The sequence below is a fragment of the Somniosus microcephalus genome, chromosome 17, assembly GCF_052327205.1.
Source record: "Somniosus microcephalus isolate GS21.2 chromosome 17, FLI_Smic_1.0, whole genome shotgun sequence".
Lineage (NCBI taxonomy): Eukaryota > Metazoa > Chordata > Chondrichthyes > Squaliformes > Somniosidae > Somniosus > Somniosus microcephalus.
The window spans coordinates 20,326,319-21,479,751 of NC_141003.1; the positions used below are offsets into that span (position 1 = coordinate 20,326,319).

At 46.5% G+C, this 1,153,433-nt stretch overlaps 2 protein-coding genes across 2 annotated transcripts in view; both read right to left on the minus strand.

Annotated features, from left to right (window-relative positions):
- The window catches only part of LOC147105560 (solute carrier organic anion transporter family member 1C1-like), an 85,024-nt gene extending 82,186 nt beyond the window's left edge, over positions 1–2,838 (minus strand). Inside the window, exons 1-2 of the mRNA XM_086010921.1 lie at positions 2,702–2,838; positions 1,278–1,451 (exon numbers count right to left, since the gene is read on the minus strand). Coding sequence (XP_085867047.1) covers positions 1,278–1,364 — 87 coding nt within the window. The 5' untranslated portion in view covers positions 1,365–1,451; positions 2,702–2,838. The remainder of the gene's footprint in view (positions 1–1,277; positions 1,452–2,701) is intronic.
- A 55,129-nt stretch (positions 2,839–57,967) lies between these two features.
- Positions 57,968–606,260, minus strand: pde3a (phosphodiesterase 3A, cGMP-inhibited). Its single transcript, XM_086010030.1, has 16 exons — positions 604,908–606,260; positions 352,124–352,174; positions 187,392–187,646; positions 183,162–183,319; positions 166,897–167,033; positions 166,493–166,712; positions 134,731–134,816; positions 131,176–131,366; positions 127,824–127,961; positions 123,716–123,827; positions 112,691–112,804; positions 92,219–92,418; positions 86,980–87,183; positions 80,200–80,361; positions 78,485–78,734; positions 57,968–64,435 (listed from the first exon to the last, which is right to left on the minus strand). The coding sequence occupies exons 1-16, from the start codon at positions 605,730–605,732 to the stop codon at positions 64,146–64,148; spliced, it is 3,393 nt and encodes a 1,130-aa protein (XP_085866156.1). The 5' UTR covers positions 605,733–606,260; the 3' UTR covers positions 57,968–64,145.
- Positions 606,261–1,153,433: the final 547,173 nt, after the last annotated feature.

Sequence of the window (1,153,433 nt, forward strand, 5' to 3'; positions counted from 1 at the left end):
ATGAATTGACAGTATTTATCCTATGCAAACTCTACCACAGGCACCAACAACATCTAAAGTGTAACTGCTGGGAGAGGCCCTCTGTGCATGGGTGTAAGCAGGTATTCCCAGAGCGCTCTCACTCAGGTGTACAGAGCAGTAGCTGGAATATAAATGCACCAAGGGAGAGATATCATAGGATCTCCATATCTAGCTTATCAAATGGGCAAACTGTTCCGGAATCTGTTTTTATATAATGAAGATCCTGAAATATATAACTCGAGACTTTAAATTAATTTGCATATTTCCTTCTTCTACAAATATATCTGTAACGGTGCTTAGTGTAACTAAAAGATTCTGCTTAAACAAACATTTAAATATATTTACTGCAGTTGTAATCCCAAATTGATGCCACCTCGGGGATTGGTTTCATGGCAGTGTTAATTCAGACAGATGCCAGTGTAACTCGGTAACCAATCCGATGGTGAACCGCTTTACTGCACCCACCATAAACTTGGTTCCACTTGCCACCATCTCCACAACTATTGAATTCCCCTTGCCATCAGGTGTGCTCATAATTAGGTCAAGCTGAAGTTAGCAATGGTGACAGCATGTAAGCAATATGCATTCCCAAATCCAAAACACAGGTTTTAGCGTACAACGGTTTGAGATTGTTCAATATAACGAACGGTATTTTGCCAATCTGTCTGCACGGATTTGGCACCCTGAGCTTGAATTAAGATACCAGAAGGGTATACGTAACCAAGTTTGAATTTGGTTCATCGCAGGCACGGTGGACTGAGTGACCTCTTTCTGTGCTCTATGATTCCGCGATTGCCCCCTGGCTGGTACTCTTAAGAGTTGGAAGGAATCCAAGGTTTGTGTTGCCACATTCAAATTGGGTCACCCTTGATGTCAGATTTATTCTGGTATGAAAAGACTCGCAATGCAAACAGATTTTGCAAGAGCTGAACTTTAACACTAAACAAACTAGAAGGGGGATGAGGTAACTTAACCAGCAACACACATACCCCTAGTTCAAATATCAACCATTGGTTAAAAAAACATTTTTTTTTAAATATATATAATATATTTGCAGTATTATATAAAAACGAGTCTGACTCGGTATCCAATCCAATCACCACCATCATTCCTGTTCTACTTGCCATATCTCCACTCAGTGCCACCTACCCTTTTACTGTTGAATGTATAAGGGTCTGTATCTTGTGTTGGGACTAAAGGGCCCATGTGCCAGCCGAGGTTCATACAGCTTTACAGTGCGTTCAATGTTCCCATACCTTTAGATTATTAAATCGGGAGTGTTTCTCTTTTGCGGGCGGGAACTCAATCCTCGAATCAACCTTTTCCTTGAGTGAATTTTCCATTTTGAAGCTTCAAGCGGCGGACAGCAGGCAAGTTACGTGAAAAGTGCAAAAGGGATCAGCGCTCGATAAAGAAACTCCAAGTGATTTCTATGAATGTAAAACACAGCAAATATTTCGGTTTAGCAACTAAAGTAAACACATTGTTACAACACAGCGAGACATTAAATCTAGCGTGGAATAAGTGAGAACTGGTCTTACTTGTAATCCTGGTCAAAGGGAGAGACTGGGCAGTTCCTTTTGAGGACAACAGTGAACCCAACCCACTGCCATTAATGATCAACGTATTGAAATCCCTCTTGCCTTTAACTCCTGAAACCCAAATGCTGATATTAACTCTTCCCACTATTAGCTGCGAACTCAGCTTTGCTCTGGTTCCATTTGAGGAGCATTCCCAAGATTGTCCATTACTGGATTCTCAAGACCTCGGGGGCGAATGGTCCTCTGATATCTCGCTGGTTAAGGCCAGGACCCGACCAGGTGGATTAAACCCCAATAAATGTCGGGAAAGCAAAGACTTCTCATTCTCGGGTAGTAATTAAAAGCCGACACGTGAGAAAGCTTTATAAAATATGTGATTCCTTACACAAATATGCCTTTCAGTCCAACTTATTAGGACTGAATTAAAACAGAATGTTACAGTGCAAGCATTCAGCGGGATTATTTCTGTTTGTTGTGCTAAACTGCGACATGTTTAATGATTTTAAGTTCCAGTACATTTGTTAAAGTTCTGCCTCAGAACGGTGTAATAATATTGCAACTAATTGAATCAGAGAACACAAATGAGATCTTTTTTCCCTTTAAATGTTAATACATAAGCGACTAGGGCACAGGCAAGAGAGAATGTAAAAAATGAAATGATTAACTGATATGGTTGGGTGCAAGATTTCTGCATTTTTTCCCCTCCTTTGCATTTCACCCCCCGCCCGGTGTCCCTATCCGATTCCAACTCCTACCTTCAGTACGTTGAAATCTCGCACACAGGCGGCCTAACAAGCTGTCCGCACTTTAACATTTAGAATCACTTTCCAAGAAACGAGTGTGGCTAACCGCTAAATTACAAAATGTGAAATTACATATTGGGAAAAGATGCAAGGCATAATTTTTTTTTGGGGGGGGGGGGGGGGAATTGTATTTACATAAAATTGCAACTTAATTTGAACTTTGAATGAGTGACACTAACTCCACGCTGCTTTAAGTGCATTTGGGAGGTTCTGAGCGCCTGAAAGGTGAAACATAAATACATGTTCCTCTTAATTTAATATCAGTCAAACATTGTGTTAGCCAGTAAATCTTCCCGTACGTCATTTGAAGATTTAAAAAAAAAATACAATTCGTACTTGCCGTTCTACTTCTTGCAAATTCCTTGTCCAGCATCCCACTCCCCAGCTGACTGCTGCAATTGTTAACGATCCAATCGAAGGTGCAACGGTAATGTGTCTTGCGAGCGGTCACTTCAACTATTCCGCTTCCGCTGGTGAGCACGTTTTCCTTTAAATGCCTGTTCTGGCATCATCTTCAAGAGCTGAACGTGGAAAATCTGGGAACTGAACAGTGGGACATACAAGTGCATTTACCCTCTTAAGCCAGTAAAGCTGAATATGTTGGCTTGCAATTAGATGCTAGTTGACATTTTTCAAGTTACCTTTCTGACTGGGAGGAATCAGTCACTCTGATCACTGCAAGTGAACGGACTTCTTGAAGGTAAATGGCAGCAAAATACATTTAAAGGGCACTTTTCCTATAAAAAAATGTCTGAGAACTTTTTTTTTAATTCTCGGATGCAGGAGACACGGGCAGGGTCGGCACTGATTGCCCATCCCTAGTTGCCATTGAGAAGGTGGTGATAGAACGTCTTGAACTGCTGTAGTCCATGTGGTGAAGCTACACCCGCAGTGTTGTTATGTATTGAGTTTCAGAAGTTTGACCCAGTGACAATGAAGAAATGGCCGATATGTCTATATCAGGATGTTGTATAACTTGGAAGGGAACTTGGGAGGTGATGGTGTTTCCCATGCACTTTCTGCCCTTGTCCTTCTGGGTGGTAGAGCTCACGTGTTTGGGAGGTGCTGTGGAAGAAGCCTTGACGCCTTGCTACAGTGCATCCTGTAGATGGTACACACTGCAGCCGCAGTGCACCGATGGTGGAGGGTGTAAATGTTTATGGCTAGTGGATGAGGTGCCGGTCAAGTGGACTGCTTTCCTGGATGGCGTTGAGCGTCTGGAGTGCTTTAGCAGCTACACCCATCCAGGCAAGTGGAGAGTATTCCATCACACTCCTGACTAGTACTTTGTAGGTGGTGGAGAGGCTTTGGGGAGTGAGGAAGTGAGTCACTCACCGCAGAATACCTAGAAGCAGAGAAATGAATGGCAAACAAGAAAGATGGAATTGGGCGTCAGGAGTGACCAAAGGCATAGGCTGCTCTCCAAATATTGATTCTGTTGTCCAGCACAATGGGTCTGATTCCACAGACAAGCCCATATATCCTATAAACTGAAACATAAGCTTATGCATGGCATAAACTCAGTGGTGGAGTACCTCACGTGAACAATACACCCACTTACCATCAGTATGCACACAGTAGAGGTGAAATCGGTTTTGGGCGGTAGTGCAAAACGAGCGCTCACGAATCGGCAGGCCGTCTTGCACCCCACTCGAATTTCTATTCCCAAATCGGGCGGAGTGTAGAATGTTCTGCTGACTCGCCTGATTTGTGTTACCGCCCAAAGACAAATTTCACCCCCAATTGAGGGGGTGAAATTAGCCTTTGGAGGGAGACAAAATGAGGGCTAGTGAATCGGCCACTCACTTTACACTCCCCCCAATCTTCTGTTCCATGCTGATTTGCTATCGCTTGTTTTGCAGCGTTGCCCAAGACCAATTTTGCCCCCTCAGTGTCTGCATTAAGACTTTCTAGGTCATAGGCAGCATAGCCAGATGTTAAATTAAGTTCCCTTAATACACCTCTCAAGATATACCTTAGCCCTGTCATAAAAAGCAACACCCCCTTACTGCACCAAAGCTATTTTCTTTCCTCTTTCTCACACAGCCCATCCTGAAACCTTCTCTCAATTTGTATCTCACTTTGTAGGCAATGACTGGGAATTTGCTCAGAGTTGTGCTTGCTCCATCAACAACAACTTGTATTTATTTAGTGCCTTTAATGTAGTAAAACGTCCCAAAGCGCTTCACAGGAGTGTTATCAAACACAATCTGGCACCGAGCCACACATATTAGGGCAGATCACCAAAAGCTTGGTCAAAGAGGGAGGTTTTCAGGAGCGTCTTAAAGGAGGAAAAAAAGGTAGAGAGGCGGAGAGGTTTAGGGAGGGAATTCCGGAGCTTAGGGCTGAGGCAACAGAAGGCACGGCCACCAATGGATTGAATCAGGGATGCTCAAGAGGCCAGGATTTGAGGAGCGCAGATATCTCAAAGGCTTGTAGGGCTGGAGGAGATTACATAGCTAGAGAGGGACGAGGCCATGGAGGGATTTGAAAAAAGGATGAGAATTTTAAAATTGAGGCGTTGCTTAACCAGGAGCCAATGTAGGTCAGCAAGCACAGGGGTGATGAGTGAACGGGACTTGGTTCAATTTAGGACACGGGCAGCAGAGTTTTGGATGACCTCAAGTTTATGGAGGGTAGAATGTGGGAGGCCGGCCAGGGCTGCATTGGAATAGTCAAGCCTAGAGATAACAAAGACCTGGATGAGGGTTTCAGCAGCAGATGAGCTGAAGCAGGGGCGGAGTTGGCCGATGTTCCAGAGGTGGAAATAGGTGGTCTTATTAATGGCATGGATATGTGGTCAGCATAAATTTGCGCTCACCAAAATAGAGTTTCTGCCGCACTTCCAGCGAAGCTACAGCGGCGGAGCGGGAGCAGCTCCAAGGAAATTCCTGGCCAATGCTTGGCCGTATACCTGTTCCCTGGGAAATGCCAGATCTGCCCAACTGGGCTGCCACACAGGTCCTCGAGGTGAAGAGACATTGGGCTAAAAATTCGGGGGTATTACGTCACCCGTTACCGATCAAACTTTCCGAAGAAACGGTGGCCACCGCTCTTTCGTCAGCTGGTGGCAGGTCCCGCATTGTCCGCTATTTTCCGAGGGCAGGCAGCGCTGCCGGTAAAAACGATGGCTATGGAAATTTAAATTAGGGAGAGGGTGGCGTCAATCAGCGTGCAATGCCCAGTTAAAGTCACCTCAGTGAACTTGGATCTTAGCGCTGAGTTCAGCACTGGGTCCTAAGCTTGCCATGAAAACCCAGTGTTCAGCAGACTGACAGAGGCACTGTCAGCACCTCTTAAATGGACATGCACACCTTTCAGGTAATTTTTGCATTTAAGCTTTTGGACTTGATTTTTTTTTAAATGTTATTGATATAGTGGCTTGCTGCAATACATGATAAAAGTTTTTTTAAGTGTGCAGGGAGGGCTGCTGGATGCTTGCAAGGCAATCGATGATCACAGGGGTCACAGTCTAAGGATAGGGGTAAGCCATTTAGGACAGAGATGAGGAGGAATTTCTTCACCCAGAGAGTGGTGAACCTGTGGAATTCTCTACCACAGAAGGCAGTAGAGGCCAAGTCTTTAAATATATTCAAGAAGGAGTTAGATATATTTCTTGAGGCTAAAGTGATCAAGGGATATGGAGAGAAGGCAGGGACCGGGGTACTGAATTTGGATGATCAGCCATGATCTCATTGAATGGCGGAGCAGGCTCGAGGGGCCGAATGGCCTACTCCTGGCTCCTATCTTCTATGTTTCTATGTTTCTATGATAAAGGAAGGCCTCTGAGAAGACAGAAAATGCTGCAAATACTCAGCAGGTCAGGCAACATCCGTCGAGAGAGAAACAGAGTTCACATCTCAGGCCGAGCTGCTGCCTGATCTGCAGAGTATTTCCAGAATTTTATGCTTTTATTTCAGATTTACAGTATCCGCTCACAGAGGGAAGAGGAGGATGCAGAAGAGGAAGAAACAGAAGGGGAAGAAGCCAAAGAGGAGGAAGCAGAAGGAAGGATGCAACCCAGACTGTCCCTTTTTGGCTGGGATATCCGGAATGGAATCATCCGCCTGTGGTCCCAGTGACCACAACCCAATTCCCCTTTCAACATTTGTCCCACACCTTACCTTCCCTCTGTTACTGACCATCACAGTGTCCTCTTGGCCACAATGCTGAAATATAAGCCACCACAAAGCAAACTTTCCAATCCAACTATATACATCTATCCATCCAGTATGACATCAAGAAATCAACTCATCAGTCTTATGCATTCCCTTAGTGATTGTCTTGTGTGTGCCTTTGCCTATCCTGGTGATGTCACTCAGTGCTACCCCAGTGGCTGCAGCATAGCTGGTGGAAGGCTGCTGACTTTCAGTGGGGGACACTGCAAATGGCCTTGCTGGTCGACCTTGAGGAGCTGGTGGCTGGGAGTGTGAAATCGAGTGATTGTGTTTCTTCTTCTTCTTCTTCTTCACTCTTCTTGGTTATCCACTGGCTGGGTAGGCTGCATTTCTTGGGTGTGGGAAATGAGGAAGGCACAAGGGTGGAATTGTGGTGATGGGAGGGCGGGAAAGCAAGAGGTGCATGGCAGAAGGGAGATAATGTATGAGGATACCAGCATCTTGTATCCTTTCAGCCTTGTTGCTGGCCAAGGGCTCAGCCATGCCCCTGCCAAGAATGGCCTGCACTGTCCCCTCCAAGGGGGTGAGGTGAAGCTAGGAATGGGAGATGTGCCTCGTGATTGGTACAGATTGTTGGTAGATGAGTGATTGGGGGTGGGAGAGTTGTGCATTGTGCATTGAGCTGTGTGTGAGGCTAGTGATGCAGTTGGTAGGAGATGGCTTTTGAAGATGCATTCACTGGTCTTGACCACTAGACTGAAGTCATGAAGCTCCTTTGGGCACTGGAGCCAGGTGGTGGGGCGACACTGCTGGCAGTGACGGCCTCGGTGATCTGGTCCCACATCGTTCTTTCTGGAGGACCTCCTGGCCCCTGTGGGTAGAGGACCTCTCTTGCAGTGTAAACCCCCTGCACAAAGCTGGAGTGCTGCGTGCGAGACCCTGGGTGCCCCTTCCCTGGCTAGCTGAGCCATTTGTGTTAATGCTGAAGCACTTTTCCCATTTTTTGAGGTGCGGAAGGGAATTCAGCTTTAAGAGCTGAAGACTCCCATTTGGGAATGTGTTTTCAAATGTTAACTTTTTTTAAAGGCAGTAGAGCTGCATTTTTTTTACTTCATTTTTATTTTGATCAGTTCAGAAGGCATTGCCCTTTTAAGCAAACGACAATGCAGTGCCTATTTAATATCCCACAATGCCTAGCAAAATCATAGCCTCGCTTCCAGAGGCTGTTGGAAGATGCAACGCCGCTTCTGGACACCACATTCGGGACTGATGCCGGGACTAATGCCACCAGGAGGGTATTACACTGTGAGTTTAGCGCTGGGCTACAAATCAGTAGCCCCCAGTGTGAATTTTTCAGTCCTACCAGCGCCACCATTTTCGGCGGCCGTTAACCCGCGGCCGCAGTGGCACCGGCAACTTTCGTGGCACAAATGAATTTTTAGGCCGTTGCATTGCTGTACTGCATCTGCCAGCGCCTATAATGGCTTATATTTTAACATCATTATCAGGGAGGAGAGGTTACCAGAGGTGTAACAATACACGGAAAACAAACAAAAATAAAATACTGCAGCTGCTGGAAATCTGAAATAAAAACAGAAAGTGCTGGATAGCAGGGCTACGGAGAAAGGGCGGGGGAGTGGGACTAGCTGAAGTGCTTTTGCAGAGAGCCAGCACGGGCTCGACGGGCTGCATGGCCTCCTTCTGTGCTGTAAGCATTCTATTCTATAAATACTCAGCCGGTCAGACAGCATCTGTGGAGAGTGAAACAGAATTAATGGCCACGATTTTCCTTACCTGGACGGATCTGGTGCGGGCGATGTCGATGGCAGCTCCCGACTCTGCTGCTGGCGCCATCCCACTTGGTGAAATAACTTCCATTGACAGGGCTTGTTAAGCCCGCCCAGCGTGTTTCCTGGCCCAATTAGAGGAAGCGGGCCTGGTGACATCATTTGATGACGCGTCATCAGCCGGTTTCCTTAAAGGGACCATGGCCAACTTTCTTTTGACATTTGTGCTGTCAGTGTTCTACAGCATTGAGGTGCTGCAAACACTGACAAGCACTGCACAGAGGTACAGGGCTGCACCCAGGCTCTCCCATGACTCCCTCCATATGCTTATGGAGGGAGTCACAGCACGCAGGGAGGTTCTCTTCCCTTACAATGGGCGGACAAAACCTCCCCAGGAGACCAACACAGCCTGGTTGCACATTGCACAGGAGGACACAAGCAGGGATGTCGTCAGGAGGACCAGGCTGCAGTGGCACAAACCTTTCAATGATCTCAGTAGATCACGAAACGTTAGTACAAAGCCACACTCACCTTCATCCTGCTGTACGTCTCATCACATCCCCATCACTCTGCCTTCCCTACCCTACTCCTGCACATCCTTACTCACACCGACTTACATTGCACCTCCACCTATCCCTCTCTCTCTATCTACATTATCACATCCACATCTCACTAGCCACCCCTCACACTCACCCTCACCCGAGTCCAATCATACCAACTAACAACACACATGGGTAGGCACTTGGGTGTTTTATCCAATGTTCATGTAAAGTTTCTGTTAATGCGCTGTCAAACATTGAAACCTTTATTTTCAACACTTTGCGTTCTTGGACAGATTTGTGCTCACCTTTGGAAGTGGCTTAGTAAGTTGCAGTGAATGGTGAGACATCACGTCCCCCCCGCCCCCCCCCCCCCCACAATCCACAATGGTGGGGAGTGTGAAAGGAATGGCTTGAACATTGTAGGGATGCTTTATGTTGTTGGTGTGGGGTGGTGCCAACCTGGCGCATCATGTGGCAGCCAGAGTGTACAGCATCAAGTGAAGGAAACCTGGCCATGGCGAGGCCATCCCTGGCCTCCCGGGCAGCAATGTGCTCGGGTGCTGATGCCCTGTGTCCTGTGCAGCATTAGGTGATTGCGGAGAATTTTGGTGCTGCTGGTGTGCCTGGTGTTGCTGGTGTCGGGGCCAATCGTGGTTGGATTCTGAGGACCAAGGTGAGATAGTATAAAGGGCACCCATGTTGATGGAATAGATGGCAGGTGAAGTACAGATGACAGAAGCATTCTGTCAATGGTGAGAGAGTTCTTCCAAAGAGGTGATACTGGATGGAGAGTGGAAAGTGGAAAGCCTGCAGAATCTGTGCTGTAAATGGACTGAGAAACAGCTTGTGGCTGAGGAAAGTGAAGATCTGTCAGGTGGGAACTTTTACTGTACATTTGAAGCTGTCAAGTAATCAGCTGGAGCAATGACCACGGAACTCCCACCTCCATGGTCCCTGAACAGCGTGGTTCCTGTGGCCATGAAGTTAAAGTGAAAAGGTAAATTAAGAAAAGCCTGTTAATGATCTGTCAACAAGGTAATAAGGAGCTTTATTGGGTCGCCTGCCGCTGCCTGTCAGGTCTGCTCAGCGCTGACAGACCCGACATTGGGAAAGGCACATGGCAGCGGGTTGACAGTGAGGACCCGACCCACTGTCAAAAAGAAACACTTTCCCACCCGACCCGCCACCGATCCCACCCGCTGACCCCCCGGAAAATTCCCCCCAACGTTTCAGGTTAATAACCTTTCATCAGAACTGGAAAATGTTAGAAATGAACAGCTTTTAAGCAAGCACAGAGCCAGGGGAAAATGGGGTAGGGAGGAACATAAGAATTAGGAGCAGCAGTAGGCCATACGACCCCTCGAGCCTGCTGCGCCATTCAATAAGATCATGGCTGATCTTCAACCTCAAGTTTAAGATAGAGCAAAGGAGGGCAAAGGGCATGATCAAGAGGGGCAAAATAGCTTACGAAAACAAGCTGGCGGAAAATATAAAAACTAACTCCAAAAGCTTTTATAAATATATCAAAAGGAAAAGACTGGTGAAAACCAAAGTTGGTCCATTGCAGTCAGATACGGGGGAATATATAATGGGAAATAAGGAAATGGCAGATCAACTAAATGCATACTTTGGGTCAGTCTTTACGAAGGAAGACACAAAAAACCTCCCTGGGATATCGGGAAAAATAGGGACATTGGCAAAGGAGGAACTGACGCAAATCAATATCTCTAAGGATATGGTGTTAAGGAAGCTAAAGGGATTGAAGGTGGACAAATCCCCAGGGCCTGATAACATGCATCCTAGGGTACTGAAGGAGGTGGCCCTAGAGATAGCGGATGCACTAAGGATGATTTTTCAGAATTCATTAGACTCGGGAACAGTGCCGATGGATTGGAGGGTAGCTAACGTTACCCCACTATTCAAAAAGGGGGGTAGGGAAAAAGCAGGTAATTACAGACCTGTAAGCCTTACATCAGTTGTGGGCAAAATGCTGGAGTCCATCATTAAGGATGAAATAGCGGAGCACTTAGCAAATGGGGACAGGATAGGACAGAGTCAACATGGATTTACAAAGGGTAAATCGTGCTTGACTAATCTATTGGAATTTTTTGAGGGAGTAACTGGTAGAATAGATGGGGGAGAGCCAGTAGATGTGGTGTACCTGGACTTCCAAAAGGCCTTCGATAAGGTCCCACATAAAAGATTAGCATGGAAAATTGAGGCTCATGGGATAAAGGGGAAAGTTTTGGCGTGGATAGGGAACTGGCTGTCAGATAGAAAACAGAGAGTTGGAATAAACGGCTCATTTTCTGAATGGCAGGCAGTAACAAGTGGGGTACCACAGGGATCTGTCCTGGGCCCCCAGCTGTTCACAATTTACATTAATGACCTGGATCAGGGAGTCGGATGCAGCATTTCCAAATTTGCAGACGACACTAAACTAGGAGGGGGGGTGGGCTCAGAGGAAGAGACCAGGAAGCTCCAGAGCGATTTGGACAGACTGGGCGATTGGGCGGATAAATGGCAGATGCACTATAATGTGGACAAGTGCGAAGTTATCCACCTTGGGTGCAGGAACGGGAGGGCAAATTATTATTTAAATGGCAATAGATTGGGAGAGGGGGAAGTACAGAGAGACCTGGGTGTTCTTGTACACCAGTCACTGAAGGCGAGCATGCAGGTGCAACAGGCGGTCAAGAAGGCAAACGGTATGCTGGCCTTCATAGCAAAAGGGTTAGAATACAGGAACAGGGATACCTTGCTGCAGCTGTACAGGGCACTGGTGAGACCACACCTCGAGTACTGTGTACAGTTTTGGTCGCCTCATCTGAGGAAGGATGTTCTTGCCATGGAGGGGGTGCAGCGGCGATTCACCAGGCTGATACCAGGAATGGCGGGAATGACCTATGAGGAGAGACTATGTAGTTTAGGGATGTACACACTGGAGTTTAGAAGATTGAGAGGGGACCTCATAGAAGTGTATAAAATTCTGACAGGTCTAGACAGACTGGATGCAGAAGGAATGTTTCCCTTGGCGGGTGAGAACAGAACTAGAGGACATAATTTAAGGATAAGGGCTAAACCATTTAGGACAGAGATGAGGGGGAATTTCTTCACTCAGAGAGTGGTGAACCTGTGGAACTCATTGCCACAGAGGGCAGTGTACGCCAGCTCATTAAATATATTTAAGAGGGAATTAGATATATTTCTACGGGCAAAAGGGGTTAAGGGTTACGGAGAGAAGGCGGGGACGGGATACTGAATTAAAGGATCAGCCATGATCTCATCGAATGGCGGAGCAGGCACGAAGGGCCGAATGGCCTACTCCTGCTCCTATCTTCTATGTATCTATGTAACTCCACTTTCACGCCCGATCTCCATATCCCTTGATTCCCTGAGAGTCCAAAAATCTACCGCTCTCAGCCTTGAATATATTCAATGACTGAGCATCCACAGCCCTTTGGGGTAGAGAATTCCAAAGATTCACAACCCTCTGAGTGAAGAAATTTCTCCTCATCTCAGTCTTAAATGGGCGACCCCTTATCCGGAGACTATGCCCCCTAGTTCTAGACTCTCTAGCCAGAGGAAACAACCTCTCAGCATCTACCCTGTCACTCCCCCTCAGAGGGGAGGAAAGAACAATGGGAGAGGTCTATGACAGGGTGGAGGGCAGGAGTAATTAAATGACAAAAGGGATGATGGTGCAAGGCAAAAGGGGGTGATAATGGGACAAGTAAATAAACAAAAGATGGCAGAATAGCAGAGAGGGAGGGAAGCATAGAAAATCTAGAGGAGAAGGCGTCCATGGCCCAAGGATCTGGTGGAGAAAGGTAGGTAGAGCCCAGAGGTATGGACCACCCCGCTGGCCGTGTATTGATAGGGGATCCCCACCCCAAGCAACAGCCCACACCTCCTACACTCCCAATGGCTCCGGTGCAGCCAACCTCCATTACCAGCCCCTGCTGTCCGAGAAAATGGGAGCGGTGGTTAAGATCTAAAGTTGTTAAAATTGATGTTAAGGCAAGAAGTGCTTAATAGAAAGATGAGGTACTATTCCTTGAGCTTGCATTGAGTAACATTGAAACAGTGTAGAAGGCCGAGGACAGAGAGGTCAGAGTGGGAGTGGGATGGAGAACTAAAGTGGTAAGCGACGGGAAGCTGAGGGTCATGGCTGATCTTCAACCTGGATGGAAGTGTTCAGCAATGCAAATCACAGAAAACAAAGCTATCTGAAACAGCCCAGAAACACTGACATGTTAGAATTAGTACAATGCATTTAGATTCTTTACGTATTTAAATTAAAAGATTATTTAAAATCATAAACAATGATTACTAAAGGGAATACGCAGACTTGCCTCTCATTCTTCTATTGGACTTGCAACACTATTAGTTCCAAGTAAGTACCAAGTCTGGCATCTTAGAGTCATTTGTAAGGCTCATTCTTAACACCAGGAATTATGAAATCCACATGTACAGATAATTTTACTTATAGTTGCTATTGGATATAGGTTTGGCAGGCACAATTAAAATGATTCATATGACCATTGCATATTTTGAGGATATTTTGTTTTAAATACCGATGTGCGAACTTGTGGACAAACAGCAGACGATGTTGTGCAAACAACATTTTAGCTAATCATTAAAACAGAGCCACCGTTGAACCATAAAAGGGAAAATGATTTTATTCAAGACTGAAAACCGATTAAAGCTCCTAAATTGCAAACAAATTAGGGAAATGAGTAACAAACTTGGAATAATAATCATGGGGGATTTCAACTACCCCAAAATTAATTGGCCAGAAGAGGTAGGGCAAGGGGATAAGGGAATGGAGTTCCTACCATGTCCTTTCTAACCCAATATGTAAGATGTCCAACAAGGGAGGATTCACTACTGGATCTGGTAATGGGGAATGAACCAGAGCAGATAAGAGAAATAAAAGTAGGGTAACATCTAGGCAATAGTGACCATAATATAATATGGTTTAGGATAATAATTGAGAAGGACATAAGCATGACAAAGACCAGGATAATAGATTGAAAAAAAGCTGATTTTGAGCAACTGAGAATAGAACTTGGGAAAATAAAATGTACAACAATATTGGCAAATAATGATGTAGAATAGCAATGAGAAACATTTAAAATTGTGTTCAACGGAGCCTGGGAAAAACATATTTTGCTAAAAAACAAGAACAAGCTCAACACTAATGAGACACCATGGATGAATAAAGACATAAGGGAAACATTAAGGAAAGAGGCGTACACTAAGTATATGGACAACAGAGGAGAGCATGACAGGGGAGAATATGAAGAGACTAGGAGAGAAGTCAAAAAAACAATTAGGAAGGCAAAGAGGAACTATGAAATTGAATTATCAAGGAACATAGAACAAAATAGTAAAATATTCTACAGGCACATAACTAAAAAAAGGAAGGTCGGGATAGGAATAAGGCCATTAATGGATGGTCAGGATAAAATCACAGGCAGCGATAGCAAGATGGCAGAAATATTAAATAATTATTTTGCTTTAGTATTTACCAGGGAGACAGATCAAGTGGACATGACATCAGAAGATGAGATTAGAAATGATATAACTGTTGTATCCGTGTGTTAATGGAGACACGGAATGCAGGAGTTGGTTTACAGGTGTTTACTGAACAAAGTCTGGAGGTGAACTAAAAGATACAAGACACTATACAGGCTTATATAGCCTGAGTGGCCACTACCGGCATTACAGTACACAGGGGCTCTTAAAGGTACATACACCACAATAACTGCATTTAAAATAGAAAGAGGAGAAATATTAAATAAACTAATCAAACTCAAAGAGGATAAAACCACTGGTCCAGATGGATTGCATCTGCGCACTCTAAAAGAATCAGAGGCACTATTACACATACGTAATAATTCATTAGAAAAAGGTATAGTGCCAGATGACTGGCAGATAGCTAACATTATACCTACATTTAAGAAGATAGATAGAACATGTCCAGTGAACTTTAAACTTATCAGCTTAACATTGATAATAGGAAAAATAATGGAATCCCTACTAAAGGAGAAAATAGAAAAACATCTAGAAACCAAAAATATAATAATGAATAGTCAACATGGATTTCAAAAGGGAAAGTCTTGCTTGACCAACCTCATTGAATTCTTCGAAGAGGTAACAGAGAGAATAGGCAAGGTTAATGTAGTAGATGTAATATATCTAGATTTCCAAAAGGCCTTTGATAAGGTACCACATAATAGACTAATGAATAAGGTCAGAGCTGAAATACAGAAAGCAGAGAGTAGGAGTAAAGGGTAGTTATTCAGAGTAGCAAAAGGGGTCGCACAAGGATCAGTGCTGGGACCACTGCTGTTCACAATTTATATTAACGATTTAGACTTTGGAATCAAATCAAAATTTCCAAATTTGCAGATGACACCAAATTGGGGAGGATAATCAACACTGAGGAGGACTGCAACAAATTACAAGAAGACATTAATAAACTTGCAAAATGGGCATATAATTGGCAAATTAATTTCAACATAGATAAGTGTAAGGTATTACATTTTGGTAAGAAAAATAAGGAGATCACTTAGAAAATATGAATCTAAATGGGGTAGAGGAGCAAAGGGATCTGAGAGTACAAATACACAAATCACTAAAAGTAGTGATGCAGGTTAATAAGGCCATAGAAATAGCAAACCAAACACTAGAGTTTATTTCTAGAGGGACGGAATTGAAAAATAGATAAATTATGCTAAACATGTATCGAACCTTGGTTAGACCACACTTGGAGTATGGTGTGCAGTTCTGGTCACCATATTATAAAAAGATATAGAGGCACTGGAGAGGGTGCAAAAAAGATTTACAAGGATGATACCAGAACTGCGGGGTTATACCTATCAGGGAAAGATGAACAGGCTGGGTCTATTTTCTCTTGAAAAAAGAAGGCTGAGGGGTGACCTAATAGAGGTGTTTAAAATTATGAAGGGTTATGATATAGTGGATACAGAGAGTGTGTTTCCACTTGTGGGGAAGAGCAAAACTAGAGCCCATCAATACAAGAAAGTCACCAAGAAATCAAATGGGGAATTCAGAAGAAACTTCTTTACCCAGAGAGTGGTGAGAATGTGGAACTCGCTGCCACAGGGAGTAGAAGAGGCGAATAGTATAGATGCATTTAAGGGGCAGCTAGATAAGCTTATGAGGAAGAAGGGAATGGATGGTTATGTTGATAGAGTTGGATGAGAAAGGATGGGAGGAGGCAAAAATGCCGGCATGGACTGGTTAGGTCGAATGGCCTGTTTCTGTGCCATACATTCTATGTAATTCTATGTAAAATTGTAAACAAGGGCCTAGGCTTTCTGGCCTCATCCCATTGGTTTCCCAGTGGGATCTGGGGTAGACTAGGCCACAAAAGTGGTCGGGAATGCACACTACCACGTTATCGCCTCTCCACCACCCTTTTGTGGAGCACTGGCAACAGTGGCATAAAATGTGCCCGTCCGTATGGGGGCAGATGCCTTAAAATCATATTGAGATGGCCTCTGCCACGTTTCCCTTCATTTGCCCTAATGGAGCGCTGAGGTAGGGGCTGCCTGTTAGATGCAAGGGCTATTCATTAGGCCCACGATTCCATTCAACAGTCAATGGAAGGGGCAGAAAATCTGTTCGAGGGCACTGGCCTGTGCAAGCACTCAGGATTTTAACCCCAAAAATGCCATTGTGCAGGTGGTGATACATTCTGACGCTAGGGTAGGCCTTCCCCAATGTCCCTGCTCCTCCCCTGTCACCATCCCTTGCTCCTCATCACCTGCTCACTGTGGATGACCAGTTGCTCCCTCATCGAGCTCGCTGGCTGCAAGCCGTCCCAATACTTGCAAAACCTGGTGAGAGGGATATGAGGTGCTGTCCAGTCATGGGTCACAGGTTGCGCTGGCAGGCTCGTGCTCCAGATCCAAAAGGAGCCAGTGTTAGAATGCTGGCTTCCTGACATACCTTACAACAGAGCTTACATGGCAAGATTTTATTTTAACCCCGTATGTAATTACTTGCCTTTAAGTGACCTCATCCCTTTAATGTTGAGCAGCAATACCCCTCCCCCATCCTCCCGGTAATCACATTCCCTGTGTAAGGCACCTTTCGAGCAGGACGATCATTGAAATAAAATTAATGAACTGGGCTTACGAACATACGAACAATGAGGAAAAGGCAAAGATCCTCTGGTCCATGAAGCCTGACCCACACAACTGCGATGCCTTGTGCATTACAATATATACACTCCCCACCCCACCCGGAAACCATGTAATCTCCTGGGGGAAAGGGGAAAAAATTGGGCTCGTACATTATAATAGACAAAAGAAGCACTTAGTCATGTGCCAAAAAATCAGCCAGACAGCTTTAGTTACTATGTACTGCATTCTGTCATCTTTCATTGCTCCATGCCTCTCACATTTGTGCCACTTCTAACTTGGGCTGGTGTTCAGCATGTGATTCAGTTCCCCCTCACTCTCTTCCTGGGCCTGCCTTGCTGCAACTTTTCATTGGCAAGCATGCGTGTGCCTTTTTTATCAGCAATATTGTGCAATGTATGACCTACAACAATCATACTTCCAGTTTGCTCGATCTCATACTTTAAGCCAGCGCTAGAAGACGTCAACATATGTGCATCAGAGACTTGAGCGTGTAATCTATCCTGACACTCCAGTGCAGTACTGAGGGAGTGCTGCACTGTCGGAGGTGCCATCTTTCGGATGAGATGTTAAACTGAGGCCTCGTCTGCCCTCAGGTGGAAGTAAAATATCCCACGGCACTATTTCGAAGAAGAGTAGGGAAGTTCTCCCCAGTGCCCTGCCCAATATTTATCATTCGATCAAATCACTAAAACAGATTATCTGGCTATTATCACATTGCTGTTTGTGGGAGCTTTCTGTGCACATGTTGGCTGCCACATTTCTTATTCTTTTAGGCAGTCCCTCGGAACCAAGGATGACTTGCTTCCACATTAAAAATGAGTTCTCAGGTGACTGATGAGTCCGATGCGGGACCTACAGTCTCTGTCACAGGTGGGGCAGGGTGGTTGAAGGGGCGGGTGGGTGGGGTGCTTGGGTTGATGTGCGGTCCTTCTGCTGCTTGCACTTGGCTTCCGCTTGCTCCTGGCGAAGAGACTCGAGGTGTTTGGCGCCTTCCCGGATGCTTCTCCTCCACTTTGTGCGGTCTTGGGCCAGGGATTTCCAGGTGTCGGTGGGGATGTTGCGCTTTTTCAAGGAGGCTTTGAGGGTGTCCTTGAAGCGTTTCCTCTGCCCAACTGGGGCTCTCTTGCCGTGTCAGAGCTCCGAGTAGAGCGCTTGTTTTGGGAGTCTCCTATCGGGCATGCGGACGATGTGGCCCGTCCATCAGAGCTGATCGAGCATGGTCAAAGTTTCGATGCTGAGGATGTTGGCCTGAGCAAGAACACTGACGTTGGTGTGCCTATCCTGCCAATGGATTTGCAGGGTCTTGTGGAGGCAGCATTGGTGGTACCTCTCCAGTGCTTTGAGGTGCCTGCTGTACATGGTCCATGTCTCTGAGGCATACAGCAGGGCGGGTATCACTGCTGCTCTGTAGACCATGAGCTTAGTGCCGGGTCTGAGGTCCTGGTCTTCAAACACTCTCTTCCTCAGGCGACCGAAGGCTGCACTGGCACACTGAAGGCGGTGTTGGACTTCGTCATTGACGTTTGCCTTTGTTGACAGTAGGCTCCCGAGGTATGGAAAGTGGTCCACGTTGTCCAAGGCCTTGTCGGGGGGCAGTACTGTGTGGTGGGGTCAGGTTGGTAGAGGATCTTTGTCTTAGTGTAAGGCCTATGCTCTTATACGCTTCGGTGAAGGTGTTGACGATGGTTTGGAGGTCGACAGCAAACGTCGTCTGCATACTGTAATTCGACGACAGAGGATGGGACGCCCTTGGATCTGGACTGGAGGCAATGGAGGTTGAACAGTTTCCTGTTCGTTCTGTAAATTAGCTCCACTCCAGCGGGGAGCTTACTGAGGTTGAGATGCAGCATTGCAGCAAAGAAGATTGAGAAGAGCGTTGGTGCGATGACACAGCCTTGCTTGACCCCGGTCCGTAAGTGAATTGGATCCATCAGGATCACAGCTTGCATGTCGCCGTGAAGCAGGCGGAGGATGGTGAGAAACTTTTGAGGGCAGCCGAATTTGAGGGGGACACTCCATAACCCCTCACGGTTGACAGTGTCGAAGGCCTTTGTGAGATCAAAGAAGGCCATGTACAGCGGTTGGTGTTGTTCCCTGCATTTCTCTTGTAATTGACGCGTGGTGAAGATCATGTCCATTGTGCCTCTCAGTGGGCGGAATCCGCATTGCGACTCTGGGAGGAGCTCTTCGGCCACTGGGAGAAGGCAATTGAGGAGGATTCTTGCAATGACTTTCCCTGTGGTAGACAGCAGGGAAACTCCTCTGTAATTATCGCAATCAGACTTGCCAACTTTCTTGAAGATGGTCAAAATTATGGCATCTCTGAGATCCCCTGGCATGCTCTCCTTCTTCCAGATAAGAGAAATGAGTTCATCAATTTGCACCAGTAGTGCTTCTCCGCCATGCTTTAGCGCCTCGCCAGGGATTCCATCTGCTCCTGAGGCCTTGTTGTTCTTCAGTTGTCGGATGGCCTTTTCAACCTCATGCTGGGCTGGGGTTGTGCTGAGGTGGTGGCGGGTAGCATGCTGCGGGATAGAGTTGAGGACACTCGCGCCAAAGACAGGGTCTCGGTTAAGGAGATCTTCGAAGTGCTCCTTCCAGCGGGCACTGACTGCCTCTCTGTCCTTGACCCGCAGTCGGGTAGGACCTTGGGTGCTTGGGCCATCGATGGTCTTGACTGCGCTAAAGAATCCACGCACGTCGTGGTTGACGGCTAGCTGCTTGATCTCCTGCGCTTTTTCCACCCACCATCTGTTCTATAGGTCCGAAGTTTTTTGTTGGACCTCGGCCTTCAGGCGTCTGTAGAGCTGCTTTCTTGCTCTCGAGTTGTGTTGCTGTTTCCAGATCAGGAATGCCTTGCACTTGCAGCTTATTAGCTCCTGGATCTCCTGGTCATTCTCGTCGAACCAGTCTTGGTGTTTCCTGGTCGAATGACCGAGCGTCTCTTCACAGGTGCTGATTATGGAGGCCTTGAGTGCAATTTTGCCAGGCCCGAGGAAGCGGGATTGGAGGTGTGTGAGGTGGTAAAATTGGAAAAAATGGTGGGCGTGCCCGATCCCGCCTCCGAGCAATTTTCCCACATGCGTATTTTCTGGTCCCGTTTCCATCCCGCCTCCAAGAGAAGGCGGGATAGGCCCTTAAGACCCTTAACAACCACTTAATTGCCTCTATAATCCCATTTTGAGAGGCCTTTCTGATTTTAGCACTTTTCCCACGTGCTGCGCGTCTCCTCTGGAATACGCCAGTGAATCCTGGCAGCATCACAAGTGGATGGCTTACTAACTGCTGCAGCTCCACCATTAAAAAGGAGTTTTCACCAATGATCATTTGCAGGTTGCAGAACTTTGTTGTCTCGGGTCTGGGGGATCTTTTAGCGGCCTACTCATTGTTGTGGAAGTTTGGAGCCTGACACCCATCTCCAGTGTGACCTCCTGGGAAACCCCCCTCCCCACCTTGACTGAGCGCTTCCTCATCTGAGGTATATAGCAGAAGAATGGGAACTATTTATTTCATTTCCTCCTGGACATCAGATTCAGATGAAGACCAGCCGCGGCAGCAGCAGAACCATGAACAACAGCCACACCAACAGCAGCAGCAACAACAGGAGCGCCAAGCTGCTGCTCACCCACCTGAAGCTGCACAGGTCAGAAGGCGCCAGCGCATGGAAGCACGTCGGCGCTGGAGATACCCCCAAAACAGCGTCTACAGACAGAGGATCAGCTACCTCAACATGACTGAGCAGCAGTGCCAAAGGAGGCTCTGACTTTCGCAAGAGGTAGTGGGTGATATCTGCGCAATGCTGCAACAAGACCTGGAGCCCAGAGAGGCAGGTGGACACCCCTTACCAGTGGCCGTCAAAGTCACCACTGCACTCAACTTTGTTGCTTCAGGTTCATTCCAGGGATCAGCAGCAGACATCAGTGGCATCTCCCAAGCGCCCGCATACACTTGCATCATGCAGGTAACCGATGCCCTCTTTGCCATCGTGCACAATTACATCAATTTCTCCAAGGATCAAGCCAGTGTCACTGCGCGAGCGGTTGGGTTTGACAATCTGGCAGGCTTTCCAAGGGTGCGGGGCGTCGTTGACTGCACACATGTGGCCCTTAAGGCACCCCATCACAATCCAGGTATTTTTGTCAACCGCAAGGGCTTCCACTCCCTCAACGTACAGCTGGTGTGTGACCACAAGAAGGAAATTTTGCATGTTTGTGCCAAGTACCCCGGCAGTTGCCATTATTCCTTCATACTGCACCAGTCTAGTGTGCCTCCGCTCTTCAGTCCGCCAGACTGATTTTCGGATGGCTACTTGGAGACAAGGGCTATCCCCTGAATACGTGGCTAATGACACTGACATGAATCAGTCATTCATGAAAGAAAGACTTATGAAATAATACTGAGCGGCCTATGGGTGGCGCTGTCCAGGGAGAGTATAAATACTTGGGCATGGGCCCAAACTAGTGAAGGACACAACTAGACCTCCATGTTGTAAAACAGTTGATTAAAGCTTTGTTTAATGCTTAGACCAAGTGCCTAGTAGTTTTCTTACGCCAGACACCATTGAGGAGCCCATCCAACGAAGCTGAGGAGAGCTACAACTCCAGCCACATTTCCACCAGATCCATAATCGAGCAAACCATCGGCTTGCTGAAGATGCACTTCAGATGCCTTGATAGATCAGGTGGAGCCCTGCAGTACTCAGCAGCCAGGGTCTCCAGAATCGTCGTGGTTTGCTGTGCACTTCACAACATGGCACAGCATCGTGGCTTGCAGATGCTTGAGGAACAAGTGGCTCATCACATAGCCTCCTCAGATGAGGAGGAGGAGGAGGAGGAGAGCGAAAACGAACAGCTTGCAGAAGCGCATCAACCAGCGGCAGCAGCATGCGAGCACATTGCTGCCCGGGATGCAAGGGACGCATTTATCTTGTCCAGATTTGCTTAGCCTAGCCAATCAAGCACTTTTGCCTCGCAGTTTCTTACCAGAGCATCGACAATGGCCAAGAACCAACGGAATCCTATCACTCTGACCACCATACTGACAATTGCAAGTCACCCTAATCCCTCAATGTGGATGTCCCATTTGCGAAATGACACACGCCACAACTGCAACAGTTTGCCGGCAGAATTTTTTATCACAACAAGCAACTGATGGCATTTCAAAAATAAACACAACATTACACCCAAGTGACTACCCTTGTGACTACTTGTGCATTATCTTCCTCTTACGCGTGCTCCTACGTGGTGCTTCCCCTGTGGCTTCAGCAGATGTGGAGGCCCCTTGCTCACTTTCTTGCTGCTCCTGCCTCGACACCTTTGGCGGGCGTCCTCTGGGGTTGCGAGCCTGTGAGGGCTCAGCAACAGTCTGCTGTTCCTGTGGCTGTGCAGGGGTTGAGATGCCAATCTCAGTTGGGTGGGGACTCTGGTGGGGCTCTGGGTGGGGACTCTGGTGGGGCTCTGACTGAGGGCTCTGCAGTGGCATGGTCGTGTGAGCGCTTGGAGGGGAGCCCCCACTTCCTTGTTGTCTGTCACCAACATCCCTTTCATGGGTCAGCCCCACTTCAGAGTTAGCAAGTGGCTGGACAGCACCTTTCTGCACTTCAGGGTGACCATGAGGACCCGTTTCTGCACTGGGAGTCCCACTCCAGAGGACTTCCATGAAGGTCTGGTTTCTCTACTCAATAGCTGACCATCGCTCCTCAAGAAATGGCAGTCTATTCTGAACAATGACCATGTTTTCACGACCCTGGTGACTAAGCTCCTCCATGGCCATAGCCATCCTCTCCTCTACGGTAGCCATCCTTTCCACGGAGGTTGCCATACTTTCCGTGGTGAGGCATTCATGCGCCAATGCCTCCACAAAGGCTATGCTCATGTTAGCGATGGACTCCGCCATTCGCTCCACACTCGCAGCGACCCTGGAGACAAAACCTGCCAGAGACTCCTGCACCTGTTCTTGGAGTTACAGCACCGCTCTCCTTCTGGATGGACCCAGAGGCACAGGGTCGACATGCAGCTGAGCTGAGCTGGCAGAGTCCTGCGCCCTCCGATGAGGACTCTCCACTGCTGTCCCTGTCTCCACCATCTGCTGATGCTCACTTGTGAGCTGTGATACACCAGGTGACAACACTACACTATCTCGCGAAGTTCCCACCGATATGTGAGTGTCTGCGCTGGTGCAGGGTGCGCTTAATTCTGCTGACGCTATGCCTTCAAAGGTTGCAGCTTCCTCTGAGGAGTCTTGAAGCTCAGGCTGTTCCTCCTGGACAGTGGGGATGGGGGCTGTCGATGGTCCTGTGGGGGAGTAAAGGAAAGAGTTGGAGATGTGAGGTAAAGTTTGCATGCACATTGAATTGTGCAGATGATCATAAGTCAATCTGTTAGAGCATCAGAATCATTATCATTTACTCATGCAATGTCAATGAGAGAGATGCCAAACTATTCTCTCACCAGCTTGCTGTGATGCACCCGTCTGTCCGTCCCCGACTTGCGAATCTTCCTTGACACCGGCAATTTCCAGGGCCGCCTCCTCCGAGGTGGTGAGGTGGGCTACTGAAGGTGGCCCTCCTCCTGTCCTCGCTCTTTCCCTCTTATTGTGGGCTCTCTTTTCCTGCAATGAGGGACACAAGTGGAGTTTGAGTGAGAATGAAGGAGTGAGTGTAGAGAATCCATAGCATAGATGCTTAGAAGGACACAAAGATGGAGTGAGGTGGCAGGACCAAGAGTCTTCCCTGTGTGTTGTAAGTTGTTTTCATAGCATCACAGCAATAGGGAGTGTGAGGGCTGCATAGTCGAATAGTTAAGTGAATGTGAACATACAGAGAGAGGGAATGGGTAAGGGTGCAGGGATGTCAGTGTCAAGTGGGATGTGGAGGAAGAGTTTGGAAAAGCTGAGTGCTGGTGAGGTGAGGCAATGGGGATCAGATTGAGGGTGATGGGAAAGTCATACTCACTTTTCCAGTGCGCAGAAGGTCATGAAACCTCTTCCTGCACTGAAGCCAGGTTCTGCGGCACATAGACATTGAGTTGACCTCCTCGGCCACTTGCATCCACACAGCTTTAGTCTGCTGGGGAGGTTTTTTCCTCCCTGAGGAAGGGAAGAGCACCTCCTTATTTGCTCTTGCTCCCACCACCAGAGCTTGCAGGGTGGCGTCATCGAACCGCGGAGCACACTTTGGCCTACTACTGGACATAGTTGCTGAATGAAGCGATCACAACAATGGGCATAAAGTTTCCAGTCTCCAGAAGAAGCAAGGCTGCTTGCAGGTCTTAAATCCAACAGCATTGATGGCGTCATCGGAGGCGACTTTCTGTATGAAAAGACTCATTGGGCGAGGGGTTCCCACACGCTGGAAATCAAGTGCCCAATTAGGGGAAAATCGCACTTTTTTCCCACTTCACATTGGAGTCGGGTTCCTGTCATGAAAACCACCTGACACGCCCCCAGCCCGCCTCAATGGCAAAATCCAGTCCTCTGTGTCTCTGCATGACTGGGAGTCATCAGGTTGTGAGGCGTAGTCTGAATAGGGCTTTCTTAGCAGGATCTTTGAGTGCTCCAGCGTTGATTTTCCTGCGGCATTGTTTCTGTTGCCGCCGCTGTTTTGGGGCTACATTGATGGAGATGACCGAGCGGATTAGGCGGTGGTCTGTCCAGCAGTCATCAGCTCCTGTCATGGTGCGGGTGATGCAGACGTCCTTGTGATCCCTCGCTCGGACGATGATGTAGTCCAGCAGATGCCAGTGCTTGGAGTGAGGGTGCTGTCATGAAGCCTTGTACTTGTCTCTCTGACGGAACAAGGGGTTGGTTATGACAAGGCCATGTTCTAAGCATTTTGACAGGAGGTGGGTACCATTGGAGTTGGCTTTCCCTACCCCCTCTCTGCCGATCACACTTTACATTACAACAGTGACTACACTTTAATAGTACTTCATTGGCCGTAAAGCGACTTGCGACACCCTGAGTTCATGAAATGTGCTATATAACTCCTTCTTTCACCAGAGGCCCTTTCCTGTGGGGTCCACAGTCATGTTTAAAGTGGGTAACCATTGTTTTTTAGGAGACAATCTGATGTTCTGCATTTTCCCACCAAACAGCTGTGGAACACTTGATTTCCTCAAGATATTGACACTGGAATACAAATATTAACTTGATTACAATATTTTGTGATCACATATCATAGGAACATTGTGGAAACAGTAACCCCTTCTGTCGATAAAACGGAGATGCTGCCTGTAAGTTAATAACTGTAAGTTGGGAAGAAACTAAAGAGTAGGGTCAACCTGATCCAGAGACTCGCCGGATCCACATGGGGAGCAGAGGCTCAAACCCTCCGTACGCCAGCACTCGCCCTGGTGTACTCTACAGCGGAGTACTGCCCTCCGGCATGGCTATCAAGTCCACATGTCAAATCCGTTGATGTTCAGCTGAACTCTACAATGAGAATTATCACTGGTACGCTTTTTCGACATCAACACCTTGGCTGCCCGTGCTTGCAAACATCGCACCACCACACCTACACCGTGAATATGCAGTCTCCAGGGAATACAACCGCTACACCAGCAAAGACATGCCGATCCAGGCCGACTTGAACAACCGACCACCAACCCGTCTCAAATCTAGAAGGCCATTCTGGACTGTCGCCGAAGCCCTTCAGCGATCTCCCCTCAACCTTGATGACCGCTGGCAAAATGCTTGGAAGAACTGCGACATACGGAATGGATTCCTAATAGAGGACCCCACAGTACAACCTGAAGGATCAAACCTTCCTCGCAAACAGTGGACAACCATCAACCCCCTCAGAACCGGTCATGGTAGACGCTGCCACCTTCTCCATAGATGGAAGATTACCGCATCCCCATCATGCGACTGTGGAGCTCCTAATCAGACCCTGGAGCATATTATTACGCACTGCCATCAGAGGAAATTTGCAGGCAACCTACAAGATATCCACACTGTTACACTGGAAGCTTTGGCCTGAATATCCGACTTAGATATTGATATTTGATTTGCTTTGCTACTACCATACGAAAGAAGAAGTTAATAACAGACATGAGTGCAGTCAATGGCGCCTTGTACTTGGGCATTCCAAATTACTGATCGAATTAGGTCTGCTTTTATAGCCGATGCTGTGGTGTTTGATGTTTAAAAAAAATCATTCTGTGGATGTCGCTAGCAAAGCTGGCATTTATTGCTCATTCAAATTGCCCTTGAGAAGGTGAGAATGGTGGTGATGAGCCTTCTTCTTGAACCATTATAGTCCATGTGAAGGTACTCCCACAGTGCTGTTAGGGAGGGAGTTCCAGGATTTTGACCCAGCGACGATGAAGGAATGGCGATATATTTCTAAGTCGGGATTTGGAGGGGAACTTGGGAGGTGATGGTGTTCCCATGTGCCTGCTGCCCTTGTCCTTCTAGGTGCTGGAAGTTGCGGGTCTGGGAGGTGCTGTCGAAGAATCCTTGGTGAGTTGCTGCCGTGCATCTTATGGCTGGTACACACTGCAGCCATGGTGTGGCGGTGGTGGAAGGAATGGATGTTTAATGTGGAGGATGGCCTGCTGATCAAGTGGACTACTTTGTCTCGGATGGTGTTGAGATTTTTGACTGTTGTTGCAATTGCACTCATCCAGGCAATTGGAAAGTATTCCATCACACTCCTGACTTGTCACTTGTAGGTGTGTAGGTGGAATTGTAAGAGGGCATCTTCTACCTCAATGTTGCTACAGTGAACTCCGGACTAGCTGATCTGAATAACGGCTGCTGTGGGTGCCTGTAGTTACCCAGTGGCGTAGAAGTCAAATACAATGGTAAATTTCACTGTGAGTACCATCTAGATATTGCTGCATGTCCGCATTCAAAGTGCTACCACAGGCCTGAGATTGTGTCCCCCTTCAAGGTTCAGCCTCTTCACACACTGTGCTTTGCCGAGGTCCAGGTAGAATAACAAGTCATAGAAACATAGAAGATAGGAGCAGGAGTAGACCATTCGGCCCCTCGAGCCTGCTCCGCCATTCAATGAGATCATGGCTGATCATCCAAATTCAGTACCCTGTCCCTGCTTTCTCCCCATATCCCTTGATTCCTTTAACCTTAAGAAATATATCTAACTCCTTCTTGAATATATTTAATGAATTGGCCTCCACTGCCTTCTGTGGTAGAGAATTCCACAGGTTCACCACTCTCTGGGTGAAGAAATTCCTCCTCATCTCTGTCCTAAATGGCTTACCCCTTATCCTTAGACTGTGACCCCTGGTTCTGGACTCCCCGGCCATCGGGAACATCCTTCCTGCATCTAGTCTGTCTAGTCCTGTTAGAATTTTATAAGTTTCAATGAGATCCCCTCTCATTCTTCTAAACTCCAGCGAGTATAAGCCCAATCGACCCAATCTCTCCTCATACATCATTCCTGCCATCCCAGGTATCAGTCTGGTGAATCTTTGCTGCACTCCCTCCATGGCAAGAACATCCTTCCTCAGATAAGGTGACTAAAACTGCACACAATACTCAAGGTGTGGTCTCACCAAGGCCCTGTACAACTGCAGCAAGACATCCTTGTTCCTGTACTTGAACCCTCTCGCTACGAAGGCCAACATACCATTGGCCTTCTTAACCATCTGCTGCACCTGCATGCTTACCTTCAGCGACTGGTGCACAAGGACACCCAGGTCTCGTTGCACTTCCCCTTCTCACAATCTATTGCCATTCAGATAATAATCTGCCTTCCTGTTTTTGCCACCAAAGTAGATAACCTCGCATTTATCCACATTATACTGCATCTGCCATGCATCTGTCCAATCACCCAACCTGTCCAAATCAGTGTTGCGTTGGGGAGTCCTGAAGCCCACCGCACTATAACCTTGAATCTCCCAGGTCAGGGGTCTCCTGCTGTTCCTCCTACAGAGTATCCAACAAAAAGCGACAATGCTACAGCCATGCTGCTGTGTTCATAGGAACATAAGACACAGGAGCAGGAGTAGGTCATTTGGCCCCTCGAGCCTGCTCCGCCATTCAATAAGATCATGGCTGATCTGATCTTGGCCTCAACTCCACTCCCCTACCCGCTCCCCATAACCCTTGGCTCCCTTACCATTCAAAAATCTGTCTATCTCCACCTTAAATATATTCAATGACCCAGCCTCCACAGCTCTCTGGGGAAGAGAATTCCACAGATTCACCACCCTCGGAGAAGAAATTCCTCCTCATTTCTGATTTAAATGGGCGACCCCTTATTCTGAAATTTTGCCCCCTAGTTCTGGATTCCCTCACGAGGGGAAACATCCTCCCTGCATTTATCCTGTCAAGTCCATTCAGAATCTTATATGTTTCAATGAGATCCCCTCTCATTCTTCTAAACTCCAATGAGTATAGGCCCAACCTACTCAACCTTTCAAATAAGACAATCCTTTCATCTCGGGATCATCAGCCTAGTTCACTGAAAGACTCCTCTTTGCTCCATTCTGCGAGCTGTTGGCTGCTCCGCTCACTCCTCAACTGTTGCCTATATGCTCATACGTTGCTTCAGTTGGCTTTATGCCAACTTCAACTGCATAAAATTAACACAATATGCAAATTCATACATCAATTACTACTTAACAAGCAAAAAGGAAAACACAAGGTCAGTGCACTAATACATGTTAGGCCAGTTTATTTCCGGAAGCACTTCTTAAAAAGTGGGGCAAAAGTTACTGCCCACCCTATTAATGTTGATAACAACAGTGCAAAGCCAACAAACCATGGATGGATCTGGATGGAGAGCCAGTAGTCCATCCTGATCAGTCAGTTGCTTGTCAGGCCGCATATTTCCTCTCATCTCTCTACAATTACAATATAATTCAAGAAAACTTTGTCCAACTACCAGTATATTATTAAAAAAATAAAGACTTGCATTTCTATAGCACCTTTCACGACCACCGGACATCTCAAAGCGCTTTACAGCCAATGAAGTACTTTTTAAGTGGAGTCACTGTTGAAACGTGGCAGCCAATTTGCGCTCAGCAAACTCCCACAAACAGCAATGTAATAATGACCAAATAATCTGTTTTTGTTATGTTGTTGAGGGATAAATATTGGCCAGGACACCGAGGATAACTCCCCTGCTCTTATCCGGAATAGTGCCATGGGATCTTTTACGTCCATTTGAGAGAGCAGATGGGGCCACGGTTTAACATCTCATGACACCGCTGACAGTGCAGCAGTCCCTCAGCACTGCCCTGGAGTGTCAGCCTAGCTTTATGTGCTCAAATCCTTGGAGTGGGATTTGAACCCACAACCTTCTGACTCAGAGGCAAGGGTGCTACCCACTGAGCCACAGCTGACATTAAGGTTACATATCCACACCAATTAAATATGCTTCTGAGATTTCCTTTGATGAAAACATTCTTTGACTTTAAGGCAGACACTTGCTGTAGTAAAGCCTATTTTTTAATGCAATTCAGAGTAAACACATTTATAACAATCTACATTCTTTTTTAAACTGCAGGATATTAATTATGATATGATCACAGTTTAAATTACTAGCCTAAAACAAAACTGGATTGTTTCAAAGTTGTATTCTCTGAATTATCAAATATCAATCCATGTTATACACCATGTTAGACACCTGTAGTTAGGGTTTCTGAGACTACTTTGAGGGATTATACTTGTATTTCAAGCATTAAGTATTGAGCCTTTTAGCCACCCATCATGTTGTGAAAATCTCCTGCACCTTACAAAATAAGGCCCCATATTTGCCCGTATTCTCGAATCTGTTTTTTACGTTCCACCAGCCCCGCTGATTGGGGATGATGTGGCATGCTGTGCTCTAACCCAATCCCCCTTTGTTCGCAGTAGTCATAGAGTCATAGAGTCATAGAGTTTTACAGCACAGAAAGAGGCCCTTCGGCCCATCGTGTCCGCGCCGCCCATCCACCCCTGTCCTGTCTAATCCCATTTTCCAGCATTTGGTCCATAGCCTTGTATGCAATGGCATTTCAAGTGCTCATCCAAATGCTTCTTGAATGTTGTGAGGGTTCCTGCCTCTACCACCCTTTCAGGCAGTGAGTTCCAGATTCCAACCACCCTCTGGGTGAAAAAGTTCCTCCTCAAATCCCCTCTAAATCTCCTGCCCCTTACCCTGAATCTATGCCCCCTTGTTATTGACCCCCCTACTAAGGGGAAAAGTTCCTCTTTATCTACCCTATCTATGCCCCTCATCATTTTGTACACCTCAATCAGGTCCCCCCTCAGCCTTCTTTGCTCCAAGGAAAACAACCCCAGCCTGTTTAGTCTTTCTTCATAGCTGAGGCGCTCCATCCCAGGTAACATCCTGGTGAATCTTCTCTGCACCCTCTCCAAAGCAATCACATCCTTCCTATAGTGAGGCGACCAGAACTGCACACAGTACTCCAGCTGTGGCCTCACCAGCGTTTTGTACAGCTCCATCATAACCTCCCTGCTCTTATATTCTATGCCTCGGCTAATGAAGGCAAGTATCCCATATGCCTTTTTAACCACCTTATCTACCTGTTCCGCTGCCTTCAGAGATCTATGTACATGTACACCAAGGTCCCTCTGACCCTCTGTACTTCCTAGGGTTTATCCCTGCTACCCTTCTTGTATAATGGTACTACATTAGCTGTTCTCCAGTCCTCTGGTACATCCCCTGTGGCCAGAGAGGTTCTGAAAATTTGTGTCAGAGCCCCTGCAATCTCCTCCTTTGCCTCCCACAGCAGCCTGGGATACATCTCGTCCGGGCCTGGGGATTTATCCACTTTTTGGCCTGCTAAAACCGCTAGCACCTCCTCCCTCTCGATGCTAATATGTTCAAGTATGTCACAGTCCCCTTGCCCGATTTCTATGTCTGCATCGTCTCTCTCCATAGTGAACACAGATGCAAAAAATTCATTTAAAACCCCGCCTACATCATCTGGCTCTACACACAGACTGCCACTTTGGTCCCTAATGGGCCCTACCCTTTCCCTGGTTATCCTCTTGCCCTTAATATACTTATAAAACATCTTAGGATTTTCCTTTATTTTGCTCGCCAGTGTTATTTCATGGCCCCTCCTCGCCCTCCTAATTTCTTTTTTAAGTATGCCCCTGCACTTTTTATACTCCTCTAGGGCTTCTTCCGTCTTTAGTCTTTTGTAACTGCCAAAAGCCCCCCTTTTATTTCTAATGCATTTTTGTATATCCCTTGTCATCCAAGGTTCCCTTTGCTTGTTGGTCCCACCCTTGACCTTTACAGGAACATGTTGGCGTTGTACTCTCTCTATTTCCCTTCTGAAAGTCTCCCACTGTCTTGATGTGGATTTTCCTATAAGTAGCTGCTCCCAGTCCACTTTGGCCAGATCCTGCCTTATCATATTAAAATCGGCCTTCCCCCAATTTAGAACCCTTATTTCCGGGCCGTCTTTGTCTTTTTCCATGACCACCTTCAATCTCACTGAATTATAGTCTTTGAAGACCTTATAGATAAAGGCTCCGCCTTGATCGGAGTGTAAGATTTTGGGTGCACCAGCTACAATAATTATGTCAGTAATAGCATTGGCGAGTGCGTTTTCTGAAACAGTTTTTGTGGGGACCAGCCAGCAGAAGGAAGTGCATCCATCTACACAAACGAGAACATGTCTGTATCCCAAAGACGGGGGAAGTGGTCCAATAAAGTCAATAAAGAATTTTCCCATTGGCTCATCAGCTTTCACAGGAGCCAATGGTGGTGGTTTAATTAGTGATGACTTATTGGTTAAATAGCATGGCTCACAATTTGCCACGTATGTTTTACAGGCCTTAAGCATGCCTGGCCACCAATATAGGTGGTTAATTTGCAGAATGTTGTTCTGGCACCACAGTGTGCTTTATCTATGCCCTCATGAGCTTATTTTACAAGCTGTTCTCGTTTGTGTTTCGGGGGTACCTCTCGGTACCCTTGGGCAACTTAACTAGCACAATACCCATAGGGGTTTCCGAGTAAAAGTACTTTGGTGGATATCCGGGTGGATTCTCTTTTGTTGGGTCTAATAGCTGAATCAGTTCCTCATCCTGATTAGCTGCCCATTCTGCCCTAGTGATTACACTAATATTGGCAGGCCCCTCTCGAGGGGGTGTCATGCAGACTGAATGTTTCGCTTGTTTGTCTGTAAGACTGTTTCCTTTTGAGTGTACTGTCCCAGTGGTATGCCTGTTTCCATGAATCACCTGACAATTCTGTTTCTTCATCTGTATGGGTAGAATTGAGAAATACTAAGGGGCAGAAAACATTAGTGGGAGTGGTATATAGACCTCCAAACAGTAAGGTGAAGGTTGGGGATGGCATTAAAAGGGAAATTAAAGAAGCGTGCAATAAGGGCACAGCAGTCATCATGGGTGACTTTAATCTACATATAGATTGGGCTAACCAAATTAGTAACAATACTGTGGAGGAGGAATTCCTGGAGTGTTTACGGGATGGTTTCCTGGACCAATATGTCGAGGAACCAACCAGAGATCAGGCCATCTTAGACTGGGTATTATGTAATGAGAAAGGATTAATTAGCAATCTTGTTGTACGAGGCCCCTTGGGTCGGAGTGATCATAATATGATCGAATTCTTCATTAAGATGGAGAATGAAATAGTTGACTCAGAGACTAGAGTCCTAAATTTAAATAAAGGAAACTACGATGGTCTGAGGAGCGAGTTGGGTAGGATTGATTGGGGAATGTCGCTCAAAGGGTTGATGGTGGATAGGCGATGGCAAACATTCAAAGACCGAATGGGTGAACTACAGAATTTGTTCATCCCAGTTTGGTATATAAAAATAAAACAAAAAAGGTGACTCAACCGTGGCTAACAAGGGAAATTAGGGATAGCATAAGATCCAAGGAGAGGACATATAAATTGGCCAGAAAAAGCAATAATCCTGAGGATTGGGAGCAGTTTAGGATTCAACAAAGGAGGACAAAGGGATTAATTAAGAAGGGGAAAATAGAATATGAGAGTAAGCTTGCAGGGAACATAAAAACTGACTGTAAAAGCTTTTATAGATATGTGAAGAGAAAAAGATTGGTGAAGTCAAGCGTAGGTCCCTTGCAGTCAGAATCAGGGGAATTTATAATGGGGAACAAAGAAATGGCAGACCAACTAAATACATATTTTGGTTCTGTCTTCACAAAGGAGGACACAAATAACCTCCTAGAGATGCCGGGGAACAGAGGTTCTGATGAAAGGGTGGAACTGAAAGAAATCAGTATTTGTAGGGAAATGGTGTTAGGAAAATTGATGGGACTGAAGGCCAATAAATCCCCAGGGCCTGATAATCTACATCCTAGGGTACTTAAGGAAGTGGCCCTAGAAATAGTAGATGCATTGCTGGTCATCTTCTAGAACTCGATAGACACTGGAACAGTACCCATGGATTGGAGGGTAGCTAATGTTGCCCCACTATTCAAAAAAGGTGGTAGAGAAAAAGCGGGGAATTTTAGACAGGTAAGCCTGACATCGGTAGTGGGGAAAATGCTAGAGTCCATTATAAAAGATGTAATAGCAGAGCACTTGGAAAGCAGTGACGGGATCGGACAAAGTCAACTTGGATTTACAAAAGGTAAATCGTGCTTGACTAACCTACTGGAATTTTTTGAGGATGTAACTGGTAAAATAGATAAGGGAGAACCAGTGGATGTGGTATATTTGGACTTTCAGAAGGCTTTCGATAAGGTCCCGCATAAGAGATTAACATGCAAAATTAAGGCACATGGGATTGGGGGCAAGGTATTGACTTGGATAGAGAACTGGTTGGCAGATAGAAAGCAAAGAGTTGGAATAAACGGGTCATTTTCCGAGTGGCAGGCAGTGACTAGTGGGGTACCGCAAGGATCGGTCCTAGGACCCCAGCTGTTCACAATATATATTAATGATCTGGACGAGGGAATTGGATGTAATATCTCCAAATTTGCAGATGACACAAAGCTGGGTGGGAGGGTATGCTGTGAGGAAGATGTTGTGAAACTCCAGTACGATTTGGACAGGTTGGTTGATTGGGCAGAAACATGGCAAATGCACTATAATGTGGATAAATGTGAGGTTATCCACTTTGGTGGCAAAAGCAGGAAGGCAGACTATTATTTGAATGGCAATAGGTTAGGAGAAAGGGAAGTGCAAAGAGACCTGGGTGTTCTTGTGCACCAGTCGCTGAAGGTAAGCATGCAGGTGCAGCAGGCGGTTAAGAAAGCAAATGGTATGTTGGCCTTCGTAGCAAGAGGGTTCGAGTACAGGAACAAGGATGTCTTGCTGCAGTTGTACAGGGCCTTGGTGAGACCGCACCTTGAGTATTGTGTGCAGTTTTGGTCGCCTTATCTGAGGAAGGATGTTCTTGCCATGGAGGGAGTGCAGCGAAGATTCACCAGGCTGATACCTGGGATGGCAGGAATGATGTATGAGGAGAGTTTGTGTCGATTGGGCTTATGCTCACTGGAGTTTAGAAGATTGAGATGGGATCTCATCAAAACCTATAAAATTCTGTCAGGCCTGGACAGACTAGATGCAGGAAGGATGTTTCCGATGGTTGGGGAGTCCAGAACCAGGGGTCATAGTCTAAGGATAAGGGGTAAGCCATTTGGGACTGAAATGAGGAGGAATTTCTTCACCCAGAGACTGGTGAACCTGTGGAATTCTCTGCCACAGAGGGCGGTGGAGGCCAGTTCATTAAATATATTCAAGAAGGAGTTGGATATATTTCTTAAGGCTAAAGGGATCAAGGGATATTGGGAGAAGGCAGGAACAGGGTACTGAATTTGGATGATCAGCCATGATCTCATTGAATGGCGGAGCAGGCTTGAGGGGCCGAATGGCCTACTCCTGCTCCTATCTTCTATGTTTTTATGTTTCATTCTCGAACGGAGAATGTCTTCCCACAATGACTTATGTTTTATGGGTTTACCCTTATGATTGGTAAAGTTTGTTTGTTCCCAGAAAACTAGATCTTGGTTATATCCTCTTTTACAGTAGTCACTATCTGTACAGATTAGTGTGGGTTTAATAGGGTCTGCCTTTTCTAAAGCAGACCGTAATGCTGCGGCTTCAGCATATTGTGCTGTCTTATGGCCAAGGGGTATGGACAGTAATTCTTCTGGATAAAAAGAATAGGAATCCCAAAGTCCCTACTACTATCCCCATCCCAGCTGAGGATTGTTGGGATGTTCCTTTTTTAATCATCATTGACGATCCATCAAAAATTATTACTTGGTCTTGTGGAGGAACTGGGATAGGATTATTTCCCCTAATAAAGCAATCATTTGAATTTCATAATAAAAAGACTTGGCCAATTCCGACAGGGTTTGTCATTTCGTCAGGACCTAACCTTAGTTAGGGTTTAATATGAATTTTATAAGAAATTTCTAGACCTCAATGGTATATTGAGGGAGTTCTGATTTAAGTTGTACAAGGCCTGATCAGGGACTTCTCATCTCTAGAGACTTAAATCTGGGTCTTAGTACCACTGTCAGTAAAACGCTCCTTCTATACTTAACAATCTACAAGATTGTTATTATAGATATAAATATAAGTATAGGGTTCTGTATCAACTTGTTAACACACACGTTGGGCGCCAACTGAAAGGATAATTACTAGTCCTAGCCCCTTTAGGGCTACCCCGGATCAGACATATTCCTCAGACGTTCACTTTCAACTAAAGTTTGAGGTAGCCGAATCTTAAAGACGCTTAATTGGGTCTAAAGGTCCAGACTATCTCTCCCTAAAGGAAAGGAACAACCTGAAAATGTTATCGTCCTCCAGATAGCACTTTTAATAAGTTTAGCTAGACTGTAACGTTCCGGATATTATGAGGGTCCGGAAAACTCCCCCAGAATTCTACAACTCCTCACCAAAGAGTGTACAGAGATTGAGTTCGCGAGTTTGATACAGAAGTATTATGTGAGACAATTCTAAAAATATAGATTTATTAAAGAACCGACATGTATTTTATAGTTGGTGAGTCAATCGCAACATTAACAGTTCCAAAAAGAGAAAGCTTTTCAATCTTAATGGCCCAGAAATTTGGGTCGGGGGCTTCCCGCGGGTGTAAGCCCCCGACCTGCACTTAATTACCTTGCGCGCCGGCCGTTGAGCTGTGGGCCCGCGTGGAATTGCGCAGTTAGTTCGATGCATCCCCTGGGATCACGTGGGCCATGGAGAGCCAATCGGAGCAAGGAATGCTCCTTTCATAAGTTTGACAGGAAGAGCTGTCAAAACTTAGAAATACTATGGGCCCCAAAACATCACTAAATCTTCAAATAAATTTTAAAAAAACATCACATTTTTTAAATAAACTATAAATTACATGAAATAACTATTTTAAACAATAATTTAAATTTTTGAAAATAATAATTTTATTTTCTAATAGGGCTAAAAATAAACTTACCTTTCTTTAATTTAAAAATAATAAACCTGTGGAAAAAATGTTTTAATTTTAATTAATTCACCACTTACCTTGTAAAAAGCAGGCCTGTGTAACTTCTGGAGATTACCTTCCCGGAAAATCCTGTAAAAAAAAAAGTAAGTTCAATGCGCATGTGCAGCCTCTCCCGCGCACGCGTTCGAACTCTGAACCCCTTCTTTCAGGGGAACGGAAGTGCCGGTTTTCCACGCATGCGCAGTGCATGCAGGAAACCGGCACTTCCATTGGGCTTATGGGTGAGTACCCCATGCGTACTCACCCGTGGAGACCCGAAGTTCTGGGCATTATCAGAGATCCTTATTCTCAAACCTTAACTTCGCTACAGTTTTACAGTTCTTAGTTTTATTCAGGATATCCACCAAAATCAAATATAGTACCTTGATCCCCGAGATACAAAGAGTTGTAGACTTAGAGCCACCTCTGAAGCCTGAGAATCGTTTTGCCCCTTTACAGCGAGTCTATAATCCCATTTAAAAGTTCAATATTTATACTCTTTTTCAGTGGTATTTCCTTTGAAGTTTTCTGCTGATGTAAGCTAATTATCTCTAGTCATTTTTCTGCTGACCCCTGCTATTCTTACAGTCACCTCAGCTGGTAGTATTATAGACTTCTGTCTCTACCCCAGGTGTCCCAAGCTTACCATAAAAATGGTGTGACAGCAGGTGTTTCAATTTGATGTCATTGTTACTAAGGCCTTCTGTTTGTGCTCTTGCAATTAGAACACCTTAACTAGGGTGATCTATACAATTCTTAGTCACCTCAGCCGGTTGTAACACAGAATCGTGTCTCTCCCCCATAGGTGTTCTAAGTTTAACACAAAAACGGTGTGACAGCAGGTGTTTCTTTTACTTGATGTCATTTTTACGAAGGCATATATTTCTTAATTTTATGTGCCTCTTTATGAAGTGTAACTTAGAACACCTTAACCAGGATACACCATTGTCTTCTTTCCAAAGATCCACCGTCAGGAGCCTCCAACCTTCTGTTTCAATAAGGTTATTGATTCAGTGTCAACAACTTATCTTATCTCTATTACCTGAATTACTGTAACAGCTTTTTCAGTTAAGTTTCTCGATTTCCAGACCCAGTTTGTCATGTTTTAATCAGGCCAGAATGCTTTCATAGAATGGTGTCTTTTTCTGAATAGGTTATATGGCTTATTCCTTCACACATAAAGCGTTGCTTAAAAAGTAAAAGTAGAAAAATGTCGAGCACAGACCTAGTAGGGTGAGTAGTCAACTTGCTGGCATCGTGGATCAGCTGCCCATTATATAATGAAAACCGGTCAGTTTCTATGACGGGCCCCCAATCTGCAACGTCAATTTTACGCCAGGCCACATGTTGAAAATCTACCCCATTGCCTGTGAGTTGTTAAGTAATTGGATGTGTTACTGATGATATCAGTGCTGTGTGCTGAGTGTCATCGTTGCTATGCTCTGCTCCAGTCCTACTTGCCCATGGAAGAATTATGACAATAAGAAAACATTTATGAAGGTAGTTCAAAGAAACCTCATACAAGAAAATGTTAAAGCATTGCTAAAATGGTGACAGCTGAGCTTCAAACTCCATGTTCAGACCATCACCATGACAGCCTTCTTTCTTCTCCAGAATACTGACTTCCCCCAACCCTGCCCCATTTCTACATTAACCCTGCCAATGCTGAAACTCTCATCCATGCCTTGGTCACCTCAAGGTCTGACTTCTAAAATGTCCTCATCACCAGCCTTTCCAGCGCCATCCTACATGAACTTCAACTCATCTAGAAGTCTAACCAACATCCTATCCTGTTCACCATTGCTCTGGCCCTCACCAATCTCCACTGGCTCCATGGGCCCCAGCATACTAATGTCCTTATCCTTCCCTTCGAATCCATTTATGATCTTACTCCATTCTACTTCTTCAATCTTCTCCAAACCTAAAAGCCATCAAGCACCATCTAACTGTGGTCTAATGTTTGTTGCCCCTCCTTCCACTGCACCTTTAGTGGCAGAGCCTTCAGCCACCATGTCCCTCCTCTCTGGGTCTTTCTCCCTAAACTTTTCCACCTCGATACTTCTCTCTCTTCCTTCAGAGCCCCCCTCAAAATGTACCTTTTCACCCAGGCATTCAGAAATCTCCCCACTTCCTGCTTAGTGTTCATTGTTTCCGCTGTCAACCCTCTGTGCCAGACTTGGTGTTCATTTTTGAAACCTGGCAGTGTCCCGGGACTGAGGGGTGGGATTCTTCCTGTTCAGATCCAGATAATCCTGTCAGCCGATGCTCTACAGGGTAGCGTGGTCCTGGCTGGCTAACCCATGGTATATGTACCGATGCTAGTAAGCTGTATGATATAACTGGTAAAACTCTATACCCACTTGGGGATCCATTTCCAACATCAGGCAAACGGAAATCCAATTTGACAAAAAGAAAACACTGCAGATGCTGGAAATCTGAAATAAAAACAGAAAATGCTGGAGAAACTCAGCAGGTCAGGCAGCATCTGTGAAGAGAGAAACAGAGTTAACGTTTCAGGTCGATGACCTTTCGTCAGAACTGGAAAAAAGCAGGAAATGGAACAGATTTTTAAGCAAGTGTAGTGGCTGGGAAATGGGGGAGGGGATGAAAGAACAAAGGGGATAGGATGGAAGGCAGGAGAAGTAAAGAGGCATTAAGAGATATTCAAGGCAAGAGGAGCTGGTAATGGGACAGGTTAAGAAACAAAGGATGGCTCTAGATGAAGTGTAAATTGACAGCTGCCATGTGGGAGAGAAGAACAGAACAAAAGTGTGGATAAAAAATATATATATATTTTATATATATGATAGAAATCCAATTTGCGTGGATTGTTCCACAGCTTGGTGTACAAATTCTTAACCATGGCGTTGGATTTCCACGTGTCAAACCCACCTCACCAAAAAGAAACTGTAAAATGCCTTGGGATGTTTTGTGCCGTGAAAGGCACGATATCAATCACAGCAATAAACAACAGATTGCACTCGTATCGTGCCTTTAATGTAGAAGACATCTTAAAGGTAGAGATGAAAAACAAAATGCTGAGCCATGGGGAGAGGGTTAGGAGAGGCGGCCAAAAGCTTGGTTGGGAAGATGGGTTTCAAGAAACCAGTGGCACATGGCAGCAAGTGGTTGTTCAGAGACAACGGAGATTAAAGGGAAACTGTAGTTGCGAGAGATTCCATGATTTAAGTCTGAGGAGACGCAGCTAAAGTTAAGGTGGTGGGGTGGGGGGTTGGTGGTCAAAAGAAAATAAGAGATTGAAGCAACATTTTTTTCAGTAACTGAGTGTTAGAAATGTGGAACTGATTACCAGCTGGGATTAGTGGAACAGAAAATCAAAGTAAGTTATAAAAAGGAAGAAGATGAACCTCTGCTAGTAAACAGGACTCAGGGCTGCTCGTTGTAGAATTACAGTTAGGAAGCTGATCGGAGGTTTGGAGGATGAATGGTCTTCTACTGCCCAAGACATTACTATGTTACTAGGCCCTGATTTTAACTCCAAACAGGTTTTGGGTGGGTGAGTAGATGCGACCCGCTGCTCCAGAAATGACGTCTGGGGCCTCATTTAAATCCCGTTTGACTGCAACAGGCGGGACGCGGCGGCAAAAGGCGCAGTGCGGAGGCTGCCCACCGACACCAGGTAGGTGGCGGGATTGGCTTCATGGGGCTGTCTTGTGTGGGGGGTGGGGGTCTCGCATTCTGGGCCCAGCACCTCTTCCCGCTGTCTCACCTGGCGGGGAACTCACTGAGCCTTCTCCGCTCAGGCCCCCAGTTAAAATTGCAGTCGGGTCCCGATGGTGTCGACACGCTTATTTAAAGAAGGACCCCCTCCGGTTTTAGGTGGGTGTCCTTGCCGCATGCTTGGTACAGCAGGTTAAAATTCAGAATGATGGGTTCCTGGCGGGTAAGTAACCTGGGCGATATTAACTGTCCACACACCCAGTTTCCACCGTGTCTTAAAAGTGGAGAGAGAAGTGGGGATTTGGTGGGGGGGATTCCAGTTTTTGAATTACATAACATAGAAAGTAGTATCAAGAGAGGTTTCTGCATGAGTGAACATTCCAGTTGAAAATGTACAGCACACGGAACATATTACATGATATGTGAAGTGCATTAGCGTGCTCATTTATAAACATTCCAAACAACTTTCTAAATCACATGAAGCTTAATTTCACTTTCTTCTTTTCCCTGCTTTTAATTTGGTGCATTTAGAAAGGAAGTGTTTGTCAAACATCAGAAACAAATGCACCTGTGACCCTGAAATCAAAGAGTCTGGTAACTGCATCAGCGTGAATGGAATAATGTTTGCGGTGCTTGCAAATTCTATAGAGCCATAATGAAACTTGCAGATAATCCCTTAGTAATGATTTGGCAAAAGTGCACGAAAGCTTTCAAACTCACTTTATATAATGCCTCCTTCTAATGATCTAACAAGCAGAGCTTGTGAAAGGCACAAGGCAGAAGCTGAGATAACATTGCATAATTTGGGGATTTTGATCATGGAGGCAGTAAATACAAAAGGTCTCGTATTTTATAGATAAGTCCAGCTGTGCTCTGCTCAACCCCATCATCCATTATTTTTCATTAATTACAAATCAAACCTTTTATGTTTTCGTAACATTAATTTTCCCCAGTAACTTGCTTTTCCAAGGTAAAGTATAGCATGCAGTATAAAAAAATGGTGAAATAGCGACCAACTTAAAACTCAGACAACTTGCCTAAAAATTGTGGTTATATTACAATTTTGAAGGAGTTGTAACTCCCCTGAAGTTAAAGTCAGACTCGAATGTAAGGTCTAGAAATTTGTTAAGAGGCAGAACTGCATTCTTGGGCATTCTGCCCATACTTTAATGACTGTCGAAAAGCATCCAATACCAGAGCAGTTCAACATACCCACTAAGGGGCTTGACTGTATTTCAGGCAACCAATAGATTTTGACTATGGCAGTTCCTGGTTGACTTATTGTAAATTGTACAGACACAAAGCAAGTTGGAAAGTGAGTAGAAGATGGCATGTTATATTCACAAATATCATGAAGTGCCCAAAAATAACAAAGATAGTTCCAGAAAGAAAGTTAAACCGTGCACCGCCAGGAAAGAGGCTTGGGTGTATTAGTTGACCAAATGTCTTGCTGCCATTGTGTTAATGAACTGTAGGTTTCATTTACTTAAAAGATCAAAGCAATTTGACCCTTGATTGAATTAGCAGCAGTGCTCTTGGAATAGAAAACAAGTGTTTTGTTCTATTGTGTAGATTTATGTTGCACTGCCATAAGATGTGTTCAAGTCTTCCAGGATTATTGGACTTTGTACTTGTGAACATTTAATTTTCCAGTGTGTAATCTATATGACAGTTCGTAGAGTGCACCTTAGAAAAATGGACTTCAAAACAATGAAGTGTTGAGTTTGACAGCAAAGAGGCTAAATGTTGGAGGCTGAAACAGTTCTTCTGAATTCGGATACTTGATCAAATGAAAGGCTCTCTTTCTCACCTTATTGCATGAAACAATATTTAGCATTAACGATACAGAAAGTTTTAAAAGAAGAACCCAACTGAGCTCGTCACGTTAGGGAACAGAACTTTATTCTTTTTTATTTGTTTTTGGGACGCTGCCCATTATCACCTTGCTGTTTGTGGGAGCTTGCCGTGTGTAAATTGGCTGCCGCGTTTACTACATTAGAACAGTCACGACACTTCAAAAGTGCTTTATTGTCTGTGAGTTGCTTTGTTGGTGAGAAAGTTTCACTTGTTTCCCATCTTACTCAGTTGGTAGCATCCTCACCTCTTTTTCAGAAGGTTGTGAGTTCAATCGCCACTACGGACGTGAGCACTCTAATCTAAAGCTCTTTCTTCAGTGCAGCACTGAGAGAGTGCAGCATTGTCTGAGATGCTGTGTTTCAGATGTGATGTTAAACCAAGGCCTTGAATGCCTGTTCCAGTGGACATTAAAGACCCCATAACATCATTTATGTCCTAAGTAAACCTTCTTCCCTCAGCCAACACCATCAAAGCAGATTCACTTTTTTTGTTCATTTGCTTTGAGGAACCTTGCTGTGTGCAAATTGCCTGTTATGCTTGTCTACATAATAACAGTGATTGCATTTCAAAGGTAATTCAATGGGTTTAAAGCACTGAGGTTGTGATAAGATGCTCCATAAATGCAAGATAATGTGCATGACTTTATCCTAAGGCCAATGCATCAGGAAACAGAAGAGAAATAGTGCAAGGGTACATCCTTCTCTAACCCTGGAAGTACCGTTGATAGGAGAAAAACTGCAACCACTGACCCTAATTCTATTGACTGTATCCATGCCCAACTCCTTTGTAAAACTGAGGAGAGGCTGAGGCATGCTAATACTTTCCAAGATTTTCAATATGTCCTCACAGTCCACTATGTCAAATACTGACTTCAGGTCCTTGTAAGCACAGTACAACAGCTGAGAGAACTCATGGTATAGCTCTGCTAGAAAACAGAGAGGCAAAATGGCATCTCTGGTTGAACACCTGTCAGTAATGCTAAGTTGCTGTGGTCTCATGGGTAGAGCCAGTAGCCAATGCCAGAGGACAATGGTGAGAAACTTTCTAGGGACTGCTGGAAGAGAGCTTCAGCAACAATTGCCACATCTGCTCAGTGAGCCCTTCCCTTTGTAGACAGACAGAATGATCCATTCCTTCCATTCCTTGCGGACAGTTCCAGACTGGCACACTTGCAAAAAGAATGAATGCAGAACTTAGCGAGCTGGACTAATAGCATATTCCAACATTTCCAGTGCAAAGGAGTTGGGCCAGCAGCTTTGGAATTTTGGAATTGTTCGAGCACAATCTTGATGTGAGATGTGGCAGACCAGTATGACGAGGCACCCCAGGGCAGTGGCAGGATGATTTAGCACTGTCCTGACCTGCTCCTGCCACCATTTGCATGTTTTCCTCTTCCGATGAGTAGAAGCATCCATCGATCTTCCTGACTGGAACATAGGAACGGGAGGAGGCCATTCAGCCCCTCAAGCCTCTTTCGCCATTCAATTAGATCATGGCTGATCTGTACTTCAAATCCATTCACCCACCTTTGTTCCCGATCTCTTGATACCCTTACCTAACAAAAATCTAGTGATCTCAGTCTTGAAAGCTCCAATTGTCCCCCAGCACCTTTTGAGGGGGGGAGAGGGGAGGGGAGGGGGAGAGAGTTCCAGATTTCTACTGTAATGGCATCTTGTGGTCCTTTCATGGGCAAAGACTCTCACGGTGAATGGTGGACAACAGTGTGCTTACTGCAGGTTAGGGATCTATAAATAAACCTTGTGTTCTTTTTTGGGCCTGTGAAGGTTTCAGTAGGATCTGCTTCATAAAATGTTTTCAGACACTAAACTTCAAACTTTCCAATTAATAAAAGAACCTGTCTTTGTGTAACATAGAATCATAGAAAGTTACAGCACGGAAGGAGGCCATTTCGGCCCATCGTGTCCGGGCCGGCCAACAAAGAGCTATCCAGCCTAATCCCACTTCCCAGCTCTTGGCCCATAGCCCTGCAGGTTCGAGCATCCCAAGTGCACATCCAAATACTTTTTAAATGTGGTTAGGGTTCCTGCCTCTACCACCCTTTCAGGCAGTGAGTTCCAGACCCCCACAACCCTCTGGGTGAAGAAACTTCCCCTCAAATTCCCTCTAAACCTTCCACCAGTTACTTTAAATCAGTGCCCCCTGGTTTTTGACCCCTCTGCTAAGGGAAATAGGTCCTTTCTATCCACCTTATCTATGCCCCTCATAATTTTATACACCTCAATAAGGTCTCCCCTCAGCCTCCTCTGTTCCAAGGAAAACAGACCCAGCCTATCCAGTCTTTCCTCATAGCTAAGATTCTTTATTCCTGGCAACATCCTTGTAAATCTCCTCTGTACCCTCTCTAGTGCAATCACATCTTTCCTGTAATGTGGTGACCAGAACTGCACGCAGTACTCTAGCTGAGGCCTAACTAGTGTTTTATACAGTTGAAGCATAGCCCCCCTGATGTAAGGAAACTACTAGGCACTTGGTCTAAGCGTTAAACAAAGCTTTAATCAACTGTTTTACAACATGGAGGTCTAGTTGTGTCCTTCACTAGTTCCTGTTAAGAATGTCCTGCGCAAGCTGGGCCCGTGCCCGAGTATTTATACTCTCCCTGGACAGCGCCACCCATAGGCCACTCAGTATTATTTCATAAGTCTTTCTTTCATAAATGACTGATTCATGTCACCCCCTGCTCTTGTATTCTATGCCACAGCTAATAAAGGCACCGTATCACATCTTACAGAAATGTCCCAATGTGCTTTGCAGAATAGACTTTAATGTTCTGGACCCAACACATTTACAACTGTTCAGATTCTTTTCTAAAAATGCGCTTCCATTTCTAGACTCCCATTGCATTTAATGAATGTGTTAATAAATGCCAGTAGGATGTTGCTGACCTCTGGAACTGCATACTTTAATTAGGGCTAAACACTAGCCAGGGTAATCAGGCATGGTATTTTGGGTTACTGCAGTCAGAGCATAATTGACTAGGAGAAAAGAACACAAGTGATTCTAATCGGACTAGACTGTAGATTGCACTGAATTCTCCACTACACTCGTGCAGTATTAGTGCCTCACTCATAATTTCAAAATCCCATCACACATGCTGCAACTACATAGAACTGTTTTTTTTAATAGCTTACCCACTTTTTTAACCAAAGAAACACAATTAGAGTGATAAAATCAGAAAACGAGACCCATTTGTAGCAAATGCATGGATTTACTTGAAACCAGATGATAGTTTCCAATCAAGATAGCAAAAGGGTTCAAAGTTTAAAGTGATTGATTTCTATGACTGAGTGGACAATCCTTAAGATCTTTACAAATGAGTTTCTATAACAGACTGATTGGATTATGTGAATTGCCTTTGTGGCACCAATCTCATATATTCAAATCGTTTAAATGGTTGTCTTTTACGTTGGAATCATAATATCCTTAAGCTTTGTCTGGAAACCTGTTGACAAGCTTACTAAAGAAATCTCACATGTTAATGAGTCATTATTTGCTGTTCCAACAGTGGAATCAATGGGGTTTCCCTGGATAAACAGATTGAAAATGACAACGTTTATTTTCGGTTCAGAAGTTCATTTTTGAGTTGAGATTTGGTCAGATGGAGAGAACATGAGACTTGTGTTAGATATTGCACGATTCAAATCCAATTGACACCAAGAGCAAAAGGGACGAACACAGGCAGAATTTGTCAATCCAAAGACTTCTTTTGAAGAGCGTAATTAGCCCATTCCAAACTTTACTTGTCATATTGCCCTGTTGTTTTGCATCAATACTAATTGCCTAATGCTTTTGCAATTCATGTTTCCATTTGTTTGCAAGTTATCATTTTACGTGCTTTGAACGCTCTGGCCTGCATTTAATATTTCTGAAGAGAATTGGGATGATTGTATGGGATTACGAGTAATCCAGTTTACTTCAAATAGGGTGACTGATAACCCTGTGGGTCACAGAAATCTGCAACAGTAGATTACAGAGAAGACACAGCTTCCAAATTGTAGAGGATAAAGCCTGCCTCTGGGAGCTGTTCTGGAAGTACTTAGAAATAGCTGAAATAATAACACTACTAATTTTTACAATAAACAGTATCAGGTTTCCTGAAGAATAATCTCGGATGAGGAAATTCACATCCTTTATCAACCTTAAATTTCCTCATTTGCACAGACACCAGATGGTGACAAGATAATAATTGACTTGACTTCACAGATGAATGCATCTTGAAAATTAAATTACAAGCAAAATGATTGCACTGAGAGCCCTGTCACTACCGCTCTTCAAACATTTGAACAATGCAGAATAATTACTAGGGGGCCTACATAGCAAGTTCTGGTTAAGGCCAACTTTGGACAAAATTATTTCCATCATAAGCTAATATCTAGATATTATTCAATCAGTCTTTTTTGACTTCATATTGCTGTTTAATTGAAGATACATGTAGACTGGTGGTTTGTACCACAGTCACCACCTTCTCCCTGCAAATCATTTGGGGTGAATACACCAAGAAGTCTTTAAGGTGATGTTGCATGACTGTTCTCAATGCGACGAATAGTCCTTTCTTTTTCCTTTGGCAAGGGAGGATACCTGATCATAGCATCACTTTGGGATTTGTTTATGAGTGCAGTCCTTTCCCCTACCCTCTTGCTATGCTGCTTACCTTGTTCATAGGGTGAACTAGGAGCTAATATTCACTCGATTCCTATCTGGAAGGTCACTGGTTTAAATCGTGGGGCTGCCTGCCAATGATGAGATGGCTTTCATCAGTTCTGACAGATATCACTAGGTGGAGTGCCTGCATCAGGAGATGATGATTGCACTGAAGGGGAGGAAAATATGAACATTCATTGATGGAGCTTCATGTCACAACGATGTCCCTGTAATGCTCACAGAGTTTTTCTAACCTAAACAATGCAAAGAAAAAAATATGAATGCTGGGTTTAGATAAAGCAATACAGACAAGGATCTAGCAGGAATTTAACACTGCAGTAGCACCTATTGATATAATTACCTCTATATAATTAAATATTTTACATTTAGTCTGTGTCCATAGTGTATGAGAGAATTGTCTGCCACACTTCTAGGTGTCCCATATATAAAGTATCCATCACAGCAGCTTGACGGAGTCAAATGTCATATTTGTACAAAGGTGACAGATGACTTTTAACCAAATATTGCTGATTGCCTGAAACAGGAAGGTTCCCGGGTACAGTATTGTAATGGTTGTGGTGCTAGAGGTTGCGAGTTCAAATCCAATATTGAATTCAATAAATCTGGTCCCTTGTGGGCTGGCACTACCAAAACTAACCGCAAAAGCTGCTGGATTGTTGTAAAAACCCAACTGGTTCACTAATGTTCTTCAGGGAAGGGAACCTGCCACTCCTAGCCAGTGCAGCCTACTCATGACTCCAGCCTACTCTATATGGTTGACTCCTAAAGCCCTCTGAAATGGCTAGTCAGTAGTAACAATAACTGCTCAGAAGAAATATGGCCTCGCATCAGCATAACCCACAGCTGCTGGACCGGATAGCATCCCTGGACGAGTACTCAAGGAATGTACTGATCAGCTGGTTGATGTCTTCACCGCCATCTTCAATCTGTCATTGGCCCAGGCAGTAGTCCCTACATGCTTCAAGACCGCTACCATTATTCCTGTGCCAAAGCAAACGGCTGTGACGTGCCTGAACGACTATCGACCTGTCGCACTCACACCCATCATAATGAAATGTTTTGAGAGACTGGTCCTGGCTCACATCAAAGCCAGCGTTCCCGCCTCGCTTGACCAACACCAGTTTGCCTATCGTGCAAACAGATCAACGGAGGATGCAATCACAACTGCTCTACACTCTGCACTGAATCACTTAGATGGTAAAGAGACCTACATCAGAATGCTGTTCATAGACTACAGCTCAGCATTCAACACTATCGTCCCCAACAAGCTGGCCACCAAACTCCACACTCTTGGCCTGAACACTTCCCTCTGCAACTGGACCCTGGACTTCCTAACAAACAGACCCCAGTCTGTCAAATTAGGTAACCACACCTCCACCACCCCCCCCCCCCGGACCCTGAACACGGGGGCCCCACAAGGATGTGTGCTGAGCCCCCTCCTCTACTCCCTCTTCATCCACGACTGTGTGGCTGTTCATGGTTCCAACACCATCATCAAGTTTGCGGATGATACCACGGTAGTAGGCCAGATCACCAACAACGATGAGTCAGCCTACAGGGAGGAGGTCCAGCATCTCATGAAGTGGTGCGCCGATAACAACCTGGCCCTTAACATCAAGAAAACCAAAGAAATCATTGTGGACTTCAGGAAGTCTAAAGGCGGAAGTCACACCCCCATCCACATCCATGGGGCTGTGGTGGAAAGGGTGGACAGCTTTAAGTTCCTCGGAGTCCACATCATGGAAGACCTCTCCTGGTCCCTCAATACCTCCTCTCTGGTGAAGAAGACCCAGCAGCACCTATATTTCCTAAGGAGGCTGAAGGGATGTAACCTGTCACCGCTGATCCTCTCTAACTTTTACCGCTGCACAATAGAGAGCATCCTGACAAACTGTATCACAGTATGGTATGGCAGCTGTAGCTACTATGACCGGAAAGCCCTGCAGCGGGTAGTCAAAACTGCCCAACGCATTACCGGCACCCGGCTACCGACCATAGAGCACATATACCAGAAACACTGTTTACGGAGGTCACGGACCATCATCAAAGACCCTACCCACCCCAGCCACAGTCTGCTCGCCCTCCTGCCATCTGGGAGATGCTACAGATGCATTCGCACCCGTACGACCAGATTTAGGAACAGCTTCTTTCCCAGGGCTGTCATCCTACTGAACTCCACAAATAAACTCTAAAGCCTGCACATCTGCCAATGCACTTTATTATGGTTATGTTTATGTTAATGTATTACAAGCAAAATGAATGTTGAATGTTTAAATGTCTTAATCTAAATGTAAACTCTCAGGAGCCGCAAGCCTACATTTCGTTGTACTGCACTTGTGCACTAACAATGACAATAAAGTTGATTATGATATGATTGAGAACAATTTTTTTTAAGTCAGAATTAGTGACCTCTAACTTCTTGCATGGTTCAATTTTCCAACTAATAATTCTGTCAAAGCCATACGTGACTTCAAAAAAATTAAGTTGTTCTTGTGGTGCAGCCGATGCCATATTTGTTGCTCATTTCTGGTTGTCGTGAGAAGGTGGTGGTGGAACTTCTCCTTGAACTGCTGGAGTCCTCGTGGTGACAGCGCTCCCACAATGGAGTTTATAGCTTAACTGGCCTTGCCCAATTTTATCATGACGTTCACCATTACATTTGTGATTTTTCTCTCGAAAGGCTCATTTGGTCAGCTATGGCTATAACAACATGATTTTTCTGAGCTTATTTTGTGCACATAAAATGAATGCGTGTACATGACGTAAAATAATGCAGATCACAAGTTTAAATTAAATGCACTTACTTAAGTGACCTTCTCGACGTCAGTGAATTTCTTCTGAACCTGCAGAACTGTCCTCCTAGTTTGTAGCATTTTTGTGATGCGTCACCTCCTGCCACATTTGTAGTCAGTGGGCCTTGATGGTTATTTACCTCGCTAACCCAAATATAAACTGCTGGTAAGCCATCACTTCATATACAGGTATTTGCAGCCATGGCACTAAAGCCCCAAGCAAAGGAGTGAAACTTTCTATTAAATGTCTCAGAAACAAGTGTCAACCTTAGCTCAGTGGTTGCCTCCGAGTCAGAAGGTTTCGGTGGCAGTGGGGGTAAGGGACACAAGGAGGTGAGAAATATTGCAGAGGTGGAAATAAGCTGCCGTGGTGATGGATGACAAATGGGATTTAAAGCTCAGTTTAGGACTCAGTGGAACAGTGAGGTAGTACATCCATTTGGATCAGTCTGAGTGAGCAGTTAGGGAGGGTGATGGAGTGAGGGGCAAGGATATGCAGTTTAAGATGGGAGTCAGACAGCATTGATTCTGTTTTCCTATAGTTTGACTGGGAAAAGTTGTGATTGATCCACAACTAGATATTAGATAGGCAGTCTGAGAGAACAGAGATGGTCATGGAATCAAAGATAGTGCAGGAGAGGTAAAGTTGGGTAGGGTCAGCATCCATATGGATAATGACCCTACAATTCCTTGGGGATTCTAGGTTATCCTAAGATTTCCGCTGGTCTCTTGCCAGTTATGGTGGGAGATCGGTAGACTTCTGGTGGAATTTCAGGGCCAGTCTCTCAGAGGAGCAGCATGTAAATGAAGAAACAGAAAAAAAAACAACAACTTGCATTTATATAGCACCTTTAACATAGTAAAATGTCCCAAGGTGCTTCACAGGAGCGTTATCAAACAAAATTTTACACCGAACCACATAAGGAGATAGTGGACAGGTGACCAAAAGCTTGGTTACAGAGGCAGGTTTTAAAGAGCGTCTTAAAGGAGGAGAATGAGTTACAGGGGTTTAGGGAGAGAATTCCAGAGCTTAGGACCAAGGCAGCTGAAGGCATGGCCGTCAATGGTGGGGCGATTAAAATCGGGGATGCGCAAGAGGCCAGAATTGCATGAGTACAGAGATCTCGGAGGGTTGTAGGGCTGGAAGAGGTTACAGAGATATGAGGGGTGAGGCCATGGAGGGATTTAAAAACAAGGATGAGAATTGATCAAGAATGGAGCCTTGGGATACTCCATTAATAACCATAGGGGCAGAGATAGAAACCTTTACTGGAGTTGTAAGAAATCACACAACACCAGGTTATAGTCCAACAGCTTTATTTGAAATCACAAGCTTTCGGAGCGCTGCTCCTTCGTCAGGTGAAGTGGAGAGATGCATAAAAACACAGCTTATATAGTCAGAGAATAATGTCAGATGTTTACAGGTAATCTTTCTAACTGCCATTTATCACACCTCGGCAGAGAAAATCACAGCAATCAAAGGTGCAGATGGTGTCCAAACAGGTCAGTCAGGAAAACATTACATCAAAGAGCAATGAGGTGGGGTCACAAGGGGTCAAATGTTGCAGATGCTGGGGTCTGTATGAAAAACAAAAAAAAGACAAAAAACATTTTTTTTGCTGGAAATCACAGCAGGTCCGGCCACATCTGTGTGGAGAGAACAAGCCAACGATGACTCGAGTCTGGATGACCCTACGTCAGGTGCAGTTACATGTAGCCAAGTTCCGCACCCATGAGGATGGCCTGAACCGGGATCTTGGGTTCATGTCATGCTACATGTAACCGCACTTGACGTAGGGTCATCCAGACTCGAGTCGTCGTTGGCTTGTTCTCTCCACACAGATGCGGCCGGACCTGCTGTGATTTCCAGCAAAAAAAATGTTTTTTGTCTTTTTTTTGTTTTTCATACAGACCCCAGCATCTGCAACATTTGACCCCTTGTGACCCCACCTCGTTGCTCTTTGATGTAATGTTTTCCTGACTGACCTGTTTGGACACCATTTACACCTTTGATTGCTGTGATTATCTCTCTGCTGAGGTGTGATAAATGGCAGTTAGAAAGATTACCTGTAAACATCTGACATTATTCTCTGACTATATAAGCTGTGTTTTTATGCATCTCTCCACTTCACCTGATGAAGGAGCAGCGCTCTGAAAGCTTGTGATTTCAAATAAAGCTGTTGGACTATAACCTGGTGTTGTGTGATTTCTTACATTTGTCCACCCCAGTCCAACACCGGCATCTCCACACCACCTTTACTGGAGTTGTGCAGACTATTCTTTGATAGGTAGGACTGAGGGAAGTGCCCTGGAGATAGACCATGGATGAGAGGCAGTGGAATGTCCCAAAGCACTCATCAAATGTCCATAGAAAGAGCAAGAAGAACAGAAGAGGATATAATTGATGACTTTGACTAAGGTCATCTTGGTGCTATAGGCAAGGTAGAAGCTGGATTGAAAGGATTTGAAAAGGGAGTTTTAGGAGAGATGAGCACAGAGCTGAGTGGTGACAAGGGCCGGGATTTTCCCGTTTCCCATCCGCACGATGCAGGGGGACCCGGTCGATGGTGGGAGTTTTAACTCCACAGCGTGTGTGATGTAATGAGTGGGTTCCCTGCCCGGAAGTTAGCCTGATCGACAGACTGGCTTCCAGTCGGGCGGGGAACGCAGGCTGGACACCGCAGCAACAGGTAAGTGCTGGGTCTAGGTGAGGTGCAGGGTGGGGTTCCAAGCCCGGGGAGTCCAAGCCTGGGGGGGAGACGGAGACGGAGACAAGCCCTTTCACCTAAGTGGGCAGGTTTTAGATTTTTCTAACAGTCACTTCCCCCCCGCCTCCAACCCACATCGTTTTTTCCTGTGTTGAAGGACCCTTGGAGAGGTTACGAGCATTAGGGACAGGATGCCAGTTGGAGAAAGGGGAGGGATCACGGGTAGATTTTTTGAGGAGGAGGGTGATGATAGCATTTTTGAAGGAAGGGAATATGGTGCTTGTGCCAAGTTTGCCATTTAAAATGTTGGTGATTTAGGTCAAGAAGGGGTAGTTGGGTGGTCAAGCGTCGGGTGGGAAGAGGATGGACGGAGGCAAGTATCTGGAATCACTTGACTATGGAAAGTTGAATTGCAGGTCATTTTTACTCAAATAGATTCAGCATATCAACGAGCTCTTTAACTAGATACAGGTCTGGTTTCTACTGATATTACACAATTATGGTGTTTGTGCCTTGTTGAGTACTTACCGGAGAGCAGTGTCAAATCAATGAATGCACACTGTGTTGAAATCTGTGTCTGTAGCAAAGTCCATCTGAATAACACATGCTTACATGGGTAATAATGCAGTGTAAACACAACTGGTCCAAATGCCATTGAAAGGGTAAGTTTTGATATTAAAGCAAAAAATAACGTTGGCTGTACCACAGTCCATTCTTGTTGCGCCTATGTCCAAATTATTTATATAAATGGGGAAAAAAAAGAGGTTCTAGTGCAAATCTCTAGGACACACTACTAGCCATCTGCAACCAGTCCAAGAAATATCCATTTGCACCTAATTGCCTCTGTTCCCTAGCCATCACTCTATCCATGCACTGCATTCCCTTTAATACCACGCGCCTTCGTTTTCCCAAGAAGTCTCTTATGTTACACCCTACCAAATGCCTTCTGAAAATCCACAAGTACCTCATCCACTACATTCCCTTTATCTACACACTCTGTAATTTCCCCAATTTCCATTAAATTAGTCAGGTACGAAATTTTCCTTACAATTCTGTGCCGTCTATCGCATGCCTTTCTTAGTGTTCACTAATTTCATTCTCTAGTATGGTGCCTGAGATTTTACCCACAACATAGCTAAGAATAAACTCCCTATAATTTCCTGGCTTAGTCTTTTGTCCTGTTTTTGGTAAGGGATGTAACAATTTCTCTCCTCTAGTCTGCGACCCTAATTCCCATTTCCAAAAAAAACGTTCTGGGATACATAACCATCTGGGCCTGGTGACTTTTCTATTTTTAGTCCTGTTAATTTTTGTTCACAGTGTTCTCTTGAATAACTCCAGTAGTAGCTCTTCCACAACCTCCAAGACCTTCCACAGTCCCACTTTCACCTGCCTCTGTAAGAGCTGAGGCAAAGTACTTAAGCACCTTTACCATAATCTGAATAAAAGATGTGTCCTTTCATCTTTAATATGGTCCCATGTTTTCTTTGCCTGTCCTTTATATTTATGTGCTATAAAGGCCCTTAGTAGTTCCATTTATATTGACTGCCAGTCTACTTCCTTAATGTGACATCAAGAAACGTGATATCAAGAAACGGCTGAACGCACTGATACAGCAAAGGCCATGGGCCCCAACAACATCCTGGCTGTAGTGCTGAAGAATTGTGCTCCTGAACTAGCCGCGCCTATAGCCAAGCTGTTCCAGTACAGCTACAACACTGGCATCTGCCTGACAACGTGGAAAATTGTCCAGTTATGTCCTGTCCACAAAAAAAAGCAGGGCAAATCCAATCCAGCCAATTACCGCCCCATCAGCCTACTCTCAATCATCAGCAAAGTGATGGGAGGTGTCATCGACAGTGTTATTCAGTGGCACTTACTCACCAATAACCTGCTCATCAATGCTCAGTTTGGATTCCGCCAGGACCACTCAGTTCCAGAACTCCTTAGAGCCTTGGTCCAAACATGGACAAAAGAATTGAATTCTAGAGGTGAGGTGAGAGTGAATGCCCTTGGCACCTGGGCAGCTTTTGACCAAGTGTGGCCCTAGTAAAATTGAATTCAATGTGAATCAAGGGGAAATCTCACCACTGGCTGGAGTCATACCTAGCACAAAGGAAAATGGTTGTGGTTGTTGGAGGTCAATCACCTCAGCCCCAGGACATTGCTGCAGAAGGGCAGTGTCCTAGGCCCAATCTTCAGCTGCTTCATTAATGACCTTCCCTCCATCATAAGGTCAGAAGTGGGAATGTTCGCTGATGATTGCACAGTGTTCAGTTCCATTTGCAATTCCTCAGATTATGTAGCAGTCCGTGCCCGCATGTAGCAAGACTTGGACAACATTCAAGCTTGGGCCAGGCAATGACCATCTCCAGCAAGAGAGAGTCTAGCCACCCCCCACCTTGACATTCAGTGGGATTAGCATTGCTGAATCCCCAACCATCAACATCCTGGAGGTTACCATTGACCAGAAACTTAACTGGACCAGCCTAAATATTGTGGCTACAAGAGCAGGTCAGAGACTGGATATTCAGTGGTGAGTGACTCACCTCCTGACTCCCCAAAGCCTTTCCACCATCTACAAGGCACAAGTAAGGAGTGTGATGGAATACTCTCCACTTGCCTGGATGAGTGCAGCTCCAACAACACTCAAGAAACTCGACACCATCCAGGACAAAGCATCCCGCTTGATCAGCACCCCATCCATCAACTCAAACGTTCACTCCCTCCACCACCGGCGCACCGTGGCTGCAGTGTGTACCATCTACAAGATGCACTGCAGCAACTCGCCAAGGCTTCTTCAACAGCACCTCCCAAACCCGCGACCCCTACCACCTAGAAGGACAAGGGCAGCAGGCGGATGGGAACACCACCACCTCCAAGTTCCCCTCCAAGTCACACACCATCCTGACTTAGAAGTATATCGGCTGTTCCTTCATCGTCGCTGAGTCAAAGTCCTGGGACTCCCTACCTAACAGCACTGTGGGAGTACCATCACCACACGGACTGCAGCAGTTCAAGAAGGCGGCTCACCACCACCTTCTCAAGGACAACTAGGGATGGGCAATAAATGCTGACCTTGCCAGTGACGCCCACGTCCCAGGAATGAATACAAAAAAGAATTCCTCTTAACATCCCTAATCTTTTTGCTTCCCTTCTACCTACTTTCATATTTCCCAGTTTTTTTTCTTTTTATATATCTATAGAAAAGTACCTCACAAGGAAGCCATTTGGCCCATCATGTCTGTGCCGGGTTATTGCTAGAGCAATCCAAAAATGAAGCACCGGGCCCTGCTCTCTCACCATAGCCCTGTAACGTGGGGTTACGGGGATAGGGTGGGATATGTGTCGGTGCAGGCTCGATGGGCCGAAATGGCCTCTATCTGCATTGTGGGGTTTCTGTGATTTCTGTATATTCCTCTTCTGCAATTTGCAGGATTTTGAGGATGTCCCAGGAGACTGGAAGGGTTCAGGGAGGAAGGAGGACTCCTATTTCAGACCTGGAGTTCAGACTTAAGTGAGTTGAGGTGAAGGTGAATTGCAAAATTTGGTTTGGAAGAGCACTGTCCTCAGAAGGCAGGCTTCACGGGAAGAGGCGGAGGAGCAGGTTAATGCAACGTCTGTGATCAGGCGGTCACCACTGAAGATGGTCAAAAATGGCAATTCGAAGGAACTGCTTCAAATGACAACGTTGGCTCCATCAGTGAGGCCCTGCTGCGAATTCAAGAAATGTGTAGAAAAACTGAAGGGTAAGGGAATTCTAGGTGCAAGAATTTGCCTGCAGGCAGGTGACGGAGCTACCCAGCGCCCTGTTAGATGACTGTTGAACGCGAGGTGGTGCTGCATGAGCTGTTCGCCAAGAGTGTTGCCCTCCGTGCCACTCCAATATACTATGGCCACAGGTCAGCAGTGCAGCATGCCTGAAAGGAGGTGCAGTCAAGATTTCAGGCCGCAGCTGCCCAACTGCTAGCCCTCTACGCAAGGTTGCCCACAGGTAAATTCCCATGCCATTCTTAAGTTCATGGCCAAGGCCTGGAGAAAGATGGTGGTACCTTGGTGGGTGTGGACAAACAGGCAACGCTTGAAGGCACGGAGCGCCTATTGGGCAACCTGACCAGCTTGGGATTCCTCTGCAGCCCCACCCCTTCCTCAGAACACACCAGTTCAGTGGATCCCCACTGGCAAACCCACTGGTGCCAGTAAGGAAGCTGGGGGCAAAAAAAATCATTAATGACAACTGGCACAAAGATTTGTCAAAAACCTAAAAGATATCGGAAATAAAATATACACCAACATTTTTTTTTACAAGACGCCAGAAAAGGCCCCAAAAAAACTGTAACTAGATTTGTGAGCCCTCTCAAGGTCCTCTTGCCTGAAGATCCAATTCAAAGTCTCGCCTTTACACCACATTTCTTGGGCATGCTGGGGACTTGTCTTCCTGTCGCCCCCTGGGTTGGGAAACCGTGCAGCCTTTTGCCTGCATTAAATGAAGTGCCAGCCTCCTTCAGACAGGAGCTACAATCACCCAGGCAAGTGGAGCAGGGTCACGATTCAGCATCAATCCGGCCGGCCCAATCTCCGGCCAATCTCCCAGTTGCTGCTGCCCCATTCGCACCTACAATGGGACGGTAACCATACATTGCCCCTCTCCCTGTAGGTTCCTTTGTGAATTTTTGTTTTGAAACAGTGCTTGCACTTTGCCTCATAGTTCACTGCGAGGCACAAGTTGTACTAGTCATTAGGGACTACCTGTCTGTACTGAATGTCGATCTTAAATTCAGGACTGGATATCAAAATATCCACTAAATACAGCCAAGAAAATTCTACAATTGTTTCACAAGCTTTGTGGCTTAATAAAATAGTGGAGAAAGTTTTTGTTTTTCCTCACCAGTTTTCTTGCTTTCTTTCTTGAAGGTGTTGACTCCCTTGCTCAGGTATGGTTCTATAAGACTTGTCAGCTCTGTGCTATTAGCCCAAATCATCATTATTCACAGAGATGGTTTGACACAGTGTGGCTGGCTATTCAACTGCAGGGGCATCACAGCAAACCCAATGTTCCCCTTACTCAATGTTCACACGCACACAAATTACAGCCGTGGCGACCAGGAACAAAAATCCCAGACTATTTCTTCCAACCCAAAGGCGTCGCCCCGCCCCGGCGGAGATCAGCTACCTCACCACACAGCAGGGGTCGAATCTGGGACCTTCTCTGGCGTGTGCGGCTCAGCTACTCACGAAGGTACGCCATTTCCAACAGTACCTCAGGAGGGGCAGAACCGTAACCGATAAAAGTAGCCTTGGTTGTCAGCTTGGTTCATTCTGTGCTGGGTCGGCTAATAGTGGGACTTGAACCCATAAGGAGTGCTCTATTGTTGGAGGTGCCGTCTTGCAGACCAGACTTAAAACGGAGACTTCACCTGCTTGCTCATTTGCGCTTGCAAGATCCCATGGCTCTCCTCCGGGAAGATCAGAGAACTTTCCCAGCGTCCTGGTCAATCTTTATCACTCAACCAACACCACCAAAAACAGTTAGCTGGTCATTCATTCATTTCTTGTTCCCGGGACCTTGCTGTGCATTTGCTTATATAACAGAGACTGCACCTCAAAAATAATCCATAGCACCTTGAGACATCCTGGGGCACACTTTATAAATGGAAATCTGCTCTTTCTTTATTCGAGTACATGCTCTGAAGTGCCCTTGAAGGGGCAATCCTATGGGGATTCTGCTGTGCGAGTCACCAATACAAGGTGCTTAATTGGAACATATGGACAGCACCAAATGAAGATGAACCAGAAAATACTGAAAAGCAACTTCTAAAGCAAATGGATACATGTGTAGACAAATAAGTGACTCACGATACCACAGAATTAAATTCATGTTGTACAACTGTCTTCACATTACAACATCCACATTTTTTCAGTTGGTGACAGATGTTACTAATATATTGAATATATATATATATGTACTGTATTATACATTATACCAAGAGGCACTTTCCAGTAATTCTGGTCATAAGAGCTACAGTATAGTGTCTAACTTACAAAACAGTAAAAATAAATAACACCTATCTGAAAGAATTATTCTGTACATAATCTATTGTACAAAACAGGACATTTAATAGCGCGAATGGAATCCTTCACTTAAACACCGGTGAATGAAACATTAGATATTGCTACGTGTGTTAAGTGCAAGATACTGGTGATAAGATATGTTGAGTCAGTGAATTCTGACAGCCATAAAAAAAATGAAAGGCCTTGTTCTTGAGCTGCTCTGCAGGTAGAATGGGCGGTAACGTGGAGAAGGTTGGTTGCTGTATTAACGGAAAGAACATAAACACTGGTGGTAAATGCAAGATGGCATAGTGTGCCTAAAGAAATTAAACATCTATGTGGACCCTGTCAAGGCGAATAACATGTTGGTGTTACGCTGAGGTGACGTTTTATTACAAGCACCAACAAAGCCTCACTCTTTGTATGTCACACCCACAATGTAGAATCAAACACTGCCGAGCAAGAACTCTCCGTCACTGCATCAGCTTGTTGTGAAAGGGTCAATACTGTGGAGGCACTTAAAAACACTGCCAACTGCGTGTTGCTATTAAACTTTTGTCAATGCATTATTTTTTAATGAAATGAAACTTAAGCCTGCTTGAAGTCACCTGTCACCCTCCCACAAATCTTTAACTGAATTTACGCAACGGGCAAAGGAAAGCGACACAATAGTCTCTCGTGCTGTAACATTCTGCAACTCTTGGAAAGGTTCCTTTTTAAAAAAATATAAATCACAGCACTCAACTAATTAAAAGGACAAATGCATACTGATGAAGCTTCTGATCAAATTATAACATCAAACATACCAGAAGTCGCCAAGGCACCAAACATTACATGTATAAAAATTGCTTCATTTGTCAGGCGGTGTTTGATGTGCGATTTAATTTATACTTCGAATAACGACACACCATTCTCATGCTCTTAATAATTAACAAAACCGATGTTTAAACACGATGGACTGTTCAGTCTTAATCTTACCATCATGAAAACTATAATATACACAAGAACAAAATAGAATTTACATATTTATGGTATGCTGTAAAATAAAATAAAAATCACAATATCACAGACACGTGAAATAAACATAATTAACAAATGAAGGCTGGAATGTGCTGCTAACTATTTTAATGCCTATAATAAATGTGTATCTACAGCTAATTATATCTGCACCTATATTTGTCCTACTTGAATCCTCTTACATACAGTTTATATAAACGTAGAAAGCCTCAGTGAATATAAATACTGTGCATTGTAGCTTGCAGTGAATTTTTACATGTAGCTCAATCATTTTTAAAAAAAAGAACTGGAATGTATGGAACCCTGCTGCCCTTATAACTACATCAGATGCCATGGTTAAAATACTCTCCTGTTGTTTCCAGTGTCTCTTCACATCCTGGTAGGTAATCAGATACCCACAGAAGGTGAACATTAGTAACTCTTAAAGTGCCGGTCACAGTATCTGTGGTTAGCTGACTGCAAGGAGTTCCTGCCGCCTTGTCAATATTAAAACCATGCCAGCCAATCGTTAGCTTCAGGCTTACAAATACTCTGACCTTTAGTTAAAAGTTAGGTGCACTTCAACCAACTTGTCTTGCGCTGTTTTTTGGCTTAATAAAATGCGACGCCTTGACGTTAGTCGACTATGCGTAAAAATCCCGATTTGCTGACGTCTTTTACGGAAATTTGGAAAGGATTTCACATCCAAATCATCACTTGAGAGCGCATTGTAAGAAATACTGTCCATTGTGAAACTCAATACTGTACTGGAACTGAGTCAGCAGCAGCCCGATTCATCTGCTTGCTGCAATATCCTATTGATCGCCATTTGAACCCATTCTTCTTCAGTCCTGATTTATTTGCTTGTTAAGGTTTGGAATAAACTTACCGACCCTTTTACGCAAGCAGTCTACAGTTGGCCAGCAGTTACCCCGCAACAGAAATAAGCCCGAGTTAAATCTACTGGGGGGAAAGATCAATACCATGAAGCCTTTTTAAACAGAACAAGCCTAGAAGTTGCACCAGTGGACAAACTCAATGAACTAAAATTGGCAGTATTCATTTGTATTAGGAAAATAGGTCATCGCATCTGTTCTCATCTCTGAAAAATAAAGGTATCAGTTTTTTTAGGTATATATAATACACTCTGATTTCTAAAGAATCTCTTCCTTGCTATACCCTGAGTAAAGTGGATATTATTATTTGTCTTCTTGTTTTAATCTGGAGCATCTTGAGTTCAAGTACACCTGACGACTTTTGCTTCACTTTCTCAACTCTCGCACACCAGCCTGTTTAAAGAAATAGTATTTTTTTGTGATTGCCCAGGCTATAATTAAACTTGGACAATATTACAATATTACAACACAGGAAGAAGCCTTTCAGCCCATACTGCATCTGTATAATATCGTTAACTTGTGATCATTACCCACTGAGGATTGCGAAAGCACGTTTGTTCCCTAATAAGCACTTAAAGTTGGAATACTGAAAAATTGTTCTGCGGTTTCACCGTTCCTCCAATTTTGCTAGTGTGTTTGTTGTGAACTTTTGCACCTCATAAACCATATTGGTACAAGATCAAACCAGGGCCGGAAACGGGCCTGCTGTGCTAAAATCTAGATAACTGAACACCTTGGGGTGTGTTCTATCATTACAGTATGAATAGAGAAAGGGCATTTATTTGCTTGTTAAGGGTCGCCCTTTTAGAACTGAGATGAGGAGGAATTTCTTCTTTCAGAGGGTCGTAAATCTGTGGAATTCTCTGCCCCGGAGAGCTGTGGAGGTTGGGTCATTAAATGTGTTTAAGGTGGAGATAGACAGATTTTTGCAAGATAAGGGAGTGAAGGGTTATGGGGAGCCGGCAGGGAAGTGGCTTTGAGCCCAAGATCAGCCATGATCTTATTGAATGGCGGAGCAGGCTCGAGGGGCCAAGTGGCCTATTCCTGCTCCTATTTCTTATGGGGTTATTGGGCATGATGGGCCGAATGGCCTCCTTCTGTGCTGGATCACCCTACGATTATCTTTAAAATATTGTGGAGTTTATGTCCTGGTTATGATCTTCTTGAGAGACAGAACCAAACTTGAAATTTGTACAATTTTTACTGAAACGTTTTTGCCATTCAGTATTTTTTTTTGAATGTTTATCCTTAATCTGGTTCCCAAGCCTATATGATTTTGAAAAAGAGCGCGCTTTCGGAAGCTGCAAGGATATTCATTACTGAAAGGGTTAATGGCTGAGCGCAATATTCGAACAATCTGGTAACTTTATTGTTTCCAAAATGTTAAGCATTAGCCAAACACTCTCTAATCTGGCCTCGTACACGCATTTACAGATATCCAGCCTTCTGGGAGAATTCATGTTGTTTATTTAAAAATGTTGTTTGGACAAACAAAATATCAAAAGGTGAGAGTGGATTGCTGCAGTAGGACTGTAACCTTTTTCTGATGAAATGATTTGTAAACAGTAATATTCAAATTATATTTTAACCATTCTTTCTGTAGTCGCACTAAGGTTAGGGAGAAGTCTCACAAAAAGTGGAACAAACAAACCATTGAACCGGTGCTGTTGGTGTCGGTCTAAATATTGCAGCTTTGTTTCTTTACATAGCAAAAGTTAAAAAAGTGAAAATTCATTGAGCATTTTGCAGGTAAAACTGCAGCAACTTAAAGTCCCATATTAAAACTGTTCACAGTGAAGAGAGTTTAAGGAGCTGGTTTAAGATATGTAGCGAGGAGCCACGGGAGGGGTAGAGATTTAGCCAGGATTCTATCTTTGTCCTGTCCTGTCCTGTCGGGAGAATACTGGAGTTGAGTCACTGCAGCTGCCGTCTTAGATACTTGCAACCACCGTGCAATGTTGTGCCGATAACTTTCTAAGCCGCGTGGATTTACTTCCCTTCCATCATCCTGGCCAACAGCTGGACCACCACGCAAGTCAATTTCATTTTAAACACATCCCCCCCTCTCAGAAAATAGAATGTAATAGGCGCGACTGTCCTGTGCCTTCACGTCACGTGTGTCCATAATGGCGTTAGCATTTGAATCACCTGGAAGCGGTGTTGTAAATTGATTCATTTGTTTCAATTATGCAGCTTAAGTCAACAATGCAAAATCAAAATGTGCCATAGTCTAAAGTGATGCCTTACAACATGGGGATAGAATCAATGCTAATTGTATGTATAAAATCGTGCCTCTACCCTTCCAAGCAAACACTAGGTCAGAATAGAACATCTATGGCTCAGGAACATAGGAACAGGAGGAGGCCATTCAGCCCCTGGAGCCTGTACTGCCATTCAATTAGATCATGGCTGATCTGTATCTTAACTCCATCTACCTGCCTTGCTTCTGTAACCCTTAATACCCTTGCCTAACCTAACCAAAATCTATCAATCTCAGTTTTTACATTTTCAATTGCCCGCCAGCCTCAACCGCTTTTGGCAGGAGAGAGTTCCAGGTTTTCACTATGCTTTGTGGCTTAAAACACAAGTCTTAAGAGTTGCCTAACCTTGATGTGGTGGCTTTAGAAATCAGAAATTTATTAATGTGATAGAATCCTCAAAAGGCATTGTTCACCAATTTAAGATGAACCCACAAAGTATTGAGTGAGATTAGTTTTGAATCCCAGCCTGCGTATTTTATTAAAAGGGATACACAGAGATTAGATTCTTTTTAGATCCATTAAAACTCAACTGTTTTTGACCCCCCCCCCCCGCACAAAAAGTGAAGGGTATGAAATGATAATCAAGAATGAAAAAAGGGAGCTTTTAGGTCAGTCCAATTAGTCTTTAGGCAACTGGCACACGGTGCAGAGTGAGACCAAGTCATAGCGATATAAAATGATGATGTCTGGTAGACTGTCAACACCTCAGTCATGTATGGATTCATATTGTAAAAGGAAATATACTATAATTCACAAAGTGAACCTTACAGCCAATAACTGTCGCAGAGTGTCTAAAATGCACAGATAATGGGACCTCATAAAATCTGGGGATGTACTCTGTACAGTAATTCTATTGCAAATCAACTCAGTACCATCAGCAGTAAACAGTATCTTGCTGCAAATATAATCCAAATAATGATCACCTTTTAAAATTAAGTACGTACCTCAACTTGCATGTATTAAATCATGCCGGTATAATATAAGAATCTAAGTCATGGCAGTACAATAAGAATTTTTTTTTTTTTTTTTTTTTTTAAAGTGTGAAGTTTTCATAACCATCTTTACAAAATCACAAAAATTGGTTTGAGAGTTTGCTATTTACAAAAGCCAATAGAAAATGTTCTTTGTATCTACAATAAACTGTTGTCTTTTGCAAATAATTATCATTGAATGTAAATAAACAATAAAAATATTCAAAATGGATATAAATCCTGGACTAGGAGTTTGGCTTGTAGCATGTCGTTTTTATAAAGTGAATTGGCCCTTCACGTGTCTGCCAGTCTTTTCCTAAAACATTTGTTCATGTTCGTTTTCGCAATGTACAAGTACTACAGCTACGCTTAGAGAGATTGCTTATACAAAGCTGGTGAGCCACAAGGTTATATACACAAAAAATATTGGCAGGCCATATCAGAACTCTGATAAAGCTTTCACCTTTCACTCAAAAGTAGAGCAAAAGCTACAGACTTAGTACCGCAGCACTTTCTGTAATGTATATGCTTTCGAAGTATGTCCTCCTTCATTTGACGCCCACTGTGTTCGCACAGCAAGTGAGCGTGTTTCTTTTTACATACGTGTGTATCAAGCAATATTGAACAAGACATGTCAATGAAGAAGTGCACCATAATCCTACTGGTAACCATTGAGTGTTTAAAGTCTAAATCAGCCAGTGGTGCATTGCAGGAGCTTCCTTGATCAGAAGGTTCGATTAGTCCTGTTCTTCTGCCTCATGGCAATATTACACCATCACAGCTGTAGGCACATTGTCCTATACATCTACAGTATTGTGTCAAAGTATTGTGCTGGGAACAAAAAAAAAAAGTTGGTGCTCAATTCAGTCATTTTTATCATCTGCTAACGTCTTATTGGTTGTGTTTGGGTTTGAACTGATTTGCATTGACTTTTCTTCTGATTCTTCATTATTCTTCTCCTCCTTGTCCTCCTCTTCCTCAGTAATTGCCTGGATTGTCTCTGAGCTTTGATGCAGGGAGGACTGATCTTGCTTCTCGAGCTCTGCTTTCCTTCGTTCCTCTTCGATGACCTTTTTCCACATTTCGTGGTTTTCCATCAGATGCTGTGTAATCTGGCAGAGGACCTTTCTTCGTTTCCTGCAGCATTCTCTTTCTGTTCGTTGGGCAAGAAATGAAACATAAAATAAAATGCTTTTGTATCTCACAACACTGAATTGTATTTGATGATATCGCATGAGCAACAACTCGAGGGCTCCGTACAGGAGCCAATTGCTTTGAATTACTTGCAAACTAGTCATACCTCAGTGACATTTCACTAGGTTTCCTGTCAGTGACACCCATACAATAGAGCAATCTACAACCAATCCCTTTGTCAAGCACAGTCCCCACCACTTACACTGTCTGTGCTCATCACGGGCAGCCACCTATATCGGGCAAATGGCGCTGACCATTCGCCATTACCATGGGCAGCAATTAAAAAGGCGCCGCTTATAATGTATTAAGTGCGCTATTTCATCCAGTCCAATCGGTACTTACCAATTTCAGGCCAAGTCGGGTCTTCAAGCAGCTTCAATCAGCTGTTTGCACCTGGTTAAAGTGCGGTTACTTTAGTGATGAGATTCTGGGTGCAACTGCTAACAATCCGAAGAGCAGTTGCTAAGTGAGATTCCTTTTTAATTTAAAACAAATGTTGGTTTCTTTACCTTTTGGTTTTACTGTGCACCGCATATAGCGGGCAAATCACGTTAACACCAACCCGTCCGCGATAAGCAGTGGGGACTGTAACTCAAATGATTATGTACATTAACTAATTATTTATGAATTGCAGTCATCTAGTGGAATAAAAAGGTCAAAATTATACAATTGGGTAATTATACAATTGTAAACCTGCTATGAATGTAACATCTTAATGGAAAATTACAAATGGCTCCCATTTGTAAGGGGATTCAACACACTTTTCAAAACTGTAGAACAATATTGAGCTTTCAAGGACTTCATTACAAGATTTTTTTTTTTAAGGAACAGTTTATTACAATAGATAGTGCTGTATCCACGACTTTGGAATAATTTTGTTCAGTAACAATGCGCATGATCAACTATTTCTACTGCTGGGTCAGAGAGGGACATTTACCTAAGCTTTATCAAAAATATATTTTCTCCTCTTTTACTTGGGCCTTGTACTAGTCTGCAGCAGCTATAGTGTGCATCTGACCTGCACTGGCCCTCTGCCAATGTGGCCTGAGGAAGGGCCTACAAGAGCAGCCTGGGGTGACCAACCTCCAATTTTCTCTCTCACCCTGCAGAGAAGTGCCCGGCCTTCCCCGAAGAATTAGACGAAGTTTCGAGCTCCTGGTTGGGAAATAAGAGGCGCAAGCACATGCTCTACCACTCCAATGCACAATCTGCTATGGTCCATGGCTATCATGCATTTAAAGTTAGTAATAACAAGGGTTAAAAAAAAAGTTGTATTAATATCAATGAAGACCTTACTGTTGACAATAATAATGGACAAGCACTTGAATTATTCAGATATATTCCTTTGCTCACTATTTTAAAGGTGTAACCCACTTTACTTTAACGTAACCCAATAAGCTATGTCCACTAATAATGTTAACAGTAATTTTAGCCCAATGTATTGTGCACAGTACAAGTTTTACAATACACAGAACTGACAGCCCATCACATTCCCTTATTAGCATACACTGGGAACATTCAGCACAAGGTTGGGAGCCCCGACTACTTTTAATTTGTAAGGTTATTTCATGTGGTTACTTATTAAGACACCTTGTAGTGAGTGCAGGACTGGTGAAAGTGGTTCCTGGTAGAGTGACTGGTTCAGATGATGCCCAGCCAGGCACTTATAACAAGCTGCCTTAAATTTACTGATTTATGTTTCTTGGCAGCACATTCAAAACCTCTATTTGAGCAGCAACTAAATCATAGAAATTACAGCGGAGGGGGAGGCCATTTGGCCCATTGTGCCATGCTGCTGCTACCTCTTCAACTGGCGCTGTCTACTCCCATCCCATTTCCATGCCCTTTCCCTGTACCCTTTTACAATCTTCCTTTACAAATACTTATTATTTGATTCCCTTTTTAAATTACCTCCTACCCTCTGTCTCAATAGCCACTCAATTATTCCATGTTTCAGATTCCCTCTGTGTGATTTTTCTTTCTATCTTCCCCCCTTCAGTCTTCAAGTTGTAATCCTCAGTCTGTGCCCCTTTGTTACCGTGGAAACAATCTTTTCACGATTTGTCCACTCGAAACCTTTCAAAATTTTGAATTTCTCTATTAAATAATTCCCTTCATTTTTCTCTGTTTCAGTGATGAAAGCTCCAGCTTTTCAACCTTCTCTTCATAACTATAACCTCTCATTCCTGGTGTCAGTCCAGTAAATCTCCACTGTACCATTTCTATGACTCAAATATCCTTCCTGCAATGGGGTGCCTAGAACTTCACACACAAGTCCATTTATGGCCTAATACAATTCAACTTCACTTCTTTGCTTTTATATTCAATGCCGTCACATATAAAGTCCAGAATCGCAGTTGCCTTTTTAAAAAATGACTTTTTCTACCTGCACTCAAGATCTATGTATCTACACCCTTGGGTTTCTGTCGTTCGTCTTTGTTAAGGACCTCACCATTTAGGAACACAGGAACAGGAGTAGGCCATTGAGCCCCTCGAGCCTGTTCCGCCATTCAATGAGATCATGGCTAATCTGTGATAGGAACAGACTTCCTAGAATATACTTCCTTTCACTGTTCTTTTCCATGTACTGAACTACATCTACCAACTATGTACACACTCCATTAATCTATCTGTGTCTTCTGCATTCCTCCTCAGTTCCATGTGCCCCCTAATTTGGTATCCTCAGCAATCTTGAATATCATTTTTCCTGTGCCTATGTCCAAATCATTTATATAATGTGCAAAGGTCTTGGCCCAAATCCCTGGGGCACACCATTACTCACCATCCTGCCAATACAAAAAAACAACTATTTGCCCCATTCTCTGCTTTTTGTCCCATGGACATCATTCTATCCCTGCAGCTACACTTCTTTTAATGTACGTGCCCTATTCAATCTTTGTCACAAGTCTCCTATGTGACACCTTATCTAATGCCTTCTGAAAATCCATAGGAACAACCACTGCATTCTCTTTATCTTTACACTCTTGACTTGCTCGCCAAATTTGATTAGTTAGTCAAGCACTTTCTTCTCTTTATAAATCCATGCCATCTGTCCCATGTCTTCCTAACTTCACCTCTATAATGGACTCTGGAGGTTTTCCTACAACCGAGATAAGACTAACTGGCCTATAATTTCCTGGCTTTTCCTTTCCCCTTTTTCCGAACGGCAATGTAACATTGGTCAGCCTCCAGTCCTTTGGCACAATTCCTGCTTCCAAAGATTTTTTGGAAGACTATGGTTAATGCCTGCACAGCCTCCTTCAGTATTCTGGGGTGTCTACCATCTGGGCCTGATGGCATTGCCATTTTTAGTCCCTTCAACATTTTAGTAGTATCTGTTTATCTCCAATATTGGCTGTTCCGTATTCTCATCGGGTGTTGCTAGTCACTATCGTCACCTCTATTATGGACTCTGGAAGTTTGCCAGCAACCGAGATAAGACCACCTGTTCCATAACTTCCTGGCTCTTCCCTGTTCCCCATTTCCAAATGTTCTAGTCCCTGAAGAGTGTTTAGCAGTGGCAAAAAAATAAAGTTCAAGCCGACCACGAATCCATTGTGCTTTTTTATTAAAACTCCATCTATTTCACCAAGATGTGGTCCTGTGGATTTCTGTACGAATTCACTTTTAGCTTGTATAGTTAACTCGCATGTCGGTCTTCTTGCTGAAATAGCGTTTATCTTTCCATCTGTCTTGCCTGTACATCCTATACAGAATGGCATACGGGTGCAAAATGTCAGCATGAAACAGGATGCAGTACTTAGTCTGAAATACCAAATGACGCCATTCATTAATGGAAGAGTTCATTTTCTGACAGTTAGTGAGAGTTCAAGAGGTAATTAATTAAAATTCCAGTGGGAATAGATCACAAGCTAGCACAGATTGTTAAGTCAGTCCATAAAGTAGATTTAGGACCATAATGATCTAGGTGCCAATCATGGAATCTAACACTGAAAGACTAATTTAGAGATTGCATTAGATTTATGTTTCATGGCAGTAACATTGCAATAAACAAGTCTGCTGATTGTAACTACTCTACATTCGCCTGACAGCGATATGGACTGCTGACTGTAGTTCGATCCTTAAGATATATTCTTATTTCTGTGCAACGTCAGTTTATAATCTTTATCAACAGATGTTTAATAAATCCTGTTGGATGAACAGATGAAGTGCGATAAGGAATTTATGACCTTGTGCTAGCATCAGTATGAGAGGAACACAATCTCTCTCCCCATTGCCATATGCAGGTGTTTCAGAGCAGCAGGGTCACACAATCCCCTGTGTGGAGTTGAATGGCACATGGTGAAGGCTGGGACAGAGACTGTGATGTTGGAGGGTCCCAGTGAAGTTCATCATTTTATTTTATAGTGTTTTGCAGTGATTTAAGAAGACACTAATTGCACAGACTCTGCACAATCTATGCAAGCCCATGAAAAACACATGATTGATGGTAAAGTGGTTCGAAAATATTACCTTTACACGGGATAGTGGAATGAATTGTTCGCAGTGGAAGAAATAGTACCCGTGGCTGTAATCAATTTAGAAATTACTTCATCTTGGCTTTTATTTTTCCAGAATGGCAGTGATTTTTCACCTGGCAGAGTTGAGCAGAAGCTCTCGTGACACGAAAGAAAGCTCTGAGTTGGTCTCTGTACTGCTAAAAATCCCAATTCCAGTTTTTAAAAGGCTTGAGATGCTGTACATCCAGTTTCTGCACAGTGAGTTCTCAATTTCAACAGGTCATAAGCAGGGGCCAAAGGGTTTGCCACAAGGATGGAGGGGAACAAGAAGTTAACATTGGCTGTTTTCGTGTACCACCTGGACAAAATACAGAGCAGCACTGACAGAAACCTGGGAGCACAGCATTTGCTCTCTCTCTCGGGCAAGGGAAGACCATAAGTGAAAATGACCATTCATCATTGAATTGGTGGAAGTTGTTATAATACAATGTGGGGAGCAGAAGACTAATACAGGAAACTTTGGTTTATCCGGAGGTTAACTGTCCGGAATGCTCGATCCACCGGCAAAAATCAGGAGCCGTTTCGTTAGTTTTTTTTCTCTTTTCGTTGCTTTTTTTTCCACCAGTCAGGCTCTGCAAGGTCTCGCTGAAGCTGTTGCTAAGCTACAGAGATGCTTGCAAGGTACGGCCGACTGTTTAGAAGCTGGGTTTGTTGCCAGATACGAGCTCAAAAGCTCCGTATGTTTCAACATTAGCGCTGGTTTGTCCGGCAGTTTTGATGGGACGGCAACAGCTCGGTCCCGTCGGTGCCGGATATCACAAAGTTTCCTGTAGTTTGTTGTACGCATCAGGGGAACCCTAACAACTCATTGATGAGTTTAAAACCTGTGAGTCAGGAGATCTCCCCATGCACTGCTAATTGACTGGGAGATATCAGGGATGAGCGTTCACAGTTAGGAAGAGAAATGTGAGAAGTCGGGGCTTTTTTCACTAGAGTGCAGAGATTAAGGGGTGACCCAATAGATGTGAAGTAACACATACCAGGAAGATTTTTCTGGATCTGCACCTGGGTGTACTAAATCATCATGCATGAAAATTGGGCAGGATGGAGCTCAAGCCTATAAAGGAACCCACCTGATTTTTGTCCTTGGAAAATCCTCAGGAAATTAAACAATATATAGTTTCCCACATTACAACAGTGATTACACTCCAAAATTACTTCAGTGGCTGTAAAGCGCTTTGGGACGTCCTGAGGTCGTGAAAGGCAAGTTCTTTTATATGAAGTAAAACATTTTGGGAGTTAAGAACAGGAATAAAAAATACACCTGAAATGGTAAGATTGTAAATGGCATACAGTAGCAGAGGGAGCTTGGTGTGCAGGTATATGGGTTATTAAAGATGGCAGCGCAAATGACTACGCCCATTAAAAAAAGGTACACAGAATCCTTGGTTTTGTATCTAGAGACAGTGGGGGTGAAATCGCATCAGTTGCTCGTTATACGCCCTGCTCGATAGTCAGTGCTGCTGACTTAAATAGAACTGAATATCGGGTCTCTGGTACAATGGGCTTCAAATGAGACTCCACCTGCTGTGTGTCTCCGCCCAATTCCAATTTCACCCTCATAGAATACAAAAGCAAGGAGGTAATGTTGAACTTGTTAAAAACCTTCATAACATTGCGGTTGGAATATTGTGTACAGTTTTGGGCACCCCATTATAGAAAGGATATAAAGGCATAGATTCACTAGAATTTTACCAAGGTTTAGGAGGCTACAGTTATGGAGAAAGACCGAGACGTTAGGGGGTATCTTTCACCACATATAGGGTACAGCCTTGGTGTCGTCTTCAAGACTAGGAAGGGTTATGATAAGATAAATAGTGACAGAGTGTATTCATTAGCCACTGGGTTTACATAGAAACATAGAAGATAGGAGCAGGAGTAGGCCATTCGGCCCCTCGAGCCTGCTCTGCCATTCAATGAGATCATGGCTGATCATCCAAACTCAGTACCCTGTCCCTGCTTTCTCCCCATATCCCTTGATCCCTTTAGCTTTAAGAAATATATCTAACCCCTTCTTGAATATATTTAATGAATTGGCTTCAGCTGCCTTCTGTGGTAAAGAATTCCACATTTCAACACTCTGTGGGTGAAGAAATTCCTCCTCATCCCTGTCCTAAATGGCTTACCCCTTATCCTTAGACTGTGGGATTTATCGGCCTTCAATCCTGTCAATTTCCCTAACACCATTTCCCTACAAATACTGATTTCATTCAGTTCCTCCCTCTTATTAGACCCTATGTTCCCTGACATCTCTGGGAGATTATTTGTGTCCTCCTTTGTGAAGACAGAACCAAAGTATGTATTTAGTTGGTCTGCCATTTCTTTGTTCCCCATTATAAATTCCCCTGATTCTGACTGCAAGGGACCTACGCTTGACTTCACCATTGTAACAAGGAGGACACATTTAAGATAATCACAAAAAGAATTAAAGGGAAAGTTAGGAAAATGTTTTTTTTTAACGAAGTGTGCTTTAAATACCTTCTCTACCTTGAGTGTGACATTCCAATCAGACCTGTCAATAATCAATTTCATTCACTCACACTTCCATTCACACTTAACAACTTCCATTTATATAGCACCTTTAACATAGTAAAACGTGCCAAGGTGCTTCACAGGAACATTATCAAAGAAAATTTGACACCAAGCCACATAAGGAAACATCAGGACAGGTGACCAAAAGCTTGTTAAAGAAGCAGAGAGAGGTAGAGAGGTGGTGAGGTTTATGGAGGGAATTCCAGAGCTTATGGCCTAGGCAGCTGAAGGCGCGGCCGCCAATGGTGGAGCGATGAAAACTGAGGATGCCCCAAGAGGCCAGAATTGGAGCAGCGCAGAGATCTTGGAGGGGCGCAGAGCTGGAGGAGGTTACAGAGATAAAGAGGGGCGAGGCCATGGAAGGATTTGAAAATGAGGATGAGAATTTTAAAATCGTGGCTTTGCTGGACTGGAAGCCAATGTAAGTCAGCGAGTACAGGGGTGATGGAGTTGGTTGGAACCTGGTTCGTGTTTTGTTCTGAATACTTGGCATACAATATTTTAGCAGATGTATCAGTGATAATGGATAGGAAGGGGCTTGTCCTGCACACCCTCATAAAATAATTGTTTTTTGAAAGTAATAGGCGCAGCTGCAGTGTGTATACTTGCGGTGACTTTAAAGCTGTAGGCCTGGGAGTTGAAGACAGTTATCATGGTGCCATTGCCTAGTACTAGCCATAGATACGTAGATAGATAGGAGCAGGAGTAGGCCATTTGGCCCCTCGAGCCTGCTCTGCCATTCAATGAGATCATGGCTGATCATCCAAATTCAGTACCCTGTCCCTGCTTTCTCCCCATATCCCTTGATCCCTTTAGCCTTAAGAAATATATCCAACTCCTTCTTGAATATATTTAATGAATTGGCCTCCACTGCCTTCTGTGGTAGAGAATTCCACAGGTTCACCACTCTCTGGGTGAAGAAATTCCTCCTCATCTCAGTCCTAAATGGCTTACCCCTTATCCTTAGACTGTGACCCCTGGTTCTGGACTCCCCGACCATTGGGAACATCCTTCCTGTATCCAGTCTGTCTGTTCCTGTTAGAATTTTATAAGTTTCAATGAGATCCCCTCTCATTCTTCTAAACTCCAGTGAGTATAAGCCCAATCGACCCAATCTCTCCTCATAGGTCATTCCTGCCATCCCAGGTATCAGCCTGGTGAATCTTCGCTGCACTCCCTCCATGGCAAGAACATCCTTCCACAGATAAGGCGACCAAAACTGCACACAATACTCAAAGTGTGGTCTCACCAAGGCCCTGTACAACTGCAGCAGGACATCCTTGTTCCTGTACTCGAACCCTCTTGCTACGAAGGCCAACATACCATTTGCCTTCTTAACCGCCTGCTGCACCTGCATGCTTACCTTCAGCAACTGGTGCACAAGGACACCCAGGTCTCGTTGCACTTCCCCTTCTCCCAATCTACTGCCATTCAGATAATAATCTGCCTTCCTGTTTTTGACACTAAAGTGGATAACCTCGCATTTATCCATGTTATATTGCATCTGCCATGCTTCTGCCCAATCACCCAACCTGTCCTAATCGTACTGGAGTTTCTCGGCATCCTCCTCACAGCACACAAGCCTACCCAGCTTTGTGTCATCTGCAAACTTGGAGATATTACATCTAGTACTCTCGTCTAGATCATGAATATATATTGTGAATAGCTGGGGTCCTAGGACTGATCCCTGCGGTACCCCACTAGTCACTGCCTGCCACTCGGAAAAAGACCCATTTATTCCAACTCTTTGCTTTCTGTCTGCCAACCAGTTCTCTATCCAAGTCAATGCCTTGCCCCCAATCCCATGTGCCTTAACTTTACACGCTAATCTCTTGTGCGGGACCTTATCGAAAGCCTTCTCAAAGTCCAAATACACCACATCCATTGGTTCTCCCTTATCTATTTTACCAGTTATATCCTCAAAAAATTCCAGTAGATTAGTCAAGCATGATTCACCTTTTGTAAATCCATGTTGACTTTGTCCGATCCTGTCACTGTTTTCCAAGTGCTCTGCTATTACATCTTTTATAATTGACTCTAGCATTTTCCCCACTACCGATGTCAGGCTTACCGGTCTATAATTCCCCGTTTTCTCTCTACCACCTTTTTTGAATAGTGGGGTAACATTAGCTACCCTCCAATCCATGGGTACTGTTCCAGAGTCTATCGAATTTTGGAAGATGACCAGCAATGTATCTACTATTTCTAGGGCCACTTCTTTAAGTACCCTAGGATGTAGATTATCAGGCCCTGGGGATTTATCGGCCTTCAATCCTGTTAATTTCCCCAACACTATTTCCCTAAAAAAATACTGATTTCTTTCAGTTCCTCCCTCTCATCAGACCCTATGTTCCCCGACATCTCTGGGAGGTTATTTGTGTCCTCCTTTGTGAAGACAAAACCAAAATATGTATTTAATTGGTCTGCCATTTCTTTGTTCCCATTATAAATTCCCCTGATTCTGACTGCAAGGGACCTACGCTTGACTTCACCAATCTTTTTCTCTTCACATATCTATAAAAACTTTTACAGTCAGTTTTTATGTTCCCTGGAAGCTTACTCTCATACTCTATTTTCCCCTTCATAATTAATCCCTTTGTCCTCCTTTGTTGAATCCTAAACAGCTCCCAATCCTCAGGTTTACTGCTTTTTCTGGCCAATTTATATGTCCTCTCCTTGGAGCTTATGCTATCCCTAATTTCCCTTGTTAGCCATGGTTGAGTCACCTTTTTTGTTTTATTTTTATGCCAAACTGGGATGAACAAATTCTGTAGTTCATCCATGCGATCTTTGAATGTTTGCCATTGCCTATCCACCATCAACCCTTTGAGTGACATTCCCCAGTCAATCCTACCCAACTCGCGCCTCAGACCATCGTAGTTTCCTTTATTTAAATTCAGGACCCTAGTCTCTGAGTCAACTACTTCACTCTCCATCTTAATGAAGAATTCGATCATATTATGATCGCTCCGACCCAAGGGGCCTCGTACAACAAGATTGCTAATTAATCCTTTCTCATTACATAATACCCAGTCTAAGATGGCCTGATCTCTAATTGGTTCCTCGACATATTGGTCCAGGAAACCATCCCGTAAACACTCCAGGAATTCCTCCTCTACAGTATTGTTACTAATTTGGTTAGCCCAATCTATGTGTAGATTAAAATCACCCATGATAACTGCTGTGCCCTTATTGCACGCTTCTCTAATTTCCCTTTTAATGCCATCCCCAACCTCCGCATTACTGTTTGGAGGTCTATATACCACTCCCACTAATGTTTTCTGCCCCTTGGTATTTCTCAGTTCTACCCATACAGATTCCACATCATCAGAGCTAATATCCTTCCTTACAATTGTGTTAATCCCCTCTTTAACCAGCAATGCTACCCCACCTCCTTTTCCTTTTTGTCTATCTTTCCCGAATATTGAACACCCCTGGATGTTGAGTTCCCAGCCTTGGTCACCCTGGAGCCATGTTTCCGTAATCCCAATCATATCATATTCGTTTACCTCTATTTGCGTAGCTAATTCATCCACCTTATTACGAATGCTCTTCGCATTAAGACACAAAGCCTTCAGGCTTGTTTTTTTAACGCTCTTAGACCTATTAGAATTATTGTTTACTGTGGCCATGTTTGATTTGAACCCTTGATTACTCTGACTGCCACCTTTGTTTTTCTCCTTCCTGTCTTTTGCTTCTATCCTTGTTTCCCTTTCCTCTGTCTCCCTGCTCAGGTTCCCAACCCCCTGCCATTTTAGTTTAAACCCTCCCCCAGAGCACTAGCAAACACTCCCCCTAGGACATCAGTCCCGGTCCTGCCCAGGTGCAAACTGTCCGGTTTGTACTGGTCCCACCTCCCCCAGAACTGGTTCCAATGTCCCAGGAATTTGAATCCCTCCCCCTGGCACCATTCCTCTAGCCACATATTCATCTGAAATATCCTTCTATTTCTACTCTGACTAGCACGTGGCACTGGTAGCAATCCTGAGATTACTACCTTTGAAGACCTATTTTTAAATTTACCTCCTAACTCCCTATATTCAGCTTTTAGGACCTCATCCCATTTTTTAACTATATCGTTGGTACCTATATGCACCACTACAACTGGCTGTTCATCCTTCCCTTCCAAAATGTTCTGCAGCCGCTCCGACACATCCTTGACCCTTGCCATAATGCCATATTGACAACGATCTTGTACACTAAATTGTAAATTTCACACCAAGATGAGCTCTAATCAAATATTTCTCACTAAGCGTGTTGCGCAGTTGACTCTTCTGGTAGGCTGGAGGCAGCAGGAGGAAATCCATTGAGAGGCTTTGATCTTCGCGAGTTCCCGGCTACTTGAAGAAATGAATACAAGTGACAAAGGGCTCGGTGATGTAAATTGATTGGACATTCATCTCATTTATGGGATCTAAGGGTAGGTAAAATGGCTTCCGCATCTCCCCTACATAACAATAGTCACTGCACGTCAAAGTAATTCATTCTACATAAGAGTTTTGTAGCATAGAAACAGACCATTCGGCCCAATAGGTCAATGCCAGTGTGTATGCTCCGCATGAACCTCCTCCCACCTTAGTCCATTTCACCCTATCAACATATCTATTTGTTTCCCCCTAATGTGCTTTTCTACCTTCCCCTTAAATGCATCTATGCTATTCACCTGAACTACTCCATGTGGTAGCGAGTTCCAGATTCTCGCCACTCTCTGAGTAAGTAAAGCGCGTTGAGATGATAAGGTGCTGTGCAAATGCAAGTCTTTTTCTTTATTTTTACCCAGCAAAGTACAAGTTCTGTGCCGCTGCATATGCCAGCTCTAGCTCTTGATTTGAATGCAATACTGTATGAATGAAGCCGAGTGCTAGAAGACATACGATCACCTGCTGTGGGTTGGAAGAGTTGTCAACTTTCATCACAAAAGTGCTAAAAGCCCAGTTAAGGTTCAGGGTGATGAGGTGTGCAACATTATAAAGAAACAACTTAACGATGTGGGAACAAAAAAACCCCACAGAAAATGCAGATGTATGATTGCAGTCAGCCAGAGGTGCTCAGTGTCCAGCAGCACCACACTAAACCACCAGACCCTTCTGATCGTCCTTCAGCAGGTAATGTGAGGAATTATCAAATAAGGTACACTAACCAGAGATAAGATTCTGCCACTAATGTATATAATGCTGAACTAACTTACCACATCATCACGGTAAAGAGGAACAATTTGCTTTACGAATGAGTTCACTGAAGACTACAGGACCTTGGTTGGCATTGCTCTCAAATGGAGGCAAAGAGATCAATGTCCATAACCCCGCGACCTCTACCACCAAAAGGACAAGGGCAGCAGGCGCATGGGAACACCACCACCTCCAAATTCCCCTCCAAGTCACACACCATCCTGACTTGGAAGTATATTGCCGTTCCTTCATCGTCGCTGGATCAAAATCCTGGAGTTCCCCCCTTAACAGCACTGTGGGAGTACCTTCACCACATGGACTGCAGCGGTTCAAGAAGGCAGCTCACCACCACCTTCTCAAGGGCAATTAGGGATGAGCAATAAATGCTGGTCTTGCCAGCGACGTCCACATCTCATGAACGAATAATTAAAAAAAACAACAGCTAGAAGTCTGATATGATCTTGCTGTTTCTGCAGTATTGCAAACATGTTAAATGTACACATTATTTCATGTATTTACACATAAAGGGGGAATGATTTGGGGCGCTAAATTCGCCGGGGCGCTAAAATTAGTGCCCCAAAAAAGTTAGCGCCCCCTCCGCTGGAAATTCAGTAGTAGCGCCCCAAGCAGGAGGTGGGGTGTTACTGGAAAGCGCTTCACCTCCTGCTTGGGGTGCTACTACTGAATTTCACAGCGCTACGTGCTGCCGTGACACGTAGCACCGCGTCATTGCAGGCTTTCTCCCCTGATTAAAGGAGGGGCCTAGTGCTGCGCGCACTGGGTCCCTGCCAGACCACTGGGGAGTGGGGTGCTGTGAAAACAGCCCGGCCTTGCGATCGCGGCCGGCACCCCGCATAAAAAAGTGAAAGGGGGGCAGGTGCTGGCAGTCGGCCAAAGTAAAAATGGCCGCCCGACACCTGCCCTTTAAGCAGCGCCGTCGTCGCTGCAAAAATGCCCCCTGATTGTGTCGTACATATCGTCCGCCGATAGGTCAGGGGGCGCAAGGGAAGTTTGCGGCCTGGGCGCAAGCGGGGCGCTGTGCACGGTGATAACATCATCGCCAGCAGCGCAGGACGCTACCGGCTACCGCCGCCGCTAACCTCCCGCTGAATTTCAGGGGGCGCGAACAAGAGGCGCAAACCAACCCAATTTTTCCCCCAAAGTATTGGGATTTACCTCATATGGTGACATAATGAGCAAAAAAATTCCTTTCAGACGGTGTGCTGTTTAATGCCCAGATTGGCTCTGTTGCTGAACCGTTTTCATCAGTAGGGAAACATGAGTCACGTGAGAAATATGGCACCACAGGACTCTTCATTCTCTGACCTGCCTTAATTCTATCTCTGTTCATTCTTGGAGCTTTTAGTGCTGACTTCATAGCACTGACCCTGGAAGGAAATCAAATCTGCAGATCCACAGCTTGCACCTGTGTTGGACAGCCTTGGCCAAAATGCGATCATTCAGGATCACTGAAACGGTTAGTCACCAGGTGTGCCCCTGGCTACGTGGCACCCATTAGACAGGCTGCATTAAGGCTTGAAGGTATTAGTCGATAAATATTGTGACAACAGCACAGATCAGCTGGAGACTGTCGCAAAACATCCACACATATATTAAGAGTTTATAATCACATGAATTAAGCACTCCTCACTTCTCTCTCCATTTGAAGATTTGACCATTAATTACCACATGATTATCAATAGGCAATGTATTGCCTCTAATATAGCCAGCCATTTGAAACAACTTGAATTTCTTTTGAAGTTTCTTTGAATAAAAAACAAAACTCACTTGTCGTTGTTTCCAATGTTTCTGTACCTTCCTCTTCTGTTGTTTCTGCCTCCTCCTCCTCTTCCTCCTCCTCGTCCTCTTCGTCATTATCCTCCACCCATCTACCTGGTATTAACCCTGCTGAGTCATAGGAGTTACACAGTGGCCCCACAATGTGTGTGATGAAGGATTCCTGAAGCTTGGCCAGCTGAGGGGCTGAGCGGTCCATAAATGGACTGATGGGAAGCCCGAGACTCGACTCCTCATCACCCTGCACATCAAAGTAAAATTGGTTAGGGACGCTATAGTGATTTTACCCCCAGTTCTTCCCATTTTCTCTCTCTTCCTCCCTTAGGAGACATCAGCACAATTTCTGGATATGGCTGCAGTGTGTACCAACTACAGGATGCACTGCAGCAACTCGCCAAAGCGTCTTTGACAGCACTTTGCAACCTCCACCACCTAGTAGGACAAGGGCTGCAGCTTCATGGGAACATCATCACCTCCAAGTTCCCCACCAAGTGGCACACCATCCCAACTTGGACATATATCGCCGATCCTTCATTGGTGCGGAGTCAAAATCCTGGAACTCCCTACTTAACAGCACTGTGAGAGTACCTTCACCACACGGACTGCAGCAGTTCAAGAAGGCGGCTCACCACCACCTTCTCAAGGGCAACTGGGGATGGGCAATAAATTCTATGTGAAACAATATAGGGTCGGTTTTCCTCTTGGATGCTCTGCCCGGTGCCGGACTGGCATACTTGAGGGTTTCTGTGTATGCAGAGTGAGCCGTGCAGTCAATATTCCCAGTCTGGGGCATGATCAAGGCCTGAGCACCTTCTCAGCTCCTGGTAGAACCTAACACTGGGAAACAGCTGGACTTTGGGCTGCTGCTGGGATCCAGCAGCCAGAAACACTGAAACCCTAAGATCCACCTGCAAAAAGATGACCGAAGGAAATAATCTTAATTTCTGGCAGACTCCCACCTTCGCTATCCTGGGCAAGGCCCACTGCCAGGTTTTTTTGGAGAACCCCTCTGTTTGGGTGCCCCACAAGTGAACGAGGAGCAGAATGAGGCAGGAGATTCGGGAACGCCCCCTTCTCACTTCATCTGCATATCAATGCCGTGCCTGTGCCTACTGTAGGCGCAAGGCCAGTACAAGGGCTGCAGCTTCATGGGAACATCATCACCTCCAAGTTCCCCACCAAGTGACACACCAAGTGAGGCCAGTATAGGAAACCCCTGGGCAATGTAGTGGGGCAGAGACTTGCCTCTTTACATTTTCTATCTTACGACTGACCAGTATTGTGTATAAAAAAAGGCCTACCTCAGAAACTTTATGCATGATTTTATTATGGAAAGTTGGAGTACATAGGAATGTCTTTCAAATGTGTGTATATCAAGTGAACCGCTAACATCTTTTTAGGGCATGATTCCCCGATCAAGCGCCCCCAGCAGGAGTGGTGCTCACCGGGAGCACTGGTGGTAATTGATGGTCAGCAGGCCAAGCTTGTCCAGCCATTTAAATTAACGGGTAGCAAATCAGATGCTGCGGGCCTGTGATATCTCAGCCAGTGAGTGCTAGGCCTGCCCACGAGAACATGCCCTACAATGTGTTTGTACTCTACTGATCTTCAAAGTAAAAGACCCTATGCCTTCTTTCTGACTGATGGCAGCCACAAAAATAGATAGAACAAAAATACAATTTATTCATTTGCGGCACATCACTAACCTGCTCATAAAACTCATTAACGATGCCTTCAGTCCATTTTAAATGTAGCTCCTTGCATTTGGCTGGCCCATTGATGTCAGCGAGCTTAATGCACATTTGACAAACCAGCAAGCGATCGTTTTCATTTGCCCAGTCAATGCCTGGTCCGACCTCCTCGTTCACCTGTTTACAGTATATGAGGGCAATCCAATTACAAATCGAATCAGCAACAGGTTGACGCAGCATTTAAAATTGAGGCGATCAGTTGTGCCTTAGCATTCGCGTTAAAAAGCATTGGAAATAGTTAAGAGAGCTTTCCCTATAAGAATGGGCTCTGTTATTAAGCCGTACTTAGAAAATGACTTGTGAAAAATAAAGCAGTACATTCTGTCAGCCAGGGTGTATCACTACAGGTCTGTGTAAGTCACTCTGAAAAGCTTTGATAAGCAATAACGTGCCAACTTATATTGCACATTAACAATATGTATTGTACATTAACATGTACTGTAATAACATCTTGTACAGTGCACACAGAGAACAGACAGACTCCTTTTGTCTTCTGTGTCACAGACACACACTTTCTGGCAACTGATAGCAATATTAACTTAAATTAAGTGCCATATATATAAATCTCTATTAAAGCTGATTTGAATATAAAATAGTATATGATTTTCATTAATACATTGCACAATGGAATTCCTCTAAATTATTTCCCACTTCATTTCTATTAAAATGGAAATCCTGATCCAGCCATATTTGCATGCATAATCCCCATTAAAGTCACTGGTGCACTGATTCTGTTCAGTAACTAACAAATGAGACTTTACCTATGTGGTAAACCACTGTTATCGTTCACAACCGTTCACTATTGTTACACTGTTGTTATCACTGTTTACACTGTTATCACTACACAAGATTACCTCTTGCCACGCACGCTGTTATACCTGGGCTGACCTCAGCTGACTCCGCCCATGGCTCCGCCTGCTTGCCCAGGTATAAAGGTGATTGCTTGGCCAGTATTCTTCCTTGCTGGAACCGATCACCCACGAGGGTGGGCTTTGTTATTTAGCCAATAAAAACCTATAGTTACTATCTTAACTCGTCGCTTTTCATGGAATGAATTGATAGGTATATCAATTTTATTGGCTAAATTTTGAAATGGATGGACAGCCCCAGCCAAATGACCAGCCAGACGGCCAGCTACAACAGCCACAGCCAAACAGCCAGCTACAACAGCCTCAGCAACCGACCTGGCTGCGAGCCCTCCGACCGCCGTACCTGGATCTAAAACCACAGGCAGCGAATTCAGCCCTCGACTTCGATCACTGGCTGAGCGGTTTTGAATCCTACCTGGTAGCCTCCGGCGTGCCTTCGGAATCTAAACTACGAGTTCTGACCGCCCAGGTGAGCCCTAAAGTATTTGCACTCATCCGGGACCTTGCTACATACGAGGAGGCCCTCGACCTGCTAAAAGAGCAATACCGGAGCCCAGTAAATACAATGTATGCCAGACACCTCCTAAGATCCCGCTCGCAACAGCCAGGAGAGTCTGTAGATGAATTTTTACGGGCGCTACAAACACTCGGCAGGGACTGTGACTTTAAAGCTGTAACGGCTGCACATGCTGAAGGAAATATCCGCGATGCCTTCGTGAAAGGCCTTCAGTCCGACTGCTCACGGCAAAGACTGCTAGAATCAAAGGACCTCGACTTGAAAACAGCTGCAGCCCTCGCTCGCTCCCTGGAAGTGGCCCATCGGGACCTCGAGGCGTACTCCAGGTACAGTGCTGCGCGACCCTGGGACTCGGGCCCGACCCCGGCCGCAATACCCCTCGCACCGCCGCCCCTGGGGCCTACTACGGCGTCGGTGTCCCGGAATCGATCGGGACTGCCACCCCCGGGACCTGCTGCGGCAGCGGAGCCCCGCGATCGGGCCGCCAGCTTTTTTTTCTGTGGCCAGGCGAGACATCAAAGGGTGCGCTGCCCTGCAAGGAACGCGACCTGCTCCGGCTGCAAAAAGAAAGGCCACTTCGCAAACGCCTGCAGGGGGAAAGCCACAGACGCCAGCAGTGCCTCATGTGAGTTGTGGGGGCGGCCATCTTTGATCAAGGCCACAGACGCCAGCAGTGCCTCATGTGAGTTGTGGGGGCGGCCATCTTCTCCGCCATTTTGTCCAACTTCGTGGGGATCCGCGTCATGGGCGCCGCCATTTTGTTCGCCGCACTCGGCCGCCATTTTGTCTCCAGACCCAACCACCGCCTCACCTGCAGACTACAGCAGCTCACTCAACCATACACTGGCCTCCGTCACGCTTGACCAAGCCCTCCCGCATCATCTGTCCAAGTCCATGATGGACATCGGAGTAAACGGCCACGCCACGACCTGCCTGTTCGACAGCGGAAGCACGGAGAGTTTTATTCACCCAGACACGGTGAGCTACTACTCCCTCACTGTCCGGCCAACGCGCCATCGGATCTCGATGGCGTCAAAGTCACATTCAACTGACGTCAGCGGCTACTGTGTGGTGACCCTGTCGGTTAGGGGCACGGAATATAAAAACTTTAAACTTCTCGTCCTGCCCCAGCTCTGCGCTGCCGTCCTACTAGGGCTGGATTTCCAATGCCACCTCCAAAGTGTCACTCTGGCATACGGTGGACCCCTCCCCCCACTCACAGTCTACAACCAGCAGGTTTTAAACCGCCCGCCGCATACCACCTGCGGCCTCTCCACTCTCAAAGTCCCGCCCCCCTCCTTGTTCGCTAACCTCACCCGCGACTGTAAACCCGTCGCTACCAAGAGCAGGTGGTACAGCGCCGGGGACAGAGCTTTTATTAGCTCTGAGGTGCAGCGACTCCTGAAAGAGGGCGTCATCGAGGGGAGCACCAGCCCCTGGCGTGCCCAGGTCGTAGTCGTTAAGACCGGCAATAAACATCGCCTGGTCATCGACTACAGTCAAACCATAAACCGGTACACCCAGCTGGACGCATACCCCCTTCCCCGCATATCTGATATGGTAAACCAGATTGCACATTACCGGGTATTCTCCACCATCGACCTTAAGTCGGCCTATCACCAACTCCCTATCCGCCCTGAGGACCGCCAGTATACCGCCTTCGAGGCGAATGGCCACCTCTACCACTTCCTTAGGGTTCCCTTCGGCGTCACCAACGGGGTTTCGGTCTTCCAAAGGGAGATGGACCGGATGGTTGACCAGAACGCGCTGCAGGCCACGTTTCCTTATCTAGATAACGTCACCATCTGCGGCCACGACCAGCAGGACCATGATGTTAATCTGGAGAAATTCCTCCGTACGGCCCAACGGCTGAATCTCACTTACAATAAGGAGAAATGTATATTTAACACCTCGCGCCTTGCCATTCTCGGCTGCGTAGTAGAGAACGGAGTCATCGGCCCCGACCCCGAAAGAATGCGCCCCCTCATGGAGCTCCCCCTTCCCCACTGTCAAAAGGCACTGAAGAGAACCCTGGGGCTCTTCGCTTACTATGCCCAATGGGTGCCCAATTATGCGGACAAAGCCAGACCCCTCATGAAGTCAACCTCCTTCCCCCTGACACCAGAAGCATGCGCAGCCTTCTCCCTCATAAAAGGAGACATTGCGAAGGCCACAATGCACGCAGTGGATGAGTCCATCCCTTTCCAAGTGGAGAGCGATGCATCCGACTTCGCCCTAGCTGCAACCCTAAACCAGGCGGGGAGACCTGTAGCCTTCTTCTCAAGGACCCTCCAGGGCCCTGAGATCCGACACTCTTCTGTCGAGAAGGAGGCCCAGGCAATTGTGGAAGCGGTATGACGCTGGAGGCATTACCTGGCAGGCAAACGATTTACCCTCCTCACCGACCAGCGTTCGGTTGCGTTTATGCTTAATAACAAGCTGAGGGGCAAAATCAAGAACGACAAGATCTTGAGGTGAAGAATCGAGCTCTCCACCTACGAGTACGATATCTTGTACCGGCCTGGTAAACTCAACGAGCCCCCTGATGCTCTATCACGAGGTACATGCACCAATGCGCAAGTTGATAGACTGCGGACCCTCCACAACGACCTCTGCCACCCCGGGGTCACTAGACTTTACCACTTCATTAAGGCCCGCAACCTGCCCTACTCCATCGAGGAGGTCAGGACCATGACCAGGAACTGCCAAGTCTGTGCCGAATGCAAACCGCATTTCTATAGGCCGGACAGAGCAAGCCTGATCAAGGCCACCCGCCCCTTCGAGTGCTTGAGCATCGATTTTAAGGGGCCCCTCCCGTCCTCTGACCGTAATGTGTACTTCCTCAACATTATTGACGAGTACTCCCATTTCCCCTTTGCCATCCCCTGCCCAGACATGACCAGCACCACGGTCATCAAATGCCTGAACGACCTCTTCGCCTTGTTCGGGTTCCCGAACTATATACATAGCGATCGGGGCTCATCCTTCATGAGCGAGGAACTTCGCCAGTTCCTGCTGGCGAGAGGTATTGCGGCGAGCAGGACCACCAGCTACAACCCCCGGGGGAACGGCCAGGTGGAAAGAGAGAACGCGACAGTTTGGAAGGCCGTCCTCTTAGCCCTAAAGTCTAAGGGCCTCCCAACCTCTCGCTAGCAGGAAGTCCTCCCGGCAGCGCTCCATTCCATCCGGTCACTGCTTTGTACTGCCATTAACGCCACCCCTCATGAGCAAATGTTCATTTTCCCCAGGAAGTCGACTACGGGAACCTCGCTACCAACATGGCTGACTTCTCCGGGGCCCGTCCTGCTGTGGAAGCACGTAAGGACCCATAAAACGGACCCCCTGGTCGAGAGGGTGAACCTCCTGCACGCCAACCCCCAGTACGCCTACGTGGCATACCAAGACGGGCGGGAGGACACAGTCTCCTTGCGAGACCTCGCACCCTCGGGCACCCCGGAGATACCACCGTTACCCCCCACCACTCCCCCAAATCCAGCTCCTGTAGGCGGCATGCCAGAACCCCAGGAGCCTCCGTCGGCCATGCAGACACCAGCATTAACATCGGATACTGCACCACCGCCGCCGCTGCTGCGCCGATCAGAAAGGCTTACGAGGCCTCCTGATAGACTGACATACACGAACTAGTAGTACACTTCACCCCGCCGGACTCAATTTTAAACAAGGGGTGAATGTGGTAAACCACTGTTATCGTTCACAACCGTTCACTATTGTTACACTGTTGTTATCACTGTTTACACTGTTATCACTACACAAGATTACCTCTTGCCACGCACGCTGTTATACCTGGGCTGACCTCAGCTGACTCCGCCCATGGCTCCGCCTGCTTGCCCAGGTATAAAGGTGATTGCTTGGCCAGTATTCTTCCTTGCTGGAACCGATCACCCACGAGGGTGGGCTTTGTTATTTAGCCAATAAAAACCTATAGTTACTATCTTAACTCGTCGCTTTTCATGGAATGAATTGATAGGTATATCAACCTACACCAACTATCTCTTGACTAAAGGGTCTAAACCCAACTCAACCGCGGAGTTAACAGGAAATCATCAGCTGTTACATCTCTAATCTCATCTAACACTAGGGTTATGCTGCAGATCACCAGGCCAACAACAAAAGGGAGACAGTTTGCCCTATGAAGAGATTGGAAGGGTAGGTGAAAACAGGAAAGTTACTGTAAAAGGCAACTTCAATCAACCAAGTGTAAATTGGGAAAACCAAGTGGTTTGGAGTCCGAGCTGGTAAATGTAACGCATGACCGTACATTAGGGAAGCTACAAGGAGCAGTGCTCATTTTGACCCGATAGTTATGAATAATCCAAAAATGTCCAGGAAGTGGAAGCTGTGGCATCCTTGAATCAACACAGAATCATAAAGTTCAACATGATCTGGGATTCAGAAATGCCCAAGACCAGCAGCCATGTGTGTAACTTTAAAAAGATCTACATTGAAAGAAGGGGAAAACTTAAGAAAACTGCCTGAGGGAGGTTGTTCAACAACACTTGAGTCTCCAGAGGACAGGTGGAACACCTTTTAAAGACATCAGCTCAGGCTATACATGGCTGTTCCAGCATGCTTCTGCTGAAACTTAAGCAGAAGAATTCTGTACGTTTGCACCCTCCAAAACATTCACTAAGGGAGGCATAAGCGACATGCCAAAACAGAGATGACCCAAAATAAAATAATGTCGATGAGCTGGGACTCCTAGGTGGGCTAAAAGGACTCAAAAGAAACAAATCCCCAAGGACAGAGCGTGCTGAGAGACACTCAGGAGTGAACACTGTATCATTAGGTATCATTTGAGTGGATGGGACTAATGTGGCATTTGTATTCAAAAAGGCTGATAACAATGACACAGGCAACTACAGACCAATCAGTCTTGCTTCAATTCCATGTAAAACAATGCAAACAATTATCAGGATTAAACTTAAAAGATTATCTTTACAATAATGAGTTAGTAAGTAGCAGTCGACAAGAAGGACCAAATCCTGCCTGACCAAAGTTCTTGACTTCTCTGAGGAAGTCAAGAACTTAAGTGGACTGTGACTAACCCAATGATATGTTGTACCTAGATTTCGAAAAGATATTTGACATGAATGGATGGAGTCGTGGAGCCAAAAAACACTCAAATTATTTAAGATACAATTAGATGCTATAATGGGGGACTTTAGATTCTTTTTGGATGAACTAAGAAAGGCCTTCCTCATCCGTAATTATCTTGTGATCACTGATTTATCACTAACAAGGCACTCAACAAAAGTGATTCTCATTGTAGGATGTCAGTATCATTCTATCGAAAACTATGACTTAATGAACTAAGATTAACCAGATTACCTTAGCATTGAACTCAGCGAGAAAATCAAAGTGTTTCTTAAGATCTGTGGCAAGTATGGCCTCAATCACAAGAAATCGGAATCGCTTGAATTCGACATGGTCCAAATTGACCAAAAAGTTGTACTCCTGCTGTGACATGAAAAGGTTCCATGCTGATGCTGCATGGTGATTCTCCAACACTGACCGGTCATTGTACAGAACAGCCTGCAATGAAGCACAACTGAAGTTAGGCACTGAGCAGGTGTGTGTATATTGTGGGTTCGGGTTAAGCTTAGCTCCATGCCAGGACTTTAGCCCATCATCTAAGCTGGCACGTAAAATTAAACAGTACTAGAATGAACAAATGCAACAAAAACATGCAAAAAAAAAAAGCAGCATATCTTTGAGCTCTTCTTATAATTTTAGGTTTTTCTATTTGCAACATTTGTACGTTTGATAAATCTCACTTGAGAAAAGGTACCAGGTTTGGTCCCAGGTCAGGGTTGAGTTAACTGATTTCTAATACCAAAAGAAAGGCTTGCATTTATATAGTGCCTTTCACGATCTCAGGACGTTCCAAAATGCTTTACAACCAATGAAGTACTTTTGAAATGTAATTATTGTTGTAATGTATTAATCGCAGCAGTCAATTTGCACACAGCAAGGTCCCAAAAACAGCAATACAATAAATGACCAGATCATCTGTTTTAGGTGTTGGTTGAGGGATAAATGTTGGTCAGGACCCTGGGAGAACTCTCCTACTCTTCTTCAAATAGTGCCGTGGGATCTTTCAAGTCAACCATAGAGGGCAAACGGGGCCTTGTTTTAACTTCTGATCTGAAAGACAGCACCTCCAACAGTGCAGCACTCTCTCAGTACTGCACTGAAGTGTCAGCCTTGCTCAAGTCTCTGGAGCGAGAGTTGAATCTACAACTTTCTGATAGAGGCGAGCGTGCTACCATTGAGCCACAGCTGTGTAGATATTACATTTAATCTCCAAAACTCAGGGAGGGTTCCTACTCCTGATTCAAATCCAGTGACCCTTCTAGAAAGTGCGCTAACAGGATCAGGCTGACCCATGATGCTCTCCTGATGGAACAGCCTGCTGACACTTGCCGTCAAGGCTCATATCAGCCCTGAACAGGGAATTTTTCCAATTGTTTTTCACCTTTTTTTCCTGAAGGTGCAGGTCCTTTACACATAGACATTTGGCTATATGAGTCTCCACTCGTGCCAGCAGCCCTCTGGTATCTTATCCAAGTTGTCATTCTTCATAAGTCATCTTCGACCAAGCTTTTGGTTACCTGTCCTAATATCTTCTTATTTGGCTTGGTATCAAATTTTGTTTGATAACATTCCTGTGAAGCACCTTGGGACATTTTGTACTACGTTAAGGGCATTTTATAAGTGCAAGTTGTGTTCGAAGGGAAAGAAAGAATATGCATTTATATGGTGTGTTTCACATCCTTAGAATGGCCCAAAGTGTTTCACAGCCAATTACTTACTTTTGAACTGTAGCTAATGTTGCTACATGAAGCAAACACAACAGCAAATTTTCACATAGCAAGCTCCCATTAAATTAAGTTAATTTGATAACATCGGTTGAGGGATAAATGTTGGCCAGGACAGCAGTAGAAATCTGTCCTCTTTTTCTGAAGCGTGTCATGGGATCTTTTACATCCTCCTGAACAGGCAGACGGATCCTCAGTTTAACGTCACATCCTAGAAATGACAACTCTGACAGTGCAGCACTCCTTCAGTACTGCACTGAAGAGTCAACCTAGATGATGTGCTCTCAAGTTCTGGAATGGGGCCTGAACCCTTCTGACTCAGAAGCAAGAGTTCCACCCACTGAACTATGCACTTATGAGGCTTTTGCACAGATCTTGCCCAATTTGGATAAATACCAATAACCTAATGAAAGACAGTAACTGAAGAGATACCATACTGGAGGCATCATTATACTGTACCCTTGTTAGCGGTTGGTATCTTTACACGCTTTCCTCAGAGAGGAGCGTGAAGTAGTGTAAGGATTCGCAGGCTGATTAACAGTCTGATAGGCCGTGACCTGCTCTTCCATGGCCATAACCATTATTATACCAGCCAATAGGGTGGGTAGTCCTGTATGGCGGGAGGGTTTTGTGGGCTTTCACAACCCATATGATGAGGAGAGGCCACCCACACACACTGGACACAAGTATCCCTCTGGATGGCAACCCAGAATTCAAAGGCGGCGCGCCGGTCTCCACTCGCCGCGACTGTCTGGAGCAGGGTTCAAACCTTGCACCTTCGAACTCAGAGGCAGGAATGGTACCACTAAATACCACTGCTCCTATTAGCTGGTGAAGTTGCAGCATATCATCAGGTGTCTTGTGCAGTTTTCGAATAGTATTTCACTCCACATTGAGACCACCTTCTCAAGACTCTCCTGCACTGCAGAACTGTGAAATGTTTCTCAAGTAGTTGTAGCAGACAGGACTGAATAGTGTGGATGTAAGTGCTGGTACTGTTCAAATAATGTTATTAAGCACTGATTCCCAGATGTGAAGCAAGGCTGTCATGGGGAGCCTTTGCTTGACACTGTACCTTCCCAGCTCTGCTCAGCTCTCTGAGTGTTGTTTCATGCCAGAAAATCGTGTTTGTGATTGGTCAGGAACTGAAGATTTATACAATGGGCCTTTCCGTCAGTATGTTTATTATGGATCCATAGCAAGAGGCTGTAGCCTCTACGTTAGAGAGGGAAGAAGACAGCGGAATCTGATAATATCGGCAAGTTCAAGAAAGAGCTGGATAAGTGCCTGGGCAAAAGTGTGATCGAGGAGTATAAAGGGTATCATGGAATATGTTATTTCCTAGACATTGAGACAAGCTAGATGGATCGCCATGGGTCTTTCCAGTCCTGAACATTCCCAAGTTCTGACAAATAATCATATTCCATTCTTCACTTTGTGTTTCATACTGTTTCCTATTGAAATATGTGGAATTTTCACACAGAAATGGGAACAATGCAATAGCCAAACCTCAGCTTGTACTTTAAACACATAATGAATTTCTTAATCCTTTGAGTCCAAATATAATTAAAGTTGCAAAATCCCATATGCTCATTTTGGCAGATTAAAGCGTTGAATTAAATTGTTTACTTATCAGGCACTCTGCTGGTAACAGGATCGGTTTGGGAGAGCGCCGAGATGTTCACACAAAGGAAGTGTTTACAAGTTGAGCTGAAATCCACTTAGCAGCACTAGTTTATCATCAGTTATAGAAACAGAGTCTCTAATAATATGGAGTCAACAGTTTGTAGACACTGTCTGTCTGAGGAGGTCAATCTTTGCTCAAAATCTTCCAATGCACTCTGCCAAACTGAATATGTGGGGCACGGCAGAAGTGGCTCTAAATGCACAACTATTTAAAAGAAAAACTTGCATTTATATAGCACCTTTCATAACCTCAGGACGTCCCAAAGCACTTTACAGCCAATGAAGTACTTTTTGAAGTGTAGTCACTGTTGTAATGTAGGAAATGCAGCAGCCAAATTGTGCACAGCAAGCTCCCACAAACAGCAATTAAATAAATGACCAGATAATCGGTTTAGTGTTGTTGATTGAGCAATAAATATTGGCCAGGACACCGGGGAGAACTCCCCTGCTTTTCTTCAAAATAGTGCCATGGGATCTTTTACGTCCACCTGAGAGGGCAGACGGGGCCTCGGTTTAACGTCTCATCCAAAAGACGGCAGCCCCGACAGTGCAGCACTCCCTCAGTACTGCACTGGAGTGTCAGCCTGGATTATGTGCTCAAGTCTCTGGAGTGGGACTTGAACCCACGACCTTCTGACTCCAGGGCAAGTGTTCTGGACCGATGGACTATTTTATGTGTGCAGATAGCATCCTCTGGTGGTGGTTATTGTGTTAGCAGTGTGTTTGTATGAAGCAGAGGTCATTTGACCTTTGTTCCTTTCTTCCTGTGTGAGGTCATTTGACCTTTGTTCCTTTCTTCCTGTGTGAGGTCATTTGACCTTTGTTCCTTTCTTCCTGTGTGAGGTCATTTGACCTTTGTTCCTTTCTTCCTGTGAGAGGTCATTTGACCTTCGTACCTTTCTTCCTGTGAGAGGTCATTTGACCTTCGTACCTTTCTTCCTGTGTAACACAGGAAGTAGAATTCCAGGAAGAACCTGGCAGTAATGGAGGATTCCATAAGGGTTTCACAATCCAATGTAATCTGATTTCATATGTTAGGCCAAGCGCAATATCTGTGAGTATCTTTGTTTCTTAGCATAATAGCAACGTTGTCAGAGTAGTATTTTGATAACACTATGTTTATAAAAGGTTAATATTTGATAGTTATAGAAGTTAGTCCAAATGTTAGTTAGTTATACAATTAATCTATTCTACTGTTGTAAATATGTTATATCTTATGTAATATCGAATGTATAGTACTCAGTTTATGTACAAAACATACTTTATCTTTGTTTACAGTTTCACAAAATTGTTCAAGTAAAGGCTTCAAACAGCAAACGGCTTCACGAAGAATTATTTTGAATAAGTGTTTAACTTGCTGGATAACTAGATAGGAGCACGTCTAGCGCGGCCAGTACAGCAAGCGTGCTACCCACTGAGGCACGGCTGACACTTTAGACAAGGAATGACAAGACACACACGCATTAGGGGGGGGGGGGGGCTTCCAACCTGATAATTGTTCTGGCATGGGCAAAGCCAAATCCTAAAACAATGGAGATGACTACTTTGGTCTGGGGAAGGAAGGAGAAAAATAATGAAATAACTTTTTTTTTCTTAAATGTTGCTTCATATATTTCAGACTGTATTATCTTCAGTTGCATCTCCTTAATAATTGAGAATAAAAGTTCTGTATAAGTGATATTGCCGATGAGTGCCAAATTAGGGACAGGACATTGATTGAGAGTGAAACCCTCCCAGCCGACACACAGAGAAGACTTTCGTCCAGTGAGTCTGGACAAGATTTGAACCCAGGTCCCGGAGGTGCCCGTTTCCCTTACCTGTGATTTAAAAGGAGAAAAATCTTCATTGCATTCTCTGGAATATCCGTGTGCTTTGCATACTTGTGACAATGACCCCTCTGCCTTTAGCTCCTGCATTCTCATTCCGCGAAGAGCCAGCATTTTACCTACTGCACCACCAAAACACAGGTGCAAACTCTACGAGCTTTCAGATGCGAAGCTGTCCTGGCACAAAGGACCACCTCCTCAGGGGCACAATGGAAACATCAGTTGCATATTACATACCTGTGGTGCACTGGTAGCCACCAGAAAAGCATTGGTCCTTCCTGGGTGATCATAATCATGCATGGCCGCTGCGACATAGAGGGCCATCAGCTCCAAGGCAGGAACATTGGCAATAACACAGCCATATCTGTCCTCGGTCACACTGTAGGTTTTTGATATGGCGTAACCCATGTGTCCATGAGTGATTCCACTGTCTGAATCTAAACAAACATTTGACGAAGAATTTGAATGTTAGATTGCAAAAGTAGAACGTCCCATACTTTTCTGACCAACTCTAAGCTCTGGAATTCCCTCCCTAAACCTCTCAGCCTCTCTCTCCTCCTTAAAACCTGCCTCTCTGACCAAGCTTTAGGTCACCTGTCCTCATTTCTCTCTATGTGGCTCGGTGCCAAATTTTGTCTGATTACGTCCCTGTGAAGCACCTTGGGATGTTTTTACTGTGTTAAAGGCGCTATATAAATGCAACTTGTTGTTGCTGCCTCTTCCTTACTGCCCATGCAAAACCCTTTCCATTTCTGCTGTAATTTTCTAATGGCAACAGTCTGTGAATGATTACAGATCCTGGAAAATCTTTTGAAGGGATTCAAAAGGTAATGTAGTCACTGTCCAGTCAAATAAATTCTATGCACAAAAAACATCTGAACATTAATGTAAACTGCATGATCTTATGCAGAGTGTTACTTCATAAACATATCACTCATCTCAGAGCCACTGCAATATCAGGCCATAATCATCAAGCTGTAGATGGGATATAAGAGGCAGCAAGGAGGGAGATTTTCTCTCTACCCCTTTGGAAAAGTACTTTCCTCTTCTCCACATTAAGATGCACAAACTGAAGAGCATCAAAAAGATTAGATTTCAAATTGGGAGGGCCAAAGGAAAAGTAATTTCCTTTATCTCTTGGACCTTGCTTTGAATCCAGGCCCAGACTGGTGGAAGAAAAGACAAGTCTCCTCTAAATTGTTGGCTGTAAGGATCCTGTGCGAAATGACTTCAGTTTCTTTTCTTTTTAATAGGAAAGCAGGGTGAAGGATGCGACCAAGGTTGAATAGGGTAAAAGGGATGAGGTAAATCAACAATTAGCGATTATGAGACAGAAAACTTTGGGTTTTTAACGTCTGAAAATTGTATGGGGGGGTCGGGGGGTGGGGGCTGAAACTTAAGAAGCTAAAAAATTTCACAGTTTTGAGGCCCTAGGAAAGAATGTTAAAGGAGGAGACTGTGTGGTTGGTGAGTCTTGATTTCAATGGGACAATAAGGGGGTAGCAGAGCATGCCAGAAAGAAGCACTGCAACTCAGAAGCTACAAAGGAAGAAAGTTCAGAGGATCATTGATCACAATGGTATTGGTAAAATAGAACAAGTGAATAAAGGCTGTGATGGACAGAAATCAGAGACTAGGGGTGCAGGAGAAGAAGAATGCCTATCTAATTAGCCTTTCCTTGTATCCTGCCCAAAAGTGTGACTACAGTGCCAAAGGAGTTTCCCCAGACCGGGGAGCAGTGTTCAAACCTTAGTTATGGGCTTTAGAGAGGTGAATTGTTGTGGAAAAGACATGTTTCATACAAAATAGGAAAACAAGCTTCTTGGGGCTCATTTTAGCATTTGAGAAGATCTGGGATTTCCATTTTGAGGATGGTGGGGGGGGGCGGGGGGGGGGATATTTGGGTGTGCTTGCTCCAGTAATTGTTAGCAAGAATATTGACTGAGAGTAGAAGATGGGGAAACTTATTTTATACTTGTGCTGGCAATTTCTACTCAATTAGTGACTGGTGATAAATATAACCCAGTGAGGCCAAGAAAGTTGAAAGATGAAGAAGGCCTAAGGGTGGAGCCATCAAAGGTAAGAGGTGGGAGCTGTTGGTTAGACTTGTGAGGGACATGTAGAAACTGGGGGGAATTTTAACATGGGGTGGGTGTGCATGAGGGGTTAAATGGGCAAATAATCGAAGCGTGTCAGGAAGCCAGCTCCAACCCGCCAACTTCCAGGTATTGCTGAGGCGGGTCAAGGGGCAGGCAGCTAACCAGGAGGCGGGTTGGCATTTTAAATATGTTAATGAGGCTGGAAGCCTTTGATTTAACCTGCTTTGCATGTTTAACTGTGGCTGGCCGGGTTTCCTGGGCCTCAGGATTCACAACACCTGCAGTGAGGTGAGGACAGCCTCGGGGAGCACTCCTTATGGGCCAGGAGCAGGAGTGCTTCTTCCCACACCCCCCAAGCTCCCCCCACCATCAGACCCTTCCCCCCAGGATTATAACCCACCCACCGGGGTCGGGGATTGAAACCCATCGTCCTCAAATCGGGTCAGGGATCAGACACCCCCTTGGAATTGGAACCGCCTTGGGATCACCCACTCCCTGGGGTTGGGGATCAAACCTACCTGGTCCTGCAGCCTCTGCCGGAGTGCTCGCCGCTTGACTGGAAGCCAAACCTGTCAATCAGGCTGACTTCCGGGCAGGGAATCTGTCATTGGCAGAAGGTGAAACCCAGACCTCCGGGTTTCCCACACGTTACCGGGCCCCCCTCCCAGCGCGTTGGGAAGTAAAAATTCCCCCCACTGCATCTTTGAAGAATGAAATAACCTCATTGCCATACTGAAGGGCATGGAGATCAAGTTAGAATGACTCAGCCTTCGCATTGAGAGTATGTGGTTCAAAGGATCATGATGAATGTAGAGTGGAATCTTCAGCAAAAGAATGGATAGGCTTTGATGGTAAGTAGAGGATATAATTGATATGAAGAGTGAGAGACTGGACACAGCCCTGTGGAACCCTTCAGTTAATGGAGAGCCACAGCATCAATTATCAACTGCAGCACAGGCTGAGACATTCAAGAAAAGTCTATATAGTCATGAACAGAGCTTATGATGGTAGCTTCTCTGGAACTGTCAAAGGCTTTGCATATGTCCAAGGCAACGATATAAGAGTCACCTTAGCATTCAAGAGCAGAGTTACAATTGTGTGTAGTAAGATCAGCAGTAGAGTGACCGTTCTAAAAAGGTTCTGACAAAAGGTGATCGACCTGAAACGTTAACTGTTTCTCTCTCCAAGGATGCTGCCTGACCTGCTGAGTATTTCCAGCATTTTTTGTTTTTATTCTACAAACCAATACTGATGATCATGGATTAGACCAGAAATTTTGAGGGGAGATAGATAAATTAAGAGTTCCTGTATCTTTAGAAAGGTCCAATCTAACGGCAATGAGGATTTGTAGGGATAGGGTAAACCTGATCAAATTCCTAAGGAGATGGAAAAGTGGACTGAGAGTTAGGGAGATTGAAAATACATCATAGATCAGGGATCAACTCAGATGCACGCAGCTTGAGAGGGTTACCAACAGAACCAAAAACTTATCAAAGCCCAGAGGCTGGAGGACCTGACAGACCTGGTGGGGATAAAACTTGCTTTTGGTCATAATGGTCAAATAGAGTGAAGACATGGAAGGAAACTCTTCACAGGATCTTCAGCATTAGAATTAAAAATGAAGAGTGAGCTAAAAAGGTCAGCTCCCTTTGCAATAGAGCTAGGAGCTGTACCTTCAGGATAGAAGGTGGGTAAAAAACAGAGGATTTACAGAAATGACAAGAGATAGCTTTGGCAATGTAGTGTATGTACCTTGAAGAAGGAACTATATTCTGCAGCCCCTGTATACTGCAGTACCAGTAGTGACCACCCCTGTATACAAGCCTGTGCAGTAACTTTGTATAGTAGTTCCAGTTTTGTCTCCATTCAGTAAACACCTGTTATAACCAACTTCTGCAGTCCGTGTCTCAATTACACACGGACGTTACACTGGCGACGAACAGATCCGAACTTACCTACAGTTCTGCACCACCTCACGGGGATCCATCACTGAAGCAAAGTTGTTAGAGGTCGAGGACAGAAGGAAGAAATCCAAAAAGAAAAAAAAAACAAACAGAAGAAACGGGCGTCGACCGTGGGCAACCGCCCTCTGATTCATCGAATTCGAAGATTTGCAGGAGAGGCTGTCGAGAGCTGGGCTTGGTTATCCAGTCTATGGTGTTCCAGCTAATTGGGCTGGTGGCAGGTAGTACACTGATCCGTCCTGGGCTGTGGCGGGCTGGAGCTCGATCGGGTGGCTTTTCAACGGGGCCGAGCAGCGTTGTCGGGAAGAGGAGAGAGAGAGGGAGGGTGGAGCACACAGGGCGCGGCCAGTGCTACGAAGCCGGGCAGCATACAGACCCGAGAAGAGGGAGGAAAGTGTCCTATAGGGTCTGCTCTGACAACGGGAAGAGTAATTAAAATAAAAGAAATTAGAAGCGCAGAAAGCCGCGAGGAGCTGCAGTTTGCCACGGGGACTGCGGAGAGCGGCGTTGGCAGCAGCGCGGGGGGGAAATGCGCGAAGAGCATAGGGCATCGCCATCAAGGCATAAAAACGCCAGCAACAGCGCTAGCAGCAGCGGAAAAGACAGAAAGCGCGGGAGGCGCCATCTTAATCCAGCGGGGAAGAAGGCAAAGCGTGGGAGGCGCCATCTTAGATCTCCAAGATGCCGAAGACTTGCAATATCACTGCCTTCGATAATGCAATAGAAGACTGGACCACGTATGTGGAAAGAGTCGAAGTATATTGCAAGGCAAATGAAGTAGCCGATGAGAAAAAGGCATCGGTACTACTAAACTTAATGGGCGCAAGAACGTACGGCCTATTGCGGAACCTGATCACTCCAGTCAAACCGATGGCGAAGAGTTTTAACGAAATTGTTGATATCCTACAGGAACACCTAAATCCTACACCGCTGCTGATAGCAGAAAGATTTAAATTCCACAAGAGAAATCAGCATAAAGATGAGAGCAATGCTGATTACCTTACGGAACTACGCAAGCTATCAAAGCACTGCCAGTTCGGAGCAGGACTGGCAGATACCCTATGGGACAAATTTGTCTGTGGACTCCTGAGTGAAGGAACCCAGAAGAGGTTACTCTGAGAAAGAGCTGACGCTAGATAAGGCTTTCAGCATGGCAGTATCGTACGAAGCAGCAGCAAGGGGAGCTGCGGAAATACAGCAAAAGCCACAGGGATACGGCACCCATGAAATGACACGGGGATTTGAAAAATGTATCGCTGCGGCAGAACAACCCATGACCAGAAGGACTGCTGGCCCAAGGACAAAACATGCAGGCAATACGGAAAGATGGGACACATTGCACGAGTTTGCAAGTCCGGGAAGAAGACTAACGACAACAAAAAGGCTACTAAGGAAAAGTACAGAAAGTACAAAAGATGATGGACAGTAGTTCCGAAGACCAGAAGAGCGATAGTGAATCCGGGGACAAGAGACTAAGCTGTCTCAAACTACACAACGTAATCACAAAAGAGGATCACCGAACCATTTGGGTCACCCTCACGATAGCAGGGTCCCAAGTCAAAGTGGAATTGGATGCAGGATCAGCCCTGACCGTCATGAATCGACGAGACTACGAGCGGCTATTCTCACACATACCCTTGAAAGACACATCCATTGTCTTGAAGACATATACGGGGCAGAAAGTATACCCCAGAGGGAAAATAAGGGTGCCTGTCGAATACAACGGCAAGGAAATACAGAAATTGTATATGTACATACTGCAAGATGGTGGACCACCGTTATTGGGACGTGAATGGATCAGAAAGATAAGTTTAGACTGGCACTCCATTCAGGCACTGACGGTGGCTGGTGAAAAGGATGACGACGTTACACTTGGACGATTGTCAAAAATCTTGGCTAACGCTAAAGAGGTATTTCAACAAGAACTGGGAACTCTTAAAGGCGTAACCGCCTCGATAAAAATAGAAGAGAATGCAAATCCCAAGTTTTTCAAAGCAAGATCGGTACCGTATGCAATTCGCCCAGCCGTCGAGGCAGAGCTGGAGAATCTGGAGAATGCAGGCGTGTTAACTAAGGTAGACTGGAGCGAGTGGGCGACACCCATCGTTCCTGTCATGAAGAAAACGTTAAACAATAAGTCTGAGGAGCCAAGGAAGGTTCGCATCTGTGGGGACTTCAAGGTGACGGTGAACCCAGTCCTTCACACAGTACAGTATCCTCTTCCGAGGATAGAAGATATTTTCGCCTCACTATCTGGAGGGAAACGTTTTACAAAAATTGACCTAGCGCAAGCATATTTGCAGATGGAGGTTGAAGAATCCTCTAGGAAATATCTCACGATAAACACTCACAAAGGTCTTTACCAGTATAATCGACTGGTATTCGGAGTTGCATCAGCTCCGGCTATATGGCAAAGAGCGATGGAACAAGTCCTGCAAGGGATTCCAGGGACTCAGTGTTACTTGGACGACATTCTAGTGACGGGTGAAAATGACAGTGAACAACCTTGCCAACCTAGAGCAGGTGCTCACTAGACTAAGAGAACATGGGCTACAAGCCAATCGCCCCAAGTGCGAGTTTTTTAAGAAACAAATATCGTATTGTGGCCACGTGATTGATGAAGAGGTGTTACATAAGTCCCCTGACAAAATCGAAGCGGTAGTTAAGGCTCCAGCGCCTGAAAATATGTCGCAACTGAGGTCATTCCTCGGATTGGTGAATTACTACCATAAGTTTTTGCCGAATTTGTCCACAATTCTGCACCCACTGAACGCCCTGCTACAAACTGGAGTAGCATGGAAATGGAGCGATGAATGTAAGCGGGCCTTTCAGAAGTGTAAAGGCCTGATCACTTCAAGAGAAGTATTGGCTCACTACAACCCATCACTACCGATAAGACTGGCGTGTGATGCGTCTCCCTACGGCGTTGGAGCGGTACTGTCACATAAATCCCTTGATGGTTCAGAGAGGCCGATAGCTTTTGCGTCACGCTTGTTAACTGCAGCCGAGCGTAACTACGCCCAGATTGACAGAGAGGCCCTCAGCCTGGTGCGGGGGGTGAAGAAGTTCAATCACTACCTGCACGGACAGAAATTTACTCTACTAACTGATCATCAACCTCTTGTCTCCATTTTCAACCCTAAGAAGGGCGTCCCGATAATGACAGCACAACGGCTACAGAGGTGGTCCCTTTTCCTAGGGGCACACCAATATGACATCGAGTACAAAGGAACTAAACAGCATGGGAATGCTGATGGATTGTCGCGCCTACCGTTGCCGACGGTGGAAGAAGCACCTGCAGTGGATCCTGTGGAGATATTCCACTCGACCATAGTCGAATGTGTACCTGTGATGAATGCAAACATAGAAAAGGAAACACGAAATGACCCGACACTCTCCAGGGTCTATGATTTAACGGTGAAGGGATGGCCAGCACATGGCGAACCACTGTTGCCAGCATTCTCGCCGAGAAGAGAACAGCTGTCAGTGTGCAGAGGAACCTTGATGTGTGGATCCAGAGTAGTAATTCCACCCAAATTGAAGGATAGAGTGCTCAATGAGCTTCATGAGGGTCATCTGGGAGGGGTAAAAATGAAGAACTTAGCCAGAGCATTTGTGTGGTGGCCGGGAATCGATAGAGAAATCGAAGAGATGACCAAGAGCTGTACAGGATGCCAGAAGGTCCAAAACGCCCCACCACAAGCCCCTCTACATCCATGGGAGTGGCCCTCATCTCCATGGCAAAGGGTACACATTGATTTTGCTGGTCCATTTATGGACTCGATGTTTTTAATTGCGGTGGATGTACATTCAAAGTGGCCAGAGGTAATAAAAATGTCCTCAACCACCACAGAAAAAAACTATCACAGTCTTACGAACCATATTCGCCAGAAATGTGCTGCCTGAACAGATTTGCTCCGACAATGGACCACAGTTTGTGTCTGAAGAGTTCCGGAGGTTCTTAAAGATCAATGGTGTTAAGCATTACACATCCGTCCCATATCATCCAGCCACCAATGGATTGGCTGAGAGGTTCGTTCAAACATTCAAGAAGGCTATCAAGGCAATGTGTAATGAAGACATACCCCTACAACACAAGGTGGATAACTTCTTGTTTGCCTACCGGAATGCGACACATGCGGTTACCAACCAAACTCCAGCCATGATGTTCTTCAATCGAAGACTAAGATGCCGCTTGGATTTGGTTAAGCCAAACATCAGAAGAGATGTGGTGAACAGGCAGTTTCAGAATATGAATGAAAGGCCAACCAGGAGTTTTAAGATAGGTCAACCAGTTTTGGCCCGGGACTACCGCACAGAGAAATGGCAGCCAGGAACGATCTGTACACGGCAAGGACCTCTAATGTATACCGTGGACGTTGGAGAGAGCATTGTAAGATGCCATGCTGACCAGATTCTAGAGTCACTGGAAAACGTCAAATCTACACCACGATCCTATACACCTGGTGATGAAACCGAAGTACCAATTGCATCTACCTCAGAATCGGTGATATTGGAAGCAGACGAACCAAACGACGACGTTGATCCCGAATCAACTTTGCCAGAAGAACCTGATACCCCAAAGAGGCGTTATCCGGACAGAATCAGGAAGCCTCCACAAAAACTGAATTTATAATTGATTAACTTCAGCTAATGTATATAGCAACTGTAATTGTAAATATGTTATTTAATTATTAATCGAATGTTATGTACTGTTTAGCTAAAAGGGGAGGAATTGTAGTGTATGTACCTTGAAGAAGGAACTATATTCTGCAGCCCCTGTATACTGCAGTACCAGTAGTGACCACCCCTGTATACAAGCCTGTGCAGTAACTTTGTATAGTAGTTCCAGTTTTGTCTCCATTCAGTAAACACCTGTTATAACCAACTTCTGCAGTCCGTGTCTCAATTACACACGGACGTTACAGGCAAGGGACCAGAAAACGTAACTGTCAAAGAGGCAGGAAGACAGCAGTTGATGCTTCTTTTCAATAACATTGTGTTAAGTAGCTTTAGTAGTGGATTTGCAAACATATGAGTGGAGATAAAGTTGGCTTGGAATACTTCAGACTGATCAATGTGGCAGATGTGATGGGCAGTATTTTTATGAGCCAGAAGGACAAGCATGATTGAACATTAATGCCGGAACGTTCCATGACAGCTAGATTAAGATCAGCTACTTCACTGGCACAGAGAGAAAGGGTCAGAAGAGTTAAACAGTTGGACCAGCAAAAGGTAGCAAATATTCATAAAGATCACCCTGTAGTGTCAAATGAGTTTAGAGTCTGATTTGGTGTATGGTATTCTGCAAAAGGTAGACATGAGACAGTGGTCAGAAGAAGAGACAGATACAGAGTAAGGGCTGGATTTTGTCAATGGAGGCAGGACTCCCACTTTTTGGGTTGTAGTCTAGTCTCCATCGATTTGTGGCCAACCCACATGATTTTCCCTTGATTGACCTTGTTGAGCCCGCCCAGCGGGCTCAGCAGGCCAATTAAGGGACACCCGGTTACAGGTGACGTCAGGGATTGACATTTCATCTGTCAAGAGCTTTTGACAGATGAAATATCAGCGTTTGACAGCTCTGTGAAGCTATCAAACACTGACAATCTGACTTCTAACTTGAGTCCTTTTCCACAGACTCAGTTAGAAATCTCTCCAGAACAGAAAGCAGAATGCTGCAACTTTTGACAGCTCGCGGCGATTCTGCTTTCTGTGCCAGTGAGATTCGAGCCCCCCGATTCTGCATTTTCCCCCCCACTCCCGCCTCCAAACCCGCCTCCACGGGGCTTGGAAATTCGAGCCCTAAGAATTTGAGCTAAAGCTAAGGAAACGATCTAGGTAATTAGCTGAATTATTGGAATGATAAGGGTAGGCTGATTGATAAGTTGTACAAGGTTATTTAGAAGAGTGAAGAAACATAGAAACATAGAAGATAGGTGCAGGAGTAGGCCATTCGGCCCCTCGAGCCTGCTCCGCCATTCAATGCGATCATGGCTGATCATCCAAATTCAGTACATGGTCCCTGCTTTCTCCCCATACCGCTTGATCCCTTTAGCCTTAAGAAATATATCCAAATCCTTCTTGAATATATTTAATGTATTGGCCTCTACTGCCTTCTGTGGTAGAGAATTCCACAGGTTCACCACTCTCTGGGTGAAGAAATTCCTCCTCATTTCTGTCCTAAATGGCCTACCCCTTATCCTTAGACGGTGACCCCTGGTTCTGGACTCCCCGACCATCGGGAACATCCTTCCTGCATCTAGTCTGTCCAGTCCTGTCAGAATTTTATAAGTTTCAATGAGATCCCCTCTCATTCTTCTAAACTCCAGTGAGTACAAGCCCAGTCGACCCAATCTCTCCTCATACGTCATTCCTGCCATCCCAGGTATCAGCCTGGTGAATCTTTGCTGAACTCCTTCCATGGCAAGAACATCCTTCCTCAGATAAGGCGACCAAAACTGCACACAATACTCACGATGTGGTCTCACCAAGGCCCTGTACAACTGCAGCAAGACTTCCTTGTTCCTGTACTCAAACCTTCTCGCTACAAAGGCCAACATGCCACTTGCCTTCTTAACCGCCTGCTGCACCTGCATGCTTACCTACAGCGACTGGTGCACAAGGACACCCAGGTCTCGTTGCACTTCCCCTTCTCCCAATCTATTGCCATTCAGATAATAATCTGCCTTCCTGTTTTTGCCACCAAAGTGGATAACCTCGCATTTATCCACGTTATATTGCATCTGCCATGCTTTTGCCCAATCACCCAACCTGTCCAAATCATCCTGGAGTTTCTCGGCATCCTCCTCACAGCACACACGCCCACCCAGCTTTGTGTCGTCTGCAAATTTGGAGATATTACATCTAGTTCCCTTGTCTAGATCATTAATATATATTGTGAATAGCTGGGGCCCAAGGACCGATCCCTGCGGTACCCCACTAGTCACTGCTTGCCACTCGGAAAAAGACCCGTTTATTCCAACTCTTTGCTTTCTGTCTGCCAACCAGTTCTCTATCCAAGTCAATACCTTGCCCCCAATCCCATGTGCCTTAACTTTACACGCTAATCTCTTATGCGGGACCTTATCAAAAGCCTTCTGAAAGTCCAAATACACCACATCCACTGGTTCTCCCTTATCTATTTTACCAGTTACATCCTCAAAAAATTCTAGTAGATTAGTCAAGCACGATTTACCTTTTGTAAATCCATGTTGACTTTGTCCAATCCTGTCACTGTTTTCCAAGTGCTCTATTACATCTTTTATAATGGACTCTAGCATTTTCTCCACTACCGATGTCAGGCTTACCGGTCTGTAATTCCTTGTTTTCTCTCTACCACCTTTTTTGAATAGTGGGGTAACATTAGCTACCCTCCAATCCATGGGTACTGTTTCAGATTCCATCGAATGCTGGAAGATGATCAGCAAAGCATCAACTATTTCTAGGGCCACTTCCTTAATTACCCTAGGATGTAGATTATCAGGCCCTGGGGATTTATTGGCCTTCAATCCCATCAATTTCCCTACACCATTTCCCTACAAATACTGATTTCTTTCAGTTCCTCCCTTTCATCAGACCCTATGTTCCCCGACATCTCTGGGAGGTTATTTGTGTCCTCCTTTGTGAAGACAGAACCAAAATATGTATTTAATTGGTCTGCCATTTCTTTGTTCCCCATTATAAATTCCCCTGATTCTGACTGCAAGGGACCTATGCTTGACTTCACCAATCTTTATCTCTTCACATATCTATAAAAGCTTTTACAGTCAGTTTGTTCCCCGCAAGCTTACTCTCATATTCTATTTTCCCTTTCTTAATTAATCCCTTTGTTGAATCCTAAACTGATCCCAATCCTCAGGTTTACTGCTTTTTCTGGCCAATTTATATGTCCTCTCCTTGGATCTTATGCTATCCCTAATTTCCCTTGTTAGCCATGGTTGAGTCAACTTTTTCGTTTTATTTTTATGCCAAGCTGGGATGAACAAATTCTGTAGTTCATCCATGCGGTCTTTGAATGTTTGCCATTGCCTATCCACCGTCAACCCTTTGAGTGACATTCCCCAATCAATCCTACCCAACTCGCGCCTCAGACCATCGTAGTTTCCTTTACTTAAATTTAGGACCCTAGTCTCTGAGTCGACGACTTCATTCTCCAGCTTAATGAAGAATTCGATCATATTATGATCGCTCCGACCCAAGGGGCCTCGTACAACAAGATTGCTAATTAATCCTTTCTCGTTACATAATACCCAGTCTAAGATGGCCTGATCTCTGGTTGGTTCCTCGACATATTGTTCCAGGAAACCATCCCTTAAACACGCCAGGAATTCCTCCTCTACAGTATTGTTACTAATTTGGTTAGCCCAATCTATATGTAGATTAAAGTCACCCATGATGACTGCTGTGCCCTTATTGCACGCTTCTCTAATTTCCCTTTTAATGCCATCCCCAACCTCCGCATTACTGTTTGGAGGTCTATATACCACTCCCACTAACGTTTTCTGCCCCTTGGTATTTCTCAGTTCTACCCATACAGATGCCACATCATCAGAGCTAATATCCTTCGTTACAATTGTGTTAATCCCTTCTTGAACCAGCAATGCTACCCCACCTCCCTTTCCTTTTTGCCTATCTTACCTGAATATTAAATACCCCTGGATGTTGAGTTCCCAGCCTTGGCCACCCTGGAGCCATGTTTCCGTAATCCCAATCATATCATATTCGTTTACCTCTATTTGCGCAGCTAATTCATCCACCTTATTACGAATGCTCCTCGCATTACGACACAAAGCCTTCAGGCTTGTTTTTTTAATGCTCTTACACCTATTAGAATTATTATTCACTGTGGCTATGTTTGATTTAAACCGTTGATTTCTCTGACTGCCACTTTTGTTTTTCTCCTTTCTATCTTTTGCTTTTATCCTTGTTTCCCTTTCCTCTGTCCCCTTGCTCAGGTTCCCAACCCCCTGCCATTTTAGTTTAAACCCTCCCCCAGAGCACTAGCAAACACTCCCCCTAGGACATCAGTCCCGGCTCTGCCCAGGTGCAAACCGTCTGGTTTGAACTGGTCCCACCTCCCCCAGAACCGGTTCCAATGTCCCAGGAATTTGAATCCCTCCCCCTTGCACCATTCCTCTAGCTACATATTCAGCTGAAATATCCTTCTATTTCTACTCTGACTAGCACGTGGCACTGGTAGAAATCCCGAGATTACTACCTTTGAGGTCCTATTTTTTAATTTACCTCCTAACTCCCTATATTCCGCTTTTAGGACCTCATCCCGCTTTTTACCTATATCGTTGGTACCTATATGTACCACGACAACTGGCTGTTCACCCTCCCCTTCCAAGATGTTCTGCAGCCGCTCTGAGACATCCTTGACCCTTGCACCAGGGAGGCAACACCCCATCCTGGAGTCTCGTTTGCGGCCGCAGAAACGCCTATCTATTCCCCTTACAATAAAATCCCCTATTACTATAGCTCTCCCCCTCTTTTTCCTCCCGTCCTGTGCAGCAGAGCCACCCCTGGTGCCAGGAAGTTGGCTGTTGCTGCCTTCCTCTGATAAGCCATCCCCCCCAACTGTACTCAAAGTGGTGTATCTGTTTGAGAGGGGGATGTCCACAGGGGACCCCTGCACTACCTGCCTGTGCCTAGTACTCTGTCTGTTGGTCACCCATTCCCTTTCTGCCTGTCCAACCTTTGCCTGCGGTGTGACCAACTGATCAAATGTGCTATTCACGACCTCCTCAGCCTCATGAATGGTCCAGTATGAATCCAATCGCAGCTCCAGCGCCGCAATGCGGTCTGCCAGGAGCTGCAGCTGGACACATTTCCTGCACACATAGTTGTCAGGGACACAGGAAGTGTCCCTGAGTTCCCACATAGTGCAGGAGGAGCATACAATGGGGCCGGGCTGTCCTGCCATGACTTACCCTTTAATTAATTGCAATTAAATTAAATCAAATCAAGAACTCATAATTAGTGCTTGGCTGCTCAGTGGGAGAGAAACACGGCCATTGTTCAAAGTGAACATTGCTAAATTCCCCATTCCTGGTAACTTTAGAGGGGAAGTTAGCGTATATAGATTTAATTTTCCTGATAACATGTTCCAGAGAGTCTCAAGGTTAGGAGAGTGATAGAGACAGCAGATGAGTTCAGTGAGGTGAAGAGATCTTTTTAGCCACGGGTGATCAAAGTCGGTAAACTACTTTGAGAGGGTAGGACAAGGGGACATAGGTTCAAACGAGCCAAAGGCAAACTTATAGGCAGGATTGATATCAGAAGGTTCTTCTTTACACAGAGTGATATCAACATATGGAATGGACTTGCTGAGGCAAAAACTCTGGAATCATTCAAGGAACAATTAGATGCTGCATCGTGGAAACCTTGGTGAATCAAGGCGGGCCAAAGGGCCAATCTCATTTATAATCTTGTGATTGAAAGTAACTAAGGAGAGCAGCAAATACATCAGACTGAACAGAAGTAATGAATCTTTTTTGCATTTGGAAGTTGGGAAAGAAAAACACAAGAGAGAATTTGGAAATGTAATCAGCATGAGCACTGGTGGAGTTTGAGGGAGCTTTATGTGTCTCAACCAGGTGTGTCCAAGTTTCTCATCTTCATGGGCTGCCTCGGTGCACACCATCCAGCCTTGGAGGGCCATGTATACAGTTTACATTCATGTTTCCACTTATCTGGACAAATCCTAAGCTGTGGGTACTAACAGATCCTACAGTTCTGATCAGGATTCACCCACCAGAGAAACAGCAGATTTCAGCCGTGCAACCCTCAGGCTCTATTGAAACGTGGCAAGCCAGCATGCAAGAAAGATAAGCATATATGGAACTGAGTTGCCTGGACCTTGTGGGCCAGATTTCCAGCGTTCCCCATGAGCTGTAGTATGAACACCCCTGCTCTGAACTGCTATCCCTGACTTGGGAGTGCTTGATACCCTGTACTGACACGTGGTTTAAATAAGAAATGCTTCCCATTTCTAGTGCTCACAACCCCAGCCTTCGTGGTGATGGAAATTCACCGAAAACACGAAAAATACATTGTTGTTTCACTATTGAAGCAAATAATGAACAAACAATAAGGGAAATATTAAAACCAACACAAAATACCGTGAATGCTGGAAATCTGAAATAAAAACAGAAAATCGACCTGAAACGTTAACTCTGTTTCTCTCTCCACAGATGCTGCCTGACCTGCTGAGTGTTTCCAGCACTTTCTGTTTTTATTAGGGAAATGTTAAATCCCTTCGCACTGCTTAAAAATGACTTCATGGAAGAATTTTTGCGCAGGCAACATCACACATCAAACCGAACATCCTTTTATAAAACAGAATTCCACATTCCAACCACCCTCGGCGTAAAGAATTCTTTCCTAACCTTCACTTTAATGTTTTGTCTTATGCCTGTGCCCTCTCATTACCAACAGAAACAATCCATTGTAGGAACGTGGGTTCCTAACTAAAAGACTGAGTTCTACTCAGGCGATCAAACAAAATGAACTTTAATGAAATGAACAGGCTTTAACAATAAACTGCAGGATAACATCGAATGTAGGTCTGCTCTCTCTGGAGGCTCCACGAGGACTGCCCCTGCAGTCGTGTGTCTGACATCATGATGTCATGATGTTTTCCCGCCAGTGGGGGGTCACGTGGCGAATGGCATGACGTCATCACGTTTTAACCGCGCTGTTAAAGCAACCACACTCTGTACAGTTAAACAGCATAAATAAAGGTACAGACTCAGACTGTAGCTAACATGTTGTTAAAGGATTATGTACAAACGATCTGAGTCCTTTGGTGGCTCCGCCACATGCGCCCCCCCAGAATTGTCTTTAACAGCAAAAGTAGACGCCGAGGAGGTCTGACTTCGGTAACCTGGCGGAGGAAGCTGATGGACGGTGGTCGAGCTGGCAGGCGGTTGTGGTTGAGCTGGCGCGGCGAGCGTGGCTGAGTTGCCGGGCGGCTGTGGTTGGTCTGGCACGGCAGCTGCGGGCAGTCGGCCCCGTTTTGGCGGTTGAGCGACGACGACTGGGCGGTCCAGGTCCAGGTGAGCTGGCTTCAATCGGTCCACCGAAATGTGATCCGGTTTTCCTCCGATGTTGACCGAAAAGGATTTGTCTCCTGATTCGATGACGCGGAAAGGACCGGTGTAAGGGGGCTTAAGCGAATCCCGGTGAGCGTCATGGCGGATGAATACATACTCAGCATTCTTCAGCTCCGCTGGCACGTGGGAGTTCTGTAAGCCGTGATTTGATGTAGGCACCGGAGCGAAGCATCTGGCTGCTTCCTGGTGGCTGACGAGTTGCTGAGAGGCGGACCATGGCTCTGTGGGAGAAGGGAGGAAATCCCCTGGTACTCGGAGAGGCTGGCCATAAACGAGTTCGGCTGAGGACGATTGCAGGTCTTCTTTGGGCGCCGTACAAAAACCCAAAAGGACGCATGGAAGTCTGTCCACCCATCCTGCACCTTGAAGACTGGACCGAAGGGCGGCTTTAAGCGACCTGTGGAATGGCTCGCAAAGGCCGTTCGCCTGTGGATGATAGGCGGTGGTGCGATGAAGTTTGGTGCCGAGCCCCTGAGCTACAGCATTCCATAGCTCCGAGGAAAATTGTGGCCCACGGTCGGAAGAGATGTCGGCCGGTACCCCGAAACGGGCAACCCAACAGGAGATGAAAGCTCTAACGACGTCTCCCGAAGTGGTGGAAACCAAAGGAACTGCCTCTGGCCACCTAGTGGTGCGGTCCACCATGGTGAGGAGATGCGTATAACCCTGAGAAAGCGGAAGCGGCCCCACAAGGTCCACATGCATGTGGTCGAAACGATGCTCCGGAACAGCGAATGTAGCCACTGGAGCTTTAACATGACGCTGGACCTTGGCCTTCTGGCAGACTACGCAGGTGTTGGCCCAGTCACGGACATCGAGGTGCATACCCTTCCAGACGAACTTCACCGACATAAGCCATTGTGAAGCCTTCATACCAGGGTGCGACAACCCGTGTATGGCATCAAACACCTTCCAGCGCCATGCGATTGGCACGATAGGTCGGGGAACGCCCATGGAGACGTCGCAAAGGAGCGTGGCGCCTGTGGCCTGGAAACTGATGTCGGTCGCTTGGAAACTAGAGGGGACGGTTCTGTATGATTGGACCTCTGGGTCCGAGGCCTGGTCCGCAGCCATGAGGGCGTAGTCGATCCCCAGGTGAACCGCATGGACCGTCGCATGGGAGAGGCAATCCGCCACCAGGTTGTCCTTACCAGACACATGTTGAATGTCCGTGGTAAATTCAGAAATAAACGTCAGGTGACATTGTTGACGAGCGGACCACAGTTCGGCGGTTTTGGCCATGGCGAACGTTAGAGGCTTGTGGTCGACAAAAGCCGTGAAGGGACGTCCTTCCAATAAGAACCGGAAATGGTGAATGGCTAGGAAAAGGGCCAGTAACTCCCGATCGAAGGTGCTGTATTTTTTTTCATTTTTCTGTAGTTGACGGCTGAAAAACGCCAGCGGTTGCCAAGTGCCGTTGACCCACTGCTCTTGCATTGCGCCGATGGCGTAGTCTGACGCGTCTGTGGTAAGGGCGATGGTGGCACCTGGAAGTGGGTGCGCCAGCATGGTTGCGTTGGCCAAAGCGCTCTTGGTGTTGACGAACGCCTGGTCCATCTCAGCCATCCAGCTGATTGGATCCTTACCGGACTTGCCCTTGAGGGCCCCGTACAAGGGTTGCATAAGCTGAGCCGCCTTCGGGACGAATCGGTGATAGAATTTGACCATCCCCAGGAACTCTTGGCCTTGATGGTTGGCGGGCGCGGGAGAGAGGTAACAGCTTCCACCTTCGTCAGTAAGGGGACGGTGCCGTCTGATGTTATGCGGTGTCCCAAGAAATTGATCTGCTGCAGGCCAAACTGGCACTTGGCCGGGTTGATGATTAAACCGTGCTGGCTGAGGCGTGTAAAGAGGGTACGCAAATGGGAGATGTGCTCTGCCTTGCTAGCACTGGCGATGAGAATGTCGTCAAGGTAGACGAAGATGAAGCTTAGGTCTCGGAGCACGGAGTCCATTAAGCGCTGGAAAGCCTGTGCCGCATTCTTCAAGCCAAACGGCATCCGCAGGAACTCAAAGAGGCCGAAAGGGGTGATGACTGTGGTTTTTGGGACATCTTGCGGGTGCACGGGAACCTGGTGATACCCACGAACGAGGTCGACTTTAGAAAAGATAGAATTTCTCGCCAAATGGGCCGAGAAATCCTGAATGTGCGGGATCGGGTACCGATCAGGAGTAGTGGCGTCGTTCAGGCGTCGGTAGTCACCGCATGGCTGCCAGCCGCCGCCCGGTTTCGGAACAATGTGGAGAGGCGAAGACCAGGGACTATTGGATCGGCGAATAATCCCAAGCCGCTCCATCGTGTCGAACTCTGCTTTCGCAGCCGCGAGCTTGCCGGGTTCGAGCCTTCCAGCCCGTGCATAAACCGGGGAGCCAGTAGTGGTGATATGATGTTCAACACCATGCTTCGTGGCCGAGGAGGAGAAAGTGGGCCTTGTCAGCTCCGGAAACTCTCCGAGGAGCCGAGTGAAGTCATCCGGAGGAGGGAAAGCGCAGGCGATAGAGCGCGCCATGGTGGTACCGTGGTAGCACGGAATCGAGTGGAAGGTGGCCGCGTCGATCAACCGGCGGTGCCGGATGTCGACGAGGAGGCCGTTGGCACACAGGAAATCTGCCCCTAGGATCGCCTGCGAGACTGTGGCCGTGACGAATTCCCAACAGAAGCGCTGACCGCCGAAACAGACTTGGACCCGCCGCTTTCGGAAAGTTCGAATTGCTGCGCCATTAGCCGCCACGAGGGAAAAACCATGGTTCCCAGCTTGCCTATCGAGATTCGACGCAGGTAGAATGCTACACTGCGCCCCGGTGTCACAAAGGAAATGTCGACCCGATAGAGAATCGGTGATATAAAGAAGTTTCTCCGTAGATCTGATGGCCATCGCAACCACGGAGTGCCCGTTAGACCCGGTCCTCCTTCGCCAGGAACGCTGCAGGAGCTTTGTTTTTTTGGGGGGCAAAAAACTGCAGGGGGAGAGGCAGCGTCGTGCTTTCGCGCCAAAACGGGCGTGGTAGGAGCACCAGCCCACTGCAGGAGGAGCTGGAACCGCGTCTGTGGGGGATGGGCGCCTCGTGGCCACGCAGCACTGCTGGGTTACAGTGAAAATCTTATCTGCTTCGGCAGCAAGCTCGGCGCAGTCTGTAATCTCGGATCCGGCTAGGGCAGCCTGTACCTGCTCCGGCAGTTGGCAGAGGAAAAGCTCCCGAAAGAGGAAATATTCCGGTTCGGCACCCAAGAGCGTGAGCATTTGGCTCATGAGCTCGGATGGTTTGGAGTCCCTGAGGCCAGGCATCATGATGAGCCGGCGAGCGCGCTCTGACTGCGAGAGCCCGAAGACCTGTAGCAACCGCGCATTAATCGTATCATACTTGCTGTCAGTAGGAGGACTACCGAGGAGGCTGACGATCCGTGAGGCAGTTGCGTTGTTGAGGGCGGAGACCACGTAGAAATAACGGGTCTGATCCGCGACGATGTTCCTGATGGCGAACTGGGTTTCAGCCTGGATAAACCAGGCGTCTGGTTGTTGCTCCCAGAACTGTGGCAGTTTCAGAGTCACGGCGTTCGTGTCCATGCTGAAGATCTTCCGCGAAAACCGTTCACGAAAGTCGGGGTCACCAATGTAGGAACGTGGGTTCCTAACTAAAAGACTGAGTTCTACTCAGGCGATCAAACAAAATGAACTTTAATGAAATGAACAGGCTTAACAATAAACTGCAGGATAACATCGAATGTAGGTCTGCTCTCTCTGGAGGCTCCACGAGGACTGCCCCTGCAGTCCTGTGTCTGACGTCATGACATCATCACGTTTTCCCGCCAGTGGGGGGTCACGTGATGAATGGCATGACGTCATCACGTTTTAACCGCGCTGTTAAAGCAACCACACTCTGTACAGTTAAACAGCATAAATAAAGGTACAAACTCAGACTGTAGCTAACATGTTGTTAAAGGAATTATGTACAAACGATCTGAGTCCTTTGGTGGCTCCGCCACACCATCACTATTTATCTTACCAGAACCCTTCATAATCTTGAAGACCTCCATCAGGTCAGCCATTAACTTTCTCCACTCTGGTAAAGAGCTTCTCTAGCCTTTCTTAACTGGAACCCCTTGTCCCTGGTGCTAGTCATTCAGTCACCATCTTGTTCTCTGAGGTACCATTTTAGCCTATTTCAACGTTTTTTTTTTACTGACCGTGTTCAGCGATTAAAAAAGGAAACAAATCCACAAACTTGGTTACACTGCAGCATGGAGAGGAATTCTACACGGAAGGGTTTCATTTCAACTGTGGCATTTTAGCGCAGTGGCTAACGCGCTTACGCTAAAACCTCGTCTGCATTATTTTAACATGTTCATTGATCTATTTCAAATAAAAATAGTGCACGGAGAAAATGAAGCCCTTAAATATTAAAAGGCTACCACCCTTAACCGATTGCTTGAATACCGGTAGAAATCTAATTTTTCTAAGTCGCTCGACAGCTGCTGGTTTTTCTTTCAGTCAAAAGAAAAGAGCTTTCACTTCTGAAAAGTTGTACCTGAATCACTCATTGAGCCGTGGTCGCTCATTGTAGTCTGTAGCCCTGGGACTGGCTGCGTGGTGAGGTACCAAACTGCGTGCAACACATCCGTGGCATGTATGCGATTGTGATCTGTTGATTAAAAACAAGACACGTCCTTTTACTACTTTCTGCAGGTTTCCAGCCTCTCTGCAATTAAAGCATCCCTCTGCTGATCAATGTCATGCTGTAGGCTGAAAAATGTGTTCCAATCAGAGAATGCTGAAATACACAACAACTTACATTTATATAATGGTCCAGATTTTGCTGCAGCGGGGCATCTAACAGCATCTGCCGTTAGTTGGGCTTTAACATTTTGTGTGTGGCAAGTTGCTGAAAGTGCGAGCTGATAACGGCGCAGCGAGGGAAATGGGGCATCTGGGACCTGAGTGAGCAGGGAAAGCAACTGTGTATCTCCTTAACCAATCAGATTGAAGGATTGTGAAATTAACAGTGCAAGGACTGAGAAGGAAGTGTAAGTTAGAGAGGGTGAATTCAATGTCAAATCAGGTACAGGAAGAGAGATAGAGAGACTGAAAGAACGATTGGATTGAGAGAGAAAAAAAAGAGACAGAAAGGGAAAAATGTAATAAATTAAAAATTTTACATTTTTAAAATCTCCAACAACAATTTAAACCTGAAGGAATAAGACTCCACACTTGTAACATTTAATTTACAGTGCTAGAGAGGTTGTTTGGCAGTAATTTCAGGAAACTTTTGTTTAACTGGCACCTAAATATCCGGAATTCTCTAATAACCAGCACAATTCTCACTCCGAAAACTACAGTATACAGTCGTTTCTAAGTTTTGTTTTACTGTTAAGTAATTAAAGAGTTATGGATTATCCTCAACTGGCAGTACTGTACTTAATCAAGCATCTTCCACCATCCATTTAACACAACATTCTGTAGGTGAGTACCCAATTATACTGCACATTTCTTGATTTTTTTTATTTTTGTTTGTTAAAAATAGCCTCGGTAGATAACCCTCTCCGTTATCCAGAATTTTTTAATCAACCGGCACCATCCCGGTCCCGTCGGTGCCGGATACCAAAGAGTTTCCTGTAACACTTATCACATTGTTAAAAGGGTACTTAGACTGGAATGGACACGAGTTAACTTTCTGTGGCGAGTTTAGTTCGTATCTACCGTGCAAATACAGCAACTTCACGTCAATGGGGAGGCAGACAGCAAATGGCAGTTTTTGTGAAGCTAATGGTGGAACAGTGCATCTTGGCAGCAACGTTTGGATATGTGAGTTTATCAACGCATCTGCTCCTCGCCTGAAGTTGCTGTACCATTTACGCATAAATAACAGCGAACAACATTAGCCTCACTGTTATTTTGACAGGAAAATCTGGGCCAGTGTCTTTCACGTAGAATGTGTCAGCTGTGGCTCAGTGGGTAGCACTCTCGCCTCTGAGTCAGAAGCTTGTGGGTTCAAGTCCCACTCCGCAGGCACGAGCAAAAATTTAGGCTGACGCTGCAGTGCTGCACTGTCGGAGGTGCCGTTCTGATGAGACATTAAACCGAGGTCCCTTCTGCCCTCTCAGGCGGACGTAAAGGATCCCACGGCACGATTTCGCAGAAGAGCAAGGGAGATCCTCCCGGCGTCCTGGCCAATATTTATCCCTCAACCAACATCACTAAAACCGATTATCTGGTCATTATCTCGTTGCTGTTTGTGGGAGCTTGCTGTGCACAGATTGGCTGCCGCGTTTCCTACATTTCAACAGTGACTCCACTTCAAAAAGTACTTCATTGACTGTAAAGTATTTTGGAATGTCCCGAGGTCGTGAAAGGCGCTCCGTAAATGCAAGTCTTTTTAGAAAAATGTCCGAAGGTGCTTCACAGGAGACGTAAAAAAAAACAAATGGAGGCTGAGACAAAGATGGAGGGGTGAAAAAAGCTTGGTTAAAGAGGTGTGCTTTAAGAACATAAGAAATAGGAGCAGGAGTAGGCTATCCGGCCCTTCGAGCCTGCTCCGCCATTCAAGGAGATCATGGCTGATCTTCTGCCTCAACTCCATTCACCGGCCTTGTCGCCATGCCCCTTGATGCCCTTACTAGTCAGAAATCTATCGACTTCTGTTTTGAATTTAAGGAGGGTTTTAAAGGAGGAAAGGCAGGTGTTGAGATTTAGGCAGGGAATTCCAGACGGGGGCGGGGGGGGGGGCCCCCCCTGAGGTGGGCCAGTTAGCATCCGAAAAAAAGACTGACATTTCTGCAACCTTCAATCAGAGCGCTAACCTGCCTCGTCAGATGCTGACTGTCCTGCTGTGCGTTTCCAGTGGTGTTTTTTTGTTGCTTTTTTTTCTAACATTTCCAGCATTTTTGCTTTGTTTTTTCTCTCTCTCGCTTGGACTGGAAATCCGGGGATCAGCATTCCAGTGACACAAAAAAGGGCGATAAGCAAGTTCTCTGACCAACTCAGTGAAATCGCAGAAGTGCAGAACATTCCTAATCGCTTAATGTGAGAAATGCGATTTTGTTGGTGGGAACAAAAAGAATTATAATCACAACGCACCAGCAATAACAATCCTTTAATGTTTCTGAAACAGCTAACAAGCTACTTGACCCCGATGTATTTCATAAAGTCTGAGAGTGAAGTTGCGGAATGTGCAATTGCAGCGACATACAGCCTAACAGCAGAGCTCCAGTATAGCCTGCCAGCTTTCTCTCCCTCGCTCTTAACTCTCCAGGTACAGCAAATACGTACGACAGATAACTCTCCCATTGGCTATTAGTGCAGTAACACTGCCACTCTTAGTTCCCCCTAGTGGTGCCACCTGGTACTATTGCCTAAAGTAAGATCCAATGGTATTCTACATTCACTAGTCCAAGGATGTGTCATTCGCAACGTACAGATTTTAATGGCACCGAGAACTGCTAGCATGTACGATATTAGAAGTGAAGGTAACAGGGCTATGCAAATTACAGTGTGCATGGCGCGATGGGAAAGTGCAGTGTTGAAGGAAGGCATGTCTGTGGCCTTAATCCCCAACGTTTAAAGGCAAAGGTCCCACACTATAAAAAGGGCACATGTTGCAACTGGTGGTGACCTCCCCCCCCACGCCCCATACCCGAAGATACTGATGAATATTTGCTCGGGAGGAAGGCTGTAGAAGGCATAGGCCCTGTAGAGACTGAGGAGGACAACAGAATTAATACTAAATAGTAATGAGACAGTCTATGATTTGCGCAATGTATTACATCAATGTGTCTATGTACGATTGTGCACAAGCACATGATCAAGGTATTTGCTGTAGTGTCCGTGTGTAGATAAAGACACTGAAGACAGGAGTTGGTTCATAGGTATTTACTAAGCAAGTCTGGGGGGGGGTTTCTAAAGGATATACACAATATACAGGCTTATATAGCCCAAGTGGCAATTACCGGCATTACGCACACCTGGGGCTCTTAAAGGCACATACACCACAATTCCTCCCCTTCTAGCTAACTAGTACATCATATTTTAAGTAATTATTAATTACATGTTATATGCAAAATAATATACATTGCTGTATTAATTAATTATAAGTTAGTCTCTCAGGAGGCTTCCTGACTCAGTCCGGATAACGCCTCGGGGGTGTAGTAGTTTCTGGTGGTGTAGTAGGTTCTTCTGGCAAGGCTGATTCGGCTTGAAGGCCAGTGTCGGGTTCATCGGGCTCCAGTATCACCGGATCGGAGGTAGATATGGGTATCTCTACTTCATCGTGAGATGTATAGAGTGGTGGTGTAGGTTGTCCCTTTTCGGATGACTTGATGATTTGGTCAGCATGGCGCCTTATTATGCTGTCTCCGATGTCCACGGTATACATCAGTGGTCCTAGTCATGTGCAGATAGTTCCAGGCTGCCATTTCTCGGTACGGTAGTCCCGGGCCAAAACCGGTTGGCCTATCTGGAAGGCCCTAGTTGGCCTTTCATTCATGCCCTGAAACTGCCAGTTCTCCACGTCCCTTCGGATGTTGGGCTTGACCAAATCCAGCCGGCATCTTAGGTTTCTATTGTAGAACATCATGGCGGGAGTTTGGTTAGTAACCATATGCGTTGCATTCCTATATGCAAATAAGAAGTTATCCACCTTGTGCTGAAGTTTTATGTCTTCATTACCCATGGCCTTGATGGCCTTCTTGAAGGTCTGGACAAACCTTTCAGCCAATCCATTGGTGGCGGGATGGTATGGGGCGGACGTGTAGTGCTTTACCCCATTGTTCTTTAAGAACTTTCTGAATTCTTCGGACACAAATTGCAGTCCATTATCAGAACATATCTGCTCCGGCAGCCCATTCCTGGCAAATATGGTCCTTAATACTGTGATGGTTTTTTCCGTGGTGGTGGAGGACATCTTTATTACCTCCGGCCACTTGGAGTGTGCATCAACTGCGATTAAGAACATTGAGTCCAAAAATGGACCAGCAAAGTCGATGTGCACCCTTTGCCAGGGAGATGAGGGCCACTCCCATGGATGTAGAGGGGCCTGTGGCGGAGCATTTTGGACCTTCTGGCATCCTAGGCAGCTCTTGGTCATGTCTTCGATGTCTCCATCGATACCTGGCCACCATACAAACGCCCTAGCTAGGTTCTTCATTTTCACTCCACCCAGATGCCCCTCGTGAAGCTCCTTTAGAACTTTATCCTGGAGTTTGGGTGGAATCACCACTCTGGATCCACACATCAAGGTTCCTCGGCACACTGACAGCTGTTCTCTTCTTTGCGAGAATGCTGGCAACAGTGGTTCGCCATGTGCTGGCCATCCCTTCACTGTTAAATCGTAGACCCGTGAGAGAGTAGGGTCATTTCTTGTCTCCCTTTCAATGGCAGAATTTGTAACCGGTAGACATTCCACTATGGTCGAGTGGAATATCTCTACTGGGTCTACTGTAGGTGCCTCTTCTATCGTTGGCAACGGTAGGCGTGATAAACCGTCAGCATTCCCATGCTGTTTTGACCCTTTGTATTCAATGTTGTATTGGTGTGCCCCTAGAAAAAGGGACCACCTCTGCAGTCTTTGTGCCGTCATAATGGGGACACCTTTTTTAGGGTTGAATATGGAGATGAGGGGTTGATGGTCAGTCAGCAAGGTAAATTTTTGTCCGTGTAGGTAATGGTTGAATTTCTTCACTCCCCATACCAGGCTGAGTGCTTCCCTGTCTATCTGGGCATAGTTACGCTCAGCTGAGTTCAATGAGCGTGACGCAAAAGCTATCGGCCGTTCCGAGCCATCAGGGAATCTATGGGACAATACCGCTCCTATGCCGTAAGGGGATGCATCGCACGCCAGTCTGATTGGTAGTGATGGGTTGTAATGAGCCAAAATTTTCTCGGATGTGATTAAGTCTTTACATTTATGGAAGGCACGTTTACAGTCTTCGTTCCATTTCCAAATCACTCCTGTCTGTAGAAGATCATTAAGAGGGTGTAGAATAGTTGATAAGTTCGGTAAAAATTTATGATAGTAATTTATTAATCCCAGGAATGACCTTAATTGTGAAACATTTTCAGGTGCTGGGGCTTTTATAACTGCTTCAATTTTTTCAGGTGACTTATGCAACCCTTCCTTATTAATTATGTGGCCACAATATGATATCTGATTTTGGAAAAATTCGCACTTGGGGCGATTTGCTCATAGGCCCCGTTCTTTCAGCCTAGTGAGCACCTGCTCCAAATTGGCAAGGTGCTCGTTGTCATTTTCTCCTGTTATAAGGATGTCGTCTAGGTAGCATTGAGTCCCCGGAATCCCTTGCAGGACTTGCTCCATAGCTCTTTGCCAGATAGCTGGAGCTGATGCTATTCCAAAAACCAGTCGATTGTACTGGTACAGGCCTTTGTGTGTGTTTATTGTGAGATACTTTTTAGAGGTCTCCTCAACCTCCATCTGTAGATATGCCTGTGCCAAGTCAATTTTTGTGAAACGTTTCCCTCCGGATAGTGAGGCGAAAATATCTTCTATCCTCGGAAGAGGATACTGTACCGTGTGAAGGACCGGGTTTACAGTCACCTTAAAGTCTCCACAGATGCGAATTTTTTTCTGTTCCTCAGAGTTATTTTTCAATGTTTTTTTCATGACTGGAACGATGGGTGTTGCCCATTCGCTCCAATCTATTTTGGATAATACGCCTGCCTTTTCCAAATTCTTCAGCTCTGCCTCGACTGCCGGACGTATTGCGTATGGCACCGGTCTTGCCTTAAAATTTTTTGGAATTGCTGTATCTTCCACTTTTATTGAGGCGGTGATGCCTTTCAAGGTTCCTAGTTTCTCTTGAAACACTTCTTTGGCGTTGGCCAAGATGTCTTTTAATCGTTCAGGTATGATGTCATCATTGTTTTTTTCCTTACTGGTCACCGTCAGTGCCTGAATGGAGTGCCAGTCTAAACGTATCTTCCTTATCCATTCACGTCCCAACAACGGTGGACCACCATCTTGTAGAATGTATAAATACAACTTTTGTATTTCTTTGCCGTTGTATACCACAGGCACCCTTATTTTTCCTTTGGGGTAGACTTTCTGCCCCGTATATGTTTTTAAGATAATGGATGTGTCTTTTAGAGGTATATGCGAAAATAGCCTCTCGTAATCTCGTCGATTTATTACGGTTAGAGCTGATCCTGTATCTAGCTCCATTTTAACTGGGGACCCTGCTATTGTGAGGGTAACCCAAATGGTTTGGTAATCCTCTTTGGCAAGTACATTATGTAATTTGAGACAGCTTAGTCTCTTGTTTCCGGAGTCGCTATCGCTATTCTGGTCTTCGGAGCTATTGTCCGTCATCATTTGTACCTTCCTGTACTTTTCTTTATTGATTTTTTGTTTTCTGTCAGTGGATTTATTTTGTCCAGATTGTCATACCCGTGCAATGTGTCCAATCTTACCACATTGCCTGCATGCTTTGCCCTTGAACCAGCAGTCCCTCTGGTTATGGGTGGATCTGCCGCAGCGATAACATCTTCCGAACTCCTGTGTCATTTTATGGGTGCCGAAGTCCTGTGTCTGCTTTTGCTGCTGCTTCGTATGATACAGCCATACTGAAAGCTTTGTCCAATGTTAAATCTTTTTCAGAAAGCAGTCTTTTTTGTGTTCCTTCACTTAAGAGACCGCAAACAAATTTGTCTCGAAGATAATCCGATACTCCTGCTCCGAATTGGCAGTACTTTGATAGCTTTCTTAATTCGGTTAGGTAATCAGCGTTACTTTCATTCTTGTGTTGATTTTTCTTGAAGAACTTGAATCGTTCCACTATCAGCAGCGGTGTTGGGTTTAAATGCTCCTGCAGGGTATCAACAATTTCTTTAAAAGTCTTGTCCTTTGGTTTGGCTGGAGTGATTAAATTTCGTAACAGCCCGTATGTCTTCGCGCCCATTAAGTTCAGAAGTACTGAAGCTTTTTTTTCATCTGTTATTCCATTTGCAGTGCAATAAACCTCTACTCTTTCCACGTATGTAGTCCAATCTTCTATTTCGCCATCAAAAGCCTCAATATTACCAGATTTAGGCATTTCAGAAAAGATATGGCGCTTCCCGCGCTTTTTTTTTCTCTGTAGCAACGATATGGCGCTTCCCGCGCTTTCCCGCCGCTGCTACCGATAACAACGCTGTTTTACTGTGGTTTCAGTTTATTCACTGTTGGAGACTCGTTCCCGACGGAGGTCTAAACGCTGACCTGCTTGCCGCGCCGGCCGTCTCTCGAGTGCACCCTCCCAGTCCGTTATTGCTTGCCTCCGATTTCGCTGCCTGTCTCAGCTGTAGAGCCCGCCGCTGGAGCTCCAGCCTGACGCCCAGGAAGGATTAGCGCAGTACCTGTCACCAGCTTGGCCAGCTGGTGAAACCACAGTTTCTCTTACTTCCTTGAGTCTTCTGGACGCTGGAGGAATCGATGTCCTTGAGGTGCTGCCGAATTGCAGGTAAGTTCGTTTCCACTTCGTCGCCACTGTAGTGTCCGTGTGTAGATAAAGACACTGAAGACAGGAGTTGGTTCATAGGTATTTACTAAGCAAGTCTGGGGGGGGGGTTTCTGAAGGATATACACAATACACAGGCTTATATAGCCCAAGTGGCAATTACCGGCATTACGCACACCTGGGGCTCTTAAAGGCACATACACCATAATTGCTCTTAAAGGCACATACACCACATTTGCAACAACAAAAGTACCCAAATAAACAAGAGTGCTCTTGTGCTTATAATGTATCTGCTGTGCTCATAGAACAAGGAGAATCCAGTGAACCACTGGCAACATCTAGAGACCATCAAACAACCAAGGCCTGATTCTGGGAGTAACCAAAAATGCTGAACCCCCCCAAAAAAACCCAAAATCGGGACAAACCACATCTGAACCAAAGGAACAGGTAGACATCACCACAAAGAACAGCACCTGAGAGTGAAGCAATCCCTCAGTGCCACACTGGATTGCCAGCCTAGGTTATGCGGTCATGTTCTGGAGTGGAGTTTGAACCCACAACTAACTGTCTGACTGAGAGACAACACCAGTGGCACCTGGAGTGGAGGATTCACTCACAAAGGCCATAAGCACCGTAGTAACTCTCCTCTCAGCTGTGTGTCAGATGGTCGTGTCTTCAAGCTCTGTTGCAAGTATTTGAGCACAAAATCTAGTACTGAGGAAGTACTCCATTGTCGGAGGTGCCGTTTATCAGATGAGACGTTAATATCAAGGTCTCGACTGTGTGTTCAGGTGAATTCAAAAAATTCCCATGGCTCTATTCAAAGAGCTGGGGAATCCTGGCCAATATTTATACCTCGACCAACACCATGAAACAAAGAGTAACTGGTCATTTACCTCATTGTTGTTTGTATAACTATGCTATGTGAAAACTGGCTGCCTCATCTGTCCACAGAACAACAGCGACTACACTTCAAGAGAATCCAGTGGCCATGAAGTGCTCTGGGACATCCTGAGGAGGTGAAAGACAGTAAGAAAGTTCTTTCTTTTCTTTCATAAATATTCCAACTGCTACAGTGGTCTTAAACTCCAAGTTATGGCAGCTTTTTTGACCATTATACAGGAAACTCTCGATTTACCGGCACCTAAATAACCGGAAACCTCTGTTAACCGGCAAAATTCAGGAGTAGGTTCAGGTAAGTTTAACTTCATATTAGTGGCCGTTCCTGGATCTGTGGCTGTGTAACCGGGGTTCCTGCACTTGTTGCTAAGCAACAGGGACGCTTGGTCTGTGGCTGGGGTTCCTGCACCTGTTGCTAAGCAACAGGGAAGCCTGGATTTGTTGCTGTGTACGGAGCTCTCGTAACTTTTACTATACCTCTCTGTAATCCGGACTTTTTGATAAACCGGCACCATGCCGGTCCTGTCGGTGCCAGATAAAAAAGAGTTTCCTGTAGTCAACCATAAATGAGGATTCTGAAACCTGAGCGATGTTCAGTGTTTTATGCTATTAAGAATGATGGAGATAACGTCTTAGATAGAATAGGGACCTTAAAATAGATTGGGCTGCCGGCCCAGATAATATACACCCATAATGATTTGGGACAGGTGCTATGCAACCCCTTACCCGTATTTTTAATAGCTCGCTGTTTCCTTAAACTAAAAGGATGCTAATGTAGTGCCAATTTTTTTAAATGGTGGTGATGAGCCTGAACCAAGTAACTATAGGCTCATTAGCTTGACTTCAGTAATAAGTAAGATGTTAGAAGGAATCATTGGGGATGCTCTATATGGCCAATTAGACAGAGAAGTCGTATCAGTGACACCCAACATGGCTTTTGGAAAAGTAGGTTGAGTCTTACAAATTTGACTGAATTTCTTGAAGAATAAAAGAAAGGACTTGCATTTATATAGCGCTTTTCATGACGTCAGGACATCCCAAAGTGCTTTACAGCCAATGAAGGACTTTTTGAAGTGTAGTCACTATTGTAATGTAGGAAACGCGGTAGCCAATTTGCACACAGCAAGATCCCACTGACAGCAATGAAATAATGACCAGATAATCTGTTTTCCAGATGTTGGCTGGGGATAAATATTGGCCAGGACACTGGGGTGAACTCCCCTGCTCTTCATGGGATCTGTTACGTCCACCTGAGAGGGCAGAGGGGGCCTCGGTTTAACGTCTCATCCAAAAGATGGCATCTCCGGCAATGCAGCATTCCCTCAGTACAGGAAACTTTCTGATATCCGGCACTGATGGGACTGAGCTGGTGCCGTACCATCAAAACTGCCGTACAAACCAGCGCTAATGTTAAAACATACGGAGCTTTTGAGCTCCATGTGAATCAACAAACCCTGTTGCTTAGCAACAGCTTCAAAACAGTCGGCTGCAGCTTAAAAGCGTCTCTGTAGCTAAGCAACAGCTTCAGCTAGACCTTGCAGAGCCTGACTGGAAAAAAAAAAGCAACGAGAAGTAAAAAAAACTTATAGGAAACGGCTCCTGAATTTTGCCGGTAGAGAGAGCTTTCCGGACATTTAACCTCCAGTTAAACGAAAGTTTCCTGTACTACACTTGAGTGTCAGCCTGGATTATTTTGCTCAAGCCTCTGGAGTGGGACTTGAACCCACAATCTTCTGGCAATGTACATTGATGTGCATCCCTCTAGCATGGTTCCTGGGCTAAGCATGGAGAGTGGCCAATGTGCCAGTCTGCTGTAGGCAGCAAGCCATATATGGGAAACACCTCTGTTGCAATAACCCAGAGACAAAACAAAAGGCGATGATGGTAAAATGGTCGACAGTGATGCTGCATTAAAGTGTAAAGGGCAGAGTGACTGGACCTGCATTCCCAGCAGGGATTTGTAGTCGAAGGGAACAGAGGAGGCCAGATATTGGGCTACCACACTGCAGTGCCAATTCTCCAACCTGTGTTTCCCTCGAGCACAGCTCAGTGCTTGAAGCATGGGATCGGGTGCTCACCTTTACATCTCCCATCTGCAGTATATACGCCTCCAGATAGCAATAATCACATTAACACTGCGTGACGGCTAAGAGAATACTTGGGGGGATGTTTTCCCATACAAGAAAGTAAAATACAAGAATACTCACAGGGGATATCTCTGTATCCATTTTCTATGGCATGAAAGTAATTCATGAACTCCTTTAATGGGATGTTAAATATTTCAAAAAGTCCGGTGTCTTCAAATAGTCTGAAGGCCACCTATACCAAGAGAGACAGATTCAGCAGTTAGTGCACGGAAGGTTTCAATAGTCAGTGGAGAGAAACCAGCCTGATACAGACCACTAAAGCACAGAAACGTCCAGATTTTCCAACTGGCCTTAACTTAATGCCAGCAGTATCCCAAGTAACACCAATCAGAAAACTCAGACTCAATACTTTCCTTCCCCCTTGCGAATCTTTTATTAAAGTACCAGATGTGGGAGTTCTGGGACACAGGGACGGATACAATCCATTGACCCCGAATAAAAATGCAATTGTGTTTCATTAGTCTAAAATAATATGTTTCCAATATGGCAGTAAATAGTTTCAAGAATTTTAAGGAGCATTCATGAAATTAACATAATAGACCGTGGGGAATTCAATTCTAATGGGTTGTTAAAAACTTCCACCCTTTAGTACATTGCACTGGGAACGGGTGCAAAACAGTTCAAGCTCAACATGGGATTATGACGTACTGTGCAATCTATTTCCAAGCTTTTCTTACACTTATCAAAGACACATACCTCACAGGCCATAAATTGCACTGTGCTATAAAGCTAAGTTATTTTAAAGATGCTTCTTTTGTCTTTACAATAATTGCCGTTTAAAGCTATCATTATACTTGCCTTCCGATACGGGTCTGAGCTCCTCAGGTTGACATGCTAGATGTGGTGGTGTGAGCAGAGTTACACTGAGTCAGTCCCTTTTTATCTCTGAATATAACAGCTTAAAGCTGCTACAGCAACAAATATACATGCATGTATCCCCCGAACGCATAACGTCGTGAACAGTGCACAAATTGTTAAGTGTGTGTACATATATTTGTGTATGTATGTGTGTGTGCATATGTGCGTTAATGTGTTTGTGTGCGTGTTTTGTGTGCGTGTGTGTGTGGGCGTGTGTGTGTGTGTGTGTAGGTGTGTGTTTTGTGTGTGTGTGTGTGTGTGTGTGTGTGTGTGTGTGTGTGTGTGTGTGTGTGTTTTTTGTGTGTGTGTGTTTTATATGTGTGTATGTGTGTTGTGTGTGTGTGTTTTATGTGTGTGTGTGTGTGTTTTATATGTGTAAGTGTGTGCATGGCCCTTGAACCTAGACAAGTTACATTTCCACACTCGTGCAGGGTACGCCTTCTGTTGATCTAAGGAGTTGGAGTTGTGCTCATATTTACGTTCAACAATGACACTAATGAGCGTTAGTGTAATGCACTTGATTGTGGGATGCTGTTAACTTCTGCTACTCCGGAGTTGGCCGACAGCTGGTGCGCTGCCAGACAACTACCTTTGGTCGGTCTCGGTTGAAATTCCGCATCCAGGAGCATTATGGGATGGGCTGCTCTGTATTGTATCACACATGCGACTAATGGCATGAATGGAACATGCAAACATTGGGGGTAATTTTGACTTTTGTCTATAGCGTAGAACGGGCAACATCAGATTGGCCGCCCGTTTGACATCTCCCCCGATTTTCGTCATCGAATGACGTCAATGGAAATCGGGAGTGGTGAATATCGGAGACTGATCTGATATCGCCCATTTTACACTCTCAGCAAAAGTTAGATTGAGAGCCCAATGCGTTGTTTAGAGGACATGTTTAGTAGGACAATTAATGAATTCATATTTCTCAATGTGAAAAATGGAGCAATCATATCACTCCAGCAGCACACGTGTGTAGACTGCAAAACCACCTACTGTACTTCATTACAAATTGACATTATACAAGCGATTCCCCCACGTTTCACTGGATATTTACCTTATTAATAAGTGGAACAATAAGTGAAAACACCATTTTAAAGCATGTTACTGTTAATAAAAATGGCAAGCCAAATGACATATGCACTCAATATCAAACTCGTAGCAGTCCCCTCCTAACTTGCTTCCACTTTTCCCTTCCGATGAGACCTGTTCTTAGTGCTGCCCTCCGCAAATAAAATGGATGCAATTTATTTGTAATAGATTGAGAAAAATAGCCGTTCTTAGTAAGATTGGAAATCTAACTAACTCCAGCACAAAAAGACTGCCTAAAACCATGCCACGAGCAAAAGCGAAAGCCTTTTGCATCTGTACAAGGTCAGCAAGGAGGTGACATTTTATTTTCTGCTCCAATTACTACCAGTCAACAGCTCGCAGATCACAAGTGCAAATTAATATCCAAATAACCTTGGGATATTACGCAATGTTTGCATATTAACAACAAAGTCCTCAAACCTAAATTATTGTACGACAAAAGGTGCACGATAGTAAAGGCACTAAAGAAATTCAGAACTTCCTGAATAAATAAAATGCTGCCATTAACCTCCCATTGAAAAAAAAAAGCTCTGATTGCAAGTAGGGCAACACAACCCCAGAGCAATACGTGTCGGCTTCTCTTTGTTCTGCATCACAAGTTTCGATCAGTGGAAAAAAATCTGAACCAAGGAAATGTAAAAACCTTTTCCGTTTCCCCTTCTTGCAGAGGAGACACTGATTTCAGAAAGTCAGGAATGTAGACCGAAGGAAGAACTGTGATTTACATGAGTCTAATTTTCTGCGCTCCATTAACGCGAACTGCTGCTTTGTATCAATTGTAATCTGATTTTCTTTTTTATTCAGTCTCGGGATGTGGGCGTCTCTGGGCATTTATTGCCCATCGCTTAGTTGTCCTTGAGAAGGCGGTGGTGATCAAAACTCAACACAGTTTGGAGAATGAATCTGGGACTTTCCTGTTCTGTAAGCTTCAGCATTTTCATATAATTCCTCCCAGCATTTTCAATCCCCCTCACCCCACCGCCCCTCCACACACCACCCATCAGGAGAACAAGCAATGGAACTGTTTGAAGAGAAAGATTAGCAGAAACCAATCAACCATTAGGTTGTGCAGGAAAGTAGCACAGTCTTTGATTTGCACTCCCTTACTATTAAGTGGCACCTCAAGCTCTCACTGCCGCGGTCAAGGTTGTGGGTAGCAGCAGGTAAGAATCTGCGTGCTATCACCCGTAGTGCAGAATCTTAGTACAAAAACACACGACTGTACCACATTACAGATCAGCCATGATCTGATTAAATGGCAGAACAGACTCGAGGGGCTGAATGGCTTCCTCCTGATCCTATGTTCTTTTTTTACTATCAAAACTGAGATTGATAGTTTTCGGTTAGGTAAGGGTATCGAGGGACGTGGATCAACAGTGGGTAAATGAAGTTGAGGTACTGGTCAGCCAAGATCTAATTGAATGGTGGAACAGGCTCGTGGGGCTGAATGGCTACATTCTCGGGCTGTCGGATTCCACGATCCTACGAATACGCAGTGTCACTCAGCGTGGACCACTAATATTGGTAAATAAATCCTATGATGGATGTGGTGATTTTTGACAGACACTAGCTCTGTGCAGTGGGCTAAGGTTGGAGACTGAGGCCTAGATCAGCCGAAGAATGGGGGTGGGGATCAAGCAGCCTGAGGCTGGTGAGTGGGGTTCAGGAGTAGGAGTAGCCCAAAGCGAGGTCTGGCCTAGAGGCTGCAGACCAGCACCAGACTAATCAGTGTGACAGATGTCAGAGAACACTGAGATTCACCGTCATGTAGTCCAAACCATGACTTCAACATAGGCTCCACTTTATAATCCAGATTCCACAAAATAGGCCTTCAATGATAGATGGACATATAAATATCATGTTATGAACATACAAAATTGATGGGCAGGAAAAGACCAACTGGTCCATCAAGCCTGTTCCACATATCAAGATGGTTGGAGCACCATAACTAGACAATTCCCATTCTTCCCATCCCACTCCACCCCTGTCCCTGTCCGCCTGTAGCCATGCAATCTCTTGGGAAAGGCAAAGTAACAGGAAAAAAACCTATTTAATATGTGTTAGTTAAAAGATTTATTTTCTAAAGAGAACCAAATGTACACAGGATTCACTCTGCTAAATAAAACCTGCCAACTTTGAGCGTCCATAAAAACAGAAACATTTTGTGTGTCTATACAACACAGAGCACCAATGCTCGAAAGAAGCACATCCTCACCTGGCTGAGGATCCGGCCACATTTTGAGCCCGTCTTCTCCACTAGATCGAATATGGGAAAGTTCCAGTTGTTCAACTGTGTAAATAACGGCTCCAGACCTTCCATTAGAAGAGGTTCCGGGGCAAGAATTGATTTATCCTGGAAAATAAAAAGAACGATTTACCCAGAATTATGAGGAAACTTTTCTATATCTGTACTAAAAATCTTGCGGGGGGGGGGGGGCAACTTTAACCTCACACGCCCATCGGGAAACTGACGGGATCGGGTGTAACGCTGGTTTTACACCCAGCCCAATTTTACTCTTCATTAAAGTCAACAGAGCATAATATTGGGCAGGGTGTCAAACCAGCGTTCCACCTGAGCCCGTGGATTTTCTGCCTGGCAAGTTAGGTCAAAATTACCCCCCTTATGTTTACATGCACTTCCATTATAAATTATGTCCTTATTTTTATATTTCCACTCCAAATTCCTATGTCCATATTTATAATGGAAACTGCCTGTGTAAACTTGCCATGCTATAATTACACCTTCCCACCAGCGGCAGTGCTGTTGTGCATCTACAGGAAACTTTCGATTTACCGGCACCTAAATAACCGGAAATCTCAGTTAACCGGCAAAATTCAGGAGTAGGTTCAGGTAACTTTTATTACTTGCCTTCCTCCATCTGTTGCTGTGCAAGGGTTTGGCTGCAGCTGTTGCTAAGCTACAGAGATGCTTGCAACTTGTGGCCATTGTTCTGAACCTGTTGCTAAGCAACAGGGTTTGTTGCTTTATACGGAGCTCTTAGCTCCGTATCTTTTACTATAGCGTTCGGTTATCCGGAATTTTTGATGAACCGGCACCACGTCGGTCCCGTCCATGCCGGATAAAAAAGTTTCCTGTACTTTGATTCTCCCAGCTCTGCTGCCTGAACTGCACAGAAACGCCTATGCTCCAACCAACTCTACTTCTCTACTCCACAAATTCTGGCACATTTTGCTATTTAGCTATAAATATTTATTCAACATCAATGGCCCAGATTTTGCAGTCAGCAGCGAACGAACATCGCTAGCCATTCATTACACTTACACTTGCCCAGAATTTCTGTGGCCTTTTGCACTGCGACTTGCGGTTATTAGAGAGTCAAAACAGCGCGGCGCCATATTCCAGGGGACCTGGGGCCTGTGTGAACCAGGCAAGTAACGGTGTGTCTCCTTAACCAATCAGATTGAAGAATCCTTATTGAGACTCGCAGAGTCTGACCCAGGAAATGCAAGTTAGAATAGTTAATTCAATGTAAAATCAAGTACAGAAAGCAAAATAAAGAGATGAAAAGAACAATGGGATTAAGAGAGAGATAAAAGAGATAGAAAGAAAAAACTTTTTTTAAAATCTCCAACAATAATTAAAATCTGAAGGAATGAGACATCACACTTGTAGAAGTAAATTTTCAGTGCCAGAGATGTTGCTTAGCAGTAATTAAGACTTACCACATTGTTAAAAATGTACTTATACTTGAAAGGACAAGCCCTAACTTTTTCTGGCGTGTTTAAAAGAAAAACAGAAAGACTTGCATTTATATAGCACCTTTCACGACCGCCGGATGTCTCAAAGCGCTTTACAGCCAATGAAGTACTTTTGAAGTGGAGTCCTGTTGTAATGTGGGAAGCATTTAGCGGGTATCTAATGGGTAAGCACCACAACTTCACACCCTTCATGTGTTTGAATGCCGAGTCTCTCGGCAAGATACTGTTAGCGCGCAGCTTCTGGAGGAGCAGGGCAACTCGGACAGCAACTTCTTGGTTTCCGCATTTAACTGCGTGTGTGCAGATGACAGAAGTTGCTGTCCGATTTGCTCCATAATAACGGTGAGCGCTATTAGCCTTACCGTTATTGTTACCGCAATATCTGGGCCAATGCACTGCATAAAGAAAAGGACAGAATTCATGAGTTAAAAATAGCAACTGAATTACACCTACACGCCAATCCTGCCCTCTAACCCCATGCATGAGAAGATTGGTCTTGACGCCTCGTGTGCAATGTCACGGGCAATCGATTAGTAATTTTCTATACATACACTGGGTATGGTAGTGTTGTGGTAACGTTACTGGACTAGTAATCTAGAGAACGTGAGTTCAAATCCCACCGTGGCATTTTGAGAATTACAATTCAGTTCAAAAAAAATTGGAACTAAAAAGCTGGTGTCAGTAAAAGTGACCGTGAAGCTGTCGGATAGTCTTAAAAACCCAACAGCTTCACTAATGTCCTTTAGGGAAGGGAACCTGCCGTCCTTACCCGCTCTGGCCTATGTGTGACTCCAGTCCCAGCATGGTTGGCTCTTAGCTGTCCTCTGAAGTGGTCTAGCAAACCACTCAGTGGTATCAGGGCAACTAAGGATGGACAATAAGTGCCAGCCTTGCCAGTGAAGCCCACATCCCGAGAATGAATTTAAAAATCTGTTGCATCCTTCCATTGAAAAATCTTCTACACATTAAATGTGTCCACACATCTACCCTGTAACATTTTTGTACGCCTTTTTTCTGTAATCCTTATAATGGGATTTTCCTATTAAATGTGACATTCAGTAAACTGGACTAATTTAACAGAACGCCTTTGAGTCTACATGCAGTTCCAGGCTTTGGCCACTGGAGAGCGCAGTGGACCAGTTTATCCTCCTTACTCTCGGCCCTGGCTCTCCACCATGTTGGCTTTGTTAAGGAAGTAATTAAAAAAATGTCTTCAAGGTTAAAAAATCTATAGATATGCATTTTACTTTATTCTTCCTTCCCAATCAGGACAGCAGTTGCAGACTGTGAAAAAAATCTTTTCATCCCATGCGTGTTTTTCCCCAGGGTGGGTCAAAGAGGGAAATCTAACCCTCTGCTGCAGGGAAACCCGTCGTTAGATTGGCGGCTGCTTGTAAACCTGAAGCTCCTTCTCTTGGGGATGGGCGAGTTTACGATAGGTCGGTAGAAACTGCTGGCAAATGTTGCGCTGTCTTAATTTTTAATACTTCTATCTAAGATTGTTCATCTAATGCTGTTTTTTTAAAAAGGATATTTGAGCCAACCAGGTGCAAGTGAGACACAAATTTGCATGTGTAACCATTTGAAGTGTGATGGCCAATCCTTTGCTACTTTTTAAATGGTGAATCCCTTTACGCTTCCTGCCCCATCCTACTAGCAAATGAGTTTAAATTTATTAAGTGCGCCATAACAGGTAAGCGGTTCAGTGCACAAAGCCTTTGCATAAGAACATAAGAAATAGGAGCTGGAGTCGGCCATTTGGCCCTTCGAGCCTGCTCCGCCATTCAATGAGATCATGGTTGATCTTCTACCTCATCACACAAAGCAAACTTCTTCCAATGAAGTACCTCAGCTGGTATCAAATGGTGCAGCATAATGCCTTCAGGCCTGCAGTTTCTGCAGCCAGAACCTGTGAGGGTTTGCGTCAACCCTTTTGAGCAAGATTCCTGCTCATCATCATTGTGTGTGATGTCACTGCTGTCGCTGTTATTTGTTTCGTGGGTGCTGTCATAGTCAGAGGTTGCTTGTGCAGGGTCATCTGCAAGAAACAAAAATTCATCAGACCTTATGTGTCTCTCTGCTGTATCTGGTCCTTTACACAAGAATTCTGGGATGAGTTACCATAAATTATGCTACAAACTAGACCTTTTACACCCCTCCTGTAACACCTTTGGTCTTTGTAGCCTTCAGGACACCCCATAAACTATAGCACACTCCTGGTTGAGTGATTCCTCCCAGGTAATTCTTTGGGGTTAACGGGTGAGTGACGGGTGGGGAGGGTGACGGGTGGGGAGGGTGACGGGCGGGGTGGGTGACGGGCGGGGAGGGTGACGGGCGGGGTGGGTGACGGGCGGGGTGGGTGACGGGCGGGGTGGGTGACGGGCAGAGAGGGGGGGCGGGGTGGGTGACGGGCGGGGTGGGTGACGGGCGGGGAGGGTGACGGGCGGGGAGGGTGACGGGCGGGGAGGGTGACGGGCGGGGAGGGGGGGCGGGGTGGGTGACGGGCGGGGGTGGGTGACGGGCGGGGAGGGCGACGGGCGGGGAGGGCGACGGGCGGACGATCCATTACTGCCTGTTTTGCGCTTCCACCAAAGTTGAATTTTACTCATTTAAATCCAAATTTCTTGTCTCCTTTTTCATTGTGTTAGATATTCCAAGAAACCTTCGCAGAAATCTGGGACAGATCATGTCAAGAGTAATACTGGCACAGATCTGGGTGGGGGTCAGCGGAGGGAGGTGGGGTGGTGCAGGTAATATGAAGAGTAGAAATAAGGTTAGTAATTGGTTGGAAGGCAGAGAGCAGGAATAAAGGGAATGTACTCTGATCGGCGAGATATGACAAGTGGTGTTGCCTAGCGATCTGTACTGGGGCCTCAGCTTCTAGATATCAATGACTTGGATGAAGAAATACAGAATTATATATCCAAGTCTGCAGATGGCAATAAGTTAGGAAGCACAGTAAGTTGTGTGAATAGGAGCAGGAAGTTACAAAGGGACATAGGCAGATTAAGTGATTGGGCAAAACTACGGCAGACGGAGTTCCATGTGGGGAAGTGTGAGGTCATCCACTTTGGATCCATGAAAGACAAATCGGAATAATTTCTTAATGGTGAGAGACCAGGAGCAGTGGAGGGGCAAAGGGAATTCGGTGTCCATGTACACAACTCACTAAAAGCGAGTGCACAGGTACAGACAGGCTAATGGAACGATGGCCTTTATCGCAAGGGGGCTGGAATACAAAGGGGGAGGAAGTGATGCTTCAGTTGTACAGAGCCTTGGTCAGACCCCGTCTGGAGTCACTGCATTCAGCGCAGATTCATCAGAATGATACCAGGGCTTAAAGGGTTAAATTCTGAGGACAGGCTGCATAAACTTGGCTCGTATTCCCTTGTGTTATGGCGAATGAGGGGTGATCTAATTGAGGTGTTTAAAATGATAAAAGGGTTCGATAGTGTAAATATGGAGAAACTATTTCCTCTGGTGGAGGAATCCAGAACAAGGGGGCACAATCTTAGAGCTGAGCCATTTAGGAGTGAAATCAGAAAGAATATTTTTCACACAAGGGGTAGTGGAAATCTGGAACTCAAAGGCTGTGCATGCTGGGGGCCAATTGAAACTTCCATGACTGAGATCAACAGAGCTTTGTTGGGTAATAAGGGATATGGAGCCAAGGTGGGTAAATGGGGTTGAGGTACAGATCAGCCATGATTTAATTGACTGGCGGAACAGGCTCGAGGCGCTGAATGGCCTACTCCTGTTCCTATGTTCCTACATAACTCTGGCCCAGATCTGGGGGCGGGGGGGGCAGGTCATATTAAGGGTAACACTGGCACCATTGTGGGGACAGGTTATAAGAACATAAGAAATAGGAGCTGGAGTCGGCCGTTCAGCCCTTCGAGCCTGCTCCGCCATTCAATAAGATCATGGCTGATCTTCTACCTCATCTCCACTTTCCTGCACTATCCCCATATCCCTTGATTCCCTTAGGATTCTAAAATCTATCGACCTCTCTCTTGAATATACTCAATGGCTGAGCATCCACAGCTATCTGGGGTAGAGAATTCCAAAGATTCACAACCCTCTGAGGGAAAAATTCGGTAGCTTTGCGCCTCCCATTAGCACCCTAAGAGGGCACCATGAAATTCAGCGGGAGGTTAGCGGCGGCCCTAACCGTTAGCGCCTCGTGGCGCTGCGCCATCGGTGATGACATGATCGCCATGCGCAGCGCCCCACTCGCGCCCTGGCCGCGATCTTCGGGAGAGCCCCCTGACTTACCGCTGGTTGCTTTGTCCGACAAGGTCGGGGGGCCTACCTGCGGCCGGGGCGGCGCTATTTAAAGGCGAGGTGCCAGGCGGCCATTTTTGTTGCTGGCCGCCTGCCAGCACCTGCCTCCGTTTCCGTTCCCAGCCTCCTTACCTCCCCCTCCCCCCGCCCCCCCCCGCGGAGTGCAGGCTGCGCTCCATGAGCCCGGCACTTCTCTTGAGTGGCGGGCTCTTTTGCTGGCACTCCAATCCCCGATGGACCAGCTGGGCCCCGGGTTGCGCTGCGCAAGGCCCCTCCCCTTTAAGAAGGGGAGGAAGGCCTGCAATACCACGGCACAACGTGCGTAGCACCATGATATTCCCTCGCAGCGCCCCAAGAGGGAGGCGGGGTGCTTCCAGTAGCGTCCCGCTTCCCTCTTGGGGCGCTACCACTCAATTTTGGTCACAGGGGTGCTAATTTTTCTGGGGCGCTAAAAGTAGCGCCCCGGCAAAGTTAACACCCCGAAGAGGGCGCAACTCAATTTTTTGCCCTCTGAATGAAGAAATTTCTCCTCCTCTCAGTCCTAAATGGCCGACCCTTTATTCTGAGACTGTGACTTCTACTTCTAGACTCCCCAGCCAGGGGAAACATTTTCTCTGCATCTACCCTGTCAAGCCCCTTCAGAATTTTGTACGTTTCAATGAGATCACCTCTCATTCTTCTGAACTCTAGGGAATATAGGCCTCGTCTACTCAATCTCTCCTCACAGGAGAGTAAAATGAAGGGGACAGGTTATATGAAGCGTAACGCTAGCACCGATTGTCTCTTAGCCCTCTATGCTATGGACTGGTATATGGAGTGGGCAGATCCAAAAATGAGAGAAAAATCGCGTTGGTATCATGGGTTCAAGTTGAAGGGTGCAAGCGTTCAATGCCACCTGCCCATGCCCACCACCCAACCTCCCCCACTGTAAACCCTGTAACTGAGTACATTCCACATGATCAACGGTGAAATCATTAAGGCAAACCACAGGAACATCGCACTCCTTGGCGCCCTGCCTAGATATTTCACAGGTCAAACAATAGCTACTCCTCTCCATTAAATCAACACTAAATCTTAGTTCAGGACTGTGCGGCGGGCGCTGGAGATAAATAGCTTACCCGTCCTGTTCAGTGGATGCGCTGGTGCATCAACTCTGTCCCCTGTGCTGTCCGAATGCGTCAGTTTGTTGAATGACCATCCACAGCTGGAACATTAAATAAAAAGGAGTTTTAAATAAGAGTAAGCAGTCCTTAAATAATGCACTGGCCTTGTTTTTTTCCCGTTCATCTACTTCTAAGTTCACAAGCATCCAACCGAGCAAGGTAGCAGCCCTATGATAATATCAGTCAGAGACTGTCGTTCTCTACATTTCAACCAAAGTACTTGGCTGCAAGACTTCACCCAACAAGATATCAAACTATATTTCACCATTACCCGGAAAGCAATCAATGTTTGTCTAATTCTATGAAGCGTTATCAGTTTATGGTTTTCAGTAGAAATAAGGAAAGAATAATCACTCAAAAATGGAAGGATATTGCTAGACGGCTATATTATTGTGCCCTGTAAATCACAGTCTGACGTAATGAAGAATGTTATTGGGACTTAAATATACATTATTTCATTTATTTTACATTATCTTCAAGGTTAGATCATTCCATTCCAAGAGGATGAACAGTTGACCTGGTCGAAGGCTTCTACCAATGTCACTATCAATAGGAGGTAGGTGGGAGTGGTCTAGAGCGATTCCCTCCCTGCGATTAAGGGCCTCGCACAGGACTGATGTTCTCCCATTTTGTACAGCTGAGATAGCACGCCATTGGAAGGGGAATCACAGGCACGAACCCACAGCTTAGTGTATTGTGTGACAGTGGTAAATCCCTCAACACGCTGAATTTAAAATCCTTCCATGCCTTGCCGGTACCTCTGCAATCTCCTCCTGCCTGATGTCCCCTCCTGTGCCCTCTAACTCTGAGCTCCTGAGCATCGCCCTCCCCTCTCCCCCACCACCACTGCTCCACCACTAAATTCAGAGCCATCAGCCATCTTGGTCTTGGCCATTTCTCCCTCAGTTACTCCCTCCGCCCCGTGAAAGGCCATCGCTCTGACAGTGCTCTCCCAACTTCCAGATCAAGGCATGATATATCCATTCCTTTCTTCATCTGGGAAGCACGTTGAGATGTATTTTTATGTGTAACGGCACTATATAAATCCAACTGTCACTGCTTCCACTTCGTTCCGTTCTACTGAATATGCTAAAGAAAGGAAATAGCTAGAGAAGCCAAAATAATCATCTCAAACTGCTCAGTAACCATCAGGAAAGATTGAACAAGCTGGGGCTCTTTTCTCTAGAAAAGAGAAGATCGAGAGGTCACCTGACGGCGGTCTTTATAATTATGAATGGGTTCAATAGGGTAGACGTAGAGAAGATGTTTCCAGCTGTGGGGGAGACCAAAACTAGGGGCCATAAATATAAGATAGTCACCAATAAATCCAGTAGGGAATTCAGGAGAAACTTCTTTACCCAGAGAATGGTGAGAATGTGGAACTCGCTCCCACAGGAAGTGGTTGAGACGAATAGATGCATTTAAGGGGAAGCTGGATAAGCACATGAGGGGGAAGGGAACAGAAGGTTATGCTGAAAGGGAGGAGGCTCGTGTGGAGCATAAACACGGGCATGGGCCAGTCGGGCCGATTCTGTGCTGCACATTCGATGTAATTCTCTGTAATAACAAGTTTTTCAGCCCTGCATCTAGGCTTGAGCTAATGAAACTGTTTCAGTGATTAAAACATTGACCCTGGCATTAACTTTTAGACAATATATAAACAAGGCTCAGTCTGGGCATCGCCTTTCTCACTGAAACCACTGTTCCACTCTGTAGTCTTCTGAACATAACTTTAAGTGTTCTAATATATCTTGGCTGAGATCTAGTTTTTGGGGAATGTAACAAGCTTTAAAAACCAATCCCAGTTGTCTGTGTTAGCCACAGGATCTGCCTACACTAGAACCTATTTGACTCGCCATTTGTTCAAAACAACTTTTCCCATCTAGTGCAAAAAGTACCCTCAACTCGTACCTTTTAACACGTCATCTATGGTCCCAACAGGTCATTGATAGAAGAGCTCATTCATGGGTTTTATAAACACGCTCAATTCAAATCCCAGCAAACATGCTGAATGAAAACAAGGTTCCAGCAGTGTCTGCAAAACCGCACAAGTTTGCGATTTCATCCCTCGACTAAACTGGAACCCTTTCCTTTCTATAATGTGTACTCGGATGCTAAAACACAAATGCAGTTTGAACACCACAAAAGGTTCGGAGTCCGAAGGAGTTGCACATTTTCTCCGCACTTCCAGCGAATATCAGTGAAGATGGTGGGAAAACGAAAGCAAGCTTTGATGGCGGCAGAAATGGGTCAGGATCATCGGCGAGCTTAAGTCACATTGATACGCTATCAATTCCTCATAAAAGACAGAGAGTTAATTAATAGGCTTTTATTAGCAAAGAACAGAGCATGCCTCTCGTGGTTGCCTGGTATCCAAAAGGGGAGGGGGCTGCAGAGCAGTCACCTTTATACCCGGGCATGTGGGTGGAGCCAGGGGCGGAGTCAGCTGAGGCATGCATAGGCACAACAGTGTGCAACAACAACAACAACAACAAACAGTGGTTTACCACATTCACCCCTTGTTTAAAATTGAGTCCGGCGGGGTGAAGTGTACTAAAAGTTCGTGTAAACTAAAAGTTCGTGTAGTTAAGTCTATCAGGTGGCCTTGTATGCCGTCCTGATCGTCGTAGCAGCGGCAGTGATGGTGCAGCATCCAACGCCGAACCTGGCGTCTCGTTGATGAGAGGTTGCGTAGTCAATGGCGGGTCCTGGGGCTGCGGCATGCCGTCTACAGGGGTCGGGGTGTGGGTAGTGGTGGGTGGCGATGGTGGTGTCTCAGGGGCACCCGAAGGTGCGAGGTCTCGTGTGGAGACAGTGTCCTCCCGCCCGTCCGGGTACGCTACGTAAGCATACTGGGGGTAGGCGTGGGTAGTGGTGGGTGGCGAAGGAAGTGTTTCGGGAGCACCCGAAGGTGCGAGGTCTCGTATGGAGACTGTGTCCTCCCGCCCGTCCGGGTACACCACGTAAGCATACTGAGGGTTGGTGTGGAGGAGGCTCACCCTCTCGACCAGGGGGTCCGTCTTATGGGACCTCACGTGCTTCCGCAGTAGGACGGGTCCTGGAGAAGTCAGCCATGTCGGTAACGAGATCCCCGATGTGGACTTCCTGGGGAAGGGGAACATTCTCTCATGAGGGGTGGCATTGGTGGCTGTACAAAGCAGTGACCGAATGGAATGGAGCGCCGCAGGGAGGACCTCCTGCCAGCGAGAGGTCGGAAGGCCCTTAGATTTCAGGTTTAAAAGGACTGCCTTCCAGACCGTCGCATTCTCTCTTTCCACCTGGCCATTCCCCCGGGGGTTGTAGCTGGTGGTCCTGCTTGTAGCAATACCTCTCGCGAGCAGGTACTGACGAAGTTCGTCGCTCATAAAGGATGAGCCCCTGTCGCTATGAATATAGCTAGGGAAACCGAACAAGGCGAAGAGGTCATTCAGACATTTAATGACCGTGGTACTGGTCATGTCTGAGCAAGGGATGGCAAACGGGAAACGGGAGTACTCGTCTATATTGAGGAAGTACACATTGCGGTCAGAGGAGGGGAGGGGCCCTTTAAAATCGCCGCTCAGCCGCTCGAAGGGGCGTGTGGCTTTGATCAGGCTCGCTCTGTCTGGCCTATAAAAATGCGGTTTGCACTCGGCACAGATTTGGCAGTTCCTGGTCAAGGTCCTGACCTCCTCGATGGAGTAGGGCAGGTTACGGGATTTGATTAAATGGAAGAACCTGGTGACCCCCGGGTGGCAGAGGTCATTGTGGAGGGTCTTCAGTCTATCAACCTGCGCGTTGGCGCATGTACCACGTGATAGGGCATCTGGGGGCTCATCGAGTTTCCCGGGCCGGTACAAGATATCGTAATTGTAGGTGGAGAGTTCGATTCTCCACCTCAAGATCTTGTCATTCTTGATTTTGCCCCTCTGCTTATTATTAAACATAAAAGCTACTGAACGCTGGTCAGTGAGCAGGGTAAATCGTTTTCCGGCCAGGTAATGCCTCCAATGTCGCACAGCTTCCACAATGGCCTGAGCCTGCTTTTCGACAGAGGAGTGTTGAATCTCGGGGCCCTGGAGGGTCCTTGAGAAAAAGGCCACGGGTCTCCCCGCCTGGTTAAGGGTTGCAGCTAGGGCAAAGTCGGATGCGTCGCTCTCCACTTGGAAAGGGATGGACTCATCCACTGCGTGCATTGTGGCCTTCGCAATATCTCTTTTTATGAGAGTGAAGGCTGCACATGCCTCTGCTGTCAGGGGGAAGGAGGCGGACTTGATGAGGGGTCTGGCTTTGTCCGCATAGTTGGGCACCCACTGAGCATAGTAAGAGGAAAAACCCTAGGCATCTCTTCAGTGCTTTTTGGCAGTGGGGGAGGGGGAGCTCCATAAGGGGGCGCATTCTGTCGGGGTCGGGGCCGATGACTCCGTTCTCCACTACGCAGCCAAGAATGGCAAGGCGCGTGGTACGAAACATACATTAGTCCTTGTTGTATGTTAGGTTCAGCCGCTGGGCCGTACGGAGGAATTTCTCTAGGTTAACATCATGGTCCTGCTGGTTGTGGCCACAGGTGGTGACGTTGTCTAGATAGGGGAAAGTGGCCTGGAGCGCGTTCTGGTCAACCATCCGGTCCATCTCCCGTTGGAAGACTGAAACCCCGTTGGTGACGCCGAAGGGAACTCGGAGGAAGTGGTAGAGACGACCGTCAGCTTCAAAAGCTGTGTACTGGCGGTCCTCAGCCCTGATGGGGAGCTGGTGGTATGCCGACTTCAGATCAATCGTCGAGAACACCCAGTATTGTGCTATCTGATTGACCATGTCAGATATGCGGGGGAGTGGGTATGCATCCAACTGGGTGTAGCGATTGATCGTCTGGCTGTAGTCAATAACTAGGCGCTGTTTTCCGCCAGTCTTCACCACCACCACTTGTGCTCGCCATGGGCTGGTGCTACTTTCAATAATCCCTTCCTTCAGGAGTCTCGCTACCTCGGATTTAATGAAACTCCTATCCCCGGCACTGTAACGCCTGCTTTTAGTAGCGATGGGCTTACAGTCGCGGGTGAGGTTAGCGAACAAGGAGGGGGGGGAGACTTTAAGGGTAGAGAGGCTGCAGATGGTGCGCGGCGGGCGATTTAAAAGCTGCTGGCTGCAGACTGTGAGTGGGGGGAGGGGTCCGCCGTACGCCAATGTGACACTTTTAAGGTGGCACTGAAAATCCAACCCCAGTAGAACGGCAGCGCAGAGATGGGGCAGGACCAGAAGTTTAAAATTTTTGTATTCTGTGCCCCGTACCGAAAAGGTCACCACACAGTAGCCACCGACGTCCGCTGACTGGGCTTTGGAAGCCATAGAGATCCGATGGCGCGTCGGCAGGACCTGGAGAGAGTAACTGCGCACCGTGTCGGGGTGGATAAAACTCTCCGTGCTCCCGCTGTCAAAAAGGCAGGTAGTGGCGCGGCCGTTTACCGTAATGTCCATCATGGACCTGGACAGTTGGTGAGGGAGAGATTGGTCCAGCGTCACGGAGGCCAGCGTATGGTCAAGCGAGTCGATGTGGTCGTCAGATGAGGCGGTGGTTGAGTCCAGGTCCCCCGTGATTGAAGTTGGAGGCGTGCAAGATGGCGGACAAAATGGCGGCGCCCATGATCCCGATCCCCACGCGGCTGGGGGAGCCCAAGATGCCGGACAAGATGGCTGCCCCCACGGTTCGCACGCGGCGCTGCTGGCGTTAGCGGTTTTGCCTTTGCAGGCGCTGACAGTGTCCTTTCTTCCCGCAGCCAGAGCAGGTGGCGTTTTTCGCCGGGCAGCGTGCTCTGGGGTGTTTTGCCTGGCCACAAAAATGACATTTCTGTGCCTTGGACATCGCTGCAGCAGTTGGAGGTGGCGGTCCCATGACCCAAGGTTGCGGCGTCCACGGTGCGGAGCGGTTAGGGGAGAAAGCGTCCATATTCCTATGGGCCGCGTCGAGCGAGAGGGACACTGCCTTTTTCAGCTCTATTTCTCCCTTCTCCAACAGTCTCTGCCGGGAGTAGTCGGACCTTAGACCCGCAACGAAAGCATCTCGGATCAGTCCCTCCATGTGTACTGCGGCTGATACTTCTTTGCAATCGCAGCCTCGGCCGAGTATCCGCAGTGCCCGTAGGAAAGCCTCCACCGATTCCCCGGGCTGCTGTCTGCGGGATCTTAAGAGGTGCCTGGCATAGACCGTATTTACCGGGCGTGCGTATTGCCCTTTAAGCAGATCGATAGCCGCCGCGTAGGTCGTTGCGTCCTGGATTAGAGTGTAAACTTGGTGGCTCACATTTGAGGCCAGGATTTTCAGCTTGTTTTCGTCTAGGGTCACAGTTGAGGCTTCCAGGTAAGCCTCGAAGCAACGCAGCCATTGTGCGAATTTGGTAGCCGAACCCGCTTCTTGGGGGTCTAGGTCCAGGCATGTTGGTCTGAGGGCTCGCAGCAGCGCCTGCTGCTCAGCGTTTGGTGCCGTCGGTTGATGCAGCTCCTGCTGTTCAACATTTGGACCCAACATTTTGTTTTGCTAATAAAATTGATACGCTATCAATTCCTCATAAAAGACAGAGAGTTAATTAATAGGCTTTTATTAGCAAAGAACAGAGTATGCCTCTCGTGGTTGCCTGGTATCCAAAAGGAGGGGGGGGCTGCAGAGCAGTCACCTTTATACCCGGGCATGTGGGTGGAGCCAGGGGCGGAGTCAGCTGAGGCATGCATAGGCACAACAGTGTGCAACAACAACAACAATAACAAACAGTGGTTTACCACACACATTTATCACGGGAAACCAACGAGGGATTCTTTGGTCTTCCGCCCTTTTCCATTGATGAAACATCAGTGGAAAGTTTCAGCCCTCCTGGCCCGGTGGAAGTGGGACGGTAGCGCCCCGAAAATGGCAGGCAATGAACTGCCGCCACAATGCCACGGTTGCGGCAATGTTGTCCCGGGCCTACCACTGGGCGGCTTGAGCAACCCCCCCAACCTGCTCCGAGGCAGATGATGGGTCCATTTAAAAATGCTAATCAGGGTCCTATGATTCACTCAGGAACCCGGTTGCCATTTTTTTGGACTGAATTGGATGGAGTGCGCGCCACGGGGCGGGCGGGAGAGAAAGGTATCTGGATAATCTTCGAGTCTTCAAGCAGCCCCGGAATCCCCGCAGAGCCTCTGGCCTGCAGGGACCGTGGCACTTCGCCCTTTCGTCAGTTTTCTTCAGGCACCCCTGCACTGGAGTGTCTAACAGAACTAGGAAGAGCAAAGCGAGCCGGGAATCTGGGGAACACTTCATGCTCCATGTTCGCTGGGTCTGCACCTACCACAGGCCTAAGCCTAGTGACTTACTTTGGGGCAGCCCTTGGAGATCCCAGGGAAAGCGCATTTGGAGGCAGAGACCTGATGTAATGGGGGGTATCGGTCCCTTTTTTCTCATTGCCGACTTCTCGGGCACAGCACAGAGGAAAATCCACCCTATTGTATCTCCATGCAGCAGGAATGAAAATCAGTTACCAATGTGCTCGAATGCCATCTCCGTTTTCCTCCCTTCATGGCAATTACCTCATAATTTAGAGCAGGTGCACCATGGGAAAAACCAATTGCAGTGACATCATCAGAACACGTCTGCAATGCATCATGTTTAAAATTAGACTCTGTATATCTCCCTTTAATTACTTGCCTAGTGCATTTTAACCATATCGCACACAAGAGCTACTGGTAGATTTTTTTTACAATTGAGTTATCAGATTGGCCCATTGATGGGAAATAAATTGTACCACACCAGTCTTCGACGTACATCCTCTATTTATTTTCACCCAAGCAACTAGTTATAAACCAAGTATTTAACAATGCCCGCCAGTTTATATATATTAACAGCAAATCTCCTATGGCACTGTCTATGGGTAAGTGAAAGGACAGACTGTTTTAGAAAGGCAGGAACAGTGGCTCTTGTGTATGGTATAAATTAAAGTAGGCAAGTAATTAAAGGGAGATTTCACGACTAAAACTGTAGGTGCACGAAAGGAAGCCATTCAGCCCATCGAGTCTGTGCTGAATACTTGATAGACCAATCCAAAACTAACCCCACTACCCTACTGCTTTACATAAAACGACAGGGTGAGAAACATAGAAGATAGGAGCAGGAGTAGGCCATTCGGCCCCTCGAGCCTGCTCCGCCATTCAATGAGATCATGGCTGATCATCCAAATTCAGTACCCTTTCTCCCCATATCCTTTGATCCCTTTAGCCTCAAGAAATATATCCAACTCCTTCTTGAATATATTTAATGAATTGGCCTCAACTGCCTTCTGTGGCAGAGAATTCCACAGGTTCACCACTCTCTGGGTGAAGAAATTCTTCCTCATCTCAGTCCTAAATGGCTTACCCCTTATCCTTAGACTGTGACCCCTGGTTCTGGACTCCCCCGCCATCGGGAACATCCTTCCTGCATCTAGTCTGTCTATTCCTGTTAGAATTTTATAAGTTTCAATGAGATCCCCTCTCATTCTTCTAAACTCCAGTGAGTATAAGCCCAATCGACCCAATCTCTCCTCATACGTCATTCCTGGCATCCCAGGTATCAGTCTGGTGAATCTTCGCTGCACTCTCTCCATGTCAAGAACATCCTTCCTCAGATAAGGCGACCAAAACTGCACACAGTACTCAAGGTGCGGTCTCACCAAGGCCCTGTACAACTGCAGCAAGACATCCTTGCTCCTGTACTCGAATCCTCTCGCTATGAAGGCCAACATACCATTTGCCTTCTTAACCGCCTGCTGCACCTGCATGCTTACCTTCAGCCACTGGTGCACAAGGACACCCAGGTCTCGTTGCACTTCCCCTTTTCCCAATCTATTGCCGTTCAGATAATAATCGGTCTTCCTGTTTTTGGCACTGAAGTGGATAATCTCGCATTTATCCACATTATACTGCATTTGCCATGCATCTGCCCAATCACCCAACCTGTCCAAATCATACTGGAGTTTCTCTGCATCCTCCTCACAACACACACGCCCACCCAGTTTTGTGTCATCTGCAAACTTGGAGATATTACATCTAGTTCCCTTGTCTAGATCATTTATATATATTGTGAATAGCTGGGGTCCTAGCACCGATCCCTGCGGTATCCCACTAGTCACTGCCTGCCACTCGGAAAAAGACCCGTTTATTCCAACTCTTTGCTTCCTGTCTGCCAACCAGTTCTCTATCCGAGACAGTACCTTACCCCCAATCCCATGTGTTTTAACTTTGCATGCTAATCTCTTATGCGGGACCTTATCGAAAGCCTTCTGAAAGTCCAAATACACCACATCCACTGGTTCTCCCTTATCTATTCTACCAGTTACATCCTCAAAAAATTCCAGTAGATTAGTCAAGCATGATTTACCTTTTGTAAATCCATGTTGACTTTGTCCGATCCTGTCAGTGTTTTCCAAGTGCTCTGCTATTACATATTTTATAATGGACTCTAGCATTTTCCCCACTACCGATGTCAGGCTCACCAGTCTATAATTCCCCGTTTTCTCTCTACCACCCTTTTTAAATAGTGGGGTTACATTAGCTATTCTCCAATCCATGTTCCAGAGTCTATAGAATTTTGGAAGATGACCAGCAATGCATCTACTATTTCTAGGGCCACTTCCTTAAGTACCCTAGGATGTAGATTATCAGGCCCTGGGGATTTATCGGCCTTCAATCCCATCAATTTCCCTAACACCATTTCCCTACAAATACTGATGTCATTCAATTCCTCCCTCTCATTAGACCCTATGTTCCCTGACATCTCTGGGAGGTTATTTGTGTCCTACTTTGTGAAGACAGAACCAAAGTATGTATTTAATTGGTCAGCCATTTCTTTGTTCCCCATTATAAATTCCCCTGATGCTGACTGCAAGGGACTTACGCTTGACTTCACCAATCTTTTTCTCTTCACATATCTATAGAAGCTTTTACAGTCAGTTTTTATGTTCCCTGAAAGCTTACTCTCATAATCTATTGAGTGCATATGTAAAGCTTAGAAAAATATTATAGATAGCTTAATGTTACTAAAATACTAAATCTAATTGGTAAATGTAATTGGCCGCCAGGTATGACAAAAGTGTTTTCGCTACACTCCACTGATTGAGGTTTGCTATCAATATCACAGACCAAAGATGACAGTCCACTGCCATTAAGGACCCTGACATCAATATTCACATACGACAAAAGACACTAAGGCCCTGAAATTTTGATGGGGTACCAGGATGGATGTCCGGTGGATGGCCTGTCGCAGGGGCTGAAATTTGGGGTAGAGCCTGGATTGGCTGGGTCCTTGCTCTACTTAAAATGTGCATACAAATTTTTGTTGGGGGAAGTGGGGATATTGTTAAGATGATCGAACGGGCAAAATAATGGCAAATGGAGCAGTAAACGTGTGATGGTACATTTCGCAAAAAAAAAGTATTAATTATAGTTTGAATGGGGGAAGATTGGGCGGTGTGGAAGAGCAGAGGGATTTGCACATTCAGGTTCACACGACATTAAAATCAGCACCTCAGGTGGGTAAGGCCATAAGACCCTCAGGTTGGGGCTGAATGGCCTGTTACCATGTTGTAATTTCTGTGTAATTCTGCGAATGTTACCTGTCACTTGGCAGCCCAAGCCTGGATGTTGTCCAGGTCCTGCTGTAGGCTAGCACGGGCTACTTCCTTACTGGAGATGCGAATGGAGCTGGACACTGCGCAACCATCAGGGAGCTGGCCCACACTTGACCTCATGAGGGAGGGGAAGGTCATTGATGAAGCAGCTGAAGATGAATGCTGCCCTGAATAACTCCAGCACCGATGTCCTGGGTCAGTGCTGACTGGCCTTAAACAACCTCGACCATCTTCCTGTGTGTCAGGAATGACTCCAGCTACTGCAAGAGTTTCTCATTGGCCCAAATTTACCTCAGTTTTGTTCGGGTTTCCATGTGCCTTACTCGCGTCGGAATGCTGACTTCATGAAATTGCTTCGCATTTTATAACCCTCGTTTAAATAAATATCCGCTTGAATTATTTACACAATAGCTGTCAGGACATGTTAGGTTGATCTCAAACAGCTTCGCCTTGATTTTTAATGCAGGTCACTGCTGAGGCAGCCACTTCCTGCACAATCAGCGTCTCCTTTGGCAATCCAAATGTATTTGGGGGTTTTGTTTCTGGATCCCTCTGCAAGTTACAGCTTTCCGTTTTGAATAATAAATGAGCAGGGAAAGATTCTTTTAAACAGTGAGCTAAAGCATTTAAAATGTCAACTTTAAATCGGTGATAGTAAAAACAGGAAAAAAAAACATCGGCCCAGAAATTCGGGTCCCAACGGGTGAGTACGCACGGGGTACTCACGCGTGGACCCGATGGAAGTGCCGGTTTCTTGCATGCACTACGCATGCGCGGGAAACCGGCACTTCCGATCCTCTGAACGAAGGGGTTCAGAGGTCGAACGCGTGCGCTTTGAACTTACGTTTTTCTTTACAGGTTTTTCCGTGAGGGTAAGTCTTTGGATTTTAGAAATGTAAAAACCAGGCGCAAGGACTGCATTTTAAAAGGTAAGTGGTCAATTAATTAAAATTAAAACATTTTTTCCACAGGTTTATTATTTTTAAATACTTTAAAGCAAGGTAAGTTTATTTTTAGCCCCGTTTCTTAATTACATTATTTTTTTCAAAAATTTAAATTATTGTTTAAAAGTGTTATTTAATGTAATTTATAGTTTATTTAAAAAGTGTGATTTAAAAAAACAATTATTTGAAGGTTAACTACTGTTTTGGGCCCTCAGCATTCATACGTTTTGACAGGTCTTTCTGTCAATCTTATGAATGGGCTTTTCCCTCCTCCGATTGGCTGCCCCTGGCTCACGTGATCCCAGGGGACGCATTGCACTAACTACGCCCCTGGGACACGCCAGCACAGCGCGCCGGCCTCTGGGCCAGGCCCCGGAGAGGAATTCTACGCAGGCCCAGAGCTCAACTGCCAGCGCGCTAGGTAAGTGTAGGTCAGGGGCTTGCACCCGCGGGAAGCCACCGACCCAAATTTCTGGGCCATCATCTTCTTGTAACAGTATTTTCTGTTGTGTGCTTCTTTGGGATATTGCTTTTTTGAACTAAAAAAATTCAAAGTTTAAATACAAATTAAATAGCATCTAGTACTGTCACAAATTGCAACCTACCCATGGCCTCACCACTCCCTATCTCTTGCTCTGCAAGGGCCGGGCATGGAGGTCATCCTCTCAGCTTACGCCGAAGACGCGCTCCTCATGGTCACTGATCCCGTCGACTTGCGGAAGATGCGAGAATTTCAGCAAATTTACTCTGACGCATCCTCTGCCAGGATCAACTGGGAGAAATGTTCGGGACTCCTGGTGGGCCAGTGGTGGGTGGACTCCCTGCCGGAGGAGTTCAGGCCCTTCGCCTGGAGCACCACGCTCCTCCTCTACCTGGGAATCTACCTCAGCCCCGCCGAGGATGCCTAGCCGGCGAACTGGCAAGAGCTGGAGGCCAAAGTCACCGCTCGCCTAGGACGCTGGACAGGACTGCTCCGAGTGTTGTCCTACAGGGGTCGAGCGCTGGTCATAAACCAGCTGGTGGCCGCCATGTTGTGGTACCGGTTGGTCACTTTGATCCCTCCCCCTGCGTTTGTCGCCAAGATACAGAAGAAGCTCATCGACTTCTTCTGGGACAAAAGGAAGCACTGGGTCTCTGCCGCGGTTCTGAGTCTCCCGCTTAGGGAGGGTGGTCAGGCGCTGGTGTGCCTACACACCCGGGCGGTGACTTTCCGTCTTCAGACGCTGCAGAGATACCTGTACGTCAAGAATCCTCCTCGATGGTGTGCGCTGGCGACGTATTTCTTCCGCCAGCTGCACGGCCTCAATTACGACACGCAGCTCCCGTTTGTGAAATTGGGTGGTATACGTGCCTACCTGTGGGAGCTGCCCGTCTTCTACCAGGAACTGCTATGGGTCTAGAACAGCATCGCCTCCAGGCGCAGTTCTCCCCCGTCAGGAGTGGCGGCTCGCCTTCGGGAGCCGCTGCTCAGGAATCCGCACCTCCACGACCGCTGGCTCGGGTGGCTGACGGGGCGCAGGGCTGTGCGTGGCAGGGTGACTAGAATCAGGGACCTACTCGATGGCGTAGGAGCGGGCTGGATGGCGCCAGAAGAGCTGGCGCAGCGCCTGTCATTGGCCAACGTCTGGCGCGCGGCCAAAGCCATCGAGTTGCTGAAAGCGGCACTGAGCCCTGAATCCACTAGATGTATCGAGGTGGCTCAAGCATGTGGGGCGATCCCATCCGAATTGACCCCCGTTCGGACGGAATTCCTCATCGGCGCGCGGCCCCGAAACCCCTCTCGGGAACCGGCGCCTCACAACTTGAGCCGTCTCAGGAAACCCCTCCGTGCCCTTTAGTTCTGCACGGAGGGGTTTCCTGTACGGACTGCTCCTGCACACTCTCCACTTTGTCATCTTCGCCTGCCAACCGGACACGTGCCATCTTGCCGTCCGGCGGAGGCGGAGGTCCCCAATGGAGGGCTCTCTGCGTGGGAGTCCTCTCCTTTTCTATTGGGGACTTGGCCTGGAGGATGTTGCATGGAGCAGTCCCGTGCAATAAAATGTTAAGTAGTTTCATGGATTCCCAGGCCGCCTGCCTTTTCTGCAGCCTAGAGGAGCCCGTGTTCCATGTTTATATAGAATGTGTGAGGTTGCAGCCCCTGTTCCATTATTTAAAGGGGCTGCTCCTTGATTTTTGGTTGCACTTCAGTCCCACGCTCCTGATCTTCAGTCACCCGGTGCGGAGGGGAGCGGGCAGGTCGGAGGACCTCCTCGTAGGACTGCTCCTGGGCCTGGCCAAAGTGGGCATTAACAGATCCAGGCAGCGGGCGGTCGAGGGGGTCGTCCGGCCCGATTGCCTGCCTCTCTTCCGCGGCTATGTTCGTGCCCGGGTGGCCCTGGAGATGGAGCACGCGGTGTCCGCTGGCACACTTGAGGCCTTCCGAGACCGGTGGGCGCCGTGGGGACTGGAGTGCATCATCACCCCGGCCAACAAAATCCTAATTTAGTTTGTGAAGTTTTAGTTAAAGTTTTATTAAGTTACAGTTCATTTGATTCAACAAAAGAGGACCACTCCCTATCTCTGTAACATCCTCCGGTCCTATAACCCTCCGAGTTATCTGCGCTCCTCCAATCCTGGCCTCTTGCACATCCCAAATTTTCATCACTCCACCATTGGCAGCCGCTCCACCAGTTGCCTCGGCCCTAAGCTCTGGAGTTCCCTCCCTAAACCTCTCTACCTCTCTCTCTTCCTTTAAGACATTCCTTAAAACATAACTCTTTGACCAAAATAACAACAGAAAATGCTGGAAAAACTCAGCAGGTCAGGCAACATCCGTGGAGAGAAATTTGAGTTGACGTTTCGGGTTGGACCCTTCTTCAAAACTGGAAAGAAAAGAAACTAGATCGGAGGCAGGGCTGCGATCGGACAAAAGAATAAAAGAAACAAAAGAAGTAAAAGAGATTAGAAGCTAGATGAGATGGTAATAGGCTGGGATTAGGTGTAAAGTGTACTGGCAGGGCAAAAGATAGCTGCCAGGTGTGAGAGAGAAACAAAAGGAAAGGGGGGGGGGGAACTTTGACCAAGCTTTTGATCACCTGTCCTACTATCTCCTTATGTGGCTTGATGTCAAATCTTGTTTGATAATCGCTCCTGTGAAGCACCCTTGGATGTTTTGCTCCGTTAAAGGAGCAAAATAAATGCAAGTTGTTGCTGTGGATTCACATACTGTATTTAAAAGGAATCATATTTAACACATCACCTACCCCATTCCCTTCCCCTAATAAAATATCTGTCAACACTTCTGTAAACATTTATTGAAGAGGAATGTTGTGCTCATGAATAAATCAGTAATATGAGCGGCACGATCTGGTTTTGACCGTAAACACCGAATGAAATTGGTACTGGACATACTCTCAGTTATTTTAGCTACTAATATCTTGCTAGTTTACTGTCATTAATATCACCAGTCCAAATATTTATCTTATATACACTTACCAAGGGGCTTTCCTTGGTTCATGTTATTTTAGCTGACAAGCTTGGAGCCTGATGTGACACATTTATAACAGCTGCATACAACACAGTTTTCTGTATAATGCCACAGTCTATGCAGCTATATGGGGGGGTTTTATAATGTGGAGACGGGTTGGGAGTGGGGGTGCTCTGAAGCAGTCAGGAAACCCGAGAGAACGAGTTTAACGGCAGGGCCTGAATTGCATGGGAGACCTCTTTTTCCCACCTGCAGCCAGCCAGATTGAGAGGCTGGCTGGCTCCGGGCGGGTAGGCCTGTGGCACTAGGCCGCAGAGAGGAGGGAGGGATCGCGTGGGGCCGGGAGTGGGGGCGGCTGCAGGAGCATGGGGAGGGAACAATCGGCAGCCGGGAGTAGCACGGGGGCAGGGGGAGGTCGAGAATGATCAGCGGCCTGGATCAGCTTGGTGGGGTGGGGGGGAACGATCAGGGGGGGCCAGGAGGAGCAGGGGGAGGGCCGGAGGAATGGTGGGGGGGGCGGGGGAGGTTGTTAGCAAAGATCGTGGGCTGGAGAAGTGGGGGGAGGTGCCTGGAGGAGCAGGGGGAGGGCCGGAGGAATGGTGGGGGAGGGGGAGGTTGTCAGTAAAGATCGTGGGCTGGAGAAGCGGGGGGAGGTGCCTGGAGGAGCGGGGGGGGGGCGTTGGGCGGTGGAGCAGGGGGTAGGGTGAGCAACGATCGGTGGCCGGAGCATTCGGGGGCCAGAGGGGACACTCGGAGCATTATCGGGGGGCTAGGAGGAACTGGGGGAGGGGGAGGCAGACGACATCGGAGGGCCAGAGGAGCATGCGGTGGGGAGGCCTCGTGAGGGGGTCTCCCATTGCGGGGTGTGGGTGAGGCACCGACGCTGGATCCAGGAGGTAAATGTAAAGGCAGTTACCCCCTGGATGCCCCAGTCCTCGCCTTCCATTAGCTGGCGGGTTTCACGAGGCCTGCAAAACCCAACCAGCTGAAGTTAATTTCAAAATGGAGGTTAAATCAGAGGCTTCCAGCCTCATTATAATATTTAAATAGACAACCCACCTCCTGACAGCGGGTTGGCTGCCCGCATCACCCCCCCACCCCCGCCGTCCCGCCTCTGTTAAAACCGGAAGTGGCCGGGTTGGAGGCAGGTTCTGGCCAGGATTCAGATTTTTAACACTTTCCATTCCACATGACCCCAACCCAACCATTTTTTAGATTAAAATTCCCCCCATAGTGTTTTGTATAATGTATGCCACTGCATGTGTTATGATAGCAACTAAACACAGCCAGCCAATAGGTGACCAGGTGTATATCCCAGTGGTGCAGCGTGTTGGAGAGGTAGAATGTGTGGAGGTCATGATCTCAACCAGTTCATGAAGAGGTGGGAGATGGGTGAAGGGTGGGACTAACGATAAGAATAGTTTGCTGCACAAAAGTGATTGGAAACCTCATGAACATAGATGCAGTCTCGGGGGGGGAGAGGTTTTTTTGGCATGGGTTATATCCCCTTCTTCCAATCGTGGAATTAGCTCTGATGTCCCTCTCCTCTCCCTCCAACTCCTTACACTTAGTTGATCTTCTGCTGTTCAAAACCAAGAGCTGAGCCCAAGAAGATGACGGTGAGGTCTTGCTGATGTCTATGCTCGACTTGCAGCGAACAGGACCCCAGAGCTCCGTATCATACAGGACGTGGGCTACTGGGAGGGACCCTTGCCGGACGTCATGCCTATTGGGACAGAGGTGGACAACGGTGGGCCGTTACCCCCGATTATGGTATGTGAGGCTCCCCCATCAGCAGTGCACATTGATAAAGTCAACCCTAATGTGTCAACCTTTCTTCTCCAAGTGAAGGACTACAGGAGCAATCACTGCACTAGATATGTCAACATAAGCAAGGCAGCATATCATTCCAGTATGTTAATTAGAAGGAAACACATTTAATGCCTTATCTGGATTCTTCCAGATAGATTAAGCAGATTATTTTACAATATCTGCGAAGCACTCATGTTTATTAGGTAGGAAAGTCAAAATTAAATTGTGTCAATGATACTTAATCTGCCAAAGAACTAGCGTGTAAACATAGGGACTTGATGAGCAATCTCTGTCTTGGAAGCTAAAGTCTCAGACATAATCAAAGTTTTTATTTGGTAGTAACTTTTCAGTGTCATTGATTTTCCACATACAATGTTCAGAAATAGCCCTTGTTTTCCAACAGGAATTGAAAGGCTGTGTGTGGCTTTCTTGCACGAGTAACAAGCAATGCGATCTTCACATAACAGCCTCTGTGGATGGTATAAACCCTTCACAATAACTTCACTGAAACCGGTATGGTGAAAACTGCTGCCATACCGGTTAATGTTTTGTTACCATAACTGGTCAAATCCCTTCCCTGCCTGCAAAAAGGTAACGTGACTTTAATTAGTCCTTTGGTACTGAATGTGGAGCTCTTTTGAGGCAGGGCTTGCAGGTTGGTTTTCAGCGGCGCTGCTGACCCTCTTATTCTTGTTGCCCCTGGCACCCATTTTCCCAGCAGGAGGCATCCCACACTTCATTTTTTTTTAATTCATTGATGGGATGTGGGCGTCGCTGGCTAGGCCTGCATTTAGTGCCCATCCCTAATTGCCCTTGAGAAGATGGTGGTGAGCTGCCTTCTTGAACTGCTGCAGTCCGTGTGGTGTAGGTACACCCACAATGCTGTTAGGAAGGGAGCTCCAGGATTTTGGCCCAGCGACAGTGAAGGAACGGCGATACAGGTCCAAGTCAGGATGGTGTGTGGCTCGGAGGGGAACTTGTAGGTGGTGATGTTCCCATGCGTCTGCTGCCCTTGTCCTTCTAAGTGGTAGAGGTCGCGGTTTTGGAAGGTGCTGTTGAAGGAGCTTTGGCGAGTTGCTGCAGTGCATCTTGTAGATGGTACACACTGCAGCCACGGTGCGCCGGTGGTGGAGGGAGTGAATGTTGAAGGTGGTGGATGGAGTGCCAATCAAGCGGGCTGCTTTATCCTGAATGGTGTCGAGCTTCTTGAGTGTTGTTGGAGCTGCACTCATCCAGGCAAGTGGAGAGTATTCCATCACACTCCTGACTTGTGCCTTGTAGATGGTGGAAAGGCTTTTGGGAGTCAGGAGGTGAGACACTCGCCGCAGAATTCCCAGCCTGTGGCCTGCTCTTGTAGCCACAGTATTTATATGGCTGGTACAGTTCAGTTTCTGATCAATGGTAACCCCCAGGATGTTGATAATGGGGGATTCAGCGATGGTAATGCCATTGAATGTCAAATGTAGGAAGTCACACAACACCAGGTTATAGTCCAACAGCTTTATTTGAAATCACAAGCTTTCGGAGCGCTGCTCCTTCGTCAGGTGAAGTGGAGAAATGCATAAAGACACAGCTTATATAGTCAGAGAATAATGTCAGATATTTACAGGTAATCTTTCCAACTGCCATTTATCACACCTCGGCAGAGAGATAATCACAGCAATCAAAGGTGTGAATGCTGTCCAAACAGGTCAGTCAAATAAAGCTGCTGGACTATAACCTGGTGTTGTGTGACTTCCTACATTTGTCCACCCCAGTCCAACTCCGGCATCTCCACACCATTGAATGTCAAGGGGAGATGGTTAGAGTCTCACTTGTTGGAGATGGTCATTGCCTGGCACTTGTGTGGTGCGAATGTTACTTGTCACTTGTCAGCCCATGTGGCGGGAAAAGTCAGTCTTGCTGCTGCCCCATAATCTACCGATGGAAGACATCCTCATCGCACGTGGGGTAGTGACCGACTTTCCCCAAGGGGAAAAAAAGATAGAAATCAGAAGGCAAACCATTTTCTGTTGCTCTCATGCAACTCTTAATTGGTCTGTTAGCAAAGGTCTGGTCGCCATCTTGGTTGGGGCAGAGGGGAAGGAACTTAAACACAATAGGAAGTAAACAATGTACAAAATGGGAGGGAGTGCCCCCATTGCTGCCCTGGGTGAGGCACTCCAAATGTACAATATGGAGAAGTCCTGCCAGTGCCAGTCACCCTGTGAAGACTATTGCTTGTGACAGCAAACTGGTGACAATCAAATGAGTGAAAAACTGAAAAAGATAAAGAGGCAGCTAATGCTGGTGCACGAACTCAACATCAACTTCTAGGTGTTGGTAGCTATGGGGTGGGGGTGGGTAGAATTTGGGAGAGATACAGTTGATCTAGGATTTTAAAATTTTCATCCTTGTTTTCAAAATCCCTCCATGGCCTCACCCCTCCCTATCTCTCTAATCTCCTCCAGCCCTACAACCCTCCGAGATATCTGCGCTCCTCCAATTCTGGTCTCTTGACCATCCCCGATTTTAATCGCTCCACCATTGGCAGCCGTGCCTTCAACTGCCAAGCCCCTAAGCTCTGGAATTCCTTCCCTAAACCTCGCTATCTCTCTCTCCTCCTTTAAGACACTTCTTAAAACCTACCTCTTTGAAAAACTTTTGGTCACCCGCCCTAATATCTCCTTATGTGGCTCGGTGTCAAATTTTGTTTGATAACGCTCCTGTGAAGCGTTTTGGGACGGTTTACTACGTTAAAGGTACTATATAAATTCAAGTTGTTGTTGTAGTAGGAGTTGTTTTATACAATCCAGGGAGGTTTCCAACTTCTCCGATTCATCCATTTGTTCTCACTATCAAAAACCTTTCATTTTATTTTGGCCGGAAAAATGAGTGCACACAATTGTGTTGTCTGTACCTTTGCTTTCAATTTGTATTACATTTGTTTTACATTTTGGACAACTCGGAATGAAGTCGGGAAAGGAAAACACAGACTACTTTCCCGAAGAGAAAAGCCCTTGTAACCTCCAGCCTTTCTGATGTGAAGAAACTTAAGATACTAAAAGCCTGTGGCTGTTCACCAACACTTGGTGTCAAGACTAGGGAGCAATTCGCAATCTCATCATCATCAGTATCTGCGGCGAGTGCAACTATTTAAAAATTTAATTCCGAAGGCCAGACTTGTTCGTACCCCTCAGGAATACATGTGCATCTTTTCATGGTTCTGAATCCTATTACCTGCAAAATTCTTTTTTTTTTAAAAATCATTATTGAACTGATGATCCATTTCTGCTAAGAAGCAGGGATCTCCTCCAGCTTCTCCTAACCTCCTTCTATTTGTTTACAGCTAAAATTCATTGGCCTCAGATCCCGACCATGTCACCAGCTGAGAATGAGCAGTACACCCCATCAGTCGGCAATGAATAGTGGTGCTGGCTTGATATACACATTCCCTTTGTAACACATTGTCAATCGCCCAAGTGTCTAAATCTACCCCAAGGCTTCCTATGTTTCTATACTTTGAATTCAAACTGGAAAAGATAACTTTAACCAAAAAGTGAATGGTGTTCAGCAATGTTCCCTGGAAGCTGCGCTCTGTTCTGTGTGGCCTGTTTCTTTTAATGCGCGGTCCCTATAAATTTCTGCGCATGCGCGGTATTTACAATATAAAAGCCGGTGAGCGGCCTGCGCGGGAACTTTCAGATTACTGCACGGCCGTGCGTGCACCTTAACGGGACCATTGGTGTTCAGGTTGCATTGTAATAAAGGCACAGCGACTCCTTGACGCAGGCCATGCGAGTGACAATATAGGCTAGCCAGCACTGGGTTTAATCATCTTTACCAGTGTGAAATCACAAATCTCTTCCTGTTGACTTGAGACTTGAGTCTTGAGTGATATCCCTTATTCGTTCAAATTGACCAAGAGCCCAAAGCACTATTTCCAGGGCAGGGAGTTCTCCCAGGCTCCTGACCAACAGTCCTTGCTCAACCAATACCATCAAAAACAAATTAGCCGGTCATTCATCTCACTTGTTAGTTGGGGCCTTGGCTTAACGTCTCATCTAAAGGATGGGACCTCTAATGTTGCAGTACTCCCTCACTGGCGTGTCAACTTAGATTATGTGTCCAAGTCTTGGAGTCGTTGCAAAAGATTCTATGGTGCTATTCAAAGAAGAACAAGGAGTTCTCCCATTATTTTGGCCAACATTCCTCCCTCAACAAACACCACCAAGAAAACCCCATATTAATTGGTCATTCATCGCATTTGCTGCATTTGCCTACCAAACAGTGACTGTATTTCAAAAGTAATTTATTGGTTGCAAGGGTATAAAAAGGCACTATATAAATGCATGTTCATTCTCAGACTGGCAATCAGTAACTAGTGGTGTTCCGCAGGGGTCAGTGCTGGGTCCCCAACTCTTTACAATCTATATTAACGATTTGGAGGAGGGGACCGAGTGTAACATATCAAAGTTTGCAGATGATGCTAAGATGGGAGGGAAAGTAGTGAGTGAGGAGGACATAAAAAACCTGCAAGGGGACATAGACAGGCTAAGTAAGTGGGCAGAGATTTGGCAGATGGAATACAATACTGGAAAGTGTGAGGTTATGCACTTTGGCAGGAAAAATCGTAGAGCAAGTTATTATCTTAATGGCAAGAAACTGGAAAGTACTGAAGTACAAAGGGATCTGGGGGTCCTGGTGCACGAAACTCAAAAGGTTAGTATGCAGGTGCAGCAAGTGATTAAGAAGGCCAATGGAATGTTGGCTTTCATTGCTAGGGGGATAGAATATAAAAATAGGGAGGTATTACTTCAGTTGTACAAGGTATTGGTGAGACCGCACCTGGAATACTGCGTACAGTTTTGGTGTCCATACTTAAGAAAGGACATACTTGCTCTCGAGTCAGCACAAAGAAGGTTCACTCGGTTAATCCCGGGGATGAGGGGATGGACATATGAGGAGAGGTTGAGTAGATTGGGACTCTACTCATTGGAGTTCAGAAGAATGAGAGGCGATCTTATTGAAACATATAAGATTGTGAAGGGGTTGGATCGGGTGGATGCGGGGAGGATGTTCCCGATGATGGGTGAAACTAGAACTAGGGGGCATAGTCTTAGAATAAGGGGCTGCTCTTTCAAAACTGAGATGAGGAGGAACTACTTCACTCAGAGGGTGGTAGGTCCATGGAATATGCTGCCCCAAAAAGCTGTAGAAGCTACATCATTACATAAATTTAAAGCAGAAATAGACAGTTTCCTAGAAGTAAAGGGAATTAAGGGTTATGGGGAGCGGGCAGGAATTTGGACATGAGTCTAGGTTCGGATCGGTCATGGCCCTGTGGGTAGCGGAGCGGGCCCAGGGGCCGTGTAGCCTGATCCTGCTCCTATTTCATGTGTCTAATTCTGTTAGATTCAGGAGATGGTTCTGTGATAGTGGATTGGCGGTTAGGATCAGATCAGCCATGATCTTATTGAATGGCGGAGCAGGCTCGAGGGGCCGATTGGCCTACTCCTGCTCCTATTTCTTATGTTCTTATGTTCTTAACGCCACGCAATGGTTAACGGATAGTTGATATTGTTGCACAGTGATTATACAGCCCTCATTCAAATACAACAAATATGCAATGTAATCTGTGTTCTATAAAAGTAAATTGCCGAGGTGCTGCACTGGTTATTAGAGATTTCACCTTTGTTCTCTTTTGTTTGCTGAGCTAATGAATCGTTGGCTATTTGTTTGCAATGCTTGAGAACCTTTCCAAACAGAGAGGCATCATTTACATTAGATAGATGTTATGTTTTATCATCTGCAGTTCTTGGAAGAGATGCAAAGGCAGAAGCTTTCTTCTCTAAACAATCCGATCACCCTTTAGCATGTCAGAAACCACCAACGATGAGCATTAAACCGACCGTGCTCCTAAAGCAGGTTCAGATCAAGTTAACACAAAGCAGATGTTTCCTTAAATAAACGACATCACAAAGGATCGTTGGATCCACTGCCGGGGCCTCCAATCATCTCTAGAGAAGCACCTGGAACCCCCTAAAAACAGGCAGGACCGGGTCATCCAGCCAGGAGAAAGGGAAGAGACGGCACCTGCGATACTGAGCTAGTGGGCACGTACGGACTGATCAGGGTAGAAGTTTGTCTTGGGTTGTAGTGTTAAAGGGGCGTGTTGCAACGGCCACCCTTTATACAGCCGTCAATGGAACTGAATATCTTAAGGGGTCTACAACAGGGGGCCGATGCAATCTCGCCCGTTTTACTGCTCAAGTTAAATTTGTGCCCCGTAATCTCCAATAATGTAGCTGATTTGTTGTCCTGTCTGAGAGGACCTCAACTAGCTGAGGGGGGGTGGGGGGGGGGAATCCGGGAATCTTTTTCATAAACAGACAGCAATCCCTACACTTGTGCCAGAACCAGCAACCATCGCACTGAAAATATAATAGAATGACGCAGTCAGAGGCTAAAAGGAACCAGATTGTCACCAACTGAAATTATGGAACTAATGTCCAGATTTATTAATTAAATAAATGCAGTGACAAACTTGAGAATAACCGTAATATGTCTATACTGGAAGTGAAAAGTGAGAAAACAAGCCCACAATGTCTGTGCCGCAGAACTGAAGACCCCTTTTACATCTCTGATTTGCTTTCACTGTGCCAAATTTAAAGTTCCTTTTCTACTGTATTGTCCACTAGAATATGGGCTGAGACTGCCCAATATGTTTTACATAGACTCAGTCTAGGCTGGTGCCAAGCCTGCGGCCTGCACATAAAGTGAGAATTGTGCAACTCTCTTTCCCCTATTTTTGTGATCAAGCGTTACAGATAACCAAGTAGCAATAAATTATAAGAATTCTTTGGGCTAGATTTTCAGTATAGACAGTTTTGGGGCGCTAACCTTAGCGCCCGCCCGAAGTTAGCGCCCGCCCCAAAGTAGCGCCCCGTTGCCGGAAATTCAGTGGCTTCGCCCTAAGAGAGTGGTGGAGCGCTAAAAGAGGCGTTCCACTCCTACCTTTAGGCGCTAAGCCGGCGGTCCAGAGGGATAGCGCCCAGGCGGGGCGCAGCGCGGGTGCGGTCATTTTTGCACTGACAGCAGACCCCGTGGTGCCGACCAGCTGTTAAAGGGGGAAGGGACGAATTGGTCTGCTGCCACGCCCTGCACACTGCAGCCTTGCAAAGAGGCCTCAACACTGCTGCTCAGCCCCAGGGAGTCATGGCAACGCCAGAGAAGGCCCGTCAGCGTGCCCTGCGCTTCTCAGAGGGTGATCTGGACATAATGGTCACAGCTCTGGAGGTGAGGCGCAAGATCTTGTTTCCAGAGAGTGGGAGGAATCCAACCCACCATGACTACACCAAAGCCTGGAAGCAGATCGCCCAGAGGGTGACGTTCACCGGCGAGGCCCCCAGGACCCACAAACAATGTCGTAAAAAATACAACGATCTGACCAGGATTGTGAAGGTGAGTAGCCTTTCCAGTCTCCTCCTCATTCTTGCATGTACACCTGACATGATGGGCAAAGGGAGCTGAAAGTCCTATTGGCCAGCCCTCAGCCAGCAGCATTGGGACAGTCATGAGCATCAAATGGCCAATCGGCACTCTACACTTTGGCCAAGCTATTCCACCATGGGAGGCAGTGCACAGTACATCAGGGCTTCACTCTGTCCAAGCTATTCCACCATGGGAGGCAGTGCACACTACATCAGGGCTTCACTCTGTCCAAGCTATTCCACCATGGGAGGCAGTGCACACTACATCAGGGCTTCACTCTGTCCAAGCTATTCCACCATGGGAGGCAGTGCACACTACATCAGGGCTTCACTCTGTCCAAGCTATTCCACCATGGGAGGCAGTGCACACTACATCAGGGCTTCACTGCGCACTTACAGCCCGTCCTTTCTCTTGCAGGCTAAAGTAGCGTTTAATCGCCAGGCCCGTGCCAGGGGTGGCCGCGCCAAGCTGCAGAAGCTCACTCGGCTGGAGGAGCGCGTGTGTGTGCTCATGGGAGCCCGTGTGATTGTCCCCACAGCGTGCGGTGTATCCGACCCTCCACTGGCCGGCAATGGTAAGGACCTCGCCTTTTGGCCCTCTCGCGTCGCACTGGCCCATCCGAGCTACCTCCTTTGCCACTGTCCCACCAATGCGCTGAATCCCACCAGTCCTAACTCCCTCGCTGACGCCGTCTCCTCACTCTGAAGCTACTCTTGTGCATTCCTGCTTTCAGCTGGTGACGACCAGGACCCTGAAGCTGCCAGTGACAGCACCTCCGACCAGGAGGAGGAGGAGGAGCAAGCCGGACCTTCGGGGGAACAGTCACGTCCCGCAGGAGAGGAGGAAATGCTTGACACCTCCTCACTGGACGAGTGCCTGGAGGAACTGTCGCAGGGCAATGCAGCTTCTGCGACCAGTGGCGTCCAGCCACCCAGCAGCCGTGCGCGTGGCCCGCGGCCTTCCACCCAAAGGGGGGAAGGATCAGAGGGGAGTGCTGCTGCTCGGCACACTCGCCGTCACCAACGCGGCAAGGGTCCCCTAGTTCGGCCCCCTCCTCCCCAGCGGGAGAGTCGCGACTCCAGTCCGGACACCTTCACTTCGGAGGAGGTGCGGAAGCTGGATAAGATGGCCGACGACTCGGACCGGCGACACACGGAGCTCATGAGCGTGGTGGGGTGCATGCCTGAGGCCATCGAGTCGCTGGCGACCAGTGTGCGCGAGTTCGGGGCAGCAACTGCCGCGAGTGGCCGCATGCTGACTGATGCCGTCAAGACCCTGGCGGATGTGATGCGCGCGCACACCAGGACCACAGGGGCACTCACTGCTGCCACACGCGCTGTCTCAGGCAGGCATCGCCAGGGCAGCCGCCGCGCTGGACCATCCCAGCAAGCCGCCCCTCGGCTGATTGCTGCGGATCCTGCAGTGCGGGCCCGGCCGAGTGCCACCGCGCCACAGCACCAGCCAGCGCATCCCAGACGCCAGCTGGCCCACATTGCGCCATCCGTCGCCGCCATTCCCCCTCTGGGGCGTCAAGGGCAAGCGGCTGCAGCTGATGGTGGCCAGGCTCAGGTGCGCCACTCAGCAGACGGCCCCTCGAGGCCCAAACGCCGCGTAGGCCGCCCCCCAGCGGCATCTGGCGGAAGGGCATCTGAGCCTCAGGCGCCTTCCCCCAGCCTCGCAGCAGCCACTGGGCAGAGCTTGCGAAGGAGCAGCAGGCCGGGCAGGGGAGGCAAAAGGCTGGCCAAGGTCTCGCCCTCGCGGGCCACTCAGTAGAGGGTGTGGGCAGCTTTCCTTTAATATGGCGGTGGCCATCTTTATTTTGCCCATGGTTGTGCTTTTGGAGGGCTTATTTTTTGCGTTAGGCCGACGTTGAGGCCCGGTTTGAAGAAAGGTGGAGTGACTCCTCCCCAGTTTGTGGGAGTGAGTCGTTTGTTGGGCTTTTTGTGGGGCCCGTTTATTGTTTTTGGGGATTCATGTGGGAAGGGCTTTTCATTTTTGTGCAATAAAAAATTATCTTTATTCATGCAGTCTCCATGGTTGTTCTTCTTAGTGTTTGTTGGCTTCGCCGGCTGAGGGCTTGCGGAGCGGCTGCATTCATCTTCCCTCATGGCCCCTGGCCATTCCCTGACAGGGGGCTTAGAAGTACCGTGTAATAAGGTGGCGTCGTGCGGCCCTTGGCCCTGGTCGCTCCCTCCTGGGAACATACTCCTGCTCCTCCTCCTCCTCCTCCTGCTCCTCCTCCTGAGGTGCTGGTCCAACGTCAGGTGGCAGTGCCTGAGTCCTGCGGATAGCCAGGTTGTGTAGCATGCAGCAAACCACCACAAATTGGGAGACCCGGTCCGGCGAATACTGGAGAGCTCCTCCGGAGCGATCAAGGCAGCGGAACCGCTGCTTGAGGACCCCAATAGTTAGCTCGATGATGTTGCGGGTGGTTTGATGGCTCTCGTTGTAGGCCTCTTCAGCAGCGGTCCTGGGCGCGCGGAGCGGGGTCATGAGCCAGGTGCACAAAGGATAGCCTTTGTCCCCGATGAGCCATCCTCTTGGGGGAGGCTGTGCCTGGAACATGTCATGCACAGTACTCTGCCGCAGGATAAAGGCATCGTGGCTGCTGCCTGGGAAGCTGGCATTGACTGCCATGATGCGCTGCTTGTGGTCACATACCAGCTGCACATTCAGAGAATGGTAGCCCTTCCTGTTGCGATACTGCTCGCCATGCTCCAGAGGGGCCCGCAAAGCCACATGCGTACAGTCAATGGCGCCCTGCACCAAGGGGAATTCCCCGAGTCTGGCAAATCCCAATGCGCGCTGATGCTGGCTCTCGAGGGCCATGGGGAAGGAGATGAATTGGCTTCTCCTTCTGAACAGTGCTTCGGTCACGTGGCGGATGCAGCGATGCGCGCCATACTGGGAGATGTTTGCTATGTCCCCAGCAGCGTATTGGAAGGAGCCGGTGGCATAGAAGTTCAATGCCACCGTCACCTTCACTTCCACCGACAGAGACGTCCTGCACCTGAGCTTTGGCCGCAGATCTCGGCGAAGCAGGTGGCAGATCTCTGCAATCACCTCCTTTCGGAATCGGAGCCTTCTAACACATCGCGCGGCACTCATGTTTAGGTAGGAGCGCTGCTGGCGGTATAGCCTGACTGGGTAAGGCCTACGTGGCCGACGCCTGTAGCCCCCTCTGCCTCTAGCCAGGGCTGCCCCTCTCACAATGCGTCTGCGAGCCCTACGGACATGGCGCTGCAGCTGCGCGTTGGCACCCCATGCAGCCCCCATCAAATCCTGGCAAACAGTCTAATTTCCAAATGGCCACTTGCAGCGCTATGGCCTGAGTCCAAAAATACCTGGCTCTTGCTGCTTCAAACCAGTTAGCTATCCTCCTTGTTGTGTCTCCAGAAATGCGTTGCACAAGACTGTTTTCTGAAAAAAGGCTGGCCTTTATACTGGAGAGGACGTTCCCTTTAATTAGCGCCTCCCGGGGCCCGCGCTGGTTGTGTTGCGTTCCTTTTTCCAAACGCTCCGGCCGCCCGCCGCACAATGGGGCGGTCCGACTGAAGTTTGCAATCGGGGCGGCCAAAGGGCGTTGCACGAGGATGTGACGTCATTTTCTGCGCGCGCATCCGGGCGGGCGCTAAACTTTGCGCCGGCGCTAACGGGCAACTTAATTTGGGGCGGGGCGCAAACTGCGCTGCGCCCGGGCGCTACACGCATAGCGCCCGGAAATCACTTCTCTTAAGGCGCTAACTGCTGGCGCAAGCGACTGAAAATCTAGCCCTTTGTCTTTTTTAAAGATACATTATCCTTTTTTAACTTAATAATTAATTAAAACTAATTTAAAAATAAGACAGCAGGACAGGGTGAAATCATTTGCCCAAATTGAAATCACTTAAAGTATCAACTGAACTTTACAGAAATAATCCGGTTCAAAATATGTATGATTAATGTTTTTAAATTATGGCTTAAAGAGACACCCCATCTTGACATTTTATTTACCACTCATAGGAGCACAGAAACAGGCCATTCGGCCCAACCAGTCCATGCCGCCGTTTATGCTCCACTCGAGCCTCCTCCCATCTTTGCTCATCTAAATCTATCAGCATATAACCCTCTATTCCCTTCTCCCGCATATGCTTTTCTAGCCTCCCCTTAAATGTACAGGAAACTTTGTGCTATCCAGCACCGACGGGACCGAGCTGTTGCCGTCCCATCAAAACTGCCGGACAAACCAGCGCTAATGTTGAAACATACGGAGATTTTGAGCTCCGTATCTGGCAACAAACCCTGTTGCAGCCTCTAAACAGTCGGCCGTACCTTGCAAGCGTCTCTGTAGCTTAGCAACAGCTTCAGCGAGACCTTGCAGAGCCTGACTGGTGAAAAAAAAGCAACGAAAAGAAAAAAAACCTAACGAAACGGCTCCTGATTTTTGCCGGTGGCTCGAACATTCCAGACAGTTAACCTCTGGATAAACCAAAGTTTCCTGTATCTATACTATTCGCTTCAACCACTCCCTGTGGTAGTGAGTTCCACACTCTCACCACCCTTTGGGTAAAGAAGTTTCTTCTGAGTTCCCTATTGGATTTCTTGGTGACTATATTATATTGATGGCCTCTCGTTAATGCTCTTCCCCACAAGTGGAAACATTCTCTCTGTATTCACTCTGTCAAAATTTTTCATAATTTTAAAGACCTCTATTAGGTCACCCCTCAGCCTTCTTTTTTCAAGAGAAAAGAGACGCAGCCTGTTAATCCTTTCCTGATATGGATACCCTCGCATTTTGGTATCATCCTTGTAAATCTTCTCTGCACCCTCTCCAGTGCCTCTATATCCTTTTTATAATATGGCGACCAGAACTGCACACAGTATTCAAAGTGTGGTCTAACCAAGGTTCGATACAGGTTTAGCATAACTTTTCTACTTTTCAATTACATCCCTCTAGAAATAAACCCTAGTGCTTGGTTTGCTTTTTTCATGGCCTTGCCAACCTGTGTTGCTACTTTTAGTGATTTGTGTATTTGTACTCCTAGATCCCCTTGTTCCTCTACCCCACCGAGACTCGCACCCTCCAAGTGATAAGTGACCTCCCTATTCTTCCTACCAAAATGTAATATCTCACATTTATCTGTGTTGAACTTCATTTGCCAATTATATGCCCATTCTGCAAGTTTACTAATGTCCTCCTGTAATTTGTTGCAGTCCACCTCAGTATTGACTATCCCCCCCAATTTGGTGTCATCCGCAAATTTAGAAATTGTGTTTTTGATTCCAAAGTCTAAATCGTTAATGTGAATTGTGAACAGCAGTGGTTCCAGCACTGATCCTTGTGGAACATCACTACCCACCTTCTGCCACTGTGAATAGTTACCCTTTACTCCTACTCTCTGCTTTCTGTCCTGAAGCCAGCCAACTATCCATTCTGCTACTTGTCCCCTGACTCCGCATTCTCTGACCTTGTTCATCAGTCTATTATGGGGTACCTTATCGAAGGCCTTTTGAAAATCCAGATAAATTACATCTACTGCATTACCATTGTCTACTCTCTCTGTTACCTCTTCAAAAATTCAATGAGGTTGGTCAAGCAAGACTTTCCCTTTTGAAATCCATGCTGACTGTTCATTATTATATTTTTGGTTTCTAGATGTTCTTCTATTTTCTCCTTTAGTAGGGATTCCATTATTTTTCCTACCACTGATGTTAAGCTGACTGGTCTATAATTCCCTGGACATGTTCTATCCCCCTTCTTAAATATTGGTATTATGTTAGCTATCCGCCAGTCCTCTGGCACTACACCTTTTTCTAACGAATTATTAAATATGCGTAGTAATGCCTCTGCTGTCTCTTCCTTTTAAAATGCGTGGATGCAATCCATCCGGACCAGGTTTTTTTTCCTCTTTGAGTCTGATTAATTAATTTAATATACCCCCTTTTTTAAAAATTTTAAATGCGCTTATCTCATTACTAATCTCATCATCCAATGTCATGTCCACCTGTTCTATCTCCCTGGTAAATACTGAAGCAAAATAATTATTTAAGATTTCTGCTATCTCTCTATCGTTACCTGTGATATTAGTCTGACTATCCCTTAATGGCCCTATTCCCATCCCAACCTTCCTTTTTTTATTGATGTGCCTATAAAATATTTTACTATTTTGTTTTATGCGCCTTGATAATTTAATTTCATAGTTCCACTTTGCCTCCCTAATTGTTTTTTTGACTTCTCTCCTAATCTTTTCATATTCTCCCTTAGCATACACTCCCCTGCTGTCTATGTACTTAATGTATGCCTCATTCCTTACCCTTAATTGTTCCCTTATGGCTTTATTCATCCATGGAATCTCATTAGTGTTTAGTTTGTTCTTTCCTTTTAGCGGAATATATTTTTCCTGCACTCTGTTGAACACCGTTTTAAATGTTTCCCATTTGGATCACTCCACCAATATCTGGCTGCTGACAATATTATTGGTTGAAAAAACAAGTGCCAAAGTGAATGGTTTCCTCTCTGCGAGCTGCCATTGATTACTGCGGAAGGATTGTTAGCTCCTTACTGCCATCAGATTGTGATGCCGCATTACTCATTTCTGCCACATCTTGAGAGCCTCGGAGTAATTCTCGTTTTAAATTCATCCCCTTTTCATGAGGCATGCAGCCGGTAGCACAGAGAAAACTCCGCCTCTGTTTAATCACAACTCGCTGTTCTAAACCCAACTAGAAATGTTAGGAATCATAGGGGGTCATTTTAACCAAACTGGCTGGGCCAGAAACCCATGGGATTGGATGGAACGGCGGTTTTACACCCTGCTCAATATTATTTTCACCGGCTTCAATGGAGAGTAAAATCTGTTGGGGTGTGAAACCAGCATTGCACCCGATTCAGTCAGTTTCCCGACGGGCAGGATGGTTTAAATTACCCCCACGGATTCCTAATTTATTTCAGACAGCTGTGGCAAGTGACATCACCATCTTGTGACAGAAGATAGCCAACGTTCTCTTGAAAGCAGTTAATCGCACCCTCTCAGTCAGAGGAAAACCTCCACCTTCAAACCGGCTCGTCAGTCAAAATGAAAATATAACGATGAACTGGAAATGGATATTGGAGGAGTGCAATATACTCAGTGCAAACCGTTTGGGGCTTCAAGTTTAAGATCAACAAACTGCACACTGGGGTAATTTTGATTTGACCAGTATTATAAAACGGGTGATACAAAATCGGCAGCCCCTTTTACATCTCTCCCCAGTTTTATTTCCATTGGTCAATGGATAGCTGCCAATTTGCTGTCGCCTGTTCCACACTGTCGACAGAATCTACCCCCACGCCGTCTCTAAAAGCAAACTCCCCCTCTCAAAAGATGACAGCAAATTTAAAAATGCAATACAGAAGAGAGCAAAGAAAATGCAAAGCATCACCTTACCTGCTACAAACAACGCAGGTGCCCCTGTACTGCCCTGCCACGTCTGGTGCACTCTGAGTGTAGGTTAAGGGCTTATGCGGGTTGCGGCATGGCTTGGGCCATATATCTGCAGTGTCTGGGAATTCAACAGCAGAGGTTTTGCTGGTGGGACTACTGGCTGGAGTCCCCTGGATGGGTGAATGGCATGGGGAGGTGAGAGGTGTGATATTTGAAGAGGTACCTAACAAAAGAGCATCCTGGTCAGATAATTCCGTACCGAGAACCACAGCACTAAGCAACACAATCAGAAGCAAATACAAATTACACCAACTTTCAATATAACAGACAGCTAAAAAACATGGCAATTAAGGTCTCGAGCTTAATTTTAAAAATATGCATGTTAAGAAAATGAAACAGTTGCTTGCCTTGCCGTAATAGTCTTTTGGCATTCACGTGGTTAGTTGTGGCAACAGCATAGGAGGCTGAGAACGATCTACTTTTGGCAATAGTCAGCAAGACTGAGGGGGAGCAGCTGTTGTTCCAAGATTCTGTATTAAAAGAACTGAAAAAAACCAGGGGTATAAACAACTGTTATCAAACACCACATGAGTTAAGAGTTCAACCCACTCCAGAGGTTTCAGAATGAAGTCATGTTACATTATGTAACGGCACCCCTGTTTAGAGATGACAGCACTATGACCGATGACACCAAACTTGGGGGTGTGGCAAACAGTGGGGATGATACCAATTGGCTGCAACAGGACATAGAAAGGCTAGCAGAATGGGCAGACAAGTGGCAGATGGAATTTAATACAGAGATGTGTGAGGTGATGCATTTTGGCAGAAGGAACAGGGAGCGGCAATATACACTTAATGGCCAGTTTTAAAGAGTGTGCAGGGACAGAGGGACCTGGGAGTTAATGTGCATAGGTCCCTGAAGGTGGCAGGACATATTGAGAGAGTGGTTAACAAAGCATATGGGATCTTGGGCTTCATAAATAGAGGTATTGAGTACAAAAGTAGAGAGGCTATGCTGAACCTTTATAAAGCGCTGGTTAGGCCACAACTGGAGTATTGTATCCAGTTCTGGTCACCATACTTTAGGAAGGATGTGAAGGCCCTTGAGAGGGTGCAGAGGAGATTTACCAGAATGGTTCCGGGGATGGGGGATCTTAGCTACAAGGACAGGTTGGAGAAGCTGGATTTGTTTTCATTAGAGCAAAGGAGGTTGAGGGGTGATTTGATGGCGGTGCACAAGATTTAGATGGGGAGAGGCTGTTCCCACTAGTTGATGGTACAAGGACTAGGGGATACAGATTTAATGTTTTGGGCAAGAGATACGGGGGGGGAATGTGAGGAAAAACTTTTTTACGTAGTGAGTGGTGATGACCTGGAATTCGCTGCCGACGGAAGTGGTGGAAGCGGAGACACTCAGGGCTAAAAATTCAGTTGGGCGCCGTTTAGGGCGCCAAGCTCGCCTGGGTGCCGGAATTACCGCTGCGAGCGGAGCCACTTGCGCCATCCGAAAATTCAGTTTCTGCGCCCCAAATGGAAGCGGGCCGCTAATCGAGGCTTCCCGCGCCTCGCTTGGGGTGCTGAAACTGAATATCGGCGCGCTAAGGGCCGCAGCGCCACACGCTGCGGCACGGCACGCTGCGGTACTCCCACTGTTAAGGGGGAGGTGCCTGCAACAGCGCGATCCCCGCTCGCGAGTGCCGGCAAATGAGCCCGGCACCAAGGAGAAGTGCCGGGCTCTCGGGAAACAGCCGGCAATGCCGCGGGGGGGGGGGTGTAGGAGGCCGGGGACGGAGGTGCTGGCAGGCGGCCGCCGAAAAAGCGGCCGGCCGCACCTCCACCTTAACTAGCGCCACTACCGCCACAGGTAGGCCCCTGTGTACCGGTCGCTATTTGCGGCCGGCGCTGAAGAGGCGGGCGCGACCAAATATGGTCATCGGGGCGGGAGTGGGGCGCTGCGCACACCGATGACGTCATCGGTGGCGGCGCAGCGCTACAGGCTAACGCCGCCATTAGCGCCCCGCTAAATATCGCGGGAGGTGTGGCCAGTGGCGCAAAAGCCACTGAGTGCCATCTTTGGGCGCAAACTGGTGGCGCAGGCCACTGAATTTCTAGGCCTCAATGTTTTCAAGGGGAGACTGGATAGGCAGTTGAGGGAAATAAACTTGCAGGGCTACGGGGATAGAGTGGGGGAATGGGACCGACTAGATTGCTCCACAGAGAGCTGGCATGGACTTGATGGGCCGAATGGCCTCCTTCTGTGCCATTATGACTCTATGACTTTGACTTTATGACCATTACATACAACCATATATGCCGAGTCAAAACATCAATTAATTTGAGTGCGAATTTACTACTTCAGAACTAACAGTTTACATATGTGTTATTGTACTGCAATACAGTGTTAGGGCATGGCAAAAAATATACACAACGCAGGCTGATATGTTGTGTGACTTGACAACATGCCATTCTATGCCGGTGTAAAATTTAAATTGGAGACCTCAAATCTCCCGCTTCTTAGCTATAACCTCTGAGTGAAGCAAAGTTGCGATGGGCTCGATTCTTATTGAAGAACTGGTTCGTAACTTGCGAAGCGAGCACTTGCATAATACACGGCCTTCCTTTAACGATGACATTGAGATCGATAATCATTAACAAATCAACATCTCTCACATCTGCATTTATTCTTCGTGCAATTCCTGGGTAACAGCACAGTTATCACCGTCTTTCAGTCATGATGGCCATGCACACAGGAGTGAAAGAGGTAAGCTGTTACACAGAATAGTTTATAAGGGGGAGAGGCACTGATCAGGAAGTTAAGCTGTTGGGTGTGGGAGGGAGGGGGACTGAAATCACAGGTGAAGAGGTAGGTTTTAAAGGAGGAAGGTATCAAGACCAAGTGATTTTGCAGAGTAGGAGTGTGGTGTGTGAAAGATCGTCCTCTGATGGTGCAGAGGGAGTGAGAGACGAGTAGTAAACCAGAGGCGGAGGTGGGGAGGGTGTGTGCAGGAACTTGCAGCAAGATTGGATGAACTGGCTTGTTCTCAACTCACAGGAGTATGTGGTTATACTCAGAACAGCCTGTACTGTAGCAGACTGTGCACTCGCTCCCATTCATCGAGGAACAGGCCCGTTTCTCTCTGGATGTGCCCAGATAGCTTGTTGTTTCAGATCGGCAGTCACATCTCTGAACAACCATGCTCCGAGCTCCATTTTCCTCATTTCTGTCACCGACTATAATCGCCTGCTACTGTTTCATGAAAGACAAGCATTCCTGAGCCAAAGACCACTACACACGGCATGGCTGCACACTAAGGCTCTTGGAAAAAAAGAGTTGTCAGCTCAGATTAGACAGAAAATTTATCTGGTTTGCAGTAATGGATTTTTTTTCGGCCTCCGTCCCTTCTCATTTTTATAGATAAGGTCCCCGTGATATATTATCCCCACTTCAATAAAAAGCTTTGTCATCACAGTTCATATGAAGAATTAAGATCGTAACTATGCACGGTTTAACATACAAACTGCACCTGATGAACATTGAAAAGTGGTAGGAGTTTCCACTGTATGGGAGTGATTGTCCACAAAGTTGGATGGTATGCCACGCAAACCTCTCCCCGCCAGCCTTGCCTCTCACCCCCACAGTGGGAAATGTTACCTGCTCGCCGCAGGTAAATGATGGTGGGGAAGATCGAGCCCAGGAACCAGTCCGACTTCCCCCTGCCAACCCCGGGGAACTACCAGCTGACCCTGGTGCCGAGGCGGAAGGGGTTGCCAAACCCCCTTTTGGAAGGAGAAGGCCCGGTTGTGCCGATATTCAGGGGTGTTCCTCCCCCTTTGCTGCCTCCTCTTCCAGCGCTGCGGCACTGCCATATCTTCCTATCCCCCCCCACCGGCAGCGGTGGTCTCACTCGTATTGCGGGGAGCACACCCTCCAAGCTTAAACAGCCCCAATCCAGGAAAATGGATTGGGGCATCAGCAGAAGTCCCTCCAGTAGCAAACCCATCCTGGTGGAAAATCCCGGCCTACAGGTCATAAGCACATACTCTGGTCGCGCTTTCGCCAGCTGTGGCGAGTCCAGTGCGGCCGGAGTAGGTGACGGCGTCAAACTCCACGTCCGTCTTCATCCCGCCTCCTCCAAGTGATTTTGCCCTGATTGGGCTTGTTAAGCCCACCCTGCGAGGTTCCCAGCCAATTAAAAGGAAGCAGGTCTGATGACATCATCTGATGACACGTCATCAGCCGGTTTCCTTAAAGGGGCCATGTCCACATTCATCTTGACAGTTGTGCTGTCAGTGTTCTACAGCATTGAGGTGCTGCAAACACTGACAATCACTACACAAAGGTGCACGGCTGCACCCAGGCTCTTCCATGACTCCCTCCATAAGCTTATGGAGGGGGTCACAGCACGCAGGGAGATTCTCTTCCCTTCCAATGGGCGGTAGAGACCTCCCCAGGAGACCAACGTAGCCTGGTTGCACATTGCACAGGAGGACATAAGCAGGGATGTTGTCAGGAGGACCAGGCTGCAGTGATGCAAACCTTTCAATGATCTCAGTAGATCACGAAACGTTACTGCAAAGCCACACTCAGCCTCATCCTGCTGTGCCTCTTATCACATCCCCATCACTCTGCCTTCCCTATCCTAGTCCACATCATTACTCACACCAACTTACCTTACACCTCCACTCATCCCCCTCTCTCTATCTACATTATCACTTCCCCATCTCACTAGCCACCCCTCACACTCACCCTCATCCTAGTCCAATCATACCAACTAACAACACATAAGGGTAGGCACTTGGGTGTTTTAGCCAATGTTTGTGTAAACTTTCTGTCAATGTCAAGCACTGAAGTCACCACTTTGCCTTCTTGGACAGATTTGTGTGCACCTTTGAAAGTGTCTTAGTGAGTTCCAGTGAATGGTGAGACATAATGTTCCCCCCTCCTCCCCCGAATGATGATGAGTGTGAAAGGAATGGCTTGGACATTGTCGGGATGCTTTATGGTGTTGGTGTGGGGTGGTGCCAACCTGGCGCATCACGTGACAGCCAGAGTGTACAGTGTCAAGTGAAGTAAATCTGGACACGGTGAGGCACAACGACCCTCCGAGATCCCTGCGCTCCTCCAATTCTGGCTTCTAGCGCATCCCCAATTTTCATTGCTTCACCACTGGCGGCCATGCCTTCGGCTGCCTGGGCCCCCAAGCTCTGGAATTCCTTCCCTACACCTCCCCACCTCCTCCTTTAAGACACTCCTTAAAACCTACCTCTTTACCCAAGCTTTTGGTCACCTGTCTTAATATCTCCTTATGTGGCTCAGTGTCAATTTATGTCTGATTACGCTGCAGCAAATCGCCTTGTGATGTTTTTACTACATTAAAGGCTCTATACAAATGCACGTTGTTGTTTATATGAGAGTGTATATTCCATTTTTTTTGAATAAAGTGAGCATTTTAAAACATTGAGTCGTGACCGGACAGTAATTTTCTGTTATTTACAACACATTGTCAACAAGCTTCATTTACTAGGGGTTAACAGCTATGATTTTCTTATTTGATCTACCTCACTAAAAATGCTAAGAGAAGACAGGACTAGCAATTTCACTGGTAACCAGGGAGGGGAAATTCGGTTGATTTGCGCCTCCCGTTAACGCCCTGGGCGCGGCGCCGCCAACACCTCCCACGAAATTCAATAACCGTTAGTGCCCCGCGGTGCTGTGCTGCCGGCTGCTATCTTCGGTAGTGGCCCCTGACTTACCGCCGACAGGGTCAAGGGGGCCTCCCTGTGGCCGGAGCGGCGCAAATTAAAGGGGAGGTGCTGGGCGGCCATTTTTGTTGCTGCCCGCCTGCCGGCACCTGCCCCCGTTGCTGTCCCCGGCCTCCTGTGCAGCCTCCCCGCGGGGTGCCGGCTGCGCTCCGTGAGCCCGGCATTCCTCTTGAGTGCCGGGCTCTTTTGCCGGCACTCCGATCGCTGGTGGCCCAGCTGGGCCCCGCATTGCGCTGCAATAAGGGAAGGCTTGCAGTACTGTGGCACGACGTGCCGCAGAGCGTGGCGCTGTGGCACGTAGCCCTGTGATATTCACTCGCAGCGCCTCAAGAGGGAGGCGGGGCTGTTCCAGTAGCGCCCCGCCTCTCTCTTGGGCCGCTACCAGTGAATTTCGGGCGCGGGGGTGCTAATTTTTTCGGTGCGCTAAAAGTAGCGCCCCGGCGAAGTAAGCGCCCCAAAGGGGGCGCGATTCACTTTTTCCCTCCTGGTCTTTGATTTTTATTTAATTATTTGAATTCTTCAATATTAATGCTTCTGAAAGGTAAGTAACCATTGTGGCCTTCTCTTACTGCACTTGCTTTTATATACATTACACCATTGGTATTTGACTGAATGTTTTGTGTTTCATATCTAATAATTATAAGTAAAATTATTAGTCATAATGGCCTGTCTGACTGAGCTTGGTCGCCACTATTCCTAAGTGAGTGTGAAAGTAGAGCACAAAACTGCATTTAAATGAGGAAGCTGATCGCTGCATGCAATGAATAAGTGTTAACTCCTTGGGGTCATCCATAGACAAATTATAGTTAAAAAAAAAACCATAGGCTCTGGATCATAGGAATAGATATGGCCAGAAGAAGGTTCTATAAAAATACTAATCCCACTGCCCTGCTCCCTCAGCAACAACTTGCATTTATATAGCACCTATAACAGAGAAACAAATCCCAAGGTGCTTCACAATCAGACAAAACTTGACACCAAGCCAAAGAAGAAGATATTAGAAAGGGTGATTAAAAGCTTGGTCAAAGAGGGGGGACCTTAAAGGAGGAGTGGGAGGTGGAGAGCTTCAGGGACCCCATTGTCAGATGCAGGGCTACGGGGAGTCAGCAGGGAAGGAGGATTAGTTTTGGATTGCTTGCCGTAAGAATTGGCACAGACCTCCTTCTGTGCTGTAGGCACTGCTATAGTTCTAAAAAGGCACAGTAACTATGGACCCAGCTGCAAATTTACTGTATTCAGATACATATTCAATAATAGCCAGAGTGTAAAAGAACGGCACTCAGTCAGACAGGCCATCATGACTAATATCTTTACTTATAATTATTAACAACAACAACTTGTATTTATATAGCACCTTTAATGTAGTAAAACATCCCAAGGCGCTGCACAGGAGTATTACAAGACAAAAAAAAATTTGACACCGATCCACATAAGGAGAAATTAGGGCAGGTGACCAAAAGCTTGGTCAAAGAGGTAGGTTTTAAGGAGCGCCTTAAAGGAGGAAAGAGAAGTAGAGAGGCGGAGAGGTTTAGGCAGGGAATTCCAGAGCTTAGGGCCGAGGCAACAGAAGGCATGGCCACCAAAGGTTGAACAATTATAATCAGGGATGCTCAAGAGGGCAGAATTAGAGGAGCGCAGATATCTCGGGGGTGGGGGCGGTTGTGGGGCTGAAGGAGATTACAGAGATAGGGAGGGGCGAGGCCATGGAGGGATTTGAAAACTAGGTGAGAATTTTGAAATCGAGGCACGGCTTAACCGGGAGCCAATGTAGGTCAGCCAGCACAGGGGTGATGGGCGAACGGGATTAAATAGAATTATGAAACACAAAAGTCAAATACCAATAGCGCAATAAAATATAAACAATTACAGTAAGAGAAGTCCACAATGGGTTAATTACACATCGTATCGAAAATGACGAGCTTTGACTTAAATTTAGACAATCTCTCTACATAAGACAGGTTTAGGATTGAAACATTTTCTTGGGTTGGCATGAAGTAGAAACTGGTCCAAGTGTACATCAATCCAGCTCCATTCAACAAAATTATTTATTACAACGAAAGCTTCAAGATGGTCTATTTATCCACTAAAATCAGATTTCAGATAGTCTCTTCCAGGAAAAGTGCTACAGTAATACAGATATGGAAAACCAGGCTGTTTAAATCAGTCTAATGGGGCAGCTGGTTCAGACTCAATGGGTAGAAACAGCAGCGGTTTGCTTTATTCTAATTAATCCAATAATTTTAAATAAAATGTCAGTGTTATGGGACTTTAGTTCTCTCATATGTTACAAAAAAACTGTGATGCAAAGGCCTAAATTAATTTATCTGAAAACACAAGGGCGATTTACGTAGTCGCTGAAATTTGTTGTTTTATATGAGGTCCCAACCTTTGTTGAATTTTAAGGATCACCACAGTCATTTCCCTATTTCTTTCGCATTCCAGTTTAGTTCCTGGCTAAAGCTTTGATACAAAATGCATCAACCACGCATAAGGGTGATTCACGCCACCCTCTACACAGCTTATGTATGTGCCTGGCCAGAATATTCGATATACAGGTTGAGCGTCCCAAATCCGGAGTTCCGGAATCCGGAATGCGGGACGATTGGTGGCAGGGGTCCGGAATCCGTAAAATGTTCCGGAATCCGCACACCCTGAGGGAGGCTTACCAAAAACCGGAAATAGCGCAACCTGGGCCCAGGCATTTCCAGACTCGGCACGTGTTTCTGATGTCCGAAGTCCGGAAATATCGCAACCTGGGTGATGTAAGAAAACTACTAGGCACTTGGTCTAAGCGTTAAACAAAGCTTTAATCAACTGTTTTACAACATGGAGGTCCAGTTGTGTCCTTCACTCGTTCCTGTTAAGAATGTCCTGCGCAAGCTGGGCCCGTGCCCGAGTATTTATACTCTCCCTGGACACCGCCACCTGCAGGCCGCTCAGTATTATTTCATAAGTTTTTCTTTCATGAATGACTGATTCATGTCACTGGGCTCGGGCGTTTCCGGACTTCGGACATCAGAAACACGTTCCGAAGTCCGGAAAAATCTGAAAACTGGCTCAGCCTCGGTCCAGAGGTTGCCGGATTCGGGACGCTCAACCTGTATGGAATTGAATGGATCAAAGGATCTGGAGATATGATATTGTAAAGCCAGGTATCCTGTTCCTGGGACTAGGGACAGGGTCACTGGCAAGGCTTGGAAGCTAAGCAGAGCCAGGCCTAGTTAGTACCTGGAGGGGTGACCATCAGGGAACACCAGATGCAGAAGGTCACGGAAGGAGCCCCGAGGAGGGGCGGTTGGTGAGAAGGTCACGGAAGGAGGGGCGGCTGGTGAGCAGGCCCGGGCGTTGGGCTGAGGAATGGTGGAAATGGAATGGCGGCGCGCACAGATGCAGCGGCTTTGCTTCTCCCAGGACGGTGCTATTTACGTTTAATGTTAATGTTATTTGTACTGGACTTATGGGAGCTTGCAAGATCACATTTCGTTGTTCATGTACTTGTGCAATGACAATAAAGTTGAATTATTATTATTTACACCAAATTAATTTGCAAGAAGAATTTTTAATTTCTCACATTTTCTCTAATCTTTGATACCACTCATATTAGTGCAACAAATAAAAAAAGAACTTGCATTCATATAGCACCTTTCATGACCTCAGGACATCCCAAAGTGCTTTGCAGCCAATTAAGTCATTTTGAAGAGTAGTCACTGTTGTAATATAGGGAAACACAGCAGCCAATTTACACACAGCAAGGTCCCAGAAACAGCAATGTGATAATGAACAGATCATCTGTTTTTAGTTATGTTGGCTGAGGGATAAATATTGGCCTGGACACCGGGAAGCTCCCCTGCTCTTCTTTTATATCCATCCAAGGGGGGTAAACAGGGCCTCGGTTTAACGTCTCATCAGAAAGACGGCACCTCCGACAGTGCAGTGTTCACCTCAGTACTACACGGAGTGTCAGTCTGGTTTTCTGCTCAAGTCTCTTGGAGTGGGACTTGAACCCACAACCTTCTGACCAGGAGGCAAGACTGCTACTGCTGAGCCAGAGCTGAGGCTACATGAACACCTCCAGTAAGCCGGAGCAGTTTCAAAATGATCACTGATTACTATCTACCAGATTCTCTGCCTTTCTTTAACAAGTGTACCTTTGACAAAGCACTGACATCTGAAGATATCATTAATTATATGGATTATAGTTTTTTTATTGAAAAAAGCAGCTAAAAGATAATGATCTAATGATAAAAGATAGAGAGATTTGCCTGACACTCTTTGTGTGTTAATTCTTTACTGCTTGAAGTTGAATAAACCGAGAGCACAAGCATGGAAATTACTAGCAGTTTATCTATGGAGATAAGCACAGTTAAATTTTAAATGTTCAAATCCCACCACGACAAATTGCGAAACTGAATTCAATAAATCTGTTAATTTTGGGGCCAATTCCAGAAATTGACTGAATTGTAAAAACCCAACTGGTTCACTAATATCCTTTAGGTACGATAACCTGCCACCCTCCCTGGTCTATGCGGTTGATTCTTAATGCCCTCGGGACAACGAGGGATGGGCAATAAATACTGCCTTGTCAATGTTGCCGTATCCCAAGGAACAATAATGCAAAAAAGTATTCAATTCTACATCAAACAAGAAGTAAGGAAATTCCAGTTAACCAATTTCAGCTTATTATTCATTATACTTGCATGTGTCTTGGGCATCAATATGTAGAGTGCCTCTGTGATTAGCGTTCATTAATGACTCAGTGTCAGCAAGACACATCATCCATTTTACTGCCCTCAACAGACTATGCTCAATAACAACTTGCATTTATATAGCGCCTTTTAACGTAGTAAAATGCCCGAAGGCTCTTCACAGGAGCGTTATCGGACAGAATTTCGCACCGAGCCACAGAAGGCGATATTAGGACAGGTGACCAAAAGCTTGGTCAAAGAGGTAGGTTTTAAGGAGCGTCTTAAAGGAAGAGAGGTAGAGGTGTGAAGAGGTTTAGGGAGGGAATTCCAGAGCTTAAGGCCTAGCAGCTGAAAGCACGGCCGTCAACGGTGGGGTGAAGGAAATCGGGGATGCACAAGAGGCCCGAATTTAAAGAATGCAGAGACCTCAGAGGGTTGTAGGGCTGAAGGAGGTTACAGATTACTCATTCTAAATAGTCCTCAAAACATCATTTCCCCATCACCGCTATTCTCAGACCTGTAAAATTTGTTATGCAATTCATACTTATTGATTAAAATATACTTCCAAACTCAAATTATTACTTAATGAAAATGTGTCAATCTTTGAGCTATCAATTACATTTTTTCTTCCCAAATGATTGGTTTTGGCAAACCTTTTTGCAGTTGTTTAGAAACACAGTGACAATTATGGCTTGCTCTTTCCCACAGACTTTCTATGGGCTTTTGCACGACAAGTTACTGCCAGCCAACCATCCAAAACGTGCAGCGTCCTGTGTTCATGCTCCGCACGAGCCTCCTCCCACCCATCTTCATCTAACCCCATCAACATATCCTTCTATTCCTTTCTCTCTCGTGTGTTTATCTAGCTTCCCCTTAAATGCATCTTTGCTACTCACCTGAACTATTCCTTGTAGTAGTCAGTTCCGCATTCTCACCACTCTCTGGGTAATGAAGTTTCTCCTGAATTCCCTATTGGATTTATTAATGACTGTCTTCTGGTTATGGCCCCTAGTTCGGGTCTCCCCCCACAAGTGGAAACATCTTCTCTATGTCTACCCTATCAAACCCTTTCAAAATCTTAAAGACCTCTATCAGGTTACCCTTCAGTCTTCTCTTTTCTAGAACCCCAGACTGTTTAATCTTTCCTGAAAGGTCTAACCTCTCAGTTCTGGTATCATTCTAGTAAAACTTTTTAGCACCTTCTCCAGTGCCTCTATATCCTTTTTACAAAATGGAGACCAGACTGTTCACAGTACTCCAAGTATGGTCTAACTAAGGTTCTATACAAGTTTAACATAACTTCTCTGATTTTCAGTTCTATCCCTCCAGGAGTAAACTCAGTGCTTTGTTTGCTTTTTTATGGGCTTATTAACCTGCATCGCTACTTTTAGTGATTTGTGTATCCGTACCTCCCGATCCCCCTGTTCCTCTAACCCATTTAGACACTTATTTTCCAAGGAGTATGTGACCTCCTTATTCTTCCTACCAAAATGTACCACCTCACACTTCTCTATACTGAAGTTCATTTGCCAATTACACACCAATTCTGCATGTTAATTAATGTCTTCCTGTGTTTTGCTGCAGTTCTCCTCGGTATTAACTACACCCTCCAATTTGGTATCATCTGGAAATGTTGAAATGATACTTCTGATTTCCAAGTACAAATGGTAAATGATAGTGGTCCCTGCATTGATCCTTGTAGAACACACTTCCCACCTTTTGCCAGTCTGTGTAATTACCTTTAACCTCTACTCTCTGTTTTCTGTTTTGTAGCCAGCTTTCTATCCATTCTGCTATTTGTCCCGACTCCACATGTTCTAACCTTAGTCATGAGTCTACTATGCGGTACCTTATCGAAGGCCTTTTGGAAATCCAAATATATTACATCTACTGCATTGCCCTGATCTACCCTTTCTGTTACTTCTTCAAAGACTTAAATAAGGTTGTTTAAGCGTGACCTTCCCTTTTGGAAGCCATGATGACTACCCTTTATTATATTTTAAGTTTATAGATATTTTTTCTATTACATCTTTGAGTGAGGATTCCCTTTTTCAATATAGGAATCACATTAGCTGTCCACCAGTCCTCTGCCACTATTTCCTATCCTAATGAATTTTTATCGATATGTAATAATGCCCCTGCTATCTCTTCCCTAACTTCTTTTAATATGCACAGAGGCAAACCATCCAGACCAGGTGTTTTATCTGCTGTAAGTTTCATTAGTTTATCAACTATCTCCCCCCCTTTCTATCTTAAATCTCTTTTTATATCTATATTGATCTCTTCGTCTAATGTCATATCCACCATGTTAGTCTCCCCAATCAATACTGAGGCAAAGGGCTGGATTTTGCCAGCCCTGGGGAGACGGGTTTGAAGGCGGGACTGCTGGGAAAATGGCAGAATTTGGGGGCGGGTGCCCATCCTGCCCGCAACCTGCCTCCATGCCATCTTGCCAGGAGGTGGGTAGCCGTCCCGCGCCGGGTCCCATCTCTTTGGAGGTGGGAAGGGATTACAGCCACTTAACTGCCTGTTAACAGGTAGTTAACAGGCAGATAAGAGGATTATCCCCATTTTGCCCACACAAGTGTGGGCTTCCCGAAGGCTCTGAAACCCGTCAGGGTCACTGAGGCGAGTAGTGGGTCTGCGGGGGTCGGAGGTGAGTGATGGGTGCAAGTGTGGAGAGGTAAGTATGTGAGGTGAGTGGAAAGTGTTAAAAAAACAGTACTTACCTTTGTTTCTTCCTGCAGGCTTCAATCGGTGGGTATGCGGAGAGTCTCGCACCTCCGCGGTAGAGATGACAGATGGCCGTTGCATTCTCCAATGCAACAACCATCTAATTTCTGCAAAAGAAAAAGGTTTGATGAGGTCTTGAACTCAAGAACTCATCAAACTACAGAAAATGTCAATGTTTGACAGCTTCACAGAGCTGTCAAACGATGACAATTCATATGTCAAAAATCTTTGACAGTTGAAACATCATATGTTGACTGTCTTTTCCTTAATTGGCCTGCTAAGCCCACCTGAGCGGGCTTAACAAGGTTAATCAAGGGACAATAACGTGGGTTGGTCAGAAGTTGATGGAGGCGGGGCTGAAACCTGACAAGTGGGGGTCCCGCCTCCAAAAGCTCCCCATTGGCAAAAACCAGCCCATAGTCATTATTTATTATTTCTGCCATTTCTCTGTCATTACCTGTGAGGTTATTGTGTGTATCCCTTAGTGGCCCTATCCCTATCCTGATTTTTCTTGTTACTATTTACTATTTCTTTCTATATTCCTTGATCATTTAATTTTGTAGTTTCTCTTTGCCTTCCTAATTGTTTTTTTTTTACTTCTTTTCTAACCTTTTCGTATTCCCTTTTGTCATCCTCTTTGTTGTCTATGTACTTAGTGTGTGCCTTCTTCTTTAGTTTCAATGTTGCCATTATTTCTTCACTCATCCACGGTGTGTCATTACTGGCTGATTTGTTCTTTCTTATAACTGATGAGCACTAGCGCTCAAGCTTTTATCTTTGTGACCCAGAAGGTGTGCACCGCGGTGTCTAAGGGGCTATATAAGAAAGTTTCAATCACTGTTGCAGATGTCTCAAGTTGCTGATGCTGCCAAATTGTGCCATTATGATGTAGAATTTATCCACCCATAAAATAACAGGAATAGCAACAGCTCTTTCTAAACCTCCCGGCCCAAAGAATTCAACAGGCCAAACCAGTGGATATAGGAGTGTGCGGCCTGAAGGCTGCGCTAAGTGTATTAATTTATATAATTTTTATAAATATAAAAATATAAGAGGGTCATTGTTACAAATCTCATCATCGTAAAGAAACTACTCATGAAATAACGCTGGACAGCCAGTTGGTGGCGCCGTCCAAGGAGTATAAATACTTGGGCATGGGCCCAGCTTTCCAGGAACATTTTGTAAGACAGGAACTAGTGAAGTACAACTAGACCTCCATGTTCTGAAACAAGTTGATTAAAGCCTTGCTTTATACTCGAACCAAGTGCGTAGCGCGTTTTATTATGTCAGTCATAAATATAAGATAGTCACTAATAAGGAATTCAGGAGAAAATTCTTCACTCAGAGTGGTGAGAATGTGGAACTTGCCACCACAAGGAGTAGTTGAGGCGAATAGCACAGATGCATTTAAGGGGAAGCTCGATAAACACATGAGGGAGAAAGGAATAGAAAGATATGCAGATAGGGTGGGAGGAGGCTCATCTGGAGCATAAACACCGGTAGTGACCAGTTGGGCCGAAGGGCCTATTTCTGTGCTGTAAATTCTATGTAATGTAGCCCTGGAAATTGGGCATCCAAATTAGAGCGCTAATTCTGAAAATCTTTTTTTCCTGAGCCACCTTCAATGCATCAATTACTTTTTGAAGGTAGGGCACCCAAAACTGCACAAAATCCAAATCTGGCTCACCGGTAGATCTGTGCCAATTCCCAGGGGCTCCAGCCTAATATGGGGCCCCCGGTAGGGGAGCTGTGGACACAGTTCACCATAAAACTAAACTGCACCGCCTGCCGGTTGCGTTATCTGGAAGGCACAGCTGGCAGTGCCTGGAAGTTGAGCATGGTGGGCGGGGAGGTTTCCTTATGACTGTGGCTCCGCCCCATGGTCCCAGTGGTGGGAAGACATGGTCACGTGAGCAGATCGGGAAGATGCCATTGGAGCCTCACAGCAGGGGCGGGGAGGCGATGGGCTGGATTTTCATTGAGGAGGCGTGTTGGAGGCGGGACTACAACTTTCAGGGTTGTGGCCAATCCACGCAATTTTCACTTGACTGACCTTGTTAAGCCCGCCCAGCGGGCTCAGCAGGCCAATTAAGGGCCACCCGGCAACAGGTGACGTCACGGATTGACATTTCATCTGTCAAGAGCTTTTGACAGGTGAAATATCAGCGTTTCACAGCTGTTTGAAGCTGTCAAACACTGACGATCTGTACTCCAAGTTAATTCCTTCCTCTCGGGCTGATTTAGAGATCTCTCCAGAACAGAAAGCTGAATGCTACAACTTTTGACAGCTCACGGCCATTCTGCTTTCTGTGCCGGTGAGATGAGGGACTCCCGAGACCTGAACGAAGGAAGGCTGTAAAGGTAAGTAAATGTAAGTAAAACTTCTTTAAACACTTTACACACACCAAACACACTTACCTCTGCACTCATGCACCCATCACTCACCTGAACACCGGACATCTCGAACCCTCCAAGCCCTTCAGCCCGACGGTCTACCTCGCTAACTTGGCGTGGTTTGGAGCCGTTGGGAATCCCACACTTCAGCGATAAAAATAGGGATTAGGCTAAAAACTGCCTATTAACTACCTGTTAACAGGCAGTTAATTGGCACTAATCCCCTTCCCGCCTCGGGGAGGCAGGTCCCAGCACAGGTCAGGTATCCGCCTCCTTTGAAACTGGCATGGGGGCGGGTTGGGTGCGGGATGGGTTCATGCCCCCCGATTTCGCGATTTTAACCCCCCACACGCCTCCAATCCTGCCTCCACGGCCCAATGAAAACCCTGCCCGATGTCTCTGTAGGTTGAATATTTAATCTTTAGGCATTTTGTTGTGCCTTTGTGTTTTAACGGATGGAAGCGGGCGAGGGGATTGTGTGGGGGAGGCCCCCGATAGTTCTTGGTGCCCAGGGCCCCAAGAATTCTTCATGTGACCCTGTTTACTGGAGATCTGTACGAGGAAGAGGAATGTCTTTCAAACACCCTCAATATATAACCAAGTATTTGATTAGCTTTGTTGGTAACAGCTTCACACTGATTGGAAACTTTGAGTGAGTGATCAGCCAACATACCCAAGTCTTTTTCCTCCGCCACTTTGCTAATGGATACCCTTTCATCATGCGCACATGTGCCTTTTCCTGGGCACCAAGAACATTCGAGGGGCCCTCCCCCACAATACCTATTGCCTCCATTGGTCACAGGATCATTCAAGGAAGCCACTTTTGAACGCGGTGAAGCTTTCCTTTAAATGGTTAGTTCGCGGCAGGAGCTCAGAGTTGGATTACCATCTCTTAGCATTACATAAGAACATAAGAAGTAGGAGCAGGAGTAGGCCATACGGCCCCTCTGGCCTGCTCCGCCATTCAATAGGATCATGGCTGATCCGAACCTAGACTCGCGTCCACTTTTCTGATTCTTTTCTGATTTACTTTCTAGTGTCAAAGCAAATTTTACACGACTGCGGTGCAGCACCAGAGCTTACGAAGCGGTGCGTACCTGCCCGATGGGGCCTCGTGAGTGGGCTTGATGCTCGCACTGCGGTCTCGCCGGACAGGCCCAGGCTCCATCGTGGGCAGGCCAGTGGCGGATGTCGTGGTCGTCCATGTGGACGAAATCCGTCTCAGCAGTCCCGGAGGCAGACTTCTCCTCAGTCGCTAAAGGAGATAAAAAGATGAAATAAATTCAGTAGGTCCAGGTGAAATCATCAACAAGCAGGACTAAAAAACCTCACGTGTGAACAAAAGAGTTTTAAGTTAATTCAGCTCAGTCCTAAAGGCAGAAGGATGGAAGTACAATATCTCAGACAAAGACAATTCTTCCAAAAAAAATCTCTCCAATAAATGCTTTTCTATCTTTTTGGAATAAAATACCAATTACACATCAAATATCAGGATAACAGATATTTTTTTCATTACACCTTAAAGCAAAATAAACAAAGAGAAATGCAGCAATTTTGTAAATTGAATAAACAGTTGATTAAATCAAATTATATGGAATGGTTTTTCAGTTTAGCTAAGGCTGTGATAAAGGGCTACTCATGTCTTTTATTCATTAAATTTCCGATTATAAATCCACAGATCTGTCTGATGGTTTGATAACCGCCAATCTAGTTAAGGTCAATAATTGTTTTAAACAGTACTTTCATCAGACATAATGGCTATCCTAACAACGATGGAAATCTGTCTAAAGAAACTAGGTCTCCATTGGTTGAATCCATCTCAAAGGAGGAAGTTAATGAACCATAATGACACTGCAGTATCCACAGTCTTTCCCAGATGAATTCTATAAAAGTTTTTCACCTAGAAATGGCTCCACTGTTGATCAGTTCTAAGCACACTTGTATGTGTAAGCAATTACTGGACTTGTAGCAAGTTGCTTTTATCAAGGTCTCCAATGCAATGATCATAGACCTATCTAGAATTTACATAAGAACATAAGAAATAGGAGCAGGAATAGGCTACTTGGCCCCTCGAGCCTGCTCCGCCATTCAATGAGATCATGGCTGATCTTCTACCTCAACGCCACTTTCTTGCCCGCTCCCCATTAAAGCACTGCTGCACATGCCAACTATCTCTAGGGTTCTTCCTCCCCTTGCCAAGTTCTATCCCAGTCTCCTATTTTAATAAAGAAAGAACTTACATTTATACAGCCCTTTTCACGACCTCAAGACAATCCATAGCACTTCACAGCTGATGAAGTACCTTTGAAGTGCAGTCACTGTTGTAATGTAGGCAATTTTAACTTCCTGTACTAGTCAATCACCCCCCGTGGCATTACACACGGGGAGTGAGAAATTGGAGTAGCGTCGGACAGCAGTTCAAAACAGACACTGCGGAGGGAACGTGCGCCCAAAGCCTGTGGCTCGAAGCTTGTTGGAAATTGGGCCTCAGGCCTCACCTGCATAAAACCGGCGTGCTGCATCAGGACGCCCAGTTAGAGCCACAGGAAAATAGTCCAGCTCCCACACCAAGCCGGCCTGCAGGTAAAATTTGGGAGAGGGGCTGCGGTGACTCGGAGGGGAGGTGGGTGACCAGGCGGGCAGGGCCCAAAGTACTGTTGTGGGGCCGGAAGAAGCACTCCTGCTCCTCTTGGCTCCACGATGTGGAGATGCCAGTGTTGGACTGGGGTGGACAGATGTGAGAAGTCACACAACACCAGGTTATAGTCCAACAGCTTTAACTGAAATCACAAGCTTTCGGAGCGCTGCTCCTTCATCAGAGCGGGGGAGTCCAGAACCAGGGGTCACATTCTAAGGATAAGGGGTAAGCCATTTAGGACTGAGATGAGGAGAATTTCTTCACCTGACGAAGGAGCAGCGCTCCGAAAGCTTGTGATTTCAAATAAAGCTGTTGGACTATAACCTGGTGTTGTGTGACTTCTCACCTCTTGGCTCCACATAAACGTTAGGTATGTGAGACCACACCTTGAGTATTGTGTGCAGTTTTGGTCACCTTATCTGAGGAAGGTGTTCTTGCCATGGAGAAAGTGCAGCGAAGATTCACCAGACTGATACCTGGGGTGGCAGGAATGATGTATGAGGAGAGATTGGGTCGATTGGGCTTATATTCACTCGAGTTTAGAAGAATGAGAGGGGATCTCGTTGAATCTTATAAAATTCTAACAGGACTAGACAGACTAGATGCAGGAAGGATGTTCCCGATGGCGGGGGAGTCCAGAAGCAGGGGTCACAGTCTAAGGATAAGGGGTAAGCCATTTAGGACTGAGATGAGGAGGAATTTCTTCACCCAGAGAGTGGTGAACCTGTGGAATTCTCTACCACACAAGGCAGTTGAGGCCAATTCATTAAATATATTCATGAAGGAGTTAGATATATTTCTTAAGGCTAAGGGGATCAAGGGATATGGAGAGAAAGCAGGGACCGGGTACTGAATTTGGATGATCAACCATGATCTCATTAAATGGCGGAACAACCTCGAGGGGCCAAATGGCCTACTCCTGCTCCTATCTTCTATGTTTCTATGTAAGTAAAAAAAAGTGACCTTCCCTTTTCATTGGCAGCCTCTAGCAGTCTCTTTAAGGCTCACTGGCTAGGCTGCTGTTGACCCGGGAATACTGGCACGGTTTGCGCCGAACTGTTGTTTACCGTTCACCCAAGCCCCACACTAACTTCTTCAGTGAGAGAGCCTGCCTTAGTCTTTGCACCAAGTGGCTCCTGGTCCTCAGTGACATCAACCCGCAACTAAAGTCCCTCAGTCTCCTCACCTCTTAATTCACCACACTCCCTGTCCTCACTCATGCTTAACAGAAATTCTCCAGCTCCCATGACATACCTTAGACGCAATGGAATTTCATCCCACACCTGAGCAGGGCGCCTGTCATGGTCATGCCACCCCCCCCCCCCCTCCAGGTGAATCTGTCGGGAAGCTAGCAAGTGCCCCTTTGGACTCCACAGGGGAAGTTCATGCCTCTGCTGTCCTGGGCTCCACAACCGCCCCCCCCCAACCCCCTCCAGCCGTGAGACCCCCCTAGAACACCCCCTCTTCTGGTGGTTTCCGGGCCACCCGATTTTCATCCTCTTCCCTCTGGCCAGCTAAAGCTTTCCATCAGAAACGGGCAGGCTGCTGACTGGCAGGATTCGAACAAGGCCCGGCAGATTCTGACTCCCGACGCATATTCCCCTCGCAGGATTGCTGTCGGCTGCTGCTGGGAGATAGAATAAGTGTTGAATTTCCGTAGCATTCCTGTTTTAAGCCTGCTGTGTACGGGCGCGCTACGGTGCTGTTAGATTGTAGGAGGAGAAAAAATAAACATGAAATGACCAAAAAGTACATAAAATTGGTCGCCTTATCTGAGGAAGGATGTTCTTGCCATGGAAGGAGTTCAGCGAAGATTCACCAGGCTGATACCTGGGATGGCAGGAATGATGCATGAGGAGAGATTAGGTCGATTGGGCTTATACTCGCTGGAGTTTAGAAGAATGAGAGGGGATCTCATTGAAACTTATAAAATTCTGACAGGACTGGACAGACTAGATGCAGGAAGGATGTTCCCGATGGTCGGGGAGTCCAGAACCAGGGGTCACAGACTAAGGATAAGGGGTAGGCCATTTAGGACAGAGATGAGGAGGAATTTCTTCACCCAGAGAGTGGTGAACCTGTGGAATTCTCTACCACAGAAGGCAGTAGAGGCCAATACATTAAATATATTCAAGAAGGAGTTGGATATATTTCTTAAGGCTAAAGGGATCAAAGGGATATGGGGAGAAAGCAGGGACAGGGTACTGAATTTGGATGATCAGCCATGATCGCATTGAATGGCGGAGCAGGCTCGAGGGGCCGAATGGCCTACTCCTGCTCCTATCTTCTATGTTTCTATATGTTTCTATGTTTAAATAGCACTCCCCTAGCTCCCTGCCGACTGAAAACCGTCCCCCTCTACCTGTTGTTCCTAGCGGCCAGCGCTGAGGCGGGGGGGTGGGGGGGAGCGAGAATCAATTTCTGGTCTGGGGCACTACCGGGGTGATGTGCACTTGGATGACGCAAGAGATCGTGGCGGTAGTGTTGAGCGCCACCGCAAACCGCCAGTTAAATTTTGCGGGCAGCACTAAAATCATTGCGCACAGGCGGTAAGTCGTTAGCGCCGCCCCCCCCCACCCCACCCCGAGGCGCTAACAGGCGGCGCTAACCAACCGAATTTTTCCCCCAAAGATTGCTGCTAACCAACCAACGATATATTGGAAATAGAAGTTAACATCTCTCGGCGTACCTTTGGGATAGCGAGTTTCTCTCCCGGACATTCTTCGGTGTCAGAGGAAATGTAGGACTCGCTGAACGACACTAACGGATTTATTCTGGGCTTGTGGATGGGCTGGAAGGTCAGTTGGGTGCTGAGCAGATTGCTGACAGCCCTCAAGGAGGAACTGACATTGGGAGGCAAGGAAGGTTCAGCCAGAAGGTCTGTGATTAGTCCATGGGCCTCACCCATCACAGCTATATCGACAGTGACACTGGTGCCTGAAGACTGAAAGAAAATGAAAAATGTAAATACATTGTTACATCAACTGCAGCCCAACAAGGTGCATCAAACGCTTACTTATCCTTCTATAAATTAAATGTATAAACTCTGGTTATAATTCAGAATAATTTTCCATATCCACTGCATTACAATCAGCCTGACTAATGCTCATTAAAATGAATTAGCTAATTCCATAATTCAGAAGTAGAATGTGGCCTGCCCAGTAGCATTCTATCTTTCTTGTTAATTTTCTCATTGATCCACCAATGCTCAAGGGTGAATAAGGAGGTGAAAATAATGATACGATTTAGCTGGTACAATTTAGCTGGTTACTTTCATCTCCCTTCAGCAATGATACGACTTTTGATCTCAAGCATAACTTAAAGTAGGTAACAGCTAATTTCAAACAATACACCTTGAATTAACCAATTCATGTGCATCCTAATCCTATCCCAAAAGGTTTATAATTCTTATTATTTAGTATGACCCTGAGGACATCTCTACCTTGTTGGGAGATGGAGGGCTCCATTCAGCCTTGATGGTAGTTGTCTTTTCTCAAACCTTTTCTCTAAGTTGCATTTTTATTAATTTTCTCCTTCATTTGATAGCATTGTCCCTCTAAGGGATTATAACTAGATCCCCTTTCTCTTGGTTAGGTAAGCTCTTCCTTTCATTCCAAGGTAAGCTCCTTTGGGAGTCTTGCATAAATTAGAGTATGTTATTAGGTAACCTTGCCTACTGCGTGAGGGAAAAATTATTTTCTCCAGAGAATGGTTTCCATAGATTGTGAAGTCAGCCAAGTCTGCCAGTCTTTGGCAACAGAGTGATGTGGCAAAAATGGATTTGTGTTGGCAGGCATAATGATATATAGCTTTAAAAAGCATTAATAGTCCAGTTTAAAATGGGTATTGGTCTGTTTAAAATGATATCAGCCAGCAGTGTCTCTGAGATGTTCTTAAGAAATTTCCATTGATCCATGTTTAAGTTAGTTGATGGGTTGCTAATTAATGTTGCTCACTGCAATGCAAGTGACCCTTGGCACTGTTAGATTGATTAAGAACACATTAAATATTTGTCTGAATCCTGTCAATTGAATTTGTTAGCTGCAACCTTGATATCTGCTTCTGTGTAGGCTGTCTGAGCTTTCGAATGATTTACACAGGTCTTTTAAGTCAGGTTCGGTGAGTCCACCATCTGGGAGCTGCCTCCTGGAGGTAGAAATTCACCTTGGGCGCCAGTACAAAATGGTCGGTAACACATTGGCCGCCTTTTATACAGGCCGCTCGATTTTTCAGCTCCATTGACTTGGAGCTGAGTATCTAATGGCGTGTACAACAGGGAGCTGAAGCAATACCGCCTGTTATGCATTACCGTCCAAGACATATTTTTACCCCCTGGTGTTTTAAGATGTGAAATCCGATTTTCACAGACCTGCAGTAAAACCGGATCAATAAATCTGCCGTCAATCCACACAATTCAAACTTACCAACACAAATGCATGAACTGGCTCACAATTGCTGGGCTCCCAGAATTAAGACTTGAAACAAAAAATGAAAGGCCCTTTCATCAATAGCACTGTCTGGTATTTTGCTAGTGTTGGTATGAAGGCGTACTTCAATATCCGTAACTTAAATGCTTGAAGCACAGAGCTGATTGATTTCCAACTAGCCCAGCCAATGAAGCTCCATTGTCACAAATAACGACAGAATATGTTGGAAATACTCAGCAGGCCACCCAGCATCCGTGGATAGAGAAACAAAGTTAACATTTCAGGTCGGAGACCCTTCTTCAGAACTGGTAAAAGTTGGAGATGTAACAGATTTTAAGCAGGTGCAGAGGCAGGGAAAGGGGGGGAGGGGAGGAGGAACTGAGGGGGAAAAATTCGGTATCGTCCCGTTTGGGGCGCGATCATCGGCCGGGCGCTAATTATCGCCTCTGACTGCAAACTTGGCTTTTATCGCCCCTGGAGGTGATTGGAGCACTAAATCAGGCGCTTCACACCCGTCTTAAGGCGCAAAGGCCGAGGAGTGAGGCGCTACCTCAGAGCGCTGGCGAAGCTCATGTGATGTCAGTCAGCAATGGAACACGGACACAATGGCGCCAGCCAGTTCTTAAAGGGGAGGGTTGATCTTGTTCTCCATCCACATCCTGCTCATTGCAGCCTTGAATCTTGGCCTGGAGAGACCTGTACATCAAATCTGCTGGAAAGAACAATGGAGAGACCCAGGGAAAGAGCTCAGAGTGCAGCCCCCACAGTCTCTCCTAAATCGATACAAGGCAGGGCAAATCAGAATGAACCTGCAAAGTACTGCTCAGTACCCAAAACTCCATCACACAGCATTGAGGCCTAGAAATTCAGTCGCGTTTGCGCCCACTTATTGGCTATAAAGTGGTTTGCGCCGGAAGTTTTTTAGCGCCCGAAATTGAGTTGGTCCCTAACATCGGCGTTAGCCGGTAGCGCTGCGCCGGCACCGATGACGTCATCGGTGTGCGCAGCGCCCCGGTTCCAATGGTAATCCGTCCCGATGGCCAAATTCAGTTGCGGCCGCCTCGCCCGTCGCGGCCGCAAACAGCGTTTGCAAAACGGTGCCTTACAGCTCCGAGAGGCCGGCGCATAAAGGTGGAGGGGCGGCCGGCCGCTTTCCCGGCGGCCGCCTGGCCGCACCTCCCTCCCCGGACTCCTGCACCACCCCCCCGCGGCATTGGTGTGTGACTCCCGCGAGCCCGGCACTTCTCCGTGGTGCCAGGCTCATTTGACGGGGGAATCCAGCGGCGATCTCACGGCTGCAGGCAGCTCCTCCTTAAGAGAAGGAGGAGGCCTGCAGTACCCCAGCCTGCCGCACCGCATCGGTTGCCGCAGCGGCAGCTGGGCGCCGGAAACTGACATTCTTCGCCCCAAACAAGGCGGCCAAACCCTCCAATAGCGCCCGCCTCCGTCTTGGGGCGGCGCTACTGAATTTCAGGCGGGCGCTAGGGGAATCCGGCCCAGCGCTAAATTTCGGGCACTAAAGACCTGGCGCGGCGATACCGAATTTTTAGCCCTGAATCTCTCCAGAAGTCTCTCTCTCTCAGAATGCGTGGTGCAAAAATGTCACCAACAAAAAAAGGCAGGAAGCGGTCGCCTTTAAATAGCGCTCCCCCAGTCCCTTCCTGACTGCAAAATGCTCCCCTCAACCTGTCGTTGCTAGTGGCAGGCGGTAAGGTAGGGGGCGCCACTCAATATCCGGTCTGGGGCGTTGCACACTCGACTGACATCACGATCTGCCTGCGCAGGAGATCATGGCGGTAGTGTTTAGCGCCGCTGCAAAATGTCTAGTTAATTTCGTGCGCGGCGCAGACATCGCCGCACCCGGGCGCTAGTTGCATTGCGCCCCATTAGCGCCCTCTTAAGGCGCTAACGGGCGGCGCAAACCAACTGAATTTTTCCCCCTGAATGGACAGTCTGTGCTAGAATGCAAGGCAGGAGTGGTAAAATGTTGCAAATGGGGATGGCAGAATCATAAACAGCTGCCGCCTGAAAAAATGGGGGGGGGGGGGGGTTTTCGTCTGAAATTGTTGAACTCAATGTTGAGTCCAGAAGGCTGTAAAGTGCCTAATCGAAAGATGAGGTGCTGTTCCTTGAGCTTACGTTGAGCTTCGTTGGCATAGTGTAAGAGGCCGAGGACAGAGAGGTCAGAGTGGGAGTGGAGCGGAGAATTAAAGTGACAGGCGACCGGAAGCTCGGGGTCACCCTTACGGACTGAACGGAGGTGTTCCACAAAGTGGTCACCGAATCTGCGTTTGGTCTCCCCAATGTAGAGGAGACCACATCGTGAGCAGTGAAGAAGCTCCATTGTCAGTTGTGTTTTTGGAATTGGTGATATTGTCAAGCTCAGCTGGGAGGTCAGCTTCAAAGCAAAATATGATACATAAACTGTAAGTGTGTGCTTTCTCTGGGTCCAAGAGAAGGGCTCGTTCCATTGTCTCACTTCCCCTATACAGGAAGAAAATATTCGTTTCTATAAGGCAGCTAACAGAGTTCCATTTTACATTCGCAATGCACTGACCTACCTAAAATTTTATATGCAAAATATAGAGACTTTATGGTTTTGAGACAACAAGTGACGCTGCTGTACCTCAGTAAACTGCCATTATACGTAAGCCAAAAATACAGCGCAGAGAGAAGAAACTGGAGATTTGTTCTCTGCCAGTTCTGAGAATGTTGTACAGCAATGAAGATTCTTTATTCTGGATGCTTCATTCAAAAAAGATCCTTGGCAGGACTAAAGATGCATATGTATGGTAATATTGCCTTTTTTTTTTATAAAGTATCCATATTTTGGCTGTGTGTAAATAAACACTGTCGAAATTTTAGCCTGTACCAGTCATGTCCCGAACGCGAGATTTCCACATTCAAATCAATTGACATAGAGCGAAGTCTAAATAAATTCCAGTGCACCGTGTTACTGAGAAAGTGATGTGCACTCCAGATCACAAGGGGCACTCCTCACTCACAGAGTGTATCGAGCTGTGGAAAGGGAAGTAGTGTTTGTAAAACCCCAACTGTCGCAAGGGAATCAGTCCTTCAGTTTTAGCAAATTAATGCGCACTGTCATTCAACTTGGAGGGAACTATTCCCCCAGACAATTTACTGAGGTACAGCAGTCACATCTCGCTTCAAACCATAAAATCGCGATATTTTGCATATAAAATTTTATGTAAGTTTGTGTATTATGAATTTTAAATGGAACTCAGATGTCCTATGGAAGCAATTCTTCTCTTCCTGTAAGGGGAAGTGAGACAATGCACAAATCTGTTTAGCCACAGCAATGGGTTTTGATAGGAGTAGCCTAGCCGTTTCCCCATAGCCCTGTCGACTGCCTATACTTCTAAGGGACCTGCATCCAAAACGCTCATGTTTTTGAGATGTTTATACTTCGGGGTTTGTACTCTCATCGGTGCTAAGCTGTTTGTTTGAGGACAGCCAAGCTATTAGACATGTAAATCAGGTTTGAAAAGCAAACACCCCCCCCCCCCCCCACAAGGCTGGAAGGCCTGGACAGACCCGAATGGTAAAATTGATTAATATGACTGTGCGCCTCGTAGGAAAGGGCTGCTTTCGATCCAGGGTGTCAAACATCAGCTTGGAGTAGTACAAGTATGGCTGATTTTCCCTATTGTGCAGTCCCCTGGTTTCAACTGTTTGTTTCCAAGTAGTGGTAGTGAGGTAGAACTCTATGGAGTGCCAAAGTGCCCAAGTTACGTCCAGCAAAGTCTCAGTTAATGAATTCTGAAAACTATCAGGCAATATTATTTTCAGACTTTTAAAAATAATGTTTACAACAAGTAGTGTATGATTATTTCTTGCATGCTATTTACTTCTGTGCAATTATTAATCTTGTAAATAAATCGCACTACGAGTTTTAGCCTGGATAATAGAGTGGTGGTTTCTGCCTTTGAGTGGTCAGGAGTGCATGCTGGACATTCTGTGAATTCTGCAGTGTGAAATATCATGGTAAAAGAGTAGTTGTTAATCCAGTGACATGTAATCCTCATGCATGGTTTACGCAAGGGTGTGAGATACAGAGCATAGGAGACACATGCCAATGGAAACTGCGGTTTGCTGTGAACACAAGTGGTGTATCGAGAGAAGGCTTGAATGATAACAATCAGTTCCTTCTTAAAACCAACATTTTCAGATATCCAAATATATTACGGTAACTAATTGAGGTTTTATCCTTTGTCAGAGTCTATAACAATTTCCTCAGTTCAGGTTTATTAGCTTTTGTTAGATCATGGATGGGGGGGGGGGGGCGGTCAGGGGATGGGGGGGGGGGGGGGAAGGAGACAAGACATTTCTCACTGAACAGCACGCAATTACCGAGTACTTTTATATAAAACATCACAGAATGAAATCAATTTCAGATTTTACTTGCTGCATTTCTGGACAGTTTCATTCAGTACTCTAAGTCTTAACATTGGGTTGCCATGGAAACCGCTGAAGGGCATCACAATTCACATCATTATATTTTAAGATTGCTGCTTTTGATTGGAAGCAACAGACTGGTGAGCAGTACAATTCCTGAATGACGTAAAGAGCAGCGCAGCGAGGCCTAATCAGGAGCTAAAAGCCATTGATTTACTGTTTATAAAAAAAATGAAACATTAATGGTTAGGCCTGAATTAAGCTGAGGAAGATGAGGCAAAAGACCAATAGTTTTTAAAGCAATAGCTTTGCACATCTATTACATTGTAGAACAAGACTTGTCTGTTTCAGCTTAGCTGTGAATGTATTCTGGCACCATTTTAGGAGGCTGATATCCAACAACAACAACTTGCATTTATATAGCGCCTTTAACGTAGTAAAACGTCCCAAGGTGCTTCACAGGAGCATTATCAGACAAAATTCGACACCGAGCCACATAAGAAGATATTAGGACAGGTGATCAAAAGCTTGGTCAAAGAGGTAGGTTTTAAGGAGCGTCTTAAAGGAGGAGAGAGAGGTAGAGAGGTTCGGGGAGGGAATTCTAGATTAGAGCCTAGGCAGCTGAAGGCACGGCCGCCACCGGTCGGGTGATGAAAATCGGGTTTACGCAAAAGGCCAGAATTGGAAGATCGCAGATATCTCGGAGGTTTGTAGGGCTGGAGGAGATTACAGAGATAGGGAGGGGTGAGGCCATGGAGGGATTTGAAAACAAGGATGAGAATTTTTTAATTGAGGTGTTGCTGGACCGGGAGCCAATGTAGGTCAGTGAGCACAAGGGTGATGGGTGAACGGAACTTGGTGCGAGTTAGGAATCGGGCAGCAGAGTTTTGGAGGAGCTTAAGTTTATGGCGGGTGTAAGTTAGGAGTCAACAAGCAGCTAAAGCATGTAAAGTATGAATGAGCTGAACGGGCTCCTGCACCTGAACATGGACAATGGCTAATACTAATGCATGGTATTCTAATTTGCGTACTGCGTTCAATTCTGGTCAGCAGAGAAGAGCCAAGAGGCTGATATTTAATGTCAAAGGACTGAGTTATAAAGAAAGACTGGAGAAACTTGAGTTTTTCATCTTTGAACAGAGATGCCTGCGAGGTGATTTTAAAGAGGTATGTCGGAGCTGGGAAAGGTTTATCGGTAAAATTAACTCAAATTAGATTGAGACGGTCGGACAAGAGAACAAAGTAAAATTAGTAAAAGGCAAAAGAGGACCATTATCAGGAAGTTCTTCTTCATACAAAGAGGGCGCAACACATGGGATGTGTAGTGTATGTAACTGTTCTACCTTTAAGAGAACTATTGTATGTAACCGTCCACCTTTAAGAGAACTATTTTAGGTGTGGCACTACTTTATCTTGGCTGCTGTATACTGTAATACCGACGGTGACCACACCGGTATATAAGTGCTGTGTCAGGATTTATTGGGCAGATTCGCCCTGACCTTCGAATAGTAAAGTCCTGTTAAAGTTACTCTTGTAGTCTGTGTATTAATTCGCCATAATACCTACAGACTTTACAGTGGCGACGAGTTCGATCTTACCCTGCGGCAACAATACTTCCGAAGCAGTTAACGAGCGTCGAGAAGAGGCACCCGCCCTCGTCGTTCTGCTGAGAGAAAACTCGAGTCTGCAGAGCAAGGAAGAAGGAAGAATTCAGACACGAAGCCTTCCATCAGCAACAGGCACTGATTGTCCCTTCTGCCACGGTGGTGAGTGAGCCGATCAGCACGAGAAGCAAGTCGGCCACGGTGGCTGTGAGTAAAGGGAAAATAAAAAAAATAAACGGAGGATAAGGGCGGTGAACTCGACCACGGTCGGGGGAAAGGAGCCGGACAGAAGTCGGGCCCAGAGGCGCTGAGACTGGGGCAGCGTGGAGCACGGAAGCCGCGGTACAAGCGGGCTGGGAGACGCAACGGCGTCGTGAGACAGCTAGACCGCGACCGGCGAAAAAGGCCGGGCAGCTACCGAGGCCACGAGGCGCTGCGACCGGGATCGTAAGGCGCGGGAAGATATAAAAATAAATAAACCGCGGTGAACTCAGCCGCAGCCGGGGAGGAAAGCACCGGACTGCGAGAGGGCTGGGAGGCGCGATTGGAGTGAAAAAGGCCGGGCAGCGACCGAGGCCACGAAGCGCTGCGACTGGGATCGTAAGGCGCGGGAAGATATAAAAATAAATAAATCGCGGAGAACTCAGCCGCAGCCGGGGAGGAAAGCACCGGACTGCGAGAGGGCTGGGAGGTGCGATTGGAAGCCGCTGAGGGAGAGACAGAGCCCGAGCGAGCGGGAGAGACAGAGCCCGAGCGAGGGAGACTGAGCGAGATCCAGCCCAGCGGCTGAAACTGTTCGCCGTCAACGGGTTGTACCCAGCGCCGGTTGCCCTGCCGAGAAAAGGGAACAAGGAACGCACTGAAGCCGACGCGCAGGCTGCGAACCCCGAAAGCCAGCGGTCGTCGCCCGAGGGAAAAGCTTACCCCTCCCGCCAGGGGAAGAAACGCGGGAAGCCGCCAGTAGGCGGGGAAGAAGACAGAAGCGGGAAACCGCCATTTTGAAAGTGGGCGCGGAAAGAAGACAAGCGCGGGAAACCGCCATTTTGAAAATAAAAAAGTTAAAGAAATATTTCGTTGTTGTTTCTCAGGAAGAGTGTGAAGATGCCTAAGCGTAGTAACATCAACGGTTTCGATTCCGATGTGGAAGATTGGGCTACGTATGTAGAACGCATCGAGATATATTGTAAGGTCAATAAGATAGCAAATTATGACAAAGCTCTAACCTTACTAAACTCAATGGGTGCGAAGACATACGGGTTATTGAAGCATCTTCTATCACCAGCTAAACCGGCGGATCAGTCTTTCGCTAATATTGTTGCTGTCCTGAAGGATCATTTTAACCCCGCACCGCTGATGTTAGCGGAACGATCAAAATTTTACGTGAGAACGCAACGAAAAGAGGAAAGCAACGCGGAGTACCTGGTTGAACTGCGTAGGCTAGCAAAATACTGTCAGTTTGGGGTAAATCTGACAGAGGCACTGAGAGACAAGTTCGTGTGCGGGATGTCGAAGGAAGGAACACAAAAACGACTGCTCGAAGAGAACGATCTTACACTTGATAAGGCTGTCCTTATTGCAGCATCGCACGAAGCCGCAGCGAGAGGCACGGCGGAAATGCAGCGGAAGACAGCGGTACTCAGTGTGGATCAAATGACTTCGGGTACAACGAAATGTTATTGTTGTGGGAAGACAACACACGACCAGAACCAATGCTGGTTTAAAAACCAGGAATGTAGAAAATGTGGCAAGCTTGGTCACATAGCTAAGGTATGCCGGTCAGGAAAGAAGACCAGCAATAATAAGTCACCGCAGAAGAAGTACAGAAAGGTACATAAGGTGACTGGGAAGAGTCCAGATGAACAGAATTCGGACTCAGACTCCAACAGCAAGGAACTGGGTAGTCTGAGGATTCACAATGTGAGTAAAGAAGCTGACCGACAAACTATCTGGGTCACACTACAGATTGCAAAAGTCCAAGTGAAGATGGAAGTGGACACCGGATCGGCGTTGACGGTCATGAATAAGCAAGATTACAAAAAGTTATTCAAACATATTCCCCTACGGGATACGGAGATAGTATTGCAGACATACACGGGGCACAAAGTATACCCCATCGGAAAGATAAAAATCAAGGTGAGATACAAGGACAAAGATCACCAAGGGATGGACATGTATGTGCTGCCCAAGGGAGGTCCACCACTTCTGGGACGGGAGTGGATCAGGAAAATAAAGATAGACTGGCATTCACTAAACACAATGACGGTAGATTCCGGAAAGGAAGATGTCAAACCTGAACGGTTGTCCAGAATATTGGACGAAGCTAAAGAGGTATTCCAGCAAGGACTGGGAACACTGAGAGGAATTAAAGCAAAAATCAAGATTGCAGAACATGCAAGCCCAAAAGTTTTCAAAGCCAGATCGGTACCTTACGCGATACGACCTGCTGTGGAGGCAGAACTGGAAGAGCTTGAACGTTCAGGGGTACTGTCTAAGGTGGACTGGAGTGAGTGGGCCACGCCCATTGTTCCCGTCATGAAGTCTTCATCAAGTAACAAGCCAGGGGGACCGGGAAAGGTCCGCATCTGCGGAGACTTCAAGATCACAGTTAATCCGGTGCTTCACACGGTACAATACCCGCTCCTGCGGATTGAGGATATCTTTGCTTCATTGTCTGGCGGGAAACACTTCACCAAGATAGACCTGGCACAAGCACACTTACAAATGGAAGTCGAGGAAGAGTCGCGCCAGTATCTCACAATCAACACGCACAGAGGCTTGTATCGTTATAATAGACTGGTTTTTGGAGTAGCTTCGGCTCCAGCAATTTGGCAGAGGGCCATGGAGCAGGTCTTACAGGGTATTCCAAGCACGCAGTGTTACTTGGATGATATCCTGATTACGGGAGAAGACGAGGAGGAACACCTCACAAATTTGAAACTGGTGCTCACCAGGTTGAAGGAATATGGCCTTCGAGTTAATCGCCAGAAATGCGAGTTCTTCCAGAAACGGATCTCGTACTGCGGTCATGTCATTGACCAAGAGGGGCTGCACAAGTCACCTGACAAGATAGAAGCTGTCGTGAAGGCCCCCGCTCCGGAAAATGTATCACAGTTGAGATCGTTTCTGGGGTTGATTAATTATTACCACAAGTTTCTGCCAAATCTATCCACGGTGCTGCATCCGCTGAATGCTCTGTTGCGGAAAGAAGTACCATGGAAGTGGAGCGAGGACTGTAAGAAGGCCTTTCGCAGAAGCAAGGCGTTGATTACCTCTGAGGAAGTGTTGGCTCATTTCAACCCAACGTTACCTCTTCGTCTAGCTTGTGATGCTTCCCCTTATGGAATTGGAGCAGTACTTTCACACAAGTTACCAAATGGCTCGGAAAGGCCAGTCGCATTTGCGTCCCGATCATTGACCTCCGCTGAGCGAAATTATGCTCAGATAGATAGGGAGGCCCTCAGCCTTGTGTGGGGAGTAAAGAAATTCAATCATTACCTGCAGGGCAAGAAGTTCACATTACTGACAGACCACCAGCCGTTGGTGTCCATATTCAACCCTAACAAGGCCGTTTCCACTATGACAGCGCAAAGGCTACAGAGGTGGTCCGTGTTACTTGGGGCACACCAATATGACATCGAATACAAAAGGTCCAAACAGCATGGAAATGCTGATGGGTTATCGCGCCTACCGTTGCCAGTAGTAGAAGAGGCGGCTACAGTGGACCCGGTAGAGATGTTCCACTCATCCATAGTGGAATGTCTACCAGTAACAAATTCGATGATCGAAAATGAAACAAGAAATGACCCGACTCTCTCACGAGTCTACGATTTAACAGTGGAGGGATGGCCAGCACAAGGCGAACCAACGCTGCCCGCATTTTCGCAAAGAAAAGAACAGCTGTCAGTGTGCCGAGGAACCTTGATGTGTGGATCTAGAGTGGTGATTCCACCCAAACTTCAGCATAAGGTGCTAAAGGAGCTTCACGAGGGGCATCTGGGTGGAGTGAAAATGAAGAACCTAGCGAGAGCGTTTGTGTGGTGGCCAGGTATTGATGGAGACATCGAAGAAATAACCAAGAGCTGTCTAGGATGCCAGAAGGTCCAAAACGCGCCACCACAAGCTCCTCTGCATCCATGGGAGTGGCCCTCATCTCCTTGGCAAAGGGTACACGTCGACTTTGCTGGTCCATTTATGGACTCAATGTTTCTAATCGCGGTGGATGCACACTCCAAGTGGCCGGAGGTAATAAAGATGTCCTCCACCACCACGGAAAAAGCCATCACAGTATTAAGGACCATATTTGCCAGGAATGGGCTGCCGGAACAGATCTGTTCTGATAATGGACCGCAATTTGTGTCCGAAGAATTCAGGAAGTTCTTAAAAAGGAATGGGGTCAAGCACTACACGTCAGCCCCATACCATCCCACCACCAATGGATTAGCTGAAAGGTTTGTCCAGACCTTCAAGAAGGCCATAAAGGCCATGGGTAATGAAGACATCAACCTACAACATAAGGTAGATAACTTCTTGTTGGCGTACAGGAATGCAACACATGCAGTCACAAACCAAACTCCCGCCATGATGTTTTTCAATAGAAGACTAAGATGCCGGCTGGATTTGATTAAGCCAAACGTCAGAAGGGACGTAGAGAACCGGCAATTTCAGGGCATGAATGAAAGGCCAACTAGATCCTTTCAGATAGGTCAACAAGTTTTGGCCCGGGACTACCGTACCGAGAAATGGCAGCCTGGAACTATTGGGAAAAGGCTAGGGCCGCTGATGTATACCGTGGACATTGGTGACAGCATAATAAGGCGCCATGTTGACCAGATCATAGGGTCATCCACAAAGGACCAACCTACTCCACAACCTTACACGGCTAATGTTGAAGCAGAAATACCCAGAGCACCTACCTCCGATCTGGTAATACTGGAATCAGATGAACCTGACACTGTCCTTCAAGCCGAATCGACCTTGCCAGAAGAACCTACTACCCCGCCGAAAACTACTACACCACCGAGGCGTTATCCGGACAGAGTCAGGAAGCCTCCAGAGAGACTGAATCTGTGAACTGTTTTGCATAAGTTGTATATATGTTATGATGTTATGTTAATGGGGAATAAGTATGTTGTAAGCTAAAAAGGGAGGATTGTAGTGTATGTAACTGTTCTACCTTTAAGAGAACTATTGTATGTAACCGTCCACCTTTAAGAGAACTATTTTAGGTGTGGCACTACTTTATCTTGGCTGCTGTATACTGTAATACCGACGGTGACCACACCGGTATATAAGTGCTGTGTCAGGATTTATTGGGCAGATTCGCCCTGACCTTCGAATAGTAAAGTCCTGTTAAAGTTACTCTTGTAGTCTGTGTATTAATTCGCCATAATACCTACAGACTTTACAGGATGGACTTCCAGGTAGCGCAGCAGAGGCAAAAAAAAAACCCTGAAATAATTAAGAACCTATTATGTGCTTCAAGAATGGAGACTTTAGAGTCTTTTTAGATGGATGCACCAAGATTGGCCAAATGGTGTTCCTCGTCCGTGTTTACCTTGTCTTTTGATGAAACTTAAACAGAAGCAAGTTCACCATTGTAGAAAACAAACAAAAGCCTCCACTGAATTAATCACAACGGGCATGCCCATTGTTCAAGTGCTGCATTGAGTTATGTTTGCGGGTTCAATCAATGCACCACAGTTTCAGCGGAGTAGATCAGAAACTGCTGGCGTCAACTGCTTTGTTTTTCTTCCTTCAGTTGCTTTTTCTTTGGCCAGTTCACTTGTTCAGTTGCTCCTTTCCTCCTCACAGAGCCTTCAGCCCTTGCTGGGGTACGGTTTCGTACGCAACAGCAGCCGTCCAGTTCTTCGCCCAGCAAAGTACAGTCTTCGCGCATGAGCCTAGACACGGAAAGCATCAGAGCCCAGCCTGATCCCTGTTCTCAGCCGGTGTCCACACGTGCACATTTTGCAGCGGGCGTCTCTCACAAGTAAGCATGAGCAGGAACTCCGGCTGCTTTGTTTCCCGCCCTCACCACCCAAAGAGGTGCAGAGGCCAACTGTAGAGCCCCGACTAATGCCACGGAGGAGATTAACTCCCGTAGTAGATTGGGAGTCACAGAATCATACAGCACAGAAGGAGGCCATTCAGCCCACTGTGTCTTTGCCGGCTTTTTGAAAGAGCTCTCCAATTCGTCCCACTCCTCTGCCTCTTTCCGCATAGCCCTGCAAATATTTCCTTTTCAAGTATATATTTGAATGTTACTATTGAATCTGCTTCCATCATCCTTTCAGGTAGTGCATTGTAGATCATAACAACTCGCTGCATAAAAAAATGTCTCCTGATCATCCCTCTGGTTCTTTTACCAATTATCTTAAATCTGTGTCCCCTGGTTACCGACCCCTTCTGCCAGTAGAAGCAGTTTCTCCTTATTTACTCGAGCAAAATCCCTCATCATTTTGAACACCTTTATTAAATCTCCCCTTAACTTTCTTTGCTCTAAGGAGAACAATCCCAGCTTCGCTAGTCTCTCCACCTAACTGGAGTCCCTCATCCCTGGTACCACTCTAGTAAATCTCCTCTGTGCTATCTTCAGGGCCTTGGCATCCTGGGACAATCAAACCTAGGACCTTCTGTCTGGCTGATTTAGTGCTATACTCGTGCTTTAATCCACTAGCCCATTAGCGGAGCACCAGCCAGTTCATTTCTGATTCTACTCAATTTGCATGCTGTCTCTTTAAAAAAAAAATCTCCGTCTAAAGATCATGAAAACGGAAACAGGCCCAAATTACATTTTTATTCTTTACTGTTATAAGGGCCTTTGGAGCCACATACGTCAGCAGTGGCAGACAGTGTAGTCTCAAGGCTCTCTTCAATTCAACACAACAGCAAGGTGTGGGTGGAGGTCAGTGCAGCCCAATGCTGTTATAACATTTTCCAAATTTGGCCCGGAACATTTGGGTAAAAGCCATGTGAAAAGACAAACTCTGGTTGAAAGCACATGTTCCAGGCACCTCTCTTCATGTTGAGACTGTCTCCTGAGATTTGGAACGGGCAATGCTTTATAAAGACCCGCAGTGAAACCATCGAATGTACGATCGCTACTCTTGTTTCTCCCAAACTAATGCTTGCGGCAAATGAAATACAGGAAATGGAACATCTTTCTCTTCACGCCAATGCACAAAACATTGATTTAAAAATGATTTGTGGTCAGTGGGAAAATAACTAAAATTATGCACGAGGTTACATAGGCAATTCCTTGTTGTATGAATTGTGTACCAGATCTGGACTACATAATCCATGTCTCATTGAACTGAACTTACAGGGGCAGTGAAAAGCCTTTGTGTGGTGCAACTAGCTTCACCCCTTTTTGAAAGGTCTGAACCCCATCTATCTGTCTTCTTACCAGATTGCCCAATCCATTTTAACCGAATTGCACTGTCTGCTTTGATTAGATAGAAATTACAATACGGTACAGGCCGTTTGTTCCAACTATTGTACAACACCCCATCACTCTTTTCACTGTACTAGATGCCATAAGCTATCTGTGCTCCATGCTCTGGAATTATCTCCTTAAACTCTTTACCTCTCCACCTCCCTCTCCTCCTTTAACAACCTCCTTAAAACTCATCTCTTTGATCAAGTTTTGGTCACCCCTCCTAATACCTTCTTTTTTGGCTTGGCATCCATTTTTGTCTGATTATGGCTGCCTTCCTTGATAACTTATTCCATAAATTAATATCCTATGGATACTGACAAACTAAATTCATGTTGCACCGTCTTTAGATTAAAAATTAAGTTAATTTAAATCAATACTTATATAACAGTCCAAAGATGTGCGGGTTAGGTTGATTGGCTATGATAAATTGACCCTTAGTGTTAGGGGGATTAAATACGTGGGGTTACAGGGATAGGGGGGGATATGTGTTGGTGTAGGGGTTACGGGGATCGGGTGGGTTATGTGTCGGGCAGGCTCGATGGGCCGAAATGGCCTCTATCTGCACTGTGGGGTTTCTGTGATTCTGTGAATATAAGATGTAAACTACAAGAATTAGAATATTATAGCCAGCAGTCTTGCAACTGAAAGTGTTCTATTGACAACGAGTACATTGTTAAGCAATACTGGCAGATCTCCAGGGCGTTGAACAAATTGAGTCCAAGGATTTACAGTTTAACAATAACAGGAGCATTAGCCAGTGTGTTATACAAGACTAGGTTAAAACAAAATGATTAAAAATTGAAGGTAAAGCGGGCCCCAGGATGCACAGCAAAATAAATTGGACTCAGCCACTGAAAGTCAGGGAAACTGGAGTGAATTGTTTGTGCGTTTATGTTATTTATACTGGGTTGACTCAGAAAATAAGATGGTGGCTGTCACCAAGTGGGAGAAAATCTTTTGAGCGCTTTGATTGGCTGAATTTCTGCTGCCTGCTGATTGGTTCACTTCGATTGCTGTTGCTGGTTCACTTCGATTGCTGTTGTTGCTTGATGACTGGTGGTGTGGCAGAACCACTGAATGACTCTGGATAACTGTATATAATTATCTTTAACGATGTTCTAACACCAGCCTAAACCTGTACCATTGTGTTAGGCATTACTGTGTTTTGTATATAGTGTTTGCATGTACGGGGCGTGGTCCCTTTAAGAGCGCGGGAAAATGCGATGACATCACGTCGCAAACCACGGGGCTGCCCAGGCAGTCCCTGTGGCATCTCCTTTGAGTAAAGACCTGTTTAATTGCTCTCCTGCGTCGATCTCATTTATTCATAGGAATTCGTTAATTCCTACATTGGTGACCCCGTTTTTGTGAACGTTTTCACAAAAGAAGAGCACAGCATGGAAGCAAATGCCGTTTCACTAAAGCTACCGCAGTTCTGGGAGCAGCAAGCGCCCTCATGGTTTATTCAGGTCGAGGCCCAGTTCGCCCTGAGGAACATCGATGCGGATCAGACCAAATATCTTTATGTGGTCTCCGCACGCGACAGCTCTACCGCCTCTCGGATCGTCAGCCTCCTCGAAAACCCCCCAATGGAGCGCAAGTATGAAACCCTCAAAGCGCGGTTACAGCAGGTTTTCGGGCTCACAAAATCGGAGCGCATCCGTCGATTACTCGCTTTGCCCGGGCTCGGGGACTCCAAGCCTTCAGAGTTGATGAGCCAAATGCTCACACTCCTAGGCTCAGAACAGGAATGTTTCCTATTCCGCGAGATTTTCCTCAGCCAACTGCCTGAACAGCGACAAGCTGCCCTGGCCAGATCTGAAATAGAAGACTGCGCAACACTCGTTGCGGAGGCTGACAAAATTTTCGCTGTAACTCGGCAGTACTGCGCCACCACGAGGCACCCATCCCCCGCAGACGCCGCCCCAGCTCGTCAGCCTGCTGGGCTGTGTTTCTACAATGCGCAGTTCGGCGCGACGGCGAAGCGTTGCCGCCCTCCCTGCAGTTTTCCCCCAAAAAACCAACAACTGACACTGCGACCACCGAGGAACGGGTCAAACGGGCACCCCGCGGCCGCGATGGTGATCGGCAATGCGGGAAAACTGCTGTTCATCACTGATACTCTCTCCGGTCGTCGTTTTCTGTGCGACACCGGAGTGCAGTGCAGCATTTTACCCGCGTCCGCCCTCGATGTGCAGATGGGGAATCACGGCCCCGCCCTTGAAGCGGCCAATGGCGGAACAATTCAGACCTTCAGCAGACGGCGAGTGGAGTTGTGCTTCGGGGGGCAACGTTTTCACTGGGAGTTTGTTACGGCCAAAGTTTCCCAGCCCCTCCTCGGCGCGGATTTCCTGTGCGCCAACAGCCTCCTGGTTGACGTTAGGAACCGACGGCTGATCAACGCAGCAACTTTTAATTCTCTTCCATGTTACTGCAGTAACACTACGTCACGCACTGTCTCCTGTGCGTTCCCTACTCCTGATGAGTTCACTCGCCTGCTCAGCGAATTCCCCGACAAGACCCACGTTCTCCTCCACAGCCATGAAACATGGTGTGGAACACCACATCACCACCAACGGCCCCCCGGTCTACGCGTGGGCCCGGCGCCTGGAACCTGGCAAGCTGGCGGTTGCAAAGGGGGAGTTCGCAACCATGGAACGGTTAGGGATTATTCACCGGTCGAATAGTCCCTGGTCTTCACCCCTCCATATCGTCCCGAAGCCTGGCGGCGGATGGCGGCCATGCGGTGACTATCGACGGCTAAACGACGCCACCACTCCTGATCTGTACCCGATCCCCCATATCCAGGATTTCTCTGCCCATTTGGCGGGGAATACCGTGTTCTCAAAAGTCGACCTCGTCCGGGGCTACCACCAGGTCCCAGTTCATCCACAAGACGTCCAGAAGACCGCAGTCATCACCCCATTCGGCCTCTTCGAGTTTTTACGGATGCCGCTTGGGTTAAAGAACGCAGCCCAGGCTTTCCAATGCCTGATGGACTCCGTGCGGCGGGACCTCAAGTTCCTCTTCGTCTACCTGGATGATATTCTAATTGCCAGTCCTACCAAGGAAGAACATACCTGTCACCTACGCACCCTTTTTCGACGCCTCAGCCTACATGGCCTGATTATCAACCCGGCCAAGTGTCAGTTTGGCCTGCACCAAATTGATTTCCTGGGGCATCGCATCACCTCAGAGGGAGCGATTCCTTTACCTTCGAAGGTAGAGGCGCTGACACCATTTCCACGCCCGCAGAACATAAAGGCCCTGCAGGAATTCCTAGGCATGGTAAACTTTTACCACCGTTTCGTGCCTAAGGCAGCACTACTCATGCAGCCCCTGTACGAGGCCCTTAAGGGCAAGACTGGCAAGAACCCGGTAGACTGGACGGATGACATGGCCCGAGCGTTCGCCGACACCAAAAGCGCCTTAGCCAACGCCACCATGCTGGCGCACCCACTGCCAGGAGCCACCATCGCCCTCACCACCAACGCGTCAGACTACGCAGTCGGTGCCGTGCAACAGCAGTGGGTGAACGGGACGTGGCAGCCATTGGCATTCTTCAGCCGTCAACTACGGCAGAACGAGAGAGCATACAGCACGTTCGACCGGGAGTTACTCGCCCTTTTTCTGGCCATCCGCCATTTTCGGTTCCTTCTGGAAGGACGTCCTTTCACCACCTTGGTGGACCATAAGCCGCTGACCTTTGCAATGTCCAAGACCGCCGAACTGTGGTCAGCCCGACAGCAGCTGACCTACATATCCGAATTCACCACGGATATACGGCACGTGGCCGGTAAGGACAAACTGGTGGCAGACTGCCTCTCCCGCGCAGTCGTCAATACGGTTCATTTGGGCATCGACTACGCCCTCATGGCAGCGGACCAAGCCTCAGACCCGGAAGTCCAGGCTTACAGAACGGCCATCACTGGCCTCCAGTTGGCCGATGTCAAGTTCTATTCGGCAGGTACCACACTGTTGTGTGACGTCGCCGTACAGGATCCTCGCCCTGTCGTGCCGGTCGTCTGGCGCCGCAAAGTGTTCAACACCATACATGGGTTGTCACACCCTGGAATGAAGGCCTCTCAGAAATTGATGTCAGCGAAACTCGTATGGCGTGGCATGCACAAAGATGTCCGCGACTGGGCCAACACCTGCGTGGTCTGCCAAAAGGCTAAGGTATAGCGCCACATCAAAGCTCCGTTGGCCGCTTTCACAGTTCCGGAGCGACGTTTTGACCATGTCAACGTGGACCTGGTAGGACCACTCCCACCCTCCCATGGTTTTTCACACATCCTGACCATGGTTGACCGCACCACCAGATGGCCAGAGGCGGTCCCCCTGTCATCCACTACTTCGGCGGACGTGGCCAGGGCGTTCGTTTCCTCCTGGATCGCCTGTTTCGGAGTGCCCGCAGATATTTCGTCGGACAGAGGACCGCAGTTCTCCTCCGAACTCTGGAATGCAGTGGCCCAAGGACTCGGTGTCAAATTACACCGCACCACAGCCTACCACCCACAGGCGAATGGCCTCTGCGAACGCTTCCACCGCTCAATGAAAGCCACCCTGAGGGCCAGCCTCCAGGACGCTGGATGGGCAGACAAGCTACCGTGGGTCCTGTTGGGCCTTCGCACGGCCCCCAAAAGAAGACCTTCACTCTTCATCAGCGGAGCTTGTCTATGGTCAGCCACTGCGAGTCCCAGGGGACTTCCTACCAACATCGACAGAGCCATGGTCCGCGTCTGCCCGGCTTGCTAGTCACCAAGAGGCGGCCAGATGTTTCGCACCGGTGCCCACTTCGCACCACGGGCCGCAGAAGTCACACGTTCCCACGGAGCTTCACAAGGCTGAATACGTTTTTATTCACCATGATGCACATAGGGATCCGCTCAAGGCCCCATATACCGGTCCCTTCCACGTGTTGGAAGCAGGGGGCAAAACCTTCACGGTAGATGTCAGTGGCAAACCGGACCACATTTCGGTCGACCGCTTAAAGCCAGCGCATTTAGACCTCGACCGCCCCATCGAGACAGCACAACCGCCGAGACGGGGTCGGCCACCCATCGTCGTTACGGCAGATCAAGTGTGACCGCCCGCCAAACCGCCAGCCGCCCACACCTCGAGAGTACAGGAGTTGTTCTGACAGGCTTGTCAGACCCCCTCACCGTTTGACTTTGTCTGTTAAAGCGAATTCTGGGGGGGTGCATGTGGCAAAACCACTGAATGACTCTGGATAAATGTATATAATTCTCTTTAACGATGTTCTAACACCAGCCTAAACCTGTACCATTGTGTTAGGCATTACTGTGTTTTGTATATAGGGTTTGCATGTACGGGGTGTGGTCCCTTTAAGAGCGCGGGAAAACGCGGGCAAACGCGATGACATCACATCGCAAACCACGGGGCTGCCCAGGCAGTCCCTGTGGCATCTCCTTCGAGTAAAGACCTGTTTAATTGCTCTCCTGCGTCAATCTCAGTTATTCATAGGAATTCGTTAATTCCTACAGTGGCTTTTTTTCGAACTGGAAAAGGATTTTTCCCAATCAGCAATGTTCAGATAACAAGACCATGATTGGTGATTGTTTCATCTTTTATCAATGTGATATTTGAGCTAGTCACCAATTTTTGCCCTCTTGGACACCTAAAGTCAGACACCCTAAGGCACGACAACCACTTTTAGCGGTTCAATACCTGACAGGCAAGATCTTTATATAGAGGGGTGAATATGCTATTTCCTCCACATCAACTATAGGGAGCAGACTGACCATTGATTATCACCACAAAACCCACCATTATTTAAAAAAATTAAATGGAATAAAACCATCCCCATATTACTTATTTTGGACTTTAAATATTTATTTATTTCACATTGTCTTTCGGATGAGACATTAAACCGAGGCCCCATCTACCCTCTCAGGTGGACGTAAAAGATCCTATAGCACTATTTGGAAGAAGAGCGGGGGAGTTATCCCTGGTGTCCTGGCCAATATCTATCCCTCAATCAATATCACTAAAAAAACAGATTATCTGGTCATTGTCACATTGCTGTTCGTGGGAGCTTGCTGTGCGCAAATTGGCTGCCACGTTTCCTACATTGCAACAGTGACTACACTTCAAAAAGTACTTCATTGGCTGTAAAGCGCTTTAGGACGTCCGGTAGTCGTGGAAGCTGCTATATAAATGCAAGTCTTTCGTTTTTCTTTTATTGTGCACGTGATAAAATCTGGAACTATCGCTCCCAAAAGGCTGTGGGTGGTGGGACAATTGGAGCTTTCAAAATCGACAGATTTTGTTCGGTAAAGGAGTCAAGGGGTATGGAGCCAAGGTGGGTAAAGGCAGTTGTGGTACAGATCAGCCATTATCTGATTAAATGGTGGAGCAGGCTTGACGGGCTGAATGGCCTACTCCTGTTCCTGTGTTCCTCTACTTTATAAAAATTACAGGAGGAAGCCATTTAATGCTTGTGATCCAGCTAACTGTGCCAATCCCATTTTAATAAGGAATTCAGTAAAAGAAATGGGGGGAAAAATTTGGTTGCGTTGCGCCTCCAGTTAGCTCCTGGGCGCGACGTCGCCAACGCCTCCCGCGAAATTCAGCAGGAGGTTAGCGGCAGCAGTAACCGTTAGCGCCCCACGGCGCTGCACCGCCGCCAATAACGTCATCACCATGCGCAGCGCCCGGCTTGCGCCCTGGCCGCGATCTTCAGCAGCGCCCCCTGACTTACTGCCGGTCGCTATGTCCGACGAGGTCAGATGGGCCTACCTGCGGCTGGGGCGGCACTAATTAAAGGGGAGGTGCCGTGCGGCCATTTTTGTTGCTAGCCGCCTGCCAGCACCTGCCCCTGTTGCCGTCCTCGGTCTCCTCTTCAGCTCCCCCGTGGAGCGCCGGCTGCACTCCATGAGCCCGGCACTTCTCTTGAGTGCCGGGCTTTTTTGCCAGCACTCCAATCCCTGGTGGCCCAGCTGGGCCCCGGGTCACGGTGCACAAGGCCCCTCCCCTTTAAGAAGGGGAGGAAGGCCTGCAGTACCGCGGCACGACGTGCTGCAGCGCGTGGCTCAATTTTTCCCCCATGATGTTTTAAAATGACTAAAAGTTAAAAGAAAAAAAGTTATGCTGTTAGTTACTTTATTGATGAAGAAAACGATTAAGGGCACTTAATCACTGAGATCACCAGACCCTGGAACACAGGGTCTGGTAATCTCAGGAGCCTCCTGCATTTAAACTCAGCGCTGTCAACAGGACACCACAGCAAATGACATGACGAATCTTCAGGATCGTAACTCCCATAGCATTTGTAAAATTGAAAGATACATGGGAGTGATTTCCAGGATTCAGTATTACCTTGGGAATCAAATCACGGTCAAGGAAGTATCATCTGAACTGCTTGATGAGGTAATTGCTGAGTTATCACTCCCAGATACGCAATATTGCCTGGTTAATTTGATCAGACATAGAATTTCCTCAAATTAAACTGCAGATTACTGTAAGACTTGCAAAACCAGCAGCAACTGCATCGTAATTGTTCATTATCTCATGTGAACATTGTGTGCGAACACGGAGTGCTGAATCAATTGTACCAACATAAAACTGAATAACAGCAATAATACCCTATATAAAACTTGAACATTGCCCGTGTATATAAAATATATAATATGGGCATTCCTTCTCTGAAGTGTTAGCCTGGATTGCGTGCTCATGTGTCTGGAGTGGGACTTGAACCCATTTCCTTCTGATTCAGAGGTGAGAGTGCTGTCCAACTGAGCCAAGGCTAACACCTTGACAGGCTGGCATCACTCTCAATACAAAAACATAATTCACATGACAAAAAACCATCTCTACGTCACCACACGTACGACGTCACCATGATGTGTCATGCTGAAAATGACCCTGGACACTTCCAGGCCTGTGCTTTTCCCAAAATGGTCACGTTCTCCCTTTGCAGTTGTTGAATGTGCAAACAGAATACTCAATAATCAGGTTTATAACAATTTCCAGGTAAGAACACAAAAAAAGACAACGATCAAGAAAAGGTTCAATTCAGCAACCAAGCCCACTCTTTCGGCAGATCATGGGTAATCCACCCCATCATGGATTCTACCCGACCCACTTACTCTTCATAAAATACTCCCTAATCTCCAAAGATAATCAAACAAAACTCCAAAATATCTCTTCTATCTCCACTATTCAACCATTGTGGAATTTATCCAGCGCCATTTTCCCTCCTTCACTTTCTTTCCCTGTAGAGCTTTCTCCATTGTAATGGTATTGGAACCAAGAGCGAGTGTTCTGAACATAGAAACACAGAAGATAGGAGCAGGAGTAGGCCATTCGGCCCCTCGAGTCTGCTCCGCCATTCAATGAGATCATGGCTGATCATCCAAATTCATTACCCTGTTCCTGCCTTCTCTCCATATCCCTTGATCCTTTTAGCCTTAAGAAATATATCCAACTCCTTCTTGAATATATTTAATGAATTGGCCTCGACTGCCTTCTTTGGTAGAGAATTCCACAGGTTCACCACTCTCTGGGTGAAGAAATTCCTCCTCATCTCTGTCCTAAATGGCTTACCTCTTATCCTTAGAATGTGACCCCTTGTTCTGGACTTCCCTGTAGTGTATGTACCTTTAACAGGAACTATGTTTTTGAAGCCCTTGTATACTGTAGTACCAGTAGTGACCACTCGGGTATATAAGCCTGTGTAGTGTGTTGTTGTTAGTTCACCTCCAGACTTTGTTCAGTAAACACTTGTTAAATCAACTCCTGCATTCCGTGTCTCCATCAACACACGGATCTAACAGTGGCGACGAGTTAGAAACGAACTTACCTGCAATTCGGCAGCACCTCAAGGGGATCGATTCCTCAGACGAAGGTCGAAGCCAGAAGCAAGAAAAAAAAAATAACTCGAAGAAACTCGAAAACGAGGGCCAGGCTTGGTCTCCAGTCTGTGATTTCCCCAGCTAAACGGGCTGGTGGCAGGTAGTGCACTGATCCTTCCTGGGCTGCGGCGGGCTAGAGCTCGATCGGGTGGCGCTGCAATGGGGCCGGGCAGCGAGTCGGGAAGCAGAAGCAAAGAGAGAGAGAGGGTGGAGCACTCAGGGCGCGGCCGGTGCTGCAAAGCAGGTCGGCGTTCGGACCGAGCAGAGGGAGGGGAAAGTCCCAGAGGGTCCGCTCCACGACGGGAACGGTTCTCCAAGTAACGGAGAAACTATTGAAGCGATATATTAAAAAAAATAGAAATACCGCGAAAAGCTGCAGGTCGCAACGGGAACCGCGGAGAACAGCGTTGGCAGCAGCGGCAGTGGCGGGAAAGCGCGGGAGGCGCCATCTTAACTCGGCGGGGAAGAAAGAAAAGCGCGGGAAGCGCCATTTTAGATTTTCAAGATGCCGAAGACTGGCAATATTACTGCTTTCGATAGTGATATAGAAGATTGGACCACATATGTGGAAAGAGTGGAGGTATATTGCAAGGCGAATGAAGTAGCGGATGATAAAAAGGCATCGCTACTTCTAAATCTGATGGGCGCAAGGACATACGGGCTGTTACGAAACTTGATCACTCCAGCCAAACCGATGGACAAGAATTTTAAGGAGATTGTTGATACCTTACAGGAGCACTTAAACCCAACACCGCTGCTGATAGCGGAACGATTCAAATTCTTCAGGAGGAATCAGCACAAGAATGAAAGTAACGCTGATTACCTCACCGAATTACGAAAGCTGTCAAAGCACTGCCAATTCGGGGCAGGACTGACAGATTCTCTACGAGACAAATTCATCTGCGGTCTCCTAAGCGAAGGAACACTGAAAAGACTACTTTCTGAGAAAGATTTGACACTGGACAAGGCTTTCAGTGTGGCTGTATCATACGAAGCAGTAGCAAGAGGAGCTGCAGAGATACAGCAAAAGCCACAGGGCTTCGGCACCCATGAAATGACACGGGGTTGAGAGAGATGTTATCGCTGCGGCAGATCCACCCATGACCAGAAGGACTGCTGGTTCAAGGACAAAGCATGCAGGCAATGCGGAAAGATGGGACACATTGCACATGTATGCAGATCTGGAAAGAAATCCACTGACAGTAAAAAGGTCAATAAGGAAAAGTACAGAAAGGTACAAATGATGACGGACAGTAGCTCCGAAGACCAGAAGAGCGATAGCGACTCCGGAAACAAGAGACTAAGCTGTCTCAAATTACATAATGTAATTGCCAAAGAAGATTACCAGACCATTTGGGTTACCCTCACGATAGCGGGGTCCCCAGTCAAAATGGAGCTAGATACAGGATCAGCTCTGACCGTCATGAGTCGACGGGATTACGAGCGGCTATTTCCGCATATACCTTTGAAAGACACATCCATTGTCTTGAAGACATATACGGGGCAGAAAGTATACCCCAGAGGGAAAATAAGGGTGCCTGTTGTACACAACGGCAAGGAAATACAGAAGTTGTATTTATACGTTCTGCAAGATGGTGGTCCACCGTTGTTGGGACGTGAATGGATCAGAAAGATACGTTTAGACTGGCACTCCATTCAGGCACTGATGGTGACCAGTAAGAAAAAAAATGATGACGACGTCATACCTGGACGATTAAAAGAAATCTTGGCTAACGCCAAAGAAGTGTTTCAACAGGAACTAGGAACCCTGAAAGGCGCCACCGCCTCAATAAAAGTGGAAGATGCGGCAATTCCCAAGTTTTTTTAAGGCAAGGCCGGTGCCATACGCAATTCGTTCAGCCGTCGAGGCAGAGCTGGAGAATTTGGAAAAAGCAGGCGTGTTATCCAAGGTAGATTGGAGCGAGTGGGCAACACCCATCGTCCTGGTCATGAAGAAAACGTTGAATAATGATAAATCTGAAGAACAGAGAAAAGTTCGCATCTGTGGGGACTTCAAGGTGACTGTAAACCCGGTTCTTCACACGGTACAGTATCCTCTTCAGAGGATAGAAGATATTTTCGCCTCACTATCCGGAGGGAAACGTTTCACCAAAATTGACTTAGCACAGGCATATCTACAGATGGAGGTTGAGGAGGCCTCTAAAAAGTATCTCACGATAAACACACACAAAGGCCTGTACCAGTACAATCAACTGGTTTTCGGAGTGGCATCAGCTCCGGCTATCTGGCAAAGAGCTATGGAGCAAGTCCTGCAAGGGATTCCGGGGACTCAATGCTACCTAGACGACATCCTTGTAACAGGAGAAAACGACAACGAGCACCTTGCCAACTTGGAGCAGGTGCTCACGAGGCTGAGAGAACGGGGCCGACGAGCAAATCGCCCCAAATGCGAATTTTTCCAGAAACAAATATCATATTGTGGCCATGTCATTAACGAAGAAGGGTTGCATAAGTCACCTGAAAAAATTGAAGCAGTCGTAAAGGCCCCAGCGCCTGAAAATGTCTCACAATTAAGGTCGTTCCTGGGATTAGTAAATTACTATCATAAATTTTTACCAAACTTGTCGACGGTTCTGCACCCGCTTAACGCACTGCTACAAACGGGAGTAGTTTGGAAATGGAGCGAAGACTGTAAACGTGCCTTCCATAAATGCAAAGGCTTGATCACGTCCAGGGAAGTGTTGGCTCATTACAACCCATCACTGCCAATCAGACTGGTGTGCGATGCATCCCCTTACGGCGTAGGAGCGGTATTATCGCATAGATTCCCTGATGGCTCGGAGCGGCCGATAGCTTTTGCGTCACGCTCATTGAACTCAGCTGAGCGTAACTATGCCCAGATCGACAGGGAGGCACTCAGCCTGGTGTGGGGGGTGAAGAAATTCAACCACTACCTACACGGACAAAAGTTTACCTTGTTGACTGACCATCAACCCCTCGTCTCCACATTCAACCTTAAAAAGGGCGTTCCCATTATGACAACGCAAAGGCTACAGAGGTGGTCCCTTTTCCTAGGGGCACACCAATATGACATAGAGTACAAAGGAACAAAACAGCATGGGAATGCTGACGGGTTATCGCACCTACCGTTGCCAACGGTGGAAGAGGCGCCTACAGTGGACCCAGTGGAGATATTCCACTCGACCATAGTGGAATGTCTACCGGTGACAAATTCTACCATTGAAAAGGAAACGCGAAATGACCCGACTCTCTCACGAGTCTACGATTTAACGGTGAAGGGATGGCCAGCACATGGCGAACCACTGTTGCCAGCATTCTCGCAAAGAAGAGAACAGCTGTCAGTGTGCCGAGGAACCTTGATGTGTGGATCCAGAGTGGTGATTCCACCCAAACTCAAGGATAAAGTGCTAAAGGAGCTTCACGAGGGGCATCTGGGTGGAGTGAAAATGAAGAACTTAGCCAGAGCGTTTGTGTGGTGGCCAGATATCAATGTAGACATCGAAGAAATGACCAAGAGCTGTCTAGGATGCCAGAAGGTCCAAAACGCCCCACCACAAGCCCCTCTACATCCATGGGAGTGGCCCTCATCTCCATGGCAAAGGGTACATATCGACTTTGCTGGTCCATTTATGGACTCAATGTTCTTAATCGCGGTGGATGCACACTCCAAGTGGCCGGAGGTAATAAAGATGTCCTCCACCACCACGGAAAAAACCATCACAGTATTAAGGACCATATTCACCAGGAATGGGCTGCCTGAACAGATCTGTTCTGATAATTGACCGCAATTTGTATCCGAAGAATTCAGGAAGTTCTTAAAAAACAATGGGGTTAAGCACTACACGTCTGCCCCATACCATCCCGCCACCAATGGATTGGCTGAAAGGTTTGTCCAGACCTTCAAGAAGGCCATAAAGGCCATGGGTAATGAAGACATAAATCTACAACATAAGGTAGATAACTTCTTGTTTGCGTACAGGAATGCAACACATGTGGTTACAAACCAAATCCCCGCCATGATGTTTTTCAATAGAAGACTAAGATGCCGGCTGGATTTGGTCAAGCCAAACGTCAGAAGGGACGGAGAGAACCGGCAATTTCAAAGCATGAATGAAAGGCCAACTAGAACCTTCCAGATAGGTCAACCAGTTTTGGCCCGGGACTACCATACTGAGAAATGGCAGCCTGGAACTATTTGCACACGACTAGGACCGCTGATGTATACCGTGGACATTGGAGAAAGCATAATAAGGCGCCATGCTGACCAGATCATAGAGTCATCCGAAAAAGGACAACCTACACCACAACTCTATACGCCTAGTGATGAAGCAGAGATACCCATAGTATCTACCTCCGATCCGGTGATACTGGAACCAGATGAACCCGACACTAGCATTGAAGCCGAATCGACCTTGCCAAAAGAACCTACTACACCACCGAGGCGTTATCCGGAACAAGTCAGGAAGCCTCCAGAAAGACTGAATTTGTAATTGATTATGTGTAGATTATTGTTCTTGTAAAAATGTTATTTAATGATTACTTAAAATGTTATGTACTATTTATCTAAAAGGGGAGGAATTGTAGTGTATGTACCTTTAAGAGGAACTATGTTTTTGAAGCCCTTGTATACTGTAGTACCAGTAGTGACCACTTGGGTATATAAGCCTGTGTAGCGTCTTGTGTTGTTAGTTCACCTCCAGACTTTGTTCAGTAAACACTTGTTAAATCAACTCCTGCATTCCGTGTCTCCATTAACACACGGATCCAACATCCCCGACCATCGGGAACATCCTTCCAGCATCTAGTCTGTCTAGTCCTGTTAGAATTTTATACGTTTCAATGAGATCCCCTCTTATTCTTCTAAACTACAGTGAGTACAAACCCAGTCGACCCAATCTCTCCTTGTACGTCATTCCTGCCATCCCAGGTATCAGCCTGGTGAATCTTCGCTGCACTCCTTCCATGGCAAGAACATCCTTCCTTAGATAAGGCGACCAAAACTGCACACAATACTCAAGGTGTGGTCTCACCAAGGCCCTGTACAACTGCAGCAAGACAGCCTTGTTCCTGTACTCAAACCCTCTCGCTATGAAGGCCAACATATGACTGGCATCACCCAACACCAAGCTTCCAATTCCTGCTGCAGCTGGCCAAAGCCCATTCATTTCACATCTCCCCTGGAGAATTTGGATGGGCTCGCCACAGAAATTAGACTTGAGGTGCCGCATAATTATAGAGGCCCTCAACGAGACATACACCATTCCTGATACTTTTGGTTGGTCCGTTAGATTCTCCCACTTTCTGTTATGTGATGGTTGATAGCTGACACTATGCAGTGTTTCTCTCCTGTCTCCATGAATAATCATGTGGCTCTGATAACAATGTGGGATCTATAGAACTGTTGCTCACTAGAAATACTGCTCAATCTTTCTGTGTGCAGAAATCTTACTCTTTTTCCATGCTTGAATAGTGCTTTCGCCCCAAAATAACTTGCATTTATATAGTGCCTTTCATGACCTCGGGACAACCCAAAGTGCTTTACAATCAATTAAGTACTTTTGAAGTGTAGGCCCCGATTTCGTCTACCTGGGTGGCTCCAAGGTGGGAGGGGTCGGTGGTGGGAAGGGGGGGGCGACCCCGCTGCTGCGCGGATCCCATTGATAAATCGAATCTTGCCCTAATGGGCCTCTTTAGGCCCGCCCTGCGCGTTTCCCGGCCCGACTAAAGGATGCAGGTCTGGTGACGTCACCGGATGACGTGATTTTTGCCGGTTTATTTAAAGCAGGCATGGCCCCAGTTACTGTCTGTTACAAATTGATAGCATTCAGTGCTGCCAGTGTTTGAGTCTCTGCACCACGAGCTCGCAGCACCAACGAACAGCACCTCGCTTCACAGATGTCACTCCTGACATGAATCTTATGGAAATGACTTATGAAATAATACTGGGCGGCCTGCTGGTGGCGCTGTCCAGGGAGAGTATAAATACTCGGGCATGGGCCCAGCTTGCTCAGGACATTCTTTAACAGGAACTAGTGAAGGACACAGCTAGATCTCCATGTTGAAAAACAGTTGATTAAAGCTTTGTTTAACACTCAGAACAAGTGCCCAGTAGTTTTCTTACGTCACCTCCATCATCTTGAGGAGGGAGTGAAAGCACGCAGAGAGGTTCTCTTCCCTGCGGATGGCAGGAAGAGGCCTCCCTAGCAGACAAAGGCAGTGTGGCTGCAGATATCGCAGGAGGTTACGGGGCTATCAGTGGTGGTTTGCACCTGGGTGCAGTGCCCCAAGAGGTTCAATGATCTAGTAAGAGCAGGAAAAGTGAGCATTAAGCCACAATTACCTTGATGCTGCTGTGCATCTCATCAGATTCGCACCACTCTACATTGCCACCACTACTCCTGCACAATGCTACACAGCCCAACATCCCTTGTACCTTCATCCATCCCTCTAACTCTATCTACATTATCAGGTCCCCATCTTACTATGTAGCCCTCACACTGAGCCTCATCGTTATGCAATGACAGCAACTATCAACACAAAAGGAGACAACTTGGTATTGCCAACCCACTCCATCAAATTGTCAGTGTAAAGCTCTATGCCATTCCATTCCTTACACTCATACCATCACTCTCACTGAACCTTCTTTCCCTCCTTGCAGGAAAAGATAGCCCACAATAAGAGGGAGAGGGAGAGAACGGGAGGAGGGCCTACACAAACCATGTCATATCTGACGAGTGCAGAGGAGGCAGCACTGGAGATTGCTGGAGTGGTGGACGTTCCGGAAGTGGGGGACGGAGAGAGGGGCTCAGTAGAAGAAGCTGGTGACAGAATGAATTTCCATACAATTGCATGCCTTTCATCATTGCCTTTCATCATTGCCCCATATGGGGTGTGATGTCAAGACAAGATGAATGCTCATCATGTGGATAATGATATGTGTCTGCAGTAGACATCCTGTATATCTAACTGATGTCTTCACTATCCCACAGGTCCATCCAGAGCCCCCCCACCCCCCGCCAATGTCCAGGAGCAACAGCAAGAAGACTCCTTAGAGGAGCCTCCTGTAGTGTATGTAACCGTTCCACCTTTAAGAGAACTATTTTAAGGGTTGCACTACTTTATCTTGGCTGCTGTATACTGTAATACCGGTGGTGACCACACCAGTATATAAGTGCTGTGTAATGATTTATTGGGCAGTTCCGCCCTGACCCTCGACTAGTAAAGACGTGTTAAAGTTTACTCTTGTGGTCTGTGTAGTAATTCTCACGATAACACACAGACTTAACAGTGGCGACGAGTACGATCTTACCCTGCGGCAGAGATACATCCAAGGCAGTTTAACGGGCGTCGAGAGGAGGCATCCGCCCTCATCATTCTGCTGAGAGAAGACTCGGGTCTGCAGAGCAAAGGAAGAATTCTGACACGAAGCCTTCCATCAGCAACAGGCAGTGATCATCCCTTCTATCACGGTGGTGGGTAAGCCGATCAGCGACGAGCAGCAAGTCGGCCACGTTGGCTGTGAAGTAGGGGAGGGAAAAACGGAGGAGATAAGGGCGGAGAACTCGACCACGGCCGGGGAAAAGAGCTGGACAGAAGTCGGGGCCAGAGGCGCTGAGACTGGGGCAGCGTAGGCACGGGAGCCGCGGTGAAAAGTCGGGGCCAGAGGCGCTGAGACTGGGGCAGCGTAAGGCAAACGCAGCCGGTGTAAAAGACCGGGCTGCAAGCGGGCTGGGAGACGCAACAGCGTCGAGAGAGAGCTCGACCGCGACAAAGGCCGGGCAGCTACCGAGGCCGCGAGGCGCAGCGACCGGGACAGCGTAAGGCGCGGAGAATTTTTTTTTAAAAACCGCGGAGGACTCAGCCGCAGCCGGGGGGGAAAGGACCGGACTGCGAGAGGGGCTGGGAGGCACGATTTGAAAACCGCTGGGGAGGGTGAACGCAGCAATACGGCAATCGCCATTACAACCAGCGGGGGAGAAAGGCAAACGCGGGAAGCCGCCATCTTCGTAGGCGGGGAAGAAAACAAGCGCGGGAAACCGCCATTTTGAAAAAAAAAGTTAAAGAAAAAATTCTTGTTGTTTCTCAAGAAGATTGCGAGGATGCCTAAGCGTGGTAACATCAACGATTTCGATCCCGATGTTGAAGATTGGGCCACGTATGTAGAACGCATAGAGATATATTGTAAGGCAAATAAAATATCAGATGAAGATAAAGCACTAGCCTTACTAAACTCAATGGGTGCAAAGACATACGGGCTATTGAAGCATCTTCTATCACCAGCTAAACCGGCGGATCAGACTTTCGCTAAAATTGTTGCTGTTCTGAAAAATCATTTGAACCCCACACCGCTGATGTTAGCGGAACGATTTAAATTTTATGCGAGAACGCAACTGAAAGAGGAAAGCAACGCGGAGTATTTGATTGAACTGCGTAAGCTAGCGAAATACTGTCAGTTTGGGGAAAGTCTGACAGAGGCACTGAGAGACAAATTCGTGTGTGGATTGTCGAAAGAAGGAACACAAAAGCGGCTGCTTGAAGAGAATGATCTTACACTTGATAAGGCTGTCACTATTGCAGCATCGCACGAAGCCGCAGCGAGAGGCACTGCGGAAATGCAGCTGAAGGCAGCGGTACTCAGCGTAGATCAAATGGTTTTGGGTACAACGAAATGTTATCGTTGTGGAAAGACAACACACGATCAGAACCAATGCTGGTTTAAAAACCAGGAATGTAGAAAATGTGGCAAGCTTGGTCACATAGCTAAAGTATGCCGGTCAGGAAAGAAGACCAGCAACAAAAAGTCACCGCAGGAAAAGTGCAGAAAGGTACATAAGGTGGCTGAGAAGAGTTTGGATGAACAGAATTCGGATTCAGACTCCAACAGCAAGGAACTGGGTAGTCTGAGAATTCACAATGTGAGTAAGGAAGCTGACCGACAAACTATCTGGGTCACACTGCAGATAGCAGGAGTCCAAGTGAAGATGGAATTGGACACCGGATCGGCGTTGACGGTCATGAATAAGCAAGATTACAAAAGGTTATTCACACATATTCCCCTACGGGATACGGAGATAGTATTGCAGACATACACGGGGCAAAAAGTATACCCCATCGGAAAGATAAAAGTCAAGGTGATACACAAGGGCAAAGAACACCAAGGAATGGACATATATGTACTACCTGAGGGAGGTCCACCACTTCTGGGACGGGAGTGGATCAGGAAAATAAATATGGACTGGCACTCCCTAAAAGCAATAACGGTAGATTCCGGAAAGAAAGATGTCAAACCTGAACGATTGTCCAGAATATTGGATGAGGCTAAAGAGGTGTTCCAACAGGAACTGGGAACACTGAGAGGAATTAAGACAAAAATCAAGATTGCAGAACATGCAAACCCAAAATTTTTCAAAGCCAGACCGGTACCTTATGCGATACGACCTACTGTGGAAACTGAGCTGGAAGGGCTTGAACGTTCAGGAGTACTGTCTAAGGTGGACTGGAGTGAGTGGGCCACGCCCATTGTTCCCGTCATGAAGCGTTCATCGAGTAACAAGCCAGGGGGTCCGCATCTGTGGAGACTTCAAAATCACAGTTAATCCGGTGCTTCACACGGTGCAATAGCCGCTTCCGCGGATTGAGGATATCTTTGCTTCATTGTCTGGCGGGAAACACTTCACCAAGATAGACCTGGCGCAAGTGTACTTACAGATGGAAGTTGAGGAAGAGTCGCGCCAGTATCTCACAATCAACACGCACAGAGGCTTGTATCGATATAATAGACTGGTTTTTGGAGTGGCTTCAGCTCCAGCAATTTGGCAGAGGGCCATGGAGCAGGTATTACAGGGAATTGCAAGCACTCAATGTTACTTGGACGATATCCTGATTACAGGAGAGGACGATGAGGAACACCTTGCAAATTTGAAACTGGTGCTCACCAGGTTGAAGGAATATGGCCTTCGAGTTAATCGCCAGAAATGTGAGTTCTTTCAGAAACGGATCTCGTACTGTGGTCATGTCATTGACCAGGAGGGGCTGCACAAGTCACCTGACAAGATCGAAGCTGTTGTGAAGGCTCCCGCTCCGGAAAATGTATCCCAGTTGAGGTAGTTCCTTGGGTTGATTAACTATTACCATAAGTTTCTGCCAAATCTATCCACGGTGCTGCACCCGCTGAATGCTCTGTTGCAGAAAGAAGTACCATGGAAGTGGAGCGAGGACTGTAAGAAGGCCTTTCGCAAAAGCAAGGCATTGATCACCTCAGAGGAAGTGTTGGCTCACTTCAACCCAACGTTACCTATTCGTCTAGCTTGTGATGCTTCCCCTTATGGTATTGGAGCAGTACTCTCACACAAGTTGCCAAATGGCTCGGAAAGGCCAGTCGCATTTGCATCCAGATCATTGACCTCCGCTGAGCGCAACTATGCTCAGATAGATAGGGAGGCTCTCAGCCTTGTGTGGGGAGTAAAGAAGTTCAATCATTACCTGCAGGGCAAGAAGTTTACACTGCTGACAGACCACCAGCCGTTGGTATCCATATTCAACCCTAAAAAGGGCGTTTCCATTATGACAGCGCAAAGGCTACAGAGGTGGTCCCTTTCCCTAGGGGCACACCAATATGACATAGAATACAAAGGATCAAAACAGCATGGGAATGCTGACGGTTTATCGCGCCTACCGTTGCCAACGGTAGAAGAGGCGCCTACAGTGGACCCAGTGGAGATGTTCCACTCAACCATAGTGGAATGTCTACCAGTAACAAATTCTACCATTGAAAAGGAAACGAGAAATGACCCGACTCTCTCACGAGTCTACGATTTAACGGTGAAGGGATGGCCAGCACATGGCGAGCCACTGTTGCCAGCATTCTCGCAAAGAAGAGAACAGCTGTCAGTGTGCCGAGGAACCTTGATGTGTGGATCCAGAGTGGTGATTCCACCCAAACTTCAGCATAAAGTGCTAAAGGAGCTTCACGAGGGGCATCTGGGTGGAGTGAAAATGAAGAACCTAGCCAGAGCGTTTGTGTGGTGGCCAGGTATCGATGGAGACATCGAAGAAATGACCAAGAGCTGTCTAGGATGCCAGAAGGTCCAAAACGCCCCACCACAAGCCCCTCTACATCCATGGGAGTGGCCCTCATCTCCATGGCAAAGGGTACATATCGACTTTGCTGGTCCTTTTATGGACTCAATGTTCTTAATCGCGGTGGATGCACACTCCAAGTGGCCGGAGGTAATAAAGATGTCCTCCACCACCACGGAAAAAACCATCACAGTATTAAGGACCATATTTGCCAGGAATGGGCTGCTGGAACAGATCTGTTCTGATAATGGACCGCAATTTGTGTCCGAAGAATTCAGGAAGTTCTTAAAAAACAATGGGGTTAAGCACTACACGTCCGCCCCATACCATCCCGCCACCAATGGATTAGCTGAAAGGTTTGTCCAGACCTTCAAGAAGGCCATAAAGGCCATGGGTAATGAAGACATAAATCTACAACATAAGGTAGATAACTTCTTGTTGGCGTACAGGAATGCAACACATGCGGTCACAAACCAAACTCCCACCATGATGTTTTTCAATAGAAGACTAAGATGCCGGCTGGATTTGATCAAGCCAAACATCAGAAGGGACGTAGAGAACCGGCAATTTCAAGGCATGAATGAAAGGCCAACTAGAACCTTCCAGATAGGTCAACAAGTTTTGGCCCGGGACTACCGTACCGAGAAATGGCAGCCTGGAACTATTTGCACACGACTAGGACCGCTGATGTATACCGTGGACATTGGTGAAAGCATAATAAGGCGCCATGTTGACCAGGTCATAGAGTCATCCGAAAAGGGCCAACCTACTCCACAACTCTATACGCCTAATGATGAAGCAGAGATACCCATAGTATCTACCTCCGATCCAGTAATACTGGAATCAGATGAACCCGACACTGGCATTCAAGCCGAATCGACCTTGCCAAAAGAACCTACTACACCACCGAAAACTACTACACCACCGAGGCGTTATCCGGACCGAGTCAGGAAGCCTCCAGAGAGACTGAATCTGTGAACTGTGTTTACATGATGTTATGTTTAATGAGGAATATATACTGTTAAGCTAAAAAGGGAGGATTGTAGTGTATGTAACCGTTCCACCTTTAAGAGAACTATTTTAAGGGTTGCACTACTTTATCTTGGCTGCTGTATACTGTAATACCGGTGGTGACCACACCAGTATATAAGTGCTGTGTAATGATTTATTGAGCAGTTCCGCCCTGACCCTCGACTAGTAAAGACGTGTTAAAGTTTACTCTTGTGGTCTGTGTAGTAATTCTCACTATAACACACAGACTTAACACCTCCTGCCTCTGAGAGTGCAGCGTCACCTCAGACAACGCAACCCAGCACCAGCGCAGAGTCACACACCTCATCGCGAGATAGGATAGTGTCGTCACCTGGTGTCTCACAGACCACAACTGAACAGCAGCAGATGGTGGAGACGGGGACAGCAGCGTAGACTCCTCGTCGGAGGGCGCAGGAGTCTCCTAGTTCTGCTCAGCTGCAGGCAGATGCTGAGCCTCGGGCACCAACCAGAAACAGGACGATCCTGGAGCTGCAGGAACAAGTGCAGGAGGCTGTGAGTGGTTTCACGACCGCGGTGACTGCGAGTGTGCAGAGAATGGAGGAGTCCATCTCCTGCATGAGCAACACTGTGCCGCACTCACTGGCAACTATAGCTTCCTCCATGGATAGGATGGCCACCTGCATGGAGGAGACACAGTGCCAGTCGCATGAGAACATGGTTTCTCTTCAAAATAGATGCTCATCTATGGAGGAGAGATGGGGAAAAATGGAGGAGAGATGGGCATCTATGGAGGAGAGAAACCAAAGGCTCATAGACATCCTTTGTAGGAGGGATGCCAGTATAGAGGTGGGCTCTCATGGCCCCACTGGAGTGCAGCAATGTGTTCTCCAGCTCCTTGCTAGCAGGGAAGTGCAAGTGGCCCATGAGAGGGATGATGGTGGGAGGGAACATGGAAGTGGAGGCTCTACTCCAAGCACTCTGACTTCCACCCCCTTGCCAACCCCTTGGTCAGAGCCCCAGATGCCTCCCCGGACAGTGATGGCCGAGTATGCGAATGCACAGTTGCAGGAGGAGCAGACTTTGGCGGAGCCATCAGTGGCTCCAAAACCCAGAGGACGACCGCCAAAGGCATCTAAGCAGGCGCAGCACGGAGAGGAGGAGGCTGCCTCTACCTCTGCTGAAGCCGCAGGGGTAGCACGACATAGAAGCACCCGGAAAAAAAGAAAGATCCCACACAAATAGTCACAAGGGTAGTCACTCGGGTGTGTCTTTCTTTACCATTTGTCATGTTAGTATTCTGTGAAGTGCTGTTACTAAATCATCTAATTGTCACTCTTGGAGGTCGTTGGCAAATTTGTGTGATGAAATGGAAGTGGCAGAGTGAAGGGTCAGGGCTCATTTCACACCAGCAATGGTGGTGAGAGTCAAAACAAGGGAGGAATCATTGTGTGACTGCAGCATGGTGTTGGTGTTGGGTGATGTAAACCTGCATACACGGGTGGCAGTCACATGTATGAGCTGCATGAAGTTATTGAAATCTGCCATTGATAAGGGTATCCCTGGCGTGACGGGCAACAACGTGCTCACGTACTGGTCGCAATGTGACCGCCGGCTCGTCCAGGTGTTCCTCGTCCTCGTGATCAACCTCACGGTGAGCCTCTCGTCCTCCGATGAGGCTCTGCACTCAGCGGCATCTTCCTCATCCAATACTAATCCTCGCTCCTGCGCTATGTTGTGCAGGGCGCAGCACACCACGACTATTCACGAGCCCCTGGCTGGTGCATACTGAAGGGCTCCTCCAGATCTGTCCAGGCACCTGAAGCGCATTTTGAGCAAGCCTATTGTCTGCTCGATGACACTTCCCGTGGAGATGTGGCTGTGATTATAACGTCCCTCAGGCTCATTTGTTGGCCTCCTCAAAGGTGTCATGAGCCACGTCTTCAGGGGATAGCCCTCGTCTCCAAGCAGCCAGCCGCCAAGATTGGTGGTGCAAAGAGCTGAGGGACGGTGGACTGGCGCAGGATGTACGAGTCATGGCAGCTGCCAAGGAACTTGGCGCACACATGGATGGTTGCAGACTAGCTGAACGTTGAGGGAGTGGAAGCCCTTGTGGTTAACAAATGCTATTGGGTTGTGATGGGGTGCCTTGATGGCCACATGTGTGCAGTCGATGACTCCCTGCACCAATGGGAAGCTAGCTAAAGTGGCAAAGCCAAGCGCACGTTCATTGACAGTGGATTCATCAGTGGCATTGTTTATCTGGGCAATGCATCTGAGGGCGGCTGGCTGCGAGATGTCACAACGGTTTGCTGCAGATCCCTGGAAGGAGCCCGAGGTGAAGAAGTTGAGGGCAAGGGTGAGTTTGACAGCCACTGGTAAGGGGTGTCCACCCCTTCCTCTGGGCTGCAGGTCTTGCTCCAGTAAAGCACAAATGCCGTCAACGACCTGGCGCGATAGCCTGAGCCTCCTTTGGCACTGCTGCTCCGTCATGTTGAGGAAGCTCATCCTCTGCCTGTATACCCTGTGTTGGGGGAATGTCCTCCGACGCAGTCCAGCCCTGCGCTGATGCCCTCTGCCCTGTGCAGCATCAGGTAGTTCAGGAGAAGGTTGGCGCTCTTGTTGTTGTTGCTGCTGCTGGTGTGGCTGGTTCTGCTGCTTCTGCAGTTGATCATCATCAGATTCGGAGGGCCAAGGTGACAAAGCATAAATCGTGCCCATTCTGATGATTCACATGACAGGTGAAGTTCAGATGACAGAACCAATCTATCAATCTAGATATGATGCTGCAAGGAGGTGACAGTGAACAGAGAGTTTACTGCAAACACGTCCCAAATGCATAAAGCTTAAACATCTGTTCCAAATACTCAAGCCTGAAGCTTCTGAGAGTGGAAAGTGACCAGCTGTGAAATGGTAGGTTTTAAACCACTTTTGCAGCTGTCAGTTATTGAAAGAAATGGAGAGTTGTTCAGAACCAGACATACTTATCTGGCGAGATCGCCGAGCGACGGGGACCTCATGGAAAACTTGGGAAAATACTTTGTGCCTGCTAAAATGGTGAGTAACTTGCTTTAAACACCCTCTCAACCAGCACAATTGCCTGACCCGCCGCTTAGTGCCGGGTCTGCAAAGCGCAGGCAGACCCGGGCACGAGGGAAACTCACAAGGAGGCGGGTTTAGAGCGGGATACCGCCCCGCTGTCAATCATTTGGATTTTGACAGCGGACCCGCCTCCGAACCCACCCTCTGAGCGCCGGCAAAATTCAGCCCCCAGTGTGGTAATGCTGTAATGTGGGAAACGCGGCAGCCAATTTACACACGGCAAGGTACCACAAACAGCAACGTGATAATGACCAGATAATGTGTTTTAGTGATGTTGTTTGAGGGATAAATATTGGCCAGGACATCAGAGAGAAGTGCCCCGCTCTTCTTTGAAATATATATGGGCCCGTATTTTCTGATGCCTACGGGTGTGTACGAGCTGTGTACACAACCATAGGAACCTCGCAAGTGCCGGTTTCAGGTATGTGAAGTGCATGCTCTGAAAACCGGCACTTCCAATATGCCAAGAATCCTCTTGATAGATCGCATGCCTTCAACTGATTGTGGTGTGGAGTGACACTCCCTCCTCCAGGAAGCCTCCCCGCTCTTTGCTCCAATGTCAGGTGGGACCCTGACTCGGGATACAAGCTGTATTTACACTGAAGTTGCAGCGTTAGTGTGAAGTGAACTGCTTCACAACAACACTATAGATGTAGTGCGATTGTATTGTAAGTTATTTCCATTTGAGATTTCTGATTTTTGTTTTTTTCCCACATGCAGGGAGCTGAGTCTTGCATTCAGGAGATCAATCCCATTCATCACCACAATAAAAGAAAGACTTGCATTTCTATAGCGCCTTTCACAACCACTGGATGTCCCAAAGCGCTTTACAGCCAATGAAGTACTTTTTGAAGTGTAGTCACTGTTGTAATGTAGGAAATGCAGCAGCCAATTTGCACACAGCAAGCTCCCACAAACAGCAATGTGATAATGACCAGTAAACCTGTTATAGTGATATTGATTGAGGGATAAATATTGGCCAGGACACCGGGGATAACTCCCCTGCTCTTCCTCAAAATAGTGCCATGGGATCTTTTACATCCACTTGAGAGGGCAGATGGGGCCTCGGTTTAACATCTCATCTGAAAGATTGCACCTCCGACAGTGCAGCGCTCCCTCAGTATTGCACTGGGAGTATCAGCCTAGATTTTTGTGCACAAGTCTCTTAGAGTGGGACTTGAATCCAGAACCTTCTAACTCAGAGGTAAGGGTGCTACCAACTGAGCCACGGTTGCTTATTATCTAACAGCACAAAACCAGATAGACAAGATATGACCTTCCTAGCCTTTCCTCTTTTCCCCCCATTTAAACTCTGTTCATTAAATATGGTTAAGCAAAATCTTTAGCTGCTCCTACCATGGCTGGAAAGAAAATGGCCTTGATAAGGTCACAATACATTTTGTTTCCCGAAACCTTAGCAAAAAAATAAATCAAACTACTTTAATGCTTATGTCTCCAGTTATTAGTCTGAGCATAGCTATTAGGATTGGAAGGATATCTTGACAGGATGATGATGAACTCTTTAATCCCAGTTAGTTTAATAGGTTGGTGCTTACTGCAGTTTTGTGTTGGTTCCAGACGGCTAAATTGCTCATTGTCCTATTTGTATAGGACTGATGACCCAGGGAAGAGCTGACTGAAGCCCCTTTAACCAGCACCCTGGCTGAGATCAACTCGCTGAGCAGTGGCATAGGCAGGGGGTTTGGTCAGAGTGTTCAAACAGCCCCCAAAAGTGCTATGATTTTTTAAAAATCGATCACTCCTTCTTTTGAAAGAACGTGCCTGTGATCACTAGATAAAACACAGAAACAAAGGATGATCTTCCGGAGCCAGTCAATTCGACCTGTGTAAACCAATTAGTTGGGGTTTGCGATTCTAACTGTTCACCGGGAGATTGCAGCGAATAGTTATTGATAGACTAGCGACACATAACTGGCACTTGAACTTTGTGCCTTTAGAGTTTGACCAGAGTGGGGGGGGGGGTTCATTAGCTTTATTTGAATTGTTTGATAAATGGAAGTTGTAATGTTTTTATTTGAACCTTATTGTCGAAATTCCTAATTGAAAATGAGACTTTTTGAAGTAGCTGTGTTTGGTCTGCCAACAGGGTTGCCAACTCGGGTTGGGTGTATTCCTGGTGGCTTCACCACATGACCTCCTACCTCACACTCCCACCATTGGCCCATCCACTGCCTTCCCACACCAATTGGAACGCGAACACACGCTTTGATACCAAATAGGATTCATCTTGGCTGCTAGTCAAAACAGCCTTTGTTTCCTCATCTCCAATATTTTTTAATAATTAATAAATGAAAGTGTTAAAAGAAAATTAAAAATACACATTTTGCTTAATGCTCTATGATGTTTCTCCCGGGTGTTGCTCGTAGCCATGTCCTGGAAATTAATCTTCAATTCCTGGAGACTCCAGGGCAATCCTGGAGGGTTGGCAACCCTTCCTGGCAAACTCATACCCTACCCCCCGAAAAATTATCCCTCCTACGCTTCTGTCACTCAGCACAGTTTTGGGATCAAGCCCGAGACCTTCCCTTGTTTGAATGGTTCAGTCACTCACTGGATAAATCCCACTATCGTCAGGTATATCTTGCGTTAAAAATCAATGAATTTAATTAACATTTCCACTCGAAACCTTCTTTTGAGCTGACTACGTCAGAATGTCTCAAATACAAAACAGTTCACGGGCATCTATTGTGTGCTATTTATTTGACTGAGGCAGGCCAGTCATTATAAAAGTGAACCTGTTAGCCTCCATTCCCATTACTTTTCTTCAGGCTTCACCTCAGCCATCAAGCGAAGCAAAGGAAGGTCGTAAGGCCATTAGTAGTCTGCTAGAAGGAGCTGGTAATCATCTACCAGTCCTGACACATCACCACCAAATGCTCCAAAACGTAGTAACATTAAGCCAATTTGTCTCCATCAATCACTGCCTATGTAAATACAGTCTCACAGGCAGCTTTCAGCGATGTTTATTTGCACAGCTCATTGCTGCATTTCAACTTCTCACACATATCCATAAACTTCGCCAGGCAATAGTTTGCAAGGCCCTGCCAGATTAATACATTATAGAAATATTGTCCTCCACCACACGAGAAAAAAGATAGAAACCATCAAAAAAATTGAGGCTGCTTATATATAATATAAACTTAATGGCCATTAGAAGCAGTCAAATTGCATGTCCAATGTGTTTGCTGGAGTTGTACTATCCCCTCTGACCTTCTTCCCCTTTCTACTGTCAGCTGTGGCTCAGTGGGTAGCACACTCGCCTCTGGGTCAGAAGGTTGTGGGTTCAAGTCCCACTCCAGGCACTTGATCACATAAAGCTAGGTTGACACTCCAGTATAGTGCTGGGGGAATGCTGCACTGTCGGAGGTGCCGTCTTTTGGATGAGGCCCTGTCTGCTCTCTCAGGTGAACGTAAAAGATCCCATGGCACTATTTTGAAGAAGAGCAGGGGAGTTATCCCCAGTGTCCTGGCCACTATTTATCCCTCAACCAACATAACAAAAACAGATTGTCTGGTCATTGCTGTTTGTGGGACCTTACTGTAAGCAAATTGGCTGCCGCGTTTCCCACATTATAACAGTGACTCCACCTCATTGGCTGTAAAACGCTTTGAGACGTCCCCGGTGGTCGTGAAAGGCGCAATATAAAATGCAAGTCTTTACTACTGTTTGGCCAAATTGTAGGCCTCCCAGTGACTTTTTTTTAGGTTTTACCAATAAAGACCCACACAATAGAAAGCGTGGGTCTTCAGCAGCAGAAATCTGAACTGAAAGGGGCGGGGAGGAGGGCGAGCCACTCGCACAGCAAGCGTTAGCGATTCAGGCTGTACAGCAATGTCTGAGGAGCATAGCCGGGTCGCACGAGCCGAAGAAAATGGCCGCAGCGCTAGGTGAGGGACAGAGAGGAAACTCAGAAGCCATTATTTCAACCAAAGAAAGGTGCGTTGAAAGTGCCAGTAGAGCTTTGATTCCATGAGACAGGTTGCATAAACTTGTAGTCCCTCGAATTTGGAAGGTTGAGGGGTAACCTAGTCGAGGTGTTTAAAATGATAAAAGGGATTCGATAGGGTAGGTCCAGAGAAGCTATTTCCTCTGGTGGGGCAATCCAGAATATAGTCTTCAAATTAAAGCTAGGCCGTGTAGGAGCGAAATCAGGAAGCACTTTTTAAGAATCAAGAACGAGCGGAAATAATCTTAAAATTAGTGCTGGGCTGTTCAGGGATGAGGTCAAGAAGCACTTTTTTACACAAAGGGTAGTGGAAATCTGGAATTCTCTCCCCCAAGAACTGCGGACACTGGGACAACTGAAGCTCTTAAGCCTGAGATCGGTAGATTTTTGCTGGGCAAGGGTATCAGGGAAATGGAACAAAAGCGGGTAAATGGAATTGAGGTGCAGATCAGCTAAAATCTAATACAATGGCGGAACAGGCTAGAGGGGCTGAATGGCCTCCTCCTGTTTCTATGTGAGTCGCACCAAGAAGCAACTAATTTGGTGCATGGAAAACAAAAATCAGTGAAAACTTGCACCAAAACCAGCAAAAAAAAACATCAAAACCCAGTACGAAAAATGACCACAAACACACTGTGTACTGCACTTCCTTTCCAGCTAAAGAGTAAGGGACATATTTCTATGTCAATAATTTCTTTGTACTGGACGCTTTGTGTCGTGGAGTTTGCACCATTTCTCTGGGGCTTCCATCGATGGCTGAAGTTACGGCAGGAGATCACGGCACTGCCACTGAAATTCAACCCGAACGTGTTTAACCGTTTAAAAAAAAATGTCATTGTTCTCTGAAAGGACTGGATGAGCTGTAAACTGTAGGGTATAAAACAGGGCGCGAGTATTTATGAAATAAATCCGTTCAAAATAGGCCAAAGCTTTCAAGTGCTCTGAATTATTATAAATGACCGATACACTGAAAAATAACGCATTCTCTCAACAGCATGAAAGAACTTGCAAACATCCCAAAGCATTTCGCAACCAACTAATTACTTTTGATGTGTTATTTTGCAGACAAAAGCAGCAGTTAATTTGCACACAGCAAGATTCCACAAACAGCAAACAAACAACCGTTTTGGAGTTGGTTGAGGGCTATATGTTGGTAAAAGCATCAGGGAAAGTCCCTGCTGTTCTCCTGAATAGGGATCTTGGTTTTATGTCTCATCCGAAAGACGGCACCTCTGACAATGCAGCACTCGCTCTAATAGCTTTATGTGGCTAAGTCCTGAAGTGGGACTTGAACCCACAACCACCGAACTCAATGGCAAAAGTACTATCACTGGGTCAAGTGATAGTAACCATGCTCAATGTCAAACTGGGCATATTTTGAATAGGTCACAAACAGCTATTTCATTATCATGGCGGGTGTTGAATGTATTTACACAGGATTTACTTAATGGATAGTGTGGATGTGTGCGCGAAAAAAAATTAAATACCTAGCGAATGGACCTTTTGCATTTGATAAATAATTAAAGTAGCACTGGCTCCATTTAAAAGTTCTTGGCAAGCTTGTTTGTTTAAAAACACATAACATACACTCCCTATAGAAAAGAAAACTTACATTTATATAGCACCTTTCACGACTTCAGGATGTCCCAAGTGCTTTACAGCCAATGAAGTACTTTTGAATATAGTCACTGTTGTAATGTAGGAAACATGGCAGCCAATCTGCACACAGCAAGCTCCCACAAACAGCAATGAAATAATGACCAGTTAATCTGATTTTTTTTTGTGATTTTGGTTGAGGGGCACCCGGGGAGAACTTGGTGGGGTCCTTCTTTAAATATACTCCTCTTTGAAATAGTGCCACGGCATCTTTTACTGATAGGTCTCACCTGAACGCCGGCAGTGCAGCACTCCCTCAGTACTGCCCTGGAGTGTCAGCCTAGATTGTGTACTCGGGTCTCTGGCGTGGGACTATGAACCCACAACCTTCTGACCTAGCAGTGAGAGTGCTACCCACGGAGCCACGGCTGACACCTCAATGGGAAAAGTCTGTGTGTGGTGATATCACGAGGCAACGTCATGCCATCGTCACTGCGGCAGTGCAATCTCTGGCCTCAATACTGCTGCCAGAAACACTCAATAAAAAGCAACCTTCCTCGCTCTCAATCTAAAAACATGAGGCAGCTTTATGTTGGTGTGGGCACTAGCAGTGGGAGGCCTATGCTATGGAATCTGACAACTGAAGAATGATATAAATGCAAAACTAAAGAGACGCTTTCTTCATTTATTACGCTCCTGTGAAGCACTTTGCGACATTTCCCTACGTTAAAATGTTATATAAATGCAAGTTGTTTGTTTCCATTGTTGCTTTGGCCAGGACAAAGCTCTAATTAAAATGACTGAAAATCTTCCCCAAGAGTGCAGATTTCCTCTAGATATTTTACTTTTTCAACTACTTTGAGAAAGGGTACGATAAATGAACTTTTTCATCTCCTTTGGCACCAAACCCATATCCCTCTACCCCCAGATAAATCTTTGCCTCTTCTCAACCAGTCACGTTCATCACACTAGGGGGCACTCTGTTCCACAAGTTAACATCTCTAAGTGTGAAGTAGTTACTTAAGTTATATTTAGTTATGGTTTTGTTAGCTTACAATCATCTCGGATTCTATTTCCCTTCATAACAGTGACTGCACTTCAATGGTAGTTCATCGACTGTGAATTGGTTTGGGAGGCTGTGAGGATCTGATATAAATGAGAGTTCTTTCTCTCTCCTACTTCTGCAAATGAATTTGTCCACATTAATCTCACTAAACCTCTTCCCTTTGCCAGTGGAAACAGATGTTGATCTTTTAGGCACTCTTCATAGCTCACTGGCTTGAGAGCTTAATACAATTCCTGCTCCCCTTCTTTTAACCTTTTCCAACATCAGTTTGGCTCAGTTGGTAGCACTCTCCCTCTCTCAATCACAACATTGTGAGTTCCCCACTCCAGGACATAATCTAGTGGCGGAGACTGGGTGGCAGGACAGTCAAAATGCCCCAGGTTACGCACCCCCCCCGGAATTCCCCCTCGATCCTCGTCTAAGCAGGCAGCAAAGGCACCCACCTGAAGCCGACGGGGTCCTTCTCTAAATATGCTAATCGGGGTGTGATGGCGTCAATCGGACCGCAACGGATTTTAACTCGGGCCTCAGCGGGGAAACCGCTGCGAATTTCCTGCCAGTCTGAAGAAAGTCAGAAGAGAGTCAGGATTCGAAGGGGCGGTGAAAGGTAATTTTTATTTTTCAAACTTTCCTTTGTGGCGCCAGATGGAGCAGGAGTGCTCCTGTGGGCCCACAAGGGAAGCTTAGGCCTCTCATGTACTACATTTCCTCCCCCCCCCACTACCAACTCTCTTTCTTGAGACCCCCTTCCCCACACCTACCTATAATAAGTGTGACTTCCAGGAAGTGTGCATTATAGGCAAGGCTTTTACTAGCATACACTTCCTCAAAGGGGAGGAAGGCCTGCAGTACCGCAGCGTGTCGCGCCGCAGCGTGTGGCGCTGCGGCACGTTGCACAGCGATATTCAGCTGCAGCGCCCCAAGAGGGATGCGGGGCGCCTCCATTAGCGCCTCACTTCCCTCTGGGGCGCGCCAACTGAATTTCTGGCGGGCGGTCGCGACTGCTTCCGGGGCGCTGCTTTTAGCGCCCTGGCGAGGCTGACGCCCCAAACGGGGCTATAGTGAATTTCTAGGCCCTTACGTCTGAGTGCAATTCCTGTCTACAAGACCTTACCTTCTGAAGTCATGTTTTTGTTACACTTTTATGACAACTTGTTTTCCATTATAAACCCCAACGTCCTCACTTATAACAGAGACTACGGCCGCGATTTCGCCAGCTGTGGCAAGTCCGATGCGGCCAGAGACAGCGGCCTCAAACTCCGCAGCCATCTTCATCCCGCCTCCTCCAAGTGATTTTGCCCTGATTGGGCTTGTTAAGCCTGCCCTGCGAGGTTCCTGGCCAATTAAAAGGTAGCAGGTCTGATGATGTCATCTGATGACGCGTCATCAGCCAGTTTCCTTAAAGGGGCCATATCCACATTGATTTTGACAGTTGTGCTGTCAGTGTTCTGAAGCATTGAGGTGTGCAAACACTGATAAGCACTGCACAAAGGTGCACCCAGGCTCTCCCATGACTCCCTCCATATGCTTATGAAGGGAGTCACAGCACGCAGGGAGGTTCTCTTCCCTTCCAATGGACAGAAGACACCTCCCCAGGAGACCAGCGCAGCCTGGTTGCACATTGCACAGGAGGGCACAAGCAAGGATGTGGTCAGGAGGACCAGGCTGCTGTGGCGCAATCCTTTCAATGATCTCAGTAGATCACAAAACATTACTGCCAAGCCATACTCAACCTCATCCTGCTGTGCCACTCATCACATCCCCATCACTCTGCTTTCCCTACCATACTCCTGCACATCCTTACTCACACCAACTTACCTTGCACCTCCACCCATCCCTCTCTATCTATATTATCACTTCCCTATCTCATTAGCCACCCCTCACACTCACCCTCAACCTAGTCCAATCATACCAACTAACATCACACAAGGGTAGGCACTTGGGTGTTTTAGCCAATGTTCATGTGAAGTTTCTGGTAATGTGCTGTCAAACATTGAAATCTTTATTTTGAACACTTTGCGTTCTTGGAAGTGGCTTAGTGAGTTGCAGTGAATGGTGAGACATAACATTCCACTCAATGGTGATGAGTGTGAAAGGAATGGCTTGGACATTGTAGGGATGTTTTATGGTGTTGGTGTGGTGTGGTGCCAACCTGGTGTATCATGTGGCAGCCAGGGTGTAGTATTAAGTGAAGCAAATCTGGACATGGTGAGGCCATCGCTGGCAGCAATGTGCTCGGGTGATGATGTCCTGTGTCCAGTGCAGCATCAGGTGATTGCGGAGAAGGTTGGTGTTGTTGTTGGTGCGCTGGTGTTGGGGCTGATCGTGTTGGGATTCTGAGGACCAAGGTGAGATTTTTTCAAGGTTCACCGATGCTGATGGAATAGATGGCAGGTGAGGTTGAGATGACAGAAGTAACCTGTCAATGTTGAGATAGGTTGTTCCAAAGAGGTGATAGTGGATCGAGAGAATACTCCAAACACTTCAAAAGTGCATAAAGCTTTTAGACCACTTTTGCAGCTGTCACCTATTGAAAGAAATGGAGAGTTGTTCAGAACCAGACATACTTACCTGGCGAGATCCCCGAGCGACGGGAACCTTGTGGAAAACTTAGGAAAATGTTTCGTACCTGGTAAAATGGTGATTAAATTGCTTTAAACACCCTCTTAACTCACAATTGAATGACCCGCCGCTTAGTGCTGGGTCTGCAAAGCGCAGGCAGAGCTGGCACTAGGGAAACTCACATGGAGGTGGGTTTAGAGCGGGATACTGCCCCGCTGTCAATCTTTTTGATTTTGACAGTGGACCCGCCTCCAAACCTGCCCTCTGAGCGCTGGCAAAATTCAGCCCTACCTATGTAAACTTGTCATGCTGTAATTATAAGAACCAGCCAGTGGTGGCGCTGTAGTGCCTCGGTTTTGTGCCTCCCAACTCCTCAGCCTGTACTGCAGAGAAACTCCGACACTCCAACCAATTCTACCTCTCTGCTTTTCAAATTCCCATTGGTTTAACTATAAATAATAATACAAAATCCAAGTGTATGAAAAAATAAGGGCAGAAAATATAACTTTAAAAGGGGAATTAAATTACATATTTGTGCACTCATCTAATTATCCCTGCCTTCTCTCAAACACTACACTTGGTCTTGACTGTCAAATGTGAAATGCCAGATATAGTTGCAGAGAGAGAGAAAGAGTAGGAGAAAGAGAGAAAGATTAGAATCTCTGCCTTCTCCCCCTTCTTTTCATAAGCTTCAAAAAACTGACACCATTACAATCGTTACTTTTTCAATGTTCTTACATCTAACTATCTATGCATGTCAATTCATGGTCATTCAACTATCTTTTCCATAAACTTTGATGTAGCCCCAATCACTTCACTCACCTGTGGGAATACAGCTCAAATCCTTTGCTGGGAAAACTGCTGTTGAAAAAAGGTCATTTAAAAGCTCTGTATTCTGGTTGACCTCCTATAATATCTCACTTTCCTTATCCTTAAGGGGCCCTACTTGTCCCTTTCTACTTCACTTGTCGGAACACAACACTCCTAGCTTCTCGCCACACTTCTTCTAATGCCTAGTCATTTCTTCATCCACTCTTCTGCTTTCACTCATGATTGTAGTTTTAATGACATTTACTTTGCTTTTGTACATTTTCCAATCTTTTGCCTTCTCACTTTTTATAAATTATTTACAGCATTTCTTCAAATGTTCTTGTTATGATATCTTTAGTTATCTAATATGCTATAAATCTCTCTATCACCTACCCAGTTATATCTTTAAACATTTCATCTTGTTTAGTGCCCCTCTCCCCCATCAGCTTAAAAAAATAACTTTTTCCATTTTCCAACTCTTTCTTCCTTTTCTCACCTTTTCTCCTAAAGCCAGTGACTCAAGCTGAAATATTTCACAAGATCACAAGATAAATACAGGTGAGGAAGGCCATTTGGCCCATCTTAGTTCATCCATCCAGGAAGTTCCACCATCCTCCCATCATAGCATCCAAATGGTTCTTAATTCCAAAGTTATCACCCACATTACTCTATCCCAACAACAACAACTTGCATTTATATAGCGCGTTTAACATAGTAAAACGTCCCAAGGTGCTTCACAAGAGTGTTATCAAACAAAATTTGACACCGAGCCACATAAGGAGATATTAGAACAGGTGAACAAAAGTTTGGTCAAAGAGGTAGGTTTTAAGGAGCATCTTAAAGGAGAGAGAGGGGTAGACAGCTGGAGAGGTTTTGGGAGTGATTGCGGGCGCTTAGGGCCTAGACAGCTGAAGGCATGGCCGCCAATGGTGGGGCGATGAAAACTGGGGATGCATAAAGAGGCCAGAATTGGAGGAGTGCAGGGTTCTCAGAGGGTTGTAGGGCTGCAGGAAGTTACAGAGATAGGGAGTTCATTCCAGACGTTGATCACTCTGTGTGTGAAGAAGAACGTCCTGATATCAGTCCTAACTTTACCTTTTACTAGTTTAAAACTTTGTCCCACTCTCACAGTTTAGTTAGAAGAAATGTTCTGGATCGGCATTTTCCAGACTCTTTCCTATCTTGTACAAAGGTCACCTCGCAGTCACCTCCTTTCAAGGCCCAAAATCCCAAGTTCCTCCAGTCTTTCTGCACATCTCAATCCTCTGATGCAGGGAGCCTCCTCATGGATCTTCTCTGAACTGACCCAGACTTCAATGTCTCTTTTATGTCTCAGTGGCCAGAACTGGACACAGCACTCAAGGTGTAGCCTGACCAGAGTATTATATAGTTTGAACATGACTTGCTCTGATTTGTACTCTACTGTTTTGGCTATACAGTTCAGAATTTTGTTTGCGTTGTTGATTGTTCCAAAGTGTCATCAAACCGCTACAAACAAGATTCAAGAAGGTGCCCGACCTCCACCTTCTGAGGGTAACTAGAGATGGGCAATAAATGCCGGCCTTGCCAGTGACGCCCACATCCCGAGAATTATTATTTTATTTTTTTAAACTGCTACTGCTGTTTGAATGTCCAGCAAATTTATTTTAAAGGTCTGGAGTCCGATATGAAATGCAAAGTTTGTGTGTGTTTATGTGTGTCTAGAAACATTCACAAACATGAGTGTAGAGCTGTAATTTTGGTCTTCATTTCCCATCTATGGTATCCTCTTCAGCTGGAAGACGTTTCCTGGAAGGTCTAAGCCTTAGTTAAATGGCTCTTTTGAGTGATGTTACTGGACCCTTCCTGGACAGTATTCTCTTCCTCTCCCTGGAAGCTCAGACAAGCCCAAGAGAAATCCCAAGTCTGCATGTTAACCAAACAGAACCAGGATTTGAACTTAAGATTTCCCAGTAGAGACTCTAACAACCAAGTTTTGTTATTGTTGGACTACCAAAAATATAAATCTATAAGAATCAAATTCTTTAATCAGCATTCATACTCACAGAAGGTAATACAAATTAGGAAGCAACATTTTTCAAGTTCTTCTTAACTTCCTATCTTCACTATGGAGTCGCAATTACTGAATGTGTCATCACTATTTCTCCTCTTCTGGAAAGCGAGGGAGGCCGAATTAGATTGCAAGAGTTCTGCCATTTTTCTTATAAGGGAGGGCGATATTGTTCTCCCCCAGCCATGGGAGGTCACATTTTTGCGATGATCTCAAAACACAGCTTGCCTAAGTCTATTAATTCTTCAACATGAATCAACCCGTGGTGCCAGTCGCTATCGCCTTGTGTTGGACGGATACGGCAATATAATTCCATTTGCTTAATTTAAAAGTACACAAAGCCCTCGTAAAAAGCTTGTTTTTTTAATGAGAGGGAGCGCCCGAAAAATTAATTTGTTGTCTTTGGTTAATGACAGTACGTAAACACGAAAGAATGCCAGTAAACACACTGAGATTCCATTGATCCTTATCGGAGGACAGCAGAATAAGGCAGAGTACATCCTCAGTGTCCCAGCAGGCTTTGCAGGGCTTTAATACAAAACAACATTTAATTCAGTCCCAAGTTATATTCCTAAACAGCAACCCCAAGCAGTTATTGCCACAATAAAAGATACTTTGTCAGCTTTTAGCATTATTCTATATGCTTGTTTCTCTATCTATAACAAAGAACACTAAACAGCTGTAAATGATCTTTATTGCTAATGTATAAAATTGTGATGTGGCTGCAAATAGATTTGGCAATTAGTTTCTTCGGAGAGGCCGGGATAGTTAATTAATTCATAAATACTGCACTCTGGAAATGCTATTTCATTATTTAAAAATGAACATAAATAATTGATCATCACAAAGGCTGGGTAGACTGTCTTCTCAGTATAAATCAAGGCAAGACAACACCAAATGTAGTCTGTCTATAAAATTTGAACTTTTGCGCAAGTCACAGGTTAAACATGTATATCACATATATGTCACACCTGTAGCAACACAAATCATCCGTTGCACAGCGTGATTGGCTGAACAGATGGTGCATGTAGAGTTATTCTGATTGGCTTAAAAATACACTATTGTGGCGGAGCCACTAAGGGACTCCAATCAATTGTATATAATTCCCTTTAATAATATGTTGGCTACAGCCCGAGTCTGTATCTTTGTTTTCACTGTTTACATGTACAGAGCGCGATCACTTTAATAGCGCGGGTAAACGCGATGATGTCACGCCGTTCATCACGTGATCCCCACCGGCGGGAAAAACGTGATGACGTCATGACGTCAGCCACGGGACCGCCCAAGCAGTCCTCGTGGAGCCTCCGAACTGACTAGACCTATATTCGATGTTCTCCTGTAGTTATCTGTTAAACTCTTGTTAGTTTTCATTAAACCTCATTTATTTGATCGCCTGAGTGGACCTCAGTCTTTTGGATAGGAACTAGACATTCCTACACTATCTCTTTGGTCAATCATACTGATTTGCTCTAGTCAGGTAGGAAAAGCTATCGACACCAATCGGGGATCAGCAACATGCACGGAACTGATCAAATCACTCAATATTTTGTCCAGTGATACCAATCTGGAACCAGAAAGTAACACACAGTCAAATCACACAAGAAAATGTCCAAGTGTTTTGAACAGCCATCTTATTTGCATGCAAGAAACAATATATACAGCTGAAGCTCAGCAACAGCTACAAGATGGAAGTGCATTCCCCATAGACTCACTTTCAAAAAGTGGTGAAGATGAAATCATATAACATGCCTGGACATAGGAAATGCAATTAAGTGATCATTTTTTTAAAAAAACACTGGAAAAGTTGAAAATGCTAGAAAGTCACAGGTGTCCATGGAGCTGAAATCACCCCACAAATGTCAGCATAAGACCAGCTTCTACTGACCTAAAAGATCTGCCACTACTATCGCCACCATGAAGAGGGCACAATCAGATATCAGTAATGACCTGCTCCCTTCTGGGCTGGCCTACCTGCTGTGTGAATGAGCTCTGCCTTCCGACCACTTGAGAAAACGAGCTAAAGTAGAATGGCTGTCATTAATTCTTTGGGGGGAAAATTGGCTCACGCCCCCTTTGGGGCGATAACTTTGTTGGGGGCGCTACTTTTAGCTCCCTGAAAAAGTTAGCGCCCCCGCACCCGAAATTCAATGGTAGCGCAACAAGCAGGAGGCGGGGCGCTACTGGAAGCGCTCCCCCTCCCTCTTGGGGCGCTTCCATTGAATATCGCGACACTACGTGCAACAGCGCCATGCGGACTGGCACATAGCGCCGCGGTACTGCAGGCCTCCCGCCCCTAATTAAAGGGGAGGGGCCTAGCGCAACGCGGCCCTGCTGAACCACCGGGGAGCGGGGTGCCGGGAAAAGAGCCCGGCACTCAAGAGGAGCACCGGGCTGAGCGATCGTGGCCGGCACCCCGCAGGAGGAGGCGAGAGGGGACAGGTGCTGGCAGCAGCCCAAAAAAAAATGGCCGCCCAGCACCTGCCCTTTAATTATCGCCTCCCCGCTCGCAAAAACACTATGTCCGGTGGTAGGTCAGGGGGCGCGAGCCAAGTTTGCAGTCGGAGCGTGAGCGGAGCGCTGCACACGGCGATGATGTCGCTAACCTTCCGCTGAATTTCACGGGAGGCGTTAGCGGTGCCGCGCCCAGGCGCTAGTTACTTTACGCTCCCTTGGGGTGCTAACAGGAGGCGCAAAGCAACCAAATTTTTCCCCCTTTGTCTTTAAACAAGATGGGGTAAATTCACCATCTCCCACACTCCCAGAGAGGAGGCACATTCAAAGGGAATGCAGGTTGGAGGCAAGGCTCCAACACTGTGGCCATGATCCACTGACCTTCGAGAGCAGTTCCTTGATGGAAACGCGGGATTGAGGACTTTTCCCTTCTAATGAGCTCCAACTCCAGACGTTGTTACGTTCTCCCAATATGCCATCTTATTGGCAGTTGCAAATTCTCACGTGGAATGGTGTGTGTAATGTATATACCTTTAAGGGGGGGAACTACTTTTTACAGCTCATATATACTGTAGTACCGGCAGTGACCACACCTGTATATAACGCTGAGTAGTAATCTGTACAGATCAGTTGCAGTGTGAGCCACGTTGAGTAAACACCTGTTGTACCGTTCTCTGCAGTCTGTGTCTTATTATACACGGACGCAACATTGGCGACGAGGCAGGTTCGAACCTACCTGCAACTCTGCACCACCTCCCAGGGATTTGTTCTTGGAGATCAGTGGATTGGAGGTCAAGGCCAGAGACTCGGGCAACGACCACGGGCAACCGCCCAGTCATCCAGCAGAGACTCGAGAATTGCGGGGGAGGCTGTCGAGAGCCAGGCTTGGCTTTCCAGTCGAGGTGGTCCAGCGAAACGGGCTGGCAACAGGTAGTGCGCAGACCCTTCCCGGACAGCGGCGGGCTAGAGCCCGACCGAGCGGCACAGCAAAGGGCCGAGCAGCGTCGACGGGGGAGAGAGAGAGAGGGCAGAACGCACAGGGTGCAGCCGGTGTTCAGGGGCCGAGCAGCGTCGGAGAGAGGGAGAGAAAGACGCGCAGAAACCCGCGAGGCGCCGCCATTGCCACGAGGACTGCCGAGAGCAGCGTTGGCAGCAGCGGGAGAGGAAGGAAAGCGCGGGAGATGCCATTTTAAGCCATTGGGAGACGCCATTTTAAACCACACCCAAAATGCCGAAGAGTGGCAGTATCACCGCATTTGACAATGAAGTCGAAGATTGGACTACATATGTCGAACGAATAGAGGTGTACTGCAAGGCAAATGAGGTGTCAGATGACAAGAAAGCATCGGTATTGTTAAATTTAATGGGTGCAAAGACGTATAGTTTATTACGAAATCTAGTAACCCCAACGAAGCCAATGGAAAAGAGTTTTGAAGACATAGTAACGATACTAAAGGAACATTTAAACCCCACACCGCTGCTGATAGCAGAAAGATTCAAGTTTCACAAACGGAACCAGCATAAGGATGAAAGCAGTGCTGATTATTTAACAGAACTGCGCAAACTATCGAAACACTGCCAGTTTGGAGCGAGACTGGCAGATACCTTAAGGGACAAGTTTGTGTGTGGGCTTCAAAGTGAAGGAACCCAGAAATGGCTTTTATCTGAAAAGGACCTTACGCTGGAAAAGGCTTTCAGCATTGCAGTATCATATGAAGCAGCAGCACGGGGCGCTGCAGAGATACAACAGAGACCACAAGAATATGGCACAAACGAAATGTCATATGGAACAGAGAAGTGCTATCGCTGCGGCAGAACAACACACAACCAGAATGATTGCTGGTTCAAAGACAAGTGTGCAGACAGTGTGGAAAAGTAGGACACATAGCGCGAGTCTGCAGGTCGGGAAAGAAAACCAGCAATAAGAAACCTACCAAAGGAAAGTACAAGAAGGTACATAAGATGACGGAGAATAGTTCAGACGAACAAAAGAGTGATAACGACTCCGAAAGCAGGGAACTGAGTTGTCTGAAACTACATAATGTGATCACAACGGAGGATCACTGAACCATTTGGGTCACTCTCAAGTTAGCAGAAGTCCAGGTAAAGATGGGATTGGACACAGGATCAGCCCTAACAGTCATAAACCGACGGGACTGCGAGCGGCTATTCTCACACATACCCTTGAGAGACACAAAAATTATTTTGAAGACGTACACGGGGCAAAAAGTCTACCCAAAGGAAAAATAAGGGTGACCGTTATATATAACGGTAAGGAAACACCAAAACTAGACCTGTATGTATTGCAAGATGGAGGACCACCATTACTGGGACGTGAATGGATCCGGAAAATACAACTGGATTGGCATTCCATATAGGCACTGACTGTGGCTGACAAAAAGGATGACGACGTCACACCTGGGCGACTGTCAAAGATCCTAACTGACGCGAAAGAAGTGTTCCAGCAAGGACTCGGAACACTAAAGACAGCGACGATTAAAATTGAAGAAAACGCAGGCCCAAAATTTTTTAAGGCCAGACCGGTACCTTATGCGATCCGCCCAGCCGTCGAAGCAGAGCTGGAGAGTCTGGAACGTTCAGGTGTAATGTCCAAGGTGGACTGGAGCGAGTGGGCTACACCCATCGTCCCTGTGATGAAAAAGTAATTGAGCAGCACGCCTGGGGAACCAAGGAAGGTTCGCATCTGTGGGGACTTTAAGGTAACAGTGAACCCGGTCCTTCACACCATACAATATCCACTTCCGCGGATTGAAGATATTTTCGCCTCGCTATCTGGAGGGAAACGCTTCACTAAGATTGATCTGGCACAGGCATATCTGCAAATGGAGGTGGAAGAAGCATCAAAAAAATACCTCACAATCAACACCCATAAAGGTCTCTACCAATACAACCGGCTGGTATTCGGGGTAGCATCAGCTCCGGCTATTTGGCAGAGGGCAATGGAACAAGTCCTACAAGGGATCCCAGGGACCCAGTGTTATTTGGACGACATCCTGGTCACGGGCGAAAATGACAGTGATCACCTTGCCAACCTGGAGCAGGTGCTCACTAGATTGCAGGAATATGGGCTCCGAGCTAACCGCCCCAAATGCGAGTTTTTTAGAAAACAGATCTCGTATTGTGGCCACGTTATCGATAAAGAGGGGTTACATAAGTCCCCAGAAAAGATTGAGGCAGTAGTCAAGGCTCCAGCACCGTAAAATGTGTCACAACTGAGGTCGTTCCTCGGGCTGGTAAACTACTACCATAAGTTCTTGCCAAATTTGTCTACAATACTACACCCACTGAACACCCTACTGCAAACTGGGGTGCCATGGAAGTGGAGTGACGAATGTAGACAAGCTTTCCAGAAGAACAAAACACTAATCACATCGAAAGAGGTATTGGCTCATTACAACCCAGCATTACCAATTCGGTTGGCATGTGATGCATCACCCTACGGCATTGGAGCGGTGCTGTCGCACAAATTCTCGGACGGCTGAGAGAGGCCAATAGCCTTTGTGTCACGATCACTAACCTCAGCCGAGCGTAACTACGCCCAGACTGACAGGGAGGCCCTCAGCCTAGTGTGGGGAGTGAAAAAGTTCAATCTGCATGGGCAGAAATTCACCTTGTTAACTGATCACCAGCCTCTTCCTCTTGGCTCCATTTTTAATCCGAAGAAGGGCGTTCCGGTGATGACTGCACAACGACTACAAAGATGGTCACTTTTTCTAGGCGCGCACCACTATGAGATTGAATATAAGGGCACGAAACAGCATGGGAATGCTGATGGGCTATCATGCCTGCCACTGCCTACTGCGGAGGAAGCACCAGCAGTGGATCCTGTCGAAACATTCCATTCGACTATAGTAGAATAACTACCGGTAACTAACGCTTGTATCGAAAAGGAAACCCGAAATGACCCGACACTGTCTCAGGTATATGATTTGACGGTGAAGGGATGGCCAGCACATGGCGACTCACTGTTACCAGCATTCTCGACAAGGAGAGAACAGCTGTCAGTGTGCCGGGGGACCTTGATGTGTGGATCCCGAGCGGTAATTCCACCCAAATTAAGGGATAGAGTGCTCAATGAGCTTCATGAGGGTTATCTGGGAGGGGTAAAAATGAAAAGCCTAGCCAGGGCTTATGTGTGGTGGCCGGGAATCGATAAACAAATCGAGGACCTGACAAAGAGCTGCTCAGGATGCCAGAAAGTCCAAAATGCACCACCACAGGCCCCTCTACACCCATGGGAGTGGCCCTCATCTCCATGGCAACGGGTGCATATTGATTTTGCTGGTCCATTCATGGATTCAATGTTTTTAATAGCCATGGATGCGCACTCGAAATGGCCTGAGGTCATCAAAATGTCCTCCACCACCACGGAGAAAACTATTGCAGTCCTACGGACCATTTTTGCCAGGAATGGCTTGCCAGAACAGATTTGCTCCGACAACGGACCACAGTTTGTGTCCGAAGAGTTCCGGAGGTTCTTGAAAAAGAATAGGGTAAGGCATTACACATCCACCCCGTATCATCCAGCCACAAATGGATTGGCTGAGAGGTTCGTACAAACCTTTAAGAAGGCAATAAAGGCTATGTACAATGACAACATTCCGCTGCAGCACAAGGTGGACAATTTCCTGTTCGCCTACCGGAATGCGACACATGCAGTCACCAACCAGGCCCCAGCCATGATGTTCTTTAACCGAAGGTTAAGATCTCGCCTGGATTTGCTCAGACCAAACGTACGAAGAGATGTTGAGAGTAAGCAATTCCAGCACATCCATGAGAAGCCAACAAGGAGCTTCAATGTAGGGCAACCAGTCTTGGCCCGCGACTACCGAACAGAAAAATGGCAGCCAGGAACGATATGCACACGGCAGGGCTCACTAATGTACACAATGGACGTTGGGGAGAGCATCATGAGACGCCATGCTGACCAGATCCTAGAGTCACAGGAACAAGTCAACCCCATGCCTCGCCCATACGTACCTGGTGATGAACCCGACGTACAGGTAGCATCTACCCCAGAAACAGTAGCATCGGAAGCTGATGAAACAACCGATGACAGGGGGCCAGAATCGCCTCCGCACCAAGAGCAAGACACTCGGGAAAGGCGCTATCCAGAAAGGATCAGGAAGCCTCCCCAAAGACTGAATTTATAAATAGACTATTTTCAGCTAATGTTGCATGTTAAAAGTGTTAATTGTAATTAGTTGATATTTAATTGTTAAATGAGTGTTATGGTACTGTTAATCTAAAAGGGGAGGAATTGTAATGTATATACCTTTAAGGGGGGGAACTACTTTTTACAGCTCATGTATACTGTAGTACCGGCAGTGACCACACCTGTATATAACGCTGAGTACTAATCTGTACAGTCAGTTGCAGTGTGAGCCACGTTGAGTAAACACCTGTTGTACCGTTCTCTGCAGTCTGTGTCTTATTATACACGGATGCAACAGTGAGTTACTTTGATCTCCCTTCATCAACATTCACTGAAGTTTGTTGAAGGATTTGCTGCTTTCTAGCAGTCCGGCTCTGTAACACTCCGCCATTGGTGACGGACAACTCATGTGAGCAGTACCGTCCTCCGCCCACTCCCTGCCCCGCGGCTTAAATAGTCAGTTGCAGTATGAGCACAATATTTTTTAAACATGAGCAAATAATCCACCCACAGCCCCAAGGGCTTAAAAATATTTGCAGATTTTGCCACGACCTTGGCTACCACTGGCGAAAACAAAGAGAGTGAGAAACAAAAAAATATCACTTGTTGGGCCGAATGGCCTGTTTCTGTGCTGCAAATTCTATGTAATCTATGTACTATTTCGTGAAACCTGATTGCAGCATGGCGGGGCATCACTAACTTAGCAAACATTTAGGCCTTTCTCTATGCTTGGACCAGTTTTTTCAAGTTTGTACTTGAGGTCGATTGACTTTAATGGAATATTTGAGTAATTCCTCCAGCTCACACTGTGAAAACGGCATATTAAAAAATTAAATACTATGTGTCCAAAAGTACACTACAACAGGGAATTTAGATCATAAATAACATTGTCATGCGAATTATTTTCAAGAGCTGTGGCTCTTTCCAGAATTCCCTGCCTTGCGAATATTCTGGCTTGGTACTTGAACTTGCAGTGCTTGTTGTGTACAGGAAGGATAGAGCACTGTGTATGGGGAGCCATGAGGGGCCGGTCAAGGGGGGCGCGGGGGTTTGTGCAAGGTTACTGTCAACTGTGGCAGACCTGACAGTACTAGAGACTCGAGCAAGGTCAGCAGAAGATGTACCCATAAAAAATCAACACATATTTACAATACTCTTTAAAAGAACGTGTTCACTCTGCACAATGTCTTCTGCCACTATTCATGCTCTCCTTTAGGATAAAACAGGAATAGCAAGTACTCCTGACGAGGAATTGGGCAGAAGATTTTTACTAAATGGAAAAATGATTCGATGCCAAGTACATAACAAATGTAGATTTTGACATGATAAAGTCTGTGCTTAACTCTTCCAGCTCTGTACTATGTCCAGGCTAACTTTCACTTCATGTAACTCTCTCACTTTGAGGTATTTCCTCTGCTCTCTCTCCCTGTGCTCCCGATCTACACGTGAATTGCTAGCTTTAAGGGTGGCAGATGATCTGCTTTGGGGGTCACTGCCAATACTGCCCCGCCACTTTCCCATTCCTCTCCTGTGAGGAAGGACTCTGGCAGCACCTTCCACCAAAGGACTACTTGAGGTCTGAAGCTCATCATATCGCTAATTGCACCACACCCAAGGCATATCCCATCTGGGTATACTTATTGTCATTTCCTGTCTTTACATAAAGAAAGAATGTGTATTTATATCAGGCCTTTCATGACCTCAGGACATCCAAAAGTGTTTTACTGCCAATCAAGTACTTTTGAAGTGTAGTCATTGTTGTAACGTGGGAAACACAGCAGCCAATTTGCACACAGCAAGGTCCCACAAATAGCAATATGATCATGACTAGATAATCTGTTTTAGTGGAATAACAACAGAATATGCTGGAAAAGCTCAGCAGGCCAGGCAACATCCGTGGAGAGAAATTAGAGTGACGTTTCGGGTCTAACCCTTTTTCAAACTGGAAAGGAAATAAAATAGATCGAAGGCAGGGCTGCGATAGAACAAAAGAAGTAAAAGAGACATTAAGAGGTATTCAAAACTAGACGAGATGGTGATAGTGATGTTGGTTGAGGGATAAATATTGGGCCAAACACAGAATACATGTTGAGCGTTCAAGAATAGATTCCTTTTGTTACCTTGAACCACTGCTCTCGCTGCTTCCTGAGATCCACGCTCAACGCAATGTCCCACCACATGCACTTTCTCAACCTCTCACTACAGCAGCACCGACTCACTCTATTTCAGAGCCGTCCTGGTCTGCAGTTCCATTTCATCGTTCACCTCATCCAGTGCTATAACAAAAAACGTTCTTCTTCCTTTCAGGTGTCAAGGACTGCCAGCATCAACAGCTCTTAGATACCAACACCCCTCCGGATCCCTCTTCTCCTTCACTTTCCTCTGACCCCATCCCTCCTTCCCATCGCACCCTTTGCCCAGTTCTGACGAAAGGTCATTGACCTGAAACATTAACTCTGTTTCTTTCTCCACAGATGGGGAGTATTTCCAGCATTTTCTGTTGTTATTTCCTTCTGTTACCTCTTCCCTGCTGTATGTAAATACTATTGAAACACTCCACGTCAGCACATCCTGGGGGCATTAGTTCATCATGAAGAAAAAACTTACAGTGACATCTATAGCTAAATCCAAAGACAGTGAAAGTCACGACACACATCGAACTTTCTCAGCCTGTCCATTGCCAATAGGAAGATCAATACACAGTGAAAATACATCAACTTTACAGAAAGTCCTGTGCGCATGTAAAGGCATTAAATGGGCTCTGTAAAATTTAACATACAGTTCAATTTGCTGCTACATCTGTCAGAAAGCAGCCTTCAATATGTACAGACCTAAGGTTTGTTTATTGCCAAGGGAATAAAATGTAGAGACAGAGAAAGAGAATGGGACAAAGAGACAAGGAAGGAGACACTAAGAAAAATGGAGATTCAGAGATTCTGCTCAGTTATATGAACAGTACTTAACAGGAACTAATAATTTCAAGCCACACGCCACCACCTCATTAAATCTAATACTTGTCAACATCTATTGATAAGAGTGCTGACCAGACCGATCATTTTATTCCTTTTGACATATTCTTTTATTTGCTTTTTATTCTCTTTGGCATTGTGCCTTCAGAGCTTTAAAAAAAAAAGATCTTTCCTTCATACCTCCTACAGCTAAGCAAATCAGGCGAGGGCTACCCAGCTCCTGACAGCTCTGTTTTATTCCCTTGATTGTACATTGCTGCTGGATCTGCAGAAATGCAAATTGTGGGAGAAACAAAATCGTCCTCTTATACATCAATCTGCTTCCCGTTTTTAACACCCCGTTGGAAACCTGCTATGAGTTAGAATCGGCTCTTTAACAGAAGAAAGACTTGCATTTATATAGCGCCTTTCACGATCTCAGGACATCCCAAAGTGCTTTACAGCCAATAATGCACTTTTTAAGTGTTGTCACTGTTGTAATGCAGGAAACACAGCACGGCAGCCAATTTGTACCGAGCGAGATCAACAACAACAGCGCCTTTAACACAGTAAACCGTCCCAAAGCACTTCGCAGGAGCGTTATCAAAACAAAATTTGACACCGAGCCACATAAGGAGATATTAGGGCAGATGACGAGGTAGGTTTTAAGGAGTGTCTTAAAGGAGGAAAGAGAGGTAGAGAGGTGGAGAGGTTTATGGAAGGAATTCCAGAGCTTAGGGCCTCAGCAGCTGAAGGCATGGCCAGTGGAGCGATTAAAATCGGGGATGTTCAAGAGGCCACAATTGGTGGAGTGCAGAAATTTCAGGGGATTGTGGGGCTGGAGGAGATTACAGAAATAAGGAGGGACGATGCCATGGAGGGATTTGGAAACAAGAATGAGAATTTTTAAATTTTAAGATCCCACAAAAGCCACGTGATACATGACCAGATAGTTTGTCTTTTCAGGTGTTGGTTGAGGGATTAATATTGGCCAAGACACCTGGAAGAACACCTCTGTTCTTCTTTGAATAATGCCATTTTACGTCCACCTGATAGGGAAGCTGGGGCCTTGGTTTATCATCTCATCTGAAAGACGGCAGCACTGCCAGTGCAGTACTGAGGGAGTGCTGCACTGGATTGTAAGCCTAGATTTTGTAGTTCAAGTCCCTGGTGTGGGACTTGAACCCACAAACCTTCTGACTCAGAGTCAGAGGTCAGCTGCACTATCACTAAGCCTCGGCTGACAAAGAAGTTGTTCACACAACTGAACAGTAACAAATCTGGAAGGAACTCAGCCTGCACTGGAATTTGCAATGTGCATAGGTAATATTAAAATAACCTGTTCTCCGGTAAGTACCATAGAAGATAGGAGCAGGAGTAGGCCATTCGGCCCCTCGAGCCTGCTCCGCCATTTAATGAGATCATGGCTGATCATCCAAATTCAGTATCCTTTCCCTGCTTTCTCCCCATATCCCTTGATCCCTTTAGCTTTAAGAAATATATCCAACTCCTTCTTGAATATATTTAATGAATTGGCCTCCACTGCCTTCTGTGGTAGAGAATTCCACAGGTTCACCACTCTCTGGGTGAAGAAATTCCTCCTCATCTCAGTCCTAAATGGCTTACCCCTTATCCTTAGACTGTGACCCCTGGTTCTGGACTCCCCCGCCATCGGGAACATCCTTCCTGCATCTAGTCTGTCTAGTCCTGTTAGAATTTTATAAGTTTCAATGAGATCCCCTCTCATTCTTCTAAACTCCAGCGAATATAAGCCCAATCGACCCAATCTCTCCTCAAACGTCATTCCTGCCATCCCAGGTATCAGTCTGGTACCCTGTTGTATTTACGGCCTGACCATTTCATTTGAGTTTGGGAGGGGCAACATTAAGAGGAATGTGGGAACACACAGGACTGGCAGAGACCAGTGTGGCTCACCTCATCAGTCTCATAGTTTGAGAAATACTGTACACAACTCTATCTCTCATATCCCTTACTTGCTTTCTCTGCCAAATATCTATGCAGTTCCCTCTTGAATTTTCTGACACTATCCACCACTAACTAGGAGCCAAGCTCAGATTATACAACTGTGTTTTTATCCCATGCCTGACAGATGGAGCCAACAAATGGGCCCCTACAGGTTGTGACCAATCATGACACGGTACCTTTCACCGATGGTGGTCCCAACAAACACTGGGGGTCCGCTGGGTATGACTAGGTCAGGAGCGCAGAGATCAGAAGGTGCACAGCACAACCCTCCGTCTCTGAAACCATCAGCAACTGACGACTGCAACTGTCCAGACATACCGCCCAGTCGGATGAGAATTTTGATGTGAAGAGAGCCCTGCAGGCATCTCAGTCGAGGCTCACTCCAGCTTGGTGTAGACCTCAAGGATGACCAAGACCTACTCGGACCCTTGCAGTCATGCAGCATCTGAAAAGGCTTAATTTAGGCTTCCACACTACAAAGCACTGCACACAAGGCAGAGAAGGCCGGAAGCGTCGCACACATACTGTCATGCTCCCATTGATGGAGCAGTCGTTAGTGGTAGTGGTAACAACCTCTACTGCCTTCCCAGGCAGTGTGTTTATATAATCAGCACTCTGTGTAAAACAGTTACCTATAAACTGTCTGTTCTGAGCTCAAGTCTGTACCTTTTTGTTGTAGAGCTTGTGAATTCCAAATATCTGAGTAAGCTCTCGATTGAATCTTCTTTTCTCCTCTGTATACATTGCCAGTTTCTGTAGCCTCTGTTCACAGCTCAGATGCCTAATTCAGTTGAATTGCCTTTTGCTGTACTCTGTCCAGTATCCAGCGAGACTGAGTCAGCACCTTGTACAAGCTCACGATTAGTTCCTGGTACTTGTGCTCCATTCCTGATAAAGATCTTGCTTGCTTCCTTTGCTGCTGTCACTCATTGTGTTGATGGTCTCAGCAAACTCTCCGTGAGTTAACCCAGATATCTCTCCTCTGTTGAGTCCTGTCATTTATATTCCCACATCTTATTCTTCTTCCAAATTTCTTTGTGCAGAGAATTGTTGGACCGTGGAATGCTTTATCCCAGGGAGTGTCTGAGGCAGAGTCGTACGGGTACAGTAATGCAATGGTTATCTTACTGGGCTAGTAATCCAGAGGCCTAAATTAATAATCCAGAGAACCTGAGCCCAGAGTTCAAACCCCACCATGCCAATTTGAACGCAATTTTTTTTTTAAATCTAGAATTAAAAAGCTAGTATCAGTAAAAAAATAAGTTAGCGGATTGTTACAAAAGCCCAGCTGGTTCAGTAATGTCCTTTAGGGAAGGAAACCTGCGTCCGTACCTCGATTGGCCTATATGCGATTACAGTCTCACAGCAATGTAGTCACTGACGACTGCAACTGTCTGGGCATATCGCCCAGTCGGATGAGAACTTTGGCGTGAAGACTGCCTTGCAGGCATCTCAGTCAAGGCTCCCTCCAGCTCTGAAATGGCCTAGCAAGACACTCAGTTGAACAAATCAGGGCAATTAGGGATGGGCAATAAATGCTGACCTTGCCTGTGTTCGCCCACACCTGAGAATGAATAAAGGAAAAAAAACTGTGGGCTAGAAATTAATTGTAGCCAAGACATGGGCAGTGTTTAGACTAAAAATGGTTACGTAGTGCCAGTTGAAAATTGTCTAGGCTACACACAAAATTCATCCTCATTCCTCATTAAAATGACTGCAGTCATGATTCTATTCTAAAAGCTCAAGATCATTGGCATTACACTGAAAAGATGGACCAACATCGGGGGCAGTCTAAACGCAAATAATGATTGCCACAGGCTTTTTTCACTACTTAAAGGGGAGGTTCATTGATGCTGCAGCATCTCATTCTCAGCATTGTTGGATGTGTAACTGCCTCAACAACCATAAGAAGAAGGACAAGGAGAAGGAGCGCTTATTTACAAATCCTGATGGCAGATCTCAGCCCCAGGGAGAGAGCCCGGAGGTTTTCCGAGGAAACTTTGAAGGCATTGGTTTTAGCGATGGAGAGAAGGCGGGCGGTCCTGTACCCCCCAACTGGCAGGAGGCCTTCACCACAAGTCTGTCACATTATGTGGAGGGAGGTGACACACCACGTCATGGGCAATACTGTGCTACCCAGGACCAACATACAGTGCAGGAGGAAGTTTAACGAGCTCACATGGGTGGTCAGGGTGAGTGAAGGCTTCAACAAATGCTACATGCCACCATCTGTACCACAAGCTTCACACACCACTCAATGCACCACACCCCCAGCACTCACCCACTAACAATCTCTACCTAGCAACACTCACACCCACATCTCTCACCATGTACACAATGACAGCTATTCAACTATGGCAGGCATAAGGGTCATTAGTTATGAGGATTCATGTGATATGTGTGATATGTTTATAGATACATTTATTAAGTGCGTTTGGAATATTTTGTGATCGCTCTCATTTCACCTTTGTGCCCAGGAGGACGCTGTGAAATGGCATGACACAGGGACTGTATGATGGAGATGTGGTGAGCTACAGGGATCTGGGATTTCATTCATGTGAATCGGAGTCCAGAATGCTGACTGTCTTGCTGCCTCTGCCCTCCCTCCTGTTCCTTCTCCTCCTTGTCCTCTTCCTCCTCATCCTCTTCCTCCTCATCCTCTTCCTCCTCATCCTCCTCCTGAGGTAATCCCGCAACCCCCATGACAGTGAGGAAGTATTGTGAGCAGAAGCCTTTAACAAATAATGAATGACCTCTGCACGTGATTCAACACTCCCTGTCACCAAAAAAACTTGAAATAACTAAAGAAAGCTGTTTCAGTTGCAGGAAGTAGCAAACAGGGACTGAAACTGTTGAACCATGTTAAATGCAGCTGATTGGGGATGGTGCCTTTAGACATCGTTGCTGCAGCCTGCTTCCTGCTGGTAGACGCCAGCTCTCCCTGTCACTGTTCTGCACTGCCGTTTTGCTAAGTGGCTATAATGAAGTTGGGAGATCGGACATCCAGTGAGCGTTGTATACACACTGATGTCACGATCTCCATGATGGCGAGGTCCCTGGCGATCGAGTTTACCGGCAGTGCTACCGGCAACCGGCAATAAGGCTTGCAGCGCTGGAACCGGCATCAGCTGTCATTACAGCTGTCAACGGCGTTTTAGCACCATCTTGTGGCACTAATGCGTGGCGCAAACCACACGAATTTCTCCCTCTGTATCCTTTAAGGGAAGAGTAGATAAACATTTGAAGCAGAGGAACATACAAGGCTTTGGGGAGAGAGGGCAGGGCATTGCGATTAGTTTTTGATTGCTCTAGCAAAGAGCCAGCATGGGCACAATGGGCCAAGTGACCTTCTTTGGTGCTGTAAACTTCTACAGTTACTCTGTATCGTTACTTTAATTTATCCACATGAAACAATACCTGCCACTTATCAGCCCGATGTTTAAACTTATCTAAATCCTTCTGAATTTGGTCCACTTGTACCATTCAATTTGCAGTTCCCTCCCTGCCCCCACCGCACCCCCGCTTGATGATATCAGCACACAGAGTTTTGCTACTACCGCACGTTCAAATCATTCAGGTACACTGTTAAGCAATAATAATTGGCAAATACTGATCCACTCTGCTTGGAACCATATTTGTTCCAAACTAATGCAGTTCCATGTATAGCTGTGCATTATCTCTTCTCATTCAGCCAATATTTGATCCACCTCAGAAGACTCCTCCCCCTCCAATTCTGTTCCTTCAGATGTTGTAGACTAATCTCCTGTGCAACACTCTGACAAAAGCTTAATCAGAATTGAAATATAGAAAGGCCACTGAAAAACATTTATCCACCAGTCTTTTATTTCTTTGAAGAACTCCAATGGGTTTGATACAGGGAAAGAGCCAGTAATGGGTACATAACACCAAAACATCATTAGTCAACATAAAGCTGTACTGAATCCCTATTATTTGCTATTTCTCCAGATGCTTCAATATTCACTTCTTCATAATGACCTCCATTTTAGCGACCAAAGACGTCAGACTCACTGGCCTGCAGTTACCAGGGTTATCACTGGCCCCTGTTCAGGGACTGGTGTTACAGTCACCCTTACGCAATCCATAGACAACCCTCCCACCAAGATATGACCAATTGTGTTACCTACTTCTTTAAGTACTCCAGCAAGCACCCCACCCAGGCTAGTGCTCGACCCCTTTCTTAATGCCCTCTGCCCGCCTCATCAGTTTTTTAAATCAGTGTTTTAATTATTGATATTTTCTCGTTTAGCTCTGGCACGGGGAAGGTAGTCCCTGTTATGACCCATGGACACAAAGATATCATTTAGGTTATCTGCCAGCCCTTGTGAAGGAAGGACTTCGCACTCATCTTATGCTGGGCCGCTGAAATCTTGTGTGAATGATTAATTTGCACGGACAGTGCGAGGATTGTGTCGAATAATAATCTGCTGCTGCCTCTTGTTACTTCGCAATGAAATTCTAAATGCCTTTTATAATCTGCATTTGTTGTTCGACCACATGAACTGTGGCAGTAGAAATGACACTTTCTTTAATTTAAGCACCAACCCCTTGCCGTATATTTATGTTTAACCATATACACACACACACACAATCAACCACTATTCCTGCAAACACTCCCCCATTAAACTTGTTTGCTCCCCTCCCTGTCTCACAGAATCTCTGTTTCCCCTGGATACTCAATCTCAACTGAGTTTAAACCATCTCTAAACATTGTAATTGGTTTTTTATTATTCAGAGGAGAGAGACTAACCCAACTAAGATGCCAACTTTCTTAAATTCTCTGTGAGAGACTAATTCTCGCAGGCAATAGGAGGCTCGGCTGTTTTTTTTGGACAGGATAATAATTTGCTCTTGTTTTCTTTTTGCCACTTTCAATTGGAATGATTTTTTTTCCACAAACTGAGTGCAACGTATTTCTTTCGGAGCGTAGTAATTAGACGTGTGGTTGCACCTTACAGAAGGCCATGCTTTGTTAAGTACACACCGTAATGAAGCGTAAAATGAAACCCCAGTATTAGTCAGTCTTGTGTCGTTAAGCGGATCCATTCAAGGCAACAATGTCCGAATACAAGACAAAGAGCCGGCTGAAAGGCTGCCTTGGCCGCTCAGTGTGAGCGCTCAGTGAAAGCTGCGAGAGCTGCCTCGCTCTCTCTGAATGTAAATGAAAGGGAGCCACGTGGACCCGCAATAAAAGGCTCCTGTCTCAGAAAGTCATTGAAATGCCATCTGGTGATTTCTTTGACGTAAGCAGACGCAAAAAAAACCCTCAAGAGCTCTGTTGAGGGGTGAAACTGCCTTTTGTGGTGATTCTGGGTCGGCGCATGCATGACTAAAGCTGGACTGTTGTCAGCTGGGAGCAGGGGCAGAGAGAGAAAGACAGAGTGAGAAAAGAAATGAAGGTTATTGAGGTGGCAGCTGAATTCATCAAAAAGCAGCCACTGAACCGCCTTGGCATTGGGAATAATAAAAAAAAATGCCTTCGCTTTATTCCGGCGCTTCCAGAATAAACTGAGCATTTTAAGCATCTAAATTGGGGCTTTTTTTTTTCCAAAATAGAGGGTCGCTGCAATCACCACGGTGATCTGGTTGCTGCGACTACAATCATTTAAATTAAAACCACCTCGTCATGAGATGACGAACACACATACACACACACACACACACACATACCTATTGAGCAAAAAACAGCCATGAACCTGGCTAGGAAGCCCATGCTGAATTTGCTCCTGTTCATACCAAAGCCATTATAAACGGGTCGCGATCAGCCACTGCGATGGCAATTTGCAGAAAACACCTATTCGTTGACTCTTTTAGAATTAATAACAAAGTTTCTCTGATGGCTTAGTGGGTGAAGGCACAGCCTGGTGCAATACAGACTAAATGGGGGCTATTTTAACCTAACCCACCCACCAGGAAACTAACGGGATCGGGTGCAACGCTGGTTTTATACTCTGCCATTGAAGTCAATGGAGAGGAATATTAGAGTTTGGAAGAATGAGAGGTGATCTCATTGAAACGTATAAAATTCTTACAGGGCTTGACAGGGTAGATGCAGGCAGGATGTTTCCCCTGGCTGGGGAGTCTAGAACCAGGGGTCATAGTCTCAGAATAAGGGGTCGGCCATTTAGGACTGAGATGAGGAGAAATGTCTTCACTCAGAGGGTGGTGAATCTTTGGAATTCTCTACCCCAGAGGGCTGTGGAGACTCAGTCGTTGAATATATTCAAGACAGAGATCGATAAATTTTTGGATACTAATGGGTGAAGGGAGATGGGGATAGTGCGGGAAACATAGAAGATAGGAGCAGGAGTAGGCCATTCGGCCCCTCGAGCCTGCTCTGCCATTCAATGCGATCATGGCTGATCATCCAAGTTCAGTACCCGGTCCCTGCTTTCTCCCCATACCCCTTGATCCCTTTAGCCTTAAGAAATATATCCAACTCCTTCTTGAATATATTTAATGAATTGGCCTCTACTGCCTTCTGTGGTAGAGAATTCCACAAGTTCACCATTCTCTGGGTGAAGAAATTCCTCCTCATTTCTGTCCTAAAAGGCCTACCCCTTATCCTTAGACTGTGACCCCTGGTTCTGGACTCCCCGACCATCGGGAACATCCTTCCTGCATCTAGTCTGTCCAGTCCTGCCAGAATTTTATAAGTTTCAATGAGATCCCCTCTCATTCTTCTAAACTCCAGCGAGTACATGCCCAATCGACCCAATCTCTACTCATACGTCATTCCTGCCATCCCAGGTATCAGCCTGGTGAATCTTCGCTGAACTCCTTCCATGGCAAGAATATCCTTCCTCAGATAAGGCGACCAAAACTGCACACAATACTCACGATGTGGTCTCACCAAGGCCCTGTACAACTGTAGCAAGACATCCTTGTTCCTGTACTCAAACCCTCTCGCTATGAAGGCCAACATACCATTTGCCTTCTTAACCGCCTGCTGCACCTGCATGCTTACCTTCAGCGATTGGTGCACAAGGACACCCAGGTCTCGTTGCACTTCCCCTTCTCCCAATCTATTGCCATTCAGATAATAATCTGTCTTCCTGTTTTTGACACCAAAGTGGATAAGCTCACATTTATCCATGTTATATTGCATCTGCCATGCTTCTGCCCAATCACCCAACCTGTCCAAATCATCCTGTAGTTTTTTGGCATCCTCCTCACAGCACACACGTCCACCCAGTTTTGTGACGTCTGCAAACTTGGAGATATTACATCTAGTTCCCTCGTCCAGATCATTAATATATATTGTGAATAGGTGGGGTCCAAGGACCGATCACTGCGGTACCCCACTAGTCACTGCCTGCCGCTCGGAAAAAGACCCGTTTATTCCAACTCTTTGCTTTCTGTCTGCCAACCAGTTCTCTATCCAAGTCAATACCTTGCCCCCAATCCCATGTGCCTTAACTTTACATGCTAATCTCTTATGTGGGACCTTATCGAAAGCCTTCTGAAGGTCCAAATACACCACATCCACTGGTTCTCCCTTATCTATTTTACTAGTTACATCCTCAAAAAATTCCAGTAGATTAGTCAAGCACGATTTAAGTTTTGTAAATCCATGTTGACTTTGTCCGATCCTGTCACTGTTTTCCAAGTGATCTGCTATTACATCTTTTATAATGGAGTCTAGCATTTTCCCCACTACCGATGTCAGGCTTACCGGTCTGTAATTCCCCGCTTTCTCTCTACCACCTTTTTTGAATAGTGGGGTAACATTAGCTACCCTCCAATCCATGGGTACTGCTCCAGATTCCATTGAATGTTGGAAGATGATCAGCAATGCATCTACTATTTCTAGGGCCACTTACTTAAGTACCCTAGGATGTAGATTATCAGGTCCTGGGGATTTATCGGCCTTCAATCCCATCAATTTACCTAACACAATTTCCCTACAAATACTGATTTCACTCAGCTCCTCCCTTTCATCAGACCCTATGTTCCCCGACATTTCTGGGAGGTTATTTGTGTCCTCCTTTGTGAAGACAGAACCAAAATATGTATTTAATTGGTCGGCCATTTCTTTGTTCCCCATTATAAATTCCCCTGATTCTGACTGCAAGGGACCTACGCTTGACTTCACCAATCTTTTTCTCTTCACATATCTATAAAAGCTTTTGCAGTCAGTTTTTATGTTCCCTGCAAGCTTACGCTCATATTCTATTTTCCCTTTCTTAATTAATCCCTTTGTCCGCCTTTGTTGAATCCTAAACTGCTCCCAATCCTCTGGATTACTGCTTTTTCTGGCCAATTTATATGTCCTCTCCTTGGATCTAATGCTATCCCTAATTTCCCTTGTTAGCCACGGTTGAGTCACCTTTTTTGTTTTATTTTTATGCCAAACTGGGATGAACAAATTCTGTAGTTCATCCATGCGGTCTTTGAATGTTTGCCATTGCCTATCCACCGTTAATCCTTTGAGTGACATTCCCCAATCAATCCTACCTAATTCGCGCCTCAGACCATCGTAGTTTCCTTTATTTAAATTCAGGACCCTAGTCTCTGAATCAACTACTTCACTCTCCATCTTAATGAAGAATTTGATCATATTATGATCGCTCTGACCCAAGGGGTCTCGTACAACAAGATTGCTAATTAATCCTTTCTTGTTACATAATACCCAGTCTAAGATGGCCTGATCTCTGGTTGGTTCCTCGACATATTGGTCCAGGAAACCATCCTGTAAACACTCCAGGAATTCCTCCTCCATAGTATTGTTACTAATTTGGTTAGCCCAACCTATATGTAGATTAAAGTCACCCATGATGACTACTGTGCCCTTTTTGCACGCTTCTCTAATTTCCCTTTTAATGCCATCCCCAACCTCCACAATACTGTTTGGAGGTCTATATACCACTCCCACGAACGTTTTCTGCCCCTTGGTATTTCTCAGTTCTACCCATACAGATTCCATATCATCAGAGCTAATATCCTTCCTTATAATTGTGTTAATCCCTTCTTTAACCAGTAATGCTACCCCACCTCCCTTTCCTTTTTGCCTATCTTTCCTGAATATTGAATACCCCTGGATGTTGAATTCCCAGCCTTCGCCACCCTGGAGCCATGTTTCCATAATCCCAATCAAATCATATTTGTTTACCTCTATTTGCGCAGCTAATTCATCCACCTTATTACGAATGCTCCTCGCATTAAGACACAAAGCCTTCAGGCTTGTTTTTTTAACACTTAGACCTTAGAAGGTGGAGATGAGGTAGAAGATCAGCCATGATCTTGTTGAATGGTGGAGCAGGCTTGAAGGGCCTACTCCTCTCTTATGTTGTTACGTTCTTAATATTGGGTGGGGTGTAAAACTGGTGTTCCACCCGATCCCGTGGGTTACCCGCCTGGCGAGTTAAGTTAAAATGACCCCTCAAAGACTCCAAGTTAGTTCCTGTGCCGGGTTATTCATCTCAGCTGTGCCAGCTTTTGTGCTGCTGCAACGGCCTCCGTATACTTTAGTCAGGAAGGGCAGGGGAAACAAAAATCAGCCAGTGTCCAGCAGCTTGTGCTGGAAAAGGTATGGGCACACACAGGCGTGTGAGCGAGCGTGTGCATGGGTGTGCGCGTTTGCATGTACATGTCGAGTGATGGCAGGGTGCAGAGTAAAATAAAACAGCAAAGTCAGTCCTTTCAGCACAGGAAAGAGCAAAGCACAAAATTCAGCAAAAATAAAAATTGATAAAAAGAAAATTGGCAATGAAGCATTTTCCCACACTGCTTCTCAATTACAATGGGCCAGAAATTAGGATTAATCAAATTTTTGAAAAAAATAATTTTTTAAGAAATCGGGTCTAAAAATAAACTTACCTTACTGTAAAGTCCTTAAAAACAATAAAGCTGTGGAAAAAACGTTATAATTTTAATTAATAGACCACTTACCTTCAAGAATCATTCCTTACGCCTCCTTTTTATATGTCTGAAAAGTTCAGGCCCTTGCACACGGGCAAACCTGTCAAAAAGAAGGAAGTTCAACGCGTGCGCGCAGAGTCCTGCGTGCACGCGTTGGACCTCTGAACCACTTGGAGGAAATGCCGGTTTCCCGCGCATGCGCTGTGCATGCTGAAATCCGGCACTTCCAACGGGCCCACGCGTGAGTACACCTTCCGTACTCACGCGTTGGGACCGGAATTACTGGCCCATTATCTTTCAATAAAGGCAGTGAATGGAGAGTACAATGAGTATTAAAACTGGAGAGTAAGTGTCTCTGAACTATAACGCAATATTGACATTATTTCTTGTTACGCATTGTAAAGAAATATTAAACTAGCTTAATTAACAACCAGGTAGGCTTCAATTCCCATCCCATAAAGGCTGGCGAGGACTTCCAATACTTTGGAGATGTGGGATTTGTGGTGATCAACAGTATAGCTCTTTACTCAGTCACTGACCTTGCTCACCTCAGCGAGAGATCCTCCTATTGGAAGTCTCACTAAATTCCTGAGCTGCCCCTTTTACTTTAGCTCTAGTCCTCTTGCAGTAGGCAGCACTGATTACGGAGCATGCCCTTGTAACTGGGGTGCCAGCAGCCTCGGCTCAGTGGGCAGCACGCTCACCTCCGAGTCAGAAGACTGTAGGTTCACAGTCCCACTCCAGAGACTTGAGCACACAATCCAGGCTGGCACTCCACTGCAGTACTGAGGGAGTGCTGCACTGTCGGAGGTGCCGTCTTTTGGAAGAGATGTCAAACCGATGCCCCGTCTGCCCTCTCAGGTGGACGTAAACGATCCCATGGCACTATTTCAATGACGAGCAGGGGCGTTCTCCCCCCGGTGTCCTGGACAATATTTATCCCTCAACCAAGAGCTAAAAACAGTTTATCTGTTCATTATCACATCGCTGTTTGTGGGAGCTTGCTGTGTGCAAATTAACTGCTGTGTTTCCTACATTACAATGGCTACACTTCAATTTTTTTAAATTTAATTGGCTGTGAAGTGCTTTGGGTTATCCTGAGGTTGTGAAAGGTGCTGTATAAATGCAAGTTCTTTCTTTTGATTCTGATCCTGGCCTGTGTCATTAACCCCAAGTGCTGCCAGCTATGATGTGAGTGGTTTACTTTCCATAAGCTGCCTTTTCCAGGTGGGTGTTCTCTTCGTATAACGCAGACAGAATATTTAAAGTTGTTTAAAAGTTTGTTTTATAAGTGCCCTTTCCACTCAGCTTGTGACTGGAAGTATTCAGAGGTCAGATGATACAGTCCTGAAAATTTTTATAATAAAGTTAAAGGTAATGAGACAACAGTCCTGATGCTTTCAGACACAGATGGATCATGGAGAGATAGTCCTAATGTAGATGGTGAATGAAATAATGGACAGTGTTAAAGTCATAGCTAATACAGCAGTAATAAAAACAGAGATTGCTGGAAACTCTCAGCAGGTCAGGCAGTATCTGTGGAGAGAGAAACAGAGTTAAAGATTCAAGTCGATGACTTTTTGTCAGAAATGGAAAAAGTTAGAGATTTAACAGTTTATAAGCAAAGTACAGAGGCAGGGAAAGGGGAGGAAGGGGAGGAAAGAACAAAAGGGAAGGTCTGTGATAGGGTGGAAGGCAGGAGAGATTCATTAGCAAAAGGAATGATGGTGCAGGGCAAAAAGGGGGTGGTAAAGAAACAAAAGAGGTGTAAACGGCAACAATAGAATCATTTCCAGCACTTGCTGTCCGAAAAAAGGGGAGCAGTGGTTGTGATCTGAAGTTATTGAAATCAATGTTTAGTCCGGAAGGCTGTAAAGTGCTTAATCGTAAGATGTGATACTGTTCTTCGAACTTCCGTTGAGCTTCATTGGAACAGTGTAGGAGGCCGAGGACAGAAAGGTCTAATGCAGCAGATTTAATCTCAAATGCTGTCATTTCCTTGCACTCAGTGAAAAACATGTCAGATGCAAAATTAGACTCGGTGAACAGATACGGCTCACTGACCAAACATTGTACTAAATAGATTTACGGGGGGGGAATTTAGAATGGCTTGCAACTCTGGTTGACTTGAGGGAGATTTAGAATTGCAGTCAGTTATAAATCACTGGTTAGGTCCCAAATGGAGTAGCATGTCCAATTCTGGGCACCACACTTTACGAAGGATGTCAAGTCCTTGGAGAGGGTGCAGAGAAGATTTATTAGAATGGTACTAGGGATGAGGGACTTCAATTACGTGGGGAGACTAAAGAAGCTGGGATTGTTTTGCTTGGAGCAGAGAAGGTTAAGGGGAGATTTACTAGGGATGTTCAAAATCATGAAGGGTTTTGATAGATAAATAAGGAGAAACTGTTCCAAGTGGCAGGAGGGTTGGTAACCAGAGGGCACAGATTTAAGGTAATTGGTAAAAGAACCAGAGGGGAGATGAGGAGACATTTTCTCACGCAGTGAGTTGTTATGATCTGGAATGCACTGCCTGAAAAGGTGGTGGAAAAAGATTCAATAGTAACTTCTAAAAGAGAATTGGACATATACTTGAAGGGGAAAAAATTGCAGGGCTATGGGGAACGGGCACGGGAATGGGACTAATTGGACAGCTCTTATAAATAGCCAGCACAGGCACGAGGGGCTGAATGGCCTCCTTCGGTGCTGTATGATTCTATAATGATGGTTCTGGCCCTTGATCCTGCTCCCTGTGTCATTAACCCCAAGTGCTGCCAGCTATGATGTGAGTGGTTTACTTTCCATAAGCTGCCTTTTCCAGGTGGGTGTTCTCTTCGTATAACGCAGTCGGAATATTTATAGTAATTTAAAAGTTTGTTTTATAAGTGACCTTTCTGCTATGAGTGGAAGTATTCGGAGATTAGAATATACAGCCCTGAAAATTTTTATCATGCAATAATAAAGTTAAAGATAATGAGACAGCAGTCCTGATGCTTTTAGACACAGATGGATCATGGATAGTTCTAATGTAGATGGTGACTCAAATTATAGAGAGTGATAAAGTTATATCTAATACAGCAGATTTAATCTCAAATGCTGTCATTTCCTTGCACTCAGTGAAAAACATGTCAGATGTAGAATTAGACTCGGTGAACAGATTAAGAAAGGGAAGATAGATTATGAAAGTAAATTAGCAAAAAATATAAAAACAGATAGTAAGAGTTTTTATAGTTATATAAAAAGAAAAAGGGTGGCTAAAGTAAATGTTGGTCCCTTAGAGGATGAGACCGGGAAATTAATGGTGGGAAATATGGAGATGGCAAAAACACTGAATGAATATTTTGTATCAGTCTTTACAGTAGAGGACACCAAGAATATCCCAACACTGGACAAACAGGGGGCTAAAGGGGGGGGAGGAGCTAAACACGATCAAAATCACTAAGGAAGTGGTATTCGGTAAAATAATGGGACTCAAGGCGGATAAATCACCTGGACCTGATGGCTTACATCCTAGGGTCTTGAGGGAAGTGGCGGTAGGGATTGTGGATGCATTGGTAATAATTTTCCAAAACTCCCTGGACTCAGCAAAGGTCCCGGCAGACTGGAAAACTGCTAATGTAACGCCCTTATTTAAAAAGGGCAGTAGACAGAAGGCTGGAAACTATAGGCCGGTTAGCCTAACATCTGTGGTAGGTAAAATATTGGAGTCCATTATTAAGGAGACAGTAACAGGACATTTGGATAATCATAATTTAATAGGACAAAGTCAGCATGGTTTTATGAAGGGGAAGTCATGTTTGACAAATTTGTTGGAGTTCTTTGAGGAAGTAACATATAGGGTGGATAAAGGGGAACCAGTGGACGTAGTGTATTTAGACTTCCAAAAGGCATTTGACAAGGTGCCACACAAAAGATTATTGCTTAAGATAAAAAATCACAGGATTGGGGGTAATATTCTGGCATGGATAGAGGATTGGCTATCTAACAGAAGGCAGAGAGTTGGGATAAATAGTTCATTCTCGGACTGGCAATCAGTAACTAGTGGTGTTCCACAGGGGTCAGTGCTGGGTCCCCAACTCTTTACAATCTATATTAACGATTTGGAGGAGGGGACCGAGTGTAACATATCAAAATTTGCAGATGATACTAAGATGGGAGGGAAAGTAGTGAGTGAGGAGGACATAAAAAACCTGCAAGGGGACATAGACAGGCTAAGTAAGTGGGCAGAGATTTGGCAGATGGAATACAATACTGGAAAGTGTGAGGTTATGCACTTTGGCAGGAAAAATCGTAGAGCTAGTTATTATCTTAATGGCAAGAAACTGGAAAGTACTGAAGTACAAAGGGATCTGGGGGTCCTGGTGCACGAAACTCAAAAGGTTAGTATGCAGGTGCAGCAAGTGATTAAGAAGGCCAATGGAATGTTGGCTTTCATTGCTAGGGGGATAGAATATAAAAATAGGGAGGTATTGCTTCAGTTGTACAAGGTATTGGTGAGACCGCACCTGGAATACTGCATACAGTTTTGGTGTCCATACTTAAGAAAAGGCATACTTGCTCTCGAGTCAGTACAAAGAAGGTTCACTCGGTTAATCCCGGGGATGAGGGGATGGACATATGAGGAGAGGTTGAGTAGATTGGGACTCTACTCATTGGAGTTCAGAAGAATGAGAGGCGATCTTATTGAAACATATAAGATTGTGAAGGGGTTGGATCGGGTGGATGCGGGGAGGATGATCCCGATGATGAGTGAAACTAGAACTAGGGGGCATAGTCTTAGAATAAGGGGCTGCTCTTTCAAAACTGAGATGAGAAGGAACTACTTCACTCAGAGGGTGGTAGGTCCATGGAATATGCTGCCCCAAAAAGCTGTAGAAGCTACATCATTACATAAATTTAAAACAGAAATAGACAGTTTCCTAGAAGTAAAGGGAAGAAAGGGTTATGGGGAGCGGGCAGGAATTTGGACATGAGTCTAGGTTCGGATCGGTCATGGCCCTGTGGGTAGCGGAGCGGGCCCAGGGGCCATGTAGCCTGATCCTGCTCCTATTTTGTGTGTCTAATTCTGTTAGATTCAGGAGATGTTTCTGTGATAGTAGATTGGCGGTTAGGATCAAATCAGCCATGATCTTATCGAATGGCGGAGCAGGCTCGAGGGGCCGATTGGCCTACTCCTGCTCCTATTTCTTATGTTCTTATGTAGATATCGTCTCACTGACCAAACATTGTACTAAATAGATTTACAGGGGAATTTAGAATGGCTTGCAACTCTGGCTGACTTGAGGGAGATTTAGAATTGCAGTCAGGTGATAGCACAACTTTGTCTGTAGCTGTGAAATGCAGTGGCATTTTTCTAACCTTTTTAGGGACAATTTTATACAGGTCAAGGTAGGAGATGTCACTTTTGGGGAATGGAATCACCTCCATTTTGAGCAGCTCTTTAACTGGCTGTCATTTCCTACAATACAACAGTGACTACACTTCAAAAATACTTCATTGGCTGTAAAGCGCTTTGGGACGTCCTGAGGTTGTGAAAGGCGCTGTTTAAAATCAAGTCTTTCTTTCTATCATAGCATTGCATAGAAATTAGAACAAGCAAAAAAGATTGTTTGGCACAAGTAGTCTGTGTTGGTCCTTATCGTCCAAAGAAGCAGGACAGCCTGTTCCCATTTCCTTTTTTTCCCCCTTTTTCCTTCAACCTCCTATCTAAGCTGTGTTTATATGTTGATGTGGTGTCTGCTTTACACACCTCAGTTTCTATACTAACTATAGATGTCCCATGCCATTGTTCATAAGCATCCTGGGACCTGCAGCATAGTCTCTGATACTTGCCATGATGCATTACCAATATGACAGCAGATATCCAATTGCTATAATACAGAACATTTACTGAAGCACACAAGCTAAAAATATTACATGCCTTACTGATACTGAAGGATACAATCATTTTATTTGTGAGGTCTTGAATACTCTTCACCCACTATTTTGAAAATGTGTTTAAGATACAAGTAACGTTGTTCTTCCCAAAGCCTCTTATTCTCAGTTATTTACATTGCACAATTTATTTTGGCCGACCTCCCACAGTAGATTTACTTCAGGTGCAAGCATTTTCACTATTCTTCCCCCTCCCTTCCCAAACTCCATTTTCGCAGTTGTTTAACGTGATTATAGAAGTCACCTTCCTGCCCCCGATGGGTAAGCAGGTCTTGCTGAAACCATTATTGGTGTAGTACTGCGCCACCATTACCTAGCGACAGGACCTGGAGCAGCTCGTCTTTGCCCAAGGCCTAGACTTGCCTAAATGACTCTAGCTACAACATTCTACCTCAACAGTAAAACACCTCAAACATATCCTTCCAACTGTGGAAAACATTAGTCCTCCTCAGCAACACATTAACAAAAACCTCATAAAACCTAATTAACACCCTGAAAACTGTTGAAAATTTTCATTTATGACTTAAACTGCATAAATTGCTGAAAACAATGAAATCTGTTAACTTTTCGATTTTTACCACTTGCGTCGTGATGTTTGTAAGTTTTCTGCGTGGTCCTCATGTGGCACAGGTCGTCATGATGCATTCGGAGTAGTATAATTCCACCAAAGGATAATGTAAACCACAGCTTACATCAGCCCTGTCTCACAGGTAGACACTGATTTTGTTTACAGTAACTGGAAATGTCAATTTCCAATGCTGAGGCAAAATTTCCAAATTTGGGATTGAAGCAGAATTCAAGTCCCAGGCCCGAAAGAGAGAGAAGGTTTGTGTGGGAGAATCTTCTTGCAGACATTCCTAAAATTAAATGACCAAATTTCTGGCATATTAGCATGAACAATTTAATTTTCTTTTAATGTTTATGTTACAAGTGCTAATTATACAGTGCCATATTTATTGAGTTAGGGTCAAAAGGGTAGATTGAACTTCATAGTGGGAAAAAACAAATTGAGTAATGTGATTGGTTAAAAAGAAAGAACGATCTTATTTATATAGCGTCTTTCATGACCTCTGGCTGCCATGCACTTTGGAAGATCCTAGGAAGTGCTTTTGGAGTGTAGTTGTAATGTAGGAAACATCCAGCACTGGATGAGCAGAAACTTCCTCCAACTAAAAATTGGGAAGACCGAAGCCATTGTCTTCAGTCCCCACCACAAACTCCATTCCCTAGCCATCGGCAACTGTCTGAGGCTGAAACAGACTGTTCGCAACCTTAGTGTCATATTTGGCCCAGAGATGAGCTTCCGATCACATACTCGCAGTATCACTAAGACTGCCTATTTCCATCTCCTTTCTAACTAGCACCAAGTCCCGTTCACCCATCACCCCTGTGCTCGCTGACCTACATTGGTTCCCGGTTAAGCAACGTCTCGATTTTAAAATTCTCATCCTTGTTTTCAAATCCCTCCATGGCCTCGCCCCTCCCTATATTTAATCTCCTCCAGCCCCACAACCCTCCGAGATATCTGCGCTCTTCCAATTCTGGCCTATTGAGCATCCCCGATTTTAATCGCTCCACCATTGGTGGCCGTACCTTCAGCTGTCAAGGAGCTAAGCTCTGGAATTCCTTCCCTAAACCTCTCCGCCTCTCTACCTCTCTCTCCTCCTTAAAGACGCTCCTTAAAACCTACCTCTTTGACCAAGCTTTTGGTCATCTGCCCCAATATCGCCTTCTGTGGCTCGGCGTCAAATTTTGTTTTGTTAACACTCCTGTGAAGCACCTTGGGACGTTTTACTGTGTTAAAGGCGCTATATAAATACAAGTTGTTGCTGTTGAAACGTGGCAGCTAATTTTCACACAGCAAGGTCCCACAAACAGCAATGTGATAATGACCAGATTATCTGCTTTCCCGTGATGTTGGTTGAAGGATAAATATTGGCCAGGACACCGGGGAGAATGCCCCATTCTTCTTCAAATAGTGCCATGGGATCTTTTACATCTACCTGAGAGGGAAGACGGAGCTTCGGTTTAACGTCAATTGATTGCTTTCCTGTGGGACCTTTCTTGATGTAGATTTCAGCAAACCAGTATGATTACGGTTCTTATTTGAGCCAAGCAGAAAAGTGCGACACATAGGGCTGGATTTTGATACTGGGGCGGGCTGGGGTCGTGAAATCCGCATTTCATGTTAGCCACCCAATTCTAAATCGATGTGGGAAAATGATGCCATTTTAACTTAATTGGCCAATTGAGTTCCAACGTGTGGGATCCCATGGCCAATGAGTTTTTCCAGTCTGAAAGTCGCCTCCGATGACGTCATCATTGCTGCTGCATTTAAGGTCTGCAACAAGCCTTGCTTCTTCTGCAGACTGCCAAGTTTTTGCACTTGCATGTTAGAGGCGCCTGCAGGAAGAATGACCAGCGAGAGACCTAGGTCTGCTCCCAGGTTTGATGACGTTGCCCTGCAGGCTTTAGTAGAGGGAGCAAGAGCAAATAAAGAGGTGCTCATCCCTTCTTCAGGGAGGAAGAAGCCTCCCCAGCAAACCAAGGCTGTGTGGATCCAGGTGGCAGAGGAGGTCAACTCTTTGTCAATAACCCGCAGAACCTGGCTTCAGTGCAGGAAGAGGTTTCATGACCTTCTGCGCACTGGAAAAGTGAGTATGAATTTCCCATCACCCTCAATCTGATCCCCATTGCCTCTCCTCACCAGCACTCAGCTTTAGCAATCTATTCCTCCACATCCCACTTGACCCTGACATCCATGCACCCTTACCCATTCCCTCTCTCTCTATTGTCACATTCACCTAACTATTCGACTATGCAGCCCTCACACTCCCCATCACTGTGATGCAATTACAACTTACAACACACAGGGAGGGCCCTTGGTCTTGCCACCTCACTCCATCTTTGTCTCCTTCTAAGCATCTATGCTATGGATTCTCTGCACTCACTCCTTCATTCTCACTCAAACTCCACTTGTCTCGCTCATTGCAGGAAAAGAGAGCTCACAATAAGAGACAAAGAGCGAGGACAGGAGGAGGGCCACCCTCAGTAGCCCAGCTCACCCCCTGGGAGGAGGCGGTCCTGGAGATCGTGGGAGTGGAGGAAGATTCCCAAGTGGGGGACGGACAGACGGGCGCATCACAGCAAGCTGGTGACAGAATAGTTTTCCATCTCTCTCAATGACATTGCATGAGTCGCTGATAATGATTCTGAAGCTCTAACAGATGCAATATGCATGTAACCTTGGCCTCACATCTCTGACTCTTTCCTTTACTCCCCCACAGGACCATCGCAAGCACCCGTCCCCACTATCCAGGAGGAAGAGCATGAGACTCAAGACTCCTCAGAGGAAGCTGCAACCTCTGAGGGTGCAGCGTCAGCAGAATTCACCGCACCCAGCACCAGCGCAGACACTCACACCTCGGAGGGAACATCGCGAGATAGAGTAGTGTTGTCACCTGGTGTATCGCAGCTCACAAGTGAGCATCAGCAGATTGTGGAGACAGGGACAGCAGTGGAGAGTCCTCGTCGGAGGGCACAGGTCGACCCTCTGCCTCTGGGTCCATCCATAAGATCAGCGGTGCTGGAACTCCAGGAACAGCTGCAGGAGTCTCTGGCAGGTTTTGTCTCCAGGGTCACTGCGGGTGTGGAGCGAATGGAGGAGTCCATTGCGAACATGAGCAGAGCCTTTGTGGAGTCATTGGCACATGAACGCATCACCATGGAAAGGATGACAGCCTTCATGGAGGTGATAAGTCGCCAGAGTGCAGAAAACATGGTGAGTGTTCTGAATAGAATGACATCTCTGGAGGCGCGATGATCATCTATTGAACAGAGAAACCAGACCTTCATGGAAGTCCTTCTGAGTAGGACTGCCAGTGCAGATACGGGTCCCCATGGCCCCCCTGATGTGCAGCAAGGTGCTCTCAAGCCACTTGCAAGCGCTGAGGGGGACCTGACCCATGAGTGGGAAGTTGGTGGCAGACATCAAGGAAGTGGGGGCTCCTCTCCAAGCGCTCACACTTCCATGCCACTGCAGGGCCCTCAGTCAGAACCCCACCAGAGTCCACACCTAACTGAGATTGCCGTCTCAACCCCTGCACAGCCGCAGGAGCAGCAGACTGTTGGTGAGCCCTCACAGGTTCGCAACCCCAGAGGATGCCCGCCAAAGCTGTCGAGACAGGAGCAGCAAGAAAGTGAGCTGAAGGCACAGGGGAAGCACCACGTAGGAGCACGCATAAGGGAAAGATACTGCACAAATAGTCACAAGGGTAGTCACTTGGCTTTTTAACATAAAACATCAAATTTCACCCATCAGATGATTACTGTAAATAAAAAATCTGATGGCTACTGCTGCAGTTGTGGCGTGTGTCATTTCGCGAATGGGACTTCCACTTTGAGGACTTAGGATTACTTGCAATTGTCAGTATGGTGGTCAAATTGCTAGGAATCCACTGGTTCTTGGCCAGTCGATGCTCAGGTAAGAAGCTGCGAGGCAAAATTGCTTGATTGGCTAGGCTAAGCAAATCTGGCCAAGATGAGTGCGTTCCTTGCATTCCGGGCAGCAATATTCTCGCGTACTGCTGCCGCTGGTTGATGGGCCTCTGCAAGATGTTCGTTTTCGCTCTCCTCCTCCTCCTCATCTGAGGAGGATATGTGACGAGCCACTTGGTCCTCAGGAATCTGCAAGCCACGATGCTGTGCCATGTTGTGAAGTGCACAGCAAACCACGACGATTCTGGAGACCCTGGCTGCTGAGTACTGCAGGGCTCCACCTGATCTATCCAGGCATCTGAAGCGCATCTTCAGCAAACCGATGGTTTGCTCGATTATGGCTCTGGTGGACATGTGTCTGGAGTTGTAGCTCTCCTCAGCTTCATTGGATGGGCTCCTCAACGGCGTCATTAGCCACGTTTTCAGGGGATAGCCCTTGTCTCCAAGTAGCCATCCGTTAAGTTGGTCTGGCGGACTGAATAGCGGAGGCACACGAGACTGGCGCAGTATGAAGGAGTCATGGCAACTGCCAGGGTACTTGGCACAAACATGCAAAATCTCCTTCTTGTGGTCACACACCAGCTGAACGTTAAGGGAGTGGAAGCCCTTGCGGTTGACAAAAATTCCTGGATTGCAATGGGGTGCCTTAAGGGCCACATGTGTGCAGGCAACGATGCCCTGCACCCTTGGAAAGCCTGCCAGATTAGCCAATCCAACCGCACGCGCCGTGACACTTGCTTGATCCTTGGTGAAATGGATGTGATTGTGCGCGATGGCAAAGTGGGCATCGGTTACCTGCGTGATGTAAGTGTGTGCGGCCGCCTGGGAGATGCCGCTGACGATCCCTGGAATGAGCCTGAGGCAAAAAAGTTGAGTGTGGTGGTGACTTTGACGGCCACTGCTAAGGGTTGTCCACCTGGTCCTCTGGGCTCCAGGTCTTGTTGCAGCATTGCGCAGATGTCACCCACTCCCTCTCGCGAAAGTCGGAGCTGCCTTTGGCACTGCTGCTCAGACATGTTGAGGTAGCTGACCCGGTGTCTGTAAACCCTGTTTGGGGGTTATCTCCTGTGCCGACGGGCTTCCATGCGCTGGCCCCTTCTGGCCTGTGCAGCTTCAGGTGGGTGAGCAGCAGTCTGGCGCTCCTGTTGTTGCTGCTGCTGTTGGTGCTACTGTTGGTGCTGCTGTTGTTCATGGTTCTGCTGGTGCCGTGGCTGGTCTTCATCCTCATCTAATGTCCAGAAGGGAAGGAAATAAATGGCTCCCATGCTTCTGGTATATGCCTCAGTTGAGGAAGCGCTCAGTGAAGGTGGCGAGAGGGGTTTCCCAGGAGGTCACACTGGAGATGGGTGTCAGGCTCCAAACTTCCACAGCTGTGGTTATGCCTTCTAAAAGTTCCCCCAGACCTGAGACAACAAAGTCCTGCCACCTGCAAATGATGGCTGATCAAATCTCCTGTTTAATGGTTGAGCTGCAGCTGATAGTCAGCAATCCAATTGTGCTATCGCCGGGTTTCACCGTCGTGTTTCAGAACAGGTGCGCTTCATGTGGGAAAAGGGTTGAAATCACAAAGGCCTATCAAAATGGCATTATAGAGGCAATTTAGTGCTTGTTAAGGGCCTTAACGGCCTATCCCGCCTCTTGGAGGCGGGACGGAAACAGGACCAGTAGACATGATTTAATGAAAATTGCTTGGAGGTGGGATGGAGGCGGGGTTGGGCCCGCCCGCCAATTTTTGCAATTTTAACCCCCCACATGCCTACAATCCTGCCTCAACGGCCCGATGAAATTCGAGCCCATAATCTTTTTCTCCTGTAGAAAGATTTAATGTGCCACCCTGCCCATTTTATGAGCTGCAGCACGGGATTTAATTACACCAATGGCTACTGCGAAATAGCTTTCATTTAAGGAATTTTTGTTGCCCAACTAAAAATGCTGCACATACCACAGGTGATTTAAGCAAGCTGCAGCAAGGTTTGCTGTGGTGTTGCCCTTGGCCAGTACTATTTCCTGTGCTTTCAGTGGAATGTTGTACTTCTGTCAGTCCTGTTTTAAAAAGTTTGCGCTCACTTGGAATTAGAAAAAATCTACAAGTATTTACAGTGGTTGGTGTATATTTGGATACTACTCTGGGCCTCCTCCTAGCTCTCCCAACTCAAATCACTTCCTCTTGCCCAAACATAGGTTACAAGGGTCACAGTTCCGGCAGGAGTCAGTGGGGTCCTCACCAATGCTTCAGTCTGTCTGATGCTGTGACTGAAACCATTTCAGATGTTGAGTCCATGATCAGCCTAGCATCAGTAACTGCCTCCTTTAATAGCTGGTGTGAAACTGGAGATGCACGGATCCAAGTCCAAAACCCAGATGAATCTAAATCTGGCAAATCACTTGGACTAAAATCACTTTTTTTTTTCCAGTTTAAACTCAAACTTATTTGTGTAAAGAAACAAGAAAGAGTGATTCACCCACTTTTTCTTCTTATTTGTTGTCAGGATGTGGGTGACACTGGCAAGGCTGTATCTCTTGCCCATCCCTAGTTAGTCTGAGAAGGTGGAGGGGGGCCTACTCCTTGAACCGTAGCAATGTTTGTGGTTATGGTACTCCCACAATGGTGTTAGGCAGGGAATTCCAAGGTATTGATCCGGCAATGGTGCATACATGTCCACGTCCACGTCTGGTGTGTGGCTTGGAGGGGAACTTGTAGGTGATGCTGTTCCCATGACATTCCTACTCTTCCTTCCCAGTTGGAGAGGTCACAGGGAAGTTGCTGCAGTGTATCTTGCATATTGTACATACTGCAGGCACAGTGCGTCAGTACTAAAGGGGATGTATATTGAGTCAGAGGCGCCAATCAAGTGACCTGCTCTGTCCTGGATGGTGTTGAACCTCTTCAATGTTGTTGCAGCTGAGTGGTGACCATTCCATTACACTCCTGATTTGAGCCTTGTAGACAGTGGAGAGGCTTTGTGGGGTCAGGAGTGAGCTGCTTGTCGAAGAGTATCCAGCCTCTGCCCTGCTCCTGTAGTTATGGTGTTGATATTGCTGTTCCGGTTAATGGCAATCCCCAAGGTGTTGATGGTGGGGGACTCGTGAACAGCCCTAATTCTGGCATTGTGACAGAGGGAAGTTAATTGATGAAGATGGTTGGGCCAAGAACATGTTCTTCACTTGCTTCATCAATGACCTTCCCTCTGTTGTTGACGATTCCACAGAGTTCAGCTCCATTTGCAACTCTTCCAATAATGAAGCAGCTCATGTCAACACAGCAGGACCTGCATAATCTTTTTCGATTAGAAATCTGAAAATGAAGCCCACTTTCTTTAATGTGCCATTAATAAGTCATTTTTAGTGGCTTGGTTTTATGAAGTTATGCTGGTTTGGATCCAACTGAACTGCATATTCATCAGGTACCACAATAATATTCAAGCGAGCAGAGTGGACATTAAAAGCCTTTCAGTGCCTCCAGCTCATTTCATTTACTTCGTTTTTTTTTCCAAGAACCTTCAATACTCTTTTCATCTCTCCTACGTCTTCAAGCTGAGGTCTGGTTTCTCACTGCTACATGAATGCCATGGTATCCCAGGGGATTTACAGCAACAGGATGCACTCACCAGCACTAAAGCTCCTCTTAATCTTCGAGGATGGCAACAGGATTCCTGCATCAAAATCAGCAAGCAAGGTCTCGCAAGCACCGAGGGTTTGCTTTGTATTAAATTAGGGAAAACAGCAGGAGTGTCTGGCTAGTTCTATGTGCAGCTGACCACTTCACTCCGACCTTACACTATTGTACAAGATGTTTATCATCAAATGGATATCGTCACAAAATGAGAGAAACCCTCGCAATAGTCTGCTGGGGGTTAATTGTAGCCTAACCCACTTGGCGGAAAGCTGACAGGATCGGGTCGGCCTCTCGATTCTACTCTCTATTGACTTCACTCCCCAATATCCTGGTCACCATTTATTCCTCGAGTTACACTTCCAAAAACCAATTATATGGCCATTTATCTCCTTGCTGTTTGTGGGATCGTGTTATGTGCAAATTGGCTGCCCCGTTTCCCTATGTTCTAACAGTGACTACTGTTCAGAAGCACTTTGAGATGTCCTGAGGGCGCTACGTAAATGCAAGTCCTTCCTTCATTTTCCCAATTTGTAGAATGGATGGAAAACTTACGTTCTGATGAAAGGTTTTCGACCTGAAACGTTAACTTTGTTTCTCTCGCCACAGATGCTGCCGGACCTGCTGAGTGTTTAAAGCATTTTCTGTTTTTCTTTTTGGAAAACGTATTACCTGATTTCCTGTTGCTTTAGTGCAGTTCTCTGTGGTGATTGCCCTTAATAGCCGACAGAAAATATAGACTTTCAGCAATGGCTGAGGGAATACAGGAAACTTTCGATTTACCGGCACCTAAATAACCGGAAATCTCGGTTAACCGGCAAAATTCAGGAGTAGGTTCAGGTAACTTTTATTACTTGCCTTCCTCCATCTGTTGCTGTGCAAGGGTATGGCTGCAGCTGTTGCTAAGCTACAGAGACACTTGCAACTTGTGGCCATTGTTCTGAAGCTGTAGTAACAGGGTTTGTTGCTTTATACGGAGCTCTCAGCTCTCCCTATCTTTTACTATAGCGTTCGGTTATCCGGAATTTTTGATGAACCGGCACCACGTCGGTCCCGCCTGTGCCGGATAAAAAAAAGTTTCCTGTATATGGATTCAATGGTAGACATTTAACACTGATTGTTTTTGAAACTAAGCCTGGTTTATTTTACCCTATTTGATTATATCCATACAGCTCTTGCACGAATTAGTTTCTATAGTTGTACATGGTAATGATTCGCACCCAATGCCTGGTAGCTATAGTTGTGCATAAGGTACTGTAGTTCTTTTTAAGATGGTGAAAGCAGCGTGAAAACCAGAAATCTATTTCCCTTCAAAATTAGCTACTGGGATACAACTACATATGGAGTATGAGTTTAAAGCTGCACATTAAAAAAAAAAATAAACATTGCTTTTTGTAAAGAGAGATAGTTGGCCTTGGTGGAGGTTCAAACTTTTTCTCGCCACCAAACCACCTTCCCCGAAGTGAAAGTGGATCAACAGCAGTGACTCACCCATTCACAAGGATGGGCAGCAACCCCAACCATGACAGCCAGTGATAGGCTGGAGCCCTGAAATGAAAACAGAAAGTGCTGGAAATACCCAGCAGGTCAGGCAGCATCTGTGGAGAGGGAAACAGAGTTAACGCTTCAGGTCGACGACCCTTTGTCAGTATTTCCAGCACTTTCTGTTTTTATTTCAGAATCCCAGCATCCGTGGTATTTTGCTTGTGCAGGCTGGAGCCCTCCGCCCGCATTCTCCAAGCCAACTAAATCCTAAGGGCCAAGAACAGATTGCGTCACCCCTTCAACCTAGGTTGGGCCCAGCATAAATGCAACTAAATCAAGGAACCTTAATGCATCTGCATGCTCTTCACACAAGCACTGTGTAATCAAAATGTATAATTTCTTCATAATTCACGAATTAATTTTTGGAAAGACTTGAAAATACATTAGGAGTAAAAAAATTTTTTAAAGCCTCTGGCCTCTGATTTTTCAAGATTTTGTCTGTCCAGATATAAATGTTATAAGCAGCTCTTGTAAGGTTGTTTAGTTTGGTTTACATTATATTGAGGAGCTAGAGTCCATTGAAGATATATACAAAAGCAAAATACTATGGATGCTAGAGATCTGAAATAAAAACAGAACACGCTGGAAATACTCAGCTGGTCAGGCAGCATCTGTGGAGAGAGAAACAGAGCTAACGTTTCAGGTCAATGACCTTTCACCTGCTGAGCATTTCCAGCATTTTCTGTTTTTATTCCATTGAACATATACTGCATGTGTAGGCAAACACAATTCTCTGCTGTGCATTTCGTTAGTAAGCTTTAAGTTTTTACATATTTGTAGATGTTTGAAGTCAATTCATTCTGGTGTAGAATCTAAACGATCCTGGTAAAAACTGCTTGGAGTAAATGTTTCTGTACAACCTGAGTATGAACTTTGTTTTTTTACAGATGTTATACTTGCAACTTCACAGCTATAGACAATACTGTGCAGCAATTCTAAACCTCTGGTCAGGACAATACATTGACCAATATATCAGCTGAGTGGAAGTATCCTTTAACAATCTCTGGAATAGGGGGTTGTCCAAACTGAAATGTCTCCTCTATTCATACGAGGAGGGATAATGGCTTCAGATTGCCATCTACGTAAAGGCAATGGATGCTATCCTAATGAGCTGTGTACTGTATAAAGGCAGTGGGCTCCATGCTATATAACAGCAATGGGCTCTGTACTATATAATGGCAATGGGCTCTGTGCTATATAACAGCAATGGGCTCTGTACTATATAACAGCAATGGGCTCTGTACTATATAATGGCAATGGGCTGTGTGCTATATAACAGCAATGGGCTCTGTACTATATAATGGCAATGGGCTGTGTGCTATATAACAGCAACGGGCTCTGTACTATATAACAGCAATGGGCTCTGTGCTATATAACAGCAGTGGGCTCCATGCTATATAACAGCAATGGGCTCTGTACTATATAATGGCAATGGGCTCTGTGCTATATAACAGCAATGGGCTCTGTACTATATAATGGCAATGGGCTCTGTGCTATATAACAGCAATGGGCTCTGTACTATATAACAGCAATGGGCTCTGTACTATATAACAGCAATGGGCTCTGTACTATATAACGGCAATGGGCTCTGTACTATATAATGGCAATGGGCTCTGTGCTATATAACAGCAATGGGCTCTGTACTATATAACAGCAATGGGCTCTGTACTATATAACAGCAATGGGCTCTGTGCTATATAACAGCAATGGGCTCTGTACTATATAATGGCAATGGGCTCTGTGCTATATAACAGCAACGGGCTCTGTACTATATAACAGCAATAGGCTCTGTACTATATAACAGCAATGGGCTGTGTGCTATCACATTGTCCGCATGCCCGATACGAAACTCCCAAAACAAGCGCTCTACTCGGAATTCCGACATGGCAAGAGAGCCCCAGGTGGGCAGAGGAAACACTTCAAGGACACCCTCAAAGCCTCCTTGAAAAAGTGTAACATTCCCACCGACACCTGGGAATCCCTGGCCCAAGACCGCACAAAGTGAAGGAGAAGCATCCGGGAAGGCGCTGAACTCCTCGAGACTCTTCGCCGGGAGCAAGCGGAAGCCAAGTGCAGGCAGCGCAAGAAGCGCACGTCAACCCAACCACCCCACCCACCCGCCCCTTCAACCACTGTCTGCCCCACCTGTGACAGAGACTGTAGGTCCCGCATTGGACTCATCAGTCACCTGAGAACTCATTTTTAATGTGGAAGCAAGTCATCCTCGGTTCCGAGGGACTGTCTAAGAAGAACTATATAATAGCAATGGGCTCTGTACTATATAATGGCAATGGGCTGTGTGCTATATAACAGCAATGGGCTTTGTACTAACATGTAAAAACAAAAGATTATAATGTTCTGTGTATTCCAAATAAACTATGAATTAGACATGTCCTACGGTTCAATAAATCTCACTATTTCTACTTCACAACTATTGCTGTTAGACATTTACAATGCACCATCTATTCAGGAAAAAAGTAGCCAGTTTAAAAGCTGAGAAGTCCTTCAGTACTCAAACACTAACCTCGCTTTTAGAAATCTGTATAAGCCTGGCAGGGACCCATATCTATAAAATAATGAGCAAATCTAATACAACCTGTGCTATGAGAGCACATCATTTATTTAATGAACACATCATGAATCTGCAAGCTGACCAGTAAGCAAATGTAAGTGTGTTTAATCTTTGTAAACAGCAGCACAGATGATGTTTTGAAGAAGGGTCCAACCCGAAACGTCAACTCAAATTTCTCTCCACGGATGTTGCCTGACCTGCTGAGTTTTTCCAGCATTTTCTGTTGTTATTTTTGATGTTTTTACAAGTTAAGTGCTAACTCTTAATCGATAATGTAGTAACAGTTACTTAGAATTCCCATCTCCACTGCTCCTTTTAGCTTTGCATTGAAGCTTACTGCAGGTTCATTAAGTGTTAATTAAATAATTTGAGTTTCTTAATAGCAAACAGACTGCTGCTGCAGTTTATTAATGGTAGCATCAGTCACAACAAATGCATTGTGAGACAATGTATTATTAGTTCCCTCACGAACTGCAGAGATTTAAAAAAAAAAGAACTATCATTAATGTGGTGCATTAAGGTGGTACGATTTGCTAAATAATAATGTCTCCCCAGGATAAAAACACATGGTTGTGCTTTCCGACATGTTTGGGATCCATCAAACAGCTCTTTCCTCATGCTGCTGGTTTACTTCCTTTACTAACTGCACAGTTCAGCAATAAATATCATTGGCCCCTAATTTGCGGCCAGCGGCGAATCAAAGGCGTTCGCCGCCGGCCCCGAAGTAAGCTGCCCACAAAGATCTCACCATCTCTGTGGCGAGGGGTTCGGCTCTTCCGCTGTGCGGTTGAAATCAGCGTAGGTTAGTGGGGAATCCCTAACGCGAGCTGCTGCGACGTCAACAAGCTGTCAAAGTAGCCAATCACAATGCAGAATTGTCACAGAGCGAGAACAGGAAGTGAGTAAGCTCCTTTGATTCTAACTTTTTAAAAATGTTAGAGAGCAAAACAAAGATTAGGGCTCTCACATGGGGAAAATTTGTTTTTTCAGGCCCATAACCTTTGTTTAGCAGTCAATACGCTGTTAAAACCCCAGTTACACCTAATCCTAAAGGGTCTAACTTTTAACGGGGTATTTAACAGCGAAATTACCGCAGAAGAGCCCAAGTATTCGTCAGTTGCCCTGATTTGACAGATTGCACTGATTGCCGGTTATGGAGGGGGTCCACAGCACAGCCAGTGTCGGAGCAGTAAATGGCTGACTGCAACTTCAGGATTTCCGCGTTAGGATGCGCATGTGTTACATCCTGAAGTTGCGGTCAGTTTCAAAGGGGTAAAAGCAGCGAATACTATTGATTCACTGTTATTGCCCACTGCAAATTCCGGGCCAATATGTATATAGAATCATACTTACCTATACAACAATTTAATCTTAGGGTTTGTGCGCCATGCCACTCTGATTTGATTTCTGAGTTTTGGTACAGCCTCCATTCATGACACCCAAGGATTAGGGACAAATGCATTTTCAGCAGGATGTAGGAAACCATTATCTTCGCCATAAACTAAACAAAACCCCACAGAGCATTTTCTTACTAGATTCATACTCTGCACAAGAAAGGGTAAGGCCTTCAAGTTTATCCTCATCAAGATCATAGCATGGGATCGCAGAATCAGACAAACGTGGCAGCTATTTTGCGCACAGCAGTACCCCACGTGCATCAACGAGATCATCGTCATTTCGTACCTTCTCACTCTTCCCTTGGAGAGCAGTGTGCCGTAGTGGAAGGATCCGCAGGCGGATTAACTGACAGGCTGTGAGGTGAACGCTCCTTCCATGGCCATAACCATCCCTTTATACCGGCCGATAGGGTGGTTAGTCCTATGGTTATGGGCTCCCACAATTTATACGATGAGGGGGGACCAGCCACACCCACTGGACACGAGTATCTCGCTGGGTGTCAACCCAGAATTCAGAGTCGGAGTTCCGGTCTTCACTCGCCGGGACTGTCTTAGAAGCAGGAATGCTGCAACTGACCTGAAGGCTCGCTCCATCGATGAGATGAATGACCAGCTCGTCCATTTTTGATAGTGTTGTTTGAGAGAGGAATATTGGCTCGTGCACTGGGAGAACACCCTGCTCTTCTTTGAATAGTATAATGGGAAAATTTAACGTCCAGCTGAATAAGTTTGTAGGATAACATTTGGGAATATCTAGGCCACAGCTGAGACCCCAAGATTCAAATTCTTGTGTTGCTTGAGACTGCGCGAGTGACAAATGTTGCAATAGAATGGTTTTCTAATCGGATTTCAATTTGGTGCTCACTTGATTGCATTTCTAAGTTAGAGAATTCACACATTTAGCTATGCAACAATTTAATCTTAGGTTTGTGTGCCATGTCACACAAAGATTAGGGACAAATGCATGTTCAGTTATATCGTTTTCAATTTGCTCGTGTTTTGTATTTGCAATTTTCTTCGAATCCGAAAGGGGATTTTCCATGTTGTTGGTGAGATAAGCTGCATGAGTCATCTATGTGTAGTTTCACTAGCACATCCTTTATCTCACCAATGTCTTTGAAGGCATTTTAAAATTCCTTGCATACTTCATAAGCAATCTTACTTTTCTTCACTTCATTTGCTCCATCATTTATAAATGAGAGCTGTAAATCTGAGGGCTCTCCATTCATGATGTATATATTTCATCAGTTGTGACCTTCCTTGTTGCTATGAACATGGCCAGCTCCGAGAGTTGAATCGGAACTCTATAGAAACAGTTTCACAAGAGTTTTTTTTGCAATTTCTTTTGTTACCTCCAGACTCGACTATTCCAATGCTTTCCTTGCCAGCCTCGCATCTTCAACACTCCATAAATTTCAGTTCATCCAAAACTCTGCTGCCTGTATCTTGACCCGCACCAATCACCCATCACCCCTGTGCTCGCTGACCTACACTGGCTCCCGGTCCACCAACGTCTCAATTTTAAAATTCTCATCCTCATGTTCAAATCCCTCCATGGCCTCACCCCTGCCTATCACTGTTACCTCCTCCAGCCCTAGAACCCTCCAAGAATTCTGCAATCCTCCAACTCTGGCCTCCTGTGCACTCTCACTCCCTTTGCACTGCCATTGGTGACTGTGCCTCCAGCTGTCTAGCTCTGGAATTCCTTCCCTAAATCTCCAACTCCATGCCAGTCAATGCGTTTCAATGGTGAGGCAGGCAGCGAGATACCACTTTCGTGAAGCTAACGGCGGAGCGGCGCAACCCAGGCAGCAACATTTTGGATATTCGCATTTAACCGCGCATCTGACCCTCGCCTGAAGTTGCTGCACCATTTGCACATAAGTAATGGAGAGTGCCATAGGTTCGCCGATATATTGAGAGCCAAATCTGGCCCAGTGTTTCTCAGGCATTCGGGGTGGACCACCACGTTCACTGGTACACCTTCAATCTTCAGTGCCGTTGTCTTACTCACACCCATCATAATGAAGTGTTTCGAGAGACTGGTCCTGGCTCACATCAAAGCCAGTGTTCCCGCCTCTCTTGGCCAACACCAGTTTGCCTATCGTGCAAACAGATCAACGGAGGATGCAATCACAACTGCTCTACACTCTGCACTGAATCACTTAGATGGTAAAGAGACCTACATCAGAATGCTGCTCATAGACTACAGCTCAGCATTCAACACTATCGTCCCCAACAAGCTGGCCACCAAACTCCACACTCTTGGCTTGAACACTTCCCTCTGCAACTGGACCCTGGACTTCCTAACAAACAGACCCCAGTCTGTCAAATTAGGTAACCACACCTCCCCCCCCCTGACCCTGAACACGGGGGCCCCACAGGATGTGTGCTGAGCCCCCTCCTCTACTCCCTCTTCACCCACGACTGTGTGGCTGTTCATGGTTCCAACACCATCATCAAGTTTGCGGATGATACCACGGTAGTAGGCCAGATCACCAACAACGATGAGTCAGCCTACAGGGAGGAGGTCCAGCATCTCGTGAAGTGGTGCGCCGATAACAACCTGGCCCTTAACATCAAGAAAACCAAAGAAATCATTGTGGACTTCAGGAAGTCTAAAGGCGGAAGTCACACCCCCATCCACATCAATGGGGCTGTGGTGGAAAGGGTGGACAGCTTTAAGTTCCTCGGAGTCCACATCACGGAAGACCTCTCCTGGTCCCTCAATACCTCCTCTCTGGTGAAGAAGGCCCAGCAGCGCCTATATTTCCTAAGGAGGCTGAAGGAATGTAACCTGTCACCCCTGATCCTCTCTAACTTTTACCGCTGCACAATAGAGAGCATCCTGACGAACTGTATCACAGTATGGTATGGCAGCTGTAGCTATGACCGGAAAGCCCTGCAGCGGGTAGTCAAAACTGCCCAACGTATTACCGGCACCTGGCTACCGACCATAGAGCACATATACCAGAAACGCTGTTTACGGAGGTCACGGTCGATCATCAAAGACCCTACCCACCCCAGCCACAGTCTGCTCGCCCTCCTGCCATCTGGGAGACGCTACAGATGCATTCGCACCCGTACGACCAGATTTAGGAACAGCTTCTTTCCCAGGGCTGTCATCCTACTGAACTCCACAAATAAACTCTAAAGCCTGCACATCTGCCAATGCACTTTATTATGGTTATGTTTATGTTAATATATTACAAGCCAAATGTATGTTGAATGTTTAAATGTCTTAATCTAAATGTACACTCTCGGGAGCCGCAAGCTTACATTTCGTTGTACTGCACTTGTGCACTAACAATGACAATAAAAGTTGATTATGATTATGATTACCTTCACTTGACACCTTTATATAAAACAAGAATTTCTCCTCTTCTAAGCTGTTCTGAAACATATTTCCTGCAATGTGGTTCTGATGTGGCGAGTTTGACATTTGTTTCACTGCCCTTCTCCTGTGGACCCATTTCAGCTCTCTGCTTCTTTATCATACTTTTACAGCAGAGTGATAAACGGCTCATTTTCCCGCAGGACCAGCAGGACTAGCCCTGTGCTGGACACTCACCCTCATGTGGAAATGCACTACATACTTCCTTGCTTTGAGTCTTTGCATTCTTTTCTCTTTGACTTCAAAGTGACCATTGGCTCATTTCCCCATTCTGCCTTCTAATAGCTCAGTTGATGGCATCAACCCTACATTCAGATCATGTTCTTTCTCTAATGCATGTTAATGCAATTTTCTTTGAAGTACAAACTGTAATACTTTGCACTTTGGAGTTTATAATACATTCACATTTCATTAGCAACTACCTTTGTCATTTACAAAAAACAGATCTATGGGCTCTGTTAGCTGTGGCTCAGTTGGTAGCACCCTCCCCTCTGAGTCACAAGGTCGTGGGTTCAGGTCCCACTCCAGGGACTGAGCACATAAAACCTAGGCTGACACTCCAGTGCAGTGCTGAGGGAGTGTTGCACTGTCGGAGTGCCATCTTTCGGATGTGATGTTAAACCGAGGCCCCGTCTGCTCTTTTAAGTGGACGTAAACGATCGCATGGCACTATTTCGAAGAAGAGCAGGGGAGTGTCCTGGCCAATATTTATCCCTTAATCAACATAACAAAAACAGATTATCTGGTCATTATCACGTTGCTGTTTGTGGGAGCTTGCTGTGTGCAAATTAGCTGCCGTGTTTCCTACATTACAACAGTGACTACACTTCAAAAGTACTTCATTGGCTGTAAAGCACTTTGAGACATCTTGTGGTCGTGAAAGGCGTTATAGAAATGCAAGTCTTTCTTTCTTCATGTTGAGTCTGACTAAAGAGGATTATTTTACACAAAATGTTCTTTTTGGACATGAAATGACTGACTAACATGACAGATAGTGGAGATTATCATGGTCCCAAAGCATCTATGTCAACAATTTCTTATACCCATTCCCCATTGTAATGCAGGAGAAGGGATCTTGTCCACTCAGGTTCAGTAATACTAAATCCTGTCAACAGCCCTGCAAATCTCTTTAGTCAGTTTGATTTTGCTCCTTTTTCCCCCTCACTTATTGTAGCATTTTTGCCAATGGACGAGGGAATTGGATGTAATATCTCCAAATTTGCAGACGGCACAAAGCTGGGTGGGAGGGTAAGCTGTGAGGAGGATGTCCTGAAACTCCAGTACAATTTGGACAGGTTGGGTGATTGGGCAGAAACATGGCAAATGCACTATAATGTGGATAAATGTGAGGTTATCCACTTTGGTGGCAAAAACAGGAAGGCAGATTATTATTTGAATGGCAACAGATTGGGAGAAGGGGAAGTGCAAAGAGACCTGGGTGTCCTTGTGCACCAGTCACTGAAGGTAAGCATGCAGGTGCAGCAGGCGGTTAAGAAGGCAAATGGTATGTTGGCCTTCGTAGCAAGAGGGTTCGAGTACAGGAACAAGGATGTCTTGCTACAGTTGTACAGGGCCTTGGTGAGACTGCACCTTGAGTATTGTGTGCAGTTTTGGTCACCTTACCTGAGGAAGGACGTTCTTGCCATGGAAGGAGTGCAGCGAAGATTCACCAGGCTGATACCTGGGATGACAGGAATGATGTATGAGGAGAGGTTGTGTCGATTGGGCTTATACTCACTGGAGTTTAGAAGATTGAGAGGGGATCTCATCGAAACCTATCAAATTCTGTCAGGCCTGGACAGACTAGATGCAGGAAGGATGTTTCTAATGGCCGGGGAGTCCAGAACCAGGGGTCATAGTCTAAGGATAAGGGGTAAGCCATTTAGGACTGAAATGAGGAGGAATTTCTTCACCCAGAGAGTGGTGAACCTGTGGAATTCTCTGCCACAGAGGGCGGTGGAGGCCAGTTCATTAAATATATTCAAGAAAGAGTTGGATATATTTCTTAAGGCTAAAGGGATCAAGGGATATGGGGAGAAGGCAGGGACAGGGTACTGAATTTGGATGATCAGCCGTGATCTCATTGAATGGAGGAGCAGGCTCGAAGGGCCGAATGGCCTACTCCTGCCCCTATCTTCTATGTTTCTATGTTGTGAATGTGGAACTGGGTTTGAACAGTAGCATGAAGCAGCCATAATTGTGTTCATCAATCTAAGTTCACGAGCATATCAAGTGAATCCAGTATTGGATGAGCTTCAATTTCCTCAAGCTAAACATTGAGAAGATCAAAGTCAGCATCTTTGGTCCCCACAAACTCTGTAGCCTTGGCACTGACCCCGTCCCCCTCCATGGTCGGCGTCTGACTGAACCAGACTGTTCACAACCCCAGTATCCGATTCGACCTCAAGCTGAGCTTCATCACAATGATCGTCTACGTCCACCTCCACAACATTGCTTGCCTTCATTCCTACCACAGCCCATCTGCTGCTGAAATCTTCAGCCATGCTTTTGTCACCTTCATCTTATCTAAATCTCTGCTGCCCGTACCTTTTCCCACACCAAGTTCCACTCATCCATCATCTCCGTCCTCGCTGACCTTCATGGGCTCCTTCCATCCATGCCTCAAATTTAAAATTCTCACCTCTCCTAATATTTCCTTTTCTGGCTCAGCATCAATTTTTTCCTTACACTTCCCGAAAGCACTTTGGGAATTTTCCTACGTTATAGGGTGCTTTATAAATACAAGTTGGTGTTGTTACCCTCAGGACCAGATTCCCTCTCCTGCATACACGTGCAATTACAGAATAGAGTCAAAGATTAAACCAGCCATCTGACCTCACTTTATTATAGAAATAAGCACCAGCATGAAGGTATTTTTTTTTTAATTAAAGAATCAAAACTAAGTGGATAAGTACCTGAAGGAAAAAAATTTGCAGGGCTGTGGGGAAAGGGCGGGGGAGTGGGATTAGCTGAAGTGCTCCTGCAGAGAGCCGGCACGGGCTCGACGGGCCGAATGGCCTCCTACTGTGCTGTAACCATTCTATGATTCTAAGTGACAGTTTTAATAGCCTGAGCCTAGAGCCCTACTTTCCATGTAGTAATTACTTAATATGAATTCCTGAGGGAAATTAGGTGAAATTGTCTGGAAACTATTGCAGAAACACAACTCCTAAGCTGTCTCAGTTAATCTCTGGAGATGGCTCTAAATTAGTTAAATGTCCTTTAAGTATCACAACAAAAGGTTATTAACAGCAGAATATAATGGGCCTGAATATGCGATCAGAGGGTTCCTGTGGGCGGCTGCCTCCGATCATCAAGTTTTCTACGCCTTTACCTGGTGGTCCGGGAGATAGGAAAGCTCGCGATCCTGGGCCTCTCCGGGTAGAAATGCGCAGAGGCCCACATATCCCAGGGGTGCATGTGGTTCGCAAGCGTACCTGGGGATCACGTGCGCCAGCTCAACCAATGAAAGAAGGGAATTCCCATTCATACTTGAACTGTCAAAAGTATGAATGGTGATGACTTAAAAAATACACAACACAAGAAATATTTTTTTTTTTTAATTACATATATGAAATTAATTAAAATGGCATTTAATTAAATATTTTAAACAAACATTTAATTTTTGGGAAAACAAATTGATATGTTTTAATGGGGCTAAAAATAAACATACCTTATTGGACAGGGTTTTTAATGTATGTGAGTGATAACATTTTATTTTTCTATTTTGTAAAACTCTTATGCTGGTAAAAGCTGGCCTTATACCTGCTTTTACCAGGCGGAAGAATTTCACGGGCATTCAGTGGGCAGAAGTTGGGCAAATAGCGCAACTCTCCACCCGCAGAGGCCCTTTTCCCGGGGATGTGATGGATCTGTCAAGAAGATTGCAAGTGTCGGGTTTCAGCGCATGTGCATCACATGCCTAAACCCGGCACTTCTGCGGCCCCTATGGGCGCGTACACACCTCGCATGCACCCGTAGGGGTCGCAAAATACGGCCCATAGTATTTATGTTCTTTTAATACTTGTCCTCTCCTCCATGGGTTCTCCAGACACAAACATTCCACCAAACAGGTACAAGAACTTCCAAAGTCTTTCTGAATTGCTGCAAGGCCAAAGACAACCCAACCGTTCTCTTCCTTCATACTAAAAGCAGTGAAGCTCTGTTTGCTAGCAATACTCTCAATATATTTATCGATGATCCAGGTATTTAAGATTATAATGGCATGGACATGGTGCAAGTACATGGTGTGTTTGAGGTGATAGAAGAAGAACTTCCATCTACACAGAAAGCTAGCATGCAGGTGCAGCAAGCAATAAGGACAGCAAATGACATGTTGGCCTTTATTGCAAGAGGGTTGGAGTATAAGAGTAAGGAAGTCTTGCTACAATTATACAGGGCCTTGGTGAGATCACACCTGGAGTACTGTGCACAGTTTTGGTCTCCTTATCTAAGTAAGGATATATTTGCTTTGGAGGCGGTGCAGCGAAGGTTCACTAGATTGATTCCTGGGATGAGAGGGTTGTCCTATGATGAGAGATTGTGTAGAATGGGCCGATACTCTCTGGAGTTTAGAAGCATGAGTGGTGATCTCATTGAAACATACAAGATTCTGAAGGGGATTGACAGGGTAGATACTGAGAGGTTGTTTCCCCTGGCTGGAGTGTCTAGAACTAGGGGCATAGTCTCAGGATAAGGGGTAGGCCATTTAAGACTGAGATGAGGAGGAATTTTTTCACTCAGAGGGTTGTGAATCTTTGGAATTCTCTGCCCCAGAGGGCTATGAATGCTGAGTCTTTGAGTATATTCAAGGCTGAGGTACATAGATTTTTGGACTCTAGGGGAATCAAGGGATATGGGGATTGGGCGGGAAAGTGGAGTTGAGGTCGATGATCAGCCATGATCTTATTGAATGGCGGAGCAGGCTCGAGGGGCCGTATGGCCTACTCCTGCTCCTATTTCTTATGTTCTTATATAGCACCTTTCATGATCTTAGGATGTCCCAAAGTGCTTTACAGCCAATAGAGTACTTTTGAAGTGTAGTCACTTTTGTAAGGTAGGGAAACTTGACAGTCAATTTACGCAAGGCAATGTCCCATGATTAGCAATGAGATAAATGACCAGATAATCTGTTTTGATGGTGTTGAGGGTTGAGGGATAACTATTGGCCAGGGCACAGAATACATGGTGAGCATTCACAAATAATGTCCTTTTGTTACCTCATCCCTGCTGTATGTAAATACTATTGAAATACTCCACGTCAGCATATCCTGGGGTATTAATTCATTGTGAAGAAAAAACTTACAGTGACATCTATAGCCAAATATAAACACAGTGCAAGTCACCACACACATCGGCGAGGCCTGCTTAGTCAGTACATTGTAATGCAGGAAACGCGGCAGCCAATTTGAGCACAGCAAGGTCCCACAAGCAGCAATGAGATAGTGACCAGATAATTTGTTTTTTTGTGATTTTGGTTGAGGGATAAATATTGGCCAGGACACTGGGGAGAACTCCTCTGCTCTTCATTGAAATAGCGCAATGGGGTTTTTTACGTCCACCTGAGAGCCTTGGTTTAATGTCTCATCTGAAAGACGGCACCTCCGACAGTGCAGTGCTCCCTCAGTACTGCACTGGAGCGTCAGCCTAGATTTTGTCCTCACGTTTCTGGAGTATTTTACAACAGATGAGATAGAAATTGTTTTGGTTTGAAACTTAGGGTTTTTACATTTGTACATCCACCAAATCTTTATAGATCATTACATACATTGCTAATTATATTTCAAAGTTAGCTCTTGTTTCATGTTAAATGATGTATTTGACTTTCTGTAATGGCCGTCAGTTTTGGCAAGTCCATGTGTAACCATCAACTCTCCAACACCATGTAACTATGAATTAGCGGCCTATCATCTGTTTTTTTTTATATAGCCATTGTCATCAGATGGTCAATAGCAGTACTGGGGAATGGCACATGCAAGGTCAGCTATTCTGTAAACCGCATGTGATGCAAAGTAGCCTTCAACTGCCCAAAACCCATACCTAAACTTCAATCTCAGATGAGCATCTGTTGTTGTACTACTGTGACATTACCTTTTCCCCCAGAGCTTCATCAACAACCCACCAGTGGTCCAGTTAGTCCCACATAATGGCCGGCATTGTGCATCATCTAGGGAACAGATTAACAATTTACAGCCTCATTTCTCCCAGCCCCCATAACTCATCAAAGAGGATGTTGTTCTGGGTTAGATTTGGACAGGAAGTCCCAAGAGATGTAAAGATACTCGAAACTGACTGGGCCCAAACGGAACAGAAACACTATTGCTTTTAGCTGCATCCATTGTATGATGAGTGTAAATGTGGCATTTTACTCTATTTATCCAAGTGTTAAGTATCATAAGATTTATTTAACTACTGTGCATGTCCCTTGACAGGCAGAACTTCTGCCTCTTGTGGAACTTTGCTAATATGTAGTTTTATGCTTTTTGAAAGCTTGAGGCAGCTTACCAGTTAAGCCTCTCCGATGGCTATTTACGGCTTAAAGTGTAATTTAAACAATGTAAACATTCTGTTAAATAAACAAATGAAAACTAAAAAGACACCTGTAATTCCATACATTACAAGCTTGTGAGAGTTATAAATCAGAATTAAATGATACTAAATTCATACCTAATAATGACATTGTTTGTAAATATAGTCTATCTATATTATAACATCAGTACGTCCAGCATACATTTCCTGTCCGTCACACTTTGTTGTCACATCTCAAGTGCCAGTCAACTTTCTGCATCACACTTCAAAAAAAAAAGGAACTCTGCAGGAACATAAAACACCAGAGTCAACGGGCACGTTGTTTGCTGGGGCTGGGTTTCGGAGCGGGGTTGGTGGAGCGGTGGTGGTGGGGGTTATGGTTGGGAAACCCAGAAGTGTGGGTTTCCCCGAATGCTGTGCAGTTTTAAGTCCAGGGCGTGTTTGAAGTTTTTTTTCCAGGTTCCCCACCTGACAGCCATCCTGACTGACAGGCCTCGCTGCCTCTCTGGCAAGGAAGGCTGAGCCATAAGGCTGCAGCCGAGGAGCAGGTGGGTACAGTGGTGATGGGGGGGAAGGGGAGGAGGGAGAGATCTCGGCGGGGGGGAGGGGAGGGGGAAGGCGGGTAGGTAGGGTGTGGTCGGGGGGGGATTGGGGACGATCGCGGGAATGATCGCAGGGCCGGGGGAATGGGGAAGATGCCAGATAGTTGGGGAGATCGTGGGGGTTGTGATCAGGGGTCGGTGATCACGGGGGGATCGGGGAAGTTGGGGGGTCAGTGATCATGGGGTGATTGGGGGAAAATCATGGAGGTCGGGATTCAGACAGATCGTAGGAGTGTTCACAGGGTTAGCTTGCTGGGCCTGGAGGAAACACTTCTGCTCCTCCTGGCCCACATGCAGTGTTGTAAAGGCACATACCTGATGGAATCAGCCCTTCTCACCTCCTTTTACCTGCCGGGTTTCCCGTAGCCCGGGAAACCTTGTTATAATGGAGGCATGCAGCCTTCTTAAATAGTGTCAACAACCGTCCCGTCCCCCAAGAGCGGATTGGCCCCTCGTTCTGCCTCCAATAAAACCAGAAGTGGGCAGGTTGAGTTGGGAACTGTTAAGGTGAGCATTTGAAACTTACTTCATGCTTACGAGGGAGGCAGGTAGAACACTGGCACTTTAAAAAATACTGCTAATTAAAACCGAAGTTCCATGGTATAACACCAGAAATGTAAACCTAGCATTCAGATCCAGTCCATCATATTTCCTTATGTTATAACCAAATTTCTTCCAGCTGGGTACTCGTGCAAATTTCCTGCAGTGATGGAAATTTCTTCATACAATGAACAGTACCAACAGGAACCATTTAGCAAATTTACGACTAACACCACTAACATAAAGAGTCATTAAAACCTCATGCATTATAAATGAAGCCCTGATTCTCCCTAATAGACTTACCTGTCCACTCTAACGCCTACAAAATTTGGGCTAAAAATTCAGGGGCTTTACGCCACCGGTTAGCAGCAACAAAAAAAAAAATCGTAAAAAGAGGGCAACCGCCGCTCTCTCCCGCAGCATCCACCATTTTCCTAGGCCCGGCAGCCCTGCTGGTAAGATGCATTGCCCCGCAAAGTAAAATGAGGGAGCAGTGACGTCTGCACGTCGACTTAACGTCACCACAGCAAACTTGGACCTTTGCGCTGAGTTCAGTGCTAGGTCCGAAGCTCGCCAGGTACACCCAACATTCAGCAGACTTACAGAGGCACGGTCAGCGCCTCTTAAAGGGACACACACATCTTTTAGGTAAGTTTGCATTTAAGCTTTTCAACTGTTTTTCTTTTATTTTGCTGAAGTAGTGGCTTGCTGCAGTAGATGTTAAAAGTTTTTTTAAGTGTGTAGGGAGTGCTGCTGGACACCTGCAAGGCCTCAGATGGTAAAAGAAGACCTCTGAGAAGATAGAAAAAGCTGCAAATACTCAGCAGGTCAGCCAACATCCGCGGACAGAGAAACAGAGTTCACGTCTCACGGCAAGATGCTGCCTGACCTGCTGAGTATTTCCAGCATTTTACGCTCACAGAGGGAAGAGGAAGATGGAGAAGAGGAAGAAACAGAAGAGGAAGAAGCCGAAGAGGAGGAAGCAGAAGGAAGGATGCAACCCAGACAGCCCATTTCTGGCCGGGATATCCGGGATGGAATCATCCGCCTGCAGTCCCAGTGACGACAACCCCAATTCCCCTTTCAACGTTAGTCCCACACCTTACCTTCCCTCAGTTACTAACCATCACAGTCTCCTCTTGGCCATGATGCTGAAATAAAAGCCACCACAAAACAAACTTTCCAATCCAACTTTATACATCTATTCATCCAGTATGACATCAAGAAGTCAACTCATTAATCTTACGCATTTCTTTAGTGACTGTCTTGTGGGTGCCTTTGCCTATCCTGGTGATGTCACTCAGTGCTACCCCAGTGGCTGCAGCATGGCTGATGGAAGGCTGCTGGCTTTCAATGAGGGACACTGCAAATGGCCTTGTTGGTCGACCTTGAGGAGCTGGTGGCTGGGAGTGTGAAATCAAGTGATGGTGTTTCTTCTTCTTCTTCACTCTCCTCTCCCTCTTCTTGTTCAACCACTGGCTGGGTAGGCTGCATTTCTTGGGTGTGTGAAATGAGGAAGGCACAAAGGTGGAGTTGCGGTGAGGGGGTGGGCAGGAAAGAAAGAGGTGCAAGCGAGAAGGAGGATAACTTGCGAGGATACCAGCATCTTGTATCCTTTCTGCTCCGCCGCTGGTCAAGGGCTCAGCCATTCCCCTGCTAAGAATGGCCTGCACCGTCTCCTCCAACAGGGTGAGGTGAGGCTAGGAATGGGAGCTGCACCTCGTGATTGGTGCAGATTGTTGGTAGGTGAGTGATTGGGGTGGGGGTTGTGCATTGAACAGTGTGTGAGGCTAGTGGTGCAGTTGGTTGGAGATGGCTTTTGAAGATACATTCACTGACCTTGACCACTGGTCTGAGGTCATGAAGCTTCTTTGGGCACTGGAGCCAGGTGGTGGGGCCGACACTGGTGCCAGTGATGGCCTCGGTGATGTACTCCCACCTCGTTCTTTCTGGAGGGCTCCCTGTGGGCAGAGGACCTCTCTCGCAGTGTTGAGCCCCTGCACAAGCTGGAGTGCTGCGTGCGAGACCCTGGGTGCCCCTTCCCTGGCTTGCTGAGCCTCTCTAACTTCTACCGCTTCACTATAGAGAGCATCCTGACAAACTGTATCACGGTATGGTACGGCAGCTGTAGCTCCCATGACCGGAAAGCCCTGCAGCGGGTAGTCAAAACTGCCCAACGCATCACCGGCACCCGGCTACCGACCATAGAACATATATATCAGAAACGCTGCCTACGGAGGGCACGGTCCATCATCAAAGACCCTACCCACCCCAGCCACAGTCTGTTCGCCCTCCTACCATCTGGAAGACGCTACAGATGCATTCGCACCCATACGACCAGATTTAGGAACAGCTTCTTTCCCAGGGCTGTCATCCTACTGAACTCCACAAATAAACACTAAAGCCTGCACATCTGCCGATGCACTTTATTACGGTCATATTTATGCTAATATATATGTACAAATGTATGTTGAAATGTTTAAGTGTCCTAATCCAAATTGTACACTCTCGGGAGCCGCAAGCCTACATTTCGTTGTACTGCACTTGTGCACTAATAATGACAATAAAAGTTGATTTGATTTGATTTGAGTTGTGTTAGTGTTGAAGCACTTTTCACATTTTTTGAGGTTCGGAATGCAATTCAGCTTTATTTGCTGAAGACTCCCATTTGGGACTTCGTTTTAATGTTAATTTTTTTATAAAAAGGCAGTAAGGGCTGAAAACTGCATTTTTCACTTTATTTTTATTTTTATTAGTTCTGAACCCATTGCCCCTTTAATTAATAGCCCTTTTAATTGCCCACAATTCCTAATGAATTCCATAGCCTTGCTCCCAGAGGCTGTTATAAGCTGGAACGCTGCCTCAGGACAGGAACTTCGACTGGCATGCCTGCACGAACGCCAGTGGGCAAGATTTTCATTGGGCCGTGGAGGTGGGATTGGAGACGTGTGGGGGGTTAAAATCCCGAAATCGGGGGGGCACGAACCCACCCCGCCCCCATGCCAGTTTCAAAGGAGGCGGGTACCTGCCCCGCACAGGGACCCGCCTCCCTGAGGCGGGAAGGGGATTAGTGCCAATTAACAGCCTGTTAACAGGTAGTTAACAGGCAGTTTTTAGCCTAATCCCTATTTTCACTGGTGAAATGTGGGATTCCCGATAGCTCCAAACCACGCCAAGTTAGCGAGGCGGGCTTTCGGGATGAAGGGCTTGGAGGGGTCGAGATGTCCTGTGTTCAGGTGAGTGATGGGTGCATGAGTGAAGAGGTAAGTGTGTTTGGTGTGTGTAAAGTGTTTAAAGAAGTTTTACTTACATGTACTTACCTTTACAGCCTTCCTTCCTTCAGGTCTCGGGAATCCTTCATCTCACCGGCACAGAAAGCAGAATGGCCGCGAGCTGTCAAAATTGCAGCATTCAGCTTTCTGTTCCAGGGAGATCTCTAAATCATCCTGAGAGGAAGGAATTAACCTGGAGTACAGATTGCCAGTGTTTGACAGCTTCAAACAGCTGTGAAAGGCTGACATTTCATCTGTCAAAAGGCCTTGACAGATGAAATTTCAGTGTGTGACGTCACCTGTTGCCGGGTGGCCCTTAATTGGCCTGCTGAGCCCGCTTGACGGGCTCAACAAGGTCAATCAAGTCAAAATCACGTGGGTTGGCTAGAACTCGATGGAGGCGGGACTACAACCCCAAAAGTTGTAGTCTCGCCTCCTACCCGCCTGCTCAATGAAAATCCAGCACAGTAAGTTTGCACTGGGCTAAAAGTATTTAGCCCCCAGTGCAAATTTTTCCCTGGTTGTGCGTCGTCCATTTTCAGTGGCCGTTAACCCGAGTTTCTGGTGACACCGGCAACTCTCGTGGCGGCCACATATGATTCCCCATTTATCTCCATGAGGTCTATTCCTGGAATCTCAAATTACCGCACATGCTCATGCCACCCCCCTGCCCCCATTTGCTTCCTCACACCGGCGCCCTATCTGCTTACACATTGTCCTGCTGCCCAGTCTCTCTCCGCCAGTCCTTAGTACACAGTGCCCCAGTACTCTGTTTCTCTCGCTTGCCACGCTCCAAATATCGATGCCTCCACCACCCTCTCCAACTTTTACTGTCTCTACTGATCGTTCCCTGTAGCGAAGCCTGAACATTACTCTGCACCGTACCGCCACCATCTTGTATGTAGCTGGAACTGCTGCTGTGCGACCATCACAACAATAACAACAATTTTTATTTCTATAGCGCCTTTAACATAGTAAAATGTCCCGAGACGTTTCGCAGGAGCGTTAGCCAACAAAATTTGACACCGAGCCACATAAGGAGATATTAGGGCAGATGAGGTAGGTTTTAAGGAGCGTCTTACCGGAGGAGAGAGAGGTAGAGAGGTGGAGAGGTTTAGAGAGTGAATTCCAGAGCCTAGGGCCTTGGCAGCTGAAGGCGCGGCCACCAATGGCGGAGCCACCAAAATCGGGGATGCGAACAGGCCAGAATTAGAGGAGCGCTGATATCCCGGAGGGTTCTGGGGCTGGAGGAGGTTACAGAGATAGGGAGAGGCGAGGTCGTGGAGGGACTGAAAACAAGGATGAGAATTTTAAAACCGAGGCATTGCTTAACCAGGAGCCTTGGTGAGACCACACCTGGAGTACTGGGTGCAGTTTTGGTCTCCTTACCTAAGAAAGGATATACTTGCCATAGAAAGAGTGCAGCGAAGGTTCACCAGACTGATTCCTGGGATGGCAGGACTGTCATATGAGGAGAGATTGGGTCGACTAGGCCTGTATTCACTAGAGTTTAGAAGAATGAGAGGGGATCTCATTGAAACGTATAAAATTTTGACAGGGCTAGACAGATTGGATGCAGGGAGGATGTTTCCCCTGGCTGGGGGGTCTAGAATGAGGGGTCACAGTCTCAGGACTGAGATGAGGAGAAATTTCTTCACTCAGAGGGTGGTGAACCTGTGGAATTCTCTACCACAGAAGGCTGTGGAGGCCAAGTCACTGAATATATTTAAGAAGGAGGTAGATAGATTTCTAGACACAAAAGGCATCAAGGGGTCTGGGGAGAGAGCGGGAATATGGTATTGAGATAGAGGATCAGCCATGATCATATTGAATGGCGGAGCAGGCTCGAAGGGCCGAATGGGCGACTCCTGCTCCTATTTTTCTATGTTTCTATTTTTCTATGAGCCAATGTAGGTCAGCGAGCACAGGGGTGATGGGTGAACAGGACACACTGCACTACCCTCACACAACGACCACCTATACCATCTATACCTAACCAGCTGTGGCGCATTATCAATATTTTTTTTATAAGATTCCCACACTAGCAACTTACATAGTGTTTGGTCAGGTTATATAAAGTTTGCATTCTCATTTGACTCCCCTACGATTTATTACACAAGGAAATTATGTAGATTTTTACTGTCACCGAAGAACAAAGAAAATAAGAGAGTTGTTTTAAAGTCTGGTCAGGGATTAGACAGCGAAGCTGGAGCCAATATTAGGAAATGTCAGGGGCACACAAATAAACTCTTCTGACTACACACAGTCGATGTTATGTTTTGTCTTTTCCTTCCCTCAGATGTTGGCTCGTCATCAACAGCTATAAACTGATACTCTTCATCGCACACTCATCACATCACATAACCAATACAAAGGGCATTGTGCCTTTCTTGTTGGACTACACTGTATTGCGAAGCCAAAAATTTGTGATATCCTCGAAATATGTTTCAGCTTGTGAGCAAGATCCATTTATGAACTTAGTTTTGAAAAGAAACAGTTTCACTCAACCAGTAAAAAGATGACCTACTTTACCTCTGATTGCTCCCATATTCCGGCCTGTTTTCGAACAGTAAAATACGAAGGGCACTGCAGGGTGTCTGAGGTTTTTTTCTTCTAATTTAGCTCATTTAGAACAAACAGGAATCATGCAAATTTAGCTCCTGCTAAATTTACATATGGAAATAAAACATGCAATTAAATGAAATGTAGTCTCAAAAATTCTGGAAGGGAAGAGTTTAAAAAAAAACTAAAAACATACATCATGGTCATCACCCTTTGGTCAGGTATGGGGTGTTACTGGAGCTTGTGTGAATCCCTACCTTCTCTGTAATCAATTATCTAGATTCATCCCAATACAAAATCGATCTTCTAATCTCAATATACATCACATTAATAAATGAAGCAGAGCATAGAAGCATAGAAGATAGAAGCAGGAGTAGGCCATTCGGCCCTTCGAGCCTGCTCCGCCATTCAATGTGATCATGGCTGATCATTCAAATTCAGTACCCTGTCCCTGCCTTCTCCCCATATCCCTTGATCCCTTTAGCCTTAAGAAATATATCCAACTCTTTCTTGAATATATTTAATGAACTGGCCTCCACCGCCCTCTGTGGTAGAGAATTCCACAGGTTCACCACTCTCTGGGTGAAGAAATTCCTCCTCATTTCAGTCCTAAATGGCTTACCCCTTATCCTTAGACTATGACCCCTGGTTCTGGACTCCCCGGCCATCAGAAACATCCTTCCTGCATCTAGTCTGTCCAGGCCTGACAGAATTTTATAGGTTTCGATGAGATCCCCTCTCAATCTTCTAAACTCCAGTGAGTATAAGCCCAATCGACACAATCTCTCCTCATACGTCATTCCTGCCATCCCAGGTATCAGCCTGGTGAATCTTCGCTGCACTCCTTCCATGGCAAGAACGTCCTTCCTCAGGTAAGGCGACCAAAACTGCACACAATACTCAAGGTGCGGTCTCACCAAGGCCCTGTACAACTGTAGCAGAGGTCTTAAATGGTTTTGCTTTGCCCCATGCCAGTATGACTATTGAAATTATTCACAATGAACGCTGATTATTTTTCTCCCACCCCCAAATTATGAAAGTACGTTGGTTCTTGGATCGAAAACGTAGAAGTTACTAAATCTGACTAAACAATATGGTTTCTTTAATTAAAATGGAGCCTCACTTCTAAGAACATCAAAAGAATTTTTAAGGACAGGCTGTTAGGCCCAAACAAGCCTACCCATTTTTCATAGATTGCCCTCATGGCGCTGCACGTCCCTCAGTCACACATGCCAACCTAGAGAACTAGCAAAGGCTGACCAGCAGCTTCAAAAAAGCCAATGTCGCCTCAAAAAAAGTCAATAGCTCAAAAAAGGCTCTGAATATATGATATGAGAAGACAAGGGGGGAAAAATTCAGTTGTTTGCGCCTCCCGTTAGCGCCTTAAGAGGGCGCTGATGGGGCGCAAAGCAACTAGCGCCCGGGTGAGGCGATATTTGCGCCACTCACAAAATTAACTAGACATTTTGCGGCGGCGCTAAACACTACCGCCACTACCGGGCAGCACAGTGGCATAGTGGTTAGCACTGTTGCCTCACAGCGCCAGGGACCCGGGTTCAAATCCGGCCTCGGGTGACTGTCTGTGTGGAGTTTGCACATTCTCCCCGTGTTTGCGTGGGTTTCCTCCGGGTGCTCCGGTTTCTTCCCACAGTCCAAAGATGTGCGGGTTAGGTCGATTGGCCCTGATAAAAATTGACCCTTAGTGTTAGGGGGGATTAAATACGTGGGGTTACGGGGATAGGGCTTGGGTGGGATGGCTGTCGGTGTAGGGACTGGGTGCTAGGGTTTGGATGATCAGCCACGATCTCGTTGAATGGCGGAGCAGGCTCGAAGGGCCGAATGGCCTACTCCTGCTCCTATCTTCTATGTTTCTATGTTTCTATGTTTCTATCTCCTGCGTTGGCAGATCATGACGTCAGTTGAGTGCGCAACGCCCCGGTAGTGCGCGGGACCGGATACTGAGTGGCGCCCCCTGCCTTACCGCCTGCTGCTAGCATCGACAGGTTGAGGGGAGCGTTTTGCAGTCAGAAAGGGACTGGGGGAGCGCTATTTAAAGGCGACTGCTTCCTGCCTTTTTTTGTTGGTGACATTTTTGCACCACGCATTCTGAGAGCGAGAGAGAGAGAGACTTCTGGAGAGATTCAACGCTGTGTGAAGGGATTTTGGGTACTAAGCAGCACTTTGCAGGTTCATTTTGATTTGCCCTTCCTTGCTTCACCAGCACTCTGAGGTAGCGCCTCACTCCTCGGCCTTTGCGCCTTAAGACAGGTGTGAAGCGCCTGATTTAGCGCTCCAATCACCTCCAGGGGCGATAAAAGCCAAGTTTGCCGTCGGAGGTGATAATTAGTGCCAGGCGCTAAACTTTGCGCACGGCCGATAATGGCGCCCCAAATGGGGCGATACTGAATTTTTCCCCCAAGGAGTTAGACTGAGAGTGCAGTGAGAGGCGGGCTTATCATAAGCTAAGCTGCAGCTATACCTAACATTCCATCACTGTCATTGCTGTACGCAAAAGCAGAGTTAGCTGCAGTGTGATTTAGACCAACTTTCCTGACCATCACCCTTGGGAGCACCTATTACCAAAGAGCAAGGTTCAGGAAAAAGGGCCAGAGACCCATTATGCCCGACCTCCAACCCTTTACGTTGCCTCTCAAGCCTGCAGCTACACTCCCATTTCTACCCCCTGTCTCCCAGTGCAAAGCCCTGCCAGGGATGGGCCTGTGACGTAGGCCTGACCTGGCCACATTAATGAGACAGCCCACCAAATTTGGGCATCTCTCGGCCTGAACACCTGTCCAGACGGTGCATGCAAGGCCCACAGGCAAAACGGTCCACTGATTTGGTTTTACTTATTGGATCCTACTGTAATTCTGAAGTTAAATCTCAGTATAATATTTTTAATTAACATTCATCATCACTCAAACCCCACTCCCTGTATTATTTCCAAACCGTGACAATTCCTTAAATAGCAGGATGGGAATTGCCAAATAAAGCCAGTTAATGCCTTCACAACGGGAAATATTCACCTCATCGCAAGAAAGCAGCTGCAACCAATGTTGGTGAAAATGACAGCCGGGCATGCCCCAGAAAGTTCCTTTTGAGGAAACGGAAAAGTCTTTAGAAGCTACATTTGAGCAGTTTGTTATGTGTTGACTTCTTTGAGGAAAACACTGAATGGTTATTAGAACTCTCAGAAGGCAACAACTCATTTTAAAGTGTTCTGCCTCAGGCTTGCACACAGCAAAACAACGGGGAGAAAGTGACGTCTGTCTGTTGGTTCGAGTCCTACACTCCTGGTTCAGACAGGCTCCAGTCTCACCTTCCAAATGGTCTGATTGGTTGATACCATCAACCTCGAATGCCAGTGGGGAAAGAAAGCTTATGTTTTTGTAAAGTAATGTGGCACTTGCTTTGAAAGCTGTTGGGTTAAATATATGCTCAACCCATTCTCTCTCCAGAAATGCACCCAGTTGTCTCTAGAATCGAACACACGAACAATGACAGACAGGAAACAAACCTCGAGTCCATCCAGCCTGTCCCACTGTACAATATGTACACTCTCTACCCCACCCAATAAATGCATTTATACTATCTGATTCGATGACCTTCCCTGATAAGTTTCTCAAGGGCAATAAATGCTGGCCTTGCCAGTGACGCCCACATCCCATAAACAAATAAAAAAAAGTTGTTCCCAACTGCATTTAAAAGTCTCGTCTAACTTCCCTTTTTTAGTCCAAATTCCTGAATTTTTAATATGGTATAAAAATCTTTCACCATAGTTAACAATTTGCCTGTACCAATTGGGAGATCTCACACCACACGAATACAACAAATAGCTACAGTTAGAGCAACAAATGACTCATCCTCACTTACAGGACTTCCCTGCACTCAGTACAACTTCAGTGAGTCAGTATCACTCCCGGCTCTGCGTCAGGAGGCTGTGGCTTCAAGTCCCATTCCATGGACTTTAACACATAATCCAGGCTGGTACTTCAGTGCAGTACTGAGGGAGTCCGCTGCACTGTCAGAGTGCCGTCTTTTGGATGAGATGTTAGGTGGACGTAAAAGATCTTATGGCACTATTTCGAAGAAAAACAGGAGAGTTCTCCCCAGTGTTATCCCTCAACCAACATCACTAAAACAGATTATCTGATCATTTATCACATGGCTCTTTGTGGGACCTTGCTGTGCACAAATTGGCTGCTGCATTTCCTACATTACAACAGTGACAACACTTCAAAAGTACTTCATTGGCTGTGAAGTGCCTTGGGACATCCTGAGGTTGTGAAAGGCACTATAGAAATGCAAGTCGTTCTTTCTTTCAGTGCTACCCGAGGGTATATTAACACGACGAAGATGGTTTTGGCGCAAAGTTACGTGAGCATGAAGGTTTTGTACTGCAAATCTAGAGTTAGGGCATGGCCCGACGCTGGACGAAGGAGCAGTAAGACACTCCTGTCCTCCAGGGAATTTCAGTGTACTTTGTTCTGGAGTCAGGCCAGCCCTGATTCATACTATAACTTTGGCATCAGTGGGACATGAAACCCTTCCGGTGTAAATGCACCCTAGGAGAGTGGCGCATTGTAAACCACAATTCTTCCGACGGTACTTATTAATAATTCTGAACAGTTGAAATAGCGCGGTCTTCACATGGAACATTTATATGCATTATAACACCTCTGAGCTGGTGCACTTTTTAATTATTCACTAGATTTCACCATGGTTAAAGCTGTTGAATATTAATTAAATCAACACAATATGAGCATCCCTCTTTTGTTTTTTTACACTGTGCTTACTACATTAAAAGTAAAATTCTCATTAATTAGAATTAATGCAACTGTATGATCATCTTAATATCGTCTCACACACACACACATTTTACTAATGCAATGCATCATGTATTTGATCTTTGCCTGTAGGTTGAAGAAAACCTGGACAACTGGTACAATAGTTTGGCCACAGTTAGAGTACAGTGCCCAGTTTTGAGCACCTTACTTTAGGAAGGATGTCAAGAACATGAAGAGGGTACAGAAGAAATTCACTAAAATTATACCGGGAATGAGGAAAGACTGGTGAAAATGGGGCTCGTTTCAGTTGAACAGAAGAGGTTAAGAGGAGATATGATAGAGGTGTTTAAAATTACGATAAGGTAAGTAAGGAAAAAAATAGTTTCACAGGTCAGTGAGTTGGTAACTAAAGGGCATACGTTGAAAATCGTCATTAAAAGAAGAAAGGGAGAGGTTGCGAGAGATTGTTAGAACATGGAATGCTGACCAGAAACAATCGTGGAGGCAGAATCCATAACAAGTTTTAAAAGGGAAGTGGATAAATATTGAAACAAGAAAATTTAAAAGGGATCTAGCAATCGGGTGGGAGAATGGGACCAAGTGGATATCACTGACAGAGAATGGGCACTGGAGCACTGGACCTGTGCTGTAAGATTCTATAAGCTGGTCTGTAAGAGGTGATCTACAATCGAGCTAAAATGACTCAAACTATCCTGTTTATTGAGTGATCGTACTAACAGGGTGCAGTTGGAGACAACTGCATCAGTGACCTTGGGGTTGCTAAAGCTACAGAAAGGTTGGAGCGTTTGTGTGGGGTGCCATAGGCCTGAAGAATTCTCATAGCCTAATGGGTGTTCCAGCAAACCTTGTTCAGCAGATGAAGTATGAGATAATGTTGGGCACCGAGTCATTTGTTTGTGCCTCGATGCCGACAAAACAAAATCCAATATTACTGGCGATGGTGGTAATGAACTTAAATAAGAACAAAAGCTGGTGTACAAATTCTTAAGTTATCACTCGCCGAGTGACGGAACTCTTTTCTGGGAAGTTCAGTGAGACTGTTCTTTGTAGGTTCAGTGGCAGACATGTACACAGCTGGTTGACATATTTCAGATGGCATAAGGAAGTGGGTTGAGACTCGGTCAACATCCCAACAATTTTTCTAGCAATATTAATTTATTTTTAGATGCCGTAGTCTATTTGTGTGGGCAATCATGATTAAATGCCAGTCCATATTAGAAGTGAAAACATGATATTGCACAAACATTTGCTGCAAGTACTGTCGTTTTAAGGTGCAGGTCTCTTCAGAGGCATCATTAAGGCACACTTATACCTCAGTTATACTGTACATAGGCAACTAATACACATAAAACATACTGTGCAAAGTATACTGAGCAGCTGTGCTTCTTTTCCAGGCACACTTGTCAACTGCAGTCTGATAAGAAGAACCCGATTTGTCCTCATAGTTTTAACAGTCTGACCCCTTAAAATCGACAATGTGTTTATATTCCCAGAGTATTACTGATTTCTACTTATATTTTATCTTGTTCATGCTAAATTGGAATTAAGCGTTCCTTTAGAAGAGTGCATTCATAGAGCACTTTATCAGGACATCAAAATGCTTCAACAACAAGAACAACTTGTATTTATATAGCGCCTTTAACGTAGTAAAACGTCCCAAGGCGCTGCACAGGAGTATTGTAAGACAATAAATTTAACACCGAGCCACATAAGGATAAATTAGGGCAGCTGACCAAAAGCTTGGACACAGAGATAGGTTTTAAGGAGCGTCTTAAAGGAGGAAAGGGAGGTAGCGAGGCGGAGAGGTTTAGGCAGGGAATTCCAGAGCTTAGGGCCTAGGCAACAGAAGGCACGGCCACCAATGGTTGAGCGATTATAATCAGGGATGCTCAAGAGGGCAGAATTAGAGGAGCGCAGATCACAGAATCACAGAAACCCCACAGTGCAGATAGAGGCCATTTCGGCCCATCGAGCCTGCACCGACACATGTCCCACCCGATCCCCGTAACCCCTACACCAACACATATCCCACCCTATCCCCGTAACCCCATGTATTTAATCCCCCTAACACTAAGGGTCAATTTATCATAGCCAATCAACCTAACCCGCACATCTTTGGACTGTGGGAGGAAACCGGAGCACCCGGAGGAAACCCACGCAAACACGGGGAGAATGTGCAAACTCCACACAGACAGTCACCCGAGGCCGGATTTGAACCCGGGTCCCTGGCGCTGTGAGGCAACAGTGCTAACCACTATGCCACCGTGCTGCCCAGATATATCGGGGGGGTGGGGGGTTGTGGGGCTGAAGGAGATTACAGAGATAGGAAGGGCCGAGGCCATGGAGGGATTTGAAAACAAGGATGAGAATTTTGAAATCGAGGCGCTGCTTAACCGGGAGCCAATGTAGGTCAGCGAGCACAGGGGAGATGGGTGAACGGGACTTGATGCGAGTTAGGACACGGGCAGCCGAGTTTTGGATGACCTCAAGATTACGTAGGGTGGAATGTGGGAGGCCAGCCAGGAGTGCGTTGGAATAGTCAAATCTAGAGGTAACAAAGGCATGGATGAGGGTTTGAGCAGCGGATGAGCTGAGCCAAGGGCGGAGACAGGCGATGTTACGGAGGTGGATGTAGGCGGTCTTTGTTATGCTGTGGATATGTGGTTGGAAGCTCATTTCAGGGTCAAATATGATACCAAGGTTGGGAACAGTGTGTTTCAGCCTCAGACAGGTGTTAGGGAGAGGGATGGAGTCAGTGGCTAGGGAACGCAGTTTGTGGCGTGGACCAAAAACAATGCCTTCGGTCTTCCCAATATTTAATTGGAGAAAATCTTTGCTTCTCTAGAACTGTATGTCGGACAAGCAGTCTGACAATTTAGAGACCGCAACAAATGCAACAAATTGCTTTTGGAGTTCAGTGACTGCTGATATGGGCAAATGCAGCACCTATTCTTCTTCGGCAGCACCTCCCAAACCCGTGACCTCCTCCACCTAAAAGGACAAGGGCAGCAGGCGCATGGGAACAGCATCACCTCCAAGTTCCCCTCCAAGTCACACACCATCCTGATTTGAAAATATTTTGCTGTTCTTTCATCGTTGCTGGGTCACAATCCTGGAACTCCCTCACTAACAGCACTGTGGGAGTACCTTCACCACACGGACTGCATCAGTTCAAGAAGGCGGTTCACCACCACCTTCTCGAGGGCAATTAGGGATGGGCAGCAAATGCTGGCCTTGCCAGCGACGCCCACATCCCAGGAATGAATTTTTTTTTAATTGCATGCCGGTAATGTCCCACAAACAGCGATGAGATATTTTTTGATGGTAATGGTTGCACAGGATACCAGGAGAAACACACTACCATGGGATCTTTAACATCCACACGACCAGGCCGATGGGACAGCAGTTTAACATTTCATCCAAAGGACGGAGCCTCTGACAATGTAGCACTCAGTCCCTCAATACCATACTGGAGCATCAGGCTAAATGATACATTTAAGCTCTGGTTTGGGACTTCAATCTACAACCTTCCGACCCAAGCCAAAAGTGTTACCAATTGAGTCATACTGACACATAGAAGACTAAATCTAATATATACAGGTCATTTCCTTATCAGCATTTTATTGCATGACTGTTAAATAAGATCAACAACCTGACAGAAGCGAAGAGATCTTTATGTCCACCTGAGAGGGTAGACGTAGCCTTGGTTTAATGTCTCATTCGGAAGACATCACCTCCAAAAGTGCAGCACGCCCTCAGTACTGCACTGAAGTATTAGTCTAGAATATATGTTCAAGTCTCTTGGAGTGAAGTTTGAACCCACAACCTTTGACTTAGAGGCAAGAGTGCTACCACAAAGCCATGGCTGACTCCAAACATATACACAATGTGAAGAGATGTCACTATCAAAGGGGATCTGTGTGTGACTATGGGTCTTTCAGTATCCAGTCAACGTGATGCTGCTATCAACAAGACTAGTCAACTGCAAGGATGCATTTCACAGGCATCAGGCCACGTTTGCTATAATGAATACAACATTCAGACATCCTTCCTTCAAAAGTACATGGATACATCAGGATAAGGTTCAGAAACACAAAAGCAGATGATCTGGGATTTGAGGTTCTGGGATTTGAAAGAGACCCAGAACTGAATTAGTCTGAATTAGGATAAGGAAGGGTCAGAGGAGGCAGCAACCAGGTTTTTAAAACACTGGCAGAACGGAGATGCGAGCAGGTTGCTTAATTTAGCCGTGAATGCAGAATTAGAGAAGGTAAGTATAAAATGAACACACTTCAAGTAAGACTTGACCTCACAAGGAACTGATAGGAGAAACAGTCCTAGCAAAATGCATTAATATTGTGTTGGATCAACATGTCTAAGAAGAAGTGCTGGATGACCATCCAGTTCTGCATGGAACTGAGAGTTGTAAGACTAAGTACAGGTAGTGATAATGAAATCCTCAGTGCAATATGATGGTCGCTGAGCTGTGGAACCATGACAGCATCACCCCAATGAAGGCGAGCATTCAATGGACATCTGCAGTGTTTGATTTAGTTTTTGGAGAAGAGGCAGAAACGTTGCAAAATCTTTCTTTAAAAGAATAGGTTAAATGGAGTTCATCATAGCACGGACTGTACTTGGTCTATGGGAGGAAATGGCCTGGAGGACCAAACAGCTGCTTCTCATCCCATGCTTTCTTGCACTCTATTATACATCATAGCCATCCCTAGAATTAATCATTAATAATTAATGGGCCGGATTTTACCGTTAAAAATAACTGTCAGGCTAACGGCGCCGTTATTAATGTGCAAATCGGACAGCCACCTCCGGCGACTGCACATGCACAGATAAACGTGGAAATCTGGAAGTTGCTGTCCGAGATGCCCTGCTCCTCCAGAAGCTGCGCTATACTGGCATCTCACCGTCTGACTCACCATTCAAATAGATGAATGAAACGGCGTGAAGTTCCTGCACTTACCTCATAGGTACGGACTAAGCTCGCCACAAAAAGTTACGGCTTGTCCATTCCAGTGTAAGTACCCTTTTAATGGTGCGATAAGTCTTAATTAATGCCAAACAACCTCTCTGGCACTGAAAATTAACTATTACAGGTCTGGAGTCTCATTTTGCCAGCTTTCATTATTGTTGCGAGATTTAAAAAAATATATATACTGACATGAATCTCGTCATTCATGTGGAAATGACTTATGAAGTAATACTGGGCAGCCTGCTGGTGGCGCTGTCCAGGGAGAGTATAAATACTCGGGCATGGGCCCAGCTTGCTCAGGACATTCTTTAACGGGAACTAGTAAAGGACACAACTAGATCTCCATGTTGAAAAACAGTTGATTAAAGCTTTGCTTAACGCTTAGACCAAGTGCCTAGTAATTTTCTTACGTCATATACTTTTTTAACTTTTCCTTTGTCTCTTTTTCTTTCCCTCTCTTAATTTTGCTTTCTATATCTGATTTGACATTGAATTCACGATTCTAACTGACACTTCCTGGTTTGGACTCTGCGCTGCTCATTAACAATTCTTCAATCTGATTGGTTAAGGAGACACACAGTTGCTTTCCCTGTTCACACGGGACCCAGATGCTCTGTAGAGGGCGCTGCACCTTTTGGATGGTTGGCTGACAGAAACTTGTCGTGCAAAAGCCCATAGAAAGTCTGTGGGATAGAGCAAGTGTAACAAATGGCTGGCACCATTTGTTCGCCACTCAGATATGTTGATAGGCTGAGATGAAGTAAGGTGGGAGGAGGCTCATGTGGAGCATAAACACCAGCATAGACCTGTTGGGCCGAATGGCCTGTTTCAGTGCTGTAAATTTCTATGTAATTCTAGTGGCATATGTAGGTTTTAACAAGCTAAAAGGTAGGCATTCCATGCAAGGCTGGCATATTTGAGCTATACCTGTGCAACATATAGATACTACATGGTGTGTCTCAATACCAAATCCCACATACAGAATTAACAATTAAATCCGAGTGGAACAAGTAAGAATGGAGCCCCATTTCTTCCGGATTTGTTACAAAAGCTTTGCGGATTCATTAAGTTGCTCCGATTGTAATAAGAAGCAAAGAGCCAGCTTCCTTAACATGCCGACATAATAGCACGGCAAATGCATGCTGTGCAATAGGTAAGCTGAATGTGCAACAGAACAGAGAAGCCAGTATTTCAAGCAGGGCAAGTTGTGTTGATTGATCCCAAAGGTAGCATGCGACAGCAGATGAAGCTGTGGTAAGAGATTCAGAAGTTAGGATTTTGAGGGCAGGAGAAGCTATGTTTGCAACGGAGAAACGAGTGTTTGACGGTGGGAAATGTGTGCTCTTCAGACTGGCACCAGAAAATGATAAGCTGGGGCTATTTACATAGCACACAATATTGGCCCGGAACTTGTGGGCCTGATGACGACAAACTGACAGCATCAACGTCATTTCGCCTTTTGAAACTGACCGCAACTTCAGGATGTAGCGCATGCGCAGTCTACTGCGGACAATCCTGAAGCTGTGGTCTGTCATTCACTGCTCCTCCACAGGCTGCATTGTGGAGCCCCCACCCCCTCCACACAGCCGGCAATCAGTGATCTGATGAAAACTTCCCCTTTTCCGAATAAACATCGCTGTTAGAAACCCCATAAAAAGTTAGACCCATTCAAATGAGGTGTAACTGGGTTTTTAATAACTACTGCTAAAGTAAACGTTGGTCCCCTAGAGGATGAGTCTGGGGAATTAATAATGAGAACCAGGGAAATGGCGGAGACCTTGAACAAATATTTTGTATCGGTCTTCACGGTAGAAGACACTAAAAGCATCTCAATAATGGATAATCAAGGGGCTATTGGGGGGGGGGGGCGGGGGGGGAACTTAAAACAATCACTATCACTACAGAGAAAGTACTAGGCAAACTAATGGGACTAAAGGTGGACAAGTCCCCTGGACCCGATGACCTGCATCCTAGAGTCTTAAAAGAGGTGGCTGCAGAGATAGTGGATGCATTGGTTGTAATCTACCAAAATTCCCTGGATTCTGGAGAGGTCCCAGCGGACTGGAAAACCGCAAATGCAACGCCCTTATTTAAGAAAGGAGGGAGACAGAAAGCAGGCAACTATAGACCAGTTAGCCTAACATCTGTCATTGGGAAAATGCTGCAGTCCATCATTAAGGAAGTGGTAGCAGGACATTTAGAAAACCATAATATAATCAAGCAGAATCAGCATGGTTTTCATGAAAGGGAAATCACGTTTGACAAATTTGCTGGAGTTCTTTGAGGATTTAATGAGCAGGGTGGATAAAGGGGAACCAGTAGATGTGGTGTATTTGGACTTCCAGAAGGCATTCGATAAGGTGCCACATAAAAGGTTACTACACAAGATAAGAGCTCACGGGGTTGGGGGTAATATATTAGCATGGACAGAGGATTGGCTAACTAACAGAAAGTCGGGATAAATGAGTCATTTTCAGGTTGGCAAACTGTAACTAGTGGGGTGCCGCAGGGATCAGTGCTGGGGCCTCATCTATTTACAATCTATATTAATGACTTGGATGAAGGGACTGAGTGTAATGTAGCCAAATTTGCTGATGATACAAAGATAGGTGGGAAAGCAAATTGTGTGGAGGACGCAAAGAATCTCCAAAGGGATATAGATGGGCTAAGTGAGTGGGCAAAAACCTGGCAGATGGAGTTTAATGTGGGAAAATGCGAGGTTATCCACTTTGGTAGGAAAAATAAAAAAGCAAATTATTATTTAAATGGGGAGAGATTACAAAATACTGAGGTACAGAGGGATCTGGGGGTCCTTGTACATGAACCACAAAAAGTTAGCATGCAAGTACAGCAAGTAATTAGGAAGGCAAATGGAGTGTTGGCCTTTATTGCAAAGGGAATGGAGTATAAAAGTAAGGAAGTCCTGTTACAACTGTACAGGGCATTGGTGAGACCACACCTGGAGTACTGCGTACAGTTTTGGTCTCCCTATTTAAGGATATACTTGTATTGGAGGCAGTTCAGAGAAGGTTCACGAGGTTGATTCCGGAGTTGAAGGGGTTGTCTTACGAAGAATGGTTGAGCAGGTTGGGCCTATACTCATTGGAGTTTAGAAGAATGAAAGGGGATCTTATTGAAACATATAAGATTCTGAAGGGGCTTGACAGGGTAGACGCAGAGAGGAGGTTTCCCCTCGTGGGGGAATCTAGAACTAGGGGGCAAAATTTCAGAATAAGGGGGCACCCTTTTAAATTGGAAATGAGGAGGAATTTCTTCTCTGAGAGGGTCGTGAATCTTTGGAATTCTCTTCCCCAGAGAGCTGTGGAGGCTGGGTCATTGAATATATTTAAGGTGGAGATAGACAGATTTTTGAACGATAAGGGAGTCAAGGGTTATGGGGAGCGGGCAGGGAAGTGGAGTTGAGGCCAAGATCAGATCAGCCATGATCTTATTGAATGGCGGAGCAGGCTCGAGGGGCCAAATGACCTACTCCTGCTCTTACATTTTATGTTCTTATGTAAACAAAAGTTATGGCCCTGAAAAATGAATTTTAACTTTGTGGAGTGTCAAATTTCTCCATTTTAATAAAAGATTAAATTTAAGAAACTTTAAAATATATATATATTTTTTTTTTAAAGTTTGTTCATCTTTATTTCAGGTTTGCCTTTTCCCCGTGTGAGAGCCCCAATCTTTGTTTTGTTCTCTCTAACATTTTTAAAAAGTTAGAATCAAAGGAGCCTTTCACTTCCTGCTTCCCTGTCTGTGGGATTTCTGCATTTTGATTGGCTGCTCAGACAGCTTGTTGATGTCACAGCAGATCGCGCTGTGGGATTCCCACGGCACTGCATTGATTTCGACTGCACGCCGGAAAAGCCGAACTTCTCGCCACAGAGATGGCGAGATCCTTGTGGGGAGCTTACTTCGGGGCCAGCGGTGAACGCCTTTGATTCGCCGCTGGCCGCGAATTACGGGCCATTATTATCCAGTAAAACAAGTGGTGAGACAACCAACAGTGCCTGCAGGTAACACGATACACAGACCTATTTCTTGATATTGGAAAGGAACAGTACACCCAAGCAGTGTTCCTCAGGAGGAATGGTCTGCATTCCATTCTATACATTGGTCTTTTCCAGTGGTTATGTTTAATCTGATCAATTGAGTGGAATACCAATCTCCTGCCTTATAATGAGGAGAATTCTTCATTATAACGATGAAAAGCGTGAACAATGCCAACGTGTCATCTGTTTTATCCCCACTGCTCTGTCTTGCTTTGGTTACACGATGACAGAAGATATGCCAAAACACACCACTCAGTCCCTTTTACCTGAAAAAGACATCCAGTATCTGGCTCACACTGGAAGTACTTAAGCTCAAACTAGTTGTTGCTTAGAAACTAGAGGGTATAATAGAGCACAACAGCCAATAAAGAGGGATAATAGAGGGATTTTAAGAGGTTACATTCAAAGCAACAAAAGACTTTTCATGCATTACAAGAAGTTGAAAGGCAGCCTAGATACCTACGTAGTCTGTAACTAGATAGATGTATGTTATATAGTATAAAATGGTTCTACAAAATATCTTATTTATTTGAAACCTAAAATAAATACCTCTAGCTTTGAAAACCTAAATAACACAATATCAGAGCACGATTCATACGGTTCATAATAATTTTAAAAAGTTCTTTCCAGGAAGGGAAATAAACTAAATAGGGCAACTTCCAAAAAAATAATCAACTAAAAACAAATGTCTGACTGAAAAGACCTAGGAGGGCACAAATCCTCCTCATTGCCTCACTGTTGCCATTCTGTGAACAATCCCACAGTCTCTCTTCAGGTTTAACTTGAATCAAAATAGCTGTTGCTTAGAAACTAGTTGGATCACAACAGCAGATATAACAAAGAGGGTTTTAAGGCATCATGTTGATGCAAAGCAGTTTCACATGTGTATGAGCGTGAAAGTGGTAATGCAACACAAGTGTCAGGTTGGAGATTTGACTTCTGAGCGGACTGAAGTTCAGACCAACAACAACATGCATTTATATAGCATCCTTAACGTATCAAAATGTCCCAAGGCACTTAACTAAGGCGCAAGGCAAACAAATGATGTCACAGCCAAGAAGGAGAGATTAGAGGCCAAGAGTTTGGTCCAAAAGGAGGAGAGTGAGGTGAAAGGGAGGAAGGTGAAAGGGAGGAAGGTGAAAGGGAGGAGAGTGGGGTGAAAGGGAGGAGAGTGGGGTGAAAGGGAGGAGAGGGAGGGGAAAGGGAGGAGAGGGAGGGGAAAGGGAGGAGAGTGGGGTGAAAGGGAGGAGAGGGAGGGGAAAGGGAGGAGAGGAAGGGGAAAGGGAGGAGAGGGAGGAGAAAGGGAGGAGAGGGAGGAAAAGGGAGGAGAGGTAGGGGAAAGGGAGGAGAGGGAGGGGAAAGGGAAGAGAGGGAGGGGAAAGGGAGGAGAGGGAGGGGAAAGGGAGGAGAGGGAGGTGAAAGGGAGGAGAGTGGGGTGAAAGGGAGGAGAGGAAGGTGAAAGGGAGGAGAGGAAGGGGAAAGGGAGGAGAGGGAGGGGAAAGGGAGGAGAGGGAGGGGAAAGGGAGGAGAGGGAGGGGAAAGGGAGGAGAGGGAGGGGAAAGGGAGGAGAGGGAGGGGAAAGGGAGGAGAGGAAGGGGATAGGGAGGAGAGGGAGGGGAAAGGGAGGAGAGAGAGGGGAAAGGGAGGAGAGAGAGGGGAAAGGGAGGAGAGGGAGGGGAAAGGGAGGAGAGGGAGGGGAAAGGGAGGAGAGGGAGGGGAAAGGGAGGAGAGGGAGGGGAAGGGAGGAGAGTGAGGTGAAAGGGAGGAGAGGGAGGAAAAGGGAGGAGAGTGAGGTGAAAGGGAGGAGAGGAAGGGGAAAGGGAGGAGAGGAAGGGGAAAGGGAGGAGAGGAAGGGGAAAGGGAGGAGAGGAAGGGGAAAGGGAGGAGAGGAAGGGGAAAGGGAGGAGAGGAAGGGGAAAGGGAGGAGAGGAAGGGGAAAGGGAGGAGAGGGAGGGGGAAGGGAGGAGAGGGAGGGGGAAGGGAGGAGAGGGAGGGGAAAAGGAGGAGAGTGAGGGGAAAGGGAGGGGAGGGAGGGGAGGGAGGGGAAAGGGAGGGGAGGGAGGGGAAAGGGAGGGGAGGGAGGGGAAAGGGAGGGGAGGGAGGGGAAAGGGAGGAGAGGGAGGGGAAAGGGAGGGGAGGGAGGTGAAAGGGAAGAGAGGGAGGTGAAAGGGAGGAGAGTGAGGGGAAAAGGAGGAGAGTGAGGGGAAAGGGAGGGGAGGGAGGGGAAAGGGAGGAGAAAGGGAGGGGAAAGGGAGGGGAGGGAGGTGAAAGGGAGGAGAGGGAGGTGAAAGGGAGGAGAGTGAGGGGAAAAGGAGGAGAGTGAGGGGAAAAGGAGGGGAGGGAGGAGAGGGAGGGGAGGGAGGTGAAAGGGAGAGGAGCGGGAAGGCCAAAGGGGTTTAGGGAGGGAACTCCAGATCATGGCATGGAGACACTTGAAGGCCACCCATTGTGATGTGAAAGGATCACGAGTGCACAAGAGAAGGGTAGAGTTCAGGGGAGGGGGGCAAGGGCTTTAGGGCTGGAGAACGTTACAGAGATATGGAGAGATGAGGTCATGGAGAGATTTAAACAGAAGGATGAGAATTTCAAATTTGATGTATTGAAGGACCAGGAGCCAAAGGACGTTAGCAAAGACAGGGGTAGTGGGAAAGCAGGATGGTGATGGATAAGATTTCGATGAGCTGAAGTTTACAGAGGATGGAGGAGGGGAGGCCGGCCAGGAGAGCACTGGACTAGTGGAATCTGGAGGTGACAAAGGCATGGAGGAGGCTTTCAACAGTAGATGGACTGAGCCGAGCGTGGAGGCGAGCGTGGAGGCGAGCGAGGAGCCGGGCGTGGAGCCAAGCGCGGAGGCGAGCACGGAGCCGAGCGCGGAGCCGAGCGATATTATGGAGGTGGAAGTATAGAGTCTTTATGATGGATAGAATATGGGATTAGAAGCTCAGCTAAGGATCAAACAGGATGTCAAGGCTGCTAAATGTCTGGGACATGGCCGAGGAGGGGGAGGAGGGCCAAAGACGATGGCTTTGATCTTCCCAATTTTTAGCTGGAGGAAATTCCAACACATGCAATACTAGATGTTGGACAAACAGTACAATAGCACAGAGGCAGTGGAGGGGTTGAGAGGTGGATTGAATCATCAAGGGGCAGCATGTAGAGGAGGGGACAAAGGATACATCCTTAGAGACTTCTTGAGGTGATTGTACAGGAGTGAGAAGAGAAGCCATTGTTAGAGATGCTCTGGCCACGGCTGGATAGGCAAGACTGCAACCAAGCAAGGGTAGTCCCAACGAGCTGGACGACAAAGGAGAGGCAACTCTGTAGGTTGTCTCAGACTCCATAGACCCCGCACTACATGCAATGCAATTTCATCCCAATGCAAAGCCAAGTTCAAAAAGTGTCCATGTGATCCCATTCGCTCTTTAATAGCCTTAATATGAGCTGCCTAGGGACCTCAGCTCTGCATATATATGCAAACATGCATGCACACAGCTCTCTCCTGGTTGGGAGGGTGTAATGTACAGTAAGGTAAAGCCAACAGTATAACTCTGGTCTGCTGACTGAGCATTGCATTACACAGCCTTTGGTATCAGAGCAGTTTCTATAATATAGCATCAGCCTTAAAGGTTATATTCAAAGCAACAAGAGACATTCCATGCATTATTAAGTTAACCTGGGGTGCTCAGTTAGACCTACAATTATTCTATCTACCTCTGGGAGCTGATCAGTTTGTTTGCTGCCTCCCTCTCCCATCCCAGCAGTGTTATTTTGACTAATCCTTTTTGTGCACTGATTCAAATCAAATTCCTTTAAATTGCTTGCCTCATTAGTTGACGTATTTGGCAATTTCAATGTTTACTGCAATCAACTAATGGGACCCCGGGATACTTGCAATTCTCCAATTCAATTCCTTAGTTGGCAGTCATTATGAATGGTCCGTATGAGGTAAACCTTGAGGTAATTGGCATTCCCTTACTTAATGATAGCTACCTGTAATCAATATGTAACTCAATCGAACAAGAAAAAAAAGAACTTGTATTTATATAGCGCCTTTCACAACCTCAGGACGTCCCAAAGCACTTTACAGCCAATGAAGTATATTTGAAGTGAGGTCACTGTTATAATGTAGGAAACACAGCAGCCAATTTGTGCACAGCATGGTCCCACAAACAGCAATGAGATAAATGAACAGATAATTTTTTTTTTAAGTAATGTTGCTTGAGCGATAAATATTGGCCAGGATACTGGGGAGAACTCCCCTGCTCCTCTTCGCAAAGTGCCACGTATCCAGTCTACTGTGGATGCCATGATGAGATATTGAGAAATGTTAAAACTGCATGATAATAATGGCACTTTAAAATTCCAACACCCCTTCAGAATGATCTTTCCACCTGAGGGGGCAGACGGAGCCGACGGAGCCTCGGTTTAAAGTCTCATCCAAAAAAAGCAGACTTTCTTTTGTTTCTTACATGCAACTGGAAAATTATCACAAAACTACAGATTTCTTCAACAGAGCGACTCAGATGTTTCCACCTGAGGAGGTTTCTTTGGTTAGGAATGAGTGAACTGATTAAGTTCCAGAGTTTTTGGAGGCTAAATTGGACTGGGCACGAAAACGGGATTAACCCGCGCCCGTTGCTTCCGTGCAGGCAGCACACCAACTCCATGCTGTCTGCTAATTAACCTCAGCAGGGGGCTGTGAGAGGCTAGCACCACTTAAAACTAGCCTGCACCTCTTAAAGGGGAGGTGCATTGTGGCTGGAGTAGGTGGCGGAATTCGTTGTGGAACTTATTCAGACATGGAATAATAGCACAACACAGCAGGCTCCAAGATTTTCCGACGCTGTAGGAGGCCTTGGTGGAGGAGGTGGAGAGGAAGAAAGATGTGCTCCATCCACAGGGGACCAGGAGGCCCTCCAGACAAACTCTGTGAAGGCAGTGGGAGCAGAGAGCCCTAGCAGTCAATGCCTGGAGTCAAGCCCCAAGGACCTGGATGCAATGCCCTCACACGAGTGGTCAAGGTCACTGAATGTACCTTCAAATGCCATAACCCACCAACTGCACCACTAGCCTCACACACTGCTCAATGCACCACACCCCCATTGCTCACCTACCAACAATCTCTATCAATCACGACTCAAACCTCACATTCATAGCTTCACCTCACCCTCACATACTTAGCACTGCTGCAAGCCTCACACCCACAGCTCACGGCTTGCACACACTGCCAGCTATTCAACCATGACAGCCACATCACCCAAACAGATTGCATGACACTCACTGACACACTTCCCTCTCTCTTGCAGGACAAGGTGGCGCACAACCAGAGGCAGCAGGAGCTAACCGGCAGGGGACAGGCACAGCTGCATGTCCTTACCCCCATGGAGGTGCTCACCATCAGAGGAGCGGCCAGTGCTGAGGCCGAGGCCAGCGGCCGGGTTGAAACAATAGAAGGTGACTGTATCCTCATTCCTAATCGCATCCCACTTCCCCCTCATCCCACAATCTCTTCTGATTTATAATCTGCAGATGGTGCAAACATGCACCGCTTACATTTCACCCCGCCTCCCCTCACCACAACCATACCCTTGTGCCTTTCTCCTTTCAGATACCCAAGAACTGCCACCTGGCCAGGCAGTGGTGAAAGAACAGGTGGAAGAGCAACAAGACAGTGATTATGAAGAAACACCGTCACTCAATTTCACAGTCGCAGCCACCAGTTCAGCTACTGACACTGCGCGAAATTTAGAGGATAGTATAGAGGCGGGATCTGCAGGTGCTGAGACGCCAGGCACGAGTGGCCTGCAGCCAGGGCAGCGGGCAAGGGTTGTGTAGTTGCCAGCTCGCCGGAGGTCGAGCTCGCACATGGATTCTGCTGCAGAGGACTCAGGTGAGCACTTCAATGGAGCGGGCTACAGAAGAACATTGATGGGTATGCATATTGAAATGATTGGTGCATTCACAGGCCTGCCAGAAAGCCTGCGTACAATGTCAAGAAGCATGGAGGAGTCCAGCACCAACTTTGCACAGGGCTTTGCGCAGAGCACGGAGCCCATCCTTTCCTGCATGGAAGGGGTGGCCAACTCCATTAGCACACTTGTGGACCCAACCATGGTGCAGCTTCTGATGGCCGATGTCTCAGCTTCTATTGCAGAACAAGCAGAAGCCAACCAATGTCTGACTGCTGCAATGGAAGCTCAGAACTCCATCAAGCAAGGTCAGATTGCTGCAATGCAAGCTCATACTGCTCTCATATGAGCTCAGCTTGCTGCCATCGTGGCTGCAGATAGGTGACCATCTTCAAGGAAGGTGACAAGTCCCATTGCGGTAATTACAGAGGAGTCTCCCTGCTGTCTGACACAGGGAAAGTCATCACAAGAATCCTCCTCAATCACCTTCTCCCATTGGCTGAAGAGCGCCTCCCAGAGTTGCAATGCGGATTCCGCCCACTAAGGGGCACAATGGACATGATCTTCACCGCGCGTCAATTACAAGAGAAATGCAGGGAACAGCACCAACCGCTGTACATGGCCTTCTTTGACCTCACAAAGGCCTTCGACACTGTCAACCGTGAGGGATTATGGAGTGTCCTCCTCAAATTCGGCTGCCCTCAAAAGTTTGTCACCATCCTCCGCCTGCTAATCTACAAGACAAACGGGAAACTGTTCAACCTCCGTCGCCTCCAGTCCAGATCCAAGGTTGTCCCATCCTCTGTCATTGAATTACAGGGCAGACGACGCTTGTGTCTGCGCTCACTCTGAGACCGAATTCCAAACCATCGTCAACACCTTCACCGAAGCGTATGAGAGCATGGGCCTTACACTAAACATCCGTAAGACAAATGTCCTCTACCAACCTGCCCCCACCACACAGTACTGCCCCCCCCGATTATCAAAATCCATGACGAGGCCTTGGACAACGTGGACCACTTTCCATACCTCGGGAGCCTACTGTCAACAAGGGCAGATATCGATGACGAAGTCCAACACCGCCTTCAGTGTGCCAGTGCAGCCTTCGGTTGCCTGAGGAAGAGAGTGTTTGAAGACCAGGACCTCAAATCCAGCACCAAGCTCATGGTCTACAGAGCAGCAGTGATACCCGCCCTCCTGTATGTTTCAGAGACATGTACAGCAGACATCTCAAAGCACTGGAGAGGTAGCACCAACGCTGCCTCCGCAAGATCCTGCAAATCCATTGGCAGGATAGGCGCACCAATGTCAGTGTTCTCGCTCAGGCCAACATCCCCAGCATCGAAGCTTTGACCACGCTCAATCAGCTCCAATGGACGGGCCACATTGTCCGCATACCCGATACGAGACTCCCAAAACAAGCACTCTACTCGGAGCTCCGACATGGCAAGAGAGCCCCAGGTGGGCAGAGGAAACGCTTCAAGGACACCTTCAAAGCCTCCTTCAAAAAGTGCAACATCCCCACCGACACCTGGGAATCCCTGGCCCAAGACCGCACAAAGTGGAGGAGAAGTATCAGGGAAGGCGCCGAACACCTCGAGTCTCTTTGCCAGGAGCAAGCGGAAGCCAAGCGCAGGCAGTGCAAGGAGCGCACGTCAACCCAAGCACCCCACCCACCCACCCCTTCAACCACCGTCTGCCCCACATGTGACAGAGACTGTAGGTCCTGCATTGGACTCATCAATCACTTGAGAACTCATTTTTAATGTGGAAGCAAGTCATCCTCGGTTCCGAGGGACTGCCTAAGAAGAAGGAGATACCAGTGTTCAAAGGGGCTTGCAGGGTGTCACAGCAGTCCAGCAATCTGTCCGCCAGCAGATTACTAGGATTGCTGAGACACCACCAAAGAGGAGTGGCAGTGGCTCCATGGAGCATGAACCTGCTGCCCTCTCTCAGGATGATAGCATTCTTCCTACCACCCCTGCCCCTCCACCAGTGCGCTTACTGTTGCCTGTCAGCCAACCAATCCAGACTGCTGCCGCCCATGCCGAGATGGTACAGTCCGCAGCTGGGCCTTCTAGGCCCAAAGATGCTTGAGGTCGTCCTCCAAGACCATCTGCAGTCTCCCCCACTGAAAGTCAGCAGCCTTCCACCAGCCATGCTGCAACCACTGGGGTAACACTGCGTAGGAGCACTAGGACAGGCACAGGCATACGACATACAGGCCTTCCCGTGGAGAATAAAGTGAAGTAGCGAAAGAATTCACAGGCTGATTAACAGTGAATGCTCCTTCAATGACTGTAACCATCTTTATACTGGTCGATTGAGACAGCAACAAATTGCCACAAAAATAACAAAAAAAGAACATGTAAACTTGTCAGTGCACTGAAATGGAGTGAGTCTTTGATTCAGTGGTAGTATTCCTGTCTCTTGGGTCAAAAGGTGCAGGATTCAAACCCTGGTCCAGACAGTCCCGGCTCTGAATCCTGGGTTGACATCCGGCGGGATATTTGCGTCCGGTGGGTGTGGGTGGCCTCCACTCATTGTATGGGTTGTGGGAGCCCATTAAACAGTCCCACTGTATATGACTAACTGTCTCAACCGACCAGTATAAAAATGGTTACAGTCACGGAAGGAGCAGTCACGCCAGACTGTTACGCAGCCTGCAAATCCTTCCACTACTTCACGCTATTCTCTAAGGGAAGAGCATGAAAATACAAAAACAACAGTGTACTGAAATTAAAGGGGCGGCTAGAAAATATATATACATTTCGCACAGAGGTTATTTTTATGTGGAATTCTTCACCACAACCTGTTGTTGAAGCAGAGTCCTCAATTTTACACATTCATGTAAAAGTGGAAAATTAAAGGAATCAGGAGGGACTACAAGAATGGGATTAGACCAAGTGGCTTGTGGAGGAAAGCCTGGCTACAGATTTGATGGGATGAATGGCCTTTTTCTCTTCTGTAATGTAACACTTGGGCCAGATTTTCAGTGTGCCGTGAGGCGGGCTTTTAGGCGTGCGGGGGGCAAAAATCCCGAATTCAGGGGTCCCGACACCATCCCGCCCAAAACCCGCCTCCACGTAAGTTTCAAGGGAGGCGGGTACCCGCCCCGCACTGGGACCCGCCGACCCGAGGCGGGAAGGGATTAGTGCCAATTAACTGCCCGTTAACAGGTAGTTAACAGGCAGTTTTTAGCCTAATCCCTATTTTGAGGGGTGTCGTGTGGGATTCCCGACAGCTCCAAACCACGCCAGGTTAGAGCAGGCGGGCCGTCGGGCTGAAGGACTTGGAGGGGTCGAGATGTCGGTGTACAGGTGAGTGATGGGTGCATGAGTGCAAAGGTAAGTGTGTTTGGTGTGTCTAAAGTGTGTAAAGAAGTTTAAATTACCTGTACTTACCTTAACAGCCTTTCTTCCTCTAGGTGTCGGGAGTCCATCCTTCAGCCGGCACTGAAAGCAGAATGGCTGCGATCTGTCAAAAGTGACAGCCTTCAGCTTTCAGTGCCGGTGAGACTTCTAACTGAGTCTGCGTAGAAGGACTCAGGTTAGAAGTCAGACTGTCAGTGTTTGGCAGCTTCAAACAGCTGTGAAACACTGATATTTCATCTATCAAAAACTCTTGACAGATTAAATTTCAGTCTGTGACGTCACCTGTTGTCGGGTGGCCCTTAATTGGCCTGCTGAGCCCGCTGGGCGGGCTCAACAAGGTCAATCAAGGGAAAATCGCGTCGATTGGCCGGACGTCGATGGAGGCGGGACTAAAACCCGAAAGTTGTAGTCCCGCCTCCTTCCCGACTGCTGAATGAAAATCCAGCCCCTTCAATGAAGTCTTTTACTGGTATAAAGCTGAATGTAGGTTTGATCAAAATGGTTCCACCATGGCCTAAATGTGAGTTTGATTCATTGGCCAAGGATGACGGAGTTTTCCCAATTGTATGCTGTCAGCTCCAAGTCCCAGAGCTACCTGCACCTTGAACCCAAACAGCTCTATCTGTCAAATCAGCAAAGAGTAAACTCAGGATACTTCCACAGCCACCAGAGGCTAACGGCATCTAAAAAAATGAATAAAACTGTTTCAATCCATTCTCTACAGTACAAAGTACTCACTGCCAACCACTGTGTAAACTATACAGCAGTGACTTTTGCATCAGTCTTGGCTCAGTTGGTAGCACTCTGGCTTCTGAGTCAGAAGATTGTGGGATCAAGCCCCAACCCCAGAACCTGAGCACATAATCTAGGTTGACACTCCAGTGCAATACTGAGGGAGAGTGACGTTGTTTGAAGCACCATCTGTTGAACTGCCTCCTCAGTTAGACATAAGCGACCACATAGCACGATTCAAAGAGATTTCCCAGTGTCCCGGCCAACATACATCCCTCAGCCAACCCCACCAAAACAGATCACTTCTCTCTTTGCTGTTGATGGGCCCTTGCTGTGTGTAAACTGGCGGCTGCATGTGCTTACATAACAACAGTGTGTACACATCAACGAAGCAATTCATTGGCTGTCAAGCACTTTGGAACATCCTGAGGATGTGAAAGTTTATATATAAATGTAAGCTTGTTCCTTCATTGGAAAGAAAAAAAGTGACTGGATTTGTGAAACACAAGCCTGTGCACTATGATAATTTAACAGTTCCTTTTTCATTTGACACATCGCAAGCAAACTAGGGTATGCAGCTTTATTGCACAATAAAGACCAATGCTGTGGAGAACTAAATAGGAGAGTAAGTCATTCCCCAAACAGATGGGATACAAATTTTCCGTCTCTAACAGCTGCAAAGGGCCCTCAGTGAAATAAGTTTGAACAGACATAATCCTCTTCCTGCAATAATTTGGCACTATTTCAGTGTTATCACAAAGTGAGGATAGATACAAGTGTGGGAGATACCAAGTTGTTGCAGTGTGGGATGCTTGTCAGAGGATGAAGATGAGGCACATTGTCAGGGGCGGCACTTAATTTCACATGACCCATATTCCCGATTTGAGACAACTTTCTGCTTACACTGTTTGCACATTTGAAAAATATTTAGGGGGAAAAATTCGGTTGATTAGCACCCCCCGTTAGCGCTAATGGGGTGCAAAGCAACTAGCGCCCGGGCGCGGCGATGTGTGCACCGCTCACGAAATTGACCAGACATTTTGCGGCAGTGCTAAACACTACCGCCACGATCTCCTGCGCCCGCAGATCGTGCCGTCAGTCGAGCGTGCAACGCCCCAGACCGGATATTGAGTGGCACCCCCTGCCTTTCCGCCTGCCGCTAGCAACAACAGGTTGAGGGGAACATTTTGCAGTAGGGAAGGGACTGGGAGCTGCTTCCTGACTTTTTTTTGTAGGCGACATCTTTGCACCACACAGTCTGAGAGAGAGAGTGAGACTTCAGGAGTGATTCAACACTGTGTTGAGGAGTTTTGAGTACTGAGCAGCACTTTGCAGGTTCATTTTGATTTGACCTTCCTTGCATCGATTTAGAAGAGACTATGGGGGCTGCACTCTGAGCTCTTTCCCTGGGCCTCTCCATTGTTCTTTCCAGCAGAATTGATGTACAGGTCTCTCCAGGCCGAGATTCAAGGCTACAATGAGCAGGGTGTGGCTGGAGAGCAAGATCAACCCTCCCCTTTAAGAACTGGCTGGCGCCAGTGTGTCTGTGTTCCATTGCTAACTGACATCACATGAGCTTCGCCAGCGCTCTGAGTTAGCACCTTAAGAGAGGTGCGTACCTGATTTAGCGCTCAAATCACCTCCAGGGGTGATAGAAGCCAAGTTTGCAGTCGGAGGCGATAATTAGCACCAGGCGCTAAACTTTGCGCCCGGCCTAAAATTGCACCCCAAACAGGGCGATACTGAATTTCTCCCCCTAAATTTTTCAGCTCTGCCTCATGGCTACAACTACATCGATGCACAAAAATATCAACAGGAAGGTTAATGTACTGGTTGTACAAGGTTGTCTTCGACCAACACACTGCTCAGATCACTTTCCTTTCTGTAATCTGTCTACCTAAGTTTAAAAGTACTTCTCCAAACATACAATCAAAATATTTCCCTGTAAACATTTTAGTTTCCCCAGTCATCAGCTCCCTTTTCTCTCTTATTCTCATTTTCTCTTATCTACTATTTAGATTTCTCCGACTCTCTTGACAATTTTGTTCTGGATAAGCCTACCAACCTCTCTCTTGGTGTTCTTCCTTCAAAGTCTCTCAATATTTTCACCCCTTCTTGACTTCTACCTTTCAACGTTTCCTCGAGTCTTTCCTCGAATTTACCTCGGTCCTCCACTATCTTATCTGCTGTGTTCTTTCTTCAGGTCTGTTTCAGATCATGCTCTCAGCAAAGAATTGAGATATTGTGGGAATGATACACAATACCACTCTCCTGAATAATCATTTTCCGCAGACACATGGGGCTAAAAATTCACTGGCGCCGCGTTTGGGGCGCCAAGCTCGCCTGGGCGCCGGAAGTCCCGCCCCGGACGGAGCCGGGAGCGCCAGCCTGATATTCAGTTTGAGCGCCCCAAGAGGGACGCGGGGCGCTGCTCGAGGTGCCCCGCGTCCCTCTTGGGGCGCTGAAACTGAATATCGCAGCGCCACACGCTGCGGCACGGCACGTTGCGGTACTGCAGGCCTTCCTCCCCTTCTTAAAGGGGGAGGGGCCTGCACCAGCGCAATCACCGATTGCGAGTGCCAGCAAAGGAGCCTGGCACCGAGGAGAAGTGCCAGGCTCTCGGGACACAGCCGGCACTGCCCGGGGGGGGGGGGATCAGGAAGCCGGGGAGGGCGGCGCGAGGAGGTGATGGCAGGCGGCCACCGAAAAAAATGGCCGCCCCGCTCCTCCCCTTTAAGTTGCGCCACTACCGCCACAGGTAGGCCCCGTGAACCGGTCGCGATTTGCGACCGGTGCTATGGGGGGGTGGCGCGACTCAATATCGCATTCGGGGCGCTGCGCACACCGATGACGTCATCGGTGGCGGCGCAGCGCTACAAGCTAACGCCGCCATTAGCGCCCCGCTAAATTTCGCGGGAGGTGTGTCCAGTGGCGCTAAAGCCACCGAGTGCCCTCTCTAGGCGCTAACTGGTGGCGCAGCCCACCGAATTTCTAGGCCATGGACTCTAGCAAGAAGAAAGAGCTTGCATTCATCCAGCACCTTTCACAATCTCAGGACATCCTAAAGCACTTTGCTGCCAATTAAATACTTTCTCAAGTGTAGTCGCTGTTGTAGTCAGCGCAGGAGACAATTTGCACACAGCAAGGTCGCACTGTGATAAATGGTGGTGCTGGTTGACAGGTAAATGTTGGCATGGGGACCAGGAGAACTTCCCTGCTCTTCTTCAGATCTTTTGATACTTGGCAATGCTTCAGAAGGCTGTGCCTCCATCACCATGACTGAGGTGTACCAGCTGTCAGCTGGAGGCACAGCTCAAAGGAGAGCTACAGCTGACTAGTAGTCAAAACCACTGCCAAAGTACAGTCCCCAATTGGCCACACACTCAACTTAATTGACATTGAGCTCTCCTCCACAAATACCGAGCCTCTCATTTGGAGATTATTCTCCCAACTTGTCCCAAATCATTTTACACAGACCTCATCAGTGGCAAAAACATATCACTTTCAACAAATCTGACAACCTTCTTTCTCCTTGGTGCCTACTCTTGTGTGCCTTTTCAGTCGTAGCCTCCTGCTTTTCCTACAGTGACAGTAAGTTCGAGCTGACTTCCAGCAGGAGCCTTTGGAGGATTGAAGCAATACCTCCCTGTCTTTGACTGTGGGCTCTTTCCCCTTTAAGAAGGAAGTAGGGAGAGGAATGTAACCCAAGTTTCAGAAGGCATTCTGGAATGGGGGTGAGGTGACACTCACTGCCAAAATCATCTCTTTTCATGGGTCTGAATCATGCCTTTCAGGATCTAAAAACTGGGTCCCTCATTGCCATAGTGCAGATAGCCAACACCTCAACCAAATAATTTTTTAATCTGTGGGCTCAGCAGCCTCCAGGACTGCAGTGAGTCATATTGTTATAGACACAAAATGTCTACCTTGGCCCTTTCAGAGGCTGTAGTGGATTTGCCGATAGGTTTTAAGGAGTGTCTGAAAGGTGAAAGATGGAGAGATGCAGAGGTTTAGGGAAGCAAGTCTAGAGCTTAGGGCCTAGGTAGCTGTATCCAGATAGGCATCTACTGGAGCGTTGCATGAATTATTTGTTTATGAGCTGCCAAGCATTTCTATTCATGTCAGTTTCTGCCTTCCTCCAGTATCATTTTTGGGAGTTTGCTTTGGGACTAATTAGTCATATTTAGCGATGGAACTAGGATCTGCTGTGTCATTCTTTACAAGAGAAAACTTGCCTTCAAACGGGAAAGTGCTCATTCCGGAATGTTCCTATTTTTTTTATATAGAAGTGAGAAATCTGTTTTTCAGTCACACGAATTACCATTGCCATAGGCAGCATGACAATTTGCTGTCAATCCAATGCTTTGTTACCATTTACAAATGCAGAGTGTTCCAGGGCAGACAGTTCCACTTTGTTGGGAGGGGAGAAACCGAGAGGATTGGACCCATGGATTCAGCCATGCAAAGACTGCAGTTGACACTTTAGGACAGGAGTGTCCAAACATTTTGCCTTTGTGACCTGCATAAGTGTGTACCATTGAGCCTCACGGGTTACATCTGAAGTTAAAACCCACATTCTCATTAAGTTGAATGTATATCCCAGGATGCTGATGCTATCCACTTGTGGTGTTCCTGACTTAGGATTCTTCCAGTAATGAGGCAACAGCACTAAGAACTGGAATTCAAACAACGAATAAAAAATATTTGGACAAAGAGGACTCGGTTGCCTGGGTGTCATGGGCTGGATCGTCAGGGGTCGCAGGTCGTATATGGTCCACAAGCTGTAGTTTGGACACCCCAGGGCAGAGTTCCACCTTCACCGCCTGGGTGGTAATCTGGTGAAGCAGATCACCTGTTGTTTGTAGAACCCACACGATTTTCAGTTCATGGAAAATGAACCCCCACCCCTCTGATTTAAGAGTACTGGTCAGGAAAGCACAAGTTCTGTTTCCAATGAGCCCACAGGGCTTGGTCTGGCAGAGTCTTGTTTCTCAAACAGTCTTGTCATTTTAATATTAATTTGCATCCCATTCCCAGGCAAAGAGCTGAAGGGAAGACAAGTAGAATGGAGTCAATTACATCCAATAGTTGCTTGTCCCAAGCTTTCCCTTTCATATTGCGTTGTGTATAATGCATTGACTTTGGTTACGTGCCAACAGCCTTTAAACTAAATCAGCTGTGAATTACGTTTGACAGAATCTTAAATCTAGACACCAAATAAAACATTCCATGCAAGGGGAAAAACAGAACCTCCTATTCTTGCGAAATTTGACTTGACACATGACCTGGTCTGTTTACTGACTCATAAATGGAATGTCCTTATGATGTAAAGATGCCTGGACTCATTTTATACTAGCTGGTCCTTCTCGATTCAAGAAAGAAACAATGACAGACAAGAAAGAAATGGCCCACAGTCATGTCTGGTGTATTGTTCCACATCACATTTTCTGATTAAGTTGTGTTGCAGTAAATACAGAAGCCATTAAGGTGCATGTATTTACACATGCTGGGCACTGTAACTCAAGCAGAAAATACATCACAGAGGATTATTCATTCTTAACTTCCATGGTATTAGCTTAATGGAAGACTAACTTTTTAATCAATGTTAGGCAATGACCACACCAAACAATGAGAAGCAAAACTGACCGACACAGAAAGGATTAATTGCATGTAGCAAGACCTGGAAGACATTCAGGCTTGGGCTGATAAGTGACAGGTAACATTCATGCCAAACAAGTGCCAGGCAATGACTATCTCCAACAAGCAAGAGTCTAACCACCGCCCCTTAACATTCAATGGCATTACCATCACCAAATCCCGTATCATCAATATCCTGGGGGTCACCATTGACCAGAAACTTAACTGGACCAGCCACATAAATACTGTGGCAACAAGAGCAGGTCAGAGGCTAGGTATTCTGCGGCGAGTGTCTCACCTCCTGACTCCCCAAAGCCTTTCCACCATCTACAAGGCACAAGTCAGGAGTGTGATGGAATACTTTCCACTTGCCTGGATGAGTGCAGCTCCAACAACACTCAAGAAGCTCGATATCATCCAAGACAAAGCAGCCCGCTTGATTGGCACCCCATCCACCACCTTAAACATTCACTCTCTCCACCATCGGCGTACCGTGGCTGCAGCGTGTACCATCTACAAGATGCACTGCAGCAACTCGCCAAGGCTTCTTCAGCAACACCTCCCAAACCCGCGACTTCTACCGCCTAGAAGGACAAGGACAGCAGGTGCATGGGAACACCACCACCTCCAAGTTCCCCTCCAAGTCACACACCATCCTGACTTGGAAGTATATCGCCGTTCCTTCATCGTCGCTGGGTCAAAATCCTGGAACTCCCTACCTAACACCTTCACCACACGGACTGCAGCAGTTCAAGAAGGCGGCTCACCACCACCTTCTCAAGGGCAACTAAGGATGGGCAATAAATGCTGGCTTTGCCAGCGACGCCCACATCCCATGAACGAATAAAAAAAAAATCCACTAGGCTATTCAAGTCCACCACTAACTTTTATTTTTCATTTATATCTTTTGGAAATTGTAAAAATAGCTTTCAATTGTACACTTAAGTATACTAGAAAACAAATTGTCCAAACTAATTTTACCTGGTCAGCTGGTAAAAAAGGCAGCCTCCATTTAAAGTGGGTTTGAAATTGATAGGGTACAATAATGAAAGCCCAGTGACATACGCTACACCTCTTAGTCTCTTGAATAATTTTTGTTCTCTAAAGACAGTTCTATGTTTAATCTGGTGCCTGGAGAATGACACTAAACTGATCTACAGGCACTGATCTCCCATGTTTATGGTTCTGGCCTTTGTGTAAGCCAACCTTGAATCTGAGACCCATTATTCCAGGTCTCATGATGCAGTGGGCAGGCCTGAGAATTTGATGCTGAGCCATTCCTACCCTCGCATCATGCTGCAGGATTCTGGGGCAGGTGTCAAGGAAATTGTGCTCTGCATCTAACCTGCACTATGCCTGACCTGGAGGTGCTTTTATTCTGAAAATACAGGAAACTTTCGATTTACCGGCACCTAAATAACCGGAAATTTCGGTTAACCGGCAAAATTCAGGAGTAGGTTTTAAATCATATTGTATTTGCCTTCTTCCATCTGTGCTGTGCAAGGGTGTGGCTGCAGCTGTTGCTAAGCTACAGAGACGCTTGAAACTTGTGGCCATTGTTCTACAGTTGTTGCTAAGCAACAGGGTTTGTTGCTTTATACGTGATACGCTTATCAATTACTCCATAAAAGACGATGAATCAGGAAGGTGATGAAAAGGCTTTTATTAACTAGAGAACAGAGCATGCCTCTCGTGGGTGGCTGATTCCAAGAAGGAAGTGAGTCGGCGAAACCCCCACCTTTATACCTGGTCATGTGGGCGGAGTCAGCTGAGGCATGCCTTGGTACACAGCGCCACCCAGAGGTAACAATATACAATAACAGTGGTTTACCACATTCACCCCTTGTTTAAAATTAAGTCCGGCGGGGTGAAGGGTACTACAAGTTCGTGTAGTTAAGTCTATCAGGAGGCCTTGTCTGACGTCCTGATCGTCTTGGTGGCGGCGGCGGTGTTGCAGCATCCAACGTCGGATCTGGTGTCTGGGTGGTCAACGAAGGGTCCTGGGGCTCCGGCATGTCGTCTACAGGGGTTGGATTGGGAGGGGTGGTGGGGGATAACGGTGGTAGTTCAGGGGTACCCGAGGGTGCGAGATCTCGTATGGAGACCGTGTCCTCCCGCCCGTCTGGGTATGTCACCCAGGCATACTGGGGGTTGGCGTGTAGGAGGTGCACCCTCTCGACCAGGGGGTCCGTTTTATGGGTCCTTACGTGCCTCCGCAGTAGGACGGGCCCAGGAGAAGTCAGCCATGCCGGTAGCGAGGTTCCCGATGTGGACTTCCTGGGGAAAACGAACGTTTGCTCATGAGGGGTGGCATTAGTGGCAGTACAAAGCAGTGACCGGATGGAGTGGAGCGCCGCAGGGAGGACCTCCTGCCAGCGAGAGGTCGGAAGGCCCTTAGATTTTAAGGCTAAGAGGACGGCCTTCCAAACCGTCGCGTTCTCTCTTTCCACCTGGCCGTTCCCCCGGGGGTTGTAGCTGGTGGTTCTGCTCGTAGCAATACCTCTCGCTAGCAGGTACTGCCGAAGTTCGTCGCTCATGAAAGATGAGCCCCTGTCGCTATGTATATAGCTAGGGAACCCGAACAAGGCGAAAAGGTCATTCAGACATTTGATGACCGTGGTACTGGTCATGTCTGGGCAAGGGATGGCAAACGGGAAACGGGAGTACTCATCAATTATGTTGAGGAAGTACACATTGCGGTCAGAGGAGGGGAGGGGCCCTTTAAAATCGACGCTCAGGCGCTCGAAGGGGCGAGTGGCCTTGATCAGGCTTGCTCTGTCCGGCCTATAAAAGTGCGGTTTGCACTCGGCACAGATTTGGCAGTTCCTGGTCATGGTCCTGACCTCCTCGATGGAGTAGGGCAGGTTACGGGATTTGATGAAATGGAAGAACCTGGTGACCCCCGGGTGGCAGAGGTCATTGTGGAGGGTCTGCAGTCTATCAACCTGCGCGTTGGCGCATGTACCACGTGATAGGGCGTCTGGGGGCTCATTTAGTTTCCCGGGCCGGTACAAGATATCATAATTGTAGGTGGAGAGTTCGATTCTCCACCTCAAGATCTTGTCGTTCTTGATTTTGCCCCTCTGCTTATTATTAAACATAAAAGCTACTGAACGCTGGTCAGTGAGCAGGGTAAACCGTTTTCCGGCCAGGTAGTGCCTCCAGTGACGCACCGCTTCCACAATAGCCTGGGCCTCCTTTTCGACAGAGGAGTGTCGGGTCTCGGGGCCCTGGAGGGTCCTTGAGAAAAAGGCCACGGGTCTGCCCGCCTGGTTAAGGGTCGCAGCTAGGGCGAAGTCGGATGCATCGCTCTCCACTTGGAAGGGGATCGACTCATCCACTGCGTGCATTGTGGCCTTCGCGATATCGCTCTTGATAAGAGTGAAGGCTGCACACGCCTCTGGTGTCAGGGGGAAGGAGGTGGATTTGATGAGGGGTCTAGCTTTGTCTGCATAGTGGGGCACCCACTGGGCATAGTAGGAGAAAAACCCCAGGCATCTCTTCAGTGCTTTTTGGCAGTGGGGGAGGGGTAGCTCCATTAGGGGGCGCATTCTGTCGGGGTTGGGCCCGATGACTCCGTTCTCCACCACGCAGCCGAGAATGGCGAGGCGTTTGGTGCGAAACATACATTTCTCTTTATTGTACGTTAGGTTCAGCCGTTGGGCCGTACGGAGGAATTTTTCTAGATTAACGTCATGGTCCTGCTGGTCGTGGCCACAGATGGTGACGTTATCCAGATAGGGAAAGGTGGCCTGCAGCGCGTTCTCGTCAACCATCCGGTCCATCTCCCTTTGGAAGACCGAAACCCCGTTGGTGACGCCGAAGGGAACCCTAAGGAAGTGGTAGAGGCGGCCGTTCGCCTCGAAGTCAGTATACTGGCGGTCCTCATGGCGGATGGGGAGCTGGTGGTATGCTGACTTAAGGTCAATGGTGGAGAATACTTTGTATTGCGCAATCTGGTTGACCATATCAGATATGCGAGGAAGGGGGTATGCGTCCAGCTGAGTGTACCGGTTTATGGTTTGGCTGTGGTCAATGACCAGGCGGCGTTTATCAGTGGTTTTAACGACTACAACCTGGGCTCGCCAGGGGCTAGTGCTCCTTTGATAATGCCCTCCTTCAAGAGCCGCTCCACCTCAGAGCTAATGAAAGCTCTGTCCCCGGCGCTGTACCGCCTGCTCTTGGTAGCGATGGGTTTACAGTCGTGGGTGAGGTTAGCGAACAAGGGAGGGGGGGGACTTTTAGTGTGGAAAGGCTGCAGGTGGTTTGCGGCGGGCGATTTAAAAGGTGTTGGTTGCAGACTGTGAGTGGGGGGAGGGGTCCACCGTATGCTAATGTGACACTTTTAAGGTGGCACTGAAAATCCAACCCTAGCAGCACGGCAGCGCAGAGACGGGGCAGGACTAGAAGTTTAAAATTTTTATATTCTGTGCCCCCAACCGAAAGGGTCACCACACAGTAGCCGCCGACGTCCATTGAATGGGACTTGGACGCCATAGAAATCCGATGGCGCGTCGGCAGGACCGTGAGGGAGTGGCTACGTACCGTGTCTGGGTGAATAAAACTCTCTGTGCTCCCGCTGTCGATTAGGCAAGTGGTGGCGCAGCCGTTTACCGTGATATCCATCATGGAGCTGGATAGATGATGAGGGAGGGCTTGATCCAGCGTAACGGAGGCCAGTGTATGGCTTAGTGAGTCGGTATGGTCGTCCGACGAGACGGTGGTCGAGTCCGGAGACGAAGTGGCGGTTGAGTGCGGCGGATAAAATGGCGGCGGCCATGCGGCCGGAGGTGCACAAAATGGCGGATAAGATGGCTGCCCCCATGGTTCGCACGCGGCGCTGCTGGCGTTCGCTGGTTTCCCCCTGCAGGCATTGGCGTAATGGCCTTTCTTCCCGCAGCCCGAGCAGGTAGCAGTCTTAGCCGGGCAGTGCGCTCTAGGGTGTTTTAACTGGCCACAGAAATAGCATTTTTGGGCCTGGTTACGGGGCATCGCTGCGGTTCTTACCGGGGGCGGCTGTCCCAGTTGATTTCGGGACATCGCTGCAGCAGTTGGTGCCGGGGGCGGCGGTCCCATGTCCCACGGTCGCGATGGCCATGGCGCGGCGCCGTTACGTGAGTATGCTTCGAGGTTTCGGTGGGCCGCATCTAGCGAGAGCGCAAGGGCTACGGCCGTCTTCAGGTCGAGCTCCTTGCTTTCGAGCAGTCTCTGCCGGGAGTAGTCGGACTGGAGGCCCCTGACGAAGGCATCACAAGTAAGTCCCTCCGCGTGCCCCGCAGCCATTACCTCCTTACAGTCGCAGTCTCTGCAGAGTGTCTGTAACGCCCGTAAAAATGCCTCTACCGATTCCCCCGGTTGCTGCCTGCGGGATCCCAAGAGGTGTCTGGCGTAAATCGTGTTCACTCGGCGCGTGTATTGCCCTTTTAGTAGTTCGAGGGCCGCCGTGTACGTAGTAGCGTCCCGGATGAGCGTATATACTTGAGGGCTCACCTGGGCGGTCAAAACTTTTAGTTTGTTCTCCTCCGATGTCACGGCGGAGGCTCCTAGGAAGGATTCAAAGCAGCTCAGCCAGTGTTCAAAATTGGTTGATGAACCCGCTGCTTGAGGGTCGAGGTCCAGGCATGCCGGTCTGAGGGCTCGCAGCAACGCCTGCTGTTGTTGCTGTTCAGGTGTCGCCATTTTACTTCTAGTTAATAAAATTGATACGCTTATCAATTACTCCATAAAAGACGATGAATCAGGAAGGTGATGAAAAGGCTTTTATTAACTAAAGAACAGAGCATGCCTCTCGTGGGTGGCTGGTTCCAAGAAGGAAGTGAGTCGGCGAAACCCCCACCTTTATACCTGGTCATGTGGGCGGAGTCAGCTGAGGCATGCCTTGGTACACAGCGCCACCCAGAGGTAACAATATACAATAACAGTGGTTTACCACAATACGGAGCTGTCAGCTCTCCCTATCTTTTACTATAGCGTTCGGTTATCCGGAATTTTTGATGAACCGGCACCACGTCGGTCCCGTCCATGCCGGATAGAAAAACGTTTCCTGTAGTTGGAAACTGGGAAGAAGCGCTACTTTCCCCTAGTACAGAAACACAACAGCTTGGTGAGCACAAAAAAGTCAGCTACACAAAATATTAAAATTAAGTACAAGCAATACTTCTGGAGCTGCTATAGTGCACAAGGAAACTGAATTGTCTATTGTAGGGTATAGTGTGAAACGTTTGGTAAATGTTTCAGTATGACAGATGAACAGTGATCTTGACCAGCAGTAAAACATGAAATACGGTCATTATTAGACATTTTCTGTCCTTGGTAGGAATGTTGCTGTAGTTTGGTGTCATACAAAAGATTTGCCCTGAAGATTTTTCTCTTAGAGAGTTGTGGATATGTGGAATGGAGCCCAGGTAAAGCTGTGCTGACTAACACTGTTAAAGAAAGAATTAGATGGATATCTGGTTAAGGTTTATTAGTACAGCACAGAGATGATGAAAATGTTGTGTGGAACGTAACTGTTGCTGAGATGAGCATAAATATGTCATGGAGAGCAAGGCAACCAGTCAAAGAAGCAGAATACAAGTTTAGATTAGTTGGGTTGTCTTTAATTTGGCATGATTTAACTTCTAAGGAGAAATAGTGCAGAACTGTCCTCAAGGGATTAAATGAGCTGGATGGAGTAGATTCTACGTTGGAAGAAACAAGACTTGGTGGATCACGGAGCCTTTTCTTTTTCCATGCAGTCTTATATTCTTAACACACGCTGATACAATCATTGTGTAACAACCCCCAGATCGGAACATTCACTGAATCTCAGCAAACTCGACCCTAGTCATCCAAGAGCTGTGATCCAGCAGTAATAGTAAACTTACACAACACCAACTCGCATTTATATAAGCACCTTTAAAAAGGTCCCAAGGAGCTTCACAGAGGCATTACCAGACAAAACGTGACACCTAGACAGGTAAGATATTAGGGCAGGTGACCAAAACCTTGGTCAAAGAGGTAGGTTTTAAGGGGCATCTTAAAAAAGAGAGAGATCATAACATCACCTCAGAAACATCACTGGCACCTCGTCACTGTAATTTCAATGCAACAAGTGAAATATATAAACTCATCATAGAAACACAGAATTTCACAGCACGGAAGGAGGCCTTTTGGCCTATCATGCCTGTGCCCGTTCTGTGTAAGAGCTATCCACTTACTCCCATTTCCCTGCCCATTCCTCATATCCCTTTGAATTATTCTTAATCAAATATTTTTCCACTTTCCTTTTTAAAACCTTTCATGGATTCTTCCTCCACCATTGTTTCTGGTCAGGCATTCCATGTCTTAATAACCCTGTGCATAAAAGCAAATATTCTCATAACCACTCCCTTTGACCTTTTGGTGATAGTTTTCATTTTCGGCCCTTTAGTTACTGACTCACTGCCCAGTGGAAATAGTTTTTCTCTATTTACCTTATCAAAACATCTGTCAGATTTCCTCTTAGCCTACTGCTTCCAATAATTGAGGGATCTAGAACGAGGGGCTAGAGATACACGATGAAATGTAAGAGATTTAGAACATTTACATAGAGAGCTGTGAGGATGTGGAATTCACTTCCAGGGGTTAGTGGTTGAGGCAGAAACTATAGCAATATTCAAGATTAGATTAGATTGGTGGATGATGGAAAAGAGGCTGAAAGGATATGTGGAGGGTAAACAGCAACACAGTCTGGTTGAGCCGTGATGTAAATTTTATGTAGTTCTCTGTCCTTGTGAAAAGAGTCTTTGGGGGCAAAATTGGGTTGCGCCCCCTTTGGGGTACTAACTTCGCTACATTTAGCGCCCCGAAAAAGTTAGCGCCCCCCGTGCCCGAAATTCACTGGTAGCGCCCCAAGAGGGAGGTGGAACGCTACTGGAAGCGCCCTGCCTTCCTCTTGGGGGCGCTACGAGTGAATATTAAAGGTGAGGGGCCTAGCGCAGCACAATCCGGGGCCCAGCTGGACCACCGGGTATCGGAGAGTCCGGCACTCAAGAGAAGTGCCGGGCTCACGGAACGTAGCCAGCGCCCTGCGGGGGTGGGGGGGGGGGGGGGCGGGGGCTTGACAGGAGGCCAGGGACAGCAACGGGGGCAGGTGCTGACAGGCGGCCAGCAACAAAAATGGCCGCCCAGCACCTCTCCTTTAATTTGTGCCACCCCGGCCGCAGGTAGGCCTCCCTGACCCCGTCGGACATAGCGTCCGGCGGTAAATCAGGGGGCACTACCAAAGATCGCGGCCGAGGTGCGAGCGGGGCACTGCGCATGGCGATGATGTCATTGCCGGAGGCACAGCGCGCGGGGCGCTAACCATTATTGCCGCCGCTAACCTCCTGCTGAATTTCGCGGGAGGCGTTAACGGTGCCACGCCCAGGCACTAGTTGCTTTGCGCCCCGTTAGCGCCCTCTTAGGGAGCTAACAGGAGGCGCAGATCAACCGAATGTTTTCCACCTTTGTTTCTCTAATAGCTCCTCATTGCGAAAGCCTATCATCATTAGTATTATCCTAGTAAATCTCTTCTGCATCCTCTTCATAGCCTTGGTATCCTTTCTAAAGTAGGGCGTTTAAAACTAGGCACAATATTCTAACTGCAGCCTAACCAATGGTACTTTATAGCTATTGAGATACAAAGGTTAGCTCGCATCTGATACCTTTTGAACTGATTTTCAACACATTTTCATGGTGCATATCATAAGATGAAATAGAGAATTACTACAGATTGAACACTTTTCTGAATTCACAGAGTATAACTGAATAAAATGAAAAATTGAAGACAGAGTAGCAATGCCTGGGGAGGGTGCATCTGATGCACTCATGCAGGGCGGTGTATAGCATCCTTTATACTTCAGTTCTAGTTCCACTGAGGCTACATATTGCCATTCATTGTAGTCTCATTTATCAAAGAATAGTAAGATCTACAGCACAAAAGGAGGCTCTACAGCCGGAGCTGTCTTCTCTAAATCCTGCTCTTTCTCATATCGCTTTTATATTCATCCGTTTTAAGATGTGGGTGTTTGCTAAAGTTCAGACACTTGATGCCTTCCAGTTGTTAAGCATCCCTCGCTGAGCTGTGCAGGAACCAAGCCTGCCTCCGCTACCTTTGCAGGTCCGTCCAAATGTGATAAAAGACAAATGCCCATATATAATATCGTCTTGACAGAAAGCACTAAGGGGGCAATTTTAACCTAACCCGCCCATCACTAAACTGACGGGAACGGGTGGGCCGCTGGTTTCACACCCCGCCTGACTTAACTCTCCATTGAAATCAGTGTACAATAATATTAGGCCTTTCCACCCGATCCCGCCTGGTGAGTGAGGTTAAAATTGCCCCCTAAATTTCAGCCCAGACTGATGGGATGACCCAGCAGGTCTGCAGGAGAACTGTTAACCTTCAGTAATGTCCCTTTCTCCTACAGCAATGTTGCAAGCAGCAGCAATCAGTGACTTGAGTTCCCTTGATGGCTCACTGGAGCACTGTACCCCCAGGTTGTGGTGTTGACTTTTACAGCCCAGGAGGACCCATGCAGTGAATAAAGCACCATTCATTCTTGGCTATCCACTGTTCCATCAGAGATTCAGAATGAACGGTGGCGAAGTCAACATATATTTCAGGTATGGGGTTGCAGCGTCTCATAGATACAAGAATGCATCCCTCGTGGCCAAAAGCTTACTATTCACAATCAGTTACACTGAGATGCACCATTCTCCTAATCAATTTCCGTCAAGTTTGGCCAAGAAGACATAAAAAGACCACTATAGTTTTGCCAGGCTCTCGCTCACAAGATGCTAAATGGGCTTACTCAGCAGGTTCATTCTCCAACTTGAGGTAATGCCTAATTAGATTGAATATTAGCCAGCTTTTCTGATCACCTAAAAGCATTCGACAAAGCACTAGTTGACACATCTAACCACCAACTGGTCTGCATCCAAGCAACATTTCATTGGTGACTTGAAAGGAATACCAAGCAGAAGGTTTGGCTGCATGACAGCAGACTGTTTGGAAGAGTCTCAAGCAGGAAATTGCTAGCTCAGATTGCCATCCCATTTACTAGTGAAAAGACTCGAACTTCATGTGGGCCCAGACCATGCAGATTATATCTCATGCTGCAGAGCACGGCATCCCATCCAAAACAGCTATGCACTGGCAGTGGCTTGCAGTCTGGCTTAATGAAAGATATGCAGCATTTGCCAAAAAAGCAGAAATATTTCAGCAAATGTTAACGATCGTGCCACCAGTGGGCAGGGAGCTACATCTCCACGCAAGGTCCAAAGAAGAACAGAACCAGTCTTCAGCCTGACACGAGTACAATTCTACACCAGCTCCAAACTGCATGATTCGAATTGGTGCCTGGTGCCTGCTCTGTGGCTGAAGGGTGTTATTTTTATTCAGTATTCCAAGGGCTGTTGGAAGAAAGTGGACTTTGAGGTCACCTTCACTTGAGCTGAAACAGCAGGCAGAAGAGTAGGAATCCTCAAGAAAGCCTTACTCACCAGCATTAGCGATCTCAATAATCCATAAAGCAAATGATTGTTGTAGTCCTTCCTGGTAGATATTGGAGAAAAGAAAATCTTTTGCTCTTGGACTTAGTAGTCTAAAGAGACTAGAACACATTATCCAGGCTGACACTTCTGTGCACTACCGAGGAAGTGCTGTCTTTTGGATGAGACATTAAACTGAGACCCCATCTGCCCTCTCAAGTGAATGTAAAAGATCTCATGGCACTATTTTGAAGAAGAGCAGGGTACTCTCCCTGGTGTCCTTACCAACATGTATCCCTCAACACCTAAAAAACAGATGACCTGGTCATTTATTTCATGGCTGTTTATGGGACCTTGCTGAGCGCAAATTGGCTGCCGCATTTCCTACATTGCATCAGTGACTACAATTCAAAAGTACTTCATTGGTTGTAAAGCGCTTTGGGGTATCCTAAGGTTGTGAAAGGCACTATATCAATATAGACTTGTATACAAGTCTTTCTTTCCTTTCTTAAAGCCATATATAAGAACATAAGAAATAGGAGCAGGAGTAGGCCATATGGCCCCTCGAGCCTGCTCCACCATTCAATAAGATCATGGCTGATCTTCGACCTCAACTCCACTTTCCTGCCCTGTCAACCCGCCTTTCCCAATGTTGGGTCTGTCAGCGCTGAGCAGACTTGACAGGCAACGGTGGGTGACCCAATTAAACTCATTAACATCTAGCTGACAGATGATTAACAGGCTTTTTTAGCTAATCTTTTGACTTTAACTGCTCGCCCATGGGGTCCATGCTGTTCGGGGACCACGGCTGTCAACCTGAGGCGGGAGCTCCATGGTCATTGCTCCAGCTGATTACTTGACAGCTTCAAATGTACAGTAAAAGCTCCCACCTGACAGATCTTCACTTTCCTCAGTCACAAGCTGTTCCTCAGTCCATTTCCACAACAGATTCTGCAGGTGAAAACCCACTTTCCACTCTCCATCCACTCTTACCTCATTGGAAGAACTCTCTCATCATTAACAGCATGCTTCTGTCATCTCTACTTCACCTGCCATCTATTCTATCAAAGTGGGTGGTCTTTACACTGTCTCACCTTGGTCCTCAGAATCCCACCACGATCAGCCCCAACACCAGGCACACCAGCAGCAACAACAACACCAACCTTCTCCGCAATCACCTGATGCTGCACAGGACACAGGGCATCATCACCTGACCACATTGCTGCCTGGGAGGCCAGGGATGGCCTCACCATGGCCAGATTTACTTCACATGAGGCTGTACACTGTGGCTGCCACATGATGCACCAGGTTGGCACCACCCCACACCAACACCATAAAGCATCCCTACAATGTCCAAGCCATTCTTTTCACACTCAGCACCATTGCAGGGTGACGTAAGAAAGCTACCAGGCACTTGGTCTAAGCGTTAAACAAAGCTTTAATCAACTGTTTTACAACATGGAGGTCTAGTTGTGTCCTTCACTAGTTCCTGTTAAGAATGTCCTGCACAAGCTGGGCCCGTGCCCGAGTATTTATACTCTCCCTGGACAGCGCCACCGGTAGGCCGCTCAGTATTATTTCATAAGTCTTTCTTTCATGAATGACTGATTCATGTCACAGGGGGTACCGTTATGTCTCACCATTCACTGCAACTCACTAAGCCATTTCCAAAGGTGCACACAAATCTGTCCAAGAACGCAAAGTGTTGAATATAAAGGGTCCAATGTTTGACAGCACATCAACAGAAACTTTACATGAACATTGGATAAAACACCCAAGTTCCCACCCTTGTGTGTTGTTAGTTGGTATGATTGCACTAGGATGAGGGTGAGTGTGAGGGGTGGCTAGTGAGATGGGGTTGTGATAATGTAGAGAGAGAGAGAGGGATGGGTGGAGGTGCAAGGTAAGTTGGTGTGAGTAAGGATATGCAGGAGTAGGGTAAGGAAGGCAGAGTGTGTTGGGGATGTGATGAGAAGCACAGCAGGATGAGGTTGAGTGTGGCTTTGTACTAACATTTCGTGATCTAATGAGATCATTGAAAGCTTTGCGGCACTTCACCCAGGTCCTCCTGACGACATCCCTGCTTGTGCCCTCTTCTGCAATGTATAACCAGGCTGTGTTGGTCTCCTGGGGAGGTCTCTTCTGCCCAGCGGAAGGGAAGAGGACCTCCCTGCGTGCTGTGACTCCCTCCATAAGTGGGAGAGCCTGGGTGCAGCCCTGCATCTCTGTGCAGTGCTCGTCAGTGTTTGCAGCACCTCAATGCTGTAGAACACTGACAGCACAACAGTCAAAATAAAGTTAGCCATGGTTCCTTTAAGGAAACCGGATGATGACGCGTCATCAAATGACATCACCAGACCCGCTCTTCCTCTAATTGGGCTGAGTAACGTGCTGGACCGGCCTAGCAAGCCCTATCAACGTAAGTTCCTTTTCCAGAGCAGGATGGAACCAGCAGCGGGGTCGTGACCCGCCACCGACCCCGGGCCGCACCGGACCCGCCGAGGTAAGGAAAATCTCAGCCAACGTTTCAGGGCAATGACCTTTTGTCATAACTGCAATTCTGTTCTGTTGGGCCGTGTCCACTACGAACAGGATTGAAACTGCTCAAACTCATTTCACACAGGACTTCTACAGCCAACAGACAGAGGGGATTGCTGTCCTATTAGGAAGCGCTTGATTTCAACCCAGATCCCAAAGGTGAACAGCCAGTGTTAACTCAATGTACTGCCCAGTTCCCTACTTCTGCCACAGATATGACCAGCAGCAAACCACAAATACCTCTTGTATGTCTATGGAACTCTCTTCTTTTGCTATCTGGACCTCTAGCCCTTCTATAAGAAAGTTTTAACATGATGTTAACCATCATTTAATCAGGATTGTTGTAGCATACACTAGTCTATATTTTAAAAAATCTATCGGTTAACGGTACTGTAACACAATTTTTATAAAGATTTCTGGACCTCCAGGGTTTATCAGCAGCCAAAGATTCACCCTCCTGCTGTTCACATAATGCACAAAATGAAACTGTTAACCACATGCATTGTGTCATGAATCTTTGACTCACGAAATAACACTGGGCGGCCAGCTGGTGGCGCCGTCCAAGGAGTATAAATATTCGGGCTTGCCCAGGACGTTTTTGTAACCAGGAACTAGTGATGTAACTAGAATCTCATGGTTGTGAAACAGTTGATTAAAGCCTTGTTTTAGACTCAAATCAAGTGCTCAGTAGTTTTCTTACGTCACATTGCAAGTTATATTTGCGGTCATGATAAAACAGTATCAGAAGTGTGCTGGTATCAATAGGCTGCTAGACACAGTAGAAATTATTGCTCAACAATCAAATCATGTCTGAAATCACATATTTCTCTTGCTATTTGGAGCTAATTTTTTAAACAGCCTCCAATGAAAACCTAACAAAAAAATAACCTATTCTTTACCTGCTCTTGTAACAAACCTTTAATTGCTGGCTTTGTTTCGAAGACATCAACTGAGGTGCTATCTGCTCGCGGAAGTAGACTTATAAAGATCCCATGGTAATAGTTAAAGAACATGGGAGTTCTCCTGGTGTCCTGCCCAACCTTTCTACCTTAAACCAATGCCATCAAAACAGAAGAACTGGTAATTCATTTTATGGTTGTTTGTGAGATGTTGCTGGCACAGAATGGCCAGCAATCACAGATTCAAAAGTTAATTCAGTGACGCTTTTGAAGATATTTAAATGTGATAGCATGCTATACAAGTGCAAGTTGTTGCTTAAAAGATCAAAACTACAAAGAATTACGTAGATTTTTACAGCACAGAAACAGGCCATTCGGTCCAGCAGGTCTCTGCCGTCTTTATGCTCCGTGTGAGACTCCACTCACTCTACTTCATCGCACCCTCTCAATGTATCCTTTTATTCCTTTCTCCCTCGTGTACTTATCTAGCCTCCCCTTAAATGCATCTATGCTATTCACCTCAACCGCTCCATGTGGTAACTTAATTTCATTTCATTTCATTTCATTTAAGGCATTTGACATTATATCCAGGACACTGCTAATTGTATATATTTATCAAGTATTGTTGAGTTGGTCTGAGACTCTCCACAGCAGAGCAATTACCAGGAGTTCTGTGGTTTTGACACCTAAAGGGCTAAAAGCTCGAGCTCGAACTTGAACCATGACAAGAGTTTGTCCAAAAGCCTCAGAAAGAATCCTTGTTTGACGGATACAATAAGACAAATTCATACTGAAGATTTTCAAGATGACAAACATAGAGATTTTTCTACTCAATCTGAAGTTATTATTACAAGACTGAGTCATTCAGAACTACCTCAGTGTATCTATGTTTATATATTTTGTAACCGGACTGCTTCTCAATTTTTGTTATTCATATTACTACTTCATTGTAAATAAAGATATTCAGCAGCTTCAGTACTGTAAAGTCTGTGTGTTCTAGTTGTAATTAATAACACATAGACTACAAGATTAAAGTTCAACAGGTCTTTACTGGTTGGAGGTCAGGACTATCTGAAATACAATCTTACTACACAGTGCTTATATACCGGTGGTCACCACCGGTATTACGTATACAGCAGCCAGAGAAAGTAGTACATCTCTTAAGGTGGAACAGGCTTAAGTTCTCTTAAGGTGGAACAGGTTACATACACCACAAGTACGGCAATCTCTGTGCTAACTGAGCATTTACTTGTAGTCAGACTGCATTATATCCAGCAAGCAGGATGCTGCAAGAGGACTTACTGTTGACCTCTCGGGTGTCGATCTTTTGTGAGGTGACAGTATAGAAAAAGTATGGCTTCAGACTGCAGAGGACAAGCTCAACAACAACAATAACTTGCATTTATGTAGCGCCTTTAAAACATCCCGGGGCACTTCACAGCAGTGTTATCAGGCAAAATGTGATAATTGAGCCACATGAGATATTAGTACAGGAGGTCACAGATGTAGATTTTAAGAAGTGTCTTAAGGGAGGAGAGGGAGGTAGAGAGGTTTAGGGAGGGAATTCTAGCTTGGAGCCCAGGCAGCTGAAGGCACGGCCGCCAATGATGAGGTGAAGGAAATCTGCTTAAAGAAACCACGGTCAGACCAACGAGAAAGAGGAAAAAAAACAAATTGCAACAGAAATAAAGGCCTATCATGTCAGTAACAGTGTGTGTTGCTGGGTTCCTTTCGTGGGCCTTCAAGGCCAATAACTCATGAACATAACAGGCATGAATGAGCTAGGAAAGCATGCTCACAAGTGAAAGAACAGGAGCAGCATGCTCTCACCACAGCGATATTTAATTTTTTACTGCAGCGTATTTCACCGATTACTGTGTGGTTCGAGTCTGAAAACAATCCTTGGACATGACATGTGGTAAGAACGGTTGATTAATAGTATGTCTATTTACATTTTCTTAGGTCAATTATCGCATCGAGTGCAATTTAAACTAAAATCCCCACAATAACTAGTAGAAGGGCAAATGTGAGACAGTATCACAGTACTTTAGTATGAGTGAACAAAATACAACTAGAACCTGCCATTACTGCCAAGATATCCTATTTATTCTCTGGGAACATGGTAGTGGATAGAATCTAAGAAGTTTTAATGGAGCATCTTGCTTCTGACCAAGAACAAGCTGCAAAGTAATCTCCTCACAGATCAGATTAGATCCATTTGAATTCTACACACCGTCTCATTCCATTACGGGTAGGCGCACCCCAGGCAGTGATGCACCATGCATGAAACTACGAGATAAATGGAAGCTACTCTTCATTGTTATATATTCAAATATTCAATTCATTGGGCAGTGAAATTATTTGGGCCCATACCTTGGCACGCCCCGGGACTGTAACTTTAATCCTTCTCTGTGAATGCCTGAGGATTACCACAAAGCCAAATCATTATTAGTAGGCCACCTCTGCTATGGATATTCTCAGAGAGTAAGAGACTGCTTTTAGGTCCAGTGCAATATACAATTGCTTAGCAGCGCGCACTCCCTCTGCCAGTACTGATCCCAAGTCACATCTATCTGAATTGGCTCTTGGCTGTCTTGTTTTATGTAACTTGCATTTATAGAGCGCCTTTCACAATCTCAAGATGTCCTAAAGCCATTAAAACCAATGAAGTTCTTTTGAAATGTAGGCACCGCTGCAATGTAGAGAAAATCCGCTGCTCATTGCTTTTCCTCCAATACATTAGCTAAGACTAACTGAATACCAATAAGCTATGCTGTATATTGATGGATGGAATCCATGCTCTTCTATGGAATGGCTCTGCTTCTGCTGTGGGCAGCTCCCTGTGCAAGAGGCACGAAAAAAAAAAATCTACCCCATTTAAAATTTTCCAGCACAGAAAGAGGCCATTTTGCTCACCATGCCTCTGCCATCTCTTGGGAATAGCCATCCACGTGGTTCCATTTTTCATATATTTATCCCATTCCCTTTTAAAAGCTTTTATTATGGATTCTGCTTCCACCACTGTTTCTGGGAGGGGAATCCATGTTCTAATAACCCACTTTCTTACCTGCTAAATGTTCAATTTTAATACAGCCTGACATTTTTGTGCTTGCTAATGAAACACAACAGCAGTGGGGACTGAGACATGGTGATGTGGCCTATGGAAAGTCCTATCTGCAATGCATTCTCTTTCTCATCATACTACATAGAATCTAACCTGCAATCTGATAGTTTCACTTCCAATGCTGTATTTTAGGTATCAGCCTTAGCGCAGTGGTAGCGCACTCACCTCCGAGTCAGGAGGTTGTGGGTTCAAGCTCCCGCTCCAGGGCACTTGAGCACATAACCTAGGCTGGCACTCCGCAGTACTGAGGGAGTGCTGCACTGTTGGAAGTGCTGCCTTTTGGATGAGACGTTAAACTGAGGCCTTTTCTGCCCTCTCAGGCAGATGCAATTTTTGAAGAAGAGCAGGGGTGTTCTCCCAGTGCCCTGGCCAATAGTTATCCCTCTACCAACATCTAAAACCAGATGATCTGGTCATTTATTTCATTGCTGTCTGTGGGATCTTGCGGTGTGAAAATTGGCTACTGCGTTTCCTACAATACAACAGAAACTAGACTTCAGAAGTACTTCACTGGCTGTAAAGCATTCTGAGTTGTCCTAAGTTGTGAAAGGCGCTATATGAATGCAAGTTCTTTCTTTCTTATTTGTACGTTCTTGCGAACATTTCTCAGTGTGGGTGCACTATTTTATTCCATTTTTTTTCCATGTGCATATATCTCCTGCGCTGCTACTTCACAATAATGCTCACACCGTATTTGGTTCTCTTTAAGCCATGCTCCTGGCAGGCCTTCCCAGGCGGTCGGGGCAGTGTTGACTCCATCATGTCTTGCCACACCTCTTGCTGTTTTGCATTGTAGAGGTAAGAGATAAGTTTCCGCCCCATCACATTTATGCCTGTGTCGCTCCAAGAATGTGGTAGCAGAGCCTTATGGGTAAATCAGCAAACGTTCAGAAGTATTCTCCAATACCCACTCACTCACTCTATGGCTGGACTATTGAAATTTGACATTTATAGCTGTTAGGTGGCTCACTAACTGCTTCAAAAGTGATAAAGGATCATTTTTCGTACGTGTGTTGGTTGTTACTTTTCATTTCAGTGATTAAAAAGTTGCATTCTCACAGATTATTTGAGAGCCATGTGCTCCCACGGTTTCAATGGCGTTTCATCGACGTCGGTGATAAAAAAAAAGCTCTTTTCTCTCCTAGATTTTTTTGTGAAAGGTCAGGGACGGTAGGCCCCTAAATGGTCAAGTTACTGCCAAGAACTTCAGGGTTGCCCAAGTCCAAGCTAAACACTTGTTCATGCCATAATTGTAACTTCAGTTGATGGCTACTCCGTAAAGTGTGAAGTCTGGGGGGAGAAATGGAACTTGAAGCCGTGGTACACAAGAGCATTTTTCATGAATAGCCCTTTTCACAACTCACTTTCAGTGGAATCCTTTCTTTGCCTTGTGGGGTCAGACTCAAAAGTACAAAATGTGCTCGATTCATCTGGAATGTACTTTCTGGGAGTGTGGATGGTCACTCTCTAATTTATATTCATCACCAGACCTCATACCCAATGTTCTATCCCCCTGTCCCTCCCCACCTCAGCCACAGGGAGCAGGCCTGGAGAACAATGGTACAAATTCTTCTTTATTTCTTTTCACGTGCCGCTCAAATGAATTTAGTCAATTGATAACAGCAACCGTGCCACTCCAGCAGTTAGATAAATGCGTCTCAAACGAAGCCAATAAGGTTTTTCCATTCCCTTTGCTTGTGCGTGCAATCAGCTTCCTTGTGTTCCTTAAATTTAAAGAAGTTGCCCCAGTATTTACTGCAAGACGTCCCTAAACAACTATGGCAATGTTGGCACTGGTCTATATCACACCCAACAGATGTTGCAAGTAGCTGAGCCAGAACGTATCCTATTGTGCTCCTACATCATTGCCAGAGCTGCTTTGTGAATCACATGCCACTCATGTGCTTTGCTTCTGTGATCACTGAAGTATTGCTGCTGCCTTTACTGATGCTGATCAGCGTTTCCAATTGCAAAAACACAACAAGGTTATCAGCCAGGCGTTGGCAAGTTCTCCAGCTCTTCGCCAGCGAGCGAGGATTTGGAGTGGTGTTCCAGGCTTTGACTGAATCTTTGTCAGCCCAAGCTGTCCACGCCATCTTTATTTAGCCCATTTTTCATATTCTTGTTTGGGGTTAAAGTTGGCCAACTTAAAAGGGGCAGACCCAGTATCATCAGGATTCAGCCAGATCATCCCCCCCACACTTTATGCTGCAGAGTTCAGATTTGCTTAGACCGGGGATGTCAAATATCCGGCCCAAGACAGAGTTTAATCCGGCCCACGGTGCCCGGTGCTTAATGCTGCCATGCGCTCTGAACCAGGGCGCCAATCTCCCAGGCGCGGCTTCTCAGAGCCAGAGAGAACTGCAGCTTTAAGCTTCATGCCGTAGCACCGCCACGCCCCCCACCTCCCCCCCATCCCGCTCGGTGACGTCAACCACCCCCTCCCCCTGGGACCAATGTCTAGGCCGCTGTAGAACTGGAAAAGATAGTCAGAGCTTGCACACTGCATGCTCCACCTAGTTTTTCACGCATTGTGCAGAAGGGTCCTGAAACAGGCGCAGGACCCTTATTTGCATATTTAAACTGATCCACAGCTGATTTTAGGCAGTCTCCAGGGACGCCTAAAAACAGCGAGAATCAACATGGCGGCAGCGCAGACTAGATGCAAAACCTCGCGGCCAGAAATTGGTACACATTGAACCCATTTTACACCCAAAAAAGGGAAAAAATGCATACCAATTTCTACCCCAGTGTGTCCACATAACTTTTGCTAAATGTAGCCCATGCCAAGTGTCAGGATGTTGGATCAGATCCACCATGTAAATTGGCTTTGACTCCCCTAGCTTAGACTAAAAGAAAGACGTGTATTTCTATAGCACCATAGACTCAGAGTTCCCATTTCCTCAGCCCCAATGGGATCCTGCTCTTCTTCGAAATAGTGCCATGGGATCTTTTACGCCCACCTGAGAGCAGACGGGGCCTCGGTTTAACGTCTCATCCGAAACATGGCACCTCCGACAGTGCAGCACTCCCTCAGCGCTGCACTGGAGTGTCAGCCTAGATTTTTGTGCTCAAGTCTCCAGAGTGGGACTTGACTCAGAGAGGAGGGTGCTACCAACTGAGCCACCAGCTTAGACTAAGAGCAAAATCCATACTAACTGCAGGGTAGAATGGGAAACAATGGAGTAAATTTTATGGGTTAGCATTCCCAGTATGGAGCCTTGTTTGACATGAGGCCAGCACACCTGATTGGCAGTTTTCCCGACTTTCCCGGTATTCATTTTAGTGGCCAGAAAAACCAGGAGGGCCGTGAATCAGGCAGGCTGTTCTCCGTACCCAATGGTCCGATCCGCCCTTCGATTGTGCAAAGTTTCACACCGGAAGCACCATTTGGTAAAATGTTATCGAATGTAGTTCATGTCACCATTATTATATAAATACTTTATTAAGAACAGACATCTTAGCAAAATAGGGTTTTTAAATTATCACAAATAATGTACTTGAGAAATGGTACAAATCCAAACCATGTACCATTAACATATAACGAAGGCAAGGTCTATAGTGGTACAGATTACCCCTCACATGCTATGGTCAGCTTCAACAGTCTCAAATATTCAGAAACCCTTTTGCCAACCATGTTAACAGCCTTCAGTTCCCAGTAAATGTGTTTTTGTTCTGTTTTAAAAGAGCTTTTAGCATTGCTGTGAGGAAGTAGGATTGCTGTTGTGTACTTACTGATGCTATTCTTTACCACCTGCGTGGAATGGAAATAAGAATCACCAATAGGTAGAAACAGCTTACTTCTAGTAGAAATAGTTGATGAATACGGCTGAATTCTGCTTGGATGTTGTGGCAGCAGGTTTACTGCGCTGGGACTCGGATATTCCAGCCTTAAACAGGATTTTCCAATTGCCTTGTTTCGAGCTGGAGCCTCCGCCACTCTCAAACAAGGCCCCGGACACGGAAAGAATGGGGCTGAGTGCAGGGATGCCATAGACTCAGAGTTCCCGCTTCCTCGGCCCCAGTGGGGCCCTGCCTAGGTTTGGAGGTCAGAATGCTGAGCCAGGTGAGGCACACCGGCCTCCAGAAGGTCGCAAATGGGCCCAGAAAAACGCTACCCCATACGAAAGGGGCACAGACATGGTTGCACTGGCTCCATGCAATTGAGGTGCCCGCCCACTGGCTCTGCGTACCCTGGCGTAGTCAGCACAAGAGCGCATTGCAACTGTGGACATCACAGCTCACGTAAATCTGGGGCCTTTATTTTCCGACCAGCCAATATTTTTGTGGCAGTGGTGTTGGCTGAACCTGCAGAGGTTGGTGGCTGAATTTCAAAACTGAATACAATTCCCTTTGAGCCCCCTGCCCAGGCAGACAACCCAATCCATATTAGTCGTTAGGAACTGACAACCTCAGGGGCATCCTTGACATACAAATGCCCTACAATCACAACCCTCACCGGAACAGCGCACCACCCAATGCCAATGGAACACTCTATTTATCCACTATTGTATCTTGCCTTGGTTGGGTTGGCCTCGATCAAACCACCTCCGTAGATGAATAAAAGCAGTTGTTTTAATAGCCAGCTGCCTCCTGTGGCGAGAGACAAAGAAAAAGAGAGAAGAAAGAAAGAGAGAGAGAAAGAGAGATACGTGCTCTGCACTATAGAAGTATAAAACAAAGAGAAGCTTGCATTTATATAGCAACTTCAGGACATCCCAAAGCATTTCACAGATATGAATTACTTTTGAAGAAAAGTCAAATGCAGCAGCTAATTTTGCACACAGCAAAACCCTAACAGGCACTGAGATGAATGACCAGTGAATCTGTTTTTAGGTGATGGTGGTGACTGAGAGGAGATTGTTGGCCGGGACACCAAAAGAACTCGCTGCTATTCTTTGCATCGTGCCAAAGGGTCTTTTATATCCACCTGTACAGGCAGACTGGGCCTTGGCTTAACACCTCTGTGCTCAGCAGCTGCAAAAACTCAACACAGAACATCCATGTGGAAATATCCAGTTTCATAGTGGAAAGTAGGAATGCCTTCTTTCTTCCCCCTCCCTCCCCCATGAGACAAGAAACATAAGAAAGTGGTAACACTGCGACGCATGAAGCTATGAAGACAAAACCATGCCAAACCAAATGGAAGAAAAGTATTCCTAATAGGAAGGAAAGAAGGAAAGAAATAAAGAACTTGCTTATACAGCATACTTCATAACCTCATGAGGTCCTGCAGCGCTTTACAGCCTAGTAAGTATTTTTGAAGTGTAGTCACTGTTGTAATGTAGGACACTAATTTGTGCACAGCAAGTTCCACAAACAACAATGAAATAAATGACCAGATCATCCATTGTGAGTGTTGGCTGAGAGATAAATGTTGGCCAGGACACGGAGAACTCCCCTGTTCTTCTTTGTGGGATCTCTTACGTCCACCTGAGAGGGTAGACAGATCCTCGGTTTAACGCCTCATCCAAAATACGGCACCTCCGACAGTGCAGCACTCCCTCAGTCTTATACTGAAGTAACAGCCTGGAATATTTGCCCAAGTTTCTTGAGTGGGCCTTGAACCCATGACTTTCATGACTTAGAGGCAAGAGTGCTACCACTGAGACAAGGCTAATAATGAGGATAAGGCAAGGTAAAGATGACTGTACCAGTACGTGACGCTTTCCGATGCCAGCACTTGCCGGATGACCGTGAGACAAAGCTGATACAGTCTCATTACATCAGTATGAGTATCTGTTAGGTCAAGTGAGCAATGCACTCGGAACTCCTGAGTAATACCATATGCTTAGCAACACCTTGATGAATGAATGGGGAACCTTTAAATTTCCATTCAAACAGGCAATGATAAACAGTGATTTGCAATAATGCTGGCAGCCATGACAGATTGTGGCACTGAATGACTACTCGAGGAGGAAATTCTACCTGAGATACACATACAGTCCTGGGGAAAGAAATGGATAAGAAGTGTATGCAACTGAAGACGGTGTGTTTTGCTATGTAAATGTTTTCGTCCAACAATGGATGCTTTCTGTGGTCCTTTATCATTAGCAGCGAAGGGGCTCGTTTGTCACTGTCTTACTGCTAATGGTAGGCCATAATACCAGGAAGGATGACCAGTCAACTGCAAATCATAGATGTTGCAAACAAGTCAGTCAAGGACACTTTGTGAAGTGAGTGCTGTAACCAGCTTTACATGGGTAAATTATAAAGTGACACCAGAGGCCCACCTGCAGAAACCTGGACTGTTTCAGTTACTACATGGACGCATGGATGCGGGTTATATTAGGCCCCATTATTTGGGACTTTAAAAAAAAAAATGCTGCATCTCCAACAACACGGACAGGCATAAGGATTGGTTGTCTGATTATAAATGAAATGTGTTTGGCACCTCCGAAACAAACTTGTTAAAAGTTCATTCTTGGGGATGTGGGTGGGGCTTGCGAGGCCAGCATTTATGGTCCACCCGTAGTCGCCCTTGAGAAGGTGGTGGTGAGCCTCCTCCTGGACCACTGGTGAAGGTGCTCCCACAATAAGGTTAGGGGGAGAGTTCCAGGATCTTGACCGATTGACCATTAAGGAACGGCGATTAATGTCCAAGTCAGGGTGGTGTGCGACTTGGAGGAGAAGCTGGAGGTGGTGGTGTTTTCATGCAGCTCTGCCCTTGTCCTTGATGACAGATAGGCCAGAACTGTATCGCTTGCTTCTGTTTTCTGGTAAGACATCACCTCAGTATCGGGGTATGGGTACTTTTTGTTTCAATAAAGTGGCAGAAGGAAAATTGTTCTGCTTTTGCTGAGAGCTTATGTGGCTTCCCACCTGTAACTACACAATTAAAAGTTACGCTTGCAGAGGTTTTAACTGTTCTTTTGGAGGGGCGGTGGGGAGTGTATAAGAGAGGAGAGAAACAACTTGATTTGGGAGTTCAGCTTTTATATATCTATATACTGTCAGTACACAAGTGAATAGAATACTAACCAGAAGAATACATGCTGAAGTGACAAGCAGAGAATACTGAACCAGTCTACACTCAGGTCTTGTTTACACTGTTGTAAGATGAAACATTTCCCATAGCAGAGGTATTAAGACAAGACAAGGACCTTCTTAATCAGTTCCAATTCACATGTAATGATAAATCAGTAAATACAGAGTGACACGCTAGTCGGGCACAGAATAAACTGAACTGACCTCTGAGATTCCTGCAGCAAAGACCAAAGTCACCCCTCAAATTTTGAATGATGACCCCAGCTCCAGAAAACACGATTGTAAGAAGCATATTCGGTGATTGAGCTGGTAAGGCCAAGTTCTGTACTTGTCTGGCTTTTAATCCCCATGAAATGAGTAGTAGAAAGTCCTACAACACTCACCGTGGCAATTACTGAGGAGCTTCAATAATAGAGCAACATTCCATATAGAAATGCTTCAGCTAATTAGTGCTGCCACCAACTCTAGAAAATCACTTGTAGTTTCACTGCTATTTCTCTGGAACAGACTCAAACATGATGGTTTGAACAAAGTCACTTTGGAGTCTAATGGCTACCATTTCTCTTCTCATAATTCACATCAATTGTTCCATCCTTTCCCAACACAATATATCAGGTGACTGAATGTGAAAGGGGTAAAAATATTAGAAGTGAAGAGACCTCGTTGCTCCAATCAATCTGGAAACTGAAACAAAAAAGCCTCCAGATATCACAGTTAAAGTGGCAATTTAGTTCCTGCTTATTGTTGATTCCAGTAAAGAAGCACTTGTAGCAATCCATCATTTGTAGTATTGCCACATCTTGTCGGAGTTAGTCGGGGCACCAGATCAAAAAAACATTTATATAGTAACGTCAAGAGCTGACACAACTAGGAAACAAAAATTTGCTCTCAAATGTAGATTTGTTTCTGAATTATTTGTTCCGCTGGTCTGCACTTTAGTAGAAGTAAAAGTAGGTTGTGATATTTCCCCCCCCACTCCCCCCGTTAGTGCGTGGTTGCAATGGACACTGACCTGTGATCCTCTGTAGCCACGCTTATGATCCCATTCGGAGTGTGACAGAATCTGAAAGAACAACAAAACCAATGCTTAGTAGCAAGAAAATGGTCCGACCATACACACAAGTAACTTAGAGCTACAAAGCTGCGACCGAAGGGGGGCACAGTGGCATAGTGGTTAGCACTGTTGCCTCACAGCGCCAGGGACCCGGGTTCAAATCTGGCCTCGGGAGACTGTCTGTGTGGGGTTTGCACATTCTCCCCGTGTTTGCGTGGGTTTCCTCCGGGTGCTCCGGTTTCCTCCCACAGTCCAAAGAGGTGCAGGTTAGGTTGATTTGGCTATGATAAATTGACCCTTAGTGTTAGGGGATTAAATACGTGGGGTTACGGGGATAGGGTGGGATATGTGTCGGTGCAGGCTCGATGGGCCGAAATGGCCTCTATCTGCACTGTAGATTCTGTGACCTACCAGCGACAGTGGTCACAAATATAGATTGGGACAAGAAAAAGGTGACACTTCTGCTTGAATGCATTGTTGTCATGATGGTAGTGTCTTGGTGGACATTCGTGTGACATTCCTCAATCCACTATTTTATTGGAAACGTTAACCCATTTGAAATAGACAGGTTCACATGTGTATTAAAACAGCAGACAGAGGAATGCCATAAGAGCTTGTTAGATGTTTATTGCATGGGTACTGGAAAATAGGGGGACATGTTCATTACAGGAATACCAGAAAATGGGAGGCATGTTCATTACAGGAAATTGGAAAATGGGAGGCATGTTCATTACAGGAAATTGGAAAATGGGAGGCATGTTCATTACAGGAAATTGGAAAATGGGAGGCATGTTCATTACAGGAAATTGGAAAATGGGAGGCATGTTCATTACAGGAAATTGGAAAATGGGAGGCATGTTCATTACAGGAAACACTGCAAAATGGAAGACATGTTCATCACAGGAATACCGGAAAATGGAAGGCGTGTTCATTACATGGAACCAGAAAATAGGGAAAAGCTCTGTTACAGCCATTCGATCCTTTGTGTGCCGCATTCAGCTGAATGTTTACATGCAATGAGAGGAAAATCTGCCCCTTGATGATTTGCCAGTAAAACTTGCAATCGTAATTTGATAACACTACGGTGATCAAACCACAATCGTTAATGGCTCACTTTGGATATCATTACACTCAAACTGAGTGCGCCAGGCAACAGCCGGCCCTGTTTAAGCAGCTGTCTGTTAAAGAAGAATGAATCTATACTGCATAAACAACCCTCTGAACTTTGCTGTACAAATCATATAAAAATAATATCCTGCAGCAATGTCAGGCTGTAATTTTATTTTGGAGTTTGGGGTCAGATAAAGGTTACTTACAACATCATCAACTAAATGCTTTGATGAGATTACAGCCTTGCAATCACGATCACTGTCAGTTAGCCATTATTCTCAACATAAATCTTTTCATTCCAGCCTAACTTGTCCCAGGAACAGCGCTATAAAACACCTACCCTAATGTAGATCTTTCTGATATGTGGACAAATGCTTTTGTCAAACAGGTTGGACACTAATCTGGAACTTATTGCAAGCCCAGATCAGATTCGATTTAGTGAGCCTACTGATGGCCCCTGGAATAGATCAGCAATAATAGGCACAGTAGAGGGCGTTAGGGAATAAATAAAGACCAAAGACTGCATTTATATAGCACCTTTCATGACCTCAGGACATCCCAAAGCGCTTTACAGCTAACGAAGTACTTTTTGAAGTGTAGTCACTGTTGTAATGTAGGAAACGCGGCAGCCACTTTGCGCACAGCAAGCTCCCGCAAACAGCAATGAGATAAATCGCCAGATAATCTGTTTTTTTTTTAGTAATATTAATTGAGGAATAAATATTAGCCAGGACACCAGGGAGAATCTTCTTCGAAATAGTACCTTGGGATCTTTTACGTCCACCCGTGAGGGCAGACGGGGCCTCGTTTTATCATCTCATCCAAAAGACGGCACTCCCCCCCCCTCAGTCTCTGGAGTGTGACATGAGCCCACAAAATTCTGACTCAGAGGCGAGAGTGCTACCAACTGAGAGAAAGATTTCCTCCGAGCTGCTCACACTCTGCTGCTGTAACTTCTCCAGAAGTGCAACGGAAACCTCAACCGATTAATCAATGTCTCTCCCTCATTGAACTTGAAAACATTCCGACAGCAGTTGCCAGCAAACTACAAGAATAAAATTCCTCCCTTCGTGAATCACTGCCGAAAACACACAACACACACACACATGGGAACACCATCACCTCCTAGTCACACAATATCCTGACTTGGACATATATCACCGTACCTTCACTGTCGCTGGGTCAAATCCTGGAACTCGCTACCTAACAGCATTGCGGGATCTAGGACTTGCTATCTAATAGCACTGTGGGTGCACCTTCACCACAAGGACAGCAGCGGTTCAAGAAGACGACCCATGCATGAGAGCAAGGAACTAGAAGTGAAAATAGTTTATGCAAATGATATTATAAATGTCCCATTACGTGCCAACTCACCCTTTAAACATATGAGCAATGGGGATTGAGACACGGTGATTTGGCCCATGGGAATTCCTTCCTGTGTCACACTTTTCTATGTAATTTGTATAACCACACTTTCATTTTTCATACCTAACACATTATTCACATCCTTCTGTCAGCACAGGTACGTGTCTTGAATACACTCGCCTCCAACAACAACATTCACCAAATGTCACCTATAGACTTCCCTTAAAGCTCCAGCAGAGGTACAGATACCTGACCAGAATTAGATGTGGCTATTGAGGAAGGTGAAGCAATAAGGTGCTGCTTAAGAGATGATCAGGAGGTAGCACTGGCGCTGGTTGAGGACAGGCTAGCTAATGCACCTTGGGCGTTACATTACAATATACAGGTCCGAGTGGTCCTGCTTTGAAACAGAGTGTGGGGCAGCAGCAGCAGCATATTGTGGAGTCACTTCCACATGACAATGCAAGATCCTGTAGTCAGAAGAAATGCAACACCCATTATACGTAGTCCATCGGCCACACAAATGATGGGCGATTGCTGTTGCAACACACAGTAGGACATTTGCAGAAGGAGTATCTCGCATGAATGTTTCAACTGCTGTTGCAGAGGCATTCAAGTCCAAACTCCAACAAACAGTGACAGTGGCCTCAACTCTCTTGGGACAATGGTTACAGGCAACTTCAGCTTCAGAGATCTGGTACACTCTATGTTCAGAAAGGTCAGTGGGCCTCATGAGGAGATGCCCTGCAGTGGTGCCATGAGCCATCACAGGACTGATGTGTATCCATCAGGGCTCACCTTGGATGTAAGAAACGGTTGTCTTTATCCAATGCAGCTCACCAGTCATCTGCACAACCTACATCTCTCAAAGGAGCCAGCCATTTATATTTCCTTCTTCAAAGAGCTTGGTCATATTTGATGAAAGCATTGTTCACACTATCTAGGAAATGGTCAATCTTTTCTAGCAGAGTTTGCAAACCCAATTGCAAACTGATCAAATAGGGTTCCACAAATGTTTACTTGTGTATCGTCAATGAGGCCCTATGCTTTCGGAAAGGCACTAACTTGGAAAGCCTTTTGTCGCCTCCGCTGTTGCTGCTGAAGTAGATGTAACTGGTTGCGATACAGGACTTAAGTGATCCCCTTAATACAGCGATATACAGAAAACTTGACGAGTGCAGTTACATCTGCTGTGGTGTCTGGTAATACAGATGGTAGACTGTCCATGCAAGTCTTATGTCCAGCTGCCACACCTCAGTAACAATCTCTCTACTGAGGAACATCATGTCCAGGAAGCTGACTCTGTTGTAGCAGGACCACTGCCTGAGGTACTTCATGCACCTTTTATGTAATCCTGCGCCTCTTCCAATACTATCAAGAGAAGCCTGGCAATGGTCACTACATGCACATACTGGAAAGGACAAGGAGATAAAATGTGTGTTAACCACCCGAGGGAGGGTTCCACTACAGCAAGAGTCAGTGTCCTGGGCAAGCTGGGACAACAGAAGTGCATGATGGTGAAGCAAAACATTTCTTCTATTATATGCACGTTGGTGACTGCTATGCTGATAACAGAATGGGGACAGCAAAGACCTGTAAAACAAATGGGGAGAAGCACTTGCGCAGGGATGCTGCTCGATTTTACATACATTTACATTAACGGACAGAAAATTGGGTGGGCTCCACTATACATGTGTATGTCCATCCGCCCAGTTGCCCTGTATTTCTGCGTAGAGGTGCTCCAATACCCATCAGGTTCAAGAGCAAGAACATTTTCCCCACTACCATTTTCAGCACAAATTCCACCACGTTTCAGGGAAGATGGGAATCTCAGCCCTAGCCCCTTCCAGTTGTTTGCACTCCAAAGGCTGTCACTTTGATAAAGGCGGCCATTCTTTTGAAAAAAGCTTTATCGCCTCGACAGTGAGTTTTTGGGAAGGCAGTTCCGAGAAACTTGGGAACAGCCTGTTCCAAATGCTCTGCTGTCACGCTGCCACATTGCCCACTTGGGACAACCCGCACTGTGGCTGCTGTTAGCATGATGTGCCAATTCCTTTGTAATATAGGTTTTGCTTTTCAGTCCAACGTTTTATGTTTCATTATTTCCAATGGTAATTTTTTTTTGCAGATGTGTTCGCTGATGCAATGGTGTCCTGGTGTTACAACAGGTCTTCTGCTTATCCAGAAACATTGCTACCTTAACATACTTCATGCTATACCAGGCTCATTTACCAGGTGTTGGGTCCATCCCCATCTCAACCTTCTCGGGCATGCTACTCCTTTCATTCGCCTCTTGCTTTTTTGGTTTCTCTAATCCCTCCCTAAAACTGGACTGCACAAAGCCAACATTGGTCATGCAGCTCAGAACCGTCTCCTTGCACAGTTTCACTTTGCTTCAGACACATGACAGAAGGAAAATCCTCATGTCGGGTAAACTGCTTCTGCTCACTGACAAAAGATACGAATGCAGTCATCCTCCAATACTGGACAAAAAGACTGCTCAGGTCATTAAACGTTGGCTACAAGAACCCGCCTGGACTGGGAAGCAACTGCAACATGCATTCATTACAGGGTAAATCTCAAGCGCAATCAGTGCAAGTCAACCCAAGCACCCCGCCCACCCGCCCCTTCAACCACCGTCTGCCCCACCTGTGACAGAGACTGCAGGTCCCGCATTGGACTCATCAGTCACCTGAGAACTCATTTTTAATGTGGAAGCAAGTCATCCTCGGTTCCGAGGGACTGCCTAAGAAGGAAGAAGAAATCTCATACTGAGGAGCCATGCTCGATGGAAGCGTGAGTCGGAGATTGGACTACAGCACTGCAGTCCTGGCTCTCTGACTCATACTCCCTCTGAATGTAGCTGTGCAGGATCATTGAATATACAGGCCCTGAAATTCCACAAGGTAAACATCGAACCCTGCTTACTACATGCTTTCTCTTTCAAGCTACACCTGCTTTCCAAAGGCATCTCCTTTATTCCTGGATAGGTTTACTACAATATCGGAAAAGCTTGGAATGGATAATATATGGCCATTGCACGTCCAAGGCCACTGTACAGTATATCACGCATGTATGGGATCATTAACAAAAGCAGTTTGGGAATTGGAACTTAGTTTTTTCTTTAAATCTGGTAATAAAATAGTTGTACCAGTAAAAGTGAGCACGTCATAAAAACCCAACTGGTTCACTAATGTCCTTCAGGGAAAGAAACCTGCTGTCCTGACCCAGTCTGGCCTAGTGAGCCACTTAATTGCATCAAACTATTACAAAGAAAATAAGGCCCACCACCTCCTTCTCAGGGGCAACTAGGGATGGGCAATAAATGCTGGCCTTGCCAGTGATGTCCACATACTGAGAATTATATTATATATATATATAAACAAAAATAAATTGGGTTTCAAGAGTCTCAATCCAATTCCTGTGTGAAAGAATCCACAAGACAGATCTACCTACGTATCGCCAGTCATTTGCCTTTACCACCTTCCCCCAAAGCATCAACAAGAATGGCTGTCGTGACAAAAAATGTAGTTTCTGTGAAGCTAAAGGGTGCCTTTCAGCGGATGGTGGTAATGCACATTGTTGGCACAGAGGAGAGAAAACGTTGCTCTCCATCCAATCCAGGCTACACCTGTGCTGGGAGGGCTGAGAAAAAAATACAGTAGTTTAATTCCTCAGCACGGACATGGTAAACAGAAAGAATTTGGCAGGCACTTTTTCATGATGACAGTGCCCCTTTAAGTGGTTCCAAACGGCGGGCCTAAGTTTTAGGTGGAGGGCTACTTCGTTCCTTCAATTACTGAGAATTTCCATTAAATACCCAAATGTAAGTATAATGTCATTAGATCCGCTGGCATTCTGCATGCAGCCTGTCTAAATGGGTGCAAAGAGCCACAAAGCCAACTGGTGAATAACCGTTTCAGTGACCCATGAGATTTCCCACTGATCGCACCTTGGCCCAGGCTGCCCCAACACAGGTGCAAGCTGCGGGCTTGTACATTTGGTTCTCTACCAATGTCAGTAAGCATGAATCTAGCACGGATGCTCTGGTAGAATTTAGCAAAGTCAAAGAATGGAGAGCTCACAGTTGAATAAAAAGGAAAACACAGTTGAAGGTGCAATGGAAAAATATGCCAAAATAATGTGATGAAAGCAAAAGGCTTTCAAACAGGAGTCACAATCTTTACAGTTTAAATCTCTTTAAAAATTCATCATGTTAGGGGGATTAAATACGTGGGGTTATGGGGATCGGGTGGGATATGTGTCGGTGCAGGCTCGATGGGCTGAAATGGCCTCTATCTGCACTGTGGGGTTTCTGTGATTCTGTGAAAAGGGGGAATGAGGAGGGACTGAGTCGTACGGTGAAGCTTGCTCATTGTCCTTTCACTTCAGGCTTTGGCTCTGAATCCAGCCCAGACTAATGGAATGCCAGTCTCCTCTCTGCTGAGTGTAAAAGTCCCGAATGAAAGGAGCTTAGACTGTTTGAACCAAGCTTCTTGTGGGCACAACTCAACAGCTCAATAACTAAAAGGAAAGCCTTGCACTTCATTTGCCAAAATCCTGTACATTCTTGTTCACGGTGCTGCAGTAAGATTGAGACAGTTTTATCCTGTATCTACTTCTACCGAACCTGAGAGTGCGTGGTCTTGGCAATAAGTGTAAGAAGAAGGAAACATTTCTATTATAAAAGATGTAATAGCAGAGCACTTGGAAAACAGTGACAGGATCGGACAAAGTCAACATGGATTTACAAAAGGTAAATCGTGCTTGACTAATCTACTGGAATTTTTTGAGGATGTAACTGGTAGAATAGCTAAGAGAGAACCAGTGGATGTGGTGTATTTGGACTTTCAGAAGGCTTTCGATAAGGTCCCGCATAAGAGATTGGCGTGCAAAGTTAAAGCACATGGGATTGGGGGTAAGGTACTGACTTGGATAGAGAACTGGTTGGCAGACAGGAAGCAAAAAGTTGGAATAAATGGGTCTTTTTCCGAGTGGCAGGCAGTGACCAGTGGGGTACTGCAGGGATCGGTGCTAGGACCCCAGCTATTCACAATATATATATATAAATGATCTAGACGAGGGAACTACATGTAATATCTCCAAGTTTGCAGACGACACAAAGCTGGGTGGGCATATGTGCTGTGAGGAGGATGCAGAGAAACTCCAGTATGGTTTGGACAGGTTGGGTGATTGGACAGATGCATGACAAATGCAGTATTATGTGGATAAATGTGAGGTTATCCACTTCGGTGGCAAAAACAGGAAGATAGATTATCTGAATGCCAATAGATTGGGAAAAGGGGAAGTGCAACGAAACCTGGTGGGTGTCCTTGTGCACCAGTCGCTGAAGGTAAGCATGCAGGTGGTTAAGAAGGCAAATGGTATGTTGGCCTTCATAGCAAGAGGATTCGAGTGCAGGAGCAAGGATGTCTTGCTGCAGGTGAGATCACACCTTGAGTATTGTGTGCAGTTTTGGTCGCCTTATCTGAGGAAGGATGTTCTTGCCATGGAGAGAGTGCAGCGAAGATTCACCAGACTAGATGCAGGAAGGATGTTCCCGATGGCAGGGGAGTCCAGAACCAGGGGTCACAGTCTAAGGATAAGGGGTAAGCCATTTAGGACTGAGAGGAGGGGGAATTTCTTCACCCAGAGAGTGGTGAACATGTGGAATTCTCTACCACAGAAGGCAGTTGAGGCAAATTCATTAAATATATTCAAGAAGGAGTTAGATATATTTCTTAAAGCTGAAGGGATCAAGGGATATGGGGAGAAAGTAGGGACAGGGTACTGAATTTGGATGATCAGCCATGATCTCATTAAATGGCGGAGCAGGCTCGAGGGGCCGAATGGCCTACTCCTGCTCCTATCTTCTATGTTTCTATGTTTCTATTACCCAGCAGTCACATCAGTCACCTTGTTCTCAAACTCTCCCCCCTCCCCTACCTCCCACAAGAAGCATGCACTGAAGTGCATCATTTTCTCATGGATATTATCTACCATTTGCAGGTTGATGACACAATCACCCATCTCATTTATGTGTGCCATGAGATTGTTGGTAAGCACTTGAGTGCTTACAGCCAATGATGCGCTCTGTACCCTGGGAAGGATTACAGTAGTTGCTTCTGTGGCTGGCTGGCAGTCAGTCCTGAAGGACATGTAGATGTTGCGTGGCAACACAGAACTTCAGTTGCCTCTTTAATATGGCAGTGCACAGAGAGAAGTGACTGACTTCCTGTGAGCGTCTGGGATGATCCCCGTGGCATAAAAATTGAAGGCAGCGATGTCCTCCGTTGCCACTGGTGAGGCAGTGCAGAGAGCGGACTGTCCCTGCAGGTCTTTGCAGACCGAGTGTCACCCCTTCAGTCACAGCCGCCCTGCTGAGCCTGTAGCTGCTCGTGCCCAGGTAGTGGACTCCGCAGCGGTACGCCCACCACCTGCCACTGTTCTGCGTGAATAGTGGGCCTTTTGCGCTCTCCGTGCTGCCCTTTCCTCCCGCTTCGGACTGCTGACTGTCGCTGTGTCACAGAAAACTCTTTTTAGCTCACACCAGTTCTGACCTGAAATTGGTTTGGAGATGCCAGCTATGATTAACTGAGGTTGCCATGACATAAAACCGTTGCGACATTTATCTCTTGCAAGTGTTGTTTGAACCAACCGCAGCCTCCATACTAAACTTTTGGGACAGGTTTTACGAAGAGAAAAGCATGAAATTTAGCCCAGAAACAACAAGAATGACCATCATACCTCCTGGACCATATTCTGCTCCTCATCCCCTTCTGAAGCTTCTCATGTTTGGGCCTTTAATGAGCCCCTAATAAGCAAAAAGCTTTTTTGTTATTGCTTTTTCCTTAATTTCATTCAACCCTTTTTATCATGGGCGTGCTCCACAGAGAAATGGTACAAACCAAGCAGTCGGAACACTAGGCAACTCTTCAAAACACAACGTTAGTTATCTATGAACATAGGGTTCAGTAGTCTGACGTAGTTGCTCTTGCTGTAGCTACACCACGTGACTTGCGGCGTACACGAGCACATGAAGGACTGTACGCACACGGTGTGACCTAGCAAACCTCCAGGTGCTGGCTGGTGCTACCAATCAGTTTAACTGGCCTCCCCTGGGTGGGCCTAGTCCCAAGATCACACAGCAGCAGGTCAAAACAGAGATTAGGGATGCCAAGAAAGAACTGGAAAGCGACATAAGCAGCAGCTGCAAAACACAATGCAAAGAAAAAAGAAATTCCATTACAACAACAAGAGGGCAGCCAGGGAGAAAGTTAAAATCCTAAGGGGCCCAGATGGAGTTCAGCACAAGGGTGAACAGGAGATGATGCGTATGTTAAAGGACTACTGCTTGGAGGGGCTTCTTTTAAACCAGAACAACACTAATCGTATACCTGTACCAACATCAAACACAGACTTTGGTGTTACTGAAGCAGTTGACCTAAATAGACTTAAGAGGCTGAAAACCAGCCAAACCCCTGTGGTGTATGACTATACCCCAGGGTAATTTGAAAGACAAGGTAGGATTGTGAAACACTGACAGTCATTTTGAAGTAGTCAGTTAACATTGGGGAGGTTCAGACAGACTGAAAATGGACAAAAGCAGTTTCCTTTTTCGACGGCAGTCATATCTGACGATTAGGCTGACCTCTGTGGCATCTAAGAAGGTAGCCATGATTTTACAAAGAGATTGGCAGGGTTTGGACGTGAGCTTATCAGTGTCAAATGAAGTTAGAAAATAGAAAAAAGAAGAAAAAGAGGCATGTGCAGACAGAATTCGCCAACGGGCAAGTCAACAGAAGCCCGGGGATGATAGCGGACTCATTGCTCACCAAGTTCAAACAATGTTAGGCGGCAGTAGACAAGTAAATAGGATGCCGAGTTATATTTCCAAATCATTTGAGTTTTAAGGCCCGGATATCACGCTGAAGCTGGACAGCGCCCTCTTCAGACAGCACCAGGAGTACTGCGTACAGTTCTGGTCACTGCGGCATAAAATGGCCCTAAGAGGCAGTGCGCTGTAGCGGAGAGCAACAAGGCTGTTCTCCTGTGTCAGTGAGAAGATTGATGAGGATTTAACTGATAGGATAAGGGACTCCAGCCTCAAAAGCTTATGTCTCAGTGAGGACTTTATACAAGAAATTTATAACACAATAGAGAAAGTAATTGAGACACCTGTGTGGCAAGCCAAGGCACTGGTTCAGGCAAACTTAGGACAGATATCAGGAAATGCTTCTTTACGCAGAGGGTGATCAACAGCTGGAGCAAGCTGCCAGGACAAGCGGTTGAGGCCAGAATCTTGGACTCATACTGTAACAGGAAGATGGTAGGGTTGGTGTTCTGGGAGGATGACATGACATGGGCTAAACCGTCGCCTTCATCCAAGCCAACCCTGTGATCTTGTGAAGTCGTATAAACCTATCTGCCACCAAGCATTAGCTCTACACCCTGTCTGTAATACTATAGATGTGAAACATACAAACCCAGTGTTGAGATGCAGCCCGTACCCAAAGTCCTCACAGCCATGACTAAACATTCTGGTAATGAAAGACCTTTCATAGGCAGTTCACTTTCCTTTTCTTTCAAGTCTAATTATTTTTGTTGTGATGTCTGATATGCTTCCATGCTGTACTTTGGAAGATACGATAGTCAGGCTCCTGATCTCTATCCAATTACCCAGTAGAAAGTGTTCAGGCTGCCTAGGCTTGTCATGAAGGCTGGTCTACTTGGGTGAGTTACTGGAAGCTGGCTAGAACCCACAGAAATCCAGCATGAAGGAAGAGCAGAAATTTGCAAAAATAATTATAATATCTTCTGGTTGAGTTCGGAAGGGATGATGATCTATTAAGGGGTGATCTTCCTGGAGGTGTTGTATAATGAGAAGGCACATACAAGCAAATAGTGAAATATTGAAGGCAGTCCTGTTGGTAAGGGGCTTTCTAGGACTGATGAGTAATCTATCGATGCAAGGTATGTACCTGTACAATTTGGTGAACTGCAGGAGGGGGGATGCAAACATGGTCTAAAGAGGCTTCACACCAGCCTAGCATGATTTGGTGTCACACTCATATTTTGTTCCCTCCAAAAGCCAAATGTTTGTCTATAGAAATTATCTAATATACATAGGTTTTAACATTTATAGCAGTATACAGGATAGCTTTAGTGATTTGGAGTTTTAAGCATTTTTTGTGGAATTAAGCATTTTGTATGGCAAAACATCTGGTGGGGCAGGGGTAAAATGAGCAAAATAATGTTTACGCAGCGCGTTGTTATGATCTAGAGTGTATTGCCTGAATGGGTGGTGGAAGCACATTCAATCACAACTTTCAAAAAGGAATTGGATATATATTTGAAAAGGAGAAATTTGCAGGGCTGTGGGGAAAGGGCAGGGGAGTGGGACTAAGTGGATAGTTCTTTCAAAGAGCTGGCACAGAAATGATGGGCTGAATGGCCTGCTTCTGTTCTACGATCTAAAGACTTGATGGACTCTCAGAGAGTTACAGTCACCCGAACCACCCGGTGAGCTGCCGTGGCCGATACAGCAACTTGCTTTGCTGCATTTCTTCAAGGCCTTTCAAAAATCTACAAGGGTTGGTTCATTTGGATTACAAAAACAACTGAACGCCTTTCTCCACGCAGGCACGGTAAGCAACATTGCAGATTTAATTCTAACTTTGCCGTGGGCTCCACTGCTAAGATGAATGCCCATCCATTTTTCCTACACGTGGACAAGCTGCATCAGCCAGCACAGACCGCTTACTTTGGCTTTCATTATCTCAAACGGTACTCGTGTACTGTTTGCCATATTGCAGCTGCAAGTACAAACAAGGTTTACTTGTGTTACAAAACTCTACTTACTTGTCACAGATAACCCTGAGGCATCTGGAGCTTTGCCTAATCAGATAATGGAAGGTTGATATCAGATTCCGAATTTAATTGTGAAGTACACAACATAATAAAATGGAAATATTGACAGAACTCCTAATGTGCAATTATCTTCCACGCTAAATTTACATTTATTATGATGCCAAAAACCTGCGTCTGGAGAAACCAACAGATTTCTTTATGCATGGATGAGCTTCAACACTTGCCGTAAGTCCTTTTTGCCAGGCTAAAAAAGCTTGTGTGTGCATTCCACCCGTAGTTTTCTCATGAGATTGGAATAAATTTAAGGGCTTGGATATTAACAGGGGTTGGGTATGTAGGTGGCAGTGGGGGGGGGGGAGGGGGGGGCGGAGTTTTGGATGGGGCACCCGGGAGTCCGGGTTTCCCCACATGCTGTGGAGTTTTAACTCCACTGTGTGTGTCTTTTGGCCAGGATAGGTTCCCCGCCCGGAGGTCAGCCTGACTGACAGGCTTGGCTTCCAGTCGGGTGGGGTGCACTCCGGAGCAGGTCGCAGGACCAGGTAGGTCTGATCCCCAAACTCGGGGGATGGTCTGATCCCAGGGGGTGGGGGTATCCAATCCCCGACCCCGGGGGCCTTTTTATGGCGAGGGGGGGTGGAAGCAGTCCTGCTCCTCCTGGCCCACAAGCAGTGCTGTAAAGGCACTTACCTTCTCCCCGAAGCTGTCCTCACCTCAATTCAGCTGCCGGGTTTCCCGAGGCTTGGGAAACCCGGCCGCCCACTGTAAAACCTGCGAAGCAGGTTAACTCAGAGGCTGGCAGCCTCATTAAAATATTTAAATTGCCAACCCGTCTCCTGGGAGCGGGTTGGCTCCCCGCCCCCTTGTCCTGCCTCCGTAAAACCTAGAAGAGGGTGAGTGGGGTCAGGGTTCGGATTTTTAATATTTTAACATCTGACCCGAACCCAACCCACCCGTTTTTGTGCGTAAAGTTCTGCCCAATGTGTGCGGAGGGAGAGTGCTCTTAACAGACACTCTGAATTAGTACCATCCCAGAAACAGTGACCGGGACATTGTGGGACATATGTACCCAAATGCCCTCCAAAACACAATGACTTGCCCCTCATCCCTCAAAAGATCATAGTCTAGGTTCAAAATATACTTGGTGGATGGATGGGGACTAATCTGGTCAGAAAGTAACCAAAGAAGATAAAGCACAATAAAGCATTATCTAGTGCTGCAGTAATATTTGGGTAAATTCACTAATCATAGAATCATACAGCACTGAAGAAGGCCATTCAGCCCATCATGATTGTGCCGGCTCTTAAGAGCTACCAATTAGTCCCACTCCGCTGCTCTTTCCCCTTAGCCCTGCACACTTTTCCATTTTAAGTAGAGATCCAATTCCCTTTTGAAAGTAAGCTCGCACTCCCAGTGGTGACCCATGGTCGATGGGAGCCTGAGATCAGTGAATTTGCTCGATAACGTGCAGCTCGGTGTGATGCTCTTTTCAAAAGCCCGAGGAGTTGTTGCTCAGAAGGGCAGGACAATAGCTACTGGTCCTCCAAGAGACAGCACGTCCATTCAAGAGGCATGTTTATAACGGGAAGTGCTGGCGCTGCAGTTGCAGTTCAGAGAACAACAAGGCTCACCACCTCCAACCAGCGGACCAATCAAACCACTGGTTGGAGTTACTAGTACTGTTGCATTTTCTTCCCATCAGAAATCAGTCCCCCTTACAACAACAACAACTTGCATTTTTATAGCGTCTTTAACGTATTAAAACGCCCCTACGGTGCTTCACACGAGACAAAAAAATTACACCGAGCCAACGAAGGAGACATTATGAGAGGGGGCCAAAAGCTTAGTCAAAGGGGTAGGTTTTAAGGAGCATCTTAAAGGAGGAGAGGTGGAGAGGCAGAGAGGTTACAATTACTGAGACACGAGTGACTTTAGAGGAATCAAGGAATATGGGGATCGGGCAGGAAAGTGGAGTTGAGGTCGAGGGTCAGCCATGATCCTATTGAATGGCGGAGCAGGCTCGAGGGGCCGAATGGCCGACTCCTGCTCCTAATTCTTGTGCTCTTATGTTCTTGTGAATGCGTCAGTGAAAATAATTGTGCCACGATGTTTTAGGGATCCCAGTCAGTCACAAACTGGCTGAATTTTCACTTGCAGAATCACACATTTGAACAGGGATGTACAGGATAGATGGACGTTATTCAAATTATTTCAACCGAAATCACAAGATACTAAAACCACAGGAGGAAACAGGCATCATTTCAGTCAAGTGTAAGATCCTTTTAATTAGTATGGATTATTTTTTTGCCTAGTTTGTTCAATAAACAGAAGACCTAGTGAACCCCAAACAAATATCGAGGAATTTCACTGTATCGGTAACTCTCAAGGTTGTTCTTTGGGTTACCCTAGCTTTGAAGGCCTGCAGAGTAATCAGAACTCAACAGGCTGGATTTCTGTCTCATGAAGAATGTGCAAGGCAGGCTATGGTTTTATACAAGACCACAAAGTATCTGAAGGCTCAAGGAAACCCATTTCCATTGTTTGCACTAATTTTCAGAAGGTTTTTGGCCTAAGTGCTTTCTGAAGCCCTCAGTCAAGCTACAATCAAATCTGTGGGTCTGTATTCCAGCTCCAAGATCCAAACAGGCGTAAATTGGAAACCTATTTGTCTCAGAATTGTAGTGAGTGAGGCATTTCCCAGTCTTCATCAAAGATGCCTTAGATGGCATCATAAGGGATGGCCTCGGGCTCTTTTACGGACAATTCTGAAATAATTGCAGTGACCCCCTTCACAGATAGCGGACTCACACGGGCTCCAGTGCCTTCTACTTGCAATCATGAACGCTGGGCTAAACGATAGGATATGGTTATTAGCGCCCACCCAAATTAATCTGGGCAATTTAAATTCAGCTAATTAAATTAATCTGGAATAAAAATCTAGCGTCAGTGACCATGAAACTACCGGACTGTGGTAAAAACCCATCTGGTTCACTAATGTCCTTTAAAGAAGGAAATCTGCCGTCCTTACCCAGTCTGGCCTATATGTGACTCCAGACCCACAGCCTAGCAAGCCACTCAGTTGTAACAAACCGCTACAAAGAAGTATCGTGGACTCCATCAGTTCAAGAAGGCGACTCACCACCTGCTTCTCAAGGGCAATTAGGAATGGGCAATAAAGGCTGGCCTTGCCAGCGATGCCTACATCCTGTGAATGAATAAAAAAAAGTACAATCTCATGAACCATGAGGGAAACTTGAAAGTATTGGTTGGAATAAACAAGGGGTACTGAAAAGGGGCTAAGTGCACTTTGGTCTTTCTTATTTTCAATGACAGAAAAGTTCTAATATAGGTTAAGCTTCTGGCGTATACGGTGTGCTCCTAAAACACCCTAACCTTCACAATTCAGAACTCTTCGGCAAACGGTGTAAGAGTTTTCCCCAAACCATGTGTGAGATCCAGGATCAAACCGAGAGGTGGAATTGTGGCAAAAGGGCCACATGATTTCAAAGAGAGAGCGCTGTGGCAGTCACCGAACAACCTGAAAGAGGAATCAGCCTCACAGATGAGCCGCCTTTTTTGTCAAAGCCACTGACATGATGAACTGGATTAAGCAGTTTGTGATGAGTAAACTTGGAACATGGCATTATATTGGGACACCTTGAATGACAATGCAAGTTGCCCAGTGTAGGTCTCTCCACAATGTTGAAAATACGCACGGCATATAAGCAAATTCTGAGACTCTTAAGGCCTGTTATCACCAGGTGCATTCACTTAAACAGGGTTCGATGCTGATTATGATTGGTTTGCAGAGAAGCAAGCAGGCGCTGCTGAAGCTTCGCATCGCCACCAGATGGAGCCACAGCTAAGGGGGTGGGGGGGAGCTGGGTGGTGGCTGGATGGTGTGTGTTCTTGTTAGGTTCAAGGTGATGGTGGCAATGCACTCACAAATGTGAGTGAGCAGGCACCCTTCTGGGTTCAAGGTGGCATGCATGGTAATGAAAGCTTGGAAGCTCAACCTATTGTGGCAGACTCGGTAATCCAATGCCTAAGCCAGGCTGGTCCACAGAACTCCAGGACACTGTTGATGGTTCACTAATGGAACCTGGAGGGGCAGTTCTGGGATTGGGCTTTTTCATACTTAGCTTCAAATAACCATGCAAGCTGATACCGTAACAGGTGGGAAGGTCTTCGCTGGACAAGGCTGTGTGATTTTAATTGGTTAAACTTCAGCAGTACTCATGCACACACTTCAAAGCGCTCTAAACCTTGGAACTGCCAAACTGTGCCTTTGGAGTTCGATAAGTGGGATGTCTCCCTAGAGGGAGACAGTGCGTGCACTCCAGATCAGACAAACATAAACTTAACCTTGTGCATTCCTCATGGGTTGGCTTGGAGCCTCTTAAACAAAGTGATGGGTTTCCACGCGTGTCAGACAACAGGTTGATCAACAATAAGTAGCTAGGTTGTATCTTAAAGTGACGGGAGCTGGAGCAAGCCTGGTGTGTTCCTCCTGTATCTAGTGAGGCCTTAATTCCAGATTGCATTTCCTATTGTACAAACATTAGAACATCAGAAAAGATCTGATCTGCTTCTTCTGCAACATTATACATATTAATAACACTTCATTGTTCTCTGTGTGTCAGCCAGTGGCTCAGTTGGTAGCACCCTCGCTTCTGAGTTACAAGGTTATGGGTTCAATTCCCGCTCCAGAGAATTGAGCACAAAAATATAGGCTGACACTCCAGGGGAGTGCTGCACTGTTGGAGGTGCCGTCTTTCGGATGAGACATTAAACCGAGGCCCCATCTGCTCTCTCAGGTGGACATAAAAGATCCCATGGCACTATTGTGAAAAAGAGCAGGGGAGTTATCCCAGGTGTTCTGGCCAATATTTATCCCTCAATCAACATCGCTAAAAAACATTATCTGGTCATTATCACATTGCTGTTTGTGGGAGCTTGCTGTGCACAAATTGGCTGCCGCATTTCCTACATTACAACAGTGACTACACTTCATTGGCTATAAAGTGCTTTGGGACGTCCAGTGGTCATGAAAGGCGCGATCGAAACGCAAGTCTTTCATTTCTTTTTCTTAAATGCAAGTATGAATGCCTCCAAACAGCGAAAGTATGCACTGGGTACCAATCGAGGATTTAATTACCATTTCACTAAGTACCCATTGCTATTGATCCATCCAGAGAAAGGCCGATCATAAGAAATGACTAATCACTGAATTGTAATTGGTTGAGCAGTGCACTGACGAGTGAAAATGAGGCATGAAATGCTCTATTTACCAATATTACTACAAAATGTTTGCAGCTTAAAGCAGCAAAAAATAACTGGTTTTGGCAGCCAGGCAAAATGAGCATTATAACACAAGCGGTATTGTTGTATGCGGGACAGCTGTATTATAGACATTGTCACATATTGAATTAGTTAATTGCTTAATACTTACATCTTGCAGCAATTTAGCATTCCTAGAGTTGCAATGTCATTAATCTGCTTTACGGCCTTCATTTTTGGTGGGAAACCATAACTAAACATCTCTTCCAAGAGTATATTATAATATTAGCTGCAATTAAACAAGATTTCAAAATCCAATCCACTACTTTTAAAGAAAGACTCCATTTTATATAACACCCCTATCATGTCCCGGAGAAACATTACGTAGGCAAATGCAACAGGCAATTTGTCCACATCAAGGTCCCACAAACAGGAATTAAATGAAGAGCTAGCTAAAGCTTGGTTCTGGCTGAGAGAATGTTGGCCAGGACATTGGGAGAACTCCCTGATCTGCTTTGAAAAATGTCAGGGATGTTTCAACGCCCACCAAAGCAGGCAGCTGGGGGTCTTGGTTTAACATCTCATCCATAAAATGGCGCATCTGCCAACTGAGCACTCCCTCAGCACGGTACTGAAATGTCAGTAATTGGTTGATCAGTGAACAAGTTCTGGAGTGGGGACTTGAACCCAAGATTCAGAAGCTTCTGCTAACAACTAAGCCAAGCTGGCATTTTATGTTACATAGAATATACAGCATAGAAACAGGCCATTCGGCCCAACCAGTCTATGCCGGTGTTTATGCTCCACTCGAGCCTCCTCTCCTCCTTCCTCATCTAACTCTATCAGCATAACCCTCTATTCCCTTCGCCCTCATAACTAGTTAAATGTATCTATACTATTGGCCTCAACCACTCCCTGTGGTAGCGAGTTCCACATTCTCACCACTCTCTCTGGGTAAAGAAGTTTCTTCTGAATTCCCTATTTGATTTCTTGGTGACTATCTTATATTTATAGCCTCTAATTTTGCTCTTCCCCACAAGTGGAAACACTCTCGCTGGGCTGGGTTTTACCAGCCCCAAGGAGGCGGGTTTGAAGGTGGGTCAGGTGGGAAAGTTGTAAAAAATGACGGTGCGTTCCGATCCCGCCGTCAACACGCCTCCGCGCAACTTTCCCAAAGGTGGGCTTGCACACTCGGTTTTGGTCCCGCCTCCAAGCGGCGGGATAGGCCCCAAAGGCCCTTAACTGCTACTTAACGACCTCTATAATCCCATTTTGAGAGGCCTTTCAAATTTTGCCACATTCCCAGCGTGCTGCCCGTCTCTCCTGAAACACACCAGCTAATCCTGTCGGGTTCACAAGTGGCTGGCTTTCTAACAGCTGCAGCTCCAACATACAAATGGAGTTTTCAAAAAGGATCAGTTGCAAGTGGCAGAACTTTGTTTTTTCAGGTCTTGGAGAACTTTTTGCAGGTCTACTGATTTTGGAAGTGGTGAAGCTGAGATCCATCTCCACTGTAACCTCCTGGGAAAACCCTCTCCCCACATTGACTGAGTGCTTCCTCAACTGAGGTATATACCAGCAGCACAGGAACCATTTATTTCCTTTCATCCTGGTCCTCAGATTTGGAAAAAGACCAGCCGTGGCAGCAGCAGAACCCGGAACAACAGCAGCACCAACAACAACAGGAGCGCCAACCTGCTGCTCACCCACCTGATGGTGCACAGGGCAGAAGGCGCCAGCGCAGGGAAGGATGTCGCTGCAGGAGATATCCCCAACACAGGGTTTACAGGATGAGGAGCAGCTTCCTCAACATGACTGAGCAGCAGTGCCAAAGGAGGCTCAGACTTTCACGAGAGGTAGTGGGTGACATCTGCGCAATGCTGCAGCAAGACCTGGAGCCCAGAGGAGCGGGCGGACACCCCTTACCAGTGGCTGTAAAAGTCACCACCGCACTCAACTTTTTTGCTTCAGGCTCATTCCAGGGATCATCAGCAGACATCAGCGGCATCTCCAAGTTGGCCGCATACACTTGCATCACGCAGGTTACCGATGCCCTCTTTGCAAAGGCGCACAATTACATAAACTTCTCCAAGGATCAAGCAAGTATAACCGCGTGTGCGTTTGGATTTGCAAATATGGCAGGCTTGCCAAGGGTAGAGGGCATCGTAGATTGCACACATGTGGCCCTTAAGGCACCCCATCACAACCCAGCTCTGTTTTTCAGCCGCAAGGGCTTCCACTCCCTCAACGTGCAGCTAGTGTGTAACCACAAGGAGGGCATTTTGCATGTTTGCGCCAAGTACCCTGGCAGTTGCCATGACTCCTTCATCCTGCAGCAGTATAGTGTGCCTCGACTCTTCAATCCGCCAAGCCAACTTTGCGGATGGCTACTTGGAGACAAGGGCTATCCCCTGAAGACGTGGCTAATGACGCCGTTCAGGAGGCCATTCAACGAAGCTGAGGAGCGCTACAACTCCAGCCACATTTCGACCAGATCCATTATCGAGCAAACCATCAGCTTGCTGAAGATGCGCTTCAGATGCCTTGATAGATCAGGTGGAGCCCTGCAGAACTCAGCAGCTTGCAGCTACCTGAGGAACAAGTGGCTCAGCGCATTGCCTCCTCAGATGAGGAGGAGGATGAGGAGGAGGAAAAGGAGGAGGACGAGAACGAAGATCGCGCGGAGGCGCATCAACCAACGGCAGCAGCACGCGAGCACATTGCTGCCCAGGATGCAAGGGATTCACTCATCTTGGCCAGATTTGCTTAGGTTGCCCATTCAAACACATGTGCCTGGCACCTTCTTACCACACCATAGACAATGGACAAGTACCTGCGGCTTCCTATCAATCTGACCACTATCATGACAAATCCAAGTCGCCCTGAGCCTTCAATGTGGAACTTCCATTTGCGAAATGACACAGCCCAGAACTTCAACAGTTTGCCATCACTTCATTTTATTACATTGACTAAAGAATGGCATTTAACAAGTAAACACAACAGAACACCCAAGTGACTACCCTTGTGACAACTTGTGCTTTATCTTCCTCTTACGCGCACTCCTATGTGGTGCTTCCCCTGTGGCTTCAGCAGATGTGGAGGCCGCTTGTTCACTTTCATGCTGCTCCTGCTTCGACACCTTTGGCGGGCATCCTCTGGGGTTGCGAGCCTGTGAGGGCTCGCCAACAGTCTGCACCTCCTGCGGCTGTGCAGGGGATGAGACGCCCATCTCAGTTGGGTGAGGACTCTGGTGGGGCTCTGACCGAAGGCTGCACAGTGGCATGGGAGTGTGAGCGCTTGGAGAGGACCCCCCACTTCTGCTGTTGCCACCATTTCAATTGAAATAAACAAGTCAAAATATGCCGTGTTAAATATTGGATGTTATCTTGTAGTATCCTTTATTCAGGTAGCAATGTACCTTTAACATAGTATCACACAGTTATGGGCCAGTAGTTTTGGATCTCGAATGATATGCTGCACCTATTCTCTGTTTGACTAGTTGTTTGAAGGACATGTGCAAAATGGAGGTCTTGATATTTTATGGCTGGGCTGAGGGACTCACACAGATGCAATGGTTTTCCACATTGACGGTGCAAGTGAGAGAAAGAACATACAACTTCTTTATTGCTCCACATGACTAGTAGACTAATCACAAAATGGGACTGAAAGAAAGGTGTGCATTGATTGGCTACACATCACACCTTACGAGAACACTCAGCATTAAGACTGAAAGTTCCAAGTGCAGCAATAAAAAATCTAATTGAACTGATATGCTGAGCAATGTATTTTTTTTAATTGATTTTATGTATTTGGTTTTATCTTAAAGTAATGATCTAAATAAACCAGCTGATATCCTGAGAACATTTTCTCCCATGAAGACTCCTTCCAATAAGTTATGCCCCCATTAAATTACTTCAACCAAGTGCATTATGACACACTAAAAAGGTAGGGATGAGAAAAAGCCAATAAGCAATTTAACGGGAGTTAGACGTTCCTCTTTTGATGCTCGCCGATCTACATTGGCTCTCGGTTAAGCAGCGCCTCGATTTCAAAATTCTCATCCTTGTTTTCAAATCCCTCCATGGCCTCGCCCCTCCCTATCTCTGTAATCTCCTTCAGCCCCACAACCCCGCCCCCCCCCCCCCCCCCGCCACCGAGATATCTGCGCTCCTCTAATTCTGCCCTCTTGAGCATCCCTGATAATAATCGCTCAACCATTGATGGCCGTGCCTTCTGTTGCCTAGGCCCTAAGCTCTGGAATTCCCTCCATAAACCTCTCCACCTCTCTACCTCTCTTCCCTCCTTTAAGACGCTGCTTAAAACCTACCTCTTTGACCAAGCTTTTGGTCATCTGCCCTAATTTCTCCTTAGGTGGCTTGGTGTCAAATTTTTTGTCTTGTAATACTCCTGTGCAGCGCCTTGGGATGTTTTACTACGTTAAAGGCACTATATAAATACAAGTTGTTGTTGCTGTTGTCTACGGTTCATCATAACTTACAAACAAAACACAAGGATTTCAAATGGGTCCTTCCGGGAAAAAGTCATCTTTTTTTTTTAAAAAAGCAGTAAAGAAAAACTTGCAGCCAATCATAACACACCTACAAAAATATTCTTCAGCACTTTTCAAACAGTGAACGAGCCACGTCACCAAGATAATAATTGTCCAAAGGTTTGTCGGTGCAGTGCCGCAGAGTGTGAAACTTTTGTGGATAATGGATCATTACCAGTTGGGAAGAGCCCGGATTTGCTGACCAGACCCAGCATGCACTGGTGATCTCTGCTGCGGAGAAACAGGTCAGTTTTTTGCTGAAGAGTTGCCAGGTGTGGCAATATTGCGTGAAACGAATCAATGCAGTCTCCACCACTGGGTTTTCCTCGCCTCATGTCTGGGTCTGTTGTAGATTAATTGATTTTAAAAATCGATGCCATGAATACTTCATTGGTTGTGAAGTGTTTTGGGACGTCCTGAGGTCATGAAAGGCGCTATATAAATGCAAGTTCTTTCTTTCATTCTCTTCTATGATTTGTCAACAACTCCAGCATCATTGTGTCATGTGACTACTATGATGGCAACATAGAAACATAGAAGATAGGAGCAGGAGTAGGCCATTCGGCCCCTCGAGCCTGCTTCCACCATTTATTGAGATCATGGCTGATCATTCAAATTCAGTACCCTGTCCCTGCTTTCTCCTCATATCCCTTGATCCCTTTAGCCTTAAGAAATATATCTAACTCCTTCTTGAATATATTTAATGAATTGGCCTCAACTGCCTTTTGTGGTAGAGAATTCCACAGGTTCACCACACTCTGGGTGAAGAAATTCCTCCTCATCTCTCTCCTAAATGGCTTACCCCTTATCTTTAATTTGCGTGCGTGTACGTATAGGTGTGTGTATATATGCTTCTTCCAGTCCTGCCAGGCCCTCTGAATGATGCAATTTCGATGCATCATTCAGAGGGCCTGGCAGGACTGGAAGAAGCATATATACACACACCTATACATACATGCACATATACACACACACACATACACATATATATTACCGGAAATCTCTGTTAACCGTCAAAATTCAGGAGAAGGTTCAGGTAAGTTTTACTTCATATTATTAGCAGTTCCTGGATCTGTGGCTGTGTAACTGGAGTTCGTGCACTTGTTGCTAAGCAACAGGGACGCTTGGTCTGTGGCCGGAGTTCCTGCACATGTTGCTAAGCAACAGGGAAGCCTGGATTTGTTGCTGTGTACGGAGCTCTCGTACCGTTTAAACTATACCTCTCTGTAATCCAGACTTTTTGATAAACCGGCACCACACCGGTCCCGTTGGTGCCAGATAATAAAGAGTTTCCTGTATATATCCAAAGCTAGATATGTTCTGACAGAGAAATGCCAGCAAAGGTGTAGCAAGAAAAGGTATAAGAATGAAAGTAGCAGGACCATATGAAGGGGAAGAGATTATCCTGAAAGGAAGCATTCACACAGCCCAAAACAGCTTGCCTCAAACCCTAAGCCTCTTGGGGTTTAAAGACAATGGCCCATAAATTCCGTTCCCTACGGGTGTGTACGTGCTGTGTACTCACCCGTAGGGCCAACGGAAGTGCCAGTTTTAGGCATGCACATGCGTATGCGCTGGAAACCGGAACATCCGTTCTCTGAAGAAAGGGCTTCACAGGTCAGACGCCTGCGCCGGATAGGCAGCGCGCACGGCTGGAACTTCCGTTTTTTTCAACAGTTGCTTCAGTCCAGGTAAGTCTGAAACAGCTGCGCCTGGAAAAGCCGGCGCAAGGCTTGCTTTTAACAAGGTAAGAGGTGAAGAAAGTAAAAGAAAACATTTTTCCCACTGATTTATCATTTTTAAATACTTTAAAGAAAGGTAAGTTTATTTTTAGCCCCGTAAAATTTTAATTATTTTTTTCAAAAATCTAAATTTTTGTTTAAAATAGTTAATTTATGTAATTTATAGTCATTTTTAAAATGTGATGTTCTTTTTTTAATTTATTTGAAGTTTTACTTATGTTTTGGGGCTGATCTCTATTCATAGATTTGACAGGTCTTCCTGTCAAATCTATGAATGGAGATTCCCTGCTCGGATTGGCTCCCCATGGCCCACGTGATCCCAGGGACGCGGCGAACTACCTGCGCCTCTGGGATACGCGTGCCCTGCACACCGGCAGTTTGAGGAGGCACATCAACGGAATTCTGCGCCTCCCGGGAGCCCTCCGGTCCAGGCGCAGATTTTTCAGGATCGTAGCCCTGCGCCCGCGGGAGGGCTGTGAACGGAATTTCTGGGCCATTATAAGAAACACGGCAGTCAATTTGCACACAGCAAGGTCCCACAAACAACAATGAGATAACGACCAGATAATCTGTTTTGGTGATGTTGGTTGAGGGATAAATACTTGCCAGGACACTGGGGAGAGCTCCCCTGCTCTTCTTCAAAATAGTGCCATGAGATCTTTTACATCCACCTAGGAGGGGCACAACTCATCTGAAAAACAGCACATCCAACAGTGCAGCACTCCCTCGGCACTGCACTGGAGTGTTAGCCTAGCTTTATGTCCTGGAGTGGGACTTGAACCCACAACCTTCTGACTCAGAGGCGAGTGTGCTACCCGCTGAGCCACAGCTGACATCATGAGGCAAACAATGTAGCCGTCTCCCGAGCTGCATCCTTGGCATTAAACTTGATGACAGTGTGACCTTCACTGCCAATGGTAATGCACGGCCGATGCTTAACGATCCCTGCGGGTCTTGTTAGGCCCAACGCCACACCTCGGTCACATCCTCCCCGATGAGACTGAGCCTCCACGTGCAGAGGTCCCCTGCCACGCCCAGGTAACTGATTATCACAGTAGACAAGTTCTATGCCCTCAGCACTCCTGGCTGCCCTCTCTCACCAAAGGCTCCTACATCCAACGTTTCATAGAAACATAGAAGATAGGAGCAGGAGTAGGCCATTCGGCCCTTCGAGCCTGCTCCGCCATTCAATGAGATCATGGCTGATCATCCAAATTCAGTACCCTGTCCCTGCTTTCTCCCCATATCCCTTGATCCCTTTAGCCTCAAGAAATATATCCAACTCTTTCTTGAATATATTTAATGAATTGGCCTCCACCACCCTCTGTGGCAGAGAATTCCACAGGTTCACCACTCTCTGGGTGAAGAAATTCCTCCTCATTTCAGTCCTAAATGGCTTACCCCTTATCCTTAGACTATGACCCCTGGTTCTGGACTCTCCGGCCATCAGAAACATCCTTCCTGCATCTAGTCTGTCCAGGCCTGACAGAATTTTATAGGTTTCGATGAGATCCCCTCTCAATCTTCTAAACTCCAGTGAGTATAAGCCCAATCGACACAATCTCTCCTCATACGTCATTCCTGCCATCCCAGGTATCAGCCTGGTGAATCTTCGCTGCACTCCTTCCATGGCAAGAACGTCCTTCCTCAGGTAAGGCGACCAAAACTGCACACAATACTCAAGGTGCGGTCTCACCAAGGCCCTGTACAACTGTAGCAAGACATCCTTGTTCCTGTACTCGAACCCTCTTGCTACGAAGGCCAAAATACCATTTGCCTTCTTAACCGCCTGCTGCACCTGCATGCTTACCTTCAGCGACTGGTGCACAAGAACACCCAGGTCTCTTTGCACTTCCCCTTCTCCCAATCTATTGCCATTCAAATAATAATCTGCCTTCCTGTTTTTGCCACCAAAGTGGATAACCTCACATTTATCCACATTATAGTGCACTTGCCATGTTTCTGCCCAATCACCCAACCTGTCCAAATCGTACTGGAGTTTCACGACATCCTCCTCACAGCTTCCTCAAACCCCCTTCCTCAAACTCACTAAATCCAGGTCTGACCTGAAGTAAAATTCTCCATTTCTAATCTGACTGGACTGTGATACGAATTCATTGTTAATGACCTTAAAAGCAAAAGTTAGCTTTTTTTTTTTCTTTTCACCAATATTTGTTAATACGTTTATTAGGAAGGGCAGGAAACATCATAGCCATGCTCGGCACAGACAACAGTCCATTAGCTCCCAACATTACACTACATTTTAAACTCATTTATTTATTTTGCTAATATTAGCAAAGATAGATCTCCGTTGCTAGTTAGGTACCTTTTTAAGTTCTGTACACAGACCACTTCCATTTGCCTCTTTACTTAACATCAGGCCTGGGTCAGCAATCTTGACCATTTATTTCTCGAGTGTTTTGACTGAGTCTGCAACCGTTGCACTAGGTGGCAATTTATTCCATAAATAAATTAACAGCCCTGAATGGCACTTTATGGTATGTTTAGTGTAGATTCCGTGGCTTCGAAACTTCTCGAATACTTTTCTCTTGGTTTAGCATGATGGTCTTTTCTTGTACCTCCCCTAGCAAGTCTCTTTCATGTGTCCAAGTTGTTTTATTTCAATGAGGACAAATTTAGATCCCTTAGCTTTTCAGATCTTCAGAGCTGATCTATTTTAAATCTAGCACCATCCTTGGTTTTTTTCCCCTTTCCATTGCCTCAATCAGCGGGTACAGTAACGTTACTGGACGAGTAATCCAGAAGCCTAGGTGAATATTCTGGAGACATGAGTTCAAATCCCACCACAGGCAGCTGGGGAATTTAAATTCAATTCATTAAATAAATCTGGAATAATTACGAGTATCAGTAATGGTGACCATGAAACTATCAGATTGTCGTAAAAACCCATCTGGTTCACTAATGTCCTTTAGGGAAGGAAATCTGCCGTCCTTACCCAGTCTGGCCTTTATGTGACTCCAGACCCACAGCAATGTGGTTGACTCTTAACTGCCCTCTGCGGTTCAAGAAGACGGCTCACCACCACCTTCACAAGGGCAATTAGGGATGGGCAATAAATGCTGGCCTTGCCAGTGACGCCCACATCCCATGAACAAATAAAAAAAAAAAAATCAGTCTTTTGGTAAGTATAGTGATCTAAATTAAACACAGTAATTCAGGGGTATCAGAATCTTTTCCTTGGACTCTATGGATTTACTCATACGGCCTTACATGGAGGCGGAGTAGGGTTTGGAAGAAAAGCACATGATGTACTTGCCGAACTATTTCCCGTTACACAACAGTGCAATTGGAATGGCCCTTAGTCAGTCCTGAATCATTTAATGACGTGTTTCCAAGGGTAACGCATTCAGATCGGCCAGGATTCAGTGACAAGCATGGCCAATTGAGATCCGTTCTGCTCGAGGTGTCCTGGGCACAAATGACACAGTGTGCACAAATTAAAGCTGCACTCTGGACGGAATCCCAGGGCAAACATTAGATTAGGAATTCTGAAAGTTTAAAATTCATGTTCATCTACTCTGATTTGTTGAGGTGTACAGCGCAGGTTTGAAAATAGAAACATAGAAAAATAGGAGCAGGAGTAGGCCATTCGGCCCTTCAAGCTTGCTCCGCCATTCAATATGATCATCTCTATCTCAATACCATATTCCCGCTCTCTCCCCATGCCCACTGACGTAAAAGAACTACTAGGCACTTGGCCTGAGTATTAAACAAAGCTTTAATCAACTGTTTTTCAACATGGAGATCTAGTTGTCCTTCACTAGTTCCTGTTAAAGAATGTCCTGAGCAAGCTGGGCCCATGCCCGAGTATTTATACTCTCACTGGACAGCGCCACCAGCAGGCCGCCCAGTATAATTTCATAAGTCATTTCCACATGAATGACAAGATTCATGTCACCCATTGATGCCTTTTGTGTCTAGAAATCGATCTATCTCCTTCTTAAATATATTCAGTGACTTGGCCTCCACAGCCTTCTGTGGTAGAGAATTCCACAGGTTCACCACCCTCTGGGTGAAGAAATTTCTCCTCATCTCAGTCCTAAATGTCCTACCCCGTATCCTGAGACTGTGACCCCTCGTTCTAGAGCCCCCAGCCAGGGGAAACATCCTCCCTGCATCCAGTCTGTCTAGCCCTGTCAGAATTTTTACGTTTCAATTAGATATTATACGTTTCAAATACCCATAGGGAAATTCTGGGATCACATTAGATTAGGTAATTGTTATTGTTACAAGGCAATGTTGGTAAAATCACCCGACTTTATTATATCATCAAGTATTTAAGCAAACTTTACCTCAAAGTCACAATGAATCCAATAGAAGAAAAACACCCGAGGGGTCAATTTCTACCATCTAGTTTCTAATTTAAACCACTACAAATTTGGTTGACAACACAGCAACTTACAATCCAATTGTGACAATAAACCTCTCATTCCACCACAGGTGGACATTGGCCTCAAAAGCTATCGCCCATGTAGTCGATTGAAGGTGGTGTTTGTGTGGAGCTCCCTTCATCAAAACTAATTAAAGTTGTACCGAGCTCTCTTTCCTGCTCGACAGACCTCACCAATACTCTGCCCCCCAGGCATGGATACACACAGGCAAACAAACGTCAGTTAGAAACTAAGCAAACGAATGCCGAAGAGGACACTAGTAAAATGAGACACGTGGACAAGGCTTTATGAGAAATTAAAACCAGTAAAACATTACTTCTCTAATTATCTGTAAGGCACTTGAAGGAGTATCCCTTTCCACTGTCTAAAGGCTACAAATATGCTGAGAATACTGAGGGCAGTGGAGGAGTGTAATAAAAATGTGTACGCTCTGGCTGTAGGTTCAAGTCTGAACAGTGGCTGACACGTTATCCTTCACAAAGCCCAACCCCAATGCTGTGCCTAATAGATTTTCCAACCAGCGATCAGAGCTTTAATAAAATGGGAATGGAAAAGAATGATACTGGGGAATTCTATCCTTAGTTTAGAATCATGCTTGGATAAGTTGCGCATTTATTCAAATTAATGAAAATACTTGCATTTAAATAAGGCCTTTCATGACCTCAGCACTTCACAGCCAATTAAGTGTAGTCACTATGTAGGGAAACGTGGCAGCCAAATTGTGCACAGCAACATCGTACAAGCAGCAATGAGATTAATGACAGATAATCTGTTTTTAGTGATGTTAATTGAGGAATATTGTTAGGCAGGCCACCAGGAGAACTCCCCAGCTCCTTTTCAAATAGTGGCCATGGGATCTTTTACAACCACCTGAGAGGGCAGACGGGGCCTCGATTTATCACTTCATCTAAAAGGCAGCACCTCCGACAGTGCAGCATTCCCTCAAGTACTGCACTGGAGTGTCAGCCTAGATTTTGTGCTCAAGTCTCTGGGCTGGGTCTTCGAACCCACAACCTTCTGGCTCAGAGCCGAGAGTGCTATCACGGAGCCAAGGCTGACACTTCCCTGCGTGCATTAAGCATTTCATTAGATCTCCACACACCCAAAGGAACTTTTTCAGCCATCTACTTTACGTGCTACTCATAGTTTTGTTGCTGCAATACAGTTGGAAGATTGCTGTGCTTATCTTGGCTCCCATAAAATGCCAACATGGCATCACTCATGCACTGGCATTCTTGAGGATGCCTGTGTGCATCGCCAGTCTGTGCTGAGCTCTGCTATATGGTAGAGTTGCACTTGAGCTGTAGAATGATGGTGTTGTGTTTGGCGTTTTTCCATGTAACCTTTTTCCAATCCAATGAAACTGTATTTCCACTTGCTCAGCAGCTGACTATCTACAATTGGCTGCTACGGTGGGACAGTTAGGGCACCAAAAGGTTGAGCTTTGATGGGACAAATGGCCTTTTTTTTCTAATCTCAACTTTTCCTATGTTTAATAAATGTGCTGAAATGACATGGACAAATCTACAGGGCGTGTAAAGGATGGTGCAAAAGTGTGAAAAAAGTGGAAGAAACAACTTTCCTTCAACTTTACGAAAGGTCATCGACCTGAAACGTTAACTCTGTTTCTCTCTCCTCGATGCTGCCTGACCTGCTGAGTATTTCCAGCACTTTGTTTTTATTTCAGATTTCCAGCATCCGCAGTATTTTGCTTTTTGTTTTCCTTCAACCTTGTCGGATTTATATTTGCTAGAAAATTTCAGTAACCACACGCTTTTTACTGGGCTTACAGTAAATTCAGCTTTGCAACAGGATTTGACTGACTAATTCTCCTTCTTCGAAATCAGCACAGTACATACATACATAGAAGGTACAGCACGGAAACAGGCCATTCGGACTAACCAGCCCATGTTAGAGTTTACCCCCCACACGAGCAAATAGTCCTAATCACATCTGCCCACCTTGTTCACATATCCCATTAACCCCTTTCTTTCATCCACCTCTCCAATCTAATCTTGAAAGTAGACACAGTTTCTGCCTCAACCACTAACCCTGGTAGTGAATTGCACAGCCTCACATCTCTGTGTTTTCTCCTGCCCTCTGTTAAAGAATAAAAGAAAGACTTGCATTTATATAGTGCCTGATGTAAGAAATCTACTAGGCACTTGGTCTAAGCGTTAAACAAAGCTTTAATCAACTGTTTTACAACATGGAGGTCTAGTTGTGTCCTTCGCTAGTTCCTATTAAGAATGTCCTGCGCAAGCTGGGCCCGTGCCTGAGTATTTATACTCTCCCTGGACAGCGCCACCCGCAGGCTGCTCAGTATTATTTCATAAGTCTTTCTTTCATGAATGACTGATTCATGTCAGTGCCTTTCACAAACTCAGGACTTCCCAAAGCATTTTACAGCCAATGAAGTACTTTTCAAGTGTAGTCACTGTTGTAATGAAGGATACGTGACAGGCAATTTGAGTACAGCAAGCTCCCACAAGCAGCAATGAGATAAATGACCAGATAACCTGTATTTTAGAGATCAGGGATAAATATTGGCCAGGACTCTGGGAGAACTCCCCTGCTCTTCTTCGAAATAGTGCCATGGGATCTTTTACATCCACCTGAGAGGGCAGACGTGGCCTCAGTTTAATAACTCATCTGAAAGACGGCACCTCCGACAGTGCAGCACTCCATCAGTACTGCACTGGAACACTGTTTTAAATCTCTTACATTTAATCTTCGATCTAGACCCCTCGGCTACAGGAACCAGTCTGCTTCTATCCAACACCGAGAGAGGTAAACAGCGTTCACTGATTTATACAAGAAAAACAAATCACTGGAAAGCATTTGCAACAGCTTCAAAAATCAGCAGAACTATAATTTAATGATGCCGACATGGAAAAGAAATGGAAGCAACTTGGGACGGAGTTATCTGATCCTGTACATGTATTCTATGATTCCACAGTGAGACTCTGAAATCCCTTTATGGATGTAGAAGCCTTATGATTTACGATTTGATTTCACTCTGGTTTCCCTCATAACAAAGTCAGCCAAAGCAGACTTGGACTCAATTTGAAGTCTGCCTTCCTTCAACAAGAATATTTTTTTTTCCAAAAGAGAAAATGGTTTCAAGAAAAGGCTAAATGGAAAGATATGAAAGTGGCTCTTGATTGATTAAAATGTTCGAGAACAGTGTTTTCCCAAAGGGAATACAAAAATAAAATAATTATGGTAAACATTAACATCCATCATTCAAAGGAAAATGTCTGGCTGTGGGTGGTGCTGTAGAAATTATTGCACACACCTCCTTAAGGGTTATATTCAGACAGTGAGTGCAGAATTCTCCGAGCTGCCTGGTTGTATCTTGTACGGTAGTGATCCTTATGCAGATGACCAATCTCTTATTTCATGAAAAATATGACTAATGCCAATTTCTTTACAGTTTGACTTTTTTTTGGTTAAAAGCATTCAAAGTATATTTTGATCTTGGGTAAGCATCTCGAGCAGAGTCTGAAAGCTCACGCTGTGGATACACCTGCCGTAAGACTGGTCAGAGGGCCGAGGTGTCAACTGAAAAGAGAATGTTAATAACATTGACCAATCACGTAAAGGATGGTGCAAAAGGGACAGAGGTGTGACAAAGCAGGGAGGTAGCAATCGAGTTTGAAGAACCGAAGAGCACAACCTGGAAGCTCACTTGGCATATCCTACTGGACAAAATAGCAGAGCTGAAAACAATTAGTCAGAGCGGCGGGAAGGCAAAAATATATTGTACAATGAGCCAATGAAAAAATACTGGCGCTTGGAATGATGAACTGGCAAGTCACGTTAGAGCAAAACACTAATAAAGAACAACATTTTGCTTCTGCCATTTTCAAGCCATTGCTTTGAGTGAAGCTGCAGTGGATTATGGGAGCCATGATGACGTATGTCTGGGCTGCAGTGGCACAGTGAAGATGGGAAGCCCCACCCAGAGGGCAGCTATCTCAAAAAGAAATAAATATTTTATTTCATAGATTTCATGAAATAGTAAGGATAATGCTATTGGAAGGCCTTGCCTAGGAGTGTTCCTTTAAAACAAAATAAAACTGAAGATAGTTCATTGGACAATGAGGATAATCTTTTTTGATGTTGTCTTGATGGAGCTTCTTCATTTATTTAACTGGGGCAAAGTGGACCTCACTTGTTAGGAATTTAGTTATTCTCGTCATTCAGCTAGATCCTTCACAAATGTAATCTAGGAACCAGAACGAAGTATAGACAGGCCTAAGATTTATTTCCTTGATAAATTAACCTTTATTAAAGCCCTTTTTAATAAATGCAAGCCTAGAGAGTTTCTCCTGAAGAGGCTTTGTTCATGCGCAATCTGCTGTAGAAGTTTTCCACAAGGGTCACTTCAATATAGGTCATTGACGTCATCAGGGTAGAAAAATGGAGCTTAAGTAGGCAAGCGTGAGGGAGGAAAAAAAAAACCGACCTGTCAATTATAATGCACACTGCATCATGCACAGCCCCGTGTTGTATTCAACCCACATCATCGCCAATCAGAAAACTGCTTGCCCGCTCTCTCTCCTTTGTCAAGCTAAAGTCTGAGCTACAAAAACAGGTCTAAACCTTGCTGTGCTTCCCCCTCTCCCCCCGCCACATGTATAGAATGTAAACCATGTAAATATCGATAAGTCTGCACGCAAGGACTTTTCAATGAAATGCTGTCAATATGAGCTGCTCTGCACACGTCAGCTGTTTCAATTAAAATGCGCTCACCTCATAACATTAGATGCTTTTTTTCCAGATCGTTACAAAAATTTGTTACACCCTGCAAATTTCTAACGACACTGCAATACTGAATTAATTCATCAATGACGATCACGGATGGAAGTGACAGTCAGCCAACAATACTACATTTACTGTGGTTAATTGCCCAGTTTTAGCACCATTTTACTCCAGTAGTGATTAAAACTGTCGCTCCAGATCCTAGGCTGCATTTAAACGTGCATGGCTGATGACACACGTTCGGAATGGCTAACCGTTTAACAAGTCCTGGCAAAGCACACTAGCCGCACATCAAAGAAGAACATGCATTTATAGAACATCTTTCATGACATCAGCATGTTCCAAAGCCAATGAAGTACGTTTTAAAGTCACAGTAGGAAACATCACATTGTACTCAAATGGGGGCATGCCCTTCTTTTCCTCCTTGAACCGCACCTTCAAGCTCCAATCTCGAACTGCCATCGCAGTATTGTTCTACCTCTGAACTCTGATTCATCAAGAAAGTTGCTCTTCTTCGACTGGTCTCAAGTGAGTGAAGAGTCCACTTTAGCACGGATTCTCACACTATTGTTTCATCTTGATGCAAGAGTTGTTAGTGTGTCAGTGTGACCCCATTGTATGTAAAGAATACTCACTGCCTGTCTCCCCTGCCTGTGCATCTCTTAAGTCATTGGGGTGGGGGCTGGTGAAATTGGTCTTGGGCGGTAGTCTTGATTTCAATAGAAAAGAAAATGACGAGAATAACTAAATTCCTCACAATTGAGGTCCACTTTGCCCCAGTTAAATAACTGAAGAAGCTCCATCAAGACAACATCGAAAAAGATTATCCTCATTGTCCAATGAACCATCTTCAGTTTTATTTTATTTTAAAGGAACACTCCTAGGCAAAAATGGACTGCCAATTCGCTATTGCCCATTTTACAACAACACCCAAGACTAATTTCAGCCCCGTAGAGTTTCAAAAATAGTAACCCCATGTCTTTCCTTGGTTTCCACAATCTAAGGGAGTTCCTCAGCTACTAGAATCATAATCATAATCAACTTTGTCATTGTTAGTGCACAAGTGCAGTACAACGAAATGTAGGCTTGCGGCTCCCGAGAGTGTACATTTAGCAAGAACAGGGTTCCACGTTGAAATTCTGAATCTGGGTATCTAGCCGTTATTGTGATGCTGTATAGCTTTCAACCCTATTTCTGCCGCTGATCATCAGGGCAAGGGATGTTAGTGATGGGAAATGGAATCTTTTCCCATTTTACACACCCAGTATCAGCATCAAGCAGGTCAGATATTACACTCAGCTCCCTATGTTTCTACCCCAAAAAAACCTTTAAGCCTCATCTCAGAAAATGACTACCGACACATCAGCCACCTAAATGGGGCTGACAACTTAGTACCAAATCAGAACAGCTCTGACCGGAGGATCCAAGCCCAATAGAAATTGGGTTCAGACTGGACGAAAACCCGTTTCACCTGGAACCATTCCAGACCCCGGGCTGGATTCAAACCGAGGTCCCAGAGATGATAAAAGATCAACTTTAACCCGCTGCCGCACCCAGTCCCTGCATTCAGTATGGTAAACTATATTGATATACGAGTGTATCACATGCACTGTTAATATTGCATAGCGAGCTACCTAGCTGCAGTTTAATATATAAAAGTAATCCTGCAGTAATACGGAGTGGGAATGATAAGTAGTAGGTAGTGAACCAATCCCATAGGTGACAACGGTCAGCTTTTTAAGTGGACGATCAGCCTTTCAACCCAAGCGTCAGCCCGTTAGCATTTCAGAAGATCAGCTATTTTCAACTTGTCCGTCACAACCAATCAGATCAGTTGGAGGGCAGGACTGAAGGCTGTTAGAGGAAACTGCAAGTTTGACTGTGATCTTTTGTCAGAACTCGATTCTAAAGGTTTTATTTCTTAATACTGACTCACCTTTATCCCCTCCATAAGTCTCTGAAAATATAAAAATTGTTTGCTTGCAATAGTTAAATCAGCCTTCTCCTCAAAGCAGGTAATTCCCCCATCTTTCCCTCTCTGGGTTGCCTTAAGGTTCTGGGACTGGGACTGGGACAGGTGCAATGGTGAGCCAGTTTTGTCTGGTGGATGTAGAATGCATTGCCGAGTGGAATGACTGCTGGTGCGTATTGCAAAAGGTTCGGGGATAGATTCCCAATGAAAGGAACTGGAACCTGTAAAGTTATACTGAAGTCTCTGTAGGAACGTACGAAAATGTCAGACAAGAAAAGACCAACTGATCCATCTAACCTGTCCCATACAGTCGCGATGCCTTATGCATCGCAAAACATATACTCCCCACCCCACCCAGAGCCATGTAAACCTCTGAGAGGCTATCTTTATTTTCATATTTAAAATACTGCAATCCTTCCAGGATAAATTATTTTTTGCCTTGATAGATACAACAGTCGGTGCATAAATACTGGAAAATGCACTCGAGTGTCAAAAAATGAAACGTTCTTAGAGGAGATGAGAGAAAATAACACACTTCTCTCTGCAGGAGAAACGCCCTAAGAATCGCCTTGAATGTGTCCTAAAAATGGAGTCAGCAGTCAGGCTGAATGGTGGGAAAGGAAAGTAAACCACTGCTAATTAAACCACAAAGGCTTATACAAACAAAGCATTCCTCACCAAGGATAGAAGACAACCCTTAAAAACCACAGGCCCAGAGATGGCTCATGAAGTGGGATATAAATATGTCCTGCCTTAAGAATGAGAATGAGACAGAGAGAGAGAGTGTGATTGAGAGAGAGAGTGTGATTGAAAAAGATTGGTGAAGTCAAGCGTAGGTCCCTTGCAGTCAGAATCAGGGGAATTTATAATGGGGAACAAAGAAATGGCAGACCAATTAAATACATATTTTGGTTCTGTCTTCACAAAGGAGGACACAAATAATCTCCCAGAGAGCGATCGCAAAATACTGCAGATGTTGGAAATCCGAAATAACAACAGAAAATGCTGGAAAAACTCAGCAGGTCAGACAACATCCATGGAGAGAAATTTGAGTTGACGTTTCGGGTCGAACCCTTCTTCAAAACTGGAAAGAAAAGAAAATAGATCGAAGGCAGGGCTGCGATCGGACAAAAGAAGTGGAAGAGACAATAAAAGGTATTCAGAGCCAGACGAGATGGTAATAGGCTGAGATTAGGTGTGAAGTGTACTGGCAGGGCAAGAGATAGCTGCCAGGTGGGAGAGTGAAACAAAAGGAAAGGGGGGGGGAAAAGGAGTGGAAAAATTACAAGTAAAAAATTAATAGGGGCCGAGGTTATGATCTGAAATTGTTGAACTCGATATTGAGTCCAGAAGGCTGTAAAGTGCCTAATTGGAAGATGAGGCGCTGTTCCTCGAGTTTACGTTGAGCTTCCATGGAACAATACAAGAGGCCAAGGACGGTGAGGTCCGAGTGGGAATGGAGCGGTGAATTAAAATGACCGGAAGCTCGGGGTCACCCTTACGGACTGAATGGAGGTGTTCCGCAAAGCGGTCACCCAATCTGCGTTTGGTCTCCCCAATGTAGAGGAGACCGCATCGTGAGCAGCGAATACAGTATACTAGATTGCGAGAAGTACAAGTAAATCGCTCTTTCACCTGGAAGGGGTGTTTGGGGCCCTGGACAGTGGGAAGGGGGGAGGTATAGGGGCAGGTGTTACATCTCCTCCGCTTGCACGGGAAGGTGCCAGGCGAAGGGGAAGGGCTGTTTGGGGTGATAGAGTGGACTAGGGTGTCTCGGAGGGAGCGGTCCCTACGGAATGCTGAAAGGGGAGGGGGGGGGGAAGATACGTTTGGTGGTGGGATCACTTTGGAGGTAGCGGAAATGCCGGAGGATGATCCGTTGAATGTGGAGGCTGGTGGGGATGTCGGGGAACATAGGGTCTGATGAAAGGGAGGAACTGAAAGAAATCAGTATTTGTAGGGAAATGATGTTAGGGAAATTGATGGGATTGAAGGCCGATAAATCCCCAGGGCCTGATAATCTACATCTTAGGGTAATTAAGGAACTGGCCCTAGAAATAGTAGATGCATTGCTGATCATCTTCCAACATTCGATGGAATCTGGAACAGTACCCATGGATTGGAGGATAGCTAATGTTACCCCACTATTCAAAAAAGGTGGTAAAGTGAAAATAGGGAATTACAGACTGGTAAGCCTGACATCGGTAGTGGGGAAAATGCTAGAGTCCATTATAAAAGATGTAATAGCAGAGCACTTGGAAAACAGTGACAGGATCGGACAAAGTCAACATGGATTTACAAAAGGTAAATCATGCTTGACTAATCTACTGGAATTTTTTGAGGATGTCACTGGTAAAATAGATACGGGAGAACCAATGGATGTGGTGTATTTGGACTTTCAGAAGACTTTCGATAAGGTCCCGCATAAGAGATTAGCATGTAAAGTTAAGGCACACGGGATTGGGGGCAAGGTATTGACTTGGATAGAGAACTGGTTGGCAGACAGAAAGCAAAGGGTTGGAATAAACGGGTCTTTTTCCGAGTGGCAGGCAGTGAATAGTGGGGTACCGCAGGGATCGGTCCTTGGACCCCAGCTATTCACAATATATATTAATGATCTAGACAAGGGAACTAGATGTAATATCTCCAAATTTGCAGACGACACAAAGCTGGGTGGGTGTGTGTGCTGTGAGGAAGATGCCGAGAAACTCCAGGATGATTTGGACAGGTTGGGTGATTGGACAGAAGCATGGCAGATGCAATATAACGTGGATAAATGTGAGGTTATCCACTTTGGTGGCAAAAACAGGGAGGCCGATTATTATCTGAATGGCAATAGATTGGGAGAAAGGGAAGTGCAATGAGACCTGGGTGTCCTTGTGCACCAGTCGCTGAAGGTAAGCATGCAGGTGCAGCAGGCGGTTAAGAAGGTAAATGGTATGTTGGCCTTTGTAGCAAGAGGGTTTGAGTACAGGAACAAGGATGCCTTGCGGCAGTTGTACAGGGCCTTGGTGAGACCACATCTTCAGTATTGTGTGCTGTTTTGGTCGCCTTATCTGAGGAAGGATGTTCTTGCCATGGAAGGAGTTCAGCGAAGATTCACCAGGCTGATACCTGGGATGGCAGGAATGACGTATGAGGAGAGATTGGGTCAATTGGGCTTATACTCGCTGGAGTTTAGAAGAATGAGAGGGGATCTCATTGAAACTTATAAAATTCTGACAGGACTGGACAGACTAGATGCAGGATGGATGTTCCCGATGGTCGGGGAGTCCAGAACCAGGGGTCACAGTCTAAGGATAAGTGGTAAGCCATTTAGGACAGAAATGAGGAGCAATTTCTTCACCCAGAGAGTGGTGAACCTGTGGAATTCTCTACCACAGAAGGCAGTTGAGGCCAATTCATTAAATATATTCAAGAAGGAGTTGGATATATTTCTTAAGGCTAAAAGGATCAAGGGGTATGGGGAGAAAGCAGGGACAGGGTGCTGAACTTGGATGATCAGCCATGATCGCATTGAATGGCGGAGCAGGCTCGAGGGGCCGAATGGCCTACTCCTATCTTCTATGTTTCTATGTTTATCTAGGCCTGTTTCAGACCTGTTGTGAGCAAAGACCTGCGAAGCTAGGGAATAAGCGAGTGACCTGGCATGTCTAGGTACTGAGGCTTCATTGATTTGACGGTCACCAGGGGTATTAACAAAGCTGGGAGAGGTGATTTACATCAAAAGGACTGAACTCTTCCAACACATGTGTCACTCAGATTGGTCAACAGAATTGAGGAGGTTTCTTTGCAAATTAAGGATGTAGAAGACAGTGTTTTTGACACTAAATCTCAGTCTTCAATTTTAGCCTGCAGTCCTTAGTTCTTAGTTTAGTTTTAGTTCTTTTGATAGTTCCTGTAGTAGTCTTTGTAGATGATGTAGGAGTTTAGTCTGGTATATGTAGAAGGGTACACCTGTAAAATCAGAAATTGTATCTCAGACAGCGAGAGAGAGAGAGGTTGCAGAAGTTAATATTGTATGGCTGTACCAGCCACATACAGGCAGATAGGAGTGTCACTTAGACGTACAAGTTCCCTTGAGATCAAGGGAAGTGAGATTTAAGCCAACCAGTCCAGATACAACTACCAGGGTGGAAAATGAATTTACCCACAGCAGAGAATCCAGGTGGAATGGATAGCACCGCTACAGACACAGGCTCATCGCTTTGACACATCAGAAGGCTAACATCATTCTTCCAGAGGAACGTGAGACAACCAGTTACTTCATCCATGCCAGCTCATAAGGACAAGTTTGTATAAGCTCTGGAAACAATGGTATCACAGAATCATAGAATAGTACAGCACAGAAGGAGGCCATTCGGCCCATCAAGTCTGCGCCAGCTCTTTCTAAGAGCAATCCAGTTAGTCCCACTCCCCCGCTCTTTCCCCATATCCCTGCAATTTTTTTCTCCTTCAAGTATTTATCCAATTCCCTTTTGAAAGTTACTGTTGAATTTGTATCCACAACTCGATCAGGCAATGCCTTCCAAATCCTAATACTCGTTGCGTAAAAAAGTTTTTCCTCATGTCGCCTCTGGTTCTTTTGCCAATCATCTTTAATCTGTGCCCTCTGGTTCTCGACCCTCCCGCCACTGGAAACAGTTTCTCTGTATTTACTCGAATTGTATCGAAACACTTCATGATTTTAAACATCACTATCAAATCTCCTCTTAGCCTTCTCTGCTCTAAGGAGAACAACCCCAGTTTCGCCAGTCTATCCACGTAACTGTAATCCCTCATCCCTGGAACCATTCTAGTAAATCTCTCCTGTACCCCCCCTGCAAAGCTTTCACGTCCTTCCTAAAGTGTGCTGCCCAGAATTGGACACAATACTCCAGCTGGGGCCGAACTAGTGTTTTATGTAGGTTTAGCATAACTTCCTGGCTTCTGTACTCTGTGCCTCCATTTCTAAAGCCCAGGATCCCATTTGCTTTATTAATTGCTTTGTTAACCTGTCCTGCCACCTCCAGAGATTGGTGCACAAACACCCCCAGGTCTCTCTCGTCTTGCACCCCCTTTAAAATTGTACCATTTACCATGTATTGTCTCTTCTCATTCTTCCTATCAAAATGCATCACCTTACACCATTCCATCAGCCTGTCTATGTCCTCTTAGAATCAGAGAATGGTTATAGCACAGTAGGAGGCCATTCTGCCCGTCGAGCCCGTGCCGGCTCTCTGCAAGAGCACTTCAGCTAGTCCCACTCCCCCGCCTTTTTCCCGTAGCACTGATTTTTTTTTTCCTTCAGGTATTTATCCAATTCTCTTTTTGAAAGCCACGATTGAATCTGCCTCCGCCACCCTTTCAGGCAGTGCATTCCAGATCCTAATCACTCGTTGAGTAAAAAAGTTTTTCCTCATGTCACCTTTGGTTCTTTGGCCAATCACCATAAATCTATGTCCACTGGTTCTTGACCCTTCCGCCAATGGGAACAGTTTTTCTCTATCTACTCTGTCTCGACCCCTCATGATTTTGAACACCTCTATCAAATCTCCTCTCAACCTTCTCTGCTCCAAGGAGAACAACCCCAGCTTCTCCAGTCTATCCACGTAACAGAAGTCGCTCATCCCTGGAACCATTCTTGTAAATCTATGAGTCTGTTACTACTGTTACTGTTAAATCTTGAAGTCTATTACTACCTTCCTCACTGTTTACTACATTTACAAGTTTTGTGTCATCTGCAAATTTTGAATTTGTGCCCTGTACCCCCAAGTCCAAGTCATTAATGTATATCAAAAACAGCAGTGGTCCTAGTATTGAACCTTGGGGAACGCCACTGTATACCTCCCTCCAGTCCAAAACACAGCCATTCGCCACAACTGCCTGTTTTCTATCCCATAGCCAATTTCGTATCCATGCTGCTACTGCCCCTTTTATCCCATGGGCTTCAATTTTGCTAACAAGCCTAATATGTTGTGTTTTATCAAATGCCTTTTGAAAGTCCATATACACAACATCAACTGCACTGCCCTCAACTATCCTCTCTGTTACCTCATCAAAAAACTCAATCAAGTTAGTCAAACACGATTTGCCCTTAACAAATCTGTGCTGGTTCTCCTTTATTAGTCCATGCTTGTCCAAGTGGCTGTTAATTTTCTCCTGGATTATTGTTTCTAAAAGCTTCCCCACCACCGATGTTAAACTAATTGGCCTGTAATTGCCAGGTTTATCCTTCTGCCCTTTTTTGAGCAAGGGTGTAACATTTGCAATCCTCCAGTCCTTTGGCACCACCCCTGTATCTAAGGAGGTTTGGAAGATTGTGACCAGCACCTCCGCAATTTCTACCCTTACTTCCCTCAGTAACCTGGGATGCATCCCATCCGGACCAGGTGACTTATCCACTTTAATTAACACCAGCCTTTCTAGTACCTCCTCTTTATCTATTTTTATCTCATCCAGTATCCCAGCAACCTCCTCATTTACCATAGCTTTGGCAAAGTCCTCTTCCTTGGTAAACACTGATGCAAAGTACTCATTTAGAACCACAGCAATGCCTTCTGCCTCCACCAATAGATCTCCATTTTGGTCCATCGCTCCTCTGACAACACTTTTACTGTTAATATACCTATAGAAGACCTTTGGATTCCCTTTTATGTTAGCTGCCAATCTATTCTCATGCTGTCTCTTTGCCCCTCTTATTTCCTTTTCACGTCTCCTCTGTACTTTTTATATTCAGCCTGATTCGCCCTTGTATTATCAAGCTGACATCTGTCATATGCCCCCTTTTTCTGCTTCATCCTACTTTCTAACTCATTTTCCTCCAAGGAGCTCTGGCTTTGGATGCCCTCCCTTTCCCCCTTGTGGGAATGTACCTTGACTGTACCTGAACCATCTCCTCTTTAAAGGCCACCCATTGCTCCATTACATTTCTGTCTGCCAGTCTTTAACTCCAATTTACCCAGGCCAGATCCCTCCTCAATTCGCTGAAATTAGCCCTCCTCCAGTTAAGTATTTTTATTCTATATTGCTCCTTGCCCTTCTCCATAACTAATCTAAACCTTATGATACTATGATCACTATTCCCGAGATGCTCCCCAACTGTGACATTCTCCACTTGACCCACTTCATTCTCCAGGACTAGAGCCAACAATGCCTCCTTCCTCGTTGGGCAGGAAACATACTGATCAAGAAAATTCTCCTGAACACACTTCAGAAATTCCTCCACTTCCCTTTCCTTAACACAATTACTGCCCCATTCAATATTGGAGTAGTTAAATTCTCCAATTATCACTACTCTATAGTTCTTGCACCTATCGATATCTACGAGCATATAGACTTTAATCTATTCAATAGACTGGCTTTCTAATGCTGTTAACTTTCAGCTATCTAAGGAGTCTAATTTTAAAATCATGTCAATTTCAGACACTGATCTCAACTGTAAATTCATAATCAGCAAGCAATTAATGCTGAATTGCTGTGACATTACTGAGCTGCCTTCGTAATCGCTGCTAACCATGATTCTAAGGTTAATAAACAATTGTTCATTCACAACATTGTTGTCTGACTTTTATGCTAATTGGTAAAATAGGGTCAATTCATTCCTTCTAGTACAGATCCTGATAGGAGGTTTCTAATGTAAAGGCTAATAGAATCTGAACTGGTTGATGTAGGTTGGTTCAGTGAACCAAATTTAAGTATCATTAACTCCTAGGCATAGGCTAAGACAAAACCGTTGACAGTTCCTTGATGAGGAGGTTAAGGATTCGTCTGGTACTCTTGATGAATATTCTTCTCAGGGTATTGATCCCAGTGTTCCTACAGCACCTTAGAAAGTTGACAAAGCACCTCCAGCAACTTATAAAAAGGTAGGAACTTGCATTTATATTGCGCGTTTCACGACCTCAAGACGTCCCAAAGTACTTCACAGCCAATGAAGTTACTTTTGAAGTGTAGTCTCTGTTGTAATGTTGGGAAACAGGGCAGCCAAATTATGCACAGCAAGATCCCACTAAACAGCAATGTGGTAATGACCAGATAATCTGTTTTTAGGTGTTGGTTGAGGGATAAACACTGGTCAGAAAACCAGGAAAACTGTCAGCTAAGATTATGTGCTCAAATCTCTGAAGCCTGAGCTCACAACCTTCTGACTCAGGCGAGAGTGAGTATATTCAATGCTGAGATCGACAGATTTTTGGACTCTAGGGGAATCAAGGGATATGGGGATCGGGCGGGAAAGTGTTTAGTTGAGGTCAAAGATCAGCTATGATCTTATTGAATGGTGGAGCAGGCGCGAGGGGCTGTATGGCCGACTCCTGCTCCTAATTCTTATGTTCTTATGAGAGTGCTATCGCTGAGCTAAGGCAAATTGCACTTCCTGTAATATAGGTTTATCCACTACAAAAAAGTCATGGAATGTTGGTATACCTGCAGCGTAAGTTATGACGGGGGTCCTGCTGCACTCCCAGTCAAATTCCTTGTCTTCTTGTGTCATTAGGCTTTTATCCACAGCTGCTTTTAAGCTGTTGACCACCTCCTACTAGCTTTCAACATTGGCATGTATGCAATCCACTGGGGGAACTACATATTCTCTAAAAGGATGAAGCAATACTGTAATAAACTACTACTAAGGGTAGCTCAGTGCCTACATTCTGGAAGCAATATGTAGCATAGATTGCATGCATCTAGTTTGTTGTTAACTTATACTGACTGCTGGGTAGCAGGTGGGTGATAATTACATTTCCGCTATGTATGCCAATGTCAAGAACACCATCTGCAATAGAGACACTGGCACCACTGGACTGATCTTGCTGTTTGCACATTGAGATTAGTTTGTTCCACTGGGGAAACCCCTTTGAAGCTTATTGACTTCCAGGTCAAACCCAATACAGAGCTAAAGTTTTCATTCCTGCGTGTGGAGTTTGTGTAATATGAAAGCGAGGTAAGGACCAAGGGTAAGCTTCAAATGTTATGCAAGAACACTTTACAAATCAACTGCCTGTTGGTTTTACATTTGCAAATGTGTTCCCAGCCGCCATCTTGATGATAGCTACATTTATTGAAAAGCATTGGAGGAGAAAACACAAATCCAGCCACTGAGAATAGTCACTGCAACAATGACGCATTTTGTAACATGCAAGAAGCACGGAGCCCTTTAGAGCAAAGACCCAGCAAACACTGAACCATCTCAGGCAGCACTGTTGATAAACAACTGTCAGGTACATCTATCATGTTACCATAAGCCCTGTCAGTATTTGTGCCAGTCACTCAATTCCCCCCTAAATCCACTCCGTCAACAACTGAAGTCTGTCACGGATTTGACAAAGTTACTGATTACTTATGCCGACTGTGTCTGCTGCATTTACAGGATCAGTTGCATTTTCTACCTCACTCCTCATACAAAACAATTCCTGATTATAGGTCTTGACTAAAGATGTTTGGTATGTCCAACATGTGCATCATTGGCAGTTTGAGAATCCCGCAGTGCATTCTAGCACTACACTCCATTTACAAAATAACCAGGGATTATTTAAATATTGAAATTATTCATCATACTGTAGACCAAGAATTGCCACTACTTTTCAGTTTAACGATTCTTTAAAGTGATCAACATTATTACTTTTCCTTCCAAGTCATGATTTGAATCCACATTTGGATCTGCTTTCTGATGTGCCTCAATAATTCCGAGACTCGATGTTAGCGAAACAAAAACAAGGCTTTTATTAACTTAGAAAGTAACACGTAAGAGAGAGAGGTATATTCCTTCTGGAGACTGAGGCCAGACTGAGCTAGCTTACAAAAGGGGCCAGGTATGGGCGGAGCCCTACACACACAGCACATTCCAGCACATTCCAATAAACAATACAATGAGGACTGGGGGAAGGGAAATGACACTGAAACCGACCACAGTCACAGGCAGTGATGAATGGAATATTTCATCACACTTTCACACATCCGATACTCTGCGTGTTTGTCAGACAGTCTTAGGGGGCTAAATTCGGTTGAATCTAGCACCTGGGCGTGGCGCCGCTAACGCCTCCAGCAAAATTCAGCGGCGGCACTGTGTGAGGTTATGCACTTTGGCAGGAAAAATCGTAGAGCAAGTTATTATCTTAATGGCAAGAAACTGGAAAGTACTGAAGTACAAAGGGATCTGGGGGTCCTGGTGCACGAAACTCAAAAGGTTAGTATGCAGGTGCAGCAAGTGATTAAGAAGGCCAATGGAATGTTGGCTTTCATTGCTAGGGGGTAGAATATAAAAATAGGGAGGTATTGCTTCAGTTGTACAAGGTATTGGTGAGACCGCACCTGGAATACTGCATACAGTTTTGGTGTCCATACTTAAGAAAAGACATACTTGCTCTCGAGTCAGTACAAAGAAGGTTCGCTCGGTTAATCCCGGGGATGAGGGGATGGACATATGAGGAGAGGTTGAGTAGATTGGGACTCTACTCATTGGAGTTCAGAAGAATGAGAGGCGATCTTATTGAAACATATAAGATTGTGAAGGGGTTGGATCGGGTGGATGCGGGGAGGATGTTCCCAATGATGGGTGAAACTAGAACTAGGGGGCATAGTCTTAGAATAAGGGGCTGCTCTTTCAAAACTGAGGTGAGGAGGGACTACTTCACTCAGAGGGTGGTAGGTCCATGGAATATGCTGCCCCAAAAAGCTGTAGAAGCTACATCATTACATAAATTTAAAACAGAAATAGACAGTTTCCTAGAAGTAAAGGGAATTAAGGGTTACGGGGAGCGGGCAGGAATTTGGACATGAGTCTAGGTTCGGATCGGACATGGCCCTGTGGGTAGCGGAGCGGGCCCAGGGGCCATGTAGCCTGATCCTGCTCCTATTTCGTGTGTCTAATTCTGTTAGATTCAGGAGATGGTTTTGTGATTGTAGATTGGCGGTTAGGATCAGATCAGCCATGATCTTATTGAATGGTGGAGCAGGCTCGAGGGGCCGATTGGCCTACTCCTGCTCCTATTTCTTATGTTCTTATGTTCTAACCATTAGCGCCACGATATTGGCTCGCAGCGCCCCCAAGAGGGATGCAGGGCACTTCCAGTAGCGCCTCTCCTCTCTCTCGGGGCGCTGCCTGAGAAAATCGGCCGCGGTAACTTTTTCGGGCCGCTAAAATTAGCGCCCCAGCGAAGGTAGCGCCCCTTTACCCCTTAATGTTTTACCTGCCTTATTGAAATCTGTTGCGTGCTTCGTCATGATGGAGCATTCTTCGAAGGCTCTGCCCAGGAACAGTGGAGCGGCAGCATTTCTATTGCTTACCATCAGTACAGCTCTGACAGCAAGGAGAAATCCTCCTCCTTACGGAGTACATGGAATAGTCGCACCCAGCAGTGCACAAACAAGGTTCCAGACAGTGCATCACCCCACTAATGCACTGCCTATGTGTGCTGACAGTTACCAGGACTTGCATCAATTCCACAGGGTCTGCGCCGTTCTCAGAGTTCTGACAGATGACTTCAAAGTACAATATGCTCGTTAGAAGGTCCTTTTTGTTTTGCTTAGTGAGGCTATTTTTGTGCATGAAGAAAGAAACCAAACTGAGGGAAGGGGGAAATGATGAGTGACAAGCAGCACCCAGGGACCTATGAAAGGAGTTGGGTAATAGTCCGAGCAGTGCCAATGAAATTTAATACATACACAAGTGTAATGGACAACACACTCTATGAACGGTGTAAAACTAGCTGGAGTTAAGGTTGAAAGTGATCTTGGGAGCGTTAGTAGATTTGGTATTTAACATGTCATGTCGCTGTGGAGCAGCAGTCGGCAAAGCTAACAGAATGATGAACTATATTGCTAAGTCAGTAGAGTGTAAGTCAGAGGATGTTATGCTGAAAGTATACAGTGTTTTGGCGAGACTGCACCTTGAGTACAGTCACTGAGAGACAAGTGAAACAGTCAAGCCCTGGAGCCATTACAGAGAACAGCCAGGGTCAGAAGACTCAGCTCTGAGGTACAGATAGAGAAAATCATGAGCACTACTTCAAAGTAAGGCAGTTGGAAAGGACCCACATGTTCAAACTGGTGAATTTAGAACTGATGTTCAGAAGAATTTTTTCACACAATATTGAACACTTGGAATAGACTTCCAAGTAGTGTCGTGGAAGATTTACCTTCGGGTAATTTAAGAGCTAGCTGGGTGTTGTAATGGGGGTGAAGCAGGGAGGGGAGACCAGCAGCTGCTTTTTAAAAAATTAATTTTGGAGATGTGGGTGTCGCTGGCAAGGCCGGCATTTATTGCCCATCCCTAGTTGCCCTTGTGAAGGTGGTGGTGAGCCGCCTTCTTGAACCGCTGCAGTCCGTGTGGTGAAGGTGCTCCCACAGTGCTATTAAGGAGTTCCAGGATTTTGACCCAGCGATGATGAAGGAACAGTGATATACATCCAAGTCGGGATGGTGTGTAGCTTGGAGGGGAACTGGGAGGTGGTGGTTCCCTTGTCCTTCTAAGCAGTGGAGGTTGCGGGTTTGGGAGGTGCTGCCGAAGAAGCCTTGGCGAATTTTTTGCAGAGTTGCTGTAGATAATACACACGGCAGCCATGGTACATCGGTGGTGGAGGGAGTGGATGGATGGGCAAAGATGGCCTCCCTCATCGGTAATTATCGTGTGATCTAAGTACGAGCACAGACATCCTATGTGCTCATTCCAAGAAGGACTCAATCATCTTAGTGATGAGACTGTGGGGTGGCTACATCGAGATTGGAGTCGATTCTTCCGCTCGTTAGGCCAGACTCAGATTGGGTTCATGACCTTCCTGTAGTGTGGTTTTAGGTGTTCCAAAAGCAGGAGCTGTGCTGTACAAATGGATTAGAGGTGGTACAGTTCAGACCCATTTTAAAATGATTTTACAGCTCATCGTTTTGGGGGCCGCAAAACATTTCCCAATGAGGAAACAGGATCAAACCACCTGAAAATGCCCGGTACAAATGTGGAGGAGGATGCCAAGAAACTACAGGATGATTTGGACAGGTTGGGTGATTGGGCAGAAGCATGGCAGATGCAATATAACATGGATAAATGTGAGGTTATCCACTTTGGTGGCAAAAACAGGAAGGCAGATTATTATCTGAATGGCAGTAGATTGGGAGAAGGGGAAGTGCAACGAGACCTGGGTGTCCTTGTACACCAGTCACTGAAGGTAAGCATGCAGGTGCAGCAGGCAGTTAAGAAGGCAAATGGTATGTTGGCCTTCATAGCGAGAGGGTTTGAGTACAGGAACAGTCTTGCTGCAGTTGTACACGGCCTTGGTGAGACCACATCTTGAGTATTGTGTGCAGTTTTGGTTGCCTTATCTGAGGAAGGATATTCTTGCCATGGAAGGAGCTCAGCGAAGATTCACCAGGCTGATACCTGAGATGGCAGGAATGACGTATGAGGAGAGATTGGGTTGATTGGGCTTGTACTCGCTGGAGTTTAGAAGAATGAGAGGGGATCTCGTTGAAACTTATAAAATTCTGGCAGGACTGGACAGACTAGATGCAGGGAGGATGTTCCTGATAGTCGGGGAATCCAGACCCAGGGGTCACAGTCTAAGGATAAGGGGTAGGCCTTTTAGGGCAGAAATGAGGAGGAATTTCTTCACCCAGAGAGTGGTGAACCTGTGGCATTCTCTACCACAGAAGGCAGTAGAGGCCAATTCATTAAATATATTCAAGAAGAAGTTGGATATATTTCTTAAGACTAAAGGGATCAAGGGGTATGGGGAGAAAGCAGGGACCGGGTACTGAACTTGGATGATCAGCCATGATCGCATTGAATGGCGGAGCAGGCTTGAGGGGCCGAATGGCCTACTCCTGCTCCTATCTTCTATGTTTCTATGTTTCTATGGATCAGAGAGCATGCAGAATCACCATGCCGCTGAAGGGGTCTTACATCTTACTGGGTGATTAATTCCCAGGGAAACTTACTCTGCAGCAGCAGTTGCTTTTGCACTGGCTTAAAAGGGACGGGTGATTAACACCACATGAGATGATGGGAAGCCAGCACTGCGCTGCTAAATTTGTATAAATACTGTTTTCCTGCATCTCTCGAGTTGAAAATGATGATGAGATGCTGGAACAAAGAGGATTGAAAACATCTGCATTTTATTGAACAGTGTAAAGAGTAAAGATCAAGGTGGTGTGGGATGCAGTTACTGTGCCAGTTACTTAAAAATAAAGGAGCTAAAACCACATGGCTTCAAGCTGATAGTTACCATCAAGCTTCAAAAAATTAAATGAATTTATTAAACAAATACATAAATGAAGTGATCTGTTTACGTAGCTACAGTATTAAGTCTATTTAACTTCGTGAGTGGGAAAAAAAATCAATTTGATGTTATGCTAGCTTATGAGATGCCAAAGAGGAAGTAAAAACAGAATGTGGCCCAAACTCTTGGGCGGGGGGGGGGGGGGGCAATTTTGCCAGCGCTCAGGGGGCAGGTTTGGAGGTGAGACTGCTGGCAAAATTGCAAAGATTGACAGCGGGTCCCGAACCCACCGTCAACCCTCCTCCATACAATCTTCCCAAGTATCGGGTCCCCGATTTGTGCATGGACCCGACAACTAGCGGCGGGAAGAGGATGATAGGCACTCAACTGCTTGTTAACAGGTAGTTAACATAGAAACATAGAAGATAGGAGCAGGAGTCGGCCATTTGGCCCCTCGAGCCTGTTCCGCCATTTAATGAGATCATGGCTGATCATCCAAATTCAGTAACCTGTCCCTGCTTTCTCCCCATATCCCTTGATCCCTTTAGCCTTAAGAAATATATCCAGCTCCTTCTTGAATATATTTAATAAGTTGGCCTCAACTGCCTTGTGTGGTAGAGAATTCCACAGGTTCACCATTCTCTGGGTGAAGAAATTCCTCCTCATCTCTGTCCTAAATGGCTTACCCCTTATCCTTAGGCTGTGACCCCTGGTTCTGGACTCCCCCGCCATCACGAACAGAGATCCCCTCTCATTCTTCTAAACTGTAGCGAATATAAGCCTAATCGACTCAATCTCTCTTCATAAGTCATTCTTGCCATCCCAGGTATCAGCCTGGTGAATCTTCGCTGCACTCCCTCCATGGCAAGAACATCCTTCCTCAGATAAGGCGACCAAACTGCACACAATACTCAAGGTGTGGTCTCACCAGGGCCCTGTACAACTGCAGCAAGACATCCTTGCTCCTGTACTCGAATCCTCTCGCTATGAAGGCCAACCTACCATTTGCCTTCTTAACCGCCTGCTGCACCTGCATGCTTACCTTCAGCGACTGGTGCACAATGACACCCAGGTCTCGTTGCACTTCCCCTTTTCCCAATCTATTGCCGTTCAGATAATAATCTGCCTACCTGTTAACAGGCTGTTAAGAGGCTATTTTCAATTTTGACAGGTCGACTGCGGGCTTCCCAACATCCGGACAGCACGCCAGGGTAAGTGTAGCGTGCTGTGGGTCTACTGTAAGGTTTGTGCATTGATGACAGCTGCAGAAGTGGTGTGAAGGATTCAATGGTACACTGGTGAGTTTCAGAGGTAAGAAAATGTTGGGAAAATCATTTTTAATGTATTTAGACTTTTCTGTAGGTAACAAGGTTTTAAGTGTTTGTGTAGTTCCACCTCATTGAGAGAACCTCTCTCACCAGTGACAGATTGCTTCTGTAAACTCACCTGCAGCTGCCATCTGTTTTATCCTAAGGAGAGAGTCACTGAAGAGCCTGGGTGCAAGGGTTCACCTTTGTACAGTGATTGGCAGTGTTTGCAGCACCTCAATGCTGTCAAACACTGAAAAATCATCTGTCAAAAAAAATGTGCATGTCCCCTTTAAGAAAACTGGCAGATGACACTTCATCAACTGACGTCACCTGACACCGGCTTTCTCTTAACTGGTCGGCAAGCCCACGGGGTGGGTTTAACAAAGCCAATTGACGTAAAATTACGTCTGTGCGTCGGGCGTCTTTGGGGGTGGGACCGGAACCCGCAAGTCAGCTGACCCGCTCTCAACTCGCACCGAAAGATAAGACTGGAGTTGCAGTCCTGGCAGTTATGCCCGGACCCCACCAGAGACTCCACATCCACTCATTTAGAGGCTGATACGCCTCATCTTACTGGATGTATGGCCTCCATATTACACTGGGCCCCAACTGAACCACTGGAGCAGAAACTCCAGTGTGGGGTAGACACTGAGCATTGAAGACACACCTGGCATTGTTGACACTTGTACACTGGCCAGGCCGAGTAGCCCCTTCTAGCCTGTACACCCAATGGCTCTATCAACAGTCACATTAGGAAACATTAGAAGGTGCAATGCTTTACCATGTGTGGCTGTCAAAGCAGCGACTATAACATCATATTAAAGGGAATAAAAGGATACGGAGAAAGGGCAGCGAAATGGGACTAGAGTAGATAGCTCGAGTTAAAGAAAAGAAAGACTTGCATTTATATGGCATCTTTTATGACTTCAGGATATCCCAAAATACTTTACAGCCGATGAACTGCTTTTGAAGTGGAGTCACTGTTGTAATGTAGGAAACGCAGCTGCCAACATGCACACAGCAAGCTCCCACAAACAGCAATGAAATAAATGATCAGATCATCTGTTTTAGGTGTTAGTTAAGGGATAAATTTTGGCCAGGACATCGGGGAGCACTCCCCTGCTCTTCTTCAAATAATGCCGTGAGATCTTTACCTTCCACCTGAGAGGACAAACATCTTGGTCTAACATCTCATCCGAAAGACGGCACCTCCAACAGTGCAGCGCTCTGTCAGTGCTGCACTGAAGCGTCAGGCCCAGATTATGTGCTTAAGTCCCTGGAGTGGGGCTTGAACCCACGACCTTCTGATTCAGAGGGGAGAGTGCTACCCACTGAGCCAAGGCTGACACAAACATGAAGAGCTAGCTTCTGCTGTAATACTGCGCAGTAATCCCTTTCATTCTTACATAGGGTATACGGCACAGAAGCAAGCCATTTGGCCCAACCAGTCCATGCCGGCGTTTATGCTCCACTCGAGCCTCCTCTCCTCTTTCCTCATCTAAATCTATCAGCATAACCCTCTATTCCCTTCTCCCTCATAGGCTTGTCTAGCCTCCCCTTAAATGTATCTATACTATTCGCTTCAACCACTCCCTGTGGTAGCGAGTTCCACATTCTCACCACTCTTTGGGTAAGGCATCAAGGGGTATGGGGAGAGAGCGAGAATATGGTATTGTGATAGAGGATCAGCCATGATCATATTGAATGGCGGAGCAGGCTCGAAGGGCCGAATGGCCTACTCCAGCTCCTGTGTTTCTAAAGAAGTTTCTGCTGAGCAAAAGTAGGTTAAAGATACTTTCATTTAAAAGAATGACAGTTGGTCCTAAATTCAGTGTTCGCTCATCTCTCAGGTTTGACATTTTCAACAAAGAACAACAGCCTTGAAAAATAAAGAAAGTCGGCAGCCATTCTGGTGCACCCCGGCATAACAGTATCACACAAAAGATAAAGGCCTAGAAATTGGCCTGAGGCGCCCAAGCGGCGCAAAGTTCGCTTGTGCGCTGGAATTTGCGCCGCGATCGCCGCAAATTCAGTTGAAGTGCCCCTAGAGGGAGATGGGGCGTGGCTCGAGGCGCTCCGCGTCCCTCTTAGGGTGCTGAAAGTGAATTTCGCAGCGCTACGTGCCGCAGCGCCACATGCTGCGGCACGGCACGCTGCGGTACTGCAGGCCTTCCTCCCACTGTTAAGGGGCTCTCGGGAAACAACCGGCAATGCCCCGGGGGGGGGGGGGGGGACCAGGAGGCCAGGGACGGAGGTGCTGGCAGGTGGCCGCCAAAAAAGCGGCTGCCCCGCACCTCCGCCTTAACTTGCGCCTCTGCCGGCGCAGCAAGGCCCCGTGAACCGGGCACGGGTAATGAACGGCGCTACAGCGGCGTTCGCTACCAAATATCGCGATCGGGGCGCTGCGCACACCGATGACGTCATCGGTGGCAGCGCAGCGCAAAAGGCTAACGCCACCATTAGCACCCCTGCTGAATATCGCGGGAGGTGCAGCCAGTGGCGCTACAGCCACTGACTGCCTCTTTAGGCGCTAACAGGTGGCGCTACTCACCCAATTTTTCCCCCAAAGTGTCTCTCAGCATTTGAGCTGCTAAGTCACTTAATCAGATGGGAAAGACTTGCATTTTGTTCTGTCACTCGATATAGCAGAAAGGCAACTAACTGGGCACTAATTTAGTCAACCGCTGTTGATTCTATCAAACTAGAATATGATTTCCACTCCACATTCCAACATAGCTAGTTGAAATTGTACACATGATAAACTAATTAATGAGACTGCTACAGTTTGAAATGCAAACTGAGGTGTCCCATCTTTTATTTGCCACAACTGTATAGTTTACTAATAATATGCAGCTGTCAGTTGTATAATGATATCACAATAGCTTTCCATCCGGAGGAAGCTTTTCCTTTTTCTGAGACAAGCCTTAACATTTTAAGTGTTTTTCTTTCCCCCGACTAAGTTATGCTAATTAAATGGGAGTTATCATGCACTGTGGGCCCATCTGTCTAATGATAGCGTCGTCTCAGTGTTATAGTGAGAACGTCACACGTGCTGTGGCTTGAGAAGCCAGTCTGATGCTTCTCTGAGAGGTACCTGATAAGACAGATCTCTCGCACAGCATATGAAAACTAAAGGAAGCAGGAGGCAAATCACATTTCATTAATAGACTGGCATTGTTCCATTATACTCACCACACATGCACTGGGTAAAACTGATAAAAAGAGGCAGTTGTTTTTCTTTAAGTTTGATGCAGGCTGTGTACGATATGAAAATTTTTGCCCTTATCTTGGCAGCTTCAGCCTGCAGACTATTGGGGGCCATGCTTACTGAACTACGTTATGTCAAAACCTGTTTATTACCATGAAATATCAGCACACTAGTGTATTATAGTTCCCCTTCAGGCACAATACAAAATCTGCTTTGCCTGCATTATAACACCCGAGAGCCAGCAATTAAACTCATTACATTCTCACCCAACCTGGGTGTGAATTCCTGACCTATAAATTATTACTTTTTAATTCCTTTTCTGGCCACATGTATCTTGGCACTTGGTTCTTTCTTGGCAGTCAGCCCCTTGTGCCATTCCGACCTGCTTCTCACTTGCTGTCTCCCAACATTTCTGCAATGTTTTCCTTCCCACTTTGCTACCTTACCACCCAGTCTCTCGAATATTGTCTCGATTCCACTGGCTCATTTCAGTGCCGTGTTCCCATTCTCCTTCACTGGGTTTGAAAAGCTCATTTTAGATTGCTTTTTTGCTCTCCCAGCATGAGCAAGATAATCAGTGTTGCAGTTCTGTTCATCATTGAAGAAGATTTGAATGTAGCAAGCAAAATCTTAGCGAACAAGGTTTGAGAGAATTCAAACTGAAACTGTCCAGCCAGTCTACCCATCCAAAGCACATCAATGTGCAACCAGTAATATATTCTACTTGTACTTTGATGGGGGAGATTAGCCATTGAATATCAATCCAGGGACTTAACCTGCATTCCTGGCCTTGATCAGGAGTTCCTCAATTTACTACAAGTGATCCTCCATTGATGGTCAGTACAAATGTATTCAGCATATGCATTCTCCAAAAGAAAAGCTTCTCTCTCTCGCACTCTCTCACATGCCCTCCCTATCTCTCTCTCTCGCACCCCTCCCTATCTCTCTCTCGCACCCCTCCCTATCTCTCTCTCGCACCCCTCCCTATCTCTCTCTCTCGCACCCCTCCCTATCTCTCTCTCTCGCACCCCTCCCTATCTCTCTCTCGCACCCCTCCCCATCTCTCTCTCGCACCCCTCCCTATCTCTCTCTCGCACCCCTCCCTATCTCTCTCGCACCCCTCCCTATCTCTCTCATACCTCTGCCCGCACTCTCCCTCTTTAGCACTCTCTCTCTCTTTAGCACTCTCTCTCTCTCTTTAGCACTCTCTCTCTCTTTAGCACTCTCTCTCTCTTTAGCACTCACACTTTGCAGTACTTTGATTGGACCATATCTTGAGTACTGTCCAAGGAACAGACATTCAAGCAATTGGAACACTGCAGAGAAGAGCCACAAGGCTGATTACATAGAATTTACAGCACAGAACCAGGCCATTTGATCCAACTGTCTGTGCGGTGTTTATGCTCCACATGAGCATCTAACCCTATCTGCATATCCTTCTATTCCTTTCTCCTTCATATGTTTATCTAGCTTCCCCTCAAATGCATCGATGCTACTCGCCTCAACCACTCCTTGTGGTAGCGAGTTCCACATTCTAATCACACTCTGGGTAAAGAAGTTTCTCCTAAACCGTTAGTGACTATCTTATATTTATGGTGCCTAGTTTTGGACTTTCTGGATCACTAGAGTATGTGGTCTAAGTTATGAGGACAGAGCAGAGGGGCTTGGGCTTTTCAACCTGGAAAGGAGGTATCCGAGATGCAACGTTAGGACTGATATCGGAAGGTTTGTCTTCACACAGACAGTGATGGACACGTGGAATGGACTGCGAGCAGAGTGGCGGAGGCAAAAACCCTGGGATCAGTTTAGAAACAATTGGATGCAGCAACTGAGGGGAGCATAGGGCTGGGTCTGGATGGGTGGATATATTAAGATGGGCTGAATGGCCTTCCTCAACCGCAAGTATCTTGTGATTAGAAACTGCAAGATTCGACCATACTGTCGGGAAGCTCGGAGAATCTGGCGTTCCTTCTTTCCTGATGCCAATGTGAAGCAACTCTTGCCCACTGGCACTGCTAAATCCTGACATTGTTCATCTTCACAGCAATTACTTTGTAATTGTAGCAGGGTACAGAGAAACCAAATGCTGATGTGACCCCAGAACGATGCGGAATGCCAGTTTTTCACAGGGCTGCAAAGGCTCCTTGATCTGTGCAGTTACAGATAATCAGATCCACATTCTTTCAGCTGCTTCCTGTTTCTTCCTTTGATGGTTTGCTGAGACGTTGTCAATGAGCCCAACTGATGCTGGCAACATTTCAAAATGACAATTTACGTCACAAAGTTGAACTCAACAAATATTTTTGTCTTCCCATTTTAAAAAAAAATGGCAGTCATCAGAGATTTCTTTTTTCAATCTTGCAAACCAGAAATTTCTGATACAAACAAAATGTATGCCACCTAACATTTGGAGAATTTAAAAGCTGAGATTGATAGATTTTTGATAGGCTAAGGGTATTAAAAGTTACAAAACGAAGCCAGGTAGATGGAGTTACGATACAGATCAACCATGATCTAATTGAATGGCAGAACAGGCTCGAGGGGCTGAATGGCCTCCTCCTGTTGTTAGGTTTCTATCCTCCCACACCACGATGATCCTTTTAATGCTGGTGTTTCTGAAGAGGTATTCACCCCTGGAGTGATTTTCTCTTTCTTTTCTCCCCTTCTCTCATGGGCCTCGTTGGAGTGCCATTCCAGTGCCTTGCCCAAGTGTTCATTCTTCATTCGAACAGCAAGTCGAGGCGGCTTATTTGGCCATGGAGGAGGCACAGCCAAGGCCAACTCTGCCCTCGCCCAGCATCACACATTGGCCCAGAAATTCGGGTCCCAACGGGTGAGTACGCACGGGGTACTCACGCGTGGACCCGATGGAAGTGCCGGTTTCTTGCATGCACTGCGCATGCGCCGGAAACCGGCACTTCCGTTCCTCTGAACGAAGGGGTTCAGAGGTCGAACGCGTGCGCGCAGGAGTCTGCGCGTGCGCTTTGAACTTACGTTTTTTTTTTACAGGTTTTTCCATGAGGGTAAGTCTTTAGATTTTAGGAATGTAAAAACCAGGCGTCAGGCCTGCATTTTAAAAGGTAAGTGGTCAATTAATTAAAATTAAAACATTTTTTCCACAAGTTTATTATTTTTAAATACTTTAAAGCAAGGTAAGTTTATTTTTAGCCCCGTTTTTTAATAAAATTATTTTTTTCAAAAATTTAAATTATTGTTTAAAATAGTTATTTAATGTAATTTATAGTTTATTTAAAAAGTGTGATTTAAAAAAATTTTTATTTGAAGGTTTACTGTTATTTTGGGGCCCATATATTCATAAGTTTAGACAGGTCTTCCTGTCAATCTTATGAATGGGCTTTTCCCTCCTCTGATTGGCTGCCCATGGCTCACGTGATCCCAGGGGACGCATCGCACTAACTACGCCCCTGGGACACGCAAGCACAGCGCGCCGGGAGTTGGAGCAGGCCCCGGAGCGGAATTCCATGGGAGCCCAGAGCTCAACTGCCGGCGCGCAAGGTAAGTGCAGGTCGGGGGCTTGCACCCGCTGGAAGCCCCCAACCTGAATTTCTGGGCCATTGTCTATATAGAGGCCACTGGACTGGGAATCGTAGCCAATATTTCCCCTCTCTGGAGCACGCCACCTACTGCTCCACCAGAGATCAGCTACAACACAAGCCAGGGGTTGAATCTGGAGCCTTGCTGGTCTGCACAGCTCAGGATCACATTGGGCAGTAAAGTTACCCACTAAGGAGGAGGTCTATGACACTTTTTAAAAAGTGGGAGGAGCTTTCAACTTTGGCGGGGGTGGATCAGCCACCCGCTATGGACACCGCCCAGATTTTCCTTCCCATTAAATGGCAAGAAATATCGGGCGGGCTATACAACGGGCAGTAGCCGATTCACTACCGTCTGTTTTAAAACGCCCGCCAAAGTCGAAAGTTCTGAAGCAACTGCAACAGACATGCAGCTTACCACAACATTGTGCAGTGCCATCACCACCGCTCCTGTCACCAGGCCGCTCCCGTCACCGGACTGTTCCAGTCACCGGCCTGTTCCCGTCACCGGCCTGTTCCCGTCACCGGCCTGTTCCCGTCACCGGGCCTGCTCCCGTCACCGGGCCTGTTCCCGTCACCGGGCCTGCTCCCGTCACCGGGCCTGTCCCAATCACCGGGCCTGTCCCAGTCACCGGGCCTGTTCCCGCCACGGGCCTGTTCCCGTCACCGGCCTGTTCCTGTCACCGGGCCTGTTCCCGTCATGGGCCAATTTGTTCCCATCACCGGGCCTGTTCCCGTCACCGGGCCTGTTCCCGTCACCGGCCTGTTCCTGTCACCGGGCCTGTTCCTGTCACCGGGCCTGTTCCCGTCACCGGCCTATTTGTTCCCATCACCGGGCCTGTTCCCATCACCGGGCCTGTTCCCGTCACCGGCCTGTTCCCGTCACCGGGCCTGTTCCCGTCACCGGGCCTGTACCAATCACTGGCCTGTTCCCATCACTGGCCTGTTCCCGTTAGCGGGTCTGTTCCAATCACTGGCCTGTTGCTGTTCCCATCACCGGGGCTGTTCCCGTCACCGGCCTGTTCCCGTCACCGGGCCTGTTCCCGTCACCGGCCTGTTTGTTCTCATCACCGGGCCTGTTCCCGTCACCGGGCCTGTTCCCGTCACCGGGCCTGTTCCAATCACCGGCCTGTTTGTTCTCGTCACCGGGCCTGTTCCCGTCACCGGGCCTGTTCCCGTCACCGGGCCTGTTCCAGTCACCGGGCCTGTTCCCGTCACCGGCCTGTTCCCGTCACCGGGTCTGTTCCCGTCACCGGGCCTGTTCCCGTCACCGGGCCTGTTCCAATCACCGGCCTGTTCCCGTCACCGGGTCTGTTCCCGTCACCGGGCCTGTTCCCGTCACCGGGCCTGTTCCAGTCACCGGCCTGTTCCCGTCACCGGGTCTGTTCCCGTCACCGGGCCTGTTCCCGTCACCGGGCCTGTTCCCGTCACCGGCCTTTTCCAATCACTGGGCCTGTTCCAGTCACCGGCCTGTTCCAGTCACCGGCCTGGTCCAATCACCGGCCTGTTCCAGTCACCGGGCCTGTTCCAGTCACCGGGCCTGTTCCAGTCACCGGGCCTGTTCCAGTCACGGGCCTGTTCCCGTCACCGGGCCTGTTCCCATCACTGGCCTGTTCCAATCACCGGGCCTGTTCCAACCACTGGCCTGTTCCCATCACCGGCCTGTTCCCATCACCGGGCCTGTTCCAATCACCGGGCTTGTTCCAGTCACCGGCCTGGTCCAATCACGGGCCTGTTCCAATCACGGGCCTGTTCCAATCACCGGGCCTGTTCCAATCACCGGGCCTGTTCCAGTCACCGGGCCTGTTCCAGTCACCGGGCCTGTTCCAGTCACCGGGCCTGTTCCAGTCACCGGGCCTGTTCCAGTCACCGGACCTGTTCCAGTCACCGGCCTGTTCCCGTCACCGGGCCTGTTCCCGTCACCGGGCCTGTTCCCGTCACCGGCCTGTTCCCGTCACCGGCCTGTTCCAATCACCGGCCTGTTCCAATCACCGGCCTGTTCCAGTCACCGGGCCTGTTCCCGTCACCGGGCCTGTTCCAATCACCGGGCCTGTTCCAGTCACCGGCCTGTTCCAGTCACCGGCCTGTTCCAGTCACTTTCCGTTATCAATTCTCACCGCTGTCCGTATAGGCCCCAGCGGAAGAATCTGAAAACATATTTACTGCTGACATTTTGTTTGATTTTTCTCATTCATACTGAGGGATAGGAAGAATTTCCTTGTTGCACAAGGTTGATAGTAAAACATATCGGCATGTTTGGAATGTCATGGGTCAGATGCAAGGTTAATCCTCCCTAAAAGCAGCTTCGGACAATACTCTTTCACTCCCTCCCTCCCTCTCGCCGCCCGCTCTCCCCCCGCCCCGGCAGCCCAACCCTGCAATCGCTATGACTTGACAATGCTGTGTGCAGACTTTGAGCCTGGAGGGTCTCAGAGGGAGACAGCTGACTTAAGTATTCAACTCGTTGTACGACTGATTCTCACGATCATTCTGCTCGTACGTGTTTAACACAGCTCAATAATCTTGATTCTGAAAAGTATTCCACTGGGAAAATACCATAAAAATCTAGATGAAATGAGGCATTATAGTTTAACATTGATAAAAGTGTTTTCATTAGGTTGTTAATCAGCAAGACTCATTCTTCATGTTTAACCCATACCCCAGATAATCTCGACCGCAAACAGAATTGCAACCATCATCTGGAATGCAGTTTATCTGTTACGCAATCCGATTGCAAAACTATATGAAGTCAACCACTTAACACTAGAAATTCAGAGCTTTAAAAAGTGCATGGTGGTCACTATCTGTTGTGTTTTACATCAGCACTGTACCGTCCATAAAGAAGCATCATTTCATCTCATTGATATTCATTTCTGATAACACTAAAAATATTAAAACGTCCTTTTGTTTACTTGCTCAGTGAGCACTGTATTGCGTAGTTTTGCTGAATACTTTGTATCTAGGGGTTACCAACTCTGGTTGAATGGATTCCTGGAGGCTTCATCACATGACCTCCCGCCTCCATCCATCTCCAATATTTTTATATAACCGATAAACCAAAGTGTTCAAAGACAATGAAAATAACCCACATCGTGTTGTTCTAATGCCCCCCTGTGATCTCTCTCCTGGGTTGCTTACAGCAGTGTCCAGGAGATTAATCTTTAATTCCTGGAGACTCCAGGGCAAGCTTGGAAGGTTTGGCAACCCTATTTGTCCACCTTAAAGTTACAACTTGATAAGCAGTTTACATTTGCAAACAGGAAAATGCTATCAACCCACAAGATAGATGTAAAAAATTAATGGATTGGAAATGGACTAATATAAATGGTGTCCTTGTACAAACAAACGACCTCAGCTTTCAACCATTCCCTTTCAATACACGACTCATTAACTCTCCCTATTAAACCTATTAGTACGTTACCATGAGTGATGGCTGAGTGCTGCTTACCATTACATGCCTATGGACATTTTTTTGACAAAATGATGTCTGCATCCTTGCAACACCTTCCCCTGTATATGATAATCGGATCATTCATTTGTTCTCGATTTGGACAACCAATTCATCAGAACCAAAAACCCACCTGATCAACTGGATATTTTAGAATCATAGAATGATACAGCACAGGAGGAGGCCATTTGGCCCACCGTGTCTGTGCCGGCTCTTTGAACGAGTCCCACTCCGCTGACCTTTCGCCATAGTCCAGCAAATGTCTCCCGTTCAAGTATTTATTCAATTCCCTGGGGAAAGTTGCTATTGAATCTGCTTCCACTGCCCTTTCAGGCAGCGCGTTCCACGACACAACAACTTGCTGTGTAAAAAAAATTCTCATCTTGCTCTGCTTCTTTTGTCCTATTTTCCTCGACTGAATGATTTGAAAAAGTGGGAGTGAGTAAAAAGGGTGCAATACCAATGTATTACCGGTGGGAAGTGACAATGGATGACATGCCTATGTTTGGAGCTTTTTCGAGAATTCCTCCTACTCCAAAATGGCTTTGCAGCATTAGTAAATCAAGAAGAAAAAATAATTTGCAGTTATCTCGCACCTTTCAACTCAAGGCATCCCAAAGTGTTTTCTTTACATCCAAAGAATTGCTTTTGGAGTGTAGTCACTGTTGTAATGTGGGAAACAGCCGATTTGTGCACAGCAAGCTCCCACAAATAGCAATGTGAAAATGACCAGATAATCTGTTTTAGTGATATTGGTTGAGGGATAAATATTGGCCACGACACCGGGGAGAACTCCCTTGCTCTCCTTCGAATGGTGCCAGTGGATCTGTTACGGCCACCCGAGAGGTCAGATGGGGCCTCGAATTAACGTCTCATCTGAAAGACGGCTCCTCCGACAGTGTAGCACTCCACATCCATTTTCCTCTGTGCCAGCTATGACTCCAGCTATTGGAGGGTTTTCCCCTTGTCCCCATAGACGTCAGTTTTGCTAGGGTTCCTTGCTCTCACACTCTGTCGAATACTGCCTAAATGTTGAAGGCAATCATTCTCACTTCTCTGACACTCAGCTCTCCTGCCCTGGATCAAGGCTGTGATAAAAGACTGGAGCCAAGTGGTTCTGGCAGAACCTGAACTGAACAGCAGTGAGCAGGTTATTGGTGAGTAGCTATCGCTTGATGACACTACTGATGACTCCTTCATCACTTTGCAGATGATTGGGAGGAGGCTGATCGGGCGAGAATTGGCCAGATTAGATTCGTCCTGCTTTTTGTGGATAGGGCCATTTTGCACCTTGTCTGGTAAATGCTGATGGAGGACAATCCTGAAGTGCAGGGTTTCAACACTACACAATATGATTGGTTGACATTTGGCCAATCAGCATCTTTAAACATGATCATACAAACCACCTCAGATTGAATTTTTTTTTTTTAATTCAAGAAATTTGCTTTGAAATTCCGTCACAATTACAGGGCGCGGCTGGGTTTGCAGCTGTTTACACCAGTATCCCACCAGACGGCACACATAAAACTGAGCCATGGGATTGTTCTGAACCATAACCATATAAAGAAGTAACGGGCGCTTTGTAAACTGTAAGGTTTGCACTCGAAACACTGAAGAAAAGGCATCGGTATCTGACAACCAACTCTAAGTGCTGAGTTGCACAGCCAACATAGAGGGGCGTTCTCAAGTGCAAATGTGTGTACTTATCCTGCTTTCATTTTCAATCTAAGATGGCAACTGCAGCACTGCAGAAAACATAGAAGTTAAATATGCGGCACAGATTTTCAAAACAGTGCATGTTTTGAGAGTACGCTGTAAGTGGCCTAAGTATTTATTTTTTAAAGTCGCAATTAATTACCCTTAGACGAAAGTGAAGCAGCTTCTATTGACAATGCTTTATGAGGCACAAGTGGAATCAGGACATGTATGACTTTGAAAATATCATTTTGATTGTCACAATACATTTATATTTCTGCACCAGACCTCATTACAGCCCTCTTACAGATCAAATTAAATGAAGCCTAATCTCAAGGCACCGAGCCACGCACGTAGCAAGCTTGCTAATTGAAAGTATGACGTCATTGGGAATGATTTATGAACAACACAGTTCGTGTTTAGATAAAGGCACATTTATTAAAAGACATGTGGAATTCATTTTGGGACTGGAAGTTTACGGAGCTGTCATTTTTAACTCAGATAAAGTAAATGCAGAGACAGAAAATGTCACTTTAGAAAAGATGAAGCCCCAGCTCTCTTACGTAGGTAGTAGCCCTGCCTGCCTGCAGTCATCCTTCCAGCGTTATTACTCCAGTTTGTAGCATGGTGCTCATTTGTACTGCTCTCTGCAATCCTGCGTACAGCCTGCCTGTGACAGAGATTTAGTGCAACGTTCTGAATATTCATGGGGGCTGTAATTCACGTTGCTCTATCCTGTTTCACATTTTTTTACTTCCCCATTTTTCTGTGGCTTCACAAATGCAAAAAAAATCAGTTAAATCACTTTTAATGATTTTTATTTATATTGATAAGGCATTATTTTATTCCAGCACATCCTCTCACCCCACTCCTCCACAACAAAAATTACATCACTGAAATAAACCTTTGCAACAATGTCCTTAAAAGGATCCCAGAATTGTTTGACTGAAGGCCACAAACTGCAGCCTGAATTCTGCCTCAGCTTTTAGTTATCGGTGCTTAAATAAATCATTTTCTTCCGACAAAAGATACAACTGAGTGACCCTTGAGATGACACAATGACAGGTCACCAACATCTCCATACTTGATAGGACAAGTAGTATTTATTTTTTCCCCCTCCTCCATTTTGAATGTTATTTTCCCCCCACCACTTCCCTGTCGACCAGGTTAGACAGCAGTCTGCGTCTTTGCATGTCAACTCAGTTTAGTTGGTAGTTGGTAGATCGTTAGCTGGATCAGCACTGTGGGTTACAGTCCCATACGCTGCTTTACGTTTACTATAAATTTAATCTATTTATAATATAGTATTGGGAGGAGTCTTGTATTGTTGGAGCTGCTATTCTTCAGATGAAATATTAAACTGAAGTCTTATCTGCAGGGAGTTCTCCTGGAGTCCTGGCCAATATTTCGCCTTCAACTAACAAATCCTATTTAAATAGTCCTTCAGGTCAGCACGGATTTATGTTTCTTTACTTACACTGAATGGTTGCTAGCTTGTTTGCCTACATTTCATTTTAATCATTCTTGGGATGTGGGCGTCACTGGCAAGGCCGGCGTTTATTGCCAATCTCTATTTGCCCTGAGAAGGTGGCGGTGAGTGGCCCCGCTGCAGTCCGAGAGGTGAAGGTGCTCCCACAGTGCTGTTAGGGAGGGATTTCCAGGGTTGGGGGAGGGGGAGGGTGGTGGGGTGGGGGAAGGGTGTGGAGGGGTTGTGGGGGGGGGGGGGGAGGATGGTGGGGTGGGGGGGAGGAGGGGGTGGGGTGGGGGGGAGGAGGGGGTGTGGTGGGGAGGAGGGGGGAGGGGGAGGTGATGTGGTGGGTGGAGGGGGTGTGGTGGGGGGAGGGTGGTGGTATGGGGGGAGGTTGGTGGGTTGGGGGGGAGGTTGATGGTGTGGGGGGAGGTTGGTGGGGTGGGGGGAGGGTGGTGTGGTGGGGTCGGGTAGGGGGGCTAGCGTGGTGGGGGGGTGGTGGGGAGGGGGTGTTGTGGGAGGGTGGGGGGGGAGGGGGTGTGGTGGGGGTAGGGTGGTGGTATGGGGGGAGGTTGGTGGGGTGGGGGGAGGGTGGTGGGGTGGGGGGAGGTTGGTGGGGTGGGGGGAGGGTGGTGGGGTGGGGGGTGGGTGGTGGGGTTGGGGGGGGAGGTTGGTGGGGTGGGGAGGAGGGGGAGGGTGGTGGGTGGTGGGGTCTGGTAGGGGGGCTAGCGTGGTGGGGTGTGGTGTGTGGTGTGGTGGGGGGAGGGGGTGTGGTGGGGGGGGGTGTTGTGGGGGGGCTAGGGTGGTGGGGTGGGGGGGGAGGGTGGGAGAGGGTGGTGGGGTGGGGGTTGTTGGAGGGTAGTGTGGTGAGGTGGGGGGGGAGGGTGGTGGTGTGGGAGGATGGGGGGTGGGGGGGAGGAGGTGTGGTGGGGGGGAGGTTGGTGGGGTGGGGAGGAGGGGGGAGGGTGGTGGGGTGGGGAGGAGGGGGGAGGGTGGTGGGGTGGTGGGGTCGGGTAGGGGGGCTAGCGTGGTGTGTGGTGTGGTGGGGGGAGGGGGTGTGGTGGGGGGAGGGGTGGAAGGTTGGGGGAGGGGGGAGAATGGGGGGGGGGGCGGAGGGGGGGTGGTGGGGGAGAATGGGGGGGGGCTCCCTTCTGCTCTTCCTCCCTGCCCATTAGTGGTGTTCATTCCAGCCTCTCTGTTTTGCACCAGCCCAGGCTGTAATCAGAAACTTGGTGTGTGGTCGATCACAAGTAGAGCCTACCCGCCTACTGCTGTAAAAGCAAACCTAAAATCATGGTCCATTAAACAACCTTTTAAAAACATTGTGGATACAATTCAAATCAAAAATCAAAAATAGCAGCACGCTTCAAATCAATGTTAAAAACAAGTGCCCAACAATGTTGTAAGTCATGGTAAAAGTATGAATCGGTGAACTCTCCTCAAATGCTTCATTTTTGATGTAGAGTATTTATGGGGCACTGCACTTGAGCAAGGTACCTTCAGCTGCGTTCTGTTTCTTAATTCTTTCTCGTACTTGAGAACTTACAGAAGGGTCCCTTGGAACAAAATACAGTGAGACTTGTCCAATGTAGACTGAGCAAAGTGCTGACTGAGCTGCTATCAGTGGACGACCCATCATTTATGACCACCCCAAGTCTGTCTCAAAGGGAACCCCCAACAATAGGCTCATTTAAAATCCAAACATAAGTGTTAGGTTTAGAAACAGAGTTCCATCGGCAGTGAGTAAGTTGTACGAACTAAAGACACAAGAGTAATATATTTTGATGAGTGCTCCTTTGGTAAGTATGAAAGGAAAAACACCTTTCAGCAATGGTGTGAAAATGTTGAATACTGCTGACTGAGCAGTCTCTCTCCTGATTCAAATACCACAGGTAAATGGGATTGGCTGATTGATTAAGCCAGGGATAAAAAAGGAAGTGTTGTACACATTGCATTAACTATATACCAACAGGAAATTACACTGCAGGAATTAAAAGACAGGATTAGCGGTATTCCCCAAAATGTGATCATTCTTTTCCAACACTCAAGAATCTCTTGTGATCTTGCCCATGGTTAGCTGGGGGAAATGGTGGGCTGGGAGTTCCTCAGTGGGGCAGAGTGGCGATGAGGCAGGACTTACATTTTCCTCGGTCAGGGGCCCTTGGACATGCGGACAGGCTCCTTGGTGGGAGTCCCGCTGCCTAGAGGGAGCCGGCCAGAACCGAAGAGGGGAATGAGGTGGTGCTGCAGTCGGGTCACCACAAGAAGCAGCGAGGGATCTTAAAGGTGAAGCAAAGACCTGAGGAAACGAAGGTGCAGACCGAGGCCTACAATGGCAAGTGCTGGGGGCCGGACTAGAGGGAAAAGAGGCCTCTGCTAGGCCCTCTTCCTCTATTAGCAGAAATTGGGGCTGTTGCCGCTGCTACATTGGGCCTACCACCACCTTGCACCAGGCGGTCCTGGGGAGGGGCAGTAAAGGGGGTGGAGCTGAGGAAACTGCATTGAAAAACCAGCCCCCCACCCCCCCCTCGCCAGCATTTGCATGCATCGGGTGAGGAACCGCTGGCCAGCCACGTCCCATCATGTGCGCAGAAGAAAATCCTGCCTGTTATGTGTTGTAACTACATTTAATGTCACAACCTGAAGAGGCTGTAGTGCCACCTCTGGAGGAACGGAGAACAGCAAGCAGAACGATTCTCATTACAGAAATAACAACAGAAAATGCTGAAAACACTCAGCAGGCCAGACTGCATCCATGGAGAGAGAAACAGAGTTAACGTTTCAGGTCGATGACCCTTCGTCAGATTATCATTACAGTGTTACCAACTGATTTTAATGCACAGTGGGTGTTGTAGCAAAGAGTTGCATATATTATAGATATTAACAGGGCCAATTTTCAAGCTTACGTTGCCAGCAGCATGTCATGCCAACTGGTTGAAAGTGGCTCCAATTACAAACTTCTTCAGTAAGTTAGACCTACAATAATGAATTGGCTAAAGGAACAAATGGAAATACAGAGAGACTTTGACATGGCCCATAGAGAATCCAGGGATACAAATATATCTTTGAAACAACCATTCAGCGAATGATACTGCCAATTGTTGCAAAATATAGATTCCACTCTTAACAATTTGCAAGAAAATAAAACCTTCCCACTGGTAAGTTACAGAAATTTTGGAATAATAACAATCAAATCCCTCGAGATGTAGTAAACAGCTAGAACATCAGCTTTCTCTCACAATGAAACAGCATGTCCCGGGAGGGGCAGGACTGCAAGGGCGAACAAATGATCAATGTTGATTAATTTGGAAACTTTGAAACTTCCCATAAGAATAGCCTAGTCAGAGAGGAAAGGTAATTTCTAAGTATTGTCTCCTTTGCTTCAAGTGAGTTATAAAAGAACGAAAGCGAGATTGGAACGGCGATTAGACTTGGTGCAAATAGTGAAGTAGCACTTCCACTGGTTGGTGAGTCAGTGACAAGCGAGCAGAGACTGAGGCTTATCCCTGGAGAAATGAAGGGGAAAGTCAGAAGAATCTTTTTGCACAGAGGGTTCTTAGAACATGGAGTGTTTCACCATGTGTCTACTGGGACACAGACTGTAAAATCATTGAAAATGGAATTGGACAAGTATTTAAAAAGGAAAACTTTAGAAGGATATGAAGAAAGGGCAAGAATATGGGATGGAAGTGAGTGATTTCAGTTGAAGAGCTAGGACCAGCATAAGCTCGATGGATCGAACGGCCTCCTCCCCTGTTATAATTTCGATGATTCTATCGGTTAATCACTTGAAACGAGTTCCATTTAATGGCTTTACTCAACAGACTCTGTGCACCAGTTTAGTTGTATGTGAAGCAGACAGTGGATTCCTCAAGTTAACTGTGAAAGTCGTGCACTGGTGGATTATGGAAGAACGCTAAAGTAGGAGAATCCTTGAAGATCCCGTGTATAGGTAAATAAATGAAAGCTAATGCTGATCGCACTGTATGCTGTAAGACAATAAGTGAAAGGGAAGCAACCCGCACTCCACAACTTCCACAGGTTTCCAGCTCCTGACAGAGAGCTAACCCTTCACTGAGACTGTGGCAGTGAAAGGAAGGAACAATCGGGCTGATGTGCCCCCTCCATCTGGCAAGAATGTTGTGGAGGTGCTTCTTTACAAGAGGGGACCTCCTGCTGCCGAATAATATGGTCAACTATCTGCTCCCTGCAAGGGCTATTTATGCTAGTCTGAAGCATGATCTCCTTCATCAACCTGTTCCTTGTAAGCTGACACCTCTGAATTGGCAACGATTGGACTGACTGAACAAGGAGAAATGGAAGAACCCTCAGTAGAGACATGAAGGAAAGCATAACTGGTGATGACAATAAGATTGCAAGGATTCTAAACATTGAATCTGACTGCACTGAACTAATGTAAAAGCAAATGGTTGTAGACCAACAGCATTTGCATACGCTTCGACGGGTTTGCATATTGCATATTGCAATTATCTGTACAACATGCAGCCATATTGATTGAGAATTTGACAAATGCTTCAAAGAATAATTCAACACTCACCAAAATCTGTGGAGCTAGAAGAGATGTCAGCAGAGGATGAAATATTATGGTTATCCATTTTCCAGCTCATGCAAAAGGTGCATTTTTCCCCACGGAAAAACCCATAAAGACGCTCGTTAATACACTTGGGACAGTCCCCAGCAGAGTACTTAACTCCAGAGATCAATTTCTTTGTACTGTAGTCAGTTATCACTTGGCAGCACTATATAGTAAACTGAAACCTAAAACGCGAGCTGAGATTTACCAAACTATCTCCCAAGAATTTTCACTGCAGCGGATGAGAATGTTGCCTTCTGCCCGGCGTGTCTGTCTTAATGCCATTCTCTGCTGTTTGCTGCTTGTCTGGAGCGGAAATCTTATTTGCAGATCGAAAGGCTGATTCCCAGTAGGGGCTATGGGAAATGCCAATAAATACAACTGGCTGCTGATTGGATAGCTTCATTTTCTGCCAGAAACAATTTTCAGCTGTACCAGGAAGTCAGGCACAAACAGCTTTAGTGGGCACAAGTGTCTAAAGGTTGCAAAATGCCTTTTGGCACCACACCTGGAAAGATGTTTCTGAATCTGTGGAGGATCTGGAAAAATCAATGTCTCACTAAATACTCTGGCATCTTCAATGAGAGAAAAGACAGCTAAAATTAAAATGCTGGATTTTTAAAGACAGTATGGCATATAAATAGCTCCTAGGGCAAGGGGCCCGGTAGCATTTGTCACATTGCTATTGAAAAACAACTGTACATAAATTCAAATATTTAATAACAGTATAGAATCATACAAATTTACAGCACAGAAAGCCATTCGGCCCATCATGTCTATGCCAGCCAAAAAAGAGCTATCCAGCCTAATCCCACTTTCCAGCTCTTGGTCCGTAGCCCTGTAGCTTACGGCACTCTTCTGTAATAGAGTAACCATAACATTAAAGTACCATGTGCTGTATCAAGTTATTACTGCATTAACAATGAATGTTACTTTAATAATGATGCATCAGAGTTGTTACTGTATAATGCTGACTGCAATGTGACTGTAACAATGGCTGTTATGTTATTATAACAAAGTTATATTAATTTGTTAATGAAATAACAATGACTAATGTTGCTGTAATAACAGTGACTGTTACAACAATCACTAATTGAATTCTTACTGTAACAATTACTGTTACCAGAATAGGTGTAAATATTGAGTTGTTACTGTAACAGATTATTATTCCTGGGATGAGAGGTCTGTCCTATGAGGAGAGTTTGAGTAGATTGGACCTGTACTCTCTGGAGTTTAGAAGAATGAGAGGTGATCTCATTGAAACATACAAGATTCTGAGGGAGATTGACAGGGTAGATGCTGAGTGATTGTTTCCCCTGGCTGGAGAGTCTAGAACCAGGGGGCATAGTCTCAGGATAAGGGGTCAGCCAATTAGGACTGAGATGAGGAGATATTTCTTCACTCCGAGTGTTGTAAATTTTTGGAATTCTCTACCCCAGAGGGCTATGGATGCTCAGTTGTTGAGTATATTCAAGGCTGAGATCGATAAGATTTTTGGACTCTATAGGAATCAAGGGCTATGGGGATCGGACAGGAAGGTAGAGTTGAGGTCGAAGATCAGCCATGATCTTATTGAATGGTGGAGCAGCCTCGAAGAGCTGAATGGCCTACTCCTGCTCTTAATTCTTATGTTCTTACGAAGTTGTTACTGTAATAACAATGACTAATTATGAATTGTTCCTGTAACAATTACTTATTTTGATAACCAATATGGAATTATAACAACTAATATTGAATGGTTACTGTAATAATGAATTATCACTGCGATAATTAATGTTACAATACTGACTAATATTGAGTTGTCAGCAATATCATTATAACAGTGCTTAATTGAGTCCTTACTGTAATAACTGACTAATATTGTCACTGTAAGAATGGTGGTTGCATTTCTGTAATGCTACTACAATGTTACTGTAATAACTGCAATATTGGGCAGAATTTGTTGTCGGCATGATGGCGTATTCTCAGAGTGCGCCGTCATACCGCCTTTGAAATTGACCGCAAGTTCGGGATTCCCACACGCGCTTGCACTTGCGCTAAATCCCGAACTTGGGATATATCAAGTTCCAACTTGACAGATCATCCGCTGCGACTGTGAAATCCTTATTACTGGCACAGAGTTGGGCTAATTGCCCACCAACTGCCCAGCAATTACATAGGAAAATTTTACGGCTGGTGCAAACAGGCGCAGGAGCCTGTTTGCACAGCGTAAGGGGAGGGGGGATATGCAGCAGCTTGAAATATACACACCCGTCACGATAAAAAATCTTCAAAATAAATATCTATATCCACCTATCTCCTGATCCCGACACAACTCACGGAGATAAATAGGCAAAGGGTGTAAACAATCTACCAAGAACGAGAGACCGATTTATTTATTAATATAACTGGGGTGAGTGAGTTTAAAAACCATGAATGGACATCGGCGATTTCTGTTTCCTGATTGGAGCACCACCCGGGTACGCTTATGCACACGGTGCACCCCTGGGATCCGTGGGCCACGACGCTGCGCTCAACTCCGCAGTGAAACAACGCAAGTTTTCAAAGTGGCCTCGCACCAGGTAAGTGTGGATTTCTTTCAGAGGTCGGTGGCGTACTTCTTAGCTACGCCACTGACCGCAATTTCAGGGCTATCGAGTTATTACTGGAAAAGCAGTGACTGCAATGTTAATATAATGACAAAGACAGGCAAAGGCAATAGCAGCAACTGATATTTGCCCCATATTTCAATACCGGGGCGAGTGCTTGATCTTTACTCCGTGCCAGCAGGCTAGCGAAAGACAACAGCTGCATTACTTTAAAAGTGTAATCAGAACAAAGAAAGTAGGTCAGAAAAGGTGTCTCTATGTGTAACTACACCTGCCGCCATGGTTGGTCTGACAAGCAATGAACCATTTTGTTGAGTCTGTATGTTCCAGTTAGGTTTAGGATCAATCACTGGACACAGACAACAAGAATAACTTTTAACAGGTCTTTACTATTCGAAGGTCAGGGCTGAACTGCCCAGCAAATCATTGCACAACACTTATATACCGGTGTGGTCACCACCGGTATTACAGTATACAGCAGCCAAGAGAAAGTAGTACATCTCTTAAGGTAGTTCTCTTAAGGTGGAACAGGTTACATACGCCACACGTTTGAACCTCAACTCATCTATCCTGCGACTACGATGTCACCCAATAAAGAAATGAATTCCTCTCAGTCTGGAGTGATACATTTGGAGAGAATTCTCACAGATGGATCAGGGTTTGGCAGAGGGTGGTAATCTTTTCAGAAGGCTTTCAATAAGGTCCCGTATAAGAGATTAGCGTGTAAAGTTAAGGCACATGGGATTGGGGGCAAGGTATTGACTTGGATAGAGAACTGGTTGGCAGACAGGAAGCAAAGAGTTGGAATAAACGGGTCTTTTTCCGAGTCGCAGGCAGTGACTAGTGGGGTACCGCAAGGATCGGTCCTAGGACACCAGCTATTCACAATATATATTAATGATCTAGACAAGGGAACGAGATGTAATATCTCCAAGTTTGCAGACGACACAAAGTTGGGTGGGTGTGTGTGCTGTGAGGAGGATGCCGAGAAACTCCAGGATGATTTCGACAGGTTGGGTGATTGGGCAGATGCATGGCAGATGCAGTATAATGTGGATAAATGCGAGGTTATCCACTTTGGTGGCAAAAACAGGAAGGCAGATTATTATCTGAATGGCAATAGATTGGGAGAAGGGGAAGTGCACCAGTCGCTGAAGGTAAGCATGCAGGTGCAGCAGGCAGTTAAGAAGGTAAATGGTATGTTGGCCTTCGTAGCGAGAGGGTTCGCGTATAGGAACAAGGATGTCTTGCTGCAGTTGTACAGGGCCTTGGTGAGACCACACCTTGAGTATTGTGTGCAGTTTTGGTCGCCTTATCTGAGGAAGGATGTTCCTGCCATGGAGGGAGTGCAGCGAAGATTCACCAGACTGATACCTGGGATGGCAGGAATGACGTATGAAGAGAGATTGGGTCGATTAGGCTTATATTCGCTAGAGTTTAGAAGAATGAGAGGGGATCTCATTGAAACTTATAAAATTCTAACAGGACTAGACAGACTAGATGCAGGAAGGATGTTCCCGATGGCGGGGGAGTCAAGAACCAGGGGTCACAGTCTAAGGATAAGGGGTAAGCCATTTAGGACAGAGATGAGGAGGAATTTCTTCACCCAGAGAGTGGTGAACCTATGGAATTCTCTACCACAGAAGGCAGTTGAGGCCAATTCATTTAGTATATTCAAGAAGGAGTGAGATATATTTCTTAAGGCTAAAGGGATCAAGGGAGAAGGCAGGGACATGGTACTGAATTTGGATGATCAGCCATGATCTCACTGAATGGCAGAGCAGGCTCGAGGGGCCGAATGGCCTACTCCTGCTCCTATCTTCTATGTTTCTATGTAATCCCTCAACATGATGGCCAGCTTTAGATTCAGCTTTCTACTTGATAGTTATAAAGTAAACAGTGAGCATCTTCTGAATAGCTAGTAAATAAGTGATGTAATCATTATTTTGACTGTGTCAATGTGATGATGACTCTCATCAAGATGAGATCACTTCCCTGACGGAACCAGTGCGTATGCTGTAGCTCTAAGAGAGGGCAATAATACCGAACACTTGCTGCAGATCAGATTTCAAGAGAATAATCTTTAATATCCTCTGTTATATTTGCATATTAATAAAAAAATAATTCTCAAGTGCAGTCCATGCCCATGAATGACATATTCAGTCACTTATCTTGCGACATGGCCATCTATACAACCATCCAGCCTCACCTGTAAACACTCATTCATGCACACTGCAAATAAACAACGTTTACTCAGAGATAATGTTATCGCTTTTCAAATTGAGCCTTTAAAAAAAGTCATTGCGCTAATCTGGGGCATATCCTGTTGCGATTCGTGTGCCTGAGCTAAAGTTCTTTTTAGATGTGTTGTTCTGTACAAAATGTCTGCCCAGCTGAAAATGGAGAGCAGTGAAACATCTGTACTGACGCGAGCAAAGTACCTCGTAAGTTTAGTTCACAAGTTTGCCCCGGCATAATTCACTGTTCGGCAGCAAAACACTGAGCAGCTCAACCGAGATGGCATAATTTTGGTACGCACAAAAATAAGCTGAAGGTTATTTTACAAATTCGCGTACATCAGGAATCCTGGCACATGCTCCCCAGGACTTTCTGCCTAATAAAATGGATGCACAGAAAATCATAGGATGTGTGCGTCAGAATTCCCAAAATGCCCTCCCAGTGGACTGAGTTCTGCATCGGGAATACAAATCCATTAAATGACACTTTATCTTCCAATATAATGAGCCAATCTCAACACCAAAACTACTTTTAAAAGCAAACGGTTCAAAAATAAGTGTGCCTCTTCTTTTTCCTCTGATTTTCCTTCTGATTTTCTCTCCTCATTTCCCCCCTCCACCACTAACACCCACCGCCCCCCCCCACCCCATCCCCAAAGGTAGAAACTGATGCAGATTCTTGATTCACAGACCCTGGCAGTCTTCCAGTGCCTGACTGCAAGTCTGCGGAATAAAGTTAATAAAACTAAACTTCCACTGAAAATAGATATTTCACTACAAGTTTTGGAGGATAGAAGATCCTGAAAGATTAACCGATGCAGCCCTGTTCCTGGGACTAGGGACAGAGTCAGTGGTCAAGGCTTGGAAGCTAAGCAGAGACCAGGCCTGGTTAGTACCTGGAGGGGTGACCATCAGGGAAGACCAGGTGCAGAAGGTCACGGAAGGAGCCCTGAGGAGGGGCGGTTGGTGAGAAGGTCACGGAAGGAGCCCCGGGAGGGGCGGCTGGTGAGAAGGTCACGGAAGGAGCCCTGAGGAGGGGCGGCTGGTGAGAAGGTCACGGAAGGAGCCCCGGGAGGGGCGGCTGGTGAGAAGGTCACAGAAGGAGCCCCGGGAGGGGCGGCTGGTGAGCAGGCCCGGGTGTTGGGCTGAAGATTGTCGGACAGGAGGAATGGTGGAAATGGAATGGCGGCGCGCACAGACGCAGCGGCTTTGCTTCTCCCAGGACGGTGCTATTTACGTTTAATGTTAATATGTTATTTGTACTGGACTCATGGGAGCTTGCAAGATCACATTTCGTTGTACAATGACAATAAAGTTGAATTATTATTAAATATTTAAACTCTCAATATACAATTACACGCCACAGAAAGAGACGCGAAGAACTCATTCAATCGAAAGGGAAATCTTACTTATGGAAAAAGAACCCCAACCCCATTTGTTCCCGTTTTAATTCAATGCTATGCATTATGTGTTAAGTCTAGCAAATGTCATTTTTAAGTCATGAATTTGACCTAGAATAGAAAGAAAAAATGGCACTACCCTTTAGATATAACCTGTGGGCTGCCATAGTCAGCAAATTAACCTGGATTTTCTTTTCATTACCAAAGGAATCTGTTTTTGCCTCCTTCTGAAATCTTAGGTGGCTGACACTCCAGTGCAGTACTGAGGGAGCGCTGCACTGTCGGAGTAGGCGCCTTTCAGATGAGGCCTTACACGTGGCCCCGCCTTCGCTTTCAGGTGGATTTAAAAGATCCCATGGCACTATTCCAAAATCTATGGAGTCCTGGTCAATATTTGTCTCTCTACCAGTGTCACTAAAACAGCTTTTCTAGTCATTATCTCATTGCTGTTTGTAGGACCTTGCTGTGCGTAAATTGGCTGCCGTGTTTTCCTGCATGACGCAAGTTCTGACCCTACATCTGCTCTGTCACTTTCAGAGTCGAGAGCCTGATGTGTTTGACTGAACCAGTACAATGATGTTGAAGAGTTTTTACTTCTACAAAGTATGGGATCAATCTGGTTTTCAAATATCACGACTTGCAGGCAGGTACGGTGTCTACTTTCCTATGAGGCCTTTGGGCTTTCAACTTCTCCACCACAGCTCTGAAAACATTATACTTAAATTAGTTTTCATGGCGCTGGTTTAAATTTCCAGCTCCACAACTCAACGGAGCTGTAAATATTACAAAAACCTAAATAGATTTTGACATTGCAGCATTACCTGCTCCGCACTTCAGTTCCAGATTCAACAGGTCAGGGAAGGGTGCCAAGGACGGAACTGAAGCAGGCAAGTGCGTCATTCCAACACCACTTAGTGGGGAGGTCGCTCTGGCAAAATGTATTTTTGTAATATTTACCAATGAGTCATGGAGTAAGAAACTTCAATTTGCCCCTTGATAATCTATTAAAATGTTCTAATTTGGTTGATGAAACTTAAACTCAATCCATGTTAAAAGCAATTTTCAAGATGGCAGCAAAAAAAAAAAATCCATATACAGTATTACTTCAACCCCTGATATCAAACACATATTGGAATAAATAGTCACCCTGGTATAATATTCAGAAGGACTATATTTTAGCTCTCAGTTGGTAGAACTTTTGCTCCTGCGTCAGAAGCTTGTGGGTTCATAGCCCCACTCCAGAGACTTAAGCACATAATTCACTCCAGTGTTGCACTGAGGGAGTGCTGCACTGTCGGAGGTACCGTCTTTTGGCTGAGGCGTTAAACCAAGGCCCCGCCTACCCTCTCGGGTGGACGTAAAAGATCCCACAGCACTATTTCAAAGAAGAGCAGGAGAGTTATCCCCGATGTCCTGGCCAACATTTATCCCTCAACAAACACAACCAAAATAGATTATCTGGTCATTATCACATTGCTGTTTGTGGGAGCTTGCTGTGCACAAATTGGCTGCTGCATTTCTACATTACAACAGTGACTACACTTCAAAAGTACTTTATTGGCTGTAAAGCACTTTAGAACGTCCTAAACTTGTGAAAGGTGCTATTTAAATGCAAGTCTTTCTTTCTTTCAATGGCAGAACCACTTTCCTGTCCCTTCACCTAACTAACCCTCATCACTCGCCATAATAGGAGTCCCCGGAGTCGGTAGTTTTAAATAATATTGAGGATTAAACTTCCTTTTAAAATTAAAGCATTACTAAAAAGGTAGAAAGTGCACTGATTGGTCTGTTATGTTTGTTTCCTTTTCACTGATTATGGCTAAGCTCATAATGGTGAGGCAGAGGAAGAAAGCACAGCTTCTGCACTTTCTGCTATTAAGTTAAATGAAACATACCAGATAGTGAAAATACCGTTTTGCTCTCAAGCGGAAATGGAAAGCACATATTGTGTTTGTTCTGGGAGCACATTTTAGGAAGGATGTGAAGGCTTTGGAGAGGGTACAGGAGAGATTTACTAGAATGGTTCCAGGGATGAGGGATTACAGTTATGTGGTTAGACTACAGAAGCTGGGGTTGTTCTCCTTAGAGCAGAGAAGGCGAAGGGGAGATTTGATAGATGTGCTTAAAATCATGAAGGGTTTAGGTAGAGTAAATAAAGAGAAACTGTTTCCAATGGCTGAAGGGTCGATAACCAGAGGGCACAGATTTAAGGTGATTGGCAAAAGAACCAGAGGGGACATGAGGAAATGTTTTAATGCAATGAATAGTTAGGATTTGGAATGCACGGCCTGAAAGGGTGGTGGAAACAGATTCAATAGGAGCTTTCAAACGGGAATTGGATAAATACTAGGAGAAAAAATTGTGGGGCTATGGGGAAAGTGTGGGGGAGTGGGACTAATTGGATTGTTCTTTGAAAGAGCCACGCAGACTCAATGGGCCGAATGGCCTCCTTCTGTGCTGTATGATTTTATGATTCTATGAGGCGGCTGATGCATTACAAACAGCAATGCTTGCTTGTTTCTTTTCAGTCCTTCAATAACAGAGATTCTACAAGGCAGGGGAAATCCTTTAGATGGGTTTACTTAGATTTTCAAAAGATGTTCGACAAGGTTCCTCAGGTGATACTACTGGGAAGGTTAAAGTTCATGGAAGAGATGCTAAGTGGTCTGGATGGATTGAGAATGGAATTAGCAACAGAAGACGAGCGTGGTAGTAAATGGACAAAGTAACCAGTGGTGTCTCAAATCTGTTCTGGGCTATTCACAATATTTGTAAAAGATATGGAACAGGGAGTCTGTAGTGGTATTATTAAATTTGCCGATGACACAAAGCTATGTAGGTAGGTAATGAGCTAGTACAGTTAGCCTCATGGCAACTTCCACATTGAGGAAGATTATTCAGCACAGGAGGCCCTTCGGCACATTGTGCCTGTGCCAGTATTACCCACTCTAATCATTGGATTGGCTTCAATAGCTACTTGTGGTAATGTATTCCATATTCTAACAACCCTTCACAGCAAAACATTTCTTGTAACCACTCTGTTATGTTGCTGGCACTAAACATAATTTTATAATCTTTGCTCCAGAATCACCAACCAGTGGAAATAATGTTTCACTATTTACCCTCTCAAACCATAGGGCTGGATCTTGCCAATGGGGAGCTTTTGGAGGCGGGACTCTGGATTAGCCGGCCAATTAAGAGGAAGCTGGTTACAGAGAACGTCAGCGTATGACGTTTCATCTGTCAAAAAATTTTGACAGATGAATTGTCATTGTTTGACAGCTCACTGACATTCTCTGTAATTTGATGAGTTCTTGTATTCAAGACTCATCAAACCTCTTTTTTTTTTACGCAGAAATTAGATGGTTGTTGCATTGGAGAATGCAGCAGCCATCTGTCATCTCTGCCATGGAGGTGCGAGACTCTCCGCATACCCAACTCTTGAAGCCTGCAGGAAGAAACAAAGGTAAGTAAACTTCTTCTAACACTTTCCACTTACCTCACCTCTCCACACTTGCTCTCATCACTTACCTCCACAGCGCACTTTTGCACCCCGCAGACCCACTACTCGCCTCGGTGGCCCTGGCGGGGTTCGCAGCCTTCGGGAAGCCCGCACTTGTGTTGGTAAAATGGGGATAATCCTCTTATCTGCCTGTTGACTACCTGTTAACAGGCAGTTAAGTGGCTGTAATCTCCTTCCCGCCTCCAAGGAGACAAGACCCGGCGCAGGTCGGCTACCTGCCTCCTGGCAAGATGGCAGAGAGGCGGGTTGAGGCAGGTTGGGCACCCACCCCCAAATCCTGCCATTTTCCCAGCAGTCCCGCCTCCAAACCCGCCTCCCCAGGGCTGGCAAGATCGTGCCCTTTCTTCTCTTTAAGAGAAATTTAAGCCTATTATGTAAATGGTCAACAATACAACAGATAGTAACACAAGCATGTCTTTGATATCAAAGGGTTCTCATTGGGAGACATAGAAAAGGAGAAGTATGATGTTGTAATTAATGGTCATACCCTGAAAGCAATCAGTCAATGTGAAGCAGTCATCAACAAGGTCAACCAGGTACTGGGATGCAATGGAGGGCACTGGATTACAAGTAAAATTAAGTTATGCTTACATTGTACAAATCAATGGTTGGCCAATTCCACAGTTTTGGTCAGCCTAACTCAAAAAAGGGTCTAAAGTCATTAGGAAGGGTCCAGAGAAGAGCAGCCAGTATGATTGCACAGTTTCGGCAACGACGTTTTGAAGAAAGCCTCAAGCTCCTGTATTTATTTTCACTGAAGTAAAATAAGACTGCGGCAAGTTATGATACAGATCTTTAAAACAATGAAAGGCATGCAAAAAGCTGAAGTAAGCCAGCTGTTTAAATTGGACAATGAACATTGGACTGAAGGACACAAGTAGAAGCTTCAGGCACGCTGAGAGATTGCAAAACTAGATGCAGGAAAGATGTTCCCGATGGCAGGGGAGTCCAGAACCAGGGGTCACAGTCTAAGGATAAGGGGTAAGCCATTTAGGACTGAGATGAAGAGGAATTTCTTCACCCAGAGAGTGGTGAACCTGTGGAATTCTCTACCACAGAAGGCAGTTGAGGCCAATTCATTAAATATATTCAAGAAGGAGTTAGATATATTTCTTAAGGCTAAGGGGATCAAGGGATACGGGGAGAAAGCAGGGACAGGGTACTGAATTTGGATGATCAGCCATGATCGCATTGAATGGCAGAGCAGGCTCGAGGGGCCAAATGGCCTACTCCTGCCCCTATCTTCTATGTTTCTATGCTTCACTGTGCTTTTGGTACAGCATCATAAAGATAATGTACTGTAATAAATTTTAAACACATCAGTATTAGAGAAAAGAACGATTGTAAATTGAGAAAACAAACAACAAGTCATTCACAAAACTTAAAGTATAAACATCTTCATAATTAAATTACCTTGGCTTCAATGACTAACATTAGACAACTGCACAGTCATACGATGGGTTTTAGATTCAGAAGTGAGGGATTGGTTTTTACTTCCAGTCTGAGGAGAGAAATCCTGATTGGTGAAGTTCACATTCAGACCCTCATGCAATATTATTTTGTGTGTTATTTTTCCACAGATATTATGTTAACCCATTTTTATGTTGGCATTAACCCATTTAAAATAGAAACAGCACACGCAGGAGTTTAATATCTTAAGCGTTTATAGTTTGATCAGAATGTCTACCCTCAGATTGGTCTAATTATTTCAAAAATAGTCAACTTTACGCAAGCTGATTCAGGAGATAACCACACGTGAAAGGGAGTTAATGGTCATCCAGTAAATTATCTGGAGCACAGCAAGTAAAACTCCCCTGCGTCATCCATCGTTATCTATTCACAGTGAGCTGCTGGCTTATATTAGGCCTGGTCCTAGGAGCTCACCAAAGGGGAAGAGGGCAGGGAATCAACGCTTAAAAGGCTGCAGCTAAAATGTAAAAAGATGCAGCCACTTAAAAGGAAAGTGGTCACATATGGGGGTAAAAATTATTTCACTCTGGACACGCCTACATAAAAAAGAATGAAAGGAGTACGGGATAATGAAACTGTTCCCACTGGTCACTGCCAGGTAAAAGTGCCAAAGCCTGTAGATATAGTGGATGGCATAATGATGGGGTTTGGGCAGCGTGGGTCTAATGCCAATTGAGCTCCCTGACACACCACCTTCCATCTTGCTCAACTTCCACCTTGAACCAATACATTTGGGACACTTTTAAGGTGAGTTGCAAACCACCATGGCACTCTGTAGATGACGTGTTGCTCCCGTTTTTAGGAGCTCCTTTTTCATGATCTCTCCCGTTTTCTGCCCTTACTTTTCCACTGTAATCTCGGAAATGCTTCCGTTACAGTCAGCGTTTCAATGATTTAGCAGACACTATTTGGTTATTTTAGGTCCAATATTATAAAATAAAACCTCTGATCTTTGCGTTTTGAAAGCATAGATGAAAAAAAAGAAAATGCATAAAACCAGTCCTAAAAATGTACTAGAAAATAAAAAAAACAAATGGCTAAAAAGCCTCTGCCCCTTTAAGAGCTCCATCACAACTTAAACCCGACTCCATTGGGCAAATGTAGCCCTGTTCCAACTGGATGGAAATTTGGGTGCCCGGTGACCATGGTTTTCCAACATTTAATTTACATGGTTGCAAAATCACACACGGCCGGAGGTCTGATCCATGCTACCAGCGATTAAGACTTCCCACTGGGAACACAAAGTCAAAAGAATTACCTTTATACTCCACAAACAGCATTTCTCAACTCGAACGGGCAACAGGCCAAGCAGTCAAGACTGCAACACCAAATACTTCAGCCTTGCAGGGGGGGAAGCTCGTACTGCCAAGTTCCCTTCAGTATCAAACGACTTGATTCTTGGCTTAAAACTCACTTGCATTGTGCACTACTGTATCAATGGGGTCACCAACCAGCAAAATAAAATTGTTCTCCATTACAATCTGAAAGGCCATGTGGAACTAAAAGCACTAAAGATGTTTCCACTTGTGGGGAGACCAAAACTAGGGGCCATAAATATAAGATAATCACTAATAAATCTAATAGGGAATTCAGGAGAAACTTCTTTACCCAGAGAGTGGTGAGAATGTGGAACTCGCTACCACAGGGAGTAGTTGAGGCGAATAGCAGAGATGCATTTAAGGGAAAGCTGGTTAAACACATGAGGGAGAAAGGAATAGAAGGATATGCTGATAGGGTGAGATGAAATAGAGTGGGAGGATGCTCGTGTGGAGCACAAACACCGGCATAGACCAGCTGGGCTGAATGGCCGGTTTCTGTGCTGTAGAGTAGTTCTATGTAAAAGACACAACACACCTTCCTGCAGTCACTGCTGAAAAACAGAATCACAGCCCTTTGCCATTCCTACACACACACTACTACATCAACACATTTCCAATGTCCATGTGTTTCTGTCGCTCTTTATTTCTCATTTTCGAAGGTAAGACAACAGATAATAGCAAGCCAAATTGACACTGTTGCTGCGCATCAAAATCATTACGCTGTCGCCTGTGAACACTCTGTTGTACAATGGTGGTGCAGGTAATGTCGCTTGGATCCCATCATTACTGCAAAGAGCTTGCGCTAATACAAGCCGCTTCATACCTGCTTCATCTGTCCCGAAATGATTGACACAACCTTTATTTATGCTTAAATATATATATATATATATATTTAAAGAAGCTGATGTGTAGTTGCTCAATCTTATTAAATAATATTCAACTTGACACCCAAAGTCAATGAATGGAAGTTCATTAAAAAGAAAGAGGAGAAATGAAAGGGACTGAAGCAAAGTTGTGGTATGGAATAGAAAATCATGAGATGAAAAAAGAGCTTTGCCTACAATGCAAAACAGGAGGTGAGAAGCATGAAGTGGGGGGTGACTGATTGAAAAGGATAGTGTGAACAACATATAGAAGGAGCAAGGGGTTACAGATCAATGTTAAATATAACCGGTCAATGTAACAAACCTCAGTGTTCTCAATCAGTGCATTGAGTTTGCGATCCGACTGGAGTACAGAGTACTAATGAGCAGAATGCTCATCTAGACTGGCCAATCACACAGTGAGTGGGACTTCTGACTAGTCAGTCACAACAATTTCACTCTCAATACTCCATGCAGTAGAGTAGAATCAGTAATAACAGCAACTCTGCACTCACTCACCATCGGTTTGAATCTGTAGGGCTCCATATTCTGCAAATTACATTTAATACTGACAAATATGAAGCATTGCAGATTGGGCAAAAAAAGGTGCAACTTATGTATGCATGAATGGAATAAAACTAGCACAGGGAGATCTGGAATGGGATCTGGGAATAATAGACCCTTCATTTTCAATATCTAAATAACATGGAGAAGCAATTAAAAAAAGTTAAAAGAACGTTGGGATAGATAGCGCAACTCAAATCTACGAAGCTTACGCAGATGCTTTAATGCACACTGTGAGGCCTCACGTGGGAGTGCTCGTTTAATTTAAGGCGCCATGCTACAGAAAGGAAAGGGTGGATAGAAGGCCAGAAAGAAGCTCCCAAGTGTAAAGGTGTTGAGCTAGGAGAAAAATTCAAAAAGATTCAGCTGAGCAGTCAAAAAAAAGAAAGTTAAGATGGGTCTATTTTTTAAAAATAGAATAAATAAAGGTTGTGCCAGTCATTTTGGAGCGATGAACCATGTGCAAAACAACTTGTAATAGCCCAGTAGTGATAGGATCCAAACAACACTGGCCTAGAAACTGCAGTCGGAGGTGTACCTCTGGAGTACGCCTCCGACCCGCAAAACATTTACAAATTTACCTCCAGGCGCCCAGGCTGCGAAGAATTGCGCTCTCAGGCCTATGGATCCCAGGGACGCAGGCGGTTCGGAAGCGTCCCTGGATCACATGGGCCCGGTCCTCCAATGACAAAGGAGGATTCCATTACAATCATTTACGAAGGGAATCCCCTAATGAGATGCAATGGAATCCCCAAATAATTATACAATTTACAGAATTCTAATGATCATAAATGTACTGAATTGCAATTTTAGGCACAAGTCCCTTTGTTGTACCAACCGCAATAAAAATATAATTTTTTGATAAATAATTTTAAACATCTTAATCCGGGCCAATATTTGCATAAACTCATTTAAAGCGCATGTGCACAATTTTGGATTTTTAAATATTTTATTTAAGCCTTATATATACCCTTACGCTGAGGAAAGCGGGCCCTATGCCTGCTTTTACCAGCCATAGGAGTTCCGTGGGCAATTGCTGGGCAGTTGTTGGGCAAATAGCCCGACTCTGCTCCAGCAATACTCATTGTTCAGTTGGTTCTAAACCCATTTTCAACTGTATTAATAAAACTCCAAGCACATGCGGAAATCCGGAACTCCCGGGGCCTTCGAAAGAGAACGAGGTGGCGTATTCTGAGAGCACGCCGTTGAAGACAACGCAATTTCAGGGCCTTTACCTGCAGCACAATTGTAAATAGAGGTATATAAAATATTAAAACATATCCTCGATTTTAAGTCAAGCTTGCAGGACCTTGTAAATGCTTCATTCAAGTGGATCTTTGCTTCCCTGCTGTTAGTTTTCTGTACCAGTTTTATTATTGCAATGCTTTAGTGCTCTTGTTGGTTCCTTTGGTTTCACCACAAGCAAAATGAAGCAGATAGAACAGAGTGGGAGCCACCTGACACCCAGGTTGTGACAGCGGCCTGGTGATTTCCTTTGTGTGATGACATTCCTGTTTGCATTTAGAGGCTAACCTTCCTGCAAAGAATGGGGAAGGTTGTACCTGCAGCAAGTAATCTATTGTGTGTCAGCCATGGCTCAGCTGATATCACTCTCGTCTGAGTCAGGAGGTTGTGGGTTCAAGTCTCCAGAGACGCGAGGACAAAATCTAGGCTGGCACTTCCTGAGGGAGTGCTGCACTGTCGGAGGTGCCATCTTTCAGTTGAGACATTAAACCGAGGCCCCGTCTGCCCTCTCGGGTGGATATAAAAGATGCCATGGCATTATCTTGAAGAAGAGGAGTGGAGTTCTCCCCGGTATCCTGGCCAATATTTATCCCTCAACCGAGGGACCTTGACCCATCGCAACTGGGATCTTGCTGTGTGCAAATTGGCTGCCGCATTTCCTACATTACAACAGTGACTACACTTCAAAAGTACTAAATGAAAGTTCTTTCATATTGTTCTCTGTGACACTTCCAGAACACTGGCCAGAAAATGCAGTAAACCTGAGGATTGGGAGCAGTTTAGGAGTCAACAAAGGAGGACAAAGGGATTAATTAAGAAAGGGAAAATAGAATATGAGAGTAAGCTTGCAGGGAACATAAAAACTGACTGTAAAAGCTTTTATAGATATGTGAAGAGAAAAAGATTGGTGAAGTCAAGCGTAGGTCCCTTGCAGTCAGAATCAGGGGAAATTATAATGGGGAACAAAGAAATGGCAGACCAATTAAATACATATTTTGGTTCTGTATTCACAAAGGAGGACACAAATAACCTCCCAGAGATGTCGGGGAACATAGGGTCTGATGAAAGGGAGGAACTGAAAGAAATCAGTATTTGTAGGGAAATGATGTTAGGGAAATTGATGGGATTGAAGGCCGATAAATCCCCAGGGCCTGATAATCTACATCCTAGGGTACTTAAGGAAGTGGCCCTAGAAATAGTTGATGCTTTGCTGATCATCTTCCAGCATTCGATGGAATCTGGAACAGTACCCATGGATTGGAGGGTAGCTAATGTTACCCCACTATTCAAAAAAGGTGGTAGAGAGAAAACGGGGAATTACAGACCGGTAAGCCTGACATCGGTAGTGGGGAAAATGCTAGAGTCCATTATAAAAGATGTAATAGCAGAGCACTTGGAAAACAGTGACAGGATTGGACAAAGTCAACATGGATTTACAAAAGGTAAATTGTGCTTGACTAATCAAGTGGAATTTTTTGAGGATGTAACTGGTAAAATAGATAAGGGAGAACCAGTGGATGTGGTGTATTTGGACTTTCAGAAAGCTTTTGATAAGGCCCCGCATAAGAGATTAGCGTGTAAAGTTAAGGCACATGGGATTGGGGCAAGGTATTGACTTGGATAGAGAACTGGTTGGCAGACAGAAAGCAAAGAGTCGGAATAAACAGGTCTTTTTCCGAGTGGCAGGCAGTGACCAGTGGGGTACCGCAGGGATCGGTCCTTAGGCCCCAGCTATTCACAATATATTTTAATGATCTAGACAAGGAAACTAGATGTAATATCTCCAAATTTGCAGATGACACAAAGCTGGGTGGGCATGTATGCTGTGAGGAGGATGCTGAGAAACTCCAGGATGATTTGGACAGGTTGGGTGATTGGGCAAAAGCATGGCAGATGCAATATAACGTGGTTAAATGTGAGGTTATCCACTTTGGTGGCAAAAACAGGAAGGCAGATTATTATCTGAATGGCAACAGATTGGGAGAAGGGGAAGTGCAACGAGACCTGGGTGTCCTTGTGCACCAGTCGCTAAAGGTAAGCATGCAGGTGCAGCAGGCGGTTAAGAAGGCAAATGGCATGTTGGCCTTCGTAGCGAGAGGGTTTGAGTACAGGAGCAAGGATGTCTTGCTGCAGTTGTGCAGGGCCTTGGTGAGACCACACCTTGAGTATTGTGTGCAGTTTTGGTCGCCTTATCTGAGGAAGGATGTTCTTGCCATGGAAGGAGTTCAGCGAAGATTCACCAGGCTGATACCTGGGATGGCAGGAATGACGTATGAGGAGAGATTGGGTCGATTGGGCTTGTACTCGCTGGAGTTTAGAAGAATGAGAGGGGATCTCATTGAAACTTATAAAATTCTGACAGGACTGGACAGACTAGATGCAGGAAGGATGTTCCTGATGGTCGGGGAGTCCAGAACCAGAGGACACAGTCTAAGGATAAGGGGTAGGCCATTTAGGACAGAAATGAGGAGGAATTTCTTCACCCAGAGAGTGGTGAACCTGTGGAATTCTCTACCACAGAAGGCAGTAGAGGCCAATACATTAAATATATTCAAGAAGGAGTTGGATATATTTCTTAAGGCTAAAGGGATCAAGGGGTATGGGGATAAAGCAGGGACCGGGTACTGAATTTGGATGATCAGCCATGTTTGCATTGAATGGCGGAGCAGGCTCGAGGGGCCGAATGGCCTACTCCTGCTCCTATCTTCTATGTTTCTATGTTCACATGACTCCTGATTATAATACACTGCAAAACACTAAGGAAGAATATGGAGATTAAATTCTACTTACATCTTGCACCTCGGGTGTAACAGCAACATCAGTTAAACAGCACCTTTAACATAGTAAAACGTGTCAAGGTGCTTCACAGGAACATTATCGGGCAAACATGGGCACCGAGCCAAAGAACATTTAAATTAGTCAAAACTACATTTAAAACAGATATTTGACAGATTGTTTTCTCTCCAAGGGTGATAAAAGTTTGGAATAATCTGCGAGCAACAGTAGTAGAGTCAAAGGGGGAGAGTTTCCACTATTCGCCAAAATCGGCCAAACCAGTGCAAAAGATCGAGGAATTTCAAACGCAAGTTACGTCCAGCGCAAATCAAATTTCCGCGATCTTTTGCGCTGGTTTAAAAAATCATCGTGCTGGAAGCCACAAAGCTGGCCACGCCCCCAGATCGAATTAATCACCATTGCGAGTTTCCACTTCCGGCCCTTCGAGGAGGCTGTTAAAATTAAGAATTTTTTTGGCGCAAGGGCATTAATATGCACCTTTTAGAAGTTGTTAAATATCAAAAAAATATTTAATTTACTGAGAAACTGACGACTGTACACCAATGTAACTAGTAAACGGTTCTGTGTAATGTTTCAAAGTCATTTTCAGTTACTTAAAAGCAGGTTACTCACAAGTGAGGGACTAGACACCCTGATTAAAAATGTTTATTTTTTGTGATAAACCCATTTTCAGCTGTATTAATAAAACTGCACCAGGTTACCTCTCTTAAATACATCAAGGAATATTTTATAATGTAAAGTGGAAAAAAATTAAACAATTATCTTCTAAAATGCTGCACGATTGTACTGGTTCATGGAAGATTTTATGTTTGTGATTATGCAAATGAGTTTGAGTGGCACCTTGAACCATAAACTTCACTTTGGAAAACGAGCACAGTTTGCACCCGGATTGCCGATTGCGCCCAAAGTGGAAATTCTACCGAAAGAATACAGTTGGGTGAGCGAGAGTATTAGAGGGATGGGCAGAATGGCCTTTTCTCGTCCTGGACTGTTCTGTGCCACAGTGTCCAAGCTATTCGGCCTTGTGGAGTGTACTGTGGAGCCTCGGAGCCATATATAAACTTTAAATCATAGGACTGATTCCCAGATTTAGTGCTCCCTGTGAGGAGCCCTGATCAGGAAATCACAGTCTGTTCATTTAAATGGAGAGAAAATCAGGGACCAGGGGCCCATAATCTCCTGAACAGCATTCCCATCAATCCACATATCTGATCCCAAGCTGCTGATCCGAACAGATGTTGGTGTTTTAGTTTAGGCTTTATACTCTGATGTAACAACAGCACTAAGAACAGCCCTTTCTAAACTTCCAGGACCATTCATTTCCAACAGAACAAACCAGAAAATAGGAAATTTTAGTATAAATAGGTCTGGGCTTTGAAAGCTAATTGCCAGGGCTTGGAGGCTGTATGTGGCTCACAGGCAGTAGTTTGGACACCTCTGTTAACGCTTTCTTCTGCAGTGCACATTACACTAGAATGAGGGTGGCCCTGGAGATGGAGCACATGGTGTCCGCCGGCACGCTTGAGGTTTTTCCGCGACGGGTGGGCGCCGCAGGGACTGGAGTGCGTCATCAACCCGGACAACCAAATTTTAATTTGATTTAAGTTTTATTTGAAGTTATATTAATTTACAGACAATTTGTTTAAGTACCCAAACAAAAAGAGTACACTAGAATGAGGACCACTCGACTTACACTACAACTTTCATTCCCGAACAGGGGCCGTTAGACTGGCACAATGATGCCGCATTGCCCATTTACAAGTCAAGAAAAGGCCTGTTTGCAATGAGTGGTCACAGGTGCAAGTCCGATTGTAAGCCAAGTTCAACAGTTCTCCTGGGCCTAAACTAATAAGTTGAGAACAGTCGGTACTTCAAGAAAGTAATCACAACAGTGTAGTGGTTATGCTACTGGACTAGTAATACAGAGGCCTGGACTCAGAATCCAGGGGAGAACATGAATTCAAAAACCCCACCATGGCAAATTGTGAAGCTGAATTCAGTTCAAAAAAGCTGGTGTCAGTAAAAGTGACGATGAAGCCATTAGATTCTCCTGCAATAGCAGGCTATTGTCCTGTCCAAAAACAGGCAAACTCCCAATTACAGGCCCCCAAAATTATGCAAATCAACATCGCTGGAAACAATGGCAGGGGCCGCCCTCAGGCAGAGGTCCCACCCCACCACACTTCCAGCTGGGATAACATTAATTAGGGCCAAATTAATCTCCTGGTAGTTTAGATCGCCTAAGGGGGTGAGAGAGGAATTTTCCAGATTCCTCCCCCCAGCTACTTGGCCTGGGTTTTTATCTGTTTTTCATCTCTCCCGGGAGATCACATCGTTTCCATATTGTGATATACACAAGGCGTTGCAGTTGTGTATCACAGAATCACAGAAACCCCACAGTGCAGATAGAGACCATTTCGGCCCATCGAGCCTGCACCGACACATATCCCACCCGATGCCCGTAACCCCTACACCAACACATATCCCACCCTATCCCCGTAACCCCACGTACTTAATCCCCCTAACACTAAGGGTCAATTTATCATAGCCAATCAACCTAACCCGCACATCTTTGGACTGTGGGAGGAAACCGGAGCACCCGGAGGAAACCCACGCAAACACGGGGAGAATGTGCAAACTCCACACAGACAGTCACCCGAGGCCGGATTCGAACCCGGGTCCCTGGCGCTGTGAGGCAACAGTGCTAACCACTATGCCACTATGTAGGACAGGATTGATGGACCAGGGGGTCTTTTTCTGTTAGCAAATCCAGGCTGAGGTCTTTTACTAACATAGCGTCACTCAACTCGTGATCTTGCAAACTGCAGCTGAAGGAACATTAAAATTATTCTTATTAAGCAGCAAAGCAGAAATCAATTGGAAGTGAGTAACGGTGTATTTGTAGACAGATAAATGCTTAATTGGGTTTTTTTGGAATGAGAGTATTCATTTAGATTAACATTGTTACAGATAGCATAACTGAGACGCCGTGAGCCAGAAGTGTCACTTCAGCACTTTGCATTGCAAGGAAACTACTGACTGTAATCAATGCAACCGTGATAAAAGGAGATGGGATGAATTGTTACAAGTGATCCAGAGCATGTTTAATGCACAAAGAAGCTAATTAGACATGACCTTTCGAATGCAGAAGGCACATGTCATGTTTTCACACTGGCTCCAACAGTTACATACCAGGAGCTCACATTACAGGGAACGGCCAGAACACACTTCTGCAAATCCATTCTGCTCCATTTCTCTCCGTTCGTATGAAATAAAGGAGAACTTTAACGTACGTTTGCCCCCGGAAAATAAACAAGGGCAGTCAATCGGATTTAGTGACTGACGCTACAGGCCAGTGTGGTCGGCAGAACCCCCACGTCCGCTGTAGAAATGTCATCTACCTGTGTGAAGTGCTCTGCAAACTCATCATCTTGCTATGGTGACACACAAAAGAGATTTTCCAGAGAGGCTTGTTCATTGGTTATTTATTCAGGTCATTAAAAAACCTAAACCAATCTATTTCGAAAATGCAAGTTTCTTCAAGGCCGTTTTGCCATTTTTTTTTCAATCTATCGCTCTTTGAAGTAAAACCAGTTAACAGTGGCCGTCAGTTGCCAGTGAAATGATACCGATAAACTAATCCCAACTCAAAGATGAAATACTAAAATATTAAAGTAAATTGAAATTCTGTGGTTGTTCGTGAACAAAACTCTTAGGTGGAAAAATAAAAACTGTCTTCCGTAAATTTTGCTGAAACTTGCAGTTAATCTTTTGTTAACAGCAATTCAAAACATCGTGTCATAAAAGCCGGAATATTTACATTCCTGGTAATTTCCTGGTTCAAACTGGAGCAGCTCGAGGTCCCGCTGTAATATTCAGCTGATGCGTGTGAACGTGAATGAGTGAGATGGCCGAGGGATTGCTGGCTGGTTGCTTTTTAGTTCTGGGAAATTGGAATAGATGTCTGTTGGAAGCTGTGAGCAGTGATCTACATGTGTCTATACAGGGAGGTTTGCTTTTATACAATCAGCACATGCAACACAGCTTCACTGTTAGTGTGGAAAGTACTAACCTGATCAATCTGACTTACTAAGTACCATTCACCATACTTGTATTACCCAGCCAGCTCGGACAGCCATTTGTAATGAGTTCATATCTACATTAAATTTAAATGATCCAAAGTGCCTATAATGTTACTCTTCTTCTTAGGCAGTCCCTCGGAACTGAGGATGACTTGCTTCCACATTAAAAATGAGTTCGCAGGTGACTGATGAGTCCAATGCGGGACCTACAGTCTCTGTCACAGGTGGGGCAGACGGTGGTTGAAGAGGCGGGGGGTGGGGTGCTTGGGTTGACGTGCGCTCCCTGCACTTGGTTTCCACTTGCTCCTGGCGATGAGACTCGAGGTGTTCGGCGCCTTCCCGGATGCTTCTCCTCCACTTACTCTATATACTGCTCAAATATAACAGATGGCCTGTTTGACAATGTTATAGCTGAAAATATTACCATATAATTCAGGACATTTGAATCCATGTTTCAAAGCCGCGCATTGGGCATTGACGGGGAGGATGGCCTCTGACCTGTGACAGTGAGACCCTACCATCCAGGGGCACTGAGGAAAGAGGGCCCAACGTCTGATTTTTGGCAACACAATGAGGAAAGGATGATAATGACCAACCCCTTGCATTATACAAATGAGGGAGAATTTCAACAACAACTTGTATTTAAATAGTGCTTTTAACATAGTAAAATGTCCCAAGGTGCTTCACAGGAGCGTTATCAAACAAAATTTGACACCAAGCCACATAAGGAGCTATTAGGAAAGGTGACCAAAACTTGGTCAAAGAGGTAGGTTTTAATAAGGGTCTTAAAGGAGGAGAGAGAGATAGAGAGGCGGAGAGGTTTAGGGAGGACAGTCCAGAGCTTAGGGCCTAGGCAGCTGAAGGCACAGCCGCTACTGGTGGAGCGATTAAAATCAGGGATGTGTAAGAGGCCAGAATTGGAGGAGCGCAGAGATCTTGGAGAGTTGTAGGGCTGGAGGAGAACATTATTCAAAGCTGGGCAGTGCATTGAAACCCAAAAGGAATGTCTAATCAACAACAGCAAGTTGTATTTATATAGCACCTGTAGGGTTGTAGGGCTGGAGGAGATCACAGAGTTAGGGAGGGGCGAGGCCATGGAGGGATTTGAAAACAAGGATGTGAATCTTAAAATCGAGGTGTTACTTAACCGGGAACCAATGTAGGTCAGCGAGCACAGGGGTGATGGGTGAATGAGACTTGATGCATTCCGACACGGGCAGTAGAGGTTTGGATGATCTCAAGTTTACAGAGGGTAGAACTTGGGAGGCTGGCCAGGAGTGCATTGGAATAGTCAAGTCTAGAGGTAACAGAAGCATGGATCGAGAGCAACTTGCATTTATATAGGGCCTTTAAAGTAGTAAAACATCTCAAGGCACTTCACAGAAGCGTAATCCGACAACAACAAAAAGTCATTGCTGGTAAACAGAGATGGTGCATCATTTTAACCCCTGGTGGTGCACTGAGGAGAGGGGGTGGGGAGCTGTAGCTCTCCTGTTAATTTGGACTGTACTTGTAATGCTTGGTGAGTGGAAAAAGCCAATTTATTAAATGCACATGAACAACTCATACCAAAATGGCTTATAATCGATCAACTGTTAATATCACTATTTACTATCCATGCTAACTAATACAGCCAGCAATGCTACTGTCAATACCAGCCCGAGTGATACATTTTTCCACTGAATGTGGTGTTTCATTGTCAGTACAACATCATATGGAATAAATTCAGTGAGGCTATAGTCCCACTGCTGAGCCTCACTCAAATGGAATGCTGATCAGAGAATCCTGTAGTGGAAAAGGGTACTAGAAATTTGGAGCGCTCTCCCCAAAAGGCTGTTGATGCTGGGGCAATTGGAACTTTCAAGACTGAGGTCCATAGATTTTTGTTAGGTAAGGGTATCAAGGGATATAGATCAAAGGAGGGTAAATGGAGTGGAGGTGCAGATCGGCCATGATCTAATTGAATGTTGGAGCAGGCTCGAGGGCCTGAATGGCCTCCTCCTGTTTCTAATGTTACTATGTTTACAGAGGTCAGTGTGCCCGATTTGCGCAGCTCCCGATATGCTAGTCATCGAGTATAACAGCAAGATTACTGAGTGTGCACAGAGAGTTGACTCAGCTCTGGACCTGCATCATCATGCGTCATTGTGGAGCCACCTTAAGCCTGAAAGAGGCCCTAGATCCACAGAAGATAAATACTCCATTATACATCAAATTGCACAAGATAGAAAAAGAGTTTGTGGACAGCTTCGGGTCACCTACCATATCAACAGTCACTGATATGAAAGACACTGCTTATACCTTAATCATTAACACAGAACCAGTGGAGATGAGAATTGCTCGGGTCACACTGTGGAGCAAATTTTCTTTTAGATAAAGTATGACATCATATGAAAGCAATTTTTCTCTGTTGCGTTCTGTTCCTTAAATATTGCCAAGTTCCAGCCCGGGGGGAATTTTAAACTCGACTCTTGAAGCTGTGGAGTGTTGCTGGTCCATAGTTCCACAGGCGCTGGTTAGCCTCCAGTCAAGTGATCACTCTTCCCATGCCAGACTTGGCAGCGAGCATCACAACCGGCCTTGACCCCGCCCTTCAACCCGGGTCCCCGCCCTTCAACCCGGGTCCACGCCCACACTTTCAAGTAAGAGCCACACTGGATAGATATCTGTAGCGGGAACCTTTGTCCTTTGTGCGGCCTGGGGAGCTGAGGCTAACTGCAGTGCCTTGACTGCAACTCTGGACTCCGATCTGGGAACTGGGGACCTTCTGGTCTGTGTGGCTCAGTTATATTCTGCCTTTACTAACTGAGCCATCATGGCGGGATGTCGACCGCAACCTACTTTCTAGGTGTCAGCTGTGGCTCAGTGGTAGCACTCTCGTCTCTGAGATTGTGGGTTCAAATCCCACTGCAGAGACATGAGCACAAAAAATCTGAGTACTGAGGGAGTGCTGCACTGTCGGAGATGCTGTTTGTCGGACGAGATGTTAAACCAAGGCCCCGTCTGCCCTCTCAGGTGGACGTAAAAGATCCCATGGCACTATTCGAAGAGCAGGGGTGTCCTGACCAATACTTATCCTTCAACTGACATCGCTAAAAACAGATTATCTGGTCATCATCATATTTATTGTTTGTGGGAGCTTGCTGCGCTCAAATTGACTCCCGCGTTTCCTACATTACAACAGTGGCTACACTTCAAAAGTACATAATTGGCTGTAAAGTGCTTTGGGACATCCTGAGGTCATGAATGGTGCTATAGAAATGCAAGACTTTTTAATAAACCGAGCAATAGATTTTAGAAGTAATTTGCAGAAACTAACTGTTCAGATTCAGAATGTATCAAGTTCCATTTTATATCGCTGTATGGTTGTGCATTAATTTGAAGCCAAAATAATGCACAACGGCACACAGATTAAAGCTATTTCTTCTATGTTTCACGAGGAGGCTCATAACACAATTTCTGTAATTACTAAAGATTCTTGCTGTACAGCCCAGTACATTAACAGAAAAACAATCCCACAACTCGGCAGTTTGACTCTCAGCAAAGCTTTCCAAATATCCCAGTAATTTTGCACTATTACTGGGAAACCTTCAACAAAAAAAACACATAAATTTATGAAGTGTTACTAAACAAAACCTTTCCTTGTGCTGAAATGAAATCTGTTGAGCTAAGACATAAACCAGCCACAAACATCCAAAGATTAGCACTGTGACCTCAAGTTACGTAAAGCCAAACATATAATTCACAATATTTAAAAACTGGGCTGTGTAAGATCACGTGCCAGGGCTTTTGCGATGGTTTAAATGAGAAGACGGAGGAAAAGTAAGAGAAGAAAAGAAGCAAAGAATAGCAATTGAGAGTGCACAAAGGTGTAGGGGTTAAATTTCTACAGGGGTTCTTCAAATCTCCCAGCATAACTTCAGTGGAGTTTAGGCAGGAATCCTGGAGAAGCGGTTACTGCCTATTTTCTTCTGAAGTTATGGCAGGGGATTAGCAGAAACCCCACGGATATTCTACCCCATAAAATCCACTATAGGGCAGATCAGACGTGGCCTGTGGGAGGACTAGGTTTGATGGACTAAACGGCCTTTTCTCATTCTACGCTTTTTAGGTTTATAAAAGGCCTTTTATGGTATGGTATAAATCTCTTAAGAATAAGGAGGCATAATCTTAAAATTAGAGCTGGTCCTTTTAGGAGTAAAATCAGGAGACACTTCACACAAAGGGCAGTGGCTATCTGGAACTCTCTCCCCCAAAAGGCTGTGCGTGCTAGGTCAATTGAAATTTTTAAGACCGGGATCGCTAGATCTTTGTTAGGGAAGGGATATGGAGAAAAGGTTGGTAAATGGAGTTGAGGTACAGATCTGCCATGATCCAAAAGAATGATGGAACGGGCTCGAGGGGCTGAACGGCCTACTCCTGTTCCTATGTTAAGAGTGTATAAGAACCATTTTACACAACAGATCCTGGGAGCCACAGTGATGTACAGCTATGCACTGGGTCCTCAGATTGAAGCCAGTTCTACCATGTTCCAGCGTAGTCTGTCCAACAGATCCCTGTTTTTTTCCTCTAAAAGTGCTCTCAAGAGTGAGAGTGTTGCTCAAGTTCCTGTTAGTCCAGATGGCCTCGTCAGGATGGCAAAAAAATATCTGCATATACTCATAAAAAAGTAACGATGCATTGCACCTCATCATATGACCTAATTTGAGAAGAAGATATTAATGCTGATCTTATGCCAGAGCCGAGGTGAGTGTTTGTACAGCGCAGTTGAGCATTAACGCTCCACGTGCTGGTCCATCTTAGCTGTGGTACGTGCTTCACATAACCCACGGTTTGCGAGGAGGGGTAAATAAAATGAAAAATAGCAGAATGCATCTCTCGAAGCACCATTTGTGGTTTACTAGAGATGGAAACCAAATTCAGCTGGAAACAACAGCATTTCCATACCTACGGTAAACTGTACCAAGATTGCAATTAAAAAAAAAATAGATGTATTTCTTCAACTCCTAGAGTTTATCCCCAACTCCAATTACACACTGGCTGGTTGATATGATCAGAAAGTGACATTATATGAAGTGGCATGACAGATTTATGTAGTTGGCAATAGGTAGGTGACAGAATGGGAGCTCACAGACCATATTTACATGAAGTCACCGTGCAGCCACTACTTTCTATACAGTATGCTGACCGAGTCTGGATTGTAAATCTCGCAATGCGAGAGCACAGGATGCTTTATCAGCCAATGAGATTGGTCAGTGTGTGCCAATAAACTGAAACAGCTAATAACTAAATTAGTAAGTAGACTTTTGTTCATGCCAGAGATTTTTTTCTTTTTAAATCGGTTTCACATTATCCAACTAAAAAAAGGGAAATTCTGACGTGCAGCAACAAAGACTACCAGTCAAGAAAGTTAGTTTAGGATGCTGGCAGTTTTTCCAGAGAGAGTTAAGAAGTTAGAGCTTTTTAAAAAAAAATAGTTCGAAGGGTGTGGGCCACACTGGTAGGCAGCTTTTATTACTCATCCCGAGATGCCCTGAGAATATTAGCAGTCAACCATGTAGTGTGGGACCAGAGTCACATGTAGGCCAGTCCAGGTTAGGATGGCTGGTTCCCTTCTCTGAAGGCCATTAGTGAACCAGTTGGATTTTTACTGCAATCCAGCAGCTTTTATGGTTTTGTTTTGGTGCCCGCCTGCAAATGGCCAGATTTACTGAATTCAATTTCAAAACTTACCGTGGCACAATTTGCCCAGTGACATAACCACCACACGACCGTGCCCATATTTTTTCGCCACAACAACAACTTGCATTTATATAACATCTTTAACATAGGGAAACGTCCCAAGGCGCTTCACAGGGGCGTAGTCCGACAAAGTTCGACACCGAGCCAACGAAGGAGGTATTAGATGGTGGACTAAAAGCTTGATCAAAGAAGTAAGTGTCATGAATCTTATCATGACTCATGAAGTAACACTGGGCGGCCAGCTGGTGGCGCCATCCAAGGAGTATAAATACTCTGGCGTGGGCCCAGCTTGCTCAGGATGTTTCTGTAACCAGGAACTAGTGATGTAACTAGAAATCTCATGGTTTTGAAACAGTTGATTAAAGCCTTGTTTTATACTCAAACCAAGTACTCAGAAGTCTTTTTACATCAGTAAGTTTTAAGGAGCGAGAGGTGGAGAGGTTTAGGGAGGGAATTCCAGAGCTTCGGGCCCAGGCGGCTTAAGGCGCGGCCACCAGTGGTGGGGTGAGGGAGCGGGTGATGCACAAGAGGCCAGAGCTGGAGGAACACAGAATTCTTGGAGGGTTGTAGGACTGGAGGAGGTTACAGACAAAGGGAGGGGCGAGGCCATGGAAGGATTTGAACACAAGGATGAGAATTTTAATATCGAGGCATTGGTGGACCAAGAGCCAATGTAGGTCAGCGAGCACAGGAGTGCACTGAGAAGGTTAAATGGTGACTTGAAAGAGGTCATCAAGATTATGAAAAGGTCTGATAAGTTTATTTCCACAGGCCATTGAGACAGTAATAAGCGGCCCCAAAAGTAAGATAATCACAAAAAGGATTAAAGAGTTTAGGAAAAAAATATTGACACAGAGGCAGGTTAAAATTTGGATTTCTCTGCCAAACAGTTATGTAAGCAGAGTTCCTAAATTCTTTTAAATGGGAATTAGAAAGTTGCTTGAAAAATAGAAATATTGAAGGATAGAGGGGAGGAAGCAGGACACTGGGAATAGACGAGGTAGCTCTTATGGAGAAAAGAATGGCACAATTTGATGGGCCAAATGATCTGCTTCTGTGCTAGAACATCCTATGATTCTAAAATATTGAGTAAATTTATTTTTAAAATTAATTTTTAAAGTAGATAAGAGCTGTGTGACATATTTTGAAATGTAAACCTAGAAACTACTATTGACATTACCACACTATGTGATGCATTAACTTGAAGACAAAAACACTGTAGCCTAGAAATTATTGTTGGGAGATATTAATGGATGAATGTGAAACTCATCAGTAAGGAATTCTGAAATAACAACAGAAAATGCTGGAAACACTCAGCAGGTTAGGCAGCATCCGTGGAGAGAGAAACAGAGTCAATGTTTCAGGTCGATGACCCTTCGTCAGAACTGGAACTTTTTTTCCAGTTCTGACGAAAGGTCATCGACCCGAAACATCGACTCTAATTTCTCTCCACGGATGTTGCCTGGCCTGCTGAATTTTTCCAGCATTTTCTGTTGTTATTTCGGATTTCCAGCATCCGCAGTGTTTTGCTATCATAGTAAGGAATTCCTGTTTGCTTTAAATCTCTAGAACAATGGGCAGAGGAACATTATGCAACTGCGTTAAAATATTCGGCCACGAATGTCCCAGCTGAAATTTCTAAGCTATCTATCTCCATGAGTAAATGTACCACATGGTGTGGCACTAAGCCAGAGAGACCAGCCCCAAGTCTGATTCCCAGCTTGTTCTGGGCGAGCTCATCTCAGCTTGGGCTGTGGTAGGAACACTACAATCGGTCTCAGGATACCCTGTCTATTTGCCACCTCTGATTGGCATCTGATTGACACGAAATGCATGCATGTGAACACAAGTAACTTACTGGGCTTGGCTGCGATTGTGTCACCAGTCAAGAGGCTTGCTAACATTCACTGTCTAAGATATAAAGAAAGAAAGACTTGAATTTATATAGCGCCTTTCACGACCACCGGACATCTCAAAGCGCTTTACAGTCAACGAAGTACCCTTTGAAGTGGAGTCACGGTTGTAATGTAGGAAATGTGGCAGCCAATTTGCGTACGGCAAGGTCCCACAAACAGCAACGGGCGAAGATAGCCATAAACAGGTCCAGGCAGTGGGCGGTCGAGGGGCTCGTTCGGCCCGATTGCCTGCCTCTCTTCCGCGGCTATGTTCACACCCGGGTGGCCCTGGAGATGGAGCACACGGTGTCCGCCGGCACACTTGAGGCCTTCTGCGACCGGTGGGTGCCGCGGGGACTGGAGTGCATCACCACCCCGGCCAACAAAATCCTAATTTAATTTGTTAAGTTTTCTTTAATGTTTTCTTAAGTTACAATTTGTTTAATCCAAAGAGCAACAGCAGTGTGATAATGACCAGATAATCTGTTGTTGATTGAGGGATAAATATTGGTCAGGACATCAAGGATAACTCCCCCTGCTCTTCTTTGAAAATAGTGCCATGGGATCTTTCACATCCACCTGACAGAGCAGACAGGGCCTCAGTTTAACATCTCATCTGAAAAAGACGGCACCTCCAACAGTGCAGCACTCCCTCAGCACTGCACTGGAGTGTCAGCCTAGCTTTATGTGCTCAATGTCCCTTGAGTGGGACTTGCACCCACAACCTTCTGACTCAGAGGCAAGTGTGCTACCCACAACTGATCAGGAGGTGGATAGGATTTTGACATACTAGAGAGTTACTAATGGAACTGTGTCCCAACACCAGCTCCAGGGAGGGTGGAAAAGAAATATAACTTAATTAAGATTCTACTTAAACCCAAAATCTGTATAGAGCGGTAATTTCCCCAAATACATGGAAGCACTAGAAATTCAAGTTGATTGAATTACCAGAAGGTAAGTTGTAAGAAGGCTGTACCTGATATTGTTGTAAAATAGACAGTGAAAATGGTTTGCTATTTTAATTTATTTCCTTCACCACGCCACACAAAGTGAGAGGGTGTCTAATTGATATCAGGCTATGTGAATGTTGCTTTGGCCTCTAGGAGGTGCCCAAGAGCAACCTGGAGAGATCTTCCCTTCACTCAATACTTTATCACCACGACCCCACTGAGAATAGAAGCTCATCCCATGGAGGAATCAAGGCAAGAAAAATGCATCCTACGACTGACACTCCGAACAATTCAAAATGGGAGGCAGAGATTTTGCATTGAGATCTGTACCACATCCCATCATAACTGTACAGGCAAAAGGCAGTAAGTCAAATGGCATATCAAACCTTTTACAGAATAACTGTCTGAAGCAAATACTCTCTGATGTAGGGATGAGCAATAAATGTCGTCTTGTCAGCAATGCCCACAACTTGAGAACAAAGCAAAATGACAGCGATTTCTACTCTAGTTCAATAAGCACAAAAATATTGACTGGGGTCACACTTATCATTAAATAAACTAGAACTGAGTCTGAGGCCTTGCTAAATTACAAATACAGTTAATTATTAACATAGGCGCCTGTTCCACCATTCCATTAGATCATGGCTGATCTGTACCTCAACTCCATCCACCCACCTTTGCTCCTTGATATCCTGATCTAACAAAAATGTATCAATCTCAGTCTTGAAAGCTCCAACTGACCCCCAGAATCCACAACATTTTTCCAGGGGGGGGAAGAGTTCCAGATTTCCACCACTCTTTGTGTGGCAAAGTGCTTCCTGACATCACTCCTGAATGGCCCAGCTCGAATTTTAAGGTTAGGCCCCTTGTTCTGGATTCCCCCACCAGGAGGAACTAGTTGCTCTGTATCTACCCTAATAAATCCCTTTGTCATTTCAAACACTTAAATAAGTTCAAATTATGGAAACATCAGTTCCATTTCCATACAACAGAATATTGCTGCAGATTTGCCACTAAAGGGCGCACAGGATTCAGCCAGTCTCTCTTTAATGGGCACGCATAAAACTGTACATCCCAGAATCTATGTGGCTACTTCAATTTTAAAACCCAGTAACTTTCAGTTTATAATGCAATAAAAACCATCATAAACTCGATCTTCCTACGCACACACTTTTAATTGCTAACAACAGGCTATAAATCCTCTGACAATCTCACTTTCATAAAAGTAATCGCAGTAAATCTTCTCCTCCATTTGTAGCACAACAGCAATTGAAAAATGAACAGGAGCTTTCTTTCAGCAGCGCTATCATCTCAAAACCTTTTCTTTTAATCCTGCTTTTTAAATACATTTGCTGATTTTTTTTTTTGCCTTTTATAGTTCCTGTGAGATTGTCAGTTTGCTCCAATTCACAGCCAAAGGAACATCGGAAGAGGAGTAGGCCATTCAAACCCTCGAGCATTTTCCGCCATTCAGTTAGACCATGGTTTGATCTGTATCTTAACTCCATTTTCCCGTCGTGGTTCCATAACCCTTGATGCCCTCGCCTAACAAAAATCCATCGATGTCAGTCTTGAGATCCTCAATTGGCTCCCAGCCTCAACAGCTTTCCGGGGAGAGAGTTCCAGGTTTCCACTGCCCTTTGTGTGACGAAGTGCTTCCTGACATCACCTCTGAACAGCCTAGCTCTAATTTTAAGATTATGCCCCCTTGTTCTGGCCTCCCCCCACCAGAGGCAATAGTTTCTCTCCATCTACCCGATCAGATCCTTTAATCATCTTAAATACCTCAATTAGATCGTCCCTTAATCTTCTATACTCAAGGGAATACAAGCCAATCTATGCAACCTGTCCTCAGAATTTAACCCTTTTAGCCCTGGTATCATTCTGACAGATCACGGCCAGTGTGCTCTGCGGACCTGCGTCCATTAGGAACTGGATTGCAGACGGTTCATATGGGAATGATAGCAAAATACTGCAGATGCTGGAAATCCGAAATAACAACAGAAAATGCTGGAAAAACTCAGCAGGCCAGGCAACATCCGTGGAGAGAAAATAGAGTCAACGTTGGAAATCTGGTCATTTTGGCCCCGTCATTTCCTTGTTGTTTAAACTAATAGCCAGAAAACAGTGTACAGGACATGCCTGATTTTCCACCTCATGCTCCCAGTGAGCTAGGGTCCCTCGTCCAGTATAGGAGTTGAGAAAATTACCCCTCCTAAACCAAAACCTGCCGACTGAAAAATTAAACCTCTACTACTAACAAAAAAGCAGCACCATTTTGCAAAGCAAACATACACCCAGATCTGCCAAGCAACTAATGCACGTGCGAACCAACATAAACCTGCAGAAACTGAGGCAATCAGATGCTATTTGGGAATTTGTGCCTGGATAGGAACATAGGATTGTGAGCCTAGAAATTGAGCCCCCCCAAGCAGTTTTAATGTGGAGCCGATAGGAGTTTGGGGCAATCTATGGATCAGACTCCCTAGGGAGACGGTGGCAGCAGCTAGTGTTGATTCACTCAAATGCAAATTAGATAGATTTCTTCTAAAAATAACATTTTGGGATGCAGTATATGAGTAATTGGAGACATGACGTGTGGTGAGTGTAGCGTGCTTGGGAGGAACAGGTGACTTTGGACCTATGGTTCCCAAAGCTCTCCACCACTGGGGTTTTACATTTTTTGACGATGTAACTGGTAGAATAGATAAGGGAGAACCAGTGTATGTGGTGTATTTGGACTTTCAGAAGGCTTTCGATAAGGTCCCGCATAAGAGATTAGTGTGTAAAGTTAAAGCACATGGGATTGGGGTAAGGTACTGACTTGGATAGAGAACTGGTTGGCAGACAGGAAGCAAAGAGTTGGAATAAACAGGTCTTTTTCCGAGTGGCAGGCAGTGACTAGTGGGGTACCGCAGGGATCGGTGCTGGGACCCCAGCTATTCACAATATATATTAATGATGATCTAGACGAGGGAACTAGATGTAATATCTCCAAGTTTGCAGATGACACAAAGCTGGGTGGGTGTGTGTGCTGTGAGGAGGATGCCGAGAAACTCCAGGATGATTTGGACAGGTTGGGTGATTGGGCAAACAGGAAGGCAGATTATTATCTGAACGGTAATAGATTGGGAGAAGGGGAAGTGCAATGAAACCTGGGTGTCCTTGTGCACCAGTCGCTGAAGGCAAGCATGCAGGTGCAGCAGGCGGTTAAGAAGGCAAATGGTATGTTGACCTTCACAGCGAGAGGATTCGAGAACAGGAGCAAGGATGTCTTGCTGCAGTTGTACAGGGCTTGGTGAGACCACACCTTGAGTATTGTGTGCAGTTTTGGTCGCCTTATCTGAGGAAGGATGTTCTTGCCATGGAGGGAGTGCAGCGAAGATTCACCAGACTTGTAGTGTATGTACCCGTCTACCTTTAAGGGAACTATTGAATGTAACCGTTCACCTTTAAGAGAACTACTTTAGGGGTGGCACTAATTGTTTGGCTTCTGTATACTGTAATACCGATAGTGACCACCCCAGTATATAAGTGTTGTGGCAGGATTGCTGGGGCAGATTCGCCCTGACCTTCGAATAGTAAAGACCTGTTTGTTTGTTACTCCTGAAGTCTGTGTATTTATTAACAGTACAACCCACAGACTTTACAGTGGCGACGAGTCCGATCGTACCCTGCGGCAAGACTACCAAAGCAACGAAGAGCGTCGAAGAGAGGCAACCGCCCTCGTCGTGCTGCTGAAAGAAAACACGAGGCTGCAGCAGGAGGAAGGAGGAAGACTTTAGCAACAAAAGCTTCCATCAGCAACAGGCACTGACTACCCTTCTACCACGGTGCGGAGTGAGCCGATCAGCTGGAAACAAGGCGGCTGCGGAGACTGTGAGTAGGGGAAGGTGTAGAGAATATCCGGAGGATAAGGGCTGTGCACTCGACCACGGTCGAGGGGGAACGGAGCCGGTCAGAAAGTCGGGTCCAACGGCGTCGTGAGACAGTCGGACCTCGATCGGCGGGAAAAGCCGGGCAGCGACCACAGCCACGAAGCGCTGAGACTGGGAGTAGGCGCGGGAAGAGAAACCCAGCTGCAGCCGGGGAGGGAAACACCGGTCTGCGAGAGGGCTGGGAGGCGAACAGGAACCGTGCGGGTGGGAGAGAGAGACAGAGCCGAGCAAGGGGAGAGAGACTGCGTGAGAGCCAGTCCAGCGGCTGAACTGTTCTCCACCAACGGGGTACCCAGAGCCGGTAGAACCGAACGTGCGGGAGAGGGAGAGACAGAGCCGAGCAAGGGGAGAGAGACTGTGCGAGAGCCAGTCCAGCGGCTGAACTGTTCTCCACCAACGGGGTACCCAGGGCCGGTAGAACCGAACGTGCGGGAGAGAGAGCGACAGGGCCGGGTACGGAGAGAGAGACTGCGCGAGAGCCAGTCCAGCGGCTGAACTGTCCTCCGTTAACGGGGTGTACCCAGCGCCGGGAGAGCCGTGCGGACGGGGGGAAAAGACAGAGCCGAGTAAGGGGAGCTGTGCGGTAGCCAGCCAGCGGCTGAACCTGTCCGCTGTGGGGAAAGCGTACCCCTTCCACCAGGAAAAAACGTGGGAAGCCGCCATTAGGCGGAGGAGACGACAGAAGCGGGAAACCGCCATTAAAGTGGGCGGGGAGAGAAAGGAAGAGCGGGAAACCGCCATTTTCATGGGAAAACCGCCATCTTAACTGACATACCGCCATTGAAGTGGGCGGGGAGAGAAGGAAAGAGCGGGAAACCGCCGATTTCGCGGGAAAACCGCCATCTTAGAAATAAACAAATAAATAAGAATACTTAAAGAAATACTGGTGCTGCTCCCAAGGGAAGAAAGATGCCTAAGCGAGGGAATATTAACGACTTTAATTCTGAAATAGAAGACTGGGCCACGTACGTGGAACGCATAGAGATCTATTGCGAAGCCAACAAAATAGAGGAAGACGACAAGGCGATAACATTGCTAAACTCGATGGGGGCAAAAACATACGGGCTCTTGAAGCATCTAATAGCACCAGATAAACCAGCGGATCAGACCTTCGAAGAGATTGTGGCTGTGCTGAAGGACCACTTGAACCCCACACCGTTGATGCTGGCTGAACGATTCAAATTCTACGCAAGAACGCAGAGGAAAGACGAAAGCAATGCGGAATACTTGGTCGAACTGCGTAGGCTAGCGAAATACTGCCAGTTCGGAGGGAATCTGACAGAAGCGCTGCGGGACAAGTTCGTATGCAGATTGTCCAAAGAAGGGACGCAGAAGCGACTACTGGAAGAGAACGACCTCACACTGGACAGGGCTGTACTTATAGCTGCATCGCACGAAACCGCAGCGAAAGGAACGGCGGAAATGCAACTAAAGGCGGCGGCACTCGGGGTGGACCAAATTACTTCAAGCACAACAAAATGCTACCGTTGTGGGAAGACAACGCATGACCAGAATCAATGCTGGTTTAAGAACCAAGAGTGTAGGAAATGTGGCAAACTGGGTCACATCGCGAAGGTATGCCGGTCAGGGAAGAAGACCAACAATCAAAGGAAGCCACCACAAGAAAAGTACAACAAGGTACACAACGTGGCTGAGAAGAGTTCAGACGAACAGAATTCAGACTCAGACCCAAACAACCAGGAGCTGGGTAGTCTGAGAATCCACAATGTGGGTAAAGAAACGGATCTACAAACCATTTGGGTCATACTAAAAATAGCTGGAGTCCAAGTAAGGATGGAGCTGGACACTGGATCAGCTCTATCAGTCATCAACCGAAGGGACTACCACCGGCTATTCTCTCACATACCTTTAAGAAATACCAAGTTCGTATTACAGACATACACGGGGCATAACGTATACCCCATGGGGAAAATAAGAGTCAAGGTGAGAGATAGGGGTAAAGAACACCCAAGAATGAACTTGTACGTATTACCTGAAGGAGGACCACCACTTCTAGGACGGGAGTGGATTAAGAAAATAGATATGGAATGGCACTACCTAAAAGCCATAATGAGGGAGGACTCGGTGCAAGCTATCAGCTCAGATTCTGAAATGGATGACGATAAGACCAATTCAAATATGGAAGACAAGGCTAAAAGGGACTTGCCGACGATGGGGAAGGAAACGAAGACATGCAGAAGGACTTATGTTACCAAGAAGAAGAAAGCTGCAGAGCAGAACTTCAGGTTGACAGAGAATTCTGAGCCTGTTCAAGCAAAGGATTCATCCACGACGGAAGAACACCGAGTTCGGACTCAAACTTATGTCAAAGTACGACAACAATTAGAACAGTTGAGTGACCGTCTCGTACAAGAGATGAAAAATATGGAAAAGTTCTGGGACACCGAATGGGAGAACCTGGAAAGACAACAGAGACAGCTAGCTCAAGCAGAGAGTGACCATAGAGCCATCGTGGCCAAATACCAATCACATTCCCCTGATGCTGTTCAGGAACTAGAATATTTACAGAACGAACTAAAGGAAGAGGAATCTTCAGGAAACCAGGATTTTATCCCAGTTCATCGCTACGACTCGTTGCAAGCAGAGTGTAACAAGTTGAAAGAACAGTATGAACAGGCCCAGACTACAATCCTGGAAGGGGTTAACTCGGCAACCTCCGAAAAGCTAGTTTTAGTGAAAGCATCTGAACAGCTAAAGGTTGAACATGAGCGAGAATTACAAAGGCTGCAGGAAATGTTTGATGAGCTCCAGGCCAAGACAGACTCATCGGTAGAGATTCCATCCATCGATGAAAAATTAGAGGTGGAAGACATAGCAGAACATGAAATTCAAGATGTCCAAGAACTCATTAAATTATTGAAGGCAACCCAGGACAAATATGAGGCGGCAATGGCCGAGGTTCAACAACTTGAAGAACATATTCAACTAGGAATCCGGGCAGTGGAAGGAAAGGCAACTGGAAGGATCACAGAGACTGTAGGAATGGCCCCTGAACAGGAGTTAGAGAACATCAAGGCGCAACTTCTTCGAGCGCTTAAAACCAAAGTACCGGAGGAAAGGAAGGTGAAAACATTGGAGGGAAAGGTGGATGAAATGGAGAAGACTCTAATCCACAGTGTCCCCGTAGAAGAGTTAACGGCCAGCCAACTCTTACACACGCTGAGGGACAAGACTCCAAAATGGGAACCCGAGTTTCAGGGTTCAAAGGGAAAGAATTCGGAGCTTCCAAAAGTCACGGAGATAGCTGAGGTGGCAACACAGCTTTTACAAGGATGCCAAAAGGACGCTGAATTGCGTCAAGGGGAACAGAAGGGGGTGGAAACAGATACTCCAGTAGAAGGATTAAATAGCCTGACAACGAAATCCCCGATGGAAGGGAAGGTATTGAACTCACAAATGAGGCCCGTAGTGAAGGAATGGCAGACATCCCCGGAAGAGCGGAATGAATATGAATGTTTGAAGAAGTCTTTTCAAGAAAGATGGTTAGGGAAGGAACCACCGTCGGCTAACGTCCAGATGGATAAGAAGGAAGTAGAAGGGCCTCTCACTGGCCTAACTCAGGACGACCCCGAATATTACCATGACCTGTTGAGTGACACTGAATATTACGAGGATCTAGTCTGCTCAGTTTGTGATGAAAACTTCCAAAGTGCTGAAATCCGGATGAAGCACTTAAGGTCTAAGGAACATAGAGAGTTGGTGGCGCTACAGCTGGCAGCCGAGAAAGGAGCTCCGAGAGTGTCAAAAAGGCAGAAAAGAAAAAGAAGAAGCAGAAGATAATAACTGTCTAAAATATTAGCACTTCTACCATCTCAGGCGGGACACTACGAAAGGAACTAAATTAGTTGAAAAACTGGAAAATATCAAGACAGCCAGTTGGTTGTAAAAGTCCGCACTGCTGGTTCAACAGGACGAAAGTTCAAACTGTGACGTCAAGAAAAAGACTATGGAGGAGTCACGTTAGCCATGTGAACCGGCTACACCCAAGAGATGTTGTTCGGAATGAGTCAAGATCAGAGACTGAATCTATGAACTGTTTCCGCAGAGACTGAACCTGTGAACTGTTCCCACCGAGATTATACCTGTAAATTGTTTTATATGACATTGATTCCACCGAGATTATATCTGTAATTTGTTTTATAGGAAGTTGAAGATATGTATGTTTAACGGGGACTCTAAGTAATAAGCTAAAAAGGGAGGATTGTAGTGTATGTACCCGTCTACCTTTAAGGGAACTATTGAATGTAACCGTTCACCTTTAAGAGAACTACTTTAGGGGTGGCACTAATTGTTTGGCTTCTGTATACTGTAATACCGATAGTGACCACCCCAGTATATAAGTGTTGTGGCAGGATTGCTGGGGCAGATTCACCCTGACCTTGGAATAGTAAAGACCTGTTTGTTTGTTACTCCTGAAGTCTGTGTATTTATTAACAGTACAACCCACAGACTTTACAAGACTGATACCTGGGATGGCAGCAATGATGTATGAGGAGAGATTGGGTCGATTGGGCTTATATTCGCTGGAGTTTAGAAGAATGATAGAGGATCTCATTGAAACGTATAAAATTCTAACAGGATAGAAAGACTAGATGCAGGAAGGATGTTTATGATGGCGGTGAGTCTAGAACCAGGGGTCACAGTCTAAAGATAAGGGGTAAGCCATTTAGGACAGAGATGAGGAGGAATTTCTTCACCCAGAGAGTGGTGAACTTATGGAACTCTCTACCACAAAAGGCAGTAGAGGCCAATTCATTAAATATATTCAAGGAGGAATTAGATATATTTCTTAAGGCTAAAGGGATCAAGGGATATGTGGAGAAAGCAGGGACCGGGTACTGAATTTGGATGATCAGCCATGATCTCATTAAATGGCGGAGCAGGCTCGAGGGGCCGAATGGCCTACTCCTGCTCCTATCGTCTATGTTTTCCTCGTGTCATGTCTGGGTCTTTGTAGACTAATTGATAGAGATTGATTGCTATGATTAGTCAACAACTCCATTATTGATGTATCATGTGACTACCAGGATGGTAGATGAACCAGTTATCGTCTAGCAACAGCTAGACAAGAACTTAGCTTAATGTCTCATAAGTGGGATAGCACCTGACGATACAGGACTCCCTTAGTACTACAGAGCATCGGCCTACACCATGGGGTAGGATAGTACCTGACGATACAGGACTCCCTTAGTACTATATATGGAGCATCAGCCTACACCATGGGGTAGGATAGCACCTGACGATACAGGACTCCCTTAGTACTATATATAGAGCATCAGCCTACACCATGGGGTAGGATTTCCACGAGGGCTCCTCGATCTTGCGTCATAACTTCAGTGGATGATCGGCAGAAACAAAATTCCAAAGTGTACCTTTTTAAGACCCGGAGTGGGGTTTGAATTCACCACATTCTGACGCAGCGGGAGAGTGCTATCCACTGAGCCAAGCTGACAAAGTTTCTCTCAATTAAATATTCATCTATCTTTTCTCTTTTCAAATGCTGTCAGACCTTCTGGGTGTTTCCGCATTTTTTTTGTTATTACAATTAACTATGTTCGGTGGGATTTTTCCCACATACTCTGAGTGGGAGGGGGTGGGGGCAGGAAAGAGGAGAAACACCTCTGACTTCCAATCTCCAATATCTCTTGAGGCCTGTGCTCTCTATTTCTGTTAATCCACCTGCTTAGATCTACATTGTCCGCACCTCGTGACACTTCGAAATCCTGGATTTTGTCCCCTCTTAACCATCCCATAAATCTGTGGGAGAATCAAAGCGAAACAAACAGTAAATGGACAGCATAAGAGGCCTAATGAAGGACTATCACTGGAAATTTTGGGAAAATTATTTGCCCAAGGTTAAGTAATTACTCATTATAGTACTTACTTTTTAAACATTATCTAGAACATGCTCTTACTAGAAAATTCAAATCTAGCAGAAGTACTATTCCCAAATTAATTGAGTATCAAATCTACCGATTGGTAATTCACTCTCATCTTCCCATAAAACGCTTCTTTCTGCTCACCAAAAATGCATTGGCCTCGTTGTCCGGAGCAATCTCTTAGTTGCTTCTCGGAGTTTCCCTGGTGTCAGTGGTCAGTACAATTAGTTGCGGAAAAACGAGTGCAGAGGCGCAATGACCGTCCGGCAATAACAGCGGCCTGCTTTGAACAGAAACCCTTTTGGTTTCCAGGCCAGGACTAACAGCAGTGCAAGGTAAATGCAGAGAAGGCAATTCCACTAAGGAGAATAGATCTCTTTTTTTTTTACTGGAGAATGTAAACCCTTTTTAAATGAGCGACAGAATATAAATGAGGCTAAAAGTCCCTTTAAAAAAAAATGTCTGGAATACTCTCCCACGATTCTTAGCATCCATTGCTTACGAATACTTAATAAATGCTGATTTTGAAAATACAAGTTACTGAACAAAATATATTATGGGATAATCCAGCTAGTTGGAGTTCCAATTCCAAAATAATGTTACAGAGAAAAGCCACTGTAAGTTTGTTTTAAAATAAAAAAAGCTGACTAGCAGATCATGTGAAATTGCTCATAAATCAGGAATACATCGTTTAATAATGACAGAGGTATTATAGCAAATACAATTAATTATTCTCCTGTTAAAATGGAGCTGTATCTAAGTTGGCTTGTCCTCTTATGGCTACAAAATCTAATTGTTCTAAATAAGCAACAGTCTGAGGTCAATCAGAGTTTAACTGCAATTGCTAAGGGTACAGATTACCAGGTGCTCGTACATTTTCAGCTCCAGCCCAACTTGCAAACTTCCCTCAGCGACAGCAACTGACCTCAGCATGAAATGGCTGCCTTTTTCTGTCTCATTTTGTATATATTTTAAGATTGTTCACGTATGATTTGTTGGTGCCAATGTCAGTGCATGTGATAGTCACTCTCAAGACTTTTACATAAATAGATTGATCGATAGACTGCACTGGGCAAGGCTTGAACAATCATCCATCCCATCTATGATGGTTCTGGTTGTCTTGGTGGTAAATGTAGGGTATTTACTGCCAAACCACTAATGTTCAATTTACTACTTTTATGAGTATTAATTTACTGCCCTCAGTACTTAAGCTATTAAATAAAGTGACCTTTCCATTACTTGTTATGAATTAGAAGTACACTGTAGAGAAGTACTTTCAAACTAAGGTACTCCCTCCTATGTACTGGCAAATAAAAATCTTGTCTGGTTGAAGATTGTTGTTTTTCCACATCGCGAAGCTCCACAATCTCAGTTTCCACTTGTACCACTGATATTGTTGAGGACACATCAGAGAATGTCACCATGGAGAATCCTGGAGAAAGGCATTCAGGATTGGCCATGGTGCCAATTGGAAGGCATCCAAATCAGGAAACAACAGTACTAGCTGGACACACAGTTATAGCAAACAATATCGACTCATCCCAGTTCATCATTCACTTTAACTCTTAGCTTACTCAACCTCGCTAACATTCCTTCAGGTGGACACTGGCAAGTCGACCTGCCTTTCTGTTTGATCTGGCAAAGCATCTGCAGAAATGACATAAGAACATAAGAAATAGGAGCAGAAGTAGGCCATACAGCCCTTCGAGCCTGCTCCGCCATTCAATAAGATCATGGCTGATCTTCTACCTCAACTCCACTTTCCTGCACTACCCCCATAACCCTTGATTCCCCAAGAGTCCAAAAATCTATCGATCTCGGCCTTGAATATACTTAACATGGTCAAGTTCATGAAATGACTCCATCATGTCAACCTCGAGTCCTCAACATTTTATTGACTGAAGAACAATCTTTTGGGAACCCACTCTTTAACCAATCAAGTGACAAGTTTGTTTTTTTACAAAGTTACTCCCATCTCTGAAATGGATATCGGAAACAGGGGAGGGAGTGAAAAGGGTTTGAAATGATTAAAACTAGAAAACCAATGTTGAAATAGGTTGAACATATTCATCAAAAAAAATAAAAAGGACAGAAGTAGAAAAATGGGGAAGAGAGATTAGAAGAATAAAGAAATAGTGTGAGCATAAATAAGGTGTTAAATTTTTAAATTGTCTTTAGTATTTACTTCAATAATAAAGCTATTCCTGATTTGTGTAACTATTACTGTGCTGTTACTGAATTTCCAGGATTTTATTACTGTATTGTGACTGTTTTTACATCAATTACAGTAGTGTTATTGCTGCTTTTCAATGTTCTATTTCTGTACTATTGTTTTTTCAGTATATTGCTATACTTTCAGTATTACTGTACTAATACTGTTTTCACAGCAGTTACTGTTTTTTTTTAGCATTTTATTGCTGTACTGTTAGTATTTTATCAGCATCCTAGAACTGTTTTTCTTCTTTAAAACACCATCGCTCCTTTACCCAGAGAGTGGCGAGAGTGTGGCACTCGCTGCCACAGGGAGTGGTTGAGCCGAATAGCATAGATGCATTTCAGGGGAAGCTGGATGAGTACATTGTAGTGTATGTGCTTTAAGTCAGAACTACTTTTTACAGCTCCTGTATACTGTAGTACCGGCAGTGACCACACCGGTATATAAGCTGTGCGCATGCCTCTGTACCCCAGTCTAGAGATCACCCTCCTCCAGTAAAGACCTGTTATTTGTTTATGTACAGCATCCGTGTAATTATTTATCCACTGAACCACGGATCTAACATACATGAGGGAGCAAGGAATAGAAGGATCTGTTGATGGGGAGAGATGAAGCAAGTAGAGTGGGAGGAAGTCCGTGTGAAGCGTAAACACTGGCATGGACCAGCTGGGCCGAGCGGCCTGTTTCTGTGCTGTAAATACCTTGTTATTCTATGTAAGCACAGACAGGACGATTTTGCCCTGCATCACCAAAGTTTTGATGCTCTGTGGCATACAGACAGTTCTTAAAACATTTCAAACCCTGTAATGTTTTCTTTTAAAATAGCAGTGGTGTTATTTTTCCTTGTGTGTACGTTGGATTCTGGAGCTATGGTGCAACAGTGCACCGCCTGTGCTCTTTTTAGTTCCCCTCACAAAATGAATAGGTTTCGTTCAAATGAACCACAATGTGGTGCAATGTTGCACAGAGCACGACAGAGTGACCACAAATGACGTCACCTTACCCCGGATACACCGCAGGGAGGAGGAGTAATGACGGCTTCCCCGATTGTGAGATGACGTCATGCCCCAAGCTAGATTTCATTGCCGTGCGACCACACCCTGAATGCAGAGCAGAGGCTCTCCTATTAAGAAAGCTATTGTCACTGGGCAGGTTTCCTAAAAGAGGTCAGGAGGGTTGCGAGGCTGTGCAATGCCCTGCCAGAGTTGGTGACTGGAGCGGAGAGGGCGGAGTAGATTTTTAAACTTGCAGCCGGGGTGTAACATCTGCGTCGGTAACTGCACGCTCTGCAATGCCAGTTTTACTGCCGGCTGGCAAGTTGAAGGTCTACCCCCCCGTGTCAACAGGTTGGATAGCTGGTCGAATGAAAGGGGGATAAAGGTATATCGGAACAGAGCAGTCGCATGGGATTAGTTGTACTGTGGCAGAACCACTGAATGACTCTGGCTAACTGTATATGATTCTCTTTAACGATGTTCTAACACCAGCCTAAACCTGTACCATTGTGTTAGGCATTACTGTGTTTTGTATATAGAGTTTACATGTACGGGGCATGGCCCCTTTAAGAGCGCGGGCAAACACGATGACGTCACGTCACAAACCACGGGACTGCCCAGTCAGTCCTCGTGGCATCTCCTTTGAGTAAAGACCTGTTTGATCATTCTCTTGTGTCGATCTCAGTTATTCGTAGGAATTCGTTAATTCCTACATTGGTGACCCCGTTTTTGAGAACGTTTTCACAAAAGAAGAGCACAGCATGGAAACAAACGCCGTTTTGCGAAAGCTACCGCAGTTCTAGGAGCAGCAAGCGCCCTCGTGGTTTATTCAGGTCGAGGCCCAGTTTGCACTGAGGAACATCGATGCGGATCAGAACAAGTATCCTTACGTGGTCTCCGCACTCTACAGCTCTTCCAAAAGGCATTTGACAAGGTGCCACACAAAAGATTATTGCTCAAGATAAAAAATCACGGGATTGGGGGTAATATTCTGGCGTGGGTGGAGGATTGGCTCTCTGACAGAAAGCAGAGAGTTGGGATAAATGGTTCGTTCTCAGATTGGCAACCAGTAACTAGTGGTGTTCCGCAGGGGTCAGTGCTGGGTCCCCAACTCTTTACAATCTATATTAACGATTTGGAGGAGGGGACCGAGTGTAACATATCAAAGTTTGCAGATGATACAAAGATGGGACGGAAAGTAGTGAGTGAGGAGGACATAAAAAACCTGCAAAGGGACATAGACAGGCTAAGTAAGTGGGCAGAGATTTGGCAGATGGAATACAATACTGGAAAGTGTGAGGTTATGCACTTTGGCAGGAAAAATCATAGAGCAAGTTATTATCTTAATGGCAAGAAACTGGAAAGTACTGTAGTACAAAGGGATCTGGGGGTCCTGGTGCACGAAACTCAAAAAGTTAGTATGCAGGTGCAGCAAGTGATTAAGAAGGCCAATGGAATGTTGGCTTTTATTGCTAGGGGGATAGAATATAAAAACAGGGAGGTATTGCTGCAGTTGTACAAGGTATTGGTGAGACCGCACCTGGAATACTGCATACAGTTTTGGTGTCCATACTTAAGAAAAGACATACTTGCTCTCGAGTCAGTACAAAGAAGGTTCACTCGGTTAATCCCGGGGATGAGGGGGTGGTCATATGAGGAGAGGTTGAGTAGATTGGGACTCTACTCATTGGAGTTCAGAAGAATGAGAGGCGATCTTATTGAAACATATAAGATTGTGAAGGGGCTTGATCGGGTGGATGCGGTGAGGATGTTCCCAATGATGGGTGAAACTAGAACTAGGGGGCATAATCTTAAAATAAGGGGCTGCTCATTCAAAACTGAGATGAGGAGAAACTTCTTCACTCAGAGGGTGGTAGGTTTGTGGAATTTGCTGCCCCAGAAAGCTGCGGAAGCTACATCATTAAATAAATTTAAAACAGAAATAGATCGTTTCCTAGAAGTAAAGGGAATTAAGGGTTACGGGGAGCGGGCAGGAAATTGGACATGAGTCTAGGTTCGGAATGGTCATGGCCCTGTGGGTAGTGGAGTGGGCCCAGGGGCCGTGTAGCCTTGTTCTGCACCTACTGTGTTCTAATTCTGTGTTAGATTTCAGGAGATGGTTTTATTCCTGTTCCTGGCTGGGGTGGAGATCACCTTTACAGAAGGTAAGTACTGTAGAAAATATAGGGACAGAGTGATCTCCTGGAAGAATTTCGATCGCCTAGATGGGTCGGAGAGGAATTTCCCAGATTTTTTTCTCCCAAATTGGCCATTGGGTCTTTATCTGGTTTTTCGCCTCTCCCGGGAGATCACATGGGTTCGGGTGGATGCAGAGTGATAGAAGATTTGAGGTTAGGATCAGATCAGCCATGATCTTATTGGATGGTGGAGCAGGCTCGAGGGGCCGATTGGCCTACTCCTGCTCCTATTTCTTATGTTCTTATGTTCTCTACCGCCTCTCGGATCGTCAGCCTCCTCGAAAACCCCCCAACGGAGCGCAAGTATGAAACGCTCAAAGCGCGGTTACTGCAGGTTTTCGGGCTCACAAAATCGGAGTGCGCCCGCCGATTACTTGCTATGCCCGGGCTCGGGGACTCCAAGCCTTCAGAGTTGATGAGCCAAATGCTCACACTCCTGGGCTCAGAACGGGAATGTTTCCTATTCCGCAAGATTTTCCTCAGCCAACTGCCTGAACAGGTACAAGCTGCCCGAACAGGTACAAGCTGCCCTGGCCAGATCTGAAACTGAAGACTGCGCAACACTCGCTGCGGAGGCTGACAAAATTTTCGCTGTAACTCGGCAGTACTGCGCCACCATGAGGCACCCATCCCCCGCAGACACCGCCCCAGCTCGTCCGCCTGCTGAGCTGTGTTTCTACCACACGCAGTTCAGCCCGAAAGTGAAGCGTTGCCGCCCTCCCTGCATTTTCCCCTCAAAAAAACAATGACTGACACTGCGACCACCGAGGAACGGGTCTAACGGGCACCCCGCGGCCGCGATGGCGATCGGCAACGCGGGAAAATTGCTCTTCATCACTGATACTCTCTCCGGTTGTCGTTTTTTGTGCGACACCGGAGCGCAGTGCAGCATTTTACCCATGTCCGCCCTCGATGTGCAGACAGGGAATCACGGCCCCGCCCTTGAAGCGGCCAATGGCGGAACAATTCGGACCTTCGGCAGACGGCGAGTGGAGTTGTGCCTCGGGGGGTATCGTTTTCACTGGGAGTTTGTTACGGTCAAAGTTTCCCAGCCCCTCCTCGGTACAGATTTCCTGTGCGCCAACAGCCTCCTGGTCGACGTTAGGAACCGGCGGCTGATCAACGCAGCAACTTTTAATTCTCTTCCGTGTTACCGCAGTAACACTACGTCACGCACTGTCTCCTGTGCGTTCCCGACTCCTGATGAATTCCCCAACCTGACAAGGTCCACGTTCTCCTCCACAGCCACGAAACATGGTGTGGAACACCACATCACCACCAACGGCCCCCCCGATCTACACGCGGGCCCGGCGCCTAGAACCTGGTGGTCGCAAAGGCGGAGTTCGCAACCATGGAACGGTTAGGGATTATTCACCGGTCGAATAGTCCCTGGTCTTCACCCCTCCATATCGTCCCGAAGCCTGGCGGCGGATGGCGGCCATGCGGCGACTACCGACGACTAAACGACGCCACCACTCCTGATCGGTACCCGATCCCCCGTATCCAGGATTTCTCTGCTCATTTGGCAGGGAACACCGTGTTCTCAAAAGTCGACCTCGTCCAGGGCTACCACCAGGTCCCAGTTCATCCACAAGATGTCCAGAAGACCGCAGTCATCACCCCATTCGGCCTCTTCGAGTTTTTACGGATGCCGTTTGGGTTAAAGAACGCCGCCCAGGCTTTCCAACGCCTGATGGACTCCGTGCTGCGGGACCTCAAGTTCCTCTTCGTCTACCTGGATGATATTCTAATTGCCAGTCCTACTAAGGAAGAACATACCTGTCACCTACGCACCCTTTTTCGACGCCTCAGCCAACATGGCCTGATTATCAACCCGGCCAAGTGTCGGTTTGGCCTGCACCAAATTGACTTCTTGGGGCATCGCATCACCTCAGAGGGAGCGGTTCCTTTTCCTTCGAAGGTAGAGGCGGTGACATCCTTTCCATGCCCGCAGAACATAAAGGCCCTGCAGGAATTCCTAGGCATGGTAAACTTTTACCACCGTTTCGTGCCTAAGGCGGCACTACTCATGCAGCCCCTGTACGAGGCCCTCAAGGGCAAGACTGGCAAGAACCCGGTAGACTGGACGGATGACATGGCCCGAGCGTTCGCCGACACCAAAAGCGCCTTAGCCAATGCGACTATGCTGGTGCACCCACTGCCAGAAGCCACCATCGCCCTCACCACCGACGCGTCGGGCTACGCAGTCGGTGCCGTGCAACAGCAGTGGGTGAACGGGACGTGGCAGCCATTGGCATTCTTCAGCAGTCAACTACGGCAGAACGAGAGAGCATACAGCACGTTCGACCGGGAGTTGTTTGCCGTTTTTCTGGCCATCCGCCATTTTCGGTTCCTTCTGGAAACACGTCCTTGCACCGCTTTTGTGGACTGTAAGCCACTGACCTTTGCAATGTCCAAGACCGCCGAACCGTGGTCAGCCCGACAGCAGCGTCAACTGACCTACATATCCGAATTCACCACGGATATTCGGCACGTGACCGGTAAGGACAACCTGGTGGCAGACTGCCTCTCCCGCGCGATCGTCAATACGGTTCATTTGGGCATCGACTACGCCCTCATGGCAGCGGACCAAGCCTCAGACCCGGAAGTCCAAGCTTACCGAACGGCCATCACTGGCCTCCAGTTGGCCGACGTCAAGTTCCATTCGGCAGGTACCATGCTGTTGTGTGACGTCTCCGTACAGGATCCTCGCCCTATTGTGCCGGTCGTCTGGCGCCGCAAAGTGTTCGACGCCATACATGGGTTGTCACACCCTGGAATGAAGGCCTCTCAGAAACTGATGTCAGTGAAATTTGTATGGCATGGCATGCATAAAGATGTCCGCGACTGGGCCGTGGTCTGCCAAAAGGCCAAGGTACATCGCCACATCAAAGCTCCGTTGGCTGCCTTCACAGTTCCGGAGCAACGTTTTGACCACATCAACGTGGACCTGGTAGGACCACTCCCACCCTCCCATGGTTTTTCACACATCCTGACCATGGTTGACCGCACCACCAGATGGCCAGAGGCGGTCCCCCTGTCATCCACTACTTCGGCGGACGTGGCCAGGGCGTTCATTTCCTCCTGGATCGCCCGTTTCGGAGTACCCGCCGATATTTCGTCAGACAGGGGACCGCAGTTTTCCTCCGAACTCTGGAATGCAGTGGCCCAAGGACTCGGTGTCAAATTACACCGCACCACAGCCTACCACCCACAGGCGAATGGCCTCTGCGAACACTTCCACCGGTCAATGAAGGCCGCCCTGAGAGCCAGCCTCCAGGACGCTGGATGGGCAGACCAGCTACCGTGGGTCCTGTTGGGTCTTCACACGGCCCCCCAAAGAAGACCTTCACTTGTCATCAGCGGAGCTTGTGTATGGTCAGCCGCTGCGGGTCCCAGGGGACTTCCTACCAACATCGACGGAGCAATGGTCCGCGTCTGCCCAGCTTGCTAGTCACCAAAAGGCGGTCAGATGTTTCGCACCGGTGCCCACTTCGCACCACGGGCCGCAGAGGTCACACGTTCCCACGGAGCTTCACAAGGCTGAATACGTTTTTATTCGCCATGACGCACATAGGGACCTGCTCAAGGCCCCATATACCGGTCCCTTCCGCGTGTTGGAAGCAGGGGACAAAACCTTCACGGTAGATGTCGGTGGTAAACCGGACCACATTTCGGTTGACCGCTTAAAGCCAGCACATTTGGACCTCGACCGCCCCGTCGAGACAGCACAACCGCCGAGATGGGGTCGGCCACCCATCGTCGTTACGGCAGACCAAGTGCGACCGCCCGCCAGACCACCAGCCGCCCAGCAGCCTCCGCCTCGAGAGTACAGGAGTCGTTCTGACAGGCTTGTCAGACCCCCTCACCGTTTGACTTTGTCTGTTAAAGTGAATTCTGGGGGGGGGGGTACATGTGGCAGAACCACTGAATGACTCTGGCTATCTGTATATAATTCTCTTTAACGATGTTCTAACACCAGCCTAAACCTGTACCATTGTGTTAGGCATTACTGTGTTTTGTATATAGAGTTTGCATGTACGGGGCGTGGCCCCTTTAAGAGCGCGGGAAACCACGGGCAAACGCGATGACGTCACGTCGCAAACCATGGGACTGCCCAGTCAGTCCTCGTGGCATCTCCTTTGAGTAAAGACCTGTTTCATTGTTCTCTTGTGTCGATCTACGTTATTCGTAGGAATTTGTTAATTCCTACAGTACTGCTTGACATGAATCAGTCATTCATGAAAGAAAGACTTATGAAATAATACTGAGCAGCCTGCGAGTGGCGCTGTCCAGGGAGAATATAAATACTTGGGCACGGGCCCAGCTTGCGCAGGACATTCTTAACAGGAACTAGTGAAGGACAACTAGACCTCCATGTTGTAAAACAGTTGATTAAAGCTTTGTTTAACGCTTAAACCAAGTGCTTAGTAGTTTTCTTACGTCACTGCTCATGTGGTGGGTAAAGACCAACATGGACTTGTTGGGCCAAGCAGCACGTTTCTAAACGGCATATTTCTATGTAAAGTAGGATGACTTCCTGCCAAAGAGAGAAGTGTCATCAATTTTGAGAAGAGTAAAAGCTCAGAGGAGTCATTTTTCTCACTGCAGTGTCAAATATATGCAACGTTGTAATGTTTCAGTGTTCCAATTTGTGTTGTGATGATTTTACACCCCCCCCCCCGCCCCTGCCGTGTTATGTCACTGCACCACATGTTTACAAATGGGGTCGCCTAGCTGCTGTTCACGGGCGCTGGTCCCTTTTAATTGGGAGATTTTTTTTATTTCTAATGAATCTAAATTGAGTGATTTTTCCTTTGCTTTTCCTCATTGCCTTGTAGCGGCTCCCCCTCCCGATTGTTGTGTTTCCAACAATGTTGGCGCCCCACCACCAACAGAAATCTGCTGCATACTGCAGCTACAACCGCACCCCTGACTTCTGCAGGTTTCGCACTTTGGATCCCAAATTTCGCCAGGCATCCCTGATTTCTGTGTGCTCCTCGTAGTTTGTGGGACTCGCAATTTTCACGGGATTTCCGAGCACACACAGGTTTCTGTCACTCCTTCACTCATTAATAACACGGGGATCATATTTGCTGGGACCTGGTTTGGGTTCACATCAGATCAGAAGTTGCCAGATTAAAAATCCCTGCCTGCTGAGGGAGGGCTGCACTGTCGGTGTCAGCCATGGCTCAGTTAGTAGCCCCCTCGCCTCTAAATCAGAAGGTTGTGGGTTCAAGTCCCACTCCAGAGACTTGAGCACAGAAAGCTAGGCTGACACTCCCAGCGCAGTACTGAGGGAGTGCTGCACTGTCGGAGGTGCTGTCTTTCAGATGAGATGGTAAACTGACACCCCGTCTGCTCTCTCAGGTGGACGTAAAAGATCCCATGGCACTATTTCGAAGAGGAGCAGGGGAGTTCTCCCTGGTGCCCTGGCCAATGTTTATCCCTCAGTAGACATTCACTAAACAGATTATATCTGGTCATTATCACATTGCTGTTTGTGGGAGCTTGCTGTGTGCAAATTAGCTGCTGTGTTTCCTACATTACAACAGTGACTGCACTTCATTGGCTGTGAACACTTTGGGATGTCCGGTAGTTGTGAAAGACGCTATATCAATGGCAGTCTTTCTCTAAAGCGGAAGATGATGATCTCATGGCACTATTTCGAAGAAGAGCAGGGAAAACAGATTATCCGGTCATTATCGCATTGCTGTTTGTGGGACCTTGCTGTGCTTAAATTGACTGCCGCGTCTCCTATATTACAACAGTGACTACACTTCAAAAGTATTTCATTGGCTGTAAACGCTTTGGGATATCCTGAGTTCATGAATGGCGCTATATAAATGCAAGTCTCCTTTTCTTTCTTTCATTATAGGACCAGCAATATAAGAACATAAGAACATAAGAAATAGGAGCAGGAGTAGGCCAATCGGCCCCTCGAGCCTGCTCCGCCATTCAATAAGATCATGGCTGATCTGATCCTAACCACCAATCCACTATCACAGAACCATCTCCTGAATCTAACAGAATTAGACACACGAAATAGGAGCAGGATCAGGCTACACGGCCCCTGGGCCCGCTCCGCTACCCACAGGGCCATGTCCGATCCGAACCTAGACTCATGTCCAAATTCCTGCCCGCTCCCCGTAACCCTTAATTCCCTTTACTTCTAGGAAACTGTCTATTTCTGTTTTAAATTTATGTAATGATGTAGCTTCTACAGCTTTTTGGGGCAGCATATTCCATGGACCTACCACCCTCTGAGTGAAGTAGTTCCTCCTCATCTCAGTTTTGAAAGAGCAGCCCCTTATTCTAAGACTATGCCCCCTAGTTCTAGTTTCACCCATCATCGGGAACATCCTCCCCGCATCCACCCGATCCAACCCCTTCACAATGTTATATGTTTCAATAAGATTGTAATATGGCCCCAGGGTAGAACTGGCAGTGTTGCAGTTCTCTAAGAAATGTGCAACTCATTATGATTTTACCATATTTTGAAGCAGATATACCAATCTGGGTTCATTAACTCAAGTGAACCCAGATCAAAACCCTTTTCAGCACATCAGTGCTTATCAAAATGCTACCAAACTGGCACAAAAGCAGCCACCGATAAGATGGCAGAGAGAGCCAGTCTGAGTACACAAGGTTTGTATACTAAAGAGTGAGACTAATGGAGTGATTGCTTTTCCTAAGAAGTGGCAAGCTTCCCAGACTAGCATAAACAGACGACATCATGAATCTAAACTTGTGGACGTATGATCTGACCAAACCATCAGTAAGTTACTGTCTCCATAACCACATTGGGCTACTCCAGGTCCAGGTCTTCCCAACACAACACGTCATCACACGAAGCTTTCTCAAAGTACCGCATAAAGACCCATTTTCTCAACAATTTTCCCAAGATGTTGTACATTCAGCTGCTCAGAGAAAAGTCATGTTATAGAACCAACACAATTCAAAGAAACAACTTGCATTTATAGAACACCATTCATGACCTGAGCACTTTACTGCCAACTTTTGAAGAATAGTCACTGTTATACTGCAGGAAACCAAGGCAGCCAAAATGCACACAGCAAGATCCCACAAACAGCAATGATAAACTGTTTTAGTCATAAAATAAAAATAGAAAATACTCAGCAGGTCAGGCAGCATCTGTGAAGAGAGAAACAGAGTTAACGCTTCAGGTCGATGACCTACCCGCCAAAGAGTGCAAACAGAGCACACCTGGGGGTCCAGGCTGGAGAGAAAAACACCACATTTTGTTAAATATTTTCAAAGCATCCTTCTTTGCAAGGGGGCCACGAGGTGGGGTTGTGGGGGGGCGGTGCGTTTAGTGTATTCCAGTGGGGGAACCGGTATTTCTGCACCCCCCGAACTTTCTGGACCCTCTAACACGGTAGGCACCTTGGATGCACACTAGTGACGCAAGCATGACAGGGGAACCTCCCCCAGAGTCGGCGAGCACCCGGGTGGTACATCGCGACATGAATCCCCTCCCCACCTCACCAAGCGTATATAACCCTATCCCAGCACTAAACAGTAGAAATTTCCATCACTTTCAACTCTATTTTATTGTGCCCTTTGGCATGTTTTGGTTACAAAAGGGTTAAGTGTTTAGGCTTGAAAGCAAATAACCTATTCGCTGTAGGAAAAAAAAAGTGGTTTAAGCTAGTTTTGGACATCCAGATGGAGGTCAGATCTATAAAGTGGGCACATTCCTATGATCCTACAATAAATATGCTGAGGTAAAATAACAAGAGGGAGGCTTTTCCTGCTATAAAATTGCCGCAAATAAGCTTGTGGTGTGGAAAAACTGATCTCCTTCGCTTACTCAAAGTGTCAGCATGGCTCAGTGGTAGCCCTCTCAAATATGAGTCATTAGGCCGTGGGCTTAAGACCCAGATCTAGACTTGAGCACATAATCTAGACTGACGCATCAGTGCAGTGCTGAGGGAGTGCTGTACTGTTGAGGTGCTGTCATTTAAGTGTTATGATAACCTGAGATCGTACCCTACCTGTTCAGGTAGATATGAAAGATCATTGTGGCGCTACTTCAAGAAAAGAGCAGGGCATTTTCCTGGTGTCCTCATTCATTCCTGAACTGGCGTTACCAAAAACTGATGAACTGGTTATCCATCTCATTTTCTGTTTGTGGGACCTTACTGTGCGCAATATGATTGGCACATTTCCCTACAAGAGAAGTGACTGGCATGTCTCTTCCACAGCCTTCCTTTCACTCTAAGATTCTACTTATCTTGCTGTAACTCAAGCACATTGAAGGTTTCCTGCTTAAAACCACGTTAAATGGAAAATGAAATTCAAACGAAATATATGTTTCCTTAAACAGAAACTGCAGCAAGTTAAAGTTTAGGAAAAACATTCACTTCTGATGTAAAAGGAGAATCAACTGGGCAAAATTGATGACAAATAAAGATGGTCCTAGTTTGAGGCAATTTGCATCTGCTATAAATTGACCATTTTACCACCTGTACACAGCATATCTTCAATCCAATATTGCAATGAGTTTGATGGGCAATGGCCCTCCAGCTATTTCATTGGCTTAATAGGCCGTCCAGGACAAAGTAGTCCGCTTGAAAGGCTATGTTAAACATCCACTCCCTCCACCACCGGCGTACCGTGGCTGCAGTGTGTACCATCCACAGGATACACTGCAGCAACTCGCCAAGCCTTCTTTGACAGCACCTCCCAAATCCGCGACCTCCAGCCGCTAGTAGGCCTTGGATAAGCAAGTGCATGGGAACACCATCGCCTCCAAGTTCCCCTCCAAGGTTCACATCATCTCAACTTGGACATAATTCGCCATTCCTTCATTGTCATTGGGTCAAAATCCTGGCACTTCCTATCCAACAGCTCTGTGGGAGTACCTTCACCACACGGACTGCAGCGGTTCAAGGCGGCGGCTCACCACCACCTTCTCAAGGGCAATTTGGGTTGGGTAATAATTGCTAGCTCACATTACAAGAATTTTTTTTTTTTTTTTTAAATAGGCAATGGATGAATGCTCAGTACAGCTGGTAAACTACCCATCATCTCAGTTTTTTTGTACATTTGATTAATAATAAATCGCCCGAAACTCCACACTGACTGTAGACAGATGTCATCTATTCAAGACACTGGGAGTCCTTTTACACACATGCACACACACACAGAAGGGAAAGCATGTGGTACAGAAAGTGAACGCCTGATCCAATCAATGACCCAGCTCACAGCCCACATGTTTTTCTATCCATTAAAATGAGTGGCTAGAAAGGAGTACGGGTCACAAATTGAAAGTGCTGACCTCAACTCCCAGTACCCACTCCAGTCTCACAAGCCTCTGTGTTGGGAGCGCTGAATTGTAAAATCTATTCCATATTCTTTTTTAACTTCACCACGCTGAGCCTGAAATAGCACATGGGGAACGAAGAATCATAGAGTCATAACAGCACAGAAGGAGGCCATTCAGCCCATCAAGTCCGTGCCAGCTCTCTGTAGAGTAATCGAGTCAGTCCCATTCCCCTGCTCTATCCCCGTAGCCCTGCAAGTTTATTTCCCTCAAGTGCCTATCCAGTCTCCCCTTGAAAACATTGAGTGTCTCTGCTAAGAGTGAGATGGGATTAGATTAGATAGCTCCAGTTGAAGAACTAACAGCAGCACAGTTACAATGGGTCAAATGGCCTTCTTCTGTGCTGTAATCTCATTGGGGGGAATTTTCCCAGCCCTGGGGAGGCGGGTATGGAGCCGGGACTGCCGGGAAAATGGCAGAAACTGGGAGCGGGTACCGACCCCGCCCCCAACCCGCCTCCGCGCCATCTGCCCGGGAGGCGGGTTCTCGACTCGCGCAGGGACCCGTCTCCTCGAGGCGGGAAGGGGATTAGAGCCAATTAACTGCCTGTTAACAGGTAGTTAACAGGCAGTTTTGAGGCTTATCTCCATTTTACCCCTGCAATTGCGGGCTTCCCGACGGCTGCCAGTCTCGCCAGAGTCAGCGAGGCGAGCAGTGGGTCTGCGGGGGTGAGAGGGATCGAAAAGTCCGCTGTAGAGGTGAGTGATGGGTACAAGTGTGGACAGGTAAGTATGAGAGGTGAGTGTAAAGTGTTGGAAAACGTTTACTTACCTTTGTTTCTTCCTGCAGGCTTCAACCCTTGGGGATCCAGAGGTGCCTCAGCTCAACGGCAGAGATGACAGAATGGCTGCTGCAGTCTCAGATGCAGCAGCCATCTGCTTTCTGCTGAGGAGAGAGGTTATGATAAGTCTTCAGTGCAAGGGCTCACCTTAGAACAGAAATTGTCAGTGTTTGACAGCTTCTCAAAGCTGTCAAACGCTGACAATTCATCTGTCAAAAATTTTTCGACAGATGCTGACGTCCTCTGTCACCGGCTTTGCCTTAATTGGCCGGTAAGGGTGGGCTTAACAAGGTCAATCAAGGGAAAATAGTGTGGGTTGGTCAAACGACGCTAGGGGCGGGACTGAAACCTGACAACCAGCAGTCCCGCCCCCATTGACAAAATCCAGCCCTATGACTCTATGACACATGGGATCCTGTAAAACTATGACCTCAAAGCACAGAAGAGTCACGGTGGCATAGTGGTTAGCACTGTTGCCTCACAGCGCCAGGGACCCGGGTTCGAATCTGACCTCGGGCGACTGTCTGTGTGGAGTTTGCACATTCTCCCTGTGTTTGCGTGGGTTTTCTCCGGGTGCTCCGGTTTCCTCCCACAGTCCAAAGATGTGCGAGTTAGGTTGATTGGCTATGATAAATTGACCCTTAGTGTTAGGGGGATTAATACGTGGGGTTACGGGGATAGGGTGGGATATGTGTCGGTGCAGGCTCGATGGGCCGAAATGGCCTCTATCTGCACTGTAGGGATTCTGTGAAAGAAAGTTCTGTGAAAGAGTCCATTCTTGGGAGAAGTTTTCCATTAGTCTTTGCAGCTCAGTCTACATTCCTTTGGATAATTCGCCAACGGCAGATTTCTGGCATTAATGGTTTTGTTTTAAACACGATGTCCCCTCGCTGTTCTTGAGTCTACTGTCTTAAATATAATTTGAAGATCAAATTTAAAATTATTAGGGAATCACTCCCCTAACCCACTGATCTCCTAATCTAGCCAGTCCCAGCTCACTCTACCCTGTTCCCAGACCAGCTGGCGTGACAAATATGATAGTCAGTCTATTACATCTGCCATGTCCCATAAGCTGTCTAGGAAATAATGATCGCACTGAAGTGCAACAGGAATACAAAGATGTAGTGAGATGTGTAATAGCAATGGTCAGTGCTGAATTACCCAATCTCAGTCAGGACAGTTGTGCGGGTGTTTCTATTGAACTGAATATCCCTGGGCTGCAGAGGGAAAAATCGGCCATGATTCCCATTCCGGATTGCTCTCGGTGACCCTATTGAACATGTGACTGCCAGGTGATGACATGCTTGGACTCAGCTGCAGTGCCCATGCGGTCAAGCAACCTGCCAATACTCACACATGAAGAATGGTCACTTGGGTGTAATGCTCGATGAATTACACTGCACCATGAGTCACTGATTTCAGGAAAGGAAAGAACATTAAAAAAAAGAAATGCCCCGGTTTTATTTGGCAGATTGATAACAGTCATAACGCTAAATGAATTAACTTTACAGAGCCCAAAGAAAATCAGTTGCATGAAGAATATGTACGTGTTTCTTTGCCAAATTCTCTTTGTGATGCCATCCTGATCTTAATAGATTTTTGCATCTTCCGAGGAAAGTCAGCTGGCAGTTTAAGTGGGTCAACATGTATGGGGAAATAAATTCAGATACAAGGAAGCCCATTATCAATAGATGGACTCTCCCATTTGATGGCAATTCGCCAAATCTGAGTGAGCTGCATGGTGTGTCTTTCGGGAGGCAGGCTGATCACCGGGGCGACGGCGGGGGAGGGGGGGGGCGGGGAGGGAGGGGCTTTCTGAAAATCTAAGTTGCTTACAGCTATCGCCAAAAATACCACTTTTGGGTTATTTTTCCTGTCAGTGTGTAGTTTGATTTTAAACAGTGAGCACCAAATGATATCTTTGAGAGAAACGTACTTGGGAGAATTACTGTGCTCCATCATGCAATGGAGAGGAGTCACTTTATGCCAAGATTGCTGCAGCATCCTGGGCAAATCAATGTGACGACCAGCAGCGTTAAGTTGACCCTCGACCCACCCAATTGATGGGCTCAGTAATTCCCCTCAGGATGTCCCTTTGTTCACAGTTGTGTCCTGATGACATGAACAAAGATGTTGAAACAGAAAAGAAAAAAAAAATAAGGGGACCGAACTGGCTGTTAATTTGGGTACTGGAAAGTAGACTCCCTCTTCAGAGTTCGAGTTTACAATCCACGATGCAATCGGCATCCAATTTTATTCTTCAAGTAACTGAGGACTGCTTACAATTTTCATTCTTCCCAGAAGTGTTGGTGCTGACATTGACAGAGACTGTGCTCTTTAAATAAGAAAGATCATGTAGGGCCTTGAATTGTAACTTCAGCATTTTGTAACTTCAGATTCTGCTAACCTCTTCTGAGAAATACATTTGTGTCTCACATTCTTCATTTGTTTTGGGGTTTTTTTTAAATTGGAAATAGCTGTTCTTTTCGTTTGACACGTCAATGCATTTCATTGCCAAAAAGACCAGGATTGTGTCCTTGTGCCTAAATGCTATTTTATTACTTTAGCGCTTCAGTGTATTAAAGAGCTTTTAATCCACGGTGGCGGGGGAGGGGTATATTTAGGAGATTATTTTTTCATTTGGCAGTATACATTTAGAGCCTGCACTAGCTTTTAATTTAAAAAATAACAAATCCCCTTTCAATTTCAAAAGTACAAATCGTTTATAACAATTCTAACGCAAACTCTTCTGCAGACACCCAGACCATGCAGGACTTGAGCACTAACACAACAGAATATTTTTTTTTTTTTTACTGATCGCAATTAGATAATCTATGCAGTAGCTCTGAGTTTACCAGTAACAAACAGCCGCCACATTCTGAACAGATGCAGAGGTCACTGTGATAACAACCATTTACCACAGTGATGCTAATCTCCGTCCATGTGGTACATTTGCAACAGGTTTCAATGTAAAAACAAGGCTAAACAAAGTGCATTTATTATACAGAAGCCTCACAGGTTTGGTTCAAGCGCAAATGAAGGGGAAGGAAAGTGGGAATCAGTGACACTGATCTGTAAGATGCGGAGAACCCCCAGTTTAAGCCACGTGAAGGTTCTTGATTTATTGTAGAAAAAAAATGTGGTGATAGTAGCAGCTTTGTTGCTGATAGCATACTTAAAGTGCAATAAATACATAACATATTACACCAGACCGCTGAAGATATTTAACAACATATGATTTGTTATACAAAGCTGGGAAGCCTCAGAACAGTCTTTCTCACTTAAAGGAGCAATGTCAATGCGATAGCAGCACCTTTTAAAGTGTCGACATGCGACAAGATTTTTATCAACACACTAACTGTACCTGCCTTTATTTATATATCCTCCATGGCAAGCTGTGAAACTGAAATCAATAACTCTAGTGGTTTGTGAGCCAGTGCCACACTGAAGGGCTGATTCTAACTTTCAGGCATTGCTGGGAAACGGCTGGTATTACATTGGCCACCTGTTATTAACAGTGCCCGATTTGGGAAGGAAGATCGGGTGGGGTGTATAACGGGTGACTATTCTGCTACCCCCATATTTTCTGAAACCACCCCAAAAATTTAAATCAGCCCTTAATTTTCAACCGCTAGCGTCCTCTTATGTGGCCGAGCAGCCAGTTGTAAAAAGAAGGGTGATAGAAGAGAATTCACCAGCTCAGGGCAACGAGAGAGTGGCGGCCACGCCCAAATCCTCACAACTGAAACAAAATCAATTTATTGAAAATTACTTTCCAGTTTCCTCCCCTCCCGACTCACATTGGGCTCCTATACCAGTAGCACCAGCACCCTCCAATATCCCTCTCTTCCCACTCATACTAGGTTACTGAATCAATGGGACCACCCTCCCTCCAATACCCCTCCCCTCCTGACTCACACTGGGGTACTGGATCAATGGACCACCCTCCTTCCAATACCCCTCCCTTCCCGACTCATACTAGGGTACTGGATCAATGGACCACCCTCCCTCCAATACCCCTCCCCTCCCGACACACTAGGTTACTGGATCAATGGGACCACCCTCCCTCCAATACACCTCCCCTCCCGACTCACACTAGGTTACTGGATCAATGGACCACCCTCCCTCCAATACCCCTCCCCTCCTGACTCATACTAGGGTACTGGATCAATGGGACCACCCTCCCTCCAATACCCCTCCCCTCCTGACTCACACTAGGTTACTGGATCAATGGGACCACCCTCCCTCCAATACCCCTCCCCTCCCGACTCACACTAGGTTACTGGATCAATGGGACCACCCTCCCTCCAATACCCCTCCCCTCCTGACTCACACTAGGTTACTGGATCAATGGGACCACCCTCCCTCCAATACACCTCCCCTCCTGACTCACACTGGGGTACTGGATCAATGGGACCACCCTCCCTCCAATACACCTCCCCTCCCGACTCACACTAGGTTACTGGATCAATGGACCACCCTCCCTCCAATACCCCTCCCCTCCTGACTCAAACTGGGGTACTGGATCAATGGACCACCCTCCTTCCAATACCCCTCCCTTCCCGACTCATACTAGGGTACTGGATCAATGGACCACCCTCCCTCCAATACCCCTCCCCTCCCAACACACTAGGTTACTGGATCAATGGGACCACCCTCCCTCCAATACACCTCCCCTCCCGACTCACACTAGGTTACTGGATCAATGGACCACCCTCCCTCCAATACCCCTCCCCTCCTGACTCATACTAGGGTACTGGATCAATGGGACCACCCTCCCTCCAATACCCCTCCCCTCCCGACTCACACTAGGTTACTGGATCAATGGGACCACCCTTCCTCCAATACCCCTCCCCTCCTGACTCACACTAGGTTACTGGATCAATGAACCACCCTGCTTCCAATACCCCTCCCCTCCTGACTCACACTAGGGTACTGGATCAATGGGACCACCCTCCTTCCAATACCCCTCCCCTCCTGACTCACACTAGGTTACTGGATCAATGGACCACCCTCCTTCCAATACCCCTCCCGACTCACACTAGGGTACTGGATCAATGGGACCACCCTCCTTCCAATACCCCTCCCCTCCTGACTCACACTAGGGTACTGGATCAATGGGACCACCCTCCCTCCAATACCCCTCCCCTCCCGACACACTAGGTTACTGGATCAATGGGACCACCCTCCCTCCAATACCCCTCCCCTCCTGACTCACACTAGGGTACTGGATCAATGGGACCACCCTCCTTCCAATACCCCTCCCCTCCTGACTCATACTAGGTTACTGGATCAATGGACCACCCTCCTTCCAATACCCCTCCCCTCCTGACTCACACTAGGTTACTGGATCAATGGGACCACCCTCCCTCCAATACCCCTCCCCTCCTGACTCATACTAGGGTACTGGATCAATGGGACCACCCTCCTTCCAATACCCCTCCCCTCCTGACTCATACTAGGGTACTGGATCAATGGGACCACCCTCCCTCCAATACCCCTCCCCTCCCGACTCATACTAGGGTACTGGATCAATGGGACCACCCTCCCTCCAATACCCCTCCCCTCCCGACTCATACTAGGGTACTGGGTCAATGGGATCACCCTCCCTCCAATACCCCTCCCCTCCTGACTCATGCTAGGTTACTGGATCAATGGGACCACCCTCCCTCCAGTACCCCTCCCCTCCCAACTCACGCTGGGGTACTGGATCAATGGGACCACCCTCCCTCCAATACCCCTCCCCTCCCGACTCATACTAGGGTACTGGATCAATGGTACCACCCTCCCTCCAATACCCCTCCCCTCCTGACTCATGCTAGGTTACTGGATCAATGGGACCACCCTCCCTCCAGTACCCCTCCCCTCCCAACTCACGCTGGGGTACTGGATGAGTGGCATCAGCCTCCCTCCAGTACCCCTCGTCATATCCCCTCCTGACATACTGGGGTCCTGCATTAGCGGCAACAGTCTCCAACCAGTACCCCTTCATCACATGGGAGCCTAGTGTCAGTAAGGAAGCATCCCATCCAGGTGTCATTCAAGCCTCACCCAATGTGTGCGCAGATATATTTTTGAGCAGGGATCTCTAGATAGCAAATCAGGAGTGGGAACCAAGACTCATTTCCTCTGTCCCAAGGATACTGAGACCATTTCTAGCGCCCTTATTGCTGTGCTGGCTGAGATCATCTGACTCGAGGCTGGAATCTTCCTGGCCTTTGTGGTTCCAGTACCACACTGAGCAGCATCTCAAGCAGCTGAGCACTCGAGGAGTCCCAGCAATGATAATATTTAGGTTTGCTTTTAAATGAAAAAAACATCACAATTATAAAGATGGCACTACAGCGGAAGTTAACTGTCACAATAGGTGATCGGACAGCTTTCAGAGCAGGATGTCCAACCTCGACCTGTTGCTGCGTTTTATGGGACATGTGTTTTGATTGTTGATGTAAGAAAACTGCTAGGTATTTGGTCTAAGCGTTAAACAAAGCTTTAATCAACTGTTTTTCAACATGGAGATCTAGTTGTGTCCTTCACTAGTTCCTGTTAAAGAATGTCCTGAGCAAGCTGGGCCCATGCCCGAGTATTTATACTCTCCCTGGACAGCACCACCAGCAGGCCGCCCAGTATTATTTCACAAGATTCATGTCAATTGTCATAACTGGTTATGTCCTTTAGAGCAATTCTGCATAACAAATGGAGTGAAGGAATGGATCTAATCCTAAAGCCTCCTCCTAGAGGTAGGAATTGCTACACATGTTTATGCATATCCGATATTGCCAAGTATGAATGCTTATCGAGAAGATTTGTTGAGTTGGCTTGGAAAAGTTTAGAAATGTTTCGTACCATTTCTGTCTTGCCTCCAGCAGAGCGAGGTTATATGGTGAAATGCAGAGAAGAATGGGTTAAAACCAAGGACCCTGAGGCTGCACTGTAAAAGCTTCCTGTGAAAAGGTGTGTAGAAGGACAGTTGCTGCGAGGCCTGGCAAAATATGGAATGAAGAACGTTGTTATCAGCGTTTGGTACGGTAAGTTTCAGCTCATACCTGCTCGAGTGGAGCATAAACGCCGGCATGGTCTGGTTGAGCTGAATGGCCTATTTCTGTGCCATACACCTTATGTAATTCTATTGGAGAACTGAATCTAACTGGAGATGATAACACCACTTTAATTCCAAAATGTCACAAGAGAACCAACTGTGGTGCCAAGAAATCTGTGACAGTTCACAACATTGAATCATACACATGACAGCACGGAGGAAGCACATTTGGCTCATGCTGGTGCTGGTGCTGCTCTTCAATGGGAGCTATCTGCTCCAGTCCCATTCCCTTTCTCTTTCTCTGTATCTTTTTATGTTATTGACAAGAACACAGGAACAGAAGTAGGCCATTAAGCCCCTTGAGCTTATTTTGTTCCGCCATTTAATTAGATCATGGCTGATCTGTACCTCAAACTCCATTTACCTGCCTTTGATCCATATCCCTCGATACCCTTAACTAACAAAAATATATCGATCCCAGTCTTGAAAATCAACCGCATTTTGGGGGAGAGAATTCACATTTCCACTACCCTTTGGATTTAAAAGTGCTTCCTGATTTCACTCATAAACAGCTAGCTCCAAGAACATAAGGACATAAGAAACAGGAGCAAGAGTCGGCCACTCGGCCCTTCGAGCCTGCTCCGCCATTCAATAAGATCATGGCTGATCTTCTACCTCAACTCCACATTCCCACACTATCCCCGTATCCTTTGATTCCCTAGTATCCAAAAATCTATCGATCTCTGTCTTGAATTGAAAGCTTCTATAGGTATGTAAAAAGGAAAAGATTAGCAAAAGTAAATGTGGGTCCCTTACAGGCTGAGACAGGAGAAATTATAATGGGGAATAAGGAAATGGCAAAGAAATGAAACAAATACTTTGGGCTGGACTTTACCAGCCCTGAGGAGGCAGGTCCCAACCCGCCTCCGAACCATCTTCCCGGGAGGCGGGTCCCCAACTCGCGCAGGGACCCATCTCCTCAAGGCGGGAAGGGGAATAGAGCCAATTAACTGCCTGTTAACAGGCAGTTTTGAGGCTTTTCCACATTTTGCCCCTGCAAGTGCGGGCTTCCCGACAGCTGCGAACCTCGCCAGGGTCAGCGAGGCGAGCAGTGGGTCTGCGGGGGTGAGAGCGGTCGAAATGTCCGCTGTAGAGGTGAGTGATGGGTGCAAGTATGGACAGGTAAGTATGAGAGGTGAGTGTAACGTGTTGGAAAAAGTTTCCTTACCTTTGTTTCTTTCTGCAGGCTTCAACCCTTGGGGATCCGGAGGTGCCTTATCTCAAATGGCAGAAATGACAGAATGGCTGCTGCATTCTCAGATGCAGCAGCCATCTGCTTTCTGCTGAGGAGAGAGGTCTTGGTGAGCCTTCTGTGCAAGGGCTCACCTTAGAACAGAGATTGTCAGTGTTTGACAATTCATCTGTCAAAAATTTTTCGATGGATGAAACGTCATAGGCTGACGTCCTGTCACCGGCTTTCCCTTAATTGGCCGGTAAGCCCGCAGGGCGGGCTTAATAAGGTCAATCAAGGGAAAATAGCGTGGGTTGGTCAGACGTCGTTGGGTGGGACTGAAACCCGAAAACCAGCAGCCCCTCCTCCAAAGCCATCCCTTTGTGTCTGTCTTCACGGAAGAAGACGCAAAAAACATTCCGGAAATAGTGGAGAACCAAGGGTCTAGTGAGAATGAGGAACTGAAAGAAATTAGTATTATTAAGGAAATAGTACTGCAGAAATTAATGGGACTGAAAGCCGATAAATCCCCTGGACCTGATGGCCTACATCCTAGGGTTTTAAAAGAGGTGTCTATAGAGATAATGGATGCATTGGTTATCATCTTCCAAAATTCCAGAGCTTCTGGAATGGTAGGTAGCAAATGTAACCCTACTATTTAAGAAAGGAGGGAGAGAGAAAACGGGGAACTATAAACCAGTTATATTGACATCAATAGCAGGGCAAATGCTAGAAACTATTATTAAGGACGTGGTAACAGGGCACTTAGAAAGTTATTGGGCAGAGTCAACACAGATTTATAAAAGGATAATCGTGTTTGACAAATCTGTTAGAGTTTTTTGAGGTAGGATAGATCAGGGGGAACCAGTGGATGTTGTGTATTTGGATTTTCAGAAGGCATTTGATAAGGTGTCACACAAGAAGTTAGTAAACAAAGTTAGGGTTCATGGGATTGGGGGTTATATACTAGCATGGATTAAGGATTGGTTAACGGACAGAAAACAGAGAGTAGGAATAAATGGGTCATTTTGGGGTTGGCAGTCTGTAAATAGTGGGGTACCACAAGGATCAATGCTTGGACCTCAGCTATTTACAATCTATATCAATGATTTGGATGAGGGGAACAAATGTAATATATACAAATATAACAACAGAAAATGCTGGAAATACTCAGCAGGCCAGGCAGCATCCATGGAGAGAGAAACAGAGTTAACGTTTCAGGTCTGGGACCCTTCATCAGGTATATATACAAGTTTGCTGATGATACGAAGCTGGGTGGGAATATAAGTTTTGAGGAGGACGCAAAGAGGCTGCAAGGGGATATAGACAGGTTAAGCGAGTGGGCAAGAACATGGCAAATGGAATATAATGTGGAGAAATGTGAAGTTTGAAAGTTTCTCACCATTTAAAAAATATTCTGTTTTTCTATTCTTTCTACCAAAGTGAATAACCTCATACTCCATCTGCCACCTTACTGTCCACTCACTCAGTCTATCTACATCCATTTGCAGACTCTGTGTTCTCCTCACAGCTTACTGTCCCACCTAGCTTTGTATCAGCAGCAAACTTGGATATATTACACTCGGTCCCTTCATCTAGGTCATTAATATAGATTGTAAATAGTTGAGGACCCAACACTGATCCTTGCGGCACCCCACTAGTTATAGCCTGCCAACCTGAAAAAGATCTGTTTATCCCTTCTCTCTGTTTTCTGTCCGTTAACCAATCCTCTATCCATGCTACCATATTACCCCCAACCACATGAGCCCTAATTGTGTGTAATAACCTTTTATATGGCAACTTATCGAATGCCTTTTGGAAATCCAAATATACTGGTTCCCCTTTATCTACATTGCTAGGTACATCCTCAAAAAACACTAATAAATTTGTCAAACACAATATCCCGAAAGACATCTTACTGCAATTATATAGGGCCTTGGTGAGACCACTGTTGTGTATGTAATATGTGTGCTACTTTGAACCTATGGACAGGACTGCACTACTTGTTGGGCGTAGTGATACGCAGTACCACTCCTGGCCATAGGGGTATAAATAGTACTGTGGGTACTGATCTCCCCTCAGTTCCCGCCTGTGGGCATGAAGTAAAGACCTATGTATAGTCCCTACCTCCAACCAGTAAAGACCTGTTTTATTGTTACTGATTAAGTCTGAGTATTAATTACTTGAACAACTCACAGATTTAACACTGGCGACGAGTCTGATTCGGACCCTGCGGCAGTCACTCCACGGCAGCTTCGTCCACAGCCAGGACGTTGCAGAGAGGTTTCCACCCTCTCCACCCCACTGGAAGACATCCTGACCTCGGAGCCTCCATCGGCGACCGTCAGCTTCTTCTCCAGCTTGGTGGTGGGTAAGCCGTTGTCTGAGCCGGGCAGCGACGCGACAGGCAGTCGACCGCGTTGGCCGCACGAACGGGGCTGGGGGAGCTGGAGGAATAGGGCGCGAGAGCCGCTTCGAGCGGGAGGCGTTTCAACGGAGCGATCGCATCTCCTGATAAGAGCCGAGAGCCGCTTCGCGATCCAGCGATCGCATCCGCTGATAAGGGCCGCACTCGGGCGATCGCGGCGAAGATAAGGGCCGCACTCGGGGGCTGAAGGGAGACGGCGTTGGGGGACGGGTGAAGACCGCCAAGCGCGGGAAAACCGCCATTTTGTGGGCGGAGGACGACGGCAAGAGCGGGAAGCTGCCATCTTGGATAGCAGTAAAAAAAAATTAAAAAATCTGAGAAATTGCAAATCTACAATGCCTAAACACGGGAATATTAGCACCTTTGATAGTGACCTCGAAGATTGGGCCATATATGTTGAAAGAGTAAAAAATTATTGTAAGGCCAATAAAATTCGTGACCAAGATAAAGCTCTAACATTATTAAATTTAATGGGTGCGAAGACATATGGGCAATTGAAACACCTGTTATCACCAGATGAACCGGCGGATAAGACGTTCGATGAGATTGTTACTGTCCTGAAAGATCATCTAAACCCCACGCCGCTGATGCTAGCGGAACGATTTAAATTTTACGACAGAAGGCAGCTACAGCATGAAAGCAATGCTGATTATTTGCTGGAATTGCGTAAATTAGCGAAATATTGCCAGTTTGGAACGGGACTGACAGAGGCACTTCGAGACAAATTTGTGTGTGGTTTATTTAAACAGGATACACAAAAGCGACTGCTCGAGGAGAATGAGCTGACGCTTGAGAAGGCGGTCACTATGGCAGCAGCACACGAAGCCGCAGCGAGAGGCACGGCAGTAATGCAGCTACGGTCACCGGAGCTCAGTGCACACAAATTGGGTGTGAGTTCTGGCAAATGTTATCGTTGTGGAAAGACAACGCATGATCAGAACCAGTGTTGGTTTAAAAACCAAGAATGTAGAACTTGTGGTAGGCTTGGACATATAGCTAGAGTATGCAGGTCAGCGAAGAAGACCAGCAACAAGAAGTCACCGCAAGGAAAATACGCAAAGGCACACAAGGTGACCAAACAGGAGTCCGATTCAGACGCTAGCAGTAATGAACTGGCTAGCTTAAGAGTACTCAATGCTGGTAAGGGTGCAGACCTCCAGACAATTTGGGTCACTCTTCAGATAGAAGGAGTCCAAGTAAAACTGGAATTGGACACTGGATCGGCATTGACGGTCATAAATAAGAAAGATTACGGAAAGTTATTCCAACATATTCCCCTACAAGATACGGGGATTATATTGGAAACATACACGGGACAAAGAGTGTACCCCATCGGGAAAATAGAGGTTGCAGTGGTCCACAAGGGCGAAGACAGTCAAATAATGGACTTATATGTGATATCTGAAGGAGGTCCTCCACTACTAGGATGGGAGTGGATTAGGAAAATGAATATGGACTGGCATTTCCTACAAACAATAACGAGTGAGAACTCGGTGAAGATAGTCGGCCCAGACTCTGGAACGGATGATGGTAAGCCCAACTCAGGTGCAAAAGACAAAATTTCAGCACAGAATTCCACTGAGCAACAACAACATAGTTTAACTGTGGATTCTGAGTCTGGCAAGTCTACTGATGTGCCCATTTCTGAGGGACACTGGGCTCGAACTCAACTCCATTTCAAACTACAACAGCAATTAGAACAAATGCTTCGCCGTTGTGAGCAAGAGTTGAATGCAACGAAAGAGTTCTTTGATATAGAGTTGGAGAATCTGGAAAGACAACAGAAGCAGCTGATGGAGAAAATGGAGCAGGAGCACACAAAACGTCTGATGTCAGAGGAGTTAACGGTCAGCCAACTCCTGCATATGCTGAAGGACAGGACTCTGAAATGGGAAAAACTTGAACACGAACTTCAATATTCAAACGAAAGGGGTTCGGAGCTCTCAAAGGTTATTGGAAGAGCTGAGGTGGCAACACAGACTGAGATGACTGCAACAGAGCAGCCCTTGGATGCCAAAAGTACGCTGACTCACGTCAACGTAGAACAACAGACCGCTGAAACAGCTGCTCCGGTAGAGGGATTGAATAGTCCGATCAATCAATCTCCAAAAGAAGTTGAAGTAGTAAAATCTCAAATGAGGTCATTAGTAAACGACTTGCTGAAAGCCCAGAAAAAGCTGGATGAAGAGGTACACATGAAGAAGTCTCTTCAGGAAAGATGTCTGGACTTGGAACAAAAGCTGGCTAACGCCCAGCTGGGTATGGAGGAAATAGAAGACCCTCTCGCTGGCCTAGATCAGGACGACACCGAATATTACTATGTCCTGTCCTGCCCAACTTGTAACTTCGACTCCCACCATACAGAAATCATGGAGGAGCACCGAAAGTCTACGGAACATCGGGAGAAGGTGGCTCTACTACGGAAAAAGGAGGGAGAGAAGGAGGAACTGCGCATGCAGCTGGCAGCTGACAGTGGAGCCCAGAGAGTCTCCAAGAAGCAGAAAAGGAAAAGTCGAAACAGAAGATGACCCATCTGAACCATTATTACCTCTACCAGATCACACACGTGGTCCCTCCGAACGGAGCCAATTCAGTTCGGAAGTTCAAACTGTTAAATCCATGGAAGGACTATTGAATGAGTCACTCCAGCAACGTGAACCGACTCCACCACAGAGATTGAATCTGTGAACTGTTTTCCGCAGAGACTGAATCTGTGATCTGTTTTGACATGAAGTTATCTATGTATCTATGTTATTCTGTTATGTAAACCTGAAGTTATATATGTATATATGTTATTACGTTATGTTAAATGGGGAGATGACTGTAAAGCTAGGAAGGGAGGAATGTTGTGTATGTAATATGTGTGCTACTTTGAACCTATGGACAGGACTGCACTACTTGTTGGGCGTAGTGATACGCAGTACCACTCCTGGCCATAGGGGTATAAATAGTACTGTGGGTACTGATCTCCCCTCAGTTCCCGCCTGTGGGCATGAAGTAAAGACCTATGTATAGTCCCTACCTCCAACCAGTAAAGACCTGTTTTATTGTTACTGATTAAGTCTGAGTATTAATTACTTGAACAACTCACAGATTTAACAACCACACCTGGAGTATTGTGTACAGTTTTGGTCTCCTTACCTAAGGAAGGATATACTTGCCATAGAGGGAGTGCAACGAAGGTTCACCAGACTGATTCCTGGGATGGGGGGATTGTCCTATGAGGAGAGATTGAGTAGACTAGGCCTATATTCCCTAGAGTTTAGAAGAATGAGAGGTGATCTCATTGAAACATACAAATTCTTACAGGGCTTGACAGGGTAGATGCAGGGAGGATGTTTCCCCTGGCTGGGGAGTCTAGAACCAGGGGTCACAGTCTCAGAATAAGGGGTCGGCCATTTAGGACTGAGATGAGGAGAAATTTCTTCACTCAGAGGGTGGTGAATCTTTGGAATTCTCTACCCCAGAGGGCTGTGGAGGCTCAGTCATTGGGTATATTCAAGACTGAGAGCGATAGATTTTTAGATATTAAGGGAATCAAGGGATATGCGGCTAGTGCAGGAAAGTGGCGTTGAGGTAGAAGTTCAGCCACGATCTTATTGAATGGCGGAGCAGGCTCAAAGAGCCGAATGGCCTACTCCTGCTCCTATTTCATATGTTCTATGTATATACAGGTAGACTACCCTTTATCCGAACTTCCGAAAACCGAAACCCTCTAAAAACCGAAGGTTTTTTCGGTCAGCGTAAGTCGCGCGCACGACATGACCAGAGTGGCGCACGACTTACGCTGAGCAGAGGGTCAGCGTAAGTCGTGCGCACAACCCCCCGTGGACCCCCGCCGACCCCTGCGCGGACCCCCCCGCCGACCCCGACCCCCGCGGACCCCCGCCGACCCCAACCCCCGCCGACTTACGCTGAGCAGAGGGTCAGCGTAAGTCGTGCGCAGGACCCCCCCCCGCGGACCCCCGCCGACCCCGACCCCCGCCGACTTACGCTGAGCAGAGGGTCAGCGTAAGTCGTGCGCACGACCCCCCGCGGACCCCCCCGCCGACCCCCCCGTGGACCCCCGCCAACCCACCTTCCGAAATCCGAAATTTTCCGAAAACCGAAACACGGCTGGTCCCGAGGTTTTCGGATAAAGGATAGTCTACCTGTATACTCAACGACTGAGCCTCCACAGCTCTGGCGGAGAGAATTCCAAAAATTCACCACCCTCTGAGTGAAGAAATTTCTCCTCATCTCAGTCCTAAATGGCCAACCCCTTATTCCGAGACTGTGGCCCCTGGTTCTAGACTCCCCAGGCAGAGGAAACATCCTCCCAGCATCTAGTTTTAAGATTATGCCCCCTTGTTCTGGATTCCCCCACCAGAGGAAATAGGTTCTCTCTATCTACTCTATTGAATCTTTTTATCATTTTAAACATCTCAATTAGACCACCCCTTAACCGTTTAAACTTAAGGGAGTACAAGTCAAGTATATGCAACCTGGCCTCAGAATTGAACCCTTTAAGCCCCAATATAATGTTGGTACATTTGCACTGTAACCCCCTCTAAGGCCAATATATCCTTCCTGAGGTGCCCAGAACTGAATGCAACACTCCAGATGGGGTCTGACCAAGGTTCTGTACAAAGTTTTCAAATTAAACCTACTCCTCTTAATTCAAATTATCTGATAATTCAATTTTTTTTAAACACTAAAGTCCCATTTTGCTGTTATATATGTTGCTTAATTCAAATTATTGGATCTTTGAAATTTATTTAGTGGATATAATGACTGAACTAATCATGAGTTGACTGTACTGATCCAATTTCCTATTAAATGCTGTTATAGTCTCTGCCTCAATAGACACTTGTGCTAAAGCATTCCATGTTCTAAAACTACTCTGTGTGAAAACAAAATTCTTCTAACAGCCCGTGACGAGTACAAATTATCAACAGATTAGCACCAGCCATCAGTCAACACTTTAACTCCCAATAGTCTAATCGACATGAAGTTGCTTGTTGACTACCTCACCAACTCGTGTTCCTCTAATGAATCGTTCACTGGATTGCGCAATGCATCAACTGGTTCATTCACCACTTGGCCGTCGGGAATCTATTGGCCAATTCAGAGAAATCAATCGACAGAACTCGACAAAAAAGCTAATCTGATTCTATTTATCGTCTGTATTTTGTTTCTGCCAACTAGACAATACGGAACGGTCCTGATAATTTAAAGTCATTTCTTACCTTAAAAAAGAGAATTGTCGCATATTTTGAATTAGGCAATAAAAATGGCACAGCAAAATGGGAATTTAGTACTAAAAAATTGAAATTATCAGCTGATGTTAATGAAGCAACTTTGAATTAAGAGATAAAAACAGAAAATGCTGGAGATACTCAGCAGGTCAGGCAGCATCTGTGACGAGAGAAACAGAGTTAACGTTTCAGGTTGATGACCTTTCCTCAGAACTTAAGTTCTGACGAAGGGTCATTGACCTGAAACGTTAACTCTGTTTCTCTCTTCACAGGTGCTGCCTGACCTGCTGAGTATCTCCAGCATTTTCTGTTTTTATTTCAGATTTCCAGCATCTGCAGTATTTTCTTTTTGAATTAAGAGATGTAGGCTGTCTCTCAAACACAAAACTAGACACCAAACATCAACTGCAGGTAAACGAGCAGATGGTTCATTTTCACATTTCCATATCAGACTTCATGTAGACAACCAAGCAATGTTTAATGACATCAAAACAGGGCCAATAAGCTGCTCATGTCAACTTTGCAAGCCCCTCCCCCCTTTAGAATAACAAGCTCCGGCTAGAATTCATGATTGTAATCAGTAATTGTATTATATCATAAATATTCATATCAAGTCCCGTAGCAAAACAATTTGTCTGCTGAGGCTTGGGTGATGTATTTCAATCTGCACCTCACTGGACAGGAGGCACGCACTCGTGGCCTGTGCTTCTGTCTTCATTGTCTTCTAATGGTTTGTAATTGTAACCTCTGGTACAAGGTTGGGCTCTTTCATTTCACAATACGTTCCTTGTGAGTTGTGCCTCACAACCTCAGAGCCTGTACAGTTCTCCTGATGTCACAATGAGGTTCTGTACTGAGCGGCGTTGCTGAAAGTTAATTTACAAAATGTTGAGGAGGAGGAGATCTGAAGACCTACTTGTATTCAACATATTAGTCTGCAATTATTTTTCAACAAGCGTGGAATGCACTCACTTCAAGTTTTAATCTCCATTTTAATTTTCACAAATCCATTATTGTATTGTTTCATTTGATTCAGAGAGTAAACTGCATGTAATCTGCCTCTGAAGCCCATTTGTAATTAACACTCAAGCACAACTCCCCGACAGTTTCAATTCTGACTCCATTTAAAACACTCCCCCGTGTTTCATTTCTCGGCACTGCCCCAGTTGCAATCAGTTTTCACATCTGAGGCGGCGAGAGTGACTTCATTTTTTTGTCAACTGTTTTCTTCCCTCCCTGTCCCTTGTTGGGGTACGGTCCCACAGGCACTGAATCATTGGCCTCTGGTACAGCTCCACCACACCAAATGATTGGCCTCTGGGACAGCTCCACCGCACCGAATGATTGGCCTCTGGTACGTCACCTAAGTGGCCGTTATCCATGTGAGCTTTGCCAGTGAGTGCCAGTAAGCTATTCAACTGTGGGAGGATCACAGCCCTTATCCAACACCCACACGTCTGGACTTTTCAGCAGGAGTCCCCTGAATAGCGATCGCGAGGGGGACACCTGCCTCTTCCTTTACTCTGCCTAACCACAGGTGCTGAGGTCAATAGGATTGTCCTTACTGTCACTCCAGCTGATAACTTAACAAAGATGGAGGATGGAAGTTGGGATCTTGCTATTCTGTACACCCCAGCTACTCACTCATTGCCTAAACCTGAACTACTGGACAGTGGGCTTTCAAGATTGGCATTTATAACAAAGACATCCCTCAGAGGTTAAAATCGTTGGAAACCAGCTCTGTGATTAATGATTATGATATTAGAACACACATACCGTGTGGATGAAATTGGTCTTCGTCAGTTGCCTGAAACAGGCTCAAAGTGAATTGGCTTCCAGTTATAAGCTGCGTCTGATCTCCTTTTCCATTGGTGTCAATCGTGTGCGGTGTAAAACGGGCCACTGATTCGCTATGAGCACGTTTCACGATACTGGCGAAGACAAATTTCACCCCCTCTATTGTTAGATGTATCATGCAGATTTAAACAAAGCATCTGCACAATATTTACATGCTGCGCTCATCTAATAATCTGTATATCTATTTCAGCCAGTATATTATCTAGACTACGACACTGCCTTTTACTTTAAAGCAATCCACTCCCCCCCACCCCCCCCACCACAAGGAATACCACAGCACTGTGTACGGAGTAGCAAAGTAGCACAATTACACACAGGAAGGCTTTCAGTCAGAAAACACAACAAAAGGAATAATGCTGCAACACAATTTATGAAAGTTATAATTTACAGATTCTGGCCCTTGCTACTCATCAAGTTACCATTGTAGTTTGGGAGATGAAGTTTGTGTTCATTGATGTGATGGACGTCATTGCTATGGAAAGGGCTTTTTCTCCCACAATTTTGGGACCTAATATTAGTATCAATTACTCCCGGGTCATCTACAGCTTAGGCTCGATGCAGACTAAATAAAGCTCAACCTGCTACTCTCAAAAGTTGGGCCATACTCAATGAAGTAAGAAAACTCACTAAGCACTTGGTTGAGTATAAAACAAGGCTTTAATCAACTGTTTCACAACCATGAGATTCTAGTTACATCACTAGTTCCTGGTTACAAAAATGTCCTGGGCAAGCTGGGCCCACGCCCGAGTATTTATACTCCTTGGATGGCGCCACCAGCTGGCCGCCCAGTGTTATTTCATGAGTCATTCCTTCATGAATGGTAAGATTCATGACACTCAATCTGTGACGAAGAGCCCTCCCATACCAGGGTAACACGCTGCCCACAACAGGTTCCCTCGTGAGCTCTTGGCGAGAGGCAATTTAGGGACAGAAAGAATTTGGATTTGTTTAGCACCTTCACGACCTCAGGGCATCCCAAAGCACTTTGCAGCCAATGAAGCGTACTTTTGATGTGTAGTCACTGTTGTAATGTTGGAAAACGCAGCAGCTAATTTGCGCACAGCAAGCTCCCACAAACAGCAGAGATAATGACCAGATAATCTGTTTTAGTGATGTCGGATGAGGGATAAATATTGGCCAGGACACCCGGGAGAATGCCCCTGCTCTTCTTCGAAATAGTGCAATGGGATCTTTTACGTCCTCCTGAGAGAGCTGATGCAGCCTCGGTTTAAGGCATCATTTGAAAGATGGCACCTCCAACAGTGCAGCACTCCCTCAGCACTGCAAGAAATGCCAGCCTAGATTACGTGCTCAAGTCTCTGAAGTAGGATTCGAACTCACATCCTTCTGACTCAGAGACCAGAGTGCTACCACTGAGCCAAGGCTGACAATTTAGTGCAAATTATTTTAAATACCAACAACTTTGTGCTGTGGACTTGTGCCCCCACCCGCCCCATGAACTGACGTGAGATGACATAAACGCAAGTCATTTCCTGAAAGGTCGGGCAAGGTGCAGATAAAATAAAAATGCGAACGCTGGAAATCTGAAATAAAAACAGAAGATGCTGGAAAGCCCAGTGCAGAGCAGGTTAATCAGCATCCAGAAGGAGTTGGATCCTTTATCAGAATGCTACACGCCTACCAGGATCATCCCTGGAACACCAACCTTTCTTTCTATTTCAGGTGCTGAAGGTTAGACAATGCATCAGTTTTCTTTGACCTCTGAACTAGATTCAAACCCAGGTGAAAAAGGATTTTAAAGGGCCACAGTCTCCAAGCAGGACATTTTCAGACACAGTTGAACCCATCACCAAAGCATCATCCCGTTTCTCACTTGTGGTGCTCATGCCTTTCTCCCATGCCAGTAACAGAAAGAGTCCCCAATTTTGCCAACATTTGAACAGAATACTGCTAAACCGTTCAAGTACTTTAGAGTATCATATAGAAACTAGAAAGTTCCAAGCTTGTTTATAGGTTTTGAATTGCTACAAAAATTCTACTGCGACCCTCGGTAGATGTTTCCATCAGAGGATGTCCAACAACATTAATCTTTGTAATTGGTGTGGTGGGTGTAGCAGTGGTTTACCAGACTTGTGAGCCAGGAGGTATGTGGTTCAAACATCCAGCTTTGAATGATAGACGGACATTTGATAGAGATTTGGTCGTTCCCAAGTTGCTGGATGGATGACTTTAGCAGAGTGTTGTTTAACTGCCCGTTCATAGGCGGCAGTGCTCCAGATGTCAGAAGAAACTAGGGAGACCTGTTAGCAAGGCAAGTAACCTCCAGCCACCTAGACATTCTAGATCACTGGCAATGGGCGTCTACCAGCTCAAGGAATTAGGCACATGGTGGGAGATACACAGGGTGGCTTAAAGGCAGATGACAGTGTTGCAGTGTTTACAGGACGCTGGGTTAGCAGCAACATAACATTCCTCCATCGCTGACCTTCACCTTATGTGGGTCTTGATAGGGATGGTGCAGCCCAATCAGAGCAGGAGTAAGAAGCTTCACAGAGAACTTATAACTGATATAGCCATAAATTACAGGTGAAAATCATAAAATAACCAGGACATTACAGACTGTAGAAAGCCTTTTACAGTACGACACTTCTATTTTACTGGTTACATGTACTCTGAAGAGCTGGTGACCAGAGTCCTCTGTGGTTTCAGACACAATATTGCTCCATTAGTCAGGCAGAAGAATGTAGACTTGCACAAAGTTAGACAATGTGTCATTTTTTTCCTCGGGTCAAAATATCTCTTTTACTGTATCAGACTGGTTTAGAAGTGACTAATATACCCCCCTCCCCCTGTATATGGGTAGAAAATCCCAGTTGCCAATTCACCAAAAGCAAGTTGTTTTGCAGCTTTTAATGAGCTGAAACAGATAGATAGCTTGGTTTCTTGGTGATTACTATTATTGTGGTTGTAATGATGGCGAAACTGTCAGTGTTCGCCATCTTTACTGTGAAACTGACAGCAACTTCTGGCGTCCACACATGCACAGTCAAATGCGGAAATCCAGAGGATGCTGTCAGTGAGAGCCTGCTCCTCCACAGGAGCACTGTTGCAATCCTCGCAGATGGAAATCTTAGAAATCACTTGAATTGACGTGAACTTCCACTTTTTTTGCGCTAATCTCATTGTAAAATGCCCAAAAAAGTTAAGCATTGTTGAATGAGGTGTAACTGGGTTTTTAACAGCGTACTAAGTCATTATTACTGATAAACAGCCCCTCTGGTCCTAAAAAACTAATTTTTTTTTGTGGAATGTCAAATTTCTCCATTATGATACTAATTCCATAGATTTTTTAAATAATTTTTTTTTTAATGTAAAGTTTGTTTATGATATTTTAGCTTCTACCTTAATCCCATGTGTATGTTCCAATCTTTATTTCGCTCTCTGTAAAATGATTAAAAAGTATAGTATAATCAGTGCTTTTTACTTCCTGGTTTGCTATCTGTGAAAATTCTTCAAAGTGACTGGTTGCTTAGCCTGCTTGATGACATCACTGTTGCTGGACGCTGGAGATCCCCTATAGATAAGTTGTAAAACAGGACCATGGGAATTATTAATGAGCGTTTATGCTGTGGCTACCGACCTAAGTGAGGATTAATTCCAGCCAGGCAGTACCTTGTTTACATCATCCAACTCGGAAAAAAGACTCACGGCCTGCAAAAATCTATCTACTCCCAGCTGTAGGCTTGACATGTTTGGAGAGAGTAGAAAGGAGCATCCTCATTCTCCAAGCGTCATTTAAAAAAAGCTCAGGAGGTTCCAGATTCAGCAAAACAACTAGAAAAATGTAACACAGAAGTTACAACACATGAAACAGGAAATTTGGCTCAACCAGGCAAATAGTTCTAATCACAGTTACCCCGCCCTGTTCCCATATCCTTCCAACCCTTCTTCCTTCATCCACCTCTCCAATCTAATCTTGAATGTTGACATAGTTTCTGCCTCAACCACAAACCCTGGAAATGAATTCCACAGCCTCACAACTCTCTTGTGTAAAGAAATATCTCCTGCCATCTGTTCTAAATCTCTTACATTTTATCTTCTATCTGTGGCCTCTCATTCTTGACCCCTCAACTACTGGAAACAGTCTGCTCTGTCTATCCTGTCCCATTCTTTTATCATTTAAACACTTCCATCATAGTGCCTCGTAAACTAAACTGCGTTGTTCTAACGAAAAATACTCCATTTTTCAAGTCTTTCTTCATATTTGTATTTCCTCAAACCATAAACAGTTTTGTTCAATCCCATAAATATTATTGTTTCCATGTTTTAGAATTGGACTGCACACTTGATGCTGCAATAAAAAATCAGCCAGCCTCTCGCAATGAGATTGGCAATTTGCATCAAATGGTGGGCAGTTCTGTGCTGTGCGCCACATGATTGAGGCTGGCATCGTACCACAGTACCAGCCCCAAACCAATAGCTATTGAGTCCCATGTCCGGCCAGTAGGCCCTTGTTATATTACCAACAGTGGATACGACCGACGCTGTCACAAACGAGCTCTATTCGTGTGTATTTTGGCATGTGCTGCCCAGACAGTGCCTGTTTAATGTTAGGAGATAGAGGGCAGCAGCATGCTGGACAGACAATTCTCAGATGACCACCCACCCAGAAAATGTACACACTCTGGAGGTGGGCCTCTGCCTCAACTCTCCACCTCCCCCACCCCGGCCCTTTACCTGTATCTCTTCATTATGTACGTTTTCTCAAAGCATTAAAAAAAAATTCAAAAATAAGTTTACAATACTCCCAGGTGACCCGATGGACCATTTGGGTACTATTAATACATGGCTTTGCACAGGACTGGAGTTATACAATACTAGGTGAAATGTGCATCCCGCTAGTTATGGTTACACTGCTCTTGCGTCAGTGTGCTTGAGAATCAGATGTCCAATTTAGCTCCTGCGTCAATACACGCTCAAAGCCATACTGTTACCATAGTGACAGCACAATAGTAGCCTGCGGCTACCCAAAACCCATTTCATATCGGGCCTATACAGCCAGCAGGGAAAGGAGCTTTTTCTTTCACTGATTCCTGTTTCATTCAAATTCCAAAGGTGAAAGCACGCAGTTCTAATACACTGCAACACTTAGGCCCATAAAACAAATGGGAATTTTAAACACAATTATATCTATTTGTAAAACCTTCCCCACTGACAGTAGAATCAGCAGGTTATAAATTTAAGCCCCACTCCAGAATTGCTGCATTGTTGGAGGTGTCATATTTTGGTAAGATATTAAACCACGGCCCTATTTACCTATTCAGGTGGATATGAAAGGACCCATAGTATCAGTCGAAGAAGAGCAGGGAGTTCTCCTGGTGTCCTAACCAACATTCCTCCCGCAATCTAAAACAGATCTGCTGCATTTGTTTACTTAAGAACAGCGACTACACTTCAAAAGTAATCCATTCATTGTAATGCACTTTCGTTATCCTGAGGACATGATAAGATGTTATATAAACCCACTGCTGAGAATGCTCTCACAATCATATCTCTAAGCTTAAAGTCAATAACCATTACTAAAAATTAATTGCTGGAGTTTCATTTGAACACTGCTGTGCTCATAAATTGTGGGGATGACTTTATACTGTTGGACACTGAGTCCCCACTCTCCTAATAGTGCTACATCTGCGCCAAACAAAATATAAACCTATTCCGACAAGACTGCTCCCCACCTCACCCTTCGTAGCAGGCAGTCATGAAATGACAGGAGATTAGATGAGTTCAGATAAAAGAAAGTGCCAGGTGGGAGGGGTGGTGTACGATTCCAATAATTCCGATTTTTTAATTCAATGCCTAACTCAGAGAGGCAGTGACTCCCTTTCCAGTACCCCATGTTTGCCTGAATCACCTTTCAATGCCAGAACACTCCAAAAATTAATGCAGCCAGACTCTGTTGTTGTTACCAAGACATGGTACAAGAGAAACAATCTAATTACAAGCAGAGGTTATGCTCCAACATAACACGCAGCTATTTAATGGATCACTGGGTTTAGATCCACAATGTGGCATTTCTTTTTGTGTGTCAGCTCTCTCTGGAGAATTGTTTTAGCACAACATAAAATGTTCCTCAATAAACAATTGGTTCCTGGTCCACTTTCTGTACTGTCTGAGGACATTCTAATACGCCAGGAGCATGCCGAAGTTGTCTCTGTGGGAGGGGTCCATTCTAATCTCTTTGGTTTTCCTAAAGTCACAGAGTGATCTACTGAACGGGAGACAGCGTTCACTCCCCGTCATAAACTGCGTTCAAGTGGGTCAGGTCAACAAAATTACTGTAATATAAAAGGGTTCCTTTATAAAGAAAGTAACTTGTTTTGCACATTTGGAGAGTTACTCTGATGAAAATGCTTCATTTTCAGACATGAGCTGAACAAAACCCTTATGAATAATGCTAATTATTTTTATGAGTACCTTTAAGTCTTCAATTCGAGAGGTTATACAATTTTTTTTTCTTTTTATTCACTCATTCTCGGGATGTGGGCGTCGCTGGCAAGGCCGACATTTATTTCCCATCCCTAGTTGCTGGTTTTTGATCCGACTGTGTGTCTTGCTCAGTCACTTCAAAGGGCAATTAAGAGTCAGCCACGTTGGTGTGGGTCTGGAGTCACATATAGGCCCAGACCGGGTAAGGACGGCAGGTTTCCTTTCCTAAAGGACATCAGTGAACCAGTTGGGTTTTTACGACAATCCGACAGCTTCATGGGCACTTTTACTGACACCAACTTTTTAAACAGAATTCTAATTCTCAAACTGTCATGGTGGAATTTGCACTTTTGTTCTCTGGATTATTAGTCAAGTAACATAACCACTGCACGACCGCACCTCACATTTGCTAATAATGATGATGAACTGATCACATTTTGAACAACCCACTGTTAAAGGTACCTCAACAAGGCCTTGTTTTGTTGCAGCAGGCTACATCTTAAAGGACCAGCACATTAAGCATTGTGCAGACTCCAATCAACATCTTGACAATCAGCAAAAACACTTATTCAGAACTTTCTGAAGAGGAAAAATGGTTTCTATAAATATCCTCACAAAGCAATAAGCAATGTTCAAATTCTTGGTGGCCACAAGTGAATTTGGCTGAGAGTCTGTGGGTCTTTAAAAATATGTTCATTTTGAAACTTACGCAACTGGCCCAGCCCAACCCCCTGCCCATTACAGTGGGTTAACCAGCTGAAACTAACTACGTTTATGGGCAGCCTGCCAGTAGGTCCATAGTACGTCAGATCTCAGGCCTTGCGAAATTATAGGGACATCTTTAAACTTAATGCAAGTGGTGAAAATTCTGTAGTGAGATGTTTGTCGAAGTCTCCGGAGCAAATACGGATAACTGGAGCAGGCAAAACTGTGGGGGAGAAGTTGGGTGGAGCCGCAAACGGGGCGCCAAGCTCGCCTGGGCGCCGGATTTAGCGCAGCGTTTGGAGCAGTAGCGACCGCCGGAAATTCAGCTTGAGCGCCCCAAGAGGGACACGGGGCGAGGCTCAAGGCGCTCCGCATCCCTCTTAGGGCGCTGAAACTGAATATTGCAGCGCAACGTGCCGCAGCGTGTGCACGGCGCGCTGCGGTGCTGCAGGCCTTCCTCCCATTCTTAAGGGGGAGGGGCCTGCACCAGCGCGATCAGAGATCGCGAGTGCCGGCAAAAGAGCCCGGCACCGAGGAGAAGTTCCGGGCTCTCGGAAAACAGCCGGCAATGCCGCGGGGGGCGATCAGGAGGCCGGGGACGGAGGTGCTGGCAGGCGGCCGCCGGAAAAAACGGCCGCCCCGCACCTCCACCTTAATTTGCACCACTGCCGCCACAGGAAGGCCCCGTGAACCGGGCGCCATTTGCGAATGGCGCTACAGAGGCGGTCGCTGCCAAATATCGAGATCGGGGCGGTAGCGGGGCGCTGCACACACCGATGATGTCATCGGAGGCGGCGCAGCGCAACAGGTTAACGCCGCCATTAGCGCCCCAGCTAAATATCGCGGGAGGCGTAGCCAGTGGCACTAAAGCCACCGAGTGCCCTCTTTAGGCGCTAACTGGTGGCGCAGCCCACTGAATTTCTAGGCCTGTGACTTTTCCAAAATTTAGTGAACGGACAGTCTAATTGCAGATATGGAGTGGGATGACTGCATTGTGTTACACAAAATAAATTGTCTGCCTTTAGCACCCGTTAGCCTTGATGGTAGCCCTCCCACCCCTTGGTTGCCCAACTCTTTGTTAGCATTTACTCTCGCCAGTGTCCCCTTTGATTTGTTATTGTTCCACATATTAAAAACAGTGACATGGGAAGGCTCGACTGATTGTATCTAAGGCTTTGCATTTACACCTCATCCCATCCTCAGGACGTCCCAAAGCATTTACAGTCAATTAATTACCTTTGAAGCGCAGTAACTGTTGTTGTATAGGCAAATGCGGAGGCAATCCGCACTCAACAAGATCCTGCGAATGGCAGAGAGATAAATGAACAATTAACCTGTTTTGGTGGAGTAGGTTGAGGGAGCAATATTGGCCAGGACACCAGAACTTCCTACTCTTCAAGTAGTGACATGGGACCTTTTACATGCACTGGAACAGGCAAGCAGCGCATTCGCACTTCTGATAAGCAGTGCTCCTTTAGTTTCCTACATTACAACAGTGACTACACTTCAAAAAGCACTTCATTGGCTGTAAAGCGCTTTGGGATGCCCGGTGGTCATGAAAGGCGCTATATAAATGCAAGTCTTTCTTTCTTTCTTGTTACTGCACTGAAATATCAGCAAAGAACATGTGCTCAAGGCCTGGCGTGGTTCTTGAACCCACCACCTTCTGACTTAGAGGAAAGGGTGCTACCAACTGAGTTAAGCTGAACACATGTTCAAATGCTACACTCAAGTAGCATTCACAATTGGACTTCTCTTGGGGAGACAGCCTTGGCAAACTCAATTGGTTCATCTGGAGCAGGAAGTTCTCTGAGAAGAGTCCTCTTTTTGTATTGTATCTTCTCGATGGGGGAAGAGGAACAGAGAAACATTTTACCAGCATCTGGGGAAAGATTGCACGCTAGAATCTACCATTGTCCTGACTGAGTGGGGGCAGGAAGGAGAGCTAAGAAGTGATGGAAGGGTCTACTGAACAGCAGCACAAATTACAACCAACAGGAAGCCAACAAATTCTCCCAACTTGTGTGGGAGAAAAAAATGGGAACGATCTAAAACTAAAGGAATGAAATATATGTAAGCTATGGAAATGAACCTGCTTACTTTTGACACCATCTTGCAGAGTATGAAGAGGTCCAGATCAGCCTCAAAGCTTCACAGCATTCTATAGCTGCGTCCAACTTCAGAGCACATCACACCATCATCAGGTGCTGCTCCATTTCAGAGGAAATGAATATGCACACCAATAATATTAATTAATTAGCACTTTCATTATATAAATGGATAATGCCGTACTAGGTGCATCAATAAAGGGGTATCCAACCTGCCATGAGGTCCCCAAGCTCTGGCAATCCAGTACTTGAAGCCCAGGAAACTAAATGCTACCTGCACCAATGTTTTTCATTCACTGATTTGTTCTGTTTGAACTATGTGAGCCTGAAGGATTGGGAAGGGTTCTTCTTAGTGCTGTTGCCTCACTGATCAGTAAATCCTAAACGAGAACACCAAGATCTATCCTATGTAAATTAATAATAATATATTCATTTATATATGTGGTCCTGAGGCTGAGGAATATTTTTATCTCCCAATATTGGCACCAAGTCAGGAATCTGTCCACTTCTTTTTGGAAGGCTTCACCGAGTCCATATTTGATGGTAATCTATTCCATAAATTAGTAGCTCAGAAAATCAAGTATGTGGGTAAATTTAACTAATTCATTAGACCTTTCATCTTTAGAAGAACACTGAATATCATAAGAGGTTTTGGGCACCACACCTTAGCCAGGTTATACTGGCCTTGGAAGGAGCGCAGAGCAGATTCACCAGAATAGAAACATAGAAGATAGGAGCAGGAGTCAGCCATTCGGCCCCTCGAGCCTGCTCTGCCATTCAATGAGATCATGGCTGATCATCCAAATTCAGTACCCTGTCCCTGCTTTCTCCCCATATCCCTTGATCCCTTTAGCCATAAGAAATATATCCAACTCCTTCTTGAATATATTTAATGAATTGGCCTCTACTGCCTTCTGTGGTAGAGAATTCCACAGGTTCACCACTCTCTGGGTGAAGAAATTCCTCCTCATTTCTGTCCTAAATGGCTTACCCCTTATCCTTAGACTGTGACCCCTGGTTCGGGACTCCCCAACCATCGGGAACATCCTTCCTGCATCTAGTCTGTCCAGTCCTGTCAGAATTTTACAAGTTTCAATGAGATCCCCTCTCATTCTTCTAAACTCCAGCAACTATAAGCCCAATCGACCCAATCTCTCCTCATACGTCATTCCTGCCATCCCAGGTATCAGTCTGGTGAATCTTCACTGAACTCCCTCCATGGCAAGAAAATCCTTCCTCAGATAAGGTGACCAAAACTGCACACAATACTCAAGGTGTGGTCTCACCAAGGCCCTGTACAACTGCAGCAAGACATCCTTGTTCCTGTACTCAAACCCTCTCGCTACGAAGGCCAACATACCATTTGTCTTCTTAACCGCCTGCTGCACCTGCATGCTTAACTTCAGCGACTGAATGTTACCAGGGCTCCAAGGGTTAGATTATGAGGAGAGATTACATAAACTAGGCTTGTATTCCCTGGAATATAGAAGGCTAAGGGGTGATATGAGTGAGGTTTTTAGGAATTTGAAAGGAATTGATAGGATAGATAGAGATAAACTTTTTCCGCTGGTGGGGGAGTCTAGGACAAGGGGACAAAACCTTAAAATCAGAGCCAGGTCATTCAGGAGAGAAGTTAAGAAACACTTCTTCATGCAAAGGATGGTGGAGGTGTGGAACTCTCTCCCACAAAAAACAGTAGGCGCTAGCTGAATTAATAATTTTAAATCTGAGATTGATAGATTTTTGCTAGGGTATTGAGGGATACGGTGCCAAGGCGGGTGGCTGGAGTTAAGATACAGATGACCTCACTGAATGGCAGAACATGCTTGAATGGGGCTGAATGGTCTACTCCTGTTCCTATGAAAGGTCATCGACCTGAAACGTTAACTCTGTTTCTCTCTCCACAGATGCTGCCTGACCTGCTGAGTATTTCCAGCATTTTCTGTTTTTATTTCAAAGAGTCAATGTTTATTGTCCAACGGTTTAACTGTTTTATCGATCTGTGGATTCAAAGTTTGAAAAGTTTTGCTCAAAGCAGCGAACGTGGAGAAAGGCACAATAAAAGTTCTGCGAGATAAGCTGAACTGTAGTGAGCATCTGCTTAGTTACTAGACTGTGAAACTACCAGATGCTGGAGAAGTGGGCCATTAACTTTTAAAGGTGCACCCATTATCCTTAACTTCCGTCAGTTATTCCAGGAATCTTTGACAGGGAAACCGCTGCCTTGATCTTAGGGCCAGATGTGACATCATCGTGAGCTGCATTGTCTTTTAGTTGGGGAAACTCTGAGGCAACAGTGCCAGAGTTTGAATTCCACAGTGTCTTTTGCAGCATCTTACCCCAAGTATACAGGCCTGCCAGACTTCAGGACAAAATGTGCAGCAATGTTTGTGTAATAAATTAGGCAGTGCTTTGAAATGGGTAACTAATAAGCTCTACCTTTATTCCCTGCTCTAAAGATTGAAATGCTTTTAATCTATACAGCTCCTCGACGTAACCTTATTTGAAGATCACACTGGTCTTTCCAATTGCCATTCAGTTCCCATACAGAAGGAGGTTTTGTCCCTCTGCACATTGGTGATGGGCTAAGCATCTGAATTAGGCCAAAGTGGGTTGGTGTGAATAACCCATTTTTTCTATTACCTTCTGAATTTGGCTTAGCATCCATTGGCACAGAAGAGAGAATTTTTTCAATAATTAAAGCAGATGAACTGTAGCCTTATATGCATTCCTGTGGACGGTATATGTGGCTTCCTTAATGAGACATATAGAAGACAGTGTGAAAGAACACTTAGGACTCACCATCACCGATTTTCTTTATGGAAACGAATAATCCCTGGGATCTTAACAGAGCCTTCAGAATCACTCCCGAATGCTGTGGCAGCTGTTAACTATTAGGAGCTAATTCACATATGCATGTTATTGTTTCTCTTTTCCACTCATGTAAGTTATCACGTCACTAGGAAATGAAAAAAATCAGCAAAACCTCCCCAGTTCAGCTTCTTATTTTTTGTGGCACTATAAACTTGTTCACACGACTGGTTTCAAGAAGAGAATGCACTCCAATACGCAGACAAATCAGCTGTCCCCTGGTTCCCTGGCTGCAGATTTTCTTTCTCACTACTGTATTATAAAGAAAGCAAAGAAAGAATTGCATTCATATAATGCCTTTCACGACCACAGGACGTCCCAAAGCGCTTCATGGCCAATGAAGTATTTTTGAAGTGTAGTCACTGTTGTAATGTAGGAAACGCAGCTGCTAATTTGCACACAGCAAGATCCCACAAATAGCAATGAGATAATGACCAGAGATCTGTTTTTAGTGAGGTCAGTTGAGGGATAAATATTGGCGGAGACACCGGGGAGAACGCCCCTGCTCTTCTTCGAAATAGGGGCCTAGAAATTCACTTTGGGGCGGCCAGCTCGCTCACGCCCAAAAGTTAGCGCTGGGCGGGGAGCCATTAGCGAACGTCAGATATTCAGTGTTTGCGCCCCAATTCAGAACCGGGCGCTATACCAGGGTGTGCCCGCCTCTGCTTGGGGCGCTGACACTGAATTTCAGCGCTCTTGGCGCCACTGCACCAGCCGCTGCGGAGCGGCAGGCTGCGGGACTGCAGGCCTCCTCCTTCTCTTAAGGGGGAGCTGCCTGCAACGGGGAGATCGCCGCTGGAGAGTGCCGGCAAATGAGCCCGGCACCACGGAGAAGTGCCGGGTTCACGGAAAGCAGCCGGCAATGCCGCGGAGGGGGGAGGTGGAGGAGGCCGGGGAAGGAGGTGCGGGTAGGCGGCCGCCGAAAAAGCGGCCGGCCGCACCTTCCCCTTTAAAGCGCCCCACTAAGGCTACAGCACGGCCCCGTTTTCTGGTCGCTGTTTGCGGCCGCTTCGGAGGAGGCGGCCGCTACTAAATATGGGGATCGGGCTGGTTTCGGGGCGGAACCGGGGCACTGCGCACACCGATGACGTCATCGGTGCCGGCGCAGCGCTAACGGCTACCGCCGCCAATACCGCTGCGCTGAATATCAGCGCAAACTCATTTTTGGCGCAGAAGCCCTCTTTAGGCGGTAACTGGCCACAAAGCTGGCAGCGCCTTAATGAATTTCTAGGCCAGGATCGTTTACGTCCACCTGAGAGGGCAGACAGGACCTCAGTTTAACGTCTCATCCGAACAATGTCACCTCGGACAGTGCAGCACTCCCTCAGTGCTGCACTGGAGTGTCAGCCTTGGATTATGTGCTCAAGTCTCTGGAGTGGGACTTGAACCCATCTGTGAGAGTGCTAAGGCAGACATTTGCTGCCTTACTGCACACAAAGCAAATCCCAAATCCCAAATCATGGCCACCACTTAGTTCCAGAGGACATACCATTATACTAAATGTCAGTAAGAGCTGAAACCTCAACACAGCTCACCGTCTCTCGCTCGCTTTAACAGCCGGGGTTATAACTTACCCTGGAAACATTTTCCAATTGCCTTTTGTTTGCTCTATTTCACAAATCAGCTTGTGCAAACTTGCTAAATTTGTGCAATGGAAAGTACAGCCCATACAATATTTCAAATATGTGTGACCCTAAAACTATGCGCAATAAAATATATTGGTGTACATAGACCTTTGGTTTCAGTGCCAGTATTTTTAGCACAAAATGTAAACAGTCTGCTCCGGGCACACAGCATAAACGGGTTATTCTAATTTGTTTTCAGAAGGTTGAGTGTTGATTATCATGGAATATTTGCTGCCACTTTGATGTTGCAATGCAGATCAGCAACAATATAATGCAATGTCAGCCAGGAATCGCTAGAGACATCACTGGGACATGAGAGAGGCTCAGCTGCTGACTTTGATGTCCCTTTTTTTCATCTGTCTTCATGTTTGCTGCCTAATCAAAAAAACTCAAGTCTGAAGAAATCTGAGTCGAGTTCGCTTTATTGGACTCTTTTAGTGACATTAATTGGTAGCATCAATGTTACAAAAGTTGGTTTTGCTTTCTTTGAAGAGAAAATCTTCAAGGTGACTAACAAAAGTTTTTAAGAGCGGTATGGGATTGACAAAGTTGATCGAGAGAAATGTTCCCTTATTTGAATCCTTCAACACATGAGACATGGCAAGTCAAAAATGAGGAAACTAGGAGTAAAACAAAAGTCAGGGAGAACTTTTTCACCCAACGGGTAATAGCCTTACATTAGGAGTAAGTTAAGAACAAAGTTTACTGAAATGGAATGGACTTGGGAGAGTGAGAGAGAGAAAAAGGAATTGAGGAATATGGTAAAAGGGCAAATAAGTGGGGCTGAGATCTGTTGTGAAGTAATAGATACGTTGAGCTTAATGATCAATTCCAGGTGCTAAAAATGAAGACATTGTAATGAATCAGATCAAATCCCCTCCACCATATTTTGGCTGACCCAAACCTGAACCCAACCTCTAGGATTTGACAGTATTGAAATGAACACAATATCCTGGTGATATTTTGCTAGTGGCCGGTAACAATATTCACTTTTTAGTCAAGATGCTTTCACTTCCTCTCAGTATAGGCCTTGCCTAATATCACTGGTAAAGGACTCTGTTCCCAATTGATGTCATTAACCAGTGATCCACACCCCAATAAATAAGGGCATAAAGAAGGGAATGGTGTTTTAGTGAAAGATTTCTAGAGATGCAATTCCCAGATGTGCTCACTAAAAGCATTTGTCGTCATTTGGTATTAAAGAGACACCAGTCCCCCACTCAGGGATTTTAGCCCCTTGAACTGGCCATTCTGAAACCTCGCTTTCTGCATTGTATGCTAGATCTTGTACAATATTTACAGAATTGAAGAGGCCAAATCTATTGCAGTGCAACTGTAATTTTTTTTAATTAAAACTAAAATAACAAATTGGAGCAATAGACAATCAGCTATGTAATGACATAAACAAATGGTTGACTAGATAATCAGGTTCTCCTCAGTTGAGAAACAATGTGGTTTAGAAACAACAGTAAAATGCCATGGTAAGTGTTGAACAAGCCATAGGGACCAGGAAGATCCCAGAAACAGTCCGTGTTGAACTCACTGCTCTTGGTGAGGGTGATAGCAAGGAGTACAACTGGCCTCAGCATCCTTAGGTTGAGGTGGTAGGAAATCAGTCATACCTGATTGTTATCTAGTGACCACAGTAATGATGATTTGTTTAACTGAGTGGCTTTTGCTCGGCTACTTGAGACAGCATTCAGAGTCAACCATGTTTCAAAATGCATTGGTTTAGATCTCAGGGGAGGATTGCATCAGATTTGACTGCCAAGACTTTGACCAGAGACACTCAACAAGGCTTCTACTGTGTTGTGGTGAAGCTCACATCACTAAGTAGTAAATACTGTTACCAATCATTAGCAAAATATCACCAGGATATTCTATTTATTTCAATCCTGTCAGGTTGCTTTCAATTTTGGGTCACAAGTCTTGGCTCATACATGAAGGCATAGATAGATAGCCATGCTGGCATTGTAGTGTAATGGTTGTGATACTGGACTAGCAACCCAGAGGTCATCAATTCAAACCCCACCATGGCATATTACACAACATCTCGTCACGAATGTCCTTCAGGGACACTGCCTGATCTGGAGCTACTTGTGATTATAATCCACCATACACTGACTGCCTTCTCAAGTAGCCTTGCGAAAGCCACCCAGTTAAACAAATCATCATTACTAAAGAAACAGACCCATTATCACCTCATCAGGACGACTAAAAAAATATCTTCTTATCATAGCCCACACCCTGAAAACACATTCTAAATAACCCAGCATCCTCAGCGGGGCGGGGCGGGGCAGGAAAGAACATTGGGACAAGAAAGGAAAAAGATAAAGGTAAATTCTATGTGGTGAGACACTTTAATGACACCTACCATTTAAACAATCCAGCTCTGAAACAGATTTATAGTCTTCATTCTAAGCATTTGTAGGTTGGTAATTCATCCCAATGACCAAACTGTCTAGTTACAAGAGAAATATTGTCTCATTAGAAGTGAATCTAATTGGAACCATTTTAGAAACAAATTCACAGCCAAAGTATTCAGTGACAATGATTGCCATTAGTAATGACAATAAAAAAGATTGCGGATTTAATTCTGAACCTAGCCATCGGCTATGGGTGAAAAGTTTTCCCCTGTGAGTAACATAGTTGCTCAGGATGTTTTGCCATCTGTGAACCTATCTAGTAATTGAACTGTGACTAACAAAGGAATTTTCCCCATGGCTTGTTTGACATCTTATAAATCCAACTGGTCTCGGTATAGATCTAGCCCCAGCAATTCACTGCAAAGTTTCTGAGAAAAACAAGACTCAAGGGCATCCTCAGGTTAAAACTTGACCCGTACAAATACAGAAATAAAGGAATTAAGAGGCATTTTTGTTTTTGCTGGGCAAGAGTCTGTCCCCAATCTGAGAGACCGCAGGTAAGATGTAATGAGTGACTGAACTTGTGAACTGCCCATGTCAAATTACAAGAGGTCACTGACTTACTTGGACACTTATACCAGATACGGAATTTGTAACAGCTGCAGTAAAAACAGGATGCTGTATAAAGAAAAGCCTCTTAGGAGAGCTCCATTGCTTTATTCTTTCTGGACTGTTTCCAGTTACAGAATGATTTACCGCCTACTTTACGCAGCCATTTTCACGATTACAATATTAAATATTTTGGTTAATTTTATTCAGCAAGTTGCAATAACTTTAAAAAAAGGATGACATAGACAGGATGGTGAAATGGGCCGAAGCATGGCAGATGGAGTACAATGCGGAGAAGTGTGAAGTGATGCACTTTGGGGGGACTAATATGGAAAGACAGTATACTATAAATGGTACGATTTTGAAACGTGTAGATGGGCAGAGAGGCCTTAGAGTCCATATACAGAAATCTTTAAAGGTGGCACGTCAAGTAGATAAGGTGGTTAAAAAAGCATATGGGTTACTTTAGAACTTTATAAATCGCTAGTTAGGCCTCAGCTGGAGTATTGTGGACAATTCTGGGCACGACACTTCAGGAAAGTTGTGAAGGCCTTAGAAAGGGTACAGAGGAGGTTAACCAGGGATGAGGGACTTCAGTTATGAGAGGTTGGAAAAGTTAGGAATGTTCTCCTTGGAACAGAGAAGGCTAAGAGGTGACCTAATAGAGGTTTTCAAGATGATGAGAGGTTTTGATAGAGTAGAGAGAGAAAAACTATTCCCTCTGACGAGTGGGTCAATAACCAGAGGTCATAGATTTAAAATCATTGGTGAAAGATCCAGAGGGGAGATGAGGAGAAATGTTTTTCACTCAGAGAGTTGTCAGGATCAGGAACGCTCTACTTGAAAAGGTGGTGGAAGCTGATTCCATCAATAATTTTAAAAGGGAGTTGGACGGGTACCTAAGGATGAGGAACTCACAGGGTTACGGACATAAAGCGGGGATGTGGGACTAAGCACGACTGCTCTTTCAAAAAACTATTCCCTCTGGCGAGTGGGTCAATAACCAGAGGTCATAGATTTAAAATCATTGGTGAAAGATCCAGAGGGGAGATGAGGAGAATTTTTTTCACTGAGAGAGTTGGCGGGATCTGGAACGCTTTATCTAAGAAGGTGGTGGAAGCTGATTCCAGAAATAATTTTAAAGGGAGTTGGACAGATGCTTGAGGATGAGCAACCTACAGGGTTACGGACAAAAAACGAGCGGGGATGTGGGGCTAAGCACGACTGCTCTTTCAAAGGGCCAGCACAGGCACGACGGGCCGAATGACCTCCTTTTGTGCTGTACGTTTCTATGATTTGATGAAAATAGCTAAAGCTGGCACAGCAATTATGAAAGGTCAGGGAACTGACATCCAACTCAGAGCTGACTGAGGAAGTTATATATTTTATGCTCCATCATTTCGTGTACACAAGGCAAGACAGAAAAGGGAAGAAAAGGGAGAGATGGAAGCAAAGATAAATAAAGGAAAAGGAAGTAAGGAGGAAAAAGTAGAAAGAAGGAATAAAAAGGAAAAACAGGGATGCAAAGGAAAAATGCACCATACCAAGTATGTCTGCAACTTACAATCACCTCTTCCACATTGTGTTCAAGTTTCTTCAATAGTTTATCATCAATGACCATACACTCTCAGTCGTCCCCTGCAAGTATTCCTTAACTCACATTCCTACGTGCTTTTTTGTCACCAAAAGCTTTGCATGGCCTGTCATTGCTTGGTTCAGGCACCCGTCATCACCCCCACCACAGTCTAGGTTTCACTACATCGTGTGGCAACCAGAGGTCATTCTCACCCTTTGCTGTGATTGTCTGTCTTCTTCAAGAAGAATGCAGCGAGAGAATGGCAACAGGTGGTGGACCCCCAAACTCCACCCTTCCGACTCCCACTGTGGCTTCCTTCCTGGGGAGGGAGGGCAGGTTCATCATGACATCCTGCTTCTCTTTCCTCTCACCCTGTTGTGCTCCACATTACCCGTCAGCAAACTAGATCATGAGACCTCACGTCACTCCTTCTACTGAAAGAGTTACGTGAGCTCAGCTCCTCAGGAAACCATTCTAATGGCACCATTAACCTGTATGCATCAGCTCAACCAGCTCCCATTCCAAACACTTGATGAGGGCCACTTCTGAATCTGACGACAAACACATTCTAACCCGATGCATTCTAACCTTCTTTTCCTCTTCTAAATGTGGCCAAGTGAGAAGAAGCAAAGGAAGAAGAAGCTGGCCCCTTTGCATCAGCCCTGGCAACACTTAAGAGCACAGGCCGTCACTCTCTCTCTCTCCCCCACCCTCCTTCACTCCTTCTGTCTCGAGCATTAGCGCAAAGACATCAGCTCCAGGTGAATTAGAGAGTGAGGGGAGTGCACTGGGTGAAACACAGAACACGAGAGAGCAGGAGTTGTTGGGGGTGGAACATAAGGAAGAAGACATTGCTAACTGGAGGATCAGAGACAGATTGCCTCCTGATTGAACAGCCTGGGATCTAGATCTCCGGGACTTTTAAATGGGTGCTTTGCAGAGCAACAAGCAGATGTTCCAGGCACTGGGACAGTCTCCAACACTACTGCAATGTGGCGAAGCAATTGGAGACAACTACCCACAAATGCAGTACCCCGATGGATAGCTTCCCAGCACCGCATTACAATGGAGTGTGTGGCAGCTCCAGGTTGATTTGCAGCAGAGGCCCCAATAACAGAGATCCTGATACAGTCTGTGCTTCCTCTACGGATGCTCAGATTGTTACCATAGAGGCCCTGGGCTGCCCGACTGGACACAGCTGCTTCTTCCGGTCTGGGATACAGACAAGAATCTCAGAGAGCTTCATTGACCTCATTGGTACCATTAGGTTTGCTTTCCCACAGATCAGTGGCCATGCAGAGCAGCACACGGTACAAGTATTGCAAGGAATATGCTCACATGGTGATACCATCTCTCAGGATAGCAGCACGTCCATTGCCAGCCCCCTCAAATGCTTGTGCATGTGGCAGGGAGGAGACAAGGCCAGGTTGTCCATGCAGCTGGACAAGAGATGCAGCCTGCAGCAGTTCCATCTCCGGACTTTGATGTTGTGGGACAAGGGCCATCTCAGTCCCAAGAGACTACAGCAGTCAGGCATCTCATGTACTCCTGCCACTTGGTTAGCACCCAAGAGGAGCACTAGATTAGGGTTAAGAGTTCATACTTCCTACACAGTTCAAGCATGGGAGGAAGACATACCAAACACGTTACACACTATGGGTTTTCATGAAAATTATAGTTGCAGTTATTGTCCATGCAAACATTATTCCTAGCAATGTTTGGAAGTGGCTCTTATTGGAATGGGAGCCGGTTGAGTTGATACACACCGAAAAGGTTCTGCCAATGATGGCAGGTTCATGGTGTGAAGGGAAAGATGGTACACATGACTGTTCATGCAGTGGCCAAAAGTTGCAGTGAAGAGAAGATTTCCTGTATCGGCATGGCAGAAGTGTGCCCTGCAACCAGGAAAAGAATATCCATCATCTGCAGGTTGCTGTTGCTCGGGTAAGGGCAGGTAGGAGTGCCTCCTTAGGTGCAGGGGTTCTGGTCCAGCCTCACCAGCCTAGGATCCTTCCATTCCTTCTCCTCCCTCTTCTTCCGAAAGCAAAGGCAGAGGGGATTCCCCATTGAAAAGCCCAATTTATGCACTGTTTGAAGGGAGTGAGGCAGTCCCATAGCAAATGGCAGATGGGCAGATGGTAAAGTTATTGGCAAGAGCCAAAAAAGACACAAACAAAAAAAAAATCTAATTTACTACAAAGGATTGTGCAAAACTTTAAAATAGCTGTGTTTAGCTCTTTAAATTATGGGCATGATTACTGCTGAGTGTAAGTGAGGTGGTAATTACAAGAAATAGGACTTATGGCACCACCGTTGCCTCAGTTAAATACACCCACCATTGTAATGTGGGCACATTCACCAGAAGATGGTTAAATATTGAGCAGGTGCTCAAGTGGGCCCATAGATCCTCCTCTCATTTCACATTCTCACCTAATGTATTAGCACAGGAGAATTGGCTGGGTTCACAAGAAAATCTAAGCAATGGAGCTGTGAAAAAAAACGCTTCATTATTTACTCCAGACCCACAACCCAGAGATTGGTTTCAGCCATTTTTGAAAACACAAGCCTTTGTGAGTTATCAATCTCAGCCAGAAAAAAAAATGTAATTATCCTTAAATTAAATATCTGGTGAATGTGAGTTAGGGTAAATTCCTTCTTTTGCATTCGAACTTGAAAATGGGGGCGGAATGTTTAATTCTCCTTTTGTTTTGGTTGAATTGGAAAATGAAACAATGCAACCAGCAAAATCAGATATTTTTACGCAGAAAATCAAATCACAACCAAAATCAAGTCGCAGTTGGATCATTTGTTGCTTTGCAATTCAGCAAAATGTTTTTTTATTCATTCGTGGGATGCGGGCGTTGCTGGCAAGGCCGGCATTTATTGCGCGTTCCTAGTTGTCCTTGAGCAACTTGCTCAGCCACTGCCGCGAGGATTCAAGAGCCAACCACATTTATGTGGGACGGGAGTACCTTCACCACACGGACTGCAGCGGTTCACCACCTTCTCGAGGGCAGTTAGGGATGGGCAATAAATGCCAGCCTTGCCAGCGACGCCCACATCCCAGGAACGAATTTTTTTTAAGTCACATATAGACCAGACCGGATAAGGGCGGCAGGCTTCCTTCTTTAAAAGGATTTAAGGGAACCAGTTCGGTTTTCACGAAGATCCGACAAGCTTCATGGTCACTTTTACTGATATCAGCTTTTTATTTCCAGATTTTTTTCAAAGCTGAATTCAAATTCTTAAAATGCCATAGTGGCATTGGAACTCATTTTTTTTCTAGATTATTAGTCCAGGCCTCCTGGATGACTAGCCCAGTAAAAGAATCACTACATTATACTACCCAGTCACATAGTCACTGCACTACACCACCTGTATACTGCCCCACCCCTCCATTGAGCATTTTCCAAAGAAACATCAAAATTCTTGTCTGCTCCACCAGGTATCACTGATTCTGGTGAGCTGCTTCCTCCACTCTCACTGTGTTGACTAATTGGTTCACCCACGTCCATATTACTGGTATTTCCCTGCCCCTTCTTTACGGTCTCCTCCCTTTAACCGGAATATATACTGTCCCAGAATTTGCAGCACTATCACTAAGCTCAGGTGTCTTGTTCTAGCATAACTGGATTGTATTTCTCATCACTGACCATAAGACAAGACTGAGTACCTTTTATAACAGGTGGACCAAATGAGCTCCAGGCTCATCACATCTCCAACACATCTCTTACTGCCTTAAACAATTTATGAGGGTTAAAGTGAGTGAAATTACACCGCATCTGCATGTAGCATGCAAATTTAATCTGTGGCACCCTCGCCTCTGAGTCAGAAGGTCGTGGGTTCAACTCCCACTCCAGAGACTTGAACACATAATCCAGGCTGACACTCCAGGGCAGTGCTGAGGGAGTGCTGAATGTCGAAGGTGCCGTCTTCGGATGAGACGTTAAACCGAGGTTCTGTCTGCCCTCTCGGGTGGATGTAAAAGATCCCATGGCACTATTTCAAAGAAGCCTGAGTTCTGCCCAACATTTATCCCTCAATCAACGTCACTAAAACAGATTATCTGGTCATTATCACATTGCTGTTTGTGGGACCCTGCTGTGTGTAAATTGGCTGCCGCATTTCCTACATTACAACGGTACTCAAAACAAATTCATTGGCTGTAAAGCGCTTTGGGATGTCCTGAGGCACTCTATAAATGCAAGTCCTTTCTTTATCTTTTTACAAACTATAACACTTCTTACTTGCCTTGTCTATTCCTAATGCCACAAATGGAGACTTCATTCCCTGCTGTGCTTTTTGAATCATATCCTTTCATCAATGGGCTTCTTACTTCAATTAACTTTCCTGGCTCTGTGTGGATTGGGATTTCTAGATCAAACCTCAGCAACTGGCCCATCATTAAACAGATTTTTAGACAAACTGTTTCAGTTCAAATTGTCTCGTATGTAAAATTATCTCAAATCTCTGAATCACAATCCATTCATACTTGTTTTTGCATTACCTCCTCTCCCACACCACAGTGCTTTCCTTTTTCCCTTCCCATGTCAGCAGTTTTTCTGCTGTGGGCCTATGCCTACTGAGAACTGGGTTGATATCGTCTAAATCTATTTCCCGTGGGATCTTTACAGCCAATGGAGGGAGATAGGACACTTCCATCCCATCAGGTCTAGCGTGCACATCTCAGAGCACAAAGGGCAGGGCTTGTACCCAGTGAAATACCCACCTGGTTTCCCCATTCTTCGCTCTCTCACACATGCCCAGACCAGAAGTGGCAGCCCCCTGATCAGCAACAGTGACAGATGTGACACTCGGATAACCACATCTGTCACTGTTCCACGAGCAGCCTGTGAGGAAAGGTTTGGCAAATGCACAGCTGCTCGGCCTCCAGCATTGAAAATTCGAGAAGCCGCAGTGTAATCCTGCTGGGTTTTTTTCCCCTCAAACGCGCTACAGGCAGATTGGTGGGATAGAATTGGAATATCAGTCAGTTGTTGTGATGAAGGGTTATAGCCGACACGTTAGTCTGACATTCCGCTTTACAACTGCAGACTGGCCCGTGCATTTCCAGCATTTTCTGTTTTTCTCAAATGTTAGATTCTCTCATACAGAGAAATGTCATACGGGAGCAGAAAGACCACATGTGTGAGCGTCCATACCTCAGAGTTCTTTTGTGTTGCTGTCAGGAAAGAAAGACAATATGCAAAACTGTCTCGAGATAAACCCATTTCCAGGGAGCCACCTGACTAAGTCAGTTCCCCGCAGTAATATCACTCATAACTTAATTGCTTCAAACATTAGCTCACATTTTTGAAATGTTAATGCATGCTAGTTTGCACAATAGGGACAAGGCAAAGCTCTTGGAGGCTGATTTTTCAAATGCTAGTCTGTCTCTCCCTGTGTCCTAAATGCACAAGGCTGCACCAACATGTATTGGTTAATTGCTGCTCCTCTTCCCAGATGACATCTTCTTCTAGTAGGTTCTCCTCTAATGTGCATCACCAGGTTATCTTTAAGTAGTATAATAGCAAAATACTGCGGATGCTGGAAATCTGAAACAACAGAAAATGCTGGAAATACTCAGCAGGCCAGGCAGCATCCGTGGAGAGAGAAACAGAGTTAACGTTTCAGGTCTGGGACCCTTCATCGGAACTGGAAAAAACTGGCTTTTTTTTAATCTTTAAGTAGTGCCTGGTACAGTATTTTGGAGTACTGAATACTGAACAGATGACCGAGCAAGTTAGCTAACAAGGCTCTTTGCTCTTTAGCTATCTTGTTTGTAGCGTTATCTGTTCAGCTCATTGAGTATCTTATGAAGATATCTTGAGGGGTGCAGGGGGAAGATTGCCTATGTATGACAAAATTGCAAGCCCATTTGTGAAGAATGGGTGTGAAAGAGACATGATGCCTCAAACAGAAAATGTGGTATGTTATTTTTGGTATGACTTCAGATATACAGAAGCGTCAATTTGAAAATTGGTTTTGTTTAGTTGTGGCAGAGATATAAGAGCAGAGTTTCCAAGGTCACATATGAATGTATAAATTGTTTGTACTACATGTGCTACGGGTATTAGCCCATGATCACCTCAAAATAGTCCGGGAGAAAAGGTCATATAAATTGGTAAGCGTTAGGATTAACTTCGCTCATCAGACATTTTACCTCAGTGTTCTTTTGTGTTGGCGTCAAGGAAGAAAAACAACATGCAAAACTGTCTGGAGATAAAAAAAAATATTTCAAGGGGGCCACCTGACCAAGCCAGTTCCCCGCAGTGTTAACATGCCCTGCATCAGAAATTACCTCAGGGTAATTTTAACCCCCAGCGGATTTCGAGCAGGTGGAAGGCGGGCGAGTGCAAAACACACTCACAGGTCTAAGTTTGAGACCCCGGGGTATTTTAACTCCTGGGCCTCATCTCCATGCCGCTGGTCAGTGGTCCGCCCGAAATGGGCGGAAGGCGGCAGCTGACCGATGGGTGAGAGCGGCAGCTCGGGTAGCCAGAGACTGCGAGCCGGCACCAAAGGAAGGCTCGCTGGCAAGCAGGTAGGTCATGGAAGGGGGTTTCAGAATGATCCCACGAGAGGGAAAGCAAAGGAGTCCAGGGCAGGGGAGGCCATGGGAATCCTTGTGGGGCGGGAAAGTGGAGTTGAGGTAGAAGATCTTATTGAATGGCGGAGCAGGCCCGAGGGGCCGTATGGACTACTCCTGCTCCTATTTCTTATGTACTTATGTTCCTAAGTTGATTGAGGCTGATTTTCCCAGATCTGTACCCAGGGAACACCTATTCTCTGGGTGCAAAGGTCAAGAAAAAAATCCTGGGATTTTTCAGGGCATCCCCAAAGGGTGGGCTTGAGCCTGCACGTGAAATAGGCAGAAGCCAATTTCTCCTGTGTGAGTGAGTTTAGAAGGGATGTGCCCCACCTTACTTTCCTGCCTTTGTTCAGTAAGGGCACCTAGTCATAGGGGTGCTCAGAGAAACTGACGGTGGGCCTTGTCCCTGTGATGTCTTCAGATCAGAGGGTGTGAGGGAGCCAGGCAGCAAGACAAGGGAGTCTGCAAAGGTAGGGGACAACTTTCTCCTGCAGCCTCCCAAAGGTTCTAGTTTCCTGGAGCACCTTCTAGCTGCTGTTGGAAGCAAGCAGCCAGTTCACCAGCTTCAAGCTTCTCAGAGCTGTTAATGACGAGGCCCACCAAATTTGGGGTGCTCTGAGGCCTAGACAGGCAGAGCACACTACAGGTGTGCGTTATTTGTCCAGTGGCTGTGCAAAAGAAGATAATTGGTTAAACAACCAGAGGAGAGATGAGGAGAATTTTTTTTTAACGCAGCGAGTTGCTATGATCTGGAATGCGCTGCCTTAAAGAGTGGTGGAAGCTCATTCAATAGTAACTTTCAAAAGGGAATTGGATAAATACTTAAAAAGAAAAAAAATGCAGGGCTATGGGGAAAGAGGAGGAGTGGGACTAATTGGATGGCTCATCCAAAGAGGTGGCACAAGTACAATGGGCCGAATGGCCTCCTTCTGTGCTGTATGATTCTGTATGTTGACCTCATTATCTCCAATGCTTGAACCATCAAGAAAGTTTCACTCTCGTCGAAGTTGAAATAATCTGTTGTTTTAGCCCTTGATAGACACAAGAGCCCTGGTGATGTGTATCAGATTGCTAATTGTTATGTCCTCCCAGTATTTGTATAATGCCTTTGATCTTATTTTGTTGAAACCTCTCTTTGGAATCTTAGAGAATTTGCAAGAGTTGGGAACTTTCCCCGAGGACCTCAGTTGCCTGATTCGACTGCCTGTTTCCACACAGAGCAGTGAATAGGGGTTCCATGGAGATCAATTAAAAGATTCTGGAAAGAACTGCAAAGATCTTGGGCTCTTGTTTTTGAAACAGTTTAAGTGCAGAATAATATTGTCCTGCTAGCTACTTACTTTGTATTTCTGCTTCAGATAATTGTCTCTTTTGTAAATGGCCATTAATTTTACTCTGAACACAACAGTCGGACAAGGTGGCATTTGTTGCTTTTTTGAGAGGAGGGCAGAATGTGGTGGGCATCATACCTTTCTGTGGCGGGCAATGCTACGGTAAAAGGGTAAATGTTAGTTCACCGGCACTCTACCCCATTCATGTCACGCACAAGAGCATGAGTTACAACAACAACAACTTGCATTTATATAGTAGCGTTAACATAGGAAAAAAACCTCCAAGGCACGTCACAGGGGCATAATCAAAAGATGAACATCGAGTGGCCAAAAGAGCTGGGTTTTAAGGAGGGTCTTAAAGGAGGAGAGGGAGTTGGAGAGGTAGAAGGGTTTAGAGAGGGAATGCCAGAACATGGGGACTAGGCAGCTGTAGGCACAGTCGCCAGTGGTGGGTTGACAGGAGTGAAGGAGGGGGAAATGCAAGAGGACAGAGTCAGAGGGTCAGAGAGTGGAGGAGGTTACAGATAAGGAGGGGTGAGGCCATGAAGAGATTTTAAATGCCAGGATGAGAATTTTAAATTTGAGGCGTTGGGGGACTGCGAGCCAATGTAAGAAAGAAATGAAAGATCTGCATTTTAGTGCCTTTCACAACTTCAAGACGTCACAAAACGCTTTACAGTACTTTTGAAGTGTAGTCACTGTTATAATGTAGGGAAACATGGCAGCCAATTTACACACAGCAAGGTTCCACAAACTGCAATGAGATAATCTGTTTTTTAAATGATACCGGTTGAGGGATAAATATTGGCCAGGAAACCAGGGCGAACTCTTCTGCTCTTCAAATAGTGCCATCGGATCTATTACATCCACCTGAGAGAGCAGACAGGGCCTCGGTTTAACATCTCTCATCTGAAGGACAACACCTCCAACAGTGCAGTACTGAGGGAAGTGTCAGCCTGGATTATGTGCTCAAGTCTCTGGAGTGGGACTTGAAACCACAGCTTGCCGACTCAAAAGTGTAAGTGCTACCAGTGAGCCATGGCTGACACCTACAGGTCAGCAAGGACAGGGATGATGGTGAGTAAAACTTGGTTCAGGTTAGGACAGGACATGGGCAAGTTGAGGCCAAGATCAGATCAGCCATGATCTTATTGAATGGCGAAGCAGGCTCGAGGGGCCAAATTACCTACTCCTGCTGCTACGTCTTATGTTCTTATGGGCAGCAGAGATTTGGATGAGCTGAAATTCACGGAGACTGGGAGGCCAGCCAGGGGAGCATTGGCACAGTCAAGTCTGGATGAGGGATTCAGCAGCAGATGGGCTGAGATAAAGGCAGAGGGAGTTGATGTCACAGTGGTGAAAGTCAGCAAGCTTCAGTTCACAGGAGTTGCAGGTCTACTTATTACTGTGCCTTTTTACTGTGAACTTGACTTTAAAGTGTGAGAGAGATCCCGAACTGTAACAATGGGTTTCTGCTGATAATGTTACATACAGAACGCAGAGGACATCAGACCCCTCGGTATATCATTCTTCTCGAGCCTTTGTCATTAGCCAGGTTTTAGCGCCATCGAGTAGGGTGAGCAAGACACTGTTATTGTACAGTCTGACCTTTGTTTTGAGGGAGAGAGTGTAGTGTTTCTCCAAATGTTATCTCGTTTGTTAAAGGCATCAATTGCTTTGCCAACTTTAGCTGATAGCTCTTCCAATATTAGCACTGCTGCATATTATATTTCCATGATAGTAGAAGTGGCTGATGTTCTGTAGTGTCTCTCCCCTCGGCTTGGTGTCATCATCGCTGTCATCCATTCCAATCTTCGTGGTCTTTGTTTTGCTCTGAGATTTTTACTTTTCTTATTGCTTGGTTTTGTTGATGTCCTTTACTCTTCTGTTTTTGCCAACAGTGCTATGGCAACTGTGAAATCTAGATCTCCCAAGTGTTTTCCATCTTCACTTCCAGCCGATGGTTCTCTGTGCTTTGACCCACGCATTTTCAGTCCCTATAACACAGGGGTGACGAGACACATGTCTGCTGCCCGCCCAGTCTTTATTTTGTACCACTCTGTTGTTGTATCCTCCCCCCAATACAACCTTCCCTTACATCGGAGAATGTCTTAGTGACGCTTCGTGCACTTTCTGCAGAAATCCGCAACACAGTGCGAAATCTGCCAGTGTGCAAGCCTAACAATTCTATCAGGTCTTTTCAAAATCACTACAATTAATGATTAACCGGACACCTCAATATATTCCACTACGATATTGTGAAGTACAAAGATTTGATCATTGCCTGATCTTCCATTTCTGGCATAGTGGTTAGCACTGTTGCCTCACAGCGCCAGGGACCCGGGTTCAAATCCGGCCTCGGGTGACTGTCTGTGTGGAGTTTGCACATTCTCCCCGTGTTTGCATGGGTTTCCTCCGGGTGCTCCGGTTTCCTCCCACAGTCCAAAGATGTGCGGGTTAGGTTGATTGGCCATGATAAAAATTGGCCCTTAGTGTTAGGGGGATTAAATACGTGGGGTTACGGGGATAGGGCTTGGGTGGGATGGATGTCGGTGCAGGGACCGGGTGCTAGGGTTTGGATGATCAGCCATGATCTCGTTGAATGGCGGAGCAGGCTCGAAGGGCCGAATGGCCTACTCCTGCTCCTATCTTCTATGTTTCTATGTTTCTAAAGTCAGCCTGTCTCCTCGCGTCTTTTTATCTGCAGCCGTCCTAATCCTGTTCAGCAGCATGATGTTAAATACAGTGCAGTCAGTCCCTAATACCGTGTACCAGGTCCCCCTTCTTTTATGTACCTTCTTATTAGCCTTCTCTTCCACGCCATGCGATTCTTTTCTTGCACTCATATGTTATTTGAGAACTTACCATTATATCCCCACATTCCATTTAAGCTGCTACTTTGTAAGCTCTTGAATGACTCTCCGATCATCTTTATGGCTTCCCTTGCATCTTTAAGTTCACGTGGCCCCATTTACACCTTTGGTCCTATCATGCTCTTTCTGGAGTATTTAGCTTTACTTGTGGTTGAAGGCTGCTAAGAGATGAACTATCCCGAACAGATTGAACAGTTCTGGAGTAGCGCTCTTTTCAATTGCAACATATTTAAAAATAAAAGTCTACCAGCTTCATCAAACCATGAACAATTGAAGGTTCCATGTTACACTTTGTTCAGAAGTCCCCTTCAGAGAAAGGGGAGTGAGGGAGAATCATTAGGCAGCAAGAGAGTACAATTACAGCCCATGTAAAGAGAATTTTCCCAATTGTGTTCTCCCAGCTCTTTGTTTTGACATCCGAATAGCAGTCAATAACTACAAATGGATTTGTTAATGTTATGATAAAGGTACTAGAGAATGGCTACACTACCATATCTGTCTGAGCCTCTCCTGCCTTGAGGTCATTCATGTACTCTTGGTCAGGAGTGCATCTGAATACCGTGTAACACACAATTAACGTTCCCAGCAGGATGAATTGCTAGCTAACACAGACGTCACATTCCTAGAAATTTCCAAGCCCATCTAACAGACAAACAGCCCGATGTTCTCCTGTCGCTGTGCTAGATCAAAACAGAGCAATATAGCTTTCTTTGTGAACGAGGAAAACAGAAATTAAGCGATCGGATACGACAGAAAAACTATTAATCAGAACTACGCAACTACACAAAAATAAAAAGCCCCATGGTGCAAAATCTAGTAAAGGAACATATTCTGTTTGCAACTTCCTGCCCATTCAGAACAAAGATGCAATAATCATTACAAAAGGGAGGTCAGAACTGTTTAAAACTGCTACAGTGTAGGTATTCGTGTTGACCTCTGGGGACGAATGCCTACTAAATAATTGAGTTCGACTTCAGACGAACAATAAATAAGTTGTTTATTTACAAGAACAGACGAAATACAGCAGGTAAAATGGCTGGATGCAGGAGCACCGCGATATAGGTCTTTCCCCAACGGGGACGCCACGAGGACTGAGTCCGCAGTCCTGTGGAGAGCGTGATGACGTCATCACGCTCGGCTGTGTTTTCCCACGCTTCGGGTGTCACGTGACCGCGTCGTGACGTTAGCGCGTTCGCCCACGCTTGGGGCGGTCACTTGACCCGCGCTGATACGTCGGCGCGTTTACCCGGCACTGAGGCTGGCCGTTGAGGCCAAAGTCGCGAACGCGGGAGCTGGAGGCTGAGCTGGGCCGGCGCTTGCCGCGGGAGCGGGAGATCGCGTCGCTCACGTCGGCTGGCCGATGCGGCGGTAGGCCGGGCTGTGCCGGCGGCCGCCATGGAAGGCCGAGCTGGGCCCGTGGCCGGCACGCGTGCGTCACGTGATGCATGACGTCAGCGCGTTCGGTCGCCTCTTAAAGGGGCAATGGCCCAACAGGTAAGTTAAAGGGGCAACGGCCCAAACAGGTAAGTTACATACAAACTAGTTAGGTTAAAGTGAATTATGTACATAGTTAGTAAGGGACAACCGGTGGTACCGCCACAACAGTACCAAACTAAAGCAAGGGTTGATATCCAACGGCTTTTCTTCACTCTTACAGCCCTGGCTCAGAGCATGTGCCAGAGCTAACACCAAGTATGTTGCAACAAATAGTTAGCCACTGTTTTACTTTGACATGATCTGTAATGTTAGAGACCAAGGCCATATGTCCTACAGTTTAGTACATTTAGCGGCAGTAGTTGTGAACTTCCAGTAGAAAGCACCGAGCATTTGTCCGTGTTTAGCAATGCTCTGAGGATTACCCGTTCGAAATGGTAAATTAACAGAAACTGGAAGAAAAAGCATTTGTGTGCGCTTGCTAAGATCTTGTTCAAGGCCAATCCTAGAAAAAAAACTTCTGCAGATTTACACAGGGGGGCAGAAAATCAAAGAGTTTACTCCAGGTCAGGGCTCGCATCAGTGATCTTAACAAGTAGGAATATTTCGGGCCTGTTACAGTTCACAGCCAATTAAATTTATGTCTATGGGGAGCACAATCTCCCTTCCTAAGCAATATAAAGCCAAAAGCAACTGTCCTTCCATATGTAGATGTGATTACAGATGTTACCTGAACTGCCAATTTAAAAAATAGATAAATAACAAGTATAATTTACTTAAAGAAAATTCAGTTAACACTTTTCCATTTTTATTTCACTTAACTCTGGCTGGTGCTGATTTTTTTGAAGTTTTTTTCCTGGGAAGGGCAAAAGAGAAGTTTGCGCCCTTTTTATTGTGTGGGGGGGGGGGGGGGGAGTGGTGGGTGTGGGGTGGAGGAGACAAGGGATCAGAGGAATGGTCACCTGTGAGATAGAGTGAAACTGGTCTTTGGAGGTAGCACAAAGCGAGCGATAATGAATCGTCAGCCCGTTTCCCACCCCGCCCGATTCTCTTTTCCATTGAAGCCAATGGTGCTGTATAAATGCGAGTTCCTTCTTTCAAAGTGCTTTAACGTTTTGCTGTATCGGAAAAATGTCCGATTGTGCATTCCCAGGTGGCAGCCTTGTCCACCAGGAGCGTATATCATAAAATGGCACACACAGTCCATAACCTTCCACCCACATGTGCGACTTCCTGATCTGGACAGATGATTTTGGGGTGGGTGCGTGCAAGCAATTTCCTTGTATATGCTTCCGGTGGTTCCTGATATGCAAGAAAGAAAGAACGTGGATTTATATAGCACCTTTCATCACCTCAGGACGTCCCAAAGTACTTTACAGCCAAGGAAGTACTTTTTTTTCCTGACATGTAGTCACTGTTGTAATGCAGGAAACGCGGCAGCCAATTTGCGCACAGCAAGCTCCCACAAACAGCAATGTGATAATTCCCAGATAATATATTTTAGTGATGTTGGTTGAGGGATAAATATTGGCCAGAACATCGGAGAGAATTCCCCTGATCTTCTTCGATATAGTACCATGTGATCCTTTATGTCAACCTAAGAGGGCAAACGGGGCCTCGTTTAATGTCTCATCCGAAAGACAGCACCTCCGGCAGTGCTGCACCGGAGTGTCAGCTTAGATTTTATGCTGAAGTCTCTGGTGTGGGACTTGAGCCCACAACCTTCGGACTCCGAGTGCCACCTCTGAGCCGTGGCTGTCACTCCAAGAAGTCACGGAATTGCTGGAGCACACTGTTGGAAATGCTACCCTTCTGTGTCTCGTGTGATGCTTTTGATTCATCACCTCGGAAGGATGGGACAATACCAGCAGCAGTGACTGACCTGCAACCACCAGTACTTCACCAGAGTGCTATACAAACTGCTCTCTCAGGTTTGGGAGGACACAGTTTAGAATTGTACAGCCAGACACAGTTCAGGTGAAGCTAATAATGTGGCTCGAGCATCACACCCGTGAACATATGAGCAGAGCTCAACAGATCGGGCAAGGTCAGGGTATTTACATAAATTACTGGGACTCTGGGTCATCAGGGCCATATTAATCAGCACCAGGAGACACAGTCGCGTGCTCGGGAACCTTCCCAGCATGGAAAAGAGGGGTACCGGGCATGAAGCAGAGGGTACAAAGAAATAAAGAGACTTACATTTATAGAGCATCTTTCACGTCCCAAAGCACATTACAGCCAATGAAGTACTTTTGAAGTGTAGCAACTATTGTAATGCAGGAAACTCAGCAGCCAAGATGCATACAGCAAGGTCTCACAAACAGCAACAAAATAAATGGCCAGTTATTCTGCATTTTAGGCGTTGGTTGAGGGATAAATATTGGCCAAGATACTGGGGAGAACTCCCCTGCTTTTCTTCAACTTGTACACACACCCAAGGGGCCTTGGTTTAACATCTCATCTGAGAGTGGAGCACTCCCTCAAGACCAAGGAAGCGCCGGATAGACAATGTCAAGAATGACTTATCACAGAAAGGGATACAGATGACTGAGTCGGCCAGGCTAGTTCAGAACCAACAACAATGGAGTGAATTCAGTCACCGCTGAGCTGATGGACGGGAGTTGGAAATGCTACCCTTCTGTGTCTCGTGTGATGCTTTTGATTCATCACCTCAGAAGGATGGTACAGTAGTAGCAGTGATAAGATTGGCCAAACTAACAGGAACTCCATTTAACATGCTGTACCACGTTTACAGTAGTGCATAGATGCCGGGTTCACTCTCAACATGACCAAAACCCACCTCTGTCACTATAAATTGAGTGAATTACACATTCCAAATTGATAGCAGAGTAAACTAGGCCCAGCTCAAGAGCTGGTCTCCAGGGTTAATTATCGTGCAACCAGTGGGGGGGAGGGGGGGGTCTCTTATCACAAATGTGTTGCACCCAATTTTGCGCTGCGCATCTCAACTGCGCAAAGTCAGAAAATGGCTGAAGTGGGCACGTTCCAGTGGATCCGTGACCCAATCTCCCTGTGTCAACACGCAGATTCCTTTCCCCGGGTGGCCATCACATTCCCTCCCCCATCCCACCCCACATTGTTACTCTGCATCTCCTGCCAACTGCTGTCAATGGCATCTTACAGACATTTCCCACAAAAAAATATATATTTTACAATGGTCTTCACACACACAGACTGCCTGGCCCCACATGAACTGATCTGCATATTTACATAAAATAACTGTTTATATTAAGCACAGTTATGCTTGCAAAACTACCCGGCAGTACGAAGCAGGCCAGTTCTACTGAATTCACTTTTGATTAGTGAGGCATGACAAAATCAGGACGGAAAATGAACTCCAAGATTAACCAGAGTTGTTCCAACTGCTACAGTATATTGCCCATATTTCCCCACTGGGTATGATGTTCTTCCCACACATTTCTGCTTGTTCAGTGTTCAGGCAGAAGAGTACCACTGCTGAAGCATACAAGTATTCCTGGGACTAGGGACAGGGTCGCTGGCAAGGCTTGGAAGCTAAGCAGAGCCAGGCCTGGTTAGTACCTGGAGGGGTGACCATCAGGGAAGACCAGGTACAGAAGGTCACGGAAGGAGCCCCGAGGAGGGGCGGTTGGTGAGAAGGTCACGGAAGGAGCCCCGGGAGGGGCGGCTGGTGAGCAGGCCCGGGTGTTGGGCTGAAGATTGTCGGACAGGAGGAATGGTGGAAATGGAATGGCGGCGTGCACAGACGCAGCGGCTTTGCTTCTCCCAGGATGGTGCTATTTATGGTTAATGTTATTTGTACTGGACTCATGGGAGCTTGCAAGATCACATTTCGTTGTACAATGACAATAAAGTTGAATTATTATTATTATTCGAAACAGGGATTACCACCAACCGTGCAGAATGCCTGAAGTGGGAAACATACACCTCACTGCAAGAAATGATAGCAGCAGTTAAGTTACGCCTGTGCATCAAGTCCTAATCTATAGACATAACTTTCCCACTAACTTGTTAATTGGGGGAGGTGAGAATTCCATCCTGTATCTCTGACACATGCTGGACTCCAACATTAGAAATAGCACAGATCTCGATAAACACTCTGCCAGAGTATTTATAGTACTTTTCATCTTCTCACTGCAGACAGATATGGCCGACTCAGATATATGAACATGTTTGTAGTTGGTATTACGACAAAGCTTTTGTGAGCGCACAAGGCAGTACATCTTATTCTACAGAGGACACAGTGGGGTAGATCTTCATCGTCACCAGCTGAACGATAATCTGGCTGGGCGATCACACAATCTTTGTAGAACCTGCCCGATTTTCATTCCATTGAAATCAACAGTGAAGACGAACGTCTATCCAGCATGTCTGGCTTTCTGTTCCATGTTATAATGGGGAATGATTGCATTGAAAAAGCAGTTTCTCTCAGACAGTCTGCACTACACAAGAAGGGTGATTAGAACTTTGATCAAAGCAAACGTACCCAGAAGGGTGGGGGAGGGGGGGGGCAAGGGGAGAGTGGGGGTTGATCATGTCAATCTGCCAATAACCTACCCTTTGGCATAGCTAGTTGTCAAATTGTATGTGTTCTTAGTGCATTTATACAAAGCAGCATAATCCCAACAATTTAAATCGATTGGACCTCGGTGGTTAGAAGTTGGAAATAAATTTGAATGTTAACACAAGGGGGTTTGTACTAGAACTACAAGTATCTTCCCAAGCACGAATGATGAAAACTTTCAATGCTGGCATTTGATTTTTACTCTGTTCGGATACATTTGCCCTACAACTTCAGCATCGTGTGAAACAGTTTCAGCTTTGCACCAACGTTAAACTTGAGTACTGTACATCGAGTCCAGGAAGTCTCACTCCTCATCTCTCCGTTCCGCAGTTGGACACTCACTCCGGTTTCAGGTTGCATTTACACAGTGTCAGTGCGAAGCAAGATCACTTCACACCAAGGCTGGGTGGTAATTTAAATGCACTGGAATTGATGTTGATGTGATTTGATGAGATAGATTTAAACTATCGCCGTGCATTAATGATATACTCAACATGGTGAGGGCAGTACCAGGATTCCCATCCTTCCACTGTCTAGAGGGGTTAGGTGAGTGATGGCAATGTAAAAAGTGAAGTATGCTTTGTAGTTATATTGCCTTTTATGGTTTTCAGTCTTCTTGTTTTACAAGTAATGTGAACATCTTAAGGTCTTCAGGTTTATTCGCCAAAAACAGTACTGTAGTTTTTGAATTATAGCAATTGTTATGTCAATCGTAAGGCAATTAAGCACCAGCACTATATTCCTACCGTGCTACAGTTCAACCAACTGTTAGTCTTGTTAGTGCTTCAAACCCCCTTTGTTACACAAATATTTGTGGATTTCTGTTTTTAAGTACAAGAAGATAATTATCCAAGTACTTGAGATGAATGTTCTTCTTCAAATAGCCTTTGTTTATTAAAACATTAGATTTATTCATCCTACATGCCTCCTGTAATTAGGTCAAGGCACTCATTACAAAATAGATTGCCTAACTTAGGGAGCCACACAATGTTTTCAACATTAATCAGTCAGGTTTTTGTTATGCTGTTATTTTTCTTTTAGTTCCTCAAAGCTTTCTCCTACCAACACTATTGCCCTTTTGGCCAATGGGGAATAGGCAATAGGAGATACTTCGAGGGCCAGAAGCAGTCCCGCTAGTTCCTTCTCTCTCCAGCTCCCTTTCTCAAGACATAGCGCTCCTCTACTGCACAGCATTGCAAACCTTCAAAAGGGAGCTGGACAAGTTCCTGCAAATGGAAGACATCGAGTGATGGTAGGTGGGTTGATGGGGATAGTGGTAACAGTCACCCTGGTCTCCTGGGGCTTACACAGAGGGGATCAAAGAGGAATTTCCCAGGTTTTTTTTCCTAAATTTACCTCAGGATTTTGTTCCACTCCCCTGAGCTATCGTGAGTCTGACAGGTGGGACTAGAGTTTAATGGCGTGAGCGGGCTGCACCCTGTGGGGTGGGACAGGCTTGATGGGCCAGCTGGTCTTTTCACCTCCTATTTTTCTGTATGTTCGGAACTAGAAATGGCATAATCTACGAGAACAGGCAAATTCTAAAGTCAGCTGTGGCAGAGATTTGAACTGGGACCCCTTAATCGGCAGTCCAGTGTTTGTCTATTGCAGTTATATCAGGGCACCCTAATCTGTATGACTCGACAACAACAATAAGGCATGGCAGTGTTAACTTAGGAAAAACAGAAACCGCAGAAAACACAAGCATAAACTTTGTTATTTAACATCGTACCAGGCAAAATAAACAAGCATGGACTGAGCTGCTTCGCACCGACTAAAAAACAGTAAATAAAGGTCCCATCTGTTCTGTGCCTATGCAGCAGGAAGAATCTGTTTAGGATGATGAAAGACTTCCTTGCCCAACCACACTGGGCCCACAGTGTGACCTGGAAAAATAAACAAAGGAGCCTGACGCCTCCAAAAGGCAAAGCTAGTGCACATGTGGTACACATTGCTGCATGTGAAACCAGGCCCTCGCCACAACCCAATGCACTCAAGACAGCCGATTCTAACTGTAAACACTTGCAAGCAAGTGGCCCTCTGCTGGTGATGAATGCGCTACTGTACCAGGACCGCGCTCCTCACCGGAGTACGTAAGCGTGCAACCATCTGCACAGCAGTCAAAAGCAAGGGACTGCATTTCTTCAGGTGCATTCGTACCTCAAATGGGGTTTATGAAAGTGAGTCCACGACAAACAACGATAACATGGAACTGATTTTCCCGACACTGCTAACTCCACTGCATGCCATAATTAAAATTGCAGCAATTTTAGAGCCAGTTGTTCAGAGCGTGAGAAATTTAACAAACCAATTAGTGCTAGCAAGACTATTGGAATCTAGACATTAAAAGCACGTTTATCGGTGTTTACCCACTCCACACATTCCAGTACATGTTTAATGATGGAAAATGATTACTGTTGGTGCACCGAAAACTTCAATGTAGTCAATTATTACAGAGCTTATATAATTATCTTTTAAAAGGAAAAACTTCTCTTTATATAAGCGTCTTTCATGGCTTTATGATGTCCCAAAGTGCTTTATAGCCAATGATGTACTTTTGACGTGCAGTCCCTGTTGTAATGTAGGAAACGCGGCAGTCAATTTGCGCACAGCAAGCTCCCACAAACAGCAATGTGATAATGACCAGATAATCTGTCTTTTAGCAATATTGGTTGAGGGATAAATATTGGTCACAACAACAGGGAGAACTCCCCTGATCTTCTTCGAAATAGTGCCCTGGGATCTTTTACGTCCACCTAAGAGAGCAGACGGGACCTTAGTTTAACATCTTATCCGAAAGACGGCAGCTCCGGCAGTGTGGCACTCCCAGAGTACTGCAATGAAGTATCAGTCTAGAAATTGTGCTCAAGTCTCTGAAGTGGGATTTGAAGACTTCTGTCACGTGAGAAGAGTTAACACACTTTACAGATGAGCATCAATGCACCAAATGGTATTTTGCTCCTCTCTTTGCTTATGCTCCTATATTCTTATACTTGGACTGCCTGCAACAATTAGTAACGGTGCGTGTCCTGTAACAGTTCGAAAAATTAAGGATCAATAGTCATGTTATAGTCTCAAAATAGTTTGTGCTTCAGATACTTAGTACCAGCCTTGCTGGGCAAAATTGCTATACAAATGCTTCAGGTCTGAATTGCAGGTGGACACAATAAGGCTTCCTTTGGCAATGGTTCTAAAGCACAAGAATATGGTAATGGAGATGATCATCAGTAAGTGTAGAGGTGTCTCATCTTAAAGGGATAATGTCTACATGAAAGCTTTGGCAATTATTTAAAAAATTGACAAACACACATTATGATGTGAATTATGTTGAGGGAGATCATTGCATGAGTGTGACCAGTGCCATTTCATGGAGTGTATTTGCTGGTTGATACTCGGCGTGTTTGTTTTCTAATGCATCTTTTATTTTTCAGCCTTTACCAAGTTTGCGATGACCAAGTCGCATTTGGGGGGAAAAGCAAGAAAAGAACTGAATCTCTGAGACAGACCGCCCCTTCCGTTTGTTCTAATTGTCCTGTAGCGAGCAATCAGTTCATTTCTGGCATGGGCTGTAGCAGGGCACTAGTGAGTGCACAGAACCACAATCCTATGGAATCCCAGGCAGAAGAGCAGTGTATTGAGGGAGCAAGTATGAGGTGGAACGAATATATAAGTAGGATTAGCACTCAATCCCCAGTATAAACTGAGTCTGGTCCAGATGGTTCCTACCCTTAATACATCTCCCAATTAAAGATGGAGAATTTCTGCGAGTTGGCATTCACATGGAAAGAGTTTGCATGAACAGAGTCAGAATGGGCTATAACATATATGGCATGAGCCAGCATGCTGTGTGCATACTGTAAATGTAAATATTCAACTGCTCGTTAATTAATTTCCTCCTACTACCTAATATGTATCTATCTTTATGAACCAACAGATCTACTTGCTCAATAGCGAATGACTCTTTTTCTTGGAAAGCTTGTGGTCAGGAAATGTGACTAAAATGATCTACAAAATCACTATTAAGCAGGAAGCATTGCAAGTGAGGCAGAGTGCAAATACAATAAGTGCTCTTGAGATATGTAGTGCAACGGGCCCAGTAGTTTAGAAATAGAGAGGGCGGGATACCCAGCCGAGTACAAATCCCAGCCTTAATTAAAATTGACCCCACTGACAAGGGGCGAGCCTCAGTCAGGTCATTAACTGGAACATCAAGCAACAGCAGAATCTTCCAACTCAAAAACGGGAGAGGAGGAGGGGATGGTGAGCTGAAAACAGACAGGTCCACCTAACCAGATGTACATTCGCCCTACTTCCCCATCGGACAGCCACAGACCAGTGTAGACAAGTCCTCAGCTCAAGACTAGCATCTCCCCAGCAGAATAAGTCACAGCAAACAGAGCAGTAGTGGAGAAGGAGTAACATCTAATAAAATTAGTATGATGCCCGAAATGAAGTTTCAGCGTGATGTCAGAGCATTGCCTTGTGAATCTGGCCAGGAATATGTTGCTTGCAGTTGGAAACTAAACTAGTTAAAGTGAAAACCTCATCATCATTTCTCTAGTCAGCTAGTGTTAAATTCATGGCTGGGGACGAAAGTCAGGCTTCAATATAGAAACATAGAAGATAGGAGCAGGAGTAGGCCATTCGGCCCCTCGAGCCCGCTCCGCCATTCAATGAGATCATGGCTGATCATCCAAACTCAGTACCCTGTCCCTGCCTTCTCCCCCTATCCCTTGATCCCTTTAGCCTTAAGAAATACATCTAACTCCTTCTTGAATATATTTAATGGGCCAGAAATTCGGGTTGGGGGCTTCCCGCGGGTGTAAGCCCCCGACCTGCACTTACCTACCGCGCCAGCCGTTGACCTGTGGGCCCCCGTGGAATTCCGATCCGGGGCCTGCTCCAACTGCCGGCGCACAGTGCTTGCGTATCCCAGGGACGCAGTTAGTTCGATGCGTCCCCTGGGATCACGTGGGCCATGGAGAGCCAATCGGAGCAGGGAATGCCCATTCATAAGTTTGACAGGAAGAGCTGTCAAAACTTATAAACACTACGGGCCCCAAAACATCACTAAATCTTCAAATAAATTTTTAAAAAACATCACATTTTTTAAATAAACTATAAATTACATGAAATAACTATTTTAAACAATAGCAATTTTTGAAAAAAATAATTTTATTTTCTAACGGGGCTAAAAATAAACTTACCTTGCTTTAAAGTATTTAAAAACAATAAACCTGTGGAAAAAATGTTTTAATTTTAATTAATTCACCACTTACCTTGTAAAAAGCAGGCCTTACGCCTGCTTTTTACATGTGTAACTTCTGGAGACTTACCCTCCCGGGAAAACCTGCAAAAAAAACGTAAGTTCGATGCGCACGCGCAGCCTCTCCTGCGCACGCGTTCGACCTCCTAACCCCTCCTTTCAGGGGAACGGAAGCGCCGGTTTCCCGCGCATGCGCAGTGCATGCATGAAACCGGCACTTCCATTGGGCCTATGGGTGAGTACCCTGTGCGTACTCACCCATGGAGACCCGAAGTTCTGGGCCAATGACTTGGCCTCAACTGCCTTCTGTGGTAGAGAACTCCACAGGTTCACCACTCTCTGGGTGAAGAAATTCCTCCTCATCTCTGTCCTAAATGGCTTACCCCTTATCTTTAGACTGTGACCCCTGGTTCTGGACTCCCCTGCCATCGGGAACATCCTTCCTGCATCTAGTCTGTCTAGTCCTGTTAGAATTTTATAAGTTTCAATGAGATCCCCTCTCATTCTTCTAAACTCCAGCGAGTATAAGCCCAATCGACCCAATCTCTCCTCATACGTCATTCCTGCCATCCCAGGTATCAGTCTGATGAATCTTCGCTGCACTCCCTCCATGGCAAGAACATCCTTCCTCAGATAAGGCGACCAAAACTGCACACAATACTCAAGGTGTGGTCTCACCAAGGCCCCTGTACAACTGCAGCAAGACATCCTTGTTCCTGTACTCAAACCCTCTCGCTACGAAGGCCAACATACCATTTGCCTTCTTAACCGCCTGCTGCACCTGCATGCTTACCTTCAGCGACTGGTGCACAAGGACACCCAGGTCTCATTGCACTTCCCCTTCTCCCAATCTATTGCCGTTCAGATAATAATCTGCCTTCCTGTTTTTGCCACCAGAGTGGATAACCTCGCATTTATCCACATTATACTGCATCTGCCATACATCTGCCCAATCACCCAACCTGTCCCAATCATACTGGAGTTTCTCAGCATCCTCCTCACAGCACACATGCCCACCCAGCTTTGTGTCGTCTGCAAACTTGGAGATATTACATCTAGTTCCCTCGTCTAGATCATTACTATATATTCTGAATAGCTGGGGTCCTAGGACCGATCCCTGTGGTACCCCACTAGTCACTGCCTGCCACTCGGAAAAAGACACATTTATTCCAACTCTTTGCTTCCTGTCTACCAACCAGTTCAGTTCTCTATCCAAGTCAGTACCTTGCCCCCAATCCCATGTGCCTTAACTTTACACGCTAATCTCTTATGCGGGACCTTATCGAAAGCCTTCTGAAAGTCCAAATACACCACATCCATTGGTTTTCCCTTATCTATTCTACCAGTTACATCCTCAAAAAATTCCGGTAGATTAGTCAAGCACGATTTACCTTTTGTAAATCCATGTTGACTTTGTCCGATCCTGTCACTGCTTTCCAAGTGCTCTGCTATTACATCTTTTATAATGGACTCTAGCATTTTCCCCACTACCGATGTCAGGCTTACCGGTGTATAATTCCCCGTTTTCTCTCTACCACCCTTTTTTGAACAGTGGGGTAACATTAGCTACCCTCCAATCCATGGGAACTGTTCCAGAGTCTATAGAATTTTGAAAGATGACCAGCAATGCATCTACTATTTCTAGGGCCACTTCCTTAAGTACCCTAGGATGTAGGTTATCAGGCCCTGGGGATTTATCAGCCTTCAATCCTGTCAATTTCCCTAACACCATTTCTCTACAAATACTGATTTCATTCAGTTCCTCCCTCTCATTAGACCCTATGTTCCCGACATCTCTGGGAGATTATTTGTGTCCTCCTTTGTGAAGACAGAACCAAAGTATGTATTTAATTGGTCTGCCATTTCTTTGTTCCCCATTATACATTCCCCTGATTCTGACTGCAAGGGACCTACGCTTGACTTCACCAATCTTTTTCTCTTCACATATCTATAAAAGCTTTTACAGTCAGTTTTTATGTTCCCTGCAAGCTTACTCTTGTACTCTATCTTCCCCCTCTTAATTAATCCCTTTGTCCTCCTTTGCTGAATCCTAAACTGCTCCCAATCCTCAGGTTTACTGCTTTTTCTGGCCAATTTATATGTCCTCTCCTTGGACCTTAAGATTGATCAATAGATTGGTCAAACCGCACCCCCACCCCCAGCCAGAAAATAAGTAGACAATTAACATGAACAGGATCTGCCCTGTGTCTTTTCCTTCTTCTTTAATCTTAAGTACTCTTCAGCAAAAGAAGGAAATATGAAAAAGCCTTTCCAGGTTTTGGAATTATGGAAACTGCAGGATTAAAAGCTCCAGTCAACGTGTCTTTCAACTCCAGGACTAGGCTCTGAAGCCAGACCGATGTGATGAAAATCACCAGGTTCGACATAAATTAAGTTTCAACAGACTGAATCCAGCAGGAATCTAAGGCACATAATTTACCACTAAGCTGACAATCTAACTCAGGCAAGCTTTAAAGGGCAGCTGTGGCAACAGAAGGCATCATTTTGAACTGGACGGGGTGGGGTGGTGGTTATGATGTATTGTTGAGGCAGAGTAGAAAGAGTCTACATCTTGGGCCAATTCTACACCCGACCTACTTCCTTCTGAGCCTATTGCCCCTCTTGTAAAATGCCTTCGGATATTTTGTTATGCAAAAGGCCCAATACAATTGTGCTAATATAGGGTACAAATAGCAAGCAATATATTCTGTTCCCCAACACTGATATTCCTTTGCTCAGTGTGCATTAAATTATGCTTGTTTTTAAAGAACTTGACAATTTAGGTTTGGGAGGTTTCATTCTCAGTAGAGAGAATTGCAAAATACTTTACAATGGATTCTCACACTATACATTTGGTGATGTAATCATACAGCCAATGACATATGGGCTCTCAGGTGGTGCTCAAGCTTTCTTGTGTGCAGTGCAAGTTTTGTCATTTTTACTGTCGGTTCCTGATCAATATTCCGTATGTTTTTCTGCATGTTTTTACCAGTGAAAACAGGACAATTAAAGCACAGGAACAACAAAACTTCTACACTGCTACAAAAAAATAAGAACAGTTTGTTAACAGTGGAACCCAACCAATCTGCGACCTCATTTGAAAAGTGCAGGCAATGCGTGACAAGACTTTGGATTTTGCAATCTCTCGGTGGCCATTTTGGAGTTACACGGTAAACAACAGAAGGACAAAGCACAACGGATTTGGTGGTTTTTGCCATTATTCTTCCTATGTGTAGCTGAGTTAGATTTTCCGCCTAATAAATGCAGGAGTTCCAGCAGATACGGAAGAACTCGTCTAAGTAGTTACAGGAACACCGTGAGATGTAAGTTATGAAATGTTTTGTGTGGTTCTTTTCCAGGGTAGGCCACACCCCATTAACACTGGGCAAAGCTTTTAAAAACCTTAGAATTTTGTCACAGAGTTAATTCAGTCAGTCCTGTGTGTGTTTATATTTCCTATAATTATACCTCTTATATTGCAATGAGACATCTATTTTTTAAATTTGGATGTAATTCTTGAAATGCTTTGTCACAGGGAGTGGCTGAGGCAGTGACCACTGCCTCTTTTACAGAAGTTGGATAAATGTTTGAAGCGGAGAAAGATACGGGCCTGTGAGGTGAGAAAGGAGCAGTGGGATTAGTTTTGGACTACGCCAGCACAGACACAATGGACTGAACAGCCTACTTCTAAAAGAAAGACTTACATTTATATAGCGCCTTTCACGACCATTGGACGTCTCAAAGCACTTTACAGCCAATGAAGTACAGTCAACTGTTGTAATGTAGGAAACGCGGCAGCCAATTATACACACAGCAAGCTCCAACAAACAGCATTCCATTGTACTAGTTACATATGGCAAATAAAATATCTTGAAATAGTGACCAGATAATCTGTTTTTGTTATGTTGATTGAGGGATAAATATTGGTTAGGACACCAGGGATAACTCCCCTGCTTTTCTTCAAAATAGTGCCGTGGGATGTTTTACATCCACCTGAGAGAGCAGACAGGGCCTCGGTTTAACGTCTCATTCAAAGGACAGCACCTCTGACAATGCAGCATTCCACTGGAGTGTCAGCTTAGATTTTTGCGCTCAAGTCCCTGGAGCGGGACGTGAACCCACAACCTTCTGACTCATAGGCAAGTGCGCTACCACTGAGTCACAGCTGATACTTCCGTGTTGTAAATGTCTAAATAACAGTTAATTTCCTTAGTATTGTAGACATAACCCTTTTGTTTTTAGAAAAAAGAGCGGAGGAGATGCCTTGCTGTTCAGTCAGGCAGAAAATATCCCACGGCACTATTTGAAGAAGAGCAGGGAGCTCTCCCAGTGTCCTGGCCAGCAATCCTCCCTCAACCACCAACAAAAAGCAGGTTATCTGCTCACTCGTCTGATTTGCTGTTCGCAGGACCTCGCCACGTATAGATTGGCTGCTGCTTTTGCCTACATCACAACAGTGACTGCACTTCAGAAAAGTAATTAAATTTGACATGAAGCAGTTTGGGATGTCCTGAGAGTGTGATAAAGCACTTTATAAAAGGTTGTGTCTTTCTTACTGCACCAATACATGAAGAGAAGCATGTATGAGTATTTGTTGGGTAACACTTCCATGTATTTCTGTTAGACAGCTCCCAGAACTGGCACCAGCTCTCCCTGTAACAGCCAGTAACTTAAAAAAAACATTTGCTAATCTAATGGCTTCCTCACATGCAACACTTCCACTAAAGCCTCTGTTCAAAAACAACACGCTAACATTACAGCACAACTGAAACCGCTTTACTCCTTTCATAATAACTCTTTCACAAACTCCTCACAAACAGAATCCCTGGTCCAGCATTCCAAATAATGTGGACAAGCCCAGATTAGGACACGGCCCTCGTTCCTGTCTAGTCCTTGGCAATACTTCACAAGAAGAATGCATACAACAGTGTTGTTAATGGCGAGTGTCTCAGTTATTTAAGGCTTTCGACGCAGTGAGGGACAACAGGCAAAAATGTCAGGCGCAATAACAGCTAATTTGCATTGCACAATAGAGATAATATTTTTGTCTTTAGGAAACAAGCTGACAACAATAAGTGGAGGGAAGCATATTTTAATCGAGTTGCGAGGACAAAACACCACCATATAAGTTTCCCAGAAAATACATGGTCCTAGACTGTGAACCCGTGAAGTAAGGAGGCAAGCAAGGGGGAGGAAACCTCTCCTCATTTTGTGAACTACTTGCTTAAAGGCAAAGTGGACTTCTGACTCCCTGAAGTCATAGTCCAACATCATTTTCATGTCAACAGTACATGGAGTGTAAATCCAGTGAGATGTCAAACCTGGGCTCCAGGGCTCTCAGAGCATACGTTGGGCTCTTCTTTCCAACTCCCGCCCCCAACCCGCATCAGTTTATTAAACCTCATTTTAAATAGATAGAGAGCAAGCATTCTCCCTATAGTGTCAGTCGGGATCAGTGATAGCACGCTCGCATCTGAGTCCAAAGATTGTGGGTTCAAGTCCTGCTCCAGGGACTTGTAGCACAAAATCTAGACACTCCAGAGCAGTACTGAGGGAGTGCTGCACTGTCAGAGGTGCTGTCTTTCAGATGAGATGCTAAACTGAGGCCCTGTCTGCCCTCTCAGGTGGATGTAAAAGATCCCATGGCACTTGTGATATCTTGAGACACAGCATAGATATACAACAGCACAACTTGCCTTCCGGTAAGAACTGCACTGCATATGGCTTTATTATTACATACATCAATAGTCTACCAGGTGGCTCTATTTAACTTCTTCATTAAGGAGGGAGAAGTGTATCATAACAAATAATCATTGTACATGACTTGCATGAGATACACAACTCTTGGTATATATTTCTCAAATGGAACCCATTTTATGTTTCCAAATTCTACTATAGAATTCTGTAACACAAACAAAAGATATGGGCCCAGAAATTCGGGTCCCCACGGGTGAGTACGCGCTGTGTACTCACACGTAGGGCCAACGGAAGTGCCGGTTTTGCGCATGCACAGCTTGTGCGCTGGAAACCGGAACTTCCGTTCTCTTGAAGGAAGGGGTTCAAAGGTCAAACGCGTGCACCAGCGAGGCAGCACGTACGCATCGAACTTCTGCTTTTTTCACAGGTTTTTCAGTGCGGCTAAGTCCCTAGCAGCTGCGCATGGAAAAAGTAGGCGGAAGGCCTGCTTTTAACAAGGTAAGAGGTGAAGTAAGTAAAACTAAAACATTTTTTCCACAGGTTTATCATTTAAAAATCCTTTAAAGAAAGGTAAGTTTATTTTAGCCCCATTAAAAACTTTAATTAATTTTTTCAAAAATTTAAATTTTTGTTTAAAATAGTTAATTTATGTAATTTATAGATATTTTAAAAATGTGATGTTTTAAAAAAAATTATTTGAAGTTTTACTTCGGTTTTGGGGCCGATCTCTAGTCATAGATTTGACAGGTCTTCCTGTCAAATCTATGAATGGAGATTCCCTGCACCGATTGGTTCCCCATGGCCTACGTGATCCCAGGGATGCTGCGAACTAGTTGCGCTCCTGGGATACACGTGCCCTGCACACCGGCAGCTGGAGCAGGCCCAGGATCGGAATCCCACGCGGGCCCACAGCACAACGGCAGGCGCGCTAGGTAAGTGCAGGTCGGGGGCTCGTGCCCGCGGAAAGTCTCCAACCCAAATTTCTGGCCCATGAACATATTTTCCATATTTACAAATTAAACTTAACCACTGGTTTATCTGTTTCGAAGAGGATACATTCTTTCTTGAACAGAACTTTCAGATCTTGTTGTAGGACTTTGACTCATTCTAGGCTGAGCCTGCGGGGAATTTTTCTCCAAGGGCTGACCTTGATCTACATTTGGACTCTTTACACTTTCAGACTGTTTGTCTGCCTGACTCGGGCTCAGACTTAAATTCTGATTTTCTCTTGGACTTGTTTCTGGTACGTCTGATGTAGAATTTGCTACTGGTGCTCTACTTGTAACAAGACTATCTGACTCATCAGAATAAATTGAATCATCCCAGCTTTCAACTCCTTCCACATCTGTTCGTAAGATATGATCAATGTGAACAAACCTAACCTTTCCATGATCAAACATCTTGATCAAATATGTGCGAGGGCCACATATCTTCACTACTCTTCCTGGTAACCACTTTAATCATTTATGGTGATGGTTCTTCATTCTAACCATCTGGTTCAACTTCACACCTCTCTCTCTAACTCTACCTTTATCATGACACTCTTCCTGCCTTGATTGTTTCTCTTCTACAGACTGTGCCAAGTTTGGTTTTAACAACGAGAACCTGGTTTGTGGCTGTCGTTTAAACATTTTTAAAATTCATTTTATGGAATGTGGGCGTCGTTGGCAAGGCCAGCATTTATTGCCCATCCCTAATTGCTCTTGAGAAGGTGGTGGTAAGCTGCCTTCTTGAACCGCTGCAGTCCGTGTGGTGAAGGTTAGGGAGGGAGTTCTAGGATTTTGACCCAGCGACGATGAAGGATTGGCGATATACTTCTAAATCAGGATGGTGTGTGACTTGGAGGGGAATTGGAGGTGGTGGTGTTCCCATGCACCTGCTGCTCTTGTCCTTCTAGGTGGAAGAGGTCGTGGGTTTGGGAGGTGCTGCCGAAGCTTTGGCGAGTTGCTGCAGTGCATCTTGTAGATGGTGCACACTGCAGCCACGGTACGATGGTGGTGGAGGAGGGAGTGAATGATTAAGGTGGTGGAGGAGGTGCCTATCAAGCGGGCTGCTTTGTACTGGATGGTGTCGAGCTTCTTGAGTGTTGTTGGAGCTGCACTCATCCAGGCAAGTGGAGAGTATTCCATTACACTCCTTACTTGTGCCTTGTAGATGGTGGAAAGGCTTTGGGGAGTCAGGAGGCGAGACACTTGCCGCAGAATACCTAGTCATAGAGTCATAGAGTTTTACAGCACAGAAAGAGGCCCTTCGGCCCATCGTGTCTGCGCCGCCCATCCATCCCTGTCCAGTCTAATCCCATTTTCCAGCATTTGGTCCATAGCCTTGTATGCAATGGCATTTCAAGTGCTCATCCAAATGCTTCTTGAATGTTGTGAGGGTTCCTGCCTCTACCACCCTTTCAGGCATTGAGTTCTACATTCCAACCACCCTCTGGGTGAAGAAGTTCCTCCTCAAATCCCCTCTAAATCTCCTGCCCCTTACCCTGAATCTATGCCCCCTTGTTATTGACCCCCCTACGAAGGGGAAAAGTTCCTCTTTATCTACCCTATCTATGCCCCTCATCATTTTGTACACCTCAATCAGGTCCCCCCTCAGCCTTCTTTGCTCCAAGGAAAACAACTCCAGCCTGTCCAGCCTCTCTTCATAGCTGAGGCGCTCCATCCCAGGTAACATCCTGGTGAATCTTCTCTGCACCCTCTCCAAAGCAATCACATCCTTCCTATAGTGAGGCGACCAGAACTGCACACAGTACTCCAGCTGTGGCCTCACCAGCGTTTTGTACAGCTCCATCATAACCTCCCTGCTCTTATATTCTATGCCTCAGCTAATGAAGGCAAGTATCCCATATGCCTTTTTAACCACCTTATCTACCTGTTCCGCTGCCTTCAGGGATCTATGTACATGTACACCAAGGTCCCTCTGACCCTCTGTACTTCCTAGGGTCCTACCACTCATTGTGTATTCCCTTGCCTTATTTGTCCGTCCAAAATGCATCACCTCACACTTTTCAGGGTTAAATTCCATTTGCCACTTTTCCGCCCATCTGACCTGCTCTTGTTGCCACAGTATTTGTGTGGCTGGTCCAATTAAGTTTCTGGTCAATGGTGACCCCCAGGATGTTGATGGTGGGGGATTTGGCGATGGTAATGCCGTTGAATGTCCAAGGGGTGGTGGTTAGACTCTTGCTTGTTGGAGATAGTCATTGCCTGGCACTTTTGTGGCACGAATGTTACTTGCCACTTATCAGCCCAAGCCTAAAGGTTGTCCAGGTCTTGTTGCATGCGGGCATGGACTGCTTCATTATCTGAGGAGTTGGGAATGGCGCTGAATACTGTGCAATCATCAGCGAACATCCCCATTTCTGACCTTATGTTGGAGGGAAGATCATTGAGGGAAGCTGAAGATGGTTGGGCCTCGGACACTGCGCTGAGGAACACCTGCAGCGATGTCCTGGGGCTGTGATGATTGAACTTCAGTTACCACAACCATCTTCCTTTGTGCTAGGTATGAGAAACAACTCTGCTGGTTTTCTACCAGTAGTGGTATGCGGAGTAGTCCAACAGATAATCAGAAAATTTGCCAGTTTGTGGTCCAACGACAACCGACGTTTCTTTGGATTTGGATCCAACATTTGCTCGATGAGGGCACGTTTGACAATTTGTACTGTGCGCTCTGCTGCACCATTTGAAGCAGGGTGGTACGGTGGAACTTTGGTATGTTTCACACCGTTTCTACTCATGAACTATGTGAACTCTTCTGAACAAAATTGCAGCCCATTATCAGACACAATTTCTTTTGGGAGGCGGTATGAAGAGAACAATCTTCGCAAATTGTCTAGTACTTTGATTGTTGTTATTATCCGCATCGGAAACACCGCTACCCACTTCGAGTGACTATCACTATGAACAATTGCTGTCCTTCTAGCTCAGCAAAATCTGCATGTAACCTTTGCCACACTCTGGGAGGCCATTTCCATGGCTGTAATGGTACTGATGGTGGTTTCCTGCTCACCGACTGACATGTTGTACACTGACTGACTATGTACTCTATCTCTTTATCTGAACCTGGCCACCATAAGTAACTGCATGCAAAACCCTTGGTCAAGCACATTCCCAGGCGCTGGTCATGAGGAGCTCCTAACAATTTAGACTTGAACCTATTTGGGATAACCACTCTTGCTCCCCACATGATACAATCTTTATCCACTGACAACTCATTCCTACAAATGAAGTATGGATGGATATCTTCCTCTGATACCTGGTTTGGCCATCCATTTGCTGAGTAATCATACACCTTGACATAATTGGGTCACATTTGGTTGCCCTACCAATCTCTTCAGCTATGATTGACAGCTCATCAATGTATGAGAAATAGAACACTTCTTCCTTATTGGGTGTAACTTGTGATGGGGATGGCAACCTGGACATAGCATCAGCATTACTGTGATCAGCTGATCGGCTGTACTCAATGTCATACGTATACACTGACAAAATCAAAGCCCATCTCTGCATTCGGGCTGCAGCTAAGGTTGGAACTGGAGAGTATGGATGGAGGATTGTTGTCAGGAGCTTATGGTCAGTAACTATAGTAAACTTATGACCAAACAAGTATTTGTGAAACTTCTTGACCCCAAAAATCAATGACAAAGCTTCCCTTTCGATCTGCACATAATTCCACTCACTGGCACTGAGAGTGCGTGAAGCAAAAACAATTGGTCTCTCCTCCCCACTATCTAGTGCATGAGAGATCACTGCCCCAACTCCGTACGGAGAGGTGTCACACGCTAGCTTGATCTCCTTAGATTCATCATAGTGAACGAACATGGTACTCTCTACTAACTGGCTTTTACACTCTTTGATTGCTGTGTCACATTCTTTTGACCACTTCCAAGGGACCTGTTTTCTCAACAGCTCATTCAGTGGATGTAACAATATAGCCAAGTTTGGGAGGAACTTTCTGTAATAATTCAAAAGACCCAAAAATGATCGAAGTTCAGAGACATTCTTCGCAGTGGATGCATTTCTGATTACATCCAGCTTTCCCTTGGTTGGATGTAAACCACCTTTGTCTACTCTATGCCCCAAGTACTCCACTGAGTTTTGAAACAATTCACACTTGTGAGCTGTCACTCGTACTCTGTGCTTCTCTAGCTGTTTGAGCACTTCATTCAACAGCTCATCATGGATTTGCCTGTTGGGTGCTGAAATGAGTATGTCATCCAAATAACACATTACCCCTTCAATCCCTTGCAAAATTTGGTTCATCACCCCCTGGAATATGTCGGGGGCAGAAGATACTCCAAATGGTAGCCTATTGAACTGATATAGGTGAGTATTTATAGTCAAACATGACTTGGACTCTTCATCTAACTCAAGTTGTAGGTAGGCTTTTGTTAGATCAAACTTCGAAAAGATCTGGCCACCTGTCAGCGTTGTGAACAAATCTTCCACATTTGGCAATGTATTGGGTAGATTACACTCTAGAACCTGGTTTACGGTTACCTTATAATCACCACACAACCTTACCTTACCATTTGACTTAGGTACAACAACAATAGGTGTAGCCCAATTCCTCAGATCTACCTTAGCGATATTGTTCTCAGTTTCTAGTCTTTTGAGTTCTTGCTCAACTTTCTCCTCGAGTGTGTATGGTACGGGACGTGGCTTGCAGTAAACTGGTCATGTCCTTCTGCACTCTGACACTCGCCTTAAAGTCTTGGATCGGACTGCCCGTTTCACTGAACACCTTCGGATACTGCTTGATGACATCATCTTTCAAAGCAAATTTCACTTCCACACGAAAAATCACATTCCAATCCAGCTTAAGTGATTCCAACCAATTTCTACCTGTCAAGGCAGGCTTGTCTCCTGCCACTACTGTGAGAGGCAAGTTCTGACACTGATCCTTGTATTTCACTGGGATGGTGACAGTCCCGACGACAGGGATTTGCTCTCCTGAATAGCCTCACAGCTCTACTTTCGATTTCTCTAGTCGATAATCAAGTAGCGTCTCGCGGCCGGGGCGCAAGTGGGGCGCTGCGCATGGTGATGACATCATCGCCAGCGGCGCAGCAGCACTACCAGCTACCATTGCCGTTAACCTCCTGCTGAATTTCGCGGTAGGAGTTAGCGGCGCCGCACCCGGGCTCTAGGGCATTTGCACCCATTATTAGCACCCCCAGGGGCACTAACGAGAGGTGCAAACATAGAAACATAGAAGATAGGAGCAGGAGTAGGCCATTCGGCCCCTCGAGTCTGTTCCACCATTTAATGAGATCATGGCTGATCATCCAAATTCAGTACCCTGTCCCTGCTTACTCCCCATATCCTTTGATCCCTTTAGCCTTAAGAAATATATCCAACTCCTTCTTGAATATATTTAATGAATTGGCCTCAACTGCCTTCTGTGGTAGAGAATTCCACAGGTTCACCACTCTCTGGGTGAAGAAATTCCTCCTCATCTCAGTCCTAAATGGCTTACCCCTTATCCTTAGACTGTGACCCCTGGTTCTGGACTCCCCCGCCATCGGGAACATCCTTCCTGCATCTAGTCTGTCTAGTCCTGTTCGAATTTTATAAGTTTCAATGAGATCCCCTCTCATTCTTCTAAACTCTAGCGAACACAAGCCCAATCGACCCAATCTCTCTTCATACGTCATTCCTGCCATCCCAGGTATCAATCTGGTGAATCTTCGCTGCACTCCCTCCAGGGCAAGAACATCCTTCCTCAGATAAGGCGACCAAAGCTGCACACAATACTCAATGTGTGGTCTCACCAAGGCCCTGTACAACTGCAGCAAGACATCCTTGCTCCTGTACTTGAATCCTCTCGCTATGAAGGCCAACATACCATTTGCCTTCTTAACTGCCTGCTGCACCTGCATGCTTACCTTCAGCGACTGGTGCACAAGGACACTCAGGTCTCATTGCACTTCCCCTTTTCCCAATCTATTGCCGTTCAGATAATAATCTGCCTTCCTGTTTTTGCCACCAAAGTGGATAACCTCGCATTTAACCACATTATACTGCATCTGCCATGCATCTGCCCAATCACCCAACCTGTCCAAATCATACTGGAGTTTCTCTGCATCCTCCTCACAGCACACACGCCCACCCAGCTTTGTGCCGTCTGCAAACTTGGAGATATTACATCTAGTTCCCTCGTCTAGATCATTAATATATATTGTGAATAAATGGGGCTCTGGCACCGATCTCTGTAGTCACTGCCTGCCACTCAGAAAAAGACCCGTTTATTCCAACTCTTTGCTTCCTGTCTACCAACCAGTTCTCTATCCAAGTCAGTACCTACCCCCAATCCCATGTGCTTTAACTTTACACGCTAATCTCTTATGCGGGACCTTATCGAAAGCCTTCCGAAAGTCCAAATACACCACATCCACTGGTTCTCCCTTATCTATTCTACCAGTTACATCCTCAAAAAATTCCAGTAGATTAGTCAAGCACAATTTACCTTTTGTAAATTCATGTTGACTTTGTTCGATCCTGTCACTGTTTTCCAAGTGCTCTGCTATTACATCTTTTATAATGGACTCTAGCATCTTCCCCACTACCGATGTCAGGCTTACCGGTCTATAATTCCCTGTTTTCTCTCTACCACCTTTTTTAAATAGTGGGGTTACATTAGCTACCCTCCAATCCATGGGGACTGTTCCAGAGTCTATAGAATTTTTGAAGATGACCAGCAATGCATCTATTATTTCTCAGGCCATTTCCTTAAGTACCCTAGGATGTAGATTATCAGGCGCTGGGGATTTATCAGCCTTCAATCCCGTCAATTTCAATAACACCATTTCCCTACAAATACTGATTTCATTCAGTTCCTCCCTCTCATTAGACCCTATGTTCCCCGACATCTCTGGGAGGTTATTTTTGTGTCCTCCTTTGTGAAGACAGAACCAAAGTATGTATTTAATTGGTCTGCCATTTCTTTGTTCCCCATTATAAATTCCCCTGATTCTGACTGCAAGGGACCTACGCTTGACTTCACCAATCTTTTTCTCTTCACATATCTATAGAAGCTTTTACAGTCAGTTTTTATGTTCCATGCAAGCTTACTCTCATACTCTATTTTCCCCCTCTTAATTAATCGCTTTGTCCTCCTTTGCTGAAACCTAAACTGCTTCCAATCCTCAGGTTTGCTGCTTTTTCTGGCCAATTTATATGTCCTCTCCTTGGATCTTATGCTATCCCTAATTTCCCTTGTTAGCCACGGTTGAGTCACCTTTTTTGTTTTATTTTTATGCCAAACAGGGATGAACAAATTCTGTAGTTCATCCATGTGATCTTTAAATATTTGCCATTGCCTATCCACCGTCAACCCTTTAAGTAACATTCCCCAATCCATCCTAGCCAACTCGCAACTCATACCATCGTAGTTTCCTTTATTTAAATTCAGGGCCCTAGTCTCTGAGTCAACTACTTCACTCTCCATCTTAATGAAGAATTCTATCATATTATGATTGCTCCTCCCCAAGGGGCCTTTCACAAGATTGCTAATTAATCCTTTCTCATTACATAATACCCAGTCTAAGATGGCCTGATCTCTAGTTGGTTCCTCAAACCCAATTTTCCCCCCTCTCTCTTCACATATGGACAGCTGTGAGTGATGTGTTGTCCCAGGCACCGATAGCACGATTTCAATACACTGTTACCGTGGCCAGTTGCTGAGGCCTTGGGGCCCAACTGCCTTTTACTTTTAGCCTGCAGCCGATTCACCTCGGTTGTCTGACGACTGGACATGGCGCAACTCTCGGGAGTATCGGTCAGCCCTATCCATCGACATAGCTGTCTGACAAGCTAACTCAAAAGTCAAGTTAGGGATTGTCAAAAATTTACTTCTGATACATTCATTTTTCAACCCACAAACAAAGCGGTCACGCAAAGCTCGGTCCTGAAAGTTTCTGAAATGACAGTGAATGGATAGCTTTTTTAAAGCTACAATGTACTCACTGATACCCTCGTCATTAATTGATCATGTGTTCCAAAACGATAACTTTCAGCAATTTCCAGGGGCTCAGGACTGTAGTGCTGTTCTAACTTGGTTAGGATCTCCTTCAGTGCCGTGTCCTTCGGTTTGGTGGGAACAAGCAAATTGTTCAGGGTTTCATCCACCTCGGGGCCTGCTTCAGTCACAAAAATAGCCCGTTTCATTTCTAAAACCGTCCAGTTATGGTTTACATCATCGGGGACTTCGACGATACTATACGTGGTGAAAAACATTTCTAGCCGCTCCATATACGCTCCAAATGTCTTTCGGTCATGATGGAACTCACCCAAGCGCCCTATTATTCCCATCAGCGTGGCCATCTGGACTCTGGCAATGTCGACAGTTCAGTCATGTGTGCTTGAAATTTTCCTCAGATTTTTAAGTTTTTCTGCAAAACGAAGAACCTGTAACAGTCCCTCTGTCGGTTGGCAGGATTATCCTCCAACAAAAATTTCAGCTAGGGAATCCGCAATCGCATCCTCGTCACCAATTCTGTGATATCTTGAGACACAGCATATATATACACAACAGCACAATATGGCTTCCGGTAAGCACTGCACATAGCTTTATTATATACATCAGTAGTCCATCAGGTGGCTCTATTACGGCACTATTTTGAAGAAGAGCAGGTGAGTTCTCCCTGATGTCCTGGCCAATATTTCTCACTAAACCAGATGATCTGGTCATTACCACATGCTGTTTATGGTACCTTGCTGTGCACAAATTGGCTGCTGTTTTTTGTACATTACAACAGTGACTACACTTCAAAAAGTACTTAATTGGCTGTAAAGTGCTTTAGGACGTCTCGAGGTCATGAAAGGTGCTATATAAGTACAAGTCTTTCTTTCTTTCTTTCTCTGTCCTCCAAAGGTTTGCATTTTTTAACCAGTGAGATGGCAGCTCTTCCCAGCTCTGTACCCAGACAGTTCAGGACTGGTGCTGCCAGGCAGGAGCCAGGCAATGCGAACACAGTTGGGCCTGGTCTTGAGCCAGAAGCTGCAAAGCGAATGAACCTGAAGAGGATTCTGTCAGTGAGAAAACTGTTACTTTTTAATTTTGACAGTCTGGCTCCGCTTTAAATGGCAATGAGAAATCAGCAATGACAAATATAAAGTGCTATCTTTGTTAACAGCAACAATTGTCTGAAGACATTCTAAACTATGATATAATGTTAAAAATTTGTAAAACATTGCACAAAATTCTTTTTAAATAGTACTCAATCTTTTTGGAACGTTTCTCTTCCACTGACAACAAAGTGGGTCGTTAAAATCTCCTCACTACTCCCTCAGTTAGTTTTGTTCTCCCCAGTAAAAACCTCAAATGCTAAGTTTCTTATTCAAAGTAGAAAGAAACCTTTGGAATGCTTTGCCACAGGGAGTAATTGAGGCAAATACGATTGCATTTTTTAAGGGAAGAGTTGGAACATAGGAACAGGAGGAGGCCATCGAACCCCTCGAGCCGGCTCCACCAGGCAATTAGGTCATAGTTGATCTGCACCTCAACTCCATTTATCAGCCTTTGCTCCATATCCCTGGATACCCTTACATAACAAAAATCTATCTATCTCAGTCATGAAAGCTCCAATTGCCTCAACATCCACAGCTTTTGAGGGAAAGATTTCCAGTTTTCTACTACCCTTTGTGTGAAAAGGTACTTCCTGATTTTGCCCCTCAATGACCTAGCGATAACTTTAAGCTTATCTCTCCTTGTTCTTGATTCCCCTACCAGAGTAAATAGTTTCACTGTATCTACCCTATCAACTCCTTTAAACATTCTAAATACCTCGATCAGATCAGCGCTCAAATCTTCTATACTCAAAGCACTACAAGGCAACTTTACACAACCTGTCCACATAATTTAACCCTCTAAGCCCCATTTGAAGCAGAGGAAATGACAGGGCTATGTGGAGAGCACGGAGGTAGAGGAATTAGTTCTGCATTGCTCTAGCAAAGAGACAACACAGAGACAATGGTCCAAATGACCTACTTCAGTGCTGTACACTCCCGCGGAAACCTCGAAAGGTAACGGAGTCTGACTCGCAATGAGTGGAGGTTGGAGCATCAGTTCTGTGTCTAAGCCACACTCACTTCTGCTGACGCTTCACCTCCCAAACCCGCGACCTCTTCCACCTAGAAGGACAAGGGCAGCAGGCGCATGGGACACCATCACCTCCAAGCTCCCCTCCAAGTCACACACCATCCCGATTTGGAAGTATATCGCCGATCCTTCATTGTCGCTGGGTCAAAATCCTGGAACTCCCTCCCTAACAGCACTGTGGGAGCACCTTCACCACACGGACTGCAGCGGTTCAAGAAGGCGGCCCACCACCACCTTCTCAAGGGCAACTAGGGATGAGCAATAAATGCTGGCCTTGCCAGCGACGCCCAGTTCCCATAAACAAATTTAAAAAAAACACCAGCGAGCGAGCTGGGCATTGCAAGGTGAGCCCTTTTTTCTGCTCCAGATCATGTATCATGACAGCTACAAAGACCCACAAAATACACATTCCAGCCACGTTATTTGGAGGCTCCCTCCGTAGAACAGGTTCCACTTATGAAGAAGAAAACCAAGCGTTCAGCTGTATGCTTAAATTGCAGCAATATAAAAACGAATATGCAAAGCATCATTGTAAATGGCCTTTATTTCATGCAAAGATCTTTACAACCTTTGCTGGAAAGACTTGAGTGTTTATTATAAAACTTGAAACAAAAGCTGGGATTGGTCTTGACATTGCATTTTATAACCAAAGCTTTTTACGGTCTACGTTGCGAGTTGTACTTTCTGTTCAAGTTAATTGCCTTTTAAGTATGCATTGTTTGCACTTTGATCACAAAGCAGGTGACCTCATTCTCCTTCACACTGTGGCATGGCAAAAAGACAATCTCAGAGCTAAATGCTTTGTCCCTTCCGTTTTTGCCAGTAATCTGGCAAATGTACAGGACAGCTTGTGCTGTAGGTTTTATTCTTTTTTTTAAATTGGAATTACTGGGCAGTGGCTAGTTGGCATTGCTGGCTGGCTGGAAGGACACAAGTTCTCATACCCCACTGCCCTGTGGTGATCAGACTCAAGCTATTGGAAGAAGTCAACCAAGTGGAAGGAAGGGGCTTCTCCCCCATCTATTGTGCACCTCCTCAAAGCTACAGCACATACGGTAGCATAGTGGTTATGTTACTGGACTAGTAATTCAGTCATGAATGGTAGTGGACAATTAAACAACCAACGTGAGGATGAGGCTCCCCATGAACATCCCCATCCTCAATAATGGTGGAGCCCAGCACGTGAGTGCAAAAGACAAACGTTTGCAACCATCTTCAGCCAGAAGTGCCGAGTGGATGATCAATCTCGGCCTCCTCCTGAGGTCCCCACCATCACAGAAGCCAGTCTTCAGCCAATTCAATTCACTCCACGTGATAACAAGATACGGCTGAGCGCACTGGATACAGCAAAGGCTATGGGTCCGAACAACATCCCGGCTGTAGTGCTGAAAACTTGTGCTGCAGAATAAGCCATGCCTCTAGCCAAGCTGTTCCAGTACAGCTAGAACACTGGCATTTACCTGACAATGTGGAAAACTGCCCAGGTATGTCCTGTCTATAAAAAACAGGACAAATCCAATCTGGCCAATTAACGCTCCATCAGTCTACTCTCAATCATCAGCAAAGTGATGGAAGGTGTCGTCGACAGTGCTATCAAGCGGCACTTACTTACCAATCACCTGCTCACCGTGCTCAATTAGGGTTCCGCCAGGACCACTCGGCTCCCGACCTCATTACAGCCTTGGACCGAGTGCGTCATCAAGGAGCCCTAGTAAAATTGGAGTCAATGGGAATCAGGGGAAAACTCTCCACTGGCTAGAGTCATACCTAGCACAAAGGAAGATGGTTGGAAGCCAATCATCTCAGCCCCAGGACATCGCTGCAGGAGTTCCTCAGGGCAGTGTCCTAGGCCCAACCATCTTCAGCTGCTTCATCAATGACCTTCCCTCCATCATAAGGTCAGAAGTGCAGAAATTCGCTAATGATTGCACAGTGTTCAATTCCATTTGCAATTCCTCAGATAATGAAGTGGCCTGGCCTGCATGTAGCAAGACCTGGGCAACATTCACGATTAGGCTTATAAGTGGCAGGTAACATTCGTGCCACAGAAGTGGCAGGCAATGACTATCTCCAACAAGAGAAAGTCTGACCACGTCCCCTTGACATTCAATGACATTATCATCATCGAGCCCCCCACCATCAACATCCTGGGGATCACCATTGATCAGAAACTTAACTGGACCAGCCACATAAATACTGTGGCTACAAGAGCAGGTCAGAGGCTGGGTATTCTGTGGCGAGTGACTCACCTCCTGATTCCCCAAAGCCTTTCCACCATCTACAAGGCACAAGTCAGGAGTGTGATGGAATACTCTCCACTTGCCTGGATGAGTGCAGCTGCAACAACACTCAAGAAGCTCGACACCATCCAGGACAAAGCAGCCCGCTTGATTGACACCCCATCCACCACCTTAAACATTCACTCCCGCCACCACCGGCGCACCGTGTCTGCAGTGTGTACCATCTACAAGATGCACTAGAGCAACTTGCCAAGACTTCTTCGACAGCACCTCCCAAACCCATGACCTCTACCACCTTGAAGGACAAGGGCAGCAGGTGCATGGGAACACCATCACCTCCAAGTTCCCCTCCAAGTCACACACCATCCCGACTTGGAAATATATAATTGTTCCTTCATCATCGCTGGGTCAAAATCCTGGAACTTCCTAACAGCACTGTGGGAGTACCTTCACCACACGGACTGCAGCGGTTCAAGAATGCGACTCACCACCACCTTCTCAAGGGCAATTAGGGATGGGCAATAAATGCTGGCCTTGCCAGCGACACCCACATCCCGTGAATGAACAAAAGAAAAGGAAGGCACCATCAAGAGAAATGGGAGCAGGTCACCTGCCAATCTAGTTGTCCAGGGGCACAATTTCTGTCCCTCAGGCACTCCTAGCGTGGAGCTGCGCTCACAGGAAATGCTAATCGGTATCTCAGCCCTCGATTGTGTTCACAACGGTGCAAGGAAAATTGGATGCCAACCAAAGGAGGAGATATTAGGAAGGGTGACCAAAAGCTTGGTCAAACAGGTGAGTTTGAAGGTTGGTCTTAAAGGAGAAGAAAGAGGTAGAGAGGAGGAGAAAATGTTTAGGAAGGGCATTCCAGATTGGTTTAAACATGTGAATGAGTATTTTAAATTGGAGGCATTGGGAGACCGGGCTCCACTGTAGTAGGTCAGTGAGGATAGGGATGATGGGCGAGCAGAACTTGGTGTGGGATAGGATACAGGCAGCAGAGTTTTCGATAAGCTGAAGTTTATGGAGGATGGTAGGCTGGTAAGAAGACTCCTGACATAGTCAAGTCTGGAGGCAACAAAAACATGAAAGAGGGTTTCAGCAGCAGCTGGGCTGAGGCAATATTCGAGAGGATATGGGGCAAGAAACTCAACTCGGAGTTGAGCATGATGCCGAGGTTGTAAACTGTCTGCTCCAGCCTGTGGTAGTGGCTGGGATGGGGGATTTAGACGGAGGGCAATTGTATGGAGTTTGTGGCAGGGGCCAAAGACAATGGCTTCAGTCTTTCAAAAGTTTAAGTGGAAGAAACAACAGCTCATCCGAGATTGGATCTGTGCTCACTTGCAAGCAGTGGGGGAAAATCAGCCCTCGAGACTCCACATTAACTGTAAAAGTGTAAAATGATTTACCTTGTGCCTCCTTGATTAATCTATCCAACATATTGTACTGTTCAAAAACAGGATTAGAATCTTGATACCTATTTTCATTAAAACAAATCCTGTTGGATTTTATTTTGGCAAACTTTATTTTCCATTTCAAGGGGCCTGTTGTGAACTTTTATTCCTTTTTCAAATCATGAATTTTACTCTCAACCTTTTTGTCCAGTCCTGTAAGAAAGCCGTGCACTGTTATCTGTTAACCAAACAGAAATGCACTCATTGATAATGCCGTACTATTGTGCAATGTTTAATGCCATTTGCTATGTTTCTTATCTTACTGACAAAGCCCATTTGAAAAGTAGTTCATGTAGTTAGACAGACCAAACCCTGTTTCAAGAACTTTTAAACGGACAGTTTTGTCTTGGTGAGTCTTTCGGAAACAGAGAAGGACTAGATGGAATCATAGAAAATACAGTTCAGAAGGCGGCCATTTGTCCCATTGAGCCTGTTCCCAGTGCTAGCTCCTCAACTAGAGTTATCTACTGTAATCCCATTTTCCTGTAAGCTTTTTATATTCTTCCTATTAAAGAAAAAACTTGCATTTACTTATCACCTTTCACCACCTCAGGATGTTCCAGTGTGCTACACAGCCAATTAAGTAGTTACTGTTGTATAATAAGCAAGTGTGGCAGCAAATTTGCACACAGCAAGATTAGAAATGACCAGATAATCTGTTTTGGTGGTATTGGTTGTTGGATACATGTTGGTCATGACAACAAGTGATTTCCCCTGCTCTTCTTTTGAAAAGCGCTATGGGATGTTATACGTCCACCTGAGAGGGTAGAGGGGAACTCGGTTTATGTCTCAATTGAAAGATAACACTCTGACAGTGCAGCAATCCCTCAGCAATTATCCAATTCCCAAATATAGAAAGACAGGAACAGGAGTAGGTTATTCAGCGCCTGGAGGGAGTGCAGCGAAGATTCATCAGACTGATACCTGGGATGGCAGGAATGACGTATGAGGAGAGATTGGGTTGATTGGGCTTATACTCGCTGGAGTTTAGAAGAATGAGAGGGGATCTCATTGAAACTTATAAAATTCTAACAGGACTAGACAGACTTGATGCAGGAAGGATGTTCCCGATGGCCGGGGAGTCCAGAACCAGGGGTCACAGTCTAAGGATAAGGGTAAAGCCATTTAGGACAGAGATGAGGAGGAATTTCTTCACCCAAAGAGTGGTGATCCTGTGGAATTCTCTGCCACACAGGGCAGTTGAGACTAATTCATTAAATATATTCAAGAAGGAGTTAGATATATTTCTTAAGGCTAAAGGGATCAAGGGATATGGGGAGAAGGCAGGGACAGGGTACTGAATTTGGATGATCAGCCATGATTTCATTGAATGGCGGAGCAGGCTCGAGGGGCCGAATGGCCTACTCCTGCTCCTCTCTTCTATGTTTCTATGTTTCAAGTCGGTTCTGCCATCCATTTAGATCATGACTAATTTGTACTTCGGCTCCATTTACCCCACTTTTCTCCATATCCCTTGACACCCTTACCTAACAAAATCTATCGACCTCAGTCTTGAAAATTTCTATTGACCCAACATCCACAGCCTTGGTTGGCGGTGGAGGGCGGTGGGGGGGGGGGGGGGCGGGGGTGGTGGAGGTGGAGAGATAGAAGGGTTGCAGGTTCCTACTACCCTTTGTGCAAAGAAGTGCTTCTTGATTTCACGCTCTAATTTTAAGATTATGGCCACTTGTTCTGGATTCCTCCACCAGAGGAAATCGTTTCTCTGTATCTATCCTATTGAATCTCTGTACCATTTTAAAGACCTCGATTAGATCACCCCTCAACCTTCTAAACTCAAGAGAATAGAAGCCTAGTTTATTCAACCTGTCCTCTTAATTTAATCTTTTAAGCCCTGGTATCACACTGGTGAATCTATGCTGTGCCACCTCCAAGGCCAATACATCTTTCCTGAGGTTTGTTGCCCAAAACTGAACTCAGTACTCCAGGTCAAGGCTCTGTACAACTGAAGCATCACTTCCTCACTTTTGTATTTACAGTACATGATCTAACACTCTGCACGGCAGAAAATAAATTCTAACTCCTCTATTTGTTCTGGTGATAAGCTGGAGTCTATGCCCCATTTGTTACGGGTGATATGATTGGTGACATAATGTGGCTGATATACCCAATACTCCCGATGAATTCTTATAGTCGTTTATTTGAAAAAAGCACAACAAGATCTGTGCAGCAGCAGTCGCAGACCCTGTTTCAGTACAAGCCTTTATTAGTGAAATTTGGCAGAACATCCTGGGTTCTTCCAGGAGCAGAGCCTGCTTGAAAACTCGCCAGTCGATAAAGCCCCTTTTTTCTGTTCCGTGCCCAGCGACACCCGAAGAGACCCATTTCTTTCCCTGTTTTCACATCCAGCAGATGAGGCTCTGGGTTGTTTCTGTAATGAAGACCCACTTTTTGTGCGTGGACAGATCATTAGCCTGACCGGGGGGTGGGGGCTGGCTAGATGCAATGGGGTGGGGGGGGGGAGGGGGCGGAGATTGTCACTCCACTCCCATCAGACACGAGTACTCCACTGGATGTCAACCCACTATTCAGATACCGGGACTCTTGTCTTCGCTGACCAGGGCAAAGCCCCTTTAGATATATAAAGAAAATCCAATATAGGACCTGCCAAATGTGCGGGGGTGGGGGGGAGTGGGGGGTGTTGACTACAAGCATGGCTCATTTAAAGAACTGTCAAAATCATTCAGAGTTCCTGTACCAAGACACAAAATTGAATTTTGACAAACTTTGATCAGAGACTGGGAGGCAAGGACTGAAAATCCCACAGACGTTTTTGAAAAACTGTCAGCTGACAGCTTCCACAATGTGTGTCTTTTTTTGCTGCTGTGGTTTTTTTTTTTTTTAACCTCGTTTGCCAGCTCTGATGTGTCTTCCATCTGTCCACCATATTCAAAGTAACCCTCCTCAACAGCTGTACAACAAGCGAGGTTTGTTTAAGGCTTTGAGTTCATATGGGAGCACAGCAGGCAGTGCCCACACGGACTCCCAGTAAAAGGTTAAAATAACAAGGACCAGCACTGCCATCACCTACGAAGAATCCAGTGCAATAAACAGAACACAGGATCCGACAGCACATGTGTAACTGTTCTTGTAACTGTACTAAGCTGCAAAATCTCAACCTTTCTTTTAATACTTTGGTTTACACGTGTGATTACAGTAACTGAGCTGATAAAAATTGTACTCTTCGTGTAATGTACCTGGTTTAACAAAATTCCCAGCGTTCGTTAAAATCACTGGTTTTTACTTTTAGAAACTTGTATGTTTGCTACACTTTTTTTTAAACTAGATCTTCACCCTTTCACAGCTGGATAATCTCCTGAAGCAAGCACAATGGGGTAGACTGACCTCAATGGAAATACAATTCGAGAGAGAAGTAAAACGGGCTGTCACCTTTGTAGAGGTAACTGATCCCTTCTGGGGCCTTCACTTGGTCCAGAATGGGACCAACATGTCCTCTCAGCAGATGCGAGTCTCGCTAGGTCCGTCTGGGGCACTTCTGGCAGAATTCCTAGGGAAGCCTGGGAACGTCCCTAAATGTGCTGACTGAGAGCTGGATCAACGCAACTTGGGACAACTCAGATAAAATTTGTAGGGTACAAACAGGACAGAATCCTGGAGGAACTGGGTTTTACACCATTTCCTGGTCCCCCGATCAGAGATACTCCAAGTTTAGCCCCAATTGGAATTTCAGGGGCTACTTGTTTAAATACTGCTGTAAGGTGCTTACATTTGGAAAGTACACTGCAGACTGAACTAATCGCAGTCCTTGAAATTTCGCAATAAGGTAATAGGTACAAGCACATTGGTCTGAAATTCCTCTCTTTGCTGAAATCTCTGTAACATCACCCAGCTCTGATCCTGCCTCAACTCATCGGCTGCTGAAACCCTCATCCCTTTGTTACCTCGAGGCTCAACTATTCCAATGCTCTCCTGGCCGGCCACCCACCTTCCACCCTAGATAAACTTGTGCTCATCCAAAACTCTGCTGCCCATACCTTAACTCGCTCCAAGACTCATTCGCTCATCATCCCTGTGCTTACTAGCCTACACTGGCTCCCGGTCCGGCAACACCTCAATTTTAAAATCCTCATCCTTGTTTTCAAATCCCTCCATGGCCTCGCCCCTCTCTGTCTCTGTAACCTCCTCCAGCCCTACAAGCCTTGGAGATATCTGTGCTCCTCCAATTCTGGCCTCTTGCACAGCCCCGATTTTCATCGCTCCACCATTGGCGGCCGTGCTTTCAGCTGCCTGGGCCCTAAGCTCTGGAATTCCCTCCCTAAACCTCTCCGCCTCTCTACCTCTCTCTCCTCCTTTAAGACGCTCCTTGAAACCTACCTCTTTGACCAAGCTTTTGGTCACCTGTCCCAGTATCTCCTTCTGTGGCTCAGTGTCAAAAATGTTTTTATTGATATCACTCTTGTTAAGTGCCTTGGGATGTTTTGCGACATTAAACGTGCTATATAAATGTAAGTTGTTGTTGTTTTTTGTTGTTGCTGTTTCAGCAAAGATATTAAACCATTTAGCCTCTGCTTAAATAGAAAGAGGAATTTCCAATAAACGTTTTAAGCATTCATATCTCTGATATCATAGTGTCAAGGTCAGGGTGAATTCCACACTTCAAGTTCAATAAATAGGCAAAATAATTTAAAGAAAAGATGAACTCACACTACCATTATAAAGCCACTATACTGTCTTTGTGATGTCACTGCACCACTTCATTATGACATCACCACACACTACCACTGTGACATCACCAAATGGTGTCCCTGTGACTTCATTACACTGTGGCACTATGATGTCACCTGTCTCTGCCATCACAATGTTACTTGCAAGCTACAACAGGTGGAATCAGAACGTATCTCGACATAAGCAGTGAGAATGGCACCATGCGACATTTTCAAAGTTTTCTATAGGACCTCATCGAGTTTATAAAGGAAACATGGGAATCCTGTAAGCGACAAGATAGGCCATTATATATTGGCCATTGGGAGGGAGCTTTCAAAACATTTCTCAAATGCGGCATTTAACCAGGTGGTTCTGATACGGCCTCGCCACAGTAAAGAGCATGTAAGATCGGAATGGAAACAGAAACTGCTGGAAACATCAGAGCAAGGAACTCGTGGAAACAATCAAACTCTGCAAAATGTATGATTTAATTAACAACTATCATCATGAAATGGACCATTTCTCATTAGGATTTCCATTGCTTTTTTCCCCCTTTTCTGCAGGCTCACATTGTGAAGCACCATCCCATTTGTTATTTTATTTACGTAAATGCTGTTCATTCATTTATACATTCATAAAGAAGTGTAATTAATATCATTACTCAACTATTCCTTTAATACTGCAATAACTTGGAGATAATGGCCCTGGGGCCAGACTATAGTGACGCCAAGTGTGGCAGAGTGGAACTCCCGCCTGTGTCAGCCTCAGGCCAAAGACCCCATCGCACATCTCAGGGATGGGGGGGTCACGTGATGTCAGAAAGCATTTCTTCACACAAAGGGTAGTGGAAATCCGGAACTCTCTCCCCCAAAAGCTGTTGCGACTGGGGGGTCAACTGAAAATGTCAGAACTGAGATGAATAGATTTTTGTTAGGCAAGGGTATTAAGGGTTAGGGAACCAAGGCGGGTGGATGGAGTTAAGATACAGGTCAGCCATGATTTAACTGAATGGTGGAACAGGCTCCTGTTCCTGTGTAACTTGGTTCTGGCTCGTATTCTGAGGAAATCTGGACTTCCGCCATCTCCCAACCCAGAAATTTTGGGGCCAATGGGTTTCAAACCCGTACCCCAAAAATGAACATAGCTCATTAATATTTCATGCATGTTGCTAGTTTGATATGTTAAATGTTCTCCCACAAATATGTGGGAACGGTGAACAAAGACAGCAGATATTCTTATTGCAACTAGAACTACACGGTGCTGTAATGAGAAAATAAGGACAGCATTTTGGAGTTCTAGCATCAAACTACCGGGTCAAGAAATAACTACTCCTGGAAGCCTCAAGTGTTGCAGTCAATATTTGTTTTATTAGATCGATGAACCTTCTCCACTCATTGTGTGCAGGGTTTGGCCTCTGCTTTTTATCTGGTATAGGGATCGTACTGGAAATGTGCTTCCTACATACAAAAGCAGAGAGAAAACTATAGAACTACTGATGAGACCAGTACAGTGGCCTCTGAAAGCTGCACTAATCCTAATCCAGAGGTATCTCCTTCTGCCTTCTTTCATTAGTCTGTGGTAAAATTCCATCATCGGTTTGGTCAGGTCAGTTTGTGGTTGGATATTTACGGAGCTGCAGGCAATTGTGTGGAAGGCGGTAGGAAAGTGAGGGAAGTCTGAACTTTGACGGCCTGTTCATTCTTCGTCTGTGCGCGTCACAAGTCAGCAAGTACTCCTACGGAGAAGTTGATCATTTTCTACGCACACACAATGATGACTGTACTAACTTGCATCATTCCAGTCAGCATGACTGTCATTATATTTGTGGAGTATTGTTAGACATTTCAATAACCTTCTTCTGAACTCTAACCTTCTAAGCCAATTCCTGCACTATGTGCACACGCACATCAACGGGCAATGTTTATTCCAACATATTCTCTTCTAAATCCTTTTTGCATCGGTCTTTGCAAGAAAAAGATTATATTTACAACCATATGGTACTCTATAAAAACAGAATGTACTATTTCTTAGTGAAACTCTCTTTTTCTATCAGTTGACTCTCACCATAATCCTAGTCCAAGATTACAGCACTTACAGAAGAGCTAGATGGGGCCTCAGTTTTACTCATCTGAACAACAGCACCTCCAACCAAGCGGCACTCCCCCGCTACTGCACTGAAGTGTCTGCCTAGAATATGAGCTCAAGTTCTGGACTTGAATGCACGATGTTAGGGTTAGGGTCTGATACCGAGACACGAGTGCTACTGGGCCATTTCAGATTGATTGTGGTTGGTTTGCACACTTGTCAATGACCCAGATTTACCCGCTAATTGAATGGACAAGCCAGATGTATCAAAAGACCTTTACCAATTTGCTTCTTGGAACCGCTGCAGAATGATAAGGGAGAAAACATTTGACAAACACACCTAGTGTTGAACAGCTAAATTGTCACCAGGTGTTTTTTATAAATATTTAGTCAATAAAAATGGTAAGAATTGCAAACACAAAATATGTTGATAGGGTGAGATGTAGTAAGATGGGAGGAGACTCATGGGGACCATAAACACTTGTTGGGCCGCACGGTCTGTTTCTGTGCTGTAAATTCTCTGTAAAAATGATGCCCAATTTATAAAAATGCAGTGCCTTGAAAAAGAATAAACCATAGGTTAGAGTTTCCGCTAATTTGTGCAATCCGCTTGAAATCGGCCAAACCAGCATTAAAAAAGAAGGAATTTTAAGCGCAAGTTACGTTGAGCGTGAATTGAGTTTCCGTGATCTTTAACGCAGGTTTAAAAAAAATCATGCTGGAAGCTGGCCCCACCCACAAAACTGGCCCCCCCCCCAGATCGAATTAATGAGGATGGCGAGTTTCTGCCAATCGTGACTGTTTGTGACCATTTGACGAGGCTCTTCAAATTAATCTGTGTTTTTTTGGAGCGTAGCCACGAGTAGGCAGGTTTTAAAAGTTTTAAAATATTAAAAAATATTCAGTTTACTGAGAAACTAACTAGTGTACACCAATGAAACTAGCAAATGTTTCAGTGCAGCTTTTCAAAGTCATTTTCAGTGATTTAAAATCAGGTAACTCACAGGTGGTGGACTAGACACTCTGATTAAAAATGCTTATTTTTTTGTGATTAAACCCATTTTCAGCTGTGTTAATCAAACTGCACCGAGTTACCACTCTTAAATTTATCTGGGAATATTTTTTAATGTAAGGATAAAAAATAAACGATTATGTTCTAAAATGCTGCACGATTGCACTGGTTCATGGAAGATTTTACATTTGTGATTATGCAAGTGAGTTTTGACCCATAACTTCACTTCGGAAGACCAGCGCAATTTCAAGCGTAATTTGCGCCCAGATTGCCAAATGCGCCCAAAGTGGAAACTCTATCCTCATATGTATAAAAAACAACAGTTGTTAGAGGTCTGAATGGATTGCTGTATGGATACTTTTTTGGTTGGCTTTTTAATACAGCCTTGGGGGGAGAAAGGATACTATCCCTGTAATATAAACAAAAGGGGCAAATCTGTGATGCACAAATCCCCTTTTTTTACCCCATAAGGACTAGTTATTACTGTACACCGTGACAGTATAGGGCAAAAGACAGACTATCCTTATTTGCACAAAAGATGTGCCAGTGTCACTCCACAGGCTGACGACCCACAAGCTCCCTTGGTGACCTTCATCGTGCAACCCAGAACCTCATTAATTGATCCCTCTCCTGTATGCTGGTTGCAATTCACTTATCTCAGCACTTGGCCTTTATCTGTTTCCAATGATGATGTACAGGTTCCACATTATCCTCTATGGCAACAAAAAAAAGAGGGAAAAAACTTGCAATAAAGCTGTAAGGTGGGGAGTGGAGTGACGTCAGAGCCCATGTCAAGTGACATCTTCAGATAATGAGTGCAAACCCATCCACAGCACTTGTGTGCCTGCTAACTATCTTGGAGAGGAGGAGGAGGACACCTCAAGTCATCTTTAACTTATTCTTCATTCACTTCTCTTTTTTTTTGTATCCGAGTCCATAACTTATGCACTTAGTCATAGTCAGCTGGCTCGCTGTGATTTTTCATCAGTTCCCAAGGTGTTGAAACAGTCTGTGGTTCTCTGAAATATCTGGTGTCATTGCCCTCTGAGCTTCTGTTGAGCGTGTATTACAGTGTGGTGAGGTAGGAAAGAGCCTCACCCCCTGCTGGGATGCTCTACTAGTAGCGTCAGTAGGGAATGGACATGGCTCAAGACAGAACTCAAGTATTAGCGCAAGACAGGTCTTAAACCCACAGTCTTTCAGCATGCAGCATGCATTTGAATCCCTAAGGTAGCATTGCAATCGCCTTACAGATTCCTTTGGTTCTGTTGAGACATAAGCCTGTAAACTGGGTTTAGAATGCTGAATCCATCTGGGTCCTTTCGTGGAACAGGTGTTTATTTTTTTAAGAATAGCTCTGCGTTCAATTGAAGCAGGACAAAATCTGACACTGGCTGGATCATGCTAGCCATGGAATATGGAAAGAGGAGATGATGGGGAGGCTGAAATGGATGAACTTGGTAAGTGCAATGAGGCAATTTGATATTAGATCTGACTTAGGTCTGGTTTCCATCAGCACCAATTCAAAGTATGTAGAGATGGACATACTCTGCAGCACCACTACTGGTAGGAGAGCGTAATTACACCATGACAAGTTTACATAGGCCGTTTCCATTATAAATGTGGACAAAGAAACTTAGAATGGAAATATAAAGGTAAGAGCAGAATGTTTGACTTTAAAATGAGGTCTGATTTACATCAGCATGCCTTGGTCCAATTATCCCTTGCCCTCTAGCCCCACTTCACCTGAAGACCGCACTCAGTCCAACTCCCCCTGTGTAACCCCAAAGGAAATGGACTAACCAGTTATTATATTGTTTTGAATTTAAACTATGTGGGTGCGAGGTTGCGTTCTTCAGCGCTCTTGTGCTATGTGGTGGGCCATCCAAGGAACTTCATTGGCATGTTTATGAAAAGAGACACAGCTGGATACAGTGGATAGTTGGGAGGAGTGAGGAAGCACAGCGCTGTTAACATATTTTGAGTTGCAGCTCTGTCATGACAACACACAGCACCAATGGTTGTTAGCCAATCTCGTTTCCAATCAGGCCTGGTGCTCATATTGTAATTCAACCCAGATGCACAGTGAAAATGAACAACACATTTGCAAATCATGTTGCAGCTCATCAAAAGTGTCGCGGTTATTTTTAAACTTATTCGGCACTATGACTAATCCCTTTTTTAGTTGTAATTTTCTGTTACATATCAAAGTAGCAAATTACTTAAGCTGCTTGTTTTGATGCAATCCATCACTGGCCAACTTGCTCCCCCGTATGTGGATTGCAGCATTGTTTTTGATTGTTGCTATGAAGGAGAACACTTCATGGGATAGCTGACCTGGTCACCAGCGTGCACATTACTAATGTGTACGTAACTCACACCATGTGTGAAAATGTTTGAAAGTAGAAGAAAACAAGTGTGTTTGAGGATGGCCTGGTAATTGGAGCAGTTCCACACTGGAATTCAACCAGGCAGCCTAAATTCAGATCCCAATGTTGCTTTACCCAAGGAGCTCCATAAAGTGGGAATTGAGATTACCTAGGAGGTAACAATGGAAATCACCAAGATTCTCCTGCTTATTGTAAATGTCAGGTGCTGCATATATATAGTGTAGGGGTCGCAAAATCCCCTCAGCCTCCGAAGATCGGGAAATATTAATCCACATCGTGGACGTAGACTTGTGTGATTTAAATTGTCTCTGGGTTGGACAATGTTTTAAAACATACCCAGAACCGCAAAAAGGCTGTGTTAAAAGCTCGTAAGCTAGGCGGCACTTGGACACTGGAATCAAAGAACTTTGTGAAAATCGCACACTTTAAGATTGTACATTTTATTAATTACAGAAACTGCTACTTTGTGTACACAAGGAAGTAACCACTTGAGACTGCAGCCTCAGTTGACCACAGAACAATGACTTTCTGTTTACAATACCTTCAAGGCTATTTACTCAAGCAATCAAGGAAATAGCTTTATTCGATGGCCCATCACAGACAATCAAGAACACATTCAAACCACTGCAGATTTATTCGAAAGCCCTCACAGACAATGGACACATTTAAACTGCAACTTTAAAAAGGGGGTATAAAAGATAGCTTCCCAGAAGCATCTCTCTCTTCTCTTTTACTCTTTGGATTGCAGGTGAGCAAGGCTTCTGACCCACTAGCAAGACAATCTAGTGAGAAGTAAAGGGGCGGTAATTTAAGGGAAATGTTGCTAAGATTGTAAAATTAACATTGTAGCCATTTATCCCTCATTTTTGCCGTCTGCCTTCCCGTTAAGCAATTTTACCATGATTACTTTGATCGTGTGGTGTAGTTTCTTTAGTTTTAATAAAATTTGACTTTCTTGCATCCAGACCATTTGTCCGTTTTAATATATCATTAATTATAAGTTCCTCCAGTCAGAACTGGAAGGAGGGTTTAGCGATTCAAAACCACTGATTGGAATTGGTCACAGTGCAGTGGCAAAAGGCTGCCTGACCAGGTAAATTACCGTAAACCAGGTAAAGGATGCCCTCCTAGGATTAGAAGGCAGCAAGTACTGTAAATGTACTGGGTCTTTTTCCCTGCATGCCGGTGAAATGTGCATTGAAGTCTTCATTGAAGATCACTTATTCTAAAATGGCTGCAAACACTTTACAAGGGAACCTATTCTGAGCATCAGAATATTATTGTAACTTATACACAGGCAATAGGGAATGAAATTGGAAGAAATATTTTTACTTCAAGGGACTGGGTGGAATTTTGGTAGCACATTGCTCTTTCACCTCTGGGATCAAATTCTCCTCAGACTGACCAGGTTAACAGTCTCTCTTTCTTCAAGTGTCATCTTGGCTCAGTTCATGGTGCCTAGCCGTTACATCAGAAGGCTGTGGGCTCAAAGTCTCAGCCCAGGACTTCATTATAGAATCTCGACTGACACTTTAGTCCAGTACTGATGGAATGCTGCGCTGTTGGGAGGTGCCGAGCTATAGATTTAACCTAGGTTCCGTCCCGACTTGCAGGTGGATTTTGAAGATCCTATGGTAATATTCTAAGAAGAGCAGTTTGGTATCCTGGCCAGCATTATTCCCTCAACCAACATTGCCAAGAAAGCTGATCATTTATCATACTGCTGTTTGTTGGACCTCGCTGTGTGCTAAATGGCTATTTTGAATGTACTTCAAGGTAATCCGTTGTAAGTGAAGTGCTTTCCAATGTTTTCAGGAGATGTTAGAAGGCACTATACCAATGCAGCTTTGTTCTTTTTCCCTTCTGTCCATCATGAAATTAAATTCGTTTGGCACATCTCAAACCAATGCTCAGTGGGCAAAGTGCCAAGTTTATGGAAACAATTCAGCATGAGTGAATGCCATGTCGGCACCCTCACGTAGAGAATTGTAAGGATGGCTGGTCTGGGAAAAGGGAAAGAATCCATACTCTTGTAGGGGGTGCTCTTTCTGAGGTTTGGGAATATTGTTGTGTTACTCTGCATTCGGCCGTGCTATATCTGAGCAGAAGATGCTCGATGATAATGGGCACAAAGAGTGTAAAATCTTACCTTCCTCAGCACTGACCTCTCACACTGTTGGAACACGGTCAACTGCTGTACTGAAGCAGCAAAAACAGCCATCTTAGATATGGACACCCAGAACAGCACCATCTGGTGCATGGACGGAGTAATTAGCTATTATAGATAGCTATCAATATCATACATCTTTATGACAGCTGCAAAATTGACTGAGACACAAAAGGCCTTTGGGATTAATGATATAAAGATTCAAGTGACATCAAACACTTTGGCACTGAAATTTCCTGGTGTGGATATTATTCACGCAATAAAAATAGCAGAAAAAGGGATTGCATATGAACGTTATGAAGCATTTGTACATTATTATCGAAAAACTAAAATGTCAAGGCTGTGACAAGCAAACGCACAGAAAAAAAAACCCAAAGAGGTAGATTGTAAAAGTACACACTCAACAACTAAGAAATCTGCCTCCTCTCTTTTAAATGATAGGTCCACAAAACATCACCATGTGGTTTTGCAGCAATACTTTATATTGGCCCATTTGAACAGGTGCTCTGTGGCAGTCTGTGAAGCTCTGATTCAACAAAGGACTTTCAATAAAAGCATTACCAAGAGGCAGCTGCCTTTCTCCACCCACCCTGCCTGCAAGATGCCCCCAGGGACAGGTGGACTTGACTCTCATGCACCTAGAGGTTAGCTTCTGCGAAGCACCTTGAGGTGTTTCCCTACCTTAAAGGCGCTATATAAATGCAAGTTTTCGTTGTAGCCGCATGCCTTTAAATGTGCGAACCGCAAAGATTTTCAAACTACATACAGCAAGTCTCAGTTATGAGGAGAGACTTGGGCTTGTCGAGCCTCGACAAGAAGCAACTAAGAGGTGATCTTGTAGAAGTAAACAAGATAGTCAGGGGAATGGAAAAGGTAAATCTGGAACAAAAGCAAAATACTGCGGATGCTGGAAGCCTGAAATAAAAACAGAAAACGCTGGAGACACTCAGCAGGTCGGGCAGCATCTGTGGAGAGAGAAACAGAGCTAACGTTTCAGGTCGGTGACCTTTCATCAGAACTGGAAGAAGTTAGCAATTTAATAGCTTTTAGGCAAGTGCAGAGGCAGGGAAAAAGTAGAGGTGGGGGAGGGGGAAGAGGAAAGAACAAAGGGATTGTCTGTGATAGGGTGGAAGGCAGGAGTGGTACAGGTACTGTAAAATGACAAAAGGAATGATGGTGCAAGGCAAAAAATATGTGGTAATGGGACAAGTAAAGAAACAAAAGATGGGCCCAGCAGAGGTGTAAATAATGCCAGCAAAACCATTACCAGCACTTGCTGTCCGAGAACATGGGAGTAGTGACTGTGATCAGGAAAATGACTTTAAAGTAAATTGTGAGAGTAGAACAAGGAACTGCAGGTTTCAGCTAGTAAAAGGCAAATTTAAAACTGGTATCAGGTGGGTTTTTTTTTACCTCTATGTGGTGTATGATCAACATATGAATTAAACTCCTAGATAAAGTAGTGGAGATGAAAACCGGGGAATCATTTAAGAACCGGATGCCACAAGGAGGGGACTTTATTTCTGGATGGATGGACTAAGATGGGCTGAATGGCCTTCCACATCCATAATTATCTTCTAATTTTGTAAGCCTATGAATACATTCTTAACTGTGGGGAAGTTCCAGGTTCCCATAATTGCCTGCTGACTGTCACTTTGACCTGTAACATTTGAGGAATTTGAATTTTCGAAACTGTAGCAAAACTGTTTTTGCCCTTTCCCCCTCCCCATTATTTTTTCCCTTTAAAAAAGTATGGTGTGATCATCACCATAATATAAAAATGTTCCATTGCAGGCTTGCTAGACATAGATCAAAATTAAGGGTGTGCAGAATCAGAGAGAAACATTTTGTAATTGTCTTTTTCACACATACTCGCTGTTTCCCTGAAACCAATTTTGGCTGTCCGATCTGACCTGGCACAATAAATGGCACTGAACAAGAAAACCTTTCTATTTGTAATTAATTTGCAAAACAAAAATCATCAACTTCATTGTCTATTGACCCAGCGACCCTACTCTGAACACGAAAAAGCTCACATTACATTTTTTTTACCTTTTACCTTCACCCCCTCTTTTCCCAAAAATGGTAACTTAGGTTGAAGTATAGTTCCACAGACATTGGCAGCCCTCCAAGTATCTCGCCCGAGAAGCTATTCTTCATGTCTGATTCCATACAGTAAGTACCAGTGGACTATTTTACTATTGGGGGTGTCACAGCTTACCCTGGTCCTGCTGACACTTAACATCCATGCACTTTCCAGCGAGGGCCATTGGATAACGTCTGATTTCTTCTTTCCCCCAACTCAGGGCACTGGGAGCAACTGCAGTGTCCCACCGACATTCCAGCTGCAATTGGCCACTTCACAGCAAACAAATAATCAACCCTTGGTGTTAATCATCAACCTAGGTATCAGCCGTGGCCTCGGAGTCAGAAGGTTACGGGTTGGAGTCCCACTCCAGGGACTGGAGCACAAAATCTAGGCTGACACTCCAGTGCAGTACTGAGAGGAGAGAGCGCTGCACTGTCGGAGGTGCCGTCCTTCGGATGAGGCGTAACACCGAGGATCCGTCTGCCCTCTCAGGTGGACTTCAAAGATCCCATGGCACTATTTCGAAGAATAGCAGTGGCGTTCTCCCCAGTGTCCTGGCCAATATTTATCCCTCAACCAACATCACTTAAAAACAGATTACCTGGTTGTTATAAATCTCATCATTCATCAAGAAACTACTCGTGAAATAACGCTGGACGGCCAGCTGGTGGCGCCGTCTAAGGAGTATAAATACTCAGGCGTCGGCCCCAGCTTGCCAGGGACATTTTGTAAGACAAGGAACTAGTGAAATACAACTAGACTTCCATGTTCTGAAAGAAGTTGATTAAAGCCTTGCTTTATGCTCAAACCAAGTGTGTAGTGAGTTTTATTACGTCACGGGTCATTATCACATTACTGTTGGTGGGAGCTTGCTGTGCACAAATTGTCTGCCGCCTTCCCTCCATTACAACAGCGCCTACACTTCAAAAGTACTTTATTGGCTGTAAAGCACTTTGGGATGTAAATGCGCATCTTACTTTCTTTGGATCACCCTGGTCTGTATGGTTCCCTAAGACAACATTCCCGAGTCTCGTGCAATTGAAATTATTCTCATGGTGAAATGATGTATTTGAACAAGCCCACGCAGCAACTTCCTCAGTCTTTATTTGTGACAAATCTACCCTGTTGCGTTACCAGTACTAGGAAAGTCTGCAAGTAAATTTGTCATTTGGTTGGCTTTACTGGCTCTGTATGATCCAGAGTTCTGTGATGTAAGATCTGAGGAAGGCTGCTATTAAATGTTCAAACAAGCTGGTTAAAAGATTATTTCAGTGCAGCTGTTTCACACAAATATAAAAGGTTCAAATATGCGCACAAGAGTAAGAAACAAACAAGTTTATCTCAAATTAAGGTGTGCCAGGAGGATTTCATTCAAAGGGATCAAATCATGCTGGCTGAAGAAATTGGAATTTCAATAAAAAGGGTTTTAGCCCACAAAGACCCCAGCACGTCTGGAAACATTGAAAGAGTGCGCACCTGCGAGCGGTGTGTTTATACCTGTACTGGCTCAAGGATTTTAAAAGAAAACCCTTTAAGTACTAGCAGATCTCCCGTGGCATTGCACCTGAAATAAGCTCTTTTGTACTAATAGGGCTGCTTTTAACAAGTATGATGGGGTATGATGTTTGCAAGACTTGTACTAAATCTAGATGGGGCTTTCTGATTCTAGTGGTTTGATATAATTGCTAGGCCACTAGGGGAGGCAAGAGTCAACCACGTTGTTGTGGGACTGGAATTATGTACAGGCAAGGACAGCAGGTATAAAAGGACAATAGTCAACCAGTTGGGTTTTTATGACAGTCCAACAGCTCCGTGGTCACTTTTACTGATACCAGCTTTTTTAAACTGAACTCAAATTCTTAAACTGTCATGGTGAGATTGAGAACTCCCCTTCTCCAGTAACATAACCACTGCGTGACTGCGCCCATAGATTGCTATCACCCAGAGCTCCTTATGCTGAGTTGATTATCTTCCGACTTTGTATATCATTTGTAATGATCAGTAGTGCAACATATTGGCCCAGAAATTCGGGTCTCCACGGGTGAGTACGCACGGGGTACTCACGCGTAGACCCAACGAAAGTGCCGGTTTTGTGCATGCACTGCGCATGCGTGGGAAACTGCAACTTCCGTTCCCTTAAAGGAAGGGGTTCACAGGTCGAACGCGTGCGCCGGAGAGGTGGAACTTCCGGTTTTTTTTCCAGGTTTTTCCGGGAGGGTAAGTCTCCAGCAGCTACACTTATAAAAAGCAGTCGCAAGGCCTGCTTTTAACAAGGTAAGTGGTGAATTAAGTAAAATTAAAACATTTTTTCCACAGGTTTATTATTTTTAAAGCCCCGTAAGAAACTGTAATAATGTTTTCAAAAATTTAAATTATTGTTCAAAAATTTAAATTATTGTTTAAAATAGTTATTTTATGTAATTTATAGTTATTTTAAAAATGTAATTTTTAAAAAATTTATTTGAAGTTTTAGTTATGTTTTGGGGCTGAATTGTATTCATAGATTCAACAGGTCTTCCTGTCAAATCTATGAATACAGATTCCCTGCTACCATTGGCTCTCCATGGCCCACGTGATCCCAGGGGACGCATCGAACTAACTGCGCCCCTGGGATACGCAAGCACTGCGCGCCGGCAGTTGGAGCAGGCCCAGGATCGGAATCCCACGCGGGCCCACAGCTCAACGGCCGGCGCGCTAGGTAAGTGCAGGTCGGAGACTTGCACCCGCGGGAAGCCCCCGACCCGAATTTCTGGGCCAATATTGTTAAACAGATTTGGTGATGTTCTTCATTGACTACTGTGGTTGTTTCAGATCTCCACATGGCCTTTAGACATCTCAGAATTCCTACTTCTTTTGGAATGGCAAGCACTCGCGCATTTGCCTTAAACATCTATAGGGCCATCAGAACAGAGGAGGAGCTGCATTAACCAATTGTCCTTTACATTATTGGGTGGCTCAAATCTATGCTACACGTGAATAACCTTTCCCTGCTGTAGTTAGTGGATGAGGGCGGCTCATAAATGTTTTTGAACCTTTCGTACTCTTTTTTTTAATCTCAGGACTATGCTGCTTGTGATTTAGGCGGCCATTCACTGATCTGTGCCACTTTAAATATTTGGGCTGTCTGCTGCGCTAACCATCAGTTAAGCTCATTGTTGTCCACTAATCTTTGCCTCAGTTAGCAGCACCGAGTCAGAAAATTGTGGCTTCAAACCAGGCTCCAGACACTTGAGCACCTAATCTAAAACTGATACTTCAGTGCAGTACTGGAGGAGTGCCGCCTGGTCAAAGGTGCTGTCTTTTGGATGAGGCGCTAAACAGAGGTCCTGTCTATCTGTTCAGGTGGACGTAAAAGACACCAGGGCGCTATTGGAAGAAGAGCAGGCAGTCCTGCCAGCTTCTTGGCCAACACTCCTGCCAAAGCTGGCCATTCATCTCATTCGCTGTTTGTGGGACTTTGCTGTGCGCAGATTGGTTGCCACGTTTATCAAAGTAGCAGTAGTGCCTACATTTTTTAAAGTAATTCATTGGTTGTAAAGCGCTGTGGGAAATACTGAGGCTGTGCTTTCTAAGTGCATATTCTTTCTTCTTTTACACCTTGGCCATTGTAATCGTAAGCACTAATTTCACAGTCATTCATGTGGTTTCAAGTTAAAAAAAATAAACAGAAATTGTTTGGGTTTCGTCAGCTGGTCCTCCTGCAGTGGCCAAGGTAGGTTGGTTGAAAGGATGTAGACCAGGAGGGAGGGAACAGGAAGGGAGAGGGCAACCATGTTTTCAAGGTACTACTGGGATCCAAAACACATCTGTAGTATAAACCAATCGCTTTTGGAGCTGGCAATTGCCACAGAGGTTTCAGGCCCGAAAGCAATTCTAGTGGCTAATTTTATACGGAACAGCGCAGCGTGCAATTTCATATTCAACACAAGCAATGACCTGAATGCGATTGCAAGGCATGATCCACACACACAATCCCTCAAAGTCACATTCCAGGCAACATTTTATCATTAAAAAAAAGACATTGGTGTTTTCAAAGGGATACGACATTGAATCCAACTCAGACCATCCCCAGAACCCACATTTTTGCCACTCGCGAATAATTGTATCTTTTTGCCAAGTAAGTCCCACCGAGCCATCGTGTACCTGCTACATGGTGGCGACTTGTGTGAGATTGTCAGTAACTTCCTTAACAGCTTCACATATGAAGTAGATGCTGGTGAGTCACAAGTTAAATGAATGTGGAATTATTTATAACAGAGGTGCCTGTCCTGCAGTCCATGGCTCACATGAAGGCCCCAAACTCTGGCGATCTGGCCTCTGAAGCACAATTAACTTAACTCTAGTTGCTGTTATTTGCCAGTTTGTCCTGTTTGAATTTTTGAAGCTGGAGGTTTAGAAAGAGCTGCATTGAAGCACAGCTGACTCATTGGTCAATAAATCCTAAATCAGAACACCAAGATCTGTTAGCATCAGCGTCTTGAGGTGTATGCAAATTAATGGGCTCATGACCTGAAACTTTTATATATGGCCCCAGGTTCTGGTGTGCATGTATATGGCCCAGGAAGAAAAAAACGTGGACCTCTCCGATTTATAGCACTGAAGGAGGGAATGAACACATTGCTGATTCAGAAGGAATAGATTTTATGGCACTGGGAGCAAGGTAGCAATGAATAATGATCATGAAAGTTCTGAACTGCAACCCAATGGACTGGGTGAGCCGTATAGGTTTTCTTGCTTTCCACATTCATATTCCTATCCCTGCCCACCATCCCTTACATGTTATCATCATCCCTTCAGTCCTGTTACGTGACTTGCAGTTCAATAAATTATATAAATAGCTTTCTTCTGTCAGTTCACATTAAATTGAAGATAAAGGAACTGTACACAGTGAACTGTAGATCATTTGATTGCCTGGATAATACCAGTCAGCCTAAAATACGCATACATACACTGACAAGGTTTATCCACAACGTGCACAGTAACTAACTTTAGAACTGTACCCCAGATTTGGCAATGTGACACCAGAGCTATTAACTAGTCCAATTTGCCAATCCATTGGACCGTTAGTACACTTACACACACAGGATCATAGAATCTTTCAGCACAGAGGAAGGCCATTTGGCCCATCATGCCTGTGCCGGCCCTGTGAGAGAGCTACCCAATTAGTCCCGCTCCCCTGCTCCTTCCCCACAGCCCTACACATTTTTCCTTTTCAAGTATAAATCCAATTCCCTTTTGAAAGTTGCTATGGTATCTGCTTTCAGGCAGTGCAATCCAGAGCATAACAGCGTAAAAAAATTCTGCTCGTCTCTCCCCTGGTTCTTTTGCCAATTACCTTAATTCTGTATCCTCTGTTTATCGACCCTCCTGCCAGTAGAAACATCTTCTCCCTATCTACTCTATAATTGTCCAGATTTTTCTCCTGTTTGTGTCAGTGCACCGACACGCCACACTCCTGTTAAACTCGCTCTCTGGGTCTCTCCCGCGATTCCCTGCTCTCTCCAAGGACAGTTTCACCAGCGCTCCTTTTACACTCGCTGCACCAGTTTTACTTTGGAGAGGTCCTGTTAAAAACTGTTCCGTAGAATCGTTTACCTGAGCCTGCTTTAGGTCTTTGGAAGATGCTTCATCACTTTACCAAGGTGAGGTGCCACCCCTGCTAACAGGAACTTTATTCAATTGTTTTTTCTATCCACCTACATAAATATGAGGTGTATCATAATGAGTGGTAGAGATATACTAAATGGAGAGAGGCTGAGAAATGTGATCATTTTAAACACTGTCCTCTTCTCTTTTCTCTAATCTACTATAGCTGCATATACCCAGGAGCTCAATTCCATGGAACTCAAGGTGTACCTATTTTCCAGGTTGCACTGACACCACAGGACTCCATCTGGAACATTCGTTCCCGGAACGAGTGAGGCTCCAATCCCTGTGCATTGCACTAAGCACCAGAACTACAATAAAAGCACTCACACCAAACGTATGCTAGCAGCTGTTTGCAATGACTGTTTTTGCCAAAATCTGCACAGAAATGAACAATTGCCAGCACATCCACATAAAATAAGAGCCCCTCTCATCTCAGTTGTCCATTTTAAGCTGGAAGCCAGTGGAATAATGCAACTAAAAGATACATTGCACTTGAGTTTGTACAGTTGCAGCTAGATCCAAATGGAGCAGAAACAGCACGCCCTCCGAGTTTGCAAGTATAAATGCCCACAGGTTATCTTGCTGCCTCAGACTTGACTCCAGTCCACTGAACTGGTGTCTCTCTCATTTAAACAAGAACCCTTGCTAGATTTTCTCCCCCGCCCCCAGCAAGCTGGCACACCCAGCGTGTCACAAAATGCGCGTGTCAAGTATAAAAAAGTGACAATAGTGATCGGAACTGGCGAATGGTATGCAAGCAGGAAACAGCATCCTTCCAATGGGAGTTCCTGCTGTGAAATTATAGTGTAATTTTCAAAGGCGCACAGTTGGATGTCGACTCCAAACCAGACAGACGGGTTGAAAGTCCCTTCTCTCTGTTGTTATAAGGGCCCTAATCAAAATAAGATTTAGAAGTCTCTGGCGCATAATGCAGGCCCTTAACATTAAAGTACCCACAAATTGGTACTGCACAGTGAATGTCACTTAGGCCATAAGGAAGGCTGATGATGTGGGAAAGGGAAAATAGAAAATCACACTCAGCATATTGTCGGGGCTGAGCAGATCCTCTGTCCCATTTCACAGGTAGGTTTAATGAACAAGTGATGTAATAATATGAATGCTCAGGAAGAGTCCATTTGTTTTTTAAACTGCATGAAAAATAAGACAGTAGAAATGCTTCAATCATTCTCAGAGTTGACATTCATTATAGTTCATGTTTAGCAGAGCTAGGAGACTTTGTAACTACTTAATGGCTCCATTAAATTTAGTACATAAAGGAGTTGTTTTATGTGTTAACCATCTGTACTGTTGCAGAGCCTAATTTCAAGGCCCAAAACTCCTGAGGTCAACCTATGTAGGTTCATTCACTGGTGAACTCAGGCCTATGCAGCCTATCTGGGTGCACAGGACCCTTCATTTTAAGAACCCCTACGTTATCGAAGATATGGAGGTAGGATATGACTTGAATTCATCACCACGGCATTTTTTTTTACTGAGCTAGTTCAGCACTGGTTTTCACCACATCTGCATCTCCTCCATGGCCTCCAATGAAGCAATGAAATCTTGTTTTGTACAAATTCTACAAGGACATAAGGGGTAAAATTCAACTTCGCCGGGTGTTTAAAATGGGCGGTAGTGAATGGGCCGCATGTTATACACCTCACTGACATTCAGTGGAAAAGAAAATCGGGCGGGTGTTTCATGGGAGGCTGATCCAGTAACGGCCTCCACGCACTCCCTCCCCACCTGCCCCCAGTGAAGTTGAACTTTACACCCCGGCCAGTCTCTCTCACAAGGTCAAGCAACAGCTCCCACGTTTGGCGCTCAATAGCTCCAGTCTTAGGTGTTTTCTCATCTATCAACAATTTTGGTCTCACTCAGCGGGGGCCGTCTAGCAGACGGTCATGGATTGGCCGCCCATTACACAGCCGCCCGCTTGTCTTTTTCATTGAAGTCAGTAAAAAGGGTAATTGGGAGGGGTGTATAACAAGCAGCCGATCAGCCCCCGCCTGTTATACACCCGCTGCTGGAGTTGAAAGACCCACCCACTATCTCCTCTGCTTTGAATATGTATCCATTTTACTTTAAAAGATGCAATGAACCCTGCAGCAAAACATTCCACGTTTTAACAATTTCAACACTCCCTTTTCTGCTCAATTCTTAACTCTCTATAAAGCCCAGGTGTTGTGTATGTACCTTTAAGAGAATAACTGGTCTCAGACTGCAGTACCGGCAGTGACCACCCCTGTATAAAAGGCGCTAGAGAGCCTCTGTTTGTTAGTTTCGTTATTGCCTTCCACCAGTAAAGATCTGTTTGTTTTCACTCCTGCTAGTCCGTGTCTCAATCATTCACGGACTTAACACTGGCGACAAGTAAGAAACGTACTTACCTGCAACTCGGCAGCAGCTCCGACGACGTTGAAGGTCGGAGCCAGAAGAAAGAAAAAAAAAAGAGTCCATTGAAACTCGAGAAACGGGCGTCGACAGTCAATCATCGGGTTAAAAACTTGCAGGAGCGACTTTCCAGAGCCAGGCTGGGTTCCTCGGTCCGTGGTTTCCCAGCTAATCGGGCTGGTGGCAGGTAGTGCTCTGATCCTTCCTGGGCTGCGGCGGGCTGAAGCTCGATCGCTTGGCCTTTCAACGGGGCCGGGCAGCGAGTCGGGAAGCAAAGAGAGAGAGAGAGGGTGGAGCACACAGGGCGCGGCCGGTGTTTCGAAGCCGGGCAGCGTTCGGACCTAAGAAGAGGGAGGGAAGTGTTCCAGAGGGTCCGCTCCACGACAGGAAAATAATAAAAGAAAAAGAATACGCTCAAGAAACCGTGGAAAGCAGCGCTAACAACAGCGGGAAGGCGGCAAAGCGCGGGAGGCGCCGTTTTGTTAAATCGGGGAAGAAGGCAAAGCGCGGGAGGCGCCATTTTAGATTTGCAAGATGCCGAAGACTGGCTGTATCACTGCTTTTGATAATACATTAGAGGACTGGACCACGTATGTGGAAAGAGTCGAGGTATATTTCGAGGCAAACGATATAGCGGAGGGGAAAAAGGCATTGATATTGCTAAACTTAATGGGCGCTAGAACGTACGGCCTATTGCGGGACCTGATTACTCCAGCCAAACTGAAGGCGAAGAGTTTTAACGAAATTGTTGCTGTCCTACAGGAACACTTAAACCCTGCACCGCTGTTGATAGCAGAAAGATTTAAATTCCACAGGAGAACTCAGCACAAAGATGAGAGCAATGCTGAGTATCTTACGGAACTACGCAAGCTATCAAAGCACTGCCAGTTCGGAGCAGGACTGGCAGATACCCTACGGGACAAATTTGTCTGTGGACTCCTGAGTGAAGGAACACAGAAGAAGTTACTCTCAGAGAAAGAGCTGACGCTAGATAAGGCTTTCAGCGTGGCAGTATCGTATGAAGCAGCAGCCAGGGGAGCTGCAGAAATTCAACAAAAACCACAGGAATACGGCACCCACGAAATGACACAGGGATTTGCAAAATGTTATCGCTGCGGCAGAACTAACCATGACCAGAAGGACTGCTGGTCCAAAGACAAAATATGCAGACAATGCGGGAAGATTGGACACATTGCATGAGTTTGTAGGTCTGGGAAGAAGACCAGCAACAACAAAAAGGCTACTAAGGAACCGTACAAGAAAGTACAAAAGATGACGGACAGTAGTTCCGAAGACCAGATGAGCGATAGTGAATCCGGAAACAGGAGACTAAGCTGTCTCAAACTTCACAATGTAATCGCAAAAGAGGATCACCGAACCATTTGGGTCACTCTCACGATAGCAGGGTCCCAAGTTAAAATGGAATTGGATACAGGATCAGCGCTAACCGTCATGAATCGACGAGACTACGAGCGGCTATTTTCACACATACCCTTGAGAGAGACATCAATCATCTTGACGACGTATACGGGGCAAAAAGTATACCCCAGAGGAAAAATAAGGGTGCCTGTCAAATACAATGGCAAGAAAATACGGAAATTGTATCTCTACATACTGCCAAATGGTGGACCACCGTTATTGGGACGGGAATGGATCAGGAAGATAAACTTAGATTGGCATTCCATTCATGCAATGACGGTGGACGGTAAAAAAGATGAAGACGTCACTCCTGGACGATTGTCAACAATCTTAGCTAACGCCAAAGAGGTATTTCAACAAGAACTGGGCACGCTTAGAAGAGAATGCAGTTCCCAAGTTTTTCAAAGCGAGACCGGTACCATATGCAATTCGCCCAGCCGTCGAGGCAGAGCTGGAGAATCTGGAGAAGGCGGGCCTGTTGTCCAAGGTCGACTGGAGCAAGTGGGCGACACCCATCGTTCCTGTCATGAAGAAAACGTTAAGCAATAAGTCCGGAGAGCCAAGGAAGATTCGCATCTGTGGGGATTTCAAGGCGACGGTGAACCCTGTCCTTCACAGTACAATATCCTCTTCCAAGGATAGAAGACATCTTCGCCTCACTGTCTGGAGGGAAGCGTTTTACAAAAATTGACCTAGCACAAGCATATTTGCAGATGGAGGTTGAAGAGTCCTCCAGGAAGTATCTCACGATAAACACTCACAAAGGTCTTTACCAGTATCATCGATTGGTATTCGGAGTAGCATTGGCTCCGGCGATATGGCAAAGAGCGATGGAACAAGTCCTGCAAGGGATTCCGGGGACTCAGTGTTACTTGGACGACATCCTTGTAACAGGTGAAGATGACAGTGAACACCTTAACAACCTAGAACAGGTGCTCACTAGACTACGGGAACATGGGCTGCGAGCCAACCGCCCCAAGTGCGAATTTTTTAAGAAACAGATATCGTATTGTGGCCACGTGATTGATGAAGAGGGGTTACATAAGTCCCCTGACAAAATTGAAGCGGTTGTTGAGGCCCCAGCGCCTGAAAATGTGTCGCAACTGAGGTCATTCCTCGGGTTGGTGAATTACTATCATAAGTTTTTGCCGAATTTGTTGACAATTCTGCACCCACTGAACGCCCTGCTACGAACGGGGGTAGCATGGAAATGGAGCGATGATTGTAAACGTGCTTTTCAGAAGAGTAAGGACTTAATCACTTCAAAGGAAGTATTGGCTCACTACAACCCAGCACTGCCAATCAGGCTGGCGTGTGATGCGTCTCCCTACGGCATTGGGGCAGTACTGTCACATAAATTCCTTGATGGTTTGGAGAGGCCGATAGCTTTTGCGTCACGCTCGTTAACTTCTGCCGAGCGTAACTACGCCCAGATTGACAGAGAGGCCCTCAGCCTAGTGTGGGGGGTGAAGAAGTTCAATCACTATCTGCATGGTCAAAAATTTACTCTACTAACCGATCATCAACCTCTTGTCTCCATTTTCAACCCTCAGAAGGGCGAACTGATAATGACAGCACAACGGCTGCAGAGATGGTCCCTTTTCCTAGGGGCACACCAATATGACATCGAGTACAAAGGAACTAAACAGCATGGAAATGCTGATGGATTGTCACGTCTACCGTTGCCGACGGTGGAAGAAGAAGACCTTGCAGTGGATCCAATGGAGTTATTCCACTCGACCATAGTCGAATGTCTCCCTGTGACGAATGCAAACATAGAAAAGGAAACACGGAATGCCCCGACACTATCACGGGTCTATGATTTAACGGTGAAGGGATGGCCAGCACATGGCGAACCACTGCTGCCAGCATTCTCGCCGAGAAGAGAACAGCTGTCAGTGTGCAGAGGAACCTTGATGTGTGGATCCAGAGTAGTAATTCCACCTAAGTTGACGGATAGAGTGCTCAATGAGCTTCATGAGGGTCATCTGGGTGGGGTAAAAATGAAGAGCTTAGCCAGAGCGTTTGTGTGGTGGCCGGGAATCGATAGAGAAATCGAAGAGATGACCAAGAGCTGTGCAGGATGCCAGAAGGTCCAAAATGCCCCACCACAAGCTCCTCTGCATCCATGGGAGTGGCCCTCATCTCCATGGCAAAGGGTGCACATTAATTTTGCTGGTCCCTTCATGGACTCGATGTTTTTAATTGCGGTGGATGCACATTCAAAGTGGCCAGAGGTAATAAAAATGTCCTCAACCACCACGGAAAATACTATCACAGTTTTACGAACCATATTCGCCAGGAATGGGCTGCCTGAACAGATTTGCTCTGACAATGGACCACAGTTTGTGTCTGAAGAGTTCCGGAGGTTCTTAAAGAACAATGGTGTTAAGCATTACACATCTGCCCCATATCATCCAGCCACTAATGGATTGGCCGAGAGGTTTGTCCAAACATTCAAGAAGGCTATCAAGGCAATGTGTAATGAAGATAATCCCCCACAACACAAGGTGGACAACTTCTTGTTTGCCTACAACACATGCGGTTACCAACCAAACTCCAGCCATGATGTTCTTCAATGGAAGACTACGATGCCGCTTGGATTTGGTTAAGCCAAACGTCCGAAGAGATGTGGAGAACAGACAGTTTCAGAATATGAATGAAAGGCCGACCAGGAGTTTTAAGATAGGTCAACCAGTTTTGGCCCGGGACTACCGCACAGAGAAATGGCAGCCAGGAACGATTTGTACATGACAAGGACCTCTCATGTATACCGTGGACGTTGGGGAGAGCATTGTAAGACGCCATGCTGACCAGATTCTAGAGTCACAGGAAAACGTCAACTCCACACCACGATCTGGTACACCTGGTAATGAAATCGACGTTCCAATTGCAGCTACCGCAGAACCGGTAATATTGGAAGCAGATGAACCAAACAACGACATTGATTCTGACTCAACATTGCCAGAAGAACCTGATACCCCAAAGAGGCGTTATCCAGACAGAATCAGGACGCCTCCTCAAAGACTGAACTTATAATTGCTTAAACTTAACCAATGTATCTAGCAACCATAATTGTGATTGTAATTCGTTATCCTTTAGTTGTTAAATGAATGTTATGTACTGTTTATCTAAAAGGGGAGGAATTGTTGTGTATGTACCTTTAAGAGAATAACTGGTCTCAGACTGCAGTACCGGCAGTGACCACCCCTGTATAAAAGGCGCTAGAGAGCCTCTGTTTGTTAGTTTCGTTATTGCCTTCCACCAGTAAAGATCTGTTTGTTTTCACTCCTGCTAGTCCGTGTCTCAATCATTCACGGACTTAAGACCAGGTCTCTCCAAAATTTAAATACTGTACCCATATCTGCCACCACTTGTCTACTCCCAGACAGCATACAATGAAAAGCTTCTTGTCTAATTGCCGAATCGATCTCTTCTCCTCCAGGCTCCTACCTGTTTTTTTTAATTCACTCCTTTCTTGTCTTTCCCTTTGCATTGAAGCCTTTCTTTGTTTTTCTCTATTTTATTGTTACTACCATGGCCGATGCTCCTTTCACAGAGTCACAGAAACCCCACAGTGCAGATAGAGGCCATTTCGGCCCATCGAGCCTGCACCGACACATATCCCACCCGATCCCCGTAACCCCTACACCGACACATATCCCACCCGATCCCCGTAACCCCTACACCAACACATATCCCACCCTATCCCCCTAACTCCACGTATTTAATCCCCCTAACACTAAGGGTCAATTTATGATAGCCAATCAACCTAACCCGCACATCTTTGGACTGTGGGAGGAAACTGGAGCACCCGGAGAAAACCCACGCAAACACGGGGAGAATGTGCAAACTCCACACAGACAGTCGCCCGAGGCCGGATTCGAACCCGGGTCCCTGGCGCTGTGAGGCAACAGTGCTAACCTCTTGAAAAATTGAAGCTTAGCTTCTTGATTCATCTTATTATTTCATTTATTCTTTCCAACTATGCTGGAGCCCAACGCAACTGCTGTGGTCCTTTGACCATGGTTTCTCAATCACAATAATCGAGAACATCACACTAAGGCACAGGTTTATATATGGGGGGGAAAAGTGAAATACCATTATTGAAACAGCATAATTCAGCACATAGCACGTAGCACAGAGCAGGTTATAGAACTGATTGTTGTTTATGTCGGAAATGTGTGAACTAGCAGAACTTCAAATAAACAAGATTGGGTTTCTTTCCGAGTACGGCAAAACCAAGTTTACATCAAGATAAAAAGAAAACGAACTTGTGCTTATAGAGCATCTTCTGATACCCTCAGGACGAACCATGGCACTTCATCACCAATGAATTATTTTCAAAGTGCAGTCACTGTTGTATGTAGGCAGTGGAGCAGGAACAGCATCAAACTTTCAAACTCAGGAGACGGAGACGGGGAGGGGGAGCCAGGGTCCTGATCAGTAGACCATGACGAGTACATTTTGAACTTTGAGTGTGGCTGCTAACCTTTTCAGGTGGGGGGGTGGGCGTTGCTGGGTGCTAGGGATGATGACACGTGGTGGAATGCCAGAGGCCCCACATGACAAATATCTTCTAATATTAATCTTTACGAAGGGATAATTGCTTCGATACAAATTCCGCCTCTCTGCCTTTTGCTCCTTAAAGAAAGATTTGCATTTATATAGCGCCTTTCACGACCACCGGACATCTCAAAGCGCTTTATAGCCAATGAAGTACTTTTTAAAGTGGAGTCACTGTTGTAATGTGGGAAACGCAGCAGCCAATTTGTGCACAGCAAGCTCCCACAAAAGCAATGTGATAATCTGACTTTTTTGTTATGTTGGATTGAGGGATAACTCCCCTGCTCTTCTTTGAAATAGTGCCATGGGATCTTTTACATCCACCTGAGAGGGCAGACGGGGCCTCGGCTTAACGTCTCATCCAAAAGACGGCACCTCCGACAGCGCAGCATTCCCTCAGCACTGCACTGGAGGGTCAGCCTAGCTTTATGTGCTCAAGTCCCTGGAGTGGGACTATGAACCCACAACCTTCTGACTCAGGGGCAAGTGTGCTACCCACTGAGACACAGCTGACACTATCTCTTTGGCCAAGCTTTCGATCACCTGCCCATATATCTCCTTATGTAGCTCGCTGTCAAATTTTGTTTCATAATCGCTCCTGCGAAGCGCTTTGGGACATTTTACTATGTTAAAAGCACTATATAAATGCAAGTTGTTGTTGATTTTTTGATGGTGATAACATTTTGCTATGAGGTGTAAAAAACACCAATTTACTCGGTTTCATTTTTTTTGTAGTCAATATATATATATGGGTACAAGACTGTAAATTTACAGTTGAGAATTAATAAGCATAGTGTGGTTCTTCTTGGAGAACACAGGGGCACTTGGAAATGCAAACCTCCAGTGGAATAATAACAGTGAGAGGTTTACAAACGAGCCACGTCCACAGCAAGTCTCCAGCAAGTCGAATTACTCACCGAGTTCCAGAAATAGCCTTTTTCATGTAGGATGTTGTTGAAACTTATCCGCCACGTCACTTTCCAGCTGTTTGGGGCCATTCTGAGACAGGGGCGGGAGGTGCGTACAAGCCAATCCAGTTTACTAGGTGCTTCCTGCTAGGAATTGATTTGCTTTTAGGCAGCGTATTGCCCTTTTATTCTACCAATACAACAACAACTTGCATTTATATCGCGCCTTTAACGCAGTAAAACGTCCCAAGGCCCTTCAGGAGCGTTGTCCGACAAAATTTGACACCGAGCCGCATAAAGAGATATTAGGACAGGTGAGTATTTAAGGAGCTCCCTAAAGGAGGAGGGATACATAAGGAGAGAGGGAGCGGTAAATTTCCTGTAAACAAGGCTTCCGCAAATTTCCGTCAAAGTCGTGGTGGTGGAACGCTGATGAAGTTCACCCCCAGGGAACTTCTCTTGGGATTGCGGGGTACATGTCCGAATGAACTTTCCAGGAGCAGAAACTCAGCCGCTAGGGAATTTGCGTGCATGCCCATCGCGTGGGAAACCACAGGGAAGGAGGGAGACACATACACGAGCACCCGCTTCTGACACTCCCAGCGTCCAAGGTCCACACCGACAGCTTTCTGCCTTCAAATCTACCTCCCTGTGTAATTAGTGGAGAGAATATTCCAATCATGTTCACCTTTGCTTAGCCAAAGATAGCTCTCAAGTTCAACAGTGAAAACAAATGAACCTGCCCACTTCCCTGTGCTGCTATTAGTAAGCATAATGCACGACAAGCGGATAGTATATGATGATAGCAAAATACTGCAGATGCTGGAAATCCGAAATAACAACAGAAAATGCTGGAAAAACTCAGCAGGCCAGGCAACATTCGTGGAAAGAGAAATAGAGTCAACGTTTCAGGTCAAAACCCTTTGTCATGACTGCAAAAGCACAGGAAATGAAACAAATTAAAAGGCCAGTTTGGAGGCTGGGAGAGAACAAAAGAGAAGTGAAGAGACATTAAGAGGTATTCAAAACCAGACGAGATGGTGATAGGACTAGTGGAGACAAAAGACGGCTCTAGATTAGGTGTGAAATGCGCTGGCAGAATGGGAGACAGCTGCCATGTGGGAGAGAAAAAAAGGGGGAAGGGCCAAAACAAAGGTGTGGATAAAAAATATAAGTAAAAATGTAATGGGGGCCGAGGTTATGATCTGAAATTGTTGAACTCGATATTGAGTCCGGAAGGCTGTAAAGTGCCTAATCGGAAGATGAGGTGCTGTTCCTCGAGCTTACGCTGAGCTTCCGTGGAACAATGCAAAAGCCCGAGTACGGTGAGGTCAGAGTGGGAATGGGGCGGTGAATTAAAAGGACAGGCGACCGGAAGCTCGGGGTCACCCTTACGGACTGAGCGGAGGTGTTCCGCAAAGCGGTCATCCAATCTGCGTTTGGTCTCTCCATAGTATATGATATTTGCTGATCGAGACCAAAGTTGCCACACAGGATCCTGCAAAGTACAAAGAAAGCTTTGGGTACAGCACACATGATGAAGGGTAGAGCATAGTAAGTTGAGCATCCATTCCCAAAGGGTGCAGTGGTTAAGATCATGAGCAGCAAATGTATTATTCTGAATATTAGGGGCTGTCCCTTTCAAGCATTCCAGAATAGGTCCACATCTTCTTGAAATTTCTGGCCTATTGGGAATACTTTCCAGGGAGATTTACTGCATAATAATGTTTCCAATGGGTACCTTTGCAAGGAACAGATAGAACAATGACAGGCCATCTTCAGGTGTCAGAGAGGAATTCTCCAGTTTCTTTTCCTAACTTGGCCTCAGGTTATTTTTTGCTTCTCCCGAGAGATTGTGTGACTGTTGAGGAGGGGAGGGAGGTGGATGAGATAATGGTGCGCAGGAGTTACACCATGACAGTATAAGACAGGCACGATGGACCAGCTGGTCTTTACCTGTCCTTTTTCATATGTTCGTACATTCTCACCTTAGCAGGTTATGAAGGCCCACTACTGTCAAGGGCTGTACTTTTGAGGACAAGGTGTGGGAACTGAAAAGAGAGGATTTGAAAATGGCCCCGTAAATGTATTCATGGATTGCGAGTGCAAATACTGTTTGGGAGGAGCACTTTCATTCGCAAGCACATGCAGTTCAACGCAGCGATGCAACACACATTCCTAACTGTGCCCTTCAGATCAGATGGAACTAATCTGTGCACCAGAAGGCACAAGTGACCATTTTAATTCTGAAAGGGTCAGGACCTGAAAATTAATAGCACAAAAATCCATTGGGTAGCACTCCCAAAACTTGCTCTTTAAAAACTCAAGCTTGGTTCTCCTTAAGTGTTTTGTAATGATTTTGTAATAAAGTTAGGGAGTTGAAAGAATGAATTACACCTCACTACACAGTAATAGCACCAGATTGCAGCAAATCATTCGAATGGGATGATGGATTCTCGACTACACAAGACACACACAAGTGGAATGAAAGAAAGACTGTTTTTTGACCTTGCAAAGGACACTTTTGCAAAAGGCAGATTACCAAAAGTTCCTGCAAATACACTTTGGAATCTGCTGAGTGTTTTGCATACTTTTAATGACAAATTCTGTTGTGATTGGTGGTTTCATCACTAGCAATGTTCACTATCTACAAATCACATCCTATCGTGCTCAGTCACTCCAAGTCCAATTTCTTGTCCTCGCTGGTTATCGAAGTACAGGCTAACTGTGACCCAAGATAATGGGGTGGATTTTACAAATTAACATTTCCACCGCATAGCTTTGCGAACATACTTGGGGTGATCCCTCAACCTCTCAGTCCCAGCGCGGCAGCCACACTTGAAGTTAACACGGGTCACTCTGCTGCTCACGGTTTACTGGGATAGATTTTACATTCCTGACCTTGTGGGCCAAGAGCACGTGCCAGGATTTTGGGCGTGGAGGCTGCTGGTGATTCCGTGACACCCGGTCACAGCACGGATCAGAGAAAAATCGAGGCTACGAGCCACCCCTTGAGCCACGTTAACTTCAAGTGTGGCTGGCCTGCTGGAACTGTGGGATTGAGGGATCACCCCTAGTAGGTTCGCAAAGCTACGCAGTGGGAATGTTAATTTGTAAAATCCACTCCATTCTCTCAGGTCACGGTGGGCCTGCATTTTGATAACCAGTGAGAATTTGAAACCGATCTCCGAAAAGCAGTATATTCAGATGAGCTTATGAGTTCTACATACCAGAGCCACATCTGCAGTTGTTTTTATGCCAATAGCATTTCAGACACCTGGAAAGACCACACTGAACCCACACGTCTCTGCACCCACATGCCCCATCCACCTTGTTCCACCTACTATCCACCAACTACCATCCACTGATGTCAGTTCTAAAGAATTCTCTGCAATCAATTGCTTGCACATGTCCATGTGCCTCGACAAAATGAATGAGAAAGATTTCTGGCATAGAGATATCCCACTGAGAATGCAAAGGCCCATGTTTTCCTCACAGCGTTAAGCCTAACAAAAATGTCACCACACATCGACATCCAAGGGGAGAAAAATGAGTTAAATAAAGTTAAGGGTGCTGTTAGCATTATACCTAGGATCCCTCCACTGTGTTCAAAGGCAAATAATGAAAACAAACAACAAAAAACAACCTTGGGAAGGGCTTGTTCATGCCTCCAAAGGCCTTGTTGAAGGGAAATGGTGCTTATTTCCTGAGGGCATAACGTGAGCAAACTTTCCTTTCCGAACATCTGGACATTATTGAGGGAAAGGATACACAACCAGTGACAGTTCAATGTCATAACACTATTATGTTGTGACAGCTGTCAATAACAGTCATCAGCCAACCCCATCGCCAATGCAGCTACCATCCCGGAGCTCAACCCTTTTATCAGACTTCAGCTGAACACTGGTGCCATTCTGCAGTTTACCTCCCATGATAGTCTTCAAAGGAATCACCCAGGAATCCCTCAAGGGAATCCGCCATGACAATGCACACAGTGCAACGAATGAAATTGGGACTGACCTGTCAGTTCTTCAATTCCTGTCCTGTGTTCATTCCTTTCATTCAAACTTCTCTGAAGCCACTTATGACCAGCCTCTCTATCCAAGAGTGACTGACTACTCAACGACCTTTCAACTGAGAAGACAGCTGTTCTTAGCATGTAGAAATAGGAGTTATTAACAAGTGCTAGTTTCCGGAACACACAAATGAAAGGAATCGGACAGCCATAACTTCATTCCTCCCTGTCTGTGGTTAGCATCAGGAGTGCAGCTGTGGGTTACCCTGGGGATTCCTTGGAGAGCTTTTATGAGGTACCCTTGAGGTCGGCCATGGGGATGCTCCGTTGAAGGCCATGTTAAGAGGTTCTTTGAAAGATTTCATGGAGGAAGGGTTTCTATCGAAGGCCATCGTGTTGAGGGCTGTTATGGGGGATTCCCTTCAGCACCATCATGTAGGAGTTTCCTTGAGGACTATCATGGGTGTGGGGGTTCATCAAAGTTCACTGTGATATGTTTGAGCTGGAGGTTGATAGCAGGACTGAGCTTAAGCAAGGTAGTACCAGACTGATACCTGGGATGGCAGGAATGACGTATGAGGAGAGATTGGGTCAATTGGGCTTATATTCGCTGGAGTTTAGAAGAATGAGAGGGGATCTCATTGAAACTTATAAAATTCTAACAGGACTAGACAGACTAGATGCAGGAAGGATGTTCCCGATGGCGGGGGAGTCCAGAACCAGGGGTCACAGTCTAAGGATAAGGGGTAAGCCATTTAGGACTGAGATGAGGAGGAATTTCTTCACCTAGAGAGTGGTGAACCTGTGGAATTCTCTACCACAGAAGGCAGTTGAGGCCAATTCATTAAATATATTCAAGAAGGAGTTAGATATATTTCTTAAGGCTAAAGGGATCAAGGGATATGGGGAGAAGGCAGGGACATGGTACTGAATTTGGATGATCAGCCATGATCTCATTGAATGGCAGAGCAGGCTCGAGGGGCCGAATGGCCTACTCCTGCTCCTATCTTCTATGTTTCTATGTAGGAAGGTCAAGCTGAGCCGGAGCTGCAAGGTTAAGGTGGGGCTGGACATATTTACGATTAGATGAATACACAGGTCGTGGGAAATCACCCAGGAAGTATGAAAATTTACTGATTGCTCCCTCCATTCTGCTGACTGCACCACCGGAATAATTTTCTCATCCTTCCAATAGTTAAGCAGCTTATTCAGTGACTCGGGTAGCGCAAAGCCGGCATATGACAGGTGCACACTGATTAAATACACCCAGCAGAACGTAGCCAACGAATATTCCCCTCAGGAGGAAATACAAGCAAATAAAAAAGGACTTCCACACGTGAATGTTATTCACACCCAAACACTAATCAAACCAAACGTCATCTTATCTAGTGATAGCTCGGTCTACCTCAGAGAGATTGAAGGAGTACATGTGTGTAAGACATGGAGATATAATCCAGAACACAAGGGACTTTCATTATTACACTCATGGCCCCGCTACCATGCTTATATATGTAATACCCACTGGAAATGTTATGTATGCTAAGTATGGTTATCAATCTTTAACTTAGACACTGTATTATCATTGTTATAAATCCCTGGGTTAAAGTTGCCCATGTGAAGGTACGGCAAGAACTTTTAAGGACACAATGTGACTAAGAGCAGACTTTCCATAATTCTGCACCAGTATCAACTGTTGCAGTGAGGCTGCGCTGTCTCCAGGCAGAAACCCCAGGAGGAAGGGGTGGAGTTGGGTTTTTCGAGCGGGAAGAAAAGAGCGACTAGAAGAAGAGGGCAGGAGCTCTGAAAAGAGGGCTCAGGAGGCAAATGGCTGCCGCATCCCGTCCCGGGCTTCCAAACTTGGCCGCCGCCCTTCGTATTAGTAGCTCTGCATCCAGAACTCAAAGTGGGATTCAGTGATCGTGAAGAGAATTCAACGAAGGGCTTCGGAGTCGTAAGTCTTGCAGACATTATACATACCATGAGCTCCAACTTAAGCGCGCCAACGAAAGAGTGCACTCGAATTTGGACACAGGGACAGATTCTCCTTTGAATCCATATAAATGGAGAATGTATGTTTATTATGTCTAGATTCATTCTAATGTATGCAAATGTCTAATTTAGGTCATTGACCCGTAATCTTCTTATACTGTCTGACGTTAAAACTATAAAGTAAGATCATTAGAATTAAGCCATTGTAGTAGTGATCTCCTTACTGGACTATAGAATACTGTCTACAACAGAGACCACATCTCACATATATCTAGAGAACCGTGAAGGGGTTACATATATATACTAGCTGGAGTGCCCGGCGGTGCCGAGGGTTTTTTGAGGGCATGTTGTTATGAAAAAGGTAGAAATAATTTATATATATATAAATAAATAAGTTTGTCTGTCTGTCTGTGTGGGAAGGAGAGAGGAAGAGAGAGAGAGAGGAAAAGAGAGAGGGGGAAGGAGAGAGAGAGAAAGGGGGAAGGAGAGAGAGAGAAAGGGGGAAGGAGAGAGAAAGAGAGGGGGAGAGAAGAGAGAGATGGGGGAGAGAGAGACTGGGGGGGAGAGAGGGACTGGGGGGAGAGAGGGACTGGGGGGAGAGAGGGACTGGGGGGAAGAGAGAGACTGGGGGGAAGAGAGAGTGAGAGAGACTGGGGGGAAGGATATATATAAATGAGTTTGTCTGTCTGTCTGTCTGTGTGTGTGGGAAGGAGAGAGAGAGAGAGAGAAAGAGAGAGAGGGAGGGAAAGAGAGAGAGAGAGAGAGAGAGAGGGGGAAGGAGAGAGAGAGAGGGAAGTAGAGAGAGAGAGAGAGAGGGAAGGAGAGAGAGAGAGAGGGAAGGGGAGAGAGAGAGAGAGAGAGAGAGAGAGAGGGAAGGAGAGAGGGGGAAGGAGAGAGACAGAGGGAAGGAGAGAGAGAGAGAGAGGGAAGAGAGAGAGAGAGAGAGAGAGAGAGAGAGAGAGAGAGAGAGAGAGAGAGAGAGAGAGAGAGAGAAAGGGAAGGAGAGAGTGAGGGAAGGAGATAGAGAAGAGAGGAAGACACCCCGGGGAAGGGGCTGGACTCAGAGCCCGGCGGGTGAAGAAGGGCGGCTGCCATTTTGTGAGGTCGGCGGGAAGTTTGAATTGCGGCGGCCGAAGGAAGGAAGGAAGGTGGTGAGCTCTCCCTCCCTCTCCCACCCCTTCACTCTTTCCCGCCCTCCCCCTCTCTCTCTCCCTCCCCCTCTCTCTCTCCCTCCCCCTCTCTCTCCCTGCCGCTCTCTCGCTCCCCTCTCTCTCGCTCCCCCCCTCTCTCTCCCTGCCCCTCTCACTCTCTCCCCCCCTCCCTCCCCGCTCTCTCTCCCTCCCTCCCCTCTCTCTCCCTCTCCCCCTCCCTCCCCTGCGCCTCAGGCCCGGCCCGATGGACCCCTGCCGCTCCGGTGAAGTGGAGCCCCCGCGCGTGGCGTAGCGCCTCAGGCCCGGCCCGATTGCTGCTGCGGCCCGCCGCCGCTCACCGGAGCTCAGCTCCCGCTGCGGCCCGCTCCCGCTGCGGCCCGCTGCCGCTCACCCGAGCTCAGCTCCCGCTGCGGCCCGCTGCCGCTCACCCGAGCTCAGCTCCCGCTGCGGCCCGCTGCCGCTCACCCGAGCTCAGCTCCCGCTGCGGCCCGCTGCCGCTCACCCGAGCTCAGCTCCCGCTGCGGCCCACCGCCGCTGCTCCCCCGCTCGCTGTCTCTCGGGCCGCATGGTTGTCTGTTTTCCCGCGCAGCCGGCCAGAGAAAAGAAAAACAAAAGAGATGAAGAGTCTAATTTAAAGCAGCCTCTCCCCCGCTAAAAGATGAGAGCCGGAGGGAGATTTTGCGGGTGAAGAGGGGCGGCCGCCATTTTGTGAGGCACTAACAGCAGTTTGAAAGATTAGGCCCCGCCCACACACACCATGAAACGCCCCCCGTGACGCAGCACGTTCCCCCCATAGGATTGGTCAACCTTCACGTCACTCAATGCTAATGAGCGGATTCCCCCGTATGATTGGCCAACCGCTAATGAGCGGATTTTTGAACGTTTTTTGTATACTGTCCAAACAATTACAAAAAGTAAATACGCCTATGAGACTCCCCTAATCATAAGCTTTCTTTTGATATAACATATGTGTAGGTACGCTCTATAACTTTTGAGTGATCAGACAGACAGACACCACGATCCTTTTATATATATATAGATAAAAATAATAGATAGATAGATAGAGAAGAGATACACAGTATATAGGGTAGTGGAAGTCAACTCCCATGAGAAGCAGGCAACCAGACCACTTAAGGAAACAACTGACACCACTGAACAGGAGTAGACACCTGTGGCAGACCTGAATTCGTAACACTTCTGTACTAGCAAAGAATGTCTGCATAATATAGTGTTTGAGCAGATAAATGGGACGGATCTTCATCCGAGTATAAGTCAGCTTTGTGCTCGCATTTACTTTTTCTTTAGCATTAGTCACTGCAGCACAAAGGCAAATTGGCTAAAATGTAGTTAGTTTCAGTCAGTACAGCTTTGATGTTTCAAAGTATTTTTACAAGCTGATGAAAGGTGGAGATTGTATTCACAAAGTTCCCATTTGCACGTCAATTAAACTTCACTGAACCTTGCGACTGGATAATAAGAAGTGAAAATACTAGGCAATCTTTCTCATAATTCTGTATCTGATAATAGCTGACTCTTCAGTAATGGTGCTGTGGTACAAGTAGACTAGCCGCTCCTTTGCTGTCCTTTTAACACACTCTTTCGGAGATGACTGTATATTTTAGGGGTTTTGACCACATTTCAGCAGGCCGCACCCATTTACTGTTTGTGAGTTCTACAGACTCTACAAAAAATGTTGGCAGTGACTCTGACCAACACATCTGAAGCAACGGCCTTGTCAGAGATGCATCTTTTGCAAGAGATGCTGAACTGAGGCATTGCCTGCCTCTTCAGACAGGTGCATAAGATACCACAGCGCAGTGCCAAGAAAAACAAAAACTAAAAAGAACGGGTGGGTTTGCAGCGTGGAGGCAGTTAAATTGTTAAAAATGGCATTCCCGACCTGATCCTGCCTCCAACCCCCCCCCCCTGCACTGCGGGGGCGGGGGGCGACCAACCCGCTCCTGGGGGGCGGGGCGTCAATTAAAATATTATAATGAGGCTGGAAGCCTCTTTTTTAACCTCCATTTTGTTTTAAACTGCATGTGGACGGGTTTCACACAATTTGTGAAACTCGGCAGATAAACAGGTGGGGACTGCTGCATCCAGGAGGTAAGTGGCTTTATACCGACCTCCTGGATCCAGGGACCCTGTCTAACCAACCCCCCGTGATCGGAGACCCACCTCACGAAGCCTCCGATCACACCCCCAGTCCTCCCCCCACAACGATGATGCTGCGGCCGACCATGATCCTCCGGTGGTCGGCCCCGATCTTCTCTCTCCCCCCCACCATTTCTGCTCGACCTCCCCGCCAATGCTTCCCCTGGCCCTGATCCCCAGTCCTCTCACCCCCCACCCCGATCCATTGCCCGGCCCCCGGTCCTCTCTCCCCGCACCCCCACCCCGATCCATTGCCCGACCCCCGGCCCCCGGTCCTCTCTCCCCGCACCGCCACCCCGATCCATTGCCCGGCCCCCGGTCCTCTCTCCCCGCACCCTCACCCCGGTCCATTGCCCGGCCCCCGGTCCTCTCTCCCCGCACCCCCACCCTGATCCATTGCCCGGCCCCCGGTCCTCTCTCCCCGCACCCCCACCCCGATCCATTGCCCGGCCCCTGGTCCTCTCTCCCCGCACCCCCACCCTGATCCATTGCCCGGCCCCCGGTCCTCTCTCCCCGCACCCCCACCCCAATCCATTGCCCGGCCCCCGGTCCTCTCTCCCCGCAGCCCCCCCCCCCCAATCCATTGCCCGGCCCCCGGTGATCTCTCCATCCCCCAATCTGGCTGCCTGCGGGTGGGAAACCAAGGCCCCACATGCAAATCAGGCCCTGCCGTTAAAGTCAGCAGGGCCTGCGGGAAACACGGCCTCCGGGTTTCCTGACCGCATCGGAACCCGCCCCCAACCCACCTTCCTCCAGAAAATTCCGGCCAAAGAGTTCTCCTGGTGTCCTGGCCAACACTTCTCTCTCAACCAGCACCACTAAAAACTGATGAACTGGTTATTTATCTCAATTGCTGTTTGTGGAACCTGGCTGTATACAAAATGCCTGCCATCTTTGCCCTACTAAACCACAGTGACTGCACTTTGAAAAAAATAATTTGTGTGAATTATTTTGGGAAGTCCTGTAGATGCGATAAGGTACTAAATAAGTAAAAGTTCTTCCTTTCTCGAATAACTGTGTTTCATTAAAAATCATGCTGTTAAAGGTTTTATGCACCCAATTTTATTATTAGCACTAAAATTTGAACCATAGTTATTTTGCATGTACATTAAAGGTGCAGTCCTGTCATGGCAAAGTATATTTGCCTACAGAGAGTGCAATGTACAATTCATGAAGGAATTAAGTCAACGATCATATGTGCTGCCACAAATTTATTAATTCTTATCTTTTGTTTTAACACAATCTAAGACAACAGCACGAAACCACGTTGAAGTCTTTTAGCAAGGTTCTCACTCCTGGCTGCTATCCGGCAACCTCTGCTGGATAGTGCGTGGATGTGCAGATTGGGCACGGCGGTGATGCCCCATGGTCAGAGTCCTGCCGATGTCAAGGGTCCAGGCTCGCGGGTGGAGAGTACACACTTAAGCGAGATAGGCGTCATCATGAGTCACTGCCTATCGGGGGGAGGGGGGGGGAGCGGAGAAAAGGAGAACAAAAATGTTTTGTGGTGCAACACGCCCCCGAGAGCTCACCTACTGAGTATGGGCTTGTGGGGAGGCATCTTGTTCACTGCTGGCTTATATTGGAAAACTGCACTGCCCGTGAACTTCCACCCATTGGAATTAACGGACAGAAAACTGCGGGCAACGCACCTCCCTTTTGACTTTTTATTAATCTGCATTATTATCTAAAAACATGCACAAATAGACCATCTAAAATGACTTGGGGTAGAGGAGAATATATCGACTTTTTCAGGTTATAAAAATATATATATGTGAGCATCCTTTTCTCTATTGCTTTGTGTGTTGAGTTCTGGATCTTGTTTCTATGTGGCTACGGAATTTTAAACTCTAATCCACGTTCAGACATTTCAGGACAAATTGTCTGCGGTAGGCCTCCCGGTTTATGAAATTGCTTTTTTGTAGATTCTTTCGCTGATTTCCCACACTGTGTCCTTTGCAGCCACAAAGCCAGAATTCGGGGGTGAATAAAATAGACGGACAGCACTGCGCTTGTAATGGTGATACAGCTCTTCCAAGTTTCAGCACTGGAACGCAACTCAAAGCAACTTATCTTGAACCATTGCAATTGCGACACAGAAAGAGGCCACTCAGCCCACTGCACCGGTGTGGTGCTGGCTCTTAAACTGGAGCCATTTCCTCGAATGTCACTTGTCTGTTCTTCCCACAACAGGGGCAGATTAATGTACAGGACTACTAGGCCCGTGCCTCGGGACCCCAGCCAAATACAGGCTTGGGCTCCTGCCAGCAATTCATGCAAATATGGGATTCCCGGTAAAACTCACCATAATGCAGAAAAACTGCATTTAAGCCTAAAATATTGTGATAGGATTTGCTTTATTATTAAGGCAGTGTGTAAACATTCTACGGGCCTATTTCTTCAATAATTTTACGACACTTCTTTTGTTTTAATGAATCGGCGGGCAGTTGAGTAGGGGAGTGGGGGTGCGGAGAGGGCCCGAATGGTCTTGGTACCCAGGCCGCCCCACCCCTCCCAAGAATTCTTAATCCATCTCTGTTCCCCACACCCTTTTATTATCATGAAGCAGGTAAAATACAACGCAAAAGACGCAGAACGAGGCTCCAGAGAACAGGCTGCCTAGAAAGAGCAGTGAAAATAATAAGCAGTCACTGAAACGTACCGAGGACTGCCATGACAGCGACACGAGCTTCCCTGATTGGTTGGCTTGGGCACATCAGTGCAGCGCATTTTGAGATATTCTAACCCAACATTTTTTTTTCCTGTTCTTCACAGTGCTCAGAGCTCCACTTCTTTCATCGAGTGCCAGCTGTGGCTCAGTTGGTAGCGCACTCGCCTCTGAGTCAGAAGGTTGTGGGTTCAAGTCCCATAAAGCTAGGCTGACACTGCAGTGCAGTGCTGAGGGAGTGCTGCCCTGTCGGAGGTGCCGTCCTTCGGATGAGACGTTAAACCGAGGCCCCGTCTGCTCTCCCAGGTGGATGTAAAAGATCCCATGGCACTATTTCGAAGAAGAGCAGGGGAGTTATTCCCCGGTGTCCTGGCCAATATTTATCTCTCAACCAACATAACAAAAACAGATTACAGGAAACTTTGTTATATCCGGCACCGATGGGACCGAGCTGTTGCCGATCTATCAAAACTGCCGGGCATACCAGCGTTAATGTTGAAGCATACGGAGGTTTTCATCTCCGTATCTGACAACAAACACTGTTGCTTAGCAACAGCTTCAAACAGTTGGCCCGTACCTTGGAAGCGTCTTTGTAGCTTAGCAACAGCTTCAGAGAGACTTTCCAGAGCCTGACTGTTGAAAAAAAAGCCACGAGAAGAAAAAAAACCTAACAAAACGGCTCCTGATTTCTGCCGGTAGATCGAGGTTTCCGGACATTCAACCTCCGGATAAACCAAAGTCTCCTGTATCTGTGATGCGCTATCAATTACTCATAAAAGACTGAGAGTTAGAAGAGTAACTAAAGGCTTTTATTAACAACAGAATGGAGGTCTGCCTCGCGTGGTCGACCGGTCCATGATACTAAGGGCTGGGGAGCAGTCACCTTTATACTAGGACCTGTGGGAGGAGTCAGCCGAGGCATGTCCAGGCATGTACACAGTGGAATACAAACAGGACAAACAGGAATACAAACAGTGGTTTACCACAATCTGGTCATTATCACATTGCTGTTTGTGGGAGCTTGCTGTGTGCAAATTGGCTGCTGCATTTCCCACATTACAACAGTGACTACACTTCAAAAGTATTTCATTGGCTGTAAAGCGCTTTGAGATGTCTGGTGGTCGTGAAAGGCGCTATAGAAATGTAAGTCTTTTTTTCTTTTTCCAGATTCTTTCCGTTGCCTGCCCAACACTCTGACCCGTTTGTTTCTCCTTTTTGGTTGTTGTGCTCCCATTTGACTCTTAAGGCTTGATTGAAAGAGCATCGTTGAATGAGGCGGATTCCTCCTCCTTAGATAGAATTTACTGCAGAGAAACAGGCCATTCGGCCCAACTGATCTGTGCCAGTGTTTGTGCTTCACACTTGCTTCCTCCCACTCTACTTCCTCTAACCCCATCAGCATAACCTTCTATTCCTTTCTCCCGCATGTACTTATCTAGCTTCCTTTTAAATTACTCTCAGTTCGTCTCTGTAAAAGGTGCAACTCAGCCAAGATTAGTCCAGGTAACAGCACTCAATTTGATACACCGGCAGCCGACAAATGTTTCAAATGAATAAACAAGGTGCCCGACTAAATCTCATGCAATCGGGTATAAAAAAGATTAAGACAATGTTTGTGCCTATAAGTGTACCCAGATTTCCCATACAGTGTGAGAAATGCAATGCAGATGGGAAACCTGCTGCCAACATTGAGCCTCCGCTGCAATTTTTGAGAGCAGATATTCCTGACTCTCTCAGGAGCCGAGAATGCTTGGAAACTCCCCAACATAGTTAACACAGCCCACACAAGGTTTAATGTCATAGGACAGAGCACAGGAGCTCTGTAATGGATTTCTGGGTAGGGTAAGAGAGTGGAGGCAAAAGTCATGCATCATTTCACAAACACTTGGACACAGTGGCAGGGCAGGGCTGTAGGGCTTTTCTGTATAGATGGCCTGAATGGCCTTTCTCCTCTGTATCTTGTGATAAAAGGCAGATCATGCATAATATGCACAATTAGAAAATAGAGCAAAATACAAATAGGAAAATGAAACACAAATATAGCATTTTTCACTTTCTTATGAAATGCATTTTGTGCCCTCCCTTTTGACTTTTTATTCATCTGCATTGTTATCTAAAAACATGCACAAATATACCATCTGGAATGATAGGGTAGAGGTGAATATATCTACTTTTTCAGGTTACTTAATATATATGCTAACATCCTTTTTTCTATTGCTTTGTGTGTTGAGTTCTGGATCTTGTTCCTATGTGCCTACGGAATTTAAAATTGGCTGTCTTTAACCTACAGGTATCCTTTATAATATTAGTTCATACACCAAGGCCAGAGAGAAAATAAAACTGTACGTCATCCATTTCTCCAGCACCATCATTGTGACCTTTTGGAGACCCTCGCGGTTAGACATGATGCAAGTGGCTCTTGCATCAACTCATTTTGTAGGGAATAGAAAAGCGAGGATGACCATAACTTTCTAAACAAAAAGGAGCCAGTCCATCAATACCTCTCGGTTTCTAACTGAAGTTTTTATTGTTGATCAAAGTGATTGAAAGGTAGCTTGGTTCCTTTGGGAACAGAAATGTTTTGTTGCCCTCACTTATGAAGCGAAGCAAAGCATAAAAAGGGAAAGTAAGCATGAACTTGTGATTTAGCACTGTCTTATCAAAGAGGGCATGTTTCAAAATAAATACTGATAACAGTATTCAGAGCCCCGTCCTACCCTGAATAATAGCCACACATCCCAAAACACTAGCCAGCATCACCACTGCAATATAATCTTTCATATTTTTACTGTGCTGCACTAAATTAACATTTATATCCAAAACATGTAGATTTAAGATGATTCTTATAGATTTTTGGATCAAATCCTCTGCCCCAGTTTTTGTCCTGACTGATTATTTTCAAATGAAATGCAAATAACATCCCTCTCGGAGAGCAGAATTTAGAAGACACTGCTCTTCACGACTGGGACCTGGGTTGGAATCCAACAAGACTGAGGGGATGAAAATGCTCCCTCTGTTATCTATAAAGGTTCAATGTGCAATGAGCCAACGGTGCATGACGGTTACAGATCCACAGCACCAAACTGCCTACAATTCAGCACAGGTTTGTCAAAAAAGTAGCAACCAACCTATCAGGGAGGTCATAAGATTTGTTGGTGTAGGAAATGGAAAGGTAGACACTGTTGCAGTAGGGATGGCCTTCTGAGGTTACGGGTTAAGGCACAATCTCAAGGATAGTGCAGGGTTTACTCTGCATCCGATCATTTTGTACCTGACCTGAGATTGCTTGATGCTAATCTGATGCTCTATAGAAAAGGGTAGAATTATGGTCAACAATGCTTTTGCTCAAAATGTTGAATGCACTTGTACCAGTTTTCTCTCGCCGCTATTTTGATAGAAGCAGTAACTCACTTAAAATATACATTTAAACATTAGACAATACCTTTTACCCTAAAACTGGAAAATGTTCCATTTCCCAGCACTAACATCCCTTCTCTTGATGACTACAAAAACTCACCCAAAAAAGATATGAAGGGGAGTAAAAAAAGAAAATTCAGAATTTACACCTCCTACACATGTGACTCAACCAGGCTCACGTTCCATTGGCATTTTGACCAAACCTGTAGATAAAGAAGCTAATCTTTTATAATGTAGTCAACACTAGAAAAGTGACGCAAGATGTTGTGTACATCAGGGAAGAGATCCAAAGTCTTTTCATAGTCAAGAAATGTCGGAGTTACAATAATTTAGCCTATTTGGGTCAGTCCAAATTTTTTTCAGCTCTGTTCAACTTGGGCTTTGGACGACACACTCTGGTCTGCTCAGGTAAGTGCAACAGCAGGTTCTTTGATCATAGGTGTTGCTTAAAACTAAAATTGCTCTACAAAAAGGTGAAGAACAAACCAGAATCTGAACTTTGGATTCAGAAAAACTGAATTGAAGTTCAGATTGACTCCATCATATTTATCTCTAGTCCAGGCACAATTGATTACTGTTACTAAAGTTACCCTATGGACTGTACAAAGTATCATTTTAACATTAAGCAACAATACAGCTTGTTGGTAGCACTCTCATCTCTGAGTCAAAGGTTTTGGATTCAAGATCCACTATGGATTTGAGCACATAATCTTGGCCGACACTCGAGTGCAGTACTGAGGGAGTGCTGCACTGCTGGAGGTGCCGTGCTTCAGATGAGACCTCATCGAGGCCCCATCTGTCTGTTCAGGTGCATGTAAAAGATCTGTGGCTCTATTCGAAGAAGAGCAAGTAGTTCTCCCAGTGTCCTGACCAGCATTCCTCCCTCGACTAACAGCACCAAAAACACACGATCTGATTGTGAATTTCATTTGCTGTTTGGGGGAACATGCTGTGCACAAATTGGCTGATACGTTTTCTACAGAACAGTGACTTCAAAAGTAATTAATTGGCTATTAATTACATTGCGATATCCTTCGGATATGATAAGCCGTTCTATAAATATCTCACCTCCTGACTCCCCAAAGCCTTTCCATCATCTACAAGCCACAAGTAAGGAGCGTGCTGGAATACTCTCGACTTGCCTGGATGAGTGCAGCTCCAACAACACTCAAGAAGCTCGACACCATTCAGGACAAAACAGCCCACTTGATTGGCACCCCATCTACCATAAGAACATAAGAAGTAGGAGCAGGAGTAGGCCATACGGCTCCTCGGGCCTGCTCCGCCATTCAATAGGATCATGGCTGATCCGAACCTAGACTCACGTCCACTTCCCTGCCCACTCTCCGTAACCCCTAATTCCCTTATCAGCTAGGAATCTGTCTATCTCTGTTTTAAATGTATTTAATGTCGCAGCTTCCACAGCTCTCTAAGATAGCAAATTCCATAGATTCACTGCCACCTTAAACATTCACTCCATCCACCACCAGCATACTGTGGCTGCAGTGTGTACCATCTACAAGATGCACTGCAGCAACTCGCCAAGGCTTCTTCGGCAGCACCTTCCAAACCTGCGACCTCTTCCACCTAGGACAAGGGCAGCAGGCGTATGGGAACACCATCACCTCCAAGTCACACACCATCCTGACTTAGAAGTATATCGCCGATCCTTCATCGTCACTGGGTCAAAATCTTGGAACTCCCTACCTAACAGCGCTGTGGGAGTACCTTCACCACACGGACTGCAGCGGTTCAAGGCGGTGGCTCACCACCACCTTCTCGAGCGCAATTAGGGATGGGCAATAAATGCTGGCCTTGCCAGCGACGTCCACATCCCATAAATACAAATCAAAATTTTTTTTTTAATGCAAGTTCACTCATTCATAAAGCATATCAGATATGGTTCTACTTACTTCATAGGATGAGAAAATGAATTTCTAAATATTAAATTAAGTCAGCGTAAGACAGTACCATGTATACATTACAGCAAGAATGTGCGCAGAGAATCTGACAATTAGCTAATATGGCTTTGAAATTATGGTGTGCGATATCAGCATACAAGTGCTGACTGGTTTTGTACGGAATCCTTTTTGCCATACTTTAGCAGGAACACCTTATATCATGTCGCATAATTTCAAGGTTGTAAGTATTGTTTGGAAAAAGATGAGTTCCTTTGTCATTCACCAGCTGAAAGTGCTGGGAGGTTGGTAGAGGAGGGGGCTGGGAGAGACAGGAATTGCCTTGGTCGCTCATTGTAGCAATGCTGTAACTACATCCATGAAGATATTTTTTCTAGTCAGTACTGCTAGTGAATGTGTTATTTCTGAACAGTTTCACTGGAAATACAGACCAGTGGATATACTGATGATTGCACTTATGACGTTGCCACATAAAGCGACGAGAGGAATTCCTCCCACCGATACTCTTCGAGGCCCTATGCATTCATTTTTGTCTCACATCATCTCATATTCTCGGAGGTCTCATTTTTTTTTGCATTACCAATGGTGAAAGCGAAGACATTATCAACAATAATGGAAGTTAAAAACAAAACAAGATTTTATATATATATATATATAGATAAAAATACTGGGCAGATGCAAGAGAATTGCAGGTAGTGATCAGGCAAGCAGTTTGGATGGCTAACAAATCAGTCAACTAGATTACTGCCTTGTGATTCTCTTCCATCCATCCAGCATCCGCTATATAGTGCTTGTTATTCTGCTAATCACAGAATTGGCATTGCGACAATACCAGTCATGGGACGCCATACACTTTCAGCTCCTACGTCAACATCATCTTTTATTATTTTGTTGGCTAGGACAGGTCACCTATACTGTGCTCACCAAACCCACTACTAAATAGCTCCTTTAAAAAAAAAACTACAGAATAAAGAGTACCAAATGTCTGATAGTGAGTTTAAGGCAGTAATTCGACCTTGTGGTTCTGCTAATGTCCATAAACCACTCAGGTTTTGTCCTCATATTTATAAATGTCACTTAAACTGCTCAACTGAATTGTTGCCTTAAAACTAATTGGCAGCTTGTATGTGGGACTCATGCCCCAAGTCTAACGCTGTAGTATCAGTCTGGCAGTGGCAGTACAATGAAGGTCAGCCACAACACACTGCACTAAAGATACATGCAACGAGAAAACATCCACAAGGAAACAATACTGTACTTGTTACAGACAGGGGAGAGGATGAAAACAACTTTATTAAAGCAGTCTATATTTCTGTGCTTCCTTGCAATGCTCATAAACATTTCTTTTGACTAACCTCCTGAAGTCAGTGGTCGGGTTATTCAGCACTGTATATGTTAAAACACAGGGCTTCCCTATAGTGAAATGGACATGTTTCTTAATGTAAATGTCGTCCTCCCAGATGACTGTATGGTGCAAAAATAATCAATGCATAATAGGATTTAGACTGTGTTGAAAAGTATTATTTGTTACACATCATGGCAATCTATATGCTTACAGCTGACAGGGGCCTGCATAAAAACTCAGTTCAAACTTAGAACTGTTCACTGTTGGAGCTTTTAAACATCAAGTGGACAACAAAAATATATGTTTGGAATTTCTAATATCCCTATTCATGCTCCCTGTATTTGACCCATAAAGACTTGCAAGATTAGTAAACTTTTTCACATCCTTCTAAATGCTAGTCATCTCTGTGTGAACGAAGGAATTATTACACATTAAATCAAAACATTCTTATAAACGCATCAGACACAAATAACTGAATGAACACAAGTTGGTCAAACGACCATAGCTACTTATTTTCCTTGAGATTAGTGTGTATTTTTATAGTGGTGTAATAGAGATAATCCCTTCATACTACAAACAGTAATTATTGCCTTGCTTCCTCTAGCACTTTTCGTCCTGTGCTTAATTTATATCTGTCTTTCAATACAAGGTAATTCCTCCTTCTAGTCTCCACATGTCCCCAGATTTCTTTTTTCCCAGGTCATTCATAAAAAGCACATTTTACTCACAGAATTAAGTGACTATTTATCACTTGCAACAAAAAAGTTTCTCTCACATGTCAAAGAATGTAAAATGTAAATATAAAACTCATTAATATATTATAAATCATGTCCATTTGGATGTTTACTACTCTATGGGAAATGGTTTGTGGGCTAGCATACCATTCATTATTTAAAACTGTGTTTTATAAAGAATTTCCTCTGCTGCCTATGAAAATATTTATTTCCCCTGTCAGGTGTGCTATGGCTTTTTGATAAATCACAGCTGTAGACATGGATAATTTCACCCTAATTGGTATTTCAGATGAAGGAAATTTAAGAGTAAAATACAATAACATTTTTCTATAATTTTCCTTTTGGGTTCCTGTAACTACCAGCATCACAGGTAGCTATATTTAACCCTTTCCACACTCCTTTTACAAAAATCATTTAAAAAAATCAGCATGAGAAATAGGCTTAGATTATGTCCAATGGTACAATTGTGTATTGTGGCTGTAGAAAGTTTTTTAAAAAATGATTTTCTATTACCTTGGACAAGAAGACTCATTGAATAGGGTTGGGTAAAAACTACAAGACCATTTGGTGAGTAGGGGGCATAAGTTAGCTCAATGGTGATTAGATTCTACATTTTAAATCCATGTTTCTTTGTAAATAATGTCTGGATAAAGTGGCTATCAAATGCCATGTATAATGTACCCTTTAGCTTACTGACTGAATTAACAGTATTTCATTACAGTTTGGCTTCTCAATGGAAAAACCCTTACCTGGTCCCTTTGAATGCACGGTAGGGATGTCCTCCTGTGGGGTTTGGAGCCGAGTTGACTATTGGAAATCTCGGCGGCAATGACCGAACTAGATCTTCTCCTCCTCTTAATAACCGGGATCTTCTCCTCCGTCCCGGCCGCCGGCACTCTCTGGGACCCCTGGGGCAAGACGTATGTGGCCAACAGCACTCCCAAAATCCCCATCAGGTAAGCCAGGAAGGGTCTCCAGCTGGCCCGGACCCGCTCCAGGGTCAGGAGGGAGACGGTCCTCAGCAGGCTGGTGAAGATCATGGTGCAGAGACCCTGACTGACTTTGAGCAGCAGCAGGGCGGCGGCGGCGGCCAGGCAGGTGAGCAGGGCGGCGGTGGCGGCGAAGGAGAGCAGCTGCTCCTCGGCCACCAGCAGGGCTTGGAGCAGGCTCTCGCCCAGGCAGCAGGCGGCCAGCAGCCAGGGGGCCGCCTCCCGCCGGCCGCAGCCGATCAGGTACAAGCCCAGCCAGAAGGAAGCGCTCAGCAGGCTGAACAGGGGCAGGGCGGAGTGCAGGAGGCTCGGCAGCCCGGGAGAGGAGGAGGCGGCCAGCAGCAGCAGATCCCCGTCCACCCATCTCAGCAAGGCGGCCAGCAGGCAGCACAGGGCAGCCAGGCAGGCGGCGGCGGAGAGCGGGCGGGCGCTGCTCAGCAGCCTGCCCCAGAGAGGGTAGCCCTGGTCCGGGTGGAGCGGGCTGACACAGCCCCTGACATAACCATTGCGCTCTCCTCCTCCTCCTCTGTCGGGGTCAGCACTCGCTTTACTCCGGGGTGAAGCCGGCTCCGATCTCATCGCCATCCTCTTCTCCAACGTCTTGTTGATGTTTGAAAGTTTCCCCCACCCCTTTACTGCAGATCAGACTTGCTCAAACACACAGCGATCTCTCTCTCTCTCTTTCTCTTGATCATTTGGGGAAAGTTGCGAGGAGAGGGGTGCTGCTGGCGGTTGGGGTAGGGGGGTAGGGTGGGGGACACAGAGAGAGAGAGAGAGAGATGCTTGGCACTTGGGAAGGTCCCAGTTCGCTTTAACACCTCAACGTCAAGCCAGGTCGCCACTTCCTTCTGACCATAAAACCCCCAAACAACATGATACCGAGAGCCGACTGACAAGTCAAGTCCTGACGTTCGCCGATCTAGGCCATGCTGAGCATTAGATGCACATTACAAACTGCTTGCTTGCCTTCCTCCTCCTCCTCCAGCTCCCCTATGCTTTCGCTCTCCTCCTCCCTTTCACTGCCTCTTGCCCCATGCGGAATGCAGAACTTCAGGAGCCGCTACCTTCATCATCTTGGACTGCTGCCTCCTCTTGTCCCCCCTCCCTTCCTTCTCTCTCTCCCTCCCCTTCCCTCTCTCTCTCCCCTTCCCTCTCTCTCTCTTTCTCTGCTCCTCCGGAAAAGATCAGCGATGCTGAACGAGGCAACGGCGAGCTCGCTTTCAAGCTCCAACTTAAAAGAGCGTAACATGATGGTGCTCATTTCATATAGGGCGACGCAATGAGGAGCGCAGGAGGACAGGGTGCGATTGAACCGTTCTCCAGGCGTCAGAGAAACGGTGCCTCTGCCAGCCTGCTTAAACCTGCCCCCCACCTTCAATAAACTCCAGCATCACCCCCCCAGCCCCTGTGGAATAGCAGGGCTTTTATGTTTTATTTTATCCTGCATTCCCAACGAATGACGTCCCGGAGTAAAGCTTGACACAAAAATGTTGGAGGCAAAAAAAATTAAAAGTTGGAAAACAAGCAAAATAACTTTTTGGTACTGCTCAGAAAAACATCTAGTGGGCTCTCAACTATTTTAAAAAAAAAGTACTTTTGCTGTTGTTTTCGCAGTGCCTTTTCACTCAGGTGTTGCGGACTGATGTCCCAGTCTGAGTGCTCTTGGTCCCAGTCTTTTTGCCAAGGGGCCAGATTTTGCTGTCAAATTAACGGTGAGGCTAATGGCACTCGCCGTTATTTATGTGCAAATGGTACAGCAACTTCAGGCGAGGGGCAGATGCCCGCTTCAGTGCCAATATCCAAAAGTTGTTGTCCGAGTTTCGCCGCTCCGCCATTAGTTTCGCAAAAAGGGCATCTCGCTGTCACCCTCACCATTGACACGCATTGAATGTCATGAAGTTGATGTATTTATGGGGAAGACTAAACCCACAAGAGATATTTAAGGCTAGTAATTACAAGCGTAAGAAGCCTTTTAACACCATGATAAGTGTTAATGACTGCCAATCAACCTCTCTGGCACCGGAAATTAACCATTGTAAATATGGAGTCTCATTCCTTCTGGTTGTGAATTGTTTTAGGAGATTTTAAAAAGGTCAAATTTTTAGTTACTTTGTTTCTTACTTTTCCTTTCTCTTTTTTCTCTTTCGCTTAATCCTATCTTTCTTTCCCTCTCTTTATTTCTCTTTCTGTACCTGATTTGACAACGAGTTCACCCACTTCAGTTCACCCTCCTTCTTGGTCCTTTGGCTGTATGTTTTGCAATCTTTCAATCTGATTGGTTAAGCAGATACACAGTTGCTTGTCCTATTCACTCAGGTCCCAGATGTCCCGATTCCCTCGCTGCACCGTTATCAGCTCGCACTTTCAGCAACTCAGTGGGAATTTTTTTTGAGCAGAAGCAGATGTCATCTACAGCAAAATTTGGCCCTTTCTTTCTCTTATTGTTAAGACGCTGAGTGGCTCCAGGGGTCATTTATCTGACTGGAACTAGCTTCTGGGTTTGATTGTGGGCTTTTCAATTGGCAGGCTCCCACCTGAGGACCTTTTGGAATGGAAAACTTTTTTTTGACATTCAAACCTAGTTGAAACTTTTTTTTATAAGAGTTAAGGTAATTTGGCAAAGAATCAGGGGGGAAATGAGAGTTTTTTTTTACGCAGCGAGTTGTTATAATCTGGAATGCACTGTCTGAAAGGGTGGTGGAAGCAGATTCAATAGTAGTTTTAAAAAGGGAATTGGTAATATACTTGAAAAGGAAAAATTTACAGGACTATGGGGAAAGAGCGGAGGATGGGACTAATTGGACAGCTTTTTCAAAGAGCTGGCATAGGCATGATGGGCCGAATGGCCTCCTTCTATGCTGTATGATTCTATGATTCTAAGACTGTGAAATGGTTTCATACATTTACTCAACTAGACTTGGATTTCATTACTAGTCCAGTTGACTAATTTTGAACGTTTCTAAGAAAACATTATTAATAACATAGGAGAGAAAAAACATTTCCAACCTTCAGTAAGAGGAGACTTCCATTCCAGTTGTCTGAAATGCATTTGATCCATTGCCATGGTGTTGAAAAGACATGGGATGAATGTTCCAACTGCTATTATCACTACTGCCAGCAGGATTCAGGCACACAGGGACCAATAAATTGGGTAACTCATGCTCTCATCTGGTCCCTGCCTCATCGTCATCACGATCCTCTTTCCCTCGCGGCTTTATGCACACCTGCTCCTCCTGAGAGCGAGCTTAATCATACATGTGTAAAGCATGCTGGCTAAGATCACAAGTAGGCCCCTTCAAATTTGACCTGACGTCCTGCCCAACAGAATCTGCTGTTGAAGAGAAGCAGCTGATTGAATATCTATTTTAAAAGGAATTGAAGGGAGACATTTGAAAGTATGTTTTTCTTACTTTATTTATCAGGTAATTTATTTGTCTGTGGAGGGAATGTTTATGTAATGAGAGAGGCAGCAGAATTATTGTTACCAAGAGTGCAGACAAACTGACCATACTGAAGCTCTTTGCAATAAGATCGTGCTTCAAAAAGGCAGGATCGACAAATTGTCTCTCGTAATACCAAGGCTCATACCACTCACTGTGCACATCTGCATTTAACTGGAAGCCACATGAGTTACCGTGCTCTTTGACAAGTCATTATTACAGTACTGCTGAGAATCAGTGAGGAATTTTCCACAGACTTCCTGGCATTGGCCAGTTCCCTCACCCACCACTCCCCCCACCCTCAAGAGTTATTTGGGGCTGTTCAGTTTGTATTACTCAGGGTTGGAGAGCAGGGTACATGAGACTGCACCATCTAATGGATAGGGTGAGAATTCATGGGCCTGATGATTTTTTGCTACCTCTTTGTATGTTCCTACACAAGTGATATTTTTTTCAGTCATTAACTAGAAATGGACAGAAGATCTCACCTAGTCAATATGTAAAGGTATGTGGGGCAATTGTCCCCAGTTTGCACTACCGCTGTGCACCCTCACCCACAGGCCATGTGTATTGCAGGCGTATGACCCCCATGTTTGCGCACCCACAATTTCCTGATATGTGTAGCTGGCGTGTGAGGCTCCACCCCTTTAGCACAAAATTATCCCTGCAGGCAAGATCTACAAAGTTCTGATGAAAGGTCATCGACCTGAAATGCTCAGATCTAAATGTAGTTTTTTTTAAATCTCTGATATGTTGCAAGTAATAGTTCTTTAAAAAGAAATTACCATGAGTAAATCGGACAAGTAATGACGTCCAGACCTAGTTGAGTAAATGTACAAAACCATTTGACTGTCTTCCAAAATATTCTCCCACCTCCCTGGTGTATACAGCTGTGTTTTAAGTTCCATTGTACAGAAAGGCCAGCAGTTTCTCTTTCAGGTACCTTAGGCCCTGAAATCACACCACGGGATGCTACCAAAGGAAATGCTTAACCCATTCATCCAAAATTCCTCTCTCTGCCATTTTAGCACGAGCAGTATCCCGTATAAAATAAATGGTGTAACACCTCCACTACAATAACAGAGAGAGGACTTCAAACTAACATATCAAAACAGCCATATACCAGTATGCCACAATGTAATTTGAAGGCAAAAGCAAAAATATTGCAGATGCTGGAAATCTGAAATAAAAACAGAAAATGTTGGAAATACTCAGCAGGTCAGGCAACATCTGTGGAGCGGGAAACAGAGTTAACGTTTCAGGTCGATGAAAGAGTATTTTGCAGCACTTTCTGTAATTTGATGGCCTTTTTTAGATCATAATTATTTTTTTTAAGGAGTGGAGACCTCCTTAAAAGGAGTGGCAGTGTAGTGGAATTAAAATACATTATTTAGATTTGTTTTAGGGATTAGTTTTGCATAGATTGTCGGACAGGAGGAATGGTGGAAATGGAATGGCGGCGCGCACAGACGCAGCGGCTTTGCTTCTCCCAGGACAGTGCTATTTACGTTTAATGTTAATGTTATTTGTACTGGACGCATGGGAGCTTGCAAGATCACATTTCGTTGTTCATGTACTTGTGCATTGTACAATGACAATAAAGTTGAATTATTATTATTTATTATATTATGTTGTCATTAAGGTGAGGGATGTGAAATGGAACTTTTCAATTTTTGGCTCCCGGCTTCAATGTGGGATCATTCAAGATCGAGGTGCAACAGGCCAGATGAGTGGAAAATGCACTCTGCTCTGCCTCAACACTGGTTGTAACCCTTAACTTCAGAAGAACACCCTCTACTGGGCCAATGTGAAATTTCCTTTTCAGACAGGACTGTCTTCTGGCCTCTCAGAATCAGGCTGCTGATCTTGTGCCAACTGGTGCCAAATTGAAGGCAGTTTTGTTGGCTTGAGACTGCCCTAGCTCAATACACTATCACCAGAGAAGAGACTTTCATCTCATCAGATACAAGATAAAGGTCCAAACTCACAGCCCCACTTCTATTACAATTACCACAAGAAAGAAAAAAAAATTTGGTTTGAACTGTAATCTCTTGGACAGCCTGCCATCTCGTAGTCCCAATACAATATGATCACAAATCATTTTGAGATCCAGCTACCTTCAGCCAGAAATAAAAAAGAAAGAACTTGCGTCTTTCACGACCTCAGGACATCCCAAAGCGCTTTACAGCCAATCTGTATTTTGAAGCGTAGTCACTGAGCTAATGTAGGAAACGTGGCAGTCAATTTGCGCAGAGCAAGCTCCCACAAACAGCAACATGACAATGAACAGGTAATCTGTTTTAGGGATGTTGTTTGAGGAATAAATAATAAACATTTTACCTACACCAGCATGCCGTGCCCATTTTCCACATCAGACATATGGAATGGGATTTCTTATTTAATGGTCTCGCAACGTAAAACTTGGCTGTATTTGGCCAAACTCTTGATTTGGAACATGTTCAACCTTCAGAAAGAGGAGACTTCCATTCCAGTTGTCTGAAATGCATTTGATCCATTGCCATGGTGTTGAAAAGACATGGGATGAATGTTCCAACTGCTATTATCACTACTGGCAGCAGGTTTCAGGCACACAGGGACCAAGAAATTGGGTAACTCATGCTATCATCTGGTCCCTGCCTCATCGTCACCACGAACCTCTTTCCCTCGCGGATTTATGCACATACAATACACTCCTGCTCCTCTTGAAAGAGAGTTTGATTGTGCATGTGTAAAGCATGCTGGCTAAGGCCAAAAGTAGGCCCCTTCAAATTGGACCTGATGTCCTGCCCAGTAGAATCTGCTGTTGAAGGGAAACAGCTGGATGGATGTCTATTTTAAAGGAACTGATGGGAAGAGTTTTGAAAGTATTTTTTTCATTTTTTAGGTAATCTATTTTTCTGTGGAGGGAATGTTAATGTAATGAGGGAAGCAGCAGAATTATTGATACCAAGAGCAGAGTAACCGGCCATATCGAAGGTCTTTGCAACAGGAACGTGCTTCAAAAAGGCAGGATCTACAAAGTACCTCCCATAATACCAAGGTTCATGCCACTCCATCCTCGCTGGGTCAAAATCCTGGCACTCCCTACCTAACAGTATTCTGGCAGCATCTTCACCACATGGACTGTAGTGGTTCAAGAAGAACCAGCGCCTTCTCAAGGGCAACTAGGGATGGGTAATAAATGTTGGCCTTGCCAGTGACGCCCACATGCCAAGAATTAATTGTTTGGAAACTCACTATGAGCACCTGCATTTAACTGGAAGCTAGATGAACCCCAATGCTCTTTGACAAGTATTACATTACTGCTGGTACAAAATGAAAGTAGGCATGACAGGTAGACCAGAGGGTCCATAGCCACATTAACAGCACCCACCATGAAGTCAACTATATCCGTAAGCTCTATGGCTCGGACCCGACAATGACCCTGGGGAGTTTGGTCCACAGGCTGGGGGTCAGCAGGGAGCCAGATGTTGAGCTGTTCCATCTGCTGCAAGAATATGTGCAGCCAACCTACACTGTAGGCTCGGCACCATCAGTGACAGGTAAGGCTACCCGAACACTCAAATATTTTGGTTCTGCCTCCCTCCTGTCTAGCTTAAGGATCATTTGCACTGCCAGCCAATGCATTGCTTTGTGCATTGAGTGGTGCTGGAGTTTGCTAAGTGGGAGAAAAATCATTTAAGTGTATTTTGTGAATTTTAGTGTGTTAAGAAGTCAATTATTTGAAGTAAGTTTAATTTTTTAAGGGTTTTTTAAACTCTTGGGCAGTTTAAACCGGAAGTAGAATCCGGGTATAAAAGGGGAGGGGCTAGTGCAGTGCACAGAGTGCTTTCTGCATTGAGTGGTGCTGGAGTTTTGCTAAGTGGGAGAGTTCGGATAAGTGGGAGGTGAGGGTGTGTTTTTTGCTCTGTTTTGTTCCCCACTCCCAGGCTTAGACAGCACTGCGGAGGTGGAGCAGTGAGACGAGTCAACCAAACAGGCCCCACAGACAGTATTCAAGGAGGAGGTTGGTGATCAGCTGGTTGGTTGGTTTTCTTCCTTCTCTTCTCTTTTATACCTTTAAGTTGGTAAGCCCTTTGAATAGTGGTGTGACATTATCATCTATATCCGGGCAGGGTCTTCATAACTAATAATAAGAAATTTAATTAATTATATAGAATGGAGCAGGTGATGTGTTACTGTTGCGAGATGTGGGAGCCGGTGGTCCCCATTGAGGCTCACGGTGATTACATCTGCGACAAGTGTTTGCTGCTAGAGGAACTCAAGTTCCATGTTATGGAGCTTGAGACCGAGCTTCAGACACTGCGACACATCAGGGAGGGGGAGAAGTTCCTGGACTCTATGTTTCAGGAGATGGTCACACCTATGAAGTTAATTACTGCAGATGTAGTCCGTGGTCAGGGACAGGATGGTGTGACTACACGTGAGGAAGGTACAGGGATCCAGGATGTAGTGTTGAAGGAGACACAGCTCTTGTTCTTGTCCAGCAGGATCGAGGTTCTTACTCCCTGTGAGGGCGGGAGCGGGGACTGCAGGGAGGATGAGCAACCTGGCCACAGCACCATGGTACAGGGGGCCATTCAAGTGGAGGGAGTAAAAAGAAATGTTGTAGTGGTAGGGGATAGTATCATTAGGGGGATAGATAGGGTTCTCTGCAGTCAAGAGCGGGAGTCCCGAAGGCTGTGTTGCCTGCCCGGTGCCAGGGTTAAGGACATCTCTTCTGGGCTGGAAAGAAACTTGGAGTGGGAGGGGGAGGATCCAGTTGTCATGGTCCATGTTGGTACAAACGACGTAGATAGGACAAGGAGGATGGTTCTGTTAAAGGAGTATGAGCAGCTAGAGGTCAAATTAAAAAACAGAACCTCAAGGGTAATAATCTCTGGGTTATTACCTGAGCCACGAGCGAATATGGCTAGGATAAATAAAATTAAAGAGTTAAATGCGTGGCTCATAGACTGGTGTGGGAGAAATGGGTCTTGCTTCTTGGGACACTGGCACCAATACTGGGACAGGAGGGAGCTGGTCCGTTGGGACGGACTCCATTTGGCCAGTGCTGGGACTAGAGTCCTGGCGAATCATATAACTAGGGCTGTAGAGAGGGCTTTAAACTAATTAGTGGGGGGGAGGTTTCTAGAGAGAAAATAATAGAAATGACAACAGAGAAGGTCATAGACTTAGGTAGCAGTGGGGGAATTAAAAAACAGAATGTGTCAGGAAGGGACAGAAGGTATGGAGTAAAAAGTAAAGTACTAAAAAGGGAAAAAACAGGAACTAAGTGTTACAAAACATATTTGAAAGTTCTTTATCTGAATGCACGTAGCATTCATAACAAAATGAATGAGTTAACGGCACAAATAACGACATATGGGTATGATCTTGTGGCCATTACAGAAACATGGCTGCAGGGTGACCATGACTGGGAATTAAACATACCAGGTTATTTAACAATCAGGAAGGACAGGCAGGAAGGGAGAGGAGGTGGGGTGGCTATGTTAATAAAGGAAGGAATCACTATAATACAGAGAAATGATATTGGGTCAAAGGAGCAGGATAGTGAAACAGTTTGGGTGGAGATAAGGAATAATAAGGGGAAAAAAACACTAGTGGGTGTAGTCTATAGGCCTCCGAACAGTTGCAACTCTGTTGGACGGAGTATTAATCAGGAAATAGTTGAGGCTTGTAATAAGGGAACAGCTATAATTATGGGGGATTTTAATTATCATATTAACTGGACAAATCAAATTGGGCAGAGCAGCCTTGAGGATGAGTTCATTGAGTGTATTAGGGATGGGTTTCTTGAGCAGTATGTAACTGAACCAACCAGGGGGCAAGCAACCTTAGATTTGGTCCTGTGTAATGAGACAGGATTAATTAAAAATGTCCTAGTAAAGGATTCCCTTGGAATGAGTGACCATAACATGGTTGAGTTCCATATTCAATTAGAGGGTGAGAAGGTTGGATCTCAAACAAGCGTGCTGAGCTTGAATAAAGGGGACTATGAAGGTATGAGAGCGGAATTGAGTAGAGTGGATTGGGAAAATAGATTAAAGGGTAAGACGGTACATGATCAGTGGTGTACATTTAAGGAGTTATTTTACAACTTCCAAAAAATATATATTCCACTGAGGAAAAAAGGGTGTAAAAGAAAAGATAGCCAGCCATGGCTAAGTAAAGTAATTAAGGATAGTATCCGACTAAAAACAAGGGCATATAAGGTAGCCAAATCTAGTGGGAGAATGGAAGATTGGGAAGTCTTTAAAAGACAGCAAAAAATAACTAAAAGATTGATTAAGAAAGGGAAGATAGATTATGAAAGTAAATTAGCAAAAAATATAAAAACAGACAGTAAAAGTTTCTATAGTTACATAAAAAGAAAAAGGGTGGCTAAAGTAAATGTTGGTCCCTTAGCAGATGAGACCGGAAAATTAATGGTGGGAAACATGGAGATGGCAAAAACACTGAACAATTATTTTGTATCAGTCTTTACAGTAGAGGACACTAAGAATATCCCAACACTGGACAAACAGGGGCCTCTAGGGGGGGAGGAGCTAAATACGATTAAAGTCACTAAGGAAGTGGTACTTGGTAAAATAATGGGACTCAAGGCGGATAAATCCCCTGGACCTGATGACTTGCATCCTAGGGTCTTGAGGGAAGTAACGGTAGGGATTGTGGATGCATTGGTAATAATTTTCCAAAACTCACTGGACTCAGCAAAGGTCCCGGCAGATTGGAAAACTGCTAATGTAACACCCTTATTTAAAAAGGGTAGTAGGCAGAAGGCTGGAAACTATAGACCTGTTAGCCTAACATCTGTGGTTGGTAAAATGTTAGAGTCCATTATTAAGGAGACAGTAACGGGACATTTGGATAAACATAATTTAATAGGACAAACTCAGCATGGTTTCATGAAGGGGAAGTCATGTTTGACAAATTTGCTGGAGTTTTTTGAGGAAGTAACATACAGGGTGGATAAAGGGGAACCAGTGGACGTAGTGTATTTAGACTTCCAAAAGGCATTTGACAAGGTGCCACACAAAAGATTATTGCTCAAGATAAAAAATCACGGGATTGGGGGTAATATTCTGGTGTGGGTGGAGGATTGGCTCTCTAACAGAAAGCAGAGAGTTGGGATAAATGGTTCATTCTCAGATTGGCAACCAGTAACTAGTGGTGTTCCGCAGGGGTCAGTGCTGGGTCCCCAACTCTTTACAATCTATATTAACGATTTGGAGGAGGGGACCGAGTGTAACATATCAAAGTTTGCAGATGATACAAAGATGGGACGGAAAGTAGTGAGTGAGGAGGACACAAAAAACCTGCAAAGGGACATAGACAGGCTAAGTAAGTGGGCAGAGATTTGGCAGATGGAATACAATACTGGAAAGTGTGAGGTTATGCACTTTGGCAGGAAAAATCATAGAGCAAGTTATTATCTTAATGGCAAGAAACTGGAAAGTACTGTAGTACAAAGGGATCTGGGGGTCCTGGTGCACGAAACTCAAAAAGTTAGTATGCAGGTGCAGCAAGTGATCAAGAAGGCCAATGGAATGTTGGCTTTTATTGCTAGGGGGATGGAATATAAAAACAGGGAGGTATTGCTGCAGTTGTACAAGGTATTGGTGAGGCCGCACCTGGAATACTGCATACAGTTTTGGTGTCCATACTTAAGAAAAGACATACTTGCTCTCGAGTCAGTACAAAGAAGGTTCACTCGGTTAATCCCGGGGATGAGGGGGTGGTCATATGAGGAGAGGTTGAGTAGATTGGGACTCTACTCATTGGAATTCAGAAGAATGAGAGGCGATCTTATTGAAACATATAAGATTGTGAAGGGGCTTGATCGGGTGGATGCGGTGAGGATGTTCCCAATGATGGGTGAAACTAGAACTAGGGGGCATAATCTTAAAATAAGGGGCTGCTCTTTCAAAACTGAGATGAGGAGAAACTTCTTCACTCAGGGTGGTAGGTTTGTGGAATTTGCTGCCCCAGAAAGCTGTGGAAGCTACATCATTAAATAAATTTAAAACAGAAATAGATCGTTTCCTAGAAGTAAAGGGAATTAAGGGTTACGGGGAGCGGGCAGGAAATTGGACATGAGTCTAGGTTCGGAATGGTCATGGCCCTGTGGGTAGTGGAGTGGGCCCAGGGGCCGTGTAGCCTGGTTCTGCTCCTACTGTGTTCTAATTCTGTGTTAGATTTCAGGAGATGGTTTTATTCCTGTTCCTGGCTGGGGTGGAGATCGCCTTTACAGAAGGTAAGTACTGTAGAAAATATAGGGACAGAGTGATCTCCTGGAAGAATTTCGATCGCCTAGATGGGTCAGAGAGGAATTTCCCAGATTTCTTTCTCCCAAATTGGCCATTGGGTCTTTATCTGGTTTTTCGCCTCTCCCGGGAGATCACATGGGTTCGGGTGGATGCAGAGTGATAGAAGATTTGAGGTTAGGATCAGATCAGCCATGATCTTATTGAATGGTGGAGCAGGCTCGAGGGGCCGATTGGCCTACTCCTGCTCCTATTTCTTATGTTCTTATGTTCTCTACCGCCTCTCGGATCGTGTAGTCTTTTCAGTGATTCTTCGCCGTGGGTCCATAGGAAGAAACATCTTCATGCACAAGTTCGAGCAAGACTTCTTCGCTGCACAGGATCTCCAACCAACGGTATACACCAGATACATCGACGACATTTTCTTCCTATGGACCCACGGCGAAGAATCACTGAAAAGACTACACGATAACATCAACAAGTTCCATCCCACCATCAAACTCACCATGGACTACTCCTCAGAATCGTTCTCATTCCTGGACACACGAATCTCCATCAAAGACGGACACCTCAGCACTTCACTCTACCGCAAGCCCACGGACAACCTCACGATGCTTCACTTCTCCAGCTTCCACCCTAACCACGTTAAAGAAACCATCCCCTATGGACAAGCCCTGCGAATACACAGGATCTGCTCAGACGAGGAGGAACGCGATGGACACCTACAGACACTGAAAGACGCCCTTGTAAGAACGGGATATGACGCTCGACTCGTCGATCGACAGTTCCGACGGGCCACAGCAAAAAATCGCATAGACCTCCTCAGAAGACAAACACGGGACACAACCAACAGAGTACCCTTCGTCGTCCAGTACTTCCCCGGAGCGGAGAAACTACGCCATGTTCTTCGCAGCCTTCAACATGTCATTGATGACGACGAACACCTCGCTAAGGCCATCCCCACGCCTCCACTACTCGCTTTCAAACAGCTGCCTAACCTCAAACAGACCATCGTTCGCAGCAAATTACCCAGCTTTCAGGAGAACAGCGACCACGACACCACACAACCCTGCCACAGCAACCTCTGCAAGACATGCCAGATCATCAACACAGATACCATCATCACACGTGAGGACACCACCCACCAGGTACATGGTACATACTCATGTGACTCGGCCAACGTTGTCTACCTCATACGTTGCAGGAAAGGATGCCCCGGAGCATGGTACATCGGCGAGACCATGCAGACACTGCGACAACGGATGAACGGACACCGCGCAACAATCACCAGGCAGGAGTGTTCCCTCCCAGTCGGGGAACACTTCAGCAGTCAAGGACATTCAGCCTCCGATCTTCGGGTAAGCATTCTCCAAGGTGGCCTTCGAGACACACGACAACGCAAAATCGTCGAGCAGAAACTGATAGCCAAGTTCCGCACCCATGAGGACGGCCTCAACAGAGATCTTGGGTTCATGTCACGCTACATGTAACCCCACCTGACGCAGGGTCATCCAGACTCGAGTCGACATTGGCTTGTTCTCTCTACACAGATGCGGCCGGACCTGCTGTGATTTCCAGCCAAAAAAAATGTTTTTTGTCTTTTTTTGTTTTTCATACAGACCCCAGCATCTGCAATATTTGACCCCTTGTGACCCCACCTCATTGTTCTTTGATGTAATGTTTCCCTGACTGACCTGTTTGGACACCATTCACACCTTTGACTGCTGTGATTATCTCTCTGCCGAGGTGTGATAAATGGCAGTTGGAAAGGTTACCTGTAAACATCCGACATGATTCTCTGACTATATAAGCTGTGTCTTTATGCATTTCTCCACTTCACCTGAAGAAGGAGCAGTGCTCCGAAAGCTTGTGATTTCAAATAAAGCTGTTGGACTATAACCTGGTGTTGTGTGACTTCTTACATTACTTGGAATAGTTAGTGACCGGGATGCAAGGTGCTGCAAGGTGGTCTTGTGTTAGTTCAGTAGTAGTGCTGGAAGGCTGTTATTCTAAGCCTACAAATGACAGAAAAGTGACAAAGTTACAATTGTGGCTCCAAGAGTCACCTTCCAACAGATAGCATGAGTGAAGTCCTTTGAAGAGGAGTGCACCAAGGCTTGCAGCTGCATTATGTGCTCTATTGCTATGCATGTTCGCCAATGAAAAAGTTGTACGGTTGGCATGGGACAGGAATAGAGCTCATGTTACAAGACACTAACTGTGTGTGTATGTCTGTATAGGAGTTAATGAGAAGGGGGACCACATGAGGGGCTGGAAACTTCTCCGTTATTTTATTCGAAGATAGCAGCAAATGGGGCGGTGAGGCTGCCTTCTACCCTCACCTGGATTTCCTTCTCTCTACAACTCGCTGTCCCTTCCTTGCCCACCAAATGTAAATGCCGGCGGGGAGCGCAGTCCATGTTCATGCCCATCTCCTTCTCGTCCACATCTCTTACTGCCGGTCCTTGGGTACACTGAGAAAAAAGGCCCCAAAATCCCTTTAATGGAGAGATCAGGCCTAGTAGAGGCCTCCTCTCGCCCCATTCCTGCCCCACACATCTATCCTTTAAGGCATTGGTCTGGAGCAAGGACTAAAATAAAAAAGGGAAATAAATTTTCCCTTTTGTCTATGGAATTCTTCCACCAGTACAGCAACCCAGATACAGCACCTCAGTCATACTGATGTGACATTTAACCCTATTCTGTAACCAGCTCAGAGTATCTAATGTAGATGAGCTCGTCATTCCACGCGTGAGTAGAAATTGTAATATCATCTTTGTATGTTACTGTGTAATCTGCAGCTCCCATTGGAATGGTTTCCACAATATTGGTAGGTGCCGGACATATTTTTAATTTTGAAGGGCATAACCATGAACTTAAATAACCCTATGGGAGTAATTAAGCATGGGAAAGACTTGGGTTTCTGTGCTTAATAAGACTTGCCCATATTCTTTGGTGAGATGGCATTGTGAGGGTCCCATGGCTTTGCAAGGATCTCCTTTGTGTGAAGTATAGAGTATGCATCTGCTTCTATCAGGTTATTTAATTTTCTATAATCTACGCAGAACCATTCTTCTTAGGACTGTGCACCCGGAAGCACAGCTGGATTTTTTCCAAGGATGTACCAAGCTCAATTCTCCCATGCTTCATTTTCTACTGTGCTCCCATGAATCACAAGGGACTGGAGAGGGACATTGACATATTGAAGCTGAGGTGTCAACTATACCACATGTTGGAAGTACCCTGCGTAACCAACTTTGCCTGGGTAATAACTATGCAGCCTGTTGACTCTGTTTATGCAAACGTTGTGAAGTTAAATAAGTTTTTTCCACTGAAGAAAATTCTTTACACTCTTCTAAATCAACAATGTCACTCTCCTTCTGGGTGGTAGGTGGAAAATTAATAAGGTAATGGGGGAGTTACTTAAAACAAGTAGCTTCTACAAGTAAAACAAATATAATTAATACTGCTCCAAGCTGTCCTTATTTCATAGCTCGAGCAAAATTACTTTGGAGCATTTGAAACTTCAAATGTTTTGACGCCATACCAAGAAAACCAAGGATATTGATGGTTCCACCCAGATCCAAGCAATCTTCAGAAATATACTGGTACCTTGTTATGTTGGGTTTTGAGTCCCGGACACTTGTTCTAATAAGGAGCCTTGGAAATTACTGTTGTAATTTTTTTTTTGGCTCATGTTTTCTTCCTTCCCAGTTAGTTCCCTCCCACTAACAAGCTCCGTGGCTGAGAGGGTAGGGAGTTAAAGTCTTTCAGTATCTTCCTGTCACTGTCCTTGGGGTTACTTCCCAACTGTCGGTAACTTTTAACTTGACTTACTGGTGAGAGCGAGCCTTTGGCTCAATGGTAGCATTCCCACCTCAGCATCAGAAGGTACAATGTTCTGAACCCTGCTCCAGACAGTCCCAGTGAGCAGAGACCAGGGGCAGGATTTTCATTGAGCCGTGGAAGCGGGATTGGAGGCGTGTGGGGGGTTAAAATTGCAAAAACTGGCGTGCGGGACCCCCCCCCCACCCCCCCGCCTGGTTCCCGACTCCGAGCAATTTTAATTCAGTCGTGTCTGATGGTCCCGACTCCGTCCCGCATCCAACAGGTGGGACTGGTCGTTAAGGCCCTTAACAAGCACTAAATGGCCTCTATAATCCTATTTTAAAAGGCCCTTGCGATTTTAACCCTTTTCCCACGTGAAACACGCCTGGTGGGAAACACAAATGTGAAACCTGGCGGGAGCACGATTGGATTGCTGACTATCAACAGCAGGTCAACCATTAAAGAGGAGATTGGATCAGCCATCATTTGCAGGTGGCAGGACTTTGTTGTCTCAGGTCTGGGAGAACTTTTAGAAGGCTTAACCACACCTGTGGAAGTTAGGAGCCTGACACCCATCTCCAGTGTGACCTCCTGGGAAACCCCTCTCGCCACCTTCACTGAGCGCTTCCTCAACTGAGGCATATACCAGAAGCATGGGAGCCATTTATTTCCTTCCCATCTGGACATTAGAGGAGCTCGAGCACCAACCGCGGCAGCAGCAGAACCAGGAACAACAGCAGCACCAACAACAGCAGCAGCAGCAGGAGCGCCAGGCTGCTGCTCACCCACCTGACGCTGCACAGGCCAGAAGGGGCCAGCGCCTGGAAGCCCGTCGGCGCAGGAGATACCCCCCAAACAGGGTCTACAGACACAGGGTCAGCTATCTCAACCTGTCTGAGCAGCAGTGCCAAAGGCAGCTCCGACTTTCGCGAGAGGTAGTGAGTGACATCTGCGCAATGCTACAGCAAGACCTGCTGCCCAGAGGACCAGGTGGACAAGCATTACCAGTGGCCGTCAAAGTCACCACCGCACTCAACCTTTTTGCCTCAGGCTCATTCCAGGGATCAGCAGCAGACATCAGCGGCATCTCCCACGCGTCCGCACACACTTGCATCATGCAGGTGACCGATGCCCTCTTTGCCCTCGCGCACAATCACATCCATTTCACCAAGGATCGAGCAAGTATCACGGCACGAGCGGTTGGATTAGCTCATCTGGCAGGCTTTCCAAGGGTATAGGGCGTCGTTGACTGCACACATGTGGCCCTTAAGGCACCCCATCGCAATCCAGGTATTTTTGTCAACCGCAAGGGCTTCCACTCCCTTAACGTTCAGCTGGTGTGTGACCACAAGAAGGAAATTTTGCATGTTTGTGCCAAGTACCCTGGCAGTTGCCATGACTCCTTCATACTGCGCCAGTCTAGTGTGCCTCCGCTATTCAGTCCGCCAGACCAACTTAACGGATGGCTACTTGGAGACAAGAGCTATCCCCTGAGGACGTGGCTAATGACGCCGTTGAGGAGCCCATCCAACGAAGCTGAGGAGAGCTACAACTCCAGACACATGTCCACCAGAGCCATAATCGAGCAAACCATCGGTTTGCTAAGATGCGCTTCAGATGCCTGGATAGATCAGGTGGAGCCCTGCAGTACTCAGCAGCCAGGGTCTCCAGAATCGTTGTGGTTTGCTGTGCACTTCACAACATGGCACAGCATCATGGCTTGCAGATTCCTGAGGACCAAGTGGCTCCTCACATCTCCTCAGATGAGGAGGAGGAGGAGGAGTGCGAAAACGAACATCCTGCAGAGGCCCATCAACCAGCGGCAGCAGTACACGAGAACATTGCTGCCCGGGATGCAAGGAGCGCACTCATCCTGGCCAGATTTGCTTAGCCTAGTCAATCAAATACTTTTACCTCACAGCTTCTTACCAGAGCATTGACAATGGCCAAGAACCAGAGGGTTCCTAGCACACTGACCACCATTCTGACAGTTGCAAATATTCCTAAGCCCTCAATGTGGAAGTCCCAATAGCAAAATGACAGACGCCACAATTGCAACATTTGCCATCAGAATTTTTATGGACAATAACGAAGTGATGGCATTTTTACAGTAAACACAAAATTGCACCCAAGTGACTACCCTTGTGACTATTTGTGCAGAATTTTCCTCTTACGCATGCTCCTACGTGGTGCCTCCCCTGTGGCATCAGCAGATGTGGAGGCCCCTTGCTCACTTTGCTGCTGTTCCTGTCTTGACACCTTTGGCGGGCGTCCACTGGGGTTGCGAGCCTGTGAGGGCTCATCAACAGTCTGCTGCTCCTGCGGCTGCGCAGGGCTTGAGACGCCTATCTCACGTGAGTGTGGACTCCTCTGGGGCTCTGACCGAGGGCTCTGCATTGGCATGGAAGTGTGAGCACTTGGAAAGGAGCCCCCATTTCCTTGAGGTCTGCCACCAACCTCCCTCTCCGGTCCCCCTCAGCGCCTGTAAGTGGCTGGAGAGCACCTTACTGCACATCAGGGGGGCCATGGGGACTTGTATTTGCAATGGCAGTCCTACTCAGAAGGACTTCCATGAAGGTCTGGTTTCTCTGTTCAATAGATGCCCATCGCTCCTCAAGAGATGTCATTCTATTCTGAACAATGACCATGTTTTCCATACCCTGGCGACTAAGCTCCTCCATGGCCATAGCTCTCCTCTACCGTAGCCATCCTCTCCTCTACCGTAGCCATCCTTTCCACAGATGTAGCCATCCTTTCCGTGGTGATGCATTAATGCGCCAATGACTCCACAAAGGCTCTGGTCATGTTCGCTATGGAGTCCTCCATTCGCTCCACACTCGCAGCGACCCTAGAGACAAAACCTGCCAGAGGCTCCTGCATCTGTGCCTGGAGTTCCATCACCGCTGATCTCATGGATGGACCCAGAGGCAGAGGGTCGACATGCTGCTGAGCGAGCTGGCAGAGTCCTGCGCCCTCCGACTAGGACTCTCCACTGCTGTCCCTGTCTCCACAATCTGCTGATGCTCACTTGTGAGCTGTGATACACCAGGCGACAACACTACTCTATGTGCCGAAGGTCCCACTGAGGTGTGAGTGTCTGCGCTGGTGCTGGGTGCGCAGCTTTCTGGTGACGCTGCGTCCTCAGAGGTTGCAGCTTCCTCTGAGGAGTCTGGCTGCTCAGCCTCTTCTTCCTGGCTAGGGGGGACGGATGCTTGTGATGGTCCTGTGGGGGAGTAAAGGAAAGAGTTAGAGATGTGATTCCAAGGCTACATGCACATTGCTTTTAGCAGATGCTCATAAGTTCATCTGTTAGAGCTTCACAATCATTATCAGCGACTCATGCAATGTCCAAAAGAAAGATGGGAAACTTTTCTGTCACCAGCTTGCTGTGTTACACCCGTCTCTCCGTCCCCCACGTGCGCATCATCCTCGATTCCCACTATTTTCAGTACCGCCTCCTCCCAGGGGGTCAGGTGGGCTATTGAGGCTGTCCCTCCTCCTGTCCTCTCTCACTCTCACTTGTTGTGAGCTCTCTTTTCCTGCAATGAGGGAGACAAGTGGAGGTTGAGTGAGAATGAAGGAGTGAGTGTAGAGATTGCATAGCATAGATACTTAGAAGGAGACAAAGATGGAGTGAGGTTGCAAGACCAAGGGCCCTCCCTGTGTGTTGTTAGTTGTGTTCAAAACATCACAGTGATAGGGAGTGTGAGGGCTGCATAGTCGAATAGTTATGTGAATGTGAGCATAGGGAGAGGGAATGGGTAAGGGTGCATGGATGTCAGTGTCAAGTGGGATGTGAAGGAAGAGATTGCTGAAGCTGAGTGCTGGTGAGGAAAGGCAATGGGGATCAGATTGAGGGTGATGGGGAATTCATACTCACTTTTCCAGTGCGCTGAAGGTCATGAAATCTTTTCCTGCACTGAATCCAGGTTCTGCGGGTGACTCCCAAGGAGTTGACCTCCTCAGCCACCTGCATCCACACTGCCTTAGTCTGCTTGGGAGGCCTCTTCCTCCCTGAGGAAGGGAAGAGCACCTCCCTGTTGGCCCTGGCCCCATCCACCAATGCCTGCAGGGCCACCTCGTCGAAGCGAGGAGCTGATCTGGGCCTCCCGCTTGTCATCTTTCCTGCAGGTCTCTCACACCAAGCGGAGAAAGCTTGGCAGCTTGCAGAAGAAGCCAGGCTTGCTGTAGACTTTAAATGCAGCAGCAATGATGACGTCATCGGAGGCGACTTTCAGTCAGGAAAAACCCATTTGCCAAGGGTTCCCACAAGTTGGAAATCAATTGGACAATTAAGATAAAATCGCATCAATCTCCCACATCCATTTAGATTCGGGTGGATAACACGAAATGCGGATAACACGACACCATCCCGCACCTGAGTTAAAATCCTGCCCCAGAGCTCCGGATCTGAATCCTGGGTTGACACAGAGAGTGAGAAAGTTGCTGTATTATCAGTACTTTTGTTTTTGCTGGATATGGCTACAGTATTAATGTTACAAATTATTCACCAACTAAACATTCACAGAGCTCAAAAAATAGATCAATAAATAAAGCAACCCCTCGTAGGAATTGAATTATGATGAGTATTTGTTTAATTTCCTATTAACTTTCTGAGTGTTGCCTCCCTAAATGTGAGAGGAGATGCCCCTTAAAGAGGAGACATCAAGTGTATCGCAGTAAGGTTTGACTTAGCCAAGTCTCACAATATTACCAGCTTATCACAAAGCATAACCACCTTTGCTGTGTACATATTTGCTGTTACCTTTTCCAATATGCATTATCTTAGTTTTATCAACATTGTAATCCATCTGCTGCACCTCAGCACATCTGCTTAATTGGTCCAGCTTTTTTGTTTGAACGGTACCAATCTACCTGATGGCTCTACTGCATAACACAAGTACCTGCTCGAGATCAGCTCTTTGGAGCGCGGTGAGGAACCCACGGACCTAAGTTATAAAAAGGATTATAAAAAGGATATAGAGGCACTGGAGAGGGTGCAACAAAGATTTGCAAGGATGATACCAGAAATGCGAGGGTATACCTATCAGGAAAGGATGAACAGGCTGGGTCTCTTTTCTCTTGAGAAGAGAAGGCTGAGGGGTGACCTAATAGAGGTCTTTAAAATTATGAGAGGTTTTGATAGAGTGGATACAGAGAGAGTGTTTCCACTTGTGAGGAAGAGCAAAACTAGAGGCCATCAGTATAAAATAGTCACCAAGAAATCAAATAGGGAATTCAGAAGAAACTTCTTTACCCAGAGAGTGATGAGAATGTGCAACTCGCTGCCACAGGGAGTGGTTGAAGCGAATAGTATAGATGCATTTAAGGGGAGGCTAGACAAGCATATGAGGGAAAAGGGAATAGAGGGTTATGCTGATAGAGTTAGATGAGGAAGGAGGAGAGGAGGCTCGAGTGGAGCATAAACGCCAGCTTAGACTGGTTGGGCCGAATGGCCTGTTTCTGGGCCGTATATCCGATGTAATCCTATGTAAGTTACACTGCTGGCTCCACCTTGCTTTCTGGCCCGAGAAAGCAGAGCTTTGTGCATGAATATATATTTTAAAGTTGTAGCTGTAATACATCTTAAAATATTGCAGACATACAATAAGACTGTAACAAATCTTGAATATTGTTGATTGAACCAATTAGACCGAATTTCAAACATTTTCAGTGCCCTGATAGTTTCCCATTATCCCGCCATCACCAACAGCCTGCTCATTAACCATTCACAGTGGGCATTTCACCCAGTCTGCCCTTAAGCTTTCTCCTGCACCAATTCTTAGGCCTCTGCTCCATTCCGACCAGTCCAACCCAAAATGCTCTAGCTCCAGATTCCACTCCCTTCTCTCACCAAGGCATGTTGCAAGTGCCTCAGCTCTGCCCACTTGTATCCTCCCTCCCTTCAAGGCCCAGCTGAAATTCTCCTGCGCTGGTCTTATCCGGGGCCCGTTCACGTGTCCCAGTTTTGGTTTCCTTCCCTCTTGCGGCAGTTTTAGAAGTGCGCCCACTGCACGCCGCAGCTCCCAAGTCTCATTCCGGCTGCTGCTCCCCAAGTTGGGAATCAGCGGAGTGCTGCTGCAGACCAGGACTGCCAGCTCTGAGTCGGAGAGCAGCCTCGTCCAACGTCTAGACCAGTAGTTCAAATTGATTTCCCAAATTCGGCTCCTAATAATTAAAAGCAAAGCAGCAGGACCAGTATTTGGAAGCCGCCTGAGCTACCGATTCTGGCCCTGACTGAGCCTGTGCTATTTTAACATTCATACTGCCAGTCTGCGGCAGCACCCTGCCTTGCCATTGACGCCGATGCTGGTAATGCTTCCTTTCCCCTTCCCCTTAAACATTAACAATTTTAATGGCCGCTAGTTGATCGCTATTGAATCTCTCACAAAAATGTGTCTAGTCTTGCAAACCTGTGTTTCTCTTCAACTCTCTAATTGAATGGCCCAGAAATTCGGGTCGGGGGCTTCCCGCGGGTGTAAGCCCCCGATCTGCACTTAGCTAGCGCGCCGGCCGTTGAGCTGTAGGGCCCCGTGGAATTCCGATCCGGGGCCTGGCCCAGCTGCCGGCGCGCAGTGCTTGCGTATCCCAGAGGTGCAGTTAGTTCGATGCGTCCCCTGGGATCACGTGGGCCATGGGCAGCCAATCAGAGCAGGGAATGCTCCATTCATAAGATTGACAGGAAGAGCTGTCAAAACTTATAAATACTACGGCCCCAAAATAGCACTAAACATTCAAATACATTTTTTAAAAAATCACATTTTTAAAATAAACTATAAATTACATGAAATAACTATTTAAAAAAAATTTTTTTTATATTCTAACGGGGCTAAAAATAAACGCACCTTGCTTTAAAGTATTTAAAAATAATAAACCTGTGGAAAAAATGTTTTAATTTTAATTAATTCACCACTTACCTTGTAAAAAGCAGGCCTTACGCCTGCTTTTTACATTTCTAAATCCTGCAGGCTTACGATCCCGGGAAAGCCTCGGGTGACTGTCTGTGTGGAGTTTGCACATTCTCCCCGTGTTTGCGTGGGTTTCCTCCGGGTGCTCCGGTTTCTTCCCACAGTCCAAAGATGTGCGGGTTAGGTTGATTGGCTATGATAAATTGACCCTTAGTGTTAGGGGGATTAAATACGTGGGGTTACGGGGATAGGGTGGGATATGTGTTGGTGTAGGGGTTACGGGGATCAGGTGGGATATGTGTCGGTGCAGGCTCGATGGGCCGAAATGGCCTCTATCTGCACTGTGGGGTTTCTGTGATTTCTGTGATATGTGAAGAGAAAAAGATTGATGAAGTCAAGCGTAGGTCCCTTGCAGTCAGAATCAGGGGAATTTATAATGGGGAACAAAGAAATGGCAGACCAATTAAATACATATTTTGGTTCTGTCTTCACAAAGGAGGACACAAATAACCTCCCAGAGATGTCGTGGAACATAGGGTCTAATGAGAGGGAGGAACTGAAAGAAATCAGTATTTGTAGGGAAATGGTGTTAGGGAAATTGACGGGATTGAAGGCCGATAAATCCCCAGGGCCTGATAATCTACATCCTAGGGTACTTAAGGAAGTGGCCCTGGAGATAGTAGATGCATTGCTGGTCATCTTCCAGAACTCGATAGACTCTGGAACAGTACCCATGGATTGGAGGGTAGCTAATGTTACCCCACCATTCAAAAAAGGTGGCAGAGAAAAAGCGGGGAGTTATAGCCTGACATCGGTAGTGGGGAAAATGCTAGAGTCAATTATAAAAGATGTAATAGCAGAGCACTTGGAAAGCAGTGACAGGATCAGACAAAGTCAGCATGGATTTACAAAAGGTAAATCGTGCTTGACTAATCTACTGGAATTTTTTGAGGATGTAACTGGTAAAATAGATAAGGGAGAACCAGTGGATGTGGTGTATTTGGACTTTCAGAAGGCTTTCGATAAGGTCCCGCATAAGAGATTAGCTTGTAAAATTAAGGCACATGGGATTGAGGGCAAGGTATTGACTTGGATAGAGAACTGGTTGGCAGATAGAAAGCAAAGAGTTGGAATAAACGGGTCGTTTTCCGAGTGGCAGGCAGTGACTAGTGGGGTACCACAAGGATCGGTCCTAGGACCCCAGCTGTTCACAATATATATTAATGATCTGGACGAGGGAATTGGATGTAGTATCCAAATTTGCAGACGACACAAAGCTGGGCAGCACGCTGGCATAGTGGTTAGCACTGTTGCCTCACAGCGCCAGGGACCCGGGTTCGAATCCGGCCTCGGGTGACTGTCTGTGTGGAGTTTGCACATTCTCCCCGTGTTTGCGTGGGTTTCTTCCGGGTGCTCCGGTTTCCTCCCACAGTCCAAAGATGTGCGGGTTAGGATGATTGGCTATGATAAATTGACCCTTAGTGTTAGGGGGATTAAATACGTGGGGTTACGGGGATAGGGTGGGATATGTGTTGGTGTAGGGGTTACGGGGATCGGGTGGGATATGTGTCGGTGCAGGCTCGATGGGCCGAAATGGCCTCTATCTGCACTGTGGAGTTTCTGTGATTTCTGTGATTTCTGTGGGTGGGAGGGTATACTGTGAGGCGGATGTTGTGAAACTCCAGTACGATTTGGACAGGTTGGGTGATTGGGCAGAAACATGGCAGATGCAATATAATGTGGATAAATGTGAGGTTATCCACTTTGGTGGCAAAAACGGGAAGGCAGATTATTATTTGAATGGCAATAGATTGGGAGAAGGGGAAGTGCAATGAGACCTGGGTGTTCTTGTGCACCAGTCGCTGAAGGTAAGCATGCAGGTGCAGCAGGCAGTTAAGAAGGCAAATGGTATGTTGGCCTTCGTAGCAAGAGGGTTCGAGTACAGGAACAAGGATGTCTTGCTGCAGTTGTACAGGGCCTTGGTGAGACCGCACCTTGAGCATTGTGTGCAGTTTTGGTCGCCTTATCTGAGGAAGGATGTTCTTGCCATGGAAGGAGTGCAGCGAAGATTCACCAGGCTAATACCTGGGATGGCAGGAATGACATATGAGGAGAGATTGGGTCGATTGGGCTTGTACTCACTGGAGTTTAGAAGATTGAGTGGGGATCTCATCGAAACCTATAAAATTCTGTCAGGCCTGGACAGACTAGATGCAGGAAGGATGTTCCCGATGGCCGGGGAGTCCAGAACTAGGGGTCATAGTCTAAAGATAAAGGGTAAGCCATTTAGGACTGAGATGAGGAGGAATTTCTTCACCCAGAGAGTGGTGAACCTGTGGAATTCTCTACCACAGAGGGCAGTGGAGGCCAATTCATTAAATATATTCAAGAAGGAGTTGGATATATTTCTTAAGGCTAAAGGGATCAAGGGATATGGGGAGAAGGCAAGAACGGGGTACTGAGTTTGGATGATCAGCCATGATCTCGTTGAATGGCGGAGCAGGCTCGAGGGGCCGAATGGCCTACTCCTGCTCCTATCTTCTATGTTTCTATGTTTCTAAAACCTGCAAAAAAAACGTAAGTTTGATGCGCACGTGCAGCCTCTCCTGCGCGTGCGTTTGACCTCTGAACCTCTTCGTTCAGCGGATCGGAAGAGCCGGTTTCATGCGCAGTGCATGCAGAAAACCGTCACTTCCATTCGGCCTACGGGTGAGTACCTCGTGCGTACTCCCCGTGGAGACCCGAATTTCTGGGCCAATGTTTTGTGCTGTGTACCTCGTTGTCTATGTGTCTCTGTCTCTCCCTCTCTTGTTGGGTCAGAGGTCAGCATCACACTTTGCAGCAGTCCCTAATCAACAGCAACTTTCATTTATATAGCACCTTTAACATTGGTGCTTCACAGGAGCGCTATCAAAAAAAAATGAGACCGAGCAACATATGGAGATAATGGGCTGGATATTCTGATCCCTACGGGTGGGTACGTGCTGTGACCACACCTGTAGGAACATCGGAAATGCCATTTTTAGGCATGCACAGTGCATGCTCTGGAAACCAGCATTTCCGATCTGTCGAGAATGGTCTTGACAGATCCTCCGGCTGCCCGGGAGAAGGGACTCTGTGGGCGGATGGTTCCGCTTTTTGGAGACCCTCCGCCCGCAGAAAACCCTTACAATTCTTGTGCCTGGTAAAAGCAGGCGTAAGGCCTGCTTTTACCAGGATAAGAGTTGAAAAAAGTTTTTAAAAATTTTTTCCACTGATTTATCATTTAAAAATACTTTAAAAAAAGATAAGTTTATTTTTAGCCCCGTAAAAATCTTTAGCTTTTTTTTCAAAAATTTAAAGTTTTGTTTAAAATAGTTAATTTATTGTACTTTCAAGTCATTTTAAAAATGTGTTTAAAAAAAACATTTATTCAAAGTTTCACTATGTTTTGGGGTGATCTCCATTCATATATTTGACAGGTCTTCCTGTCAAACGTATGAAGGGAGATTCCCTTCTTTGATTGGCTCCCCATGACCCACGTGATCCCAGGGACGTTGCGAACTACCTGCGCCTCTGGGATACGTGGGCCCTGCGCACCGGCAGTTTGGAGAGGCCCAGCATCGGAATTGTGCGCGTCCCGGGAGCCCTCAGGTAAGGGCGCAGATTTTTCCAGATCGCAGTACTCCGCCCACGGGAGGCCTGCGATCGGAATTTCTGGGCCATTAGGACAGCTGACCAAAAGCTTGGTTGAAGACATAGGTTTTAAGGAGTGTCTTAAAGGAGGAGAGCGAGGTAGAGAGGCAGAGAGGTTTAGCTTGGTCAAAGAGGCAGGCTTAAAGGGGCATCTTAAAGGAGGACAGCAGTGTGGCGAGGTTTATAGAGGGAATTCCAGAGTTTAGGGCCTTGGTGACTGAGGGCATAGCCTCACATCAGCACACACCGCTTCCTCTCAGGCCAGACCATAGCTTTACCCACTCCCTCCCAGCTCAGACATTACCCCTTAGATTGTCCAGTGTGCATGTTCCCTCCAAGTTGGCATCTCCCCGTGTAGCCAAACCCTAATTTCCAACCAGGCACCCCATTATAAGGGGCATCCTTTTAAACATGGCTGGACCACCAGCTGTGGAATAAGAAAGGAAAGAAAATACCTTTAAAAGAGAAATAATTCTCTTTTCCATTTTCAAAACAAATCCTTCATCTTGAATGTTAAATTTTAATAGTCTCCATTTGACAAAACAAAAAGTCAAGGCTCAGTGATATATTGGTTTGCTTATCTCAAGCATGTCAGAAAGTTTGAACAGTCTAAAATACACTCGATCAAAAAAAAAATCAAGTGTTTATAACCGTCTGCTTTTAACCTGATTGTTGAGACATTAAAGTCTCACCACATTCATCTTGCACAGGGAAAGCACTTTTCTAGCTCTTCAGACACTGTTTGGCATTTCATTTAAAAAACATAATCCAGTGTATTCAACAGAGACTGTTGGTAACACTAAAGACAGTCGCGATTTGCGAGCCAACACGATTACTTTGCTCCAATTATTTTTTCCGTCAGTAGACCAGGATATGGAATACTGCTCGAAAGAAAAGTACTTCCCGGCCAGAGACAATGATTATTAATTATCAACTATCGAAACTTAGAAGGCATTCTGTTAAGTCTGTGTGTTCTAGTTGTATTTAAGATTAATTACTGACACAGACTACAAGAATAACGTTTCAACAGGTCTTTACTAGTTGGAGGTCAGGGCTATACTAACAGCAATATCACTACACAGTACTTATATACCGGTGGTCACCACCGGTATTACGTATACAGCAGCCAGAGAAAGTAGTACATCTCTTAAGGTGGAACAGGCTTAAGTTCTCTTAAGGTGGAACAGGTTACATACACCACAATCCTCCCTTTTTAGCTTAACAGTCATATCCCCATTTAACATAACATAATAACATATATACATATATAACTTCAGGTATAAACAGTTCAAAGGTTCAGTCTCTCAGGAGGCCTTCTGATTCGGGTTGGATAACGCCTTTCAGTGGTCTCTGATTCTTGTTGCTGAGGTGACTCCTCTAGTTGGTTTCCTATGTATTGGACGTCATCATCAGGTACATTCCCTGCCGAGGTAGCTGCTTTAGGTTCATTAACGTCTTCCACAGTTGTCTCTGTCGCAACCATGGGTTCGACCCTTGCTCTCGATTCTACCAGTTGATCCGCATGACGCCTTATCACATTGTTACCAATATCTACTGTGTACATCAGAGGTCCTTGTCTGGCCCGAATTGTTCCGGACTGCCATTTTTCGTTTCCATAGTCCCTTGCCAACACTGGTTGTCCTACGTCGAAACTTCGAGTGGTCTTGTTATTAATATGCCGGAACTGTTTGTTTTCCACTTCCCTCCGCACATTTGGTTTTAACAAGTCCAACCTGGACCGCAACCTCCTGTTATAAAACATCATGGCAGGACTTTGGTTAGTTACTGCATGAGCGGCGTTTCGATATGCCATTAGGAAATTGTCCACCTTGTGTTGTAGCGGAATCTGATCATCGTTCATGGCCTTTATTGCCTTTTTGAATGTTTGGACAAATCTCTCGGCCAACCCGTTTGTCGCTGGATGATATGGGGCAGAGGTATAATGTTTCACCCCATTCTTCTTTAAGAATTTTTGGAATTCTTCCGACACGAACTGTGGTCCGTTGTCCGAACATATCTGTTCTGGCAATCCGTTCCTTGCGAATATTGTTCTTAACACCGCAATTGTCTTTTCTGAAGTAGTGGTATTCATCTTGATCACTTCTGGCCATTTGGAATGTGCGTCCACCGCAATTAGGAACATGGAGTCCATGAATGGACCAGCAAAGTCAATATGTACGCGTTGCCATGGGGCTGAAGGCCATTCCCATGGGTGTAGCGGTGCGATCGGAGGTGCATTTTGCACTTTTTGGCACCCAGCGCAGCTTTTCGTCAACTCCTCCATCTGTTGGTCAATACCCGGCCACCATACATAAGCCCTAGCAAGACTTTTCATCTTAACACCCCCCAGATGACCTTCATGCAGTTCCTTTAGAACTCTTTCCCTTAACGTGGGAGGAATAATCACTCTTGTCCCGTACATCAAAGTACCATGGCAGACGGACAGTTGGTCTCGCCTTGCCGAGAATGCCGGTAACAGAGGATCACCATGTGTTGGCCATCCCTTCACTGTCACCTCGTAGTCTCGGGACAGTGTCGGGTCGTTCCTGGTTTCTCTTTCAATACTTGCATTGGTGACTGGTAAACACTCGATGATGGTCGAATGAAATAACTCAACAGGGTCAACTTTCGTCGTCTCTTCTTCTTCAGGTACTGGCAGGCGCGACAGCCCATCAGCATTGCCATGCTGCTTTGTATCTTTGAATTCTATTTGATATTGATGTGCTCCTAGGAAAAGGGACCATCTCTGGAGTCTCTGTGCTGTCATCACCGAAACACCCTTCTTAGGGTTAAAAATGGATACCAACGGCTGATGGTCTGTCAGAAGTGTGAACTTTTGGCCCTGCAGGTAATGATTAAACTTCTTCACTCCCCATACAAGGCTGAGAGCCTCCCTATCGATCTGCGCATAGTTGCGCTCAGCGGAGGTCAATGATCTGGATGCAAATGCGACTGGCCTTTCCGTGCCATTTGGCAACTTGTGTGAGAGTACTGCCCCAATACCATATGGAGAAGCATCACAAGCCAACCGAATAGGCAGTGTCGGGTTGAAGTGAGCCAACACTTCCTCTGAGGTGATCAATTCTTTGCTTTTGCGAAATGCCTTCTTACAGTTTTCGCTCCATTCCCATGGTACCCCCTTCTGTAAAAGAGCGTTCAGCGGGTGCAGTACCGTGGATAGATTCGATAGAAACTTATGGTAATAGTTAATCCTAGAAACGACCTCAACTGAGAGACATTATCCGGAGCGGGAGCCTTTACAACTGCCTCTATCTTGTCAGGAGACTTATGAAGCCCCTCCCGGTCAATGACATGACCACAGTACGAGATCCGCTTCTGAAGGAACTCACATTTCTGCTGATTAACTCGAAGTCCATACTCTTTAAGTCTGTTGAGCACCAGTTCCAAGTTTGTGAGGTGTTCTTCATCACCATCTCCTGTAATCAGAATATCGTCCAGGTAACATTGTGTGCCTGGAATTCCCTGTAATACCTGCTCCATGGCCCTCTGCCAAATTGCTGGAGCCGATGCCACTCCAAAAACCAGCCTATTATACCGGTACAAACCTCTATGCGTGTTGATCGTGAGGTACTGGCGTGACTCTTCTTCAACCTCCATCTGCAAGTACGCCTGCGCCAGGTCTATCTTGGTGAAGTGTTTCCCGCCAGACAACGAAGCAAAAATATCCTCAATCCGCGGAAGCGGATACTGCACCGTGTGAAGCACCGGATTAACGGTGATCTTGAAGTCTCCACAGATGCGAACCTTCCCTGGTTCTCCTGGCTTGTTGCTCGAAGGACGTTTCATAACGGGAACAATGGGCATAGCCCACTCACTCCAATCTACCTTAGACAGTACACCTGAACGTTCTAGCGCTTCCAGTTCCGCTTCTACAGCAGGTCGTATTGCATAGGGTACCGGTCTGGCTTTGAAAAATTTTGGGTGTGCATGTTCATCAATCTTGATGTTTGCCGTAATTCCTCTCAGTGTTCCCAGTCCCTGCTGGAACACCTCTTTAGCATCATCCAATATTCCGGACAATCGTTTAGGTTTGACATCTGTTTCCCCGGAATCTACCGTTAGTGCCTTTAAGGAGTGCCAGTCCATATTCATTTTCCTAATCCACTCCCGTCCCAGTAGTGGTGGACCTCCTTCAGGTAGCACATATAAGTCCATTACTTGGCTTTCTTTGCCCTTGTGGACCACTTTTACCTCTATCTTTCCGATGGGGTACACGCTTTGCCCCGTGTATGTTTTCAATATAACCTCCATATCCCGTAGGGGAATATGTTGGAATAACCTTTTGTAATCTTTCTTATTCATGACCGTCAATGCCGATCCAGTGTCCAATTCCATCTTTACTTGGACTCCTGCTATCTGAAGAGTGACCCAAATTGTCTGGAGATCTGCATCCTTACCAACGTTGTGTACTCTTAAGCTACCCAGTTCATTACTGCTGGCGTCTGAATCTGACTTCTGTTCATTCGAACTGTTCTTTGTCACCTTGTGTACCTTTATGTATTTTCCTTGCGGTGACTTTTTGTTGCTGGTCTTCTTTCCTGACCGGCATACTTTAGCTATGTGGCCAAGCCTGCCACACGTTCTGCATTCTTGGTTTTTAAACCAACACTGGTCCTGATCGTGCGTTGTCTTTCCACAACGATAACATTTTACAGTCCTCAAAACCAATTGATTTGTACTGAGTTCCGGTGACCGTAGCTGCATTACTGCCGTGCCTCTCGCTGCGGCTTCGTGTGATGCTGCCATAGTGACTGCTTTCTCAAGCGTCAGCTCATTCTCCTCGAGCAGTCACTTTTGTGTATCTTCTTTTAATAATCCACACACAAATTTATCTCTTAGCGCATCTGTTAGTCCCGTTCCAAACTGACAGTACTTTGCTAGCTTACGCAATTCCATTAAATATTCAGCATTGCTTTCATCTTTCAGCTGCTTTCTGCTGTAAAATTTAAATCGTTCTGCTAGCATCAGCGGCGTGGGGTTTAGATGATTTCTCAGGACAGTAACAATCTCCTCGAACACCTTCTCCGCCGGTTCATCTGGTGATAAAAGGTGTTTCAATTGCCCGTATGTCTTCGCACCCATTAAGTTTAATAAAGTTAGTGCTTTCTCATCATCTGGGATTTTATTTGCTTTACAATAATTTTGTATGCGTTCTACATACGTGGCCCAATCTTCGATGTCGCTATCAAAGGTATTAATGTTCCCATGTTTAGGCATCATTGCAATTTTTTTTATTTTTTTTTAGTGATTTCCCTTTTTCCAAGATGGCGGCTTCCCGCTCTTGTCTTCGTCCTCCGCCTACAAAATGGCGGTTTCCCGCACTTGGCGGTCTTTCCCGCGCTCGCCTTCTTCACCCGCTGGCTGCAATGGCGTTTGGCGTGCCGCTGCTGCTCCCCTTTCCCAGCGGTTAGTAACTCCCCCGACGCTGTCTCCGCTTCACCGCGGCTCCCTCGGGCATTCGCGCTTCCCCGATGTCGCACCTCGCAGCCCTTCTTGCAGCCCGGTTATTAGCACCGGCTGCGTTCGCCTTCACCGCGGCTCTCGCGCCTTCAGTCGCCCCAGACGCTGCGCCTTTTTGGCCCGAATGCGGCCCGGCCCTTATCACCAGCCGCGATCGATGTCCCCGCGCTGTGCCTTTCGGCCCGAATGCAGCCCGGCCCTTATCTCCGGTCGCGATCGATCTCACCGCCCTTATTCCTCTGTCTTCCCTCCCCGTCTGTACAGCCAACGCGGCCGACTTTCTGCTCGCGTCGCTGACCGGCTTACCCACCACCGAGGTAGAAGGAAGATAGCTGACTGCCGCTGATGGAGGCTTCGAGTTCAGGATATCTTCTGCACTCCGGGTTCTCGATGCCTCCCGCGCGACGTGTCTTCCAGCAGGGTGATGAGGGTGGATGCCTCTCTTCGACGCCCGTTCTGTGGACGAAGCCGCCGTGGATATAAACTGCCGCAGGGTAAGAATCGGACTCGTCGCCACTGTTAAGTCTGTGTGTTCTAGTTGTATTTAAGATTAATAACTGACACAGACTACAAGAATAACGTTTCAACAGGTCTTTACTAGTTGGAGGTCAGGGCTATACTAACAGCAATATCACTACACAGTACTTATATACCGGTGGTCACCACCGGTATTACGTATACAGCAGCCAGAGAAAGTAGTACATCTCTTAAGATGGAACAGGCTTAAGTTCTCTTAAGGTGGAACAGGTTACATACACCACACATTCCATCTCTTATTTTTGAAGCAAAGCGTGTTACTGTTACCATGTAATTTTGATAGGCCCGTGAAATGGCAACTGTTGTTCACTTTTGCTATCAAGTCATGAACCAAGCACAACTATTACAGTATAAAGGAAAATTTAAAAAAAGACATTTGCGATTATCATCTTTCTGCAGTTCTTTTGAATTAAAAAAAAATCAAATGATCAATTTAGAATATTTTGAACATTTTGTTATGCCAGAAATTTGCATAGAGATAAGGAAATATTATGCCAAATTACTCATTTAACAAAATATTAATGTTTCAGAGAATACATCTCCCTTTTAAATTAATTTGAAGCATTCTATTTCAGTCCCGTTTCCAGATCATTGTTGATAAGAATCAACGGAAACAGATCACAGTTTCTAAATAACTTTTCATCGCAGAAAAGTTGGTTTGAGCTGGCATTTTGAAATTTGTCGCAGCTGAAAATTTATTGGTAAAATGTAAGATTTATGACTGAAGAAAAAATGAAATATTTAGTCTCAGCGTCACCTGTATGATGTAAATCCCCGCAGAACAATTTCTTGGTGGAGACTGCTTCCGATTCAGGAGCCTGAGGCTCAATTTGGACACCTGGCCTGGAGCATGAATGATTGGGTTGGGCTTCACTGACCACTTTGCTCTGCAAGGGCCTTGGTTTTTCCTGATTGACATGGACTGAAGCCAATCAGAATAAGCCTATATCTCTGCATTTTAGCTCCAGAATGCAACATCTCTATCTATCGCAGGAGCTTTTTCAAATAAAATTTGACACTGAGCCACATATGAAGTATTAGGACAGGTGACCAACAGCTTGCTCAAAGAGGTAGGTTTTAAGGAGTGTCTTAATGGAAGAGAGAGAGGCAAAGATGCGGAGAGGTTTAGAGAGGACAACCAAAGACAGGACACCAAAGCTGTGCAGCCTGAATAAATAGTCAGGAATGGAATTGAACCACGGAGGAGGAGAAAAATCCGATTGTTGCCCCGTGACCGCTGCTGGAAATGCCATCCCCACTTACAACACCTCACCCCTCACACCGTCCCCACCCCTCACACCCTCCCCACCCCTCACACCCTCCCCACCCCTCACACCGTCCCCACCCCTCACACCGTCCCCACCCCTCACACCCTCCCCACCCCTCACACCCTCCCCACCCCTCACACCCTCCACACCCCTCACACCTTCCCCACCCCTCACAACGTCCCCACCCCTCACACCGTCCCCACCCCTCACACCTTCCCCACCCCTGACACCTTCCCCACCCCTCACAACGTCCCCACCCCTCACACCCTCCCCACCCCTCACACCCTCCCCACCCCTCACAACATCCCCACCCCTCACACCCTCCCCGCCCCTCACACCGTCCCCGCCCCTCACACCCTCCCCACCCCTCACACCGTCCCCACCCCTCACACCCTCCCCACCCTCACACCCCCCCAACCCTCACACCCTCCCCACCCCTCACACTCTCCCCACCTTCCCCACCCCTCACACCCTCCCCGCCCCTCACACCCTCCCCGCCCCTCACACCGTCCCCGCCCCTCACACCCTCCCCACCTCACACCCCCCCCAACCCTCACACCCTCCCCACCCCTCACACTCTCCCCCACCTTCCCCACCCTTCACACCCTCCCCACCCCTCACACTCTCCCCACCTTCCCCACCCCTCACACCCTCCCCGCCCCTCACACCCTCCCCGCCCCTCACACCCTCCCCACCCCGCACACCGTCCCCGCCCCTCACACCCTCCCCGCCCCTCACACCCTCCCCTCACACCCTCCCCGCCCCTCACACCCTCCCCGCCCCTCACACCCTCCCCGCCCCTCACACCTTCCCCGCCCCTCACACCTTCCCCGCCCCTCACACCCTCCCCGCCCCTCACACCCTCCCCACCCCTCACACCCTCCCCGCCCCTCACACCCTCCCCGCCCCTCACACCCTCCCCACCCCGCACACCGTCCCCGCCCCTCACACCGTCCCCACCCCTCACACCCTCCCCTCACACCCTCCCCGCCCCTCACACCCTCCCCGCCCCTCACACCCTCCCCGCCCCTCACACCCTCCCCGCCCCTCACACCTTCCCCGCCCCTCACACCCTCCCCGCCCCTCACACCCTCCCCGCCCCTCACACCCTCCCCGCCCCTCACACCCTCCCCGCCCCTCACACCCTCTCCGCCCCTCACAACCTCCCCGCCCCTCACACCCTCCCCGCCCCTCACACCCTCCCCGCCCCTCACACTCTCTCCGCCCCTCACGCCCTCCCCGCCCCTCACACGCTCCCCGCCCCTCGCACCGTCCCCGCCCCTCACACCGTCCCCGCCCCTCACACGCTCCCCGCCCCTCACACCGTCCCCGCCCCTCACACCGTCCCCGCCCCTCACACGCTCCCCGCCCCTCACACCCTCCCCGCCCCTCACACCCTCCCGAACCCTCACACCCTCCCCACCCCTCACACCGTCCCCGCCCCTCACACCCTCCCCGCCCCTCACACCCTCCCGAACCCTCACACCCTCCCCACCCCTCACACCGTCCCCGCCCCTCACACCCTCCCCGCCCCTCACACCCTCCCCGCCCCTCACACCGTCCCCGCCCCTCACACCGTCCCCGCCCCTCACACGCTCCCCGCCCCTCACACCCTCTCCGCCCCTCACGCCCTCCCCGCCCCTCACACCCTCCCCCCGCCCTCACACCGTCCCCGCCCCTCACACCGTCCCCGCCCCTCACACCGTCCCCGCCCCTCACACCCTCCCCGCCCCTCACACCCTCCCCGCCCCTCACACCCTCCCCGCCCCTCACACCCTCCCCGCCCCTCACACCCTCCCCGCCCCTCACACCCTCTCCGCCCCTCACAACCTCCCCGCCCCTCACACCCTCCCCGCCCCTCACACCCTCCCCGCCCCTCACACCCTCCCCGCCCCTCACGCTCTCTCCGCCCCTCACGCCCTCCCCGCCCATCACACGCTCCCCGCCCCTCGCACCGTCCCCGCCCCTCACACCGTCCCCGCCCCTCACACGCTCCCCGCCCCTCACACCCTCCCCGCCCCTCACACCGTCCCCGCCCCTCACACCGTCCCCGCCCCTCACACGCTCCCCGCCCCTCACACCCTCCCCGCCCCTCACACCCTCCCCGCCCCTCACACCCTCCCCGCCCCTCACACCGTCCCCGCCCCTCACACCGTCCCCGCCCCTCACACCCTCCCCGCCCCTCACACTCTCCCAACCTTCCCCACCCTTCACACCTTCCCCACCCCTCACACCCTCCCCACCCCTCACACTCTCCCAACCTTCCCCACCCTTCACACCCTCCCCGCCCCTCACACCCTCCCCGCCCCTCACACCCTCCCCGCCCCCACACACTCCCCGCCCCTCACACCCTCCCCGCCCCTCACACCGTCCCCACCCCTCACACCGTCCCCACCCCTCACACCCTCCCCACCCCTCACACCCTCCCCACCCCTCACACCCTCCCCACCCCTCACACCCTCCCCACCCCTCACACCCTCCCCACCCCTCACACCCTCCCCACCCCTCACCCCCTCCCCACCCCTCACCCCTGCCCCTCACCCCCTCTCACCCCCTCCCCGCCCCTCACACCATCCCCGCCCCTCACACCCTCTCCGCCCCTCACACCGTCCCCGCCCCTCACACCGTCCCCGCCCCTCACACCGTCCCCGCCCCTCACACCGTCCCCGCCCCTCACACCGTCCCCGCCCCTCACACCGTCCCCGCCCCTCACACCGTCCCCGCCCCTCACACCCTCCCCGCCCCTCACACCCTCCCCTCACACCCTCCCCGCCCCTCACACCCTCCCCGGCCCTCACACCGTCCCCGCCCCTCACACCGTCCCCACCCCTCACACCCTCCCCACCCCTCACACCCTCCCCACCTGTGATGAAATAATTCTGTGTTCTGGCATTTGTATTGTTGTTGTTGTTGTACTTGTTAATGTCTGGAATGTTCCACCGGTGTAACCACTAATGCTCCTCTCTAGCCCCGCCTCTCTTCTGGAATGTTCTACCAAGGGCTGGGTCGGTGATGAATGATGGCTGCCCTGTGTTAACTTGATGCCAGGTTCTTACTTAATAAAAACCTTTAGTTTTAAGTTTTAACCTCTTGGATTCAGGCAGTTATTTGGCACATCAATTTTATTAAGTAACAACTTTTGGAAGATGAATCGATTTTTGAAACCAGAGCGTCTGGATATCGATCCCCATTCGGCAGACGCGTCGAAGAAATTTATGCATTGGCTTCGATGTTTTGAACACTTCATCGCATCGGTCGATTCGACGGTTAACAAGTTGGGTCTTCTAACCAACTTGGTAAGTCATCAAACTTACTCGATAATTGAAGATATTACTACATATGAGGAGGCCCTCACAGCCCTTAAGGCCCAGTACCTTAAATTGGTTAACGAAGTATATGCCAGGTATCTTTTGTCTACTCGCAGGCAATTACCTGAGGAATCTCTGGACGATTTCCTGCAGGACCTTAAGGCTTTGGCTAAGGATTGCAACTACAAGGCTGTCTCTGCCATAGTGTATCAGGAAGAAGCCACCCGTGATTCTTTCATATCTGGCCTCCGATCTAATTATATTAGACAGAGACTCCTCGAGAACGACTCGTTAGTTTTAAAAACGGTCGTCGCTACTGCTCGATCGTTAGATGTAGCCCAGAAGAATTTAGAAGTGTATGCATCAGCCCATGCATCTCTCTTAGCCTTGTGTGTTCCGAGTATGGAGGCATCCATAACACCAATGGAGCCTCCACTTAATCCTATTGTTGCGGCTGTACCCCATGGGTCTAAGTGTTATTTTTGTGGCCAATCTAAACACCCCAGGCAAAGATGCCCAGCCAGAGAGGCTACCTGTTTTAAATGTAAGGAACGGGGACATTTTAGTAAAGTGTGTAAGGGTAATCCTGTACCTGATGTCTTCTCTGCTGCCGCCTATTGTTTTACTCTAGCCTCGGCTACGGTTGACCAGACCATACCGTGTTTCTTGTCGAAATCTATGATAGACATCAAGATTAATGGTCGTCCTACTGGGTGTTTGATAGACTGTGGCAGTACTGAAAGTTTTATACACCCCAACCTTGTTAACTCCTGTTCATTGAAGGTGTATCCTACTCAAAGTGAAATTGTGATGGCGTCCAAGTCCCTTACTTCGGAGGTAACTGGATATTGTAAAGTCACATTGACCGTTAAGGATATGGAGTATAAGGACTTTAAACTCCTCTTATTACCTCAGTTGTGTGTGAACTTAATTTTAGGCTTGGACTTTCAGTGTCAGCATGAGAGCGTTACCCTTAAGTATGGTGGATCTCAGCCTCCACTCACAGTCTGCGGCCTTTCTACTTTAAAAGTAAGTCCGCCTTCTTTGTTCGCGAACCTTGCTCCTAATTGTAGACCTATAGCGACTAAGAGTCGACGGTATAGTTCAGAAGATAAAACATTTATAAAAGAGGAAGTGGAAAGGCTTCAACGGGAGGGAATCATCGAACACAGTAATAGCCCGTGGCGTGCCCAGGTGGTGGTGGTTAAAACGAATGAAAAGAAAAGACTTGTGGTCGATTATAGCCAGACTATAAACTTGTATACCCAATTAGACGCCTATCCTTTGCCTCGTATTTCTGAGATGGTGAACCAGATAGCTCAGTACCGCGTGTTCTCCACCATTGATTTAAAGTCTGCCTACCATCAACTCCCCATTAAAATAGAAGACCGACCTTATACGGCCTTCGAAGCTAATGGGCGCCTGTACCAATTCCTTAGGGTGCCTTTTGGAGTGACGAATGGGGTATCCGTCTTCCAACGGGAGATGGCTCATATGGTGGATGAATACGCGTTGGAAGCAACATTCCCGTACCTGTGGGCGCGACCAACGGGAGCATGATCAAAATCTCGCGAAGTTCCTAGAGACTGCAGAGAGGTTAAACCTGACCTACAACGAAAACAAGTGTACCTTCAATACTACACGTTTGTGTATTCTTGGTTGCGTTGTGGAGAATGGGGTAATCGGGCCAGATCCTGAAAGATTACGCCCCCTTAAGGAATTACCTTTACCTCACACTGTAAAAGCTTTCAGAAGGTGTCTGGGATTCTTCTCGTACTATGCCCAGTGGGTGGCTAACTACTCAGATAAAGTCCGACCTCTTATTAAGTCGTTGTCTTTTCCGCTATCGGCGGAAGCTCAGGAGGCTTTCCTTAATATCAAACGGGACATTGAGAAGGCAGTGGTATGTGCCGTGGATGAGAAGATCCCTTTTCAAGTGGAAAGTGATGCATCTGATTTTGCGTTGGCAGCAACTCTTAACCAAGCTGGTAGACCAGTAGCTTTCTTCTCTCGTACATTGCAAGGACCAGAAGTTTGACATTCTTCAGTGGAAAAGGAGGCACAGGCGATTATCGAAGCAGTCAGGTATTGGAGACATTATCTCGCTGGCCAACGTTTTACGCTCATTACTGACCAGCGATCCGTGGCCTTTATGTTCAACACTAAGCAGAGAGGCAAGATCAAAAATGATAAGATTTTAAGATGGCGAATAGAACTGTCAACATATGACTATGATATTCAGTATAGGCCTGGAGTATTTAATGAGCCATCGGATGCTTTGTCATGAGGAGTATGTGCTAGTCTAGGTATAGATAAGCTTCAAAGTCTCCACGACGCACTATGCCACCCTGGGGTTACCAGAATGAACCACTTCATTAAGTCCCACAATCTAACCTACTCTATTGAGGAGGTCCGGACAATGACCAGAACCTGTCGTGTTTGTGCTGAATGCAAACCCTGCTTCTATAAGCTGTCCGAGCCAGCTCATCTTATTAAAGCAACTCGACCATTGGAGCGTTTAAGTCTCGATTTTAAAGGTCCCCTTCCATCGAGCGACTGTAATGTCTATTTTCTTAATATTATAGACAAGTACTCTCGGTTCCCTTTTGTTATCCCCTGTCTGGATGTGACTAGTGCTGTTGTAATTAAATGCCTCTGCCAACTGTTTTCCTTGTTTGGCATGCCTAACTATATACATAGTGATAGGGGTTCTTCCTTTATGAGCGAAGAATTGCGATAGTTTTTGCTATCGAAAGGGATTGCAATGAGTAGGACAACCAGCTATAACCCTCGTGGTAATGGGCAGGTCGAGAAAGAAAATGCGACAGTGTGGAAGGCTATCGTACTGTCTCTGAAGTCGCGAGGCCTGACGACCTCTCACTGGCAGGATGTCTTGCCAGACGTGCTGCATTCCATAAGGTCTCTTTTGTGTACAGCGACGAATGCCACCCCTCATGAAAGGATGTTTAGTTTTCCAAGAAAAGCTACTAATGGAGTAATGTTACTCACATGGTTGACGACCACGGGCCCTGTGTTGTTGCGCAGACATGCGAGAGGCCACAAGACTGATCCACTGGTGGAGGAAGTACAACTCCTCCATGCTAATCCCCAGTATGCGTACATTCAATATCCGGATGGGCGAGAGGATACAGTCTCTATTAAAGATCTTTCACCTGCTGGAGCTCGAAAAGAGTTCGACTCTGAGAGTAGAGTTTTCAATCATGGTATTGGACCTTCAGAGACACAAACCCTCAGTGTGGAAAATACTGATGATTCTGGGAATTCGAATGAACCGGAGTTAGCACTCCGGGAGGAGCCTCAGCAAGAGTTACGTCATTCCCAGAGGATTATCAGACCTCCTGACAGACTGAATCTATAGCAGGGGGTGAATGTGATGAAATAATTCTGTGTTCTGGCATTTGTATTGTTGTTGTTGTTGTAGTACTTGTTAATGTCTGGAATGTTCCACCGGTGTAACCACTAATGCTCCTCCCTAGCCCCGCCCCTCTTCTGGAATGTTCTACCAAGGGCTGGGTCGGTGATGAATGATGGTTGCCCTGTGTTAACTTGATGCCATGTTCTTACTTAATAAAAGCCTTTAGTTTTAAGCTTTAACCTCTTGGATTCAGGCAGTTATTTGGCACATCACCACCCTCACACCCTCCCCACCCCTCACACCGTCCCCACACCCTCCCCAACCCCCACACCGTCCCCACCCCTCACACCCTCCCCACCCTCACACTCTCCCCACCCCTCGCACCCTCCCCACCCCTCACACTCTCCCCACCCCTCACACCCTCACACCGTCCCTACCCCTCATACCCTCCCCACCCTCACACTCTCCACACCCTCCCCACCCCTCGCACCCTCCCCACCCCTCGCACCCTCCCCTCCCCTCACACCCTCCCCACCCCTCACACTCTCCCCACCCCTCACACCATCCATGCTTACTGTGGACAGACCCCTTTTTCAGGCAAATGACACTAAATATTTGCCATTTCCAGTGATGTCAATTACAAAGGCACCACTTATTTTACACATTGATGATTGGTGGTCTTGTGTCTGAATAGACAGCTGACAGCCTGTACTTCATTGACACAGGAAACAAAAAGAAATATCTGTTCCATAATGAAGGAAAATTGAAGCCTCTGCAGATCGACCTAATTCTATCCAACCGGATAATTCAATAAGCTTTTTCGCCTCTCATTAGAGGGTGATTGAGCACTGTTAGCTATTCACCTGAGGAGCTGAGTGTCTCAGTACTGCAGTGCCACTGTTTGTCTCGGGGAGCGTGGTGAAATAGCGCCTGAGTGACGGGATCACATGTATTCACCAGCCATCGCTCAGGCTGCATGATTTCAGTTCAATTCAATTCAATTCAAATCGCTTTATTGGCATGATAAGGCACATCTTATGTTGCCAAAGCATCGAAAAACATTTATGGTTGAACACATAAACGCAGATCTATTCATACATTGTATAAACAGATATATCCCTGAGTGTATAAATATACATTCGTATAATTTGTATATACTCTTTTCTTAGGTTTACTGGTTGTCCCTCTGTTTATGGCAAGCTGTAACATAGTGTACTGCTAAGGTTACACAGTTTCTCTGTTCCCCTAGTAGGTATGGGAGTTTTTGGTCGTCATTCAAATTTCTGAATTCAGGGCATATTTGTGTGAATTTTTGGTAGAAATTCTCCCTGATGCCCTGATATTTTCCACAAGCTGTGAGGAAGTGCATCTCTGTCTCCACCACTCCCTGACTGCAGTGAGAGCATATCCTGTCCTCTCTTGGCAGCCGGGTCTGTCTGTATCTGCCTTTTTCGATGGCCAGGCTATGTTCACTAAGTCTGTACCTTGTCAAGGTTTTTCTCAGTTTGCTATCCTTTACCATGGTCAGGTATTCAGCCATGTTGTATTGTCTGTTTAGGGCCAAGTAGCAATTGAGTTTGTTTTGGGTTTTTGTTGTTTCTGCCCAATATGACAGGTATTTTTCCTTTTGTTTAGTGACAATTGTGTTGGGTCGAATTCTCTGTGCTACGATGTCACTGTCCTGGGGCTGGTTATTGTTAGTAGTGTTAGTGGTTGCTTCACTGAGTCCCAGGACTAGTTGACTGAGGGTATTCTTCTTTATGGTCCTCTCTTGGCATTTCAGGGCTTCGTAATGATAGCAGTGGGGGTTGCTCATTTTTAGGTGTTTCCAAAATTTGGTGGCTCTTTTTTGGATAGTAATTATTAATGGATATTGGCCTAGTTCTGCCCTGCATGCATTGTTTACGGTTTTCCTTTGAGTCCGGAGGATACTTTTACAGAATTCTGTATGTAGGATCTCAATTGGGTGTTTGTCCCATTTTGCAAATTCTTGTTGTGTTAGCGGTCCCCACACCTCACTTCCATAGAGTGCAATTGGTTCAATTACTGATTTAAAAATTTTGAGCCAAATGCTAATTGGGATTTCTATTTGAATTGATCTTTTAATGGCATAGAAAGCCCTTCTAGCTTTCTCTTCATTGTCTTTCAAACTACTGTGCCCCTCTTACATGAACACTACTTTAAATGCTGTTCTGTCTGAAACACCTGAGAAGGGCACAACGCCAACGATCAGCAGTGGGTCTCGCTGGTGGTCAGTGCAGTGAACAGAGGTCTCGTATAGAAATGATATTGGATGTTGGGTCAGCCTGTGTCAGTCTTAACAACTAAGAGCCATGTTCTTTAATGTTTGGGCTGGCAAAGCAAAGAATCCAGACCAAATTGAAGTACAGGGAGTAAATGGCCCTGAATTTGCGGTGGGAGGAGTACCTCCGGGGTTTGACAGATTGTAAGTTCTGGGTTTTCGTGCACGTGCCATGCATACGGAAACCTGGAACTTGTGGGACCTTTTAGAAGGCTTTTGATGGTGTACGCTGAGCGTGTGTCATCACGGGGACCGTAATTTCCGGGCCATTGTCTCTTAAAGGTTTAGACAGAAACTATTCACCTGTTTACATCTGACATTTTGCACTTTTACTGTCCACTGATTATAGTGGGTTAACACCAACACGCCTGCTATAAGCTGTGGGGACCGTACTTGTATGTGAGACAGGATTGGGCACACCCCCCCCCCCCACCGCCCCCATGGTCACAAAGATAAAAGCAAAAGATAGGAAGGAGAAAAACAAATGTGGCAGTCAGAGAAATCAACGGTTTAAATCAAACATGGCCACAGAAAATAATAGGTCTAAGAGCGTTAAAAAAACAAGCCTGAAGGATTTGGGAGAAATTGGGTATAGCCCCATTTGGGGCGTTAGAATTGGCGCTGCGCAAATTTTATCGCCAGGCACAACTTATCGCCACCTCGAACGATATTGGGTTGCTGCGCCCCTAAAGGTGATTGCGGCGTTGATTCAGGCACTGCACGGGAGTCTTAAGGCGCTAACCCGGCGGCGCTACTCAATATGTCGGCGGCCGGGCGCAGCGCAGGTGCTGTCAATAATCGATTACCCCGAGACATGCTGGCGCCGGCCAGCTCTTAAAGGGACAGGTCAATTAGCAGCAGCAGCCACACTCTGCGCCTTGTAGGCCTCAAAATCGGCGCTGTGCTTTCTGTGGCGTTCCAAACTTTGAACATATGGAGAGGGTGAGGCAGAGAGCGGAGCGCTTTACCGATGGGGCATTGGATGCTTTGGTTGGCAAAGTGGAGCGCCGGCGAGCTGTGCTGTACCCCAACAATGGCAGGAGGCCTCATCAGAGCGAGTACCGCAGGGCTTGGAGGGAAGTTTGTCAAAGAGTCACCTCAACCAGCGTGGTGGCCAGGACTCCCGTGCAATGCAGGAAGAAGTTCAACAACCTCACTCGGGTCGTTAGGGTGAGTGCCTTTTTCACCATCTTCTTCATCCCTCCATCTGCACCTGACATTATGGCCAGAGGGTGCGCAAAGCCTCAATGGCCATCTGTCAGCCAGCACCCATGGCCCTTTCTGGAAACACACACGCACATTCAGCTCAATGCATAATGGAAGGGCTATTCTACCATGGGGGGCATGTGATGTCAGCTCAATGCATAATGGAAGGGCTATTCTACCATGGGGGCATGTGATGTCAGCTCAATGCATAATGGAAGGGCTTTCTACCATGGGGACATGTGATGTCAGCTCAATGCATAATGGAAGGGCTAATCTACCATGGGGGCATGTGATGTCAGCTCAGGCTAGCATGTTTCATCACTTCCCGTCCTTTCTCCTGCAGGCCAAGCTGGCCAGGAACCGGAGGGAGCAGCTTCGCACCGGAGGATGCCCTCCTCAGCTGCAGACACTGACGGACCTGGAGGAATGAGTCCACCAGATTGTTGGAGGCCGGATGACTGGTCCTGTCACCACTGGAGCTGCTGACCCCATTGTGCACAGCGATGGTAAGGTCATCACCTTTTTGAACTTTCTCCTTCCACTTCATCCCCCCACCAGCAAGCTTTTTCACTCTGGACCCATGTCAGTGCATTGCAGCACTCATGCATCCCTTGCTGCCACCCTGTCCTTTCGCTAAAGCCACTCTTCAACCTCCCTGCTTTCAGATGCTGCATCACCAGCTCGGGAGCCGGGCCCTCAAGCTGCCACTGCCACTGACTCCGGAGGCGACGAGCAGGAGGAAGCTGGACCATCCCTGCCACCCTCAGGCGAGCCAGCCCCTCTGCAGACTGGGGAGACTACTTCCCTGGAGGGGAGCGGGGGGGGAATGCTCTGAGGAGGAAGCAGTTCCAGGAACCAGCGGGCTGCAGCAACGCAAGGGGGGTAGGGAAGCTCGGGGGCCGAGTGCGCAGGACTTCAGGGCAGCACAGGCAAGGAGTGCGCAGGACTTCGGGGCAGCACAGGCAAGGAGTGCGCAGGACTTCGGGGCAGCACAGGCAAGGAGTGCGCAGGACTTTGGGGCAGCACTGGAAAGGACTGTCCAGGACTTTGGGGCATCACTGGAAAGGACTGTCCACGGCTTCGGGGCAGCACTGGAAAGGACTGTCCAGGGCTTGACTGAAGCAGTGGAAAGGACTGTCCCGGCCTTCAGCGAAGCACTGGAAAGGACTGTCCAGGGCTTCACCGAAGCACTGACACCTGCCACGCAAGTGCTGAGTGCTGCCACGCAGTCACTCGCTGGTCTCATGCAGACGCATATTGAAGCCACGCGACCAGTGACTGCTGCCACCCTCGCTGGATCAGGCAGGATTACCCGGGGCCCTTGCAGCACCACAGCAGGGCATCAATCTGTGGACCAGCCGATTGGTGCGCATGATGCGGTGCTGCCCCGTCAGAGTGCCAGTGTGTCGGTCGACCAGGGAGCTGCTCTCTGTAGTGTATGTACCCGTCTATCTTTAAGGGAACTATTGAATGTAACCATTCACCTTTAAGGGAACTACTTTAGGTGTGGCACTATTTGTTTGGCTTCTGTATACTGTAATACCGATAGTGACCACACCAGTATATAAGTGTTGTAGCAGGATTGCTGGGGGAGATTCGCCCGGACCTTCGAATAGTAAAGACCTGTTTGTTTGTTTGTTACTTCTGAAGTCTGTGTATTTATTAACTGCACAACCCACAGACTTTACAGTGGCGACGAGTCCGATCGTACCCTGCGGCAAGATTACCAAAAGCAACGAAGAGCGTCGAAGAGAGACAACCGCCCTCGTCGTGCTACCAAAAGAAAACACGAGGCTGCAACAACAGAAAGCAGGAAGACTAACAACAAAAGCTGTATCAGCAACAGGCACTGACTACCCTTCTGCCACGGTGCGGAGTGAGCCGACCAGCAAGAAACAAGGCGGCCGAAGAGACTGTGAGTAGGGGAAGGTGTAGAAGTATCCGGAGGATAAGGGCAGAGCACTCGACCTCGGTCGAGGGGGAGCTGTGCCGGCCAAAAGTCGGGTCCAACGGCGTCGGGTGACAGCCGGACCGCGATCGGCGGGAAAAATCCGGGCAGCAACCGCAGCCACAAAGCGCTGAGCCTGCGAGTAGGCGCGGGAAGAGAAACCCAGCCGCAGCCGGGGAGGGAAACACCGGTCTGCGAGAGGGCTGGGGAGGCGAACGGGAACCGTGCGGGTGAGAGCCGGGTGCGGAGAGAGAGACTGCGAGGAGCCAGTCCAGCGGCTGAGCTGTTCTCCACCAACGGGGTACTCAGAGCCGGCAAAACCGAACGTGTGGGAGTGGGTGAGAGACACAGCCGAAAACGGGGTGAGAGACTGCGCGAGAGCCAGTCCAGCGGCTGAGCTGTTCTCCACCAACGGGGTACCCAGGGCCGGTAACACCGAACGTGCGGGTGAGAGAGCGACAGAGCCGGGTACGGAGAGAGAGACTGCACGAGAGCCAGTCCAGCGGCTGAACTGTCCTCCGTTAACGGGGTGTACCTAGCGCCGGTAGAGCCGTGCGGGCGGGAGGAAAAGACATAGCCGAGTAAGGGGAGCTGTGCGGTAGCCAGCCAGCGGCTGAACCTGTCTGCTGTGGGGGAAGCGTACCCCTTCCACCGGGAAGAAACGCAGGAAGCCGCCATTAGGCGGAGAAGACGCCAGAAGCGGGAAACCGCCATTGAAGTGGACGGGGCGAGAAAGGAAGAGCGGGAAACCGCCATTTCCGCGGGAAAACCGCCATCTTAGAAACAAACAAGTAAATAAGAATACTTAAAGAAATACTGGTGCTGCTCCCAAGGGAAGAAAGATGCCTAAGCGAGGGAATATTAACGACTTTAATTCTGAAATAGAAGACTGGGCCACGTACGTGGAACGCATAGAGATCTATTGCGAAGCCAACAAAATAGAGGAAGACGACAAGGTGATAACATTGCTAAACTCGATGGGGGCAAAAACATACGGGCTCTTGAAGCATCTAATAGCACCAGCTAAACCAGCGGATCAGACCTTCGAAGAAATTGTGGCTGTGCTGAAGGACCACTTGAACCCCACACCATTGATGCTGGCTGAACGATTCAAATTCTACGCAAGAACGCAGAGGAAAGACGAAAGCAATGCGGAATACTTGGTCGAGCTGCGTAGGCTGGCGAAATACTGCCAGTTCGGAGGGAATCTGACAGAGGCACTGCGGGACAAGTTCGTATGTGGATTGTCCAAAGAAGGAACGCAGAAGCGACTACTGGAATAAAACGACCTCACACTGGACAGGGCTGTCCTCATAGCTGCATCACACGAAGCCGCAGCGAAAGGGATGGCGGAAATGCAGCTAAAGGCGGCGGCACTCGGGGTGGACCAAATTACTGCGAGCACAACAAAATGCTACCGTTGTGGGAAGACAACGCATGACCAGAATCAATGCTGGTTTAAGAACCAAGAGTGTAGGAAATGTGGCAAACTGGGTCACATCGCGAAGGTATGCCGGTCCAGGAAAAAGACCAACAATCAACGGAAGCCACCACAAGAAAAGTACAACAAGGTACATCAGGTGGCTGAGAAGAGTGCAGACGAACAGAATTCAGACTCAGACCCAAACAACCAGGAGCTGGGTAGTCTGAGAATCCACAATGTGGGGAAAGAGACGGATCTACAAACGATCTGGGTCGTACTAAAAATAGCTGGAATCCAAGTAAGAATGGAGCTGGACACTGGATCAGCTCTATCAGTCATCAACCGAAGGGACTACCACCGGCTATTCTCTCACATACCTTTAAGAAATACCAAGTTCGTATTACAGACATACACGGGGCAGAACGTATACCCCATGGGGAAAATAAGAGTCAAGGTGAGAGATAGAGGTAAAGAACACCCAAGAATGAATTTGTACGTAGTACCTGAAGGAGGACCACCACTTCTAGGACGGGAGTGGATTAAGAAAATAGATATGGAATGGCACTACCTAAAAGCCATAATGAGGGAGGACTCGGTACAAGCTATCAGCTCAGATTCTGAAATGGATGACGATAAGACCAATGCAAATATGGAGGACAAGGCTAAAAGGGACTTGCCGACGATGGGGAAGGAAACGCAGACATGCAGAAGGACTTATGTTACCAAGAAGAATAAAGCTGCAGAGCAGAACTCCAGGTTGACAGGGAATTCTGAGCCTGTTCAAGCAAAGGATTCATCCACGACGGAAGAACACCGAGTTCGGACTCAAACTTATGTCAAAGTACGACAACAATTAGAACAGTTGAGTGACCGTCTCATACAAGAGATGAAAAATATGGAAAAGTTCTGGGACACCGAATGGGAGAACCTGGAAAGACTACAGAGACAGCTAGCTCAAGCAGAGGGCGACCATAGAGCCATCGTGGTCAAATACCAATCACATTCCCCTGATGCTGTTCAGGAACTAGAATATTTACAGAATGAACCAAAGGAAGAGGAATCTTCAGGGAGCCAGGATTTTATTCCAGTTCTTCTCTACGACTCCTTACAAGCAGAGTGTGAGAAGTTGAAAGAACAGTATGAACAGGCCCAGGCTACAATTCTGGAGGGGGTTAACTCGGCAGCCTCCGAAAAGCTAGTTTCAGTAGAAGCATATGAACAACTAAAGGTTGAACATGAGCAAGAAGTCCAAAGGCTGCAGGAAATTCTTGATGAGCTCAAGGCCAAGACAGACTCATCGATAGAAGCTCCATCCATAGATGAGAAATTAGAGGTGAAAATCATGGCAGAGCATGAAAGACAGGATGTCCAAGAACTTATAAAAACATTGAAGGACACCCAAGACAAATATGAGGCGGCAATGACCGAGGTTCAACAACTTGAGGAACAGATTCAACTGGGAATCCTTTCAGTGGAAGAACAGGACACTGTAAGAATGGTCCCTGAACATGAACTAGAGAGCATCAGGGCGCAACTTTTCCGAGCGCTGAAAGCCAAAGTTCATGAGGAACGTAAGGTGGAAGTATTGGAGAAAGAGGTGGATGAAATGGAGAAGACTCTGATCCACCGTGTTCCCAGGGAAGAGTTAACGGTCAGCCAACTCCTTCATATGCTGCAGGACAAGACTTTGCAAGGGGAACAAACTGAACACGAGCTTCAATCTTCAGGGGGAACGAGTTCGGAGCTCTCAAAAGTCACGGAGATAGCTGAGGTGGCAACACAAATTTTACAAGGATGCCAAAAGTACGTTGAATCACGTCAAGGTGAACAGAAGAATGTGGAAACCGTTACTGCAGTAGAAGGGTTAAATAGCCTGATAATGCAATTACCGATGGAAAGGAAGGTATTGAGCTCACAAATGAGGTCCGTCGTGAAGGAATGGCAGATAACCCAGGAAGAGCGGGATGAATATGAATGCATGAAGAAGGCTTTTCAAGAAAGATGTTTAGGGAAGGAACCACCGTCAGCTAACGTCCAGACGGGTGAGGAGGAAGAAGAAGTCTCTCTAGCGGGCCTAACTCAGGACGAACCCGAATATTACCATGACCTGTTGAGTGACACTGAATATTACGAGGATGTGGTCTGCCCAGCTTGTGATGGAAACTCTCAAAGTGCTGAAATCCGGATGAAGCACTTAAGGTCTAAGGAACATAGAGAATTGGTGGCGCTACAGCTGGCAGCCGAGAAAGGAGCTCCGAGAGTTTCAAAAAGGCAGAAAAGAAAAAGAAGAAGCAGAAGATAATAACTGTCTAAAATATTAGCACTTCTACCATTCCAGGCGGGACATTACGAAAGGAGCTAAATCAGTTGGAAAACTGGAAAATGTCAAGACAGCCAGTTGGTTGTAAAAGTCCGCACTGCTGGTTCAACAGGACGAAAGTTCAAGCTGTTACGTCAAGAAAAAGGCTATGGAGGAGTCACGCTAGCCAGGTGAACCGGCTACACCAAAGAAATGTTGTTCGGAACGAGTCAAGATCAGAGACTGAATCTATGAACTGTTCCCGCAGAGACTGAACCTGTGAACTGTTTCCACCGAGATTATATTTGTAAATTGTTTTATATGACATTGACTCCACCGAGATTATATCTGTAATTTGTTTTATAGGAAGTTGAAGATATGTATGTTTAACGGGGACTCTGTAAGTAATAAGCTAAAAAAGGAGGACTGTAGTGTATGTACCCGTCTATCTTTAAGGGAACTATTGAATGTAACCGTTCACCTTTAAGGGAACTACTTTAGGTGTGGCACTATTTGTTTGGCTTCTGCATACTGTAATACCGATAGTGACCACACCAGTATATAAGTGTTGTAGCAGGATTGCTGGGGGAGATTCGCCCGGACCTTCGAATAGTAAAGACCTGTTTGTTTGTTTGTTACTTCTGAAGTCTGTGTATTTATTAACTGCACAACCCACAGTCTTTACACTCTCCGCTCTCAGGATGTCAGCATTCCTGATGCCACCGCTGGGACGTCTCCACTGCAGCTGCCACCACCTGCAGGACAGACTGCTTCCACCCATGCACAGTTGGAGCAGTCAGCACCCGGGCCCTCCAAGGCCAGAGGTCATCCAGGACGTCCCTCAGGGGCATCTGCGCTTTCGGACAGCCAGCAGGCCTCCCCCAGCCTTGATGCAGCCACTGGGGTCCCATTACGGAGGAGCTGTAGGGAGGGAAGGGGCCGATCTCGCAAGAGAAGTAGATCACCATCAAGGGGGAAAGAGTAGAAGGTGCAGCTGAGATGTCTTATTTGTAGAAATAAAGGCCGTGGATGCTGGTCTGAATGTTAGTAATGTTTTGGATAGTCTCCCGGGTGTGCGAGGCACTTATGTGTTAGTGTGTTAGTTTTGCTTTCTGTTGCCATTGCTTTGTCATGTTGGAAGGAAGCACATTTAGCAAAATAAACAACTTTTAAAATTTACATTGGCCTTGTCTGATATTTACATTCACTGCCCTTCATAGGCTTTGGGTTATCTGGACGGTTCCATTCCTCCTCATCGAATGGCACCAAGCATTCCGTCAGAGGAGCCTAGAAGCGGCTTGTTATCAGCCTCTGATGGATGGCCCTTCCAGTTTGTACCTCCCTCCCGTCTTGGTCCTCCTCCTCCTCCTCCTCCGCTGGTGCTTCAATGGCTGGTGGCATTGGCTGGGTGCGTAGGATGGCGAGGTTATGCAGCATGCAACAGACTACGACGAAGTGGGAGACTCACTCTGGTGAGTACTACAAGGCGCCTCCGGAATGGTCCAGACAGTGGAACCGCTGCTTCAGCACACCGATTGTGTGCTCCACAATGTTCCTCGTCGCCTGATGGCTCGCATTGAAGTGCTCTTCAGCAGGAGTGCTGGGCGAACGGAGCGGCATCATCAGCCATGGGCACAGAGGATAGCCCATGTCACCGAGAAGCCAGCCTCCTGGGTGAGCCGGGGCCTTGAATAGGTCTGCAACTGAAGTCTGGCGCAGGATGAAGGCGTCGTGGCTGCTGCCTGGGAACTGCGCATTGTCTGCGAGGATCAGCTGTCGGTGGTCACAGACCAGCTGAACATTCAAGGAATGGAACCACTTGCGGTTGCGGAACTCCTCCGGATTCAAAACAGGTGCCCGCAAAGCCACGTGCGTGCAGTCAATGGCGCCCTGCACCATGGGGAAGTCCGCTATTGCTGCGAAGCCCTCTGCGTGCTCCTGCTGCTTCTCCAGTGTCACAGGGAAGGAGATGTACTGCCGCCTCCTTTTAAATAGGGCACCTATTACTTGACAGATGCAGCAATGCACCGTAAACTGCGATATGTTAGCGATGTGCCCAGTTGCGGCCTGGAAGGAGCCGCTCGCATAGAAATTCAGGGCAACAGTCGTCTTCACAGCCACCGACAGAGATGTCCTGCACCTTATCTGAGGCTGCAGATCTGGCTGAAGCAGGTAGCACAGCTCAGTCACCACCTCCTTTCTGAAGCGCAGCCTTCTAAGACACTGCTCCTCTGACATGTTCAAGTAAGAGAACTGCTGTCGGAAAACCCTGGCAGCGTAAGGTCTGGTGTGGCGACGTCTGTTGGCCCTCCTCCGTCTGGCCATTCCTGCCCCTCTCTCCCTGCGTCTCTGTGCCCTTTCCAGATGGTTCAGCAGCAGGATGTTCCCCTCCAATGCAGCCCCCATAAAAATAGCGCACAAGACATTGTAAACGTTGTAAATGCTCACCAGCAGCAAGGTGATGGTCAGAAGGCTGAAGTTCCTCTGGCCAGTGCTGGCTCACTGGTGCAATGACTCTCAGAGTGCAGCTCAGCAACTCTGTGAAAGTCTTGAGGAAGTTGTGCTCCCAAAATGGCTGCCACTTTTATACCAGTGCAGTCCCCTTTAAAGAGCGGCCCCCTAGCCCGAGAGCGACTGGGGAACGTTCCAGGTAAGCAGTCCTTATTAGCGCCAGGCGGAACGGAGGGGCGCAACACTGAATTTCCAGTCCGGGGCACCCAAAAGGCGTTGCACACTGAAATTACGTCATGATGTGCTTGCGCCCGCGAGCGAGCGCTAAGGTTTAGCGCCGGCGCAAAATGCCCACTCAATATGGGAGGAGGCACTGGGTTCACTGCGCCCGGCCGAAAATTGGCTAACGCCCCACTTCTCGGCCTCTTTAGGTGCTAATTGGAGGTGCTGCCAACCAAATTTCTCCCCCTTTGTGTCTTAATGCGAGGAGCATTCGTAATAAGGTGGATGAATTAGCTGCGTAAATAGAGGTAAACGATATGATTTGATTGGGATTACGGAAACATGGCTCCAGGGTGGCCAAGGCTGGGAACTCAACATCCAGGGTTATTCAATATTCAGGAAAGATAGGTAAAAAGGAAAGGGAGGTGGGGTAGCATTGCTGGTTAAAGAAGGGATTAACACAATTGAAAGGAAGGATATTAGCTCTGATGATGTGTAATCTGTATGGGTAGAACTGAGAAATACCAAGGGGCAGAAAACGTTAGTGGGAGTGGTATATAGACCTCCAAACAGTAATGCAGAGGTTGGGGATGGCATTAAAAGGGAAATTAGGGAAGCGTACAATAAGGGCACAGCAGTCATCATGGGTGACTTTAATCTACATATAGATTGAGCTAACCAAATTAGTAACAATACTGTGGAGGAGGAATTCCTGGAGTGTTTAAGGGATGGTTTCCTGGACCAATATGTCGAGGAACCAACCAGAGATCAGGCCATCTTAGACTGGGTATTATGTAACGAGAAAGGATTAATTAGCAATCTTGTTGTACGAGGCCCCTTAGGTCGGAGCGATCATAATATGATCGAATTCTTCATTAAGATGGAAAATGAAGTAGTCGACTCAGAGACTAGGGTCCTAAATTTAAATAAAGGAAACTACGATGGTCTGAGGCGTGAGTTGGGTAGGATTGATTGGGGAATGTCACTCAAAGGGTTGACGGTGGATAGGCAATGGCAAACATTCAAAGACCGCATGGATGAACTACAGATTTTGTTCACCCCAGTTTGGCATAAAAATAAAACAAAACCGGTGACTCAACCGTGGCTAACAAGGGAAATTAGGGATAGCATAAGATCCAAGGAGACGACATATAAATTGGCCAGAAAAAGCAGTAAACCTGCGGATTGGGAGCAGTTTAGGATTCAACAAAGGAGGACAAAGGGATTAATTAAGAAAGGGAAAATAGAATATGAGAGTAAGCTTGCAGGGAACATAAAAACTGACTGTAAAAGCTTTTATAGATATGTGAAGAGAAAAAGATTGGTGAACATAAGAACATAAGAAGTAGGAGCAGGAGTAGGCCATACGACCCCTCGGGCCTGCTCCGCCATTCAATAGGATCATGGCTGATCCGAATCTAGACTCACGTCCACTTCCCTGCCCTCTCCCCGTAACCCCTAATTCCCTTATCTGCTAGGAAACTGTCTATCTCCATGTTAAATTTATTTAATGTTGCAGCTTCCACAGCTCTCTGGGGTAGCAAATTCCATAGATTTACTACCCTCTGAGTGAAGAAGTTTCTCCTCATCTCAGTTTTAAAAGGGCAGCCCCTTATTCTAAGATTATGCCTCCTAGTTCTAGTCTCACCCATCAGTGGAAACATCCTCACCGCATCCACCCGATCAAGCCCCCTCACAATCTTATATGTTTCGATAAGATCGCCTCTCATTCTTCTGAACTCCAATGAGTAGAGTCCCAACCTACTCAACCTTTCCTCATACGTCAATCCCCTCATCTCCGGAATCAACCGAGTGAACCTTCTCTGAACCGCCTCGAGAGCAAGTATATCTTTTCTTAAATATGGAAACCAAAACTGCACGCAGTATTCCAGGCGTGGCCTCACCAATACCCTATATAACTGCAGCAAGACTTCCCTGTTTTTATACTCCATCCCCCTTGCAATAAAAGCCAAGATTCCATTGGCCTTCCTGATCACCTGCTGCACCTGCATACTAACTTTTTGTGTTTCATGCACCAGGACCCCCAGATCCCTTTGTACTGTAGCACTTTGCAGTTTCTCTCCATTTAGATAATAACTTGCTCTTTGATTTTTTCTGCCAAAGTGCATAACCTCACACTTCCCAACATTATATTGCATCTGCCAAATCTCTGCCTACTCACTTAGCCTGTCTATGTCCTTTTGCAGGTTTTTTATGTCCTCCTCACTCACTGCTTTCCCTCCCATCTTTGTATCGTCGGCGAACTTGGATATGTTGCACTTGATCCCTTCCTCCAAATCGTTAATATAGATTGTGAAGAGTTGGGATCCCAGCACTGACCCCTGTGGAACACCACTGGTTACTGATTGCCAGCCCGAGAACAAACCATTTATCCCAACTCTGTTTTCTGTTAGATAGCCAACCTTCCACCCATGCCAGTATATTACCCACAATCCTATGATTTTTTAAATCTTGATCAGTAATCTTTTGTGTGGAACCTTGTCAAATGCCTTTTGGAAGTCCAAATACACATCCACTGGTTCCCCTTTATCCACCCTGTATGTTACGTCCTCAAAGAATTCGAGCAAATTTGTCAAACATGACTTCCTCTTCATAAAACCATGCTGACTCTGTTCTATTAAATTATGTTTATCCAAATGCTCTGTTACTGTTTCCTTAATAATGGACTCCAACATTTTGCCAACCACAGATGTTAGGCTAACTGGTCTATAGTTTCTGGCTTTTTGTCTACTTCCCTTCTTAAATAAGGGTGTTACATTAGCAGTTTTCCAATCTGCTGGGACCTTTCCTGAGTCCAGGGAGTTTTGGAAAATAATCACCAATGCATCCACAATCCCTACCGCCACTTCTCTCAACACCCTAGGATGTAGGCCATCAGGTCCGGGGGATTTATCCGCCTTACGTCCCATTATTTTACCGAGAACCATCTCCTTAGTGATTTTAATCGTGTTTTGCTCCTCCCCCCCCCCCCCCCCCACATTGCCCCCTGTTTGTCCAGTGTTGGGATATTTTTAGTGTCCTCTACTGTAAAGACTGATACAAAATATTTGTTCAGTGTCTTTGCCATCTCCATGTTCCCCACCACTAGTTTCCCGGTCCCATCCTCTAAGAGACCAACGTTCACTTTAGCCACCCTTTTTCTTTTTATATAGCTGTAGAAACTCTTGCTATCTGTTTTTATATTTTTTGCTAATTTACTTTCATAATCTATCTTCCCTTTCTTAATTAATCTTTTAGTTATTATTTGCTGGCTTTTAAATGCTTCCCAATCTTCTATGCTCCCACTAGATTTGGCTACTTTATATGCCCTTGTTTTCAGTCGAATACTATCCTTTATTACTTTACTAAGCCACGGATGGCTGTCTTTTCTTTTACTCCCCTTTTTCCTCAGTGGAATATATTTATCTTGAAAGATGTGAAACATCTCCTTGAATGTAGACCACTGCTCTTGTACCGTCTTACACTTTAATCTGTTTTCCCAGTCCACTTTAGTCAATTCTACTCTCATACCTTCATACTCTCCTTTATTTAAGATCGGTATGCTGGTTTGAGATCCAACTCTCTCACCCTCAAACTGAATTTGGAATTCAACCATATTATGGTCACTCATTCCAAGGGGATCCTTTACTGGGACATTTTTTATTAATCCTGTCTCATTACACAGGACCAGATCTAAGATTGCCTGCCCCCTGGTTGGTTCAGTTACATACTGCTCAAGAAACCCATCCCTAATACACTCTATGAACTATTCCTCAAGACTGCCATGCCCAATTTGATTAGTCCAGTCAATATGAAAGTTAAAATCCCCCATGATTATAGCTGTTCCCTTATTACAAGCCCCAACTATTTCCTGATTTATACACCGACCAACAGAGTTGCAACTGTTAGGAGGCCTATAGACTACGCCCACTAGTGACTTTTTCCCCTTATTATTCCTTATCTCCACCCAAACTGCTTCACTATCCTGATCCTTTGACCCAATATCATTTCTGACTATTGCAGTGATTCCATCCTTGATTAACATAGCAACCCCACCTCCCTTTCCTTCCTGTCTGCCCTTCCTAATTGTCAAATACCCTTGTATGTTTAGTTCCCAGTCATGATCATCTTGCAGCCATGTTTCCGTAATGGCCAGCAGATCATACCCATGTGTAGTTATTTGTACCGTCAACTCGTTTATTTTGTTACGAATGCTGCGTGCATTCAGATAAAGAACTTTCAAATATGTTTTCTGACAATTTATTCCTGCTTTTACCCCTTTTACTACTTTACCTTTATCATTATACATTCTGTCCCTTCCTGACATGCTCTGGTTTTTAATTCCCCCACTGCTACCTTGCTCTATTGCCTTCTCCGCTGTCATTTTTATTTTTCGCTCTCTTAAAACCTCCCCCCCAACTAATTAGTTTAAAGCCCTCTCTACAGCCCTAGTTATTCGATTCGCCAGGATTCTAGTCCCAGCACTGGCCAAGTGAAGTCCGTCCCAACGGAACAGCTCTCTCTTGTCCCAGTACTGATGCCAGTGTCCCAAGAAGCAAAACCCATTTCTCCCACACCAGTCTTTGAGCCACGCATTTAACTCTCTAATTTTATTTACCCCAGCCAAATTTGCACGTGGCTCAGGTAGTAATCCAGAGATTATTACCCTTGTGGTTCTGCTTTTCAATTTGGCCCCTAGCTGCTCAAACTCCCTCAGCAGAACCTCTTTCCTTGTCCTATCTATGTCGTTGGTGCCAACATGGACCACGACAACTGGAACCTCCCCCTGCCACTCCAAGTTTCTCTCCAGCCCAGAGGAGATGTCCTTAACCCTGGCACCGGGCAGGCAACACAGCCTTCAGGACTCTCACTCTCAGCTGCAAAGAACCCTATCTATCCCCCTAATGATACTATCCCCTACCACTACAACATTTCTTTTAACTCCCACCACTTGAATGGCTCCCCGCTCCACGGTGCTGTGGCCAGGTTGCTCATCCTCCCCGCAGTCCCCGTTCCCATCCTCACAGGGAGTAAGAGCCTCAAACCTGTTGGACAAGAGCAAGGGCTGCGGCTCCTCCAACACTACCTCCTGGATCCCCGTACCTGCCTCACTTCTAGCCACACCATCCTGACCCTGGCCACGGACTACATCTGAATTAATTAATCTAATTGCTGAGACTACCTCCTGAAACACAGAGTCCAGGTAACTCCCCCCCTCCCTGATGTGTCTCAGTGTTTGAAGCTCGGACTCCAGCTCTTCAACACGGAGCCGGAATTCCTCGAGCAGCCAACACTTACTGCAAATGTGATCACCGTGAGCATCAATGGTCTCCACCAGCTCCCACATATTGCAGCAGTAACACATCACCTGCTCTCCCATTCTATGTAATTAATTAAATTTATTAATATTATTTTTAAATACCCTCTGCCCCGATTCTAGATGATGAATATCGCACCTTAGAAATGATAAGCCAGAGTTTAAGCTTAAAGAGAGAGAAATACTCACCAACCAATCACTTACCTGCTTTCTGGTGACGTCACACATCGATTTCTTTTTACCTCTCTCCTTCCCTCTGTGTTCTGAGTTCGTAGACTGGTCTCGGGAGCCTTTTATAGCCCCGCTCTGCCGCTGAAACACCAGCCGACGCTCTGAGGCCTTACCTGGGTCTCGGGAGCCTTTTATAGCCCCGCTCTGCCGCTGAAACACCCGCCGATGCTGTGAGGCCTTACCTGGGTCTCGGGAGTCTTTTATAGCCCCGCTCTGCCGCTGAAACACCCGCCGACACTCTGAGGCCTTACCTGGGTCTCGGGAACCTTTTATAGCCCTGCTCTGCCACTGAAACACCCGCCAACGTCAAGCGTAGGTCCCTTGCAGTCAGAATCAGTGGAATTTATAATGGGGAACAAAGACATGGCAGACCAATTAAATACTTATTTTGGTTCTGTCTTCACAAAGGAGGACACAAATAACCTCCCAGAGATGTCGGGGAACATAGGGTCTGATGAAAGGGAGGAACTGAAAGAAATCAGTATTTGTAGGGAAATGGTGTTAGGGAAATTGATGGGATTGAAGGCCGATAAATCCCCAGGGCCTGATAACCTACATCCTAGGGTACTTAAGGAAGTGGCCCTAGAAATAGTTGATGCTTTGCTGATCATCTTCCAGCATTCGATGGAATCTGGAACAGTACCCATGGATTGGAGGGTAGCTAATGTTACCCCACTATTCAAAAAAGGTGGTAGAGAAAATGTGGAATTACAGACCGGTAAGCCTGACATCGGTAGTGGGGAAAATGCTAGAGTCCATTATAAAAGATGTAATAGCAGAGCACTTGGAAAACAGTGACAGGATTGGACAAAGTCAACATGGATTTACAAAAGGTAAATTGTGCTTGACTAATCTAGTGGAGCTTTTTGAGGATGTAACTGGTAAAATAGATAAGGGAGAACCAGTGGATGTGGTGTATTTGGACTTTCAGAAGGCTTTTGATAAGGTCCCGCATAAGAGATTAGCGTGTAAAGTTAAGGCACGTGGGATTGGGTGCAAGGTATTGACTTGGATAGAGAACTGGTTGGCAGACAGAAAGCAAAGAGTTGGAAAAAACGCGTCTTTTTCCGAGTGGCAGGCAGTGATTAGTGGGGTACGGCAGGGATCGGTCCTTGGACCCCAGCTAGTCACAATATATATTAATGATCTAGACAAGGGAACTAGATGTAATATCTCCAAATTTGCAGACGGCACAAAGCTGGGTGCGTGTGTGTGCTGTGAGGAGGATGCCGAGAAACTCCAGGATGATTTGGACAGTTTGGGTGATTGGGCAAAAGCATGGCAGATGCAATATAACGTGGATAAATGTGAGGTTATCCACTTTGGTGGCAAAAACAGGAAGGCAGATTATTATCTGAATGGCAATAGATTGGGAGAAGGGGAAGTGCAATGAGACCTGGGTGTCCTTGTGCACCAGTCGCTGAAGGTAAGCATGCAGGTGCAGCAGGCAGTTAAGAAGGCAAATGGCATGTTGGCCTTCGTAGCGAGAGGGTTTGAGTACAGGAACAAGGATGTCTTGCTGTAGTTGTACAGGGCCTTGGTGAGACCACATATTGAGTATTGTGTGCAGTTTTGGTCGCCTTATCTGAGGAAGGAAATTCTTGCCATGGAGGGAGTTCAGCGAAGATCCACTAGGCTGATACCTGGGATGGCAGGAATGACGAATGAGGAGAGATTGGGTCGATTGGGCTTGTACTCGCTGGAGTTTAGAAGAATGAGAGGGGATCTCATTGAAACTTATAAAATTCTGACAGGACTGGACAGACTAGATGCAGGAAGGATGCTCCCGATGGTCGGGGAGTCCAGAACCAGGGGTCACAGTCTAAGGATAAGGGGTAAGCCATTTACATAGATACATAGATACATAGAAGATAGGAGCAGGAGTAGGCCATTCGGCCCTTCGTGCCTGCTCCGCCATTTAATGAGATCAAGGCTGATCCTTTAATTCAGTATCCCATCCCCGCCTTCTCTCCGTAACCCTTAACCCCTTTTGCCCGTAGAAATATATCTAATTCCCTCTTAAATATATTTAATGAGCTGGCGTACACTGCCCTCTGTGGCAATGAGTTCCACAGGTTCACCACTCTCTGAGTGAAGAAATTCCCCCTCATCTCTGTCCTAAATGGTTTAGCCCTTATCCTTAAATTATGTCCTCTAGTTCTGTTCTCACCCGCCAAGGGAAACATTCCTTCTGCATCCAGTCTGTCTAGACCTGTCAGAATTTTATACACTTCTATGAGGTCCCCTCTCAATCTTCTAAACTCCAGTGTGTACATCCCTAAACTACATAGTCTCTCCTCATAGGTCATTCCCGCCATTCCTGGTATCAGCCTGGTGAATCGCCGCTGCACCCCCTCCATGGCAAGAACATCCTTCCTCAGATGAGGCGACCAAAACTGTACACAGTACTCGAGGTGTGGTCTCACCAGTGCCCTGTACAGCTGCAGCAAGGTATCCCTGTTCCTGTATTCTAACCCTTTTGCTATGAAGGCCAGCATACCGTTTGCCTTCTTGACCGCCTGTTGCACCTGCATGCTCGCCTTCAGTGACTGGTGTACAAGAACACCCAGGTCTCTCTGTACTTCCCCCTCTCCCAATCTATTGCCATTTAAATAATAATTTGCCCTCCCGTTCCTGCACCCAAGGTGGATAACTTCGCACTTGTCCACATTATAGTGCATCTGCCATTTATCCGCCCAATCGCCCAGTCTGTCCAAATCGCTCTGGAGCTTCCTGGTCTCTTCCTCTGAGCCCACCCCACCTCCTAGTTTAGTGTCGTCTGCAAATTTGGAAATGCTGCATCCGACTCCCTGATCCAGGTCATTAATGTAAATTGTGAACAGCTGGGGGCCCAGGACAGATCCCTGTGGTACCCCACTTGTTACTGCCTGCCATTCAGAAAATGAGCCGTTTATTCCAACTCTCTGTTTTCTATCTGACAGCCAGTTCCCTATCCACGCCAAAACTTTCCCCTTTATCCCATGAGCCTCAATTTTCCATGCTAATCTTTTATGTGGGACCTTATCGAAGGCCTTTTGGAAGTCCAGGTACACCACATCTACTGGCTCTCCCCCATCTATTCTACCAGTTACTCCCTCAAAAAATTCCAATAGATTAGTCAAGCACGATTTACCCTTTGTAAATCCATGTTGACTCTGTCCTATCCTGTCCCCATTTGCTAAGTGCTCCGCTATTTCATCCTTAATGATGGACTCCAGCATTTTGCCCACAACTGATGTAAGGCTTACAGGTCTGTAATTACCTGCTTTTTCCCTACCCCCCTTTTTGAATAGTGGGGTAACGTTAGCTACCCTCCAATCCATCGGCACTGTTCCCGAGTCTAATGAATTCTGAAAAATCATCCTTAGTGCATCCGCTATCTCTAGGGCCACCTCCTTCAGTACCCTAGGATGCATGTTATCAGGCCCTGGGGATTTGTCCACCTTCAATCCCTTTAGCTTCCTTAACACCATATCCTTAGAGATATTGATTTGCGTCAGTTCCTCCTTTGCCAATGTCCCTATTTTTCCCGATATCCCAGGGAGGTTTTTTGTGTCTTCCTTCGTAAAGACTGACCCAAAGTATGCATTTAGTTGATCTGCCATTTCCTTATTTCCCATTATATATTCCCCCGTATCTGACAGAAATGAGGAGGGATTTCTTCACCCAGAGAGTGGTGAACCTGTGGAATTCTCTACCACAGAAGGCAGTAGAGGCCAATACATTAAATATATTCAAGAAGGAGTTGGATATATTTCTTAAGGCTAAAGGGATCAAGGGATATGGGGAGAAGGCAGGGACAGGGTACTGAATTTGGGTGATCAGCCATGATCGCATTGAACGGCGGAGCAGGCTCGAGGGGCCGAATGACCTACTCCTGCTCCTATCTTCTATGTTTCTATGTTACATAGCCTGTCAACACTCACATGAAAAATACTTACTTGGCTGAGATACTGAAAGGTGACTGGCACCCACAGAACAGTCAACATTGGTAAGTCCAGAGGGAGGGAGAGAAAATGGGTGAGAAGTAAATTATAGGCCGGAATTTTCTGGGTTCCGTGCGGGTGCGATCGGAGGCTGGTCAGGTGGGAATTTTGAAAAAAGTCGGAGCAGGTCTGGATCCCGCCGTCATCCCAACCCCACATGCCTCTCCCTTGGGCACATTTGCCGGTGCGGCAGTGACCCGACTGGCAGAGGCGGGTGACCTAATTGAAATCATTATAAGCTTGTTGTCAGACGCTTAAGAGCCTTTTTCTCCTTACATTTCAAATTTCCCTGCATGGCCACGGGATTCACGCAGCTCTGGAACCACGTCTGTCAACCTGAGGCGGGAGTTCCGTGGCCATTGCTCCAGCTGATTACTTGACAGCATCAAATGTAGTATAAAAGCTCCGACCTCACAGCTGATCACTTTCCTCAGGCAGAAGCTGTTGCTGACTACATTGCCTGCACAGATTCTGCAGGCTGCAAGTGTTTCCAACAAAGGCCCAGTAATTCCTGTCACAACGCGTGAGTAAGGACGGGGTACTCACGCGTGTGCCAGGAGGAATTGCCGGTTTTCAGCATGCACAGCGCATGCGCTGAAAACCGGCATTTCCTGTCCTCTGACCCAAGGGGTTAAGCGGCTGAACGCATGCGCGGTATTGGGCAGCGCGTGCGACTTGGATTTCCTGTATTTTTACAGATTTGCGCATGTGTAAAGGGCTCCGGTTTTTACGCATTGAAAAACCACACGTAAGTACTTAGTTTTACAGGTAAGTGGTCTTTTAGTACAATTTAGAATTTTTTTTTCCACAGGTTTATTATTTATAAAGAATCTACAGTAAGGTAAGTTTAGTTTTAGACCCTATTTTTAAAATTTTTATTTTTTTCAAAAATTTGATTAATTGTTTAAAATAGTTTTTTTAAAGTTATTCATAGTTAATTTAATTATTGGGATGCTTTTTAAAATTTTATTTAAAGTTTAAGTAGTGTTTTGGGGTGCCATACTTTTCATGAGTTTGACAGTCTTTACTATCAAACTTATGAATGAAGTTTCCCCTCCCCTGATTGGCTGAACAGTGCTCACCTGATCCCAGCCGGCACATTGCACTAACTACGCCGCTGGGTCAGGTTAGCACAGCGCGCCGACATCAGAACCGGGCCACTGACAGGAAATCCACTGCGGGCCAGGTTTCAGATGTCGGCGCGCCGGGTAAGTGCACATCGGGGGCTTGCACGCGCGGCAAGCCCCCGACACCAAGTTCTGGGCCAAAGTCTCCATCCAGTGTCACCTCATTGGAAGAACCTCTCTCACCATTGACAGATTGCTTCTGTCATCTCTACTTGACCTACCATCTATTCCATCAGCATGGGTGCCATTTATACTCTCTTACCTTGGTCCTCAGAATCGGACCATGATGAGCCCCAACACCAGCAGCACCAGGCACACCAGCAGGACCAACAACAACACCACCAACCTTCTCCGCAACCACCTGATGCTGCACAGGACACAGGGCATCAGCACACGACCACATTGCTGCCCGGGAGGCCAGGGATAGCCTCATCATGGCCAGATTTACTTAACTTTACGCTGTACACTCATATGGCTGTCACATGCTGTGCCAGGTTGGCAGCACCCCACAGCAACACCATAAAGCATCCCTACAATAACCAAGTCATTCCTTTCACACTGACCACCATTGCTGGAGGTTCCATTATGTCTCAGCAGTCACTGCAACTCACTAAACCACTTACAAAGGTGCATAAATGTGTCCAAGTTGGGAAAGTGATGAAAATAAAGATATTAATGGCTAACAATACAGTAACGGAAACTTGCCATTAACATTGACTGAAACACCCAAGTGGCTACCCTTGTGAAGCTACTTGTGTGTCATCTTTCTCTTCCACGTGCTTCTACGAGGTGCTACCCCTATGGCTTCAGCAGAGGTAGAGGCAGCCTGCTCACTTCCCTGCTGCGACTGCTTAGACACTCTTGGCGGACGTCCTCTAGGTTTTGCAGCCTGTAATGGCCCCCCCGCCAAAGTCTGCTCCTCCAGCGATTGTGCAGGGGCAGACTCGGCCATCGCGATCCGAGGCAGCATCTGGGGCTTTGACTGAGGGGGTGGCCATAGGGGAGAAGTGTAAGTGCTTTGAGAGGAGCCCACACTTCCCTCTCCCCTCTCACTATCATCCCTCTCATGGGCCACCCGCACTTCCCTGCTAGCAAGGAGCAGGAGAGCACCTTGCTGCACATCAGTGGGGCCATGAGGGCCCACGTCTATGCTGACATCCCTCCTAGACAGGAGGTCTATCAGCCTCTGCCATCTATGCTCCATAGTTAGCCATCTATTCTCCATAGAGAGCCATCTATGCTCCATAGAGACCATGTGCTCCTGTGAGTGGCGCATTAGTTGCTCCAGGCAGGTGGCCATCCTATCCATGGAGGAGCCTACAGTTGCCATCGCCTGCGACACGGTGGTGCTCATGTTGGAGATGGAATCCTCCATTCTCTGAACATTTGCAGACATCGCACTCACAAAACCTGTCAGAGCCCCCTGCACTTCTTGCTGCACCTCCAGGATCGCCCTCTTTCTGAATGGCCCCCGAGGCTAAGCGTCTGCATGCAGCTGAGCAGAGCTGGGAGCGTCCTGCGCCCTCCAGCGAGGAGTCTCCACTGCTGTCCCTGTCTCCACCATCTGCTCTTGCTCACTTGTGACTTGTGACAGACCCGGTGCCAACACTACTCTATCTCGAGTGGGACCCACCCAGGTGTGCGTCTCTGCGCTGGTGCTGGGTGCGCTCATGTCTGATGACGCTGTGCCCTCAGAGGCTGGAGGCTCCTCTGAGGAGTTGTTTTGCTCTTCCTCCTGGACAGTGGGGGGTGGGGGGGGGGGGGGTGGGGGGGGCAGGGGGGGCACTTGATGGACCTGTGGGAGAGTGAAGAGATATGCCATATGAAGAATGGGTAACGATACCATTATGCAGATGATGACCATTCAGTGCTGATGACATCAGTCCCCATACGAGTGACTGATGTATGCCATGTGGCTGTATGATATGTAATTCTGTCACCAGGTTGCTGAGATGTCCCCCTCTCCCCGTCTCCCACCTCCAGCTGCTCGGCCACTCCCGAGACTTCCAATGTAGTCTCTTCTGCTGCTGTAAGGGTGGCAAATGATGGCGTGCCACCTCCAGTTCTCTCCCTCTCCTCTTATTGTGCACTCTCTTTTCCTGCAAGGAGGGAAAGAAGAGAAGGTTGCGTGAGAGTGATGGAATGAGTGTAAGGAATGGATGGGTTACATCTTTAGAGGGAGACTATGATGGATTGGGGTGTCAATGCCAAGTGGCCTTCTTGTGTGCTGTTTGTTGGTATGATTGCATTAGGATGAGGCTGAGTGTGGTGGGTGGCTGGTATGATGGGGATGTGATAATATTGATAGAGAGAGAGGGATAGGTTTTCGTGCAAGGTATGTTGGTGTGAGTAAGGATGTGCAGGAGTAGGCAGAGTGATGGGGATGTGATGAGAGGCGCAGCAGGATGAAGTTGAGTGTGGCTTTGTACTCACCTTTCCAGACCTAATGAGATAATTGAAACATTTGCGGCACTGCATCCAGGTCCTCCTCACCACATCCCTGCTGTTGACCTCCTCTGCAATTTGGCGCCAGGCTCTTTGTGTCTCCTGGGGAGGTCTCTTCCGACCATCGGAAGGGAAGAGGACCTCCCTGCGTGCTCTGACTCCCTCCACAAGCATATGGAGGGAGTCATCGTAGAGCCTGGGTGCAGCCCTCTGCCTCTGTGCAGCCATCTCTCCAACTGTTTGGAGCAATGAAAACCTCCAGTGTGCTGCCGGCACACCCCTAGAGCAACTTTCAAATGCAATGTGGCCATGGCTCCTTTAAATATACCGGCTTAAAACGCGTCGTGGATGACGTCATCAGACCCGCACCATTTAATTGGACCAAGTAACGCGCATAATAGGCCCCATTATCACAAAGTCGATTTCTGCAGTGGGATAGAAGCAACAATGGGGTAGCAACCCGCCATGGCAACCGCCCGCACCGGACTCGCCCAGGTAAAGAAAATTCCGGCCATACTATCTGAAGCTAGTTCAGCAGAACTTCCTTTATTAATGAACACTGAGAAAAGTAATCGTACAATAAAAAAGAACACGATTGACATCTTCCGTCTCTTTGTTTCTCGACAGATATCAAAACAAAGAGCGTAAATGAATCCTGAGGATTCCTCTGAACGCATCAATTAAACGACAGCTTGGATTTTCTCTGTTCCCATTCAGTGAGCACTGATTTGAACAGTAAGGTGAAGGCTCTCTAACCAGCCAAGGCGCTGCTCCAATTTATAATGGAGTGATTCAAGCAAATAGTTTTATGCCTGTCATGTTTGTCTTTCAGAGGTTAAGCATTATGTTAGACAAAAACTCAGTTATGATCTGAATTCTGTGAACTGATTGCTCTGGGATAAATAAATACAATTAAAAATACATCAAAATCAATCTCTAACCTGAACAACAACAAAAATCTATACTTTGGAAATGTGGCTGCTTTACGTAAGAACTGAATAAAAATTAATTTTTTGGCACTGAGAATGAGAAATAGAAAAAATATTTACACAATCGCTATGGAAATGCCGGTGAAAACATAGGGATCCTGATGGGGTGTCTCTCACTGAGGTGTTATTGTTCTTCTCCTAGCTGTGCTTTGAACTCTTTGTCACAGTGACAGAAGCGTTACCTTTCAGTGATTTGGCCAAAAAGTCCGTCATTCTTTGAGGTGAGACACCCGAGCGCCAATTCTACGGGCACCAGCTAGCAATGAGAAGCCTCGTCCGCAATATCAGGGTATCGTGGGCACACTGGCCACATTCATCCATTAGTATTAATGGACAGAAAGCTGTGGGCGGTGAATTCCAGCTACCCGCGGTTGACGGGCAAGAGTCCTCGCGAGCAGCGGGCATTTGTAAAATGAGCCCTTATATCCAGTGTGGCAAAAAGTGTCCATAAACTCATTGGTGAATTCAAGCATCAGTCTGCATCGGGCACAAGATCTATATATACACAAATGTGAAGCAAATGTTCTGATACAATTCCACAGCCCCATGACTGAGTTATAGGAATATAAGAGTTCAGTTTTGTTTGAGGTTGAGCTCTACATTCGCTCTGAAGATCAAAGGACCAAATGTGCAAGGTGAGTGTGAGTTTCTGAACTTTAAAGTTAATTGCTGGAAAACCTGAAGGGTTGCAAATCAGGCGCATTGATTTCGGCATTAAATTCTCTGATCAGTGATCCTGCCTGAAGTTCAGCTCTCCCATAAAGATAAATCAAAAGACCTGATTCACATCACACAAGGGTGGGTGCACAAGTCTTCCTGGACTATCAGCACACGTGGACACATTTTAGGAAAAATGGATGTTGAACTCTATATAGCCCCTGTACACAAGTCAGCTATTGCAAATGGTATGTTGGTCTTTATTACAAGAGGATTTGAGTATAAGAGTAAAGACGTCTTACTGCAATTATATAGGGCCCTGGTGAGACCACACCTGGCGTATTGTGTGCAGTTTTGGTCTCCTTACCTAAGGAAAGATATATTTGCCATAGAGGGAGTGCAACGAAGGTTCACCAGACTGGTTCCTGGGCTGGGGGGATTGTCCTATGAGGACAGATTGAGTAGACTAGGCCTATATTCTTACAGGGCTTGACAGGGTAGATGTAGGGAGGATGTTTCCCCTGGCTCGGGTGCCTAGAACCAAGGGTCACAATCTCAGAATAAGGGGTCGGCCATTTAGGACTGAGATGAGGAGAAATTTCTTCACTCAAAGGGTGGTGAATCTTTGGACTTCTCTACCCCAGAGGGCTGTGGAGGCTCAGTCATTGAGTATATTCAAGACAGAGATCGATAAATTTTTGAATATTAAGGGAATCAAGGGATATGGGGATTGTGCAGGAAAGGGGAGTTGAGGTAGAAGATCAGCCATGATCTTATTGAATGGCGGAGCAGGCTCGAAGGGCCAAATGGCCTACTCCTGCTCCTATTTCTTATGTTCAACAGGGATAATGTCTGTGGAGTACAAAGTACTCATTTACTAACTCTGTCTTTATTTATTGTCCATTATGGTCTCGTCTGCATCTGTCCTTAATGCGCCCACATTTTAGCTCGATGCTGTCTCTTACCTCATGATTTCAATGAAAATGAAAATCAGTACAGATGTATAACGGCCGGCTGATCAGACACTATCGACCAAAGTCAAAATGACCCCCACTGTGTGGGCTTTCCCCTCCCTCCCCCTCCGCATCGCTCGGATTTTTAAATCACCTGCGCTGGATCAGGTGTGGCCTTGGCGAGAACAGGGTTGAGCTTGGTTAAGTCATTGCTCACACTCACTTACAGATAAAGAATGGCCACTTGGGTAAGGAGCTAGAGGGATGAGCCACAAGCAACCATCTTCAGAAGAAATTACAGCAAAATAATGCAAACATCTGTTGTTGTGGATCCAACCACAGACGGTATTCATTCATTCATGACAGTACTGAAAGAGAAGTCGGTGTTGGGTATGTGTATTGCCTGATGGAATACAAAGGGGTGGAAGTTATGTTACAGTTATATAAAGCTCTGCTTAGACCCCATTTAGAGAACTGTGTTCAGTTCTGGGCACCACAGCTCATAGACTAGGCATGTATTCCCTTGATTATAGAAGATTAATGGGTGATCTAATTGAGGTGTTTAAGATGATTAAAGGAGTTCATAGGGTAGATAGAGAGAAACTAATTCAACTGGTGGGGGATGTAGTGTATGTAACTGTTCTACCTTTAAGAGAACTATCGTATGTAACCGTTCACCTTTAAGAGAACTATTTTAGGTGTGGCACTACTTTATCTTGGCTGCTGTATACTGTAATACCGACGGTGACCACACCAGTATATAAGTGCTGTGTCAGGATTTATTGGGCAGATTCGCCCTGACCTTCGAATAGTAAAGTCCTGTTTAAGTTACTCTTGTAGTCTGTGTATTACTTCGCTATACAACCCACAGACTTTACAGTGGCGACGAGTTCGATCTTACCCTGCGGCAACAATACTTCTGAAGCAGTAAACGAGCGTCGAAAAGAGGCACCCGCCCTTGTCGTTTTGCTGAGAGAAAACTCGAGTCTGCAGACCAAGAAAGGAGGAAGATTCAAACACGAAGTCTTCCATCAGCAACAGGCACGGATTGTCCCTTCTGCCACGGTGATGAGTGAGCCGATCAACACGAGAAGCAAGTCGGCCACGGTGACTGTGAGTAAAGGGAAAATAGAAACAAATAAACGGAGGATAAGGGTGGTGCACTCGACCACGGTCGAGGAGGAAAGCACCGGACTGCGAGAAGCTGGGAGGCGCGATTGGGGTGAAAAAGGCCAGACAGTGACTGAGGCCACGAAGCGCTGCGACCGGATCGTAAGGCGCGGGAAGAGATAAAATAAATAAATCACGGAGAACTCAGCCGCAGCCGGGGAGGGAAGCACCGGACTGCGAGAGGGCTGGGAGGCGCAATTGAGAGCCGCGCGAGCGGGAGAGACAGAGCCCGAGCGAGAGCCGTGCGAACGGGAGAGACAGAGCCCGAGAGAGAGCGAGCGAGAGCCGCGCGAGCGGGAGAGACAGAGCCCGAGGAAGACTGAGCGAGATCCAGCCCAGCGGCTGAAACTGTTCGCCGTCAACGGGTTGTACCCAGCACCGGAGAGACAGAGCCCGAGCGAGGGAGGCTGAGCGAGATCCAGCCCAGCGGCTGAAACTGTTCGCCGCCAACGGGTTGTACCCAGCACCGGCTGCCCTGCCGAGAGAAGGGAATGCGCTGAAGCCGACGCGCAGGCTGCAAACCCGAAAGCCAGCGGCCATCGCCCGAGGGAAGCTTACCCCTCCTGCCAGGGGAAGAAACGCGGGAAGCCGCCAGTAGGTGGGGAAGAAGACAGAAGCGGGAACCGCCATTTTTAAAGTGGGCGGGGAAAGAAGATAAGCGTGGGAAACCGCCATCTGGAAAAAAAAAGTTAAAGAATATTGTTGTTGTTTCTCAGGAAGAGTGTGAAGATGCCTAAGCATAGTAACAGCAACGGTTTCAATGCCGAGGTGGAAGACTGGCCCACGTATGTAGAACGCATCGAGATATATTGTACGGCTAATAAGATAGCAAATTATGAAAAAGCTCTAACCTTATTAAACTCAATGGGTGCGAGGACATACGGGTTATTGAAGCATCTCCTATCACCAGCTAAACCGGCGGATCAGTCTTTCGATAATATTGTTGCTGTCCTGAAGGATCATTTTAACCCCGCACCGCTGATGTTAGCGGAACGATCTAAATTTTACGGGAGAACGCAACGAAAAGAGGAAAGCAACGCGGAGTACTTGGTCGAGCTGCGTAGACTAGCAAAATACTGCCAGTTTAGAGGAAATCTGACAGAGGCATTGCGAGACAAGTTCGTGTGTGGATTGTCAAAGGAAGGAACGCAAAAACGACTACTCGAAGAGAACGATCTTACACTTGATAAGGCTGTCCTTATTGCAGCATCGCACAAAGCCGCAGCGAGAGGCACGGCGGAAATGCAGCGGAAGACAGCGGTACTCAGTGTGGATCAAATGACTTCGGGTACAACGAAATGTTCTCGTTGTGGGAAGACAACACACGACCAGAACCAATGCTGGGTTAAAAACCAGGACTGTAGGAAATGTGGCAAGCTTGGCCACATAGCTAAGGTATGCCGGTCAGGAAAGAAGAACAACAATAATAAGTCACCGCAGAAGAAGTACAGAAAGGTACATGAGGTGACTGGGAAGAGTCCAGATGAACAGAATTCGGACTCAGACTCCAACAGCAAGGCACTGGGTAGTCTGAGGAGTCATAATGTGAGTAAAGAAGCTGACCGACAAACTATCTGGATCACACTACAGATTGCAAAAGTCCAAGTGAAGATGGAAGTGGACACCGGATCGGTGTTGACGGTCATGAATAAGCATGATTACAAAAAGTTATTCAAACATATTCCCCTACGGGATACGGAGATAGTATTGCAGACATACACGGGGCACAAAGTATACCCCATCGGAAAGATAGAAGTCAAGGTGAGATACAAAGACAAAGATCACCAAAGGATGGACTTCTATGTGCTGCCCGCGGGAGGTCCACCACTTCTGGGACGGGAGTGGATCAGGAAAATAAAGATAGACTGGCATTCACTAAACACAATGACGGTAGATTCCGGGAAGGAAGAGGTCAAACCTGAACGGTTGTCCAGAATATTGGACGAAGCTAAAGAGGTATTCCAGCAAGGACTGGGAACACTGAGAGGAATTAAAGCAAAAATCAAGATTGCAGAACATGCAAGCCCAAAATTTTTCAAAGCCAGATCGGTACCTTACGCGATACGACCTGCTGTGGAGGCAGAACTGGAAGAGCTTGAACGTTCAGGGGTACTGTCTAAGGTGGACTGGAGTGAGTGGGCCACGCCCATTGTTCCCGTCATGAAGTCTTCATCAAGTAACAAGCCAGGGGGACTGGGGAAGGTCCGCATCTGCGGAGATTTCAAGATCACAGTTAATCCGGTGCTTCACACGGTACAATACCTGCTTCCGCGGATTGAGGATATCTTTGCTTCATTGTCTGGCGGGCAACACTTCACCAAGATAGACCTGGCACAGGCATACTTACAAATGGAAGTCGAGGAAGAGTCGCGCTAGCACAGAGGCTTGTATCGTTATAATAGACTGTTTTTTGGAGTAGCTTCGGCTCCAGCAATTTGGCAGAGGGCAATGGAGCAGGTCTTACAAGGTGTTCCAAGCACGCAGTGTTACTTGGACGATATCCTGATTATGGGAGAAGACGAGGAGGAACACCTCACAAATTTGAAACTGGTGCTCACCAGGTTGAAGGAATATGGCCTTCGAGTTAATCGCCAGAAATGTGAGTTCTTCCAGAAACGGATCTCGTACTGCGGTCATGTCATTGACCAAGAGGGGCTGCACAAGTCGCCTGACAAGATAGAAGCTGTCGTGAAGGCCCCCGCTCCGGAAAACGTTTCACAGTTGAGATCGTTTCTGGGGTTGATTAATTATTATCACAAGTTTCTGCCAAATTTATCCACGGTGCTACATCCGCTGAATGCTCTGTTACGGAAAGAAGTGCCATGGAAGTGGAGCGAGGACTGTAAAAAGGCCTTTCGCAGAAGCAAGGCGTTGATTACCTCTGAGGAAGTGTTGGCTCATTTCAACCCAACGTTACCTCTTCGTCTAGCTTGTGATGCTTCCCCTTATGGAATTGGAGCAGTACTTTCACACAAGTTACCAAATGGCTCGGAAAGGCCAGTCGCATTTGCGTCCCGATCGTTGACCTCCGCGGAGCGAAATTACGCTCAGATAGACAGGGAGGCCCTCAGCCTTGTGTGGGGAGTAAAGAAATTCAATCATTACCTGCAGGGCAAGAAGTTCACATTACTGACAGACCACCAGCCGTTGGTGTCCATATTCAACCCTAACAAGGCCGTTTCCACTATGACAGCGCAAAGGTTACAGAGGTGGTCCGTGTTACTTGGGGCACACCAATATGACATTGAATACAAAAGCTCCAAACAGCATGGAAATGCTGATGGGTTATCGCGCCTACCGTTGCCGGTAGTAGAAGAGGCGGCTACAATGGACCCGGTAGAAATGTTCCACTCATCCATAGTAGAATGTCTACCAGTAACCAATTCGATGATCGAGAATGAAACAAGAAATGACCCGACTCTCTCACGGGTCTACGATCTAACAGTGGAGGGATGGCCAGCACATGGCGAACCAACACTGCCAGCATTTTCACAACGGAAAGAACAGCTGTCAGTGTGCCGAGGAATCTTGATGTGTGGATCGAGAGTGGTGATTCCACCCAAACTTCAGCATAAGGTGCTAAAGGAACTTCACGAGGGACATCTGGGTGGAGTGAAAATGAAGAACCTAGCAAGAGCATTTGTGTGGTGGCCAGGTATTGATGGAGACATTGAGGAAATAACCAAGAGTTGTCTAGGATGCCAGAAGGTCCAAAACGCGCCACCACAAGCTCCTCTGCATCCATGGGAGTGGCCCTCATCTCCTTGGCAAAGGGTACACATCGACTTTGCTGGTCCATTTATGGACTCAATGTTTCTAATAGCGGTGGATGCACACTCCAAGTGGCCGGAGGTAATAAAGATGTCCTCCACCACCACGGAAAAAACCATCACAGTATTAAGGACCATGTTTGCCAGGAATGGGCTGCCGGAACAGGTCTGTTCTGATAATGGACCACAATTTGTGTCCGAAGAATTCAGGAAGTTCTTAAAAAGCAATGGGGTCAAGCACTACACGTCAGCCCCATACCATCCCGCCACCAATGGCTTAGCTGAAAGGTTTGTCCAGGCCTTCAAGAAGGCCATAAAGGCCATGGGTAATGAGAACATCAACTTACAACATAAGGTAGATAACTTCTTGTTGGCGTACAGGAATGCAACACATGCGGTCACAAATCAAACTCCCGCCATGATGTTTTTCAATAGAAGACTAAGATGCCGGCTGGATTTGATTAAGCCAAACGTCAGAAGGGACGTAGAGAACCGGCAATTCCAGGGCATGAATGAAAGGCCAACTAGATCTTTTCAGACAGGTCAACAAGTTTTGGCCCGGGACTACCGTACCGAGAAATGGCAGCCTGGAACTATTGTAAAAAGGCTAGGGCCGCTGCTGTATACAGTGGACATTGGTGACAGCATAATAAGGCACCATGTTGACCAGATCATAGGGTCATCCACAAAGAGCCAACCTACTCCACCACCTTACACGGCTAATGTAGAAACAGAGATACCCAGAGCACCTACCTCCGATCTGGTAATACTGGAATCAGATGATCCTGACACTGTCCTTCAAGCTGAATCGGCCTTGATGGAAGAACCTACTACCCCGCCGAAAACTACTACACCACCGAGGCGTTATCCGGACAGAGTCAGGAGACCTCCAGAGAGACTGAATCTGTGAACTGTTTTACATAATTTGTATATATGTTCTAATGATATGGTTAATGGGGACTAAGTATGTTGGAAGCTAAAAAGGGAGGATTGTAGTGTATGTAACTGTTCTACCTTTAAGAGAACTATCGTATGTAACCGTTCACCTTTAAGAGAACTATTTTAGGTGTGGCACTACTTTATCTTGGCTGCTGTATACTGTAATACCGACGGTGACCACACCAGTATATAAGTGCTGTGTCAGGATTTATTGGGCAGATTCGCCCTGACCTTCGAATAGTAAAGTCCTGTTTAAGTTACTCTTGTAGTCTGTGTATTACTTCGCTATACAACCCACAGACTTTACAGGGGAGACCAGGAGATGGGGGCATAACCTTAAAATTAGAGCTAGGCCACTCAGGGGTGATGTCAGGAAGCACTTCATCAAACAAAGGGCAGTGGAAACCTGGAACTCTCTCCCCAAAAAGCTGTTGAGGCTGGGTCAATTGAAAATTTCTAAACTGAAATTGATAGATTTTTGTTAGACAAGGCTATTAAGGGTTATGGAACTAAGGCGAGTAGATGGAGTTAAATACAGATCAGTCAGGAACTAATTTTTTTTTAAATTCGTTCACGGGATGTGGGCGTCGCTGGCGAGGCCAGCATTTATCGCCCATCCCTAATTGCCCCTGAGAAGGTGGTGGTGAGCCACCTTCTTGAACCGCTGCAGTCCGTGTGGTGAAGGTACTCCCACAGTGCTGTTAGGGAGGGAGTTCCAGGATTTTGACCCAGCGACGATGAAGGAACAGCGATATATTTCCAAGTCAAGATGGTGTGTGACTTGGAGGGGAACTTGGAGGTGATGGAGTTCTCATACGCCTGCTGCCCTTTTCCTTTTAGGTGGTAGAGGTCACAGGTTTGGGAGGTGCTATTGAAGAAGCCTTGGTGAGTTGCTGCAGTGCATCTTGTAGATGGTACACACTGCAGCCACAGTACGCCAGTGGTGGAGGGAGTGAATGTTTAAGTTGGTGGATGGGGTGCCAATCAAGTGGGCTGCTTTGTCCTGGATGGTGTCGAGCTTCTTGAGTGTTGTTGGAGTTGCACTCATCCAGGCAAGTGGAGAGTGTTCCATCACACTCCTTACTTGTGCCTTGTAGATGGTAGAAAGGTTTTGGAGAGTCACGAGGTGAATACTCAGCCTCTGACCTGCTCTTGTAGCCACAGTATTTGTGTGGCTGGTCCAGTTACGTTTCTGGTCAATGGTGACCCCCAGGATGTTGATGGTGGGGGATTCAGCGATGGTAATGCCGTTGAATGTCAAGGGGTAGTGGTTAGACTCTCGCTTGTTGGAGATAGTCATGGTCTGACACTTGTGTGGTGCGAATGTTACCTGCCACTTATCAGCCCAAGCCTGAATGCCGTCCAGGTCTTGCTGCATGAGGGCATGAACTGCTTCATTATCTAAGGAGTTGAGAATGGAACTGAACACTGTGTGATCATCAGCGAACAACCCTCTTATGTTCATTAATTAATAGACATTCTTATTATGAACACAGCTAGCTTTTGCTAGACACTTTTATTGAGCACATGTGGACTAGGTACAGTATCTGTAGAGGCATCCATCTTGACTGCTGCCTTGTGGGTAGCCTAGTCTTAATATACATACAGCTGGGTAGTGTAGTCTTATACATACATATCTCTAAACAGCTCTACGGCTCCACCTAGTGTCCACTATAGAATGACATGTTATTGATCATTACATCCCCCTTTCTTTGAGGTTTAACAAAATCAATATCAATCAACTTTCAAGAAAACAATAAAGATAATATCAGTAACACTTTTGTTAGTGCTCTATAAACATAAACATTTTCAAAACAGTCAACACATTTTCAAAGCTTTACATTGTACTCAAAGATTAAGTCTATCAGGCTTTTTTACTTCACGTGTGGATCTTCTCAACACGGGTAAGTCTGATGTGTCTTCATGAGATTGTTCTGGCGGTGAATGACAAGATGCAGTTGCGGCATTGTCATCAATCTGCTCTTGAATAGTCTCTTGTGTTTTTAGGAGGGAACGGCGGTTCCTCCTGAGAATCTGTCCTTCCTCAGTTCTAACAGTGTATGACCTTGGTCCTACCTCCTCAAGAACTGTAGCTTTCCTGTTCCATGCATCTATGAAAGATTTCAGATGCAGATATTATCCCGAAAGGCATTCTGAGGAAACAATACCTGCCAAATGGTGTGTTGAAGGTACAGTATTTGGTGCTCTCTTCATCCAGTTTTAGTTGCCAAAATCCTTGTGAGGCATCGAGCTTTGTAAAGTATCTGGCACCTGACATTTCACTGGTGATTTCTTCTCGCTTGGGAATCTGGTAGTGTTCACGTTTTATGTTTGCATTTAAGTCCTTTGGATCCATGCATATTCTTAGATCATTGTTCTTTTTCTTTACACATACCATGGAGTTAACCCAGTCTGTTGGCTCTTCGACTTTCCTGATGACTCCTAGTGTGGTCATTCTGTCCAGTTCATTCTTGAGCCGGTCACGCAGGGATGCTGGAACTCTTCGTGGAACATGTACCGCTGGCTGAGCATTCTGCTTTAGCTGGATCTTGTAAGTGAATGGTAGAACTCCAAATCCTTTGAACACATCCTGGAAATTATTCACTACAGAATCCATCGAGTCATCTGGTCTGCTTATGGCACAGTTTATACGGTAGACACTCTTGACCAGTTCTAAGTCCTCACAAGCTTTGTCACCTAGTATCGAATCAAGTCTTTCAGCCACAACAGAAAACATGAGATGATGCACTTTGTCTTTGACTGTCACTTTAAGTCTGCATACACCTAAGCTATGAATTTTCTGTCCATTATAGTCCTTCAGTAGTACTGACTTTTTCTGTATTTTGGGCTTTTCTTTCATATTGTTAATGTCAATCATACTGATTAAGTTTGCTTTTGCCCCAGTGTCTAGTTTCAATGTAACTAATGCTCCATTTATCTGCAGTGGGATCATCCATTTGTCCACTTTTACTGCATTGACTTTATGTTCAGCATTGTCCATATCTGAGGGCTGCACATTTTCTGTATCATTTTTGACATTGTCACATGACACCATTTGTACAAAAAATGTCTCACTTAAATCAGTGTCCTCAATTACATTAACTCGTTGCCCTTTCTTAGTTTTTACTTTTGAAAAGCATTGTTTGGCAAAGTGATTCTTTCCATTACACTTTGTGCACATTCTTCCAAACGCTGGGCATTGTCTTAACTGGTGTTTGTAACCACAGCGTTTACAATTAAAAATTTCATCCTCCGATTGCTTTTCATTTCTGTTCTGCCCACGTTTCTTCCCCTGTAGGACACAGCACCGACAGCAGCATTATCACTCATTACAATCGCATCATTATTGATTTCACTGAAAGTCTTCGCGTGCTTTCGAGCTAGTTCGCTGGCTTGGCATATTTTCACCGCATTTTCCAAATTTAGTTCGGTTTCTCTCAACAGACGTTCCCTGACTTTTTTATCATGAATACCAAACACAATCTGGTCACGAATCATGGATGCTTTGAGCTCAGAGAAATTACATGTCTGTGCTTTCAGTTTCAGATCAGTTATAAAGCTATCAAAAGTCTCATTTTGCTGCTGTGTCCGAGAACAGAAGATGTATCTTTCATAGGTCTCATTCTTTTTGGGAGAGCAATGTGCATCAAATTTTTTTAGCACATCTTCTAATTTTTCTCTGTTCCCCTCTGGATTAAATACAAATGTATTAAATACCTCTATCGCCTGTGGGCCTGCAACCGTAAGCAGCAACACTATCTTCCTTGCATCTGGCTTCGTACCGAATCCGATGGCTGCAATGTAGAGTTTGAATTGTTGTTTAAAAGTATGCCAATTGTAGTCGATTTTTCCTGTGAGTTTCAAATGTTCTGGTGGCTTCAAATTCTCCATGTCGCTTTTCACAATTTTCAGCAGATCTTCACCATCCTGGTACCATCTTATGTTCATTAATTAATAGACATTCTTATTATGAACACAGCTAGCTTTTGCTAGACACTTTTATTGAGCACATGTGGACTAGGTACAGTATCTGCAGAGGCATCCATCTTGACTGCTGCCTCGTGGGTAGCCTAGTCTTAATATACATACAGCTGGGTAGTGTAGTCTTATACATACATATCTCTACACAGCTCTACGGCTCCACCTAGTGTCCACTATAGAATGACATGTTATTGATCATTACAAACCCCACTTCTGACCTTATGATGGAGGGAAGGTCATTGATGAAGCAGCTGAAGATGGTTGAGCCTAGGACACTGCCCTGAGGGACTCCTGCAGCGATGTCCTGGTGGAACAGGCTTGATGGGCTGAATGGCCTCCACCTGTGGCCTCCTGTGTTCCTATGAATCAAACACAGTGCCACTTTTTAAAACAATTCAGAAAGATCCAAGCCCCAAATAATCTCAATTATACAAATGAAAATGATCAGAAATAAAGCACAGAATCTTCAAAGTCTGCATCACTACAGCTTGGAAGTGAATTCAGAGCTCCCTATTGTGTTGTCAATTTTCATTTAATTCTTGTCGTTAATAACTCAGTAGCAGATCCTTATATTTGCTTTATCACTCAGATTAGCGAGTGGAGGCAGAGATGACAGGAGTACAATAGCAAAATACTGCAAAATGCTGGAAATCTGACATAACAACAGAAAGTGCTAGAAACACTCAGCAGGTCAGGCAGCCTCGAGGAGAGAGAAACAGTCACCGTTTTGGGTCAAACCCTTCGTCAGAACTGGAAAAGGTCAGGGAGGAGAGATTTTTAAGCAGGGGCAGGGAGGAGGGGAGGAAAGAACAAAGGGAAGGCCTGTGATAGGCTGGAAGGCAGGAGTGATTGACTGACAAAAGGGATGATGGTGCGAGGCAAAAGGAGAGGTAACGGGACAAGTTAAGAAACAAAAGGTGGCTCTAGATGAGGTGCGGATGATGATGGCAGCAACATTAACAGCTACCATGTGAGGAAACAAGAGAAAAATAAATAAAGAAATACAGGGGCCAATTTATAGTCTGAAATTGTTGAACTCGATGTTAAGTCCAGAAGGCTGTAAAGTGCCTAATCGAAAGATGAGGTGCTGTTCCTCGAGCTTACGTTGAGCGTCATTAGAACAATGTAAGAGGCCGAAGATGGAGAGGTCAGAGTGGGAGTGGAGCGGAGAATTAAAGTGACAGGCGACCGGAAGCTCATGCTCAACCTTACGGACTGAATGGAGGTGTTCCGCAAAGCGGTCACCCAATCTGCGTTTGGTCTCCCCAATGTAGAGGAGACCACCTCGTGAGCAGTGAATACAGTATAGTAAATTGCAAGAAGTACGAGTAAATTGCTGTTTCACCTGGAAGGAGTGTTTGGGGCCCTGGACAGTGGGAAAGGAGGAGGTAAAAGGGCATGTGTTGCAGCTCGTGTGCTTGCACGTGAAGGTGCCGGGCGAAGGAGAAGGGGTGTTGGGGGTGATAGAGGAGTAGACCAGGGTGTTGCGGAGGGAGCGGTCCCTTCGGAATGCTGAAAGGGGAGGTGAGGGGAAGATGTGTTTGGTGGTGGGATCATGCTGGAGGTGGCGGAAATGGTGGAGGATGATCCGTTGAATGTGGAGACTGGTGGGGTGAAAGGTGAGGACAAGGGGAACCCTATCGTGGTTCCAGGAGGGAGGGGAAAGGGTGAGAGCCGGAGTGTGGGAAATAGAACCGACACGGTCAAGGGCCATGTCAACCACGGTAATGGGGAATCCTCGGTTGAGGAAAAAGGAAAACAAAGAGTAGGGATAAACGGGGCTTTTTCAGGAACTTAGGTTGTGACTAGTGGGGTACCGCAAGGATCGGTGCTTGGGCCCCAGCTATTCACAATCTATATCAATAATTTGGATGAGGGGACTAAATGTAACATTTCCAAATTTGCTGATGACACAAAGCTAGGTGTCAGTGTCAGTTGTGAAGAGGATGTGAAGAGGCTTCAAGGGGATCTCGACAGGCTCAGTGAGTGGGCGAGAACATGGCAGATGGAATATAATGTGGATAAATGTGAAGTTGCTCAAAGGGACCTGGGTGTCCTTGTACATGAGTCACTGAAAGTGAATGTGCAGGTGCAGCAAGCCATTAGGAAGGCAAATGGTATGCTGGCCTTCATTACAAGAGGATTTGAGTACAGGAGTAAAGAAGTCTTACTCCAATTATATAGGGCCTTGGTGAGACCACACCTGGAGTATTGTGTACAATTTTGGTCTCCTTACCTAAGGAAGGATATACTTGCCATAGAGGGAGTGCAACAAAGGTTCACGAGATTGATTCCTGGGATGGCGGGACTGTCGTATGAGAAGAGATTGAGTAAACTAGGCCTGTATTCTCTTGAATTCAGAAGAATGAGAGGGGATTTCATTGAAGCATACAAAATTATTACAGGGCTTGATAAGGTGGATGCTGGGAGAATGTTTCACTTGGCTGGGGAGTCTAGAACCAGGGGCCACAGCCTCAGGATAAAGGGTAGGCCATTCAAGACTGAGATGAGAAGAGATTTCTTCACACAGAGGGTGGTGAATCTTTGGAATTCGCTACCCCAGAGGGCTGTGGAGGCTCAGTCATTAGGTATATTCAAAACAGAAGTCGATAGATTTCTGACTAGTAAGGGCATCAAGGGATATGACGATAGGGCTGGTGAATGGAATTGAGGCAGAAGATCAGCCATGATCTCATTGAAAGTCGGAGCAGGCTCAAAGGGCCGAATGGCCTACCCATGCTCCTATTTCTTATGTTCTTATGTCAGAAGCGCTAGTATAGAAGGTGGCACCATCAGAGCAGATGTGGTAGAGATGGAGAAACTGGGAGAATGGAATAGAGTCCTTACAGAAAGCGGCGTGGGAGGACGTGTAGCCCAGGTAGCTGTGGGAGTCAGTGGGCTTGTAGTGAATGTTTGTCAATAGCCTATTCCCAGAGATGGAGACAGAGAAGTTGAGGAAGAGAAGGGAAAAGTCAGAGAAGGACCATGTGAAGGTGAGGGAAGGGTGGAAATTGGAAGCAAAGTGAATGAAATTATCTAGTTCAGGGCAGGAGCAGGAAACGGCATCAATACAGTCATCAGTGTACTGGAAAAAGAGATGAGGGAAGGGACCTGAGTAGGACTGGAACAAAGAATGTTCCACATATCGCATGAAAAGGCAGGCATAGCTAGGGCCCATGCGGGTTCCCATAGCAACACCTTTAATTTGGAGGAAGTGAGTGGAGTCAAAGGAGAAGTTGTTCAATGTGAGAACAAGTTCAGCCAGGTGGAGGAGGGTGGTGGTGGATGGGGACTGGTTGGGCCTCTGTTCAAGGAAGAAGTGGAGTGCCCTCAGGCCATCCTGGTGGGGGATGGCGGTGTAGAGGGATTGGATGTCCATGGTGAAAAGGAGACGGTTGGGGCTGGGAAACTGGAAATTGTTAAAAGTGGCGGAGGGCGTCGGAAGAATCGTGGTTGTAGTTGCGAAGGGATTGGACAAGGGGAGAAAAAATATAGTTGAGATAGGAAGAAATCAGTTCTGTGGGGCAAGAACAAGCTGAAACAATGGGTCTACCAGGGCAGTCCTGTTTGTGGATCTTGGGAAGGAGGTAGAAGCGGGCTGTGCGTGGTTAAGGGACTATGAGGCTGGCAGCCATGGAGGAAAGATCCCCAGAGGAGATGAGGTCAGTGACAGCCTTGGAAACAATGGCTTGATGTTCAGTAGTGGGGTCATGGTCCAGGGGAGGTGCGAGTGTGAAGGAATAAGCTATATAACCTATTCAGAAAAATACACTATCTTATGAAAGAATTCTGGCCTTATTACAACATGACAAACTGGGTTTGGAAATTTAGAAACCTAACGATGAAATAGCTGTGAAAGAATTCTGGCTATTGAGATAAGACAGCTGTTGACCCTGAATAAATAACCTTATTGAAACAGAAGGTACATGGCTCCGACAAGCTGATCTTTTGGGAACAAAACAATGGTTCGCCCTGGATAAGGTGTTCTAATTTAAACTTCATAAGGATGGCACATAAGATAAGGAACATCTGCCCTCGTAAAGATGACATAAAATAAGAAACACCTGCCTTTCACACCATTCGATATGGTGACCCTAAAACACCTGGAGATGAGACAAAATTCTGGCTGATGTATCAGTAAGAATTGCAGAACTCGTCAGAAAGATGAATAGGGATAATTAACTTGCATCAGCAGAAAACCTTAAAGGAAATACCACTGGAAAAGGGTATAAATATTGAACTCTCAAAAGGGATATCAGACTCGCTTTATTCGGGCAAAGTGATTCTCGGCTTCAGAGGCGGCTCTGTAGTCTCCAACTCTTTGTACCTCGGGGATCAAAGATATTTGATATTGATGGATATCCTGTATAAGAAACCTTTAAGAACTGTAATACTGTAGCGAAGTTAAGATTTAAAAGTAAGATTCTCTGTTAAAAAGATTGTATTTTTTCTCTTTTTAGAACTGTTAAAGTTGCAATTGACTGATTCACCAACTGTAAATTGCATGTTGGTTCTTTAATAAATCTCTATATATTTTTAGAATTGTCTCACGTAAGTCTTCTGCATCAAAAACTCACAAACTCAATCTATGTACACTCTTTGGTGAAGAGTTGCAGAATTCTGAGGGAGTTTTCCAGACTCTCATAATATCCAGGATGTTACAGTCTAGCTAAACTTATTAAAAGCGCTATCTGGAGGACGGTAACATTCTCGCGTTGTTCCTTTCCTTTAGGGAGAGATAGCCCAGGCCTTTAGACCCAATTAAGCATCTTTAGGATTCGGCTACCTCAAACTTTAGTTGAAAGTGAATGTCTAAGAAATACGCCTGATTCAGGATAGCAGTAAAGGGGCTAGGACTAGTAAATATCCCTTGAGGAGGTGTCAGAGAGTTGCCATTCAGCCTCCGCACGGTAGAGGTCGGTTCGCCAAACAACAACAGCACCACCCTTGTCTGCAGGTTTAATGACAATGTTAGGATTGGATCGCAGAGAACGGAGTGCTGCAAGTTCAGAGATCGGAGTACATAATGATTAACATCTATGGAAGAAATCTGGCTAAATACTTGGCTACAAACAGGGATCAAGAGGTATAAGGATTAAGTACGGATAGAAATCATCAAAAGCTTTGTGGAACATAATGGTTCAAGAGCTGCTACAACCATGGAAGTGTCAAAGCAAACAAGGTCTTGGATATATACAAAAGCAAAATACTGCGGTGCTGGAAATTTGAAATAAAAACAGAAAACACTGGAAATACTCAGCATCTGTGGAGCGAGAAACAAAATACAGTAGTATACCTGAACCCAAATACAGTTGAAGAGAAAATGGGAAAATGAAGAAAGAGAAGTTATTTATATTTTGTATTTTATAAGAACATAAGAAATAGGAACAGGAGTAGGCCATTTGGCCCCATGAGCCTGCTCCGCCATTCAGTAAAGACATGGCTGATCATCAACCTCAACTCCACTTTCCTGCTCGATCCCCATATCCCTTGATTCCCCTAGAGTCCAAAAATCTGTCGATCTCAGATTGAATATACTCAACGACAGCATCCACAGCCCTCTGGGATAGAAAATTCTGAAGATTCACAACCATCTGAGTGAAGAAATTTCTCCTCATCTCAGTCCTAAATGGCCGACCCCTTCTCCTGAGACTCTGCCTCCTAGTTCTAGACTCTCCAGGAGCGAATACAGCCTCTCAGCATCTACTATGTCAAGCCCTTTCAGAATCTTATATGTTTCAATGAGATCACCTCTCACTCCAGAGAGTATAGGTCCATTCTACTCAATTTCTCCTCATAGTGTAATGATCAATAACATGTCATTCTATAGTGGACACTAGGTGGAGCCGTAGAGCTGTGTGGAGCTGTATATAGCTGTATGTATAAGACTACACTACCCAGCTGATGTATATTAAGACTACATTACCCATGAGGCACTAGGCTACCCACAAGGCATCAGTCAAGATGGAAGCCTCTACAGATACTGTACCTAGTCCACATGTGCTCAATAAAAGTGTCTAGCAAAAGCTAGCTGTGTTCATAATAAGAATGTCTATTTATTAATGAACATAAGATGGTACCAGGATACCAAGAGTTGTAAATATCTGCTAAAAAATTGTGAAAAGCGACATGGAGAATTTGAAGCCACCAGAGCGTTTGAATCTCGAGGGAAATGTCGACTACAATTGACGGATTTTTAAACAACAATTCGAACTCTACATTGCTGCCATCGGATTCGGTACAAAGCCAGACGCAAGAAAAATAGCGTTGCTGCTTACGGTTGCAGGCCCACAGGCGATAAAGGTATTTAATACATTTGTATTTAATCCAGAGGAGAACAGAGAAAAATTAGAAGATGTGCTAAAAAAATTTGATGCACATTGCTCTCCCAAAAAGAATGAGACCTATGAAAGATACATCTTCTGTTCTCGGACACAGCAGCAAAATGAGACTTTTGATAGCTTTATAACTGATCTGAAACTGAAAGCACAGACATGTAATTTCTCTGAGCTCAAAGCATCCATGATTCGTGACCAGATTGTGTTTGATATTCATGATAAAAAAGTCAGGGAACGTCTGTTGCGAGAAACTGAACTAAATTTGGAAAATGCGGTGAAAATATGCCAAGCCAGCGAGCTAGCTCGAAAGCACGCGAAGACTTTCAGTGAAATCAATAATGATGCGATTGTAATGAGTGATAATGCTGCTGTCGGTGCTGTGTCCTACAAGGGGAAGAAACATGGGCAGAACAGAAATGAAAAGCAATCGGAGGATGAAACTTTTAATTGTAAACGCTGTGGTTACAAACACCAGTTAAGACAATGCCCAGCATTTGGAAAAATGTGCACAAAGTGTAATGGAAAGAATCACTTTGCCAAACAATGCTTTTCAAAAGTAAAAACGACGAAAGGGCAACGAGTTAATGTAATTGAGGACACTGATTTAAGTGAGACATTTTTTGTACGAATGGTGTCATGTGACGATATCAAAAATGATACAGAAAATGTGCAGCCCTCAGATATGGACAATGCTGAACATAATGTCAATGCAGTAAAAGAGGACAAATAGATGATCCCACTGCAGGTAAATGGAGCATTAGTTACATTGAAACTAGACACTGGGGCAAAAGCAAACTTAATCAGTATGAGTGACATTAAAAATATGAAAGAAAAGCCCAAAATACAGAAAAAGTCAGTACTACTGAAGAGCTATAATGGACAGAAAATAGATAGCTTAGGTGTATGCAGACTTAAAGTGACAGTCAAAGACAAAGTGCATCATCTCATGTTTTCTGTTGTGGCTGAAAAACTTGATTCGATACTAGGTGACAAAGCTTGTGAAGACTTAGAGCTGGTCAAGAGAGTCTACCATATAAACTGTGCCATAAGCAGACCAGATGACTCAGGTGATGAAGCAGAGAGCACATCAAGGATGAAAAGGCCAAAGGGTATCCATGTCTTCAAAAAGCCTAGTTTCTCCAAGAAGAAAGAAAAAGACTTTAAGGTCAAAGAGAAGCCAAAGGAAGAAAAGCACAAAGAGGAAAAACACAAGGAGAAAAAGTCCAAAGATATAACCGCAGCAGATGTTGTTAAGCAGTGGAAAGAGAAAAAGAAAAAGAAGAAGCCTGCACCAGAGCAGGAAGCAGTTCCGGTGGATACTCCTTCTTCCCTCAGGCCAATCTTTGGTGTTCCATTAGCCGAGGCTGCTGAGAGGACTATGCTGTATGATGGGATCCAGCTGCCAGCAGTTTTTCGAGTGCATTGACTACATTGAGAGTTATGGCATGAAGAGTGAAGGAAACACTGAAACCCTCTCCAAGTAAAGATCGCAAGGAGACCTCGATCTATACAAGAGCAGATTGATGACAATGCCGCAACTGCATCTTGTCATTCACCGCCAGAACAATCTCATGAAGACACATCAGACTTACCCATGTTGAGAAGATCCACACGTGAAGTAAAAAAGCCTGATAGACTTAATCTTTGAGTACAATGTAAAGCTTTGAAAATGTGTTGACTGTTTTGAAAATGTTTATGTTTATAGAGCACTAACAAAAGTGTTACAGGTAGACTACCCTTTATCCGGACTTCCGAAAACCGAAACCCTCTAAAAACCGAAGGTTTTTTCGTTCAGCGTAAGTCGTGCGTACGACTTATGCTGAACGAAAAAACCTTCGGTTTTTAGAGGGTTGCGGTTGCGGAAGTTCGGATAAAGGGTAAGTCGTGCGCACGACCCCCCGCGGACCCCCCCGCGGACCCCCGCCGACCCACCTTCCGAAATCCGAAATTCTCCTTTATCTGAAACTCGGCTGGTCCCGAGGTTTTCGGATAAAGGATAGTCTACCTGTACTGATATTATCTTTATTGTTTTCTTGAAAGTTGATTGATATTGATTTTGTTAAACCTCAAAGAAAGGGGGATGTAATGATCAATAACATGTCATTCTATAGTGGACACTAGGTGGAGCCGTAGAGCTGCGTAGAGCTGTATATAGCTGTATGTATAAGGCTACACTACCCAGCTGTATGTATATTAAGACTACATTACCCATGAGGCACTAGGCTACCCACAAGGCAGCAGTCAAGATGGAAGCCTCTACAGATACTGTACCTAGTCCACATGTGCTCAATAGAAGTGTCTAGCAAAAGCTAGCTGTGTTCATAATAAGAATGTCTATTTATTAATGAACATAAGACATAGGACAACCCTTTCATCCCAGGAATCACCTACTGAACCTTCGTTGCACCGCCTCTAAGTCAAGTATATCCTTTCTTAGGTATGGAGACCAAAACTGTGCACAGTACTCCAGGTGTGGTCTCACCAAAGCCAATTGCAACAAGACTTCCTTACTCTTATACACCAACCCCCTTGCAATAAAGGCCAACATGCCATTTAGCTTCTTAATTGCTTGCTGTACCTGCATGCTAACTTTCTGTGTTTCATATACAAGGACACCCAAATCCCTCTGAACATTCTTCCTACCAAAGTGAATAACCTCACATTTTCCCACATTATACTCCATCTGCCACCTTATTGCCCAATCACTTAACTGGTCTATATTCCTTTGCAGACTCTTAGGCCAAAATTTTAAGTTTTTGACCAGCCTGGAGCGGTGGGTGGGGGAGGAAGGACTCCTGCTCCTTCTGGCCTACAAGGATTGCTCTCCAAGGCTGTCCTCGCCTCGCTGCAGCTACCGGGAACCCCGAGGCCCGGGAACCCGGCTGGCCACTGTTAAACCTGAGCAGCAGGTTAAATCCGGGGATTCCAGCCATATTATAATATTTAAAATGCCAACCTGCCTCCAGGCAGCGGGTTGGCTGCCCACCCCCCCGTCCCGCCTCCGTTGAACCCGGAAGTGGGCGGGTTGGGGTCAGGATTCACATTTTTATTACTTCAACCTCCCACCCAACCCCAACCCAGCTGTTTTTTGGGGTTAAAATTCCTTCCCTTGTGTCCTCACAGCTTACTTTCCCACCTAGCTTTGTATCGTCAGCAAACTTCGATACGTTACACTTAGATATTCTAAAGGATTACTGAAGTTGCATTTATTATATTTGTCTATACCAAAAACTCAAAATAATCATTGTTCATAGACATAGCGGAACATTTTAGGAGGACTGTATCATTAATTAAGTTTGGAGGGAGTTCCTTATCTGAACATACTTATTTAATTAAAGGGCTAGAAATTCAGTAGGCTTTGCGCCCAGTTTTCGCCCAAAGAGGGCTTTTGCGCCACTTGCTGAGCTTTCGCCGATATTCAGTGCTGCGGTAATGGCGGCGTTAGCCAGTAGCACAGCGCCGCCACCGATGACGTCATCGGCGTGCGCAGTGCCCCGCTACCGGCCCGACCGCCATATTTAGTTGCGGCCGCCTCTTCCGCAGCGGCCGCAAACAGCGATCAGAAAACGGGGCCGTCCTGTAGCCTTAGTGGAGCGCTTTAAGGTGGAGGTGCGGCCGGCCGCTTTTTCGGCGGCCGCCTGCCCGCACCTCCTTCCCCGGCCTCCTCCACCCACCCCCCCCGTGGCATTGCCGACTGCTTTCCGCGAACCCGGCACTTCTCCGTGGTGCCGGGCTCATTTGCCGGCACTATCCAGCGGCGATCTCCCCGTTGCAGGCACCTCCCCCTTAAGAGAAGGAGGAGGCCTGCAGTGCCGCAGCCTGCCGCTCCGCAGCGGGTGGCGCAGCGGCGCCTAGAGCGCTGAAATTCAGTTTCAGCGCCCCAAGCGGGGGCGGGCACACCCTGGAATAGCGCCCGGTTCTGACTTGGGGCGCAAAAACTGAATATCTGATGGGCGCAACTGGCTCCGCGCTCAGCGCTAACTTTTGGGCGCACGCCAGCTGGCGGGCCCAAAGTGATTTTCTAGGCCATAATGTTTTTATTAACAGTAAGTGCTTTTTGCAAAAATAACAACAGAAAATGCTGGAAAAACTCAGCAGGCCAGGCAACATCCATGGAGAGAGAAACAGAGTTAACGTTTCAGGTCGAAACCCTTCGTCAGGACTTTTTGCAGCGTTGTTTGGTGAAGAAAGTTTAATAATAAAGATAAGCAGATCGTCCCCCATATTACAGGCAATTCTAGCATTTATATATGTTTCTACCTGAAGGAAAACACAATTTACTTATTTTCCATTGGCCGGAATTTTCTTCGGGGAGGTGGGTTGGGGGCGGGAGTCCAGGGTGGGCGGGAAACCCGGGAGGCTGGGTTTCCCACAGGATCTGCTGATTTTACCGGCAGGGACTACTTTGAATGTGAGGCCTCGGTTTCCCGCCCGCAGCCAACCAGCTTGAGAGACTGGCTGGCTGCGGACCGGTAAGCCTCAGTTGCAAACGGTCGGTCCAGGGGTGGGATCGCGGGAGGGGGGTTCGGCAATCAGCGGTGGGGGGTGGGGGGGGGGAGAGAGGATCGGCAGGGGTGTTGCAGGATCGGCATGGGATCGGGGATTGGCAGGCGATGGGGGGGGTGGTGGTCGGGGTTTGGGGAGGCCGGGGATCGGTAGGTGGTGGGGGGTGGCCAGGGATCGGCGGGGGAGTGGTGGCGGATCGGCAGGGGGCCCGGAGGATCGGGGGCTGGCCTCATCGTCATCGGTAGGGTGGGGGGGGGGTGGGGGAGGCCTCATGGTGGGAATTGGAGGCCTGGGAATGCGACCCTGGACCCTGGAGGTAGGTATAAAGCCACTTACCTCCTAGATCCAGCAGTTCCCACCTCTGTTTAACTGCTGTGCTTTGCGAATTGTGTGAAACTCGTCCACAGGCAATTAAATAAAAAATGGAGGGTGGAATTGAGTTTTCCAGCCTCATTATAATATTTAAATTGAGGTAACGCCCCTGGCAGCGGGTTGGTCGCCTGCCCCTGCTCCGCCCCCGTCCCACCTCCAGCCAAACCGGAAGTGGGCGGGTTGGAGGCGGGATCAGGTCGGGAATCCCATTTTTATCACTTTAACTGCCCCCACGCTCTAAACCCACCCGTTTTTTGATGGGAAATTCTAGCCATTGATCTCTGAACAAAATGCTTCATAACTCCTTTTCAAAGTCTTTCGCTGGAGTGTGTGCTCCTCTCCATTTCTGCGCCTCAGCACCCCTTCCCTTTGCCAGAGTATAAACCTCTGACACACTAGCGTCATTAAATCATACAATCATTCAGCACAAAAGGACGCCATTCCGCCCATCACGTCTCTTTGAAAAAGCTGTCCAATCAGCCCCACTCCCCTGCTCTTTCCCCACAGCCCAGTAAATTTTTCCTTTCCAGGTATTTATCCAATTCCCTTTTGAAAGTTACCATTGAATCTGCTTCTACCGCCCTTTCAGGCCGTGCATTCCAGATCAGACCTACTCGCTGCGTAAAAAAAATTCTCTTCATCTCCAATGTCCCCTTTAATTTTTTAGTGGTGTGCGGCCCATTCAAAATACCGCACATACACAGTTCTTCCCATTGATACGCCGGAGAGCCAGCTGCGCAGGAACTCCAGAGCACTGCCTGGCCGTGCGGCCGCACAGCTTAAAGGAAACATTGCTCATCTCTCCTCTGTTTCAATTGCTAATTATTTTAATTCTATATCCTTTGGTTACCAACCCACCTGTCAGTGGAAACGGTTTCTCGCTATCTGCTCTATCAAAACTGCTCATCATTTTGAAAACCTCTATTAAATCGCCCCTTAACCTTTTCTGCTCTAAGGAGAACAACCCCAGCTTCTCCAGCCGCTCCACACAACTGAAGTCCCTCATCCCTGGCACCATTCCAGCAAATCTCCTCTGCACCTTCTCCAAGGCCTTGATGTCCTTCTGCAAGTGTGGTGTTCAGAATTGGCCACAGTACTCCTGCTGAGGCCTAACCAGTGATTTATAAAGGTTTAGAAATGCCACAGGAGATCTGTTACTTTGGAAGGGGAGAAGCAGGGTGACATTTTGCAGAACTTATTCTTGGAAGATTTATTGGCCTGGAAATAATTTATAATACAACGGTCGTGATCTGTGGAAGGGTGAGGATGATGGGGAGAATGTTTTTTTTCTTGTTTCATGTTTTTTTATGTTCTAATTTTTTTTTCTCCTTTGCCTTGGCACCTCCTCAGAATGTCCCACGTGGGATTGGGAACGCCTGTGGTGAAATAATAAATAATTTTAAATAATTAGTCAAATCACCGTCAGGAGAGTATAGCACTTTTTCTTTTTCAATTACTAGCTGCGAATACATAACTCCTGGCGATAAATGTTGGATCTAATGTTTTAAAAGACTTTCTGAAAGGGCATTTTGAGGACTGAATGATGAACTGAATTAGAGGCCCAAGGTGGCTACATGAGGTGCTCTTAAAGTTCCTGAAAAAGATCTGCACTCATGGAATAGGCTAGGACCAGTGGTGGGATTGTCAGTAACAAAGGGTAGACAATTAAAAAAATATCTTTAGGATTTTCTGATACTTTAGTGAGGCTTATGTCTTGGTTGCTAACTTCAAGCTTCAGTTTGAGGGACAAATTAAATTCCCTGGTCTCAAAAGTCAAATTTGAACCGTCCAAACGGAACATAAGTGAACACTCATTGGCTCAACACTTCACAGCTCGACAGTCTGTCTGTGTCTGCAATGGATTTAGGTAAGTCAAGTGAATTGTTGTAATGACACACTCAATATCATAAAAAGTAATCAGAAAACTTAAAAAGGGGGAACAACCTTGATTTTTTTTCTCTATATCTACCAAGAGTTTATGGGAATGGCTTTTTACTCTAACAAGCTTATAGATTCCCAGGGATAACATTAGCTTTGAAGTGACTTTATGACACTTATAAAAACCAAGAACTGCTAGAGATAACATTGTTTTATTTCTTTGTACAAGTACAAGGGTCATCGACCTGAAACGTTAACTCTGTTTCTCTCTCCACAGTTGCTTCCTGACCTGCTGAGTATTTCCAGCATTTACTGACCATATTAACAGCTGGATTGTCGTTAAAAACCAAACTGATTCACGAATGTGCTGCAGAGAAGGGAACCTGCCACTCCTACCTGGTCTGGGCTACATGTGACTCAAAGCCCATGCTGTGTTTGGCTCTTAATCCTCTCAGGGCAACTAGGGATGGGCAATAAGTGCTGCCTCGTCAGTGTCACCCAAATCCCAGGAACAAATTATTAAAATGTGTGAACATTGGGTGACAAGAGGATTGGGATTGTTTGTGATGCTCTTTCATGATTGTATAGCCTGCCAACACTGGCTGTCTAACCTCACACATGAAGAATGGGCATGGCGTGAGTTAGCGTATATCCCTAGACGGAGCCAATGCGCAGGAGAGGAGGAAGGGAGAAATATGTGTCAGTCAGTTTAATGTCCCCTAAAATGTAATAAATAACCAAAGAGAGAGAGAAGGAGTGGCTTGACAGGAGCATCAGCTGGCAATAGAGTTTTCTTGGAGATTGTGACTGTGATCAGGTGATTTAATGATAAGGAGATGTCAGTGGTAATCATTTGTCACATAAAACAAATAATAATATTTTATTTTTAAGGATCTGGGGCCAAGGTGGGCCACATGAAACATATTTTGCATGGTATTAGAGATATCAATCGAAATACAGTCACCTCCGAACTGTAGCAACTGAGCAAGACCAAAGGAAGAAAGTTCCTGGAATAAAAGAAATATGAAATAGGAGCAGGAGTAGGCCATTCTGCCCCTCGAGTCTGCTCCGCCATTCAATAAGATCATGGCTGATCTGAGCTTGGCCTCAAGTCCACTTTCCTGCCCGTTCCCCATAACCCTTGACTCCCCTGTAGCTCAAATATCTGTCTATCTCAGCCTTGAAGTATTCAATAACCCAACCTCCACAGCTCTCTGGGGTAGAGAATTGCAAAGATCCGCAATCCTCTGAGAGAAGAAATTCCTTCTCATCTCCGTCTTAAATGGGCGACCCCTTATTCTGAAACTATGCCCCCTAGTTATAGATTCCCCCACGAGGGGAAACATCCTCTCAGCATCTACCCTGTCAAGTCCCCTCAGAATATGTTTCAATAAGATCACCTCCCATTCTTCTAAACTTCAATGAGTATAGGCCCAACCTGCTCAACCTTTCTTCATAAGACAACCCTCTCATCTCAGGAATCAACCTCGTGAACCTTCTCTGAACTGCCTCCAATGCAAATGTATCCCTCCTTAAATAAGATGACCAAAACTATATGTAGTACTCCAGGTTATTCCATGGGCTCTGAAGGGATGTGTTTTTCTGCTGGTTTGGATTTTTCATGGGCTGCTCGCCTCACTTTGCTACCCAGAGGACACCAGTAGTACTCGAGTGTCTTTAAATGTAAAACAGAATGAAAGTAAACTCCTCACCAACTCCTCAACTGCATGGCCAGGCGCATCTAGCAACTTGCACCACCTGTTGATCATGGCCGCAGTTGTCACCATGGTCACTAAAGTGACACTGCATCCACAAGGGACCCCATAGAGGAAGGGGGGCTTCCCCGCCCTGGCATCAAGTCATCGAGCAACGAGCGAACGGAACTGATCTTTGTACAAGTGAACCCAAAGAGTTGGAGCACCTCAAGAAGAATCTGGCTCTCATTCACTGTCCGTGCCCCTCATTGGATCTGACCAGAAGGACCGGCGTCACCATCTGGGAGAGGGTAGTTGGATCATGGGCCCTCGCCTAGTGAGCCAGACAGACGATGAGCAAAGTGATGGCTCTGTGACACACTCACTGCCCTCTTGTTTAGAATTGCTGTGGAGGCAAAGGCCGCAAGCTCTGGGCCATCATTTGGGGCTGGGGGAGGCAAAGGCTGAAAGATGGTGGCCATCATCGGGGCTGGGGGAGGCGAAGACTTCCTTGTGAAGCCTGGGGGAAGCACTCCAGCACCTCCTGGCCCACAAGGAATGCTAAAAGGAACAGATCTTGTACTTACCTAAAGCAGTCACCTCCTCCCGCCTTTTATCTGCTGCCGGGAATCCCACAGCATGGGCTTCCCCTCGACATGCACATCATCAGCGCCGTGACTGCTGAATGTTAATTAGGCCCCCACCTGCCTTTTGCGGAAAACTCGTCAATGGCCTGATTTGGATTTTTTAATCTAAATGGACAGGAATGAGATCAGTTTGCCTGATCCCAATATTTAAAACCCCCAGGTATGTAAAAATGTTTTTCCTCAAGTTCTGGTTATCAACCCTTCTACTAGCCCCTGTTGTAATGTAGGAAACACGGCAGCCAATTTGTGCACAGCAAGGTCCCACAAACAGCAATGAGATAATGACTAGATCATTAGTTTTAGTAATGTTGCTTGAGGGATAAATATTGGTCAGGGCACCAGGGAAGAACTCCCCTGCGCTTCTTCAAAACAGGGCCATGGGATTTTTTACGTGCACCTGAGAGAACAGACGGGGCCTCGGTTTAACGTCTCATCCAAAAGAAGCACCTCCGACAGTGCAGCACTCCCACAGCACTGCATTGGAGTGTCAGCCTGGAGTACGTGCTCAAGTCTCTGGAGTGGGGCGTTGATCCCAAGACTGTTTGACCCAGAGGCGAGAGTGCTACCCACTGAGCCACGGCTGACACTATGACAGAAATGGAACAACATTGCTTGTGGGCTCATTTCCTTCTCGTTCTCATTGGTTGAATTCAGTTCTTTCCAAATCAGGTCTTTACACACCAGCAAACACTTTTTGAATCGAAGCACACTGCTTTGCCATTTCTCGACCTCAGGGCAGTTGATTGGGCAGAATAAAACCTCTCGGCTTCCTTGCCACTAGGACACATCGATGCGTTAACACAATTGAGTTTGTCTTTGCAGCCCTGTTTGTTGAAGGAATTGTAATTCACTTTCCTACTGGCTGATTAAACTATTCCCAGTTGCCCCTCTCCCTTCCCCACCCCCCAACCCTGGCCCTGCTCCCAGGCATCCCATGGCACTAGCAGCTGTGCTATTTGAATGGCTACAGCATGCCGGCACTTTAGTTCTGGTCTCACCCGCAAGTGGAAACATTTTCTCTATGTCTACCCTATCAAACCCCTTCATAATCTTGAAGACCTCTCAGTCATTTTCCCATCACAATTCCCGCAGTTATTTTCCCATCTCACTCCCCCTCAGTCATAAAGGACATTCATTAGGTTTCAGTATGTGCAATTAGTGCAACAGTTTTCTGGGTAATTCTGGAAAACCTAACAATCTTCTTTAAATGTTTTCTTCAGGAGAAAAAGAAGTTCAGATATTGAAAAAAAAACAACTGCAGCACATTATCTGAACCTCAAGCAACTATCTATCTTTAAGATTAACATTAGCAAAATAGGTCTTTGAGCAAACCTTGTATCGACAGTGATCAATACAAGAAAACTGCAGCCAAAGGCAGCAAGAGTCCAACAGAAATGGAGATGAATCATCAAAAACAAGAGATAAAAAATTATTTCGACTGCCAAGAAACCTTGTTCGCACCTGGAGGGACACCAGTTACGTGCGTCCACAGACATTAGTTTTGTAAAATGGTTTCACCATGTAAGAGGCATAATCGCAAACCTGCTCTTTGCTTGCACTCAAGATTTGAATCTCACACTAACATACTCAAAGGGAACTCTTAAATCAAGCCACAAATGCCCACTTGACAACCTGTAGATGAGAAAACATCAACAGTGCTATGCAGAGACTGCTGTTCAGTCAAACAAGCTCTGAAAGGTGCATGAAGCATAAGACAAATGAAAGATCCATCTTTTGGAAATGACATAGCACTTGCATGAAAGATCTTCAACTATTTTAAGCTCCAGCCCAAAGCGTAGCACAGGCAAAAAAATTTCAGATGAACTGCAAATAATGTTGAATGAACATGCTAATCGAGAGTCAAATCTCCTGCTGGTATTCCAGGAAAACAATGCACAGCAGTGACATGGAAACTAAACCACAGGGTATCACATCTAAAATATCAAAGTGTACTAAAACTGGCCAATGTTTAAAGAAGCTTGAACAACAATCATTTGCGGAGTCGCTGATAACGTACGTTTATTAGAGAAATCGAGAACAATGTTGGATGTTGTAGATTTATCTTCATAACTGTTGTACACTTCAAGGTGAGGATATTAGCACGGGAAAATGGAATGGGGCTAAAAGCGGGGGTAGGGGGAGACAGCCATATTCGTAGCGTATCTGAAGCTGAGCATTCAAATGTTGGTCACTCAACCATGAGATTCACCACCCCCTACTGCTCCCTGCTTTTAGATGGGTTAGACACAGAGCTGAGCTTGGACAGTAAAATGAGTTTCTGTTCCCAGCTTCACATGAAGGTAATAGCTCCAACTGGGAGGAGATTGCTCTTGCTGGATCACTGCCCACTGCGCACCTTGCATTGTCTTAAGCTGGCCTGCAGTGCTCTCACCCAAAACAACCAAGTGCCTCATTTTAATATGAATAGTAATGCAAATTGTATTGGAAATAGCCTGGCCCGATTCCCTGATGTTCTGACAGGGAATGCACTAGAGGCTCCGATTGGCCAATCAGGGTCAGCCACCTTTTGGGCACGGGATGTCTCCATTTAAAGGGGGCAGCAGTTATTTTGGAGCCTATATGAAAATGGACTTTAAATTTTGGTGTTGTACCAGTGGATTTGCCCCAGGTCTTTTCCACCAAGATTTATCAGTCAGAATGATACTGGGTCTTAGAGGTTTCAGTTATGTGGACAGGTTGCACAAACTTGGCTTGTATTGCCTTAAGTGTAGAAGGTTGAGGGGTGATCTGATCGAAGTGTTTAAAATGTTGAAAAGGATTCTATAGGGTAGATGCAGAGAAACTATTTTCTCTAATGGGAAAAGAGTGAGGGGACATCATAAAATTAGAGCTAATCCATTTAGGAAGGAAATCAGAAAGCACTTTTTCCACACAAAGGTTAGTAGAAATCTGGAATTATCTTCCGCAAAAGGCTATGTATGCTGGGGGAACAATTGGAGTATTCAAGACTGGGATTGATAGATTTTTGTTAGGTAAGGGTGTTCTGCCTTATAATTGCAGGAGTTTCGTTTTGTTGCCGCCAGTAGGTGGCAGTAAATGGAAATGGCCAGTAGGATCACTCAACAGGAAGTAGTATAGTGATAGCAAACAAAGAGGTCACATCAGCATGGAGCGTGCTGCAAGTTAATCCGCTGTAATCTTACATTGTTACGCCTTCGAAAGCATTGCCTGTGAGTTGAATGGTTTCATTACATATTCATGTTTAGATGTTAGTTATACCTCATGTATGTAACAAGGTGCATGTGGTATCTTGAGGTGGCCATAGATGGAGACGGACACAGGTTAACTCCGTAACATGGTTTAATCAACACTTGCACATAAAAGCTTCTGCCATGAGGCAGCAAAAACAAAGAGTACAACCAGTACAGACCAGACTTAACTCAGGAGACCAATTGCCACAGCACCACCTGGTGGATCAGGTTACTCATAACCTCCCAGGTTACTACACTCCTCCCCCCTTACGATTGCCGTATGCAATTCTTAAACAATAACCCTTACTAGGTACTACGTTTTAATTAACCAGTATGCTCTAACCATGGTTAACCCCTGACTAATTTAACAGGTTTGTATAAGTCTTTCTGGTTGCTTGCGAATCCTTTGTGAACGTCTTAATTCCACTTGTGGTGGATTCTCAGATTCACTCGCACTTGAGATTGGAGTAGTCTCTGATGTTGGTTTTACTCTGTCCCGCTGTGGCCTGGCAGTACCAGTGTCCACTGGCACCTTATAAGCCGTGCTGGGTCCTGGAACAGCCTCCTCTACTGCCCTTTGTTCCATCTGAGGCAGTTCCCCCTGCTGCCGGCCGAAAAGCTGATCCACATGCCGACAAACCCCTCGACCATCCCCTAGTAACACGGAGTATGACACAGGTCCTGTAATGTCCTGGATTAGTCCTGGTATCCATTTAGGTCCATAGCCGAAGTTCCGGGTGTACACAGAGTCCCCTATGGCGAAATGGCGAGCTTTCGTATGTTTGTCATGGTACGCTTTTTGGTTTGTTTGTTTTGTCTCAACCTTGCTTTTGAGATCTGGGTGTATCAGGTCTAACGTGCACTGTAACTTTCTCCCCATCATCAACTCAGCCGGAGAAAGCCCCGTGGTAGCTTGGGGTGTTATACGATAACTAAACAAGGCTCTATTGAGCTTGGTCTCCAGGGTGTCACCTGAGCTCTTCCTCATGAGCTCCTTAAAAGTCTGCACGGCTTGCTCGGCTAACCCATTTGAGGCTGGGTGATATGGAGCCGAGGTGACATGTGTGATTCCATTCCTTACCATGAATTCTTTGCTCCTTTCACTAACAAAACACTGTGCATTGTCGGATACAATCATTTCTGGAATACCATGCGTGCTGAAGCTGTTCCTGAGAAAATCCAGTGTGGCATCAGTCGTTGCAGAGCTCACTGGATAAACGTCGATCCACTTTGAGTGAGCGTCTACCAGCACCAAAAACATTTTGCCCATAAAAGGTCCCGCATAGTCTATGTGAATTCTCCTCCAGGGTTTACTGGGCCACTCCCAGGGATGGAGTGATGCCCCGGCAGGTGCTTCCCTCTGTTCTTGACATATAGTGCATGACTTTACCTTTGACTCAATTTCAGCATCCAAGTTAGGCCACCACAGGTAGCTCCCAGCCAGTCCTTTCATTCTAGTCATTCCTGGGTGCGATTGATGCAACTGTTCCATCAAAGTAGAGCGTCCCCGCTCTGGGACTATGATGCGTGCTCCCCATAGCACACATCCATCTTGGACACTGAGCTCGTGCTGTCTCTGTCTGTACGGCGCGAACTCCGGTCCCTCACGGTGATCTGGCCAGCCTTTCAACACATACTCACGGACCCTTGACAGAACGGGGTCACAGAATCACAGAATCACAGAAACCCCACAGTGCAGATAGAGGCCATTTCGGCCCATCGAGCCTGCACCGACACATATCCCACCCGATCCCCGTAACCCCTACACCAACACATATCCCACCCTATCCCCGTAACTCCAGGTATTTAATCCCCCTAACACTAAGGGTCAATTTATCATAGCCAATCAACCTAACCCGCACATCTTTGGACTGTGGGAGGAAACCAGAGCACCCGGAGGAAACCCACGCAAACACGGGGAGAATGTGCAAACTCCACACAGACAGTCGCCCGAGACCGGATTCGAACCCGGGTCCCTGGCGCTGTGAGGCAACAGTGCTAACCACTATCCAGCCCTGGATTTGCGCTGAAGTCATCAGGGGACTGATCTCCTGATCCAGCATCAGGACGTGCTCCTCAGGGGAAGTACTGCGAGGAGATTTTGAGAGGGGCAGGCGGCTGAGAGCATCAGTGTTCCCATTTTCCTTGCCGGCTCTGTACGTGATCACATATTCATAGGCTCTTAGTATTACTGCCCATCTCATTATTCTCTGTGATGCCATTTGAGGCACCACTTTCATCTCATTCAGTAAGCTAATAAGAGGCTTGTGGTCAGTACTGATTACAAACTTCCTCCCATATATGTACTTATGGAATTTCTTTACTCCAAATATAATGGCTAACCCCTCTTTATCAAGCTGTGATTAGTTCTCTTCCGCAGCTGTGAGCATGCGTGAAACAAACCCGATGGGCCTTTCCGCTCCATCTGGCATGCGGTGGGCCAACACTGCCCCCACTCCATAGGGTGATGCGTCGCAGGACATTATCAGCTCCTTCTTCTCGTCGTAATGCACTAACACCCTGCTGGACTGAAGTAGCTCCTTTGACTGCTGAAACGCTTTTGCTTGCTCTGGCCCCCAACGCCATGGCTTCTCCTTTCTCAGCAGTTTGTGCAGGGGTGCCAGCAGCATCGATAAGTTTGGAAGAAACCGGTTATAATAATTCAGGAGCCCTAGACAGGCTTTCAGTTCAGTCACTGAGCTGGGTGCAGGTGCATCCTGCACTGCCCGCACTTTCCCTGGTAATGGATGGAGGCCTGTGGCATCCACCCGATGTCCCAGGAATGTAACTTCCTTCTCCATGAAACTACACTTACTCCATTTCAGGCATAGCCCCGCCTCTTCCAGCCGCTGTAGCACTTTGTCCAGTGTTTTTACGTGATCCTGATCGTCACTTCCTGTTAGCAGAATATCATCTAAGTACACGGCCACCTTTGGAATGCCCTGCAGAATGCCCTCCATAGTCCATTGGAATATTGCTGGGCTAGAACTGACACCAAATGGTAACCTGGCATACGTGAACAGCCCCTTGTGTGTGTTCACCATGACAAACTTTTTTCATTCTTCATCTAGCAATATCTGCTGATACGCATGACTCATGTCCAGTTTGCTGAATCTTTCTCCCCCAGCGAGCGATGTTAACATGTCCTCCATTCTCGGAATGGGGTACTGTTCCAGTGATGATACTCTGTTCACTGTTAACTTATAGTCACCACACACCCTTACGTTACCATCGGGCTTCAATACCGGGACTATTGGTGCCGCCCGGTCTGAAAATTTCACTGGTTCTATTACTTTGTCCTTTAGCAGGCGATCTAGTTCTGCCTCACCTTGGTTTTCATTGCAAAAGGTACCGACCTTGGTTTAAAGAAACGAGGCGTGGCATCACTGGCTACATGAATCTTGGCTGTGGCTCCCCTTAAGGTGCCCAGTTCGTCCTTGAACACTAACTCATGCTTCATCAGCACTTCTTGCAGTGCCTCTGTACTGTCCTCCATTTTATTCATTGCCTGCCAGTCCACACTCAACTCACTGATCCACCCTCGCCCTAACAGGTTTGGCCCTGACCCTGCTACCACTACCACCGTAAGCTCTTTGGTGACTCCTTTGTGTTCCACTTGTACTTCGGCCGCCCCCAAAATGTCCACCTTCTGTCCTGTGTAGGTTTTGAGACTAATGGGGCATGTACCTAGCTCTGGTACTTTTGCTTCCCCCCATAGCTTGGCGTACTCAGTCTGCGACATTATGGTTACACTACATCCGGTGTCAATCTCAAACTTTACTTGACCTCCATTCACTATCAAATACTGAGTGAGAGGGGGTACGTTGGGCCTTGAAGTGTCTATACTGTATATAGTGAAAACCTCCTCACTAGACTCACTAGACTCTTCCTCCTCTTGTATGTAATTTGCCCGCTTTGTGTACTTCTCCCTCCCCTCTTTAGTATGCTTTGCCCCTTTAGCACTGCTTCTCTCACTCACTGCCCTTTTACAGACTTTCTTTAAGTGCCCTATTTTTCCACAATTGTGGCACTTTGCCTTTGCAAACCTGCAGTCCTTTGCATAATGGCTCGTCCCGCCACATCGGTAGCAATCCCCAACCCCAACTGGTGGACTTTTTGCGCCCGCTTCCATCTTGAAAACAGCTCCTCCCACTGGTTTACTCCATTTCTCCTTGCTCATACTGTTTAAGTCCTTAATGTCCTTGTTACCTGTCTCCATGGCTTGTGCTTTTTTAAGTGCCGTCTCAAACGTTAATCCTTCTTCTGACAGCAACCTTTGCTGTATACTATCGTCGTTAACTCCGCATACTAGTCTGTCCCTTAACATGACTGTGAGCGTATTTCCAAAATTACAGTCCTGTGCGAGCTTCCGAAGCTCCTCCACATACTCAGTAACGCTTTCTTCCGGCCTCCTAATCCTCGAATTGAGTTTCTATCTCTGTACTATTTCACTAGGTTTCGGATTGAAATGATTCTTTAGTAGACTCACCAACTCGTCAAAAGATTTTTCTCCTGGCCGCTCCGGGCTCAGCAGATTCCTCATCCGTGTATAGGTTTGCGCCCCCACACAACTCAGTAAAATGGCCCTTTTCTTTTCAGCACTGTCCACCTCGTTTGCCATAAAGAAATGGCTCAGTATTTCACAATACTCCTCCCAAGACTGCGACTTGCTGTCAAAAGGTGCCACGGAGCCTACCATTCCTGCCATCCTTGGAGTCCGGTCACTTCAGCCAAAAAATCAAACTCCGTTTTGACTCCCGTGACCTAGCCTCGTGCTTTTCCGACTAGTTTGCTAACCAACCCGAGCACCTCTTCCAAATACTCCATAACTATGACTGATCCACCAAAACTTTTCCGTCCTTTATTCTCGTCGCCATATGTGGTATCTTGAGGTGGCCATAGATGGAGACGGACACAGGTTAACTCCGTAACATGGTTTAATCAACACTTGCACATAAAAGCTTCTGCCATGAGGCAGCAAAAACAAAGAGTACAACCAGTACAGACCAGACTTAACTCAGGAGACCAATTGCCACAGCACCACCTGGTGGATCAGGTTACTCATAACCTCCCAGGTTACTACAGTGCATTTCTTTCTTTTTTCTTTCTCAGTTTTACTCCAACCCAATGCAACTGATTTGTATTGTTTCATTGACCTCATGCAAGTGTGGCATTATTAAACACCGGAGCTTGGATGCTACATCCTGACTCCCATGTCGTTATTGAAAGGAGTTTGGCTGGCTGTCTAACTGCATACAGACACATACACGTAGGGAGGACAGTACAGTAAAAAGGCAAGTCATCAGCTGGCGCAACAAGCAACATTCGCAGTGCAGCACGGTGCAACCATGGACGGCAAGAGCTTCCAAGACGAGCAGAGATCTGTGACCAGCTCAAGAAGTACACGCTCATCTAGATCATCAACAGCCAGTGTAGCAGCAGCTAGAGCCTGGGCTAAAGCTAAAGCGGCACAGGCTCGCGTGACCTTTGCTAAACAGGAACTGGCTGTGAAGAAATAGAAGGTCCGACTACAAGCAGAGGCTGCTACATTGGAGAAAGAGAAGGTCCGACTACAAGCAGAGGCTGCTACATTGGACGCCACGCTGGAGGCACTACACATTGAGAAAGAAGCATCTGCTGCTACTGCTAAGGCGGAGATATGGGAAGCGGCACTAGAAGCAGAGGTGGGAGAGCACTGCAGCATTGCTCGTCCTGCATCACCTCAAAGCACTGAGAGGCGGACAAGCGACTATGTCCAGGAGCAGGCTAGGACACGCACAGACATCTCCTCCTTCCCAAACTTTGAACCATTGCACGAGAACATGGAATTGCCATCACCAGTCCAACATGAGGTCACTCAGGTGGACCATTCACGCTACACTGATGACGACCCCTTCCTTGTTATTGACGACTGGTCACACGAAGGAGAGTTTGCAGCACTCCCAAAGAAACCTGTGCCTCAATCCACCGCTCCCAACCACTTGGAAGGTACTTATGCCAAAATTCCACACATCAAAAAAGAATCCTTTTCAAAGGTTAGAACAGGTCACGCGGCATGGCAGTCTCCCATCCAATCGCAGCCCTTCCGATGCGATCATACTCTGGCAACCCATGCACAGACCCCTAATATGACAGGCATTGCCCAATATTTGGCACGTAGAGAACTTGTAAGGACAGGTCTCACAAAATTTGACGACAAGCCAGAGAGTTTTAGAGCATGGCAGTCATCCTTCCTTAATGCCACAGGCGGCTTGAGCCTGAGTGCTAGTGAGGAGTTGGATTTATTGTCATCATGGCTGGGCAAAGAATCGTCAGAACATGCCCGTAGGATCCGGTTTGTGTACATAAATGACCCAAGCACAGCCCTTAGAATGGTCTGGGCAAGACTCAGGGAGTGTTACTGCGCTCCTGAGGTGATAGAGAAAGCCCTTTTCAGTAAGCTGGAAAACTTTCCTAAAATAGGTAACAGAGACTACCTTAAGCTTAGAGAACTCGGAGACCTTTTAATGGAGTTACTGGCAGCCAAAACAGACGGATACTTACCTGGGCTCTCCTATTTAGATACTGCTCGCGGCATCAACCCAATAGTGGAGAAGTTGCCCCACCCTCTCCAAGAAAAATGGATCAACGTAGGCTCAAAATTCAAAGAAGACAACCACATGTGGTTCCCCCATTTTCCTTCTTTGTGAACTTTATCTGCAGAGAGGCCAGAATTAGAAATGATCCAAGCTTTGCCCTGTCCAGCTACTGTAGTGGACCCTCAAAGTATGAGAAGCCCATGTCAAAGTACGTAGGCACAAGAATGCCTATATCTGTGCATAAGACGGATGTCACTGCAAAGACCGACATCAGCATAGATGCAGCAAAGAATGAAGCCGATCTCGGAAAACACTGCCCCATCCATCATAAGCCTCATCCGCTCGCAAAATGTAGAGGCTTCAGAAACAAGACCATAGATGAACGCAGAGCCTACCTCAAAGATAATGGGATATGTTTTAGGTGTTGCGCCTCCGTTTCCCACACTGCAAGAGACTGTAGGATAGCGTTGAGATGCAGGGAGTGTGAGAGTGACCGCCACAGCACAGCTATGCACCCAGGTCCTACCCCAACAACGGAAAAGCCGACCATCAAAGACTCTGAGCCCGGAGACGAGAGAAAGGGAACCCTTACCACTGCACCAGCGGTGAGCTCCATATGCACTGAGGTGTGTGGCCAAGGCCTCACAGGACGATCGTGTTCCAAAATATGCCTTGTAAGAGTCTACCCACAAGGACAGTGTGACCACTCAGTTAACATGTACGCAATACTCGATGACCAAAGTAACCGGTCACTCGCATGGTCAGACTTTTTTGACATATTTGGCGTCGAGAGTAGCCCAGTCCCTTACTCACTGAGAACCTGTGCCGGACTCTTGGAGATGGCAGGAAGGAAAGCAGATGGGTTCTGTGCCGAGGCAGTGAGTGAAGGGGTGAGCATAGACTTACCGCCACTGATAGAGTGCAGTGAAATCCCGAACAACCGATCGGAGATACCAACGCCTGAGACAGCACTTCACCATGCCCACCTAAAGCCCATAGCATCACGCATCCCAGCATTGGATCCAAAGGCCCAGATTCTCCTCCTGCTCGGGAGAGATGTGGTGAGGGTGCATAAGGTGAGAGAGCAAGTTAATGGACCACACGATGCCCCCTTTGCCCAAAGACTCGACTTAGGCTGGGTGCTCGTGGGAGAAGTGTGCCTAGGCCAAGCTCACAAGCCCAACGTAAGCACCTTTAAGACCAACATGCTAGAAAACGGACGACCCTCTTTCCTCACTCCCTGCCCAAGTCACATCCACCTGAAAGAGAGAGCGAGCTACGGTGGGGAGCAACAAGGTGATTTCTCTCACACAGCATGGGGGTGCTCAGCTGACACCAGAGCTGTCGACAAACTGGGGCACACCGTGTTTGAAAAGACAAAAGATGACAACAAAGGCGCTCTCTCCTTCGAAGACGAAGCTTTCATGAATATTATGGAGAAAGAATTTCACAAAGATGAGGTGAACAGCTGGGTTGCGCCTCTCCCCTTCAAGGTACCCCGGTTTCATCTGCCTAACAATCGCGATCAGGCACTGTCACGCCTCGCATCACTGCAGCGCACATTAGATAGAAAGCCCGAAATGAAGGAACAGTTCATTGCCTTCATGGAAAAGGTTCTCGAGAGTAACCATGCTGAATTAACATCTCCACTCAAAAAAGAAGAGTGCTCGTATCTCCCGATTTTTGGAGTTTATCACCCCCAGAAACCTAGTCAAATAAGAGTAGTTTTCGACTCCAGCAGTCAGCACTGTGGCATCTCACTCAACAACGTTCTGCTCACGGATCCAGACCTAAACAACACCCTCCTTGGCGTGCTGATTCGCTTTAGGAAAGAGCTCGTAGCAGTAACTGCAGACATCCAACAGATGTTCTATTGCTTTGTGGTGAGAGAGGACCATAGGAACTATCTGAGGTTCTTCTGGTATCGCGACAACAACATGTCAAAGGACATCACTGAATACAGGATGCGGGTCCACGTTTTTGGTAACAGCCGCTCCCCTGCAGTCTCCATCTATGGGCTCAGAAGTGCAGCCAAAGAGGGAGAACACGAGCATGGAAAAGACACAAGACAGTTTGTGGAGAGACATTTTTATGTTGATGACGGCCTCATATCCTTACCTTCAGAAGCAGAAGCCATCAACCTGCTGAAGCGAACTCAAGCTTCATTAGCACAGTCCAACCTGAGGTTGCACAAAATTGCCTCAAACAGTGTAGCAGTGATGAAGGCCTTTCCAGCTGAGGATCTCACCAAGGGCATTAAAGACTTAGACCTCAGCGACGAAACCATGCCAGCCCAGCTAAGCCTTGGTTTACGTTGGGAAATTGAATCTGACACCTTCACCTTTGCAGCGTCTGTAGGTGACAAGCCATTTACACGCCGTGGCGTGCTGTCAACGGTCAACTCGCTCTTTGACCCTCTCGGCATGGTGGCGCCCGTGACTATTCAGGGAAGAGCCCTACTACGAGAACTCTGCACAGACACGAGCGACTGGGACTCTCCACTCCGCGAAGGCAGGTTAACAGAATGGGAGACATGGAGAAAGTCTCTCAAAAATCTAAAAAATCTTCATATCCCACGCACCTACTCACCAGACACACTCTCCAAATCCAAACGCACCGAGTTGTGTGTATTCTCAGATGCATCCAAGAAAGCTATTGGCGTGGTAGCCTACCTGAGATCCCTGGATGATGAGGGCCAAAGCAACGTGGGATTTATCCTGGGAAAGGCGAAGTTGACACGCCGGCCAGAGCCCACCATACCACGCCTGGAGTTATGTGCTGCAGTATTAGCGGTGGAGATGGCGGATCTCATCCTGGATGAGATAGATTTCAAGCTTGATGCAGTGAAATTCTACTGTGACAGCAAAGTTGTGCTCAGTTACATCTCCAATGAGTCAAAGAGGTTCTTCATATATGTACACAACAGAGTTCAGCGACTAAGACAATCAACATGCCCCGACCAGTGGCACTATGTGCCCACAGAGCTGAATCTAGCTGACCTCGCCACCAGGTCAGTGCCTGCCTCCCAGCTCTCCAGTACAATGTGGTTTACCGGGCCAGCTTTCTTACACAAACCTGACCAAGCTGACCATACGGCACAAGAATCATTCAAGCTCGTCAGCCCAGATCCAGATGTGGAGGCCCGTCCTCATGTGATCAGCTTAATGACTCACACCCAAGAGAGCCTACTTACCTGTGAGCGCTTTGAACGCTTTTCAACCTGGCGATCGCTCGTTAGAGCCATAACTTTCTTAATCCATGTGGCTCGCTCTCACAAGTCCGATCCTGGCAGCCCGTCAAACAAATGCAGAGGTTGGCACTGGTGCAGGAAGCCTCATTCCCCAGACGAGTTGGCTGCAGCTGAGAACATTATCATCAGGTCAGTTCAAGTTCAGGCGTACTCTGAGGAGTACAGAGCACTTGCTGAAAAAAGAACCATTACCAAGACCAGTTCACTGTGGAAACTGAATCCAGTTTTGAATGACGGCCTCATCAGAATTGGAGGACGGCTGACGCATGCAGAACTGAGCTTGCAAGAAAGGAGTCCTGTTGTCCTGCCACATCAAAGTCACATCACAACATTGATCACAAGACACCACCATGAACTGATAGAACACCAGGGCCGCCAGTTCACTGAGGGAGCCATTCGAGCAGCTGGCTTGTGGATTGTCAGCGGCAAACGGTTGATTGGATCTGTCTTACACCAATGCGTCACATGCAGGAAGCTCAGATGGAGTACGGAGGAGCAGAAGATGGCTGATCTGCCTCCGGAACGACTTAGTTCATCGCCACCATTTTCATATGTCGGCCTGGATGTTTTTGGCCCTTGGACTATCACTACTCGCCACACCAGAGGAGGCGCTGCTCATAGCAAACGCTGGGCTATGCTATTCACTTGTATGAGCACAAGAGCTGTGCATATAGAAGTGATCGAGTCCATGGACACGTCCAGCTGCATTCATGCATTACGAAGATTCTTCGCCATCTGCGGGCCAGCAAAGCAGTTAAGATCCGACTGTGGAACAAATTTCATTGGAGCCTGTCGAGAGCTAGAGTTAGGGAACAAACACAACCAAAGGCCAAGCATCCTGACATACCTAAGCCAGCAAGGTTGCACATGGGAATTTAATCCTCCACATGCTTCACACATGGGTGGTGCGTGGGAGCGCATGATTGGAGTGTTGCGGCACACTCTGGACTCAATGTTGTGACAGAACAGACCACCTCAGCTGACGCATGAAGTGCTGTGCACCTTCATGGCTGAAGTGTCAACAATCATTAATGCGAGGCCCCTTATTCCTGTTTCTTCCGATCCAGATTCACCATTCCTTTTGACTCCAAACATGTTACTCACACAGAAGGGCTGTGTACCCACTCCTCCTGGAAACTTCACTGACAAAGACCTCCTGAAGAGCCAGTGGAGAAGAGTACAAGCCTTGGCCAGTAAGTTCTGGAGCCGTTAGCGCACCGAGTACCTTCCCACTTTGCAAAGCCGGCGGAAGTGGAACGAGGCTCGTCGGAGTCTCCAAGAAGGTGACATCGTCTTACTGAAAGAAAGCCAAGTATCCCGCAATGAGTGGCCTATGGGTCGTGTCACCTCTGTCTTCCCCAGCAAAGACGACAGGGTGTGAAAGATAGAGGTGAAGGCCACTGTTCAAAGGACGGTCAAAAAATTCTTCAGACCCATCTCAGAGGTCGTACTCCTCTTACCTAAGGAGGACTGAGTGTTATTGATTCCACAGTTCTATATGTTTTATAAGTAGTGGCATCTAATAGACGCCAGGCGGGGAGTGTTCTGCCTTATAATTGCAGGAGTTTCATTTTGTTGCCGCCAGTAGGTGGCAGTAAATGGAAATGGCCAGTAGGGTCACTCAACAGGAAGTAGTATAGTGATAGCAAACAAAGAGGTCACATCAGCATGGAGCATGCTGCAAGTTAATCCACTGTAATCTTACATTGTTACGCCTTCGAAAGCATTGCCTGTGAGTTGAATGGTTTCATTACATATTCATGTTTAGATGTTAGTTATATCTCATGTATGTAACAAGGTGCATTTCTTTCTTTTTTCTTACTCAGTTTTACTCCAACCCAATGCAACTGATTTGTATTGTTTCATTGACCTCATGCAAGTGTGGCATTATTAAACACAGGAGCTTGGACGCTACATCCTGACTCCCATGTCGTTATTGAAAGGAGTTTGGCTGGCTGCCTAACTGCGTACAGACACATACACGTAGGGAGGACAGTACAAAGGGTATGACGGGACATGGAGCAGAGGCCATGATCTAATTGAATCGAGGGGCTGAATGACCTCCTCCTTGCTATCAAGCCAGAGGTCATACATTCAAATCCCATGATGGCAAGGGTTGAAATTGAAACCAATAAATCTAGGAATCTGTGAAAGTGACGAGATTGTCATAAAAACCCAACTAGTTCACCAATGCCCTCCAGGAAGAAAGGCTGTTGCCCCTGCCAAGGTCTGGTCTCCATGGGACTCCAATCTCACACTTTATAGTTGACTCTTAATGCTCTCAGGACAACTAGAGATGGGCAATAAACGCGGCCTTGCCAGCGTCGCCCACATCCCAAGAACATTTTTTTTAAGTTGTTGATGAAATCAAGCTGAATATAGAAGAGGAATTTTTCCGATGTCAGCCATTAAAACGCTGGAACCAGATTCCTGCCAGCATTACTTGAAGGCCTGGGTCATCCCGTTCAAATAGTGCTGGTGTGAATTTGGTGTGAGCACCAAAAGATCACGCATCGTAAAATTCGCATGATAACATTATTGTTGTGTTGTACGGTAATGTCTTACTGACAAACCTCACTGGAAATAAAATTATCTTTAATTCATATTAATTTTAAAACAAACATGCTGAGTAAAAACACTCTCTACTTTTCTAGACAAAAAGATATTTAGCAATATTTGCGCTTCTTGTGAAACTATCCGAAGTATCAAACACTAACTAAGCTGAAATTAGTAAGTATTTTTTAGCAGACACAGGAAACATATCACTCACACTCCACTTCCTGTTCCCATTCCTTTTTATTGGGCTAATTGCAGAGGACTGGAAATAAGTGAGAATAACTATTCAAAAAATATGCCTCAAGATGTCGAGATTAATTGCTAGTAAGTGTCTGTGAATCAGTTCTGCAGGGCTCAGATAAAAGCAGTATTCCAATGAGACTCTACAAGCGAAGGACAACTATGTTCCATACGCACATTATGGTATAGTCTTAGACCATCTTGTTTATCTTTGCTCAGATTGTAGGTCCATTTATCTAGACTGGGAGGAACTTTCAAAGTCTGTTGACTTTTAATAATGACAGATGTCTGGCTAATGGCAGATTAATGCAGTCTTGTGTAATGTTGTGTTTTGGGAACTAACGGGCAGCTCTTAAAGGCTCTAGTTTTAACAGTTCCAAAAACAGCTTTATTGTGCAATATCCTTTTAACTGCCCAAAACTCCCCTGCTTTATAACTATCCACTATGCAGTGATTGGAAAGTGCATTCAGGCCCATTAAATTCTTTTCTTTCTGTTGTGATATTTATTCATGTGGTGCATGACTAGAGTTCAGGGGGAGGATAACAGGAATGCCTCCGACGTATAACGACTAAGATCTATAAAAATCTTTTCTTTGATTATCATTTCACAGGAGGAGCTGATTATCTTTGACATTTTTGGCTTAGAGCAATGCTTTAGACGGGGCAGTTTAGTCAGGTAGCTGGAAATCAAAAAAAGGGATGGTCACAGAGATTATGAACATTTTCAAAAGGGGCAAATCATTAAGTGGGCTCAAGCCATCAGTCAATCGAGGGAATAAAGGGGGCTGGAGGAATATACTGCAGTCCGCTCTGACTCGGACCAACACCATTCTGACTAAATGGGTCGAGATTATTTTCTAACTATTTCTTGGTGGCGGAGCTTAAAGCAATATTTGAAGAAGTAACTCAGTAAAGGACCTGCCAAAACTTTTACTTGATTGAAAAATAAAGAAATGATTGGCACCATTTGAGCAAGATACTGGAGGACAGCGGATAGAGTGAGATTATATCCCAATATAAGGCAATGCCTTCAGGCAAAGAGGAAGAAAATAAATCTGTACATTTAAAACAGTGCAAAATTAAGCAAGCAATTTCTCTTAAAACAAAATCTCTTGTCAATGAACTGAGAAAAAGCTGGAATAAATTAATTAGCAGGATACTGGCTGGTGTAGTGTATTGGGCACTGGCCTTTCACCTCCGGGACCTGGGTTTAACTCCAACCCTGGCTGCTGGGGAGAAAGGGAGAAATCTTCTCTGTCTGCTGCTGTTACTTGGCCAGTCCTGAGTGAAATGAGTTTCTGAAATCTCAATCCATTCCCTATTGGGCATGGGCCCACGACATAAACCTATCCCTAATGTAGCAATCTCGCTCAGAAAGGCCACAGGATAACTGGCGCGGGAAGAGGAAACATGTCATCCTAGTGCATTCAGAGATGCTCTTCTGAAGTTGTGGCTGAAGCACATTGTATGGCAGCTTGATGTAAACACAGGGTGCCTGAAAAGGAAATTATTCTATTCTCCAGCAATGACATTCCTCGCCCTGTAGAGCTCAAGGTTCATGCGTAGTACTTTGTGTTAATTCAAATAAAGTTCCCATGGATCCAAATCTGCTTTTACTAAATACAGCAGTATACACTGACACCATTGTACTACACTATAACATTGAACGCAACTGTGCAAAGTGTCTACAGGAAAATTGCTGCACCATTAACCAGATGTCCCAGTTTAGTGTCCCAGTTTTATGTCAGGTCGTTAATTTCTTTAAAGAAACAAACCAAGTTCACTTGTGATGTACGCACACTGGCATCTCTTACAACATAAACAGAAGTACCACCTGCCGAATGATTCCCTGCTCCCTCTGAAAATCACTTTCTTTTTGTTTTCTCTGGTCTTGCAGAAGTAAAATTTGGGTCAATTTAATTATCAGCTAATAATGAACTTTAATGTTTTACATACCCACAATCGTTAGAAAGAAAGAAAGAAAGTTGAATTTATTTAGCGCTTTTCATGTCCGCTTGATGTCCCAAAGCATTTCACAAGCCAATGAAGTACTTTTGTGGTTGGGAGGTTAGTAAAAGAATTCTTTACCCAATAGATAGGTAGCATGTAGAATTATGTTCCATAAACATTGTTGAGTTAGAGCCCATAATATTTTTAAAGTGATTTTTGCTTGTAAAAGACAAATATTAAAGGGAATGAGGAACAAGTAGGGTGCAAAAATGATTTACAAGGGTGATACCAGAAATGCGAGGTTATACCTATCAGGAAAGGATGAACAGGCTGGGTCTCTTTTCTCTTGAAAAGGGAAGGCTGAGGGGTAACCAAATAGAGGTCTTTAAAATTATGAAAGGTTTTGATAGAGTGGATACAGAGATACTGGGCAGGATTTTCATTGGGCCGTGGAGACGGGATTGGAGGCGTGTGGGGGGTTAAAATCTCGAAATCGGGGGGCACGAACCCATCCCGCCCCCAACCCGCCTCCATGCCAGTTTCAAAGGAGGCGGATACCCGACCTGTGCTGGGACCCGCCTCCCCAAGGCGGGAAGGGGATTAGTGCCAATTAACTGCCTGTTAACAGGTAGTTAACAGGCAGTTTTTAGCCTAATCCCTATTTTTATTGGTGAAGTGTGGGATTCCAGACGGCTCCAAACCACGGCAAGTTAGCGAGGCGGACCGTCGGGCTGAAGGGCTTGGAGGGTTCGAAATGTCCGGTGTTCAGGTGAGTGATGGGTGCATGAGTGCAAAGGTAAGAGTGTTTAGTGTGTGTAAAGTGTTTAAAGAAGCTTTACTTACCTCTACTTACCTTTACAGCCTTCCTTCCTTCAGGTCTCGGGAGTCCCTCATCTCACCGGCACAGAAAGCAGAATGACCGCGAGCTGTCAAAAGTTGCAGCATTCAGCTTTCTGTTCCAGGGAGATCTCTAAATCAGCCTGAGAGGAAGGAATTAACTTGGAGTACAGATTGTCAGTGTTTGACAGCTTCAAAGAGCTGTCAAACGTTGATATTTCATCTGTCAAAAGCTCTTGACAGATGAAATACCAATCTGTGACGTCACCTGTTGCCGGGTGGCCCTTAATTGGCCTGCTGAGCCCGCAGGGCGGGCTCAACAAGGTCAATCAAGTGAAAATCGCATGGGTTGGCCACAACTCGATGGAAGCGGGACTACAACCCTGAAAGTTGTAGTCCCGCCTCCATCACGCCTCCAGTATCGAAATCCAGCCCACTGTTTCCACTTATGGGGAAGAGCAAAACTAGAGGCCATCAATATAAGATAGTCACCAAGAAATCAAATAGGGAATTCAGAAGGAACTTCTTTACCCAGAGAGTGGTGAGAATGTGAAACTCGCTACCACAGGGAGTGTTGAAGCGAATAGTATAGATGCATTTAAGGGGAGGCTAGATAAGCATATGAGGGAGAAGGGAATAGAGAGTTATGTTGATAGAGTTAGATGAGGAAAGACAGGCGGAGGCTCGAGTGGAGCATAAACGCCGGCATGGACTGGTTGGGCCGAATGGCCTGTTTCTGTGCTATATATCCTATGTAATCCTATGTAATCCTATGTAAGGTTTCACTCATCTCAATGGTACTATTTGGTTTGCTTTCAACGGCCATGCACAGATGGTGCCCAGCTGCTTTCAAATGATCTGCACATTGAGAAAATGGTATTCTTTCCAGTTTCTGTACATGTTGGCATTGATTGAGGGAGCACATGTGGCCACTTGGATGCCATGTCTAACTCCTTGGACTCTTGGCCATCCTGCCACTCTGTAAAATTGCACTGCCATGTCATACTGCTGCTGGTTGTCCTTAGAAAGCTGATTTTGATGCATCTGTGCACAGCTCTTTGGCTTACGTTACAGAAGTTCCCAGTGGCATAGAAGCTAAGAGCAGTTGCAGCCAGAACAGACGCTGGTTGGAGGTGGGCTGCAAGTCCACTTACAGCATGTGGCATAACTCAGAGCTTCATTTGGAAAGCAAAGCCTCCTTAGGCCTTTGGTTAAATACAGGTAGGAGCGCTTCTTCCTGCATACTCTTTTGTGGTTGTTGTGTATGTAATATGTGTGCTACTTTGAACCTATGGACAGGACTGCACTACTTGTTGGGCGTAGTGATACGCAGTACCACTCCTGGCCATAGGGGTATAAATAGTACTGTGGGTACTGATCTCCCCTCAGTTCCCGCCTGTGGGCATGAAGTAAAGACCTACGTATAGTCCCTACCTCCAACCAGTAAAGACCTGTTTTATTGTTACTGATTAAGTCTGAGTATTAATTACTTGAACAACTCACAGATTTAACACTGGCGACGAGTCTGATTCGGACCCTGCGGCAGTCACTCCACGGCAGCTTCGTCCACAGCCAGGACGTTGCAGAGAGGTTTCCACCCTCTCCACCCCACTGGAAGACATCCTGACCTCGGAGCCTCCATCGGCGACCGTCAGCTTCTTCTCCAGCTTGGTGGTGGGTAAGCCGTTGTCTGAGCCGGGCAGCGACGCGACAGGCAGTCGACCGCGTTGGCCGCACGAACGGGGCTGGGGGAGCTGGAGGAATAGGGCGCGAGAGCCGCTTCGAGCGGGAGGCGTTTCAACGGAGCGATCGCATCTCCTGATAAGAGCCGAGAGCCGCTTCGCGATCCAGCGATCGCATCCGCTGATAAGGGCCGCACTCGGGCGATCGCGGCGAAGATAAGGGCCGCACTCGGGGGCTGAAGGGAGACGGCGTTGGGGGACGGGTGAAGACCGCAAAGCGCGGGAAAACCGCCATTTTGTGGGCGGAGGACGACGGCAAGAGCGGGAAGCTGCCATCTTGGATAGCAGTAAAAAAAAAAAAAATCTGAGAAATTGCAAATCTACAATGCCTAAACACGGGAATATTAGCACCTTTGATAGTGACCTCGAAGATTGGGCCATATATGTTGAAAGAGTAAAAAATTATTGTAAGGCCAATAAAATTCGTGACCAAGATAAAGCTCTAACATTAATAAATTTAATGGGTGCGAAGACATACGGGCAATTGAAACACCTGTTATCACCAGATGAACCGGCGGATAAGACGTTCGATGAGATTGTTACTGTCCTGAAAGATCATCTAAACCTCACGCCGCTGATGCTAGCGGAACGATTTAAATTTTATGACAGAAGGCAGCTACAGCATGAAAGCAATGCTGATTATTTGCTGGAATTGCGTAAATTAGCGAAATATTGCCAGTTTGGAACGGGACTGACAGAGGCACTTCGAGACAAATTTGTGTGTGGTTTATTTAAACAGGATACACAAAAGCGACTGCTCGAGGAGAATGAGCTGATGCTTGAGAAGGCGGTCACTATGGCAGCAGCACACGAAGCCGCAGCGAGAGGCACGGCAGTAATGCAGCTACGGTCACCGGAGCTCAGTGCACACAAATTGGGTGTGAGTTCTGGCAAATGTTATCGTTGTGGAAAGACAACGCATGATCAGAACCAGTGTTGGTTTAAAAACCAAGAATGTAGAACTTGTGGTAGGCTTGGACATATAGCTAGAGTATGCAGGTCAGCGAAGAAGACCAGCAACAAGAAGTCACCGCAAGGAAAATACGCAAAGGTACACAAGGTGACCGAACAGGAGTCCGATTCAGACGCTAGCAGTAATGAACTGGCTAGCTTAAGAGTACTCAACGCTGGTAAGGGTGCAGACCTCCAGACAATTTGGGTCACTCTTCAGATAGAAGGAGTCCAAGTAAAACTGGAATTGGACACTGGATCGGCATTGACGGTCATAAATAAGAAAGATTACGGAAAGTTATTCCAACATATTCCCCTACAGGATACGGGGATTATATTGGAAACATACACGGGGCAAAGAGTGTACCCCATCGGGAAAATAGAGGTTGCAGTGGTCCACAAGGGCGAAGACAGTCAAATAATGGACTTATATGTGATATCTGAAGGAGGTCCTCCACTACTAGGACGGGAGTGGATTAGGAAAATGAATATGGACTGGCATTTCCTACAAACAATAACGAGTGAGAACTCGGTGAAGATAGTCGGCCCAGACTCTGGAACGGATGATGGTAAGCCCAACTCAGGTGCAAAAGACAAAGTTTCAGCACAGAATTCCACTGAGCAACAACAACATAGTTTAACTGTGGATTCTGAGTCTGGCAAGTCTACTGATGTGCCCATTTCTGAGGGACACCGGGCTCGAACTCAACTCCATTTCAAACTACAACAGCAATTAGAACAAATGCTTCGCCGTTGTGAGCAAGAGTTGAATGCAACGAAAGAGTTCTTTGATATAGAGTTGGAGAATCTGGAAAGACAACAGAAGCAGCTGATGGAGAAAATGGAACAGGAGCACACAAAACGTCTGATGTCAGAGGAGTTAACGGTCAGCCAACTCCTGCATATGCTGAAGGACAGGACTCTGAAATGGGAAAAACTTGAACACGAACTTCAATATTCAAACGAAAGGGGTTCGGAGCTCTCAAAGGTTATTGGAAGAGCTGAGGTGGCAACACAGACTGAGATGACTGCAACAGAGCAGCCCTTGGATGCCAAAAGTACGCTGACTCACGTCAACGTAGAACAACAGACCGCTGAAACAGCTGCTCCGGTAGAGGGATTGCATAGTCCGATCAATCAATCTCCAAAGGAAGTTGAAGTATTAAAATCACAAATGAGGTCACTAGTAAACGACTTGCTGAAAGCCCAGAAAAAGCTGGATGCAGAGGTACACATGAAGAAGTCTCTTCAGGAAAGATGTCTGGATTTGGAACAAGAGCTGGCTAACGTCCAGCTGGGTATGGAGGAAATAGAAGACCCTCTCGCTGGCCTAGATCAGGACGACACCGAATATTACTATGTCCTGTCCTGCCCAACTTGTAACTTCGACTCCCACCATACAGAAATCATGGAGGAGCACCGAAAGTCTACGGAACATCGGGAGAAGGTGGCTCTACTACGGAAAAAGGAGGGAGAGAAGGAGGAACTGCGCATGCAGCTGGCAGCTGACAGTGGAGCCCAGAGAGTCTCCAAGAAGCAGAAAAGGAAAAGTCGAAACAGAAGATGACCCATCTGAACCATTATTACCTCTACCAGATCACACACGTGGTCCCTCCGAACGGAGCCAATTCAGTTCGGAAGTTCAAACTGTTAAATCCATGGAAGGACTATTGAATGAGTCACTCCAGCAACGTGAACCGACTCCACCACAGAGATTGAATCTGTGAACTGTTTTCCGCAGAGACTGAATCTGTGATCTGTTTTGACATGAAGTTATCTATGTATCTATGTTATTCTGTTATGTAAACCTGAAGTTATATATGTATATATGTTATTACGTTATGTTAAATGGGGAGATGACTGTAAAGCTAGGAAGGGAGGAATGTTATGTATGTAATATGTGTGCTACTTTGAACCTATGGACAGGACTGCACTACTTGTTGGGCGTAGTGATACGCAGTACCACTCCTGGCCATAGGGGTATAAATAGTACTGTGGGTACTGATCTCCCCTCAGTTCCCGCCTGTGGGCATGAAGTAAAGACCTACGTATAGTCCCTACCTCCAACCAGTAAAGACCTGTTTTATTGTTACTGATTAAGTCTGAGTATTAATTACTTGAACAACTCACAGATTTAACAGTGGTGGTGGGGCGCAGTGGGGTGGGGTGGGCCGGTGGATGGGTGCTATGTGCTTGTGGTGCAGCCTTAACCAGCCTGGCCTCCCTCTATTGCTCCTCCACTTCTTCCAAGAACAATGATAGAGTGGAATTCCCAAAGGGAAGGCGCATTATGCCCTGTCTGAAAAGTTTGCGGTGGAGGAAGCTGATAAGTGGCAACCCCTCAGCGCAAAGGCAGGTGGCAAAATAGGTGACAATAGCAAAAAGAATCAACAAAAGGACATTTTTGTGTTCTCAGATCCCACTTCAAGGTTATGTGTAGCAACCTTGGGCTGCTGTTTTGCACTGGGGTTATTATGATTCAGAGTGAAGGAGGGGGAGAAAATGGAAAATGGGGTGTGTGATGTTATCCACTCATTACCTCCTCAGTTCCATGCACCCACCCAAAAATAGGGCAAGTGTAACAGCGCCTCACCCCATTTCCTGCTGCTGCCCACCCAATTGGCATCACAAACCTGGATGGACATAAGTGGAAAGGCCAAGCTTATGTCTTTCAAGACCTGTTTATCTGCTAAAATCGGCAATTGCTACAAAAGCCTCAAAAAATCAATTTAAAATCAGTAGCGTCCCATGTCTCTACTTTTATTCTTCATTCTGAACAAGTTTGCTCAAGTGATCTCAACCTGGAAGAACAAGTACAGTCAATATGTTTATCACCCAGTAGAACAAGTGATACTATTAGAGTAAACAGAATCCTGATCTATTGATATGGATACTATAATTTCTAACAGAAGTCAACACTATGTGAATTTCTCCTATGGGCCTGAAATGGTAGTTTTTGTATCGAAAGAACAGTTATTTAATACGCGTGAAAATCCAAACTGTTATTTCACATGTTGCCACAGCAGCAAAGGCTGTTCCAGATTACATTTGATGTCATATTTAAAGTAAATAAATAGTGAATTTTCACCGCACTAAAAAAAGATGAAAGTGCAATGTTGGAATTTGCCAATGTTTATACTTCAAAATTCCAATGTTGAGCCCTGCATTTTTTTTAACCCTTGGCCAGATGCACAGAGAATTCTTCTGTATAGTCAAACAAGAGTATAGTGGTGTTGGGGTTATGTTACTGGACTTGTAATCCAGAGAACAGGGAGTTCAGAACCCATCATGGCAGTTTAAGAATTTGAATCCAATTTTTAAAATCTGGAAAAGTGACTATGAAGCTGTCGGATTGTTGGAAAATCCCAACTGGTTCACTAAGGTCCTTTAGGGAAGGAAGCCTGTCAGTCTGACCTATATGTGACTCCAATCCCACACCAATGTGGTTGATTCTTAGCTGCCTGCTGAAGTGGCCTAGCGAGCCACTCAGTTGTAACTAGGGATGGGTAATGAATGCCAGCCTTGCCAGTGTGCTCACGTCCCAAGAATAAATATAAAAAAGGTTTTCAGATTTCCAGCAGGCAAAAGAAAGAAAAATCTATCAGGATGTCCACAAAGCACTTTACAGCCAATGAAGAAATTTTAAAGTACAGTCGCTGTGGAAAGTCAGCAGCCAATTTGCGTACTCCTCTTCTCTTCTCTTAGGCAGTCCCTCAGAACCGAGGATGACTTGCTTTCACATTAAAAATGAGTTCACAGGTGACTGATGAGTCCAGTGTGGGACCTACAGACTCTGTCACAGGTGGGGCAGACAGTGGTTGAAGGGGCAGGTGGGTGAGGTGCTTGGGTTGACGTGCGCTCCTTGCGCTGCCTGCGCTTGGCTTCCGCTTGCTCCCGGCGAAGAGACTTGAGGTGTTCGGCGCCTTCCCGGATGCTTTTCCTCCAATTTGTGCGGTCTTGGGCCAGGGATTCCAGGTGTCGGTGGGGATGTTACACTTTTTCAAGGAGGCTTTGAGGGTGTCCTTGAAGCGTTTCCTCTGCCCACCTGGGGCTCTCTTGCCGTGCCGGAGCTCCGAGTAGAGTGCTTGTACAGCTCCGAGTACAGCAAGATCCCACAAACAACTGAAAAATAAATGACCAGATTGTCTGTTTTAGGTGTTGTTTGGGGCCTAAATGTTGGACAGGACACCAGGTCTGCTTTGATGGGATTTTTACATCCACTTGAGAGGGTATACAGTTTAAATTATAATGGGGAATTAAGGAAATGGCAGAGATATTAAACAAATACTGTGGGCTGGATTTTACCAGCCCTGAGGAGGTGGGTTTGAAGGTGGGTCAGGTGGAAAAGTTTGAAAAAATGACGGCGGGTTCCAATCCCACTGCCAACCCGCCTCCACGCAACTTTGCCAGAGGCGGGCTTTCAGAGCCCGTTTTGGTTGCGCCTCCAAGCGGTGGGATAGCCCTTAAGGTACTTAACTACTGCTTAATAACCTCTATAATGCCATTTTGAGAAGCCTTTCAAATTTTCCCACATTTCCAGCATGCTGCACATCCTTCCTGAAACACACCAGCTAATCCTGTCAGGTTCACAAGTGGCTGGCTTCCAAACAACTGCAGCTCCAACATAAAAACTGAGTTTTCAACAAGGATCAGTTGCAGGTGGGAGAACTTTGTTTTTTCAGGTCTTGGAGAACTTTTTGCAGGTCTACTGATTTTGGAAGTGGTGAAGCTGAGATCCATCTCCACTGTGACCTCCTGGGAAAACCCTCTCCCCACATTGACTGAGCGTTTCCTCAACTGAGGTATATACCAGCAGCACGGGAACCATTTATTTCCTTTCATCCTGGTCCTCAGATTCGGAGAAAGAGCAGCCGTGGCAGCAGCAGAACCTGGAACAACAGCAGCAGCAACAACAGGAGCGCCAACCTCCTGCTCACCCACCTGATGGTGCACAGGACAGAGGGCAGGGAAGCACGTCGCCGCAGGAGATACCCCCAAAACAGGGTTTACAGGATGAGGAGCAGCTTCCTCAACATAACTGAGCAGCAGTGCCAAAGGAGGCTGAGGCTTTCGCGAGAGGTAGTCGGTGACATCTTCGCAATGCTGCACCAACACCTGGTGCCCAGAGGAGCGGGCGGACACCCCTTACCAGTGGCTGTCAAAGTCACCACCGCACTCAACTTTTTTGCTTCAGGCTCATTCCAGGGATCATCAGCAGACATCAGCGGCATCTCCCAGTCGGCCGCACACACTTGCATCACGCAGGTTACTGATGCCCTCTTTGCAAAGGTGCACAATTACATAAACTTCTCCAAGGATCAAGCAAGTATAACCACATGTGCGGTTGGCTTTGCAAATATGGCAGGCTTCCCAAGGGTGCAAGGCGTTGTAGACGGCACACATGTGGCCCTTAAGGCACCCCATCACAACTCATCTCTGTTTGTCAACCGTAAGGGCTTCCCCCACTCCCTCAACGTGCAGCTGGAGTGTAACCACAAGAAAAACATTTTGCATGCTTGCGCCAAGTACCCTGGCAGTTGCCATGACTCGTTCATCCTGCGACAGTCTAGTGTGCCTCTGCTCTTCAATCCGCCAAACCAACTTTAGGGATGGCTACTTGGAGACAAGGGCAATCCCCTGAAGATATGGCTAATGATGCCACTCAGGAGGCCATCGAACGAAGCTGAGGAGCGCTACAACTCAAGCCACATTTTGACCAGATCCACTATTGAGCAAACCATCGGCTTGCTGAAGATGCGATTCAGATGCCTTGACAGATCAGGTGGAGCCCTACAGTATTTAATAGCCAGGGTCTCCAGAATCATCGTGGTCTGTTGTGCACTGCACAACATTGCACAGCATCGTGGCTTGCAGCTGCCTGAGGAACAAGTGGCTCAGCGCATAGCCTCCTCAGATGAGGAGGAGAATGAGGAGGAGGAAGAGGAGTGTTATGTACTGTGTGTTCTCCTCCCACCTGTGGTGGCGCTGTCACAGCAGATAAATGGTTGGGTGTTCTCTTGGTTAAGTTTAGCTCTCTTTGTTCGGAACTCTCCAGAACTTCCCTTTCCTTCCTGAATAAAGCACCTCATGTTTGAATCTCTGGGTTCTGAGTTCTAATTGTGTCTAGGTAGAAAGGTACCGACACAACAAGTGGCGATGAGGATCGGATGAATCTGCGTTGTGGGAACTTTCTTGTTTTCGACTACAAAACACTCGGAACAGAGATTGCAGCATCACATTAACGTTACGGGTGCAGTGAGTAAACTGAAATTTTAATTTGAAATGTGAGATGGCTACGATATTAGGAAACATCGGTGATTTTGATGAAAATGTGGAGCAATGGAGTGCTTATATGGAACGTTTTGACTATTTTGTTTTGGCGAATGCGGTGGCAAACGAAAAGATCATGCCTACCTTTTTGAGTATAATGGGGCCGAAGACATTCAATTTACTTCGCAGCCTTGTGCAGCCAGATAAGCCAGGAACTAAAACATATAAGCAACTAGTGGAAATTCTTGGAGCACATTTTTCAGCAAAACCTCTGGTTATTGCTGAGAGATTTAGATTTCACAAACGGAATCAAGAGGAGGGGGAATCAGTGATGATGTTTATTGCTGCTTTAAAAAGGTTGTCGGAACACTGCCAGTTCAAGGAGGTGCTGAATGACACCATTAGAGATAGACTTGTGTGTGGTCTGCAAAGTGCAGCCATACAGAAGCGCCTTCTTACTGAGGACAACCTTACTCTTGAAAAGGCCATTGAAGTTAGTGTCTCCATGGAGATGGCGGAAAAGGAGGCTCACCAGTTGAGTTCAACAGGGAGAGTTCACAAGGTGTCGTCTGAGCCTAAAGGTGCGCAGAACGGCACATGTCACCGTTGTGGGAAAACGGGCCATCACGCTAATGACTGCTGGTGTACAGAGCTGGAATGCCGAAATTGTGGAAAAAAGGGTCACATTGAACGCGCCTGTAGAGGTAAAAAAAGAAGAGACAGAGCTGGGAAGCATGAAAGCAAAATGTCTGTATTTGGACAAGAGAGGAAAAAGAGTGTTCATTCAGTGCAGTATGATGGAACAAGCAAAACAGAGGGGAGCGACACCTCTGAGGAGGAAGAGGTGCACATACTGATGGTTGCAGGTGGTTCAAATGGCTACTGGGTGTCACCACTGGTGGAGGGACAATCAGTGCGGATGGAGGTGGACACAGGCACGGCTGTGTCCCTTGTTTCAGACATTGCCTACAACAAAATGCTAAAGCATCTTACCCTTCAGCCAACAAACATTGTGCTAAAGACGTATACCGGTGAACCTGTGGCCATGAGAGGCGCCATTGAGGTGACAGTTAAATTGAACGGACAGACTGCGAAACTGCCACTATATGTGGTAAAGGGAAATTACCCATCGCTACTTGGACGTGCGTGGCTAGAGAAAATCATGCTGGACTGGCCTGCAGTCCGCATGATGTCAAAAGGGGAGTCAGGTCTGACTGCAGTGTTAAACAAACATGCAGAACTCTTCAATGGGGAACTTGGGAGCATGAAAAAGATCAGCGTGAGACTGGACATTAAACCTGACAGCAAGCCGAAGTTTCACAAAGCCCGACCTGTACCCTATGCAATTAGGCCAAAAGTTGAGGCTAACTTGGAGGCCTTAGTCGAGAATGGAGTCCTGGAGCCTGTGAACGTGAGCAAATGGGCCACACCCATTGTTCCTGTCCTGAAAAAGGATGGATCTGTTCGAATCTGCGGGGATTTTAAAGTGACTATTAACCCGGTGCTGTCTGCAGAACAGTACCCTCTTCCCCTCATTGATGATCTTTTTACAGGCCTGGCCAGAGGGCAAAAGTTCAGCAAAATAGACTTATGCCAGGCTTATCTACAAATGCATGTCGATGACAAATCAAAGGAGCTGCTGACAATTGTGACACACAAGGGGCTATACAGGTACTGCCGCCTTCCGTTTGGAATTACGTCGGCTCCTGCTCTATTCCAAAGGGCAATGGATCAGATTTTGAGTGGACTGCCAGGAGTCCAGTGCTACCTGGACGACATCCTTGTCACTGGGACAAATGAGGAGGATCATCTTCTGAACTTGGATGCGACACTACAACGGCTGAAAGAGTACGGACTCAGAGTTCGTAAAGACAAATGTGAATTCTTTCAGTCTTCAGTTGAGTACCTGGGGCATGTGATTGACGCTACTGGCCTGCATAAGGCGCCATCAAAGGTCAAGGCGATCGTGGAGGCCCCAGCACCCCAGAATGTGAGCCAGTTACGTTCATTTCTGGGGCTACTTAACTACTATGGTGTGGCGGTACCACCGGTTGTCCCCTACATTGAGATACATAATTCCCTTTAACTTACCTTACTGTATGTGTCTGTTACTATACTCAGGCTTTTCTCCTGTACTCTGACGTCATGACATCAGAGCTCGGAATCTTCCAACAGTAGAGCTCGGAACCTGCTGGCAGTTGAGCTGGGAAACTTCTAGTTAGTCCTCGTGGAGTCCCCGCTGGGACAAGACCTATACCACGATGCTCCTACAGTCAGCCATCTTACCTGCCATCTTACCTGATGTAATTAGTCTGTTCCTGTAAATAAACAACTTGTTAATAGTTCGTCGAAGTCAAACTCTCTTATTTAGTGGCGATCTACACGAACCGCTACAATGGGAAGATTATTCCAGACTTAGCAACATTGCTGAAACCGTTACATCAGTTGCTATGTCAAGGCAAAACATGGAAATGGACCGAACTGTGCAACGAAGATTTCGCCCAAGCAAAGAAAGCATTGCTGAAATCGGAGGTCCTGACACACTTCGACCCAAAGCTGCCCGTGCAGCTAGCATGTGATGCGTCACCATATGGTGTGGGAGCAGTCATATCCCACATCATGCCTTCTGGTGAAGAGAAACCTATCGCCTTCGCATCACGCACCTTGAACAAGGCCGAGAGTAACTATGCACAGATTGAGCGCGAGGCCTTGGGAATCGTTTTTGGAATTCGAAAATTTCATCAGTACCTGTTTGGGAGAAGGTTCACACTCCTGACGGACCACCGTCCATTGACTTCAATCTTCGGGCCCCACACCGGAATTCTGTCTCTTGCTGCAAGCAGGATGCAAAGGTGGGCTTTACTGTTGTCAGGACACACATACGACATCAAATATCGCAAATCAGACTTGCACGGCAACGCAGACGGTCTCTCGAGGCTACCCTTGCCTGTTACTCCCCCAGAGCCTCGTCAGATAGACATCTTCTACTTTAGACAAGTGGAGGGAGCACCTGTCACAGCAGTTCAGGTGCGAAGGTACACCCGCAACGATCCAGTCCTGTCTGAGGTAATGGACAATGTCATTCGAGGGAGAGCTATAGGAGATTCTCCTAGTTTGAAACCTTACGTTTCAAAAAGAAATTAGCTCTCCGTCCAGGCAGGTTGTCTTCTTTGGGGACACCATGTCATCATTCCGCCACCTCTGAGGGAACCTATACAGCAACAACTTCATACAGGCCACAGTGGGGTGGTTCGGATGAAGAAAATGGCAAGAAGCTACTTCTGGTGGCCAGGTCTCGATGGAAATATTGAGGAGAAAGCCAAAACATGTTCCCCATGTCAAAGGGTCCAGAATGTTCCACAGCTGGCAACCCTACCCCGCTGGGATTGGCCTGCAAGAAGTGTGGCAGCGAGTACATGTGGACTTTGCCGGTCCTTTCGAAGAGAAGATGTTTATGGTGGTTGTGGACGCTCGTAGCAAATGGCTGGAGGTCGCTGTGATGAGGTCTACCATGGCAGAGAAAACAATTGAGAAACTTGGTGAGATGTTCAGCCGTTATGGCTCACCGGAACAACTCGTAAGTGACAACGGTCTACAATTTGTATCACAGGAGTTTGCAACCTTCCTGCATGTGAATGGTGTCCAACACATCAGGTCTGCGCCCTATCATCCCTCTACTAACTGCCTGGCAGAAAGGTTCGTGCAAACTTTGAAGCATGCCTTGAAGGCATCGCAAGGTCAGGGCTCAATCCACCAACATCTGAACATCTTCCTGTTGTCCTACAGGAACGAGCCGCATGCCACAACCAAAACTTCCCCCGCTTCGCTCATGATGAAGAGGCAGATGCGGACAAGTTTTGACTTACTCAAACCTCCAAGGACAGAACAGGTTGTCCATTATCAACAACAAGCTCAAGTTGAAAAGAGAAAGAAAAGAGCCAAGGAGAGATGGTTTCACCCTGGAGAGAACGTCCTAGCTCGAAACTACAACACTGGACCGAAATGGGTTCCTGCTATGGTGATCGCGCAGACGGGCCCTGTGTCTTACACGGTTGAGACTGCCGAGGACGTCGTCTGGAGAAGACACACAGATCAACTGTTGCTAGGAGCAGAGACAGCCACAGAGGCTCCAACGGCTGGTTGGCCGGAACTGTTTCCGGATGATACCGTAAACCAGAATCCTTTGCCACAGTGCTCTTCTCCAACACAGGAAGTCATAGAGACTGTTCCACCTGTGCAAACTCCTGACTTTTGACTGACACAGGCACCTTCTCCATCCAGGCCTGTGTCAATGTCTACTGCTGTGGAAGCCAGCGATGACAGCCAGTATCCTGTCAGAGAGCGGCGGCCTCCAAGACGATTGGATCTGTAGGCTTAGTGACTTACCCACAAGACTGGGGCAGAATAAACCCCAGGGTAAAGTCAGGGTTTGAGGCAGTCTACTTCTACCCTTGGTTAGTTGAGTGCATTGAAAGTAACTTACCTGTTGAGGAATAATGTGGACCTTTCATTTAAGAGGGGAGGAATATGTTATGTATTGTGTGTTCTCCTCCCACCTGTGGTGGCACTGTCACAGCAGATAAATGGTTGGGTGTTCTCTTGGTTAAGTTTAGGTCTCTTTGTTCGGAACTCTCCAGAACTTCCCTTTCCTTCCTGAATAAAGCACCTCATGTTTGAATCTCTGGGTTCTGAGTTCTAATTGTGTCTAGGTAGAAAGGTACCGACACAACAAGGAGGAGGCGGAGGAGGATGAGAACGAAGACCTTGCAGATGCGCATCAACCAGCTGCAGCAGCACGTGAGCACATTGCTGCCCGGGATGCAAGGGATGCACTCATCTTGGCCAGATTTGCTTAGGTTGCCCAATCAAACACATGTGCCTGGCACCTTCCTACCACACCATAGACAATGGACAAGAACCTGTGGTTTCTTATCACTCTGACCACCATCATGACTAATGCAATTTGCCCTGAGCCCTCAATGTGGAACTTCCATTTCCAAAATGACAGAGGCCAGATCTTCAACAGTTTGCCATTACTTCATTTTAACACATTGACTAAATGATGGCATTTAACTATTAAACACAACAGCACACCCAAGTGACTACCCTTGTGACTAATTGTGCTTTATCTTCCTCTTACGAGTACTTCTACTTAGTGCTTCCCCTGTGGCTTCAGCAGATGTGGAGGCCCCTTGCTCACTTTCACGCTGCTCCTGCCTCGACACCTTTGGCGGGCGTCTTCTGGGGTTGCAAGCCTCTGAAGGCTCGGCAACAGTCTGCTCCTCCTGCATCTGTGCAGGGGCTGAGACGCCCATCCCAGTTGGGTGAGAACTCTGGTGGGGCTCTGACCGAGGGTCCTTAGTGGCATGGAATTGTGAGCACTTGGAGAGGAGCCCCCACTTCCTTGTTGTCTGCCACCAACATCCATCTCATGGGTCAGCCCCACTTCAGTGCTAGGAAGTGGCTTGACAGCACCTTGCTGCACATCAGGGGGGCCATGAGGACCCCTATCTGCACTGGCAGTCCTAATATAGAGGGTTTCCATGAAGCTCTGGTTTCCCTGCTCAATTGCTGCCCATCGCTCCAACAGAGATGTCAGTCTATTCTGAACATTCACCATGTTTTCAACACTCTGGCAACTTAGCTCCTCCATGGCCATAGCCATCCTTTCCTCTACCATAACCATCCTTTCCACAGAGGTTGCCAACCTTTCCGTGGTGATGCATTCATGCGGCAATGCCTCCACAAAGGCTCTGCTCATGTTAGCGATGGACTCCTCCATCCTCTCCACACTCGTAGTGACACTGGAGACAAAACCTGCCAGAGACTCCTGCACCTGTTCCTGGAGTTCCAGCACCGCTCTCCTTCTGGATGGACCCGGAGGCACAGTGTCCACATGCAGCTGAGCCGAGCTGGGAGCGCCCTGCAGCCTCCGACGAGGAGTCTCCACTGCTGTCCCTGTCTCCACCATCTGCTGATGCTCACTTGTGAGCTGTGATACACCAGGTGACAACACTACTCTATCTCCCGAAGGTCCCACCAAGGTGTGACTGTCTGCGCTGGTGCTGGGTGCGCTGACGTCTGCTGATGCTGCGCCCTCAGAGGTTGCAGGTTCCTCTAAGGAGTCTGAAGGCTCAGGCTCTTCCTCCTGGACAGTGGGGAGGGGGGCTGTCGATGGTCCTGTGGGGGAGTAAAGGCATGAGTTAGACATGTGATATAAACGTTGCATGCACATGGAATTATGCAGATGATCATAAGACAATCTGTTTGAGCATCAGAAGCCATATCAGTCACTCATGCAATCTAAATGAGACAGATGCCAAACTATTCTCTCACCAGCTTGCTCTGCTGCGCCCGTCTGTCCGTCCCCTATTTCCACATCCTCCTCGGCGCCAACAATCTCTAGGGCTGCCTCTTCAGTGCTGGTGAGATGGGATATTGAGGGTCGCCCTCCTCCTGTCTTCGCCCTTTCCCTCTTATTGTGGGCTCTCGTTTCCTGCAATGATGGACACAAGTGGAGTTTGAGTGAGAATGATGGAGTGAGTATAGAGAATCCATAGCATAGATGCTTAGAAGGACACAAAGATGGAGTGAGGTCCCAATACTAAGGGCCCTCCCTTGTGTTAGTTGTTGTCATAGCATCACAGTGATAGCGAGTGTGAGGGCAGCATAGTCGAATAGTGAAGTGATTGTGTACCTATAGAGAGAGAGAGGGATGGTTAAGGGTGCAAGGGATGTAAGGGTAAAGTGGGATGTGGAGGAGTCGGTTGACAATGCAGAGTGCTGGTGATGAGAGGAGATGGGGAGCAGATTGAGGGTAAAGGTGATGCTGTACTCACTTTTCCTGTGCGGACAAGGTCATTGAACCGCTTTCGGCACTGCAGCCAGGTTCTGCTGCACATTGATGTGGAACTGACCTCCTGAGCAAGTTACAGCCACACAGCTTTGGTCTGGTAGGGAGGTATTTCCTCCCAGATGAAGGAAACAACACCTCTTTTTGTGCTCTGGCTCCCTCCACCAGAGCAAGGAGGGAGTCATCATCAAACCGGGGTGAGGCCTTGGGCCTTGAAGTAGACACCCCATGAGCTCCAAACACTTTGAACAGAAGCAAGGACAAGTGTAGAGGCTGAAAATGAACCAAGGCTGCTTGGAGCCCTTAAATGCAGCTGGAGAAATGACATCATCAGAGCCGAGTTTCAGACTCAAAAGGCTCATTGGGCCAGGGGTGCACACACGCTGGGAATCAATTGTCCAATTAGGGCAAAATAGCTAAATTGTCCCGCCTGACAGTGGAGGCGGGAGCGGGACCCGCCGACCACCTGACCCCCAACCCGCCGCCAATGACAAAATCCAGCCCTGTGTATCTATCTTCATGGTAGAAGAGACAAATAACATTCCGGAAATAGTGGGGAACCAAGGGTCTAGCAAGAATGAGGAATTTAAAGAGATTAGTATTAGTAAAGAAATAGTACTGGAGAAATGAATGGGACTAAAAATCAACAAATCCCCTGGACCTGCTGGCCTACATCCTAGGGTTTTAAAGAGGTGGCTACAGAGATAGTGGATGCATTGGTTTTGATCTTCCAGAATTCCCTAGACTCTAGAACGGTCCCCGTGGATTGGAAGGTAACAAACATAACCCTTCTATTCAAGAAAGGAGGGAGAGAGAAAACAGGGAACTATAGGCCAGTTGGCCTGACATCAGTAGTAGGGAAAATGTTAGAATCTATTATTCGGGACGTGGTAACGGGCACTTAGAAAATCATAATATGATTGGGCAGAGTCAACACCGACGTATGAAAGAGAAATTGTGCTTGTGGAAGCAGAGGTGTGAGGGAGTTAGTTCTTAATCACCACAGTAATTTGTCAGCACTTGCCTTTGGGAAGTGACAGAAGAACTCGAAAGCACTCCGGCCCCAGGTAGCAGTTATTATACTTCAGGAATGGACGATTCTTTTTCCCATATGGGAACTTCCATGTCTGCTTTCAGAATCTATCCTGAGATGTTGACCCCTATGGAACAGATTGCCCTTTTGCTCTTGTGAAAGGCTATGATGCCTGTGAACTATGGGCCTTCCACACACTTGAGCGATCTGTCACAGGTCATTTCTATGGGTGAAGTCTTTTTATATGTAATTGCCTTAGATCTAAATGTTTGGGCTACAATCTGCATGTAAATACTTTACTAGCTAACCATGGAAGAGCAAAGCAGCAGATGTCCCAAAACTTTGGGGGCATGGGGAACAGTGTCATTATTTTTGGATGGGGAATAAATTTGTACATGGTAATGCACAATGAATGTGAATGGAAGCTTGCTTATATCGTTGTACCTCCTATTGATCAATCTCAGAGAGGCAACGATGGAGTTTTTGGAGAAAACTATGACCCGGGGGGGATTTTAACCCGACCCATGTGGCAAAAACTGGCAGAAAGATATTACCTGCTGGAATGCTGCCTGGATCTTGTCATCCAGTGACGTCATTGGGCCCTGACAGCAGTTATAATTTTAGTATGAGCGGGAAGCTGCCATGGCTTTCCCACCAGGTGAAGATAATAGAATCATAGAATCATAGAAAGTTACAGCACGGAAGGAGGCCATTTCGGCCCATTGTGTCCACGCCGGCCAACAAAGAGCTATCGAACCTAATCCCACTTCCCAGCTCTTGGTCCATAGCCCTTCAGGCTACAGCATTCCAGGTGCACATCCAAGTACTTTTTAAATGTGGTTAGGGTTTCTGCCTCTACCAATTGTAATGTATATACCTTTAAGGGGGGTGATGCGCCATCAATAACTCCAGAAGACTAAGAGTTAAACTTATAACAAGTAGGCTTTTATTAACAAAAGAATACGAGCATGCCTCTGCTGGTAGACCGATCCTTAAAGCCAGGGGGACTGGAGGTCAATCACCTTTATACCTGGGCTTAGGGGTGGAGCCAGGGGCGGAGCCAGCTGAGGCATGCCCAGACATGTTCTGTACAGGCAGATTAGTGGTTTACCACAGGGGGAACTATGTTTTACAGCTCATGTATACTGCAGTACCGGCAGTGACCACACCTGTATATAGCACTGAGTAGTAATCTGTACAGATCAGTTGCAGTGTGAGCCACGTTGAGTAAACACCTGTTGTACCGTTCTCCGCAGTCTGTGTCTTATTATACACGGACGCAACACCACCCTTTCAGGCAGTGAGTTCCTTCTGGGTGAAGAAATTTCCACTCAAATCCCCTCTAAATCTTCCACCAATTACTTTAAATCTGTGCACCCTGGTTTTTGACCCCTCTGCTAAGGGAAATAGGTCCTTTAATCCATTTTATCTAGGCCCCTCATAATTTTATACCCCTCAATAAGGTCTTCCCTCAGCCTCCTCTGTTCCAAGGAAAACAAACCCAGCCTATTAAATCCGTGTGTTAATGGAGACACGGAATGCAGGAGTTGGTTTAACAAGTCTTTACTGAATGGAGACAATCTGGAAACTGAAACTACAGAAGCCTGCCAGGGCCTTTTATACAGGGATGGTCACTGCCGGTACTGCAGTCTGAGACCAGTTATTCCCTTAAAGGGACATACACAACAATTCCTCCCCTTTTAGATAAACAGTATGTGATAAAAATAATAACTTCCGGGGAGTTATGTCATCACTTCCTGTGAACTGTGAACTATGAACTATGAACTGTGTACATACCTCACTTCCTGTCATGTGTCACTTCCTGTTGGACTGGTATAAATACTGGTCTGTTCAGTATTGTAAGAGGCTTCTACCAGAGGCATGGTAAAGACCTCTCTTGTATATAGTGTGTTTATAAGTTACTTAAAGCTTACTTTAAAGTTACTTGATGGTAAGCCTCCTTTTTCTTACATCAATTTAAGTAACTTAGTATTTACACTCACAAATACTAGACCTTCGGACAAACTCGGAATTAAGGATCCAGGGAACCACCCATCATGGAGAAAATCCTTAGACCTATTCGTCTGGACTTGGACCCGAATGCACCAGCAGCTGGCAGGGTATGGAAGCATTGGTACCGTACTTTTGAGAATTTTCTGGATGAATGTGAAGCGGATGCTCCTGCTAGATTGAAGATACTTATCAATTATGTGACCCCAAAAGTGTTCGAATATGTTGATGAATGGGATAATTACGATGAGGTGATTCGGGCACTTAAGAAACTGTATGCCAAGACCCCAAATGAGGTCTATGCTAGACATCTACTGGCCACAGCCCGACAAGGGCCAGGGGAATCAATTGACGAATTCCTGCAAGAACTTCGCAGGCTCAGCGTAGATTGTAACTTTCAGGCAGCCTCAGCTGAGCTGTACCGCCAAGAAATGATTCGTGATGCTTTCATCTGCGGGATTGCCTCTCCATTTATACGCCAGCGTCTACTAGAAAGTAAAACACTTGAGCTACAAAAAGCTTTTGACCTAGCTTGTTCACTGGATTTGGCAAAGAGAAATGCAGACCTCTATCAGCTGCCCAGATCTCGATCTGCTGCTGTAGCTGCAACCAGACAATTCAAGCGGTCTCAGGTGAACCCTATCATGGGGGAATCTAATTCTGATAATTCTGATGAAGAAGAGGAGGACGACCCCACTTTAGCAGCCTCTTGGCAACCTAGGAAGGAATGCTTCTTTTGTGGAGATGCTTTTCACCCTAGGAAAACCTGCCCTGCTCGCAATGCAATCTGCAGTTATTGCGGGAAAAAAGGACACTTTGCTAAAGTTTGCCTATCAAGGGCCTCTACGAGGGCCAATCCAGCTAAGGCCTACCGAACTGCCCCAATTAGGGCCTATCAAGATGCTCCAGCTAGGACCTATCAAGCTTCCTCTCGAGCTCTCTCCCGAAGAAGCACACCGAGAGTTTTAGCCACTCTCTGTGCAACGACACCAATTACAGCTGCTTGCCCACAGAACCTGTCTCAGGCTGCCACAAAAATTTCAATTAATGGGCATACCTTAGATGCCTTAATTGACTCAGGAAGTACTGATAGTTTCATTAAGGAACAGATTGTTGCGAAATTGAAACTACATGTCTTCCCATCGGACCAGGCAATTGCGATGGCCCAGTCATCACTTAATACCAGAATCTCCGGCTTTTGTGTTGTTGATATGACACTTCATGGTCGTATGTATCCCTCCACCCGACTTTCGGTGCTCAAGGACTTATGTAGTGATCTCCTCTTAGGACTGGACTTCCAAAAACAGCATAAGAAACTCACCATTGAGTTTGGTGGATCCAAACCCGGACTTACTATTTCTAATATACCGTCTAAATTACCATTTTGTGCATTATCAGCAGCTTCACTTGATGAACCCTCATTATTTGCCAGTATTCCGCCTCAATGCCAACCGATAATAACGAAATCGCGGCGCTTTAATCAGGAAGACCAATCTTTTATTGCGGCTGAAATCTCTCGACTTCTAGCAGAGGATATCATTGAACCATGTTCGTCGCCCTGGCGGGCTCAAGTCGTCATTGTCAAGAACCCTCTAAAACCTCACAAACAGCGACTATGCATCGATTATTCGCAAACCATCAATCAATATACTGACTTGGACGCCTACCCATTGCCACGCATTGATGATATGGTTAATAAACTGGCCGAATACAAAGTGTTCTCAACTTACGATTTAAAAAGTGCCTATCATCAGTTACCCTTGAAGGTCTCAGATAAGCAGTACACAGCCTTTGAGGCTAATGGACGGCTGTACCAATTTCGTCGCCTCCCATTCGGGGTTACTAATGGAGTGGCTGTCTTTCAACGGGCAATGGATGGCCTGGTTAAGCAGGAAAACCTAAGGGACACTTTTCCCTATCTTGATAACATTACCATTGCAGGTCACGATCAACAGGAACACGACTCCAACCTCCAAAAATTTCGGGATGCCCTCCATCGCCGTAATTTGACCCTGAATGAATCCAAATCTGTTGAGTCACGACCGACCATCAACATCCTTGGCTACTGCGTAGGCAATGGTATCATTAAGCCAGACCCAGAAAGACTTCGCCCGCTCCAAGAGCTCCCGTCACCTAAGAATCCGGCTTCTTTACGTCGGGCTCTCGGTCTGTTTGCATACTACGCTAAATGGATTCCTCATTTTTCGGACAAAATCCAACCCTTGCTGCATGCTAGATCATTTCCACTGGGAACAGTGGCTGTTGCAGCCTTTAACCTTCTCAAAAAACAGTTGGAGAAAGCGGCTCTTCACTCCATTGATGAGAATCTCCCTTTCGTGGTTGAATGTGATGCCTTGGAGGTGACGATCTCGGCTACTCTGAATCAGGAAGGTCGTCCTGTAGCATTTATGTCCAGGACCTTACAAGGTGCCGAGCTACATTATCCTCCGGTTGAGAAAGAAGCCACAGCCATCATAGAGGCAGTACGGAAGTGGAACCATTTTCTAGCTCGCCAGCACTTTACATTGATCACGGACCAACGATCAGTCGCCTTCATGCTCGATAATCGAAAACGAACCAAAATTAAGAATAATAAAATACAACTTTGGAGGATGGAACTGGCCTCTTTTGGTTATACCATTCTCTATCGGCCTGGCAAGGAGAATGTGGCCCCGGACACCCTCACACGGGCATTCTGCTCCACTATGTCATCCTCCACCCTCATGGATGTCCACAATGGTTTGTGCCATCCTGGCGTTACGCGCATGCTACATTTCGTACGATCACGGAATCTCCCTTTTTCCACTGGAGATGTAAAGAAAATATGCTCAGAATGCCGACTTTGTGCGGAATTAAAACCTCAGTTCTTCCGCCCCTCAGATGGTATACTCATACATGCAACCCAACCGATGCAACGACTTAGCATCGATTTTAAGGGCCCAGTGCCCTCTTCAACTCGGAACACATATTTGCTCACCATGATCGACGAATATTCACGTTTTCCGTTTGCCTTCCCCTGCTCCAATATGCTGGCGTCCACAGTAATCTGCTGCCTTGAGCAGGTATTTTCTCTCTGTGGCATGCCGGCTTATATTCACTCAGATCGGGGTCCATCCTTTATGTCGAGGGAACTCAAGGACTACCTCTCAGAACGGGGAATTGCTACAAGCAAAACAACACCATACCATCCCATCGGAAATGGGCAGGTAGAGAGGTATAACGGTATCATCTGGAATTCCGTACGTCTCGCTTTAAGATCTCGGGGCCTACCAGACCAGCAATGGGAAACAGTGCTTCCGGATGCATTGCACTCTATACGGTCCCTGCTTTCTACAGCCACAAATACTACACCTCATGAGCGGCTCTTTGGATTCCAACGTCGCTCATCTCATGGGACATCACTCCCGTCATGGCTAACTACTCCTGGACCTGTATTACTCCGAAGATACGTTCGGACGTCTAAAAATGACCCTCTTGTAGACGAGGTCGAACTAACCGATGCCAACCCCACCTATGCAAACATACGATATTCCGACGGCCGAGAATCTACCGTATCATTACGGGATCTGGCTCCCTGCCCACCAGGACCTAGTGGGACATCGGGTGATGGCATTTCACCAGGAAACTCTTGGGACCTATCGGGTACCCCTCTCCAGGATCCTGATCGGACACCAACTAGCTTGGTGCCGGTAGAACCCCGTGCTCAAGGTTGCGACCCTCCCAGTACCACGCATGAAAGTACTGGTCCACCACAGACCAGCTCTGCACCTCCCTCTGAACAGAGGCAGTCTGACTTTGAACCTATTGGGGCTCGTACTCGAAGCCATGATCTCCCCGACCCTTCACAGGGCAATCCAGGCCACACGGACTCTGGCCAATGGCCAACCGCATGTAAGCGGACCAGCGACCCTCTACGACGGGAATCCAAACGGGTGCGACTCTTCCTTGTTCGGCGGCTGCGGACCAAAAGGTAGACCACAGCCTCCTAAACCTGCAGGAGGGAAGAATGTGATAAAAATAATAACTTCCGGGGAGTTATGTCATCACTTCCTGTGAACTGTGAACTATGAACTATGAACTGTGTACATACCTCACTTCCTGTCATGTGTCACTTCCGGTTGGACTGGTATAAATACTGGTCTGTTCAGTATTGTAAGAGGCTTCTACCAGAGGCATGGTAAAGACCTCTCTTGTATATAGTGTGTTTATAAGTTACTTAAAGCTTACTTTAAAGTTACTTGATGGTAAGCCTCCTTTTTCTTACATCACAGTACATAACATTCATTTAACAACTAAATAATAACTAATTACAATTACAATTACGGTTGCTAGATAGATTAGTTGAAGTTAAGCAATGATAAGTTCAGTCTTTGAGGAGGCTTCCTGATTCTGTCTGGATAACGCCTCTTTGGGATAGCAGGTTCTTCTGGCAAGGTTGAGTCGGGATCAATGTCGTTGTTTGGTTCGTCTGCTTCCAATATCACCGATTCTGCGGTAGATGCAATTGGTACTTCGGTTTCATCGCTAGGTGTATCAGATCGTGGTGTGGAGTTGAGGTTTTCCAGTGACTCTAGAACCTGGTCAGCATGGCGTCTTACAATGCTTTCTCCAACGTCCACGGTATACATTAGAGGTCCTTGCCGTGTACAGATCGTTCCTGGCTGCCATTTCTCTGTGCGGTAGTTCCGGGCCAAAACTGGTTGACCTATCTTAAAACTCCTGGTCGGCCTTTCATTCATATTCTGAAACTGCCTGTTCTCCACATCTCTTCTGACGTTTGGCTTAACCAAATCCAAGCGGCATCGTAGTCTTCGATTGAAGAACATCATGGCTGGAGTTTGGTTGGTAACCGCATGTGTCGCATTCCGGTTGGCAAACAAGAAGTTATCCACCTTGTGTTGTAGGGGTATATCTTCATTACACATTGCCTTGATAGCCTTCTTGAATGTTTGAACAAACCTCTTGGCCAATCCATTAGTGGCTGGATGATATGGGGCGGATGTGTAATGCTTAACACCATTGTTCTTTAAGAACCTCCGGAACTCTTCAGACACAAACTGTGGTCCATTGTCAGAGCAAATCTGTTCAGGCAGCCCATTCCTGGCGAATATGGTTCGTAAGACTGTGATAGTTTTTTCTGTGGTGGTTGAGGACATTTTTATTACCTCTGGCCACTTTGAATGTGCATCCACCGCAATTAAAAACACCGAGTCCATAAAGGGACCAGCAAAATCAATGTGCACCCTTTGCCATGGAGATGAGGGCCACTCCCATGGATGTAGAGGGGCTTGTGGTGGGGCGTTTTGGACCTTCTGGCATCCTGTACAGCTCTTGGTCATCTCTTCGATTTCTCTATCGATTCCCGGCCACCACACAAACGCTCTGGCTAAGTTCTTCATTTTTACCCCTCCCAGATGACCCTCATGAAGCTCATTGAGCACTCTATCCTTCAATTTGGGTGGAATTACTACTCTGGATCCACACATCAAGGTTCCTCTGCACACTGACAGCTGTTCTCTTCTCGGCGAGAATGCTGGCAGCAATGGTTCGCCATGTGCTGGCCATCCCTTCACCGTTAAATCATAGACCCAGGAGAGTGTCGGGTCATTTCGTGTTTCCTTTTCTATGTTTGCATTCGTCACAGGGAGACATTCGACAATAGTCGAGTGGAATAACTCCACTGGATCCACTGCCAGTTCTTCTTCCACCGTTGGCAACGGTAGGCGCGACAATCCATCAGCATTCCCATGCTGTTTAGTTCCTTTGTACTCAATGTCATATTGGTGTGCCCCTAGGAAAAGGGACCACCTCTGTAGCCGTTGTGCCGTCATTATCGGTACGCCCTTCTGAGGGTTGAAAATGGAGACGAGAGGTTGATGATCAGTTAGTAGAGTAAATTTCTGACCGTGCAGGTAGTGATTGAACTTCTTCACCCCCCACACCAGGCTGAGGGCCTCTCTGTCAATCTGGGCGTAGTTACGCTCGGCTGAAGTTAACGAGCGTGACGCAAAAGCTATCGGCCTCTCAGAACCATCAAGGAATTTATGTGACAGTACCGCCCCAATGCCGTAGGGAGACGCATCACACGCCAGTCTTATCGGTAGTGATGGGTTGTAGTGAGCCAATACTTCTCTTGAAGTGATTAGGTCCTTACTCTTCTGAAAGGCCCGCTTACATTCATTGCTCCATTTCCATGCTACTCCCGTTCGTAGTAGGGCGTTCAGTGGATGCAGAATTGTGGACAAATTCGGCAAAAACTTATGGTAGTAATTCACCAATCCAAGGAATGACCTCAGTTGTGACACATTTTCAGGCGCTGGAGCCTTAACTACTGCTTCAATTTTGTCAGGGGACTTATGCAACCCCTCTTCATCAATCACGTGGCCACAATACGATATCTGTTTCTTAAAAAACTCGCACTTGGGGCGATTGGCTCGTAGCCCATGTTCACGTAGTCTAGTGAGCACCTGCTCTAAGTTGGCAAGGTGTTCACTGTCATCTTCACCTGTCACTAGGATGTCGTCCAAGTAACACTGAGTCCTCGGAATCCCTTGCAGGACTTGTTCCATCGCTCTTTGCCATATCGCCGGAGCTGATGCTACTCCGAATACCAGTCGATTATACTGGTAAAGACCTTTGTGAGTGTTTATCGTGAGATACTTCCTAGAGGATTCTTCAACCTCCATCTGCAAATGTGCTTGCGCTAGGTCAATTTTTGTAAAACGCTTCCCTCCGGATAGTGAGGCGAAGATATCTTCTATCCTTGGAAGAGGATATTGTACTGTGTGAAGGACTGGGTTCACTGTCACCTTGAAGTCCCCACAGATGCGAACCTTCCTTGGCTCCTCAGACTTATTGTTTAACATTTTCTTCATGACAGGAACGATGGGTGTCGCCCACTCGCTCCAGCCTACCTTAGATAACACGCCTGCATTCTTCAGATTCTCCAGCTCTGCCTCGACAGCTGGGCGAATTGCATATGGTACCGGTCTTGCTTTGAAAAACTTGGGAATTGCATTCTCCTCTATTTTTATCGAGGCGGTTACGCCTTTAAGAGTGCCCAGTTCTTGTTGAAATACCTCTTTGGCGTCAGCTAAGATTGTTGACAATCGTCCAGGAGTGACGTCGTCATCCTTTTTACCAGCCACCGTCAGTGCCTGAATGGAGTGCTAGTCTAAACTTAGCTTTCTGATCCATTCATGTCCCAATAACGGTGGTCCACCATCTTGCAGAATGTAGAGATACAATTTCCGTATTTTCTTGCCGTTGTATTCGACAGGCACCCTTATTTTTCCTCTGGGGTATACTTTTTGCCCCGTATACGTCCTCAAGACAACGGATGTCTCTCTCAAAGGTATGTGTGAGAATAGCCGCTCGTAGTCTCGTCGATTCATGACGGTTACATAGAAACTAGGAGCAGGAGTAGGCCATTCGGCCCTTCAAGCCTGCTCTGCCATTCAATGAGATCATGGCTGATCATCCAAACCCTAGCACCCGGTCCCTACACCGACAGCCATCCCACCCAAGCCCTATCCCCGTAACCCCATAACCCCACGTATTTAATCCCCCCTAAGATTAAGGGTCAATTTTTTAAATTTAAAATTTTTTTGTTTTATCATGGCCAATCAACCTAACCTGCACATCTTTGGACTGTGGGAAGAAACCAGAGCACCTGGAGGAAACCCACACAAACACGGGGAGAATGTGCAAACTCCACACAGACAGTCACCCGAGGCTGGATTTGAACCCGGGTCCCTGGCGCTGTGAGGCAACAGTGCTAACCACTATGCCACCGTGCTGATCCTGTATCCAATTCCATTTTGACTTGAGACCCTGCTATCGTGAGGGTGACCCAAATGGTTCGGTGATCCTCTTTTGCGATTACGTTGTGAAGTTTGAGACAGCTTAGTCTCTTGCTCCCGGATTCACTATCGCTCATCTGGTCTTCGGAACTACTGTCCGTCATCTTTTGTACTTTCCTGTTCGGTTCCTTAGTAGCCTTTTTATTGTCGTTGGTCTTCTTCTCAGACCTGCAAACTCGTGCAATGTGTCCCCTCTTTCCGCATTGCCTGCATATTTTGTCCTTGGACCAGCAATCCTTCTGGCCATGGTTTGTTCTGCCGCAGCGATAACATTTTGCAAATCCCCGTTTCATTTCGTGGGTGCCGTATTCCTGTGGCTTTTGTTGTATTTCCGTAGCTCCCCTTGCTGCTGCTTCATACGATACTGCCACACTGAAAGCCTTATCTAACGTCAGCTCTTTCTCTGAGAGTAACCTCTTCTGGGTTCCTTCACTCAGGAGTCCACAGACAAATTTGTCCCGTAAGGTATCTGCCAGTCCTGCTCCGAACTGGCAGTGCTTTGATAGCTTGCGTAGTTCCGTAAGGTAATCAGCATTGCTCTCATTTTTATGCTGATTTCTCCTGTGGAATTTAAATCTTTCTGCTATCAGCAGCGGTGTAGGATTTAGGTGTTCCTGTAGGATAGCAACAATTTCGTTAAAACTCTTCGCCTTCGGTTTGGCTGGAGTAATCAGGTCCCGCAATAGGCCGGACGTTCTTGCGCCCATTAAATTTAGCAATACCGATGCCTTTTTCCCCTCGGCTATTTCGTTTGCCTCGCAATATACTTCGACTCTTTCCACATACGTGGTCCAGTCTTCTATTGCATTATCGAAGGCAGTGATATCGCCAGTCTTTGGCATCTTGAAAATCTAAGATGGTGTCTCCCGCGCTTTTCCTTCATCCCCGATGGATCAAAATGGCACCTCCCGCGCTTTTCCTTCTTCCCCGCCGAGTTAAGATGGCGCCTCCTGCGCTTTCCCGCCGCTGCCGCTGCTGTCAACGCCGCTATCCATGGTATTTTTATTTTTAACCATTCCCGTCGTGGAGCGGACCCTCTGGGACACTTCCCTCCCTCTTCTTAGGTCCGAACGCTGCCCGGCTGCGAAGCACCGGCCGCGCCCTGTGTGCTCCACCCTCTCTCTCTCTCTTTGCTTCCCGACTCGCTGCCCGGCCCCGTTGCAGAGCCACCCGATCGAGCTCTAGCCCGCCGCAGCCCAGGAAGGATCAGTGCACTACCTGCCACCAGCCCGATTAGCTGGGAAACCACAGACTGGGGAACCAAGCCTGGCTCTTGACAGTCTCCCCTGCAAGTTTTCAATCCGATGATTTGGAGGGCGGTTGCGGTTGCCCACGGTCGACGCCCGTTTCTCGAGTTTCTTTGGATTATTTTTTTTTCTTTTCTGGCTTCGACCTTCAATAACGTCGTCTGAGGTGCTGCCGAGTTGCAGGTAAGTTCGTTTCTTACTCGTCGCCAGTATTAAATCCGTGTGTTAATGGAGACACGGAATGCAGGAGTTGGTTTAACAAGTGTTTACTGAATGGAGACAATCTGGAAACTGAAACTACAGAAGCCTGCCAGGGCCTTTTATACAGCGATGGTCACTGCCGGTACTGCAGTCTGAGACCAGTTATTCCCTTAAAGGGACATACACAACACAGCCTATCCAGTCTTTCCTCATAGCTAAGATTCTCTACTCCCGGCAACATCCTTGTAAATCTCCTCTCTACCCTCTCTAGTGCAATCACATCTTTCCTGTAATGTGGTGACCAGAACTGCACGCAGTACTCTAGCTGAGGCCTAACTAGTGTTTTATACAGTTGAAGCATAACCCCCCTGCTCTTTTATTCTATGCCATGGCTAATAAAGGCAAGCATTCCGTATGCCTTCCTAACCACCTTATCTACCTGGCCTGCTACCTTCAGGGATCTGTGGACATGCACTCCAAGGTCCCTTTGTTCCTCTATACTACTCAGTGTCCTACCATTTAATGTGTATTCCCTTTCCTTGTTAGCCCTCCCCAAATGCATTACCTTGTGGCAGAGCCACCAAGGGGTTCTTATAGTGTTGTGCATAATTGCCTGTAACAAAGTCAATCGGTATCTGTATTCGTTTGCTGCATGTTAACAGCGCGGTCTCTAAAGGGTTAAGACCAAGCGCGATGACGTCATCACGTGGGTCACGTGACGTTCCCAACGGCGGGAAACGTGATGACGTCATGACGTCAGACTGAGGAGCCTCCCCTCTCAGTCCTCGTGGAGCCAGCGTTAAGCAAAGACCTGTGTTTGAGTTCTCCTGTGTTTTTGAATGTTGCTTCCACCAGTTTGCATTAAACATCGTTTTGGTTAGCTGATTGCCTCGCTCTTAGTAATTTCGTCAGGAATTCAGGAATTCCTACAGTGGTGACCCCGATTCTTCGCGGACGATCTTCGCGGAGGAAGCGAGATGCAGTGACATGATGGAGGCCAACGCAGTGGCTTTGAAGCTCCCTCAGTTCTGGGAACAACAGGCGGCCTCCTGGTTTGTGCAAGCGGAGGCTCAGTTCGAGCTCTGGAACATAGTGCAGGATCAGACCCGTTAGCTCTACGTGGTCTCCACACGCGACAGCTCCACGGCTTCGAGGATCATCAGCCTGCTGGAAAATCCCCCGGCCGACAGCAAGTACGACACCCTTAAGGCGCGGCTTATCCAGGTATTTGGCCTCACAAAGTCGGAACGCGCACGGCGGTTACTCACGCTGCCCGGGTTAGGCGACTCCAAGCTGTCGGAGTTAATGAGCCAGATGCTCACGCTCCTTGGTTCAGAACCGCAGTGTTTCCTATTTCGGGAATTGTTCCTGAGCCAATTGCCCGAGCAGGTGCAAGCGGCCCTCGCGAGGTCGGAAACTGCGGATTGTGTGGCGCTCGCGGCCGAGGCTGACAAAATTTACGCCGTCATGCAACAATACTGCGCTGCCTCGAGGCCTCCCTCCCAGAAAGGCCCCGCCCTGACGCCTCCATAATCCGGTTGGTGTTATTACCACGCCCGTTTCGGCCCAAAGGCCAGATGCTGCCATCCTCCCTGCGGGTTCAAGCCTAAAGCAACGAAGAAACACCAGCACCAACCGCGCGACGGGAAGACTGAACCTGAAGTTTGCCCCACGGCCGCGATGGCGATTGGCGATTCCGGGAAGCTACTCTATGTCACCGATTCCATCTCAGGCCGGCGGTTTTTATGCGACACGGCAGCGCAGTGTAGCATCCTTCCCGCATCGGTCCTCGACATCCGGACTGGGAGGCGCGGTTGTCCACTCCAAGCTGCCAACGGCGGCGCTATTCGTACATTTGGGTAACGGCGGGCCCAGGTGTGTTTCGGCTGTCAACGCTTCCAATGGGAGTTTATCACCGCCAAGATTGCGCAAGCGATCCTCGGCGCCGACTTTTTATGCGCCAACAGCTTGTTAGTAGATTTGAAAAATCGTCGACTGATCAACGCCGCCACGTTCAACTCCATGGGAAAGGTGGGACTCGTACAAGTCGGACGGTCTACACCTGAACCAGAGGGGGACCAATATCCTTGCGGGGAGGTTTGCTAGCACTGCTGGGGGGGGGGTTTAAACTAACTTGGCAGGGGGATGGGATACAGAGTGGAGCTATAGTAGGGGGTGATTTACAGCCAAATACAGAGGAAAAAACAAGTCAGCTGGGAAGGCAGAGAAAATATGTGAGGGCAAAAGGGAATATGGCAAGGCTGGAAGGCATTTATTTTAATGCAAGGAGTCTTGCAAATAAGGTGGATGAACTGAAGTTGTTGTTGAACACATGGGAGTACGATATTGTTGCTATCACGGAAACATGGTTGAGGGAGGGTCAGGACTGGCAGCTCAATATTCCGGGGTATAGAATCTTCAGGAGAGACAGAGGGGGGTGTAGAAGGGGAGGGGGTGTTGCAATATTAATTAAGGAGTCGATTACTGCTGTAAGGAGGGATGATATATTAGCGGGTTCCTCTAATGAGGCCATATGGGTAGAACTTAAAAACAAAAAGGGGGCAAGCACCTTGCTGGGAGTGTACTATAGGCCCCCAAACAGCCAGGGGGAGATAGAGGAACAGATATGTAGGCAAATCTCAGAGAAGTGCGAAAATAATAGGGTAATAATAGTGGGGGATTTCAACTTCCCCAATATTAATTGGGATAGTCAGAGTGTGAAAGGCTTAGAGGGTGCAGAATTCTTAAAGTGCATCCAGGAGAGCTTTTTGAGCCAACATGTAGAAAGTCCTACAAGAGAGGGGGCGGTACTGGACCTAATTCTAGGGAATGTAGCCGGGCAAGTGGTGGAAGTGTCAGTAGGAGAGCATTTTGGCGACAGTGACCATAATTCGGTGAGATTTAAGGTGGTCATGGAAAAAGACAATGATTGCCCGGAAATAAGGGTTCTAAATTGGGGGATGGCCGATTTTAATATGATAAGGCAGGATCTGGCCAAAGTGGACTGGGAGCAGCTACTTATAGGAAAATCCACATCAAAGCAGTGGGAGGCTTTCAGAGGGGAAATAGAGAGAGTACAATGCCAACATGTTCCTGTAAAGGTCAAGGGTGGGACCAACAAGCAAAGGGAACCTTGGATGACAAGGGATATACAAAAATGCATTAGGAAAAAAAGGGGGGCTTTTGGCAGTTACAAAAGACTTAAGACGGAGGAAGCCCTAGAGGAGTATAAAAAGTGCAGGGGCATACTTAAAAAAGAAATTAGGAGGGCGAGGAGGGGCCATGAAATAACACTGGCGAGCAAAATAAAGGAAAATCCTAAGATGTTTTATAAGTATATTAAGGGCAAGAGGATAACCAGGGAAAGGGTAGGGCCCATTAGGGACCAAAGTGGCAATCTGTGTGTAGAGCCAGATGATGTAGGCGGGGTTTTAAATGAATTTTTTGCATCTGTGTTCACTATGGAGAAAGATGATGTAGACATAGAAATCGGGCAAGGGGACTGTGACATACTTGAACATATTAGCATCGAGAGGGAGGAGGTACTAGCGGTTTTAGCAGGCCAAAAAGTGGATAAATCCCCAGGTCCGGACAAGATGTATCCCAAGCTGTTGTGTGAGGCAAGGGAGGAGATTGCAGGGGCTCTGACACAAATTTTCAGCACCTCTCTGGCCACAGGGGATGTACCAGAGGACTGGAGAACAGCTAACGTAGTACCATTATTCAAGAAGGGTAGCAGGGATAAACCAGGGAATTACAGGTCAGTGAGCCTAACATCTGTGGTAGGGAAATTATTGGAAAAAATTCTGAGGGACAAAATTAGTCTCCACTTGGAGAGGCAAGGATTAATCGGGGATAGTCAGCATGGCTTTGTCAAGGGTAAATCATGTCTGACAAATCTGATTGAATTTTTCGAGGGGGTGACTAGGGGGGTGGATGAGGGAAATGCTGTGGATGTGGTTTACATGGACTTCAGTAAAGCTTTTGACAAAATCCCGCATAGGAGACTGGTCAAGAAGGTAAGAGCCCATGGGATCCAGGGTGCCTTGGCGCGTTGGATCCTAAACTGGCTGAGTGGCAGGAGGCAGAGGGTGATGGTCGAAGGTTGCTTTTGTGACTGGAAGCCTGTGTCTAGTGGGGTACCTCAGGGATCGGTGCTGGGTCCCTTGCTGTTTGTGATCTACATAAATGATTTGGATGAGAATGTAAAAGGTATGATCAGTAAGTTCGCAGATGACACGAAAATTGGTGGGGTGGTAAATTGTGAGGAGGAAAGCCTCAGGCTACAGGAAGATATAAACGAGTTGGTCAGATGGGCGGAAAAGTGGCAAATGGAATTTAACCCTGAAAAGTGCGAGGTGATGCATTTTGGACGGACAAATAAGGCAAGGGAGTACACAATGAGTGGTAGGACCCTAGGAAGTACAGAGGGTCAGAGGGACCTTGGTGTGCATGTACATAGATCCCTGAAGGCAGCGGAACAGGTAGATAAGGTGGTTAAAAAGGCATATGGGATACTTGCCTTCATTAGCCGAGGCATAGAATATAAGAGCAGGGAGATTATGATGGAGCTGTACAAAACGCTGGTGAGGCCACAGCTGGAGTACTGTGTGCAGTTCTGGTCGCCTCACTGTAGGAAGGATGTGATTGCTTTAGAGAGGGTGCAGAGAAGATTCACCAGGATGTTACCTGGGATGGAGCGCCTCAGCTATGAAGAAAGACTAAACAGGCTGGGGTTGTTTTCATTGGAGCAAAGAAGGCTGAGGGGGGACCTGATTGAGGTGTACAAAATGATGAGGGGCATAGATAGGGTAGAGAAAGAGGAACTTTTCCTCTTAGTAGGGGGGTCAATAACAAGGGGGCATAGATTCAAGGTAAGGGGCAGGAGATTTAGAGGGGATTTGAGGAGGAACTTTTTCACCCAGAGGGTGGTTGGAATCTGGAACTCTCTGCCTGAAAGGGTGATAGAGGCAGGAACCCTCACAACATTGAAGAAGCATTTGGATGAGCACTTGAAATGCCATTGCATACAAGGCTATGGACCAAATGCTGGAAAATGGGATTAGACTGGACAGGGATTGATGGACGGCGCAGACACGATGGGCCGAAGGGCCTCTTTCTGTGCTGTAAAACTCTATGGCCTAGAAATTCAGTTGTGTTCGCCAGCCGTTAACGCCATAAGAGGGGTAGATTTCCAGCGCTAGGCACTTAGCGCCCGGGCGCAGGCCGGTCTGCGCCAACGCCCAACTTCAGTTGACATTTAGCGCCGGCGCAAAGTGTTTGCGCCCGCTCAGCTGCACACGCAGCTTATGACGTCATTTCGTCGTGCAACGCTGTTTGTGCGCCCCAAACCGGAAATTCAGTGGCGCCCGCCCAATGTGGGCGTGGCGCTGTTAAGAACTGTGAAGTGGAACGCAGCAGAGGCCCTGCGGGCCTCGGGGAGCGCTAATTAAAGGGCACTTACACTGAACTATAAAGGCCAGCCATTTTGCTGCAATGACTTTAGTGCTTTGGATTTCTAGACAGAGACCAAGGAACAGACCTTACTGCTTTGGGACAACATAGGAAAGGTATTTTTGGCTTCTGGCCAGAGCTTGGAAATTTGACTCTTTGTGATTTCACTGTTTGCAAGTTTATTATGGGGGCTGCATGGGGTTCCAACCCTCAGTTCCAGCATTATGTGCGAAGGGCTCGCAGACGCTGTGTGAGAGGGGCAGCCATGCCTAGACGCAGAGGGGCCATCAGGCGTCGGCAACGTAGGCCTTACCCACTCAGGGAATACCGGCAGCAGGTGTCCTATCTCACCATGACTGCCGCGCATTGTGTTAAGAGGCTGCGCTTCAGAAGGGAGGTGGTTGCAGAGATCTGCCAGCTGCTTCACAGAGATCTGCGTCCACAGCTGATGTGCAGGACGTCTCTGTCGGTGGAAGTGAAGGTCACGGTGGCTCTGAACTTTTATGCAAGCGGCTCCTTCCAAGCCGCTGCTGGGGACATAGCGAACATCTCCCAGTTCGCCGTGCATCGCTGCATCCGGCAGGTCACCGATGCCCTTTTCGCAAGGAGACACCAATTCATCTCCTTCCCCATGACCCTAGAGAGGCAGGAGCAGCGTGCAGTCGGATTTGCCAGGATCGGCGACTTCCCCATGGTGCAGGGCGCCATTGACTGCACGCATGTGGCTATGCGGGCACCTATCGACAATGCCGAGGATTACCGCAACCGGAAGGGCTACCATTCCCTCAATGTACAGCTGGTGTGTGACCACAGGCAGCGCATCCTAGCTGTCAATGCTCGCTTTCCAGGAAGCAGCCACGATGCATTTATCCTGCGCCAGACTACTGTGGCTGACATGTTCGAGGCACAGCCTCCACCAAGGGGATGGCTTATTGGGGACAAGGGCTACCCTTTGTGCACATGGCTCATGACCCCGCTCCGCGCGCCCAGGACCCCTGCGGAGGAGGCATACAACGAAAGCCATCAAGCCACAAGGAACATCATAGAGCAAACGATTGGCGTCCTGAAGCAACGGTTCCGCTGCCTGGATCGATCCGGCGGATCTCTACAGTATTCGCCGGATAGAGTCTCCCAGTTCGTCGTCGTTTGCTGCATGCTGCACAACCTGGCTATCTGCAGGACTCAGGCACTGCCACCTCACGTTGGGCCACCACCTCAGGAGGACGAGCAGGAGGACCATGAGGAGGAGGAGGAGGAGGAGGAGGAGTACCAGCCCAGAAGGGAGCCACAAGGTCCAAGGGCCGTCCGCCGGCGGCTTATTGAACGACACTTCTAGGCCCCCTGTCAGGGAATGGCTTGTGGCAATGAACGCACCTGAATGCAGCCGCTCCGCAAGCCCTCAGCCGGTTAACGCAACAACCACTTGATACATGACACCTGGACAAGCTGAATAAATAAAAAGCTTTATTTAACAAACTCAGGGCCCTTCCCACATGAAACAGAAAAACAGACAAGACCCCCAAAAAACAGTGAAAAACATATCTCACTCCCACAACCTGGGGAGGAATAACAAAACTTGTCAATCCAATTGGCCTTCATCTTCGGCCTTTCCAAAATAAGCCCCCCCCTCCAGAACACAAACACCCCCATATAAAAAAAACAGTTGCCGACACCCTCTACTTGGTGTGCCGAGAGGGCGAGTCCTTGTGCAGGCTTCTCCGGCCCCTGCCCGACCTGTTGCTCCGCCTCAACCTGGGCCCTGTGGGTGTTGGAAGGCTGGGGAAAGGCTCCTGAGGGCCGCAATGTGTAACGGCAGATGCCCTTGGGGGTCGGCCTAGACGAGGTCCGGCCCTGGAGGGTCCGGCTGCTGACTGCTGCAGCTGTGGCTGGGCAGCATCAGTCTCTGCAGCAGCTCGTCGCACCTTGGCTGGGGGAGTGGCAGTGGCGGCTGCAGCAATGGGGGCAAGCTGGCTGATGCCAGGCGCTCGCTGGTCGCCAGAGACATTGGCACTCGGCCGGGCTGGCACTGCAGCAAGCGCAGCAATCTGGTGGAGGCCAGACCGCTGTGCTGCAGCAGGGCGGCGGGTGCCCTGTCGATGCTTCCGTGACACAGTGAATGTGGCAGAAGTGAGTGCCCGAACTGCCCTGTTCTGTGCCCGCATCAGATCAGCCAGTGTCTGCACGGCACCACTCATGAACTCGCGACTCGCGTCCTGTGCTGCCGCGAGTTGGTCGACACCCCTGGCCTGTGCTGCCACGAGTTGCTCGACACCCCTGGCCTGTGAGTCCCCGAAAGCGGCCACACTATGAGCCAGGGACTCAATGGCCTGAGGCAACTGTCCCACAACTCCCATGAACTCGTTGTGGCGCCGCTCGGAGGCCGCGGACATTTCATCAAGGAGGCGCACCTCCTGGGCGAGGACCGTCTCCGGACTGGAGGGCGGACTCTCCATCTGGGGAGAAGGCCGCCGAGCTGCCCGACCCTTCCCGCGTGCCTGGACGCCACTGGGCCCAGCAACTGCCCTTCCCTGCAACACTTCCCCCCTCTGGGGAGAAGGCAGCCGTGCTGCCCGACCCTTCCCACCTGCCTGGACGCCACTGGGCCTAGGAGCTGCACCCCCCTGCAACACTTCCCCCTGGCTCTCCTCCAGGCAAGACATGTCCCCTCCATTGCCATCCCCTGGCGCGGATGAGGGTTCCCCCGATGTGCCGCCTTCCTCTTGGTCCTCGTCGTCCTCCTCTTCCGAGGGACTGGCACTCTCAGCTTCATGGACCTCCTCCTCACCAGCTGAAAGCAGGAAGGCACAAGAGTAGCTTTAGAGTGAGGACAGGGCGTCAGCGAGGGAGGCATGAGTGGTGGCATTATGCGCATTGGTCGGACAGTGGCAAAGGATGTAGATCTGAAGCGCAAGGGGAACGAGAGAGGTCCAAACGGTCATGTCCTTACCATTGGGGCCCAGCACAGGGTTGGCATCTCCAATAGCAACGGGGCCAACCACCCGGCCACGCATGAGTCGAGCCATGCGCTCCTCCAGGTCACTGAGCTCCTGGAACTGGCCACGGCCTCCCCCGGTGACATTCCGGCTCTTCATATTCTTGGCCAGCTTGGCCTGCAAGAGAAAGGACGGCCTCTAAGTACAGTGTGTTGCCCTGTTGTTGTCTGCACTGCCTCCCATGGTCGATTAGCATGGCCAGTGTGGTGCCCTGTTGTTGTGTGCACTGCCTCCCATGGTCGAATAGCATGGCCAGTGTGGTGCCCTGTTGTTGTGTGCACTGCCTCCCATGGTCGAATAGCTTGGCCAGTGTGTAAAGTGCAGAAGGTGCTATTGATGATCATGCCAGTGCCATAGCTGCGGGAGGAGGGATGGCCATTAGGCCTTTGAGGTCCCTTTGCCCATAATGTGAGGTGCACATGCAAGGATGAGGAGGACACTGGAAAGGGTACTCACCCTGACCAACCGAGTGAGATCGTTGTACTTCTTGCGGCATTGGTCCGCACTCCTGGGGACATCGCTGGTGGATGACACCCTGTGGGCGATTTCCCTCCAGGCTCTCCTGTACTGCCTCCTGGGAGCCTTCTTGCCACTGTCCGGGCACAAGATCTCTCTTCTCTTTTCAAAAGCCTTAAGCAGCACCCTCAAAGCATGCTCTGAGAAGTGCTGCGCTTGTTCACGGGCCTTCTGCATGGCTTCAGGTGCTATTTGGGTCCACCAGCAGTGTTCAGGCCTAGCTGCAGGGCTCCACTATCCAGGGCGTGGCAGCAGACAAAGTCGACCCTTCCCCCTTTAAGAGCTGGCCGGCGTCAGGGTGTCTGCTGTCAATCAAAACATGACCGCACCTGCGCTACGCCCGGCCTCGGCGTTATCAGTCCGCACCGCCGGCTTAGCGCCTAAAGATAGGAGTGCAACGCCAGTTTCAGCGCTTGCCCAAACTCCTTGGCCAAATCTACTGAATTTCGGCGAAGTGGCCTACACTTTCCGGCGGGCGCTAACTTTAGCGCCCGCCCGACTTTAGCGCCCCAGAAGTGGTGCAACTGAATTTCTAGGCCTCTGACTCTATGACTCTATGACTCCATCCCATGTTTTCAAGGTTCTGCCGCGTCGCACGCGGTCTCCTGCGCCTTGCCAGCGCCCAACGATTTCACCCGCCTCCTTGGGGAATTCCCAGAGTTAACCAGGCCCACCTTCTCTGCAACGACCGCCAAGCATGGGGTGGAGCACCATATTACGACGACCGGCTCCCCAGTTTACGCACGGGCTCGGCGATTGGAACCCAGCAAACTCGCGGCCGCGAAGGCAGAGTTCGCCGCAATGGAGCGGTTGGGGATTATTCGCCGGTTGAATAGTCCCTGGTCCTCGCCGCTCCATATCGTCCCTAAACCCAGTGGCGGATGGCGGCCCTGTGATGACTACCGACGGCTTAACTTGGTCACAACTCCTGATCTGTATCCCATACCACACATTTAGGATTTCTCCGCGCATTTGGCCGGGAATTCGAATTTTTCCAAAGTCGACCTCGTCCGTAGGTACCATCAGGCGCCTGTGCACCCCCAGGACGTCCCAAAGATGGCGGTTATTACCCCTTTCGGCCTATTTGAGTTTCTCCGAATGCCATTCGGGCTCAAGAATGCGGCACAGGCGTTTCAGCGCCTTCTGGATTCGGTACTGCGGGACCTTAAGTTTTTATTTGTTTACCTCGATGATATTCTAATCGCCAGTGCCACTAAAGAGGAACACATCGCTCATCTGCGCTTACTATTTCGCCGCCTCCATCAGCATGGACTGATAATCAACCCAGCCAAATGCCAGTTCGGGCTGCAGCAGTTGGACTTTTTGGGCCACCGCATCACTTCGGAGGGGGCGTTGCCACGTCCGTCAAAGGTGGAGACAATCGCAGCATTTCCGCGGCCACAGTCCGTCAAGGCCCTCCAGGAGTTCCTGGGTATGGTGAATTTTTACCATCGGTTTGTGCCCAGGGCCGCACTACTAATGCAGCCACTCTACGAGGCTCTCAGAGGAAAACCGGGAAAGGGACCCGTGGTTTGGACGCCGGAGATGGATTGTGCCTTCGGGGACACGAAGGCCGCTCTCGCGAACGCAACGATGCTGGCACACCCACTGCCTGGCGCCACCATCGCCCTCACGACCGATGCTTCTGATTTCGCGATAGGAGCCGTGCAAGAGTAGTGGGTCAACGGTGCGTGGCAACCACTGGTGTTTTTTAGTCGCCAACTGCGCCGTAACGAGTGCAAGTACAGCACGTTCGACAGGGAGTTGTTGGCGTTGTTTCTGGCTATCCGCCATTTTCGTTTTTTTTTGGAAGGGTGCCATTTCACCACGTTTGTGGACCACAAATCGCTGACGTTTGCTATGGCCAAGACTACCGAACCGTGGTCGGCTCGGCAGCAGCGGCAACTCACCTTTATTTCAGAGTTCACCACAGACATCTGTCATGTGGCCGGCAAGGACAACGTGGTGGCCGATTGCCTCTCGCGCGCGGCCGTCCAGGACGTCCAGCTGGGAATAGATTATTCACACATGGCTGCCGACCAAGCAACTGACCCCGAAACTCAAGCTTTCCGTACTGACTCCTCCTGCCTTCAGCCGACGGATGTACATTTCCACTCGGCGGGCACCTCTTTGCTCTGCGACGTCTCCATGGGGCCTCCCCGCCCGATCATTCCGGTTTCCTGGCGTCGCAAAGTTTTTGACGCCATACACGGACTTTCACATCCTGGCGTGAGGGCGTCTCAGAAGTTACTGGCATCCAAATTCGTCTGGAGTGGGTTCGCAAGGACGTTCGCAACTGGGCTAATACCTGCGTCGTTTGCCAACGAGCCAAGGTGCAACATCATGTTAAAGCTCCCTTGGCCACCTTCGAAGTGCCGGAACACCGTTTCGACCACGTCAACGTCGACCTCGTTGGGCCACTTCCACCGTCACATGGTTTCACTCACCTCTTGACCATGGTCGACCGCACTACGAGATGGCCGGAGGTGGTTCCGCTGATGTCCACTACCTCCGCGGATGTCGCCAGGGCTTTTATTTCCTCGTGGGTGGCACGGTTTGGCGTCCCATTGGATATTTCGTCCGACCGCGGCCCACAATTCACGTCCGAGCTTTGGAATGCTGTGGCTATCGGTTTGGGCACCAAGCTCCATCGCACCACGGCCTACCACCCGCAGGCCACCGGGTTATGTGAGCGCTTTCATCGGTCGTTGAAGGCGGCGCTCAAAGCCAGCCTCCAGGGCACCGCATGGGTAGACAGGCTGCCTTGGGTTATGCTTGGTTTGCGTACGGCACCAAAAGAAGTCCTGCAGTCGTCGGCCGTGGAACTGGTGTACGGCCAGACACTCCGGGTGCCAGGCCAGTTCCTGCCGTCACCAATGCAGCTGTGGTCCGCAACCGAGCAACTCGACGCCCACCGGGACGCTGCCGGATGTTCCAGCCGATTCCGATGTCACATCATGGTCTTCCGGCCTCCCACATTCCAGTGGAGCTAATGCGGGCCAAGTTCGTTTTTGTTCGTCACGATGCCCATCGCAGTCCACTCAAGCCTCCTTACGTGGGGCCTTTCCGAGTATTGCGGGCGGGTGCCAAGAGTTTTTTGGTCGACATAGGCGGCAAACCCGACCACCTTTCAGTGGACCGCCTCAAGCCCGCGCACCTGGACCTCGAACAGCCAGTCGAAACCGCACAGACACCGCATCGTGGTCGGCCGCCCGTCGCTGCCATGCCCGGCCAGATCGTTCCACCTGCCAGTTCATCAACTGCCTAGCACATTCCTCTCTGGGAATATAGGAGTCGTTCGAACAGGCTTGTCCGACCTCCTCTTCGATTGACTGCCGTTGTTAAGGACAATTCGGGGGGGGGGCGCATGTGGCAGAGCCACCAAGGGGTTCTTATATTGTTGTACATAATTGCCTGTAACAAAGTCAATCGATATCTGTATTCGTTTGCTGCATGTTAACAGCGCGGTCTCTAAAGGGTTAAGACCAAGCGTGATGACGTCATCACGTGGGTCACGTGACGTTCCCAACGGCAGGAAACGTGATGACGTCATGACGTCAGACTGAGGAGCCTCCCCTCTCAGTCCTCGTGGAGCCAGCTTTAAGCAAAGACCTGTGTTTGAGTTTTCCTGTGTTTTGAATGTTGCTTCCACCAGTTTGCATTAAACATCGTTTTGGTTAGCTGATTGCCTCGCTCTTAGTAATTTCGTCAGGAATTCACGAATTCCTACAACCTCACACTTCTCCGGATTGAATTCCATTTGCCACTGTTCTGCCCACCTGACCAATTTATTGATATCTTCCTGCAGTCTACATCTTCCTTCTTCAGTATCAACCACACAGCCGATTTTAGTATTATCTGCAAACTTCTTAATCATACCCCCTATATTCAAGTCTAGATCATTGATATATACCACAAAAAGCAAGGGACCTAGTACTGAGCCCTGCAGAACCCCACTGAAAACAGCCTTCCAGTCACAAAAGCACCCATCAACCATTACCCTCTGCTTCCTGTCTCCGAGCCAGTTTTGAATCTAACGTGAAGAGAATCAAGAAACCAAAGAGGCCCTCTAGGTAAGTTTGTTATTTTCCTTTGTGGAGCCAGGAGGAGCAGGTGTCCTCCTTTTGGCATGTTACAAGGAAAGGTTAGGCCTTCCCTGCCCTATTGAGAAACTGCTGGAACTCCCTTCCCCACGCTTACCTGAGAGCTAACTGCGATCTAGGGGCGCACAATTTTCTGGACTGACCGTGTGTGTTTCCGCACTCCAGTGTAACAAATTTTAGGCCTGCATTAGCTATTCTCTTGGGTTTAGTGTCATCACTTGCTCCCATAAGCGTCCCTTAGGAGTGAACATTTACGTGCCCAGTATCTAGTTATCAGGAAGCTTGGCCCAAGGAGTCGTAACAATGGAAAGGCCTTGTTATGTGAACTGGATACTGTAATCTTGTACATACTATCACATGGGCTGCTCCTAATTTTTGAAAGGTGAACTGATGAACACTCTAGTAAGATAAGGCCAATTGTAAATCAACAAGCTGATTTAATTTACATATATAATACATAAATGAACAGAGTAACATTTACAATTAATTTTAACCTATTTTTAAAACTTCTCGTAACATATAAAATAATAAAGCAGGCCACACTATCTGTGTTAACAGGCTAAATAAATTTTTTCTGATTTGTAATTTCTCTGAAACCAGTTGGTGCTAAACTTAAGAAGGGAGATCTCACTCTCTGAACTGGATTTTACCAGCCCTGAGGAGGCGGGTCTGGAGGCGGGACTGCTGGGAAAATCATAAAGAATGGGAGCGGGTCCCGAACCCGCTCCCAACCCGCTTCCAACCAATCTTCCGGGGAGTCGGGTACCCGATTTGCACAGAGACCCGACTCATAGCAGTGGGAAGAGGATTATAGCCACTTAACAGCCTGTTAACAGGTAGTTAACAGGCAGTTAAGAGGCTTTTTCCATTTTGAGACTTCTGCTGCGGGCTTCCTGATGTTGGGGAACCCCGCCAGGGTAAGTGAGGCGTGCTGTGGGTCTGTTGTTATGTTGGTGTTTGGATGACAGCTGCAGAAGTGGTGTGAAGGATGCAATGGGACACTGGTGAGTATCAGAGGTAAGGAAATATTGGGAAAGTCATTTTTAATGTGTTTAGATTTTTCTGTAGGTGACAAGCTTTAAAGTGTTTGTGTGGCCTCACCTCATTGGGAGAAATGACAGATTGCTTCTGTACCCTTACCTGCAGCTGCCATCTGTTTTATCCTAAGGAGGGAGTCACTGGAGAGCCTGGGTTCAAGGGCTCACCTTTGTACCGTGATTGTCAGTGTTTGACAGCACCTCAATGCTGTCAAACACTGTCAAATCATCTGTCAAAATGTATAGTTCATGTCCCTTTAAGAAAACCGGCAGATGAAGTGTCATCAACTGACATTAGCTGACACCGGCTTTCCCTTAATTGGCTGGCAAGCCTGCAGGGCGGGCTTAACAAGGCCAATCAGGAGAAATAGCGTCTGTGCATCAGACGTCGCTGGGGGCGGGACTAGAACCTGGAAGGCAGCAGTCCCACCCCAACTGGTCCCAGCAGGTAAAATCTAGCCCATTGTGTCTGAATTCCTTCCCAGATCTCTGCAGACTGTCTCTTCTCTTTCTTAGCTGGATAGGAAACCAAAAGCTTGATCTCTGCCCCTCCCCTGTTCTGCACATCAGGGGATAGCCAGTTGAGCTACCAATTAAACTTTTTACTGCCCCCCCCTCCCCCCGCCCGCCCAGGAGAGGGGTTCTGGTACCTAACCGCCACTGAGCTCACACAAATGAAGCCATTCCAACAAATCAGGTGTGAATGTTTACTGGAATGTACTTAACGTAACTCCATTGTTTCAAGATGATGTGGTATGCGAGAAGAACTGTGTATTCAAATGCTTTATCTGTATTCTAATCTACATTCCCTAAAGCTGTGTGTTGTGGGTTTAACCTCTTGTGGGCTGAAGTTAATTTATTAGCATCATCCAATATGAATTGTTCTGAAATCTGTTCTCGGTCAAATAGTCAAAAATCATGCAACATGACACCCAGATCCTCCAGTCTTCTTAATTGAAAGAGACTCTACAATAGTGGAGCATCCATGGAGGGAAACAAAGGAAACAATAAGAATAGAAATGAGGGGCAATATGAAGGAAAGTGGTTTGGATCTAGTTCGTACGCACTTTGGAAATCTATTAGATATGTTTACCCTGCTGACGAATTGAACTCAGTTGTATCACACAAGGGAAGTGACATTTAGTGCAGAGGTCATGTCATCTTCAATTTGAATTGGGATTAATGAAGGAGTGGTTTGTTATTTAGATTCTAGCTTTTATCTGGACTCAGCAGCAAGCAGGCTGCATATAATGCGACACTGTTATTTTGCCAAAGATTTATTCACTGTGACCTCTGGAATATCTTCAAGATTCCCAGCTAAAGACAGCAAGGAAGAAGAAAGCAACTCTGTTAATGACATAAATGAGTTGACAGTGTTGTCAGGTTCGCTCTTTACTGATAAGGTTATAGGTTTCGTCCTCTTTGCTGCTTTCAGATTGATATAAATGTGAGAGGACAAAGCATTGAATGAAATGTTTCTGAAAAGTATCACATCAACATAATTTGACCCACTTACCGCTGATTCCAGTCAGAAGCAGATAAGCCACTTGCAGCCAAGATGAGTCAGAGCTCCTGCAATGTGCATAGCTCATTGGGATGTAGCGTGAATGGGTGTCATTTGCCTCTCAGCAAGTATATTGCTCAGTCACCTGCTCTTCTAGCTAACAGGTGAGAAAACGCCCTCCAGCAGGAACAGGTTACTTAGCTGTAGATTTCACAATAAATGGTGCCCTCTTTGGATTTGTTATGGCTGCCAGACCTATAACAAGTAACTAAGATAACAGTGCAATTAAATGATATAAATTGAAACTTTGTATTTGGAGATGTCACAAAATTTAAAAGTTCAGGCGCAAGTAGTTCTTTTCACAGAGAATCATTGAACATAGGACCATACGAATTAGGAGCAGGAGTAGGCCACTCGGCCCTTCGAGCCTGCTCCGCCATTCAATAAGATCATGGCTGATCTGATTACTCCACATTCCCGCCTACCCCCGATAACCTTTCACCCCCTTGCTTATCAAGAATCTATCTACCTCTGCCTTAAAAATATTCAAAGACTCTGCTTCCACCGCCCTCTGAGGAAGAGTTCCAAAGACTCACGACCCTCTGTGAGAAAAAAATTCTCCTCATCTCTGTCTTAAATGGGCGACCCCTTATTTTTAAACAGTGACCCCTAGTTCTAGATTCTCCCACAAGAGGAAACATCCTCTCCACATCCACCCTGTCCAGACCCCCTCAGGATCTTATATTTTTCAATCAAGTCACCTCTTATTCTTCTAAACTCCAGCGGATACAAGCCTAGCCTGTCCAACCTTTCCTCATAAGACAACCCACCCATTCCAGGTATTAGTCTAGTAAACCTTCTCTGAACTGCTTCCAACGTATTTACATCCTTCCTTAAATAAGGAGACCAATACTGTACACAGTACTCCAGATGTGGTCTCACCAAAGCCCTGTACAACTGAAGCATAACCTCCCTACTTTTGTATTCAATTCCCCTCGCAATAAACGATAACATTCTATTAGATTTCCTAATTACTTGCTGTACCTGCATAGTAACCTTTTGCGATTCATGCACTAGGACACCCAGATCCCTCTGCATCTCAGAGCTCTGCACTCTCTCACCATTTAGATAATTTGCCAGAACTTCGGGTCCCCACGGGCGAGTACGCGCTGAGTACTCACGCATAGGCCCAACGAACGTGCCGGTTTCGTGCATGCACTGCATGTACGCGGGAAACCGGAACTTCCATTCCCTTAAAGGAAGGGGTTCACAGGTCGAACGCATGCGCCGGAGAGGCAGCGCGCACGCCTGGAACTTCCGTTTTTTTTGTAGGTTTCTCCGGGAGGGTAAGTCTCCAACAGTTACGCTTTTAAAACGCAATCGCAAGGCCTACTTTTAACAAGGTAAGTGGTGAATTAAGTAAAATTTAAACATTTTTTCCACAGGTTTATTATTTTTAAATACTTTAAAGAAAGGTACGTTTATTTTTAACCCTGTTTGAAACTGTAATTATTTTTTTCAAAAATGTAAATTATTGTTTAAAATAGTTATTTTATGTAATTTATAGTTATTTTAAAAATGTGATTTAAAAAAAAATGTATTTGAAGTTTTAGTTATGTTTTGGGGCTGAATGTATTTATAGATTTGACAGGTCTTCCTGTCAAATCTATGAATAGAGATTCCCTGCTACCATTGGCTCTTCATGGCCCACGTGATCCCAGGGGACGCTTCGAACTAACTGCGCCCCTGGGATACGCAAGCACTGCGCGCCGGCAGTTGGAGCAGGCCCAGGATCGGAATCCCACGCGGGCCCACAGCTCAATGGCCAGCGCGCTAGGTAAGTGCAGGTCGGAGGCTTGCACCCACGGGAAGCCGCCGACCCAAATTTCTGGGCCATTAATATGCTTCTTTTTTATTCTTCCTGCCAAAATATACAACTTCAAATTTTCCCACATTATACTCCATTTGCCAGATCTTTGCCCACTCACTTAACTTATCTATATGTCCTCTTCACAATTTACTTTCCTACCTATCTTTGTGTCATCAGCAAATTTAACAACCATACCTTCGGTCCCTTCATCCAAGTCATTTATATAAATTGTAAAAAGTTGAGGCCCCAGCACTGATCCCTGTGGCACACCACTCGTTACACCTTGCCAATCAGAAAATGACCCATTTATGCCTACTCTCTGTTTCCTGTTAGCTAGCCAATCTTCTATCCATGCCAATATGTTATCCCCTACAGCATGAGCTTTTATTTTCTGCAATAACCTTTGATGTGGCACCTTATCAAATGCCTTCTGGAAATCTAAGTACAGCACATCCACCGGTTCCCCTTTATCCACAGCACATGTTACTTCCTCAAAGAACTCCAATAAATTGGTTAAACATGATTTCCCTTGCACAAAACCATGTTGACTCTGCCTCATTACCTTGAACTTTTCTAAATGCCCTGCTATAATGTCTTTAATAATAGCTTCTAACATCTTCCCTATGAGAGATGTTAAGCTAACTGGCCTGTAATTTCCTGCTTTCTGTCTCCCTCCCTTTTTGAATAAAGGAGTTACATCACTATTTTCCAATCTAATGGAACCTTCCCCAAATCTAGGGAATTTTGGAAAATTAAAACCAACGCATCAACTATCTCACTAGCCACTTCTTTTAAGATCCTAGGATGAAGTCCATCAGGACCCGGGGACTTGTCAGCCCGCAGCTCCAAGCATTGACCTCTAGAGTAGATTACCAAAATATGTGGTGCAGTAGAGTCCAGCAAAAAGAAGCTGGACAAGTTTCTGAGAGTGGAGGACTTCTCAAGTTGTAAAAGGTAAGTGAGTACTAGCTGGGATTATTGATGAGTTACTGCTGTCTCCTGGAACTTGCTCGATTCCCTTCGAGAGTTGGAATTTCCCAGAGTGATTTTGCTTAAAATGGCCTTGGGCTTTTTTCTCTGTGTCTTTTGCTGCCTGTGCCAGGAGGTTGCGTGACTGGTGCGGTGTGGGGTGTAGGCTGATGATGTTTGAAGGCTGCATCACGTCTGGATGAAATAAGTTAGATAGACCAGATGGCCTTTTCCTGCCCCTTTTTCATATGTAAGAAGTCACACAACACCAGGTTATAGTCCAACAGCTTTATTTGAAATCACAAGCTTTCGGAGCGCTGTTCCTTCTTCAGGTGAAGTGGAGAAATGCATAAAGACACAGCTTATATAGTCAGAGAATCATGTCAGATGTTTACAGGTAACCTTTCCAACTGCCATTTATCACACCTCGGCAGAGAGATAATCACAGCAGTCAAAGGTGTGAATGGTGTCCAAACAGGTCAGTCAGGGAAACATTACATCAAAGAACAATGAGGTGGGGTCACAAGGGGTCAAATATTGCAGATGCTGGGGTCTGTATGAAAAACAAAAAAACAGACAAAAAAGATTTTTTTTGGCTGGAAATCACAGCAGGTCCGGCCGCATCTGTGATCAAAACCTTCGATCCAGACCTTCAAAGCATCCTACATGCTCTCATCCCACGTACTCCCCGCGTGGGAGACTTCTACTGCCTCCCAAAGATACACAAAGCCAACACACCTGGACGTCCTATCGCATCGGGCAACGGAACCCTGTGTGAGAACCTCTCTGGATATGTCGAGGGCATCCTGAAACCCATCGTACAGGGAACCCCCAGCTTCTGTCGCGACACTACAGACTTCTTACAGAAGCTCAGCACCCACGGACCAGTTGAACCAGGAACACTCCTCGCCACGATGGACGTCTCGGCACTCTACACCAGTATCCCCCACGATGACGGCATCGCTGCGACAGCCTCAGTACTCAACACCAACAACAGCCAATCTCCAGACGCCATCCTACAACTCATCCGCTTCATCCTTGACCACAATGTCTTCACCTTCGACAACCAGTTCCTTACCCAAACACACGGAACAGCCATGGGGACCAAATTCGCACCCCAATACACAAACATCTTCATGCACAAGTTCGAGCAAGACTTCTTCGCCGCACAGGATCTCCAACCAACGCTATACACCAGATACATCGACGACATTTTCTTCCTATGGACCCACGGCGAAGAATCACTGAAAAGACTACACGATAACATCAACAAGTTCCATCCCACCATCAAACTCACCATGGACTACTCCTCAGAATCAGTCTCATTCCTGGACACACGAATCTCCATCAAAGACGGACACCTCAGCACTTCACTCTACCGCAAGCCCACGGACAACCTCACGATGCTTCACTTCTCCAGCTTCCACCCTAACCACGTTAAAGAAGCCATCCCCTATGGACAAGCCCTGCGAATACACAGGATCTGCTCAGACGAGGAGGAACGCGATGGACACCTACAGACACTGAAAGACGCCCTTGTAAGAACGGGATATGACGCTCGACTCGTCGATCGACAGTTCCGACGGGCCACAGCGAAAAATCGCATAGACCTCCTCAGAAGACAAACACGGGACACAACCAACAGAGTACCCTTCGTCGTCCAGTACTTCCCCGGAGCGGAGAAACTACGCCATGTTCTTCGCAGCCTTCAACATGTCATCGATGACGACGAACACCTCACTAAGGCCATCCCCACGCCTCCACTACTCGCTTTCAAACAGCCGCCTAACCTCAAACAAACCATCGTTCGCAGCAAATTACCCAGCTTCCAGGAGAACAGCGACCACGACACCACACAACCCTGCCACAGCAACCTCTGCAAGACATGCCAGATCATCAACACAGATACCATCATCACACATGAGGACACCACCCACCAGGTACATGGTACATACTCATGTGACTCGGCCAACGTTGTCTACCTCATACGTTGCAGGAAAGGATGCCCCGGAGCATGGTACATCGGCGAGACCATGCAGACACTGCGACAACGGATGAACGGACACCGCGCAACAATCACCAGGCAGGAGTGTTCCCTCCCAGTCGGGGAACACTTCAGCAGTCAAGGACATTCAGCCTCCGATCTTCGGGTAAGCATTCTCCAAGGTGGCCTTCGAGACACACGACAACGCAAAATCGTCGAGCAGAAACTGATAGCCAAGTTCCGCACCCATGAGGACGGCCTCAACCGAGATCTTGGGTTCATGTCACGCTACATGTAACCCCACCTGATGCAGGGTCATCCAGACTCGAGTCGGCATTGGCTTGTTCTCGCTACACAGATGCGGCCGGACCTGCTGTGATTTCCAGCAAAAAAAAATGTTTTTTGTCTGTTTTTTTGTTTTTCATACAGACCCCAGCATCTGCAATATTTGACCCCTTGTGACCCCACCTCATTGTTCTTTGATGTAATGTTTCCCTGACTGACCTGTTTGGACACCATTCACACCTTTGACTGCTGTGATTATCTCTCTGCCGAGGTGTGATAAATGGCAGTTGGAAAGGTTACCTGTAAACATCTGACATGATTCTCTGACTATATAAGCTGTGTCTTTATGCATTTCTCCACTTCACCTGAAGAAGGAGCAGCGCTCCGAAAGCTTGTGATTTCAAATAAAGCTGTTGGACTATAACCTGGTGTTGTGTGACTTCTTACATTTGTCCACCCCAGTCCAACTCCGGCATCTCCACACCTTTTTCATATGTTTACACATACCTATGTGTATTCCTCAAGTTCTGAACTAGGATTTGGATTCTGCTCGAAATTCGGGCACAGTGTGGGGGCAGTGAGCACCTGAAGAGGCCAGTGGCAGGACCATGGGAAATTGGTTTAAAATTGGTGCACTCCGTACACTCCTCCTGGCTCCACATTCAGGTGAGTATCAAACTGTGTACTTACCTTTTTGGTGGCAGCCACCTTTAAGTTTTGGCCGCTCTGTGTACGAGAAAACTAATTGCAGCACGCTTGCCGCTTGCCACAGTCAGTTGCGATCCAATTTGGCAAAGGGCCTGAAAGAGGTGTTGGGCCCCCTCAATTCACATAGGCAACGGGCCTAACAGCTGTTTTAGGTGAGTGCCCTGGATGATTACAGAGCAACGTAACACAACAACAACAACAACAACTTGCATTTATACAGCGCCTTTAACGTAATAAAACGTCCCAAGGCGCTTCACAGGAGCGTAATCTGACAACATTTGACACCGAGCCACATAAGAAAATGAATTTCTAGGCCAAAGTATTTAGGTGATGAATGGTAACAGGCACATAGGGGTTCATTTTAACTTGCAGCGATGGGGTAAAACGGGCAATATCGGATTGGCCGCCCGTTATACACCTCACCCGATATCAATGGAAATGGAAACCGGGTGAGATGTGTAATGGGCGGCCAATCAGATATTCCCTACACCATTGCATTAAGTGTCAGCCGTGGCTCAGTGGGTAGCACCCTCGTGCTCTGCACTCCGAAGGTTGTGGGTTCAAGTCCCACTCCAGAAGCTTGAGCACAAAAATCTAGGCTTCCAGTGCAGTGCTGAGGGAGTGCTGCCCTGTCGGAGGTGCCATCTTTCGCATGAGACTTTAAACTGAGGCCCTGTCTACTCTCTCAGGTGGATGTGAAAGATCCTGTGCCCTGGCCTATATTTATCCCTCAATCAACATCACTAAAACAGATTATCTGGTCATTATCACATTGCTGTTTTATGGGAGCTAGCTGTGCTTCTGACATTACAACAGTGACTCCACTTCAAAAAGCACTTCATTGGCTGTAAAGCGCTTTGGGACATCCGGCGGTTGTGAAAGGTGCTAAATAAGTGCAAGTCTTTCTTTCTTAAAGTGATACAAGTAGGCCATGAAGCCTGCATGAATTAGATAAAAGCTCATGCTTCAACACCAATGGCATCACATAATTGCAAACCTACTTTTGCATAGATGCATTTACAATTCTTTTGCTGTTATGTAAATGGGAGGCACAGAAAGGTCCCAAGAGCTTATAAAAGTTTAACTAGAAGAACGAGTATGTTGCAAATCCTATTGCTTGCAGGTGACCTTTCCGCTGCAGTATTTGTGAAACTTCCCTGAAAAGAGTTGGGTGTTGCAACTTTCCCACAGTGAAACAAGTTGTTCAGTTGAAACCTGCACTAATGATTGTTGCAAATTACTTTTAAAAATAAAAATCATTCCCACCCAGTTTCTGTATAATTCTATTGAGGAGACTCCATTCGAGGGTTTCTGATGCCGGTTCAGGAATAAAACACATCCTTTAATCTTAAAGCATTGTGATGTGCCTCAATAAATCCGAGACTCGATGTTAGCGAAACAAAACAAGACTTTTATTGACTTAGAAGGTAACACACAGAGGAGAATGTATCTTCCATCCAGAGGTCTGCCGTACTGGATGTGCTGCAGGCTGGGCCAGCTTACATAGGAGCCAGGTATGGGCGGAGCCCTACACACAGTACAATACAATGGAAATGAAACTGAAACCAACCACAGTCAGAGGCAGAGAAATACTGATGAGTGATGAATGGAATATTTCATCACATTCACCCCTTCTATAGATTTAGTCTGTTCGGGGGTTTGATAGTCCTCTGCGACCGACGTGGCTGTTGTGGTGCCGCGGGTGTCGGCTAGGTGTCCCCGGTGGCCTCCTGGGTCTCTGCCGGGGGTGCCACCAGGGTTGTTGAAGGGGTAGTTGGTGGGGGTACCGTTGGTCGATGTTCTTCCGGGGGTGATGAAAGAGTAGTGGGTGGGTAAGAGTTGCTGTGCTCGTTGTTGCTGCTGTTGTCGTGGTTGTTGTCGTTACCGGCTGGGGCGACGTCTTTTATGGACACGGTGTCCTCCCTTCCGTCGGCGTGCCGGACATACGCGTATTGGGGGTTGGCGTGGAGTAGGTGCACTGACTCCACGAGAGGGTCCGTCTTGTGGCCCCTCACATGCCTTCACATGAATACCGGACCTGGGGTGGAGAGCCATGACGGCATGGATACGCCTGAGGTGGATTTCCGGGGAAAGACAAACATTCGCTTGTGAGGCGTGGCATTAGTGGCAGTACACAATAGCGACCGTATCGAATGGAGCACATCTGGGAGGACTTCCTGCCAGCGGGAGATAGGGAGGCCTTTGGTCCTTAGAGCTAGAGTGACTGCTTTCCATACTGTCCCGTTCTCTCGCTCCACTTGACCGTTACCCCGGGGGTTGTAGCTGGTGGTGTGGCTCGTGGCGATCCCCCTGGACAGCATGTACTGGCGTAGCTCTTCACTCATGAAAGACGCCCCCCTATCCGTATGGATGTAGCTCGGCATACCGAACAGGCAGAACAGGCTGTTGAGGCATTTAATGACCGTGGCGCTGGTCATGTCTGGGCAGGGGAAGGCGAATGGGAAACGAGAGTATTCGTCCACAATGTTCAGGAAGTAAACATTGCGGTCGACGGACGGGCGGGGGCCCTTGAAATCTAAGCTGAGCCGCTCAAAGGGCCGTGTAGCTTTGATTAAGTGGGCTCTATCTGGGCGGTAGAACAGAGGCTTGCACTCAGCGCAAGTGCGACAGTTCCTGGTCAGGGACCGAACTTCCTCAATCGAGTAGGGTAAGTTGCGGGACTTTATGAAGTGGAACAGCCGCGTGACCCCTGGGTGGCAGAGGTCATTGTGGAGGGTCTGTAGCCGATCCCCGGTGGCGCTGGCACACATCCCTCGTGAGAGGACGTCGGGGGATTCGTTAAGGGCCCCTGGCCGGTAAATGATGTCATAATCGAAGGTGGAGAGCTTGATCCGCCACCTAAGAATCTTATCATTTTTAATCTTCCCCCTCTGTTTATTATTGAACATAAACGCTACCGACCGCTGGTCGGTAAGTAGGGTGAAGCGTTTGCCGGCTAGGTAGTGGCGCCAGTGGCGCACTGCCTCCACGATGGCTTGGGCCTCCTTTTCTACGGAGGAGTGTCTGATCTCGGGCCCTTGGAGGGTCCTCGAGAAGAAAGCTACGGGCCGCCCCGCCTGGTTGAGGGTGGCCGCCAAGGCAAAGTCAGACGCATCACTTTCCACTTGAAAGGGAGTGTTCTCGTCCACTGCCTGTAGCGTGGCCCGCTCAATATCCTGCTTAATGCTTTTGAAGGTGGCATGGGCCTCAGCAGAGAGCGGAAAAGAGGATGCTTTCAAGAGGGGGCGGGCTTTGTCGGAGTAGTTGGGGACCCATTGGGAATAATAAGAAAATAACCCCAGGCACCTTTTCAGGGCTTTGGGAGTGTTGGGCAGGGGCAGCTCCCGTAGGGGGCGCAATCGGTCGGGGTCTGGTCCGATTTCCCCATTCTCCACCACGCTGCCTAGTATGCAGAGGCGCGTGGTGTTGTAAACGCACTTGTCCTCGTTGTAGGTGAGGTTGAGTTTTTGTGCGGTTTTCAGGAACCTCTCGAGGTTCGAGTCATGATCCTGCTGGTTGTGACCGCAGATGGTGACGTTGTCGAGGTAGGGGAAGGTTGCCTGCAAGTGGTGGTCATCGACCATGCGGTCCATCTCCCTCTGGAAGACCGAGACCCCATTCGTCACCCCAAAGGGGACTCTGAGGAATTGGTAGAGGCGTCCGTTCGCCTCGAAGGCGGTGTACGGGCGGTCCTCTGGTCTGATAGGGAGCTGGTGGTACGCTGACTTGAGGTCGATGGTGGAGAACACCCGGTATTGGGCGATTTGGTTCACCATTTCTGATATGCGGGATAGCGGGTAGGCGTCTAGTTGGGTGTACCTGTTGATCGTTTGGCTATAGTCGATCACCATCCATTTCTTCTCGCTACCCCTTACCACCACCACTTGGGCGCGCCACGGGCTATTGCTGCGTTCAATAATGCACTCTTTCAGGAGCCTGTCTACCTCGGTCGCGATAAACCGCCTGTCCTCCCAGCTGTACCTCCTGCTTTTGGTCGCTATTGGCCGGCAGTTAGGGGTAAGGTTCGCGAATAGCGAAGGCGGCTTTACCTTCAGGGTAGCCAGACCGCACACTGTGAGGGGCGGCTGGGACCCACCGTAATTGAGCGTGATGCTTTGGTGGTAGCACTGGAAATCCAGGCCCAAGATCACGCTCGCACATAGATTCTTCATGATTAATACTTTAAAATTATCATATACAGTTCCGTTAATGGACAATTGTACCGTGCAGTAACCCATAATGGTCGATGTCTGGGTTTTATCAGCCATAGAGATGGTACCCCGAGTAGGGACCACCTTTAGGGAGAGTTGTTGTACCAGTTCAGGGTGGATAAAACTCTCCATGCTTCCACTGTCAATTAAACATTTAACCCTGCACCCGTTTACCTCGATGTCCACCATTGATTTGGATAGCGGGTGCGGCCTGGTCTGGTCCACTGTGACCGATGCCACTGTAGGGCCCTGATCGAGACAAGATGGCGTCCACGCTGTCTGCTCACAAGATGGCGGACCCCACGAGGTCGGGCAAGATGGCGTCCAAGATGGCCGCTCCCACGGCGCACACGCGGCGGTGGCGGGTTTTCCGGCTGGGTTCCCTCTGCACACCTTCCCGAAGTGCCCCTTCTTACCGCACTTAAAGCAGGTGGTGCCTTTCGCCGGGCACAGGTTTCTGGTGTGCTTCGGCTGCCCGCAGAAGTAGCAGTTGGGTCCCCGACGCGTCGCGGCTGTCGTAGGGCTTGTGGGGGGAGAGCGGGGCCCCGACGGTGTCGGGCTGCCGGGCGGGGAAGATGCCTTCCAAGATGGCGGCGCCCTTGGTGCACACGTGGCGGCGTGGACGGCGCGGGCTAAAGAGTAGGCGTCCGAGTTTCTCTGGGCCACATCCAGGGATCGTGCTGTGTCCGCAGCCTGTTTCAGGTCCAATCCCGTTTTTTCCAGCAGTCTCTGCCGGATGTAAGTGGAGCTGAGGCCTATGATAAAGGCATCGCGAACAAGCTCGTCAGTGTACACTGCGGCTTTTACATCTTGGCACTTGCAGTCTTTGCCAAGCGTTTTCAGGGTGCCTAGGAACTCCTCCACCGATTCCCCAGGTCGCTGTGCACGAGTAGCGAGCAGATGCCTAGCATACACCTCATTCGTAGGCTGCTGGTAATGCACCTTTAAGATGTCGCAGGCGGCCGGGTACGTGTCGGCTTCTTGGATGAGGGGGTAAACCCGGTGGCTTACCCAATTCCGCAGAATTCCGAGTTTCATACTCGCAGCGTCCGTAGCGTCTTTGACGGCTGCGGAATTGTCCAGGAAGAATTCCATACACATAAACCAGTGTCCGAAGCATGCCGATGCGTCCGAAGCATGCTGGTCCAAATCCAAACGTTCGGGTTTCAAGAGTTGATCCATTGTGTTGAAAATTAAGTCAATAAAATTGATGTGCCTCAATAAATCCGAGACTCGATGTTAGCGAAACAAAACAAGGCTTTTATTGACTTAGAAGGTAACACACAGAGGAGAATGTATCTTCCATCCAGAGGTCTGCCGTACTGGATGTGCTGCAGGCTGGGCCAGCTTACATAGGAGCCAGGTATGGGCGGAGCCCTACACACAGTACAATACAATGGAAATGAAACTGAAACCAACCACAGTCACAGGCAGAGAAATACTGATGAGTGATGAATGGAATATTTCATCACACATTGTTAATGTTCTGAAAAAATATAACAGGCAGGAGTTTCCACTCTATTTTTTCGGCACAATTCACCCAAAATCGTCCAAAGCAGCGCAAAACATCGAGGAATATCAAGTGCAAGTTATGTCCAGCGCAAATCAAGTTTCCGCGATCTTTTGCGCTGGTTTAAAAAGCATCGTGCTGGAAGCAGCCCCACCCACGAAACTGGCTACATCCCCAGATCGAATTAATCACCACGGCGAGTTTCCGCTATTGCGCCTGTTTGCGGGCCTTCGAGGATTATGGGGATTTTTGGATGCAAGGATGCGAATAGGCATGATTTAAAAGCGTTTAAATATTTTTTTTAATTTGCTAAGAAACTGACTACTGCACACCAGTGAAACTAGTAAACAGCTCAGTATAGTTTGTAAAGTCATTTTCAGTGATTTAAAATCAGGTTACTCACAGGTGCTGGACTAGACACTCTGATTAAAAATGTTTATTTTGTGTGGTAAACCCATTTTCAGCTGTATTAATAAAACTGCACCTGGTTACCACTCTTAACTATATCAAGGAATAATTTTTAATGCAAATTTAAAAAAAATTACATTCTAAAATGCTGTCTGATTGGGCTGGTTCATGGTTTACGTTTGACGATAAGCAAATGGGTTTGAGAGGAAACTTGAGGAAAAAAATACACTTTTCAAAACCAGAGCAATTTTGAGTGAAAACTCTTGGCCAACTTCTTTATCTAATACACCCTAACCGATATTAGATGCACTCTTCAACCAGTTTCACTGGCGATGGAGCAAAAGAGGCCTTGCAATTGTAAGTTTGAAACTATTTTTGTGGAGCTAGGAGGAGCAGAAATGTTCCCTCCCCCATTGCGATCATGACAATGCTTCCCCGCCCCCGCCCCCCCCCACCCCCAACCAGGCATACCACGCTGCCAGATGGGCGGCCTCCAAGCCGCTCGATATTGGGCCAGCCTCAATCCAGAAGGTTCCATTGGGACGCCTGATTGGCGCCCTGGGCTCGCCGGTTCCATTTAAATGAGGCCAGTGCCGTTTGCTGCTACAGGGACCAGGAAAAGGTGGAACAGGTGCAGTAGATTGGAATGTTACATTTAATTGACGTGTAGACCAGAGGAGGTTAACTGAGCTATTTGAACGCGTCACCAGTTATCCATTTGTGCAACAGCATGCAAGTTTGAAAACAAATCTGACTTTAATTAGGTTTTTAATTGTACCAAAAGAATGACATAATAGATAGTGTTTTTCCTCTGATGTTTACAAGCAGAGATTTAATTCTGCAGATTCACTGGTTGGTGTTGTCAAATATGAATGCTTGGTAATCATAAGCAGAAATGCAAGTGTAAGCCTGTTAGGTCAAATACCATTTATCAAGGAGTGGCTTGGAGACACTTACCACCTTGAGAGGATATTGCTCAGACCTACTGGAGTCAATAATGAGGCTTCAGTTGTTTTAAAAGCTAAATTTATTTTCAATGATTCAATTGTAAATTTCCTATAATCGGAGTTTCCTGTCCTTTCCCTCAGGTTATTTTACAGTTAGCCAAAGGAAGGACGTACAAATCTACAACAATACACTGGTGCCTTTCAAAGCTCCATAATGAGACGTCAGAGTTGCACATCGATTTGTTTTTCTGCGCCATGCAAGAGTACAAAGAGCTGCTTGCTGGGTCAGTTGTTGTGCGGAGAGAACTGTCCAAAGTCTGAAGACGTCAATTATGATTGATCCCGTCATTAGAAAACTTTCTTGAGCAAATTCATGTTTTGCAAGTTGTTTTTTTTTAACTCTGTGCCTGTTCAGTTTTGCTGGTTAATTTATATGGTTTGAGCATACAATAAACCATGGAAACAATTTGAACATCTACAGCTAATTAAGATCTAGAGGTTATTTTTATGGTACAGTGACTTAAATCCTGGCTCCATTTAAGGTTATAGTGCAGGATACAGACTTTGAAACAGAATAAAACTGAGGAAAAACAAGGACGGCACATCATTTTCAATTTATTTGACAATTCTTTTTATCTTAGTCCAATATCACAGAATCACAGAAACCCCACAGTGCAGATAGAGGCCATTTCGGCCCATCGAGCCTGCACCGATATCCCACCCTATCAATAATCAGATGTCATCTATCGATCCACTTCCTGACTGCAGTGCAGTGGCAGCTTTATTTAAGTGTGAACAAAGATGGTAATCACTATCTGTTGCTGAGCAAATCGAATGGACTGGGAGGCACAGAGGTGCATTGCGTTTGAGCTCAACGTGCTGCTCCATAGAGTGACAGGTTGCAGATTCAACCCTGTGTAATGAATATTTAATATTAGTTAAGCTGTCAGGGGAAGTTGGAGGCATAAATTAGCAACTTTGCTGCAAGTTAGGAAAAAATTAGACGCGGCATCACCGCAAGCAGCTAGCTCAAGGGTGACACAAGTGGAAGCTTGGCCAGCAATCAGGGCGCAGTACATGGCGTGTGGGGCGATAACAAGAGAGAACAGCACATTACACGGGGGGTGATATTTATCTTGCTCCCGCCCAGATTTCCAATAGTAGTGAGAGTGTAGAGGAACAGAAATCTAGCGGAAATCAGCCTGCTTGATTAAGGCCCCCTGTGATCTTCGAGTCAGGCCTGGGTCAGGTGTCTGAAGCTTGGCAAGGGGTTCATTAACATACGTAGAAGGTGGTAGGGAAGGACTCGTGCCATTTTTGGTTGCAAGGGCCTGTTGGACGCCGGGTCTCCAGCATTCCAGTGAAACCTGACAGGGTGCAAGGCCTCGGGTGAACTGAAAGGTGAGAGGGCATTTCAAAGGTCACACGCATTCAAAGTAAGTGCATTAGGCCTTTCAAAAGCCTTTCTTGTAGTCGTTATTTTTGTTTCCAGCTGGCACTTAGGCTGTTGTGAACCTATTGGCCAAGTACACTTGCTCATTTATTTTTTCCTGAGCTTTGTCGATTGGCACAGGAGGGTTTTCCACCAGGAACCCGTTGAACTGATGTGTTCAAAGGAAATGTAGACCAGCAGAAGGATGCCAGGCAGTTCGGGCTACCTGAAAAGGTGCTTGGGCCTTCCCACTCGTATCCGCACCTCATTTTGACATACAAAAATTTAGCATTCTTCTGGAGAACATTAATAGGCATCTCACCTGTCAGCAACCTTTGCCAAGACTAAAGGGGCTTGGGATTAAGAAGTGATGGGCCAGGATGAAGGGAAAAGGACCTATTGGTGCAGGAATGAGTCTGCAGACAAGTTATAGGGCAACTCAACACTTGGCTTCCTCTTTGATGGTTGCTGAAGACAAGGTGGTGATGCATTAGATGTTTGCGAGGAGGCCTTTACTCTGTGTCACTCTACAGCACAACCCCTTAGCACTGCAGAACACCTACAAGAGGATGCAGCCAAATTTCAGGCCATAGAAAATAAGGTTCAGCTGGGTGCCACATGACATCCATGATGAAGAAGGACACTCTGGGCTAGAAATTCATGTACTCACCGCCACCCCATAGCACCATGAAATGGCAATAAAATGGCGGCCACCGCTCTTTTTCCAGCTGGTGGCGGGACCCATGGTGGCTGCCATACTCCTCTTCCCCTTTGCATTGCCGGTAACTGGCAGCACCTTGCAAGAAGGAATCGTGCCGTGGTGATGTCAGTCCGCGTGCAACGACAATTTAACGTCACCAATGCAAACTTTGACCCTAGTGCTGAATTCAGTGCTAGGTCCTAAGCAGCCTGACAGTGGCGATGTCTGCAGCTCTTAAAGGGACACACACAGCATTCAGGTAAGTTTGAATTCAAGGATTTGGACTGGTTTTTTTACTTTTTTGAAGAGGTGGATTGCTGCAATAGATGTGAAAAGTTTTTTAAGTGTGTAGGGAGTGCTGCTGGATACTTGCAAGAGCTTGGATGGTAAATGAAGGCCTTTGAGAAGACAGAACATGCTGCGAATACTCAGCAGGTCACGCAACATCCATGGAGAGAAAAACAGTGTTCGCGTCTCAGGTTAACATGCTGGCCGCCCAACTGAGTATTTCCAGCATCTTATGCTGTCATTTCACATTTACAGCATCCGCTTGCAGAGGGAAGGGGAAGACACAGAAGAGGAAGACGCAGAAGAGGAGGAATCAGACAGAAGGATGCATCCCAGACAGCCCCTTTGTGGCCGGGATATCTGGGATGGAATAAGAACATAAGAACATAAGAAGTAGGAGCAAGAGTAGGCCATACGGCCCCTCAGGCCTGCTCCGCCATTCAATAGGATCATGGCTGATCCAAATCTAGACTCACGTCCACTTCCCTGCCCTCTCCCCGTAACCTCTAATTCCCTTATCTGCTAGGAAACTGTCGATCTCCATTTTAAATTTATTTAATGTTGCAGCTTCCGCAGCTCTCTGGGGTAGCAAATTCCATAGATTTACTACCCTCTGAGTGAAGAAGTTTCTCCTCATCTCAGTTTTGAAAGGGCAGCCCCTTATTCTTAGATTATGCCCCCTAGTTCTAGTCTCACCCATCAGTGGAAACATCCTCACCGCATCCACCCGATCAAGCCCCCTCACAATCTTATATGTTTCGATAAGATCGCCTCTCATTCTTCTGAACTCCAATGAGTAGAGTCCCAACCTATTCAGCCTTTCCTCATACGTCAAACCCCTCATCTCCGGAATCAACCGAGTGAACCTTCTCTGAACCGCCTCGAGAGCAAGTATATCTTTTCTTAAATATGGAAACCAAAACTGCACGCAGTATTCCAGGTGTGGCCTCACCAATACCCTGTATAACTGCAGCAAGACTTCCCTGTTTTTATACTCCATCCCCCTTGCAATAAAAGCCAAGATTCCATTGGCCTTCCTGATCACCTGCTGCACCTGCATACTAACTTTTTGTGTTTCATGCACCAGGACCCCCAGATCCCTTTGTACTGTAGCACTTTGCAGTTTCTCTCCATTTAGATAATAACTTGCTCTTTGATTTTTTCTGCCAAAGTGCATAACCTCACACTTTCCAACATTATATTGCATCTGCCAAATCTCTGCCCACTCACTTAGCCTGTCTATGTCCTTTTGCAGGTTTTTTATGTCCTCCTCACTCACTGCTTTCCCTCCCATCTTTGTATTGTTGGCAAACTTGGATATGTTGCACTCAGTCCCTTCCTCCAAATCGTTAATATAGATTGTAAAGAGTTGGGGTCCCAGCACTGACCCCTGCGGAACACCACTAGTTACTGATTGCCAGCCCGAGAATGAACCATTTATCCCAACTCTTTGTTTTCTGTTAGATAGCCAATCTTCCACCCATGCCAGTATATTACCCCCAATCCTGTGATTTCTTATCTTGATCAGTAATCTTTTGTGTGGAACCTTGTCAAATGCCTTTTGGAAGTCCAAATACACTACATCCACTGGTTCCCCTTTATCCACCCTGTATGTTACATCCTCAAAGAATTCGAGCAAATTTGTCAAACATGACTTCCCCTTCATAAAACCATGCTGACTCTGTCCTATTAAATTATGTTTATCCAAATGCTCTGTTACTGTTTCCTTAATAATGGACTCCAACACTTTGCCAACCACAGATGTTAGGCTAACTGGTCTATAGTTTCCAGCTTTTTGTCTACCTCCCTTCTTAAATAAGGGTGTTACATTAGCAGTTTTCCAATCTGCCGGGACCTTTACTGAGTCCAGGGAGTTCTGGAAAATAATCACCAATGCATTCACTATCCCTACTGCCACTTCTCTCAAGACCCTAGGATGTAGGCCATCAGGTCCGGGGGATTTATCTGCCTTAAGTCCCATTATTTTACTGAGTACCATCTCCTTAGTGATTTTAATCGTGTTTAGCTCCTCTCCCCCCATTGCCCCCTGTTTGTCCAGTGTTGGGATATTTTTGGTGTCCTCTACTGTAAAGACTGATACAAAATATTTGTTAAGCGTCTTTGCCATCTCCATGTTCCCCACCGCTAGTTTCCCGGTCCCATCCTCTAAGGGACCAACGTTCACTTTAGCCACCCTTTTTCTTTTTATATAGCTGTAGAAACTCTTGCTATCTGTTTTTATATTTTTTGCTAGTTTACTTTCATAATCTATCTTCCCTTTCTTAATTAATCTTTTAGTTATTGTTTGCTGGCTTTTAAATGCTTCCCAATCTTCTATCCTCCCACTAGATTTGGCTACTTTATATGCCCTTGTTTTCAGTCGGATACTATCCTTTATTACTTTACTAAGCCACGGATGGCTGTCTTTTCATTTATTCCGCCTTTTCCTCAGTGGAATATATTTATCTTGAAAGATGTGAAATATCTCCTTGAATGTAGACCACTGCTCTTGTACCGTCTTACACTTTAATCTGTTGTCCCAGTCCACTTTAGTCAATTCTACTCTCATACCTTCATAGTCTCCTTTATTTAAGCTCAGTACACTGGTTTGAGATCCAACTCTCTCATCCTCAAACTGAATTTGGAATTCAACCATATTATGGTCACTCATTCCAAGGGGATCCTTTACTAGGACATTTTTTATTAATCCTGTCTCATTACACAGGACCAGATCTAAGATTGCCTGCCCCCTGGTTGGTTCAGTTACATACTGCTCAAGGAACCCATCCCTAATACACTCTATGAACTCTTCCTCAAGGCTGCCATGCCCAATTTGATTAGTCCAGTCAATATGAAAGTTAAAATCCCCCATGATTATAGCTGTTCCCTTATTACAAACCCCAACTATTTCCTGATTTATACTCCGACCAACAGAGTTGCAACTGTTAGGAGGCCTATAGACTACGCCCACCAGTGACTTTTCCCCCTTATTATTCCTTATCTCCACCCAAACTATTCCACTATCCTGATCCTTTGACCCAATATCATTTCTGACTATTGCAGTGATTCCATCCTTGATTAACATAGCAACCCCACCTCCCATTCCTTCCTGTCTGTCCTTCCTAATTGTCAAATACCCTTGTATGTTTAGTTCCCAGTCATGATTATCTTGCAGCCATGTTTCCGTAATGGCCACCAGATCATACCCATGTGTAGTTATTTGTACTGTCAACTCATCAATTTTGTTACGAATGCTGCGTGCATTCAGATAAAGAACTTTCAAATATGTTTTCTGACAATTTATTCCTGCTTTTACCCCTTTTACTACTTTACCTTTATCATTATACATTCTGTCCCTTCCTGACACGCTCTGGTTTTTAATTCCCCCACTGCTACCTTGCTCTATTGCCTTCTCCGCTGTCATTTTTATTTTTTGCTCTCTTAAAACCTCCCCCCCACTAATTAGTTTAAAGCCCTCTCTACAGCCCTAGTTATTCGATTCGCCAGGACTCTAGTCCCAGCACTGGCCAAGTGAAGTCCATCCCAACGGAACAGCTCTCTCCTGTCCCAGTACTGATGCCAGTGTCCCAGGAAGCAAAACCCATTTCTCCCACACCAGTCTTTGAGCCACGCATTTAACTCTCTAATTTTATTTACCCTAGCCAAATTTGCACGTGGCTCAGGTAGTAATCCAGAGATTATTACCCTTGTGGTTCTGCTTTTTAATTTGGCCCCTAGCTGCTCAAACTCCCTCAGCAGAACCTCCTTCCTTGTCCTATCTATGTCGTTGGTACCAACATGGACCACGACAACTGGATCCTCCCACTCCCACTCCCAAGTTTCTCTCTAGCCCAGAGGAGGTGTCCTTAACCCTGGCAACACAGCCTTCGGGACTCTCGCTCTCGGCTGCAAAGAACTCTATCTATCCCCCTAACGATACTATCCCCGACCACTACAACATTTCTTTTATCTCCCCCCACTTGAATGGCCCCCCGCTCCACGGTGCTGTGGCCGGGTTGCTCATCCTCCCCGCAGTCCCCATTCCCATCCTCACAGGGAGTAAGAGCTCAAACCTGTTGGACAAGAGCAAGGGCTGCGGCTCCTCCAACACTACCTCCTGGATCCCCGTACCTGCCTCACTTCTAGTCACACCATCCTGACCCTGGCCACGGACTACATCTGAATTAATTAATCTAATTGGCGTGATTACCTCCTGATACACAGAGTCCAGGTAACTCTCCCCCTCCCTGATGTGTCTCAGTGTTTGAAGCTCGGAATCCAGCTCTTCAACACGGAGCCGGAATTCCTCGAGCAGCCAACACTTACTGCAAATGTGATCACCGTGAGCATCAATGGTGTCCACCAGCTCCCACATATTGCAGCAGCAACACATCACCTGATCACCCATTCTATGTAATTAATTAAATTTATTAATATTATTCTTAAATACCCTCTGCCCCGATTCTAGATGATGAATATCGCACCTTAGAAACTATAAACCACAGAGTTTAAGCTTAAAAAAGAGAGAAATACTCACCAACCAATCACTTACCCACTTTCTGGTGACGTCACACTTGGATTACTTTTTACCTCTCTCCTTCCCTCTGAGTTCCAAGATTGGAGATTGGTAAAACTTACCTGGGCTCTGCAGCCTTTATACAGCCGCTCAGCCTGCCGATTCTCACACTGAGGCCTTACCTGGGTCTCTGGAGCCTTTATACAGCTGCTCAGCCCGCGATTCCCGCCGATTCTCGCACTGAGGCCTTATCTGGGCTCTGGAGCCTTTATACAGCCGCTCAGCCTGCCGATTCTCACACTGAGGCCTTACCTGGGTCTCTGGAGCCTTTATACAGCCGCTCAGCCCGCGATTCCTGCCGATTCTCGCACTGAGGCCTTACCTGGGCTCTGGAGCCTTTATACAGCCGCTCAGCCCGCCGATTCTCACACTGAGGCCTTACCTGGGTCTCGGGAGCCTTTATACAGCCGCTCAGCCCACGATTCCCGCTGATTCTCGCAGGCTGCCTCTTCTTGTTGACCCACTGGCTGGGCAGGCTGCACTTCTTGGGTGTGTGAAATGAGGAGGGCACAAGGGTGGAGTTGTGCTGATGGGAGGGCAGGAAAGCAAGTGGTGCATGCCAGAAGAAGGATAACGTACGAGGATACCACATCTTGTATCCTTTCAGCCCCACTGCTGGTCAAGGGCTCAACCATGCCCCTGCCAAGAATGGTCTGCAGCATCTCCTCCAAGGGGGTGAGCTGAGGGAATGGGAGATGTGCCTCGTCGTTGGTGCAGATTGTTGGTAGGTGAGTGATTGGGGGTTGTGCATTGAGCAGTGTGTTAGGCTAGTGGTGCAGTTGGTAGGAGACGGCTTTTGAAGATGCATTCACTGACCAGTGGTCTGAGGTCATGAAGCTTCTTTGGGCACTGGAGCCAGGTGGCGGGGGTGACACTGCTGGCAGTGATGGCCTTAGTGCTGTACTCCCACCTCGTTCTTGCTGGAGGGCCTCCTGGCCCCTGTGGATAGAGGGCCGCTCTTGCAGTGTTGACCCCCTGCACAACTCCACCCTTGTGCCTTCCACACGAGTGCTGCGTGTGAGACCCTCGGTGCCCCTTCCCTGGATTGCTGAGCCACGTGTGTTAGTGCTGAGGCAGCTTTCCCATTTGTTGAGGTTAGGACGGTAATTTGGCTTTAACAGCTGAACATTCACATTTGGAACTTCTGTTAAATATTGAATATTTATTAAAAGGCAGAAAGGGCTGAAAAATGTATTGATTCACTGCATTTTATTTTGTATTGCTTCAGTGTGCATGGCCCCTTTAAATCTCAGACCTCGTCATTGCCCACAATTCCTTGCGCGCTCCACAGCTTCGCTCCCAGAGGCTGTGGGAAGCTGAAACACCGGACCTGGTCAGGAACTTCGCCCCGGATCCCTCCAGCAACCCCACCAGGACGGCGTTGTACGGAAGGTGAGTGCTGCGCCACCTAACTCCATGACCCCCCCCAGACCAATTTCGCTCGCTTAGCGCTGCAGCCATTTCCAGCGGGCATTAACTGTAGTTGCCGGTGACAACAGCAACTTTGCTGGCGAACACGAATTTTTCCCCCTCTATATTAGTCTAGCTCCTCTAACAAGATTTTCTTTCACATTTTATAAATTTTATGCTGCATTCTTCAGTGTGGCCAATGCTATGAGGGGGATAAAATTATTATTCTTACGGAAGCTTAAAGAAAAAGGGCAACAGTCTGCCCAGAATGAATATAGATAAGAAATCACAGGATTGGGGATTGGGGGTAATATACTGGCATGGGTGGAAGATTGGCTATCTAACAGAAAACAAAGAGTTGGGATAAATGGTTCATTCTCGGGCTGGCAATCAGTAACTAGTGGTGTTCCGCAGGGGTCAGTGCTGGGACCCTAACTCTTTACAATCTATATTAACAATTTGGAGGAAGGGACCGAGTGTAACATATCCAAGTTTGCCGATGATACAAAGATGGGAGGGAAAGCAGTGAGTGAGGAGGACATAAAAAACCTGCAAAAGGACACAGACAGGCTAAGTGAGTGGGCAGAGATTTGGCAGATGCAATATAATGTTGGAAAGTGTGAGGTTATGCACTTTGGCAGAAAAAATCAAAGAGCAAGTTATTATCTAAATGGAGAGAAACTGCAAAGTGCTACAGTACAAAGGGATCTGGGGGTCCTGGTGCATGAAACACAAAAAGTTAGTATGCAGGTGCAGCAGGTGATCAGGAAGGCCAATGGAATCTTGGCTTTTATTGCAAGGGGGATGGAGTATAAAAACAGGGAAGTCTTGCTGCAGTTATACAGGGTACTGGTGAGGCCACACCTGGAATACTGCGTGCAGTTTTGGTTTCCATATTTAAGAAAAGATATACTTGCTCTCGAGGCGGTTCAGAGAAGGTTCACTCGGTTGATTCCAGAGATGAGGGGGTTGACGTATGAGGAAAGGTTGAGTAGGTTGGGACTCTACTCATTGGAGTTCAGAAGAATGAGAGGCGATCTTATCGAAACATATAAGATTGTGAGGGGGCTTGATCGGGTGGATGCGGTGAGGATGTTTCCACTGATGGGTGAGACTAGAACTAGGGGGCATAATCTAAGAATAAGGGGCTGCCCTTTCAAAACTGAGATGAGGAGAAACTTCTTCACTCAGAGGGTAGTAAATCTATGGAATTTGCTACCCCAGAGAGCTGTGGAAGCTGCAACATTAAATAAATTTAAAATGGAGGTAGACAGTTTCCTAGCAGATAAGGGAATTAGGGGTTACGGGGAGAGGGCAGGGAAGTGGACGTGAGTCTAGATTCGGATCAGCCATGATCCTATTGAATGGCGGAGCAGGCCCGAGGGGCCGTATGGCCTACTCCTGCTCCTACTTCTTATGTTCTTATGTTCTTATACCACATAGAGTCATTCCGCATGGCAGAGATTTTCAAACAGCTCCTTTTAAAGCCCTAGAAAAGTTACCTCCTGCATTTTGAATATCTGGCCACTCAAATTTAAAAAGGGTCAGTCAGGCATGTATCAACTGAATCCATAACACTGCATTGTTTTTCTCTCAAGCCTGTGACTGACAAAGACTTCGAAACATTTTATTGAGATAAGCTTGACACAAGAATTTGAATTGCAGTTGGTTTTTAAATTATTTCTGTACTATAAATAGGTTTGAAGGAACAGCCACCAGGCCACAACGAGACAAAAACACTTTGTTTAGTTACAGAAAGTACAAGGCATACAGTTTAAGCTCAGTAATGCAAAGAATACAATAAAAATGTATTTAAAATCACCATTATAACTCGTGTCTCCTTTATTACAGGTATTTCTGATCGGGCACAGAGAACTGTTCGTGCTGTGGCAAAAAAAGCAAAACTGAGCTCGTTACATACAATGAATTATTGTATCCTGTAATTGTAATGTTCAAATCTGGTTTATGTTTCTTATAGCTGCTGGGCTGTTATTATCGTCAAGTTTGTGTGACCTAGTATCAGCCAGACCTGTATGTGACGTTATTCACCTTGGCACTGGAGACTATTGAAATGGCATTTAGAATTTCTTCAAGGGCTAGCTCACTAGTTTAAAACCATCTTTTTATCTCCCTCAGAGCTTGTGCTGCCCTTCAAGAAATCCACAGGCTGCCAGCTCTCAAATGTTACAAAACTATAATTTTCAACATACAAGTCCCAAAGGAGAGGCAAGGGAGGGTCATCATTTCAAATTGGAATAAAAGCACTGCAAATAAAGAGGCCTAATGTCAGTCACATCCCAGTAGAACATTAGTTATTTGCACTGAGAAGAGATTTATCTACATCGAAAATGTTCACACTCCCACCCTTGGCCTGAAGTAGGAGAATTTAAGACTGCTTATTTTGGATGGGGCATAGAATAGAATGGCAGATCTATTGCTTTTTAAGTTGAGTGCTGAACGTTGAATAATGCTTTATTGGCTGGGAAAGGGGAGAAAGATGGGCCTGACACAAGCCAGAGAGAGTCACTTTGTTCTTCACTTTTACACACATAATAAATATTCCTGAATCTATGCAATAGTTATCTCTTAAAATCTTGCAGAGATTGCTGCAAAGTCTGTCAGAGATCATGGGCTGGATCTTGCCAGCCCTGGGGAGGCGGGTATAGAGGCGGGACTGCCGGGAAAATGGCAGAATCTGGGGGCGGGTGCCCATCCCGCTCCCAACCCGCCTCCGTGCCATCTTCCCAGGAGGCGGGTAGCCGACCCGCGCCGGGTCCCGTCTCCCTGAGGCGGGAAGGGGATTACAGCCACTTAACTGCCTGTTAACAGGTAGTTAACAGGCAGTGAAGAGGATTATCCCCATTTTTCCCGACGTCAGGAAACCCCGCCAGGGTCACCGAGGCGAGCAGTGGGTCTGCAGGGGTCGGAGCGGTGCAAAAGTGCACTGTGGAGGTAAGTGATGGGTGCAAGTGTGGAGACATAAGTGTGTGAGGTGAGTGGAAAGTGATAGAAAAAGTTTACTTACCTTTGTTTCTTCCTGCAGGCTTCAGCAGTTGGGGATCCGGAGAGTCTCGCACCTCACCGAGAGAGATGACAGATGGCTGCTGCATTCTCCGATGTAACAACCATCTCATTTCTGCTAAAGAAAGAGGTTTGATGAGTCTTGAATACAAGGACTCATCAAACAACAGAGAATGTCAGTGTTTGACAGCGTCACAGAGCTGTCAAACAATGACAATTCATCTGTCAAAACGTCATATGCTGACGTTCTCTGTAATCGGCTTCCCCTTAATTGGCCTGCTAAGCCCGCTGGGTGGGCTTAACAAGGTCAATCATGGGAAAATAGCGTGGGTTGGCCAGAAGTCGATGGAGGTGGGACTAAAACCCGACAAGTGGGAGTTCTGCTTCCAACTCACGCCCATTGGCAAAATCCAGCCCCATGTTCCAGCATGGGTTCATAAGAACATAAGAAATAGGAGCAGCAGTAAGCCATACGGATCCTCGAGCCTGTTCCGCCATTCAATAGATCATGGCTGATCATCGAACTCAACTCCACTTTCCTGCCTGATCTCCATATCCCTTGATTCCCCTAGAGTCCAAAAATCTATCTATCCCAGCCTTGAATATACTCAAAGACTCAGCATTCACAGCCCTCTGGGGCAGAGAATTCCAAAGATTCACAACCCTCTGAGTGAAGAAATTCCTCCTCATCTCAGTCTTAAATGGCCTACCCCTTATCCTGAGACTATGCCCCTAGTTCTATACACTCCAGCCAGAGGAAACAACCTCTCAGCATCTACTCTGTCAATCCCCTTCAGAATCTTGTATGTTTCAATGAGATCACCACTCATTCTTCTAAACTCCAGAGAGTATCGGCCCATTCTACACAATCTCTCATCATAGGACAGCCCTCTCATCCCAGGAATCAATCTAGTGAACCTTCGCTGCACCGCCTCCAAGGCAAGTATATCCTTTTTTAGATAAGGAGACCAAAACAGTGCACAGTACTCCAGGTGTGGTCTCACCAAGGCCCTGTACAATTGTAGCAAGACTTCCTTACTCTTATACTCCAACCCCCTTGCAATAAAGGCCAACATGCCATTTGCCTTCCTTATTGCTTGCTGTACCTGCATGCTAGCTTTCTATGTAGATGTAAGTTCTTCTTCTATCACCTCAAACACACCGTGTACTTGCACCATGTCCATGCCATTATAATCTTAAATACCTGGATCATCGATAAATATATTGAGAGTATTGCTAGCAAACAGAGCTTCACTGCTTTTAGTATGAAGGAAGAGAACGGTTGGGTTGTCTTTGGTCTTGCAGCAATTCAGAAAGACTTTGGAAGTTCTGTTTGGTGAAATGTTTGTGTCTCAAGAATCCATGGAGGAGAGGACAAGTATTAAAAGAACATAAATACTATGGGCCCTGTACAATTGTAGCAAGACTTCCTTACTCTTATACTTCAACCCCCTTGCAATAAAGGCCAACATGCCATTTGCCTTCCTTATTGCTTGCTGTACTTGCATGCTAGCTTTCTGTGTTTCTTGATGTGGCAATCAATTAAACAAGTCACACAGTCAAGTGCAGGGAAATTGAATAAGGGCTAGGTGATTGACATTGGGGGCTACTAAAAAACTTTGGATAAAAGCGTAACTGGATCTACATGATAAAAGGAAGATTATTCCTTCTCCTCTTGTTTGGAGGGAGCAGGGCTAATTTGTGTAGGATTGAAATTGGTAGCGCAAAACGGGTGAAAGTGAATCAAATTGGTAAGAAAATCAGGCCAGACAATTCGCTATCACCCATTTTGTACTACCGCCCAAGACCAATTTCACCCTCATTGTGTCGGCCAGTGTGGGAGCCCCCACTTGGTGGTGAACTTTGTGTCCCCGGACTTGCATTATGGATCATCATGTCAGTCTGTGCATGATTGGTTATCAACATCTCAGGGTCACAGTCAAACTCACAGTGGGATAGTGTCTGAGCTGATCCATTAAAGTATGTGAGCATGCATCCAGACAACTGGAAGTCTTGCTGTAGTGTCGGCAGCAAGCGGTTTTGTTTAATAACAACACTGCAGTCATAGTGTAAATTCAGCCTCAGCCGGTAGTCAATGCCTACTAAGTGGAATGGGACCCCTGGAGGGGAACCATTGAGACACGGCAAATACCGGTGCGGAATCCCAATAACATACATCATTGGAAAATGGCTGTGACTGGAGACCTGAAATGGTGGACCTTCATGTGAGGCAAAATTAATGACTTAAATTAAGGCGCTTCCTACTAGGTGTGAGATACCTTAGTTTTTCCCTCCCTTCCTCCTCTCAGTTAGACAATTAAGGAAGCACTTTGTTTTGAAAATACATCTCCTAAGCTCTGCTTCTCCATTAGTATGAAGCAACAGTGTCATGCTCATTCACATTTTGCACAACCTATGCATGCACTGATAAAAAAATAACAGGATAAACTCCAGACAAAATTAAAATAATATAAAAAAGAGATATATAAGAGATTTAATGCTAATCGAACCCTGAGATAAAGAAGATGATCCTTATAAGTCACTTAAGGTTTGTTCTCACTGTTTGTGACTTATTTATCCTTTGACTAGATGATTGTCTTGTTATCATTTTCAGGTATCTGGTATTTCCATATCATATTTGCCTTTGACTACTGTGAATATATAGGGGAGTTCTCTTTACATCCAGGGGTATTCAATATTCATGAAAGACAGGCAAAAAGGAAAAGGAGGTGGGGTAGCTTTGCTGGTTAAAGAGGAGATTAACACAGTAGTAAGGAAGGATATTAGCTCTGATGATGTGGAATCTGTATGGGTAGAGCTGAGACATACCAAGGGGCAGAAAATGTTAGTGGGTGTTGTATACAGACCCCCAAACAGTAATGCTGAGGTTGGGGATGGCATTAAACGGGAAATTAGAGATGCGTGCAATAAGGGCACAGCAGTTATCATGGGTGACTTTAATCTACATATAGATTGGGCTAACCAAATTAGTAACAATACTGTGGAGGAGGAATTCCTGCAGTGTATTATGGATGGTTTCCTGGACCAATATGCTGAGGAACCAATTAGACATCAGGCCATCTTAGACTGGGTATTATGTAATGAGAAAGGATTAATTAGCAATCTTGTTGTGTGAGGCCCCTTGGGGCAGAGCAATCATAATATGATAGAATTCTTCATTAAGATGGAGAGTGAAGTATTTGACGCAGAGACTAGGGCCCTGAATTTAAATAAAGGAAACTACGATGGTATGAGGTTCGAGTTGGGTAGGATGGATTGGGGAACATTACTTAAAGGGTTGACAGTGGATAGGCAATGGCAAACATTTAAAGATCGCATGGATGAACTACAGAATTTGTTCATCCCTGTTTGGCATAAAAATAAAACAAAAAAGGTGACTCAACCGTGACTAACAAGGGAAATTAGGGATAGCATAAGATCCAAGGAGATGACATATAAATTGGCCAGAAAAAGCAGCAAACCTGAGGATTGGGAGCAGCTTAGGATTCAACAAAGGAGGACAAAGGGATTAATTAAGAGGGGGAAAATAAAGTATGAAAGTAAGCTTGCAGGGAACATAAAAACTGACTGTAAAAGCTTCTATTGATATGTGAAGAAAAAAAGATTGGTGAAGTTAAGCGTAGGTCCCTTACAGTCAGAATCCGGGGAATTTATAATGGGGAACAAAGAAATGGCAGACCAATTAAATACATACTTTGGTTCTGTCTTCACAAAGGAGGACACAAATAACCTCCCAGAGATGTCAGGGAACATAGGGTCTAATGAGAGGGAGGAACTGAATGAAATCAGTATTTGTAGGGAAATGGTGTTAGAGAAATTGATGGGATTGAAGGCCAATAAATCCCCAGGGCCTGATAATCTACATCCTAGGGTACTTAAGGAAGTGGCCCTAGAAATAATAGATGCATTGCTGGTCATATTCCAAAATTCTATAGACTCTGGACCAGTTCCCATGGATTGGAAGGTAGCTAATGTTACCCAACTATTCAAAAAAGGTGGTAGAGAGAAAATGGGGAATTATAGACCGGGAGGCCTGACATCAGTAGTGGGGAAAATGCTAGAGTCCATTATAAAAGATGTAATAGCAGAGCACTTGGAAAACAGCGACAGGATCGGACAAAGTCAACATGGATTTACAAAAGGTAAATCGTGCTTGACTAATCTACTGGAATTTTTTGAGGATGTAACTGGTAGAATAGATAAGGGAGAACCAGTGGATATGGTATATTTTTGGACTTTCAGAAGGCTTTTGATAATGTCCCGCATAAGAGATTAGTGTGTAAAGTTAAAGGACATGGGATTGGGGGTAAAGTACTGACTTGGATAGAGAACTGGTTGGCAGACAGGAAGCAAAGAGTTGGAATAAACGGGTCTTTTCCCGAGTGGCAGGCAGTGACTAGTCGGGTACCGCAGGGATCGGTTCTAGGACCCCAGCTATTCACAATATATATTAATGATGATCTAGACGAGGGAACTAGATGTAATATCTCCAAGTTTGCAGACGACACAAAGCTGGGTGGGCGTGTATGCTGTGAGGAGGATGCCGAGAAACTCCAGTATGATTTGGACAGGCTGGGTGATTGGGCGGATGCATGGCAGATGCAGTATAATGTGGATAAATGTGAGGTTATCCACTTTGGTGGCAAAAACAGGAAGGCAGATTATTATCTGAACAGCAATAGATTGGGAGAAGGGGAAGTGCAATGAGACCTGGGTGTCCTTGTGCACCAGTTGCTGAATGGTATGTTGGCCATCATAGCGAGAGGATTCGAGTACAGGAGCAAGGATGTCTTGCTGCAGTTGTACAGGGCCTTGGTGAGACCACACCTTGAGCATTGTGTGCAGTTTTGGTCGCCTTATCTGAGGAAGGATGTTCTTGCCATGGAGGGAGTGCAGCGAAGATTCACCAGACTGATACCTGGGATGGCAGGAATGACGTGTGAAGAGAGATTGAGTCGATTAGGCTTATATTCGCTAGAGTTTAGAAGAATGAGTGGGGCTCTCTTTGAAACTTATAAAATTCTCACAGGACTAGACAGATTAGATGCAGGAGGGATGTTCCCGATGGCGGGGGAGTCCAGAACCAGGGGTCACAGTCTAAAGAAAAGGGGTAAGCCATTTAGGACAGAGATGAAGAGGAATTTCTTCACCCAGAGAGTGGTGAAACTGTGGAATTCTCTACCACAGAAGGTAGTTGAGGCCAATTCATTAAATATATTCAAGAAGGAGTTAGATATATTTCTTAAGGCTAAAGGGATCAAGGGATATGGGGAGAAAGCAGGGACAGGGTACTGAATTTGGATGATCAGCCATGATCTCATTAAATGGCGGAACAGGCTCGAGGGGCCGAATGGCCTACTCCTGCTCCTATCTTCTATGTTTCTATGTTTCTATGTTGACAATAGTCTTCCATGGTATGCTTGGTTTACAACTTTCTTCTCTTTTGTAATTTTGATGGCGTGCAGGCCATGACAAGAGTAAAGCAAAAGGGTTTTATTTAGGACACAAGGAATGCAGATTACTTAGTTTACAACACAGGCCAAAAGGTCTGCTGCCATCCATTCACAGATCTAACAGGCTGTGCGTAGCTTTAACACTATGGCCTAGAAATTGGGTTGGGGTGCCAAAGTGGCGCAAAAGTCGCCTGAGCGCAGGATTTAGCGCAGCGTTCAAGGCTTTAGCGATTGTCAGATATTCAGTTCCATTGCCCCTAGAGGGAGACGGGGCGAGGCTTGAGGCGCGCCGCGTCCCTCTTAGGGCGCTGAAACTGAATATCACAGCGCAACGTGCCGTAGCGCCACACGCTGCGGCATGGCACGCTGCGGTACTGCAGGCCTTCCTCCCATTGTTAAGGGGGAGGGGCCTGCAACAGCGCGATCCCCAATTGCGAGTGCCGGCAAACGAGCCCGGCACCAAGGAGAAGTGCCGGGCTCTCGGGAAACAGTCGGCAATGTCGCGGGGGTGGGGGTCAGGAGGCTGGGGATGGAGGTGCTGGCAGGCAGCCGCCCCGCACCTCCACCTTAACTTGCGCCGCTGCCGGCACAGTAAGGCCCCGTGAACCGGGCGCGGGTAGCGAATGGCACAACTGCGGCGTTCGCTACCAAATATCGTGAACGGGGCGCGAATGGGGCGCTGTGCACACCGATGACATCATCGGTGGCGGCGCAGCGCAAATGGCTAACACCACCATTAGCGCCCCTGCTGAATATCGCGGGAGGCGCAGCCAGTGATGCTACAGCCACTGACTGCCTCTTTAGGCGCTAACAGGTGGCGCTACTCACCCAATTTTTCCCCCTATAAGTTCTCAGGTCCTGCTCAGGTTCATACATCCCATATGTAGTATATTATTGATATTCATATATACATGATGACATGTAGCTTAACCTTCCATGCAGACCCTTGACGTACCTGAGGTCCTTACTTCAGTACATGTGGATTAAGGTATCAGCAGCAGGAACATCCCTGTCCTGTTATTGCCTCAACAACCCAAATATGACACACTTCAGATATTCTATTGATACCCATTTATACATGACTAAAAATGGAATTACATTATTATTATCATAGCATTGCCTTCACACGGCATGTAGCACTATCTCAAAAATCTCTTTTGTGCAGATTTACACATAGCTTAGAATTAGAGTCACTTGTAACTCTGGCCAAAGTACGAGAGCATTGGCTTCAGCCCATAAAGAGCAAATATGTTTCTGGTTCTTGAGCAGCAGTTGGAGTCCAAGAGAAGTGTTTAGAGATTCACGCAACCTGATGAGATAGATGCTTTTTATCTTTCAAAAGGGCCATCATGAAGACAAGAGGACATCATCCATCTGTCTCATCTGGCAATCAAAATGGCCAGAAAGACCATTTTCAAACATCCCATGATGCTGCCTACTATCATAATGGACCAGTTCTAAAAGTGTCCAGAATCTTTTGAGAGGATAGAAGTAGACTAGTTAATTACCTCCGCAGTGGTGCTCATTGCTTTAAAATGTTGTGCATTTATAGTTGATTACTGTGATTTCTTTAAGCTTAGTTCACATTTAAAGTTTCTCAAATTACAGTGAAACAAGACTTTTCTTATCTGTTGCATGACTATACGCAGTTACTGAATGTGCAAAATAAATACTATAAAGAATAACTTCTGTTGAACTCAGGTATTAAAAGCATTGCTAAATGCATAAATGATTTGTTTGTACTCTGACCTTTGTGGACCATGTTCTTTTCATTATCTCTAGATGTCAGTACAATAATTGCCTGTGTTCTTTGGCCCAGAGCAGATGAAGTGCTTTCTGCCAACATGCATTCTAACTTCATTCAGCCTCGCAGTACTTTAGAAGCAGCAACTGGAATCATAACACTAACGTGACTGAATGAAGCACACTGAGCAGCCACATGGGCACCAGCCACTCCGCAGTCAGGATCCGAGAGATTTATTTCCCTGTCTGGGATACACTATCAATAGTAAAAGCTTATTTTGCACTCAGCTAAGGTCAGAAGCACAAGTCAATTTTAACACTTTGCAAGAGACAGAATTAAATGAAGACTACAAAAGTTGCAGAGCTTGCAGTCTGTTACTGTGGACGTGAACGGCAAGGATTTTCCACTTCTGCACTTGCCAGCACTCGATTGTCCACTCGTGACAGCGAATCAGTGGAAAATGTGTGGTGAGCACATAAGAGAGAGAGCCTGGCCCACCTTCACTTGCGTCAATGTTCAAACACTTTCCGCAAGGAAAACTTTCTCTTTGCTACTGATAAATGTACATATTAATTTCAAATTAAGCCAGCCTGTCAGAACCTCGATGTTGCAATCACACAATTCTACTATACTGGCTATTTTGGGGGTTATACATAACAATCACTCAATCAGCAGCCTGGTCAAAGAGATCCAGGAGAATCCAATGAAGATCTAATGTAGGTTAAACTGATGTCATGTAACACAGCTGCAGCTGCTCGAAGAAAGAGCAGTCCTTGAACTTTCCCAGAAATGTTTATTAAAATGTAATGTACCAAAGGACAGTGGATAGCACAGGTGCAACAATCCAACACAGGTTACTGGAGTAGCGGAAGGGCAATATATGAATACTGTGTTCAATTACAGCGCTGAAAAAGAGTGCCAGGGTGTAGTAATGGACTTACTACCTCAGTGGTAATTCCACCTGAGAGAAGCAAATTCTCATTACATCTAATCATCACTTTGCTGACTGTATTTCAAAAATTTCTAAGTGCTGGTAGATGTCCCATCCATGGCATTACTCATGGTGGGTCAGATGAGCGTGCCTGGGGAAACTGTGACTGGGAAAGTGTTAGAGGAATGTAGTGTGAGAATTAAGGAATGTTCGCGCTATGAATGATCTAAATGCACGGAGCATTTGCAACAAAGTGGATGAATTAATTGCACTAATAGAAGTAAATGGGTATGACGTATATACCATTATTACAGGGACATGGTTGCAGGGTAACCAAAGCTGGGAAATGAATGTTCCAGGGTACTCAACATTTAGGAAGGACAGACAAAAAGGAAAAGGAGGTGGCGTAGCCCTGTTAATAAGGGATGAGATCGGTACGGTAGAAATAAAAGATCTTGGCTCAGCAGATCGTGATGTAGAACTGGAATCAGTTTGGGTGGAGCTAAGAAACAGCAAAGGGCGGAAAACATTGGTGGGAGTTGTGTCTAGGCCACCAAACAGTAGTGGTAATGTAGGGCACAGTATCAATCAAGAGATTAGAAGTGCATGTAACAAGGGCAATACGGTAATCATGGGGGACTTTAATCTACATATTGACTGGGCAAATCAAATTACAACTAATGGTGTGGAGGACGAATTCTTGGAATGCATGCGAGATGGTTTCCTGGATCAGTATGTGGAGGAACCAACCAGGAAGCAGGCTATTCTGGATCTGGTACTGTGTAATGAGAAAGGGCTAATCAATAATCTTGTGGTAAAGGGGCCTTTAGGGACAAGTGACCATAATATGATTGAATTTTATATTAAGTTTGAGAGTGATGTAGTCCAATCTGAAACTAAGTTCTTCAATCTAAACAGAGGAAAGTACAAGGGTATGAGGGACAAGTTGGCCATGGTAGATAGAGAGACTACACTAAAAGGCATGAAGGTGGACATACAATGGCTAACATTCAAGGAAATAATGCATAATTTGCAATAAACATATATTTCTCTAGGGCATAAAAACCCAAAAAGAAAAGTGATCCAACCATGGCTAACAAAAGAAATTAAAGCTAGTATTAAGTCCAAGGAGGAAGCTTATAAAGTTGCCAGAAAAAATGGTCAGCCTGAGGATTGGGATCTTTTTAGAAATCAGCAAAGGGGGACAAAGAAATTGATAAAGAAAGGGAAAATGGAATATGAGCACAAACTAGCAAAAAATATAAAAATGGATTGTAAAAGCTTCTATAGGTATGTAAAAAGGAAAAGACTGGTGAAGGTAAATGTAGGTTCTTTACAGTCAGAGACATGAGAATTTATAATGGGGAATGAGGAAATGGCAGAGAAATTAAATAAATACTTTGTTTCTGTCTTCACGGAGGAAGACACAAAAAACCTCCCAGAAATACGAGAAAACCAAGGGCTTGGCGAGAATGAGGAACTTAAAGAAATTATTATTAGTAAAAAAACAGCACTAGCAAAATTAATGGGACTAAAAGTCGATAAATCTCAAGGACCGGATGACCTACATCCTAGGGTTTTGAAAGAGATGGCCATTGGGATAGTGGACGCATTGGTTGTCATCTTCCAAAATTCTATAGATTCTGGAACTGTTCCTGCAGATTGGAGGATAGCAAATGTAACCCCGCTATTTAAGAAAGGAGGGAGAGAGAAAGCGGGGAACTACAGGCCTGTTAGCCTCATATCAGTAGTTGGGAAAATGCTGGAATCTATTATAAAGGATGCAATAACTGGGCACTTAGAAACTAATAGTAAGATTGGGCAGAGGATTTATGAAAGGAAAGTCCTGTTTGACAAATCTATTGGAGTTCTTTGAGCATGTAACTAGTGGAGTAGACAAAGGGGAACCGGTACATGTGGTGTATTTGGATGTTCAGAAGGCCTTCGATAAGGTCCCACACAAGAGGTTGGTGAACAAAATTAGGGCACATGGAAGTGGGGGTAATATGCTAGCATGGATTGAGAATTGGTTAACAGACAGAAAATAAAGAGTAGGGATAAACAGGTCTTTTTCAGGATGGCAGGCTGTGACTGGTGGGGTACCGCAAGGATCGGTACTTGGGCCCCAGCTATTCACAATCTATATCAATGATTTGGATGAAGGGACTAAATGTAACATTTCCAAATTTGCTGATGACACAAAGCTAGGTGGCAGTGTTAGTTGCGAAGAGGATGTGAAAAGGCTTCAAAGGGATCTCGACAGGCTCAGTAAGTGGGTGAGAACATGGCAGATGGATTGTAATGTGGATAAATATGAAGTTATCCACTTTGGTAGAAAATACAGAAAGGCAGAGTATTTCCTAAATGGTGAAAGATTGGGGAATGCAGATGCTCAAAGGGACCTGGGTGTCCTTGTACATGAGTCACTGAAAGTGAATGTGCAGGTGCAGCAAGCCATTAGAAAGGCAAATGGTATGCTGGCCTTCATTACAAGAGGATTTGAGTACAGGAGTAAAGAAGTCTTACTCCAATTTTTTTTAAAATTCATTGATGGGATGTGGGCGTCGCTGGCTAGGCCTGCATTTAGTGCCCATCCCTAATTGCCCTTGAGAAGATGGTGGTGAGCCGCCTTCTTGAACCGCTGCAGCCATATGGTGTAGGTACACCCACAATGCTGTTAGGAGGGGAGTTCCAGGATTTTGGCCCAGCGACAGTGAAGGAACGGCGATACAGGTCCAAGTCAGGATGGTGTGTGGCTTGGAGGGGAACTTGTAGGTGGTGATGTTCCCATGCGTCTGCTGCCCTTGTCCTTCTAGGTGGTAGAGGTCGTGGGTTTGGAAGGTGCTGTTGAAGGAGCTTTGGTGAGTTGCTGCAGTGCATCTTGTAGATGGTACACACTGCAGCCACAGTGCGCCGGTGGTGGAGGGAGTGAATGTTGAAGGTGGTGGATGGAGTGCCAATCAAGCGGGCTGCTTTATCCTGAATGGTGTCGAGCTTCTTGAGTGTTGTTGGAGCTGCACTTGGAGCTGCACTCATCCAGGCAAGTGGAGAGTATTCCATCACACTCCTGACTTGTGCCTTGTAGATGGTGGAAAGGCTTTGGGGAGTCAGGAGGTGAGACACTCGCTGCAGAATTCCCAGCCTCTGGCCTGCTCTTGTAGCCACAGTATTTATATGGCTGGTCCAGTTCAGTTTCTGATCAATGGTAACCCCCAGGATGTTGATAGTGGGGGATTCAGCGATGGTAATGCCATTGAATGTCAAGGGGAGATGGTTAGAGTCTCGTTTGTTGGAGATGGTCATTGCCTGGCACTTGTGTGGTGCGAATGTTACTTGCCACTTGTCAGCCCAAGTCTGAATGTTGTCCAGGTCTTGCTGCATATGGACACGGACTGCGTCAGTATATGACGAGTCTCGAATGGTGCTGAACAGTGTGCAATCATCAGCGAACATCCCCACTTCTGACCTTATGATGGAGGGAAGGTCATTGATGAAACAGCTGAAGATATAGGGCCGTGGTGAGACCACACCTGGAGTACTGTGTACAATTTTGGTCTCCTTACCTAAGGAAGGATATACTTGCCATTGAGGGAGTGCAACGAAGGTTCACGAGATTGATTCCTGGGATGGCGGGACTGTCGTATGAGAAGAGATTGAGTAAACTAGGCCTGTATTCTCTTGAATTCAGAAGAATGAGAGGGGATTTCTTTGAAGCATACAAAATTATTACAGGGCTTGATAAGGTGGATGCTGGGAGAATGTTTCCCTTGGCTGGGGAGTCTAGAACCAGGGGCCACAGCCTCAGGATAAAGGGTAAGCCATTCAAGACTGAGATGAGAAGAAATTTCTTCACACAGAGGGTGGTGAACCTTTGGAATTCTCTACCCCAGAGGGCTGTGGAGGCTCAGTCATTAGGTATATTCAAAACAGAAGTCGATAGATTTCTGACTAGTAAAGGCATCAAGGGATATGGCGATAAGGCCGGTGAATGGAATTGAGGCAGAAGATCAGCCATGATCTCATTGAATGGCGGAGCAGGCTTGAAGGGCCATATGGCCCACTCCTGCTCCTATTTCTTATGTTCTTATGTTCTAACATGGATTTAAGAAAGGGAAATCGTGTTTGACAAACCTACTGGAGTTTTCTGAGGATGTAACTGGTAGAATAGATAAGGGAGAACCAGTGGCTGTGGTGTATTTGGATTTTCAGAAGGCCTTTGATAAAGTCCCACATAAGAGGTTAGTGTGCAAAATTAAAGCACATGGGATTGGGGGTAATATACTGGCATGGATTGAAAATTGGTTAACAGACAGGAAACAGAGAGTGGGAATAAATGGATCTTTTTCGGGGTGGCAGGCGGTGACTAGTGGGGTACCGCAGGGATCGGTGCTTGGGCCCCAGCTATTCACAATATATATCAATGATTTGGATGAGGGAACCAAATGTAATATTTCCAAGTTTGCTGACGACATGAAACTAGGTGGGATTGTGAGTTGTGAGGAGGGTGCAAAGAGGCTTCAAGGCGATTTAGACAAGTTGAGTGAGTGGGCAAATACATGGCAGATGCAGTATAACGTGGATAAATGTGAAATTATCCACTTCAGTCGGAAAAACAGAAAGGCAGAGTATTATTTAAATGGTGATAGATTGGGAAATGTTGATGTACAAAGGGACCTGGGTGTCCTTGTACAGCAGTCACTGAAAGCAAACATGTAGGTGCAGCAAGCAGTTAGGAAAGCAAATGGTATGTTGGCCTTCATTGCAAGAGGATTTGAGTACAGGAGCAAGGATGCCTTACTACAGTTATACAGGGCCTTGGTGAGACCACACCTGGAGTACTGTGTGCAGTTTTGGTCTCCTTACCTAAGAAAGGATAAACTTGCCATAGAGGGAATGTGGCGAAGGTTCACCAGACTGATTCCTGGGATGGCAGGACTGCCGTATGAGGAGAGATTGGGTCGACTAGGCCTGTATTCACTAGAGTTTAGAAGAATGAGAGGGGATCTCATTGAAACATATAAAATTCTGACAGGGCTAGACAGACTGGATGCAGGGAGGACGTTTGCCCTGGCTGGGGGGTCTAGAACGAGGGGTCACAGTCTCAGGATACGGGGTAGGACATTTAGGACTGAGATGAGGAGAAATTTCTTCACCCAGAGGGTGGTGAACCTGTGGAATTCTCCACCACAGAAGGCTGTGAAAGCCAAGTCACTGAATATATTTAAGAAGGAGATAGATAGATTTCTAGACACAAAGGGCATCAAGGGGTATGGGGAGAGAGCAGGAATATGGTATTGAGATAGAGGATCAGCCATGATCATATTGAATGGTGGAGCAGGCTCGAAGGGCCGAATGGCCTACTCCTGCTCCTATTTTTCTATGTTTCTATGTTTTGCCTATTCTTTGTTTCTCCTTTTTAGCTTGTTCTCATGATGTGGCCCTGATAAGTTGGTTTCCCTTCAACTTGGACTAGTGTAGGTCCTTGTGGTGATGGTGGTCTTCTCCTTGAACCAGTGTAGACCCTTGTGGTGATGGTGGCCTTCTCCTTGGACCAGTGTAGGCCCTTGTGGTGATGGTGGTCTCCTCCTTGAACCAGTGTAGGTCCTTGTGGTGATGGTGGCCTTCTCCTTGGACCAGTGTAGTCCTTGTGGTGATGGTGGTCTTCTCCTTGAACCAGTGTAGTCCTTGTGGTGATGGTGGTCTTCTCCTTGGACCAGTGTAGGTCCTTGTGGTGATGGTGGTCTTCTCCTTGAACCAGTGTAGGTCCTTGTGGTGATGGTGGCCTTCTCCTTGGACCAGTGTAGTCCTTGTGGTGATGGTGGTTTTCTCCTTGGACCAGTGTAGTCCTTGTGGTGATGGTGGTCTTCTCCTTGAACCAGTGTAGGTCCTTGTGGTGATGGTGGCCTTCTCCTTGGACCAGTGTAGTCCTTGTGGTGATGGTGGCCTTCTCCTTGGACCAGTGTAGTCCTTGTGGTGATGGTGGCCTTCTCCTTGGACCAGTGTAGTCCTTGTGGTGATGGTGGTTTTCTCCTTGGACCAGTGTAGACCCTTGTGGTGATGGTGGCCTTCTCCCTGGACCAGTGTAGGTCCTTGTGGTGATGGTGGTCTTCTCCTTGAACCAGTGTAGGTCCTTGTGGTGATGGTGGCCTTCTCCTTGGACCAGTGTAGTCCTTGTGGTGATGGTGGTCTTCTCCTTGAACCAGTGTAGTACTTGTGGTGATTGGTCTTCTCCTTGGACCAGTGTAGGTCCTTGTGGTGATGGTGGTCTTCTCCTTGAACCAGTGTAGGCCCTTGTGGTGATGGTGGTCTTCTCCTTGAACCAGTGTAGGTCCTTGTGGTGATGGTGGCCTTCTCCTTGAACCAGTGTAGGTCCTTGTGGTGATGGTGGCCTTCTCCTTGGACCAGTGTAGCCCTTGTGGTGATGGTGGTCTTCTCCTTGGACCAGTGTAGTCCTTGTGGTGATGGTGGTCTTCTCCTTGGACCAGTGTAGTCCTTGTGGTGATGGTGGTCTTCTCCTTGAACCAGTGTAGGTCCTTGTGGTGATGGTGGCCTTCTCCTTGGACCAGTGTAGTCCTTGTGGTGATGGTGGTTTTCTCCTTGGACCAGTGTAGTCCTTGTGGTGATGGTGGTCTTCTCCTTGAACCAGTGTAGGTCCTCGTGGTGATGGTGGCCTTCTCCTTGGACCAGTGTAGTCCTTGTGGTGATGGTGGCCTTCTCCTTGGACCAGTGTAGTCCTTGTGGTGATGGTGGCCTTCTCCTTGGACCAGTGTAGTCCTTGTGGTGATGGTGGTTTTCTCCTTGGACCAGCGTAGTCCTTGTGGTGATGGTGGTCTTCTCCTTGAACCAGTGTAGGTCCTTCTGGTGATGGTGCTGCCACAATTATGTTAGGTAGGAAATTCAAGGATATTGATCCAGCAACACTGAAGGTACAACAATGGTATGTCCAAGTGAGGATGCTGTGTGACTTGGAGGGGAAATTGGAGGAGATGGTGCTCCCATGGCATTGCTGCTCTTATCCTTCTCGGCAGGAGAGGGTCACAGGGGAGGGAGGTGCTGTCCAAGTAACTTGGTGAGTTGCTGCAGCGCATGCTGTCGATTGGATTGCAGCCATGGTGATGGAGGGGTGGATATTGTGCTGGTGGCAGGGGCCTGACTCCAGTAAACTGCTCTGTCCTGGATGGTGGTGAAACTCTTGAGTGTTGTTGTGGCTGCCATGCGAGTGGTGAGTACTCCATCACACTGCTAACTAGAGCCTTGAAGACGGTGGATAGGCTTTGAGGTTTGCTGTTTCTTCTTTTCTCATATGTCTTATTCTTTCTGTTACAAGTGAACAATTAAGTAAAAAATACTTGACCTTTGAAAAAGAAAGACTGACTGAGCAGCACTTTTATCAATATTTGTATATTCCTCTTGTGAGTGGCAACTATTTTTTTTTAGTTAGCAGTAAATGGAACTCTATTCTCAAGCCAGAGAAGCAGTACAGAGCGTATCCACCCTGAACTGTTGCACTGCAGGCCTTCCATGCTGACCGAGAACTCCTGGTCATTTTCGAAACACCATTTTGCTGTTGATTAGCTGAGAAGGTGCAGGGCATGGATGCTGCTTTTTAATCCTGCATTTGTACAGGGCATGGGTTGGATACGAATGGGGGGAGTGGAATGGAGGAGCGAAGTGGGGAAGCTGGTTTGGGCACTTTGAAACGTTGGGCGGGTGGTTGTGAAGTGAAAAGGAGTTGGGCGTGGAGTACGGGAACGAGGAGATAATTGACAAACATTTTATTTGAAAAAGTCAATGAGTAATTTTGCAACTTTGTGTAGACGAACGGAGGCAGCAAATGAAGGAGAAAGCAGCAATAAATGGTGCAGAATTGAGCATTTTAAACATTTATAGATTTACCAGCAGTAGCCCAAGCCACTGGAGGTTACAGCAGGGCTGGGTTGGCTGAGAGTCAGCGGTGACCAGGAGGTAGAGAAGTGTGGTCCTTAAAAAATAAATAACAAATGCAGTGGGTTGGATGGGAATGGAGAGAGCATTTATTATGGAGGATAGGACCCAGACTGAAGGCTCTGTCACCTATGGTAGGCAGCCTTCTCTTTGGGTGGCCTCCAGCACACACAGGAATTTCAGCACTATTATTCCTAGGCTGTTTGCTCTAAAACAAAAATTAATTTGTACCATAACTAAGAAATTCCAACGGGGGAGGGTGGACAGCTTGGCCAGGGGCTGGAATTTAGGGCGGACCCTGGATTTGCCAGGGATCGACACAAATTGTTCTCCATTGAATTTTCAGACGGCAGCTGGATTTAAAGGCTCGACCGTGTGCCTCCATGCAAATGAGGGGATTTAGAACAGGATGGCATCACCCCACCCCCCTCCCAATCTTAAATCCTATCAATTCCACCATAGACCCCATCCGCGTAATGTACAGCTGTACTTAACAGATGGTTCTGCAAGGACCCGATGGTGCATTCGGGAGTAGTTTCTTAAAGGTAAACTGCAAAGGGTTAAAGGTAAACTGCAAAGGGTTAAAGTTCGCCAAACGTTTTTCCAGTTGTAATTTTCCTTTGTTTTGGTGTTACTGGAATTTGTTTTCAGAGCTACAGCTTGGGAGTTTAAGGCTTCATATTGCACGATTGTAGGAGACTCCATTTCCACTGAGCAAACCACAACCCCGCCCTCCTCCAGGCATAAATGTGCGACATGCCCTCTCCAGCCCAAGGAATTTTGGGGCCCATATCTCTTCATCTGAGGAAAATGACGGCTAGGTTCTTCAGGAAAGGATAATTAAAAACATAATACAAAAGCTGACTGTTGTTTTCTGACTTATTTCACAGGAACATTAGAAACAAGAGGAGGTCATTCAGCCCCTCGGGCCTGCTCTGCCATCCAATTAGATCAGGGCTGATCTGGACCTCAAATCCATTTTCTTTCCTTAGCTCTATATCCCTTGATACCCTTACCCGATAAAATCTGTCAATCTCAGTCTTGAAAGCTCCAATTGTCCCCCGGCATCGACAGCCTATTGGGGGACAGAGTTCCAGATTTCTCACATCATATTTGTTCAACCTTCAATATGGACTTTGTTGGTGACGTGGAGTGAACTGGACACCATTGTCCACCATGATAGGCAGTGCCATCTTTAAAAAATGAAACAAAATGGTAATAACATGACCCATGAATCTCAATCTTTCTTTCTATATAATATATATATATATATATATGAATATAAACTTTAGAATCCATCACACTTCAAAACATCGAAAGTATGACAAAAGGGAAAGAAAGCTAGTCATTTCGTGCTGGTTTCTTCTGACCTCGCCCCTGTCAATCTACAAAATTTCCTCATCAACAGAAAATTCCCCATTAATTTTATCTCAGGATATCCTGTATCGACCTTCATGCCACTCCCCATCTCTGTAACCGTTTCCAGCCTCCCAAACTACAACCTCCCCTCCCTTTGCCCATCATTGGCAGCCATGCCTTCAGCCATCTAGCCCTCATGCTCTGATATTCCCTCCCTGAACCTTTCCACCTCTTCACCTCCCTCTACTCCTTTAAGACCTTCCTTAAAACCCACCTCTTTGACCAAGCTGTCGGTCAGTTTTTTGACTGTGCCTCTGTGAAACATCCTGGGCTATTTTTCTACTCTAAAGGTGAAATGCAAATGTAGGTTGTTGCGGTTAAAGTTAACAGGTCAGGTTAAATCAGGCTGCGCAAAATAATACGTTGTTCCTTACATGGTATTGTGCACCTGTCATTATAAAATAGTGTGTCATCTGACTTACTGTAAGTGATGCAGCAGGAGACTATATAGTAATATGTTATGAATGCAAAAACATAAATTCAGGCTCAGATGATGGTCATAAATCATTCAAGTTTCACTTGTGTAGTTTATGTTTTCATCTCAACTCCTCGATGAGATTATTATCTTATAATCATTGTCACGTATCTATGATCCTCTACAGTACATTTTGTATTTTTGGCGTGTTGTCCATTCGTTCAGATCAATCATTGACACACTTTAAACATTGGAATCGGTTTCTTCATTCAATGAAACGAATTCCCTCAACGTCCAGGCAGTTTTCTCCCCTCATCGCTTAACTGGGGTGTGGTCCATGGATGTCGACTAGCCTCAGGTACCTCAGCCAAGTGGCCACACTTCATTTGCGAGCCTGGACATTGAGGATGGGGGTTTTCTGTTTCTGCAGCTGCCAGCATATAATTTTCCACGGAAGATCGCGAGCTGGCCAGAGCAGAAGTGGGAAACACGGGCCTGAGGGGCAACAAGCTGTTCAAGTATAGGAAGCATTCTTCACGACTCATTGGGCATACTTCCCACGAGGGGTCACGGAACAAAGCAGATTTAATTTTGCTTCCTCCCTAGCTGAGGAAAAATGAGACCAATTACAGAGGATTTACAGCACAGAAGCAGGATATTAGACCTAACTGATCTCTGCTGGTGATTATCCTCTGCACGAGCCTCCTCCCACCCTACTTCATCTCACCCTATCAGCGTAACCTTCTATTCATTTCTCCCTCATGTACTTATCGAGTTTTCCCTTAAATGCATCTATGCTATTTGCCTCAACTGCAGCGAGTTCCACATTCTCACTACTCTCTCTGTGTAAAGAAGTTCTGCCTGAATTGGATTGATCTGTGACTACTCTTATATTTATTGTACCAAACCCTAGTGGTTTCCCAGCTGTCAGTACAGATCGGTGCCTGATCAGACAGAACCTGGTCTGTAAACCTCAGTACCATGTGCAAGCAGCGGATTTACTCAGCCAACTATCCCGGAAGCCCAAAGCCTTAATTAAACAAAACAAATTGGGCAGGGCAGCCTTGAGGAAGAGTTCATAGAGTGCATTAGGGATGGGTTCCTTGAGCAGTATGTTACTGAACCAACCAGGGGGCAGGCAATCTTAGATCTGGTCATGTGTAATGAGACAGGATTAATAAAAAATGTCCTAGTAAAGGATCCCCTTGGAATGGGTGACCATAACATGGTTGAATTCCAAATTCAGTTGGAGGGTGAGAAAGTTGGATCTCAAACCAGCGTACTAAGCTTAAATAAAGGAGACTATGAAGGTATGAGAGCAGAGTTGACTAAAGTGGACTGGGAAAATAGATTAAGGTGTAAGATGGTACATGAGCAGTGGTGTACATTCAAGGAGATATTTCACAACTTTCAAGAAAAATATATTCCACTGAGGAAAAAGGGGCATAAAAGAAAAGACAGCTATCCGTGGCTAAGTAAAGTAATAAAGGATAGCATCTGACTGAAAACAAGGGCATATAAAGTAGCCAAATCTAATGGGAGGATAGAAGATTGGGAAGCATTTAAAAGCCAGCAAAGAATAACTAAAAGATTAATTAAGAAAGGGAAGATAGATTATGAAAGTAAACTAGCAAAAAATATAAAAACAGATAGCAAGAGTTTCTACAGTTATATAAAAAGAAAAAGGGTGGCTAAAGTGAATGTTGGTCCCTTAGAGGATGAGACCGGGAAATTAGTAGTGGGGAACATGGAGATGGCAAAAACGCTGAATAAATATTTTGTATCAGTCTTTACAGTAGAGGACACTAAAAATATCCCAACACTGGACAAACAGGGGGCTATAGTGGGGGAGGAGCTAAACACAATTAAAATCACTAAGGAGATGGTACTCGGTAAGATAATGGGACTTAAGGCAGATAAATCCCCTGGACCTGATGGCTTACATCCTAGGGTCTTGAGAGAAGTAGCGGTAGGGATTGCGGATGCATTGGTGGTAATTTTCCAAAACTCCCTGGATTCAGGAAAGGTCCCAGCAGATTGGAAAACTGCTAATGTAACACCCTTATTTAAAAAGGGAGGTAGACAAAAGGCTGGAAACTATCGACCAGCTAGCCTAACATTTGTGGTTGGTAAAATGTTGGAGTGGTTAGCACTGTTGCCTCACAGCACCAGGGACCCGGGTTCAAATCCGGCCTTGGGCGACTGTCTGTGTGGAGTTTGCACATTCTCCCCGTGTTTGCGTGGGTTTCCTCCGGGTGCTCCGGTTTCCTCCCACAGTCCAAAGATGTGCGGGTTAGGTTGATTGGCTATGATAAATTGACCCTTAGTGTTAGGGGGATTAAATATGTGGGGTTACGGGGATAGGGTGGGATATGTGTTGGTGTAGGGGTTACGGGGATCGGGTGGGATATGTGTCGGTGCAGGCTCGATGGGCCGAAATGGCCTCTATCTGCACTGTGGGGTTTCTGTGATTTCTGTGATTATTAAGGAGCAGTAACAGGACATTTGGATAAGCATAATTTAATCGGACAGAGTCAGCATGGTTTTATGAAGGGGAAGTCATGTTTGACAAATTTGCTCGAATTCTTTGAGGACGTAACAAACAGGGTGGATAAGGGGGAACCAGTGGATGTGGTGTATTTGGACTTCCAAAAGGAATTTGACAAGGTGCCACACAAAAGATTACTGCACAAGATAAAAAATCACAGGATTGGGGGTAATATACTGGCATGGTTGGAAGATTGGCTATCTAACAGAAAACAGAGAGTTGTGATAAATGGTTCATTCTCGGGTTGGCAATCAGTAACTAGTGGTGTTCCACAGGGGTCAGTGCTGGGACCCCAACTCTTTACAATCTATATTAACGATTTGGAGGCGGGGACCAAGTGCAACATATCCAAGTTTGCCGACGATACAAAGATGGGAGGGAAAGCAGTGAGTGAGGAGGACATAAAAAACCTGCAAAAGGACATAGACAGGCTAAGTGAGTGGGCAGAAATTTGGCAGATGGAATATAATGTTGGAAAGTGTGAGGTTATGCACTTTGGCAGAAAAAATCAAAGAGCAAGTTATTATCTAAATGGAGAGAAACTGCAAAGTGCTACAGTGCAAAGGGATCTGGGGGTCCTGGTGCATGAAACACAGAAGGTTAGTATGCAGGTGCAGCAGGTGATCAGGAAGGCCAATGGAATCTTGGCTTTTATTGCAAGGGGATGGAGTATAAAAGCAGGGAAGTCTTGCTTCAGTTATATAGGGGAGGATGTTTCCACTGATGGGTGAGACTAGAACTAGGGGGCATAATCTTAGAATAAGGGGCTGCGCTTTCAAAACTGAGATGAGGAGAAACTTCTTCACTCAGAGGGTAGTAAATCTATGGAATTTGCTACCTCAGAGAGCTGTGGAAGCTACGACATTAAATAAATTTAAAACGGAGATAGACAGTTTCCTAGCTGATAAGGGAATTAGGGGTTACGAGGAGTGGGCAGGGAAGTGGACGTGAGTCTAGATTCGGATCAGCCATGATCCTATTGAATGGCGGAGCAGGCCCGAGGGGCCGTATGGCCTACTCCTGCTCCTACTTCTTATGTAATTAAATATATACATATGCTAAACTTGTTGGGCTGCATTTCCCTCTTTGCATCCCTATGGGGTCAGAGTGGGACTTACGTCGACCACCCGGACCACACCATGACCTCCACTGAGTTTCCTGGGTTTGCGGGGTGGGGGGGGAGGTTATTCGTCATTCGAAGCTCACCAGCGACCCACCCGTGAAATGTCACTACTGCCACAACTGAAGTGATGGAGAGCCACCCTAAAGGGGCAGAAAAGCCCGTGGCTTGGGTTATTACCTGGTTTTCCACCTCCCCCAGGAGTTGGGTGGGGAGTATTGTGAGGCACAAAGCATCGTAGCTGCGTGGGACAGGCTGCATGGACCAGAGGGTATTTTCCTGTCCGTCATTGTTGGTATGTTCGTAAGACTTCAAATACTCTCCCACTGAAGGCCTCGACTAAGACCAAAGCCATCGGCAAGTAAGTGCTGAGGGCTGGAAGGGGAGGGGAAGAGCCCCTACTAGGACTTCTCCCCCCATCAGGGAAATTCGGGAGGACTTCCCGTCACTACCCCAGAGACTTATCACCAGGCTTCAACTGGTGTTCCCAGGGAGCAACGGAATTGGGGAAAATGGGAGGGAAATGGGCTGGTAACATAGGCTCCACTTTCCTCCTCTCCACAGGGGAGGATTAATGCACTGGGCCTATGAGCCCAGGCCCAGGTCCCAGGGGCCCCAGCCAAATATAGGGCCGCCAGTAAAATTCACACTAACGCAGGTAAACAGCATACAACCGCTGAATCAGTTTTGTTTAAGTGTGGTATGATTTACCTTATTATTTTTGCAGTGTGTAAGCACTCTACGGGACTATTTTTCACATATTTTACTTCATGTTTGTGTTCTGATGGATCGGGGTGTGGGGTGGGGGGGGTTGCTGTTCGGGGTTGTAGAGGGGCCCCCAAATGTTCTTGGTGCTCAGAGCTCCATTCTGGCTCTGTCCCCTGCACTGGGATTTGCTTGTGCTGGGTTGGGAAAGAAGCATCCGGTGGCATATCCCTGGCATAGCTGGAGGAAGGGAAGTTGAGATCAGGGCAATGAGGCAGCACTCGGGCCTTACTACCCAATTTCCCCCCCTTTTCCAGCACCATCCCATCCAAAGTCTACCCCATTAATTCCTGTTACCAGGTAATGGCTTACGTAGCATTAGTTGTGATTGTAATGCTACATATGTATGATCGGGTTTTATACAGCTTCTTCCAATAGCTCATACTTGCAGTCACTCAGGTTGAAAATGAATCAGTTCATCATGTGCCACAACTGTAATAGTATCTCTTCCTCCCTTGTCCCTTGTGGTCTGTGTGTTCTATTTCGGAGGACTACATTCACGCACAGCACTGTTGTTGACGTCAACACAGCAATGACTTACAATTTTCGTGGGTGTTACTGGCCGATTCAATCAGGCTCAATTGCAACTGAAGAAAGCAAAACTGTTTAAAATATTTATTTTAATTCAAAGCTAGATCCGGAGAAAAATAGAACGTAATTAATAGCTCAAAGTCTGGATGTTAGACGTTTAACCAGTGGTGATCACCTTCACATGTTACAAATGACAACACAAGGCATTGTACCTTTGGCAGTCAGAAATTAATGGGAATTGTACAAAATCTACTACTGCAATCAGCAAGAATGAGGCACTTGCCTAACATACTAAGGAATGTGAGATTACAGGCTAATGGCAGGAAATGATAAAAACCAGCAAGGTTTATAGAGGCTGAACCATTTCTTGTGGTTAAAAACAATTTAAAGCGGACTTACTCACGGTCACAAAAGGGCAAAGAAACATGCATGGACCATGACATTTCATGGTGCCAATTCTCCAGGTTCATACCATTGGCAGGATTCTGTTCTGCCAGCTCTGTACATCTGGGAGCGCAAAGCGAAAGGTTTACCATTTGCTGCCATATTGGACTAGCCAATATTTATACCTCAACCAGCATCACTAAAACAGATCATCTAAGAACATAAGAACATAAGAAATAGGAGCAGGAGTCGGCCATTCGGCCCCTCGAGCCTGCTCCGCCATTCAATAAGATCATGGCTGATCTGATCTTGGCCTCAACTCCACTTTCCCGCCTGTTCCCCATAACCCTTGACTCCCCTGTTTTTCAAAAATCTGTCTATCTCCACCTTGAATATATTCAATGACTCCACCTCCACAGCTCTCTGGGGTAGAGAATTCCCAAAATTCACGACCCTCTGAGAGAAGAAATTCTTCCTCATCTCCATTTTAAATGGGCGACCCCTTATTCTGAAACTATGCCCCCTAGTTCTAGATTCCCCCACGAGGGGAAACATCCTCTCAGCATCCACCCTGTCAAGCGATCTCAGAATCTTATATGTTTCAATAAGATGTATCTGGTCATTATTTCATTGCTGTTCGTGGGAGCTTGCTGTGCATAAATTGGCTGCCGCGTTTCCTACATTACAACAGTGACTACACTTCAAAAAGTACTTCATTGGCTGTAAATGCAAGTCTTTCTTTTCTTTCTTTATACTGGAATTGCAAATTGGTGCTCATACCACCCAAATGTTACCGTCTTCTGTATTACGGCAAGTCAGCATACAACATTTCGAACATGTGGGGTATAGTGCCCAAAAATAGCTTCCTATAAAGTTTGACCATTGACGTCAGTCGAAATACATCATCACTTGTGCCAGGTAAATAATCAGAATGATAAAGTGTACGTCAGATCCATCTGCAAAAGATAAGCAATCTTCAGTGATAGACAAAAAACATCAAGGCAGTTTCAACACCATTAAACTACATTTTCCCCTCAAATGGGTAAGTATCTACACAGGGGCAAACAATTGGAATTGGTTTGCACGGTTCAGAAAACACAGTTCACATCCTAATTTATTGATCCTCAGTCATACAAGTACTTAATAGCACCTGAGTCAGAGAGAGACTATCTTTAGAACAGTGCTTGAATTTGAAATCGGGCCCTTGTATTGTCAATATCAAGCGTCATGTCAGCCAAAAATAACTACTCATAAAGATTACTGAGCCCCTTCACACTGGAGCATATTCCGCTCTGATAAATAAGAGAAATAGAGCAATTGCAAGTATTATTAGCTTCAATAAACAGGAAGATGTGATATCTAAGTGGTATTGGAGATATTAGCCAAAAGATAGGTAAGAATTATTTACATTGGTATTGTCAAATTCAACTATTTTCTCTGCTACCAGAGTGAAAAGCCACATTCTTTTACTTGTTAAGTAAAATAATGCTACAGATTATGAGTACTCATGTAAAAGGTTTGCTTCAGAGGCTATTTATTCTCAGATACAGTTAATATTGGAGCTATAGATTAATAGCTAATGTGAAAAATCTGTGTTGTGGAATGATGTTCACTGGAGACTAGCTTTAAACTCGCCAGCAAACATATCTTATGTGACCTCTGACACCCATTAGTGATGGCTGCCAAATAACTGATGATTTCCAGAGATCTTAAAGACTTGTTTAAAGCTTCAGCATTCAGCATTGCGACACCAGAAAACAAACTACTCATATCACGGTTAAAAAGTTTCACCATCTTGAGTTCTGCCAGTATCTGGTTTTATTTAAGCAGTGAAAAACATTAAACAGCCTAATTTTAATATACTAAATAGTCATAAAACTGAGGTGGCAAGAGTTTAGTAATGAAATAACTCATCATACTCCCTGTGCTTCAGAACACAATGCTTATAACCTTTAAACTCTTTGCACCTGAAAATGTCACTATTTTTAATGTCATCTGACTGGCTGCTTTTCACTACATTGTGAGAGGAAGGAGTAAAACTAGAACAGCCCTTGTCCAGGCCCTTCAGAGGCTAACGTGAGATAGGTAGCAGAGGAAAAAGGTATTGTACACTGTGTTACGTCTGACATTGGTGATAGGTACTCGATTGCCTTGGCCAGAGCACATGGAGTTTGATATTGCTGTTATCGTTGTATTGTGTCTGACATTGGATGTAGGTATTCGATTGCTTTTGCCTGGAAGAGTGTGTTTGGATCAGCCATTAAAAGCAACATGAACTGAACTCTGCATACGGCCTCTGGATTATCTTTGCAAACGCAACATTTGGCGATGAGGATGGCTGAAATCTCTCTTCCACCACCTCCTCCCTTCCTTGCACTACCCGGTGAGCCCCCGATCCCATGGGTTCGCTGGTTACAGTCCTTTGAAACCTACCTCATTGCTCTTGGACTAGAAAATGTGAGTACAGCACGGAAAAAGGCACTGTTATCCCATTGCTTGGGAGCAGAGGGCCAGCGTGTTCTTGGGACATTATACGCAGCAGACTCAATTCAAACATATGATGTGGCTGTGGCTCTGTTAAGCACACACTTCTCTGCCCCACAAAGTGCCCTCCTGCGGCGATTCATTTTTAGACAGCGTCACCAACTCCCCGGCGAGTCGGTGCATCAATACGTGGCTAACTTGAGGGGGTTAGCTAGCTCGTGCAAGTTCGGTGCACTACAAGACGAGATGGTGCGTGATCAACTAATAGAGCACACCAACAACGTGCAAGTGCGTGAAAGATTGTTACTCGAGTCCGACGATCTGTCGTTGTCACAGGCAGTCAACATTGCCTTTCAAGTGGAGTCTGCAGCCGAATGTGCAGCGAAACTAGCACACACATCCAGTGACAGCGCCCTCGGCCCCGACAGCTCTGACACGGTAATGCTCGCGCGACGGCAGCAACGCGCGCTACTGCAGCAACAGTGTGGAAACTGCGGATCTCGTTCACATGCTACCAGAGCGCAGAATTGCCCCGCGCGCGGCCAAGCCTGTCGCAATTGTGGAAAACAAAATCACTTTGCCAATGTCTGCCGCTCTGCCCCTGTTGCTACAAATGAACACTCTCAGTTCTCAAGCAGTTGGCCTATAATTCACAACGTGAGCTCTGGGCCAGTAGTGGCTTTCAAGTCATGCACAATTAACCTGAATGATGTGTACATCGCTCTGTTGTTGGATACCGGTGCCAGCATCTCACTGCTGAATGTGGACACATTCAAACACTTTTTCAGCTCCCTGCCACTCTCTGCGCCCTCCACTGCCCTTTGCGGGTATGGTAATTCGAAAATGGGACTAGTGGGCTCAGTCAACCTCACTGTACGCTATGGAACAAAAGTTTTGCCAGATTTTTGTTTTCATGTGGCACACCAAGGAGCTAACCTGATGGGACTGGATCTTTTCACTGACCTGGGTTTTTCTCTCTTGGACACCGGCGGGTCTGCGATTCTGCATGTCACCTCACCGTGGCGCCAAACATGGCCAGCACTCTTCGAGGGTCTGGGCTGCCTGACTGCCTTCACCCACCAGCCCATGGTTGACTCCACCATTATCCCTGTCATTCAGCCACTGCGCCGCATCCCGCTTGCTCTCCGTGATGGGGTCACAGCTGAACTAAAGCAGCTACTGGAAGCTGGCATCATCGAACCAGTTGATGCCTCCCCATGGGTCTCCAACCTGGTGGTCGCAACGAAAAAGTCAGGTGGTCTACGCGTCTGTGTCGATCTTCGAGCAGTGAATAAGGCCATAATCCCTGACAAATATCCACTGCCCACGTCAGAGGAACTCACAGCACAGTTCTATGGTTCCATCCTGTTCTCGAAGCTGGACCTTCGACAGGGCTATCTACAGGTTCCCCTCCACCCCAGCAGCAGGGACCGCACTGCTTTTTTGACACATGCTGGCGTCTTTCGGTACACCAGGATGCCATTTGGACTTAGCTCTGCACCCAGCTGCTTCCAAAAGGTGATGTCCTCTGTGCTCGCGGGCATTCCTGGGGTGGCCATCTACCTGGTTGACATCGTCGTGCATGGGCCCTCGACCTCCACTCACGACGAACGCCTTCACAGAGTTTTCACGGCTCTAGCAAAACACAAGCTCACACTGAATTGCGAAAAGTGTGTCTTTGCTGTTTCAGAGTTGGAATTTGTGTGGGTTTTGGTTGTCGGCTGATGGTATATCCCCACTCCAGTCAAACGTGGATGCCATTCACAGCATCCCAGAACCCAGCTCTGCAGCACAGGTTGCCTCCTTCCTTGGCATGACTGGGTACTACCTGAAGTTTTTGCCGCAGTACTCAGCCACCACAGCCCCACTGCGCCAGCTCCTGCGAAAGGGTGAGCCCTGGGTGTGGTCACAAGCCTGTACGGAAGCTGTTCGCCTCCTCAAATCGCAGCTCACGTCGCCTCGAGTGTTGGCTCACTTTGATGTCACCAGCCCCACCCTCGTCACCTGCCACGCGTCCGCTGCAGCTGTGGGGGCGGTGTTATCGCAGATACAGAGTGGAGTGGAGAAACCAATCGCCTTTGTCTCCCGAGCCCTTAGCCCCACTGAACAGAAGTACTCAGTAGGCGAGCGTGAGGCGCTGGCGTGCGTCTGGGCATGTGAGCGGTGGCACCTGTACACGTATGGCCGTGCCTTCACCCTGCGAACTGATCACCAGGCTCTCACTGCCCTGCTGTCGACATCCGGCACGGGCCACAGACAACTGCGTCTACACCGCTGGTCTGACCGCCTCTGCCAATACAATTTCATTCTCCAGTTCACACCAGAACGTGACAATGTTGTTGCAGATCTGCTCTCCCGCACTGTCTCTGCCCCAGCCCCACTCATTGGGTCCAAACATGTGGAACAGGATATCGTCCAGATGCTGCACACGCCTCTCCAAACCACAGTCTCTCTCCAGGAGCTCAAAGAGGCCTCTGAACAGGATCTGGCCCTCTCCCAGCTGTGCACCTTCATCAGAGATGGCTGGCCTCGCAAGGTGCCTGAGGAACTGTCTGCCTACTCCAGAGTTAAAGAGGAGCTCTCCTGCTGGAATGACTCCTGTGTTGCACGTGGGCTCTGCACTGTGGTCCCAAGTGCCCTTCGTGCGCGTGTTTTATCCATGGCGCACGAGGGCCACTTGGGCATAGTGAAGCTCAAACAACGATGCCAAGACCTAGTGTGGTGGCCGGGTATCAACAGGGAAATTGAGGCCCTGGTCAAGGGCCCTGCAGCCTGCCTTGTAAGTGGCAAGACTGGCCAACAAGCTCCTCCACCCCTGCAACCCCTTGCCTGGCCCTCTCAGCCCTGGGAGCACCTGCAGCTGGACGTCTGCGGGGAGATCCATGGTGTCCCCCACCATCAACTGTAGTGTATGTACCCGTCTACCTTTAAGGGAACTATTGAATGTAACCGTTCACCTTTAAGAGAACTACTTTAGGTGTGGCACTATTTGTTTGGCTTCTGTATACTGTAATACCGACAGTGACCACACCAGTATATAAGTGTTGTGGCAGGATAACTGGGGCAGATTCGCCCTGACCTTCGATTAGTAAAGACCTGTTTGTTTGTTACTTCTGAAGTCTGTGTATTTATTAACTGCACAACCCACAGACTTTACAGTGGCGACGAGTCCGATCGTACCCTGCGGCAAGACTACCAAAGCAAGAAGAGCGTCGAAGAGAGGCAACCGCCCTCGTCGTTCTGCTGGGAGAAAACACGAGGCTGCAGCAGGAGAAAGGTGGAAGACTTTAGCAACAAAAGCTTCCGTCAGCAACAGGCACTGACTACCCTTCTACCACGGTGCGGAGTGAGCCGATCAGCAGGGAACAAGGCGGCCAAAGAGACTGTGAGTAGGGGAAGGTGTAGAAGTATCCGGAGGATAAGGGCAGAGCACTCGACCTCGGTCGAGGGGGAGCTGAGGCGGTCAGAAGTCGGGTCCAACGGCGTCGGGTGACAGCCGGACCGCGATCGGCGGGAAAGATCCGGGCGGCGACGAAGCCGCGGAGCGCTGAAACCGAGCGTGTGGGAGAGGCAGAGCCAAGCAAAGGAGGCTGTGCGAGAGCCAGCCCAGCGGCTGAACTGTTCTCCACCAACGGGGTACCCAGAGCCGGTAGAACCGAACGTGCGGGGGAGAGAGCGACAGAGCATGGTACGGAGAGAGAGACTGCGCAGGAGCCAGTCCAGCGGCTGAACTGTCCTCCGTTAACGGGGTGTACCCAGCGCCGGTAGAGCCGTGCGGGCGGGAGAGAGAGACAGAGCCGAGTAAGGGGAGCTGTGCGAGAGCCAGCCCAGCGGCTGAACCTGTCCGCTGTGGGGAAAGCGTACCCCTTCCACCAGGAAGAAACGCGGAAAGCCGCCATTAGGCGGAGAAGACGACAGAGGCGGGAAACCGCCATTGAAGTGGGCGGGGAGAGAAAGGAAGAGCGGGAAACCGCCATTTTCGCGGGAAAAACCGCCATCTTAACTGCCATTGAAGTGGACAGAGAGAGAGAGAAAGAGAGAAGGGAAGAGCGGGAAACCGCCATTTTCGCGGGAAAACCGCCATTTTAGAAATAAACAGATAATAAATAATACTTAAAGAAATACTGTGCTGCTCCAAGGAAAGGAAGATGCCTAAGCGAGGGAATATTAACGATTTTAATTCTGAGATAGAAGACTGGGCCACGTACGTGGAACGCATCGAGATCTATTGTGAAGCCAACAAAATAGAGGAAGACGACAAGGCGATAACATTGTTAAACTCGATGGGCGCAAAGACATACGGGCTCTTGAAGGATTTACTAGCACCAGCTAAACCGGCGGATCAGTCTTTCGAAGAGATTGTGGCTGTTATGAAGGACCACTTGAACCCCACACCGTTGATGTTGGCTGAACGATTCAAATTCTATGCAAGAACGCAATGGAAAGACGAAAGCAACGCAGAATACTTGGTCGAACTGCGTAGGCTAGCGAAATACTGCCAGTTCGGAGGGAATCTGACAGAGGCACTGCGAGACAAGTTCGTAGGCGGATTGTCCAAGGAAGGGACGCAAAAGCGCCTACTCGAAGAGAACGACCTTATACTTGACAGGGCTATCCTTATAGCCGCATCACACGAAGCCGCAGCGAAAGGAACGGCGGAAATGCAACTAAAGGCGGCGGCACTCGGGGTGGACCAAATTACCTCGAGTACAACAAAATGCTATCGTTGTGGGAAGACAACACACGACCAGAATCAATGCTGGTTTAAGAACCAAGAATGTAGGAAATGTGGCAAACTGGGTCACATCACTAAGGTATGCCGGTCAGGGAAGAAGACCAACAACCAAAGGAAGCCATCACAAGAAAAGTACAACAAGGTATACAAGGGGGCTGAGAAGAGTTCAGACGAACAGAATCCAGACTCAGATCCAAACGGCCAGGAGCTGGGTAGTCTGAATATCCACCATGTGAGTAAGGAAGCTGACCTACAAACTATCTGGGTCATGCTAAAAATAGCTGGAGTCCAAGTGAAAATGGAGTTGGACACTGGATCAGCTGTATCAGTCATAAATCGAAGGGATTACCACCGGCTATTCCCACACATACCCTTAAGAGATACCAAGTTCATATTGCAGACATACACGGGGCATAAAGTATACCCCATGGGAAAAATAAGAGTCAAGGTGAGAGATAGGGGTAAAGTACACCCAAGAATGAACTTGTACGTACTACCTGAGGGAGGACCACCACTTCTAGGATGGGAGTGGATCAAGAAAATAGACATGGAATGGCACTACCTACAAGCAATGACGAGTGAGGACTCGGTGCAGACAAGCAGCTCAGACTCTGAGCCGGAAGACGATAAGTCCAGCCCACGTATGAAAAACAAGGTTAACATGAACTCACTGACTAAGGTTGGAAAAACGATGGCGTGCATAAAGACAGAGAATTCTGAGTCTGTTCAAGTTACAGACATATGCATTACGGAGGAACACCGGGCTCGAACTCAACGTTATTTCAAAGTACGACAACAATTAGAACAATTAAGTTACCGTCTCGTACAAGAGATGAAAACAATGAAAAAGTTCTATGACACCGAATGGGAGAGTCTGGAAAGACAACAGAACCTGCTGGCTCAAGCAGAGAGCGACCATAGAGCCATCGTGACCAATTACCGATCACATCTCCCTTATGATGTTCAGGAGTTAGAATATTTGCATGATCTAGAGATACAGCATAAAGGCAAACCACGCTACACTGAGGATTTTGTTCTGCAATTGGAGACGGAGCTAGTGCAGGCAAGGTTAAGAGAAGCTGAATCGCAGTGTGCACTTAAAGAGATGCAGAAAAAAATCTTGGACATGGAAAAGAGAAACGCTTCTTTACCTGATGTGAATAATGTGGCCATGTTGCAAGAGGAGCTTATAGGGGCGAAACTGGAAGAAGCTAAGCAAAGGATGTTGGAACTTGAAACACAGAACCAAATCAGCAGTAACCAGCTATGTCGAGCAGAGAAGGAGTGCTATGGTCTACATGAGAAGGTGCAATATCTCTCAGCCCAGAATAAGGGTCTACTCACTCAGTTAAATGAAAGTAAATGGAAAATGGCTGAGATAGACTGCAAGAATAAAGAAGATTTGATGGCAGTGAGACTTCAAGAGGCAGATAGCATAGCAGCCTTGGCTGAACTCCAACAGGAAATTGCGAAAGAAGCAAATGAAGAGGAATCTTCAGGAAGCCAGGATTTTATTCCAGTTCTTCTCTACGACTCCTTACAAGCAGAGTGTGAGAAGTTGAAAGAACAGTATGAACAGGCCCAGGCTACAATTCTGGAGGGGATTAACTCGGCAACCTCCGAAAAGCTAGTTTCAGTAGAAGCATATGAACAACTAAAGGTTGAACATGAGCAAGAAGTCCAAAGGCTGCAGGAAATTCTTGATGAGCTCAAGGCCAAGACAGACTCATCAGTAGAAGTTCCATCCATAGATGAGAATTTAGAGGTGAAAGACATGGCAGAACATGAAAGACAAGATGTCCAAGAACTCATAAAAATATTGAAGGAAACCCAAGTCAAATATGAGGCGGCAATGACCGAGGTTCAACGACTTGAAGAACAAATTCAACTGGGAATCCTTTCAGTGGAAGGAAAGGAAACTGTAAGAAACACAGAGACTGTAAGAATGGGCCCTGAACATGAGCTAGGGAGCATCAAGGCGCAACTTCTTCGAGCGCTTGAAACCAAAGTACAAGAGGAAAGGAAGGTGAAAGCATTGGAGGGAAAGGTGGATGAAATGGAGAAGACTCTGATCCACAGAGTCCCCGTGGAAGAGTTAACGGTCAGCCAACTCCTTCACATGCTGAGAGACAAGACTCCACAATGGGAACACGAGCTTCAATCTTCAAAGGGAAGGAATTCGGAGCTCCCAAAAGTTACGGAAATAACTGAGGTGGCAACACAGATTTTGTATTACAGTTTACTCTATGAAGAGTTCGTTGAATCACGTCAATGTGAACAGAAGAATGTTGAAACAGCTGCTTCAGTAGAAGGATTAAATAGCCTGATAACGCAATCCCCGATGGAAGGGAAGGTATTGAACTCACAAATGAGGTCAGTAGTGAAGGAATGGCAGACAACCCAGGAAGAGCGGGATGAATATGAATGTTTGAAGAAGTCTTTTCAAGAAAGATGGTTAGGGAAGGAACCACCGTCGGCTAACGTCCAGATGGATAAGAAGGAAGTAGAAGGGCCTCTCACTGGCCTAACTCAGGACGACCCCGAATATTACCATGACCTGTTGAGTGACACTGAATATTACGAGGATCTGGTCTGCTCAGTTTGTGATGAAAACTCCCAAAGTGCTGAAATCCGGATGAAGCACTTAAGGTCTAAGGAACATAGAGAGTTGGTGGCACTACAGCTGGCAGCCGAGAAAGGAGCTCCGAGAGTTTCAAAAAGGCAGAAAAGAAAAAGAAGAAGCAGAAGATAATAACCGTCTAAAATATTATCACTTCTACCATCTCAGGCGGGACACTACGAAAGGAGCTAAATTAGTTGAAAAACCGGAAATTATCAAGACAGCCAGTTGGTTGTAAAAGTCCGCACTGCTGGTTCAACAGGACGAAAGTTCAAGCTGTTACGTCAAGAAAAAGGCTATGGAGGAGTCACGCTAGCCATGTGAACCAGCTACACCAAAGAGATGCTGTTCGGAACGAGTCAAGATCAGAGACTGAATCTATGAACTGTTCCCACCGAGATTATATCTGTAAATTGTTTTATATGAAGTTGAAGATATGCATGTTTAACAGGGACTCTGTAAGTAATAAGCTAAAAAGGGAGGATTGTAGTGTATGTACCCGTCTACCTTTAAGGGAACTATTGAATGTAACCGTTCACCTTTAAGAGAACTACTTTAGGTGTGGCACTATTTGTTTGGCTTCTGTATACTGTAATACCGACAGTGACCACACCAGTATATAAGTGTTGTGGCAGGATAACTGGGGCAGATTCGCTCTGACCTTCGATTAGTAAAGACCTGTTTGTTTGTTACTTCTGAAGTCTGTGTATTTATTAACTGCACAACCCACAGACTTTACATCAACGGTTCCTAGTGGTGACCTATGACCTGCACTCAAAATGGCCAGAGGTCACTGCCGTGGGCTCCGTCACCTCTCGGGTCATCATCGATATCCTTGAGTCCCTCTTCTCCCGCTGGGGGCATCCAAAGGCCATCACCGCAGACAATGGCCCCCAAATGGTCTCTTCGGAATTCTCCTCTTATCTTGAGAGCAAGGCCATCCATCACATACGCACAGCGTACTACCACCCCGAGTCAAATGGGGGGTGGAGCGTTTTAACCAGACACTGAAAAATGGCCTCAGAGCACACCTATCCCAGGGGTGTGCGTTTGACAAGGCCCTCCTCTACACACTGCTGCACTACAGAGCCTCCCAGCATTCCACTACAGGGGTCTCCCCCGCATCCCTCATGCTAGGCCGTGAGCTCATGCTGCCCCTTGGCAGGCTCTGCCCCTAGCTAGCTCAGAGCCCTGCTCCACGGGCTGAAGCCACAGTCGCTAGACAGCAGGAGAAGATGAAACTCCGCTTCGACCAGTCGAAGAGGGCCAAGGCGCCCAACATCTCAGTCTCCGATTGGGTCAGAGTCCGCAGGCCTCACCGTAACAATAAGATGGCCTCATTCTGGTCCTCCCCTATCCAAATCAGCCGCCAACTTGGACCAGCCACTTTCTGCCTCACTGACGGCTCTCGGTGGCATGCCAGCCGCTTTCGGAAGGTGCCAGCACCCCCTGATGCGGGATTATACGGACCTAATCCCCAAGCCTTACCCCCAGAGTGGCGGGATGCACATGTGGCTCAGCCAGCCAACCCTCAAACAGATATTGTGCCTCAGCCTGCTCCTCACCAGTCCCCACTTCGGCCTGCTCTTCACCAGTCCGCACCTCGGCCTGTTCGTACACGTTCTCGCCCTGGCCACCTACAGGACTTTGTCACCACATTTCCTGTTTGAAATTCTGTGAGGGGGGAGGAAATGTCATGTCTGACATTGGTGATAGGTACTCGATTGCCTTGGCCTGAGCACATGGAGTTTGATAGTGCTGTTATCATTGTATTGTGTCTGACATTGGATATAGGTATTCGATTGCTTTTGGCTGGAAGAGTGTGTTTGGATCAGCCATTAAAAGCAACATGAACTGAGCTCTGCATACGGCCTCTGGATTAGCTTTGCAAACGCAACACACTGGTTAGTTCATTACTTTTTTTAAACTTGCAATAGGCCTGACATTAGCAGCAAAATTATTGTGACAAGAACAGTACTGTTTTAAAACACTGCTAGCAGGGAACGTTGCTCGATGTGAGTTCAGGCTGGGGAATCGGGGCTGTCATGTTAATGCATCCAATGCTCCTGTCTAGACAGGCTCTGGTGCCAGCCTCGAGAGGTGATCCAGAATGGGGGAAATTTTCTGCGTACACACTGCTGGACAGGTAGCTTGTCTCCCGCCAGCCTGTATCAGGTACTTGCGGGCAGGCTGCCCGAAGTTTTATGCTCTGCTTTGCGGGTGAGTGAGGTATGGCACCACTGGCGTGTACTCAGCAAATGTAGGCTAATGTGTACATTTTAATTCCACGTGCTTTTATGCAGTTTATCTAAAACTAACACAAGTATTCGTGACCTGCTATATTCAATTCTGTGCGACCGCTTTATTTACACTTTCTCGTAAGTTTTAATTTTTAACAACAATCTTCTGAACATAATGGTGCTGAATGGCACACTCCCATTGTAGCTTTGGTAGAAGTGAGCCAGAAGGGTTGCAGATTAGGCTGGAGCCAGGATATGGCGAGTCCTGGTCATAGACGGGAGTTTCTAGGATGTCCTGTAGGACCTGGTGGAAGTGCATTGCGTAAGTGGATCTCAGAAGAATTTTGTTTGAACTTATTTCATTGTTACCCCTTACAAAAGGGGCCCTGGGGCATTGCTGGGGTGTGGGGTGGGGAGTGGGGGGGTGGATGTGGGGTGGGGAGTGCGGGGGGGGACGCAGTCCCATGCCTTCTCCCTGCAGATTTTCCTCCCCGATGCGTTACTGCGCCATTAACAGTTGAACTGAATATGTGCGTTGGGAGAGCCGTGGAATTTCGGCCCCAGGGGATAGCTCTTTCATAGAGCCGGCACAGGCACAATGGGCCGAATGGCCTCCTTCTGTTTTAGTCTAGTTTTACAAAGCGTGATTGATGATTATCAGTAGTTTCATTCTGTATCTTGTTACCCAAGCTGGAACTCTCACCATCGCCATGTGTCAGCTTGGCTCAGTTGGTAACACTCTTGCCTTTAGCTCAAAGTGTTATGGGTTCAAATCTCCCTCAAGAATGTGAACATATGACCTAGGCCAACATTTCTTGCCCTGCTGAGGGAGTGCTGCATTGTCAGAGGTGCCATCTTTCAGTTAAAGCTCGGCTCCATACGGTCAGCTGGACGTAAAATGGCCCTGTACAAAGAAGAGCAGGGAGTCCTCTTGGTGTCTTGGCCAACATTTCTCTCGCAACCAACACCGCCAAAACCAGATTAACTGGCCATTTATCTCATTTGTAGTTTGTGGGATCTTGCTGTGTGCAAAATTGGGTGCTGTGCATACTTACCTAAAAATAGAGCACTTCAAAAGAAATTCTTTGGGACGTCACGAGGACCTGATAAGCCTCTATATAAATGCAGGTTCTTTCTACAATCCATTCATGGAAAGAGTGAGATGATAGAAATAACATGAGTGCCCTTCACAAAAATTAACATGCAACTGCTTAAAGAGCCCTTTGAATACAACTTCAGAACGATGCTCTTCTAGATATACACAAAGTAAGTGCAGTCACTAAATACTAAATATAGACATTAACCGCACAGAAAGGAAAAAGAAAAACTCTACAAAATGAACCAGTGCAAAAATTTATCACGACACATTCTACTTAATCAAGGCTTTAAATAGCCCTGTAACTATAGGAGCAAATATAGATGTTAGAACATGATGTACAGTCAGGCAACAAATAAATACTGAAAGAATAAGGATGACTGGTCCAGCTTAACCTACAAAGGAACACTTTGTACCGCGTTCAGGGTGGCTCTTATTTTGTGCTACGGGCAGACTGAGCTCCAACTCAGAAAACGACCCCCCAAAATCCTGTGTTATGTAAATGTAGGGTACTTTAGTAGGTTTTCATGTTGAGTATAAACCTTTCCCCCAGATTGGAACAGAGCAGAAGGAACATGGGAAGAACATTGGAAGATAGGAACAGGAGGAGGCCATTCAGCCCCATCGAGCCTGTTCCGCCATTCTATTAGATCATGGCTGGTCTTTAACTCCACTCCATTTACCTGCCTTTGCTCCACATCCCTCGATAACCCTCCCTAAAAAAAAACTATTGATCTCAGTCTAGAAAATTTCCACTGGCCCAGCACCCACAGCCTTTTAGGGGAGAGAGTTTCAAATTTCCACTACCCTTTGTGTGGAAAAACTGCTTCCTGATTTCACTCCGAAATGACCTAGCTCTAATCTTAAATGTTTGCCCGCTTGTTCAGGATTAATCCGCCAAAGGAAATATTTCCTCTGTATCTACCCTAATAGGAATAAAAACACTCTAGAAACATAGAAACATAGAAAAATAGGAGCAGGAGTAGGCCATTCAGCCCTTCGAGCCTGCTCCGCCATTCAATATGATCATGGCTGATCCTCTATCTCAATACCATATTCCTGCTCTCTCCCCATACCCCTTGATGCCTTTTGTGTCTAGAAATCTATCTATCTCATTCTTAAATATATAGAAACATAGAAAACCCTGTATAAGAAGTCCTGGTAATCTTGCGGCCAATTATTCCTGCACGGAGACCAACACATGGAATAACAGATTATAGAAACATATTTTCAGCTGTGCATTTACAGGCTTGTAGTTCCCCTACAGGGCTTTACTCAAGCATCTGTCTTTATCCTGTAATTGTGTGGCCCTATTCTCTGCTTCAGTGTAGACTCACATTGAGCTTTCAAATTTAAAAACCTAAACACTACTTCTAGCTCTCAGCAGGAATTTTATACAGGGGACTGGCATATTTACATATATGTCCAATCTATTTATTTGTACCAACAGGTCTTCTGTGGCATGGCTCATGGTGAGTCAGAGGCTTTATAAAAACAGATATATACCAAATAGTCATAGGGATGTTGATTTATCATTGGAGATGACCCTGGAATCTGGGAGCACCAGGAAGAGGGTCATAGGGTCTGCCAGTAATAGGATGGGGGCCTCAGGGTATAGCAGAGGGTGGTCCCAAAGTCTGAAGGTGCTGAGGGGGGCAGAGGTGGGGGTCTCATGGTTCCAGGGATGCTGCGGAAAGGAGACTCTGGGAACACTGGAGCAAGTCCAAGGGCTGGGATCACTGGGATAGGGTTCCTGGGATGAGAGCATTGGGGAAGGAAATCTCACAGTCTGGGGGCAATGGGGAGTAGTACTGGGCTCAGGACCCACTGGCAAGGATGTCTAGGGGTGTGTGAGCACTGAGAGGGGGGTCCTGACATCTATGAGTGGAGAATGGCTTGGATGTGGTAGGACCTGCGGTCTGGTGAGACTTGGGAGAAGTTTGGAAGTACTGGAGGCCCAGAGTTTGGCAGCATTGGGAGGGAGTTCCTGGTATTTGATAATAGTGAGACTGGTATGGTCTAGCAGTCTTTTGGGGGAGGGGGACCAAGAATGAGATCCAAACTGTCCTTGGGCCATTTCAGACCATCAGGTGTCACCTTGCACTGTGTTCTCACCTGTCAGACTCCTCATTGGTCCATTTACCATCTCCTTTTTGTCCACAGGCACCTCTTTCTCCAAAGTCAGACAGTTCCTGACCATGCACTCCTGCCTTAAAGCATTTGGTATGCTACGAACGAGTTTGATGAGCAATGTACTCTAATAAACATAAAATTCCATAAGCAAACAAAAATGATTTTATAAAACACTCAATAGTTCCTGGTTTTCATATGTCTTAAGCCTCGAAAATAGTTCAGAATTTAAATTTTCACTGAATTTTCAACTGAAGTTAAAAAGGGAGAGGCTTGTCCGGATTGATATGTTGGGGGCGGGGGAGGTTGATGATGATCCTGAGCTTTGGCAGATCTGAGGTCACTGTGGAAAGGGAACCTGGGATTTGATACACTGGGGCAGAAAGTGCGGTCTCTGTGGCGGTGCATGCGTGATACCCGGAAGTTGCGATCTGTCAAGGTACGCCTTGACAGATCATATGCATCGAAATTAAAAGCAGCATTGCTGGAGCAGAATTGGGCTGTTTGCCCAACAACTGCCCAGCAATTGCCCACGGAACTCTTATGGCTGGTAAAAGATTACATTTTTATTGTATTTGGTGAAATGAAGGGACTTATGAATAAAATTGAAATTAAGAACACCTATTTTTATTAAAATTGTGTAAATTGTTTAATTATTTGGGGGTTCCATTGCTTGTCATTAGGGGATTCCGTTCGGAAATTGTGATTGGAGGACCGGGCCCACGTGATCCCAGGGACGCTTCCGAACTGCCTGGGATCCGTGGGCCTTTACGCAGGCGTACGCCCGCAGGCCCAGGGCCCGAACTCTCCACAGCCTCGAGGATACCAGGTAGGTGCGGAAATGTTTCGCGGGTCGGAGGCGTATTCCGGAGGTACACCGCCGACCGCAAATTCAGCCCCATTATATTCTTGAGTGGAGCATAAACACCGACATGGACCAGTTGGGCTGAATGACCTGTTTCTGTGCTGTACATTCGATGTAATTCTATGTAATATCATAGTGTGTGGTATTGTGGTATTTATATGAAACTTCTGTCCTTACTATCTGTTGACATTTCCGAAAGGGTTAAATTAATTTTAGACGTCCAGCACAGAATTTTCCCTTATTGGGTCTGTGCTTTGCAAGGTGTAGTCAGAGCTCAATCTGGGACTTCAGCACCTAGTCTAGGCTAAAGTGGAAATAAAAGATCCCATGGCACTATTGAATGAAGAAGAGAATGTTCTCCTGGTGTGCAGACCAATTAACATAACCAGAAATAGGTCATGCATCTCATTTTCCTGTTTGTGGGGTCTTCCCTTGCACAAATTGGCTGCCACGTTTGCCTACAAAACAACACTGATTACACTACAAAAATAGTTCACTGGCTATGAAGCATTTTGGCATGCCCCGAGGATGTGAAGGGTGCTAGATCATTACCAGTTCTTTCCTTCCACTTAGTACCAAGCTAAACAGATCAATAATGTTTGATCCCTGGTTTAGCTGATCCCACATGAGGCAGCAGTAGGTCCACTACAGTTGCTGTAACATTGCCATGCTAAGGGTGGGGGAACTAGCAATGTGTGTGTGTGTGTGTGTGTGTGTGTGTGTGTCTGTATGTATGTGTGTACCAATGTATGTATGTGTGTGGGTGTCTGTCTGTGTGTGGGTGTCTGTCTGTGTGTGGGTGTCTGTCTGTGTGTGGGTGTCTGTCTGTGTGTGGGTGTCTGTGCGTGTGTGGGTGTCTGTGCGTGTGTGGGTGTCTGTGCGTGTGTGGGTGTCTGTGCGTGTGTGGGTGTCTGTGCGTGTGTGGGTGTCTGTGCGTGTGTGGGTGTCTGTATGTGTGTGGGTGTCTGTGCGTGTGTGGGTGTCTGTGCGTGTGTGGGTGTCTGTGCGTGTGTGGGTGTCTGTATGTGTGTGGGTGTCTGTGCGTGTGTGGGTGTCTGTATGTGTGTGGGTGTCTGTGCGTGTATATGTGTGTGCAGGACAATGATAGAGATCTCTTGTTGTTACCGCCTTACACCTGACCCAATCCGTACATTATCGTAGTGACTGTCTAATCTTCCCTGTTTCACTGTGAAAGCTGGTGATAATATATTTCAGTATTTGAAGATGAACAATCATCTGATACTAATTAATTGATACTTGGGTGTAATTAATAAGTGGCCTAAATAATACTTGCCTCACCTCAAGCACAAACACAAATGTTTTAAGCAAATGTTTAAATTTCTTAATAATTAAACACTGTAGCTCTGACAGAAGATCGAATGTATTTTAGATACCACTGCAGTGGGTGACTCCACTGGACAAAGAAGTAGAGATTGGATAATTCAATTAAAATTTCCGAGAGTCACAGGAAAATATGCTGCATCAGAATTGGTTGAATGGATTCTGAGCTGGTGAAGGAGATGAGGGGCTGGATTTTGTGAGTGGAGGCGAGTTGGAGGCGGGACAGCTGCTTGTCGTGTCAATGTCCCACCTCCATCCTCACCTGGCCAACCAGCGGGATTTTCCCCTGATTGAGCTTGTTAAGCCCATCCTGCGGGCTCAGCAGGCCAATTAGGGAGGAAGTCACTGACAGATCACATCAACATCAGACGTGCTATCTGTCAAGACTTCCTGAAAGAAGAAATGACAGCGTTTGACAGCTCTGTGAAGCTGTCAAACACTGACATTCTCTTTAGTTTGATGAGCCTTTGTGGTGAGGACTCATCAAGCCTTTCAACTTTGTAAATTTCACATGTCTGTAGGATCGGAGGATCCAACAGCCATTATGTGAAATTGACAAGGAGAATGTCGGCTCTCCCCATCCAGCACGGCTAAAGGCTGTAGAAAGAAAACAAGGTAAGTGCACACTTTTTTTTAACTTATCACTCACCTTGCATACTTACCACTCCACACTTGCACCCATCACTCACCTCTACACCTTACTTCCAGGTGCCTCCGACCGCCGCAGACCTCCTCCACGTCTCCTCCAACCCGGCGGGGTTCTCCGAGGTCGGGATGCCTTCACCTGTGAAGGTAAAATGGCACTAATCCTTTTTTCTGCCTGTTAACTACCTGTTAACAGGCAGTTAAAAGGGTTAAATGCCTTTCCCGCCTCCAGGAGACGGGACCCGAAGCTGCACATCCTCCCGCCTCCTGGCAAAAGGGCATGGAGGCGGGATGGGGGCGGCTTTGCCATCCGCCCCCTCTTTCTCCGATTTTACCGGCTGTCCCACCTCCATGCCCGTCTCCTCGGGGCTTGGAAAATCCAACCTGAGGAGTCAGGCCACAGCTCTCGAAACTATGGGGGTGAAACTTGGCTTCAATGGAAAAGAAAATTGAACTGAGTGTAAAACGAGCTGTGGGTTCACTATTGCCCGCTTTGCGCAACTGCCCCAGATGAATTTCGCCCCCATATGTTTACTCATGTTTCCTATTAACTGGACAAATCTATCTTCCATTACATTTTAGACACAAATAATTATGAGGATCATCGTAGAATCATATAATACAGCACAGAAACAGAAAATTCAGCCCATCAAGTCTACAGTGTTCTGCTCCACATAGTCACCCACTCTCCTAACTGCTCCCTAATATTCATCTTTTTCAAGCTACTATTTAATGCCTTTTATAAAAATGCTTCTGGACTATGTTTCAATGACAGTTTGTAACAAAGAATTCCACATTCTAATCAACTGAAATGCAAAGTGTTAACTTTTGATAAGCAGAAGCACAGGTCTTGTTTAAGGAGAATTCTCCTTGGGCCTGCTGACAGCTTGGAGCAGTTATACTGTCATGTTTCAGAATTTGTGACTATGCCACCTTGATGCGATGTATGTTAAGAATCCTACTATTGAGCTAAACGTAACTCTCAAGGGCTTAAATATCTATGGCAGCCCATCAAATTTGTAACATATCCCATAAACATTTAGGCCTTTGTTCAATAAAAAGAAAAAAGAAAAACTTGCATTTATATAGCGCCTTTCACAACCTCAGGACATCCCAAAGTGCTTTATAGCCAATGAAATACTTTTTGAAGTGCAGTCACTGTTGTAAACGTAGGAAACATAGCAACCAATTTGCGCACAGCAAGCTCCCCCAAACAGAAATGTGATAATGACCAGATAATCTGTTTTAGTGATGTTGATCGAGGGATACATATTGGCCAGGACACCGGGGATAACTCCCCTGCTCTTCTTCCAAATATTGCCATGGGATCTCTTACGTCCACTTGAGAGGGCAGACAGGGCCTCAGTTTAATGTTTCATCCAAAAGATGGCACCTCTGACAGTGCAGCATTCCCTCATTACTGCACTGGAGTGTCAGCCTAGATCTTTGTGCGCAAGTGTCTAGAGTGGGAGTTGAACCCACAACCTTCAGAGGTGAGGGTGCTACCAACTGATCCACAGCTGACACAGATTAGACATTAATCTATTAGATATTAAAATAATGGTAAGTGGTCGCAATAATCTAATGGCATTGCACCCATCGATGACACTGTGGGTATAACATTACATGACCCATATAACAAAGTAAGAATTCAGTGTTACGGGACAAACTGGTGTACCCTTCAACTCCCTTCAGAAACCCAGAAGTACCAGTTACATGCTTTATTTACAATAACTTTCATCAACTTACCTCATAAACTCTTCAGTTAGCTTAAACATCATTAAATCTGCAAGAAATGAACACCCCGATGTACATTTTTGCCCGAATTGGAAAGGGTTGGCACGAGGAACAGGAGTCAAAACTCCTGAACTGCCAAATGAATGGGACTGTAAAGTGTTTGAACACTGACAAACGGTTTAAATAAACCCTTCCCCTCAGATGTAGAACGGTACTTACAACAGAAATGTCGAACCCAAGGAAATCACCACAGTAAAAAAATTGGCTTTTCCAGTACGGAAACTGGCCTGTCTGAACTGGCCAGTTAATGAATCAACCTCAATATAGGACTAGAGGGAAAACCAGACACAACACTAGTCCGACCCTCCCCCCATTAAGGTCATTTTTATTAGCGCTGATTTAGATGTTGAGTTCCCAATTTTCTCCAACTGCAAATAGCATTTTTGCAGCCAGGCTTGTTAGATTTTCTTCACCCCAATCCCTCTACTCTAATTTAGCAATATTTAGGATTCTGGTAGTTCAATCCCACCACCCACTAAGCAACAATCAGACCCATTCCCCATCAGCAAACCTTCCTTCAACCAAAATAGAGGACAAATCCAGGAAACCGCATCCCTCCCCACCCCCACACCGAGATAAGGAACACTCCAAGCTCCCCTTCTGCCCCTTTCCCCCCACGTGTACAGAGAACAGGTTGTCCATCAATAGGGATATATGATTCATGCATTTAAGTCTCCTTTTAACAAATGGAAAGGGTGACGTGCATTGATTTGCACTTATCACACCCTTAACAAGCATGCCAAAGTGCTTCACATGCAATGAATTACTTTGCATTGAGGGCTGTTATGTAGGTAAATGTGGCATCCGTAAACAGAAATTAGATTAATGACTGGTGAGTCTGTTTTTGGTTGTGTTAGTTGAGGGAGGAATGTTGGCCAGGAGCTTTCAGATGTTTAAGCTAGCTTTCATTCAGCTGCCTGCAAGTGTATCAAGCAATCAGTTTATAAGTTTCCTGTACAAAAACTCAGGCTGACTCTTCAGTGCAGTACTGAGGGAGTCCTGCACTATCGGAGATGCAGGGGGAGAAATTCGGTTGGTACCACCAGCGATTAGCGCCTAAAGAGGCCGAGAAGTGGGGCGCTAACCAACTAGCACCCGGGCACAGCGCACCCTGCGCCTCTTGCCATATTGAGTGGGCTTTTAGCGCCGGGGCTAAATCTTAGCGCCCGCTCGCGGGCGCAGGCATATCATGATGTCATTTCAGTGTGCAATGCCTTTTTGCCACCCCGGACCGGAAATTCAGTGGCGCCCCCCTCCGTTCCGCCTGGCACTAATAAGGACTGCTTACCTGGAACGTTCCCCAGTCGCTCTCGGGCTGGGGGGGCGCTCTTTAAAGGGGACTGCACTGGTATAAAAGCGGCAGTCATTTTGGGAGCACAACTTCTTCGAGACTTTCACAGAGTTGCTGAGCTGCACTCTGAGAGCCATTGCACCAGTGAGCCAGCACTGGCCAGAGGAACTTCAGCCTTCTGACCATCACCTTGCTGCTGGTGAGCATTTACAACGTTAACAATTTCTTGTGCGCTATTATTATGGGGGCTGCATTGGAGGGGAACGACCTGCTGCTGAACCATCTGGAAAGGGCACAGAGACGCAGGGAGAGAGGGGCAGGAATGGCCAGACGGAGGAGGGCCAACAGACATCGCCACACCAGACCTTACGCTGCCAGGGTTTTCCGACAGCAGTTCTCTTACTTGAACATGTCAAAGGAGCAGTGTCTTAGAAGGCTGCACTTCAGAAAGGAGGTGGTGACTGAGCTGTGCCACCTGCTTCAGCCAGATCTGCAGCCTCAGATAAGGTGCAGGACCTCTCTGCTCTCTGTCGGTGGCTGCCAAGATGACAGTTGCCCTGAATTTCTAAGCGAGCGGCTCCTTTCAGGCCGCAACTGGGGACATCGCCAACATATCGCAGTTTGCGGTGCATTGCTGCATCCGTCAAGTAACAGATGCCCTATTTAAAAGGAGGCGGCAGTACATCTCCTTCCCTATGACACTGGAGAAGCAGCGGGAGCACGCAGAGGGCTTCGCAGCAATAGCGGACTTCCCCATGGGGCAGGGCGCCATTGACTGCACGCACATGGCTTTGCGGGCGCCTGATTTGAATCCGGAGGAGTTCCGCAACCGCAAGTGGTTCCATTCCTTGAATGTTCAGCTGGTCTGTGACCACCGACAACTGATCCTCGCAGACAATGCGCAGTTCCCAGGCAGCAGCCACGACACCTTCATCCTGCGCCAGACTTCAGTTGCAGACCTATTCGAGGCCCCGGCTCACCCAGGAGGCTAGCTTCTCGGTGACAAGGGCTATCCTCTGTGCCCATGGCTGATGACCCTGCTCCGTTCGCCCAGCACTCCTGCTGAAGAGCACTACAATGCGAGCCATCAGGTGACGAGGAACATTATGGAGCACACAATCGGTGTGCTGAAGCAGCGGTTCCGCTGTCTGGACCATTCCAGAGGCGCCTTGCAGTACTCACCAGAGCGAGTCTCCCACTTCGTGGTTGTCTGTTGCATGCTGTATAACCTCGCCATCCTATGCACCCAGCCAATGTCACCAGACATTGAAGCACCAGCGGAGGAGGAGGAGGACCAAGACTGGAGGGAGGTACAAACTGGAAGGGCTGCCTGTCAGAGGCTGATAACAAGCTGCTTCTAGGCCCCTCTCACGGAATGCTTGGTGCCATTCGAAGAGCAGGAATGGAACCGTTCGGATAACCCAAAGCCTATGAAGGGCAGTATGAATGTAAATAGCAGACATGGCCAATGTAAATTAAAAAAGTTGTTTATTTTGCAAAATGTGCTTCTTTCCAACATGACAAAGCAATGGCAACAGAAAGCAAAACTAACACATTAACACATAAGTGACTCGCACACCCGGGAGACTATCCAAAACATTACTAACATTCAGACCAGCATCCACGGCCTTGATTTCTACAAATAAGACGTCTCAGCTGCACCTTCTACTCTTTCCCCCTTGATGGTGATCTACTTCTCTTGTGAGATCGGCCCCTTCCCTCCCTGCAGCTCCTCCGTAATGGGACCCCAGTGGCTGCATCAAGGCTGGGGGAGGCCTGCTGACTGTCCGAAAGCGCAGATGCCCCTGAGGGATGTCCTGGATGACCTCTGGCCTTGGAGGGCCCGGATGCTGACTGCTCCAACTGTGCATGGGTGGAAGCAGTCTGTCCTGCAGGTGGTGGCAGCTGCAGTGGAGACGTGCCAGCGGTGGCATCAGGAATGCTGACATCCTGAGAGCGGACAGCAGCTCCCTGGTCGGCCGACACACTGGCACTCTGACGGGGCAGCACCGCAGCATGCGCACCAATCGGCTGGTCCGCAGATTGCTGGCCTGCTGTGGTGCTCCAAGGGCCCCGGGTAATCCTGCCTGATCCAGCGAGGGTGGCAGCAGTCATTGGTCGCGTGGCCTCAATATGCGTCTGCATGAGACCAGCGAGTGACTGCATGGCAGCACTCAGCACTTGCGTGGCAGGTGCCAGTGCTTCGGTGAAGCCCTGGACAGTCCTTTCCAGTGCTTCGGTGAAGGCCGGGACAGTCCTTTCTGTTGTGTATGTAACCGTTTACCTTTAAGGGAACTATAGAATGTAACCGTTCGCCTTTAAGAGCACTACTTTAGGGTGGCACTATCTATTGGCTCATGTATACTGTAATACCGATAGTGACCACACCAGTATATAAGGGTTGTGATACGTTAACTAGGGCAGAATCGCCCGAGCCTCTGAATAGTAAAGACGTGTTTTATTTTGTTAACAGTGGAGTCTGTGATTATTTATAATACAACCCACAGACTTAACATTGGCGACGAGGATGGGATTCGAACCCTGCGGCAGTTGTTCCACGGCGGCTTCGTCCGAAGACAGGACGTTGAAGAGAGGTTTCAATCCTCACCAGTCTGGAACCGACAGGCTGGAAGCGACAGGCATTAGGACCCTGAAGCCTCCATAACCTCGTGGGTAAGCCGCAGCGTTGGCTGCAAAGACAGTGCCACCGATCGGGAGATAAGGGCGATCGCAATCCCTGATAAGAGCCGCGGTGAAACGCGCGAGCGGGTAAGCCAGAGCCCGGGAGGGAGCGAGCAAGATCCGCGCGAGCGGGTGAGCCAGAGGCCGGGGCCCGCTTTCAAGTGCGAGGCGCAGCCGGGCCATCGATCGCATCCGCTGATAAGAGCCGCACTCGGGCTGAAAGTCAGCGTCGGGGAACGGGTGATAACCGCCATTGAAGTGGGCGGAGAGCGCCGAGAAGCGCGGGAAAACCGCCATCGAAGTGGGCGGGGAGAGCGAGAAGCGCGGGAAAGCCGCCATTTTTCGCGGGGAAACCGCTGAAGAAGAAGGAAGAAGCGGGAAACCGCCATCTTGGAAATTATTAAGAATTTCAGGAAAGTAATAAGATTTTTCAGAAAGGCTGGTGTGTTCTCAAGAAGAGAGGGAAAATAAGTATAAGTACAGCAATACTTGTGGTGTTCTCAAGAAGAGAGAAGAAAATTAATTAGAATTTTCAGAAACAAGAAATAAGTAAAGCAATACTTGTGGTGTTCTCAAGAAGAGAGAAGAAAATTAATTAGAATTTTCAGAAACAAGAAATAAGTAAAGCAATACTTGTGGTGTTCTCAAGAAGAGAAGAAAATTAATAATAAGTAAAGAAATACTTGTGCTGTTCTCGGAAAGAGAAGAAGATGCCTAAGCGAGGAAATATTAATGATTTTAATGCTGAAATAGAAGACAGGGCCACGTATGGGGAACGCATAGGAATATATTGCGTAGCCATATACGCCAAGGCAATAACTTTGTTAAATTCGATGGGAGCAAAAACATACGGGCTCTTGAAACATCTAATAGCACCAGTTAAACCAGTGGACCAGACCTTCGAAGAGATCGTAGCAGTGCTGAAGGATCAAATTACTGCAAGCATTTCCAAATGCTACCGTTGTGGAAAGACAACGCACGACCAGAATCAGTGCTGGTTTAAGAATCAAGAGTGCAGGAAATGTGGCAAACTGGGTCACATCGCGAAGGTATGCAGGTCCAGAAAGAAGACCAACAAACAAAGGAAGCCACCACCACAAGAAAAGTACAACAAGGTGCATCAGGTGGCTGAAAAGAGTTCAGACGAACAAAATTCAGGCTCAGACCCAAACAGCCAGGAGTTGGATAGTCTGAGAATCCACAATGTGGGTAAAGTAACTGATCTACAGACGATCTGGGTCACACTAAAAATAGCTGGAGTCCAAGTACGAATGGAGCTGGACACGGGATCAGCTGTATCAGTCATCAACCAAAAGGACTACCACCGACTATTCTCTCACATACCCTTAAGAAATACCAAGTTCGTATTACAGACATACACGGGGCATCGCGTATACCCCATGGGGAAAATAAGAGTCAAGGTGAGAGATAGGGGTAAAGTACACCCAAGAATGAATTTGTACGTACTACCTGAGGGAGGACCACCACTTCTAGGACGGGAGTGGATCAAGAAAATAGACATGGAATGGCACTACCGACAAGCAATGACGAGTGAGGACTCGGTGCAGACAAGCAGCTCAGACTCTGAGCCGGAAGACGATAAGTCCAGCTTATGTATGAAAAACAAGGTTAACATTAACTCACAGACTAAGGTTGGAAAATCGATGGCGTGCATAAAGACAGAGAATTCTGAGTCTGTTCAAGCTACAGACATATGCATTACGGAGGAACACCGGGCTCGAACTCAACGCTATTTCAAAGTACAACAACAATTAGAACAATTAAGTTACCGCCTCGTACAAGAGATGAAAACAATGAAAAAGTTCTATGACACCGAATGGGAGAGTCTGGAAAGACAACAGAACCTACTGGCTCAAGCAGAGAGCGACCATAGAGCCATCGTGACCAATTACCGATCACATCTCCCTGATGATGTTCAGGGGTTAGAATATTTGCATGATCTAGAGATACAGCAGAAGGGCAAATCACGCTGCACTGAGGATTTTGTTCTGCAATTAGAGACGGAGCTAGTGCAGGCAAAGTTAAGAGAAGTTGAATCACAGGGTGCTCTTAAGGAGATGCAGAAACAAATCTTGGACATGGAAAAGAGAAACGCTTCTTTACCTGATGAGAATAATGTGGCCATGTTGCAAGAGGAGCTTATAGGGGCGAAACTGAAAGAAGCTAAGCAAAGGATGTTGGAACTTGAAACGCAGAACCAAATCAGCGGTAATCAGCTATGTCAAGCAGAGAAGGAGTGCAAGGGTCTACATGAGAAGGTGCAATATCTCTCAGCCCAAAATAAGGGACTACTCACTCAGTTAAATGAAAGTAAACGGGAAATGGCTGAGATGGACTGCAAGAATAAAGAAGAGTTGATGGCAGTGAGACTTCGAGAGGCAGATAGCATAGCAGCCTTGGCTGAACTCCAACAGGAAATTGCGAAAGAAACAAATGAAGAGGAATCTTCAGGAAGCCAGGATTTTATTCCAGTTCTTCTCTACGACTCCTTACAAGCAGAGTGCGAGAAGTTGAAAAAACAGTATGAACAGGCCCAGACTACAATTCTGGAGGGGGTTAACTCAGCAACCTCCGAAAAGCTAGTTTCGTTGGAAGTATATGAGCAACTAAAGGTTGAACATGAGCAAGAAGTCCAAAGGCTGCAGGAAATTCTTGAGGAGCTCAGGGCCAAGACAGACTCATCGGTAGAAGTTCCATACATAGATGAGGATGTAGAGGTGAAAGACATGGCAGAACTCATAAAAATATGGAAGGAAGCCCAAGACAAATATGAGGCGGCAATTACCGAGGTTGACCGACTTGAAGAACAGTTTCAACTGGGAATGGGCCCTGAACATGAGCTAGAGAGCATCGAGAGGCAACTTCTCCAAGCACTGGAAGCCAAAGTACAAGAGGAAGAGAAGATGAAAGCATTGGAGAAAATGATGGATGAAATGGAGGAGTACGCTGAATTACGTCCAGGGGAACAGGAGAATGGGGAAACAGCTACTTCAGTGGAAGGATTAAATAGCCTGATAACGAAATCCCTGAAGGAAGGGAAAGGATTGAACGCACAAATGAGGCCAGGAGGGAAGGAAGGGCAGACATCCGAGGAAGAGCAGGATGAATATGATTGCTTGAAGAAGGGTTTTGACCTGTTGAGTGACACCGAATGTTATGAGGATGTGGTCTGCCCAAATTGTGATGGGAACTCCCAAAGTGCTGAAATCCTGAGGAAGCACTTAAGGTCTAAGGAACATAGAGAGTTGGTGGCGCTACAGATGGCAGCCGGGAAAAGAGCTCGGAGAGTTTCAAAAAGGCAGAAAAGAAAAAGAAGAAGCAGAAAATAATAACTGTTTAAAATATTATTACTTCTACTACCTCAGTCCGAACACTACGAAAGGTGCTAAATTTGTAAAAAAAAAATCCAGGGACATTATCAAGACAGCCAGTGGGTTGTATAAGTCCGCACTGCTGGTTCAACAGGACGAAGGTACAAGCTGTTAAAAAAAAAAAAAAAAAGGCTATGGAGGATGCTGTCTGGAACGAATTAATACCAGAGACTGAATTTATGAACTGTTCCCACAGAGACTGAACCTGTAAACTGATTCCACTGAGAGTATGTTTGTAAACTGTTATATGACGTTGACTCCATTGAGAGTATATCTGTAAATTGTTATATGACGTTGACTCCATCGAGAGTATATCTGCAAACTGTTTATATAAAGTTGAAGATTGTATGTTTAACGGGATTCTGTAAGTAATAAGCTAGGAAGGGAGGAGTGTTGTGTATGTAACCGTTTACCTTTAAGGGAACTATAGAATGTAACCGTTCGCCTTTAAGAGCACTACTTTAGGGTGGCACTATCTATTGGCTCATGTATACTGTAATACCGATAGTGACCACACCAGTATATAAGGGTTGTGATACGTTAACTAGGGCAGAATCGCCCGAGCCTCTGAATAGTAAAGACGTGTTTTATTTTGTTAACAGTGGAGTCTGTGATTATTTATAATACAACCCACAGACTTAACATTGGCGACGAGGATGGGATTCGAACCCTGCGGCAGTTGTTCCACGGCGGCTTCGTCCGAAGACAGGACGTTGAAGAGAGGTTTCAATCCTCACCAGTCTGGAACCGACAGGCTGGAAGCGACAGGCATTAGGACCCTGAAGCCTCCATAACCTCGTGGGTAAGCCGCAGCGTTGGCTGCAAAGACAGTGCCACCGATCGGGAGATAAGGGCGATCGCAATCCCTGATAAGAGCCGCGGTGAAACGCGCGAGCGGGTAAGCCAGAGCCCGGGAGGGAGCGAGCAAGATCCGCGCGAGCGGGTGAGCCAGAGGCCGGGGCCCGCTTTCAAGTGCGAGGCGCAGCCGGGCCATCGATCGCATCCGCTGATAAGAGCCGCACTCGGGCTGAAAGTCAGCGTCGGGGAACGGGTGATAACCGCCATTGAAGTGGGCGGAGAGCGCCGAGAAGCGCGGGAAAACCGCCATCGAAGTGGGCGGGGAGAGCGAGAAGCGCGGGAAAGCCGCCATTTTTCGCGGGGAAACCGCTGAAGAAGAAGGAAGAAGCGGGAAACCGCCATCTTGGAAATTATTAAGAATTTCAGGAAAGTAATAAGATTTTTCAGAAAGGCTGGTGTGTTCTCAAGAAGAGAGGGAAAATAAGTATAAGTACAGCAATACTTGTGGTGTTCTCAAGAAGAGAGAAGAAAATTAATTAGAATTTTCAGAAACAAGAAATAAGTAAAGCAATACTTGTGGTGTTCTCAAGAAGAGAGAAGAAAATTAATTAGAATTTTCAGAAACAAGAAATAAGTAAAGCAATACTTGTGGTGTTCTCAAGAAGAGAAGAAAATTAATAATAAGTAAAGAAATACTTGTGCTGTTCTCGGAAAGAGAAGAAGATGCCTAAGCGAGGAAATATTAATGATTTTAATGCTGAAATAGAAGACAGGGCCACGTATGGGGAACGCATAGGAATATATTGCGTAGCCATATACGCCAAGGCAATAACTTTGTTAAATTCGATGGGAGCAAAAACATACGGGCTCTTGAAACATCTAATAGCACCAGTTAAACCAGTGGACCAGACCTTCGAAGAGATCGTAGCAGTGCTGAAGGATCAAATTACTGCAAGCATTTCCAAATGCTACCGTTGTGGAAAGACAACGCACGACCAGAATCAGTGCTGGTTTAAGAATCAAGAGTGCAGGAAATGTGGCAAACTGGGTCACATCGCGAAGGTATGCAGGTCCAGAAAGAAGACCAACAAACAAAGGAAGCCACCACCACAAGAAAAGTACAACAAGGTGCATCAGGTGGCTGAAAAGAGTTCAGACGAACAAAATTCAGGCTCAGACCCAAACAGCCAGGAGTTGGATAGTCTGAGAATCCACAATGTGGGTAAAGTAACTGATCTACAGACGATCTGGGTCACACTAAAAATAGCTGGAGTCCAAGTACGAATGGAGCTGGACACGGGATCAGCTGTATCAGTCATCAACCAAAAGGACTACCACCGACTATTCTCTCACATACCCTTAAGAAATACCAAGTTCGTATTACAGACATACACGGGGCATCGCGTATACCCCATGGGGAAAATAAGAGTCAAGGTGAGAGATAGGGGTAAAGTACACCCAAGAATGAATTTGTACGTACTACCTGAGGGAGGACCACCACTTCTAGGACGGGAGTGGATCAAGAAAATAGACATGGAATGGCACTACCGACAAGCAATGACGAGTGAGGACTCGGTGCAGACAAGCAGCTCAGACTCTGAGCCGGAAGACGATAAGTCCAGCTTATGTATGAAAAACAAGGTTAACATTAACTCACAGACTAAGGTTGGAAAATCGATGGCGTGCATAAAGACAGAGAATTCTGAGTCTGTTCAAGCTACAGACATATGCATTACGGAGGAACACCGGGCTCGAACTCAACGCTATTTCAAAGTACAACAACAATTAGAACAATTAAGTTACCGCCTCGTACAAGAGATGAAAACAATGAAAAAGTTCTATGACACCGAATGGGAGAGTCTGGAAAGACAACAGAACCTACTGGCTCAAGCAGAGAGCGACCATAGAGCCATCGTGACCAATTACCGATCACATCTCCCTGATGATGTTCAGGGGTTAGAATATTTGCATGATCTAGAGATACAGCAGAAGGGCAAATCACGCTGCACTGAGGATTTTGTTCTGCAATTAGAGACGGAGCTAGTGCAGGCAAAGTTAAGAGAAGTTGAATCACAGGGTGCTCTTAAGGAGATGCAGAAACAAATCTTGGACATGGAAAAGAGAAACGCTTCTTTACCTGATGAGAATAATGTGGCCATGTTGCAAGAGGAGCTTATAGGGGCGAAACTGAAAGAAGCTAAGCAAAGGATGTTGGAACTTGAAACGCAGAACCAAATCAGCGGTAATCAGCTATGTCAAGCAGAGAAGGAGTGCAAGGGTCTACATGAGAAGGTGCAATATCTCTCAGCCCAAAATAAGGGACTACTCACTCAGTTAAATGAAAGTAAACGGGAAATGGCTGAGATGGACTGCAAGAATAAAGAAGAGTTGATGGCAGTGAGACTTCGAGAGGCAGATAGCATAGCAGCCTTGGCTGAACTCCAACAGGAAATTGCGAAAGAAACAAATGAAGAGGAATCTTCAGGAAGCCAGGATTTTATTCCAGTTCTTCTCTACGACTCCTTACAAGCAGAGTGCGAGAAGTTGAAAAAACAGTATGAACAGGCCCAGACTACAATTCTGGAGGGGGTTAACTCAGCAACCTCCGAAAAGCTAGTTTCGTTGGAAGTATATGAGCAACTAAAGGTTGAACATGAGCAAGAAGTCCAAAGGCTGCAGGAAATTCTTGAGGAGCTCAGGGCCAAGACAGACTCATCGGTAGAAGTTCCATACATAGATGAGGATGTAGAGGTGAAAGACATGGCAGAACTCATAAAAATATGGAAGGAAGCCCAAGACAAATATGAGGCGGCAATTACCGAGGTTGACCGACTTGAAGAACAGTTTCAACTGGGAATGGGCCCTGAACATGAGCTAGAGAGCATCGAGAGGCAACTTCTCCAAGCACTGGAAGCCAAAGTACAAGAGGAAGAGAAGATGAAAGCATTGGAGAAAATGATGGATGAAATGGAGGAGTACGCTGAATTACGTCCAGGGGAACAGGAGAATGGGGAAACAGCTACTTCAGTGGAAGGATTAAATAGCCTGATAACGAAATCCCTGAAGGAAGGGAAAGGATTGAACGCACAAATGAGGCCAGGAGGGAAGGAAGGGCAGACATCCGAGGAAGAGCAGGATGAATATGATTGCTTGAAGAAGGGTTTTGACCTGTTGAGTGACACCGAATGTTATGAGGATGTGGTCTGCCCAAATTGTGATGGGAACTCCCAAAGTGCTGAAATCCTGAGGAAGCACTTAAGGTCTAAGGAACATAGAGAGTTGGTGGCGCTACAGATGGCAGCCGGGAAAAGAGCTCGGAGAGTTTCAAAAAGGCAGAAAAGAAAAAGAAGAAGCAGAAAATAATAACTGTTTAAAATATTATTACTTCTACTACCTCAGTCCGAACACTACGAAAGGTGCTAAATTTGTAAAAAAAAAATCCAGGGACATTATCAAGACAGCCAGTGGGTTGTATAAGTCCGCACTGCTGGTTCAACAGGACGAAGGTACAAGCTGTTAAAAAAAAAAAAAAAAAGGCTATGGAGGATGCTGTCTGGAACGAATTAATACCAGAGACTGAATTTATGAACTGTTCCCACAGAGACTGAACCTGTAAACTGATTCCACTGAGAGTATGTTTGTAAACTGTTATATGACGTTGACTCCATTGAGAGTATATCTGTAAATTGTTATATGACGTTGACTCCATCGAGAGTATATCTGCAAACTGTTTATATAAAGTTGAAGATTGTATGTTTAACGGGATTCTGTAAGTAATAAGCTAGGAAGGGAGGAGTGTTGTGTATGTAACCGTTTACCTTTAAGGGAACTATAGAATGTAACCGTTCGCCTTTAAGAGCACTACTTTAGGGTGGCACTATCTATTGGCTCATGTATACTGTAATACCGATAGTGACCACACCAGTATATAAGGGTTGTGATACGTTAACTAGGGCAGAATCGCCCGAGCCTCTGAATAGTAAAGACGTGTTTTATTTTGTTAACAGTGGAGTCTGTGATTATTTATAATACAACCCACAGACTTAACACTTTCCAGTGCTTCGGTGAAGGCCGCGACAGTCCTTTCCAGTGCTTCAGTGAAGGCCGGGACAGTCCTTTCCACTGCTTCGGTGAAGCCCTGGACAGTCCTTTCCAGTGATGTCCCGATGCCCTGGACAGTCCTTTCCAGTGCTGCCCCAAAGTCCTGCGCACTCCTTGCCTGTGCTGCCCGGAAGTCTTGGACACTCCTTGCCAGTGTCTCGATGGATTCAGGCATCCTTGCCACTGCAGCCATGAGCTCAGTGTGCCTGAGCCGAGCCTGGGTGCTCAATTCTGCGAGGGAACGCACCTCTTCTGCAGTACTCGTGGCCTGACTCGCCCTCCGGGGAGACGGCCCCCGAGCTTCCCTACCCCCCTTGCATTGCTGCAGCCCGCTGGGTCCTGGAGCTGGTTCCTCCTCAGAGCCATCCCCCCTGATCCCCTCCAGGGAAGTACTATCCCCAGTCTGCAGATGGGCTGGCTCGTCTGAGGGTGGAATGGATGGTCCGACTTCCTCCTGCTCGTCGCCTCCGGTGGCAGTGGCAGCTTGAGGGCCCGGCTCCCGAGCTAGTGATGCAGCATCTGAAAGCAGGGAGGTTGAAGAGTGGCTTTAGCGAAAGGACAGGGTGGCAGCAAGGGATGCATGAGTGCTGCAATGCTCTGACATGGGTCCAGAGTGAAAAAGCTTGCTGGTGGGGGGAACAAGTGGAAGGAGAGAGTTCAAAAAGGTGATGACCTTGCCATCGCTGTGCACAATGGGGTCGGCAGCTCCAGTGGTGACAGGACCAGTCATCCGGCCTCCAACAATCTGGTGGACTCATTCCTCCAGGTCCGTCAGTGTCTGCAGCTGAGGAGGGCATCCTCCGGTGCGAAGCTGCTCCCTCCGGTTCCTGGCCAGCTTGGCCTGCAGGAGAAAGGACGGGAAGTGATGAAACATGCTGGCCTGAGCTGACATCACATGCCCCCCCCATGGTAGAATAGCCCTTACATTATGCATTGAGCTGAATGTGCGTGTGTCTTTCCAGAAAGGGCCATGGGTGCTGGCTGACAGATGGCCATTGGGGCTTCGCGCACCCTCTGGCCATAAAATCAGGTACAGATGGAGGGATAAAGAAGATTGCGAAAAAGGCACTCACCCTAACGACCCGAGTGAGGTCGTTGAACTTCTTCCTGCATTGCACAGGAGTCCTGGGCACCATGCTGCTTGAGGTGACTCTTTGACAAACTTCCCTCCAAGCCCTGCGGTACTCGCTCTGATGAGGCCTCCTGCCATTGTCGGGGTACAGCACAGCTCGCCGGCGCTCCACTTCGCCAACCAAAGCATCCAATGCCCCATCGGTAAAGCGCTCCGCTCTCTGCCTCACCCTCTCCATATGTTCAAAGTTTGGAATGCCACAGAAAGCACAGCGCCGATTTTGAGGCCTACAAGGCGCAGAGTGTGGCTGCTGATCCTAATTGACCCGCCCCTTTAAGAGCTGGCCGGTGCCAGCATGTCTCGGGGTAATCGATTATTGACAGCACCTGCGCTGCGCCCGGCCGCCGACATATTGAGTCGCGCCGCCGGGTTAGCGCCTTAAGACTCCCGTGCAGCGCCTGAATCAACGCCGCAATCACCTTTAGGGGCGCAGCAACCCAATATCGCTTGAGGTGGCGATAAAATTTGCGCAGCGCCAATTCTAGCGCCCCAAACGGGGCTATACCCAATTTCTCCCCCGCAGTCTTTTGGATGAGACGTTAAACCGAGACCCTGTCTGCCCTCTCGGATGGATGCAAAAATCCCATGGCATTATTTCTAAGAAGGCATTAGCACCGGTTTCCTGGATAATATTTATCCCTCAACCAAAATATCTTGTCATTAGCACATTGCTGTTTGTGGAAGCTAGTTGTGTGCAATTTGGTTGCCACGTTTCCTACAATACAACAGTAGCTACACTTCAAAAATGTACTTAATTGGTGGTAAAGCACTTTGGGATGCCTCAAGAAAGCCTTGCATTTATATAGTGCTTTTCATAACCACCAGTGCTTTACAGCCACTGGAGTTTCAGCCTAGATTTTTGTGCTCCGGTTTCTGGTGTGGGACTTGAACACACAACTTTCTGGCTCAGAAGTGAGAGTGCTACCCACTGAGCCACTGGCAGGTGCTATGTAAGTGCGTGCTTGCTTTTTACTGTCTGATGGGAACCATGTTATAGTGGGCCAGGGTGCCACACCCTTTCAACAACAACAACAACAGCATCTTGCATTTATATAGTGCCTTTAACGTAGGAAAACATCCCAAGGTGCTTCACTGAAACATAATCAGGTAGAAATTGACACTGAGCCGAAGAGGAGGAGGGGTTTAGGAGGAGTGACTAAAAGCTTTGTCAAAGAGGTAGGTTTTAAGGTGGAGTGGTTTAGAGAGGGGATTCCAGAGCTTAGTGCCTAGACGGCTGAAGGCACTGCCACTTGGAGTGGGGAGGGGTGAAGTGAGGGGGATGCATAAGAAGTTAGAAATGGAGGAATGCAGAGTGTTCGGAGGGTTGTAGGCCTATGGGAGGTTATGGTGATAGGGAGGGGTGAAGTCATGGTGGAGTTTGAACACCAGCGTGAGTATTTAAAATTTGAGGCGTTGCCGGACCGGGAGCCAATGTAGGCCAGCGAGCACAGGGGTGATGTGTAAACGGGACTTGGTGCGAGTTAGAGCATGGGCAGCAGAGATTTGGTTGAGCTCAAGTTTATGGAGAGTGGTGGATGGGCGGTTGGCCAGGAGAGCATTGGAATAGTCGAGTCAGAAGGTGACCAAAGTATGGATGAGGGTTTCAGCAGCTGATGGGCTGAGGCAGAGACAGAGACAGAGACGGATGATGTTAGAGAAGGTGGAAGGAGGCTCCTTTGTTATGGAAAGGATATGGGTCTGTAGCTCAGTTCGGCTTTCACTATCCATCTCTCCCTGTGAAGTAGCACCTCTCTCTGATAGCCCAAACCAGTTCATAAACTTCCTGCACGAAGAATTGTGAGTACGAAATCGTAGGCTATGACTGTGAAGTGTTGCACATTGGTATACCAGTGAATCACACTGAGCATTAGAATGAAGCACCCTGGAAAAGCTGTGTTCTTTCATTGCTGTTTGTGGATCAATAACAGGAGGCTGAAGTTGTTGCAATTTGATAAGAACATAAGAACATAAGGAATAGGAGCAGGAGTAGGCCATACGGCCCCTCGGGCCTGCTCCGCCATTCAATAGGATCATGGCTGATCCGAATCTAGACTCACGTCCACTTCCCTGCCCTCTCCCCATAACCCCTAATTCCCTTATCTGCTAGGAAACTGTCTATCTCCATTTTAAATTTATTTAATGCTGCAGCTTCCACAGCTCTCTGGGGTAGCAAATTCCATAGATTTACTACCCTCTGAGTGAAGAAGTTTCTCCTCATCTCAGTTTTGAAAGGGCAGCCCCTTATTCTAAGATTATGCCCCCTAGTTCTAGTCTCACCCATCAGTGGAAACATCCTTACCGCATCCACCCGATCAAGCCCCCTCACAATCTTATATGTTTCGATAAGATCGCCTCTCATTCTTCTGAACTCCAATGAGTAGAATCCCAATCTACTCAACCTTTCCTCATACGTCAACGCCCTCATCTCCGGAATCAACCAAGTGAACCTTCTCTGAACCACCTCGAGAGCAAGTATATCTTTTCTTAAATATGGAAACCAAAACTGCACGCAGTATTCCAGGTGTGGCCTCACCAATACCCTGTATAACTGCAGCAAGACTTCCCTGTTTTTATACTCCATCCCCCTTGCAATAAAAGCCAAGATTCCATTGGCCTTCCTGATCACCTGCTGCACCTGCATACTAACTTTTTGTGTTTCATGCACCAGGACCCCCAGATCCCTTTGTACTGTAGCACTTTGCAGTTTCTCTCCATTTAGATAATAACTTGCTCTTTGATTTTTTCTGCCAAAGTGCATAACCTCACACTTTCCAACATTATATTGCATCTGCCAAATCTCTGCCCACTCACTTAGCCTGCCTTTGTCCTTTTGCAGGTTTTTTATGTCCTCCTCACTCACTGCTTTCCCTCCCATCTTTGTATCGTCGGCAAACTTGGATATGTTGCACTCGGTCCCTTCCTCCAAATCGTTAATATAGATTGTAAAGAGTTGGGGTCCCAGCACTGACCCCTGTGGAACACCACTAATTACTGATTGCCAGCCCGAGAATGAACCATTTATCCCAACTCTTTGTTTTATGTTAGATAGCCAATCTTCCTCCCATGCCAGTATATTACCCCCAATCCCGTGATTTTTTATCTTGTTCAGTAATCTTTTGTGTGGAACCTTGTCAAATGCCTTTTGGAAGTCCAAATACACTAAATCCACTGGTTCCCCTTTATCCACCCTGTATGTTACATCCTCAAAGAATTCGAGCAAATTTGTCAAACATGACTTCCCCTTCATAAAACCATGCTGACTCTGTCCTATTAAATTATGTTTATCCAAATGCTCTGTTACTGTTTCCTTAATAATGGACTCCAACATTTTGCCAACCACAGATGTTAGGCTAACTGGTCTATAGTTTCCAGCTTTTTGTCTACTTGCCTTCTTAAATAAGGGTGTTACATTAGCAGTTTTCCAATCTGCCGGGACCTTTCCTGAGTCCAGGGAGTTCTGGAAAATGATCACCAATGCATCCACAATCCCTACCGCCACTTCTCTCAAGACCCTAGGATGTAGGCCATCAGGTCCAGGGGATTTATCCGCCTTAAGTCCCATTATTTTACTGAGTACCATCTCCTTCGTGATTTTAATCGTGTTTAGCTCCTCCACCCCCCCCCCCCATTGCCCCCTGTTTGTCCAGTGTTGGGATATTTTTAGTGTCCTCTACTGTAAAGACCGATACAAAATATTTGTTCAGCGTCTTTGCCATCTCCATGTTCCCCACCACTAGTTTCCCGGTCCCATCCTCTAAGGGACCAACGTTCACTTTAGCCACCCTTAGCAGCTAAGCAAAGTTTATACGTTTGTTTGACCGTGTATGTTTCTATTTGGAGGCTTAACTTTGAATGGTGACGTTTAGCAAGACTTGCAGGGCTCATAACTCTATTTAAATGAACGTCAATATTCAGCCAAACTCAGCACCCCTTATCCTGTTTCTGTAGTTCGTCAACAGTACATTTGCACTTAATATAGTAATGTTACCATAATGAAATATCACAAAGGGCCTCACAGAGGCAGAAGTAACCAGGCACGAAGCAGTGGTGGGAGATGGGCTAGTGGTGCTGATTGAAGGCATGATGATAGAGTAAAGCTTTGAAGAGCGGAAAGAGGTAGCGAGGGGATTCAGCAAGTGTGTATCAGAGTGTGGGGCCCAGACAGCTTTAAAGCTCTGCCACCAAAGTTGGCATGGAAGGAGAGGAAATGCAAAGAAATGCCAGAGTCAGAGGACGTATGTTGAAACAGAGGGGGCTGCATGAGAGAGAGAGAGAGCGAGACGAGCCATTGAGGGGGTCTTGTAATTGAGGACAATGATTTTGAAATTGATGTGTCACAGGCTAGTGAGCATAAGGGGGGGGATGTGCAAAATTTCAGGAAACGGCTTTTGTGGAAATTTGGCTGAAAAATAAAACTTGAAGATTAAAGCCAACCACTTCAGTCAACATTCCCTGAGGCAATTCCTTCTGTGAACTCACTGCGAATCAGAAAAAGTGTAGGTAATTTAGGACTTAATGTTATACTGCTAAGAACTGTTGAATAAACCACTTCCTAAAACTGAAAAATATCGACATCTAAAGTGAATTTGTTGGGTCAGTTACATTGCAGTTCCTGCATCAACATGACTTGATTCTTGCATTGCATCAGTGTGTGAAAAGCAGTGCTACTGCAGTTTGAGGTCACCTCAAAGCGAAGAGAACGCTTAGATATTTCGATAGGTCAGTTCAGTATATGCCAGAAGATAACGGGCCAAATCTTGCTGGAGTGGGTCATCTCGCTGGATGCGCTGTTAGTTAGACCTTTTCCTCCACCCTTCAGCTCAAACATTCTTTGCGCCATAACTTGCTGGATGTGCGAGCTGATGACAACAGGCGAATGACGGGACCAACAATCTATCTCCGCGAATCAACAGGCGAACGACGGGACCAACAATCTATCTCCGTAACCAATAACATTTAAGGATTGAGAAAGAAACAGAGGAACAATGGAGAAGGAGGGTGAATTAGAGTCAAATCAGGTTTAGAAAGAAAAATAAAGAGAGAGAAAGAAAGATTGGATTAAGAAAGAGAAAAAAAGACAGAATGGAAAAGTAAGAAAAATATTTAAAAAATTAAAATTTGACATTTTTAAATGGAAATCCAGCAAGTTCTTAAAAATAATGGGGCAGCTAAGGGCAAGATGCCGATTGGGTGAAGCAAATGACAAAGTAGCGTAAATTGACCGTCAAGTTCTGGAGATTCGCAACTCATGGTGTATATCTTTATCCACTGAAATTGCTGGCCAAATCGCCAATTAATAACACCGTGCTTCACACGCCATTATTCTTCCAAGAAGAATTGGCCCATCATGTACAGTGCTGTGATTGGACCATACCTTGAGTACGCTGTTCAGTTTTGGTCACCAGGACATAAAGGAAACATTCAAGGCACAGAGGCAGTGAAGAGAAGAACCATGAGGTTGAACTCTCTAGTGTCAAAAGATTGAGCAACAAGGAAAGACTGGAGAAACTGGGGCACTGCCTGCTAATTAACATCAGCGGTGCGGGCAATTTGTGGTGTAACGCGCTCTTTCCAGCGCTAAGCTCAGCAGGAGGCCGAAGGTCGCGTCCATGTCCTGCTTGCAGTGAAGGAGAACGGGGGAAAAAGGAGCGAACCTGTAGGCCAGGTACGGATCAGCTGCCGTACTTCCTACAACAATATTACCTGCCACCCAATGTTTGATGATGTTTTAATAGTTCATGAAATTAATGCATCTGCATTCTCTGTAACACTAATCTTTCCCCAATGGTTACTCTTGTAAGTGTTTAAATGTGTAGTAATCATGCCAGATTTGAGTGGGTCTGGCATACTCGACATTAAATAATTATTTGATAAATAATTGGTTATGGAATTTTGAATACATTAATTATAATTCCATAAAATCATTAGCAGTTGAGTCCAGATTTGCTAGGGGGGTGATGTTCTGGTGACGCTATCATAAAGATAAAAAAGATCTTATCAGAGATGATCTTCAAACGTTGCAATGGAGTTCCAGCCAATCTGAGGCTTTTTAGGAATTTTTTATTTTTAATTTGCTGGGAATCCGCCAAAGGATTTGGAGTTTTCTACGGGCGTTCAGTTCTGAACTAAAAGCTTGTTCCACAAGATTTCATCCATTGATTTACTGACCCACAAACACTGTAGGCCTCCCGGAAAGCCACCAGAAAATGCAACCGCCACCTGCCACCCCCACTGAACCTTGGCAAAGGAGGCGTTTGAAGTTCCGGCATCCATCTGAGGTGTTTTCCACTTGTCAGCCTCCATCCTTGTCTACAATCTGCCAAGTCCTGCCAGACTCCTCATGGGCCGTTAACACTGCTGAAGTGCTTTTAGCGGCTGCACACACGGGTGTGCTTTAGAGAAGGCGGCAGTAGGAGCGGCAAAATCCAAAATGGATGAGCTGACGTCAACTCGACGTTGCACACTGATTGTCGTCACGCTCCGACTCATTACAATACTCTCAGCGAGCGCAGGCAATGGCAGCACTGCCGACCTGCCAAAGATGGCGACTGCCGTGGGACCCGCTGGCAGTGGGTGTGATGAAATATGCCATTCATCAGGCACTCTGTATTCTCTGTGTTTGATTGTGCCTGTGACTGTGACAAGCAGGGGAGTTTAGTTTCAGTTTCATTTCCTTACCTGTATTGTATTGTGTGTAGGGCTCTGCCCATACCTGGCCCCTACTTAAGCAGGCCCCAGTGTGTCTCACAGGCAGTACAGCAGATCTCTGGATGAGAGACACTTCTCCACTGTGTATTACTTTCTGAGTTAATAAAAGCCTTGCTTTGCTCCGTTAACGTTGAGTCTCGGATTCATTGAGGCACATCAATTTTATTAACTCAATTTTCAGCGCAATGGATCAACTCTTGAAACCCGAACGTCTGGATTTGGACCCACATGCTTCGGACGCATCGGCACGATTCGGACACTGGTTTAAGTGTATGGAATTCTTCCTGGACAATTCCGCAGCCATCACAGACGCTACGGACGCTGAAAGTATGAAACTCGGAATCCTGCGGAATTGGGTAAGCCACCGGGTTTACCCCCTCATCCAAGACGCCGACACGTACCCGGCCGCCTGCGACATCCTAAAGGCGCATTACCAGCAGCCTACGAACGAGGTGTACGCTAGGCATCTGCTCGCTACTCGCACACAGCGACCTGGGGAATCGCTGGATGAGTTCCTAGTCACCCTGAAAACGCTTGGCAAAGACTGCAAGTGCCAAGATGTAAAAGCCGCAGTGTACACTGACGAGCTTGTTCGTGATGCCTTTATCACAGGCCTCAGCTCCACTTACATCCGGCAGAGACTACTGGAAAAAATGGGATTGGACCTGAAACAGGCTGTGGACACAGCGCGATCCCTAGATGTGGCGCAGAGAAACTCGGATGCCTACTCTTCAGCCCACGCCGCCACGTGTGCACCAAGGGCGCCGCCATCTTGGAAGGCATCTTCCCAGCCCGGCACCGTCGGGGCCCCGCTCTCCCCCCAGAAGCCCTACGACAGCCGCGACGCGTCGGAGCCCCAACTGCTACTTCTGCGGGCAGCCGAAGCACACCAGAAACCTGTGCCCAGCGAAAGGCACCACCTGCTTTAAGTGCGGTAAGAAGGGGCACTTCGGGAAGGTGTGCAGAGGGAACCCCGCTGGAAAACCCGCCACCGCCGCGTGTGCGCCGTGGGAGCGGCCATCTTGGATGCCATCTTGCCTGACCTCGTGGGGTCCGCCATCTTGTGAGCAGACAGCGTGGACGCCATCTTGTCTCGATCAGGGCCCTACAGTGGCATCGGTCACAGTGGACCAGACCAGACCGCACCCGCTATCCAAATCAATGGTGGACATCGAGGTAAACGGGTGCGGGGTTAAATGTTTAATTGACAGTGGAAGCACAGAGAGTTTTATCCACCCTGGACTAGCACAACAACTCTCTCTAATGGTGGTCCCTGCTCAGGGCACCATCTCTATGGCTGATAAAACCCAGACATCGACCATTATGGGTTACTGCGCGGTACAATTGTCCGTTAACGGAACTGTATACGATAATTTTAAATTACTAATCATGAGTCTATGTGCGAGCATGATCTTGGGCCTGGATTTCCAGTGCCACCACCAAAGCATCACGCTCAATTACGGTGGATCCCAGCCGCCCCCCACAGTGTGCGGTCTGGCTACCCTGAAGGTAAAGCCGCCTTCCCTATTCGCAAACCTTACTCCCAACTGCCGGCCAATAGCGACCAAAAGCAGGAGGTACAGCTGGGAGGACAGGCGGTTTATCGCGACCGAGGTGGACAGGCTGCTGAGGGAGCACGTTATTGAATGCAGCAACAGCCCGTGGCGCACCCAAGTGGTGGTGGTGAGGGGTAGCGAGAAGAAACGGATGGTGATCGACTATAGCCAAACGATCAACATGTACACCCAACTAGACGCCTACCCGCTACCCCGCATATCAGAAATGGTGAACCAAATTGCCCAATACCGGGTGTTCTCCACCATCGACCTCAAGTCAGCGTACCACCAGCTCCCTATCAGACCAGAGGACCGCCCGTACACCGCCTTCGAGGTGAACGGACGCCTCTACCAATTCCTCAGAGTCCCCTTTGGGGTGACGAATGGGGTCTCGGTCTTCCAGAGGGAGATGGACCGCATGGTCGGTGACCACCACTTGCAGGCAACCTTCCCCTACCTCGACAACGTCACCATCTGCGGTCAGAACCAGCAGGATCACGACTCGAACCTCGAGAGGTTCCTGAAAACCGCACAAAAACTCAACCTCACTTACAACGAGGACAAGTGCGTTTTCAACACCACGCGCCTCTGCATACTAGGCAGCGTGGTGGAGAATGGGGAAATCGGACCAGACCCCGACCGATTGTGCCCCCTACGGGAGCTGCCCCTGCCCAACACTCCCAAAGCCCTGAAAAGCTGCCTGGGGTTATTTTCTTATTATGCCCAATGGGTCCCCAACTACTCCGACAAAGCCCGCCCCCTCTTGAAAGCATCCTCTTTTCCGCTCTCTGCTGAGGCCCACGCCGCCTTCAAAAGCATTAAGCGGGATATTGAGCGGGCCACGCTACAGGCAGTGGACGAGAACACTCCCTTTCAAGTGGAAAGTGATGTGTCTGACATTGCCTTGGCGGCCACCCTCAACCAGGCGGGTCGGCCCGTAGCTTTCTTCTCGAGGACGCTCCAAGGGCCCGAGATCAGACACTCCTCCGTGGAAAAGGAGGCCCAAGCCATCGTGGAGGCAGTGCGCCACTGGTGCCACTACCTAGCCGGCAAACGCTTCACCCTACTTACCGACCAGCGGTCGGTAGCGTTTATGTTTAATAATAAACAGAAGGGAAGATTAAAAATGATAAGATTCTCAGGTGGCGGATCGAGCTCTCCACCTTCGAGTATGACATCATTTACCGGCCAGGGGCCCTTAACGAATCCCCCGACGCCCTCTCACGAGGGATGTGTGCCAGCGCCACCGGGGATCGGCTACAGACCCTCCACAACGACCTCTGCCACCCAGGGGTCACACGGCTGTTCCACTTCATAAAGTCCCGCAACTTACCCTACTCAATTGAGGAAGTTCGGTCTCTGACCAGGAACTGCCGCACTTGCACTGAGTGCAAGCCTCGGTTCTACCGCCCAGATAGAGCCCACTTAATCAAAGCTACATGGCCCTTTGAGCAGCTCAGCTTAGATTTCAAGGGCCCCCTCCCGTCAGTCGACCGCAATGTTTACTTCCTGAACATTGTGGACGAATACTCCCGTTTCCCATTCGCCTTCCCCTGCCCAGACATGACCAGCGCCACGGTCATTAAATGCCTCAACAGCCTGTTCTGCCTGTTCGGTATGCCGAGCTACATCCATACGGATAGGGGGGCGTCCTTCATGAGTGAAGAGCTACGCCAGTACATGCTGTCCAGGGGGATCGCCACGAGCCGTACCACCAGCTACAACCCCCAGGGTAACGGCCAGGTGGAGCGAGAGAACGGGACAGTATGGAAAGCAGTCACTCTAGCTCTAAGGACCAAGGGCCTCCCTATCTCCCGCTGGCAGGAAGTCCTCACAGATGTGCTCCATTCGATACGGTTGCTATTGTGTACTGCCACTAACGCCACGCCTCATGAACGAATGTTTGTCTTTCCCCGGAAATCCACCTCGGGCGTATCCATGCCGTCATGGCTCTCCACCCCAGGTCCGGTATTTGTACGAAGGCATGTGAGGGGCCACAAGACGGACCCTCTCGTGGAGTCAGTGCACCTACTCCACGCCAACCCCCAATACGCGTATGTCCGGCACGCCGACGGAAGGGAGGACACCGTGTCCATAAAAGACGTCGCCCCAGCCAGTAATGACAACAACCACGACAACAACAGCAACAACGATCACAGCAACTCTTACCCACCCACTATCCTTTCATCACCCCCGGAAGAACATCGACCAACGGTGCCCCCACCAACTACCCCTTCAACAACCCTGGCGGCGCCCCCGGCAGAGACCCAGGAGGCCACCGGGGACACCCAGCCGACACCCGCGACACCACAACAGCTACGTCGGTCACAGAGGACTATCAAACCCCCGAACAGACTAAATCTGTAGAAGGGGTGAATGTGATGAAATATGCCATTCATCAGGCACTCTGTATTCTCTGTGTTTGATTGTGCCTGTGACTGTGACAAGCAGGGGAGTTTAGTTTCAGTTTCATTTCCTTACCTGTATTGTATTGTGTGTAGGGCTCCGCCCATTCCTGGCCCCTACTTAAGCAGGCCCCAGCGTGTCTCACAGGCAGTACAGCAGATCTCTGGATGAGAGACACTTCTCCACTGTGTATTACTTTCTGAGTTAATAAAAGCCTTGCTTTGCTCCGTTAACGTTGAGTCTCGGATTCATTGAGGCACATCAGTGGGCAATAGTGCAGTGGCCGCCATTTATTTCCCCAATCAGCTGGTAACAGCCAGCGCTAAACCCAGGAATTTTTAGCCCTCTGATTCTATGATGGGAGGGATATAGGATTTTTTTTTTTGGATGGATGCGCAAAGGTGGGTTGAATCTTCATCCCTATCTGTAACTAGGGAGAAAGACTGATATCACTCTGGCTTTAAACTAACAAACTGATGCACAAACAAGCTGTCTGGTATTTAAAAGTATATATATTATATAAGATTACAGGCAATCCTCAGGGCCCTTCTATTAATGTTTTAAAGAACCGATAAAACAGTTTGCTCGTCATTAACATTATAAGTCTTGCCAGCATTCCAACACCAGTGATCAGAACTCCGCACATTCAGTAGACACATAGGCCTAGAAATTCAGTTAGGGGCGCCCAGCTCGCCTGGGCGCCAGAATTACCGCTGCGTGCGGAGCCACTTGCACCAGCGGGAAATTCAGTTTCAGCGCCCCAAGTTGAAGCCGGCCGCTAAACAAGGGTTTCGGCGCCCCGCTTGGGGCGCTGAAACTGAATATCGGCGTGTAAAGTGCCGCAGCGCCACCCGCTGCGGCACGGCAGCCTGCGGTACTGCAGGCCTTCCTCTAATTCTTAAGGGGGAGGTGCCTGCAACAGCGCGATCCCCGCTCGCGAGTGCCGGCAAATGAGCCCGGCACCAAGGAGAAGTGCCGGGCTCTCTGGAAACAGCCGGCAGTGCCGCGGCGGGGGGGGTGGTGTAGGAGGCCGGGGAAGGAGGTGCGGGCAGGCGGCCGCCGAAAAAGCGGCCGGCCGCACCTCCACCTTAAATCGCCCCAGTACCGGCACAGGTAGGCCCCGTGTACCGGTTGCTGTTTGCGGCCGGCGCGGGCGAGGCGGCAGCAACCAAATATGGCCAGTGGGGCGATAGCGGGGCGCTGCGCACACCGATGACGTCATCGGTGGCGGCGCAGCGCTAATGGCTAACGCCGCCATTAGCGCCCCGCTAAATATCGTGGTGGGTTTGCACAGTGGCGCAAAAGCCCTCTTTGGGCGCAAACTGGTGGCGCAGGCCACTGAATTTCTAGGCCATAGAGCAATGCTTTACTTGACGACTACAAGGCAGTGCGGAGTCATCAGTGTCACTCAGTGCAGCAGGCTCGCACCATTTGGAAGCAATTACCAGGCTTTGCTTCTTTCTTTTCCTCAGCCAGTGTCTTTTTTTCCCCCTTTTCCTTTGATCTTCTCAACCAACTGATTTTCTTTCACTCTTTTCTCAACTGGTTCCCTTCCGTGCTTTCAGAACCCGGACCGATGCGAGTCTGCAACCTTTTGAGAGAAGCTCTTAGTAAGCAGGCTAGAAAGCAATTAAGTCATTGCAAAGATTCTCAAAGGTTATCAGAGAATCTCGCTGGCCATTTAATGAGTTGGAAGCCTAGTTTGACAAAGTCAGGCCTGCCGCAGATACCTTCCTGGACCCAGTGGCGTCAGATGGCCTGAGTATCTTTCTTTTATGGGAGTTGACTCACACTGCCCTATATCTGTTTGTATGGCAGCGAAACCCAGGGATGTCATAACATCATCCCCTTGTTTTTGATTTTGTTTGAATAAAAAATCTAGGCTGACGCTGCACTGTCGGAGGTGCCACCTTTCAGATGAAATGATAAACCGAGGCCCCCTCTGCCCTCTCAGGTGGAGGGAAAAGATCCCATGGTACTATTTCGAAGAAGAGCAGGGGAGTTCTCCCCAGTGTCCTGACCAATATTTATCCCTCAACCAACATCACTAAAACAGATTATCTGATTATCACAATACTGTTTGTGGGAGCTTGCTGTGCACAAATTGGCTGCCGCATTTCCTACATTACAATGGTGACTACACTCCAAAAGTACTTCATTATGGCTGTAAAGCACTTTGATATGTCCTAAGGTCATGAAAGGTGCTATATAAATGCAAGTCTTTTTTTATGATCTGATCTGACTGGATACTCGGGTCTTCTCGGGTGTATTTTTTCGATTTCCTTGGTGGTGGACTGAGACCCCCAGGGGAGGTGAGACTTGATATGAAACGTTAGCCACGATCAAGATACATAACAATAGTTATGTTTGGTTTCACTTTTTTGGGGGTTTCACTTTTTTCATCAATACAGCTTGTCTTGGCGTAACGATAGAAAATGAGTGATCACACTACAGTCTGCAACTTCAGTGGTGTAGAAAGGGGGTTTTTTGGTGTGGGGTTTGTGTCTGGCCAGTCAGGCATATCTGAGCTGCTCCAGGCCCCGTGCGGTTTCGAATCACTCCTCTTTCTGGTTCTGACCGCCGGACTTATTTCAGTAGCGATGTAGACAAAACGAGACTCATGGTTGGGTGCAAAGAAGACCAGTATTTATTGAAATAAAGAATAAATTGCTATCCAGTGAGAATAATAATGAATACAGCTCACTTTTACTTAATACAGCATGCCTTTACTTAATACAGCACACTTTTACCTAACGGGGAGGAGAGAAGACAGACACATCGAGGGAAAATTGACTAAAAATGACAATTTTAACAAAATTCCCTTTAATTCCCACCCCTTATACCTATCTAGGTTGCCTTGTAATGGGCCAGAAAGTTTATGCTCACCAGTAAACGCCTGCTCCGTGCCCCTGCCGTCTGCCTTTTTATTCTTCACCGCCCCGAAGTAGAGATACCCTAGTAATTCAAAAGTAACTGCTGGTATCCCACTTCTTTGGGTGGGCTGCTGAGCTGTTCCTCTTGTAGGCAGGGCACCGGAGGCGAGGCGGTAGAGAGAGAGAGAGAATGGCTTCCTGAGGGGCTATCTTTATACCCCATTAGGAGCCCTTATCTTCGTGCCCAAATCTGGATGTATCTGGGCTCACACAAAAGGGACCATTCTGTCCCCATTGACTGTAATGGGTTTGAATGCATTTTCCATTCATTTAACTGGTCTGTGTTCCAGTTTAAAATGTCCCACTGATTTCTCGAGTGCTGGACAAACAAATCCTTAAGTGTTCAGTCAACAGTGCTTGAGAACAAGTGTAAACACTCCTTTGTCTTGTGGTTGCAGTCCCACCGCAATTGATTGACAGCTTTAAGTACTTAAGCCCTTGAGTCAACACTGTAGAGAGCTCGTGTAAACAAAATCCTTTGTTCCGTATTGAAAACTTCCTAAACCGCAGTTGATTGACAGTTTCAAGTACTTCAACACATTCACACAGGCTGATATTTTTTTTTCAAATCCTATGTCAGCCAGTGATGGGAGATATTCAGACAGGCTGTCTTTCTCCTTTGCCATGAGGCCTGACAGCCATCTTTGATGCTCTGGGTTTTTAAAGGTACATTCCAACCAGGTTTTCTTTAATCAAATAATCTTCAGGGGCTGCCGAAATTTTGCGAACCTTACAGTGGATTGAAAGTTAATTTTTTTAACTCTTCTGTAGTCCATGCTTTTGCAGCCCTTTGTGGTCTGCACCCCCCCCCCCCCCAACCCAGCATTCCATTAAAAAAGCCTGACTCCAGTTTCTGTTTTTAGTCAATGATCGCTGATGAGTTGAAATGAATGGAATTTTTGCATGAATAATGAGTGTGAATGATCACTGGATTCTCAAATTATCTTTCATTGTGGGATTGCATGGGTCCTAGCTATGCTTGCCTTTTCATGGGATACGTGGAACATTCTATGTTCCGGCCCTACTCGGGTCCCCTCCCTCACCTCTTTTTCCGGTAGATTGATGACTGTATTGGTGCCGTTTCCTGCTCTCGCCCCGAACTGGAAAATTTCATCAACTTTGCTTCCAATTTCCTCCCTTCCCTCACCTTCACATGGTCCATTCCGACTCTTCCCTTCCCTTCCTCAACTTTTCAATTTCCATTTCTGGGGATAGGCTGTCAACCAATATCTACTATAAGTCCACTGACTCCCACAGCTACCTTGATTACACTACCTCCCACCCTGCTTCCTGTAAGGACTCTATTTCATTCTCCCAGTTTCTCCATCTCCGTTGCATCTGCTCTGACGATGCCACCTTCCATAATAGTGCTTCCGACATGTCTTCATTTTTTCCTAAACTGAGGATTCCCCCCCCCCCCCAATGTGGTTGACATGGCCCTTGACCGTGTCCGTTCCATTTCCCGCACTTCTGCTCTCACCCCTTCCCCTCCCTCCCAGAACAACGATAGAGCTCCCCTTGTCCTCACCTTTCACCCCACTAGCCTCCACATTCAACGGATCATCCTCCGCCATTTCTGCCACCTCCAGCATGATGCCACCATCAAACTCATCTTCCCCTCCCGTTTCAGCATTCTGAAGGGACTGTTCCCACCGCGACAACCTGGTCCACTCCTCAATCACACCCAACACTCTCTCCCCATCCCACGGCACCTTCCCATGCAAGCGCAAGAGATGCAACACCTGCCCTTTTACCTCCTCCCTTCCCACTGTCCAGGGCCCCAAACAATCCTTCCAGTTGAAACAGCGATTTACTTGTACTCCTTTCAATCTAGTATACTGTATTCGCTGCTCACGATGTGGTCTCCTCTACATTGTGGGGACCAAACGCAGATTGGGTAACCGCTTTGCAGAACACCTCCATTCAGTCCGCAAGCGTGACCCTGAGCTTCCGGTCGCCTGTCACTTTAATTCTCCGCTCCACTCCCTCTCTGACCTCTCTGTCCTCGGCCTCCTCCACTGTTCCAATGAAGCTCAACAGAAGCTCGAGGGACTACACCTCATCTTTCGATTAGGCACGTTACAGGCTTCTGGACTCAACAGAGTTCAACAATTTCAGATCATAACTACTGCTCCTATTTTTTAGATAGCAGTTGTTGTTAATGATTTGGCTATTCCAATTTTCAGCTCTTCTAGACCCATCTTTTGTTTCTTCACTTGTCCGATTATCATCCCCTTTTGCCTTGCACCATGAATCATCCCTTTTGTCATTTAATCTCTCCTGCCTTCCACCCGATCACAGACCTTCCCTTTTACTCTTTCCTCCCCTCACCCCTTTCCCTGCCTCTGTACTTGCATAAAATCTGTTATATCTTTAACTGTTTTCAGTTCTGATGAAAGGTCATCGACCTGAAACGTTAACTCTGTTTCTCTCTCCACAGATGCTGCCTGACCTACTGAGTGTTTCCAGCATTTTCTGTTTTTATTTCAGATTTCCAGCATCTGCAGTATTTTGCTTTTGTATCTTTCATTATCTCCAGGACGCTGATCCAGGTAACCCATCTAAAACCTAATCCATACCTGTCAGCCCGGCTGTCCTGTGAATCTAACTCATTGTAGCATTTTTAATATATCTACATCGACATTCCAACCCCCCCCCCCGCCCCCGTCGCCCGCAGCCATGTAATCTCCTGGGAGAGGCAAAAAAATGTTCTTAATCAATGCACCTCTGCAGTGTTAAGCTACCCCACATTGGTTCTGAAGGGGTTAAAAGTTAGATTAGCGGCTTAACTGACGAGCTGGCTGATGTAATAAAGGAGAAGTCTGGCAGAACAAAGACAGTTGGAAAAAGCATATTACACGATGATTGGGGGAGTGAAAGAAGGCGAGGAGGCCATACATTGAACAATGGGCCGCCAAGATGTGATTTGCGAAGATGTGGTTAAGTGTACGAGCTAAAGAGTCGGACAATGGCAGATGTGGAAACAGGGCAAATGAGATAAACAAGATGCGTTTTGTGGAGATGTGATTAAGTGTATGTGACTTGGGCAATTAATTGGCCGAGTCCCGGAGATGTGAAGGAAACAAGGTGTAAGACTGTATATAAGCCAACTGCTCGAGTGTAAAAATTAGACTCCCGTCTCAGCTCAGACTGGGCCTCTCCCTGCACGTGCTTGAATAAACATCGCTTGGAACCAGTACACGCTCGTCTCCGTCTGCTTTGGGGCAGAGAGAAATCCAACAACAGTTCGACCACGTGTGCTTAAGGGTGGTATGGCTTCACCATGGTAGGAGGTTTATATCTATTGGCTCCTGTTAATATTTTTCCTTTTCCCAGCACTTGTAGCATGGGCTCACTTACATAACCAGATAAGACTTACTTTACCTATGCCAAGGCCATCCCATTTGAGATAGAGGGAAAAAGAAAAAACATAGACTTCAGTGCCTAGGGAGACAAGGATCTAGCCAGCAGCCCTTGTGCTTATTGACTGTGAAAGCGTTTCCGAAGTCTCCATGAACAGTAGGTGAAGAAACCTGCCTTGAAGGAGACTTGTGGCTGTCTCCCCTGCAGCTTCCCAACTCTCCGCGTGTGGTAGTTGACATAAGAAAACTACTAGGCACTTGGTCTAAGCATTAAACAAAGCTTTAATCAACTGTTTTACAACATGGAGGTCTAGTTGTGTCCTTCACTAGTTCCTGTTAAGAATGTCCTGCACAAGCTGGGCCCGTGCCCGAGTATTTATACTCTCCCTGGACAGCGCCATCCGCAGGCCGCTCAGTATTATTTCATAAGTCTTTCTTTCATGAATGACTGATTCATGTCAGTAGTTGTCTCACTGAGATCGCAGTCTCCCGTTCCTCCGCTTCAAGGTCACAATCTCATGCGTACTTGTGCTGCACAGATAATTTGAAACATTTTCTTGCTCTCCAGCTAAAAACAAATGCAAGCAGCGAGACTCCCTGGAAAAAAGAAAGACTTGCATTTATATAGCGCCTTTCACGACCTCAGGACGTCCCAAAGCGTTTTGCAGCCAATGAAGTACTTTTTGAAGTACATTTGCTGTTGTAATATAGGAAACGCAGCAGCCAATTTGCGCACAGCAAGCTCCCACAAACAACAATGTGACAATGACCAGATCATCTGTTTAGGGGTTTTGATTGAGGGATAAATATTGGTCAGGACACCGGGGATAACTCCCCTGCTCTTCTTCAAATCTTTGCCATGGAATCTTTTATGTCCACCTGAAAGGGCAGGCGAGGCCTCAGTTTAACATCTCATCCGAAAGATGGCACCTCCAACAATGCAGCACTCCCTCAGTACTGCACTGGAGTGACAGCCTAGATTTTTGTACTCAAATCTCTGGGGTGGGACTTGAACCTAGAACCATTCTGACTTAGTGGTGAGACTGCTACCAACTGAGCTACAGCTGTCACTAGAGGAGGGAGTCTCACACCACTTCGCTTTGGAGTCAGTTTAGGCTTTAACATCTGATTTACTGGGCACCAGTTTGGAGTCAGTACAAAGCCAAAAACATGCTTGCGTGATATCCTAGAACGCCTGCCAAGATCACACCAGTGAGCTCCATAAACCCTGCTTCAGCATTACCCTGACATCTAGTCAAAATAAATCGATTCCAGTCTGCAGCGCCACTCGTTTGAAAAATTGTTTCAGTAAGTAACGTTATCCAGACATGGTCTGAAGAAGTTCAGTATGAATTATACCGTCCACCAGAAAGAATTGTACTGTCATCACTTTTCAGCAACAGTCAGCTGACCCAGATACTGTGGATACTGATTAAATGATACATCACGGTGTTAAGAAGAGTGGATATATATCAACACCCCATGTTAAGAAGTTGCAGAAAGTAGCAGAGCAGACGGTGAGATGAAAGCTTGAAAAGAAGTGTTGACAGAAAGCCACACATGAATGCCAGGAACTAGCATTTGAACTTGTGGACCGGAACCCCACAGACTTCGAATGAAGCATTCTGTGGTTAGATGAATCACAATGCAATCCACGGTCCTTATCAGCTCAGTGTCTGCAACAATCAATCATCTGGGATTAAGAATCAACTTCAAGGTTTGGGGACCTTTATTTCATTACTGACATTACAGACAGGTGTGTCCACAAACAAGTTCTCCCCATTTGGAAACTGGTTGGGAAGGTTTTACATATTCTAATGTGATACTGATACAAAAGATACATAGCTTAATGGGAAGCAATTCTTTGAGAAGCAAAGGCTCAGTGGCTTTCAGTGTCATATCTGGAACTGGCTTCTCAAAAAGCTGTTGAGGCTTAGGGTCAATTGAAAATTTCAAAACTGAGATTGGTAGATTTTTGTTCGGCAAGGGTATTAAGGGTTACGGAACCAAGACAGGTAGATGGAGTTAAGATACAGATCAGCCATGATCAAATTGAATGGCGGAACAGGCTTGAGGGGCTGAATGACCTCCTCCTGTTCCTATGTCCCCTCCTCCTCATAAAATGTCATTAGTATGACCTAAAGGACTATGAAAGATAGGCGGCCTAAAGGAACTTCAGCCAATGATTGTATATAAATGAAGGTACACCATATAGGCAGTAGTAATTCATCAAAAGGCATATGTCTATCTCTGTTCATCTCTTGGCTAGATAACATCAGACTATCAATAGCTTCAACAAGCAGCATTGGTTTTTGAAATATAGTAAGAACTGACTGGATTATTTTGATCTGTATTTTCATAGAGTGTATCATCTCTGTATACTTGTCTTTGGATTTAATAGGCAAGTCTTATATTAGGAGGCATATTAAAGAGAATAGGGCCAATTTTAACTTGGCCAAATTGACATTAATGGAGTGGTAATGGCCTCAAAATGGGATTGGTAGACTTGCCACCGCATTAACGCTGACGATCCAGGCACCACCATTTTTAATGGGGTCTTCCCTTGGGCAAATGGAGTGTCTGCCTGTTTCAAGCAGTAGGCCTCTTTATTATGCAAATCAGGGTTCTGAGATGCAGTGAGGACACATGGGTGGTGTAAAGTCTGTGGGTTGTTTAGTTAATTAATACACAGACTCCAAGAGTAACTTAAAACAGGACTTTACTATTCGAAGGTCAGGGCGAATCTGCCCAATAATTCCGGACACAGCACTTATATACCGGTGTGGTCACCGTCGGTATTACAGTATACAGAAGCCAACAAGTAGTGCAACACCTAAAGTAGTTCTCTTAAAGGTGGACGGTTACATACAATAGTTCTCTTAAAGGTAGATGGGTACATACACTACAATCCTCCCTTTTTAGCTTACAACATACTGATTCCCCATTAAACATACATTATAACATACATACAACTTTATGCAAGACAGTTCACAGATTCAGTCTCTCTGGAGGTTTCCGGACTCTGTCCGGATAACGCCTCGGTGGTGTCGTAACTTCCGGCGGGGTAGTAGGTGCTTCTGGCAAGGTCGATTCGGCTTGAAGGACAGTGTCAGGTTCATCTGATTCCAGTATTACCAGATCGGAGGTAGGTGTTCTGGGTATCTCTGTCTCAACATTAACCGTGTAAGGTGGTGGAGTAGGTTGGCCATTTGTGGCTGACCCTATGATCTGGTCAACATGGCGCCTTATTATACTGTCCCCAATGTCCACCATATACATCAACGGCCCTAGCCTTTTTCCAATAGTTCCAGGCTGCCATTTCTCGGTACGGTAGTCCCGGGCCAAAACTTGTTGACCTATCTGAAAAGATCTAGTTGGCCTTTCATTCATGCCCTGGAATTGCCAGTTCTCTACGTCCCTTCTGACGTTTGGCTTAAGCAAATCCAGCCGGCATCTTAGTCGTCTATTAAAAAACATCATGGCGGGAGTTTGACTTGTGACCGCATGTGTTGCATTCCTGTACGCCAACAAGAAGCTATCCACCTTATGTTGTAAGTTAATGGCTTCATTACCCATGGCCTTTATGGCCTTCTTGAAGGTCTGGACAAACCTTTCAGCCAATCCATTGGAGGCGGGATGGTATGGGGCTGACGTGTAGTGCTTAACCCCATTGCTCTTTTAAGAATTTCTTGAATTCTTTGGACACAAATTGCGGTCCATTATCAGAACAGATCTGTTCCGGCAGCCCATTCCTAGCAAACACGGTCCTTAACACTGTGATGGTTTTTTCCGTGGTGGTGGTGGACATCTTTATTACCTCCGGCCACTTGGAGTGTGCATCCACCGTTATTAGAAACATTGAGTCCATAAATGGACCAGCAAAGTCGATGTGTACCCTTTGCCAAGGAGATGAGGCCACTCCCATGGATGCAGAGGAGCCTGTGGTGGCGCGTTTTGGACCTTCTGGCATCTTAGACAGCTCTTAGTGATTTCTTCGATGTCCCCATCAATGCCTGGCCACCACACAAACGCTCTTGCTAGGTTCTTCATTTTCACTCCACCCAGATGTCCCTCGTGCAGCTCCTTTAACACCTTCTGTTGAAGTTTGGGTGGAATCACCACTCTAGATCCACACATCAGGGTTCCTCGACACACTGACAGCTGTTCTTTTCTCTGCGAAAATGCTGGCAGCGTTGATTCGCCCTGTGCTGGCCATGCCTCCACCGTTAAATCATAGGCTCGTGAGAGAGTCGGGTCATTTCTTGTTTCGTTTTCGATCATCGAATTTGTTACTGGTAGACATTCCACTATGGATGAGTGGAACATCTCTACCGGGTCCACTGTAGTCGCTTCTTCTACTATCGGCAATGGCAAGTGCGATAACCCATCAGCATTTCCATGCTGTTTGGACCTTTTGTATTCGATGTCATATTGGTGTGCCCCAAGTAACACGGACCACCTCTGTAACCTTTGCGCTGTCATGGTGGAAACGGCCTTGTTAGGGTTGAATATGGACACCAACGGCTGGTGGTCTGTCAGTAATGTGAACTTCTTGCCCTGCAGATAATGATTGAATTTCTTTACGCCCCACACAAGGCTGAGGGCCTCCCTATCTATTTGAGCATAATTTCGCTCCGCGGAGGTCAATGATCGGGATGCGAATGCCACTGGCCTTTCCGAGCCATTTGGTAACTTGTGTGAAAGTACTGCTCCAATTCCATAGGGGGAAGCATCACAAGCTAGACGAAGAGGTAACGTTGGGTTGAAATGAGCCAACACTTCTTCAGAGGTAATCAACGCCTTGCTTCTGCGAAAGGCCTTTTTACATTCCTCACTCCACTTCCATGGTACTTCTTTCCGCAACAGAGCATTCAGCGGATGCAGCACTGTGGATAGATTCGGCAGAAACTTGTGATAATAATTAATCAACCCCAAGAATGATCTTAACTGTGATACGTTTCCCGGAGCGGGGGCCTTCACGACAGCTTCTATCTTGTCAGGTGACTTGTGCAGCCCCTCTCGGTCAATGACATGACCGCAGTACGAGATCCGTTTTTGGAAGAACTCACATTTCTTGCGATTAACTCGAAGGCCATATTCCTTCAACCTAGTGAGCACCAGTTTCAAATTTGTGAGGTGTTCTTCCTCGTCTTCTCCCGTAATCAGGATATCGTCTAAGTAACACTGCGTGCTTGGAATTCCTTGTAATACCTGCTCCATGGCCCTCTGCCAAATTGCTGGAGCCGAAGCTACCCCAAAAACCAGTCTATTATAACGATACAAGCCTCTGTGTGTGTTGATGGTGAGGTACTGACGCGACTCTTCCTCGACTTCCATTTGTAAGTATGCCTGTGCCAGGTCTATCTTGGTGAAGTGTTTCCCTCCAGCCAACGAAGCAAAGATATCTTCAATCCGCGGAAGCGGGTATTGTACCGTGTGAAGCATCGGATTCACTGTGATCTTGAAGTCTCCGCAGATGCGGACCTTCCCCGGTCCCCCTGGCTTGTTACTTGGTGAAGACTTCATGACGGGAACAATGGGCTTGGCCCACTCACTCCAGTCCACTTTTGACAGTACCCCTGATCGTTCAAGTTCTTCCAGTTCTGCCTCCACAGCAGGTCGTATCGCGTAAGGTACCGATCTGGCTTTGAAAAATTTTGGGCTTGCATGTTCTGCAATCTTAACCTTTGCTTTAATTCCTCGCAGTGTTCCCAGTCCTTGCTGGAATACCTCTTTAGCTTCGTCTTATATTCTGGACAACCGTTCAGGTTTGACATCTTCCTTTCCGGAATCTACCGTCATGGTGTTTAGTGAATGCCAGTCTATCTTTATTTTCCTGATCCACTCCCGTCCCAGAAGTGGTGGACCTCCCTCAGGCAACACATACAGGTCCATCCTTTGGTGCTCTTTGTCCTTGTATCTCACCTTGACTTCTATCTTTCCGATGGGGTATACTTTGTGCCCCGTGTATGTCTTCAATACTAGTTCCATATCCCGTAGGGGAATATGCTTGAATAACTTTTTATAATCATGCTTATTCATGACCGTCAACGCCGATCCGGTGTCCACTTCCATTTTCACTTGGACTTTTGCAATCTGTAGTGTGATCCAGATAGCTTGTCGGTCAGCTTCATTACTCACATTGTGAATTCTCAGACTATCCAGTTCCTTGCAGTTGGAGTGTGAGTCCGAATTCTGTTCTTCCGGACTCTTTCTAGTCACCTCATGTACCTTCCTGTACCTCTTTTGTGGTGACTCATTATTGTTGGTCTTCTTTCCTGACCGGCATACCTTAGCTATGTGACTGAGCTTGCCACATTTCCTACATTCCTGGTTTTTAAACCAGCATTGGTTCTGGTCGTGTGTTGTCTTCCCACAACGATAGCATTTCGTTGTACCCGAAGTAATTTGCTGCACCCTGAGTGCCGCTGCCTTTAGCTGCATTTCCGCCATTCCTTTCGCTGCGGCTTCGTTCGATGCAGCAATAAGGACAGCCTTCTCAAGTGTAAGATCGTTCTCTTCGAGCAGTCGTTTTTGTGTTTCTTCCTTCGACATTCCGCACACGAATTTGTCTCGCAACGCCTCTGTCAGATTCCCTCCAAACTGGCAGTGTTTCGCTAGTCTACGCAGTTCGACCAAGTATTCTGTGTTGCTTTCGTCTTTCCTTTGCGTTCTCGCATAGAATTTGAATCGTTCCGCCAACATCAACGGTGTGGGGTTCAAGTGATCCTTCAGAACAGTCACAATATCATCGAAAGTCTGATCCGCCGGTTTAGCTGGTGCTAGTAGATGATTCAAGAGCTCGTATGTCTTCGCGCCCATCGAGTTTAGCAAGGTTATAGCTTTGTCATCTTCTATTTTATTCGCCTCACAATAGATCTCAATGCGTTCCACATACGTGGCCCAGTCTTCTACCTCGGAATTAAAATCGTTGATGTTACCACGCTTAGGCATCTTCCTCTCTTCCTGATAACACCACGAATTATTTCTTTAAATTTTCTTTTTTTTTCCAAGATGGCGGTTCCCGCGAAAATGGCGGTTTCCCGCGCTTATCTTCTCTCCCCGCTCACTTCATTGGCGGTTCCCCGCTTCTGTCTTCTTCTCCGCCTAATGGCGGCTTCCCGCGTTTCTTCCCCTGGCGGGAGGGGTACACTTTCCCCACGGGCGACGGCCGCTGGCTTTCAGGTTCACAGCCTGCGCGTCGGCTTCAGTGCTTTCCCTTTTCTCGGCAGGGCAACCGGCGCTGGGTACACCCCGTTGACGGCGAACAGTTTCAGCCGCTGGGCTGGCTCTCGCTCAGTTCCCCTTGCTTGGGCTCTGTCTCTCCCCCGCTCGCTCGGCTCTACCGGCGCTGGGTACACCCCGTTGACGGCGAACAGTTTCAGCCGCTGGACTGGCTTCCGCTCACTCGGCTCCCAATCGCGCCTCCCAGCCCTCTCGCAGTCCGGTGCTTCCCTCCCCGGCTGCGGCTGAGTTTTTATATCTTCCCGCGCCTACGCTCCCGGTCGCAGCGCTTCGTGGCTTCGGTCGCTGCCCGGCCTTTTTCGCCGGTCGCGGTCTAGCTGTCTCACGACGCCGTTGCGTCCCCAGCCTGTCTGTACCGCGGCTTCCTTGCTCCACGCTGCCCCAGTCTCAGCGCCTCTGGGCCCGACTTCTGTCCGGCTCCTTTCCCCCTCGACCGTGGTCGAGTGCACCGCCCTTATCCTCCGGTTATTCTTTTTACTTTTCCCTTACTCACAGTCACCGTGGCCGCCTTGCTTCTCGTGCTGATCGGCTCACTCCTCACCGTGGCAGAAGGGACAGTCAGTGCCTGTTGCTGATGGAAGTCTTTGTCTCTGAATTCTCCCTCCTTTCCAGCTCTGCAGACTCGAGTTTTCTCCCAGCAGAATGACGAGGGCGGTTGCCTCTTCTCGACGCTCGTTAACTGCTTCGGAAGTATTGTTGCCGCAGGGTACGATCGGACTCGTCGCCACTGTAAAGTCTATGGGTTGTTTAGTTAATTAATACACAGACTCCAAGAATAACTTAAAACAGGACTTTACTATTCGAAGGTCAGGGCGAATCTGCCCAATAATTCCGGACACAGCACTTATATACCGGTGTGGTCACCGTCGGTATTACAGTATACAGAAGCCAACAAGTAGTGCAACACCTAAAGTAGTTCTCTTAAAGGTGGACGGTTACATACAATAGTTCTCTTAAAGGTAGACGGGTACATACACTACAGGTGGAGCCCGCATGATGCGGGGTCTGCCCGTATGTCCTGGCGTTGAGCGGTCTAACCAGGGGTCCTTAAAGCGACCACTGCTGGCTGCTCCGAAAATGGCCCAGAAATGTTTTTTGCCTTATATTTTTCTGGAACCAGGAGGAGCAGGAAATGTCTGAACAAGTTGGGTGGTTTTAGCTGGATAAACAGCGGGAAGCTTACCACTGCTTTGTCCTGGTAGTCTGCATAGTTTTAGCGTGCTAAACACCAGCATTACCCCGACACGCATTTGGAAGTCGCCAAGCGATGCCTTTTGACAACGCGCGGGAGAGCTCTCCGGATTTAGGTGAACAGTGAGGTTGATTTTAACCCCAAGCGGGCTTCGTGTGGGTGGGAGGGAGGTAGGCTGAGCGCGAGACACAGTCACTGACCTAAGTTTGAGGCTCAGTGTATTTTAACTGCCCACCTGAAACAGGCGGAAACCAGCGGCTACACGACGGGTGGGAGGGGAAACTCGGACGGCTGGAGGTCACAGGCTGGCACTAAGGGAAGGCTCACCGACGGGCCGGTAAGTTGTGGGGAGATGGTTTTGGGAGGGTTTAGCAGGAGGAAAGAGGAGGCGAAGGGACTTCAGGGCAGAGGAAGCTGCAACTTTACCTGTGGGGGCTGGAGAAGCAGTCCGACTCCACCTTGCCCCACAAAGGAAAGTTTTACACTTACCGAGGAGAGCCTCTTCTGCCTGCAAACCAGCTGCAGACCTGCTTCAGCTTGGCAGGAAAACCTCAGTGACTTCTCCGCTCAGGCCCCGGTTAAAACGCTGTCGGGATCCTTTTGATGTAATGGCACCCCGATTTGCATAAATTCATGAGGCCTCCGCCTGCAGAACCCTGCAAGTTAAAATGGGAAATGGCGCGAAAGGGAGAAGTATCGAGTGGGTAAGTAAACTGCTCGTTTCCAACTGCCCGCACACCCGGTCGTATGAGAAGAGATTGAGTAAACTAGGCCTGTATTCTCTTGAATTCAGAAGAATGAGAGGGGATCTCATTGAAGCATACAAAATTATTACAGGGCTTGATAGGATGGATGCTGGGAGAATGTTTCCCTTGGCTGGGGAGTCTAGAACCAGGGGCCACAGCCTCAGGATAAAGGGTAGACCATTCAGGACTGATGAGAAGAAATTTCTTCACACACAGGGTGGTGAATCTTTGGAATTCGTTACCCCAGAGGGCTGTGGAGGCTCAGTCATTGGGTATATTCAAAACAGAAGTCGATCGATTTCTGACTAGTAAGGGCATCAAGGGATATGGCGATAAGGCCAGTGAATGGAGTTGAGGCAGAAGATCAGCCATGATCTCATTGAATGGCGGAACAGGCTCGAAGGGCCGAATGGCCTACTCCTGCTCCTATTTCTTATGTTCTTATGTTTCCGCCAGACGGGTAGAGTTAAAATCGACCCCACAGTGTGTCCTTACGAGGAGAGAGTGTGCATTCTATAGTGGCAGAGAGAAATTCTGCTTGTATAGATTTCTCACTAGCTTGGATTGGAGACTTGTAAATGTGAAGATGGGTTTCTGTGCAAGTCACACATCAAGCTGACCAAAGAAAAGATTTGCAGTGCATCTATCTCTTTGTGGAAAGCTAAAAGTAAATGTTTCAATCTCCAGTGAGTGCGATTTGTTTTCCTCCCTATTATTTTATGGGGTGGTAATGGCCAGACGTACAGACTTTGTGAACTTTGTGCTATACAATTCAAACAGCAGCTATAACTTCCTAATTAGTTTGAATTTCTGATCTGGATTCATGCTTATCTCTACTGCCTATGTTGTTTCTGTTACTGAAAACTTTACTGTCAGCTGGATAAACTGTGTTCACAGGATGATAATCGGTGACAATAAGAACCACTGATGTATGACAAAGTGTTTGCTTTGTCCCTTTTAGATGGCCATTATCATAATTATGTCATGTGTACTGAACCCTGACAATGGCCTTTATGGTAGTATCTTTTGTAAAATACAAACGTCAATCTAAAATTCATAGAATGCCACAAGGCATCACAATATGTTGAATTTTAATGAAACACATATATGTGTACATATAACAAACACTAGAATATGACCCCAACCCCCCCCCCCTTTTTATATCTGCATGTATAGTCTCTCTGACTCGACATAGAGGGGGAGAAATTCCCCTAGCGGGCCATTTGGGGCACTTAGTCAAAAATGTTTGAAAAGTTAGCACTAGGCAGTAACCTTTTCTAATATTTGATAAATTCCCACTTGTTGCTCCTAGAGGGAAGTGGAGCTCTAAATCAAGCGCTCCACTTAACTCTTGGAGTACAAGAGGCGGGGAATGTCCCGATCTGGGGTGATGTACTCAGCGGTGCCACGTGTGGCCACGGGTGGCACTGCCGCGTTACAGGGGCTCTTCCCTCAATTAAAGGGAAGGGCTCTCCGCTGCGAGCTCTGCATTTATTTTAGCATCTGCTGGAGCACCGGGGTGCGGGAGTGCCGCGTGACCAATCGCGGCACTCAGCCCGCATCCGGTGCTCAGATTTTTCTTTTAATTGGCGATTTTTTTTTTCATGTCAGCTGCCCATCGTGCCTTTAAGTTGCACCCCGCAAGCGGCCGAACTCGCTGCTAGCGGCACCTGTACCAGTCGGTAACATCGCCCGGCGCTGCTGCGGGGCGCGAGGGGGAATTTTTCTCCGATACCCGGTAGCGCCGCCGCTGACCTCCTGCGGAATTTTGCGGGAAGCATGGTTATCACCTCGGGGTGGGGGGAGCGAAAAGCCATTTGTGTCCAGTTAGCACCTCCCACCGGAGACGCGAACGAGAGGAATTTCGCCCCCATAGAATGGAGTGTATCCTTTTTACAAAGTTCTATTGGCAGAAATTAGCAAATTGATGGAAGAACTTTGGTGCTTTTAACAGAAACAATAAAGAACATGGGTGAAAATGGTTGGTCACTATGCACTCATCACTGGAAACTTCAGTTCACAGACCAACCTAGATGGATGGGATAAAAGTTTCCTCAATTTGCTGCATTTAATGGTTCACAATAAGTGAGCTTTGGGCATCTCAATATAGTTCTTAGAAACCCCGGGGTCAAGTCTCATGTGTGGTGAACATGGAGATAATGCTGTCGGGAGGCTTTACCAATTTCAGTGATCAAGCCTCGTTTAATTTTGAGTGGTGAGCCGTCAGCTCGCCCTTTGGGAGGGCGGGAAATCTGGAGGACCTGACACTTCCTAAAGCCGGTCGGCACCTCTTAAAAGGGAAGAGGGGTTTATGTTGGTGGTATGTTAGAACAGTAGTTCTGGAGCAGCAGGCACAATGCCATAGATCAGGGTACCTTGATTATTTGGACAGAGCTGTAGAAATGCTTATTGAACAAGTCATGGATATGTCCGCGAATTGGAGGGAAGTGGTGTGCCACAAGGATCTGTGCTGGGGCTTCAACTATTCATTATATTTATTAATGGCTCAGGTAACACAACACAGGTAACACAAACACAGCCCTATATCTAAGTTTGCCGATGGTACAAAGATTGGTGGTATAATAAGTAGTGTAATTGGGAGCATAAAATTACAAAGAGACATTGATAGATTAAGTGAATGGGCGAAACTGTGGCAGATGGATTTCAACGCAGGTAAGTGTGAGGTCATTCATTTTGGACTAAAAAAGGACAGATCCGAGTATTAGTTAACTACAGAAAAGCTGGGATCAGTGGAGGTCCAGCGATTTAGGGGTCCATGTACGCAGATCACTAAAATGTAGAGCGCTAGAATATAAAGGGGAGGAAGTTTTGCCACAGCTATACAAAGTCCTGTGTGCAGTTCTGGGCACCGCACCTTAGACAGGATATGTTGGCCTTAGGAAGGAGCGCAGTGCAGAGTCACCAGAATGTTACCAGGGCTCCAAGGGTGAGATTATGAGGGGAGATTATATAAACTCGGCTTGTATTCCCTGAAATAAAACATAAGAACATAAGAGATGGGTGCAGGAGTAGGCCAATCGGCCCTCGAGCCTGCTCCGCCATTCAATAAGATCATGGCTGATCCAATCTTGTCCTCAACACCACTTTCCCGCTCTCTCCCCATACCCCTTGACTCCCTTGTAGTTCAAATGTCTGTCAATCTCCGTCTTGAATATATTCAGTGACTCCGCCTCCACAGCTCTCTGGGGTAGAGAATTCCAAAGATTCACAACCCTCTGAGAGAAGAAATTCCTCCTCATCTCCATCTTAAATGGGCGACCCCTTATTCTGAAACTATGCCCCCTAGTTCTAGATACCCCCACTAGGGGAAACATCCTCTCAGCATCCACCCTGTCAATCCCCCTCAGAATCTTATATGTTTCAATAAGATCACCTCTCATTCTTCTAAACTCCAATGAGTATAGGCCCAACCTGCTCAACCTTTCATCATACATCAACCCCTTTCATCCCAGGAATCAACCTAATGAAATTTCTCTGCACTGCCTCCAATGCAAGTATATCCTTCCTTAAATATGGAGACCAAAACTGTACGCAGTACTCCAGGTGCGGTCTCACCAATGCCCTGCAAAGTTGCATCAAAACTTCCCTACTTTTATACTCCATACCCCTTGCAATAAAGGCCAACATTCCATTAGCCTTCCTAATTACTTGCTGTATCTGCATGCTAAGTTTTTGTGTTTCATGTACTCGGACCCCCTTTGTACCGCAGCATTTTGTAGGCTCACTCCATTTAAAAAATAATTTGCTTTTTTATTCTTCCTTCCAAAGTGGATAACCTCACATTTTCCCACATTATACTCCATCTGCCCTATTTTTGCCCACTCACTTAACCTGTCTATAGCCCTTTGCAGACTCTTTGTGTCCTCCTCACAACTTGCTTTCCCACCTGTCTTTGTATCATCAGCAAATTTGGCTACAGTACACTCGGTCCCTTCATCCAAGTCATTAATATAGATTGTAAATAGTTGAGGCTCCAGCACTGATCCCTGTGGCATCCCACTAGTTACTGGTTGCCAACCGGAAAATGACCCATTTATCCCGACTTTCTGTTTTCTGTTAGTTAGCTAATCCTCTATCCATGTTAACATATTACCCCCAACCCCGTGAGCTCTTATCTTGTGCAGTAACCTTTTCACAGAAATCACAGAAACCCCACAGTGCAGATAGAGGCCATTTCAGCCCATCGAGCCTGCACCGACACATATCCCACCCGATCCCTGTAACCCCTACACCAACACATATCCCACCCTATCCCTGTAACCCCATGTATTTAACCCCCTAACACTAAGGGTCAATTTATCATAGCCAATCAACCTAACCCGCACATCTTTGGACTGTGGGAGGAAACCGGAGCAAACCCACGCAAACACGGGGAGAATGTGCAAACTCCACACAGACAGTCGCCCGAGGCCGGATTCGAACCCGGGTCTCTGGCGCTGTGAGACAACAGTGCTAACCACTATGCCACCGTGCTGCCCTTTTATGTGGCACCTTATCGAATGCCTTATGGAAATCCAAATACACTACATCCACTGGTTCCCCTTTATCCACCCTGTTTGTTACATCCTCAAAGAACTCTAGCAAATTTGTCAAACACAATTTCCCTTTCATAAAACCGTGTTGACCCTGCTTGATTGTCTTATGATTTTCTAAATGTCCTGCTATTACCTCCTTAATGGATTCCAGCATTTTCCCAAAGACAGATGTTAGGCCAGCTGGTCTATAGTTTCCTGCTTTCTGTCTCCCTCCTTTCTTGAATAGTGGCGTTACATTTGCGGTTTTCCAATCCGCTGGGACCTCTCTAGAATCCAGGGAATTTTGGTAGATTACAACCAACGCATCCACTATCTGTGCAGCCACTTCTTTTAAGACCCTAGGATGCAGGCCATCAGGTCCAGGGGACTTGTCGGCCTTTAGCCCCATTAGTTTGCCTTGTACTTTTTCTCTAGTGATAGAGATTGTTTTAAGTTCCTCCCTCCCTATAGCTCTATTATTATTGGGATGTTTTTCGTGTCTTCTACCGTGAAGACCGATCCAAAATAATTGTTTAGTCTCTGCCATTTCTCTCTTTCCCATTGTTAATTCCCCAGTCTCATCTTCTAAGGGACCAAAATATAGAAGATTAAGGGGTGAGTTGATTGAGGTTTTTAGGATTTTGAAAGGAATTGATAGGGTAGATAGAGAAACTTTTTCTACTGGTGGGGGAGTCTAGGACAAGGGGACAGAGCCTTAAAATCAGAGCCAGGCCATTCAGGAGAGAAGGTAGGAAATTCTCTTCCACAAAAAGCAATAGATGCTAGCTCAATTAATAAATTAAAAACTGAGATCAATAGATTTGTGCTAGACAAGGGTATAAAAGGATATGGAGCCAAGGCAGGTAGATAGAGTTAGGATACAAATCAGCCATGATCTCATTGAATGGCAGAACAGACTCCAGGGGATGAATGGCCTCCTGCTGTTCCTATGTTCCCAATTCAGGGCCAGAAAGGAGGTCCTGTTTCCCTCAGACGGCAGACAAGGGGTCACGTCAAATAAGTCTCAGCATGTTTGTACAGAGCTGGCTGAGCAGGTCAGTGGCAAAAGGATCTTTCCCAGGACCTGGCTGCAGTGCCCGAAATAAAGGGCCAGAAATTAGGATTGGGTGCTTGCCGCGCGTGCAAGCCCCCGATGTGCACTCACCCGACGCGCCGACATCTGAAGCCTGGGCCTGCTTGGAATTCCTGTCACTGGCCCGGTTCAGATGTCGGCGCGATGTGCTTGCCTGATCCAGTGGCGTAGTTAGTGCGATGTGCCGGCTGGGATCAGGTGAGCACTGTGCAGCCAATCAGGGGAGGGGAAACTTCATTCATGAGTTTGACAGTAAGAACTGTCAAACTCATGAAAAGTACAGGCGCCCAAAAGACTAGTTTAACTTTAAATAAAATTTTAAAAAAATCCCAATAATTAAATAAACTATAAATAACTTTAAAAAACTATTTTAAACAATTAATAAAATTTTTGAAAAAAATAATTTTTTAATAAATCGGGTCTAAAAACAAACTTACCTTACTGTAAAGTCCTTTATTAAAAACAATGAAGCTGTGGAAAAAATGTAATAATTTTAAATAATAGACCACTTACCTTCAAGAATCCAGTCCTTACGCCTCCTTTTTATATGTGTAAAAAGTTCAGGCCCTTACACACGGGCAAACCTGTCAAAAAGAAGGAAGTTCAACGTGTGCGCGCAGATTCCTGCGCGCACGCGTTGGACATCTGAAACCCTTGGAGGAAATGCCGGTTTCCCGCGCATGCGCTGTGCATGCTGAAATCCGGCACTTCCAACGGGCCCATGCATGAGTACGCCGTCCGTACTCACGCGTTGGGACCGGAACTACTGGCCCAAAATTGTTCACAACCTTGGCAATCTATTTGACCCTGAGCTGAGCTTCCGACCCCATATCCTCTGCATCATTAAGACCGCCTACTTCCACCATCCTAACATCGCCCAACTCCGCCTCTGCCTCAACCCATCTGCTACTGAAACCCTCACCCATGCCTTTGTTACCTCTAGACTTGACTATTCCAATGATCTCATGGTTGGCCTCCCAGCTTCCACCCTCGATAAACTTGAGCGTATCCAAACTCTGCTGCCTGTATCCAAACTCCCACCAAGTCCCATTCACCCATCACCCCTGTGCTTGCTGACCTACATTAGCTCCTGGTCCAGCAACGCCTCAATTTTAAAATTCTCACCTATGTTTTCAAATCCCTCCATGGCCTCGCCACTCCCTATCTCTGTAATCTCCTCCAGCCCCACAACCCTCCAAGATCTCCGCGCTCCTCTAATTCTGGCCTCTTGTGCATCCCCGATTTTCATCGCTCCACCATTGGTGTCCGTGCCTTCAGCTACCAAGGCTCTAAGCTCTGGAATTCCCTCCCTAAAGCTCTCCACCTCTCCATCGCTCTCTCCTTCTTTAAATCGCTCCTTAAAACCTAACTCTTCCTGTCCTAATATCTCTTAATGTGGCTGGGTGTCAAGTTTTGTCTGTTCATGCTCCTGTGAAGTGCCTTGGGTCATTTTACTATGTTATGTAAGTGCAAGTTGTTGTTGTTACCAGGGCTGCCAAGGTAAGACTCCTCTTCACATCTCTTACTCTGAATCCAGCCCTGCAGTACCAGCAGTATCAATCCTTCCCTCTCCGCTGTACAAGCCTTTCCTCCAATCACAAGGGACACTTCCCTACACCTCCTTCTGATTGCACTCAAGTTCAACACCGGCTACTGCCTTCAAAACTGGCAAAAGCAACAACTTGCTGTTATTTTGTTTGGACTTGGATTCATTCTCACATTCCTGTTAAGTTCCTTCGTACTTCGCCCTGTCCACTCTTTCTTTCATCCAACGACGTACCCCTGTTCCTTCCTCTAAGCTGCTTCACAACTCTCTCACAGACCACACACTAACTCTCTCCCAATCTTCTTGCAGCATAAGTATGCACACAACAGAAAGGAGATGGAACCGTCTCCTCAGGCTGAGAGACTGAATGGAAAGGGGCTCCGGGTGCATCACAGATCTCCTACAGCCTGCTCTCCTGCCGATCAGTGGGAGTGCCGAGTCACAGCCCCATAGCAGGGTCAGTCGTGCAACGGGAATGGAACCTGTTGCCCTCTGTCAGGACGACGGTACGTCCGCACACTCCCCCCTCCTCCCTCCCCCAACCAATCGACCAATACTCACCCTGGTGCGGGAAAGCCAGCTGGGCCGAGCTGCCGAGATGCAGCAGTTTGCAACCGGGCCCTCTCAGTCCCGAGCTCTGACAGGTTGCCAACCGCAAGCATCTCACGCTTTCAATTGAGCTACCTGCTGAAGCCGCTCGTAGGAGTAGTAGAGTAAGAAAGAGATCACTTAAGAAAAGCATTATAGACTTATACCTCAGTGATAATTAGTTTGTCGGCTAGGTTTAAGCCAGTAAAATTATAAACCATTTTGAAACCTTTGGGGGTAATATTGACTTTGGATGATAGTGTTGAACAGGTGATACCAGGTCAGCCACCCCTTGTACACCTCTCTCAATTTTCATTTCCATCTGGAGAGATGTATAACTCGCGGCTGATCCAGTGTCACCTGTTTTACACTATCACCCAAAGTCAAAATGACCCCCTTTGTGTATAGAGTGTTCCTATAGTAGTTGGTGACCCAGCAATGTCGTGTGACATGAATATCAATGTTGGCCTTTGGGCAGAAGTAGTTTATTGGATGGTGGAAGGACTGGAGGGGAGATGTTAGCCGTGATTGTTAATATAGTTATGGGGGGCAGGAATCATTCAGTTGAAGTGCTGTTCAATGAACTACCGTCATAGAGCTCTGGTTGCAGACTGGTATTGATGCCCTCACTGTCCTCAATGTCATCTGCGTTATTTTTGTTATCTGATTGAAGGTCCTCATCCAATGGTGGCTCCATGCATTGTCCCTGTTGCAAAGTTGTGCAGCATGCAGCAAACCATGATGATACGGATACTCTCTTTGGACTGTATTGGAGGAAGCCACCAGACCCATTCAGGCAGTGGAAATGTTGCTTGAACACTCCAATGCTCTGCTCAATGAGGGCTGTAGTTGACCCGTAAATTTGGTTGTAGCGTAGTTTGGTCAGCGAGCATGGGTTTCTGAGAGGAGTCAGAAGCAAGTGTGCAGGAGATAACCCCTGTCCTCAAGCAGCCAGCCTCTCACTTGCTGTGCAGGGGCAAAGAGGGCAGAGGAAGGAGGATTAGTGCGAGATAAAAGCATTATGGCAGCTGCCGGGATAGTGGGCACAGACCGGCAAGATGCGCTGCTGGTGATCACACACCAGTTGTGCAATAATGGAATGGAAGCCCTTGCGATTCATGAAGGCACCAGGCGTTTCTGCAGGAGCCCGCATGGCGATGTGTGTGCAGACACACTGGACTTGGTGGAAGCCTATGATCTGTTCGAGCCCTGCAGCTCCACCCTACTGATGCCAGTTATCCACAGGGAACATGATGAAATTATTTGGGATCAGTTGCCTGCTGATTGCGAGCATGAAGGTAGACTGACTGATGGGGCCAATATCCTCTGTTGCTGCCAGGAAGGAGCAGGAAGCAAAGTACTCGAGGTCTGTAGTAACTTGACTGCAACAGGCAATGCAGTCCCAGCTGTCGCAGTGGGTTGCAGCTCTTGGTGCAGGAGGCGACACGGGAGTGTGTTCACCTTCCTGGAGAAGCGCAGCCTCCTTATGCTCCTCTGAGCACTGCAGGCATGTAACCCTGAGTCTGTACACTCTGTTGGGAGGTCAGGATTTCTGCGAGCTCTCCTCCCCCTTTCTCTGGTCTGCCTGCAGCTGCAGCTCCATGCGGCCCTTCCACTTGTTGCTGCTGCTCCTCTTCCTCTAGCCAAAATGGAATGACCAAAATGATTCCCATTTTCAGAAAAAGAATGTTTCCAGTACCCCCCTTGAAGCTCACTAAAGGTTGTCCGTCATTACAAGCAGTAAAGCAATGACCCAACACCCAAAGATATGACTGTGCAGTAACAGCAAGACACCTGCCAAATGTTTGCAGTGATTGAAATGAGAGCAGGTGAGTGTCCCTTTAAGTAGTGCTGGAAATGGCTGCTTCCCAACCTGTACCCCCATGGGCAGGTTTAGAAATGAGCAGTGATAGCGCCGAGTCAATCAAAAATAGTGTACGGGTTCTAAGTATGTCGCAGGACCCTTATTTTAACATTTTAATTAGACCTGGTTTTGGGCAGGAGTCATGCCCAAAAATCACAACAAGTGGGCGGTAGGTCAGTGGTTTTTCCTTTTTGCCCTACTACCACCCAATTCACGCCGAAATAAGGGGCACTATGAAGGCAAAAACTAGCTCCCATAGGGCCACGGACACTAAATCATTCTTATGTGCTGTCAAATTGGTGGTGTCAACCAGAGATGTCAGAAGATGGCTGTTGTGGAGAAGCAGAGGCTAGCACACTGGTGCAGTAGTGGCTGCTGTTCCGGGCTTGTGGCTGAGCTTTACTGCTGGGGCAGAATACAGGGAGGTTCACTCTGTATCTAACCATGCTACACCTGACACCGCTATTAGCAAGGCCATCCTCGAAAGCACTGCTGCTAGTACAGGCATGCTCATGGATGGGGGGTAGGTCACAGAATCAGCCGTACAGGGGGTCAAATCCCTCGGCACTTCTCTCGCTGCGTCGACGTAACTTCGACGCACATTTGGCGGAAAGCCCGTTTACGCGCGTAGACAGAGTTTTCTCCTGAGTTACAATGGTGCAGTGTGTGAACCACTAAGGAAGAAAAAGTAACATGAAATAAAATCTCTGGGAATAATCAATTTGTTTATTATATATGGAAATAAAGTAATTCAGTTGCTCTCATCATAAGCTCAACTGTGTGCCTACAGTGAACAACAACTAGAGCATAAGTGTGCCGATAAAGGGGCAAAAACTCCACTCCTGGCATGTGCTGAGAATGCAAATTGGGAAATTGTACACTCCCGGCAGTGATTTCTGTCCATTGATTTTAATGGATGCAACATCATGGCGTTCAAGGGTATAATTTCCCATTGCGCGCCCCAATTTGCACCTGGAGTGGGTGCAACAGTATCTTTACACCAAGAAGTCATTTTCCACAAAATAGAAAAGATAGGAACATTCGGAACAGGCCATTCAGCCCGTTGAACCTGCTCCGTCATTCAATTAGATCATGGTTGATCTGGACCTCAACTCCATTTACCTGCCTCAGCTCATGTCCCTTGATAGCCTAAGCTAACAAAACTCTAGCGGGTTTAGTCTTGAAAGCTCCAATTGACCCCCCAGCATCCATAGCCTTTTGGGCCAGGTTTTTCCCCCCAGATTTCTACTACCCTTTGTGTGAAAAAGTGCTTCCTGATTTTGCTTCTGAATGACCTAGATCTAATTTTAAAATTCCTCCCAATCAGAGCACACATACCCTTTATCCCCACTCTCTTCTGTCTCTTACCTCATAGTCAATCTCCAACCCAAATCGAGACCCATGTCACTCTATCCCTAATGGCAGATTCTCGTAGTTTCCCCACAATTGACATTAAGACAAACATATTCTCCAATACAAACCTCCTCACTTAATGAGAAAAAAGCATTGAAAAAAGTGTTACAAAATGCTGCAAACTACTGTATCATCATATATGCTTTTAAAATACTAATATTTGATATGGCATTGAATATATCTTAATTCCTCTCATCAGTTAACAATTTTTACCTGAGTGTCCTTAATTTCATCACAAACAAGACTGAGCATGGCCATCAAACTTTGTCAGTTTCTTTATTGGAGTATAAAACCTTCAGAAATCGCTGTCTTCAAAGCAGAAATCGGTATAGGAATGCTGACTGTCAGAGACTTTAAATAAATATTAGCCAAAATGATAAAAGCAGAAGGGTGGGTCTGCAGCATAAAAAGTTAAGAAGCACTTTATTGAGCCTGTAGCGAATGAGCAACTTGGAATTTAGTTTATTGCACCGTGCCGGTGATATGCTTATATTACTGCTGCATTACTTGATACATATTTTGAAATTGGTAAACACAGAATTTTAGATAAAGGTAATAAAAAAGCTTGCTTAGTGTCTGTTCCAAAGGTCAATTACCCTAGTGTGTTGTGTTTAACATGAGTAAACATTTAGTTTAGTGTGACCTCAGACAGTTGCTGGTCCAGCTCCGCTTCCAAATTTCATTAACTTTAAATGTATTATGCCACAATACTGATCAGAAATCCAAACCCATTGTATGTACCGTGATGATTATAAATAAAAACAAAAATCTAGCGCCGTGTTCCAGTCTTATATTCCCATTCCCAAGATTATAAATATATCCTGAACACAATTGTAAATTTGCAAAACACAAATATCTTTGACCTTTGGCCAATATCACTTCTCACTAATGGTGCAATCTTTGACCAGCCTGGCACTGGCTATTGGTCCATCATTTTCAACAGGCCATGTCGTGAACAAAGCTCTGGTTATGATCTCTTTCATGGGGAGATAGTGGCACTTGCAATATATTCCAAGCACAGGCTGTGTTTGATGCTGAGATCATGTTGTAGTTGGCAGAAAAGAATGTGGGGAATGTACAGCCCTATGGCATGGAAGGTCAGGACAAGAGGCTCCCTGCCAATGTTGTGAGAGGAGGGACGAGAGCAGAGGCCTGGGAAATGGGTTTGACGTGGTTCAGGGTCTATTTAAGCATAGACGAGAAAACTTTGACAGAGCAAAAAGGGGGTCGTTTCTGATTGTCTGTTGTGGAAGGTAGAGCAAATATTACAGAAATGGACATGATGTGGACATGCCGGAGTTGGACTGGGGTGGACAAATGCAAGAAGTCACACTACACCAGGTTATAGTCCAACAGCTTTATTTGAAATCACAAGCTTTCGGAGCGCTGCTCTTCGTCTTCACCTGACGAAGGAGCAGCGCTCCGAAAGCTTGTGATTTCAAATAAAGCTGTTGGACTATAACCTGGTGTTGTGTGACTTCTTACAGGAATGGAGAAAAGGATGGAGATGTTACAGGAAGGACAGTGGAAAGATACATAATCCTATTAGTTGGGAGCATCTGTGGACTTGTAATAGTTTTAGTTATTGTAGAAAGTCTATTGGTAGAGATGGCCAAAAAGGCATAGAAAGGGGTGGGAAGAGTCACAAATGGACCACATAAAGGTAAGGGATTGTCAGAAATAGCAAGCATAGTCCATTGACTTGTAAGCAGTACCAACACAATCATCAATGTAATGGATGAAGGATCAAAAAATGGAACTAAACAGGACTGGAAAATGGAGTGTGTATCACAAATAAAGCATTTTTTCTAAGATTTAGCATGGTGTTGGCTTTCTGAATCTTGTTGCAATACATAAGGCGTTAGAAACCAGCGCCTCTCACGGGATTCAGCTTAATTTGTTACACCTCTAACAGGTTTTTCTTGTTTGACTGAGCTTGATATCCGAGGGAGGAGTCAACCCATTCAATTCAAATACAAACATCTTGTGGAACTGTTCAAATATCTGTTTGGCAGTTTTATTAAAAAAAATATAATAGATGGTTATTTAAATCAGCTTGGTCCCGGTTATGTTTTGAAGGTATTTATCAGGCAGTTTCATATCAGTCTGAGTCGACCTATAGCCTTTGAGGAGAGATAATTAGGCCAGATAGCTTCCATAGATGATGACAAAAGGAAAAGAACAGCTCCATAAGAATATTATTTATATTGTAGTTTAGCATAACAGTTGCAAAGTATTTATTATTTTCTACTGCCTCGGAAGTTAACTAAGCTTAACAACTTTTGTAAAAATATATGTGGTATCACTGCTACGACTTGCTTGTTTGTTTGCTGCTTAATAAATGTAATTGGCAGTTAAAGCCGGAGTCAAAGTTTAGTGCAGTGCTCTTCTGGCACCTTGCGAAGAGAAGAAAGATCAGGTGAGAGCAGGTGATAAAGCCAATAGCTGAAATAAGCTGATGAGCATTCTCTGTTCCCTGGGCAGGCTCTGAATTTACACCGAATTACATCAGATTTACAGCACAGAACAGGCCATTCAGCCCACCTGGTCTATGTCGGTGTTTATGCTCCACACAAGCCTCCTCTTACTCTATGTCAACTCACCCTATCAGTATAACCTTCTATTCCTTTCTCCCTCATGTGCTTATCTAGCTTTCCCTTACATTGGCCTTGGAGAGAGGGCAGCGTAGTTTTACCAGAATGACACTTGGACTCCAAGGGTTAAATTACGAGGAGAGATTACACAAACTGGAATTTAGACTGTTAAGAGGTGATTTGATCAAAGTTTTCAAGATATTTTCAAGATATTAAGGGGAACTGATAGGGTAGATAGAGAGAAACCATTTCCGATGGTTGTGGAGTCTAGCACTAGGGGGCATAGTCTAAAGTGAAGTTAGGAAACACTTCTACACACAAAGGGTGGTAGAAGTTTGAAGCTCTCTTCCGCAAATGGCAATTGATGCTAGATCAATTGTTAATTTTAAATGTGAGATGGATAGATTTTTGTTAACCAAAGGTATTAATGGCTATGGGGCAAAGGCGGGTATATGGAGTTAGGTCACAGGTTAGCCATGATGTCATTGAATGGTGGAACGGGCTCGAGGGGCTAAATGTCCTACTCCTGTTCCTATGTTCCTATGCATTCTTAAATGATTTCAGCCCAGGTAGATATTGGAGTGCTACGATAGGTCTCAGTGTTGCTGAATTAGGGAGGGTTTACTTAGATATCTGAGAAAATTAAAAGATTATCTGGGACATAGGAGAATGGGGCTCACTTGCAAGTGTAGGCTGAAACACAGAAGCCAAAAATATCCAGAGTTAAAATGAGAAAATAAATGCCCCAAACCAATATTATGAAAAGACTGACATAACTGGGACCTGTGTGTGTTCCCAAAATATTTAATTTTAGTAAAGTCCGTGAAAGTACAAGAGAAGTTATTGAGCATTAGAACAAGTTCAGCCAAGTGAAAGAGGACAGTGGATATGGGAACCAGTAGGAGAGATGCTCTAGGCCCAGAAACTATTGTGTTGAAGGACAGATATCCATGGTGAAGAGGAGACAATAGGGCTCAAGAGCAAATGGAGTCAAGATAAAAGGAAAGAAGTTCTGGGAGTCAAGAAGCTGAAATAAAAGATCTGGTCTGAATCTTATAAACCTTGGAGAGAAAGTAGAAATCAGTGGTGAAGGATAGGGGAAGATAATTTAAAGTTTGGGGTTGGAAGATCTCTGAATGAGATTACATCAGTTACAGTTTAAGAGATATTGGCCCAGATATTCCGATCCCTAAGGGTGTGTGATGCGCTATCAATTACTCATAAAAGACTGAGAGTTAAGAGAGTAACTAAAGGCTTTTATTAACAAAAGAATGAAGGTCTGCCTCGAGTGGTCGACCGGTCCAGAAATACAAAGGGCTGGGGAGCAGTCACCTTTATACTAGGACTTGTGGGAGGAGTCAGCCGAGGCATGTCCAGGCATGTACACAGTGGAATACAAACAGTGGTTTACCACATTCACCCCTTGTTTAAAATTGAGTCCGGCGGGGTGAAGTGTATTAAAAGTTAGTGTATTGGAGTCTCTCCGGAGGTCTTGTCTGCCGCTGTGACCGGCGTGGCGACGGCAGGGGTAGTGGAGCTTCCGGCATCGAGTCCTGCGTGGGCTGTGGCACAGGCGTGTCGTCCTCGTAGATGTCGAGCGGGTCGCGGGGCCCAGGCCTGCCGTCTGCTGGGGCTGGATATCGGATCGTGGGGGGGGGTGGTAGTGAGTAGTGGGTTACTGCGGCCCCCGAGGGTGCAAGGTCTCTTATGGAGACTGTGTCCTCCCGCCCGTCCGGGTATGCAATGTAAGCATACTGGGGGTTGGCGTGGAGGAGGTCGACCCTCTCGACCAGGGGGTCCATTTTATGGGTCCTCACGTGCCTTCTCAGTAGGACCGGCCCTGGGGACGTCAGCCATGGCGGTAGCGATGTCCCCGATGTGGACTTCCTTGGGAAGACAAACATTTTCTCATGAGGGGTGGCGTTAGTGGCAGTGCAGAGCAGTGACCGAATAGAGTGGAGCACATCGGGGAGCACATCCTGCCAGCGGGAGGTTGGAAGGCCCCTAGACTTTAAGGCTAGCAGGGCGGCCTTCCAAACTGTCGCATTTTCGCTTTCCACCTGTCCGTTCCCCCGGGGGTTGTAACTGGTGGTCCTGCTTGTGGCAATACCCCTAGTTAGCAGGTACTGACGGAGTTCGTCGCTCATAAACGATGAGCCCCGGTCGCTATGGATATAGCTGGGGAAACCGAACAGGGTGAAGAGGTCGTTCAGACATTTAATGACCGTGGCACTGGTCATGTCCGGGCAGGGGATGGCGAACGGGAAACGGGAGTACTCATCAATAATATTGAGGAAGTACACATTGCGGTCGGAGGAGGGGAGAGGCCCTTTAAAATCAACGCTCAGGCGCTCGAAGGGGCGAGTGGCTTTTATCAGGTGGGCCCTGTCTGGTCTATAAAAGTGCGGTTTGCACTCAGCGCAGACTTGGCAGTTCCTGGTCATGGTCCTGACCTCCTCAATAGAGTAAGGCAGGTTGCGGGCCTTGATGAAGTGGAAGAACCTGGTGACCCCCGGGTGGCAGAGGTCATTGTGGAGGGCCCGCAGTCTATCACTCTGCACGCTGGCGCAGGTGCCACGCGATAGCGCATCCGGGGGTTCATTGAGCTTCCCGGGCCGGTACAAGATCTCGTAATTGTAGGTGGAAAGTTCGATTCTCCACCTCAAGATCTTGTCATTTTTGATTTTGCCCCTCTGCTTGTTGTTAAACATGAAAGCAACTGAACGTTGGTCAGTGAGCAGGGTAAATCGTTTTCCGGCCAGGTAGTGCCTCCAATGACGCACAGCCTCCACAATCGCCTGGGCCTCCTTCTCAACAGCGGAGTGTCTGGTCTCCGGGCCTTGGAGGGTTCGTGAAAAGAAGGCCACGGGTCTCCCCGCCTGATTGAGGGTAGCGGCCAGGGCAAAGTCGGACGCGTCGCTTTCCACCTGGAAGGGGATGGATTCGTCCACTGCGTGCATGGTGGCTTTGGCAATGTCTTCCTTGATACGGTGGAAGGCTAAGCGGGCCTCAGCCGTCAAGGGAAAAGAGGTGGACTTGGGCCGGGGAGGCCCAAGATGGCGGCCCGCATGGCCCACACGCGGCGCTGCTGGGGTTCGGGGTGGCTTTGGCCCTGCAGACGTTAGCGTAGTGTCCCTTCTTCCCGCTGCTCGAGCAGATCGCGTTTTTCGCCGGGCAGCGCGCTCTGGGGTGTTTTGCCTGGCCACAGAAGTAGCATTTCTGGCCTTGGGGCACTGCTGTCTGGCCTTGGGACACTGCTGCGGTAGTTGGGCCGTTGCTGGGGTGTGGCTGGGGTGGCACGGCGCTATGAGGCGGTCCTACCGTGTCCCAGGCTGTCATTCCCCGCGGCGTCCATGGTGCAGAGGAGTAGGCATCCATGCCCCGGTAGGCTGCATCCAATGATAGTGCGAGTTCAGAGGCCTTGTTGAGGTCGAGGTCACTCTGCTCCAACAGTCGCTGTCGGGTGTAATTGGATCTGTGGCCCACTACAAAAGCGTCCCGGATAAGTTCCTCTGTGTACACGGCGGCCTTTACATCCTTACAACCACAGGCCCGGCCAAGCACAGACAGTGCCTGAAAGTATTCCACGGTCGATTCCCCAGGTTGTTGTTTACGACTCCCCAGAAGGTGCCTGGCGTACACTTCGTTCACTGGGCGCGTGTACTGGTCCTTGAGGAGCTTGATAGCGTCCGCGTACGAGGTCGCATCTTGGATGACCGAGTACACTCGGTGGTTCACTTTGGAGGTCAGGACATCCAGTTTGTCCTCGTCCGATTTGATTGCTGCGGAGGCGGTCAGGAATTTTTTGAAACACTTAAGCCAGTGAGTAAACTTGGTGGATGAGTCCGCCTCCCGATGATCTAAGTCCAGGCATGCTGGTGTGAGGATCTTCTCCATTATAAAAATTTTGTTAATAAAATTGATGCGCTATCAATTACTCATAAAAGACTGAGAGTTAAGAGAGTAACTAAAGGCTTTTATTAACAAAAGAATGAAGGTCTGCCTCGAGTGGTCGACCGGTCCAGAAATACAAAGGGCTGGGGAGCAGTTACCTTTATACTAGGACTTGTGAGAGGAGTCAGCCGAGGCATGTCCAGGCATGTACACAGTGGAATACAAACAGTGGTTTACCACATTGTGTATGTGTGTAAAGGGATTAGTGCCATTTTACCTTCACAGGTGAAGGCTTCCTGACCTCAGAGAACCCCGCCGGGTTGGAGGAGACGTGGAGGAGGTCTGCGGCGGTCGGAGGCACCTGAAAGTAAAGTGTAGAGGTGAGTGATGGGTGCAAGTGTGGAGTGGTAAGTATGCAAGGTGAGTGATAAGTTTAAAAAGGTGTTCGCTTACCTTTTTTTTACTTTTATAGCCTTTAGCTGTGCTGGATCGGGATCCACCTTGTCAATTTCAGGTAATGGCTGATGGACCCTCCGATCCATCAGACATCTGAAATTTACTTTTTTACAATGTTTTTTCAGTCCTCACCACAAAAACTAATCAAACTAAAGAGAATGTCAGTGTTTGACAGCTTCACAGAGCTGTCAAATGCTGTCATTTCTTCTTTCAAGAAGTCTTGACAGATAGCACGCCTGACGTTGATGTGATCTGTCAGTGACTTCCTCCCTCATTGGCTTGCTGAGCCCGCAGGGTGGGCTTAACAAGCTCAATCAGGGGAAATTCCCTTTGAATAGTCAGGCGAGGATGGAGGCGGGACATTGACACGACAAGCAGCAGTCCCGCCTCCAAGTCGCTTCCATTCACAAAATCCAGCCCAATGAAATACTTTTGAAGTGTAGTCACTGTTGTAATATAGCAAGTGCAGTAGCCAATTTGCACACAGCAAGGTCCCACAAACAGCAATGTGATAATGACTAGATTATTTGTTTTAGTGATATTGGTTGAGGGATAAATATTGGCTAGGACGCCGGGGAGATCTCCCCTGCTCTTCTTTGAAATAGTGCCACAGGATCTTTTATGCCCACCTGAGGGCAAACGGGGACTCGGTTTAATGTTTCATCTGAAAGACGGCACCTCTGACAATGTAGCCCTTCCTCAGTACTGCACTGAAGTTGTATTGTATCATGAACTATGCATCCTTTGCAAAATAAGGACAATAATACCTGAGTGTATAAATAAATAAATAAATATTATTGGATAACTACAGTTTTTAACACTATGGCCTAGAAATTCATTAAGGCGCTGCCAGCTTTGCGCCCAGTTAACGCCTAAAGAGTGATTTTGCGGCAGAAATGAGTTTGCGCAGATATTCAGCGCAGCGGTATTGGCGGCGGTAGCCGTTAGCGCTGCGCCGGCACCGATGACGTCATCGGTGTGCGCAGTGCCCCGGTTCCACCCCGAAACCGGCCCGATCCCCATATTTAGTTGCGGCCGCCTCCTCCGAAGCGGCCGCAAACAGCGACCAGAAAACGGGGCCGTCCTGCTGCCTTAGTGGGGCGCTTTAAAGCGGAAGGTGCGGCCGGCCGCTTTTTCGGCGGCTGCCTGCCCGCACCTCCTTCCCCGGCCTCCTCCACCCCTCCCCCGCGGCATTGCCGGCTGCTTTCCACGAGCCCGGCACTTCTCCGTGGTGCCGGGCTCATTTGCCAGCACTATCCAGCGGCGATCTCCCCGTTGCAGGCAGCTTCCCCTTAAGAGAAGGAGGAGGCCTGCAGTACCGCAGCCTACCGCTCCGCAGCGGCTGGCGCAGCGGCGCCAAGAGCGCTGATATTCAGTGTCAGCGCCCCAAGCGGAGGCGGGCACACCCTGGTATAGCGCCCGGTTCCGAATTGGGGCGCTAACAATGAATATCTGACGATCGCTATAGGCTTCCCGCCCAGCGCTAACTTTTGGGCGCTAGCCAGCTGGCGGGGCCATAGTGAATTTCTAGGCCTATATGCTGTAATTATAACTGGAGGGAATCCAGTCCTGGAAGCAACTCATGTATTAAGATTCTGGCTGGAATATAGAGGACCAACAAATAAAAACATGGAAGTGAAGATCTCCTCTATGTGCAGTATATAACAGAATCAGAACCTGTTCTTTATAAACAGGTTTATGATTTCATTACACAACACAGGGAGGAAATCTTCTCCCATAGAGGGCCAATAAACAGAGACACAGTGACCTTGTGATTCTCTTCAATGTTATTCCAAACCACGCAGACAAACCACCACACGCAAGAGGGTGAACCAGTTCATAGTGGATAGCGCTATAAAAAAGCTAATGGGATACTGAGGTTTATGGCAAGAGATATAGAGGGAGAAATTCATTATAGCCTCGTTTGGGGCACTAACTTTTAAAAGTTGAGAAAATTAGCACCAGGCGCTAAAATTTCTCAACTTTTAAAGAATTCGGGGTTTGCGCGCCAGGACGGAAGTGGAGCGCTAAATCAAGTGCTCCACTTCCTTCCTGGAGCGCAGCAGGCGCGGCGGTAGGTGAGCAGCGCTGCACAATGGGCCGGGCAGCGCTGCCGTGTTGGAAGGCTCCTTCCCTCCCTTAAAGGGAAGGGCTGTTGCTGCAGGCTCTGCAAGGGGAAAACTTACCTGGTCCCCGACGGCAGCCGCGATCCGGCCCGATCAGCCCGCTGCACTGCAGCAGAGTGCCGGGCTGATCGATCGCTGGCGAAGACAAAGGAAAAGAAAAGAGAGAGAGCATTTCAGAATTCTTTTAACCTACCTCGGCCACCTTGCCTTTAATTATCACCCCCGAAACACCTGGCCTCCCGATGAACACCTCCCGCAGCTGTCGGTGTTTTTGCCCGGCGATGCTGCAGGGGGCGGAAATGAATTTCGGGTCTAGGGCGCTACTGGGGTGTTGCGCAGCCAGATGATGTCACAATCTCCTGGCAGAGGAGATCGTGGCGCTCGGGGTTATCACCACTGCAAACCGCCAGGTGAATTTTGTGGACGGCGGTAACATCGCCGCGCCCGGGCGGAACGTCCTTAGCGCTCCGTTATCTCCCCCCGGAAGCACTAACAGGAGGCGCTAAGTCACCAAATTTCTAGCCCTACGAATATAAAAGTCAAGATGCAATGGTACATCTGTATAAAAAACATAATTAGACCACAGTTGGAATACTGTGTGCAGTTTTAGGCTGCACACTATAGGAAGAATGTTGAGGTGATAGAGAGGGTACATTCTCTAGGATGCTACCTGCTATGGGGAAATATAAATACAAAGAAAGACTTGCAAAATTGGGACTGTTTTCATTAGAACAGATGAGATTGCAGGGTGATTTGATAGAGGTGTTTAAAATTATGAAGGGGTGGGACAGAGTAGATAGAAACAGCCTGTTTCCAGTGGTTGAGGGATCTAGAATAAGGGGGGCATAGACATAAGATGAAATGGAAGAGGTTTAGACAGACAGCAGGAAAGACATTTTTACATAGAATGTTGTGAGGATGTGGAACGTACTCTGGGTGGGGGACTTCAATGTCCATCACCAAGACTGGCTCGGTAGCACTACTACTGACCGAGCTGGCCGAGTCCTGAATGACATAGCTGCCAGTCTGGGCCTGCGATAGGTGGTGAGAGAACCTACACGAGGGAAAAACTTACTTGACCTCATCCTCACCAATCTACCTGTTGCAGATGCATCTGTCCATGACAATATTGGTAGCAGTGATGACCACACAGTCATTGTGGAGATGAAGTCCCAATTTCACATGGAGGACATCCTCCATTGTGTTGTGTGGCACTGTGCTAAATGGGATAGATTCAGAACAGATCTAGCAGCTCAAAACTGGGCGTCCATGAGGCACTATGGGCCTTCAGCAGCAGCAGAATTGTATTCCACCACAATCTGTAACCTCATGGCCCGGCATATCCCTCACTCTACCATTACCATCAAGCCAGGGGACCAACACTGGTTCAATAAAGAGTGTAGAAGAGCATGCCAGGAGCAGCACCAGGCATACCTAAAAATGAGGTGCCAACCTGGGGAAGCTGCAACACAGGACTACATGCATGCTAAAAAGCGGAAGCAGCATGCTATAGACAGGGCTAAGCCGAATATTTTGAAAATGATCAGCCATGATCTCATTGAATGGCGGAACAGGCTCGAGGGGCTGAATGGCCTACTCCTGCTCCTATCTTCTATGATCAAAGCGCTGCAGTCCTGCCACATCCAGTCGTGAATGGTGGTGGACTATTAAACAACTAACAGGAGGAAGAGGCTTCATGAATATCCCCATCCTCAATAATGGCAGAGCCCAGCACATGAGTGCAAAAGACGAAGGCTGAAGCGTTTGCAACCAACTTCAGCCAGAAGTGCCGAGTGGATGATTCATATCGGCCTACTCCCGAGGTCCCCACCATCACAGAAACCAATCTAAAGCCAATTCGATTCACTACACATGTTATCAAGAAAAGGCTGAGGGCACTGGATACAGCAAAGGCTATGGGCCCCGATAACATCCCAGCTAGCGTGCTGAAGATTTGTGTCCCAGAAGTAGCCGCGCTTCTAGCCAAGCTGTTCCAGTATAGCCACAACACTGGCATCTATCCGGCAATCTGGAAAACTGCCCAGGTATGCCTGTCCACAAAAAGCAGGGCAAATCCAATCCGGCCAATTACCCCCCATCAGTCTACTCTCAATCATCAGCAAAGTGATGGAAGGTGTCATTGACAGTTCTATCAAGTGGCACTTACTCACCAATAACCTGCTCACTGATGCCCAGTTTGGGTTCAGCCAAGTCCACTCGGCTCTCGACCTCATTACAGCCTTGGTCCAAACATGGACAAAGGAGCTGAATTCCAGAGGTGAGGTGAGAGTGACTGCCCTTGACATCAAGGCAGCATTTGACCGAGTGTGTCATCAAGGAGCTCTAGTAAAATTGAAGTCAATGGGAATCAGGGGAAAACGCTCCACTGGCTGGAGTCATACATAGCACAAAGGAAGATGGTTGTGGTGATTGACGGTCAATCATCACAGCCCCAGGACATTGCTGCTGGAGTTCCTGAGGGCAGTGTCCTAGGTCCAACCATCTTCAGCTGCTTCATCAATGACCTTCCCTCCAACATAAGGTCAGAAATGGGGATGTTCACTGATGACTGTACAGTGTTCAGTGCCATTCAAAACTCTTCAGATAATGAAGCAGTCCATGCCTGCATGCAACAAGACCTGGACGACGTTCAGCCTTGGGCTGATAATTGGCAGGTAACATTTGCGCCACAGAAGTGCCAGGCAATGACTATCTCCAACAAGCGAGAGTCTAACCACCGCCCCTTGACATTCAACGACATTACGATTGCCGAATCCCCCACCATCAACATCCTGGGGGTTACCATTGACCAGAAACTTAACTGGACCAGCCACATAAATACTGTGGCAACAAGAGCAGGTCAGACGCTAGGTATTCTGCAGCAAGTGTCTAACCTCCTGACTCCCCAAAGCCTTTCCACCATCTACAAGGCACAAGTAAGGAGTGTGATGGAATACTCTCCACTTGCCTGGATGAGTGCAGCTCCAACAACACTCAGGACGCTCGACACTATCCAGGACAAAGCAGCCCGCTTGATTGGCACCCCATCCACCACCTTAAACGTTCACTCCCTCCACCACCGGCGTACCGTGACTGCAGTGTGTACCATCTACAAGATGCACTGCAGCAACTCACCAAGGCTTCTTCGGCAGCACCTCCCAAACCCACGACCTCTTCCACCTAGAAGGACAAGGGCAGCAGGCGCATGGGAACATCACCATCTCCAAGTTCCCCTCCAAGTCACACACCATCCTGACTTAGAAGTATATCGCCAATCCTTCATCGTCGCTGGGTCAAAATCGTGGAACTCCCTCCCTAGCAGCACTGTGGGAGTACCTTCACCACACGGACTGCAGCGGTTCAAGAAGGCAGCTCACCACCAACTTCTCAAGGGCAATTAGGGATGGGCAATAAATGCTGGCCTTGCCAGCGACGCCCACATCCCATAAACAAATTTTAAAAAGCCATAGTAAGTGACTGAAGCAGAGACCATGGCAACTTTTAAAAATAGGTTAGATAGGTTGTTGAAGAAAAGAGAGATTTGGGAACAGGTTAGCTCGGTGGTTGAAGGAAAGCGGGGGCAAAGAGATTTGGTAACAGGACAGGCACACAGGATTAGGACAACTGTTGGTGTGGAGGATAAACACCAACATCAACTGGGTGGGCTGAATGGCCTGTTTCAGTTTTGTAAAAAGAGGCAACAGATTCTTCTCTCTTTGTGCTTGGTGCAATCGTATTAGCTTAGATTTTGTTCTCAAGTTTCTGGATTGGGACTATGAACCCACAACCTTCTGACTCAGAAGCAAGATTGCTACCACTGAGCCACAGATAATACCAGTGGGCTATGATCAAGGGCAGGATAAGAGGAGGCAGGTCTGTTGACAATCTTCTGCTTACAACGAGGAGAGCTAAACATTCTGAGGCAAAGAGATTAAAATCAGTCAACGAAGTAGCAAAACTAAGGGGGGAGTTTTTCAGGGGGTCAGCGGGCACGTTCGGTGGCGGGTTGGGTGGGAAAAAAAATTTTTTGACGGCGGTTCGGGACCCCGCAACCCAGCGCAACACGACTTGCCCAGATGTCAGGTCTGTGTAAGGGCTGAACAGACCCGACACACAGCGGTGGGGGAGGCAATTCTGGTCATTATGACCTTATTAATAGCCCATTAACAAGTATTTTGAGCTCACCGTACCATTTTACGAGGTCACCCACAGGGTCCACGCTGATCGGGGATCACATCAGGTAAGGAGGTCAGGAGTTCTATGAGCATGGAATCATCTCTTTAATTAACAGCTGCAAATGTATTATAAAAGCTCCCATCTCACAGCTGTTCACTTTCCAAGCTCAGAAGCTGTTGCTTACTGCATTTGGATGACAGAATGAGCTTTATGCAGGTTGCAAGTGTTTGGAGTCAACTCTGTATCCAGTGTCACCTCATTGGAACAACCTCTCTCACCATTGACAGATCGCTTCTGTCATCTCAACTTCACCTGCCCTTGAAACTATCTCGCCTTGATCCTCAGAATCCCACCATGATCAGCCCCAACACCAGCAGCACCAGGCAAACCAGCAGCACCAACAACAACACCAACCTTCTCTGCAATCACCTGATGCTGCATAGGACACAGGGCATCGGCACCCGACCACACTGCTGCCCGGGACGCCAGGGATAGTCTCACCACGGCCAGATTTATTTCACTTGATGCTGTACACACTGGCTGCGACATGATGCGCCAGGTTGGTACCACCCCACACCAACACCATAAAGCATCCCTACAATGCCCAAGCCATACCTTTCACACTCATCACCATTGCGGAGGTACCGTTATGTCTTACCTTTCACTGCAACTCACTCAGCCGCTTCCAAAGGTGCACACAAATCTGTCTAAGAATGCAAAGTGTTGAAAATAAAGATTTCAATGTTTGATAGCACATTAACAGAAACTTCACATGAACATTGGCTAAAAAACACAAGTGCCTACCCTTGGGTGTTGTCAGTTGGTATGATTGGACTAGGATTAGGGTGAGTGTGAGGGTTGGCTAGTGAGATGGGGAAGTGATAATGTAGATAGCGAGGGATGGCTGGAGGTGCCAGGTAAGTTGGTGTGAGTAAGGATGTGCAGGAGTAGGGTAGGGAAGGCAGAGTGATGAGTGGCACAGCAGGATGAGGTTGAGTGTGGCTTTGCATTAACGTTTCATGATCTACTGAGATCATTGAAAGGTTTGCACCACTGCAGCCTGGTCCTCCTGATGACATCCCTGCTTGTGTCCTCCTGTACATTGTGCAAGCAGGATTGGTCTCCTGGGGAGGTCTCTTCCACCCATGGGAAGGGCCTGGGTGCAGCCGTGCACTTCCGTGCAGTGCTTGTCAGTGTTTGCAGCACCTCAATGCTGTAGAACATTGACAGCACAGATGTCAAAATCAATTTGCGCATGGTCCCTTTAAGGAAACCAGCTGATGACGCGTCATCAAATGATGTCATCAGTCCCGCTTCCTTTAATTGGCTGGGAAACGTGCTGGGTGGGCATAACAAGCCCAATCAACATAAAATCATTTCACAGAGCAGGATGGAGCTAGCAGTGGTGTCAGGACCCACCACCTACGTCGTCCGCCCCGGACCCGCCGAGGTAGGGGAAATCACGGCCTAAGAGAGTAGACAGCCAATATTGCTGTTACAGTTCTCAATAAAAAAGATTAACAAAGACAAGAGGCCATAAGGAAGAGTCCAAAAGGATTGGGAAAGCTTGAAGCAGGTGAAAGTTTCAGAACCACAAGGGGAGTGTCCTGGTAAAGAAGAGAACATGGAGACAAAGGTGCCAGCATTCGAGCTCATCATTTTGTTAAGTTTGTAAATTATTGGGGTGAAGGGATAAGATCGGGGTCTTGGTGAGCACAGATTATTCTGAGTCTGAAAAGGGAAGATTGGAGGCGATAGTGAAAACCTGGAAAACAGGTGTCTGGACAGGAGTGGGGTTAGAAGGGGAAATGGGACAGAATAAAATGAAGGGGAAGAGAAAGCAGGGGATCACTGTGCATCAAAAATTGCATAAAGTCCCAATTCTAAGTATCTGAAAAGAAGGAGAAAAGTTGTTTGTTAAAATGATGAATGAGTATAAGAGTGACAACGTCTTATTGCAATTATATAGGGCCCTGGTAAGACTACACCTGGAGTATTGTGTACAGTTTTGGTCTCCTTACCTAAGGAAGGATATACTTGCCATAGAGGGAGTGCAATGAAGGTTCACCAGACTGGTTCCTGGGATGGGGTGATTGTCCTATGAGGAGAGATTGAGTAGACTAGGCCTATATTCTCTAAAGTTTAGAAGAATGAGAGGTGATCTCATTGAAACATACAAAATTCTTACAGGGCTTGACAGGGTAGATGCAGGGAGGATGTTTCCCCTGGCTGGGGAGTCTGGAACCAGGGGCCACAGTCTCAGAATAAGGGGTCGGCCATTTAGGACTGAGATCAGGAGAAATTTCTTCACTTAGAGGGTGGTGGATCTTTGGAATTCTCTACCCCAGAGGGCTGTGGAGGCTCGGTCGTTGAGTATATTCAAGACAGAGATCGATAGATTTTTGAATATTAAGGGAATCAAGGGATATGGGGATAGTTCAGGAAAGGGGAGTTGAGGTAGAAGATCAGCGGAGCAGGCTCAAAGGGCCAAATGGCCTACTCCTGCTCCTATTTCTTATGTTCTTATGTTCTTATGAGATGAGGGATGCCGTAAAACTGATAACCAGGGCAGCAGCAATATGAATTGAGGTGATGCTACTGGGGGAGAGAGGGTGACACTATATATAATGACCCATGCTAAAATGTATGAATTGCATCAAATAGTGACAGCAGTGGTCAAAGGAACAGTGAATATCATGAGAAGTTTGCTGAGCGCTACTCTTCCTTCTCTTCATCAATGAACTGGTGAACATCCTCAATATTGTTTATTTGCTGGCTACACCACTCTACAAGATCCTTAATTGCCCTTTAAAGCACTCCAGACAGATGTAGATGAAATGGGAAATGTGCTCATATATGGTGTTATCTTCAGTACTGAGAGGGCCATAGCAATAACTGTTGAAAAGATTAACGGTGATGCTGCTCATCCACCGCTCCCATCTGTGAACATGCCAAATCTCTTCAATGACAAACATCCAGCTTTCCAGCTTGACAACTACATTGTGGAAAAGAGGTGCCAAAATTGGCTGGAAAAGCTGGTAGAGTAGCAATTTTCAAGGAAGCTTAACTTAATTGGTCGGGTCAGCAACAGTAGTGTTTTGCAAAAGTTCAGGAAACTTCTGAACAGAGACTCTATCGAAAGCCTGTGGCGTACTGCGTCGATGTTTGGCTGATTAGTTTGTATCCAGGCAAAGCTCAACCCACTGGCATACATCCACTGTTCATAAGACACTCACATTGTCTACCTTGGGGGTATAGAACGTCTGCTCTGACACATCTGCTGAGGTCATGCTATCTGATGGTAGCAGCGGAAACAGGGAGAAAGTAAGGACAGCGGAGGGCATTAAAGGTTGCTCATCAAAGCATATCTTTTTTTTTAACTCTTTAGTTCACATAGCTTTGGGACAGTGAATGTGGCTCCTCACTAGAAGAGCAATAATGCTGAAATTACCCCATTGAAAATATTTTTTTCAAAATCATGGGATAGATTTTCCACTTCAGTGTTTCAGAGCCGTGCTTAGTCGGAGCGCATATGAGGACACTGTCCACCCCTCGCCAGTGATTTTCTATTCATTAAACATAACATGGGTATGTACCATCCTGATATGTGCTCCTTGTCGGTGCAATTCAACACCAAGTGCACCAATCTGGACAATCTACCCTGATGTATCTGGCATAAAGAATTTTTCAGGTTAACTATTCTCATTCAGTATTCAAACCTCCGTTCAGTCCGTAAGGGTGACCCCGAGCTTCCGGTCGCCTGTCATTTTAATTCACCGCTCCATTCCCACTCGGACCTCACCGTCCTTGGCCTCTTGTATTGTTCCACGGAAGCTCAACGTAAACTCGAGGAACAGCACCTCATCTTCCGATTAGGCACTCTGCAGCCTTCCGGACTCAATATCGAGTTCAACAATTTCAGATCATAACCTCGGCCCCTATTACACATTTTTTCTTGTAATTTTTCCACTCCTTTCCCCTCCCCCCCCCCCCCCCCACTTTCCTTTTGTTTCTCTCTCACACCTGGCAGCTATCTCTCGCCCTGCCGGTACACTTTACACCTAATCTCAGCCTATTACCATCTCGTCTAGCTTCTAATACCTTTCATTGTCTCTTTTACTTCTTTTGTTTCTTTCACTTCTTTTGTCCGATCGCAGCCCTGCCTTCGATCTATTTTCTTTTCTTTCCAGTTTTGAAGAAGGGTTCGACCCGAAACGTCAACTCAATTTTCTCTCCACGGATGTTGCCTGACCTGCTGAGTTTTTCCAGCATTTTCTGTTGTTATTTCAAGTGACATTTACCTGAAACACCAAATAATGCAGTACGAGAGTGTCTAATATTGTACACGCATACATCAGGACTGCTTTTTTCTGCTGTATATGCATGAGTTAATGCTTTACATTTCACCAGAGGGGAGCAACCCAAACAAATGATATCTGAACTGCTTGAGTGATGCTTACACTTCACTGCGTTGCTGAGAGGAAGTGTCACTGCTACTCTTTATGTGTGTTGTAGCTGTAAGGTTAACTCAACCTCAATAACCTCACATCAACAGACTTATGATTGCTCCTGACACACTTCCAGCCCCAGCCAACCACATTCTGCAAAAACGTGCGCTGTCATCTAGCAGTCTGGCTTCAGAACTGGCTGATACAGGCAGCCTGCTATCTTTGCTACAAATCACAACTAGGACAGACTTGTTTATTCAACAAAAGACACCGACAACCAGGAGCAACTCAGGGCTAGCATCCCTAATGGACACATCCAGCGAATAATTCTGGCAGCTCCAGTATTGTGCAAAACTCTTGTCTTTAGGGACCACCATATTGTTACCTGTGCATTTCAGGTAATTTATAGTCTAAGTCAAAGGGATCTTAAAATTAGAGCTAAGTCATTCAGGAGTGAAATTGCAAAGGATTTTTTCAACCAAAGGGTGGTAGAAATCTGGAACTCTCTCCCCCAAAGGGCTATGGATGCTGGGGGGCAGTTGGATCTTTCAAGACTGTGAGCGATAGATTTTTGTTAAGTAAGGGGATCAAGGGATAGGGAGCAAAGGCGGGAAAATTCAGTTGAGATGCAGATCAGCCATGATCGAATTGAATGGCGGAGCAGGCTCGAGGGCCTGAATGGCCTCCTCCTGCTCTTAATGTTTCAATTTTGTGGACAATGGCTTGTTGGAGTAAAGATTCCGTTACCTGCTCCAGTTTACATCTGGTGTGGGTGTAACGGAAAATGACATCATTGAACGGCATGATATTGTGTCCGTTAAGATCAATGGATGAAAATCGTTGCCAGGGAGTGTGCAGTTTCCCAATTTGCATTCTCAGCTCGCGCCAGGAGTGGATGCAGCGGAATTTCTGCCCCTTTATGCTCCAGTTCACTGTATGCACAAAGTAGAGCTTTGATGAGAGGAACTGGATTTTTTTTTCCTTTCCTAACAAAGATACAGTTGATAAATATAATTTATTATTTCCAGAAATTTTATTTCATGTTACTTTTTTTTTGGATAGCGAATCAAAATCAGACAATCCAATCAAAAAAATCAGTGGACACTGATTCTCAACAGTGTCATTTAAATGCTAAGGCAGCACCATACCCATTTAATAACAGTATTTGTTTTCTATAGTGTCATTTTTCTTTGGTGTAGCAAGGTTTGGTTTTTATACTCTGTTCCATACTTGAAATAGTCCTATATTTTTGGAACATATTCTCTGATTGGAGACATCAGCTTGCATTTACCCTTTTCTGCTTTTGTTTCCAGCCTGTTGTCGATAGCAATGAGTGCAAAGTTAGTGCAAGCTTCCCGTCCTCACTTACAGAAGTGGGAAAGAGCATTCCCTTTAGAAAGGAGTGATTTAACTGTTCTGGAAAGAATGGTCCGGGAGTAATTTTAACCTAATCCGCCCAGTGGGAAACTGATGCGATCTGATCAGACGCCTGATTTACACCCCGCCCGATTTTACTGTCTATTGAAACCAACGAGTGGCCGATCTGGTCACGACGGTTTCCAACCAGACCGGTTGATGTCGATCGGTGGAATGCAGCTCCCAGTCCCAGTCCTGCTGGGCTCTATCTCCAGTAGCCTGGAAGTTAGGCAGTTTTATCATGAAAGGAGATTTTAAAAATGTCAGATAGTTTCTCTGACGATACAAATCATAACAAAAGGCCTCTCTATAGTTAATTATAGCCTATTTTCTTCTCACAGTAGCTAAGGAAACGGCAGCCTTTCTCAATAGAATGAAGCAGAGTGGCCATTTCATACAGTTTTGAGTATTTACCCAACATTCCTTAAAGCTCTGATTCTATTACTCTTAAAGTTGACTGAGAATTGCACATGTGAAGTTATCACTAGTCTGATGAAAAGAAATGTATCTGACCCACCTGGAGAAACCTTTTTCTGGCTTTTTGATAGCCAGCCACAGCAAATAACACAGCACCTGCTGTAAACATCATGGCCGTGATTTCCCCGACCTTGGCGAGGTCGGTGCGGCCGGGGTCAGTGGTGGGTCCCGACCTCGCTGCTAGCTCCAGCCCACTCTGTAGAATGATTTTACGTTTAAAAAAAAAAAATTCATTGATGGGATGTGGGCGTCACTGGCTAGGCCTGCATTTAGTGCCCATCCCTAATTGCCCTTGAGAAGATGGTGGTGAGCCACCTTCTTGAACCGTTGCAGTCCATATGGTGTAGGTACACCCACAGTGCTGTTAGGAAGGGAGTTCCAGGATTTTGGCCCAGCGACAGTGAAGGAACGGCGATACAGGTCCAAGTCAGGATGGTGTGTGGCTTGGAGGGGAACTTGTAGGTGGTGATGTTCCCATGCATCTGCTGCCCTTGGCCTTCTAAGTGGTAGAGGTCGTGGGTTTGGAAGGTGCTGTTGAAGGAGCTTTGGCGAGTTGCTGCAGTGCATCTTGTAGATGGTACATACTGCAGCCACAGTGCGCCGGTGGTGGAGGGAGTGAATGTTGAAGGTGGTGGATGGAGTGCCAATCAAGCGGGCTGCTTTATCCTGAATGGTGTTGAGCTTCTTGAGTGTTGTTGGAGCTGCACTCATCCAGGCAAGTGGAGAGTATTCCATCACACTCCTGACTTGTGCCTTGTAGATGGTGGAAAGGCTTTGGGGAGTCAGGAGGTGAGACACTCGCCGCAGAATTCCCAGCCTCTGGCCTGCTCTTGTAGCCACAGTATTTATATGGCTGGTCCAGTTCAGTTTCTGATCAATGGTAACCCCCAGGATGTTGATAGTGGGGGATTCAGCGATAGTAATGCCATTGAATGTCATGGGGAGATGGTTAGAGTCTCGTTTGTTGGAGATGGTCATTGCCTGGCACTTGTGTGGTGCGAATGTTACTTGCCACTTGTTAGCCCAAGTCTGAATGTTGTCCAGGTCTTGCTGCATATGGACACGGACTGCGTCAGTATCTAAGGAGTCTTGAATGGTGCTGAACAGTGTGCAATCATCAGCGAACATCCCCACTTCTGACCTTATGATGGAGGGAAGGTCATTGATGAAACAGCTGAAGATGGTTGGGCCTAGGACACTGCCCTGAGGAACTCCTGCAGTGATGTCATGTGATTGAGATGAATGACCTCCAACAACCACAGCCAACTTCCTTTGTGCTAGGTATGATTCCAACCAATGGAGAGTTTTCCCCTTGATTCCCATTGACTTCAGTTTTGCTAGGGCTCCTTGATGCCACACTCGATCAAATGCTGCCTTGATGTCAAGGGCAGTCACTCTCACCTCACCTCTTGAGTTCAGCTCTTTTGTCCATGTTTGGACCAAGGCTGTAATGAGGTCAGGAGCTGAGTGGCCCTGGCGGAACCCAAACTGGGCGTCAGTTAGCAGGTTATTGCTGAGTAAGTGCCGCTTGATTGGGCTTGTTAAGCCCGCCCAGCACGTTTCCCGGCCAATTGAAGGAAGCGGATCTGATGACGTCATTCGATGACGTGTCATCAGCTGGTTTCCTTAAAGGGACCATGCGGAAATTCATTTGACATTTGTGCTGTCAGTGTTCTACAGAATTGAGGTGCAGCAAACACTGACAAGCACTGTACAGAGGTGCACGGCTGCACCCAGGCTCTCCCATGACTCCCTCCAAATGCTTATGGAGGGAGTCACAGCACACAGGAAGGTACTCTTCCCTTCCCATGGGTGGAAAAGACCTCCCTAGGAGACCAACGCAGCCTGGTTGCACATTGCACAGGAGGACACAAGCAGGGATGCCAACCTTTCAATGATCTCAGTAGATCACAAAACGTTACTGCAGAGCCACACTCAACCTCATCCTGCTGTGCCACTCATCACATCCCCATCACTCTGCCTTCCCTACCCTACTCCTGCACATCCTTACTGACACCAACTTACCTTGCACCTCCACCCATCCCTCTCTACCTACATTATCACTTCCTCATCTCACTAGCCACCCCTCACACTCACCCTCATCCTAGTCCAAACATAACAACTAACAGCACACAAGGGTAGGCATTTGGGTGTTACATGCAATGTTCATGTGACATTTCTGTTAATGTGCTGTCAAACATTGAAATCTTTATTTTCAACGCTTTCTGTTCTTGGACAGATCTGTGTGCACCTTTGGAAGTGGCTTAGCGAGCTGCAGTGAATGGTGAGACATAACGGTACCCCCTGCAATGGTCATGAGAGTGAAGGGAATGGCTTGGGCATTGTAGGGATGCTTTATGCTGTTGCTGTGAGGTGGTGCTAATCTAGTGCATCATGTGGCAGCCAGTGTGTACAGCATCAAGTGAAGTAAATCTGGACATGGTGAGGCCATCCCTGGAGTCTCGGGCAACAATGTGGTCGGGTGCTGATGCCCTGTGTCCTGTGCAGGATCAGTTGATTGCGGAGAAGGCTGGTGTTGTTGTTGGTGCTGCTGGTGTTGGGGTTGATCGTGGTGGGATTCTGAGGACCAAGGTGAGATAGCTTCAAAGCCACTGAGTCACTGATGTAATAGATGGCAGGTGAAGTTGAGATGACAGAAGCGATCTGTCAATGGTGAAAGAGGTTGTTCCAATGAGGTGACAGTGGATAGAGAATTTTCTTCAAACACTTGCAATCTGCATAAAGCTCAACCTGTCTTCCAAATGCAGTAAGCAACAGCTTCTGAGCTTGGAAAGTGAACAACTGTGAGATGGGAGCTTTTATACTACATTTGTAGCTGTCAAGTAATGAGATGATTCCATGGTCATACAACTCCCGACCTCCTTACCTGATGTGATCCCCAAGCAGTGTGGAACCCATGGGCGACCTCATAAAATGGTAATGTGATCTCAAAATTCTCTAACCGGCTGTTAACAAGCTCTTAACACCTAAATTGACTCCTCCGCAGCTTGGAGTCGGGCCTGTTCAGCGCTGACAGACCCGACATCTGGGAAAGTTGCGCGGCATTGAGTTGACAGCGGGTACCCTCAAAAAATTTTTTTTCCCACCCAACCTACCACCAAAAATGCCCACTGACCCCCCTGAAAAATGCTCCCCCATATGATTCAAAAATGATATTGTGCTGGAACACAAACTGGTCCTGTTTACTAAAATCATTCACCTTTGTGGAAATATTGGGTTGGTGGATAGCTTAGTGACTCAGAAAAGGTTTTCAAAAAACAACAAATGCCTTCAAACTATGAATCTATAATTTGGCATTCTGGAAAATATTTAGTGGTTGTATTAGTTTAAAGTGGAAGAAGCTTGTTTGTGCAATCATAAGTTTGTAAAGAGCAAGAGGTACACTTTGAAAACCCCTGACAAACAGTAATAGTTACAATATGCATTCGACAATAGGGGTCAACGCACAAAGCTCTTCTGCCAGTGCGGGGGTTGATAGACGTGAGTACAGGTCAGTAATGGGGCCTTGCAAAATTACTGCTCATTTGTCAAGCAATCAAGACTGAAAACTAAATACTTAACTTAAAGAGGTCCTGTTCTCCATAGGGTACACGTCTTTCAGCTGTCTGGACTGAGTGGTCTTCAGATAATATCTTGTTGCACCACTGCTAAAATAAATGCTGGGAATGCGTTCCTGAGCTACAAGATGGCCCAGCAAGGAAACTGGGGGGGTTATTTTGGCTAAAGGGTGAAAACTGGCACTAAGTGGGTGCTGTGCTAATAAGATATGCCTGGTTGAAAGTCTGGATTAAACATGCGATTTTGGTCCTAATTGCTAATTACCATAATTTGAACTTGCCCGGAGGCTACAACAGAAACCTGTAAGTTTAGCACTCAAGCGCTGATTAGTCGCAATTTTCGGGGAGCGGTATATATGGGATCCTTGCACCCACTTCCACTGAAGGTGTGGAGTGCTCTGGCTGGCACACAGCGGCATGTTGCAAGATGGCTCAGGGACCAAGCGAGAGGGTGCACAGGTTATCGGATGTGGCAATTGAGGTCCTGGTGGATGAGGTCCAGAGGAGGAGGAATGTCCTGTACCCACAGGGGGGGCATCCCTCCTGCAGCAGCTGGTGCTGCTCTGCCTGGCCTCATGTCCTCCTCCCATTCTTCGTCCAGAGCAATGGGGTCCCCAGAAAAATGACCAAGCACTCCCTTTCTCCTGGTGACTCCTATAAGGTGTCCAGTAACGTGGAGTAGCACAGCTCTCACTCTTTTTAGGTAAAGTCCTCAGAGAATTTCCGGACTAAATGTTGCTCGAGTGTTGGTGAAGTCTTGAAAAAGTGTCCCAGAAAGTCTCCCGATATGTTTCAGAGATCCTCTTCACAGCTCCAGCAGCAATGAACATGAAATGGTGATTAACGCTTTACGTAGTGCTTGAAATCGACATCAACGCCGTGTTTAGTCCCAAACAGCTGGTCGCTGTTAGGAGAGGACGTTAGTTGACGTGCTAGCCATCAAAATGCATGAAGCCTCTTTAATGAGTGCTAGCAAGCACTTTAATTGGCACTCAGCTGTTTAACGAGTTGTTCCTAGCACTGGCTTCAACTCCTTTACCAAGATGGTGTCTTGCGCTAAATGCGGGCTAAACCGGAGTTTCAGCTTAAGGCCCCATCTTGGCCACCTCTTTAGCGCCTAAAGAATTCAGCGAAAATTGCTCCCCCTAGTGTTTTATAGAACAATTTTCAGTGGTTTCATTGCTAGGTTATATCTCTGGATTATTATTTATTTGTTCTCAAAATGTAGGCACATCTAGTTGCCCTGAGAAGGTGGTGGTGGACCCTTTTCCTGAAGCGATTGTTTTTGCAGTTAAGTGGCTTGCTAGGCCACTTCAGGGTCAACTATATGGCGTGTGACTGGAGTCACGTGTTGGTCAAACATGGTACATAGAAACATAGAAGGTACGAGCAGGAGTAGGCCATTCGGCCCCTCGAGCCTGCTCCGCCATTCAATGAGATCATGGCTGATTATCCAAATTCAGTACCCTGTTCCTGCCTTCTCTCCATATCCCTTGATCCCTTTAGCCTTAAGAAATATACCCAACTCCTTCTTGAATATATTTAATGAACTGGCCTCTACTGCCTTCTTTGGCAGAGAATTCCACAGGTTCACCACTCTCTGGGTGAAGAAATTCCTCCTCATCTCTGTCTTAAATGGCTTACCCCTTATCCTTAGACTGTGACCCCTGGTTCTGGACTCCCCCGACCATCGGGAACATCCTTCCTGCATCTAGCCTGTCTAGTCTTGTTAGAATTTTATAAGTTTCGATGAGATCCCCTCTCATTCTTCTAAACTCCAGCGAGTACAAGCCCAATCGACCCAATCTCTTCTCATACGTCATTCCTGTAATCCCAGGTATCAGCCTGGTGAATCGTCGCTGCACTCCTTCCATGGCAAGAACATCCTTCCTCCAGATAAGGCGACCAAAACTGCACACAATACTCAAGATGTGGCCTCACCAAGGCCCTGTACAACTGCAGCAAGACATCCTTGTTCCTGTACTCAAACCCTCTTGCTACGAAGGCCAACATACCATTTGTGTTCTGGACTTATGGACCATTTTATATGCAGATAGCACCCTCTGGTGGTGGTTATGTGTTAGCAGTGTTTGTGTGGGAGGAGAGGTCATTTGACCTTTCTACCTTTCTTCCTGTGTGAGAGGTCATTTGACCTTTCTACCTTTCTTCCTGTGTGACCCAGGAAGAAGAATGCCAGGAAGTGGAATTCCAGGAAGAACCTAGCTTGAGTAATGGAGAATTCCATGAGGGATTTGCAATCCAATGTAATCTGATCTTCGATGTTAGGCCAGGCACAATATCTGTGAGTATCTTTGTCTATTAGCATGATAGTAACTTTGTCAGTGTAGTATTTTGATAACACTATGTTTATAAAAGGTTAATATTTGATAGTTACAGAAGTTAGTCCAAATGTTAGTTAGTTATACAATTAGTCTATTCTACTGTTGTAAATATGTTACATCTTATGTAATATCGAATGTATAGTACTTAGTTTTATGTACAAAACATACTTTGTCTTTGTTTACAGTTTCACAAATTTGTTCAAGTAAAGCTTCAAAACAGCAAACGGCTTCACGAGGAATTATTTTGCATAAGTGTTTAACTTGCTGGATAACTAGATAGGAGCACGTCTAGCGAGGCCAGTACAATTTGCCTTCGTAACCGCCTGCTGCACCTGCATGCTTACTTTCAGCGACTGGTGCACAAGGACGCCCAGGTCTCGTTGCACTTCCCCTTCTCCCAATCTATTGCCATTTAGATAATAATCTGCCTTCCTGTTTTTGACACCAAAGTGGATAAACTCGCATTTATCCACATTATATTGCATCTGCCAGGCTTCTGCCCAATCACCCAACCTGTCCAAATCATCCTGGAGTTTCTCGGCATCCTCCTCACAGCACACACGCCCACCCAGCTTTGTGTCATCTGCAAACTTGGAGATATTACATCTAGTTCCCTCGTCCAGATCATTAATATATATTGTGAATAGCTGGGGTCCAAGGACTGATCCCTGCAGTACCCCACTAGTCACTGCCTGCCACTCGGAAAATGAGCTGTTTATTCCAACTCTTTGTTTTCTGTCTGCCAACCAGTTCTCTATCCAAGTCACTACCTTGCCCCCAATCCCATGTGCCTTAATTTTACACACTAATCTCTTATGCAGGACCTAATCGAAAGCCTTTTGAAAATCCAAATACACCACATCCACTGGTTCTCCCTTATCTATTTTACCAGTTACATCCTCAAAAAATTCCAGTAGATTAGTCAAGCACGGTTTACCTTTTGTAAAGCCATGTTGACTTTGTCTGATCCGGTCACTTTTTTCCAAGTGCTCTGCTATTACATCCTTTATAATGGACTCTAGCATTTTCCCCACTACCGATGTCCGGCTTACCGGTCTGTAATTCCCCATTTTCTCTCTACCACCCTTTTTGAACAGTGGGGTAAAATTAGTTACCCGCCAATCCATGGGTACTGTTCCAGAGTCTATCGAATTTTAGAAGATGACCAGCAATGCATCTATTATTTCTAGGGCCACTTCCTTAAGTACCCTAGGATGTAGATTATCAGGCCCTGGGGATTTATCAGCCCTCAATCCCATCAATTTCCCTAACACCATTTTCCTACAAATACTAATTTCTATCAGTTCCTCCCTTTCATTAGACCCTATGTTCCCCGACATCTTTGGGAGGTTATTTGTGTCCTCCTTTGTGAAGACAGAACCAAAGTATGTATTTAATTGGTCTGCCATTTCTTTGTTCCCCATTATAAATTCCCCTGATTCTGACCGCAAGGGACCTATGCTTGACTTCACCAATCTTTTTCTCTTCACATATCTATAAAAGCTTTTACAGTCAGTTTTTATGTTCCCTGCAAGCTTACTCTCATACTCTATTTCCCCCCTCTTAATTAATCCCTTTGTCCTACTTTGTTGGATCCTAAACTGCTCCCAATCCTCAGGTTTACTGCTTTTTCTGGCCAATTTATATGTCCTCTCCTTGGATCTTATGCTATCCCTAATTTCCCTTGTTAGCCATGGTTGAGTCACCTTTTTTGTCTTATTTTTATGCCAAACAGGGATGAACAAATTCTGTCGTTCATCCATGCGATCTTTGAATGTTTGCCATTGTCCATCCACCATCAACCCTTTGAGTGACATTTCCCAATCAATCCTACACAACTCACACCTCATGCCATCATAGTCTCCTTTATTTAAATTCAGGTCCCTAGTCTCTGAGTCAACTATTTCACTCTCCACCTTAATGAAGAATTCTATCATATTATGATCGCTCCGACCCAAGGGACCTTGCACAACAAGATTGCTAATTAATCCTTTCTCATTACATAATACCCAGTCTAAGATGGCCTGATCTCTAGTTGGTTCCTCGACATATTGGTCCAGGAAACCATCCCATATACACTCCAGGAATTCCTCCTCCACAGTATTGTTACTAATTTGGTTAGCCCAATCTATATGTAGATTAAAGTCACCCATGATAACTGCTGTGCCCTTATTGCACGCTTCTCTAATTTCCCGTTTAATGCCATCCCCGACCTCCGCATTACTGTTTGGAGATCTATATACCATTCCCACTAACGTTTTCTGCCCCTTGGTATTTCTCTGTTCTACCCATACAGATTCCACATCATCAGAGCTAATATCCTTCATTTCAATTGTGTTAATCCCCTCTTGAACCAGCAATGCTACCCCACCTCCTTTTCCTTTTTGCCTATCTTTCCTGAATATTGAATACCACTGGATGATGAGTTCCCAGCCTTGGCCACCCTGGAGCCGTGTTTCCGTAATCCCAATCATATCATACTCATTTACCTCTATTTGCGCAGCTAATTCATCCACCTTATTATGAATGCTCCTCGCATTAAGACACAAAACCTTCAGGCTAATTTTTTAATGCTCTTAGATCTCTTAGAATTATTATTTACTGTGGCCATGTTTGATTTAAACCCTTGATTTCTCTGCCTGGCACTTTTGTTTTTCTCCTTCCTGTCTTTTGCTTTTATCCTTGTTTCCCTTTCCTCTGTTTCCCCGCTCAGGTTCCCAACCCCCTGCCATTTTAGTTGAAACCCTCCCCCAGAGCACCAGCAAACACTCCCCCTAGAACATTGGTCCCGGCCCTGCCCAGGTGCAAACCGTCCGGTTTGAACTGGTCCCACCTCCTCCGGAACCGGTTCCAATGTCCCAGGAATTTGAATCCCTCCCCCTGGCACCATTCCTCTAGCCACGTATTCATCTAAAATATCCTTCTATATCTACTCTGACTAGCACGTGGCACTGGTAGCAATCCTGAGATTACTACCTTTGAGGTCCTGTTTTTTAATTTACCTCCTAACTCCCTATATTCAGCTTTTAGGACCTCATCCTGTTTTTTACCTATATCGTTGGCACCTATATGCACCATGACAACTGGCTGTTCACCCTCCCCCTCCAGAGTGCCCTGCAGCCGCTCTGAGACATCCTTGACCCTTGCACCAGGGAGGCAACACACCATTCTGGAGTCTCGTTTGCGGCCGCAGAAATGCCTATCTATTCCCCTTACAATAGAATCCCCTATTACTGTAGCTCTCCCCCTCTTTTTCCTCCCGTCCTGTGCAGCAGAGCCACCCCTGGTGCCAGGAAGTTGGCTGCTGCTGCCTTCCCCTGGTAAGCCATCCCCCCATCAGTATCCAAAGTGGTATATCTGTTTGAGAGGGGGATGGCCACAGGTGACCCCTGCACTACCTGCCTGCGCCTACTACTCTGCCTGTTGGTCACCTGTTCCCTTTCTGCCTGTGCCACCTTTAACTGCGGTGTGACCAACTGGTTAAATGTGCTATTCACGATGTCCTCAGCATCGCGAATGGTCCAGTATGTATCCAATCGCTGTTCCAGCACCGCAATGCGGTCTGCCAGTAGCTGCAGCTGGTCACACTTCCTGCGCACCTAGTTGTCAGGGACACAGGAAGTGTCCCTGAGTTCCCACATAACGCAGGAGGAGCATACCATGGCACTGGGCTGTCCTGCCATGACTTATGCTTTAATTAATTGAAATTAAATTAAATCAAATCAATCCCACCAATTACACTACAGATAAATGATATATTTTAGGGCCCTGGTTTACCAACAGTGCCCGCTACACCACAGAGACCCTAGAAACTATAAACCACAGAGTTAGAGTTTAAAAAAGAAAGAAATACTCACCAACCAGTCACTTACCTGCTTTCTGGTGACATCGCACTTCGATTACTTTTTACTTCTCTCCCTCTCTGAGATTGGAGATTAGTGAGGCCTACCTGGTCTCTGGGGGCCTTTTAAAGCCTCGCCGCTCGCGTTTCCCGCTGCCGCCACTGACGCTGTGAGGCCTACCTGGTCTCTGGGGGCCTTTTAAAGCCTCGCCGCTTACGTTTCCAGCCGCCGCCGCTGCCGCTGTACAGGTGAACATTATTGAAACATTTGGGTTTTTACAACAATCTGGCATCTTTCATAGTCATTGTTTCCTGATGCCAGCCCACAAATTACCAGATTTATCGAATTCAATGACATTTCGCAGGATTTGTTTAGCTCCAGTGTAACAAGAATATTGCCAGTCTCAGTAGCTTTAGTACAGAAAAGAGCCCAGTTATGCAGTTAAGTGTCAGCTTGGCTCAGAGGTGGCACTCTTGTTTGAGTCGGAAGAACATGGGTTCAAGACTCCACTCCAGGGACTAGAGCACATTATCTAAGCTGATGCGTCGGTGCGGCACTGAGGGAGTGCTGCATTGCCGCAGGTGCCCCCTTTTGGATGTTAAACTGAGGCTCCATCTGGCTGTTCAAGTTGACACAAATGGTCCCATTTGGAACTATTTGAAGAAGAGCAGGGGCAAATCCCTGGTGTCCTGGCCACCCCTTATTCATCAATCAGCATCACAAAATACAGATTATCTGGTCTTTTTATTACTTCTGGTGGGAACTTGCTATGTGCAACTGGCTGCTGTGTTTGTCTACATAACAACAATGACTGGACTTCAAAAGTGCTTCACTGGTTGTGAAGCATGTCGGAACATCCTGAGGTTGCGTAAGGCACTATGTGAATGCGAGGCTTTTTACTCTATGAAGACGACTAAGCATCAGGTAATGGGAAATGATTAGAAGACAATTTGACTGATTGGGCTGCATTATTCCACAAATAGTAATGCACAGGAATTATGACAGTAAAAATCAATTGAAAAGGTGTAAAATAGATTAAAAGGTGTCAATCATGTTTTCTAAGAGACCTCGAGTAATGGAGAAAGGGCTAAAATGGAGCCATGAGCTATCCATTTCATTACTAAAATGAGTTTAACTTTCCTGTTCCAGCAGATGATTATCTTAACCCTGTTTATTTTTGACAATTTACAAGTGCCTCAGATTCCTCATCTGTGGTGTGACACAGTTGTAATAAAATGGTACGATATTGATTTTCTACCCAATAAACTGAGCACAGTCTTCTTTTCACCAGAACAACAAATTACTGTTCAACGTGCTTTCATAATGACCATCTGCAGTGCCACACAAAGTCCCTCTCAATTTATTTCCAGCTATTTTTACATGTTACTTTTTCAAATTCTGTTGAAAACAGGACTGCCAACATAAATCACCAAAATGCTCAATTCTTACGCAGAGCAGACTGCAGCCCATGTCATTTATAAAGTACGATCGGCGCAAGAAACACGTCAATAAATGCCCAGCGGTGCCCAATGAATGCCTGTTGCTAGTTGCTACCATAACTTCAAGAAAAAAACAAGAATTAGAGCGTTGGAATGAAGAAGGCCGTTCTGCCCATTCGGCTTTGTTACATTTCGTGATTTGTGATCGTTTTCCTCTTCATGGATTTTTGGGATTGGGTTATGTTTATGGATTGTGTTTTAAAACAAAACAAATTTGAATAGGCTTTAAATAAAAGACATATGCGGCCGGCATTGAATATGTGCATTGAAGCCAGATGGGCCGGTTTGTGGAATTTACAACTGTTACAATGAGGGCGCGGCTGCATTATTGCTGGTGCATTTTGATTGGCTTCTCAGTTGTGCATTAGAAAACATATAGGGACAGCGACTAATACACAACTAAGAAGCCAATCCCCTTGCCACTCTATGCATTTGTCTTAGCTTTGCCAGTGCACTGCATGCTGGCTTTATCTGTCTGAGATCACTCCATACACCTTCCAATTCCATTCCACAGCTCTGATGCTAGCTCTTGTACAAAATGGTTGCCCGGCAGCCAGCCAGACTGTCAATTTGACTGGCTGCTAGGTGGGAAAAAGAAGAAAGAAATTAAAATAAGGTCCTGCCGTTAAATTCGACAGAACGTCCGCGTCCCATCTTAGGCGGTTTTCGGCCTCACCCGCACTCTCCCCGCCTCCCCGTAAATATCAGGGCCATTGTCTCTCTACTATTTGCAGTGTTAATTCAGGTCAATCAAATTTACATAAAGGAACACAGTGACGCTCAAAAACATAAAGCTATGTGCCATCTGTTGAGGTTTACACTTTCTCTTCATAGAGCACTGACAATAATTTTAAGTATTACTTTACTTATGAACACATATATGGTCTGTACAGTATTCAGTAATGAAACCATTCAAGATTATTCCAATCCGGTAACCATCAAACAATCCATTCAAGAGCTCAACCACATAAGTACTGTAAATCACAGTAGCACCGCCCAGATGGGTTATTGCTCATTTTAATCTGTTTGCCAATTTACTGGAAAACGCCAGGTTCTGAGAACCCAGAAAGCAATTGACATTTTTTGTAAATATCTTGTACAATCCACTAGCTATACATTATCAGTGTAACTACAGAGCAGAATTATGCAATCTTTGGTTCAGACATGGTTAAAGGGCTCTAAACTGACAGAGAGAAGTCATGAGGTTGGCTGTGTGAGAAACAGGAAAAAAGAGCATTGGTGCAATAGAGGTTGCTCTTTGAACCATAGAAACATAGAAGATAGGAGCAGGAGCAGGCCATTCGGCCCCTCGAGCCCGCTCCGCCATTCAGTGAGATCATGGCTGATCATCCAAACTCAGTACCCTGTCCCTGTCTTCTCCCAATATCCCTTGATCCCTTTAGCCTCAAGAAATATATCCAACTCCTTCTTGAATATATTTAATGAATTGGCCTCCACTGCCTTCTGTGGCAGAGAATTCCACAGGTTCACCACTGTCTGGATGAAGAAATTCCTCCTCATCTCAGTCCTAAATGGCTTACCTCTTATCCTTAGACTGTGACCCCTGGTTCTGGACTCCCCCGCCATCGGGAACATCCTTCCTGCATCTAGTCTGTCTAGTCCTGTTACAATTTTATAAGTTTCAATGAGATCCCCTCTCATTCTTCTAAACTCTAGCGAATATAAGCCTAATCGACCCAATCTCTCCTCATACGTCATTCCTGCCATCCCAGGTATCAGTCTGGTGAATCTTCGCTGCACTCTCTCCATGGCAAGAACATCCTTCCTCAGATAAGGCGACCAAAACTGCACACAATACTCAAGGTGTGATCTCACCAAGGCCCTGTACAACTGCAGCAAGACATCCTCGCTCCTGTGCTCAAATCCTCTCGCTATGAAGGCCAACATACCATTTGCCTTCTTAACCGCCTGCTGCACCTGCATGCTTACCTTCAGCGACTGGTGCACAAGGACACCCAGGTCTCGTTGCACTTCCCCTTTTCCTAACCTATTGCCGTTCAGATAATCTGTCTTCCTGTTTTTGCCACCGAAGCGGATAACCTCGCATTTATCCACATTATACTGCATCTGCCATGCATCTGCCCAATCACCCAACCTGTCCAAATCGTACTGGAGTTTCTCTGCATCCTCCTCACAGCACACACACCCACCCAGCTTTGTGTCATCTGCAAACTTGGAGATATTACATCTAGTTCCCTCGTCTAGATCATTTATATATATTGTGAATAACTGGGGTCCTAGCACCAATCCCTGCGGTACCCCACTAGTCGCTGCCTGCCACTCGGAAAAATACCTGTTTATTCCAACTCTTTGCTTCCTGTCTGCCAACCAGTTCTCTATCCAAGACAGTACCTTACCCCCAATCCCATGTGCTTTAACTTTACACGTTAATCTCTTATGCGGGACCTCATCGAAAGCCTTCTGAAAGTCCAAATACACCACATCCACTGGTTCTCCCTTATCTATTCTACCAGTTACATCCTCAAATTAAAAAAAAATGATCATTGGAGTGTTAATGTGTGTTGTTCAGGGACAGCAGGCTAACAACGCCACTCTGGCAAGTCTGTTCAGCCTTACCTGACCTGACCTTGCTTGCTGAAGACACTGAGCATTAATTTTTACATACTGTAACTGTTATTGCTCACCTGATGTGCACAGAAGGTCACCAAAATATATTTTATTAGGTGAATTTGTATTTGCCAAATCCTTTATTAGATAGTGTGAGACTTGTGCCCATAGACTTGTGACATGTGCTCTATACTCTTAAAACTAAATTGAGAAATATCATAGCTCATATTTTCACTATAATAAAGAAAGACTTGCATTTATTTAGTGCCTTTCATGTCCTTAGGATGTCCCAAAGTGCTTTACAGCCACTGAAATAAATGAACAGTCATTTAATTCTAACATGGAGGGTTATCCCATTCAATTACAGGGAATGCTAGAGTGTGATTTGAGAATTGGGATTTATTTTTTTTACAATGTCCAAGTTTTTGAAAACCAGGTTTCACCATATACAGAGAAATAAATTGGTCAAATTTGGATCAGATGGTGTACTTGGTGGCTTTTTTGAAGAGAAAAATACATTGTTTTGTGAAGCTGGGTTTTCCTAGGGGCCTAGTAGACTCAGGCTCTGAGTTTAATCGATTTAATGGTCTAACAGCCTGACACAGGGGTTTTAGATACACTGAGACTTTTGGTGTGGCCCTGTTTCTAGATTGGAGTTAATTTAAGAGCATGTTGAAGGAGTGGATGGTGTCTTACAAGACAGATCAACCATGTTTGTCCAGAATCACATGATTAATTATTCTCAGCATTCTATTTCTATTAAAATGAGTAAACCAGAAAATTATGTGAGTGTTATTATAAAATGGATTCATGGCTCATAAAATGGATTTCATTGGGAACATTCACCTATTTGCATAACACCACATCAGTTTAACAGGGTGTCAGTGTCCTCTCCCTGTCAGCTACTTAAAATGAGTTGCAGCAGATTAAACCTAGTTTCCAATGGGTATGGATGCACGAAACAAAACTGGGCAGGCTCTGGCACCAATTGGCATTCAATTGGCAGTCGCACGCAAAAAAAAGACTTGCATTTATATAGCGCCTTTCACGACCTCAGGATGTCCCAAAGTGCTTTTACAGCCAATGAAGTACTTTTGAAGTGGAGTCACTTTCTCAGACATGTAGGTGCCACTAGCCATTTACCTCCCCCACCGCCCCCAACATTGGCACATCCCTTTGCCATTTCCTCAGCAGCTGCGTTACCAGTGGCACAACATTATCAATCCCACTGTCCACATCAAGCATTTGCAGTTTAGGCAGAATATACGGCTTTTACTCTGATCCAGCACTTAACTCTAGCCTCCAAAGGGAAGTGCCATTGCCTCAATGTAAAGTGTCCATTTCCTACATCAGCAATCATTGGGCTCTTTCTTAGGTGTCAGCCATGGCTCGGTGGTAGCACTCTCACCTCTGAGTTAGCAGTTTAGTGGGTTCAAATCCCACTCAAGAAACCTGAGCGCACATTTCTGGCTGACAGTCTAGTGTAATACTGATTGAGCGCTGCACTGTCGGAGGTGCCGTCTTTCAGATGAGACATTAAAACAAAGTCCTGGTTCCCCTCTCAGGTGGATGTTAAATATCCCAGGGCACTATTTTGAAGAAGAGATGGGGAGTTCTCCATGGGGTGTCCTGGTCAACATTTATCCCTCAACCAACATCATTAAAAACAGATTACAACAGTGACTGTTCTTCAAAAGTACTTCAGTGGCTGTAAAGCGCTTTGGGACGTCCCAAGGTCGTGAAAGGTGCTATAGAAATGCAAGTGTTTCCTTCTTTAGTTCTGAGTATTGGGAAACACGCTGTCTTTACGGTCCCGCAGACCACGTTCATCCTCAGCGCTTGGGCGGTGAAGCATCCGAGCAGATCGCTCGCCCGTTATGGAACCCGCCCGGTTTTCATTTCCATTTGCTGTGAGGGGTTTACCGGCTAAGCAGCAAAGGTGAAATTACTCCCCATATCTTTCAGGGTGTCATACTCAACGTGTAGAATCATAGCATCATACAGCACAGAAGGAGGCCATTCGGCCCATCGTGTCTCTGCCGGGTATTTGAAAGTGCTATCCCATTAGTCCCACTCCCCTGCACGTTCCCTGCAAATTTTCCTTTTTAAGTATATATCCAATTCCCTTTTGAATGTTACTATTGAATCTGCTTCCACCACCCTTTCAGGCAATGCATTCCAGATCACAACTACAGGCTGAGTAAAAAAAAATCTCATCTCCCCTCTGGCCAATTGTCTTAAATCTGTGTCCTCTAGTTACCGACCCTCCTGCCAGTGGAAACAGTTTCTCCCTATTCACTCTATCAAAACCTATGTATCTTGTTAAAAGATCTTTTGATCATCTGTGTGTCTATAGTAGATCTTCCATGGTGTTGCTCACAGTGAGTCAGAGAAGAAGAAAAAAAGAAAAACATACAAAGAAAGAACTTGCATTTTTATAAAGGCACTGTTCATGTCCTCAGGATGCACCAAAGTAATTTACAGCAGTGAATTACTTCTGAAGTGAACTCACTATTACCTAGGAAAATGCAGCCACCAATTTGCACACAACAAGGTCCCACTAACAGTAATGAGATACACGACAAGACAATCTGTTTTTGGTGCTGAACAAGGTTGAATAGACAAACGGAACTCCCGTCGGAGAGAAGAGCAGAACTTCTTCAAGGTGGGCATTCCAAGAAGAGAGATGGCAGTGAACCAAACACTAATATAATAGCAAAATACTGCGGATGCTGGAAATCTGAAATAACAACAGAAAATGCTGTTCATATGTTCTGATGAAGGGTCCCAGACCTGAAACGTTAACTCTGTTTCTCTTTCCACGGATGCTGCCTGGCCTGCTGAGTATTTCCAGCATTTTCTGTTGTTATTTCAGATTTCCAGCATCCGCAGTATTTTGCTATTATAATCTGTTTTTGGCATTGCTGGTAAAGGGATAAATGTTGGCCAGGATACCGGGTGAACTCCCCCTTGCTTTTCTTTCAGTAGCTCCTGGGAGATATTCTACATCTACCTGAGTAGGCAGACGGGGCTTCAGTTTAACGTCTCATCCAAAAGATGGCACCTCTGGCAATGCAGCGCTCCCTCAGTACTGTACTGACGTGCCAGCTTAGGGTATGTGCTTAAGTCCTGGAGCAGATCTTGAACCTGAAAACATCTGACTCAGAGGCACGAGTAAGTCAAGCTGACACTTATGATCCATGCATAAAAGGAAAATGCATCTGGCTTTGCTATAACTGACCTAAAAGTGATTTAGGCTTTTACTGAATGCCTTAAAAGTCTTGAATGCAGTGCGCAATTCTTGTAAGTGTCAGACTTACTTTCTGCAACACTTTCCCCGTCATACTTTTTTGATAACATCCCTATTGTAATAGAGCAGTGAATCATATGATTCACCGTGAGCAATACCACGGGAGATTTGCTAAAGACGCACACATAATCAAAACCTCTTTTAATTTTTCTTTTATACTATCAAGATACACATTTTAATATGCAACACTGAAAAATATAGTGTATTCAGAAAAGGAAAATGCAAAGACAGTTATTCAAAGGCACACCATAAATATTTAAGGAATATTACATTAAAATTAAGCACAAATATGTTCAATGACATGATCAGTGAGGTGAAAATGTCATCACTACAGAAAGCAAATCTGTCAAGAGTAACTCTATAAATAGAATTGAAAACTGAGGAGAAAGAGAAAAACATACACATTGCCAAAGTTTCATTATGGTGGATTTCCAGTGAGGCATTAGGTTGTTTCATCCTAGTTGTTTATGGGGCTTTTTCTGTCGACGAGCAGTGACTGCAAGGAGATGTGATGGTGCCACATCTGCAGTGACTAGACACACATTACAATTCACAATTCAAATCGCTTTATTGGCATGATAAGTTACATCTTATGTTGCCAAAGCATCAAAATACATTTATGGTTGAGCACATAAACGCAGTTCTATTCATACAGTGTATAAACAGGTATATCCCTGAGTGTATAAATATACATTCGCATTGTTTATATATATTCTTTATCTGAACTTTCTAAATTCAATCTGGGATTGCTTACTGAAGCCTCTATATGTTGTCCTCTCAATGGCTTGGTGATTAACTGTAGCATGGGCCTCAGCCATATACACAGGGAAGGTCTAAACTGCAGTACATGGCTTGTGTCAGTAGACGATTTAGAAATTTGTAAAGGATGAATGTGAGAAAGATTTATTTTCTGGAGGAGGGAAGTTCTGGCAGCAGAGCTATGCCCCTCGCTGCCTCCCACCCCGCACCCAAACCAAGAAAATATAGAGTTTTGATGTGTTATTTGGTGCATTTTCCAGTATGCTGAGGCAGGCTTTTATATACAGAAATATTTTGATATGTACATTACTACAGATGACAGTGATTGTAAAAATATGGATGTGTTTGACAAGTTAATGAGCAAGTCCCTCATTTTCCACGGCCTTTGCGCTGCCTACAAAAAATCTTCAAGTCATGCCAGCAAATATGTTGAATTTGTATCCCAAGTTTTATGGATAATACAAGCCTGCAAGAAGATGTGATGGTGCCACATCTGTCGTTCTTGAATAAAAACAAAATCGAATTAACTGGTCTAGAATGTACATTTTACCAACATTCAATGGGTATATAACAGAAGCGCATCTTTGTTCAAATGAAAGCAGTTCTGATCATTTGAGTTTACATCTTTATTTTATTTTGTTGACTTTCTGATCTGGTCTGACACACCATGATTCAAAAATTCAATAAGAGCGACATAGGAACAGGAGGAGGCCATTCATCCCCTCGAGCCTGTTCCGGCCATTCAATTAGATCATGGCTGATCTGTACCTCAACTCCATTTATCCAATTTTGCTCCATATCCCTTGAGACGTTTACCTAATAAAAATCTGTTGAAGTCAATCTTGAAAATTACAATTGACCCAGTGTCCATAGCCTTTTGAGGGAGAGAATTCCAGACTTCCACTACCCTTTGTGTAAAATAGTACTTTCTGATTTCACTCCTAAATTACCTATCTCTAATTTGAAGATTGTACCTTCTTGTTCTGGATTGCCCCACTGGAGGAAATAGGTTCTCTCTATCTCACTTATTGAATCCTTTTATCATTTTAAACACCTCAATTAAATCACCCCTCAACCATCTCAACTTAAGGGTATGTAAGCCAAGTTTAGGCAAACTGTCCTCATAATTTAACCTTTTAAGGCCTGGTATCATCCTGGTGAATAGTGTATTTTTTAAAATATATTTGTCCTCATGGTATAGATGATGGTGCACTGAAGTGTCAGCCTAGATTATGTGCTCAAGTCTCTGGAGTGGGACATGAACCCACAGCCTTAAGTGAGCTACAAACTTTACCGCGCATAAAGAAATTATGGCACAGCTTTTCTTCGCTGTGAAAAATAACATGCAAATCATCAGAAATTTTTAACAATCATATCCATCACATTCATGCAGAATGTGATGTGAGAGTTCAGACATTTCTGTGATGCTGTAGTTTGGTCTGGCAGGATTTTCAGCTGCAATGATTTAATGGCTAGATTATTATTAATTACTATGATTAGGTTAATTGGAGGTGCAATATGGTTTTGTTTTCTTTCCATTTCAATTTTGACATGAATCTTGTCATTCATGTGGAAATGACTTAGGAAATAATACTGGGCGGCCTGCGGGTGGCGCTGTCCAGGGAGAGTATAAATACTCGGGCATGGGCCCAGCTTGCTCAGGACATTCTTTAACAGGAACTAGTGAAGGACACAGCTAGATCTCCATGTTGTGAAACAGTTGATTAAAGCTTTGTTTAACACTTAGACCAAGTGCCTAGTAGTTTTCTTACGTCAAATTTAAAGGAACATTGCTACCGTGTTAAGGCTCGCATGAATTGAGCTTTTATCTGGTGACATTATTCCTCTTAACAGAAATATCAAGTGGTCAAATACTTGATTCGATTAAATCTAAGGAACAACAGAGAACATGACATTAGGAAGTGTTGTGTCACGAATTAAAGCTTATTGATATAAACTACAGCATACCACTTTAAAATGTTTGCATACTGATATTGTACTAGTTGGTCTGGTGAGTAAATTGTGCCTCATTCAGAACATGTTGCTCATTTTGCTGAGGATTATTGGTTTCCTCAGTATTTTGTGCAGACAGCTAGTTCTTTTAGTCTGGTAGTAAAGAATTATCAACCATGTTTGAAAGGTTGTCACCGTTTTGATGGAGGAAACGCATCAGCCAATTTGCGCACAGCAAGATCCCACAAACAACAATGAGAAAATTACCAGTTCATTTTTTTTGGTGATGTTGGTTGTGGGATAAATATTGGCCAGAATTTCGGGGAGAACTCCCCTGCTCTTCTTCAAAATTGTGCCATGGGATCTTTTATATCCACCTGAGAGGACAGATGGGGCCTCAGTTTAACCTGTCATCCAAAAGACGGCACTTCTGACAGTGCTGCAGTGGTTTGCTCTGAGTTAGGTAGTTGATCTCAGCCTGGTTGGTGGTGGGAGCACTACTGTTGATGTCAGTGTCTCTGGACTATGAATGGAGAAACAATTCCACTTAGATGCCCAGAAAATACCATCTTGGGGCTCCCAAAATTCAATGTGACTGCCTATCATGTGACTTTATAACCTCTCCTCCATGATACATGGAAATCATTTTCACTTCCCCAACATCTTCTACTCTAATCACCTGTTTGCTCCCTGATGGCCTACTGTTATACTGATATTGTACAAAATCACGTAGAGCAGATAGTCCCAGGTTCGATTCCTGATCTGTGAAGAGTTAGATGATCTAAGCTGGGGCAGCAGTTGAAGAGTCTCAGTGCCCCGAGCTGAAGGGGTAAAGAAGAAAAGACGGGTCAGCTCCTGGCCACATGTGTGGACATCGGGTGAGGGGCAGAATCAGGCTCATCTATGATGGTGGTCCATAGATAGAAATTCCAGTGACAACTCTCCAAGGCTTCTTCGGCAGCACCTCCCAAACCCGTGATCTCTAACACCTAGAAGGACAAGGGCAGCAGGCGCATGGGAACATCACCACCTCCAAGTTTCCCTCCAAGTCACACACCATCCTGACTTGGAAGTATATCACCATTCCTTCATCGTCGCTGGGTCAAAATCCTGGAACGCCCTACCTAACAGCACTGTGGGGTACCTTCACCACATGGACTTTTTTTAAATTCGCTTATGGGATGTGGGCTTCGTTGGCAAGGTCAGCATTTATTGCCCATCCCTAGTTGCCCTTGAGAAGATGGTGGTGAGCCGCTTTCTTGAACTGCTGCAGTTCGTGTGGTGAAGGTACTCCCACAGTGCTGTTAGGTAGGGAGTTCCAGGATTTTGACCCAGTGATGATGAAGGAACGGCGATATACTTCCAAGTCAGGATGCTATGTGACTTAGAGGGGAACTTGGAGGTGATGGTGTTCCCATGCGCCTGCTGCCCTTGTCCTTCTAGGTGGTAGCAGTCGCGGGTTTGGGAGGTGCTGCCGAAGAAGCCTTGGTGAATTGCTGCAGTGCATCTTGTAGATGGTACACACTGCAGCCACGGTACGCCGGTGGTGGAGGGAGTGAATGTTTAAGGTGGTGGATGGAGTGCCAATCAAATGGGCTGCTTTGTCCTGGATGGTGTCAATCTTCTTGAGTGTTGTTGGAGCTGCACTCATCCAGGCAAGTGGAGAGTATTCCATCACACTCCTTACTTGTGCCTTGTAGATGGTGGAAAGGCTCTGGGGAGTCAGGAGGTGAGACACTCACCGCAGAATACCTAGCCTCTGACCTGCTCTTGTTGCCACAGTACACTGCAGCGGTTCAAGAAGGTGGCTCACCACCACCACCTTCTCAAGGGCAACTGGGGATGGGCAATAAATACTGGCCTTGCCAGCGACGCCCACATCCCATGAACGAATACATTTTAAAAATTGCTATTGTAGGCTTACGTGTGAAGAATGGCCACTTGATGTAGGTACCAGAGGACTGGCAGTGCCCGTGGAACTGTAATCCAGCAGGAGTCATGAGAGGAGTGGAAAAAATTCTTGAGGAGAAATTATTTGATGAACAATTCATGTGGTGCCGAAAAGAGCTCACAGCCCACAACTAAACATGTTTTGTTTGCAAAGCTGTACATGAAAGAGAAATCGCATAAAAGACTAATGCTTGTGTCCAAATGCACTACGCAATGCAGTGTTAGGTTTGCTGGTGCGATTCCACGGGCTTCCTGATTTCCACCGGCCCAGCTGAGATGGGTGGCATTGTGCTTCCACACAGAGAGAAACAAAAAGACGAGTCAGCCTAGGCTGCTGTCATAGACCTCCGAGTGCCAAGTGCAACAACTGTCTTGGCAAAGGTCGAAGAGAAGTTGCCAGTCCATCCTTTTTGTTGTAAGGTGGCATTATAATTCTTTACAATGAAGCCCTGTATATCTTGCATGAATTTCCACAGTACTATCCATTTAGTGTTACAGGCAGCAGTTGATTTCTTCATATTAGACATCACCAGAAGAGAGGCTGGACAGGCTGGGGTTGTTTTCCTTAGAGCAGAGGAGGCTGAGGGGGGACCTGATTGAGGTGTACAAAATTATGAGGGGCATAGATAGGGTAGATAGAAAGGAACTTTTCCCCTTAGTAGAGGGGTCAATAACCAGGGGGCATAGTTTCAAGATAAGGGGCAGGAGGTTTAGAGGGGATTTGAGGAAAAACTTTTTCACCCAGAGGGTGGTTGGAATCTGGAACTCACTGCCTGAAAGGGTGGTAGAGGCAGGAACTCTCACAACATTCAAGAAGCATTTAGATGAGCACTTGAAACGCCATAGCATACAAGGCTACGGACCAAGTGCTGGAAAATGGGATTAGAATAGACAGGGTTTGATGGCCGGCGCAGACACGATGGACCGAAGGGCCTCTTTCTGTGCTGTATAACTCTATGGGGGGGATTTTAACTCAGGTGCGGGATGGTGTCGTGTTATCCGAATTTCGTGTTTCCCACACGAATCTAAATGGATGTGGGAGATTGATGCAATTTTAACTGAATTGGCCAATTGATTTCCAACGTGTGGGAAGACTGAAAGTCCCCTCAAATGATGTCATCATTGCTGCTGCATTTAAGGTCCACAGCAAGCCTTGCTTCTTCTGCAGACTGCCAAGCTTCTTGACTGTGCAGTGTGAGGGAGCTGCAACAAATATGACAAGCGATAGGGCCAGATCAGCTCCTCGCTTTGATGAGGTGGCACTGCAGGCATTAGTGGATGGGGCTAGGGCCAACAGGAAGGTGCTCTTCCCTTCATCAGGGAGGAAGAGGCCTCCCACTCAGACCAAGGCAGTGTGGATGCAGGTGGCTGAGGAGGTCAACTCCTTGGGAGTCACCCGCAGAACCTGGACACAGTGCAGGAAAAGATTTCATGACCTTCAGCGTACTGGAAAAGTGAGTATGAATTTCCCATCACCCTCAATCTGATCCCCATTGTCTCTCCTCACCAGCACTCGGCTTTAGCAATCTCTTTCTCCACATCCCACTTGACACTGACATCCATGCATCCTTACCCATTCCCTCTCTCTCTATGCTCACATTCACAGAACTATTCCACCATGCAGCCCTCACACTCCCTATCACTCTGATGCTTTGAACACAACTGATAACACACAGGGAGGGCCCTTGGTCTTGCAACCTCACTCCATCTTTGTCTCCTTCTAAGTATCTATGCTATGCAATCTCTACACTCACTCCTTCATTCTCACTCAACCTCCACTTGTCTCCCTCATTGCAGGAAAAGAGAGCTCACAACAAAAGAGAGCGAGCCAGGACAGGAGGAGGGACTGACTCAATAGCTCACCTGACCCCTTGGGAGGAGGCCGTCCTGTAACTTATGGGAATAGAGGATGATTCGTGCGTGGGGGACGGACAGACGGGTGTAACACAGCAAGCTGGTGACAGAAAACTTTCCCATCTCTCTCTTTGACATTGCATGAGTCGCTGATAATGATTGTGAAGCTGTAACAGATGGACTTATGAGCATCTGCAAAAAGCTATGTGCATGTAGCCTTTGCATCACATCTCTGACTCTTTCCTTTACTCCCCCACAGGACCATCACAAGCATCCGTACCCCCTAGCCAGGAAGAAGAGGCTGAGCAGCCAGACTCCTCAGAGGAAGCTGCAACCTCTGAGGGCACAGCGTCAGCAGAATTCAGTGCACCCAGCACCAGCGCAGACACTCACACCTCAGTGGGACTTTTGGGACATAGAGTAGTGTTGTCACCTGGTGTATCACGGCTCACAAGTGAGCATCAGCAGATTGTGGAGACAGGGACAGCAGTGGAGAGTGCTAGTCAGAGGGCGCAGGACTCTGCCAGCTCGGCTCAGCTACATGTCAACCCTCTGCCTCTGGGTCCATCCATAAGATCAGAGGTGATGGAACTACAGGCACAGATAGAAACATAGAAACATAGAAGATAGGAGCAGGAGTAGACCATTCGGCCCCTCGAGCCTGCTCCGCCATTCAATGTGATCATTGCTGATCATCCAAATTCAGTACCCGGTCCCTGTTTTCTCCCCATACCCCGTGATCCCTTTAACCTTAAGAAATATATCCAACTCCTTCTTGAATATATTTAATGAATTGGCCTCAACTGCCTTCTGTGGTAGAGAATTCCACAGGTTCACCACTCCCTGGGTGAAGAAATTCCTCCTCATGTCTGTCCTAAATGGACTACCCCTTATCCTTAGACTGTGACCCCTGGTTCTGGACTCCCGACCATCGGGAACATCCTTCCTGCATCTAGTCTGTCTAGTGCTGTCAGAATTTTATAAGTTTCAATGAGATTCCCTCTCATTCTTCTAAACTCCAGCGAGTACAAGCCCAATCGACCCAATCTCTCCTCATACATCATTCCTGCCATCCCAGGTATCAGCCTGGTGAATCTTCGCTGAACTCCTTCCATGGCAAGAACATCCTTCCTCAGATAAGGCGACCAAAACTGCACGCAATACTCAAGATGTGGTATTACCAAGGCCCTGTACAACTGCAGCAAGACATCCTTGTTCCTGTACTCAAACCCTCTCGCTACGAAGGCCAACATACCATTTGCCTTCTTAACCGCCTGCTGCACTTGCATGCTTACCTTCAGCGACTGGTGCACAAAGACGCCCAGGTCTCGTTGCACTTCCCCTTCTCCCAATCTATTGCCATTCAGATAATAATCGGCCTTCCTGTTTTTGCCACCAAAGTGGATAACCTCACATTTATCCACGTTGTATTGCATCTGCCATGCTTAAGCCCAATGACCCAACCTGTCCAAATCATCCTGGAGTTTCTCAGCATCCTCCTCACTGCACACATGCCCACCCAGCTTTGTGTCATCTGCAAATTTGGAGATATTACATCTAGTTCCCTCGTCTAGATCATTAATATATATTGTGAATAGCTGGGGTCCAAGGACCGATCCCTGCGGTACCCCACTAGTCACTGCCTGCCACTCGGAAAAAGACCCGTTTATTCCAATTCTTTGTTTTCTGTCTGCCAACCAGTTCTCTATCCAAGTCAATATCTTGCCTCCAATCCCATGTACCTTAAATTTACACGCTAATCTCTTATGCGGGACCTTATCGAAAGCCTTCTGAAAGTCCAAATGCACCACATCCACTGGTTCTCCCTTATCTATTTTACCAGTTACATCCTCAAAAAATTCCAGTAGATTAGTCAAGCACGATTTACCTTTTGTAAATCCATGTTGACTTTGTCCGATCCTGTCACACTTTTCCAAGTGTTCTGCTATTACATCATTTATAACGGACTCTAGCATTTTCCCCACTACCGATGTCAGGCTTACCGGTCTGTAATTCCCTGTTTTCTCTCTACCACCTTTTTTGAATAGTGGGGTAACATTAGCTACCCTCCAATCCATGGGTACTGTTCCAGATTCCATCGACTGTTGGAAGATGATCAGCAATGCATCAGGCCCTGGGGATTTATCGGCCTTCAATCCCATCAATTTCCCGAACACCATTTCCCTACAAATACTGATTTCTTTCAGTTCCTCCCTTTCATCAGACCCTATGTTCCCCGACATCTCTGGGAGGTTATTTGTGTCCTCCTTTGTGAAGACAGAACCAAAATATGTATTTAATTGGTCTGCCATTTCTTTGTTCCCCATTATAAATTCCCCTGATTCTGACTGCAAGGGACCTATGCTTGACTTCACCAATCTTTTTCTCTTCACATATCTATTAAAGCTTTTACAGTCAGTTTTTATGTTCCTGCAAGCTTACTCTCATATTCTATTTTCCCTTTCTTAATTAATCCCTTTGTCCTCCTTTGTTGAATCCTAAACTGCTCCCAATCCTCAGGTTTACTGCTTTTTCTGGCCAATTTATATGTCCTCTCCTTGGATCTTATGCTATCCCTAATTTCCCTTGTTAGCCACGCTTGAGTCACCTTTTTTGTTTTATTTTTATGCCAAACTGGGATGAACAAATTCTGTAGTTCATCCATGTGGTCTTTGAATGTTTGCCATTGCCTATCCACCGTCAACCCTTTGAGTGACATTCCCCAATCAATTGTACCCAACTCGCGCCTCAGACCATCGTAGTTTCCTTTATTTAAATTCAGGACCCTAGTCTCTGAGTCAACAACTTCATTCTTCATCTTAATGAAGAATTCGATCATATTATGATCACTCCGACCCAAGGGGCCTCGTACAACATGATTGCTAATTAATCCTTTCTCGTTACATAATACCCAGTCTAAGATGGCCTGATCTCTAGTTGGTTCCTCGACATATTGGTCCAGGAAACCATCCCGTAAACACTCCAGGAATTCCTCCTCCACAGTATTGTTACTAATTTGGTTAGCCGAATCTATATGTAGATTAAAGTCACCCATGATGACTGCTGTGCTCTTATTGCACGCTTTTCTAATTTCCCTTTTAATGCCATCCCCAACCTCCGCATTACTGTTTGGAGGTCTATATACCACTCCCACTAACGTTTTCTGCCCCTTGGTATTTCTCAGTTCTACCCATACAGATTCCACAACATCAGAGCTAATATCCTTCCTTACTATTGTGTTAATCTCCTCTTTAACGAGAAATGCTACACCACCTCCTTTTCCTTTTTGCCTATCTTTCCTGAATATTGAATACCCCTGGATGTTGAGTTCCCAGCCTTGGCCACCCTGGAGCCATGTTTCCGTAATCCCAATCAAATCATATTTATTTACCTCTATTTGCACAGCTAATTCATCCACCTTATTACGAATGCTCCTCTCATTAAGACACAAAGCCTTCAGGCTTGTTTTTTTAACACTCTTAGACCTATTAGAAGTATTATTTACTGTGTCCATGTTTGATTTAAACAGTTGATTTCTCTGACTGCCACTTTTGTTTTTCTCCTTCCTATCTTTTGCTTTTATCCTTTTTTCCCTTTCCTCTGTCTTCCTGCTCAGGTTCCCAACCCCCTGCCATTTTAGTTTAAACCCTCCCCCAGAGCACTAGCAAACACTCCCCCTAGGACATCGGTCCCGGCCCTGCCCAGGTGCAAACCGTCTGGTTTAAACTGGTCCCACCTCCCCCAGAACCGGTTCCAATGTCCCCTAAATTTGAATCCCTCCCCCTCTAGCCACGTAGTCATCTGAAATATCCTTCTATTTCTACTCTGACTAGCATGTGGCACTGGTAGCAATCCTGAGATTACTACCTTTGAGGTCCTATTTTTAAATTTACCTCCTAACTCCCTATATTCAGCTTTTAGGACCTCATCCCGCTTTTTACCTATATTGTTGGTACCTATATGCACCACGACAACCTCCCCTTCCAAAATGTTCTGCAGCCGCTCTGAGACATCCTTGACCCTTGCACCAGGGTGGCAAAACAGCATCCTGGAGTCTCGTTTGCAGCTGCAGAAACGCCTATCTATTCCCCTTACAATAGAATCCCCTATTACTATAGCTCTACCCCTCTTTTCCCTCCTGTCCTGTGCAGCAGAGCCACACCTGGTGCCAGGAAGTTGGCTGCTGCTGCCTTCCTCTGATAAGCCATCCCCCCCAACAGTACTCAAAGTGATGTATCTGTTTGAGAGGGGGATGTCCACAGGGGACCCCTGCACTACCTGCCTGTGTCTAGTACTCTGTCTGTTGGTCACCCCTTCCCTTTCTGCCTGTCCAACCTTTTACCTGCGGTGTGACCAACTGATTAAGCATGCCATTCACAACATCCTCAGTCTCGCGAATGGTCCAGTATGCATCCAATCGCAGCTCCAGCGCTGCAATGCGGTCTGCCAGTAGCTGCAGCTGGATACACTTCCTGCACACATAGTTGTCAGGGACACAGGAAGTGTTCCTGAGTTCCCACATATCGCAGGAGGAGCATACCACGTGGCCAGGCTGTCCTGCCATGACTTACCCTTTAATTAATTGAAATTAAATCAAATCAATCGCACCAATTACACTACAGTTACATGGTATATTTAAGGGCCCTGGTTTACCAACAGTCCCCGCTACACCACAGAGACCTTAGAAACTATAAACCAGAGTTAAAGTTTAAAAAGTGAGAAATACTCACCAACCAATAACTTACCTGCTTTCTGGTGACGTCACACTTCAATTACTTTTTACTTCTCTCCCTCCCTCTGAGCTCGGAGATTGGAGATTGGCAAGCTCTGAGGCCTACCTGGTCCCGGGGCTCAGTTTTTATACTGCCGCCGCTCCCGCTCCACACAGGTCCGTTCAGCCGCTCTGAGGCCTACCTGGTCCTGGGGCTTGGTTTTTATACTGCCGCCGCTCCTGCTCCCACTCCTCGCAGGTCCGTTCAGCCGCTCTGAGGCCTACCTGGTCCTGGTGCTTGGTTTTTATACTGCCGCCACTCCCGCTCCCACTCCTCACAGGTCCGTTCAGCCGCTCTGAGGCCTACCTGGTCCTGGGGCTCGGTTTTTATACTGCCACCACTCCCGCTCCTCACAGCTCCGTTCAGTCATTCAGATGCAGGAATTCTCAGGCAGGTTTTGTCTCCAGGGTCGCTGCGAGTGTGGAGCGAATGGAGGAGTCCATAGCAAACATGAGCAGAGCCTTTGTGGAGTCATTGGCGCACGGATGCATCACCACGGAAAGGATGGCTACCTCCGTGGAAAGGATTGCTACCTCCATGGTAAGGCTGGCTACTGTAGAGGAGAGGATGGCTATTGTAGAGGAGAGGATGGCTATGGCCATGGAGGAGCTTAGTCACCAGGGTATGGAAAACATGGTCATTGTTATGTTCATAAATAAATAGACGTTTTCATTATGAACAGCTAGCTTGAGCTAGTCATTTATTCAGCCATGTGGACTAGTGTACAGGCATCCATCTTGACTACTGCCTTGTGGGTAGCCCCTTGCTAAACATACAGCTCCACCGAGTGTACCATTCTAGAATGACATGTTACTGATCATTACATCCCCCTTCCTTAGAGGTTAAACAAAATCAATATCAATCAATATCAATCAATCATAACGACATAAACACCTTCACAACAGTCAACACATTTTCAAAGCTTTACTTTATGAACTCTAAGCTTTTCATTCTTTTATTATAGTTTTCTTTGTGCTCAAAGATTAAGTCTATCAGGCTTTTTTACTTCACGTGTGGATCTTCTCAGCACAGGTAAGTCTGATGTGTTTGCACGAGAGCCTGTATGTGTGTTTGTGTTAGATTGTTCTGGTGGTGAGTGACAAGATTCAGTTGCGGCATTGTCATCGATTTGCTCTTGGATAGTTTCTTGTGTTTTCAGGAGGGAACGGCGGTTCCTCCTGAGAATCTGTCCTTCCTCAGTTCTAACAGTGTATGACTTTGGTCCTACTTCCTCAAGAACTGTAGCTTTCCTGTTCCATGCATCTGGATCCTCAATCCTGACAACATCATCCCTTGTCAATGGTTTCAGAGTTTTGGATGACTTGTCATAGTGTGATTCCTGTTTCAGCTTTAACAGTTGAAGTCTCTGTCTCAGTTCCTTACTCTGCTTTTCTTTTGCACAGCAGGGTAGCGTGGTACGCAACTTGCGACCCATTTGGAGTTCAGCAGGTGAAGAACCACAGTCTAAAGGGGAGGCTCGGTAGCTCAGCAGGGCGAGATAAGGATCAGACTTGCTTTCTGTTGCTTTCTTCAGTAGCTATTTGAGAACTTGAACACCTTTCTCTGCCTTACCATTCGACTGAGCATACAGAGGACTGGATGTGATGTGTTGAAATTCATAATGTGCTGCAAACTGTTGCCACTCCTTACAGTTGAAGCACGGACCATTGTCGCTAACGGCAATCCTGGGAATTCCATGTCTGGCGAAGATGGATTTCACATGCATTATGACACTGCTTGCTGATGTGCTTGAGAGCAGCGCCATCTCAGGATAGTTAGAATAGTAGTCAATCACTATTAGATAGTCTTTACAATTCAAATGAAAGAGGTCCATACCAGCCTTTTGCCATGGTGCTGTTGGTAAGTCAGCTACTATCATTGGTTCCTTTGCTTGTTTGTTTTGGTGTTTCTGACATGTCTCACATATGCCTATCATGTTCTCAATGTCCTTATTTATGCCAGGCCAATAAACAGTGTCTCTTGCTCTCCTTTTGCATTTTTCAATTCCGAGGTGTCCCTCATGAATCCTTTTGAGCATGTCTTGACATAGAGCCTGTGGAATGACTATTCTGTTCTGTTTTAGTAATAGTCCACTTGTGACACTTAACTCTGACCTGATGTGATAGTACTTTGGACAGGAACCTTTTGGCCAACCATGATGAATGTTCTCTATTACTGTTTGTAACACTGTATCTTTTACTGTTTCTTCTGCTATTTGCTTTGATTTTGTGTCTGACACGGGCAGCGCAGCAGTGACCATACTCACATGAACATCCACGTCTTCCTCAGTAGAGCTCACATGACTCATTGTGGGTGCTCGGGATAGTGCATCTGCTAACACTATGTGTTTGCCTGGTGTGTAGATCAGTTCAAAGTCATATCTTTGCAGCTTCATCATGAGTCGTTGAATCCTTGGAGACATCTCATTCAGATTTTTTTTTATGATGGCAACCAGTGGGCAGTGGTCTGTCTCAACTGTGAAGGTGGGAAGTCCATATATGTAGCCATGGAACTTTTCTAGTCCAACTACCAAGCCTAGACATTCCTTTTCAATCTGGGCGTATCGACACTCAGTATCAGTCATAGACCTGGAGGCATAGGCAACAGGCTTCCAATCTTCACCCTCTGCTTGTAGCAAGACCGCGCCTAGGCCATCTTTTGATGCATCCATTGACACTTTGATTCTCTTTGTTGGGTCAAAGAAGCTGAGTACAGGTGTGGTTGTCAGCACTGTTTTGAGGTTCATCCACTCTTGTTCATGTCTTTCTGTCCATGCGAACTCATTTGTTTTATGTAGCAGGTCTCACAGACAGGCTGTCTTGGCTGACAAGTTAGGAATGAATTTTCCAATGAAGTTTATCATCCCCATAATGCGTAGCACTCCTTTTTTGTCAGTGGGTCGGGCATTTTGAATATGGTGTTTACTTTTTCCATATCTGGCTCTATTCCTTTACCAGATAGATTATCTCCTAGGAAAGTGATTTCCTGGACGTCAAACTGACACTTGGCTTTGTTGAGCTTCAGTCCATTCCGGCGTATGCTCTGTAGCACTTTAGTCAGCCTCTCATTGTGTTCTTTCAGTGTGGAGCCCCAGATGATGATGTCATCAACATAGACCCGAACTCCTTCCAGACCTTCAATTATGTGTTCCATCGCTCTATGAAAGATTTCAGATGCAGATATTATCCCGAAAGGCATTCTGAGGAAACAATACCTGCCAAATGGTGTGTTGAAGGTACAGTATTTGGTGCTCTCTTCATCCAGTTTTAGTTGCCAAAATCCTTGTGAGGCATCGAGCTTTGTGAAGTATCTGGCACCTGACATTTCACTGGTGATTTCTTCTCGCTTGGGAATCTGGTCGTGTTCACGTTTTATGTTTGCATTTAAGTCCTTTGGATCCATGCATACTGTTAGATCATTGTTCTTTTTCTTTACACATACCATGGAGTTAACCCAGTCTGTTGGCTCTTCGACTTTCCTGATGACTCCTAGTGTGGTCAATCTGTCCAGTTCTTTCTTGAGCCGGTCACGCAGGGGTGCTGGAATTCTCCATGGAGCATGTACCACTGGCTGAGTATCCTGCTTTAGCTGGATCTTGTAAGTGAATGGTAGAACTCCAAATCATTTGAACACATCCTGGAAATTACTCACTACAGAATCCACTGAGTCATCTGGTCTGCTTATGGCACAGTTTATACGGTAGACTCTCTTGACCAGCTCTAAGTCCTCACAAGCTTTGTCACCTAATAGTGAATCAAGTCCTTCAGCCACAACAGAAAACATGAGATGATGCACTTTGTCTTTGACTGTCACTTTAAGTCTGCATACACCTAAGCTATCTATTTTCTGTCCATTATAGTTCTTCAGTAGTACTGACTTTTTCTGTATTTTGGGCTTTTCTTTCATATTTTTAATGTCACTCATACTGATTAAGTTTGCTTTTGCCCTAGTATCTAGTTTCAATGTAACTAATGCTCCATTTACCTGCAGTGGCATCATCCATTTGTCCTCTTTTACTGCATTAACTTTATGTTCAGCATTGTCCATTCCTGAGGGCTGCACATTTTCTGTATCCTTTTCGATATTGTCACATGACAGCATTCCTACAAAAATTGTCTCACTTAAATCAGTGTCCTCAATCACATTAACTTGTTGCCCTTTCTTTGTTTTTACTTTTGAAAAGCATTGTTTGGCAAAGTGATTCTTTCCATTACATTTTGTGCACATTTTCCCAAACGCTGGGCATTGTCTTGACTGGTGCTGGTAACCACAGCGTTTACAATTAAAAATTCCATCCTCCGATTGCTTTGCATTTCTGTTCTGCCCACGTTTCTTCCCCTTGTAGGACACAGCACCGACAGCAGCACAGTCATTCACTACAGTCGCAATATTATTAATTTCGCTGAAAGTCTTTGCGTGCTGTTGAGCTAGCTCACTGGCATGGCATATTTTCACAGCATCTTCCAATGTTAGTTCGGTTTCTCTCAACAGACGTTCCCTGACCTTTTTATCATGAATACCAAACACAATCTGGTCATGAATCATGGATGATTTCAGTTCAGAGAAATTACATGTCTGTGCTTTCAGTTTCAGATCGGTCACAAAGCTATCAAAAGTCTCATTTTGCTGCTGTGTCCGTGAATGGAACACGTACCTCTCATAGGTCTCGTTCTTTTTGGAGAACAATGTGTATCAAACTTCTTTAGCACATCGTCCATTTTTTCTATGTCCTCCTCTTGATCAAAGACAAACGTATTAAATACCTCTATCACCTGCGGGCCTGCAACCGTGAGCAGTAGCGCTATTTTCCTTGCATCTGGCATCGTACCGAACACGATGGCAGCAATGTAGAGTTCGAATTGTTGTTTTGAAAGTCCGCCAATTGCAGTCGACATTCCCCGTGAGTTTCAAACCCTCCGGTGGCTTCAAATTCTCCATGTCGCATTTCGCAATATTCAGCAGATATTACCACTCCTGGTACCATGTTATGTTCATAAATAAATAGACGTTTTCATTATGAACAGCTAGCTTGAGCTAGTCATTTATTCAGCCATGTGGACTAGTGTACAGGCATCCATCTTGACTACTGCCTTGTGGGTAGCCCCTTACTAAACATACAGCTCCACCTAGTGTACCATTCAAGAATAACATGTTACTGATCATTACAGTCATTGTTCAGAATAGAATGACATCTCTTGAGGAGCGATGGGCATCTATTGAACAGAGAAACCAGACCTTCATGGAAGTCCTTCTGAGTAGGACTGCCATTGCAGATACGGGTCCCCATGGTCCCCCTGATGGGCAGCAAGGTGCTCTCCAGCCACTTACAGGCACCGAGGGGGACCTGACCCATGAGAGGGAGGTTGGTGGCAGACCTCAAGGTAGTGGGGGCTCCTCTCCAAGCACTCACACTTCCATGCCACTGCAGAGCCCTCGGACAGAGCCCCACCGGAGTCCACACCCAAGTGAGATAGACGTCTCAACCCCTGCACAGCCGCAGGAGCAGCAGACTGTTGACGAGCCCTCACAGGCTCGCAACCCCAGAGGACGCCCGCCAAAGGTGTCGAGACAGGAGCAGCAGGAAAGTGAGCAAGGGGCCTCCACACCTGCTGAAGCCACAGGGGAGGCACCACGTAGGAGCAGGCGTAAGAGGAAACTTCTGCATGAATAGTCACAAGGGTAGTCACTTGGGTGCAATTTTGTGTTTATTGTAAAAATGCATCACGTCATTATTGAACATAAAAATTCTGATGGCAAATGTTGCAGTTGTGGCGTCTGTCATTTTGCTATTGGGACTTCCACATTCAAGGCCTTAGGAATACTTGCAACTGTCAGTATGGTGGTCAGAGTGCTAGGAATCATCTGGTTCTTGGCCACTGTCAAAGCTTCTATGTTTCTATCTTCTATGTTTCTATGGTAAGAAGCAGCGAGGCAAAAGTGCTTGATTGACTAGGCTAGGCAAATCTGGCCAGGATGAGTGCGTTCCTTGCATCCCGGGCAGCAATGTTCTCATGTAATGCTGCCGCTGATTGATGGGCCTCTGCAGGATGTTCGTTTTCGCACTTCTCCTCCTCCTCCTCCTCCTCATCTGAAGAGGATATGTAAGGAGCCACTCGGTCCTCATGAATCTGCAAGCCACGACGCTGTGCCATGTTGTGAAGTGCAGAGCAAATCACGATGATTCTGGAGACCCTGGCTGCTGAGTACTGTAGGGCTCCACCTGATCTATCCAGGCATCTGAAGTGCATCTTCAGCAAACCGATGGTTTGCTTGATAATGGATCTGGTGGAAATGTGGCTGGAGTTGTAGCGCTCCTCGGCTTCATTGGCTGGCCTCAACGGCGTCATTAGCCACGTCCTCAGGGGATAGCCCTTGTCTCCAAATAGCCATCCATTAAGTTGGTCTGGCAGACTGAATAGCAGAGGCACACTAGATTGGCGCAGTATGAAAGAGTCATGGCGACTGCCAGGGTACTTGGCACAAACATGCAAAATCTCCTTCTTGTGGTCACACACCAGCTGAACGTTGAGGGAATGGAAGCCCTTGTGGTTGACAAAAATACCTGGATTGTGATGGGGTGCCCTAAGGGCCACATGTGTGCAGTCAACGACGCCCTGCACCCTTGGAAAGCCTGCCAGATGAGCTAATCCAACCGCTCGCACCGTGACACTTGCTCGATCCTTGGTGAAATGGATGTGATTGTGTGCGAGGGCAAAGAGGGCATCGGTTAGCTGCATGATGCAAGTGTGTGCAGCCGCCTGGGAGATGCCGCTGCTGTCTGCTGCTGATTCCTGGAATGAGCCTGAAGCAAAAATGTTGAGCGCGGTGGTGACTTTGATGGCCACTGGTAATGCTTGTCCACCTAGTCCTCTGGGCAGCAAGTCTTGCTGTAGCATTGCGCAGATGTCAGTCACTACCTCTCGCGAAAGTTGGAGCCGCCTTTGGCACTGCTGCTCAGACACGTTGAGGTAGCTGACCCTGCGTCTGTCGACCCTGTTTCGGGGGTATCTCCTGCGCCGACGGGCTTCCAGGCGCTGGCCCTTTCTGGCCTGTGCAGCTTCAGGTGGGTGAGCAGCAGCCTGGCGCTCCTGCTGCTGCTGCTGCTGTTGCTGGTGCTGCTGTTGTTCCTGGTTCTGCTGTTGCTGTGACTGGTGCTCGAGCTCCTCTAATGCCCAGATGGGAAGGAAATAAATGGCTCCCATGCTTCTGGTATATGCCTCAGTTGAGGAAGCGCTGTGTGAAGGTGGCGAGAGGGGTTTCCCAGGAGGTCACACTGGAGATGGGTGTGAGGCTCCAACCTTCCACAGGTGTGGTTAAGCCTTCTAAAAGTTGCCCCAGACCTGAGACCACTAAGTCCTGCCACCTGCAAATGATGGCTGATCAAATCTCCTCTTTAATGGTTGACCTGCAGCTGATAGTCAGCAATCCAATAGTGCTCCCACCAGGTTTCACATTCGTGTTTCCCACCAGGCGTGTTTCATGTGGGAAAAGGGTTAAATTCGCAAGGGCCTTTCAAAATAGGAATATAGAGGCCATTTAGTGGTTAAGGGCCTTAACGACCAGTCCCACCTGTTGGATGCGGGACGGAGTCGGGACCATCAGACACGCCTGAGATAAAATTGCTCGGAGCCAGGAACCAGGCGGGGGGGGGGACCCGCCTGCCAGCTTTTGCGATTTTAACCCCCCGCACGCCTCCAAGCCCAACTCCACGGCTCAATGAAAATCGAGGCCTATGCCTCTATGACCATGTGAAGAACCAGTATGATCTAGCAGCCTCTGGAACTGTACTCCAGCAGGAGTCATGAGAGGAGTGGAGAAAATTCTTGGGGAGGAAGTATTGAATGAACAATTCATGTGGTGGCGAAAAGAGCTCACAGCCCACAACTTGCTTGAAGAGTTCTTTTCTCATCAAGAAAAGTCTGATAATTATTCCATAACCATCAGTCATGGAATCCATCTGTTTTTTAATACTTGGGTTCAGGAGCAAAACTGAAGTAGATTCTAGGTTTTTAATCAAAATTCATAAATACAAGGGTTCTATATTAGAAAATGATTGCACGAATAGCCATGGTATACGCATAAAATAATTGTTCACAATCCCTAAATTTGAGGGAGCAGGGGAAGGAAAGCAAAATAACTTTAGACTCCTCTGTTATATTTTCATCTGAAATTACTATTGAGAACAAGGGTAAAGGAAAACATGTAGTGACCCAGTTGTTTAAATGGATTTGATTAGACTAGGCTAATAAGTTTCTGTCAGATAAATGTTTACCAGCTGTCTTCATTTTCCGCTTTCGTTTCCTTCCGCTTAAATTTGCTGCCACTGAAAAAAATGGAGCGAAGGTTGTGTTCAGCAGACCAGAAAATGAGACTCCTGAAAGCCAGGCCAGGTCTGATCATGCAGGGTAAGTGCAGCACTATTTCAAGAAGGTTCATAACATTTTATGAACTCATATTTATGAAGGTAAGAAAATGAAATGAATGATGCAAAGATGTCTTTGATTGTTGAGAATCTCTTCATAAATGGGCTGTAAGGTACACGAGATGTAATACTGTTGTCCTACACTGCGAACTGCGGCCTTCCTCTCTCATTCATTGGAGCTAAGAGAAAGCTACGTCAAGGTGCTACCCATATTTTAACACGGGGTTTGTTAAGTGCAAATGTGAAGTGTTGCTACTAAAGGTTGTCTTTCAAAACTATTTGCGGAGCACACACCAAAACATAGGGGGAGATTTAGATCTCGTTAGCGCACTGAATGCATATAAAAAACGGGGATGATAGCAGATGGGGAAATAAGACAACTGCCCATCCCGCCCACTCGCCACTGCCTTTAATTGCACTCTGATTTTCTGGTGGAAGTCATTCCTGGCTGCCAGAGTTCCCGACTCGAACAGTCAGGAAGCTCTTGAATGCACGCAAATAGGGGTCAAATCATTTAGACCCTAACGCCATTCACCGCTCTGTCTGTCTCCAACCACGGGTGGTACAAGTCAGGAGGTGGCCATTTTGTGCGATATTTAAAGGGGTCCTCAGTTACTGGCAGGTAAAGCAGGTAAAGCTGTCCAGCGCTTTAGGAGAATTCTTTCTTGTAGTAGCTTGTGCTTTTTATTAATGCCTTAAAGGATTTGAAAGTGCTCGCAGCTGCCGCTATAGGTTCTCAACTCGTGTTGCCTGCTGATCCACCGTGTTGCTTCTCTCAGTCCCACACAAAAATAATGCACCTCCCCTTGAAGCTGTCACTGCAGGCCCTCGGGTAGCGACCGCATTGCCCGACCTCCCGCATCCAAACTGCCGACCTGTTCGGGAAATAACGCAGGTCCCTTCCTCCCCCAACCCCTCCGGGCGGACACCGGTCTCGCCATCCATCGCCCACCCGTTTACTGCTCTGACGCCAGAAATAACCGCCATATTGTCCAAGGTCAGAATATGTCTGGAATTTGGTTTATTTCGTTAAAATCTAGTGAGGCCCCTTTGGGGGAAAAAAAGTATCAGGAACAGTACTGACAATGTGAAATGCAGAGCCATTTATGAGAGAATCATTTTCTTTTCTGGCCCTGAATCTGTAGTATATGTACCTTTAAGGGGAGAACTACTTTTTACAGCTCCTGTATACTGTAGTACCGGCAGTGAACACAGCTGTATATAAACCCTGAGTAGGGATCTGTACTGTTAGTTTTAGAGTAACCCTCATCCAGTAAACACCTGTTGTTTGTTATCTGCAGTCTCTGTCTATTTATTGAAGGACACCATACATCAAGATACACAGATTTAACAGTGGCGATGAGAAGTGGATTCAAACCTACCTGTAACTCTGCATCACCTCCCAGGGATTCGCTCCTGGAGAACAGTAAAGAAGAAAAAAAAAGAAGGCCGAGTCCAGAAATACGGGCGTCGACCATCCAGAGAAGACTTGAGCATCGCAGAGGAGGCTGTTAAGAGCTGGGCTTGGTTCTCCAGTCACGACGATCCAGCGCCACGGGCTGGCAACAGGTACGGCGCAGACCCTTCCCGGACAGCGACGGCACAGATAAAGGCCGAGCAGTGTCGACGGGGTAAGAGAGAGGGTTAAGCGCACAGGGCGCAGCCGGGGTTGAAGACCGAGCGGTGTCGACGAAAACAAAAACAAAAAAAAGAGAGAGAGGGTAAAGCGCACAGGGCGCAGCCGGGGTTCGGGACCGAGCGGCGTCAACGAGAGAGGCGCGCAGGAAAACACGCAGAGCGGAGTCAGTGATCAAGGGCCGAGCAGCATCCGCGGAGAAGAAAGGGAAGCGCGGGAGACGCCATCTGAGCCACAGCAGAGAAGAAGGGAGAGTGCGGGAGACGCCATTTTTTTTTAGCAGCAGCGGAGCAGAAGGGAGAGCGCGGGAGACGCCATTTTGTTTGAGCCGCAGCAGAGAAGAAGGGAGAGCGCGGGAGACGCCATTTTGTTTGAGCCGCAGCGGAGAAGAAGGGAGAGCGCGGGAGACGCCATTTTGAGCCAGTCTAACCACACCCAGGGATGCCGAAGAGTGGCAGTGTCACAGCGTTCGACAGTGAAGTCGAAGATTGGACGACATATGTCAAACGCATAGAAGTGTACTGCAAGGCGAATGAAGTGCCAGATGACAGGAAAGCGCTGGTATTGTTGAATTCAATGGGTGCAAAAATGTATGGCTTGCTGCGAAACCTAGTAACCCCAGAGAAGCCAGCGGAAAAGGATTTTGAAAACATAGTGTCAATACTACAGGACCACTTAGACCCCACACCGCTGCTGATAGCGGAAAGATTTAAGTTTCAAAAAAGGAACCAGCATAAAGATGAAAGTAATGCTGAGTTTTTAACGGAACTGCGCAAGCTATCGAAACACTGTCAGTTTGGAACGGGACTAGCAGATACTTTAAGGGACAAGTTTGTGTGTGGGCTTCAAAGTGAAGGAACCCAGAAACGGCTTCTATCAGAAAAGGATCTTACGCTGGACAAGGCTTTCAGCATGGCAGTATCACATGAAGCAGCAGCACGGGGCGCGGCAGAGATACAATGGAGACCGCAAGAATATGGCACAAATGAAATGTCATATGGAACAGTAAAGTGCTATCGCTGCGGCAGAACAACACACGACCATAAGGATTGCTGGTTCAAGGACCAAGTGTGCAGGCAGTGTGGAAAAGTAGGACACATAGCAAAAGTCTGCAGGTCGGAAAAGAAAACCAGCAGCAAGAAATCCCCACAGGAGAAGTACAAGAAGGTACATCAGGTGACGGAGAGTAGTTCAGACGAACTGCAGAGTGACACAGACTCCGGAAGCAAGGAGCTGGGCTGTCTGAAACTACATAATGTGATCAAAACGGAGGATCACCAAACTATCTGGGTCACGCTCAAGATAGCCGGAGTCTAAGTGAAAATGGAATTGGACACAGGATCAGCCCTAACAGTCATAAACCGAAGGGACTACAAGCGGCTATTCTCACATATACCCTTGAGAGATACGGAGATTGTCTTGAAGACGTACACGGGGCAAAAAGTCTACCCCAAAGGAAAAATAAGGGTGAACGTTATATATAACGGCAAGGAAACACCAAAAATGGACCTATATGTATTGCCAGATGGAGGACCACCACTACTAGGGCGTGAATGGATCCGGAAGATACAGCTAGATTGGCATTCTATACAAGCACTGACTGTAGAAGCCAAAAAGGATGACGACGTCACACCTGGACGACTGTTAAAAATGCTAACTGACGCACAAGAAGTGTTCCAGGAGGGACTCGGAACACTAAAAGGCATAGCAGCGACGATCAAAATAGAGGAAAATGCAAGCCCAAAGTTTTTTAAGGCCAGACCGGTACCTTATGCGATCCGCCCAGCTGTCGAAGCAGAGCTGGAAGGTTTGGAACATTCAGGAGTAGTGTTGCAAAGGGGTGGAAAGTTTCCGGTAAATTTCCGGTAAATTTCCGGAAATTTTCCACGGGAAGTTTAGCTTGGGAATTTTGGGAATTTTGCCCAAAAAAGCACATGCTAGCATAATATTGTTTTTTTTGTATTTCTTTCTTTTTTTTCCACAGGTCCTCTCTTAAAATTACTAACAGAGATGGAATCTTAATTATTAAGGAATTTCTTAATCAATATATGTTTATCTTCTTACTTGGCTTGTTTTAATAATTACAAGTTTTGTGTGTGACTGTGAACAAATGTGTCCTGATTGGTTGGATGAGTGGATGAGCGATTAGCTCCCTCTATTTGTAATATTTGCATATCGAATTGTGATTGGCCTGCAGGCATCTGTAAGACTGCTATAGCTTTTTTAAGATCCAGGTTAGGGGTCCTGAGGGAAGTCATTTTGTTTTCTGCTGATGTTGTGATGATGCAGTAAGTAAATCAGACTTTATACCAAATAAACCAGTTACTTGTTGAACTCTGTTGTCCTTCAATTTAAAATATACAAATAATACACTATTGGTGATGTAGCGTCGTGTGTGTACAGGTCATGCTTCCATCACATGGAGCATCAGCAAAAATGTACTCACCCTGTTGCAATCGTGCTGATCGACCGCAGTTCTCTGGCCCACTTGGAAGGTTCTTTGATACAATGGATAACCATAGCCAGAAGAATGCAGATGAGTGCCTTGCTCGAGCTGTATATGCAACAGGCTCACCCCTCATGCTCACAGCCAATGTGTACTGGAAGAGATTTTTCAATGTTATTCGCCCTGCATACTGTCCTCCCACCAGACATGCTTTGTCTACTTATTTGCTGGAGGCTGAGTATAACAGAGTCCAAGGAAGGCTCAAAGAAACGATAGCGATGGCAGACTGTGTTGCAGTTATCTCAGATGGGTGGTCAAATGTACGAGGGTAGGGCATCATAAACTACATTGTCTCCACTCCTCTCCCAGTGTTCTTCAAGAGCACAGACACGAAGGACAACAGACACACAGGCACATACATTGCTGATGAGCTGAAAGCGGTCATCAACGATCTTGGATCACAAAAGGTCTTTGCAGTAGTTACTGACAATGCTGTGAATATGAAGGCTGCTTGGGCTCAAGTGGAGGAGGCCTACCCTCATATTACGTCTATTGGGTGCGCAGCTCATGGGCTTAACCTGCTCCTCAAGGACATCATGGGTTTGAGAACCATGGAAGCACTGTACAAGAGAGCCAAGCAAGTTGTTAAGTATGTCAGGGGAAAACAGGTAGTTGCAGCAACCTACAACTCCAAGCAAATGACAAAGAACAAGAACACCACACTGAAGCTGCCCAACAACACTAGATGGGGTGGTGTTGTCATAATGTACAACAGCCTTCTGGAGGGTAAGGAGTCGCTGCAAGAAATGGCAATATCCCAGTCTGGGGATATGGAAACCACCGTCAAGAAAATACTGCTGGATGATGTGTTTTGGGAGAGCGTGGTTAGCAGCCTTAAACTACTCTCACCAGTAGCATCTGCAATTGCTCAGATTGAAGGAGATGACGCTGTCTTGTCAGATGTTCTCAGGCTTTTTACTGATTTAAAAGAACAAATCAGCATTGCCCTACCCACATCCCTGCTGCTCAAAGCAGAGGAGAAGGCAATTGTTCAATTCATACAGACGCGTCAAGAATTTTGTGTCAAGCCGATTCATGCTGCAACATACATGCTGGACCCAAAGCATGTTGGGAGACCAATACTTTCTGGAGAACAGATCAACAGCGCTTACAGTGTGATTTCTACCCTCTCACACCATCTCAATCTGGATGTGGGCAAAGTTCTGGGAAGTCTGGCAAAGTTCTCTACCAAGCAAGGTCTTTGGAATGGGGATGGGATATGGGAATCATGCAAGCATATCAGTGCACATACCTGGTGGAAGGGACTTTGTGCATCTGAGGCCCTGTCACCTATTGCATCGGTGATACTCCAAATCCCACCTTCATCAGCGGCCTCTGAACGAAACTGGTCACTTTTTGGGAATACGCATACAAAGGTGCACAACAGGCTGACTAACAAGAGAGTGGAGAAACTGGTGGCTATCCGGGCAAACCTACAACTTATTGAGGCAGATACAGAAGTGTCCACCACACAGCTAGACACTGACACAGAGGAGGAAATGGACACGTCAGAGCCAGAGTCAGAGAATCAGGAGGAGCAATGAGGAGTAGAAGATTCATGAGTAGAAGACTCAAAGGGACAAAATAAGGACAAATTACAGGCTAAATAAGCTGACGCTCTTTTTATTTTATTTTAGATGGGTCTTTTTTGTGGGGGTTCAATAAAGTTCAAAATTATAACCTAAATAAAGTTTTGAAAGCCTGTTTTTATTTGTATGGAACAGTATGTCTATTTTGACGACAAAGATAATATAAGGGTCAGAGACAAAAGCCATCAGTGTGCAAAAAAACTCAAAATTCCCATAAATTCCCATAAATTCCCAAAATTCCCATAAATTCCCGAAAATTCCCATGGAAAGTTTCCTCTTTTAAAAATTCCCAGAATTTTGCAACCCTATTCAGGAGTACTGTCCAAAGTGGACTGAAGCGAGTGGGCTACACCCATCGTTCCTGTAATGAAGAGGTCGTTGAGTAATACGCCTGGGGAACCAAAGAAGCTTCGCATCTGTGGGGACTTTAAGGTGACAGTGAACCCAATCCTTCACACTGTACAATATCCGCTTCCGCGGATTGAAGATATTTTCACTTCGCTATCTGGAGGGAAACGCTTCACTAAGATTGATCTGGCCCAGGCGTACCTGCAAATGGAGGTAGAAGAAGCCTCGAAACAGTACCTCACGATCAACACTCATAAAGGTCTCTACCAATACAACCGGCTGATGTTTGGGGTAGCATCAGCTCCGGCTATTTGGCAAAGGGCAATGGATCAAGTCCTGCAAGGGATTCCAGGGACCCAGGGCTAAAAATTCGGTATCGCCGCGCCAGGTCTTTAGCGCCCGACATTTAGCGCTCGCCCGGATTCCCGTAGCGCCCGCCTGAAATTCAGTTGCGGCAGCCCAAGACGGAGGCGGGCGCTATTGCAGGGTTTGGCCGCCTCGCTTGGGGCGATGAAAGTCAGTTTCAGGCGTCCAGCTGCCGCTGCGGCACCCGATGCGGTGCGGCAGGCTGGGGTACTGCAGGCCTCCTCCTTCTCTTAAGGAGGAGCTGCCTGCAGCCGTGAGATCGCCGCTGGATTCCCCCGGCAAATGAGCCCGGCACCACGGAGAAGTGCCGGGCTCGCGGGAGTCAGACACCAATGCCGCGGCGGGGTGGTGCAGGAGTCCGGGGAGGGAGGTGCGGCCAGGCGGCCGCCGGGAAAGCGGCCGGCCGCCCCTCCACCTTTATGCGCCGGCCTCTCGGAGCTGCAAGGCACCATTTTTCAAACGCTATTTGCGGGCGAGGCGGCCGCAACTGAATTTGGCGGTCGGCACGGAATCGCATTGGAACCGGGGCGCTGCACACACCGATGACGTCATTGGTGCCGGCGCAGCGCTACCGGCTAACGCCGATGTTAGGGACCAACTGAATTTCGGCCGCTAAAAAACTTCCGGCACAAACCACTCTATAGCCAATAAGTGGGCGCAAACGCGACTAAATTTCTAGGCCCCAGTGTTATTTGGACGACATCCTGGTCACGGGCGAAAATGACAGTGATCACCTCGCCAACCTGGAGCAGGTGCTCACTAGATTGAAGGATTATGGGCTCCGAGCTAATCGCCACAAATGCGAGTTTTTCCAGAAGCAGATCTCGTATTGTGGCCACGTTATTGATGAAGAGGGGTTACATAAGTCCCCTGAAAAGATTGAGGCAGTAGTCAAGGCTCCAGCACCAGAAAATGTGTCACAACTGAGGTCGTTCCTCGGGTTGGTGAACTACTACCATAAGTTCTTGCCGAATCTGTCTACAGTCCTACACCCACTGAACACCCTACTGCAAACGGGGGTACCATGGAAGTGGAATGACGAATGTAAACGAGCTTTCCAGAAGTGCAAAGAATTGATCACATCAAAAGAGGTGTTGGCTCATTTCAACCCAGCACGACCAATTCGGTTGGCGTGTGATGCATCACCCTATGGCATTGGAGCGGTGCTGTCGCACAAATTCCCGGACGGCTCGGAGAGGCCAGTAGCCTTTGCGGCTTGGTCACTAACCTCAGCCGAGCGTAACTACACCCAGATTGACACGGAGGCCCTCAGCCTAGTGTGGGGAGTAAAAAAGCTCAACCACTATCTGCACGGGCAGAAGTTCACCTTGCTGACTGACCACCAACTACTTGTCTCCATCTTTAGTCCAAAGAAGGGCATTCCGGTGATGACTGCGCAACAGCTACAAAGATGGTCCCTTTTTCTAGGGGCGAACCAATATGAAATCGAGTATAAGGGCACGAAGCAGCATGGAAACGCTGATGGGCTATCACGCCTGCCACTGCCTACTGCGGAGGAAGAACCAGCAGTGGATCCTGTCGAAATATTTCATTTGACTATAATTGAATGCTTGCCAGTAACTAACGCTGGTATAGAGAAGGAGACCCGAAATGACCCGACACTGCCTCGGGTATATGATTTGACGGTGAAGGGATGGCCAGCACATGGCGACTCACTGTTGCCAGCATTCTCATCCAGAAGAGAACAGCTGTCAGTATGCCAGGGGACCTTGATGTGTGGATCCCGAGTGGTAATTCCACCCAAGTTAAGGGAGAGAGTGCTCAATGAGCTTCACGAAGGTCATCTGGGAGGGGTGAAAATGAAAAGCCTTGCTAGGGCTTATGTGTGGTGGCCGGGGATCGATCAGCAAATCGAGGACCTGACAAAGAGCTGCTCAGGATGCCAGAAGGTCCAAAATGCACCACCACATGCCCCTCTACACCCATGGGAGTGGCCCTCATCTCCATGGCAACGGGTGCATATTGATTTTGCTGGTCCATTCATGGACTCAATGTTTTTAATAGCCGTGGATGCGCACTCGAAATGGCCTGAGGTGATCAAAATGTCCTCCACCACCACGGAGAAAACTATTGCAGTCCTACGGACCATTTTTACCAGGAACGGCTTGCCAGAGCAGATTTGCTCTGATAACGGGCCACAGTTTGTGTCCGAAGAGTTTCGAAGATTTATGAAAAGGTATGGGGTAAGGCATTACACATCCGCCCCGTATCATCCAGCCACAAATGGATTGGCTGAGAGGTTCGTACAAACCTTTAAAAAAGCAGTAAAGGCCATGTGCGATGACGACATTCCACTGCAGCATAAGGTGGACAATTTCCTGTCAGCCTACAGAAATGCGACACATGCAGTCACCAACCAGGCCCCGGCCATGATGTTCTTTAACCGAAGGTTGAGATCTCGTCTGGATTTGCTCAGACCAAATGTACGAAGAGATGTTGAGAATAAGCAATTCCAGCACATCAATGAGAAGCCGACAAGGAGCTTCAATGTAGGGCAACCAGTCTTGGCCCGTGACTACCGAACAGAGAAATGGCAGCCAGGAACGATATGCACACGGCAGGGGCCACTAATGTACGCAGTGGATGTTGGGGAGAACATTGTGAGACGCCATGTCGACCAGATCCAAGAGTCACAGGAACGAGTCAACCCCAGGTCTCGCGTACCTGGTGATGAACCCGACATACAGGTAGCATCTACCCCAGAAACAGTAGCATCGGAAGCTGATGAACCAACCGACGACAGGGGGCCAGAATCACCTCCGCACCAAGAGCAAGACACTCAGGAAAGGCGCTATCCAGAAAGGATCAGGAAGCCGCCCCAAAGACTGAATTTATAAATGGACTATTTTCAGTTAATGTTGCATGTTAAAAGTGTTAATTGTTAAATGAATGTTATGGTACTGTTAATCTAAAAGGGGAGGAATTGTAGTGTATGTACCTTTAAGGGGAGAACTACTTTTCACAGCTCCTGTATACTGTAGTACCGGCAGTGACCACACCTGTATATAAACCCTGAGTAGGGATCTGTACTGTTCGTTTTAGAGTAACCCTCATCCAGTAAACACCCGTTGTTTGTTATCTGCAGTCTCTGCCTATTTATTGAAGGACACACTACATCAAGATACACGGATTTAACAGAATCATTTGCTCTGCAGGCTGAAAATGATCTTTTCTTTACTCTTTGGGTGTCCATAACCTCCCCTCTTTAACTTGCCTTTGGTACACAAGATGTAATACTGCTGTCCTACCCTGCTAAGGATTATTGTACCAGTTTAACCCTACTGAATACATGGCAGGTAAGTATTTCACATCGACAGTCCAGTTCATGAGGTGACACATTGCTCTTTTAATAGATGTGCATTTGGCACATTCAGATAGCATCCAATATGTCAATTTGTGAAAGGGGCTCAGTGTCTCAGGAAGTTTGGTTTGAGTCTGGTAAAGCATATTTTAGGTTATTGAGATGATGTGCACAAACATGATTCGAATAAAATATTCACTCCTCTCATCAAAATATCAAAAGCATTACTAGTTCAGCAAGCCTATTTGGTAACAAATCATTTACCTATGAAAAATAAATTAATGAAAACATAATTCTACTTCCTTACTATCAGGGCAAAGCTTGCTCTCAAAGATTGAATTCCTTGAACATTACATGAGGTCTGAATATGATTTACCATTTGTGGTCATGGTGCTGGATCTAAGTTTCTCTGGGAGTTTTAGGCCTAGAAATTCGGTATAGCCGCGTTTGGGGCGCTAGTCCTGGTGATGCGCAAAGTTTAGCGCCAGGCGCTATTTAGCGCCACCTAGCGCGATATTGGGTTGCAGCGCCCCTAAAGGTGATTGCGGCGCTAAATCAGGTGCTGCACGCTACTCTTAAGGTGCTAACCCGGCGGCGCAACCCAATTTCGCGGCAGCGGGGCGCAGCGAGGGTGCTGTCAATAATCACTTTCCCTGAGACACACTGGCGCCGGCCAGCTCTTAAAGGGGCAGGTCAATTGGGATCACCAGACACACTCACTGACTTGTAGGCCTTCAAAGCGGTGGGAGCCTACCTGTGGCGCACCAGCCTAGCAAGACATGGAAAGGGTGAGGCAGAGGGCGGAACGCCTCACTGATGGGGCATTGGATGCTTTGGTTGGCGCAGTGGAATCAAGGCCAAGGAAGATGGTCGGAATGTGATTTATGTTTTGGACAATCTCCCGGGTGTGAGAGGCAGTTATGTGTCAGTGTATTCGTTTTGCTTTCTGTTGCCATAGCTTTCTCATGTTTGAAGGAACCACATTTTGTGTAATGAAACACTTTCTTCATTTACAATGGCCATGCCTTCTATTTACATGCATCTTGCCCTTCACAGGCTTGGGGGTATCAGACCGGTTCCATTCCTGTTCTTGGAATGGCAGCAAGCATTCCGTGAGAGGGGCCTAGAAGCTACTTCTGATCAGCCTCTGACGCGCAGCCTGAGAAGAGCCACTCGCGTAGAAGTTCAGGCCAGCAGGCATCTTCTCAGCCATCGACAGAGATGTCCTGCACCTTATCTGAGGCTGCAGATCTGGCTGAAGCAGCTGGCACAGCTCAGTCACCACCTCCTTTCTAAATCGCAGCCTTCTGACACACTGCTCCTCCGGCATGTTCATGTAGGAAAACTGCTGTCGGAAAACCCTGCCAGCGTAAGGTCTGCTGTGGCGACGTCTTTTGGCCCTCCTCCGTCTGGCCATGCCCCGCCCCCCTCTCCCAGCATCTCAGTGCCCTTTCCAGATGATTCAGCAGCAGGACATTCCCCTCCAATGCAGCCCCCATAATAAGTGCCCACAGGAAGGTTCCCCGTTGTCAAGGCTCACCAACAGCAAGGTGATGGTCAGAAGGCTGAAGATTGTCTGCCTGCGCTGGCTCAGTGGTCAAATGGCTCTCAGTGTGCAGCTCAGCAACTCTTTGTAGCTCTCGAGGAAGTTGTGCTCCAAAAATGGCTGCCGCTTTTAAACCACACCAGTCCCCTTTAAATAACGCTCCTCCAGCCTGAGAGCGACTTGGTAAGGTCCAGGTAAGCTGTCACTATTAGCGCCAGGTGCTACGGAGGGGGGCACCACTGAATTTCCAGTCCGGGGCGCCCAAAAGGCGTTGCACACTCAAATGACGTCATAATCAGCCTGCGCCCATGAGCGGGCGCTAAGATTTAGCACCGGCGCTAAATGCATGCTCAGTATGGGGCGAGGCGCTAGGTGCCTTGCGCCCGCCCGGAAATTGGCTAGCGCCCCATTTCTCGGCCTCTTTAGGCGTTAATCGGTGGCGCTATCAACCGAATTTCTCCCCCTTAGTCTCTCCCTATCCAACTGATGCAAATTCAATTCCACTTGGAAGCAGCAACTCTTAATCTAACAGGCATTAACATGCAAACTTGCACTAGATGGTAAACATGTTCCTTATTTTGCAGAACTTCTAAATATATTTTTGAACCTCGTGACAATGTTTTGCTGCACTCAGAGTGGTAAGGCCCGAGGCCTACCGGCTCACCTGATCTCTACACCACATGCTTTATGATATTTTCACAAATCTGCAAGCATAAAAGAACGGATTTTGTCTGTAGCTACCACAGTAATTCTGTTCTTTAACCTTAACTTCCTACAACAATTCAAGTTAAAGGAGGTATTTTCCTAGCGTAGGGATCATGGCATCTCCCAGCAGAGGCAGATGCTTCCCTGCAGATGAGTGTAATTGCATAGTGAATCATCAGGTCATCACTTGATCTTCTCACATCTATCAATAGAATGTCTATTGATTATCACTACCTTTTATCTAAAACTTGTGAAAAGCATTAAAATCAGAAGCTGGAAGTCTGAAGTCAATGACCTTCAACGAACAGGTTAAAGTTATTGTTGATCATCTGCGATCCCATCTCTCATCATCAAATGATTTTTAAAACAAACAATCACAACGATATCAAAAATCATGAATCCGTCTACCCCAGTTCAACGTGGTAGGGGAAAAATACCCAGAAATAAAACTTGCTAATGTTTTAACAGCACACACTCAAATTCCTCGAAGATTATATCTAGTATGACGAGGACAACAGCTTTTAAAATTTGGCATTAGTAGTCAAGATGACAGATCTAAACATCTCAGAGTTTTGGTCTCTTTTCCATCATACCAGATTATGCAGATTTAATTCAACAACATGACATTCAAAAGCACATTGTTATAGATTGATGCTAGTGACTCGCATAGTGCTGACATTTCCCTTGGCAGCCTAGTGTGAGACGACAATAGATCACCAGACATGGACTCAAAAGTGCTCATTAACTTTCAAATGCAAAAATTGCCAAGCAATAGGCAAAAGCATGGCTTGGAGAACTATAATTTTTTATATCTTCCATACAATATTATTCCGCAATAATTTCCCCAGGCTACTCGCGCAATGAGAAAAGGGGGGGGGGGATTTTGTCGATGAGCACAGTTTTGTTGGACATTACAACAGTGACTACACTCCAAAAGTACTTAATTGGCTGTAAAGCGCTTTGAGATGCCCGGTGGCCATGAAAGGCATGATATAAATGCAAGTCTTTCTTTTTTTTGAAGTCTGTTGTTTTTTAAACTGTGCGCAGCTCTGAAGGTGTTGGATTAATGTTTATCTGAAAGTGACATACTGCAAATGCCGTCATTCTTCTTTAAAAACAGAATATGTGATCAAGATGGTGAGTCACCAATCGTGAAGAGGTGTCCAGCATCTCCCCCACTGGAAGGAGCAGGGTGGGAGGTGGGCGGGGGAGGGGCGGACGGGGTGGAGGGTGGGCAAGGTGGGGTGGGCGGGGAAGGGGGTGGGCGGGGGTGGGGGGAGGTGGGGTGGGCGGGGGGAGGTGGGGTGGGTGGGGGAGGGGGTGGGGTGGGCGGGGGGAGGTGGGGTGGGTGGGGGGAGGGGGTGGGGTGGGGTGGGGCGGGCGGGGTGACCGGGGTGGGGGGATAGGTGGGGTGGGCGGGGGAGGGGGTAGGTGGGGGGAGGTGGGGTGGGCGGGGGGCGGTGGGGTGGGGTGGGGTGGGGCGGGCGGGGTGACCGGGGTAGGGGGGGGGGGAGGTGGGGTGGGCAGGGGAGGGGTGGGGGTGGAATTGACTGGCAGCATCCTCTCATGTGCCTCCTACAGTTGACGATAGGGTGACATTTCCGTGAGATACATCACACTAATTTATATTTTTAAACCAAATTGTTTATCTTCCTGAATAAGTGAGTCTCATTCTGATTGAGACTTGAGAGTTCTGTTGACGGCACATTGCTGGTTCCAACAGTGGGTGCAGGAGGGGGGTTGAATGCGATGAGGATGTGGATATAGCGCACTGCTATAAGATGATTGCAAGAATGTATTATCTTTACAAACAGACAGAGATCTTCTTAAGTGAAACAGTTGATAAATCTTCACATTGTTTCTTATATTTACACAAAGGTAAGTTGCACCGATCAGATAGTACAACCTGTAAAACTCAATCTATTAAAGTAAACAAACTTTACCAGGTTGTTTCAGTTTGGTAGCAATTCTTGAGTGCCTAATCTAAGCTGGTATAAGAAAGTGCTGTGCTCTCAGAGGTGCGTCTTATAGATGAGATAATAAACTGAGGCCCCATCTGTCAGTTCAACAACAACAACAACTTGTATTTATATAGCGCCTTTAATGTAGTAAAACATCCCAAAACCTTCACAGTATTATAAGACACAGAATTTGACACCGAGCCACATGAAGAGAAATTAGAGCAGGTGACCAAAAGCTTGGTCAAAGAGGTAGGTTTTAAGGACCATCTTAAAGGAGGAAAGAGAGGTAGCGAGGCGGAGAGGTTTAGGGACGGAGTTCCAGAGCTTAGGGCCTAGGCAACAGAAGGCACGGCCACCAATGGTTGAGCGATTATAATCAGGGATGCTCAAGAGGACAGAATTAGAGGAGCGCAGATATCTCAGGGGGGATTGTGGGGCTGGAGGAGATTACAGATATAGGGAGGGGCGAGGGCATGGAGGGATTTGAAAACAAGGATGAGAATTTTGAAATTGAGGCATTGCGTAACCGGGAGCCAATGTAGATCAACGAGCACAGGGGTGATGGACGAACGGGACTTGGTGCGAGTTAGGACATGGGCAGCCGAGTTTTGGATGACCTCAACTTTATGTTGGGTAGAATGTGGGAGGCCAGCCAGGAGTGAGTTGGAATAGTCAAGTCTAGAGGTAACAAAGGCCTGGATGAGCATTTCAGCCGCAGATGAGCTGAGGCAGGGGTGGAGGCAGATGATGTTACGGTGGTGGAAAAAGGCGGTCTTAGCTATGCTGCAAATATGTGGTCGGAAGCTCATTTCAGGGTCAAATATGATACCAAGGTTGCAAACAGCGTGGTTCAGCCTCAGACAGATGTTAGGGAAAGGGATGAAGTCAGTGGCTAGGGAACGGAGTTGGTGGCGGGGTCCGAAAACAATGGTTTCGGTCTGACAATTTAGAGACCATGGAGAGGTCGAGAGAAGAGGTAGTGAGGTAGACCTGGGTGTTATCATCGTACATGTAGACACTGACGCTGTGTTTTTGGATGATGTCACTAAGGGGCAGCATGTCGATGAGAAATAGGAGGGGGCCAAGGATAGATCCTTGGGTGACACCAGAGGTAATGATGCAGGAGCGGGAAGAGAAGCTGTTGCAGGTGATTCTCTGGTTACGATTAGATAGATAAGAATGGAACCAAGCGAGTGCAGTCCCACCCAACAGGACTACAATGGAGAGGCGTTGGAGGAGGATGGAGTGGTCAATCGTGTCAAAGGCTGCAAACGAGTCAAGAAAGACGAGGAGGGATAGTTTACCTTTGTCACAGTCACAAAGGTTGTCATTTGTGACTTTGATGAGAGCCGTTTCGGTACTGTGGCAGTTCAAGTAAAAGTTCCACAGCACTACTTGGAGAGGAGCAGGGAGGTCTCCCAGTGGTCTGGCTAACATTCCTCTCTCGACCAACACCTCCTGTTTATTGTTACTGTTACTGTTTATTGGATCTTGCTGTCTCCAAATTGGTCTCTGCACTTGCCTACATAAGCGTCACGATAAGTAATTAATTTAATGCAAGGTGCTTTTGAGATGTTTCTGAGAAATATAATAAGCTTGTCATAAGTCTTTTTTCAGGTAACTAATAAACGCTAATTGGATAGCTCCCTCAAAGAGCCGGCACAAGCACGATGGGCCAAATGGCCTCCTTCTGTGTTCTGTGATTCTATGACTACATTAAATAAATCATAAAATCAGAATTATTCATGGTATTGAAATAAGATGATACCCTTGCTTATCGTCATCTATTTAGACATTGCCAGAAGCATGTGCTACTATTGATTATTAATGGTGACATAATAGGACAAAAGGTCACCTTATATCAATGCAACTGTTACAGCGGCTCAAAAACCTTTGACCAGCTTGCTTCGATCAGGAAATTAGTACCATGGAAATTAGTGGCAGATATTTGCTCTTAAGCTGAATTTGCAATCTCAGACTTCACTTAAACAGGATAACTGATTTTTACTCATTTTCATCATTCACTTTTGCATGACCCCTAGTGGTGGCCTCTGCTTAATACCACTGGAGGCATCTTGGTAAAGGCTGCATCGGAATAGAAGATAGGAGCAGGAGTAGGCCATTCGGCCCCTCGAGCATGCTCCGGCATTCAATGCAATCATGGCTGATCATCCAAATTCAGTACCCAGTCCCTGCTTTCTCCCCATACCCCTTGATCCCTTTAGCCTTAAGAAATATATCCAACTCCTTCTTGAATATATTTAATGTATTGGCCTCTACTGCCTTCTGTGGTAGAGAATTCCACAGGTTCACCACTCTCTGGGTGAAGAAATTCCTCCTCATTTCTGTCCTAAATGGCTTACCCCTTATCCTTAGACTGTGACCCCTGGTTCTGGACTCCCCGACCATCGGGAACATTCTTCCTGCATCTAGTCTGTCCAGTCCTGTCAGAATTTTATAAGTTTCAATGAGATCCCCTCTCATTCTTCTAAACTCCAGCGAGTACAAGCCCAATCGACCCAATCTCTCCTCATACATCATTCCTGCCATCCCAGGTATCAGCCTGGTGAATCTTCGCTGAACTCCTTCCATGGCAAGAACATCCTTCCTCAGATAAGGCGACCAAAACTGCACACAATACTCAAGAAGTGGTCTCACCAAGGCCCTGTACAACTGCAGCAAGACATCCTTGTTCCTGTACTCAAACCCTCTCGCTACGAAGGCCAACATGCCATTTGCCTTCTTAACCGCCTGCTGTACTGCATGCTTACCTTCAGCGACTGGTGCACAAGGACACCCAGGTCTCGTTGCACTTCCCCTTTTCCCAATCTATTGCCATTCAGATAATAATCTGCCTTCCTATTTTTGCCACCAAAGTGGATAACTTCACATTTATCCCTGTTATATTGCATCTGCCATGCTTTTGCCCAATCACTCAACCTGTCCAAATCATCCTGGAGTTTCTTGGCATCCTCCTCACAGTACACACGCCCACCCATCTTTGTGTCATCTGCAAATTTGGAGATATTACATCTAGTTCCCTTGGCTAGATCATTAATATATATTGTGAATAGCTGGGGCCCAAGGACCGATCCCTGCGGTACCCCACCAGTCACTGCCTGCCACTCAGAAAAAGACCCGTTTATTCCAACTCTTTGCTTTCTGTCTGCCAACCAGTTCTCTATCCAAGTCAATACCTTACCCCCAATCCCATGTACCTTAACTTTACACGCTAATCTCTTATGCGGGACCTTATCGAAAGCCTTCTGAAAGTCCAAATACACCACATCCACTGGTTCACCCTTACCTATTTTAACAGTTACATCCTCAAAAAATTCCAGTAGATTGGTCAAGCACAATTTACCTTTTGTAAATCCATGCTGACTTTGTCCGATCCTGTCACTGTTTTCCAAGTGCTCTGCTATTACATCTTTTATAATGGACTCTAGCATTTTCCCCACTACCGATGTCAGGCTTACCGGTCTGTAATTCCCCGTTTTCTCTCTACCACCTTTTTTGAATAGTGGGGTAACATTAGCTACCCTCCAATCCATGGGTACTGTTCCATATTCCATCGAATGCTGGAAGATGATCAGCAAAGCATCAACTATTTCCAGGGCCACTTCCTTAAGTACCCTAGGATGTAGATTATCAGGCCCGAGGGATTTATTGTCCTTCAATCCCATCAATTTCCCTAACACCATTTCCCGACAAATACTGATTTCTTTCAGTTCCTCCCTTTCATCAGACCCTATGTTCCCCGACAGCTCTGGGAGGCTATTTGTGTCCTCATTTGTGAAGACAGAACCAAAATATGTATTTAATTGGTCCGCCATTTCTTTGTTCCCCATTATAAATTCCCCTGATTCTGACTGCAAGGGACCTACGCTTGACTTCACCAATCCTTTTTCTCTTCACATATCTATAAAAGCTTTTACAGTCAGTTTTTATGTTCCCTGAAAGCTTACTCTCATATTCTATTTTCCCTTTCTTAATTAATCCCTTTGTCCTCCTTTGTTGAATCCTAAACTGCCCCCAATCCTCAGGTTTACTGCTTTTTCTGGCCAATTTATATGTCCTCTCCTTGGATCTTATGCTATCCCTAATTTCCCTTGTTAGCCACTGTTGAGTCACCTTTTTTGTTTTATTTTTATGCCAAACTGGGATGAACAAATTCTGTAGTTCATCCATGCGGTCTTTGAATGTTTGCCATTGCCTATCCACCATCAACCCTTTGAGGAATACCAGGAAGCAAAGCCACACATGCTGCTTCTCCTCCAGATAGTGTTAACAAGTGAAAGCCTGTTCCTTGCGGGGTTAGCCATCATTTGCTGAACTTGACTGTTGGAGCAGGCGCTCGGCCTGGAAGGAACTCAACCCGCCCGACCGTCTCTCAGCACAATTTCTCCACTCTCCTGGTGAGTTCCAGGGTCAAATTCATGACATCTCTCTCCTGCTTCTAGATGTATCCAGCTGAACCATGTTATGCCACCTAACATACAACAACAACATTGGTAATTCCACTTGTGTCAGCAGAGTGACACATGCATGACAAGATAGTTGGGCACTAGCGCTAGCATGGGGGATGTACACATAATGAGATAGCTTACCACCAACAAGGGGATGTATTCAGTGTGAAATACACCATCACTGGGACCAAGGGGATTTCACTCAACAAGTTATCTTACCATTGACAATTTTGCAATAGACATTATTTTACTACCCAGGGAACATAGGTGATATGAGATCTCCTAAAAGGTAAGGTATCATAGCTGCCATCAGAAGCAAATGTATAACTCAGTACTGCAATGATAAAGCACTTGTTTCCTGGGTCACAAGTTGCTAATTCTAGTTTAGAAAGAGGAAAGCGACTCATTACCCACCTGTGACATGTAGGCTTAGCTAGAACATGAGCAAGCCATCGTGACTTTGGAAGAAATTCATAAGGGTTCAGATAGTAGATCCCTACCTTTTCTGCCCACTGCCCTATTCTTGAAACTGGATTTCATCTCTTTTCCATGTGTTCTTTTGGATAGATGCACTAGTGAGAAGAAGGAGGTGTCAGAATGCATCAACACATCTCTACATCTCTGAAATTTAGGCTTGATTCCAGCCCTAACTCATGGGATGAAAGTCTATTTCCTTTGGCTGCATGGGGCCTACATGAAATGAGTTTGGGCAGTCTCATCCCAGTTCTGAGTGGACACTACACTGCAGGATAAAATTATTTCAATTTAGCACAGAGAGGCTGCAGAACAGTGTACTCTACTGAAGTTGGAGTGAAGGCACATTGTCAGAACTGAATAGACTGAGGGTTACTCTGGATTTGGCCATATTATACCTCATTTGAGAGTACTCAACACTTGCCTGGTTCTGCAGAATAGAAAAGTGCTCAATTCCCTGACACATGGATGAGCACATCCAAATTCACAATAATAAAAATACAGCTTACAGGAAAAATGGACACGGCTGCACTTCATCACGTTATCCTTTATTGCATTTGTTATAATTTGGGGTTTTAAAGGAACATCCTATCTTCCAGAAGTTTCACAGCCTTTCCTATGCAGTGGACCTTGTCCCCTACAATCTGGAAGCTGTGCCGTTATGTTGCCTACCCTTGTGACTGGGAAGTGGCCCAGGGCTGACAATCACATTAGTTGCAGCTAACGGAGCAAGGAAAATGACTTGTCCTGCTTTCAATCAATTTTGTATGGCACAATAACAAAGCAAAGACCACATATTTTACAGACTAAAAATTAACTTCAGTGTTTATTTACAAAATAAAGCACACAGCGAATCCTCAGAACTGGAACAGTACAACAATCAATCATAAATCTTGTGTGCAAGCGATTAATTTACCATCAAAGGTTCTCCTTCTGGAATTAGCTCACAAGAAGTTCATCAAAACCCTAACATGGGAAGAGGGAGGTACGTGGGGTCTCTTTGCTCTCAAGTAATGGTGATGGGAGACTGGAACAGAGCCAATCCCCTGTGGCAAGCAGTTACCCAATACTTGAGCCAGGCAAGTTCAGAATCTTCCCACATGGCTCCAGATAACCCTGAAAGCCAATGCACTAACAGGTAGGGTTGATTCTAGCCAGGCGAGCAGCTACCAGTCGTTTGAAGGGGTTGAACTCTAGTAGTAGCTCTATGGACCCTTGACGTTGCCTAAGTCTTTACTTTTGCCAAACTACATCCATGTTCTCTGGGCTTAGTTAAGTGGGGGAGGGGGGATGCAGACACCAAGGACTAGGCCTTCTGACCCTCGATTGCTGGCTTGCCAGTGGATATGGAGTAAATGGGGCCAGAAGTATGCTCGGAACATGCTCTGTCATGACTTTTTGCCAGAGGCCGAGACTAGCAACATAAAATGCACTCACCCGTATCGAGCCGGGCACAGGCAAACACGTTACAATGAAAGAATCACGATCTCCACCAAGTTGCCCACCATTTGCCCTGTTTGATAGCCAGATGCCAGGACTGCCATGGCATTCAGGATTTAAAGGTTGACAAAGGGGGGAGGCCTTAGATCTTTTTCCCTGGATGGGCCTATATAATCACTCTCAGGGCATTGCCAGGCACAGGTCCCAAAAGCAGCTTTAAAAATGTTGACAAAAAAATAAGTGCAGAATTTTCAGGCAGCTGAGAGTTTGCCTCTTCCTCTCTCTCTGTGGCAGGGCTAGCATGTTTCCCCCCCCCCCCAGCAGAGGCCAGAATGCAAAAGACCATGGAGCCAGAAAGTAGATCGTGGTGAGGGGACCAGGCAGAGATCCCATCACGCTGAAGGTGCCCCCCTCCCCAGTTGTAAAGCCTTGGCCTATAACAAGCAAATGGAAACTACCTATAAGAAAGAAAGACCATATATATGTCTTACATGACCTCAGGATGTCTCAATGCTCTTCATAGCCAATGAAGTGCCTTTGAAGTGTAGTCAGTGTCATAATGTAGGGAAAAGTGACAGACAATTTGTGCACAGCAAGCTCCCACAGACAGCACTGAGATAAATGAACAGATCATCTGTTTTAGTGATGTTAGTTGAGGGATAAATGTTGGTCAGGACACTGGGGAGAACTCTTCGAAGTAGAACCATGGGACCATTTGCATTCACCTGAGAGGGCAGACGGGGCCTCGGCTTTACACTTTATCTGAAAGACGGCACCTCTGACAGACACCTTCATGTCTATAGCAAGAGAAATGTCAACATGATGTCATCCAACAAAAGCAGCGGCTGACACCTGGATTATCTCACGTACCATATCAAAGCATACGGTGTTACGGTGGTTAATCTGAGCGATGTCTGTATTTTATCCACACCCACTCTTTCACCCAGATCAACCATTAGAGGCAAAGGCTGAAAAATGCATAGTAAGTCAGTCAGAATCTGTAAGAGGACAGGCTAATGTTTCAGGAATAGTCATTAGTCAGCACTGAAGACAAGTAAACTCCTTAGAACGGTTGGGGAAAAAAAGGCGGTGTTGGGTTTGGGAAGAAAGAGCAGATCCTCCAATCACAGAGAGGAAGTTAAAGGATTGAATGATGATTCCGTAATTAGGGGTATACACACTGGTGGTCTGCATTAGCATGGCGAAACGGGCTCATAGTGAATTGGCAGCCTATTATACACCCACCCTCACCCCCCCCCCCCGATTGACTTCAATGGGAAAGAACATTGGGTGTTGTGTATAAAGGCTCCTGATTCGCTATGAGCCCATTTCACGCTTCTGACGCTGACCAATTTCACCTCCATTGTTTCTTCCCCAGAGTCCCCTTTCCCCCAAATCTACTGAGGAGGTCACTTGCCTCTCAGTATATGGTTCTGATGAAGGGTTGTATCCGAAACATTAACCTGTCTTTTCTCCTTACAGATGTTGGCTGGCCTGCTGTGTGTCTCCAGTATTTTCTATTTCTCTTTCAGATTTCCAGCATGTGCATTTTTTGTTTCTTTTAACAAGAATCTGTTCATTGGTATTCAGGGTGCCTTGGTTTTAAAAAGACAGAACGGAACATAATTTGACCATTGTTACATTAGATTTTTTAAAAATATGTACAAAATCCTAACAGGACATAATTCCAGTATTTGTCACAATGTTACCGCAACAAGGCAGCTCACAACTCACAAGTAGAATCTCCTTGCCATTTCAAATGATACTGGATTTGATGTAACACACTTTACAAAGTCTGTTCCGCATCAACATTAAACATGTTGCCAGTACTTGGACATTAATTAAGAGTGTGTTGCACACGCCTGCTGTACTTTCAAGTGTCAGCCATGGCTCAGTTGGTAACACTCTCGCCTCGGAGTCAGAAGGTTGTGGGTTCAGGTCCCACTCCAGAGACTTGAGCGTAAAATCCAGGACGACACTCCAGTGCACTACTGAGGGAGTGCTGCACTGTCAGAGGTGCTGGCTTTCATATGAAACATTAAACCGAGGCCCCGTCTGCTCTCTCAGATGGATGTAAAAGATCCCATGGCACTAAATGACATCCTTTTCTGACTGTGACAAAGGTAAACTGTCCTTCTCGACCTGTCTGCAGCCTTTGACATGGTTGACCACCCCATCCTCCTCCAACGCCTCTCCTCCATTGTCCAGCTGGGTGAGACTGCACTAGCCTATCTCAGGACTGTTGGCTCATTCCAATATCACCCTGGTAGCTGCAGTATTACAAACTGAGTTGGTAACTCAGGGGCATAAATCTAAGATCAAAACAAAAAGACTGAAGGGTGAAGTTGGGAGGTTTAGACCCACAGATGGTTGCTATGACATAGAAGGCCTTAGCAGAAACAGTGGTGGAAGCAGAAGTAGTAATAACTTTTAAAAAAGGGAAGTAGATAAACATTTGGAAAAGGGAAAGGAAAGAGAATGGGACTAAGTGGATAGCTTTTACAGAGAGCCAGACCAGTGTGATATTAGAATGAGTTGACAGTTCTGAGATATCCTATAGGCACCACACTCAGATCTGGGGAAAGGACAGCACACATGTGCAGTGCTGTCTTACTGTGTAAAATTCTATGATTGGATAAAATGCACAGATATAGGGGAAAAGATGCACTTTTTGAATGGTGACATTTTTAAGGTCTAGTCTAACAGGACATGGGAGTGATAATACTGTGACAAAAATTGGAATTACGTCTTGTTATGAGCTTGTGTATGTGTATATATAGATTTTAAAAATGTAACAAAGTCAGATTATGTTTTGTTCTGTCTTTTGAAAACCAGGGTGCCCACTGGTACCCTGAATACCAATCAAGGGATTCTTGTGAAAAGAAAAAAACGTCAATATTTCCACCCGTGGGAGGAAACCAAAACTAGGGACCATAAATATAACACAAAAGCAAAATACAGAAAACTTTCGATTTACCGGCACCTAAATAACCGGAAATCTCGGTTAACCGGCAAAATTCAGGAGTAGGTTCAGATAAGTTTTACTTCATATTACTTGCCTTCCTCAATCTGTTACTGTGCAATTGGGTGTGGCTGCAGCTGTTGCTAAGCTACAGAGACGCTTGGAACTTGTGGCCATTGTTCTGCACCTGTTGCTAAGCAACAGGGTTTGTTGCTTTATACGGAGCTCTCAGCTCTCCGTATCTTTTACTATAGCGTTCGGTTATCCGGATTTTTTGATGAACCGGCACCACGTTGGTCCCGTCGGTGCCGGATTTAAAAAAGTTTCCTGTACTGCGGATGCTGGAAATCTGAAATAAAAATAGAATATGCTGGAAATGCTCAGCAGGTCAGGCAGCATCTGTGGAACAGAAACAGAGTTAATGTTTCAGGTCAATGACCTTTCATCAGAACTGCTATAAATATAAGACAGACACTAATAAATCCATTAGGGGATTCAGGAGAAACTTCTTTACCGAAAAAGTGGTAAGGATGTGGATGTGGAGTAGTTGAGGCAAATCGCATAGATACATTTAAGGGGAAGCTAGATAAACACATAGGGCAGAAAGGAAAAGAAGGATGTGCTGATAGGATTAGATGACGAGGGGTGGGAGGAGGCTCGTGTGGAGCATAAACACCGCCATGGACCAGTTGGGCCGAATGGCCTGTTTCTGTGCTGTCGACTCTAGGTAATATAATATAACCCTTCATCAGAACCTTCCAGAGAAGAAGAGTTCTCTGTGGAGCAGCAGAAAAGTTTGAAATCTGTAGGCAGAATTTGAAAATTTGGAGCAATTTTCTTCTTTGTAACCAATCTAATTTTGGGCCAGCAATAAGTTCTGTTTGTTTGGAGTGTCCATGGTAACAGATAGCTTAGCCTGCAGTCTCAGCACTTAATCAATTTAAGAGCTGTTTATTACCTCATATACAACCAAATCACAGAATCACAGAAACCCCACAGTGCAGATAGAGGCCATTTCGGCCCATCGAGCCTGCACCGACACATATCCCACCCAATCCCCGTAACCCCTACACCAACACATATCCCACCCTATCCCTGTAACCCCACGTATTTAATCCCCCTAACACTAAGGGTCAATTTATCATAGCCAATCAACCTAACCGCGCACATCTTTGGACTGTGGGAGGAAACCGGAGCACCCGGAGAAAACCCACGCAAACACGGGGAGAATGTGCAAACTCCACACAGACAGTCGCCCGAGGCCGGATTCGAACCCGGGTCTCTGGCGCTGTGAGGCAACAGTGCTAACCACTATGCCACCGTGCTGCCCTTGTATTACTTGTAAATATAAACATTGCTCCGGATTGGCCAAGGATGGTTGAATGATTTAATATAACGCCTTCTCCTGTACTGATTGACTGGCAGTTATCAGTGATTTATAAACTAGCATTTCAGATAATGCCCCATTGAATATGTGATGACAGAAAACTTGAGAAAATTCTTTGCATGCAGAACAAGAATCCAAAAAGTTCTTCTAAAATATTCCATTTTGTTGCGGTTGAATTTAACTGTCAATGTTCAGTAAATTACATATTTACACCAAGATCTCCCTCATTATTTAACGGTGCATTCTCTTTGCAAGTTTAGTATCGGTGTGAAGCGGTTACATACGTACTGACACTTAACTTGAGGTGTGTGACTTGGGTGCCACGGTCCAAACTGACTTTGAAGTGAAGTGGAGTGAGACTCTCTCTTCCAGGGAGTTTTACTCCGGAGTCAGGTCAGAATCTGGCTCCAAATAGGCTGAATTAACAGGATGAAACCGCTTCATGCCATATAGTTATAGTGTGAACGCGCCTGGAGATTTTCTGGTATGTAATACCACTGAAAATCGCTATCAATGCAACAGTAAGAAACTGGAGATGTCAACGTTATCATTAGGTGCAAGTAGGAAATAAATTGCATTAAAATTACAGGGACAGGGGTCAGAATTTTAGTACTGCATCTTTGGCCTTATAACTAAAATTTAATTCACTTAGTAAGACCAGGTCTGATAAGTCCCAGCTGTCCACAGAAAGATAAGAGTTTATAACAGAAGAGAGGAGGTAGAGAGAAACAGGGTAAAATCCTTAACTCACTTTATTCACACAACATTTATCACAGTATCAATTATTCCTTTTTACTATTTCCTATACATTAATTGCAAAAAATGAGCTTTTATATTAAGGATACGATACAGTTTCCTTGCATTTAATTGCTGAAGGTGATTAGTTTCCTGTCTGTTTCTTGGGTCAGGTACAAACATGATTTAGCCCTCAATTACGAAGCTTCTAATGAGATGGTTTAACATTACTCTGGCAGCCATGGGCGAAGGCTGTGAGGTAATGGAGAGTATAATTGAAAGAACCACAAATTATCCACCATCATCTGCTACAAATGAGACATCACTGAACAACTACTGCACTGTATCAACAGAAAAGAAGTTTCAAAATTCGCAAATGGTTCAATTGAGAAAGATGTACGACCTTCATGAAAAAGGGACAGCCATAGTTCCAGTATTTCTGCGGTGTAATTTCACCTCTAACACCACCACTGTGCATGAATTTTCGAGAATGAAAGACTTGTTTATAATCTGTGTGGCTCAGTGCCAATATACTGCAGTTCCTATGGATGTAACTTTTGAACATGTTTACACTTGCCATTTATACATTGTAAAAGAGATTTCTTACAGCTAAACAAGCGCTGCAAATGTTTATTATTTCCTTTCTAAATCAAGTTAGGTCAACAAAACTTTTTAGATTTGAGTACTCGGTATTGAGAAACAATTTTCACTAAAGAGATCAAATTCAGGAAAACCATGTCCATCCAAATGAAGTTGGATTGTGTTGTTCTTGGACGAATAAACGTTGCGGCCTGTGGATGTTTTTTGGAGCCTCCTCAATTATTTATGAAATGCAAGTGATAAAATGTTAATATTGACTTTATCTGCATTTGTAGGAATGGCCCAACCTCAGGAACGGTATAATGCATCAATCTGCCAAACAGGGATCCCCATTACACATGGAGGAAATGATACTGCAGATAAGTACGCTAATCAAGGGGCAGAGGTGAAAAAATGAAGTGCAGAACAAGTCACCACACCAACTTACATTACCTTCACAGGGCTGTTTCACGGTCTTTTACTCACCCTGTTGCATGATTTACATTCTGTGTGTGGAATTAAAAAAATATCTGGTCAATTTTGGCTCACAGATTCCTCCTGCACTACACACATTTCCTTACCAAGAGGATGGGCTGAAGACCAGATCTACCTCAGGCTAGATTTTAGTTAGTTAGAGTCTCTCATGCCTAATGCTCCTGGAGGCAGCCCATTTCTCCCACTGCTGTCTGTCCAGAGCAAGATATTTGACTCCGATCAGAGTATCACCTTGCCTTGCAACCAACAGATCCTGGTTTTCCACAGCTGATGTTTAGAAAAATAGAAACATAGAAGATAGGAGCAGGAGTCAGCCATTCGGCCCCTCGAGCTTGCTCCGCCATTCAATGTGATCATGGCTGATCATCCAAATTCAGTACATTGTCCCTGCCTTCTCCCCATATCCCTTGATCCCTTTAGCCTTAAGAAATATATCCAACTCCTTCTTGAATATATTTAATGAATTGGCATCTACTGCCTTCTGTGGTAGAGAATTTCACAGGTTCCCCACTCTCTGGGTGAAAAAGTTCCTCCTCATTTCTCTCCTAAATGGCATACCCTTTATCCTTAGACTGTGACCCCTGGTTCTGGACTCCCCGACCATCGGGAACATCCTTCCTGCATCTAGTCTGTCCAGTCCTGTCAGAATTTTATAAGTTTCAATGAGATCCCCTCTCATTCTTCTAAACTCCAGAGAGTACAAGCCCAATCGACCCAATCTCTCCTCATATGTCATTCCTGCCATCCCAGGTATCAGCCTGGTGAATCTTCGCTGAACTCCTTCCATGGCAAGAACATCCTTCCTCAGATAAGGCGACCAAAACTGCACACAATACTCAAGATGTGGTCTCACCAAGGCCCTGTACAACTGCAGCAAGACATCCTTGTTCCTGTACTCAAAGCCTCTCGCTACGAAGGCCAACATACCATTTGCCTTCTTAACTGCCTGCTGCACCTGCATGCTTACCTTCAGCGACTGGTGCACAAGGACACCCAGGTCTCATTGCACTTCCCCTTCGCCCAATCTATTGCCTTTCAGATAATAATCTGCCTTCCTGTTTTTGCCACCAAAGTGGATAACTTCACATTTATCCACGTTGTATTGCATCTGCTATGCTTCTGCCCAATCACCCAACCTGTTCAAATCATCCTGGAGTTTCTCGGCATCCTCCTCACAGCACACACGCCCACCCAGCTTTGTGTCATCTGCAAATTTGGAGATATTACATCTAGTTCCCTTGTCTAGATCATTAATATATATTGTGAATAGCTGGGGTCCAAGGACCGATCCCTGCGGTACCCCACTAGTCACTGCCTGCCACTCGGAAAAAGACCCATTTATTCCAACTCTTAACTTTCTGTCTGCCAACCAGTTTTCTATCCAAGTCAATACCTTGCCCCCAATCCCATGTGCCTTAACTTTACACGCTAACCTCTTATGCGGGACCTTATCGAAAGCCTTCTGAAAGTCCAAATATACCAAATCCACTGGTTCTCCCATATCTATTTTACCAGTTACATCCTCAAAACATTCCAGCAGATTAGTCAAGCACGATTTACCTTTTGAAAATCCATGTTGACTTTGTCCGATCCTGTCACTGTTTTCCAAGTGCTCAGCTATTACATCCTTTATAATGGACTCTAGCATTTTCCCCACTACCGATGTCAAGCTTACTGGTCTGTAATTCCCCATTTTCTCCCTACCACCTTTTTTGAATAGTGGGGTAACATTAGCTACCCTCCAATCCATGTGTACTGTTCCAGATACCATCGAATGTTGGAAGATGATCAGCAATGCATCTACTATTTCTAGGGCCACTTCCTTAAGTACCCTAGGATTATCAGGCCCTGGGGATTTATCGGCCTTCAGTCCCATCAATTTCCTTAACACCATTTCCTTACAAATACTGAATTCTTTCAGTTCCTCCCCTTCATCAGACCCTATGTTCCCCGACATCTCTGGGAGGTTATCTGTGTCCTCCTTTGTGAAGACAGAACCAAAATATGTATTTAATTCATCTGCCATTTCTTTGTTACCCATTATAAATTCCCCTGATTCTGACTGCAAGGGACCTACGTTTGACTTCACCAATCTTTTTCTCTTCACATATCTATTAAAGCTTTTACAGTCAGTTTTTATGTTCCCAGCAAGCTTACTCTCATATTCTATTTTCCCCTTCTTAATTAATCCTTTTGTCCTCCTTTGTTGAATCCTAAACTGCTCCCAATCCTCAGGTTTACTGCTTTTTCTGGCCAATTTATATGTCCTCTCCTTGGATCTTATGCTATCCCTAATTTCCCTTGTTAGCCACGGTTGAGTCACCTTTTTTGTTTTATTTTTATGCCATACTGGGATGAACAATTTCTGTAGTTCATCCATGCAGTCTTTGAATGCTTGCCATTGCCTATCCACCGTCAACCCTTTGAGTGACATTCCCCAATCAATCCTACCCAACTCGCGCCTCAGACCATCATAGTTTCCTTTTTTTAAATTCAGGACCCTAGTCTCTGAGTCAACTACTTCATTTTCCATTTTAATGAAGAATTCTATCATATTATGATCGCTGCGACCCAAGAACAAGATTGCTAATTAATTCTTTCTCATTACATAATACCCAGTCTAAGATGGCCTGATCTCTCGTTGGTTCCTCGACATATTGGCCCAGGAAACCATCCCGTAAACACTCCAGGAATTCCTCCTCCACAGTATTGTTACTAATTTGGTTAGCCCAATCTATATGTAGATCAAAGTCACCCATAATGACTGCTGTGCCCTTATTGCACGCTTCTCTAATTTCCCTTTTAATGCCATCCCCAACCTCTGCATTACTGTTTGGAGGTCTATATACCACTCCCACTAACATTTTCTGCCCCTTGGTATTTCTCAGTTCTACCCATACAGATTCCACATCATCAGAGCTAATATCCTTCCTTACAATTGTGTTAATCCCTTCTTTAACCAGCAATGCTACCCCACCTTCCTTTCCTTTTTGCCTATCTTTCCTGAATATTGAATACCCCTGGATTTTGAGTTCCCAGCCTTGGCCACTCTGGAGCCATGTTTCCGTAATCCCAATCAAATCATATTCGTTTACCTCTATTTGTGCAACTAATTCATCCACTTTATTCCGAATGCTCCTTCCATTAAGACACAAAGGGGGAGAAATTCGGTTGGTTGCCCCACCCATTAGCACTTAAAGAGGTCGAGAAGTGGGGCGCTAACCAACTAGCGCCCGGGTGCAGCCAACCCTGCGCCTCTTCCCATATTGAGCGGACATTTAGCGCCGGCGCTAAACCGTAGCGCCCGCTCACCGGCGCACGCAGATCATGACGTCATTTCAGTGTGCAACGCCCCTGGGGCGCCCCGGACTGGAAATTCAGTGGCGCCCCCCTCCGTTCTGCCTGGCGCTAACAAGGACAGGTTACCTGGAACATTTCCCAGTCGCTGTCGGTCTGGGGGGGGGGTGGCGCTATTTAAAGGGGACTGTTCTGGATTATTAGTGGTAGCCATTTTTGGACCACAACTTCTGTGAGAGAGAGAGAGTTGCTCAGAGACAAACAGAGAGCCATTTTGCAGTGAGCCAGCGCTGGCTGAGGAATTTTAGCCTTCTGAACATTACTTTGCAGTTGGTAAGCTTCTCAAAGGCATAGCTTTCAGTGCGCACTTACTATGGGGGCTGCATTGGATGGGAACGTCATCCTTCTCAATCATAAACATAAGTACATAAGAAATAGGAGCAGGAGTGGGCCAATCGGCCCCTCGAGCCTGCTCTGCCATTCAATAAGATCATGGCTGATCTGATCCTAACCGCCAATCCACTATCACATAACCATCTCCTGAATCTAACAGAATTAGACACACAAAATAGGAGCAGGATCAGGCTACACGGCCCCTGGGCCCGCTCCGCTACCCACAGGGCCATGACCGATCCGAACCTAGACTCATGTCCAAATTCCTGCCCGCTCCCCATAACCCTTAATTCCCTTTACTTCTAGGAAACTGTCTATTTCTGTTTTAAATTTATGTAATGATGTAGCTTCTACAGCTTTTTGGGGCAGCATATTCCATGGACCTACCACCCTCTGAGTGAAGTAGTTCCTCCTCATCTCAGTTTTGAAAGAGCAGCCCCTTATTCTAAGACTATGCCCCCTAGTTCTAGTTTCACCCATCATCGGGAACATCCTCCCCGCATCCACCCGATCCAACCCCTTCACAATCTTATATGTTTCAATAAGATCGCCTCTCATTCTTCTGAACTCTATTGAGTAGAGTCCCAATCTACTCAACCTCTCCTCATATGTCCATCCCCTCATCCCTGGGATTAACCGAGTGAACCTTCTTTGTACTGACTCAAGAGCAAGTATGTCCTTTCTTAAGTATGGACACCAAAACTGTACGCAGTATTCCAGGTGCGGTCTCACCAATACCTTGTACAACTGAAGCAATACCTCCCTATTTTTATATTCTATCCCCCGAGCAATGAAAGCCAACATTCCATTGGCCTTCTTAATCACTTGCTGCACCTGCATACCAAACTTTTGAGTTTCGTGCACCAGGACCCCCAGATCCCTTTGTACTTCAGTGCTTTCCAGTTTCTTGCCATTAAGATAATAACTTGCTCTACGATTTTTCCTGCCAAAGTGCATAACCTCACACTTTCCAGTATTGTATTCCATCTGCCAAATCTCTGCCCACTTACTTAGTCTGTCTATGTCCCCTTGCAGGTTTTTTATGTCCTCCTCACTCACTACTTTCCCTCCCATCTTAGTATCATCTGCAAACTTTGATATGTTGCACTCGGTCCCCTCCTCCAAATCGTTAATATGGATTGTAAAGAGTTGGGGACCCAGCACTGACCTCTGCGGAACACCACTAGTTACTGATTGCCAGTCTGAGAATGAACCATTTATCCCAACTCTCTGCCTTCTGTTAGATAGCCAATCCTCTATCCATGCCAGAATATTACCCCCAATCCTGTGGTTTTTTATCTTAAGCAATAATCTTCTGTGTGGCACCTTGTCAAATGCCTTTTGGAAGTCTAAATACACTACGTCCACTGGTTCACCTTTATCCACCCTGTATGTTACTTCCTCAAAGAACTCCAGCAAATTTGTCAAACATGACTTCCCCTTCATAAAACCATGCTGACTTTGTCCTATTAAATTATGATTATCCAAATGTCCTGTTACTGTCTCCTTAATAATGGACTCCAAAATTTTACCTACCACAGATGTTAGGCTAACCGGTCTATAGTTTCCAGCCTTCTGTCTACTGCCCTTTTTGAATAAGGGTGTTACATTAGCAGTTTTCCAGTCTGCCGGGACCTTTGCTGAGTCCAGGGGGTTTTGGAAGATTATTACCAATGCATCCACAATCCCTACCGCCACTTCCCTCAAGACCCTAGGATGTAAGCCATCAGGTCCAGGTGATTTATCCACCTTGAGTCCCATTATTTTACCGAGTACCACTTCCTTAGTGATTTTGATCGTGTTTAGCTCCTCCCCCCCTTTAGCCCCCTGTTTGTCCAGTGTTGGGATATTCTTAGTGTCTTCTACTGTAAAGACTGATACAAAATATTCATTCAGTGTTTTTGCCATCTCCATATTTCCCACCATTAATTTCCTGGTCTCATCCTCTAAGGGACCAACATTTACTTTAGCCACCCTTTTTCTTTTTATATAACTATAAAAACTCTTACTATCTGTTTTTATATTTTTTGCTAATTTACTTTCATAATCTATCTTCCCTTTCCTAATCAATCTTTTTGTTATTTTTTGCTGTCTTTTAAAGTTTTCCCAATCCTCTATCCACCCACTAGATTTGGCTACCTTATATGCCCTTGTTTTTAGTCGAATACTATCCTTAATTTCTTTACTTAGCCACGGATGGCTGTCTTTTCTTTTACACCCTTTCCTTCTCAGTGGAATATATTTTTTTTGGAAGTTGTAAAATAACTCCTTAAATGTACACCACTGATCATGTATCATCTTACCCTTTAATCTATTTTCCCAATCCACTTTACTCAATTCCGCTCTCATACCTTCATAGTCTCCTTTATTCAAGCTTAGCACGCTTGTTTGAGATCCAACCTTCTCACCCTCTAATTGAATATGGAATTCAACCATGTTATGGTCACTCATTCCAAGGGGATCCTTTACTAGGACATTTTTAATTAATCCTGTCTCGTTACACAGGACCAGATCTAAGGTTGTTTGCCCCCTGGTCGGTTCAGTTACATACTGCTCAAGAAACCCATCCCTAATACACTCAATGAACTCATCCTCAAGGCAGCCCTGCCCAATTTGATTTGTCCAATTAATATGATAGCTAAAATCCCCCATAATTATAGATGTTCCCTTATTACAAGCCTCAGCTATTTCCTGATTGATACTCCGTCCAACAGAGTTGCCACTCTTCGGAGGCCTATAGACTACGCCCACTAGTGTTTTTTTCCCCTTATTATTCCTTACCTCCACCCAAACTGTTTCATTATCCTGATCTTTTGACCCAATATCATTTCTCTGTATTACAGTGATTCCTTCCTTTATTAACATAGCCACCCCACCTCCCCTTCCTTCCTGCCTGCCCTTCCTGATCGTTAAATAACCTGGTATGTTTAATTCCCAGGCATTGTCACCCTGCAGCCATGTTTCTGTAATGGCCACAAGATCATACCCATATGTAGTTATTTGTGCCATTAACTCGTCTATTTTGTTACAAATGCTACGTGCATTCAGATAGAGAACTTTCAAAGATGTTTTGTGACACTTAGTTCCTGCTTTTGCCCTTTTTATTACTTTACCTTTTACTCCATACCTTCTGCCCCTTCCTGACACGCTCTGGTTTTCAATTTCCCCACTGCTACCTAAGTCTATGACCTTCTCTGTTGTCATTTTTATTATTTGCTCTCTAGGAACCTCCCCCCCACTAGTTCGTTTAAAGCCCTCTCTACAGCCCTAGTTATATGATCCACCAGGACTCTAGTCCCAGCACTGGCCAAGTGAAGCCCGTCCCAACGGAACAGCTCCCTCCTGCCCCAGTACTGGTGCCAGTGTCCCAGGAAGCAAAACCCATTTCTCCCACACCAGTCTTTGAGCCACGCATTTAACTCTCTAATTTTATTTGTCCTAGCCAAATTCGCTCGTGGCTCAGGTAATAATCCAGAGATTATTACCCTTGTGGTTCTGCTTTTTAATTTGGCCCCTAGCTGCTCAAACTCCCTCAGCAGAACCTCCTTCCTTGTCCTATCTATGTCGTTGGTACCAAAATGGACCACGACAACTGGATCCTCCCCCCCCCACTCCAAGTTTCTCTCCAGTCCAGAGGAGATGTCCTTAACCCTGGCACCGGGCAGGCAACACAGCCTTCGGGACTCTCGCTTTCGGCTGCAAAGAACTCTATCTATCCCCCTAACGATACTATCCCCTACCACTACAACATTTCTTTTAACTCCCCCCACTTGAATGGCCCCCTGCTCCACGGTGCTGTGGCCAGGTTGCTCATCCTCCCCGCAGTCCCTGTTCCCAACCCCACAGGGAGTAAGAGCCTCGAACCTGTTGGACAAGTGCAAGGGCTGCGGCTCCTCCAACACTACCTCCTGGATCCCCGTACCTGCCTCACTTCTAGTCACACCATCCTGACCCTGGCCACGGACTACATCTGAATTAATTAATCTAATTGGTGTGAATCCCTCGTGATACACAGAGTCCAGGTAACTCTCCCCCTCCCTGATGTGTCTCAGTGTTTGAAGCTCGGACTCCAGCTCTTCAACACATCATATTGACAGGGCACAGAGATGCAGGGATAGAGTGGCAGGCATGGCCAGACGGAGGAGGGCCTACAGACATCGGCACACGAGACCTTACGCTGCCAGGGTTTTCCGCCAACAGCTTTCGTATATCAACATGTCGGAGGAGCAGTGTTTCCAAAGGCTGCGCTTCAGTAAGGAGGTGGTCACTGAGCTCTGCCACCTGCTTCAGCCAGATCTGCAGCCTCAACTAAGGTGCAGGACATCTCTGTCGGTGGCTGTGAAGATCACTGTGGCTCTAAACTTCTATGCCAGCGGCTCCTTTCAGGCCGCTACTGGGGACATTGCCAACATCTCACAGTTCGCGGTGCATTGCTGCATCCGTCAAGTGACTAATGCCCTCTTTAAAAGGAGACAGCAGTACATCTCCTTCCCAATGACCCCGGACAAGCAGCGAGAGCGCGCAGAGGGCTTCGCAAGGATAGCGGGCTTCCCCATGGTGCAGGGCGTCATTGACTGCACGCATGTGGCTTTGTGGGCACCTGTAGAGAATGCGGAGGATTTCCGCAACCGAAAGGGGTTCCATTCTTTGAATGTGCAGCTGGTCTATGACCACCAACAGCTGATACTCACTGTGAAAGCCCACTTTCCAGGCAGCAGCCACGACGCCTTCATCCTGTGCCAGATTTCTGTGGCAGACCTTTTCGAGGTCCCGGCTCACCCAGGAGGCTGGCTTCTCGGGGACAAGGGATATCCTCTGTGCCCCTGGCTGATGACCCCACTCCGTTCGCCCGGCACCCCTGCTGAAGAACGTTACAATGAGAGCCATCAAGCGACCAGGAACATCATTGAGCACACAATCGGTGTGCTGAAGCAACGGTTCTGCTGTCTGGACCATTCCGGAGGAGTCTATCAGTACTCACCTGAGCGAGCCTCCCACTTCATGGTTGTGTGTTGAATGCTGCATAACCTGGCAATCCTCAGGACCCAGCCAATGCCACCAGACATTGAAGCACCAGCAGAGGAGGAGCAGCACCAGGATGGGAGGGAGGCACAAACTGCAAGGGCCGTCTGTCAGAGGCTTATAGCAAGTCGCTTCTAGGCCCCTCTCAGGGAATGCTTGCTGCCATTCCAAGAACATGAATGGAACCGTTCTGCTACCCCTAAGCCGGTCAAGGGCAAAATTTGTGCACAGAACAGACATTGTGAATAAAGAAAGTTGTTTATTTAACAAAATGTGTTTCCTTCCCGCATGACAAAGCAATGGCAAGAAAATGCAAAACAAACAGACTGCCACATAACTGGCTCTCACACCCGGGAGACTGTCCAAAACATAAGTGTATCTCACACCCGGGAGACTGTCCAAAACATAACTAACATTCAGACCAGCATCCTCGGCCTTGAATGAAACAAATAACAGGAATCAGCAGCACCTTCTACTTTTTCCCCCTCGATGGTGATCTGCTTCCCTTTCGGCATTGGCCCCTTCCCGCCCTGCAGCTCCTCCGTAATGGGACCCCAGTGGCTGCAGCAAGGCTGGGGGAGGCCTGCTGACTGTCCGAAACTGCAGGTGCCCCTGAGGGACGGCCTGGACGAGCTCTGGACCTGGAGGGCCCGGCTGCTGACTGCTCCAACTCTGCATGGGCGGCAGCAGTCTGTCCTACAGGTGATGGCAGCTGCAGTGGAAAAGTGCCAGTGGTGGCATCAGGAATGCTGTCATCCTGAGAGCGGACAGCAGCTCCCTGGTCAGCCGACACACTGGCACTCTGACGGGGCAGCACCGCAGCATGTGCAGCAATCGGCTGGTGCACAGATTGCTGGCCTGCTGTGGTGCGGCGAGGGCCCTGGGGAATCCTGCCCGATCCAATGAGGGTGGCAGCAGTCAGTGCTCGCGTGGCCTCAATCTGCGTCTGCATGAGACCAGCGAGTGACTGCGTGGCAGCACTCAGCACTTGCGTGGCAGGTGCCATTGCTTCGCTGGAGCCCTGGACAATCCTTGCCAGTGCTGTGCCAAAGTCCTGCACACTCCTTGCCTGTGCTGCGCCGAAGTCTTGGACACGCCTTGCCAGTGTCTCAATGGAGTCGGGCATCCTTGCCACTGCAGCCATGAGCTCAGTGTGCCTCAGCCCAGCCTGGGCGCTCATTTCAGTGAGGGCATGCACCTCTTCTGCGGTCTGTGCAGCAGCACTCGCAGCCCGACTCGCCCTCCGGGGAGACGCCCCCGAGCTTCCCTACCCCCCTCGCGTTGCTGCAGGCCGCTGGGTCCTGGAGCTGGATCCTCCTCAGACCATTCCCCCCCGCTCCCCTCCAGGGAAGGAGTCTCCCCAGTCTGAAGATGGGCTGGCTCGCCTGAGGGTTGAACGGATGGTCTGGCTTCCTCCTCCTCATCGCCTCCGGAGTCAGCAGTGGCAGCTTGAGGGCCCGCCTCCCGAGCTGGTGATGCAGCATCTGAAAGCAGGGAGGTTCAAGAGTGGCTTTAGCGAAAGGACAGGGTGGCAGCAAGGGATGCATGAGTGCTGCAATGCTCTGAATTGGGTCGAGAGTGAAAAAGCATGCTGGTGTGGGGAACAAGTGGAAGGAGAGAGGTCAAAAAGGTGATGACCTTACCATCGCTGTCCACAATGGGGTCGTCATCTCCAGAGGCGACAGGGCCACTCATCCGGCTTGCGACGATCTGGTGGAGTTGCTCCTCCAGGTCTGTAAGGGTCTGCAGGTGAGGCCGGCCTCCTCCGGTCCGAAGCTGTTGCCTGCGGTTACTCGCCAGCTTGGCCTGCAAGAGAAAGGACGAGGTGTGAAGGAACATGCTGCCCTGATCTGGTATCACATGCCTCCCATGATCGAATAGCCCTTACATTATGCTGCCCTGATCTGGCATCACATGCCTCCCATGGTCGAATAGCCCTTACATTATGCTGCCCTGATCTGGCATCACATGCCTCCCATGGTCGAATAGCCCTTACATTATGCACTGAGCTGAATGTGCGTGTATGTTTCCAGAAAGGGCCATGGGTGCTGGATGACAGCTGGCCATTGGGGCTTTGCACACCCTCTGGCCATAAAGTGAGGTGCAGATGGAGGGATGAAGATGATTCTGAAAAAGGCAGTCACCCTGACGACCCGAGTGAGGTCGTTGAACTTCTTCCTGCATTGCACAGGAGTCCTCGGAACCATGCTGCTGGAGGTGACTCTTTGGGAAACCTCCCTCCAAGTTCTGCGGTATTCGGTGTGTTGAGGCCTCCTGCCATTCTCCGGGTACAGCACAGATCGCCGGCGCTCCACTGCGCCAACCAGAGCATCCAATGCCCTCTCGCTGAAGCGCTGCGCTCTCTCCCTGGCCCTCTCCATGTGGTTGAAGTTTTGCCCGCCACAGGTAGGTTGCCGCCGAGTTTGAGGCCTACAAGGCGCAGAGTGTGGCTGCAGATGATAATTGATCCGCCCCTTTAAGAGCTGGCCAGCGCCAGCGTGTCTGGGTGAAATCGATAATTGACAGCACCTGCGCTGCACCCGCCCGCGGAGAAATTGCGTCACGCCGCCGGGTTAGCGCCTTAAGACTATTGTGCAGCGCCTGATTTAGCGCCGCAATCACCTTCAGGGGCGCAGCTACCCAATATCGCTCGAGGTGGCGATAAATTGCGCCTGGCACTAAACTTTGCGCACCGCCAATACTAGCGCCCCAAACGGGGCTATACCGAATTTCTCCCCCAAAGTCTTCAGGCTTGTTTTTTAACACTCTTAGACCTATTAGAATTATTATTTACTGTGGCAGTAAATATTTGCAAGTCTGTGACAGACGCGTCTTGTCCCTGGGTTGTTTCCGCAACCAACGACATTTTTACCTCAACCAGCCACCAGTCCCACTGCCAGGAAGAGCAGTGGACTGCTTCCAGTCTGCCTCCTACCTTTCAACCTTTCAGGCTTGGGCGACTCTACCAGGAGATATACTCTCGCCAGCATAGCTCTCAGGGTCATGGGAGCAAGCAAGCCTTCCTGCCACATCAAGGTGCAGTCCCTAAGGAAGGATAGTTTGCCGCCAAGCACTGGGAAGTGCAGCTTCAGATAACTCAGCCTCTGACTTTGCCTCCCTCCTTATGGAGAAGCCTAAGTACGCTTGCAGGGTTTCGATCAGGAACTTAAGGGGGGGAATTTTACGGGGGGTCAGCGGGCACGTTTGGTGGCGGGTTGGGAGGGAAATTTGTTTTTTGATAGCGGGTAGGGAAGCTGTCAACCCGCTGCCATGTTAGTTTCCCAGATGTCAGCGCTGAACAGACCCGACTCCAAGCGGCGGGGGAGGCAATTGAGGTGATTAAGAGCTTGTTAAAAGCCTGTTAAAGAGAATTTTGAGCTCAACGTAATATTTTACGAGGTCGGCCACAGGTTCCACACTGCTCGGGGATCACGTCAGGTAAGGAGGTCGGGAGTTCTGTCACCATGAAATGATCTCTTTACTTGACAGCTGCAAATGTGGTATAAAAGCTCCCATTTCAGAGCTGTTCACTTTCCAAGAGCAGAAGCTGTTGCTTACTGCATTTGGAAGACAGATTGAGCTTTATGCAGGTTGCAAGTGTTTGGAGTAAACTCTCTATCCAGTGTCACCTCATTGGAACAACCTCTCTCACCATTGACAGATCGCTTCTGTCATCTCTACTTCACCTGCCATCTATTACATCAGCATCGGTGCCCTTGAAACTATCTCACCTTGGTCTTCAGAACCCCACCATGATCAGCCCCAACACCAGCAGCACCAGGCACACCATCAGCACCAACAACTACACCAACCTTCTCTGCAATCAACTGATGCTGCACAGAACACAGGGCATCAGCACCTGACCACATTGCTGCCCGAGACACCAGGGATGGCCTCACCATGGCCAGAATTACTTAACTGATGCTGTACACCCTGGCTGCCATATGATGCGCCAGGTTGGCACCACCCCACACCTACACCATAAAGGATCCCTACAATGCCCAAGCCATTCCTTTCACACTCATCACCATTGTGGGGAGTACCGTTATGTCTCACCATTCACTGCAACTCACTAAGCCACTTCTAAAGGTGCACACAAATCTGTCCAAGAACGCAAGGTGTTGAAAATAAAGATTTCAATGTTTGACAGCACATTAACAGAAACCTCACATGAACATTGACTAAAACACGCAGAGCCTACCCATGTGTTGTTAGTTGGTATGATTGGACTAGGATGAGGGTGAGTGTGAATCGTGGCTAGTGAGATGGGGGTGTGATAATGTAGATAGAGAGGGATGGGTGGAGGTGCAAGGTAAGTTGGTGTGAGTAAGGATGTGCAGGAGTAGGGTAGGAAAGGCAGAGTCATAGGGGGAAAAATTCGGTTGCTTTACGCCTCCCATTAGCGCTCTAAGAGGGCGCTAATGGGGCACAAAGCAACTAGCACCCGAGCACGCCGATGTTTGCGGCGCTCGAGAAATTGACCAAACATTTTGCAGCAGTGCTAAACACTACCGCTACAATCTCCTGCGCCCGCAGATCGTGACGTCAGTCGAGCATGCAACCAGACCGGATATTGAGTGGCCCCCCCTGCCTTTCCACCTGCCGCTAGCAACGACAGGTAGAGGGGAACATTTTGCAATCGGCAAGTGACTGGGGGAGCGCTATTTAAAGGCGGCCGTTTCCTGACTTTTTTTGTCGGCAACATTTTTGCACCAAGCATTCTGTGAGAGAGAGAGACTTCTGGAGAGAGCCAACGCTGTGTGAAGGAGTTTTGGGTACTGAGCAGCACTTTGCAGGTTCATTTTGATTTGACCTTCCTTGCATCGATTCAGAAGAGACTATGGGGGCTGCACTCTGAGCTCTTTCCCTGGGCCTCTCCATTGTTCTTTCCAACAGATTTGATGTACAGCTCTCTCCAGGCCGAGATTCAAGGCTGCAATGAGTAGGGTGTGGATGGAGAGCAAAATCAACCCTTCCCTTTAAGAACTGGCCAGCGCCAGTGTGTCTGTGTTCCATTGCTGACTGACATCACATGAGCTTCGCCAGCACTCTGAGGTAGCTCCTCGGTGTTAGCACCTTAAGAGAGGTGTGTAGCGCCTGATTTAGTGCTCTAATCACCTCCAGGGGCGATAAAAGCCAAGTTTGCAGTCGGAGGCGAAAATTAGTGGCAGGCGCTAAACTTTGCGCCCGGCCGATAATTGCACCCCAAACGGGGCGATACCGAATTTCTCCCCCATAGAGTCATAACGGCACAGAAGGAGGCTATTCGGCCCATCGAGTCTGTGCTGGCTCTCTGTAGAGCAATCCAGTCAGTCCCATTCTCCCGCTCTATCCCCGTAGCCCTGCAAGTTTATTTCCCTCAAGTGCCTATCCAGTCTCCCCTTGAGTGTCTCCGCTTCCCCCACTTCCATCGGCAGCGAATTCGAGGTCATCACCACTCACTGAGTAAAAAGTGGACATCCCCCCTGTAACTCTTGCCCAAAACCTTACATCTGTGTCCCCTAGTCCTTGTACCATCAACTAGTGGGAACAGCAATTCCCCGTCTAGCATATCCAAACCCGTTATAATCTTGTACACCTCTATCAAATCAACCCTCAACCTCCTTTGCTCTAATGAAAACAAATCCAGTTTCTCCAACCTGTCCTTGTAGCTAAGATCCCCCATCCCTGGAAACATTCTGGTAAATCTCCTCTGCACCCTCTCAAGGGCCTTCACATCCTTCCTAAAGTGTGGTGACCAGAACTGGATGCAATACTCTAGTTGTGGCCTAACCAGCGCTTTATAAAGGTTCAGCATAACTTCGCTAATTTTTGTACTCAATACCTCTATTTATGAAGATCCCATATGTTTTGCTAACCACTCTCTCAATATGTCCTGCCACCTTCAGGGACCTATGCACATTAACTCCCAGGTCCCTCTGTCCCTGCACTCTTTAAAACGGTGCTATTAAGTGTATATTGCCTCTCCCTGTTCCTTCTGCCAAAATGCATCACCTCACACATCTCTGTATTAAATTCCATCTGCCCATTCTGCTAGCTTTTCTATGTCCTGTTGCAGTCAATTGGTAGCATCATCACTGTTTGCCACACCCCCAAGTTTGGCGACATCAGCAAATTTAGAAATTCTACTTTGTATTCCAATATCCAGGTCATTTATATATATCAAAAAAAGCAGTGGCCCTAGCACTGACCCTTGGGGAAGACCACTGTCTACTATCCTTCAGTTTGAAAAACAGCCATTTACCACAACTCGCTGTTTTCTGTCCTTAAGCCAATTCTTTATCAAAGCTGCCACTGACCCACCCATTCCATGAGCCTCAATTTTGTTAACCAGCCTTCTATGTGGTACTTTGTCAAATGCCTTCTGAAAATCCATGTAGACAACATCCATTGCATTCCCTTCATCAATCCTCTCTGTTACTTCATCAAAAAATTCAATTCAATTAGTCAAATACATGTTGGAACAATCTTTGTTCCAGTCCTACTCGGGTCCCCTCCCTCACCTCTTTTTCCGATACATTGATGACTGTATCGGTGCCGTTTCCTGCTCTCGCCCCGAACTTGACAATTTCATTCACTTTGCCTCCAATTTCCACCCTTCCCTCACCTTCACATGGTCCATCTCGGACTCTTCCCTTCCCTTCCTCGACTTCTCCGTCTCCATCTCTGGGGATAGGTTATCGACCAATATTTACTACAAGCCCACTGACTCCCACAGCTACCTGGACTACACTTCCTCCCACCCCGCTTCCTGTAAGGACTCTATTCCATTCTCCCAGTTTCTCCGCCTCCGCCGTATCTGCTCCGACGACGCCACCTTCCACACCAGTGCTTCAGACATGTCTTCCTTTTTCCGCAACCGAGGATTCCCCTCTACTGTGGTTGACACTGCCCTCGACCGTGTCAGTTCTATCTCCCGCACTTCTGCCCTCACCCCTGCCCCTCCCTCCCGGAACCACGATAGGGTTCCCCTTGTCCTCACCTTTCACCCCACCAGCCTCCACATTCAACGGATCATCCTCCGGCATTTCCGCTACCTCCAAAGTGATCCCACCACCAAACGTATCTTCCCCTCCCCTCCCCTTTCAGCATTCCGCAGGGACCGCTCCCTCCGAGACACCCTAGTCCACTCCTCTATCACCCCAAACAGCCCTTCCTCTTCGCCTGGCACCTTCCCGTGCAAGCGGAGAAGATGTAACACCTGCCCCTATACCTCCCCCCTTCCCACTGTCCAGGGCCCCAAACACCCCTTCCAGGTGAAACAGCGATTTACTTGTACTTCTCGCAATCTAGTATACTGTATTCGCTGCTCACGATGCGGTCTCCTCTACATTGGGGAGACCAAACGCAGATTGGGTGACCGCTTTGCGGAACACCTCCGTTCAGTCCGTAAGGGTGACCCCGAGCTTCCGGTCGCCTGTCATTTTAATTCACCGCTCCATTCCCACTCGGACCTCACCGTCCTTGGCCTCTTGTATTGTTCCACGGAAGCTCAACGTAAACTCGAGGAACAGCACCTCATCTTCCGATTAGGCAGTCTGCAGCCTTCCGGACTCAATATCGAGTTCAACAATTTCAGATCATAAGCTCGGCCCCCATTTCATTTTCTCTTGTAATTGTTCCACTCCTTTCCCCCCCCCCCTTTCCTTTTGTTTCTCTCTCGCACCTGGCAGCTATCTTTTGCCCTGCCAGTACACTTTACACCTAATCCCAGCCTATTACTATCTCGTCTAGCTTCTAATCTCTTTTACTTCTTTTGTTTCTTTTATTCTTTTGTCCGATCGCAGCCCTGCCTCCGATCTGGTTTCTTTTCTTTCCAGTTTTGAAGAAGGGTCCAACCCGAAACGTCAACTCAAATTTCTCTCCATGGATGTTGCCTGACCTGCTGAGTTTTTCCAGCATTTTCTGTTGTTATTTCGGATTTCCAACATCTGCAGTATTTTGCTATCGTACATGTTGGCTATCCTTAATTAGCTTAAACGTCTCCAAGTTCCCGTTAATTTTTTCCTTGACTATTGTCTCTAAAACTTTACCCGCCATTGATGTTAAACTGACAGGCCTGTAGTTATTAGAATTGTCCTTACACCCTTTCTTGAACAATGTATTTGTCACTTTCCAGTCCTCAGGCATCTCCCCCACATCTAGGGAAGACTGGAAAATTATGGCAAGCTCTTCCATTATCTCCTCCCCTAATTCCCTTAGCAACCTGGGATGCAAGCCATCTGGACCAGGTGACTTGTCCACTCTAAGCATACCCAGCCTTATTAGTACATCCTGTCTATCAATTTTCACCCATTCCATTGCTTCTACCTTTTCCACTTTTACCGATATTTTGTCAGCATCCACCTCCTTAGTAAACACTGATACAAATTACTCATTGAGTATTCTAGCCTTGCCCTTCGCCTCTAAGCATATACCACCTTCTTTGTCTCTAATAGGCTCCACCCCGCCTCTTACCACCCGCTTACTGTGTACATGCCGGTAGAATATTTTTGGGATCCCTTTTATGTTAATCACCATTCTACTCTCATATTTTCTCTTTGCCAATCTTATTTTTATCTTCACTTCACCTCTCAACTTATTGTATTTGGTCTGGTTCTCCCTTGATGAATTCACCTGACAAGCATCATACACCCTTATTTTTGCTTCATCATCTTCTCTATCGCCCTCGTCATCCACGGAGCCCTTGCTTTGGTTCCCTTACCCTTGATGGGGATGTGTTGAGTGGCACAGCAGCGTGAGGTTGAGTGTGGCTTTGCAGTAACGTTCTGTGATCTACTGAGGTCATTGAAAGGCTTGCACCACTGGTCCTCCTGATGACATCCCTGCTTCTGTCCTCTTGTGAAATGTGCAACCAGGCTGTGTTGATCTCCTGGGGAGGTCTCTACCGCCCATAGGAAGGGAAGAGAACCTCCCTGTGTGCTGTGACTCCCTCCATAAGCATATGGAGGGAGTCATGGGAAGGGCCTGGGTGCAGCCGTGCACCTTTGTGCAGTGCTTGTTAGTGTTTGCAGCACCTCAATGCTGTAGAACACTGACAGCACAAATGTCAAAATCAGTTTGCACATGGTCTCTTTAAGGAAACCAGCTGATGATGCATCATAAAGTGACGTCATCAGACCCGCTTCCTTCAATTGGCCGGCAAATGCATTGGGCAGGCTTAACAGGCCCAATCAATGTAAAATCACTTTGGAGAGCGGGCTGGAGCTAGCAGCAGGGTCAGGACCCTCCACTGACCCCGGCTGCACCGGATCCGCCGAGGTAGGGGAAATCACGGCCCTAATGTGAAAGGAATCTCGAGAATGACCCTGCATCTGATGGCCTATACCTCCACAACCTACTCCCTGCCCTTACGTACACGATTTTACATTTTTTTGAGCAATTTAAAAAATATTTATTGTGCACCTACCTGCTCTGTATTCAATTACATTGACAGAAATATATCATAATCTTTTCTGACAACAGGTTAATTTCTTGTGCAGTATAGTTTACAGTACTCATTATTAATTTCAGTCATACTTCTATGCTTTGTACTCTTACTGTTGCTTCTTTCTGGAAGTTACCACAGAGTTAGGAGATTAAGGAAATATGGTCAATATTTTTATGGAATTTCAGAAGACATTTGATAAGATGCCACATATGAGATATGTTATTAAATCTATGGTGCCTGGTATCTAGTATCGAGCATGGCTAGAGAGATGGCTGGAAGATAGAAAGTAAGGGGGTATTTTTTTCATATTGACAGAATGTGTGTAATGATATGCCCCAGTAATCTGTGCTAAGACCTCATTACATCATTATGTAAATGATTTGAACACAGCCATAAAAGGAATGATATTGGAGTTTGTTAATGGAACCAAATTATGGAACACATCAAACTGTGAGGAAGAATTCAGGAAATTGCAGGAAGACATAGCTTAACCTGATAAGTGTCAGATGCCATTTATAGCAGAGAAATGTGAACTGGTACATTTTAAGAAAAAGAATAGTGGAAGAAACGACACCCTAAATGATAATATTCTTTGCAGTGAAGGAACAGAGATCTGTAGGGGTGTGGATAGATCTTTAGAGGTGGGAATAGTGCACATAGAAAATACAAATGGATTTTTGGTTTTATACATAGGGACATAAATAAAAGCAAGAAATTGATGTTGAGTTTTGTACAAGACAGTGACCAGGCCACAGTTAGAGTAATGCGAGTTGTACTGGACACCCCAATATAGGAAGGGTAGTAGAACCATAGAAAGAATACAGTGAAGGTTAACTAGAATTATACCAGTAATGAGAGGTTATAGTTATGAAAGGCTCAAAACATTGGGGCTATTTTATTGGAACAGCGAAGATTAAGGGACAACAGAAAATGCTGGAAAAACTCAGCAGGTCAGGCAACATCCGTGGAGAGAAATTTGAGTTGACGTTTCGGGTTGGACCCTGATGCGCCATCAATTACTCAAAAGACTGAAGTTGAGCGAGTAACAATCAGGCTTTTATTAACTAAAGAATGAAGGTCTTGTCTCGAGTGGTCGACCCGTCCAGAATACTAAGGGACTGGGAGGTAGTCACTTATATACCTGGAATAGTGGGAGGAGTCAGCCGAGGCATGTCCAGACCTGTACCTAGTGGAATACACATACAGACACAGACAGGTATGACAGTGGTTTACCACATTCACCCCTTGTTTAAAAATGAGTCCGGCGGGGTGAAGTGTATTTAAAAGTTCGTGTATTGGAGTCTCTCCGGAGGTCTTGTCTGCCGCTGTGATCGACGTGGCGACGGCAGGGGTGGTGGAGCTTCCGGCGTCGCGTCCCGTGTAGGCTGGGGCCCTGGAGTGTAGTCCTCATGGGTGACGGTCCAAGGCGAGCCGGCTGCTGGGGTTGGATATCGGGTCGTGGGGGGGGGTGGTAATGGGTAGTGGGTTACAGCGGTCCCCGAGGGTGCGAGGTCTCGTATGGAGACTGTGTCCTCCCGCCCGTCCGGGTACGCAATGTAAGCGTACTGGGGGTTGGCGTGGAGGAGGTCGACCCTCTCGACCAGGGGGTCCGTTTTATTGGCCCTCACGTGTCTTCTCAGTAGTACCGGCCCTGGGGACGTCAGCCATGGCGGTAACGATGTCCCCGATGTGGACTTCCTTGGGAAGACAAACATTTTCTCGTGAGGGGTGGCATTGGTGGCAGTGCAGAGAAGTGACCGAATCGAGTGGAGCGCATCGGGGAGCACCTCCTGCCAGCGGGAGGTCGGAAGGCCCCTAGACTTTAAGGCTAGTAGGGCAGCCTTCCAAACAGTTGCATTCTCTCTTTCCACCTGTCCGTTCCCCCGGGGGTTGTAACTGGTGGTCCTGCTTGTGGCTATACCCCTAGCGAGCAGGTACTGGCGGAGTTCGTCGCTCATAAACGATGAGCCCCGGTCGCTATGGATATAGCTGGGGAAACCGAACAGGGTGAAGAGGCTGTTCAGACATTTAATGACCGTGGCACTGGTCATGTCCGGGCAGGGGATAGCGAACGGGAACCGGGAGTACTCGTCAATGATGTTGAGGAAGTACACATTGCGGTCGGAGGAGGGGAGAGGCCCTTTAAAATCGACGCTCAGGCGTTCGAAAGGGCGAGTGGCTTTTATCAGGTGGGCTCTGTCTGGTCTATAAAAGTGCGGTTTGCACTCAGCGCAGACTTGGCAGTTCTTGGTCATGGTCCTGACCTCCTCAATGGAGTAAGGCAGGTTGCGGGCCTTGATGAAGTGGAAGAACCTGGTGACCCCCGGGTGGCAGAGGTCATTGTGGAGGGCCCTCAGCCTATCGATCTGCGCGCTGGCGCAGGTGCCACGCGATAGGGCATCTGGGGGTTCATTGAGCTTCCCAGGCCGGTACAAGATCTCGTAATTGTAGGTGGAAAGTTCGATTCTCCACCTCAAGATCTTGTCATTTTTGATTTTGCCCCTCTGCTTGTTGTTGAACATAAAAGCAACTGAACGCTGGTCAGTGAGCAGGGTAAATCGTTTTCCGGCCAGGTAGTGCCTCCAATGACGCACAGCCTCCACGATAGCCTGGGCCTCCTTCTCGACCGCGGAGTGTCTGGTCTCCGGGCCCTGGAGGGTTCGTGAGAAGAATGCCACAGGTCTCCCCGCCTGATTAAGGGTGGCGGCCAGAGCGAAGTCGGACGCATCGCTTTCCACCTGGAAGGGGATGGATTCGTCCACTGCGTGCATGGTGGCTTTGGCAATGTCTTCCTTGATACGGTGGAAGGCTAAGCGGGCCTCTGCCGTCACGGGAAAAGAGGTGGACTTGATCAGCGGACGGGCTTTGTCTGCATAGTAGGGGACCCACTGAGCGTAGTAGGAAAAAAACCCTAGGCACCTCTTCAGAGCTTTTAGGCAGTGGGGCAGTGGGAGTTCCATAAGGGGACGCATCCGGTCCGGGTCGGGACCGATGACCCCGTGTTCTACAACACAGCCAAGGATGGCGAGGCGGTCTGTGCGGAATATGCACTTCTCCTTGTTATATGTCAGGTTCAGGAGTTGGGCGGTGCGGAGGAATTTCTCGAGGTTTGCGTCATGGTCCTGCAAGTCATGGCCGCAGATGGTCACATTATCTAGGTAAGGGAAAGTGGCCTGCAGCTCGTTTTGATCGACCATCCGGTCCATCTCCCTTTGGAAGATGGAGACCCCGTTGGTAACGCCGAAGGGAACCCTAAGGAAGTGATAGAGGCGGCCGTTTGCCTCAAAAGCAGTATACTGGCGGTCTTCAGGGCTGATGGGGAGCTGGTGGTACGCTGATTTCAGGTCAATGGTCGAAAAGACGCGGTACTGCGCGATCTGGTTGACCATGTCAGCTATGCGGGGGAGTGGGTAGGCGTCCAGCAGGGTGTAGCGGTTTATTGTTTGGCTGTAGTCGATGACCAGGCGTTGTTTCTCGCCGGTCTTAACGACCACAACCTGGGCTCGCCAGGGGCTGGAGCTGCCCTCAATAATCCCCTCCTTCAGGAGCCGTTCCACTTCGGTTTTGATGAAAACCCTGTCCCCGGCACTGTATCGCCTGCTCTTTGTGGCGATGGGCTTACAGTCGGGGGTGAGGTTAGCAAACAGTGGGGGGGGTGGGACTCTGAGTGTGGAGAGGTTGCATCTAGTGCGCGGCGGGCAATTTGGAGGCTGCTGGCTGCGGACTGTGAGTGGGGGGAGGGGGCCACCGTACGCCATCGTAACGCTTTTGAGGTGGCACTGGAAATCCAACCCCAGTAGAACGGCAGCGCAGAGGTCGGGCAGGACCAGGAGTTTAAAATTATTGAACACAGTCCCGTCTACTACTAGTGTCACCACGCAGTAGCCGCCAATGTCCGCTGACTGGGACTCGGAGGCCATAGAAATCCGCTGGTGCGCAGGCAGGACTGGGAGAGAGCAACGCCGCACCGTGTCGGGGTGGATGAAGCTCTCTGTGCTCCCGGAGTCAAAAAGGCAGTTTATTGCATGGCCGTTTACCTTAACGTCCATTTTGGACCGAGCTAGCTGGTGCGGTCTCGTTTGGTCCAGCGTCACAGAGGCCAGCGTAGGGGTCGGTGTGTCGCTGCGAGTATCAGATGGGGGGGGGTTGGCGGTCTGCTGCGTCCCGGCTGGTGTCCAAGATGGCGGCGCCCATGATTCCCATGTGGCTGGAGTCGTCCAAGATGGCTGCTGCTGCGGTGGTTCGCACATGGCTGGGGAGGCCCAAGATGGCGGCTCGCACGGCCCACACGCGGCGCTGCTGGCGTTCGGGGTGGCTTTGGCCTTGCAGACGCTGGCGTAGTGTCCCTTTTTCCCACAGCCCGAGCAGGTTGCATTCTTCGCCGGGCAGCGCGCTCTGGGGTGTTTGGCCTGGCCACAGAAGTAGCATTTCTGGCCTTGGGATACTGCTGTCTGGCTTTGGGACACTGCTGCGGTAGTTGGGCCGTTGTTGGGCTGTGGCTGGGGTGGCACGGTGCTATGGGGCTGTCCTACCGTGTCCCAGGTTGTCGTTCCCCGCGGCGTCCACGGTGCAGAGGAGTAGGCATCCATGCCCCGGAAGGCTGCGTCCAGCGTTAGTGCGATGTCGGAGGCTTTGTCGAGGGTGAGGTCACTCTGCTCCAGCAGTCGCTGTCTGGTGTAGTTGGACCTGTGGCCCGCTACGAAGGCATCCCGGATCAGTTCCTCCGTGTACTTAGTGGGCGTTACCGCCTTACACCCACAGGCCCGGCCAAGCACGGACAGTGCTTGGAGGTATTCCTCAGTCGATTCCCCAGGTTGTTGCTTGCGACTCCCCAGAAGGTGCCTAGCGTATACTTCGTTCACAGGGCGCGTGTACTGGGTCTTGAGGAGCTGGAGGGCGGCTGTGTACGAGGTCGCATCCCGGATGACTGAGTACACTCGGTGGTTCACCTTGGAGAACAGGACAGACAGTTTGTCCGCATCCGTTTCGACCGCAGTGGAGGCAGTCAGGAATGTCTCGAAGCACGTGAGCCAGTGAGCAAACTTGGTGGAAGCGTCCGCTTCCTGACTGTCCAGGTCCAGGCATGCTGGTGTGAGGATCTTCTCCATTATAAAAAATTTAGTTAATAAAATTGATGCGCCATCAATTACTCAAAAGACTGAAGTTGAGCGAGTAACAATCAGGCTTTTATTAACTAAAGAATGAAGGTCTTGTCTCGAGTGGTCGACCCGTCCAGAATACTAAGGGACTGGGAGGTAGTCACTTATATACCTGGAATAGTGGGAGGAGTCAGCCGAGGCATGTCCAGACCTGTACCTAGTGGAATACACATACAGACACAGACAGGTATGACAGTGGTTTACCACAGACCCTTCTTCAAAACTGGAAAGAAAAGAAACTAGATCGAAGGCAGGGCTGCGATCGGACAAAAGAATAAAAGAAACAAAAGAAGTAAAAGAGATTAGAAGCTAGACGAGATGGTAATAGGCTGGGATTAGCCCCCCCCCTTTCCTTTTGTTTCTCTCTCACACCTGGCAGCTATCTTTTGCCCTGCCAGTACACTTTACACCTAATCCCAGCCTATTACCATCTCGTCTAGCTTCTAATCTCTTTTACTTCTTTTGTTTCTTTTATTCTTTTGTCCGATCGCAGCCCTGCCTTCGATCTAGTTTCTTTTCTTTCCAGTTTTGAAGAAGGGTCCAACCCGAAACGTCAACTCAAATTTCTCTCCACGGATGTTGCCTGACCTGCTGAGTTTTTCCAGCATTTTCTGTTGTTATTTCGGATTTCCAACATCTGCAGTATTTTGCTATCGAAGATTAAGGGACAATGTAATAAAGGTTTTCAGAATTATGAAAGGTTTTGATCAGGTAATGGGTGAAAGATTGATTCTGCTGGTTAGTGAATAGACAACAAGAGGGCAAAGACTTAGATCCTCACTGGAGGAATGAAGGGGTAAATGAATGCTGTATCTGGATTGCTCTACCACAAGTAGTTATGGATGTAGAGAATATAACACTTTTGGATAAGTATTTGAAAGAGAATACAAAAGGATACATTGAAAAGGCAAGGAAATGGGATTGGAGTACAGTAGATAGCTTCAGTTAAAGAGTCAGCATTGACAATGGGCAATTTCTATGATTTTATAATATAGCATACCCCTCACTCAGCTGAACCTCCCCCCTCCCTCCACCTTGGCTCCGGGTCAAGGTGTTGGTTGAAATCAGAGACACAATAGTAAGCTTGTACCAAAATCTGGGAAACAGATGTAAGTGAATGTAAACACATAGGCATAGTTCCCTCTTTGTACTTGTATTCAGTAAGGTACATTTCAGGCTACATATGGTCATTTGGTAGATCTGGGAGGTAGAATCATATTGGCAGTAATATTAATATTAGTAATATTAGCATAGATGCATTTCAGGGGAAGCTAGATTAAACACATAAGTGAGAAAGGAACAGAAGGATTTGCTGATGGGGAGAGATGAAAAGGGGCGGGAGGAGGCTCGTGTGGAGCATAAACACCAACAAAGACTTGTTAGGCCGAATGGCCTGTTTCTGTGCTGTAAGGTGTAATGTTGCTTTAAAGTTTAATGTGCTCATTTAAAACTGTTTTTTGGTATCTACTGCCATTGGGCACATGTGGCACAGCCAACATTTCATTTAAATTCAATTTGCGTTGCTTTCCTATGAAGCTACGACCTTCTGCTTATCGTCAGTTTTGTGGCGTTTCTTTCCTCTAAAGAAAGATCTGTAAACAAAACATCTTTGTTAGCAAGGATTTTAAGACAAATGACAAAACAAAAGATTTCAATCTAAGTACGAGCAGTTTACATACTGCAAATATAAGAAGATTCTGCTGGGCACAAGCAGCATCGGTTTTTGCAAATGTTTCTATCGATGCAAATATTAAGCTGTAGTTGCTGCAACTCAAGTTTTCAGGCTGAAATAAGTGAACTGGTGTCCAAAAATAATGCTGCGTAAAAGTGCCTGAGGTTAGTTTAAATGTTCCACATTTTTAAATGTTTATTCAGGATGCTTCCTCATGGGCCGATAATTGAATTTCTGGCTACGTGTTAAAATGTGGGAAGATAATGGTGTTTGAAATATGTCAAACATTAAATACAAAAGATTTGAAAACCTTTTATTCCACAGGCACAAATGATAATTTCATTCCTTTGTGACGCAATGATTTAGTGGAGTGAAATTAAAATAGAAAAGGATACACAATGGGAAAAGATGAGTCCTTAGATTAATTTAGAAAGAAAATAAAATCTCCGAACAGTTCTCCATTGTATATCTGCTGCTTAAATTTGATTTGAAAGAATGAATTGATAGGGTAGATGATCCGAGTCCTCACGTGAGGTGCTTCACATGCCATGTGCATGCAGAGGAATATCATGGCCAGAATTTTGCCTTCCTGGGCGGGTCCGGTGCGGGCAGTCGGCTTGGTGATGTCGCGACCCCGCTGCTGGCTCCATCCCGCTGGTGAAAATGTCTTTCCCTTCATGGGGCCTATTAAGCCCGCCCAGCGCGTTACCCGGCCCAATTAAATGGAGCGGGTCTGGTGACGTCATTCATGACGCGTTTTCAACCAGGATCTTTAAAGGGACCATGGCCACATTAGATTTGAAGTTTAATCTAACATAGTGCTGTCATTGCACTACAGCATTGGAGTGCTGCAAATACTGACAATGACTGCAGAGAGGCAGAGGGCTGCACCCAGTTCTCCGATGACTCCCTCTACATGCTTATGGAGGGAGTCAGAGCACACAGGAAGATCTTCTTCCCTACCGATGGGCTGAAGAGACCACCCCAGGAGACCAACACAGCCTGATTGCAGATTGCAGAAGAGGGCACAAGCAGGGATGTGTTCAGGAGGACCTGGGTATCAGTGCCGCAAAGGTTTCAATGATCTCATTAGATTATCCCTCTCTCTCTATCTACATTATCACTTCCCCATCTCACTAGCCACCCCTCACACTCATCCTCATCCTAGTGCAATCATATCAACTAACAACACACAAGGGTAGCCACTTGGGTGATTTATCCAATGTTTATGTAAAGTTTCTGTTAATGTGGTGTCAAACATAAAAATCTTTACTTTCAACACTTTGCATTCTTGGACAGATTCGTGTGCACCTTTGGAAGTGGCTTAGTGAGTTGTAGTGAATGGTGAGACATAACGGGATCCCCCGCAATGGTGATCAGTGTGAAGGGAATGGCTTGGGCATTGTAGGGATGATTTATGATGCTGGTGTGGGGTGGTGCCAACCTGGCGCATCATATGGCAGCCATATGGGTGTACAGCGTAAAGTTAACTAAATCTGACCATGGTGATGCCATCACTGGCCTCCCGGGCAGCAATGTTGTCGGGTGCTGATGCCCTGTGTCTTGTGCGGCATCAGTTGATTGCGGAGAAGGTTGGTGTTGTTGTTGGTGCTGCTGGTATGCCTGGTGCTGCTGGTGTTGGGGCTCATCGTGGTCCGATTCTGAGGACCAAGGTGAGACAGTATAAATGGCACCCATGTTGATGGAATAGATGGCAGGTGAAGTACAGATGACAGAAGCATTCTGTCAATGGTGAGAGAGTTCTTCCAATGAGGTGAGACTGGATGGAGACTTTGCTGGAAACACTTGCAGCCTGCAGAATCTGTGCTGGAAATGGACTGAGCAACAGCTTCTGCCTGAGTAAAGTGATCATCTGTCAGGTGGGAGCTTTTACTGTACAGTTCATGCCGTCAAGTAATCAGCTGGAGCAATGGCCATGGAACTCCTGCCTCAGGTTGACAGACGTGCTTCCCGAGCAGTGTGGTTCCCGTGGCCATTGCTCTTAACAATTTTAATTAATGATCTGGATGAAGGTAATGGGGGAACGATTTGCAGGTTTGTGAATGATACAAAGCCATGTGCGAGTATTAGGACCTTAGATGAGAAAAGAGAACTGCAATCAGATCTAGATGCGATGGGGGAATGGATGTCATTTAATGTAGATGAATGTAGTGTGCCACATGTGGATAGAGCTAACACCAAGCATGTGTACATCATACAGGGTTTCAAACGAAAGACCGCTAAGCGAGAAAAAGACCTGGGTGTTAGAGTACATGAATCTCGTTGGTTTATGACCAGTGCTGTGAGGGTATAACAAAAGCAAATAGAGTATTATAATGTATTGTTTGGATGATCCAATATAAAATAAAAAGTACTATATTGTCCTTGTACAAGGCCTTGGTTAGGCCACATCTAGAATATTGTTACCAGTTTTGGTCCCCTCACTTGGTGGGTGACATAGAGGCCTTCAAGAAGGTTCAAAGGAGGGCCACTAGGTTGATATAGAAACATAGAAGATAGGAGCAGGAGTAGACCATTCGGCCCCTCGAGCCTGCTCCGCCATTCAATGCAATCATGGCTGATCATCCAAATTCAGTACCCTGTCCCTGCTTTATCCCCATATCTAGCTTAAAGGCCCACAATAGACTTAGACAGCTTGGTTTGTTCACTCTAGAAAAGCATAGACTTCGGGGAGATTTGATTGAGCTGTTTAAAATAATGAAGGACTAGAGTGTATCCATGTGGATAGACTATTTGAATTAGGTAGGGCAGGGAGAACTGGAGATATGCTTATAAATTACATAGACATAGAATCAGGTAAGATGTCAGGATACTTCTTTTCACAGAAAGTCGTTGCTATAGTGCCTCAGATGTGCATCACCTAACACCTCAGCCTCAGCTGCAGAGAAATATTTGTGCTCCAACTAACTTTACTTCATCACGCTCAAATTACCTATAAGTCCTGTTATTTAACTATAAATTGAAATTTTATATGTATATATATAAATCTAATATGTATTAAATGTCTTGCATCTGTACACGCATTTTGTATACATTTCATATTTTTGTCTCACTTCTGTTTCAATCTTTCTCATTATAAATTCCTCTGTCTACATTTATAATGGAAACTGCCTATGTAAACTTGTCACACTGTAATTACACTCTCCAGTCAGTGGTGGCACTGTAGCGACTGCATTTTTCACTTCCCACCTCCTCAGCCTGTACTGCAGAGAAACTCCTAAGTTCCAACTAAGTCTACTTCTCTGCTTCCAAAATTTCCCTACTATTTAATTGTAAATAATAATATAAAATCAAAGTATTGTATAAAAATAATAAGGACTGAATTACATCTGCCACCCTCTAAACCTGCTTCAGCTGAAGATTGCACTATGTCTTTTACTCCCTGGATTGTTAACTAGTGTAGACATAGAATCAAAGTATGCTATGAAAATAAGGTCAAAATATATGACTATAATGTAGGGACTGAATTATGCCTGCATACATTGGTTCAATTATCTCCACCCTCTAATCCCACTTCAACTGAAGACTGCATATGATCTTGACTCCTTGTGTGCTATTCCATGGGACACCAACGAGTGATTTACTAAAATGAAGCATTCAGAGTGTGTCTCCTGTTAAACATTATACATTACATCTGCCCCTTTAATTTAATCCACATTCCTGTGACATTATTGCTGTGAAGGTCCTGAGTGTGGCAGATTTATGGGAGTAATCAAGAGAAGTTGAGCATGATAGTTCCTCATGATAGTCCCATACAGCTCAATGAATTGCACATTGCACACAGGTTTGATAAGAAGATCTTTTCAAAACATCTCTTTGATAAAGTGAATTATCATTTAGCTCCGAGGCTGCAGGCAGGAAAATTCCTGTCTCCCTAGTTCAGTCAATTTTCAGCTAACACTTTGTAACACTGAGAATGCCGCCACAGAAATAAAGCTTCTCACACATTAGGAATATTTTTATTATTACCCCTCTGAACTAAAATATGCACAAACTGAATTTTAACTGAAATTATATAAAATAGGCACTTTAATTCTACTGGTCCCATCATCTCTTTTCCTATCCCTCAATTCTTATTTGTTCACTTTTACATTGATTGATTTTTCTATTTCATCCTTTGATATCTTCCTAACCATTTCCACAGAAATATTAAATTTAAAACTTTTTATTTAATTTGGGGCTGATATTCCTCCTCTCTTCAAATATCTGATCAAAAATGCATTCATAAATCAGGCGAGCCCGTAGACTATGAGCAGAAATTTAGTCTGAATATCAGGAAAAATTGGCCAAGAAAGCATTTGTGTTTTCACGCTGTTGTGAGTATTCCTACCTCTAAAGCATGGTAGCAAAATGTTTTAATATAAAGGCCAGCGAAGGCCTTGTTAAAGGTCATTAATTAATAAATTGTGCAGCATCCCACAGCTGTGGAAACACGTTGAAAGTAATATCTAACTCCAGGCCTGTGTGAGGAGAAAGTAGTGAATACTACAGGAGTTTTCTATCCAAGAGCATGGGCGTAACAGCCATTGCTGGGAATATCTTGGTGATGGGAGGGGAAGTGGGAGTATCAGGAGTCCAGAGGACATTGGAGGCTCACAAGTCACATCAGGCACTCCTCCAGACAGTAGGTCGACAGCAATGGAGCCAGGCAGCTGGGCATAACAAAGCAGCAGTACCTTAAGAAGCTCAGGCTCCCCGAGGAGAGCATCAAAATAGTCAAGTCTGGAGATGAAAAAAGTATGGATGAAGGCTTCGGCAGCAGATGAGCTGAGGCAAAGGTGGAGAGGGGTGATACTACAGGTATGGAAATAGGCGGTCTTTTTAGTGGAGAGGTTCAAACAGTCTGCTTCAACCTGAGACAGTGTCTGGGGAGGAGGATGGAATTGGTGGCGAGGATACAGAGTTGGTGGCAGGGGCTGAAGACAATGGGTAGGATTTTCATTGGGCCGTGGAGGCGGGATTGGAGGCATGTGGGGGGTTAAAATTCCGAAATCGGGGGGAACGAACCCATCCCGCCCCCAACCCGCCTCCATGCCAGTTTCAAAGGAGGCGGGTACCTGACCCGCACTGGGACCCGCCTCCCCGAGGCGGGAAGGGGATTAGTGCCAATTAACTGCCTGTTAACAGGTAGTTAACAGACAGTTTTTAGCCTAATCCCTATTTTCATCCCTGAAGTGTGGGATTCCCGACGGCTCCAAACCACGGCAAGTTAGTGAGGTGGGCCGTCGGAATGAAGGGCTTGGAGGGGTCGAGATGTCCGGTGTTCAGGTGAGTGATGGGTGCATGAGTGCAGAGGTAAGTGTGTTTAAAGAAGTTGTACTTACCTGTACCTACCTTTACAGCCTTACTTCCTTCAGGTCTCGGGAGTCCCTCATCTCACCGGCACAGAAAGCAGAATGGCCGTGATCTGTCAAAAATTGCAGCATTCAGCTTTCTGTTCCGGGGAGATCTCTAAATCATCCTGAGAGGAAGGAATTAAACTGGAGTACAGATTGTCAGTGTTTGACAGCTTCAAACAGCTGTCGAACGCTGATATTTCATCTGTCAAAAGGTCTTGACAGATGAAATATCAATCTGTGACAGCACCTGTTGCTGGGTGGCCGTTAATTGGCCTGCTGAGCCCGCTGGGCGGGCTCAACAAGGTCAATCAAGTCAAAATCATGTGGGTTGGCTAGAACTCAATGGAGGCGGGACTACAACCCCGAAAGTTGTAGTCCTGCCTCCTACCCGACTCCTCAATGAAAATCCAGCCCAATGGCTTCAATCTTCCTAATGTTTAACTGGAGAAAATTGCAGCTCATCCAGGGCTGGATGTTGGACAAGCAATCTGACAACACAGAGGCAGTGGAGGGGTCGAGACAGGTGCTTGAGAGGTAGAGCTGGGCATTGTCAGTATACATGTGGAAGCTGAACCAGTGTCTTTGGATAATGTCGCCAATGGGCAGCATGTAGATGAGGAAGGGGCAAAGGATAGATCCTTGAGAGACTCTGGGGGTAACAGTGTGGGGGCAGCAAGAGAAGCCATGCTGGAGATGCTCTGGCAACACCTGGATAGGTAAGATTGAAACCAAGCGAAGGCAGTCTGAGGTGGACAATGGAGGAGAGGTGTTGGAAGATGGTGTGGTGAACTGTGTCAAAGGCTGCAGAGAGGTTAAGAATGATAAGGAAGGATAATGCACCAAAGCCAGAGGATGTCATTTGTGATTTTGATTAGGGCCCAAAACATGTTTTCCAACTGTAATTGTAGGCTAGGCTTTATATTAGTTAAGACGCTGGAGACTGGAATTTTATCCCCCCACTTTTGGCAGCTAGTGGCAATGTCAGACACTCCCAGGTTAACTACCATATGGTCAGCTGCGGAGTTCCATTAACAGCCCACTTCACGTTTAGTGGAGTAATGTTCTCTTTTACACCGCCCCAATATTTTATCTTTTCCAACCTTAGGCGAGTAAGTGTGAAAGTTCTTTCTTCTGCAGCAACTGTCTTTGTGACCTTTCCTGACTGAGGAACCAATCATTGTTGAATTACGATTAGAGGTAATAAACAACAATGTTATTACCCATCACAATAGGCAATTTAACAGTGGCGCATCCTGATCAGATCAAACTGCACTTATCTCCTTCAATTTACATTGAATGTTTTTCCTGCAAATGCATCTCACTCTGAATTTAGTCACCACTGCAAGTAGCTGTCTCTAACCCACGCAATCAGTGAATTTAGTCACCACTGTAAGTAGCTGTCTCTAACCCGCACAATCAGTGAATTTAGTCACCACTGTAAGTAGCTGTCTCTAACCCACACAATCAGTGAATTTAGTCACCACTGTAAGTAGCTGTCTCTAACCCACACAATCAGTGAATTTAGTCACCACTGTAAGTAGCTGTCTCTAACCCGCACAATCAGTGAATTTAGTCACCACTGCAAGTAGCTGTCTCTAACCCACGCAATCAGTGAATTTAGTCACCACTGTAAGTAGCTGTCTCTAACCCACACAATCAGTGAATTTAGTCACCACTGTAAGTAGCTGTCTCTAACCCACGCAATCAGTGAATTTAGTCACCACTGTAAGTAGCTGTCTCTAACCCACACAATCAGTGAATTTAGTCACCACTGCAAGTAGCTGTCTCTAACCCACACAATCAGTGAATTTAGTCACCACTGCAAGTAGCTGTCTCTAACCCACACAATCAGTGAATTTAGTCACCACTGCAAGTAGCTGTCTCTAACCCACACAATCAGTGAATTTAGTCACCACTGCAAGTAGCTGTCTCTAACCCACACAATCAGTGAATTTAGTCACCACTGTAAGTAGCTGTCTCTAACCCGCACAATCAGTGAATTTAGTCACCACTGTAAGTAGCTGTCTCTAACCCACACAATCAGTGAATTTAGTCACCACTGTAAGTAGCTGTCTCTAACCCACACAATCAGTGAATTTAGTCACCACTGCAAGTAGCTGTCTCTAACCCACACAATCAGTGAATTTAGTCACCACTGTAAGTAGCTGTCTCTAACCCGCACAATCAGTGAATTTAGTCACCACTGTAAGTAGCTGTCTCTAACCCACACAATCAGTGAATTTAGTCACCACTGTAAGTAGCTGTCTCTAACCCACGCAATCAGTGAATTTAGTCACCACTGTAAGTAGCTGTCTCTAACCCACACAATCAGTGAATTTAGTCACCACTGTAAGTAGCTGTCTCTAACCCACACAATCAGTGAATTTAGTCACCACTGTAAGTAGCTGTCTCTAACCCACGCAATCAGTGAATTTAGTCACCACTGTAAGTAGCTGTCTCTAACCCGCACAATCAGTGAATTTAGTCACCACTGTAAGTAGCTGTCTCTAACCCGCACAATCAGTGAATTTAGTCACCACTGTAAGTAGCTGTCTCTAACCCACACAATCAGTGAATTTAGTCACCACTGCAAGTAGCTGTCTCTAACCCGCACAATCAGTGAATTTAGTCACCACTGTAAGTAGCTGTCTCTAACCCGCACAATCAGTGAATTTAGTCACCACTGTAAGTAGCTGTCTCTAACCCACACAATCAGTGAATTTAGTCACCACTGTAAGTAGCTGTCTCTAACCCACACAATCAGTGAATTTAGTCACCACTGTAAGTAGCTGTCTCTAACCCACGCAATCAGTGAATTTAGTCACCACTGTAAGTAGCTGTCTCTAACCCACACAATCAGTGAATTTAGTCACCACTGTAAGTAGCTGTCTCTAACCCGCACAATCAGTGAATTTAGTCACCACTGTAAGTAGCTGTCTCTAACCCGCACAATCAGTGAATTTAGTCACCACTGTAAGTAGCTGTCTCTAACCCACACAATCAGTGAATTTAGTCACCACTGTAAGTAGCTGTCTCTAACCCACACAATCAGTGAATTTAGTCACCACTGTAAGTAGCTGTCTCTAACCCACACAATCAGTGAATTTAGTCACCACTGTAAGTAGCTGTCTCTAACCCACGCAATCAGTGAATTTAGTCACCACTGTAAGTAGCTGTCTCTAACCCACGCAATCAGTGAATTTAGTCACCACTGCAAGTAGCTGTCTCTAACCCACACAATCAGTGAATTTAGTCACCACTGTAAGTAGCTGTCTCTAACCCACACAATCAGTGAATTTAGTCACCACTGTAAGTAGCTGTCTCTAACCCGCACAATCAGTGAATTTAGTCACCACTGCAAGTAGCTGTCTCTAACCCACACAATCAGTGAATTTAGTCACCACTGTAAGTAGCTGTCTCTAACCCGCACAATCAGTGAATTTAGTCACCACTGTAAGTAGCTGTCTCTAACCCACACAATCAGTGAATTTAGTCACCACTGTAAGTAGCTGTCTCTAACCCACACAATCAGTGAATTTAGTCACCACTGCAAGTAGCTGTCTCTAACCCACACAATCAGTGAATTTAGTCACCACTGCAAGTAGCTGTCTCTAACCCACACAATCAGTGAATTTAGTCACCACTGTAAGTAGCTGTCTCTAACCCACACAATCAGTGAATTTAGTCACCACTGTAAGTAGCTGTCTCTAACCCGCACAATCAGTGAATTTAGTCACCACTGTAAGTAGCTGTCTCTAACCCGCACAATCAGTGAATTTAGTCACCACTGTAAGTAGCTGTCTCTAACCCACGCAATCAGTGAATTTAGTCACCACTGTAAGTAGCTGTCTCTAACCCGCACAATCAGTGAATTTAGTCACCACTGTAAGTAGCTGTCTCTAACCCACACAATCAGTGAATTTAGTCACCACTGTAAGTAGCTGTCTCTAACCCACGCAATCAGTGAATTTAGTCACCACTGCAAGTAGCTGTCTCTAACCCGCACAATCAGTGAATTTAGTCACCACTGTAAGTAGCTGTCTCTAACCCGCACAATCAGTGAATTTAGTCACCACTGTAAGTAGCTGTCTCTAACCCACACAATCAGTGAATTTAGTCACCACTGCAAGTAGCTGTCTCTAACCCACGCAATCAGTGAATTTAGTCACCACTGCAAGTAGCTGTCTCTAACCCACACAATCAGTGAATTTAGTCACCACTGTAAGTAGCTGTCTCTAACCCGCACAATCAGTGAATTTAGTCACCACTGTAAGTAGCTGTCTCTAACCCACACAATCAGTGAATTTAGTCACCACTGTAAGTAGCTGTCTCTAACCCGCACAATCAGTGAATTTAGTCACCACTGTAAGTAGCTGTCTCTAACCCACACAATCAGTGAATTTAGTCACCACTGTAAGTAGCTGTCTCTAACCCACACAATCAGTGAATTTAGTCACCACTGTAAGTAGCTGTCTCTAACCCACACAATCAGTGAATTTAGTCACCACTGTAAGTAGCTGTCTCTAACCCACACAATCAGTGAATTTAGTCACCACTGTAAGTAGCTGTCTCTAACCCACACAATCAGTGAATTTAGTCACCACTGCAAGTAGCTGTCTCTAACCCACACAATCAGTGAATTTAGTCACCACTGTAAGTAGCTGTCTCTAACCCGCACAATCAGTGAATTTAGTCACCACTGTAAGTAGCTGTCTCTAACCCACACAATCAGTGAATTTAGTCACCACTGCAAGTAGCTGTCTCTAACCCACACAATCAGTGAATTTAGTCACCACTGTAAGTAGCTGTCTCTAACCCGCACAATCAGTGAATTTAGTCACCACTGTAAGTAGCTGTCTCTAACCCACACAATCAGTGAATTTAGTCACCACTGCAAGTAGCTGTCTCTAACCCACACAATCAGTGAATTTAGTCACCACTGTAAGTAGCTGTCTCTAACCCGCACAATCAGTGAATTTAGTCACCACTGCAAGTAGCTGTCTCTAACCCACACAATCAGTGAATTTAGTCACCACTGTAAGTAGCTGTCTCTAACCCACGCAATCAGTGAATTTAGTCACCACTGTAAGTAGCTGTCTCTAACCCACACAATCAGTGAATTTAGTCACCACTGTAAGTAGCTGTCTCTAACCCACACAATCAGTGAATTTAGTCACCACTGTAAGTAGCTGTCTCTAACCCACACAATCAGTGAATTTAGTCACCACTGTAAGTAGCTGTCTCTAACCCACACAATCAGTGAATTTAGTCACCACTGTAAGTAGCTGTCTCTAACCCGCACAATCAGTGAATTTAGTCACCACTGCAAGTAGCTGTCTCTAACCCACACAATCAGTGAATTTAGTCACCACTGCAAGTAGCTGTCTCTAACCCGCACAATCAGTGAATTTAGTCACCACTGTAAGTAGCTGTCTCTAACCCACGCAATCAGTGAATTTAGTCACCACTGTAAGTAGCTGTCTCTAACCCACACAATCAGTGAATTTAGTCACCACTGTAAGTAGCTGTCTCTAACCCACACAATCAGTGAATTTAGTCACCACTGCAAGTAGCTGTCTCTAACCCACACAATCAGTGAATTTAGTCACCACTGTAAGTAGCTGTCTCTAACCCACACAATCAGTGAATTTAGTCACCACTGCAAGTAGCTGTCTCTAACCCACACAATCAGTGAATTTAGTCACCACTGTAAGTAGCTGTCTCTAACCCACACAATCAGTGAATTTAGTCACCACTGTAAGTAGCTGTCTCTAACCCACGCAATCAGTGAATTTAGTCACCACTGTAAGTAGCTGTCTCTAACCCACACAATCAGTGAATTTAGTCACCACTGTAAGTAGCTGTCTCTAACCCACACAATCAGTGAATTTAGTCACCACTGTAAGTAGCTGTCTCTAACCCACACAATCAGTGAATTTAGTCACCACTGTAAGTAGCTGTCTCTAACCCACACAATCAGTGAATTTAGTCACCACTGTAAGTAGCTGTCTCTAACCCGCACAATCAGTGAATTTAGTCACCACTGCAAGTAGCTGTCTCTAACCCACACAATCAGTGAATTTAGTCACCACTGCAAGTAGCTGTCTCTAACCCGCACAATCAGTGAATTTAGTCACCACTGTAAGTAGCTGTCTCTAACCCACGCAATCAGTGAATTTAGTCACCACTGTAAGTAGCTGTCTCTAACCCACACAATCAGTGAATTTAGTCACCACTGTAAGTAGCTGTCTCTAACCCACACAATCAGTGAATTTAGTCACCACTGCAAGTAGCTGTCTCTAACCCACACAATCAGTGAATTTAGTCACCACTGTAAGTAGCTGTCTCTAACCCACGCAATCAGTGAATTTAGTCACCACTGTAAGTAGCTGTCTCTAACCCACACAATCAGTGAATTTAGTCACCACTGTAAGTAGCTGTCTCTAACCCACACAATCAGTGAATTTAGTCACCACTGTAAGTAGCTGTCTCTAACCCACACAATCAGTGAATTTAGTCACCACTGTAAGTAGCTGTCTCTAACCCACGCAATCAGTGAATTTAGTCACCACTGCAAGTAGCTGTCTCTAACCCACACAATCAGTGAATTTAGTCACCACTGTAAGTAGCTGTCTCTAACCCGCACAATCAGTGAATTTAGTCACCACTGCAAGTAGCTGTCTCTAACCCACACAATCAGTGAATTTAGTCACCACTGTAAGTAGCTGTCTCTAACCCACACAATCAGTGAATTTAGTCACCACTGTAAGTAGCTGTCTCTAACCCGCACAATCAGTGAATTTAGTCACCACTGTAAGTAGCTGTCTCTAACCCACACAATCAGTGAATTTAGTCACCACTGTAAGTAGCTGTCTCTAACCCGCACAATCAGTGAATTTAGTCACCACTGTAAGTAGCTGTCTCTAACCCACACAATCAGTGAATTTAGTCACCACTGTAAGTAGCTGTCTCTAACCCACACAATCAGTGAATTTAGTCACCACTGTAAGTAGCTGTCTCTAACCCACACAATCAGTGAATTTAGTCACCACTGTAAGTAGCTGTCTCTAACCCACACAATCAGTGAATTTAGTCACCACTGTAAGTAGCTGTCTCTAACCCGCACAATCAGTACCAACATCCTCAAAGGTCATCAGAGACTGCCGAAGGTTACAGTTCTAGCCAGTTGCATATGATTTTGAGACACTATAGACCCAAACGTTGACACTAAGGACTGGATTTCCCTCGTTGAGGTGAATGGGTGGAGCAACGGCTGGGGGAGTGTAACGTCCGCCCATGCCTCCGATTCTGCCACAACCCTGACCCATTTCCCTGGGTTGGGGAGAACATCGGCCATGCAGCGCAGGCTCCCAGCTGGTTTGACAGAGATCAAGGCCTACAAAGGTAAATGCCAGCCGTCAAATTTGAGGGAGAGGAGGCCTCCCTCCATTTACAGACGTAGGCGCCAATACTGTCACTACCCCATGCCTAGCGTCACCTTCGACCAGGTGGTCGCAGGGAGCGGTAGTAAGAGAGGCGAAGGGACGGAAATGGAGTGGGAAGCGGACCTTGCGCCCCATATTTATACGCAGTGGGCGAGGTATGGTTGGCCAGTTGTGGTCCCAGCAGGGGGAGGAGAGCAACAAATCCAGGTCATGGCAGTAGGCCTCACTGCCCCATTTTCCCATCATTCCCATCGCTATCCCGTCTGATTTGAGCCATTTATAGCGTATGAAAATCCAAGCCTAAATATTTCACAATAAAACATTCACAAATATAACAAGTGACTTCCCTGCATCTTAACCGCCCCCCTCTCTTGCACGCATACCAGATGGTTTCCACTTGAAGTGTCGTTTATTAATACAGCAGATAACTATAGAATTCACAAGTGCTGTTGGGTCTGTTCCATTTTCTAAACTCATTTGGAAACTTGATGTTAAGAACATAAGAACATAAGAAATAGGAGCAGGAGTAGGCCATACGGCCCCTCGGGCCTGCTCCGCCATTCAATAGGATCATGGCTGATCTGAATCTAGACTCACATCCACTTCCCTGCCCTCTCCCCGTAACCCCTAATTCCCTTATCTGCTAGGAAAATGTCTATCTCCATTTTAAATTTATTAAATGTTGCAGCTTCCACAGCTCTCTGGGGTAGCAAATTCCATAGATTTACTACCCTCTGAGTGAAGAAGTTTCTCCTCATCTCAGTTTTGAAAGGGCAGCCCCTTATTCTAAGATTATGCCCCCTAGTTCTAGTCTCACCCATCAGTGGAAACGTCCTTACCGCATCCACCCGATCAAGCCCCCTCACAATCTTATATGTTTCGATAAGATCGCCTCTCATTCTTCTGAACTCCAATGAGTAGAGTCCCAACCTACTCGACCTTTCCTCATACGTCAACCCCCTCATCTCTGGAATCAACCGAGTGAACCTTCTCTGAACCGCCTCGAGAGCAAGTATATCTTTTCTTAAATATGTAAACCAAAACTGCATGCAGTATTCCAGGTGTGGCCTCACCAATACCCTGTATAACTGCAGCAAGACTTCCCTGTTTTTATACTCCATCCCCCTTGCAATAAAAGCCAAGATTCCATTGGCCTTCCTGATCACCTGCTGCACCTGCATACTAACTTTTTGTGTTTCATGCACCAGGACCCCCAGATCCCTTTGTACTGTAGCACTTTGCAGTTTCTCTCCATTTAGATAATAACTTGCTCTTTGATTTTTTCTGCCAAAGTGCATAACCTCACACTTTCCAACATTATATTGCATCTGCCAAATCTCTGCCCACTCACTTAGCCTGTCTATGTCCTTTTGCAGGTTTTTTATGTCCTCCTCACTCATTGCTTTCCCTCCCATCTTTGTATCCCATCTAGATCTTGTATCAAATCAATGTACCAAAATTCCCTGTATGATGTATGGTGGGTACATTTTCAATGCACTTGCTGTTCTTTCCATGTTTCAGCCACAAGTTAAGTCTCATCACATATCATAAAATCTATTAAGAACTTGCTACGGCACATTTCCCCTCAAGCTGAATTTTACTTTAAAGTAATCTCAGCGTAATCTCCAGCCACTGCTGATTCTTTAGATGCTTGTGAGGAAACATGCAGGCTCAGAGTTCTTATTTCCCCTAATGATGCTCTGCATCCAGACGTGTTACTTCCATAAATACCTCTAGAAAGCTGAGACTAATTAAATGTTCATTACACCGTTGTTTAGCAAACTGAACCACAGCTTGTGAAAATAAATGACTTGCACGGCATGCTACACTTTCATTCACTGTGCAGAATAGACTGTGACTGATTTCCATCAGTTAATCAGGCTGTGCCAAGTTTTACTCACAGATACTATTAAGGCCCTGATTTTTTTTTTCTGTCTAGTTCTGTGTGCAAAACTGTGGACAAACTGCTGAGAAAACCAAGATGAATAGCAGGCAATGAGACAAAGCTTTTCATCCCACTGTGCCCCCGTCCTTCCAATAGGCCACGTACGGTCAAAGAAAAAAGATAATCAACTCTCTGGAACAAATCACATGTCGTCGTATCATCTTGTAATTTCCCCCGTTTGTAGAACTTCCACATTTGAAGATTCAGGTGTAAATTTGAATGGTAACGGTTACATGGCCCTCAACCAGAAAATCCATTGTGCCTTCTGTACGCGAGATGGGCTGTGTGCCTGTATGGTAGGAGGCATTCTCTTCCGCTTTTTTATTTGGTGCCTTTCTAAGTCCCATTTCATCAAATCTATCATCTCGCTTCCCTCGCTCAGATTTTCTTCCAGCATCAAACTGCACACTGTGAGCGAGTCTCACTTGCTCCGTTCATATGTTGCAGTCACATAAAGAGGGAAGGCTGTCTGTTGAGGCACACGGCTGGGCACCAGGAACTGCCCCCAAGTCCAGATGTAAGTTTCTTCGCACTAGTCGGAAGGAAGGTAACATTTTGCTGGTGGTGCAAATCCTAATTTGTGCTTCTGTTGAGTGCAAATTCCGGTTGTCTGTGTCAAGACAACGGTTGCGCCAGGCACAAAGAGAAAAGAACTGTTACCCCTTTTTAACAGAACTGAAACGGACCATTCAGCCCAACCAGTTTGTGTTGGTGTTTATCCTCCACTCCAGCAGGAGTCCTAATCCTGTGTGCCTGCCCTGTTACCAAATTTCGTTGTCCCTCTTCCCTTCAACCACCTATCTAACCTAGTCTTAAAAGTTGCCATGGTCTCTGCTTCAGTCACTAACTCTGGTAGTGCATTCCACATGCTCACAACTTTCTATGTAAAAATGTCTTTCCTGCTGTCTGTCTAAATCGCTTCCATTTCATCTTATGTCTATGTCCCCCTCATTCTAGATCCCTCAACAACTGGAAACAGGCTGTTTCTATCTACTCTGTCCCACCCCTTCATAATTTTAAACACCAAGTGACCATAATATGGTGAGATTTAAGGTGGTCATGGAAAAGGACAGGGATGGGCCGGAAATAAAGGTTCTAAATTGGGGGAAGGCCGATTTTAATAGGATAAGGCAGGATCTGGCCAAAATGGACTGGGATCAGCTACTTGTAGGAAAATCCGCATCGGAGCAATGGGAGGCTTTCAGAAGGGAGATTGAGATCATACAATGGCAACATGTTCCCGTAAAGGTCAAGGGTGGTTCCAAAAACCACAGGGAACCTTGGATGTCAGGGGATATACGAGAATGGATTAGAAAAAAAAGGAGGGCTTTTGGCAGATACAAAAGGCTAAAGACGGAGGAAGCCCTAGAGGAGTACAAAAAGTGCAGGGGGATACTTAAAAAAGAAATTAGGAGATCAAGGAGGGGCCATGAAATAACACTGGCGAGCAAAATAAAGGAAAATCCTAAGATGTTTTATAAGTATATTAAGGGTAAGAGGATAACTAGGGAAAAAATAGGGCCCATTAGGGACAAAAGTGGCAACCTGTGTGTGGAGCCGGAAGATGTAGGAGGGGTTCTAAATGAATTTTTTGCATCTGTTTTCACTATGGAGAGGGACGATGTAGACATAGAAATAGGGCGGGGGGACTGTGATATGCTCGAACATATTAACATCGAGAGGGAGGAGGTATTGGCGGTTTTAGCAGGCCTAAAAATGGATAAATCCCCAGGCCCGGACGAAATGTATCCCAGGCTGCTGTGTGAGGCAAAGGAAGAGATTGCGGGGGCTCTAACACATATATTCAGAACCTCTCTGGCCACAGGGGATGTGCCAGAGGACTGGAGAACCGCTAGTGTAGTACCATTATTCAAGAAGGGGAGTAGGGAAAAACCGGGGAACTACAGGCCAGTGAGCCTAACATCAGTGGTAGGAAAATTATTGGAAAAAATTCTGAGGGACAAAATTAGCCTCCACTTGGAGAGGCAAGGATTAATCAGGGATAGTCAACATGGCTTTGTCAAGGGAAGATCATGTCTGACTAATTTGATTGAATTTTTTGAGGGGGTGATTAGGTGTGTGGATGAGGGTAACGCAGTGGATGTGGTATACATGGATTTCAGTAAGGCCTTCGATAAAGTCCCGCACAGGAGACTGGTCAAGAAGGTAAGAGCCCATGGAATCCAGGGTGCCTTGGCACATTGGATACAAAACTGGCTTAGTGGCAGAAGGCAGAGGGTGATGGTCGAAGGTTGTTTTTGTGACTGGAAGCCTGTGGCCAGTGGGGTACCACAGGGATCGGTGCTGGGTCCCTTGCTGTTTGTGGTCTACATTAATGACTTGGATATGAATGTAAAAGGTATGATCAGTAAGTTCGCGGATGATACAAAAATTGGTAGGGTGGTAAATAGCGAGGAGGGTAGCCTCAGTCTGCAGGACGATATAGATGGGTTGGTCAGATGGGCGGAACAGTGGCAAATGGAATTTAACCCGGAAAAGTGCGAGGTGATGCACTTTGGGGGGACTAACAAGGCAAGGGAATACACAATGAATGGTAAGACCCTAGGCAAGACGGAGGGTCAGAGGGATCTGGGTGTGCAAGTACACAGATCCCTGAAGGCGGCGGAACAGGTGGATAAGGTGGTAAAAAAGGCATATGGGATACTTGCCTTCATTAGTCGAGGCATAGAATATAAGAGCAAGGAGGTTATGATGGAGCTGTATAAAACACTGGTTAGGCCACAGCTGGAATACTGTGTGCAGTTCTGGTCGCCACACTACAGGAAGGATGTGATAGCTTTGGAGAGGGTGCAGAGGAGATTCACCAGGATGTTACCAGGGCTGGAGCGCTTCAGCTATGAAGAGAGACTGGGCAGATTGGGTTTGTTTTCCTTGGAGCAGAGGAGGCTGAGGGGGGACATGATTGAGGTGTACAAAATTATGAGGGGCATAGATAGGATGGATACTAAGGAGCTTTTTCCCTTAGTAGAAGGGTCAATAACTAGGGGGCATAGGTTCAAGGTAAAGGGCGGGAGGTTTAGAGGGGATTTGAGAAAGAACTTTTTCACCCAGAGGGTGGTTGGAGTCTGGAACTCACTGCCTGAAAGGGTTGTGGAGGCTGGAACCCTCACAACATTCAAGAAGCATTTGGATGAGCACTTGAAATGCCATAGCATACAAGGCTACGGACCAAATGCTGGAATATGGGATTAGATTAGACAGGGCTTGATGGCCGGCGCGGACACGATGGGCCGAAGGGCCTCTATCGTGCTGTATAACTCTATGACCTCTATCAAATCACCCTGCAATCTCCTCTGTTCTAATGAAAACAGTCCCAATTTTGCAAGTCTTTCTTTGTATTTATATTTCCCCGTACCAGGTAGCATCCTAGAAAATGTACCCTCTCTATTACCTCAACATTCTTCCTATAGTGTGCAGCCTAAAACTGCACACAGTATTCCAAATGCGGTCTAATTATGTTTTTATACAGATGTATCTTGACTTTTATGTTCTATATCTCTTGCCATAAACCTCAGTATCCCATTAGCTGTTTTATAGCATTATCCACTATGAATTGGTTCAACCTCTTGCGTGTGGTGGTTTGTCTGCGTGGTTTTGAATAACATTGAAGAGAATCACTCCTTCACAAGGTCACTGTGTCTCTGTTTATTGGCCCTCTATGGGAGAAGATTTCCTCCTTGTGTTGTGTAATGAAATCATAAACCTGTTTATAAAGAACAGGTTCTGATTCTGTTACATACTGCACATAGAGGAGATCTTCACTTCCATATTTTTATTTGTTGGTCCTCTATATTTCAGCCAGAATCTTAATACATGAGTTGCCTCCAGGACTGGATTCCCTCCATTTGATGCATATGTAATTTCAGCATATAGTGTTAAAAACTGTAGTTATCCAATAACATTTATTTATTAATGCACTCAGATGTAACATTTTCACAATTGCAGCAATGGTATTATTACCCTGTTTTTGCAAAGGATGCATAGTTCATGGTACAATACAGCTTCAGTGCAGTACTGAGGGACTGCTGCACTGTCAGAGGTGCCGTTTTTTAGATGAGATGTTAAACCTGTTAGGTGGATGTAAAAGATTCCACAGCACTATTCTAAGAAGAGCAGAGTTCTCCCCAGTGTCCTGGCCAATATTTATTCTTCAAGCAACATCTCTAAAAAACAGATTATCTGGTCATTATCTCATTGCTGTTTGTGGGAGCTTGCTGTGCGCAAATTGGCTGCTGAGTCTCCCCACATTACAACAGTGACTATACTTTGATAGTACTTAATTAGCTGGAAGGCACTTTGGGACTTCCCGAGGTCATGAAAGGCATTATATAAATGCAAAACCTTTTACATTCACCCGTGAGAGCAGATGAGGCCTTGATTTATCATCTCATCCAGAAGACAGCACCTCCAATGGCACAGCACTCCCTCAGTACTGCACCAGCGTGTCAGTCTGGATTTTGTGCTCATGTCGCTGGAGTAGGACTTCCACTCACAGCCTTCTGACACAGAGGTGAGTGTGCTGTCCACTGAGCCACGGGTGACACTGTTGGCATCATTTGGACCCCGATGTAAAAATAACCTCAAATTGCATTTCCAACATTCAGTCTCGAATAAGCCAGGAAAAGTTGGTGGCAGATAGGAGCCAGGGCTAAAAAAAGGCCCGGGTAAGTTCTTATCATTTTTTTTTAAAGGTTTCCTCATGATGAAGAGCAGGAATGTTCCTCTGGGCCCCGCAAGGAATCCTTGTGCCTACCCTACCCTGGGCTTCTCCTGACCGTGATTGACACTTACAATGCCAAGGAGCATTTTTCCTTGGGTCCCCAGCAGCGGCCATCAGCCGTGCGATTTCCCACTCCCATTTGCCAGCTCCGCGTCTTCTCCACTGAGTTGAGGTGAGGTGAGACCTCCATTGAAGTGAGGCCTGGGCGTTGACATGGCCTGAGCTTCACGCTGGTGCCTTCGTGGGTGCTTCCCTCCCACCCCCAGGTAAAAATTGGGGCTTAAGTTATGATATAAGATCTTACATTTAGATCAAGCTTCTCATTGCGAAGGATGCCTCAAAGCACTTTATAGGGGGAGAAGTAAGTGCGCAGGAAGTAAAGGAATTTAGCGGTACATGTGGTCAAGGAGATAGGAGTTCTGCATTTAATGAAGTTTGTGAAGGCTGAACTGATGAAGCTTGTAAGGAGAACATTTGAGAAATTATTCCTGAGTTGATGATGGAATGGATCAGAGTTCCAGCAGTGGAAGCAATGAGATAAGGGACTAAGCAGGCAATGTTATGAAGGTAATAAAAACAGAAAATGCTGGAAATACTCAGCAGGTCAGGCAGCATCTGTGGAGAGAGAAACAGAGTTAACGTTTCAGGTCGATGACCATGCTGATGAAAGGTCATCGACCTGAAGCATTGGGCAGGATTTTCATTAGGCCGTGGAGGCGGGATTGGAGGCATGTGGGAGGTTAAAATCCCGAAATCGGGGGGCACGAACCCATCCCGCCCCCAACCCACCTCCATGCCAGTTTCAAAGGAGGCGGGTACCCGACCCGCACTGGGACCCGCCTCCCTGAGGCAGGAAGGGGATTAGTGCCAATTAACTGCCTGTTAACAGGTAGTTAACAGGCAGTTTTTAGCCTAATCCCTATTTTCATTCTTGAAATGTGGGATTCCCGACAGCTCCAAACCACGCCAAGTTAGCAAGGTGGGCCGTCGGGCTGAAGGGCTTGGAGGGGTCGAGATGTCCGGTGTTCAGGTGAGTGATGGGTGCATGAGTGCAGAGGTAAGTGTGTTTGGTGCGTTTAAAGTGTTTAAAGAAGTTTTACTTACCTTTACAGCCTTCCTTCCTTCAGGTCTCAGGAGTCCCTCATCTCATCGGCACAGAAAGCAGAATGGCCGCGATCTGTCAAAAATTGCAGTATTCAGATTTCTGTTCCGGCGAGATCTCTAAATCATCCTGAGAGGAAGGAATTAATTTAGAGTACAGATTGTCAGTGTTTGACAGCTTCAAACAGCTGTCAAACTCTGATATTTAATCTGTCAATAGGTCTTGACAGATGAAATATCAATCTGTGACATCACCTGTTTGGCCCTTAATTGGCCTGCTGAGCCCGCTGGGTGGGTTCAACAAGGTCAATCAAGTCAAAATCGCGTGGGTTGGCTACAAAACTCGATGGAGGCGGGACTACAACCCCGAAAGTTGTAGTCCCGCCTCCTACCCGCCTCCTACCCGCCTCCTCAATGAAAATCCAGCCCGTTAACTCTGTTTCTCTCTCCGCAGATGCTGCCTGACCTACTGAGTATTTCCAGCATTTTTTATTTCTATTTCAGATTTCCAGCATCCGCAGTATTTTGCTTTTGTATTAATCTTATGAAGATAATGGTCTTCCTGTTAAACTGGATGTGGGACATAAAGCTCAGCTCAGGGTCAAACACCACTGGTTTCCAACTGAAGGGGTGGTTAGGGAGGTTGATGGAGTTAGAGTCATCGGCAAGATTTTGCTAGTTATTAAAGGAAAAGATGATTATTTTTCTCACTTCTACCTCCAATGCCACCTTTCCCACTCCATATCCATCCAACTCAGTTCATGGAGGCCTTCAGTATGTTTGCTGTTCCTCCTTTGGTTGTAACTGAAACACTTTCTGAAATGTTCATGTGGTACTTTTTGATCCGGTGGGTTCTGCTAGCATTAATATATTCATGGTGTAGGTGCCTTGACTTGTGCAAGTTCCAATAGATGATATTTTCCCTATATATATAATATATGTATATCGTGCTGGCATGCAGTTACCACTAAGAAACGTAACCCTGAATGCATGTGGTGAACATTTGAGTATTTAGATCGTGAACTTTGTATAAAGTTAAAATATGGATTTCGGAAGCAGTATACTACCTGCTGTAAATCCACAGCCACCTACCTGGAGAAAGGCCTGGTCATGATGTTTGTGCTAAGTCTTATCTAAAATGTACCATGTGTTCCTAGTCTTAGAGGTCAATTAACTTGTTTTTTACTGTCTTTCTTATGAATGTTATGTTTATCAAGTTGAGGGATGCTAGCACTAAAGGATAAACACTTTGGGCTGGATTTTCTCAGCCCCGAGGAGGCGGGTATGGAGGCGGGACAGCCGGTAAAGTTGCAGAAAGTGGGGGCAGATGGCAAACTCGCCACCATCCCGCCTCCGTACCCTTTTGCCAGGGGGCAGGAAGCCGTCCTGCCCCGGGTCCTGTCTCCTCGAGGTGGGAAAGGGATTAAATCCTTTTAACTGCCTGTTAACAGGTAGTTAACAGGCAGAATAAAGGATTAGTCCCATTTTACTTTTTCAGGTGAAGGCTTCCCGACCTCGGAGAACCCCGCTGGGTTGGAGGGGTCGAGTAGGAGGTCTGCGAGGCTCGGAGGGGCCAGAAAGTGAGATACAGAGGTGAGTGATTGGTGCAAGTGTGGAGTGGTAAGTATGTGAGGTGAGTGTTAAATGTTAGAAAATGTTCACTTACCTTTGTTTCTGCCTACAGCCTTCAGTCGCAGTGGTTCCAGAGTCCCGACATCTTCGTTGTAGATTTCACAGACTGGCTGTTGGATCCTCCGAACCAACAGTCATCTGCTTTCTACAAAGTTAAGAGGTTTGATGAGTCCTGAACACAAAGACTCATCAAACTACACAGAATGTCAGTGTTTGACAGCTTCACAGAGCTGTCAAACGCTAACATTTCTTCTTTCAAGAGATCTTGACAGATGGCACATCAGACATTGGCGTGCTCTATCAATGACTTCCCCTTAATTGGCCTGCTGAGCCTGCAGGGCGGGCTTAACAAGGTCAATCAGGGGAAAATCCCTCTGGTTGACCAGAACGTGATGGAGGTGGGACTGAGACCCGACAAGCAGCAGTCCTGCCTCCAGTACGTCTCCATTCACAAAATCCAGCCCTTTGCATTTCCAGCATCTTGGACTGGATTTTGCCAGCCCTGGGGAGGCGGGTTTGGAGGCGGGACTGCCGGGAAAATGGCAGAATCTGGGGGCGGGTACCCATCCCGCCCCCAACCCACCTCCATGCCACCTTCCCAGGAGGCGGGTAGCCAACCCACGCTGGGTCCCGTCTCCGGGTGGTGGGAAGGAGATTACAGCCACTTAACTGCCTGTTAACAGGATTATCCCAATTTTTCCAGCAGAGGCGCGGCTTCCCAACGCCGGGAAACCCCGCCAGGGTCACCGAGGAGAGCAGTGGGTCTGCGGGGGTGAGAGGGGTCCAAAAGTGCGCTGGGAAGGTAAGTGATGGGTGCAAGTGTGGAGAGGTGAGTATGTGAGGTGGGTGGAAAGTGATTGAAAATGTTTACTTACCTTTGTTTCTTCCTGCAGGCTTCAACAGTTGGGTATGCGGAGACTCTCGCATCTCACCGGCAGAGATGACAGATGGCTGCTGCATTTTCCGATGCAACAACCATCTAATTCCTGCTCACAAAAGAGGTTTGATGAGTCTTGAATACAAGAACTCATCAAACAACAGAGAATGTCAGTGTTTGACAGCTTCACAGAGCTGTCAAACAATGACAATTCATCTGTCAAAAATTAGATGAAACGTCATACACTGACGTTCTCTGTAACCGGCTTCCCCTTAATTGGCCTGCTAAGCCCGCTGGGAGGGCTTAACAAGGTCAATCAAGGGAAAATAGCATGGGTTGGCCAGAAGTCGATGGAGGTGGGACTGAAACCCGACAAGCAGCAGTCCTGCCTCCAACGCGCCCCCATTGACAAAATCGCCCCCCTTGTGTCACTCCCAAGCTAAGTAAGCACAGTTAGATGCAGATCAAACCTTCATCTACACTGTTCCATCAACATGCCCTCAACCCCAATTCAAAAGAACGCTACCGCCCCATTGTGACAATTAACCATTTCCACCTCAAGCAACCTGTGGCCGCTCTCAGTGAGATTGTCAATTTAATGCTGAATATGGGGGAATTTTGCACTATGTGCCCATGCTGATAAAGAACTGGACTGTAACTTCCCAAAGTCAATTCATTTACCTTATCATGACTCATTTGTGATTATTCTTATTTAAAATTTGTGTGTTTATGTTTGGAATATTTATAAAGCTTTATATTATAAGATAGCTATAGTCCAACCAAATGGGTGCATTCACAATAGTCCAACATGAAGGGGTTCATTCTTACCATTACATGATTTTACAAAATGGCAATTCACTTCATACAGGACCAGCTGGTGTTGACCAATCAAAAAAGGAAATTTATTCTTTGGTCCAAGCAGTCTTGGGTCTTCAATATGAATCAGGAGCCAGACAGTATTGTGACTGAAGGTATTGTGTGATAAGTCTTCTCCACTTTATTATCAGTATAACATACAGACCCTGAAATTGTAATGTGTATGACGGTGTACTCTCAGAGTAGGCCCTCGTATTCCCTTTGAAATCCACTGCAGGTTTGGGATTTCCACATGCGTTTGTGCATGCATGAAATCCACAACTTGCGGCCTGTCAACGTACGCATGGTTGATGCAGGGCCTGTTTGCATCAGTGTAAGGGGATATATAAGCCATTAATTAAACATTTTCATGTCCTAAATTATGCACATACAGTGTATGAAATTAGTTTATGCAAATATTGGCCTGGATTACAATTTTAATGATGTATAAAGATTTAAATTTTTAGTGAGTTCAGTGGAATGAAGGTAATTACGAATAAAATTCCATTTCTGTAAAATGCATAATTATTAGATTTTGGGATCCCATTAGGGGATTTCCTTCATAAATGATTAAAATGAATTCTGCTTATTGACTGGAGGATTCCACACCGTCTGCGTCCCTGGGATCCGTGGGCCATTATGCTGCCCTCCGCCTCGAGGCCCGAGACCACACGTTTTCACAGCCTGGCCGCCAGCAGGTACTTGCGTAATTCTTTTGCGCCCACTATCTTGGTAAAGTTATCAAAGACTGATTGTCACAATTTCTTTGGACATGTCTATGTATTTGAATGATAGGGGTCAACGTAACCAAATTGACTTTTGATTGGGTAAGTCACCTAAAGTAGGATTCTCTTTCTGGTATTTAAGGTTACATTACTTTCGCCTAACTGTTCCCATCTGCCTGCCCAGGTGCAAAAGATCTCATGGCACTATACATAAAGAGCAGGGAAATCTTTTGGTGTTCTGGCCAACATTTCTCCCTCATCCATTGCCACCAAAAACAGATTATTTGGTTATTCACTGATTTGCTGTTTGGGCAATCTTGCTGTGTGCAAATTGGCTTCTGTGTTTGCCTACTTAACAACAGTGGCTATAGTTTGAAAATAATTTAATTGGTTGTAAAGCACTTTGGACTCCTGAGGATGCACATTTTTTTCCAAATAACTGAAGTTTCTAAGCATAATAGTATAACAGTCAAAAGGGAAAGCTACAGCAGAGCCAGTTGCACTAAATTATGAAGAAGGGTACGAAAAAAATAGCAATAATGATGAGTCAATGCAGATACATCCCAGAGATGACACCACAGCAACACCAAGGAGAGCACGTCATCCAACACCACAATTGACCTGCTACTCAAGGCGAGGGCATATAGCTCACTGCTCGTGCTACCAAGAAACAGCCTTAATGCTGAAGGCAGTGATGCACTGAATTTAGACTTTGAGCTTAAACTCAGTAAACCTCTACTGTAACCTTTAACATCTGTTCCACTGTTACGAAGTGAAACCCAGCAAAGCCTAAGATATTGTGAAGTTTACAATTAGATTCTGTTGATGTAAGTTAAGAACCACCTTTGCTAAAATCACCATTCCTTAACCTTTGATAGCATTGGCCATATCCTTGCAAATTAACAAGATAAAGCAGTGTTCGGAAAAAATCTGTATCCATCTCAGTCTTTGTCATTGCTGCAACTCCCCTCAGTATTCTACAGTGGTCCTACTGTTAAGTACAATTCTTGGTGAATAATGAGTATCTTTTACACTGAAATAACAACAGAAAATGCTGGAAAAACTCAGCAGGCCAGGCAACATCCGTGGAGAGAAATTAGAGTCGACGTTTCGGGTCGAAACCCTTTTTCAAAACTGGAAAGGAAATGAAATAGATCGAAAGGAGGGCTGGGGAGGGAACAAAAGAAATAAATAGACATTAAGAGGTATTCAAAATGAGACGAGATGGTGATAGGACTAGTAAAGAGACAAAAGACGACTCAGATTAGGTGTGAAATGTACTGGCAGAATGGGAGACAGCTGCCATGTAAAAAAAAAAGAGGAAAGGGGGGGTGGGGGGGGGGGGTGGTGGGGCGGGAAGGGAAAACCCAAAACAAAGGGGTGGGGAAAAAATATAAGTAAAAATGTAATAGGGGCCGAGGTTGTGATCTGAAATTGTTGAACTCGATATTGAGTCTGGAAGGCTGCAAAGTGCCTAATCGGAAGATGAGGTGCTGTTCCTCGAGTTTACATTGAGCTTCTGTGGAACAATGTAAGAGGCCAAGGACGGTGAGGTTCAAGTGGGAATGGAGCGGTGAATTAAAATGACAGGCGACTGGAAGCTCGGGGTCACCCTTACAGACTGAATGGAGTTGTTCCGCAAAGCGGTCACCCAATCTGCGTTTGGTCTCCCCAATGTAGAGGAGACCGCATCGTGAGCAGCGAATACAGTATACTAGATAGGGTTCCCCTTGTCCTCACCTTTCACCCCACCAGCCTCCACATTCAACGGATCATCCTCCGCCATTTCCGCTACCTCCAAAGTGATCCCACCACCAAATGCATCTTCCCCTCCCCTCCCCTTTCAGCATTCCGTAGGGACCGCTCCCTCCGAGACATCCTAGTCCACTCATCTATCACCCCCAGCACCCCTTCCCCTTCGCCTGGCACCTTCCCGTGCAAGCGCAGGAGATGTAACACCTGCCCCTATACCTCCCCCCTTCCCACTGTCCAGGGCCCCAAACACCCCTTCCAGGTGAAACAGCGATTTACTTGTACTTCTTGCAATCTAGTATACTGTATTCGCTGCTCACGATGTGGTCTCCTCTACATTGGGGAGACCAAACGCAGATTGGGTGACCGCTTTGCGGAACACCTCTGTTCAGTCCGTAAGGGTGACCCCGAGCTTCCGGTCGCCTGTCATTTTAATTCACCGCTCCATTCCCAGTCGGACCTCGCCGTCCTTGGCCTCTTGCATTGTTCCACGGAAGCTCAACGTAAACTCGAGGAACAGCATCTCATCTTCCGATTAGGCACTTTGCAGCCTTCCGGACTCAATATCGAGTTCAACAATTTCAGATCATAACCTCGGCCCCTATTACATTTTTACTTATATTTTTTTCCCCACCCCTTTGTTTTGGGTTTTCCCTCCCCCCCCCCCCCCCCACTTTCCTTTTTTTTTACATGGCAGCTGTCTCCCATTCTGCCAGTACATTTCACACCTAATCTGAGCTGTCTTTTGTCTCTTTACTAGTCCTATCACCACCTCGTCTCGTTTTGAATACCTCTTAATGTCTATTTATTTCTTTTGTTCCCTCCCCAGCCCTCCTTTCGATCTATTTCATTTCCTTTCCAGTTTTGAAAAAGGGTTTCGACCCGAAACATCGACTCTAATTTCTCTCCATGGATGTTGCCTGGCCTGCTGAGTTTTTCCAGCATTTTCTGTTGTTATTTCGGATTTCCAGCATCTGCAGGATTTTGCTATCTTTTACACTGGGTCGCCTGAGGAAGAGAGTGTTTGAAGACCAGGACCTCAAACCCAGCACCAAGCTCATGGTCTACAGAGCAGTAGTGATACCCACCCTCCTGTATGCTTCAGAGACATGGACCATGTACAGCAGGCACCTCAAAGCACTGGAGAGGTACCACCAATGCTGCCTCCGCAAGATCCTGCAAATCCATTGGCAGGATAGGCGCACCAACGTCAGTGTTCTCGCTCAGGCCAACATCCCCAGCATCGAAGCTTTGACCACGCTCGATCAGCTCCGATGGACGGGCCACATCATCCGCATGCCCGATACGAGACTCCCAAAACAAGCGCTCTACTCGGAGCTCCAACGCGGCAAGAGAGTCCCAGGTGGGCAGAGGAAATGTTTCAAGGACACCCTCAAAGCCTCCTTGAAAAAGCATCCCCACCAACACCTAGGAATCCCTGGCCCAAGACTGCACAAAGTGGAGGAGAAGCATCCGAGAAGGCGCCGAACACCTCGAGTCTCTTCGCCAAGAGCAAGCGGAAGCCAAGCGCAAGCAGCGGAAGGAGCGCACGTCAACCCAAGCACCCCACCCACCCGCCCCTTCAACCACCATCTGCCCCACCTGTGACAGAGACTGTAGGTCCCGCATTGGACTCATCAGTCACCTGAGAACTCATTTTTAATGTGGAAGCAAGTCATCCTCGGTTCCGAGGGACTGCCTAAGAAGAAGAAGATTATACAGTGGTCCTACTGTTAAGTACAACTCTTGGTGAATAATGAGTATCTTTTACACTGGGTTACGTACAGCAGCCAACTTAGGCACTGTATATTAAAACTTAGATGTAAAACAGTAGATCATGATCTAATTCTCTGATGTGTACATAATTGATGAGGGGGCAAGGTTCATCTGATACAAATACAAACATCCAAAATATAGGCTGCATATTGGGATTTTCCAAGACAGTATTTCTGACATATTGAGAGTGCTGTGCAGGATTTCACATTCTATCGATGTTACAATATTTATAGATAAATGGATTAAATGTGCTTAACTGCTGATCTTATTTTATTATTTTTTGCATGAATTCTATTGTAACATAAAGAAATATTGTGAAATCAATTTCAACGAATGAGTGACGTACGCAGGTAGAAATGTATCCCCTTAATGGTAGATGTCAGAACCCACTGAGAGCATCATGTGAATTTCAGTGAGGGAGAACAGTCAGAGATGACACCATATGAGGCTAGTAGCACCGAGCGACAACTACGTCACTGCTGTCAATAAAACCTGACGTCTTCAAGATAAAAATAAATTTAACAGAGCTTACTGAAATGATGTACTTGTACATTTAAGGTCACTGTTACAAGACAAAATGTGAACGGAAACCCAGGGCATTATCTCGATACCTTTTAGAAGCTTTAGCCCCAAGATACGATAATTCTGCTTCTATTAATTCATTTATTAGAATGCTTCATCAAGTGAGCCCCTGTGCAGCTGGTGGTCGGCGGTGCTTTAATCACTTAGTGGTACACATTCTTCAAAATCTATGCCTCGCTTATTTCCAGCTATCAGCGCCGAGTGTTGTTAATGAGAGAGTGCTGCAGTCTTGGCTCTGGAAGTCGACTTGCGTCACGAGCTCTACCTGTGGTAGCTGATGCTGCGTAGCTTACAGCTGAATTGCTGATGTCAATCAATTGCTGTCAGATAAGGCTGGAGCAGTGCCAGTTTCCTTCTGCGGACCATATGGCGCCTATCAACTGCTTTGATCTGCAGACTCCTGCAACATCTAGCTTTCACTCTGGTGTGCTACCTTACATCCATAATGCTGAATAATTCTGAAATATGATTGTCCCCGTTTAATGTCGTATTCATTCATGGTCAATGATTAACAGAGGTCAAATACACATTTATAACAGCATGGCTGCACTAAGTAAACCAAGCAAATATTGAGCAAAATTAATTTCACATTTGAATTTTTTTCAAATTTCTCCATGAACATTAACCCTTGCAGGAGAGTCATCACATTTGTTTAGCAACATGAAACAAGGTTACAATTTATTGCATTATTCCCAGATTATGAATCACAGAAGAACCTTTCTGCCATTTAAATTTTTATTATTACCTGGTAGAAAAGGTACATATTTTTAAACCTGAAATGCTCTTTCAATAAGGGATTAAAGTGCTAAACGTGATAGAATTTTCTACATCACAGTCACCAAAAGTACTTGCAGCCCAGGTGCAGTGAGGGCTGGAGACATTTTTGGGCTCTGCTATTGTCTCAATGCATAACATACCAGCCTAAGCCGAATGTCAAAACAGCAGGGGTTAAACTGATGGTGTGTCATCTTCGAATCCTGAAACCCTCAGAGTGCAAACTGATCCGTTTGTTGAATTTGAGCCAGTTTTGCCCTGTGGATTTGTTGTTTACTCTGGTGGCTAGAGACTAACCCAGTCTAATCCTTCACAACTTAACTACCATGACCTTCTTTGACATGTTTCTCAAATCTGCAGCAACCATCATCCCTTTACCCCAAGCTCAGTTTGAATCCCAAATCTCCAGAGGTAAAAAAGATTGACTAAAGCTACTATTTTTGCCAAGTACATTGCCTAGTTTCCTAAACTGTTTTGAAACTCAAATATCTTAAGTACAGAGACGTGTTTTGTTTTCGGTGCTTTTTAAAAAAAAAACAGTTATATCTTTTTTAACCCCCTTTACAAGGCAGCCCAGAGGCTGCAGCTTCTGCTTCTCTACTTAGGCCTCTGAATGGGTCAAAGATGCATCCTTGTGGCAGACTGAGGTCCTGCCCTGCCAGGATTCTGCGAGAGTGGAAAATCCCGACCATTGCCCTTCCTTGGTGCTTCCAGATTTTTTCCCAATAAGGAATTTTACTTATCATACTAATAGATAATGTAAATATTACATTTGTGCCACATGTAAAAGTTGAACATAAACATTATGAGGTGAAATTATTGTGGAATTCCTTATTGAACCTATTGTGAAACATGTCGGGGGCTTTACAGCAAAACACTCAACTGTTTTACAAGGACTGATGTCTTTAATAGGACGGAAAGCCCCAGATACATCAGTGATGCATTTAGAAACAGTAGAATTCTCAAAGACGAGATGGAGGGAGATGGATCCCTCATTTCTTGGCAATATTCTAGACAATGGGGGTGAAAAGAAAATCGGACGGGCTGTAAAATGGACTGCCGATTCATTATCGCCCGCTTTGCGCTATTGCCGAAGACCAATTTCACCCCCAACCTCTTTCGAAAGCTGGAGAGAAACTGACTGAAATACTGGAAAATTAGATCATATGTTTGCTTGTGATCCAGGCACCATTGTTGTGCCACGGCAGACAGGAATATTAAACTTTTACTCAAAACTTCTTTTGGGCCATCTTTAATGGTTTGCTTGCCATCTTGCAATGTGTCATTGCTGCCATAGTGATAGGCTGCAAAGTCATCACAAAGAAAATGAGAAATGTCAGTTCCTATACTTCTTCCTCAGACATCAGTCTTCACTTACTCTCGTCTCTGAGTCAGAAGGTCATGGGTTCAAGCCCCACTCCAGGACTTGAGCACATAATCCAGACTGATACTCCAGTGCAGTACTGAGGGAGTGCTGCACTGTTGAGATGCCGTCTTTGAGATGTTAAACTGAGGCCCCGTCTGCCCTGTCAGGTGGACATAAAAGGCTGGATTTTCACTGGAGCGGGCTGGGGTCGTGTAATCCACCTTTTTGTGTTAGCCACCCGATTCTAAATTAATATGGGAGAATGATGCGATTTTAATTTAAGTGGGCAATTGAGTTCCAGCGTGTGGGAGCCCATGGCCCAATTTGTTTTTTCAGTCTGAAACTCACCTCCGATGACGTCATCATTGCCGCTGCATTTAAGGTGTGCAACAAGCCTTGCTTCTTCTGCAGACTGCCAACCTTTTGGACTTTTATGTTAGAGGGACCTGGAGGCAGAATGACCAGCGAGAGACCTAGGTCTGCTCCCAGGTTTGATGACGTTGCCCTGCAAGCTTTAGTGGAGGGAGCAAGAGCCAACAAAGAGGTGCTCTTCCCTTCTTCAGGGAGGAAGAAGCCTCCCCAGCAGACCAAGGCTGTGTGGATCCAGGTGGCCCAGGAGGTCAACTCTTTGTTGATAACCCGCAGAACCTGGCTTCAGTGCAGGAAGAGGTTTCATGACCTTCTGCACACTGGAAAAGTGAGTATGACTTTCCCATCACCCTCAATCTGATCCCCATTGCCTCTCCTCACCAGCAATCAGCTTCAGCAATCTCTTCCTCCACATCCCACTTGACACTGACATCCATGCACCCTTACCCATTCCCTCTCTCTCTATGCTCACATTCACATAACTATTCGACTATACAGCCCTCACACTCCCTATCACTCTGATGCTATGAAAACAACTTACAACACACAGGGAGGGCCCTTGGTCTTGCCACCTCACTCTATCTTTGTCTTCTTCTAAGCATCTATGCTATGGATTCTCTACACTCACTCCTTCATTCTCACTCAAACTCCACTTGTCTCCCTCATTGCAGGAAAAGAGAGCTCACAATAAGAGAGAAAGAGTGAGGACAGGAGGAGGGCCACCCTCAGTAGCCCACCTCACCCCCTGGGAGTATGCGGTCCTGGAGATCATGGGAGTGGAGGATGATGTGCAAGTGGGGGACGGACAGAGGGGTGCATCACAGCAAGCTGGTGACAGAATAGTTTTCCATCTCTCTCATTGACATTGCATGAGTCGCTGATAATGATTCTGAAGCTCTAACAGATGGACTTATGACCATCTGCAATATGCAATGTGCATGTAACCTTGGCATCACATCTTTCCTTTACTCCCCCACAGGACCATCGCAAGCACCCGTCCCCACTAGACAGGAGGAAGAGCCTGAGCATCCAGACTCCTCAGAGGAAGCTGCAACCTCTGAGGGCACAGTGTCAGCAGAATGCAGCAAGCCCAGCACCAGCGCAGACACTCACACCTCGGTGGTACTTCCGCGAGATAGAGTAGTGTTGTCATCTGGTGTATCACAGCTCACAAGTGAGCATCAGCAGATTGTGCAGACAGGGACAGCAGTGGAGAGCCCTAGTTGGAGGGTGCAAGACTCTCCCAGCTCGGCTCAGCTGTATGTCGACCCTCTGCCTCTGGGTCCATCCACAAGATCAGCGGTGCTGGAACTCCAGGAACAGATGCAGGAGTCTCTGGCAGGTTTTGTCTCCTGGGTCACTGCGAGTGTGGAGCGAATGGAGGAGTCCATTGCAAACCTGAGTAGAGCCTTTGTGGAGTAATTGCCGCATGAACGCATCACCATGGAAAGGATGGCAACCTCCATGGAGGTGATAAGTCGCCAGAGTGCAGAAAACATGGTGAGTGTTCTGAATAGAATGACATCTCTGGAGGAGCGATGGTCATCTATTGAACAGAGAAACCAGACCTTCATGGAAGTCCTTCTGAGTAGGACTGCCATTGCAGATACGGGTCCCCATGGCCCCCCTGATGTGCAGCAAGGTGCTCTCAAGCCGCTTGCAAGCGCTGAGGGGGACCTGACCCATGAGAGGGAAGTTGGTGGCAGACATCAAGGAAGTGGGGGCTCCTCTCCAAGCGCTCACACGACCATGCCACCGCAGAGCCCTCGGTCAGAGTCCCACCAGAGTCCCCACCCAACTGAGATCAGTGTCTCAACCCCTGCACAGCCGCAGGAGCAGCAGACTGTTGGGGAGCCCTCACAGGTTCGCAACCCCAGAGGACGCCCGCCAAAGGTGTCGAGACAGGAGCAGCAAGGAACTGAGCAAGGGGCCTCCACATCTGCTGAAGCCACAGGGGAAGAACCACGTAGGAGCACGTGTAAGAGAAAGATACTGCACAAATAGTCACAAGGGTAGTCACTTGGGTGAAATTTGATGTTTAATGTTAAAAAGCCATCAGATGGTTACTGTAAATAAAAAATCTGATGGCTACTGCTGCAGTTGTGGCGTGTGTCATTTCACTAATGGGACTTCCACATTGAGGGCTTAGGATTACTTGCAATTGTCAGTATGGTGGTCAAATTGTTATGAATCCATTGGTTCTTGGCCATTGTCGAAGCTCTGGTAAGAAGCTACGAGGCAAAAGTGCTTGGTTGGCTAGGCTAAGCAAATCTGGCCAAGATGAGTGCATTCTGGGCAGCAATGTTCTCGCGTACTGCTGCCGCTGGTTGATGGGCCTCTGCAAGATGTTCGTTTTCACTCTCCTCCTCCTCCTCCTCCTCCTCCTCTTCATCCTCCTCCTCATCTGAGGAGAATATGTGAGGAGCCACTTGGTCCTCAGGAATCTGCAAGCCACGACGCTGTGCCATGCTGTGAAGTGCACAGCAAACCACGACGATTCTGGAGACCCTGGCACTCCTGCTGTTGGTGCTGCTGTTGGCGCTCCTGTTGTTGCTGCTGCTGTTGTTCCTGGTTCTGCTGGTGCCACGGCCGGTCTTCGTCCTCATCTGATGTCCAGAAGGGAAGGAAATAAATGCCTCCCATGCTTCTGGTATATGCCTCAGTTGAGGAAGCGCTCAGTCAAGGTGGCGAGAGGGGTTTCCCAGGAGGTCACACTGGAGATGGGTGTCAGGCTCCAAACTTCCACAGCTGTGGTTATGCCTTCTAAAAGTTCCCCCAGACTTGAGACAACAAAGTCCTGCCACCTGCAAAGGTGGCTGATCAAATCTCCTATTTAATGGTGGAGCTGCAGCTGATAGTCAGCAATCCAATTGTGCTCCCGCCAGGTTTCACCGTCGTGTTTCAGAGCAGGTGTGCTTCACGTGGGAAAAGGGTTAAAATCACAAAGGCCTTTCAAAATGGGATAATAGAGGCAATTTAGTGCTTGCTAAGGGCCTTAAAGGCCTATCCCGCCTCCTGGAGGCGGGACGGAGATGGGAGCAGTAAACACGATTTCTTGAAAATTGCTTGGAGGCGGGATGGAGGCGGGGATGGGCCCGCCCGCCACTTTTTGCAATTTTAACACCCCACACACCTCCATTCCCGCCTCCACTGCCCTGGGAAATTCGAGCCCAAAAGATCCCATGGCACTATTCGAAGAGGAGCAGGGGAGTTCTCACACGTGTCCTGGTCGATGTTTATTCCTCAACCAACATCACAGAAACAGATGATCTGTTCATTACTGCGTTGCTGTTTGTGGGACCTTGCTGTGCTGAAATTGGCTGCCACATTTCCCTACATTACAACAGCTGGTTTTTCCGAGTGGAGGCGGGTTGACGGCGGGACTGTTAGTCGGTGCGTTCTGGACCCGCTCCCGGCTCCATCCGGTCTGCTGACACAATTTTCGGTTGATTGGGCTCGTTAAGACCACCGTGCGCGTTACCCGTCCTGATCACATGGTGCAGGTCTGCTGAGCTGCTCTGATGGCGCGTTTGCAGCCGGTGTATTTAAGGGGGCCATGTCCCCATTAGCTCTCACTTTGTTTTTGCTGCTCCTGAGTGCTGGTGCTGTCAATGGTGTCTGCAGAGAGACCAAAGGCTGCTCCCCGCTTCAATGATGACTCCCTCCATGTTCTTGTGGCGGGAGTCAGAGGACACAGGGAGGTTCTATTCCCAGGGAATGGAAGGAGGAAACCTGCTCAGCAGACAAAGGCACCCTGGCTGCAAATAGCTGAGGAGGTCACTGCAAGGTGTCTGTTCAGTCGCACCTGGGTGCAATGTAGGAAGAGGTTCAATGATCTCCTGTGTTCAGGAAAAGTGAGTATAAAAGCAAACTTACCTTCATTCTGCTGTGCCTGTCATCACATCCCCATCACTCTGCATTGCCAACCCTACTCCTGCACATCCTAACTCACCCCAGCATCCCTTGCACCATCACCCATCCCTCGCTCCCTATGTACAGAATCACTTCCCCATCTTACTATGCACCCCTCACACCCACCCTCAATGTTATGCAATGACAACTAACAACTCAAAAGGAGGAAACATTGTAATGGGAACCCACTCCATTATAGTCTCCCTCTAAACATCTAGCCTATCCATTCTTTACACTCATTCCATCATTCTCACTGAAACTCCACCTCTTTCCCTCATTGCAGGAAAAGAGAGGCCACAATAAGAGGGAGAGGGAGAGAACAGGAGGAGGACGCCATCGTTCTCACAGCTCACCCATGCTGAGGAGGCCGCTCTCGACATTGCAGGAACAGTTGAAGAGCTCGAAGTGGGGGATGGAGAGAGGGGCACCAGAGAACAACCCGGTGACAGAATAATTCTTCATCCATCTTATTTGGCATTCATGAGTAACTCATATGGGATCTGAGAGAAAGACAGCGGTGCTGGAGCTTCAGGAACAAGTGCAGGAGGTTCTGATTGGGTTTGCAACCACAGTGACTGTGAATGTGCAGAGAATGGAGGAGCAATTCCATGGCACACGCAATGGCAAATGTAGGTACCATACTGGCAACCTCCATGGAGGACATAAATCCCCTGACTCAGAACAACATGATAACATTTCTAAATAGATGGTCAGCTGTGGAGGATAGTTGGCATCTATCGCGGAGAGGAATGTCAGTACAGACACGGGTCCTCATGGCCCCACTGATGTGCATCAAGGTGCTCTCCAGCTACTTGCTAGCAGAGAAGTGCGGGTGGCTCATGAGAGGGATGACGATGGGAGGGGACATGGAAGTGGGGGCTCCTCTCCAAGCGCTCAAACTGCCATCCCTTTCCCAACTCCTTGGTAAGAGCCCCAGATGCCTCCCCGAACAGTGACGGCCGAGTCTGTCCCTGTGCAGCTGCAGGAGGAGCAGACTTTGGCAGAGCCCTCACAGGCTCCAATACCCAGAAGACGACCGCCAAAGGCATCTAAGCAGACGCAGTAGGGAGGTGAGCAGGCTGCCTCTACATCTGCTGAAGCCACAGGGGTAGCACCACGTAAAGCCTCGCGTAAGAGAAAGCTGCCACATAAATAGTCACAAGGGTCGTCACTTGGGTGTTCTGCTAGAAATCAATGTTAAGTTTATTCTGTTGTAGGAATTGGTAAATTCCTGACAAAAATACTGAGAGCCAGTCAATCAACTAACCAAAATGATGTTTAATGCAAACTGGTGAAAGTAACAAACAAAAACGCAGGAGAACAAATCAACAGGTGCTTGCTTAATGCTGGCTCCACGAGGACTGAGAAGGGGAGGCCCCTCATGACGCCATCACGTTTCCCGCCATTGGGAACGTCACGTGACCCACGTGATGACGTCATCGCGTTCGGTCTTAACCCTTTAGAGACTGCGCTATTTACATACAGCGAAAGAATACAGATTATACGGCAATTATATACATTCGTATAAGAGTTCCTTGCTGGCTCTGCCACATGCGCCCCCCCAGAATTGTCTTTAATAACAAAAGTCAATCGAAGAGGAGGCCGGACAAGCCTGTTCGAACGACTCCTATATTCCCGGAGAGGAATTTGCTGGGCAGTTGATGAACGGGTGGGTGGAGCGATCCGGTCAGGCGTGGTAGCAGTGGGCGGTCGACCACGACGCGGTGGTTGTGCAATTTCGACTGGTTGTTCGAGGTGCAGGTGCACGGGCTTGAGGCGGTCGATTGAAATGTGGTCGGGCTTGCCACCGATGTCAACCAAAAAGCTCTTGGCATCCGCCTGCAATACTCGGAAAGGGCCCGTATAAGGAGGCCTGAGCGGACTGCGATGGGCATCGTGATGGACAAAAATGAACTTGGTCCGCATTAGCTCCATTGGGATGTGGGAGGCTGGAAAACCGCGATGTGACGTTGGAATTGGCTGGAACACTTGGGCTGCTTCCCGGTGAGCTTCCAGTTGGTCGGCTGCGGACCACGGCTTCGTTGGTGACGGCAGGAACTCGCCTGGCACCCGAAGTGGCTGGCCGTACACCAATTCCACGGCAGATGACTGCAGGTCTTCCTTTGGTGCCGTACGCAAACCAAGCATAATCCAGGGCAGCCTGTCTACCCATGCAGTGCCCTGGAGGCTGGCTCTCAGCGACGTCTTCAATGACCGATGAAAGCGCTCACATAACCCGTTGGCCTGCGGGTGGTAGGCCGTGGTGCGATGGAGCTTGGTGCCCAAACCTAAGGCTACAGTGTTCCAAAGTTCGGACGAGAATTGTAGACCGCGGTCAGACGAAATATCTGATGGGACGCCGAACCGTGCCACCCATGAGGAAATAAAAGCCCTGGCGACATCCGCGGAGGTAGTGGACATCAGAGGAACCGCCTCTGGCCATCTTGTAGTGCGGTCGACCATGGTCAGGAGGTGAGTGAAACCTTGTGACGGCGGAAGTGGCCCAACGAGGTCGACGTTGACGTGGTCGAAACGGCGTTCCGGTACTTCGAAGGTGGCCAAGGGGGCTTTAACATGACGTTGCACTTTGGCTCTTTGGCAAACGACGCAGGTGTGAAAGTCCGTGTATGGCGTCAAAGACATTCCGCCGCCAGGAAACCGGAACGATCGGGCGGGGATCCCCCAAGGAGATGTCGCAGAGCAAGGAGGTACCCGCCGCGTGGAACTGCACATCTGTTGGCTGGAGACAAGAGGAGTCGGTACGAAATGCCTGAGTTTCCGGGTCGGCTGCTTGGTCGGCAGCCATGTGTGAATAATCTATTCCCAGCTGGACAGCCTGGACGGACGCACGCGAGAGGCAATCGGCCACCATGTTGTCCTTGCCGGCCACGTGACGGATGTCGGTGGTAAACTCTGAAATAAAGGTGAGTTGTCGCTGCTGCCGAGCCAACCATGGTTCGGTAGTCTTGGCCATAGCAAAAGTCAGCGGTTTGTGGTCCACAAACGCGGTGAAGAGGTGCCCTTCCAAAAGAAAACGAAAATGGCGGATAGCCAGAAACAGCGCCAACAACTCCCTGTCGAACGTGCTGTACTTGCGCTCATTACTGCGCAGTTGGCGACTAAAAAACGCCAGTGGCTGCCACGCGCCGTTGACCCACTGCTCCTGTACGGCTCCGATGGCGTAATCAGAAGCGTCGGTCGTAAGAGCGATGGTGGCTCCAGGCAGTGGGTGTGCCAACATTGTTGCGTTTGCGAGAGCGGCCTTTGTGTCTCTGAAGGCGCAATCCATCTCAGGCGTCCAAACCACGGGTTCCTTTCCCGTTTTTCCTCTGAGGGCCTCATAGAGCGGTTGCATCAGTTGCGCGGCCCTGGGAACAAAACGATGGTAAAAATTTACCATACTCAGGAACTCCTGGAGGGTCTTGACGGACTGTGGCCGCGGAAATTCTGCGATCGTCTCCACCTTTGACTGGAGTGGCAGTGCCCCTCCGAAGTGATGCGGTGGCCCAAAAAGTCCATCTGCTGCAGCCCGAACTGGCATTTGGCCGGGTTGATTATCAGGCCATGCTGATTGAGGCGGCGAAAGAGGGTGCGCAGATGACTGAGGTGTTCTTCTTTAGTGGCGCTGGCGATCAGGATATCATCAAGATACACAAATAAAAACTTAAGGTCCCGCAGCACCAAATCCATAAGGCGCTGGAACGCCTGTGCCGCATTTTTGAGCCCAAATGGCATTCGGAGGAACTCAAATAGGTCGAAGGGGGTAATAACCGCCGTCTTTGGGATGTCCTGGGGGTGTACAGGCACTTGATGGTACCCACGGACGAGGTCAACCTTGGAAAATATCGAATTCCCTGCCAAATGCACGGAGAAATCCTGGATGTGTGGTATGGGGTACCTATCCGGAGTTGTGACATCATTAAGCCGTCGGTAGTCACCGCAGGGCCGCCATCCACCGCCGGGTTTAGGGATGATATGGAGCGGCGAGGACCAGGGACTATTCAACCGGCGAATAATCCCCAACCGCTCCATTGCGGCAAACTCCGCCTTAGCGGCCGCGAGTTTGCTGGGTTCTAGTCGCCAAGCCCGTGCGTAGACTGGGGAGCCGGTCGTCGTAATGTGGTGCTCCACCCTATGCTTGGCGGTCGTGGCAGAAAAGGTGGGCCTGGTTAACTCTGGAAATTCACTGAGAAGGCGGGTGAATTCGTTGGGCGTTGGCGAAGCGCAGGAGACCATGTGCGATGTGACTGAACCTCGAAAGCATGGGATGGAGTTGGACATGGCGGCGTTGATCAGCCGACGATTTTTTAAATCGACCGACAAGCTGATGGCGCATAAAAAATCGGCGCCGAGGATCGCTTACGAAATTTTGGCGGTGATAAACTCCCATTGGAAGAGCTGACCGCCGAAACACACCTGGGCCCGCCGTTTCCCGAATGTACGAATAGCACCGCCATTGGCAGCTTGGAGGGGATAACCGTGCCTCCCAGCCCAGATGTCGAGGACCGAGACGGGAAGGATACTACACTGCGCTCCCGTGTCGCATAAGAACCGCCGGCCTGAGATGGAATCGGTGATATATAATAGCTTCCCGGAACCGCCAATTGCCATTGTGGCTGTGGGGCCTACTTCAGGTTCGGTCTTCCCATCGCGCGATTGGTGCTGATGTTTCATCGTTGCTTTAGGCTTGAACCCGCAGGGAGGGCGGCAGCATCGGGCCTTCGGGCCGAAACGGGCGTGGTAATAACACCAACCGGATGGTGGAGGCGTCAGGGCGGGGCCCTTCTGGGCGGGATGCCTCGTGGCGGCGCAGAATTGTTGCATGACGGCGTAAATTGTGTCGGCCTCGGCGGCCAGCGCCACACAATCCGCAGTGTCCGACCTCGCGAGGGCCGCTTGCACCTGCTCGGGCAATTGGCTCAGGAACAATTCCCGAAAGAGGAAACATTGCGGTTCCGAACCAATGAGTGTGAGCATCTGGCTCATTAACTCCGACGGCTTGGAGTTGCCTAACCCGGGCAGCGTGAGTAACCGTCGTGTGCGTTCTGACTTTGTGAGGCCGAATACCTGGATAAGCCGCGCCTTAAGGGTGTCGTACTTGCTGTCGGCCGGGGGGATTTCCAGCAGGCTGATGATCCTCGAAGCCGTGGAGCTGTCGAGTGCGGAGACCACGTAGAGGTAACGGGTCTGATCCTGCACTATGTTCCGAAGTTCGAACTGAGCCTCTGCTTGCATGAACCAGGAGGCCGCCTGTTGTTCCCAAAACTGAGGGAGCTTCAAAGCCACTGCGTTTGCTTCCATCATGTCACTGCGTCTCGCTTCCTCCGCGAAGATCTTCCGCGAAGATTCGGGGTCACCACTGTAGGAATTGGTAAATTCCTGATGAAAATACTGAGAGTGAGTCAATCAGCTAACCAAAACAATGTTTAATGCAAACTGGTGGAAGTAACAAACAAAAACGCAGGAGAATAAATCAACAGGTGCTTGCTTAATGCTGGCTCCACGAGGACTGAGAAGGGGAGGCCCCTCAGTCCGACGTCATGGCGTCATCACTTTTCCCGCCATTGGGAACGTCACGTGACCCACGTGATGACATCATCGCGTTTGGTCTTAACCCTTTAGAGACCGCGCTATATACATACAGCGAAAGAATACAGATTTAAAGGCAATTATAAGTTCCTTGGTGGCTTTGCCACATTGTAATAAATTAATGTTCTGTAAATGTTTGAACTCGTTGCCATATGTGTGGTCACAATTGAAGTGGCACAGTGAAGGATGAGAGCGCCTTTTATGTCCAGCAATGGTGGAGACAGTGCAAGGAATGCACAGTTCATTGTACAGACGCTCTAAGGTGTTGAAGTGTGGTCATGGCAACCTTCATGTGCATGTGGCAGCCACATGTCTGCGCTGCATAAATGAATCTGGCATTAATCAGGTCATCCCTGGCATCGCGGGCAGCAATGTGCTCGTGTTCTGGTCACAATGGGTCAGCCACCTCCTCCAGGTCTTCCTCATGCTGAACCTCATTCTGCTCCTCCTCCTTTGAAGAAACTGTACGCTCTGTGCCTTGTTCCTCACCCAGCACTAATCCTCGCTGCGGTGCGATGTTGTGCAGGGCACAGCAGACAACAACGATTTTCGAGACCCTGGCTGGTGCGTACTGTAGGATTCCACCAGATCTGTCCAGGCATCTGAAGCGCTTTTGGAGCAACCCTATTGTTTGCTCTTTGAGACTTCTGGTGCAAATGTGGCTTTGATTGTAATGCTCCTCAGACTCGTTAGAAGGCCTCCAAACGGTGTCATTAGGCGCATCTTCAGGGGATAGCCCTTGTCTCCACGGAGCCAGCAAGAAAGTTCATTTGGTGGTGCGAAGACCTGAGGGACAGTGGACTGGCGCAGGATGTAAGAGTCATGGCAGCTGCCAGGGAATGTGGCGCATACAGGCATGATGCTCTTCCTGTGGTTGCACACCAGCTGCACGTTAAGGGAATGGAAGCCCTTGCGGTTGACAAATACTGCTGGGTTCTGATGGGGTGCCCTGATGGCCACATGTGTGCAGGCGATGACGCCCTGCACCCGTGGGAAGCCAGCCAGATTGACAAAGCCTAGCACCCGCGTGGTAACACTTGCTTCATCAGTGGGCAAGTGGATGTAATTGGCAGACTTATCAAAGAGGGCATTGGTGACCTGCGTGATGCATCTGTGGGCGGCCGGCTGGGAGATGGCGCTAATGTCTGCTGCTGATCCCTGGAAGGACCCTGACGCAAAGAAGTTGAGTGCGGTGGTGACTTTGACAGCCACTGGTAAGGGGTGTCCACCCGTTCCTCTGGGCTGCAGGTCTTGGTGCAGCATTGTGCAAATGTCTGCAACTACCTGTCGTGATAGTCTCAGCCTCCTTTGGCACTGCTGCTCAGTCATGTTGAGGAAGCTCATCCTCTGTCTGTAAACCCTGTGTTGGGGGTATCGCCTCCAGCACGGTGGAGCCCTGCACTGATGCCCTCTGCCCTGTGCAGCATCAGGTGGTGGAGGAGAAGGTTGGCGCTCCTGTTGTTGGTGCTGCTGGTGTGCCTGGTTCTGCTGGTGCTGCGGCTGATCCTCTTCAGATTGTGAGGACCAGGATGAGAGAGTATAAAGCGTTCCCATTCTGCTGTTATATATGGCAGGTGAGGATGAGATGTTATAAGCATTCAGTCAATGGGGAGAGAGCTTATTCCAAGGAGGTGACAGTGCATATAGAGTTAACACCATGCACTTACAGCCTCAAGACAGGTCAAATGTGTCTTTCAAATCCTGAAATCAGCAACCTCTGACATTTGAAAGTGAACAGATGTGAAAGTTCAGCTTTTATACTGCATTTGCATCTGTGAACTATTCAGCTCGTTGGTGCTCCCGACATACTCACCTGACGTGATCTCCGAACGTCGTAAAAACCATTGAAAATGTGCAAAGTAGGAAAAGGCTGTCAAAGTAGCAGTTAACAAGCACTTAACAAGGAGTTAAGTATCTTAAATCCCTCACCCGTCGCTTGGTGTCGGGTCTGTTCTGAAATCGCAGACCCGACACTTTGGAAACTTACACAGAGGCGGGATCGCGGCAGGTTCACAAACTGCCATCAATCAATTCGAATTTAACAGCTGACCCGCCTCCGAACCCGCCCTCTGAACGGCGGTAAAATCACAGTCTACACTTCAAAAATACTTTATTGGCTATGAAGCGCTTTGCGATGTCCTGAGATTGTGGAAGGTGCTACATAAATGCAAGTTCTTTCTCTCTGCCATGTAGGCTTCCCAATCATCAGTGTAAGCTCACGCTATGCCAATGTTGCACTTGTAAACATAGAAATATTAAATTGAGCCTCTGTAACATGATGTAATCAGAGTTGCTCATTTACATTTTATGCTTCCTTTAATCCTCTGGCCCGAACTCTTGACCAGTATAGTGCATTATTTGTCCGAATTAGAATGTGAGGCCAGATGCTTATAAATAAAATATAGTCCTATTAGTGCTTGAATTTCTGCTTCATGTGCAGATCTTCACGAGAGTTTGCTCTTGAAGTTACACAAGGCCACAATATATTTCAGAACCGTTTTGTATCTACTAAGACATTTCTTCCTGTAAAAGAAAAAATAATTCCCTCTTGATTTGCTTGACTGAAGAAGGCTCCACCAAACCACCATTAACTCATTGACATATTTATAACCATTATATTATTCATAAAAATACTTACCAGTATATATTGATAATGAGTTTGCATATGCTCTTTGAAGAAGATAGTCAGAAGAGTTGTCAGAATTAACTGCAGCTGACTATCTTACTTTAGATGAGCAAGATTCACTTACATCTTCATAACAATTGCTTCTCATAGCGCTGGCTGCAAGTTATAAGAACATAAGAAATAGGAGCAGGAGTAGGCCATTCGGCCCCTCGAGCCTGCTCTGCCATTCAATAAAATCATGGCTGATCTTCGACCTCATCTCCACTTTCCTGCACTATCCCCATATCCCTTGATTCCCTTAATATTCAAAAATCTATCGATCTCTGTCTTGAATATACTCACTGACTGAGCCTCCACAGCCCTCTGGGGTAGAGAATTTCAAAGATTCACCACCCTCTGAGTGAAGAAATTTCTCCTCATCTCAGTCCTAAATGGCCGACCCCTTATTCTGAGACTGTGACCCCTGGTTCTAGACTCCCCAGCCAGGGGAAACATCCTCCCTGCATCTGCCCTGTCAAGCCCTGTAAGAATTTTGTATGCTTCAATGAGATCACCTCTCATTCTTCTAAACTTTAGAGAATATAGGCCGAGTCTACTCAATCTCTCCTCATAGAACAATCCCCCCATCCCAAGAACCAGTCTGGTGAACCTTCGTTGCACTCCCTCTATGACAAGTATATCCTTCCTTAGGTAACGAGACCAAAACTGTATACAATGCTCCAGGTGTGGTCTCACCAGGGCCCTATATAATTGCAGTAAGACGTCATCACTCTTATATAGAAACATACATAGAAACATAGAAGATAGGAGCAGGAGTAGGCCATTCGGCCCCTCGAGCCTGCTCCGCCATTCGATGAGATCATGGCTGATCATCCAAACTCAGTACCCCGTACCTGCCTTCTCCCCATATCCCTTGATACCTTTAGCTCTAAGAAATATATCTAACACTTTCTTGAATATATTTAAAGACTTGGCCTCAACCGCCTTCTGTGGTAGAGAATTCCACAGGTTCACCACTCTCTGGGTGAAGAAATTCTTCCTCATCTCTGTCCTAAATGGCTTACCCTTTATCCTTAGACTTTGACCCCTGGTTCTGGACTCTCCGACCATCAGGAACATTCTACCTGCATCTAGTTTGTCCAGACCTGTCAGAATTTTATAAGTTTCGATGAGATCCCCTCTCATTCTTCTAAACTCCAGCGAGTATAAGCCCAATCGGCCCAATCTCTCCTCATACGTCATTCCTGCCATCCCAGGGATCAGCCTTGTGAATCTTCGCTGAACTCCTTCCATGGCAAGAACATCCTTCCTCAGATAAGGCGACCAAAACTGCACACAGTACTCAAGGTGTGGTCTCACCAAGGCCCTGTACAACTGCAGCAGGACATCCTTGCTCCTGTACTCAAACCCTTTTGCTATGAAGGCCAACATACCATTTGCCTTCTTCACCGCCTGCTGCACCTGCATGCTTACCTTCAGTGACTGGTGCACAAGGACACCCAGGTCTCGTTGCACTTCCCCTTCTCCCAATCTATTGCCATTCAGATAATAGTCTGCCTTTCTGTTTTTGACACCAAAGTGGATAATCTCGCATTTATCCACGTTATATTGCATCTGCCACGCTTCTGCCCAATCACCCAACCTGTCCAAATCATCCTGGAGTTTCTCAGTATCCTCCTCGCAGCACACACGCCCACCCAGCTTTGTGTCATCTGCAAACTTGGAGATATTACATCTAGTTCCCTTATCTAGATCATTAATGTATATTGTGAATAGCTGGGGTCCAAGGACCGATCCCTGCGGTACCCCACTAGTCACTGCCTGCCACTCGGAAAAAGACCCGTTAATTCCTACTCTTTGCTTTCTGTCTGCCAACCAGTTCTCTATCCAAGTCAATACCTTGCCCCCAATCCCATGTGCCTTAACTTTACACGCTAAACTCTTATGCGGGACCTAATCGAAAGCCTTTTGAAAGTCCAAATACACCACATCTACTGGTTCTCCCTTATCTATTTTCCCAGTTACATCCTCAAAAAATTCCAGTAGATTAGTCAAGCACGATTTACCTTTTGTAAATCCATGTTGACTTTGTCCGATCCTGTCACTGTTTTCCAAGTGCTCAGCTATTGCATCCTTTATAATGGACTCTAGCATTTTCCCCACTACCGATGTCAGGCTTACCGGTCTGTAATTCATCGCTTTCTCTCTACCACCATTTTTGAATAGTGGGGTATAATTAGCTACCCTCCAATCCATGGGTACAGTTCCAGATTCCAGTGAATTTTGGAAGATGATCAGCAATGCATCTACTATTTCTAGGGCCACCTCCTTAAGTACCCTAGGATGTAGATTATCAGGCCCTGGGGATTTATCGGCCTTCAATCCCGTCAATTTCCCTAACACCATTTCCCTACAAATACTGATTTCTTTCAGTTCCTCCCTCTCATCAGACCCTATGTTCTCCAACATCTCTGGGAGGTTATTTGTGTCCTCCTTTGTGAAGACAGAACCAAAATATGCATTTAATTGGTCTGCCATTTCTTTGTTCCCCATTATAACTTCCCCTGCTTCTGACTGCAAGGGACCTACACATGATTTCACTAATCTTTTTCTCTTCACATATCTATAAAAGCTCTTACAGTCAGTTTTTATGTTCCTTGCAAGCTTACTTTCATATTCTATTTTCCCCTTCTTAATTAATCCCTTTGTCCTCCTTTGTTGAATCCTAAACTGCTCCCAATCCTCAGGGTTACCGCTTTTTCTGGCCAATTTATATGCCCTCTCCTTGGATCTTACGCTATCCCTAACTTCCCTTGTTAGCCACGGTTGAGTCACCCTTTTTGTTTTATTCTTATCCCAAACTGGGATGAACAACTTCTGTTATTCATCCATGCGGTCTTTGAATGTTTGCCATTGCCTATCCACCGTCAACCCTTTGAGTGACATTCCCCAATCAATCCTACCCAATTCGCGCCTCATACCATCATAGTTTCCTTTATTTAAATTCCGGACCCTAGTCTCCGAGTCCACTACTTCACTCTCCATCCTAATGAAGAATTCTATCATATTATGATCGCTCTGACCCAAGGGGCATCATCCAACAAGATTGCTAATTAATCCTCTCTCATTACATAATACCCAATCTAAGATGACCTGATCTCTGGTTGGTTCCTCAACATATTGTTCCAGAAAACCATCCCCTAAACATTCTAGGAATTCCTCCTCCACAGTATTTTTACTAATTTAGTTAGCCCAATCTATATGTAAATTAAAGTCACCCATGATGACTGCTGTGCCCTTACTGCATGCTTCTCTAATTTCCCTTTTAATGCCATCCCCAACCTCTGTATTGCTGTTTGGAGGTCTATATACCACTCCCACTAACGTTTTCTGCCCCTTGATATTTCTCAGTTCTACCCATACAGATTCCGCATCATCAGAGTTAATATCCTTCCTTTCAATTGTGTTAATCCCCTCTTTAACCAGCAATGCTACCCCACCTCCCTTTCTTTTTTGCCTATCCTTCCTAAATATTGAATACCCCTGGATGTTGAGTTCCCAGCCTTGGCCACCCTGGAGCCATGTTTCTGTAATCCCAATCAAATCATATTCGTTTACCTCTATTTACACAGCTAATTCATCCACCTTGTTCCAAATGCTCCTTGCATTAAGACACAAAGCCTTCAGGCTTGTTTTTTTAACGCTCTCAGACCTATATGAATTATTATTTACTGTAACCATGTTTGATTTAAACTGTTGAGTCCTTTGCCTTCTCATTTTGTTTTTCTCCTTCCTGTCTTTTGCTTTTTTCCTTGTTTCCCTTTCCTTTGTCTCCCTGCTCAGGTTCCCAACCCCCTGCCACTTTAGTTTAAACCCTCCCCAACAGCACTAGCAAACACTCCCCCTAGGACATCAGTCCTGGCCCTGCCCAGGTGCAAACCGTCCCGTTTGTACTGGTCCCACCTCCCCCAGAACCGGTTCCAATGTCCAAGGAATTTGAATCCCTCCCCCTTGCACCATTCCTCTAGCCACGTATTCATTTGAAATATCCTCCTATTTCTACTCTGACTAGCACGTGACACTGGTAGCAATCCTGAGATTACTACCTTTGAGGTCCTATTTTTTAATTTACCTCCTAACTCCCTATATTCTGCTTTTAGGACCTCATCCCGTTTTTTACCTATATCGTTGGTGCCCATGTGCACCACGACAACTGGCTGTTCGCCCTCCCCCTCCAAAATGTTATGCAGCCACTCCGAGGCATCCTTGACCCTTGCACCAGGGAGGCAACACACCATCCTGGAGTCTCGATTGCGGCCGCAAAAACGCCTATCTACTCCCCTTACAATTGAATCCCCTATCACTATAGCTCTTCCACTCTTTTTCCTCCCAGCCTGTGCAGCAGAGCCACCCATGGTGCCAGGAAGTTGGCTGCTGCTGCCTTCCCCTGATGAGTCATCCCCCCAACAGTATTCAAAGTGGTATATCTGTTTGAGAGGGGGATAGCCACAGGGGATTCCTGCACTACCTGCCTGCGCCTCTTACTCTGCCTGCTGGTCACCCATTCCCTTCCTGCCTGTACACCCTTTACCTGCGGTGTGACCAACTCGCTAAATGTGATATTCATGACGTCCTCAGCATCGCGAATGCTCCAAAATTAATCCATCCGCAGCTCCAGTGCCACAATACGGTCTGTCAGTAGCTGCAGCTGGACACACTTCCTGCACACATAGTCGTCAGGGACGCAGGAAGCGTCCCTGATTTCCCACATAGAGCAGGAGGAGCATACTACGGGGCTGGGCTGTCCTGCCATGACTTATCCTTTAATTAATTAATTAAAATTAAATGAATCCCACCAATTTCACTTCAATTAAATGATATACTCAAAGGCCCTTGCTTAATAGTAGTCCCCGCTACACAACAGAGACCTTAGAAACCACAAAATTTAAGTTTAGAAAAATTTAGAAAGAAAATACTCACCAACCAATCACTTACCTACTTCTTGGTGACGTCACACTTCGATTACTTTTTGCTTCCCTCTCCCGGAACCTGGATTGGTAAGCCACCTCTGGTGCTCCCTCGCAGGTCCTGCGCCTCTCCGCTCTCGGGGCTCTGGGCCTCGCTGCCTCGGGCGGCTCCTTTTATCCTCCGCCGCCTCTGGTGCTCCCTCGCAGGTCCGCCGCCTCGCCGCTCTCGGGGCTCTGGGCCTCGCTGCCTCGGGCGGCTCCTTTTATCCTCCGCTGCCTCTGGTGCTCCCTCGCAGGTCCGCCGCCTCTCCGCTCTCGGGACTCTGGGCCTCGCTGCCTCGGGCTGCTCCTTTTATCCTCCGCCGCCTCTGGTGCTCCCTCGCAGGTCCGCCGCCTCTCCGCTCTCGTCCATTGTTTTAACAAACAACTTTCAGATACTTAGAATTGGGACTTTATGCAATTTTTGATGCACAGTGATCCCCTGCTTTCTCTTCCCCTTCATTTTATTCTGTCCCATTTCCCCTTCTAACCCCATTCCTGTCCAGACACCTGTTTTCCAGGTTTTCACTATTGCCTCCAATCTTCCCCTCAGAATAATCTGTGCTCACCAAGGGCCCGATCTTATCCCTTCACCTCAATAATTTACAAACTTAACAAGATGATGAGCTCTAATGCTGGCACCTTTGTCTCCATGTTCTCTTCTTTACCAGGACACTCCCCTTGTGGTTCTGAACCTTTCACCTGCTTCAAGTCTTCCCAATCCTTTTGGACTCTTCCTTATGGCCTCTTGCCTTTTTCAATTGTTTTTTATTGAGAACTGCAACGGCAATATTGGCTGTCTACTCTCTTAGGCTGCGATTTCCCCTACCTCGGCGGGTCCAGGGCAGACAACGTAGGGGGTGGGTCCTGACCCCACTGCTAGCTCCACCCCGCTCTGTAGAATGATTTTACATTGATTGGGCTTGTTAAGCCCGCCCAGCACATTTCTCAGCCAATTGAAGGAAGCGGGTCTGATGGCGTCATTTGATAACGTGTCATCAGCCAGCTTCCTTAAAGGGATCATGCTTAAATTTATTTGGACAGTTGTGCTGTCAGTATTCTACAGCATTGAGGTGCTGCAAATATTGACAAGCACTGCACAGAGGTGCACAGCTGCACCCAGGCTCTCCAATTATGGAGGGAGTCACAGCACGCAGGGAGGTTCTCTTCCCTTCCCATGGGCGGAAGAGACCTCCCCAATGAGATCACCTCTCATTCTTCTAAACTCCAGAGAATATAGGCCTAGTCTACTCAATCTCTCCTCAAAGGACAATCCCCTCATCCCAGGAACCAGTCTGGTGAACCTTCATTGCACTCCCTCTATGGCAAGTATATACTTTCTTAGGTAAGGAGACCAAAACTGTACACAATACTCCAGGTGTGGTTGTTGTGTCTCCTTGTGTTCTTATACTATATATATTACAGACACTTTTAGTTCATTTTAGTTAGTGCTTTTACTTAGCTGTATTCTTGCTTTTGTTACAGTGCTGCCGCATGGTGCAGAGTGATACAAGATGTCCGACGCTGCACTGTGCACTGCCCGTGCACAGTGTGCCACATAGCAATATAACTACACCATACCAAAGTAGTTCCATACCAAAGTAGTTCCATTTAACGATGTGATACTATAACAATGTAACATCCCTCTTTCTTAAGAAACTAAAACATGAAATTTAACAATTTAAATGAACAAATATTATATCTAAACTATTATTATCAACTACAAAGAATCGTGAGTTTTTTTTTATTCGCAATATCGCTCAGGTGGTTGGATGTTGTCCCTCCATCTTGTGGATTTGGTGGTGACCATTCCTCTCTGCGGTGTTTTGGTGTGTTCCGCTCTCGTTGTTGTTGTTGCTGTCGCCTTTGGAGTTGGAGTGTGCATGCTCGTGGTTGTTTGATTTGTAGCGCTTGTTTCTGGTGTTGTACTGCTTGTGGTAGCTGGTGTTGTCAATGTTGCTGATGTTGTCTGCTGCTTATCCAGTTCAGGTGAAGGTCTGATGTGGAGTCTGTTCCGCCTGTATTGGTTACCAGGTTCAATCTCTATGAAGTAGGATCTTGGAGTATCAGCTTTTCCAATGACCTTGGCTGGATTCCAGGTTTTCAACACCGGGTCTTGCACATGCACTGATTGTCCATTCAGCAATTCTGGTAGCGTCTTTGCATGTTTATCGTAATGTTTGCTTCCTACGATTTGTGCTTCTGCCAGCTTTTATCTGAAGTCCTCCTGGTCCTGGGGAGGATGTATTTTTGCTGGTAGTGTAGTCTTAAACTTCCTCCCATTCAGCAATTCCGCAGGTAATTTCATGTCTGCTTTCAGTGGTGTTGATCTGAGTAATAGGAGGGCAAGGTCTTGGTCTTCCCCCATCTCACTACTTTTGATGAGAGTTCTCTTGACAGTCTGGATCTGTCTTTTGATGAACCCGTGTCCCCTTGGGAAATGTGGGGATGAGGTTACTATTTTGAACCCATACTTTTCTGCCAGAGCTCTGAATTCACTCGATGTGAACTGGGTTCCATTGTCACAGATTACCTTTTCCGGGATTCCTTGTTCAGCAAACAAGCTCTTTGCAATCCTGGTGGTAGTTGTGGCTCTCAAGTCTTTCATCCTTCTCACAAAAGGAAACTTGGAATAGTAATCTGCCACTATGAGATACCATTCTTGATTGCACACGAAGAGATCTGCCCCAACAGTGTGCCATGGTCTTGACGGTATTTCACTGGGTATCATCTTCTCTTTTTGTTGTGCATTTCTGTATTTCTGGCATATACCACATGCAGAGACCACCTGTTCGATATTTTTGTACATGCCTATCCAGTATACAGCTGATCTGGCTCTCAGCTTGCATTTCTCCATTCCCATGTGGCCTTCATGTATGAGATGGAGAAGTTGTGTCTGCATCGTCTTTGGCATGATGATCCTCGATCCAGCAAAGAGAATACCGTCTTCTACTGCAATATCATCTTTAATCGTCCAGTATTGACGAATTGTCGCCTGTACCTGCTGGATTCCCTCCGGCCACCCCTGTATTACTTGTTGTGTGAGTAGTTGCAATTCCTCATCTTTGCTAGTCTCATCCCTGATTTGACTGAGCTTTGTAGGGGTAACACTCACTAGGTGGTGGATTTTTACTGTTAGGCCCTCCACCTCGTGTTTCTCATATGGTGACAATCGAGACAACGCATCTGCTAGCGCCATTTCCTTTCCTGGCTTATATTTAAGCGTGAAGTCCTAGCTTTGGAGCCTTAGAAGTAGTCTTTGCAGTCTTGCAGGCGCTTTGCACAGATTCTTCTTATAGATCTGTTCTAGTGGACGATGGTCACTCTCTATTGCAAATCGCCTGCCATATAGGTATGTATGGAATTTCTCGCATCCGTACATTACTGCTAATAGTTCTCTTTCTATGTTGGCATATCTCATTTCGGCTGACGTCAAGGCCTTTGATGCGAAAGCTATCGGCTTTCCTTCCTGCACCAGAGCTGCCCCTAGTCCTCTGGTAGAAGCATCTACTTGCAGAGTGACTGGTTTTCTTCTGTCATAATATGACAGACTTGTTTCCTTGCACAACAGTTCTTGAAGTTGTTTGAAATTCCTTTCATGTGATTCAGACCATTGGTATTCGGCGTCTTCCTTCAATAGCTCTCTGAGATTTGTTGTATGTTCCGACATGTGTGGGATGAAAGAACTCATGTATTAGACCAAGCCAAGGTAACTCCTCAGCTCTTTCTTATCTTTGGGTGGTTTCATTTCAGCAATCGCCGCAATCTTCTCTGGACTTGGCTTGACTCCCTCTGGTGTATAAATCATACCGAAGAATTGGCATTCCTTGACTTTAACTATGCACTTATCTGCATTTAACTTGATGCCAGCCTTCCTGGTACGCCCCATGGCCTCATGTAGGTGCATATCATGGTCTCTTTCATCTGTTCCATAGATCTGAATATCAACAGCTATTCCTATGGCTCCTTCACAGCCTCTGTATGGCTCGTCTACTTTCTGTTGAAAGATATCTTGACTGACCTTTAGCCCAAATGGTAGCTGCAGGAAATTGTAATGCCCAAATGGTGTGTTGAATGTTGTCAGTGTTGTTGATTCCTCATCCAACTTCACATTCCAATATCCATTTCTGGCATCTAGTTTTGAGAAAACCTTGGCTCCTGCCAGTGATGGCATAACCTCCTCTAGCGTTGGGGTGGGATAGTGTCCCTCTTTATCGCCTGGTTTAGATCTTTGGGGTCCAAACATATTCTGAGACGCCCGTTTGGCTTTTCTCGTACCACAATTGAGTTTACCCAGTCTGTGGGTTCAGTGACCTTTACGATCACTCCCTTTCCTTCCATCTCCTTTAGCTCTCTTTCAAGCTTTGTCTTCAGCTCGATGGGTACTTTTCATGGAGCATGGATAACGGGCTTTACCTCTGGATCGATGGTGATGTGGTATTGGAGATCTCCAAAACATCCCACTGTATCATCGAAACATTCCGGACACATGTCTATCAAGTCTTTTTTACTCTTGATTTGTGGGCGGTTCTCCAGTGGGGTGTTGCTGTCTATCTTCAGTGACATTTCCGTCAGCTCGTGATGCACTGAGATCAATCTCAACTTCTCGCAGCTGTTTAATCCCAGGATCGCTGGCCCCTCAGTGTCGGTGACATAGAACATGTAGTTGATGTTCTTTCTTTTATGTGTACCTTTGATAAAGGTTATTCCGAGTTGTTTAATCTCACTGCCCCCGTATGCTGTCAGCGTGACATTACTTGCCTTTAAACAACCGCTTTTCGGGTAGCCATCATCTCTCAGGTTTTCGGGAAAGATCTGCTGGTACAGTCTCAATGGGAGAATGTTGCTCTGAGCCCCTGTGTCCAGCTTCAACTTTAAGTTGATGGTTGTGGGCCGACCTTTGACCTTTTTTTTGATTTGGATGATAGTGTGCAATTCTCTCCTCGGAGTATTTTCCGCTCTGGACATCTCGTGAAGCTGTATCTTTATGGTTTTGATGTTTAGTGCATTGTCATGATCATCATCATCATCCTGCTCATCCATGGCATGGATATTGTGTTTCTTTCTCTGGTTCTGCTGTCCGCCTTTGTTTTTGATGTATGTTCCTCCTTTCTTTGTTCTACACCTCTTTTCCCAGTGGTTTAGTTTGTCACATGCATTGCAGCTTGTTCCATATGCTGGACATTTCCTCTTGTCTGTGTAATCGTGCGGTCTTCCACAATTTCTGCACATGTTTCCCCCGTTGTCATGTGCATGTCTTTGTGTGTTGTACTTTTCTCTCACTGCATCCACTCTGTTGTCCGCCTCAGAAGCCGTCCGCATGTCAGCCGTTTGAGAAATTAGCGTTTTCATTTGCTGCTTCATGGCTTCATGAGCTCTCGCAGTATCTATAGCCTCTGTTATTCTGAGCTTTTCTTTTCCTATCAGGGCTTTTTGTACCTCTACATGCGCTGACCCCCATATTAGCTGGTCCACAAGCCTTTCCTCCATTTCCTTAAATTTACACTTGCTGGCTTCTTTTCTCAGCCTTGTCAGGAAATTGTCAGCTGTTTCACCAGGTTCCTGTCTTAGACTCTGGAATTTGTATCTGTGTATACGGTGATTGGATTTAGGCTCTAGATGGTTGCTGAATTTATCAAAAATTGTCGCTGGGTTTTCCTTTTCCTCTTCAGTCAAACTCCAGCTATTATACAAATCTAGGCCTTTTTCTCCTGTCCACAACAGAATGTAACTAACCTTTTCCTCGTTGGTAGTACCCTTCAGGAAGCTTTTGAATGTAAGCTCACATTTCTGTTTGAACTTGCGGAATGCTTCTACTATATCGTTGGCTTCCCAGTTCATGAGGGGTTGCATTTGCACAGTCAGTGCAGCGGCAGCCGTCATTTTAGTTTCCCGTACGATTCACTTTCAATCACCGCAGACACCGGCACTCACAATCAGCTCATAAAATCACTTTTCGTCTTATTCGTAGTTCGTATAGCAGAATTTGTACTCACTTATACCGCTGCCACCATGTTGTGTCTCCTTGTGTTCTTATACTATATATATTACAGACACTTTTAGTTCATTTTAGTTAGTGCTTTTACTTAGCTGTATTCTTGCTTTTGTTACAGTGCTGCCGCATGGTGCGGAGTGATACAAGATGTCCGATGCTGCACTGTGCACTGCCCGTGCACAGTGTGCCACATTGCAATATAACTACACCATACCAAAGTAGTTCCATACCAAAGTAGTTCCATTTAATGATGTGATACTATAACAATGTAACAGTGGTCTCACCAGGGCCCTATATAATTGCAGTACGATGTCTTTACTCTTATACTCAAATCGTCTTGTAATAAAGGCCAACATACCATTTGCTATCCTAATTGCTTGCTGTATCCGCATGTTAACTTTCAGTGATTCATGTACAAGGACAACCAGGTCCCTCTGAACACCAACATTTCCCAATCTCTCACCATTTAAAAAAGACTCTGCTTTTCTATTTTTCCTACCAAAGTGGATAACTTTACATTTCTCCACATTATATTCGATTTGCAATGTTCTTGCCCACTTACTTAGCCTGTCCATATCCCCTTGAAGCCTCCTTGCATCCTCCTCACAAACTTGGATATATTACATAAAAACATAAGAACATAAGAAACAGGAGCAGGAGTAGGCCATTCGGCCCCTCGAGCCTGCTCCGCCATTCAATGAGATCATGGCTGATCTTCTGCCTCAACTCCATTCACCGGCTTTGTCGCCATATCCCTTGATGCCCTTACTGATCCTTGCAGTACCCCATTAGCTTTAGCCTGCCAACCCGAAAATGACCCGTTTATTCCTACTCTCTGTTTTCTGTCCGTTAATCAATCCTCAATCCGTGCTAATATATTTCCCCCAATCCCATGAGCTCTAATTTTGTTTAATAACCTCTTGTGTGGCACCTTATCAAATGCCTTCTGAAAATTCAAATACACCACATCCACTGGATCCCCCTTATCTATTCTGCTAGTTACAATCTCAAAAAATTCTAACAGATTTGTCAAATACAATTTCCCTTTTATAAATCCGTGTTGACTCTGCCCAATCCTATTATTATTTTCTAAGTGCTCTGTTACCACGCCCTTAATAATAGATTCCAACATTTTCCCTACTACTGATGTCAGGCTAACTGGTCTTTAGTTCTCTGTTTTCTCTCTCCCTCCTTTCTTAAATAGTGGGGTTGTGGCGGAGACCACATAGGGACAGTAACACAATTCACTATGTTCAGCCAATGTTGTTATCGCTCCACGTTATGTACGGAACTTGGTTGGGTTATCGGGGCAGGATCCCTATAAGAGTCGTCGATTGTGTGATGACTTTTTAGCCCTGCGATGAAGCCGAGTCCCTCAGTCCATGTGGAGAGTTAATAAAGCTAACACACGTTTTTCTTTGCTGCTACGAAAGTCTCGCAGTCTGTTGATTTCCAGCGACTCTTACATTGGTGACCCCGTTTCACTTTTGGACGTTTCCAAAGACTTTATCCGAGATGGCGACGAACTCCGTTTCTCTCAAATTACCAGAGTTTTGGGAACGACAGGCTGCCGCGTGGTTCGCCCAGGCCGAGGCTCAGTTTGCGCTCCGGGACATCACCGCGGACGACACGAAGTATTATTACGTCGTCTCTGCTCTCGGCAGCTCCACCGCGGCCAGAGTCGTGAGCCTGCTCGAGGACCCCCCGGAGCACCACAAATTTGCAACGCTGAGAACGCACCTCCTAGAGACTTTTGGACTAGCTAAACCCGAGCGCGCACGCCAGCTTCTCCCTCTACCCGGGCTTGGCGACTCCAAGCCCTCAGAACTGATGGACCACATGTTAACCCTCCTGGGCAAGCACAGGCCGTGCTTCCTCTTCAGAGAACTGTTCCTACAACAGCTGCCAGGGCAGGTACGGTCGGCTTTAGCCAACTCTCATATTAGTGACTTCCGCGACCTGGCCAAGGAGGCTGACAAATTTTTCTCCACCGGGCAACAGTACTGCGCGGCCATGCGGGGCCCTGCCCCCACCGCCACAGCCCAACGGCGGCAGCCCCCAAGCATGTGCTTCTACCACGCGCAGTTCGGCCCCAAAGCTAAGAAGTGCCGGCCCCCGTGCAGCTTTACCGCTTCGGGAAACGCGAAGGCCCACTCATTAGCTACCATGGCTGTCGGCCGTTCAGGTAGTCTGTTATTCATTACGGACACTGACTCTGGACGTTGTTTCCTCTGTGACACGGGTGCCCAGGTGAGCGTCCTGCCCGCATCAACCATAGACATACAGGGGGGGGAACCACGGCCCCGCCCTCGAAGCCACCAACGGCAGTTCCAGCCATACCTTCGGGAAACGGAGCATGGCGCTGTGTTACGGCGGGCAGCGTTTCGCTTGGGACTTTGTTACAGCGAAAGTGTCCACCCCCCTTCTCGGCGCTGACTTCCTCTGCGCCAATGGCCTTTTGGTGGACGTCAAGAACCGACGTCTCGTCAACGCTGAGACTTTCAGTTCGCTCCCGTGTTCGCTCAGTGGTTCCGGCACAACAAAGTTGTCCAGCGCACTCTCAGCCTCTGACGAGTTTTCCCGCCTCCTCGCCGGGTTCCCGGACCTCACAAAGCCCACTTTCTCATCCGCTGCCACCAAGCACGGGGTAGAACACCACATCCCGACCACTGGTCCGCCTGTCTACGCCCGCGCTCGGCGCCTCGACCCGGGGAAACTCGCCATCACTAAAGCCGAGCTCGACACGATGGAGCGCCTTGGCATCATTCGCCGGTGGAACAGTCCGTGGGCCTCGCCCCTCCACATCGCACCAAAACCAGGCGACGGTTGGCACCCATGCGGCGATTACCGGCGCCTCAACGACGCTACGACCCCCGACCGCTACCTGATTCCACACATCCAGGACTTTTCTTCTGCCCGCCTGGCCGGGAAAGTTGTTTTCTCTAAAGTGGACCTCGTTCGGGGTTACCACCAGGTCCCCATCCGGCCGCAGGACGTTTGGGCTGTTTGAATTCCTCCGCATGCCATTCGGTCTCAAAAACGCCGCTCAGGCTTTTCAGCGCCTAATGGACACCGTGTTACGGGACCTGCCATTCCTGTTCGTCTACCTCTTCGACATTCTCATCGCCAGTGCCTCCAGGACGGAGCATGTGTCCCACCTCCGGACTCTCTTCGAATGCCTCACCCAGGACGGCCTAATCGTCAATCCGGCCAAGTGCCAGTTCGGGCTGTCCTCGATCGACTTTCTCGGGCACCACATCACGAAGGACGGGGCGGTGCCACTGCCGTTGAAAGTGGAGGCTGTGAAGGATTTTCCGCGATCCCTTGCCGTGAAGGCCCTGCAGGAGTTTTTGGGCATGGTGAACTTTTATCATCGCTTCGTTCCCCGGGCAGCCCAGCTTATGCGGCCCCTTTACGAGGCCCTCAAAGGCAAGCCCGCCAAGCTCGCCGTCGACTGGTCCGAGGAGAATGCCAATTCTTTCACGGACACAAAAAGGGCCCTGGCTAACGCGACCATGCTGGCGCATCCATTGCCCGATGTGCTGATCGCTCTCACCACTGACGCTTCGGACTATGCTGTCGGCGCCGTCCACGAACAGTGGGTCAATGGCACCTGGCAGCCGCTCGCCTTCTTCAGCCGGCAGCTCCGCCCCAACGAGCGGAAGTACAGCACCTTCGATCGCAAGCTTCTCAGCCTCTACCTCGTCGTCCGACACTTCCGTTTCCTGCTGGAGGCCCGCCCGTTCACGGCATTTGTGGACCACAAGCCGTTGACCACAAGCCGTTGACCTTCGCCATGGCCAAAGTTTCCGAGCCGTGGTCGGCCCGTCAGCAGCGCCAGCTTTCCTTCGTCTCCGAGTTCACGACGGACATCCAGCATGTGGCTGGGAAAGACAACCCCATCGCCGACTGTCTCTCCCGGGCCATCGCCAGTGCCGTACACCTCGGCATCGACTACACCCACATGGCAGCAGACCAGGCCTCCGATCCGGACGTCCAGGCCTACAGGACGGCTGTCATGGGCTTTCAGTTAGCGGGCGTCGCATTTGATGATGCCGGCACCACGCTCCTGTGCGACGTCTCCGCTGGGCAGCCACGCCCCGTCGTGCCCGACGGGTGGAGACGGCAGGTTTTCAACGCCGTCCATAGCCTTTCCCACCCGGGCAGGAAGCCATCACAGAAGCTGGTGGCGGCTAAGTTGGTCTCGCACGGGCTCAAGAAGGACATTCGCGACTGGGCCAATACCTGCGTGGTGTGCCAGCGCTCGAAAGTGCATCGCCATACTAAGGCCCCGTTGGCGCCTTTCGCGGTACCCGAAAGGCGGTTCGACCATGTTAACGTGGACCTGGTGGGGCCCCTGCCGCCCTCCCGCGGGTTCACCCACCTCCTCACGATGGTCGACAGAACCACCCAATGGCCGGAAGCCATTCCGCTGTCGTCAACAACGTCTGCTGATGTGGCTCGGGCGTTCTTCAACACTTGGGTTGCCCGGTTCGGCGCCCCATCTGACGTCTCTTCCGACCGGGGGCCCCAATTCACGTCGGAGCTCTGGAACGCTGTCACCCAAGGCCTTGGGTTGAGACTCCACCGCACCACCGCATATCACCCTCAGGCTAATGGGCTGTGTGAACGGTTTCATCACTCCATGAAGGCCACGCTCCGGGCCAGCCTCCGGGACGACAGTTGGATCGACAGACTCCCGTGGGTCATGCTGGGACTCGGGGCCGCCCCCAAAGAGGACCTCCAGTCCTTGTCTGCCGAGCACGTCTACGGGCAGCCGCTGTGGGTTCCCGGGGATTTCGTCCCCAACGCCATGGACCCTTGGTCCGCAGCCCGTCAGCGGTCCGCCCTCCTGGACAACGCCAAGGTTTTCGCGCCGGTGCCCACATCGCAGCACGGTCTCCCTCAGTCCCACGTTCCGCCCGACCTTCGTGCGGTGGAGTACGTTTTCGTCTGCCACGACGCCCACCGGGGACCTCTTCACCCACCCTACGACGGACCATTCCGCGTCCTGGAAGCCGGGGACAAGGCCTTCGTGGTGGATGTCAGCGGTAAGCTGGACTACATTTCCGTGGACCGTCTTAAGCCGGCCCACCTGGATCTGGACCGACCCATTGGGTTGGCTCAGCCCCCGCGGCGGTGCCGACCTCCAGCTTCTGTACCCTCAGTCCACCACCGAGTGCCCGGGGACCCTCCGGCGACCCCCCCGGTCCGCACCCCGGACTTAAGGAGCCGTTTCAGCCATGTGATCCGGGCCCCTCAATGACTGACATTGCCAGTTCTAGTGAATTTTGAGGGGACGTATGTGGCAGAGACCACATAGGAACAGTAACACAATTCACTATGTTTATATCGCTCCATGTACGGAACTTGGTTGGGTTATCGGGACAGGGTCCCTTTAAGAGTCGTCGATTGTGTGATGACTTTTTAGCCCTGCGACGAGGCCGAGTCCCTCAGTCCATGCGGAGAGTTAATAAAGCTAACACGCGTTTTTCTTTGCTGCTACGAAAGTCTCGCAGTCTGTTGATTTCCAGCGACTCTTACAGAGTTACATTTGCTACCTTCCAATCTGCGGGAACCGTTCTAGAATCTATGGAATTTTGGAAAATGACAACCAATTCATCCATTATCTCTATAGCCACCTCTTTCAAAACTCTAGGATGTAGGCCATCAGGTCCAGAGGATTTATTGGCTTTCAGTCCCATTAATTTCTCCAGTACTATTTTTTTACTAATACTAATTTCTTTCAGTTCCTCATTCTCACTAGACCCTTGGTTCTCCACTATTTCCGGGAAGATTTTTGCGCCTTCTTCCGTGAAGACAGACAAAAAGTATTTGTTTAATTTCCCTGCCATTTCCTTATTCCCCATTATAATTTCTCCTGTCTCAGCCTGTAAGGGACCCACATTTACTTTCGCTAAACTTTTCCTTTTTGCATTCCTATAGAAGCTTTTACAGTCTGTTTTTGTGTCTCTCGCTAGTTTACTCTCATATTCTATTTTCCCTTTCTTTATCAATTTCTTGGTCCTCCTTTGCTGAATTCTAAAATCCTCCCAATCCTCAGGCTTACTATGCTTTTTGGCAACATTATAAGCCTCTTCCTTTGATCTAATACTATCTTTAACTTCTCTTGTTAGCCACGGTTGGACCACTTTTCCTGTGGGGTTTTTGTGCCTTAAAGGAATCTATATTTGTTGTAAATTATGTATTAATTCTTTAAATGCTAGCCATTGCTTGTCTACCGTCACACCTTTTAATATAGTTTCCCAATCAACTCGCCCCTCATACATATGTAGTTTGCTTTGTTTAGATTTAAGACCCTCGTTTCGGTTTTAACTAAATCACTTTCAAACTCAATATAAAACTCAATCATATTATAGTCACTCTTCCCTAAAGGCCCCTTTGCTACAAGGTTATTCATTAACCCTTTCTCATTACACAATACTAGATCTGAAATAGCCTGTTCCCTAGTTGGTTCCTCAACATACTGATCTAGAAAACTATCTTGCATACATTCCATGAATTTGTCGTCCACACTATTACTGCAAATTTGGTTTGCCCAGTCTATATGTAGATTAAAGTCCCCCATGATTACTGTATTACTTTTGTTACATGCACCTCTAATTTCCTGATTTATACTCTGCCCTATATTACAACTACTATTTGGTGGCCTATAAATAACTTCCACCAATGTTTTCTGCCCCTTGCTGTTTCTTCGCTCCACCCAAACTTATTCTACTTCTTGATTTTCGGAGCTAAGATCCTTTCTCGCTACTGTCTTTATCCCATCCTGTATTGTCAGGGCTACCCCTCCTCCTTTTCCATTTTGCCTATCTCTTCTAAAAGTTAAGTATCCTGGAATGTTTAGTTCTCAACCTTGTCTCCGTTATGGCTATTAGATCAAACCTGTTGTTAATTTCTATGAACTCATTTAAAATATTGATCTTGCTAGGAGATGTTCGTTATAGAGACCCAACATGCATCTGCAAAAATTATTCAAACCACTAAGGTATTGCTTCTTGCATGTCAAGCTTTGACTTTTTGTCATTCTAAACCTATCTCAGCCCATGAATAAATAGAATCCTAGAATATTACAACACAGAGGGAGGCCATACAGTTCATTATGCTTGTGCTAGCTCTCTGAAAGAGCTATTCACTTGGTTCCATTTCCCTATCGTTTCACCATATGCTTCATTTCTTTGTCAAATATTTATCCTCTTCCGGTTTAAATGCTAATATGGATTCTGCTTCTACCAAGGTTTCTGGTCAAGCATTCCACGCCTGAATAACCTTATGTGTAGAAAATAATTTTAAAATTCTCCTAACCTTCTTTTGGTGGTGATCTTGAATTTCTGTCCTTTAGTTACCAACTCACTGACCAGGGGAAATTGTTTTTCCAAATGCCCTCAGAATTTTGAACATGTATGTCAGATCTCCTCTTAACTTTCTTTGTTCTACTGAAAAGAGCCCCATTTCTCCAGTCTCTCACAACTGAAGCCTTTCACTCCTTGCATCCTACCCACAGCAAGTTCCATTTGCCCATCACCCCTGTGCTCCTTGACTATCAGCTCCCTGTCCTGCAATGCCTCAAGTTTAAAATCCTTATCCTTGTGTTTAAATCCCTTCATGGCCTTGCCCCTCCCTATCTCGTAAACCTCTTACAAGCCTAAAAACCCTTTCCGCAAACTCTCAGTTCTTCCAACTCTGGCCTCTTATGATCCCCTGCAGAAGAACAGAGAAAGGATGAAAACTGGGAGAAAATGAAGGAAAAAAATCTATATTGGTCAAAAATAAATTGAGGAAAAGTCAGACAATGTAAGTTTAGAAATTGCTGGAAATACATAATAAGCCAGTCAAAAACTGTAAAGAGTAAAAACTGGTTAACATTACAGGTGTACACTCATCATCAGAGCTGGTAAAGTACTTTACAATGTAAAGTATTAGGTTCTTAAGCAGGGGCCAGGGCTACATTATTAGTGAGCATTGATGGAGAGACTTTTCAAGTGAAATCTACCGCTTAATTGATTGACCAGATTCTTTGTGGAGATCTTCATAAAACAATGCACAGATATTCACAGCTGTGACATTACTGAAGAGCTCTTGATATAGAGTTGCTGAAATTAATCCAAAGCAAAATCAAGAAAACCCTGTGTCAGCAAGGGAATTCACAAAGTAATAAAATTGAGAGTGAAGTGGAAACAATAATATTTAAGAAAAGAATGTATCTTTTTGCCAGAAGCTGCCACCACTCTTGTGAAAGGTTCAATTATTCGCTAAATGGTCTGGCAGATTGGAAGACAAACTGGTGTTATGCAGACACAGGGAATATATTAAAATGGAAGTGAAAATGAATGGTTTGGATTAGATGTTCTTCTCAGAGGCAATTGTTGCATTTGCTGACATTTTCCTCAAAATCTTGCTGAATTTCCAAAATCATTTTCACAAGAAATTTCCCGGCGCTGATGTCATCGGCGGTGGTGCAGCGGCCCGGGGCGCTGCCAGCGGTGGTGTAACGCTATCAGCTCATGCCTCAGTAGCGCCCCACCGAATTTCTTGGGGGCGTTGCCCCCGCCCGGGCGATAAGCCCTTTGCTTCCCGTTAGCACTCCCCCAGAGGCGTTAATGACAGAGGAGCCGAATTTCACGGCCATAGACCTTTGTATCAGTAATTGATACAGATAAAAGATGTGTGTGTATAGGTAATATGTAAAATTAAGCAGATTTTAAATGTAATTGTAAAGGTGTGGATTTACAATCTTATGCAAGTTCAGTGGAACAGCTGCGGAATCCCTGACAAACAGTGTAAGTGGTGCTTACAATGTGTTTCTGGGATTTCTGCAGCTCTTCCGTTGAAGTTAACATTGGACAAGTGATAGAACCTCTGCAGAAATTCACCCTAAAGTCTCAGACTGAAAAATTAAATTAGTCATATTCAGAGACTAAAAGCAAATTGAACCAGTGGAATGAGTGATGACAATGAGATTGTTGGAGTGCAGCTCCAACAACACTCAAGAAGCTCGACACCATTCAGGATAAAGCAGCCCGCTTGATTGGCACTCCATCCACCACCTTCAACATTCACTCCCTCCACCACCAGCGCACTGTGGCTGCAGTGTGTACCATCTACAAGATGCACTGCAGCAACTCGCCAAAGCTCCTTCAACAGCACCTTCCAAACCCGCGACCTCTACCACTTAGAAGGACAAGGGCAGCAGACGCATGGGAACATCACCACCTACAAGTTCCCCTCCAAGCTACACACCATCCTGACTTGGACCTGTATCGCTGTTCCTTCACTGTCGCTGGGCCAAAATCCTGGAACTCCCTTCCTAACAGCATTGTTGGTGTACCTACACCATATGGACTGCAGCGGTTCAAGAAGGCGGCTCACCACCATCTTCTCAAGGGCAATTAGGGATGGGCACTAAATGCAGGCCTAGCCAGCGACGCCCACATCCCATCAATGATTAAAAAAAAAAATTTTTTTAAATTGATGACTTGATTTAATGTGTAACTGGACAATCACAGTATACTGTGAGAAAAACCTGACCAGGAACAACACAAACATTGATGATATATGTCACTTTTTATAGCGCAGATCAATTCACAGCAATTACTGTTGGAAGGCAGCAGCCGAGAATGGCCAGTGAAAAATTAGCATTTACCAGTAGCTTTTCAAGTAGAACAGAATCTCCATCAATCTGTTAGCTGATGTAATAAACACATTTTTATTTTGGTTTGTTTTCATCGAAACATAGAAACATAGAAGATAGGAGTAGGAGTAGGCCATTCGGCCCCTCGAGCCTGCTCCGCCATTCAATGAGATCATGGCTGATCATCCAAATTCAATACCCTGTCCCTGCTTTCTCCCCATATCCCTTGATCCCTTTAGCCTTAAGAAATATATCCAACTCCTTCTTGAATATATTTAATGAATTGGCCTCTACTGCCTTCTGTGGTAGAGAATTCCACAGGTTCACCACTCTCTGGGTGAAGAAATTCCTCCTCATTTCTGTCCTAAATGGTCTACCCCTTATCCTTAGACTGTGTCCCCTGGTTCTGGACTCCCCGACCATCGGGAACATCCTTCCTGCATCTAGTCTGTCCAGTCCGGTCAGAATTTTATAAGTTTCAATGAGATCCCCTCTCATTCTTCTAAACTCCAGCGAGTACAAGCCCAATCGACCCAATCTCTCCTCATACATCATTCCTGCCATCCCAGGTATCAGCCTGGTGAATCTTCGCTGAACTCCTTCCATGGCAAGAACATCCTTCCTCAGATAAGGTGGCCAAAACTGCACACAATACTCAAGATGTGGTCTCACCAAGGCCCTGTACAACTGCAGCAAGACATCCTTGTTCCTGTACTCAAACCATCTCGCTACGAAGGCCAACATGCCATTTGCCTTCTTAACCACCTGCTGCACCTGCATGCTTACCTTCAGCGACATGCTGTCAAGTAATCAGCTGGAGCAATGGCCACAGAACTCACACCTCAGGTTGACAGACGTGGTTCCCGAGCTGTGTGAATCCTGTGGCCATGCAGGGAAATGTAAAAAGTCGGGGGAAAAGACTTAAATGCCTGTAAAGTACCTCATAATGATTTCAATTGGGTCCCCCAGCGCTGCAGGTCAGGTCAGCTCCACGACGACAGATGGGCCTGTGGGAAAGGCACATGGGAACGAGTTGACAGCGGGTTCCCAACCCACTGTAAAAAAACAAAACTTTCCCACCCGACCTGCCACGGATCACGCCCGCTACCACCACGGAAAATTCAGCCCATCTTCTCTACATTTACCTTATCAAACCCCTTCATAATTTTAAAGACCTCTATCAGGTCACCCCTCAGCCTTCATCTTTTCTAGCGACCTACTGTCAATAACTAATGATATACTAACAAAAGTCTGAAAAGCTGCCTGTTCTTGCACTCTTGCTAGCAGTTTGTTCATTTAGGGAGAACAAAAATGGTAATTTTTGTGTTTATTATTAAAAGACGAATTTCATCCCTGTGTTACTTATCTCCTTGTATCAATCTCCCAACTACTAACTAAGATCCTCAATGTAATCTTAAGAGTATGCGCTGATGGTGGGGAGCTTCGCCCGCTAGGAACACATTCCAAAACTGACTGTAGTCAGAACATCGTGGGCCAATGAATTTCCAAATTGCAGTGCTGGAGGGCAAGGTTCCCAACCTGCAGCATGGGCTTGGAAAATTACCCCTTCAGATCACAAAAAGCCAACACTACAGAGGGAGTCAGAGGTGCCGTCTTTCAGATGAAACGTTAAACCAAGGCACCGTCTGCCCTCTCAGGTGGACGTAAAAGAACCCACAACACTGTTTCGAAGAAGAGCAGGGGGAGTTCTCCCCCAGTGTCCTGGCCAATATTTATCCTTCAGCCAACATCACAGATTATCTGGTCATTATCACGTTGTTCTTTGTGGGACCTTGCTATGCGCAAATTAGTTGCCGCGTTTCCTACATTACTACACTTCAAAAGTACTTAATTGGCTGTAAAGCATTTTGGGACATCCTGAGGTCATGAAAGGTGCTATATAAATGCAAGTTCTTTCTTTCATACTTATCCCAATGACCTCCAATCCTGTTCCCAAACAGATATTTATCCAGCTTCACTTTGATGCTGAGTTGCTTTGCTCCGTCAATCGCTTTCTTTTTCTGGGAGCCTGTGCGACATATGGACCACCCCGATCTTGCTTGAGTCTTGTTCACTTTAAATGTGTCGGTTAGTTGTCCACAGATAATCCAAAACAATTAGTCTGTTTATATCCACATCATCTATGCCTCTCAAAATTTTATAAAACCTGGATTACGTTCTCCTCTTTCATTCAGAGTTGAACAAGTCCTCGTAAGTTAAAGCTTTAAAAAAACACATCTAATGTCCCTTTGAAGGTAAAGTGCTCAAGACTGCCCAATCTATTCAAAATCTGGCCTCCCTAGTGATTTCTACAAGATTGCAATAACTTTATCGACTTACAGTCAAATATCCTTCTGATTATTTTTGATTAGTTTGGGGTATAACAGCTCCACATGAACAGGAATCTATCAAGGAATGATCAATGATCATTCATAAATACTTTTCCTTTTGATCTTTTGTTAATAGGAACCCCTTTATCATGTAGGGATATTGAATGTTTCCTGTTCCGCTGTGTAGTACTTCACATTTATATCTATATGAATAATCCATCTTCCATTTTTTAGTTACCTGGTTAATTGGTTCAGATCTCTTTGAATCTCTCTCATGTTGTCACCTCACCACATTGCTTGGTATCATCAGTAAAGTTTAGACTATTGCAAGAAGTGGGATAACCAAAGGGATTCTCTACCACAAAACACAGTTGAGGCCAATTCATTAAATATATTCAAGAAGGAGTTAGATATATTTCTTAAGGCTAAAGGGATCAAGGGATATGGGGAGAAAGCAGGGACAGGGTACTGAATTTGGATGATCAGCCATGATCTCATTAAATGGCGGAGCAGGCTCGAGGGGCCGAATGGCCTACTCCTGCTCCTATCTTCTATGTTTCTATGGAGGCAGAACATGAACTGCAAGGAGGTAAATGGTAAAGCTGTTCTGGGTCGTCTTTGCTTTTTGCACTGATGATTGACCAGCTGCCAAAGAGAGTAAGAGACAACGCTCGTAATTAATAGTCCAGATGTGAGCAGATCGACTCATAAAATATGCTTGGGACACTGACAACATCCTGCTACAGCTATCAATCTCCCGACCCAACCCTCTCAGAGCAATACAAGAGCACAGCCATTACTCCACTTACAAAGACATTCAGTGAATTTTCACCTTCATTGCCAAGTGGAAAACGGGCAATAGTTAATGGATCGGACGGTGTGCAAAACGGGCAACTGATCTTCTACCACCGAGTGGCAAAGGTGAAAGTTCACTCCAATAACTCTAAGAGCAAAGTTATGACCAGATACCGTAGCAGGTACAAATTGTAGTGTTTTATTCAGAATAAATGTTCCATATACAGTATGCTTAAGCCATTCTGGAAGAAGGTCATCTTAGAAATCTCAGATTATTTTATTCCTCTGGTGTTGAAAATCTGCGCTAATTTGTTTGGAATTAAATCACTGAGCAGAACTTCAGAAAACAAGAGTTGGTAAGAATGGCAATCAAACAGAAAAATGGGAAAACTTCAGTCAATGTAACTGTGTATCATTTTGTTTTGAAGATTTCTGAGGTGATTGCTGTAGTTTGACTGCTTTTAAGGAGGCTAATAGATAAAGATGTTTTTATCATATGCTGGAAAAATTACACAAATTTCCCCTCTCAGCCAACATCTGCAAACCATCATGTTGGAATAGATACAGAATTTAGCCTTCTGGGTTGCTGCATGTTTTGAATAGATCAAACACCTAGGCAAATGAATATGCTTTAAAGGAAAAAGAAGTGAACACAGAACATTTCTTCAAGTTTAAACTGTTTAACTTAAGTGGCAGATCTGTCTTCGAAACGAACCTGCTCAAAACTAACAAAACAGTAATGGGTTGTTGGAGCAGTTGAGGAAAGTTAAAGGACTTTGTCAAAAATGTCATAACTGCAAACTTAGCCGCCCGCTGAATCCACACAACCATGTAAGGGAAATGTGAGACATTAAAGGTAGCAGTCTGACCAAACCTGTGTTTCAAGGATAACTAACCTTTTGGTGATGATTCTAAAATTATGCCCTCCAGTTGCCGACTTATAATTTAAAAGAAAGACTTGCCTTTATATAGTGCCTTTCACAATCTCAGGCCGTCCCAAAGCCCTTTACAGCTAATGAAGTACTTTTTAAGTGGAGTCACTGTTGTAATACTCAGGATTTACTTTGGTTATACTATTTAATATTTTTACATACCTTGATGAGGCCCCCAAACTCAATTAAACTTCACTGTAGACCATTAGTGTCTATAACTTTTTTTTCCTCATAGTCCATCCCCTTTACATTTGGATCATTTCTGTTCATTCTTCAACCCCCTCCCCCACCACATCCCCCCCACCTCCAATGTATTTTGAAGGGAGGTGACCAAACTCCAAGGCCGGAATTTTCCGGGGGATCAACGGGCAGGATTGGTGGTGGGTCAGGTGGGAAATTTCATATTTTTGAAAGCGAGTTGGGAACTCGCTGTCAACTCGCTCCCACACGCCTTTCCCGATGTCGGGTCTGTCAGTGCTGAGCAGACCCGACAGGCAGCGGCGGGTGACCCAATTCAGGTAGTTAGTGGCTTGTTTAGAGCCACTTAAGAATGATTTTCAACTCACCTTTTGCATTTGATAGCTCGCCCACGGGGTCTACGCTGGCCGTGGACCACATCTGTCAAGCTGAGGCAGGAGTTCAGTGGATGTTCAGAATCAGCTGATAAGTTGACAGCTTCAAATGTAAAGTAAAGGCTCCCACCGTACAGAGATATCTTCCCTCGGCCACAAGCTCTTCCTCACTGGGTTTTCACAACAGATTCAGCATGTTGCAAGTCTTTACACAAGTCTCCATCCAGTCTGACCTCATTACCTCTCCCACCATTGACAGATCGCTTCTGTCATCTCTACTTCACCTGCCATCTATTCCATCAGCGTGGGTGCCTTTTATACTCTCTCACCTTGGTCCTCAGAATCCCACCATGATCAGCCCCAACACCAGCAGCACCAACATCACCAACCTTCTCTACAATCACCTGATGTTGCACAGGGCATCAGCATCCGACCACATTGCTGATGAGGGACCAGGGATGGCCTCACCATGGCCAGATTTACTTCACTTGACACTGTCTGCCAAACCCTGGCTGCCACATGATGCACCAGGTTGGCACCACCCCACACTAACACCATAAAGCATCCCTACAATGCCCAAGCCATTCCTTTCACACTCATCACCATTGCGGGAGTGGGGGGGGGGGGTACCATCATGTCTTACCATTCACTGCAACTCACTAAGCCACTTCCAAAGGTGCACACAAATCTGTCCAAGAACGCAAAATGTTGAAAATAAAGGTTTCAATGTTTGACACCACATTAACAGAAACTTTACATGAACATTGCATAAAACACCCAAGTGGCTACCCTTGTGTGTTGTTAGTTGGTATGATTGCACTAAGATGAGGGTGAGTGTGAGGGGTGGCTAGTGAGATGGGGATGTGCTAATATATGTGATAATATGTGATATAGAGGGATGGGTGGAAGTGCAAGGTAAGTTGGTGTGAGAAGGATGTGCAGGAGTAGGGTAGGGAAGGCAGAGTGATGGGGATGTGATGAGAGGCACAGCAGGATGAGGTTGAGTGAGGCTTTGTACTAACGTTTCATGATCTACTGAGATCATTGAAACATTTGCGGCACTGCACCCAGGTCCTCCTGACCACACCCCTGCTTGTGCCCTCCTCTGCAATGTGCAACCAGGCTGTGTTGATCTCCTGGGGAGGTCTATTCTGCCCATGGGTAGGGAAGAGGACCTCCCTGCGTGCTGTGGGAGCATACAGAGCGAGTCATGGGAGAGCCTGGGTGCAGCCCTCTGCCTTTGTTCAGTCATTGTCAGCGTTTGCAGCACCTTAATGCTGTAGAACACTGACAGCACAAATGTCGAAATCAATTTGAACATGGTCCCTTTAAGAAAACCGGCTGATGATGCGTCATCAATTGACGTCACCAGACAAGCTTCCACTAATTGGCCGGGAACCGCTCTGGGCGGGCTTAACAAGCCCCATCAAGGGAAATTAATTTCACAGAGCGAGATGGAGCCAGCAGCAGGCTGGGACCCGCCACTGACACCACCCACCACGGACCCACCGAGGTAGGGAAAATCCCAGCCAGAGTGTGGTCTGACCAGTGCATTATATATAAAGCATATATTTGTAGACTTATTCTCTACACTTCTGACTATTCTTACATTCTATTTTATTTTTTATAATGCTTTTCCACCACTGCCACTGTTCAAAGAGGCAATCTTCTGTTACATTCATCTATAAGTCTCCCTGAACTAGTTATTTCTATGTAGCTCAATTTTTGGCCCAATTCACAATGCATGACATTAACCTTATCTGGAAATTTAGCAAATGTACAATTAGTTTCCATTTCCATGTCATTTGTGTAGATAATTGATGGTTTCTGAGCCCTGGATCAGAAGTTCCGAATCACCACATCTAGCCTAGTGACTGACGTAAGAAAACTGCTAGGCACTTGGTCTAAGCGTTAAACAAAGCTTTAATCAACTGTTTTACAACATGGAGATCTAGTTGTGTCCTTCGCTAGTTCCTATTAAAGAATGTCCTGAGCAAGCTGGGCCCATGCCTGAGAAGGCAAATGGTATGTTGGCCTTCGTAGCGAGAGGGTTCGAGTACAGGAACAAGGATGTCTTGCTGCAGTTGTACAGGGCCTTGGTGAGACCACATCTTGAGTATTGTGTGCAGTTTTGGTCGCCTTATCTGAGGAAGGATGTTCTTGCCATGGAAGGAGTGCAGCGAAGATTCACCAGGTTGATACCTGGGATGGCAGGAATGACGTATGAGGAGAGATTGGGTCGATTGGGCTTATATTCGCTGGAGTTTAGAAGAATGAGAGGGGATCTCATTGAAACTTATAAAATTCTAACAGGACTAGACAGACTAGATGCAGGAAGGATGTTCCCGATGGTTGGGGGGTCCAGAACCAGGGGTCACAGTCTAAGGATAAGGGGTAAGCCATTTAGGACAGAGATGAGAAGGAATTTCTTCACCCAGAGAGTGGTGAACCTGTGGAATTCTCTACCACAGAAGGCAGTAGAGGCCAATTCATTAAATATATTCAAGAAGGAGTTGGATATATTTCTTAAGGCTAAAGGGATCAAGGGATACGGGGAGAAAGCAGGGACAGGGTACTGAATTTGGATGATCAGCCATGATCGCATTGAATGGCGGAGCGAGCTCGAGGGGCCGAATGGCCTATTCCTGCTCCTATCTTCTATGTTTCTATGTTTCTATTTATACTCTCCCTGGACAGCGCCACCAGCAGGCCGCCCAGTATTATTTCATAAGTCATTTCCACATGAATGACAAGATTCATGTCAGTGACCAGGTCATTTCTTTTAAAGGCGAAAGGTCCTTCATGCTAAGGTGTAAAACAGCAATAGTCTTCGGTTCACTGAACTTTGTATAATAGGGCTGGTCAGAGGGGAAGGGGGATTTTAAACACCCACGATGGGCGGGAGAGGGTTGCGGGGGGAGTTAAAAAATAAAAAATTGGAAACGCAACCCGACCTGCCGCTTATGCGCCTGCCGTCATTTTTACAGCTGCGTGCTGCGAGGTGTGTCTGCCTCCCGCTCTCGAGAGGCGGGCAACTCATTATAATATTTAAATCAGGCTCCCACAGAGCAATTGGGAGCCTGATTTAAACTTAACGCTGGCCGACTGGATTTTCCTGGACTTGGCAAACCAGGGAGCGAAATGGAGACGGGAGCAGCCGGATGCAGCAGATAAATGCTTTTTATAGCCCTACATGTGGGCCAGGAGGAGCAGGAGTGTTTCCCATGGCCCCACAAGCAAACCGTCTGCTGCAATCGGCTGACCGCCCCTCCCACAAGCACGTGATACCAAGCCTCATGCCTCGTAATCTCTGCCGGTCTCCCCCTCCCTCCTAATTGCCGATCTGATTCCACCCCCCACACCCCTCACACCGTCCCCCCCCCCCCCATGCTCCTGCTTCTGCCCCTGATCTTTCCCGGCTGCCAGGCAGGAAACAGAGTAAAAAAATTATTAATAGATCCTGCTGTTAAATCCGGCAGAACTTCCGAGTTCCCGGGATCTCCAGGTTTCCCTCCAGCAACCGCGTTCCCCCGATCCCTTCCTCCCTCTAAATATCGGGGCCATGGTTTCTGTGTGTTCAGTAATCAAATTATCTGCATTAATATAATATATTTAAGAAGGAGTTAGATATATTTCTTAAGGCTAAAGGGATCAAGGGATATGGGGAGAAAGCAGGGACAGGGTACTGAATTTGGATGATCAGCCATGATCTCATTAAATGGCGGAACAGGCTCAAGGGGCCGAATGGCCTACTCCTGCTCCTATCTTCTATGTTTCTATGTAATATGGATGACCTCCAGCAGCTTTAGCCATTGACAACCTGGCTGCAGTCTGCTGGGATTCGGCTTCAGTCAGGTCAGTCTGGCCCAGCTGGCTGTCTGGCACCAACAAGGCCACTGGTTGACAGGCTGGTGGGGGGGAGCAGGCATGTTGTCATCCTGAGCAAAGGCAACATCTGCCTTTCCCAGGGAGCCAATGCCACTCTCAGGGGAGCTGAGCCTCAGCTTCCCACCTCTCTGCGTGAGAACAGAGTGCAGGCCTCTGTCCACTCGCTCCTTCAGGTTTTCTAAGGGCAGGGAGTTGCAGTGCCCCACAGGCAAGTTGGCAGCGGTCTCTGCTTCCTTCGGAGCTGTCTGAGCTGTCCCAAATGGCTCCATCGCCGTGGATCCCCCTGCAGTGCCCTTAGAGCTGACCACTCGCTCCATGTTTGACGGCATGGTCTCGTAGCTGTGCGGGAAAATGGCACACGAGTTGGTGATGGACACCTCCTTGCTCTCTGATGTTGCACACCAGCTCACTGGCAGACTGCCCAGTGCACCGAGAAGGTCCCTGTGGATTCCCATCGCTCTTCTGATGTATAGTGTGCTGCAGTGATGGGAAGAGCTGGTTAAGGCGGAAGGGAAGGGTTGTGAGGGCTGGTAGTGCCAGGCTAAGCCGAAAGTAATGAGAACTTAGATTTAGGAGGCTTACCTTAGCTAGCCTCATGAGGTCATTAACCTTTTTTTCGGCCTTGCGCCCAGTCCCGGGGGCGATGTTTCTGGCGCTCGCCTCTGCCCACTTGTGCCGGGCAGCTTGCCTGGATATCTTCCTACCGCCTGGTGGATAAAATATCTCCTTCTGCTGCCAACCTGCTCCACCAAACCCTCCAATACGGAGACTGAAAATCAGGAGTGGGTGAGTGGGTGGGTGTGTGTGGGGTGTGAGGGGGTGGTGGTGTGGGGTGTCTGTTTCTGTTGTGCTTGCCATTGTGCAGAATCTTCACTGGCAGTTGTCTGCAGCCAATGTACACCTCCCCTTTAAGAGGCACAGGCTGCATTTAAATGGCGTCAGCAACAGGCGAAACCGACGCCCCCAATTCGGCAAGCTGCCACTGAGAGCGTGAATAGCGCTGGTAGCCCACCGATTTTATTTAAGCTGATGAGGGGCAACGAATTTGGGGCCTTCTTTGCGGCCACATGATTGGGCATGCACTCTGAGCGCGGATCCCATTCTGCACATGAAAATGCACTTACGGCAATTTGTGTCCCTGGGCCGACTGTGACCTAATACCTCAGTGAACAATCACCCCTAGTTGTGGTATCAACCATCAGAGATGCTGTGTGTTGCCCACCATCTTGTCTTGTCTTTTCCAAAAGGCCGTAGCTGCCATGTCTGACCAAAGCACTCGGGCTAAAAGTAATCGATTTATATACGGATTCAGTAATGCATAGAGGGAGAAAGACAAGGCAAAATACAGAGCGCGTTACTTAGAAAAATGTCTTTCTTAGATGTTGTATGTAGGTGACGCAAATTCCTGGTTAACCCAGAGTTCTCCCATCAAAATGGCAGTGATTGAGAATCCGTTTCACATTGCAGCCAGACTTTTGAAACTGTGAGCACAACATCTCTCCCAACTTGTGGGGTGGGTGTTAACAACAACAACAACTTGCATTTATATAGCGCCTTTAACATAGTAAAACATCCCAAGGCGCTTCACGGGAGCGTGATCAGACAAGTTTTGACACCGAGCCACATAAAGAAATATTAGGACAGGGTAGGTTTTAAAGAGCATCTTAAAGGAGTAAGAGAGAGGTAGAGAAGTGGAGAGGTTTAGTAAGGGAATTCCAGAGCTTAGGGCCTAGATAGCTGAAGGCACGGTCCGCCAGTGGTGGAGCGATGAAAATTGGAGATGTGCAAGAGGCCAGAATTGGAGGAGCGCAGAGATCTCGGAGGGTTGTAGGGCTGGAGGAGGATCTTACAGTGACAGGGAGGAGTGAGGCCATAGAGGGACTTGTTAATATGTAGGTATTACCATCCTGCTTTAAACATTCCCCTTGGTCATTGATCAATCAATAAGACAAACTAATGTTGTCTATCTCATACAAAAGCACAATACTGTGGATGCTGGAAATCTGAAATAAAAACAGAAAATGCTGGAAATATTCAGCAGGTCAGGCAGCATCTGTAGAGAGAGAAACAGAGTTAATGGGGGGAATTTTGCCAGCCCTGGGGAGGCGGGTATGGAGGCAGAGCTGCCGGGAAAATGGCAGAAAGTGGGAGCGGGTACCGACCCCGCTCGCAACCCGCCTCCGTACCATCTTCCCGAGGTGGGAAGGGGATTACAGCCAATTAACTGCCTGTTAACAGGTAATTAACAGGCAGTTTTGAGGCTTATTCCCATTTTACCCCTGCAAGTGCGGGCTTCCCAATGTCGGGAAACCCCGCCAGGGTCAGCGAGGCGAGCAGTGGGTCTGCGGGGGTGAGAGGGATCGAAAAGTCCGCTGTGGAGGTGAGTGATTTGTGCAAGTGTAGAGAGGTAAGTATGAGAGGTGAGTGTAAAGTGGTGGAAAAAGTTTACTTACCTTTGCTTCTTCCTGCAGGCTTCAACCCTTAGGGATCCAGAGGTGCCTCACCTCAACAGCAGAGATGACAGAATGGCTGCTGCAGTCTCCAATGCAGCTGCCATCTGATTTCTGCTAAGGAGAGAGGATTGGTGAGTCTTCAGTACAAGGGCTTACATTAAAACAGAGATTGTCAGTGTTTGGCAGCTTCTCAAAGCTGTCAAATGCTGACAATTCATCTGTCAGAAATTTTTGACAGATGAAACGTCATACGCTGACGTCCTCTGTCACCGGCTTTACCTTAATTGGCTTGCTAAGCCCACAGGGCGGGCTTAACAAGGTCAATCAAGGGAAAATAGAGTGGGTTGGCCAGACGTCATTGGGGGCGGGACTGAAACCCGACAACTAGCAGTCCCGCCCCCAACGTGCCCCCATTGACAAAATCCAGCCCAATATTTCAGGTTGATGACCCTTCGTCAGAACTGGAAAAAGTTGGAGATCACAGACTTTCCCTTTTGTTCTTTCCTCCCCTGCCCCCTCTTCCTGCCCTTACACTTGCTTAAAAACCTGTTACATCGCCAGCTTTTTCCAGTTCCGACGAAGGGTCATTGACCTGAAACGTTGGGGTCGATTTTCATTGACCCGTGGAGTCGGGATTAGAGGCGTGCGGGGGGTTAAAATCCCGAATTCGGGGGTCCTGACACCATTCCGCCCCCAACCCGCCTCCATGTAAGTTTCAAAGGAGGCGGGTACCCGCCTCGCACTGGGATCCGCCTACCCGAGGTGGGAAGAGATTAGTGCCAATTAACTGCCTGTTAACAGGTAGTTAACAGGTGGTTTTTAGCCTAATCCCCATGTTAAAGCTTGAAGTGTGGGATTCCCGATGGCTCCAAACCACACCAAGTTAGAGGAGTCGGGCCGTCGGGTTGAAGGACTTGGAGGGTTCGAGATGTCGGTGTTCAGGTGAGTGATGTGTGCATGAGTGCAAAGGTAAGTGTGTTTGGTGTGTCTGAAGTGTGTAAAGAAGTTTAGATTACCTGTACTTACCTTTTCAGCCTTCCTTCCTCTAGGTTTCGGGAGTCCATCATCTAACCGGCACAGAAAGCAGAATGGCTGCGAACTGTCAAAAGTGACAGCCTGCAGCTTTCTGTGCCGGTGAGATTTCTAACTGAGTCTGTGCAGAAGGACTCAGGTTAGAAGTAAGACTGTCAGTGTTTGACAGCTTCAAACAGCTGTGAAATGCTGATATTTCATGTCAAAACGTCTTGACAGATGGAATTTCAGTCTGTGACGTCACCTGTTGCCGGGTGGCCCTTAATTGGCCTGCTGAGCCCGCTGGGCAAGCTCAACAAGGTCAATCAAGTTAAAATCGCGTGGATTGGCCGCATCTCGATGGAGGCGGGGCTACATCCCCAAAAGTTGTAGTCCCGCCTCCTTCCCGACTTCTGAATGAAAATCACCCCCGTTAACTCTATTTCTCTCTCCACAGATGCTGCCTGACATGCTGAGTATTTCCAACATTTTCTGTTGTTGTCTATCTCATGTTCTGTCACACTGCACACATTAATATTTCAAACAATCTGATTGTGTTCTGAGGAAAGATTCTGTACCTGAAACATCAACTATCTTGTGTTTTCTCAACAGATGCTGCCTGACCTGCTGAGTATCCCCATCACTTTCTGTTTGCGTCACTGATTGTTTTTGATTCCGATAGTAATGGAAATGACAATCCCTTGTGAGTAGTTGAAATATAAACAACCCGTGGTAATTCAAAGCACCTATAATTAGATCTACAATGGAACAAGAATTGCTGGGGCTTCGGCCAAATCCCATTGTCTCCAGCAGCCCACGCAGATCCCAAGGAAGCATTTGGACTCCATTTTTAATCCCAGCTATTTTGAAAATTGTTCGTAGATTTCTGTGTTTGTCACAGGACAAAATCTTAGCTCCATCAGAATCCCATTTGGTCTCAGTACCCCTGGGTTAAGTCGAGTTAGGGTTTCCACTCTCGACCACTATTCAGTGACCCGATGATAAAAGTGCATGTGCACGCACAAGGAATTCTGGAATTTAGGTCACAGCAGGATACCATTCAGACCATTGTGTCTGAAATGAGGCGAGCTCTTCAACTAGCGATGTGTGCTCTAATCCTATTTCCCTAATTGGTACCCTTTTATATATTTCCTTTTCAAATACCTGCCCAATTCCCTTTTCAATGACATTATAATTTCTGCCTCAATAACCACTTGTGATAAAGCATTCCATGTTCTAATAGCTCTCTGTGGGAAAAAACATCTTCTAACTTCTTCCTTCATCTAGTGATAAACCTGAGCCTATGCCCCCTTCTTACCAACATGTCCCACATGGAAATAACTTTTCACTGTTTACCATTTGAAATGCACCAGGAGAGGACAAGACCAGCTGTGAAGCCCCTGCAGTCCATTCACCTGCTGACGCACATAGAATCACAGTAACATAGAATACAGCACAGAAGGAGGCCATGCGGCCCATCGGATCTGTGCTGTTTCTTTCAAAGAGCGATCCAGTTATCCCCATCCCCCGCTCTTTTCCCCATAGCCCTGCAATTTTTTCTCCTTCACGTATTTATCCAATTCCCTTTTGAAAGCTACTATTGAATCTGTATCCACCACCCTATCATACAATCATGGAATCATAGAATGGTTACAGCACGGGAGAAGGCCATTCGGCCCGTTGAGCCTCCACCACCCAATCAGGCAGTGCATTCCAAATCCTAATGGCTCGCTGCATAAAAAAGTTTTTTCCTCATGTCGCCTCTGGTGCTTTTGCCAATCACCTTAAATCTGTGACCTCTGGTTATCAACCCTTCAGCCATTGGAAACAGTTTCTCCTTATTTACCCTTCATGATTTTAAACACCTCTATCAAATCTCCTCTTAGCCTTCTCTGCTCCAAGGAGAACAACCCCAGCTTCTGTAGTCTATCAACATAGGTGAGGTACCAGAGGGAAATGGCTCTTATGGAACCTTACCCCAAATAATTGTACAAGGGGAGCAGTCAAAATTGGTTGAATCAAGGGGAAACACTTTCAGAAAGAGAGCTGAGTCAATGGAAATTTCTAAAAAGATGGCAGGAGCAGAAAGGTATTAATATATATATCACTAAGGGTTAAAATAATCTTTAGTTTGTGCTGATTTAGACTATCACAGCTTGTCCAGTGGTAGGTTTGCCACATTGATAGCTAGGCCAGAGGGGGGAATCCCCATTCCTGATTCTTCCATGTAACAATACAGGGTGAATACAGAGCAGGCTCGGCAGTGGTGCCCCCCACAGTCAAATAGCTGATTCAATAGCAAGGCTCATACATGAAGGGTCCCGAACCCGCTGCAGGCTCTGTGAAAAATTTTTCTCTTGATTGGGCTTGTTAAGCCTGCCCAGCAAGTTTCCCGGCCAATTAGAGGGGGCAGGTCTGGTGACATCATTTGATGATGCGTCATCAGCCGGTTTCCTTAAAGGGACCATGTCCAAGTTTATTTTGACATTTGTGCAGCAAACACTGACAAGCACTGCACAGAGGTGCAGGGCTGCACCCAGGCTCTCCCATGATTCCCTCCACATGCTCATTTCAATGATCTCAGATGATCACGAAACGTTAGTACAAAGCCACACTCAACCTCATCCTGCTGTGCCTCTCATCACATCCCCATCACTCTGCCTTCCTTACCCTACTCCTACACATCTTTACTCACACCAACTTACCTTTCTATCTATATAATCACATCCCCATCTCACTAGCCACCCCTCACACTCACGCTCATCCTAGTACAATCATACCAACTAACAACACACAAGGGTAGGCCCTTGTGTGTTTTAGCCAATGTTCATGCAAAGTTTCTGTTAATGTGATGTCAAACATTCAAACCTTTATTTTCAACACTTTGCGTTCTTGGACAGATTCCTGTGCACCTTTGGAAGTGGCTCAGTGAGTTGCAGTGAATGGTGAGACATAACGGTACCCCCCGCAATGGTCATGAGTGTGAAAGGAATGGCTTGCACATCGTAGGGATGCTTTATGGTGTTGGTGTGGGGTGATGCCAACCTGACGCATCATGTGGCAGCCACAGTGTACAGCGTCAAGTGAAGTAATGTGTTCGGGTGCTGATGCCCTCTGTGCAGCATCAGTTGATTGCGGAGAAGGTTATTGTTGGTGCCACTGGTGTTGGGGCTGATTGTGGTGGAATTCGGAGGACCAAGATGAGAGAGTATAAAGGGCACCCATGCTGATGGAATAGATGGCAGGTGAAGTAGAGATGACAGAAGCAATCTGTCAATGGTGAGAGAGGTAATGAGGTCAGACTGCATGGAGACTTGCAGTATGCTGAATCTGTTGTGGAAACACAGTGAGGAACAGCTTGTGGCTACGGAAGATAACTCTGTAAGGTGATAGCTTTTTCTTTACATTTGAAGCTGTCAACTCATTATATGATTCTGAACATCACTTAGCTTGACAGATGTGGTCCACGACCAGCGTGGAACCCGTGGGTGAGCTGTCAAATGCAGAAGGTGAGCTGAAAATCATTCTTAAGTGGTTCTAAACAAGCCACTAATTACCTGAATTGTGTCGCCTGCCACTGCCTGTCGGGTCTGCTCAGCACTGACAGACCCGACATTGGGAAAGGTGAGTGGGAGGGAGTTGACAGTGGGTTCCCGACTCGCTGTCAAAAGTATAACATTTCCCACCCGACCTGCCACCAATCCCGCCCGCTGACCCCCTGGGAAATTCTGGCCTTTATTTTTGTAACATCTTTACACTGTTGTTCCAAAATATCTCTCAATTTTTGCCAAGTACTGTTAGTGTAAAATGGGGCAAACGTGACTGAGGGGAGAATCATAGTTTTAAAAATGGAGATAAGAATCAAGACTTTACTTTGAAAAGATTCCAAAATATGGTAATATATAGGAGGGGGCAGGGCAATTAAAGCAAACCCATGTTTTACAGGAGGGTATAGAATATTTGGGGCAGAATTTGTGGTCAGTATGACGGCGTACTCTCCGAGTCATAACACCTTTGTAATGGACCGTAAGTTCGAGATTTCTGCATGCGCTTACTCATGCGCTAAATCCCGAGCTTGCGATCTGTCAAGTTCTGACTTGACAGGTCATCCACTCCAACATTGAAATCCTAATTGCTGGCACAGATTTGGACTAATTGCCCATCAACTGCCCAGCAATTATGACTGAAAATTTTACGGCTGGTGCAAACAGGCCCCGATATTTTGGCCCTGAAATTCTTTGGCTCGTGATCCCACTGTGCTAATGGTCATCGGTGCCCTCGAGCGTTACCTCAGCTGGAGTGTGCAGGGTCAGTGGGAGGGCACCTCATTAGCATGTAGCAGGCGGGACCAAATGTCACTTTGATGCATCTCTGGCACCGGCCTGCCCCAGAAACTCTGGTCTTGTTCCACTCTTTGTGCAGGGGGAAGGTCAGCCTAAGCCCCCCCACAACCCTCCCCCACCCCTGACTCTAGCAACGATTTCCTGATCTAGCTGGGGGGGGGGAAATTCAGCTCTTCAAAGGTCCAGGCTGCTTGCCTGGCTGGTGGGGCCCACATGTGCCCTTGGCGAGGCCGGTGTGCTTCCACCCACTCAGCCGTCGCTAAAGTGCCAGGTCCAATCTGTGGATCAGGAGCGCAAAACTCCTGCCTTAGGGTATCCCCACCCCATGTCCTTGGCCTGTGCCCGTCATTTGCCTTGTAAGGGGTGGAGGGAAGTTCTGCCGCTTACAAGACAATGATGAAACACCCAGAAATGGCAGAGATCCAGCTGGTGTCCCATTGGATTCATGGCAGGAGAGCAGCGGAACTCCCCCACACCCCCCCCGACACCCCCCGACACCCACCCCCCGACACCCCCCCCCGACACCCACCCATCACACCCCGACACCCACCCCCCAACCCCACCTGCCACCCACCCCCCGACACCCCCCCCGACACCCACCCACCACACCCCGACACCCACCCCCCAACCTCACCCGCCACCCACCCCCCGACACCCATCCCCCGACACCCCCCCCGACACCCATCCCCCGACACCCCCCCGACACCCCCCACCACACCCCGACACCCACCCCCCAACCCCACCCGACACCCCCCGACACCCCCCCACCACACCCTGACACCCACCCCCCGACACCCCCCCCAACACCCCCCGACACCCCCCCCACCACACCCCGACACCCACCCCCCAACCCCCCCCGACACCCACCCCCCGACACCCCCCCAACACACCCCGACACCCACCCCCCGACACCCCCCCACCCCCCACCACACCCCGACACCCACCCCTCGACACCCCCCCCGACACCCCCCCAACACCCCCCCGACACCCACCCCCCGACACCCCCCCAACACCCCCCGACACCCACCCCCCCAACACCCCCCGACACCCCCCCACCACACCCCGACACCCCCCCCAACACCCCCCGACACCCACCCGCCCCCCCCCGACACCCACCCCAACACCCCCTGACACCCCCCACAACACCCCAACACCCCCCATCACCCCCCGACACCCACCCCAACACCCCCCCACCACACCCCGACACCCACCCCCCGACACCCAACCCCCGACACCCACCCCAACACCCCCTGACACCCCCCCACCACACCCCGACACCCCCCCACCACCCCCCGACACCCACCCCAACACCCCCCCACCACACCCCGACACCCCCCCACCACCCCCCGACACCCACCCCAACACCCCCCGACACCCCCCCACCACAACCCGACACCCACCCCCACCCCCCGACACCCCCCCAACACCCCCCCACCACACCCCGACACCCACCCCCCACCCCCACCACCCCCCCCACCACCCCCCCGATAACCCCCACCCCCGACAACCACCCCCGACCCCACCCCCCACGACAACCCCCCACCCCCTGACACCCACCCCCTGACACCCACCCCCCGACACCCATCCCCCAACACCCACTCCCCCACCCCCGACACTCACCCCCTACCCCCCCCACCCCCGCCACCCTCACCATGGAATCTCAGGGCTTTGATATTCCTTGTCAAAAGTTCACAGGTTATGCAGATGTTCAAACTCAAATTACAAATTGGGGAGACCGAACACAGATTGGGCGACCGCTTTGCAGAACACCTCCGTTCAGTCCGTAAGGGTGACCCCGAGCTTCCGGTCGCCTGTCACTTTAATTCTCCACTTCACTCCCACTCTGATCTCTCTGTCCTCGGCCTATTACATTGTTCCAATGTAGCTCAACGTAAGCTCGAGGAACAGCACCTCATCTTTTGATTAGGCACTTTACAGCCTCTGGACTCAACATCGAGTTCAACAATTTCAGACAATAACCCCTGCCGCCATTTTTCATGCTGTATGATTTTGCCATTCCCATTTGCAACATTTTATCTTTCCTGCCTCTTATAAAAGCACAGTATATTCCTTCAATTCCTCCCTCCCACCCCCCCAATCTCTGCACTTGCTTAATATCTGTTACATCTCCAGCTTTTTCCAGTTCTGATGAAGGGTCCCAGACCTGAAACGTTAACTCTGTTTCTCTCTCCACGGATGCTGCCTGGCCTGCTGAGTATTTCCAGCATTTTCTGTTGTTATTTCAAATTACTAAACTGTACCAGACATTGTTGCCTTCCCAGAATTCTGAAGAGAAATTATTCTACTGTTAATTGAACAGTTATTTATATTTTACGGATAAACCTTTCAGCTTTCGATGTCTGTGGAATGTTATTTAAATAAATCTGTTTGGTTTTGCCAAGTAACTGTTTAGTGTTACATGGTCCTGATATTTTCAGATCATTTCTGGTTTGTATATTTCCACTCTTGTGTCATCTTTTGTATCTTACTTCTCTTCCTTTTGGAACCCCTTATTTGTTTGCCAATTATTGTAGATACTGCAAATGCAGAATGAAAAATGTCAAAACCAACAAAGAGTGCAAGAAGTCAATGATATTTGTGCCAAATTCATACTGTGACATAACAGTTCAAAACTATTGTTATCGTAGTTGTTCTCAAATAGAAATCTTGCCAATATAATGCAATTGTGCTGTTCTACCATTTAAAATGGAAATACTAACATTTGATATTTTAGCCACTCTGAATGTTTGCTATGAACAGGTCAAATAACAACAACAACTTGCATTTATATAATGCCTTTGACATAAAAAATATCCCAAGATGCTTCATGGTGGCGTAATCAGACAAGACCAGATACTGAGTAACAGAAGGAAACATTACAAGGGCTGACCAAAAACTTGATCAAAGTGGTGGGTTTTAAAGGAGGAAAGGGAGGTGGAGAGGTCTAGGGAAAGAATTCCAGAGTGTGGGGCCTAGATGGCTGAAGGCATGGCTGTCAATGGTGGGTGAAGGAATTGGGCTGCACAAGAGTCCAGAGCCGGAGGAATGCAGAGTTCTCGGGGGTTTGTAGGGCCGGAGGAGGTTACAGAGGTAGGAAGGGATTTTAACACGAGGAGGAAAATTCTAAATTGGTGGACCGGAAGGTCATGTAGGTCGAGGCATGGGACTTAGTGCTGGATAGGATACAGGCAGCAGAGTTGTGGATGAGCTGAAGTGTATTGAGGGTAGAGGATGTGAGGTGATGTATGATGAATGTGATCCAACCTCACAGGCTGGCTGATGACAGCTGGTCTTGTACCTCCAACTACTGGTAGCTTTTAGGATTCGCTTATACTGAAAGAAAGACTTGCATTTTATATAGCGCCTTTCACGGCCACCAGACATCTCAAAGCGCTTTACAGCCAATGAAGTGTAGTCACTGTTGTAATGTAGGAAATGCAGCAGCCAGTTTGTGCACAGCAAGGTCCCACAAACAGCAATGTGATAATGACCAGATAATCTTTTTTTTGTTATGTTGGTTGAGGGATAATTATTGACCAGGATAACTTCCCTGCTCTCCTTCAAAATAGTGCTATGGGATCTTTTACATCCACCTGAGAGAGCAGACCATGCCTCAGTTTAACGTCACATCCAAAAGACAGCACCTCTGACAGTGCAGCACTCCACTGGAGTGTCAGCCTAGTTTTATATGCTTAAGTCCCTAGAGTGGGATTTGAACCCACAACCTTCTAACTCAGTGAGGACAAGTGTGCAGCAAGTGAGCCACAACTGACCCAGCTGAAATGAGTAAATGGAGCAAGCTGAAAAGTGTTATCATCGTACAGTTAATGTATTTCTGTAGCAACATCTCCAGTTAACTACATTCTTGTGTAAGGTATAAACTGTCAAGTATATCCCCTAATCCAAGAAGTTATTTCAAATTGTTTCAACAAATGGAAGGATCCCTTTCCAAGTTCTGTAGAAACCCCTATGGTGATGGACGGGTTTACTGTGTTGTCTTCTCCAAGTCAACTTGTTTGACAGAGTCTGTTCTTATTTTGAAGTTTTACACATCAAAGACGGACACGGTCATGTCATAAAGCTGAGTGGGTCAATCTTCAGACTTTGATCAGCTGGAAACTAACCTTAAAGTCAGTTTTCAGAGCATGAAAACCTAATTTTTGGAACTTGATGGAGTTAAAACAAAACTTGCAACTTTCCATGTAGTTAGTTTTACTTAAAACCCCTGCACGTGTTTCGACTGTTGGGCAATTTATTGAAAATATGATCTCAAATTCAAGCTAAGCTCTGATCTTGTACTTCTGTTTGGCGATGTAACATTCCCCCCCTTCTCTTACATCACTAAACAGAAGTACAAGATCAGAGCTTAGCTTGAATTTGAGATATTTTCTATAAATTGCCAGACAGTCAAAACAGGTGCAGGGATATTAAGTAAAACATGGAAAGCTGCAATTTTTGTTTTAACTCCAAAATGTTATTTTTCTTGCAAGACGTGATGTGGCCACAGCGAGACCTTGGCTAGGCCACCCAGCAGTCCCATTGAATTGCTTTGTGAATAGCTCACAGCTAATTCCCGACAGCCACCTGGTGCACATTCCCTGGTGATTTTCACTCCCTGTGAGTGGGGAGGTATCTGTTGGTCTGAGCTCATCACCTCCCTCTGAAGACATGGCCGAGATTGGGAACTTGAGGCATAAGAAATTGTCACTCATTTTAGGAATCCTAATCTATATTTTTTACTCACAGTTTTATGTGGATGAACAATCCAATTTAGGAAAATTCAAAGTCCTGGTTTCAAAGTGGTGAGTCATTTTTTTTTTAAGTGATAGGGTAGATTAACAGATTATCATCTGGGTGTAAACCTGGCACCATGGATCGGCCACGCGTGATTGAAACCGCCCAATATTCATTCAATGTAAATTAAAGTCTGGCGGTTTCTATAACAAGTGTCCAATCCACAAGGAAGAAAGAGTTGCATTTATGTAGCACCTTTCACGGCCTCAGGAGGTCCCGTAGTGCTTTACAGCCAATGAAGTACTTTCAAAGCGGAGTCACTGTTGTAATGTAGGAAACATGGCAGCCTATTTGCACACAGCAAGCTCCTACAAACAGCAGTGAGATAAATGGCCAGATCATCTGTTTTAGTGATGTTGGTTGAGGGATAAATATTGGCCAGTTTTATGCCCATATGGCAAGTTGAAATTCAACCCCAATGTCCCTTACCACAGGTGTATGGATGGTTGGTGTGCATCATGAGAGACAATGCATTACTGGTGCAGCAGGGGGTGCTCTTCTGCGGTTGGGACTGAGGCCCATTGTTTCAGAGTAGAGGGAGCTTTACTCTGCATCTAGCTATGTTGTGCCTAACGCGGGAGTGCTCGATGCCTGAATGGAAAATATTCTATTCTATTCCCCAGTACTAAAATCCCCATCTTGATGAGCACAAAATGAGTAAATGTTGCTTTAAAAAAGGCATCATCTGTGGCTGTCATGGGCTGTGGTCCTGATAGCGGAATGTGCTCTGTTTGATATAAATTGGGAGATTAACACAAACACTATGTGCTTAATAGAACAGCATATTCTTTCTTTGAATCATTTGTTTAAAGAAAAGCAGATGCGAATATGCATAGAAATCTTTGCTTTAACCTCCTCTTCACAAGCACCAAAACTTTGATTGAACTGAGTGGCTTTTCCCGAACAAAATGCTGAAGAACTATTTCCCAGTGATAGTAAGCGGTTAAATTCAAAGATACATCTTTTTTAATAAACATGTAGAACAAAAATGAGTTCTACAAACCTCTTAAGAGATTAAACCATGTCCCAATAAAATCGCGCACGGATAAATGATTAGCTGGAAAGTACAATCATCTGGTTTTATATCATTCCTGTGTATACAAGATTTTGTTAAAAGTGCTGAATTAGTGACACTTTTGTGCTGTGGGTCTAGGTCCAGTAGGAACTGGATTCTAACTGCCCAAAACCCATTTCATGCTGGATTTTTACAGCCAGCAGACAGAGGAAACCCTTCATCCCCATCACTATTGTCTGGATTTGAACCTAGGTCCAAGTGGTGAAAGGCCAATGTACTACCCAATTCCCAAACTGTTTCACTTAAATGAACAAATCTATATACTTTGTGTCCCAACTGTTACCACTATAAAACTGTTCTTTGTTGAGGGAGCAAGGGGAAAAATAATTCAGACTTAAACTTCAGCACTATCAGATCCTTCCCCTTGTCCTTGGCCCCATTAATGAGGTTACCATAATCATACACAACTATCGCCACCTCTTGGAACATGATTCTTTCAACTATAGTGATATAGAAATTCCTTTTTGTTTTAAGTTGTTCTCGGGATGTGGGCGTCGCTGGCGAGGCATTCATTGTCCATCCCTAGCTTCCCTGAGAAGGTAGTGGTAGTCCTTCTCCTTGAACCACTGCAGTCCTTGTGATGATGGTGCTCCAACGATGGTGTTAGGTGGGGAATTCCAGGAAATGAAAGAATGACGATATATGTCCACGTCAGGATGGTGTGTGACTTGCAGGTGATGATATCCCATGACATTGATGTTCTTGTCCTTCTCAATGCAGGGGAGGGGGCTGCTGCTGAAGTAATCTTGGTGAGTTGTTGCATCCCATGGATCGTACATACTGCAGCCACAGTTAATTGCTGATGGAGAGGGTGGATATTGAGCCTGCTGACAAAGGTGCCAATAAAGCAAGCTGCTTTGTCCTGGATGCCAACATTCTTGAGTGTTGTTGTGGCTACACCCAACCAGGCAAGTGCTAAGTATTTCATCATGCTCCTGACTTGAGACTGTAGATAGTCAGGAGGTGAGTCACTCATCACAGAGTGCCCATCCTCGGCTCTTGTGTTGATATGGCCCGTCCAGTTAAGCTTCTGGTCAGTGGTGACCCCAAAGATGTTGATAGTAGTGGGCTACTATGGTGGTGCCATTAAATGTTAAATGGAGATGGCTGGGCTTTCTCTTGTTTGAGATGGTCATTACCTAGCATGGAGTGAATGTTACCAGTCACCTCTGGGTGATGTTATTGTAACAAACACTTAATGGGTTTGCACTAAAATTCTTTCTACGCTATTTCAGGGAGGCATTAGTCTGTTTCAAATATGCAGGTTAACATCTCTGTTAAAATAGCAGAGGGGAGAATTTGCTGGAAGTGAGTTAAGCATTTGCAAAGTATCACTAAATGTAATTTCTACTCTAATGTTAGTTTTCATTCAAGATATGTTACCTTAAATTTTGTGAGCTCATTGCACGTTATTTGGAATCCATTATTCGATTCATAATATTTGTAGTGTCATATTAAATATAAACTACAGAGATGCTAAAGCTATTTTTATTGCCCAAAATTCTTACTTTATTAGTTATTGATTGATTCTAATTACAAATCATAAAAAATAAACCAAGAAACTTGGCGGTAACTGTTCTTACCTTTTATGGCTGTCTTTGATTTTGTCTGATTTTGAGAAAGTTACTCATTGCGTTTTCTCACAGTCATCTACAGAACAGGAAATAGAAACAGATGGCATTTTACTGCAAAACTGCTGACTTTAAGAATGCAACATGTGCATGAGTTTACATAATAGCCGCCACAGCTACAGCTGCCTAATTGACTGCACTGCACACTCTCTACGCTGGCTCTGTGAATGTGTATTATAATCACTGGTTAATAGCAGTATGTGTAGCTCCCAGTCCCACATCTGATCAGGGCCTCCACGAAGGCTAATTTACTGCCAATCAACCATGTGAGCGCACTCCCTGTTACTGTGTGTGTTCTTGCAAACCCCATTAATCCGTTCTTTCATTTTATCACACCGTGGATATTTCAGAGATGAAAGGAAACTCTCTAATTAGTCTTAAACATAGAGAGTGTTTTGTTTAATTGCAGTTACCATGGAAACTATAGCAGTACATTGTGTTACTAGGTAGGAGGTGTTTATTCACCGACTCTGGCTAGTGAACACCTAGGTGTCCTCGACAACAGGTTTGTCAGTCCAAACACAGAAAGATCATTATTAACCAGCATTTTTATCGCTTCAACAAAACCATTATAGAATACATAAGCCAGTTCATTTAAGAAAGAAAAGTGTTATAATGACCCGTATTTTGCGATAGGAATAACGATGAGGCTAATAGCGCTCACCGTTATTATAGAGTAAATCAGACAGCAACTTCTGGCGTACGTCCACATGCAGTTAAATTGGAAGTTGCTGTCCGACTTGCCCAGCTCCTCCACAAGCTGCACTCCACTGATACCTTGCTGGGAGACTTGGCACTGAAATCAATGTAATGGCGTGAAGTTGCGATACTTACCCACTAGTTACCTACGAAACACGCCAGAAAAAGTAAGGGCTGGTGCATTCAACTGTAAGTGAATTCTTAACGGCGTGATCAGTCTTAATTACTGCCACATAACCTCTCTGGTCCTGAAAATTTAATTTTACAAGTGTGGAGTCTCATTCCTTCAGAATTTAATTATTGCTGGAGATTTAAAAAAGTTAAAAAGTAAAATAATTTTTTAACTTTTTCTTTCTGTCTCTTTTAATCCCATCCTTCTTTCTCCCTATATATTTTGCTATCTGTACATGATTTTACAATGAATTAAATGTTCTAATTAATTCTTTCTTGGTTAGACTGTGTGTCTCAGTAAGGATTCTTCAATCTGATTGGTTGAAGAGGCACGCAGTTGCTTTGCCTGCTCACACATGGCACAGATCACCTGTAAAGGGGCCACACTGGATCAGGCACTCGATAATAGCAAATTGCCACAAAAAGTCTGTGGGCAGCTGTAAGTGTAATGAATGCCGAGCGCCATTCCTTCGCCGCTAACCGCAAAATCCGAGCCATTAATAATTGCAAAGCATAACTGGGAGAGGACAGCAAGATTGCTTATCCTTTTAGTGTGAATAACCCAGGCAGATACAACTGTATATTGATCACTTCTCTTATTTATATTACTGTGTGGACTGACTAGCAGGATGTTGACTCTTAGCTGGTATCCATATTATGGGCTGCGATTTCCCCTATCTCGGTGGGCCTGGTGCAGCAGGGGTCGGTGATGGGGTTGCAACTTTGCTGCTGGCTCCAGCCCCCCTGTCCAAAATGATCTTACGCTGATTGGGCTTGTTAGGCTCACCCAACGCGTTTCCCGGCCAATGGCAGGAAGCATGTCTGATGATGTCATCTGATGATGCGTCATCAGCCGGTTTCCTTAAAGAGACCATGTCCAAATTGATTTTGACATTTGTGCTGTCAGTGTTCCACAGCATTGAAGTGCTGCAAACACTGACAAGCACTGCACAGAGGTGCACGGCTGCACCCAGGCTCTCCCATGACTCCCTCCATATGCTTATGGAGGGAGTCACAGCACATAGGGAGGTCCTCTTCCCTTCCAATGGGTGGAAGAGACCTCCCCAGGAGACCAATGCAGCCTGGTTGCACATTGCACAAAAGGACACAAGCAGGGATGTCATTAGGAGGACGAGGCTGCAGTGGTGCAAACCTTTCAATGATCTCAGTAGATCACAGAACATTACTGCCAAACCACACTCAACCTCATCATGCTATTCCACTCATCACATCCCCATCACTCTGCCTTCCCTACCCTACTCCTGCACATCCTTACTCACAGCAACTTACCTTGCACCTCCACCTATCCCTCTCTATCTACATTCTCACTTCCCCATCTCACTAGCCACCATTCACACTCACCATCATCCTGGTGCAATCATACCAACTAACAACACACAAGGGTAGGCACTTGTGTGTTTTAGCCAATGTTCATGTGAACTTTCTGTTAATGTGGTGTCAAACATTGAAATCTTTATTTTCAACACTTTGCATTCTTGGACAGATTTGTGTGCACCTCTGGAAGTGGCTTAGTGAGTTACAGTGAATGGTGAGACATAACGGCACCCCCCACAATGGCAATGAGTGTGAAAGGAATGGCTTGGGCATTGTAGGGATGCTTTATGGTGCTGGTGTGGGGTGGTGCCAATCTGGCGCATCATGTGGCATCCAGGGTGTACAGCCTCAAGTGAAATAAATCTGGCCATGGTGAGGCCATCTTTGGTGTCCTGTCCAGCAATGTGCTTGGGTGCTGATGCCCTCTGTCCTGTGCAGCATCAGTTGATTGTGGAGAAGGTTGGTGTTGATGTTGGTGCTGCTGGTGTGCCTGGTGTTGCTGGTGTCGGGGCTGATCGTGGTGGGATTCTGAGGACCAAGGTGAGATAGTTTAAAGGGCACCGATGCTGATGGAATATTTGGCAGGTGAAGTTGAGATGACAGAAGCGATCTGTCAATGGTGGGAGAGATAATCATGAGAGAGATTGTTCCAATGAGGTGACACTGGATACAGAGTTTGTTCCAAACACTTGCTCAATCTGTCTTCCAAATGCAGTAAGCAACAGTTTCTAACCTTGGAAAGTGTACAGCTATGAAATGGGAGCTTTTATAGAACATTTGCTGCAGTCAAGTTAAGAAATCCATGCTGACACAACTCGCGACCTCCTTACCTGACATGATCCTCGAGCAGCAGGGAAGCCATGGGCGAACTCTTAAAAACTAAAGGTGAACTTAAAATAGTTTTTAAGTGCCCGTTAACAAACTCTGAATAATCTAAATTGCCTCCCCCGCCGCTTGGTGTCGGGTCTGTTCAGCGCTGACAGACCCGACATCTGGGAAACTAGCGTGGCAGTGGGTTGACAGTGGGTTCCCTACCCGCTGTCAGAAAAAAACATTTTCCCACCTGACTCGCCACCAAACACACCCGCTGACCCCCCCGAAAACTCCCCCATAGTGTCTGATGGTTGCTTATAATGAATGGCGCACAGCTACTTTTCAGCATTCTATATTATTAGACACAGTGAATGAAAAATGCTCCTTGTATAATTCAAAGTGTTGCATCCAGCATGTGTCCATGTAGGGCAGAATTTCTGTTTTTCGGCGCAATTGGCAATCCGGGCATAAATTGCGCTCAAAATTGCGCTGGTTTTCCGAAGTGAAGTTATGGGTCAAGTTTCTGCTCAAATTCATTTGCATAACCACAAATGTAAAACCTTCGATGACCCAGCGCAATCGGGCAGCGTACTAGAACGTTATTGTTTACTTTCTTCCCCTTGAATTAAAAAATATTCCGTGATATATTTAAGAGTGGTAACCTGGTGCAGTTTGATTAATACGGCTGAAAATGGGTTTATCACAAAAAATAAGCGTTTTTAATAGAGTGTCTACTCCACCACCCGATTTTAAATCACTGAAAATAACTTTAAAAACCCATACTGAACCATTTACCAGTTACACTAGTCAGTGTGTTAGTAAGTTAAATATTTTTTAATATTTAAAAACTTTTAAAATGTGCCCACTCGTGCCTTGCGCCTAAAAAAGCATCTTAATTTTAAGAGCCTCCTCGAAGTCCCGCAAAGCAGAAACTTGGTCTGGTGATTAATTTGAACTGGGGGTGTGGAAAGTTGTGTGGGCAGGGCCGGCTTCCAATGCAATGTTCTTTAAACCAGTGTTAAAAGATCACGGAAACATGATTTACGCCGGACGTAACTTGCACTTGAAATTCCTCGATCTTTCGCGCTGGTTTGCCTGATTTGGGGCGAATTGCACTGGGAATACCAACGTAACCTGGCGCAAACTCTACCAAGTGCATCTTTCAAAGGTGGCACAACTGAAAATCTCACACTTCAAGGCATGACACCTCCACAGGGCAAACAAATTGTTTGTCTGAAATGAGAACTTATCTGTTAAGTATCTAGTCAAATATCTGATTGAGTAAATGTGAACTTGTGGCAGAGCCACCAAGGGGACTCTGATCTTATGTACATAATTATCTTTAACTAATTGTTAGCTACAGAATGAATCTGTATCTCTGTTCATATTATCGCATGTACATAGCGCGGTCCCTTTAAGACTGAGACCCAACGCGATGACGTCATCACGTTGATCACGTGATCCTCCAGTGGCGGGAAAACTTGATGACGTCATGACGTCCGACCAGGGAGGGGCTCTAGTCAGTCCTCGTGGAGCTAGCAACCAGTACAGACCTGTTATCCAGCTTTCCATTGTTTTAGTGTTAAACTCTGTTTATTAGTATTAAACATCATTTGTTTAATAGACTGACTCGATCTCAGTCCTTTAGTTAGGAATCTAGCCGTTCCTACAGTGGTGACCCCGAATTTTCGTGGACAATTTTCGCGAAAGAAGCGTAACGAAACATGGAAGCACACGCCGTGGCTTTGAAGCTCCCACAGTTTTGGGAACAACATGCTGCCTCCTGGTTCGTCCAAGCAGAAGCACAATTCGAACTCCGTAACATCGCCGCAGGTCAGACCCGCTACCTCCACGTGGTCTCCGCACTCGACAGCTCCACGGCCGCACGGGTCATCAGCCTGCTCGAAAAACCCCCAGAGGCCAGCAAGTATGATGCTCTTAAAGTGCGGTTAATACAGGTCTTCAGACTCACGAAGGCAGAGCGGGCCCGCCGGCTGCTCGCTATGCCCGGCCTGGGCGATTCCAAGCCATCTGAGTTAATGAGCCAGATGCTCACACTCCTGGGCTCCGAACCCCAATGCTTCCTTTTTCGGGAGTTATTCCTGAGTCAACTCCCCGAACAGGTTCAAGCCGCTCTCGCTAGCTCGGACACCGCGGATTGCGCAGCACTGGCTGCAGAGGCAGACACGGTTTATGCGGTCATGCAGCAATACTGCTCCGCCACGAGACAACCCTCCTCCGCGGACGCCGCCCCGATGCCTCCATCCCCCGGCTTGTGTTTTTACCACGCCCGTTTCAGCGCGAAAGCCAGAAGCTGCCGCCCTCCTTGCAGTTTCGCGCCTAAAAAAACCAGCAACCTCAGCAGCAGCCCCAGAAAAGGAGGATCGAGTTTAAGGTACGGGCCGCGGGCGCAATGGTGATTGGGAATTCCGGGAAGCTCCTCTACATTACCGATTCCCTTTTGGGCCGGCGCTTTTTATGCGACACCGGGGCGCAGTGCAGCATCCTTCCTGCATCAGCACTTGACATCCAGTCTGGGAGGCACGGCCCCGCCCTCGAGGCAGCTAATGGCGGGGCCATTCGTACCTTTGGCAAATGGCAGGTCCGGGTGTGCTTCGGCGGACAACGGTTTCTGTGGGAATTTATCACAGCCAAAGTTTCACAAGCCATCCTTGGCGCAGATTTCTTATGTGCCAACAGCCTCTTGGTAGATGTCCGAAACTGTCGACTGGTCAACGCGGCTACCTTCCATTCCATTCCGTGCTTCCGCAGTTCCGCACCGGCCCATACTGTCTCCTGCATGTTACCCTCGCAGGACGAATTCACCCGCCTACTAAGTGAATTCCCGGAGCTGACCAAGCCCACTTTCTCCGCCTCAGCAGCTAAGCATGGTGTCCAACACCACATTACTACGACCGGCTCCCCAGTGTACGCACGAGCTCGGCGACTGGAACCCGGTAAGCTCGCGGCAGCGAAGGCCGAGTTTGCCACGATGGAGTGGCTGGGGATTATTCGCTGGTCGAATAGTCCCTGGTCCTCACCCCTACATATCGTTCCAAAGCCCGGCGGCGGATGGCGGCCATGTGGGGACTACCATCGACTGAATGATGCAACAACGCCCGATCGGTACCCGATCCCGCACATTCAAGACTTTTCCGCCCATTTGGCGGGAAACTCAATCTTCTCCAAGGTCGACCTCATCCGGGGCTACCATCAGGTCCCCGTACACCAGCAGGACATCCAAAAAACTGCGGTTATTACTCCCTTTGGACTGTTCGAGTTCCTCAGAATGCCTTTTGGGCTCAAGAACGCCGCGCAGGCCTTTCAACGACTCATGGACTCGGTCCTGCGGGATCTTCAGTTTTTATTTGTCTATCTGGGCGACATCCTGATAGCCAGCTCCACCAAAGCGGAGCACGTCGACCATCTCCGCACCCTTTTTCAGCGCCTGAGCCAGCCTGGCCTCATAATCAACCCAGCCAAATGCCAGTTCGGCCTACATCAGATTGATTTCTTGGGCCACTGTATTACCCAGGAGGGTGCAATCCCGCTGCAGTCAAAGGTCGAAGTAATTTCAGCATTGCCGAAGCCACAGTCCACCAAAGCCCTCCAAGAATTCCTGGGCATGGTGAACTTCTATCACCGCTTTGTGCCGAAGGCAGCACAACTCATGCAGCCCCTCTATGAGGCCCTCAAAGGCAAGATGGGAAAGGATGCAATAACTGGACGGCGGCAATGGACGACGCTTTCGACAACACAAAAACCGCTCTAGCCAATGCAACTATGTTGGCGCACCCTCTGCCAGGAGCCACCATCGCCCTCACCACGGACGCTTCCGACTATGCCATAGGCGCCGTGCAAGCACAGTGGGTCAACGGGTCGTGGCAGCCACTGGCGTTCTTCAGCCGCCAACTCTGGCGCAACGAACGCAAATATAGTACTTTCAACCGTGAGTTGCTGGCACTGTTCCTGGCCATTCGCCATTTTCGTTTCTTGTTGAAGGGACATCCCTTCACCGCGTTTGTAGATCACAAACCACTGACTTTGCAATGGCCAAGACCGCCGAACCGTGGTCAGCCCGACAGCAGAGACAGCTAACTTACATTTCGGAATTCACGACAGACATCCAGCACGTAGCTGGCAAGGACAATTTGGTAGCCAATTGCCTTTCTCGCGTGCCCGTACGGGCAGTCCAGTTGGGCATCGATTATGACCTCATGGCCACCGACCAAGCATCGGACCCTGAAACGCAGTCGTATCGCGCCGACACCTCTAGCCTCTAACTGGCCGATGTGCAATTCCATGCAGCAGGCACCTCGTTGCTCTGCAATGTCTCCATGGGGGACCCTCGCCCGATCGTTCCAGCTGCCTGGCGCCGCCAAGTCTTCGATGCCATCCATGGGCTTTCACACCCGGGTGTGAAAGCATCCCAAAAATTACTGTCGGCTAAGTTCGTCTGGAGAGGAATGCGTAAGGATATCCGCGACTGGGCTAACACCTGCGTCGTCTGTCAAAAGTCTAAGGTGCAGCGCCACGTCAGGGCCCCATTGGCCACGTTCGCTGTACCAGAACGGCGATTCGACCACGTCAACGTGGATCTCGTCGGACCGCTGCCACCGTCCCAGGGTTTCACACACATTCTAACCATGGCCAATCGTACTACCAGATGGCCCGAGGCAGTACCTTTGGCGTCTACTACGTCTGCCGATGTAGCCAGAGTGTTCCTCTCCTCGTGGGTCGCACGTTTTGGCGTTCCGGCGGATATTTCTTCAGACCGCGGTCCACAATTCTCGTCCGAGCTCTGGAACGCTGTGGCCCAGGGTCTTGGCAGCAAACTCCACCGCACTACGGCCTATCACCCACAGGCAAACGGTTTGTGCGAACGTTTCCACCGATCGTTAAAGGCATCGCTGAGAGCCAGCCTTCAAGGCGCCAGCTGGGTGGATAAGCTTCCATGGGTCATGTTGGGGCTGCGCACGGCACCCAAAGAGGACCTGTAATCATCTGCTGCAGAGCTCGTGTACGGTCAGCCGCTCCGCGTACCGGGAGATTTCCTGCCGCTTCCCACCACGCCATGGTCTGCGGCCAACCAACTCAGCAACCACCAGGAAATGGCCAAGGCTTTCGCGCCCATTCCGACTTCGCATCACGGCCTGCCATCTTCGCATGTTCCAGCGGAGCTAAAAAATGCTGAATTCGTATTCATTCGGTATGATGCCCATAGGGATCCGCTCAAGGCTCCCTACACAGGACCTTTCCGCATAATAGAGCCCGGCGACAAGAGTTGCTCGGTTGATATCGGTGGTAAACCAGACCACATCTCCATTGATCATCTCAAACCGGTGCATCTGGACATCGACCGGCCAGTAGAGACTGCACAGCCACCACGCCATGGCCGCCCTCCAGCTGCACCCGCACCAGTCCGAAGGCTCCTATCCGCCAGCCCGCCCGCTGTTCAACAACGTTCACTCCGAGAATACAGGAGTCGCTCTGACAGGCTTGTCAGACCTCCTAGTCGATTGACTTTTACTGTTAAAGACAATTCTGGGGGGGCGTATGTGGCAGAGCCACCAAGGGGACTCTGATCTTATGTACATAATTATCTTTAACTAATTGTTAGCTACAGAATGAATCTGTATCTCTGTTCATACTATCGCATGTACATAGTGCGGTCCCTTTAAGACTAAGACCCAACGCGATGATGTCATCACGTTGATCACGTGATCCTCCAGCGGCGGGAAAATGTGATGACGTCATGACGTCCGACCAGGAAGGGGCTCTAGTCAGTCCTCGTGGAGCTAGCAACCAGTACAGACCTGTTATCCAGCTTTCCATTGTTTTAGTGTTAAACTCTGTTTATTAGTATTAAACATCATTTGTTTAATAGACTGACTCGATCTCAGTCCTTTAGTTAGGAATCTAGCCGTTCCTACAAACTCATCAAAAGCTGCTTGATTAATTCAGTGAGTGCCGATGAGGAATGAGTTAGCAGCAGAAAAATTAACAATCATATGGCTAATTTTTAAAAAGCTACCAGTGCCAAACTGGCAAGTAACAGGAAGTGAGTAATCAAATTGGTAAAAATAATTTTGTGAAGTTGATTTCAGCCACCATCTTGAACTTTTCACCTACCAAAAAATGTACGAGTACAAATAATATTTATAACAATACCCATTTTAAAATACTGAATTGTAGATTTGCCCATATGATGTTGCAAATCCCTGGTAAACATTTTGTCAGAGAGTTTGACCAAGTGTTTGGAGCCTGGGGGTCCACTTGTGATATATGGCGAGAGGTTCCATGATCAGGTTGGCTTTTATTTCCTATTTTTCTCCTACAAATGTCTAGATTGGCTAATCTCCATGTCAATCATGACATGCCCCATCCCTCCATTTATCTGCGCCCAATGTCCCTTCTTAACTTCTGACAGACTGACCTGTTCCTCATGCTTCCTGCAGCAGCCAGACCTGATCAGCTCCCAATGCTTCCTATAGCAGCTCTTCCTGACCGCTACGGCAGGGAGTAATAGTGAGCAGCGAGTGAAGGAGGAGAATGAAGCTGAGCACGAAGTAAATGAAGAGAATCAAAGAGTACAAGAAGTGAGTGAAATAGAACAAGAAGCGGAGGAGGAGAGTGAGAGCAGGCATGAAGTGAAGCAGGAAACCGAAAGAAGTGGCATAGGAGAGAGACAGACAGATGTGGACAATGGTGAAAGACAGAAGTGGAGGAAAAGGGAAAGAAACAACCGAAAGAGTAGAGAGACAAATAAACAGACTTGCCTGTACCAGTATCCTTAGCTCAAAAGGTTGTTTTTCGGGGGGCACATAACCCAGAAAAGTTTAAGCACAACTGAATTTTGGTGATATTTGTTGCATCTGACAGTTGCTTATTGTGAATGGTGACCAGCTGCTTTTCAGTTTTCTACTGTATAAAGTACAAAACTGATAGACATGTTGCTTGAGTGAGCCTCAAGTGACAATGGGCTTAAAAATATAAAAAACTAATTTTTTGTTTCAGAGCTTTAGGAATTTTGTTCCAAAGAATTTAGATGTGCCTACCCTTGGACCCTCCCGAGAGATACAGCGGTAGAAATTGGTCATTGTTGTGCCCTTTTTCCAGCTCCAAGGACACTTGAAAAACGTCTGACACCAGACTGGCTGCGGATGATTTTCAGGCGTCCGGGGTAGCCACCTAAAACAGGCGTTAGGTCCCTTGCATATGCTAATGAGGGGCCCTAACACCTTTTTATGTCCCTTCCCAGGAATTGGGCTGCCCTGAGTGGAAAAGGCATCTGGCCTGCTCTGCTCATGTTTTCCAATCGTGGATGCGACCTAGGTAAATGTAGGTTAGGGTGACCATATTTTCGAAACCAAATCCGGGGACACACAGGGTGGGAGCACAGCAAAGTAGCCAGGGCGGAAAATGTAGGTTGCGCAGCGTAGCGAGGCAAAAAATTTTATCAGCCCATATTTTAGCAGTTACACATATATGTAATAACACCACCTGGTGACTACTGATATCTATAATAATAAAGCCATGTGCAGTACAGTTCTTACTGGAAGCCATGTTGTGCTGTTGTATATATATGCTGTGTCCCAAGATATCACAGAATTGCGGATTCCCTAGCTGAAATTTTTGTTGGAGGATAATCCTGCCAACCGACGGAGGGACTGTTAGAGGTTCTTCGTTTTGCAGAAAAAAACTTAAAAATCTGAGGTAATTTCGAGCACACGTGGCTGAACTGTCAACGTTGCCAGAGTCCAGATGGCCATGCCTATGGGAATAATAGGGCGCTTGGGTGAGTTCGATCGTGACCGAGAGACATTCGGAGTGTATGTGGAGCGGTTAGAAGTGTTTTTCACCGCCAATAGTATCGTCGAAGTCCCCGATGATGTAAACCATAACCGGGTGGTTATAGAAAGGAAACGGGCTTTTTTGTGACTGAAGCAGGCCCCGAGGTGTATGAAACCCTGAAAAATGTGCTTGTTCCCACCAAGCCGAAGGACACGGCACTGAAGGAGATCCTAACCAAGTTAGAACAGCACTACAGTCCTGAACCCCTGGAAATTGCTGAACGTTATTGTTTTGGAACATGCAATCAATTAAATGAGGGTATCAGTGAGTACATTGTAGCTTTAACTGTCATTTCGGAAACTTTCAGGACCGAGCTTTGCGTGACCGCTTTGTTTGTGGGTTGAAAAATGAATGTATCAGAAGTAAATTGTTGACAACGCCTAACTTGACTTTTGATTTAGCTTGTCGGGCAGCTATGTCGATGGATATGGCCGACCGATACTCCCGAGAGTTCTGCATCATTTCCAGTCGTTAGACACCGAGGTGAAATGGCTGCAGGCTAAAAGTAAAAGGCAGTTGAGCCCCAAGGCCTCAGCAACTGGCCAAGGTAACAGTGCATTGAAGTCGCGCTATCAGTGCCTGGGACAACACATCGCTCAAAGCTGACCATATGTGAAGACAGAGTGTTTCTACTGCAAGAAAACTGGGCATCTTGTGAAGTCGTGCCGACAGAAGAGTAAGCCGACTGGCAATGCTAGAAGTAGAAACCGCCAGACACCACATACCATTAAAGAGCAGCAGCAGGAGGAGGAGTTTCTGGAGATTCACATCATCAAGAGCACGAAGGTATCTAACAGCGATTCACAAGGTATCGTCATCTAAGTAGAATTCACAGGAAAGAGGATACCCATGGAAATCGACACTGGTACATCCGTGAGCGTAGTACCGGAATTGCTATATCGCAAAATGTTGCGTGATTATCGACTAGAGAAATCGAAGGTAGAGCTGTGAGGCTACTCAGGAGAGCAAATCCCTGTAGTAGGGAGTGTCACCATACCAGTGAAATACAAGGATCAGTGTCAGAGCTTGCCTCTCATAGTAGTGGCAGGAGACAAGCCTGCCTTGATAGGTAGAAATTGGTTGGGATCACTGAAGCTGGATTGGAATGAGATTTTTCGTTTGGAAGCGAAATTTGCATCGAAAGATGATGTCATCAAGCAGTATCTGAAGGTGTTCAGCGAAACGGGCAGTCCGATCCAAGACGTTAAGGCGAGTGTCAGAGTGCAGAAGGATGCAAGACCAGTTTACTGCAAGCCACGTCCCATGCCATACGCACTCAAAGAGAAAGTTGAACAAGAACTCAAAAGACTAGAAACTGAGAACATTATCTCTAAGGTAGATCTGAGGAATTGGGCTACACCCATTGTTGTTGTACCTAAGTCAGATCGTAAGGTAAAGTTGTGTGGTGATTATAAGGTAACCATAACCAGGTTCTAGAGTGTAATCTACCCAATACGTTGCCAAATGTGGAAGATTTGTTCACAACGCTGACAGGTGGCCAGATCTTTTCGAAGTTTAATCTAACAAAAGCCTACCTACAACTTGAGTTAGATGAAGAGTCCAAGTCATGTTTGACTATAAATACTCACCGAGGCCTATATCAGTTCAATAGGCTACCATTTGGAGTGTCTTCTGCCCCCGACACATTCCAGGGGGTGATGAACCAAATTTTGCAAGGGATTGAAGGGGTAATGTGTTATTTGGATGACATACTCATTTCAGCACCAAACAGGCAAATCCATGATGAGGTGTTGAATGAAGTGCTCAAACGGCTAGAGAAGCACAGAGTACGAGTGACAGCTCACAAGTGTGATTTGTTTCAAAACTCAGTGGAATACTTGGGGCTCAGAGTAGACAAAGATGGTTTACACCCAACCAAGGGAAAGCTGGATGTAATCAGAAATGCACCCACTCCCAAGAATGTCTCTGAACTTCGATCATTTTTGGGTCTTATGAATTATTAAGGAAAGTTCCTCCCAAACTTGGCTACATTGTTACATCCACTGAATGAGCTGTTGCGAAAACAGGTCCCTTGGAAGTGGTCAAAAGAATGCGACACAGCAATCAAAGAGTGTAAAATCCAGTTAGTAGAGAGTACCATGTTAGTTTACGGTGATGTATCTAAGGAGATCAAGCTAGCATGTGACACCTCTCCATACGGAGTTGGGGCAGTGATCTCTCATGTACTAGATAGTGGGGAGGAGAGACCAATTGTTTTTGCTTCACGCACTCTCAGTGCCAGTAAGCGGAATTATGCGCAGATCAAAAGGAAAGCTTTGTCATTGATTTTTAGGGTCAAGACGTTTCACAAGGTCGTAAGTTTACTATAGTTACTGACCATAAGTCCCTGACAACAATCCTCCATCCATACTCTCCAGTTCCAACCTTAGCTGCAGCCCGAATGCAGAGATGGGCTTTGATTTTGTCAGTGTATGACATTGAGTACAGACGATCAGCTGATCACAGCAAGGCTATGTCCAGGTTGCCATCCCCATCACAAGTTACACCCAATAAGGAAGAAGTGTTCTATTTCCCATACATTGATGAGTTGCCAGTCACAGCTGAAGAGATTGGTAGGGCAACCAAACGTGATCCAATTATGTCAAAGGTGTATGGTTACATAGCAAATGTATCAGAGGAAGATATCCATCCATACTTCATTTGTAGGAATGAATTGTCAGTGGATAAAGATTGTATCATGTGGGGAGTAAGGGTGGTTATACCAAATAGGTTCAGGCTAAATTGTCAGGAGATCTTCATGACCAGCACCTGGGAATGTGCTTGACCAAGAGTTTTGCACGCAGTTACTTATGGCCAGGTTTAGATAAAGAGATAGAGTACATAGTCAGTCAGTGTACAACATGTCAATCGGTGAGCAAGAAACCACCATCAGTACCATTACAGCCATGGAAATGGCCTCCCAGAGTGTGGCAAAGGTTACATGTAGATTTTGCTAAGCTAGAAGGACAGCAATTGTTCTTAATGATAGATAGTCACTCGAAGTGGGTAGAGGTGTTTCCAATGCGGTTAATAACAACAAGCAAAACACTAGACAATTTGCGAAGATTGTTTTCTTCAGACGGCCTCCCAGAAGAAATTGTCTCTGATGGGCTGCAATTTTGTTCAGAAGAGTTCACACAGTTCATGAGCAGAGACGGTGTGAAACATACCAAAGTTCCACCGTACCACCCTGCTTCAAATGGTGCAACAGTGCGCACAGTACAAATTGTCAAACGTGCCCTCATCAAGCAAATGTTGGATCCAAATCCAAAGAAACATTAGTTATCATTGGACCACAAACAATTTTTCTGATTACCTATCGGAATACTCCTCATACCACTACTGGTAGAAAACCAGCAGAGTTATTTCTCAAACGACAGCCACGAACCAGGTTCTCGCTGTTAAAGCCAAACTTGGCACAGTCCGTAGAAGAGAAACAATCAAGGCAGGAAGAGAGTCATGATAAAGGTAGAGTTAGAGAGAGAGGTGTGAAGTTGAACCAAAAGATTAGAGTGAAGAATGATCACCATAAATGGTTGAAGTGGTTACCAGGAAGAGTAGTGAAGATATGTGGCCCTCGCACATATTTGATCAAGATGTTTGATGATGGAATGGTTAGGTTTGTTCACATTGATCATATCTTACGAACAGATGTGGAAGGAGTTGAAAGCTGGGGTGATTCAATTTATTCTGATGAGTCAGATAGTCTTGTTACAAGTAGAGCACCAGTAGCAAAACCTGCATCAGACATACCAGAAACAAGTCCAAGAGAAAGTCAGCATTTAAGTCTGAGCCCGAGTCAGGCAGACAAACAGTCAAAGTGTAAAGAGTCCAAATGTAGATCAAGGTCAGCCCTTGGAGAAAAATTCTCCGCAGGCTCAGCCTAGAATGAGTCAAAGTCCTACAACAAGATCTGAAAGTTCTGTTCAAGAAAGAATGTATCCTCTTCGAAACAGAAAACCAGTGGTTAAGCTTAATTTGTAAAGATGAAAAATAAGTTCATTCATACCTTTTGTTTGTGTTACAGAATTCTATAGTAGAATTTGGAAACATAAAATGGGTTCCATTTGAGAAATATACCAAGAGTTGTGTATCTTCTCTTCTTCTTAGGCAGTCCCTCGGAACCGAGGATGACTTGCTTCCACATTAAAAATGAGTTCTCAGGTGACTGATGAGTCCAATGCGGGACCTACAGTCTCTGTCACAGGTGGGGTATACCATGCAAGTCATGTACAATGATTCTTTGCTATGATTAACTTCTTCAATAAGGAGGGGGAAGTGTAATAGCGCCACCTGGTGACTACTAATGTATATAATAATAAACATTGCAGTTCTTACCGGAAGTCATGTTGTGCAGTTGTACATATATGCTGTGTCTCAAGATATCACAATATACACTACAAATGCAAAACAAATAATTACCGCGGATGTGATGTCACACTATTGAAGCGCATTCAGACACCTGAACACCCGCTCCCCCGCAGTGACTGAGGTCACACCTGACCTCCCCACCCCCAGTGACTGAGGTCACACCTGACCCCTCCCCCAGTGACTGAGGTCACACCTGACCCCTCCCCCAGTGACTGAGGTCACACCTGACCCCTCCCCCAGTGACTGAGGTCACACCTGACCTCCCCACCCCCAGTGACTGAGGTCACACCTGATCCATCTCCACAGTGTCTGAGGTCACACCTGACCCCTCCCCCAGTGACTGAGGTCACACCTGACCCCTCCCCCAGTGACTGAGGTCACACCTGACCCCTCCCCCAGTGACTGAGGTCACACTTGATCCGTCTCCACAGTGTCTGAGGTCATTACTGACCTCCCCCCTCCCCACCCCCAGTGATTGAGGTCACACCTGACCCCTCCCCCAGTGACTGAGGTCACACCTGACCCCTCCCCCAGTGACTGAGGTCACACCTGACCCCTCCCCCAGTGACTGAGGTCACACCTGATCCGTCTCCACAGTGTCTGAGGTCATTACTGACCTCCCCCCTCCCCACCCCCAGTGACTGAGGTCACACCTGAGCCCTCCACAGTGTCTAGAATTAGCCTGCCCCCTGTGACTGTGACCGGGCCCTCCACCACGGCCTCTCCCTCACCTGTTATGGTTGCCGTTCTGCCAGGCACTTCCGGCGCTGACAATCCAGCAGCACGAGCCCAGCCAGAAACTCAGAAACAACAACTGGCCCATGTGCAGTAAGACTGCCCTGTCGCACATGCGCAGTGAGTCACTCTGGACATTGTACAAGTTCTTGTATAATTTAGCATTAAAGCCGCAAACCGACAGCCCAGGGGAACACTCACTGCACAGGGGGGACACTCACTGCCCAGGGGGGACACTCACTGCCCAGGGGGGACACTCACTGCCCAGGGGGGACACTCACTGCCCAGGGGGGACACTCACTGCCCAGGGGAACACTCAGCGCACAGGGGGGACACTCACTGCACAGGGGGGACACTCACTGCCCAGGGGGGACACTCACTGCCCAGGGGTACACTCACGGCCCAGGGGGGACACTCACTGCCCAGGGGGGACACTCACTGCCCAGGGGGTACACTCACTGCACAGGGGGGACACTCACTGCCTAGGGGGGACACTCACTGCCCAGGGGGGACACTCACTGCCCAGAGGGTACACTCACTGCACAGGGGGGACACTCACTGCCCAGGGGGGACACTCACTGCACAGGGGGGACACTCACTGCACAGGGGGGACACTCACTGCCCCGGGGGGACACTCACTGCCCAGGGGGGACACTCACTGCCCAGGGGGGACACTCACTGCCCAGGGGGTACACTCACTGCCCGAGGGGGACACTCACTGCCCAGGGGGGACACTCACTGCCCAGGGGGGACACTCACTGCCCAGGGGGGACACTCACTGCCCAGGGGGGACACTCACTGCCCAGGGGGGTACACTCACTGCCCAGGGGGGACACTCACTGCCCAGGGGGGACACTCACTGCCCAGGGGGGACACTCACTGCCCAGGGGGGACACTCACTGCCCAGGGGGGACACTCACTGCCCAGGGGGGACACTCACTGCCCAGGGGTACACTCACTGCCCAGGGGGTACACTCACTGCCCAGGGGTACACTCACTGCCCAGGGGGTACACTCACTGCCCAATGGGGACACTCACTGCCCAGGGGGTACACTCACTGCCCGAGGGGGACACTCACTGCCCAGGGGTACACTCACTGCCCAGGGGGGACACTCACTGCCCGGGGGGTACACTCACTGCCCAGGGGCACACTCACTGCCCAGGGGTACACTCACTGCCCAGGGGGTACACTCACTGCCCAGGGGTACACTCACTGCCCAGGGGGGACACTCACTGCCCAGGGGGACACTTTGGGGACGCGTTTTGTGAACTGCGGATTTTTCTCGGGATATAGTTTTCCCAGTGATACAATACTTCGTCTGGGGCCTGTTACTGAAAAAAGGGGACGTAAGGTCACCCTAATATAGGTAAAGTGTTTTTAAGGGTTGGTATGGAACCAGGAGGAGCAGAGGTGCTCTTCCCAGTTCTGTAACACTCCCGAGGACCCCTGCTGGCCCGCGATCACCTCCCTCACGTAGTCCGCCCCCCCCCTACTGCAGGACTTACCTCAGGGCCAGAAAGGCACACGGCCCAATATCCAACTGCTTGACACAGGCAGGCTGCCTCTGGAGGAGAAAAAGGTGCCAGCAGCTCGTTTAAATTATTGAAATAAGGCTTGAGCCCCAACTTCAGGTCGCCTTCGGGCCTCCCAATTGGCTTGTGCACTCTTTGCACGCCATCAGTTATGGAACCTATAATGGGCCATAACCCCATGTGTACACATTTTCATTGTGCTTACTCTGCTCCAGCACCTCTGGCCTGTTCCCCATCTAAAGACATCGTCACAGCCTCGTTTGTTAAGCCTTATTTGCATTGTTTCTTGCCTGCGTCTCACTACCTATGTATTTTTCAAAGACTTTCCTACTTGCTTGTCCCAATCCAGAGGTGGCTCTGTGGAGAATCTTTCAAATGTGTGATGTTTTCCTGCCACTCAACAGCACAAGCTATGAAATAACTGTTGGGGTGCCTTCACTTCAGGAGTTCATATATCCTCCCCTTCAGGAGCTGTGTTACCATCCTCGTGTATCACCTCTCCTCATATCCCCATTTTGACTTATATACAGACAACTGTTCTAACATTGCTTCATATCGTGAAACTTGGCCTTAGATTACACTTGTAAAAACCAACAAGCTTCCTCCGTGTAGGTCCAGGAATGTTGTTGTTCACTGAAGGTCAGTTTCCAGTAATCGCCAGGACAGCACACATCCCCACTGCCACTCATGTGCTGGTACATCCCGAGTCTGACTCTTTAAAAGATCATTTGAGTGACAGCTTCTCCCAAAGCTCAGCCAACAGCAGTTTGTGAATTCCATAAATAGAAGATGTGTGCAAAGTAATAGTGCATTGCAGCACAGATTTATTTAATTCCAAAAAGTGCATTAATACTCTAACTACCCTACATACTTACACAACAACAACTTGTATTTATATAGCGCCTTTAATGTAGTAAAATGTCCCAAGGCGCTGCACAGGAGTATTTTAAGACAAAAAATTTGACACCGATCCAAATAAGGATAAATTAGGGCAGGTGACCAAAAGCTTGGTCAAAGAGGTAGGTTTTAAGGAGCGTCTTAAAGGAGGAAAGAGAGGTAGCGAGGCGGAGAGACTTAGGGAGGGAATTCCAGAGTTTTGGGCCTAGGCAACAGAAGGCACGGCCACCAAAGGTTGAGCGATTATAATCAGGGATGCTCAAGAGGGCAGAATTAGAGGAGCAAAGGGTATCTCGGGGTGGGGGTTGTGGGGCTGAAGGAGATTACAGAGATAGGAAGGGGCGAGGCCATGGAAAAGAAAAGAAAGAAAGACTTGCATTTATGTAGTGCCTTTCACGACCACCAGACGTCTCAAAGTACTTTTTAAGTGCAGTCACTGTTGTAATGTGGAAAACGCGGCAGCCAATTTGCGCACAGCAAGGTCCCACAAACAGCAATGTGATAATGACCAGACAATCTGTTTTTGTTATGTTGATTGAGGGATAAATATTGGCCAGAACACTGGGGATAACTCCCCTGCTCTTCTTCAAAATAGTGCCATGGGATCTTTTACATCCACCTGAGAGAGCAGACGGGGCCTCGGTTTAACATCTCATTCGAAAGACGGCACCTCTAACAGTGCAGTACTCCCTCAGCACTGCACTGGAGTGTCAGCCTAGCTCTATGTGCTCAAGTCTCTGGAGTTGGCCTTGAAACCCACAGCCTTCTGACTCAGAGACGAGTGTGCTACCAACTGTGGGAGGCCAGCCAGGAGTGCATTGGAATAGTCAAGTCTAAACATAGAAACATAGAAGATAGGAGCAGGAGTAGGCCATTCGGCCCTTCGAGCCTGCTCCGCCATTCAATGAGATCATGGCTGATCATCCAAATTCAATACCCGGTCCCTGCTTTCTCCCCATATCCTTTGATCCCTTTAGCCTCAAGAAATATATCCAACTCTTTCTTGAATATATTTAATGAACTGGCCTCCACCGCCCTCTGTGGCAGAGAATTCCACAGGTTCACCACTCTCTGGGTGAAGAAATTCCTCCTCATTTCAGTCCTAAATGGCTTACCCCTTATCCTTAGACGATGACCCCTGGTTCTGGACTCCCCAGCCATCAGAAACATCCTTTCTGCATCTAGTCTGTCCAGACCTGACAGAATTTTATAGGTTTCGATGAGATCCCCTCTCAATCTTCTAAACTCCAGTGAGTATAAGCCCAATCGACACAATCTCTCCTCGTACGTCATTCCTGCCATCCCAGGTATCAGCCTGGTGAATCTTCGCTGCACTCCCTCCATGGCAAGAACGTCCTTCCTCAGGTAAGGTGACCAAAACTGCACACAATACTCAAGGTGCGGTCTCACCAAGGCCCTGTACAACTGCAGTAAGACATCCTTGTTCTTTTACTCGAACCCTCTTGCTATGAAGGCCAATATACCAGTTGCCTTCTTAACCGCCTGCTGCACCTGCATGCTTACCTTCAGCGACTGGTGCACTAGAACACCCAGGTCTCTTTGCACTTCCCCTTCTCCCAATCTATTGCCATTCAAATAATAATCTGCCTTCCTGTTTTTGCCACCAAAGTGGATAACCTCACATTTATCCACATTATAGTGCATTTGCCATGTTTCTGCCCAATCACCCAACCTGTCCAAATCGTACTGGAGTTTCATGACATCCTCCTCACAGCATACCCTCCCACCCAGCTTTGTGTCATCTGCAAATTTGGAGATATTACATCCAATTCCCTCGTCCAGATCATTAATATATATTGTGAACAGCTGGGGTCCTAGGACCGATCCTTGCGGTACCCCACTCGTCACTGCCTGCCACTCGGAAAATGACCCGTTTATTCCAACTCTTTGCTTTCTGTCCGCCAACCAGTTCTCTATCCAAGTCAATACCTTGCCCCCAATCCCATGTGCCTTAATTTTGCACGCTAACCTCTTCTGCGGGACCTTATCGAAAGCCTTCTGAAAGTCCAAATACACCACATCCACTGGTTCTCCCTTATCTATTTTACTAGTTACATCCTCAAAAAATTCCAGTAGATTAGTCAAGCATGATTTACCTTTTGTAAATCCATGTTGACTTTGTCCGATCCTGTCACTGCTTTCCAAGTGCTCTGCTATTACATCTTTTATAATGGACTCTAGCATTTTCCCCACTACCGATGTCAGGCTTACCGGTCTATAATTCCCCGCTTTTTCTCTGCCACCTTTTTTGAATAGTGAGGTAACATTAGCTACCCTCCAATCCATGGGTACTGTTCCAGAGTCTATCGAGTTCTGGAAGATGACCAGCAATGCATCTACTATTTCTAGGGCCACTTCCTTAAGTACCCTGAGATGTAGATTATCAGGCCCTGGGGATTTATCGGCCTTCAGTCCCATCAATTTTCCTAACACCATTTCCCTACAAATACTGATTTCTTTCAGTTCCACCCTTTCATCAGACCCTATGTTCCATGGTATTTCTGGGAGGTTATTTGTGTCCTCCTTTGTGAAGACAGAACCAAAATATTTATTTAGTTGGTCAACCATTTCTTTGCTCCCCATTATAAATTCCCCCGATTCTGACTGCAAGGGACCTACGCTTGACTTCACCAATCTTTTTCTCTTTACATATCTATAAAAGCTTTTACAGTCAGTTTTTATGTTCCCTGAAAGCTTACTCTCATATTCTATTTTACCTTTCTTAATTAATCCCTTTGTCCTCCTTTGTTGAATCCTAAACTGCTCCTAATCCTCAGGATTATTGCTTTTTCTGGCCAATTTGTATGTCCTCTCCTTGGATCTCTTAGCTATCCCTAATTTCCCTTGTTAGCCACGGTTGAGTCACCTTTTTTGTTTTATTTTTATGCCAAACTGGGATGAACAACTTCTGTAGTTCATCCATTCGGTCTTTGAATGTTTGCCATTGCCTATCCACCGTCAACCCTTTGAGTGCCATTCCCCAATCAATCCTACCCAACTCGCTCCTCAGACCATCGTAGTTTCCTTTATTTGAATTGAGGAACCTAGTTTCTGATTCAACTACAGGTAGACTACCCTTTATCCGGACTTCCGAAAACCGAAACCCTCTAAAAACCGAAGGTTTTTTCGTTCAGCGTAAGTCGTGCGTACGACTTACGCTGAACGAAAAAACCTTCGGTTTTTAGAGGGTTCCGGTTTCGGAAGTTTGGATAAAGGGTAAGTCGTGCGCACGACCCCCCGCCGACCCCCCGCGGACCCCGACAACCGCCGACCCCGCCAGCCCCGACAACCGCCGACCCCCCCGCGGACCCCGCCGGCCCCGACAACCGCCGACCCCGCCAGCCCCGACAACCGCCGACCCCGCCGGCCCCAACAACCGCCGACCCCGCCAGCCCCAACAACTGCCGACCCCCCCGCGGACCCCGCCGGCCCCGACAACCGCCGACCCCGCCAGCCCCGACAACCGCCGACCCCCCCGCGGACCCCGCCGGCCCCGACAACCGCCGACCCCGCCGGCCCCGACAACCGCCGACCCCGACAACCGCCGACCCCGCCAGCCCCGACAACCGCCGACCCCCCCGCGGACCCCGCCGGCCCCGACCCCCGCCGACCCCGACTGACTTACGCTGAGCATCAGCGTAAGTCGTGCGCATGACCCCCCGCCGACCCCGACTGACTTACGCTGAGCGTCAGCGTAAGTCGTGCGCACGACCCCCCGCCGACCCCCCCGCGGACCCCCGCCGACCCACCTTCCGAAATCCGAAATTCTCCTTTATCCGAAACTCGGCTGGTCCCGAGGTTTTCGGATAAAGGATAGTCTACCTGTACTTCATTCTCCATCTTAATGAAGAATTCGATCATATTATGATCGCTCCGACCCAAGGGGCCTCGTACATCAAGATTGCGAATTAATCCTTTCTCGTTACATAATACCCAGTCTAAGATGGCCTGATCTCTGGTTGGTTCCTCGACATATTGGTCCAGGAAACCATCCCGGAAACACTCCAGGAATTCCTCCTCCACGGTATTGTTACTAATTTGGTTAGCCCAATCTATATGTAGATTAAAGTTGTTAGATCCGTGTGTTAATGGAGACACGGAATGCAGGAGTTATTTAACAAGTGTTTACTGAACAAAGTCTGGAGGTGAACTAACAACACAAGACGGTACACAGGCTTATATACCCGACTGGTCACTACTGGTACTACAGTATACAAGGACTTCAAAAACATAGTTCCTCTTAAAGGTACATACACTACAATTCCTCCCCTTTTAGATAAATAGTACATAACATTTTAAGTAATCATTAAATAACATTTTTACAAGAACAATAATATACACATTTGCTGAAGTTAATCAATTACAAATTCAGTCTCTCTGGAGGCTTCCTGACTCGGTCCGGATAACGCCTCGGTGGTGTAGTAGGTTCTTTTGGCAAGGTCGATTCGGCTTCAATGCTAGTGTCGGGTTCATCTGGTTCCAGTATCACCGGATCGGAGGTAGATACTATGGGTATCTCTGCTTCATCACTAGGCATATAGAGTTGTGGTGGAGGTTGTCCTTTTTCGGATGACTCTATGATCTGGTCAGCATGGCGCCTTATTATGCTTTCTCCAATGTCCACGGTATACATCAGCGGTCCTAGTCGTGTGCAAATAGTTCCGGGCTGCCATTTCTCGGTACGGTAGTCCCGGGCCAAAACTGGTTGACCTATCTGGAAGGTTCTAGTTGGCCTTTCATTCATGCTTTGAAATTGCCAGTTCTCTACGTCCCTTCTGACGTTTGGCTTGACCAAATCCAGCCGGCATCTTAGTCTTCTATTGAAAAACATCATGGCGGGGGTTTGGTTTGTAACCACATGTGTTGCATTCCTGTACGCAAACAAGAAGTTATCTACCTTATGTTGTAGATTTATGTCTTCATTACCCATGGCCTTTATGGCCTTCTTGAAGGTCTGGGCAAACCTTTCAGCCAATCCATTGGTGGCGGGATGGTATGGGGCGGACGTGTAGTGCTTAACCCCATTGTTTTTTTAAGAACTTCCTGAATTCTTCGGATGCAAATTGCGGTCCATTATCAGAACAGATCTGTTCAGGCAGCCCATTCCTGGCGAATATGGTCCTTAATACTGTGATGGTTTTTTCCGTGGTGGTGGAGGACATCTTTATTACCGCCGGCCACTTGGAGTGTGCATCCACTGCGATTAAGAACATTGAGTCCATAAATGGACCAGCAAAGTCGATATGTACCCTTTGCCATAGAGATGAGGGCCACTCCCATGGATGTAGAGGGGCTTGTGGTGGGGCGTTTTGGACCTTCTGGCATCCTAGACAGCTCTTGGTCATTTCTTCGATGTCTCCATCGATACCTGGCCACCACACAAACGCTCTGGCTAAGTTCTTCATTTTCACTCCACACAGATGCCCCTCGTGAAGCTCCTTTAGCACTTTATCCTTGAGTTTTGGTGGAATCACCACTCTGGATCCACACATCAAGGTTCCTCGGCACACTGACAGCTGTTCTCTTCTTTGCGAGAATGCTGGCAACAGTGGTTCGCCATGTGCTGGCCATCCCTTCACCGTTAAATCGTAGACTCGTGAGAGAGTCGGGTCATTTCGCGTTTCCTTTTCAATGGTAGAATTGTCACCGGTAGACATTCCACTATGGTCGAGTGGAATATCTCCACTGGGTCCACTGTAGGCGCCTCTTCCACCGTTGGCAACGGTAGGCGCGATAACCCGTCAGCATTCCCATGCTGTTTTGTTCCTTTGTACTCTATGTCATATTGGGGTGCCCCTAGGAAATGGTTGAATTTCTTCACCCCCACACCAGGCTGAGTGCCTCCCTGTCGATCTGGGCATAGTTACGCTCAGCTGAGTTCAATGAGCGTGACGCAAAAGCTATCGGCCGCTCCGAGCCATCAGGGAATCTATGCGATAATACCGCTCCCACGCCGTAAGGGGATGCATCGCACGCCAGTCTGATTGGCAGTGATGGGTTGTAATGAGCCAACACTTCCCTGGACGTGATCAAGCCTTTGCATTTATGGAAGGCACGTTTACAGTCTTCGCTCCATTTCCAAACTACTCCCGTTTGTAGCAGTGCTTTAAGCGGGTGCAGGACCGTCGACAAGTTTGGTAAAAATTTATGATAGTAATTTACTAATCCCAGGAACGACCTTAATTGTGAGACATTTTCAGGCGCTGGGGCCTTTACGACCGCTTCAATTTTTTCAGGTGACTTATGCAACCCTTCTTCGTTAATGACATGGCCACAATATGATATTTGTTTCTGGAAAAATTCGCATTTGGGGCGATTTGCTCGTAGGCCCCGTTCTCTCAGCCTCGTGAGCACCTGCTCCAAGTTGGCAAGGTGCTCGTTGTCGTTTTCTCCTGTTACAAGGATGTCGTCTAGGTAGCATTGAGTTCCCGGAATCCCTTACAGGACTTGCTCCATAGCTCTTTGCCAGATAGCCGGAGCTGATGCCACTCCGAAAACCAGTCGATTGTACTGGTACAGGCCTTTGTGTGTGTTTATCGTGAGATACTTTTTAGAGGCCTCCTCAACCTCCATCTGCAGATATGCCTGTGCTAAGTCAATTTTGGTGAAACGTTTCCCTCCGGATAGTGAGGCGAAAATATCTTCTATCCTCGGAAGAGGATACTGTACCGTGTGAAGAACCGGGTTTACAGTCACCTTGAAGTCCCCACAGATGTGAACTTTTCTCTGTTCTTCAGATTTATCATTATTCAACGTTTTCTTCATGACCGGGACGATGGGTGTTGCCCACTCGCTCCAGTCTACCTTGGATAACACGCCTGCTTTTTCCAAATTCTCCAGCTCTGCCTCGACGGCTGGACGAATTGTGTATGGCACCGGCCTTGCCTTAAAAAACTTGGGAATTGCCGCATCTTCCACTTTTATTGAGGCGGTGGCGCCTTTCAGGGTTCCTAGTTCCTGTTGAAACACTTCTTTGGCGTTAGCCAAGATTTCTTTTAATCGTCCAGGTATGACGTCATCATCGTTTTTTTTCTTACTGGTCACCGTCAGTGCCTGAATGGAGTGCCAGTCTAAACGTATCTTTCTGATCCATTCACGTCCCAACAACGGTGGACCACCATCTTGCAGAACGTATAAATACAACTTCTGTATTTCCTTGCCGTTGTATACAACAGGCACCCTTATTTTCCCTCTGGGGTATACTTTCTGCCCCGTATATGTCTTCAAGACAATGGATGTGTCTTTCAAAGGTATATGCGGAAATAGCCGCTCGTAATCCCATCGACTCATGACGGTCAGAGCTGATCCTGTATCTAGCTCCATTTTGACTGGGGACCCCGCTATCGTGAGGGTAACCCAAATGGTCTGGTAATCTTCTTTGGCAATTACATTATGTAATTTGAGACAGCTTAGTCTCTTGTTTCCTGAGTCGCTATCGCTCTTCTGATCTTCGGAGCTACTGTCCGTCATCATTTGTACCTTTCTGTACTTTTCCTTATTGACCTTTTTACTGTCAGCGGATTTCTTTCCAGATCTGCATACACGTGCAATGTGTCCCATCTTTCCGCATTACCTGCATGCTTTGTCCTTGAACCAGCAGTCCTTCTAGTCATGGGTGGATCTGCCGCAGCGATAACATCTCTCGAAACCCCGTGTCATTTCATGGGTGCCGAAGTCCTGTGGCTTTGGCTGTATCTCTGCAGCTCCTCTTGCTGCTGCTTCGTATGATACAGCCACACTGAAAGCCTTGTCCAGTGTCAAATCTTTCTCAGAAAGTAGTCTTTTCTGTGTTCCTTCGCTTAGGAGACCGCAGACGAATTTGTCTCGTAGAGAATCTGCCAGTCCTGCCCCGAATTGGCAGTGCTTTGACAGCTTTCGTAATTCGGTGAGGTAATCAGCGTTACTTTCATTCTTGTGCTGATTCCTCCAAAAGAATTTGATTCGTTCCGCTATCAGCAGTGGTGTTGGGTTTAAGTGCTCCTGTAAGGTATCAACAATCTCCTTAAAATTCTTGTCCATCGGTTTGGCTGGAGTGATCAAGTTTCGTAACAGCCCGTATGTCCTTGCGCCCATCAGATTTAGAAGTACCGATGCCTTTTTATCATCCGCTACTTCATTCGCCTTGCAATATACCTCCACTCTTTCCACATATGTGGTCCAATCTTCTATATCACTATCGAAAGCAGTAATATTGCCAGTCTTCGGCATCTTGAAAATCTAAAATGGCGGTTCCCGCACTTTTCTTTCTTCCCCGCTGAGTTAAGATGGCGCCTCCCGCGCTTTCCCGCCGCTGCTGCCAATGCTGTTCTCCACGGTTCCCATTGCGACCTGCAGCTTTTCGCGGTATTTCTATTTTTTTTATATATCGCTTCAATAGTTACTCCGTTACTTGGAGAACCGTTCCTGTCATGGAGCGGACCCTCTGGGACTTTCCCCTCCCTCTGTTCGGTCCGAACGCCGACCTGCTTTGCAGCGCCGGCCACGCCCTGAGTGCTCCACCCTCTCTCTCACTTTGCTTCTGCTTCCCGACTCGCTGCCCGGCCCCGTTGCAGAGCCACCCGATCGAGCTCTAGCCGGCCGCAGCCCAGGAAGGATCAGTGCACTACCTGCCACCAGCCCGCTTAGCTGGGGAAACCACAGACTGGAGACCAAGCCTGGCCCTCGTTTTTGAGTTTCTTCGAGTTATTTTTTTTTTCTTGCTTCTGGCTTCGACCTTCATCTGAGGAATCGATTCCCTTGAGGTGCTGCCGAATTGCAGGTAAGTTCGTTTCTAACTCGTCGCCACTGTTAGATCCGTGTGTTAATGGAGACACGGAATGCAGGAGTTGCTTTAACAAGTGTTTACTGAACAAAGTCTGGAGGTGAACTAACAACACAAGACGCTACACAGGCTTATATACCTGAGTGGTCGCTACTGGTACTACAGTATACAAGGGCTTCAAAACCTAGTTCCTCTTAAAGGTACATACACTACAAAAGTCACCCATGATGACTGCTGTGCCCTTATTGCACGCTTCTTTAATTTCCCTTTTAATGCCATCCCCAACCTCCGCCTTACTGTTTGGAGGTCTATATAGCACTCCCACTAATGTTTTTTTCCCCTTAGTATTTCTCAATTCTACCCATACAGATTCCACATCATCAGAGCTAATATCCTTCATTACAATTGTGTTAATCCCTTCTTTAACCAGTAATGCTACCCCTCCTCCCTTTCCTTTTTGCCTATCTTTCCTGAATATCGAATACCCCTGGATGTTGAGTTCCCAGTCTTGGCCGTCCTTGAGCCACGTTTCCGTAATCCCAACCAAATCATATTCGTTTACCTCTATTTGCGCAGCCAATTCATCCACCTTATTACAAATGCTCCTCGCATTAAGACACAAAGCCTTCAGGCTTGTTTTTTTAATGCTCTTAGACCTATTAGAATTATTATTTACTGTGGCCACGTTTGATTTAAACCGTTGATTTCTCTGACTGCCACTTTTGTTTTTCTCCTTCCTATCTTTTGCTTTTATCCTTGTTTCCCTTTCCTCTGTTTCCCTGTTCAGGTTCCCAACCCCCTTCCATTTTAGTTTAAACCCTCCCCCACAGCACTAGCAAACACTCCCCCTAGGACATCAGTTCCAGCCCTGCCCAGGTGCAGACCATCCGGTTTGAACTGGTCCCACCTCCCCCAGAACCGGTTCCAATGTCCCAGGTACTTGAATCCCTCCCCCTGGCACCATTCCTCTAGCCACGTATTCATCTGAAGTATCCTTCTATTTCTACTCTGACTTGCACGTGGCACTGGTAGCAATCCTGAGATTACTACCTTTGAGGTCCTGTTTTTTTAACTTACCTCCTAACTCCCTATATTCCGCTTTTAGGACCTCGTCCCGCTTTTTACCAATATCGTTGGTGCCTATGTGCACCACGACAACTGGCTGTTCACCCTCCCCTTCCAAGATGTTCTGCAGCCGCTCGGAGACATCCTTGACCCTTGCACCAGGGAGGCAACACACCATCCTGGAGTCTCGTTTGCGGCCGCAGAAACGCCTATCTATTCCCCTTACAGGTAACAAAGGCATGGATGAGGGTTTCAGCAGCAGATGAGCTGAGGCAAGGGCGGAGATGGGCGATGTTACGGAGGTGAAAGTAGGCGGTCTTTGTTATGCTGCGGATATGTGGTCGGAAGCTCATTTCAGGGTCAAATGTGACACCAAGGTTGCGAACAGTGTGGTTCAGCCTCAGACTGATGTTAGGGAGAGGGATGGAGTCAGTGGCTAGGGAACGGAGTTTGTGGTGGGGACCAAAAACAATGGCTTCGGTCTTCCTAATATTTAATTGGAGAAACTTTTTGCTCATCCAGAACTGTATGTCGGACAAGCAGTCTGACAAATTAGACACCAAGGTGGGGTTGAGAGAAAAGGTACTGAGGTAGAGCTGGGTGTCGCCAGCATACATGTGGAAACCAACGCTGTGTTTTCAGATGATGTCACCAATGGGCAACATGTAGATGAGAAATAGGAGGGGGCCAAGGATAGATCCTTGGGGGACACCAGAGGTAACGATGTGGGAGCGGGAAGAGAAGCCGTTGCAGGTGATTCTCTGGTTACGATTAGGTAGATAAGAATGGAAGCAGGCGAGTGCAGTCCCACCCAGCTGGATGACGGTGGAGAGGCATTGGAGAAGGATGGAGTGGTCAACTGTGTCAAAGGCTGCAGACAAGTCAAGAAGGATGAGGAGGGATAGTTTACCTTTGTCACATTCACAAAGGATGTCATTTGTGACTTTGATGAGAGCTGTTTCGGTACTGTGGCAAGGGTGGAAACCTGATTGGAGGGATTACAAGTGTGAGCAGAACCGCTGGTTTATTTTCCCATAACCTAAAACATTATTGCTTTTACATTAAATTTTTTACTGTAATTTAAAAGTGATATGCTGATCTTAAGTCCACTTTAGGCAGTTTTAATTATAAATGTAATCCTTTTCCCTTCAAAATATTGTTTTGCTAACACTTCTGCATCCATCAATGCAGAATAAAATATTTGCAGTTTGTAAAGCACATACAGAAAGACCCTTAATGTGTTCAATGAACAGACACATATTCCTGTACACCTTGGGGTTCAAAGATCACTACATAATGGTGCAGCGAGCACACTGTAGCAGAATTAACAAGTGCTGCTCATTGGCCTTAAGACAGACAAGTCCCCCCACCACCCCCCAAGCTTCAGGTTTGAAATGTGTTGCAAATAGTGTCGCCAACTCTGGTTTGGCGTATTCCTGGGGGTTTCATCACATGACCTCCCGCCTCCAACCATCCTGCCCAGTTAGTCTTTTCCCCCTCATCCCCAACATTTTTATAACTAATTGACGAAAATTTCAAAAAAATGTTTAAAAATACCACAAAGAGCTAGAAATTTATCTAATAACCGCCATTCCGTAGCGCCATGAAATGGTGAAAAAATGGTGGCTGCCGCTCTTTCACCAGCTGGTGGCAGGGTCACGTGGCGGTGGCCATTTTCCTCCCTCCATTTGCACTGCCGGTAACTGGCAACGCCCGGGAAATTAAAAGGCGCCGTGGTGACGTCAATTGGCATGCAACGCCAATGTAACGTCACCACTCTGAACTTCGACCCTAGCGCTGAATTCAGCACTGGGTCCTAAGCACGCCAGGTAAACCTGGTTTGCAGGCAGGCTGAGAGTGGTGATGTCAGCAATTCTTAAAGGGACACATACATCTTTCAGCTAAGTGTGGATTTAAGCTTTTGGACTTTTTTTTATTTTATTGAAGTAATGGTTTGCTGCAACAGATGTTAAAAGCTTTATTAAGTGCGTAGGAAGTACTGCTGGATGCTTGCAAGGCCTTGGATGGTAAAGGAAGGCCTCTGAGAAGACAGAAATGCTGCAAATACTCAGCAGGTCAGGCAACAACTCTGGAGAGAGAAACAGAGTTCATGTCTCAGGTCGAGATGCTGCCTGGCCAGCTGATTATTTCCAGCATTTTATGCTGTCATTTCAGATTTACAGCAATGTGGTGATTATTCTTTGTTTAGTAAGAAGTATTGTGATTGGTTGTTTGTTTCCTGCCTTGGGATATATGCTGTAATCTCATTGGTAGTTGATGTCATGTGATTTGTGGTGGCCATCTTAAATTCAGTTCTTTCCAGCCTTTAGTTGGGACTGGGTGTTGAAGATGTGCTACAGGATTTTTAATTAATAAAGCCTAGATTAGAAAGGCAAATCTATTCTTCATTTCAAGCATCTGCTCGTGAAGGGAAGGGGAAGAGACAGAAGAGGAAGAAGCCAAAGAGGAGAAAGCAGAAGGAAGGATGCAACCCAGACAGCCCCTTTCCGGACAGGATATTGGGATGGAATGATCCACCTGCAGTACCTGTGACCACAACCCCAATTCTTCTTTCAACATTGGTCCCACACCTTACCTTCCCTCTTTTACTGACCATCACAGTGTCCTCTTGGCTACGATGCTGAAATAAAAGCCACCACAAAGCAAACTTTCCAATCCAACTTTATACATCTATCCATTCAATATGACATCAAGAAATCAACTCATCACCCTTATGCATCCCCTTAGTGACTGTCTTGTGTGTGCCTTTGCCTATCCTACTGTTGTCACTCAGTGCTACCCCAGTGGATGCAGCATGGCTGGAGGAAGGCTGCTGACTTTCAGTGGGGGACACTGCAAATGGCCTTGCTGGTTGACCTTGAGGAGCTGGTGGCTGGGAGTGTGAAATCAAGTGAGTGTGTTTCTTCTTCTTCCTCTTACTCTTCTTCTGCTTCACTCTCCTCTCTCTCTTCTTGGTCAACCACTGACTGGGCAGGCTGCATTTCTTGGGTGTGTGAAATGAGGAAGGCACAAGGGTGGAGTTGTGGTGACGGGATTGCGGGAAAGAAAGAGGTGCATGCCAGAAGGAGGATAACATATGAGGATACCAGCATCTTGTATCCTTTCAGCTCTAAGAGCTGAATAAGCACAGTTGGGACTTCTTTTTAATGTTACATTATATTTTGAAAGGCAGTAAGAGCTGAAACTGCATTTTTTCCACTGCATTTTAATTTGTATTAGTTCTGAGTGCATTGCCCCTTTAATTCAAAGCCCTTTTAATTGCCCACAATTCCTTACGAGCTCCACAGCCTCACTCCCAGAGACTCGAACGCCACTTCAGGACAGGAACTTCGCCTCAGAGGTCTCCACCAATGTCACCAGGAGGGCGTTGCACGGAAGGTTAGTGCTGCGCCACCCATCTCCAGCCCCCAAGACAAATGTATTCTCCTTACCATTGCGGCCAGTTTCAGCGGCCGTTAATTCCAGTTGCCGGTGACACCAGCAACTTTCGTGGCGAGCACAAATTTCTAGGCCATAATACTTTAAACGCCCCGATGATTTTTCTCCCGGGTTTGCTCGGAGCCGTGTCCTAGAGATCAATCTTCAATTCCTGGAGACTCCAGGGCAATCCTGGAGGGTTGGCAACCCTACTTGCGGGACAAGGACTCTTCCAGGCTTCTCTCAAAGGCATTTGCAGCACCCAGCGGGGGTCTTCAGGGTCTCCTGCCCAGGCTTTCTCTCAAATCTCTATCTTATAGCAAAAGTGCTGCTAACATCGTGTGACCATAACACTACAGAGTATAGCCCACTCACGATTCCCTGATGCATGGCACCCTTTCATACCTAGTAGCCTTTCACCCATTACCAGGCAACATATAAATAGGTCTGAAAATGCACGTTCAATGACAGCTGCAGTGGTTAAAATTAGCTCACTTTTTGGGATCCTCATTTTGGATATAATGCTTGTTCTGTTCAGTAAGCACAATGTTGGTGTAAGCAACTTTTTGGCCTTCTCTAGCCAGTTGTATATAACAGGATGTTATGGTTTCAATAAAACAGAATGCTGCGTAAACTTAAGTTTTTTATTAATTCATCCTCTTAGATGGCACTAAGTTAGGTGGCACAGTAAGTAGTGCAGAAGAGAGCAGAAAGTTACAAAGGGACAAGTGAGTGGGCAAAGCTGTGGCAAATGAAGTTCAATGTAGGGAAATGTGAGGTCATCCACTTTGGGTCCAAGAAAGACAAATCGGAATGTTTTCTAAATGGTGAGAAACTAGAAATAGTGGAGGAGCAGAGAGATTTGGGTGTCCATGTACAAAAATCACTAAAAACGAGTGGACAGGTACAAAAAGCAATCGAAAAATCCATCAAAATGCTGGCCTTTATCTCACGGGGACTGGAATGCAAAAGGGGGAGAAAGTTTTGCTTCAGTTGTACACAGCATTGGTCAGACCCCATCTGGAGTAACTGTGTTCAGTTCTGGGCACCGCACCTCAGGAAGGATATGCTGGCCTTGGAGGGGATGCAGTGCAGATTCACTATCACCCCTATTATTTCAAAATATGATGGCGGCGGGAGTGGAAATTTTAAAAAAAGACTTGCATTTCTTTAACGATTTTCACAACCTCAGGATGTCCCAAACACTTTACAGCCAATGAAATACTTTTGAATGTAATCACTGTTGTAATGTGGGAAACGTGGCAACCAATTTGCACACAGCAAGCTCCCACAAACAGCAATGAAATAAATGACAAGATAATCTGGTTTAGATGTTGGTCGAGAGATACATGTTGGCCAGAACACCAGGAGAACTCCTGCTCTTCTTCGAACAATGCCATAGGATCTTTTACATCCACCTGGGAGGGCAGACGGGGCCTCGGTTAAATGTCTCATCCGACAGTGCAGCACTCCCTCAGATTATGTGCTCAAGTCTCTGGAGTGGAGCTTAAACCCACAAACTTCTGACTCAGAGGCGAGAGTGCTACCACTAAGCCACAGTTGACACTTTTAAAGGGTTAAATTACGAGGACAGGTTGCATAAACTTGGCTTGTAGAAGATGGAAGGATGATCTAATAAAGATGTTTAAAATGATAAACGGATTCGATAGGGTAGATCAAGAGAATCTATTTCCTCTGGTGAGGAATCCAGAACAAGAGGGCATAATTGCAAAATTAGAGTCAGGCCAGTCATTAAGTGAAATCAGGAAGCAATTCTTCGCACAAAGGGTAGTAGAAATCTGTAATTCTCTCCCCTAAAAGGCTTTGGATGCTGGGTCAATTGAAGCTTTCAAGATTGAGATCGATAGATTGTTGTTAGGTAAGGGTATCAAGGGACATGGGTCAAAGGCAGATAAATGGGGTTGAGGTACAAATCAGTCATGATCTAATTGAATGGCGGATGGCTTCAGGGACTGAATAGCCTACTCTTGTTCCTATGTTCTGGAGTTTGATATTTCTAAAGAACATACAGGAAACTTCGCGATATCCGGCACCGACGGGACCGGCGTGATGCCGATCTATGAAAACTTCCGGACAGACCAGCGCTAATGTTGAAGGATACGGAGGTTTTCATCTCCGTATCTGACAACAAACACTGTTGCACAGCTTGTAAACAGTCGGCCCGTACCTTGGAAGCATCTCTGTAGCTTAGCAACAGCTTCAGAGAGGCTTTCCAGAGACTGTTTAAAAAAATGCTAGGAGAAGAAAAAAAACCTAACAAAACGGCTGCTGATTTCTGCCGTTAGATCGAGGTTTCCGGACATACAACCTCCGGATAAACCAAAGTTTCCTGTAATTAGCAACAGAAGTTTAGAGTAATTCTTCTTATTCTTCCCTTCTTTGGGTCACAATACCACATACCGTCTCCTTAGCCAAAAGAATAAGCAGATAACCTGATCCCAGTCCTTTGCGTTCTGAACATCTGAAAGGAGATGGACCAGAGTTAGTTCAATTAACACTAAAAATGTCCCCGTTTACCTGTGAGGCATCATCTTTTGCTTGGTGGCTTTCACTGATAAACTAGATGAATTCAGGAGCTCACTGTTCAGGTAATATGGACACTAGCCTGTGTCCACCCATTTCACAGCACAGTCTGTTAGTAAACTACCCTATTGCCCTAACCTTAGATAAATATTAACTGATCGTTTCATTATTGGTTTCAACCAATTTAATTAAAAGGTGCAGACTGTTTCTCCTCCAGGAAGTTTTGGTGTGGGGAATGTCACAACCTTTTATCAATTATTGCCACTGTAAGAATGTGGTCAGGACTGTGTGATGACATGGTTCATGACTAACACTGGAATAGTTCACATTCACTGCAGATTCCACTTATAAGCAATGTGTGGGCCTAGAAATTTGGTAGCACCCATTTTACAAAATTGGTCCAAATCCTTTAGGACAACTAAAAACTGTCCTTAGAGACATTGCAAGATAAAATGATTTATAAAATCAATTGGTGGAGAAAGCTGTCCATCAATCTCCCTTATGTTGCCTGCAACAGGACAACGGACTTTACTGAGACAGAAGTGCAAGCTGCATCTTGTTAGTGTTGCCGACTCTGGTTGGGAGCATTCCAGGCGGTTATATCACATGACCTCCCGCCCCCACCATTGGTCGCCTGACACGGCCAATCTCGCGGCGCGCTGCCTTCCCACCGCAACTGCAAAGTGAACAGACTCCTCGTTATCCAATTGGATGGTTCTTGACCGTCAGTCAAACAACCTTTGTTCGCTATCTCCAATGACTTGCTTGAAAGTGCAGTGACCAATGTTACATATGGAAACAGTTATTGTTGAAGAATAGCCCCTCAGCTGAGTTTGGAAATATCACACACATACCCGCTGAACTAAGTTGGACGATTCCTCTGAAAGCTGACTCTTCCCAAGCCTGCAGTGAAAAATGTCCCTTATATTTTTCTTATTTAATTTAATTTTTCTCCATCTTTCGGCTGAGGCGTTAAACCCCGTCTACCCTCTCAGGTGAACGTAAAAATCCCATGACTTTATTCGAAGAAGAACAAGGGAGTTCCCCCCGGTGTCCCGGCCAATATCCACCCCCGCCGCCATCATATTTTGAAATAGTAAGGGTGATGCTGCGATCCAGTACTCCCAGCAAGGAGCAGCACCCACAGGGAGTGCATCATTGAAAAACTGCAGGCACTAAACCCATGATTTTCTGTCCATTCCTTTCAATGGTCAGAACGTCTTGTGCTCCATCCCTGCGATTTTCCTAAACGATTCCTATGGATGCTGCTCCTCACTTGGAGAGCCAGATCACAGAATGACCCCAACTTAGCACGGGGTTTCTCCCAACCCAGTCACTAATACGTATCACATATGGCACTGACTGTGCAAAGTCCAGAGTGTTGGGGGGAAAAAACAGCCCCTGAGTCCATCTACAAATATTTTTAACAACAACTATTTGCATTTATATAGCACTTTTAACATAGTAAAACGTCCCAAGGTGCTTTACAGGAGTGTTATCAGACAAAATTTGACACCAAGCCACTTAAAGAGGTATTAGAATAGGTGACTAAAAGATTGGTCAAAGAGGCAGGTTTTTAGGAGTGACTTAAAGGGAGGGAATTCCAGAGCTGAGGGCATAGGCAGCTAAGGCACGGCCACCATTGGCGGGGCGAAGGAAATCGGGAATGTGCCAGAATTGGAGGTCTCAGTGTTTGGGAGGGTTGAGGCCATGGAGAGGTTTGAACACAAGGATGAGAATTTTAAAATCATTGGATACCAAGAAATTCACGATGGCAGAAAATAAATGAATGACAGAATAAAAACTGGAAGATTGGAAAAGTCAACATAATGTAAAGATAAACGTCTTCTAATGAATTTCATTTCAAATACCACTTCTTTGTTGATTAAAGAAAACCATGTTTAATGTGCAGTACCTGAAAGTAGCAAGGAGGGCTACAATAGCCTGTGCTGCTGAACTGGGATCAGCTCTAAGCTGGAATATATATTTGATATAATCTACATATGAAATTGGTCCCTGGAGAACGCACTTACTGAGTTGCAAATCTGCCAATAAAAACAATTTGAGAGAAAAGTCTGGAAAACAAAGCAATGGAATAAGGTCATGAGTACACAAACCTACTGATGTTTGTATTGGTTCTAAGTACTGTGGCGAGAGCACTTATATTACTTCTCGTCAGTGCATTTAGACTACCTGTTGCGAGTACACTTACACTACTTCTTGAGTGCATTAACACTACCTCATGCACTTTACCCCTTGTGAATGCACTTACACTACTTCTCACCAATGTACTTACACGACTTTGTGCAAGTGTAATCACACTACCTCTCAAGATTTAGACAGACGGTTTTAAGGTACATAGATTTCCTATTAATGTATCAGTCATTTTTTCCATAAATACCCATGTGCATGAACTGTCACTTTACCTAGGATTACAAAATAACGTCAAGGGCTGGATTTTGTCAATGGGGAGCTTTTGGAGGCGGGACTCCCACTTTTGGGGTTGTAGTCCCGCCTCCATCGACTTGTGGCCAACCCATGCTATTTTCCCTTGAGTGACCTTGTTAAGCCCGCTTTAAACTTAGTTTTTTTTTTACAGGTTTTCCCGGGAGGGTAAGTCTGCAGGATTTAGACATTTAAAAAGCAGGCGTAAGGCCTGCTTTTTGCAAGGTAAGTGGTCAATTAATTAAAATTAAAACATTTTTTCCACAGGTTTATTATTTTTAAATACTTTAAAGCAAGGTAAGTTTACATAAGAACATAAGAACATAAGAAATAGGAGCAGGAGTAGGCCAATCGGCCCCTCGAGCCTGCTCCGCCATTCAATAAGATCATGGCTGATCTGATCCTAACCGCCAATCCACTATCACAGGACTATCTCCTGAATCTAACAGAATTAGACACACGAAACAGGAGCAGGATCAGGCTACACGGCCCCTGGGCCCGCTCCGCTACCCACAGGGCCATGACCGATCCGAACCTAGACTCATGTCCAAATTCCTGCCCGCTCCCCGTAACCCTTAATTCCCTTTTCTTCTAGGAAACTGTCTATTTCTGTTTTAAATTTATGTAATGATGTAGCTTCGACAGCTTTTTGGGGCAGCATATTCCATGGACCTACCACCCTCTGAGTGAAGTAGTTCCTCCTCATCTCAGTTTTGAAAGAGCAGCCCCTTATTCTAAGACTATGCCCCCTAGTTCTAGTTTCACCCATCATCGGGAACATCCTCCCCGCATCCACCCGATCCAACCCCTTCACAATCTTATATGTTTCAATAAGATCGCCTCTCATTCTTCTGAACGCCATAGTCTAGGTAGCAGTGGGAAAATTAAAAACCAGAGCGTGTCAGGAAGGGGCAGAAGGTATGGAGTAAAAGGTAAAGTAATAAAAAGGGCAAAAGCAGGAACTAAGTGTCACAAAACACATTTGAAAGTTCTCTATCTGAATGCATGTAGCATTCGTAACAAAATAGACGAGTTAATGGCACAAATAGCTACATATGGGTATGATCTTGTGGCCATTACAGAAACATGGCTGCAGGGTGACAATGCCTGGGAATTAAACATACCAGGTTATTTAACGATCAGGAAGGACAGGCAGGAAGGAAGGGGAGGTGGAGTGGCTATGTTAATAAAGGAAGGAATCACTGTAATACAGAGAAATGATATTGGGTCAAAAGATCAGGATAATGAAACAGTTTGGGTGGAGATAAGGAATAATAAGGGGAAAAAAACACTAGTGGGCGTAGTCTATAGGCCTCCAAACAGTTGCAACTCGGTTGGACGGAGGATCAATCAGGAAATAGTTGAGGCTTGTAATAAGGGAACATCTATAATTATGGGGGATTTTAACTATCATATTAACTGGACAAATCAAATTGGGCAGGGCTGCCTTGAGGATGAGTTCATTGAGTGTATTAGGGATGGGTTTCTTGAGCAGTATGTAACTGAACCGACCAGGGGGCAAGCAACCTTAGATCTGGTCCTGTGTAACGAGACAGGATTAATTAAAAATGTCCTAGTAAAGGATCCCCTTGGAATGAGTGACCATAATAGGGTTGAATTCCATATTCAGTTGGAGGGTGAGGAGGTTGGATCTCAAACAAGCGTGCTAAGCTTGAATAAAGGAGACTATGAAGGTATGAGAGCGGAATTGAGTAAAGTGGATTGGGAAAATAGATTAAAGGGTAAGACAATACATGATCAGTGGTGTACATTTAAGGAGTTATTTTACAACTTCCAAAAAATATATATTCGACTGAGAAGAAAAGGGTGTAAAAGAAAAGACAGCCATCCGTGGCTAAGTAAAGAAATTAAGGATAGTATTCGACTAAAAACAAGGGCATATAAGGTAGCCAAATCTAGTGGGAGGATAGAGGATTGGGAAAACTTTAAAAGACAGCAAAAAATAACAAAAAGATTGATTAAGAAAGGGAAGATAGATTATGAAAGTAAATTAGCAAAAAATATAAAAACAGATAGTAAGAGTTTTTATAGTTATATAAAAAGAAAAAGGGTGGCTAAAGTAAATGTTGGTCCCTTAGAGGATGAGACCGGGAAATTAATGGTGGGAAATATGGAGATGGCAAAAACACTGAATGAATATTTTGTATCAGTCTTTACAGTAGAGGACACTAAGAATATCCCAACACTGGACAAGCAGGGGGCTATAGGGGGGGGGAGGAGATAAACACGATCAAAATCACTAAGGAAGTGGTACTCGGTAAAATAATGGGACTCAAGGCGGATAAATCACCTGGACCTGACGGCTTACATCCTAGGGTCTTGAGGGAAGTGGCGGTAGGGATTGTGGATGCATTGGTAATAATCTTCCAAAACCCCCTGGACTCAGCAAAGGTCCCGGCAGACTGGAAAACTGCTAATGTAACACCCTTATTCAAAAAGGGCAGTAGACAGAAGGCTGGAAACTATAGACCGGTTAGCCTAACATCTGTGGTAGGTAAAATTTTGGAGTCCATTATTAAGGAGACAGTAACAGGACATTTGGATAATCATAATTTAATAGGACAAAGTCAGCATGATTTTATGAAGGGGAAGTCATGTTTGACAAATTTGCTGGAGTTCTTTGAGGAAGTAACATATAGGGTGGATAAAGGTGAACCAGTGGACGTAGTGTATTTAGACTTCCAAAAGGCATTTGACAAGGTGCCACACAAAAGATTATTGCTTAAGATAAAAAATCACGGGATTGGGGGTAATATTCTGGCATGGATAGAGGATTGGCTATCTAACAGAAGGTAGAGAGTTGGGGTAAATGGTTCATTCTCAGACTGGCAATCAGTAACCAGTGGTGTTCCGCAGGGGTCAGTGCTGGGTCCCCAACTCTTTACAATCTATATTAACGATTTGGAGGAGGGGACCGAGTGTAACATATCAAAGTTTGCAGATGATACTAAGATGGGAGGGAAAGTAGTGAGTGAGGAGGACATAAAAAACCTGCAAAGGGACATAGACAGGCTAAGTAAGTGGGCAGAGATTTGGCAGATGGAATACAATACTGGAAAGTGTGAGGTTATGCACTTTGGCAGGAAAAATCGTAGAGCAAGTTATTGGCCCAGTAATTCCGTTCCAAACGCGTGAGTACGGTCGGGGTACTCACGCATCTGGCCGGAGGAAATGCCGGTTTTCAGCATGCACAGCGCATGCAGAGAAAACCGGCATTTCCTGTCCTCTGAACGAAGGGGTTCGGAGGCACAGCGTGTGCGACTGCACAGGCAGCGCGTGCGCAGTGAACTTCGTCGATTTCATTCATGGATTCAGTGAGGTTAAGTCCTTACAACTTACACATGAAAAAAGCATGTGTAAAGTTGCTCCAGAGGCTGCGGAGGAAGATATATTTTATCGTGGAGCTTCTGAAAGGCAATATTTTTGTTTGGGAAAGGGAGGAAAGTTATTTTAAGAAATGATGAGGTAAGTTTTAAAGTTTAATTTTTTTTTTTTTTTTTTTAAACGGGTTTTCAGTACTGTAGGTAGAAGGAGCAATTGTGGCTGTGTGAATTGAATTTGCTGTGTTTATTAAATGTGAAAATGACTGTTCTAAAATGAGTAATGTAACATTTCCAACATTTTTAAGAAAGAAACTGTTCATCAGTAATATATTCTTTTAAGTAATTATGTATGTATGTCCGTATATATTCCTTTACGTATATGTATATATCCCTTTACTTATGTGTATGAATGTATGTATTTAATTATGATTTTCCAATAAGTTACTTTCTCTGAAAGTCATAATTAAATACATACATTCATACACATAAGTAAAGGAATATATACATACATATACGCAAAGGAATATATACAGACATACATACATAATTACTTAAAAGAATATATCACTGATGAAAAGTTTCTTTCTTAAAAATGTTGGAGTCATTTTCACATTTAATAAACACAGCAAATTCAATTCACATAGCCACAATTGCTCCTTCTACCTACAGTACTGAAAACCCGTTTTAAAAAACAAAAATAAACTTTAAAACTTACCTCAGCATTTCTTAAAATAACTTTCCTCCCTTTCCCAAACAAAAATATTGCCTTTCAGAAGCTCCACAATAAAATATATCTTCCTCCGCAGCCTCTGGAGCAACTGTACTCATGCTTTTTTCATGTGTAAGTTGTAAGGACTTAACCTCACTGAAAGCATGAATGAAACCGGTGAATTTTACTGCGCACGCGCTGCCTGTGCAGTCGCACGCGTTCTGCCTCTGAACCCCTTCATTCAGAGGACAGGAAATGCCGGTTTTCCCCGCATGCGCTGTGCATGCTGAAAACCGGCATTTCCTCCGGCCAGACACGTGAGTACCCCGACCGTACTCACGCGTTTGGAACGGAATTACTGGGCCAACATTTTACATGTCAATAAAATGAAAAATTTAACAATTGCACAGTTTGCCCCCTCGCATCTGCGACTGAGGGTCCAAGGAGGTGCATTGCGCAAGAGGTCATCGTCGTACGTATCCTCACACTGTTCCCTTTCAGGAACTGTATGAAGTGGTGGAAGGATTTCAGGCCACGTTAACGCTCCTTCCGTGACCATAACCATCTTCATACCAGCCATTAGGGTGGTTAGTCCTATGGCGTGAGGGTTTTACGGGCTCCCACAACCCATCTGAGGGGGGGGGGCCACCCACACCCGCGGACGCAAGTATCCCGCTGGATGTCCACCCAGAATTTATAGTTGGAGCTCCGACTCCACTTGCCGGGACTGTCTGGAGCGGGGCTCGAAACCCTACTCCTTCTGGCCCAGCGGCGGGGATGCTTACCGCTACGCAAAAGGCCCACTCCGCGCAAAAGGTGACACCCATACGTTTCCTGCGCCTTTTCCCTCCCCGTGACTGGAGCCCTATGCTGCCACTTGAAAGACCAAGCTATCATCTGTCCTTTTTGCGGCGTCTTGGACTTCTCATTACCAATGATGAGCAGGCGCTGCGCCTCCACCTCGTTGAGGAGATTGCTGAGGTCATCATCAGTTCAATTGTGAGTTCTTTTAATGCCGTGAATTGTGCTCATTCCAGCCATTTCACGTTGCTAATCTGAGTGGGCCTTTGGCGTAGCGGTAGCATCCCCGCCGCTGGGCCACACGGCGTAGGGTTTCTAACCCCGCTCCAGACAGTCCCGGCAAGTGGAGTCGGAGCTCCGGCTCTAAATTCTGGATAGACATCCAGTGGGATATTTGCATCCGTGGGTGTGGGTGGGCCCCCCCCTCGTATAGGTTGTGGGAGCCCGTAAAACCCTCCCGCCATAGGACTAACCACCCTAATGGCTGGTACAAAGATGGTTACGGTCACGGAAGGAGCGTTAATCATGGCCAGAAATCCTTCCATCACTTCATACAGTTCCCCAAAGGGAACAGTGTGAAGACACGTACGACGACGACGTTGCTAATTAAATAAAAGAAATGAAAAAAATGCTTTCAGGGCTTTTAAAAGTCTTTAAATCGCTTTAATTCTGTTTAAAACTACTTCAGATTCTTCAAAATAATGTAAACGTTTTTAAAAGTTTATAAAAGTTACCAAAAGCTTCTTAAAAATACCAAAAACCTATTTAAAATGCTGCTCTACATGTAAAAATGCTTTGCAGCTTGTGAGAAACATTGGGGGCGTGTCCTATTAAACTGAGACCTCAAGGGGCGTGTCTCAGTTGCACAGCGCGCTCCAGGCTTCGCGCTGGCTGCACTCCTGGGCGGCGTGACGTCAGACGCTGCCCGGGAGTCAACATTTTAAAACAGGAATTCCAGGCGTCCCTGAAGCTCAACGGCCGGCGCGTCGGGTAAGTGCAGATCGGGGGCTTGCACACGCGGCAAGCCCCCGACCCGAATTTCTGCCCCATTATCTTAATGGCAAGAAACTGGAAAGTACTGTAGTACAAAGGGATCTGGGGGTCCTGGTGCACGAAACTCAAAAGGTTAGTATGCAGGTGCAGCAAGTGATTAAGAAGGCCAATGGAATGTTGGCTTTCATTGCTAGGGGGATAGAACATAAAAACAGGGAGGTATTGCTTCAGTTGTACAAGGTATTGGTGAGACCGCACCTGGAATACTGCATACAGTTTTGGTGTCCATACTTAAGAAAAGACATACTTGCTCTTGAGTCAGTACAAAGAAGGTTCACTCGGTTAATCCCGGGGATGAGGGGATGGACATATGAGGAGAGGTTGAGTAGTTTATTTTTAGCCCCGTTATAATATTAAAAAAAAATTTTTTTAATTTAAATTAATGTTTAAAATAGTTATTTAATGTAATTTATAGCTTATTTAAAAAGTGTGATTTAAAAAAAAATTATTTGAAGGTTTACTGCTATTTTGGGCCCGTAGTATTTTTCAGTTTTGACAGGTCTACCTGTCAATCTTATGAATGGGCTTTTCCCTCCTCCGATTGGCTGCCCATGGCTCACGTGATCCCAGGGGACGCATCGCACTAACTACGCCCCTGGGACATGCAAGCACAGCGCGCCGGCAGCTGGGCCAGGCCCCGGAGCGGAATTCCACGGGAGCCCAGAGCTCAACTGCCGGCGCGCAAGGTAAGTGCAGGTCGGGGGCTTACACCCGCGGGAAGCCCTCGACCTGAATTTCTGGGCCAATGTGTTCAATTCTAGGCACCACACTTTAAGAAGGATGTCAAGGCCTTGGAGAGGGTGCAGAGGAGATTTTCTAGAACGGTGCCAGGGATGGGGGACTTCAGTTATGTGGAGAGACTGGAGAAGCTGGGGTTGTTCTCCTTAGAGCAGAGAAGGTTTAAGAGGAGATTTGATAGAGGTATTAAAAATCATGAATGGTTTTGATAGAGTAAATAAGGAGAAAGTGTTTGCAGTGGTAGAAGGGTCAGTAACCAGAGGACACAGGGATAAGGTGATTAAGGCAAATGAACCAGCGGGGACACGAGGAAACTTATTTTTTAAGCAGCGAGTTGTTGTGATCTGGAATGCACTGCCTGACAGGGTGGTGGAAGCAGATTCAATAGTAACTTTCAAACGGGAATTGGATAAATAGTTGAAGAGAAACAATTTGCAGGGCTATGGGGACAGAGCCGGGGAATGGGACTAATTGGATAGCTCTATCAAAGAGCCGGCATAAGTGTGATAGGCAGAATGGCCTCCTTCTGTGCTGTATCATGCTATGATTCTATCAGTTGTATGTACATCAATATATTTTGACTACCATTCAACCTTTTTACCCCTGTTCCTGTAACAGTACCGTTAAGGTTATCGTCAGTTTAGTATAAATTTCAAGACCAATTTGGCTTTGTCCAATTGCAAATTGCTTTCTCAGTTGAACGTAGTTCTCGTTCCTACGTGGGTGTATCTAAGCACGTAGACTTAACTTACAGGCATTAACAGGTAACTTCTTCAAAATTGAAAAGATTTCAAAAGTACCCATTATATGCTGAACACTTTCCTTCCTATCCTCTCAAGGGAGAAGCATGTTGTGCCAAAATGCCTGAGATAAGGGCTCGATTTTAATGGAGGAGGCGGGATGGAGTCGGGTTGCCTGGTGGGCGGGTCTCGGACCCGCTGCCGGTTTCAGCCGCTCCCGATGTCCCATTTTGATTTAATTGGACCAATTAGTCCCGTTGTTCACGCTGCCTGCCTACGTGGGAGCGGGCCTGTTGGTCTGCACTGATGAGGTCATTGCTGTACTTGTTTTTAAGGGCTCCATGTAGCCTCAGCCTCTCATTTCTCGTTACTGCTGCAGCTTGAATGGGCCAAGGTGACCATGAGTGCTGCGAAAGCCAAGACTGCTCCCCGATTCACTGAGGACTCCCTGCAAACATGTGCAGGGAGTAAGAGGATGCAGGAAGATTCTGTTCCCTCCCGATGGCCGGAGGAAGCCTCCTCAGCAGACAAAGGTAGCCTGGCTGGAGATAGCTGAGGAGGTCAGCGCATGGTCGCCACGTGCACGCACCTGGGTCCAGTACCGAAAACGCTTCAATGATCTTCTCCGAACATCAAAAGTAAATATCACATCCCACTTACCTTTAATCTGCTGCCCTTCTCTTCTCATCACCAGCACTCTACATTGTCAGCCTGCTCCCCCACATCCCACCTTACCCTTACTTCCCTTGCACCCTTACCTCTCTCTCTCTCTCTCTGTACTGAATCACTTCACCATCCTATTATGCAGCCCTCACACTTGCTCTCACTGTTATGTAATGACAACTAACAACGCACATAGAGGCTCCTTCCTCTTGCAACCTTACTCCATCTTGGTCTCACTCTAAGCTTCTATGTTATGGATTCTTCACACTCACTCCATCAATTTTGCTGAAATTCCACTTATTTCCCTCCCTGCAGGAAAAGATAGCCCACAATAAGAGGGAGAGGGCAAAGACAGGAGGAGGCACACCATCCCTGGCCACATTAACAAACGCTGAGGAGGCTGCTCACGACATCGTGGGAGGTGGCGAGGAGCTGGAAGTCATAGAGTCATAGAGTTATACAGCACAGAAAGAGGCCCTTCGGCCCATCGTGTCTGCGCCGTCCATCAATCCCTGTCCAGTCTAATCCCATTTTCCAGCATTTGGTCCATAGCCTTGTATGCAATGGCATTTCAAGTGCTCATCCAAATGCTTCTTGAATGTTATGAGGGTTCCTGCCTCTACCACCCTTTCAGGCAGTGAGTTCCACATTCCAACCACCCTCTGGGTGAAAAAGTTCCTCCTCAAATCCCCTCTAAACCTCCTGCCCCTTACCTTGAATCTATGCCCCCTTGTTATTGACCCCCTTACTAAGGGGAAAAGTTCCTCTTTATCTACCCTATCTATGCCCCTCATCATTTTGTACACCTCTATCAGGTCCCCCCTCAGCCTTCTTTGCTCCAAGGAAAACAACCCCAGCCTGTTTAGTCTTTCTTCATAGCTGAGGCGCTCCATCCCAGGTAACATCCTGGTGAATCTTCTCTGCACCCTCTCCAAAGCAATCACATCCTTCCTATAATGAGGCGACCAGAACTGCACACAGTACTCCAGCTGTGGCCTCACCAGCATTTTGTACAGCTCCATCATAACCTCCCTGCTCTTATATTCTATGCCTCGGCTAATGAAGGCAAGTATCCCATATGCCTTTTTAACCACCTTGTCTACCTGTTCCGCTGCTTTCAGGGATCTATGTACATGTACACCAAGGTCCCTCTGACCCTCTGTACTTCCTAGGGTCCTACCACTCATTGTGTACTCCCTTGCCTTATTTGTCCGTCCAAAATGCATCACCTCGCACTTTTCAGGGTTAAATTCCATTTGCCACTTTTCCGCCCATCTGACCAACCCGTTTATATCGTCCTGTAGCCTGAGGCTTTCCTCCTCGCAATTTACCACCCCACCAATTTTCGTGTCATCTGCGAACTTACTGATCATACCTTTTACATTCTCATCCAAATCATTTATGTAGATCACAAACAGCAAGGGACCCAGCACCGATCCCTGAGGTACCCCACTGGACACAGGCTTCCAGTCACAAAATCAACCTTCGACCATCAAATGGGGGACGGAGAGACGGGCACAGTTGAGGAAGCTGGTGACAGAATGCATTTTCATTCCTCACATTTACAATTCATGATTGACTGCAATGGCGTATGATGCTCATAGAGAATGACTTCTGATCATCTGCACAAAAGGATGTGTCTGCTACCTGAAAATCTGATGCCTAACTCATGCCTTTACTTTCCCACAGGACCATCAAGAGCCCCCCTCCCCATTGTCGAGGAGGAAGAGCTGGAGAACTCCTCAGCGTCACCAGAACTCAGCGCTCCAGCGCAGCAATGCACACCTTGGCGGGGCCCTTGCCACATAGAGTAGTGTTATCACCTGGTGTATCACAACTCACAAGTGAGCATCAGCAGATGGTGGAGACAGGGACAGCAGCAGAGAGTCCTCGTCGGAGGCCGCAGGACGCTCCTAGCTCTGCTCAGCTGCATGCAGACGCTGTGCCTCTGGGGCCATCCAGAAAGAGAGCGGTGCTGGAGCTTCAGCAACAAGTGCAGGAGTCTCTGACAGGGTTTGCATCCAGGGTAACTGCGAGTGTGCAGAGAATGGAGGAGTCCATCTCTAACATGAGCACTGCCTTTGTGGAGGCAATGGCGCATGAACGTTCCGCCATGGAGAGGGTGGTAACCTCCTTGGAGGACATAAGTCGCCAGACTCACAAAAACATGGTGGGGGAGAAATTCGGTGGGCTGCGCCACCAGTTAGCGCCTAAAGAGGGCACTCAGTGGCTTTAGTGCCACTGGCCATGCCTCCCGTGATATTTAGCGGGGCGCTAATGGCGGCGTTAGCCTGTTGCGCTGCGCCGCCACCGATGATGTCATCGGTGTGCGCAGCGCCCCGCTACCGCCCCGATCACAATATTTGGCAGCGACCGCCTCTGTAGCGCCGCTCGCTAATCGTGTCCAGTTCACGGGGCCTACCTGTGGCGGCAGTGGCGCAAATTAAGGTGGAGGTGCGGGGCGGCCGTTTTTTCCAGCGGTCGCCTGCCAGCACCTCCGTCCCCGGCCTCCTGATCGCCCCCCGTGGCATTGCCGGCTGCTTTCCGAGAGCCTGGCACTTCTCCTCGGTGCCGGGCTCTTTTGCCAGCACTCGCGATCACTCATTGCGCTGGTGCAGGCCCCTCCCCCTTAAGAATGGGAGGAAGGCCTGCAGTACCGCAGCGCGCCGTGCCGCAGTGTGTGGCGCTGCGGCACGTTGCGCTGCGATATTCAGTTTCAACGCCCTAAGAGGGACGCGGAGCACCTCGAGCCTCGCCCCGTGTCCCTCTTGGGGCGCTCAAGCTGAATTTCCGGCGATCGCTGCTGCTCCGATCGCAGCGCAAAATCTGGCGCCCAGGCGAGCTTGGCGCCTCGTTTGCGGCTCCACCCAATTTCTCCCCCAGTGACTCTTCAAAATAGATTGTCTGCAATGGAGGAGAGATGGGCAGCTATTGAGGAGAGACACCAGAACTTCATGGACGTCCTTGTTATGAGGACTGTCAGTACAAAGATGGGTCCTCATGGCCTGCCTGATATGCAGCAAGGTGCTGTCCAGCCACTTGCTAGCACTGAAGTGCGGCTGACCCATCAGAAGGATGTTGGTGGTAGGCACCAAGGAAATGTGGGCTCCTCTCCAAGCGCTCACATGACCATGCCACTGCGGAGCCCTCGGTCAGAGCCCCACATCCCACACCAAACTGAGATGGCAGCCTCAGCCCCTGCACAGCCGCAAGAAGAGCAAACTGTGGAGGAGGCCTCCCAGGCTCCCAAGCCCAGAGGATGCCCGTCAAGGCACCTAAGCAGGCACAGCATCAAAGTGAGCAAGGTGCCTCTGTAATGTATATACCTTTAGAAACATAGAAACATAGAAACTAGGAGCAGGAGTAGGCCATTCGACCCTTCGAGCCTGCTCCGCCATTCAACGAGATCATGGCTGATCATCCAAACCCTAGCACCCGGTCCCTACACCGACAGCCATCCCACCCAAGCCCTATCCCCGTAACCCCACATATTTAATCCCCCCTAACACTGAGGGCCAATTTTTTATCATGGCCAATCAACCTAACCCGCACATCTTTGGACTGTGGGAGGAAACCAGAGCATCCGGAGGAAACCCACGCAAACACGGGGAGAATGTGCAAACTCCACACAGACAGTCACCCGAGGCCGGATTTGAACCCGGGTCCCTGGCGCTGTGAGGCAACAGTGCTAACCACTATGCCACCGTGCTGCCCTTAAGGGGGGAACTATGTTTTACAGCTCATGAATACTGCAGTACCGGCAGTGACCACACCTGTATATAGCACTGAGTAGTAATCTGTACAGATCAGTTGCAGTGTGAGCCACGTTGAGTAAACACCTCTTGTACCGTTCTCCGCAGTCTGTGTCTTATTATACATGGACGCAACATTGACGACGAGGCAGGTTCGAACCTACCTGCAACTCTGCATCACCTCCCGGGGATTCGTTCCTGGAGATCAGTGGATTGGAGGTCAAGGCCAGAGACTCAGGCGTCGACCATGGGCAACTGCCCAGTCATCCAGCAGAGACTCGAGAATTGCGGGGGAGGCTGTCGAGAGCCAGGCTTGGCTTTTCAGTCAAGGTGGTCCAGCGAAACGGGCTGGCAACAGGTAGTGCGCAGACCCTTCCTGGACAGCAGCGGGCTAGAGCCCGACTGAGCGGCACAGCAAAGGGCCGAGCAGCGTCAACGGGGGAGAGAGAGAGAGGGCAGAGCGCACAGGGCACAGCCGGTGTTCAGGGGCCGAGCAGCATTGGAGAGAGGGAGAGAGAGATGCGCAGAAACCCGCGAGGCACCCCCATTGCCACGAGGACCGCCGAGAGCGGCGTTGGCAGCAGTGCAGGAGAAGCGCGTGAAACCTACAGGGCACCGCCATTGCCACGAGAACCACCGGGAGCGGCGTTGGCAGCAGCGGGGGAGAAAGGAAAGCGCGGGAGTCGCCATTTTAAGCCATTGGGAGACGCCATTTTAAACCACACCCAAAATGCCGAAGAGTGGCAGTATCACCGCATTTGACAATGAAGTCGAAGATTGGACTACATATGTCAAACGAGTAGAGGTGTACTGCAAGGCAAATGAGGTGTCAGACGACAAGAAAGCGTCGGTATTGTTAAATTTAATGGGTGCAAAGTCGTATGGTTTATTACGAAATCTAGTAACCCCAACGAAGCCAATGGAAAAGAGTTTTGAAGACATAGTAACGATACTAAAGGAACATTTAAACCCCACACCGCTGCTAATAGCAGAAAGATTCAAGTTTCACAAACGGAACCAGCATAAGGATGAAAGCAATGCTGATTATTTAACAGAACTGCGCAAACTATCGAAACACTGCCAGTTTGGAGCGTAACTGGCAGATACCTTAAGGGACAAGTTTGTGTGTGGGCTTCAAAGTGAAGGAACCCAGAAACGGCTTTTATCTGTAAAGTACCTTACGCTGGAAAAGAATTTCAGCATTGCGGTATCATATGAAGCAGCAGCACGGGGCGCTGCAGAGATACAACAGAGACCGCAAGAATATGGCACAAACAAAATGTCATATGGAACAGAGAAGTGCTATCGCTGCGGCAGAACAACACATGACCAGAATGATTGCTGGTTCAAAGACAAAGTGTGCAGACAGTGTGGAAAAGTAGGACACATAGCACGAGTCTGCAGGTCGGGAAAGAAAACCAGCAATAAGAAACCTACCAAAGGAAAGTACAAGAAGGTACATAAGATGATGGAGAATAGTTCAGACGAACAAAAGAGTAATAACGACTCCGAAAGCAGGGAACTGAGTTGTCTGAAACTACATAATGTGATCACAACGGAGGATCACCGAACCATTTGGGTCACTCTCAAGTTAGCAGGAGTCCAGGTAAAGATGGAATTGGACACAGGATCAGCCCTAACAGTCATAAACCGACGGGACTACGAGCGGCTATTCTCACACATACCCTTGAGAGACACAAAAATTATTGTGAAGACGTACACGGGGCAAAAAGTCTACCCCAAAGGAAAAATAAGGGTGACCGTTATATATAACGGTAAGGAAACACCAAAACTAGACCTGTATGTATTGCAAGATGGAGGACCACCATTACTGGGATGTGAATGGATCCGGAAAATACAACTGGATTGGCATTCCATACAGGCACTGACTGTGGCTGACAAAAAGGATGACGACGTCACACCTGGGCGACTGTCAAAGATCCTAACTGATGCGAAAGAAGTGTTCCAGCAAGGACTCGGAACACTAAAAGGCATGACAGCGATGATTAAAATTGAAGAAAACGCAAGCCCAAAATTTTTTAAGGCCAGACCGGTACCTTATGCGATCCGCCCAGCCATCGAAGCAGAGCTGGAGAGTCTGGAACGTTCAGGTGTAATGTCCAAGGTAGACTGGAACGAGTGGGCTACACCCATCGTCCCTGTGATGAAAAAGTCATTGAGCAGCATGCCTGGGGAACCAAGGAAGGTTCGCATCTGTGGGGACTTTAAGGTAACAGTGAACCCGGTCCTTCACACCGTACAATATCCACTTCCGCGGATTGAAGATATTTTCGCCTCGCTATCTGGAGGGAAACGCTTCACTAAGATTGATCTGGCCCAGGCGTATCTGCAAATGGAGGTAGAAGAAGCATCAAAAAAAACCTCACAATCAACACCCATAAAGGTTTCTACCAATACAACCGGCTGGTATTCGGGGTAGCATCAGCTCCGGCTATTTGGCAGAGGGCAATGGAACAAGTCCTGCAAGGGATCCCAGGGACCCAATGTTATTTGGACGACATCCTGGTCACGGGCGAAAATGACAGTGATCACCTTACCAACCTGGAGCAGGTGCTCACTAGATTGCAGGAATATGGGCTCCGAGCTAACCGCCCCAAATGCGAGTTTTTTAGAAAACAGATCTCGTATTGTGGCCACGTTATCGATAAAGAGGGGTTACATAAGTCCCCAGAGAAGATTGAGGCAGTAGTCAAGGCTCCAGCACTGGAAAATGTGTCACAACTGAGGTCGTTCCTCGGGCTGGTAAACTACTACCATAAGTTCTTGCCAAATTTGTCTACAATACTACACCCACTGAACACCCTACTGCAAACTGGGGTGCCATGGAAGTGGAGTGACGAATGTAGACGAGTTTTCCAGAAGAGCAAAACACTAATCACATCGAAAGAGGTATTGGCCCATTACAACCCGGCATTACCAATTCGGTTGGCATGTGATGCGTCACCCTACGGCATTAGAGCGGTGCTGTCGCACAAATTCTCAGACGGCTCAGAGAGGCCAATAGCCTTTGCGTCACGATCACTAACCTCAGCCGAGCGTAACTACGCCCAGATTGACAGGGAGGCCCTCAGCCTAGTGTGGGGAGTGAAAAAGTTCAATCACTGAAATAAAGAGTAGATTGCCTTTCAAAAGCTAGGCTTTATTAACCTTAAAAAACCAGCAAGTACATGTTGAGCACCCAGTCTCAACCACTGTAGAAAACTGAATTTAAGATGGCCACCACAGGTCACATGGAATCAACTAACCAATAAGTTTACAGCATATATCTCAAGGCAGGAAAACAGGCAACCAATTACAATGCTTCTTATAAAACAAGAATAATCACCACATTCACCCCTCCTTTTAAAATATACTTCAACCTAGGTAGCCTTTACAGTTTACAATTAGTTATTTATGACTAGAGCAATACATGTATAATGCCTTCAACAATTTTAAAATTTTACTATTAATTTATTAATTATTTTAAAAGTCCATTTTTAATCGGTCGACCGGATATCTTGTTTGTGTCGACCTTCTTAGCCTTGATGGAGTTCCTTGCCCTCCCACACCAGGAGACACAGAAATATCTTCTGCAGGGAGGCTATCAATATCCCGATTATCAGCGGTTTCCGGATTGGAAGTCCCATTAGAAGGTAGACTGGGAGGGTCATGAACATCCATCGGGGGCAGACTAAGAGAATTGTAAGTGTATGCAATAGGATTGGAAATGTTCGTAGTATCTGTGACGACATCAACATTATCTGAATTATGGCTATTGTTAATGTCCTCAGGAGAGGGCTGGCCACCACAAGGAGCTAAGTCTTTAACTGAAACCGTACTTTCTTTCCCATCTTGGAATCGAATGGGAGCATATTGGGAATTTGCCTCCAATAGCTCCACCTCCTCCACTAAAGGATCATACTTTGACAGTCTAACATGGCGTCGGAGCAGCACAGGTCCCTGCATAGTAAGCCATGAAGGTACCGAATATCCCGTAGTGGATCTCCGCGGATAGTTGAAGAGCCTTTCATGGGGGGTCACATTAGTAGCCGTTGAAAGCAATGATCTAATGGAATGCAGGGCATCAGGCAGTACCATTTCCCACTGTGTATTCTTCAGGTTCCGGGATGTCAAAGCCAACATAACTGCCTTCCAGATCACCCCATTGTATCGTTCGTACTGTCCATTACCCTGGGGATTATACGGGGTAGTTCTGCTAGTAGAAATTCCCCGACTCTGGAGGTATTCCTTCAACTGGGAAGACATAAAAGAACTTCCCTGATCTGAATGGATATACGCAGGCATCCCAAAGATGACAAAAAGTTGAGTCAGACATTTAATAACTGTAGCAGCTGATACATCTGCACAAGGAAAAGCAAAAGGGAACCTTGAAAACTCATCCACAACAGTAAATATATATCGATTCTGAGTCGTTGAAGGAAGAGGCCCCTTAAAATCAACGCTCAAGCATTCAAAGAGAGAAGTAGCCTTTATAAGATGAGCTCGTTGAGGCTTAAAGAAATTCGGTTTACACCGGGCGCAGACAGAGCATGACGAAGTCATCCGCTTGACGTCTTCAACTGAAAAGGGCAAATTCTTACTGCGTACGAAGTGTATCATCCTCGTAACACCAGGATGGCACAAAGCATTATGAAGATTAATAAGCGTATCTCCGTGAAGCACAGAACAATAAGCCCTCGACAGCGCATCAGCGGCAACATTATCCTTCCCCGGACGATAGACTATATCGAAATGATAGCATGCCAACTCGATCCTCCACCTCATTATTTTATCATTCTTAATCTTTCCGAAATGTTTGACATCAAACATGAAGGACACAGATTTTTGGTCAGTTACTAACGTAAAATGTCGCCCAGATAAATAATGTCTCCATTTACGCAGTGCTTCTACTATTGCGTACGCCTCTTTCTCTATTGATGAATGTCTCTGCTCACTATTGCTCAGAGTACGTGAGAAAAAGGCCACAGGTCTTCCATTTTGGTTCAGGGTAGCCCCAATTGCAAAATCGGAAGCGTCCGTCTCAATCACAAAGGGAACCTGCTCATCAATAGAATGCACAACTGCTCCAAGGATATCCTTTTTAAGATTATCAAAACACATCCTGGTCTCCCATGATAGAGGATATGTCGTAACCCGAATAAGGGGCCGGATCTTCTGCGAGAAGTTTGCAATCCAATTAGAATAATAAGAAAACAGTCCAACAACTCGTTGCAAGGCCTTAGAATTAGTAGGGCAAGGTAACTCAATCAGTGGTCGCAGCCGTTCTGGGGCTGGTTTAATCTTGTTTCCCGAGATAATATACCCCAGTAAATTTACCTCGGTGGTCGAAAAGATACACTTCTCTTTATTGAAAGTTAAGCCAACTTTTTCCGCAACTTGAAGGAATCTTTCTAGATTAAAATCGTGCTCCACCCTTGATTTGCCACACACCGTGATGTCATCTAAATATGAGAAGGTGTCAGAGAGAGAGTTATCACTTATAAAAGCATCCATTGCCCGTTGAAAACAGGCGACACCATTAGTAACACCGAATGGTACTCAGCAAAACTGGTACAGCTTTCCGCCAGCTTCAGAGGCCGTATATGGTTTGTCCCTCTTAGCGATAGGAATCTGATGATAAGCACTCTTTAGGTCAATAGTGCTAAAAACCTTATATTGAGATACTTTATTGATAAGCTCATCAATCTTAGGCAGGGGGTACGCATCTAATTGAGTATACCTGTTAATAGTTTGAGAGTAGTCTATCACCATTCGCTCCTTATGTCTCTCATTAGTGGTGACAACTACCTGTGCCCGCCAGGGCGAAAAACTAGGTTCAATGATTCCTTCCGATAAAAGACGTTGAACTTCAGAATTAATCAATTCTTTATCCTGACTGCTATACCTTCTTGACTTGGTAGCAATTGGCTTACAGTCCGGCATCAAATTGGAAAAAAGTGATAATGGAGAAATGAATAAAGAAGTTAATCCACAAATAGACAAAGGTGGCTTGGTTCCTCCGAAAGAAAGACTGAGGGACTCATGTTATTGAAGCACATCATGACCAATCAAAATGTCCGCATAGAGATTAGGCAGAACAGATAGGCATATATCAGTATACGTATTACCTAGGAGAATTAATTTCACAAGGCAACAACCAGCTACTTGTGAGGTGAGAGTCGTCTGAGCCATACACACCTGATAGGAAACAGGCGAAATTTTCAAACGCTTCTCCCTCACAAACTGAAGACTTATAAAGCTCTCAGTACTGCCCGTATCTATAAGGGCCTTCACTTCTAACCCATTAACTTGGGCCATAACTATAGCTTTGTTTAGGCCATGGGAAAAGGCGGCAGAAACTGATGCAATAAACGCCCTATCTAAAGGCTGAATGGTCGCAGAGGAGGCAACCGATTTGCAAACACGTGCATAATGACCTCCCTTGCCGCATTTACTACACACAGCCTCCCAGGCAGGGCACTTCAGACGGGGGTGCCGGGCGTTCCCGCAAAAATAACACTTCTGAATCCTAGAGGCAACAGCTGCCGAAGTAGAAACTGTTTCGGAATCTGGTAAACCACTCCTATTAAATCCACGTAACTCCCTTTCATCCAGAACTGCCGAAACCACGGTCGCAGGCCGATCAAACAGAGCATAAGAATCCAAACTTCTCTGAGCCAAATCCAATGTAGAGGCTTGCTCAAAAGCACTCTTAAGATCCAAGGTCTTATTTTCTAATAACCGCTGACGAATTGATCTAGACAGTAATCCATTAATAAATGCATCCCGTACCGACTCTTCCTTATGTTCTTCTGCAGACACAGCCTTATAATTACAGTTAGCACCAAGGCGCCGGAGTGCTTGTAAATAAGCATCCAAGGATTCTCCCGCCTGCTGCCTACGGGCAGATAAAAGGTGACATGCAAATACCTCATTTTTGGGTTTAACAAAAAAAAATTCCAACATAGCAATAGCCAATTCATAAGTTTCACAGTCCAAAATATACTTATACACATCCGGAGCAATGTAGTTGATTAGTATATCCAACTTATTCAGAGATTGCTGATCCAACACACCCAAAAAGTTTTTAAATGTACGATACCAATGTTTCCATTGATCATCCACTCCTGCAGAATTAGGGTCAGCATTAAATCGTTCCGGTCGAAGATATCGTTCCATTATAGCAAAAGGTTAATAAATTGAAATAAAGAGTAGATTGCCTTTCAAAAGCTAGGCTTTATTAACCTTAAAAAACCAGCAAGTACATGTTGAGCACCCAGTCTCAACCACTGTAGAAAACTGAATTTAAGATGGCCACCACAGGTCACATGGAATCAACTAACCAATAAGTTTACAGCATATATCTCAAGGCAGGAAAACAGGCAACCAATTACAATGCTTCTTATAAAACAAGAATAATCACCACAATCACTATCTGCACGGGCAGAAATTCACCTTGCTGACTGATCACCAGCCTCTTGTCTCCATTTTTAATCCGAAGAAGGGCGTTCCGGTGATGACTGCGCAACGACTACAAAGATGGTCACTTTTTCTAGGGGCGCACCACTATGAGATTGAATATAAGGGTACGAAACTGCATGGAACTGCTGATGGGCTATCACGCCTGCCACTGCCTACTGCAGAGGAAGCACCAGCAGTGGATCCTGTCGAAATATTCCAGTCGACTATAGTTGAATACTGTTGTGTATGTCCCTTTAAGGGAATAACTGGTCTTAGACTGCAGTACCGGCAGTGACCACCCCTGTATAAAAGGCCCTAGCAGGCTTCTGTAGTTTCAGTTTCAAGCTGCCTCTTGTTCAGTAAAGTACCTGTTAAACTGTTCTCCCGAAGTCCGTGTATTATTGAGGTGCGGACTTTACAGTGGCGACGAGTAAGTTCGAACTCACCTGCAGTGTGGCATCATCTCACGGGGATCTCGCCTGAAAGGAAGGTCCTGGAAGGTCGTAGCCTGAGCAACGGGCGTCGACCGAGGGCAACCGCCCAAAGAATCCATCGGTGTTTGGAGAATTGCGGGAGAGACTGTGGTTCCAGCTAATCGTGCTGGTAGCAGGTAGCGCGCTGACCCTTCCGGACTGCGGCGGGCTCAAGCTCGATCGAGCGGCTCTATAAATCGGGCCGCACAGCGTCACCGGGAAAAGAAAACAAGAGAGAGAGGGTGGAGCGCACAGGGCCCGGTCGGTGCTCGAGAACAGGACAGCGGAGAGAAACTAAACGGGGGGGAAGGAAAGCGAGACGTGCCGAAGCTGCGGGTCGCCCCCATAGAATGCTAGGAGCAGCGTGGCAGTAAGGGGAAGAAGCAAAAGCGCGGGAGGCGCTGTTTTATCCCGTTGGGGAAGAAGCAAAAGCGCGGGAGGCGCCATTTAAAATCGGCCAAGATGCCGAAAAGTGGCAGTATCACTGCTTTCGACAATAAGGTAGAAGACTGGACCACGTATGTGGAAAGAATTGAAGTGTACCGCAAGGCAAATGAGGTGGCTGATGGAAAGAGGGTGTCGGTATTATTAAATCTGATGGGTGCGAGTACGTACGGCCTATTGCGGAATTTAATTACCCCGGCTAAACCAATGGAGAAAAGTTTTGAGGAGATTGTTCATATCTTACAGGAACATCTAAGCCCTACACCACTGCTGATAGCAGAAAGATTCAAGTTTCATAAAAGAAACCAGCACAAAGATGAGAGCAATGCTGACTATCTTACGGAACTACGCAAGTTATCGAAGCACTGCCAGTTCGGAGCAGGACTGGCAGACACCTTATGGGATAAGTTTGTCTGCGGGCTCCAGAGTGAAGGAACCCAGAAACGACTACTTTCAAAAAAGGACCTGACGCTAGAACAGGCTTTCAGCGTGGCAGTATCCTACGAAGCAGCAGCACGGGGAGCTGCGGAAATACAACAGAAACCACAAGAATACAGCGATAATGAAATGGCGTATGGAGCCGAAAAGTGCTATCGCTGCGGCAGAACAACCCATGAGCAGAAGGACTGTTGGTTTAAAGACAAAATATGCAGGCAATGCAGGAAAATGGGACATATAGCAAGAGTCAGCAGGTCGGGAAAGAAGACCAACATGACAAGAACTACTAAGGAACAGTACAGGAAAGTAAAGAAACTGGCAGATAGTAGTTCAGAAGATCAGGAGAGTGATAAGGACTCCGGGAGCAGGCGACTAAGTTGTTTAAAGTTACACAACGTGATCGCAAAAGAAGTTCACCGAACCATTTGGGTCACCCTCATGATAGCAGGGTCCCCAGTGAAGATGGAATTGGACACAGGATCAGCCCTAACTGTCATGAATCGACGAGACTATGAGCGGCTATTCTCACACATACCCTTAAAGGACACGTCCATTGTATTGAAGACATACACGGGGCAAAAGGTCTACCCCAGAGGGAAAATAAGGGTGCCAGTTGAATATAACGGAAAGGAAACACAGAAACTATACATGTATATACTACGAGATGGAGGACCACCATTATTGGGACGTGAATGGATCCGAAGACTACAATTGGATTGGCATTCCATTCTGGCACTAACTGCGACTGACAAAAAAGATGACGACGTCGCACCTGGACGTCTGTCACAAATTCTATCTGACGCGGAAGAGGTGTTCCAACAAGGACTTGGGACTCTAAAAGGAGTAAAGGCAACCATAAAGATTGAGGATAACGCAACCCCAAAATTTTTCAAGGCCAGACCGGTGCCATACGCGATACGCCCAGCTGTGGAAGCTGAACTGGAGAGTCTGGAGCGTTCGGGGGTGCTGTCTAAGGTGGACTGGAGCGAGTGGGCCACACCCATCGTTCCTGTAATGAAGAAAGCATTGAGCAGCACGCCTGGGGAGCCAAGGAAGGTTCGCATCTGTGGGGACTTCAAGGTGACTGTGAACCCAGTCCTGCACACGGTACAGTATCCACTTCTGCGGATAGAAGATATTTTCGCCTCACTATCTGGAGGGAAACGTTTTACAAAGATTGACCTGGCTCAAGCGTATCTACAAATGGAGGTGGAAGAAGCATCTAGGAAATACCTCACGATAAACACTCACAAAGGCCTCTACCAGTACTGGTATTCGGGGTAGCATCGGCCCCGGCTATGTGGCAGAGGGCAATGGAACAAGTCCTGCAAGTAAAAGAGGGGATAAATGCAATTGAAAGGAAGGATATTAACTCAGTTAATACAGAATCTATATGGGTGGAGCTAAGAAATAGCGAGGGGCGAAAAACATTAATAGGAGTGGTATATAGGCCTCCAAATAGTAAAATAGAGGTTAGGGAGGGCATCACGAGGGAAATTAGAGAAGCGTGCAATAAGAGCACAGCTGTCATCATAGGTGACTTTAACTTACATATAGATTGGACTAGCCTAATCAGTAAAAATAATGAGGAGGAGGAATTCCTTGAGTGTTTAAGGGATGGTTATCTGGATCAATATGTCGAGGAACCAACTCGGGAACAGGCTATATTGGACTGGGTACTGTGCAATGAGAAGGGACTAATCAGTAATCTTGTTGTACGGGGACCCTTGGGTCAGAGCGATCATAACATGATCGATTTCTCACTCGAAATGGAGAGCGAAGAAATTGACTCAGAGACTAAGGTCCTGAATTTAAACAAGGGGAATTATGATGCCATGAGACGGGAACTGAGTAGGTCTGATTGGACAACGTTCCTGAGAGGACTGGAGGTAGATAAACAATGGCAAACATTTAAAGATAGAATGACAAAATTGCAAAAATTGTTTATACCAATCTGGCATAAAAGGAAATCTAAAAAGGTGACTCAACCGTGGATAACAGGGGAAATTAGAGACAGCATAAAATCCAAAGATAGGGCGTATAAAATAGCCAAAAAAAGCGCCAGAGCGGAAGATTGGGAACAGTTTAAGATAGAGCAAAGGAGGGCAAAGGGCATGATCAAGAGGGGCAAAATAGCTTACGAAAACAAGCTGGCGGAAAATATAAAAACTAACTCCAAAAGCTTTTATAAATATATCAAAAGGAAAAGACTGGTGAAAACCAAAGTTGGTCCATTGCAGTCAGATACGGGGGAATATATAATGGGAAATAAGGAAATGGCAGATCAACTAAATGCATACTTTGGGTCAGTCTTTACGAAGGAAGACACAAAAAACCTCCCTGGGATATCGGGAAAAATAGGGACATTGGCAAAGGAGGAACTGACGCAAATCAATATCTCTAAGGATATGGTGTTAAGGAAGCTAAAGGGATTGAAGGTGGACAAATCCCCAGGGCCTGATAACATGCATCCTAGGGTACTGAAGGAGGTGGCCCTAGAGATAGCGGATGCACTAAGGATGATTTTTCAGAATTCATTAGACTCGGGAACAGTGCCGATGGATTGGAGGGTAGCTAACGTTACCCCACTATTCAAAAAGGGGGGTAGGGAAAAAGCAGGTAATTACAGACCTGTAAGCCTTACATCAGTTGTGGGCAAAATGCTGGAGTCCATCATTAAGGATGAAATAGCGGAGCACTTAGCAAATGGGGACAGGATAGGACAGAGTCAACATGGATTTACAAAGGGTAAATCGTGCTTGACTAATCTATTGGAATTTTTTGAGGGAGTAACTGGTAGAATAGATGGGGGAGAGCCAGTAGATGTGGTGTACCTGGACTTCCAAAAGGCCTTCGATAAGGTCCCACATAAAAGATTAGCATGGAAAATTGAGGCTCATGGGATAAAGGGGAAAGTTTTGGCGTGGATAGGGAACTGGCTGTCAGATAGAAAACAGAGAGTTGGAATAAACGGCTCATTTTCTGAATGGCAGGCAGTAACAAGTGGGGTACCACAGGGATCTGTCCTGGGCCCCCAGCTGTTCACAATTTACATTAATGACCTGGATCAGGGAGTCGGATGCAGCATTTCCAAATTTGCAGACGACACTAAACTAGGAGGTGGGGTGGGCTCAGAGGAAGAGACCAGGAAGCTCCAGAGCGATTTGGACAGACTGGGCGATTGGGCGGATAAATGGCAGATGCACTATAATGTGGACAAGTGCGAAGTTATCCACCTTGGGTGCAGGAACGGGAGGGCAAATTATTATTTAAATGGCAATAGATTGGGAGAGGGGGAAGTACAGAGAGACCTGGGTGTTCTTGTACACCAGTCACTGAAGGCGAGCATGCAGGTGCAACAGGCGGTCAAGAAGGCAAACGGTATGCTGGCCTTCATAGCAAAAGGGTTAGAATACAGGAACAGGGATACCTTGCTGCAGCTGTACAGGGCACTGGTGAGACCACACCTCGAGTACTGTGTACAGTTTTGGTCGCCTCATCTGAGGAAGGATGTTCTTGCCATGGAGGGGGTGCAGCGGCGATTCACCAGGCTGATACCAGGAATGGCGGGAATGACCTATGAGGAGAGACTATGTAGTTTAGGGATGTACACACTGGAGTTTAGAAGATTGAGAGGGGACCTCATAGAAGTGTATAAAATTCTGACAGGTCTAGACAGACTGGATGCAGAAGGAATGTTTCCCTTGGCGGGTGAGAACAGAACTAGAGGACATAATTTAAGGATAAGGGCTAAACCATTTAGGACAGAGATGAGGGGGAATTTCTTCACTCAGAGAGTGGTGAACCTGTGGAACTCATTGCCACAGAGGGCAGTGTACGCCAGCTCATTAAATATATTTAAGAGGGAATTAGATATATTTCTACGGGCAAAAGGGGTTAAGGGTTACGGAGAGAAGGCGGGGACGGGATACTGAATTAAAGGATCAGCCATGATCTCATTAAATGGCGGAGCAGGCACGAAGGGCCGAATGGCCTACTCCTGCTCCTATCTTCTATGTATCTATGTATCTATGTATCTATGTAAGGGATCCCGGGGACCCAGTGTTATTTGGACGACATCCTGGTTATGGGTGAAAATGACAATGAACACCTTGCCAACCTGGAACAGGTGCTCACGAGATTGCAGGAATATGGGCTACGAGCCAACCATCCCAAATGCGAGTTCTTCAGGAGACAAATCTCGTATTGTGGCCACATGATTGATGAGGAAGGGTTGCATAAGTCGCCAGACAAGATTGAGGCTGTAGTCAAGGCTCCAGCACCAGAAAATGTGTCGCAACTGAGGTCGTTCCTCGGGTTGGTGAACTACTACCATAAGTTCTTGCCGAATTTATCTACAATTCTGCACCCACTGAACGCCCTCCTTCAAACTGGTGTAACATGGAAATGGAGTGATGAGTGTAAGCGTGCCTTTCAGGAATGTAAATGCCAAATCACTTCAAAAGAAGTATTGGCCCACTACAACCCAACACTACCGATTCGGTTGGCATGTGATGCGTCACCTTACGGCATTGGAGCGGTGCTGTCACACAAATTCCGTGACGGTTCAGAGAGGCCAATAGCCTTTGCATCGCGCTCGCTAACCTCAGCCGAGCGTAACTATGCCCAGATTGACAGGGAGGCCCTCAGCCTGGTGTGGGGGGTGAAGAAGTTCAATCACTATCCGCACGGGCAGAAATTCACCCTACTGACTGATCATCAACACCTGGTCTCAATTTTTAACCCAAAGAAGGGCGTTCCGGTGATGACAGCGCAACGGCTGCAAAGATGGTCACTTTTTCTAGGGGCACATCAGTATGACATAAAGTACAAAGGTATGAAACAACATGGAAACGCTGATGGGCTGTCGCACCTACCGTTGCCTACGGCGGAAGAAGCACCTGCAGTGGACCCGGTGGAGATATTCCATGCGACCATTGTCGAATGTTTGCCTGTTACAAACGCAAGTATTGAGAAGGAAACCCGAAATGACCTGACACTCTCTCGGGTCTATGATTTGACGGTGAAGGGATGGCCAGCATATGGCGACTCACTGTTGCCAGCGTTCTCGCCAAGGAGGGAACAGCTGTCAGTGTGCCGGGGAACCTTGATGTGTGGATCCCGAGTGGTAATTCCACCCAAGTTGAGAGATAGAGTGCTCAATGAGCTGCACAAGGGTCATCTGGGAGGGGTAAAAATGAAGAGCCTAGCCAGGGCGTTTGTGTGGTGGCCGGGAATCGATAAAGAAATCGAGGATATGACCAAGAGATGCACAGGATGCCAGAAGGTCCAAAACGCTCCACCACAGGCCCCGCTACATCCATGGGAGTGGCCCTCATCTCCATGGCAACGGGTACACATTGATTTCGCTGGTCCATTTATGGACTCAATGTTTCTAATCGCTGTGGACGCCCATTCGAAATGGTCAGAGGTCATTAAAATGTCCTCCACCACCACGGAGAAAACTATTGCAGTCCTAAGGACCATCTTCGCCAGGAATGGGTTGCCAGAACAGATCTGTTCCGACAATGGCCCACAGTTTGTGTCTGAGGATTTCCGGAGGTTCCTGAAGAATAATGGGGTGAAACATTACACATCTGCCCCATATCATCCAGCCACAAATGGATTGGCTGAGAGGTTTGTTCAGACCTTTAAAAAGGCCATAAAGGCAATGTATAATGACGACATACCACTGCAACACAAGGTGGATAACTTCCTGTTTGCTTACCGGAATGCGACACATGCAGTAACCAACCAAACTCCAGCCGTAATGTTTTTCAACCGGAGACTAAGATGTCGCTTGGATTTGCTCAAACCAAACATAAGACGAGAGGTTGAGGATAAGCAGTTCCAGCACATAAATGAGAAGCCAACCAGGAGCTTCAAGATAGGGCAACCAGCCTTGGCCCACGACTACCGAACAGAAAAATGGCAGCCAGGCACGATATGCACACAGCAGGGACCACTAATGTACACAGTGGACGTTGGAGAGAATATCGTGAGACGCGATGCTGACCAGATTCTAGAGTCACAGGAACAAGCCAAACCTGTACCACAAGCATGTGCACCTGGTAATGAGCCCAAAGTACAGATTGCGTCTACCTCAGAAGCAGGGGTATTGGAAGCTGACGAACCAACCAATGACAATGAGCCAGAATTGACTCCACCGCCAGAACAGGATACTCGAGAAAGGCGCTATCCAGTCCGGATCAGGAAGCCTCCTCAAAGACTGAACTTATAAATGACTATTTCAGTTGATGTATATATTACTGAGAAAATTGTAATTGTAATTAGTTATTATTTAGTTGTTAAATGAATGTTATGTACTGTTTATCTAAAAGGGGAGGAATTGTTGTGTATGTCCCTTTAAGGGAATAACTGGTCTTAGACTGCAGTACCGGCAGTGACCACCCCTGTATAAAAGGCCCTAGCAGGCTTCTGTAGTTTCAGTTTCAAGCTGCCTCTTGTTCAGTAAAGTATCTGTTAAACTGTTCTCCCGAAGTCCGTGTATTATTGAGGCGCGGACTTTACAAATACCTACCGGTAACTAACGCTTGTATCGAAAAGGAAACCCGAAATGACCCGACACTGTCTCAGGTATATGATTTGACGGTGAAGGGATGGCCAGCACATGGCGACTTACTGTTGCCAGCATTCTCGACAAGGAGAGAACAGCTGTCAGTGTGCCGGGTGACCTTGATGTGTGGATCCCGAGTGGTAATTCCACCCAAGTTAAGGGATAGAGTGCTCAATGAGCTTCATGAGGGTCATCTGGGAGGGGTAAAAATGAAAAGCCTAGCCAGAGCTTATGTGTGGTGGCCGGGAATCGATAAACAAATCGAGGACCTGACAAAGAGCTGCTCAGGATGCCAGAAAGTCCAAAATGCACCACCACAGGCCCCTCTACACCCATGGGAGTGGCCCTCATCTCCATGGCAACGGATGCATATTGATTTTGCTGGTCCATTCATGGACTCAATGTTTTTAATAGCCGTGGATGCGCACTCGAAATGGCCTGAGGTCATCAAAATGTCCTCCACCACCACGGAGAAAACTATTGCAGTCCTACGGACCATTTTTGCCAGGAATGGCTTGCCAGACCAGATTTGCTCCGACAACGGACCACAGTTTGTGTCCGAAGAGTTCCGGAGGTTCTTGAAAAAGAATGGGGTAAGGCATTACACATCCGCCCCGTATCATCCAGCCACAAATGGATTGGCCGAGAGGTTCATACAAAGCTTTAAGAAGGCAATAAAGGCTATGTACAATGACAACATTCCGCTGCAGCACAAGGTGGACAATTTCCTGTTCGCCTACCGGAATGCGACACATGCAGTCACCAACCAGGCCCCAGCCATGATGTTCTTCAACCGAAGGTTAAGATCTCACCTGGATTTGCTCAGACCAAACGTATGAAGAGATGTTGAGAGTAAGCAATTCCAGCACATCCATTAGAAGCCAACAAGGAGCTTCAATGTAGGGCAACCAGTCTTGGCCCGCGACTACCAAACAGAAAAATGGCAGCCAGGAACGATATGCACACGGCAGGGCCCACTAATGTACACAGTGGACGTTGGGGAGAGCATCATGAGACGCCATGCTGACCAGATCCTAGAGTCACAGGAACAAGTCAACCCCATGCCTCGCCCATACGTACCTGGTGATGAACCCGACGTACAGGTCGCATCTACCCCAGAAACAATAGCATCGGAAGCTGATGAACCAACCGACGACAGGGGGCCAGAATCGCCTCCGCACCAAGAGCAAGACACTCGGGAAAGGCGCTATCCAGAAAGGATCAGGAAGCCTCCCCAAAGACTGAATATATAAATAGACTATTTTCAGCTAATGTTGCATGTTAAAAGTGTTAATTGTAATTAGTTTGATATTTAATTGTTAAATGAGTGTTATGGTACTGTTCATCTAAAAGGGGAGGAATTGTAATGTATATACCTTTAAGGGGGGAACTATGTTTTACAGCTCATGTATACTGCAGTACCGGCAGTGACCACACCTGTATATAGCACTGAGTAGTAATCTGTACAGATCAGATGCAGTGTGAGCCACGTTGAGTAAACACCTGTTGTACCATTCTCCGCAGTCTGTGTTTTATTATACACGGACGCAACAGCCTCTACATCTGCTGAAGCCTCAGGGGAAGCACCACGTAGAAGCACACGTAAGAGGAAGTTAACACACAAATAGTCACAAGGGTAGACACTTGGGTGTTTTATTGTGCTGTAAATTATCGAGTGTCCTCCTTTTGTGATGGCATTAAATAAAAGTGATTCTGGTCTATGTGTTCTGGGAAATGGAAGTTGCATAGTGAGGGCTCAGGGCTAATTCCATTTATAATGATGGTGGTGACAGTAATCGGAAAGCAACATTTATTGGACAGATGATGTATGAGGTGTTAAGAATCTCGATCTTATATTCATCTCCATCTGCCAACCACCTGTGTTTGAAGCGTAAACTTACGCGAATCTGGCATGGATGAGTGCATCCCTTGCCTGACGGCCAGCAATATGGTCGCGTGCTGCTGCATTGGCCATATCCGGACCAACAAGGCGTGGCTCCCCCTCGTCCTCCTCCTCTTCTTCTGAGGAGTGTGTGTGCTGAGCCACTTGGTCGTCCGGCAGCACTAAGCCACGCTGCTGTGCGATGTTATGCAGGGCACAGCAAACCACAATGATTCTGGACACCCTGGCTGGTGCATACTGCAGGGCTCCACCATGTAAAGTCTGTGTGTTGTATAGCGAATTAATACACAGACTACAAGAGTAAACTTTAACAGGACTTTACTATTCGAAGGTCAGGGCGAATCTGCCCAATCACTCATTACACAGCACTTATATACCGGTGTGGTCACCACTGGTATTACAGTATACAGCAGCCAAAATAAAGTAGTGCAACACATACAATAGTTCTCTTAAAGGTAGAACGGTTACATACACAACAATCCTCCCTTTTTAGCTTACAACATACTTATTCCCCATTAAACATAACATATATCCAACTTCATGTAAAACAGTTCACAGATGTAGTCTCTGCGGAAAACAGTTCACAGATTCAGTCTCTGCGGAAACAGTTCACAGATTCAGTCTCTGTGGAGGCGTCTCCTGTGCTTCCTGACTTGGTCCGGACAACGCCTCGGTGTTGTAACAGTTCCCTGTGGTGTAGTCGGTTCACGTTGCTGGAGTGACTCATCCAATAGTCCTTCAATGGACTTAACAGCTTGAACTTCCGTCACTTCTGAACCAGCATTGCTGACTTCTAAAAGCTTGAGTACCTTGGAAAGTTTTTCTACTTCCGAACTGATTTGACTCCGTTCGGAGGGACCACGTGTGTGATCTGGCAGGTGATAATGGTTCAGATGGTCATCTTCTGCTTCGACTTTTCCTTTTCTGCTTCTTGGAGACTCTCTGGGCTCCACTGTCAGCTGCATGCACATTTCCTCCTTCTCGTCCTCCTTTTTCCGTAGTAGCGCCACCATCTCCCGGTGTTCCTTAGACTTTTTGTGATTCTTCATGGTTTCTGCACTTTGGGAGTTTTCATCACAAGCTGGGCAGAACAGGTCATCGTAATATTCGGTGTCGTCCAACAGGTCATGGTAATATTCGGTGTCGTCCTGAGCTAGGCCAGCGAGAGGGTCTTCTATTTCCTCCATACCCAGCTGGACGTTAGCCAGCTTTTGTTCCAAATCCAGACATTTTTCCTGAAGAGACTTCTTCATGTGTTCAGCTTCATCCAGCTTTTTCTGGGCTTTCTGCAAGTCTTTTACTAATGACCTCATTTCTGATTTCAATACTTCAACTTCATTCGGAGATTGATTGATCGGACTATTCAATCCCTCTACTGGAGCAGCTGTTTCAGCCTTCTGTTGTTCTACATTGACGTGAGTCAGCGTACTTTTGGCATCCACGGGCTGCTCTGCTGCAGTCTTCTCAGTCTGTGTTGTCACCTCAGCTATTTCAATAACTTTTGAGAGCTCCGAAACCCTTTCCTTTGAAGATTGAAGCTCGTGTTCAAGTTTTTCCCATTTCAGAGTCTTGTCCCTCAGCATATGAAGGAGTTGACTGACCGTTAACCCTTCTGACATCAGACGTTTCCCAGTATCGTCATCCTGTGTTTTTGACGGATAGGCTACAGGGCTGTTGGTAACCTTGCACTGGGGTCCCTTTGCTGCTTCTAATTCTCCATCATCTGCAGCCTCCACCATTCGAATTTCAACAAATGAATCGTTCGGTGGTGCTGCACCCAACTTCAGTAGGAGCTCGGAATTCATGGCAACCAAATCAGCCTTTTCTGCCTGCAACCTGCTAACAAGCGCCTTCAGTTGCTGAACATCTTGCTCCACCAGATTAGGGCATGCCCCTTCAGAACCCGAATCAGCTTTGATTCGTTTGGCCTCCTCGCGCAGACGGTTTGTGTGCTCCTGCTCCATTTTCTCCATCAGCTGCTTCTGTTGTCTTTCCAGATTCTCCCACTCTGTATCAAAGAACTTTTTCGTTGCATTCATCTCTTGCTCAAGACGGCGAATCATTTGTTCTAATTGTTGTTGTAGTTTGAATTGGAGTTGAGTTCGAGCCCGGTGTCCCTCAGAAGTGTGCATGTCTGTAGGCTGGACAGACTCAGAATTCTCTGTCAAACTATGTTGCTGTTGCTCAGTGGAATTCTGTTCTGAAACTTTGTTCTCCTCTAAAGCATAAGCATTTATGCACTCCTTCGTTTTTCCAACATTAGTCTGCAAGTTCATTTTAGCCTTGTCTTTTGCACATGGGTTGGTCTTACCATCATCAGTTCCAGAGTCTGGGCTGATTATCTTCACCGAGTTCTCACTCTTTATGGTTTTTAGGAAGTGCCAGTCCATATTTATTTTCCTGATCCACTCCCGTCCCAGAAGTGGTGGACCCCCCTCAGGCAGTACATATAAGTCCATTCCTTGGTGTTCTTTGCCCTTGTCTCTCACCTTGACTTTTATCTTTCCGATGGGGTATACTCTTCGCCCCGTGTATGTCTGCAATACAATCTTGGTATCTCTCAAGGGAATATGTGAGAATAGCCTCTTGTAGTCCTTTCGGTTTATGACTGTTAGGGCTGATCCTGTGTCCAATTCCATTTTCACTTGGACTCCGGCTATTTTGAGTGTGACCCAGATAATTTGTAGGTCAACTTCCTTACTCGCATTGTGAATTCTCAGACTATCCAGTTCTTGGCTGTTGGAGTCTGAATCCGAATTCTGTTCATCTGAACTCTTCTCAGTCACCTTGTGTACCTTGCTGTGCTTTTCCTGCGGTGACTTTTTTTTGTTGCTGGTCTTCTTTCCTGACCGGCATACTTTAGCTATGTGACCATCTTGCCACATTTTCTACATTCCTGGTTTTTAAACCAGCATTGGTTCTGGTCGTGTGTTGTCTTCCCACAACGATAACATTTCGTTGTACCCGAAGTCATTTGATCCATGCTGAGTACCGCTGCCTTCAGCTGCATTTCCGCCGTGCCTCTCGCTGCGGCTTCGTGCGATGCTGCAATAAGGACAGCCTTATCAAGTGTAAGATCGTTCTCTTCAAGCAGTCGCTTTTGTGTTCCTTCCTTCGACAACCCGCACACGAACTTGTCTCTCAATGCCTCTGTCAGGTTTTCCCCAAACTGACAGTATTTCGCTAGTCTACGTAGTTCAACCAAATATTCCACATTGCTTTCCTCTTTCCGTTGCGTTCTCGCATAAAATTTGAATCGTTCCGCCAACATCAGTGGTGTGGGGTTCAAATGATCCTTCAGGACAGCAACAATATTAGCGAACGTCTGATCCGCCGGTTTAGCCGGTGATAGAAGATGCTTCAATAGCCCGTATGTCTTCGCCCCCATTGAGTTTAGTAAGGTTATAGCTTTATCATCATCTTCTATTTTATTGGCCTCACAATATATCTCGATGCGTTCTACATACGTGGCCCAATCTTCTACCTCGGAATCAAAATCGTTGATGTTACCACGCTTAGGCATCTTCACAATCTTTCTAAGAAACAACAACGAAGTTTTCCTTTAACTTTTTTTTTCTAAAATGGCGGTTTCCCGCGCTGATCTTCTTCCCCGCCCACTTTCAAGATGGCGGTTTCGCGCTTGTCTTCTTCCCCACCTAACTGGCGGCTTCCCGCGTTTCTTCCTCTGGTGGGAGGGGTAAGCTTTGCCCTCGGGCGACGACCGCTGGTTTACGGGGTTTGCAGCCTGCGCGCCGGCTTCAGTTTATTCTGAAGCGCACGCGAGAACAGCCGATCGCGTTCCCTTTTTCGGCAGGGGCAACCGGCGCTGGGGACAACCAGTTGGTGTCGGACAGCTCCAGCTCCCGGTCCTTCACGGCAGCCGCTGTAAGCCGCTGGCCGGAACCTCGCTCGGCCCCGCTCCCCCCTCGCTCGGGCTCTGTCTCTCCCGCTCGCCGGCACGGTCTCGCGCGCTCTCTCTCTCGGGCTCCGTCTCTCCCGCTCGCTCGGCTCTCCCAGACCTCCCGCAGTCCGGTCCTTTCCTCCCCCGGCTGCGGCCGAGTCCCTCGCGGTTTATTTATTTATTTATTGCCTCCGCACCTTATGATCCCGGTCACAGCGCCTCGCGGCCTCGGTAGGTGCCCGGCCTTTTACCCGCTGCGTTCCCGCTTGTAGTCCGGTCTCTCACACCGGCTGCGTTCCCTGCACCGCGGCTGCCGTGCCCTACGCTGCCCCAGTCTCAGCGCCTCTGGCCCCAACTTCTGTCCGGCTCCTTTCCCCTGGCTGTGGTCGAGTTCACCGCCCTTATCCTCCGTTTATTTTTTTATTTTTCCCCCTACTCACAGTCAACGTGGCCGACTTGCTTCTCGTGGCTGATCGGCTCACTCACTACCGTGACAGAAGGGACGATCACTGCCTGTTGCTGATGGAAGGCCTCGTGTCAGAATTCTTCCTTCTTCCTTGCTCTGCAGACTCGAGTCTTCTCTCAGCAGAACAACGAGGGCGGATGCCTCTTCTCGACGCTTGTTAACTGCTTCGGATGTATCGCTGCCGCAGGGTAAGATCGAACTCGTCGCCACTGTAAAGTCTGTGTGTTGTATAGCGAATTAATACACAGACTACAAGAGTAAACTTTAACAGGACTTTACTATTCGAAGGTCAGAGCGAATCTGCCCAATCACTCATTGCACAGCACTTATATACCGGTGTGGTCACCACCGGTATTACAGTATACAGCAGCCAAAATAAAGTAGTGCAACACATACAATAGTTCTCTTAAAGGTAGAACGGTTACATACACAACACACCACATCTGTCCAGGCATCAGAATCGCATTTTGAGCAAGCCGATGGTTTGCTCTATGATGCTTCTGGTGGAAATGTGGCTCGGATTTTACCGCTCCTCAGCCTCGTTTGATGGCCTCCTCATCGGTGTTATGGGCCACTTTTTCAGGGGACATCCCTTGTCACTAAGTAGTGTTGGGGGTATCTCCTGCGGCGAGGTGCAGCCCTGCGCTGAGGCCCTCCGCCCTGTGCAGCATCAGGTGGGTGAGGAGGAGGTTGGCGCTCCTGGTGTTGGTGCTGCTCTTGTGGCTGGTTGTGCTGCTGCCGCGGATGCTCTTCCTCAGAATCTGACGACTAGGATGAGAGGGTATAAATGGTTCCCATACCATTGCTATAAATTTGAGTTGAGGAAAGAAGCTTGCAAGCGCACAGTCAAAGCGGCCTGAGGATATTCCAAACAGGTGACACTGCAGTTGGCTCTCAGCTTGAATACTCACAAGTTCAGTAGAGTTGCAAAATCTTTGCCAAAACATCAAACAACAAAGTTGTGGCATTTGAATGTCAGCCATGTTGCAGGAGCGCTTTTAAGCTGCTGCAGCAACTGACAACATTTCATGACCTCGAGAAACCCGACTCACTGCAACTGGCGTGTTTCTGGGAAGACGGGAAACAGGGAAAAAATGCACCAAAATCGGAAACCCCTATTGAAATAGGATTACAAAGGCAGTTAACAAGCTGTGAACTGCCTTAAGTGCCTTCCCGCCGTTTGGTGTCGGGTCAGTTCGGGAACGGCTGATCCGACACTTGCGAAAGTTGCATGGAGGCGGGACAGAGGTGGGATCGCATCCCGCCGGCAGTTTTTCTGATTCTCGCTGCCGACCCGCCTTCTCAGCTGAATTAAATTTGCGGCCTAACCTCTGCTAAACCTAACAGTGGCCAGGCCTCAGCTGGTTCAATTCTGGGCACCACACCTTAGGAAGGATGTCAAGGTCTTAGAGAGGGTGCAGAAGAGATTTACTGGAATGGTGCCAGGGATGGGGGACTTCAGTTATGTGGTGAGACTGGAGAAGCTGGGTGTTGTTCTCCTTAGAGCTGAGAAGGTTTAAGAGGAGATTTGATTGAGTTGTTCAAAAACTGAAAGGTTTTGCTAGAGTAAATAAGGAGAACTCGTTTCCAGTGGCAGAAGGGTTGGTAACCAGAGGACACAGATTTAAGGTGATTGGCAAAAGAACCAGAGGCGACATGAGGAAATTTACTTTTAGGCAGCAAGTTGCTATGATCCGGAATGCACGGCCTGACAGGGTGGTGGAAGCAGATTCAATAGTAACTTTCAAATGGGAATTGGATAAATACTTGAAGAGAAAAAAATTGCAGGGCTGTGGGGAAAGAGCCAGGGAGTGGGATTCGTTGGATAGCTCTTCCAAAGAACCGACACAGTCACGGTGGGCCAAATGGTTTCCTGCTATGCTGTATCATTCTATGATACTATGATAGCCTAAGTTAAATTAGCCCCTTGTAAGGTGTTTGGTTTCCTCATCCTTACAAGGGTTCTTTGGCTCTGGGTTTTACAGGAACAAAATGGTAGACAACACAAAGGTTTAGGTTCAACCCAAAACTGTTAGTTTATTAAAACCAACAAAACACAGACAAAACCCTGTTGAGATTTGGCTGAAACTTACAATCACCCATACGGCCAGTCGTTACCGTTGTGGATTGTAGGCCTGGATCGGAGATGACCTGTCCCCGTCCTCCTTTATCTGACTGCAACTGCCTACACAGCGCAAACCCCTTGTAGAGTCAGCTGATAATTACAATCACCCGTCCGGCTGGTCGTGGCCGACGTCGATTGCAGGCTGGGAGCTGGAGATGACTGTCTTCCCATCCTTCTTACACCTGGCAGTTGCTGTAGTCAGAGCTAGCTTCCGAGAGAGAGAGAGCTTCTGAGAGAGCTTCCGAGTGAAAGAGAGAGAGAGCTGTGGTGTGTTCCTTCTTACAGTTCTTTTAGTCACCTGGCCCTATGCTGGGCCTCCCCCAACCAGTTTTGATTGTCGGTTTGCTGAACTGTCCGACATTCACACCTCGTCAGCCTGTAATTCAATCACCAGAGGTGTACAGAGATGTGACATTGAAGATAACTCCTTATCTCCTCTCCCACTTTCTGTAACGCATATTCAATGTGATTTCTATTACTGTTGAGGGGCGGGTGGCTGATTGACTTGTGTATCTTCCATTCATGTCAGGAAGTCGATCTACACCCTTTAGCTTCTCCTGCTGATTGTCCTGGAGTGCACCACATTGACAACTGTGACCTTTCCACTTACTGCACTGTCCCGGTGTGATATCACTCACGGTTATTAATTAATGGCATGGCAGAAGCCTGGGGCAAACAAGAGGTGGATGAGTCTGAGCTACGGCTCCAAGATCCACCAGCAGCCTTTACTGTAATCGCCATAACTGCCCGAGACGTTTCAATACCTCTTCAAGGAAGATCCCCGAACGGAATGGGTACTGGTAGTGGAAACGCTTTGATCTACTTAGATCAAAGAGCTCCTTTATATTCAGTTGCAAAGATTGAAGCTGGGGAAATATGAGCATACTTATCTTCAGGTAATAAATGCATTTATGACACTAAAATGCAACTATATGCAATAGGCAAGCACATAATACATTATACATGGCGAGGCTGTGAGCAAACGTCCTCATTCAAAAGGACAAGTGCTGAACTGTCTTCAGATACAGGTTAGACTGGCTGAAGCTGCCAGCTCCGAAGCTGCTGATCATGGCCCAGAAATTCGGGTCTCCACGGGTGAGTACGCACGGAGTACTCACCCGTAGGCCCAACAAAAGTGCCAGTTTTGTGCATGCACTGCGCATGCGCGGGAAACCGGAACTTCCGTTCCCTTAAAGGAAGGGGTTCAGAGGTCGAACGCGTGCGCCGGAGAGGCAGTGCGTACACCTGGAACTTACGTTTTTTTTCCAGGTTTCTCCGGGAGGGTAAGTCTCCAGGAGTTACACTTGTAAAAAGCAGGCACAAGGCCTGCTTTTTACAAGGTAAGTGGTGAATTAATTAAAATTAAAACATTTTTTTCACAGGTTTATTATTTTTAAATACTTTAAAGAAAGGTAAGTTTATTTTTAGCCCCATTAGAAAATGTAATTATTTGTTTCAAAAATTTAAATTATTGTTTAAAATAGTTATTTAATGTAATTTATAGTTATTTTAAAAATGTGGCTTTTTAAAATTTATTTGAAGTTTTAGTGATGCTTTGGGGCTTATAGTATTTATAGTTTTGACAGCTCTTCCTGTCAATTTTATGAATGGGCATTTCCCTGCTACCATTGGCTCTCCATGGCCCACATGATCCCAGGGGACGCATCGAACTAACTGCGCCCCTGGGATACGCAAGCACTGCGCGCCGGCAGTTGGAGGAGGCCCAGGATCGGAATCCCACGCGGGCCCACAGCTCAACGGCCGGCGCGCTAGGTAAGTGCAGGTCGGAGGCTTGCACCCGCGGGAAGCCTCCAACCCGAATTTTTGGGCCAATATATTTTCATGAAATCTGAGACGAGCATAAATTATAAGCCATGAGCACACTTGCCCTTTCAAAGGCCATGCTGATTGGGTTAAACTGGCAAGCGCAAGTTTACACAGTTCCACAAATAAAGCTGCAGATCTGTCCAAAAGCCTTATAATTGTTAAAGAGTTGTGCACAAACATCTGAAGGAGCTGTGAACACTTCAGTACGCCTGATCTTCAAAGACTGCAAGCTCGTGTCCCTTTAATTACGAGAATGAGAACTGATAAAGCTTAGGAGTGTGCCGATGTTCAGTCACTTCCATCAAACACGAAAGATAATTACAGTCTCAATCCATCACCCGCGAATAACCCGATTTTAAATGACTGAAAATTACTTTTAAAAACTATACAGAGCCATTTGCCGGTTGTATTGGGGGACAGTAGTCAGTTTCTTAGTAAATCAAAAAAAATGACATTCAAAAGATTTTAAAACATTCCTATTAGTGTCCTTGCGCCCAAAAGAAGCAACTTAATTTTAAGAGCCTCCTCAAAGGCCTGCAAACGAGCGCAATTAGAGGAAACTCCCAATGGTAATGAATTCATCGTGGGGGCGTGGCTAGTTTTGTCAGCGGGGCCTACTTCTAGCTCGATGTTTTTTAAACTTGCGCAAAAGATCGCGGAAACTCGAGTTGCGCTGAACATAACTAGCGCTTAAAATTCCGCGATCTTTGAGTAACCAAGTGGAAACTCCAGGTCAAAATACACAGCCTAATAAGCCAGGAGAACCGGTACCTCTTTCCCATTCACCAGCACACCTGCCTATTAGTATGAATCAGTCAAATATACCTTCACAAAGAGAGATCCTTTACTTAATGAGACACATTAATGGGAGGAAAAGGTACATGGAAGAGCATGTTTAACTCTTTGCATAATGCAGGCGTTTTACATAAAGTTACATAGAATTTCACAGCACAGAACGAGGCCATTCGACTCAACAGGTCAACTGCCTTCTGAAAAAAATTAACATTAAAAAGAAATCCCAAATGGCAGTCTTCAGCTCTTATCCATGTTGTCGGTAGCACTGCCGCAAAAACTCGCTCGGCGGGGACATCGCAATCTCGGAGGTTATGACATCAGTGAGTGTGCAATGTTCACTTGATGCCCAATCTCCCAACTTCGTTTTGGCAATTGCAGCTACCGGTTAGAGAAAGCAACGACAGGTAGAGCTGGTGGGCAGCAGCAGGAAGCCGGCTCCAGCGACGATATTTAAACGGATCATCACCAATCACTCGCACCTGAGAGGGTTTTGCAGTTTCAGTGGCTGTGTGCTACTTCCTGCAACTGCAAGAGTTTTCCTTAGTCATTTCAAGGATAGTTGTTATCAGGGAGTGTTCTGGCAAGTACAAAACTTCATCATTATTTTTGAAATGCTTCAACCGACAACACATGCTAAAAGTCATGGGGGCTGTACTGGCAGTCGACCTCACCACTCTTTCAGCCACCCATCAAGCTCGCGGGTGGCTGCTCGGAGACAAGGGCTATCCGCTCTCCACCTGGCTCATGACTCCCCTCCGCAACCCCAACACTCGTGTCAGCACTCATATAATGAGAGCCATGCTGCCACCAGGAACATCATCGAGCAGACCATCAGCCCACTGAAGCAACGGTTCTGCGGCCTTGACCACTCGGGAGGAGCCCTCCAGTACTCGGCTGAGCAGGTGTCGCATTTCGTGGTGGTCTGCTGCATGCTCCACCACATCGTGAGGGTGCAGCCCTTGCCACCAGAGATTGCAGAACCACCTCAGGAGGAGGAGGAGGATAAGGAAGAGGACAAGGAGGGAGGGAGGAGGCAGCCAGACAATCAGCCTCACAGGCGGGCTGTCCATGATCGGTGCATCAGACTCCAAATCGCATGAATGAAACCCCAGATCCCCGTAACTCACCACATCCCCATCATACAATTCCTGTCTCACGCCATATCACAGCGTCCTCCTGGGTGCAAAGCTGAAATTAGAGACACCACAAAAGATTACAAACTCAATCAATAAATTTATCTATATTCATCTGAAACAAATTTATATGAATACTATTAACTAATCACCCTTGTGCAATCCCTTAGTGTCTGTCTTTCGTGTGCCCTTTCCTGATCTAGTGCTCCTACGCAGTGCTCCCCCAATGGCTGCAGCAGAGCTGATGGAAGGCTGCTGCGTTTCCATGCAAGAGACTTCAGATGGCATTGCAGGATGGCCAGCTCTGGCCCTAGAAGGTCTGGCTGTAGACTGCACCACATCGGCATGGGCGGTAGCAGTCTGGGCTGGCTGGATGACAGGCAGCGACAAGGGCAATGGTGGAGTGGCAGTGGTGGGAACAAGAATGCTGTCATCCTGAGAGAGGACGGCAGGTTCCTGCTCCACTGACCCACTGCCACTCCCCCGGTGCGGCGCCTCAGCATTCCTAGCAATCTGTTAGAACACAGATTGCTGGCCTGCTGCAACACCGTGAAAACCCCTGTCGACGGTGGTAAACCACGATGCCAGCAGCAGAGCTTGGGGTGGCTTCAAGCTGAGATTGCAGGAGAGCAGTCTGAGATTGAATAGCACCAACCATAGACCGCCTGACAGCAGTCTAAGCTTTCGCTGCAGCACTAAGACGTTGGGTCGCTTCTGCCTGTGCTGCAATGGAAGCTGCAACATCACCCATCACACGCGTACCATCATGTCTGGGTTGCCACGGTCTATCTGGGAGTGCACCATCATTTCCAGACTGGAAATCCTGGGCTTCATGCTCTGCACAGAGCCCCGTACAATGTTGGAGGCGGACTCCTCCACGGTCCTTGACATTGCGGAGAGGCCCTCTGGCAGCCTTGCCATTGCACCTAACATTTCCGTGTGCATGCCCATCACCCTTCTTCAGAAGGCCTCCCCAGCGAGGTCCTCATCTGAGTCCTGTGCAGCAGAACTTGCGCGCAAACTCGCCCTCTGGTGAGCTGGCCCCCGAGCTACCCTTTCCAACTGGCCTTGCTGCAGCCCACTCATGCCCAGTTCCTCACCCTGTGCAGATCCCGCTATTATACTACCCTCTAAAGAACGCGTAGTGCCAGTATCTGAGCTGGTGCCTGCAGGTGCGACATGCAGTGACGTGGTGTCTTCTTCCTCCTCCTCTTCTCCCCCCTCTCGCTCATCGGTGCCCTCGGGAACAGGCTGCTTGGGTGCTTGCTGATTACCTGAAAGCAGAAAGGCACAAGAGTCAGGTTATTGTGAGGGGAGACGGGCAGGAAGGAAGAAATGCATGCATGCAGCATGAGTAGCCTGAAAATGAGAAAAGATTGTGGGCTGAGGGGGAAGTGGGATGTAAGAAGAAGGATTAGGAAGGAACATACCGTTATTTTCCCCAAAGGGGTCAACATCACCAGTTGCCACGGTGCCGATGATCTGCCGCCCAATGATCTCCAGCACTCGTGTCTCCAGCTGGTTCAGCTCTTCCATGTTGGCTTGTCCCCCGCCTGTCTGCTCCTGCTCCCGGCGGTTGTGAGCGACCTTAGCCTGCAAGAGCAAGGGAAGTGTGTGGTGCAATGTGTTTGGGTGATGTGCCTGCTGTAGTTGAGTAGCTGTCATTATGTGCAAGGTGTGAGATGTGGGTGTGAGTGTTGCTAGGTAGAGATTGTTGGTGGGTGAGTGCTGGGGGTGTGGTGCATTGAGCAGTGTGTGAAGCTTGTGGTATAGATTGTGGTATGTAGAATTTGTTGAAGCCTTCAGTCACACTGACTATCCGTGTGAGGTAGTTAAACTTCTTCCTCCTCAGCGTGTGGGTCCTGGGAACCACAATGCTGCCCGTGACGTGGTCTGTTATCGCCCTCTACATAGTGCGACAGTCTTGTAGTGAAGGCCTCATGCCAGTTGGTGTGTACAGGACCGCCGCCTTCTCTCAACCGCGAAAATCAAGGCCTCCATAATGTCATAGACATAGAAGATAGGAGCAGGAGTAGGCCACTCGGCCCTTCAAGCCTGCTCCGCCATTCAACGAGATCATGGCTGATCATCCAAACCCTAGCACCCGGTCCCTACACCGACAGCCATCCCACCCAAGCCCTATCCCCGTAACCCCGTAACCCCACATATTTAATCCCCCCTAACACTAAGGGCCAATTTTTTTATCATGGCCAATCAACCTAACCCGCACATCTTTGGACTGTGGGAGGAAACCGGAGCACCCGGAGAAAACCCACGCAAACACAGGGAGAATGTGCAAACTCCACACAGACAGTCACCCGAGGCCGGATTTGAACCCGGGCCCCTGGCGCTGTGAGGCAACAGTGCTAACCACTATGCCACCGTGCTGCCCGTCATCCAAGAACCTATGGGCTCTCTCCCTCCTTTTCCAGTCTGCCATGGTTCCAATGGATGTCTTCTAACTAGTGTTTGGTTTGCTGTTGGGGCAGCTGCAAAGCCAACAATCCTGACAATGAGGTGCTGCAGCATCACTGAACCTCCCCTTTAAGTAGTGGAATAAGCCTGTGGCAATCATGACTTGCAATTAGCCTGCCCCCAATATTGGTCCAGCTTTTCAGTGTAACTCCAATGAGCTTGAGTTTTTAGACTAGAATCATGACTGCAATCATTTTAACGAGGAATCAGCACGAATTTTGCGTGCATCCTAGACGATTTTCAGGTGGTGCAGCTTAACCTTTTTTTAGTCCAAACACTGCCCATTTCTTGGCTATAATGAATTTCTAGCCCTAAGTGTTTATTTTTGTAGGTTAGAGTTAATATTTCAGTCATGAAACTGCTCTTGGTATTTCCACCAAGACTGTCAGAGAATTAATCATGTAGATTAAAAGGAAATCTAGTATATTGCAGTATTTCACACTTAGAACGTAAATTTATGATT

Excerpts from the sequence above, each read along its gene's own strand:
- pde3a (XM_086010030.1), bottom strand. The coding sequence starts at position 605,732 with ATGGCGATGAGATCGGAGCCGGCTTCACCCCGGAGTAAAGCGAGTGCT. Across the intron at positions 166,713-166,896 it reads CAAAAGACTATTACGGCAAG|GTACCTCTTCAAATATCACA; the intron begins GCAAGCAACTGT and ends CTCTTTTGTTAG. Across the intron at positions 64,436-78,484 it reads AACATTGGAAACAACGACAA|AAAGAGAATGCTGCAGGAAA; the intron begins GTGAGTTTTGTT and ends CCCAACGAACAG.